Source organism: Podarcis cretensis (genome assembly GCF_951804945.1).
Source record: "Podarcis cretensis genome assembly, chromosome: 5".
In the NCBI taxonomy this organism is placed as follows: Eukaryota; Metazoa; Chordata; class Lepidosauria; order Squamata; family Lacertidae; genus Podarcis; species Podarcis cretensis.
Window position 1 is genome coordinate 15,323,754 of NC_137174.1, and position 1,153,433 is coordinate 16,477,186.

Genomic DNA, 1,153,433 nt, shown 5'->3' on the forward strand with positions numbered 1-1,153,433 from the left:
CCCTTATTATTATTATTATTATTATTATTATTATTATTATTCTTTATTGAATTTATATACCACCCTATACCCGGAGGTCTCAGGGCGGTTTACAGAACAAAATCAAAATATAAAACCACAAAACAATCAAAACCATTGTGTGGGATGTACAACCTCAGTGCCAAATATGAAGCGAGACCTCCTGTCTGGTGCATTTCAAGATAGAAGCAGTGGGAAGGTGCTGACAATAAGAATTTAGGGCTGGGGAAGCAGTGTGGAGAGAAATGGTCATCATCATCGTGATAATATGCTTCTCTACAGCAACCCTGATCCAGTTCAGAGCAGACTCATCCCAGCAGCTTTTTTAACACCCCACCCCCCAAAATCACCAATGTTAACATTGTTATGGTTGGCTACATGATTTAGAAAAGTGATTTATCTGTTAAACCACACCTGCCTGCCTTCAGTCTAACTTTCATAATTTCATTATCACTGTGTTATTTAAGAACATAACAAGAACGTTGTCTAATAATAATAATAATAATAATAATAATAATAATTTATATGCCACCCATCTGAATGTGTTGCCCTGATCTGACCAAAGGCTATTTAGCTCATTGGGGTGTTAGTAATTGGCATTATTTCATTGCAATTGCACAGTGTTTTAAATAGGCACATATTATAATGCTGGGTTTTATTGCTAGCCAACATGGATGCCTAAGGTCTGGCAGAAAGGCATATAAATATGTTCAAACACAAAAGACTTTACTTATATTGTTCCATTTCATGTTATAGGTAGTTGGGAGTTGCATATACTCCACACCCCATTTAGAAACCATTTGTCGATAAAATTTTATTTAATGTTTGCATAGGCAATAGGTCGTTTTTTCCCACTGACAACCACCCCACCCCCAATAATAATTTAAGATTTGTGTTGTTTATTATGCAGATGGAAAGGACAACTCCAGTTAAATAGGTAGAGATGGGCACAGCTGCAACTCTGCTGGCCATAGTGGGATTGTATTAAAATGGAAAGCTTGAAGAGTTTTAAATAATTACTACAAGTCCATTTGGAACACAGCCCAGGACAGCACAGCAACGGAGCGACATGCAAATGCATAATAAGGCAGATCTTGCTTGCTTTACTAGCAGACACAGAGAGACATGGAGACCAGCTGATGCAGCACAAGTCTCCAAAGAACAACAAACACATTTATAGTACCCAGTCATTTCAAGAGCTAGCTTTGTGGCAGGTATTTCAAAACTGAGCTGAAGGAATTGTTTCCCCCTATCCTCTGTTTCCCAGTTTCTCCTGTAATATGAAGTCCTTTTGTTCTCACAAGCAACTGATTAGGCCATGTCCAAGGGTGCGAACATGAGACTTTTCTCCCACCAGCAGAAGGCAGTGGCATGTTTCCTCACTCCATTTCATAGAATCATGGAACTTACCACAAACCAAAAGGCCCACGTAGACAGAGAAAGAATAAAACCCAACACTTTCCCCCCATTATTGTAGCCGAAGAAAATGAAAATTTCATCGGTTTTTATTTAGCTGCTAATTTTCCATATTAGAGAAGAGAATTTCCCATCAAACTTATAAAATTGCTAAAAAAAACTCCAAATGGCTCTTCCTTGTTTTTCAAATCGAGTGTGAACGCACTAAATTGTACAACATGTGAGATTATAGAATGTGCTACACAGGAAGTTAAGGTGGGTGCCTTAACTTACAATTTCCAGACTGTCTCTCTTAAAGGGAGGGCTTTTTGTTCCTGTGTTTTAGAATTTCCTTACATTTTGAAAAGGAAGTTCACCTCCAGGCAGGCAGGTGAGTCACTTCTGCTTACTGGAAGTGGGAAGGGCAAGGCAGCAGTCAGGTTAGTGTGCTGCAAAGACACCAATCCATCACTCCTGCCAGGGCCAGTTCCCCCTTCCCACCCCGCCCCACTGTCCACTACCGTTTAAATGAGTTCTCTCAACCATAGGGAGCAAGTTTTTGCAACTCTATAACATTTAGCATTCACACTAAGCTTGAAGTTGTTGGAAGTCCCCCCCCCCCGCCCCATAGTAATATTTACATTGACACGGTAAGGCTGTTTTTCTTTATCCCCATCTTTTTTATCAACTTTAACTCTAGCAGCCCCTGAACTGCTAACTTGCAGGCTAACTTGCAGAGATGTGTGTGCCTCTAACCTAGTACAGGGGTTTACGTACACTCTTAATTAAATGAAGGTATCAGGCCTTATCAGGGACATGGGTGGCGCTGTGGGTTAAACCACAGAGCCTAGGACTTGCCGATCAGAAGGTCGGCGGTTCGAATCCCCGTGACGGGGTGAGCTCCTATTGCTCAGTCCCTGCTCCTGCCAACCTAGCAGTTCGAAAGCACATAAAAGTGCAAGTAGATAAATAGGTACCGCTCCAGCGGGAAGGTAAATGGCGTTTCCGTGCGCTGCTCTGGTTGGCCAGAAGCGGCTTAGTCATGCTGGCCACATGACCCGGAAGCTGTATGCCGGCTCCCTCGGCCAGTAAAGCAAGATGAGTGCCGCAACCCCAGAGTCGGTCACGACTGGACCTAATGGTCAGGGGTCCCTTTACCTTTATCAGGCCTTATGAACAAGGAATACACTACCTACCTAGTTGCCTACCTAGTTGCCCAGCTAGGCAAATGCAGTGCTGGTCAGCAACTACTTTACCAAAGAGCGATTCTATTTGCACTCCCAACTTACATCTCTCTGATAGCTGAGGAGCCAAAGTGGGACTCTTCAGAACTCTAAAACTTGGCCACAAGGCATCCAGCTGCTGATCCCTATGCTGCAGGGGGAACTTAATTATCTGAGTTAAAAGGTCACATGGCCTTTCCTTCATTGATGTGAGGAGTTCTGCACAAAGTGTCTTGTGCAAGGAATTTGGAGACCCCCAATATTTCATCTTGTCCTTAATGCAAACCATTGTTTATTTCCCCAGAATCGGCCATCGAGGTTTGGCATCTGAATGGTGAGCTTAGGAACTCGGCCAAGCTGCACAGAGTAGATAAAGGGGGTGGGGAGTGAGACATCAACCCTGCAATCGAGTTAGTTTCGCAAAAATATGAGGGGAGAATTCAGTTCCCTTTGATTTGACTGAACACTGGCTGCCTTTTCTCTGCAGGAGGAAGAGCAGAAGCCTCAACCCTTCTATTGACAGCTGTGACACATAGCTAGGAAAACTATAGCTGGGATAAATAAGGTTACTGTCTTTTATTTGGCAGTGCTCCTATGCTTTTAATAGCTGTGCAACACTCTAGAATGTAGCAGGTGAAGTTTTCTCTCGTCATTGCTTTATTTATTCAGGAGCATTTCTAACCCATCTGCTAAGGCAGCTTGCAATATATTTAAAACACAATAACACAAGCGTCATTACAGCCGGGCAAAGGTGTGTATAAGTGCCTCCACTCCCCTTGTTCTCTGATGTTCCAACAAATGCAATTCTTCAGCTGAATCTACTGGCTGCTGAAGCAGCTAGATGACAGGACAGGACATCCTCAATGTGGGGCGGCTGATGTCTGACACAGACCTGGCCCTGGTGGCTGATGCAGGAGGTGCTGGGTGGAGCAAAGATGTCACATGCCATCCTCTCAATTCTCAGTTGTGATTCAAGGACCAGCCACCCGCTTGGGGATAAGAAAGACACATGGACACAGTATATTAGGTTAATGGGCTAAAAAAGACCACAACTTTATCAGTGGCATAGTGTGGGTTGTCAGCACCCGGGGCAAGGCAAGTAATTTGAGCCCCCAACCCATGGATTTGCGCCCCCTAACCCTAACCCCCAGATGTTGCGCCCGGTGCGGCCGGCCCCCCCTGCACCCCCCACGCTACGCCACTGAACTTTATTGATTACAGCATGTGAGAGACATTGGCTTAGGCATTGGATAAAACAACAGAGCGTGACTCCACCCCCTCAGGGAGGGGTGAGTCTAACAAGGGTTAACCACCAGTGGGAGGAGCCTGTTAATGCAAATACAACTGAAAGCTCCCCCTGATGTCACCGGGGGGGGGGGGGCTCGTGATATGGCCCTATCCACCAGCAAGGGTGTCGGACAGGATCCACGGCCGCTGGATTCCTTTACCGGAATACCCATAAAGTGGAGGGGTAGGCGATGGCCACACCCTGCCCTCCAATACACAAACATATTCCAATGCCTAACCGCCACCCAGCAGCAGAATGAAAGGGAAGTGCTGCCACGTTTGAGCAGCAAAACCCACCCCCAAGCCTCCACCTGGTTGGTTGGCTACATGGGGGCGTGGCGCGGCAGCCAGGCCAGCTGGAACGCCCCCTGCCAACACGGGGAAACGGCTCCTGCTCACAACTCCCCTCTGTAAGGAGGAGGAGAGGCTGTGTTCCAACGTTATCATGCTGGGAGAATATACTTGTTGAATTTCTGCCTGTTAGGCAAAGGCAATGCAATCTCATCATAAGAACGAAGGTGAAAGCCTTCCTTGCCGTGAAATCCTAAGTTTATCTACTTAGGGGTAAGCTCCATTGTGTTCCTTGGAGTCTACTCTCAAAGACGCATGCTTGGGATTGCAGGATTAATGGACAGAAGCCCAAAATATGTTGCAAAACCTATACAGTAAGAGATGCCAAGCAGGTGTACTTACTGTCTGATCTTGGGCACAGGAGCTAAAGATCACTGCTTGACATTAAAACAGACCAGATATTAAGCGACAGGTCAGTTTTTCTATGAAGCATGTAATTAACACTTGGCACTTAGCCCCATGGGATATCACTGACTTAAACAGCTTAGTAAAATAAAAATGGGAATCGGATGGTGTCAAGGATAAGAATAACAGGTGCATCAGTGGCAGCTAGAAACTAAACGATGGGGAACCTCAATTCTTGCGCATCACAGCGTGTTAAATGCACTTGCTGGCTCAAGTAGAATATGAGCTTAGAACAATTCTCTTCCCCGAAGGGCAGGTGCACTGACTACTGTTCTTTTTCGTGGCTCGGAACTGAGCAACAGAAACTGCTGCTTGTCTGTTCTTGGCTATTCTGTTCTGCTATCCAGACTTTCAACGATATCATCAGAACACCTGTTCAGCAATTCATTTCACAGGAGAGCTACTTGAATGGGAGAATGAAGAAATGTGAGCCAGCCCCCTCCCAGAGTCCCCCAAAGTGGACTGCCAACATCCTGGGTTCATAACAACCATTCCCCATCCACATAAATTTATGCATTCTTGAAGGTCCGATATTTTTCCTTGTGTATTCAGTGAATAATCTGGTGAAGTTGTATTAATTCAATTGCATTAATGGCCACCAATTCTCATTTAGAGAAGGCCCACAATTTGAAGGGAACTCCTTCTTTATACTGGCTATTTGCTTTCTGCAGCATTTTCATTAAACAGAAACAACCCTTTGGTTGGCATCCGTCTTGTCTCAGAAGAAAATGGAAGACTTCAGGGGTGAATTCAAACTGAGCATACCTACATTGATCTCCTGTACAGACCAATACAGGAGAGATATGTTTTGTTGCAGCTGGAGAAGATGAAGGTGTTTGGTTGTGCTGATGAAGATACACCATGGCATTTCTTCTTTCTGCACTCCTCCCAGTGGTCATTGCTCCTCTGAATATAATACCTCCCTCACACGTAATGTTATGAACTGAACCATCGCTTGGTTCATCCAATCACCCTGAATAGCTAGAATAAACGTGACAGGCATTTTCATTCCAACAGCTCATAAAATATAGCTGTAAATTGCCTTCTAGAAAAAAACCCCTCTTATTATAAAGTTACCGTATATTTTCTTCATTCACTATCGGTTCTCAAAATTCCCTTTTGTCAATTTTAGTTCATTAGCTCTACTTTTTGCTTTCAATTCTCTAATTACTGTTCCCCATTGTTTGTATCTTCCCTTCACAGTCTTATATTTTACTTCCCTGATTACCTATCTTAATTTCCAGTTCTCTCAATTTCAAGCCTGTCTTGCTCTGTTTTTGGGTTGCAATATTTTATTTAGCATCTAATCTCCTTATGAGTGGAATTCAATGTCTCGCTATCATGAACATTCCACCTGTGCTAGCATTACAGCTTACCAGATGGGATGTTTTTCCCCTACCTCCCACTACACTGTTCTAGGGTTCTCCTAACATCCCTCCCCCGAATCACTTGGGGGAAAGAAGGGGATGGGAGAGCGGAAAGCCCACTGCACAAGCAGAAATCATTGAGCAAGGCTTCCACAGATGGGGCACATTAGGTTAATCCCACCCTTTATCATATTAACGTTGTTGTTCTAATTCCTTGACTCTCTAAATATTTCTGTTATTTTTTGCTTCCTGGGGCAAATTGTTAGCTTCTTTCTTCAAATTATTGTACTCATTTGTGAATACTTCATTAATTGTTTCAAGCATTAAATCAAAATTCATCATGTATTTTTTTTTGCATCCTTATTTTTGTTTCCTTTTTACAGATCCATTTTCTCTAAATACATTCAGATCTGAGCTTCAGCTTTCAGATTTTTCATAAGCTAATCAAATGATAATATTAATTGACAGGCTCTATCAGAAAAACAATCCTTTGACGGCTCAATTAATTACTCATATGCACCCTTCATATATCAGTTATGGTAAAGATGAAGTCCACAATCCAAAAAAATGTTCATCAGCCAACTCAAATTATGGCTGTGCCGCCCACAAATAATATGATGGTGATCAAAATTGCAAATGAAATAAAATACAACAATTCCTTCAATAACCATTTCAAAATTCACTCCAAAACTAGATTCCCATTCCCTCAATTCCAAGACAGACAATTCAAAGACTGTTAATTCAATAATATGTTTTATATATTCTGTAAGCCGCCCAGAGTAGCTAGGGAAACCCAGCCAGATGGGCAGGGGATAAATAATAAAATTATTATTATTATTATTCAAAAGCACTCAGTTCTAGACTAATTCACCAATATTAAACTCCAAAGTAATCAATATGGACACTGTCGCTTCAGTTAGTTCAGTTAATTCCACTTAGTTTAAAATAAATAATAGTTGATAGAACATGAAATGAAAGGCAATCAGTACTAATGTTATCAATTCAGAAATCATCTGTTCAAAAGCTATTAAAATGAAACCAACACACCCATCACCACCAATCAGTGACCCAATACAGATAAACATAATTCAGTTCAGGGGCTGTGAATTCAATGCGGGGGGCAAGTCGGTGCCTCTGCTACTTGGACCATACTCTCCCCTCTTGACCTCTCCGCTTTAAAATACGTAGAACAAATCTTGGTCATTATGACATCCCCCTACTGCCAAAGAAAAACCATTGAAATGTTGAAGTTTTGAAATGATGGCTGCTGTTGGCTGTTACAGACCCTCCAAGTGTCCCCATTTTCCAAGAAACAGTCCCAGATTTACAAAAGCCATCCTGTTTTCTGATTTTATCTGGGAATCTCCTGCTTTTTTTAAGGACGTCCAGATTTTCATCAGAGAAATATTGAAATGTATGGAGCTATGCGACCCCCGAGCCATGGAAATAAGTAACTCTACAACTTTTAGAAGACATCTGAAGGCAGCCTTGTATAGGGAAGTTTTTATATGTTTCATGTTTTATTATGTTTTAATATATGTTGGAAGCTGCCCAGAGTGGCTGGAGCAGCCCAGTCATTTGGGCGGGGTACAAATAATAAATTCATTATTATTATTATTATGGACTGGAACATCCCTATTTTAATCAGAGAAATGTTGGAGGGCTCAGTCTCATGGCAGGGTCGCTTTAGGGGAGGGCAAGAGAAGTTTCACAGTTATGAAACATTGCGTCTCTATTCTGAGATCTTAGTAACACGGAGGTTTGTCGGTATTTGTTATCTCTAATTCCTCCCACTTCATCCCATACCAGGAATCTCGCTCTCTCCTGTGAATAAACAATGGCTCTGTTTTTTGAAATATTGAGGTGCAGCTGAAAGAAACCTGCTTAGCTCTAGTCTTGGTGAAGCCCGTTCCATTTACATTCACCCATAGTTAAGAAAACAAACACTCCAGCCAAAAGCTGCAGAAGAGGGTGAGTTGAGATGGCACACCGGAGTCCTTGGGGAAACTTGGCAGTGTAAGCCAGAGTAGAATAAATAAATTAATTAATTAGCAAACACACATCCTGTTTGACTTGAAAAGACTCCAGAGCCTAGTCTCGGAGATAGAGAGGTCCTGCAACTATTTACAGAAAGAGGCTCAGCTGAGATACGTGACTCAGGGGCAGCAGGGAGGACTGCAGCAAAAAACTCTGTCCAGCTCTCCACGAACTGCACTCTCCGGTTTATCAAGCACTCAATAATTCATATACACGACAGCGGAAGGTACAAGCCAAACAAAGAGAGAATGGCACAATGCACTGGCTTCTAGCTTTTGAGAAACAATAAACAGAGGCGGGGTTTTTTATTGATAGTCACTATAAAATCTGTAAGATGGAGGTAAGCATACAGTAGCTTTTATAGATAGGCAAGCTGGTTCAGAGAAAGCAAGGTGGTTCTCCCAGGGCCTCAGAGTAAGTAGGAGTCAGGATCAGAGCTTTCCCAAGATTCAGAGACAAAATAAATTTTGGGGAAACCTAAGCCTGGCATGTCCCACTGCTGCAAGGGCTAGACTGAAGTTCTTGGGTGTTCTGGTTGAAATAAGTCTATATACCATGTGGGCTGCCTCTGAACTCCCAAGCCCAGTTCAACGTGTTGGTAAAGGTAAAGGTAAAGGGACCCCTGACCATTAGGTCCAGTCGTGACCAACTCTGGGGTTGCGGCGCTCATCTCGCTTTATTGGCCGAGGGAGCCGGCGTTTGTCCGCAGACAGCTTCTGGGACATGTGGCCAGCATGACTAAGGTGCTTCTGGCGAACCAGAGCAGCGCACGGAAACACCGTTTACCTTCCCACCGGAGCAGTACCTATTTATCTACTTGCACTTGATGTGCTTTCGAACTGCTAGGTTGGCAGGAGCTGGGACCGAACAACAGGAGCTCACCCCGTCGTGGGGATTCGAACCGCCGACCTTCTGATCGGCAAGTCCTATGCCCCACAAATAAGCCAGAGATGCATTTTAAATAAAAGGACACATCCTACTCATGTAAAAACATGCTGATTCCCAGACTGTCTGTAGGCCGGATTGAGAAGGCGATTGGGTCGGATTTGGACCCTAGGCTTTAGTTTGCCAACCTATGCCCTCAACATTTTAGGATCCAACTTCTTGGGTCTCCCAATACTTGCCTCTCCCAATAGTTACCACCTTATCTTGCAGAACGGCTGGGGAGTTACTGCTCTTGACAAAGCTGGTTTGCAATACAGGATAGGGTTTTCAATGTGGTGGCACCCATCCTTGGGAAAGTACAGCATTTTCGGACATCAACTGAAGACGTATTTGCTCAACAAGGTGTTTGGGAGATAGGTGTGGTCTGAATCCGAGCTGGGACATGTACAGAGGAGGACGGGCCAAGATAATAAGAGGGCCTGGAAACTAAGCCTTGGGAGGAATGGTTGAGGGAGTTTGGCATGTTTAGCCTGGAAAAGAGAAGACTGAGAGGTGCTTTAATAGCCGTCTTCAAACATCTAAAGGATTGTCCCATGGAAGAGGGAGAAAGCTTGTTTTCTGCTGCACCAGAGGATAGGACCTACACCAATGGATTTTAATTACAAGGATTCTGACTAAAAATTATGAAGGATTTTCTGATGGTTCGACAGTGAAACAGACTACCTCAGCAGATAGTGGACTCTCTTTCGTTGTAGGTTTTTAATCAGAGGCTGGATGGCCATCTTTTCACAGATCCTTTAGCTGTGATTCCTGCCTTGCAGGGGGTTGGGTTAGATGACCCTCAGGGTCCCTTCCAACACTAAAATTCTATGAAATGGGGGACGGGGGAATAGTATTGTGCTGTTGTGCTATATTGTTCATTTGAGCTTTACAGTTTTAAGATGTTTTAGTTATTGCTGTAAATCAGATATGGCAGATATCTGAAGAAGTGTGCATGCACACGAAAGCTCATACCAATAACAAACTTAGTTGGTCTCTAAGGGACGTGGGTGGTGCTGTGGGTTAAACCACAGAGCCTAGGACTTGCTGATCAGAAGGTTGGCGGTTCGAATCCCTGCTCCTGTCAACCTAGCAGTTCAAAAGCACGTCAAAGTGCAAGTAGATAAATAGGTACCGCTCCGGCGGGAAGGTAAACAGCGTTTCCGTGCGCTGCTCTGGTTTGTCAGAAGCGGCTTAGTCATTCTGGCCACATGACCCGGAAGCGGTACGCCGGCTCCCTTGGCCAATAAAGCGAGATGAGCACCGCAACCTCAGGGTCGGCCACGACTGGACCTAGTGGTCAGGGGTCCCTTTACCTTTACCTAAGGTGCTACTGGAAAGAATTTTTTTATTTTGTTTCAGATATAGCAAGTCTTTGACCACCACCCCCGGATCTTGCCGAACTACAATTCCCATCGGCCATAGCGAGCCTGGGCAATGAGACAAATGTTCCCCACAACTGTTGCAAATGATTGTATTTTTACTGAAATGTGCATCACCCTTGACACCTTGGGAGGGGCATATATAAACAAAATAAACGATACTTTTTTAGTTGTCCCACTTGGTCCTGCAGACTGACAAACCCTAATAAGTCCTCGTAGTCTCTCTTTCACCCACTTGCTATAGCTTTGCCAGACAAGTGGAGCTAAATTTCACCTCTGCCTCTGAACAAATCCACACTTCCACACCCCAGTGGCACTGTACTATTTGCCCTTCTTTCGTCCTGCTGCTTTTGGGATTTGTTGCCTGCTAGGTGGTTTCTTCTTGCACATCTGCAACCCGGCCCTTAATATTTCTATTGCTTGCTGCTGTTCCTGAGGAACACCAGCAAGTTTATCGGAATGGCAACAGGAATGGAGAGTCCTTTCTACTTGGTGCTGCAGCCAAGAAGGGCTATGCTAGATAGTCACCCAGGATCACCTGGTGGTAGGCCAGCCCTGAAAACAATGCCAGGGTCTCAGTCCTTCCAAATTTCTGAAGGGCAGAGCAAGCAATCTTCTCTTATCATCCATTAATAAAACTCAGGGGTTGCAGACTCCACGCCATGCTTCTGAGAGACACATCACACATAATTTGCTGCAAAGGGTTCAGAATGAATGCAAAGGGTTCAAAGTCTTGGTGCTGACCTTTAAAGCCCTAAACGGCCATGGTCCTGCGTACCTGAAGGAGCATCTCCACCCCCATCGTTCAGCCTGGACACTGAGATCCAGCTCCGAGGGCCTTATGGCGGTTCCCTCATTGCGAGAAGTGAGGTTACAGGGAACCAGACAGAGGGCCTTCTCGGTAGTGGCGCCCACCCTGTGGAACACCCTCCCTTCAGATGTGAAGGAAATAAGCAGCTATTCTATCTTTAAAAGACATCTGAAGGCAGCCCTGTTCAGGGAAGTTTTTAATATTTAACGCTGTACTGTTTTTAACACTTGATTGGGAGCTGCCCAGAGTGGCTGGGGAAACTCAGCCAGATGGGCGAGGTATAAATAATGAATTATTATTATTATTATTATTATTATTATTATTATTATGGTTTGCTTTTATTCAGTTGGTGGTGTTGAGTCAAGAGCAAGTGTTCAGGGCACACAAAACTCTTATCCAAAGAAGAGAAAGAAGGGGAAAGATTTTGCCAAGTTCAACACGTCCACCTTTAACAGAAGTTCAATCTGTTAATATCCCAGCGGGATATTTGCATGTTTGACTTCTTGTTCCTTCTCCTCTATGTACTTTCCCTCATATTTATAACATGCAAACAATGAACAATGAGCTAATAACATGCAAGAAGAAAGGTTGTTGAGAGACTGGTGTCATTCTGTTTATACAGGATATGCCTGTTCAGATTCACACAGCATTGGGTTGATGTGTGAAAACCCAGAACCAATAATGGCCAAGAGTTGACTGAATTCACAAAAGCATCAAACAAATTGGTTGAACGTAAGAAGAATCCTTCTGGAACAGAGCAAAGATCCACCTGGGCCAGGATCTTGTTCTCACAGTGACAATCCAGAGGCTTCTGGGAAACTCACAAGCAGGAAAGGACAATAGCTATCACTCAGTGTTGTTCCCTAGCAGCTGATATTTAAAGGCATGCTGTCACTGTCACTGTCACTGATACTGAAGGCAACCTATAACCACCATCACTGTTAGCCATCAAAGACTAGTACGACAGACAGTTAAGAATATTAGCAGATGCCAGGGAGGAGCTCAGATCATCCCTCCAAATGCTTTAGTTAGGCAACACTTATGCAACTCCATAAAGCCGAAGAGTGAAGTTCTCTGCTATATGGAGGAAGGAAGCCATTTTCACTAATTTCCTCCTTTCCCTTGCTATCTCCCACACTGTTCTGGAGAATCTCCCAAATCTAAGTAGCACACTTTGGGTGTGTGGAACATAAACAGCCTTGTACCGAATAAGACCATTGGCCCACCAAGCTTAGGACTGTCTCTCTACACCAGTGGTGGCGAACCTTTTAGAGACCGAGCGCCCAAACTGCAACCCAAAACCCATTTATTTATCGCAAAGTGCCAACACGGCAATTTAATGTGGGATAATAATGATTGTCTGCATGCACACATACAAATAAATATAAATAAATAAATAAACCCAGCCAGATGGGTGGGGTATAAATATTATTATTATTATTATTATTATTATTATTATTATTATTAGCCATTTGACGGGAGTTTGCCTAAAAACCCCATAAATGCTAACTTTGAGTTCTGTGATGAAGGAAAGGCAGGCTATTGGTGTACTGTGGTACCTCAGGTTACATACACTTCAGGTTACATACACTTCAGGTTACAGACTCTGCTAACCCAGAAATAGTACCTCGGGTTAAGAACTTTGCTTCAGGATGAGAATAGAAATCGTGCTCCGGCGGCGCAGCAGCAGCAGGAGGCCCCATTAGCTAAACGAATTAAGTACTTAACCCGAGGTACCACTATACGCAGGGGCAGCCATTATGGTGCTCTTCAGATGTTGCTGGACTCCCAACCCCACCAGTGGGCGCGCAACTCTCCCTGACGCTGTTGCAGACGGCGGGCGCTCTAGGCAGCGTTTGCTGGTCACAGCGGCATCGGGGGAGGATGTGCAACTCTTCCTGATGCCGTTGTGGGTGGCGGGTGCTCTAGGGAGCGTTTCCCACCCGCAGCGGCATTGGGGGGGGGGTAGAGCAGCTGCCCACTTTGTCAACCCCCAGCAGTGGCCCTGCTGGGGCATGACGCACGTGCCCACAGAGAGGGCTCTGAGTGCCCACTCTAGTACACATGCCATAGCTTCGCCACCAGTGATCTACACTGACTGGCAGCTGCGATCTACCGTTTCAGACATAGGTCTCTAACCCGGAGGTGCCAGGGGTTGCCTTTTGCAAGCAAATCAGATGTTCTTCCACTGAGTTATGGCCCTTTCCCAAGGGGCTGCAGAGGGAATCACTTGACCCTCCTTTGGGGAGCTGCTGTGTCCGCAGATTCAAAAGCCCTTCTGCTAATGGAGAAGCACAATTGCATCCCATCGATAGTAAGGTATTCTGCACTACTGAAGCTTTCTGAAACAGGCCATTTATTGGAGGCAAGACACATGGATGGGTGGGATATTGTTATGAACTTCTTACATTCTCCTGTGTTGCCAAATGGATAGCAACAAATAGGAAGTATGGGAAGAGGTGCTGCTTCAGGTATTTTGGTCCCTTTAGGGCAGAGGTCAGCAGACTTTTTCAGCAGGCAGTTGGTCCACTGTCCCTCAAACCCTGTGGAGGGCCAGATTATATTTTGAAAAAAATAAATGAATGAATTCCTATGCCCCACAAATAACCCAGAGATGCATTTTAAATAAAAGCACACATTCTACTCATGTAAAAACACGCTGATTCCCGGACCACCCACGGGCCAGAAGGCGATTGGGCCAGATTGAGCCCTTGGGCCTTAGGTTGACTACCCATGCTTTAGGGTTTTAAGGGTAGCCTCCAACACCTTAGATTGTGCCCAGAAGCAAACTGAGAGCCATTGAAGTGTTTTTGTGTTGTTGTTGTTGTTAAAAGAACTGGTGTTCTGTGCACAATCACTGCCTCCTGGGGAAGCAAGTTCCATAGTCAACATTCTAGAAGTTGTACCAATTTAAGCTCCTGAGTCATATTCAAGGGCAGTTCTGTATATAATGCATTTCATTACAGTGGTACCTCGGGTTAAGTATTAATTCGTTCCGGAGGTCCGTTCTTAACCTGAAACTGTTCTTAACCTGAAGCACCACTTCAGCTAATGGGGCCTCCTGCTGCCGCCAGAGCACGATTTCTGTTCTCATCCTGAAGCAAAGTTCTTAACCTGAAGCACTATTTCTGGGTTAGTGGAGTCTGTAACCTGAAGCGTATGTAACCTGAAGCGTATGTAACCTGAGGTACCACTGTATTACTGTTGGGAGGTTACCAGGTTATCCTCCTGTTGGAAGGTTATCAGAGCGTGGATCCCTGTCCAGAAATGATGGCAACTGCTGAACCAGCTAACGCTTTTGAGTGGTGCTCCATTCTACTAAGACGCAACCTGTCCTCTAGCGACAAAGCCAGCTCCATCAGAAGTGCAAGCCAAAGACCAGCTAACCATCTCCCCACAGTGCCTCCTACTTCTCAGCATTAAAAGTCAGTGCTTTGACTGACTAACTCAGGATTAAATCTCAGTTTATTGAGCAATTCAGCTGAAACCTTTAAGCCTACACCGCTTACATTATGCAGCTATGTGATAGTTCTACCCTCAAACCATGATCAGAAACACCTAATTGAAGTGAAGCAGTATTGCAGTAACCAGTCACATGACATTAGGGGAAAGTCCTGATTTCTGAATTATCCAAAAGCAGATCTGGTGGGAGAAGTAGGCTGATAGCTGAATTTATACTTTGTCTTGTTGGTTAACCACAATGACCTCCTTTGCAGACATACATCAGATTTATACGTGTTATGCATCACCAGATTCAGATCTTATCATAATTGGAAACACTTATGTGGGCTTACACAAATACAGCTTTGAAGTGCTAGTTACTTCTGAATGACCAAAAGCACTAAAGTTATCTGTAACAGATCACTGAAAGTATTGTGCAATGCATTTCAGATGATCTTAAATCTGGCACAACCCGCCTGAGAGCTAATTTGGTTCATCTTTCAGCATTATGTATTCACAATAGAAGGCTACTTCAGATCCTTTAATTTTGTCCTCCGTTGACCTTCATTTTAAGCTTAAAGGTAAAGGGACCCCTGAACATTAGGTCCAGTCGTAGCCGACTCTGGGGTTGCGGTGCTCATCTCGCTTTATTGGCCAAGGGAGCTGGCGTATAGCTTCCGGGTCATGTGGCCAGCATGATCAAGCCGCTTCTGGCGAACCAGAGCAGTGCATGGAAACACCATTTACCTTCCTGCCAGAGTGGTAGCTATTTATCTACTTGCACTTTGAGGTGCTTTCGAACTGCTAGGTTGGCAGGACCTGGGACCAAGCAACGGGAACTCATCCCGTTGTGGGGATTCAAACCGCCGACCTTCTGATCGGCAAGTCCTAGGCTCTCTGGTTTAACCCACAGTGCCACCCGCGTCCCCATTTTAAGCTTATACCCCCCAAAATGAATTTTATACTAATTAGATTTCTTTCTTTTTTTTTTTAAAAAGACCTTGATATAGCTATTTTAAAAAATAATTTCTGATGCAGGTTTACATGCAACTCCATTCTGTGTGTTTGGGAATGCTCTATTTATCGTAAACTTTTAGAAAGTTGTCCTTGGCAAGATTTATTTAGTCTTGCCCAGAGATCTCATTTATTAACCTTATCATGGGATACATTTCCTTGAAGCTTCAGGAACCTGGACTGTTAGAGCATTGCTTGTAACACTGCACATTATTTTACACTTTCAGAAATCACATTTTGCACCTATTGATTTGAGTGCCTTTTAGGCAAATCATATGCTGCAGAAGGGATAAATTAGAGATATGTAATGCTTTGTCAGCACTCCTATAGATGTTCTCTAATTAAACATTAATCTTTTGTTGGAATCCAAGCCATATGCAAAAACTTAATGTTTCTTTCCTGCTTTTTAATTTGTTTTTCCTTATTACCATAAAATTCCCTTTGTCCTTTATTAGTTCTTCTTTTTTTGCCAATAATAGCGCTGATCTAATTGAAAACTGAGGGACGCAGGTGGCGCTGTGGGTTAAAGCCTCAGTGCCTAGGGCTTGCCGATCGAAAGGTCGGCGGTTCGAATCCCTGCGGCGGGGTGCGCTCCCGCTGCTCGGTCCCAGCGCCTGCCAACCTAGCAGTTCGAAAGCACCTCCGGGTGCAAGTAGATAAATAGGGACTGCTTACCAGCGGGAAGGTAAACGGCGTTTCCGTGTGCAGCTCTGGCTCGCCAGAGCAGCGATGTCACGCTGGCCACGTGACCCGGAAGTGTCTCCGGACAGCGCTGGCCCCTGGCCTCTTAAGTGAGATGGGCGCACAACCCCAGAGTCTGTCAAGACTGGCCCGTACGGGCAGGGGTACCTTTACCTTACCTTTAATTGAAAACTGTCATTCAAAAGGCACTCGCTACAGGACAGGCGACCAGAGGTGCCAATAGGACCTCCTCTCCCTACAAGCTCAGCAACACAGAGAGTTTCCACTGTTCTGTATGTCAGCTAGGAATGGAAAGAGTTATCCATTTCATTACTCTGAGTTTCTCATTTCCCCCATCTTAAATTTAGTTCTCCACATTCTGCAGCAATTTGTACTTTATAAAATGAAAAATCCACATGAAATGTCACCAGTATTTTAGTGTGAATATCTGCTTCCAAACGCATTTTAGACGCAGTTTTGACTGATGCAAGCAATTTCATTCAACATAATGCATTTTGCTATGCTATTTTCCACTAATATCTCTACTTTTGTGCATACTTCTCCCTTAATACATGCATATTTGTAAATATTGCTTGGTTCAAAAAGTGCATTGCAAAAATTCAGATAAGTGCAAAGTTCAAAGGTGGGCTGTGTTTTGGTTTGCATAGCATTTCAGAAAGTGCGAATTTCTGAAATGTGTTTAAATGTGTACTGAATTGCATTTCTCCTTCATCCCTAATTTCAGCCATCTATAACACAGTTGGTGGACCATCTTGAGAAAGTTTTATTGGTGGTTGGTGAAAACTGAGATGAAGGACTAAGTGGCCCTGGAACCTGCTTTTGACTGCAATCATGTGTTTACCATAGCATCTAATGATCACTGATATTTTTCATTTGTCATATGAGTGCATAACTCTCCTTGGTGTTTGGAGGAGGCAAGATTAGATCTCACCCACAAAAGCCTAGAGACAGCCCAGTTACGCAAACCTAGCTTAAAGCAGGTTCACTAGATACAGCAGTGTTGGGGTGGGAAATGGAATGCAAATGAGTTATAAGAATGGGAACCAAAACTGTATAAATATAACCAGGGAATAATTGGTGCCAAGAGAGTTAAGAACAAATATTTATCCACTGGCAATGAATGCTTCCCACCCTGGTTTAAATCATCATTCTACACTTAGAAATGCTTTATTTGTCATTCGCCAACCACTGACATATAATATCCCAACTCTTCACCCAGCTAACACAACTAAAACCAGCACACGCGTTCTAATATTTAAATTCATTCTGTTGACATTCTCATTGGGTCTGATTTCAGTTAACTCTCAACTCACTGCTCAATATTCAGGTAGTTTTAATTGCCATATGTTAAGGTAGTGATGTATGGAAGTGAGAGCTGGACCATAAAGGAGGTTGATTGCCAAAGAATTGATGCCTTTGAATTATGGTGCTGGAGGAGACTCTTGAGAGTCCCATGGACTGTAAGAAGATCAGACCTCTCCATTCTTAAGGAAATCAGCCCTGGGTGCTCACTGGAAGGACAGATCCTGAAGCTGAGGCTCCAATACTTTGGCTACCTCATGAGAAGAGAAGACTCCCTGGAAAAGACCCTGATGTTGGGAAAGATTGAGGGCACAAGGAGTAGGGGACGACAGAGGACAAGATGGTTGGACTGTGTTCTCGACGCTACAAACATGAGTTTGACCAAACTGTGGGAGGCAGTAGAAGACAGGAGTGCCTGGTGTGCTCTGGTCCATGGGGTCACAAAAAGTTGGACCCAACTAAATGACTAAACAACAGCAAGGTTGAAGAGACAGAAAAGGTGCTTTTGTTCCTTGCCATTTGTAAATTCAGATCCTTTCTAAAGCTACAATTTTTTTTTCTAAACAATGTAATATTTCTCCTGCATAAATTACACAAAGGTCTAAAGCTTTGGTGTGCATCAAAATAAGGAGCTCTATAAATAGTCACAACTTCTTGTAAACTTCCTAAAACTTTTCACCATCCATTTCCAATATGCAAACAGGCTGGGAGAGAATGAAATAAAAGTGATTTGCTAAGCTCAGGCCCTTTTCAGCTGAAAGGCCCCATTCTAAAGCTACAGATTTGATATTTAAATACTTTTGTAGCATTTGGAATGGCAATGATAGCAACACTAATCAGTTGGCTGTCTGCTGACCTCTCTCACCAAGGTTCAGGTAGGTGACTGCCTTTGGGGAGGGAGTTAAAGTGCTTTATCAAATTCATCATCATCATATTAAATCAAATTCTTAGTGTGGTGTAGTGGTTAAGAGTGGTAGTCTCGTAATCTGGGGAACCGGGTTAGCGTCTCCGCTCCTCCACATGCAGCTGCTGGGTGACCTTGGGCTAGTCACACTTCTTTGAAGTCTCTCAGCCCCACTCACCCCACAGAGTGTTTGTTGTAGGGGAGGAAGGGAAAGGAGAATGTTAGCCGCTTTGAGACTCCTTAAAGGGAGTGAAAGGCGGGATATCAAATCCAAACTCTTCTTCTTCTTCTTCTTCTTAAAAGTCAAAGAACTGTTCCACTGAGGGAAAGGGAAATGAATTTGTGACATCACACCCAACATACCTTTGCACAGCTGGCTACACAAAGGTGTGCTTCCATTGAGCTCTGTACCTAAGAACAGATTGTATGCCCGAAAACACACACATTAAAAGTGTTTACAGGATGGGTGGGTGGGGGGTCACTGCTAAAAGTTTGCACATCTAGAGATCCCCTGTAATTATAAGCTTTTCAAGGTAGGGACATTTTTCTAAAATGAAATCTCTCCCAGTCATGTCAAGCAGGTTTCATGGTGCAGCAGAAGTCAAGACACAGCAGACATAAAAATTACACGACAAATTAAACAAAAACGATCTTCAGTGCATTTTTTGGGGGGTCTGCAAGGCTAAAGGTCTCCGCCCCCCACCCAAGATGAATAGTCATCACAACTTCACAAAACTGGAACCACATGCCAGTACCTATGTACCTATGCCAAAACTCCAAAGCGAGGTAGCTCAGTCCTGTTGCAGGAAGTACAGCTGATCTACTGAGTCAAGGGCTCCCTCTGCTGGCAAAGTGGTGGTTCAGAAGACTTCAGAGTACCTGAAACATCAAGAATGGCATTTATAGGGCATCTATGCACAAATTAACAACAATACTTTAAAGAGGATCATCAAGATTTCTCCCAAAAATCTAGGGCAGATGTCGGAAAATAGGGATTGTCCGGAAATGCACTGTATATGAGACTAGGAGGCAGTCCCTCAGGATAAAAGGGGTGTGATGTGATGGGTATGGATTTGAGAAAGTACAAAATGAAAGCCAGTGTGGCTAAAACATGAAACAATTGCCTAATTGGGGTAAATGTTTGATCCATTGTGGGCTTTCTATAGGCATCTGGTTAGCTACTTGAAAACAGAATGCTGCACAAGATAGGTCTCATCCAGCAGGAGACACCAATCAGACTCATATTTCCAAGCAAACAAATACACAATACAGTCTTATGGCATCTATATTCAAAGGGAAATCCAGCAAATTAAAGGCCAGTTCTGGATAAATTGGTGGAAAGGGCTATTAATTTTAAAAATATCATGCATACAGAAGGACAAGTCTTGCTGAAGAGGAATCAGCATGGCTTCTTGCAAAAGTAATTCCTATCTTAGGACACAATTCCTATCTTAGGACCTCTAGAATTCTTTTAAAGTGTCAACATGCATGTGGATAGGGGTTTGTACCTGAAATTCCAAAAAGTTTCCGACAAGTGTATCATTCAAATTGGTTGTATCTGGCTGAAGTGAGTTATTTTACCATGTATGTTCACCAGATAAAGGGCCCTTCCATAATTATTACCTTTTATGTAATAAAATATGTATGTTATTGTACAAGTTTGGTATGAAAGGAATCATTTCTGTGGTCTGTAAGGGTCCTTTGTCTCTGGTCTGTGATTCTGCCATTGTACTGGAAGAAACGTGGGAAGCTAACTTGGGGAAAACTATCCTTGAAGGATCATGGAAGACCAAAGCTCCATTGTGTGATGATGATGATGATGATGATGGTGATTATTATTATTATTATGTTTCCGAGCACAATTCAAAGTGTTGGTGCTGACCTTTAAAGCCCTAAATGGCCTCAGTCCAGTATACCTGAAGGAGCGTCTCCACCTCCATCGTTCTGCCCGGACACTGAGGTCCAGCGCCGAGTGCCTTCTGGCGGTTCCCTCACTGCGAAAAGCCAAGTTACAGGGAACCAGGCAGAGGGCCTTCTCGGTAGTGGCACCCATCCTGTGGAACGCTCTCCCACCAAATGTCAAAGAGAAAAAAAACCACCAGACTTTTAGAAGACACCTAAAGGCAAGCCTGTTTAGGGAAGCTCTTAATGCTTGACAAATGATTGTATTGTTGGAAGCCGCCCAGAGGGGCTGGGGAAACCCAGTCAGATGGGTAGGGTATAAATAAATCATCATCATCATTTTATTAAGGTTTTTTGTAAAAAACATATCTTTTGACCCTCACCAAAGGCTAATGACAAATTTAGCCCTCCTGAGTTAATAGGTCAGATCAGTAACTGGTTAAAGAACAAGAAAATGTGTGGGAACAAATGGAAAGTTTTCACATGGGAAGTATATAGCCAGCGAACTTGGGGGAGTTGAGCCACCTCACTGCTTAACTCCCAGATAATTTATTAACAGGTTTTTAAAAAGGGGGGGGTGTCGATCCTTGGCAGCCCTAGTTCTTACATCGAAAAGTTGTGGAATACCATTCATTCTCTTTAAGTCTGCAATTCCCTGTCATTGATCAGATGGCAAAACTAGAGTTTAGCAGCCAAGGAACAGCCAAGACATTACCAGCCAGGCCTGTGCAGAGCTTGTCTGAGGCCTGGGGCAAGAGTCCCAGGTCAGCTGGGTAGCATGAGATCTTCTTGCTATGACAGCATAAGTCCGGCAGGCCCCTGATGCCCACCCTCCCAGCTGTCTTAGCTCCCTGAGGGCCAGGGCAAGTGCACCCGGCTGCCCCTTCCCATCTGCATGGGCCTGCAGCCAGCCTTTATTAGGTAGCATATTAAATGCCAAAAACTCATAAACAGAGAACAATACAAGAGCATAGCTATCCACCCAGCTACAGCCAGGTATATCTATAACATTTAATCCTAAACAGATTAGTTACAGACCTAATAGGCGCAAAAGGTTTACCTGCTGAGCAGCAAGCAATCTGAGTTAGCCTCACATTACCTCTTAAGGATACCTTTGCTTTTAGAAAGACAGCTGCAGTAATGAACTGGCTTGTGTATTAAACAGAGGAGTGATCTGCATGGTCTCTGAGGAAAGTGAGAGAGAGGTGCAACAAGAGGTTGGAAGACAGAGGCTTGTATGCCTTGCAGCCTGGCTTGTCCCCTCAAAGCTATCCACCTGCCCTCAGGATCCAGGCCAGTTGCCATTGTTGATGTTATCAGTTGTTAAGCCACTCAACTTCTTTTTGTGGAATTGGGCGAGGGGGTGCCAGCTCACCCTTTGCCTCAGGCAACAAATATATTGGGCTCCGCCATGTTTGCATGTGTGCAGAGAATTATGGAAATATACAAATATCTGTTAAAAATCAATTTCTTTATATATCAACAAAAAATGAAGACCGGTCATTACGAATAAACAGATGCTTTGAAGGCATTTCCCAAAGTTAACATCATGCATGGAATCACCTATGGATGTCAGCATTTTTGTCTGAAGTCCACAAATTGCTAAAGGTCTGCCTGAAAAGTCACAGAATGTTGTCCCCAAATTTCAGCTGAAGACAAGGAAACCTTGTTCTGAGCACTACAGAATCCACAGCACTGCCAGTTCGATAAGTCCTCTGTTCCACGTAGCACTGTGGAAGGATTAGTGTGGATTTGTGTGATTATGTAAGCAGCTGGATCTTAAACCTTATCTATTTTTAAGGCCTCTCAGCATCTGAGTCATATTTGCATCATTTTACAGCAACCTCAAAAAGTCCAAGCACCAGGCATTAGCAACTTAACGGACACAATGACAAGATTCCTGTTACCTGCCAATACACTACGGTCGCAGCCCTGCTGCAGGAATCTAGGATGGCAATAGTTAGTGTTGTTTTATAAAATCACCCTAGACACCACCCAAAATGGTTTGTTCTCCAAATACATCCCCAGTGGAGAAGACAAAATCTGTAATCAAAGGCCATTTGGTTGTTTGAGACCTCAAAGCTTAGCATGGATCCTTTGTGGAAATACTACTTGAAAAACTATAGCAGTCCCAACGGTAGAAGAATGGAGACTGAAGCTGACAGACTATGCAGAACTGGACAGACTAACTGGGAAAATCAGATATCTACAAGACCAAAAGTTCATCGAGGACTGGGGGAAATTTGTTGAATATCTGAAAAGAACGTGTGATGTGCAAACAACGCTAGTGGGGTTCCAAGAAGCACTGTGAAAGTTGAGATATATTGTTTGAAAGAAATAGAAGTGGGAGGGAAGGTTAATGGCAATATAAACAGAAGAAATGCGTAACTGGGAGGCAAATACAGTGGTGCCTCGCAAGACGAAATTAATTTGTTCCGCGAGTTGCTTCGTCTTGCGATTTTTTCGTCTTGCGGAGCGCGGATTCCCCGGGTATTAACGGCTTTAAGAAAAAGGAAGCAAACTCGCAAGACGTTTTCGTCTTCCGAAGCAAGCCCATAGGGAAATTCGTCTTGCGAAGCACCTCGAAAAACGGAAAACCCTTTCGTCTAGCGAGTTTTTTTGTCTTGTGAGGCATTCGTCTTGCGGGGCACCACTGTATGGATGATTGTCAGAGAAGCTGAAGGAAGTCCAAATAGAGTTAAATTCTGATATGATTGTTTATTTGTGTTGGAAAATTAATAAAAATTATTATATAAAAAAAGAAAAACTATAGCAGTCATCTAGGAAATACATGGGGACACGGGTGGCACTGTGGTCTAAACCATAGAGCCCAGGGCTTGCCGATCAGAAGGTTGGTGGTTTGAATCCCCGTGACAGGGTGAGCTCCTGTTGCTCGGTCCCTGCTCCTGCCAACCTAGCAGTTCAAATGTACGTCAAGTACAAGTAGATAAGTAGGTACCACTCTGGCGGGAAGGTAAACAGCGTTTCCGTGCGCTGCTCTGGTTTCGCCAGAAGTGGCTTAGTCATGCTGGCCACATGACCCGGAAAAACTGTCTGCGGACAAATGTCGGCTCCCTCGGCCAGTAAAGCGAGATAAGCGCCGCAACCCCAGAGTCGTCTGTGACTGGACTTAATAGTCAGGGGTCCCTTTACCTTTACCTAGGAGATACACAAGCTCATTTAAGCCCTGGGCTGTGTTGCATCCACAGCTACCTTTCGGGATCAAAGTTCCCTTGGATAGCTTCTAGATCCTGAAGAACCTGAGGGCCACGCCAGCCTGGTATGTTGTGTTTTGTGAATGTATTCTGTATTATGTCATCGGTGCAATAATAGTGCATTAGTGGCAGATTTATACAGGATGATCCACACACCATCCTGCTTTGTTAGTTGTTCTGCAATGCTTCCCCAGTGTTAACATATTATTGATGTCTGGAGAGACACGCTCGAACAACAAAAGTAGGACACACATGCAGAGCCCAGAACATTTGAGGTATGGAAAGGTTGCAGAATTATAGCAGGAAGTTACAGGACATGCACCAAGTGGAAATGAAGCAGTATGCCCACCTTTTGGAGGTGCAGGCAGCATTGAAAATGTGTTTGTGGATAACTGCCCTGATACCAACATGAGCACAAATAAGCACAAGGTAAAGGATGTCTGGAGAAGCCCTGCACACCTGTTAGCTCAAATTTTGCCCTTTGGATCAGTTACCTGCTACTCAGTAGCAGGTAAGTTGTTTGTCCTCCAGGTCTAGCCCCGTGCCCCCAGCTCATAGCATGGCTGAAAGAGGACTGCAGCAGACTGAGATACAAACTGTATGCTTTGTTTTGTTTCTATATAAAGCAGCCTTGGAGGAAAGGTTGAGGGGCTGCCTTTTGCTTTCGTTTTCTGTTGTTTGCATACTCAGCATCGTTTTCTACAAGCTATTTCTACAAGAACGAATTGCCTGTACGTTTTCCTCAACAGGGAGAATAGTAGTTTAGGGTGGGCAGTTCTGAGCAGACAAACGATAAGATGGGTAAGATTTAAGCAGCTCCTCCTACTCTTTTCCTAGTCTTAGACTGGCAGCCTTGGAAATTGCTTTCCGCAGCTCATCGCCACCTGTAGTTCGAACCTTGGACAGCAGCTCTCGTAGAAAGCAAGTGGATTCCTAGGTAGATCTGTTCATGTCTGGTCTGGGCTGCTGCTGTAGTTACAGCTAAAACCCACCAGATGTCAGATACATCTCAACCGTCTAAACATCTCAACAGTTGCTGACTGCTGACTGCTAGGAGCCACTGCGGATAATCTTAGGGACCACTCACTAAGGGCAAATTGCGCAAGGAAGGGGGCTTGCTTGCAGTGTCAGATACGACAGTCACATAATTTTGAAGCAGCTTTTTATATGTGAGGATTGTGAAGAGGGACAGGGTTTTAAAAAATCAAATCACCCCTTCTCTTACGTAAAGGTAAAGGGACCCCTCACTCAGTGGCGTAGCGTGGGTTGTCAGCACCCGGGGCAAGGCAAGTAATTTGCGCCCCCTAACCCATGGATTTGCGCCCCCTAACCCTAACCCCCAGATGTTGTGCCCGGTGCGGCCGGCCCCCCCTGCACCCCCCACACTATGCCACTGCCCTCACCATTAGGTCCAGTCGTGACTGACTCTGGGGTTGCAGCGCTCATCTCACTTTATTGGCCAAGGGAGCCGGCATATAGCCATGTGGCCAGAATGACTAAGCCACTTCTGGCAAACCAGAGCAGCGCACAGAAACGCTGTTTACCTTCCAGCCGGAGAAGCACCTACGGTATTTATCTACTTGCACTTTTGACGTGCTTTCGAACTGCTAGGTTGGCAGGAGCAGGGACTGAGCAATGGGAGCCCACCCTGTCGCGGGGATTCGAACTGCCGACCTTCTGATCGGCAAATCCTAGGCTCTGTGGTTTAACCCACAGCTCCAGTTGAGGCTTATTCCAGCCTAAGTGGCATGAAATCTGAAACAGCAAGTGCTTTGTGTTTACCCATTTACTAACTGAAGGGATCTAAAAATACAGTAAGAACCACTTTTGTTAAATATTTTATAAATTTTGTATCAAGATGGCCATCAGGGTTTTTTTTAATGCACTTCTCAGAATGTTAAAACACTATAGTGCATATCCAAACAATATGTGGGAATCTGACCGATTAGCAGCAGTGACAAGGAAGCCTTACATTATGTACCCCTGCCTGGTCATTTTGGTCCTCGTGAGAGATATGTTTAGTAGTGCTGTGTGCCCATGAAGTTCTTTTTAAGTCCACTAAGCCCAGGATATTTATGGCACCTGGACTTTGTAATGTACTTCCAATGAAAATCAGGTTTGCACTTAATGCTGACATTTTGGTTGTCTGCTTAAAACTCACCTGCTCATCAAGGCTTTCCAGCAGTGTTTGGTGTATTAAATTGATCTACAGCTTAGTGTTGTGTGTTTTCTTCTATTTTGTTAACATATTTTTATTACTTTCATTATACTTTTTCTTAATGGGACTATTACTAGGAACGTTAGCGCAAGAAGCATGAAACTTATAGGGAGAATAGTTAGTTATTGAATTTGTATACTGCTTTATCTTTCAAGCAATCTCTAAGATGTTAGCAATCCCTAGGGATGCCCTTGGATCTGTCTATCAATGATTAATGTTTAAGCTTTACTTGTCTTGAGGTTTGCTAATCCTTCAACACCTCAGTAATTCTTCCTAGTCCCTCCCAACTTCATGCAGAGGAAACCAAATCCAACAGGATTTTCTCTTCTTAACCTAGTCATGAAAGGCAAATGGATGGAAACAAGACTAGTACCATTTTTGTTTGTGCTGAGGGTGACTAGTGTTGGTGTAGCACTGACATCTGTTCTTTGTTAGGAGGAGCAAGCATATTTACACTTCTTCTAATGCATTGTGCTGCTCTGTGTACCTTCATTGACTTTCCAAACTCTGCTCCACCCACCTGAAGTCATGAAGATGTCAAGTCTCTGGGATGGTTCAGTCAGTAGAACATGAGACTCTTAATCTCAGGGTGGTGGGTTCAAGCTCCACGTTGGGCAAAAGACTTGTACTAGATGAGCCTCGTGGTCCCTTCCAAGCCTACAATTCAAAGATTCAAAGGTCACCATTCATGCCTCAAAAGTCCCATTCAAAGTGTAGGGCAAGATAGCACACTAACAGATGTCTTCAGAAGCCCCTCTCCCAAAGTGCTATTTTGTGTAGCACTTTGAACCGGGCTTCTGAAGAGCTGACAACCAGCTACGAAGGGGCTGTGCAGGCAACCAGCTGATTGGCAGTGCCTGTCAACACTCATTAAGCCAAGCCCTGCCCTTGCCTGTCCCATAGGTAAAGGTAAAGGGATCCCTGACCATTAGGTCCAGTCGTGGCTGACTCTGGGGTTGCGGCGCTCATCTCGCTTTATTGGCCAAGGGAGGCTTCGGGTCATGTGGTCAGCATGACTAAGCCGCTTCTGGTGAACCAGAGCAGTGCACGGAAACGCCATTTACCTTCCCACCAGAGCGGTACCTATTTATCTACTTGCACTTTTGACGTGCTTTCAAACTGCTAGGTTGGCAGGAGCTGGGACCGAGCAATGGGAGCTCACCCCGTCATGGAGATTCGAACCACCAACCTTCTGATCGGGAAGTCCTAGGCTCTGTGGTTTAACCCACAGCGCCACCCGCATCCCATACCTGACATCATATACAGCTCAGGGGCAGAACATTTGCTTTATGTGCAGAAGGTCCTAGGTTCCGATTTGTTTGCAGAGAGGTTAGATGGCAGCATTGCATCAAAGCAAGTGCCACTCCACTGTTTCAAATGCATATTTCCATCGCTTTCCTTATTGCAAAAAGTCTGATCTTTTTGCTGGGGAGGCCAGTTTGTTGCACAATTAGAACCGTGCAACCTGAATTTGCCAGGATGTGACTGAATCCCACCCCAAAATAGCAACACTTTGGAAGCACCTCACTATAAGGCAGCTTGCTATGTTCGTTCTGAAGCATCATTTGAAATAGACCTGAGCAACTGAAATCAAAAGTACTGCGTTTGAGGATCTCTGTGTGACTCATGGAAACACTGAGAGACAGTCTCCTGAGATGCCAACTAGACCAATCTCTTTGGAAAATAGGTCAAAATGGTTAAGGAAAGCTAAACAAATAAAAGGAAAGGCTGGGTTGCATGGGCTCATTAGCATTTCAAAAGGTGCACACAAAGCAGGTTCTGCTCTCCAGCATGCTTACTCTGGCGAAAAGGTATTAAATGTAAAGCTCTTTTTAGATTTAGGATTGTGCTGCTTTTTGTTTGTGGTGTGTTTATGCTCTTAAATGCTTTGGGGATGGTACTTTTGCTTCAGCGCTGTAAGCTGCTCTGAGAATCTGCTTGAAGGGTAGAGCATAAACCCAGGAAGAGGTAAGATGGCATAATGAAGATCAGAAGGATCTAAGGGCAAAATTAAATCTTGCTTTTCTAACGGTCTAAGAACAGAAAACCTCTTTCGCTACTCATAATCCAAATCTCCACATATACAAACAAAACCTTCCCGGAGGTTAAAAGCACCTCTGACTTTCAGGATTGGAATTGACTTCAGCCTCATCTGCAAACAATTCTGACCAGGCTCAGCCTTTTTAAAACAAACAAACAAACAAACAAACAAACAAACAAACAAACGAAATTCTTATTTGAGCATGGAAGTATTAACCACTGTACAAACATACAACTCATCTTGAATTTGTTTGTTCATAAGACATAACAAGATCACATAGATTTTCAGTGTACCAATACAATCAAAGCCATTAATTCATATCCCATACCCCCCCCCAAATAATAATCAAGCACACAGGTCTCTCCAGAGCTAATGCTAAAATCACCAATCCCAAGGCTATCACAAGGCATCTTAAAAAGCAGAGACATCACCTTGCCAACAAAGGTCCGTACAGTGGTACCTCGGGTTAAGTACTTAATTCTTGCCAGAGGTCCGTTCTTAACCTGAAACTGTTCTTAACTTGAAGCACCACTTTAGCTAATGGGGCCTCCTGTTGCCGCCGTGCTGCCAGAGCACGATTTCTGTTCTTATCCTGAAGCAAAGTTCTTAACCCGAGGTACTATTTCTGGGTTAGTGGAGTCTGTAACCTAAAGCGTATGTAACCTGAAGCGTATGTAACCTGAGGTACCACTGTATAGTAAAAGCTGTGGTTTTCCCAGTAGTGATGTATGGAAGTGAAAGCTGGACCATAAAGAAGGCTGATCACCGAATAATTGATGCTTTTGAATTATGGTGCTGGAGGAGACTCTTGAGAGTCCCATGGACTGCAAGAAGATGAAACCTATCCATTCTTAAGGAAATCAGCCCTGAGTGCTCACTGGAAGGACAGATCCTGAAGCTGAGGCTTCAATACTTTGGCCACCTCATGAGAAGAGAAGACTCCCTGGAAAAGACCCTGATGTTGGGAAAGATGGAGGGCACAAGGAGAAGGGGACGACAGAGGACGAGATGGTTGGACAGTGTTCTGGAAGCTACCAGCATGAGTTTGACCAAACTGTGGGAGCCAGTGGAAGACAGTGTGCCATGGGGTCACGAAGAGTCAGACACGACTAAACGACTAAACAACAACAACAATACCCCCCCAAATAATAATCAAGCACACAGGTCCAGAGCAAATGCTAAAATCACCAATCCCAAGGCTATCCACTGTGCACACCCACACCCCAAGAAGCAGAATAAGTTAGGAGAGAATAGAAACAAAATTTGGAAAAGTAGCTGCTGGTGGTTGCTTCTTTCAACCCATCTCCCCTTATATCTCTTTCTTAGTGACTCAGTTTCCAGGGAAGGCTCAGCTGTCAAGAAGGGAGGGGAGATAAACAACAGGTTGAGAAAGATAGCCAGCAACTCTTCCTTTAGTGGGTGTGTAAGTTGCGAGTTTGGATTTGATATCCTGCCTTTCACTCCCCTTCAGGAGTCTCAAAGCAGCTAACATTCTCCTCCCCCTTCCTCCCCCACAACACTCTGTGAGGTGAGTGGGCCTGAGAGACTTCAGAGAAGTGTGACTATCCCAAGGTCACCCAGCAGCTGCATGTGGAGGAGCGGAGACGCGAACCCGGTTCCCCAGATTGCGAGTCTACTGGTCTTAACCACTACACCACACTGGCTCTCATGAGATAGGATTGCATTCATATAGCAAGTATAGCCCACTTCTGGGTAACCTAGATAGATTGTTGAATTGCATCCAGGATGGTGGTAACAACTGGTATTCTGACAAAGATTTTTTTTTAAAAAAAAATGGGCCACTGGGCAGCTGCACAGTAAGTGGATATGAACTTTTAAAGCTTGGCTGCATCTTCATGAGTGATTGTAACTAATGAAGGCTTCAAATCCATTAACTGCTATTGAGTGAGGACAAGAGTGTCTGTCCTCACAACCTGTTCGATCCTTGGTTCTCCTGCATCGCTCAGGTATTTGTCTAAGTGTACCTCACCCTTTGGCCAAAGTAGGAGGACAAAAAGGCAAGGAAGGCTGAACACCTCAACCTTCAATTAATTGACTTGAAAATTGTATCTAAAAGTCAAGAACCAGTGTAGCGAACACAGTGTTGGGCACAGATTAGGGTAATCTGGATTCAAATTCCCCCCAGTTTATCTTGAAAATGATCATTCACCCTTTCTCAGGCTTGCCTATCTTACAAGGTCTGTTGGGAGAATAAAGTAGGATGACTTCATGAACATTGCCCTGAGCTACTTGGAGGAAGAGCAAGGTACACATTAGGTATGAGTAAACTCAGTTTAGCCCTGGGTTCCCCCTTTCTAAAAATCAAACTAGTTTTAGTTGCTGTTGCAGCATTCCCACAGAGCACTCCCACTGAGCTCCTTTGTCTTCTTTCCTAGATTAGTCACAAGGGAGATTCCATCCAGTCTGGGATCACACAATGGATCAAACCATGCACACAAAGCTTTGAAAACCATCAGATTTGGTTATGTGCTGATATCCCTGAATTCAGGCAACTGAGGGCAAAAAACACAGACGAAATCGCACAAAAACTGCAGATGAAGTTTTGGTATGGTACCATAAAATGATACCATATATTATAGGAATAGTAGATCAAAAACATGTTTTATGTGCTGTTATTGCTGTAATGTATCATATTTCTCCCCCTATCAAGTTGATCTGTTATATCATATATGAATTGGGGTGTATTTCTGCAAGGAGTGCTAAAATAATATATAATAACAATTATAATAATGCAATCATATTCCCAGCACTGCTGAAAATGTTAGCAAATTGAAAATAGTTTTGTTTTTGTCTCCACTTTGCAGTTCCTTTGAAATTCAAGTCACCCGAATTCTTGAGTTTGGACACGACAGTGTCCACCACAAGCAAGGAGATTTGTGTAACTGGAAATATTGAGTGTGTTCTCCTTTTCCAACCCCGATTTAGAGGTTAGGCCTCATGGGGGCTCATTACTGCAACTAATACCAGGTATTCTTGCCTTAAAAGTTAAAAAATTAAATTGGGGAGGGCGGGGGGACAGATTCCTCACTAACTAGAAATGACTCATAAGAAAGTGGCATGTATGATCAACAAACCATTTTTCTGCAGCTGGACTCTCCCAGGCTGCCTTCACAACTGCAATCATGACTGGAATGGAACCCAAACCAAACAAATTTCCATGTATTACTGGAAATGTTTAAAAAATAATACAGAGGCAGGAAGAACAGCTGGGAGGAAGTATTTGCTTTTGGAATCTGAGTTTTGACCCACACATCTCCTGGGAGAAATAACTCAGCAGTCTTTGAGGGTGCATTTGTGGGTCACGTAAGTTTAAGAGAAGGAGATGTGGCAGCTGACCATATGGCAAGGACAACATTTGAATATTAAACCCTTTTCTTCACACATGCCAACTTACCCCAAACGCAGGTAGAATTGATATGGTGGAAAAATGAAAGATGCCAGCTAACTGTGAAGATAATTGATGTTTTTTGCGGATTACTATGGGTTAAACCACAGAGCCTAGGACTTGCCGGTCAGAAGGTCGGCGGTTCGAATCCCCGCAACGGGGTGAGTTCCCGCTGCTCAGTCTCTGCTCCTGCCAACCTAGCAGTTTGAAAGCACACCAAAGTGCAAGTAGATAAATAGGTACCACTCCAGCAGGAAGGTAAACGGCGTTTCCGTGCGCTGCTCTGGTTCGCCACAAGCAGCTTAGTCATGCTGGCCACATGACCCGGAAGCTGTATGCCGGCTTCCTCGGCCAATAAAGAGAGATGAGCACCGCAACTCCAGAGTCGGTCACGACTGAACCTAATGGTCAGAGGTCCCTTTACCTTTATGGCACACTGCCATGATCATTGACTGGCACAAAATCACAGAATGGAACATGATGAGTTTTTAGGAAAGGCTGCATTTCAATACTATTTCTGCTTGTATGAAGGTCTTGTTAGAATGGGGGCGATCAGATGGCTAAGAAAGCATGGCTGTAATAAGGAGGTGGGCTGTAGAATACACAGGGGTTCTTCCTGACATGCTTCCAATGAAACATGGGGGGAAAGGCAATGCCTGTATTTATTGTAATTTTGTATAAATTGTGCAACTACCGAATCCCTGTTTTGGAAGATTGAGAAAATCCCAATACTTGTCTGCCCCCTTGGCAGCTGCCTCATTGCATTCCTAAACATCAAGAGAATGGGTTGGAGGTAGGGAAACTGCTGGTGCAATGAAGGTGAATACACTCCATCTAGGACATCCAAGACCTGTTTTTATGGCTTCCACGTGTTGGCAATTCCACACACCAGTTGTACAGGGCAAGAGCCACCCAACACCTAGAATCACCCTCACCACACAAAAAGTCTCAATGACAATGCTGCTTGTTTGTAGTAGTGGCCACCACTGTAGCAACTCTCTATCTGATGTGTTGAGCAACACTTGTGTGTTTAACAGCCACGTGTAGCTTCTGCGGTGTTGGAAGTGCTTCCAGTAGTTTCCACGTGGTAGCCAAAAAGACCTAAACCTGGAAATGAAACACAACAGGGTGCACACTTTATTTTCCCTATGGTTTTCCCCATAATTATAATTATATATATCGGAAGCCACGCCTTGGTTCCTAAATGTTTTGGAAGTTGAACGGACTTCTGGAATGGATTCTATTCGACTTCCGAGGTACCGCTGTACAACAAAACATCAAACATTAAAAAACAGAATATCCTATCCCAGTAAGAACTGCAAATATGGGAATCATAGAATTGTAGAGTTGAAACAGACCACAAGCGTCATCTAGTCCAGCCCCCTGCAATGCAGGAATATTTTTCCCAATGTGGGCCTTGAACCCACAAACCTGTGATGAAGAGTCTTATGGTCTACCAACTGAGATGTGGGCAAAGACCATCACCTCAGAGTTTGCCCCAGCTGAACACCCCACCCCACACTCCTAAAAACAAGACAATTGGCCACCATATGCCCTGTGAGGATAATATCAGGAGAGAAAGGGGAGCAGGCAAATAATACATCAGAAGAATTGGATGGGATAGTTGCTGTATTTCTTACTGAAGATGTGATTACTCTGGGTTAAGTTTCCTTTATGAGCGGCATTTAAGTATGAAAAACAACATTTTTTTCATTCTTGAGAGGAATTCATCTCTGAAATAAGCCGACTCCTTGCCAGTGTCTGTTGAGCTCTGGCAGCAGCAGACCAGGTGTATGTGATAATCCTGACCTGCAATCATGGGATATCTTATAAAAGTGGTGGTGTAAATAATTGCTGTGCCCATGCTGAATTAAGTGGCTTTAATTCTTCAACAACCTTTTCCCACAGTTCAATTACTTCTTCTCTGCCTGCATGATCTCAATGGATTCTCAGTCATGTTCCAGGAATGTGGCATGCAGCATGATGCATGAACCAAGAGCAGGACGGATAAAAGGTGTGGGGCAGCAATAGAAGCTGGCAGCATGCCTAGAAATCAGGCCCTTGAAGTGGCTGGATCAACACGGTCAACTTCTCAGCCTGATAAACTCTGGTTTTTTAGCTGCTTTCTTTGTTTTTGACGATCAGTTTCAATGCATATTGTTGTTCATTGTATGATCTGCTGGGTTGCTATTATTTTAGTGTTCTGCACTCCATCCTGATGTTTGTACTGATGAAGGGCAGGATAGAAATACTTTTAATTTAATTAATGTGATTTATAGATGATAGATAGATAGATAGATAGATAGATAGATAGATAGATAGATAGATAGATGATAGATGATAGATAGAAAGATAGATAGATGATAGATAGATAGATAGATAGATAGATAGATAGATAGATAGATAGATAGATGATAGATATAGATGTAGATAGATATAGATGTAGATAGATAGATATAGATAGAAGTGCTTTTCTTCTACCCTGAAGTTGTTACAGTAACTGCCACACTTTTAAGCAGTGCTTTTCTTCTACGAAAAAGAAGGTGCCAGTACTGTGTACCCTTGAGTACCCCAGAAAACAAGCACTGGATAGAAAGATAAATAGAAAGGAATTGCCAGGCTGATGTTATTGTCTCTCATTTCCTAATAGGAAACTGTTGGGGCAGTCTTATCTGGTAGGTGCCTTGGGTAAAGTTGCATTAACTTAATCCTATGTAATTGTGTCCCCTTAAGTTAGTGGTGGCCAAACTTGGCCCTCCAGCTGTTTTGGGACTTCAATTCCCATCATTCCTGGCCACTGGTCCTGTACACTAGGGATGATGGGAGTTGTAGTCCAAAAACAGCTGGAGGGCCAAGTTTGGCCGCCACTCCCTTAGGTTCTATGAAAGAAAGACTGCTGTCAGCAAGAGTCTTAGAGAAGCAGCAAAACCTATAGTTGTTGTTGTTGTTTAGTCATTTAGTTGTGTCCAACTCTTTGTGACCCCATGGACCAGAGCACGCCAGGCACTCCTGTCTTCCACTGCCTCCCACAGTTTGGTCAAACTCACGCTGGTAGCTTCGAGAACACTGTCCAACCACCTCGTCCTCTGTCATCCCCTTCTCCTTGTGCCCTCCATCTTTCCCAACATCAGGGTCTTTTCCAGGGAATCTTCTCTTCTGATGATGTGGCCAAAGTATTGGAGCCTCAGCTTCAGGATTTGTCCTTCCAGCGAGCACTCAGGGCTGATTTCCTTCAGAGTGGAGAGGTTTGATCTTCTTGTAGTCCATGGGACTCTCAAGAGTCTCCTCCAGCACCATAATTCAAAAGCATCAATTATTCGGTGATCAACCTCCTTTATGGTCCAGCTCTCACTTCCATACATCACTACTGGGAAAACCATAGCTTTAACCATACAGACCTTTGTTGGCAAGGTGATGTCTCTGCTTTTTATGATGCTGTCTAGGTTTATCATCGCTTTTCTCCGAAGAAGCAGGTGTCTTTGAATTTCGTGACTGCTGTCATGATCTAAAACCTATAGACCACCCCCTAAATGCTCATAAGGAGCAGAGACCACTATCCTTCCTCAGTCACACTGGTATCCCTGAATGCTTCTCCTCTCATTCCTAAGGACATAAGCAAAGTGCTACATTAGGAAACATAGCTGAGGTAGGAGCTAATTCTGCCCTTATCCTTCCAGCTGAGGGCCCCTCCGATGTCTATGCATTAGGTGGATCCTTTGTTTTTAGAAAAGTGTATGGTTGTCATGACCCTCAAAATCCAGCAGTGAGAACACTGACTTGGAGGCTACAGTGCTACCAGCTAAGGAGCCAAACAGGGTTTCTGGTTCTGGGCCTAATGCTGGTGATGAGGTGACCACTGAATGTGAGGTTGGCGGATAGAATTTCACTGAACCATATGCCATTACTACAGCAGCAGGCTCCATAAAACTGGAGCCACATGGTGACCTCCTCCTGAGCTTGAGAAACCAACTGTTTCCCCACAGTATCTCGGCAGACCAATGGTGCAAGGACTTCTCCAGCCAGAAGGCCATGGAGCACAGAAGAACTGCCCATCTTCAGATCTGATCCTTTCAAGATCCTTTAGTTCTTCACAAGGGGACTGAGCCTATGAGGGATGGAGCAGAGGCAGAGCCTCACACAGATGTGAGGGCAGTACTCCCAAAATTCCATCAGCACATTGAGTGTGCAACAAGGGGAGAAAATACTCTTGACAAGGTGTATACGAACATTAGACGGGCATATGAGGTCAAGACCTTGGCGCACCTCGGTGGTTCAGATCATGTGTGCCTGCTTCTGACACCAGTATACACACCCCTCAGGAAACAAGGCCAGATACAAACACGGGTGGTTACGGTGTGGCCTGAGGGAGCCTCTCAGCAACTGCAGGACTGTTTCCAGGAGACCGACTGGAATATCTTCGACCATCAAGATCTAGAAACTTATACATCAACGGTCCTGGATTATATTAGATTCTGCACAGCAAATGTCACCAGGGAAAAGTATGTTAAGTTGTATCCGAACAGGAAGCCCTGGATGACAGGAGAGGTTAGGAGATTATTGAAAGCCAGAAATTCTGCTTTTAGAACTGGGGACTGGGTATTGTATGGCATAGAAAGAGCGAACTTGAAAAGGGGTATCAGGAAAGCAAAAGCGGAGTACAGAGGAAAAATTGAGGACCATCTGAGAAATCATGATACTAGACAAATGTGGCAGGGAGTCCAACATCTGACTGGTTATAAATCAAGGAATTCATCAGTGGTAGAGAGTACTGCTTCCTTGGTGGGAGAGTTGAATACCTTCTTTGCCCGATTTGAGGTGACACCAACAGTGACTCCAACAGGGATGCCAGAGCTATTGGTGTCACTACCTACAGGAAATGCTGCCAGGGTGGAAGAGGGAGAAGTGAGGGGAATATTAAAGGAGGTAAACACGAGGAAGGCTATGGGCCCGGATGGGGTGGCTGGCAGGGTGCTAAGAGATTGTTCGGACCAACTGGCAGGAATCTTTACAAAGATTTTTAACCAGTCTCTGGCCCAAGCCACTGTTCCACCCTGTCTGAAATCCACTACCATTATACCCCTGCCAAAAACATCAAAGATAGACAGTCTGAATGATTTTCGCCCTGTGGCGCTGACACCCATTATAATGAAATGTTTCGAAAAACTGGTAAGGAAGCGCATCTTATCTTGTCTGCCAGTGGGACTTGACCCTTACCAGTTTGCGTACAAGGCAAAGAGATCCACAGAGGATGCTGTGGCAATGGCTTTACATGCTGTCCTGACTCATTTGGAGAAGCAAGGGAACTACGCGAGACTGTTATTTGTAGACTTTAGTTCTGCATTTAATACTATTCTTCCGCATAGATTGGTGCCCAAATTATTAGACCTGGGACTTCCACCATGTTTGTGCAGGTGGATATTAGACTTTCTATCAAACCGTTCCCAAAGGGTCAGGTTGGGTTCCCACATCTCTGCGGATCTCATCACGAATACGGGGACACCGCAGGGGTGTGTGTTGAGCCCGCTTTTATACATGCTCTATACAGCTGACTGTACCCCCAAATACCCCAGTAATAAGATCATTAAGTTCACAGATGATACAACGGTGGTTGGTTTAATTACGGCTGGAGAGGGGGAGACGGCCTAAAGGAAGGAAGTTGAGCAGTTGGGGGAGTGGTGCAGGAAAAACAACTTACTGCTTAACTTAAAGAAAACAAAAGAGATCATTGTGGATTTTAGGAAATGTAAATTGAATATTCAGCCACTTAGGGCTGAAGTGCGTGGAACTGGTCTCAGTGTTTCGTTTTCTGGGAATGGAGTTGAGAGACGACCTAACCTGGGGAGAGAACAGCAAAGACCTGGTGAAGAGAGCACAGGAGAGGTTATATTTTCTGAGAATCCTCCGGAAAAACAATCTCTCAAAGGACCTGTTGATGGCATTCTACCATTGCACTGTGGAGAGCGTACTAACTTATGGTCTGTGCGTGTGGTTTGGGAGCTGCACAGCCAGGGAAAAAACAATGCTATCCAGGGTTGTAAAGACTGCAGAGAGAATTATTGGGTGCACTCTTCCCACCTTAGATCAAATCTATGCTGCCAGGTACCATAAGAAAGCGGCAGAGATAGCACATGATAGTACGCACCCCGGATATTATCTCTTTCAGCTTCTGCCTTCTGGAAGAAGGTATAGGGTTATAAAAGCCAGGACTAGCCGCCTGAAAAACAGTTTCTACGCTAATGCAATTCTGGTTCTAAACGCAGCATAAGGGGTCTCTGTAGTATAGTGTATTTTAAAATGGGGTTTTAGAGTTTTTAGGGGTTTTTGAATGTTTTATGTAGTTTTTATGTAGTTTTATGTAGTTTTTATGTAGTTTTATGTAGTTACGTGGTAGTTTTATGTAGTTTTTATGTAGTTTTATGTAGTTTTTCAATTTCATTGTTCCGCAAGGGACAATGACAATAAAGATATCGTATCGTACCTTGGGTTACGTTACCTTCAGGTAACGTAATTTCGGGTTGCGAACGCAGCAAACCTGGAAGTGTATACTTCTGGGTTTCACTGTGCGCGCATGCGCAGAAGCGTTCTATCACGCTGTGCGTGTGCGCAGAAGCGGCGCCTCTGGATAAGGGCTTTTCGGAGTAAGTACTGACCTCTGGGACGAATTAAGTTTGTATCCTGAGGGTCCACTGTGTTGGCGAGGTTGGAAACTTCCACTGCAAAATATTAGCCAAATAACATAATTTGGGTGTGCTGGCTTGGGGAATAAGCAGCACAAGATCTGATTGGTCTCCCAGTTCACTGTCACTTTTAGTTCTTGCCAATTTAAATGCTGTTGCTGAGGGTGGGAGTGGCTAAAGATTTTCAGATCCAGTGCAGCAAAATTACTAAGGCATTCTTTCCTGAAATTCTGACAGAACTTTGATTTAGCTTCCCCCGATAACCGCCTATAGGATCAGAATGCAAATGGCAAAAAAACCCCACTATTAGTCTGTTGTATGAGGTGGATTATACTCATCATGACATATAATATAATAAGCAACACTCTGGACAAGTATAGGCAACAGCCTTGTCTGGCACAGTCACAGCAATAAAAACCACAGTTGGAAGATCAATCTGATTTGGCCTGCTTTCCATAGGGAGTGTTCTATAAGCAGGTCTTAACGGCACATTTTCTTTTCAAACATGTGACCAATTAATAAGGGGAATTAACCACCCCAGGTAAATAAGACAATGTGTGCCAGCCAGCTGAATTTGCTTCTGCCTCCAGGGTTAGGTACAACACTTGGTTCTTTAAAAATAGATGCAAACCACCCACGCCCTAACTCATGATCACCTGGGACATTGCAGGGCCTTTTTGCTCTGCAAGAGACTGGGGGTAAATTATTTCCTTGAAAATGTTGTTTTTTGAAAAGCAGTACAGTGGTACCTCGGGTTACATACGCTTCAGGTTACAGACTCCGCTAACCCAGAAATAGTATCTCGGGTTAAGAACTTTGCTTCAGGATGAGAACAGAAATCGTGTTCTGGCGGTGTGGCGGCAGCGGGAGGCCCCATTAGCTAAAGTGGTGCTTCAGGTTAAGAACAGTTTCAGGTTAAGAATGGACCTCCGGAACGAATTAAGTACGTAACCAGAGGTACCACTGTATATAGATTAATTAAGCTACATGAATTAAACCATCTGAATGAACCATGCCTAAAATTCATGGGTGGGGTTGCAAACCTTTGGAGCAGGGGTAGGAAAATCCTGGATTTCCAGATCTTGTTGAATTCCAACTTCAGCCCCAACCAACATGCCCAGGAATGTCAGGAGATGGAGTCCAGAAACATCTGGAACGCCACAAGTTCCCCACCCCTGCTGTAGAGAATACCAAATAAGCTAAACATTACAAATAATCCTATCAATCAGGAGAGCTGGACTCATAACCATAGACTTTAAGTTAGCAGATGAATAAAAAGTATGCCATTTTGCAAAGAAGAACCAAGAGCATAGATTTGGGTGAGACATCAGATGGGGTACCATGATTATCAGGTAGAAAACAAGTCCAGGAAAAGGAAAATCTAGATTACATATTCGAGGTAGGCAAATGCAAAGGAAGAGGCCAAACTGCTTTAAAAACAGACTTGGGTCAAGCCATCTCTGGTTTTGATGGAACGCTTGGGTGCAGACTGAGCTGGCATGCTAATAATACACTTTTCGTAATTCAAGCACATTTCCCAAACCTTTGCAAGTCCTGATTTGATGATAACAGTTATAGTGTACTATGCCAAAGCTTTGAATGAGTTTCAATATGTCAGAGAAACCACCCACAATATTGCTATCGGAGCCATGAGAATGGACAAACAGGTAACAGATAGACTGGAAGAGATGGATTTGAGGAGGCATGCTGTAGTTTCCTTGCCATTATTCAAAGGTTTAGATTCTTAAATGGGGAATGGACAAACAGATTGTTGAATGGTTTCTTTAAATGTAAAGGTTCATCATTGTTCCACCCGATGTGTATGTCTTTAAGGGGCCAGAGCAAGGGTCAGAGCAAGATAACGAGACCCAGCTTTACAGCTGTGAAACATAGCAGGTGCTGCTGAGTTGTACTGATTAAGGTGTGTCAGCATTTGGGTGTAGTATATAAGGAGCAGCACCTAGCTCTCCCATTACCCTGGGGGTTGGGTTGGTGGTTGGGTCATGTTTGTTTGCTGATGTATTTAGTGTATAAGGAGTTTTTGTTTATGCAATTAAAACCTTGTTTAAGTTATTTTTGAGTCCCTTTTTAATGCATGGTCTCCCCAGCAAGCTCTCTGCAGCGCTACCATACTGCAAATAGCCAACACAGATGGTAAAAAGAGGGGTAAATGAGGCTTTTATTTTGAAGTAAACTAGTATGTCCTAGCTACAGAATGCACTGGGAAAATGTATCTGTACTGAATCATCCCCTACGTGTATTTGACTAAACTGTCCCATCTACTTTCTCATATTACAGGGTTTTCCTTAAAATTTTCACTCTGAACCAGAACCTTGCAATTATGAAGACGCCAGGGACGTATGCTTTGTACGTACGTATGAGTCACTTGTTCTCATGGGACGAAGAAGTACCTTCTTGACATGGTGGGAATCATACCATCATTGTCCGATGAGTGTGACTTGTGACAACATAAGCTCTGATCTTGCACGACATTTTCAGCATGTTTACATTCTCAATCACGCTATCACTTTTCTACCATAAACAAAGAAAAACTCCTTCTTTCTGACCATCCATAGCTCTATCTACTGGAATCCAAAAATTGTATAATAAAGTCTTAACAAGTGGAACATTTTGTACAAATATCCAACTGCATGTCAGTGATACAACTGTTAGTAATCCACAACTAAACTGAAAACAACTTCATTCTTTGGTTAACCTTGAATCTAAGCCAGAATTCTGGTGGTTGGGCTTAATTTTAGGTCTAAATCTTCAAACGTCCACTAGGATGTCACAGACTGAATTCTCATCCTAAAGAGAGAAGGGCAATACCACCAAGACATAATAAAGGATGTAGGACCACCTAATGAATGTGTGGTGCCAGCCTACATACCTTGTCACCCACCAAGCCAAACATAGCCCAACAGGTGACAAATAAGCTCCATGGTTTTTCAATCCTAACAGGCAACAAAAGCAAGATACTTATTGATACTCTTCTCGGTCTCTATGTATACCTACAACTGATTTGGTAGGTCATACACACAAACACAAATGTGTTCACAGAGGAATTTGGTTAGGTCACTGGTTATAAGATTAATGCTACAAATTTTATTTTTATTACAGAAAAGAATAAAAGTTTATTGAATGTGTTACCAATTTCCATGTCAAGTATAATTCCATTTTCAGTATAATACTTATACTCCCCCCTCCCTTAAAATTCTAATGCACAGCTATACAGCTACACATTTTGGGACATTGATGTCAAAGCAGAATGAGAAGACTGGACCCATTTTTGCTCTCTGGGTAGAATGCTTTCTAACAAAATGATAGCAAATATTTATTGTAGAGTCTCCTGTTTTCAGATTTAGAGAGGAGGAACTCTGAAGGGATGATGGTAAACAACGATTAATCCTTCTTTTCAAAGCAGTTTTAATGTACTTTGCAAAACAATCAAAGAAGGGAGCCTTGCACCTGCATTTTCATGTGTAAGCTGCCTGAATGGGATTAACAGATGAGTACTATGATCAAGCATCAGGTTCTTTACATAAGATGGAAGCAACCTAACGACATATGGATCCTATACATCTGGATTTGAAAACTGTAATTTGCTTTATATGGAGCTGCATTTAAAGAGCCTTTGGGAACTTCTCTTGGTCCAGAATGTGGTAGCAAGGGTGTGTTGACTAGCGTTCCTCTTTGGCAGGGGTCCTCAAACTACGGTCCATGCGCCAGATCCGGCCCGCCATGGTCCTGAACCCAGCCTGCCCGCAAGGCCCAAGGCTTGGAAGCAGCCGGGCGGGAAGAGCCCTGAGGTAAAAGCGCATGTGTGTAACAAAGCCCTGGTAATGCGGTTGCTACCGCCGCGGCTGCTTGATAACGCAATGCTGCCCTTTTAAGCCGCCATAGGGCAGGATGGTGGCAAAGGAACCCCTTGTCTTACCCTCCTACGCCCCCCCTCCCCTCTCTGTGCTCAACGGAGCAACACCTTGCCGGCCAGTTGCCTCCTTAACCTTCGCGCAGGTCCCATGCGGCAGCCTTGGCAACCTCAAAAGTTAGGGAAACACCAAAAGCACAGGCAACATAGGCAGATAGAATTAGCAAGAAGAGAAGTCTGAATCACAACAGTTCATTGTACAAGGGAATCTCCATGTAAATAGTGGTGGGTTAATCCGTAAAATAAAGCTCTCCACCCAAACTTCCCCAAGTTTGAAAATAAACTTCAGTGCAGAGAAAGCCATATGCATGAGGAACAATATCAAAAATAACCCAGAAGAAATGTATAAAGGTGAGGTATAGGTAACTATAGTATTACTGATAGTGCCTGTTGTGTGTCTGTTCTGGCTATTATTTTGAAACAAGGTTTTTTTTTAAAAAAAATACATGAAAAAGAGCATGCTTCCGGCACCTCTTTAGTCCGACTCCCAACAGTGTCTGAGGGACAGTGAACTGGCCCCCTGTTTAAAAAGTTTGAGGACCCCTGCTCTTTGGGATCATTTAAAACCTTTTTACAATAGCTGAACTGGACCAGGAGACCTAAAGGGATATATTTTCCCACCCCACTCCCTCTCCCTCCCCTCTTCCCTCTCCATCACATGGCAGCTGAAATATGACAGCCTAAGAAATTTTTTTTTGGGGGGGGGGGTTGCGGGTCTTGCCTACACTATGGACCTCCTTGCCTCAAAAGATCTGTTTAGTCCCCTTATTGCAGGAGATTTGAGGATTTTAAAGGAAGACCTCTTTTTAAGCTGTTTTACCTGCTGTAACTTGTCTGCTTTTTTCTTGTTAAACTGTTTTGTTGTATCATGGCATTATGTTTTTATGATTTGTTTTGTATACTGTTGGATTATTCTTAGTGGCTCTGATTTTGTAAATGCAAGCAGAAGAGTGGGATATACTGCTATTAAGTATATAAAATTGTGGAGGTTTTTAAGCGGAGGTTTGCTAGCCATCTGTCATGGATGCTTTAGTTGAGTTTCCTGCATTGCAAGGAACAGACCAGATGACCATCAGGGTCCCTTCCAACTGTTGTGAACGTGCGTAAGTGGGAGGACGCCTGTATTAGGAGAAATTTGCACCAAAAATCCTGATGAATTTTAATGAGCACAGTAAAAACAAAAACAAAAACAAAAACAAAAAAAACGTAGACAGATATGGAAATGTTAGAGAACTGGATTTGGAAAATGGAGAAACAGAGAAACTAAAATTGAACAGATTCACCCAGCTGATAAAGTCAGGGCCAGCACCAACCTTTGCATCTGATGGATTCTCTGCAACTAATGACTTCTCACGGTGATGCCACTTCCAGGTCAAGATAAATCAAGATGGCAGACCGAAACATGACTTTGGCATGACTTCACCCACTCTTTGGCATGATGACTCTAAACACACAGATTACATGATCCATTAAAAAAACACAGTATTTTTTGGTCTCAAAAAAATCCTGGGCAGTGTCAAGCACTCCCCACTAGTTGTATATGCTAAAAAATGGGGGAGCATCCCATTTCCCCTTTTGTCCTAATAAACCCTTTATATATATATATTTATACAATCTGTCTTGCACCTTGAGGACCTATTCCACTTATATCTTCAAAACACTTCCTGCTTTGCATACCAAAGTGCCTAGGGGAGCAACTGCACAACTAGGAACACCCCAGGTTCCTTAATATCTTGTCTAATGCAGGACTGGGACACGGGTGGCGCTGTGGGTTAAACCACAGAGCCTAGGACTTGCAGATCAGAAGGTTGGCAGTTCGAATCCCCGCGACAGGGTGAGCTCCTGTTGCTCGGTCCCTGCTCCTGCCAACCTAGCAGTTCGAAAGCACGTCAAAGTGCAAGTAGATAAATAGGTACCACTCCGGTGGGAAGGTAAACGGCGTTTCTGTGTGCTGCTCTGGTTCGCCAGAAGCGGCTTAGTCATGCTGGCCACATGACCCGAAAACTGTACGCCGGCTCCCTCGGCCAGTAAAGCGAGATGAGCGCCGCAACCCCAGAGTTGGTCACCACTGGACCTAATGGTCAGGGGTCCCTTTACCTTTTAATGCAGGACTAATCCTACCATTATACAGAAGGAGGCAGCTTCTTCAAGCAGTGGATACTTGGGGAGCAGAGAGCAAAGGTGAGGTGTTTGAGGATCACCAGTGCTGAATACTCAAGGACCAATCTGCTTCAAATGGGTGACGGGGGGCAGCATCATACTGTATTTTGCCTCAGACTTCAAACTGTCATGGGTTGCAAGACCACTTGAGAACTCAAAAGCTTGTTCACCATCTGGCAATATTTTTAGTTGGGGCCAATAAGCATACTGTCCTAGTATGGATTTTGGAATTTCTCTGCCACTTTTTCCCTCCACAGGATGTTGCTGCATTTTTTTTGTAGCATCTTTCAGAGCAAGTTTGCCTTCCACTGATTGCTTCCCATGGCTCTACCTTTAGAGTGAGTTATTATGACATCTGGACCATCTGGCTCTGATTTCTATGACTCACTGGATTTTGGATTATTTTCATAGTCTGACAATTTGGAGGTCTAGCTGTGAGTGGTTAGGGTGTGAATGGGCATGTTTCAACATCTGCATTCCCCTTGTTTTTCCAGTTCTGTAGCTTCCCTTCTCCTCTCCAGCCTGCTCCTCTTACTATTTTTGCAGGTTGCAACTGGGAGTTTTCTTGGTTCAGAACTGCACACTTTTGGCACAAGTCAGTCATAAATCATTTTCAACCACTCCCTTCTGGCAAGGGCGGTTTCCCACTAGCACTGCCGCTGGGAATCCAACAGATTTAGCTACATTATTCTTCATATTGAACTGATTTTAATCTTGCTACAGATTTTCCACAAATGTAAACAAGAAGCACAGTTTAGCCCACAAATTAAAACAGCATTTATGCATACATGGCAAGAAGTGCAAAAGCTGAGCATTCAGAGACTTAGGCTCCCCTATTCAAAACTGGGCCATGAAAACAACTCTCTAGGAAATGGAAATGATCCTTCAAAAATACTAACATTCATTCAGTTTCTCTAGGAGTCTCAAATCTTTGAAAGCCTCTTGTTGAGATGCCAAACTTTTCAGAAGAAGGGTCACCCCTCTTCCAGCAAAGAATATTGCATAGATGCTGCTATCCAAGTTTATATTGCACCTGCCTCTCTGGCAATTGGGATGCCCTCAACAAGCACAACACTAGGCTGTTCAGCTGTCCTGAGCTTGTGCACTTACAAACACACATAGTATAATATAAGTATAATACACCTGAATCAATTTTAGGAGGATATTTTGGAATGCTCCCCCATTTGAAATCCCAGACTCATGCATTTATGTTGAGATTTGCTAAAGCAAACAGACAGGAAAAGCAAGCTTTGTGAGAACTGATCTCATTCCCAAGAATCATTACTATGCCAAGACATTGCAAAAGATAATGCAGTCCTCAGTGGCTTTGCAAAGGGGTACAAAATGACCCGAGAAAGGATGCAAAGCTTGTAACAGTTGGCTATGGATGATTCCCAGTGATGAATGGGATACTTGCCAAAGCCCCTTGCCAGACAGCCATCAGCAAAGCTCATTTTCTGCCCTGGGAAGAAGCAACAATGGGAAGGTGCAGTGAAAGTAGCACCCTTCACTCCCTGCCCCAAAGGATGAATCTCCAGTGTGCCTCAGAGAGTCAGCTAGTGCACAGAGGGCATAGCTGCACACCCAAGGAGGAGGAGAAAAACTAGGTCAGTTATGAATCATTGGAGATCAGTTGAGTTGACTCATTGCGGTGTCTGCTGATTATATGTGCTACTTTGGTGACTCTGGTTCCTTGCTAAGCTCTGCTGAGCAATCGTAAAGCCTTGAAGAAGCATGCTCCTTGCATTTTGTGCTATTAGAAGCTGCCTTAACTTTATTGATGGGGCACCCTGTTTCTGTTTAAATTGTGTACATTTGCAAAACAAAAAAGGATGGGAACAAACATTTGCAAATTTTAAAAGCAGAGCATACTATTTAAGGGAAAGACAGAGGAGGGATTGAGCAGGAGGGGGCAGGGATCCCTTAGCTGGGAGCGGAGGCTTTGCATTGCCTATTGGAGCAGCCCCGATCTCAACTCCTACTTGCGTGCAAGCAGGAGGGGACAGGAATCCCATCAGAGCAGCCCCAATCCCACTCCTACTTGCATGCAAGCAGGAGGGAGCTGCAATCCCTCAGCTGCAGTCCAGAATATTTCAGTTTCACCCTTCGCATTAGTGCAGGCATGTTTGTTTTTCCAATTGAGATGAATACATTGTGAAATCTCAGTTAATGCCAGTTGGTCTAAATCAGGTATAAATATATTTGGACACAACAAGTATACTTGGTGTTATGTTCCTGTTCATATGTTGTGAACTTAAAAGCTGACAGACAACCTTTATTACTGTGTAATATTACACCTGTGTAATTATTACTCCTGCCAACCTAGCAGTTCGAAAGCACGTCAAAGTGCAAGTAGATAAATAGGTACCACTCCGGCAGGAAGGTAAACAGCATTTCCGTGTGCTGCTCTGGTTCACCAGAAGGGGTTTAGTCATGCTGGCCACATGACCCGGAAGCTGTATGCCAGCTCCCTTGGCCAATAAAGCGAGATGAGCGCCGCAACCCCAGAGTCGGCCACGACTGGACCTAATGGTCAGGGGTCCCTTTACCTTTAATGTACTTTACAATGTTCCTGACATATATTTCAGCTTTCTGGATTTATTTGTATAAAATCGTTGCATAAAATTTGCATTTAATTTTAATGATTTTAAGAATGTCAGGCAAAATGGTCGGGCCTCCTGCATGTTCACTTCATCAAATCATGCCTCAGCTCTCATGCTATCTGTTGCTGCTGCTGCATGTTGTATTCTCCATCATCTGGGGCAACAGATTGACAAAGGCTGCTGTAGAGTCTCAGGAGTTGAAGTATCCCAGGAAAGGAGATGCTAATAACAATGGAGAGTTTGTTTCTTTGAAGTTTGACCACAGTCATTGTTCCCTTCTGTCTCCTCAACACCTCAGTGTAAATGTAAGTTAAACCCAGCAATTTATGTGAGGGAGCAATCCTAAAAACAGCTCAACAACTTTGGGGCAAAATCCTAAAAAAAGCTCAACATCATCAAATCTGGCCCAAATTTGAAAAAAGTTTGACACCACTTCCCTAAGCACTCCATGTAAGGACAGAGGAGAAGGAGTAGAAGAGGGTGGAGTTTTTCGGCTGACATCTCTAGTGGTAAACCAGGCAGTAAGTTTTCCAGGGTTCTGTTTTTTACTTCCAATCACAGTGCCAGTCTTCTTGTCACAAGGAAGGAGGAACTGCCTCTTGTCAAATGAGCACAACAACCCCTCCCCAGTGAACTGTTCTTTAGTCATCAGAAACCCTGCATCAATACATTTTGAAACGTTCAGGTTCCCTGTTTAGGGGGAACTGTACCATATATGCTGCTTTTATACAAATCTCTCACCAAACCACGGGGAATCCCTTTTTAGATTCCCCCTCATCAACTTTAAAGCTGTCCTGCATCTAACACAATATCCCATACCTATCCTGAAATTTGACAAGCTTTTTATTACTTAGGGGCATCTCAATGGCAGAATGTTCTCATACAAATTATGTACAAAACAATATGGGCGGTGGGGGGGTAAGTGATTTTTTTTAAAAAAGGTGCATTTTAGAAGCTTTCCAGAGTGATCCTAACCGTGTCTGCTCAGAAGTAACTCTTACTGAATTCCATGGGGCTTACTCTCAGGAAAGTGGGGTTAGGCTCACAGCCTTAGATTTTGCCTTTTGGTTGAAATCCTAAGCATGACTTATTTGGAGAAAGATCTAGCTGAAATCAGTGAGATATACCCTGAGTAAACATTTCGAGAATTGCAGTTTTAATGCGAAATACAGTGACATTTCTATTTGGGGAGATTCTAATGGTTAAGAGACAGGTTTTATTTTATTTTCTTTGTTCAGCGTTTGTGCAACCATTGTTTTGCTTCTGGTCATCCTCAAGAGAAAAGGAGGACAAGAACAATGGGCACACGCAATTCATAACACTGATTTGGTCCCATGTTGCTTGTTGGTGAGTCTTCAGTCTGATGTGCCTTTGTATCCTGAAAATAATTGTAACATCTACAAAAGTTTCCAGTCTTTGCTATTCTTTGTCTCTTGTAAGCAGATACTTCAGCTGAGCCAATTAATGTTTAAAATATTTCATGTCTAGATTAGCACAATGCGTTCCTTCAAGACTCTGATTTCTTTTTACTGTGTTACAAACTAACGCATTGAAAACAGAAGCACTAGTCCTGAAATACAGCCTTGAACTTCTCGGCTATTATCTTCTCCCCACTGTGGGAAGTTGGGAACTGATTATTTATGCCTGCATTTCCTCTCCTATGACTGTTATCTGCTTCCTGCTCTAATCCACAGAAATACGTTTCTGCTTATGTGACTACTTATAAAACTTAGTCTTCTTAAAGAAATGCCTTTGGTGTGAAGATCTTGCTTTGTCAGCAGCAGCTGAAGAATTTACCTGTTAAGCTGAAGATCTTAACATTTGCTTTTATGTTTCTCCTCATAGATGCCAGGCTAAAGACCTATATGTCAGACTGAACAGGGACCCATGACAACTAGAGTTTATGCTGAATTTTGAGGCAGAAACTGCTGTCAAGAATACCAGGCCCCTCAGCCTCACTTGTGAACCACCCTGAGACCTCAGAGTATAGGGCGGTATATAAACTCAAATAATAATAATAATAATAATAATAATAATAATAATAATATACCCAAGTTTAGGTATCTTTGCTTCCTTAACTTTCCAGTGCCACCAATTCACTCAGAGTGCTTTGAAAAAGCCTCCTAGCACACAGACTTGAGACAGGATGAATTTTAAACTAATATTATTGGTTTATTAATGGGATGCTATAAGAGAATACTGATACTCGGGGCTTTTTCCCCCAGCCAGAGCTCACTGGAGCTCCAGCACCTCTTTTTCTAGAAAAATAGCCCTGCTACATTGGGTACTTACTGACAGTTTCTGAAAACTCAAGAGACCATGTTCCTAACACCAGATCTCCAACTCTTCAAGTGGCTTTTTACCTCAGGCCAATTTTCCTGGAACTCCACCTCAGGCAATAACTCCCCAACCCAGTCCACTTATTGGGGATAATTTGCCTCTGTACCCCAAAACTCTACTTCTGGTTTCTTGGACATTTTAGCCCATTTGTATAACCTTCCTCTGGTAACAGGGTAGCCTCTCATGCTACCTCAGCCACCAACTCCTTTCTCTGAATTTCCCCAGACAAGTATTATTATTATTCCTTAATAAATGTCTATACGGCCCTTCATCCAAGGATTACAGGGCAGTTTTAAAATATAAAAACACAAAAATACATAACACAGATAAAACACTGGGCATTCTGAATAACACACTGGGCCGTTAATATATATAGGCCTCAGGCTCCCCCCCCCCCCCGGTTTTATTCCTCACACTTTCCTCATCAAGCCCTTTATTCCCACCAACTTTCATCAAGAACTACTGCGACAAAGGCTTACAACACCATAACAGAACAAGGCCTCGAACTCTGTAACGGAAGTCACGGAACATTTTATCCCTTCAGGCACAAATAGAAACAGGTTTTATATCTAATTTCTCCACAGCCGCCCCAAGGGAGGACGTGTATTTAAAAGTTGGACAAGTTGAGTGTGGCTTTCCTCATCCTTCTAAGAGCTCCATGAAGGAAAGGCGGGGTATTAATGTAAGAATAAATAATAAAATGCCTAAGTCAACTCTGCTGGCTTATACAGGACATGCCCACTTGTCGCTCCAAGTCAAAAACTCTGGAAATGTTTTGAGTTGGTTATGGTTTCTAAAGAATGTCACAACTAGTTCTTCAGCACAAGCAGTTCTCATGCAGAGGGGGCATTTCATACTACATTTAGAAACAACTAAGAGAGGAAGTAACAAATTCCCTCTGTGTCTTTTTTAGATTATTTCCTTTTAGGAAGGTCAACAAGGATGCAGATCTTTACATTTCTTGCTGACATATCCAAAACTTTCACAGAATCATGTTGGGTCAAGTAAACAATCTCTTTTCCTTTTTCGGTCATGCGATAGGAGGCCATTTCTTTCTAAGAAGAAGGAAACTTCCTTCTTTTCTCCCTAATATTGGAAGACTTACTAGGGTTCACGAAGTGCACATCCTCTGCTCTCATCTGAGCTCTCTGACTCCCTGAAGGCTCTTTTCCAGGAAAACAAAGGGCACTTCCACACTGACATTATTATGGGACTGGGATTCAATCACATATCGGCCCATTTAAGATGCACAGTTATGGATGAATGGGATTAACAATTGCTGGATGCATTGTTGTATCATTTTCCTGCAAAAATAAAATAAAATTGAGTGATTGCTCATTTCAACATACAGAGGGCCACCGGTTCCCCATTCCTAATCTAGGGATCTGATGGAAGGTAGTAGTAGATCTATACCTGTTTGTTCCCGCTTTATATTTGTAAATACAGCCAACAGCACAAAAACACCATAAGCCTCTAATGCTTTCTCAAATAAAGGAAACGATTCACTTTTTAATCCAGATAGCAGCCAGTCGAGGCAACATTATCTTGAGGATCCAGGAATGAGTTTCACTCAAAAAGCAAGGTGAAATGTGAAGAGTGGAATTTGTCATTGCACTCTTCTCTCTGTGCAAGCATTCCTGAGATGATTCCCCTTCTCTGTGGTGGACCTTGGGGTCTCAGATTTCAGTGGCGCTTTATGCAATGCCAAAATTCGGTGCCCTCCCACCTCTTGCCTTACATTCTTCATCATAACTGCAGCACCCCCCCCCCCCCGAGGCTCTACCCCAGTGCACTGAACAGGTTGTGCTCACCTAAATCTGCCTCTGCCCTCCTCCTCCCCCCATGTGCTATACTGGGGGCTTTTTCAATCCACCCCAGCCATTTCAGGAGAGCCTGGGGGGGGGGGAGAGGTGAGGGGAAGCCCCCTTGCCCAAGCCCTTGTTCAAGGCTTCTGCCGGCAGGGCTGGTTAGGTGAAACCTGCATGGTGTGTTTTGTTTTGCATTGCACCAGGATTTTGGTTGGGTTTTTTTTTTTGGGGGGGGGGGGAGGTTGCCCTAGGTCTTCCAAAGAGTTTTACAATCAATAAAAAGCTTGTAGTTAAACACAGAAATGTTGCAGACTGTTTCAGCGTTCCCATAACAAAATAGCAACCACTAACAAAAGTAATACCCAAAGTATAGTCACTCCAGGCTTTTCTTATGTCAGACCTGGTTCTTGTGTACAACTGGATGGATTCAGTTTTGCTTCTTTTTTTTAAAGACCGGTACGTGTATGTAGCTTTCAAGGGCCTCTGGCTGAAAAACGGATTAGAAACAAGCTCTTAACACCCATGGATAACGAGAGACCTCTAGCAAGGGATGTGCAAATATGTCAATTTTGGCTGTCCAAGTTTCAAATCTTTTCAATCTTAAACTCTGTTCTTCATATTTCTGGAACAGATTGCCACACACATGCATGCATATACTTCATACAAATCCATCAGCATTTTAGTGTGGATTTCTTCTAGCATACTTACTTTTGTAATCAGTTTTGACTAATGCACTTTTTGCAAGCAATTTCCCTTAATAAAATTAATTGTAGCTTGTAATTTTCACTACTTAAATGCATTTTTGTGCACGCTTTACTCTGGTACATGCCTATTTCTTGTTATACGTGGCTGGAGATCTGCACTGCACAATTTTGAAAAAAGTGAATTTCAGAGGATGTCCTGCTTCAAATTTGGTAAGTTTGCCTGAATAAAAAATCTCTCTCCTTGCTACCTCTAGAGTAGCAGAAGTATGTCTCCCAATTGCTCGGACCTGGAAACAAATGGGACACAAAGAATAACACATTGTGTATCTACTCTGCCCTATGGGTTGGCGGGTTTATGGGAAGGCCCACTTCTGAATGAAAGAACACATGTTTTGTTTCCAGAAGACTTGAAATTCACCTCTTAGTATTGTCAATTAAAGGGATATTATGGGAGCAGGGCTTGGGAAGAGTCTCTGTCTGAGGCCCTGGAGACCCAGCTAGCGTAATGGTTTGAGGTTAGTTGGGTCCCTGTCCTGGCTCTTTATATGTTGCAATGTTTCTGTGGGAGAGCATGTGCTTTGCAAGTGTAAGGTCCTAGGTTCAGTTTCTTGCATCTTCAGTTAAGACAGGGACTTAGGCAGCATGACAGACAGCTGCAACCTCAGACAGCTGTTTTCAGTTAGACATGACAGCATCGGGCTGGAAAGACTAATAGTCTGATTCAGTGAAAGGAAGGTCGGCACTGATGCAGAAACAAGGAGAGAGGGAACCTCAAAAGTAAACCGGAGTTATGTTCGATTTCGCCCTAGTTGTGTCTCCTCTAAAACAAACACATAGCTTAGTGCAGGGGTCCTCAAACTTTTTAAACAGGGGGCCCGTTCAGTGTCCCTCAGACACTGTTGGGGACTGGACTATAGTTTTTAAAAAATATAAACGAATTCCTATGCACACTGCACATATTTTATTAGTGGTGCACAAAAAATCAGGAAAAACAATACAACATTTAAAATGAAGAATGATTTTAATCAACATAAACTTATAAGTATTTCAGTGGGAAGTATGGGTCTGCTTTTGGCTAATGAGATGGTCAATATCCAGTTCCATATTTGTCACTGCTAGTCGTAGCAAGTGGTGCAAGTGTTCATCGGTTTAGTTGGGATCTGGTTGGAGATTTCAGATGCTTCATTCGGGAAAAAGTCTGTTCACAGACATAGGTGCTGCCAAAGATGGTTGCAATTTTGAGTGCATGGTTCCTGAGATTCAGATGTCTCAGAGAGGAGAGATGCATAGAAATTAGTGAGACTGAATTATGTAGGACATTAAATTTATGCACCTAAATTTATGCCACTGCTGTGGCAAAGGGATCTACTATCATTCAAATAACTAAAGTTAAATTATGTGGAAACATGATGATAAAAAAAGCATGCAACAGAAAACCTTACATGCGCAAGTTTCAGATTTAAGCAAATGATAAGGCAAGGCAAGGAGCCCTGTTTAGGGAAGTATTTAATGACTGATGTTTTAATGTACTTTTAATCTTTTGTTGGAAGCCTCCCAGAGTGGTTGGGGAAACCCAGCCAGTTAGGCGGGGTAGAAATAATAAATTATTATTATTATTATTATTATTATTATTATTGAGGTTAAAACTTGGTACCCTGTTTCTAGTTTGATGTAGGTGCTGTGAGTCACATGTATAACCGCTAACAATGCATTTTAACATGTTTCCTTTGTTCACTGTCTATTTCTGTATGCTGATAAAGAGGTGCCAGAAACATGCTCTTTTTCATGTTGGTTTTTTTAAAAAAAGACCTTGTTTCAAAGTAATAGCCAGAGCAGAGACACAACAGGTGCTATCAGTAATAATATAAGTTACCTATACCTCACCTTTATACTTCATTTCTTCTGGGTTATTTGTGGTGTTGTTGTTCCTCATGCATATGACTTTCTCTGCATTGAAGTTTATTTTCAAACTTGGGGAAATTTGGGTGGAGAGCTTGATTTTACGGATTAACCCACCACTATTTACATGGAGATTCCCTTCATGGATCGCTGCCGAAGAATTGATGCTTTTGAATTATGGTGCTGGAGGAGACTCTTGAGAGTCCCATGGACTGCAAGAAGATCAAACCTCTCCATTCTTAAGGAAATCAGCCTTGAGTGCTCACTGGAAGGACAGATCGTGAAGCTGAGGCTCCAATACTTTGGCCACCTCATGAGAAGAGAAGACTCCCTGGAAAAGACCCTGATGTTGGGAAAGATGGAGGGCACGAGGAGAAGGGGACGACAGAGGATGAGATGGTTGGACAGGGTTCTCGAAGCTACCAGCATGAGTTTGACTAAACTGCGGGAGGCAATGGAAGACAGGAGTGCCTGGCGTGCTCTGGTCCAGGGGGTCACGAAGAGTCGGACACGACTAAACGACTAAACAACAACATTTCCATGGAGATTCCCTTGTACAATAAACTGTTGTGATACAGACTTCTCTTCTTGCTAATTCTATTCGCATATGTTGCCTATGTTTTTGGTGCTTCCCTAACTTTTAAGGTTGCCAAGGCCGCCACATGGGACCTGTACGCATATTAAGGAGGCAACCAGCTGGCGAGGCGCTGTTCCAGTGGGCACGGAGCTGGCCTGAGGGGGAGGGTGGAGGGGAAGGGTTGGCATGGAGGAAACCGGCCGGTTCAGGATCCTGGTGGATCAGATCTGGCCTGCAGGCCATAGTTTGAGGACCCCTGGCTTAGTGCTTATTTTTTCAACCACCTTTCAAAAGTAATCAAGTCTCCCTGTCCCTTTATTTTATGACGATAGTGCTGCTATCAATATGGGGTGGGGAGCAAGGAAGAGAGCAAATGTTGTGTCTGATATCCTCGCATGTCAATGGATGAGTTCAACATCCCTAGCCAAAATAAAAGATCTGGAGCAGTGGCGGAGTTAGCTGCATGGGCAGCCAGAGTGGCGGCCATGCCGTGCATCCGGGGGTAGGGCGAGCCCCCCACGGTATGCCTTTTTGTTACCCCCCTCAGAGATGACACCCGGGGCACACTGCCCCCACAGCTCCCCTACCTATGCCACTGATCTGGAGGTATTTGGGGGAATGGTACACCACGATGACCAAAAGAACTTTGCTCTACTGATGACATCTACAAAACTGAATTGTCTCTGAATAATATTTTGTTTCCTTTGTAGGGTTACATTTGTACCAAACCTTATGGTACAACCGCCTTTCAGCTTTACAATCCTGGGTTGTGGTGAGAGAGGCAACTAACTTGTGACATATAAACTGTTTGGCTAAGTTAATAACAGGACAAGCTCCTCCATGTTTACTCAAAAGTGGGAATGAACCAGAGACATCCGTAATACATTCCAGACTTTTGATCTAACAGTAATTATAACAAGTGTGCTTCAATATTTCATGTCTATTTTCTGTGTGATTACATTTAAATAAATTTAAAAATTTAAAAGTACAGATGTATGAATCTGTTAATTCAAGCTTTTTTCACTTTCTCAGTTTGTCATATTTCTGCATCAGTTTGGGATTAATAAAAAAAGGTCCACATGAACATTTGTCAGCAATTTTGGGAGCGACTCCAGCCATGGATTAAGTGGGGCACTGGCCGAGGACCCAGGAGCTCTGAGGGGGCATCTCATTGACCCCAGAACAACCACAATCTGCTGACTGATTCCTGCTAGTTCTAACATCAGACAGTGGACTGTTCCGACAAAGCTCTTCTTTTCTACTTGGGATAGGTTTGTGCTGCAGATTTCACCTTTAGTAAAATGCTAAACTTCTTAGTCATATATCAGAAAGCACATACCTAGTGGGTTGCTGTTGTTGTTGTTTAAAGGTGCACAATGTGCCACAACATTGCATTCTTTGCTGGTGCTCATGTGCTAAAGAGAACTTATGTCAACAGCTGCAATGTTGTTCTTGCTTGTGCACACACACACAACCCTCTTACATTCATTACATGTAGATAGGAGATCACAACTGTGTTGCTGAAACGTTACTTCTGGGAGAACTTTGCAATGGCTAACGTGGTTTCTTATTTATTTGACTTCTTGTGCAGAAAGTCTCTCAGTGATTAATTTCCTGCACAAATAAATTACAGTCTGAATGTTGCCTTGTGAAGGTATGTTACGATAATTCAGGTGCAGGGAAGAGCGCACATAAAACGTGTTTATAGCAAACAGTTTTGTCATCGTGCGTATGGTTTGAGGTTGCCTCATGTGAGTGATTGCATTGGTTTGAGTCTGTTCACCCAAATTGCATCAGTCCATCTCCATTTGCCACGGTCATACAGCTTCCTTTGTTTATGCTCAAAAGCCTAGTAGTTTAAATGCAGTTTATGGAACTGCGGTTTTACGCTGAGGCCATCTTCTTGCTACATAATTGTGGGCTGAGTTTCTAAACAAGCTAGGATGAGACTTTGAAAAACTCTTCAGAATGAGTGGGTGCTTTCGTAGGCCCATTCTAGTTCATTCCCTTTTTAAGAAAGCACCACATACCACAGGGTTCAGATCTAATTGGGGATTATTACTATCATTATAATAAAAAAGCTTAGGAATTGTTCCCTCACTTTCAACCAATCACATACAAACTTTCCGCCCTCTGTATGTAAAATGCTAGGCTTTATTCACAGTTTTCTTGATTAAGCTAAAGGTCAGTTTTTAAAACCTCTTAGCTCCACTACTTCACTTTTGAATGAACTGATGAATAGACACACTTCTCATAACTGAAGCCATATTTGCTATGATGTATTATTGTAATAGGAACTGGGGTAGAGTGGGGAGAGAGAGAAATATTCAAGGCAGACATTTCTCCTAACAAGAAGAGGAAGCTGTTGTGTGTTGTTAACCTGCAAGGTACTTCAAAAAGCACTCATACTCAGGTTTTAATAGTGGTAAGCAAAGTTACTGAAATGTAAAAAAGTGATCAAACGGCAGATGACTGATCAATAGACAGTCTATTATATGCCTAACAGTACAAACTGAGCTCATGGCTTTTTGTTCTTTGCCAGGCACAGGCAAACTCGGCCCTCCAAATGTTTTGGGACTACAACTCCCATGATCCCTAGCTAACAGGACCAGTGGTCAGGGATGATGGGAACTGTGGTCCCAAAACATCTGGAGGGCCGAGTTTGCCTATGCCTGTTCTCCGCTCTTTGTACCTGGGAAGTGCCTGGGCTCCCTCCTCTTTTTATAGCAGTTTTTTAAGACTTTCCAACTCTCAGCCCAACTGCTGTCATGTTCCATAATAACAATAACAATATCCATACAGGGTGTCATAGACATCAAGTTGGTGATCGACATAAAATTATCCATAACATCGCATGATGAAGAACACATGACAACTAACAAATCAGTGAATCGGACTGCTAAGTTGGCTGAATCAATCCTCAGGAAAACCCTGGGGGAACCAATATGTTTTGAGCAGGCAGGTAAACATTGATACTGTAGGCACCTGCCTGATTTTTACTGGGGGTACATTTCAAACAGCAGGTGCCACAACCATAAAGACTTGGTTTTTGTAGACATAAGGTGAGCCTAGACAGCATCCTAAAAAGCAGAGACATCACCTTGTCAACAAAGGTCCATATAGTTAAAGCTATGGTTTTCTCAGTAGTGATGTTTGGAAGTGAGAGCTGGACCATAAAGGAGGCTGATCGCCGAAGAATTGATGCTTTTGAATTATGGTGCTGGAGGAGACTCTTGAGAGTCCCATGAACAGCAAGAAGATCAAACCTTAAGGAAATCAGCCTTGAGTGCTCACTGGAGGGACAGATCGTGAAGTTGAAGCTCCAATACTTTGGCCACCTCACGAGAAGAGAAGACTCCCTGGAAAAGACCCTGATGTTGGGAAAGATGGAGGGCACAAGGAGAAGGGGACGACAGAGGATGAGATGGTTGGACACTGTTCTCGAAGCTACCAGCATGAGTTTGACCAAACTGCGGGAGGCAGTGGAAGACAGGAGTGCCTGGCGTGCTCTGGTCCATGGGGTCACGCAGAGTCGCACACGACTAAATGACTAAACAACAAGTTGAGCCTCAGAAGCATGTAGCACTGCTAAGAGTGTTTTTCCTGAGGAACATAGTGTCCAAGCAGGGTGCATAAGGTCAAGTGATTCCAAAGATAATTTGATCCCAAGTTGTTGAGGGCCTTCTATGTTAAAAGCAAGACCTTGGTCTGGTACGATACTGACATCCAGCACAGTTCTTTTCAGCAGCAGTGTTCCATGTTATCAAATGGACACACCCTTGAGCAATCTCATTGCAGTAATGTTGCTCCTTCAAACTTGTACACCTTTGCTAAAATACCTTCTGTTTATTTCTGCATGAGTGTATTTCTTCATTCCACTGGTAAATGAGCATGGAAACATGTTCATGGCTACTCTTAGAAACCTAGAGCCTTCCAAAGCTAATTCAAGTGTGTCAGTGATAAAGCAATGGAACTCCCACAGCCCAACATTTCATCCCATGGATGGCTTTGCATGTTCTATGCTGGGGTGTTGCCCTCTACGATCAGGTAAACTTCATGTCCTGAGTTTTGGTTGTTAAATGTGAAAACATCTCATTTTTAGACTCAGCGTGCCTTGACCTACATATGCGATGTACCAACCAAACTCTGGCTTTCAAAGTCATTCTGATTTACAATCTGGTTTCCACCCTTCAAATTCCACTGAAGTTGCTCTCACTGAGATCATAGACTGCATTCTTGTTATCAGATCTACAGGTATCTATTTTGTTCTTGACCTGTGATACAGCTAGCCACTTCTTGGCTCCCTCCATGTTTTGGACTTCCATTCCTCTGTTCTTTTCTGACTTCCTCTTCTATTTGGTTAGGGTTGTCATATTCCAAAAAATAAAGACCAGGACACCCCAAAGTTGTTTAGCTTTTTAAAATACAAAACACCAAAAAAACCCATGTTTTTTCAATTGACTTGCCTAAGATCCAGGACAACACGCCATTGGAAATTCCCCCCAGACGTCAATTCTGCCTTTGAAATCCTGGTTATGTCCAGCCATATGGCAACCCTATATTTGGTGATCACGATTCAATATTTCTAGAGGGGAAGCTCCTCAGCAACCTTCCTCTGTCTGGAAGACCCACCAAATCATGGCTTTTACTTCCACATGTAGATGGCAACAAGCAATGTCTCTCTAGCCAGTCTCACCTCGCCATCAGCCTGATGGATAGATCAATGGATACAGAGGGAAGAATTGTACATTATATTAAGGCCTAAACCTACAATATTGGCTGTGACTTTTCTGTGGTAGGACAATCTGTAAAGATGGGGAATAGATTACACTTAACTGATATAATCAACTCTAAACTATTATACAAACCTGCTTAACATTTGATTGTATAATTTACATTGTATACACGCATAATGTTTCTTGGGGAATGGGGTTATATGGGGATTATTTGGTTGTGCAGTGGTACCTCGGGTTACATACGCTTCTGGTTACACACTCCGCTAACCTAGAAAGAGTGCTTCAGGTTAAGAACTTTGCTTCAAGATAAGAACAGAAATTGGGCTCCGGCGGCGTGGCAGCAGCTGGAGGCCCCATTAGCTAAAGTGGTGCTTCAGGTTAAGAACAGTTTCAGGTTAAGTACGGACCTCCGGAACAAATTAAGTACTTAACCCGAGGTACCACTGTAAGTACTCTCAGAAACTGAAAAATAAGAACTAAGAACTAAGAAGAACTAAGAAAGAAAGGAAACCTCTCAGCATGTGACGTGAGCCATTCTGGTTCTCCTTTGTCTCCCCGTTTCCTGCTACGCTCTGGAGAAGTGGAAGCATGTTTGCACATGAATCATGGCAAGTTGTGACTATAATGAGCATAGGTGCGGAAATGAGAACAGCCATTCCCAAAGCTTCCAGTTCTCTGGGCAGCAGAATTGGTGGATATCCTTGAATTCTTCCCTGAATTACAAACAATACTCGGTAAGGTTGCCTGTTTGTCATAATAGTATAATACCAAGCACACACAAAAATATTTTCTGGACTTCACGGTGGAGAAACCAAAAAAGCACCTTCAACCACCTGTGCAAACATTTTACATCAAGAAAGGTAAAAAGAGGAAGAGGGAAAGGAACTAGAATGGAGCAGAGTGTGTGGAGTATTAGGAGTCCTGGGCAAACATTTCATCTGTGTGGAGGAAAGAGGATATTATGATCATGCCTGCTGGTCCAGCCCTATCAAAATCTCTATCACTGGTAGTGGCTGGGACAAACAAGACAAGAGTGTAAAGCAAATTCATGGAGGATTAGACAAATTCATGGAGAGCAAGACTATCAATGGCCATTAGCCACAATAGCTATGTTCTATGCCTGACCCACTGCCTACACTTACAGAACAAACCTTTCTAACTAGGAATACGTCCCAGTGATTTCAAAGAAATAAATAACTACCTGACGTTTGCAAGACATCTGAAGGCAGCATTGTTTAGGGAAGTTTTTAATTACTGATGTTTTTAATGTATTTTTAATCTTTTGTTGGAAGCTGCCCAGAGTGGCTGGGGAAACCCAGACAGATGGGCGGGGTATAAATAATATTTATTATTATTATTACTATTATTATATATTCCCAAGTCTTATAGGAGAGTTAAATAGGTAGCACCTTAAAGCCCTGAATGGTTTGGGGTCCAAGTTTTTGCAGGGGCGCTTTCTCTAATCCCAGTCAACTAAGTCTTTAAGATCTGCTGAGGAGCGTCTGGTGGTCCAGCCCATGAGGATGCAAACTATTGCCTTCTCTGTGGTGGCTCCTCAGTCGTGGAATTCCCTCCCCATAGAGTTGTTTGTTGTCATCCCCTCCCCCAACATTTTTAGGTGCCACCTAAGTGCACTTGCTTGTCCAAGCCGTCAGGAAAGGGTGACTGTTGCTAATCCCTACTTGCAAGGAGTTATTGTCATTTTGCCATGTGTTTTTAATGTTTTGTAAGATTGGATTAGGGTGGCGCTGTGGGTTAAACCACAGAGCCTAGGACTTGCCGATCAGAAGGTCGGCAGTTCGAATCCCGCGATGGAGTGAGCTCCCATTGCTCGGTCCCTGCTCCTGCCAACCTAGCAGTTTGAAAGCACATCAAACTGCAAGTAGATAAATAGGTACCGCTCTAGCGGGAAGGTAAACGGTGTTTCCGTGCGCTGCTCTGGTTCGCCAGAAGCGGCTTAGTCATGCTGGCCACATGACCCGGGAGCTGTACGCCGGCTCCCTTGGCCAATAAAGCGAGATGAGCGCCGCAACCCCAGAGTCGGTCACGACTGGACCTAATGGTCAGGGGTCCTTTTACCTTTACCTTAAGATTGGATGGTATGCCAACCACCCTGAACTCCTTTGAAGGAAGGGCAGGGTAAAAATCTAACAAAACAATTAATTAATACTTGGTGAGACTAATGACTCATAAGCAGTTCTCTTTTTACCTTTGCTCCTTCTTCTTAATGTAGGGTTCATTCTTGACTAAAGCACAGGAATGGATCTGCATAGCTGCTTCCCACACGCAAACCTAGAGACCATGTGAGAGGGACCAGAGAATCCCACACTGTCTGCTGGTATGTGAAATAATTGCCTCATCATCAGATCCCACACAATCCAGAGCAATATGAGAAGTGGCTAGGCTTTTGTAACTCCCATGGCACTGGGGTAATGTAGGAAGAGGACTCAAGAGTTCTAGCAAAGTAGAAGTTGTAGTTTCTGCCAGGTGACAGCAAAGCGTACCAGATTATGATTAAAAGATGAGGAAATGGGACCCAAGCCCTTAAAAGGTATCAGACGGTCAGCTTCCTCAAGATGAACCAGCTCCCAGCTATTTATTTAGAAAAAAAACCATATATGAGCAATCTTTAGTCCATAACCTTAAAGACAACATCATAAGCTTATTCCCAAGGGTCACCACACTCTCATTCGAACCCATTATGTCATGGGTCTTTGTAGCACCCTGCAATTCCAGGCAAACTTTTGGTGAAAGTAACTGCTAATATGCTTGTGGATTGCCCCTTAAGTTATGTTGATGTCATGTTACTACAAGTTGCCCACGTGCATGGCAACACCATAAGACTGCTCAGCCCATTACACTAAAATCCTGCCTTCCCCACCACAACTGAACATAAACTAGAACAAAGGTCTAGATCCTCGCAAGGAATATACTGTAATGCAAACAGGTAGTTAGGAAGAACTCTTTCAAACACGAGTGTCTTTCAGCTGGTTTGAACCCAAACTGCATCTTGTTTAACGCAAATAATAATAATAATAATAATAATAATAATAATAATTTCAACTTATGAACCGCCCTATACCCCAAGGTCTCAGGGTGGTTCACAACAAGACCACAACATATAAAATCAAACGCCCACCATCCATGTTTCTTTTGATATTGCTATTATTTCAACAATTTATATACTGCTCAACACTGTAGTTTCTAATAGGAGTCAGCTCTTGATATGTGCAAAAATGAAGTCTAATTCTAAGGCTCAGATACTACAGTAGCTTATAGAAAGGCTGCTGCTGTTTCAACTAAAACATTTTTAGGGCAGAGAGAAGGACTCTTGAGTGCCTCTTAAAGGTCTCTTAAAAGCATTGTAAGAAGCACCCCTTTCATGAGTAATTCCCAGACTATTCCTGGGCACATAAGGGGGACCACAAGAAATTAATTAATTAATTAACTGACTAACAGCTCTCCCTCAAATTGTGTGCCTCCGTTGAGAGTGGGCACGACTCAAGCTCTTAAGTCCTTTTTTTATATAAAGGAGCAGCAGAATTCTTAATCTTCAGGGGAGGGCCGCCTGCTGTGTCTCTGCATGAATCTCTGTAATGGGTTTGCCACCTTTCAGTGAAGAGTCACACCTAGGGGAGATCCATAGCAGGGCACTGTTCTTGCTGTTGGGGACAGGGAATAGAGTCTTCTCCCATTGTTGGTGAGGTTTCGGGCCTTAAGACCTAGCAGGTGTTTACTGGGATTAAAATGGAAGAGTGGGTTCTCTGCTGCTGATACTGCATTGTTTTAATTGACTGATTGTTTTGATTGGCTGGTTTTATAATTGGTTTTGCTGTTGCTTTAATGAATATTGTAAACCGCCTTGTTATGTGAAAGGAGACATAAAAACAGAGTAAATATGCAAGTGAGCAAGAAAACAAGTAATTCATAAACCAGGGGTGGTTAGACCACAGCCTGCAGATCCACAAGAGGCATAAAAGGAAACACTCTTGGGTGTAAAAGTGTCGGTCCGTCTCCCCCCAATTTAATTTGGTGGGAAGTGCCTCAGCTGAAGTGAGGAGGGGACTGCCTTACCTATTCCTCCCAAATGTCATGAGCTGCAGGTCCACGTGACCAAGTTCCATGTGAACTCTGACTGCAAGAGATTGTCTCTCAGTGGGAAAATGACTCATGTATTCTATATTAATACTGTGCACATGGAGTAAACAAATTCTAAGCCAAGGAGTTGAATCCGCCCAGCCCAAATTTAAATATCTTTACAACGAATGCTGTTCCTTTCATGCTATGTTCACAGTGTTATTGGGACTTGGGTAAAGACTTCTTTTGCTGTGCCAGAAAGAACCTTTCAGCTGTTATTTTGTCTAATCTGAGCAATTGCAAGCCACACCCAACCTGAACAATCATGTTCCCACGGGTGACAGAGTGGTGCTGGTTCCAGATGATTGGGGATATGATATGATTAAACAAGAGGGAGAATCCTATATTTAGAATTTGTAGGCGGAATTGCAAAGTGGTGTACTAATATCACGATTCCTCGTTTGTTCGTTTGTTTTAAATTCAGCGTACAAGATTTCTGATTTTTCTCTTTACAGGCATGTTCTTGCAGAGCGTCCATTTGGAATGCAATAAAGATGTCTGGTGTGTACAATAGGCAGATTTATTCCTCAATGCAATTATTTATCATGAAGCTCAAACCATCCCAAATCTCCAGGAACTGGATGAAAAGAAACTCAGCCAAGCCCAACAATATTGACTACCAGTGATTGAGACCAATGCACTCAGTGTTAAAACTGATGTCAGACAATGTATTGATATATATGTAGATTGGGCTACAAAGCAATTTTATTTGCTCTTTGTAGATTTTTTAAAATTATTTTAAAAAATGGATCTGAGGAGGGAGCACACCTAATTTTGATAAACTTTAAATCTTATAGATTCATACTTGGAGGCATCCACCCATCCCTCATCTCCATGTGGATATTTGTGAAAACCTATTAAATCCACGTGGGTGGTGCTGTGGGTTAAACCACAGAGCCTAGGGCTTGCCAATCAGAAGGTCGGTGGTCCGAATCCCCGCGATGGGGTGAGCTTCCATTGCTGGGTCCCTGCTCCTGCCAACCTAGCAGTTTGAAAGCACATCAAAGTGCAAGTAGATAAATAGGTACTGCTCCAGCGGGAAGGTAAACGGCGTTTCCATGTGCTGCTCTGGTTCGCCAGAAGCAGCTTAGTCATGCTGGCCACATGACCCGGAAGCTGTACGCCGGCTCCCTCGGCCAATAAAGCGAGATGAGTGCCACAATCCCAGAGTTGTCCGTGACTAGACCTAATGGTCAGGGGTCCCTTTACCTTTTACCTATTAAATCCATCAAGAATACAATTCTGCAAATAAACATTTTTTAAGACAGGATTTACTCCTAGGAATGGCTATAAAGTACCAAATGGAGTTGATAGAATCATGATAGAGCAGCAATAACATTTGGGTCATTATTTCATTGCTGTCTAAAAATGATTCTCCAAAAACTCCATAAGAGGCTCACCAGCTAAGAGGAAAGAACTATGCACATCAGAAGAAGGAGAGAGATCCCACAAGTAGCACAACAAGACAAACAGGAGTACTTATAATGCAAGGTCAGGATTTTCAAAATCCATCAATTAATTTAACACCTGTGTGCCAACAACAACAAATTACTGTGAAATGTTATTTTAAAACTTCCCTCTGGCACAGTTTTAAGTGAGTAGTCTGCAAATGCCATGGTAGCTTCTGTGTGCAAATCCCCATACAAGTATGCCCACAACTGTCATAGAAAAAAAAACAGACAGTGAAATCATTCAAAAAACCAGCACATAGCCAGGGCCAGATTTAGGTTTGATGAGACCCTAAGCTACTGAAGCTAATGGGGCCCTTTATATGTCCAGCTGTCCTTTGTCAACAACAAATTGTCACTGTTTTTTGGTGTTGAATATATGCTATATGGCAATTTATGGACCTAACAGGTATCTAAAGCCATTTGCACGTAACAAAATACAGTGGTACCTTGGGTTACATACGCTTCAGGTTACATACGCTTCAAGTTACAGACTCTGCTAACCCAGAAATATTACCTCAGGTTAAGAACTTTGCTTCAGGATGAGAACAGAAATCGTGCAGCGGCGGCGCAGCGGCAGCGGGAGGCCCCATTAGCTAAAGTGGTGCTTCAGGTTAAGAACAGTTTCAGGTTAAGAACAGACCTCCAGAACGAATTAAGTTCTTAATCCAAGGTAGCACTGTATGTACCGTATTTTATCAAAGTAATTGTTGAACTGAAATACAATTAAGAAGTACATTAATAGTGAAATGCAACTAAGAAGTATATTAATAGTGAAATAATTATTAAGCTCTAACTATATGTAGGTTTTATTTTATTAGTTTTTTATCTTATATTTTGGAAATGTACATCCAGGTTTTTTTCCTTTAAATTTTTTGGGGGCTCCCAAGAGAGTGGGGCCCTGAGCTATAGCTTGCTTAGCTTATACGTAAATCCAGCACTGTGCATAGCCAACGAGATTCACAGGAAGGGTTTTTAATGACCCTCCCTGAGCTTATAATGCAACATGTCACATTTGCAAGGGAGAACAATGTGTGTGATGTGTCCTAAATATGTTCCCCATTCACTAGCAACAGAAGAAACCTGGGCATGCTCTAGGATGCAATCCCAGTCCACAATGAGTGAAGGTAAGGTCCAACTGTTGCATGTGTGAATAGGGTACACTCTGGAACAGACTTCCCCAACCTGCTGCCCTGCAGATGTTTTCAACTGCAGCTTCCATCAATCTCACCTAGGGCATCTTGGTCCAAAACATCTGGAACCCCCAGAACACATTTAGTGGGTGTGCAGGGGGAGGAGAGGGGGAAATTATGTTGTATAAGCCTGTATAAGTCTGAAAACTACAGTGATATTAAATACTCTGAGAACAGGAATTTGAAGTACATCCAACACCAGCATATACAAAGGAGGATTTTGAGAGAGAATGCTTGGAAGCAAATCTGTTCCAACAAAGGCTCTGAACAGAGGATTTCCTGTTATGTTAAATGGGGTGGTGCTACTCTAAAAACAGTCCCAAAGGTGAATACTGTGTGAACCTATTAATACCACTACATATTCAGAGAGGGCCCACTAATTCATTAGAAAGCGGTAAAGAAAAAAAAAAAAGAGAGTACGTAGAATGAACCAATAAAAACATACCACTTTATATTTTTAAGAAAAAAAATGTCAGCACAATAAAACAATCCAGAATGAAACATTACTGGAAAAAGTCAGATATAAAGTTTAGCTTCAAAGTACATTCATGATAGCGACCATCACAAATGGGAGCCAAACTTTTTTTATTTCCTTTTTTCCTTCTTTTCCCTTTCCTTTCCTTTCTTTACATTCTGTTGTTGTTGTTGTTGCTGCTGCTGTTGTTGTTGTTGTTGCTGTTGTTGTTGTTATCTTCCTTCTCCTTCTTTCCCCCCTCTTTCTTTGTTTTTGTTTTGGCATCCTGGGTCACTATTGGGATCATACACACATGAAGCTGACCAACAGTTTGTGAAAGATCTTGTGTGAGAGACAGGGAAGGGAAGATCTCCCAGGGTGGGCGACTGGGAGAAGAAAGGGAAGATCTCAGGTGAGAGCTGGGGGGATCCATCCCTTTCCGTGAGAAACAAGGGTTCAGCTCTACCTTTTAGGAAGGACTATTTCTTTCTTTCTTTCTTTCTTTCTTTCTTTCTTTCTTTTTTCACTTAGATTAATTTGTATTTTAGTGTATTATGAAAAAGCTTCCTTTTTAATTTTTAAAAATGCTTTATTGGTTTTAAAAACAACACAACATAAAACAGTCAAAATTGATACTTATTACCAAAAAGAAAAAAGAAAAAAAAATTGGGTTCATACATAACTAATTCCAACATGACTTCCAATCCCCCCATTGTGGTTCTTAAATTACATTTTTGACTACACACTTAACTTTATCTCTCCTAAGTTGTTTCAGTTGTATTGGTTTTGTAAAATTCTCTTATTTCATGCAGAAGTCAATCCAGGCCTGCCAAAGAATTCAGATTTTTACAATGTTCTTTTAGGTATACTCTGTAAATGTCCCACTGTCTATTACATATTTGGTCTGTATCATCTCGGAATCTTACTCTCAATCTTGCTAACTCTGCATATTCTAACATTTTGCTCTGCCAATCCAATTTAGAACTTCACTAAAAAAAATTAAATGAAAAACAAATGGGAACCAAGCTCGACTTCCACTCAGAAGTGGCACAAGCCCCCTCCCGCTGCTAAAATGCTGCCTGGGGGACCCAACAATGAGAAGAAGAAAAAAATACTGGGTAGCCACATTGAGAAAATGGTGGTCTAGCACTATGTTCCAAGTCTCCCCAATTTTTGGTGCTGGGTGAATTTCAAAAGCTGATATCAGATACAGTTCCCTTTGAATAAACATGACTAATCCACAAGCCCTTCCTTTCCTTCCTTCCTTCCTTTCTCTCTCTCTTTCCGTCCTAATACTTCAGCTTCCTGGCTCACACCCTGCATTTCATGTTGTCACCGACAGTTTCAGTGAAGACAATAGCTTCCAGCAATGCCTAGTCAAGCCTAGTCACCTTGGTTTAAGAGGCAATAAACGCTGAGGCAATTTTCTTCCAAGCTGCCTCTTTTCACTGCCTATAGATAAGCCAGGTAGAAGAGGCAGGTGGATCTTGCTTTGTCAGAAACTGCGGGCTCAGCCGTGTTTCCGCTTCCCCCGTGTCTTCTTCCACTTATTCCACACTTTCTGAGAGCTTTTTCTTTTGGCCTGCCACTTTCCCCTGCTGTTTACTGCTGAATTGGCTCAAACGACAACCCGCAGGAAACCTGATTGACCTCTGTTACGATTCAGTGGTAAACAACGGGTTTTCCTGGGGCAAAACGACTCAGAGGATTATCTAGTTCATTCTGCTTGCAATGCAGGAATATGCAAATGCCCCAAACAGGGATTGAACCTGCAACCTTGGCATTATCAGCACCATGCTCTAACCAACTGAGCTCTCCAGGCTGTACTCGCTAAACTGTCAATCTTGCTCTTCCCACCCTGCTTCAATCAGGAGTATTGCCTTTTTTTAAGTGATAAAAGTATTGCAAGAACACTCATATACATACAGTGGTACCTCGGGTTAAGTACTTAATTCGTTCCAGAGGTCCGTTCTTAACCTGAAACTGTTCTTAACCTGAAGCACCACTTTAGCTAATGGGGCCTCCTGCTGCTGCCGCACCGCCGGAGCTCAATTTCTGTACTTATTCTGAAGCAAAGTTCTTAACCTGAAGCACTATTTCTGGGTTAGCGGAGTCTGTAACCTGAAGCGTATGTAACCTGAGGTACCACTGTATCTGTTGATTCTTACTCAGGGTGAAAATTCCTCCAGGTATACGAAGGAAAGGTTTATTGGAGACATAGGAGCCAACTCCCTGGGGCACCCACAAAATTCACCATGAAGGGGCTGGGCACCCACAAATTTCGGTGCCAGGGCCATGCACGCTGCATGGCACTCACAGCCCTGGACACCCATGGTTGCAAGGCCAATCTGGCACTCCTGCTTAGGGATACCATGAGGTACCAGCCAATCAGAGCTTCCCAATCAGGTTTACTGCTCATAATATGTCACCCCACATTTTCAACTTGCAGTATTAATTCCTGTAGATGTTCACATGCAGAATAGCCTCAGCTGTCACCTGACAACTTGATCACAAGATCAGGCAGTGGAATGCCCCACTCCCTTTCAATCCCATGGCTAAAAGCAAAAGAAAAACCTATGGCATCCATTCAAGTCTTATTAATATTCCCCCCCCCCCAAAAAAAAAAAGTTAAACAGAATCCTGAATGCATTGTTTCGTAGTTAAAGCTGCTTTCTGTTTTTCACCCAACAAACCAATCCCATCTTTTGTAAGTCAAGCAAACGAACCACCCAACCCTAACCTTTCGGGAATCTGCCATTTCAACAAGAATGATTTTTTTCTAACTGTTTTCAGCTTTCAGACCGCTTCTTCTAAAAGCCTATTCATGTTATTCACACCTGTGTCATCATGCATGAGCTTAAATATATGTCTTTCTCTGTGTGTACAAAGGCAGGGAAGTTACAACTGGGTGTGGCTTTTAGCAAATGTTCACGCCATGATTTATGTGCAGAAGAACATCTACATGCAGGTTGCGCACAGCTCCTTGCATGGAAGTGCTTTCTACGCAGGAAATATGTGATGTGTAAACCAAGTGGAACTCATCAAGACTTTAGGAGAATCACCCAACATCCACAAGAATTATATCTGAGAATAGACTGATATGTTGCCAATCTGAAGACTGGACTATAATACACTCTCTGTGGGTCTTCCCTTGGGATCGATCTGGAAACTACAGTTGGTTCAGAATGCTGTGACCAGGTTGCTGAATGGTGCACCTAGATGCACACATATTACATAAAGGCTGAGGGAACTGCACTGGCTACCAAACAGTCATCAGGCCAAGGTTTGAGGTCTTGTGGTTAACAACATGGGACCAGGTTACCTGAAAGACCACCAGGCCCTGTAAGATCACTTAGATCAGGGCGATATTTCTGCTCATGGCAACACACCCTACAGAATATCAGAGTGGTGACTCCAAAAATGGCATTTTCTGCTGTTACCCTTGCACTGCGAAATGCCCTCTCCTTTGAAGCAGCACCCATTAGCTGCTTCTTGGAAAAAGTTATCTTTTTGTCCAGGCTTTACCTGACCCATCCATACAATTGGGACCTGTCTGATGTGTACAAATCCCCCAAAGCGCGCTCTCTCTCTCTCTCTCTCTCTCTCTTTTGCTTTTTAATATTTTTTAAAATATTGCTTTCTTGGTTTTAGGTTGTATTTTTGTTTTATTGGTGCTGGGTCCCCAACACTGCCTTGTATTGATGTTGTTAACTTGCTGCATTATCCATTGTTTACCACACCTCAGAGTGACCTACAATTATACAAATATACATTACACAAAATGTAATATACATCCAAAAAATAAAAGAATGCCAATTGTCTAAAAGTGCGCATGCTGCAATAAAGTAAAATGGAGAAATTCTACTCCCAAAGTAAAAGGTGAACACAGATACAGGCTAGAGTTTCATCATCCCCTATGACCCCAATGAAGACTCAAATATCTGGGTGACCAGGAAAGCCTTTGAGAAAGAAACTTTTTAGAGAGAAAATGGGGGGGGGGGAGGGGATGATGGGGAAGAAGGGCCTTTGGCTGAGAAGCGGTATAAAACCTAACAAATAAAATTTGTGATTTTGCTGGAAAGAAAGGACTATGCATTCCTATTATTTACAAACCTTTCACATTTCCTTTGTGGGATGCACTCATTCTCTTCCTGGAAAGCTGGCCTTCCCATCAACAGCCTCTTTTACCACATCAAAATGTGATATCAGCCTCATGGGTCTGACTAAACAGATCTGGAAACCTCATTAAAAAAACTCTATCCCATTTCAAGGAAGCCTGAAAAAAAGATGTCAAAGCTCCCAGAGCCACAAAGGCAAATAATAAACATTCAAACAATGTACATGGGATATGATGAATTTTGCACAAAGGAGCCTTGTCAGGGTTCCCATCAAGGTAGGACTGTCCCCGTGGAAATATGCGCCAAGGATCTCATTAGATCTTGAAGGAACTGTGTGCAGGCAGGTGAGAGGCAGGGCTTGCTACTGCCTTCTCCCTCCTCCTCAGGGATATTAGGCTGTAGATGTGAAAATCCTGAACTGAATATTCGAAAAGCCCTGTTATCCCATTTACAGCCAATGGGCTATAACCATCACCCTTGAACATGCCCATGCCATTACAATGAAGGGAGAGGATAGTCTTGCTATCGTTGGAAGTTTAATGAAAACAAGCATCAAGTCATCTCACATTTGAAAATTATAGCAAGGGAACACTCAACCTCTTTAGAAATTCAAGAATGAAACACTTAACATTTTTCAAGTGGCATACAGAATGGAGGCGTGATAGGAAACCTTTTGTCCCTTTCTGTCTGTGGATTGAGAGGCACCAGTCAACAGGTACCCATGAAATTTGTTCTGTGCAACCACAGTCTCTACAGCACTCAAAACAAAGGTTTTTTATTCCTACAATGGCTAATTATATTTTGAGCGCTGGAAAAGGCTGTTTCTTCACAGCAGTTCTTCAGGTTATGTGAAATACCCACAACAACCAGGGCAGGGAGAAGCAAATCCAGCCTCCAACAAGTGATTGGATGTAGAAATCTTTAGGTAAAGGTAAAGGGACCCCTTACCATTAAGTCCAGTCGCGAACAACTCTGGGGTTGCGGCGCTCATTTTGCTTTACTGTCCGAGGGAGCCGGCATTTATCCGCAAACAGCTTCCAGGTCATGTGGTCAGCATGACTAAGCCGCTTCTGGTGAACCAGAGCAGTGCACAGAAACACCGTTTACCTTCCTGCCAGAGAGGTACCTATTTATCTACTTGCACTTTTTGGCGTGCTATCGAACGGCTAGGTTGGCAAGAGCAGGGACCGAACAACAGAAGCTCACCCTGTTGCAGGGATTCGAACCGCCAACCTTCTGATTGGCAAGCCCTAGGCTCTGTGGTTTAGATCACAGTGCCACCCGCATCCCAGAGAAATCTTTAGAAGCAGGTAAAAAAAACTAAGAGTGGCACTAATAGTTTCATTAAGTGCCTCTAAGGATAAAATACAAATGTTGGTTAGGGTTACAGTCACAAGTGCATTTGCATGGGATAATAGCCCCTGTCCAGCTCAGGGCAGAGTGTGCATGTGGACTTATCTTCCAGGGAGACTAGCCCTCTCAACAGCATCCAAAGGGAAATAAAAATATTTTTTTGTATATCAGCTATTGCTTCCTCCTCTTCCTTTCTTTGAGTCACTGACCAAGCCCTTCCTCAATTTTTCCTCCCTGACTGAGCTGTTCATATCCTCTCCACCCTTCCTTTGCGACCATAAGGGGATCCCCCCCCCCATCTCAAACTGGAGGATGGCACGGGGGAAAACCTAAACAAAGTGAGAAAGGATGCCGTTGGGGCCAGGGTGCTATACGCACAGTAAAATAATTTGTCAGAGATTGTGGGATGTGCTCAAGCAGGCTGGGTAAAAGGGATGGCATTTTCAGCAAGGGATTTGCCCTCTGGTTATCTGATATAAGGTTTTCCCAGTATTAGGTGTAAGGGAAAGCATATCTTCCCTGCCTACTGTAGGGAAAGGAGGCACTTTAGGGCCCCCCAAGTTATTAAGTAGGGGCCTGGGACCCCTCGATATTGAGTGGTAACATCGCACATGACGTCAGCATTTCGCACTACATCGCTGAGCAGCAACATCGCACATGACGTCAGCACGAGCCACTTCAGCACATTGTGCAATGTTGTGACGTCAGCGAGTCAACCCCGGAACTGGTTCTCAATGCCACAGTGCGATTCCTGGCATGAAATAAGAATAAATTGAATGTATGTAATAAGAATAAAGGGAAGCATCTCTGGTCAAGTGCAAAATGCATGTCTCTCGTAATTATCTAACATCCCCACAAGGGCTTTGAAATATACTCAGAGTCGAGAGTGGATTTCATGCTCTTTATTCAGCTCATAGTGGTGAGGAGGAATGAATGTCCCCCTAAAGTATCTGCTTTATATACATTATTTACACAATGGGCTGCACGTGATTGGCTAATTCCGGAATTCTCCTGTAGGCCAATCAGGTTGTGGATTCACTTCCACCTGGAGCTGGATTGGGTGGCTCCTGTGGACCAATCAGACTGCTGCATTCTGAATCCTATTGTTCTAGGACCAATCAGACTGCTGCATTTTGGATCCTATTGTTCTAGGACCAGTCAGACTGCTGCATTTTGGATCCTATTCAACTCAGTGCATAACAGGCTTCTTGATCAGAGACCTTTTGCTTCCAGACCCGCTCGAATAATCTCAGCACTTCCTCTTCTAGCACTGGATTTTTTTGTGCTGCTGTCAGAATGGCTGGGCATCGAAGCAAACCACTGCAGGTTACAAACAGGATGACACGCCACCCCTGACTTGTTGCGTTCGCAGTGTCCGCTAGAGCTAAGCCTTTGCATTCCAACACATCAGGAGTGGCCAGTCAAAAGCAAACAGCAAAATGGTTGCTGGGCCTCAGGGCAAGAAAGTATCTTGCTGTTCATTCAGTCAATTGCAGCTGAGAGGGTGGAGAGACAGGTGAGCTCTCTCAGCTGTCAGGTGCTGACATCCTCAGACTGTCAGCTCTGGACCACTCCCGTTCACCCCAGAGATGTTCCACAGCTGGATTTTTAAGGACCTGCCCCAAACCCTCTGCACATCCACACATAAATGTGTTGTAAACACCCTGGTGTGGCTCCCCTTGGTTACATATTCAGCCCATCAAGACAACAACCTAACCCCCACCCCAGTATAGCTCAGTTGGAGCATGGTGCTAAGAACACCAAGGTCGCAGGTTTGATCCCCATATGGGACAGCTGCCTATTCCTGCATTGCACTAGATGATTCTCAAGGTCCCTTCCAACACTATGATTCTATGCTATGGTTAATTTGACCCTACCAACACCTGACCAATGAGGAATTTGTCAGCAAATGGCAGAAAACCATGGCTAAAAAAGCCACCTCTATTGGTCTGTCACCCCCCCCCAACTGTATTACCTGGGTTATGAAGGTGCCCTAAAGATGTTAAAGCAAAGATTATGGGATAATGCACACAGTGACTTGCGATCTCGATCACACGCAGTCTGCAGTCCGCTGGCAGTAGGAGTACAATATGGGCATGTCTTTAAGTTAACATCTTACATTAAAAACCTGACAGTACCAAACTATCGAAGGCTTTTCACCAAAGCCAGACTAAACGTCCTTCCTTCTGCAGTGTTGGATGGCAGGTTGAGAGGAGTTCTCTACCAGGACAGACTTTGCTCGTGTGCTCAAGACATCAATTCCATAAAACATATTTTGTTGCACTGTGCAAAATATGAGCAAGCCAGGGCTGAACTGATATTACCCTTGTTGGTACCTTTCCCGGGAAAATCAGAGGCTCACTATCTCAGGTTCCTATTGGAAGACCGGACAAATGCTAGAACATTAGCAGTGGCAAAGTTTTTATCAGTGGTTGCAAGAACCAATGATCCCTATATTCTGAACAAAATGCTTGTTTAACCTGGAGGTAGGCTGTATGAATTGTGTATTGCTTTGTAACAATTTGTTGGGTCTCTGGACCATGATAAAGATTGTTGTTGTTGTTGTTGTTAATTTGACCCCACAACCCCCACTCTATCAGAGGCCCGAACAAAACTCATTGCAGTTAACTGAATGCAACCATTCAGCCTCTTGCACCACCAACAAACAAAAACAAACAAATAATAACCTATCCACGCAACACTGACACAAAAACTCAGCACATCTGCTATGCAAAGAAGGGGAGATCATTATCCCTTCTTCTTTCTCCCCACAACCTCACAATGCCTATGACAGTAGCATATCACACCAAATGCAACTGACCTGTCGAAAATTTGTTAAAGATTGGAAACCACTCAGATTTTTTTGTGCAAAAATGAAAACGAAATAATGATATCTGGATTTGAGGACTGGAGATAACGGGTTTTTTTTAAAATATAGAAAGTGGCTTTGTTGGGTGTTATATTATGGACTGAAGAAAGTGAATATTGTTTTTATATAGCAGACAGATGAAGAATCAGAAGTTCTTTGCTTTCCAAATCTTATTTTTCTGCCTCTTTCTTTTAACCTCTTTAATATTCTTTTTTAAAATTTCTTTCTTGTTCTTTATCTATTCCCCCACCTCCTTTTGTGCTTTTATTGTATCTAGATAAAAAAAAAACCCACACTGGAAGAATGGCAGATGCAACTGATAGACTATATGGTATTGGCGGAGATGACGGGCAGAATCCGAGACCTGGGAGAAGAACTGGTGGAGGAAGATTGGAAGAAATTCAAGGACTATCTACAAAATATTGTAAATTGTATGATTGTTAAGAAAGATGTAAGATTAGCAAAAACATGGCTTCAACAAACTAGTTATAAAGAATACAAATTTAAATTTAATTGGAAGATGAAAAGATAAATTTTGGATAAGTAACATTTTATAATTAAGTTTCAATAAGAGTATGTTAAATCTTAAAATTTGAGATATTAATATTGAAAAATTATATTATATGAATTAAACCAAGTTAATAATTTGCTGGTAAAATTTATGAGTTTAGAAAGCAGGAACAAGGGTTGTGAGGAAGTCCAAAGATGAATATGAAATGTGGATTTTGGAAAAGATTGTGTTATTACCTATGTATTTTATTGTTAAACTAAAATTTAATAAATATTATAAAAAAACAAAAAAAAGGGTTTGGGTTTTAAAAATAATAATCAGGAAAAGATATTAAAGTCTATAAACCTTAATAAAAAAATATTTAAAAAGAGAAAAAGGACTCTATGAATTGGAAACAGAGGTATTATATGTACCTTTGTTATCCATGATAATTTTTCAATAAAAAAGAAAGAAAGAAAGAAAGAAAGAAAGAGAAAGAAAGAAAGAAAGAAAGAAAGAAAGAAAGAAAGAAAGAAAGAAAGGTGTTTTGAATTTTGCCAGCTTGTGCATAACTGGCAGAGCCTTGACCAAGAATGCCTGTGTCTCTCAATAACCATTCATGGCTTCCTGACCGGGGCTGCTCCATTTGCCTAGCAGATCAGTGCATTTTGAGCAGGGCCTTTTTTTCCTAGAGAAGAAGGTGGCGGAACGGACCTCCCTCAGAAGACCCGCCCCAGAGCCCTGGGGGGGGGCGCTCTCCTCACCAGCCAGAGGCTCGTTGAGGTTGCTCGGCTGAGGAGAAAGGAGCCATCTTCGCCTCAGCTGAGCGGCTTAATGATCCCCACCCTCTGCACCTGCCTGTCTCACTTGAGCCAGAGCAGCATGGGGGACTCGCTCAGCCAAGAGCGGAGAGGCTTCTGCACCTGACTGAGCAGTTAACCAGCCCCCGCCCCTCGTCAGCTAACGAGTAGCAGCAGCGCAAGGCTTCATTGCCTCAGCTGAGCAGCCTAACGAAGGCCCTACCCCCACATCTCTCCAATTCGTGGGGAAGGGGGCTTGCTCAGCTGAGGCAAGGCTTTCCCGGGCTCCAGCTGTTAGCTGGGGCCCCCGAAAAGCCTCAGCAAAGCCCCGCTTCACCTCCGGCTCATTACTTACCACACTTTTCTGTGTATAAGATGCGGGGTTTTTTTATTTACCGTATTTTTCCCTCTATAAGACATACTTTTTCCCCTTCAATTTTTTTTAAAATAATTTTTATTAAGTTTTCCATTTAACAATCCAATCATATCACATTAATTATTCCAAATTATACCAATACATATCATAAAGTCCAAATATTTTGCCAAATTATATATTTTTGTTGGGGGTTCCCATGCTTCGAGTTCAGTAAGGGTCCAATCATCTCATATTTCTGCTGCTTTTAGTATTCACCAATCCCATCTTTCAATCTTCTTGTTTCCCCTTCAAAAATTAAGCGGTAATGTGTGTGCATCTTATGGAGTGAATACAGGCTCCTTGGCTTCAGCAATAGCAAGGGGAAGCCTCTGAGCGCAAAGGGAGAGCTCCCCCCGCGCTCCGGAGGCTTCGCATTGCTTTCGCTGAAGCCGCCTGAAGCCCCCGGAGCGCAGCGGGAACTCCGGTTCAGCACGAGTTCCCACTGCGCTCCAAAGGCTTGCAGATAGCCACCTGAAGCCTGGAGAGCAAGAGGGGTCAGTGAACACCAATCCCTCTTGCTCTCCAGGCTTCGCTTTGCTGGAGAGGCGCTGCACAGTTTTCCCTCTCTGCACAGCACCCCTTCAGCGAAGCGGAAAGGAGAAATGGAAGGGGCTCCGTTTCTCCTGCCGCTTCGCTAAAGGGGCGCTGAGCAGAGAGGGGGAGAATTCCCCCTCCCCTGTTCTCCCTCTCCTATGGTCCAGTGCATCCTATAGAGCGAAAAATACGGTAAATATTATGTTAAAAATTAGGGGTTGTCTTATACACGGATAGTTCATTGGGGGGACGTGGGATTGGTTGCTGCCGTGAGGCGGAGATTGTCAGCGGCTACTGGGCGTGCTATTGGTGTCTCCGGCAAGGGCTGGTGTTGATTGGCTGCTGCTGTGGCAATTGGGCGGTCGATTGGCAGCTTCTGCCGGTGAGTGGACAGGCGATAGGCGGCATTTGCGGTGCATGCGAGTGGCAGCATAGGTCAGGCGGTTGAGCGGTTTTCGGCAATCCCTCCTAAAAAAAGGGTGACACCCCCAAGAAAAGCTCAGCAACTCTGGGCAATATTTTCTTAATTTGGAGTCCCCCAAAATAGGGGGCATCTTATACATGGGGCCATGTTATACACGGAAAAATATGGTACTTACTTACTTACTGAGTTTATATACTGCCCTATACCCGGAGATCTCAGGGCAGTTCACAGAAAAGATCACGACATATATAATCAGAATAAAAACAACAACCCAATAACACCACCCTGCACAGAAAAGAGCCACATTTTAAAAGGGTATAGGATGTCAAACAGATCAACCAAAAAATTGTCCAGTAGCACATGAAAGCTTATACCAAGAACAAACTTAGTTGGTCTCTAAGGTGCTACTAGACACTTCTTTATTTTTATTTTTTAATATATTTTGACTGCGTGCGTCAGACCAACACGGCTACCTACCTGAATCTAGATCAACCAAAGGCCTGGCTACAAAGGGACGTTTTTTGCCTAAAGGTGTGGAATGAAGGCGCCAGGCAAACTTCCCTAGAGAGAGCATTCAGCAGACGGGGAGCCACTGGAGAGAAGGCCTGTTCTCATGTTGCCACCTCGAGGAGGGCCTCAGAAGATGATCTCAGGGTCTGGGTAGATTCATATGGAAAGAGGCTACCCTTGAGCTATTGCAGTCCTGAGACCCTCTCCAGAGCCCGTAGAGGGTGTCCTCATGAGCTGGAGACGCTGCGGGGCTTTGCTGAGGCTGGTCAGGTCTCCCCCTGCCCCACCCCCCGGGGCCCAGCTGAGAAATGCCGGAACACTGTTCTGGCACGTTCCGGCTGAAAAAACAACCCCTGTGATTGATTGAGATAGATGCCCTTTTTCAGTTGGAAAGCCGAGGAAGGAGCAGGTGTTTCCTGCTTGGCAGGGGGTTGGACTCGATGGCCCTTGTGGTCTCTTCCAACTCTATGATTCTATGATTCCTATGGATGATATGGTTGTACTGAGCAGTGGCAGGACTTTGTGGTAGAAGACCAGGGCTCCACTCAGCAGAATGAGCAGAAGCTCCACCACCCCACATGAAGCAGGGCTTGCTTGTTCCATTTCAGAGTGATGCCCTTTGCCATCTTAAGTCGCACAAGGGCCTGAAAGTCTAAAATGAATGAACGGCACTGCCGATATGCTCGGCAGTGAGGGAACAAAACTGCAGCAGCAGACTCTGTCTCCAGCTTCTAGGTACAGTACTCCTTATGGCACCATCTGCACAATACCTTTAAAGCATAAAAGCACAGGTCTCGGCCGAGGCCTGGGAGAGGAGTTGGTGGAAGAGGACTGGAAGAAATTTAAAGACTATCTACAGAAACAGTGTAAAATTTATGAATGCTAAAATGATGTTGGGTTGAAAATAAGTGGCATTAGTGATAAAGTTAGAAAGAGTATGCAAAAACGAATTGATGGATGAAAACATTTGAGTTGTGATATGTTAAGATACAAAGTTAATGATGATAAATTGAAAGAGGGCAAGGATTTGCTGATTTGATTATGTAAATGGGAATACAAAAAGGGGAGGTGTGAGGAGGTCAAGGAAACAAGGTAATGAATTTTAAAGTTAAGAAAGGAAAGAGGGATTTTTTCTTTTTTCTTTTTCTTTTTATTTACTTTTTGTTTTTTGTATCTTGTATTTTTCTGTTTTCTTTTTTCTCTTTTTTCGCTGTATTTTGTTATGATTCTGTAAAATCTCAATAAATATTTATAAAAAAAAAAATAAAGCATAAAAGCACAGTCATGGCTTCCTAGGATTCTGGGAACTCTAGCTGCTAAGGATGCTAAGAGTTGCCAGGAGTTGCCAGGAGACCCCGTATTCCCCTCAGAGAGCTACAATTCCCACAGTTTCCTGGGAAAAGGGGTCTATTGTTAAAACTGCTCTCAGAAGTGTAACTTCTAACAACTCAGAAGTGTAACTCAGAAGTGTAACTCCTAACAACTCTTGTCACCCATAGTAAAGAACTAGTTCCCAGCAACCTTAGAAAATCACAGTTCCCTGCAGTCTCCATAATTACTTAAGTGTTATGAGTCCTTCCAGTGTAAACTTGACAACGGACTCACACAGTTTGCGTATGACTGCTGGTTTCTTTGTCATGGGATTGTATGTTTTTACCCCCGTCCCCACTTCTTCTTTCCATCTGAGCCAGAAGCAGCATTCTGGGGTTATTAACAAACAGGAATAAGGTGAACTGAAACTTCATCGGGAAACATCAGCACATTACATAAGGTTTCAGCTGCCCGTCTCCCCTTTGCAAAATAATGTGGCCGTTCAGTTATGCCAGCTCCCTGTGGGAATTCCAGCTGAAGCAAAGGTTCAGCGTTTACCAATGCTGTGTTTTGGAATTTGCTATGTAGGTTTTCTCTTTCTGAGCAATGCACTGGAAGGAACTGCTGAGTCAGCTGCAGCATGGTGTTTTAGAGATTTTAGAGGTCTCCACCACACAGGAGGTTTTTTAAATATGTTGTTGTTGTTGTTGTTTAGCCGTTTAGTCGTGTCCGACTCTTCGTGACTCCATGGACCAGAGCACGCCAGGCACTCCTGTCTTCCACTGCCTCCCGCAGTTTGGTCAAACTCATGTTTGTAGCTTCGAGAACACTGTCCAACCATCTCCTCCTCTGTCTTCTCTTCGCATGAGGTGGCCAAAGTATTGGAGCCTCAGCTACATGATCTGTCCTTCCAGTGAGCACTCAGGGCTGATTTCCTTCAGAATGGAGAGGTTTGTTCTTCTTGCAGTCCATGGGACTCTCAAGAGTCTCCTCCAGCACCATAATTCAAAAGCATCAATTCTTCGGCGATCAGCCTTATTTATGGTCCAGCTCTCACTTCCATACATCACTATTTAAATTTTTTATTTAGTGATAAAAGATTGCTGTATCCAAATTCCCAATCATGTTTGCTTTCAAGAGAACCATCTGTGGAATCAGAGATAATACACAGGGCCTGGTCCAGCCAAACTCAAACTCAAAATCAGTCGCTGATTTAAATGGTTTTGATGTCTCGTTGATTTTAAAAGGTTAAGTATGGGCTTAATTTCTCCGTTTTAAATGAGCAGACTTTAAAAGAGCTTGTATGTGGCTGGATGATGCCCAGTTTTCAAGAAACAATCAGAGGCAACCTTTGCTGATGAGGCATGAGATCAGCATTCAGGAATTCCGAAGTCATTTTCACTTGAGATTAAACTTAATGATTCACATTTGTTTCATCAGAGGCCTTACCTCCAGGTGTGTTTACCAAATGAGGAGCAGCGGGCATCTATTAGGAGAGGGAACATCTTGGCAGTGGCACTAAGGATGTGGAATGCCCTCCCTCAGGGAGGAACCAGTCACAGACACAATGCAGTTTTAGATGGCAGCCAAAAAAGAAAGAAAAAAGGCTTTTTTGTTAAGCATTTAAGCTAACTTAATTGCTATGGTATTAAGGTTCACTCTTTGCTGCTTCTAGTTTTTGGCATCCTTATCATTGTTTCGTTATTGAAATGTTTTCTTGCAGTATTCAGTGCAAATGTAGATCACGAATAAGAGACAACCAATTACCAACAAACCCCATATTACATGTTAAAATTTTATTGGGGTGCAAATAGCCTGCAAAACCCCAATGTGCTTTGTAAAAAAAAAAAAGTGAAATGTTTGGTGTTGGATAAGAAAAATAATCTTCACAGTAGCTTATGGTGTCTTCCCCCTTCTTCCCCCACCTCTAAATTTCAAAAGGATGCATAACACACAGCTTGTGGGGAGGGGGGGGACAGCATCTTGTATGGTCAATTGCTCTTTAATGGCTGGCACTGAGTTCTCCTTGTGTTCTTAATGGCCTCACTATCAACTATTTCCTGAACAGGAGAACTGGTTCAACCTGTATTTTTCACTGGCATGGCATCTTCCCTTCATAATAATAATTTAAAAAATCAGCTAAATTCTAAAGCTTTATTCATTTCTAACATTCACTATCTCTAGCAGTTATGGGTGCCCTGACACCCCACAAACTCTGTTACCCCAGATCTGTATAATAATAATAATAATAATAATAATAATAATAATAATAATTTTATTAAATATTTCTTAGTTTACAAAAATATGTGTGTTCTCTCTTTTTTTCAACTCGTGTTTTTCTACAGATCCGTTTCATTTGTTCTGCATGCAGTATTAGGTTGGGAAGAAAAGAGGGGGAAAGGGGAATGGTGAGTGGGGTGGGGTCGCAATGCTTCTATTCTTCTCCTTAGTGTATGTGTGGGGTTTTGTGTCAGCGTCACTTGTGCAGTTTCTCTTTCTATTCGCTTGTTATATTTCCTTGGTAGTGAGAGAGGTTGGGGTGGCCTAGGTTAGGGTGTGGTTGGTTGTCTTTGGTTGGAGATTAAAAGATATGTGACAGTGATTTAGTTTACGGACTCTTTCTTTCTTCAGTAACTGGAGTGTTGCATTTATGAACCTGGATCTCTCTTCCAAACACAGATCTTTCTTTAAAAAAGATTGTCTCAGATTAGAAGACAAACTACACAGTGGACACCAAAGGAGAAAATGTTAATTTTTAAATAATTTTAGCTCTGGCCTGTAGTGACTCTTGAAAGACCGGTCTACCATTGCTTTCAGTGAAATGCTGTTTTCTTAATAAGGTACAGTGGTACCTGGGGTTACATACGCTTCAGGCTACATACGCTTCAGGTTACAGACTCCGCTAACCCAGAAATAGTACCTCGGGTTAAGAACTTTGCTTCAGGATAAGAAAAGAAACTGGGCTCCAGTGGCGGCGCGGCAGCAGCAGGAGGCCCCATTAGCTAAAGTGGTGCTTCAGGTTAAGAACAGTTTCAGGTGACGAACAGACCTCCGGAACGAATTAAGTACTTAACCCGAGGTACCACTGTATTCAAGGCAATTATATATACCTAGATGCTTAATTTGGGACGCGAAACATGGGAAAGGCCACTGTTGGAGGTTCTGCCTGACAAGTTTTCAGGTTTAGACCAGCAGTCACACAGCAGAAACTGTGTTTACTCAACCATAACTTCCCTGCCAAGTCTCTTACTTTCTGGGACAAACCAGGGCTTATCTTTCAGCTGCTGCCGACTTGCAGGGCTTTGATCCAAGGAGAGATCCGTTGCCAAATAAATTGCCGAGCAAAGAGCTTGAAGTAACAGTATTTATGTACAAAGTGATAGGTGCCATTCGTTCCGATCCACAAGCACATCTTTCCTCCCATGCTAGATTCTTTAAGAGGCTGCTGTTATTTGGATCATTAAAAAGGGTGGTTAAGGTTCCTCTGATTTAATCCATCCATCCATCCACCTCTCTCTCTCTCTCTCTCTCTCTCTCTCTGCATTCTGGAGTACTGAATTACTATGAAGGCAGTGGAAGCAGTTCGTGTGGGGAGGCACAAGTCACTCACTGAATCATCAAGAACCACTTCCTTCAGCTGCTGGGTTTCTTTGTTTAGCTCCCATCTTCCTGCTTGATACACCTGAAATTGGAGGAGAGGAGAGTCTGAGGTGAGATAAGACTGCAGCAGGCACAAAGAATGTATGCTAAGCAGCACATCCTTCACACAGGAAGTGGGAGTTCTCCCATTCCGGGGGAAGCATTACTCAATTGCCATCAATCTCAGTGTGAGCTCACTGTACAATGCTAATACAGCCACTTTCTTCCTGGTAGGGGGGCTTATGTGACATAGTCTTTGCTGAGCAGATAACCCACCTTTCTTCCAAGGAATTCGAAGTGGTGTACATCATTTCCCTCCTGCCCTCAATTGTATCCTCATAACAACCCTGTGAAGTAGGCTTGGCTGAGATGATGCGAATGGTCCAAGGTCCCCCAGGGAGCTTTGTGGCTGAGTGAGGATTTGAACCCAGGTTTTGCCCAGGTCCTAGTCCAGGAGTCCTAACTGCACCATACCAGACCTTCCAAGTGCCCCTATTTTCCAGGGACGTTCCAGATTTACAGAAGCCATCCCAGTTTCTTATTTGATCCCAGAATGCCCTGCTTTTCCTTAGGTTGTCTCCATTTTCACTGGAGAAATGTTGGAGAGTATGGAGTTGTGCTACAACTCCCTGAGTGTTGGCCGTGCTGCCTGGAGCTGATGGGAGCTGGAGGGAGCTGGAGGGGGGACCAGAAATTCCCTAACGCCTCAACTAGACAGTTTGTCACTAGGGATAAATGTGCAACTATTCAGAAAACAAATAAATCCCGTGAATTATCTGAAGAATAGGCTGCTCATGCACCCTTGGAGATGGCATAAATAATTTTGTAACCTTAGCTCAATGGGGTGTTGTTGTTGTTTAGTTGTCTAGTCGTGTCCGACTCTTCCTGACCCCATGGACCAGAGCACGCCAGGCACTTCTGTCTTCCATGGCCTTCCGCAGTTTAGTCAAACTCATGCTGGTAGCTTCAAGAACACTATCCAACCATCTCGTCCTCTGTCGTCCCCTTCTCCTTGTGCCCTCCATCTTTCTCAACATCAGGGTCTTTTCCAGGGAGTCTTCTCTGCTCATGAGGTGGCCAAAGTATTGGAGCCTCAGCTTCAGGATCTGTCCTTCCAGTGAGCACTCAGGGCTGGTTTCCTTAAGAATGGATAGGTTTGATCTTCTTGCAGTCCATGGGACTCTCAAGAGTCTCCTCCTGCACCATAATTCAAAAGCATCAATTCTTTGGCGACCAGCCTTCTTTATGGTCCAGCCCTCACTTCCATACATCAATACTGGGAAAACCATAGCTTTAACTATACGGGCCTTTGTTGGAAAGGTGATGTCTCTGCTTTAGGGGAGGGATATTATTTCTCATGGAGGACACATCGTGCTCCTTCTGGGATAGTTTGTCCACCTTTGGATGGTGTCTTATATGCCTCCTTCCAGCAACTCCTGCAGCCAAACTGGTGACAAACACTGTTCTGCTTTCCTTTGGACCACATCAGCGAGGCCGAGAGAGGGTGCTTGTCATCTGGGCAGCCCAGGAAAGCCATACAGGATTGTCCAGGATTGTGCCACAGGAGGTCACTTTGGTGCTGCTAACACAGTGGTTTGACTTCACCCCTGGAGGCAGACTCCATTGTCCCATGAGATAAATGGATGCGAACAACAAAAAAAGCTCAGTGGTTCACAAACTTTCCCCCCTGGGCTACACTTTCAGAATAAAAATTTGCTCGTGCCACACCATTTTTTTTATTAATAAGAAATACATTGGAAATCAGAAAGAAACAGCTCCTAGCCGTGCTTGATTTATAACATAGAAATTCTAATATAATAATGGATATCTAGAAAGTATAAAACAATTCAGCTACATAATGTCGTGAATCATTCCCAAAATATAATTATAAATGAGCCACTTACACATGTACTTTAGTATGCATACAAATTCAATGAAAGGTGTGAGCTTGCTTTTGCTGGGTAATCTCATTTATCTAATTTGAGACAAACGCATCTCCTCACCAGCCCAAAGAAGCCTTTCTCTTTTCTGATCTCACATTTGTCGGAGTTGACAATCCCTGTTCACAACAGGATGTCATGGACTACTGAAGAAAAATAGCCAGTGCTTTTGAAGAAAGGTGTGGATAAAAAGTTAAAGGTAAAGGACCCCTGGCAGTTAAGTCCAGTCGCAAACGACTCTGGGGTTGCGGCGCTCACCGCGCTTTACAGGCCAAGGGAGCCGGCGTTTGTCCACAGACAGTTTTTCCGGGTCATGTGGCCAGCATGACTAAGTTGCTTCTGGTGAAACCAGAGCAGCGCATGGAAACGTCATTTACCTTCCTGCCGGAGCGGTACCTATTTATCTACTTGCACTTTTGGGCGTGCTTTCGAACTGCTAGGTTGGCAGGAGCTGGAACAGATTAACGGGAGCTCACCCCATTGCGGGGATTCGAACCACCGACCTTCTGATTGGCAAGCCCCAGAGGCTCAGTGGTTTAGACCACAGCACCACCCGCGTCCCTTGGCTGTATATATATATAAAATATTTTGATACTATGCTATGCTGGGACACGGATGGCACTGTGGGTTAAACCACAGAGCCTAGGACTTGCTGATCAGAAGGTCGGCGGTTCGAATCCCCGCAATGGGGTGAGCTCCCATTGCTCGGTCCCTGCTCCTGCCAACCTAGCAGTTTGAAAGCATGTCAAAGTGCAAGTAGATAAATAGATACCGCTCCAGTGGGAAGGTAAACGGTGTTTCCGTGTGCTGCTCTGGCTCACCAGAAGCGGCTTAGTCATGCTGGCCACATGACCCGGAAGCTGTATGCCAGCTCCCTCGGCCAATAAAGCGAGATGAGCGGCACAACCCCAGAGTCGGCCACGACTGGACCTAATGGTCAGGGGTCCCTTTACCTTTACCTATGCTATGCTATGGTATGCTATGCTATGCTACACTTAAATGCTTCCTTGTTTCTTTGATTGTCCTTTAATCTTCTGGCAACGCTTGCCATCCTCTCCTGCTACACCCTTGGAGAACCACTGGCTTAACTAGAGCAGCAATTGATGCCCCCATATTACCCAAGAGCCAGTTGCCTTATTTTGGCATCTGAGACAGATTCCGCTTCTCACCCTTCCTAACAGGAACGATATAATAATAATAATAATAAACTAAATAGCTAACAATTTGCTGTCCTTTAATGATGCCCAAAATTAGCCATCTGAGGGCAACCGTAGGGCCACTCAGTGTGCCCTGTTCTATTTCTTGGATGCTTACTTTTTATTAAATAAAACCATTCCTTTGAAGTCTTCCACGGCAAATTTAACTTCTGAGTGATAAAGCATATGGAATTCAAGTAGGCATGAAAAGAAAAAAAATCTGTTAACACATCTAATTTTGTCCCTGAGCACGTTGCAAATGAAAAACTAAATATTCATTTCCTCTTCCAGCAAGGGATTTTTCTCTACTTTTCCAAGGTAATGAAGAACACTAATTACTAATCAAGTGTGCCGGCGAGGGTCTGGATGAAGATCTAGCTCCAGACACATACGATACAATACTATGGATGATACGCCTTTCTGTAGTGAAACTGCAATTCACAATGCTTTAGAAATCCCCTCATTGAGTCACTTGTGACTTCTGTTTGCAAAGAGTTAAATGTATGGGGTTTTTTTTTGGTTTTTTTAACTGAATCCCCCTAGTGGTGCAAACCTCCAGGCAGTGTGGAATGATATCATTCTTGTCATCAAGCTGGAATGCATCATAGGGTAGAGCCGTCCAATCAGGGCTCTGTGTGAGGGTTTATATAGAGTTATGTTTCCTCTGCAGAACAGTCAAAGTGAGCGCACTGAGAGGCTAAGCCTTCCGCTATAGCAATATTATCACAGAGCACAGCACAGTTTTGCCACTGTTGTTCCATCTGGTAAGTCCAACACCTTTAAATCTTAGTTATATGAAATATAATTATATTAACTATTGCCCACACACAAGTTTTAAAGAGCCCCGTTGAATGATGGCTGCAACTTTTTAATGCTCGGAGACTTTATTCTCTTTTCAGTCATCTCAAAGCTTTATTGTTGTGGTGCTCCCTTTTAAAGCAATAAACGCCTCTTTGCAAGAGGCTTGATTGTACATGCAGAAGAGTCTTGCAAGGTCTGGAATATGTTTTTCCAAACAAGATTGGCAATTTAAAAAGAATAGAATGCTGTGATTATACTTAACGTGAATATGTCTTTGTTATGTTTGTCTGCTTGTGTTTTAATACCACCTTATTGAATCTTTTCCTGCTGTAATATGGTCTGTTTTGGTTTTGAACCTGCATTAGATCTTAGGAGACAATATCTGATTGCAAAGAAACTGTGAACATTTGGGGCTAAAGGCTAAACACAATTTCAGTGTGTTCTGACATGTCAGTTTCCATCCAGGCAGTTTTGTCATTGCTTGTAGTTTTGTGTTGCTTTGGATTTACATTCATATAATTACGCCGAGTGCTTTTAGAAAGAATGGGGTAGACTTCTATCTGCCAATTTTAGAATTTTTAGCTGCGGATGAAAGACATACAAGCGATTTTTTTCAGCGTCTCTCCTCTTGCTGTTCCTTTGTGACCGTCCGGCATGATCTGGTTAAGGGAGTCAAATGCATCTGTCTTGCACTTTGAGGCGATTGGATCTGCCTTTTAGATTTCATTGGGATTGTGCAGCTTTTTCAACTTGTGCTTAGAACTTCGGTCCTGCAGACCATTAGGGCAGGGGCTAAGCAGGCGCAAAGGCAGCTCCCTGATGCTCCGATGTGATTCCAGGTGTCCTGCTAATGCTATACCGCACCTTGATCCCTCTGCACTGCAGGCAGGCTCAGGCACTGGGCTGATGCTTCTGGGAAACAGAGTGTGCAGTATTCTTGCTCAGCAAGCCAGCGCTCTTTGAACAGGAGCCAGCAAATAAGCATGGCAGACGTGGCCGTAGTAAAAGTAATGGGCAAGCTGCCATTGACAAAGCCAGTAGTCACACTTCCCATTCACATATATGGTGTGCAAATACCTGCCCTGTATCTATGATAGAGGGCTTGATGGGTATTTATACAAAGTGGACAGGAGAAGAGCAGCATCTAGACCCTCCAACATTTATCTGATGAAAATAGGGATATCCTATTCCATAATAATACAGGGGCGCAGGTGGCACTGTGGGTTAAAGCCTCAGCGCCTAGGGCTTGCCGATCGAAAGGTCGGCGGTTCGAATCCCTGCGGCGGGGTGCGCTCCCGCTGCTCGGTCCCAGCGCCTGCCAACCTAGCAGTTCAAAAGCACCTCCGGGTGCAAGTAGATAAATAGGGACCGCTTACCATCGAGAAGGTAAACGGCGTTACCGTGTGCGGCTCTGGCTCGCCAGAGCAGCGATGTCACGCTGGCCATGTGACCCGGAAGTGTCTCCGGACAGCGCTGGCCCCTGGCCTCTTAAGTGAGATGGGCGCACAACCCCAGAGTCTGTCAAGACTGGCCCGTATGGGCAGGGGTACCTTTACCTTTACCTTTATTCCATAATAATAGTACAATTTGTATACGGTGTCTGTTTGATAATGTGTAGTTTGCTATGCCTAATAACGGATATTTGAATGAGTAATAATAATAATATTTATACCCTGCCCATATGACCGGGTTGTCCCAGCCACTCTGGGCAGCTTCCAACATATAAAAAACCTGCAACAAAACATTTAAAAACTTCCCTACACAGGGCTGCCTTCAGATGTCTTCTAAAAGCTGTATAGTTACTTATCTCCTTGGCTCAGGGGTCACGCAACTCCAGTGAAAATAGGGACGTCCTAAAGGAAAAACAGGACATTCTAGGATCAAATCAGAAACAAGGGTGGCTTCTGTAAATCCGGGACTGTCCCTGGAAAATAGGGTCACCTGAATGGTCTGCTACATCAGAAGAGGGAGAGGGCAACACCTTGATGCCTAAGAGGGACCGGGTGGTTAATATCTGCCCAATGAGTACTTCCTAGGCAGGATTCAGTCTCAGCAATATTTATCAAGCAGGTTTGAATTTGCACATAATACAACTAATTTGCCTATACCAGTGAGCAATGGTTGGGATCTTTGTTTTCGTTTTAATTTGAGCAGGTGGTAGCCGTGGTTTGCTTGGTTTCAGCGCAGCTGTGCCTTGCCTTGGATAAGGTCTGGAAAGACGCCACTTACTTGTAGTAAGAAAGGTGTCTCTGAGGAGATGGTCCTGTCGGGATTCCAGCCCTCAATAGCTTGGGCTGGTGTGAGTCACATGCCAGCGCAAGGTGTTCACCTCATAGGCATGCAGTTCAGGGATCGCTCCAATCAGAGAGTCAAGTCTGCGTGGTTGTCAGTGGCCAAGTGAGCGAAAGTCAGCCAGGGAAAGCAGAGGGGGAAAGTGACAACCTGCGCAACGATCAGCACTTCGATCACTAGGCAAGCTGAAGGCTGCTTGGAGCTTGAGAATGTATAGCAGAAGCAGGACAGACCAAGCAGATAGGCGGTCCTGATGCAGGAGTTTGCCAGCATAACAGGACATCCCTATGCAAGTTGCTGGATCCCTCGAAATTACTGTTCTCCTAATGCAACTGTTTTACGGCCCAGTAAAGGTAAAGGTAAAGGGACCCCTGACCATTAGGTCCAGTCGTGACCGACTTTGGGGTTGCGGCGCTCATCTCGCTTTATTGGCCGAGGGAGCCGGCGTACAGTTTCCGGGTTATGTGGCCAGCATGACTGAGCCACTTCTGGTGAACCAGCAGGGACCGAGCAACGGGAGCTCATCCCGTCACGGGGATTCGAACCGCCAACCTTCTGATCGACAAGTCCTAGGCTCTGTGGTTTAACCCACAGTGCCACCTGTGTCACTACTGTAAAACATGAGATTCAGCAAGGGTTGCTCCTAAGTGAGTGTGCATAGAATTGCGGCCATGCAGCCCGATCCTACGCTTTCTTACTCAGAAGTAAGTCCCACTTTCGTCCAATGGGATTTTATTTCGCTGCACTTTTGCTTTCCTGTTTTTAACTTCGCGAAAATTACAAACTGGAGGTGAACGAGTTACAACTGATATTTTAAGCCTCCATCATCAGCCTTTTGCACAGCTTACCCCTTAATCCTCAGTTTCAACAGAAGGGCTGCCTGAATCAAGCAGGTGGTGGTTTGTCACCAAATTTGGCAATAGATGCGCCCGTTTATTTCCAAACGCCTTCCTGAAACATTGCGCTTTGTCCCTACACGCAGAGATGAAATACCCTCAGGCTTTTTTGAGAATGAGTTCATCCCTTCGTCAAGTTAAGGCGCCAGCTTTTAATGGAGCAATCTCCTACTATGTGCACGAACACTTTCTGTAAGAGAGAGGAGAATCTCTGCCAGATTGATTTAAAGCTCAATAATTATAGTCTACCACTTATACTTTGAAATCAAATTAACAAATTGCTAATTACCGACAGCCTGCTAAATGGTTGTCATTATTGGTAAAAGGGAGCACTGAGGTGTTTCTTCATTCCCAGCACAATCATATGTTGGTCTGTTTGGAAGAAAGTCTCACCAAGTTATTATTAATTATTAAATTTATATACCACCCTTCGGCCGGGGATTCCAGGGCCACTTACAATATAAAGCACAAAACACATAACATAATAACAAATTAAACAATACTCCCACCATAGGATTTACTTCCAGGCAAGTGTGATTGCAATATGATCAGTGCTTTCCCTGAGACTGACACAGACCCTCGCAGTGTAATAATCCAAAATGCCACTTACGTAGGAGTATGTTTCACAGAAATCAATGGGGCATTTTCATATCACGTATTTGGAACAGGGGTATTGCATTAGTGCAGCTCTTCTCTAATCATTCCAACAAAAAAGGAGCTCAAGAGAACACTATTTCCTCAAAATGCAAAAACTGAGGGTGGAATCCAGGTATAAAGAGCAGGATTTTGTCTTGTGGAAAAGGGGAGAAATTGCACCATGAATTGCCTGTTATGCTTATTTCTAGTGATTAGACAGTAGGCTGGCGACAGATGATAGAATCAAAGGCAACATGATACTGATATTGTTGCTCTCGGTGTACACACATTTCCATTATAATTTCTGGCCGAGCAGGTTTTCAGAACACTACAGAAATCTGTGAAACCTGTTTACCAGTGGTGCATCGTGGGATGACGGGCAACAATGCCTTCAACTTTCCGGGAAAAACTTGCATCTGCCTCCAGAGCTAGGACCAGGGCTGGGGCCACTGTGGTGGATCAGAAGAGCCTTGTGCATTGATCACCCTGTTTGCTACCAGGTGTTGGAGAGAAGGAAGCACAAAGGGTTAAGGAGGACCAGGCAGGTGGGACCTGAAGACACCACCCTGCTGGTGGTTCTCCCTTGATAGACATCCTCAGCTTCAACCTGAGTACGGAACAGGGAGAAAGAAAATCAGCTTAACATATCCCCTCACCAACGAAAGGCTATTCAAGTTGGAAAGAAAAAACCAGTTTGGTCCCATCTTTGTTCCACATTACAAACCTGAGCTTATTCCTTTGCTTGCAGAAACCTGTGTAAAGAAGGACCCAGGAAGTGAACCAAACTGGTGGAGATAGGAACCTGTTGCCCAACGCCATGAAGTTACTCGTCACCATCTCTGTAATGCTGAGCGTTCTCGTCACAGACATAGCATCAGTAAGTTTTGCAACCGTGGCAGGAACTCCAACTGACAAGCGCTTGTGCATATTTCCATGTTTGACCATAAATGCAAAGCTTCCTCTTTCACCCATGGCCCCAACCTATTTTTAGCAACTTCTTTCTTTTTTGGTTACTGCTGGTACGTGCAGGAGGTTGTACCCTGGGATGTATAACCTGATAAATACTTTTTTACATATTTATTTCAAAGCAATATGTGTACCTCAACATTCCCTTCCTTTTGATCACCTCTCTGCCCTTTCCATCTCCCAGTCCGTACAACACACACACAAAACAGACTTCTTCCTCTGCTCTCCTCTCCTCATTTCCCTGGACTGCTTCTTCTAACCTGCCCTTTAAAGCTATCCCTTCTCCCCTTGCTTTTTCAAGCAACTGTCTAGTTCTTTCCCAAACCCTTGGTTCTTCTGCTTCCTCCTCCACCTCACCCTTCTGCCTGCTTCTCTCTTACATAATAGAAGATTAGATATGATTCTGCCTGCCCCACCATATGTGACTTAGCTGCAGAAAGTCTCTTCTCCACAAAATTATTTTTTAAGAATTATGGAACACATACATACATACATACATACATACATACATGTAGTCCAAGCCACCCCTGATTTAATGCACAGCAGTACACATCTGCAGAAGCCACCCATTATATATGATTGGACTACAACTTTCATCTGCCCCAACCAGTATGGACAGTGGTCAGGGATGATGGTCCAACAAGAACTGAGAACACCATGTTGGTTAGCCCTGCTTTACACCCTAAAGCTTAGCGAAATCATCTGTAAGAAACTGCCCTACCTCTCAGGGTTGTTATGAGGGAAATGAAAATAAGGGGAGGGGGAGTTATTTAGGATTAGCTTCATCTAAATAATGCTTCCTTATTTTTCCTTTAGAATAATTTGTGTCTGTCTTTGTTCCCTCTTAGTTTCACCACTGGAAGAAAGATCGCAAGCTGGGAAGCAAAGCTAAATATGAACATAAAGGTAAAGAAATCTTTGCAGCTTTTTGTTGACATCTGAAAACTGCTGCTGCTCTTTGACAATGTGCCAAATTCCTTGTTTTGCACATGTAATGAACCTCTGATAGCCCCTTCTTTGAGATAGCACCACTTAACCCTTTCATCACCCTCTGCTTTCTCTCTGCAATATCTCCTGGCGATTCCCAGTGTGGTGTAGTGATTAAGAGCGGTTGACTCGTAATCTGGGTAACTGGGTTCGCTTCCCCGCCCCTCCACATGCAGCTGCTGGGTGACCTTGGGCCAGTCAGACTTCTTTGAAGTCTCTTTTTTTTCCCCATTCTTTTTATTAATTAATTCCATAAAAGAAAATGAAAACTAACACATATGTAAGAAAGTCAAAATACAGAAAGTAGAGAACAAAGAAATACAGAAAATAGGAAAGTAAGAGATACACAAACTTATAATTTTCCCATCAACATTATTACATAACCATCCCTTTCAAGACTTCCTTCAGCTTGTCCATAAATCATTCGAAGCAGTAATCAGAGTCATGCGTTTCTCTGCTTGTATTGTCATTGTACCTATCTCTGTCTCCTATTTGCTTTGCACAATAACTCATAGTCTTTCACAGTGCGTCTCTGAATCCCTTTAGCATTGTTTGTCCCTCACTAATACATTCCAGATAATCCACGTACTTTCCCCAATCCTTGATGAACACTTGGTCTCTTATATACCTAATTTTTCCTGTTAATTTATCCAGCTCTGCGTAGTCCAACAGCTTAGATCTCCACTCCTCCACCGTTGGTATTTCCTGCTGTTTCCACTTTTGGGCTAGTACTGCATAATATACTATTCTACGGTCTTCCTTTTTTATCTCTTGCCCTAATATCCCTAACAGGAAAATTTCTGATTTCTTTCTGAACGTATATTTTAGGATCTTCTTTAATTCAATGTATATTTTCTCCCAGAACTGTTTCACTCTTCCACACTCCCACCACATATGGTAGAAGGAGCCCTCCTCATCTTTACATTTCCAACACTTTTTATCCACATTGTACATTTTTGATAATTTCATCGGTGTTAAATACCACCTATAAAACATCTTCATGACATTTTCCTTTATCGTTATACACGCCGTAAAGTTTAGCCCCTCCTTCCAAAGTTCTTCCCAATCTTCAAATTGTATGCTATGACCTACATCCCTTGCCCAGCGAATCATCACTGATTTAACTTCCTCATCGCCTAGGTTCCAGTCTAGCAGCATCCTATACATCTTAGATATAATTTTCACTTCATTATTTATTATCTCCGTTTGGAATTTGGAATCTTTTTCTGCATATCCTCTTTCTTTAGTATCTTTGCTAAACATCTGATTCACCTGGAGATGGTGTAGCCAGTCATAGACATACTCCTTTACTTGTTCATACGGTTTTAGCTTCCATTTCCCATCGACCTTAGTTAACAACTGGCTATATGTTGCCCAGTTGCTTCTCATATTAATAGCCTTTATGCTCATTACTTCAAGAGGTGATAGCCAATGTGGTGTTTTCGGCTCTAACAGGTTTTTGTATTTTTCCCATATTTCGATTAGCGGGCCTCTAAAAATATGATTTTCAAATCCCTTATGTACTTTCCTTTTGTTCTTCCATAAATAGGCATGCCAGCCGAATCTATTGTCGAAGCCCTCTAAATCGAGTAGCTCCGTGTTCGCCAACTTTACCCAATCCTTTATCCAGCAAAGGCATGATGCCTCGTAGTACAGCTTTAAATCTGGCAGGGCAAAGCCCCCCCTTTCCTTTATATCTGTCAATAATTTGAACTGAATTCTAGGTTTTTTGCCCTGCCATATGTATCTTGAGAGTGTTCTTTGCCAGTCTTTAAAGATTCGGCTCCCCTTAATTATAGGGATGGTCTGGAATAGGAACATAAGTCTTGATAAAACATTCATCTTGATTGTGTTAATCCTTCCCCAGAATGACAGTTTCAGCCCTCCCCATTTTTCCAGATCTTTCCTTATGGCCTTCCACATCGGCTCGTAGTTGTTTTTGAATAAGTCTATATTTTTAGATGTTAACCAAATACAGAGTGTTTGTTGTGGGGGAGGAAGGGAAAGGAGAATGTTAGCCGTTTTGAGACTCCTTCGGGTAGTGATAAAGCGGGATATCAAATCCAAATTCCTCCTCCTCTTCTTCTTCTTCTTCTTCTTCTTCTTCCTCTCTCTCTCTCAAAGAAACATTATGGTTCCCATGGAAGGAAAGGCATTGGATGGAGAATCTGTCTTTCTTCCTAAAGCTTCTTTTTCTTAGAGCAGTCTTCTGGGTGGGGCTGATGGGAGTTGCATAAAATATCTAGAGGGCAATAGGGTGAGGAAGGCTGTCCTTGAAGAAGGGGCCCACTGAAGTTTTGCTACGCATTTGGATGTGATGTGATGTGATGTTTGGCCTACAGGGTGGCATATTACAATTTCCCCGCAATGTCTTGTTTGCAGGTTGCACCTGTCTGAATGGAGGAACCTGTGTCTCCTACTACCTCTTTTCTGGAATGAGACGTTGCTTATGCCCCAAAGGATATAGTGGGGACCACTGTGAAATCGGTAGGTGATCACTTCAAAACTTGTTTCCGTTTTTACTCAACAACTCACGGCCTTTAGAAATTAAAGAACGCCAATAAATCCTCCAGTTTTTTGGAACAGACAAAGCCACTCTGGACACTCCCCCCCCCCAAAAAAAGAAACAAGAGATTGGGTGGGAGGCTTAAAGGTAAAGGGACCCCTGACCATTAGGTCCAGTTGTGGACGACTCTGGGGTTGCGGTGCTCATCTTGCTTTATTGGCCGAGGGAGCTGGCGTACAGCTTCCGGGTCATGTGGCCAGCATGACTAAGCTGCTTCTGGCAAACCAGAGCAGCGCATGGAAACGCCATTTACCTTCCCGCCACAGCGGTACCTATTTATCTACTTGCACTTTGATGTGCTTTCAAACTGCTAGGTTGGCAGGAGCAGGGACTGAGCAACGGGAGCTCACCCCATCATGGGGATTTGAACCGCCAACCTTCTGATCGGCAAGTCCTAGGCTCTGTGGTTTAACCCACAGTGCCACCCACGTCCCTGGGTTGGGAGGCTTACTTGAGCTGTAAACCACTTTGAGAACGGGTATCTGAAAAGATAGAGTAAAAATCAGCGCAGCACTAATGTAATTGTTCCACCTGCGCAATCATCTCTGTTTGCTTGATGGAATGATGACCCTCTCCCTCCTCGCTCCTGTCCACTGTTTTGTGGGTTCTCCCAACTTTCCAGAGCAGTTTTGGAGGAAGCACGGGGGGGGGGTGCAGGGGGAGGAGAGCAGAAAATTCCCTGTTGTGCTAGTGGTAGCAGTCAAGCTGGCTTCCACTAGTGGAATTGGTTTGCTGGATCTGGCCCTATAGTTCCAGAATCCAGAGGCAGGGTTATGTTAGTCTGTTGCAGCAAAACAGCAAAATCTCACGGGGCCCACTTCATGAAATGTATGAAGCGCTTTCTTGAATTATAGGTTTATATAAATATGGTAGGTGGGGTGGGACTGACAACGACAAAGTCAGAGAGAAATGAAATGCAGAGAAGTATAGACACGTTGGCAATAACATCCTGGCACTGGCAAGTCAAGATTTAACATGACAAAAATCCTTTGTCTCAATGGATTCCATGGAACCTCTCAGCTGCCAATTCTCCATCAGCGCTGACAATCCTCTTGTTTTCTCGACAGATGCTGAAAGTCGCTGCTATACAGACAACGGGGAGGACTACAGAGGGACTTTGTCCGTGAATGAGAAAGGTGACAGGTGCCTGCATTGGGACTCCCCTTCACTGCAGAGATGGCCTTATCATGATGGCATGGAGAATGCCATGAAACTTGGGTTAGGAAAGCACAACTTCTGCAGGTAACTGAAATGCAACGGAATGTACTGCTATATGTCCAGCTGCCCTATTTTTTTATTTTTTTCCCAGCCCATAGTTCCACAGTTGCTATGTGCATTTGAATAGGTAAAAGGTAAAGGGACCCCTGGGGACGCGGGTGGCGCTGTGGGTTAAAGCCTCAGCGCCTAGGGCTTGCCGATCGAAAGGTCGGCGGTTCGAATCCCTGCGGCGGGGTGCGCTCCCGCTGCTCGGTCCCAGCGCCTGCCAACCTAGCAGTTCGAAAGCACCTCCGGGTGCAAGTAGATAAATAGGGACCGCTTACCAGCGGGAAGGTAAACGGCGTTTCGTGTGCTGCGCTGGCTCGCCAGATGCAGCTTTGTCACGCTGGCCACGTGACCCGGAAGTGTCTCCGGACAGCGCTGGCCCCTGGCCTCTTAAGTGAGATGGGCGCACAACCCCAGAGTCTGTCAAGACTGGCCCGTACGGGCAGGGGTACCTTTACCTTTACCTTTAAAGGGACCCCTGAGCATTAGGTCCAGTCGTGACTGACTCTGGGGTTGCGGCGCTCATCTCGCTTTATTGGCCAAGGGAGCCGGCGTACAGCTTCCGGGTCATGTGGCCAGCATGACTAAGCCGCTTCTGGCAAACCAGAGCAGCGCACATAAACGCTGTTTACCTTCCCGCTGGAGTGGTACCTATTTATTTACTTCCACTTTGACGTGCTTTTGAACTGCTAGGTTGGCAGGAGCAGGGACCGAGCAACGGGAGCTCACCCCGTCACAGGGATTCGAACCGCCGACCTTCTGATTGGCAAGTCCTAGACTCTGTGGTTTAACCCACCCGCGTCCCACAATAACAATGCTTTTGAATAATAATGCATCAAATCATCTGACTGGCACTCCACAAGAACATCAGCTGTGGTGAATGGCTAGATCTTCTACTATAACTTGTACTTTTAAGAATGGTTAGGATTTCATTCACATTGTCTTTGTTGATGCAAACAGGGATTCCGTATGGTTCTCTTTGGATTACAAGGACAAAGTATAACTAATAGTTGAGCAAAAGAATTATTTTGCCTGGGGCACCTTGCCCCACCTACTGAAATCCCTTCTTTAGGCAACTTTGCCAGATTCAAGGGTTCTGTTCAACGTTGCCAATAGTTATACTTGGTAGTTTGCAGGATTAGTGCCCTGCAGGAATATTTAACTAGCATTACTAAGAATATAGGTGAACTGGATGACTTCAGCATACTGTACTATGACCTACATGAAGTGGAGGCATTCTGCTGCCCCTGCAGGTTGGCGTTGGTATTACTGAGGATCATTCTTTTGAAGGCAATATTCAATTGTTTTTCAGAAATCCAGATGGCCGATCCAAGCCGTGGTGTTACGTTAGGAATGGTTATCGAACCTCTTCAACATCCTGCAAAATCGACGTATGCCGAAAAGGTATGTTATTACTTAGGGTGCCAGGTGCTTATAAACTTTTAAAATCAAAGCAAGGCACACAAAAACCAGTTCATAATGAAGCCAAGCACTGTAAGCCGAAGAAATTCCTATTCTGGGCCAGATACTAACTTTGGCAAGTTAAGTAGACAAAAATAATTTGCCAGTAGACAGCTAGCATGTTCAGTAGAAGGATTTTCGCTTAGCCTGTTCCCCAGTGTGCGAGCATTCTATGCAGAGGGAGCATTAAGAGTGGTGCAGTGGTTAAGAGCTGTAGATCTGGGGAACCGGGTTCGCGTCTCTGCTCCTCCACATGCAGCTGCTGGGTAACCTTGGGCCAGTGACACTTTTCTGAAGTCTCTCAGCCCCACTCACCTCACAGAGTGTTTGTTGTGGGGGAGGAAGGGAAAGGAGAATGTTAGCTGCTTTGAGACTCCTTCGGGTAGTGATAAAGCGGGATATCAAATCCAAACTCTTCTTCTATCTGTGGCCCCTCACCTGCAGTCCTAGCGGTACAAATTCTGGAAGGATGTTTCCATATCATCGGTTGGAAGGTGTTGATCAGACCTTAACCTCGGCCTAGAAATTTGTGAGGGGCAGCCAAACTTTGCAGATCTTTGGGGATCTTGCTACCCTGAGGACCTAGTCTTTATTGCGAAGAGCTAAAGCTATGTTTGTTCTTCACTGGGGCAAATCCTTGAGGCTCTCTCTTCCTTTTACAGAAGCCACATGTGGCCAGAGGAGCTTCCGCAAGTACTTCAAGATTGTGGGCGGTTACAAAGCACCCATCGAGTCTCAGCCTTGGATAGCAACCATCTACCACACCGATAAGAGAGGAGGTAGTCAGTTTCTTTGTGGCGGCAGCCTCATAGATCCATGTTGGGTCCTGACAGCGGCACACTGCTTCGGAAGCAAGTAAGTGCTTCACAATCAACTTTTTCCTTTTAATTCTCCACTTCAGAATTGTTTTCTAGATAAGAGATCCCTTAGTCAACATCCCATACTGTGAAAGGGAGGGATTTTAGCTCACTGGTACAGCATATGCTCTGTGTGCAAAAGGTCTCATGCTCCTTCTGCAGGTAGGGCTAGGAAAAGACTCCCATGGCTAGGCAATGTTGGCAACAGGCCAATGAACTGGACGGGCCAGTGGTCTGGCAGTATAAGGCAACTTTCCTGTGTTTTTTCATTTCATTTCATTATTAGATTATAAACTATCCTTCATCATAGGATCTCAGGGCAGTTCACCAAGTAAATAAGTAAAACAAAACAACAAAACAATACCCCACATTCCCATAGACTCATTTAAAAGGCTGTAGAATATTAATTAGCCAAAGGCCTGGTTGAATGTTTTCGCCTGATGCCTAAAAATATATAATGAAGGTCCCAGAGCTTTCTCCTCAGTGACAAAATTGATGCATAGCCCAGTCTTAGGATTGCTGAGGGTTAAGTCTCATTAAAATCAGTGAAGGTTCCTGTCACGTAAGTGGGTTTAGTATTACAGTCCATGACTGTAGTCCTACACATACTTAGCTTATTGAATTCTGCATAGGTTTGCACTGTAAGTGTGTAAGTTTCAGCTGCACTTGCAGAAGTTATCTTTCCCCTAGATCAATTACTTAACTTACATATATTTTCTTTTGGCGTTTATATTGTAATGGCCACTTGATAGCTATAAATAATATTTGCCTGCCAGTGCAGTACTTGTAAGTACTTGCGTGTTTTTAAGAAATGGCTAGCTTTAAAAAAGTTGGTGACCTTTTCTGTTACCAAAGACTTTTTCTTTTTTCCCCCTCAGTTAATAAAGCCCATCTGTATGCTAAAATTTCACAATCCTATACAAACACATTTTAATTCTCATCCACAAATGTTCTAGACCAGAAGGAATGTACCCATATAAGGCTTATGATACACAAGGAGTAAGCGCCATTGAATTCAATAGGACTTACTTCTGAGTGGACATGGTTAGGGACAGCCTGTGCATGTTAGTAAAAGAAGACCCATCGAGTCCTAAAATTGTTATAGGATTGCATCCTAAATACTGGAAAACTTATTTAAAAAAACCAACCAAAGTTTAGAAAGTGATTTATTAAATTGTAGGATATTGCTACTGCTATATCTTTGTTTACCAAGAAATATATGAAATTGATATATTTGAAGAAGTGCTTTAGAACTTTTTGGAATTCGAAACAGTCTGTTGTAAAAAGCAATCCTTTTCTATAAAAAAAGTTTTGTGTTGATATATGCTCATGTTTTGCTGGTTCAAAATGAGATGTCCACAAATGTATGTATTTTTAAGACAGAATAGCTACATGTGCTAGGAGACATGTTTAATTTTAAGCCCCACCATTCACCTAGCAAAACAATGAGGCTCAAACAACAAAGAGGACTGCAAAATTATGTTTCTGTTCTCTTGTGACCGAGACAGAAAACTGAGCAAATGTGAAAGTTAGAGTGGGGAGATATGCCCCTATATAAATTTTCCCCTAATCAATGTTTTAATTTCTTTTCAGCACTCCTGACCTATCCAAGCTGACTGTTATTCTCGGGAAGTCTGAATTGTACACTGATGATACGAAGGAGCAAAAATTTAATGTTGATAGGGTTGTCATTCATGAGGACTACACACTTCAGAGAACGAATTATAATAATGATATTGGTAAGTGCCATCTCCAGCTTCCCTTCTGAATCACAGACATGTTTTACCCGAGCATGCAAAAAACTGAGCCACAAATGTTTCACCCGAGTACTGCTGCAAAATAAGGGCCCATTTTAGTGAGAAATGGTGTAGGTTGTGTAAAGCACATTTGAAGCCAGTTCTTTCTATCAAAGAATTCTAGTCATTGTAGTTTACCTCTCACAGAGTTATGTGCAGTGCCCAGAATCCTTTGACGGAACGAATGTGCTTCAAATGTGCCTTAAAATTATAGTGTGTTACACAGCCTTACAGCAAAGCACCTCATATTTCATTGTCATGACATCATCCCCATATTTGCAAACGATACAAAAATGACTGCAGATGATAGCTTAGGAAAATATACAGGTACGAATGAGCTATCTTCTTTCACCAAATGTTTGGGGCTGGGTCATTGTATCAGATCATTGTAAGGAAAATACTTTGAGAGTCAGGGAAGATGATTTCTTCTCTCACTGAGGTAGTCAAGAGATTAATTTTTCCTGGGTTGGCGATGTTTCGCTATCTCTAGCCAGTCCTGGAAATGCTTACGATGTGTTTCTATGGTTAAACAAATTATTTTTATTTATCATTTATCAAACTTATTAGTCGCTTGTCACCCAAAGGTCTTCAAGTGACTTACAGCACAGAAAAATATACAATACATAAGGCGGGGGGAATGGGGAATCATATAATATGTTATATGAAATATTAATGTAACATTTATGGAAGAAAACAAACAAGTAAACCATACCAGCCATATAAATAAAAGCAAATTAAAAGGGGTGAGGGGAGATGCACATTAACAAAGTACATATACTTTTTATTATTGTCATTAAAATACTCTATTAATCACTGAACATAAAAAAGAGTCCAATTTAAGTTACATTTTTATCAGATCTCACAATCTAAATTATCACCGGGAGGTAGGGATTATGCATACAAGTAAATGCAGTAACATGACTACAGTGGTACCTCGGGTTACATACGCTTCAGGTTACATACGCTTCAGGTTACAGACTCCGTTAACCCAGAAATATTACCTCGGGTTAAGAACTTTGCTTCAGGATGAGAACAGAAATCGTGTTCCGGCGGTGCGGCAGCAGGAGGCCCCATTAGCTAAAGTGGTGCTTCAGGTTAAGAACAGTTTCAGGTTAAGTATGGACCTCTGGAACGAATTAAGTACGTAACCAGAGGTACCACTGTACAATCATATGTCGTCTGGAAAAGCAGCTGGAACGGATAGCTCTAAATATATATTATTATGTTTCTAATGAGTTTAGTGATAGAAGGTTCCCAATATGACATGCATTCTTTATTCCCTCTTTAGCCCTAATGAGGATCCGATCATCTTCTGGCCAATGTGCACAAGAGTCAGACACTGTGAAGACCATCTGCTTGCCATCGCAAGACTCATTTCCAGACAATTTCCAGTGTGAAGTTTCTGGCTATGGAAGAGAAAACAAGAGTAAGTTGATAAACACCTTTCCCATTCCTAATGCAGGTTGTGTGGCATGTGTTACCGGCACTCTCTTCCAGAAGCTGCTAGACTACAACTCCCATCATTCCTGACCACTGGTCATGCTGGCTGGGACTGCTGGGAGTTGTGAATTCAACAACACCCTGAGTATCACAAATTCCCCATCCTTGCTTTTGAACCTTGCTAGAGGCCAATCGCTAAGGTTGCATGTGCTCTGTGCACCCAGCTCCACTACAGCTCTGGTTCTGCAACAAACAAACTCATAGTCTACATACAAAAGACTTTGTGCCGTGTTTGGGTTGCATAATTTAGTTTGTGTGCCGTTATCCGCTAGACTGAAGAAGAGGAATTTGGGTTTCGTGTATGAGTCTATTCAGTGAGGCAGGCTCTGACATTGCTTTGTTTTTGCAATGAAGAAGATCACTTTAGACTTCGCTGAAAAAAATAACCCAACCAACTGTCATGTTTCTGGTTTGCAGCTGACATTTACTTCGCAAGGATCCTGAAATCAACCAATGTCAACCTGATACCCCAGTCTTTGTGTAAGAAATACTATAAGGACAGGGTGACGGACAACATGTTCTGTGCTGGAGATCAAACGTGGCAGACAGATTCATGCAAAGTAAGTTTCCTTGTGCACAATGTCTACATTTTATGTCAACAGAATGGTCTGGCTAATGCAGTCCCTTTCTTTAGAATAGGCCTAATGCACATCTGAAGATTTAGAATTTAATATCCCACTATACCAAACATTGGGACACGGGTGGCGCTGTGGGTTAAACCACAGAGCCTAGGACTTGCCGATCAGAAAGTCGGTGGTTCAAATCCCTGCGACGGGGTGAGCTCCCGTTGCTTGGTCCCTGCTCCTGCCCACCTAGCAGTTCGAAAGCATGTCAAAGTGCAAGTAGATAAATAGGTACCGCTCCGGCGGGAAGGTAAATGGTGTTTCTGTGCGCTGCTCTGGTTCGCCAGAAGCGGCTTAGTCCTGCTGGCCACATGACCCGGAAGCTGTATGCCGGCTCCCTCGGCCAATAAATCGAGATGAGCACCGCAACCCCAGAGTCGGTTACGACTGGTCCTAATGGTCGGGGTCCCTTTACCTATACCTATACCAAACATCTTGCAAAATGCATGTTTGCAGCAAGGAACACAATCCTATTTATTCCGCTGGGCTAAGCCAGCTCCTTTGTAATTTGGAATCTGTCGAAGGAGGATTCCTTGATGCTAGAGCAGCTTTTTGCAAAGTTGGGTCCCCAAAGGTTGCTGGACTACAACTCCCATCACCCCTGACCACAGGTCTTGGCACCTAGGAGTTGTAGTCCAACAACATCTAGGGACCCAAGTTTGAGAATGGCTGTGCTAGAGCTTAAGCTGCCTTGGCCACTTCCTTTCCTTGTGTCCCATTATTGTAAAATAGGGCACTAGTGCAACCACAGTGGTAGCAGAATTCCTAAGATGTGCTTTTCCCTAGCTTTCTTCTCTTTAAATGCTCACCATTATTCTTACGTTCCATCAGGGAGATTCCGGCGGTCCCCTAGTTTGTGCAAGCAGTGACAGGATGGTGCTATATGGGATCGTCAGCTGGGGCGACGGTTGTGCTGACAAAGAGAGGCCTGGCGTCTACACGAGAGTCGCAAATTACCTTCGCTGGATCGAAACCCACATGAATGGCATCCATTTCAAAAGTTCCTACCTTCCTAAATGAAGATATGGCAGCTTTCCATGGAGCATGGAGCTGGAGCATGGAAACTGAGCCAAGGAACGTTACAGGCCATTGAAACGCCAAGCCTTGTTTTGGAGTTGACGGTTCTTTGGTGGCTACCTTGATTAGACCTAACATCAGGTCAATTCGTTAACATTTGTGTTGCTGTGTCCGAAGCAGAAACCATCACTGAACAACACACATTCTCCCATGGTGGAGTGGGGAAGCTCTTCAATATTTAATATTTAAATAAGTAGTGTTTTAGCCAGCCAATGTAATATACATGTGGCCTTATCTACAGTAGTCAGTATTTCACTTTGTCAGTAGGTGCGGGGGTTTTTTGGTAAGGTTTTTACCAGAAAAACAACTCAGACTCATTTAATTGAATGAGATTTCAGGACAACTGTGCTGCCCTATTGATTCATTATGTGCGTTTAGATCTCTGTAGGGTGTAGTGTCAGGGTTTGTTTGTTTTTCAAAGACAAAAAAACATGTCTAAGATACAAGCCTGTGTCATAACCTGAATTTGGAAACCGTTTGAGGGCAAGCAAAAGCAAAAATCCCAGGGACTTCCTGGGTGTCATCACCCAGGTCAAGAAACAGTGAGTTGTCCACAGGAACAGCCAAATATATTTTCCCATTCCCAAATGGCTCTGAATGTGCCATAATATCTGAGAAGTTTGCAATGTCTCAAAGGTTGGTGGGGGCATCATGTGCAGATTCCAGAACTGCTTCATTGGTGTCTCTAAGATATTGTCACAATTTGGATTGCTTCTACAATGAAGCTGGTCCTGTGTGTTTAAGGCAGCTTAGCAACTCAGAAGAGCAGGCGATTGAGCATATGTCTGTTGACCTCACAATGATGGCTTGCTGAGTCACAGACCAGATTGTTGCTTGAGAAGTATTTCCACCACCATTTTGCTGGAGCTCAGGAGGTCTGGGGCTGCACAGTGCCTAAATGGGTATCTGCGTGAGAAACTCATGTATGAGGTACCGCCATAATTTGGGCTTCATGATGGAGGAAAGGCAGGATTAAATACCATTTCTGACATTTTCTACCAACTTTGAAAAACAGCAATGGAGAAAGTATTTTGAAAAGAAGCAGAATTGAAACAAAAAAATCGTTTTGATTTTTAATTCCAAGGTTTAGCTGTCCCTGGCTTCGTACGACTTGTAATTCCACAGGTGCTGTTGAGATAAGAGTGCTGCATTTTTAACAGGGTTCACTAATGAATATTATTTCAACAAAAACCATCAGTACCTTCCTCTATGTTGGCATTTGCACTCCCAGTTGCTGCCCAAAGGACTGGTTCTACCATATTTGTCTGACTCTCTGTGTAGATTGCTGACAGTATTTCAGCTGCCAATTTTTTAATGATAAGGTGACTAAATTCTGTTACGCACCTTAAAAAACAACAAAAAACCCTGTTGTGGTATAATACATGGTGTGTACAAGGCAAAACTCAGAGCATAGCTAGACCAGAGAGGTCATTTTTGACCTTGCAGAATTTTACAGACCCTGAACTGGGTCAAGCTTCAGCAGATGAGGGTGTCCCTCATAATGAAGAACATTTGTAAATATTGCTTGCCATTTTTACCTGTTTTCCTAAGACTCCTGGCAGTAGCCTTTTTATATAATTATGAAAGAATGTTTTATTCAATGAATATGTAATATATGTGCTGGGGCTGGAACCCCAATTGTTATTTAATAATCTTACTTTAACTTATTGTTTATAAATCATGGATTTTAAACACCAATAAAATATTACTGCTGTGTGGACTTCCTTTTGTTTCTATTACTTTTTTTGGGGGGGGGGCAAACCAATAAGCTGGTCCTTTTCAACAAGGTTGGGGAGCCTTTGGCCCATGGGCTGAATCCAGCCTACCAGGCCCACAAGGCCATTTTGGGCAAGCCATGCCCATCTGATGTAAAATATGTCAGGTGTTTGGCTGTTGGTCAAAAGGGGCTTTTCAAGCACCAATCAGCTGGGCCTGCAAAGCCCCTGCGAGAAGTGCTTCCCAAGCACCTAGGAACCAGCTGGTTGCCAGGTGCTTGAGACGTGCTGAGCACAGGGCTTGCAAAGCACTTTGCACTGCCCTTCTCAAACACTTGACAGTCGGGTCCCCATGCCTGTTTTGCAAGCTGTATTGCCAATTACAGAGCCATGTTTAACAGATTGGAATAGATTCCACTGGCCTACTTGACTGCACCCTTTAAGTTTACAGGTATCTGCAACCACACTGAGCTCAGTTTCAACCAGCCTTGGACATCCAACTATGCTGTAAAGAGGGACAACAAGAAGGCTAGCAGGGTTGATGCTCGCAGCCTACGGCCACTGAAACCTCACCATCACAAATAAATCTTTGATTCATCTTTTTCCAAACTTCCGGTTTAGCTTCACACATGCATGAAACTTGATGATGATGATGATGATAATAATAATAATAATAATAATAATAATAATATAATTTATTATTTATACCCTGCCCATCTGGCTGGGCTTCCCCAGCCACTCTGGGCGGCTTCCAAAAAAATATTAAAATACTGCAATACATCAAACATTAAAAGCTTCCCTAAACAGGGCTGCCTTCAGATGTCTTCTAAAAGTCTGGGAGTTGTTGTTCTCTTTGACATCTGGTGGGAGGGCATTCCACAGGGAGGGCGCCACTACCGAGAAGGCCCTCTGCCTGGTTCCCTGTAACTTGGCTTCTCGCAGTGAGGGAACCGCCAGAAGGCCCTTGGCGCTGGATCTCAGTGTCTGGGTAGAACGATGGGGGTGGAGACGCTCCTTCAGATATACTGGACCGAGGCCGTTTAGGGTGGCCTTATACCAATCACAGTCTCTCAGCTCACCTCACCAGGGCCATTGCGAGGAGAACGCTGTTTACCACCTTGAGCTCCTTAAGAGAAAAAGTGGGTGTAGGTTTGCCATATTTTGAAGAGCAAAAAAGAGGACGCTATGGTGAGACTCATTTTAAATACCCCTACTATACTATAGGCTATAGAAGCTGTGATATATTGCTGAGGATGGGGGCAGGAGAAGAGAAGAGGAAAGCAAGTCTTCAACCACTAGTTATGTCTCTGTCTCATCCAGAAAGCATAGCCAGGGACATTTTGGCAAATGTTTAAAAATTCAACTGGACAGAAATTCCACCCTTGAAAAAGGACATGTCCTGGGGGGGGGGGGGGAGAGACATATGTCCAAACTGGCCATGGCTGCTGCTACTGTACAGACACTCCCTGTCTTCACTAAATGAAACATATAACCTGATGACTGTGACATTCAGGAGTGACGTTAAATTGTTGTTGTTGTTTAGTCGTTTAGTCGTGTCCGACTCTTCGTAACCCCATGGACCAGAGCACGCCAGGCACTCCTGTCTTCCACTGCCTCCCGCAATTTGGTCAAACACATGTTGGCAGCTTCGCGAACACTATCCAGCCATCTCGTCCTCTGTCATCCCCTTCTCCTTGTGCCCTCCATCTTTCCCAACATCAGGGTCTTTTCCAGGGGGTCTTCTCTTCTCATGAGGTGGCCAAAGTATTGGAGCCTCAGCTTCACGATCTGTCCTTCCAGTGAGCACTCAGGGCTGATTTCCTTAAGAATGGATCGGTTTGATTGTCTTGCAGTCCATGGGACTCTCAAGAGTCTCCTCCAGCACCATAAATAACAGTTAAATAACAGACCACAATAACAGATCACATAGCAAAGGTAAAGGTACCCCTGCTCGTACGGGCCAGTCGTGACCGACTCTAGGGTTGCGCGCTCATCTCGCTCAAGAGGCCGGGAGCCGGCACCGTCCGAAGACACTTCTGGGTCACGTGGCCAACGTGATGAAGCTGCAACTGGCGAGCCAGCACCAGTGCCGCACACAGAAACACCGTTTACCTTCCCGCTATAAAGCGGTACCTATTTATCTACTTGCACTTAGGGGTGGTTTCAAACTGCTAGGTGGGCAGGAGCTGGGACCGAACGACGGGAGCTCACCCCGCCGTGGGGATTCGAACTGCCGACCTTACGATCAGCAAGTCTTAGGCACTGAGGTTTTACCCATAGCGCCATCCGCGTCCCCTAACAGATCACATAGGTAAAGGTAAAGGTACCCCTGCCCGTACGGGCCAGTCTTGCCAGACTCTAGGGTTGTGCGCTCATCTCACTCTATAGGCCGGGAGCCAGCGCTGTCTGCAGACACTTCTGGGTCACATGGCCAGCGTGACAAGCTGCATCCTGCGAGCCAGCGCAGCACACGGAACGCCGTTTACCTTCCCGCTGGTAAGCAGTCCCTATTTATCTACTTGCACCCGGGGGTGCTTTCGAACTGCTAGGTTGGCAGGCGCTGGGACCGAGCAGCGGGAGCGCACCCCGCCGCGGGGATTCGAACCGCTGACCATGCAATCGGCAAGTCCTAGGCGCTGAGGTTTTACCCACAGCGCCACCCGCGTCCCTATAGATCAAATGACGTTAAATAACAGACCACAATTATAAACCAGCAGTTGTTGTATTTTTGTATACCAGTAGATGGAGCTAGTGTGTCTCTTGTGATTTTGAACAGCCCACAAAGAATTTACTGTGAAGGCAGACATAAATCAGAGCTAGATAAGAGTTCATATCTGTGCTTTATCATTTGATCTCCTTTAGCTTTATAGTTACCCACTATAGATGTATTTATGGCGTTTTTGAGCACGTTCTCTAGAGAAAGCCAGTTTCCTCTTTAACAAGAATGCTAAACAGCGCAAATTATTGTGTACCCAGGCACAGTCCCCCACCCCCACCCCGCTTTCTGGGAGCTGGACTTTGGGATCAGTCAGACAACATCTTTTGGGATTAAAATGGCCACAACTTTATTGAATTTCAGATGCAGGAAACTTTGGCATAGGCATTGGGCGTGTATCCCTTTCAGGCCCCTGCTGGGGGGTTGAGGCAAGTCAGGGTCAAAAGGGAATACAGTGGTACCTCAGGTTACATATGCTTCAGGTTACACACTCCGCTAACCCAGAAAGGTTAACTCAGGTTAAGAACTTTGCTTCAGCATGAGAACAGAAATTGTGCTCCGGCGACGTGGCAGGAGCAGGAGGCCTCATTAGCTAAAGTGGTGCTTCAGGTTAAGAACAGTTTCAGGTTAAGTACAGACCTCCAGAACGAATTAAGTACTTAGCCTGAGGTACCACTGTATGGGGCCACTGCGGAACAGTGTGACTTCAGGAAGACGGGGAAGGCACAAAAGCCGCCCATCACTGGACCCAGTGAGCGGCCATTTTAATGCTAGCCACATTTTAATGCTAGCTAAATTTGAGCATTATTTAGCTGTTAATCCACTTTCCTCACATTTAAATTGGACAGAAACAGTCTGCATTCACACATATTATAATTAGTATATGTGCTGACCCCCTGGCAGACAGACAGTGTGCCAAGCCCAGGTCCAAAATCCGAGAGTTGATCAGCATCCACAAAGTCCACAGTCCGAGATCCAACGTTGAAGGCCAAAAGTCAGGAAATGAGGTTCAGAGTCGATCCAAGTCTGAAGTCAGGATGCAGCCCAGTGTCACACCCGAAGTAGAAACTGCTGAAGGCCCAAGGCAAGGTTCTTTCAGTTTGCCTTTCTTAGTACAGAAAGTATTGATCTGATGTGTAGAGATCTTTCCTATTCTAGTTAATTCAAGAGGGTTCTGGAAGCTTCTCTGTGTGAAAGAAACAAGCAGAAGGTTCATGATGTTTGGGTTATTCCTTCTGAGAAGCTGAGTACAGCTGGTTTAAACTGGTTCTCTCTTCTGTCAAGGTCATGCTGACTATAATAAGAGGCCAGAAAGAGCCTGGGTTTCACTTTTTCTTTCTCTTTTCCTTCTGGTGTGGTGTACATAGCATGCTTAGTGTTAAGGTTTTTGGCTTATTATAAGTTTAAGTTAAGTCTGCTGCAACTGGATTTCTAATGGACAGTGCCAACCAAATGTATTGCATTTGTGACCATTATGTTCATTTGCTTTCAGTAACAGTAAAGCTGGATGAAATATAATTGCCTCATGTAATAATGTAGTCACTGCTGCTCCACCGCATTTGATATTTTCATTTATATACATTCATTCGAAATAAGATGGGTTTATAAAGCATTCTTAACGCTGCTGAAGAATTCTACGAAACAGTAGTCAATATCCAGAATTACTGTTCAGTGTTGGGCATCATTGTTGAACACACAAAGCTTCACAGCTTGTCTTCCACCGTACTAAGTTTGGTACCTCGCCTCATTTAAAGATTTTCAGAGACTTTGAGGCTAAAGATTTCATTTTGACCTTTTTATGATTTGAAGGAATTCTATAAAGATTGTCTATTACATGTATATATATGGTCATTGTGTTGCCTAGACATTGTTGACTGGATTAATACTGAGCAGAATTTCAACATGGGCAACTGAGCAGACACAACACCTCTCCTCTGCTGCCTTCTGATACTGTGCCTTCTGATTGCAGCATCTGGGCTTGATGAAGCAGGTGACCCTCACCTGCTTTCAGCTTCCCCAGCCGAAGAATCACTTGCCTCCTTCCCCACCTGGCCAGCTAGTGAATTGAGCTGCAGGCCCTGGCCTGACTCTGCTTCCTGGAGTGCCCAGCCTGCTGTTCCCTACATCTCAGGACCCTCCGTGTTCGTGGGGAAGGGGCCTCTCTGGCTCTGGCAAGGGGTCGCCCTGTTCAACTTCCTCTGCACTGACACCTGTCCCTTCATCAACCTCTGTCACCCTGTGAGTATTACCTACCCCAACCCCTCTTTCTCCATCCCCATCTTGCCCCGTGTGACCCAGTCCCAGCTGCACCCCTGGCCGGCATCCTCTTTGTCCTCCCCAGAGTCTTACCAGTTTGTGGCAGTACTGTATATGAGGGAAAACTTTGATCCAGTAGGCGTTCCCTTTTGTGCTAATTTATTGATTCCATTATGTCTATTAAGTATCAGGCTAGGTGTGTGCTAGTTACACCTACAGCTTGGTTCTTGTTGTTGTTGTTGCTGTTGTTGTTTTAAATGGAAAGTTTCTTTTCTGCCCAGAAAGTGTACCAAATCACACAATCCGGCAATTGCAGATTCTCAGCACACACTTCTGCAGTTTTCTGGTTCTGTGGAAATCAAAAGAAATAGTGAGCTAGGTAGCTAGCTATCCATACTCCTCCATTCAGAGGAGTGTGCTGAAAATAGTTACATACATAACCAGAAAAGGCATGAGAACACTGAGGAAGTTGTGCATGAGGAAAGAGGAGTAGCAGAAAATCCACCCGTCCAAAAGCAAAAAGCACCAAAACAAATAATCTGCAGATAGAGCCCAATTTCCCCAGTTTACCAGATTATCGCAATATCAGGTAGACCAGAATTTACGAGGGGTTCTCGGGGAGCATTAAGACTGGCATTGCTTGGGGGTAACGTCATACGGACTATGCAAATTAAATAAGAATTCAACCTGTTGCAAACACACAGTAGGCAAACCCAAAGACTATAGAAAACAGGCATTTCCTGACATCTTCTTGTTTTTTTCTTTGTAAATAAATTCCCTCAAAGGAATGGATGGGTCTCAAGATATATTTTTTAATTGTGTTTTTATGTTAGCTTTAATTATGTAACATTATTTAATTATGTCAGATTATTAATTATGTCAGATTATATGTGTGTGCATGCTTAGATGTCCTTACTTTTAAAAATACTTTTAAAATACCTGCAACATTTTGTTTCAGTGGGAAGTACTCCTGTTCAGGGTCCCCCCAAACAGTTTTTGTTGTTGCTGTTGCAAACCTCTGGTTTACTCAAAGTCTATAGATACTTCCCTCTTGCGGGGGCCATAATGTGCTGTTATGGTTATATAGTGAAATCTGGACCATAAAGAAGGCTGATCACTGAAGAAATGATCCCTTTGAATTATGGTGCTGGAGGAGACTCTTAAGAGTCCCATGGACTGCAAGAAGATCAAACCTCTCCATTCTGAAGGAAATCAGCCCTGAGTGCTCACTGGAAGGACAGATCATGAAGCTGAGGCTCCAATACTTTGGCCACCTCATGAGAAGAGAAGACTCCCTGGAAAAGACCCTGATGTTGGGAAAGATGGAGGGCACAAGGAGAAGGGGACGATAGAGGACTAGATGGTTGGATAGTGTTCTTGATGCTACCAGCATGAGTTTGAACAAACTGCGGGAGGCAGTGGAAGACAGGGCCTGGCGTGCTCTGGTCCATGGGGTCACGAAGAGTCGGACACGACTAAACGACTAAACAACAACATGGTTATATAAGGTTGATACGCAGTTTTAGCATAGTTTGGAAACAGCATAGTTCAAAAAAGAGATGGATTATAAGGATTATGACAACCACCACACCACAGTATCTATCATTTCTTGTAATGACACTTTTTAAGCATCACTGCAGTGATAACTAGATCTACAGAAGTGCACTGTTTGCAGCCATCCACTTGGGGGAGATGTAATATAATTCACAGCTAAGAGATCGGTTCAGTATTCAATGCAGGTGGCATTTGCGAAAGACTTTTGCTCGAAATAAAAATTCAAGGCAATGCATTTGAATGGATTTTAAGGTACGATGAAATAATTTGGAAAGATCTGTAAAATGGGGGTGGCATTAATTCAGGGTAAGCAGCAACGTAATTGCAGAGTTCAGGTGTTTCGCTCCTGCACCAACTAAGTGCCTCGGTGGGTATTGCAGTTCTCATAGAAATGAACTAACAATAAATAAGCTTATTTGATGATACTGTGTTCACTGGTAAAAAAAACATATTGCCCCAGCTCCCCCTAAATATTGTGTACATGTGTAGCAAAAGGAAGGGAAATGCATAGACTGTATTCCTTCATATGCATTCCATTGAATAAAAATAAAACAACTGCTGCGTTAGATAGAACATTAGGATTCCCAGGAATAATTGGCACCGTTAAAAGGCTCAGTGTTACATCCGCTTATGATCCTCACCATTTTATTCATGCATTAAACCCCATTAAGGAGCAGCTCACAATAGTAGTAGTAGTAGTAGTAGTAGTAGTAATAATAATAATTTATTATTTATACCCCACCCATCTGGCTGAGTTTCCCCAGCCACCCTGGGCGGCTCCCAATCGAGTGTTAAAAACAATACAGCATTAAATATTAAAAACTTTCCTAAACAGGGCTGCCTTCAGATGTCTTTTAAAAATAAGATAGCTGCTTATTTCCTTGACATCTGATGGGAGGGCGTTCCACAGGGCGGGCGCCACTACCGAGAAGGCCCTCTGTCTGGTTCCCTGTAACCTCACTTCTCACAATGAGAAGTGCCCTCGGCGCTGGATCTCAGTGTCCGGGCAGAACGATGGGGGTGGAGACGCTCCTTCAGGTATACAGGACCGAGGCTGTTTAGGGCTTTAAAGGTCAGCACCAACACTTTGAAACGTACTGGGAGCCAATACAGATCTCTCAGGACCAGTGTTATGTGGTCCTGGCGGCCGCTCCCAGTCACCAGTCTAGCTGCCGCATTCTGGAAAAATTGCCATTTCCAGGTCACCTTCAAAGGTAGTCCCACGTAGAGTGCATTGCAGTAGTCCAAGCGGGAGATAACAATAGGATGTGAGAGATGGGGAACCTGTGTCCCTCCGTATATAGTTGGCCTCCAGCATCTATCAGCCCCAGACAAGCATGGCCCGTGGTCAGGGATGATGGGAGTTGTAGTCTTAGCAAAATCTGGAGGGCCAGAGGTTCCCCACCCCACATTAACTCTAGCAGATCTGACTCACTAACGGTTTGCAGGCAACCGTTCTGTTACCATACATCTGAGAAAATGGAACAGATAAATCTGAACAATTTTACACTAAAGAAATCCATAGGGTGATATTCAACTAAATATTTGATTATGGGGGGAAGGAGAAACACCTGCAAAATCTTAAAGGATTGTACCATCGTTTCCTGGCCCACCCATTCAAAAGTGATTGATTGTGCTGGAGTCATGACTGAACGCCGCTAGAGTTTTACAAGATAAATCTTGCTTTGTTTAACTTCCAAAAGTATTGGGCAATCATTGGATACTTTGAGCTAATGATGCTTCCTACATGTTTTGCGAGAACTGGCAGAAACAAATTGTCGAAGAGTTCTGTCAGTTTCTTGTTGCAAACAGGAGAGGATTAGATTCCCTCGGTTTAACTCACCTTCTTCCAGATCCCATTTTCAGCCTTACTGCTACGGTCACTATGGCAACAACATCTGTTTATCTGCCTGTCAATATTGCACAAGAGAGACAGAATGTGGGGGTGCATTGCCAAATGCAGATTTCTCAGGAGTGCAGAATCTGAACTGTGACTGCTTCTGAACCATTTTAACAGCTCCCAGCAGAAAAATATGGGGAAAGGGGTGTAGCGTGTTAGCTCAGAGAGTTAGTTAAGCATCTGAAAGCCCCTTCTTCAAGCCTTGCCTCTTCTAAGACTTTGCCAGGTGGCTTTAAGCAAGCCACTCTCCCTCAGTCTCTGGATTAAGGGGCTAATAATGCTGGCATGGGACGCGGGTGGCGCTGTGGGTTAAACCACAGAGCCTAGGACTTGCTGATCAGAAGGTTGGAGGTTTGAATCCCGCAACGGGGTGAGCTCCCGTTGCTCGGTCCCTGCTCCTGCCAACCTAACAGTTCGAAAGCATGTCAAAGTGCAAGTAGATAAGTAGGTACCACTCCGGCGGGAAGGTAAATGGCGTTTCTGTGTGCTGCTCTGGTTCTCCAGAAGCGGCTTAGTCATGCTGGCCACATGACCCAGAAGCTGTCTGCGGACAAACGCCGGCTCCCTCGGCTTATGGAGCAAGATAAGCGCGCAACCCCAGAGTCTGTCACGACTGGACCTAATGGTCAGGGGTCCCTTTACCTTTACCTTTAATGTTGGCATAGCCTACACAGTTCCCACCCACCCCTTCCCAAGATCATACGCATAGAAATCTTCGGTGTGCTCATCTTCCAAGTTAAGTAGACACTGGATGCTGCAGTGAGACTGAATGTGCTACTTCCACCCATCCACGTACCCATTGCTGTTCCTGCCATCACCCTCCGTATGTTGGAGGGTGGATATCAGCCCCTACATTTTTCAGTTCCTGATTTTCCAGACTTCTAAAATGCAACACCCACAAATACAGGAGGAAGGCAGAATCTAGACACATAAAAAACGTTGTGAAAATGCTTTTCTAAAAAAAAATTTTTGGAAAATATATATTGAATTTGCCGTAGCTCACCTTTGCCATCTAGTGTCACATTTGTATAATGCACTTTACAACACACTTAAAACGTTTTATTTGCAGCTGTATAGCTGAGTACTCAGAAGCTGATCCTCCAGCTCATGGAGGGTGATGGGAGCAGAAATGGGGCTGGATCCAGCATGCCTGTTGCAGAAATTTTAAAAAAGGGGTTCCTAGGCTGGAGGTTGACATCACAGAAAACCAGGGTGCAAGCTGCAAGTGAAAAAGATAGGCATTTATTGAAATACAAATGTGCAAAGAACGACATCCAAAGCAATGTTTTTTAATACACTTCCAGATTGCACATGTCATTTCATTTCACCAATTGAAGGACCACAGCAGTCTTAACAGTTGCAACCCAATGTCATCACCCTAAATCAATCAAAATCATTTGGCTCTTCAGATCAGCCCTCGTCATTATATCATGTGATTACAGAGAACCATTTTTCCTTATTAAGACTTTTGACCAATTTTCCTGTTCATGAAAAGTCTTCCAGTGCCCTCTTTCATCTGTCTACAAAACAATTCAAGATTAATCACAGCTGCCATGCCTAGATGGTTCCCTTTTCATGCACACAATGGCCACCATAGATTATAATAGTTTGTTCTTTTCAGTGTTCTGGAACAGGCACTCAAAGAGCGGCCGCCGAGACCATATAACACCGGTCTTGAAAGACCTACATTGGCTCCCAGTACGTTTCCGAGCACAATTCAAAGTGTTGGTGCTGACCTTTAAAGCCCTAAACGGCCTCGGTCCAGTATATCTGAAGGAGCGTCTCCTCCCCCATCGGTCTGCCCGGACACTGAGGTCCAGCTCCGAGGGCCTTCTGGTGGTTCCCTCACTGCGAGAGGCCAAGTTGCAGGGAACCAGGCAGAGGGCCTTCTCGGTGGTGGCGCCCGCCCTGTGGAATGCCCTCCCATCGGATGTCAAGGCGATGGACAACTACCTGACATTCAGAAAACATCTGAAGTTTTTAATATGTGATATTTTAGTGTATTTTTCATCTCTGTTGGAAGCCGCCCAGAGTGGCTGGGGAAACCCAGCCAGATGGGCGGGGTACAAATAATAAATTATTATTATTATTATTATTATTATTATTATTATTATTATGACTCTCCAAGCTTCCCTATCTTCCAGGGACAGTCCCAGATTTACAGAAGCCACCCCGGTTTCAGATTTGATCCTGGAATGGATATAATTTACAATGAGTTAAAAAAAGATGTTTAAATTATAATTTCCCAAAAAGCCAGAAGCTTTCCTTTTCAGAATCATTGGGGATGATCTGAAGATCTGAAAAAGTTTTTTATGTACGCCACTACAGCAGTGAGAGTATTGCTAGCACAAAACTGAAAGGAGACCAAATTCCAATGAAGAGGGACTGGCAAGTGAAGTTGATGGAATACGCAGAGATGGACATGCTGACAGGACAGTCTCTTACGAAGAGTACCAAAAATTCAACAATAATTGGACTAAATTCAAAAAAAAATATGGGAGCGACAATATACTGCGGCAATTTAAATTTTTTGACTGGGCTATAATGACTCTTGTAAAGACAACTAGTGGAAACAATGGAAAAGATTGTAAATAGAATATTAGAAACATTTGGAAAGGCATATAACATAGAATTCCATGGACCCAAGTAAGAGGTGGAAGGAAGTCCAGCGCAAACAAAGTAACAACAAAATAAGTAGATAAATAACATATTTACTTTCTCTTTAGTTTATGCATACATGTTAAACGTTGGAATGCTCATTGTGTCCAATTGTTTATTGTGAATATTGCCGTGTATAAAAAGGATGAGTGTAAACTAATTGAAAAACCAATAAAGATGTCTATAGATGGGGAGGAAAGAGATTTGATCCCGGAATGCCCCGCTTTTCCTTAGGATGTCCCTAATTTCATCAGAGAAATGTTGGAGGAGTATGGAGTTATGCGACTCCCAAGCCTATCCAACCTTTAGAATAAATTGGAAGGCGGCCCTGTATAGGGACATTTAAAAAAACAAACGTTTAATGTTTTATTAAGTTTTTATGTATTTTGGAAGACTCCCAGAGTGGCTGGGGTAAACCAGCCAGATGGGTGGGGTATAAATATAACATTATTGATAATAAATTACTTAAATAGTAAGGGTAAAGGGACCCCTGACCATTAGGTCCAGTCATGACCGACTCTGGGGTTGCGGCGCTCATCTCGCTTTATTGGCTGAGGGAGCCGGCGTACAGCTTCCGGGTCATGTGGCCAGCATGACTAAGCTGCTTCTGGCAAACCAGAGCAGCAGACAGAAACGCCGTTTACCTTCCCGCCAGAGCGGTACCTATTGATCTACTTGCACTTTGACGTGCTTTCGAACTGCTAGGTTGGCAGAAGAAGGGACCGAGCAATGAGAGCTCACCCCGTCGTGGGGATTCGAACCGCCGTCCTTCTGATTGGCAAGTCCTAGGCTCTGTGGTTTAACCCACAGCGCCACCCGCATCAGGACATCCCTATTTTCATCAGATAAATGTTTAAGGCTTTGCTTGGTTACACACAAGGGATGCTGACGCAAGCAGGGCAGGAGGGAGATGGGTAGGAAGATCAACAACACCTATGGTTCACTGTATTAACAAGCCATCCACCAGTATCAAAGAAGCTCATGCACAGGCAAAAAACAGAGCAGGCAGTGGCTTTGTGCGCCATCCCACTTTCCCTGTTTCCCTCTCGCCTTCTAGCAGTCTCCCTTTTCACGCTGCCAGCCTGAATAGCAATGTGCTCTGAATAATTCTGCTCCTCATCATGCGGATGTCAGCACCTGATTCAATAAACACACTGGTTACAGCTCAGGCAGCAACTTTTCTGTATTCGGCCAGTAGACCATGTGCTTTCCTGATTACTCCTCCAAAAAATTAATCTTACGTACAATAGATTGGAAATTCCTAGCGATGGGGAAACTCACCTCAGCTCGGTTCGAATCTGGGACCCAGCTGTTTTCCCAAAACACACTGGAATTTTCCTTGACATCAGATCTAGTCACACTTCCAATGACATAACGGAGAGTGCAGCCGGCTTAAGGGCCTCTCCCTGAAGACTTCCAATCCTCCTTGCCAAAAGTCTCCAGATTCCTGCTCTGAACATGCTACCAGGTGCCAGGGACCTGGGAAATGTATTTTCCAGGGCACTTGAGTCCTTGGGTAAATTGAAGCAGACACATTCACCCATGGCTAATTGGAAGTCACTGAAAACAAATCTTCGTGGCCTGGATTAGTAAGTGTGCATTCATATGGACCAAACCAAAGCTGTCCTTTGCTTTTCTGACAGAATTTGCCAGTCATGTAAATGAGAACGCCAGCTAATCTGTACTGAATTCAGGGCACAGCAGCCCCTGCCTCTGCTCAATAGGCTTTTAATCTTCCCTACGCTCTTATTTCCATTAAAACTCCAGAATCTGAGGGTCGTTTTCTGCTTTCTGCGTTTCTCAGGCTTTATAGTGCAACTTGAAGCTAATCACTGACATTTCTCCCAGCTCGCGCTGTAAAGGTAAAGGTAAAGGTAAAGGTACCCCTGCCCGTACGGACCAGTCTTGACAGACTCTGGGGTTGTGCGCCCATCTCACTTAAGAGGCCAGGGGCCAGCGCTGTCCGGAGACACTTCCGGGTCACGTGGCCAGCGTGACATCGCTGCTCTGGCGAGCCAGAGCCGCACACGGAAACGCCGTTTACCTTCCCGCTGGTAAGCGGTCCCTATTTATCTACTTGCACCCGGAGGTGCTTTCGAACTGCTAGGTTGGCAGGCGCTGGGACCGAGCAGCGGGAGCGCACCCCGCCGCAGGGATTCGAACCGGCGACCTTTCGATCGGCAAGTCCTAGGCGCTGAGGCTTTAACCCACAGCGCCACCTGCGTCCCTGCTCACGCTGTGGGATTGTATTTATTGATACTTCGCTGGAGCTGTTGCTCTGTTTCATGGGAGTGCTTACAAAAATCACTTCAGTGATGAAAAGCAGAGGGCATTTAGCCCTGACTCACAGCAGCACCAGGATGTCTTTTGACTTATGGAAAGTCTCATCTGAAGGGGATGATATTGTGCTGTATAACTAGGTTCTTAGGCTGTTGAATAACTAATGTTGAAATTGTTTCTTTAATGTGTTTTTTTATGACTGATGGCTCCTCATTATTAATACAATGCACGTGCTTTAGTGATGGCTGAGAAGAAACAGTCTGGCAGCGCTGAAACACAGTGAGCAATGGAGACTGAAATGAGCTAAGTAGATATAGTTTTTTTTTATTCTGCTGAGGATACTTTTAGGAGAAGAGTGGATTATTATTATTCTTGCTGCTGCTGCTGCTACCAGTAGCATTTTATTTCATTTTTACTTTTTCATTTCACTTTTAATTTGCACACCGACATTCTGTATTGCTATATACAAGGCGGTTTGCAAGCCGAAGAAACAAAATAGACAGCAAAGATCGCACACCTAATAACAATCTGATCCCTTACAAAAAGTCATGATAAAGACATAACTTTTGAATAAACAACTTACATCAAATAAGCAATATTCTATAATCCATTAGAATACAATAGTAAGCAATAAATATCAGCAAAAAAAAATAAAACAGTTAACTCCTAACTAAAATAAAGAATTGCTAATCTATAATCAATAAAAACAATGGCCAGTCATGATGCATAAAATACCACAAAACATGCAAAACCATGTAAAAGGATCAAATTGATAAACAAGGACACACAGCTTCTAAAATTAGTGTGTATATATATATATATATATATATATATATGTGTGTGTATATATATATATATATATATATATATATATATATATATATATATCTCCATCCCAGCAAGTGGAAAAAGTCATTGCCTGATGGACAGCAAAGTTTCTCTCCTCTCTCTCTCTCTGCATGCTGTTTGCCTTTAGGGGAGCTGATGTTGCTCGAAAGACTTTAATTGTCTTTCTGCCTTGCTGGATGTCTGCCACACAAAATTTGGTGCCCCTCACCTCTTGCCTTCCATTCTGCTCAATTCACTACATTATAGTTGCAACGCCCTGCAGCACCCTCTAGGCTCAGCACACAGTGCAGTGGGATGCGGGTGGCGCTGTGGTCTAAACCTCTGCACCTCTTGGGCTTGCCGTTCAGAAGCTCAGAGTTTCGAATCCTGGCAATGGGGTGAGCTCCCGTTGCTTTGTCTCAGCTCCTGCCAACCTAGCAGTTCGAAAGCATACCAGTGGTAGTAGATAAATAGGTACCACTGCGGTGGGAAGGTAAACAGCATTTCTGTGGGCTCACGGTGTCCCGTTGCGCCAGAAGCAGTTTAGTCATGCTGGCCACATGACCCGGAAAGCTGTCTGTGGACAAACATCAGCTCCCTTGGCCTGAAAGCAAGATGAGTGCCACACCCCATAGTTGCCTTTGACTGGACTTTAACTGTCCAGGGGTCCTTTACCTTTACCTTTTTTACCTGAGTGGAACTGGTCAAGCTGCCCTAAATCTGCTTCTGCATGCTCTCAAAATGTGAAGCATGTTGTGTGTGTCTATCTGTGACCTATCTATCTCACAGTGGGGGCTGGCAATGTTTTGACTTGGTAGGGCTGCAGTTTGTAACCTTGCAGTTTTCATCGCAATGGATCTTGTACAGCAGCTATTTAAGAAAATGTGTCATTAAACATATGCAGAGTGCTACTGTTTCCTCTCTAAAACAAAATGGATTGTTCTCTGTAAATCTATGGATGGGGGAGGAGCTACCATGTAAGATAGTCTAAGTATGATTTTCAGACATGATTGGCTCCATCCATCTTATGCAGAAATTAAGCCAAACCACATGACATGGTTTTTTAAATTCATGTACCTGAGACTTTCATTGCAAAAAAACCAAAAAGAAAACAGGCAAAATCTTTAAAATGTGAGGAACACTTATTAACGGTTGCATGCAGTTTTCTTCCAGACCAAAAAATAAATTTAGTTTACATTTTCATTATCCAAAACACCTTTCTCTCTAAACTGAAAGAATGAAGTATTTCCAACCAACAGACAAAAATGATTGTTTGATTTGAGCCAGGGCACATCCGAACACAGCAGAACGTATTTGCAATGCATGGCTCAGTAATGAAATCATGAAGTCTTAATCTTTGCTCAGAGTACATCACTCCAGTGAGTAATCATAACCAGCCTCTCATATCTGAGATTAGGGAGAATTTCTTCTAGGTTTGGGGAAGGATTCAGTCAGTGTGATCTTCAGACAGGCACAGAGCCCAGACTTTTCCTCTGAGAAATTCACTGCCAAGCTCACGAAAAAGTGAGCAAGAAAAAAATGCAGCATTTCCTCCTTTCAACATTCAATATATTCTAAACTTAAGCTAGGGCTAGAAACAGAAAAAGGCGAACCACTCCAGTCATACATCATTTCCGCAAATACTGCCTGAAAAGGATGCATTGTCCAGAATCACAACACTGGTTTAGAAAAGGGAATTCAGTGACAAAAAGAAGCAAACCAAAGTCCCAGGACAGCCTTTTACAAGGTCCAATTCCTTGAGGAGTACTTGAGACTTATGGTGCCTTTTCTAATCTCTGTTTCATATTTACCAGTACACAACCTGTTCAGGAGGGAGAAAGCAAGCACCTCTACACTGTAAAGGGAAAGATAAAGGTACCCCTGACCGGTAGGTCCAGTCGTGGACGACTCTGGGGTTGCGGCGCTCATCTTGCTTTGTTGGCCGAGGGAGCCGGCATACAGCTTCCGGGTCATGTGGCCAGCATGACTAAGCTGCTTCTGGCAAACCAGAGCAGTGCACGGAAACACCGTTTACCTTCCTGCCAGACTGGTACCTATTTATCTACTTGCACTTTGACATGCTTTCGAACTGCTAGGTGGGCAGGAGCAGGGACTGAGCAACGGGAGCTCACCCCGTCGCGGGGATTCGAACCGTCGACCTTCTGATCGGCAAGCCCTAGGCTCAGTGGTTTAGATCACAGCGCCACTCACGTCCCTTTACTAGCCTTTAAAAGAGCATTGGTTCCTCAAAAGCAGCCACCTATTCTTGGATCCCCCACCTCAGATCTTTCCTTTACCATCCAGCTGCAAAACTCAGACCTCCTCCGCCTTCTCCAGCTACATTCAAGCTGCCAAACTGTTTCTGGCTTCAGTTCCAACTCAAGCAGGTGGAAGAGTGCGCCTGAAGCTATATTAATTTATTACTATTTATTACCAGGATCGAGTAGGCTGCTACTCTGCCTGAAGGCTTCCAGAACAGCTTAAAATGTTTTAAAAATGGCTTATCCAGCAGTTTCTCAGATGACATCTGGTAGGAGCAGCTGGGAAATGCATACCTTTTGTCTGCGGCGGGGGGACAGAGGGGAAAGTGGAAATTCAGGGTTGCGTTCATTCGTGCATTTTTTTTTATTAAATCTACTACCTTGTGATTTCAACTTGTCTCGAATTTTCCTCAGCAAGGTAGAACTGGGTGCAGACTGCCTATTTTAGCAGAGTCTTCAAAGAGGCCACAAGCCACTCCTGCTATTGCAAAATTACTGACAGCTTTGGAATTGGTCCCAATTAAATCATCTAAACAGAACAGTGAGATCTGGAATCATTCTGCTGTGGACTGGATTACCTCAGCCTAGGGATGGAAGGGATCAGGGAGAAAGTGTGTAAGATGTTAGTTGCTGGAGCTGGAAACTGGAAGTGAGCACCTGAAGGGGGGAATGCAATAAACAGAAGGTACTGCTCTATTGACCACTCAGGAAAAGGCAGAAGGCCAGGCTCTCTGTAAACATAACAACTCTAGCCAATCCAGAGGCTTCAGCTTCCAATTTCAGGGACGGATGCCTTACACCCCTGTTCCCATCTGTGACAGTCACAAGCAACATAGTAAGCTAGCTTTCCCCAATCTGGTGCCATGCAGAGATTTTAAACTACAATTTTATCACCTCTGACCTCTTATTGCTGTACGTGTGGGAATCCTTTGCAGACAACCGCAATGCCTGGAGACAGTCAGGTCGTGTATCCATAGCAGTGACCAAAGGAGGGACGACTGCTGGGAGGAGTGCAGAGAAAATAAACTCCATGGTGCATCTGCAGCAACCAGACGCCTTCACCTGCCCCAGCTGCAACAAAACATGTCTCTCCCATAACAGTCTCTGTTTACAGCAGGCGCTGTAACTTTCCAACAGTTTGACTTCACTCCCAAAGGTGCACACCTCAATCATCTTCCGAGGCAGACGGATGCCTGTTTTTGTTTCGCATACATGTTCACCAAAACCCAACACACTGAGATTCGTTTCTAAGGGCCCTACACCAGGAAAGGCAAACTCGGCCCTCCAGATGTTTTTTGGGACTACAACTCCCATCACCCCTAGCTAACAGGACCAGTGATCAGGGATGATGGGAATTGTAGTCCCAAAACTTCTGGAGGGCCGAGTTTGCCTATGCCTGCCCTACACGCAAGTTTGCCTGTATATAAAACCCAACCAACCAACTCCCAGGCCTTGCGCCACTAGAATATGTAGCCAAATGTTATGTTATGTTATGCCAGTCAGCTCCTCAAAGTCAATTCAAATTTATCCCAAGTAGGCCATCCAGCTCTGATGATAAATCACAAATTACAAATCCTCAAGACAACTTGGAAATTATGTTGTAATGTGGTCAGAGTAATTGCTGTGCCGTTCCAGCGTTGGTTCAGGAGTCTCAGATAATGGCATGTTTGACTCCCCAAATCTCCCATCATGCCATGCTTGTTAACATGCACTATAACTTAATGGTTAGACATTTGGGAGATGTAAACTTGTACTTAAGAATCATTATGACAAAGATCTCTGGTGAAATGATCCTAAAATTAGGACACATTTATATTCCGGACTTAAATTGGCCCACATTTTGGAGCTTCCATTATGGAAAACCAGGTTAGGGTTCAAGCGGAACAAATATGACAGGAAGCAGTGGATTAATTTGGGATTGGTACATAAGCAACTAGAAAAACAAAAATGAAGGGTTTTTTTAAAAAGAAAAAAAAGCTGGCAAAATACTTCATTCCAATTTCTCTCTCTTAAAATTAGAAATCAAGAATAAAATAAATACATGACTTTTTCATCCTTCTAGATAGGTTTTGCACATATAAAATAGAAAAATACTATGTTGTGGAAGATACACTGTACAGTGTTACCTCTGGTTATGAACTTAATTCGTTCCAGAGGTCCATTCTTAACCTGAAACCGTTCTTAACCTGAAGTACCACTTTAGCTAATGGGGCTTCCTGCTGCCACCGGGCTACCGCCACGCAATTTCTGTTCTCATCCTGAGGTAAAGTTCTTAACCTGAGGTCCTACTTCCAGGTTAGCAGAGTCTGTGACCTGAAGTGTTTGTAATGCGAGGTGTTTTTTTTTTAAAAAAAATTTTATTCATTTTTCTTTTTCATTCATTACATACATCTCAATTTCTTAATAGTTATTATATATATATATATATATATATATATATATATATATATATAATAGTAACCCAAGGTGTTTGTAACTCGAGGTACCACTGTACTGCAGAAAATATACTGCAATGTGCTATTATAGAATATGCATAATATTTTATTTTTCACTTTTAAAAAAACCATAAAAAGAGGAGCGAAGGAAAAAAAAGAAATATTCCTTAGAGGGATGTGTATTTATAATTTTGCCAAGAAGCCAGGGAATCCTTTGAATAGATCAGCTTGCCTCTTGTACAGTATATAAAATTATAAGGATGTTGTGTTGCTGCAGTTTGCATTGCCACAGACAGGTGGCACTACAAACTACAGTGTCCTGAGCTGGCAGGTTGGCAAGGTGTAAAGGGAAGGGGTTGGAGTGGGTCAAAGAAGGTTGATGAGTGAAGCAAGCAGGAGCATCCCACTGCTGTTAAGCATCCATAACCGCACTGGGATGCCCAGTAGCACCAGTCCCCTTAAGATGAATGGGTGTTGCACAGCAGCTTGAGCAGCTCCCATTCGTTTCAATGGGGTGCTTACAGCAAAACTCCCCAGTGGGACATGTCCAGCGTTTCAAAATTCCCAGGCCACAGAAAACGGAAGTTGTGGAATCAAGAACAAGTTTGCGGTCAGGTATTTGTGCTCATTTGCTGACCAGTTGTTTTGCAAAGCTTCATTCCTAATTCTGGTCAGCTTCACTGGGCTGGTTTTCATTTTCCCTCTTCCTCAATTGTAATATCTGCAAAGGCTCTGCTGCATGCCTTATCTTATTGTGCATTTTGTCTCTTAGCCCCACCTTCTTATTACATTCCTAGAGGGGAAAACTACGTACACACACAAAACACAATTTCCTAGTTGCACTGATGCTCAGATCAGTTTGTATATTTCTGGATTAACAGTACTAAAGTGTTTCTGCTGCTGGGAAACTCAGGCCCAAGCAATCGAGACTTAAGAACGAAGGGAATATTTGTCGCTTCAAATCTTTGGTTTATAGTGCATCTGCAAATCTGATGGTTCCTGAAGTGTTCTGACAATGGCCTTTTTCAAAAAGCAAAGATGGGGGTGGGGAATTATGATGTGTGTTGGTGGGGAAGAAAGCAGCAGATTAAACTATAGCTGGTGCAGGACAGTTACTAAGAGACCGAGGGACCTGCAAATGGGCTTTTTAAAATGTGAATTTAGGATGATTTGTTCTCTTAACTATTGGGGTGTCATATGCACTCCTGCATTCAAGATAATTTACGATCTCAAAACCTGTGAGCTGGTCTCATGGCATCAGTGCTTTTTTCTGGGGGGGACGCATACCCCTAAACATTTTGTGAATGTAAGTTTGTCCTCATTGAGGGGTAGTATTTCAATATGAGTAGGAAAATGAGAGTACCCATAAACATTTTTTTTTAGAAAAAAGCACTACATGGCATCATTAGTAATCGGTGTGTGGCCCATTGCTTCCTGCTGAAATCCAGTACATCACTTTTCATACCACAATATGAAAGGGTACCCTGTCAATATGCCAAATTAAAAACAAAGCCAACCAACTCTTGCTCCTCAATCATTAACACAAAGGGGGAGAAGCTGAGAGCCGTATTCGCTTATGCGCAACCCCCGAGGGCCGCATGGAAAGGGTGGGCAGACTCAGCAGCAAAAGCAGCCAGACAAATGTAAACGTTACCTTTGTGCAGTAGGCAAGTTTTCTATGCACATGCACACACTTCTATTCAGTGCTGTTTTTTCTATTAAAAAAAAAGAGGTGAAGGAACTGACCACCTTCCTCAACCTCTTAGAATGGCAGTGGTGCCCACCTCTGAGGTACTGGAACTGAGTTCCGGCAAGTCCCGGCTGAAAAAAAGTCCTGCCTCTATTGTTCATCTGGACAAACAAGAGTTCTTGTCGGTCCAGATGAGGCAAAAACGTTTGGAGTTTGAAGAAGGACTGTGGCCTGGAGAGAGTTCTCAGAGCTAGACAGTGGGTTGCTTTCAGCTCCCTAGGCTTTACAAGCGTGCATTAGGTGATTATGCTTCTCCCTACGCCATTTGTTGTTGTTGTTTAGTTGTTTAGTTGTTTAGTCGTGTCCGACTCTTCATGACCCCATGGACCAGAGCACGCCAGGCACTCCTGTCTTCCACTGCCTCCACAGTTTGGTCAAACTCATGCTGGTAGCTTCGAGAATACTGTCCAACCATCTCGTCCTCTGTTGTCCCCTTCTCCTTTCCCAACATCAGGGTCTTTTCCAGGGAGTCTTCTCTTCTCATGAGGTGGCCAAAGTATTGGAGCCTCAGCTTCACAATCTGTCCTTCCAATGAGCACTCAGGGCTGATTTCCTTAAGAATGGATAGGTTTGATCTTCTTGCAGTCCATGGGACTCTCAAGAGTCTCCTTCAGTGCCATAATTCAAAAGCATCAATTCTTCGGCGATCAGCCTTCTTTATGGTCCAGCTCTCACTTCCATACGTCACTACTGGGAAAACCATAGCTTTAACTATACGGACCTTTGTTGGCAAGGTGATGTCTCTGCTTTTTAAGATGCTGTCCAGGTTTGTCATTGCTTTTCTCCCAAGAAGCAGGCGTCTTTTAATTTCGTGGCTGCTGTCACCATCTGCAGTAATCATGGAGCCCAAGAAAGTAAAATCTCTCACTGCCTCCATTTCTTCCCCTTCTATTTGCCAGGAGGTGATGGGCCCACTGGCCATGATCTTTGTTTTTTTAATGTTGAGCTTCAGACCATATTTTGCGTTCTCCTCTTTCACCCTCAGAAAGCTACATATGTTGGAATCTATGGATTATATTGCTGTTACTCCAGCCACAAGAGCAAGATGGTTGGGGAATTTTCTGTCAGCTGGTAACTGCACCTCAGTATACCGAGGGCGTGGGAGAGAGAGGAAGCTGTTTGTACTCTGCTCTGCTTCTGAATTTTCAGCATCCAGTCATAATCGGAAACAATTATGTATCTTTATTTCTGTTCAGTGCCAGGAAAGATCTCTACTGCGCAGAATATTCCACGCAGGCTAGCCTGCTGCAGAGTCTTCTAGCCATAAAACACCTGGAACCAATTGGACATTCTGCATTGTCAATCTGGATTCCAAGGCTCTCTGAGGGAGTGTCCAGTGCAGGAAAGCTGTAAATGTTTAACAGAGCCCCTCAGGAAATATGGAAGGGGGGTTAGGATTTCTAGGTTGTTTAAACAAGAGATTCTTTGATAACCAAAAGCCATCTCATGCCTTCAGGAATGAACAGAATAGCAGGGGGAAAACATTATGGAATAACTTGACTCTCCTTTTCAAATCTTTATTTTAATTTCACAGCACATTCCAACAGCTAGCAAAGTAAAATGATACCTGTATGTCGCTTTGCTGAAATGTCATTAACTGATTGTGTCAAATTCTTTGTATCCAAAATCTTTCTGTTAACCGAATAAATGCTCTTAAAAAAGGTAAAGGTACCCCTGCCCGTACGGGCCAGTCTTGACAGACTCTGGGGTTGGTGCGCCCATCTCACTCAAGAGGCCGGGGGCCAGCGCTGTCCGGAGACACTTCCGGGTCACGTGGCCAGCGTGACAAAGCTGCATCTGGCGAGCCAGCGCAGCACACGGAAACGCCGTTTACCTTCCCGCCAGTAAGCGGTCCCTATTTATCTACTTGCACCCGGGGGTGCTTTCGAACTGCTAGGTTGGCAGGCGCTGGGACCGAGCAGCGGGACCGCACCCCGCCGCGGGGATTCGAACCGCCGACCTTCCGATCGGCAAGCCCTAGGCGCTGAGGCTTTTACCCACAGCGCCACCCGCATCCCTATAAATGCTCTTAAGGGCTGATAAAATGGGATAACTTCATGTTTGCCACCCTGGTGTCCTTGGGGGAAATGTGGGGGAAGAAATAATGGAATGAAGAACTGTCAGTTATTTGCAAGGGACTGGGAAATGAGCATGGATAGCAAGGAGATAAAAAGGTCCAGAGTCGGGCCTGTAATCCAAACCCCACCTTAGTCCCTTGGCATGCTGACTATCAGGTACAATCCAGAGTCAGACCTGATCCCATCAAGTGGTAGCGGTGGCATATCCCTTTCTCCCCGCCCCCCCCCCAGCCTTGCTGGTTGGTACTTGTGACTTGGCTGAAGGTTAAGTTTACCTTGGTGTGCAGATGCCATATCAAGTGATCCAATTTTTTACCTCGTCATCCAATTTTCTTAATATTTTCTACACTTGTTGAATGATCAAACCTAAGTTTAAATGATTTTTTTTTTTTTTTTGCTTTTTATCTCATCCCATTTTTGAGTTATGAGGGTTTGAAGTTTCAACAAATTGACAATTTTGGCCTTGTCGCACTACACAAAAACCTTAAAAGCTCAGTCCAGCATTGACATATGCCAAAACTAAAAACACCGATCTCTTCAGAACTTTAATACGATATGTCACAAGGAGGACTTACCTTAAAGTTTAAATTAAGTTGCAAAAATTGTTAAAATGATAAAAATACGCTTTAAAATTTTCAAAAAAATGTATTGATTATTTAATATTTCTAAGATCTACCTGCAAGATTTCATCTTGGGATCTCAATGGGATCACATGGGGGGAGGGAAAATATTTTGTACATACATGTCTGCCTTATTGGGTTCTATTTAGGATAAATGGGTCTTCTTGGAGTAAAATAACAGAAGAAACAAATGATAATATCAGTTACTTCAGGCATTTCTTTAGAAAGTTATGCAATTAAAAGGCATCTGAAAAGCTGGTCAGGCTTTTCTTTTAATAAACGTGTTCCAAAGCAGAGCGATAGCTTGCTGTTGCAAAGGCAGAATTAATGCTTTGGGGAAAAAATTGTTAGTTTCAGGATCATTACATGAACATTATTTGGAGAATCTGCTTCAGGATTGGGTGATTTGGTACCTGGTCTAGGAGTTCCAGCTTACTTCCAAAATGCTCTTCTTCCCTATTTGCAAGCAAAACAAATATTACAGCTATACTACGAGTCTCCGGTGCTCTCGGATCCAAAAGAAACTATAATGTTATTTTTTTAGCTGTTGGTTTATTACTATTATTATTATTATTATTAAGTCACTGCTAATCTAGACTGTTTGTCCAAAGCCCGTGAAACAAAGACAGGCTTCAGAAATCCCCAGCACTTAGTGCTTTCACTTGGCCCAGAAGTATCAGGCAAACTCCAGGTATTTTGGAATGACTATTTATGGATACAGAAAGTTCCGAAGTGTGATTGCTTCGTTTTGAGTCCAGAAAGAAAGTCTGTCCTTATTTGGGCTCATGCATCTTGTTATAGGCTGTTGGTCATAATATATGTGTTGTATTACATTGGGTACCATAGAGGCTCAGCTCACTGTCCCACCAGGGTGTTTGGCATGCGATGTGCTGGTGTTCGGCAGAGGCAGCTCACTCTTCTGGAAGTATGGATGGCTACATCTTTATGAATGCCTAGTTAAAATATGTATGTTCTCTCAGGTCTTTGGAGCTATTTATTTTAGTTTTGACTGGTGTCATGCCTTAATCTATCAGATCTATTGCCGTTCACCTTTAATTGCCGTCCCTGTTCAACTTACTACGACATGTGAATATGTTCCTATTCATCTGAGCATTTTGATCTTAATTGATGTTCATCTTTAATAAATAATAATAATAATAATAATAATAATAATAATAATAATAATTTATACCCCACCCATCTGGCTGGGTTTCCCCAGCCACTCTGGGTGTCTCCCAACAGAATATTAATATTAATAATAAAGCGATAAAACATCAAACATTAAAAACTTCCCCAAACAGGGTTAGGACAGACCCTTTCTTTGTTACTGAAGAATGAGCACTTTTAGTTAACAATATTTATTTTTGATTCATTTTAATTTGTATTATGAGTCGCTCTGAAACCAAACAAATTCTAGTATGTGACCCAAAAAATTAATATGGTAATCAGAATGATAATGCTGTTAGGTACTATGCTGGCAGATGTCCTGCGATTACTCTGTAATGAAGGGTGTCCTATAAATTTTGCTAATACAGTGGTACCTCAGGTTAAGAACTTAATTCGTTCTGCAGGTCCATTCTTAACCTGAAACTGTTCTTAACCTGAGGTACCACTTTAGCTAATAGGGCCTCCCGCTTCTGCTGTGCTGCCGCCACGCGATTTCTGTTCTCATCCTGAAGCAAAGTTCTTAACCCGAGGTACTATTTCTGGGTTAGCGGAGTCTGTAACCTGACACGTCTGTAACCTGAAACATCTGTAACCCGTGGTACCACTGTAGACAAATGCACACATTATTCCATTACTAATGGGTTCATAACAGGGTTTCTTTTTTCCTTCTTTACCAGACCCACCACCTAGAAAAACCTGGGAAGCAATTCTGACTGAAGAACCTGCCAGACCACTCATACCCCAGGAGCTATCCTATCAAACATATACATATTAGTCAAAGGGAAAGAACGTAAGTACTATTGGAACAATTTCTTTCCTCCCAGATGTGTCTGTGATGTTTATTGCTAGGGGACAGCTGCAGCAAACCAGGGGACAGCTTGCATCTACTTTTTACATTTCTGCTTTTTAAAGTTTACTTTTAAAAAATTGCATTTGGGTACTTCTCATATTAGTAGGGCAGCCAATATAGAATGTGCTGCTTAGCCTGGGGTTACAATGTGGAGCTTTAAAAGCACAGCAGTATTAGGATTTCAGTTTGTTCTTCTGTAGCTCAGCAGAAACAGAGAATACTTGACTTATCTCACCCCTGTTGTCTTCTCTCTGCAGGTAGTTTGCTGTCAATATCGCTGCAAACTCCACCTGCAAAGAGTCTCAGCCCCCTCCAAAACATTTGACAACCCTCCTTGTTCATCCTCACAGATGCTATAGTTATCAGGAGATAGTTTAGGAGTTCTTCAGGCACACCCCTCTCTTGGCAGCTGAGCCACATTCCAAATATCCAATCTACAGTTCTGTAAAATGAAGATCAGAGCTGGCATCAGCACCTGACATCTTTGGGCAGCTGCCAGGGCTCACCGCTGACATCCCCCTTTCATTCTTTTCCAGCCCAGTAGTCCAGCAGCATCAGACAGCTGGACCTATCTGCCATTTAAATTTTCCTCAATGCCCCAGAGCATTGCAGGACATAAAAAGGATTTCCCCCTCTCCACCCTGCTTTCAAGGTTACTAGGCTGCAGGAGAGGATGTACCGTATTTTTCACTCCACAAGATGCACTTTTCCCCCTTCAAAAGATAAGGGGAAATGTGTGTGCGTCTTATGGAGCGAATGCAGGCTCCTTGGCTTCAGCGATAGCAACGTGAAGCCTACGAAGCACGGAGGGAGAGCTCCCCCCGTGCTCTGGAGGCTTCGCGTTGCTTTCGCTGAAGCCGCCTGAAGCCCCCTTCAGAGCGCAGCAGGAGTTCCTGCTGCGCTCCAAAGGCTTGCAGATAGCCGCCTGAAGCCTGGAGAGCAAGAGGGGTCGGTGCACACTGATCCCTCTTGCTCTCCAGGCTTCGCTTCGCTGGAGAGGCGCTGCACAGAAGGGGATGGAAGTGGCTCCATTTCTCCTGCCGCTTCGCTGAAGGGGCGCTGAGCAGAGAGGGGGAGAATTTTTTTCCCTGTTCTCCCACTCCTATGGTCCGGTGTGTCCTATAGAGCGAAAAATACGGTAAATGTACCTGGTCTGCCACGCCCCTCCCCTTGCTTGCAGCGCTTGCTGTAGTAATCAAGACTCCAGTCCTCAGCATCTTGGGAAGAAGTGGGGTCCAATGGAGTTGATGGAGGAATAGAGATGAGCGTCTTCTCTTCATTCTGTCCATCCCTAGACTCTGCAGTGTGGAGGGGAACTCTGCTCATCTGAGAGTTTAAGGCGAGAACACAATGGCTAGTTGCCAACCAAGCACCCTCAGGCACTTTCACTGATGTTTCCAAGCAGGGTCCTTAGATTCCAAGCTTTTGTTTTTTAAAAGAAGTAAACCTCTAGCCCTCCTAGAAAGAAAGTTACAAAACAAAATGTGCAGGTACCCTTCTGAACAATTTACCTTTCCTGCTTCTGTCTTATATTCTAGTCCTTTTAATCTTCATAGTTTGCCCTTCCTTTCCCCCTAGCAGCCAAGTTGCATCTTTCCCATGGTGGTTTGGTCTGAGATCAGGGAGTCCCTATAAATTATTTTCTGCAAATACTACTACGCAATAAATGTGGGTGGATTTTGAGAATATCTCCCTCTCCACACACACATACAAAAAGGCAAATGTGAAATTTTGTAAAAAGCCTTAGACATGTCTTCTGCTGCATAGGAGCTAAAATACATGGTACTTATTAATAATCCACTGTATACTGAAATTACAGTGCAGTAGTATACATATCCACTTCAATGTATGTCTCTTTGTGTTTAATGGGGCAGCCTAGGCTTTGGTTCAGGGTTGGCACTGGGAGAAAACAGGGTTCTCGTAAATTTAACCACTGCAACGGAGAAAGAAATTCAACAGGTTAAGCCTTTTCTGGTATGGAAATATAATTATTGGGAAAGCTTCACCATGTACTCTTTCTAATGTTATGTTATTCCATGCCCCTCGCACCAGCCATTTTGTGTAATATGATGCCCTCATGGCAGCCATTTTGTGACTGGTGCTCACAGCCCTCACTGGTCCAAAAAAGGTTGGCAAGCCCAAGACTCTGCAGCAAAAAAAATATTTTAATACAGTGGTACCTCGGGTTAAGTACTTAATTCGTTCCGGAGGTCTGTACTTAACCTGAAACTGTTCTTAACCTGAAGCACCACTTTAGCTAATGGGGCCTCCTGCTGCCGCCGCGCCGTCGGAGCACAATTTCTGTTCTCATCCTGAAGCAAATTTCTTAACCTGAAGCACTATTTCTGGGTTAGTGGAGTCTGTAACCTGAAGCGTATGTAACCCGAGGTACCACTGTACTTGCTTCTATGTACACTAGGCCAACCTCTTCGCAGCATATATCAAATAAATTTGAAACTAGACAAGCTCAAATTTACTTGTGACGGATCTTGCAAAACATCTAGGAATGTACAAAAACTGCAATGTACTACATCCTGTTGTGACATACAGTGTAACATGTGGTAACTTCTGTACCAGTGCAAAATGCCGAATGCCAACAAAAGAATAACTTGACTTTTAAAAGTGCACTCAGCTGGTATAAAAGAGACCGTTTGAAAGACTGACTTCACTCTCAAATGAGTTCATTCCTATTTTCTATGGCCAAGTAAAACAGGCACTTCTTTGTAAGGTTTTTAATGCATTCTCCCCAGCAGCTTCCTTCTCCATTTTCAGAATGGCTCGGCTGAGTAAAAGACCTTCTCATAAAGGTCGGTAATTGAGGCCTGTACATGAATTAACCACAAACTAAGGGTTTCACAAGGACTCTTCCTTCTAAATGATGGAAGGGGGTTGGAATTAGCGAAAAAGTGATGCTCAGTTCAGCGGCATTAATTCAGCCTCATAGCTACTGAGCACTTGGTCTCTGGCAGGGCGACAGGAAATCACACTGTACTTGTTAACGTTTGACTGTCCAAAGTTGTAATCATAAGCACATTTAATTTCAACTAAGACCCATTCAACTAAGTAGGACTTCCTTCCAAGTAACTTGCTTAGGACTGACCTGCAAAATAGGGCTGCCAATATGTCTGGATTTTGCCGGACATTATTGGGATTTCAAAAGTGGAATTGACGTTCGGAGGGAATTTCTAAAAGGCGGCTAAAAACAGCTTTGAAATATGGCAATCCTACTGCAAAAGGAGGTGAATTGCTTTCCCTGATCTCAAAACCTCCAACACCTCGTTCTCCATAGGCTACCCTGAAAGGGCTGCCAATGAAACATGGGGCAGTTATTCTAAAAATTAGATTCATTCAGATGGTGTTCCTGAAAGTATGCTAAACGAGGGCACTTTAAATTACTTAATAAGGCCGTTTTGCTGCTTGCAAGGTGATAAAAATAAAATGTCTCTGTGTAGTAATGTTAATTATCATTATTGTCAATTGTTAGGATTGCCTGGTATCCTGAAACTCAGACCTTGAGGCTCAGAAGGTGGATTCTAGAAGCTCAGAAGTGATGCCTATCTCAGGTAGGAGCAATAGGAGGCATTTAGTGTTTAAAATGAGAATGGCCTTGAACTTCTACTATCTTGTTTCCAGTGGAGAATTATTGCCCGCTTCCCCCTGTGTTTTCTAAATAGATTTTTTATACCTAAATTGCACCTACCCCCCTTACTCTCCCCTCACAGAAAGAGCAAGAAGCTAAAGCTATGTACACAATTTGCAGCATCAAACACAGTGAGGTCACTTGGTTTCAATGCAAAAACGATCATGTATTCTTTGGGTTAGCAAAGATGCAAGCTGTAAAAAAATATCCTTTTAGAGAGATTTTTCACATGGTTTTCCTTCAGTCATAGTCACTGAATGCGGAGAGAGAAGTGAGGGAGGTGGAGTCTGCTGGGGACCTGCTAAGCCACACCCACTGGCAACTTGAGCACAGGGCTCCAGTTAACCCTTTCATGCATGCCAGTGTGTGTCAGTAACTGTATATTACAACACTGAGGTGTTACGTACTGTCTTTAAATGAGGAAAGCCCAGAAAGCCTTGGCACCTCATGTGACTGAACTGGAAGAAACTGTTTCACTTTGGCAGCAGAAACCACTAGGGGCAGTTGGGCCAGTGTACTCTGCTCAGAAAGCACAACATTCCTGGGTCTATATGTACCAGCAAGAAGGGACAATTTTCAGTTGTTGGAACTGCTTGTTTTCCCTACCGTCTTAGAGTATGTTCATAGTAGAAGCAAGATCGTTCTTACTCCATCTTCTGCTACATTTCCACGTCACTTCCTTCTGCTCCTGTTCACACCGGGGGGTGGGGTGGGGTGGATGTCTTCACCTGATTATTCCACACCCGCCACCCCACCAAACTGTAATTCAGTGAAGCTTTCTCCTGCAAAAGCTGCCTGAACTGTTCGTGCCGCAACAGAATCGTGGCTTCTGTTTTGGAATAGCCTGGAAGCTGGATTGAGGAAAAACTGTGTCTAAAAGCAAAAAATGGATTGTGGCTAGGGTTGCCATATTTCAAACAGTGAAAATCCTGACAGAAAAGTTATTGAGCTTTTTTTTGGGGGGGGGAGCAAACACACACAGTCGTTTTTGAGCTATTTTTATGGAGAATTGTAATAATACAATTTGGGGATCTGGTTTGTGTTGCTATAATAGCTATAATCTATCGGGTGTTAAGATCAGCAAAGGGAGCCATTTTGGTAGTTCTACCACCCTCAGAGGTTGGAGGGTGTGTGTGTCCGGGGAGAGGGCACTATTTGTGTCAGCCCCTAATATATGAAAATCCCTCACCCCAGAGGTACATCTGGAGCGTTCATTGTAAGGCTTCCATCATATGTAGGAGAAGCACTTCTTTGTCCTGGCCTGGAACATCTGTTCTTCTGATGATAAATTGTTCGAACTGATCTTAGTTTTGCATTTTTATATTGTTGAAACCAGCCCAGGGAACTTGGGTGGGTGAGCAAGGAAGGGAAAGGACATGGTTAAACAGAATGGGGAGAAACCTTGGAATGGGCCCTATGGAAAATAAATGTGCCCCCTTACTTATGGGTCCTTACCCTTGGTCGCAACTTATTTTCTTAAAAGATCCAGAGAAGAAAGTTAAGAGCTCTTATAGTTCAGGGTTAGGCCAGAACACAATTTGCCAGTCCTTTGCATGCCAAATAAATCAGTTTATTGTCTCAACAGGCAGGCAGGCAGGCAACCAAAGAAATAAAAGAACAATCTGCCAAATGAGCTGAGCAGAGGAAGAGAGAGATACTTAGGGGAAATTGTCTAATTTAGTCCCCATGGAAACATGGAAACACATTGCAGAGCTATTAGCAGTCCCTTTTTTCTCAAAAGGCTCTGACCAGCTATTGCCTCACAGGGATCACTCTGTTACTCACAGAAATCTGACAGGAAGCCCATCACATTATTTTCCAATCTTCTTTGCTGAGATAAGGTTCAGAACGCTGCATTCTGAAGTAAGCAGCAGCTTAGCTCTAACAATTACAGACCCTCCAAGTGTCCCTATTTTCCAGGGACAGCCCTGATTTAGAGAAGCCGTCCCGGTTTCTGATTTGATTCCTGAATGTCCCACTTTTTCTTAGGATGTCCCTATTTTCCTTGGAGAAATGTTGGAAGGTGTGGAGTTATCCGACCCCTGAGCCGTCTGAAGGCTATCCTGTATAGGGGAAAAAATGTTTAATGTTTTATTATGTTCTTATATATGTTGGAAGCCACCCAGAGTGGCTGGGGCAACCCAGTAAGATGTGTGGTGGTATAAATAGTAAAATTAGCATTATGGAATGGGACGTCCCTATCTTCATCGGAGAAATGTTGGAGGGTATGCAGTTATACTTAGGAGAGAGAGAGCATGTGTGTTCTAGTGGAGGAAAGATGGAGGACTGGTGAAGCCTTCATCTCATTGGTTCACAGTCAAGTTTTTAAAAATGATGTTTTTGATCTCTAAATATTTCCTGAGTCTTCATGGGCCTTTTGGACTGCCTGACTACCCTCTAACATTGCCCTTGAGAGTGTGTATGTTGCAAAAATGGGCAGAGTGGAAATTCTAAACTAGCCTTTAGTTACTAGAGGAAGAAGACAGTTAAGAATATACTATACAAACCTTTTACTACCCGAAGTGATTTCATATTGTGTAGTGAATTAGCCCTTTAAACTACCAAATTTAAAATTGCAGCTGGTGCATTGTCTCCAATGAAACTCCGCCTTTCTTTGTTTCTGTTGTTTGACTTAAAAGTGACCAATGTGTTCTGATCAGTGCTTTGTAGACCGACTCTGGTGAGAGTCACTGTTTGTTTCTCTGCCCAGCAGCCCTCTCTGTAACTTGAGATCTTTTGCACAGTTCTCATCTAATTAAGCCTTGCAGGCACTTCCTCAGGGAACGCTTTAAGGCATTGAACTTGATAGGCCTTTCTTCTGAGCAACTAATGCTTAAAGGTAAAGGTAAAGGTACCCCTGCCCATATGGGCCAGTCTTGACAGACTCTGGGGTTGTGCGCCCATCTCACTCAAGAGGCCGGGGGCCAGCGCTGTCCGGATACACTTCCGGGTCACGTGGCCAGCGTGACATCGCTGCTCTGGCGAGCCAGAGTCGCACACGGAAACGCCGTTTACCTTCCCGCTGGTAAGCGGTCCCTATTTATCTACTTGCACCCGGAGGTGCTTTCGAACTGCTAGGTTGGCAGGCGCTGGGACCGAGCAGCGGGAGCGCACCCCGCCGCAGGGATTCGAACCGCCGACCTTTCGATCGGCAAGTCCTAGGCGCTGAGGCTTTAACCCACAGAACTGGGACAAAGTGCAGATAGGGCTGAACCCCACACCCTTCGCTAGAAAGCATCTTTGTCTCTCTTTAACACCCAGCAGAAGAAAGTATTCTGTGTAACTCAAAAGTCTGAATACTTCTTTGTTAAATTCCTTCCAAATAAATCATCTTTGGATTCTAACAAAGCAGCACAATAATGTTTCATTGGAGGTAATTTGCATTATTTTTAATGAAAAGGCTTTCTGTTGTGCAATGGAGATAGGATGACTGCCATGCACTCGAATTCTGAGGACTCCTCCAGACAACTTGTTTATTGAACCTTACACAGAGGTTAAATGATATCCAGTCTTTATTGAGCATTTATGCAGATTCGTTTACGGAGCAGTTATACTACAATCAGCACTGGCCCTTCATTCATCCTGATCTGCCGTGTTTTTCCTTCTGCCTCTTAGTAATTTGTTCACCCCATACTTTTCAATGTATTTCACCATCATGTCCAAATCTGCAAAAAGTCCAGTTCTTTAAAAAGTGCCTTTGTTTTGCCAGGGAAACAGAGCGCTTTGATCCACTTAACCTAAATTTATAGTATGTGCTAGAATCTCTCTGACAAAATGGTGACAGTCAGCAGGCACCCTGAATTCAATTGCAAAGTCCCATCGGGTTGGAGTTTTACCCCCAAATAACACAACGCAGGTGGCGCTGTGGTCTAAACCACAGAGCCTAGGACTTGCCGATCAGAAGGTCGGCGGTTCGAATCCCCGCGATAGGGTGATCTCTGGTTGCTTGGTCCCAGCTCCTGTCAACCTTGCAGATCGAAAGCACGCCACTGCAAGTAGATAAATAGGTACTGCTCTGGTGGGAAGGTAAACAGCGTTTCCATGCGCTGCTCTGGTTTCGCCAGAAGCGGCTTAGTCATGCTGGCCACATGACTCGGAAAAACTGTCTGCGGACAAATGCTGGCTCCCTTGGCCTATAGAGCGAGATGAGCGCCGCAACCCCAGAGTGATCTGCAACTGGACTTAACCATCAGGGGTCCTTTACCTTTACCTTTTTAAGTGTGTATAAGACTGCAGCTTTACAGTACAACCCTATGCATGTCCACTTAAAAATAAGCCCCACTAAGTTGAATTAGGCTTACTCCCTGTAACTGCATTTGGGATTGCAGCCTTAATCTCTGTGTGCCTGGGAACATATGTTAACACAGTGGTGCCTCGGGTTACATAAGCTTCAGGTTACATACGCTTCAGGTTACAGACTCCGCTAACCCAGAAATAGTACCTTGTGTTAAGAACTTTACTACAGGATGAGAACAGAAATCGTGCTCTGGTGGTGAGGCATCTAATCATAAGCCTGCATTTTTATCAAGCTTATATTTTTTGATCAAGGTTGTATCTTAAAAATGAGTTCAAATTCACAAATGTTTCATGCCAGGCAGGAACTAGGCTGGCTAAGATTTTGGCAGATGTTCATCCTCTTGGCCAGAGAGGCCCTCTGGTTTATTGCGGTCATAAAAGGCTGAGCGAGGTCACTGACCTTGCATGTTGTAGAGTACAATTAAGCTACAATTAAGTTGGTAAATAGTAAGAATTATTGTGCCTCCCGTTAGAGACTTGAGCCACATTTTCCTAAGGGCAAGAGCTAATGGAAATAGGGAAAGAAAGTGTTTTTAAGTTTTTTCTTACTTTGAAAACGTCTTTGCTTATAAAAAAATTATATATATTATGTATTAAAAATATATTGGCTTAAATGTAATTATGCAAAGGAATTAGAAGCTAAGAAATGTTAAATCCTTATGCTAGATTCTTATTTCATATAGATGGAAGAGATCACAGGGGCCATCAGCCACCAGCCTAGCCCCCCCTTGCCAAGCAAGAAAGCACCATCAGAGCACTCTAGACAGATGGTTGTCAGGTTTTTGTTTAAAGGAACCTCCAGTGAAGGAGATCTTTCATTGATGATGCGTACAAAAGATCTTTGATACCTGTTTAAAATAGAATTAGCCACCATCTGTTTTAGCCATCTGCTCTATTTTAGAATTAAGGGGGCAAAGGTGATTTGGTAATTAAGGTGCCTTGTAGAGGTTAATGGCTACTTGTTTGCCAATTATAAATATAGCTTTTATTTCCCATAAAAGGGCAAAAGGAAATGGGTGTATCTTTTGTGATTGGTTCTAGCAAACAGCCAATAGGAATTTCAACCAGGCTGATTGGACAGAGGCAGCCACAGGAGGAGCAAGGGGGCTGGATTAAGGAAATATAAGTGCTGGCCAGAATGGCAGGAGGCCAGGCCAGAGCTTGGTAACCATATACCACTGTGCCTCATATTTATTTGTCTGACAAATAAATTATTATTTTAATTTCTCTATTGCTGCGTTGAATATTTCATTCCAGCTAAGTGTTAACCACAAGCAGGGTGCTACAGTGGCGCGGCAGCAGCAGGAGGCCCCATTAGCTAAAGTGGTGCTTCAGGTTAAGAACAGTTTCAGGTTAAGAACAGACCTCTGGAACGAATTAAGTACTTAACCCGAGGTACTGTACCACTGTAGTCACTTTCTGCAGTGCTTCTCTGCTTCCACACAAATGCCTAATGGTAACTGAGGCTGAGCAACTAAGAGGAAAGATCTCTTAAAGGTGCAACATTCTCTCCCTTTCTCTTTAAGGAATAAGGGTAAGCATCAAAACTAATGTTTCATATCAATCCATTCAGAGAAATTTAGTAGCTCCATTAGCCCTGTGCCAATAGCCTTGTGTTTAATTCCCTGAAGGACTTGTACACTGCCAATGCATTCAAGCGCAATTACAGAACCAAGGAGCAATCATTCAATAGGTGTTCAAATATTTTGCGACAGAATCCCATACAGCCTTAGTCCATTATCATCATTTTGAGATCATTCACTGTGTGGCTGGATGCACCCAGACGCAGGAGGAGAGTAAATGATTATACAGAAGCAGGGCCGCTGCTGCATTGCTTCTCTAGGTCCTGCTAAATTTAAACAAGCTATTATTTAAACGGAATCTATTTGACACGCTTCCGGTTTTCGTTTCATTGCTTTGGGAGGCAAGCGAAGCGTTCAGAACTCTATTAGGGCACATCCAACAAATGCCAAACTAGAACCGGAATTTATTTTATTGTAGTAGCTGTATTGTGGGTCCAGTGTGAAAATAGGAGGATTTGATCAGTGAAGCATTCCTCCCATACCAAGAGCTGTATGGTTTGCCCCACCAGCAGCGGTGTGCCCCATTTTATCCTACTGCTGCTTTTCAAGTTGGGTGGGGCACCCGTGGCAGTGCTGCCTCAGAAGCTTCTGCCACCTGAGGCAGCTGCTTCACCTTGTCTCATGGTTGGGCCGGGCCTGTTCCCCACACAGACCATCACTGATCCACAGTGGATTTTTTTTTCTTTTTGCAAAAGACTAGCACTGTCTGCTCTTCTAGAATCCTAACTTGATTTGGAAATATATGAAGCTAACTTGCACTGAATCAAAACATAGATCTGTCTAGTCCAATGTTGTCTTGCTTGCCTGCTAGCCAGGGTTCTCTCAAGCAGAGAGCTATCCCAGATACCAAAATTTGGGCCAAATCTTCAGTGGTGGTCAGATTTCTTTTCTACAAGGATCGGTCTCTGTCTTGGGTGATTTTAATGAACCAAGATATTCTGTCAACGATTATTTCCACTGATGGCTTTCCGATAGTCAATGATGATAGTTTATTGTTTTATCTGTAGGAATTAAGGACAGCCGGTCGGTCTCCTATGAGCTGGGACTCTCTTAAAATTTTGCGCATCAAAGTGATACTTTCCAGCTTTTGGAAAGGGCATAGAAATGGTATAGAGTCAGTGTGCATAAAGAGATAATGTTTGCAGGCAGAGATTTTGCCCTCAGCGAAGCATTTCGCTACGCAAGGGCTCTGTCTGAGGATCTGATGCAGGTTTAGTGATGTGTAAAAGCAGCTGTTTGCCTCCAGTATGCTCTGCTTGCTTATTTGTTTGTAGATAAAACAAATATTACCTGTGCTGTCTCACTGAAAGGAAATCAAATGCTGTAGCATTGACCTTGGCTATCTTACTATTAAGGGAAGTGGAGATCATGTGACAAAATCTCTCCAAATAGGACAGTTTCCATATTGTAAACCACAATTCCTTCTGTGAAGATCCTAAACTTGAAAGTAAATTTAGTGTTCTGAGGATCATAAAGTAGTTAAAATAAATTGGAAGGACAGAATATGCATAATTCTGTGAGTGAATATTGTTTGCTGTGAAGATGAACAATGCTGAAAGGGTATTGGATTAACCTCACAGCAAATAGTGAAACTGCGGGGATAAATACCTTTCTTGTTTCTGGCAAGATGATCCTACTCAGATTCCTTGGAGCTGACCAAATCAGCCACCGCCAGTCGAGAGAACAGACTGGGCTGAGGAATGCTGTATAAATGGGCCTCACTGAGCACAGTGTGACCCAGATTGCCCTGTTTTGTATAAATTTGTGTAAAAGTACTTGGTGTTAAAGGATTCGAACCGCCGACCTTTCGATCGGCAAGCCCTAGGCGCTGAGGCTTTAACCCACAGCGCCACCTGCGTCCCTAACTAACTTGGTGTTAGTCAGATGCTAACAAGAGACATATAAATGTCAGCCAGTAGGAATTAGGTCTGGAGTTAGCTCATTGGTGTGATTTGGTGGCCAGTATAGCACTGTGGTCTAAACCACAGAGTCTAGGGCTTGTCGATCAGAAGGTTGGCGGTTCGAATCCCCGCGGCGGGGTGCGCTCCCGTTGCTTGGTCCCTGCTCCTGCCAACCTAGCAGTTCAAAAGCACGTCAAAGTGCAAGTAGATAAATAGGTACCACTCTGGCGGGAAGGTAAATGGTGTTTCCGTGTGCTGCTCTGGTTCGCCAGAAGCGGCTTAGTCATGCTGGCCACATGTCCCAGAAGCTGTATGAGGGCAATCGTCGGCTCCTTTGGCCTATAGAACGAGATGAGCGCGCAACCCCAGAGTCATCCATGACTGGACCTTATGAACAGGATTACCTTTACCTTTACTTTATGTCATAAGAGCATTTCAGCCTTTTCCCCAAACCTCTGCAGCCAAAATGTAGCAAGAGCACAATAGTTTGAAGTATCATAGAATTAAAGAATTGTAGATTTGGAAGGGACCAGGAGGGTAAACTAGACCAACTCTGTGCAATCCAGGAATCTTTTGCCCAACATGTGGCTCGAACCCACGAACCTGAGGTTAAAAAATCTCATGCTGTACCAACATAGCAAAGAGGGAATGCTACAAGCAATTCTCTGACCAAAGTGACTGGTCAGGAGGGAGACTGGTGCCCTAAGAATCACATGCCGTAGTAAGTAGGATATTTAGGGCCCTGAATTTGTATTTATGACTGTCATGTCTTTTTGCACGCCCATCTCAAAAACATGTGCATTTAGGACAGCTTTCCCCAACCTTTCTTTCCAGATGTGCTGTTGTTGTTGTTGTTTAGTTGTTTAGTCGTTTTGGACTCTTCATGACCCCATGGACCAGAGCATGCCAGGCACTCCTGTCTTCCACTGCCTCCCGCAGTTTGGTCAAACTCATGCTGGTAGCTTCGAGAACACCGTCCAACCATCTTGTCCTCTGTTGTCCCCTTCTCCTTGTGCCCTCCATCTTTCCCAAAATCAGGGTCTTTTCCAGGGAGTCTTCTCTTCTCATGAGGTGGCCAAAGTATTAGAGCCTCAGCTTCAGGATCTGTCCTTCCAGTGAGCACTCAGGGCTGATTTCCTTCAGAATGGATAGGTTTCATCTTCTTGCAGTCCATGGGACTCTTAAGACTCTCCTCCAGCACCATAATTCAAAAGCATCAATTCTTTGGCGATCAGCCTTCTTGATGGTCCAGCTATGGCTAATTGGAGCTGTAGTCTAAAATATCTGGAGGGCATCAGGTTGGGCAAGGCTGGTTTTAGTCAAAGCTGCTGGGACTGCTTGCCTTCTCAATGACATGTCCAAGGCAGAACTTACACAAATAATTCAAAGCCTGCAGATAGTATGAATAGGTTTTCACAACGCAATAGGACTCTAGAATCACCAGCTAAAACAGTGAAGACCAGCGACACCAGTTAGATTGGTAAATACTCTGTGGTTTCTATAGTTCTGGTTCTCGGTAAAAAGTATGACCAAAGACCAAGAATCCTGGATTGGACAAGCATTTCATTCCATCCAAAGAGCAGCTGGGCTGGCATTCTACTTGCACAATCTCTGCCAAAGTTTAGGCTCAAATCTGCATCAAAGCTAAGACAAAACTTAGAAAAACGCTTCGCCTGGATCGCAACCTTCCAGGTACTGATCACAACCAATTACCAAAATGACAGTATTCTGGTTGATAAGCAAAGCAAGCTCTTAACTCCCCACAAGTATATAGGAATGCGCCCGAAGGATCTCGCACCATTAAATGAAGCAATGCTTCTTGCTGTTGATAAATCAACCATGAAGAAACATTTAGTGAAACTACTTTTGAATGCAGCAGGTGGCTTTGGTATTCTGCCACCAGTTTTTTCATCACAGGGCTGAAGAAATTCTATGGATAGATTAACCTTCTTCTAAAGCCTGAGGTTGTAAAAGTTATTTAATCCAACCTGGATGTAGAAATCTGAACAAATTTAAAATTACCAAACGTTTCCCTACTATTCGTTGTAAGAGGCAGCAAACATCATAGTTTGACTATTTGATGTGTGAAGTACATTCTTTTGTCTGCCCTGAATTTCCCACCATTCATTGGATGCCCCCAAATTCTGGTGTTATGAGGCAGTCTCTTCTCTCTATCCACTTTTCCTACACCATGCATAATTTTGTAAACCGAGCCTAATGAGGAACGGTTGAGGGAGTTGGGTATGTTTAGCCTGGAAAAGAGGAGATAAGATAGCCATCTTCAAATATCTCAAGGGCTGTTACATGGAAGATGGAGCAAGCTTGTTTTCTCCGGCTCTGGAGGGTAGCACTCGAACCAATGACTTCAAGTTACAAGAAAGGAGATTCCGACTAAACACTAGGAATAAATTTCTGAGATGTTTAACAGTGGGACGGACTCCCTCAGAAGGTGGCGGACTCTCCTTCCTTGGAAGTTTTTAAGCAGAGGATAATGCGCACTCAGGTCCAGTTTAAGAGCCAATATCGACTTTTTACTTTAGTTGAGATTTCTGCGTTGCAGGGGGTTGGACTAGATGACCCTCGGGGTCCTTTCCAACTCTACAATTCTGTTTCCCCGTATTCACCTTTCTTCCAAACTAACCAACCCCCCAAATATCATAATCTTTCCTCAGAGGGGCATTACTCTACTCATCTCTACTCTACTCACAGGTTGCCCTGTTCTGCACCTTTTCCAGCTCTGCAATATCCTTTTGGAAATGCAGTGACCAAAATTCCAGTAGGTAGTCCACATATTTGTCACACTGTTTGAGGACACATTCATACGCCACCATCCAAGCCATAGGCCTGTCTGACTCTGCATCTGGTAGTTGTTTCTCTGAATGATCTAGTGAACAAGAGTGTTTGTCAGCTACCAATACAGTGGTACCTCGGGTTAAGTACTTAATTCGTTCTGGAGGTCCGTTCTGAACCTGAAACTGTTCTTAACCTGAAGCACCACTTTAGCTAATGGGGCCTCCTGCTGCCGCCGCGCCACTGGAGCATGATTTCTGTTCTCATCCTGAAGCAAAGTTCTTAACCTGAAGCACTATTTCTGGGTTAGTGGAGTCCATAACCTGAAGCGTATGTAACCTGAAGCGTATGTAACCTGAGGTATCACTGTGTCATGTACCATTTTGAGGTTTTTCTTACAACCAAGCAGTATATAAATTTTTATGAAATAAATGATAAATAGGGTGAGATTCACCAACATGCTCTCCCAATTGCTCTGCCTCTGCAAGCATTGCAACTTGCCAGATGGAGGAACCCCCTCTCTCCTTTCCCCATGCACTTTTCTTGGGGTTCTCTCAAAAGCTTCCCCCCCATAGCAAATTTTGGGGGCATGCAGGGTGGGGGCAGGGTGGGGTGGAAGTGGAAGTGCGTTCACAGGGCTTCTGCTGACAGAGCTGGTTTCACAAATCCCGCCTGTAACATTGTGGTCTGCTTGTAAATTGCCACACCTTCTGCTTGTGGTGAGCAAGAATCGCCAGGTAACCAAGGCTGCAGAAATTGTTTGTTTTTATTAGCATACAGAGGAGGAGGAGGAGTTTTTATAGAGCTCTCAGAGCACATGGTCCATCGCAAACCAAAAACACGAAGATTGCACCATTTAAATTTCAACAGTGATGAAGCATGTGAAAGCAACAAACAACAGAAATGGGAGAAGCAAAGGGAACAAGGTCACAAAATTACTAATATATACGTATATGGGCAGATGTGCTAACATATATATATGTGTGTGTGAGATTAGTAGTGGTTTCAGGCTTATGCAAGGCTGATATTATTCTGTTAAGGAATAAAGGCAAGAAATAGCTGCACAGTGATTTGCTAATCCACTTTGGAAGAGCCTCCCAACAGCAAGATAAATAGCTGAATGTTATTAGTCTGCCTGCCTTTTATTTTCATTTACTGAGGGTATGTTCACATTAGTATATTGGAATGCAGTGAAGTCACACACACACACACACACACACACACACACACACACACACCCTGCTGTGTTTCAAGCCACATTTGCACATGTCAGAGGGGATGTTTCACCCAATACTAATGATCTTTTTGGTTTCCCCACCCATGCAACCGCCCTAAAACTCTTGTGTTATCATCTGCGAGAATATGGTAGCTCAAACCCGAATCTCCCGGTCAAAGCTTGACACCTAGTTAGCACCCTTGCCAAAAGGATGTTTTAAAACTAATTGATATCCTAAAAGGGACACATTATTTCTATTAACAGCAGCCATCGATTACCTTTTAAAGGTCGCGAGTGGCCTGTATTTATTAAATGGGTTGCAGCAGCTGAAGGTTTGGCTGGTTATTTGAAATCAATAGATGAGCTTCTGCTTCTCGGATCTGTAGTTCTCGGCAGCATGCGGCTTTTGTCCTTTCCCTCTACATGATATAAGTGCCCTGGCTTGAAAGATTTGTGTTGTAGAAGGATGGTCAGCATCTGTTTTGGAAAATGACTTCCAGAGACTTATGGCAGTCTGTATTTATGCCAGCCTATTGCAAAATGTCTCTTCTCAGTGACATCGCGTCCTGCCTCGCACTCAGAACCATGCGCTCCCCACCCCACCACCCCCTGGCTCTCCCCATTCTATGCCCCTGTGTCTTCTTACTCTTCTATGTCATCCCAGTGGAAGTTGCCTGCAGCAATAACGTTCCTATGGAAGTCCATTTCAGGGACAGAACTGACGTGAAATAATTGTCTCTGGGCCACAGTCCTAAGAATCGTCTGTAGCCTGATCTCACGACCCTTTCCCTCCCCAACCCCTGAACCCAATTATCGGCTAAGAAGAAGTGATTTCAAGGAATAGTCACATATCATGCAGGTGGCGCTGGGGGTTAAACAACAAAGCCTAGGGCTTGCTGATCAGAAGGTCGGCGGTTCAGATCCCTGCAATGGGGTAAGCTCCCGTTGCTCGGTCCCTGCTCCTGCCAACCTAGCAGTTCGAAAGCACGTCAGAGTGCAAGTAGATAAATAGGTACCACCCTGGCGGGAAGGTAAACGGCGTTTCCGTGCGCTGCTCTGGTTCGCCAGAAGTGGCTTAGTCATGCTGGCCACATGACCCGGAAGCTGTACGCCGGTTCCCTCGGCCAATAAAGCGAGATGAGCACCGCAACCCCAGGGTTGGTCACGACTGGACCACTGAAGCAAAGACTTGACAAAATAATGTTTTTGTTTCGTACACCAGCTTCTACTGCACCAGCAACAACGGGCTTCAGTTCTGACATATACAAAGGCAACTGTAGGTTGCCAAGCCTGTAGCTCAGATACCCAGATGCTGAGGTTGAAGTTGGGGAGGTCAGGAAGGCCTGGACAGTAACTGCTTACTACCGCTTGGTGTGGTGAGCAGTGGCCCTGCAACTTCTAGTGAAGAACCTTGTCTCTTTCCAGACTCGCTCCACCTAGGAGTATAAGAGATCTTCCTGCCTCATAGGCACTTGGATTCAGTATCAAGGTCTTAATTTGTTTTCTGATTCTGAAGACCTGACTCCTGATTTTACCTCTGGTCCTGATTTACCTTTGGTCTCAACTTCCTAGCTCACTTCATACCATCGTCCATAGACCAGCTTTGACAGGGACGTCTTGGCTGTGTGAGCAGAAAAAAAAAGATTGCAAGCCAGGCAGAAAATAGCTTCCCCCTTTGCTTCTCACTCCTCGCCCTAGAGGAGTTTGTTCCTTCCACTGGGGATGCAGCCTCTGTGGTGGTTAAATCCGTGAAATTTCAGGTCCAGCCTCACCCCCACCCCCACCGGATGAGATCATAAGGACAAAAGCAAGCAAGGTCAGGAAGCTTGTGTTCCGTCGCTATAAGGTTTTGTGGGTTCTGTATTTGTCTAAAGAATTTATATTAATTTGGGGAAGGGAGGGGAGACCAGGAAAGATTGAGGAAAGTTTAGAGAATGAAGTCACATAGGGTCTAAATAAACAGATATTTGAGCCCCGGTTTTTAAACTGCTGCCGGTTTAGGGTTGATCTCAAAATGTGATTAAGCTGGTGTGGTATTTTGCTTTCCAGTGTATTTATGTGATCCCTCTTGGTCTGAGAAAAGCATTACAGCACCTTTTGGGAGAAATGCTAAAGGGGCCCATATGGTGGAAGCTTTGGCAAGCTCTGAATTCTGTCTGTCATGCTGAGCCTGATTTCCTGCACCGCTGCTGCCTCCATTCTCCCATATTTGGAAGTTGGCCGATGGCTGAGAAATCCCTTGCGGGTTCCTGTTTAAATTCCAGAGTCACTGCTACACTCAAGTTGTGTAAATCAAGCACAATACAAAGGGAAAAGCCAGGGAGCAGAAGCTTCACTAACTCCCTCAAGAGGAAAGCTGTCTGCACTTGGGTGTGTGTGTGTCTCTCTCTCTCTGCGTTTGTGCACATAGTTCTGCTTTGCTTCTGCTCATTTTGCAGTGGTTGAAAACCCTCGCTTTCCCAACTCTGCCGCAGTAGACATTCCTGCTCACTCTTGCAATGTAGGCTCTGTGCCAATCTAACGTGTGGGTTTTCCAGACCCCACCTCAAAGTGCGCTTCTCTCAGACTTGGGCTGCGTACACATTAACTTGTTTGTAGCATTAAAATGTAGCTTTTCTCAATCTGGATGCTCATCCTCATCTCACTGCTTTCCATCTAGATTGATTCTAGATCCTGCTGTCCACAAGGAGACCCTCCCCTCAATTAGGTACCCATGCTTTTTCCTCCCTGTGCATGCCTCAGGTGAATGAAGAAGGAAGCCCCTCCACATACTAGCTAAAAACGTGGCTGTTGAGATGTTTCACCGGTGCACACAGTGGTAGCGGTGTGTGTGTGTGTGTGTGTGTGTGGTAGCTGGAGTGACCCCATTCCTTACATCAACACACAAAGTATGTTCATTCGACCACCCTTAATGCCAATCTCAATGCCAGGAAAAAGCTTCTGTTCATTTCTGCATATTGAATTTCAGTTGCAGATGCAAAAGCAGAACAGGAAGTTTGGTGATTTTTATTTTTTTCTGGCCATCTGGCGCCCCCGGTCCAGAATGGGTGTCCTTTTCATGCACTACAAGTTCCTGAACTGCCTTCTGACTTGCCACTTTCAGATGTGGCAAGTGTCAGCAGCTGCCTATGCCACATGTCTGAGCTGGACAGAAAAATGTAAGGGCAATAACGACTGCCTCATATTTGAGGTCAGCAATATGAAAAGCCCTGAGACTTGTATTTCCAAGCCTGGAAATACCAGTCTTGATGACATAAGAAACCCAGAGTAACTGAATGACCCAATCACATGATGCAGAGATTCAATAATCATCCGCACTTGTAGGAGGCCAATTGGAAAGAAGGAAGTCCAGATGGCTCACTGGGTTCATACTGGATAAAGTAAACACAGCTTTACTTTCAGCTAGAATGCTCCTACCATGTATCTGGGAACCAGGAAAGGTGGGTCCTGGAAAACCTCTGTGCACTGTCGAGTTCTGCAACAACGGACATAGTCCAAAGTTTCACAACCACCAGCAACTCCGCTATACAGCTGCAGCTATAACGTTTTAAGTGCTTTTAAAGTGCATTATACAAATGTGACACTAGATGGTGATGGTGAGCTTATGGAAAATTCAATATATGTTTTAAAACATTTTTTTAATAAAGCATTTCCACAGCGTTTTTTTATATATGTCTAGATTCGGCCCAAATTCACTCCGTGTGGATACCACACCCACCATTCTGGTTCTGTAGTATTCTTGCAGGGTACCCTGACAATGGCTTAGACTACGAGTGAAGGGCAAGGCAGCATCTGTGCTTAGAGTGTAAATGTGTAGATAAAGAACCCCTGTACCCAGAAAAACAAGCCTGCCAGAGAAGGCAAGATTAGAAACTTGCTCCACAATCTCTCGTTCTCTCTGTGGCAGGAATGTTTGGTTTTGAGAAACATTCAGTTGTGCAAGCTTCCACCTGTAGCCCAAAGTGGTCCATACATGATAAAAACCAGCCCTCTGTCTTCCTGTACTCTTACAACTTAAAAAGCATCTTAAAAAGCATTTTAAAAACCAGAGACATCACCTTGCCAACAAAGGTCCGTATAGTAAAAGCTATGGTTTTCCCAGTAGTGATGTATATGGAAGTGAGAGCTGGACCATAAAAGCAGCTGATCGCCAAAGAATTGATGCTTTTGAATTCTGGTGTTGGAAGAGACTCTTGAGAGTCCCGTGGACTGCAAGAAGATCAAACCTCTCCATTCTTAAGGAAATCAGCCCTGAGTGCTCACTGGAAGGACAGATCCTGAAGCTGAGACTCCAATACTTTGGCCACCTCAAGAGAAGAGAAGACTCCCTGGAAAAGACCCTGATGTTGGGAAAGATGGAGGGCACAAGGAGAAGGGGACGACAGAGGACGAGATGGTTGGATAGTGTTCTCGAAGCTCCCAGCATGAGTTTGACCAACTGACTGCGGGACCAAACTGTGGGAGGCAGTGGAAGACAGGAGTGCCTGGCGTGCTCTGTTCCATGGGGTCACAAAGAGTCGGACACTACTAAACGACTAAACAACAACAAAAACCCTTACAACATCTCTTAAAATACATTTTCAGACACAAATGAGATCATGGCTACTGAACTGGCTGATATTAGGCTAGCTATACCAGCCACAGAGAGTAGCTGATAGGATATGAGAGATTCTTGTGAATGAAAACCCATAGGGCTGCCTTTTGTTTGAATGTGAACTTTTCCACCATGGCTCCGTTTGTGAGATGCTCTCCCCAGGGAGGCTCACATGGCACCTTCGTTACATACCTTTAGGCAAAAACATTCCTCTTCTCTCAGGCCATTGGCTAATTAAACAATCTATGGTCTTTCAAACTGAAGGTATTGTTTTCCTTTGTTACTGTGTTCTGTACTTTTGCGTTTTTACCATGTAAAACATGGATGAAGAGGTGTCTGTGCAGAAATTTAGTAAATCGGGTCCTCCCTTAAAGAGGGTACATATTGCGGTGAGACCTGGACAACTGACACCCTGTGTTGTGGGTGGGTACAATTGGTGAGCCACAACACCCGATTGGCAGGTCCCTCAAAGCTTGGTACAATCTGGCCAATGGGACGCAGTCTAAACAGTTTGAGGGGCCAGTTTATGCCCATGCACATGACCCAGAGCTTCCTCTTTCAGTGCTTGCATTTGGAACAGGGCCTGTTGCGTTTGACCTTGCTATGCCGTCGTGTATCATCTTTCATTGGGGCAGGGGCACGGCAGGAATTTTCCCCACTTGGCTGATTGGTTGTTGTCATTTGGGTTTCACTTGCCACGTAGCAAATCGTCACAACTTGTAAGGTTGAGGATAGGCTCTGGTTCAGGTGATAGGGATGGGAGAACGCTCTCGCCATCCATTTGTGAAGGGTATTCTGTTAAAGGAATCCAGGTACTCGATGGTTTGGTTAACCTCTGTGAGGGGGTTGTGCCCGTGCCTGAGTCCAGGGGGACATTTGGGTGGCGGAGATAGCCTGTGCCCAGCTTTCCACTTATCCAGGTGTTCACCCTTGGCTGACCTATGCTGGTGCCCTGGGTCAGCGCTACCTGTATGGCAGGGAGCTAGTCGAACCAGAGTCTATGCAACCAGTCACTTTCTGTAATCAATAAAGTTGTGGCCTAAATTTTGAGTCAAGTGTGACTTTATTTAGGGGGGAGGTTTCTGGGTCTGAACACGCAAATAACAACAACAAGAGCAGCAAAGATGCTGTTGCACTTTCCTGGAAATTGTATCAATATCCCCTCTGACCCAGACATTAGGATAACCGGCATCAATATCCTCTTTGTATAGGCATGTAAGAGAAACCTTTTAGCTGCTCTCTGTTTGCAAAATGCATGCTTCCTCCAATTCCCCAATGCCTCGCATGGTTTGGCTCCTGTTTATAGAATGCTGCGAAGATTAAAAGCTTTGCGTAATTCAGGTGCTAAGCGTTGCTATCTCAGGGGTTGCTTTGAACATGGAATTTTCCTAGTAATTGCTCTGGAAGGCACATTTTGTAATTCATCCTGCTTTATCTTTGGTTTGCGGCATGCTTATATTACGAGCAACAACATGGGCGCTTGTGGGTGGGTTGTCCACATCGCATGTCGTTAAGACAACAACAAGGGCACTTGGGGATGGATTAGTCACAACTCTAGCATTTTACTACACATAATATCTTCATAAACATTTTTTTTCCTGAAGTCCCACTTAAGAGAGTTTGTGTACTGGTCCAGTAAACGCTTCCGCTGCGCAACCAGCAACAGTTCTCTTTGCAGAGCATTAATTAAGTCCAGTGCAGAGATTCTTGTTGCAGTACAAGCTTCAGAGTCTCAGCAGCAAAGAAATAACGACACAGGGAAGCCTGTCTTTCCAAAGACAGGTTTATTGCAGGAAGATAACAGAAACACCTCCGGAGCTTTCAGACATTTTTGCTTCACGCCCCCACACAGGCAGAGAAAACAAACACTCTTTATATACTGAGCAACTTAACAACTTAATGAGCTTGACTACTTAAAGTCACATGACATTGCTAACTTGCCAGCGTCTAAGGTTTCACACCCTAACACCACCGCTATGGGACACCCTCCGCTATGGGCCTTCTTCCCCATTGCCTCACCTCCTAGTGATGCAGCACTAAAATTGTTGGCACAGTTGCAAAGCTAAGTAGGGTCTGGTACAGTTTCAAATTGGGTGGGGACCCATGTGTTCTGATCCCTGCATTGCAGGGGGTTGGACTAGATGAACCTCGGGGTCCCTTCCAACTTATATACTATGATACTGTGTTTCTGTTCTGCCCATGACCTACTGAGTCACCCCATCTTCGATCTCTTTTCTCTGTGATCTTCCCAATACAGTCATACCTTGGATTCCGAACGCCTTGCAAGTCGAACATTTTGGCTCCTGAACGCTGCAAACCCAGAAGTGAGTATTCCGGTTTGCTAACGTTCTTTGGGACCCGAACATCCGACGAGGCTTCCGGGGCTTCTGATTGGCTACAGGAGCTTCCAATCGAAAGCCGCGCTTTGGTTTCCAAAAGGTTTGGAAGTCGAACGGACTTCCGGAACGGATTCCGTTCGACTTCCAAGGTACCACTGTATCTGCATTTCCGAGTATTTCCGACTCTATACATTCGCTTCTGTGCTTTGATGGTGCGACAACACAGTCTCATGTTAACATGCGCAGTCGCAAATGCATGTTTTTTAAGTGAACACCACACGAATACAGTACAGCAAAGCTGGCGTGTGATGCGCATTGTGTTGTATTACACATACAAGTCTAAAGTGTATGGTTAGTTAAGCAACGATGGTGTGGATGCTCATTTTTTAAATATGTCATTATCATGGTTATTATTAACATTAAAATGAGATCACAAAATTATTTTGTATCCCGTGCAAAGATTTTTAACCAGTCCACCTTGCTGGGGGCCCCTATTCCCCCCCCACTGGGACTCAACCCCACTCCTGCAAGTATTGCAGGGAGGCAGCTAAAAATATAGGGGGGGCCTCACTCTCATTTGACCTTGAGATGCATTCCTCCAACTTCAATCTATGATTGAAACATCTTGGAAAACCTATGGGTGTAATAAGAAACTGTATTGTCATTGCTCAGTTCTTGGATAGCAGTAGAGTAAAAGGGATACAAATATGTAGCTCTCTTTATAAAAAGCAGCCAGAGATTAACCTCCTGAATTATCCATTAGGTGTGTATTGTGAAGGCTGAGAATATCTTATTGAGCTTTCATTTGCCACTCCATATGTTGACTTTCTCCGTTCCATGTAGGAACATAAGAAGATATTTATTTACATTCTGCCCTGCATTTGTCTCATGCAACGCTGTTTCCATTCTACTGCAGTTTGGCTTCTGACAAAAGCTATGTTGCTCAACTTTCTGTCTTTGCTGGCAAATTATTATAGGATTAATTAGACAATTACATCATCATTATGTTTTTTCCACACTATTCATTTTGGTGCAAAGGAAACAATGCAAATGGGGGCCATTACCAATTGCGTATCATATATACCATTTGCAGTTGGAAAACAACAAGAAGAAATACTAATATGGAAATGAAACGATAAGCAAACATTGGCAATTTCTACTCCCATTTCCTTTTTAGCCAGAATTCTCCAACATTCCTAGTTCCATGTGGCATAAAGAAAAATGTGCACAGTCTCATCAGACTATTATTTGGGTAGTTGTTCTTGTGTGGTTTGGCAAATAAAAAGCTTTGTGGATTCATAAAGCTCTGGAGTGCATATTTAACTAAAGAATGGTGGTGGAATAGCCTAGTTCAATTATGTGACCTCTAACTCTGTCAGAACAGCCCTCACTGGAAAAGAAGCACATTTGTGGTAGTGCTTGGCGATGCCATGGAATATTCATGAACATTCCAACTGCTCAGGGAATTGATGTTGGCACCTGAACGTGTACAAACAGTTTGAAGGGAAGGCAAAGGCCAGTTTGGCTGGGATTAAAACCCGACATAGTGAGAGAGTCCAGACGTGATAACAGCTATGTGGGACAGACCGTGGCTTGGATAGCTAAGTAGGAAGAGGTCCCAGGAAATAAGGAAGCTAAGATATAGCAATTTCCCTGTTGTGGTGTCATGTCCCCCAGGGAGAATGACTTTCACCAGCTTTTATATGCCAAGTAAATACTTATTTATATCTTTTGAGTAACTCTTTGGCTTGCTCCTGCTTGGTTAGTTGGGTGTCAGCTGTTTTGTAGTCATTTGTAGTCTGGTTACATTTATATTTTAAGGAGTACATAAGAACTCAGGGGCTGAGGAAGGAGTTTGAATGGTAGGTATCAGCCAGGTTTTGCTTTGCTGTTGTGGTAGATGCTTTGCCTTCTGAGAGGTGACCTCCACTGAGAGAAGAAAACGAGAATGAGCCAGGCCTCATCTTGTCATCTTTGTTCTAGATACAGCCCACAGACAGCCCAAAAAGAACTGGGCCTGACATGTGAAAAGGAGATGCCATGGGCAGATGGAGTATGTGAAAGCAGGAAACGAATAGTGCACCAAGACTTTTTTTGAAGTTTTGGCTCTTGTAGGGGAGCATTTGAGCTCTGTTTCAGGCAGAAACCCCCCATCCTGGCTTAGACTAGACCAAGCTAATTTCTTAATGCTGCAGTCCTGTGCACACAGTTGTACCTTGGAAGTCGAATCTGTTCCAAAAGTCCGTTCGACTTCCAAAATGTTTGGAAACCAAAGCGTGGCTTCTGATTGGCTGAAGGAAGCTCCTGCAGCCAATCGCAAGTTGCGGAAGCCCCGTCGGACATTCGGGTTCCAAATAATGTTCGTAAACCAGAACACTAATTTCCGGGTTTGCGGCGTTCAGGAGCCAAAACAGCCAAGTACCTATGGCGTTTGGGATCCAAGGTACGACTGTATTTGCTTAGAGAGTGAGCCTTACTGAATTCAATTAGACTTGTTTCAGAGTACAGGGGTTTTTTCTCTTTTTTTTGACACCACTCAGAAAATACAAAAACAAAAACCACCTGGGCGAAGTATGTGTGGACTGTGCACTACAAATGGAAAAATCCAGATACATTAACCTCCAAGAGGACCAGCCCTTATAGAAAGTGGAGACACCAGCATATTGATCACAGAAAAAGATGGGTTTAGAAAAGCCACGAGCTACGATTCTGTGTATTTTTAACAACATTGTTGCTGTGTCATGCTATATAAAACGAGATAGGGTAGACTTGTTTTGTGTCATTAGACAAGGCAAGCGCTGTCTTAACTTTCAAATATAATCAAGCCAAGAGTTTATATTTGGCCTCATGTGGATTTACTTTATTTCCTTACAACACCTGCTTTCTGTCCTTCAGACATTCTTCCAATCCATACTCATGCTGCTATCGTTGTTGCTTCATTCCATGGTGTTTCAAGATAAACCACTTAGAATGCAGTACGGTTAATAAAATGTTTTGTATTCCAGAGCAGTTGGCACTCAAAGGGAGAGGCCAGAAAGGCATACTAAGCTTGTGGTTTCTTTTTGGAATTACTAGGCACCCTCCAACATTTCGTGGCTGAGAGTAGGGACACTCTTGTTTACTTGTAACAGTCCTTTTCTTGCACTCAACATCACTCCCCCAGTGCTTCTGCCTCCCTCCTCCTGTTACAAACTGCTTTTCTTTGCTTGCTGAATGCTATATTAGTATACCCCTTACGCTGAATTATGAGACAGCTGTATAAGGACCAAACTAGATGCAACATTTGTCGTATGGTTAGCCCTGGTGTGTCAATTGTATAGGGTGCCTGCAGCAGCAAGCTGGATCAGAACCAGGGAATGAGGTTTAAATTTTCACCCCCACTGTGTTCCAATCAGAGTTGGCACTCAATGCCTGCTGTTTGCAATGTACACTGTTATGTACTGAGTTGAATAGGACCCAAAATGCAGCAGTCTGATTTGTCCTAGAACAATAGGATCCAAAATGCAGCAGTCTGATTGGTCCTAGAACAATGCAGCAGTATGATTGGTCTGCAGGAGCCACCCAACCCAGTTCCAGATGGAAGCGAATCCACAACCTGATTGGCCTACAGGAGAATTCCAGAATTAGCCAATCACTTGCAGCCCATTGTGTAAATAATGTATATAAAGCAGATACTTTGGGGGAACATTCATTCCTCTTCACCACTATGAGCTGAATAAAGAGTATGAAATCCACTCTCGACTCCAAGTATATTTCAGACACAAACAGTGGTGTGCAGTCACTGGACTCCGGGGACTAGGTAGCCCCTAAATGTTCCCTGGTGCCTCCTTCACAAAGCCCAGCTTCTGCCCAGCTTAGGCAAGGAAATGCGATGCTCTGATGGGTCCAAAATCCTGATACCTGATGCAGGAAGACTCCAGCATCCTGTTTGAGCCCTGGCACATCCTTCGCAAAGCCCGGGAAGCTTCTGTCTGGCTTAGGGAGCTACAATGCTCACATGCGCAATGTCAGGATCTCACAATTTCCACCTCACGCCACTGGAACTAGGGAATGAGGGGTGCACTTCTTTAAATTTTTTGGCCCCACTGTGTCCCAGTCAGAACTGGGAATCCTCCATGCCTGCTACTTCCAGTGGGTACAAATCTTCTATTTGTGCTTCCTGGAGTTTTCCTCCCATTTTGAATAGTAGGCTTTGGGGTCTCTGATTCTAAACAGGTTGGCAGCAGAGGGAAGTAATTAAAGCCCATCCCCACCCACAACCCCTCCTGACCCTGCTTGTCCACCCCCCCCCCCAAACCAGCTAGCTTAATACTACTACTAATACTAATAATAAATTAATTTATACCCACTGGCGGAGGAAGAGGAGTATGGGGAGAGCGCACCACCCCGGCAGCGTGATCCCGGTGGGGTGCCATCACGGCTGTCCCCCCCACTTGCGCTGGGCACCACGCCCCTGCAGGCGGTGTGCCCCACCTCCAGGACACGCCCCATGCCCCTGGATGCGCGCCAGCCCCGCTCCTGCCTGCTCTCCGCCCCCCAGTGCCGGAGCATGAAGCTCTGCCACTGTTTATACCCAACCCATCTGGCTGGGTTTCCCCAGACACTCTGGGTGGCTTCCAACAAAATATTTAAAATACAATAAAACACCAGACATTAAAAACTTCCCTAAACAGGGCTGCCTTCAAATGTCTTCCAAAAGTCAGATAGTTGTTTATTTCCTTGACATCTGATGGGAGGGTGCCACTACCGAGAAGGCCCTCTGCCTGGTTCCCTGTAACCTCACTTCTCGCAGTGAGGGAACTGCCAGAAGGCCCTCGGAGCTGGACCTCAGTGTCCGGGCAGAACAATGGAGGTGGAGACGCTTCTTCAGGTATACTGGGCCAAGGCCATTTAGGGCTTTAAAGGTCAGCACCAACACTTTGAATTGTGCCCAGAAACGTACTGGGAGTCAATGTAGGTCTTTCAAGACTGATGTTATGTGGTCTCGGCGGCCACTCCCAGTCACCAGTCTGGCTGCTGCATTCTGGATTAATTGCAGTGAGAATGTTTAATAGGATTTTGACTAGCACATAATGGGTTTGCTTTTCCTACTCACATCTGGGAGTCCTTGTAAATGAATGTCAGTGCTTTGTTTGTGAAGTAAAACAAGAGGCAGAATTTCCACATACTCCAATGTGCATTTGGATGTGCACCACTGCACAATCCATGAAACATGTTCACAGGTCTATAGCTGTGTATTTTTATACATACAGTAGCAGAAGAAGCTGTATTCCATATAAAGTAGCTGTTTATAAAGCCCAAGAGCATCTGTTTTCTATCAGCAGAACCTATATGATCACAGCATTGAACTCTGAATGAATAAACCGGTGTGTGTTCTTTAAAATGAAAAGCAGGGGGTCTTTTGCTTGCAGTTTTCGTTCTTTTTTTTTTAAGCTTCAAAAGCCTGGGGTGACATCTTTACACCAAAGGTTGCATATTGCCCTATCATGGAATGTAATGGATGATTAGGTCACATAAATGAAGTGACTATATTCCAGTGTTCTCCACTGTTGTGTGCTTATTATCTGCAATCCATACTGAGTAAATGAGTAATTACTTTGAATGCAAAATAGTAATAATGGATGCAACGTCTGGCATGATGAAAATCGAATATATAATTCCCATTTGTGATTTGAACAGCAAAGGCTGCTTAAACTCACAGCCATTAATAGTGAATGATCAGAGTGAAACAAGCAACTGGGTTACATTGTCCAGTACGATCATGAAAGGGCCTTTTTGGAGGATGTTTTAATTATCCCTCCAGAATTTTTTACGAAGCCTCTGATATATTTCTTCACAAAGGAGCTTATATCCAATTACAAACTCCCATTTGCCGGAGACTGTATAACCAGTGGCGTAGCGTGGGGGGTGCAGGGGGGGCCGGCCGCACCGGGCGCAACATCTGGGGTTAGGGCAAATCCACGGGTTAGGGGGCGCAAATTACTTGCCTTGCCCCGGGTGCTGACAACCCACGCTACGCCACTGTGTATAACCAATTAATGAAACAAAAGAGGAATAACTTAGAATCATAATTATAGAATCATGGAACTATAGAAACTGCAAGGATCTCTTACCTCAAGAGGTCAAGGAGGGGTGTGAACATCACACATTGGAGTGAAGCAACCATGTCAAGCAGATAGGCTTAAAAGTAGCCCCTGAATGTTCTTCCTACGCCCCCAGCTATTCTTCTACGGTTGCCTTTCCTTTGCCCTTGCCCCAAATCTTCCCTGCTTCCTCAGGTCTGGTGGGGACACAAACACCAGACCCTCCAAGTATCCCCATTTTCCAGGGACAGTCCCAGATTTTCAAAAGCAGTCCTGATTTCTGATTGGATCCTGGAATGTTCTGCTTTTCCTTAGAGCATTCCTATTTTCATCAGAGAAATATTGAAAAGTATGGAGTTATGCGATCCCCAAGCCAAGGAGATCAGTAACTATACAACCTCTCAAAGACATCTGAAGACAGCCCTGCATAGGGAAGTTTTTAAAATGTTTAATGTTTTATTATGTTTTTATATATGTTGGAAGCTGCCCAGAGTGGCTGGGGGCAACCCAGTCAGATGGACAGGGTATATGTTGTTGTTGTTGTTGTTGTTGTTGTTGTTGTTGTTGTTGTTGTTGTATAGGACATCCCTATTTTCATTGGAGAAATGTTGTAGGGTAGGCAACACTGAAGATTCAATTTTCAGTCCAATTGGTTTATGTATGTGGAATTTGGATAGGGTGCTATGCTATCTTATTTATTAAATTTGTATCTGCCCTACATCCGTAGATCTCAGGGCGGGTCACAACATAAAGAACACAAAAGGTGTAATAAAAAGTAAACAAAACAAAACCAATAATCCCCCCCCCCCTTTTAAAGGGCATCGGATGTCAATCAGCCAAAGGCCTGGTTGAAAAGGAATATTTTAACCTGGCACCTAAAGGTTCATAATGAAGGTGCCAGGCGAGGCTCTCTGGGGAGAGCACTCCACAAACAGGGAGCCACCACGGAAAAGGCCTGTTCTTGTGTTGCTACCTTCCAGACCTCATGTGGAGGAGGCACATAAAGAAAGGGTACTTCAGGCTCCGGGTCGGGTCATATGGGGGGAGGTGGTCCTTGAGGTATTCTGGCCTGCTCCTTTGCCTCAGGCTTGCCATTCTGTCACACACCTGAGAGCAGGGCTGGTCAAAGACATTGGCTGCTTAAGATGAACGGCAAGATTCCACACATATGTACCAATTCTGGATACAGGAGCTGACGGACCTGGCAATTGAACCTTTCTCTACACACTGTCCATGGACTGCACGCTCCTTTAGCACCTGATGGTCGATGGTTAGGAGATAGGCTGCGTGTCCTCCAGCAGCATCTGTTGCCTGAGGCAGCTGCCTCCCTCTGCCTAGTCACAGGGCTGGCTCTAGGATCAGTGTCAGTGCTAGCCAGCTGCACCCCAGCTGGGGAATGGGGTAGCACTTCTAAGATTCCTTTAAACCCCGTCACACCAACCTACAGACCCTCATGTACACCTGCTTGCACACAGCTGCTTTCATACGGCTTTGTGCCAAGTGTGTGCTCATTCTCACAAGTTCATTGGCTACTTTATGTGTTAGTGGCATATGGGCTTTGCTGATGGCACAGTCCTTCGTTGAGGGGTCCTGGGATGCTCTTTAATGTTTGGCTGTATTCCCCCCCCCCCCCCGCTTCCAGGCTGAGCACACACTGGATATGGCAGTCACGCAGCCGATATCTTCGATTGCAATGTGAGTATAAATCTACTCTGTACGATTCCTAAGCAACAACCTGCCTACTGTCCTCCTTTGGCTAGCCTGGGACTGCTCCCTGCCATATTGTTGTTGATCCAGGGTACCAGAGTCTGGGGGTGCAAAGGTGCTCCTAATTCTAGGCAGTTGGTGAATGTTCTAAATTAATGAGGGCCAGGATTTAGCTAATGATTGGGGTACAGAAGGGGAAATACAGGCTGCAGAAGTTCTCCTGCCAAACATGGAAATTCTGTTATAGCGCAATTGTCAGTCATCCGCGCATCAAAGAAAGATCCTCGGGTCTGTGCAACTCCTTGACATAAATTTGTTGTAAAAGGTGGCACATCAGAGTTACCCGTGCCACCTTAATGTAAATATTACTACAAGTCATTTCTTCAAAGGCATACAGCAAAGAGGGAAGTGGTTTTACAGCCCCTCCCTTCCTGCTATGGCATGTGCGGTTTTATAAAAAACTGTCAGGAAGATGGGTAGCACTTAGCTTTAAGAGATACTGATACTGTCGAGTTCCCGTTCAAGTCCAAAAGAGTAGCTTTGGCCTATTGAGAAGACAGCTTGGCCGGCCCAGTTGAAACTGACTAAGTGAATAGAATTCCATTTCCCAGTGCAAGACTAAATACAGACATTAAGGAAACCCTTTCCTTGGAATAATGCGCACTCAGGTCCAGTTTAACAGCCAATGTCGACTTTTTACTTTAGTTGAGATCCCTGCATTGCAGAGGGTTGGGCTAAATGACCCTCAGGATACCTTCCAACTCTACGATTCTATGAAAGGGGGGCAAACCCACAACACATTTTCAGAGCAAACAGATTTAAAGTATGTGGGATTGCTTTAGCAGCTGAAGATTGCTGCTGTCCAGCCCAATCTAGCACATATTTACTCAGTGATAATGACCAAAATAGCTACAGCGGTTGCTATGGGTAAAGCATTTGCCCATTTGCCCGGTTCCTGTGCATCAATAAATGCACCGACCCCGTGCCAGCGCAGCCCGTCAAGAGAGTTGGCACCCTAACTCCCCTCATTATGGCCGGCCACCTTTACCACCAAGCAGGCCAACTTGCACAATACCTGTGCTTATTATACAAAGTCTGACATTATTTGTTGTTGCAAATTGGTCATTTCATCCAGAAAGGAAATAAAAGTATTCTTTGCACGTTGTGCAAAATATGCAGAGATCCACTGTTGAAATACAATGTAATACACATGTATGTTAAAATGTAGACCACCACCCCCACAAATAAGTTTCGATGTGGTCGCCACAACAAATAAACTTAAATTTTTGACTTATTGGAAGGAGTGTTGGTACTAGCAAGAACATGATCTGCCCCGGTTCTGCCCCACTCCCTGCGCTCCATATTACTCCCAATAATTGTTTTCCCTGCACAGAAGGCTGGAATCCTCTTGCACACTTAACTTGGTCCACTAAAAGTAGTTGGAAACTCATCTTTCCAAGTAAACGCGTATGGAACCAGCCTCTGAGGCTACAAGTAAGCTATATGCTTCCGAAGAAGCCTTAAGTAGGGATAGGGATGCGCGCGGGGGATGAGGAGGGGAGGGGTCGTCCCCCGCAGTGGAATCCTCCTCCGCCCCTCTCCCCCCTCCCAAACGCCCTGGCTTTCACCATCTCCTTATATGGACTCCAGAATGTCTGACGTCACCTCCAACGCTGGGAAAACCAGTGTCGGAGCAACCAAACCTCCTTTGGGCAGGAGAGCTGGAAAGAGAAAAGGTGGAGGGGGGGGGAGGATAAGGCGAGGGCAGGGAGGACCCAGGGGGGTGGAGTCGGAATGCAGATCGACGCGGGCGCTCCTCCAATGAAAGGAGGATTGGCGTTCCATCATTGGCCGAGGCGGGGAGGAGGCGGGGGACAGACGGTCCCCTTCTGCCCAGGGTTGCAGGAGGAATGCAAGGGAAGGGCAGGGAACGGGTTAGGCTGCGCCGGCTGAAAAGCGCCGCCTGCCTGCAGAAGGGGCGTCAGTCAGCGCTGCCGGGCGAGGAGTTGGGAAGGCGCTGCGGGAGAGGCTGGGCGTCCGCGGAGACTTCTTCAAGGGAGCTGGGTGGGGTGGAGAAAAAGAAGAAGATAAACCTATATATATATATTCAGCCAGTTTTGTTCCAAACCTGGGGGGAACTGCCCGCTTTCCACTCGCAGAAGTTACATAAATCTATTGCTTCTCCTCTGCACCGTCGTGGGAACCTGAGCAACCATGCCCGTCTTCCACACCCGCACGATCGAGAGTATCCTGGAGCCGGTGGCGCAGCAGATCTCACACCTGGTCATCATGCACGAAGAGGGCGAGGTGGACGGCAAGGCCATCCCGGATCTCACCGCTCCCGTGGCCGCCGTGCAATCCGCCGTGAGCAACCTGGTCCGGGTGAGTTGAGAGAGAGACAGAGCCAGCTTGCTTGCTTGCCTGGGAGGCTCGGGATTCTTAATTTCATTGCGGAAGAAACGCGGCTCTCTTAAAGTAAATGGAAACACACACCCAAGCCTCTTGCTCTCCCAGTTTTTGCATTAGGGAGCTTGGCTGTTTGATGGCGGAGTGTTTGTCTGTCTGTCTGTGTGTGTGTGTCCCAGCAAACTTCAATCCGGCCCCACCTTAAGTCCCCCTCCCCCGCAAAAAAAAAAAAAAAAGAGTGTTTAGGGAATGCAAGAAAAAGTTCGGGCAGCAACGAAGTTGTCACTGCAGGAGGAGTCTTGATTAATCCCCTTGGTGTGTTCCTGGTCTTGCCTCACTGGCTGGGAAATGGCTGAGCTGTCCCATGTTGACTTTCCAGGTTAAAAGGTCTTCTCTTCACCCAGCAAAAAAGGAAGGAGGGAGGAAAAATTCCTTCCAAGGCTTCCTGACAAGTTTCCCCTTCTGCCTTCCTCTTCCTTATCAAACTCCCGTTTAGTCGCTTGACACACCCAAACTTGCTTTGTCCCTCTTTCAAGCAACAACAAAGCAGTAGTTTGTTTGTTTTTTCAAAGTTAATTTTAGTTGAGTTTAAAGTCGAACAGGGATCGTAGGGCAGCAGGCTGGGTGATTCAGAATATGATTCGCAAAGCTTACGGAATCAAAAGAATACAGAGTAATAACCGTATTTTTGATAGCAGACGAAGCCGGGGATATAAATACCTCAACAGGACCTTAACGGGGTGCGTTAATCATAAACTCTCAGAATATAACCTAAAACTATCCCTGGATAACCGTAAAGGCGCCACCTCAGAGAGTGCTAGCCAATTAAAGCAGCTAAATATATTTGAAAGCTGGAGGAGGTTATTGTTCATGTTCTTGGTTAGTGATAATACACTATTAAATCATAACCAAATAGAAATAAATTTGTCCTCTTTGTGTTGGCCTCTCAAGACCAGTAACTTATGAGTTAATTTTTCCTTAAAGAGCTGTTTCCCATAACTTGGCAGACCAGAATAGTTTCATTTATAGATCTCCATGTTTTATGAAATGCTTAAAAGTAAGCCCAACAGGTATCGTTCAAAGTAATTTCTGTGAATTCCTTGCTGAAGGTAGATAGGATCTGAATAGGTCCCAGTCCTGGGTGTGTGTTCTTCTCAAACTCTGCATTTTCCTCCTCTTCTGTAAAGAGAGAAGGCTCCACATGCCATCTTGCATTCTCCTCCCGGCTCCCTTACTTCCTCCTCTTAGGAATGTCGGAAGCTACTGTTATGCTGAGTTGTATCCTTAACCTACATAGCTTAGTATTCCCTTACACTGAATCCAGGGTTTAAGACGTTGACCTCTCCCGGCCCTACTTGGAGATGTTGGGGGTGGGGTGGGAAGTCAAACCTTCTGCACATGGGCAGATGCTCTGCCGCTGAACTATGACCCTTTCCACTGTGTGCCCCCACTCTGACTTTCTGGCAAGGCTTGCTTTTTATAGTATCATAGAATTGTAGAGTTGGAAGGGGTCATCTAGCCAAACCCCGTGCAAGGCAGGAATCTTTTGCCCCCACGTGGGAGTTGAATCCACAATCTTGACATTTAGAGCCTCGTGCTTTACCAACTGTGCTGCACCATTTTCTGATGCTGCCTCTGAATGGTGATGCCCCGGTTCCCTGACCCACCTCTTTCCTGCACGGTCTTCGCCAGCTATGACAGTGGCAATGTATTATTGGGATAATGTTTTATTGTGTTTCTGTGAAGGAGGGTTTTAAAAAAAGTAAAATAAAATAACAGAGGGGCGGCATCACTCTCTCGCTGTTCCCACCCCACCCCCTTTGCCCCTTAGCATTGTTACTTGATGGGGGCAGTTGGGTGGCGCTGTGGTTTAAACCACTTAAACCACTGAGCCTCTTGGGCTTGCCGATCAGAAGGTTAGCGGTTCGAATCCCCGTGACAGGGTGAGCTCCTGTTGCTCTGTCCCAGCTCCTGCCAACCTAGTAGTTCGAAAGCACGCCAGTGCAAGTAGATAAATAGGTATCACTGTGGCAGGAAGGTAAACGGCATTTCCGTGCACTCTGGCACCTGTCACGGTGTCCTGTTGCTCCAGAAGCAGTTTAGTCATGCTACCCACATGACCCGGAAAGCTGTCTGTGGATAAAAGCCTGAAAGCAAGATGGGTGCCGCAACCCCATAGCCGCCTTTGACTGGACTCAACCTTCCAGGGGTCCTTTACCTTTTTACCTGTTATCCGATACCAGGCCAGACTTCTAAAACCGTTGCGAATGCTGGGATGGGGGTCATTTTCTTTGAGAGCATGCTCTGCAGTGCTGAGGAATCTGGAAACAAGGGACCGACTGCACAGCTGCCCCTCCTCCCATTTCTTCCCCTGCCCTGCATGTCCCTACATTGCCCTCAACTTTCCAACTTTCCATCCCCTCTAAATCATTGTCCTGTTCCCAAAGGAAGCCCTTGCACTTCTTCTAGTGTTGTAGTGCCTCATATTTACATCTGCTCCTACAGTAACAGTGTTGTTCCCTTCAAATCCGTCTTGACCAGCCCTTCAGCCTGACTGTTCTACCCCTTCCCCCTTCCTTAGGCCTTAGATCATGGGTAGACAAACTAAGGCCCAGGGGCCGGATCTGGCCCAATCACCTTCTAAATCCGGTCCACGGACAGTCCGGGAATCAGCGTGCTTTTACATGAGCAGAATATGTGCTTTTATTTAAAATGCATCTCTGGGTTATTTGTGGGGCCTGACTGGTGTTTTTACATGAGTAGAATGTGTCCTTTCATTTAAAATGCATCTCTGGGTTATTTGTGGGGCATAGGAATTCGTTCATTTTTTCTTCAAAATATAGTCCGGCCCCCCACAAGGTCTGAGGGACAGTGGACCGGCCCCCTGCTGAAAAAGTTTGCTGACCTCTGCCTTAGATACTCTGAATCACCACATTCTTTTGATAAAGTTCCTATCCTTTCAAGTCCAAACAGTGCCTTTCCCCTTACTGCATCCTTAAAAAGATGTAGGAAACTCAAAGGCCAGAGATAATACCCAACCAATGAATTTTCCGCAGCCAGTTAGCGGTGGCAGCAAACGGAAGATTCCAGTTTACAAACTGTTTTCCTGTGTTAGATCAGTTTCACTGTGGGCGGCTGGGTGTAGGGTTCCCCCTTTGCATTCCTGCCCTTTCATTGACAAGTCCTTCCCTGTCCTTATTACATCTTTCCCTTGTGATTGAGAATAAGTGACGCTGTTACGGATCCACGACATTCGTTCTATGAAGCTTACTTGAGCTACTGTTCCTTTGAAGCTTCAGTCTCTGCGACTTCTGATCTTGGCACGCATTCCCCACTCTCCTTTCCTGCTTTTCCCACAGTCCCCTTCCAGGCAGATAGAAGCGAATGGCAAGTGGAACAGCTGCAGAAAACATCCCCGAATCCCAAAATATTGTATTGGACAGTCGCCAACCACCAGGGTTGGTAGGTAATATAGTGCATGTGTGTTCTCCAGTTCTCCCATTTTCTTCAGGTAGACTGTGTTGGGATCTACACACATATGAAAATGCTTTTTTAAAAAAGTGTTTTAAAAATACATTGAATTTTCCATAAGGCTCACCACTGCCATCTAGTGTCACATTGTGTATTGCACTTAAAGTACACTTAAAACGTTTTATTTGCAACTGTATAGCTGAGTCCTGTGTATGTATTGTTCTTTCTCCACTTTTTCTCCATGGAGTTCATGCAGGATTCTTCACCCCCCCACCCCGCTGCTTCTATTGTTGCCCATTGAGAACTCTTGTTGCCCATTCATATACTGCCCCTGTTTACTTTATCATGCTACATATTTTACACACATTCCCTCTCTGCATTCTTTTGCAAGGGTGAGGGATCTCTCACATTTAAAAAGCCCAACGATGCTTGGTGCATATTTTCAGTTCAAGCCCACACCATCTGTGTCCTTTGCAGAGTTGTAAATCCTTTCGTATCGATTGGTACGTGCGGTTAATTAGACGGATAGTTCAACAGCCCCAAATGCAACAGTTGTTTACAACTTCACGGCACCGGAATTCGTTTTGGAATATATTATTTGTTTGTTTGTTTGTTTGTATCCCGCCACTCTGTTTGTTTCCCCAGCCACTCTGGGCGGCTTCCAACAAAGATTAAAAATACATTAAAATGTCACACATTAAAAACTTCCCTTAACAGGGCTGCCTTCAGATGTCTTCTAAATGTCAGGTAGTTGTTTATCTCTTTGACATCTGATGGGAGGGCGTTCCACAGGGAGGGTGCCACTACCGAGAAGGCCCTCTGCCTGGTTCCCTGTAGCTTTGCTTCTCGCAGTGAGGGAACTGCCAGAAGGCCCTCGGCACTGAACCTGTGTCCGGGCAGAATGATGGGGGTGGAGACGCTTCTTCAGGTATACTGGGCCGAGGTCATTTAGGGCTTTAAAGGTCAACACCAACACTTTGAATTGTGCTCGGAAACGTACTGGCCACGAACTTGGATGGCTTTAAAAGAGGATCATACAAATTCCTGGAGGAGAGGGCTATCGGTGGCTACTAGCCTATGCTTTGCCTCCACACTTGGGAGGCAGCAGTGTTCAAAAATACCAGTTGCTGGAAATCATGGGAGAGGAGAGGGGTCTTGTGCAAATGTTCTGTTCCCTGGTTTCCCGTAGGTCAGCCACTGTGAGACCAAGATGCTGGATTGGATTGATCCAGCAAACCCTTCCTATGTTCTTATTTCATCTTGTCGGTATCTAAATGCCAGTAATATGGCACAGTTTGTGGATTCCGATTCTGAATATTACGCATATTTTCTATGTTTCTGTAATAGCAGGCAGTGGGTGGAGCTTGTTCCTACATTATACTGTCAGTTACTTTTCCTTAGCGGTGAAGTGGTTAGAACTGATTTTCTTACATGCGCTTTTCTCTTGCATGTGGTTGGTTTGTTGCGTCTGTCGGTGCAGGGGAAACAAGCCACCAACTTTCTTTGACCTGCAAGGTTTATAGCTTGTATGAGGCTGGATTGCAATGTTGTTGGCATGTTGGCAGCATTTATTTCTGAACGGATCCTGAGGTTACGTTTCACCACAATGTGTTCCGCCACTGTATCATAGCTCAGTATTGTTGATGTTCAGAAACCAGTGCTAATCTCTTGAGGGAGCCATACTGAACCAATTTCTTTCAGAAGCCAACTTTCTAAATTGCAAGTGGGGGATAAACAGGTTGGATCACTTTTCATGAATTCAAGTCCGGGAAGAAGAGCTCTTGTCACTTTTTAACCCTTTCGTTTTCCGCTTTCAAACTTTAATGAGGTCTCTGTGCATTGGATAGCTGGGCTTGGGGCTGTTTGTTAATTGAAATTAATTCTGTGCTTCACTGCAAAATTTTAGTAAGGGGTAGGATAATGCTTTAGCTCTTGTGTTGAAAACTTCTGCTTGTGTTACTCTTGTTGAAGTGTACGTGTTTGAGTGTGGCAGGGTAGGATTGGATTGACCGGCTAAAAACACTTCATTCCTTCGATGTGCATGAGGAGCTGATTTAGGATAGTGCTAATAGAGCAATCCTAAGTGTGTTTAAAGGTAAAGGGACCCCTGACCATTAGGTCCAGTCGTGGCCGACTCTGGGGTTGCGGTGCTCATCTCGCTTTACTGGCCGAGGCAGCCGGCGTACAGCTTCCGGGTCATGTGGCCAGCATGACTAAGCCGCTTCTGGCAAACCAGAGCAGCGCACAGAAACACCGTTTACCTTCCCACTGGAGCGGTACCTATTTATCTACTTGTACTTTGACGTGCTTTCGAACTGCTAGCTTGGCAGGAGCAGGGACCGAGCAACGAGAGCAAGTCCTAGGCTCTGGGTAAATTGCACTGAGCTCAGTGGGCCTTACTTCCTCTCATTTTGGGATTTCACTTATAAAGAATGTAATCTGAGTGTAAGTTCAAAACTCACACCAGCCATGATTTTGCTAAGGGCCAAAGCAAACCAATATAATGGTATCTTGGTTTGCATACGTTTTGGATTACAAACACGTCAAACCTGGAAGTGTGTCCCCCAGTTTGCAACCTTTTTTTGGATTACAACCCATTTTTGGGGGGATTACGAACAAATTGTTTTGGGAGGCCCCATTGGCGAAAGCGCGCCTTGGGTTACAACCTGTTTTGGTTTACAAACGGACCTCCGGAATGGATTATGGTTGTAAACCAAGGTACCACTGTATTTGCAAACACTCTTGTTACATGACAGTATCCTATTATACAAGTACAGCCACCTTTAAACTATTGCCCTCCAACAGTTTTTGGACTTCCATGATCCCTGACCATTGGCCACGCTGGCTTGGGCTGATGGGAGTTGTAGTCCTCCAACATCCGTATGGCACCAGGTTGGGAAAAGATGTGCAAGGCTATTTGAAGAATTGCTTTGAGGGGTTTTTGGGGGGGAGGGGAGGATATATCAGTGATATATAAAAGTTGTTTAATTGCAACATTGAATTTGGCACACACACCCTTTTAAAGAATAAATAAATCATGTTTTAATCTGAACTAAGGTCAAAGACATATGCACATGTATGTGCAAACTGATGTAAAATTAACTACTTTCTCTTTATTTTATTGATGGTAGGTGTGTTTTTGGCATTTACTCCAACGTTTGCTAAGTGTGGAGTTTCCCTTGTGGTAGTGCTTCAGGGCATAAAGTAGCATTTATTATTTAAGATGACTGAAATCTGAGATGTGGAATTTCATTTGAAGGGGAATGCAGTTGAGTTAGGAAATTAAACCTAAGAGAACGACAATAAAAACTGGAACATATCACTTTTGCGACACATCACATGTTGTTTAAATTCAGTTTTGAACTTCTGATATGGGTGTTCTGCCAAATGTAGTGCATCTTGATTTAAAAACTAAAATCAGAGTTCCAAACTATTGCTCTTTTCATTTAGGTCTGATTGTTTAGCACGAAGGGACGCAGGTGGCGCTGTGGTCTAAACCACTGAGCCTCTTGGGCTTGCCTATCAGAAGGTCGCGGTTCTAATCCCCGCAACAGGGTGAGCTCCCGTTGCTTGATCCCAGCTCCTGACAACCTAGTAGTTCGAAAGCACATCAAAGTGCAAGTAGACAAATAGGTACCGCTCCGGTGGGAAGGTGAACAGTGTTTCAGTTCGCTTCTCTGGTTTTGCCAGAAGCAACTTAGTCATGCTGGTCATATGACCCGGAAGCTGTCTGCGGACAAACGCCAGCTCCCGTGGCCTATAGAGCGAGATGAGCGTGCAACCTCAGAGTCGTCCGCGACTGGACCTAACGGTCAGGGGTACCTTTACCTATACCTTTATTTAGCACGAAGATGGTGGCAGTTGTGAATGTGCTTCATTCTTTTCCCCCTTAGACGATGTAGTTGGACTATAACTCACTTTGACATGAATCTTAATTTTAGAGGTCAGGAACCTGAAATCCTGTATGAAATGAATGCGGTAATCTTGTATGCATTCTTGCGTTGGATGGGATAGTTGCACTTATTAAAAGGTTTGGGGCATGTTGGCTATGCTAGTCAGATTTAGTGAGGAAATACCATACAGCCATCAACTGTGTAATCCTATACACTACAAGTCCAATTGCATTTAATGGAGCTTACTCCCTGTAAGTAAGTGGTTAGCGCTAGATCTCTCTTTAAAAAATGGTTGTACTTCGTTGATAAATTATAATTGGCAGGCTGGATGAGATTCAAAGCAGCATTTGTTTGCACACATGGACTCGTCTATTTCCTTTTACCAGAAGTAATTCTATATACCTTCTGAACCCCAGCAGTCCTGCAAGCTTGCCCCCCTCCTTGAGGATGTTGTTGGAAGGAAGTACGGTATTTTTGCTCTATAAGACTCACTTTTTCCCTCCTAAAAAGTAAAGGGAAATGTGTGTGCGTCTTATGGAGCGAATGCAGGCTGCGCAGCTATCGCTGAAGCCAGAACAGCAAGAGGGATTGCTGCTTTCACTGTGCAGTGATCCCTCTTGCTGTTCTGGCTTCTGAGATTCAGAATATTTTTTTTCCTGTTTTCCTCCTCCAAAAACTAGGTGCGTCTTGTGGTCTGGTGCATCTTATAGAGCGAAAAATACGGTATTCTCCTCCCTCCTCTGTGTCTGCAAGGAACTGCTTTCCATTCATGCATGGGGAGGGTCAGGTGGGGTGTGTGTTGCTCCCAACAATGATATAACTTGTCTGGACTCTGTAGATTTGATACTGCTCTTTAAATCTTCTGGAATTAGTGATTGGCTGGCAGTGTTAACCTTATTGATTATGTCACCGTTTTGAAGAGCTTGCATTGGAATTGACCTCTGCCTGTGTATCCAGAAGTCAACAAAAGAATGTTTTGGGGTGCGTCCAATTTCTAAACCACTTCAGACAGCCTTACTTCAGCGACTCTTCTTAACTAGTACGCTGTTCAGAGCAGTGGTCCTGTTCTTGAGGAGGCAAGAAATTTCTTGAACAAGCAGCTGCTTTAAAGGAAAACAGATGCCTCTTCCGCTGAATGTGGCTTCTATCAGAGGGAGAAGGTTCTAGTAAATTAGTGTTTCCCTCGGCAAGTCCTTGATCATAAACAAGTGGAAGAAAAAATTTAATTACTCACCCTAATTGTCTCTTTGCAGCAGCTGGAATAATACAGCCTCTGGAGGGAAAGGGAGAAGTCTCTCTTCTTTAGCAGCCAAGAGGGAAGTTCTGCTCCCAGGACAAAGGCCTTCTGGAGCAATAGCACTTGTTGCGCCACCACCAATAACATAGATGTAGCTCTGTGGCCAAACTCCTCCAGAGGCAGTGATCTCTTCCTCTTCTTCCCCCTTCCCCAGAGGACCAAAGCTGACATGACACCAGTATCCATGCTTGTTGAATCATATGTTTTCCATGTTCTGGATTAAAGCAGGTGGTGGCTTCCAATTTTTACATCAATAAGGGTGGGGAGGCGAGGGGGGCTGAACTTTCCCCTGCCTTGCATTCCTGCGTTCTGTTGTCACTGGTACTCCGCTCCCCAGTTTGGTACACTTCTTATGTTGGAACCACACAGAGATAAAACAGGCTGGTGGGGGGAGAGTTTGGATCTCCTCGCCCGCACTGCTTCATACATAGAATCAAAGAAAGGAAGGGATCCTGAGGGTCATCTAGCCCAACCCCCTGTGATGCAGGAATCTCAGATGCAGGGCTAATAAATGGAGCCACCCCTATTGTATCTAGTTTGGCTCTCAGAGACTTTGCCACCATGCCGCTGCAATATTTTAAATTTTAGACCCTTCTGTCAAGGGAAACGTTGGGCTTTGCTGGATTTCAAGGCAGTACTGGGCTTCAGCCCAGTATACCTGAAGGAGTGTCTCCACCCTCATCGTTCAGCCCGGAAACTGAGGTCCAGCTCTGAGGGCCTTCTGGTGGTTCCCTCCCTGTGAGAAGTGAGGTTACAGGGAACCAGGCAGAGAGCCTTCTCGGTAGTGGCACCCGCCCTGTGGAACGCCCTCCCATCAGATGTCAAGGAAATAAATAGCTATCTGACTTTTAGAAGACATCTGAAGGCAACCCTGTTTAGGGAAGTTTTTAATGTCTGGTGTTTTATTGCTTTTTTATTAGTAGTATCATTAATTCTGTTGGGAGCTTCCCAGAGTGGCTGGGGAAACCCAGCCAGATGAGTGGGCTATAAATAAATTATTCTTATTCTTATTCTTATTCTTATTCTTATTCTTATTTTATAGTACAGTGGTGCCCCGCAAGACGAATGCCTCGCAAGACGAAAAACCCGCTAGATGAAAGGGTTTTCCGTTTTTCGAGGTGCTTCACAAGACGAATTTCTCTATGGGCTTGCTTCACAAGACGAAAACGTCTTGCGAGTCTTGTGATTTTTTTTGCTCCCCCCCCCTTTCTAAGCCGCTAATAGCCACTAATAGCGCTAAGCCGCTAATAGGGTTGCTTCGCAAGACAAAAAAACCGCAAGACGAAGAGACTTGCGGAACGGATTCTTTTCATCTTGCGAGGCACCACTGTATAATGTTCCCTGTTGGGAGCACATGAGCGCCATACAGGCTCATGCACTCTTGTCCACCTACCTTTTAATTGCTTTGAGAAATATTCTGCACCAAAGCGCCAACTCTTAAAAGAGATGTGTGTACTCTTCAACTCAGATCACTGTTTCACTGAGTCCAACACTTCTCTGAAAAAGTAGCTGTTATCAGGAAGTAATCTAAAAATAAGCCCGATAATGTTGAGAAGGGTCTGGTCATGATCTTTCGTATTTATAATTATAGCTGTCCAAGGACCATGTGAGTACATGTTTCTAGTAGTTATTAAAAGTAAGGCAGATGATTAATGTTGCCATACTGATCTTGTCTATTTGCTCTGATGTAAAGGGTGTGGGTCCTGTTATAGAGTGGCCCTTGGCCATGTTAAAGGAATCAAAGCATGATTCGGGGCTTCGGCCTCTTTGAAGTGTGAGTTCCTGAGGCTGACTTTAACTGTGGTTAGCAAACTTAACTCTGAATAACATTAACCCCGATTCCTTAACCAGGGCTTGCTAACTAGTTCTTAAGGCCTTGTTAACACAGAACTTTCATTAGTGTGATTCGTAACTAACTATTGGTTCCAGTCAGTGTTAGAAATTAGCCAGGCGCCAGGTGCATTTTGCGACTTGTGCGGGTCCAGTTGCGACCATGTGGAGATCTCTGGATGCCAGCTTGGTCAACCTGACGGCTCCATCTGGCTGGCCCCTCCAGCTTTCTTAATCAGGTTATTTATTGCATTTATATATGGTTCCACCCTACCCCTACAGCAACCCTGTGAGGTAGGTTACGAGGCAGTGACTGAGCTTCATGACTGAGTGAGGACTTGAACCCTGATCTCCCAGGTCCTAGTCTGACACTCTAATCCATGGGTAGGCAAACTAAGGCCCGGGGGCTGGATCCGGCCCAATCACCTTCTAAATCTGGGCCGCAGACGGTCTGGGAATCATGGTGTTTTTACATGAGTAGAATGTATGCTTTTATTTAAAATGCATCTCTGGGTTATTTGTGGGGCATAGGAATTTGTTCATATATTCCCTCCCCCAAAATATAGTCTGCCCCCCCCCCACAAAATCTGAGGGACAGTGGACTGGCCCCCTGCTGAAAAAGTTTGCTGACCCCTGCTCTAACCCATGGGTAGGCAAACTAAGGCCCGGGGGCCAGATCCGGCCCAATCACCTTCTAAATCCGACTCACGGGCGGTCTGGGAATCAGCGTGTTTTTACATAAGTAGAATGTGTGCTTTTATTTAAAATGCATCTCTGGGCTATTTGTGGGGCATAGGAGTTCATTCTTCCCCCCCAAAAAAAAATATATAGTCCAGCCCCCCACAAGGTCTGAGGGACAGTGGACCGGCCCCCTGCTGAAAAGGTTTGCTGACCCCTGCTAACCACTACACCAACCTGGCTTCCTAGAGTACTTCTGCTATGGGGCAGCTGTATGAATTATGTAGGTAAATAAATATGGAGAAAGCAAACTGTCACTTAGAGAAGGATCTGAAATATTTTCCTTGAAGCTTGAATTCGCTTTATTCTGGATTGTTTTGTTTGATGTTTCAATGTGGTATAAACCGCTTTGGGGTGTTCTCTTTAAAATATAAAGTGGTATAAGCAATCCCTGGAATTGGTTCACCACCTTGCCTAGAAATGGAATTTTGGGGGCTGGCTTGAAATCTTCCAGTACCGTGCAATTTAGAGAGGGCTAATTCACTGAAGATCTTAACAATGGCTTCCTTCAGACTCCTTGGTATTATGTCGAGGAAACGTTCTGCGCTTTTTCAGCCCTCTTGGCCAAGTCTCTTCCGGCTGCTTTGAGCAAGTCAGTGAGGTCAAATGCCAAATGCCGAGCTGGGTGACCTCAGCCATCCATGGGATCTGTCCACACCCTCGGGCTGTATGAATTTTACGCAGTCTATTTCTGGTTATCAGTCCTAGTTTGAGGCTAAATCTTGTTGAGAGTTAATGAAACAATTAAGGAAATTGCAATTGCTCTGCATCTGTTGGGTCGTAAAGGATTTGTTCTACGTCAGAGGTCAGCAACCTTTTTCAGCCGTGGGCTGGTCCACCGTCGCTCAGAGCATGTGGTGGGCCGGACTATATTTTTTGGGGGGGAATGAACGAATTCCTATGCCCCAAAAATAGCTCAGAGATGCATTTTAAATAAAATCACACATTCTACTCATGTAAAAACACCAGGCAGGCCCCACAAATAACCCAGAGATACATTTTAAATAAAAGGACATGTTCTACTCATGTAAAAACATGCTGATTCCCGGACCATCTGCGGGCCAGATTGAGAAGGTGATTGGGACGCATCTGGCCCACGGGCCTTAGGTTGCCTACCCCTGCTCTACGTGGAACTGGGCTTTGTGGAAGCAGAAGCCAATGCTATACTGCAAGCTTACTCCAAACTCTTTGCTATGTGAGTTCAGCTGAACAATTCAATAATGCTTCGGTCTTTAAACTCCTTTTGTTTCTCTGTAAGGCTGTCATCAACGCTCCTTCTGGCTTACTATTTTTGTAATTGTGAATCTTGACCGTGGTTCCTGCTGTGGGAAAATAACCTTTGCATCCATGCTAGGACATTCTTAACATGGCTGAAAGCAAAGTTTATGCAAGTCTGTCTGGTTGTTGTTATATTCCGGAAATGCCTGGCAAATGAGCTGATTGGTTGATAGACTCCAAAAAATGTCTCAATTATGGGTTCATGTGTTTTGAATTTGTGAAGTCATTAATGGGGGTCTACACTTGCTGCTAAACTTCTTGTAGCTAGAATAGTGAAGAACTCCTTAATATAGACCTTTTTTTTGAAGCATGGTTGTCATGGGAGAGAAATACTGTTAAAAAAATAAAAAAATAAAATTAATGGAGATCATGAGGCAAAGGATGAGGCACTTGATTATTCCACAAACTGCACTCAAATGTTCTAGGAGAATAGTTTCTGTGAATTGGTAACTAAATGCGATGGACTGCATTTATGCCAAAAGATATGATCTGTTGCTTTTACTCCAATAAGTATTGTTACTGGTAGTTAACTGTACACAAGAGTACTCTCTGCAGAAAGCAAGCAATATGTAAAAATCATTATTTCTGTGAGGAAATATTGTGGCATTCATTTTGGGCCAGCTGGGATTCTTTGCTCAGTCTTGCACCCTAATCCTTGTGGGGTATTGCACAGTCACACACATTCTTGAGCCCCCTAAGCAGCACTTGTGGGAAGGAACACATTAGCCACAGAATGTGGCTTCTCTTCCACCTTAAAACAGTCAGTTAACATACCTGTGGGTTACCTTACCTGCAGAGTGCACTTAAACATGTGCTTTACCCCATTCATAGTGGCTTCATTACAGTATAGGATGTAATTGCATTTGCTGATTTTGCAAAAGCCCGTCATGGGAAGGCTGCACACTGGAGGGTGGGAAGATTTATTTGTGGCATTAGTGGTTAATAGCGTGTTCTTCTTCAGAGACAATTAATCTCTGCAAGTATCTGTATAGTTGAGTTAGCAGTCTCCCCCCCCCCCCCAGCTAGGCTACTTCTGTAAGGAAGTTCCTTCATTCGCAGAGCTCATGTTGGCTTGCTGCAAAATCTAGGCGTTTGCATCACTAGCTGTGACACATGTATTAGTGTTGCATAGAACTTTGTGGGCCAATCCTTGTTTGTGATGGAGATTGTCGAGTGTTGTAAGCCTCCTGTGGGATTCACAAATTCTGGCTGGCCTTGGTAGCCGGCGATTTTCTGCTAGGCAGTGGTGAAATCCAGTTCCGCCATGATTCTCTGACAAAGGCAAGGCTGCAGTTATTATCGAGTTATGCATGTGCTTTGATTTGTAGAACAACAACTAAAGGTTTATTAAGTCGTCTGTTGTGTGTGTCCCCTGTCCACAATTTTCTGGTGGGGCATGGTGGGGCATTTGAGAACTGCTGCTTCTGTCAGCTTCCTCCATCTCCCGTTTTTATAAATTTGTCCTGATGATCCAAGCAATGATACACATTAAGGTCTTCCTGAGCTTCATCATGATCACCTCCTTTGCTCCTGCCAGAGAGGAGGGAAGGAAAATTGGCCAGAGTTGGGAAAGGTAGATGCTACACTATCTCCCGCTTGGACTACTGCAATGCTCTCTACGTGGGGCTACCTTTGAAGGTGACCCGGAAACTGCAATTAATCCAGAATGCGGCAGCTAGACTGGTGACTGGGAGTGGCTGCCGGGACCACATAACACCGGTTCTGAGAGTTCTGCATTGGCTCCCAGTACGTTTCCGAGCACAATTCAAAGTGTTGGTGCTGACCTTTAAAGCCCTAAACGGCCTCGGTCCTGTATACAGTGGTACCTCGCAAGACGAATGCCTCGTAAGACAAAAAACTCGCAAAACGAAAGAGTTTTTGTTTTTTGAGTTGCTTCGCAAGACGGATTTCCCTATGGGCTTGCTTTGCAAGACGAAAACGTCTTGCAAGTTTGTTTCCTTTGTCTTGCAAGTTTGTTTCCTTTTTCTTAAAACCGTGCATTCACTTCGAGGAGCAACTCATAGCACGCGGTGTGGTAGCCTTTTTTGAGGTTTTTGAAGACTTTGGTGATTTTTGAAGCTTTTCCAAAGTCTGTGCTTCGCAAGACGAAAAAATCAAAAGACGAAAAAACTCGCGGAACGAATTAATTTCGTATTGTGAGGCACCACTGTACCTAAAGGAGCATCTCCACCCCCATTGTTCAGCCCAGACACTGAGATCCAGAACCGAGGGCCTTCTGGTGGTTCCCTCATTGCGAGAAGTAAGGTTACAGGGAACCAGACAGAGGGCCTTCTCGGTAGTGGCACCCACCCTGTGGAACACCCTCCCTTCAGATGTGAAGGAAATAAGCAGCTATTCTATCTTTAAAAGACATCTGAAGGCAGCCCTGTTTAGGGAAGTTTTTAATATTTAACACTGTATTGTTTTTAATACTTGATTGGGAGCCGCCCAGAGTGGCTGGGGAAACTCAGCCAGATGGGCGGGGTATAAATAATAAATTTATTATTATTATTATTATTATTATTATTATTATTATCATCATCATCATCTATGGCGAGTGAGTGCATTTGTTGATTCCTGAGAGTTTATTTTTTTAAAATGCTACTTTTTTCAGATCTTAGCTTTAGGGTGCAAAGTGCACAGAGCTAATTTAGATGTTGTGAAAATATTCATCTTGAACTTGCTCACTTTCAACTTCCAGAGTCGGGGAGGAAGGTGACCTTTCCTGGAAAATGTGCAGAAACTAGCAGTTCTTCAGAGTTAAGCTGTAGATAACAAGTTGCAGATTACATTGTGGCAGCTGTTTGCCACCAACCTGCAAACGTTTCCCGTTCCATGAGCTACAAATGCTAAAATGAATATAGAGATAGTTTGTTTCAGTGTTGTGACTTCAAGAATGAAACTTATTTAGGCATAATATCCGACCAAGCTGAAAACATTGCTCACAGAGTAAAAACAGAAATGAGCCTTCAAGACCTTCCAAAAACCTTGCAATGTAGTCACTCATCAGAGGTCTACGGGAAGTGTGCTTCAAAGCTGTGAGGCCACCATGCCAAAGTTCCTGTCCCTCCTGTCCCTCTCTGTGACACAGTGGGTCAGTGTGTTTTGCTGTTAACCAGAAGGTTGGTAGTTCAAGCCCGCCCAGGGACAACTGTGGGCAGGATTCCTGCACTGCAGGGGTTGGACTTGATGACCCTTGAGGTCCCTTCCAACTCTACAATTCAACAACAACAACAACAATTTATTATTTATACCCCGCCCATCTGGCTGGGTTTCCCCAGGCACTCTGGGCGGCTCCCAACAAAATATTAAAAATACAATAAAACAGCAGAACATAAAAAACTTTCCTAAACAGGGCTGCCTTAAGATGTATTCCAAAAGTCAGATAGTTGTTTATTTCCTTGACATCTGATGGGAGGGCTTTCCACAGGGCAGGTGCCACTACCGACAAGGCCCTCTGCCTGGTTCCCTGTAACCTCCCTTCTTGCAGGAAGGGAACCACCAGGAGGCCCTCGGAGCTGGACCTCAGTGTCTGGGCAGAACAATGGGGGTGGAGACTCTCCTTCAGGTATAGTGGGCCGAGGTCGTTTAGGGCTTTAAAGGTCAGTAGCACCGACACTTTGAATTGCACTCAGAAGCATACCTGGAGCCAATGTAGGTCTTTCAGGAGCAGTGTTATGTTGTCTCGGCATCCACTCCCAGTTACCAATCTAGCTGCCGCATTCTGGATTAAATGTAGTTTCTGGGTCACCTTCAAAGGTAGTCCCACGTAGATCTTCCCCCGACCCCAGCCCCCAGAACAGGTCCAGGAGCGGCGGCAAGATTGCATGCAACCTCGCCGCTGCTCCCAGAGCTTGCGGGGCTTGGGACGGGGGAAGCCTGAGCCCGGCGGGAACTCCTGCCGCACTCAGAAGGCTTGCGGATAGCTGCCTGAAGCCCGGGGAGCGAGAGGGGTCGGTGCGCACCAATGCCTCTTCCTCTCCAGGCTTCAGCGAAAGCCTGCATTCGCTCCATAGGATGCACACACATTTTCCCTTCATTTTTGGAGGGGAAAAAGTGCATCCTATAGAGCAAAAAATACGGTAACATCAGAAAAACCTGCAAGTTACATGAAGTGCTGATCTAGTGTGGGGCAGTGAAGAGAATTAAAAGCCCCATTCCCCAACATCTCTTCTCCAATGAAATTAATACACACCCACCCCACAGTGCCACTTTGCATTAAGGAAAAAGACATGGGATTCAGCCACAGGCCTCGCTTTTCGTGCGTGGTTTGGCTCTTGGATTCTCAATCTGGCTGCTCTGCAGGTTTTTCCTCCTTCATCTTAAGCGCTGAATAGATTGAGGCTGTCTGGAGACACTGCAGCTGTTCTCTCGCTTCACTGTCCGTTTTCTTCTCAGGGCCAGATCTTCTCTCTTGTCCTGATGAATAGGCTGCAGTACATTTTGATGGGGGATTCCAGAATTGTCTGTCTGCCTGCCTGCCTGCTACAAAGTGGTTCAGTTCAACTCTGCTCTGCCAACAGTGTAAATCTTTGTTCTCTGGGCTAGCAGTCTTGGCAGGATGCAGGAGAAACTGATGGATACACTTGAAAGAGCCAGGCATCCATTGAGGACAATTTCCTTGTAAGGATCTGATGGGAATAAGCCCCCCCCCCCTCTCTCACACACACACGGCTTAGTTTCAGCTTCTGAGTGGGGAGTGATATAACCCAGTATTTTTGACAGTCTAGGTAAGGTTGTTGACAGTCACATAATAAATCTAAATGACAGATGGGCCGTAAAAATGCCGGGGGGGGGGGAGAGAATGCAATTAAACCACTATGTGGGGAGATGCTTTGCTTTTTGACACAATAATTAATCTGTTTTTACATTAACAGTATCGGAATGTCACCTTGAGCTAATGGTTTGGCAGTGGAGAAGAGGCATCAAAGTGCAGGGCTAGGGCAGAAATCCTGTTTTTTTGTTTTCAATTTCCCTGCCTTCCACTTCCTTTGTGTTGCAATTTCTGTGTGCTGCTGTGGGGGGGGGGTCCCCAGTTAGGAACTATTTAATGTTCCTTATTGGGTAAAGCTAGGAAGTTTACTAGCACACAATTCCTAAAAGCTATCAAAACTGGAAAGGGTGAGAATTATTAGCAGGCGTCTGCCTTTATTAAGCATCGAGTCCTGTAATGTTGCAGATCACTATGTGGCCCAAATTCTGCTGATGGGTTTGAGGTTGGAGCATTGCATTACCAAATCATGGATGCGCTAGGGAATTCTGTGTAAATTCCTGCTAGTAGTTTGAGTTGACAGTGGAAAAATATAGATACATTCTGATTTAGCTGTTTTTGAACCTGTGAAATGGGCACACGAGTAACACTGTTAAAAATATTTATATTGTGTTGTGCATGTGACAGTGTGGCTCACACACTGACTGTCTGGACCAGGGGTCAGTAAACTTTTTCAGCAGGGGAGCGGTCCACTGTCCCTCAGACCTTGTTGGGGGCGGGACTGTATTTTTGTGGGGGAAATGAACGAATTCCTATGCCCCACAAATAAATCAGAGATGCATTTTAAATAAAAGCACACATTCTACTCATGTAAAAACATGCTGGTTCCCAGACCGCCCATGAGTCGGATTTAGAAGGCGATTGGGCCGGATCCGGCGCACGGGCCTTAGTTTACCTACCCATGGTCTGGACTGTGGTTGCTAGGAGTTTTTGGTTGCTTAATGAATAAAACAGTCTGTGATCCTGCTTCTTTGCAGGAAGGTAAAGTTGGCAGGTGGTTTAGGTCAAAGCTTCAAACACACACACACACACACACACACACACACACACACACAGCTGTGAACTGGCAAGAGATACTAGGCAGTGACACTGATTTCCCAGAAAATTGTGATTTAGAAAATTGGGGGGGGGGATTCTTAATACCTTAAATCAATATGGTTATTTGAGTTGTATTCAGTATAATATAATTGAAAAGTACACATCGTCATAATTTGTTGTTGTTGTTTATAAAATTTAAATACCGTTCTTCATCCAAGATCACAGAGGGGGTTACAATGTGGGTAGGCAAACTATTGCCTGGGGGCCAGATCCGCCCCAATCGCCTTCTAAATCCGGCTCGCAGATGGTCCGGAAATCAGTTCGTTTTTACATGACTAGAATGTGTCCTTTTATTTAAAATGCATCTTTCGGTTATTTGTGGGCCATAGGAATTCATTCCTCCCCCCCCCAAAAAAAAATATAGTCCGGCCCCCCACAAGGTCTTAGGGACAGTGGACCAGCCCCCTGCTGAAAAAGTTTGCTGAGCCCTGGTTACAATATAAAACACAAATCATACATACCATTCTATCCAACCAAAAAAATGCCCCTTGTAGATGGTTTAATTAGCCAAAGGCCTGGCTGATTTAATTGTACATGCTATAAAAATATGCCCCCCTCCCCAGTAGGTAAGTTTAGTTGAGTTGAAATATTTGATTTCAGGAGAAAGCTCAGTAGAGCACATTTAATACTGTTATAGTCAAACAGACCCAAAGCTTAATTTTAGTGGACTATTTGTAAATATTTTAAGGCAGACTTCAGTAGCAGCCAGTTCCTTAACTTGGAAGACACATAGAAGAAATAACATTTATACCACTTTCATGTCAATTGAACTGCCTTGGTTTTCCCCAAGGAATCCTGAGAAACACATTTTTATTTTATTTTTTTGGTAAGCGTTCTGCACATTTGCTTACAGATACCGCTTAGGGAGATAGAAATGGCTGTTAAACTGGGTTAAGTCTGTGGTGTGGACTGCTGGACTGAAGCTTTCTTCCCTCTCCTGCCCCCATGCCGAGAAGAAACCCTGCAGATTTTTGTTTTGCCTGAGAAATATACTAAAGTGTATATTTATAGAAAGGGACGCGGGTGGCGCTGTGGGTAAAACCTCAGTGCCTAGGACTTGCTGATCGTAAGGTCGGCGGTTCGAATCCCCGCGGCTGGGTGAGCTCCCACCTTTCGGTCCCAGCTCCTGCCCACCTAAGTGCAAGTAGATAAATAGGTACCGCTTTATAGCGGGAAGGTAAACGGCGTTTCCGTGTGCGGCGCTGGTGCTGGCTCGCGAGCTGCAACTTCGTCACGTGGGCCACGTGACCCGGAAGTGTCTTCGCACGGCGTCGGCTCACGGCCTCTTGAGTGAGATGAGCATGCAACCCTAGAGTCGGTCACGACTGGCCCGTACGGCCAGGGGCACCTTTACCTATATTTATAGAAAGACATGTGGGGATGTGTATTTGTTGTTTCTGGTGCGATTATTGATAAAACCCTCCAACAGATCATTGAGGAAGTGATAGAGCCTTAAGTCCGTAGCATAAGATCAGTTCCATACAGTTATTCCAAAAGCGGTTACAGTGTGGTGCTGATAACGCCAAGGTTGCAGGTTCGATCCCTGTATGGGTCGTTTGCATATACCTGCGTTGCAGCGGGTTGGACTAGATGACCCTTGGGGTCCCTTCCAACTGTACGATTCCATGATTCTCTCTCTCTCCCACCTGCCTATGCCCAGTAGCATCGTCATAGCTTTTAGATGCAGCAGATGAACCTATAACGCAGGTCTAGTCATGCCTCAGCAACTGAGTTCTGTGGAACGTACTCCCAGTTAAATGTGTTTTAGGATTTCAGCCAAGTTTCTTAACAAATGGCAGTTTCATGGTTCACATCCTCGACCCTTTGAGGAGTGTCCTCCTCCTCCCATATTTTTTCCTGATACTGACAACACACTTAGGCAGTTGGTTGCCCTGAGGCATTGTGTGAGTGACTCCCGTCAGTTGATAGGAAAACCAGCCACTTGCTCTGTGTTGTTTGCCTGACACTGTCTTTTCCTTTCTTTAGCAAAGGTAGTGAAGGCAGTTTCATATAATTTAGAATCAGCAGGAGCCAGGGGACCTAGAAACATGAAGCTTCAGGGGAGAAATGACAAAATCTGTAGCGAATTTTGCGTGTTCTGTAAATTTGTATCTGTGTAGCTAAAGGCCTGTTCTTTATTGGGCCAGTGTGAGCTGTTCACTCATTTTCTTAGATTGTGATGTAGCCCACAGTAGTAGTCTCTGGCTCCTTGTATTCTGAAATGGAAAACGTGTGTTGTCTCCCCCTCCCCCTGATTTTACATACTTTCATATTCATATTCTGAATTTTGGTGGTTTATAGTCTCACCATGATCATTAAAAAGCTCTCTGTAATACATTACAATTGGTTCTCTCTGGCCAATTCTTGTTTATCATGTGGATATTAAGCAAGTTGGTTATTGGGGGGGGGGTTGTGTATTTTTTGCATGCTCATCATTTAAAGGCAGTTGTAAAAACAGCCAGCCAAACACAAAAGCATTATCAAGCCTGCAAACCAAATATTTACTCATGTTCATTCTGATTTTAAGACGCAGCATTGACAAGCTGGTGGTAAACAAATGATTTATAGAGTGTGTTATCATTGGGGCTCCCCAGCTGTCTTCAGAATTAAAGAACAGATTAAACAGATTAAATAATAGATAAATATCTGATGCTGATGCTAGCTAAATAACAAGTCAATTAAACATGAATTCATTTTTCATCTGCTGGTAACAGCACAAAGGGTAGGAGCTATAATGTTCTATGCGTGTTTGTATAGAATAAGGTAGTTCAGGAGAATCCCAGCAGAAAATGAAAACCTGGAATTGAGTGTATTGGTGGGCAGAGGCCACATAAATGCGCTAAGGATAAGTAATAGCAATTTAAATTTAGTTGTAGTTAAGGTTTCAGAGTGTTAAAGGTAAAGGGACCCCAGACCATTAGGTCTGGGGTTGCGGCGCTCATCTCGCTTTATTGGCTGAGGGAGCTGGCGTACAACTTCCGGGTCATGTGGCCAGCATGACAAAGCAGCTTCTGGCGAACCAGAGCAGCGCACGGAAATGCCGTTTACCTTCCCGCTGGAGTGGTACCTATTTATGTACTTGCACTTTTACGTGCTTTCGAACTGCTAGGTTAGCAGGAGCAGGGACCGAGCAAAGGGAGCTCACCCTGTCGCGGGGATTCGAACCGCCGATCTTCTGATTGGCAAGTCCTAGGCTCTGTGGTTTAACCCACAGCACCACCCGCGTCTCGTTAAGTGCCTATTTATTTTTACATACCCCCAGTGCAGCATCGCTTGTATAAAGTTTGTAGCAGCAAATCCTGCAGTAACGAAACACCTCTCACGAACTGCCTCTCAGTTGAGGACAGAAGATGGTATTCTTTTTGTGTTGGCCATACGCCTGGAAACTGAACAAGTCACACATCTGCACCAAGCTGTCACGGACACTTCTCTATAAGGTTTCCGTCTATATTTATCTTGAAATGCAAAATAATAATATAATAATAGTAATGACCTGGCCATTCTCTTCAGTTAAATGGTGGTGTGTTATAAAGATGCATCTATTCCAAGGGTCAGCAACCTTTTTCAGCCGTGTGCCGGTCCACCATCCCTCCAACCATGGGGGGGGGGATCGGACTATATATTTTTTTTGGGGGGGGGGAAATGAACGAATTCCTTTGCCCCACAAATAACCCAGAGATGCATTTTAAATAAAAGCACACATTCTACTCATGTAAAAACACCAGGCAGGCCCCACAAAGAAGCCAGAGATGCATTTTAAATAAAAGGGCACATTCTACTCTTGTAAAAACACGCTGATTCCTGGACCATCCGCGGGCCGGATTGAGAAGGCTATTGGGCCGTATCCGGCCCCCAGGCCTTAGGTTTCCTACCCCTGATTTATTTGATAGAATTATTGGAAGACTTTCCTGGGAGGAATCGTCCCCCCCCCAATGAATTTAGCAGTTGGCAACAGATTGGGGGGCGGGTATCAGATTACATAGATACTAATGTGATCACTGCTGAAAGACAGTGCTGATCACTGCTGAAAAACAACAACAACCCAAACAGCTCTCCTTTGTACATTATAACACTTGGCATAGTATTTGCATGTCTGAAATGACAAGTGTGACTGAGCAAATCTGGAAAAGGGTAATCATCATAGGCTGTTGTTCTGTTCCCGTGGCTCTCCCTGCCTCCCGCTGTTTGATTGTCAGAACGGCAGCAGCGCTGAAAACCTATTCGAGGCGAACTGAAAATTAGAACGTTAGACTTTTCGTTTTCCTGTCTTCAACTGACCTCGCCATGGATATTATTTTTCTTCCCCTTGGGAAAGGAGAAAGGGCTGGTCATAAAAAAACAATGGGAACACCTGGGAATTTGAGAAAGCTCCGATTAGGCAAAAGTTTACAGTGGTGCCCCGCAAGACGAATGCCTCGCAAGACGAAAAACCCGCTAGACAAAAGGGTTTTCCGTTTTTCGAGGCGCTTCGCAAGACGAATTTCCCTATGGGCTTGCTTCGCAAGACGAAAACGTCTTGCGAGTCTTGCGATTTTTTTTCGCTCCCCCCCCCCTTTTTCTAAGCCGCTAATAGCGCTAATCCGCTAAGCCGCTAACAGGGTTGCTTCGCAAGACGAAAAAACCGCTAGACGAAGAGACTCATGGAACGGATTCTTTTTGTCTTGCGAGGCACCACTGTATTCTCGCCTCCTCCAAATGCAAAGGAGCAGGAAAGACAGCAGTTCTTGTCTTGATGCTCAGCTTAAATGAGTTGATGAAGCCCTCTGGAATTGTTTTCCTCCATGTCCTCAACAGTCCACGTCCCAGAATAACTAGGATTTCGACATTGGAATGGACTCCCACGAGAGGTAGCAGATTCTTCTTCCTTGGAGGTTTCTAAGCTGAGGTGGTATGACCAACTGGACTAGTTGAGATTCCTGCACTGAAGGGGGTGGGACTTGTTAGAAGAAAAGCTGCTGCCTTTCCCTTATGCAGTATTCCAGAGTCCTTAGGTGGGTTCCCTATCAGTAGAAGAAAATAACAGAGGCCAACCAGAGTATATTGAGAAGCAAAGTGACTAGTAAGCCTGATCTTTATTCAAGGAACTGTTGCAACAGGGTCCCCACTCACCATGCGCAAGAGGGAGGAGAACCCTGAACAATGGTGCACAAGCCCTTATACAGTGGTACCTCGGGTTAAGAACTTAATTCGTTCCAGAGGTCCGTTCTTAACCTGAAGCATGCTTTTCCTAATGGGGCCTCCTGCTGCTGCTGGTGCACGATTTCTGTTCTTATCCTGGGGCAAGGTTCTTAACCTGGAACAACCACTTCCTGGTTGGTGGAGTTTGTAACCCAACGCATCTGTAACCTGAGGTACTACTGTATAGACTTTTGAAACTGCCCACCCTGTAGCCCAAGACCACCCACAAAAAACTTACATACAAACATCACAGAGGGAGGTGGTCTACAGCAGAAGTGACTGATTGCGTTACCTGGGAAGTCTGGCCATTCTTTTGTGATGGTTAATACTTTAGTTCCTGAATCCAGGCCACAGGCTCACCCTAGTCATACACAAATGCGCCCTGAAGACAGGATTTGTATGCAAAAAGGCGATGGGAAGGATTTCCCCATTTGCCTCCCTTACTGCAGAGGAATATTTGAGGTCATTGGGAGAGTCAAAATGTCTTCAGGATTGCTCTCCCATCCTATTTCAGACACATGGTTCGTATGTTTAGATATGTGTGCATTTATGAATATTTATTCTATATTTGAGAGCTTAAAATTCTTATAACAGACTAGATGACCCCCGGGATCCTTCCCAGCTCTGAGATGTTGTGATTCTACGATTCTATGTAGAACTACTTTGCAGAGTTCTTTTATGTGGGGAGGGGCCGTGTCAGACCAGAGTCCCTCCCTGCATGGACGAACTTTATCATAAATTGCTATCAATGGAAAACCCTTTCCCACGCTGTCCAAAATGGGGAAGCATTTCTGCCATGCAAGCCTGCAGAGAGAGAGAGAAATGTTCATGTTAGCCCGTGTGTCCTTCTGTATTCTTACCTTTTGTTTCAACACGTTCTGGGATCCATACTGTGCAAGAAGAGAATGTCCAGATGTATTTATATAATAACCTGCAGAAAATGGGGGTGGGGAGGTGTTGTGTTGGTAGAGCTGTAAATAGTAATTTCAGTGCATCAGTGCTCCTAAAATACACCTCTCTTCCTTTTGTGGGCTGGAAGTATTTTGCTTGGCTTGCAGAGATTTCATAGTGCCACAAACTACAAGGAAACAGTACTAACTGGAAGTACCATATTTTTTGCACCATAACACTCACTTTTTTCCTCCTAAAAAGTAAGGGGAAATGTCTGTGCGTGTTATGGAGGGAATGCCTACGGGTAGCATGCCTGTGGACTTTCCTCCTCTAAAAACTATGTGCGTGTTGTGGTCGGGTGCGTGTTATAGAGCGAAAAATACGGTACTTGCTTCTCTGAGTGAGGAATGCCAACTTCCTCAACTCCCTTTTAAAACTAGCCTGTGGCTTAGTTGCCTAGTCCTTATCCCCAGCCAAAAATGAACTTAAGTATGAAACTGTTGCATTTGCTCATATTCACCACTTCTTCCCTTTCCTTGGTTGTGTGCTCCCATATTGAAATTTCAACTGTAAGCTGCGCTGACCACCAGGAACCTGAATTCTGGTTTATGTTGCAGTGGCTCGGGTTCAAATAAGCCGGTGTGCTAGCAGAAGTTAGTGCAAGGGCTCCCACTAGTGCAGTGGTGTTTTCTCCCCCCTGTTCCCCAAATCTGCTCTCAAGGGTCAGGAGAACCCCCCCCCCAGAGCAGTGCATGGGGGCAGGCAAAATGGGATTTGCTTGCTCTTGCAAAACAGTCAGAGGGTGCAACGTTGAATTCCTCCCTTTGATCATAAAAAGGTAAAGGTACCCCTGACCATTAGGTCCAGTTGTGGATGACTCTGGGGTTGCGTGCTCATCTCACTCTATAGGCCAAGGGAGCTGGCGTTTGTCTGCAGAGAGCTTCTGGGTCATGTGGCCAGCATGACTAAGCCACTTCTGGCGAACCAGAGCAGCGCATGGAAACGCCGTTTACCTTCCCACCAGAGCGGTACCTATTTATCTACTTGCACTTGACGTGCTTTCGAACTGGTAGGTTGGCAGGAGCAGGGACCGAACAACGGGAGCTCACCCCATTGTGGGGATTCGAACCGCTGACCTTCTGATCGGCGAGCCCTAGGCTCTGTGGTTTACACCACAGCGCCACCTGCGTCCCCATAGCTCTGTGTAAATAACAGGAAGTGGGTTTTTATGAGGAACATGAAGGAGGAAAAAGAACTCCTTGCCCCCTGACTCAAGGAACCCTTGAGTTTCATATCATTGGGAGCTTCAGGGATGACTTCTGAGTCACCAGTTATGGTGCAAGATGCCAAATATTGGCTTCCTTGTATTTGTTGTGGTCATTGGGCCAGGGAGTGCACAGTTTCTCCTTGGCGCTGTGTGCAGTAAGGCACTAGGGCTGGGTGATACATCGACATAACTTCCAAAAGCAGTTCAAAGTCCATATTGTGATATCGGTTTCATAATTTTTTATCTGGTAATATATCGTGAATCATGATGTGATTTTTGCATAGCGCGCGCACACACACACAATGCAGAAAAAAAATGTGAAACCAGCCAGTGCCTCTAAGATAGCTCCATCCTTATTTCAGACGTCGTGATATATCAGTATATTGTGATGTTTAGCTGGTGACGTATTGTGATGTTGAAAACCAGATACCGCCCAGTCCCATAAGGCACATTCACGTATTAAATGTTACTGGTGAAGGGAGGAATCTGAGACATGGCAATGGTGGATTTTTCTTGATTGGACAACTAGTAGCTAGCAAATGGCTTGCAAAATCCCTTCTGAGCTGATCCAAACTGAAGCAGATTGAAACGGGGAAATCCATCGAGTGAGTGAGCGATTGAAATGTCAGAAGTCTACAAGGTACACTACAGTGACAAGCTTGTCTCCAGATTTTTCCAATTATCCCTACCCCCAGGCATCAGTCTAGGAGGCAGTTTCTGTTTCGTACTTACATAACATATTCTCTCATGAATTATTATTATTATTTATTGTGATATAATGTTGGTGCAGTAAATATTTAAGAGCTTGTTCCAAGCATAAAAATCCAGAAGGCGTACAGCCCAGTTTTCCACAACAATATTTAAACAAAGCTGATAATTTCATCTTGTGGAGTTTGTTTGTTAGTGAACCGGTCAAGAAGGGTCTCAAGTCTTTTGCTAGGGAACGGAGTGTGCTTGCCATTGGTGCATTTATTTTGTACGCGCATCTTTTAAGTGATTTAGTAGCACAAAGAACAATACAGTGGCGTTTAACACTTTTCAGGGTTGCATGTTGAAATACAGCGCTTCCAAGTGCCCAAATCGTTTCACTTACATTCCCCTGTTAAGACAGGCCAGTCATAATATTTATATTGTAGATGTGACGTTGAGGCTGAGAGTGGCCTGCCCAAAGCCATTCAGTGAGCTCTGGGTTCAGATTTTACCCATGGGCTTCCTGTTCCAGAACCCCTCTGCTGCAGCATCTCTCTGCCCAAGCCCACAAGCATGCACTAGGGAGGAATTGGTTGAGCAGCAAATATGCTTCATTCCATTCTTGTAACGTGACCATGTTAGATGGGAACCCTTCAGATTTGTGACCATGCTAGTGTGCTGTCACTTAGTCTGCTTCATTCCAATGCCTTGGGTATCCTTCTCCTCTTCAGAGGAGTGTTCGAAATTAGCCAGGCGCCAGGAGCTTTTTGCACCTGGCTACCGGCTACTTGCAACCAAGTGAAAATGCCTGGATGCTAGGTGACATCACCACCTGGAGGTGCATGTCTGGGAATCATTGGGTTGCGACTGCTTTCGCACACTAATGCCACATTCTGTAGAATTCTATCTGTTATATTTTACCTGCATAATCGGTATGAATTTCAGGAACTAAAATGCTTTTTCTGGGCAGCCTAAGCAGGAACAGTGAACAACATTATAGTTAATTGTTGCAGCTTGCCTTCTCTGCACCCCTCTGCCCTGCTCATAGTTGTGAAGAATATTCTTACCTTATGAATGGTCCGTGTCACCATTAAGAAAAAGAGACTGGAACAGGCCAATATATATGTGGACTGTCCCTGGATCAAGTGACTTTTCTTCTTGAAGTTCTCAAAGCTCTTAACCTAGCTCAAGGTGGTCCTCTGAACTAGCCAGATCTTTAAATGAGAATCAATCACAATCAGTCCATCACTTGAAAAACACAGTGGTACCTCGGGTTACAAAAGCTTCGGGTTACAAACACTTTGGGTTACAAACTCTGCTAACCTGGAAGTAGTGCCTTGGGTTGAGAACTTTGCCCCAGGATGAGAACGGAAATCGCGCGCCGGCAGCAGCAGGAGGCCCCATTGGCGAAAGTGCGCCTCAGGTTAAGAATGGTTTTGGGTTAAGAACAGACCTCTGGAACGAATTAAGTTTGTAACCTGAGGTACCACTGTAAGACTTTAGAACCGTCTTGCCCCCAAATGGCAACTCAACATTCCCTTTTGGTGACTGTAACCTTTCTTTAAGGAGCTATTTGGCACCTAGCTTATATATCTGAGTTTCTAGCACTGCTTCCGAGTGCTGGGTAAGTAGTGAACCATGGGAACAGGAAAAGCTGTTGTTCATATTTTGACTTTATTAAGAAATTTACATTGCAATTCTGAAGCTGGTGATTTTAAAAAAACAACTTTTTTTGCTCCTGCTGCAGGTTGGAAAAGAAACTGTGCAGACAACTGAAGACCAGATTTTGAAGAGAGACATGCCTCCTGCATTCATTAAGTAAGTAAATAAACATGGCAAGTCTTGGTAGTGGTTTTATAAAAGCCTTGCTAACCTTGTATCAGTGCCGTACTATTTTGGAGTGCAAGTGAGACCTCCCTTGACTGAATGCATCTCAGTAAACAAGCAAGCAAGCAAAAATCCCTGCACATAGCAAACTAATACATCAGGAACAAGATTAGACTTGTTATTCATCAGAGATTTGGGTTAATTTGGACTGGACTTTGTAACGTGGTCTTAGTTGTTCCAATATCCCACTTCTTCAGTACAGAGTTCTCCAACAACTAGCTGCACAAATAATACTTTTCTTCCCAAGATAAAAGTCCCTTTTAGTTTGGATGACAGTGTCAAGGGGTAGCGTGTCTACTTTTCTCTCTGTGTGCCCTTGGTCTGGCTCAGATTTTGTTTGATACCTGAAAGCTAATTGACTGGCGCTCGTAATTAACTTCATGCATCGGCGCAAAAGATATAATGATTTTCTTCCTGGAGGTTTTGAAGGCGTAATAATCACTTTCGTTATCATTAAGCCAATTTCCTTGACAATGTCAAATACCAATTCCTTATTGAAAAAGGCTGTTTCTGGCCAGCTTCTGAATAGTGTGTGTTCTTTATTAGTTAAGACAGATGAAGGTTTTGCTAAATTGTTGGGGGCGAGAGCATCCCATGATGTGGGGCAGAAAGATGTTGCTTCAAGCACATGAATGCCTTTGACAGGAGGTGGGAAATCTGGGGCAGTGAAAAAGCTAAATGGAAAATTGTATGAAGATCTATTTGCATTAGGACTTCCGGTTGACAGCGATCCGAGCGCAAGCGGGGATTTTCCCTCCTGGGGAATCCCGAGTTTTTCGGAGGATTGGGGGCGTCACAGGGCGCAGTGACCCCCTGAAGTAGTGTCAGGAGGGTGTCCTGACACTCAGGTTCCCGCAGGCAGCCGAAACGCGAACCTCCCGGCCGTCAGGTAGCTCTTAATAAGAGCGACGAGAACGGCGGGGGGGAGAGCGGGTTGCAGGGAGGCCATAGCTACCTCCGAGAAACGAAGCCCCGAGCTTGCAAGGAGAGCTCTCAATTCTCGATTTGAAAGGAATTCGGACTTAATTGGATATTAAGAAGATCATTGAAAACTAAGGAAAGTAACCGGAGGAAAAATTGGAAGCTACGAGACCAGCTTTCCGTCCACAATCAGCTTAGACGCATAGAAACAACAAAGCGCTTAAAAGTGAAAGTAAGTTACCGCTCGCGGCTATTGTTTCTTCCCCCCTTTTAACTGAACAAAAATAACCCTTTTTGGGAAGATACTAGTTATCAAAGAAGATTTAAAGGAAAAGGGGGGACAGAGGAGCAAGACGGAGTTGTTCAAGTCCTTTGGGGGGCTTGTGAAATTGATTTATTGCAATCAGACTTTGGTGCGGTGGTGAAATAAAAACTGCGCAATAAAAGGGGATTTCCAGACTCCATTGTTAAAGTTATACAGGATTGTCTGATGTTTGCCGAGAAAAGAAGGTTCGTTTTAAACTGATCTGGACTGGCGCTTAGGACTAAACATAATTCGGCTCACTCTTTTGAAGGTTTTTTTTTTTCTTTTTTTTGGACGGCAATTTCTTTTTATTGAATAATTAAATATTTTGAGCAACTTAACACGGTTTGGAGACCTTGCCCCTAGTGGTCAGAAGATATACAACAACTTGTTTTTTATTTGCTTGGTTCTCTTCGGGATTTTTTTCGGTTTTTTTCTTGTTTTTTTTCTGATAAACCTCTTGGCTTTGGGATTACTGATATACACAAATTTGGATTAGCCTATTTGGTGGCAGAAGATTTCCCATTTATATCGACTCTAAGGATTAGCTTAATTGGTGGCAGAAGATTGTTTTTGCTTCGTTTTGGATACTTTTCTTCTTTGGGTTCCCTCTAACTCCAGCAAATTGGTAAAAGTTGGGTCACATTTAAACAAATACCCGTATTGATGGAATAGCCAAATTGATGGCAAGAAGACGTTCATAGACAATTTGAACTGTGGAGTTTAAATTGGACTGTATCTGATTATATTGACTATATTGAGACTTGGGACTGGGTTGGATGGTTTTTGTTTTCTTCTTTAATTGAATTTTGGAAAAAAGTGTCATTCATATATTTGAGATAAGAATTGTTTGGAGGAGGGACACAGTATAATTTAAGGTTTAGATCCAACGGAACTGGGGATTGTGGGACTGCTTTATATAAAAAGGGAACGGATAGAAAGTAAGGAGAGGGAGAAAATGTCTCACCCACAGAAGAAAGCTGGGGAAGGAGGAACACCGGGAGAAAGAAGGGGTTCAAAACCTGAGGCAGATTTTAAATCAGAAATTTTAAAAATGTTTGCAGAAATTAGACAAAGTGAAAAGAATTTGGAGGATAAATTAGAACATGTAAATACTAGAATTGAGCAGGTGGATAACAAAATAGGTAAAATGGACCAAAAGATTGATGATACAGTAAAAGAGCTGAAAGGTCAAATAAAAGAAGTTAGTAAGAGAACACAATCGGTTGAGGAAGGATTAAAAAAGACAAAAGTGGAGATAAAAGAAGTTAAAAAAGAAGAGGAGAAGATGAAAGCGGGAATTTCAGAAATGACTAAAACACAGGAGGAGTTATGGGATGCAATCTCCATGAATGAATTGAGACAACGGGAGGTGAACCTAAGATTGAGAGCAGTTCCAGAGGTTCAAGGAGAAGATATAAAAGATAAATTAATAACTGAAATTGCTCAATGGCTGGAATTACAAAAAGAAGACGTAGAGAAGAGAGTTCAAAACGCATTCAGGATGAGAGTAAGGACAACCAAGGCAAGGAAAGTTACAGGAGATTGCTTGATTACTTTCAAAGATAAAGACATGAGGAATTTAATACTCCAAAAAAATAGAGAGAAACGATTGAATATTGATGGGAGTTACATAATTATTTTCAAAGATATACCGGTGAGATTGTTGAAACGGAGAGACCCTTATAAACCATTGGTCCAAATTTTGAAGAAAAACAAGATTGAATTTAAGTGGGAATTCCCTCAGGGGATTTCCTTTATATACAAAGCCAAGAGACATAGATTGACAAGTCCCGAAGAAACAAGCAAGTTTCAGAGACGTTACAAAGAATTGATGGTAGAAGAGGAGGAGGAAGAAGGTGCAGTAGGAGGAGCTGACCCAATGGGAGGGAAATTTTTAAAGGAGAAATCTAAAAAGAACAGAGAGACAAATGAAGAGGAGGAGGAGAAGGATGAAGAAGAAGAAGAGGAGGAGGAGGAAGAAGAAAAAGAGGAATCATAAAGAGAAAATTTGATAAAACTGTATATTTTAATTATCGGAAGACATGGCGTTGAAATTATGGAATTGGAATATTAATGGGATGAACGATAAGAAGAAAAGAAACAGTATTGAACAATATTTAAAAAGAAAAAATTTGGATATCATCTGTCTACAAGAAACACATGTGGCAAAAAAGCACAAAAAAATCTTGATTAATAACAGATTGGGCAATGAATTTATATCCTCAGACAAAGAAAAGAAGAGAGGCATAGTCCTTTATGTTAGGAACAACATAGAAGCTCAACAGATCTTCAAAGATGAAGAAGGAAGAATAATTGCAATACAGATCAATGGGCAGGGCGAAAAACTAATAATTGTCGGGATCTATGCACCTAACGGAAATAAGACTGATTTTTACAAGAAACTGGAAGAAAGACTGTTTGAATACATGGATCAAAAAATCATAATAATGGGAGATATGAATGGAGTTGTTTCAACGGAAATGGACAGATTAAGAGAAAAAAGTGACAGCAAAGAGGGGAAACTACCGAAGACCTTTTTCACACTGGTGCAAAACCTCAATTTAATCGATATCTGGAGACTCAGACACCCATTAGAAAAAGAGTTCACATTTTACTCAGAACCGAATCAGTCCATGTCAAGAATAGATCAAATCTGGATCTCGAATGAATTAACTACTAGAATTCAACAAATAGAAATCCAACCTAGAGTAATTTCGGATCACAATCCAATAAAAATGGAGATAAAGATGTATGAAGAAAGAACATTTAGATGGAGATTGAAAGACTACCTTTTGGAAGATGAAAGAATCATTCTAGACGCCCGGAAAAAACTGATGGAGTACTTTGCAGATAACATGAATAAAGGCACAAAGATTAGTACAGTTTGGGATGCAAGCAAAGCGGTAATGAGGGGATTCTTCATCCAGCAGAATGCGATCAAAAATAAGAACAGAGAGAAAGGGAAGAAGGAAATCCTAAAACAAATAATGGACAATGAACAAAAGTTAATTAAGAAGCCAAATAACATCAAGATAAAACAAAATATTAAAATTCTGCAGACACAATTCGCCATGATTATAAACAAAGAAGTTGAATGGAACATTAAAAGGCTGAGACAAAGGAACTTCGAACTCGCAAATAAACCTGGAAAATGGTTGGCATGGCAAATAAAAAAAAGGAAAGAACAAGGTACAATTAACAGAATTATTGTGGATGGCGAGGAAATAGAGAACCCAAAAGGTATCAGAAAAGGATTTTTGGATTTCTACAAACATCTATATGCAAAGCGAGAGAAAAACAACATAAAGAAGATAGAGAACTTTTTGAAAGGAAAAAAGGTGCAAAAGATCCCGACAGAAATGAAAGACAGACTGAATGCCCCAATAGAGAATGAGGGGATAGTAGAAATTATAAAACAGATGAAAAAAGGAAAGGCACCAGGACCAGATGGATTTACAGCAACGTATTATAAAGAAATGAGGGACTCCTTGACGGTACCACTTAAAGAAGTTATGAACAACATCTTGAAACAACAGGACATACCAGGAACATGGAAAGAAGCCTTCATAACACTCATACCTAAACAAGACTCTGATCTCACACAAGTGAAGAATTATAGACCGATATCTCTGCTAAACACAGATTATAAGATTTTTTCGGGTATTTTAGCATCAAGATTTAAGAAGATATTGCAACAGCATATCCATAAAGATCAAGCAGGTTTCTTACCTGGCAGACATATGAAGGATAATGTAAGAAATATAATAAATATTTTGGAATATTTGACTGCCAGCAATGAGAGACAAGCTGTTTTAATGTTTGTGGATGCAGAGAAAGCGTTTGATAATGTTTCATGGGAATTTATGCTGAAAAATTTGGAAATGATGGAAGTGGGAGAAGATTTTTATAATGGTATAAAGGCAATATATTCAGAACAAAGAGCTAAATTGATAGTAAATAATGTAATTACAGAGGAAGTGAAAATAAAGAAGGGTACAAGACAGGGATGCCCTCTCTCACCACTGTTATTCATCATGGTTCTGGAGGTCCTACTGAGTTCTATTAGACAAAATGAATTAATAAAGGGGGTAACAGTAGGTCAAAACCAATATAAAGTTAAAGCCTTTGCCGATGATCTGGTAATTACGATGGAAGATCCGACAAATAGTTTAAAAGAAGTTATAAAAGAAATTGATCAATTTGGAAGAGTGGCCGGATTTGTATTAAATAAAAGGAAAACTAAACTTATGGCGAAGAATCTGGATCAAAGCGCGATTGAAGAAGTGCAAAGAGAAACAGAGATGGAAGTGGCGAAGAAGGTAAAATATTTAGGAATATGGTTAACCCAAAAAAACATTGACTTATTCCAAAACAATTACGTGACAATTTGGAACAATATTAAGAGAGACCTCGAAGTGTGGAGTAGGATGAAGTTATCCTTTTGGGGCAGAATTTCTTCAATCAAGATGAGTGTGCTTCCAAGGATGTTGTTTCTATTCCAAATGATCCCAATAATCAAGGGGACAAAGATCTTCAGAGATTGGCAAAGAACGATCTCAAAATATATCTGGCAGGGCAAAAAGCCACGAATACAATTTAAACTACTAACTGATGCGAAAGAAAGAGGTGGCTTCGCCCTGCCGGACTTGAAACTTTATTATGAAGCATCTTGTCTCTGGTGGATAAAGGATTGGATAACACTAAAAGACAATAAGCTACTGGACTTGGAAGGGTTTGATAATAGGTTTGGCTGGCATGCCTATTTATGGGCAGGAAAGAAGAAAGCTCATAAAAGTTTTGCCAACCACATTTTCAGAGGTGCCCTTATAGAAATATGGGACAGGTACCAAAATATTTTGGAACCAAATGTACCACATTGGTTATCCCCACTAGAGGTCATGAGTGTTAAAAAGATAAACATGAGAGAGGATTGGATGACTTATGGAGATATTGTAATTAAAGAAGGGGGGAAATGGAAACTGAAGCCATATGAACAAGTTAAAAAATATGTATATGATTGGTTGCACTACTTCCAAACAAATGAGATGTTTAAGAAGGATTGTAAAGAGAGGAAATATATTGAAGGAGAGTCTAGATTTCAGAAGGAAATAATTAATAATGACTACAAGGTATTGTCAAAAATGTACAAAATGTTACTGGAATGGCAAACAAAGGACGAAGAAGTTAAGTCAGTTATGATACACTGGGCCAGGGATTTTGGTTATAATATACAGTTAGCAGACTGGGAGAAGGTGTGGAATGAAAATATGAAATTCACTGCTTGCATGACGATAAAGGAAAATATTATGAAAATGGTATACAGATGGTATATCACTCCCGTAAAATTAGCAAAAATGTATAAGACATGTAACAAATGTTGGAAGTGTAAAGAGAGGGAAGGGACATTTTACCATATGTGGTGGGAGTGTAAGAAAGTAAAAGGCTTCTGGGAAATGATATATAATGAGTTGAAAAGGATGTTTAAATACACGTTTGTGAAGAAACCAGAAGCTTTCTTGTTAGGAATTACAGGAAGAGAAATTAATAGAAGTGATTATAAACTTTTTCAATATGCAGTGACTGCGGCAAGAATTTTAATGGCTCAAAAATGGAAACAAGAAGAATTACCAACATTGGAAGAATGGAGACGGAAATTGATGGACTTTGCTGAACTAGACAAACTGACAGGAAAAATTAGATACCAGAAAGATCACAAGTTCACACAGGACTGGAGAAAGTTTACGATTTATCTGGAAAATATTTGTGATGAACAGACAACGCTAGTTGGATTTAAAGAGGCTTTGTGATGAGAAAGGGTATTGTGGGAGGGATAAGAGTTGTAAAGATTAATTAACTGGCAATACAACTATAAAGGAAATGTGAAATAAATATAAAATTATGAGGATTGTGGAGGGAGCGGGGGGAAGTCCAAAAGAAATTTGGCATTATGGTTGATGTGAATGTGTTATTTAAATCTGTAAAAGAAAATTTTTCTAAAAAATTAATAAAAAAAAAAAAAAAAAAAAAGATCTATTTGCATTGTGGATTATTTTGAATATTTGCTTAGTAGCTTCTCTGCCTGCTTTAAATATCAGATATACTGCACTATGATTACATCCAACTTCTTCTCTAAAGCATAGGAAGATCTAATTATGTCTTGGGATTTCATACTGTGAATGAGAGAGTATAATATGCTGCATTACACACCTGTCAACATTTCTCCCATGAAAATAAGGACATCCTATTTCATAACAATAACAATGATAATTTTATTATTTATATACCACTTTTCTGCCTGGGTTGCCTCAGCTGCTCTGGGCAGCTTCCAACATATATAGAAAACACAATTAAACACTAAAAAAAAATCCCAGATGTCTTCTAAAGGTTGTATAGTTACTTATCTCCTTGGCTTAGGGGGTCACATAACTCCCTACCATCCAACATTTCTCCAATGAAAATAGGGATAGCCTAATGGTTTTCCCAGTAGTGATGTATGGAAGTGAGAGCTGGACCATAAAGAAGGCTGATCGCCGAAGAATTGATGCTTTTGAATTATGGTGCTGGAGGAGACTCTTGAGAGTCCCATGGACTGCAAGAAGATCAAACCTATCCATTCTGAAGGAAATCAGCCCTGAGTGCTCACTGGAAGGACAGATCCTGAAGCTGAGGCTCCAATACTTTGGCCACCTCATGAGAAGAGAAGACTCCCTGGAAAAGACCCTGATGTTGGGAAAGATGGAAGGCACAAGGAGAAGGGGACGACGGAGGACGAGATGGTTGGATAGTGTTCTCGAAGCTACCAGCATGAGTTTGACCAAACTGCGGGAGGCAGTGGAAGACAGGAGTGCCTGGCGTGCTCTGGTCCATGGGGTCACGAAGAGACGGACATGACTAAATGACTAAACAACAACAACAAAGGGACATCCTGGGATCAAATCAGAAACCGGGATGGCTTTTGTTGATCTGAAAATAGGGACACATGGAGGCTCTGGTATTACTGCATTTAAGTGAGATGAACAAGGTTCTCCTTAACAAGCTGCAGTTACCAGGATGCTTTGGGTAAGGTTACCAGATTTTTTCCAGTGAATCCGGGGACACTTTTCAACTTCAATGGATTTTGTATGGGGACTGATTTGTAAATCCGGGGACTGTCCTCGGGAAACGGGGACGTCTGGTAACCTTAGCTTTGGGGGAAGCCATTACTGTTGGAAATGGCATGATTCTGCTTTAAACGGACAGCACAGATAGGGCCTAGGGTTTGAAAATGCCATTGGACACAACAGCAACTTTTGGAACTGGTGGACGCAAAAAGTTGTGACATGGGCGATCCATGATCAGGTCTCTTTTCGCTTGACTGTTTTTCTAGGGTGGTTAACCCTTATCCCTCCCAATAGGGACCCACATTGCATCCTTCTCTCTCTCCCTGTCTCTCCCCCCAGCTAATACCAGTTGTTTTGGTGGTTGGGAGGGAAGGGAGGTAAGTTTTAAATTGGGGAAATGGCCTGGCTGCTTTAAGGCTGTGGATACCACATTAGGGACCCCTGTGTTATGACATGGGAGTCAGCTGTTCAAAGTCCCCCCCCCCCCACCTGGCCCGTTGTGTTGGATCCGAACCTATGTTGCGTTCCCAGTGTTGTTGGCTATATTTACACTGAGGTAATAAATATATTTTGGGGCTGTAACACTGAAGACTGCAGGTGAGGGCTTGCCTTAATGAATGTTCCTCCATGGAAAAAAAAATTGACTGAGCAAGCTTGTTTGTTAGGGAGAAGACTAGGCTGAACCCTTCTTGTAACACCATTTTCTATGTGGAAGGGGTTAATTGCATATGGGGAAGGGGTTCAGCGATGTGAACTATCTGTAATATATAGCTCCAAAATGGCTCTACCATCTCCGTGGGAATTGTTTGCCTTCATTGCAACAGTACCAAGCGCTCTTAGCACCTCAAGATTAATAACTACGGCTTATATGCAGTCAAACCTCGATGCCTGTTGTAAAATCAGATTAGCCATAAGAATAAGAAGTTGTTAATCAAAGTCAGGACCTTGAAGGAGAACTTGAAGGAAATGGTGCAAAATAGGCAAGAGAATGATACATACGTTAACTCCTGCGGAAATAATAGTATTTTATTTTTAGACACTGAAGTTCTACCTTAAAAAAATAAATAGTGCTGTGTTTTTATCTGGAAAGGACGTAGATGTTTTAGCACACATAGCTCTAGTGGCATTTACAAGATACTTGGCTGCTATCTAAAACCAGCCAAGTGAATTATATTTAATCTTTTGCTAAATTTGGCTTGTAAATAGGATGTTACTCTCTCATCTGTGTTACAGCTTAGTTCGCACGTCCAGTAGCTTGCTGTCAGTGCAACACATCATTTTGTGTATCGAACTCAACAAAATCTGCAGATTTTATCAACAAGTTGGTCGTGGCTCCAGCATTATCTTGCATTATGCTGATCAAAAAATTACTGTAGGTGAGAATTATGTTGCAACTCCGAGTCCCTGAGCTACCAAAAGTGCTCAGATTAGTGCTCCAGGAAATTAGATTATTGTGTACATTGCAAGAGCATATTGTCTGATTTCAGACTTGATACTTTAGAAAGCTCACTGTGAATAAAAGGAATGTAACCGTTTCATAAATGGCATTTTAATAATTTTGGGCTTAGAATTCTTCATATAAGGTAATGGCTTGTTTTAATGATATTTCAAGCAAGCAAATAATGTCAGCCTGCCCTAGCTGATAGTCAAATGGTCTAGACTATCAGGAGTCATTTTCCTGGTTAAAGCATAATTTAAAAACAACAACCCAACAACCTCTGAATGCCAAACCTGTACGAGTCATGCACAGATTTTTGTATTCCAATCAGAACAGAACTGAGTGATAGCAGGCTGGTAACAGTTCCTCAAGCTTCCTTCTTCTCCCCTCCCCTCAGGGCAAGATGGTCCTTCAAATAGCCCTGGAATGATAGTTGGGAGGAGGGGGAGGTACATGAGCAAGGCAAGAGGTTAATTGACGAATGGAAGCTATGGAGATGTCCCAACAAGTGACCTCCCCCTCCTGCCAATCTTTGAAAGAAGAGGTGGGGTGAGCTCCCAAGACTCGCTGCATTAAGGCATGCAGTTTTAGGGAGTGAAACTTAATTTTGCAAATTTTGCAAATTTCTTCAGTGAGGGTTCTTAAAAATAGGCTTCTGAGTATGAATAGGCTTCTGCTATTTTTGAGATAGCCAGAAGAAATATCAACAACCTCAGATATGCAGATGACACAACCTTGATGGCAGAAAGTGAGGAAGAATTAAAGAACCTTTTAATGAGGGTGAAAGAGGAGAGCGCAAAATATGGTCTGAAGCTCAACATAAAAAAGAAGAAGATCATGGCCACTGGTCCCATCACCTCGTGGCAAATAGAAGGGGAAGAAATGGAGGCAGTGAGAGATTTTACTTTCTTGGGCTCCCTGATCACTGCAGATGGTGACAGCAGTCACAAAATTAAAAGACGCCTTCTCCTTGGGAGAAAGGCGATGGCAAACCTAGACAGCATCTTAAAAAGCAGAGACATCACCTTGCCAACAAAGGTCCGTATAGTTAAAGCCATGGTTTTCCCAGTAGTGATGTATGGAAGTGAGAGCTGGACCATAAAGAAGGCTGATCGCCGAAGAATTGATGCTTTTGAATTATGGTGCTGGAGGAGACTCTTGAGAGTCCCATGGACTGCAAGAAGATCAATCACATCCATTCTTAAGGAAATTAGCTCTGAACGCTCACTGGAAGGACAGATCCTGAAGCTGAGGCTCCAATACTTTGGCCACCTCATGAGAAGAGAAGTCTCCCTGGAAAAGACCCTGATGTTGGGAAAGATGGAGGGCACAAGGAGAAGGGGACGACAGAGGACGAGATGGTTGGACAGTGTTCTCGAAGCTACAAACATGAGTCTGACCAGACTGCGGGAGGCAGTAGAAGACAGGAGTGCCTGGCGTGCTCTGGTCCATGGGGTCACGAAGAGTCGGACACGACTAAACAACTAAACAACAACAATTTTTGAGATTGGGCAGCATTTAGCTTCGTAAGTCTACATTTGCTGAAGCAGCACATAATTTGTTTTCGGAAAACCAAATAATTTTAATGTTGCTTTCTGAAAATGTCAGGTGATGCCTAATAATAATAATAATAATAATAATAATAATATTGGGCAATCATTTTTAATTATTTTGATGCAGTTTACTCGAGTGATGCACACAGTTTACTCGCCAAGCAAGACTAAACTATATTAATTTAACTGAAATATATTTTGAATCCCCAAGTCATGTTACAACTTTTTAGGACCCCTCATTTTTGGAATATGAAAGTTGAAAAATTCAACGTGCCCTATTGCTGCATAGTTCCACCTACAAAGGTGGTGTCTGGTTCTCGGTGACAAAGCTGGGTCCTACCTCTCTGTCTCCAGCAAGCAGCTTTTAAACCAAAATGGGCCACCGGTTAATAGTTTTTAAATGCACGTTGGCATGTAACGTGTAGTGTCCCCTAAACATTGGCCTTTTCAACATGCGTCATACATGCTTCAAGTGAAACCAGCTTTCTGCAGGAGGAAGGACCATTGCTCACAGGCAGAGTGCATACTTTGCCTCCAGCAGGTCTCAGACTTAATCCCAGTAGCTGGGAATCACTCCTGTCCAAAAGCATGGAGAAGTGCCTCCAGCCAGGCTTAAGGGTACTAAGAGCTAGATGGACCAATCTTCTGTTTCTGTGTTTTACATTTTAACTAGAAAATGCACCCTGGCATGGGAGTAGAGGTAAAGGTAAAGGGACCCCTGACCATTAGGTCCAGTCGTGGATGACTCTCGGGTTGCGGCATTCATCTCGCTTTACTGGCCAAGGGAGCCGGCGTACAGCTTCCAGGTCATGTGGCCAGCAGGACTAAGCCACTTCTGGCGAACCAGAGCAGCGCATGGAAACGCCGTTTACCTTCCCACCAGAGCGGTACCTATTTCTCTACTTGCACTTTTGACGTGTTTTCAAACTGCTAGGTTGGCAGCAGCAGGGACCGAGCAACAGGAGCTCACCCCATTGCGGGGATTCGAACCGCCGACCTTCTGATTGGCAAGTCCTAGGCTCTGTGGTTTAGCCGACAGCGCCACCCATGTCCCTTGTAGGAGTAAAGAGGATATGTTAAATAATCTGTGTACAATGCGAAGGAAGATGATCTATTACAGTGTTTCCCCAACTTGGGTCTGCAGCTGTTTTTGGACTACAATTCCCATCATCCCGGACCACTGGTCTTGCTAGTTAGGGATGATGGGAGTTGGAGTCCAAAAAACAGCTGGAGCGTTTGGGGGAAGCACTGGTCTGTAGTCATACTGCTCCAGAGTTGGCTCCCGTCTGTCCCCTACAGGTAGCAGGACTGACACTAATTTCTCTCTCACAATGGTTCCTCCTAGGGTGGAAAATGCTTGCACAAAGCTTGTACAGGCCGCGCAGATGCTCCAAACGGACCCTTACTCAGTACCTGCTCGTGATTACCTCATTGACGGATCAAGAGGCATTCTTTCTGGGACATCGGACTTGCTTCTGACATTCGATGAGGCCGAGGTGAGCTTTCTAATGCCAGTTAGCAACACCTACGCGGTACCTAGCTGCAGATTTAGAGCGCTGCCTGACTATTGTTTTCTGCATTAGTGGTTTATAAAAGCATGATTCGTAAAACCAGGACTGAGTATCGGGGCTGGGGAGGGTTTTCCCTTTCCCTCACTGAGCTGCACACCATGTGCAAAATTCCTGGCTTCTGTGCACAGAACCTGGCCCTTGTATTAAGCCAGAGTTCCCTGTTCTGTCCAAACTGTGGCTCTGAGCTCTGGCTTAATGTTGTTAAAAAGCCAGGAAAGTAAGGTAGAGTGACTCTGGCTAAAATCTGCATTTCACAAGAGAGTGGGAAGGAAAAGGGAGAGGAGAAGTGCAAAGCACACTCCCGGCTTCATAAAACACGGTTTATAAAGCCCCCAACAGTTGTCTGAACCGCAGCATTGAAAAGTCTGAAATGCATCAACTTGTCACGATGGTATTACAGTCATACCTTGGTTTTCGAACAACTTAGTTCTTGAACGTTTTGGCTCCCGAACGCCGGAAACCCAGAAGTGACTGTTCTGGTTTACGAACTACTTTTGGAAGCCAAACATCCGACAAGGCTTCTGTGGCTTCTGATTGGCTTCTTGCAGCCAATCAGAAGCCGCACTTTGGTTTCCGAATGTTTTGGAAGTCGAATGGACTTCTGGAACAGATTCCGTTCAACTTCCAAGGTACGACTGTACGTGTTTTTTAAAGTAAGATTTTTCTCACCAGTAGTCTTTATGAAGTTTTATTTCTGCATGTTTTGAATTAACATTACATTACATTACAGCATGTGGCTCTGGCATTGAGAATAAATGCAAGATGTTCCTTAGCAGACACAATGACTGTGTATTTTTTCAGTGCTTTTTGGTTAGTACTGTGGAGGCTTTAGGAGAGGTGCATTAAAGCGAAGCTTATCAGCCATGCTATGAATATCCTTGGCATCTGATTTATTAGCAATTACTCCCCCATTTCTTATTGATACCATTGGAGATAATAGCTCTTGAAATTGTGGAGTAGTTAATCTGCCTTCAGGGAAGCTGATTTCTGGAAAGTGCTCGCTCTTTCCCCATCTTTGTGATCTTGATAGCATGTTCTCAAACTTGCATTGTCACGCTGGAAATATTAAAGAAACGATAATATAATGCAACATTTGGCTGAAGCTTTAAAATGGAACATTCTCTCCCGTGCTGCACTTAATTTCACACATTCAACAGTGCTCATAAGCATCTAAATATAGAAGGCATACATTTTCTTTCAAGGGATTTTGTATTCATCGCTGCACAGAGAACATTACAGTGGACCCTCTGGATACAAATTTAATTCATTCCAGGGGTCCATGCGCACTCCAAAAATCCGTAACCAGAGGCGCTGCTTCTGTGCACGTGTGTGGTGTGATAGAGTGCTTCTGCACAGCACGATAGAGCGCTTCTGTGCATGCACACAGCGTGCAGAACATAACCTGAAGGTTGCATATCCAGAGAGGTGCGTAACCCAAGGGTCCACTGTACTTGAAAGAACATGATGGGAAAAAGCGTCCTTGAAGGCAGTCATGTGCAACTCTGCAGGCAGCTTTTTCTATTGATGGGTAATGGGTAGCGCATTGCACCTACCGGACATTCATCCCAGAGCGACTAAACGTGGTGTTTTATTGTGAGGGAAAACAGACCTATTGCAAAGTATGTGGAACAACACACGTTTGTTGCCCTGAAAACAAATACAGTGGTACCTTGGTTCTCGGAATGGCTTAATTGTCGAACAAATCGGCTCCCGAACACTGCAAACCCAGAAGTAAGTGTTCCGGTTTGCGAATGTTTTTCAGAAGCTGAACATCTGACGCGGCTTCCGATTGAGTGCAGGAGGCTCCTGCAGCTAATTGGAAGCTGTGCCTTGGTTTTTAATGGTTCCGGGAGTCAAACTGACTCCTGAAATGGATTAGGTTTGAGAACCAAGGTACCACTGTATGCTGGAAAGCACCGGATGTTTGTTCAAATCGCTTCCACCATGCTGTCGCGTGTCTCTCTGTATTGTCACTGATGTTGTACATGCTCTGCTTTTGACCAGAAACAGTGCCTTTGGCCATGTTGGCCCGTTGTGATAAAAGGAAAAAACACTAATGATTACCTTTTTTATTATTATTTAAGGTCCGTAAAATCATTCGTGTCTGCAAAGGAATTCTGGAATACCTAACAGTGGCAGAGGTGGTGGAAACTATGGAGGACTTGGTCACCTACACAAAGAACCTAGGGCCAGGTTAGACATTCCCAGTATTCCTCTTAGTGCATTCTAGCAATGTTTTTACCCGGCACCTTTAATAATGTGGAGATTTTCTCTCTTTCTCTCTCCTGAGCTATGGGAGGCACCATCGCTTAGTGGCCAAGCTCATGTCTTGCAAGCCAAAGGTTCCAGGTTCACACCAAGAGGCTCTACCTGAAGCCTTGTCCCTGCCAATCCATGCCCAGTACTGGGTGCAAGGCCACTGCAAATGACGAAACCTCCCTTGTGAGAGTAAATAGAGCTAGAACTCATTGGCTTGAAATGGGGCATTGCAAACTTTAGAGTCTCTGTGGGGTCCATGTGTTTACAATCAGCATTCGAAATTCGCCAGGCACGTTTTGCACCTGGCTATCAGCCACTTGCGACCAAATGAAGGTTCCCCGTCGCTAGGATAGTGCCTGATGTGTCCACCATCTGGAGGTGGACTATACTAATACCACATCCTGTGGAATTCTGTCAATTAAAATGTTATCTACACAATCAGAATGAATTTCAGGAACCAAAAAGCCGTATTAAAAAATACGGCTTTTGAGCCATTCCGTTTTGGCAACCACTGTCATCATCATCATCATCGTCATCATCTGCGGTTTACAGAATAAAATCAAAATCTAAAACTGCAAAATCTATAATCAAAATAAAAACAACAATAGTAAAAGGTAAAAGGAACCCTGACCATTAGGTCCAGTCGTGACCGACTCTAGGGTTGCGGTGCTCATCTCACTTTATTGGCCGAGGGAGCCGGCGTACAGCTTCCGGGTCATGTGGCCAGCATGACTAAGCCGCTTCTGGCGAACCAGAGCAGCGCAGGGAAACACCGTTTACCTTCCCGCCGGAGTGGTACCTATTTATCTACTTGCACTGGCGTGCTTTTGAACTGCAGGAGTTGGTTGGCAGGAGCAGGGACTGAGCAACGGGAGCTCACCCCATTGTGGGGATTCGAACCGCCGACCTTCTGATCGGCAAGTCCTAGGCTCTGTGGTTTAACCCACAGTGCCACCCGTGTCCCTAAAACAATAACCCCCCCCAAACCCCACATTTTAAAAGAGCATAGTAGCCCTTGTTTAAGGAGCCATTTGGCGCCTAGCTTATATATCTGAGTTTCTAACGCTGATTGTAATATTTCACCTATGTGGTTTCTTGAAGTGTGAGAAGTGTGTTGGTTAGACCATGGTGCTGATAACACCAAGGTTGCAGGTTTGATCCCTGTATGGACCAGCTGCATATTCCTGCACTGCAGGGGGTTGGACTAAATGATCCTCAGGGTCCCTTCCAACTCTACAGTTCTATGATTCTATCTCTCTGGAGGTGCTATATGAATAAAAGCTTTGCAATTTGTGCCACCCCCTTCATACTTTGTGAACCATTGACCCTGAAGTGGTAGCAGCATAGAGAAGCACTTAACCGTCTTTTCCCCCTCTAACCAGTCTGCCAAAGCCAGCAAACAGTCACTATTTGTGGGTTATGACAGTGATAGCCCTGTTTTTAATTTATGCGCCTGCATCATCTACATATAAATTGGCAGCGGAGAGCGGGGGATGGGATCACAAAATCCTTAACTTCTAAAGAGAGGAGTTGGATCCTTCCCTGCCATATCTCCCTGGGTCCCATTGCTTCAGGTACTTTTCCTTCCAGCCTGACTCAGTCCAGGAGCTCTTTTATTCTGGCATGCCCCTACTGGTGTTAAACGTAGCCCCTCTAGACCTCTCCCACTCCCCACTTTATATATGAATGGGGCAGGCAAGCAAATACACAAATGCAGTGGTGCCCCGCAAGACGAACGCCTCGCAAGACGGAAAACCCGCTAGACGAAAGGGTTTTCTGTTTTGGAGGCGCTTCGCAAAACGAATTTCCCTGTGGGCTTGCTTTGCAAGACGAAAATGTCTTGCGAGTTCCTGCGGGTTTTTTTCCCCTCCCCCCCTTTTTCTAAGCCGCTTATCAGCTGATCCGCTAAGCCGCTAATAGCGCTAATCCGTTAAGCCGTCAATGGGCTTGCTTCGCAAGACGAAAAAACCGCTAGACAAAGAGACTCGCGGAACGGATTAATTTCGTCTTGCGAGGCACCACTGTGCCTCTGTCACTTCCACTTTGACAATGAGGAATGGCCAAGAGGAATGAACCGTTCTTGAGCCAGAAAGGGAGTCAGAAAGGAATTCAGAAGCAGGATGAGCAGACAGGCATTCCCTAGCCAGCTCGAAGCTGCTGGAACCTCTTTGCCTCTACATGGAACAGAAAATCAAGGGATTCTCCAATATCGATTAAAAAAAAATGGAGGTAGGGAAAGAAGCAAGCATGTCTCTGTGTTCAAGAGAGGTACGCAGAAACACTGGATTTTTAAGAGCAGATGAAGGACAAAAATGGGGTGAGACCGTGTTCCTTGCAGCCAGAGACAATGTAAAGCATTGCCCACAGCAGCTGTTTCAGATATTTAATACATCAACCTGTCAAAAGTTGCTTTAAGTGAGTGCTTTGCTCTCAACTTGGAGGGCAATGAGGTTTCCACCTTTTTTTATCACCTGACTTTGTAATTTTCTGGGACTTCGTAGGAAGTGGAGTTTTCTCGCTGAAGGCCTGCCTAGCCAAGGCGCTGGATAAATTCAAGACTCGGAATATATATTTTATCCTGGTGGAGGCCTCTGTTTAGATAACACTTACTCTTGTCAATGTGTCTTCTATTCTGGGAGTTCTGTCTGCCTTTTGCTGGCAGGCCTTGCTTTCGTTACACTCTCTTCACACTTTCTGAATGTAGCGTGGCCTGAAGAGTTTCTGGGACAAATAGATTTGGGCTGCCAAGTCTACTCCAAACTTGCCCAAATTATGGAATGCTGTTCCAATATCTGCCTCTACTCTTGCAATCCCGTAGGCTGCCCAGTTGCATCAGATAACTGTTCATCTCTTTTTTTGTTATTCCTTTCCTAATTAAACGCATCATTAACATTGGATATGCCAACCTGCATTTCTATTTCACAGAAATGAGATGGCATGAAAATGAAAGGAAGCGTTTTTTAAAAACAGAAGCATAAAAATTAAGGGGAATAATTACCATGTTTCTGTTTTAGAAACATTTCCTGTCCTTTTTGTTTACGTGTTTTGTTTTGCTCAGTTGCTCTAGTAGTTTTGCTGTGGTTGTTTATTTTTCAATGGCTATCTAGGTCTGCTGGCTGCGGCCGCAGTCATCTCCTTCCTCTTGCTGCCACCTTTTTGGGCATGACCTTGTCTGGTATGCTCATAATATTTGGATCACTGTCTCCCGAGAGATGTGCAGACGATAGTTCAGAGAATAAATATAATCGATGTGCTAAGTTGGGAACACATTAAGACTAGTAGCATTAAAGCCCTATACGGCCTAGGACCCTCGTACCTACGGGACTGTCTCTCCTGGTATGTCCCATGGAGGACCTTACGGTCTTCAAACAAAAACAGCTTGGAGGTCCCGGGCCACAAAGAGGTTAGGCTGGCCTCAACCAGAGCCAGGGCTTCTTTGGCTGTGGCTCCAATCTGGTGGAACGCTCTGTCACAAGAGACTAGGGCCCTGCGGGACTCGACAGAGCTGTTCCACCAGGCCTTTGGCCAGGGCACAGCCTGACCCCCTCCTTTGGCAATCTTCACAGAACTCTAGCCCAATGGTTGCCATTAATCTGATTTGAACTGATTTTATAATGAAATGATTTTAGAATGTTGTATTATTTTACTGTTGTTAGCCTCTCTGAGCCCGGCGTCGGCTGGGGAGGGCGGCATATAAATATTATTTATTTATTTATTTATTTATTTATTTATTTATTATTATGATTATTATTATCCCCCGTGACGGGGTGAGCTCCCATTGCTCTGTCCCAGCTCCTGCCAACCTAGCAGTTCGAAAGCATGCCATTGCAAGTAGATATATAGGTACCACTGCAGCAGGAAGGTAAATAGCATTTCCATGCGCTCTGGTTTCCGTCATGGTGTTCAGTTGCGCCAGAAGCAGTTTAGTCCTGCTAGCCACATGACCTGGAAAGCTGTCTGTGGACAAACGCCGGCTCCCTTGGCCTGAAAGCGAGATGAGTGCCGCAACCCCATAGTCGCCTTTGACTGGACTTAAGCATCCAGGGGCCCTTTCCTTTTTACCTTTACATAGAAGACTCCTCTTCCACAAATCTGCATGTGGGTAAGCTATATGAGATGGTGACAGCACCAGAATGGAGCTTGAGAGGAGTGACATGTCTTCCTAGGACAAATTTGTGGGGTCACCTCATATATAAAGCAGCCTAAACTCCCTGCTCTGGAAAGTTCATTTAAAGCCTAGAATAGCATCACATGCAGGAGTTTCTCTCTCTCTCCCCCCTAACCAATATAGTGTGTATGGAATTGCTGTTCTGATACGCAGGATGAATTTAAGTCTGTCAGCCACTCCACATAGTGAATAATAATTTAAAAAAAAAGTATAATTAATTTATAATTTATACCCCACCCATCTAGCTGAGTTTCCCCAGCCACTCTGGGTGGCTCCCAATCAAGTGTTAAAAACAGTACAGCGTTACATATTAAAAACTTCCCTGAACAGGGCTGCCTTAAGATGTCTTCTGAATGTCAGGTAGTTGTTTATCTCTTTGACATCTGATGGGAGGGTGTTCCACAGGGCAGGCGCCACTACCGAGAAGGCCCTCTATCTGGTTCCTTGTAGCCTCACTTCTCACAATGAGGGAACCGCCAGAAGGCCCTCGGCGCTGGATCTGTGTCCGGGCGGAACGATGGGGGTGGAGACACTCCTTCAGCTATACTGGATAGGTCCCTTCAGACTTCATGTGTGTTGTTCATATTTTTGAAGATTCCCTCTTGTAAGAAGCATCTTGCATGACTAGCTCATCGGGGGACGGGACGGGGGGGGGGAACCTCTCTCCCAAATTTGCTAGTACCCAAGGGAGAGGGGTTTAGCCTATCCCACATCTTAAGTCTTATCTGCAGTATGAAATGCTGTAGCCTAGAAATCTAATGTTTATTTCTGTATGATGTGTAGAACCTAATCAATAATCACACTTGGAAGCGCGGTATAAATTCTTTCTTTGTCATGATGCTTGCAACAACCTTGTGAGGTAGATCAGTATTATTTTGTCTGTATTGCAGATGCGAGTAGAGGCTGAGAGAGAGATTGGCTTGCCTAAGACTTCCTAGTTAGTTCATAGCATAGGTGAATTTGAACCAGGAGCACTTGAATCCATAGTTCAGCATCTTAGCACAGTAGTATGCCAGCTCTAATATATGGATTTGTGGCTTCATAAGAAGTTTGGGTTCCAATTAGGCTACCCTCCCTTGATGTACCGTATTTTTCGCTCTATAACACGCACCTGACCATAACACGCACATCGTTTTTAGAGGAGGAAAACAAGGGAAAAAACATTCTGAATGAAACACTGGATGTATCATTTTTGTGCTTCATGCTGTGGCCACAGACATGTTATCTGATGGTGAATTTGGGGTGACCCAATGCAAAAATCCTGAGAATCCCTGGGGATCCATGCTTTGTAACCACGTTTTTGCACCATTGCAGCCCCAGGCAACAGTGGGTGCGTGATTTTGGGGGGGCAGGCTGTAGCCATGGACATGCTATGTGCTCTGATGGTGAATTTGGGCTGACCCAATGCAAAGATCCTGAGGATCCATGTGGATCCATGTTTTGTAACCACGTTTTTGCACCATTGCAGCCCCAGGCAACAGTGGGTGCGTGATTTTTGGGGGGCAGGCTGTAGCCATGGACATGCTATGTGATCTGATGGTGAATTTGGGGTGACTGAATGCAAAGATCCTGAGGATCCATGTAGATCCATGCTTTTTAACCACGTTTTTGCACCATTGCAGCCCCAGGCAACAGTGGGTGTGTGGTTTTTGGGGGGCAGGCTGTAGCCATGGACATGTTATGTGATCTGATGGTGAATTTGGGCTGACCCAATGCAAAGATCCTGAGGATCCATGTGGATCCATGCTTTTTAACCACATTTTAAGTGGGGAGGGAAGGAAAAACACAGAAGGGACAAGGAGCAGGAGAGGGGTGTGCAGAGAAGCAGCTGGCTAAGAATGCAGGAGAGGGGTATAGGGAGGAAAGGAAGGCAAAAGTTTTCCCTCACCTACCCACCCAAGCCAGCCAGCTCGCGCGCTCTCTCTCTCTCTCCCTCCTGCATGTTTTCCCCTCTGCTTGCCTGGAGGGGAGGGGCTTTCCCTGCTCTTTGTTCCGTTTGAGCAAACACAGCAAGGAAACAGAGGTGGGTGGGCAGTAAGACCCTGAGGCAGAATGCCGGAAAGCAGCCGCTTCCTCTTTCAGGTTTCCCTTCTAGGAGACGCGCGATTTTATTTTTGCCTGCTTTTTTTTGCCTCCCCTTGCACTATTTGGCTCCAGGGACCACACATTCGCTCAATAACACGCACAGACATTTCTCCTTCCTTTTTAGGAGAAAAAATCTGCGTGTTATAGAAGGAAAAATCCGGTATGTTTCTGACATAAACTAAGCCAAACTCGGCTCTCCAGATGTTTTGGGACTACAACTCCCATCATCCCTAGCTAACAGGACCAGTGGTCAGGGATGATGGGAGTTGTAGTCCCAAAACATCTGAAGGGCTGTGTTTGGCTATGCCTGAACTAAGATAATGGCATGCTCTGTGCGTTTCCTTAAGCAGACATTTAATGAAATGTCCAAAGGGCCACAAATTGCTGATCTGATCTCTTGATTTAGTATTGGTTTTTGTGTTTTAAAAATGCACGTTGCCTTAGAAAATAGCATATCTTGAACACTGGAGATATACTATTTGAATTAATAGTTGCATAGCATCTTTGCAACTTCGGAAACGTAACATTTAAAGTTGCTGTTTGCTGTAATCTTCTCCTGCTTGAAATTGCAAAACTGTAAGGGAAATACTGTATCGCTTCATGACTTCCTTGACTTCCTTCACATAGGGATGACCAAGATGGCCAAAATGATTGATGAGCGGCAGCAAGAGCTGACTCACCAGGAACACAGAGTCATGTTGGTGAACTCCATGAACACCGTGAAGGAGCTACTGCCGGTTCTTATTTCTGGTATTTTTTTTGCTTTTCCACAAGATTAAAAAGTGCTCTGAAATGCATTGGGTTGTGTTTGTGCCCGCTTGATAAAACCACGTGGGAATAAAGCTACTCAGGTAAATGCACGTTGAAAGGCTTTTGGAAACGGAAGCTTTCAGTGTACCTTTGTAAACGAACTGCAGTGGTGCCTCGCAAGACGAATGCCTCGTAAGACGAAAAACTCGCAAGACGAAAGAGTTTTTCGTTTTTTGAGTTGCTTCGCAAGAGGGATTTCCCTATGGGCTTGCTTCGCAAGACGAAAACGTCTTGCAAGTTTGTTTCCTTTGTCTTGCAAGTTTGTTTCCTTTTTCTTGAAACCGTGCATTCAGGGGGTGCAGTTGCGACTTGACTTCGAGGAGCAACTCATAGCACGCGGTGTGGTAGCCTTTTTTGAGGTTTTTGAAGACTTTGGTGATTTTTGAAGCTTTTCCAAAATCCGTGCTTCGCAAGACGAAAAAAATCGCAAGACGAAAAAACTCGCAGAACGAATTAATTTCGTCTTGCGAGGTACCACTGTATGGGTAAGTTAAGCGAGTGGTTTTATTTGTGGCTGTCTTGGAAGAGAAGGTTGTGCCTCCCAAATTCTGGCTTCCATATCCTGTGTGTCTCCTATTTAAGCTCTTGGAGCTGATCTCACTGTGACATGTGAACTGATGGGCTATTTATATGTAATTAAATCTGTGATGCTTCTCTGTAACTGAGCACTTTATTTATGGCCTGATTCTCATTGAGGTAGGCAGATTGGTTCCCTTGTTTAATGAGAACTAAGGAAAAAAGGATATATGCAATAGTACATCCTGCTCTGCCATAGGGTAGGAAACCATAGGTGCTGCTGCTATTTTGTATTTAAATTACATGGGCTATAGCCCTCCTCTATCCCCGAAACCTTCCTTGCAAGCATTACAGTTGCTGTTGTTGGGAAGAGGCCCGTTTAGCTTGAAAAATAAATAACAATCTAGCACTTCGTTTCTCGTTGAATTGAAAATGCCTGAAATTAAACTGGATGTCATAGTAACTTTAATTAGCTTCAAATCTTTGCTTGCCAGAATGCCACCAACTTAATTTGAACAGTAATTATCTCTTCTGCTCACCCCACCCCGCTTTTCCGCTATCAGGCTTACAAAGTGACAAATTTATCAAAATGCAATTACGTTTAGCTGACGCGCCTGGAAGGAAACCGAATAGAAGCAAAACATCCTATAAGAAACACACGGCAACCAAAGCTGACTTTAAGTCATAGCTGCCCAGCCCTTGAAACCTTGGAGAGTAGCTAAAGTTTCCGCTGACCGTCTCAGAGAGGCAAAAGAGGGTCTGGCAGGTTATCTTCTGCAGTGAATTCCCCCTAGTTTTTAGCGCAGCTCTTGAGATATAAAGTCAGGACCAGCCTAACTTCGCAAGCAACCAAACTGGTACATATGATCTGACATGTGTACCCTATGACTTCTTCCAGTGCCACAGAGGATGCTGGGGTGCAATTCAAGATGTTGGTGATCTAAAGGTTGCACCCCGGTCTCCCATAATACTGCATAGGATCAAGGAGGGCATGCCAGTGTAGGGCCAGTACTTTGGCTAGCCATGCATTCGGTTGGTCCTGCACTGAGTTTAACTTGGTATTCCGTGCATGAACTGGGCAGTTTGAGTGAGGCTGCAGCAGAAGCATCTGGTACTGCATTGCAAGCATTGATGGCCAGGATGGGCATCACAAACAATTCAAGTTTGTCAAACTTAAACATGCATCCTTGTTAAGTGCGCCAAACATAATGGGAGATGATCATCTACTGCAGAGGTGCACAAACCAGGCTTGTTTTTCATAATAATTTTTATTAGTTTTCAATTTTCAATCCAATAATAGACTCATTATAACAATACCACTTCTTCTTCTTCTTCTTCTTCTTCTTTTTATTATTATTACAACAATTATTAATACCAATAGTTCAAATACCGAATTATATAATTTAGAAAAGGTGCTAGAATTGATGGCTTGATTATTTGCTTTATTTCTGCATTCCAAAATCTTACTAATTTCCATTACATTCCGGTCATCATAATAATCCCTTCTACAACAACTGCAATATTAATAACTTTTATTCATGTTGACATATTAAATGATTTATAAAACTGCAAGTGAGGAACTCAAACTATATCCTTGTTTTTCCTGTGTGTGGCTCAAACCAGGCTTGTTTGATCTATATATATATTTTTGGTCAGATCGACAAGGCCTCTACCAGCCAGAACCATGTGCAAATGCCACAACATTAGAAGTAAAGGACAGGGGTCCCCCATGCACGCTGTGAGCTTAAGAATTTGTTTTCAGTATCAGAACTGAACTCAGCTCACAGTACTTTCACTCAAAAGTCTATTCTGGTTAGCTTCCTTCATTTTAGCAGCCAGATTTTAGCCGAAAAGAAGTTGCTTTGTTGTTGCTCTTGTCAAACAGTTTGGCATCACAAAGCTTTGAAGATCCACTGCAAATCACCCAGAGATTGACCTGTATATCTCTTATCTGGCTTCTGCCCATCCCGGATCTGCTGTGATCATAACTTAATTATTCTTCCTGGTTTTAGCCAAAGGCATTTTATACAGCATATTGCATAATAACCTCCTGATAGGCTTTTCTGTGTAATCTTCGCAGCTATGAAGATTTTTGTAACAACGAAAAATTCCAAAAGCCAAGGGATAGAGGAGGCCTTGAAAAACCGCAACTTTACAGTGGAGAAGATGAGTGGTGAAATAAATGAAATCATCCGTGTTCTGCAACTCACGTCCTGGGATGAAGATGCTTGGGCTAGCAAGGTGGGGGTTTTTGTCCAGTTTCGGAACAGCATTAGAATTCTCCAGTCCCAGTTACTGTAACTGGTTTCAAGAAAACACAATCCTTACTTGTAACAAGTCACAAGGTGACGCTGGCTGATTTGGTGTAAAATACCTTCTTTAAGATGGTGTTTAGTAAATACTTTGTTAGTAACATAAGAATATTACAGCATTGCTATGCCTCCATACAAGCGAATTGTATTTGTATTTTAATTATTATTTTTTTAAAAAAATTGGCATCCCATTAGGAGAACAAAGTAGATACCTCAAATTGTGTGATACTCCAAGCCATGGTTTGGAGGATAGAAATTGAACTATGGGTTTGAGTGTGTCCTGCTCCCTGCCCCTTTGGGTGCAGATTCCCTCTTCGTTTCCTGTGGATTATGTAATCATAATTTGCTCTGATCTCCAAATCGACTTATGCTTAGCACGTACCCTGCAAACCAGAATTGGAACCTCCACTTCAGACTCTGATTTTGATTTTGATTTTTAATTCTTGTTTGGAAAGTTCTAGCCATAGTTTGCCAGTGTGGATGGCATGGCAAAGTCTAGTTAGAACTGAACTGGAATGGAAGAGGAGCCCCTGTAAGCCTGTGGCTTGTTCATAACCTGAATTGAGGCACTCTAGTTTTTCTAGCAGCCCATTGATTTTCAGTAGCGCTTACTCCCAAGTGACTTGACTCAATTAAGATCAAGTTCCTTTGAAATCAATGGAACTTACTTTGTATGTGGTATGAACTTGGATATGTTTGATGCAAGTAAATTATATGAAAAGACAGTTCCTTTTTTTCATTTTGTAGGAAGATCAGTTCTTGAATTGCACACAAAAAGCACCAGAATTACTTGTATACTGAAGGATCCCAAAAGATAACTGGTTCAGTGACCTTGGAATGTAGGTGGAGGTGCAAATAGGAAATTATAGTTCCTGGACTTAATGGTAGAGGGGGGCTCCTTAGATAGCCATGCGAATGTTCACATTTCTCTTCTTCCCATCCTCACTGTCATTCTTTTCTTTATACCTGCTTCTACATCACTCGTGTATTAGAGCAAAAGACAAAAACAAAAAATCAGCTTGTGAGCCCTGATAAAAAAGAGAGAGAGAGGAATACCCTGAGAATGTGCTGCTTCACCTTTTAAACTCACTTAAATCACCACGACTGCAGGAATAAACAGAGTCTGCTTTTGCCGCAGCATGTTAACTGGGGAGAACGAGCACCATTTTGTGGTTGAAAGGGAAAATATATTCATAGCTGTCAACATTTTCCTTTTTTAAAGGGAAATTCCCTTATTCCAAATAGGATTCCTCGCAAGAAAATGGAAAAGTTGACAGCTATGAATATATTTATAATAAGAAGTAATAAAATGAGCGTCTTTAAACATGCACTTATCCACTCATCTGCCCACCTGCTATGAAATGCAATAGAAGTCCGAGGAAAAGATGCTGCGATGGTCAGCATCGTCTGACCCATGTGTGGACAACAGGGTCTGCTTGCTTCTCCTACTCTCCGAGTGGTTATTTGGGAGGGGGTTGGCCTGTAGGGGCCATGGGCTTTGGCCGCAAGGTCCTACACCAGCTGCACCACTGAATGAACGCAGACTAATCTTCTGCATCTCCTTAGCCAGTGTTTCCCAAACTTGGGTCCCTGGCTATTTGTGTACTACAACTCCCATCATGCCTGACCACTGGTGCTGCCAGCTAAGGATGATGGGAGTTGTAGTCCAACAACATCTGGGGACCCAAGCTTGCCCTTGACCATTGGTAAAGATAATTGATTAAGAGAGTCAGCGCAAGTGGGGAGAAGGGGATAGTACTGTTTTCAGAAGCGTATATACCTCCTTGTAAAATGCCGACTAAGAATTCCCATTCTTGCGGTTTTCTCAATATCATTTTAAAAAGCACCTAAGTAGCCAGAGCAGCTGAAGATGCAGAATTCTACATTCCACTGATCGGATGCATTTAACTAATTTTGCTGGAGGATAAGAACCCTGAAACATTTGTAAATGGGACACGGTGACAATGAAATTGAAAGTGGAGGGTGGACTCCACCCCCCCCAACTGCAGATCCTTTAGCTAGAAGGCCAAGTTAGTTAGGAAACCTAAAAGACGGAATGATGTTTAGTCCTCCTCTTACAGAAGTGTAAACTGGGGGTCTGAAGGAATGTAAATGGCAACGTCCTCTGCTTGATAGGAAACCGCCTTACATTGAGTTAGACCATTGGTCCCTCCAGCTCATTAGGTCTGTTCTGGCTGACAGAAAGTCTCTCTGGTTTCCTCTCCAGTCTTTTGTGGAGATGTCAGGGATTGAACCTGTGACCATGTGCAGGACCACTGGTCTATGGCCCCTTCCCCCTGTTCAAGCATTTTGAAATCAAAGTGGGGAGCCTGAGGATTCTCCTGTCTTCTACCCCACTGGTGTTTGAGGAATAGCTATCTTATTTGACTTTTCAAAGATAACAGTGCAGAGCAGGTTGCTTGCATCTCTGTGCCTGTTGCCTTTCCATGATTCCTAAACCCAAGTTAAGTGTGAAACCCACTTGAATTTTAATCAAAAAAGACTTGTGGTCCTTCTTTTTCTTCCTTTGGAAATTACATTGACTGACACTCCTGACTTTTTTGTTGTTGTGATAGCTGTGGAGGCAAACCCCTAAGGAACCATTTAGCAACGTAAAAAAATTCCTTCCAGTAGCACCCTAAAGACCAACTAAGTTAGTTCTTGGTATGAGCTTTCGTGTGCATGCACACTTCACACGAAAGCTCATACCAAGAACTAACTTAGTTGGTCTTTAAGGTGCTACTGGAAGGAATTTTTTTATTTTGTTTTGACTATGGCAGACCAACACGGCTACCTATCTGTAACATTTAGCAACGTGTTGGGGATCAAATCCATTGTTTCCAAAAAGAGGCTGTTGTGGCCTGAGAACTACAACTTTCACAGCCCATTAGTTTAACTTTATATCCATCACTCTTTTATTGTGAAGTAATACTTCGTCTACCTTTCATGACTCCTTTTGTTTTTCTGTTTCTTTCCTCCGTTTCTATTATTCTTTTCTCGCCTTTTAGAAGGTAAGACCCTCTTCCGCAACCCACAACCTCTACCTTTCATACTAAAACAGAAGAGCATGGTCATGAGTTGTTGTTGTCGTGCCGTGTGCAGACTGTGTGCTGTGCATTTTCCTGTGTGCTGGTTGTGACACTGTACTGACTCCTAAAGTATTAAGATTCACTTAAAGCATTGCCAGCTAGGCTGTGAGGTATGGAGTTGTTTATGAGGTGGTGACAGCCACCCCATACTATCTCAAGGCGTGCTAATGTGGATTTAATGATGACAGCCTTCCTGGTGGATGCGAAATCTGCCTCTGGGATTCTTGCTTCTGAAACATATAACCATCTTGATATCTCGGAGTAGGTGTTTGCATTGACTCTGCTTTCCCCAAGCAAAGGAAAAATAAAGAATTCAGGAAATGCTTCAGAAATGCTTGAGCGACAATTTCAGTTTTGTGAAAGGGAGGCGGCTGTTTGTGAACACTATAGTGGGACTGCCGTGTAACTGGAAACAGCTGGGTTTTATTTCCCCCCGAAAAGTGCCACTACTACTATTATCACAGGGAGATTAGTATTTATTATTCGACTGCTGATTGTTGTGAACCGAGGAAAGCAGCTGTTTGTGTGCTGGATATCATATATATTCTTACAGGGTTTTTTTCCAGAAGGCTGGCTGCAGCAACAAAAAGTGTTCAGTGCAGAATCCGATACAGCCACACCCCAAGCCCTAGGAGCTTGTCCGGGTTTCCCATGGCATTTGAAAAATCCTGCCTTGCATTAAAAATGGCTGGTATTTTTCTGCTGAATGGCTTTCTACCAACCCACCCCCATTGTCCATATTTGGGTATTACAAATAGTCCTGTTAGGGGAAACCTACCTATTTAGGCATTCGGAGTGGATGTGGTTTCTAAAAGAGGGGAACAGTTCATTCAGCGGTCTCAGAATGGGTTCAAAGAGAGCATATTGTGTAAAAAGCACCTGTGAAATGGGGGCATCTTCTGAAATGAAAAGGCTTTCAGATGGAAAGATGCTCAAGAACAATCCTGACTGTAGCTCCCCTTTCCTGTTTAGTAAGCTCCCCCCCCCCCGCCCCCAAATACCTGCTGGCATTTAGAATTCATTCTGATGTATATTTATCGCTGAACTGCCAAGGTACTAACTCAACCAATGGATCTTTCAGAATGAGAGCTTTCGTACTCTGCACTGGGAGGTGCTGTGGAGAACAAAGGAATCCGTTCCTGGGCTTTATACCTTTTTAGAAGGAAAAATGTTGACTAGCCTGAAAAATCCACCCACACCTTCCAACTATTAAGCTGCAAACCAGGAGCTCAATATGGAGTTTTCCCTTGCCTTGTCTGCCATTGAATGGCTTGTATTCATGGACCAACATCCCCCATAGGGCAGCAGTGGGGCTTCTTCTGCACGTATCTGATTGCAGCCAATATTTCTCTGTGCAGGGTTATAATATTTAATCGGTGTTCTTATATCCTGTTGCTAAGCTTTGCTGCTATAGATTACCTGCCAGTGATGTAATTTCTTGATCTGTCGGAGAGCAGACTAAGAAGGTTGTTGTTTATTCTCTCATTGCCTTGCTTTCCCCCCATCCACACCTAAGACTGTAAACTCAGTGGGGCTTGCTTCTGCACAGTCAAGTATATGATTGCACTGTAAGACAACTGACAGATTTTCTTTTGCATGGTTATGCAAACATTTTAAGTTCGAGCATTTGAATGGAATTCTAGTTGAAGTTTTCTGCTTGGAGTCAAAGCCAAAAGCCTTGGTTCTTGAACGTAATCTGTTCTGGAAGTCCGTTCGACTTCCGAAACGTTCGAAAACCAAGGTACGGCTTTCAATTGGCTGCAGGAGCTTCCTGTACTCAATCAGAAGCTGCGGAAGCCATGTCTGACATTCGGCTTCCAAAAAACATTCGCAAACCGGAACACTTACTTCAGGGTTTGCAGCATTCGGGAGCCAAAATGTATGAGTACCAAGGCGTTCGAGAACCAAGGTACGACTGTATTGCTAAGATTGTACCATTGCAGAATGCAGGTGTGTGTACGTTGAAATATTCTCCCATGTCACACAAACCCATACCCTCCAAAAAATTTCCAATGAAAGTAAGGACACCCTATTCAATAATAGGGGATGCGGGTGGCGCTGTGGGTTAAACCACAGAGCCTAGGACTTGCCGATCAGAAGGTTGGCGGTTCGAATCCCCGCAACGGGGTGAGCTCCCGTTGCTCGGTCCCTGCTCTTGCCAACCTACCAGTTTGAAAGCACAACAGTGCAAGTAGATAAATAGGTACCGCTCTGGCAGGAAGGTAAACGGCGTTTCCATGCGCTGCTCTGGTTCGCCAGAAGTGGCTTAGTCATGCTGGCCACATGACCCGGAAGCTGTATGCCGGCCCCCTCGGCCAATAAAGTGAGATGAGCGCTGCAACCCCAGAGTTGGTCTTTTGATTTTAACCTGTAACCATCTAGATGCTGTGTAGTGTCTTACGAGCAGACTCCATGGGTTTACCCCTCCCTCCCATTTTAGTCTGCAGTATGTGAATTAGATTCCTAGAAAGTGTTCCGCTCTAGTTGGCTGTATGCTCTCCAAAGATTCTGGTACCAAGAGACGTTAGAGAGCCTATACGTGGTGACTAACTTAGCAGTTGTGTCAGAAAGTTGGGCTTGGTGTGTTACTTCGAGCGTTGCCTTTTTTGGTAATGAAATGCAGATATGGCTCAGGCTCTCCAGACTATATCACTTCATAGATATTAGAGCCTGGCTGGCAAGTCATCTGTATAAAGGGGCCATATTATTTTGCATCAAGTGAGAGCTTGAAAGATCAGTAATGTTGGCTTTACCTGAAAACTTGCTTCTCTGCCATGGCACAGGGAAAGGGTCCTTGTAACTCCTTCCTCCTCAGAATCAACCAACACAAACTTGGGCAGACCTTTCAGATTAGGCCGCTTCCCCTCTGATATCGGCTAAGAATTCCTGAAGCATCTCTAATACCTTCCAACGACAAGCTACACACCGCCAAGCACCTATGGAGCATAAGTTCCAGATACAGCTTCTGTTGCTGGGGAGGTGTTGATGGAGAATCACCTTCACCTGCATCTTGGCTCATGCAGTAGAAAGCACCTGAGGTGCATTGTAAGAGGGGTCGGTGTCCTTGGGTTTGGATGAGGACCAGCCTGGGAAACAGAGTGAACCCCTGGTCAGCCAGTTGCCTATTCCTTAGAGGAATAGTTGCATTTTCTAAGCAATTAGAAACAAATCAATCTTTTACATTCATCCTTTGATCGTACTACCTACTTCCGAAGGCTCTTTTCCTGTGAAACAAGTATGTTAAAGCTGCATTTCTTGCTATTGTTGCTTGCAGTATATATTTTTGGTTTTTATGGAAGTATATATTTTTGGTTTTTATGGTTTTATTGCAGTGTATTTTTGGTTTTTATGGAAGCCGCCCAGAGTGGCTGGGGAGACCCAGCCAGATGGGCGGGGTACAAATAATAAATTATTATTATTATTATTATTATTATCATATTGCTGATCTTGCCCAGGCATGAGTCTCTCTGTGAATTGTTTGCTTGTTACTTCGGGTTGCCTTGGGCAAGATAAAGCAACTAACTAACCAGTGGCATTGGGGGGGGGGCACAGACCAGGAAGTGACATCTCCAGACAACAGACTGACTCTTCTTTTCTATCTCTGTGGCTGCGATCTCCTGGGTGATATCATTAGGTAGTTGAATGTGCATGCGTACTCTGTCCATTTCTCTCCCACCCACCTCCACGTCTGCGTGGCCCGGGGAGTTGGCAAACCATGCTACGACACTGTAACTAACTGAGAGATAATACAGTGGTACCTCGGGTTACATACAGTTCAGGTTACATACTCTGCTAACCTAGAAATAGTGCTTCAGATTAAGAACTTTGTTTCAGGATAAGAACAGAAATCGGGCTCCGGCATCGCGGTGGCAGCAGGAGGCCCCATTAGCTAAAGTGATGCTTCAGGTTAAGAACAGTTTCAGGTTAAGTACGGACCTCCAGAACGAATTACGTACTTAACCCAAGGTACCACTGTATAGTAAGAAGCAGAAGATTCGGGGTTTTTTGGAAAGCTTATAATGTGACACTGCAGTTCATTAGTAATCAGTTAGTTATGATTCTGCAAAATGAGCCTCTGAAGATTTTTGTAAATTTATTCATGTATTTTAGGGGATTTTAAATGTAATCAGTATGAACCGCATAAATTAGAAGGATGAATGGAAGCTGGAAATAAAGGTGGGCTTGATGAGATTGCAAAAAAACGGAAAATAGGAAAAAAATAGGACTTTAAGCAAAACATCAGGCTTCAAAAAATATCTCCTTGGAAGATATGTCATATTCCAGGTCAGAGGTGCCCATTTACCTAGAGGTACCCTGATAACTCTGAAAGATGATGACATGTGGTCTCATCTGTAATCGTGATGTCGGTCTACTTGTCATATATCAAGAGACAGAGGGAGTGGAATATGAGAACTTTGGGGACAGAAGTATTTGGGGGCAAAAACTTCCACAGCACCCGTGGGAGCAGTAAGAATCTTCCACCACTTCATATATCAAGAAACAGAGGGAGTGGAATATGAGAACTTTGGGGACAGAAGTATTTGGGGGCAAAAACTTCCACAGCACCCGTGGGAGCAGTAAGAATCTTCCACCACTTCCCTATCTCCACCCACCCATCTGTGCTACTTGGCTGGCTATCTGGTTAGACCGAGCAGCCATATAACTATTATCTGTGCAGAGCATATGTGAATGTGTATGACTGAGAGTGCTTGAATGGATGAATTAATAAATCCTTTTTTTAAAAAAACACACCTGGTACCATGGCCTTGACACCTGTGCTTTCCTCCTCCGAACCTGGGTTTCATCCATGACACCTGTGTTAGATTACAGCAAACTGGAGCTATTCCACTCTCCTAGCGGGTGTTGAAAAATGGAGAATGCATGCAGAGAATTGTGTGGTTGTTTCATGATTCTTTTTTTAAGATTAAATATTTAACATTTAGGGTAGTTCTGAAAAGCCCATATCTCATTCTGGAGTTGCTGTTCGCTTGGGAAATAAAACCTTAAAACAATGCATGCTGCGACTTTCTGCATTTTGAGTGATAGGAATGTGTCTGATACTTAACATTAAGCCATTGGTTCTTCCGCGAGTTGTGCTTCACTTTGTGTTTCTGCTGTTGCACCCATACCTGCATTTTGTGGGACATGATTAAGATAATCTGCCTTTCCTCCCCTCTTTCTAAAAGGATACAGAAGCTATGAAGAGAGCATTGGCCTTAATAGATTCCAAGATGAACCAAGCCAAGGGCTGGCTTAGAGACCCCAACGCTCCAGCAGGTAACATTAAGTCCTCACTGCTATTGATCAAAATTGGACCCACACTTAGGATGGGAAGACCAAAAATTCTGTATTAAGGACAATTCTGTACCAAGAATATGCAGTCTGCATAAATCAAGCCCTTCCTCCCCCATCCAATTTACACCAAGCTTATTTTTATTTTTCCATAACATATTTTGCTCTTGTAAATAGTTGGGAAGGGCAAAGAGCTATCCAGGACGCGGACGAGCCATCCCTGGAAATACTCCTTAGCTCTGTCCTCTCCCCAGCCTTTGAGTAACTGGCATGACTTACACACTCTCGAGCCTGAATTTGAAATCCTGTGTGTCACCCTTTAAAACATCTAGCACTCTTAGCACTGTTATCGTTATGTACTGAAGTTCTCACCTTGGGCCAGCAGGGGGTATACTGTAGATAGTTTTCACTCAGGTCCACATATGCAAATAAGGGATTGAAAGTGACGTTCAGTGATTGGATAGTTACAGAAAGTGTTACAGTTGCGTTGTAGTGGAGCTCTATATAAGCAGGCTGGCTGAACCCTTCAGTTCAGTTCTGTTCTAGCCTGTGAATAAACAAGAGCTGTTTGAAGAATCGCTGTGTCGTCTGATATGTTCACCCACAACTTAACGGTTATTATCATTAAAATGAAAGCTGAGATTCTTGGGATGCTGAACAACAAGCTGTAAGCTAGTCTGTGATGTGATAACTCAGTTACAGCATTACTGTGGTACTCCAAATGGAAGCTCTTAAGACACTGTTCTTTCAAATATTAATGCAAAACAAATTGATTCTCTGCTAAGTGGTTTGGAAAGCTTTGCTTATCTTACCATCCAAATTATTTAGTTCGGAACCCTTCCCAAATTAGTATTCTGGTACAGCTGCTCTTCTTGGAAAGATGTCACATATTTATTACCGTACTAGCAGAGCTCTGCTCTTCCGAAATGTGTCCTACATTAAAATAAGCATACAAGAGTGGAACACTGTAACTGATAAAATTTAATGCTGCCTCTGCATCTTGACTTGGTTATGTTGGCTCTCAAGAGCATTGATCAGATTTTGCACCTGTATTTTATTCACTGGAACCCGTAAGAAAAGCCTATAAAAGTGCAGTGTCTATGTCATGCCATCATGAGTTAACTCCATGAAATGTTACTGGATTTGGATTGTGAAGAATCTTGTTTATTTTCCTTTCCAGATATAAAGTAAAGATGTTGCTATGGACAGGAGATCAAACTAAAGTGGAAGTTTGCTTATACCATGTATACTTTATGGCCCGGGTACATTTCACATGCTCTGAACCAGTGTTTCCCCAGCTTGGGCCTCCAGCTGTTTTTGGACTACAACTCCCATCATCCCTAGATAGCCAAGTCAGGAGTTGTAGTCCAAAAACAGCTGGAAACCCTGCTCTAAAGCAAAGGTAGCTTACCTGTGGCCTTCAGGGTGCTGTTGGACTTCAGCTCCCATCAGCTCTAGCTAGCAGGACCAATCAAGGTTGGCCCAAGACATTTTGCTACCCAAAGCAAAGGATGGCATGGTGCCCCAGTCCCATGGCATGTACCAAAGCTCATCAGACTGGTAGACTTGTACTTCAAGACAGGCAATGGAACAGCATACCGTATTTTTCGCTCTATAAGACGCACCAGACCACAAGACGCACCTAGTTTTTGGAGGAAAACAAGAAAAAAATATTCTGAATCTCAGAAGCCAGAACAGCAAGAGGGGTCCCTGCGCAGTGAAAGCAGTGATCCCTCTTGCTGTTCTGGCTTCTGGGATAGCTGCGCAGCCTGCATTAGCTCCATAAGATGCACACACATTTCCCCTTACTTTTTAGGAGGGAAAAAGTGAGTCGTATAGAGTAAAAAATACGGTATTTCACAACACTGGGAGGCTGCACAAAAACCTAGGCTGTGCAGGACAGGCTACATGGCATACACAGCTGTGTTCTCCAATGCCACACTGCTGCTATCTCCCCACCAGTTGCCCAGTTCTACCCAATGGTAGTGCCACACCTGTGGCTGACAGTCAGGGATGCTGGGACCTGTAGTTCAACAACATCTGGAGGACCTCCAGGAGATGGCGCTATCACAGTTGTAAAGATTGCTGTACATGCCGAAGAACAGAAACATATGGAAATTTTTGAGAAGTGTGTGTATCATTCTTTCTCTAAAATTATGCAGGAGAAAAATAACTCCCACTTTAGTCTTAGCATTGAAATTAATTGGGTTCTAGTGGTGTGCATTATACCTAATATGCTGAAATGATATGCCTGTTTCTAGAACAACGTTACCCTGCTGCAAGTACGCTGTTATATTACGATGGATTATATTTCTTGTACAACACATTCAGTAATTTTCTCCGGTGTGAATAATGCATGAGTCTTCATTGTCTGCATTCCCACATGCTTGCTTCCTAGGAGACTCTGGCGAGCAAGCCATAAGGCAGATCCTGGATGAAGCAGGGAAAGTTGGAGAGCTCTGTGCAGGCAAAGAACGCAGAGAGATTCTAGGAACCTGTAAAATGCTTGGCCAGTTGACTGACCAAGTGGCTGATCTTCGAGCTAGGTAAACATCTTCTCGCTAACTAAATACGTTTAACCCTGGGACTATGAAATAGCAATCCTGCCGTTCTAAGAAAGCAACACAAATGATAAATTAAATGTCTTTATTTTGCCAGCGTGCTAATAGTGGTGGACATCATGTTTCTGTGAGTTGTCTCTGCCCTGCATTCTGCCCCACCTGCCTCCATAATTTTCATGGAGGATCCCTGTAATTCAGTTCATGCACAGTTTTGTCTTGCCAAAGCTTTCTCTTCCTTCTGTGCTATTTCTTCCTCCACTCGTTCAGGAAACCCAAATGCACAAATGATTGTGGGTTGAATCCACCTAAGGCATATTCAGCTGTAGAAATCAAATTGAAACCTATTTGACTTCAGTGGGGCTACATTGCTCTGTTGATGACAACCTTCTGTGTATTAAAACACTGAGCACTTATTGTTGTTTTGCTCTTCTTTTAAATAATGTGACCTGATGCATTATCATGTCAACATCCCTTTTAGTTATTTGGAAGATCTCATGTTTGCTAATGTTGACTTGGGTGTGCATCGTCTCCCGTTTATTTAAAGAAGCATAGACCTTTCCCAATTTTAAAGGGAAGTGTTTATGTGCACATTCTTCCATTTAAATATAAAGACGGCTTTGAGTTGGGGAGAAGTGGCTGAATTGTGCAGGTACCCCCTTTTAAATTCTGGCCCTTAATGCTTATTTAGTTCCTCATTTAAGGGCCTTTCTGTTTTGATTTCACATTTGCATTATAGTTCTGATCTTAACTACACTCTGGGATACATGAATTTTCACACGACTTGCTAGCCTTCTGTCGTTTCTGGTTGCCTCTGAACCCTCTCCTCCACCTGGTGTACTGTGTCTGCCAGAGAACTCAGGAAAGAGCCAGAGGGATTTTAAATTATTATGCGACTTGGAGCTGGCAGAAGCGGCATGAGCATTATGCTCATTTAATGTCATGCTGAGAACCTTTCAGGGGGACTTGTCGTTGATGAACTGATGAGTGGATTTGTGGAGGCCTGATTGTACTGCCTAGAAAAAAATACGCTTATGCTTTCACATCTGGATTGGAGAATGGATCCCGGTGTCTTCAAAACTTGCTTTCCAATTAAGCCAAAGTAATTTTAGTAGTTCAGCATGCATGAAATGCTTCCTTTGAATTTTAGCTTTATTGGCAGCAAAGGGACAGCTTTCACTGAGTGGTTTATTAATCAGCATTGTGACAGCACACCAAGTATGTTGTCCTCTGCAAATTTCATTGCAGCAAGGAAAAGAGAACAAAGTGCAGTCTGAAATGAATGGATTGTAGTCAGAAAGGTGGTTCAGGCAGGAGTAACACCAATTCCCTGCCCCGGGCATTGAGTCCCAGCTTTCGGGGGTAGAGACAACTTCCCCTCATCTTTGCAGTTGTTGCTTGCATCCTACAATATTATATATAAATACTTCTATAAATCAGCAGCAACTACTGAGCTATTTGAATGCGGGTGGCGCTGTGGTCTAAACCACTGAGCCTCTTGGGCTTGCCAATCAGAAGGTCAGTGGTTCAAATCCCCATGACAAGGTGAGCTCCCGTTGCTCTGTCCCAGCTCCTGCCAACCTAGCAGTTCGAAAGCATGCCCAAAAGTGCAAGTAGATAAATAGGTACCGCTCCAGCGGGAAGGTAAACGCCGTTTCCGTGCCCTGCTCTGGTTTCACCAGAAGCGGCTCAGTCATGCTGGCTACATGACCCGGAAAAACTGTCTGTGGACAAACACTGGCTCCCTTGGCCTGTAAAGTGAGATGAGTGCCGCAAGCCCAGTGTCTGTGACTGGACTTTAACTGTCAGGGGTTCTTTAACTTTACTGAGCTATTATATGGGATTAGTTAAGTCAGTAGTCTATAACTGCAAGAGTGTGTTGGGTTTTACATGCCTTTCTTTCCCCTTGAACAGAGGACAAGGTGCTACACCGCTCGCCTTGCAGAAGGCTCAGCAAGTCTCCCAGGGCTTGGATTTACTCACAGCAAAAGTGGAAAATGCAGCTCGCAAGCTGGAGGCTATGACCAACTCTAAGCAGGCAATTGCAAAGAAAATTGATGCCGCTCAGGTAATCGCAATGCAAATGATCCTTCCCAGTTCCGCTGAACCGCGATGTGTCCTGGTAAACTAGCATACAAGTTAGTTCTTCCATCGGGTCCTCCTTCAGTTGTTTCACGCCAGTCAGTCTCTGGAATGGGTTTCAAATTGCTTTGCCTTAATCATTTTTAAATACGCAGTTGTTTTCTATGCATTCTGCACTGGCAGCAGATTTATATGCATCTTGTATTGTTTTGTGATGCTTCATAGGAAGTGAATCAATATCAATAATATAATTTGGATTTCTTCTAGCCAGGGCATCCTATTTTGTTTCAGCCGTTGCAGTTATTTGACTTTAAAGGAAGGACAGGGAATCAGCTCCCATCAGACCCAGCTAGCCCCATGGCCAGTGGTGAGGAGCTGATGGGGCTTTGTAGTCCAACATCTTCGGCAGTGCAATGTGTTCCTCATCCCTGCTTTAAAGACTGTCCACCAATGGCTCTCAGATAAGGGCTTCCTCTTGCAGTACTTTGAAAGGCTTGGGCACATTCTTGCAAGTCATACCCTTTATATTTCTTGAAGAGTAACTGTTTGCTGAGCAAGACTCCTGTTCTGGTGTTCGCATGTCAAGGTGGAAGAGAGAAAAGGGGAGTGTTCTAGCATGACATTTTTAAGGTCTCTTCCTGCAAAGGTGTGACTTTCAAGGATGCACTTCTGTTTCAGAAATAATAATAATAATAATTTCATTATTAATGCCTTGCCCATCTGGCTGGGTTTCCTCAGCCACTCTGGGCTGCTCCCAACAGAATAGTAAAAACATGATCAAACATCAAACATTAAAAACTTCCCTAAACAGGGTTACCTTCAGATATCTTCTAAAAATCAGATAGTTGCTTATTTCCTTGACATCTGATTGGAGGGTGCCACTACCGAGAAGGCCCTCCGCCTGTTTCCCTGTAACCTCACTTCTCGCAGTGAGGGAATTGCCAGAAGGCCCTTGGAGCTGGACCTCAGTGTCTGGGCTGAACGATGGGGGTGGAGACGCTCCTTCAGGTATACTGGGCTGAGGCCGTCTTTCAGCTTTGTTAATCTTGTCCTCCCAAATCTTTCTAAAACTCAAACAAAATCTTACTTACTTTTTTTAAAAGAAAAAGAACATCAATATCTTTATTTCAACCTAGCTTAGCCAAATTTGAGCTGTATAATAGCATTTCAGACTATTGCACCACAGAAGGTTCAGATACTGTAAGTGGATCTTTGTGTGTCAACATGTTCTTTTTACATCAAGAGCTGGCTGGCAGATCCTCATGGGGGAAGCGAAGGAGAGGAACACATTCGAGGCATTATGGCTGAAGCCAGGAAAATTGCAGAGCTCTGCGAAGACCCCAAAGAGCGAGACGACATTTTGCGGTCCCTCGGAGAAATCTCGGCACTGACTGCTAAGTTGTCGGACCTCCGGAAACAGTAAGTATTGACATGGGCATGGCTGCTTCCATGTAAGTTCCATTGGTCTTAAGTCTCGTGGCCTCTGTAGTTTGCTTTGTGCGTTCATGACTGGCTAGCAGTATGGCTGTCCCATTAGCTTGTGTTGCCGGAGGAAAGCGTTCTCTCGGCATGTCCACACCAGAGACTGGAACTAGTTCAATGGCCATTTCCTCTTCCCACACAACTATGGGAATCATCGTTTTTGTAGCTATGACTTATTACATTTCCATACTGCCCTTCAACCCTTCAATCATCGTTTTTGTAGCTATGATTTATTACATTTCTATACCGCCCTTCATCTGACGATTACAGGGCAATTTGCAACAAAACAGAAAGAATGCATACCATAACAAAAACAACACCTGCCACCCCACATACAGCTTAAAAGGCCAGAGATTGCTCAATTAGTCAAAGGCCTGGGGAAAGAGGAATGTTTTTGCCTAAAGAGATGTAGCAAAGGTGCCAGGCAAGCCTTCCTGGGGAGAGCATTCCACAAGTGGGGGGCCACCACTGAAAAGGCTTGCTCTTGTGTTGCCGCCCTCCGGACTTCTAGCATAGGAGGTGCATGAAAAATGTCCTCAAATGATGATTGCAAGGTTCAGCTCGGTTTAGGATGTGTGTGCAACAGATCTGTCAACAGAATTCTCTGCTCTTTGCCCAGCTACCATACCCCAGGATTATTTGGAAGAAGCCTTGGCGGGTGGCGCTGTGGGTTAAACCATAGAGCCTAGGACTTGCTGATCAGAAGGTCAGCGGTTCGAATCCCCGCAATGGGGTGAGCTCCCGTTGCTCGGTCCCTGCTGCTGCCAACCTAGCAGTTCGAAAGCATGTCAAAGTGCAAGTAGATAAATAGGTACCGCTCCGGCTGGAAGATAAACGGTGTTTCTGTGCGCTGCTCTGGTTCGCCAGAAGCGGCTTAGTCATGCTGGCCACATGACCTGGAAGCTGTACACTGGCTCCCTCGGCCAATAAAGTGAGATGAGCGCCGCAACCCCAGAGTCATCCGCGACTGGACCTAACGGTCAGGGGTTCCTTTCTCTTTAAGTGACCTGCATTTGTAGTGTTGCTAAGGCCCCAGTATTTTTAAATGTGTCGGGAAGGGTCTTCAATAGAAGCAAGTTCAATGAAGAACTTCACTTGGTGTTGTTAGTTGAACTTTCCTTGCCGGATTTGCTTTCATTCATTAAGCTACTTGCTTTCCTTTTTTAAAGATTGCCTCGACTCATCCTTTGTGAAAATGCAGACCACAGTGCTTTGTTGAATGCAGTTAAGCATAGTAAATAGCATATTCACAGCTACGATACATAAACGTTTTATTAACAGAAACCAACCTTATTTTTTGAACTGATTTTAATGAAGTTTCCTTAACAGATTTTTCTTCTTCTCTGCAGTGGAAAGGGGGATTCTCCCGAAGCCCGTGCATTAGCAAAGCAAATAGCGACATCGCTGCAGAATTTGCAGTCTAAAACCAACAGGGCTGTTGCAAACAGCAGACCTGCCAAGGCTGCTGTCCACCTAGAAGGGAAGATTGAGCAAGCTCAGAGATGGATAGACAACCCTACAGTTGATGACCGTGGAGTAGGTGAGTGTTTTAATTTTTCTGTGCGTGTGAACATGAACTGAGGTGGGAGTTGAGGTCCACCTAGTGGCTCAATGCAAAATCGCTGCTCCAACGATCATTTCCAACAATCCCTCCCTCTCCTTTGGAACCGGCAGCTCTCTATTATGGGAAGCCAAAGGACCAGAGAATTATCAAGTTGGAAGAGGGACCACAAGGAAAGCTTTAATGTTTGATGTTTTATCTCTTTATTATTAATAATCTGTTGGGAGCCGCCCACAGTGGCTGGGGAAATATTATAATATAGGGTCATCTAATCTGCAATGCAGGAATCTCAAAGAAGGAAAATCCAGGGGAGAGGACAGCAGAAGCCAACAAAATGACAAATGACAACCTCTGCTAAACATAAGATAACAAATAAATGATGGGGAATCTCAGGCAAACTGGAGAATGAGTAATTGAAAACAACGGGCAGCCCAAAATAAAAATCTATATAGCACCATGAGGCCATCTTTTTTTTAACCTGCACAGAAATCCCCTTCACAAGTGGTCTTTTCTCTGTGATGACTTCAGGTGGGACATCCCAAAGCCGACTCGTATAAGCCCGGAAAACTACAGAGAAAATAGGGCTGCCTAGTTATTAGGGAGGACGTGTTGCAGCATGGTAGCATTTCAGAGTACCTAGGAGAAGGTAGTGATTATGCTGGCACTAAAGCTTAACAAGGGCAACTCTGCTTTACTTTCGAGAGTGGTTGTCAGGCTTCGGGGACTCGGTTCCCGCCCCCCCTTTGGCCATAGATAAGCAGGACAAAGCGAAAAGAGTCGCTTACCATTTAAAAAGATTTTAATGATCACAGCAAAAGAACAAAGCAGCCATTCTCGGAATGATGGTGTTCCCAGTTAAGGTTTCCACCCACTTCCATCCTAGTCACTTCTGTGCCTTGCTACCTGATTTCACAACCACTGTGCTTTTTGTGTAGCCACCTTATCTACTCTACGTGACCTTGGACTGATAGGCTGGACACTCTCCAGTGAGAGAGAGTCTGTTAGCTCTCTTTCTCTCCCAGTTCTTCTTTACTTTGCTGTTCAACCGCCAGTTTGTCCCAACTTTTGTCTTCAGAACTGTGCCCCTCTGTAAACCATTGTTCCAAATCTATACTGTTTCACTGCTCCAGGGCAGCTTCAGGAGCCTGGTCAGGAGCAGGGGGAGGCTCCCACCATTCCTCATCAAAGCAGTACTCCTCAGCCTGATCTCTGACAGTGGTGGCACTACTGTTCTAATTTCTCTTGCTCCATAAATTAAGCAAGATGAATCACTTTCAATGCAGGTCAGGCTGCCATCCGGGGTCTTGTGGCCGAAGGTCGCCGTCTTGCCAATGTCATGCTGGGACCTTATCGCCAGGACCTGCTCGCCAAATGTGACCGTGTGGAACAGCTGGCTGCCCAGTTAGCTGACCTGGCAGCACGAGGCGAAGGGGAATCTCCTCAAGCCAAGGCAATTGCTGCCCAGCTGCAGGACTCATTGAAGGTAAATAAAAACAGTATTTGAAAAGAGAAGGAAGAGCTCATGTCGGACAGTGTGTTGCCAGTCTATATGCGTTAACTAACAAAGCCAGAGAATCTTCCTGTTCAAGCTACTGGTCTTTGCAACATAGATTATAGACATAAATGCTTTGGACACAATCTACATCCTTTTGCTTCTGTGCATCCCCCATTAATTTAACTTAATTCCAATTAATTCCAATTCCAATTACCCCTACTACCCATTGCTGGCCATTTCCTCACGGAAGTGACGTTTGGCAATTTGGGGCATAGAGCTCCTCACAGAACTCTTGTGGATTGGGCCCAGTTCTTGCTCAATAAAAGCTAAAGGATCCCTGGACAGTTAAGTCCATTCAAAGGCGACTATGGAGTTATGGCACACATCTCGATTTAAGGCCAAGGGAGCCGGCGTTTGCCCACAGACAGCTTTTCAGGTCATGTGGCCAGCATGACTAAACCGCTTCTGGCGCAACGGGACACCGTGATGGAAACCAGAGTGCACAGAAATGCCGTTTACCTTCCCGCCACAGCTTTGCCTATTCACTTGCACTGGCGTGCTTTCGAACTGCTAGGTTGGCAGGAGCTGGAACAGAGCAACGGGAGTTCACTCCATCGTGGGATTCGAACTACTGACTTTCTGATCAGCAAGCCCAAGAGCAGGCTTCCTCAAACTTGGCCCTCCAGATGTTTTGAGACTGCAGTTCCCATCATCCCTGACCACTGGTCCTGTTAGCTAGGGATCATGGGAGTTGTAGGCCAAAAACATCTGGAGGGTCAAGTTCGAGGAAACCTGGCCAAGAGGCTCAGTGGTTTAGACCACAGCACTAGTGTGGAGCCATGTTGGTCTTGTTCCATGTCAGCCACTTCACATTCTTAATAGCAACCTCCCTTCTTTCCTAGCTTTTCCTTTTTTAGTGTTCTGGGTTAGGGGTATAGACTAAAAATCTAGCTAGATGGTGAATTGGGAGTGGGGCGTCAGCGGCCCTACTGTCACGGTCCTTCTCACAGTCCATCTTTGAAGGTCTATCTGTTTGTAACTTTAGCTTTATGGCTGAGCCTTGTTTGAACCTAGGCTGTCCATATTCAGATCCAGTGTTTTACTTTTGCACCACACTTCATCATGGCAAACCCATTTCTGTGTTTTGACACGGAGCCTTTGCATTCCTATTAAGGATCTGAAATCAAGGATGCAGGAAGCCATGACCCAGGAAGTATCTGATGTGTTCAGCGACACGACAACACCAATTAAACTGTTGGCAGTAGCGGCCACTGCTCCTCCAGACGCCCCCAACAGGGACGAGGTGAGTCTGTTCCCAGCATGCACCAGTCTTTAAGTTACAGTGAGCAATATAATTCTGCATAGGCCAAAGTAACAGTCAGATGTTAGACTTTTTATACTTGAATGGTTTCCCCCCACCACCCTTGAGGAAAAGGAATGCAATTGGTGTCCACAGTTTGAAACATTACTATAACTTAATCCAGGTGTAGCCAAATGTTTTGGAGTAGGGGTACATTCTGAGTCTTGAGTGTTCTGCGGGTACCAGTCACAAAATGGCAGCCTTGGGTTGTGTGACTTAACACAAAATGAGAGAGACAGCCACCCCAACAACCTTATGCTTATCACAGGAAGTCAGTTGTTTCCTTCTGGTCCTTACACTGGAGATCACACACAGATGTTATTGCTGTCTAATGACAACAGGGAGTATTCCTCAGTACCAGAAAAAATATACAATGCAGACATGCCGCTCACATTCCACAGAAATCACTTGGAAGGGTACCTTTACATTTTGTCACGTCTTTCTTTCTAGAAGAGCTTACTTTTATTTTTTTAATGGAAGCTCAGAGTCTGGGGGCACCAAGTTGGTGACAGCTGACTGTTTGAACCATCTTCCTTGAAAAGAATTGCGCTTTTAAGGTGATCTGAGGAAAGCTCTGTCTTTGGTACTCATATCTATCATGGCGCATTCACGCCCATTATCATTGTAGCCTTGTGTGTGTAAACCAGGGCTTAAAGGTAAAGGTAAAGGGGCCCCTGACCATTAGGTCCAGTCGCGGACGACTCTGGGGTTGCGGTGCTCATCTCACTTTACTGGCCGAGGGAGCCAGAGTACAGCTTCCAGGTCAGGTGGCCAGCATGACAAAGCCGCTTCTGGCGAACCAGAGCAGTGCACGGAAACGCTGTTTATCTTCCTGCCGGAGTGGTACCTATTTATCTAATTGCACTTAGATGTGCTTTCGAACTGCTAGGTGGGCAGGAGAAAACAGGGCTTAAAACTGGCAAAAAGAGTTCTGTCCATAAGAAATGTGTGCGTTACTCTGTTCATCTTTCAGAGGGGTAGCTAGTTGGTTGCAACAAAAAAAGCAAAAGAGCCCTGAAAGATTAGCAGCTCGGTATCTCTGCTGAACAGTTTTAGTTTTCTAATAAATTCATCATTGATTAAACTAACCTTAATTGAAGCACCTAGTCTGTAATTGAATGGCTTACTGTGAGTTGCTTGGGGGCCCCTGGCTTGGTATAAAACTCTGAACTGGCTGCATTTTTTAATCTGTGGTTGTTGATGTATTTCAACTTTCAGGTGTTTGATGACAGGGCAGCCAATTTTGAAAACCATGCTGCCAGGCTTGGAGCTACTGCAGAAAAGGCAGCTGCAGTTGGAACAGCCAACAAAAGTACTGTCGAAGGCATACAAGCAACTGTGAAGTCCGCAAGGGAGCTCACCCCTCAGGTATCTTTCCCTCTCACTGTCAGAAACTCCGGTTTTGATCGGAGCTCACATTCGTTTGACAATGACAACAACCCCTCTCAGTTACCCCAGTCTTTCTTCATTTTCTTGGTATAATTTATGCCACGGAATGGGGGTCATTTTGCTGCTGTTATTGTTAAACAATTGGAAGTCAGAAATCCTCACCGATCTACTGCAGAACACCCAAAGATCTGCACACTTCTGGTTGAACGTTCCCCAGTTTGCTCAGTTTGCAGCCACCAAAAACTTCACCTGGATGAAAAATTCAGTTGTTCAGTTTCTGTTCAGAGAGTTCATCTCCAATAAGCATGTAGTGGGGTTGGAGACGCCAGTATCTGAAACTGAAGTGAAATAAATTGAATGAGAGAAGGAGTCGAAGAATAAAACATGAGCATTTAAAAAAAAAATATTTTTATTAAGTTTCTTACAATTATATATATTTTTTAAAATATTTTTTATTAACAGAACAATCAAATCAAATCAAATCACATAAATTCTGAATTACAGAGCCTAATTTTAAATTTTTGTTGGGGGTACCCATATTTCAAGTTCCGAAAGGGATCCAATCCTCTTGTTGCTGCTGCTTTAAAAGTCCACAAATCTGTCCAAAAGTTTCTTACAATTATAACACATACTACAACAAAGAAAAAAGAAACAAAACCACAAATATAAGCAAAAAAGAAAATAAAAAACATAACAACAAACACCTAAACAACACAAATTAATTGGTTATTTAAACTTCTAACCTCATAAACATGTTTTTGACTTCCTCTGGGCCCTCCCATCTGAATTTCCTTGTATTTGAGTTTAGCAGTTTTCTAATATCATTATTAAAACACAATATTCCAATTAAAATCAAATTTCTTAACTTTTCTTAAAGTTCTAGATCTCATTTATTTAACTAACTCCTAATTTAATCCTAGGCCTATTTGGTACTTTCAAGTAATTTCTAATTTTCAATATTACAATATTTATTCAAATAGTCTTTAAATTTCTTCCACTCTTCTTGGTATTCCTGTTCTTTCTGGTCGCGGATTCTTCCAGTAAGGTCAGCCAACTCCATATAGTCCATCATTTTCATCTGCCATTCTTCCACAGTTGGTAATTCTTGTGTTTTCCATTTCTTGGCTATAAACATGAGCATTTAAATATTAGGATGAGATGATTCTCTGTGTGAGAGACAGCACACAAATCAAGGGATTGAGAGAGGGTAACTTCCTTAAATTGTAGGCTATTTTTAGGAGACTGTAAAAAAAATCAAAATCTTAACCTACAGAAGCAGAGGCTCGCTTTGACTACAGTCTTAAGGACTGTAGTCCCATTGAAATTAATGAACACTTTGAGGTGAACATTGCATTTATTTTATAGCTTCGTCCCAGCCAAAAAGACCTTTTAGAAGTTAAGCTACAATCTAAAAAGCTGCAAGAGGAGGGAATTTGAGTGGGAGCTGGATCCGGGCATAACAGAGGGGTGTCTGGCGTTAACTTCCTTCCCTCTGACGGCCTCCACGAGAGTGGTTCATAGCATCATTGGGATCATGCCTGCCCCTTTTGCGTTTTTCAGTAGCAGCTTAAAATTCCTCTGAGGCTCAGGTGAAAACTAGAGAGCACCATAATCTTCCACCATATTCTCCTAAGGAAAGAAGGACCTGACAGCTTTTTATGGTGTATGGCAAATCTTTCACTGACCAGTGGAATATGTTCCACTGTCATGGAATATGTTCTCTCTCTGGTCAGTCTTCACACTTGGGTCTCTGGATAAGCAGATCCTTTGTGCGTCTGTTTCCTACTTTGGGAGCATGTACTTCGAGTAGGAATAAATCTGAAGGATTTCCTGTATAGAAAAAGTAATTTTTACAAGCTATTGTGTAATAGTCTACTTACATTCATGTGATGAAAGTATTTTAACAATTACTATTTGCACCAGAGACTTCCGTAATTTCTTGGCTTTATTTTGTTGTTGTTTTCTTCTAAATAAAGGCGGTAATTAAAAAATAATAATTCTGTGCAGTCCCCATGTCATGATTAGGAATTATGCTCTTCAGAAATTCTCTCTTTTTTTAAAAAAAAAAAATATTTATTAAAGTTTCCAAGTTAATACAAAAACAAAAATACACAAAAAATAACAAAAATACAAAATTAAAAAACACAAAAAACCCATACAATTTCCATTACTTATTTCCATTAACTTGTTTCCCGGACCTCCTCTCACCTCCCCCTTATGTATTCCAGTTCAAATTCTTAACTCAGCAAATCCTTATATGCTCTTCGGAAATTCTCAGTACAGTCATACCTCAGAAGTCGAACGGAAACCGTTCTGGAAGTCCGTTCGACTTCCATAACGTTCAGAAACCAAGGTGTGGCTTCAGTTGGCTGCAGGAAGCTCCTGTAGCCAATCAGAAGCTGCATCAGATGTTCGGGTTCCAAAGAACATTCGCAAACACTCACTTTTGGGTTTGGGGCATTTGGGGACCAAAACGTTCGACTCACAAGGCGTTCATCAACCAAGGTACGACTGTACCTCAGAGTGTTCTTGAGTGGTGTAAATCCATCTTTCAGTTGGAGACTTCTTGTGAAACTCCCCAAACTGGGACCCATTTCAGATGAGAGATGCTTAACTTTCAGATTACCTACACTGCAAAATAAATCCCAGTGCATTTACTTTCTGTTCCTGTGCATCATTACTGCCATCATATTAGGGTGTTTTTGCATTGGCAGGTAGTATCTGCCGCTCGCATCCTTCTAAGGAATCCTGGAAATCAAGCTGCTTATGAGCACTTTGAGACCATGAAGAACCAGTGGATTGATAACGTGGAAAAAATGACAGGTAAAATGGAGGAGCTTGTGGCCATGGTTTTGTAGCCCCAAATCACTGATGACGAGCCTGAGATATAATTGGAAGGAAACTAGAATGGGAAGAGCAATTCCTTCATGCAGTTGACTCAAGCATGTGACAGAAAGGGAAAAGTCACGCCCCCCACCCAAAAAAAGTCACAGTGGACTCAAGGAAAACATTGCGCCATACTTTTGTTTGGAATATGTCTTGCCTGATCATTGGCATCCTACAAACACAGCTTTTGGATAAATTATTGTCATGCAACTCTATTTCAATCACTTGTTCATTACGGCAAAATTGCATATAGATTTGGATGTGTTTGCACACAGATGCTGTTAAGGGAAGAAATATGACATCCATTTTTACATATTGAACTTCCATCCAAGTTCCCTTGTCCCACTGAGTTCCCTTTCTGTAAATCTAGCACAGGGTTTCGCAAACTTGGGTCTGCGGCTGTTTTTGGACTACTCCCATAATCCCTAGCTAGCAGGACCCAGTGGTTAGGGATGATGGGAATTGTAGTCCAAAAACAGCAGGAGACCTAAGTTTGGGAAACATTGATCTGCGTGTTTTCCACTATCCGCAGTACAAAAATGTACTCATCCCCATGTAAATGAAACCCATTCCTGTTTGAGGATTTGATAGAATTTGGAGGCCCTCTGGTGGCAAGAGCCAAGTGAGAAGGGTGATAAGAGTTTAAATGCTCATAATCAGGATTGTACCAAATCAGTACCCTGACAAATTCACCTGGCCAAGGTAGCAGAACTCCATCCTGTATTTAAGGGTGATCTTCCCCTCCAGCGTCATTTCCCCTTGCCGTGTACGTGAAGGGAGGTAAATCTGTAAACTTCTTACCCTAGGGATGGTGGACGAAGCAATTGATACCAAGTCTCTGTTGGATGCTTCCGAGGAGGCCATTAAAAAAGACCTGGACAAGTGCAAAGTCGCGATGGCCAACATTCAGCCGCAGATGCTTGTCGCTGGGGCCACCAGCATTGCCCGGCGAGCAAACCGGATTTTGTTAGTGGCAAAGAAGGAGGTGGAAAACTCAGAGGATCCCAAGTTTCGGGAAGCTGTGAAAGCTGCCTCTGATGACCTGAGCAAAACCATTTCGCCAATGGTGATGGATGCGAAAGCTGTGGCCGGCAATATTTCTGATCCTGGTAAGCATTAGACAGAGATGCTTTCTCCAACTCTTCAAAGTGCCTTGTCACTGAATTTTCAAAACTAAATACTAAGCGCTCTCTCTCTCTCTCTCTCTCTCTCTCTCTCTCTCTCTCTCTTTTGCCTTTCCTAGGTTTGCAGAAGAATTTCCTTGATTCCGGCTACAGGATCCTGGGAGCTGTGGCCAAAGTCCGAGAGGCTTTCCAGCCCCAGGAACCCGACTTCCCCCCTCCGCCTCCTGATCTCGAGCAACTTCACGTAAGTGCCGTGTTACGGAGAATTGCTCTGGAAGGACGGAGGTAATCTGCAACCATTTGGTTGAGCCACTTTCAATTATTTAAATGGCTGTGGTTTCCTTGTGTGGGTGGAATCACTTAATGCTGAAATCTGATTCCAGTCACACAGTGTTCTTGTATAATACACGCTGGCATACACACAAGATTGCGTCCCCAAGTTTTGTTTCTTTAGCATCTTGAGAGCGGAGTACAATGCCCTCTGTATGAAGGTAATCCAACCGAAAAACACAGAAGTGGCAAGAAAAGAACAGAGTCCTGGGTCCTTGTATTTTGCTGAGAAAAGCAGCAGTTTAAAGCCAAGTGTGTGCCTTTCAGGCCATCTGTGATTATGTATGAACTTTGAACTTGGAGAAGTGTTGTTGTGAACACATCCATTAACAGGAAGAACTTAAAGTTGGGTTAGGTGCACATTTTTGAGATTTCAGAAAACACTGTCCATGCCTTTGAAAGCTCTCTTGAAAACATGGGCATTTGAATCCAGGAGTTGAATATATAATATGATAGCATATTAGTAAAGGTAAAGGTAAAGGGATCATTAGGTCTAGTCGCGGACGACTCTGGGGTTGCTGTGCTCATCTCGCTTTACTGGCTGAGGAAGCTGGTGGCCGGCATGACTAAGCTGCTTCTGGCGAACCAGAGCAGCGCACAGAAATGCCGTTTACCTTCCCACCAGTGCGGTACCTATTTATCTACTTGCACTTGACATGCTTTTGAACTGCTAGGTTGGCAGGACCTGGGACCGAGCAACAGGAGCTCACCCCATCACGGGGATTTGAACTGCCGACCTTCTGACTGGCAAGCCCTAGGCTCTGTGGTTTAATCCACAGTGCCATACAACCTCAGTTACCTTCTCTATAGAAGGACATCTGAAGTGAGCTATTGTCCCCCACCCTTTCTACAATTTCCTGCTGGTTAGCAGATCAGAATACCAAGTGAGAGGGATGAAGGACGCTTTTGCTAAGAGTTGCTAACTTAAGAGATCATTTTGTAAAGTCTACCATAATGGATTTTAACATAGATATTACTGGATGATGTAAATCAGGGCTGAGAGCCACATTCATCCTTGGCCCAACCCTCCAGAAAGTATGTAAATCATATTCTTGGGTAGGTTTCTTAATTTTCATTATTATCAGCTTGGCAAAAGAATGGTGAATTTGAGTTTGGAAAGTTTGCCCAAAGCACTGAAAATTCCCCATCCTGGGAAGGATCAGAAATCAGGAAGACCAAATTTTTATTAAGGACTGGAATAATTTTATAACATACCTTAGAGACCACTGTAAACAGTTGAAATCACTAGCGGGAATACAATAACACTTGTAAAGTAACACAAACTTTGGATACTATGGATTTATACTAGATAGATTACAGTAAAAGATTCAGGAACAATTTTTTAGAAATGGAACCCATGGAGGTCAGAAGGTTTGAGATAACCTCTTTTTTTCTTTTCTTGTTGTAATTGTTATGTTTGATGTGTATAATTAATAATCACTAGGTAAAACTAATAAATATAAAATAAATAAAGAGACAACTTAGGTGCAAAAGCTGAAAAATAAAAGAAGATTCCCCATTCTGTGGATTGCTATAGATTTGGCCATTTTGCATTTGTATCTCTGCGTTGGGGTACTGCAACCCATTTCCTTTTTTCCTTAGCTTACAGATGAACTTGCTCCTCCCAAGCCGCCGCTGCCAGAGGGCGAGGTTCCTCCCCCCAGGCCCCCTCCTCCTGAAGAGAAGGATGAAGAGTTCCCAGAGGTGAAGGCTGGGGAGGTGCTCAACCAGCCCATGATGATGGCTGCCAGGCAGCTCCACGATGAAGCCAGAAAGTGGTCCAGCAAGGTAAGAATGGCCAATGCATCCCTGTGTTCTTGCTTAACTGCTGCTTCTCCGTTTAACCCAAAGAAATTGCAGACCGGTGTGTTTCGTGGGTATTGCATTGATATCACTTGGGGATATCCCAGTGTTGTAGGCAGATCTGTTTGTATAGATCAGGGGTCGGCAATGTGCGGCCCATGGGCAGGATGCGGCCAACAAAGACTGTTTTACCGGCCCACGACACCAGAAATCGTGTCTGCACATGTCCAGATGCCGAAAATCGCTTCTGTGAAGGCGTGATTTTCGGTGTCTGGGCATACACAGAAGCGATTACTGGCACCGCGGACATGCGCAGACACGATTTTTGGCGTCACGCTGCGCCAGTCCGGCCCACAGACAGTCTCCATGGGAGTGATCCAGCCCATGGCCGGTAAACCTTGCTGACCCCTGGTATTGATCTTCAGACGTTGGGCTCTTTTTAGAGAGTGAATTGCTGATTACAAATCCTCACCCTTATGTTGACCGCTCTTATCACTGCTGTACAAAGACCTCGCTTTAAAACCTTCCTCAGGTTGCCCGGAAATTTTATGCCCTGGGTGAGTTGGAATTGGGGGTCAAATCCAACAGATGAGGGAGAAAACCAATCTGTCTCACCCAAATGAAGTGAGAAACTCCACAAAGGTTTCCAGTGGAACCTCTGGAAGAGCACTGAAAACAAACAAACAAAAGCTTAATAGTGCTGTAGGAGTTAGGAAAGAGGCAATCTAAAATTGACTTTCTGCTGTTGCATCCAGAGTTGCTTCTCCCCATGAAGCCATGAAAACCTTTGTGTTGTGCTGACTCTGTAGTGCAGGAATGGGGAAACCTGTGGTCCTTCAAGAGAAGGTGCTGGACTCCAACTCCCATCATCCCTGTCCATTGGCCATGCTGCCTGGGACCGATGGGAGTCGGGAGACCATCTGCAGGGCTGCACGTTTCCCCATCTTGCTACAAGGCTTTGGAAAGGTGGTGTGTAATCTCCAACAATATCCACAATATTTTGCGCACTCTCTCTCCTTTTCACATGTCTACCCAGAAGTGGGCTTTTTCAGAAGCAGCTCCAAGGCTATTTTTAAAGCTTTGCAAATTATTGATATAAGCATGGGGCTTTTCACGTCCCATCATTTCATTAAAACCGTAGAGTTGTTCCCAAGACTCTTATTGTGCACAGATTTCATAACCACACCTTGGCGTATGTAGAACTTTAGCGGTAGCAAGAAGGGGGAGGGAAACCTCACCGGACTTGAGCCTTTAGCTGAAATGAGCCTTAAGAATTTATGCCAGTATTTGGGACCTTTTGCTTGAGTTGGGGAATCAAGAAGTGGACCGCCCCAGAGGTCAGTGTAGAAGGGCTATGCAGAATAGCCACGCTTACCTCTGAATGGGGGCTGTAACATGGGTGCCAAACGTCTTGCCAGGTTTGCCAGATTCGTTTAAGATTGCTGCAACAATGATGCCAACCCTTGCAAATGAGTTTTTTTGGGGTTGGTTTCTTTTTTTTTTTTTAGCATCTCATCATAAAACAAGTATCATTTTGACCTTGACAGTTTTTATTTTTGGAAGGGATAACAGGAAAGCAAACAGTCCAAAATGAATTTTCCAAGCAAAGCAACACTGAATACACACACACACACACACACACACACACACACACTTGCTGATTTTAGTAGCATGCTTGAGAAAAACAATATTATTTAATTTATATTCCACCTTTTTACCCAAGGTGTCATACGTCGTCTCCTCTTTCCTCATGTAATCCCTACAACCACACTGTGAGGTAGGTTAGGCTGAGAAACCCAAATTCACCCAGCGAGCTTCGTGGCTGAGTGTGGATTTTGAACCCTAGATCTTAAGTCTGACACTTTCCACTACATCGCACTTGCTTCAGTTTAAAATGTAGTTTTAAAATATCATTTAAAACCTGTCCTGGTAGACATTGTAGTTGAGATTTGGTGCCTTCCGAGCTTTTAACTTTAAGGTCACTGGGGTGTGTGGGGGATCAATAAATAAACCCAGCTGTTGAGAGAAGCTGATACCTAACTGCTGTATCTTGGTAATTCCATTCAGGAGAACATTATCTGCAGTGCCCTGTCCCAAGGTGGCCGCAATGTGGGGTTTTTCCCCCCTGCACTTAAATATTGTGGGTTTATGGGTCTCCAAAAGTAGGTGGAGAATAAATGGCTACACTCTGAGCCACTCTTCCAACAGAAGAGATTGTGTGTAGAAGCCACTGGCTCTGAGGGGAGGTGCAAAAACCGAGCAGATTGCTTTGAGCTGGCTGTCAAAAATAGTTTCAGTTGTGTATTACTTGTTTATTCTGACTGCGTAGCAAATTAACTTTACCCTCCTTTTCTCTTCATGCTCTGCCAATTTAATTTTTCCTTCTTCCTGGACAATAAATTTCTTGCCTTGCCCTCTCTCCTGCTTCCCAGCGTTACTTGAACATTTGCTAGGATATACACCCTATTTTTGTTGGCTGTTGTGCTACTCAAACGTGGTGAGACAGAAAGAGGGGGATATTTATCAGTCTCATGTCCTCTACGAAAGTGCACAGAGTCCCACAGAATCCTTCACTCGGCAACATGGAAAAATAAATTTGAAATAGATCCCCTAAGATGGGTTGTTAATGCAAACCCCTTTAGTGGCAAGTGTGTGTGGTTTAATTGCCTAATGCCTTGAACCACTTTGGGTTATGGACAGCATGAATGAAATAAGGTGCAGTAGAACTTCCTCTTCCCCTCCTCTCCCTGCAAGTCCCCCTAAATATATTCTGGGTTTCCCCCCAACCCTCTGGAGCATATTTTGGAGGCGGGAGAGGAGAGGGAGGGAAAGTTCCATTCAACAGCCAGAAGAGTGGAATTATTTGGTTGGATACCACCCAATATTTTTTAAACTGACATGTCCTTCATATTTAGTAAATGCACGTACCTTAACTTTCAGGCACTCCCCCCACAGCTCGCTGTCCCCTGTCCCCCCCATTTTGAGTTATAGGATCAGGATGGAGAAGGGAGGTGGTCACATTGGGATCAATAATTCCCCAGAAGGCAACAAGTTGCTTTTGTCCATAAGTGCTTGCTATCTCTTAAGCAGATGTTTCAGGTTGCCGGACAAAAAGACTTCACCACTTGGTCCTCATTAAAAGAAATGGCCCTTACTTAACACACTACATTTAACTTCTGGGTTTACCCAGAAAGCAAAAAGAGATGAAATCCCACACTGCCACCTTAAACTGCATCTAAATTATTTGGGAGCATATAATTGCATAAACTGAGTAATTGGAGGGGGGGGGAGAGAAGGTTTAATACTGAAAGCCGCTGTTCTTGAAGAAGGAAGTGTGAACATGCAAAAACAAGGGGAGGGGGGGGGAGGGTTTGTGAAGGACGTGGGGGCTGGGGGGGGCAAACTGAAATAAAATGTGATAATTGTGTGTGGGTCTGGTTGCACCTGAAAAGGCGGTTTCATCTGCCCCTTTTGTCTTCTCTTTCTGTAATGGATTGGTACCCTGAAGATTGGCTGCGATAATACCGAGCTGTTCTGTTGTTTTTTTAGAGACATCCTTCCCACAGGATGTGATTCAGGATACTCTGACAAACTATTTGAAAATCCTCATTTGGATGTTTGTAGAACAACATTGTGGCAAAACAATCTGGCACCATCTCATTAACCTTCTGCTAACAGAAACATTTCCGGCTGGCTTTGTTTGTGTGTGCTGCTAACATCACTTTCTGTCTGCTAACAATTAACACACTGATCATGTCCTTCTAATGAGCAGCCTCTCCTGTTTCTTCCACAATCCCTTGGCTTTCTGTCCTGACTTCCTTCCTGCATTGTGTTTTGCTTTCACAATAACCTCCTTTTCCATGGCCTGGACCAAGACGTGGTGGTGCCTGCAGAATCCATATGGCATCTTTGTCCCAATTCCCCCACCCCCACCCCCACATTCCCGCCACAAAATAATGGACACGGAGCACGATTTGCTTGCAAATTCTCCTGTGCAAACCTTGCTGAAATGAATCGGAGCTCTTTTCAACAAGGACACACACAAAAGCCCTAGAGCGACTTCCATTCATATCTGTGAGGCTCCGTAGGGTCAGGTCCTCCACTTCCCCACCCTTAATAGCACCCTAAACTTGCTAGGGGTGCCTGCCTCGATTGTCTTGCGGCAAGGCCTCTCCCATCTCTTGTGGGCACAGAAAGCAGCCCCTGGCGTCTCTGCTCCCTGGCGGTTTTTCCTCAGCACTCAAGCCTCATCGTTGAAACTTTCCTCTTGCACCCCCCTAAGTAATCTCTTAAGTGTTGCACTTGCTTTTGTTTCTTGTTTCCTTTCCTGTCTCCGTGGCGCCATTGTCTTGCCAGAAAAGAATGTTGTGGTGAAATAGAAGACACTTTAGAGAGGACCTTGAGTGAAAAACGATGATGATTCTTGGTGTGCTTTCTCTAAACTCTTGTTGTTTCTCTCCTTGAAGCCTTTGTAGATTCTCAGGTCAAGTGTTCCCTTGGAATCGCGTCCCTTCCTCCCTGCCCCTCCTTCCGTTGCCTTCCAGAATAAAGGGATTTACTAAAACCAGCTCAGTTCTTGCTCTTGGACCAGATCCTGCTTCTTTATACTAACTGTCCCTGTTTCTTCATATCCCCCCCCGCATCCCCCCCCGCCCAACCTGCGAAGCCTGATGTGACTGATGAGGTTAAGGAAGCCCCTGAGGCTGATGTAGATGTAGATCAGGAGGAGGAGGAGGAGGAGGAGGAAGCAGATGTTGAATTCACTCTCCCCTCTGACATTGAAGATGATTACGAGCCTGAGCTGCTGTTAATGCCAACCAACCAGCCCGTTAACCAGCCCATTCTGGCCGCTGCTCAGTCTCTGCACCGGGAAGCCACCAAGTGGTCTAGTAAGGTACTTCCTCCATTTCCCCCTGGCGACTGACCCGCGTTGCATCCAGCCATTTTGGAACGTTGACACATTTGCATTCACTCTTGATCCTTGCCGGGTCCCATTTTCGTTTTCTTTCTTTCTTTTCCTTTTCTGAATTGGAATGAAATTCGAGTTTGTCTGCACTTCATTGTTGAGGATTGAGAGTGGCTTCACATGTTTCTGACAGGCCTGCTGGCGATGATGGCCGGGCTCAAAAAGCTTCATTTGGCTCACAACTTCCTTCGTTTTACTCTCCTTCTTAATCAAGGCTTCCTTTCCCTGTTGTTGCTCTCTGCCTTACCTGTCTCTTCACGGCAGTGGTTCTTTTTCGAAAGGGAAGAGAAAACAAACAAACCAAACAAACATAAGTACAAACCAGCCGACTACCTGTGAAGCCATGGTTGACAGTCTCTCAGTGACTTCCAGATTGTGAGGGAGTCGTCGTTGTCATTCCCGAAGTCATTTAACACGCATCATTGTGCTTTTCTGCCTCTTATCAATGGCTTCCACTAAAACGTTGGACAGACCAGGAATGGCTTGGTATGGCGGCGTTGCCGAGGAGTTGGACCTGCTGATGTGCACTTGGCTGTAATGTAAAAAGGCTGGCCCATGGTGAGAGGACTTTGGTCAACAATCTATGCTGAATGTGTTGGTTGCTAAGTTCAGACTTCGTTGGGTTTTCTAAAAAAAGTACAAAACCCATGATGTTGATGGAGATCCTCGGTCTGTGGCTGGGAGCGATCTTAGTCCTGAGCTTGCTGGCACTAATCGCAAACAAATGTTTTGGGAGCTGTCGGGTCACTTTTTCGCTTTTGGGACTAGCATGCTGCAAGGAGTTAAGTGTGTGGCTGTGCAGTTACTAAAATTTAGGTATGTATGTGTGGAAACCCCCCTTTTTTAAAAAAATAGTCTTTCTTTCATTGTCTTTTCAGTCAGTAATGGTGATCTTTTGGTGCCTGTGCGCAAAATTCACATGGTGTTTGTCCATGTGTAGGTTAATGTGGGGCACAATTTAGCACACTTTTCCTCCTTTGCAAATCTCCTTGAAATGAATGAAGAAGCCTCCCATTCATTTTAAGTGAGATGTACATGAGAACATGTTGATGCATTGTGCTTCATGGGTTAGATCTCTCTCTCCCTTAAATGGTACCCGGAACCTGCCATTGCCACCATCATGGTGCGAAGGCCTCTCTCATTTTACACTCTGCTTTGCCTTCTACTCTTCAGAAACCAGCCGAGAAGACGCTTGGCCTTCATTGCTCAAGGGGGCTGGCAGTTCACCCTTAACCGTTACTCATCACAGCAGCAAGCACATGTTTAGCACCCTGGCTCATTGCTCCTGCGATGGTGATACGCAATTTGTGTGGTGGAACATGCATGTTTGCACATGCATATTTCATTTGTACAAATACACACACCACACACAGTATTTTCAGTGCACTGGTTAAAAACAAATGTGTGAAGAGACTCCTGAACAAGGATATGGCTCTTCAGACTTTTGCAACTCAGCAGCCTTTTGTAATGTGTACAACATGCTACTTTTTTGCACTGCATAATGGAAATATGTCCATAAGGACCACAAGTCCCCTTCCGCAGCTATCACCACACTGTGTGCCTTTTGTTGTTGCTGTTGTTACAAACACTTTTCTCCCGGTAGTCCTAATGCCTAACAGCCACTTTCCTGCATGCAAAAGATTACAGTCCAGGCACTTTTTCCTAATTTCTCACTGCTGTTGGTCAGTATGTCATGTTAACTAAGCACAAAAACACCTCACAGATTTATTTATTTTTAAATGAATTGATTACATTGATCTTGAATACTTTTTCAGCTATAGTATTTAATCTAGAGAAATGTTATTTCAAACACCAGTTATTTATATTGTCCCTCAAAAATAAAGAACTCCCTCTCAAAACAGTGGCTGTTAAAAAGTTGTGTTACAAGTGGAACTGAATGGCTGCGGTTCAGCCTCAAGTTTGCAAACTCTCCCACTTCCGCTCTGGTGTGGCCATGAGTAGACAGGAGTTCAGAAACTTTTGATACCACTTTTGATTAACTGTAGCTTGTCAATTTCATTCACCCCCAACAAACTACAGTCATACCTTGGTTTTCAAACAGCTTAGTTCTCGAACGTTTTGGCTCCTGAACGCCGCAAACCCGGAAGTGACTGTTCTGGTTTGTGAACTATTTTTGGAAGCCAAACATCCGATGGGGCTTCTTGTTGGCTGCAGGAGCTTCCTGTAACCAATCTGAAGCCACGCTTTGGTTTCCGAACCGTTGGAAGCCAAACGGACTTCTGGAATGGATTCTGTTCAACTTCCAAGGTAAGACTGCATTGCTAAGCCAGCTGCATAACTTATAGTTTAGCGTGATGTCCAAGTGCAGCCCAATGCCATTCTTCTCTACTGAAGGAAGATGAGATTGTCCTTAGTGGAGGAAAGGTGGCAATTCTTACAGCGAGGCTGTCAACTTGATGAATTAAGTGGTAGTTGGTTTTCACGACAGGAGAGTTTGCCAGTTGATAAATAATAGCTTCATATGTTTGCAAATGACTAAGTCCTGAAGATTTTTCTCTCTTGAGGTTTCAGATGATGCGTACACACCTTGCAGCAGGCCTCATCTTAGAAGCGCTGCTTCCTTTTACGTGGAATAACTGGTGGTTTATTAAAAATAATTTACATTATTTTTTAAAAAAACCTGCTACCATCTAAGCATGCCTTTTTACATATACAGCTAATCAAAAGAATTAACTGACACTCTGACTTCTCCCTCAGCTGTATCCCCCTCAGAAAAGTTAGTTGTCATCTGTGACTGTAGAGTGCCAAATTGGGATGCGTCATGTCCATTTGTATGTTGATATTAAGAATATTCACCTTCATAACACTGGATGCTTTAAACTTAAGGCAATCTTCTTGCACCCTTATTAAAAGGATAGATGTTTAACTGGTAAAACTGTCTGAACTTAGCCGCTTTCACTTCAGCAACAAACTAACACTGCGTGTCCACAACGTATTTTTATTTTTTTACGGGCCAAAGCTTGTTTTTCACTTTTTGGGGGAGAGAAAGTATTTCACAACTGGCCTTTGGGGCAAAGCTCTTTTCCAGTGCTCTTTGTGGAGCGGCCTCTGCACCGCACAGGACGTCTCTTCCTTGCCCTTCCAGAGCGAGGGCTTGCTTACAGGACAGGGGTGACGGCGCGGGCCGATGTCTGGCTCCCAAGCTTTCATGGCTGCCCTTGCTCTTTTCCAGGGCAACGACATCATCGCCGCCGCCAAGCGGATGGCCCTCCTCATGGCCGAGATGTCGCGCTTGGTCAGAGGAGGCAGTGGGAACAAGCGGGCTCTCATCCAGTGTGCCAAGGATATCGCGAAAGCTTCCGACGAAGTCACCAGGCTGGCCAAGGAGGTGGCGAAGCAGTGCACTGACAAGCGCATCAGGACAAACCTTTTGCAGGTGGGTCACCAGCCACTGCCTGAAGAAGGCAGGGAAGCGGTGAGAGCTGGCATTGGTAAGAGAGATGGTATGTGGTCAGGAGACTAGGCTAGTGGCAGGGACGTGGATGGCACTGTGGTCTAAACCACTGAGCCTCTTGGGCTTGCTGATCAGAATGTTGGCAGTTCGAATCTGCACGACAGAGTGAGCCCCCATTGCTGTGTCCCAGCTCCTGCCAACCTAGCAGTTCGAAAGCATACCACTGCAAGTAGATAAATAGGTACCACTGTGGCGGGAAGGTAAACGGCCTTTCCGTGCACTCTGGCTTTCATCACGGTGTTCCCTTGCACCAGAAGCAGTTTAGTCATGCTGGCCACATGACCCAGAAAGCTGTCTGTGGATAAACACCAGCTCCCTAGGCCTGATAGCGAGATGAGCGCCCCAACCCTATAGTCGCCTTTGACTGGACTTAACCGTCCAGGTGTCCTTTACCTCCCCCCCCCCTTACTAGGCTAGTCTCCTACATGTTCACCTGACGTCTCCTTCCCAAAGCCCAGGAAGCTTCTGTCCAGTTCAGGGAGGGAGGTGTGATACTCACCTGCACATCATTGCGACGTCACACATGCAGTGTCCTGCTTGTCCTCGCTGGCTGTTGCCTCTGGCCCTAACTGTACCCCTATTTCACCGCACGCCACTGAGAGATGGGTTTGTTTTGGAGCAGGGGGGCTGCTTGAGAGCCCAGACAGCGGGCTGGCTTGCTCAAATTCGCCCTCCTTGTTCTTTTGGACCTGTGGCCTACTTTAAGATTGCCAGGTCACGATGCGGCAGTAACGGTAGAGGCCACAGCCAAGGTCTTTCATCCCGGCAACAGCTTTGTTTTAGCCTGCTTGTTTCTCGACTGGTCTCAACAGCGCTCCTATCTTCTCCTGCATGACAATGTAATCCTGGCCAGACAAGTTTAGGGTCTCACAGATATCGGACTGCAGACTATCTAATTCCCTGAGCAGCTGCGCTTTCTGTGGCCCTGTACCACCTCAGCCTGAGGCTTCGCTGCCACAAGCACAGCACAGTGCAGCTGAACGCAAGGGGCCTGCAAGGAGCAGCCCCTTGTGCAGAGAGCCTTGCAGAGCAGCGTGGGCAAATGTCAGCCTTCAAATAGATAGCTGGTCCTCTGAATCTCTAGGACTAGTGGCAAAGAAAGCAATGATATTCTGCAGCCTTTTAAATGTGTTTGTGGGAGTTGGGGGGGGCTATTGTTTTGTTGTTTTTAACTACTTATTTGTGTTTCTATCTTGCATTTTTATCTTGTGAACCACCCTGATATTAGGGTGGTATATCGCTAATAATAATAATAATAATAGAAAGTGACCCCAAACCTGCCCACAAGTCCTTGAGGAAATAAGACAACTTAGATGATACCTTAGTTCCCTACTGAAGCAGGTGGCCGTGTTTCTTGAGAAAAACATGGGTGGCTTGAAGAGGAGTGGGAAATAACCAAGGAAAATGAACATTTATGCTTGCCACTGCTGTTTTTTTTTTGGGGGGGGGGGAACACACATGAGAAGAGTGGTATAATTTTATATAGACAGTTTCTCAGCTGTGCAATTCTGTTTCCATGCAGGTCTGCGAGCGAATCCCAACCATCAGCACGCAACTCAAAATCCTCTCCACTGTCAAAGCCACCATGTTGGGCCGCACCAACATCAGCGACGAGGAGTCTGAACAGGTAATTCTCATGCCGGCCACAAGGGTGTGCGTGTGTTGCAAGCTTGGAATTGTCCACTACATCAGGCTTTGCACGATTGGTGAAATGATGTCAGCTGCCAGCAGGGCCTCCCTTGCTATCCTTTTGCTCTTGTAAGTTTTCTTGCTAGAGTAACTGAAAGGTGTGGCTAAAGGTATGCTTATTTCTACGTGCATGACGCTTTGTAGATTCAAAACAAGTATGACTATGACGAACTGACCCTCATTAGAAAACTAGGATGTGCTTTTTTGTCAGGTACACTCAGTGGCAAACTGTCCCTTGTTTTTGCTGTGTTCATGTCCTGCAACAAAATATAATTTATGATCCAAAGGTAGACCTGGGTTTCTTGCTTAATAAAATTTCCCACAGCCTGTTTAAATAGCTATTAACTAGCACCCTCTGGTGGATATAAATGAATGGTTCTTTGGCTTGCCTGAATGCTGCCGTAAGCCACCAGATTTTATCAATATCCAACGCAGATGTTGTTTTGCTGTTGGGGACAATTATCCCAAACCTTTCCATTAGAAAAATGTGGCCACTAGCTTTGGTGGTTTTAAAAGGGGGTTAGACAAATGCCCAAAGGACTGATCCTCACGGCCGCTAGCTGTTAAGATAAAGGGACTCCATTTTCATAGGCAATGTACCTCTAAATTCCTGGGGTGGGATCCCGACTGTCAATGGCGATTGGGACTGTTTTTTCATGCCTCACCTATGGGCTTCTCTGCCTGGGCGCTGGATGTTGGAGAAGATGGACCTTTCCCAGACCTCCCCAGGGCTCTTCTTACAGATGCATGTTGTTCTTTTTTTAGAGTAAGGCAAGTGGGTGGGCATCCATCTCTCAAGGATGCTTTTGCTGAGATTGCTGCATTGCAGCGGGTTAGACTGGATGACCCTCGGGGTCCCTTCCAACTCTACAGTTCTATGAAATACTTTTGCAAAGCTAGTTGCAGAGGGGTTAGAGCAGAAGCTGAATGTACATCCCATGAACTTGTCTCTCAGCACTCTGTTGGATGTGAATGTCCCAATCACTGCCCGCGCAGCCGGAGATCACTATGTGCAGCTAAGAGCTGTATTGGCACATATAGGGCAAAACAGTTGGAACCTACAGCTGGCATTTTCCAGAATAGTCTATGGCAAGGTATTTGATGTGGTCTCCCCCCACCCCCCGATGTTGCTGCACTCCAGCTCCTATTAGGGAGCACAGGGAGGCTGAGTGGAAAATTCCACTAAAATAAAAACATCTCTGTCAGATGTTTGCATACTTGGTGTCATTTGGGCTGTGCGTGGTGCTTTAGAATCATGATTTTCAGGTTGGACATTGGATTGACACTGTTAAAGCACACAGCTTGTCTTCAGATGCTCCCCCCCCCCCTTGATGAAAAGCCAGATTTTAAATATTAGCATGAAGTTCTTGAGACCTTGTTAGATGCCCACATACTGGAATGGGCTTGCTGCCAGTTCAGCCTCTTTAGTTGATGCTCTTTATTCTAAAAATGAGCCATGCTCTCAGGTTGTCATCTGGAAATGCCTGTGTGGTTTTTATGTTGTTGTTTTTTAAAGTGCTTTCAAACAACTCTCTCTTCTGCAGGCCACGGAGATGTTGGTTCACAACGCCCAGAACCTTATGCAATCTGTCAAGGAAACAGTTCGGGAAGCTGAGGCCGCCTCCATTAAAATAAGAACAGATGCTGGATTCACTCTACGCTGGGTCAGGAAAACTCCTTGGTACCAGTAGAGCGCTGCCTTTCCCCTAAGCCTATTTTTTTTAATAGAAAACCCCCTTGTTGGAGCAAAGAGAATTCTGTAAACAGCCAAAAGGTGCTTGAGCGATTAAAACTAGCCCCTTCCCCTGGAACTCCCTCTCTTAAGGGCTTTCATAAGTGTGCTGAGCTACCTTTGGTATCTAACCTCACCACAATTAGATTTCACAACGACAAGCTTTTCTCTCTTTGCTTTTGAGGGTTTTTTATATCTCCTGTTTTCATGAACTCTGTAACCTCAGTTCCCCCTCCCTGTTCTGCAGCATATTCCAGTGGTTTTCTAGAAGAGGCAGTATATGCAGATTTCACTTTAGCATGGATGAAAACTCTGGGAAGCTGGTTTACTTAGCTGTCTATTGTGAGGGACAATCAGAAGACAGAACAGTCCAGCACTTCCGTTTTCTGCTCCCTTTCCTCTAACTTTTTAAAAAAACCAGTGTGTTACTGAGTTTGTTTCATTTCTTTCAAAAGTTTTCCCTTGCTGTAAGGGAAGAGGTGCTGTGCTCAAAAGCTGCTGCTCGTTATTCTGCCCAATAGTGATCTCAAAGCCATCAAAATCTGGGAGTAGCTGCCAGCCATTAGTCAGTTCAACACCTTATTGGTGATGAAACTAACCACTAATAAATGTTTGGAGAATTTAATTGAGAGGGAGCAGGGAGAGATTATGCAGTATCCCTTACTCTTTGGTCAGGAACAAAACAGCTGGGAGAGTTTTAAATTATATTTCAGCCTGTTCCCACTGGCATGAGGCTATGTCTTGCTTGTCCTCCCTGCCCTTTTTTTAAAATTGTACCATAGGACAAAAATGTGTGTTTATATCAGGTTTCATTTTGATTATCCTGCTTGCTTTAGCAGCGGAACAGTTCTTTCTCTGTTCTAGCCAATCACCATTGGGATGTGTTGGAGAAGGTACGAAAGCAGAACGTCTCCTATGAGGTAACACAAATAATGATCACTTTGGGCTTTTACACAGTGAAACACTCCTCAAATCCAGTGCTCATCAGTTGAATTGGCTGGCAAATGGAATGTTCTCTTTCAACCATGGTAGGGAAACTTAGGATGCTTAGTGCTTGACTTTATTTTCGTACTGATCTACACACCGTTGTCTTCTGCAGTTGCATAGAGCAGATAATTTAGGGCCCCGTGCATCAGAGATACCTCTCGCAGAAGCGCCACTGACACTAATGAAAGAGCACCTCTTGTCTTTTACAGGGCGATGTTCCTGCGCAAATCACTAGTCCTACTTCTGAATTGCTTGTGTATTTGCAAATAAATTATGTACTGATGCTGCAGTGCCCCTATGCTGTCACGCAACAGAAGTTCATGCTCAGGAGACCTATAGAAGTGCTAAGAGGCGGCACTTGTTTACCTGCTAAAAGTTTCTTCAAACTTAACTTCTGTGCCCCCTCTTTCTGGTGCCATTTAAAAGGGATTTAAAAAAAACAAACCAGAAATGACCTTTTAATGACTTCTTTATAACTGCCTAGAGCAAGGGAATTTGCTTGCCCACCTTTTCCTGAATACTTAGTGACTGCGCGGTACTCAAAATTGTCACATAGGTTTCTGGCAATAAGTAGCCACAACCAGAAGATGAAAGGGAACATCACAGCCTTAGTCTGGATGCCTTGTTGCCTTTGCTTGGTTTGCATGAACTCAGCAGGAAGAGGAGACTTTGAATGTCTTTTACCAACATATAGTCCAGCCTTTTCATCACGAGCTTTTAAAATCATCACCATTTAATAGCTTGACTTTGTATTAATGCAATATTACTAATGCCTTTAATTACATGACGGTTTATACCAAAGACTGCTTTTTGTTAAGGAATGTTTGAAGGAAAGCTCTGACTCATATTTGCCTTGGATATTTCTTCAGAATGTTTTACTAAGTTCTAAAGTCTTTTATAGAAGTTAATATCCTCCACACTTTATGCAATTTATGCTTTCCTGAACACTTGTTCATCAGACCTAAGATGAAGCAAACTTGAATGTCAGTTAGGAGCATTTTGCCACTAAATACCTTTGTTTATAAACCAGAATTTTGTTGTATATGCTAATATTTTCAACCTTCTTTGTTCTGTTCAAACAAAATAAAATGCATTTGTATAAAAAGTCCACTTAGGTGAGTATTTTCAGGTTTGAAGGGGAAATGACTTTGCTCATTGAATATAGACTGTTTGGCACAGTAGCGCCAGCACTAAATGCACAACCTTTTAATGAAAGCTCATTGTGTACGCATTTCAGTAACTCAATTAACCAAATGACCAGGCAAGTACAGCTGAATTCCCTTTTATTTCATTACAAATAGTACAACCTTGTTAAGCTGCTCTTGAGGTTTGCATGGCACAAACAAATTGCGTAGAGGGGGGAAAAAAACTTTCCAAAGTGGTGGCACCTATTGGACAATGCAAAGACTCCACTACCATACATTTTTCACCTTCAAAGTAAAGCAAGTTGTAAAAAATCCAGAATTGGCTACAGATTGTCTGCTGAATGCACAAGCTTGTAAGGCAAAAAACAGTTTAGGTTTGAAAGGCAGCATGTTGTAAACATTGCAGGGAAAGCCTTGTTCGTACCACTGAAGATCCCTCTGGCCAGAGGACTGTGCCCTTGCCCCCTCCCTTTTGTTTCTGAATAGGACTTAGAAAGTGACATGCCCTAATAATCTTTCCAACAGGCTATAAGAAGAATGTCAGTTACCTTCAGCGATGTCCAAAAGTGGGTGTGGGTGTGTCCCTCTGTTTCCAGAAGTTCCTGCATTCCTCTTGTGCTTTGGTAGTTTGCTTGGCAGTGTACCGTATTAGCTGGCTCTGCAGACAGTCCTCAGTTGCAATCACAAGTCATTTAACCCATCGGCCCACAAAAGGGAACTGTTACAGAAAGTTAATTTCAAAGCCATATATAAAGACCTATTTAAACTATGATTTAATTTGAAGAGGTGTAGTGCATGGGAATGAGTCTAATCAAGAGGTACTGTTAAAACTGGCATCTAGTGTAACTGGAGTCACCGAGTCTCCCCTCAACTGGGGTGGGGGAATCCCAAGAAAACCCAACATTGATCTGCCAAGAAAGCAGGGATCTTGAGTCTCATGTTCGCACTTGGAATTTCCCTGCTTTTGTGATGTACTTCACACCTTTAAACGGTTTGTACTTTTCTCCGTACATGTCAAGGCGGTTTACTTTTAACCCTGAAATAAGGAACAAGATAGGTTTTAGGGACACAATCTTTAAACACAAGTCCAACTCTTACAACGGAGGAACCCCCTCATGAAAAAAATCTGTTCAGCACAACTACTGACAGCAAGTCAGTCCTTCAGAGTAGCCAGTTTCCCAATTTATAGGAGATATAACTTGGAATGAGCTTTATTTCCCCAAGCTGGTGCCCTCCAGTTGTTGGATACCCATCAGCCATAATCGGCAGTAAAAGATAATGGGCATTGTTGTCCAAAATAACTAGAGAGCATCAGCGTGGGAAAGGTAAACTGGGTATGTGTCAATTTCAAGTTACAATTCTGCACCATGAACAGCTGAATTTGTTCAAATTAGCCCCCTTTTGCTAGTCATGGAGTTAGATTATTCATTGCATTTGTCGCTTGCTATTAAAAATGCCACACTGTAACTTAGTTACTAAAACATGCAGAATTCAAAACATCACATAGAGAAAATGATGTCTATAAGTGCTCATCTTGTAATATTATAGAAGGTGAAATTCTGAACCACCCCACTAAAATATGAACATGGTAGAACGTTAAACAGGGCTCTGAGGCCACACACAGCCCTTTAGGCAGTGGCAACCTTCAGCCACTTCTGAGACTTTTAAGATTTCAGCAGGCATCAGACATTTGCTATCTTCATAGCTATAAGGGGAAAAAACACTCTTTATGGTGGATGCCAAGATTGTGCCCCAAAGCCCAGTTCTGCAGTCAGCAAAACAGACAGCTCCTTCCTCTAATAGCAAACCTGGGTGACTGATTATCGACAGGACTGGAGCCAAAATGGGACTGCTAAGGAACAAGGAGGCCGGGTCAATGTGTTCAGATGAACTCTGCAGTATGCAGAAATGCAAAACTTATTTAAAGTTCAAAAGGGGGCAAACCCCACCCAAGAAGAGCCCAATGAAGACTGAGTGTGCTCACCGACCTTTGGGAGATGGGAAGTGCCAAATAGGCCACCCTCTGCACCACCCCTTTCCTAACTATGCAGCTCTTAGTATTCTGGAGAAGGAGTGGCTGGTGCCTTGAAAAGGAACATTCCTCCTGGTGGACAAACTGCAGTATTTTTGCAGGTCCCACATTCTATAAGGTAAAGGTAAAGGTACCCCTGCCCGTACGGGCCAGTCTTGACAGACTCTGGGGTTGTGCGCCCATCTCACTTAAGAGGCCAGGGGCCAGCGCTGTCCGGAGACACTTCCGGGTCACGTGGCCAGCGTGACATCGCTGCTCTGGCCAGAGCCAGAGCCAGAGCCGCACACGGAAACGCCGTTTACCTTCCCGCTGGTAAGCGGTCCCTATTTATCTACTTGCACCCGGAGGTGCTTTCGAACTGCTAGGTTGGCAGGCGCTGGGACCGAGCAGCGGGAGCGCACCCCGCCGCAGGGATTCGAACCGCCGACCTTTCGATCGGCAAGTCCTAGGCACTGAGGCTTTAACCCACAGCGCCACCTGCGTCCCACCCCACATTCTATACAGACTACTGAAATGCCATTTGTGGCAGATAAGAGGTAGAGGGGGCGGCCTTTATTGCAGGAGATAGGGTGGATACTTTTAGATACTGATTTAAATCAGATTTTTATTTTTATTAAGAAAAGCTCCAGCTCCAGCAGGTTTCTCAAAAACAGTCAGCCCAGTGGTTTCAGAATTAAACCCAAACTTCACGCAAACATTATCTCCTTATAAAAGTACTTTTTCCTCCGTAAAACACATTTTACGTCATCATACAGTACAATCTCTCTTGTATGAGAGAAAGTGGTGGTGGTGGGGAGCTGGTGAGAGCTACATCTGTTTTGCAGTTTGCTCAACTTCCTTGCAGTTTGCTGCCCCTTCTGTTTGTCCCATCGCATGGTGAGAAAGCTAGCTCCTCTCCTGCTTCTTGGCTGTGCTTGTGAGCTGAAACTCAGGAATTGGCCAATCTGCCTAAGCATGTCGCCTTCAAGAACTGAAATATGCTATTGAAGTCTTACGTTCACCCCAACCTGCTGCGTGTTCCCTGAAGTTTGGGAGAGAAATTCAACACTAAGTCCTGCTCCAGGCCAATGGGATAAGCACCTTACCTGAAATAGCCAGCTGCTGTATCTTGAACTGAACATTCAGGTTGGGGTTTTCTTCTGGCTTGGGCGCTCCAGACTGCAAATTTACCACCCCTTTAAGGCTGGGCAGCTTCTGAGGGGTGATTTTGCCAACATCCCATGTTAACACCTAAACAACAAACAGTAGTGGTAACAGTGCCTTTCCAAACTGCTTTTCCTGTGAACAAAGTCAACACTGTCACCCGCATATTCTAGTGTGCATGTCCTGAAGATGAGATTTAAATAACTGGCTAAGGCACCCTGTCCCACTTCCAGGAAGTTTTGAACCGGCTTGCGGCTTTCTTGCGATGAAGCAGCTGCTCTTTCAAGCAGGGCAAAAACAGAGAAAACTGTTTCGCAAAAGCTGGACAGGATACACGCTAAAGGCCTGGCTGAGGATCCTGAAGCAATCGGCTTTGTTGCTGCTAGCAAGCTCTTAACCTACATTTCTAAACCAAAAAGCAACAGAAACAAGGGAAAGAAAGCAACAGAATATTCTTACACTTGGGGCTCTTTCCAAGAACGAGCCTGATCCTCACCCCCTAACCCTGTTTGCTTGGAAGGAATTCTTTGTTTGTTTGAGCAGGATTTACAAGGGCTCATGTGCATGAATGCAGCCTCACACCCTAATCCTATCCATGTTTACTCAGAAGTAAGCCTCACAGTTCAGTTGGATTTACTGCTAAATCGGGTACTTGGGACTGTAACCTTAATAGGACAAGCTGAGAAGCTGAGGGAGAAAAGCTGGCCAGAAACATTTGTTTCAGTCGAGGCAAATGGAATGCAAAATAACTACCCAAATTAATATCCATTTGAGGACATTCATGCACAATAAGCAATCTTTAGGTTTTATTCTGCACCCAGCTGTTTTTGCAATGTTTCTAGCAGGCAAAGAAATCAGCAGAAAAATGAGGAGTCAGTGGGATGTACAGGGAAGACAATGGTCACGAGGCCTTACCCTTTCGAGTGAAAGATTTACAGGACTCCAAATTTTGTGCAATTCTTGAGTGTCATTAACCTGGCTATTTCTAATCATTTGCTCGAGAACCGTAAGCCAGGGCTACACTTGCAACATCCCTGTGTTAGGTAAGTGTGTGTGTGATGACAAGGCATTTAGCTCACACGGGCAAGGCTGTATTCAAGTAAAGCAGTTGTGTGAAACAGCAAGGAAAGCTCAAGTATGAGGCGTGAGCTTGTATCCTAGGCTGCCGATTTCCACTTGCGCAATGGAACTTCTCCCTTATCTCCTCTCCTCTGAAGCCCGCCCCCCATGCACTCCCTGGATGGAGATTTTGGGGGATGCATAGGGAGAAGGGAGGAAGGGGGGATCCTGTTTCATAAGCAGAATGCTGCTTGCACAGTGCTGAATACATCCCAAAGGTGTCTTGTCACGTGTTCCCAGCATCCCATAAGGCAGTCGAAGGTGAGCACACTTAAGCAGAGATTAGAGAAGGTGAAGCGGCCATATGAATTGGTCCAATGCTCCATTACACATGGCAGCACCACCCCCTTTTCATTTCATTGGAGCAAGCCCCTCTAAATTATACAAAAGGTGGGTTATAGAACCCACAGAGGACAACAGGACTTACTTTGGTGACAGGATCAAACGTGTGGTTGCCTTGTGTGGCTGTAAGGTTCACGTTGAGCACCGCTTTTGGCATGTGAACGGTCATGAGGACTCCTTCCACCGTCTTCCCCATGTTCTGTTTGGGCCCAATTGTGACATCGAATCTTCCCGAAGATGAGTTGTCCTTGAAGCCAATCGCGTGCTTCACGTATACTGGGATGGCCACCAAACTATACATTCAAAAAGGAGATTAAATGCAGTCATTAACCGTGTGGACACATAACAAATATGAGATGCTGTTTTACACACTGGGAAGTGGAGGCTTGTAAATGAATGAAGGCAAGTGGTCAGAACAGTGAACTCCTGGTTCCGCTTGCACTCCCTGGATAGCTCAGTTGGTTAGATCATGGTGCTGATAATGCCAAGGTTACCAGTTCGATCCTCCATAAGGGACAGCGGCATATTCCTGCATTGCAAGGGGTTGGACTAGATGATCCTCAGGGTCCCTTCCAACTCTACAATTCTATGATTCTCTCACCCTGTATTATAAATCAAGCCCAAATCTAGTTTGCCTTACAGCCCCTCCACTCTCTTTCCCACCCAGATCTAAGGCATGTATGCAGCTATGAGTTGAGCCAAACTTATTCAGGGACAGCCCCATGGAGGCCACGCTTTCCACCAAGTCCCAAGCAGCCCCTTGCAAGGTTGTGTTGGCATGGATGTTAGAATTCCCTAGGACAACCAAACTAGGTGTCTCCAGGAGAACATCTGTCACCACCTGAAGCAGCTCAGGGAGAGAATCGTTGGTGCAGCGGGGAGGTAGGAACACCAAAAGGAATCTCATATTGCCCCAATTGCCAAACTTCGAGAACATGCACTCAGAAAACTGGGTCTTCCCAATAGGACACCTGATGCAAACTATTGACTTCCTAAAACCCACTGCAACCCCCCTCCCCACCCATATGACCTGGGTTGCTGTGCATAAGAGAAACCTGGTGGACAAGCAGCAGCAAGAACAGGTCCATCTGCCTCATCCAAACAAGTCTCTGTTACACATGCCAGGTCAAGTCCTCCATCCACGATCAAGTTGCGGATGATGGTGGTCTTGTGAATCACTGACCTGGCATTGCACAGCAGCACCTTAGGGTCATGTAGGTCTCCCTTGTTGATTCCAGTATCCTTCTGGTCAAGGCCAGACCTGGAGGCCGGGATAGTCTTCAAACAACGACTAAACCTGCCTCCTCAGCAATGACATGGTCTGGTCCTAGCGTAACTCCTCCTCCTACCCGTGATCACTAAGACCAGGTGTCCCAGTGCATCCCCCACTCTGGAACCTGTCCCAGCCATTCTGCTGGCTGGGGCCCACTCCCAGGCAGCCATGACCTTCTCCGCTTCAGAACAGAGTATGCTATACAACTATGCAATAAATCAATAAAACAGTTGAAACTAATAATAAGAAACACAATTTACAGTACAGTTATACTAAATGGACATGAGAGATTGCCGCAAGACTACTACTAGACAAACTCTTAGACAAATGGCTTTGAATCTTGGAAATGTTCTGCCATAGATCTGTTCCGCATAGCTGGTGTTGGCTTACTAACAGATTTCCCTGCTTTTTAAAATAACAACAAAAGGAGTTTGTCTCGGTGACTGCTATCAACCTCCCTGAGTAACCCACATACATGCCATGGAGGGTGGAAATGGCAGTCACCAAAAAACCTCCATTACTGTTACGAGAAAAAGCCAGCCACTCCCACCACTGGTGAAAAAAATCCTAACCTTTAAAAATAATTTACACCTAAATTAGGGGGGGAAACCCACCAAAATGTCACCCACCCTCATTTGACAACAGGTGAATGGGTATGTGAACTGGAGAGAGCGTGTCATTTTCTTTGGATTTGATATCCTGCTTTATCACTACCCGAAGGAGTCTCAAAGCGGCTAACATTCTCTTTTCCCTTCCTCCCCCACAACAAACACTCTGTGAGGTGAGTGGGGCTGAGAGACTTCAGAGAAGTGTGACTAGCCCAAGATCACCCAGCAGCTGCATGTGGAGGAGCGGGGAATCGAACCCGGTTCACCAGATTACGAGTCCACCGCTCTTAACCACTACACCACACTGGCTTTCATCAACAGTGTAAACTGGCTTTCAGCAAACTATGGGATCCTCATAACAAAACCACTTCTGAGTCTGTGGGTAGGGATTTGCCTAATTTTTTGCAGAGAGATGCTCAGTTTTTGTTAGGCACAGAAATAATAAGCAATATTAGCCTGTGTTTCTAAGACCTGTCTTAGAAACTATGCAGGTTACAGAAAGGTATCAGCATGCACACGGCACCAACGAAAAGATGAGAGTTTAGCAGGATCGTGGATGACAGCAAAGACAACTGTTGTGTATATACACAGCCCCTCATCTTCAGACTTACTTTTGTGAGCTGACTCGATAGGAAATCAATCTGAAGTTTCCATCTGGGGGAATGAAGGAGAGCACTCTTTCCGACTCCCAGCGCTTGAATCGAATACAGGGGTGAAAGCTCACATCATCCAGGAGTCTTGGATTCTATAGAAGGTGAATCAAGATAAACACTTTCTCAGTCATACTAATTATTGACTAGATGACCTAAGGGTTCTTTCCAACTCTACAGTTTTAGGATTTCATTATTCATCCCGGAGCAACACAATGTTTTTCTCTCATATTCATTAGAATACATTGATCTTGGCAAATCTAGAGATTTTCAAAACCTGGCCCAGTTAAACTCACTGCCTTGGTATTTGGCAAGTCACTGTCATGTGCCAACTAGTAAGGTTTTTGGAAGATAGGAGGAGACAATAGCTGCAAGCCTATGCAAACTAATTTAGGGTTAAGTGGGACTTTCTTTTGAGTCAACATGAATAGGATTGCACTAGTTAATGATTAATGATTTTGGATGAGTGCTATGCTTCAACTCTCAAGAGCCAACCTCTATCCCTCGCGTTCATTTGTGTATAAAACACACACACAAACTGTGATAGACCTGAGTCCCTCTGTGTCACATAATACACTTATTTGCCTCCTCCTCACCTTCAAGGTGACTCCTGGCACTTATAATAGACTCATTCCCTACATGCAGCTTGCAAGTGCTTCAGTTAGCCTTTGCCGGTGGATCGCCCCTAGGCTGTTACTCATTTCCGTCCCAAGTTATTTTCTCCTTTTTTTCTGGGCACTTCATGGAGCCCCAAAGTGACTCTCTGTACACAACTGTGCACGTTGGTGCTTAAATAAATGAATAATAAATACTCACTGCCTTTCATATATTTTCCCTTCTTTAATGAACTTACTGCATTTAGAATTTGAGGCACAGCAGGATTCTCTGCCACCCAGGGACAGGGCTCCCTCCACACTGCCCTGACAGCTTGAAATACAGTACCGGTTTTAAGTTAACAGGAGGTAGGGGAAAAGGCAGGCTGATGCTTGAGTGGTGCAGACTGGGAGCTTAGACGGCAGTCCCCTTCTCATGGGTTGAATAATCTAGATCATGGGTACTTCACTCACCCAGATTTAGGCTGGCCAGAGCCACCAGAAGCAACAGTAACAAGGCAAAGGACACACTGCTGGGAGTCTGTCCAACACAGTTAGTGCTGGGATAGTGGATCCCTCTCCTGCACAATTACTTTAATTCCTCTCATTCACTGTTATTTAAGGCAGGGATGCGGGGACCTTTGGCCCATAAGCCTGATTAAGCCCAGCTGGGCCTCAATTTATATTGCAAACCAACCTGTCATCACTGGATGAAGTATAAAGGTAAAGGTAAAGGTACCCCTGCCCGTACGGGCCAGTCTTGACGGACTCTGGGGTTGTGCGCCCATCTCACTTAAGAGGCCAGGGGCCAGCGCTGTCCGGAGACACTTCCGGGTCACGTGGCCAGCGTGACATCGCTGCTCTGGCGAGCCAGAGCCGCACACGGAAACGCCGTTTACCTTCCCGCTGGTAAGCGGTCCCTATTTATCTACTTGCACCCGGAGGTGCTTTTGAACTGCTAGGTTGGCAGGCGCTGGGACCGAGCAGCGGGAGCACACCCCGCCGCAGGGATTCGAACCGCCGACCTTTCGATCGGCAAGTCCTAGGCGCTGAGGCTTTAACCCGGATGAAGTATAGAAATTACTAATAGTAATTTGGGTAGTTTCCCCACAAACCATGCCCATCTGCTCCCACACCTGATATCATATACCTACATGGCTACAAAAGACCAATCAGGAACCAAAGTGAGATCTTGACTGTTTTTTTTCCAAGCGGAACTCGCTGACAGCACCAATCAGCTGCTTGAGGATCCACGATTGTACGGAGGGTTCTATTTGCGTTCAGGTGAATGCAGACCTCTACTACTATTTAGAACGAATATGCACACACACTATAAACAAAAACTCGACTTACCATAAAAGAAAGTGAAAGATCAGGCATCCCCGAGAGTTTGATGCAGGCATCAATGACCCCTTGAATTTCTGCAAAGACTGTGGAGCCTGGCAGCGAGGAAGGAAAGATCACAGAGCGATCTCTTAAAAGAGGATTATCAGCAGATCACACCTTAAGGAGTCATTTGCACCATGCAAGTGAATAAACTACCGTATTTTTCGCTCTATAAGACGCACCAGACGCACATAGTTTTTGGAGGAGGAAAACAAGAAAAAAAATATTCTGAATCTCAGAAGCCCAAACAGCAAGAGGGATCGCTGTGCAGTGAAAGGAGCAATCCCTCTTGCTGTTCTGGCTTCAGCGATAGCTGCGCAGCCTGCGTTTGCTCCATAAGACGCACACACATTTCTCCTTACTTTTTAGGAGGGAAAAAGTGAGTCTTATAGAGCAAAAAACACGGTAATTTAATGTGCTTCAGGCAGACTTCAGTTCATTGGATATTATTTGCCCTGGGGCTATGTTTTTGAATTGCCACAACAACTGAAAATGTTTTTTAGCAACTGTGGCATAGCTGCTAGAACAAGCTGTGCCATTTCCAAATCTTGTTCCTCCCATGACCTCATTAAGCGGTCTTAAGAAAGTAATTCAGTTTCGGCCTTGGCCCCTTATCTACAACATGTGAGTAGTTAATATTGACATTACAACAACCCTGTAAAGTAGGCTTACTAAGATATCAAATTTCACTGAGCACTTCGAAATCCAAGCTACGATATAAAAGATATTACTGAAGACTATTTGTGAAGCACTACCCCAGCTCTAACTCTTCCATTTCACTCTGCCAAGGAGAAGAACACACATTTGAAAGCCTCGTACCAGATTTGTCTATAATGGCATCTATTTCTTCAATCACATCGAAGTAAGCTTCATTGTTGGTGTACTTTACTCCTGCTCTTCTCCAGGGAATGTTTGACAGCTGCCCGGTTGGAAGAGTATCACCCACATTGCTGCTGCCTTGGAAATACAAGAATAGCCAAAAGAAACCAGTAAGAAATCAATATCCTAAGAAAACAAAAAAACCTGTCATACACACACACAAAACACCACCTTCCTTACTGAATGACTGGAAAGTAGGCAACGTAATGCTGATTTTTAACAAGGGACTCAGGAAACTACATGCCAATTAGCTTAACATCTGTCCGAGGTAAACTGGTACAAAGCATACATTATCTTTAAAGGCACTGTGCACCAATTTCCCCAACGTGTATATGGACGAATAATCTTTGCAGAAGAATCAACAAGGAAAATCTTGCTTCAGCCAGGGCTGGGCGATATCTGGTTTTCAACATTGCAATATATAACCAGCTAAACATCTTGATGTATCAAGGATGGAGCTATGTAGAGCATTGGCTGGCTTCATGGTGTTTCCCACTTTGTGATTTTTGCATAGCACGCACATACATCATGATTCATGATATATTGCCAGATCAATATATATATATCGCCCAGCCCTAGCCTCAGTGCCATCTGGAGTGATTTGAGAGTGTCAACAAGCAAGTGGATAGGCTGATCTGGTAAATACTACATAGTTCTTTGACAGAGCCCCTGCAAAGCAAATGATGATGATGGATAAATTTAGCAGTCACGGAATAAGAGGTCTGGCCCTCCTTTGCAGGAGCAGCCAACAGGGCTGATGCAAATCTCATCAGCCCTAGCCAGTTTCTCAAAGGCGGAGGGCATGTTATCTGATCCTGCTCTCATAGCTCAGGAACTTAAGAAACATTCAAAGGTTTCTCTTCCTGAATTTGCACAAACCAACTTTTTGGGAGAAGCACAAAGTGGTCAAGCCTTTGATTTCAAGAGCGCTAAGAACTAGTTGGGTTTGGAAGCTGTCGTGGTACCTGTGATGGAGTTGACAACGGAGCGCAGGATCGTGGGAGGTTTAATCAGCTCTTTCAGGATGTTGGATTCTGTTGCCAGAGGAAAGCCATTGTCCAGCATTTCTTCAAGAAGTTCATAGACAATAACAACATTGTCTTTAATTGCAGTCTCTGAGCACTCTCCAAAGTAATCCTAAACCAAGTAGAGGATGCAAAGGAGGAAATTTATTCCAGTTAAAAGCTTTTCCTTCACCTAAAAACCATGTTACAGTGGTGCCCCGCAAGACGAACGCCTCGCAAGACGGAAAACCCGCTAGACGAAAGGGTTTTCCATTTTGGAGGTGCTTCGCAAAACGAATTTCCCTATGGGCTTGCTTCGCAAGACGAAAATGTCTTGCGAGTTCCTGCGGGGTTTTTCCCCTTCCCCCCCCCTTTTCCTAAGCTGCTAAGCTGCTTATCAGCTGATCTGCTGATAAGCCACTTAACAGCTGATCGCTAAAAGCCGCTAAACCGCTAATAGCGCTAATCCGCTAAGCTGTCAATGGGCTTGCTTCGCAAGACGAAAAAACCGCTATACGAAGAGCCTCACGGAACGGATTAATTTCGTCTTGCGAGGCACCACTGTATATTCAGCAACTGCCACAGCCTAATGCTCTGCAAGCTTTCTGAACCACACTTAAGATGAACTGCTGAGTGCAGCAAAAGCAAGCAGACCTGATATTTTTTCTCCATTGCAATGCAATGGAGCAGTCCTTGCCAGAGCTGATGTCCACTTGTTTCCCTGCTCTCCCATGCTCAGATGGGACTGCAAAGAATTTTGACAGGTGGCCAGGGCAACCCACCTGTGACATTAGAGTGGCGCCTATAATTCTTAGGTGAGCTGCCTTTCCCACCTGTCAGAGTCTGCCACCCCTAATATAGACAGATGCTCCTCTTAGCAATAGCCCCTCTCAACAAAAAAAGCTAACTACCACTTTGTTTTTGTATTTGACTAAAATTATTTCTATTCTAGTTACCCAATTTCACCCACTCTGGGCTAATTCATTACATTACTAGTTAATTGTAGAAAACAAAGCATTTCTAAAAGTTAAATGCTTGTTGTATATAAAAGTGGGAGAGGAATCCTCCAGGCCAGGCTTCCTCCAGATGTTTTGAGACTACAATTCCCATTATCCCTGACCACTGGTCCTGCTAGCTAGAGATCATGGGAGTTGTAGGCCAAAAACATCGGGAGGGCCAAGTTTGAGGAAGCCTGCTCCAGGCAAACAGGCCAGAGTGTGTGACAAGTGTATTTAAACGCAACTGAGCACCCTGTGGAATGCTCACATGGCTAAGAACAGGCATAGGCAAACTCTGCCCTCCCCATGTTTTGGGACTACAACTCCCATCATCCCTAACTAACCAGTGGTCAGGGATGATGGGAACTGTAGTCCCAAAACATCTGGAGGGCCGAGTTTGCCTATACCTGGCTAAGAACTTCCCCAAGGCCTGCAACTCGTAGGAATTAGACCTTCGTTTCCCCTCTGAAACCCTACAATTGCTCCACAGACTAACCTGAAAAGTGTCTGCTACACGGTGAAGGAATTCAATGACAAAGAGTGGCGGCACTTCTGTCTGTATGACAGACACAAAAAATATTTTATCCCGATAGATGCTGATGAGGTAGTGGTGAGGCGTGGAGATGACAGGAGGCACATTTTCAACATCGGCCGCTCTCTCCTGAGCTTCAAAGAAATAATCACACACAGATTGGCTGACAACGCTCTTCCAGTGCTTCTCCAAGAATATATCACCAGAACAGTTTATAAGAAACAGACTGTGGATCATTTTCTGTTGGAGACATATTCACACACATTAATGCAAATAAACAATGATTTTGGGCTGTTGATCTGCTCCCTCCCTCCCTCCCCCCCCCCACAACTTTTGGGGAGCCATATACACTAGAAGAGGTAGCTCAGGCTACATATAAACATAACTGCTGTGTGCTGTTTGGAAGAGGGTCAGTGGAAGAACCCATCCTTTGAAGCCCAGCCTTTGAAACTCAGAATTTTCTGCAAGGTAATCCAAGTTAGAAGTCAGGAAAATTTGCCTGCAGAGCTGCATCTGAAACAATTTGCAGACTAGCTAAATACCACTTGGCTGGAGTCAACGTATGGAAAGTCCTACGTTAAACTCACCAGAGGTTTTTATTTTACTTTTACGTTTACAAAACACCTAAGTAGTTTCTCATTATAGCAATTTTTACTGGTTTATGAGAGTCATCTGGGTTCTACTGCCAGCTGGAACTGCTAATCGATCGTGGGCTTCTTTCAAGATGGCGCCGAGGTAAGACGCTCTTATCGGAGCTCAAAGAGAAAACTAACTACTGCCAGCTGCTTTTAAGCAAAGATAAACAAATCAAGAGTAATGGTAGCAGCCATTTTGAAGTTCCCCATTTATTTCCTAATGCATTATTATCTTTAATATGCCACTGTAAAAGGCGTTACTTAAATACTAAAAAGTGTGCTACCTGGTTTAATAAATTTGCTACTACTATCTACACAGCCGGTTTATGAAAGGTTTTTTCAGGCATTAGTAAAAACCACATGTTTTAAAGCTCCATGACAAGAGATTTTCCAGGAACCTAACAGGACGAAAGGAACACACCAGTTAGAAAATCTCAGCCTTGGGGAAAGTAGCAAGTCGTATTCTTTGTCTGCTAAGTCGACAAACCCCGTTTTTGCACAGACTTTCATTGATACAGTCTTCAGTGAAACTTCAATGGAACTTAGCTGGAGGAGGAAATAGTAATAGCTAGCCAGGCATAGCCTTTAGATTTTATTTGTGTATCAAATCAGAATTAGGCTCTGCAAGTAAATCTTCAAGAGACAACAAATTTCAGTAGCAATAGCAAAAGTTGCAGTTAATACTACTGACTTAAAGGTAAAGGTAAAGGTACCCCTGCCCGTACGGGCCAGTCTTGACGGACTCTGGGGTTGTGCGCCCATCTCACTTAAGAGGCCAGGGGCCAGCGCTGTCCGGAGACACTTCCGGGTCACGTGGCCAGCGTGACATCGCTGCTCTGGCGAGCCAGAGCCGCACACGGAAACGCCGTTTACCTTCCCGCTGGTAAGCGGTCCCTATTTATCTACTTGCACCCGGAGGTGCTTTCGAACTGCTAGGTTGGCAGGCGCTGGGACCGAGCAGCGGGAGCGCACCCCGCCGCAGGAATTCGAACCGCCGACCTTTCGATCGGCAAGCCCTAGGCGCTGAGGCTTTAACCCACAGCGCCACCTGCGTCCCCTTAACTACTGACTTACAGAGCTTCAAAAGAAGGACCAAGGAAGTTCAAGAGGGATAGTTCAGAGAGTGATGGAGTAGATCTGGGGTGGGGGACCTCTGCCCCTCCAGATGTTATTCGACATAAGGAAGAACATTCTGACTGGAAGAGCTGTTTGACAGTGGAACAGACTCCCTTGGAAGGTTGTGGATGCTCCTTCCTTGGAGGTTTTTAAGCAGAGGTTGGATAGTTATCTGTCTTGTATGATCTAGTTAAGATCCCTGCATTGCAGGGGCTTGGACCAGTTGACCCTTGATGTCCCTTCCATCTCCACAGTGCTTTAATTCTGTTACTCCAACTCCCTTTAGCACCAGCCAGCAGGGCCAATGGTCAGTGATTATGGGAACTGCAGTACAACAATATCTGCAAGCAGCGTTTGAAATTTTCCAGGCCTGGCTATTGGCCACTTGTGAGCAAATGAAAATGCCTATGCACCAGGATGGTATCTGATGTCTCCATCATCTGGAGGTGCATGCCTGGGAATCCTTGGATCTTGACTGTTTTCACACAATAATAACACCATCTGTTATATTATATCTGCACAATCAGAATGAATTTCAGGAACCAAAAAGCTGTAGTGAAAAATACGACTTTTGAGCCATCTGGCCCCAAAATGGCAACTGGGCATTCTGTTTTGGCAACTGTAACCCTGGTTTAAGGAGCCATTTGGTGCCTAGCTTTTTGGGGGTTGCTGGGAAACAGAGTTCAACAACATCTGGAGGGCTTGAGGCAAGTTCTTCAGGGCAAGTCAGTATCATCCCAAAAACATGCCCTACTGTTCTAGGTTGAACAGAAAATTCTACATGATTAATGTCTTTTTAATAGCTATCAATACATTACACAACCATTAATGTCTTTGGAAGATCTTTGCAATTTGCAACGCAATCACAGAGAGCTTCCTTTTCTGCCAGTAGCACTGATGAAAATGTTCATGGGCTTTTAAGGATGCTACCAATGAATTTTCAATATTTCACATCTCAGTGATTTTTCTTGCTCCCAAATTGATCTGCCAAAAGCTGGCTAGGTGTCATATGGTTATGACTGTCCTTCACTAGGATAGAAACTGAGATATAAAAGCTATTGCCCTGGTTGTACCAATGGAATGTGTAGAGGCCTTTTGTTTGTTTTGAAAGATTGCAAAGTTGAAAACGAATCTGACTCATGACATAGCATGGCAGCAAAAAAAAATGCTACAACAGGACCACTGCCCCAACTAACCCTTTGAGTCAGCAGAACTTGCCTTTTCAACTACCGTCCTGAACATTAGTTTATACTGAAAAGGAAATATGATATAATCCAGGATTAATTTAACAACTGTCAACATATTGGATGCCTATTTTGCACTCCTTACTAGGATCTGCCCACAGCAGGTGCTCCATTGCTCCTCTCCTAGTTACACTAAAGGCAAAGAAATTCAGCAGACAGCTGTATAGAGGTAGTGAAATAATTATGGAAACACCTTCCCAGTGCATTCCAGTGCCAACAGAATGAGCACCTTGTGCTTTAAACACAACACCATCCCCCAAAGCAGAAGCTACTTTTGACTTCAATTACTATAACCCAGCCTAATAATGAAATATTTCATTGGGTGCTTTGTGCAGCATCCATACAGACAAGAGCACCCTTAATTCCTAAAAAGAGCTTCAGATGTGGAAGGGAAGGTGTTGACAACACTCTGGATCACCCTCCTTTCTTTCCTATCTCTATAGTCCATCAGCTGTTCTGGTTTGTCAATTATCCAATAGCACAAACCATTGTTTGCATATCCATTTCAAGCTAGGGTTTCCAGCTCTGGATTGCTAGCCAGCTGCAAACTATAAATTGCCAGTGGCCGCCACACAAACATGTAATTAAGATTCCTTAACCACTGCCTGGTGTGAAGGCCGGTTTGTGTAACAACAGTTAAGTTTATTTTATGGTACTGCTGGAGGAGGAAATGTATATGGGTGTTTGTTTGTTTGTTTGTTTTTTGGTCTTTTGCTTTTTACATCTTGCCACGCCTAAAGGACAAACAAGCATCTTCCAAATTACAAGGAAACAGCCCAGTTATTTCATTCACCTAGAACTTCAGCCCTCATGTAATTTAAGTTATATTGCTGCCATTAGCTCAACGGTGAACGTGCATGCAACCCTCGCGACCAGCTGTATTTCTCACGTCTCATTTCCCCACCCAAAACAAACCCGCAACAGTTGAAAATACCTCCAAATTAGTTCAGCAAAGGATTACAGAAGTAGCAGCAAGATTTCTAGCATTTCCAGGAATCGCATTTCTTTTTACAAGCAGCCTGGAGAAACATCTGTTAGTTCTCTAACCAGCTGGTACCACCCAAAGAGTCACCGACAGCGCAAGCCTCAGCATGTCTACTCAGAAGTAAGCCCTATTGCATGCAGCGGGGCTTTCTCCAGGAAAGTAGGGGCGGGGGTCAGGGACTGTATCCTAAGCAGCCAGTTCAGTCTTAACCTCCAACTGAAACGTAACTACGCGCAACTAAGTGCCTTTACGCACGAACCTTCCACCAACTCACCCTCCAAGCGGAAAACTGACTCTAGAGCAGCAGGATCCGGCACAAGCCAAGCCACACAGCAGCAGCGCTGGCAAAAAGATGGCTGCGAAGCCCTCCGATGGGGCCAGCCCCATCGCTAACCACACCCCGGCAGGGCGCCCTTGCAAACTGCCTGCACTGAAATGCAAGCCGCGGTTGGAAGAGGCCCGGGCGCCTGCCTTCCTGGAAATGGCCCTGCCATCTCCATTGCGCTTCCTAGTCCAAAAGGAACGATGCATCCTCGCTCCGGAGTTTTGGAGCGCAGCGAACTTCGCTGGGCGCGTTTTCATCCTTAGCTGCATTTTTTTTGCTAACAATTCACCCAGGCGCAGAACTGGGAGTTGCATTATCGCCGGTCCTACCTGAAAATCTGGGGCCAAGTCTTTCAGCCTTTTTTATTTTTAAGCCCAGTGCCCGCGCATCCCCTCTGTCGCTGGATCAGGCATTCCGCCCAGCCTACCCTGCGCGCTTTCGTGCGTAAATCTCTCCCCGCCTCCTCTTGCTCCTCCTCCCCCTGCCGGCTTCCCAGAAAGGAACTGGGTAAATTCGCCTGCAAAATAAATAAATAATAGGAGCTGGGAGCAGCTTGCAGGCGGCCGCTGGACGAGCATGAAGATGGCAGAAGAGGCGCCCCAAGCCAAGAAGCAAAAGCTGGAGCCCATTCAGCTTAGGTAAAGAGAGAAAAGACGGAGGAGAGGGGGATGGGATCGTATCGACCGTAAGTTAGAGAAGCCTGGATCAAACGAGATGCCGATCACGCTCCCACCCAGCCCACCCTCGAGGCGCAGAGAGTAGTAGGGTGGTGGGAAGCGCCTGGCAAGGTCGGCCAGCGTTGCCTGATGGGCAAGGAAGGGGCATTTCGGTGCCATAAGTCCCATGGATGGCACGGGGCCCCGACTGCACCACGAGCGCTTATCCGCTGGCATGGTTTTTAGTGACCTCCTCCTGGAAGCAAAGGTTGGATTTATTTGGCAGGAGTCTGTATTGCCCTGAGCAGTCTGCCCTGAGCACGGCCCGCATTGCCCTGAAAGCGATCCTTTGCGCTTCAGGGAGCCGAGGGCCATTCTTCCTCTTGCACGCCGGCTAGGGTGATTTATTTGGATGCCAAAATAGGTTATTCGGGCTGTTTGTTTCCTCCTAACTCTCCCTGCCATTATTCTGGAACGTTTGACGGCGCAATGAAATCAGGAGGGGAAATGTTCTATTGTTCATACAAGACTAATGGCTGGGAAATCGGAGGCTGCGTTCGTGGTGTGTGCCATTTGATTTGTTTTTTTTTGGTGACAGTTATGCGGTAGGCGTGTAGGGACTCGCTCGCTCCACGTGGCCTAATCGCGCACGCCTGGATGTCTGCTCTGGTGAATGTCTTGCAGCTGTGACCAAAGAGGAAGAAGCGTTAGCAAGAGGAGAGCAGGGGAAGTTCAGGCTTGGGAGAGGTTATTTCACAGGGCAGCATCAAGGGTTCGCTCCACAAGTTTCCCCTCCGGGATATACGGTTTGTGCACGGAATATACTGTAAAGGCACAAAGTGCAAAGTGAAGTTTGGTGGTAATAAACAAGTGTTTGCAAATATGTGTGTTAATCAGACAGGGTTGTTAGCATGGGTCCCAACTGCCTGCAGCTTCCTGTAAAATATACATTTGGCAGCAAACAGTGTTAGAAACTCAGATGTATAAGCTAGGCATCTTATAGCTCCTTAAACCAAGGTTTCAGTTGCCAAAAAAGGAATGCCTAGTTGCCATTTTAAGGCAATCCAGCTCTAAAGTCTTATTTTTCAAATGATGGTCTGACTGTTTTCAGTTAAACATCTGACTAGTTCAGGTGACAACCCTGATCAAGATTAAGGACTTTGAGAATTTACAGAATAAAAGTCACTTGATCCACAAATATATTGGCCTATTCCTACCTCTTTTTCTTAATGGCAACACGGACCATTCATAACGTCATAATATTCTTCACAACTGTGAGCAGAGCAGTGGGGTGGGGTAAGGGAAGACAAACTACAACAATTAAGTATAACATTTCCTGCTCCTACTCAGGCTGTACAGAAAAAGCAAATTGGTTCCTGAAATTCATTCTGATTGTACAGGTAAAATATAACTGCTAGAATTCTACAGTGTGTGGTACTGGTGTGTGAAAACAGTTGAGAACCTATAATCCCCAGGCATGTACCTCCAGATGGTGATGTCAGGTGCCATCCTGGCCCCAATACATCTTCATTTAGTTGCAAGTGGCCAATAGCCAGGTGCAAAAAGCTCCTGGCGCCTGGCTAATTTCGAACACTGGTAGCAAACCTACATCTTTGTCTTTCTAGCAAAGGCTTCCCCAACCTGGTGTCTCCACTCAGTCTAACTGGACTACAGCTGTCACCTGCTCTGCTCCCATGTGCTGGTTGGGATTGATGGGAGTTGTAGTCCAAAACAGCTGGTGGGCACCAGATTGGCGAAGCCTACCCAAACTTGTGATAAAGCTCTGGGTTAAGGACAGAAGAACACCACCACTAGGTCAGACCAAAGCCCATCTAGTCTCACAGTGGCCAACTGGATGCTCTGGCAAGGGTTGCCTGACAAATGCAATTGTGTGCTCATGTTTATATACAGACCTTTCCCACTGTGCACATCCATCTTAGGTGGTAAGTTATTTATTCATTTTTTAATTGCAATTATAGCCCACCTTTTCCTCCATGGTGCTCAAGGTAATGTCTTCATTTAATCTACTGTGTGGCAGGTCAGGCAGTGGCCCAAGGTGATGCAGTAAGCTTCATGGCCTAATGCAACACTCTAGCCACTATACCACACATACTCTTTGTGGCTCTCAGAAAGTCTATGTCAGACCAATTGAGATTAGGGACAGGCCTAGAATGGGGGAAGGTTGGAAAAAGTAGTTTGGCAAGTTTCTGAAGGAAAAGGTGCCCTCTTAAGAATGTTGGCTGGAGGAGTTGGTGGGGCGCAGAGGAATGAATGTCAGAACTGTGAACTTTGTACACTGTTATAATTTGACGGCCAGGGCAGCTTTACAATTAGAGGAGACCAAATGGGCAGAAACAATGTAAGGGATTTCGTCAAATCTGAGGAGATTAGTGCTGAAAGGAGATTGATCCAATTTGTGGCTTCATTTCTAATCAGTGCAATGATTCACATCTAAAATAATTTTAAAAGACGAATTTTTAACAGGTCTTTAAGGTGAGCTTAAACTCGAAACCTTTGATTGCTTGTTTGGGAGTCAGCTGCACTGAACAAAAATGGGATTTGCTTCTGAATAAATTTGCACAGGGTTTTGTTGTTAATCTTCAACTCAGTAATCGCACAACAGGAATTGCTTCTGTGTGAACAATAAAGCAATTACGGCAGGAGGCAGGGGCTCTGCCACCCAACCCCCCCCCCCCAAACTGCTGTATGCACATTTGTGGACATGTCTCAAATATGCCTATGTCCATACATATGTGCATATGCAGGCCCTTGGGTTCCTCATCATGAAGAGCACTGCCTATATATTTAGGAATATTGCAGATGTGGCTTAAAATATCCGTATGATGTATGTATGGCTTGCTACCGCCCTCCATATGTGTGTTTCTTATACATGTGAAGGCTGAGCCCTCTTGTATACATGGAACTAAGGCTTCCAGTAAAACGGGGTTTATAGCAAACATGTCATCATCATAGAATCATAACATTATAGAGGTGGAATGGACCCCGAGGGTCATCCAGTCCACCCCCCTGGAATGCAGGAATCTCCACTAGATCATCCATGACAGATGGCCATCCAACCTCTGCTTGAAAACCTCCAAGGAAGGAGAGTCCAATACCTCTCATGGAAGTCTGTTCCACTGTCAAACAGCTCTTACAGTCAGAAAGTTTTTCCTGTTGTTGAGTTGGAATCTCCTTTCTTGCAACTTGAAGCCACTGGTTTGAGTCCCAGCTTGTCAATATCCTTCTTAAACTGTGGTATTCAGAACAGGACACAGGACTCGGGATATGGGCTAACCAAGGCATAATAGAGAATTGCTTCTCTTGTCATTATACTTTTGTTATAAATATACTTCTCTTGATGCAGCCTAGAGTAGCATTAGCCTTTTTTTGCTGCTGCATCATACTGTTGACTCACTAGCAACATGGCTGGTTATCTGTTGCAAGTAAGAATGTTTGTAAACTGGTAGAGTTTGTTCTCCCCCCCCCCCCGCCCCACCCCCTAGCATCTTATCTGTCATAATTGCAAGGGTTGGGACTTTTCGCATGCTTAGTTGAAAGGCTGGATTAAGGAGATACAGAACATCTTACTGTCAGGTCAGTAGTTTATCTTAGTTGTTTTACAACTCTACAACATACGGGCTTTCCCCATATAGGCTTTGAAGCCCCTAGGACGAAAGCTGCGTTACATGAACACAATCGAGTTCTTCTCAAAACAGTGCATAGATGGGGGAGATGGTAAAACTTGCTGGGCTGGTAAGGGTAAATTGCAGCTGCCTAGAATTTAACCAGTGTAAATGCGCCCCTGAAGCAGATTTCAGTGCACAGGCAGGACTGTGTGGATGAAGGAACAGACAACTGATCTCAAGTTGTTTATGGCTTGGCAGGTTCAGCCCAGTATTTTGATTTGAAAGTACTGGTGGCTAATGAAAGTAGTCCACAAATGGTACTATGCATTCAGACTTAATGGCATCCATATTGCTGAATTTTGCATTCACTTTGACTTCCAGACCATCTTCAACAAAGGCAGCCCTACAGAAAGCTCATTACAGTAGTCCCGGTTGCAGGCAATTATAATATGGGTGAGCATGATCAGATACGGCTGCTCTAGATAGGGCTGCAGCTGATGGGGAAACCTGAACTTGTGGAAAACACTCCTGGGCACTGGCATTACCTGCACCTCTCCAGACAGCAACTGGCATCTTCCTGTCAGTGTTCGAAATTTGCCGGGCGCATTTTGCACCTGCCTATTGGCGCAGGTGGCGCTGTGGGTTAAAGCCTCAGCGCCTAGGCCTTGCCGATCGAAAGGTCGGCGGTTCGAATCCCTGCGGCGGGGTGCGCTCCCGCTGCTCGGTCCCAGCGCCTGCCAACCTAGCAGTTCGAAAGCACCTCCGGGTGCAAGTAGATAAATAGGGACCGCTTACCAGCGGGAAGGTAAACGGCGTTTCCGTGTGCGGCTCTGGCTCGCCAGAGCAGCGATGTCACGCTGGCCACGTGACCCGGAAGTGTCTCCGGACAGCGCTGGCCCCTGGCCTCTTAAGTGAGATGGGCGCACAACCCCAGAGTCTGTCAAGACTGGCCCGTACGGGCAGGGGTACCTTTACCTTTACCTTTTTATTGGCCTTTTGCGACCAAATGAAGGTGACTTGGTGCCAGAATGACGCCTAACATCTGCACCATCTGAAAGTGCATGCCTGGGAATCATTCAGTCTTGAGTGTTTTCACACACTCATACCACATCCTGCAGAATTCTATCAGTTACACTATATCTGCAGAATCAGAATGGATTTTAGGAACCAAAATGCTTTTTCTTTGCAGCCTGAGCAGTGAATGGCCCTGCTCACAGTTGTGAAGAGTATTATTATGTTATGAATGGTCCATGTCACCATTAAGAAAAAAAAGTAGGAATGGGCCCATATATATGTGGACTGTCCTCGGATCAAGTGACTTTTCTTTAAGTTCTCAAAGTTCTTAACCTAGCTTAAGGTTCTCACCAGAACTAGCCAGATGTTTAACTGATAGTCACAGTTTAGAGCTTTAGAACTTGAGAGGCGTCCCGTCCCCTAATGGCAACCAGACATTCTGTTTTGGCGACTGTAACCTTGGTTTAAGGAGCTATTTGGATGCCTGAATTTCTAACATTTGCTCTGCTATGGAGGGAGGAGCCAAACTGAGCTGAGCGCTAATCCGTAGAAAGAGGAGAAAAGTTGAGGGCAAGAGTGAAGAAACAAGTCCTGAGCAGTGAGTTTTTAGTTCTTCTAATATTCTGAATTGTTCGTGAATTGTAATCATTCCAGAACAGCCATGAGCTCTTCTTAATTTAATATTTAATATTGTGCCTTGAGTCCTCTCCCTGCTAGCTTTAAAAATACTTCCAGGGTCCCTGGCTAAGTGCTGGGAGTGATCTCTACCAATGGCTGGGCCTGGGCAGCTTCATAGTGAACGATTTTGTCAGGTACTACAATTTTCCATAGCTTTACAAGGCACTGCCTTCCTGCTGCCAACAGTTTCTTCTGGTGTTGTGTGTTAGGTTGCCAACTTTTTAAAGTGGCTTTTTAAAATATGTGCCTTTAAACCTTTTGATATGCACTGATTAATAGGTGATTATGTTTGTTCCATGCTGAGAAAAAAAAATCACCTGCTTAATCAGGCAGTGCAAGTTGCTTTTAAAGGCAAAAGAACAAGCCAATAAGTTACTTTTGTTCTAGGCAGTTGGCAACCCCACCTCTGTGAGCCTCCCCACCCCACCCCCGCCACCACAACTTTAAAATTGGTCTGTTCTTAATTTATTATGGCCACCAAACCCCCTCTTTCTTTCAGGCTTCTGCAGTTCTGTGAGATCTATGCTTTTCATCCCATTACGCTGCGCTCGCTCTCTCTCTCTCTCTCTCTCTCTCTCTCTCAATTGAATTTATAAATCTCCCATTCACAAACTACTGTGATGTCCATAAAGAGGCAATACATCTAGGTTGCAAGCTGGCAACTCTACCAGCAGCATTATCTGAGATGCTTCAATTTCTCCTGGGTGCAGTGGAGTGCAGACTTAGAACTGTACTTTAAAGGGCCAGGATAGGCTGTGATACTCTGAGCCCAGATGCAATTCTAGCTCCTGAAATGTTATGCCATAATACATGTATTAATCTCTTTAAGGTGCTACTGAACTCTATGGTGTTTTTGCTGCAGCAGACTAACATTTACCCCTCTGGAAGTTTGTAGCTAGCGAATAAACATCCTTATTTTATTGCAAAATACTGAACAAGCTTGATTTTTTAGATTCCTCTTTCTCCACTTGAATATTTTCTTTAGGGAATTTAGGACAGCATTTCTGACAACTTCAAAGTTGTTAAATTAGTTTGAAAAGGGCAAAGCTCCTTTGCACTGCAGGTATCAAATTACTTAACCTTTCATTGTAAGGAGGAGGCAGAGGGAAAAAGAAAAAACGCAGACTACAATGGCTATTAGTTTTTGCGGAACAGAAAATGCACATCTAACTTAAATCTCAGATTACTTTCCTAAAGCCAAGCATTTGTCATATAACAAAGAGATATATCCCTTTAAAAAGTAATCTCCTTTTTTCTTTTTTACTGCATCTACAGTATGGAATTGTAGCTTTACAGACTGAAGCAAATAAGGTCAGAATCATTTGCTTTTAGCTTTCCAGACAACCAGATCAAAGGCCCAAGTTCACAGATTAAACCTTGTGCTTCTGATGGGGCACTCTAGGCCATAGCAAAATTAGTTTATAAGCAACAGCAGGACTCTTGGGTTTGTTTTTTCAGCAGACTAACATCAATACCCCCTTGCAAACCCAGCTCCTAAATTTGTTTTCCTTTAAATCCTTCCTGGCCAGCTATCCAAATAGGCTTGGTAGGTCTCTTGGTAGGTGGCACTGTCGGTTAAACCACAGAGCCTAGGGCTTGCCGATCAGAAGGTCGGTGGTTCAAATCCCCGCGACGGGGTGAGTTCCCGTTGTTCGGTCCCTGCTCCTGCCAACCTAGCAGTCTGAAATCATGTCAAAGTGCAAGTAGATAAATAGGTACTGCTCTGGCAGGAAGGTAAACAGTGTTTCCGTGCGCTGCTCTGGTTTGCCAGAAGCAGCTTAGTCATGCTGGCCACATGACCCGGAAGCTGTACGCCAGCTTCCTCGGCCAATAAAGCGGGATGAGTGCCGCAACCCCAGAGTCGTCTGCGAATGGACCTAATGGTCAGGGGTCCCTTTACCTTTACCTAGGTCCCTTGTGGGTTTTCCCCCCTGGAAGTAAAGATATTGCAAGGGACTTTCAAACCACTTGTTTTCTAGTCAGGCTAGTTTTGCTGCATATATTATTATTTGTACTGATATTATCTGTTAGAATATTAAATTAATTTGTGTATCGCAAAACAAATAGCCCAATCATACCTTTACACAACAGCATTTTAAAAAAAATCAGAAGAGGCTATTGTACTCACTTTTTTCTGCAATAATTTAGGGATCTAACTCTCTGCAAAACAGTACTGCACTCCTACTTTCATGTGGATGCTGTCTTCTGCTAGACCAAACTACTGGTATGTTTACACTTTGGAGATAGGCAGCCACAAACAGATGTACAAATTCTTCTTCTTCTTTGGCGATCACTCATAATTGAGTAAGGTGAGTCCATAAGTGACTGTGGAGGCCAATTCTGGATCCTTCCACAGTGGAGACATAGGTTTTCAGACGGGAGTTGATCACGGTCTGGGTTTGCCAAATGTGCCTTGCTCTTAGCTTATTTATCCCCTTCTTCCTGAGCTTGAGCATCTTCAAAGTCCATGACACCTTTGGTAAAGGCTGTTCTCCAATCAGAGCTCTTGCAGGCCAGTATTTCCCAATTGTTGGTGTTTATACTATATTTTTAAAGACTTGCCGTGAGAGAGTCTTTAAACCTCTTTTGTTGACCACTAGCATTACGCTTTCCATTATTAAGTTCGGAATAGAGTAATTGCTTTGGCAGATGATAATCAGGCATCTGAACAACATGACCAGTCCAACAAAGTTGATGTTGAAGAATCATTGCTTTGACACTGGTGATCTTTGCTTCTTCCAGTACACTGGCAGTAGTTCGCCTGTCTTCCCAAGTGATATGTAAAACTTTTCGGAGGCACCGTTGCTTGAATCTTTCGAGGAGTTGGAGATGGTGTTTATAAGCGGTCCATGTTTCACAAGCATACAGTAAGGTTGGTAGTACAATAGCTTTGTAAATAAGCATTTTGGTTTGCTTGCAAATGTCCCGGTCCTCAAACTGTACTTCAGTCGGGAGAAAGCTGCACTCGCAGAGCTCAGGCAATGCTGGATTTCGGCATAAATGTCGGCCCTTGTGGAAAGATAACTGCCCAGGTAGGAGAAGTGATCAACACTTTCCAGTGTTGCACCATTGAGTTTTGTGGCACTGCAGAGGGGTTGTTTTGTGCTTGTTGGTGCAGCACTTTGATTTTTGGATAGCGAGTGATAGGCCAAGCTTTTCGTAAGCTTCTGTGAAGTTATTTAGGATGGTTTGGAGGTCATCCTCTCTGAGTGTGCACACACTACGTTGTCATCAGCATACTGAAGCTCTATGACAGAATTTATGGTAACCTTACTCTTTGCTTTCAGCCTGCTCAGATTAAAGAGCTTTCCATCTGTTCAATACATGATTTCTACTCCGGTGGGGAGTTTCCCTTCGACAAAGTGTAGGATCATGGCAGTGAAAATAATGAATAGAGCTGGGGCGATAATATAACCCTGTTTTAACACCTGATCCCACTGTGAATGGTTCACTTTGAGAGCCATTGTTATCTGCGATTGTTGCTGTCATATTATCATGGAGGAGCTGAAGGATGCTCACAAATTTATCTGGGCAGCCAATTTTCAGAGGGGCCGTCCACAGAGGCAGTCCACATACTGACTGGACCGTACGTATGAATACTGCACATCTTGTTTATAGCCTCCTTCTGAGGCTTGGCAAGTTAGCTAAAATGATGAGCCAATATAGAGGGAAGCCGGCAGAGGAAACAACCAAGTGTCAGCTAGGGAAGGAGTCTTGCTTTCGGAAACTTCTTGTGCAAAACCGCCTCTGTCGCAACTCCTCACCGATGCCGCAAGATGCCACCTGGGGCAGGTGTCCAATGATGAAAAACCGTGTTCTGCACAAGCACTTTCGACCATAGTTAGCATGCGGATGGGACACATCCAAGCAGCTTCATTTGGTGAAGCGAGGGTGCTGAAGATTGCATTTGAGGTGTTGCTCTTTGTCCAGGAGGGGAAGCCCAGGGAGCTCGGTGGAATTTAAAATCCCGAGTCCCCGTTTTTGGCCATTAGCCTTCAAACTGTTGACATTGGATGGGGCAAGCGAGGATTATTCCGCAACCTGTGTGCAAAGAATGCTTTGTGGACCTATTGCGCAGACTTGTGCTACGTTTTCCCCACCCAAAAATATATATTTTTTGTCGTCTAAACTGCGTCAGCCAGCATTTCTGGTGCCCCAATCAAGCTGGTTCAGCATTTTCTGGTGCCCAGAAACTTAAATCGATAACTCCGGTTACGCAACGCGTGGCGTGGCTCGGTCAGGGAGGCCCCATCCCTCCTGCTTGTTTCGCCACGTGAAGGGAGGCCTGGCTGAACCCGGCAGCCGAGAAAATCCCCCTTTCTCTCTCTCTTTTAATTTTAAGAAGAGGGAAAGCCGCCACGACGGGTGGAGAAAGCGTGTGTGTGGTGAGGCAGACAGAGGCTGTACGGTATTAGACGCGCTTGTCAGTTGCCCACAGCAAAGATGGCGCCCTCCGCCTCCGCCAGCACCCGGCATGGCGGACCCCGCGCCCCCCCCCCCCCGACCCGCGAATGCCACTACAGCGCGACCCCTTTGCAGGGGCCGGCGGTTTCGAGGCCGCCCGAACGGCGGCCAGCTTGAAGCGCGCTGTGGCTCCCAGCGGCCGCCGGCCCGCGCTTTTTCCCTTCTGCTCATGCCCACCGCGTGTCAGCCAATGGCGGCGGCGGGAGGCGGGGATTGGCAGGTGGCGGGGCCTCCTCCTCCTCCTCTTCAGCTTGGGGCGTCCGTCAGTCGAGCCGCTGTGGGGAGAGGGAGAGAGGGAGAGAGAGGCGGAGCGGTTGGACGTCGCGTGTCGAGGAGACGGAGGACGGCGCTCGCTTGGAAGTCCCTGCTGCCCGCCTGTCAGGTTCGAGCCCCGGAGGATCCCCCCGAGCGACAGCACCGCCATGCCCACTCTGAGGTACCTCCGTTGCCCGAGAGGCTTCCCCCGGGACAAGGGAGCCGCCGCCGCCGCCGCCGCCGCCCTTTCACCTGAACCGGCTCTGAGGCGCTTTGCATTGGGTTGGGGGTTACGTGTACGCGCGTGCACGTATGTATGCAGGAGCGCGGGGCGGGGGGGGGGGGGAAATAACCGTGATCTTCTTTTGGCGGGGTGGTGGCTTGGCATCCTCTCCGCCGCCCTCCTGGTTCCTCTCGCTCCCTTTCCCCACCTTGACATGCCTTCATATCCGTGTCGCGGTTATTCTTCCTATGGTGGCGATGTATTAATTGTGTATGCCGCCCTTCTTCCGAAGACTGCAGGGCGGTTCACAGCAAAAAATGCATTTTTTAAAAAATGTAATTGAGAAGAAGGAGCAGCTGCGAAAAGCTTGAGGATGCCCACGTGCTGAGTTTAGAAGAAAAAGAATCTTTATTTGCATCAGTCACTAGCCATAGCAATAATAATAATAATAATAATAATAATAAATTTATTATTTATATCCCACCCATCTGGCTGGGTTTCCCCAGCCACTCTGGGCGGCTCCCAACAGAATATTAAAAACACGATAAAACATCAGACATTTAAAAACTTCCCTAAACAGGGAATAATAAATAAAATGAAATGTACTGAAGATAGAGGTAAAAACTAAACTATAGAAATACATTTTGGGGGTTTACATCAATCAAATAATAGATCTTATTCTAATTGCTAAAAACCTTGCTGTCACCTGATCATCTTGATCTGCTAAAAGCAATGGCGGAGCGACCCGGGATGGACAATGATAGAGGGGGTAATAACCTCACTTCTCAAATCATTATAAAGTGTGCAAGCCAGAAGCACTTTTCTTCTAAAAAGAATTCAACTTAATTAACCGGCGTTGACTTCCAAATGCCTTATGCATCAGATTATTGACTTAATGGAATTGCCATCGCTTCTTCCCAAAGGCAGGCTCTTGACGTTCTGGGGTAGAGTGGAGTCGGTTAATTTATTTGGCTTCCCAATTAAGAAAAGAGTGAAGAGTCAGCTCTTCAATGCTTGCTACTCTTGTCCTGAATTTCTAGATCTCTCGTCCCAGATGTTTTCAAAGATTGGCTTCTTTGGGCAAAGGAGTATGTGCAAGCTTGCGAGTTACAACCGGTTTTCCGTAGCTCAGAAGAACCTCTTGCATCAGCAGTAGTGTGAGCAAAGCATTCTGGCATGCTCCTGTCTTCCTGCTTTGTCAGTATCTTGTGCCCAAAATATAGGTGTTTGTTGCTGATATAAAAGTGCGTGCTTGGGGGATGTATTGCAGAGAACCTTGCAGAAAATTCTGGGAAGCACATTCAATTCATGTTGGGTCCAACGATACTAGCCATCTTTGTGTAAACTGAGGGTGCCCCCTGGAAGGCATTGTGAAGCTGTGTGTTGCAGGGAAAAACCAGTAATGGTACACAAGCTGTATTTCGGACCATTTACAAATCTTCTCTTCAAGGAAACTAGAAAACATTGTTTTTCTTGTGGACATCAGTGTTTTGCTGAAAATTGTTTGGATACAAGTGCATTACAATCTGAATTTGGCTGCTGAGTAAAATACTACTCTGAGGGCCTCCTCAAGGAAGAATAAAGTTGTGATGAGAGCTCAATTGACCAAAGGCCCATCAAGTCCGGTGCTTTTGGACTATAATTTCCATCATCCCTGACCACTGGTCTTGCTAGCTAGGGATGGTGGGAGTTGTAGTCCCAAAACAGCTGGTGACCCAAGTTTGGGAAACACGGAATTCTAGTCTGACTTTCTGCTAGTCAATTTCAACATCTCCCAGTTTCTAGGGGACAGAGATACTGCTTCTGAACACAGGCTCCGTTTAGCTACTATGGTTAATACCCATTGAGAAAATTATTTTCCACAAATTTGGCTAATTCTGTTTTAAACCCAATGAAGTTTTTGACCATCACCCTGACATGTGGCTGCATCTGAAGAGTTAACATTTGTTCTCCTGTATGATAATAGCCAATGGCAGCTTCCTTCCCTTTCCTTCCAGGCACTTAAATTTGGCAAAGTATATCAGCTTTTAAAATTTGAGTTTTAGTATGTACATACCGTAATCCAGGGCTGCAGTGTGTATCAGCTAAAAAGTTTGATACTGGAGCAGCTCTTGGAGATTCCAGTAGTTGGATTCAAGGGATGTCAGTTCTGTGAATGGTAGGTGTGCTTCCATTCACGGAAGTGACCAAGATCTAGTGGTGATTCCATGCTGGAGGAACGCAAGAGCTGATACTCACCAATTTTCTTGCAACCATGCACATCACCTCATGCTGCTCCAGAGCGCACCCACCTCCTCCAGAGCAGATTTTCAGGGAGCATAGAGAGGAGAAGGAATTGGCAAAAATAGCCTCCTCCTCCCTCCATCAAAGGCTTAATGCTATTAGGAGCAAATGGTTCCAGCCCTGAGTGGTTCACTTTGTAAATGGATCAAGCTTTCTTGTGTAGATCGCTTCCCTGTGGTTTCTCAAAAAGAAAAGAATCCTCCTGAGTAATTTCCATTGTGCAAATAGTCACCAAATTAGCTGGTGTCTTCATAGCTTGTCAGGCACCATGGGATGAATTGGAACATGTACACTAGTATAAAGTTGCAACTCCAGAATTTCCTTATCTGTTAAGGATATCTCTCTGATACTCTTCTTTGCACCAGCAGTATCTGGTGTATCAGATATCTCTTTGCCTCTAGTTGAGCAGCACAGACCAGTGTCCCTCTGAAAACATGATTCAGTTCAACGACCAGATTACACTGAGCCAACATGCTTTGAGATGTCTCTAGGAATAGAACAGCTTTCGTTCTGATTGATTTAATGTCTGTAGTCCTTGCTTTTAAAGAAGCTGGCAGCTGAAGTGCTGAGCGTGTGTATTTGACTCTTTTTGCAAGACTATGCCCCGCAAGTGATGTGCAACATTATCATATTGTGGGGGGATCAGTTATGCAACTCACACAGTGACTTGAGGAAAATTGCTTCCTCGTCTCTGTTCCTGACTTGTAGGATGAATGGTTGCAGGAAGAAAGCAAATTAATTCCATCCATTATAAAACACTTGCATTAAGATTGCAGGCTTAGATATACCTGCCCAAGAACAGACCCCATTGAATTCATTTGGGACTTTCTTAATAGGACCAGGGTGCTAGCCTCAATACTGACACATGCTTACCTAAAACTCCCATTTCATTCCCTCAGCTTTTTTACGTGGAAGTTTGTGACCGATGGACACACACAGCAGAAACTTCTTCTGTGCAGTCTCTAAAGATCTCATGAGAAGCTGGGGAGAACAATAAGAACTTATTAGCCAAAGAAATTTTAGTAATATAATCTTGCAGGCACGGTAAAGAAATATCTTGAAATATTGTCTATGTTTTTGCAACTTCAGATGTTAATAAGCAAAAATTCCAAAGTTGATCTGCTTCTCCTGATCGCTTATTGATCCAGGAGCCTCAGGGCAGCTAACAGGTAGTCTTCAGCATTTTATTCACAACATTTCTATTGTGGTTAGTTGAGTGACTTGCCCAACATTACCCTGTAAGGTTCATGGTTTGAGCATTGATTTGAACCCATGTCTCCCCAATCCTAGCCCAGCACTCTGTTTAATCTCTGCTTCTGTTTGTATGACACAGTGTGGGCTCACTTGTTACAAAAAGAGAGATGAGAGCATGTATAACATTGATTGCTGACTTGGATTCTGGCACACAAATCATGAGCCCAAGACTAGAGTATATGTGTCAAAGACATTCAGGTAAATAGAGAAAAAGCTTATACTATGATGGTTGCAACGGAGTTCTGAGTTTGTGGGCCGCATTCAACTAACATTTCCCATTAACACAAGGATTCCCACTTGCACAACAGGAGAACATTCTGTTGCACAAGCAGAAATCCTTGCATAGCTCTGCTTTGTTACTCCATGAGGCGAACCCCTTGAGATTGTTTAAAATGTGCATCATCTATCATTAATTTAATTTTCTATTTCTAACTACCTTATGTTGGTAGCAGAGTTGTCCTTAAGTGACGTGGCAGCCAATAAAAGCTGGCAAATCATTAATACTGGCTTTGCTATGTTAACACTGTTTTACAAACTGTGAACTAGCTTACATTACTAAATAATCCTAAATTTACAGCATGGAAACAGCTTTTTCTGAAGTCGGTGGGGCTCACTTAAGGGCCTGAATTCAGGATCATTTGTTGTGATGTGTTTCTTAAACAACTGCCCTCAACTTATTGGTTGCTACCTTAAAACTGTCTTGAATATGAGCTCAGGACTTGGCTCTGTATGATTTAGTTGCTCTCAGTCCTCTGACCATGAAACTAGAAAGATTATAGGAATACCCTGTGATTACTTGATCTTTTTGATTGTGTAAATTACTATTAAATCAGAAACATAGTCTTCCCCTCCCCGTTTTATGGCTAAATTTGGTCCGTCCGTCCCCCCCCCCCCCCGGTTCATATGATAAGCAGACATAATCGTTTCAGTGGGAAGTGTCCTGTCTATAAAATAAGACCTTCATCTTGAACAGAGGGCGCAAGGCTGGCTTCACCATGCTACGCTGTGAAGCAAACTGCTTCAGACAGTACAGTGGTGTGGGTAGATGCAGGCAGGTTCTGGTGTCTTGAGTAGTGCAGGACTGCAACATGAGACTCTCAGCCTAATTTCATCCAGTTGCCAGGGAGGAGGAAAAGGGTGTGGCAGAGAGAGGAGTGCCCTGCCCACTTTGGGGTTTGCGTTTGCAAACCCCCTGTTCCCTGTGGTGGAATGCTGCCCTCAGATTAAATCAAGCTCCCCCACCCCACCCCCCATCATTTTAAAAGTGTTTGGTTTCTTTGCTTAGGCCCATTATCTCTTCTTTCCCCACCCTCCACAAAGCTATGTGGTGTTTGTGTTTCTATCTCAAATAATCGTTATCAGTTCGCGGGTGGCAGCGGTGACTTTGTGATCTCAAAATTGTTTTACCAGTATGCTGCAATTGTTTGAACTGAATAACTCTGACAACTTTATCTTTCAGTGAAAATGTGCTTTTTGGAATGGGAAATCCTCTTCTGGATATCTGTGCGGTTGTGGACAAGGACTTCCTTGACAAGTAAGTCTTAAACCTTTTCCATGTTTAATTCATTCGCAAAGTTAAATGTGGAGCTTGTGGGAACCTCTCACAGTACATCTTTCTCTTCAAATTCTAGGTGAGTTCTTAAACTCACCTTCCAATAACTCTGACCTTGCAGAATTGCATTATGCCTTCAGTTCAGTGTGCCAAAAAGCATATCTTAAAGCAGGATAGGAAAATAGCCAGCTTAGCTTTCCACTAAAAGAAATTGCCTAAGTCCTGAGTGAATGGGCACAATGATCAAAATTCACAATTGAGAAAGGCAGGGTTGGGTAGGTTGGATCTAATAAGGTTGGATTGGGCCATGGCCAAAAGGAAGGAACAGCATGAAATTCCCCTCCATAATAATTGTGGGGGAAAAGATGCTCTGAGGATAAAACACTACACTCCAAAACTCCATGGAATAATGATGGATAGATAACTGGATATGGTAAAGACTACCAACTACCAACTCCATGAGCAGCTTATCTAGAAAGTTACGCTTTTGAATGCACCCTTAGGGCCTTAATAGCATTAGAACTGGACATGAATCCTTTTCTTTTTTTAAAGGAAAGAGATTCTCTTTCAAATCAGTCAGATGGACTGTAGCAACAGAAATGAAAAGCCAGTCCCAATAAAATATTGGAATACTTTAGGGAAATGCTGCAGATCTCCCCAGCCAAGGTGCGACAGTCTTGAAGTCCATGCTGCCAGTGCCATGCATGTTACTTCTCCAATAAACCAGTCTTGTGCAATGGGCCTTAACTTGACTCAAAAAAATGCTTGTTCAGCATTGGAAACCTCTGTACTGAGTCAGACCATAGGTCCATCTAACCCATTATTGATGGAACTGACTGGCAATGGCTCCAGGGTTTCAAATAGGAGTCTTTCCCAGCCTGTCTGGAGATTCCAGGGACTGAACCTGTTACCTTTTGCTTGCAAAGCATGTATCCTACCACTCGGCTACAAGCACAGGGACAGCAAAGCCCATGTTCCTTGTTTATTTGATACGGGTGGAACTTAATTTTCAGGAGCAACTGCTCTTTATTTCATATCCCCCCCTGACCTTTGTCTGCTTCTGAGAGAACATGAATTGATAGCCTTTCTGGCTATCATTCTGATTCATTTTCTGTTTCACAGTAAACTTTTGTGGGGCTAGTGGGGGCTTGAGAATAAGAGAACAGATGTGGCCTCAGGGTAAAGCTAATCATATCCATTATTTTGTCACTCTGAAACATCAATCCATTGATTGTTGGGTACAGTTTTGTTTCTATTTGCATGCTGAATATAAGACAGCTGGCCTTTATTTCCATCTGTAGGACTGAAAGGCAGAGTTGCAGTTTGGTACTTCTGATGGTTTGGTGCAATGCTGTAGTCAGGTGGAGTACATGGAGGTTATACATTCTGAGTATTGCAACAACTGTATCAGGTTAGGCTGAGTGAGTGTGACTAGTTCAAGATCACCCTGTGAGGAGAATATTTTATTTGTGATTTTCAGTTATATAGTTTTACAGTCATTTTAACATTTCAAAACTCGACTTCCTTCCTCCTCTTTCTGCGGTTCCTTAAATTTATATTTATCATTTCCTGCATATTCTAAATTAACTTATTCTTTTATTCATCTACTTTAATTATTTATTGTTCATCTACTTTAATTATTTACTGTTATGAAACTGCAAGTTTTTACAATAATCCTGCCAATGTCTTAATCTGTTTATAGTTTGTAAATACTCAGTAAACCACTTCCATTTCTTTCTAAAAAGTTTGTTGTCTTGATTTCTTACTCTTCTGGTAAATTTTGCCATTTCTGCATAATCCATGAGTTTTTGTATCCAATCTTCTTTCATCGGGACTTCTTCTTCCTTCCATTTTTGGGCAAATGACATTCTTGCCGCTGCAGTCACATACATGAATAAATTTCTATACTGTTTAGGTATTTCTACCCCTATAATATCATTTGTTCCCTCCAAAATGTTTGAATAAAATTGTGTTAGAGTACAAGGAGGCCATTAATTACTTATTATGTTCCAGGCATTCTAATATACTTTTGTAGATCATATTTTGTTGAAGCACTTGTTCATTCAGAGTCTGATTGGAGTGGAGTTTTCCATTTATTGACTATAGTGGAGGTTTTTTCCTTGCATGGAAAAACAGTTTTGACACAGTCTTTTTGGGTTTTGTTTTCCTGTCTTGCACATGTGTATGTTGGGAGAGTTCCATGCTGCGTCAGTCAGTGGGATTATTATTACAGTGACCTCACAGATAAGTCTGCAAAAGCAACTACCCAACCCTACTCTGTCTGTATTTACTTTTTGAAGCCCACAAGGCAAAAGAACCAACTCTCATGAATCTTTGCTGTTCGGGGTTGCTTGAAGGTGATCATTATCTTACCTTATGTTCCAGGGACTACTTACTAGTCTGTGTCACAAGGGGCAGCTTACTTTCACCCTAAGAATGAAAGTTACTCAAGATAAGTGGGCTTTGGATTGCAGTCTTAATGTTTGCTGCTGGTGGTTGGCTGTATTTGATTGCCAGCGCTTAATCATCATCAGTGTCGGAGCCAGCGACAAATCTTTCTACCTAGCCTGTGTGCCCCAAATACATACAGAATGAAGCAGGGCCTGGTTATGCTCCATTGATGACAGATACAAGTATTCAACCGTTTGAGATTTCTAGGTACGGTACTGTGATTTTCATAAAAGTGTGGTAGGAATAGTAAGAAGCTCCTCTGCAGACTGTTTCAGACTGTTTCAGACTGGATCCACACATACATAGAGATCTGGTGGAGTAATCAGATCTTGGTTGGTTTCTCTGGTGGGTGCACTGCTGACTGCCTTGGATTTATGTAATGTAATGTTGACCTGTCCCCGCCCCATCCAGATAAATGGAAGCAGCGTTCTTGAAGCATGATTAAGTTTGCACCCAATCCAGTTTTTCTAAATTGCATTCCCCCCCCCCCAAGAAACGGAATTTGTGATTATTCCATTTTAGAAAACATGCAAACTCAAAACACATTTAAAACAAAATCATTGACATTTAGGAAATCAAAGAAACATTTCTAGTTTATATGTAACAAGCAACTCGTGTTTTCCTCTTGGGAATAGAAATCTAATAATGATTTTCAGCGAGAGTTTGGGGGGGGGGATGACTAATGGAATAGAGAACTACAAATTGAAATTATGCTGCTGCTTATTGCTTAATGCGAGAGTGGCCTATTTTAGGTACCCTGATTAGAGTTAATACTTATAATGTAAGCAGGACCCAGGCTTATGGCAGGGCTGATATACTTGCGCAGACAGAACATTTGTAGTAGCGTGGGACTGAATCCCACCCATAGCGCTTTGAAACTTAGAGTGTGTTTGCTCTCGAAACAGCAGCTTTACTTCAGCAACAAAGTATATAACAGGCAGGTGGCATCTCTCTTACTTTGTTGCACCCATTGAAGACTTCTTTTGCAACAAGCCTTGTAAACTTTTAATCCCTATCTACCATACAGTGTATATCTGTACTGGACTTGAAAGTGTCTTTATTGTTGATGCTTTCATTGCTAAATTGCTACAGAGTTTTAAAAATGGGAAGTGGTTCATAAACAAAATAAATTCAAATATCAACACGGGTTCTTCGCTGCCAGCGACATGAGATGTAAAATGGTGTGCCCATTTGGGCGGAATGGAAATGACATCATGCTCCTGTGGCGCATAGTGGCGGCAGAGGATTGATCACCTGCTTTTCTTTGCATGGATACTTGCAGTGGTTCTACACTGATTTCCCCCACCCCAACCTGCTCCATCCAGTGAGCAGATGTTCTGATGTTATTTCGACTTGGAAAGAGAAACTGAGCTTAGTTAACCATCATACAGGCAGGGTTATAATTATTCATTAAGCTCTTAAACTCGACAAATGCTATGCAAAGCATATTTGAAAAATACAAACAATCCTGCCTCAAGGCTAACAATAAAAAAAGCAAAGGTCATGTGTAAATAGCTTCTTAATTTAAGGACGCATATGTTTGAAGTGGCTGCTTATTTAATTTTCTGTCTTCAAATGAAGTTCTTGAATCAAACACGTTTGGGGTGAGGGAACCCTGACATATTCAGAAAAACCTCTGTGGAGTTGATGAGTGGGTGGGGGGAATGAAGTACATGACTAATAACTTGGTTTTCTTTTGATTTTGGAAAGGAAAAAGGAAAAACAGGTTGTAGGGATGTTCCATTAGTCATAATTAAATTTCAGTGTATTAATGGCAAACTGAAGGAACCAGATGAGAGGAGTCCAAAGGTCTGGTTCTACTCTTGAAGTGCTGTGACTCACACCAGTGGAGACGCAAGCCAAATGCAGAAGAGCTGCTCTTTTTTGCCATTTACCATATTTTTCGCTCTATAAGATGCACAGACCACAAGACACACCTAGTTTTTGGAGGAGGAAAACAAGAAAAAAATATTCTGAATCTCAGAAGCCAGAACAGCAAGAGGGATTGCTGCACAGTGAAAGCAGCAATCCCTCTCGCTGTTCTGGCTTCTGGGATAGCTGCAGAGCCTGCATTCGCTCCATAAGATGCGCACACATTTCCACTTACTTTTTAGGAGGGAAAAAGTGAGTCTTATAGAGCAAAAAATACGGTATGTATTGAAGTGCATTTAATATGTGATGGGTATTTTGTCTTTTTCAGGTACGATGGTGGATGATAGTAGAATACAGTGGTACCTCAGGTTACATACACTTCAGGTTACATACGCTTCAGGTTACAGACTCCGCTAACCCAGAAATAGTGCTTCAGGTTAAGCACTTTGCTTCAGGATGAGAACAGAAATCAGGCTCGGGCGGCGCGGCAGCAGCAGGAGGCCCCATTAGCTAAAATGGTGCTTCAGGTTAAGAACAGTTTCAGGTTAAGTACAGACCTCCAGAACGAATTAAGTACTTAACCTGAGGTACCACTGTATAAAATTAATTAGGATAGACATTCTTGGGGTTGGACATTTGACTTGTCAAAAAAAAAATCTGGTTAAATAATGATCAAGGGTGGAATTTAGTGTTGCGCTACATTGACCATTCTGTCTGAGCAAGCATATCAGCTTGCCAGATGGAACAACCCCCCTCCCCTCTCCCTGTACGCTGTTGGGGGGGGGTGTCATGAGACACACATACACACACACCAAGCCAATTTTAGGTGGTGTAGAAGGGAAAACCCCTTTCTGTAAATAGAAGCCCTTGTGCAAAGTTAGTTAGGTGGCTCCAGCCCTAAGAATTAGTGCTATGAAGACAAACAGAATCATATGAGCTGGTTTGATACTTAGGCTAATTATTAAAAGTAACATCTGTGAAACAATGGCATTCATTTAAAAAAATAAACCCCCCGGCTTCAGAGGTCCCAGAAGGCAGCAGAGGTTTAGCACCAGAGTTTTCCTTCTCAGTTTGTCATTTCCATTAATTTCATCGGGTCTACTCTGAATAAAACCTAATTGAATACCACCCATAGCTTCCTTCCCCACCCTTGATTTATCTCCAGAGCAGCACTGTGATGATTGACCCAATGCCGTCTAATGAAATGTTATGGCTGGGTGAGAATTTGAACCTTGGTGTATCCGTTTCTAATCTGACATTCCCCTGGGCCTTTGATGCTGATGACTGCTTGTGTTCCAGATTTTGCCATGGGAGAAGGTTTGTTAGTCTGCTAGGCTTGCACCTGAATGATAGGGTTAGGGTGATCTGCCCTCACTCCTGCTCCACTTAACAAATAACACCATAATGAAAATTTTAAAAGTAAACTGCAATCTACACAATGACATTCTTGGAACAATGCTTGGCTGCTCAGTTGACTGGCTGCCAACCCTAGCTTTGCCAGTCTTATATTATTCACTCTGCAATACTGTAAGTGCTTCTGTCCTGCTATAGAAAATGAGATGGGGAGCAAAATATAACCTTACATTCTCAACCGAGAATTATATGCTAAATTTGAGCTCCTCTAAAACCAGAGTCTTCAAAGATGGAGGGTATTAAAAAGAAGCTTGCATTCCCCTTATGAGTTTCTCCCTTTCACTTTAGTTTTTGTATGCCTTGCTTTGAAACCATAGGTAGGTAAACTGATTCAGCAACCACATTATGAACAGGTCTCATGATGCACAGGCTCTGTAAGGAATCCGATCTCATGGACTACTTAGCAACTTGCAGTGACCGACTCTTTTAAAATAAAGAAAAAACAGAGCAAGATTATTTTGACACAGGAATGCTTTCAGACTCAACACTTTCCATGGCTAACAACTTAACTTTCAATGTTCTTCCCCTCCTTCCCCACTTTCCCAGTTATTCTTATACATATATAGAAACATAGAATTGTAGTGTTGGAAGGGACCCCAAGGATCATCTACGTCAGGCATCTCCAAACTCAGCCCTCCAGATGTTTTGGGACTACAACTCACATCACCTCTAGCTAACAGGACCAGTGGTCAGGGATGATGGGAACTGTAGTCCCAAAACATCTGGAGGGCCGAGTTTGGGGATGCCTGATCTAGGTCAACCCCTACAATGCAGGAATATGTAGCTGTCCCATGCGGAATTCGAACCTGCAATCTTGGTGTTATCAGCACTATGCACTAACCGACTATACAATGTGACCTTGCTGATGGTCCGTAACAGGGCACATTAGCGGAGTAGTAAGCAGTGGCGTAGCATGGGGGGGGTGCAGGGGGGGCTGGCCGCACCGGGCGCAACATCTGGGGGTTAGGGTTAGGGGGCGCAAATTACTTGCCTTGCCCCGGGTGCTGACAACCCACGCTACGCCGCTGGTAGTAAGAAGGATAAGTGGTTCTTACATAAGAAAAATATTCTTCTAAATTTTTTTTCCACCAGCAATGTTGTGTGTCAGTTACTGTCAATTTCAGCTTTTAAAAGAAAAGCAAATTTAAAATTCAACATTAGCATTGCCCTAGCTTGGAAATGATGATTTTTCTTCCTCTTTTTTTTTTTTTTTTTTTGAATCAAAATAGCCTCTCTTTTATGTTGTAGCAGAACTTGCCATTTTGAGAAGAACTAAGGCAGCACTGTCTATTTTTGGTACCCTTTCATATGTGTGGCTTTTGGCATAAGACTTTGTGGCTGAGGATAAATACTCCTTGAGCAGATGTGATATAATTGGTTGAGACTTGTGTTTGGGAATGCTTTATTTTTAACTTCCCCCTTTTGGCCATTTAGAAAATTTTACGCTTCTGGGCAGAGTTCCTAAGTTTAACTTCCTAATTTCTGAGGCAGTTGTACATTGATATAACTACAACATGTTTTATGGAAAGAGGAAGCTCTGCTGTATACCCCTACAGGGTACCAGGTTAAAATGGACCTGGTCCATCCTCAAAATTTGTACAGGCCGGTTTCCATTTTACTCTTTTTTATGTCTTCACCCTTTTCAATCTGTTGGTGAGGTGATTGCATGGAAATCTTGGACTCTTCCTCACTTCCAATCCCCAGTGTTTCTATGTGGCCTTCAAAGGGTGGTAACACTAGCTTAATGCTGGGAGTTTGCAAACTGTTCTCTCTATATATTTACAGTCACCGCATGAAGCATTTGAACAGCTGTTGCGAGGTTATTACAAGACTTTTCATCTTTCTGCTTTTCAATGAGGCCAGCAGGGCAGGCAAGATAAAGTTTTTAATAAACTACAAGGGGGCATAGTTCCTATTTCTTTTTGCCACCTCTCATAAAAAATAATTGTGATATTGGATTGTAGTATTTGCATCCACACTTAAACCCCCTTTGTGTCTCTTGCCTTGAATTCCTAATCCTCTGGTTCCATTGGGCAATCATAATTTATTTTAAGGCTCAGAATTGTGTTGTATTTCAATCCAGAGTGACGAAGGCCTGTCTGAATGTTATAAATGCACCATAGTTGGCCACAGTGCAGTGATTAACAAGCTTTAGGCTTTCCTTGCTTTCTCAATCCATTTTTAATCATTTAAACCTATTATTTTGGTGTTAAGTTCAAAAGCTCTTTAAACCTTATACAGTATTGATTGCAGCTTATAATCTTGTTGTCCAAATGCATGATAAGAGTGAGCCTGCTTGATAGAATGGGCAGTTTCAAAACTTTAGCTATACAGAAATAATTATATGTTATAAAACGCAACTACATAAAGCAATACTGATATTTTAGGCCACATAATGTGGTTAATAAAAGGAAGTGAATATCTCAGGAATGGGGTGAAGGGCTAGTGACTAGTAAGATGTATATGTAACAAGAAGCTGTATTGTAATTTACATTGAATTCTTTAATTGTGAAGTCAATGGCTCTTTCAGACTTCCACTGACTTGATAAAAGGCTGAGTTATGTCCAACTCAGACGCTATTAATGAAATAGCTCTTTGGAAAACATTTATTTATTTTAAAAAAGCAGTTGAAATGATGGCTCATTGAGTACAAGATATTGATATTTGTACCTGAAGGAACTCCTTTAGTGCCAGGACTGCCACAGGGCAAATTTGATTAGTAGCAGAATTACACTGGCTCCATTTAAATTTTATTTATTTGTTAAATTTGTATACCGGCTGCCCTCCTTCCACAGATCTCAGGGTGGCTCACAACCTAAAAATACAATTGAGATGCTGTCAGAAATTGTCATTCTGTGCTGAGTTCTCCAGCATAACTAGGAAGATTGCTCATCACATGTTGTAACATCCTCCCATTGTGGATTTTCTCATGCAGCATCATTAATTGCCCCTGGCAAGGGCAGGAAAGCACATAACACAATGATGCCACAAAACAAAGTAACTGATCCTAAATGCTATGGGAAAGAAAATGGAGATACTGTATTGACTACATCATTGTGTTGCATGCAGTATATATTTCTGCCTTTGTTTGAGTTTAAATTATCATCATTCAGCTGAAACTCCGTACACTTAACCCCAAAGAAAAGTTACACTCAACAATTGGATAAATGTTCCTATGGCGGCCAGAGCAAACGCTGCTGCTTGGTCAGCAACCATGTCACTGCACACAGAAATTGCTAGATGCTATGCAGCTTGCCCTGTGATCTGGCTCCATGCCATCTCAGTAGCATACGGACGCTTGAATTATATTATATGAATTAGTTGGGATTGCCTTGATAACATCAGAACTACTCACAACGTCACCATTCGTTTCTAGTGTGGATTGTAACGACTTGAGCTTTCATAACTTGTTGAAATGTGATGGGGCTGGGCTGTTTTTTAACAGCTTTGTTTTGTTGTGTATCATAATTATGGATTTTTTTTAAAAAAATCTTTTGATGGAATTGCTTTATTGTATATCTTAATTACGTGTGGATCTTTTATAATTGATTTTATACTTGTAAACTGCTTAGAAGTCACTTTGACATGTAATCAATCAATCAATCAATCAGAGATGTGTGTTTTGCAGCTGCTATTATATCTCTGACATATTGCATGACTTGCTATTGGGTGCTATTTACAAACAAAACTAGTTGATTAGAACGTTCAGCCTTGTTAGCAATAAGTTAATGGATATGATGTTCTCATTTTTTGTTAAATTCTCCTTTTTTGGCTGTCTAAACTATCCTTGGTATGCCTTGGGCTTTGGGCCTGTTGGGATTTCATTAATAGCGTCTGAGTTGGACATAACTCAGGCTTTATTTTCTAATATCCACATTTTATGTTTACCAAGGGATGGGCTTAATATGATTTAGCTTGCTTCTAATTGTACTATGTATCTAAGCTATTTCCTCCATTAAAAGTCTTATCTTCCAAATGCTAACTTCAGTCAAGGATCATTAGTTTCCAAAGTGTCTCTTAAGTGCTTGGAAAGGAGCTGAAGTACCATAATATTTCATTTGGCTACAGCTGCTTGCTTATAATTTGCTCATTGTCCAGCTTAGAATCTTGAAGTTTCTAACAGTCATGCATGATCATTCTGAAATGAGAAAAAAGAAAGTGTTTGTTATGACTGCTTTAGTGTAAAGTAGTTAAGATCTGAGGGGCACCTTATACATCAAAATGGAATTGGTTCAGAAATAAATACTCAAAATGAGCATTGAAAATGTCCATTAATTGTTAATGACCTGAACTGATTTTTTTAAAGTCTGGAAGCTATGTTCATGGAGCCAGTAGGATATAATGACTAATAGGTTGGATAAGCCTAGTTTAAAAGCTGCTTATCTGTGAATGTGAGCCTTGGATCAGAGGATAGTAAGTTAAACAGTTTCACTGGAAGGCAGGGAAAATGAAGGATGTATTTCATAAGTAGGTGGCTACCATAAAACTTAAAATTGCTTAGCCAGTTAAAAGGATTCATATACACCTTGTTTTTCAAATGCACACACATCCATTTATTGGAAACCAAATTTCCAATAAGTTTTGTGTGTGGGTGGGTGAGTGATGAGTATTGGGCCAAAGTTGGCTGTTGTTCTGGAAACTTGACCTTCAATTTAGCTTCAAGCTCTGTACCCTTTTGGTGGTGTATGTGGTTTGCTATATATTGCACTCTGATGCCACAGTGCTGCAAAGGGAATACTTACAGACACGGGAACACACCCAGGTTCAGAAAATGGGTCATTACCGTAAATCACTCTAGTAGGCTACTGCACAAAGGAAAAACCTCTTACTATTCAGCAGCTAGCGAACCTGTTGGAACTTGTACATGCTTTGTACTTGCAAAAGATGCAACTGCTGTCTTTAGCAGCTACTTACCTTTTAGAAAATGGGATGCTCTGCGGTCTCTCACTGTTTTCAAAAATTTGTGCCATACTCACCCAGGTCAGGTGATCGGTGAAGCGTCAGCCTTTTCTAGACCACCAATATTGTGACAAGGGAGGACTGCGAGAAATTTGAGAAACATACAAGTATACTGAGGGGAGAATATTTGAAGGAGATTGGAGAACTCTTTGACTTAAAGGAGGGCACCCACCAATCTCAGCTATTGAAGGAGCAGTCACTGAACCCAGAGCATTTGCAACAGATTTGTGGTTCGGTATCCCCTCTTTGTTGGAGAGTTTGCTCTACCCTTGGTACCTATCTTCATATGTGGTGAGAGTGCCAGGTTGTTAGTAAGTTTTGGGGTGATGTTTCCTACACAATTTCAAACTTTTTAAATTTCACAGTGGTTGAAGATGCTGAGTTGCCTTTACTGCCACTCTTTAAGGGAATTAATAAAAAACATACTATTCAAACCATTGATGGTTCTCCACCTCGTGGCTGTTCTTATGGAGCTTAATTTTCTGTGGAAGAGAGATTGTCAATTAATTAGGCAAAATTGGCTTGGTAGAGTCTGGAAAACAGTGCTTGCTGAAAAACTAACACAGCATTGCTGAGTGGTTAGAGATGAAATTGAAAGAGACAGTTTTGATGACAATTTCCTTTTCTTGATGAACTCTTCTGCAGGGAACCCCAACCACTTGCTGCTCAGCATTTTTGTGGCGGGGGGGGGGGAGGTTATTTGTATTGACATGTGTTTTATGGGGGAGGGGAGCCACCTTATTTCTTTTTGACAATTGATCTTTGTTGGTGGTTTATGCTGGTGCAGTTTGGTTGCAAGCCTTATGGACTTTTTACTTCTGCTTGTTTTGTTTGTACTTCCTTAGCATGCGAAGGAGGGAAATGGCATTATGTTATGGAGGATGCATAGAGACTTCTTATCCTTCTCAGAATTTGTACATCCAAACTGTAGTGCCTTCCTTCTTGAAGAGTAGCCCCCATTCATAGTACACACTGGCAAGAAGAAAAATATATATGTGAAAGACTGAATAATCTAAGCCCCTTCTTTATTTTGTAAAATGAGCACTTTACATGACATGGATCCATGAATTAGAAGTCCAAATGTATTAAATGTTTTTTGTCTGTCTTAAAAGTAGAGGCTTAGATAGAGACAGAAAAAATGTGCCTACGTAGATGTTGCTGTGAAAGAAAAGAAAAAAAGAAGTATCATGATACGATTTTCCAGGTGGATGAGAAAGTCTCTCTCCCATAGGTGTACATTTTCTGTTTTTTTCTTAAAATCATATTCTGTTAATTTTTTTATGCTGCTTTGCAACTGTTTTAAAGCTGTTTTTATTAAATTTTGTACATCACATATGTGGAAGCAGGTTAATAAACAATACTAGTAATGTTGGTTATTGATATTATACACTTACGTTAGAGTGTCCAGTATATAATAAAGAAGTCAGTCATATTTTCACTTCCAGGCTCTAAAATTGAAAATGGATTTGAGTAAATTTCTGATTTCAGTAACTCTCTTCCCCTCTTTATTTTCAGATATGGGTTGAAACCAAATGACCAGATCTTGGCAGAGGAGAAACACAAAGAGCTGTAAGATATTAAATAAGTTTTTTCTTAAAATTGTGGTTTTAGAAGTATATGCTCCTCCTTTTTTAGCTGGGAAAGTTGCTCTTTTAAAACTATTTCAGAAAGATGTGGTCATGGTGAAAACTGCTTTGCTCTCTTGGCTGCTGCAGTTGTATGTCTGAATGCTGTCGTGTGTGTGAGGGAGAGAGGGGGGGGAGATGTTATTGCTTTCTAAAAGATGACATTTGAAATGTGCTCACAGACAATGAGTTAGATAATGAATTAAGATCAAATCTGCAAGCTAATAACTTCTGATGAAGAACTCTAAAACATTCTGGTTGGGAGGGCGGAAATATTGGATGACAGCAAGTTCCAGCAAAAACACACTAAGTGTACACAGCTTTTGCAACTGTTACCTTCCTTTGTGCTTGTAAGTATGGTTTTGCTAAAAAACTAAGTCCTGAAAACTAAGCCCACCTAATCCTGAATCCTGTTCTCACAGTGGCTATTAGTTATAATGTTAGAGCTACCCTTTAAATACTATTGACATCAATAAAAAGATATTTTGCAAAGTCAGATAATCAGTATCTAGCAGCTTCTGTTCTTAAACTTAAAATAGCATTGGCTCAAACCATGGTTGTGCTCTTTTGCCTGCCTTCCTCTTAGCTTCATAAACTCATTCCTGTTTGCAAACCATGGTTTGGCATGATGTCAAACTCGTCATTTCTGATTCTAGTTGGCTTCCTTTCTTAACAAAGCTTTGATGTTATGTTTGATCTGGACCTTGCTCTGCACAATGGGAAATAGCAAGGTCTGAAAGATATTTCAAATCTTAGATAAAATGTTAGCATTGTATCTTTCTACAGTTCGACTACTCTCAACTGCTAAATGTGCCGCCGCTATTACAATGGCACTGACACGTTGACTTACATGAAGGGGGCAGACTAAAAATAAAAGTACTGTTGGATGCAGTCATCTTAAATGGTGCATGTTATGGGGAAACTGGTAAAAGGAGAACTGTACTCCAGCTTTTATTTGTTTTGGAGTTTGGAGGATGACCTGTGTCTGTCTGGTTTTAAAAATACTCACATAAAATTATGTTTGTTTCCAAGTGCTGTTTATCGTTTCCGTAATGTGGGAGGAAAAGCCTCTGACTGATTCCTTGAACATTTTTTTCCATTCCTATTTGCAAGAATCCTTTCTTTAATACAGGCTTCACCACTCTTTCTTTAGCTGCCCATTCTGGTGGCTTCTCTTCCACTGAACGTAATAATTTAATGAAGATTCTTAAACATGATGATGGTAAATATAAATGTCTCACTTGAGCTCATCAGTTGTTTGGTGAAAATACTCTTTATACAGCGGTACCTCGGGTTAAGTATTTAATTCATTCCGGAGGTCCGTTCTTAACCTGAAACTGTTCTTAACCTGAAGCACCACTTTACCTAATGGGGCCTCCTGCTGCCGCTGCGCCACCGGAGCACGATTTCTGTTCTCGTCCTGAAGCAAAGTTCTTAACCTGAAGCACTATTTCTGGGTTAGCGGAGTCTGCAACCTGAAGCGTATGTAACCCGAGGTACCACTGTACTTCTATCAAGAAGTACAGTTTTACACCATAGAATGATTTATACTTTTTTTAAAACAACAGCAACAGCAACCCCACAAATGTTGCTGAATCTCTGTTACATCTTTTTCCTGAGAATATTTGAAGTGAACTTGAGTTGCATGTTTAAGGACTTTCAGTTCTAAAATTTGTTCTGTTGCAGCAATATATATAAAAAACCCGAGCTGAAAGAAGATAATTTATTCCCCCTACCTGCAGTTCTTATTTTGGACACATATAAAGTATTGTGCATGTGTCTGTGGAATATTTGTCCATTTGAAAGTGACCAAACTTTCTGTTTCATGCTGAGTTTTTGTTATTGCGGATCTGACCTCCTGTTTCTGTAATAAAATAAGCACTTCTATTTGTGAACAAAGTGTGCCTTTGAGGTTGAGCACCCTTCCTCTATAATAATATTGAAAAATTAACAGCTTTTTAGCCCTTTTAAAAGGTTATGGAAGGGTGTGAGTGAAAGTGCAGAAGTGATGGGGAGATCCTTTCCTCCTCCATATTGTGATGTCCTTTTTCTCTCTCTCCCCCCCCCCCCATTTCAGAGGGATGTGGTTAATTCTTGATTTCCTGTTCAATGAAGAATTATCTTCTTTAAAGCAAAAGGCTAAAGTTCCCAGCTTATTTCTGTGCCTTTTTAATACCTGGTTCTCAGCAAGCAATAATTGAGTAAATGAAGCTTTTGCCAACTTAGAGATGACTATGTCACAGACAATTGGTAACTTGCTGTATTATGTGACCCACACCCCTGGGTTGACCTATATATCCAAGTCTGGACAGCAGTGACACCCCCCACATCAATTTTGTGCATAGCTGGGGGGGTTTTAGGGGGGCACTTTTAGAGTATGTGAGGGTCATTCCTATGAATGTCTATATAATAAGCTTCATAGAGTTCAGAAGGACTTACTTCCAGGAAAATGTTCGTAGTAATGCAGCCTACATGCTTGTCATTTTTAAAACATGGGATACACAAAAATATGCCTTGGGCAAAGACAGAATGTGCTTACATGAGCAATACTCTGTCAGGGGTTGTAATTCCATCCCTCCCTCCTTCTCTCTCTCTCTCTCTCTCTCTCTCTCTCTCTCACACACACACACACACACACACACACACAATTTCACCAGGCAGATGCATGAGCAATGAGGCTTGAGCATCTCTTCATAAAGAAGTGTTAGTTAATCCCTTCATGTGGTGTTCTGGAAGCATTTAGGAGTACATATAACTAATTTGCACTTTGCCATGGCTTGCTAGGTGGCCCAGAGAGTTTCTATAGTGTCATGATCTTTGAAATTTAAAGAAAAAGCATTTAGAGTAGATAAAATTTTTATAGGGTTTTCAAAATGCCTACAAAATTGCCTGTTATAGCTGGAACGTGCCTGGGATGCGGTTCTTGGGCTGCCATGTGATTGACTCATGACTAAATGAGATAATAGTCTGGTTTGTTCCCCGTAAAGCTCAGTTTATAACTGAGGATGGATGTCTCTTTTTAGTACGTCAGCTTGGCACAGATGTGACTGAGATGCAGTAGCTCAACATCAGCACCTCACAGTCAAAGAGTTTACAGAAGCACTAGTGAGTGCTTCTTAAGAACAACACAGCCCGCTTAATCTGCAGGCATCCCTTTATAGATTTTGTTGTTCCATACTGCTTAAAAACACAGGGACGTGGGTGGCGCTGTGGTTTAAACCACTGTGCCGCTTGGACTTGCCGATTGGGAGGTTGGCGGTTCGAGGCCCCACGATGGGGTGAGCTCCCGTTGTTCGGTCCCAGCTCCTGCCAACCTAGCAGTTCAAAAGCACACTTTGCAAGTTTATAAATAGGTACCACTCCGGCAGGAAGGTAAATGGCGTTTCTGTGCACTTCTCTGGCTTCGCCAGAAGTGGCTTAGTCATGCTGGCTACATGAACCGGAAAACTGTCTGCAGAAGTGGACAAACACCAGCTCCCTCAGCCTGTAAAGCGAGATGAGCGCTGCAACCCCAGATTCGTTTGTGACTAGACTTAACTGTCAGGGGTCCCTTTATCTTTACTGCTTAAAAATGTTTACTGTCTTGTGTGAAACCCAAATGTGAGTGAGTGAGGATAGTACCACCAGAAAGAGGGTAGAAAAGCTTTTGGATTTTAAAGCAAAAACTTCCACTAAGCTCTTGAGACTTCAGTAAAAGACCTGTGCGGGAGGTCAGTTGCTTGCTAGATAGATGACATTCTTTCTCCATCCCTCCTTGTGGTAGCAGAGGATCTAGAGAGAAGAAAAACAAAAAATACATTTTTATCTTTTAGCAGAAGAGGGAATTTCCCCTAGCTACTCGCATGTGAAAGTGTAAACCCAACCAATTGTTTTAAACTGATATTGCTGGCCAGGAACCTTATCAGATTCCTGCCAGTCCTAAACACTTCAAAACACATGCTGAAGTGTTGGTATGCCAATATGTTGTTCATGACTCAACACTAGTGGAAGTGAAAGCCTCCCCTGTAGAGGATACTTGGAATTCTTGAATCCCTCCACAATTGATTTCTAATTGATCTTACACTTGCAATGTACTGTCAGTTCACTGTGTCAGGTTGCCAAGCCATGGAACAGCACCAAGAAACCAGATATGTCATCCTTTGAATTCTGCAGAGCACACATAGCAGATAGCAAATGTTTAAAACAGTTTCAATGCTTAGCATGTTGATTTTACTGTATTAATGATGTAAAACAAGAACTGCAAAGCTGTCACGGCTTTTGAAAAGCTTTCTGGAAGTACTTGTACTTGATAAAGCATACTTGCAGCTTTGTACGTTACAGCCCATGTGCAAAGACTGTCAAATGTTTGCATGCTGTGACTTTCTGCACGGGGATCATACCATTTGTGAGCCAAATAATCTCTGCGTGCCAGCTCTGCATGTATTGGCAGCCATGGGGCTGGTGTGGATGCTTGCTACAAATTTAGGCCATGGATATGATAAATTTTCTAGGTGGTTTTCAACAGCCTGTCTTGGTAAATTGTAGGTTATGAAAGTGGACATTAGTGGAGAGGAAATGAAAATACTGTTTTGAGAATAACAGCAAAAAACCAGTCACAATTTCAGTAAAAATAATAATTGTGGAGTACATGGAGAGTAGTGCTTATAAAGAGTGTATCTTGCAGCCTGATTCTAACAAATTGTTTTGGCTAAGCCTAACTTTGTATAAGGGATGCGGGCGGCGCTGTGGTCTAAACCACTGAGCCTCTTGGGCTGGCCGATCAGAAGATCGGCGGTTCGAATCCCTGCCACGGGGTGAAATCCTGTTGCTCGGTCCCATATCCTGCCAACCTAGCAGTTCGAAAGCACGCCCAAAAGTGCAAGTAGAAAAATAGGTACCGCTCCGGCGGGAAGGTAAACGGCGTTTCTGTGCGCTGCTCTGGTTTTGCCAGATGTGGCTTAGTCATGCTGGCCACATGACCCAGAAAAACTGTCTGCGGACAAACGCCGGCTCCCTCGGCCTGTAAAGCGAGATGAGCACCACAACCCCAGAGTCATCTGCGACTGGACTTAACTGTCAGGGGTCCTTTACCTATACCTTTTTAAACTTTGTATAGAATTGGATTGCCAATGGTGTAGCTTTATATTTCCACTGGAAAAATTAACAGGTGTGGGTGGGTGTTACTTTTTTTGGTTTTTTTAATAGCAAGTATGCCCTCAAGATTTTCTTCTTTTCTATAATTCTCATCAACCATAGTCAGCACAATTGGAGTTGTGGTTAAAAACATCTGGAGGGCAACAGATTAGGAAAGGTTGGTGTAGCTAATAGCATGTGAAAATAAGCTTGAAAACACACGAAATCTCAGATTCAGGGCAGTGTGGTGTGGAGCTGAGGTAGATTTCTGGTGGTCAGAGGTGGTGCTTCAGCGCTCTGAATAATTTTTCCTTGTGGGTATCAGAAAGAGATTACACAGGTTTGTTACAACCACTTTGTTCAAATGGCAAAACTTGAGCCACCTTTTGATGTTAAATTTGGATTTAGTTCTTTATTACAAAATGTGCACAGCTCTGTTTATAAGCAGATAGTGTTGTTATGAGAAATATATTGAATGGTACTTCACTCAATGTAGTGAAGGAAGGTACACATCCAAAATGCATTCTGTACCTATTTTGGTGTAGCAGCTATGTGTCTCCCCCCTTCCCAGCAGCATATCTTTGCACAGGTAGATTCTATCCTACGCAAAGGGGGTTCTGGCAAAAGCATTGGCAGGAACTGAGAGATTTCTGTCTGTTGGCAATGGAGGACAAAAGCTCTTAATATATGTCTTACATTCTGGACTTTTAATTCCTGGATTGAATTAACCTATGAATGAAACTGAAGTTTCCTGCAGCTATGATTGGCTTATTCATCTTGCTGCTAACTGTAGGTTTTCCCCTGCCCATGCACTTTTGCAGTGCCCGAGCTGCTGAAAAAGAGACGCATATTATTCTGGTTCATTTCTTTTAATCAAATCTTGCTGTGCTGATTGTGCAAATGCACAAGTTAGACTTTTGAAATTGCAGTGTAGTTTATTTTGAAACTAATAAACTACAGTACATAGATGATGCCACTAGAGGTCATGATGTACATTTGAAGTGGAGTTGATTTGTGTATGCTTTTCAACTGGGAGACAGGATATTGCACTGTGACCTTCTGCCTACTTGAATATTTCACATCAGCTAACACGCCCCCCCCCCATATACACCATATAGTGCATATATTCCCAGGCTCATTCCATTGCACTTTAGTTTGGAAAATGATGACTGAAAGCTGCCTTTTTGTTTCCTTTTTGTTTACGGTTTATTTCAAAAGTGTGCAATTGTAAACTTGTCTGCTTCGTACTGGACAAGATCCTGGCTTGTTAGAATAAAAGTGCAAGGGTTACATAACCTTGGATTGGTAGTTTCAGTTCAAGTCTGTTTCTCCAAAAAAGGAAACCTGAAAGGTGCTCTCAGAGCTGCTTTAGCACTGAGCTGTGAATTGGGAAGTTCAAGGTTCAAACTTTACCACTGCCATGAAATCACTATATGATTTTAGTTCAGCTCATAGGTTAGATTACTGCAATGCGTTCTGTGTTTAGCTGTCTCTGAAGACTGTTTGGAAACTTCAAGTGGTGCAGCTTGCATACTGGTTTGAGCATATTACACCGATTCTGGCCTGACTGCACTGGATGACAATTAGTTTCTGGGCCCAATTCAAAGTGCTAGCTTCGACCTATAAAGCCTAAAATGGCTCAGGACCATAATACCTCAAGGTCCACCTCACCAATATAAACCAACCCCAAACCTGCAGTCACCAGAGGCACTTTGTCTTTAAATACCTGGGGTAGCTCAGTTGGTAGAGCAGTATTATTATTTATTATTTATTGAATTTATATACTGTACCACCCTATACTTGGAGGTCTCAGGGCGGTTCATGAGACTCTTAATCTCAGAGTGATGGGTTTGAGCCCCACGTTGGGCAAAAGATTCCTGCATTGCAGGGGTTTGGACTAGATGACCCCTGGTGTCCCTTCCAACTTTACATTTTATTATTCTTCATGTGTCCCCTCCACAAGAGGTCAGAGGGTGACAATATGAAAACAGGCCATTTCTGCAGTAGCTTCTAGTTTGTGGAATGTTCTCCCCAGGGAGGCTTGCCTGATTCCTTCGTTACATACCTTTAGGCGCCAGGCGAAAATGTTTTTCTATAACCAGGTCTTTGTAAAAGGCGAAAGATTTATACCATCTGAAGAGAAACCAGAGTATGTCTTTGGCTGATTAAACAATCTATGGTATTTTAAATGTGTTTGTGGGAGGGGGCTTATTTGTTTGCTTTTGTTTGCTTTTTGTATGTTTTTTGTGTTGTAGTTTTTAAATTTTATGTTGTGCCCTGCACTGTGATCTTTGGATGAATGACAGTATACAAATTTAATAAGTAAGAAATAAATATCTCTACCAGTCTTACATCTGCAATATGGGGATAATAGCGACCTATCTTACAGGGTTGATATACAGATTACTATGGGAATATTTGTGACATGGTTTGTAGCTTTACCTAACTGTAGAAACTCATCCTATTTTGTTCCTTCCTTCTGCCCTGGCAAGATTCCTTTTTTAATAAAAACAACAGAAGAGAAAGGCTTCAAGATGCACTGGAAGTAAGCACCTTATTAGACCCCGAGCATTCTGACTGTGAAGACTTTTGCCAGAGGCATTAGGAAAAATATAATTTCATACATTCATTTGGATAAAGTACTGTTTTCAAAAATATCTCCCCAGGACATCGCTGGGACAGGCCCAATGTAGCTTGTTCTTTCCTCCGTTTATCAACATCTTGATGTATCACTCACTATATGGCAATGTTTGGCTGGTGAAACATTGCAATGTTGAAATGCTGCTATCGCCACCCCTAGTTACAATCAAGTACAGCATCACTGTAGTGTTGTGATTTCTGTACCCATGTTCAAGACACCACCTCAGAGTTTACCTTGCCATTTTTCTCCAGAAAAAGTAAATCAGAACATTTTAAAAAGCTAAACAAAAACAGAAGCCCATGGTTTAATTGCATGTTTGCTTTCATGGTTAAATGGCAAGTTGCTACACTTAGGAAGCTGACGTAGTTAAAAAAAGTGTAGACAGCTATGGTTGCATTGGACACTGGGGACTAATAAATATGGAGCCAACAGCTGTTAGCATAGGAGCATTCAGATTTTGATGCAGATATTGCCACACTTATTTTGTGTCTCAGAAGAAACAGGTCTTTGTGATGTTTCTGTAAAGCAGTGGAAAGATGGGCAGCATTATAAGAAAATGTTTTTATGTATGAATGACATGTTTGGCTGATGGGAAGCAATTATTCTTAACTTAAGCGTAACATCCTCAAACAAGGCCTAATTTGTGCGGGGGTTGGCTCCCTCTGTAGTATTTGTTTAAAACTGCAGCCTGTCTTCTTGACCTGCGTTCAAACTACTCCCTTGCAGAAGATCTCAATTGTCTTTTGTGCTGTGTTATCCCAAACAAAACGGCCAAAGAAAAAAATCAGCTAGTAGCAGTGTTTCTTGAGCTGTAAAATTGAGAATGTTCATCACGGTCAGGAAAAAAAAAATTGCCTGTGATGCCAGGAGTGACAGTTGCACATCTGGGAAAGCACCTACTCATGGCTACGACCGGGATCAAGTTCCTACAACAACCCAGGATTCCAGCCCAGACCTGTTTTCTCTTGCTCATTTCTTAACCCCAAACAGCGAGAGAGAGATTTATTACTTGCTGAAGAAAGAAGCACCCTTTATTGCTGTCACTGATGACACCACTGCCTCTGTTTACTCTGCACGACTAGGGAAAGCACATCCCTGCATCACCTAGTGGCCAAGGTACAAGCCAAATTCTAAGATTATTCTCTTCCATCACTCTGATCTTCTCCACTAATGTTCTCCAGCTTTACCAGCCCTCCTCTTCCTTTCTTTGTCTCCATCTTCTCATTTTTGGTCTCCATCACCAGTTCTCTTCTGTTGTTCCTCCTTGGTCTCTCCGCCCTCCTCCCTGTTCTGCCACCATTCAGGATTTAAATGCTTTTCACCTAATTAGCAACCACACACCTTTCAACATTCTGAGCTGCAATGGTCTCTTTTGTTTCTTTCTGGGCCAGTATTCAAGTCACTATTCCCCCCCCCCCCCATTTCTTCCAACTGTATTCTCTGTAGAAATGTGCACTTGAAATTTGCATCTGGTTTCCATGATTCAGCACTAGTTTATGGTGGTTTCCCCCACCCTATCCTATAATGCTCCCATTCTAAAATGACAGGACCATCAGTGCATTAGTTGTCTACCCACTGGGCTGGCATTTGTTTGTATTTTGCAAGATGGAGGTTTTTAAAAGAAGTTTGGATAGCTTTCTGTCAGGGATTCTTTAGCCATGATTCCTGCATTGCAAGGGATTGAACGAATGACCGTGGGACCCACTTCCAACTCTACGACTCTATGCTTCTACGTCATTGGTGCAATAATAATGCATTAGTGGTGGGTTTATAATGGACTGTCCAAACACCATTCCACTCTATTAGTTGTTCTGCGATACTTTCCAGTGTTACTGCATTATTGCCATCCGGAAGAGCTGTCTTGCACTATAGTGCAACAAAAGTGGGGACCCCCCCTCACCCTGAACATCTGTGGTATAAGAAGTTACAGCATTTCAGAAAAAAGCTACAGGACTTGCATTGATTGGGAACAAAGCAGTCTGACCACCTTGAAAACTTTGCAGGCACAAATAGTATTGAAAGCAAGATTGGTTGCTATCCATTGGTATCCGAATGGATACCATCCTGAGCACATGTAATAATGAGTGAACAGTAAAAAGGAGATCTGGAGGGTCTCTGTTACTAGAATTGTATGGTTACAGCCTCCCTCTTTTTATAACTAAAACATCCTTGGCCAAAAAACATTCCCCTTATGAGGAATCTGTTCCACTTCTCTTGGACAGGGACTCTCACCTGAAGAATTTCATGGGGCATTAAAAAAAAAAAAACTATAGTATGCACACAAAGAAGTGAAGAAGGTAAAAAAGACCAAACCTAGCCAAAAAGACCAAACCTGGTACCCAGGAGTTGCTTACTGTTAGGTGCAGGATACAGCTAAAACTATTTCAGCATATTGGCAGTCCACAAGCCAGCCTAGATGATATTTTTTCTCTTGCAGGCTTTGAGAATCAGGGTTGTCCTTTCTTCCAGACTGTCCTCTAGCCCAGTGTTTTCCAACCTTGGGCCTCCTCCAGCTGTTTTCAGACTACAACTCCTTGACCACTGGCTTGCTAGCCAAGGATGATAAGAGTTGCAGTCCAAAAACAGCTGGAGACCCAAAGTTGGGAAACACTGCTCTAACCTAAAATGACCAGTCTGCAGCAACAGTGGACTGCCTAACAGAGACATAAGCATACAATGTTTCTGTAGATGTGCAACATACTCATTGAAACCACTTCAATTAATTAATAATGTGTTGGCTCCTTGTACAAAAGCTCATCAGCTTTGAGCTATGTTTCACCTGGATCCCTGTACTTAACATAAATCCCTTTAGTTTATCTCAACTCTTTTAGGATGATGCAGTTGCTAAGTCGCCAGTGAAAAATAGAATGCAGTCACTTTGAATGAATGTGAATAGACCGCCACTTGATGGTGCTGCTGTTATGCAATTTGTTTAATGTGGTCACCATGAAATTAAATTGAAAAAGCTGTGTAACACGAGACCTGCTAAAAGGAAACCTGATGATATTGCACCACTAAACCACAGGGAAAATAATTCATTGCTACCCCCATTCAATCTGTTCGGGTTACACAATCTGCAGAGCTCAAATAAGGATCATAAAACAGATCTTTAAAATAAGCTTGGCAGGAAGCCTGCCATTCTACAACATAGTCACTTTAATAGTGATGGCATGCCTGGAAAAAGGGACATGCACCCAGTCAGCTCTGTAACATCTGCATATTCATATGATGTCTAATTATCCTCAAAGAGATATTGTTATTGAAATTGTCACTTGGAATGCCTTTCTAACAAGGATGCTGTCTTTTAAAACAGCAGGGAGTGCATCATTATCTACCTATTACATTTTTTGGTAAAAAGTTTTCACTCCTTTATGCAAATATAATGCACTGCACCATACAGATGAGAAGGTAAATAGGCTTTGAAAGCCCTTCACTTTTTAAAGTAAGAGAGAAAGATGTGTTCTCAATATAAATTTGCATTTCAAGACGTAAGCAATTATATGAAAAGGTGTGCTTCCATCTGAAGGCTGCAGTTTAATAATAGGGTAGGGATTGAGAAGCAGAATTGTATATCTTTTGGAATACAATATGGGAAAAACTGAAATGTACTTCACTTCCCACAGAAGCTGAAGCTTGCTAATATTATGATTTACACTCCTTTTTATTCTCTTTTATTTTGATTAGTTTACATTTTATTTTTAAGTGCTCAACTGTCTGATTTTGATGGCTAGAATATATTGCAAAGTGTCTTGTCTTTTTTTTTTTTTTTTTTTTGTATGGGATCCATTTTGAATGCCTTGAATGAAAAAGTAAAGACTCCACAAACCACACTTTTGTGGCAAAATTGGAAGAAGAACAAAGGGGCTGCTGTAGTCAGTCATCACACATAATGTGACCACCACAAAAAGGAAATACATTTCCTGTTTGGTTTAAGAGGGTATTTTTTGTTTAATGAAGACAATGGAGAGGGAAAATGGCTCAGCCACCTCATGCTTGTGCCAGTCTTTTGTTCCACTTGCAAGCTTTATTTGGGAGGCATTGAATTGATTTTCTGTTACAAACCAGCACTTCGTATACTGGTTATTCAGCTAGAGTTCTGAATTACACACTGAATTATCAACTGTAGTTCAGTCCAGTAGTTATGTTAAAGAAAGTTCTGGGGATTAGGTGCCTTGATGGGCCAGCCCAAGCAACGCCCTTTGAAGTTTGTAATTATGCAGGGTTAGCTTGTTCAGTGCCCTTTTCCCCAGAGCAACCAACCAGATGCCTACACAAAATTTGCAAGTACGACATGAGCACGATAACCCATTGTTTCTCAGCAACAAGTATTCAGAGGATTGCAGTAGGATCATGTCTTGCACAGGGGTTATGTTCTGGGGATGACACACATATGGAGATGGCACACTTATATGCAAAAATATATATGCAAAAACATGTATACGCAAACCACCCCCACACGAGTATCCCTATCTTTCCAGAGCTATGTGCCAAGCGGGCCTTCCCCGCAAAGCAAGGCAAAGAGCTTAAAAGCTCACTTGTCTTGTATACCAGGCTCTGGGATGCTCTCGTGAGATCTTGTGAGGCCATCTGAGTTTCCCAAGATCTTATGAGAGCAGCCCAGTACCCGGTAAGTGAGGCAGAGAGCTTAATAGCTCTTTCTGCACTGAGAAAGCCCTCTGCAAAAAGTGTTTTTAAGCTCTCCGCCCTCTGTGTGTGTAATTTGTGTGGTTTCATCTGGCCAGCCGTCATCTGCCTAAAGTTGAAATCATGCAGATTAAATGTGCATACGTTTCAATCGTATTGTATTGGTATCATAAGTAGCTGTCATTGAAAACTTTATCTACCCAGGGATTTTGTCTAATTTCCTTTTTTGGCACATCTTGTGTGTCATGGAGGTCCTGATGCTTTCCAAATACTGATTCTTCTCTTTTTCAAATAAACCTTTAATGCCGAAAGCTTTTTATATTGTACTATTACATTTATTGACTTGCTCCATATTCATCTCTCCTAAATCTTCTGTGAAATTTGGTTGTGATTAGTACATATATATATACAATACTACATGAGTGTGTTTATATTTTTTTTTGCCATGGCAAATGCCATAGGACCATTCCTTGAGCAGATGTTCACTCCTTTCTTACTCAAGCTCACATTGGTTGCCTATGCAGTGGGATAAAAGAGAGTATCATTTACTCCATAAAACAGGATGCAATTCAGTTGCCTTTTATATCATGCAGGATAACAAGGGGGGCCAAAGAAAATGAACGAAGGGTACACCATAGATTGCATAATAATGGTAGAGTCTAGGGTTAACGTGGGGTTTCTGTTTCCACTTGGAAATATACATTTGCTCCTTTTCAAAGTGGTGCAAGCTGAATGGTTCAAACTCGGTTTCCAGTAGCACTGCTCAAATTCCAGATGTGTCTTTTGCAGGTATTGCAGGACACTGGGGGCTCACCTGATCAACAGTAAATCTTGACAAAGTGTGCAGATGTGTGATCCACAACAGCTTCTGATGATGTTGTGGACTGGAGAAGTATCAAAAAGAAGCAAAAGATCAAACATGCTAAAATTGTAGTGGAAAGAAGCCCATTTAGATAAGCTCAAATAACTGTGGATGGAAAACAGCTATTAGTGATGTTCCATAAAGACTTGTGCAGGGGTTCATCCTGTGCTATAATAGGTAGATTGTTTAGCAGTTCTTCTTGTTCTTCTTGCAGAAGAGCGTCTTCTGATATAGTTTTCATTTCTTTCATACAGTGCTGTAGATCGAGGTACAAGACTTTTCGTGAACCAAAGAGGTCTTCTACTTGTGGAGGGCATTTTTTAATCCAACACTGTGTGTGTGTTTGTGGTCATATTTTTTGCTTCAGTGGGTTCCCACCATTTAATGACTGGAAAAATACTGTAGGTTGTAACAAAAAGTTAAATCAGCTGAAAGGTAATAATGAAGTTAGTGAGGATTTGGAAGTCTTTGGAATTTGTAGGAGTGCTACTACGTTTATCTTCATTAAACAAGAGTAAGAAATCAGTTTAAAGTATTTAAACTTTAGTAAATGCGTCTCTATGTATCAGTGTGTCTGACGATAAAGCAACAGTGGACATAAGGTTCCCTTGGTTTCAGTTTTGAGCTTATAATAGTGTTGAGGTCATTGATAAACCAATTTGATTGGCTTTGTAATAGTGAGAATGCTTATAGTAAATTGCATGCATCAAATTGACTTGAAAGTGGTCTGTTAGTAGCATTGATTCAAACTGCTAGAAAATTTATCTAAATTTAATAATTGAATAATAGAAACTGGTTCCTCATACTTAGAGATAATTTATTTAGCTCAAGTGGGCTACAGGAGTACTTGGATGGGAAAGTAAATTATGGAGCCAGAGCTGTTACTAGAACAGGAGAAAGTACAGTTGCAATAAAATTACGGAATGAAAATACATAACATATAGATATAAAATTGCCTTGTACTGAGCCAGACTATTGGTTCCTCTAGCCCAGTGCTGCCTGCTGTAACATGAGCACTCCCAAATCATCAAGCGGTGTTATTTTGCAGCCATTTCAAACGGAAGATTTAGGGGTTGCATTTGAGATCTTCTGTTCTACTACGTTGCTGTGGGCTTGATGCTGTAGTGGAACCCAGTCACAAAGAACCCTCCAAGCTATAAGCCTCAAGGCTGGCTTTCTGCAGGGGTGGTCATCATAACCCCTGAGGACCTTAAGAACCAGGACTTCAGGTCTTGTTCACAGGTCCAGGCAACCAACTGAAGTAAGAAAGCCAGAGACGATGGTGCCTTTGAGACTCTTCATTCTGCAGGGTCAGTGCGCATGAGAGGTAGATCCTCCCAGAGAGTATGTAAGTTGAAAGCAAGCATGCACAGGAACAAGTCTGCTCAGTGGGACCTGTCCAGGGTCCTGAAAAATATTGGTTTTTTTAAAGATTCTCGATCCAGGATTAACTCCTCCTTGTTTACCTGTTCTCCCCATCTGTCATGAATTTCCATTCCTGTATGTTCGTGACCTTTGGGTAAAGTGCCATGTGGAGTGAATGTTACTGACCCTCTTAATTTCCCAATGATGGTTTGATTGGGTACAAATAACAAGTATCTAATTCCAGCAGTTTTTATTTTGACAATAGACTGATGAAATGGACGTTTGAGAAGTTCCTTAAGATTTACTGTCCATGATATGGAACCTCAGCTTTTGGCCATAAGTATCAGCATCTCATGTGATGAGTTTTGGCAAACTGTATTGTGCAAATTGGACATGAGAGCTTATCTTTATATACTAAATAAGGTGGTAGCATTTTGAATTACACTGCTTCAGATTGAAGGCTGGGGACAGGCACGCATTCTTGAATGTTCTACCAAGAAAAGCTCCTTGCGTGCAGTGAATGTCAGGGAAAGGGGCATGCTAAATATTTACCCCTGACATGCTATATGCAGCAGCCTCGGGATTGGTATTCAAAATTATTATTATTATTATTAAATTTGTATACAGCCCTTTATCCGTAGATCTCTGGGTGGTTCACAACATAAAAATACAAGATAAAAACACAAAATAGATAATAAAACAAAACCCATAAACCAGTAACCCCCACAAACACATATAAAAGGGTATAAACCTGCTTGAAAAGGGATGCTTTTGCCTGGGTGCCTAAAAGTATATAATGAAGGCACTAGATCAGCGGTTCTCAACCTGTGGGTCCCCAGATGTTGTTGGACTACAACTCCCATCATCCCTGAGCTCTGGCCTTGCTAGCTACGGGTGATGGGACTTGTAGTCCCTAGGGAGAGCATTCCACAAACGGAACCATTGCAGGAAAGACCCATTCTCATGTTGTCACCCTCTGGACCTCCCATGGAGGAAGAAAATGAAGAAGGGCCTCAGATGATGATTGCAGAGTCTGGGTAGGTTGATAGGGAGAGAGATGGACCTTGAGGGATTGTGGTCCTGAGTTGTTTAAGGCTTTATAGGTCAAAACCAGCACTCAGAATTGGAACCAGAAACCAATTGGCTGCCAATGCAGTCGGGCAACCTGGCCATTGAATTCTGCACCAACTGAAGTTTCTGAACCAACTTCAGAGGCCAGCCTTACATATGATCTCCTCCTACAGACCCTTAGTCTACCACCTTGTTTTGTGTTCTGTAGAGATCAGTTCTGAAACTACTGAAATTTTGGAACTCTCTCTACCATAAATGTTTTTATTGTAAATGAAGTTGCAGAAAACTATTAGTAACACAATGAATGAACACAAAACAAGGCATTTTGGACAACTGGAATTGACAGAAGGCTACTCAAACATAAACATCAAACATGTAATTGCCTTTTTTCTAGTCACTATCCCTAGGGGGCACTTATTTCAGGCATGCTGAAGTTAGCATGTGGACAATTTTCCATTTTCTTAATTCAAATAATGTAAGAAGTGTATGTGCTGAGTTTTCATGCCTTAAAATATATGCAAATATTCCAGTAAAAAGAATTTCTGAGTAAAGTTTTGAATTTGTTTTATAGTCAGGCAACATGGCTGAGAAGCCTGAGGATGGAGGGAGCTCTTAATACTTTAGAAAGGAATAGCAGTCACTTTTTCTGGGAGTAGCAATTGCTTGAAAATTGAATTAACCAGTAAGCAAAGAAGGGCTTCCTTTATTTACTGATAGATGAGCTTTCTGAGGCTGTGCATAGACACCTTGACAATGGTAAGCTGTACTAAGCTATGACAGACATGTATGGATTCATGATGAATATGCTTGGTAACGAAAGCAATGGCCTGAAGCTAGTTTGCCAGGCAGATCTTACTGACAAGGTAAAGAGTGCAACCCAGTAAACATTCTTTATACTAATGTCTAACTTATTAGAATACGGAACCTTATGTAGCACCGTGTCCAAGAGGGATGCAAAATATTGTGACAAGCTGGGGGAGAAGGCAGGGGAATAAAAAAATGATTCTGTTTAGACTATGTGTCAGAGCTGCCTCTAGGTCCCAGCTCACAGAGGACCAACGCTAGGCTGTAGTAATGTACAAAAGTCTTTATTGAAGTTCAGTTTCCATTTCAAAGCCACAGCGTGCAGCCCTACGTCTTAAACCCTAGATCGGCGAAGTCCCGTCTGAGTCTCCTCCCCTATGACACCAGTTTAAGATCCAACCATATTGTCAGGAAAGCTATATTTATGGTCTGGACAAAGTACAAAGACTTATTGGAAGGTAAGACCCCGAGGTGGTTATCACCAGCGGAGGCCAAGGTTCGAAAAAAACCCAATATGGAGGCCGGATGGCCGAAATACTGGGAAATAATAGAAAAAATTGGAGATAATTGGAGGCTGCAGAGCTTTGAAAAATTAAAGAATAGGGTGCAAGACTGGTTTCATTATGCTCAAATTCAAGAGGTTTTTAAGTCAGACAAAAAAATAGGATTCCAGGTGGAAAAATCGAAATTAGAGACCGAACTGTTAGAACCTAAGACCAAGGCGCTTTCGAGAATGTATAACTTGCTGCTTAAATGGAACACCCAGGATGAGATAGTCAAATCAGCCATGATAAAATGGGCTCAGGATATTGGGTACAACATTATGTTAGAAGACTGGGAAAGGTTATGGACCACTGGAATGAAATTCACGGCATGTAATGCCCTGAAGGAAAATATTATGAAAATGATATATAGGTGGTACATGACCCCAGTCAAACTTGCAAAAATATATCATCGGTCTGATAATAAATGTTGGAAATGTAAGGAGGCTGAAGGGACATTCTTTCATCTTTGGTGGACTTGTCCAAAAGTGAAGGCCTTCTGGGAAATGATCTATAATGAGTTAAAAAAGGTGTTTAGGTACACCTTCCCTAAGAAACCAGAGGCCTTCCTCCTGGGCATTGTGGACCAAAAGGTGTTAAAGAAGGATAGAACTTTTTTTATGTATGCAACTACAGCAGCAAGAATACTCATTGCAAAATATTGGAAGATACAAGACCTTCCCACGCTGGAAGAGTGGCAGACGCAGTTGATGGACTATATGGAACTGGCTGAAATGACTGGCAGAATCCGAGATCTGGGAGAAGAGACAATGGAAGAGGACTGGAAGAAATTTAAGGACTATTTACAAAAACATTATAAGTTGTATGAATGTTAAGAATCTGCATGACTTGGAAATTTTAGCTCCTGCAATTAGATTAGGAAAATAGAAAGTTAAGTTATAAGTAAGAAAAAGTTGAAATTTAAAGTTATTTTATGTATTATCTTAAGGTATAAATATTTGACAAAAGGTACTTTAAATTTATAAGTAAAACACTCTGAAAGATATAAGTAAAACACTCTGAAAGATATAAATAAGATACGAAACAAGGTAATAATTTGCTGATATGTTTATTGTAAAGAACGCAGGGTGAGGGAGATGTGGGGAAGTCCAGTTAGTAACCTAAAAATGTATTTTGATATTATGTTTGCTGACTGGGAACAGTTATGGACCACCGGTATTAAATTTACTGCATGTAATGCATTAAGAGAAAATATTATGAAAATGATCTACCGGTGGTACATGACCCCAGTCAAGCTTGCAAAAATTTATCATTTGCCTAATAATAAGTGTTGGAAATGTAATGAGACTGAAGGCACTTTCTACCACCTTTGGTGGACCTGCCCAAAGGTTAAAGCTTTCTGGGAAATGATCTACAATGAAATTAAGAAGGTCCTTAAGTGGACTTTTCCTAAGAAACCAGAGGCTTTCCTCTTGGGCATGGTGGGCCAAGCGGTGTCAAGGAAGGATAGGACTTTCTTTATGTATGCCACTACAGCAGCAAGAATTCTACTGGCAAAGTATTGGAAGACGCAAGAACTACCTACTCTGGAAGAATGGCAAACAAAGGTGATTGACTTTATGGGACTGGCCGAGATGACGGGCAGAATCCGGGACCAGGGGAAAGAGACAATGGAAGAGGACTGGAAGAACTTCAAAATATATCTTAAAAATAATTGCAAAATTGAGGAATGTTAGGATGTCAGGGGGTAAGAAGTAAAGAATTGCAGCAGTAAACAAAAAAACTTAAGAAACTTTTACGAAAGGGAACTAAGACAATGGACTTAAGGGTTGCTAAAGAATTATTAAACAAGGATGCAGGGATGGGGAGGTATGGGGAAGTCAAAGAAAGAAGGGTAAGAACCGATGAGTATGATGTGATACTGTTTTATATTGTTCTTTATTATATGTGTGGAAATTAATAAAAATTATTATAAAAAAAAAAATGTATTTTGAAAGTTGGATTGTTTTTCTTTTTTTCTTTTTTTCTGGTTTGTCCCTTTTCTTTTCTGTAAACTGAAAATGTAATAAAAATTTTAATAATAAAAAAATAATAATAAGATCCTAGCCCTGCTCCACCTTTTACGCTGCTCTCTCCTCCTCTGGGTCCTCCTGCCCGCTGGGGCATTGCCCTTTCTGGACTCTTCCGACGCTGAGTCGCTTAGCTCCTCCCCCTCCCTCCGGCGGGCTTTAGGACCCGGTTCCCAATCCTCATTCTCTGCTGTCCCGCGCTCCTGTACATTTGAACTTGCCTCTCGCGCCAACCCAGTGACTTTTCTCCTAACCGTTACACTACTTCGGTCACTGCTTCCCTCTTCCGGGACACTGGCCGGATCTGACCTCTCCTCCGTTGTCCGACTTTCTGATGGAGGCGTGGTCAGCCCTGCCTTATCTTCTCTCCCTGGTGGGGAATGCACTGGCCCCGATCCTTGGGACTCTTCCCCCCCACTCTGCTCTGGTGGGGAAGCTGGTCCTGATTTCCAGCTACTGCTCTGGGAGTCCCTGCTGCCCCCTTGCTCCTGGGGCGTTCCCCTTGGGAACCCCCTACCCCTGGCCACTGGCGCCCCCTTCTGTGAATCTTCCGATTCGCTGGAGAGGCTCATGGAATCCCTCGGTCCACTGTCCTCTTCTCCTACGCTCCCCTCGGATTCTTCCCCTTCGCTCTCCATCTCCTCTCTTCCCTGTGCCTCTGCTCCTGAGCCCCTGACACTATGCATTCTCCCTGAGCACAGAATACTGACTGGCTATAGGAGGGAGAAACTTGGGGTGGGGTAGAGTAGAGTGGCATGGAGTATCTTTGAAGATAACACAGCTAGCCAAAACAGGAGCACTCCACATTGTATATTTTGTTGCAGGTCCCACTTATGGTATGCATTATTCAGCAGTCCTCCTTCTCAATTGCCCCATTTTCCATAACCCCACCACATATAAACACAATATTTTTAAGGATGAAAAGGACTTGCTTACCTATGCAGATGCAATTTGGTTCCTTAACGAACAAGACAAAAAACCGAGCTCTGTCAAATGGCAAACATTTTAGTAATGTCCTGCAAAACGGAGTTCTCTGTGACTTTGAAACTCAGCGATGTGTGTTGTCTCTGCGAATCAAGTAATGTGTGTAGGCTGCAAGACAAATTATGGCAGTTTTCCTTCAGGAAACAATTTTAAATGTAGTCATTTTAAAATTTGCTAACCTAAATGCTTGTAAGTACAGCAAAAGACAATTATTGAAATGGAAGAAGATTGAAGCCAAGACTGCTGATTGATGTGTCATAATGTCTTGGAGTTTGTCTTCGGCGTATCGTTGCATTGTGTCTTACCAAACCAGATGAGCAGGTAAGATGTCATTTGGAGTTTTTGGTAATGTGAAATAGCAAGGCTGTTGCTGCTTCTTGAAATGGTCATGTTCATTCACTTGTCCCAGCAATCTACTAATTTTTTAGTAGCTGTCTCCTAGACTGTGTTGAGCCAAATGCACACCAGATGATACTTGACTATATGCATCCACTGAGTCAGTTCCCACATTGAGCTGCTGGCTCACTTATGCAAATCACCACTGGTCATGTGCACTCCCTACTTAGGTGTGTAGCCTTATTAGATTTTACCGACTGGTGGAGTCTGCGTTGCTCCTGGGAGAGAGGGAGGAAGTCAAATGACACCAAGGTTGATTCAGAGAAAGAGTTTATTCTGCTCCGGATAGCAGAAGGCACTTGCGTGGTCAGTCCACAGCAAGTCCAAAGAAATGAGAAATTTCATGCAGTATATATATCCTCCAGGCACCTTCTCCCCCCTTCCCCAGGAATCTAACCACGTCAGCTTATTCACGTAAGTTGACATCCATGACCATAAACAGATATTCCTGTTCCAGTACTCTTGACCATAAAAGGTTGTTCCTGTTCCTATACTCTTATCTTGGGGCAGGAGGTCACCAACTCTAAGAGCGCTCCTGGCACCGTTCCCGGGTCTTTTGTCAGACCTGACAAGGTCTGTGTGTCTTTGTGATCAGGATGTAAGATAAGACCCAGACGTGCCCTCCCTGCTCCACTGGAACTGGCAAGGCCATCCATTGCCGTCACGGACTGATAAAGGAGAGGGCTTTGAGCACTTGTTTATACAGTTGGCTTTCTGTTTATACATTGACTCAAGAGCTCAAGTTAATGCATTTTAGAAATGCTCCCTTGGAGGAGGAAAAATGAGGATTTTGGGTTCCATTTCAGACTGACTGCACAGAAACCCATTCCTTCCCCCTTCAGGTGAGTAGTGCAATGATGTAGCCATGAACTCACCTGAAGTGGAAAGTTGCAGTGAGTTTTGCTGCACATCGAAGTGGAGTTGTAATGTTGTACAAGCTCTGCTGTTACACTGCTCATATGAGTACTGATTTCCACTAGTGAACTTGTTGCTGACTCTTTGGTCCAATTCACTTACATCACCACTTTCAAGCTGTGTGCTTCTGCTTCTGTTAAAAAACATTTTGTGATACCTTATCACCTTATTTTCTGACTTTATGAATATATGAGAACTGATTATGTGAACAGGTCTCAGAAAAAATATATGAATCTGAGTTTTGTGTTGCATTTTTTTCACCTTGGTTAAACATTATGGCTTCAGCTGGCCTACTGTGTAATAACCTTTTTTGCTTTCTTTGTAAATTACTGGCACAGCATACAGCTAATTCCATTATTGGTGAAGAAGATTAGATAGATGAGATTATTTTAACCTAAATAGCCCACATTGGTTTAAGCAGGGGTAACATTGAAAAAGCTTTGCAATTTGTACTGTGTAAAGGTTTTTAGAAACGTGACCTGCCAGTATGCATATTATCTCAGGCATTATCAGTGAATTTAGTATGCAAGATAATGAATATAATTGTGACTGTTCTTCTCATGGTAATTAATAGCAATTCATGTCCAACAGCCTTGTTTTAGTTCTTGTATTGTCAGTGTCTTTTTACCACTAAACCGTTGCTTTTTTTGCTGCATCCTTTTAAAAGAAAACTAGTTCTATCAATAAATTTATGATTACAACTAAATTGGTTTTATAAAAGACTTTAGTATGTGTGTCTATTGTCAGTGTGCTTGACCTGCTATTTGTGTTCAGACTGAACAGGTTTGGATTTATGCAAGTGCACTTATTTCTGCAAGACTGTTTTATACTAATTTAGTATAAACAGTGCTGATTGTTTAGAAAATCCAGGGTAAAAGGTTAATCAGCAATTTGGCATTTTAAATAGCTTAGCCTGATATGATTTACTTGTCTTGAAGAACTTGGCAAGCCTTAAGTATATAGAGTGTTTCAAATCTATAAGAGTGTTCACCTTAGCTAAAGTTAAGCTTCTGATTCACCACTTTGTTTCTAATTTGTTTTATATTCTAACATAAATTATCTGTAATAAGCTATCCTAATTAAAGTTGGTAAATCTACAACACTGTTCCAATTACGTACTAATCAATTATACACTAATTTAATTCCACTTAGCTACAGTGCATCATTAATCAGGTTCAGACTTGGATAACAGATTTAGCACATTAACTGGTTTGGGACATTCAAATAACGAGAAAAATAAAGATACTTGTAATACTGAGAAGACCGCATAAGACAATATTCAAGTGTGTGCTATATTAATAGGTTTCATCCTTCATCTTAAAAGTATGAGTGACACTTCTTAATTCTTGGGGAAAATTAGAACTGTGATCAGAAGCAATTGAAACGATATGCTCAAAACAATGGTTCTTGTTCCATGTCCTAATGCATTATTAAATTTAAGACTGTAAACAGATTCACTCTCTTAAAAACTGAACTAGCAATAGTAAGCAGCAATTCACAAAAGTTGCTGTTCTTCACATACAAGCCGACATAGTTCATTGTAGTGGTCTTCCAAGAGGTGGGTCCCACTACTGGGTTTCAGGCTGACCTAAGGTAGGTCACAACAGCAGCACAGCCATCATACAATTACATGGCCAAAAGTTAAGAAGTGCACCCCCAAATGCATGTTTGGGTTAAAGGGTTTGAAAAAAAATGAATGACAACTGTCTCATTAAATGTGTGGAACCATGCTTGGGTAGCTAGTGAGCTGATAGTGCGGGTACAGAATCATAAAAATGGGTTGTGTACTCACTATTAAATAATGATTATAAATTATTTGCCAACATATTGGCAAACTGACTAAAAACAATACTAAAAAAAACCAAGAAAAAGTTTTTTATATGCATTGTATGTGCAGTATAACATTGTGCAACCAGATGGCGGCATGGAGTCCCGTTTTTCTCTACCTGTTTTTCCTGTTTAAATTTACAATACTTTAAACGGGAACGCTTCTTTAATGTGCCTAGATCCAGCCTAAAAGTATCCTGCTCAGTCAATGGTTATCCATTAAAGCTTTCAGTGAGGTGTTTTTTTGTGTTCTTTTAAAAAAATGTTTTTATTGAATTTTACAAAAAAAGGGAAAAGAAACAAAAAACAATACACAACACTCTAAACACATTTATATAGGGTTTACTGATTTTCTTAAAATAGTGTAAAAAAAAGAAAAAGACGTTTTATATCTGCTCTCCACTTTTTAGCATTGTTTTAATTTTATTGTTTCTACCGTTGTGATATGTCCTGGACAGCATGCTACCGTTTGATGATAAATATAAAGTTCTTTGCTATATATAGTTTTATGTTTACTAACATTTTGTATTTGAATGAAATCTCACTTTGCTTCAATGAAATCAGGATACTCACTGCTGTTTCGAATGATCTCTCAGTTCTTTATGTTGGCATTTGCTGCTGCGAGAGCCATCATTTTTATAATAACCTTGAGGTGGGGCATTCGTCTGCATCAAGCTTATTTTCTGCAGTATTTAAAATCCCATAGTCAAGACCTCCCATTTACTGAACCTCATAAATTGTAGAAAGAAACAGATGAATAACTGAGAGGCAGTTTTGAGGCATCTAATCATAAGCCTGCATTTTTATCAAAGCTTATATTTTTGATTAAGGCCTGTATATTAAGATGAGCTTAAAGATTTTCAAATGTTCATGCCAGGCAGAAGACCAGCTGCCTAAGAACCTTGGCAAGATGTTTATTCTCCTGGACAAGGGGGCCCCCTGATTTATAGCAGAAAACAATTCTCAAAGTCGTAAAAAGGGAATTACAGGCTGACAGCCAAGGTTACACTGACCCTACATATTACAGAAGATAAAAAAGCAGAGAAAAACATAATTAAGAGTGGGTAAATAGTAAAATAAAACCATGTGCCTCCCATTAAACTTGAGCCATATTTTCCTAAGGTTGAAAGGTCAAGAGCAGTGAAAAAGGCAACTGGCTTGGCTGGAGAAGGGGAGTGTAAAGAGAAGAAGAGGTTTTCTTTCTATTTTATTTTGAGGCTGTAAAATGTTCCTTCCTTTTTTACTTTGAAAAGGTTTATTCTTCTAAAAAGCTATCTATGTTATGTATTAAATATATTGGCTTAAATGTAATTATGCAAAGGAATTAGAAGCTAAGAAATGTTAAATCCTTATGCTAGATTCTTATTTCATATAGTTGGAAGAGATCACAGGGGCCATCAGCCACCAGCCCAGCCCCCCTGCCAAGCAGGAAACATCATTAGAGCACACATATGGTTGTCAGGCCTTTGTTTACAAGACCTCCAAGAGAAGGAGATCTTTCAATGATGATGTGAACTCAAGATCCTTGACATCTGTTTAAGATAAAAATTTAAGATTAAACCATTTGTTTTGGAGGGCAATAGGGCGAGGTGAGCTGGTAATTAAGGTTCCTTGTTGAGACACATGTAAGATTACTACTTATTTGTCATTTATAGATAGAAGAATATATAGCTTTTTGTTTCCCATAAAAGGGCAAGAGGAAATGGGTGTATCTTTTGTGATTGGTTCTAGCAAACAGCCAATAGGAATTTCAACCAGGCTGATTGGACAGAGGCAGCTACAGGAGGAGCAAGGGGGCTGGATTAAGGAAATATAAGTGCTGGCCAGAATGGCAGGAGGCCAGGCCAGAGCTTGGTAACCATATACCACTGTGCCTCATATTTATTTGTCTGACAAATAAATTATTATTTTAATTTCTCTATTGCTGCGTTGAATATTTCATTCCAGCTAAGCGTTAACCACAAGCAGGGTGCTACAGTTTCTGTTCAGTAAGGTGACATATGCGGCATCTTTGCAGTCATTATTCATTGTTGTGCCTCAATAGTGGAAAAAAAGAAGAGGAAATATAATCAAAAGTGCTATAGGAAGTTGTGTTTTCTTCTTAAAAGCAGGATGGCACATTTTGTGCTGCAAAGTGTGTGTTTTTCTGAATAGTTTTCTATGTGTCTTTTTCTAGCCTTTAAGGGAGAAGCAGAGCTTGGCTTCTGTGTTTTTGTAGTGCACAACTGGAGAAAGTCTACTTTTCTTTCAAGAAAGGAACTTTTAAGTCGAAATATGTATTGACTTGGGCGTCTGGGGTCTGAACTCACCTCCCTATTCTGTCTTTTGGTATAATGCTTTAAAAGTGTGTTGTCTTATGTTCAGAGTTGGTAGAGCATTTAACGGTATAGAACGGCTAGAAGAGACATTTGTTACTAGACTTTAGTGTCACAAAGGGAGCATTTGAACAAGTTGATAACCTGGACTGTGCGCATAATTTGTATAAAAACTGTTCTATGATAATCATTCCCTCCCCCAAATGCCACCCAGTGCTATTCCTTTGCCACTGCTGCTGTTGGGTTGTGCATATGGGGAGTCAGCCTCTCATTTTTGTCAGTACAGTGGTACCTCGGGTTACAGACGCTTCAGGTTACAGACTCCACTAACCCAGAAATAGTACCTCGGGTTAAGAACTTTGCTTCAGGATGAGAGCAGAAATCGTGCGGCGGTAGCAGCCGGAGGCCCCATTAGCTAAAGTGGTACCTCAGGTTAAGAACAGTTTCAGGTTAAGAAAGGACCTCCAGAACAAATTAAGTTCTTAACCCGAGGTACCACTGTACAAAGAAGGCTCAATACTAAGTGTGTGCTAGAAATGCTATTTAAAAGATTGATAATAATAATATGGTCCATCAACTTAATGTTGCGGGTGGCACTTTCCCCCTTTTCCATTGCTCTAAACTTTGCCCTGTGTTTCTGGCCAGGATGTATGGTAATCAAAATAAAAGAACTGGGGGAGGGAAGTAAAGTGGGGTTTAGAAAGTTTCCTTCATTACCACCGTTCTCTGTCTAACTAATTTGGTATAATGTATTGTTGTATATGCATGTTTTCTTAGAAATAAGTCCCTCTGTTCCAGGTAAGTGTGGATAGGTTTGCAGCACCTGTGTTTATTACCTACTAAGTGTTGAAAAAAACCTCATTTTGTGATAAGGATCTTACATTATCACCATTTTGTATTGATTGCCTCCCCTGTTGCCAAAAATGATGACTGATACATCATTCCTGTGATCTTACCAAGCTATTTTTCCCCCTGTCATGCACTTTCAGATTTACTTGAAACGGTATTTCTGTAATTAATATGTGTAAGGGAAAACAAATTGCTTTTAAAAGAGAGCAGTACACTGCAGTGATGAATTATTTCTTTGAGAGAAAAAGTGCTTTATCTTTCCGGAGAGAATGAAAGAAATATAGCAGATAAAACAACAGTCAATAAAATTGTTGATTGCTTCTCTGGAAAGAGAAACGAGGGGCTTCAAGATTGGGAAACCTATACTGGGTGACTGTGAGCCTTTTAAGTTTATATTCTTGAGTGTAATGATATGAGAATAAAATAGAGAGTAATAGACAAATTATTTGAAGGCCAGAACTTTGCGTTTTAAGGATCTGCCTGTTGTTGCTGCTACTCCTCCTGCTCTTTGAAGTAACCTTTCCCATTAGTCCACTGAAATGGTTTGCCTCCAATATTTACCTGCTTATTTGATTGATAACACTTTGGAATCAGTGTTTGTCGCTTCCATAACATAACTACCAGGGCTCTTACTTTCAATAAGAGTCTGCATGAGTACAACCACTTCCCTGTTTGAACTTTTGCATAGAGGGTGGATAATGGGTTCAATGTCAGCAAATGTGTAATTATATCAGGAAGGTGGCACAGGAGGAACAGGGAAAAATCACCTTATTCTCTTTTCCATCCAAGGATCTTCCACACTGTGTGTTTGTGTGTGTGTGTAAGTGTTAAACCACAGATCCTAGGACTTGCCGATCAGAAGGTCGGCGGTTCGAACCTAGCAGTTCGAAAGCACGTCAAAGTGCAAGTAGATAAATAGGTACCACTCCGGCGGGAAGGTAAATGGTGTTTCCGTGCGCTGCTCTGGTTTGCCAGAAGTAGCTTAGTCATGCTGGCCACGTGACTCAAAAGCTGTATGCCGGCTCCCTCGGCCAATAAAGCGAGATGAGCGCCGCAACACCAGAGTCGTCCGCGACTGGACCTAATGGTCAGTATTGTTAAGCATAGCTGCATACATTTTATTGCACATTTCCAAACAGAATTTGAATCCTTTCAACATATATTTCCAAACTGAAAACCATTCACAACTTTAATCTTCCCGTATTAAATTTTTAATTTTAGGGTTGAATCCAGGGCCACAAGAAATGCCTCTCTCCCCCCAATCCCCCCAAATCTGCTCTGAAGTCCCCCCCCCAACTTTCTGAGGCAAGGGGAAGTTCCACTGTGCATGTGGAACTGTTGGATGTATCCCTGCAAAGTATGATGCAAACAGCAAAATCTGATCTGTACATTTTTCAATGCATTTTTCAGTCAATCTAAGCATTTTGGCTTTATTGGCTATGGTACTGAAAGCAGTCTACCTATGATCTTGCTTAGATTCACTGGTGGCTTTCAGAACTTCAGCTATTTCATAGTGTATGATTTTGGCTAAACATTATGTTGACGCTGACTTCAGACATCCTTTATCTTTCTTTCAAAACCACAAATCAGCTTAGAGAATGTCAGTTCTGTTTTGCTTTTTTTATTCACAGAGAGAAGTTGAATTACCACATCGTATTTCTTTTTATGGCTAAATTTGTCAAGTGATCTAATGAGTCAGGGATGGCGTGTAGTATTTGAGTGCTGCATCTCTCTGTCAGGGAGAGATCACATTTTACACTAAAAGGGTCTGATATTGTTATGCCAAAGACCAATGAAAGCAAGCTAACATGGGTGGGGGAAATCAGCAAATGTAGTTTATGGAAGCTAAGTTAATAAATCTAGATTTATTATTGTGTAAAAAAATAAGCTATGTATTTAAACTGGTATGTTTCAGCTGCTCTGAGGATTTTGCTCTGGCGCAAAGAAATAAATGAGTTTGAGAGACTGGGAACATTGTATTTTGAATTGCTACAGGTTTCATGGTTGATGTGTCCTGCACCAAACCATTGTGTGTGTTTTATTGTTACCAGTGAGACAGAAGTGTGGGTGGTGATATTAGTGAAGTCAAAGCTGGAGTGTGTTTGGCAGCTGAGCTTTAATGCAGCAGATTGGAGAGAACATGCTTACTATTCTTTGATGGAAGCGAGCAAGTTCAAATTTGTGTTTTTATATGGGGTGGGGGACATCCCCTCTAAATGTTGGACAACTTCAGTTTGCATAAGGCCCAGTTATGATGGTCAGTGGTCAGTAATGATGGAAGCAACATCCAGCAACTTCTGGTGGGCCACAGGTCTTCCATCTCTGCTTTAGATGGTTCTCTGATATTTCAGTTCCACCATCCTGGACTACACCATCTGACAGATTCAAAACTTCCAAGGAATTTCCTTTTGTTTGCTGGAAAATCTCTGATTGAGAACTAATCTTTATCATCACTGGGATTCTAGGCTACAAAAATAAAATAAGATTAAGGTCTTCTTCTGTTGTGTTTCCTCCCCTAAACCTTGTATGGTTTCATATGGAAGGTGCTCCAAGCCCTTGGTCAGTTTCACTGACTGTTTCTGTACCCTTTCTAAGATTGGTAGCTTTTTCAAATGGGGTATCCAAAATTGTCCATGGCATCCCAAGTGTGGCTGCACTGTAGGTCTGTATGCAACACACACACACACACACACACACACACACACAATTTCATAAAAATATAGCAAGGTCATATGTACCATACAAAAAAAACATTGAAAAATATCTTCCATTCAACCTTGTGCTTTTTCCAGTATCAGGTATGAATACGGTTTGAAAATTCTGTTGCTGTTTTTTAACCAAGGAAACTCTTTTGTACCTTCTTAAGGATTCTCATATGGAAGAATATCAATATTGAATGAAATCTCTTTAATATCAGATGTTACTTGGTGGTATGCCCGCTTCATTTTGTGTTTTGGACTTTAAACATTTTTATAGATTGTTCTGTAAATAAAATAGGATCTTGAACACCATTTGCATTTTCTGTTATAATTGATAATGTACTCTTACATGATTTTAATTAGAACATCTTACTGAATGTAAAGCACATTTTATAGAGCTATATATGACAAGTTTTTCAAAACTTATTTTTAATATTTCACATAAAATTAAACTTGACTCAGATGAAGACAGAAATTAATACCTTATGAGCTTTTTTGTAGTAGGGCACAGTTCAACATTTAGAGTTGTTTAGCCCTTGCAAATTAAGGCAAGACCGGGTTTAGCTTAGACATTGGAAACTGCATCATAATATTCCTGGAGTTAAACTCAAAACACATTGGAAATTTTAGCAGCATAATTCACCCAGCACTGGTACACAAACTCTAGTCACTTTGCTGACATGTTAATGAAATGGAGAAGCAGCTTGCATTTGTATGTTTGCATGTTTTGATTTGGCAGGCTTTAGAATAATTACTTCAGCTTCATAGTGAAGGATCTAAATTAGTAAAAAAATTGTTTGGTTTAGCCACAATCCAAATTTAACTTGAAATTGTATAAGATCAGCATGTGCCTGTTACAAGGCTAATTTCAGTCCCAAAAAATAAGTGTTTATAAACGAAATTAATATCAAATTAAATTCTTCACTTGCTCTTGTTCCAAGCTTGTTAAGTTGTAGTTGTTGTTAAGTATTTCCTCTTATCTAAGTAGGAACCGATCTGAAACTACTTCAACCACGAAGGATTTACATCTTTAATTTGTTTTCATCTAGAATATGATTGAATGGTATTAATATCAGTTAAAGACAAAATGCGGTGTACACATTTATGCATCTAGCTGATGCTTTGGATCATCAATTACTGGTGTTAATAGAGATGAAGGGGTGGGGGATAATCTTTTATTTATATTTATCACAGAATAGTGACAAATTTGATATTCAATCTTTTTATGAAAGAATTTTACTTAATCCTGCTTGGTTGTGTGCTCTCTGGAGATGTGTGAGCACCTTGCTTCTTGTCCCAAAAGGGGTCAAGTCTTTTGCAAGTTTTCTTTTTGAATGCTTGCAAAGAGCTCTGACGATGCTCACAAAATGCCCCGTGCTGCTGCCTCCTCCCTATCTTCTGTCCAATGGTCTAATTACTTATATTGGGGCAGGAGCTAGAGGGCTGAAAAGTGGTGTTCAATTCATCAATAGTAATCATGGAGTGTTAGGGGGCGGGGATCACCTCTGGTGGGGGACACTTTATACTCCTCCTGGGGTTGTTTGTCCGCCTTTGGTCCCCACAGCTCTCAAATGTGGCTCCTAGAAGCTGTCAGGATTCAACAGTTACCACACCCCAGGAACGGCTTTGACTAAACCAAGTGAGGGTCTCAGACCCTCGGAGAGCTAGGGACTTCCCCTGCATGTGAAGACAGGCTCTGGCAGATTGAGTGGACGAGACCAATAGTTGTGTGCACCTCTCGTTACGTATCCTCCGGAATACACACGTGGCAAACCCCGAAGTATTTTTCCAGGTTTCACCGCATGCACAGAAGCGCTCTACCACACCATGTGCATGCGCAGAGCAAGCACCTCCGGTTGCGAAAACCTCAGGATCTGACTGGAGCTCTGGAACAGATCCCGTCTGCAACCGGAGGTACCTCTGTAGTTGTAATGGTCAGGAAGGCGGTTTCTGCATGTGCTGTAGAGGAAAGTAAAGGAGCAGACGGGGTTCAGCAACCTGGGAAGGGAGCTCATCTAGGAGAAGGAAGACTCTGATCCTAAGCTTCTGCTGCTTTGTGGGATATATTCTAGAGAAGAAAAGGCTAAGGAATAAACCCCACACAAGTCTGGAGTGGAGTCCCTAAGATGGCGTCCCTTATATTTTCTTCAGGCAACTACTTCAGTCAAGCTGGTGCCAAACATATTGTTCTGTTTTCATTTGGACCACATCAGCAAATCCAGGGGGCAGGGAGGGGTATCGTGTTGTCTGGGCAGCTCAGCACCTCCCAGGGAAGGTACAGACTTCCCAGGGGAAATGGTCCATAGGATGTACAATCTGTATCGGCTTGCCTTTGCCCAATTTCTTCTTATGCCATTCCAGAAGGACCCTAAACCCTCAGTACTGGAAGTTGCAGTGGGGAGGGGAGGAGGAAGCCCCCCTGTGCAAGCTGTGTTCTGCTCACGTTCCCTGGATCCCAGCTAAAATCTTTAGAAGGCATCTCCAAAGACAAAATAGGAGCAGGGGCAACTGCTAATGATAGGAAGGGGATGAGGCATATGGAATCTGATCATACATAATCTTAAAATAAGCAACAATCTAAGCGAACCTGTCCTGGATATGAAAAGAGCTCAAACTTGGCTCCCTCTAATTCTGTTCTTTGAGTCTAATATTAAGTGTTTTTGTTACTGAAACACATTTCCACAGTGATTGGACTGAGTAAGTAGATGAAACTGCAGTGTCAGTCAGCATCTACTCTTCCGGAGAGGAAATGGGAAATTAAGTTTCACCTGATGCATTACATAATTTGGATTATGGTTATTAATTCTACATTTTCTGGGTGTTTATTCCCCTGCCCCCCTGCAATTCAGCTTCCCTTGCCATACAGCTCTGGTAGCAGACCTGAAATAACAAACACTTTAACTGAGAAGCAATTTGCATTTCTAGCTTAAAAGTTGAATGATGTTCTAAATTTTTTACTCTGCGTCGAATCAAATGTGCTCAATTGTACTGGATTACAAGAGCCCCCAATGTCATTATATAGCACCCAGCACTTTCATCTAAACCGACAGGATTTGGAGAGACGGATTTCGAATTCTAAATTTTGTAGCAGCAGTGCTGATGCAGATGTTACTGTATTTGCAAATACAGGAGGGATTGTCAGCTTCACAGGCACAGACAAATGCACTGTGAACCTTCAAGTCTTGCCTTGCTGGCTCCCCCATGAAATCCAAATTGGGCTCTGATTCACAGTTGGGCCAATTGGAGCAGGATGTGTTCAAAGCAGCAAATTTAGTTCTGCACAAAGAATAAACTGTAACACAAACTCTCAAAAGACAATTAAGACTTTGAGGCATTTGTGTAATAGGTTCACATTCCTCAGGAGGCTGTGTTGTCTGCAAGGATACTGAACTCGCAGTCTTCAAAAGCAGCCCTGTGTAAAGTGATGTGAGCTTGTAACCATTTGAGAACATGGAATCACCTGAATGAATTATTCAAGTTTTGAAACAATGTTCTTTAAAAGGTTCTTTGGATTGCATAAATGTTAAGGTGGCATTGCGTTGTAAAATATTCTAGGTTAGGAGTGACTGAGGGGTCCATGAACCTGATTTGCCTGGCCCAAGCCCTTTTCAAAAGCCCGCTCCATCCCCTTGGCCAAATTTACTGAAACCCCAGCTGCCACTGAGAACAGATTAGAACACTCTGAAAACAGGAAGGCCTACTCCACCTTGCTACAGTGTTTCCTGGTGAAACACCGGAACAGATCAGAGAGTATTTTCCTGATTCTGGAGTGCTCTGATACGCTGTCAAGGCTGGCGGGTAGTTTGGTGCTGCCAGATCAGTAGCCATCACTGCTCTCAGTGGCGTTCCTTTCCAACAGGCAACTGACACATGGAGAGGAGAGGAAAAGGAGGAGCGAGGTCAAGAGTTGGTTCTGCTACATGGTTTGGCTTTTTCTCCATGGTTTTCCCTTGTCTCTCTCTCACGTGGAGAGTGGATGATTTTTCTCCCCATCGCTCCTTCCTAGGGCAGAGAGGGCTTAATGGGGAGGAAAATTCTGTTAAGTGTGGATAGTATTTGTGTGCTGGGTGCGAAAGAGAATGGGGGGGCAACACCTATTTTTGCAACATTCACTTTTGCATTGGCCACACTTGCCACAGATAGCCCTTGGGAGAGGTTTGGTCAACAGCAAATACAGCCCTCCAGCTAAAAAAGGTTAGCCACCCCTGTTTTCTACATGCATGCTTAAGCCTTTCAATGTGTTTTGGCCATGCTGATTCAAAACTCCTCCTGCCTTTCCTTTCTATACATCCCAATATCAGGAGGCCAACAACAGGACATTTGGAATGAGGGTAAAACAGCTGAAGAGTGAAAGATTAAATACCCCCAACAGATGCACCCGTTTTCCACTCAGAATTGCAGCCTTTTGTGGAAGTTTTTCATTAAAAAAAAAAAAACCACAAACCCCCCCCCCCCCAAAAAAAAAAGTTGGGGAAAGAGTTACACTGAACAGTTCAGTCTTTATCCTTCTCTGGGACCAGGTATTTGCTGAAATGTTATTGAGAAAGAGGAATGCCGAGTAAAGATATCAAATCACATTTATTTGAACATACCTAGTTTACGCATTGATGTTATCATCTTTTGCTCTAAATGATAAGACTATTCATGTAAGAGACATTTGGCTTCGGGTAAGACACTTGCAACCCAGTTAGCCATTCACAGAGAAAAGTGACAACATAAAAAAGAAGAAAAAAGGCAAAGAAGAATGACTGTTGATAGGTAAACATCTACTAAAAGTCTCTTCCCTATAACTGTTGCCACCCTAAATCTGCAATCCCATACATACTTGCCTGCAAATAAGCCCTATGGAACTTCTGAGAGGACTTGTATAGGATTGCACTCAGTTTCTTTATTTCCTGGTGAAATAACTAGGAATGAAAGAAAACCCTTTTACTAAAAGAGAAAATTACCATGGTTTGCAACTAACTGCATTAAGAAGGTGATTGCATTTAGGACTCTGCATATACTGCTAGTTAAAACAGCTGATTATACTTTTCTGTAGAACGCTTCTGAAAACTGCAACTCCTCTTGGAAGTATTTATTACTGCAAACTAGCATTACCTCAAACAAGTACTATATTTTCCAAAACCACCTCATCCAAACAAATAGCAACTAAATCAGAAGTCAGTAATTCCAAACAGGTTCCATGTTATGAAGACCAAATGTTAATATATGAAAGAGACAATTTGCCTGTGCATTTTCGAAGGTTCATAGCTTTGAAATACTTTACCACAAACATTAGAGGTTGAAAAAATGCACTTAAATGTCAGTTTGATGGACGCCAAAAGAACATTTTCCACATATGGTTGCATTTAAACATTATTGGAACAAGATGGAAAAAGTAACATCGATACAAAAGTAAGGTTAAAACATTAGCTCTTAAGGATTGTGATTTAAAGACTTTTTTCTTTTCAGTAAAGTCAGCCACCTTTAACCATGTGTTTTGTGAAAAGCCCTAAAATGGAAAAAGCTGCATTTTATTTTTGCTATTACCTGAAAGTCTCTCCCTGCTTTGCTCTTCATCTTTGAGAATTCCCATGTATGAAGCTCTGAAATGCTGTTGAACACTGAATAAAATTTATTTTAGAGATTATGACATGTTAAAAATAATAGATAAACGTTGCAAATAGAAGCATGCACATAAATTTGTCAGTGCTACATGACTTCCTAGATAATAACAACAATCGTCTTTAAATTCTTTATTTTTCTCAATCACAAAAGAAGTAAAAACAGCTATTTTGGCCCATAAGGGGGGAAAAAAATCAAAAAAATTGTGTTAGGGCAATACAACGTGGGTGGTGCTCTGGTATAAACCACTGAGCCTCTTGGGCTTTGCCGATCAGGAGGTTGGCGGTTCGAATCCCCGCCACGGGGTGAGCTCCCGTTACTCAGTCCCAGCTCCTGCCAACCTAGCAGTTTGAAAGCACCCCAAAAAGTGCAAGTAGATAAATAGGTACCACTCTGGTGGGAAGGTGTTTCTATGCGCTGCTCTGGTTTCGGTGTTCTATTGTGCCAGAAGTGGCTTACTCATGTTGGCCACATGACCCAGAAAAACTGTCTTTGGAGCAGACAGCACCCTTGGCCTTTAAAATGAGATGAGCACCGCAACCCCAGAGTCATTCGCAACTGCACTTAACTGTCAGGGGTCCTTTACCTTTTTAAAATATCTTTATTAGGCTAACCTGTTACACAGATCTGTCTCCACCTTTTAGTTAAAAAGCACTGGTTCCCTAGCAGGTAAAAAACAGGAATCAAAAGGAACTAGGCAGTCTTTATGTTAGCAATGGTAGAGATTAATTTTAGGAGTTGTGCCAGACAAAAACTCAATAGAATGCAGTTGGAGGGAATGTTCCCCCAGAAAATGAAGTTTTCAAGTGGTATAGAATCATTGTCCTCCAGATTAGAATTCTTACTGTTGAACAAGTAAATAGCAGTGTTCTCCAAGCCATACACATACTGCCATAATACAGATTTTGGAATTTTTCTTAAGGGCAAACATTGCTACCTTTATTTTCTGTGTGATTTAGAGAATACAGTGGTACCTCTGGTTACAAACTTAATTCGTTCTGGAGGTCCGTTCTTAACCTGAAACCATTCTTAACCTGAGGTACCACTTCAGCTAATGGGGCCTTCCACAGCTGCCGCTGGTGATTTCTGTACTTATCCTGGGGCAAAGTTCTTAACCCGAGATACTACCTCCAGGTTAGTGGAGTCTGTAACCCAAGGTGTTTGTAACCCGAGGTACCACTGTACCTTATTTAGCCGTTCAACAAGTGGGTCCTAAATAGGACAATAAGGGTTTCACATCACTAGAAGATGCAGGAGGATTTCTTCTTTTCTTGTGGAATAGTACTGAAGAGTCCCATCTTGTCTCCAATACTGTTTAACATTTACATGTAGCAATTGGGTAAGATCACCCAGAGATTGTAACTTTGATGTCATCAGTTTACATTTGGCACTCGGCTACTTTTCCGTGGTCTATTTTTAGGGTGTAGAAGAAATTCTGAGCTGGTGTTTGGGGGCAGTTTTGGATTGATTGGAGTGAACAGCCTGCAGCTTAAGACAAGATGGAGTTACAGTTGGTTGGAGAAAGCTGATGACATGGGCCCCTTAAATTGAGCCCAGAAACAAACTGATAAATCAGCAAAGTTAGGTAAAGGTTCAGAGTAGTGTGTTCTGATCTCCCGAGCCCAGCCAGAACTTTGGCAGCTTTATCCTCGGCCACCTGAAGTTTCTGAACTATCTTTATGGGTAGATTTAGAGCAATTTGCATTAATTCAATTTGGCGGTGATTAGAGCCTAAATGGCTGAAGTCTGGTCTGATTTGTTTAGGTTGAGCACAGCTGATTTACCAGGTGAATATGGTTAAAGACACTCCTGGCTGTCACCAAAACATCCAGGAGACATTCTGAATCTAGTAGTGCTCCTCAGTATGTAAACAATACTGTACTTAGAGAGAGTGAAACTTTCAAAGTCCTCTCTTATATCTGGAACCTCTGCCTGCCAAAGAACGCTATACTTCTTTGGAGACTATCTTCCAAGTCCTATTTCCATCTGAAGTGCTGCAAACATGCATGAGACACAGGACTTTCTCAGATAAAACATCTGGATTGTGCAACAGCCGCCTTAGGGAGATACATCTGATACATCACTGCCTGCTTTTTGTTGGGCTATGAAGACTGTGCTCTTCCCGTTTTAATATCTCATTTATGCTATGTTAAACTACTGCTATTTTAATCATTTGCTGTTTGCTTCGTTTGTAATTTTGTTTCATTTCTGAATTATGAGCCACTTTCGGTGCGATTGCAGTAGAAAGGTGGGAAACATTTTTGTAGATATTATTGTAATAACACAGAACTGGGAATAGCTATACGTCTGCTTGTAGTTTCTAAAGACCCTTGAGAGCTCAGAAAATTATTTTTCTTTGGGAATTCAGTCTGTATCACAATGGAAGCTCTAATCGGTACTGTATTTCTATTACCAAAAGCTGCCACCCAATAAGCTTCTCAATCTTTTCATCAGCCAGATAAATTGAATTCGTTGTACTATAAAAACATTCTGAGAAATCAATTATTGCATATGCGTTCTCTTCTAGTACAGCTCTAATCAACAGAAACATTTATTTCCCCCCCAGTGCAGCCTGTGATCATTATGACTGCTCTGATATATCCATAACTGTGAATGCAGCTTAGTCGCAATATGCACCATGGAAAAGCCACACAGTGGCCCAGTGTCATGTGTATGCACCCCTCCTCCCTCCACCACAGTCATGAGGAGGATATGAAAAATCAGCTTTAGACTAACTGCAGTTTAACATTGCACCTAAATCCTAGTATTTACTTACTTCACTTAAGAATTGCTTGCTGTGATTTTCAATATAATAAATCCCAAGTTGTGGCTAACCTTAACTACGGGTGGTGGAAATATGCCAACATAATAAACTAAGATTTGAAGGTTGGTTTGTTCCTCCAGTTCCCCCTGCCTTTCCCATGTGCCCCTGAACCATAGGTTTAAGGGACTATCCAGAACAGCATGGTGCGTGGGTTTGCCGTGGGGGCTGCCTCCACCTGATTAAACACCATTCCTTAAAAAGATTGGGAGCATTGGTTTCACCCATAATTCTTGATGTTGTACTGAAAGGTAAATTAGCTATTAAACAAGAAAGATTGGCACCATAAATAGATATTCAGGTGGGAGACCTTTTCCTTCCATCCCCATGTCCTTATTAATTTGGCCCCATGGTGTCTGCTCTGACTCCAGCCACATCTGCTTGGGTGACATGTGCAATAAATTTGTGCACGAGTTAAATGGGTCGAGGAGAAGATTCAATTCCAGTAAAGTTGTGGGACTTAATATAAAAAGAACTTAAAATGTGCATAATCAGCTGAAGTAGGGCTTAATATAGCAGCATATGAGAAATTAGTTGTTTGGGTATATTCTCAGATTCAAGCTGGGTTAAAACGAGATCATTCAAAGAAATATCTCATTTACATTGGAAAAGAAAATGAAGAGAAGCAACTTTTTTCATTCTTGTGTGCGCGCCAGAACTTTGCATATACAGTGGTACCTCAGGTTACATACGCTTCAGGTTACAGACTCCGCTAACCCAGAAATAGTGCTTCAGGTTAAGAACTTTGCTTCAGGATAGGAACAGAAATTGTGCTCTGGCAGTGCGACGGCAGCGGGAAGCCCCATTAGCTAAAGTGGTGCTTCAGGTTAAGAACAGTTTCAGGTTAAGAACGGACCTCCGGAACGAATTAAGTACTTAACCCGAGGTACCACTGTATTTGTTTGAGAATATGGATTTACCCCCATATTTTCAGCCAGAAAAATTGCTGAAAGAAAAACATGGCTGTAAGAAACAATACATATACCGTATGTTCAGTATCTTGCTTGATAGAGAGGCCTGTGCTCTCAGTGTATGCTGTTTCTCTTTTAAGCAAGGATTCTCAAATAGTGCCAGAATTGGTGAAGTGTGTGTGTTTGCGTGTTTATTAAGTGCCCCCCTTGTAAGAAAAAAAAACCCAGCTAGTAACTTGAATTTCATTTAGCTCAAATAGTTTTGTAGTGTGAAGTTCTAAAGTGTGGAAAATAAAAAAGTAACTTCCTTTTTTCTCTTCTCTTCCTGTGATTTCTTACAGATTTGAAGAACTTGTGAAAAAGTTCAAAGTAGAGTACCATGCTGGTGGATCGACTCAGAATTCTGTTAAAGTGGCCCAGGTTTGTAATCCCTCAGATTAAATTAAATTTGAAAAAGGTAGTTGTTTTTAAAACTTTTCCTCATAACCTTGTTTATCTTAGAGCATAGGAACATAACACTGCTATGTAGTTGTCAACAATAGTGTACAATATAAGATGACTGGTCATCTTAAATTTAGACACATTTTTTTGCCTTTTACACACACTGTTTATTATTTGTTTTAGATTTCTGGCTAAACAAAACAGGACTCTTACCTTGTCCTTCAGCAAGCAGTGAGGAAGAGGGGGAGTGTTGGGATCAAGCAAGATACAAAGTGGGATATGTTGTGACTGCAGGAAATAATAGGGAAATAATTATAGTTTCTAAGTAGTGCCTGGTTATTCGTGCTGCATTTTGTTGCTCTGCCTAGTTTACATGCTCTGTGGCTATAGTGATCATAGCAGTTACACTTACCTGATGCATTGAGAGCTAAAATCAAGAAGTTGCTTAGGTCTGAAATCTGGAATATATACATATATGCTTATTTGCAGTTAGGGATAGAAGTCAAAACAGCTTTGAGAGAGGTCAGGGTCATGGAGCCCAGTTGAAATAATTGTGAAAAGTTAGTCACAATGAACTTTTATTCTCATTTTAGCCTATGCAACTTAATAATAGTTGAGTTCCACTCAAGTATTTTTTTCCTTGTAAGATGTTCTAAGACCTAAATTGGACCTCACTGAAACTTTTTGAGCAAAGAGCTCTTCATTGTTAGTAGAATTTATACAACCATACTGTGATTGATAGAATAATAATAATAATAATAATAATAATAATAATTTTTTATTTGTACCCTGCCCATCTGGCTGGGCTTCCCCAGCCACTCTGGGCGGCTTCCATAGAAACCAAAAATACAATAAAATATCACTGATTAAAAACTTCCCTGAACAGGGCTGCCTTAAGATGTCTTCTGAATGTCATGTAGTTGTTTATCGCTTTGACATCTGATGGGAGAGTTTTCCACAGGATGGGCGCCACTACCGAGAAGGCCCTCTGCCTGGTTCCCTGTAGCTTTGCTTCTCGCAATGAGGGAGCCGCCAGAAGGCCCTCAGCGCTGGACCTCAGCGTCCGGGCAGAACGATGGGGGTGGAGACGCTCCTTCAGGTATAGGAAAAGAAGTGATTTTTTCTTCACCCATCCTAAACCCTAATGCCTTTTTGAGTCTATGTCTCCCTTGACCAACTAAATTCTTTTTGGGGCACCCCTGTGGGGCTCAGGAGCCCAGTTATGTCTCCCCTGGCCTGCAGAACTGACATCTTCTCACCCTTTTTCAAACACTCTCCCTTGTGGAGGGTTCCCTCAGCCTCCTTTCCTCTTCCCTCTCCTTGGGAATCCTCCGGCAGCCACTACTGCCACTCTGGTCTCTGAGCTGCTCCTCCCTGCCCCAAAGAGAGGTGCCTCCTCACATTGCCCCACAGGGGCCTGGGAAGGACCCCCTGGCCAGCCCCAGAGGCACCATTTGCCTGGAGAGCTTGTAGCCAGGGTTGCTGCAACAAACAGCTGTGCAAGCCTTTGGGAGGCAGAGATGTGAGAGGGACAGAGGCCAGTGTTGCCCGTGGCAGCCTGACCATCATTCAAGGCATCCCAGGGTTCTATCACACACTGGCTGAAAACCACTGCCCTAACGTATTAATTAGGATTTTTTATTTTTTTATGGAAGAAAAATGTTAAAATACCATAGAACAATTTTTGGAAGAGATTGTTCATTTAATGGAAGCTTTTTATAAAGCCACACAAAACTGCAGCTTAGTTGCACTGAAGCAAGTAAGATAATAAGATTATTTTCAAAGAGGGAGGAGGGGAAATTATTTGAATTCTGTTGTATCTAAAAGTATTAGCTACTCTAGTTTTCCAATTCTCTCTTATATAGTACAGCTAAGCTACCTAAAGGCAACTACTTGTGCTGGCTTTGTTTTTGCAGGTAAAACTGATCTTTAAAGTTGTGTGAGCTTCATTATCAGTTACGTCTTTGTGTGTAAAAACACTGAGAACCAGTATTATTCATCCTTATGATGTATTAACATTTGGATGATAAAGTAATATTATCCAGGAAAAATTACAGTATACTGAAAGCTTGTTTTTTTTATTAGTGATTTGCTAATTAGTACAATTATTCACTTTTATTAGTAATTCTTGAGAATCTACTGGAGGACAATCACAGAAATGAAAAAAAAAAATGCTGATAGCAGTGGCTTCTGTGATGTTAAGATAATAGCACAGATGAATGTCTGAATCTGAAACGTTATCACCTACTACGTTCAAAATTAAATGTCATCCAATTCTCGACATTATGTAAAGCGATCATGCCTCATTTACCAGCATATTATTTGCAGTTAAACTTAAATGTAAAAGGTCAATTTTATATACTTACTGTTTTGTATATTCCATCCCATCCCATTTCCCTGTTGTGTTATCATGGTAGTACACTGCACGAGGTTTCAAAAATGTAATACAGGTTCGCTATGCAATTCTTTGTCCAAGTAGGTTGTGTATGCAAATTCCAAGGAGCAAACTTCACTGAATTTAGTGAGCCTTTCTTCCAAGAAAGGGACGCGGGTGGCACTGTGGGTTAAACCACAGAGCCTAGGACTTGCCGATCAGAAGGTCGGCAGTTCGAATCCCCGCAATGGGGTGAGCTCCCGTTGTTCGATCCCTGCTCCTGTCAACCTAGCAGTTCGAAAGCATGTCAAAGTGCAAGTAGATAAATAGGTACCGCTCCGGCGGGAAGGTAAACGGCATTTCCGTGCGCTGCTCTGGTTCGCCAGAAGCGGCTTAGTCATGCTGGCCACATGACCCAGAAGCGAGATGAGCGCCGCAACCCCAGAGTCAGTCACAACTGGACCTAATGGTCAGGGGTCCCTTTACCTTTACCTTTACCTTTACCTTTACCTTCTTCCAAGAAAAGATGCATAGAGTAACATGTCCCATTGACATTGCTAGTATTTAAGGTGTATGTACGATTGCAGCCTTAGGGTTGCGTCCAGTGATACTTTCCTTTGCTCTCCCCTGCCTTGAGTGCCCTCAACCCTAGACTCTGCTCCAAAGAAGCCCCCCATCCTATAACACATTTTGAGTGCACCCAGACTACAGGGGCGAGGAGAGGAATGGAAAGGCCCATTGTGCAAGCTGAAGTCTGCTCCCCACATGCAACTGAAACGTTGGATATAATCCATTTTGTTTTTCTTTTCCTTTCTGCAACATCAGTGGCTTTTATAAAGCCAATGTTTGCTGGAAGCAAAGATACTTATTGGAAACGTAAGCATAACTTAATAAAAACAATAGCTCCTGTTATAAAACTCTGTATAGAATTCCTCTAAAGCACTGAGGATTCTAAGTTTACCGTAAGTCTTGTATTATAATAGATCCCTGCCCCTGAATTCAAGTTGAAGTAATCATCTATACTAGGTTTCCACTTAGAGTGTGATATCTCTCTAAGTGGGGACTTCTGGCATAGATGATCTTTATAGATGATAAATGTGTGTGATCTCGGTGTTGTGCCTGTTTATAAACAAGGTAGCATATTAATAGGATGCATACACAGTTGTCATAAGGATTATTAATTAGTCCATCTTAAATTGACAATGTGTGCTGACTCTTCTGCTCAGTGAACACATATGTTTTTTTGTGTGTGTGAGGAGAGGCTAAGGTTAGAAATTTTTATTTTATTTTATATTTTATTTTATTTTATTATTTGCCTTACCCCTCCATTAGATTTTTTCTTGCAGGCATTTTGTGGTAAGCTTTTGTAGCACTCTTAATCTCTGTGTTTTCTCAATTTGAAATGGACATGGAACAATGCCATGTCGTTAGCCGCAGCTGAGAGCGACAAAGAATTAATACACATGATGGAATTTTATTTTATAAATTGTCATTGATGAATAAGTATTGGCAAAAAATTCCTTTGTGTATTAGGTTGGCATAGCTAGGCAACATTGTAATTATTTTTCCTTGGAATCATAGAATGATTTATGCACTTCAATCAGGGCAAGTCCTTACCATGTCCCATTGCTGCCCCGGCCTCATTGGTTGTGCCTCTGGGAAGTAAAGTAATCAAAGCATTTTACAACTCTCATTTCCTATGAATGGCTGGAAAAAATATAAATAGTAAAATACAGTGGTGTTGTGAGCCAGTGTTATATATTAAATTACTTTTTGAAATATGTCGGCAATGCTGCCTTGTATTTCTAGTAAGTCAACATGAAACATGCTTTGCTGTCATGTGTACTGTGTCCATTTTCACAATTGTAGCACAAGTGGTTGCTTTTGTAAATTCAAGGTTTTTCCCACATCATGATTTTTGCATATCACACACACTAACATCAAGATTCGCGATATATTGCCAGGTCAAAAATTAAGAAACCGATATCACGATATGGATTTCACCCGGTTTTGGACAATATATCAATATATTGCCCAGCGCTACTAAACATACCTTATGCTTCTATCCTATGATCATGTACCCTAGAGTAATGCTATGTAACGAAATGAGATTTACTTCTGAGTAGACATGTATAGGATTATGTTGTTAACTATTGTCTGAAAACCACTATATAATTTTGATGAGATGCAGTTTCTTTGCTGCTTAATGTATTTTGTGATATACATTTCTTCCCTTCAGAGTTCTGTATAATGCTGAGGTCTGTAAGGTTAAAACAAAGCATAAATTAATTTTTGCCACCATGTGTCATTCTGACTTGGAGGTTACATTCTGTGAAACTACCATTGGAAAATGAATAATAATAATAATAATAATAATAATAATAATAATATTTATACTCCGCCCATCGGGCTGGCCTTCCCCAGCCACTCTGGGCGGCTTCCAACAAAAGCTTAAAATACAATAATCTGTTAAACATTAAAAGCTTCCCTAAACAGGGCCGCCTTCAGATGCCTTCTAAAAGTCTGGTTGTTGTTTTTCTCTTTGACATCTGGTGGGAGGGCGTTCCACAGGGCGGGTGCCACTACCGAGAAGGCCCTCTGCCTGGTTCCCTGTAACTTGGCTTCTCACAGCAAGGAAACCACCAAAGGCCCTCAGCGCTGGATCTCAGCATCCGGGCAGAATGATGGGGGTGGAGACGCTCCTTCAGGTAACTGACCGAGGCAGTTTAGGGCTTTAAAGGTCAACACCAACACTTTGAATTGTGCTCGGAAATGTACTAGGAGCCAATGTAGGAATTTTCCTTTTACTCATTCAAAACAAAAACTTGTTTTATGAGCTAGTGTTAACAACCTATTGAGGAATTATCTTAGAAGGTTACTCAAGAGTGATTTAAATTTTATTAGCCAGTAGACATCGTGAAGCTTTCATCAGGCTTCTTAATACTCGCAGTTTTATATAAAACAATTGCCATTTCAGACCAGTATTTATTAACCCAAATATACTCCAGTTACAAAGATTTGTGTTCAGGATTTCTGAAGCTGCCACATTAAGAGTAGGAAAATGGTTAAGAGTGTTGTGGTAATATCTTGTAAACTAATTGTACTTCTACTCACTGCCTTGCAAATTCATTTGATTGCTTTAATTCAAATTTCTCATTTTGTAATTAATCCCCCTTCCAAACATATGTGCAAAGTAATTGGTTACTCCAATTGGAACATTGTTTTTCAACTAAATAAAAGCTTAATAAACTAATAATTTTGATCATGGAGCCAACACTCTTTTGTGGCTTTTGGAACTATAACCTTGAAAAAGAATTTGTTAAAATAATTGATTACAGTAAGATTGCATCTTATGTGCCTTTAATTTGCATGATTTCAACCATACCTGGTACTGACTGATTGAAATTCTGCAAGTTAAAAGCAAATAAGGCAGAAAACTTAAAAGTGATTTTTACACTGGATTTTCCCAGTGTGAAAAGAGATTTTAAGCTCTCTTCCTTGCTTTGCCAGGCATGGGGGCTTCAAAGTCTATGAATGCTCATGCAGGGATGGTTCCAAGGAGGTGGTTTGAATAGGCACATTTTTTCGTATACATGGAACCTTTGGAGCTGAACCCTTGTGTAAGATGCAATCGTACTGTACTGCTTTTCTTTGTACAGAAATAATAAGCAAGAACACTTACTTGGAAGTTGTGTTTCTAGCACTTCCTAGGAATGGCTGGTTTTTAGTGAGCTGCACTGTGTTTTGCCATAAGGTCATAAATGTTACCCTCATTTGATTAGTAAATTCAGTGCTTTTTTCTGCAGGGGACGCAGGGGTACAAATACCCCTAAACATTTTGTGAATCTAAGTTTGGCCTCATTGAGGGGCAGTATCTCAATATGAGTAGGAAAATGAGAGTACCCCTAAAACATTTATTTAAGAAAAAAAGCACTGAGTAAATTTATAAATATTCAGAATCTGAGAACTAAACATGTTACAGAGCTTAAAGGCGTAAAAATAGAAGGCATAAAATAGAAATGCAGGATTACCCAGGTGCACTCAGAAGGTTGATCCTTGTTAGAGATCAGACGGTAACTCCTGGATCCTAGTCCCTGTGAGGACAGTGTACCTATACTTTAAAAACTGGTGGGTAATATATGGAATTGAATTGCAACTGTAATTATCCACTTGTTAAGACATTTGCTGTTAAAAATATACTGTGTTTCACTGAAGAGCCACCTTTCTGCCAATAACCTTCATTCGGAATGAAGATTTGATTCTGGATCTTCCTGGTCCTGGACTATGACTATGACTCCCATCATGACTTCCTTCTCCTCCTGTGATGAGGCTACATTTTAATATTTAATGTTCCATTATTTTAATGTTGTATTTTATTTTTGTTTTTAAGTTGTAATCATTCTTCTTGTTTTTATTATTGTTTGTAAGCCACTCTGAGCCCGGCCTTGGCTGGGGAGGGCGGGGTATAAATAAAAAATATTATTATTATTATTATTATTATTATTATTATTATTATCAGCCCCAGCCAATGTGGTCAGTGCTCAGGGATGAAGGGAGTTATAGCTCAACAATTCAGGAGGGCACCAGGTTGTCTACCTCTGCACCAGGCAGTAGGGCTGGGTGATACATCAATATATCGTCCAAAACGTGTTATTGCCAGCTAAACATTGCAATCTACTACAGTGTCTGAAATAAGGATGGAACTGTACAGAGGTGAACAGGACAATGTCCTAGCAACTGCTAATACTTAGGGGACTAAAACAGATAAATGACAATATTATCAATCATCACACCCTCAGTTTCATCAGCAGGCAAGCCAAAATGCTAAACATTGTGATATATCAATATATTACAATGTATGAAATAATCACTACACAGAGACAAACAGGACAATGTCCTGCTACTACTTAAGGGTCTAAAATGATGACTGGTGATACTACCAATCACCTCATGGTCATTTTCAGCAGCAGGCAAGCCAAAATGCATCAAAATGTGACTTTTGGTTTTGGGCTTGGCTACCAAATGGTGGTATTCAGGACAATCCAAAGTATGATGATGAGTCATAGTGAATACAAATAATCTGGGACTGCCAGACTGCCAGCAGGCCTGCTAGGCGCAGAAGCAGCAACAGCCTGGCAGTGGCAGAATCAACAATTAGAGGGCAGCAGCAGCAGCAGCCTGGCAGCAGGAACACAATAAGCAGCCTGTGAAGCCTCGCCACAGCAGTGGGCAGGGGTGGCAGAAGCGCAGCAGCCTGCGCAGCAGGCCTTGTTGTGGTGGCAGCAGTAGTGGTGGCCTGCAAGGCCTTGCAGCAGTAGCAAAAGTGGCGCTGGCCTGCAAGGCCTTGTTCATGGCGGTGGCAGTAGTGCCAGCCTGCAAGGCCATGCAGCGGCAGCAGGAGACGGTGGCAGAAGCAGAGGCGGCCTACAAGCCTTGCTGAGGCAGGCTGCCACAGCTTCTGGCACTGCCCCCCACTACCGCCAGGAGGACTTGCAAGCCCTACTGCTTGTGTCCCCACGAGGCCTCGCAGGCTGCCGCTGCTATTGCTGCCATCTCCCATTGCTGCTGTAAGGCCTCGCAGGATGCTCCTACTGCCGTCGCCTTCTGTCACTCCCAAGTTTTCATCTGGAAGTTTTGTGCTGCATGATGGTGTGGCGTTCGTACGGAGCCCCGGTTGCCTCACGGACTATTGACCTGTCCACCACTAATCCGCTACCACCAACCAGGTCCTTCCCGGTAAATCACTTAGTCTCAGTCAGGTTCTAAAGTTAACAAAGAAGAGTGTAGTTTATTGCAGACACAAATAATCTTTAAAGGTAAAGGTAAAGGTACCCCTGCCCGTACGGGCCAGTCTTGACAGACTCTAGGGTTGTGCGCTCATCTCACTCTATAGGCCGGGAGCCAGCGCTGTCCGGAGACACTTCCGGGTCACGTGGCCAGCGTGACAAGCTGCATCTGGCGAGCCAGCGCAGCACATGGAACGCCGTTTACCTTCCCACTGGTAAGCGGTCCCTATTTATCTACTTGCCCCCGGGGGTGCTTTCTAACTGCTAGGTTGGCAGGCGCTGGGACCGAACGACGGGAGCGCACCCCGCTGCGGGGATTCGAACCGCTAACCATGCGATCGGCAAGTCCTAGGCGCTGATGTTTTACCCACAGCGCCACCCGCGTCCCTCCAAATAATCTTTAACTGCATTCAACACATTGTTACTCTTTACCTTCTTAGTCTTATTTTTATCCTGTCTCTAACTCTTCTACCTCCCCTCACACAAGAACCCACTGCTCTAACTGTCTCTCTAATTCCAACTGTCTGCCAACTGCTTTTCCAACTGCCTTTCCCAACCAACCAACCAACCCACTAAAACCAACCAACTACCCACTCCCAAACCTCGGGCTAAGCCCTTTTATAAACAGGTAGGCTCTGCCTCTGGCTTTCCTATTGGTCTACATATTAACCCTTTCTCTCTCCCCTGTACAGACATTTTCAAACGAATGGGCAAACGCCACAGGTGGAATAGTGGGTGGTGTGCCCGGGGGATTAGTGAGGATGGGGTTGGGGGCAGTTTGCCTGCTTCTTCCTTCCATGCTTTAAGAATGGTCTGTGTGGACCTGTTTAGTGTTGTGGGGATTTTCCTTAGTTTGTTTGAGAGGAATGTGTATGCTGTGGTGGGGGTATTTTCAATTATGTCTCTATGCAGGTGTACCCACTGTTTTGTTTCATCTTCTAGAATATATGGGATTATGTGGTGCACTTGGTTGGCGACGTAGTATACTGTATTTTTCGCTCTATAAGACGCACTTTTTCCCCTTCAGAAATTAAGGGGAAATGTGTGTGCGTCTTATGGAGCGAATGCAGGCTCCTTGGCTTCAGCGATAGCAACACGAAGCCTCCGAAGCAGCGGCGTAGCGTGGGTTGTCAGCACCCGGGGCAAGGCAAGTAATTTGCGCCCCCTAACCCGGGGCAAGGCAAGTAATTTGCGCCCCTAACCTGCTGCCGCTGCCAGCTTCTTCTTGCTGCCTGGGCTGGTCAGGTGTGGTTCTCTCCCGCGCTCAGCGCTGCGCTGGGCGACTGCTGCACTGTCCCTCCCCCAGATAGTCCCTCCCTCACTCTCTCTCTGCTCCGCACCGCAACACACGCCTGGCACCCTCCCCCTCCACAGTGGGCGGCGACCCGGCAGCTCGGATCGGATTCGCACAGCCAGCACTGCAGTGAGTGAGTGAGAGAGAGTGAGTGAGCCAGGTAGGGGCAGAGAGCTGCGAGTGCACCCCCCCAAATGTTGCGCCCGGTGCGGCTGGCACCCCCTGCACCTCCCACGCTACGCCACTGCTCCGAAGCGCAGAGGGAGAGCTCCTCCCATGCTCCGGAGGCTTCGTGTTGCTTTCGCTGAAGCCGCCTGAAGCCCCCGGAGCTTCACTGGAGAGGTGCTGCACAGTTTTCCCTCTCTGCGCAGCGCCCCTTCAGTGAAGCGAGAGGAGAAATGGAAGGGGCTCTGTTTCTCCTGCCGCTGCACTGAAGGGGCGCTGAGCAGAGAGGGGGAGAATTTTCCCCCCCTGTTCTGCCCCTCCCATGGTTCGGTGCGTCCTATGGTCCGGTGCGTCCTATAGAGCGAAAAATACGGTAGTTTTATGTTGGGGATTCCCCACCCTCTTTCTGAGGCGGCCCTGTGGCATTTTTGAAACACTTGATTCTGTGCAAATAGTTGGCAGTCAGTTGACTATATCCAAACAGTTAGTTGGCTGAGTCGTCAACACTGTGATACCTTAAGCCATCAGTTGACAGAATAAAATACCAAGCTGTCTCATTAGCGGAAATGTTAGTTTTCTTGTTTTAGGTATGTTGGGATGCAACTGCTGGGGAATTTTTCCTTAACTGTGGTTTACTTCTGGTTTGTAATACATACCTCCTCTTGTATACCATTAATTCTTAATGTATAACTCACTTTAAGATTGTGTTCTATTAGCTTCCCCAATTAAACTGAAAATTTGCCATCTTCAAAGCTTTACTGTTCTGAAACCCGAATAACTTTTAAAGGTCACATAATCTTTGCGACTTAAAATGGCTTTAAACATTTTAGGGATTAATAGCTTCCATATGGATACCTGCCTTAAATATGCAGTGTAAAAAAAGGGGGTGTCTTTTTTAATGTAGCTATTTTAGAAATAGATTAAGGTATTTCTACCAAAGTATTTATGTTTCTACAAAGGTTTTAGTACTGCTATCATTCATTAAAGCCCCAGACATTATTACAACGGATAATAGATTAAAAAGGAAACTAGATACCTTTCTTGGATTAAGGATTGCTACTTTTGGCTTTCAGTGAAGGGAAACATTTAAAAACTGAAGTTATCATATTGCAAGTCGTATTTAATTGCAACAGTGACTAGAACCAGATTGTTTTCCTACATGTGTCACAGTTTTCTGAAGAAAAAAAATAGAATCCCGCTTCAGAACAGGAATTTTAACAAATATGTTTTGGAAGGCCAAATATTTTCTTTGTCTTGGATACAAGAAAAACGTAGGTCTCTTGCCATGGTGCTGGCTCAGTAGATCAGTCATTACACGGAACGATTGCTGTTAAGGGATGAAATTTTATTGATGTACCGATGTCAGTGTCTTGGAATGCTGAAGTGGGTCACTTGATATGCTCCTACCCCTGAGATTTGCAGTAAGGAAATAGTAAGAAGTGACAATCAAATTTAGGTGTCTTGACAACATGCTTGTCTCAAAGTAAAATGGATCCGATCTTAACACACTCTTTTTTCTCCACATGGAATAATTCCCATCAACCTATGCAATGCATGTGGAAAACATGGAACTTTTAAATTCATGTGGACTCCCATCCCCAAACCCATGATAGCAAGATGCAGGAAGAATCTGCTATCCTGCTCAGACATTTTCTGGGGAAATCCACACGATTTTTGATTACATTATAATGTCTTCCATGTGTATTCCCTCCAAAGGGATACTTTTAAAAGCACTCTTTTTGGAGGAAAAGGTTACATCAGAAGAGCCCCAAAGTAATCAACTTGGGTTATTAAACCACAGAGCATTTTTGAACATTGGTGTTATGTTGGCTTCATTCCAGTCCTTTAATAAAAGCCAATTATAGTGACTTTGCATTTGACGTTAGAAGATCAGCCATCACATTTGAAATATTTAATATGCCATCCACACCTGGTGGCTTGTTAATTTTTAATTTGCCAATGAGCCCTACAACTTCATCTCTTGTCGCCTCCATTTAATGTAGCTTTTTAGATGCTCTGCCTGAAAAGTGGCTTGGCGATGAGGACCTGTCCAACATCTTTTGCAGTGACAACCACTATAAAAGCATTTGTTTAGCTCTTATTCTGCTGTCTTTTTCTCCTCCTTTTTGCTCCCTCTCCATCTCATGGTCTAACCACCTTCCTGGCTGGTTTCTTGCTTCTTCCAATAGTGCTAAGCTTTTTCAGCATCTCCATCAGACAAAAGAAAGTCCAACATCACCTGGAAAGTTCCATGTTGGGAAAGATTGCTCTCGAAATCCATAGTTACCCAAAGAGAGTCAGGTGACACCACTGCATTCCAAAGAAGGAAAAGCTCCAAAGTCCCCCCTTGAGTGAGAACTTCATTAGGACCAGCCAAAAAGTCACAAAAATATGACAAACTCTGGAATTCTTCATCCATCAAACATATTAACAAAGTACGGGTGGGATGGGATGAGGGAGACAGGTTGCAAAGATGAAAGTGTGCTAGAAGTTGCAATTTGTAGACTCCGTTCCAAGATGGAGAATGCCAGCTAAGTCCCTCCCAGGTGCTAGAAATACCTGGTTGCACACCTGGGATGGCTGTTTCCCCCGTTATTTGAGGGAAATGGAAATTTGGTTTGTAACCCAGATCTGTCCTGAACCTTAAATGAAACACAGTGGTTCCTGGGCAGTCTTTATTCTAGCAAAGCCAGGGTTTGATTATGGATTATGTACTGGGTAAAAGAGCCAGTGGAAGCTAAATAGTATAGTATTACCTAAGGTTTGAATGGGATGTACCGTATTTTTCGCTCTATAAGACGCACCAGACCACAAGACGCACCTAGTTTTTGGAGGAGGAAAACAAGAAAAAAAAATATTCTGAATCCCAGAAGCCAGAACAGCAAGAGGGATCGCTGCACAGCGAAAGCTGCGCAGCCTGCATTCGCTCCATAAGACGCACAAACATTTCCCCTTACTTTTTAGGAGGGAAAAAGTGAGTCTTATACATCCAAAAATACGGTAACCCTCAGACTGCTGTACGTCTTCAGGGGGTAGATTATCTCCTTATGGTTGTAGACTCCAACTTGAACAGCTAGATTCTGTATTCTCCAAGGCAAATAAAAAGCAAAGGTAGTTGTGGTGGTCTGTAAGAAAAGAAAGGCCACATTTACAGATGAATAAGACCTTCATTAGAATCAACCCCAAAGTCACAAAAATATGTCAAGCTTTCAAGTTCGGGGGGGGGGGGGGACACACACAAATTATTGTTGCTGCCTGAATACTAAGGGAGAAATTATGTTGCATTCAACTACATAGAAGCACCGCTTTTTTAAGCATGAAAGCTGCTTTGAGAGGCGGATAAGAACTGAGAAGTGACAGGGGAAACAGGTTCTTAATCTTTCCCTTTCTACACTCCTAATTGTCCCACCCAGCAGCTCTCCCCCCCATTTAGCATATTTCAAATGTGCATCTGTATCTTAATATGCATCATGTCCCAAAGTGATTCTTTTGCCAAGCTTTCAGCTGATAGGGAACAAGCACATTATGAAAGTGGCCCAGAACAAAATGAGGAGGCAAAGATGAAAGTTGCTAACACAGAGAATTGAGATTGCTTACACACAATAACTTGACTAGCAATCCTCACCTTTATTCATTGCAGTTAATTTTTCAATCAAATCCAAATTCATTATAGTTGTTCCTTGTCCTGGTTCGGTGCCAGCTCAGGTAATTCCGACAGTGTTTGGGGATGGTAAAGTACCCCACGTGTGTTTATATTTGCCTTGATTTACCGTCAGGTTATCGTTTTAATGCCATTTAAATAGAACCCTCAATTTCCTCTCCCTCCCCACTTTACTTTTGACATTCTAATTTGTTAGCATTTTTCATCCATTTATGCAATGCCTGAAGCACACCTTGAGTGCCTGAAGCTACTTTGTTTTAACTAGCATTTGCATTCCTTACATGCTATATTGCAAAAATAAATTTGCATGAGCTGTCACTTTACCATTTTGACAGCCTCTTAATCTGCACCTTCCCACTGCCTTTATGGAGAATAAATAAATGAAATTACATGTTGTACTTGTGAAATCATGTAATGATATCATTAACATATTAGTAGAGTAGTTAGCAAAGAAATTACATAGTGTATTGTTTCTCTTTTAACTACCGGAGAAACAATGAAATTTCTAAACAGTGACAGCATTTCTTGATGAGCTGCTTAACTTTAAAGTTGGGTATGTTATTGCATTTTTCTAATAATGACTTTGAATGCAGATTTGCATTAATTGCATCTTTTATTGATGCAATTGGATTGATGCAATTTACTGGATGAAACAGTAAAACTACTAGCTAGGATCAGTACAACAGTTGTGATTAATGTCCACAGAATTTTGGCTAATGTATCTGCTGATGTCACAGTGGCTCTGATGATGCAGATATGTTAAAGCAATCCATCTTGCATCACATCATAATGGGCAACCCATTGTTCCATGTAGTTTTAGCATACTAGAAGCTGAGCCTTTCTACAGCCTATGTGAAATTGAAACAACTATTAGGACACTTACAGGACAAGCTTTTCGATACAGCCACCTGTACTTATACATTCAGTGTGTTGATACAGATGCCCTTCCATTCCTCTGTAGCTGTTTGTAAGTTAAAAAGCAAGGGAAAGCATTATTAGATAGTGAGTATCTTGAATATGATCCATGTTGTTTGCCTGTTGTCTGTTCAGGATGGGTGTGCTGAGTTACACCTGTGTTAGAGTACAGAAAGAGATGAGTCTCATTGTTCTGGTAGAGGGTTTTTAATTTCCTTGTTATTTGCATTGTATAAATGACTCACTATTATGGGGAAATCTGGTCTTTGTGCTTAATGAGATGACTAGATCTGGAGGGACCTAGGATTCCCTCTCCCCCCCCACCACCACTTTTTTTAAAAAATCTTTACGTTTGCTGAAGAGCCTTCACTTTTTGGAAGCTGTTTTGTGCCGTACATATTCCTGTATTTGAAGTTGTTGGAACTGGGGAAGGGGAGGGCTCTAGCAACTCCGGAAACTTGTTACTCACAGCATACATGTGTGGAGACTTCCTTCACTGTGGCACATTGCATGAATGGTCCAAATTGGACTGGGAGGCATGCGTAGTGGAGCAGGAGTGCCATCTCGGCCTCAGGACTGTGGGTGCCCATTGCCTCCACGCAGATGTGCAGCATCACACACGCTTCATGCAGCTCTATTCGTGTGAAGTCATATGTCTGCCTGGAGGTAGCGGCAGCTTCTCTTCCTCCAACTCTCTGCAGCCAGCAAGGCACTGTTTCCGGGGGGGGGGGGGGAGGCCTTGGACGTGGAGGCAGAGTCTATCCACACCCGAGGCTCCCACTCCTGGAAAAGGGTGTCTCACTGGCTGGCTGCAGTGGGTGGAGCTGAACTGCTTCTCTCTTGGAGGCAGCACCACAGAGGCTGGCTGGCTGCCCCTCTCTGGCTTTGCTGATTGACTTTGTGGGTGCCCAGCCCCCACAGTTATATTATTGTGGGTGCCTAAGCACCCATGCCCCCTGGAGTTGGCTATATATTGGAGCCTATCAGGTTGCAGAACTATATTATATATATATTTGGCTTATTCCACCATGGGTGAAGCTGTAGTTTTTCAATTACCCAATTACCGTATTTTTCGCCCTATAGGGCGCACCAGCCCATAGGGCGCACCTAGTTTTTTTTTTGGGGGGGGGAATAAAGGAAAAAAGGCAGCCCAAGCTTCCCCCGACCCAGCCCCCAGAACAGGCTGCTCTCCGCAAGCCTAGGGAGCCCAGTGGGAACTCCCGCGGGCTCCCCAGGCTTGCGGAGAGCTGCCTGAAGCCCGGGGCGCGCTGTGGAGCGCTCCCGGGTTTTGGGCTGCAGGCTGCTGTCCGCAAGCCTTGGGAGCCCGGCGGGGACTCCCGCCAGGCTCCCAAGGCTTGCGGATAGCTTCCTGAAGCCTGGAGAGCGAGAGGGGTCGATGCGCACCGACCCCTCTCGCTCTCCAGGCTTCAGCAAAAGCCTGCATTCTCCCCATAGGATGCACACACATTTCCCCTTCATTTTTGGAGGGGGAAAAGTGCGTCCTATAGGACGAAAAATACGGTAGATTGATATTGTGACAGAAATCGTCGACATCTCTGATGTCACTTTTTGTACATTAATTTTTTATCCCACCTTTCCACCAGTTGGCATTCAAGGCAGCTAACGACAGTAAAACACAAAGTAAAGATTGAAACGTAACAGGCAAAATTTCAGTTTGTAAAGTTTCAACTAACTTTTGCAAGAAGCTTTGAGGACTTACCTTCTGCTGCTATCAGATCACAAGGATCAAACACCTATTTCTATATGGAAGATCTCCACTGATACTTAAACATCCACCACTGACTTCTACTAATAAATGATAACCATATAGATGCAAAAATCACTGAGAGCTGAAGCACTCTTATCTTGCATCCTGTGGCAGATAAGAAGTGCCCCTAGGATGTTTTGATATTTTACTTACTTTTCTAAGCCATAAATGATGGACATATCTACATGTAGGCAGGCAATTCAGTAAAAATTGTTCTGGATTGCAAACTTTTCTGTAAGATTGCCTCAAACACTGAGGTTGCAGTGTATAAATTTCCTTGGGAATTAGCCCTATTGCATTCACTGTTTGGAGGGAGGGTGAAGTGCCATTAACATGCAAAACAGTAATTGGTTAGTAAGACCTTTCTAAATTAAATGTAAATGATGTTAAATGTTTATGAATCGTATAATGGCTTAGGTAGGCAAAAGAAGATGCTCTATTAGTTCAGACATACAGAATGGAAAATGTTAGAATGACAATAATGAGTGACTTTTTAAACAGATATTACTGAGTCTTTATATTGTTTACTAGTTTGCCACACTTTGGGAACGCTTAGCGGGAGTTGAAGATCTGCCATTTTAAAGACAGCCTTGCTTTACACGCTTTCTGTCTCCCATAGTCAAATGCTGTTAAGCTCTGTCATGTTTGCAGGCTTTTATAGCAGAAGCCTGTAGCAGACTGCAGTTTTGATGGACTGCAATGACAGAGCAGCCTTAAAATGCCATAAAGTGCAGAGAGAGTTGTACATGGTGCTGTGAACTGAATCTTTTCTGGATCAAATGATCAGCCATATGTGTCTCACTTATAGGACTTAAAGGAGAAGAAACTTACCCTATTGCTAACACCACATGAAAATTGCAGCATTAGGGAATATTGACCAGATGTTTCAATCCGAACGAACAGCTTGTGATTCGGGGGGGGGGGGGACTTTCTTGCTTTGATCACTGACACCTTGAAGGAAAAAGTAATTGAATAGAGGCTGTCAGAGTTCATCATTGTCAATAAACTTTCACTTAACCTTTATCACCTGTTTTAGATACTGTTGTAGATATAAGCTGATAGGCATATGTTTAGCGTTTGAAATTTTACCCAACAGATAAGAGAGATCTCCAACCGTAGTCTTTAGTTGCTATTCAGATGTTGATATGCATGAAATCTGAATGAACAGCTTATAGTTGGGATGGAGAAACAGACTTGATCGTGTGTGTATTAAGCAGCAGAACTGATTAGAACCTACAATGTAAGATGTTCTGAAACTTTAAAGCATGTATTTATAGTACTATGAAATACATACTAAGATCTATTGTTATTCATTCCTAATCTCTTAATACCTAATCACTCCTAATATTCAGAACATGGATTTTATTTATTTTATTTACAAAATTTCTAGGCAGCTTGATGTTAAATAGTGTCTAAGTAGTATGTTGTTGTTGTTGTTTAGTCGTTTAGTCGTGTCCGACTCTTCGTGACCCCATGGACCAGAGCACGCCAGGCACTCCTGTCTTCCACTGCCTCCCGCAGTTTGGTCAGACTCATGTTTGTGGCTTCGAGAACACCATCCAACCATCTTGTCCTCTGTCGTCCCCTTCTCCTTGTGCCCTCCATCTTTCCCAACATCAGGGTCTTTTCCAGGGAGTCTTCTCTTCTCATGAGGTGGCCAAAGTACTGGAGCCTTAGCTTCACGATCCGTCCTTCCAGTGACCACTCAGGGCTGATTTCCTTAAGAATGGATGCGTTTGATCTTCTTGAAGTCCATGGGACTCTCAAGAGTCTCCTCCAGCACCATAATTCAAAAGCATCAATTCTTCGGCGATCAGCCTTCTTTATGGTCCAGCTCTCACTTCCATACATCACTACTGGGAAAACCATGGCTTTAACTATACGGACCTTAAAGCCATGGTCTAAGTAGTATACAATATAAATAAAAGCATGACAAATTAAATAATTAAACACAAGAGCATGTTATAAAATCATTTAATATATCGTAAAATGTAAACAGTGAAATACATCAGAAGAGGTACAAAGTCACAGAACTTAAAACAAAAAACCTAACCTTGATGGTCAGGAAAGGCCAGGATGGGGGGGGGGGGGAGAAGTATTTGAGGCTACATGAATTCCAAACAAAAGCATGTTTAGAAAGGTAGCAATTTTCAGCATCAGCAGCCATTTCGATCTCAGTGTCAAGGCTGAATGATGGGAGTGAAGACGTTCCTTCAGGTATGCAGGGCCAAGGCCATTTAGGAAAGGTGGTACAGAGCATTTGGTCCTTAGTGCTTCAGCCAAAGTGACTTATGGATGGGGAGCACTTCACAGTGTGCTTCATCCATCTTAGGCATCCAGCTGTTGATCAGCAGATCAACTTGTGAACGTCCCACCTGAGTCCAGCACAGGAGTATTTTCTGTTCACTGGACTCATCTGAAGGGTGTGTCTCAATACTGGCTTCCTGGACCAAGGGCCACACCCTGTTGTGTGGCTGGAACGCCTAAAAGTTCAGGATGATCCATTGCCCACTCCATACCTTCAGTTCCTTTTTCTTTACAAAGTTAGTCCCACCTAGGGCCAGAATGCCACTCCTTCAGGTGAATCCAGTGGACCTTTTTGACTTGTTAAAATAATCTGTAGCATTTGTGGGGCCTAACCATCTCTGGTGGTGACACAAGAGCAGAAATGGAGTGGGTAAGAATTGGTTTTAGCATGGAGGAGGCCTGCATGGATTTTCTTAGGACAGCACTGAGCAAACCATTGTGTGGTTTGTTTGTTTGTTTGTTTGTTTATAAGATATATTATTTATTATTTATTTTATAAAATTTATACACTGTTTTGTTTGTTTTTTTAAAAAAACCTTCAAAGTGTTTTACAAAAAGATAAAACAATAAAATCAAGGGGGGAAATTCACAGCAATACTTTAAAACAAAAGTTCAAATACTAAAACAGATCAAAATTACCTCTCCTTTCTAAGCATCCAAACTTGTCCAAACAGGAATGTTGAAGGTTTTTGGTTGAAGGATTTAACTGCTAATGTAAAAGGGAAATACTGTCTACCCATGGCTTAAAATCTAATAAAGCTGAAGAACTCTCCAATAAAAAAAGGAATAATAATATCCATTTTTTCAGTGTTATAAGAATATTAAGGTGATATATATATGCTAAATGTTCATCACTGTATATATAAACCACATGTCTGAAACACCACAGAAGAAGTCCTGAAACCATTTTGTCCCTCCCAAATTGACCTCAAATATTTCTCTGCAAGGTCAAAGGAAAATGGAAAAGCCTCCTCCATTGTTTTTTCGTTCACAAATCCTGTCTTAAGGGTATGTCTGTGTATGAATAGGGTGAGCCTGTGACCTGGCTCAGGAACTAAGTATTTATCATTACAAAAGACTGGCCAGGCTCCCCAGGTAATCCAATCAAGTGACCATTAACAGGTAACCTGCCAGACAGGAGATAAACAACGCACTCAGATTTCTGTCGTAGACTGCCTTTTCTGTGATGTATGTATGATGTATCTGGGGGTGGTCTTGGATTCCAGGGCAGGCAATTTTAAATGTCTATATAAGGGCGGGCACACCTTTGTTCTGGGTCCTCCTCCATCCTGCGCATGAGGGAGCACCCTGTTGTAACAGCTTTAATAAAGATCAGGCTTACTAGCTGCTTTGCTTCTGAATAGTCTCTGGTTGGCCTCTGTTATTTTCTCCTACCAATAGGGAACCCATGTAAGGACGCTATATGGGCTCTTGGATACCCCATAAGGGGGAAAGGGCAGATTTTGTTTACAACATCAGCTTATCTGAATTTTGTATGCAATGAAGCATCTTTGCTTCCAAATGTATTGGAGCTCTGACTAAATATACAATGGAATGCCAGCTCACTTTCTTAACCTTTCTGTAACCTACAGATACCACTAGGGCTGATTTGAAATTCTGACATTATCATTTGCATAAATCTCTATTAGGAAACAATTATTAGTAACTTGGTGGTGAAGAGATGTAGCCCTTAATTCTTAATATAGATTGAGTGTGTAAACTACCAACTGCAGTTAGGAGAAATTATGACGCCCATTGGCTGATGCATCCACCAGGGTTTCACCTTATCTCCCATTGTGTCACATATTATTTTAATGTCTGTTCTTCATAGCACAGGCAGTGACCATCTGTGCAGGGCTTCTATTCCACAGCCCCATTCTGCCCTCTTCCAGGTCCAAAAGGACCCACACGTTGGCAGTCATGCATCAGTTAGACACACCTAAAATGGTCTCTGCCTGTCCTTAATTGTTTTGTTTCTTTTTCATATTTTAAAATTGACTTTATACTTTTAAGGCAAACAGCTGAAATAGATGTTATATATAGTATAGAGGATTTTTTTAAAAAAATCAATAAATTTAGCAGCAGCTTTCAACTATGTCTTCTATTTTTAAATGCTTTTAGTAGCTTTGTTTTCAGTTAAACTATGGTTTCATGTGAACAAACAGTGTACTGGTGCTACTCAAAACTTCCCACTGCACCCCTGTTGCTGTCATGGACAAAAAAACCCCCCAGAGTCTGACTTGCTGTGTTGTCTACCTTAGGTTGATAGTTGGGTTTTGTTTGTAGCATGCTGGGAACAGGAGTTGAAGATGAAACTTTTGAACAGCATGCACATTAAGCCTATGTGTATTACTAAAGCACCCTGCTTGAGAGGCTTGATAAGGAAAAAATCCTTGGGTGCGGGGATTTACTCTGCGGCCCAGCTCATCAGGGTGCCACTCCCCACGAGTTCGGTCAGCAAAAGAGGGAGTCTCCAGGCAAGTTAAAGAAGCAAAGCAACAGTCGGTAGACCTGATCTTTATTTGTTGCAACAAGGTTCAAACACACAAAGAGTAGGAACCCCGAGCATGGGGTTGCTTGAACTTTTAAGACCTCTCCCCATTTCCCATAATATATTTTTCAACAGCATCATTGATACATCACAAATATGTCACAAAGTAGGGGTGTCTGGCATGTAGAAACATGAGCCCATCACCCACCTCTGTCAATAACCCCAGTTCCCAACACCTTATAACAACCCTCTTTCCTAAAGGACAATAAAAGTATTTACACATCCCCCTAGCTACCGATTTCACACCGTATGGAGGGGCAAGGAGTAAGTGACCTTATGCTTAAGGGATTATGAAGGCAGGGTGAGCCCTGGATTCCCCTCTTGCTGAGGATTCATTAGCCGCTGGAACCAAGGAAATTGTTGAATTTTAGTGATTATTTGTGAAGTTGCTACAGTTTTCTGTATTGGATTACCAGAGGAAACAGTACATGGTATTGGATACATGGTATTCGCTTATTGCTACAATTTTCAGGTACTTGAACAAGAATACCCTTGTGGTCTCTTCATATCTCTGTATTTTCTCACATTTCTTTTTATTGTTATTACTATTCATTTCATTTCTATATTGCTTTATATTGTTAAGAAGAAACCCAAATCGGCTTACAACACACTAAAGCATCAAACAAAACAATCCAGAATAAAACATCATTGAAAAAAGTCAAATATAAAGTTTACACTCAAAGCAAAATAATTAACAAGAAACTAAAATATTATCACAAAGGTTTCAAAATAAAACATTGCAAAAGAGGTCAACTGCAGAATGCATGTTTAATGCAGCAAAGTTAACACACACAAATGTAAAGATTTCAAAAGAAAACATTTGCCAAAGGAAGTTAAATATAAAATGCAACTTTAAAACAGCGCAATTATAATAATAACATAACTGCTGCTGCTGCTGCCGCTGCCGCCGCCACCACCACCACCACCAGTCCTGCCAATGATGGTTCATGGCTGGCAGCAGCTGTGGAAGCTCAGGCTTGATGACCTGGGTCTGCTCTAAGAGACAAACAAGATGGTCTCTGGACTCTGCAGCAGCCCCAGCTTATGTAGCTGGAGTGACCTTAGGGAACTTTAGGGTGGGGTGGGTGGGATTGTTTTGCAGTTTTCTTTTGCAGTTATTTCAGAGTAGCTGAACTGCTGGTTCTGCATTTTTGGCGTATAAGTCCACAAATGTATGTTTGCTAAAGATCTATTGATTTTGCATATAATCGGTAATATTTTATTTGTATTTTCCTAAGCTACATCAGTATGCCTATTTTACTCTATTTCATAAAATTTATATACCGCTTGATTGTAATAAAATAAAATAAAATAAAATAAAATAAAATAAAACCCTCAAAACTTTGATAGACTAAAGCTACAATCTTAGCCATACATACTCAGAAATAAGTTTTGTTACATTCAGCTGGGCTTCCTCCCAGGTAAGTGTGGTTAGAATTGCAGTTTTAAGTTAGTCTTAAATTGGACTGCAACTGAACTGATGGGAGCTGGAGTTCAACAATATCAGGAGGGTCCAGGCTGAGGAAGGTTGAACTTAAACAATTTAAAGTCCATCTGGATTTGAAGGAATTCAAAGGTATTATTGGACTTCTCATTTTAATGCAAAGTGCTGTACGTACATATAACAACAATTTGATTCCAACAATTGAAGTGAATTGGTTTTTCCTTCTTTGTCTCTGACTGCAGTGGATGATCCAGAGCCCTTATAAAGCTGCAACGTTTTTTGGGTGCATCGGAACCGATATGTTTGGTGCAATTTTGAAGAAGAAAGCGGAAGAAGCTCATGTGGATGCCCATTATTATGAGCAGAGCGAAGAGCCAACTGGAACCTGCGCTGCCTGCATCACAAGTGACAACAGGTCATATTTCTTCTTGGGATACAAAAACCTCTGCCATATTCCAGGTCAAAATTCCTATTTTGACCTGGAATATGGCAGATGTCGGCAGCTGCATTTGTAAGCCAAATTGAAGTGCTTGTGACTTCAAGTCCCTTCTCCTTTCCATTTGTGCTGTTGACAATCTCTTCTTCTTGCTACTCTTCCCCATCTTTACAAATTTGCCTCTGTGTAATCAACCAACGTGATTGACGTGGGTGGCACTGTGGGTTAAACCACAGAGCCTAGGACTTGCCGCTCAGAAGGTCGGCGGTTCGAATCCCCATGACAGGGTGAGCTCCCGTTGCTCAGTCCCTGCTCCTGCCAACCTAGCATTTCGAAAGCACGCAGTGCAAGTAGATAAATAGGTACCGCTCCGGCGGGAAGGTAAACGGCGTTTCCGTGCGCTGCTCTGGTTCACCAGAAGCGGCTTAGTCATGCTGGTCACATGACCTGGAAGCTGTACGCTGGCTCCCTCGGCCAATAAAGCGAGATGAGCGCTGCAACCCCAGAGTCGGTCACGAATGGACCTGATGGTCAGGGGTCCCTTTACCTTTACCTTTAATCAACCAACAGCCTCAGCATCAAAAGCAGCACCTTGCTTCCCTCCTTCTTCCCAATTAGCATTACTAGAAAGTTCTCTTGAAACTTCCACTCCCATATCTGTAGGAGGTTTTCAGAAAGCTGGCATAAGTGGCTAGGAGACTGAGGTACAAATCCACAAGTCCCCAGTCTGAACCTCTTCCCTCTCCTGCACAGAAACTGAACAGGTGGCCTTAGTCAGAGCAGCCTCTCAGCCCCAGTGCCCCCTCCCATCAACAATATGGGAATAAAACTGACCTACATCACAGGCTGTTGTAAGGGTTGCAAGAAGGAACAGTATCTGAAGCAGCTTGCTAAATAAATTCTAAGTATTATTACTAGTTTGCAGGAGCGAAAGGAATGAAGAGACTGTGGATCAGTTGTTCCATCTGATCATATTGACTACTTTTTGTCATTTTAGGTCTCTTGTTGCTAACCTGGCTGCTGCTAACTGTTATAAAAAGGAAAAGCATCTTGACATAGAAAAGAACTGGAACTTGGTGGAAAAAGCTCAAGTTTATTATATTGCGGTAGGTTTGCTTAATTTTGCACCTGCGTTCAACACTTTGACCATTTACATACAAGTTGCATCAAGTACAGGATATATTTTGTGGGTGCTAAAAGTGACTCTTCCGTTGCACTGTGTCTTGATTAATTGACATGAATGTTGACTTACTTTAAGTCACTTAAGTAGATCTCAGGAAGCTATCTTGAATCAAATTCAGCATTTGAACTCTTAACTGTACATCACATTTACATTTTTATGTATGGCTTAATTTTGAGCAGTTTCTTGGATTCTGCAGGGATGCCAAGACCTGCCATCTTCTAGCACTGTGGTTCTCAACCTTTTTGGTATTGCAACACACAAGTCCAAATTTATTTAGTATTGTCACAGGAATTTTGGACAATGATCAGAAAGCAAAAAATTACTTAATGCCTCTATTAATGTGGAATTCATTTTTATAATACTTTCAAACTTATTTAGGGTTGTTGTTTTCTTAATGGGATTGTAAGAATAGCTGCCATCTGATCACAGGTTATTACTTCATAAGCCATTAAAATTTTACTTTAATGCATACACTTATAAAAGCTGTGTTAGCTATAATATTTTTAATAGCTTTATTCACAATAAAGTCCATTTGGGCAAGTATCAGTGGGATAGCTAAACAAGTAGGTCAATGTGGTGTTTGATGGTTGTCTCACATAGCCACAGATCATTATTGAGGTATATAGCCTGCTGCAGTATTTTGTCATTATTATTATTATTATTATTATTATTATTATTATATCATCCTATACCCAGAGGTCTCAGGGCAGTTCACAGAATAAAATCATACAAGTCAGTAGGGAAAAACCTAGCATGCAAAGATAGGCGCTACCAAATAGCAGCACAGATCGTGCTTCATCAGCAGGCTCAGGGTACTCAATGATAACTGAGTTGGTAACATGAAGCCAAAATTTGAATAAGCTCGCTGCCAAAAATATAAGACTCTAGCCTTGGTTACAATTGTCTACACAGCATTACAATATACCAGCAAAACAAAAAGTTGTTAAAGGTATCATACCAACTAAGGATTAAGAGCAATAATTGTTTGGAGTTAACTTTCAAAGCCACGACCCTCTTGCACAGGCTTTGCAACCCAATTGAGGTCGTGACCCACATGTTGGAAACACTGTTCTAGTGAAGCCGAGGAGGAAATGCTCAGAATTCATTCTATGGATATTTTACTCTCGCCTAAGATAGACGGAAACCCAATTCACATATTTATGTAGACTTGCATTCTGGTGTGCTATAAATTGCAGATTTGTGTTTCCCTTGCTGTGATGTTGTTAATGCTGATCGCAATTAACAAGTATAGGAGGCAGCTATGGCAGATTAAAGAATGTAATGTGCATATAATATATGGATTCTGTATGACAGCTGCTGCCATCCTGTTACCTGAGCCATGTGGGAACAGCTGGTGAGAAGTGTAGAAAATGGATTATCCGGGAGAAACAAATTCATTTTAAAAAAAAAGTTATTTCCTTCAGTTAGTGTTAGTGTCTCCTGCAGCCTGTTATTGTGCAGCGCTCTGGATTTTCCATGGTGGTGGTTGTTGATTCTTGCATATGGCCAAAGCTCCATCAATAATTGTAAAGCAAATGCTTATCCTGCAAAGATCAGACGCAGCACAGAACATCAACCGCTTCTGCCATATGCTCGAGACATCTTTTCAGAATATATATTTCCACAGTAGCCTGTTCATTTTTAATTTATGCTCTTCCCCCTCCCGCCGGCCTGTTTTCTCATTTCAAAATTGCTTTATCTTGGTCTGTTCTGAATGGCACGCTTGGGACTGAATGCAGTGAGCTAAAAACTGTAAGAAGACTAGAAAGTTTTGAAATGAAGAAGAAGAATGGGTGGGAGGGGGAGAGGAATGGTAGGCATAACTGTTCTTCAGGAACCAGCTGCAGTGGTACCTACAGAATCTTACTGCACCTCCATACGTGCTGACCTTTCTCCCTGCAGCCCTGTACAGCCCCCTGTTAAACAGAGGTCTGTGGCACAGCGGGCTGGACCCAGGTATGGTTGGAACTGGGTCCCACATAAACACTTGGATTGTAGAACACAACAGATCCTTCCTGTTTCATCCTTCCCATCGCAGCCTCTTCCACCTCCTGAAAAATCTTTGCATGGACAGGCGGAGTCCCCCAAACCCTGGGCGGCCCCCATGTGGAATAATGACTCAAGACAACGTGCTATGGGATTAAAATTGGCCACAACTTTATTATGTTTCAGATGAGGGTAGACCTTGGCTCAGGCAGGTCCTTCCCCTATTGTGTGGGCAGGTAATCCCTCCCCCTACCTGGCCTGATCACCTTGGCAACACCTCCCCAGGCGGGATTGGGCAACTGGCTGAGGTAGGCGGAGACCTCCAGGTATCCCACCTGGGGAAGGCCAAGCCAAGCCTGTGTTAATGGTGCCGCATAGGGTCCAGGGGGCTGCATGCGACCACGCAAAGGTGCCCCCCCATTTAATGTGGGGAGCAGTCATTGTGGGACGGGGGCTTCCGAGTTGTGTTGGAAATAGCATGGGGTTGTTAGTGGGAGAAGAGAATTGGTGGGGACTTGTGGGGAGCACCTTGTGTGAGCCACAGTCCATGCTGTTCTGAAGGGACCTCGCTCTTGGGAGCTGTTCTTTGGTGGGGAGGGAGGTGCCTGAGACTGCAGTGGGAAGGAAGAGGCAGAGAAGCCCCACTGGACCCAAGCCAGCCACTTTGTCCCCTTGGGTGGAAAAGAAATCTGATACATAACATTTGGCAGGTGTTGCTCCTCATTTTCCTCAACATGCGGCAGACAGTGGACCTTTTTTATATTTAAGTGCTATCATAGTATTCATGAGAAATTATCAGATTATTTTCCTGCGGCTGCTGCAAACTTTAAATTGCAGGTAAACTTGCTTTTGCTCGCTATTTAGGGAGGCACGGGCATTTGTCCTTTTCTCGTGTGATTTTTTTAAATAAAAGAATGCATTATTAGAGCACTTACAGAGACAGTCTAGCTGCAGCAGCCCAGCAACAACAGCAGTGCCATTTTTCACAAAGAAAATGTTGAACAAGAGCCAAATGTTTGGTGGCAGACTCTGTTGCTAGGAAATCAAGGTCCTGAGGCGATTAATGACAAAGCAAGCAATAACAAGAAGGCAGAATTACAAATTTAAAAGAAGGGGGGCGACTGGTTGGTGTTATAATTACCCAAAGAAATCTGCACTCATTAAATAGGCTGTTTTTATGATTGACTTTAATTGGAGGTTAGTGCAGATATTTAGCTCCTTTCCCACCCCTTTAAACACATGCGTGCACATAATCCGTAAAACTGCAGGCTTGTTTTTCTAAGCATCGCAAGGAGCTTGCCCTGTAATTTGATCCCCACTGACAGATGCATTTTCTATGCTGCCATTTTGAATTAACCTATTGTGCAACAATTTTCCTCAGCTCTGTTGAATAAAACATCAAGTCTTATTACCTCAGATGGATTTGATAGAGTAAAAGAATGTACTTCTAGATGAAGAAGGCAGTTTGCAGAGACTCTGGTGCTTTGAACTCTGCCGACAAGCCCCAATAATTTGTGGTGTATGCATAAAGCATGAGAGACAAAGAGTGTGTGTGTGTGTGTGTGATTCTTTGTTGAAAGTTTGCTGTTCAGAAACTGCCCAAGGAGTAGTAAGATTTTCAAAGACAGTATGCCAAATATGTTTTGGAAGCTCAGTTATTAGCTTTTTAAACAGTTGTACAAATTCTTTGTTTTTGTATTAGTTGTTATAAAACTCCTCTTGCAACATATGCCCTCACTTTCACATCTCTGTTCATAGAACGTCTTGGAATTTATTTCTTAAATGCTTTTATGGATCTGTGATTTAGAAACATACTTACTCTCACGTTCTGCCCTTTCTGCTTTTTTTAAACAACTTCATTTGCGGCGCATCATCATTCATTTTTACTGCTGCACCGCGGGCGACTCCACGCCCTATTACTAGTATTAAGGAAGACATGACAACCTGTGCAAAATTATTGTGAGTGAATATATGGGGGAAATATATAATAGTAGAATTCTCCAGATGTTTAATCAAATACTGGAACAATAGAGCCTCTGCAAATTCTGTCCAGCCATATTGGCATGTTGCTAATCAGATGCCTGTGCCAAGCTGTCTGCTTTGTTAAATACCCAGATTCCCCGAGGCAAGAAGACAGCTGCTATAACTACTATGAAATTTGCTAGCTCAATCTATTTCTGCTACCCTTGGGCTATCAAACTACAGTTAATTTAGACCACCCCAACACATATACTTTGGGGGATTTTTTTTCCAAAGTGTTTATAATTAAAATGATAAAACATCATTATTACTCTGAGGATAGTTGTGTACGGTTTTGCATTTGACAGATACCTACAGAGATGAACGCAGCATGTCATCTTTATTGGCATAATGTTTCTTTATCTATCCAGCCCCCATCCACCCCAATTCTATAGATACATAAATGCATTCCATGCACATGGGAGAGGCAAAAGGCTAGTCTTTATTTCATTAGGAAGATGCTGAAACTCAGATCTATTGGTAATGAGCTGCTTTAACTGCATAACACTGGATGACTAAAAACAGTCCTGCTAGGCAGGGAAACTTCAGTACATAAATCCATGTTGATGCAGACTGTCCTTCCATATTTCGGAAGAATACTTTTCTTGGGTAATGAAGTCTGTAAGGCAAGAAATCTAAAGTTGCATTTTAAAAACCTGATCTGATTTATCACTCTTATTTTAATGTAAATTTAAAAAATAAATCTTTGTACACCTAGAAGGGAATGGGGATGAGAGAGTCAACTTTGAAGAAAGTTGCCGCTGTTGCTCTTCTACTAGTCAAACTTAATTAAGTGTCAATCATATGAAAAAGGAGAGATGCATCCACACCAGATTTCTTGGTTCATACAGCCAAAGCTGCTCATCTTTTGTTGATTCCTATTCATGGGCTTTTTATGAACTCTTGACATGTTATTAAGGTTATCTGCTTTCTAGTCTTATTTAAAGGAGAAATGGTTTGGGGATAATGCAGACATAGACTCCAGAAGTCTCCAGTTCAAATTGTATTGTAGCAGAACATTGGCTGTATTCAAGCATTGCTTCATTTGCAAGATTTTCCCTTGGGTGAAAACAGGAGAGAAGATCTGGGGTTCATAGTCTCTACCCTACATTCTACTCCCTTATCCCCAGGCATGTCCAAAGGCTGTTTTGGGGGCCCAATTTAACTTTGGGGTTGAATCCTTAAAAAAAAACAAAAAAAAACATCAAACCTGGCCCTCTTTGAAAAAAGTTTGGTATTGAAGCAACTGGGGAAATACTTTTTAATCTGAATGATAGATCACCTCAGTCAGTAAGTATTTTCTCCATAATGTCTGTCCCAACATCTAACACTATTTGTGCTGACATCATGTGGTGTCTACAGTAGCACATAGTCGTATATTTTGATCAATCATTATATGGCAAAGTGAAAAAACCTTTTGATCAGAACAGACTGAAGTAATAAACATAAGACAGGATGGCTTCCGGTGCCATCCTGATTTATCCAACAGCAGTTGGTCAGCATTTTCCACCTCAGGACATGAAGACAGTTAAACAGAAATATTGTTTTCTTAAAACGCTACCACCAATACCCTGCATCGAAAGTTGTCCAACAAAAGGGAACATTCAGAACAACAGTGACATAGACTGAAAAACCAATTAATCATATGGTTCTCCAGTTTAAGCAAAGGATTAGATTACAATGAGATTGACCAAGTTTCCAATAGCATAGCTGCCGAACGGAACAATGATAACCTCAAAGCAGAAAGCAATCCAGTCGTGCTGTATTGAATGAGTGTTTCATTTATTCATGCAATTGCAGTAGGTGTACTCTGGATTTCTTGCACTTCACTGTACTCCATTATGTTATCAGTTGCATTGTAACACTTGCTTAATCTCCATTGAAGTTTTGTGTGTCAAATTAATCTGAAACAGAGCAGAGTTGATAGAGCTATTTTGCAAACCTTTTGGATATCTAATAATGAGAAAGAAATGTAATTTCACAGCAGTGGTGTTGGAGTCCAGCATGTTTATGAGATAAGTACTTCAGCTGATCATCTTGGTTCATGCAATATTTGTTCTATCATTGGAATCAATTTTCTCACTAGTGGGAGCTAAAATATTGACCAAAATGTGAGTTCATTGCAGCCCTCTTCGATTTCAGTAGGATGGCTATAAAACATTGGCGGCATGAGCTTCCTGGCCATATAGAGGCCATATATAACTAAAAACATCTTCACTGGGCATGTTTCTGAAGGGAGACACGTATATTATTCTTGTTTGCTCTGCTTTTTTCCATATTATTGATGAAAAAAATCTCACAATGTAAGTATTTCTGACATTTCTTACCAGACTTGATAAAATCTTGAGAATTTTCTGTAACTGTCAACATTCACCAAGTTTTTGACAATTACATAAATTACATAAATCCCATAGATGTGGTATTTGATTGTGTAAATAAACCTTTGGGCGTTGAACCATTACAAAAGAAGACTTATAGACTGAGAAGTAATTGGAAACATTAATTGATATGGTAAGTTTAGTTGGCTTTTGATGATTAGAAGGGAAATTCCTGTTGGACACCAATAAAACTGTAGTAAGTGTCCATTTCGTAGAAGTAATCATGTCCCTAAGTGCTTCTGTAAACTAGAAATCTGGGCTGCAAACAGATTCAGCAAAGTGCTGTAGATCCTTATCTGCCTAATTGCACCGTCATTTCTGGACATGAGTAAAAATCACATGACTGGACTTAATGCATTTCGTGCGTTGTCTATGTTTGAGGAGCACCATTAGAAATGGTAAAAGGTAGAGTTGGAAGGGGTCCCAAGGGTCATCTAGCCCAACCCCCTGCAATGCAAGAATCACATTAGTTGTGCACAGTAATATATCATCAATAATAATAATAATAATAATAATAATTTATTATTTATACCCCGCCCATCTGGCTGGGCCTCCCCAGCCACTCTGGGCGGCTTCCATAGAAACCAAAAATACAGTAAAATCGCACGTTAAAAACTTCCCTGAACAGGGCTGCCTTAAGATGTCTTCTGAATGTCAGGTAGTTGTTTATCGCTTTGACATCTGCTGGAAGGGCGTTCCACAGGGCGGGCGCCACTACCGAGAAGGCCCTGTGCCTGGTTCCCTGTAGCTCAAATGACATATCCAGCCAATTCACCTAGATAAGCACCATAATGTGGATTTCATCAGGTCCTTGTCCTACCTACATGATGCTGACACAAAGCCCTACACTAGGACTAGACAACAGAACGAAAGAAAAATCCCCCACTCCCTTTCCCGCTCAACCGCAAGATGTCTATGACAAAAAATGTATTTCACTAAAGGCAAACGAACTGTGAAAGAGACTTATGAATGCAAAATGGAGACGATAGGTGTACTTTTTCCTGTTTTTCTGTTTGTTTTGTAACAAAAAAAATCTTTAATAAAAACTAGTTTTTTTAAAAAAAAGAAATGGTAAAAGGACTCAGCAGTGACCTGCAGTGAGAAACAGTTTACAGGCACAAACCAAACACTGATATAAATATTAACATTTTAAATAATGTATTCTAGCTTTTTATTTAGCCTTAAGCTAATTTGTTAAAGTACTGGAAAATTTGATACAAATTCCGGAATTAGATCACAATGTGCAGTTAATTTTATATGTTTCCTAGTTAACTTAACAGCTAGTATTAAAAGAATGGTGGTAACCCATTGCTTTTTTTTAGCAAGCAAAAGCAATATTCTAATAGTTATTTATTTAGTTGCAGAATCATAAATTCATTTGGCAGAATGGCTATATAAGTTAGGGAACACAGAAAAGCTTATTGTCAAGTGATTTCATGTTGAGTGAATTTTGAAAAAAATGCTTGAAGTGCCCTATAGTGTTTTTTTGTTTGTGATTGAGGTCGCCCAGGGGCCTAGCTAAGCCCTTTTTCTTATAGTTTCATGGAAATTAGACATCTCGGGAGTCTTTGGCCAGTTTTATTTTGGAAGTGTTGGAATACCAAACTTTGTGACGTAGCTAACACTACCTGATGCTTATTTTCTACCAGCAGAGTGTTATTTTCTAGGCTAAACGCCCTTTCCTTACTCATACCTTTCACAACCAATTCATAATACCTTGAGGGCATTTAAAGACTGGCAAACATTTCAGGACAATATTCTAAAAATCTGAAGGCAGTTTATAATGAAAAGGCATAAAATTTAAACTTGGAAACTTGACTTAAAAGCATCAAAGAACATACATGAAAAGTTGACATGGGAAGTAGATACATTATTCCATACCTAACTTATTAGAATGAGTAACACCAGAAGACAGTGACAACACATTTACATTTCTTACGTTACCAGAAAAATTCTTGTTGTTGTTGTTGTTATCATTTTATTTGTACCCTGCCCTGACTGGGTTGCCCCAGCCACTCTGGGCAGCTTCCAACATAGTATCAAAAGAATCTTTATTTGCATCAGTCACTAGCCATAGCAATAAAATACAATGTACTGAAGGTAGAGGTAAAAACTTAACTATACAAAATTCATTTACATCAATAATCAAGTAATAGATCTTATTCTGATTGCCCCCGCTAAAAACCTTGCAGTTTTTGCTGTCACCTGATCATCTTGATCTGCTAAAAGGAAGGACACAGTAGCAATGGTTGAGCGACAATAATAGAGGGGTAATAACCTCACTCCTCAAATCTTTATAAAGGGTGCAAGCCAGAAGCACATGAGCCACTGACTCATAGCTGTCAACTGTCCCTTATTTGACGGGAAAGTCCCTTATCCCAGCGCTGTGTCCCCCTGCTGTCCCTTATTGATGATGTCCCTTAAATTTCCCGGGTTTCAAAGGAAGCAGCTCCTCTCCCTCCCTCCCTGCCGGCCAGGGAGGAGGGAGGCTCCAACTGTGTTGCTTGGCTGCGTTGCTCACCCAATAAGGAGTCTAAGAACGACTGGGGGGGGTGGAGCTTGCATGCCTTGTGCTGATCAAATTGGCCACGTTGCCTGGGGACTCGCCTTTGCTCAGCACTTCCCAGCGAAGAGGTGACGGTGGTTTTCCTTGCTGCATCCCCTTTGCCGGGTTCCTGCGATGTGGGAACCACCTCTTGAGGCTTCATTTGGCTGCTGGCTGGGTTTTCTGCTTTTGGCTCGGAGGGGCTCAGAAGTTGAACATACCTGTGTTCGGAAAATCCCTTATTTTGGCTGTGGATCCCTTATATTCGAGGCTGCTGGTCCCTTATTTTCAAATCTGTAAGTTGACAGCTATGCACTGACTCAATACTGCCATCTCTGTTTTTCCAGTGGAATTTTTTGAAATTGACCCAGCTTCCAACATGTTTAAAAACACGACAAAACAGTAAACCTTAAAAAGCTTCCTTGTACAGGGCTGCCTTCAGTTTTCTTCTAAAGTTTACTTTTTGCAAGCATTACTCTGTGAAACCCTTGCCTTTGTATTCCTATCCTGGTTGCTTATTTTAAAAAGTCTAAGCCTGTCTTTACTCATTTGAGGAAAATTACTAAGGAATTAGTCAGATTTGAATTTTCCCTCCTTTTAGTCATTTTCTCTTGCTGTTTAATAATTTGTTTCACACCCATGGTAAGTACAGTATAAATTAAAATCTCAAACAAAGTTTGGTACATCTGTCCATTATTCATTTTGATTTAAAACTCAGCTAAATAGCTTGGTGTTATTGATGTTGTTATAAATGAGGGAAATTCTTGCAAATAATATTGGGAAGATCAGTCTTTGTCAATGATGCAGCTTCTATAAAGTTGAGGGTAATTGTTTCATCCACACATAATGGTAAATCATGGTTTAGCACTAGATGAATGGCCCCCAAAAACCCTGAGTGAAGCATTGTGCTTTCTTACCCCCACATCCCTTATTCTTTCATGCAGCTGGGGGATTGACTTCACGAGAGTTTAATTTCATTTTCCCCAGCTAACATTCCATTTGGACAAGGGATTCTAGTTTAAAACAAACTCTAGAGAATTTCTTAAGAAGTCAGCCTCAAACCATGGATTATGATGATATTATCTTGTTAAACTAACCACACTTGCAACTAATTGCTTTGTTTTAAATAGTCCTTAGTGCATCAACCAGCAGATAAAAACTGGATATCTGCCACAATGTACTGACATGCCTTTTTATGAAAAATGTAGGATGAAATTGTAAAATGAGATTTTGTGTGAATATGGGAATTTTAGCTCTTCAGAGGTTGACATTAGCATTTGCTGTGTTGAATCAACACAAAACCATTAATGACGTTAGAAGTGAATCCAAGTTTGGTGTAAAAGTAATCTAGCCAGGTTTAAACCAGACATATCTGCAGTGAATTTAATCTTGACATATTGGAGAAAAATTACATTTGTGTAGGAAATACATTCTAGAGCTTTAATGCTCATCTGTATTCAGTAGAAACAAAGTCGGAGTCTCAAATAATTTTCTGAAAAACTGAATAGCAGACTAAGGTATACAGCCCTGCAATAATATTGTTTGACTAAAAGGTTCAGTTGAAATGGTTTTGTTCATTAGCATTAGATATTCATTTGAAAATAATGTCCCTTGGATTCTTGTTTATGTTGGAATGAATAAAGCTAAGTGAATAGGAATCTGTGCTGAGCTTATTTGTGAATCACAAAATCACAGTTCTTAAATGATAGGACTGTGTACACATGCACTCAAATAACCTAAACAGACATCTTTACTTAACCCATTTCTCGCAAGCTTTTGACAATGCTGAAATGTTTGTTCAGCAGTGGATCCAATTTTCACAAAAGAAATGTAAATTGCTCTAAAATTATTATTTGAAGAACAATGAAACAACAGAGTCACATTTTAAAGCATACCTTTTAGTAATGTAATTGCTTTAAATCCATTAGTTTTCTTACTAAGCAATTCAAATTACCCTTAGTTCAAGGACATGCCTGAAAATACTCTATTATCCTTTTTGCATTTCTATGACAGTAACAAGATCTGTGTATATGTCTTCCTGTGTGAAATACCAAGCTATTAGTTTTTGCACAAGTGTAAGCAAGTGCTTCTGAAGGTGAAATGAGTTGGTTTCTTACCACTTGCAAACCACAAATAAACAGCAATGACAAAACTTAGCAATTATAGCTTTCAGTGGCTATTACAGTAAACTTAACTACTACCAAGTAGCAAATGGAACAGAAGGTTCTCTGATCTGCCTCATGAACTACACATTATTTACCACCTTGAAGTTTTACAAATAAAAGCATTTTTTTTTAAATATATAAAATGGCATGGAGTCCCATATGTAAACACTTTGCATACATTTTAGTTTTGTTTAGTAATTGCATTTTCATGTTTCCACAACAAATATTTCTACACAATTATCTGCAATTTTGCAGACATTTGGAATCCTTTTACTAGCTCATGCCACAGTAGAGTTGCAGTTACCGTTTTGGCTATTGTATTCTGGCCTTTAAATTATCCTAAACATTACTCAATAAGTCTGCGGTTGATTCTATTGTGGAGATTATTTTACTATCAAATTCATCCGTTGGTCATTTCAGGTTCTTAATGAAGAATCTCCAAATCAGGCATGCCACAAAAACGTTATTTTTCTGTTCACTCTTCTTCATGATGCCTCTATCACAACTTTCCCGTTTTTGCCTTTTGATATTTTAGTACTCATTGACAACAAGGCTCAAAAGTCTTTCTCAAAAAAAAATTACTGTACCACTGATAGTGGCAATGGGCTCCAATGCAGGTCTGGTAGTTTATGGTTAATCTGAGGCACAATCAACTGGTGTACAACGAAGGGAATGGTGGGGGGTTGGGGGCACCATAAAACTGCAGGGGAAAAGGGCTAGCCCAAAGGCGCTATGAAATTATGGAACAAACTGGTGTCCCTGAAATCCTCATGTTTGACAAAACCAGACCTGGGTATCTGGTGCACAGTGCCCTTTAAAGCAAATGTTGTTTGACAACTTTTCCAGGAAACAGTATATTTCGACAGACCTGTCAGTTCTCTCTCTCTCTCCCCCCCCCCCCCGTCTTATCTTTTAAGTTTACAGCCAGCTTTTAAAAGCACAGAGCAAGGTTAACCTCTGAAGTATTTCCTGTTGGAACATTAATCTAATTCCATGAAAATAGAGCTGGTTTCCCCCCCCCCCCATCTGTAAAACAGATAATGGGGTCTGGAAAAGCAGCCCATTGCTCTGGGTTATCATGATGAAGAAGCTTAGGTTGGACACCAAAGCATTGATTGGTTTTCCCAGCAGAAGATATTCTCCTTTCAGCTGAAAATGGTACTAATGAATTTCTTTGGTTCCTTCTGTTCTTAAATGCAACACGACCCAGTTCAGACACCTATGGTTTCTGTTGGAAGGTCATACTGTGGCAAGCTTCAAGCTTGTGTGCTTTCTGCTCCCCTTCCTTCATTGATAGCAAGTAGCAAAGTGTAAAGCTTCTGTTGGCAAAGATGACCCAAAAGCATTTGTTAGCTGTGAATATACTGCAGGAGCTCTCTGTTGAGCCTTTCAAGTCTCACTGTTTTCAAGAGTGTTCTCTCAGAATGCTCTACCGCTGGCGTCACAGTAGAGTCCAAACGCAAGTAAAATCACCATCCAAGGAACCACACAACTAGGTCCATTTGCTCAAAAGGACTTTGAGCTTGAGCTGCTCTCGAACAGGGGAGGGGTGAACCTGTGGCCCTCCAGGTGTTATTCAGCCTCAGCCCCTCAACAACTGATAGTCTCTGATAATGGAAAAGAAGAGAAAGAAAGGGGGAGGAAAAGGAGGGCATATGTGTACCACTTGACTGTTTAGAAAATCTTGAAACAGTGCACAGATAATTAAAAAATACATAATAAATGAAACAAAACATGAACTAGTATAAAATCCAAAGAGTGCAGCATACATAGTAATCAGCCTGTTCCAGGCCAACATAATGTACAGTGGTACCTCGGGTTACATGCACTTCAGGTTACATACACTTCAGGTTACAGACTCTGCTAACCCAGAAATAATACCTTGGGTTAAGAACTTTGCTTCAGGATGAGAACAGAAATTGAGCGGCAGCAGCGGGAGGCCCCATTAGTTAAAGTGGTGCTTCAGGTTTAGAACAGTTTCAGGTTAAGAACGGACCTCCATAACAAATTAAGTACGTAACCAGAGGTACCACTGTATTGCTAACTTCATGTCTAATAGTCTTGCCTTGAATCTTGCAGCTTCAAACCTTTGGAATCCCCCACCTTTTTTTTTTAAGGGCTAGAACAATTTTGTAGGGAAGAATAGTATTTTCACATTGTCCAGTTGATAGTTGGGCTCCTTATTCTTGACCCAGGAACTGAAACCTTCCTTCTGGGCTGCAGATTTAAGATGAATCCGAATAAAGCCAAGTTACTGTGGTGTGTGAGTGCGGGTGTGTCGTCTCCATGTTCAGAAATGCTGGTTGGAATCCAAAGAGCTACTTGGGGCTGTGTGCCCCGAGTCAGGTTTTTGACTGCTTTTCTTTGAACAGCTGACCTCCAGTTTATTATCAGACATTGATTTCGGGTTTCGCTCCATTTTCAGAGTTCTTTGCCATGCGGCACAGGGACAGTTGTTGAAAGCACAAAAGTTCAAAGCCCCCTCTAGCTAGTTCTTTGGATCTTGGCCAATATTGCTGTGAGAATTAGCAACAGGGGATAGATAATGGTGGCATCATATCCTGCTGTGGATCTTCCTGCTGGTTGCTGTTGGCGTACAGAATACTGAGGACCATTGATCTGGCTCAGCACGGCGATTCCTATTTTCTTTCTCTGAATTGTGTACTGTTCACGTATTAACTGTGCCAATATCCCATTCTTCTATGGAAAAAGCGTGGCTGTAACACACTTACCCATTCATCTTTCCTAAAGACTGTGTTTTGATTGTGGCTGTTGTGAAACTGGAGTCTGTAATCCTTTGTCGCAATAAAGTCCTGCTCCGCTTTTGCAATTCTTTGATTGGGGAGCAGCTTTCGTATTGCGTGTGCATTTGAAAGAGATTGAGTTGAGCAATTGTTCAGTTAATCAGTCTGTCCGTGTTTTCAGGCAAAACTTTCCATGACCCAGGCCTGTTTTCAAACGTTAGTTAACCCATGGGAAGAATGGTCTGCTAATAGGCAAAGGTAAAATGTTGGTGTATTTGGGTGCAGGTTGCTTTGGGACATGCCAGCGTGGGGAATTCAAAAACTACTGTATTTTTCGCTCTATAGGACGTACTTTTCCCCCTCCAAAAATTAAGGGGAAATGTGTGTGCGTCCTATGGAGTGAATGCAGGCACCTTGGCTTCAGCAATAGCAACACGAAGCCTCCGAAGTGCAGAGGGAGCGCTCCCTCCGCACTCCTGAGGCTTTGGGTTGCCTTCACTGAAGCCTGGAGAGCGAGAGGGGTCGGTGCACACCAATCCCTCTTGCTCTCCAGGCTTTGCATCGCTGGAGAGGCGCTGCACAGTTTTCCCTCTCTGCACAGCACCCCCTCAGCGAAGCGGGCAGAGAAATGGAAGGGGCTCCATTTCTCCCCTTCCATTTCTCCTGCTGCTTCGCTGAAGGGGCGCTGAGCAGAGAGGGGGAGATTCCCCCCCTGTTCTCCCCCTCTAAAACAAGATGCATCCTATGGTCAGGTGCGTCCTATAGAGCGAAAAATACGGTATTTCCCCACTAAGCAGGGGTGCAGAGACTGAACGTGATCCTCCAACCCTCACTATCTGCCTCCCAGGACTCCCCTCATCAACCCTGCTCTATGCCCTTTTCAAGTGTGTTTACCTGGTTTGAATGTGCCGTTGATAATGTCTCTTGCTTTCACAGATGGGCATGTGTGTTTGTGCGCACACAGAAATGTCTGACTTTTGTGAGGCTTGAATGAAGGCAGTTGTACAATGATAAAAGTCACATCCATTGGTCTGCTGTTGTTCAGCATCTTTATAAACAACTTGGAAGAAGGAATTAAGGGGTTGCTCATGAAAATTGCTGAGGACGCCAAACTGGGAGGGGCCCCTAATGCCACAGAAGACAGAATTGGGATTCGATATTACTGTAACAGATTGGTGAACTGGGCCCAATCTAACAGAATACAATTCAATAGGGACAAATGTCAGGCTCTACACTTAGGCAGGAAAAACCAGCTGCACATAAGATATGGGACATCTGGCTTGCCAGTAGTACATGTGAAAAGGATCTAGGGGTCTTATTGGACCACAAGCTTAACATAAGTCAACTGTGTGATGCAACAGAAAAACAAAACAAAAAACCAAATTAATGCCATTCTAGGCTACATCAACAAAGGGATAGTGTCCAGATTAAGGGAAGTATGGTAATAGTATCACTCTGTTCTGCCTTGGTCAGACCACACCTGGAATACTGTGTCCACTTCTGGGCACTGCAATTTTAGAAGTTTATTGACAAACTGGAATGTGTGCAGAGTAGGACAACCAAGATGATCAAGGGTCTGAAAACCAAGCCTTATGGGGAACGTTTGAGGGAGATGGGTATGTTAACCTGGAAAAGAGGAGACTGAGAGAGATGAGAGATGATTGCCATCTTCAAATATCTGAAGGGCTGTCGCATGGAAGATGGAGCAACCTTTTTCTCCTTCTCCAGAGAGGGTAGGACTCAAGCCAATTGATTCAAGTCTAAATTCAGATTCTGAACTAAACATCAGGAAAAAAATTTATGACATAAGAGCCGTTCAACAGTGGAGTGGACTCCCTCAGGAGGCTGTGGAATCTCATTCATTTGAGGTTTTAAAGCAGCGGTTTGATGGCCATCTGTCATGGATGCTTTAGTTGAGATTCCTGCATTTCAAGGGGTTGGACTAGATGACCCTCAGGGTCCCTTCCAACTTTATAATTCTTTAATTCTACCCCTTGAAGGAATGCAGACCTCTGCTGAAACAGGTTTCTATCCCCTGCGCTTAAGCTTGCAGCTTCGCATGAGTCTAACCAGCTTTGAACTGATTTTAAAGGAAGAACATGTATTTATTATTATTATTATTATTATTATTATTATTATTATTATTTACTTATTTATTAAAACATTTCTGTGGCATTTCACATGCTCAGAACATGTTCAGATTGGCTCAACAGTTTCTACACAGGATTCCTAACATGCTAACTGCACGCATGGTGACTGACAGATATATTTAAATGTGGGTAAAGCTTGGCCTGTGCACACAGATATCATGTTCAGTGCCACTTTTAAAATCAGGCCTTACGTCACAGTTTAGTGTCATCCATTTTGTTCTTGATATTCAATTTAAGTCTTACCCAATAGTGACTGGAAATTTGGTGGCAGCCCCATTTCGCAATCAATATGCCCAGAAATGTTCAAATTAAAACCCTGTAATATAATCTGAATACGTATATATTTTATGTCTTTGAAACAAACGATGAGCATAACACATGTGCAGCTAATTGACAATGCACAAATCCTTGAAATGCTTCCAAGCAGATAGCAAATTCAGTGTAAAACAAAGATGCATTTGAGTGGAAGTAAGAATGTACATCTCATCTCCTTGACGACCATTCTAATTACCTCAGCTTGGTTGATCAATATTTGATCTCTTTCCCCACAATGCAAACGTGTCACTTTAGCTCTGTCACTTTCTCTCTCTCTCTTTTTGCTTTTTGGTAATTTGCAGCCAAGTGAGGTCCATTGTATTTGCTCTTTCTGGCTTTGGTCCAAGGTTCCTCTTGCTGGTATAATGCAGTTCATTGATGTGAGTGTGATCTCCTGGGTAGATTTATCCACAAATTTAAGGCAATTAAAAGCCTTTATAAAGCATTTCATCTAATGTAATTATCATAGTTCAATAATTCTGCTTTTAAAAAATGCTTCTATCACTTTATGATCTTTCCCTCACACCCTCTGGTTTTATAAAACCTTTCCAGAAGGTAAGGGTGGTAACAGCATCTGCTGTTCTGTGTCAAAGATGTTACAAGTTTCAAATGTTTTATTAAACTACTTCTGGGGGTGGGGGAGGAATGATAGGTGATGAAAAGTACATATGAAGAGTTTGAAATAGGATTGTTAAAGTAGCAAAGATATACACATAGATAGCTCAGTTGGTTAACATGGATAGCTCATTTGGTTAGAGCGTGGGTAGGCAAACTAAGGCCCGGGGGCCAGATCCGGCCCAATCGTCTTCTAAATCCGGCCCGCAGACAGTCTGGGAATCATGGTGTTTTTACATGAGTAGAATGTGTGCTTTTATTTAAAATGCATCTCTGTGTTATTTGTGGGGCCTGCCTGGTGTTTTTACATCAGTAGAATGTGTGCTTTTATTTAAAATGCATCTCTGGGTTATTTGTGGGCATAGGAATTTGTTCATATATTTTTTTCAAAATATAGTCCGGCCCCCCACATGGTCTGAGGGATAGTGGACCGGCCCCTTGCTGAAAAAGTTTGCTGACCCCTGGGTTAGACTGAGCGTAGCGCTGATAACGTCAAGGTTGCATTTTCATTCCCCATAGAGGACAACAGCATATTCCTGCATTGCAGGGGGTTGAACTAGATCAGGGGTCAGCAAGGTTTATCTTGCCTGGGCTGGATCGCTCCTATGGAGATCCCTCTGTGGGCCGTGATTTCTGGTGTCTGCGTGTGCAGAGACGCTATTTCCAGCACCGCGGAAGCGAGTCCCTGCACCGCGCTGCTCTGGTATAGCGCAGCACACGAGTGGGCAGCTCTGTTCGGGAGCGGCTCGTGGGCTGGTCAAAATACCTCTTGCGGGCCGCTTACGGCCCATGAGCCTTAGGTTGGTGACCCCTGAACTAGATGATCCTCAGGGTCCCTTCCAACACTACAGTTCTATGATGAAACCAGGATTTCCTGGTCCTGAATGGGGTAACTGTGCCTCTGAAGGACCAGGTGCGCAGCCTGGGAGTCATTTTGGACTCACAGCTGTCCATGGAGGTACAGGTCAGATCTGTGTCCAGGGCAGCTGTTTACCAGCTCCATCTGGTACTTAGGCTGAGACCCTATCTGCCTGCGGACTGCCTCGCCAGAGTGATGTGTGTTCTGGTTATCTCCCGCTTAGACTACTGCAATGCGCTCTACATGGGGCTACCTTTGAAGGTGACCCGGAAACTACAACTAATCCAGAATGCGGCAGCTAGACTGGTGACTGGGAGCGGCCGCCGAGACCATATAACACCGGTCTTGAAAGACCTACATTGGCTCCCAGTATGTTTCCGAGCACAATTCAAAGTGTTGGTGCTGACCTTTAAAGCCCTAAACGGCCTCAGTCCAGCATATCTGAAGGAGCGTCTCCACCCCCATCGCTCTACCTGGACACTGAGGTCCAGCACTGAGGGCCTTCTGGCAGTTCCCTCACTGTGAGAAGCCAAGTTACAGGGAACCAGGCAGAGGGCCTTCTCGGTAGTGGTGCCCTCCCTGTGGAACACCCTCCCACCAGATGTCAAAGAGAACAACAACTACCAGACTTTTAGAAGACATTTGAAGGCAGCCCTGAAGCTTTTAATGTTTGATGTATTACAGTATTTTAAAAAATTTTTGGAAGCCGCCCAGAGTGGCTGGGGAAGCCCAGCCAGATGGGCGGGGTATAAATAATAAATTATTATTATTATTATTATTATTATTATTATTATTATTACCAGCAATGGTTATGCAAAACAAGAATACCCCACGATACATCTTTTTAGAAACAAGTGATAATGGGTGTTAACTCTCAGGTTTTTAAAAAAGTTATTGGGGCTGTAAATGGGCTGCACACACCCAGATTTAGCCAGTGAGGGAAATTCCTGGCACGGCGGCATGCTTAGATCCCATTAAGAGGGTTTCACTCTCACTTTTCTGTCTTACCATTGCTGAAGCAAGTTTGGCATTCCCTCTGCTACCTACAGGTGAAAAGAATTGCCTGTTAAATGCTTCTCTATGTTTTAACCTTCTCCATAAATGGGTTTGCTGCTTTGCCCTTGAATTACTCTCTTGGGGTATGTTCTTCGCAACTATGAGTCAAAAGCGCTGCTGGACAAATTGTTTCTTCTTTTACCTGGGAGAGGCAGGTGGCGTGGATATTCTCTACATACCAGCATTATTTGCTCAGAGCTTGAAGGCCATATAATGTTTCCCTCTGTGTGTTTGTGTGTCTGCCTTTCCACTTTCCTTTCAGGAACAAAACTTTTTAAAACATGTCCTGGAATTAGATCATTTTATATGTAATAATCCTGTTGCACCTCAGGTATATTAAGATGATCTATTTTACCCTCCAAAATAAATGTGTTTTGTCAAGATAAGCAGCTTCATTTCAGACCTTGTACAACGTGATGGCCTTACTTTCATTCACCTCCAAATAGTTTGCTAATTTCGAGTCAGATTGAAATGTTAAGTAGTAAATAGTGTTATCCCATGTACAGAGATAACTTGATGCAGTTTTCATTAAAAGTTGCATATGGTATCTGTTAGTAATTGGAACTTTTGCGGTTGAATTATTGTGCAGATTAGCCATAGCACTGAGGGTTCTCAACTTTAAAGGCCAGTTCTGTTTTGAATCTCAGAAATTCCTCCTAGTTTTGTAAGGTAGTCTCTAATCTTATCCAGGACATATGTAATACCACAATGCCAAGACAAGAGGAGATCCAAACCATTGCTTTGACGTGTGTGTTTAGGTTTATTTTCTAATTAGATAAACACCCCTTTGCTTTAACTTTGTGACCATATCTTTCAACTTGCTTCACAAAGCAAAGAATGCAGAGTCAAAACTGAAGGAGATTTATATTATTAAACCTAGCAGTTGGCACCTCAGTCCCCCTAAGGCAAAATTTACATGCACTTTTGAAGCATTTTTTAAAACGTTTGATAGTTTGGGTGGCTTTCAGCATTATTTGAGAAATCTTTCCAAAATTATGCAAAGTGGGCTCGTCCACACAACAATTTAATGTGGATTTGAAGCTTCTTGTATCTCAGGTTTTTGATGGCACCCACACAAACTGGTAACCCATATTTCACCCAGAATTAGGTCAGATTTCCCCAAACCACATCTAATAAGGGAACAAAAAATAAAATTAAAAAATCACGTTATCCAACTGTGGCCATACTGAGATCACATTGTGGGAGTGTTTTTAAAAAACATATGTGGTGAGGTTTCTCTGGATGGTCTGTTACAGGGGTCAGCAGCCTTTTTCAGCCGTGGGCCGGTCCACCGTCCCTCAGACCATGTGGTGGGCCGGACTATGTTTGGGAGAGGGGGGAAATGAACAAACTCCTATGCCCCACAAATAACCCAGAGATGCATTTTAAATAAAAGCACACATTCTACTGATGTAAAAACACCAGGCAGGCCCCACAAATAACCCAGAGATGCATTTTAAATAAAAGGATACATTCCACTCATGTAAAAACACACTGATTCCCGGACCGTCTGCGGGCCAGATTGAGAAGGCAATCCAGCCCATGGGCCTTAGGTTGCCTACCCCTGCTCTGTTGTAACACCACCTGTCAGAGCTGCCTCTAGGTCCCAGCTCACAGAGGACCAACGCTAGGCTGTCGTAATGAACAAAAGTCTTCATTGAAGTTCAATTTCCATTTCAAAGCCGCAGCGCGCAGCCCTACATCTTAAACCCTAGATCGGTGAAGTCCCGTCTGAATCTCCTCCCCTCTTACACCAGTTTAAGATCCTAGCCCTGCTCCACCTTTTCCGCTGCTCTCTTCTCCTCTGGGTCCTCCTGCCCGCTGGGGCATTCCCCTTTCTGGACTCCTCAGACGCTGAGTCGCTTAGCTCCTCCCCCTGCCTCCGGCGGGCTTTAGGACCCGGTTCCCAATCCTCATTCTCTGCTGTCCCACGCTCCTGTACATTTGAACTTGCCTCTCGCGCCAACCCAGTGACCTTCCTCCTGACCGTTACACTACTTCTGTCACTGCTTCCCTCTTCCGGGATACTGGCCGGATCTGACCTCCCCTCCGTTGTCTGACTCTCCGATGGAGGCGTGGTCAGCCCTGACTCCTCTCCTCTCCCTGCTGGGGGAGACGCTACTCCCGATACCTGTGACTCTTCCCCCCCACTATGCTCTGGTGGGGAAGCTGGTCCTGATTTCCAACTGCTGCTCTGGGAGTCCCCGCTGGCCCCTTGCTTCTGGGGTGTCCCCTTTGGGACCCCCCTTGCCCTGGCCACCGGCGCCCCCTTCTGTGAATCTTCCGATTCGCTGGAGAGGCTCATGGAATCTCTCGGGCCACTGTCATCTTCTCCTACGCTGCCCTCAGATTCTTCCCCTTCGCTCTCCATCTCCCCTCTTCCCTGTGCTTCTGCTCCTGAACCCCTGACACCACCTAAATCTATTTGCTGCTTGTCTGAGCACAAGCTAGCCATTTTGTTTCCATCGGCCCAACGGAAAATGATGTGTTGTGCCTCTTTCCACCGATTGTTGCTAAAGGCTTGTTAGTGGTATGTACATCCTTTTATTTTTAAAAGTAGCTTTGTACAAAACTGCTCTTATACAAAATAGCTGTATTAGAAATAAAAATCAAATTGACCCTCCAGGGGTAAACTGGAATCACGCAATCACTCATTCTCCAAAGCCCTCCCTCTAATGGCTTATTCTCTCTTGGCCTTGGCCTGGTTTGTGTAAAATGTGTCATTTATTTTATTTGTAGGGCATGAGTTTTGTGCAAAGCTGATCATATTTACAACAGAATGCAACAGAACCTATGCACCTGCCATGCACATTTAGCTTATTTCAGCCACTCACTCCTTTCTTCATAATAGCGGCATGTTTAGAGTAACCTCAGTAAGGATGTGTTTTGCAGAAGAAACATAATAAATCCCACACTGAAAGGTGCCAAATCATAGAATCGTAGACTTAGAAGGGACCCTAATGATCATCTAATCCAGCCCTCTGCAAAGCTTCCATGATGGTTGAGTGAGTGTTGATCTCTACAAACTCGTAGGAGCTCTTTGACCCAGCCCAGTTGATGATACATACAACTCCAGTGCATACTTACCACATTCTTTGGTTTTGTAGTCCACTTGATTGTGGCCTATTCTTCTTTCATTCACTTGCTTGTCTTAGAGAGTTAAAATACTTCATTATTTTTATTATTTTTTAGATTTGTATACTGCCCTCCACCCGTAGATCTCAGGGCGGTTCACAACATAAATTCACAAAATACATAATAAAAATAAATAGAAACCAATAATTCACTCTCCCCAACACATTTAAAACGGCATCGTATGTCAATCAGCAAAAGCCTGGTTGAGGAGGAATGTTTATAATGAAGGTGCCAGGTGAGCCTCCCTAGGGAGAGCATTCCACAAGCGGGGAGCCACTGTAGAAAAGTCCCATTCTCGTGTTGCTACCCTCCGGATCTCGCATGGAGGATGCACACAAAGAAGGATCTCAGAGGATGGTTTTAGGGTCCAAGTAGGTTCATATGGAGGGACGCGGGTAGTGCTGTGGGTTAAACCACAGAGCCTAGGACTTGAGCTCCCGTTGCTCAGTCCCTGCTCCTGCCAACCTAGCAGTTCGAAAGCACATCAAATTGCAAGTAGATAAATAGGTACCGCTCTGGCGGGAAGGTAAACGGTGTTTCCGTGTGCTTCTCTGGTTCTCCAGAAGCGGCTTAGTCATGCTGGCCATATGACCCGGAAGCTGCACGCCAGCTCCCTTGGCCTGTAAAGTGAGATGAGCGCCGCAACCCCAGAGTCAGTTACGACTGGACCTAATGGTCAGGGGTCCCTTTACCCTTTACCTTTACCTAGGTTCATATGGAGAGAGCCAGTCCTGAGCCATTTGGATGTGTCTAACCAATAAGAGGAGTTGACCCATGAAGCCAATTCAGTGGAAGACAACCCTTGCATTCATTAAAATATTCACGCAAGGCTTTTAAAATGGTTCCTAAATCAGCAAAAGCTTTTTTTTGGGGGGGGGGGATTTACTGGGCACCCTTGAGACCTTTCCATAAACATGATCTCTTCTCCAAATTGTGAGACGTGGGAATGTACTGTAGGCTCTCTTATCTAATTTGGGAATGCCTGAACATTTTGAGTGGAGCTCTGTGTAACTGTAAAGTTAGTGCTAGAAGCATCTCTAGATATGCGTGATTGGCTGCCTCCTGCTTGCCAGGGACCTTTCACCTTGTCAAAAATAGATGTTCCACATTGTTCTCGCAGCCAAACAGTCGGTGCTACAATATTAGAAAGAAAGAAGTGCCTGAATGGGAGAATGAAATGCATTAGCCTTGTATGGACCAGCTGTTTTATTCACCAACGCCTTACGGACACCAATAGTGACACTCAGATTGCCATTACCAGCACCTATGTCCTCTGATCCTTTATGAAGAATGGAGGACGTACCGTAACTTATTCCCCTCTCTCACTTCCCCCTGGCCCTTCATTATTTTTATCCTTACAAAAAGTAAGGGGGAAAAGCTTAAAATAGTATTGGTGCTTTGATTTAGTGACTTCATTGGTGGTTTGACATGTAAAACGTATTTCTCTGTAAATCTGGTTCCCTCGTTTTCTAGATTATCTTCAAAGAATGACCTGTTTTTATAAAATGTGATGCTTGTACAATACCAACTTCACTCTCTCAGTCAAAATAGCCATGATCAAAATGATCCCCCTTCCAAACTCCCATTGTTCTAGGTGCTGGGTATTTCATTAGTGTGAATGAGATCTGGGTGAAGTACTGCGCCTAAGATTTCAGATTAAAACTGCAGAATGAATGGAGGGCCTTTTTTCTGCATCCCTACTTCCAGTTCTCCTGCCAACCTAGCAGTTCAAAAGCACGTCAAAGTGCAAGTAGATAAATAGGTACTGCTCTGGCAGGAAGGTAAACGGCTTTTCTGTGCACTGCTCTGGTTCGCCAGAAGCGGCTTAGTCATGCTGGCCACATGCTGTATGCCGGCTCCCTCTGCCAATAAAGCGAGATGAGCACCGCAACCCCAGAGTCGGCCATGACTGGACCTAATGGTCAGGGGTCCCTTTATCTTTACTTCCAGTTACTCTCTGAAGATAGGAGAAGAGACCCTCTTAAGAATACTAGGGGGGGTGGGCAGGGGAGGGACTAGACCTTGTGAAAAAATGAGCACAATATTTAAGCTGCAGTTCATTCATTTCCAGCTTCGTATTCTTGTTCTAAAAAAAGTGCACCTAGACATTCAATTGTTGCACCCATAACCTAGGTTTAAGGTGCCCTTTAGCTCCTAGCTTTCGTATCTCAGTTTCTAACACTGCCTTAATTTATGATTTTCCTTCTTTTCATTAAGGGATGGGGACACTTTTGATTACAGCGTTCCGCATTATGTCATTGGTTTAGTGAAGCATCAGGATGGAGCATAAACAATAGCATCTGGTTTCCTTTGTGCTTCAGAGAATGCAGACACACATCTGAGATCTCCACATCCTCCGTATGCTTTTGATGCAGTTCCCATCCTGAAAAGCCATGCTGTGATTTCAATTAGTGCAGATGTACACCCAGCCACCTTAACAGGCTCAGCAAAATAATTGTTTTGTTTCAGCACTTGAATGTCTAGATCTGGTTAGTGTTACCAAAAAAAAGTGGGAGTGGGGGGGAAATATCACACCTATGGTATTAAGCCTGTGCTTCGATTGCTTTTTTAAAAAAATGTCTTGGACACAAGTAATAACCTAATAGGGAATAGCTTGATTTCATACACAGGAACTGCAGGATTACTTCTACATTTTACTGGTCCCCTGTAACACAAAAAAACCCCTATAAATGCCCAGTGGAAAAACAGCGGAAAATGAGAACTGCAGCAGACCTTTTGAGATCAAATTTATGGCACAGAACACTCTCTTAAGGCTGTGTTTAAAAGGCAAAGAAAGCAGATAATTAAATTTGCTGGGTTTTACCAACTTAAAAGGCCTTTTTATAAAAAACTTTTATTACGTATATTTATTATTTCTCCAGCAAACTATTATGCATATAAGTAAGATTTTCAGCAAGGGGAAACTGAAATTTATAGTCTTCATTAAAATGGGGTTATAGGAAAAATTCAATAATTTAATTAATATCACACTTCTTGAGTACTTTTAATATATATGTTTGTTATTCAGGATTCATGGTCCTTTTGTGATGTAATTATGATTTTATGTTGAGAAATGTGGGTGCCCTAAAATCTGGAACCCTAAAATCTGTTGGAGCATTGCCATTGCTTTTATTGAGATGCAGGTTGGTGCCTGTGTTTGGTATCTTGCAGGTTTTCCTGTTCACTGGAATACTATCTTCATTTGGTATTATTTACTGTGTTTTGGCACTGTGTTCTAAATAGCCATCTTTGCCAGCAACCCATGGTTGAAATGGTGCTCATTATCCGCAAGCTCATTGAGTAAAAATGACTGCAGCTTGTAGGTAGGCTAGTGGCTGATATTAATAACTGTCAAGAAAAAATTGCCACTAGTGCGAATTTTAAAAAAACCAAATACAGCTTCTTTTGAATGCAAAGTTGCACAAGATGACCCAGTATTCTTTGTCTACATACTTACACCTATCTTTAGGTGCCAGGCCAAAAAAATAAATAAATCATTTTTCATCTGACATTTGACATTTAATTATCTATGGCCTTTTTGCATGGGCAGGATGCTTTAATCTAGTTTTTTAAAAACAGAATTCTCCTTTAGGTTTTTTTATATGCTATTTTAATGTATGTAGGTGGTTGTTTAAAATATTGTAAGTTGCAAATGCATTTAATTTAAAAAAAAAAATTGTTTCTGCCTCAGGAGAGATGGGTAGGGAGCTCTGGGCCCTCTGTGGTCTGCAGCTGGTGGAAGAGAGGCTCTGAAAAGGAATGAGTTTAGCTGCATTAGCTCAACTTATTTGTTTCTTATTTGTGATTGGACAGTCACTCTTCAGACGGTGAGGAAGAATTATTCACTCTTCCTCATCCTGTCTTGGTTTTCGGCAAGGGAGGAGGAAATATGGAAGTACTGGTAAATTGTGCCTGCTGCGCTTTTCCTTGCTAAGAATCTGACCTAGGTTGCACATCTGTTTAGCTGTAGTGAATCTTGAAGGTTTAGGACCTTGGCGTTAAAGTGCAGAGCTGGCTCAAAGCATCTGAAGGTTGGTTGGTAGCTCAGCTTATCATCTTTGTCATCTGTGTGAAGTTGGTGTCGAAGGAGTAGTGCTCCTTAAGCCTCAGCAGGTCTCAGTGAGAAACCACTATGAAATTTGCATTGGGATTACATCCAGAGTAAAAGATAGGCACTGGTAGAAAGAGGATTGTCTTGTTTAGGGACGTCACTTGCAGGCAATGAACAAAGGCCACCATCACTATAGAAATTCCCATGGGGATCAAACTAGCCTCAAAGCACATGATATACATGTGACCCTATAGGGAATGTCCCAGTCCAACTGTTAAAAATGGGTCCCAGGAAGTTCTCCTGTGCAAGCCACATGCAGTTATTAAGAACTTTGCAAGAGTGCTAGTATATTATTATTTGACTTTCACTGATTTCAGTGCAGTTCGACCAGAGAGTGATTAAATCTTACTAAGATGTTAAAAGGGGAAATCATAACTGCCTTATCAGGCTTTTTCAAAATTTAATTCCTTTCTCCATTAAGAGTTCAGGCATAAAATTTGCCTTATCCTTCTACAGTGGTACCTCGGGTTACATACGCTTCAGGTTACATATGCTTCAGGTTACACACTCCGCTAACCCAGAAATAGTGCTTCAGGTTAAGAACTTTGCTTCAGGATAAGAACAGAAATCGGGCTTTGGTGGCACGGCAGCAGTGGGAGGCCCCATTAGCTAAAGTGGTGCTTCAGGTTAAGAACAGTTTCAGGTTAAGAACAGACCTCCGGAATGAATTAAGTACTTAACCTGTATAAGTAAAGGGAAACGGAAGTTTTACCTCAAATTAAGACACTAACGCCAAACAAAGTCTCCTATTGTGTTGCATTTGTATAGGTTTGGATTGATATTTGATAAGGACAGAGCATCTAATAATGGAGGTTTTTTTAAAAAAAAAAAAAACTTGAACTTGTCTTTTGCTTTATCTTGTATTAAAATGTTTAACGTAGACTAGATAAGTGTTCCCTGTTCAAGATTTAGCAAGTTTCATACTCGAACAAAAGTAGACAGCATGCACAAAATCCACTGTAACAAAATGTATGAACAGTAAGATATGAAAACTGTTGATTATGTTGTCTGTGGTGACATACAAACAAAGTGATAACTGTTCGTATCTGTAAAGGTTGAAGAATGGCAGTGTCAGACTGCATGAAGATTAGCGTAGGAATTTGACATCTTTGGTGAAAATTTATAATTACATATGACACTTTTAGTGGAGATTGGAGGGAGGGTGGCATTTACTGAAGAATCTTTGTTTTAAAGTCACGTCAATTCTAACAGTTTAACTGCTGCACAACAACTGCATTTTGCTTCCTGTAGAATTACAGGTAGGAGATTATGGAATCTGCCAAGCTGCAGCAGGAGTATGTTTTGGGTGGCAAAATTTCTAGGGAAATTCTGTCCCTAGCAATCTCTGCCACTTTAGCGTCTCTTACATTCCAAACCACAGCTTCCAGAACCATTCCAGTCTGGTTTCAGGCCATGTTTGGGTGCCCAAACAGTCTCAGCAGCCCTGTTTGATTTTGGGACGTGAGATGGGGGAATGCAGCCTTGTTGGTTCTGCTTGCCTCTCTGCAATTTTTTACCCTTTTAGCCATCGTGTTCTCCTGGAGTGATTCATGAAGGTGGGAATTGCAGGTACTGTGTTTCAATGGTTCTGCTCCTACCTGCAAAGTAGTTCTAGGAGCCAGTGTGGTGTAGTGGTTAAGAACAGTAGATTCGTAATCTGGGGAACTGGGTTCGCGTCTCCGCTCCTCCACATGCAGCTGCTGGGTCACCTTGGGCTAGTCGCACTTTTTTGAAGTCTCTCAGCCCCACTCACCTCACAGAGTGTTTGTTGTGGGGGAGGAAGGGAAAGGAGAATGTTAGCCCTTTGAGACTCCTTTGGGTAGTGATAAAGTGGGATATCAAATCCAACCCCCCCCCTCCTCCTCCTCTTCTTCTTCTTCTTCTTCTTCTTCTTCCTCTTCTTCTTCTTCTAGGAGACTGTTGGTCAGCTCCATGGCTTTGGGGCTGTGGGGTTCCACAAGGGTTTATTCAGTCTCTTGTGTCATTTAACATCTACATGAAACCATTGGAAGCTGTCATCCAGGGATTTGGAGCATGGTGTCTTCAGTATGCTGATGACACACAGATCTCTCTTTCCATTCCATCGGAATCAAGAGAGGCTGTGAAGGTGTTGAGACAGGTATCTAGATGCAGTGGTGGACAAGATGGGGACCAATAAATGGAAAGATGGAGTGGGTGTTGTGAGTGGGTGGTTCCCATATCCAGCAGTTAGGTGTATGACCTGTTCTGGGAGGGAGTAGGAAGATGTTAGTAGTATGGGAGTACTCCTGGATTCCCACTTATCACTTGAGTATCAAGTGGCTTCTTTGGCTTGGATTCCTAATGCCCAGTTTAGGCATAATTCTGATTAGCTGATTCATCAGCTACAGATGTTTCTGGATTAGGATTGTCTGGCTTTAGTTGTCCATGCTCTGATAACTCTCATGTGGACTACTGTAATGCATTTAATGAGGGGCTGCCCTTGAAGTCAGTCTTGAGGCTACAGTCAGCGCAGAATGCAGCTGCTGGCTTGGTAAGCGGGGCAGCCTGACAGGAGCAGGTGTCACTAGACTTAAAGCTCGGCACTGACAGTGAGCTACCAAGCTCAATACAAGGTGTTCGTGCTAAGCCCTCCAATGGCTTGGGACCCAAGTACCTAAAAGAGTGCTTTTCCCAATATCAGCTGTCTCGAATCGTATGATCAGCAGATGAGACCTAGTTGGTGCTGCTGCTGCTGCTGCTGGGGGCTGCTTGGTTGGCACTGATGCATGGCAGGGCCTTTTCAGTGGTGGTTCTGTATAGAATGCTGTCCCTAGCGAGGTGCTTCTGTCTCCATCATTATTACCTTACAAGAGTAATAGGAAAACATTCCTGTTTGCCCTCTTTGTAAGATAAAGATCTGTTCACAGTCATGGTCACTTTATTTCGTGTATTTCTTCTCAGTATTCGTCAAACTCAAAGGGGACACAACAGAGCATGAGAAAACACCAAACAAAAATATAAATGCATCTATTGTGTTATCTGTAGTATATCTGTATAGAAGATAATTCAAAACAGTTTAATAATAGCTACATAATTTTAAAAGCCTTAATATCAAATCCATTCATAATTCAGACATTTTGAAGTATGTGGTATGAGATCTCAAGTGTTTCCATTTTCACACTTTGATTCCAATATGCATTTGCAGTAGTGATTCCTTAATCTGCAGAAATCTGGCAAAGCATGAGGATTGGTTTCAGACATAACAGGAAACCATCGTTTCCTGCTACATGAATGAGCTGCAACAAGCTTTAGGATCCCTTCTCCCTTCTTTTTCTCTCTTGTGTGACTGAGGAGGAGCTCAGAAACATCTGTTTCCAGTTTTAAACATGATGTCCAGACACAGGGAATTATAGGTTGTTTAAACTATGGTTAGTAAGAACAAGCCTGGACGAAACCATAGTTTGATTTTCTGATTCATTCTCAAATTAGCTCCCTAGCCTCTTTGGGGCAGAAACACCTTAGCCTTGTGTTTTCAGAGGTTGGGGGGGGGCATGATTTGGCTAACATTGGAGGGAGTCTCTGGTTGGGACTTCCTACCTCCCCACCCATTATAATCCAAGCATTACAACTTATGAAATGGTAGGTGTTGCATCATGAAAATTAAGAATTCAACAATCTAATATTTAAGGAATCTATCATTATAGTTATTTAATTTATAGTAAATGCTTCTACAGTCATTATTTAGAGTGATTAGAGACTGTGTGTTTATTATAAATGCCATACCTTTGCAGGATGGTGGTTGTAGACCTCTAGCACAAGCCTTCTGAAGTTCTCAACATCGCCTGTCCCCCAGCTCAACCAGGGTGACTATTTGGTAATGGGGTTGACCCAAATCTGCCTCTAGATCCAGACACTGAAAGCCAGAACATGACCAAGACCTCAAGCTGGAATCACTATAAACCCCAAGGCAGCACTACCTGCCTGATTATCAAGTCTGTGATGGTGCTACATCAAAAGAAGAGAAGAGCCCAGCTGGATAAAGCTGGGTTAAAGCAACTCTTCCCAGCTCATCCACCCAGGTCAGATCTAGGGCCCAGTCTTGGACTATGCCTGTTTCCCCCCACACTTTGACCTGACATTGTGCAGCAGCACTTGTCAGACTTCCTGACTTCTTGGCATTATAACCAGAGTCACCCCCGCTGCCCAGCTTAAAGGAGGACTGGGAGAGGAATCAGCCCTCCAATCCCCATATGGGACAGCTGCATATTCCTGCATTGCAGGGGGTCGGATCCTCAAAGTCCCTTCCAGTTCTATGATTCTATCTGATCCCTCTTTCCCATACCTGTCCAGTTCAGCTTCAGTTGCTTTATCTTCATCTGCCCATAAGAATCTCAGAAGTGACTCCTGTCCAATATGCCAGCCTACTGAAACACTAAAACCAAATCATTGCTTTTTTTTTAAAGCAATTGCTATGAGAAATTGGGGAGGGGGGCAAGGTCACTTTTTAAAATTAACCCCCTTAAATCACTTTCTTGTAACTTTTTGGCTTTCTGAGCTGCTTTGAGTGAATTTCTGCTTAGTGTAAAGTACCGTATTTTTCGCTCTATAACACGCACCTGACCATAACACACACGTAGTTTTTAGAGGAGGAAAATCCGTAGGCATGCCACCCGTAGGCATACCCTCCATAACACGCACAGACATTTCCCCTTACTTTCTAGGAGGAAAAAAGTGAGTGTTATGGTGCAAAAAATACGGTATATTTAACTCTGTTTCCGTTGCACACACCAGTTGCAATCTTCAAGTAATCATTCATTATTTCCTAAAGAGTAATCTTGATAGTGTGTGCACAGAGATAATTACACATGTTATCTCAAACGCTGATCACTTTCATGCTGTAACAGCAGCACAAAACATGGAAAAATATTAGTCAAAACCATTGTCACCCTCTTCAGAATAAATTTCAAGAGCCCCAAAGAGAGAGCATATTATCTCGCTATAATAAAGATCGCATCATGAGAAAAGGAGTCTTATCAAAAGAGGGAAATCAGAAGCATCCTTCTGTGTTGTTCGGATGGGAATAAGGAGGAGTGGGTGTGAATGAGAACTGCATTCCTGTAGTCTCTTCTTGGGCTGTTCAAAGGAAAATCCACAGTGACTGCATTTCACCACCCACCACCGGCCCCAATAAATGTCTGGTTGTATTGTGCAAGAATTGCTCTCTGCGAAGGCTGGGCATTATTGGAAGGGACTGCAAAGGATTTCTTCTTTTTTTTACTAGGAGAACTGACTGCTTTGGAGCATCTCAATTTTTTTGTCTGCCTTGCCATGCTGGCATCTTTTGATCCTGAGATCTTTTGACGAAGGGTGGGATATAAATCTAATAATAAAAAATAATAAATTTGGTGTGGTGTTCAGATACAGTACCATTATCAAGCATTTCCTTAACAGGTTTGGACTTAGGCAGATATTGGAGGGGGTGGAATCACATAGATAATTGGTTTGACAATCCAGTATTGGGATCATAACACTTCAGTTTAGACTGCAGGCAGGCGTTCATGTGATTTAATGCCGCTCCGTGATAAATACAAAATATTCCTGTGTACAGTCATACCTCAGGATGAATACGCTTCGGGTTAGGCAAATTCGGGTTGCGCTCCGCGGTGACCCGGAAGTAACAGAGCGCGTTACTTCCGGTTTCGCCACGTGCACATGCACAGACCGTCAAAATGACGTCACGCACATGCGCAGAAGCACCGAAACGTGACACACGCAGACGCGTGGACACGGGTTACATTCGCTTCGGGATGCGAACAGGGCTCCGGAACGGATCCCGTTCGCATCCCGAGGTACCACTGTGTAGAGAAACTAGCATGAAAATACATCCCCTCGTCTCTAGTTTTATTGTGTAGGCAGAAGCTTTCAACTATGCTAGTCCTCACCTTCAATCTTACGTAGTACAGTAGGGTTTGCCATCTCAGTGAGAGGTAGGCCAAAGTATATTCAGAAAGAAGAAGAAGAAGAGTTTGGATTTGATATCCCGCCTTTCACTCCCTTTAAGGAGTCTCAAAGCGGCTAACATTCTCCTTTCCCTTCCTCCCCCACAACAAACACTCTGTGAGGTGAGTGGGGCTGAGAGACTTCAAAGAAATGTGACTGGCCCAAGGTCACCCAGCAGCTGCATGTGGAGGAGCGGAGACGCGAACCCGGTTACCCAGATTACGAGACTACCGCTCTTAACCACTACACCACACTGGTTCTGCGTTCTCAGGACTCCTATAGGCTGTGTGGAGCTTCTTGTAAATATGGTGAAGGGTTGTGTAGTGTTCCTCTGGACATCTTCAGGGCAACAAAGTCTGATTTCACACGGCGGGAATATTTTTAGCCTGTGCTTCTTTACTGTAAGATAATACTTGCACCGATAGCAATAATTATGTGCTTTCAAGGCTGGATTAACCAGTAATAAGAGCAAGCTGGGGATGATGAAAATCCAAATTAACCTCTTGCAAATCTGTTAGGAACAATTCCTTTTTCAGCCAGTAACCTAGCAACTAAAATAAACAGAGAGAAAGAGAGAGGGCCCTTTTTGACATATAATGTTCCCAACCTGCTAAATCTTGTCCCCGCCTATTAAACACAGGTTCAGATCCCAGCTAATGACATTTACTGTTTCTCAGGTCAACCTACCTTACAGGGTTGTTCTGATTTTTATTTTTTATTTTAAAAGGAAATTGCTTGTGTATTCACTTCCCTGAGCTGCTACCAAGAAGGCAGGATATAATGAAAGGCGATGTTCACAAAGAGGGTCAAGTTGTAACAGCAGTGTTGGAGACAGTATTCTTCTGTAAGCCAGTTGGGTGGAAACTGCAGGAGGGGAAGGAACTGTTATGCTGAGATCCTGCTTGCCTACTTCCCATAGGGATATGGTAGACCACTGTGGGAACAGGATCTTGGTGGGCTACTGGCCTGATGCAGTCTCTTCTTCTTCTTTGTTTATACCGTATTTTTTGCTCTACAAGACACAGTTTTTCCCTCCTAAAAAGTAAGGGAAAATGTGTGTGCATCTTATGGAGCGAATGCAGGCTGCGCGGCTAAGCCAGAAGCCAGAACAGGGAGAGGAGGCTTCGCATGACTCTTGCGGGAAGTGGGGGGAAGGGACAGAGCACGTGGCTCTGTCCCTTGCCCCACCTCCCAGAAAAGCCCCCCAAGATCCGCGTTTCCCTTAAACAGCGTGCGGTTCTTGCGGGAGATGGGGGAAGGGACAGAGGGCAGCTTACCCACGCGCAGCCTCTTCCAGGCAGGGGGAGCCTTCATCCCGCTGCCCGGGAGAGGCTTCAGCAGCTATTCCAGAAGCCAGAACAGCAAGAGGCTATCCCAGAAGCCAGATCCCTCTTGCTGTTCTGGCTTCTGGGATTCAGATTTTTTCCCCCCTTGTTTCCTCCCCCCCCCCCAAAAAAAACAACAACAAAAAAACTAGGTGTGTTTTATTGTTTGGTGCATCCTATAGAGCGAAAAATACGGTAATTTTTATTAAATTTTCTATTTTACAATGTAAAATATTCATTAAACAACCTTAAAATGTCTTCTCGTTCCATGGTTCAATTTGCATATCATAAATCCCTGCATATTTTACATAAACTAAACCATTCAGTATTCCATTAATATATCCATCAAAACTTGTTTACACTGTTGAATTTATCTTAACGTTGCCAACGTTTTCAAGTGTACACAGTTTCCCCCCATATATTCAATAAACTTTTTCCAGTCTTTAAACATATGTTCTTCTTGTTCTCTTATTCTATACGTTAGGTCCGCAAGCTGCACATATTCCATCAGTTTAAGTTGCCATTCTTCTTTAGTTGGGACCTCGCTCGTTTTCCATTTGGGGGCTAACAAAACACGGGCCGCAGTGGTGGCATACATAAATAGCCTTTTTTTGACACCTGGGAATTTCCAACCAGCAGGCTCTTCTTAGGCTGTTTGGATTGCAGAAGCGGTTCAGTGCATTGTACAACTTACACAGGGATAGTTTGAAATATTCATTGTACCATGAATTCTCTGTGGGCTAAGGTCCCAGACATCTTGGGATATATTAATGCAAACTTTCCATGGCAGCCTAAGGAGAAGGATAGGTAGCTGTGGAACCATCCCTGGGTTTCCATATGCCAATAGCACTTTGGACAGAAAACTTAGCGAGCCCATTTTGGAACTCCCAAATAATTTCAAAAGCGGTGTATGATATTGCTTGGAGAGTTGCTGTTGAAAAAGAAGGGAGGAACTTTTCCCATTGAGTGTATGTTGAAGCCATTGCCTGGGCTGTGGCCATAGAATTTAATTAGAAATGGATGTGCATCTCTAAAGCATCATCTTAGGGATGTATAAGATAAAAGTTTGATGCTCTTAATGTTCGCTGCTATATCTCAAGAACTTGCAGCGCAGCTGTTGTAATGATAAATACCAATGTGGCAACAATTAAGAGTTTGCTTTAGCATTAATGAAACTGTTCCAGCCTTAAAGCAGCCCTCTCCTTTTGACATGTTGGCACTTATTTAAAAGAAAATGTCAGGGTCAATATAAGCACACATACTGACAGTTCAGCTTTTTACTTTAGTACAGAAAAGTGTTTGAAATTCAGCTTTCATCAGAAACGGGAACACTGCCTGCTTGAAATAAAACAATAGCTAAAACCTTCGTCATTTTCCACTTATGAAGCCATGCTTCCATTAAAATAAACAATGCAAACTGCAGCAAGCCAAAATCATTACTCAGAGAAATTTTTGCTTTCGTGCCATCTGTACTCGGTCCAATTTAAAACAACTGCATTCTGGATCAAATCAGTGAAAATAAAAGAATCAACCAGCAATTTCTTTTTGCTGAAAGTACTAGATAAAATCGGGGTTTAAAATGTAATAAACATGAAGAATCCTGGCTGCGTCTACATTGCTGTTCAAGGGAATTTCCTATTAGAGCACCACTCAGAGTCCCCCACCCTGGTTGCCAGTGACTTTGATGTTTGGAAGCGAGGTTCATGATAAATTTCTGATGTGACCCTGAGCTTCGTTAACTTTAACCTCTAAGGGTACTAAGTGGTGTTTCATTTTTGGTAATGGGACACTTGAAAGTGGTTCTTTTAAGCACAGTGTGTTTAAATCCACAGGAGGAGGAAGCTATGTTTAAGCATGGCTGTGGATGTTTGTGTCCCAGGCTATCTCCGCCAAGTCATTGTATTTTACTTTTCTCAAAGTTCATTTAGCTTCTAAAGCAGAGGTTCCCAAACTTATTTGGCCTACCACCCCCTTTTCAGAAACAAAAATGCTCAGTGCCCCATACCCCATGGAAATCTATATTCTTGTAAGTGAACAAACAGAAAGATGCAGTGACAAATTTGTGTTTTTAAGCATTTGTTATAACCCTTGCATTTTGTGTGTTTGTTTGGAAATAAATAAATACAACTATGTTACATCGGTAAGCATCATTGCACAACAGATGAAACGTGTACAGTTTTTCAAATTTTTTATTCAACGCCCCCCAATTGCACCCCTGGATCATTCCAGCGCCTCCCCCCCCCCCCCCGGCAGCAATATCGCCCACTTTGGGAAACACTGTTCTAAAGGTTAACAAAAATTGGGTAGAGAAAAATAGAAGTGCTCCCAGCCTCAGCCAAAGAGCTTTTAAAAAACATCACTGAGTACATCCAGAGATGCAATCAATTCTGATGACACCAAGAAAACTAAGATGGTAAAAGGGGCCTTGTGATACCTCAGCCATGATTTCTGCTTTTGCCACTAGCAATGACTTACCGAACCTAATGAGAGAAATCAAGTGGTAACCATATCAACTCTCTTCAAAACTAAATGCTCATCTATCCAGTATGTCACACTTCTGCCATTGTTGCATCAGCCATGTGGTTAGAATGCGGCTGCAAAACTGGAAGGTTTTGGAAATAGGTTGTATCATAATTTAAGATCCTCTAGTTAGATTGTGCCATAATTTGGGATTCTTTAGTTTTTCAGCAGGAGTGGGGCGGTTCCTGAGAACTTATTGTAGACCAAAACATTCCAAAATTGTTTTGCTGAATTCTTCCATCCCATTGAGGAGAAAATTCTGAAGGTGGCAATAATGAATAAATATTTTCCAGTGGTGAGGTCTGAATTGGCGGTGACAGAATGCGGCTTTGTTATGATTAAAGTAATACAAACTATATTTGTATACAGTTATTCCCATTTTGTTCCCATTTGGGAAAGATTTCCACTTTTTAAAGTCATTCTTCTTGCTATTTACAGAGACACGGCTAGCGCTGTGGTCTAAACCACTGAGCCTAGGGCTTGCCGATCGGAAGGTCGGCGGTTCGAATCCCCGCAATTGGGTGAGCTCCCGTTGCTTAGTCCCTGCTCTTGCCAACCTAGCAGTTCAAAAGCACGTCATAGTGCAAGTAGATAAATAGGTACTGCTCTGGCGGGAATGTAAATGGCGTTTCCGTGCGCTGCTCTGGTTCTCCAGAAGCGGCTTAGTCATGCTGGCCACATGACCCTGAAGCTGTACGCTGGCTCCCTCAGCCAGTAAAGCAAGATGAGTGCCACAACCCCAGAGTTGTCCGTGACTGGACCTAACGGTCAGGGATCCCTTTACCTTTACCTTACTTCCTGTTGGAATCTAAAATATATCTTTGGTTGCATTACCCAAATTTCTAAAATTAGTTTAAAAAATATAAGACCTGTTACTTGTGTGTTCATCTAAATTATTTAAGGCATCACTTTGTTCTCATTTATTTCCTATCATGGTTGAAACCTTGTGGCTCAAAGGTGTTGTAGTACCTTGTGGGCCTGGAAAGCTGGCTAATTATACGTTTAGTAGCACATTTTGAAAGAGCAGTATTTGGCACACTCAGCCTTAATCATCGCACGTTTCAGGATTATATGTGCTGAGGTTGCCTGATAGCTTCTTATGTTTTGTGTTTTCTTAATGCAACAATTCTTTCACAACTCACTCTCTCTGCAATATAGTACAAGCTTCCATAGATTTATGCTCCATAATCGGTAGTTTATAATAAATTAAGCCAACTCAGGCTGTGCCATTTTTCTTTTAAAAGAGGGGTGAGGCACTCTGCTTTTAAAATGTTGCTTGCATGCATTATGTAAATGTTGTCCATAATTATACAGTCATCAGAGGTGGTCGTAATTATACGAACATCCAAATTCAACACACAAGCTTGCAAGTGCCAACATAACTTACCAGGTATTACATGTGAAATGTAACCATGCTGTAAATAATTCACAGCAGCTTGTAATTATTTTATATAAGAAAGGCTTGAAGCAACTTAGGCAGAAGCTGCATGCGCGAATCAAGCAGACAAAAGTTTAAATCCTATGTGATACCTCTTGTGATCCAGAAACCTTTTGGGATTTTTCTAGGTATTTTTACTCTGCTTCTTGGGCAAAACAAGCCCCCCTCCCCTTTTTAAGATTGCAGTCCTGTACATGCTTCCTTGGGTATAAGTCTCACTGCACTCAGTGGGAATTATGGCTGAGGAGGCATGCGCAGGATTGTGCTAATCGCTTTTCTACTTGAGTTTTGTGTTGGACGTTAAGTTATGGAAATGGTTTCCCCTTTATTTTGTTATCAGAAAAAGTAAAGTGTTTTATTTCTTTGTTTATGCTGCCTTTTCAGGAAGTGAAAAGTAAGAAATGAATAATAAAAACAGTAAGGTAAAGGTAAAGAGACCCCTGACCATTAGGTCCTGTCGTGGCCGACTCTGGGGTTGTGGCGCTCATCTCGCTTTATTGGCCAAGGGAGCCGGCGTACAGCTTCCGGGTCATGTGGCCAGCATGACTAAGCTGCTTCTGGCGAACCAGAGCAGCGCACAGAAACGCCGTTTACCTTCCCGCCAGAGCGGTACCTATTTATCTACTTGCACTTTGACGTGCTTTTGAACTGCTAGGTTGGCAGGAGCAGGGACTGAGCAACGGGAGCTCACCCTGTCGCGGGGATTCGAACCGCCGACCTTCTCATCAGCAAGTCCTAGGCTCTGTAGTTTAACCCACAGCGCCACCCGCATCCCATCAATAAAAACAGTATTTCTCCCCTATTGAAAATAAAACAACATGGCTTTTGCTTAAAGAGAACACAAGCCCAACTCACGAGATGTGACCAAGGCAGGATCAAAACTTCTGGCTTCTTTAGGCATATTGTTCTGTAATTTGTTCCGTAATTGACCTTGGTTGCCCTTTGCAAGGAATGGGGACAGGGCAAAAGTGACCTCCCTTCTACTTCTTGATCTTTTGTTGACTATTGATACAGTTGACCATGGTATCCTCGTGGACCGGCTCCAGGAAATGGGAATTTGGTGGTACTGTGGCATCTTATTTCTGTGTGTGCTTCTTTCCACCTCCACAACAGAAATGCTATTTTTTTAAAAACATATTTGAATAGCAATTTAGTCTGCATTTGCTTGCAGGGTTTCTTTTTGACGGTATCGCCGGAATCTATACTGAAAGTGGCATCTCAGGCTTCTGCAAACAACAAGATCTTCACTCTGAACCTTTCTGCACCATTTATTAGCCAGTTCTACAAGGAGCCCATGATGAAAGTTCTACCTTACGTTGATGTCCTGTTTGGGAATGAGACGGTGAGTGTTGCTGGCCTTTAAAAAAAATAATCATTTTAATTATTAATAAGCAAAAATTATTAATCATTTTAATCATTAATTATTAAATTGTGAATCATTTTTTCAATACAAACATCAACCGCAAAAGACACAATGAAAACCATAATAACACTGCTAACACAATTTGACAATTCAGATTTGAATACTGATATACCTATGACTACACCTTTTTAACAATATTTCCCCACCTCTCCTCCCCCTACTTCCCACCACTGTCTGCCTTATCGCTTAAATATTCCTTCCAGATTTCTTCATATTTATCCATTCTTAATTTGCATCAACATGCAATTCGTTTGTATGTAGCTAGTCTGTCCATATTATCAATCCATGTGCTTAATGGAATCTTTTTGCGGCAATTCCAATTCATCAAAACAAGCTTTTTTGCTTCTAATATGGCACGGTACATCCATTTTTTTGGGCCCCTTGTAATCTCCCACGTTTCCGGAATATAACTTAGAATTAAATTCAATTCACCTAAATAACAATTTCTTTTTATTACTCTTGCTATAAATATTTGGGAGACCAAAGCCACTTTCCTTAGTTGGAAGTTGCATTTTATGTAGTGATGTTTTTGGTGGCTTTGTACCCCATAGGCACGATCTAAATAGTTGATTTATTTTTTGGAAGTAAAATTTGGGAATATGTATTGGTAATCCTCTAAGAATGTATAAATCCTTTGGAACAACATTCATTTTGAGGACATTAACCTTTCCCAAAAGGGAAAGGTTTAGAGGTCCCCACCTTTCAATATCAAAAGAAATCTCAGTTATAATTTGATTCAAATTTAATTTTACAATTTGGTCTATATCTGATGAAATCATTATACCCAAGTATTTAATAAAGTCTTTGCACATCTGAAATTGATGGTTTCTATACAATGTAGCCCTTGGCCCAATTGCAAGCCTTCGGAGCGCGGTGGGAGTTCATGCTGGGCTCCGAAGGCTTGCAGATAGCAGCCTGCAGCCCGAAGCCCAGGGAGCGCAGCACTGTGCTCCCCAGGCTTTGGGCAGCTATCTGCAGCGCTTGCCGCTGCTCCCGGACCTGTTCTGGGGGCTGGGGTCGGGGGAAGCTTGGGCTTCCCCCGCCCCAGGCCCGCAGCTAAAAATGAAGCCAAGACAGCAAGCGGGATCCACCCCACTCGCTGTCTTGGCTTCTGCCAAAGCCGCACACAGCTTCTCCCGGCTGGAGAGGTTGTGCATGGCTAAAGAGGAAGCCAAGACAGCCAGCGGGATGGATCCCACTGGCTGTCTTGGCTTCTTTGCTCTTTGGAGCTGGGGGGGGGGATAAAAAAAAATTATTTCTTTAAGTTTTGATTTCCACCGTGTTCTGTTACATTGTGTTAGTATGCACGTTGGGAGCCTGTGTTACGTGTAGCCATTTGCACCATGTAGCAACTTATGTTCCAGCTTTGAGCTGTATCTTAGTGATTCACATATTAGCTGTATTTCTGCCCCAATGGAGGGGCGGGGGGCGGCAACTTGCAAAATCATCACTTTCATAAAGCAACAGGTAACCATAACTTCTCTATTAGAAGCTCACTCAAGGATTTCCAGGGGTACACATTATCACATTTATTGTGGCCCTTTGGGCCGCCACCACAGTACCTGTGTGACTCACCCAGTGCAGATCTGTTACCTGCTTACCCTTCCTTCAGTGTTCTTCTGCAGTGTAGTTTTGATTCTGTGGATTGCTTTCAGTCCACATAATATCTTCACTGGCCACTTGCGCATATCAGAGTCACTGTGAATTAGTGTCCTAGTGTACACTTCTGAATCACTCCTTTTTCACTAACATGAGGAGCAACAAACCACGAGCCTTGGCTTAACGTGACATGCAAATCTACACACGTTTTATTTTCCTCTAAACAAACCATGATATTAACCCAAGGTTTGTTTTTGACTTAGCAATCGTTGCTTGTTTGGGAGAAACAAACCATAAACAATGGTTTGCATGTTACGCTAAGCCAGGGCTCATAGTTTGTTGCTCCTGGATTGGTGAATGGAGAAGCACAGTGGGAACGATTAGCTGTGCCGAACTCACAGAATGCCCCTTTAGAGAAAAAAATAAGATGCTGGCTAAGGTTTGAGATGTGGGACGCAGGTGGCGCTGTGGGTTAAAGCCTCAGCGCCTAGGGCTTGCCGATCGAAAGGTCGGCGGTTCGAATCCCTGCGGCGGGGTGCGCTCCCGCTGCTCGGTCCCAGCGCCTGCCAACCTAGCAGTTCGAAAGCACCTCCGGGTGCAAGTAGATAAATAGGGACCGCTTACCAGCGGGAAGGTAAACGGCGTTTCCGTGTGCGGCTCTGGCTCGCCAGAGCAGCGATGTCACGCTGGCCACGTGACCCGGAAGTGTCTCCGGACAGCGCTGGCCCCTGGCCTCTTAAGTGAGATGGGCGCACAACCCCAGAGTCTGTCAAGACTGGCCCGTACGGGCAGGGGTACCTTTACCTTTACCTAAGGTTTGAGATGCAGAGAAATTACAGTTCAAAGCAGCAAACTGAAAATCTGTTGTCATTTATAACCTGAAAGCAATGAACAAACTAGTTTTAAATACCGCATTTTAATTTTGAATACCCATTTGTATATGAATTACATTGATGATTTATTCAGATATAAATGTCCATATTTTCTGAGCTGCACGGGTGCTTTTAAACCCACTTCAACAGCTCAGTGGAGTAGATCAGTTAGAACATTTGAACTGATGCCTTGATCACTTCTTTGCAATTTTAGCCCATTGATATTTATTAACTAGGCTTCACATAATAAATTTAAACGTGGGCTATTTGGTATAAAAGTAATTATTGCTGCTATCCAATTATGGCTATTCAGTGCTCATTATGCAGCAATACATGACTGGCGACCTTGATTATTGTCATTTCTTTTAATTATTATTAAATTTAGTTTTCTGATAGTGTCGTTTTGCAAATGGTTCTTAGCCATAATACCTTCCAAGCCTACTGTAATCACTAGATAATTAACCTGCCAGGATTTAAGCACACTCAACTTTGCCTCAGGATGCTTAACAGTCAAATAAGGTCAATTATCTCCTGATGGTAACAGCTTTGTCACAAGTTGCTGCTTAATTCATCTGCAAAACTACTCACCTTCAATAGACATTTTGCAACCCAAGCTAACTTTCAGTACTAATCAGAGCTATTTAAGTTGTCAGAGGACATAAACTTTAAATATTATGTCCAAACAGCGTGTGCTTGATGAGCAAAATGCTACTGCCTTTGTAAGCAGAAAGGAGTATGAGTATCAGAAGGTGGATTGTTGCGAACATAGTAGAAGTCGTGGGTGTCCAACTCATGGTAGCCAAGGAGTTGTAGTATGTCTAAACCAGGGCGGCCCAACTTTTCATACCAAGTGGGCCGCAAGAGTACTTTGACACCGAACATGAAGGCCGCACACTGCTTTGTCGAGTACAGGTAGGAAAGTTGCCAGGGACTGCCAAAGCTTGGAAAGTGGTAAGTAGGCTTTGGGAAGGATGCGAGAGGACTCCAGGACCTGTCAAAGCCCTCATGCCTCCTTCCCCAAACCCAGCGCCTCCTTACCTGGCTTTGGCATAGCAGCATGAGGGCTGCGGGGTGGAGTGGGGATGTCAAATGTTGCCAAGAACTGCCAAAAAAGGGGCTTGAGGGCTGCATGATGAAACCTCCCTGGCTCGACAGAAGCAGAAAAGCCTGCTGGCCTGTATTTCTGCCAGCCTTTTCAGCTCAGTTTATTAAAGGCAAAACTACTGCCTGACAACAAGGGGGTTGTTGGACATGAACTTTGTGAAGGCAGCCAGGTTGGATGTTTCTTTTGAAAGGATAAAGCCGTGATGGATAATTCTATCTGTGGTTATTTGCCATGAGCTCAAACTGCAGGTAGTATTGGTTTTAGTTTGTAAGGCACTCTTATTTCTTGTGGCTGCAGGAGGTAAGAGCTCTTGCTTGTTCTGCCTCACACTGTTGGTTTGGGGCTGGTCCCTGTCCCCATGCTGTACCAAAGAAGACCAGTAAGGGTGGAGGAGGGTGACTAAATCCATTGGTTTCCATTGTGGAGTTGAGTTAGCTATGCGCTGGGGACCTTTTCTGTCATTGCTCCCTGTGGACTGCTCTCCCCAAAGAGGTCCAATTGTTGCAGAAAGTACCGTATTTTTTGCTCTATAAGACTATAAGACTTTTTCCCTCCTAAAAAGTAAGGGGAAATGTGTGTGCGTCTTATGGAGCAAATGCAGGCTGCGCAGCTATCCCAGAAGCCAGAGCAATGAGAGGGATCGCTGCTTTTGCTGCGCAGTGATCCCTCTTGGCTTCTGGGATTCAGAATATTCTTTTCTTGTTTTCCTCCTCCAAAAACTAGGTGTGTCTTATGGTCTGGTGCGTCTTATAGAGCGAAAAATGCGGTACATTTTTTGGCACCAGGTTGAAACATGTTTATTTCCTCTGACCTTTTAAAGGGTTATATTGTCTCCATCAGCTTTTAGTTTCCAAAATCTTCTGCCGTTTCTCAGTCTCTATGAAAGATGTTATTGTATTTGTACGTTTGAATTGTTTTTGTGTCTTATAAGCACTGCTCTTGAATCCATTGGATGAAAGGTGGGGTAGAAATGTTTTAAATAAATAAGTGACTTGGTGTTTCCATGACTGAGCCTGGTTTTGAACACGTACCTTCTATAGGCAGTAGGGTTTTTTTTTCAGGCTCCCCAAATTAAAATAATGAAAACCTGGCACAGTTGCAAGAATACATACTCAAAGGGTTGCTCATTAATGCCATTTTGACATTATGCCAGAATCCAGCTGCAAAGCCCTGCCCACACATAAAAGTCAAAGATCAAGCTGTCATTGAAACAATTTCCTCTCGCAAATAATTTATGTAGTCGTGAAACAGTTTTCGGATAATACGCCCAGAGTCCTCATATTAAAATGGGGCGGGGAATCTTACAAAAAGCAATGTTTGGAAATATTAGGCTTGCCAAATATTAGTGTGTCAAACACATTATTCATCTAGATGCTTAGTTGTACATGTATATTTATTTGCATGAGCTCCACTGAGGACAACATTTTCTTATTTCTACTAAGTACATTTTCATAATTTTATAGTAGTAAAAGTGTTAATAATAATAATTATAATAGGCATTTTTTCTCCCCTCTGTCAGAGTCCCTTATAATGCCAATACTGTATTCATTAAAGACATTTTGTAAGCTTTGGCAGTCAATTCCATATTCTAATTAATAATAGAAATATGTGTGTAAGAAGTCATCTTCTAAGCTAATTGCTCTAACCTGGGCTCCTTGGGAAGAGCAGGATATAAAATAAATACAATAAAATAAAAACCGATACTGACATTAAGACAGGTTCATAGATGCTGATGTCTGGTTTGCTTTTCAATGCACCATAAGCAAATAGTAACTTGATGCAGTGACCTGTAAAATAGAGAAGAACACCCAAAGAAGGCTGCTTTCATTAGAGGTTTGATTATTATTTTTTAACCTAGTTTGGATCCTTTACATTATTTTATCCTTTATTTTCTGTGGAAGATACTGAATTTTCAATTATCAAAAGGCTGTGGCATCATTATCATTCCTGCTAAATTAACAGGGATCTTCTTCTTCCACACAGCCTGAGTATCTGATAAATTGTCTCTGGCTGGAAAATGAGCTACTCTACAGTACTGGGGAGGTTCGTAATGTCAATGGCATGCTGTAAAGATGTGCTGTGGGAAGGATTCTGAATCACCCCTGGGCTATTTCAGCTACGGAGCAAATCTCTTCTTTCTGCGCCCTTCCTTTCTGCTAGCTGCAGCAGCTTTACAAAGATGAAATACTTAAAAATCATAGCTTAGCCTTACAGCCGCCATTGATAAAAGCCCTGTTACTGGAAACGATCTGAATCACTTTGGAATTAATCATCCTAAATATAACAGCACATTTCTTTGTGACTCACCTGTTTCAATTAATCTTTCTAGTTAGCATTGTTTCCTCGATTGCTCCAGTATAAATTCAGGTGCAATAGGTATTCTAGTATATACCTAGTATGCTGTGAGTGAAAGGAGAAGCTGCAGCTCAGGTATTTAAGATACTTTAATGCTGCTTTCAACCACTCACCTTATGAGCTGTTCTATTAATTTAGAAATTATGCCACCCTTTCTTAAAAACTGATGTTTCTACCATGAAAAATGTACTGGAGAGAGGTGAGCAGTGGTATAGAGCAAGCTTTTCTTCTTCATAATAAAGATATTTTCCAATGGCTGCTCTCTGTTAAAGGAGAAGCATGTTGATCCTTCTTAGGTGCTTCTTAGATAAGGAATTTTAAAATAAAAATGTTAAGCTCCATGAAGTGTCATATTGCGAGAATATTCTGCTGTGCACTAGCATTTTTCGGAAGTAAGAATAATATTTGGCTGTTAAAAGTTTACAGTGCCTTTGAGGTGGCGCGTCTGTAAAATTGACACAATTGCCAAAATTGCACAAAGAACCAAAAGCACACAAGTTTGCCACCTCAGTGGTAATTGTATTGAGGCAAAGCCTTTTTCAACAGGAGTAAAAAAAAAGGGGGGGGGGGCTCACTTGACTTTTGTTGTTACAGGTTTCCAAAAGAAAAAAGAAATATACCCATTCACCATTAGAATTGCCATTTAGATATTTGAGTTTTATTATTTTCAGTTTATCAATGCCCAGAACCCCATCCTGTCTTCCTCTGATATGCCATTCCGAATCCTTTTGCATGTTGGTTGATCTGTGCAGTCTTTCTTTGTTTTGTATCCTCCTCAAATAGTAGTGGCCAAAACTGGACTTGATACCATATGAAAGGTGTTGCAAACTGCTCCGCCTGTCATAGAAACCAAAATGGCATTTGCCTTTCTGGTGAAAGAAACGCTGTTTCTCATTTTTATGAGTTTCTCGTTTTCCTCTTTCTAAAATGTAACTGTGCTACATTCTAGTAATCCTGATTATTAATACCATTTTTGACTATTATTCCCATTTCTTTAATGTCAAATTGTCCAAGCTTTTGTATCATCTGTAACTTTTATGGGGAACTTTCGTTTCCTCCTAGGCGGATCTCTTCTCAGATCCTCCCATCTTGTCTCTCTTCTCCTCCCATGCTGAGAGTTCACAACCCACCTGTAGTCTGGATAAATAATAATAGACACAAGCACATAATGATGAGAAAGCCCACACGACTCACACTTACACCTTCCCCTCCCTAGCTCACCCAATGGAGGAAAATGGGCGTAAAAAATTAAGTCAATAGGGTATGAGAGCAAACAGCAGACAAGAAAGAATAAAAGGTTGAATATAGAAGAAGAGAGAAAAAAGGAAACTGAGCAGAGGAGAGGGGTAAAGACGAATATCTAGACACATATGTAAAAGTGGCAGATTACTTGCCAAAGGGAGAACATAGGACTTTAGAAGTTGCAAGACAATCCCTTTGGCCATCAAAGCAGTAAAAAGATAATGGACACTTGGATGGTCAAGTCCAGTCAAACTATGGGGTTGTAGTGCTCATCTCACTGAGGCTGAGGGAGCCGGCATTTGTTCACAGACAGCTTTCTGGGTCATGTGGCCAGCATGACTAAACCGCTTCTGGCACAATGGAACACTGTGACGGAAAACAGAGCGCACGGAAATGCCGTTTACCTTCCTGCCGCAGCGGTACCTATTTATCTACTTGCACTGGTGTGCTTTCGAACTGCTAGGTTGGCAGGAGCTGGAACAGAGCAAGGGGAGCTCACTCCATCGTGAGGATTCAAACCACCAACCTTCAGATCGGCAAGCCCAAGAGACTCAGTGGTTTACACCACAGCGCCACCCACGTCCCTCATCAAAGCAGTACTATGAATCTAAAGCGCCTGATATGTAGGGGCTTCGCAAAGGACAGGTCACAGGAGATGGTCTGAAGGCGCACGAGGCCACCAGCTTGCTGAAGCTAAGCAGGTCTAGGTCTAGTCAGTGCCTGGATGGATGATTGCTTAGAAGCCACATTCCCACTGCCTTGGATTCCATGATGAAAGAAGGGCAGGACACAAATGTAAGAAGGTGGCTATGTTCTGCCTCCAAAATTGAAAGCAGCAATGCTTCTGAATGCCAGTTGCTGGAAAGCACAGGATGGAAGGGTGCTCTTGGGCTCAAATTCTGCTTGCTGGTTTCCCACAGGCAAACCGTTCAGCCACTGTGAGAACAGGATGCTAGACTTGGCCTGATCCGCAGCGAGCAGGCTCTTCTTATGTTCTTAAGATAAATAAATTAACGTCTCAGGATTAATATTTTCAAGTAAAATTAGATGTGGAAAGCAAAAAATTAAACCTAGCTCCAATGTTTTGCCAAAATTGTACAACTTCTGGGCAGCATCAAAACATGTGAATCAAATTGGCATTAGCTTCATAGCACCATCTACATGAATCTTTTTCACTGTGTCTGGGATGGCATAATTTATCAAAGCACAAATATATGGGATAGGATTTAGGGTTTTAGTTTGTTTATGTTTTTCCTTGATAAGCCAGAGGCCTAAATCTAAGACAGTTAATCTAATAGATCAGAGCATTTAATTCTATATTTGACGGGCTACAGATAGCTATAAAACCAAGCCCAATGTAGATGCTAAGTAATATGATGGGTTTTGAAAGTTTTTTTCACCCCACAGATGGGAAGCATATTTATTTGGACGGGCTTTTAGAAAAGTGTAAACTCTGTTAGTTTATTTTTTTGCTATTTTTATTGGGGCTTCTTTGCGCTTTTTAAATGCTTTTTGCTATGTTTCGTTCATAGAAGGTATTTCTATTGTGTTTTAAAATAGCTCATTTTTGTGGTTGACTTTTCCACCTTGAGTACAATTTGTTTAAACAGCAGGATGTAAATGAAATAATTATATTAATAAATTCAAATACATACAATAAGTGCAATAACTGCATCTAAAGTAGGATAAATGTGTTCAAGAGAAAAATGAAAAATTTCAATGAAGGAAAATACAGGGTTGTGGCCAATGCTGCTGTTCTGCTCATGAAGCAGACTTCCACCTCTGCAACAGAACCAGCAACTCCACTTGACTTTGAACTAGACAAGCGTATTGGCAAGGCAGCTATGGCAATGGCTCCTCTCTCCAAAAGGGTATGGGAGAAGGTGAGGCTAACAATGAACATCAAGATGAAGCTCTACCAAGATTGTGTGTTGAGTCTTAGGGTAGTGAGACGTGGGCAACTTACATCCACCAGGAGCGATGCCTCAACACATTCCATATGCACTGCATCAGGAAGATTTTGGGCATCAAATGGCAGGACAGGGTCTCAAACAAATATATGCTCTCCCAAGCCCACATCCTCCCAGCATTTTTGCATTCCTGTCTCAACAACATCTACACCGGCTTGGTCATGTCCACAGAACAAGATGGCAGGATCCCCAAGGATGTGTTTTAAGCACCAGGCCCATTGGCACACCAACTTCACGCTACAAAGATGTCTGCAAACAAAACATGAAGGCTGGCAACATCAACCCCGCCATGTGGGAATCCCTTGCAAACAACCACAGTGCCTGGAGACAGTCAGTCAAATTGTGTAGCCACAGCAGTTACTAGAGGAGGAATGACCACTGTGAGGAGCACAGAAAGGAGAAGCACCATAGTACATCTGCATCAGCAAAACCGGATGTCTTCATCTTGCAACAAAACATGTCTCCCATATTGGTATCTACAACCACAGCAGGAGCTGTAACTCTCCAACAGTTTGACTTCACCCTTAAAGGCACACTCTTGCATTGTCTCCCGAGACAGACAGATGCCAACAACTCAGAAATACTTAATGTATGAGAAGTAGTCCAGTATCTGATATAATAATTCCAATAATTGATTATGATTATGATTATGATTTCTTTCTGGATTTTTTTCTGGTATGAACAAAGGTTAATGTAACAAAGTTGGTAAAGGTAAAGGGACCCCTGACCATTAGGTCCAGTCGTGGCCGACTCTGGGGTTGCGGCGCTCATCTCGCTTTATTGGCCAAGGGAGCCGACGTACAGCTTCCGGGTCTTGTGGCCGGCATGACTAAGCCGCTTCTGGCGAACCAGAGCAGCGCACGGAAACGCCGTTTACCTTCCCGCTGGAGTGGTACCTATTGATCTACTTGCACTTTGATGTGCTTTCGAACTGCTAGGTTGGCAGGAGCAGGGACTGAGCAACGGGAGCTCACCCCGTCGTGGGGATTCGAACCGCCAACCTTCTGATCAGCAAGTCCTAGGCTCTGTGGTTTAACCCACAGCGCCACCCGCGTCCCACAACAAAGTTTGTAGTATTCCATAATTGATCAGTTCACTATTTCATTGATGGAATGTGTTTATACTTCCATTTTGAGGCCTTCTTCAACTCTAGCTGCTAACAGATTTTCAACAAGTTGGGTAGATTGTGTTGGTGAACGTGAATTCTGCATGTGTTAACTTTAAGAGCCATAGACCATTATGTTAAAACATCACACGGGTACCTTGAGAATGCACAAGCTTGCCCATAAACCCATCACCAGGCAGCTTTCCCATGAAGATACCATGTGGGTTGAACCAGGACTTCCATATGGGAGCTCTATAATTGGCCCCTTTGATTTCCACAACAGTGGCAGTCCTTTTCCAAAGTGCTGTGGCTATTTCAAAGACCATGAATGCAGCCTCCACGCAGAGACACTGGTTCACACAAATGGCACCTGAGCGCTGTCTGGCTGCAAACTTTGCAGTGCCCTCATGCATGCATAGGGGCTATAGCCAAGTACAAACAGCCCATAGACAAAGCTCCAAGTCTGCTCTGCACTGTAACTTCCTTCATAGGGCTGATCTGCAGGCATACTCCTAGGAATACTGATCAAGAATGTTAAAAAGGTATTAGCATAAGTACCCCATAACATTGCTAATCACAGCCTTTCAGTTAGTTGTAAATTCTCTTAATGGGCTGCTTCAGTAGTAATGTACTGTCCGAGAAGGTTTTCAAGAGCAGGTAAAATATCACCTTACCACATTTGCTGGAATAAACTGATAGGACACACCAAATGTTTATTTCTGGATTTAAGGACTTCAAAGGAAGAAGTACTTGTGCCAGTTCTAAGACAATAGCTTCTTCCATGGTGGCCTAGCTTGCTCATGTTTTATAAGCCTATTTACTTTGGTGTTCATGATGAAATAATAGTTACCATAACCATGATTGTGCTGATCTAGAAAAAAATCCACGTTAACTAAACTGTTATTGTTTTCCACACAACGGCTTTGTATTGAGTTTGAAGTTGTTGCATACATTGCTGAATAATAAACAAACCCAGTTGTCTTTTTAAAAAAATGGCAAAAAGTGAACAGCATAAATAGGCATCTGGTCCCCCAAGTAACCTGTACTATAATTCGTGTGCTAAAAGCTGCCAGCAGATGTTCCAAAACTATCATGATCCCACGATTGCTGGGCGTGCTACTGTTTTCTTAACTATTGTTCAGTTACAACTGTCGGTCTCTTCTAGCTGTAGCTATTGTTGGAGCCATACAACAGAATAGACATGGCCTGCTGTGAATTACTTTGTTTCTGATTTGCAGAATAATTATTGGTGGTCTCCATCAGGGCTGGCCCTACCTTTAGGCAGAGTGAGGCAATTGCCTCAGGTGGCAGATGTTGAAGGTCAGCACCAGCGCACCTCAGACATTGATCCCCACCCCGCCATTCCCATCTGTTGGAGATCAGAGCTTAGTGTACCACAGGCCTTTTTCATATACAGTATCTCCTAAATTAGCCTGCTGCCATCAGGTGCACTGGAGGAACACAATCCTGTTACCAGTTGAAGTAAGATTCAATTACAAATTCATTTCGTTTCTGAACATGGAATGAGGGTGCACCAATTTCTCCTTTATCTAAAGCAGCATAATGTCTTGAGCCAGCCCTGGTCATAATGATGTATTTCATTATTCAATTATTATTGGATTTGCGCCATAAGAACATAGTTCCAATGATGTGCTGACTCAACCAGTTAGAATTTCCTAGTGAGCATGGGCATTTAAAAACAAGTAAAGTTCTGTTCTAAACTTTCAAGATTCCTTTTAGTCCTCTTTGTTTATGTAAAGGAAAGCAATGAAATGTTAGTTCTTCGAGAAAGTCAACACACTCAAAAGTAAAATTGTGGGGGCTTTATATCCAGAACAGCAGAGTACAAATCTGGAGTGTTCCACGCATGTCGTGTGTTTCAGATTCCCTGTGTTGGTCATGCAATCACTCCCCTTGATAATTGGCACACAGTTTATTGGCATCTGAATTTATTATATCATGTAATAAGTATAAATCCCATATTTGCTGATGCAGAATTTTTAACAGCACTCTCCTTTACATTAGAAAGAAAATTCAGTTAATTAGCAACTGTGTTTTTTCTAGAAGCTGGAATTCGGAGCTTTTGCCCCAGCCATTTACAACTTGTTTTTCTTGGAAAGAGCAAAGTATTTGAAAATAGTGGGGAAAGGGGCCCTCTAATTTCCTTTTCTGCTGAGGAGTGCAGAGCCCCACTTCTCCCATTGACTCCGGGAATATTTCATTTTTTTCCTGCCTTTAAGGGTATATAAATAAAGCCTACTGGCAGAATTTACATTATCTTTGTACCTAAGCCAATTTGTAAAATGGTTGTAAAATTAAATCATATAATTGGAAGGGCTATTTAAACATTAATTGGTAATATGATACGGAGCAGCTCAGCGCTCCCTTTTGTCCAGATGTGGACATAGTTAATAGAAACTTTTAAGACGTTTGTAGTGTGTTGGAAATGTTGTTTTAAGGCCAGGCCCCAGAAGGTCTCTTTCAAAAAGAGGCTCAGCCCAAAGCCCCAGAAGCTGGGGGTGGCCGGAGTGAGCCTGTATGAGACCCATTGTGTTGCTTCTTTTATTCTTTGTGCAAAGGATCTTTTAAACGGCCTCGGTCCTGTATACCTGAAGGAGCGTCTCCACCCCCATCGTTCAGCCCGGACACTGAGATCCAGTGCCGAGGGCCTTCTGGCAGTTCCCTCATTGCGAGAAGTGAGGTTACAGGGAACCAGACAGAGGGCCTTCTCGGTAGTGGCGCCTACCCTGTGGAACACCCTCCCTTCAGATGTGAAGGAAATAAGTAGCTATCCTATTTTTAAAAGACATCTGAAGGCAGCCCTGTTTAGGGAAGTTTTTAATATTTAACGCTGTATTGTTTTTAATACTTGATAGGGAGCCGCCCAGAGTGGCTGGGGAAACTCAGCCAGATTGGCGGGTTATAAATAATAAAGTCATCACAACTTCACTACTGGTTCTTGACATAAAAGTAAATATTACACATGATGACTAGATTGCACTGCCTTGCCCCATTTCGAGAACTGCTTCGTAGAAGCATAGGAGGCTGCCTTACACCCAGTCAGACCATTGCTCTATCTAGTTCAATATTACGTACACTGACTGGCAGCCAGGGTTTCAAACAGGGGACACACCCAAGTTTATCTGGAAATACCAGAGATTGAATTTAAGGATCTTTTTTATTATTATTAAATATTTTCTTGTTTTACAGAAGTATGTGTAATGTCTCTCGTATTTTTTCCATGTAAAATTTTTACAAATCAGTTTCATTTGTTGAGACATTGGGGGGGGGGGGAGATGGGGGGGTCAGGTGGCGATGTTTCTATTATGCTTAATGTATGTAGGGTTTGGTGTCAGCGTTGCTTGTGCTGTTCACTTGTGTTCCTTTGGTGGTGAGAGAGGTTGGGGTTGGCCTAGGGAGTGGTTGTTTGTTTGTGATTGGCTGTGCTGATCTTTGTTTTTGTGTGTGAGTGTTTTGGATCAGGTTAGCCATACTGATTTGTATGCTGTTGGTGGATTCTTGTCATTGTTTTGTTGGGCTGTGTATGTGATAAAGGGGAGCCATACCAGGGTAAAGGCATCTTCTTCTGTTTGTCCCCGTGTCAGTTTCTGTTTATTGGTTAATTTTTCTAGTAGGGCTGTTTCCCATACTATTTGATATCATTGGTCCATGCTTACTCCTGACAGGTCTCACCAGCGTCTGGTTATGGTGTTTCTGGCTGCTGAAAGTAGGTGGGTTACGAGTTCTTCAAACCCCCTAGACGCAATCAAAAAACAATGGGAGAATGACATAGGCTATGAGATTAACCCCACTCAATGGACCAGAATGTGGTCTAAACCCCCCTTTAAATCTATATCAACGAAAAGAAAAGGATCTCTTTTTTTAACCTTGAATACATGACTTTGAGAACAGAAGAAGAAGCTGGGAGGAGAGGTGTTCAGGATATTTTTTTAAATAGTTTTTTTTCAGTTATGTGTCCTTGTTTCTCAATTTGATCCTTTTACATGGTTTTGTATGTTTTGTGGTATTTTATGCGTTGTGATTTGCTGTTATTTTTATTGATTATAGATTCGTAATTCTTTATTGTGATTGATAAGTACAAACTCTTTAATTATTATTTGCTGATGTATAATTTTACTGTTTGCTATTAGATTCTGATGGATTGTTGAATGTTGTTTATTTTAAAGTTATTGTGACTTTTTATATTGGATCAGATTGCTACTGTTTGATGTTTTATTATGTTTATATATGTGTCAGAGTGGCTAGAGAAACCCAGCCAGGTGGGAGGGGTATACTTTACTATTATTATTATTATTATTATTATTATTACACATAACATTTTGCTTAACAAGCATAATTGAGGTTTGTTGCTTGTTGTTATTTTCTGTACCACTTTACATTTTTAAGAAAAATCTCAAAGCGGTTTACATCACATTAATTAAAACATCAAAAAAATATCTTGAATAAAACATTACTGAAGAAAGTCAAATATAAAGTAGACATTCAAAGCAACTCAGTTAACAGGAAACTAAAATATTATCTTAAATATTTCAAAACAAAGCATTGCTAAAGGAAGTCAGATATAAAATGCACATTTAAAACAGCATAATTAACAAGAGAATAAAATATTAAGCACAGAACATATCTGCTACCAATGCTGCCAATCCTGCCAATGGTGGTTCATGGCGGGCGGCTGTGGAAGTTCAGGCTCAGTGACCTGGGCCTGCACTATGAGACCGATGAGATGGTTTTTGGCCTCCTCAGTAACCCCAGCTCTTGTAGTTGGAGTCATTTGGGGCCTTCTCTTTCCAGGTCAGGCAGAAAAAGTCTTGCATGTCAGGGTGAAGGTCCTCCAGGACTCACAGCAAAGATGATTTCATTATTTACTATGTTTTACAAATTTTTGTTATCTTGTTTTGGTGTTTATTGGCCAAAGCAGGTGGTTTGAACTCATATGGATGGTAGACACAAAAACAGAATGGCTAGATCAGCTGAACTCTGGAGTCCGAATCTTGTTTCTGCCCTGGTTTTGGAACTGAAACTGCATTGGTCACTCAAGCCAATGGCCTTTGTCAGAAGATGGACAGAGGAGTACAGTGGTACTTCGGGTTAAGTACTTAATTCGTTCTGGAGGTCCGTTCTTAACCTGAATCTGTTCTTAACCTGAAGCACCACTTTAGCTAATGGGTCCTCCCGCTGCCGCCGCGCCGCCAAAGCCCGATTTCTGTTCTTATCCTGAAGCACTATTTCTGGGTTAGCGGAGTCTGTAACCAGAAGCGTCTGTAACCTGAAGCGTATGTAACCCAAGGTACCACTCTATAACCCTGATAATTTCTCCCGGACTCAAGAAACTTTTGATCACCCATAGCTTCAAACTATTATCCATCTAGGGCTTCTATAGGTCCCTTTGAAAACAAACACAAAAGTTTTCAGCATTCTCTTAGATCTTACTTGCCAAGTTGACCTATACCTTCAAATTAGAAAAATAATTATCTCAATTTCTTTATCCGCAGTAGATGAAAGAAGCTGCATTTCTGGACATTTAAAGGAACTTGCTTCTGTGTACACTGATCATTAATTTTTAAAATCTTAAGAAACTTTTTTCTGTGGCTTGGGGAATGCATTGAATTTCTCCTATAAGGTTTTTTTGTTGCATTAAATATTAATATTTCCATTCCCATGATACACTTAGATATCTAAGTGTAAACATAAATTCTGTAATGATCTTCCAGAGATTTGTGTATCCACATTAATTTAATATCTCTTTTACGCTTTTGATTGCAGTTTTCATTGTTTCATCAGAAGTTGGTGAGGCCTCAGTCTAAGTCACCACTTCGTTGGGGGCTCATTTATTAATTTGTTGTGAGGTTTTTCTTTTGAGTGTGTTTGGGATATAATTTTATGTTGCAAGTCTGAAAATGGGCCCTGTTCATGCATGCATTTTCAAGAGAGGAAGTAAGATGGAAAACACATTCATTGCAATCAGTCAAAACCCGTTACATTTGTGTAAAGAAAGAAAAAAATATGCTCTGAAAAATGTGATATGATTCATCTGTGTTCTTTCAATGAAACAAGGCCTCTTAACCCTAGGATTTTAGTCCTAATTTTATTACTCCTTCCAGTAATAAGCCTTGAGTCTTTTTGCAGTCTTCTACTTTCTTTCAAACATCTATCGCTCATTAAAGTCCTTTTAGATTAGATTTAATGGTAGCTCACATTGTGCTAATTTCTTTTCAGTCTGTAGTATTTTTGATTCTAATCATCCTTCACCAGTTTTCATTTCAATACTTTTTGAAGTGTGGAATCTCATAAAGAGCAAGATTCCTTTTTCTTTGTGCAGTGCCTTGATTTTTAAAACAGTCCTATTTATATAGATGTTTATAGATTATAATAGACTGTATGACAAAAACATATGAGAGATGTTGGACTAGGGAGGAAGTGCTGGTAGCGTAGGTTTTACAGTTTGGGGATACAAAATACAGGTCTAGATAATAGTTATTATTTGTAGCGGAATTTCAATATGGCTCAGATGCATAGAGCTGTTGCAGCTTATTACAGATGGATACAGTGGCAATTTAGCTCTAAGTGATTTCTTTTCAGCTGAGATCTTCTGGCAGGTAACTGTGAGGCTATTAAGTAAGGAAATAATTATTAATGAGACAATAGTAATAGCATGCAGCTAAATAATGATAGTAAAAGCCTTGGAACTTTTAAATTTTGCCGCTGGGAACCTGAAGAAGCAGCTTAGACTCCATGCAATATGATCTACTTAGTTATTTTCCTGGTTTCCTAAAATAATTTGTATTTTTTTAATACAAATCAGCACATCCATAATAGGAGCACAGACTGTCACTACTAGTGAGTGTCAAACTTCAGAAATGATGTCTTTCTCTATGGACAAAGAGAACATTAATCTAGCCTTTTCTTTTCATGGAGATAATAACATTCCTTGCTTCTTTATGATAATCTACCTGCCTTCTGAGCACCAGAAGATAATCTTAAAGGGTGTTTGTTTGTTTGTTTGTTTGTTTGTTTGTTTGTATTGTTTGTTTGTTTGTTTGTTGCTGAGGCTGGTTCATCTGTGTTTATTTGTGCTCCTGAGGCCCTTTATAGGTAGGAGTACCACAAGCATGTTGAGGAGCATGAAGTAATTATTAAATCTCCCATACCAAAGACATGCATGCCAGCCAAATTATAAATCATGACCCTCCAAGTCCCAGGATGTCTGCATTAACCAATGTAATCCGTTCTCTTAACCAGCACAGACAGGCTGCCTCATAATAAATTTGCAGATCTGGCAGGGCAAAGCCTCCTATTTCTTTTGTATCTGTCATAATTTTATGTTTAACTCTTGGCTTTTTCCTTGCCAATAAATTTAGAAATGCCCCTCTTCCATTCTTTGAAGCAGCCTGGGTTCTTAACAATTGATATTGATTGAAATAAAAACAGCATCTTGGGTAATAGGTTCATTTTGGTAGTTGAGATTCTGTGAAGTAGGGAGAGCTTCATAGCAGGGTCTTAATGTTTTCTTTTAGATGCTGCATATTCTACATTTCATCAGTTGCCATCATAGAATTGTATAGAGTTGGAAAGGACCTTGACTAGTCCAGAGGAGGAAGAAACGGGGGGGGGGGGGCTGAATGGTGGGAACCCTGAGTTGAAGGGAACTACACTTCAGTCGCTTGGAAAGAGGAACCAGGGATTCCCCCTGACTTTGCTGCAGAGCGGAGAGCCTCAAGTGGAGGCTTGGGAGGGCTTGTGGCAGCTAAGAGGGGAGCCAGAGCAGGAGCCCAAACAGTGGGATGCAGTCCTGTTGCTAAGATCCAGATGCTACCTTGGCAGTTGGAAATGTATCCACTCACTCCCAAGGAGCGCATGTTTGCAATGCCAACGTTCCCGCAGGCCAAGCAAGTCTCACGAGTGCTTTTTTCCTTTATGACTAGGAAACCTTATACCATACATTATATGAGGGGTGTAAATTAGAAGAAATAAGGAGAACTATTTTTTTAAAAAATGGGATTGAAACATGATAACCAATCTTTTGCAGAGGGAGAGAGGAGGGATGCCACCATTCTTACTGCACTGGCTGGGAGACAGTAGCAGCTTGGTTTGGATGCACCGGGTGATGTGCTGCAGGGGGTCCCACAGCAACGCTGTAGAACAGAGTGTGAGAGGCAGGGGGTGCCAAATTTTAGCATCACACGGGGCGCCACTGAAATTTGAGAGCCCAAAGTCCACCACTGCTCCTTCCTCCTCAGGAGGTTTCCATGCAGTTTGGGAGCAATGCACTGGGTGTCCCATGACTCTTATATGCGATAAACTTTGTTATATGATGTGTCTTTTCTTTTCTTTTTTAACTCTCTAGTATTTACCTACTTAAATTACTACATTTAATTATTCCAACAAGTTGTGAAACCTCAGTGAAGGTGCCCTTTTGAAGATTGTGGAGGAAAGGAGCGGTTTCTCTTGCAAAAACCTGCCCTGTAATAAATAAAGGCTATCACTAATCTTAAAAGGGGGGGGGAACTACCTATATTTAAGTTTTTAAAAATCAAATAGAGGGATAAGGATAAATTAACTGTAGCAGTACAGCAGAACCAAAATAGCTTCACAAATATACCAATTCAAGGCCAACTCTTGAAGAATTGTTGGCATTGATTCACAGAGCATCATCATCTGGGCTTCTTCTGGACTAAGACCTTTGGTTTTTAATTTTATAGTATATGGCATTTGGACCTAGAAGTATGCTAAGACAACTGTTCTGCTCCTGGAAGTTTTGACTTCTCATATCTTTGTTGTGTCTGGTATATCAGTCCTATGTTAACTTAGAAGCATTTTAAGTGTGTTTAGGAATGTGGCCCTAAACAGGTTTCATCTGGTTATAAACTGAGCATTGATCAGTTTTAACAAGCTGCATTCCAGCCACTTCACTCCTTCTGGAGTATAGATAGTCCCACATAATAAATACCAAAGAGTCAGCCACGGTGAAATCTGTGCAAAAGTATAAGTGCTTTTAAGCTACAACAAAAAATAAGGGAAATTGTTACTGACCCAAGAAAACTAGAAACAACATGAAAGTGAAGCCTGCTACAAGGTCCTGCCACAAATAGCAGTTACCTTTTTTTATTGCTATCTCTTGAGTTTTACCTTCAGTTTTCACCATAAATGGCTGCTGTTCTGCTGAAAATTGAGAGTTAACTCTAAGCGACAGGACATATTTCAACAGCTCTTCCTCTACACACTGTTTCTATGCAGTGTGAAATTCTGTGTGCTATTTGGTTTAAAAAAAATGCTTCAGAAACAATAACTTTGCAGTGCATTTAAATGTTCATTATTGCTAAACAAGTTAGATTGTTAGGGTTTGCTACTGCATTTTAAAATGCGACTGATTATAAATTGGTGCCGTGATCTGAAGTGGGGCAAAGAGTAGGGGCTTCAGGAAAAGGTACCGTATTTTTCACCCTATAAGACGCACCAGACCACAAGACGCACCTAGTTTTTGGAGGAGGAAAACAAGAAAAAAATTATTCTGGATCTCAGAAGCCAGAACAACAAGAGGGATCGCTGCGCAGCGAAAGCAGAGATCCCTCTTGCTGTTCTGGCTTCTGGGATAGCTGCGCAGCCTGCATTTGCTCCATAAGACGCACACACATTTCCCCTTACTTTTTAGGAGGGGAAAAGTGAGTCTTACAGAGCAAAAAATACGGTACCAATGTGTAAGTCTCCTGTTGAAACCCAATCTGCTAATGCAATAGGATGGAAGCAGTGTGCGCTGCTTGTGTGTCTGGATAACAGAGAAAGTTTATCAAGGCTGAAGAACAACTGCTGTTCAAATCCTGTCTCCCCCCCCCCAAAAAAAAAGAATAGATTATGTTGCTGGTTGTATGTTTTGGTGTTGGGGTGGGGCGGTTATGGCTTTGTGTTTTGTTCTTTTGCTTTGCTTTGCTGTTGTCACACGCCATGCATGAATGAAAATGCTGCATTCTCCTGGGAGCTGTAAAGCTTCTGTGAAGATTGTTTATTTCCTTAATCCCTTCTCCTTTGTGAATCCTGATGTCAGATAGAAAATGGAAAGCCTTTAATATAGATATTATCACCCTTATTATCACCTGCACAAGGGAGTGCCCTCGCTGCCTGTTGTTACCCTAGCAATCGCCATATGTTGCTGCCTCTCTGAGGTTAGATTTTAACCTGACTACCTTCTCCCATATGAGGTGCCTTTGGGGGGTAGCACAGATGGGCCACTGCTTCTTTCATTATCTTGCACTTATGGTCAATCAATGCTGAAAGGCGTCCTTTCATTTTGAACTTTCTGAGCTATTTGGGACATGCCAAATATCATTATTAGCAGCAGTCGCTGCAAAGGCGTGAACCCCGAGCCGAAAACCGTAAAGCAAACGTGATTCCTAAAAGCACTGAGCACAGCTCTCAGAGAAAGAAGAGATGGGAAATCTGACTAAGATGTAGCAAATTTTACCTCCTCCTGGAGTACAGGTCGTCCCGCTTAAGAAATACCAGGAAGCCAGCTATAATAAAATTCACACAAAAGTGCAGGTGCTTTTAAGCTGGAACAAATGGATGAAGCCAATCTTCTGCTGCAGCCAAGGAGCCTTCTGAGGGACAGCGAGAGGAAATTCTGCAGGAGGGATTTAAAGGAGGCAAGAGAAACTGTTTGGCAGAAGGACTGATCTTACAGCTATTGTCATCATACACTACAGCAAGCTGGGGGGAGTGCTCTTCACATGTAATAAGCACCTTGGAAAATGTCACAGAAGTAGGAATGGTAGAAAGAAATATATGGAGCAGAGCAGATATGAGTTCTGAGGCAAGAGCAAAGGATGGGGTATGGCACATTGGAATGCTACCTGAAGGAACATAATTATGTCCCCAACTTCTGGTGTTTCTTTGGGAATTGAGTACTGAGATAGACTCTTATTTATTTATGGGCAATTTTGTCTGTGGTGGCATTGGTAGTTTTGCTGAGGTCAAGGGAAGCCCAGTCTTTTTCCCCCTCTGTGTTTAGATTAGATTTTTTTCCTGCCCCCTTGGACAGAAAATTCAGTTTGGTATAAACTGGGTAGCAACAAGACATATTTGGAGTTGGCTACAGAACAGGGTAAAGATTAAGTACCCGGCCTTACTGCTTCCCTGCGTGGCAGAATGTGTCATTTCTCAAAAGGGACACCCTTGTCTTCTTGCTCCAGCCTTGTGACCTGACCTTCCATGTTTGTTCGTACAGTAAGAAAAATCGTCACAGCTATTCTGAAGAAAGTATGGCATGCTGCAAACATTTCATCTGTCTGTTGCCATGGAATATTGTGATGTCATCTTAGATTGATGCTTTTGAATTATGGTGCTGGAGGAGACTCTTGAGACTCCCATGGACTGCAAGAAGATCAAACCTCTCCATTCTGAAGAAAATCAGCCCTGAGTGCTCACTGGAAGGACAGATCCTGAAGCTGAGGCTCCAATACTTTGGCCACCTCATTAGAAGAGAAGACTCCCTGGAAAAGACCCTGATGCTGGGAAAGATGGAGAGCACAAGGAGAAGGGGACGACAGAGGACGAGATGGTTGGATAGTGTTCTCGAAGCTACCAGCATGAGTTTGACCAAGCTGCGGGAGGCAGTGGAAGACTGATTGATGAAGAAGTGATTGATTGAAGAAGTGATAGATTGATGAAGAAGTGTGCATGCACACGAAAGCTCAAACCTAGAACTAACTTAGTTGGTCTTTAAGGTGCTACTGGAAGGAATTTTTTTTCTTTTATTTTGTTTTGACTATGGCAGACCAACACGGCTACCTACCTGTAACTCATCTTAGATGGATTTTAAAGGGAATTGGACAAAGGCGTGGAGGATAAATCTGTCAATGGCTACAAGCCACCATGATCTTCAGTTACAGAGGCAGCATATCACCCTATTCCACTTGCTGAGAGCAACCAGAGGAGAAAATCATTGCATTCATATCCTCCTTGTGGGCTTCCCAAAGGTATCTGATTGACCGATTTGGGAAATGGGATGCTAGACTAGATATACCAGGGGTCAGCAAACTTTTTCAGCAGGGGGCCGGTCCACTTTCCCTCAGACCTTGTGGGGGAATTATTTTTTTAAAATCAACGAATTCCTATGCCCCACAAATAACCCAGAGATGCCTTTTAAATAAAAGGACACATCCTACTCATGTAAAATCAGAGATTCCCGGACCATCCACGGGCCGGATTTAGAAGGCAATTGGGCCGGATCTGGCCCCTGGACCTTAGTTTTCCTACCCATGAGACTTTTGGTGTGATCCAGACATGTTGTTGTTTAGTCGTGTCCGACTCTTCGTGACCCCATGGACCAGAGAACACCAGGCACTCCTGTCTTCCACTGCCTCCCGCAGCTTGGTCAAACTCATGCTGGTAGCTTTGAGAACACTATCCAACCATCTCGTCCTCTGTTGTCCCCTTCTCCTTGTGCCCTCCATCTTTCCCAACATCAGGGTCTTTTCCAGGGAGTCTTCTCTTCAATTGAGGTGGCCAAAGTACTGGAGCCTCAGCTTCAGGATCTGTCCTTCCAGTGAGCACTCAGGGCTGATTTCCTTCAGAATGGATAGGTTTGATCTTCTTGCAGTCCATGGGAGTCTCAAGAGTCTCCTCCAGCACCATAATTCAAAAGCATCAATTCTTTGGCGATCAACCTTCTTTATGGTTCAGCTCTCACTTCCATACATCACTACTGGGAAAACCAGACATAGCTGCTCTCATATTGAGAAGGTTTGGAGGTGGCGAGGGAGCTGGACCAACTGCGCTTGTTGCATGGCACCCTAACAGCATTTGGACAGTCCTCGTTCACTTCTGATTTCTAGTACCAGAGTTTCTTGTCTGGCACCATAGCAACTGCAGGGCTCTTCCCACTTCAAATTTTAAAGCATACAACCACAAACGTAAAGCGTGAGTACCACAAACAGATGTTTATAATAACCAAGTCAGTCTTACAGGTATGGCTCAGGATTGGGCCTGGATTGACTGTAGTGCTTGCAATAGCCCTAAAGCAGCAAAAAAACTCCATCTTCCAAGCAAAAAAATAGAAAGTATTTTAAATAACTGGAAATAACTTGCACTCTACAGATTGATTCACAGATAGGCACAAAGCAGTATCAGAGATTCCTGGCCAAATAAAAGTTTGGCACAGATGTTAATGTCTTCCCCTCCCTCTCACCTCAGAATAGACTTCTAACTTCCTATTTCAATTGCATGACTAAAAACTTGAGGTTACAAATATCATCTGGCTCCAATACATCTTGTTTAGTTTTTGTTCCTATTTTCTGTGGACTTATGGCTTCCATTACTACTCTTTCCCTCCCCCCCCTTTTTTTTGCATTGTCTGTGTCCCAGTCCCACCTAAGCCTTTCTGGATTTTATTGTAGTTCATTAGAAGTGCATTTCTTTATCTTGGAGGCTTTCAGGCTCTTTCCCTCCCCACCCCCCACTCCATGTATGCCTTGGCTTTGTTAATTGCATGCTGCTTTAAGAATACACGGCATGATACCTTTGAACCTTACACTTTGCCTTGACAGCTGGGCTAGCAAATGCCACTGACAACGGGGAAGTGTGAGGGGGGGAAATCTTTTGTAAGTAAATTGCCAATGTGGCTAACCTTGCTGGAACCCAATTGTTAAGGCTGTGATTCAGTTTTTCTGTCAAACTCAGTTCAGGCTAACCTGGCCGGCCTTCTGCTTCTTCAGTGATCAGCCTGAGGAAGTGTGCTTTCTCAGCTTATCAGGTTTTATTAACTTCAGCTTCCTGCTGCAGTAATTGTTTGTTCCCACTTCAGCTTCTTAGAATGTCCACCAGAATGCCTTGTCACCGGTGCCTGAGAAACATGTGCACATTAAATACTTCCTTGAATTATTTGCGGCGCAATCCACCAGAAAATTCTCCTACCTACGCAGGCCCCGCTGAAATGCGTGGGAGCACTGTAAGATCACTTCTTTTGCAGTGCTCCATTTATCTCATCAGCAGTCCTCCTCAGCCAATTGTACTTGCATTGCTTATGTTTAGTAGTCTGCAAAGTTCACCATTTCTCCGCTGATGTTATTCCCCTGCAAAATGGAATAGTAAGAAGGCACCGGCGATAATGTAAACTGAACAAGTGATAGTGAGATTGAGATTGGCCAAAAGTTACCTCCTGTTGTGAAGTGAAATGTGAGTAACCGGGGGGAATGATTAAGATACTTTGGAAAATAAGTAAAAGCTTTATTACAAACGGGGCTCCGTACATAGATATACGTTAATGTTTCATATGTTGGCCCAGTTGACATGTGGTGTGAACATGCTTGTGTGCAGGTACCGTATTTTTCGCTCTATAAGACGCACCAGACCACAAGACCCACCTAGTTTTTGGAGGAGGAAAACAAGAAAAAAAAATATTCTGAATCTCAGAAACCAGAACAGCAAGAGGGATCTTGCTGTTCTTGCTTCTGGGATAGCTGCACAGCCTGCATTCGCTCCATAAGACGCACACACATTTCCCCTTACTTTTTAGGAGGGAAAAAGTGAGTCTTATAGAGCAAAAAATACGGTACTTACAGAAAAAATCACAGCTGCTTTGCTGCTCTCCAGACACTGCTGCCGCCACAGTACCTGGTGCTAGTGCTACATGCAGATCTGTATTCATGATTTGTTACAAGCAGCAAGCCCTATAACTTGTGGTTTGTCTGGGCCAAGACAAACCATGAGGCTTAGCCATGATGCTGAGCCAAACCATGTCTTAGTTCTGCAGCAGGGCATGTGGAGAAGGTGCGAAATGGCCACAGTTTTTCTTCTGAGTACTAGCACTCTTGTGCATTCATGCGTAGCCATGGTTTGGCGTTACGTATTCATTTTATGTCTTCTAATCTTTTCAAATGGTACGTTTTCAGGGAGGGATATCTGAAGGTCTGCTAGAGGAACAGTCTTCTGCTTGCACAGGTAGACTTCCTCTACTATATTCTGCACTGCCACCTCCACGCAGCCACCAAATCTGCTTTGGAGCATTGGAGGACCCTCTGGGTCAGATCTGGAGGTGCGTGGAGGCAGCAGAGGCAAGGAAAGGAAAGGGAAATCCACTTGGGCAGCACTGGATATCACCCAGTATATGTAAATTATCTTCAGTGATGTCTTCCTATTAGAACCAATTAGGAAATAACATTACTGCTTTCTCCCCTGTTCTGTGCTTTTATTTAAAATCACACATTCAAAGGGGAGCCATTAATGTTTGATATAAATATGATATAACGACCTTCTGGTGCTCGAGTCCTACTTGAGGGATGAAGAAGAGTTCAGTTGCCTAAAGCTGTGAATAAGACATCAAACTGTTTTAAGGGATTCTCTCATTAATGGTTGGATGTGTTGTTTTATTTGAAACACTTGGGGTTCTTTAATGTGAAATCAATGACAAATAGCTTTCAATATGTTTGCAGCTAAGCGCCAGGCTAATCCTTCAATGACACCATGAATGTTGTTGATTGAAATTATATTTTAAAGCTTATAACTATTACATAAAGCTGTAATCAAACCGTATGATTTAAAAATATCAGAGGAGTCCTGCTGCATCTGCTGAAAAACCCACCTAGCTGAGCACTCTGTTCTCACAGTTTTCAACCAGATGTCTACAGGAAGCCTGCAAATGTGATGAAAAGGTGTGGTCATAGAATCATAGACTCACAGAGTTGGAAGTAGAGTTGGAAGGAACCCCGTGGGTCATCTAGTCCAACCCCCTGCAGTGCAGGAATCTCAACTAAAGCATCCATGACTGATGGCCATCCAACCTCTACTTAAAAACCTTCAAGTTGACCAGTGGTTTTCAGCCAGCGTGCTGTGGCACCCTAGGGTGCCTTGAATGATGGTCAGGGGTGTCACGGGCAACACTGGCCTCTGTCCCTCTTTCCTTCCCTCCCTCCTCTGATGCCCTCTCACATCTCTGCCTCCCCAAGGCTTGCACAGCTGTTTGCTGCAGCAGCCCTGGCTACAAGCTCCCCAGGTGAATGGTGCCTCTGAAGCTGGCCAGAGGGTGCTCCCCAGGCCCCTGTGGGGCAGTGTGAGGAGCCCCTTCTCTTTGAGGCAGGGGGGCAGCTCAGAGACCAGGGGGTGCAGCTGCGGCTGCCCAGAAGACTCCCAAGAAGAGGGGAGAGGAGAAGAGACTGAGGGAACACTCTCCAAGGGAGGGCATTCAAAAAGGGGTGAGAGGCTGCCAGCTCTGCAGGCCAGGGATGACATATCTGGCCTCCTGAGCCCCACAGGGGTGCTGCAGAAAAAAAATAGTTGCTTAAGGGAGCCATGGACTCAAAAAGGTTGCAAACCTATAAAGTAGATCTTTTGAGCAGTTCTGAGTTAAAATTCAGTGTTAGGTTGAGCAGGAAACTGCATGTTTCATATTATACCGAACTGATGCTGGAAATGGCACCTCTGTATTTTTATTCTGCTCTCCTCTGAAACAGCCAAGGGTCATTTACCCTGATTTGTGGCTTCATCACATGTTAATTTCCTTACCAGCGGTGTAGTCACAACATGGGGTAAGCGATCCTAAACGTTATTGGGGAAAGGTGAGGGTGCTGTTTGTAAATTTGGCTCTCCAGCCTCACTGCTGTGGCCTTTGGGAAGTGTGGTAGAAATGATCAATAGTGAAAAGTCCTGTGGTTAACTGTACCCTTTTCTGTTAAAGGCCATTAGTCCAAAGTTACTTTGCCAGTGGGGAGGAGAGCACACATTTTCCTTCCATCTCTCTGAAGTGTGTTGACACTTCATTGCTATCTTGTCAGGGGAGGAAGCAGCCTTTTCATCGCAAGTAACTGAACAACTGCATGTGGGCATATTGAGATAATTATGTAAAAGGAGACTGCCTGAATGAGCTTCCAAATGTGTTATTTCTTTATTATCTAGCACTTTATAATTAACTGTTCCCTTTTTATTATTATTTCAGGAAGCTGCCACTTTTGCTAGAGCGCAAGGCTTTGAGGTGAGTTAACCTATGTTGCACGCTAAACAGATTCTAAAGGGTTTTTTCCCCCTTGCTGATAATGAAGTTCTTTTGGACAGTGATTGATGTGCTATTATACTCTCCAAGCCTCGCAGCAGTTGCCATAGAAACTTGGCAGTCGTCATGGTTTCTTTGTTCTGCCAGCTCAGTGTTATGACGCACTCTGCTAGGTCTGCACCCAACATCGCCTACAGATGTTATTTATTGAATTTTGAAAAGCCTCTTGGGAAGCTGAGAGGTTGGGCACGGCTTCAAGCTGCCTCTGCAGATATGGGGCCTGTCAGTTTGCTCAGTTAAAAAGCCACCTCATTAGCTGAATTACACTCCATAAAGATCCAGTGCTAAAGCATTGGTGAGGCAGGACTAAATACTGAAATATAACACCATTTTAAATAACTTAAACTCTGCCATATGTGGATTATCGTCATGCAAATGAATTTTAGTAAGGTGGTATGTGGAATTGTTAAGAGCTGATTAACGTAAACCCTGCCTTTTACACTCAGTCTCTTTTGGAGAAGTGGGCTGTTCTTTTGTTAGCAGGCACAAGTGGTATTTTCCATCTGGGTTTGTACAAATGTGCAATCTCCTAACAGCCACACACAGTCTCTGTCTTTTGTTTAGTCTATTGTGCATCATTTTTAGAGGGTCTACTCTTGACTTTAGTATTTTTATTTGTGAATGCTTCAGATTCTGGAGGGTTTATCAGTATACCATTTCCTGATAGCCTGATCAGGAGAACTACCACCTCTAGGACATGGGGACTGTTTCCTAGTGTTCACCAGACACTATATAATGTGACAACCAATGTGTTTGATATTAAGTGATCCTTGCAGTCCAATGTGCATGAAGCCTTTTTCTGTACATGTGCATCTGCCTTAACCCCTCAAGTGTTTTGTTCATCAGGCAAATACATCAGGAAAGCTGATGCTTGGGCTGTTCAGTTCCCATTTGCATTATCAGACCCACACAGTTAGGGGACCATACGCTGATCTGATACTTTCCTTTGGGTCTGGGCAAATACAAAGGAAGAGAAAGAGAAGCACATCTGTGGTGTGTCTTTGTGTGTATGTCCAATTTGGATTGCTTCAAGATAACTCAAAAGCAACACGCATCTGCACCATCTTTATAATGTTAACGCAATATGCTTTGCAGTTTTATTTTGTGGCAGCTGCTTTTATAGAAATGAAGAGTATGCAAATTGAAAGGTGTTGTTGTTGTTTTTTACAATCTCTATTAGAATAAACAGGATTTGTCAAATAAAACAGTGTTTTGGGTCTTTGGGATTTAGTACAATTTATTTGAAATCTATAGTATGGTGTAGTAGAACAGCAAAGAATGGAAGTCGTGTATTAGCCTTGCCCTTTTTATGTTTTCATTTCTTCCTTAAGCTGAAAACCTGGGGCATGCCTGGTTTAAATTAACACCGAGTGACAAAATGCTTTTGCAAATGTCTGCCAAACACCTTTTTATTAACCTTTCCATTAGCACTTTCTTATACTTCCTAGCACAGTTTCTGCTGAACATCCTAAATCTGCCACGTCTGATTTCACTGCATTAGCAAAGTGCACAGAGATTGTGATCTTATCCCATATTGCCCCTTTTGCTTGGCAGCAAGTGACATATCAGATCTGCCAATGGTGATGTATGATGTTTGATAATGTGTCCACTGAGGGTTTTTATTCTGTAACTTTAACATTTTCCCAAACCTCACAGCGAAAAAGGAGCAATGAAAATGGTTCACCATTAGATCTTTTTAGAATCATGAAAACTAAAGGGAAAATTATAGTAGAATAAGGGCTCTAATTGACTGCTGTTTGAGAACACTATCAGAAGCTGCCTGGAGGTCCAGTATACACAGTGGCCCTTAGGACATATAGCATAAGAAATACTAAATAAGCGCCTTTTCTTCCTTAGCACAACCTATATACTAAGACTGTCCTCTCTTAGTATAAATTGTGCTTCTGATTCAGGCCAGAGTCTCAGATCTACATGAGAACTACAGGTCTGAGTTCTGGTAATATTTGATGATGGACTGAACCACTTTGGAGATGGGTGAGGGAGCCACATTATTAATGTAGGGGGTTACATCCACTTAGAAAACAAATGTATCCTGGAGAGCATAAGCTAGTGCTAGTTCTTTAAGTGCAGGGAGGCTTTCCATTTGGAGGAAAAATCCACTCTCCCCACCTTCACTCTAAAGTGGTATGTTGAGCAAAAAGCTGTCTAAAACTGGATTAAAATAAAGAATTAACATAAAACTGCAGAGCAGTAAGATTCCATGGTAGCAAAAAGAGCAAACTTTGCAATCAACTGTAAGTAGAGACAAAGAGAACCATTTTCACATGGCACCCAAAACTAGCACCTGGGGGGAATTTCACAACTGGGGTGCCACCACAGGAAAGGACCTGTCCCAAAGTACCACCCAATGTGCCTCTGGGGATAGAAGTACTTAATGACTAGGCAGATTCCTCTGGGAGCAGAGAGTGTTTTTTAGGTATTTGTTGTGCCTGGCAAGCTTTGTTCCACTGCTACTTGTATAACTCAAAAGAAGATGCAATAAAAGAATGTCATAACTGTTTGTACTGCATAGAGAAATTTTGTAAAAACCTGCACCTTTGTACTTTGACTGATTAAGGCTACTACTAGACATTATGGGAGAGGCATGACTGCCACCAAAAACAGCTCTACATTTCCTCCTTTCTGTGGTAACTTCTAATAAAATGATCTGTATGCCTTTTTAAATTAGTCTGCCATAAACTTTGGAGACAAATAACCATGGTTTTATTTCCTGGTTAAGGTCAGTTACACCTGGCACTACGTTTTGGATAATATATATTTTAACAAAAAATCAAAGGGGGGTGGAAATTTCAGGCAATAAAAAGGGTTCAGAAATATGCAGTGAGAAAAGGCAGTTTGCAGGCTGGTGAGATAAGCAACATAACCTTCTGTAAGATGATCTATGGTTTCCTGGGACTATGCAGGCTCTGGGAGAGGAGCTTGTAACTGTTTTCTCCTTCCTGGTCTGTTTTACTCCCACTCCACAGTGCGCTGAGCCACAAGCCAAGATTTGGCTTGGCAAGTTATCTGAACCCAACCTTGTGGTTAAGGTCTCGCCTCCCTAACCACGAGCTGTAACTAAGGCTTGTTCCTGGCTACAGCTTGTGGTTATCGAGAAGAGAGCTTAAGTCCAGGATCAGATGACATGCTAAGCCAAACCTTGCCTTATCTTAATGCTTCATGGGGGGTGAAGAAAAGACTGGGAAGAACAAGGCAGCTGAGAGCTCTTCTTCAGGAGTCCATATATTTGTGCGGCTTACTGTGATACGCAAACCAGGCCAGAGTAGGGCAAAGCAAAAAAGCAAACTAGGTGATGGGAATTGCTAGTACATGTCTTAAAAGATGCCCCTGATAAGGATTTAAAACGAAGAGCCTTTTGTACTTTGTGTAGTATTGCAAGAAAGTCAAATTGGTTCTAGTGGGATTCTGGACACAATTAATTAAAACGACTTCAAATATAAGAGGATTGTGCTAAACAGATAACAGCTTACAATATGCGGTGCAAGAATTTGTATGTCATAGAGTCAGACTGATTTGTACAATCATCCGAAAGTTTTTGATTTCTTAGTATAGATTGGATTTATCTGTAACGACACTGACAGGTTGTAAACGAACGTGCCAAAGGAGGGCCAACTTACACATGATGAGGGTAATCTTTGATTGGATCTCCTGTATCTTTTATTTGTTTAATCAGGCACAGGAGGTACAAAATTTGATTAGAACAATAATTCTGGGCGACGTTAACCTTTTCTTCCATGTAATTCCTTCAGCCTCCATGGTTTTTCCTCCCATCCCCACAGTGCTGTACGAGTGGAGCAGAGCCGTCTAGAGGATTTTCACCCCATATTCTGCACTGCCAAAGAGCCTAGGTTCACTAGCATCTGTAGCGTCAAATTCTTCAGAATCAGTTTTTCATTTTCTCACGTGGGCACCAGGATCCCACCAAGTGGCTTGTCATCCTCCAATCCCTTGAAGGCAGGGGGGGAAAGTCATCACTCCCAGAAGATCTTTGAGTTGTCCTTCCCTTAGAGTGGCAGTTCATTTCTCCTACCTTCCTTGAAAGGGACCTGGTTTTACTGGTGCTCTCCCTGTATTCCACAAGTACTGTGCCCTGATTCTTTATTTGTTCTTATTGTCCAAGGTGGAGAGATCAGGCACCACTGATGGGTATTCCATCTTTTTAGCTAAAATAAAGGAACAACTTGGAGGCTGGGATTATCTGTAGGTAGCCTAAGGCCTCATAGGGCAGGGACAGAAAACACTTTTGTTAGCTTGAGGGATTTACTCCTGTCCAATATCACCTTGGTACAGATCTTTGTTTCCAGTCTCTCCATGATGCCCCTTTTGTTCTTCTCTGCCAATGAGGATGATGGCTGACAGTGAACAGAAAGCCATTCGAAGGGGTAATAATAATAATAATAATAATAATAATAATAATAATAATTTATTTATACCCCGCCCATCTGGCTGGGCCTCCCCAGCCACTCTGGGCGGCTTCCATAGAAACCAAAAATACAGTAAAATATCACACATTAAAAACTTCCCTGAACAGGGCTGCCTTAAGATGTCTTCTGAATGTCAGGTAGTTGTTTATCGCTTTGACATCTGCTGGAAGAGCATTCCACAGGGCGGGCGCCACTACCGAGAAGGCCCTCTGCCTGGTTCCCTGTAGCTTTGCTTCTCGCAATGAGGGAACCGCCAGAAGGCCCTCGGCGCTGGACCTCAGCGTCCGGGCAGAACGATGGGGGTGGAGCGCTCCTTCAGGTATACTGGACCGAGGTCGTTTAGGGCTTTAAAGGTCAGCACCAACACTTTGAATTGTGCTCGGAAACGTACTGGGAGCCAATGTAGGTCTTTCAAGACCGGTGTTATATGGTCTCGGCGGCCGCCCCCAGTCACCAATCTAGCTGCCGCATTCTGGATTAGTTGTAGTTTCCAAGTCACCTTCAAAGGTAGCCCCACGTAGAGTGCATTGCAGTAGTCCAAGCGGGAGATAACCAGAGCATGCACCACTCTGGCGAGACAGTCCGCAGGCAGATAGGGTCTCAGCCTACGTACCAGATGGAGCTGGTAAACAGCTGCCTTGGACACAGATTTGGGTAAGGGCTAAAGCAAGAGTTGGGGTAGAAACCCATAACCCACCCATCCACCCGCCTTGTGCTGCAAGCTGCCTAAAATGCTTAGTAGACATAAATGCAGTTGTTCATTTGTGGATCAACTAACAAAGTGAAGAAAACCATGTATGTTCACTTTGTGGAGAACAGTGAGATTTTCCAATCACTCTAGGAGACAAACTTCTCTCTCTTATTGTAAGAATTAATGACAGCCAAATGGCAATGACACCAAATTCCTTGCAGAAAAATTGTATTATTATGAAGCTACAGGGAAACGCTGTAATTCTAGAAAAATGTGGGCAACACTAATGCACATGAAGTTTAGTGTCAAGAGTGAAGTGATACAACTTTGGAAAACATTAATCCGTGTGTGTTAGAAATGCAAGAGAGATCAGGAAAGTAGTGTTTTCTGTTTTCTGTTTCACTGGCCCTTGTTGGTGTAGGCGTGTGCCCTACGCTGCCTTTTCTTAACATTTTTTCACTCTCTCCTGTTTCTAAGTGGAGTGGATGTTTCCACATTCATCTTAAAACAAACTGAATCCAACCACAGTTAGTTAAACCAAACAAGGTTCTCAAACCACAGTTTGAACCCGAATGGAAAAGTCTGTTTTCATATCTAAAGTAATTTCCTTACATTATTCAAATAAAGTTATAATCTCAAGTGTGCTGTTCTGTATTACGTACAATACATCTTTTGTTTTTCTTTTTTGTGTCACCAGACTGAGGACATTAAGGAGATAGCCCGGAAAGCACAAGCCTTACCCAAAGCGAACCTGAAAAGACAGCGGGTTGTCGTATTCACCCAAGGGAAAGAAGACACTATTATGGCCACAGGTACGTAGTTTTTAAGCATTATATCCAAGGTATATAAGGGATGACGCGGGTGGCGCTGTGGGTAAAACCTCAGCGCCTAGGACTTGCCGATCGCATGGTCGGCGGTTCGAATCCCTGCGGCAGGGTGCGCTCCCGTCATTCGGTCCCAGCGCCTGCCAACCTAGCAGTTCGAAAGCACCTCCGGGTGCAAGTAGATAAATAGGGACTGCGTACTAGCAGGAAGGTAAACGGCGTTCCGTGTGCTGCGCTGGCTCGCCAGATGCAGCTTGTCACGCTGGCCACGTGACCCGGAAGTGTCTGCGGACAGCGCTGGCTCCCGGCCTATAGAGTGAGATGAGCGCACAACCCTAGAGTCTGGCAAGACTGGCCCGTACGGGCAGGGGTACCTTTACCTTTTTATATAAGGGAATAGCACTCCATTCAGTATTGGTTGGGTCTCAGTGGGCCACCACATTTCAGATAGGATGCAGAAAAATGAAAGGGTTCCAAGCAAGGAACAAAGTTGATTAAAGATTTGGAGTATATGGTGCCTGAGCATGAAGTGCACTTGTACAGTTGTGAAAAAGAAGGTGGGGATGGACAGGCAAAGAAGCATCAGAACAGCTTTTCTGGGAAACAAAGAGAAGATTGCCTGAACATTTGAGCGTATGTTAGCTATGGCTTAAATCTAGGGGAATCCCGCTTTTGTAGGACAGAACTAGAACTTCAGGAGTTTCTTGAAAACCATGATGATATAATTACCAATAACAATACGAATCTTAATACTAATATGCTCTGGTTAGTATCCAATGTTGTTTCCTCTGCTGATGGGGGAAGCCTTCAGAACAAGTTTTAGGGAGGCTGGGGTGTGGGGGAAGAATCACCATAAATTGCCTTCCTCCTCATTCCACTGGCAGATGCTCCCCATCATCAGAGGGAATACCGCAGGATATATAATATATTTTGCTTCTCCAAAATGTTGCATAAAATTGAGTTTATTGTACTAATGGCCACAATCCAGCACTGCTTGGAATTTTAATCATCCTTGCATGTGCACACCTGACACAAGGCCTGCTTGTTGATTTTGTGTGTGTGTGTGTGTGTGTGTGTGTGTGTGTGTGTGTGTCTATGTATTTTAAGATCAGTGATGTATATTATAATGTGAGTTGCTTCTTACAAAGCAGGTTGAAAATATTGATTCGAATTATTTTTATTCTGGTTTTATACATTGAGCATTAGCTACTGAATTATGTTGGCCACGAGCAGTTCACCATACAACAGCTGCTAAAACAGTTAATTCTTTTAAGAGGCGGCAATGGAAATGAAAGTGTGTACTGTGAAGTGAATTTCCAGTTGCTTTTATTTGAAAATCCCACTCTAAGGGTTTCCCAGTTGGCAATTTCCCCATCTTCTGAAAGTGGGCAGGAGGTGCTTTTGTGAGGAAGAAATGATGATATGTGATATTCCAATTTAAGCATTACAAACATGACTGTCTGGGGGGCTTTACATCTTCTTTTTAATTTAGATTGCCCATGCTTGTTTATTAAACAGTGCTGTGGCTTGCTAACCTATGCAGCAGGGAATACTGTTTGCCATTTGTTTCTGTGCAGCACAATGTATTTACATACAGTTCAGTACTCTATTGCTTCATCTGTGGTGATGAGCTGTATAACCCTAACCTTACCGCTACTACTGCTAAAACATCTACTCCAGTGGCAAGAGTTTTGTTGGATATTTCATAGGTCATAGAGGTTATACAGGAGCTATCCACACAATGAATGTGAATTTTAATCATGGCAGACACGTGCGTAAGAACCCCGCAGCGTATTGATACACAATGTTCATTTTTGCTGCCATGGGACTTCCTATATTGCTTCTGCTTCTGAGTCAGCTTTGTCTTAAACCAGCTTTTAAAAACTCAGTATGAGAGCAGTCCGCTCCCTCCCAAATTAATTTATGACCATTCCTTCTGGGACAACTTCAGAATTTAAACAAACCTCCCTGCCTTCTATGGCTGGCTGAACCAAGATGATAATAAGGGCCATTTATGCATACATGTTAGTAGCTTCTGTCACTAAGCATTTGTTTCATTCTTCGAGCTGGAAGTGATAGTATATCCATTAATCCACTCTAAAATACTCTCTCTTTTTTGTAATTAGAAGTGTATTTGAGGACTAATGTTTTCTAAACCGTGCTGTTTGTTCCTTATGAAAATCAAGTCAAAAGAGGGGATGCCCTTCCTCTTTTTTTAAAAAAAACTAAATATGCCTAATAAATTCAAGATGGATAGAGAAGTGTATGCCACAGTGTCAGCTCCATAAGCAAACATGATAAATGTTAAGTCGGTTTTGAGCCCAGGGATAAGCTGTTCAGCACACAAGCGTAGCCGAATCTCTTTGCCGTGTTGTTATTCGTGGCAGCCAAATAAATGTCAATAATAAAAGAGAATTAAAGATTTTCATTTCCCAGAGGCAGTCCCTCTAATACGGCTTGATCTTCCATTTCATTTGTAATTCGTTCTTGTGTCAGGACGCAGCCATTCACCAGGCAGTGTGTGACATGAAGTCGTTTAATAATGATTAAGAACATAAAAATGCATGGCCTGTGGGGCAATTCTCCAAAGATATACCAATTTGTTATTATTTCCTCCATACACACTCATACACCCTTCCTCTCCTCTTGAATATGGATCAGCCTCCTCCAGCCCCGCAAACCGTACATTATAAAATGGTTTATGAGAGATGGGCTAATGGCAATGGGCACTACTAGCAAGCTCATGAAGGTGTGTGTGCTTTAAGCCACCCAGTTGAGAGAATTTTCTACTCCTTAACAGCAGACGAGTTGCCTTCATAATCTAGCCTTTGTCCTGTGGCTCAAGCAACTTAGATAACAGTGAATGTTTGACTTTGGGGGGGATAAAACTGTCATTGAAATTCTACTCAATATTGATCCGGAGCAGATTCCAATGTATAGTTAGCAGAATAAAAACTTAAACACGTTGCAGGATTCCCCAGAAATAGACCAGAGGCAATTGTATTTCATCCAGCAGAGGAAGGAACTCATTCTGACTAGGTTGACATTAACGTGCTCTACAGATAGATTAGCTAAGACACCATATACAGTGAGGGGGGAAAGTATTTGATCCCCTGCTAAATTTGCCCGTTTGCCCTCTGACGAAGAAATGACCAGGTGCTTCTAATCTCAGCTCCTTACATACAGTGAAGATACCAGGTAGCCTGACATCTGGCTGGTTAACAGGGGATCAAATACTTATTTCACTCATTATAATGCACATCAATCTCTAACTTTTGTCTTCTGGGTTCCTGGGTGTTTTCCTGTTGTTATTCTGCCTCTCACAGCTACAATAAACCTGCCATTAAAATTATGGACCGGTCATTTCTTCGTCAGAGGACAAACGGGCAAATTTAGCAGGGGATCAAATACTTTTCCCCCTCACTGTAGAACGTGCGCTACTTTGATTTTGGATGAGGCCAAGGTTAAGTTGTTCACTGACACACAAGGCATTAGAAAGAGATAGCTTGCTGATTTGTTTAAAAATGGTACCCATTGTTCAGTGTGTCAAAAGGGTAGGTGGTTTGCTTTTTAACAAGGTTTTCAAAGGTACTGAAAAAAGATGCTGAACGTGCTGTCTTGGGCAAAGATATGTCAACTCAACAGATGTATAATTATTCTGGGGGAGCAGACAATTGTGTGGAAAAGCTGTGGTCTTAGGGGGCTTCCCCTCCCCCCCCAAAGACACCCTTCCACCTAAAACTATCTGAATCCAAATAAGTCCTTCTTTTTTCATGCACAGGGCCCTAGTACTTTAATAGCACAGTTCAAGAGCAGTGCAAGCCTCTCTATCTCATCGAAAGCCTCCCACCTGAACTCAGGATCTCCTTGCAGATTGCTTGAATAAAGCTTTTTCATAATAGATTGTTTGCATGAAAACCTACACTCACACAGGAAGTTACCTGTGTGGGAGAGGAATTTGTGTCAATTTCCCCACCTCAGTGTGGCATCTTTGGTCTCCTGTGAATGTACATAGGTAAAGGTAAAGGGACCCCTGACCATTAGGTCCAGTCGTGACTGACTCTGGGGTTGTGGCACTCATCTTGCTTTATTGGCTGAGGGAGCCGGCGTACAGCTTCCTGGTCATGTGGCCAGCATGACTAAGCCGCTTCTGGTGAACCAGAGCAGCGCACGGAAACGCTGTTTACCTTCCCGCCAGAGCGGTACCTATTTATCTACTTGCACTTTGACGTGCTTTTGAACTGCTAGGTTGAGACCGAACAACGGTCTGCTAGGCAGAGACCGAACAACGGGAGCTCACCCCGTCGCGGGGATTTGAACCACCAACCTTCTGATCGGCAAGTCCTAGGCTCTGTGGTTTAACCCACAGCACCATGGTGTTCCACATCACTGTTTACTGCACTGGAGTTAATTTCCTCAAAAAAAAAAAAATCACTTGTAGTGATACTCCACCATTAGTTATGGGTAGGGTGAAATCTTACAGCCCAGTTGAAGCACACTCACAGAAAACATGTGTATTTATATTACATTTGTATTGTTTCCTAAAATACATATATTTTGTATAGTTTCTCCCAAGGGAAGGGCTCTACTTAACTTCTTATAGCAAATCATTGGAAAAGGACCCAGACTTCTCCCCTTTCTTCAACTCAGATATTCATAGTAATGGTTGACACTCATTGTACCAGAACACAATGCAGAATCAAATACAGAGAGAGTAATAAAGGGAAAATCCAGATGTGTTGAAATTAGTCAGCCCCTGCCATTTACTTTAAAGTAGGATTGCCTGTAACTTTGGGCACTGAAATTAAAGCGGACATATCATGAATTTACCATATCATAAATTTATCAAGTTTCCTTCTTCTGCAGTAATAACAGACTCAGATTTAAAAGCTGACTTCTGTAGCCAGCTTAATGATAGATCAATAATATGTTGCTGTTAACATTTTTTTTCTTGCAGGATGCAGAAAGATCAATGTCTGTGGTGCCTGAGGTCATGATCAATACTTTTAATAAAACTTCCCTTTTTTTACCTTTGTACGCTTTTGCTTTTATTAATGTGCATCTCTTTTGTTTCAGACCATTAATGGTTTTCTGATAATGTCATGCTGCCCAAGGTTGAGGCTGGTTTGAATTTAAACCTCTAGTTAACAGTGATTAAATCTGCTGGCCTGCCTTACCTTGTAGAAGACATTAGCATTTGAATACAGTTCTGGTATTATTTAAGCTCAAATGTGCATGTGTGTTTTAAGCATTTTGGAAAGGGTAATTTACAAATAAGTGTCTTTATTAAGCAATAATGTTCTTGTTAGTAATGCAACAAACTATTACCGATGCTCTCTCTATTGAGAGCTAGTGCAGATGTTCAGAAAGGGGTGTGGAACAATGCTATTGAGACCATATCATTTCTGAATGTGCACAGCCTCCTGCCAAACATCTGGCTGATTCTTCCCCCTACATTTTAAAGGGATACAGTCTCAAGAGGACTGTAGCACATGCTCCCCCCCCCTCCATGTTTCGATTGCCTCAGTATTTTTCAAACAACCTCAAGTGATGATGTTTTGCTACTTTGTTTTTAATAGATTTGAGATATATGGTTAACATACTTTGTCCGCAGTTAACAATTCTGTCAAGCAAAAGATCCATGCTTTGAAGCCTTAATGTGAAATATTTATGCAGCTTGCTATTATTGCTCCACACAAACATTCACACAGAAATTGCTTTACCGCCTTTGGGATTTGATCGCTCACATCATAGTCATCCAATTAGACAAAGTGGCCATTGGTTCAGGTCCTTGTGAGTTTACATTAAATAATTTAATATTTAGTTACGGCTGATGCCACCGGAGTCATACATTTTCCGTGTTTGATGATGACAATGATTACACTTCCTAATAGTCCTTTTACAGTCTCATGAAAACAAAATGAGAACGTTATGTATGGAGTGGTTCTTAACTGTCTTCATCTTGGGATATTCTCTTTGCTGGCCTTTGTACAGAAGGTGCTGAAGTTTGGAGGCAGAGGGGCTTGATCCCTCGGTGACCCTCATACCATGTACAGTGGTACCTCAGGTTAAGTGCTTAATTCATTCCGGAGGTCCGTTCTTAACCTGAAACTGTTCTTAACCTGAAGCACCACTTTAGCTAATGGGGCCTCCTGCTGCTGCTGCGCCGCCGGAGCACAATTTCTGTTCTCATCCTGAAGCAAAGTTCTTAACCTGAAGCACTATTTCTGGCTTAGCGGAGTCTGTAACCTGAAGCGTATGTAACCTGAAGCATATGTAACCTGAGGTACCACTGTATAGGTTTCAAATACAGTGGTACCTCGGGTTAAGTACTTAATTCGTTTCGGAGGTCCGTTCTTAACCTAAAACTGTTCTTAACCTGAAGCACCACTTTAGCTAATGGGGCCTCCTGCTGCCGCCACGCCGCCGGAGCACAATTTCTGTTCTCATCCTGAAGCAAAGTTCTTAACCCAAGGTGCTATTTCTGGGTTAGCAGAGTTTGTAACCTGAAGCATATGTAACCCAAGGTACCACTATACAGTGGTACCTCTGGATGCGAATAGGATCCATTCTGCATCCAGAGCAGAACACAGCCCGTGTCTGGGCGTGCGCAGGTCATGATTCGCCGCGTCTGCGCATGTGCGTGATGTCATTTTGAGTGTCTGCGCATGCGTGAGCAGCGAAACCCGGAAGTAACCCGTTCCGTTACTTCCGGATCGTCGCAGAGCACAACCCGAAAATGCTCAACCCGAAGCTAATGTAACCCGAGGTATGACTGTACTGCATAGTCTTGATCTGCTTAGAAAAATGACTTGAAAACTTGGGTTAATTTCCATTTTTAATTTGTTGCTGTAGCCCTCATCTTGTGACTGGAGTTGAAACAGAATTGTGGGAATCCTTGAATTCTTGCGGAAACAGGGCTTATAAGAAGGAACCGGCAGAGGCAATGTTGTGATCCAGGGGAGGCACAGCTCAAGTCTAAAAGTGGCAGCCAAGAATCTGAAGGGCTAGAAGCAGGAAACTTGTCCAATATAAGCAGATGTTTGCATTCCAGAAGGCAGCAGAGGCCTGGCTGGTGGTATTTTATATGTCTGTAGTGGATCCAGGAGGCTGTCTTCGCAACACAGAGTACTAATCACTATATGATCACTATACGAGCCTTTGATTATTTTTAACAAAAGTTACCAGGGATCCTGCAGATGAGCTTGTGGGCTGACTTAGCACCTTGGTCGTGTTTTCTTGGGTACACTTTTTCAAAGCCTCCATTTCAAGCTCTGGCCTGGGATAAATACAGCCAAATCAAAGTTTGGCTCTCCCAGACCCAAGTCACACAGTTGCATGTGACATTTCAGCAGCTTCACATGTGTCAGGGTTTTTTTTTGGGGGGGGGGGAGAAATGTGGTTGCTCATGCACAAGCATGAAAATGCAGAAGTTCATTCTAGTTCCTGTCTATAAAATGGGTGGAAGTCAGGTATTAATTTGTATTAATTCCCTCTGAATTAATACATTGACTCATGTTTTATTAATTTTAAGACTTCGGTTGCATTCTATGGCCTTTTAAATGTGTTTGTTGGAGGGGGTTGTTGGTTTATTTTTGCTTGTCTTTTATTATGCATTTTGTGTGCTTATTTTGTATTCTTATGTTGTGAAACCACCACACACACACCCCGTGATCTTCGGATGAAGGGTGGCATGCAGATTAAACAAACAAACAAAATAAATTGACATGGGGGGGAGGAACTAGAGTGAATATTTTAGTGAATCATAGTATTCTAAATCCGGCTCCAATATTTGCATGTTAAACCCTAATAAGCCCTGGGCCAAATGTGGTGGCTGTTAGAAGTTATTCACAAAAAAAGTAGCAGAATTCAATTTGGATAACAGATATAAAAACTGCCATAAGCTGGTTATTCTCTGCTCTCTCCCTTCGCATTGCCACCTGCTCAGGCAGTTCCATAGTGCTGTTTGTACAATATATTGTTGTCAGTGACAACTGAACAAGAATTCTATAAGCAGTTGGCTATCAAATAGTGGCAAATTTAAAAGCTATGCAAATTGTGCTAGGACAGCCCAGCTTGTTTCAGCCTTCTTTTCTCTATTATCATATCAATTGAGTAAGCTCATACCAGACAAAGCGAGGTTATGGGAACCACCTAGAGCATCACGCACCATTAAACATCAATGCCGCATACATGAACATCTGCAACACCGATTTTATTAACAGGATATAGTGGGAGGGGGATAAACAGCTTTCTTAATCACTTCATTGTAAAAAAAAACACAAAAACCCCACGAACCCACAATATCCTAATGCTTGCATTGTTTATCAACAGCAAATTCTCCAATAATTGTGTAATTATAGTCAGCCAAATTACAGTACCTATTGCACTCACTTGGTTTCTGTACAGATCTCTTGAAGTTCCATCTGCAAGCACTTCAGCAAGCAGTAACTACTAATGATATTCCTTTTTACTGCTCCTTGCACATTGACAGGTGGGGATGTTTGCTTCCTTTTTACTGTGACTAGTTTGTGGCTCTTGCCAGAGGATTTTGTCTTACTTGCTCAGAACGGTTTAAAAGTTTCAGAATCATTAGAAACTTTACCTGAGGCTTTCGATAACACAAAATTAGCGTATGTAATTGAGCTAGAAATCTGGAAAGAAAATGGGTAGCATACATTCAAAGTGTGCGTTACCAAACATAAAACAGTACAGTACAATAAAAAAATGCAGAATAAAACTGCAAAACTATAACTAGAATAATAAAGTAGCAGCATGAAGATATTGTTTCAATTAAAAGCAAAGCAAGAAGCATCTGACTAAATACTGAAAGCTTTTTGGATTAAAAAGATATTCAGTATAAAGTAGGCCCGCAACTTACAGAGGGGTTTCTTTCTGGGGATTGCACCTAAAGCCAAAATGGTGTATAGCTAAAACTCATTGGGTCTAGTGGTGGTTGCTATCGCCAAAGTTGTTTTTCCTGGAATCCCACCTCCATGCCACTACCAATAAGTCCCATTGTCTTGTGCTTGCTGTCTAATTCCATGTATGAGTAGAACATAGAACAAGACTTCTGAAACTGATCCTAATTAAGTGTTGGGGAAGTTGATTCCTTAGGTAACCTGATTAATGAGCCAGCTTTAAAAGCCAACATTTGTTGTTATTTAGTCTTTTAGTCGTGTCCTACTCTTTGTGACCCCATGGACCAGAGCACGCCAGGCACTCCTGTCTTCCACTGCCTCCCACAGTTTGGTCAAATTCATGTTAGGAGCTTCGAGAACACTCTCCAACCATCTCGTCCTCTGTCGTCCCCTTCTCCTTGTGCCCTCAATCTCTCCCAGCATCAGGGTCTTTTAACCGTCTTGAACTGGAACTCTGGAGAAGGAATGCTTGTCCCTCAGAGAAACTATTCCTTCATTCTATGTACTAATCCACATAGAAACTTGGGAGGTGTTTTTTGTCATGTAGCCTGGTCCCTAATTGTTAAAGGCTTTTAAATGCCCCAACCAGCACTTTGAATTGGGCCTGGAAGCCGCTTTAGATGATGAAGCGCTGCCTTAATATGTTCAAATGTTTCATTCCGGTTAGTTATCCTGCAGCCGTTTTCCGGACCTCTTTAAGAGGCAACCCCACAAGCAACACATAGCAGTAATCCATCTTCCAGTGGATTACTGAAAGCAGAATGTGTCTTCTACCACGACAGTGAATGACATGGCCACCGCTGACAAGAATCCCAAAAAGAGGTTCCCTGCATGACATTATGTGGAGCGTACAGAGAATTCCTGCCCTAGGGTCCTTGCAGCAAAAAACCCCCTTCCTCCCTATTCATAGTGATGAATGCTTGGCTAATAAGTGACAGTTCTGCACCCTTTAAGGCAAGGAAAGAGAATTGTACATTTGACTAATTTATGAATAGAAAGTCGCCTATGCCCTTTTAAAATATGTGGGGGGTTTTGAGGGGGGGTTATTGGTTTTATAAATTTTGATTATATATTTTGTGTTTTTTTTATTTTGTTACCCTGAGATCTCCGGGTATAGGGCGGTATATAAATTCAGATAGTCATAATCATAATCATAGCTGGATCAATTGTAAATGGAGATGTAAAGTTAATGCAACAATGCCAAGGAAGAGAACTAACAACTTCATTGACCCCTGCTCTTCTCTGAAGATGCTGGTTCATCAATTAATGTCTTGGTTGCGGCACCAAGGCTGCTAACACAGAATAACAGACTACTTGATCTGGCTTTGCCGGCATTTGTTTTTTGTGTGAAAAGCCTTCAGCGCTTCCATCTTGGCAGAAAGATTCAAGATGTGCACTTTCTGAAAAACACAACAGTGTTCAGCTGCATGTGGAACGTACTGATGAACGCCGAGCTTACCCAAGTAGCTGTCTCGGCAGTCAGCAGGAATAAAATGGCAACAAAGCCGAAGGATAAAAGAAATGTTGACAGAACAAGGTGAGCCAAAAGATGATAAACACCTGTGGGGGGAAACAGGTGCCAGTATAAATATGTGGCACCATGTTGCTTCATCTCCATATCAGAAAGGACATCCTGCCTTCAAAAAAATACATAGCAAGAAGAATCTCTGTTAGAGTTCAGGGTCGTGTCATTAGTTGTTTTAGAAAACTCGCTTTCAAGTACAGCTGTGAAATTGCAAATAAAGAAATTAAACTTAAAGGCAATTGGTGAAAGGTAATTCCAGCTAGTCTCACCTGTAAGACAGTGTTATCTGTATCTCTCCAGGTATATTTTCATTGGAAGCCGCCCAGAGTGGCTGGGGAAACGCAGCCAGATGGACGGGGTATAAATAATAAATTATTATTATTATTATTATTGCGAACAGAAACCAGAATCAAAGGCCTAGAAGGGCCTACAGGCAAAATGGCCCAGCCTCACTCCCAAAGAGAGGTCAAGCCTTAGATAGTTGAATAATTATGTTAAGTGTGGTGGTTGTCACAGGCAGCAGTTGTTTGGATCCTTAAAGTAGAGTTGAAGAACCTGCTCCTATCGCCCCTCACTATTGGCCATGCTGTCTGGGGCTGAGTTGGAGTCGGACATCTGGAAGGCCACAGGTTCCCATCCTCGCCTACGCTGTTTCTCAAACTTGGGTCTCCAGCTCTTGTTGGACTACAACTCCCACCATCCTTGACCACTGGTCATGCTAGCGAGGGATGATGGGAGTTGTAGTCCAACAACAGCTGGAGACCCAAGTTTGAGAAACATTGCAATGGTGCGGAATTTCTCAGCTATCCAATTTACTGCAAGGAGGGAGTGCCGTTTTAATCATCTGCCTCTGGCTGGCTGTCAGAGAGCACCACAGAAAACTCTCTGTAAGTCACAAGTACACTACAGAAAATTACTTTCAGCATAAATTAACAAGAGGGTTCATGCCAATGAACCACTGCTGATAGGGGAGGTCAGAAGTCCCCATGTTTGTGTCCTATCATCTCCGTGATTTCAGAAATTGCAGGCAACAACTTGCATCTGAGGACTTTGTCGGGCTGGGCAGTAGGTTTCCCCACAAACGTTTTGCCTATCACTGGCAAAACATATCAACCCTTATTGTAACTCAATAGCTTGTTGACTTGATAATTTGAGTAACACAGAACATTAAGCCAAATACACAGGAACAGTAAATGAAAGGATACAGCTCAATTGATTTCAGCCGATTCCCACTGCATGAGCGCACACACAGATAATGTAGCCCCTTATCTGTACAGTAAATCAATTTCTATTTTCCTCCCTTTGCTCTTCATTCATAATAATTAGTAGCTCCAAGGAGAAAAATGTCCACAGATTTGACAAAGTATTTAGTTTTTGTCCTTTTGCCAGAATGTTCCCAACGTGCTATTTTCCACACATGCTTGCTTAAATTTGGAGGGGGGTAGTTTTTAAAAAATAAAAAATAGATTAATGGGTCAAAAAGGAAAACCTAAAACCAAAATGCAGTTAGATAATAGTGCTGTAAAGCAATGTATTAAAATAGGGGTAATTTAAAATGACAGGCTATGTCATAAACTTGACTACGTTCCTGAAAAGTGAAAGAGGGATATTTTTAATTTATGCCTTCTAGCCTAGTTGGCTGTTGAGTTCATATTGAGCAACATGATGGGTATTTTTATAGTTTTACTGTAAATTGTTGGGGGAGGGGAGTATCTTACTAAGCCACATTCTGTTTCTTTTATGAGTAGCTTTATCCCAGAGCTATGTTTTTAAAGGTTTGCTGTGCAAACGCACGATTCAGGAGCTCTTGCTAGAAAATGCCTGTCAAAACTGTGATTATGATAACTAGCATCCTAATGAGTTGTGTTCCATATGTGGGAAATAATCTATAAACTAAATAAACTGTTGCATAATTTATACTAAAATGTGCATATAATTATTTTGAAGGGAGGTAAATCCTATACATTCCAATTACTGCAGCAATTAAGTGAAATCATTTGGATACTAATTAGGTGATCCTAAAAGGATCATAGACTTGTGTACTTAATTATCAAAGGAACAATCAACAACTCATTTAGGATGAATAAATTTATTTCATTTGGAGGGTCAGATCCTTCACTGGTTTCTAATGCCACTCTTTCAGAATTAATTCCACTGAGATCAGTGTGATTTACTCCATGTTTTGATGCAGTTGGGAGCTGAATCTAACCCTTAGGGATTAGCAGAAATTTCAAATCTCATTGTACAAGCATCATCTTCTCCTTCATATAGATATAAAAGCTACATGAGTCTTGAGAAAAGCCACTTAGTAAGCAAACCTCTGTTCTTAGAAGCAGGAAAAAAATTAGTAGTCTGCGGAGATCTTAATTAAAGGAAACAGAGTTTACAAAGCCTGAGGGAGGAATTGGTGGAACCAAAAGAAGATTATAACCCTGTAATTTTACTAAACACATCAGTGATAAAATCAGAAATAAGGGTTTAAATGTGTACCTATAGTAGGGCATGACAGCAGCCGTGTTCAGACAATCAAATCCTGACTTAAAAACCCAATATTTGCAGAAGCTCTGTTCACCTACCTGTAGCATTTGCCTGCTTCATTGGTCTCTTCAGCTGGCAAACAAGTCAGGAAGCCACTTAACCACAGATTTCCATGGCATCCAAATGAGAAACTGGGATGTGTTGGCACTTGAGAGTTTTTACCCTTACAAAAGTAACTTTATACATTAGCCCACATTCTGCTATGCTGTAATTTTTATAGGGATATACTATCCAACTTTACGTCCGGAGACCTCAGATGAATTCTTTGCCTTCATCTTAATGGGCAAATTCTAAGCCTCAGCATAGCTGTCAACTTTTCCCTTTTCTTGCGAGGAATCCTCTTCGGAATAAAGGAATTTCCCTTTAAAAAAGGGAAACGTTGACAGCTATCAACCTCAGATCACAGAAAACCACACTGATCTTGGTAGAAGTAATTCTGAAAAAGTGGCATTAGAAACTAGAGGAGGATCTGACCCTCCTCCATATGAAATAAATTTATTCATCATGAATTATCTAGGTCTTAATGGTTAAAGGGGAGCTGAGTTACAAGTCAGAATTGCCTGCATTTCTGATTGTTTGTGGATTTCGTTATATTCTCATTTCAAAAGGCATAATATATTTGCAGGTATTTTGTCTTTTTTCTCACTCTCTGCTGTGGCTGTCTTGATAACCCTACATTGTATTTGATGCTTATGAACGGTAGACCAAATAAACAGAAACTTGTAGTTCTGACTTCTGACTTGAGCGGCCGTGTCGATAGCATGGAGAAGTGGTGTGTTTTGGCAGTTCAGTGGAACAGTTCCAACTCCTATTAAAAGCAAACCTAGTGGGCAAAGATGGACTTTTCCAATCTATATTAACTGTTGCTCTTTTAAAATGTTGTGACACATGGCATCAAAATAAGATCAAGCAACTTGCACGTGCATGCAAGTTTACGAAACTTGTCTCCTATCCTTTGTGGATTTTTCATTCGAGCCTAAAATGACAATTACAAACTTACTTCAAGGATATACAAGTTTTGGGTTGGAAGTTCTGTACGCACCTAGGGAGCGCAGAATAGCCCTGTGTCTATTTTGCTGTCAGCCCATCATGCATAATCCCCCACAACAACCCTGTGAGGTAGGTTCGACTGAGAGGCAGTAACTGTCTGAAGGCCCCACCTAATGACCTTCATGACCAGGCAAGGATTTGAAGCCAGGTCTCCCAGGTCCTAGTTAGACACTCTAACCGCTACACCTCACACACTGCGTGATTAACTCACGTTGCATCTATTTTATATGGCTTTTGCCGGCGGGGAGGGAAGTTGCTCTGTTATTAGGTGGTAGCCTTATCAACAGCTATCAGCTAACTTAACTACCTGTATTTAAAACATTTATATCCCTCCTTTTAAATGAATTTTCAAAGTGGCTAACAGTAGGAGGTAAGCAGACATCACTGTAAAACCACAACAGAAATTAAAACATAAAAACAGTGAACTAATTGCAATTTGGTAGTGCCATTAGCAACAAACCCTATAAAAAGCTGGGGGGGGGGGGAATTTTCTATTTTAATCTAAAAATCAGCCTGACAAGTAGAGCAAATTCCAAAGGCACGTTGAAATCTGGGCATAGCTGTCAACTTACAGATTTGAAAATAAGGGACCAGCAGCCTTGAAAATAAGGGACCAGCAGCCAAAATAAGGGACCTGCAGCCTCACCTGTTCCAGGCACTGCAGTCTTCCTGTCCTCCTGCAGTCTGGTCAAACTCATGCTGGTAGCTTCGAGAACACTGTCCAACCAACTTTGTAACCAGAGGTTCAACTGAATAGAATCTGAATCACATGCACCACAAGGCCTATGCAGCCTCAACTTAAGATGGCTCCCCGGCCTGGCTTTGCACTGCAAAGTTTGCAGCAGCACATGCAACAAAATGGCATCCAGCATTCAAAAACCTCCTCAGCTTGCATTAACTAGCCACACACAAGGCATGCAAGCTCCACCCCCCAGTCGTTCTTAGACTTCTTATTGGGTGAGCAACACAGCCAAGCAACACAGTTGGAGCAAACACAGTTGGCCTGCAGGGAGGAAGGGAGAGGAGCTGCTTCCTTTGAAATTTAAGGGACATCATTTAAGGGACATTTAAGGGACATCCAGCAATAAGGGACAGCAGTGGGACATGGCGCTGGAATAAGGGACTGTCCCTTCAAATAAAGGACACTTGACAGCTATGAATCTGGGTGGGGGTTTTTTTCTGTTTGTCTGAAATGTGTTCATGTGTCAAAAGTAGTTAATTCCCGTAAGGGTTGAGAGATGTTGTGGGACATAAAAGAAGACTCACGTGAGCTACACCAGTAACCATACGGTTTTATCCTAGAGCAAGACATTTGGTGGGCTGTGCTTTTTCTTGTAGGAAAATCTGTCTGTGAAATCTATCTAAATTTCACAATATCTTTTTCCTGCACAAATCCCAAAGTGTCTGGCAGCATGTGTGGCATGCAATATCATGCCTTTGACTGGTTCACATCCTGAATCATCCTGAATGTAAGCAAGATGGGACCAAACAAAGAAAGTGCTAAATGTAAGCTTTGGAAAATGTGTATCAAAAAGTGGAGATGTTTTCAAGCTTGGTTGGATCCCATTGAAGACAGTGGGAGAAGCATTTGATCATCTTGGGCATTTCTTGAGCACTGCTGAACGGAGAGCAAAAGACGGCAATGCAAGTATGTTGTTGCCTTCTGTACTGTCACCCTTCCCGTGATAATTTCAGAAAGGAAGGAAATATACTCCACACAGTTTAACGGACACTTTGCTTTATTGGTATGTTGCGTGTTTTAGGGCTCAGATGAAACAGATTCTGGGGTGGAACTCTCACAAAAATTAAGCCTTGGGGCAGGGGAGGAGATGAGCCTGTGTGATGCTGCCTATATTGTTTGATTTCTGGGCCCAATTCAGAGTGTTGTTTTTTACCCATAAAGCCTTAAACGGCTCAGGACTGCAGTACCTCAAGGATGCTTCTCCCCATATGAACTGATCCAGACCCTGCAACCATCATCTTGTGTGCCTCCTCCACGAGAGGTCCAGAGGGTAGCAACATGAGAATGGACCTTTCCTGTGGTGGCTCCCCTCTGGTGGAATGCTCTCCGCAGGGAGGCTCGCCTGGCGCCTAAAGATATGTAATGAAGGCTCCAGGCAAAAGCATTTCTCTATAACCATTCTAATTAACATTCTGTGGCCTTTTAAATGTGCTTGTGGGAGGGGGTTTTGTGTTCTCAGTTTGAATTTTTATGTCATGAACCGCTGTGTGATCTTTAGATGAAGGGCAGCATACAAATTAAATGAATAAAATTTGGCCGAATGTTTTTTTGGGGGGGTTTATGTTCAGTGCCTTTTAAAGCTTCAACCTTTTGGGGATGGCTTGCTTTGTGCAAGGAAGAGAGTAAAGGTAAAGGGACCCCTGACCATTAGGTCCAGTCATGACCGACTCTGGGATTGCGGCGCTCATCTCACTTTATTGGCCAAGGGAGCTGGCATGACTAAGCCGCTTCTGGCGAACCAGAGCAGCACACGGAAACGCCGTTTACCTTCCCGCCAGAGCGGTACCTATTTATCTACTTGCACTTTGACGTGCTTTTGAACTGCTAGGTTGGCAGGAGCAGGGACCAAGCAACGGGAGCTCACCCAGTCGCGGGGATTTGAACCGCCGACCTTCTGATCAGCAAGCCCTAGGCTCTGTGGTCTAACCCACAGTGCCACCCACATCCCTAAGGAAGAGAGTAGCTGGCCCTTAATTTCTACAGAGCAGGACACCAGGGCTGAAATTCACCTTTGAGCCCTGTTATGTGTTTCTGCTCCTTTATCCTAAGGGTCAAACTACATGTAATATGGGCACTTAGGGGCGCTTCCAGACTGTTTTCGTTGTTTGTGATGTTCACGGAGGTCTCTGCAGTCTCCCTGCTGCATCCTTCCTTTCTCATGACTCTTGTAATCACCAGTTCCAGAACACTGTAGAGTATCCTGACAGTGCTCAGCTGAGATTGCCTCCATTCATCCCCCCCCCCCGCCCCTTACTGACAACTCACTTCCCACCCACATTACTTAAACAAGCGTAACTCGGTGACCTAACCATCAGTTTGCAAATTTCTGGGTGAGAGACCTGAACTGTGTGCGTGTGTGCGTAATAAACGGCATTAATTCATTGGAACTCATTGCTGGTGCTTGCCATTGCGGGTCGATTTTATTCTTTTCTATTGCTGTTCAATTAAAAATATGCAGAAGGCTTGGCCGCTTTTATACATTGGCCCACCCTTCTTAGGTGTGTGACGCTTGTAGCCTCCCTGCTTTAATGGCAATAGTTCAGAGTGAATGCACTGCAAATATCTACCCCAGCCAGCAGACTACCATGTGTATAAAGCTGGGTTACCTTTAAGTAATTTATTAGATTAGATTCAGTAAACAGGTACCTGCCGCAATCTGCAGGGGGTTATTTGTTGGCAGCCGTCTGTCTTGAGAGACAATGGAGTGTGCCTCCGGGGGTGAAGTCAAACTGCTGTGTTAGCACCAGAGTGACCTCCCCGGGGCATAAGCCTGGGCCTTGTGTATGGAGGTCCTGGGCTGCTCAGCCTCACGGATGTGGTCCAAAGGAAAGCAGAGCACTTTGACACCAGCTTGGCTACAGGAGTTGCCAAAAGGAGCTGTACAAGGCTCTATCCAGCTTCCTTGCTTGAACCGTTTTGCATGATTGCTCTTGATCTTCCTAAACATTTTGACAACTGTGTAGTGTGCTGCATCATGCTGCCACGTTCCTTATAGTGGTACCTACGTACATTTTTTAAAAACAAACAAACCCACCAATGAAAGCTCCTATGGTCACCTGGGAGAGAAGTTGCTTGTTTTCTCCCATCTCATCTGCCTCCCAAAGCACATTCGGTGTATTCCTTCAATGACTGTGAGACAGAACTTGTATAGCCTTCTATGACTCTGGTAATTTACACATTAACAAGGTGGTAATTATGTTTTTATCACATCCTTATGACATTACCCCCTGGAAAGCCCTAGCTGATTAATTAGTAGTACGTATTTAATCTGTTACCCCGACGCTCCAAAATTATTGTACCCACACATTACAAGTTACATGGAGAATGGTACATTCAAGTACACAATTTTTAAATCACTTGAAACAGTCGGCTAGTAGAACTGTAATACCGGCGGGGGTAGAGGGACCAAGACTAGGAAATGTTTCCATTAAGGCCATAAAACCAAACCAAACACCTAGGGTCGCTTTTTCTTCAAAACAGATGTTGTTCCAACGTGTTTCGTCTAGAAAGGCACGAAGGCCATGCTCTTTACTGCTTCTTCGCATGGCCAAGGTTGTTTCAATACATCTTTGATTGCATCCATTGGCTTCCAGAAGCTCTGATCTAATCCATGCTCCAACTGAGATGCCTTGCGAAGCAACTTTTTGGTTATCGGTTCTTATGAGACGATCCTTCCTTCTTTGCAGCATATTAATTCTGGATGGTATCAATCGTTTCCTCAGGTATCTTTTTCTTTCTTTCCCCCTTGTAGAAAATGAAGTAAGAGCCTTCCCGGTCTTAATTAGTGACCAGAGCGAGATCGTGGACACAAACGGAGCTGGCGATGCCTTCGTGGGAGGTACGTGCCATTTGCATTATCCCTTTTATTTGGAAGTGCCCCCCCATCCTTTATTCGAGAACATGGGCAGGTGGTGGCAGGGTGTTCCTTTCCTGAAGTACAGAATGTCAGATTGTTCTTTTCAAGCTTCCATTTTCCTCCCTAAGATTGTGTTTTAATAGACTGCTAATTCTCCCAGGGAAAAATGTGTTTTGTGGCTTTAAAGATAATGTGCTCCTATGCAACATCCACATTGTTTTCACGAGATTAATTGTATCTGTCAGAATGTTGCATAAACAAGCTGCATCAAATATGTTATGCAGCGTACTCAGAATCCCTTGTGGCTTTAAAATTTTAACACATTGCTGTTCTTTTAAACAAGTTGTGGTGAATATTAAAGAGTATGTAAATAACCGAGCGTAACGTTTGAACTATTTTTTCCCCTCCTCTTCAGTTCATCTGGTTCCTAGGCAGTTGATGTGCGAATACAAAAAGACTACAAAGAGTTAAAAAACAAAGGCTAAAAGTCACAAGTAAAGTAACATCTGCTGCTACTTTTATATCCATTTGCAACCATAATATTTTTTGGCATTGGAGCGTTACATCTATATTTTTGTAGCTGTTGTGGTTCAAAATATCTCAACACAAGCCCTAACAAGTTCTCTTGGTTACTGCAATCTCTGTGTCTTGCAATATGTTTTTTGAAGGCTTTCACTATAGTGAGGGACACGGGTGGCGCTGTGGGTTAAACCACAGAGCCTAGGACTTGCCGATCAGAAGGTTGGCGGTTCGAATCCCGCGACGGGGTGAGCTCCCGTTGCTCGGTCCCTGCTCCTGCCAACCTAGCAGTTCGAAAGCATGTCAAAGTGCAAGTAGATAAATAGGTACCGCTCCGGCGGGAAGGTAAATGGCGTTTCCGTGCGCTGCTCTGGTTCGCCAGAAGCGGCTTAGTCATGCTGGCCACATGACCCGGAAGCTGTACGCCGGCTCCCTCGGCCAATAAAGCGAGATGAGCGCCGCAACCCCAGAGTCAGTCACAACTGGAGCTAATGGTCAGGGGTCCCTTTACCTTTACTTACTACAGTGAGCTTCAAGGCATCGTATCGGACCTTAGTTTTTCTCCAAATAGACTTGCGGAGTCTCAGGGTTTGACCTGAAGTTTCAGAAATTTAGCCACCACCTTAAGTTCTTGCGGGGGAAAGACTAGCATCTCAGGGTAAAGGGACAGAGTATTTTCTGCTCAGACTGAGAACTTTTGCTTATTAACTCTGCCCCATCATCAGTCTCTACCCTAAGCCGTTAGGCCCAGCCAGGCTCTATCCTTTGCATGATCTATGGCACACCCATTTTAGACTTGGGGAACCTGACAACTTTTTATTTCAAAAACACCACCCAAAGAATTGATTTCTAGAGCGAGCCCTATGAGGCCCAATTCCATGTTATGTCACACCTATCAATCACTTTCATGCAAGGCACATTTTAACCTGGGAGGATTATTTGCAATACAGTCGTACCTTGGAAGTCGAACAGGATCCATTCCGGAAGTCCAGTCGACTTCCAAAACGTTCAAAAACCAAATCACGGCTTCTGATTTGCTGCAAGAAGCTCCTGCAGCCAAACAGAAGCCGCAGAAGCCCTGTCGGACGTTCGGCTTCCAAAACTAGTTCACAAACCAGAACAGTCACTTCCGGGTTTCCGATGTCCAGGAGCCAAAACCTTTGGGAACTAAGCTGTTCGAAAACCAAGGTACGACTGTACTTGGACTAAAACATTTATAGCCTTTCCTTCAGGAAAGTATTGAAAGCAATGAGTTGTTGTTGTTTAATGGGGGCAGCCACTGAATAGTAGGGGCCAGACAGAAAAATTGTATTGGAATTCTAGAATGTTAAGCAAGAAATGGTAGAAATCTGGAAACTTTCTAGTTGGGTTTACTAGGTTTGCAGTGCCCAACATGCGTTTTTAAAGAAATCAATATTTGGGTAAGGGAGGAGAATTGAAGGATGCCGCTAAGGCAGAAAAAGGACTTGTGAGCACTGTCTGTTTGTAAAGTGGGGACAAAGAATGCAAATTCTCATGTATGGAACAGTTGCATATTCCTGCATTGCAGGAGACCGGACTAGATGATTGTCAGGGTCATTTCCCACTCTATGATTCTTTGACAGCCCTAGAGGGAATTCTCTGGCTGGCATCATGAGTGAGGACGATAGAGAGGGTATAGAGAAAAGGCTGCCTCACCTGGAAATATGCCCCTTATTTTACAGCCTAGAAATGCTGTTCTTTGTCACTGATAACCTGGTAAAGTGGTACCTCGGGTTAAGTACTTAATTCATTCTAGAGGTCCGTTCTTAACCTGAAACTGTTCTTAACCTGAAGCACCACTTTAGCTAATGGGGCCTCCAGCTGCCGCTGCGCCGCCGGAGCACGATTTCTGTTCTCATCCTGAAGCAAAGTTCTTAACCCGAGGTAGTATTTCTGGATTAGCAGAGTCTGTAACCTGAAGCATATGTAACCTGAAGCGTATGTAACCCGAGGTACCACTGTAGTTCAAAAGCACAGAAACATTTAATGGCAAAAATCTTGATTGAGTGCAGAATTAAGACATCTGACTGATCCTCATAAGCACACCAGTATGCAGGAAAAGGCAAAACTCCGAATGTCTTCAGTGACCTTCTTGAGCAGCTTTAACTCAGCTGTATGGCAGATGACATTTCCTTTTTATCAAGACAAACTAAATACGTTGGTAACTGTAAACATTATGCTTCTGTGCATGTACCAACCCCTTAGTTTGCAAGAGCATCCAAATGTCTGCTGAGCACTGGAAGCAACACAAAGCTTCTGTTTGGAAGTCTTTTGGACTAAGGAAGATGAACAGAAAAAGAGAGGGACAGCAGGAGGAACTGGCAGGATCAAATAAAAAACAATTGGTTGTGAATAATTCAGAACTGGCTATGGTGACATAGGGCAGTATTTTGAGTGAGGTCTTGGAAGTGAAAATAGAGTTGCCTTGATGAGCAGGGACCATTGCTGTTCTTCCAGGTACAAGAAGTGGCGTGGAAGAAGGGGGAAATAACAGGAGTGGCAGCAACTGACTCTGTTTGTGATGGAGGGAACATGGACCTGTACATTACATAGACCCATGAGAATTACAAAAATGCATCTTCATCATCATCATCATCATCATCATTATCATCATCATCATCATCATTATTAATACCCCACACACTCTGGGCAGCTCCCGAAAAAATCTTAAAAACACAATAAATCATCAAATATTAAAAACTTCCCTAAACAGGGTTGCCTTCAGATGTTTTTAAAAAGTCAGGTAGTTGTTTATTTCTTTGACATCTGATGGAAGGGTGTTCCACAGGGAGGGCGCCACTACCGAGAAGGCCCTCTACCTGGTTCCCTGTAACTTCTTGCAGTGAGGGAACTGCCAGAAGGCCCTCGGAGCTGGATTTCAGTGTCCGGGCTGAACGATGGGGGTGGAGACGCTCCTTCAGGTATACAGGACCGAGGCCGTTTGGGGCATATCACATCTCTGCTACCTGGGGCGGAGCAGGCATGGATTCCCAGTGCCAGGGTTAGGAGCAGCTTTTAGCATCTTCTCTACCATTGCCCTTTAGCATTTGTTTTCCATCGCTGTATGAACTGAGGAAGACTTTAGGTCCTATTTTGCAGGGAAAGGGTGTGTGAGAAAAAGCTGCCATCAGGACCAACTGAAGCTGTCAAACTATGTGGACCATCGGTCATCTGTAGTTGGGATCAGTTTTGTTCTGGTGTCTCATGGCAAACACACTTTAAACTGGAAGGGAAATATTTTTCCTTCTTTGTTTTTGTTTGTTTACAGAACTTTTGTAGCATAGCTTAATTATAAAATTTCTCTAAAGCTGCTGTTCTCCCAAGTTCACCTCAGCGTGACGGTGCCCTTTTAAGTGCTGAACCCTAGCTTCAGCAAAATCCAGCATTTTGCACAGTTCAGAAGCATGTGCCTTTTGGTTGCCTGTCTTAAAGTGCTCAAACCTTCCCTCTTATTAGTTCCTATATTTCTGCCATGATTTGGTTTCCTGATTCTGGGTATGAGCTCCACATCCTGCCCAGATCAGTGGGATGGCTCTTCTTTCTGTACTGACTGAATAAAAGCTTTTGCTTTCTTTGTCCAGGGAAGCTACACTATCCAGCAGCTATTATTCAGCTGGCAAAGTATGTTGAACCCATGTTGGGAGATCTTTTAAGGTGTGCATCGAAGCCTTAAAGTGTGCTTTGAGCTTTTCCAGCAAGATCTTCATTTTCTGCCACGTTCTCTAGGTTGGAGTTTGCACGCTGTAGAAAAACACATTTGGTGTGCCAAAGAGATACATTACTAAAATGCATTGCCACTGATGGTGCTTCAGAAATACATCTTGGTCAAACTTATAATATCTGCTGCTTCTAGTGGGTCTGTTGTTGTTAACACAACTTCTCTACAGTGTCCTTATGCTTCTTCTGTTTTTCAGCAGCCCTTTCAAATATTATTTATAAAAGGGTTTTTCCCCCTTGGATATCATGTCAGAGCCCTGAAATACATCCCTTAAATGTTTGTCTTGCTCTGAGGAACTTCATTATTTATCAGCTGCTAGCTAGCTTTGTGTCATTCATTAAATATATATAGCTTTTTCTGTTCTAAAGATCTTCATGAATGAAGCATGGCAGGGTTGGGGGGAAGTGGAGACCAAAGGATGTTTTAGCTATGGTTTCTTTCCTTCCAAGTGAAGATAAAGTGCGAAAGAGATTAGCTCAACACTGGCGTCTGATTTGACTCTGAGGATCCTCTTATTGCAGCTGTATAAAGCGTTGAAAATAAAATTCAGCCTTTTGACTGACAGCCTGTTTCCCCTGGTATAATAGCTGAACTTTCTGATGAAGCATCTGTCTTGACTTGGAAAGGGCTGGCTGTCATTCCAGCTACCCGCTTATGGCCGTGCTTGGCAATTTGTGTCATTCTTAACCTACCAAGATAAATGCCGTATCTCGAGCCAGGCTTCTCCGAGGCCTCTTGGTCTCTGTAACTGGCCTTCCATAAACTAAATATTGCCAAATTATATGCTTTCGGTGTATTTTTCTCTGTCATATTTGAAAGATCCTTATTATTTTGATAAATGTTTTGGCTGTACAGCGCTATGGATTTTCTAATCCAGTTATTGCCATTTAGAAACTGCCTCTCCTTTTAAAGATTCCAGCCACATTTAAAGATATTAGCAAGTGGGACCTCACACACAGGAGGAGGAGGAGGAGAGCTCTTCCTGCTGTGGGCTCCAGACAGCATTGTAGTTTCAGGAGCTGGGAAAGGCATAAATAACACCTTTTTACTTCCCACCCCACAGCCTTCCTATGCTGTGCTCTGTAAGCACTTTATTGCTCTGTTGGGGGTGGGGGGAGTCTGGGAAGGATGCCCTTGTTCCTTGCTCCTATAACATCTCAGTCTACTGCGATTTTGATGACAAACTCCTTCGTTCCGGATAGCCGCATTGTAGTCTAGTCCTGGCATCCCCTTTGTTGGCTGCAGAGGCTTCCCAGTCCTAAATCTGGAATCACCAAATACTTCCGCCCACCCGCACAGAAGTGAGAATTGCAGAATCTGATTCTGTTTCCAAATGAATGGGAGAACTGTATGCTGCTATAACAGGGTGCCTGCTCCAGGATAGCAGTTACGGTATTTTTTGCTCCTTAAGACTCACTTTTTCCCTCCTAAAAAGTAAGGGGAAATGTGCGTGCGTCTTATGGAGCGAATGCAGGCTGCGCAGCTAACCCAGAAGCCAGAACAGCAAGAGGGATCGCTGCTTTCGCTGCACAGCGATCCCTCTTGTTGTTCTGGCTTCTGGGATTCAGAATATTTTTTTTTTCTTGTTTTCCTCCTCCAAAAACTAGGTGTGTCTTATGGTCTGGTGCGTCTTATACAGCAAAAGATACGGTAATAAGAGCCCTGATGGATCAGGCCAAATGCCCAGCATAGCCCAGCATAGCCCAACATCCTGTTTTCACAATAACCAGCATGGGAATCACACAGACAGGATCCATGTGCAGCAGCAGTTCCCAGAAACTGATATTTAGAGCAGTGTTTCCCAACCTTGGGTCTCCAGCTGTTTTTGGACTACAACTCCCATCATCCCTAGCTAGCAAGACAGGGATGATGGGAACTGTAGTCCAAAAACAGCTGGAGACCCAAGGTTGGGAAACACTGATTTAGAGGCATGCTGCCCCCGACAGTGGGGGCAAAATGTAGCTATCACGGCTAGTAGCCACTGGTAGCCTTATCCTTCGTGAATTCGTCTAATCCTCTTTTAAAGCCCTCCAAGTTACTGTCCAGCTTAAACCTTCCTCGCCTCCTCCTGCATGCCAGCCACTCCTCTGGGTGTTAAGAGCACTGCATCTTTGGTTTGGAAGCATGCGGCTGCCTTCTCATCCATCCTCCCAACTACTGTCCTCAAGCAGCTGTGCTAGAATTCACCAGCACATTATGAGCCAATGCAGGAGTCCCTGGAAAAGCTTTTGCTCAAGCATTGCCCAAAGAAACTCACAATGGTTGTCCCAAATAGGATTCAAGCAAGGGAGGGGGGCAGGCTGCATATAATTATTTTAAAAATCACTGTGCTTGCCTCCCTATCATGTCAGCTCTGGCCTTCCCACCCTTCCCATCAGGGGTGGACTTCGGTCTTTCAGATTTCAGCAGAGACCTGTACGAGGACAACATCCCCACACACCTCTTGCTCTCCTCTCCGTTCTGTATGTGCCCTTCCATTGTCACAAGCCCACCTTGTGGTGGGCCAGTGTGGTGGTGTGGTTAAGAGCGATAGACTCGTAATCTGGGGAACCGGGTTCGCATCTCTGCTCCTCCACATGCAGCTGCTGGGTGACCTTGGGCCAGTCACACTTCTCTGAAGTCTCTCAGCCTCACTCACCTCACAGAGTGTTTGTTGTGGGGGAGGAAGGGAAAGGAGAATGTTAGCCGCTTTGAGACTCCTTCGGGTAGTGATAAAGCGGGATATCAAATCCAAACTGTTCTTCTTCTTCTTAGCTCCTTTGCTCCTGATGCCAAATTTCCAATGCCCAAAGTCAGTCACCTTTTTCATTTTGCTTGGACAGTGTGACACCCCACTCCTTAAATCTGTACATGGGGTTCCTGTCAGCTTCCTGGTCTGACCCAGACTCCTTGTCCTTACCTGCAAAGCAATTTATACCCTTTCCCTTCCTTTATTCTGATATAGACTGTTGCCCATTCATCTCCATCACTGTCACCTGCCCAGAGGTCTCCTGCCCCCTTAATGACTCCATCTTTTCTCCCACTCTGACCTTATGCATAGATCTGCATTCTGCAAATAGAGCAGGCTTCCTCAAACTCGGCTCTCCAGATGTTTTGGACTACAATTCCCATCATCCCTGACCACTGGTCCTGCTAGCTAGGGATCATGGGAGTTGTAGGCCAAAAACATCTGGAGGGCCAAGTTTGAGGAAGCCAGCAATAGAGCCATGTGTACATTCCTTTCCTATTGGACTTCGTTCTGTTGCCACAGCTACATCAAATTTTATATTTTCTGCTCTCCTTGTGTAACTAACAGATAGCAAAATGTGGGGGAAATCATTTAAAATGTTGTGTTTGGGTCAAACTTGGCTAGGAAAGAAGCATTTACTATTTAGCATGTGGTCCATTTGATAAGCAGTGATCTCATTGTGCTTTTTTTTTTTTTTCATTCTTGGAGATGAAAAATATTGATATTGAGTAAAAAATATTGACACGTCGCAGGCTGTTTGTTCCAGCTTTCTGGACTCCTGCAGAGTATTTTATAACAACCTTATTGATGGGCCTCTTTACCCAGCTCTCTAGGTTTAACTGAGCTGAGTCGATTTGCCACCACAGCTTCAAGTAGCTGTTACAGAACAAGCAAGACATCCTAATAAAGCTGTAAGTGTGTTTGCTCAAACATGGTATTGATTTTACTTGGTGAGGGGGAAGCAAGTCCTTAGCATGGTGTCAGGGCGGATGAGCTGAACTGCAGTTTTTCATTGTTGTCTGTCGTGGATGTGGAAAGCTAAGTGAAGCTGCAAGGCGATAAGTTAGAATTGCCAGAAATTTAAGGTCAAATCCAACACTGCATGCATGGAGTTCTGCTTGTGCAACCAGACTTCCCCTTCCTCTCTCTTCCCCATGTGCCCTCAAAATCTGCTCCAGTTGGTCCTGCAACTATGCAGAGCAGATTTTAAGGTTGTGGAAGGCAGGGGGAGAAGATGAGAGGAAGGGAAAGTTCTGTTGCGCTAGTGGAACAGCTTTTTCTTGCTTCTTTCTTCTTTGGCGATCCCTCGTAGCCAAGTAAGATGGTCTTCCAAAACAGGGTTTTAGCAGTGAGTCCGTAAGTGACTGTGGAGGCCAATTCAGGATCCACACGTCCTTCCACAGTGGGGACATAGGTTTCTGGGCAGGAGTTGATCATGATGAGGGTTTGCCAAGCATGCCTTCCTCTTGGCACGTTTCTCCCTTTCATCCTGAGTTTGAGTGTCTTCAAAGCCCATGACACCTTTGGTAAAGGCTGTTCTCCAACTGAAGCGCTCGCAGGCCAGTGTTTCCCAGTTGTCGGTGTTTATACTGCATTTTTTTTAGATTTGCCTTGAGAGAGTCTTTAAACCTCTTTTGTTGACCGCCAGCATTGATAGAATCCTTAAGCTGTAAAATCTGCTAACTACATGGCTGTGAGTTGGGGCTGGTGAGGGAAGGGATAGTTTGCAGTGGTTTCCACTTATGTCTTGGATTCAGCCAGTCAACCAGCTACAAATCCACCTGACAGTTACCTTGTCCAGCCCACATTTTACCAACTTCTGAGCAAGAATATCATGGGGGACTTCTCCCCAGTCTTTATTTTGTCCAACAACAAAATGTTCTATGGGATTAAGTTATTTGCAAAGAGGGATGTGGGTTTGGGATCTTTGATGTCACACAAAGTACAGCAGGATAGAGATCAATGGCAGCTGAAAATATTTGCTGGGTACCATGCCAAGTTAACATTAGGAGATACTTGTCAAATCAGCAGGAGGCAACCTTGGGCTTTACGACAAATCACGGGCAGAGGATGAGTGAATGACAGCAAAATGAAATGTATTTTTCAGGTGCACATTTTGCCCAGGGGTCCATTGGAGTTTCCCCTTTTTAATAACCATGAGCAGAGAATTCAGACGTCACTCATACAAACATGCAAACTCTGGGGGCACCCTTAGTCCAAAGTCACTCACAGCCATTTGTATTAAAGTAATTGGAGGGAAGCACAGGTTTGTATTCCACCTTTTGGAGAAGAGAGACGGCCCTTTAAGAAATAGTTGTCCTTGCATAAGATCTATTCCAACTCTTTGAAAATCCATGGGCCAAATTGCCAAATATGTGGCAAACCACGTCCTTACCCAAAACATGCTCCAATTTACTTCAGCAGGACTAATCCAGAATGTTTAATGTTAAAAGTTATTTGCCATTCCTAGTGGCATGAAATTAGATGCCAAGTTGCATCTTTTAAAACACTAAAAAGAAAGCAAGTTTTCATTCAGAGTAGCCGGGCCTGGGTCTGATAAAGGCAAATCGACCATACTTTTTGGCTGCCACGGCCGCCATCTGCTACACAATTAAATCATCGACATTGCATCGTGTTGGTGTTAGTTGGTTTGTTCGCTGATGAAGATGGCAAATCATCTGCGTGAAGCTCTGAGTGCCTGACCACCTAACTGCAATTGACCTGCCTCGTGGGCAGCCCATCATCCATGCCAGCGACTCTGAAAGTCTTCCAGAAATCAGAGCGCTATTAGCAAAGAGCTGGGGGATGATTGAATAGCACAGCAGCACCTTCGTAAATAACACATGGCTGGCTGGGGTGAGCAGCTGTTTCCACCAAATGTGATGCAAATGCCAGTGAGAGCATTCAAACATGGTGGCAATGGTTTCATATTTAGTGCATTGTCTTTTTAACAACAAAAAGAAAATGTTTGAGTCTTTTGCAGCTTGAAATTTTCGAAGATCTGTCATGTAAACAAGGCTAAAGCCCCATTTCATGGGCTGGCATGAATGTTTCTTTATTTCTTCTTTTTTAAAGTATTTAAGGAAGCAGAAACAGGGGTGCAGAAACCCATTAAACTGTACGCAATTGGTGGAAAAGATTTATTACAAATTGACAAACACCAGCAGCTTTCTCTATCAAAGCCGGGTTCATTTGGCTTAGGGTCTTCCTTTATAAAAATATTTTTTCTATTCCTCTTTTGGCCTAAAAGTAAACATCTTTTGACAGCAACGGCAAAACATTTTTCAGCCAAACAGTCTTGCCAGAACTCCAGGCTTTTTATTTGATTTTTAACTGTTGGGTCTCATAATTTGAACCATCTGAGCTTTCACATTTAATGTAAAAAAACAAACAAAAAACCCACCGTAAAAATTCTTGTTTATAATTTGCTTTTTTATTTAAAAGCATGTACTGGGGGCTGAACTTCCTCAACAGGGAGGCTCCCTGTGTGATTGAGAACCTTGGAAATGAGAGCCCAGCTGCAAAGGTTCAGGCCCCTTATGTGTAACACCCTCCAGAGCCAGCAGCAGCTAAACACCAGAGCCCAGGCTCTTGCCCAGGATCTTCACCTACACAGATATGAATAGAATTATAACAGCTCTTCCATATGCAACACCTGGGAGGGGTGGCCATCTTTGTCTTCCCACTGTTCCTAGCAGGCTTGGAAACCTATTGGGACAGGCAAAAGGAGCTGAAGTTGAAATCAGAATCTTGGGAGCGGCCGCCGAGACCATATAACACCAGTCTTGAAAGACCTACATTAGCTCCCAGTACGTTTCTGAGCACAATTCAAAGTGTTGGTGCTGACCTTTAAAGCCCTAAACGACCTCGGCCCAGTATACCTGAAGGAGCGTCTCCACCCCCATTGTTCTACCCGGACACTGAGGTCCAGCACCGAGGGCCTTCTGGCGGTTCCCTCACTGCGAGAAGTGAGGTTATAGGGAACCAGGCAGAGGGCCTTCTCGGTAGTGGCGCCATCCCTGTGGAACGCCCTCCCACCAGATGTCAAAGAGAACAACTACCACCAGACTTTTAGAAGACATCTGAAGGCAACCCTGTTTAGGGAAGCTTTTAATGTTTGATGTATTACAGTATTTTAATATTTTTTTGGAAGCCGCCCAGAGTGGCTGGGGGGGCCAGCCAGTTGGGTGGGGTATAAATAAATTATTATTATTATTATTATTATTGGAAATGGGTTAAAATATGGAGAATTATTCGTTAACGATCCCTAATACACACACACACACACACACACACACACACACACACTGCACCTCTCACAGCACTACAGTTTGAAGGGATTCCCGGAAAAGGTGTGCACCTATGCAGCCAGACCTCAGATTGCTGGGGCAGGCTGTTTATTAAAGAGTTGTGGTCTGGAAGAGTCTTACTTCTAGATGTCGTGAGGAATGGCTGTTGTGTTTTCAGTCTGTAAGATCCTTCCCACCCTTTGCTATTTTTGTATGTGTTCTTGAGCACTGGCCAAAATGGGACACACAAACACACACTTATTTTTCATCTTTGAGGGAGAGGGGGAGAGCAGAACTCCTCCTGCTCTTTGCCAAACTCTGTTTTCTGTGTCTGTGTGCATTTGGCAACCTGCCTAATGCATTCTAGACACACTGACTCAGAAATTGCTGTTTTTATCTGCCTAATTTTTATATACATGCAAGGCACCACTAGCTCTTGAGCTTTAACCACCTAGAAACTTGCTGGCAAGCTTCAGGCCTTCCAGACAGTTGGGTTTCCGTGCCTGACGCTCTCTCTCTCTCTCTCTCTCTTTTGTATTCAGTGATTTGTCCTGTAAGAATGCATGTTAAGTTAACGGACAGCAGATTGTTTTCGTTGTGCTACTCGGAAACCATCTGATTTTGTCCAGACACACTACTCCGATGTTGTCCGTGTAGCCACACTTGGTAGGGAGAATGGCTTGCCACCACTAGGAGGTGTCTTAGGTGGGAGATGTGCATCATTGAGATTCCTGTGGTCTTTACACTCAACACAAAGTATTCTCCTCCTGTACTGGGAATACTTCATTCTCTTCCCAGTGATGGCAGCAGCCTTTATTAGGCCCTCTGATCTATATTCATCGCAATCTCCGTTGTTATCTAGAAGAACGTTGTCAAAACAAACCTGTTTTCAACCTGCCCTATGATTGGCTCAAATTGGGGAGGGGACGGATGTTTCCTATGTTCTTACCATTGTGCTTCTCATGACTGCTTAATACTCAATAATTAACAGAAACCAGAAGCTTCTCTTAACAACAGGTTCCCTAATATTTCTGCAGAGCTTAATTCCTACTTTGGCTGCAACATCTACATTCAATGCCAGGTTTCAACCCTGGACTATATGAAGCAAGAATAGGCAAAAATACACTGAGCAGAGGTTTTTTCCTGACACTATTAAGTACTTAGGGATGCGGGTGGCGCTGTGGGTTAAACCACAGAGCCTAGGACTTGCCGATCAGAAGGTTGGCAGTTCGAATCCCCACGACGGGGTGAGCTCCCGTTGCTCGGTCCCTGCTCCTGCCAACCTAGCAGTTCAAAAGCACGTCAAAGTGCAAGTAGATAAATAGGTACCGCTCCAGCAGGAAGGTAAACGGCGTTTCCGTGCACTGCTCTGGTTCACCAGAAGCGGCTTAGTCATGCTGGCCACATGACCCGGAAGCTATATGCCAGCTCCCTCGGCCAATAAAGCGAGATGAGCGCGACAACCCCAGAGTCGGTCACGACTTGACCTAATGGTCAGGGGTACCTTTACCTTTACCTTTACCTATTAACTACAGAGAATCTATCTATCTATCTATGAATGATCAGAGGAAGGGGTTGTAATGGAGAGTGGTGGTATTACTGAACAGACTTGAGTCCTGACATACCTCCCAATCACCCCACCCCCCAAAATTAGGCACTACAATTTCTAGGCGTCCTTAGGGTGCGTACCCAAGATTGAACCCCTTTGTCTGCATTAAGCGAACATTCCCGTCTTCTGGTTGTCCGAATGGTAACATCCAACATCCGCCTCACAGTTGCATAAGACTTAGAATGCAAGTCTTTCAAGGCTAACGCCGACCAGCCTATCCATGGTAGTTCTCAGAATTCCAAGTTCATAAACACAAACACTTAAGAGGAAATCTCTGGGAGGAATTCAGTACTGTGCTCCCTTGTTCTGTTAGTGCAAGCATTTCCACCGGCATAACAGAATGCTCTCTCTGGGGGGCTCTCCAGACCCCACCCACCCTGAACCAATTTGGGAGGAGAGTGGGGAAGCCCCATTGCGCTAGAGCCGTGTTTCTCGTACTTGGGTATCCAATTGTTGGACTACAACTCCCATCATCCCTGGCCACTGGTCCTGCTCGCTAGGGATGATGGGAGTTGTAGTCCAACAACAGCTGGGGACCCAAGTGTGAGAAACTGCGTTGGTGGGATTCACTGTGCTGACTGCCACTAGAGCACCTACTTAGTTGACCCTTTGCCTTCCTCTCGTATACTAAATGTGTGAACGAGGATAGATTTAAAATGTGTGAATGGATGATCAAGTGTCCGTGAGAGCCGTCCATCTGTGTGTAGTTACAGGGTTTTTCCACATTAGTTGTGGCTGGGGCAAGCCTATTTTGTAACGCACTACCACATTTGACGGCGTATTGGCGGTCTACCCTCGTCTTTGCTGCACTTTGGTTTATGTTTACATTTTTATAATATCACATGGTGATATTTTGCTCAAAGGGCAGCATCTGGGTTAAATGGCTTTTGCCATGTTGTAAATCTCAACCTCACATAAGCATGTAATGAAAGGGAGAAACCGAATGAGAAAGGCATCCATATGACATGGGTTAAGGTGACACACACAGTGTGCCCAGACACTTGGAAACTCATGTGGGAGGTCTGGGCTGAGAACTCCCCACTTAGTGGTGTCATAATAGGAAACAGATGTCATGAGTGTCACTATGACTGGCACTTTTGAGGAGATGCTGTAAGGAAATGAGCAATGGGAAAGCCTGGTTCCTGGGCCATTTGGGAACATTAGAAAAAAGGTACCAATTAGTAGGCCAGAATCTATAGACTCTAATTTTAGAGAGTATCACCAAAAGTAGGATGAGCCCTGGCTTAGTGAAAGCATTTCCAGAACACAAGTTTTATGGGAATATGAAGGATTCCTGGAAACGCTATGGGGATGTCATCCAACTTAGGCTGGGTCTTCCCTTCTTAGGGTCTTGCCTCTCTTTGACCAAACTATGCCGTTGATGGAGGTTGAGGGGAGAGTATATATGAAAAGAGACCATGCCATCGTTGGGATGTACAGTTTCCTTTTTCTAAACACAGGCATAATTGGTGGTCAGCCACCGTGTTGCATCCTGTAGTCTTCATAAAATCAGGTTTTGTCATAAGTCTAAGTGGTCATTAAAGAGTTCTGGCCTCCCCACAGCCCATCACACTCTACAGCACCTTTTCTGACAGCCATGAACAGTTGGAGGCGGAGAGGAGGTCTATTCTGGGACCTGGGAGTGAAATCTTATTAAATCTTCTGTAATGTTGCAGAGACCATGGGTTTATCCGCACATGGTCTGAAATTGCATGAGTGAGCCCAAGGCTCACGTGCTCCCTCACTTCCACTTCCTCTATAATTCCATTCTTCAGTCACTCCAACTTCTGTACTTCCTATATAGAACAAACCATCATTTGCTGTTAGAACCAAACCTGCAAGCTACAATTTCTGGTTGCTTTCCAAAGCAGATTTGGAAACTATGATTTAGAAATAGCTTCCAGTTCCGATTAGGAGGACAAGTGAACACTGTTTGGATGTAATAGCAAACAATATTTTCTTCCTGTTCAGTGCAAACGATGTGAATTGGAGCATGTGAAGGAAGGAATGCATGAGTCCATGACTTGCTCATATGACAACTCTCTATCACCCACATACTTGAGACTCTTTTCTCCCCTTTCTTTAAATAGTTCGTATGTGGTTTTTATTTTGTGTAGCTGTCTCTAGCTAGGGATGGATGAATGGATCAGCCAGTCATTCTTCTGTGTCAGTTTCCCATCCATTGATGCATATGTCCTTTTTGATCTTTTTTCCTTTCCCATACAATAAGCCCACAACTTTTGTGGGGGTTATAGTCCAGGAATTGTACCTAAAGCCATAATGGTGTATAGTTAAAAACCCAATAGGTTCAATGGTGGGTGGGATTACCAAAGTCATTTTTCCTGGAACCCACCCCCTTTCCTCCCTATTTTATTTTATTTTACTTATTGCCACATGTGTAAATGCACACAAGTTAAATGTGCGTAAGTTGCAGACTTACTGTGTTTTAAAAGATGCACAAAAATTCATTTTTATTTTTTTTAAATAGCTTTTCAATGCAGTTTTCCTCTAAAATACATCTTGTGGGGTGGGGGTTTTTTTTGTTTTTTGTTTTGCAAAACAGGTATTTTTGTGTGCGTCTTTTTTTTTAATCAAAATGGCACAGCAAAATTCAAAACAGTACCCACTCCAATTCATAGCTGCATATTCCAGTCTGCGTAAAAGGCTGGGACTGGTGAAGTAGGCTGGTTCAAGTTTAAAATGTGGACTGAGCGCATTCCTCTTCTATCCCTTATTACATTTACTTGTCGTGGAGAAGTTACGGAGGGGGGCCGGAGTCTCTAAACCCACACAGGACAGAATAGGCTATAAATGTTAAGGTGCAAACAACGAGACCGAGGAACCAGTTTCACCCATGCCTTAAGGTCCCAAAGCAGGAAGTCAGATGTTTCAGCTGACCCCACTGGTCTTCCCTCTTCCTGGGTCTTTGGAAGAGTGTCTGCTGAAGAGCCCCAAACCGCGTGACCTGGCATTCAGAGGACGGACGAAGCGCTAGTCTAGCTGTAGTTAGCTACCAAAGCATGTAGATGCCTCCGACTCCAAAACACAAGTTGATGTGAGTGTCAGGCTTAAGAACGGTCACCTTGCAACCACCGCCTCCCAGTACATTCCCAGGTGGTTCCCAACACTCTCTCCATAACACCTCCTTTCCCTCTTCTCCTGCAGGCTTCCTCTCGCAGCTTGTCTACGACCGGCCGCTGACTGAGTGCATCCGCGCAGGACACTACGCCGCCAGCGTGATCATAAAGCGTTCTGGCTGCACCTTCCCAGAGAAGCCCGACTTCCACTGATACTTGGGCAACCTCCGAGGATCAAGAGGAGACCTCGCTGCCTACCTTCCCTCCATTGACCCCTTTCCCCAGCTGCCCTGCACTGAGTCTTCTGTACTTTGGATTCACTTTGACCTTTCGCACACCTCTGTCTGAGTGCCCTTTCCCTGTCTCCAGCACAACAGTGTCTTGCAGGTTTTACATTGAGGGGCCAGGCTCTCTTCAGCTTGACACTTGTGCACTCCCTTCGTACAGTTCCTAGGAGCAACTCTGTACGAAAGCACCCGCCACTGTTTAGCTGTGATGTAAGCTCTTCTAATATAGTCGTCTGGTATATTCTACCCTGACCAATCCTGCTCAGCTTGAGCAGGTGAGAAACCCTCAAAAACTTTAATTGGCCGAAGACTGAATTAACAGCAATGTACTCGTGCCAGGAATTGCACTGTTTGCTCCTATGTGTGCTATATTCACACACACAGGGCTTCTTCCGGCTTCCACTGCATTACATAGGAATTTGCCCATGTTTCAGGGAGCTTACCCAAGGCTGTGTGGTCCAGAGCAATCCTCCTGACTTTAGGAGGTTTAGGAGTAGGCTCCTAATTAAGTGCAGGATCTTGTAGATTTGGGGGCAGGGGGCTCATTTCTTCCAGGGCAAGATCAGGGTGTTCTTATGATATAAATAAAAGCCCATAACAGGATATTCTCCTGTTGCGAGCTGAAGGATGCATCTCAAAGCAGATATATTATACATTTGTGAAAGTGAAGTACAGAAATATTCATGCAGATTTTCTCATCAGGATATGCCAAAACGGAATCTTTTTATTTCAACGCACAGTTTTAAGACAAATAATGTACTTCAAATAACTGAGAGATCTTTATTTGTATGTATGACAGTATTCAAGAGAGATGTTCTAAAAATGTCATTCATTACTATGTAATTTGATACTGATAAATAAAACAATTGTGATACAGTTGTTCTCTGGCTTTTCATTTGTGTGACCTTATGACAGAAAGTAGAGTGAGTCAGCATATCAAATGTTTTTTAATTTTGTTTTAATTTTTGTGTGTGTCCCTTTGATGCTGAGAACAGCCTCATCATTTAGAAAGGAGGGGGGAAGAGGTTGGGCATTATTTATCAAGAACTACAAACTTTCCAATGGAAAACACCCCCAGCAAATACAGGGACAGTTTGACTATATCAGTAAAATAATTCATATCTCAGGGTTGTCCCTGGAGTACAAAACTAAAGGTCTTAGTGGCTTTATAATGGATTATATTTTTAAGCCAGGACCATATGGTGAGGTCTGTCTCTTTCAATTCCCTCGCCAAAGGCACACAGAGTCCTGCTAGAGGATGTAGAATATTATTCAGTGGCAAAAACTCTTAGTGGCATAGTCAAAAGGGTACATTTAAGAAACAGCTCTTGAAAAGTGCAAATCTGAGGTATATTTACAGTTACCCAAACAGCTTCATTCACACACTACAAAGAAATCTAGCTTTCCCCCTTGTCTCTACCTCCATTTATACCAAAATTCTATGTTAAAAATGTGAGCACAGAGAGAAAAATAACTTCAAAATTGGATATATAAATAAGGGGGGCCTGCACCATCTATTCAGTGCTCCCACCAAATTTTCTGTTTCCAACTCTACCTGCATCTGTTAGCCATCTGTGGCCACTGAGCATTCACCGACCACATTCAGTCCTCATGAGGTTGGTGTGCCCCCCCACTCAAAATATTTTTTCCCCCTCCCTTATGTTCTTTTGTATTTCTGCAAACTTCAGGGCTTTCCAACCGTGCTAATACCTCCCCCTTGAGTGAGTGGTTCTGTTTTGGCTACGAAAGCAACAGCTAGGACAGTCAACATTGAGCTTGGTTCTTTAAATTCTGGGCTACCACAAAAAAGTGGTATCATTCATTCAGTGCCTTATTCTGATGTCTTTCCCTGTTGAGCAACTCACAAATTTGATCTGGCAATGTGCAAGCTCTTCATCCTTTTACACAGGATGTGATTTATATCTGGGGCTGTGTGGCTATGCGCTAAAACAAAGCAAAAACCAAAATGATACCTGGCCAAATTCTGCGCCAAGCATAGCTGAATTCTGCAACCTGCATAAATTTGTGTCGCTTAAATAAATTGCATGCTTTCCCCTTCTCTCTCTCGTTTGCTTGATTCATTCCTCAATTTTTGCCTAACTCTGCTTCTGCTGATTATATCGTCGTGGGGGGTCCCAGAGCGCTCCCCCACACTGAACAATAAAAATTCTTAACTTCAGGTGGGGGAAGGCCAAAATGGAAAGAAATAAAACTGTCAGGACAAAATCGGCAATAGGTGGGAGTAAACGCTCGAAAAATGGCAGCCGGATGGTGAGAGAAAAGGATTGCACCTTTTGCATGAGGAAATCTTCGACTAAGCCGTGGTACTATGTTGGGGTTTGGAAAGAAATCACCTTGCAAAGAACTGATGGCAGGCATAGCTCAGGAGCATTAAGCCGACGTGTGTCCGTGCTGTTCCTGTTCGGTGATCATGTGATTGGCTTGTAGTTAAATATAGCTCCTGTTTAGGAAACACAGGACAGGTACTCGAAAGGTAGGAGTGCTCCTCCTGAGCTTGCAGGGTTTGTGAGGTTTTGGAGATTATACAAATCATTAGCCTGACAAAAAGATCAAAGAGGGAGCGAGGAGTCTTAATTTCAGGCACTGACTGCTACTATATGAGCATCTCAGTGGATTAAACAAATAATGAGCGCCTGCTGGGTAGAGGGCATGCATTAGGGTGATTCCCATTTCTAAGAAGTCTGCTTACAGCCTGGAGAAAATAGGCGTGCCCTTAAGGTCTTTTTATTTTATTTATTTAAAAAAATACGTTTCAACCCTGCTGTATCATAAAGATATACAGCACAGCAGTTTACAAAAATATAAAAACATAAAACCAAACAATAAAATCATAGAAAGTTAAAAGCAAAAAGACATGGGAAGCAAACACCCACAGACCATTGTGAGGGAAGGTGTACTCTCAATTGCCCTCACAGGCCTGGCAGAATAGGAAAGATTTCAGCAGGTATTTAAAAATTGGCACCAAATCTCTATTGGCAGGGTGTTCCACAGGACTGGGCCAGTGACACTAATCATTTTCAGATAATCATGCCTTATTGTGAGCACTTAAGCATCCCAAACGGTTGCAAAGATTTTCTCCCTCACCCCCCCCCCCCAATATTTTTCCTTTGCTCATCATTCCCTGCAAGAGGATTTTTTTTATGAACCATATTCCTAATATGTTAGAAGCCTGAATTGGCTGTTGCATCAAACATTTGAGAAGAAAAGGAGGAAAAATGTATTTTCTGAAGAAGCCAAGGAAGCTTGTTCTCTTAAAAGCTGAGGGTCTGGTTCCGCTTTTGCGGAGATGTAATAACAAAAATGGAAGGTGTCGGAAATAGGGATTCTGAAAGACTGATTTGATGCGGAGCCAGTGGGCAAGGAGAATGTGCTTAGGAGGAAGCCAGAATAGAAACACCGCTCTCAACAAGTGGATCATAAACCTATATCAAAGCCAGTTCTGACATTCTGAGTCTTGCGCAGAAACCAGCTATGAAACCCGCTAGCCATGTATATTGCCCTGATTGCATTCCTGGCTTCCTTAACAGTTTTAAAAAACCAGGCCTTTGGTTTTCTTTAATAATATATGCTATGCGAGGGGTTCCAGAACTATATTTGCTGAGCCTCCGCCTTCTGAAAATCAGACATAGCCACCCGCCATGCAAGTCTTCTACCCAGGATGAGGAAATCCCACTTCTCGCCGTGATGATCAAAACCAAGAGGAAAGATGTGTAATAGGAAACAAATGGCCGAACAGATTCTACAAGAGAAATTATGGAAGAAGCTTTCTCCGTTTCTGTAATGTTTAAAAGTTGCAGATTTTGGATGACTCGAGCATTTAAAAAAAACAATGAAGCATGAAGTACACAAAGCCCTATTTATGATCCTTGTATACTCTGATCTCGGGATGCAGGTGGCGCTGTGGGTTAAACCACAGAGCCTAGGACTTGCCGATCAGAAGGTTGGCGGTTCGAATCCCCGTGACGGAGTGAGCTCCCGTTGCTCGGTCCCTGCTCCTGCCCACCTAGCAGTTCGAAAGCACATCAAGTGCAAGTAGATAAATAGGTACCGCTCCGGCGGAAAGGTAAACAGCGTTTCTGTGCGCTGCTCTGGTTCGCCAAAAGCGGCTTAGTCATGCTGGCCATATGACCCGGAAGCTGTACGCCGGCTCCCTCGGCCAGTAAAGAGAGATGAGCATCACAACCCCAGAGTCGGTCACGACTGAACCTAATGGTCAGGGGTCCCTTTACCTTTACCTTTATACTCTGATCTGGCATTGTACTTGCAGCTGGGCTTTCTCCCAAACTGGCACTGCCCACCCACGCCCTATGCACCCCTTTTGCACATCGGACTACTAGGGTTCGTCCAACACCCCGTGAACTACGTCTATAAAACAGCCTCGGGATTTCAGTTTTGTAATGGAAAAAGAAAACTGTTTCACAAAGATCCCTTGCGAGTGTAGTGTTCAGGGGAAGCAATTAAAGCCAGTTCACCAAGAACGCAGCCCAAATAAAGGCTTGCCGGCCTTGGTTATTCATGTGTCGCCGGGCGGGCATAAAGGACAAGTTTTTGGTTGTGCCCATGGAGCTGACAGATTTCACACGTCTAATGAAAAGGGGAGCGATCAGAATAGCAATAAGGTGGGTCTCCTTCAAGTGCTCCGCAGCCCAGGGATTTCCAAGATGAAGTGCAGCCTCTCTGCACCGTGCAAATATTTAATGCCGCTCTAACTATCCCCTGGTTACTGGAGTGTGACAGTTAATAGCCGTCAGCTGCCAAAGCTGCTGAACGGCCTGGTTCCTTAGAGGGAAAATGAATAGTAAAAATGGAGCCAAGTCAGTCTAGAAACCCACAAATCATAAAGCGCTGCCGCTCGGCAGGTCATCTCCCGCGATCACAATGTGGCTGACCTGAGCTGCCTTTCAAAACAGAAGCTATTGACTGAGGCTTGAGGTGGGCGTATTGTGTATTGTATTCAGGTTTGTGTACTTTACCGCTCTTGCCTGCGCACATGTAAGTCGCAAGCTGGGAGGTGGCGGTTCTGTGGTGCAGCAAGAAGGAGCCAAACTCTTGCGCTTTGCGATGCCACCGGTGGCCTGTAAAATGCACAGGGACGTTGTCCCTTGACTCGGCTAGTCTACACACTCAACCACTAACATGGAAGACAACCAGACAAGCAAAAGTATTGAGATACTGAAGGTTACTTCACAGTGCTGTTTTAAGCAGCATAGAATAAAAGAGCCAAAACATAAAACATGCCTACGAAAGCTGTCTGTCACTTTGACGAGTCGTCTTAAAATATTTAATGGGTCCCCTAAAATGCTAGAAGCTGTTTTCCTCTTCAGCCACCTCCCCTGCAAGCCTGGCACAGATGTAGTGAGGCCACTTTCTGTTCAAAGAGCCAGTGTGGTGTAGTGGTTAAGAGTGGTAGACTCGTAATCTGGGGAACCGGGTTCGATTCCCCGCTCCTCCACATGCAGCTGCTGGGTGACCTTGGGCTAGTCACACTTCTCTGAAGTCTCTCAGCCTCACTCACCTCACAGAGTGTTTGTTGTGGGGGAGGAAGGGAAAGCTGCTTTGAGACTCCTTCGGGTAGTGAAAGAGCGGGATATCAAATCCAAACTCCTCCTCCTCCTCTTCTTCTTCTTCTTCTTCTTCTTCTTCTTCTTCTTCTTCTTCTTCTTCTTCTTCTTCAAAGCTGGCTACAGCCCTGATACATGCTAACATACCAAAAGCAAGCCGTCCTCAATCTGATATCCTCTGGATGTGTGAGACTACAACTCCCATCAGCCATGCCCCATTTGCATGCACCAAACACAAATATATGGTTGTGCTATAGAGGACAAATGCAAAATGCAAAAGAAGTTGAATGGCTGCATTAAATAAATATCCCACTGAAGTCATAGTGTTGTTTTTCAGCATTTCCCCTACTCCAGCACAGGTGGGGGTTTTTTTTGTTTTGCTTTTATCATTTTTTTAAAAATACATGTCATGAGAAGCATAATTATATGGCCATTTTCAATGCTGCAGTTGGGTGCATTTTATCGCTTTCCATCAGATTATCACACTGTAAATTGCTAGCTCAAAGCAATGACTTTTGGAACAAAAAATAGGAAGTTGTCCGGGGGGGGGGGGCACCTCAAGCCAATCATCTCTTATTCCTAATGATGCCGCTTCAGAGATTTCCTTGTGAGACAATACATGAATAGCAAGTGAATAATTGGTTCAACTGGAGCTTCATTAGAGTCCAAGAGAGGGAACAGGATCTTTCATGTGAATAATTTGGGATGATTGGGGAAAGATGAAGCATTTATTACAGGATTGCCTTCTGCTGCGCAGTCAGAAAAATTCGAGCTCAGCTTCACTGAAGTGTGAAAACTTGTTGGAACCAGCTCATCTGGTTACACCAAATAATCGGCCAATGGAGCCATTTAGAGATGTGACTTTCAACTGCTATTCCTTTCAGACTGAATTTATTTCCTTCTCATGTTTTTCCTGTTTGGTGTCCCACTTTTCACCGCAGAGCTCGGAAAATCCTACCTTTCCTTTTAACATAATGAAACCACTGCCTACTTTTTCCAGATGTAGAAGACCCATTGCACAGCAATTAAATAGGTTACTTGGCTTCCTGTGTATCTAGACATCTCCTTCTCTGTGGTGTTGTAAGATACAGTTACAGACTCGCATGCATGAAAGGGTTAACCTGAGCCCTGAGCTGAAGTTGCCAGTGGGTGTGGCTTAGCAGGCTCCCAGCAGCCTTTGCTTCTCCCCGCCCCACACTTTTTGTTCTCTCCTGCTTCCTTTGAAGAACAAGCAGCCATGTGGGTTTGGCCCCCAGATCAGCAAATGCTCCAACCATAGCTGTCAACTTACAGATTTGAAAATAAGGGACCAGTAGCCTCGAAAATAGGGGATCAGCAGCCAAAATAAGGGATTTTCCAGGCACAGTTATGTTCAACTTCTGAGCCCCTCCGAGCCAAAGGCAGAAAGCCCAGCCAGAAGCCAAATGGGGCTTCATCAATAAGGGGCAGCAGCGGGACATGGCACTGGGATAAAGAACTGTCCCGCCAAATAAGGGACGCTTGACAGCTGTGGCTCCAGCCTTTCAGTATTTTTTTGCCAGTGATTGACGTCACACCAACGCTTGACATTTAGGAAAGCTAGTCTAGCCAATGAGAGAAAGAAACAACTAAAGTGAAACACCCATTGCATAAGACTCTCAGAGAAAGCACTTTCTGGTTTGTTTTTGAGCCTTTTCTGCTGGTCTTCGCGGGTGGAGAAGTGACTGCCACCCCATAAAAACAATTGAGGTATTCAGAATTTTAGTGTGGCTGGGACAGGGGGGTAGCACATCAACCCAAAAACAAAAGGTACCAGAGTCCATGATCAAACTTTGGTCTTACTTCACATACACAAAAAGTGGGTGGGGGGGGTTGTTCTTTAGTTTGTAAATATTTTTTTTAAATTGCTCTGCCAATGCAGATAAAGTCCATCATTATTATACTTGTAGTTCAGGGTGGGGGGTAGCAGAGAGATCACAAGTTACACTAGTTCTGCAAAGTATTATCCCAATGTTGCTGGAGGGAGCGGGGAGTCAGAAGAGTGTATGAAAGTGTACACCAGAATCGTTATTCTTACTTACTTACTTACTTACTTACTTACTTTATTTATTTATTTATTTAAAAATGCTGTGAAGTTGATGGTAGCAAGAGCTCCGTCAGTTAAGGCCTAGAAAGGGTGACAGGAGTCAAAGGAGGAATTACAGGTTTCGGCAGGAGTATAAAGACATCTGGGTGCCAAGTCTACCTGTGGGTTGACATCAGGTCCATCCGCTGAGAAGCGACGGGCAGATAGACCTGGACCAAATAAGTTAATGCAGAGGAAGAGGCAAGTCATGTTAGCATGCATAGCTGAGTGTTGTACTGTCACTTTTATTTTGAAAAATCAGATTATGGCTAACCAAAATGTCACAAAGCAATGACAGATGATGATGATGATGAATGATGATGATGATGATACACATCTTTGTTCTCCCCTCCCCCTCACATCCCTCCTTTTTTCTCTGTATCACTTGCACACACACACACACACACACACACATATATATATAAAGGTAAAGGGGCCCCTGGCCATTAGGTCCAGTCGTGACCAACTCTGGGGTTGCGGCGCTCATCTCGCTTTATTGGCCGAGGGAGCCGGTGTACAGTTTCTGGGTCATGCGGCCAGCATGACTAAGCTGCTTCTGGCAAACCAGAGCAGCGCACGGAAATGCCGTTTATCTTCCTGCCGGAGCGGTACCTATTTATCTACTTGCACTTGGATGTGCTTTTGAACTGCTAGGTTGGCAGGAGCAGGGACTGAGCAGCGGGAGCTCACCCAATTGCGGGGATTCGAACCGCAGACCTTCTGATCAGCAAGCCCTAGGCTCTGTGGTTTAACCCACAGCGCCACCCGCGTCCCTATATATATATACAAATCATTCCCAAAATATATTGATTGTCCTTGAATTTTCCCACCACACTTGCCCTCCTCCCCTGCCACCCCCTTGGAGAACCACTGCTGTAATGACCGTACCCCATTCTTCATGCCCCGTCTTTACCTTTATCTTGCCAAATCTTCCAGTGTATGTCCTGAGTTTTCATATTATGACAGAGAGGAAGAGAAACTTCTCCCTGTTCCTTTCTTTCTCCTATGTCATCAAATACCGTATTTTTTGCTCTATAAGACTCACTTTTTTCCTCCTAAAAAGTAAGGGGAAATGTGTGTGCGTCTTATGGAGTGAATGCAGGCTGCGCAGCTATCTCAGAAGCCAGAACAGCAAGAGGGATCGCTGCTTTTGCTGTGCAGCGATCCCTCTTGTTGTTCTGGCTTCTGAGATTCAGAATATTTTTTTTCTTGTTTTCCTTCTCCAAAAACTAGGTGTGTCTTGTGGTCTGGTGCGTCTTATAGAGCGAAAAATACGGTACATCACAGCCGTGCTTCCCCCTGCCACTTACCCACCTATATATATTTTTCTAAACTAAGAAACTAAAACATCTTGTGGCCTCCCCTCTGCTTTGTTCCCTCCCCTCCCCACAAGTTGCTAATGATTAAGGGGGTGGCCTGACTAGTCCAAGGGCAACTGAGGGTAGCAAGGAACAGCTCAGGCTCCGATTACTCCAGAGAATGGGGAAGAGGGTATGGGGGGGGGGGAGAGAAACGGTTTTCTCCCCTATTGCTTAATTAATGGAAAGAGCCCAGTGCATCTGCCAGCAGCTCCGCTGCAAGGTGAATTCTTCCATAAAGAGCCTCATTCATGAGTTGCCAGGAGAACTGCGACCTATTATCGAATTCGCACAAAAATTAAAATAATAAAAAAACACAACATCATCAACAGACTGGCTAATTTAGTGGCTTGAAGGATGCAGCTGGTGCTCCTGTTTGTATTGAGGGGGGGTGGGATTTCCGCTCCTGCTCTGATTGATCCCCACCTCCTCGTTTTGTATCCCGTGAAATAACAAAAAAAGAGAGAGGCGTAATATCGTTTCCCTGCAGCTTCCCTTATGAGAAAGCATTTGTTTCCCCTTTCTGTTAAATGAAATGTTGTTTACGGTGACTTCCCCCACTGAAATCGGGTGGTAAGTGTGCTCTCTGACATCTGTGCAGGATACTGAGTCAATCCTGAGTCAGATCTTCGGCCCATCAAGTTCTGGATTGTCGACACTGCCTGGCAAAAGCACCCAGGGGCCTTCGGGCAGGAATCTTGCAAGGGATCAAACCTGGGACCGTCTAGAAGCAAAACAGGTACAGTGGTACCTCGGGTTAAGTAAGTTCCGGAGGTCCGTTATTAACCTGAAGCTGTTCTTAACCTGAAGCACCACTTTAGCTAATGGGGCCTCCTGCTGCCGCCGCGCCGCCAAAGCACGATTTCTGTTCTTATACTGAAGCAAAGTTCTTAACCTGAAGCACTATTTCTGGGTTAGCAGAGGCTGTAACCTGAAGCGTATGTAACCCGAGGTACTACTGTACTTTACATGTGACCTGCCCATCCCAAACACTGTATCCAGAGTTGGGAGCTCCTGGCTTGAGCCCAGGGTTGACCCTGCAGTGAAGTGGCCTTCTTTAGGTAGCGCCATTGAAGGAGCACAGGTCATGGTAGGAGCTGATATTGAATGGGGCAACAGTTTTGGGTCATGGTAAATGCTAGCCCAGGGACACGGGTGGCGCTGTGGGTTAAACCACAGAGCCTAGGGCTTGCCGATCAGAAGGTCAGCAGTTCGAATCCCCGCGATGGAATGAGCTCCCATTGCTCGGTCCCTGCTCCTGCCAACCTAGCAGTTCGAAAGCACATCAAATTGCAAGTAGATAAATAGGTACCGCTCCGGCGGGAAGGTAAATGGCGTTTCCGTGTGCTGCTCTGGTTCACCAGAAGCAGCTTAGTCATGCTGGCCACATGACCCGGAAGCTGTACGCCGGCTCCCTTGGCCAATAAAGTGAGATGAGCGCCGCAACCCCAGAGTCGGCCACGACTGGACCTAATGGTCAGGGGTCCCTTTCCTTTACCTAAATGCTAGCCTAGGGCTTCATGGGGGCAGGGGAAGTGCCTGCTCTTTGACCTCAGTTTCAGGCAGCACAATGTTTCGGACCAGAGCTACTTTAGCCCCCATGAATGCTGCCCATAAACCATTGGTAAAGCATGTTTTACTGGTGGAATACAATTGCACTTTCAGAGAGAGAGAAAAAACCGTTGTCAGGAGTGCGTGCAGGAGCCAGGCCCTGTGACCAACAGGACTCTGCAGGACTGGGGCCTTCCTAAGTTTGTTCTGGAGAGGCAAGGTGCGGCCGCACAGGTGAGGCCAATTGGTAACTCACAGCACCTGGTGGCAAGAGCTGGGAAGGGATATAAGGTCCGCATTTCCTTTTGGCTCTTTGCCACAGCAACACGCTTCCTGCCTTGGGCTTCTTGCTTCCTGATCCTTGAACCTCGTCTTCTTGACTCCCTGCTTCTTGATCCTCGGACCTTTGGCTTCTTGACTCCCGGCTCTCTGTCCCTTGGACTCTTGGCTTCCTGACTCCTGGCTTCTGGACCCCCGTTCCTGCTCCCACCCCGCCATCTTGCCCCCAGTCCTGATGTCCCCTGCTGGGACTTCGATCGCCTGTGAACCGGACCGTGATACCCGTAAGAACCACTGCATCACTGCATGTTGTCCCCAGTACATCAGAAATTGGTTACTTTAAAAAAAAAATTAAGACATGGTACCGTTTCATTTCATTTAATAACAGAAACAGCATAAACTCAGGATCACCAGCTACCCATCAGCCATTGTAGAAATATATACTGGGATAATAGAAGAAATGGCATGTTTAAATAGAGATTGACTTTGTACACAGCTCCATATTTGTAGTTCAAATGTGCAGAAGATGGTGGTTTTGTGTTCTCTGTTGTCTTGACGGTGCACAATACTAATTGAAAAGTTTGGGTTTGGTCGGCCATCACTGCCCACTCTTAGCTTTAGGTCTGTTTGGCTTCTGACAGATTATGTTGACTCTCTTTGTACGATTATGGGACGGCATGACCCTTGACTTCTCAATGACTCAGAAGATTGTCACAGCAAGGCAGTGCCAAATGCCAAGTGGCAGAACAAAATGGCAGGCCATTATTATGGTGGTGTAGATAGATCACTGCTAAAAGAAAACCAGCATACTAAAGGCAGAACTGCATGCTTTAGCCTTGATGTGCTATTTTTCTATTTACAAGGTGGTTATTAAATCTTTGGGGGTTCTTTTAAAAATGCGGGGGAGCATTCAAAAGTGGTATTTCCCATTTGTGGTGTGAAGTAATACATTATTATTATTATTATTATTATTATTTTATTTTATCCCTCCCATCTGGCTGGGTGGCTTCCAACATATATAATAACATAATAAAACATCAAACATTAAAACCTTCACAATACAGGGCTGCCTGTTGATGTCTTCTGAAAGTTGCATAGTTCTTTATCTCCTTGACATCAGAACAGAGGGCGTTCCACAGGGAGGGTGCCACTACTGAGAAGGCCCTCTGCCTGGTTCCCTGTAACTTCGCTTCTTGCAGGGAGGGAACCACCAGAAGGCCCTCAGAGCTGGACCTCAGTGTCCGGGCTGAACGATGGTGGTGAAGACCCTCCTTCAGGTATGCTGGACTGAGGCCTATAACATTATTCTGCATGTGGAGACTTGGCCTAGCTTCTCAGGTGGAATCCCTGAACATTTTTCACAGGACAAGGGTCAGGTAGTGAGGGGGTTGCCGGCATCCGAGCTCGCGGTGGTGGCTAGTTCACATCAAGGAACCAGGGAGCTTTGCAGAATCAACCACCATCAGCTAAGAAAGCCAGCGTGGTATAGTGGTTAAGAGCGGTGGACTCGTAATCTGGTGAACCGGGTTCGCTTCCCCACTCCTCCACACGCAGCTGCTGGGTGACCTTGGGCTAGTCACACTTCTCTGAAGTCTCTCAGCCTCACTCACCTCACAGAGTGTTTGTTGTGGGGAAGGAAGAGAAAGGAGATTGTTAGCCGCTTTGAGACTCCTTAAGGGGAGTGAAAGACAGAATATCAAGTCCAAACTCCTCCTCCTCCTCTTAGAAGGCAATGTGCACCTTGAGGTTGTCCTTGAAGTGGTGCTGTGGTACTTTCTCCCCATGTGAGCATTACATCAGTTTCTAGAAGGGGGGATTCTGGGTGGGAGTCACAACTTGAGGTTTTCCCATATGGAGTGAGGTCCTGGCTTCATGCTGCATACCTCTGTGTCATGGAGGGTCCCTTGGTTTCCCCTTCTACAAAAAAAAAAGAGTATGTTGTCTGCAAGCCGGATATATTTCTAATGTTTTTCAGGCACTCGAGGGGAAATGTCTCAAGCAACCTGAGTACTTAGTACAAAGAAACCAAGAATCAATGGGAAAAGCTCAAGGCGAATGACGTTGTCTTTTTGTTTGGCAAAACTGATTTGCTTATGCTTTGCACAGAGGCCTTTGAGGTGCCACAGATAAGGAAGGCACCTGAGGAGCAGAAAACCTTTATTTGATTTCTCCTGCTTTGTTTCCCAGAATTCAAACACCTTCGGAGCCCCAGAGCAGCTCTCATCTCCTGCTTGGCCTAGGTGAGTAACTTCCTTTGACTTGAAAGGGCCTTATTGCTACAAAACTAGCAGGCTGGCAAGGGTTTTGAAGTGTATATTTTACAAGCAAGGTGCTTTTGTTCTTGACGGTTCATGTTGCTTTCTGTTCTTTAAGTTGGAAATAAAGAGATTGCAATGTGCTTGGCAATGGTTTGCCAAGACCCATTACTTAACAACAACAACAACTACAATGTTTTCCCACTGAAATTTTCCAAAGGAAGACATTGATTTATTAGAATATTTTTTTAAAAAAAGAGAGAAAACATTTATGGGAAATGTAAACTACATTACCTGCTGCAGTGTGGTTGCTCTTGATGCTTGTATCCCCTGGAGCTTCTAGACAATGTGAACGTGCTTCCTGATAGAGTGGGGTCACTTGGCGCATCTCCCTGCCTGTGCTGGCTTCTTTGAGACACAATTCAGGGTGTCCTTTTCATCAGGGCTTCACTCAGTTGAATGGGGATCATGAAACTGGTTCAAAAATATCTGAACAACACCTGGAGCTAGTTCCTATAATTGCCAGGTGAACTAGGATGAACTAATTTCATTTTGGGTTCAGACTTTGGATGATTTCATTTAAAAGGCAAAGGGGCCCCTGACCATTAGGTCCAGTCGTGACTGACTCTGGAGTTGCGGCGCTCATCTCACTTTATTGGCAGAGGGAGCCAGCATACAACTTCCGGGTAATGTGGCTAGCATGACTAAGCCACTTCTGGCGATCCAGAGCAGCGCACGGAAACGCTGTTTACTTTCCCGCTGGAGCGGTACCTAATTATCTACTTGCATTTTGACGTGCTTTCGAACTGCTAGGTTGGCAGGAGTGCATTCATTTAGCTTTCATTAAAAATATATATATAGCGAGTGAATTGGGTATTTATATAGGAAGTTAGAAAGGAAAACATGGAGGCCATGGTCCAAGGCTTATTAGGCAAATACTGAGGTGCTGCTTAGTCACTTAATCACTATTGTTCAGCAACCAGCAGGAAAGAATGTAAGGCATTTCCTAGATCTTCCCTTCTGTATGTTCCTGTTTCTTCCAACAGGAGCAGCTTCCAGTGAGAAATGTGAAGCTAAGGTAGCAATGCAGCAAGTGGCATAATATAAAGGAGTGTCGTGGAACCTATTTTATTTTCGTCTTCCTCTAACTTTTAGTTCACACAGAATATGTTGCATTTGTCAAATTGCATTGTCATTTTGTTGCTCTTATTTTTGTATTACTTTTTTTTTTTTACACAATTAAGGTCTCTTTTCCTTTTTTCCAGCAAAAGATGCTCATTACTGGCAGCCAACATGGCTAATAATTTTACTAGGATTGTGGGCTATATAAAACAAATAGTATCTGGATTAATCCTACATCACCAAACAAAAAGCCAGAGTGGTGTTGTTCACTAGGAATGTTATCTCAGTAAAGAAAATGATCAAGGTCAGGTGGGTTAAATGGGGAGAATTTTGATGTCTAATAGGCAGGAGAAAAACCACAACTTGGCTACAACTGCAAACAAGTTTACCCAAAAGTGAAATCTGAAAAATTAAGATTCCCCTGTCCCCCACTTCTAGGCATTGTTTACAGCTTCTGTGTGCACTTTTTCATTGATGCTTGCAAAATTATTTCAATACATTATAGACCTTTTCTGAACAATTAGGACACCAACAGAGCAAAAGCTATTGGGTTATAATGTACAAATATGATTAAGGCGTTTATCTGTGAAAGCTACTAATGTCCCATTGCTAATATGGCTATCTTACTGGGGTCATAGGCTATCAGAAAAGGCAACTTCATTCATCTCTACACACCCCAATGGTAACTACAAACCCATTTTCTACAAACCCTGACCCGGAAGAGTTAAGGGGCTGCTGCCACAAACAGTGTGCAATTCAACAGCCCTGCTAGCCAGCGATGTGAAGCAGTGGCAAAGAAGGAACAGAGTGATGTCCTGGCATGGGTAAGAGTGCTTCTGGCTATGCGGGAGCCAGAAATAACTCAACAAACATGTATGCCATTTCTTGGAGCTTGGCGTTTGTGAAGAAGCCCACCAGCACATCACTGAAGACCAAACCACAGCATGTTTTGAATACGTTGATTGAACAGTGAGGCTTCTGCAGGCATCCTTGTAGCCAAGTAGGGTGAGATGAGTTCAGTATTTTTCTGCTGCGTTTGGGGATTTTTAGTTCAGTTTTCTGCTGCTGCCATGTGACGACGTTCCCTTACATTCTTCATACAGCCCAGCGCCCATCCCTGCAAGATGTTTGCTTCCTTTCCTAATCGATGTTTTGGCCACTCTTCCAAATCCAGTTAGTTCTCCGGTCCTAGAGCTGAAATTGGCATTTGATGGGTGCCTTGTCCTCTGTGAGCACAACGTCTGCTTCTTTGGGAAATGAAAAACTGTTTTCACCTAATTGTCCTTGCCTTTAGTGGTTGGAGGAGAGTTTCTTAAGAAGAGACACAATGCAGGGGAAACAAGACAATTCACAGGGTAGGGCGAATTGGACCATACAACTTCTTTCTATAGGCGTAATAAATGTATGCTTTTGATCTTGAAAGGTACTGCTGGAAGACCCTCTTGGGAGCAAGGAAAATTCCAGTCTCAAACATCTAGACCCCCCTGTGTATTCAGGGTCATATTATGTGTTCTTATGGTTATGCAAATCCACCAGTTTGGCTGCAAAAAAACCCATGTTTAATATTGTTAGTTTTACTTAGTTCTCTTAGAAGGTGACAGAAGCTTGAGGGTTTACAGATGCCCCCCTTTTCCTATCTTAATTAGGGTAGAGTCTTTTCCTTAATGCTCCCAAGCGGGAGATAACCAGAGCATGCACCACTCTGGCGAGACAGTCCACAGGCAGGTAGGGTCTCAGTTTGCGTACCAGATGGAGCTGGTAGACAGCTGCCCTGGACACAGAATTGACCTGCGCCTCCATGGACAGCTGTGAGTCCAAAATGACTCCCAAGCTGTGCACCTGGTCCTTCAGGGGCACAGTTACCCCATTCAGGACCAGGGAGTCCCCTATACCTGCTTGCCCTCTGTCCCCCCAAAACAGTACTTCTGTCTTGTCAGGATTCAACCTCAATCTGTTAGCCCCCATCCATCCTCCAACCCTCTCCAGGCACTCACACAGGATGTTCACCACCTTCACTGGTTTTGATTTGAAAGAGAGGTAGAGCTGGGTGTCATCCGCATACTGATGAACACCCAACCCAAACCCCCAATGATCTCTCCCAGCGACTTCATATAGATGTTAAAAAGCATGGGGGAGAGGACAGAACCCTGACAAACTTTGCGAATGACCCAAAATAAATATATATCTGTCCCCTGCTCCCAGGTGTACATCAGTGAATACTGACAATCATATTGAGGTTACTATCAAGGGTGGATATTGTTGGACTCAGTCGCCCATCACCCTTGACCACACAGCAGCTTTAGGGCAACAGCATCTGAACGTTGGCTACCCCAATGCACCTTCACTGGGGCGATCGCTGAGCTTTTTGTCCGTTTGCAGAATTCATCTCGGATAGTCAAATATCAAAACATTCTCTGTAACGTATAGAGAGAGAAAAGGTCAGAGGCATTGAATTATTATGTTGGGAAAAATGTGTTTATTCTCTCTGGGACAGAAAATAGCAATTACTGACTCTCCCAAGCTGTGTTGTGACTCATGTCAAGCTGCAATGTACTGATTTTCAATAAATTATAATGCTACTCTGGCAAATAATGTGAATGAGTGTTGCTGCAATCCTCCAAGATTTTGATACAATACCCTGCATGCTCATAGTTTTTATTGCTTTTGCAGAGATGAAACACATGTGGGGGGTGGAGGAAGAATCTGCATTTAGGAGGTATTTGATTCCCAATATATTTATGTAAGTAGCCCACACAATTTTACACTGTAGGAAGACTGCTTTGAGTGTGGAGGGGCGGGGGGAGCTGCAGCAGAAGGTTAGCAAGCAGGGAAAGAATTCAGCAACCCCATTTATGGGTTTTTTAACAGTACAATCCTAACCCCATGGTAAGCAATGCTTGAGAAGGTAGGATTTGCCAAAGTTGTCCCCCTGCTCTGCTTCCCAAAAACTGTGGCTGGCTGAGCAACTACAGCCACCAATGTTCCTGCTGGTTGTAACCAGCACAGGAGCCTGAAATAGAGTGCTACATGAGCAGAGACAATATAGTGGGGGGGGGGCGCAGGGGTGGTTGCCCTGAGTGCAAAATTATTAGGGGTGCAAAATTTCAACACCCAGTGCTGCGCGCTTGCATTGCTCGGCTCTGTTGAAAACAGCTTCTCCACACAAACGACAACAGAACAACTTCTTTTCTTATCTCTGTGGCTCCCCGTGCTCTGTTAGGCCCTGGGCTCTGGCAATGCACGCTACACCACTGAACCATGGATCTACAGCGTGGCCCCGGGAGTTGGCAACCCATGCTATGCCACTGAACCATGGATCCACTGGATCCAAAAGCTGTTCCACTCCCCTGAAAGTGGCTTGACTTGAGCCCCTCTGCTCCACCCCTGGACCCCACCACTGACCACCTTCTTTGGCAAGTGTGAGAGGCAAGGTTTCGGGTATGGCTATGACTCCACTCCGATCTGTTGATTCCCAGACCCATTTAAAATTGTTCCTCCCTGTGATTGAGCTGTACCAACTTACCCGAGAGTAAACCCAACTGAAGTCAGTGGAGCTGAATAGACATGTGCAAGTGTGGTTTATTGTTTCTGGAAGCTTTGCACCAAACTTTGTGTTAATGGTGGAGGCTGGTCCTCGGGGGCAAATGGGACTCTGCCCCACCCACCTCAGTTTGTCCCCAGCCAAATTCAGTGGGTACCAGCCACCACTGGTGTTAGATGCAAATGCATTAATGCCAACCCCAATGGCTGCTGCTTTGCAGGAGGGCCAGCTTCCAGAGGAAGTGATTTTCAACAGAGAAGCAGCGGGACGGAGGCACCATATTTTTCGCTCTATAAGACGCACCAGACCACAAGACGCACCTAGTTTTGGGAGGAGGAAAACAAGAAAAAATTATTCTGAATCTCAGAAGCCAGAACAGCGAGAGGGATCGCTGTGCAGTGAAAGCAGCAATCCCTCTTGCTGTTCTGGCTTCTGGGATAGCTGTGCAGCCTGCATTCGCTCCATAAGACGCACACACATTTCCCCTTACTTTTTAGGAGGGGAAAAGTGAATCTTACAGAGCAAAAAAATATGGTACTTAAAACTTTCCCCTGCCCCTTCTCCGTTGGAAATCACCATCTCTTGAATTGCTTCATATGCTATTGCTGTTTTGAGCACCATTTGGTGAAAACATGAGGATATATACGGAAGAAACAAAATTAATAAGGAAGCAAAAAGCTCGCATTTGGACATAACGTCGGCTGCATGGGATTGTCTCATTTTACCTTCTATTTTTATTAGGCTTGCTTTTGTCTGCTGCTGTATCTTCATGGTAACCTGTGCTCTTTGGCATCCCCTGTTCACTCGAAGGAGGTGTGTGTGCAGGAGACCGATGAGTTTTATGCAAAAAGCAGTATAGGAAACCCTGAGTGCTCAAGAATAATGCTTGCAATTTGTGACCCAATTATGATTCAAGTCAAGAGGATTTTTACAGATCGCTGCTCAAAATATGGGGGGCGGTGCTTGAATTGATCATGTAACAATGAAGTGGAATAAAAATGCTATACCACCTAAATATTATAATATTAGTTGTGTGTTATACTTCATAATAACTGTAGCCATTTTAACCAGTACGGGACACCCCCATTTAATATATGAAATCCAAAGGGATCTGTGCCTTTGGCAGGTAGGTTTATTCAACGTATAATTGTTCAGGGCGGAACTATGTTGCTCTCGGGGGTGCTATTGGCCGTCTTCCAAACCCACTTTTTAAAGTCCATTTTGGGGACGCTTTTCCTGGCCTCTGCACCCCTGGCTGGCTCCCACCCCCCTCCACACGCTTGCATTTCAGATGGTGGTGCCTGCCTCGTCGTCTTCCTCTGACAACGGCATACACATACCCCGCCAATTTTGCTATTTGGTGATCTCAGTTCCTCTGCCTCCTATCTTCTATCCCCAATAAATAAAGGTAAAGGGACCCCTGACCATTAGGTTCAGTCGTGGCCGACTCTGGGGTTGTGGCGCTCATCTCGCTTTATTGGCCGAGGAAGCCGGCGTACAGCTTCCGGGTCATGTACTAAGCCGCTTATGGCGAACCAGAGCAGCGCACGGAAACGTCGTTTACCTTCCCGCCAGAGCGGTACCTATTTATTTACTTGCACTTTGACGTTCTTTTGAACTGCTAGGTTGGCAGGAGCAGGGACCGAGCAACGGGAGCTCACCCGGTCACGCGGATTCGAACTGCCGATCGGCAAGTCCTAGGCTTTGTGGTTTAACCCATTCTAGCCCCAATAGTCTCCTTCAATTTCTGGCTTGGAGTTACTCCCCACACTCTGCTTGGGCAATCTCTTGATTTCGTCTTCGCCAAGAACTGCTCTGTCCCTCTTCTCTCTTTTTGCGTTTCTCTCTTCTTGATCACATCTCCCTCCATGCTTGTTTTCCTTCCAGAACCCGCAGTCACTCGACTCAGTATCTTTCGGGGAAGCATTTAATTTGTGCCCGCCTGATCTTTAGACTCTGCATTGAATTCTCTGTGACTTATTCCTATCCTCAGCTCTTTGATATGTCCGCCCCACTCTCCTAACCATTAATTTGCCCCTCTCACCCCACTAGCCCCAGCTCCTTCCTTCCATTCGATATCTCTGTGCATGTTCTCCTGTCGCTCATCACATCAGAAAGAAATAAACAAGCCGTCTAATTTCACCCACCCTCCCTTTCTTGCACCCAATCTATGTGGCCAAACAATGACACCTGTCTGATTGACACGAATTCTAGGAATCTTCAAGGATTCTTCTCCACTTTTCAGGAGCAGGCCTACCATTAGACAGAGTGGGGTGGCTGCCTTAGGCAGCAGCTGCTGAGTGGTGGTGAAATATTAGAGGACAGAGCTGAACATGCCTTCCAGCCTTTCCTAATTTGTTTAGGTAGCCTGCTTTCCTCAAATGCGGCAGGGAAAACCATCCCCTCATCCTTGTTGAACTAAGATTCAGCTGCCAATTGGGTTGAATTCTGTACATGGAATTGGTGGCTGTGGTGGTGCCACCACCACTTTGTCTCTTGTTTTGGGCAACCAAACAACAACAACAATAACAATAATAATAATACAGTGGTACCTTGGTTCTCAAATGCCTTGGTCCTCAAACAACTTGGAACCCAAACACTGCAAACTCGGAAGTAAGTGTTCTGGTTTGCAGACCTTTTTTCGGAAGTCGAACGTACTCACTTTGAGTGTTACGCTTCCAGTTTGAGTTCCACTCTTCCGTTTTGAGTGTTACGGTGAGGTCTGTCTGCTTTTGCTATTTATTTTGTGTTTTTATGGCTCTTTTTGGTGTGACTGTGTGGAACCCAGTTCAGCTACCGATAGATTGGTTGTGTGACTGCAGTACATTGTTTATAGCTTTCGTTTTATGGATCAGTGGTCTCGTTAGATAGTAAAATTCACATTAAATTGCTGTTTTAGGGGTTGTTTTTAAAAGCCTGGAACGGATTAATCCATTTTGCATTACTTTCTATGGGAAAACTGTAATAATTGTATACCACCCTTCATCTGTCGATCTCAGGGCTCTGCTCAATACTATGTTTCCTCCATTGCACCCGCCTACTCTGGTCTCTCTTACTCTCTCACATTCTCCCCTTCCCACTTCCAGCTTTCTCTCCTCCTGAGCTTTCCTTAGCGGTCCTCTTTCACCCACCCTGTTTCACTTGATGAATTGACTACCCTCTTGTCCTCATCTAACCCCTACATGTGTCACCTTTATTCTGTTCCCTCCAGGATGCTGAGGCCGCTCCTTCCCCGCCCCCTAATTATATATCCTGTCTATCACAGAATCCTGTGGGTTAAAAAGCCTCATATAACCAACATGCTTAAGTCTAATGAATGCATAAAGGTTTTAAGGCCATAGAGAAAGCTGTCCTTGCCAGGCTTAGCTCACCTTGGGAGGGACTACGTAATCAAAACTTTGTCCCTTTCCAGTCTACCGGAGAAGCTCAACGTGTGAAGAGGTCTGAGATAGTTGCTGCAGCTCGGAATGCATGGCTTTCACAAGCCATTATTGTGTTCCTAGACCAGTAATTTAGGGAATTGTCACCACTCTGAAACTAAGCCAAGTTTTACTGCCTATGTGTCTTTTCTGACTGGTGTATGGAAAACCACATAAACCTGACCTTTGGGAAAAAATGTAAGTAAACCAATTTTTAACTTACTAAACATGTGGTCTTTTCCTTTGCTGGGGGAAGATGGAAGTTTTGGAACTCACAAGGGGGTATTTTAAAGGTCTAACAGCCCATATTTCCACGCTTTGCTTTGCTTTGCTGTATATTTTGTGATTTTAAAGCTGTGCTGGGGTTCTTTCACCAAAGAGTATTTGCCCCAAACCTGGATCTTGGCATTCAGGAATACTAATTTTAAACCTATTTTTTTTCCTTGAACCAACATGTCCATTCTGCTTTCAAACGCTGTGAGGGGTAAATTACAGGGCCCAGAATTCTATGAGGGGGCAAAATATGCTTCAAATGTGCTTTAAAGGTGTAGCAAATGCTACATGAGGTTTCAGCTGTGTGGTGGCCAACTGCAGAAGGGCTTGCTGGAGTCCACTTATTGCCTGAGTGACACTGGCTCCATCCTCACCCCAGGAAAATTACAGTGTCTCAAAATACACTCGTTAAGCAGCAAATCTGTTCCGTCAGATTCTTCTCACTGTGAAAATGAACCTGGCTCCACAAACTCGATGGCAAAATCTTCCCCTGGTGGGAACAGACGCGTCAAACACCTGTGTAGGGTGAATGTCTGGAAAATGTGTCTATACATGGATAAAGGATTGCTCTACTAAGAGAAACAAAATATCCACATTTTTATAGAGGACCTTATTTGCATCTAAGGGCTCCAGGTGCAACCCCTGGTATTTCACGTTAAAAGGGATCTAAACAGCTGCTGCTTGAGGCCCCAAGAGAACCACTGACAGCCGCAGGATATCAGCCTTTGCCAACCTGCTGCCCTCCCTATGTTTTTGGACTACAACTCCCATCAACTTCAGCCAGCACAGCATGATGGGAGTTGTAGTCCAAAACACAGATTGGTGAATGCTGGAGTGCATAGTTCCAGGTTGAAGAGCCCAGTAGGGCCTGACTCAGTACAGTGGCACCTCAGTTTACGAACTGAATCCGTTCCGGAAGTCCGTTCTTAAACCGAAACCGTTCTTAAACCGAGGTGCGCTTTCTTTAATGTGGCCTCCTGCCACCGGTGCCCTTCCACTGTTCGGATTCCGTTCTTAGACTGAGGTAGTTTGCAAACCGGGACACTACTTCCGGTTTTGCGGAGTTCGTAAACCGGTTCGTAAACAGGACTGTTCTTAAACCGAGGTACCACTGTAAAAGGCATTCAGATCAATGTCATCTCACTTCACCTGCCCAGCTGACTGGTTCATATTAAGTCCTAATTCCTTCAATAAGATTAATGACGGGAAACTTTAAACAGGGTGTTGATTCTCCCTCACTATGTACTCGCTGCCTTTTATTTAATCAAGCAGTCGCAGTTCTATGCGCCTTTGGAAGAAAGGATGCGATCCTACAAATGTTTACCTATGAGGAAGCTGAACACACTGGGGATTTACTTCTGAGTAGGCTATGCTGCAAGCCTCCACTTCTGAGTAAACTGTGCATTAAGACTAGGCTGGGGACATTTAAAACGTCGCCTCAATCAAAACAACAATTCCAGGTTCATCTAGCCACCTAACGTGTGAACCCGGCTGGCGTGGTGGTGGGGCTCAGAAGCAAACCCTCCATCAACCCCCCCTGTTCCTAAGAAGCTCAATTTCCCACTTGCCAGTAGCAGATTAAAAAAAAAAAAAAAAACAGAAACGGGGAGGGACCTCGTCTGTCAGAGCCTATGTAGATTAACCTTTCAATTAGCTGTTATCAAGTCCTGTGTTTTAGAACCAGTCCTTGCGATCTGCGGCCATTTAGCATCAAGAAAGGTTTGAGGATTTTTTTTAATAATTTTTTTTTTATGGGGGGGAGGCAGAGCTGCGGGAGCGGGGAGGGCATGAACAATCCTAATTCTGCGTCCCTGTGTTTGAATATGTACTGAAACCTCACTCCCCAAATCCCAATCCACGACCTGATTGTTTGCTTGCAACCTTTTTTTTGGGGGGGGGAGGGGGGTGTAAATATATTTCTATATATCTATGTTTCCGCACGTCTCTGTGATTTCCCCTCCCTTTTTGGGGGGTGGGGGTGGGGAGAATAAGAAGAGAGGCTTCGCAAAGGCGAGAGGAGGAGGAGGAGGAGGGGACAAAAAGGTATTAATTTTTCCTCGTAATGTCGTTGCGTGCGATTTGGTGGGGCGCAAAAAAGAAAGGAGGGAAAGCTTTGATTGCAAATAAATAAATAAATAAAAATTATGGGGGGGGGGATCCCAAATCCGCTACATCGGGATTCCTCCCGCACTCTCTGTCTCTCTCGCCCCCCGCACCCCACCCCTTTCCCAATTTCCTTCTGGCTTCTCCGTTTATTTGGGAAAAAAGGGGGTGGCGGAGAGGGGGAAAGGGCTCGCGAGGGTGGTTGTGTTGCTGGCTCGGAGGGAAAAGGCAGCGAGGAGCTGCCGCCGCCGCGATCGCCTTTTCTGGAGGAGCAGCGGCAGCAGAGGCAGCATTCCGCCCGAACCGCTTCTGCAGAAACATCCCCGAGCAGAGAGAAAAGGAAAAAGGTCGATTTGCAAGCTGCAAAGGTTGGGGAGGGGCGGGAAGGGGTTTGTTGACGATCCGTGCGGGGACTTTTGCAAAGCTTTCTACGAGCCGGAGAGGCCCGTGCACGTGTTTACAGGCACTTCTGCCGGCTCCGCGCGATTGTATTGTATTGGCCCTTTGCATTTCGGGGGTGGGGGGGTGGACAAGTCGCGGCGGCAGCAGCAGCAGCAGGCTGGGCTGGGAGAGCGGCGGGGCGGTTGCCGAAAGCAATCTGGTGTGTGCGTGCGTGTTGCATCCCCCCCCCACCGTGTGTCTTTCTAGGCAGCGATTGTTTTCTGCAGAAAATGGGCGGGTTCGGGGGAGTCCCGGGTGCATTGCAATATAGCTGGGAGGTTTGCGTGTGCATGCATGCATGCATGTATATCGGTGGCGGTGGACTTGCATATGGTCGTGTAGCTGGGAATCAATTGTCCGCTACGTCGCGGTCGTGCGAAGGGTTGCTGCTGCTGCTGCCGGTGCCAGGCACCTTAAGGGGAGGCGGGTTTCCGAATCGCGATGAGGACATGTTTGTTTTTTAAGTCTCGCCCGACCGGGTGGATGGCAAAAGGCTCCGGCGGCACGTGGCGTGAAACTCAAAGACTTAAGCGGGCGCTTATTAGTGTGTGTCGCGCGCCCGTCCGCTCCAGGCACGCTTAAGCGTTCTTCTCGCCCTTCCTTCCCGCGATAGGGCGCCTCTGCCGCTTTAAACTTCAGCGGGGGGGGTGTGTGTGGAGGAGAAGTGGCTTGATGGACAGCCGCCGCGGCCTATAAGAAGCCTATCTGTGCCGTCTCGTTTCCTCTTGCACCTTCCCATTCGTAACCGTTCTCCAATGAGAACCGAGGACAAGGCGGCGCTCCGCGATCCGAGGAGCCTTTGCCACAGAAGTGCGTTCCCACCCTCTCCCTTAAGAGGCGTGATTGACGTCTCGCGCCCTCCAATCGCTGCGGACGCGTCGGAGAAAGATGTGAGTGGGGGGGGAGTAAGGCGGAGATGATGGACAGGGCTGCGTCGCCAATGAAGGCGGCTGCTTACCCCTGGTGAGGCGGGGCTTTACCCCAGCCTTCTCGAGGAGGCGGGGGACGGCAAGGTAGGGATGCGCCGCGTTGATTGCGAGACAAAATGGCGGCGGCTTGAAAAGGCGAGAGCGGCGGCGCGGAGGGAAGCTCGCTGTCGAGGGCGCCGGCAGCAGGGGGCGCAGCTGCGGCAGCTCCCGGCCGTGGCTCCTCCCTCGCGGGCCGCTTCCCAAGCCGCGGGGGCGGGTCGCGAGGGCCGCCCGCCGCCGGTGAGGTGAGTGGCGGGAGTGAGGCGGCCGGCCTTGGCCCCGCGGGGCTGAGGGGAGGATCCGCCGGGGCGCCTGAGGGAGAGAAGGCGGGCGGGGGACCCAAAGGAGGAAACAAGCAGCGGAGGCGTCTGAAAGTTAACTAATTGGGCTGCCTATGAAGTGAATGTCAACCACCTTCTTATTGTTGTTGTTATTATTTATTTTAATTAATTAAAGAGCGTTTTTCTTCGGCTTGCCAGCCATACTTTGCCTTGACTCGTGTGGGTTGTTTTTTTTGTTTTTGCGGTGATATTGGACTCAGTATGGAATTGCTTATCTTGTGCTTCCCCCTCCCTTTTTTTTTAATAAATAAGAGTTTAATTGAACAAGGACATCAAATGGGAAAGGTATATATCATTGTAAGAGTCTGAAGTTAACTAATTGGGCTGAATATAAAGTGAATATCAAACATATTATTATTATTATTATCACCATCATCATCATTATTATTAAAATGCGTTTTTCTTCAGCTCACTAGACATACTTTGTCTTGATTCGTGTGGGGTTTTTGTGGTAATATTGGACTCAATCCTTGTGCTCTCCCTTCTTTCTTTTTTAAAGAAGAGTTTAATTGAACAAGGATGTCAAAAGGGAAAGGTACACAGTATATCATTATTAGAGTTGACGATCCCGATTCTGTATATACTGTATTTGCTCTATTTATTTTTTTTATTTTTTAAAAAAGTATTTATACTTTTCAGATTTATACATTTCACTAATTTTACAATCATTTTTACATTTCCAAACTTGACTTCCTCCCCCCCTCTTTCTGCGGTTCCTTAAATATATTTTAAATGTCTTCTGCATATACAAATTAACGTATTTACCATATTTACCCTAATGCTCACCTTTTTGGGCCAAATGATGGTCGATTTGGTTGCATGTTCGCTGGCATAGATGCCCTTTTTGGGAGGGATGTTTCAAGATTCCGAAAACGGAGGTACGCATTAGGTTCGATGGCGCATTAGCTTTGAGTAAATACGGATATTATCTATTTAACCTGCCGTAGTTGTGTAAATGTGCTCCAAATATTGTCGTACTTGGCCTTTGTTTGTTGTTTACGTTGACTGGTGTGCTCTGCATTTTGCTATTTTGCGTTTTTCACTTGTGTAGGATTGTGAGGTGCTGGACGTTTCGTTCGCAAGCCACTTTGGCCACACTTTGGCGTGGAAAGTGGTATATGAGTGAAGTCAGTTTGTCAGTCGGTAGCCCCGTAAATGGGCAGGAATTGGGAGGTGGAGAAGGAGGGCTCTGGCGGTTTTAATTTTAGAAAAATGAAAGCTGAAAGTTCAGCAAGAGGGCTTGAAGCATCCCTAAGGAGACTTGTCTGAGATTACATGGCAAGCCCTGCTCTCCCCTCATTGGCTCCCATCAAAACATAGCAGGTGTATGGTCATTATTATTCATAACTTAATTTAGAACCTACGATGATTGCAAGGATGTAACAAAAATATGCCATTTATATGTGTGTGTGTGTGTGTCTGTCTATTTTTCTAAACATGACTGTAAATATCAATATTGTAAACATTATCCAAAAATTAGAAAATGCTGATTTACCACATACAAAAAACTCCTCAATATTTATATTGTAAATAAATGGAATTCTCTAATTGAATTCATGGAGATTATTTATTTATTTTTAAAAATCTGTATTGTTTGGTATAATCCAATATTTATAATTCTGAAGTTTATACAGTACTCCTGCCCTCCATTTTTGTTGTTTGTTTACCAGCCATTCTTTCACTCTTGGCGGTGACCTGTTTTTCCATTTTTGCAAAACCAGAAGAATCACAGCTATTAAATTCTTTATTAAGTCCTAGTGCTTGACCTGTTTATACAGACAGATCCCTAATGATATTATGACTATGAGATGTCATGACTGATATAACCCCCCCCCCAAAAAAAATATTTTAATTGATTGGCAACTCCACCCAAATGCTTCACATCTGCCTTTGAGGCTTCATGCCTCCAAGCACTCTCCACTGCATGTATTTGGTCTGTGGAGTCATGTACCATTGATAGAATAATTTATAATGGTTTTCTCTTATGTGTACACATAGAGATAATTTTGGTTCTTGATATAATTTCCCCCTCAGCTCTCGTTCAGAGATTTTTCTACCAATTATTTTATCAACTCCCCCCCCCCCCCCCGAAAACCTGTGCCAAGTTGTGAATTCACAGGTTATCCAATAAGACATAGATCATGGATTAAAAACCTATTCAAGGCTTTCTTTTTATGATACCCTTGCAAGTTCTTACTACATTTGCCATGTTATTCCTTCTTTTATTTTCATCTATATTGTTTCTTTATTGAAACATTACGCCATTGGATCCATTTGAGGAATTTCATTAAGTGTTTTGCAGTGTCAGTTACTTAAAGTTTCCGTATATATTATTATACATAGTTGCTTATCCAATTAAACACTGGATTTTAAAATCATTAAAAATGAAGGTTGAAAGTAAAGATAACTTGGGTGTTAACACTTTTATTAAAGCATTGGGTGTTGGTGTTAACATAAAAAATTGAGCATTCATCCTGATCTGTTTGCAGAAAGTTTGTGGAGAGGTTAGACAATGTTGTCTATTTATCGAGCATGATTTATTTATGGGGAAGGTAGATGGCATGCCAAGCAGTTGTTATCCCATACTTTTCACTGGATTTATCTTGTCACTTTCCTTATCGCTAAAAGTCCTTTGAGTGGGGAAGCATGCTTGTAGCACGAGAGCATCAGATCTGTGTTAATTGTGCAACCTGAAGTAGCTGATATCTTACTGATTCCCACCCGAAAATAGTTGGAGTCTGGAAGTGCCTTGTGATAGGATATATGTATAATAGGTTCTGGGGTGGTTTTTGTTAGGATTGCTGCACAGGAGAGGGAAGAGTTTAACCCTTTTCTTCTCCAGCCTCAGTTCTGACAAAGATCTTCCTGTCAGTCCTAGAAAAAAAAGCTTCCATTGGCAGGATGGGAGCTTTTCGCTGTAAAGCTAATAACAGTCTGTGTGTGAGAGTGTGAGGGAATTCCTGCAGAGCAAATCTTTCCTTGGTTGGAACATGTGAAGTGGCATGGGAATTCTGTTTTAGCTCACCCACATGTGAAATGAATCACCCGATGCTTCAGCCATGACTCCATTTCACAGGCTACTTATGTGAAAGGGCACTGTGTGATTAAAGGGGTGTATAGGCTCCCCTGAACCTGCCTGCTAATGCACGAATGAATGCCTGTCAGTTTCCCTGCCTCAGGTATCCATGCTAATGCTTTGGTGGCAGCGGTAGGACCCAGAGAATTGCAAGTGTTGTCAAGGGGTGGGGGCATGGGGCCCCGCAGCCTCCTTAAAAATCATTTGATGCCCCTTCATGTAAGTAAAAAATAAATGCAGCTACAGTTTCTAACCAGCTGATCACTCTTCTCGTTACAGAGGTCTCCAACCTACAGTAGAGTTTTTCCCATTACTCTCACTGTGTCTTGTGAGCGTTGCACATGGAAGCATGATATCCTCCCTATGTTCCCCTGTAGCCCTTTCAGAAGGAAAGGATTTTTGAGAATTGGAGTCTATGTACATCAAAACTCCCTCTCTGGTTGACTGGTGTGCGTTCCTATTTGCTCTCCTGCTGTGTGTTTACACACCTCCCATCCAGAGGTACTAAACTGAACCTTGATGTGAACTAACTCCATTGAAAAGCCTTGTCTTTGAGTTGCTTGGATGGGAGTCTTTGTAGTGGTTCATTCACATATGAAAGCCACCACTCAATTCTGCAGCTGTTTACTATCACCTTTAACCACTTCAATTTTGATTTTCAAAGTTAGAAAAGATGAGTCCCATGAGCGACTGGTGTGTAACTGAAGGCAGCCCTGTTTAGGGAAGCTTTTAATGTTTAATAGACTTGTATTTTAATATTTTGTTGGAAGCTGCCCAGAGTGGCTGGGGAAACCCAGCCAGATGGGTGGGGTATGAATAATAAATTATTATTATTATTATTATTATTATTATTATTACTAATTAGCCTTAGAAAATTATTTTTATATGTTTTTCGAGTGTGAGTTTATGAATTGCAAAATAAAAGCTATGTAGAATGACCTACTCTACACCTTTAGGTGCCCGCCATCAACTGCTGTACCTATAATGTGTGACTTAACCTGGATTTAATCTGTAGATGCTTTTACCTCTGAAAAGTCTCCCTGATGTTGAGAGTGAGAATTCTTACTGCCTTATAATAATTTGTAACAAGCATGCTTGCTTATTGTCAGGTTCTTACAAAAGGGAGCAATTGCAGTGTTGCCAATGGAGAACAACATGGTGCTATTCATCCAGCCCCCTCCAAAAAACCCCACACTGCTTCAGTAGATCTCATTTCATGTGGTCCAATGACCCCCAATGTGCAATGATGATGGATCAACACAAATTTATTGACTTCATAGAGTCCATCACTGTGTGTTGTAACCTGAATCAGTACTCTGACTGCACTTTAAAAACCCTGCTATATGTATTGAGGAATTTATTGGCAACAGTGACGCTGTTTATGTGAAAGTAGTGCAGTAATATAAACTTACAAATGACTTTACAGCTATGGTTGCCTTCAGTGGATGGATAACTTTTTTATCTCTCTTGCCCCAGCTGTAATACTATCAGACTTGCTGTTTTTGATTAGCAGTTTACTCTTAAGTACACTTATTATGGAGTAAGTCTGATTGAACTCAATATAACTTACTTCTGAGTAATTGTGTTTAGATTGCACTGCGGGAGTTATGGAGGGCATTTTTTTTTTATTGCTCAGACTTCTCACAGAGTTTAAATTGCCTCAAAACTGAAACTTATTTATAAAATTGATTCTCTAATTGACTAGAGCAGCAAGGTTCTATAATTAAAACTGAACTTGTCTTGGGTAGAATTTGCATATTCTGTTAGCTGTATTGCAGAGGAAGGTGAAATGTCTATCCTTGCTGAATTCAGAGATCTAGTTACCAGCAGAGTTCTTGGCTTCTTTCCATAGTTCCTAGTCCATTTGTTTGAGGATTTCAAGTGTGGGTACATGTGTCCTGTTGTGCCAGAAGTGGTTTAGTCATGGTGGCCACATGACCCGGAAAGCTGTTTGCAGACAAACGGCGGCTCCCTCGGCCTGAAGTGAGATGAGCGCTGCACCCCATGGTCGCCTTTGACTTAACTGTCCAGTGGTCCTTTACCTTACCTTTACCTTAGACTGACAACATTGTGGACCGTAGCTGAGGTTTTCTACATATGTTTAGGATAACTCAGGGGTTCATTGAAAGGTTTCGCAATTAGAAGTTCAGTAATGGCGGACAAGATTCCCTGAAAGACAGCTTGTTTAACAACCACTATTTTGTCAATATGTCTTTATAGTGAAGAGTTGGGAACAATTGCCAGGTCTCCTGGGCCTTTCTGTGCCCTGCGTAAATTGAGTATGAAATCTTAGAACATTCCCCAGACTCCTCAGCAAAACTCAAGGGTTACTCCAAAGGTAAATTGATGTGGAAAGGGTTCTCAGAAGGTATAAAACTTGAAAATTGTCATGCTAGGTTGATGGGCATGAATAGATTTCAACCTGGAGAATGGAAGAGAAGTTGACATTCAGCATCATTAGTGTTGATGTTGAAAATGTTACTGTAGAAATTATGGTCCATGTTCTGATGAGATAAGGAAGAGTGCTTTGCAGTAATGCCTTGTTGTTTACAAGCTGGATCAGAGTGGTAGGCTTTGCCCCTGGAGTTTTTGTAGAATCCAAGATCATTGTTGTTGCCGGCAATGTGAGTCAGTATGCATAAGTATGCAGCCTAGTATTTACAAATTGCATGAAGGCTGAAAATCTAATGGGACCTGAGAGTAAGTGTGTATAAAACCTAGTGGGATTTCCTTTTGAGAAAACATGATTCTGACTGGTTTCTTGGGAAAGTAGATACTCTTTGCAGACAAGCACACACTATTTTAGCTCAGTAAGTTAGAAGATCTATCTATCTTCTAATGGATTTTCAACTGCTTCTTGATACCAGGTCTGGAGTGTAAATTTAAGGGAGGAATGTGTAGCATGCCTGGGCAGCATGCCTGTTCCCGTGCAGAATGCCTTCACAAATTTTAGTTAGTAGCTTCAACGTCTTGGCTATGCATGACCTGTAGAGGTGGCATTTTAAAAATAAAATTGTATACATCTGCATTCTTGTTGAGCATTGGACTTTTGTTTTAAAGAGACTAACTACATGCATCTTTTTAAAATCACTTTAGGCTTTTGTGAAGACTCGGAGATACTTGAACTGCCAAGAAAGAAAAGTCCATCAAATTGCAGAGATGTATTCCATCTGGTATAGCAGAACAATTCCAACTTTTCATGTTGGTTAAAGATTTTAAAGAAACGTTTGCATCATCTCTTTTTTATGATATCCTAAGGATGGATTCTTGAGTTGGTGTTACAGTGCATGAAGAGGTCTGTTCTTCCTGTGTTGAATACTTATTGGAATGCTCACTAATAGGATTAGAGAGGAACTCTATGGGTAACACTTGCTCTCGAGAAATTACTGGTCAACCATGGTAAAACTTGCCAACCCACTTTACACGGAGTGGATTCTTGAAGCTATACAAAAAGTTAAAAGGCAAAAACAGAGACCATCTGAAGAGAGAATTTGTCATGCTGTGTGCGCATCCCATGGATTAGATAAGAAGACTGTTTCAGAACAGCTGGAGCTAAGTGTCCAAGATGGTTCTATTCTCAAAGTTACCAACAAAGGCCTTGCTTCCTACAAGGACCCAGATAATCCTGGGCGTTTCTCATCTGTTAAACTGGGTGAGCTTTCTAAGCCTGCTAAAGGATCTAGGGGAGCTTGTAATGAGCTTCGGAATGTGGATTGGAATAAACTTCTGCGCAGAGGAATTGAAGGGCTCCAGGAACCAAATGGCTCATCACTCAGAAACATAGAAAAATACCTGAGAAGTCAACATGATCTTGCAGGTATTTTCAACAACCCTGTGTTTCAACGGAGATTACGATTGGGGGCCAAACGCGCTGTAAATAATGGGAGATTATTGAAAGAAGGACCTCAGTATAGGGTGAACTATGGTAGCCTGGAAGGCAAAGGAACATCTAAGTACAGTTCTTTTCCAATGTCTCTCCCACCTGTCAGTCTTTTGCCTCATGAAAAAGACCAGGTAAGTGTGAAAAGATTATATCAATGCAGGCATGTTCATTTGGGGGTTTCACAGGAAACATTATTAATATGTGTTGCTTATATTTGAGGAAGTTTGACTTTTATATTATTAGTAAGCTTGATTGCCTCATTTAGAGAGGTTTTCCTTAATGTTTAAGATTTTTTATTATGATTTTTAGGTGGACAGTAGTCCTATTTGAGAAAATAAGTGTCTCGGAGAGCTATTGGGCTATGCTGCTCTTCAAGATTTGTGCCAATTGAAGCAAATGTATAAAGTTTGGAAATCTGAAGAACCATAGTCTTCTACATGTGTAATCACCCCACCTCATTAAAAATGTGTAGCTTTGTAGATAAACTATGGGTTCTTCAGTGATTGAAATTTAATTCTTAATTGTGCAGGAATTGCTGCTACTTATGTGATGTCATTGCTGCTTGCACTGAGGGATGTGGTGTGATGGGCAAGGATTTTGGAATTTGTGCGTGTATCTTAAGAAGTGTAAGAGGAAGTAACCCTTTTTAGCTTTTGACACCTTGAAGATTCTTCCTATATTCTCACTTTCTGTCTATTCTAGAGCATCCATTTCTGTTTGTTATGTTACACTTTATTCCAGCTGAGGAATCTAATGGAATACTGAATCCTTTAATGCTGATGGTTTCTCTCTGTGATGTTAAAGTATACATTAGAGGAAAGCAGCAGTGTCACAAAAAATGCAATAATAGATTCCCTTTAGATATCTCCCCATGGTCCCTTCCTACAGTTAATTTCCAGGTATTGTCATCCATTGGATTATGACTCTAGTTCTTGTCAGGATAAAGGTATTTACCCTTTATCACTTTGGTGTAACCCTTAAAATCAGCAGGGCTATTGGACTCATTTATTGTAGTTTGCACTCATTTTTGTGAAGGTACTGAGTGGTACCACAAACTAACTCTCCTGTACCTTTCTGGAGCCGCTATGGTTAGACCAGAACTGCATGTTTGTTTGGGGCTCACTTGTTGCTAACCTTCAGTGGAGATAGATCCAATCTTTTCTGCTTGGGAAGCCACATGGAAGGATGAGCACACATACAGTTTAAAACAGTATTTAAAAGCTATGCGCGCTCTCGTGATATCATTCCCTTAACAAAATATGTTTGTACTTCAGGGATGAGGAAGTGGATCTAGCTGGCGGACTGGATCATTTTCTTCCCCACCCCCTGCAGAACAGGTTCAACAGAATCTGTCACAATGTTAGGTGACATGATGACCAGCTGATTATTGGGGCTCACATAGCTTTGTGTGTGACACTTTGCAACTCCTACAATTAGCTGATTATCGAGGCCTACCTGGTGTCATGCAAATGCCTTTAGACCAGCATATCTACCTGCTGGGGATGTGGGTGGCACTGCGGTCTCAACCACTGAGCCACTTGGGCTTGCCAGTCAGGTTGGTGGTTTGAATCTGCATGATGGGGTGAGCTCCCGTTGCTCTTTCCCAGCTCCTGTCAACCTAGCAGTTGGAAAGCACACCAGTGCAAGTAGATAAATAGGTACGGGTGCAGCAGGCAAGGCAAATGATGTTTCCGTGCACTCTGGTTTCTGTCATGGTGTTCCATTGCGCCAGAAGTGGTTTAGTCATGCTGGCCACATGACCCGGAAAGCTGTCTGTGGACAAACGCCGGCTCCCTCGGCCTGAAAGCGAGATGAGCGTCGCAACCCCATAGTCGCCTTTGACTGGACTTAACCGTCCAGGGGTTCTTTACCTTTTACCTATCTACCTGCCCCACACCTGATGTCATACATGCTTAGGTGTAGGGACTGTGGGCATGACTTAGCCAAAGCAGCCTTACAAGCACATGCAGAGGCCTGGCAGGCATGGTTAGGTTAGGGCAGGCCCTAATTGGGTTCCCTTCCCCTTGCTGTGGTGGAAGCAAAGGAACCTTAGAATTATCTCTTCTTTTGGCATTGGAAGGGGAAACATGCACAGTTCTTATGCCTATATGTTTTCCTGTCTGCTGGGAATCAAAACTCCAGAACGGCAATGTCTGGGTTGGAGCTGTGGCAGAAGGGTTAAGATACCTCCCTACCAGGAGTTGACAGTAGTTGCTGACCTAATCATATATAACATCAGGTGTGGGGTGGGTGGCTGGTTAAGGAACAATTGGGACCTTAGGGTGAACTTGTGATGGTTCCTTTGCAAGCAGGACTTACTGTCAGTGTCAATTAGCTAATGTAATATTGACATCAGGTGATTGACAGGTGCCATCAGCCGGGGGGGGGGGGTTAAGGATCTGGCCAGCCGGATTCAGTTCCCCACCCCTACCCTAGGATTAGCTCTGCCTCACTAGTTGATTGTGCTTTACGTGTTTGGCAGGGATCCTTGGTGGACCATAGCCAGGAACCAAAGAATAGCATAACTAGTTTATACCCAGGCAGGCTTTTAACTTACTGACCAAAAGCTCCCTCTACCACAAATGGCACCTTGAGGTTCCCTTTGCTTTACAAAACAATCTATGATAAGGTGGAATGTGGTATGAGCTTAAATCCAAGCCCATCTTTTATAAAGCCAAGTTAGAAAAGCTATTATAAAAACAAATTTCACTGTTTAATATTGAAGCCCAATATGGTAAAAACATGATAATTTCACACACTTTCCATGTATTGTTATATTTGGCAAGGAAACACATTTTTACTGAAAATCCACAATATGTGTCTTGTAGTACTACGAGGCTTCTTACTTTAACTGTTAAGTTTTATTCTTGCCAGTTCATTTAATACAAGAGTGGATAAATGGAGGACCACTTGCAATTTTGGTTGGACCGTGTGATTCCTGCTGGTTGCTGGGATTTTTGCAAAGAATTTTGGATTCAGGAGTTTAAAAAATACAAATTTGCATATAGTGTATTTTAGTGGTAGTCTGTGTATTGTAGTTTTGCACTTCCATTAGTTCACTTTCCCCCCATGTTTGTGTATATGTGTGTGTGTGTGTGTGTGTGTGTGTGTATACACACACATCTGTCAGTTTCTTTTCTTTTTTAACAAAGCAATATTATGCTCAGGGTGTCCACATGTAAATATTGTTCAGAGAGGGTACAGTTCAAAATCCTACAGAGGAAGTGGCTGCAACAATAATGGGAAGTGCTATGTTCCCTTGAGCAGTTATGATGACACTGACTCCCATGTCAGAATGTAAAATGTATGTGGACATTCTTGAAGTCCCAAGGAAGAAATGAAATATCCCATACCTACTTTCTTTTCACACCTTAGCTATACTGCTTTAAGAGCATGTAGAATTTAGCTAGCAGATGAAATAGTGTGGTTTGGCATATTTATACAGCTTGCACTTACATGTTATACACACGTGTTATGCAGGAATGTGGCTTAAAGCCAACTTTTGCAGCTGCCAAAGCACAGCATATAATTTTATATATTAATGGATGGTATGGACTTAAGTGAATATCGCTTTGCACACATTCCAATTTTATTGTGTAATTTTTCCATGTTAACTCAAAAGCACTTCATAAAGCCATGAACCTTTTTTACCTTACAGTAAATGATCATTCTTCTTTCTAGATTTCATAGAATCACAGAATTGTAGAATTGGAAGGGATGCAAGGGTCATCTAGTCCAACTGCCTGCGGTAGGGATCCTGCCAATGTAGGAATCCCAGCTAGATCATACATGACAGATGACCATCTAACTCCTTGCTTTAAAACCATCAAGGGAGGAAAGCCCACTACCTCTTATGTAAGTCTGTTCCGCTGTTGAACAGCTCTTACTGTCAGAAAATTCTAACTGATGTTTGGTCGGAATCTCCTTTCTTGTAACTTCATTACTTCAGGTTCTAGCCTCCAGAGCAGGAGAAAACAAATTTGCTCCATCCTTCATGTAACAGCCCTATTTGGTGTTGGCTATTCTATCTCCTCTCAGTCTGCTCTTTACCATGCCAAGCATACCCAGTTCCCTCAACTGTTCCTCATGCAGCTTAGTTTCCAGACCCTTTATCATGTGCACACGTCCCAGCTTGTCAATCTCCTTCTTAAATTGTGCCCAGAACTGGACACAGTACTTCAGGTGTGGTCTGTGATCTAGACACTATACTTCTGTTGATACAGCCTAAAATAGTATTAGGTTTTTTTGCTGCATCACACTGTTGACTCATACAGTGGTACCTCGGGTTATATAATGCTTTAGGTTACAGACTCCGCTAAGCCAGAAATAATACCTCGGGTTAAGAACTTTGCTTCAGGATGAGAACAGAAATCGTGCAGCAGCGGCAGCAGGAGGCCCCATTAGCTAAAGTGGTGCTTTAGGTTAAGAACAGTTTCAGGTTAAGAACGGACCTCCGGAACGAATTACGTTCTTAACACGAGGTACCACTGTATTAAGCTTGTGGTCTACTAAGACTCCTAGATCCTTTTCACATGTACTACTAGCAAGCTAGGTGACCCCCATCTTACATTTGTGCAGCTGGTTCTTCCTAAATGTAGAACTTGCTTTGTCCCTATTGAAATTAGTTTTGCCCCAGTTCTCCAATCTATTAAGGTCATATTGAATCCCAATTCTGTTTTCAGTGGCATTGGCTACCCCTCCCAGTTTGGCGTCATCTGCAGATTTGATGAGCATCCCCTAAATTCCTTCATCCATCATTTATAAAGATGTTGAACCACAATGGGCCCAGGACAGAACCTTGTGGCACCCCACTTGTTACTTTTTTCCAGGATGACAAGGAACTCTTCGTGAACACTATTTAGGTTCTGTCAGTCAACTAACTACAAATCCACCTAACAGTTTTTCACCCGATCCACATTTTACCAGCTTCTCCGTAAGAATATCATGGGGGACTTCATCAAAAGATATACTACATCCACAGCATTCCCCTGTTTGTAACTCTTATCAAAAATATAAATGAGTTTTGTCTGGCATGACTTATTACCTGCGACCAAATAGATATAAGCCCAATAGATATAACTTCGTGGCTTTTTAAAAAGAAGTAAAGCTATCATTTAGGGCCATACTGCATGTTGAGTTGCAGCTTTCAAATTTATTTTTATGAAAGTAATTGCAGCTGGAGTTGATCAGGGCTTTTGTAGCATCCCTGAAACAAATCCCAGCACCAGTAGTTATTAGCCATGAAGGTGAAGACTTCAAACAAGTTTTAAAAACTTAAATCCTGCAAGTTATTCATTCTGTGCCAAACAGCAGATTTTTTGGGGGGGCGGGGGGATCTTGTCCACAGCTTTACCATCCTCTCTCAACACTGTGATCCAAATTCTGATCTCTGGTGCAGCAGCTTTTATAAACTATAAGCACAGGTAATTTGGACCGTAGACAATGAAATACGGGTGTCTAACCTTATTTAACTTCTGGTTCATGGTTGTCATGATTGAATGATATTTATATTTAACCTGTGGTAAGTTGGAATTTGTTTAGAGTACATACTGGAATTCTGACTGTCTTACTTCCATCATTTTTGAATAGCAAGAGCATTTTTAGAGGTAATAATACAAAGATAGACTTAACCCGATTATTTTTACTTGAAAAGTACTGGAGGAGGAAACATTTTTGAAAGGTTTTTGAAATGTTTCAGATAATAAAATTAAAGAAAAATGGTAGAGGTGGGAGCTTCTTATGTTTAATGTGCAGCTTATTACCGTATTTTTCGCTCTATAAGACACACCAGACCACAAGACGCGACTAGTTTTTGGAGGAGGAAAACAAGAAAAAAAATATTCTGAATCTCAGAAGCCAGAACAGCAAGAGGGATCGCTGCGCAGTGAAAGCAGCAGTTCCTCTTGCTGTTCTGGCTTCTGTGATAGCTGCGCAGCCTGCATTCACTCCATAAGACGCACACACATTTCCCCTTACTTTTTAGGAGGGAAAAAGTGAGTCTTTTAGTGAAAAAAATATGGTATGTTAAGCTGACTTACAAGACTTAAATAAATCATTTTATTCATTACTAATTTTTAAAGAGAATTTTGCCTTGGGAATTCTTATGTTGATAAGGTCATTGCGTACAAAGGGTAGATGACACAGCTATAGTGTTTCCCTTGTCTCTTTTTAAGTATAAAAGTTTGCTCTGTGTAGTTTTTAGCAGTGAGACTGGGCATCTGTTCAGCAAACGGGAGTAATCAAAGCCGCTTACCAAGTCATTGGCTAAGGATGCTTCTTAAAATTTCTGCAGAGTTCAGCCTTTTAAAAAAGCTGTTGCTAAGAGACAAATGTATGCTGACATGAGGGCATGTCAGCATGCTTCCAATTGTTTTAGAAGCAGTTAGGCCTGTCGCTTTGCAGATGGTAGAAACTCTCTTCATAGTGGGTGGATGTGTGCTGATTATCTCATTGAATTAAGGTAACCTTTTGTCATTCATTGAGGTCCTCAGCTCAGGCACCGAACAGCTGCTCTAGGGTCTCTCACCCAACATCCTCCCCCCTTTGTATGCAATGATTATGCTAAAGAGTGTCCAGGCTGGTGCCAGGTATTCAGCCATACACAAAATAAAACTCCTTTTAACACTACCGTGTATGATTAGTAAAAATGATTTGCAGGGTCCTATATTTGGCTGAATGATAGATAGCTCTTCCTCAAAAGAATTTGCAAGCCAAGTATACTGAATGTCTTTATCCAAAGTAATTGTTTTTTAATAGAAAGATGGAAGGCTGACCTTTCCCTTATTTATGTGGCTTTATGCTGCTGAAGTTCTCTGATTTTGCAATTTATTGGTTCCAGCTGGACTGTCTGTTTTTCTGTATATATTTGACTCCTCATATTGAACAGAACCAGTGCTACTATTTAGAACTAACTGCAAAAGAGTGCAGTACATATCAGATGAAAATGAAGAATTCAATACTAGTGTGTTATGTATTGTTGTATGGTATGCATTCTTGAGGTCTGGAAGAACCACATTTTAGTCTTATGAGTGCTGAACAATAAAGTAGCATTTCCAACTTCTGTATTCTTTATGAAGCCTGTATATTCCAGACTTGAGGAAATCAACCTGTCAGGTTTGGTAATAAAGCTGGCATGCCTGAGAAGAAAGCCTTCATAGTTATTCAGGTGGTGTAAAAACATAAACCCAGGCCAGGTTGGGGTGCAGGAGCATACAAATGGATGTGCTTCCTAAAAGCCCCCATCAACTTTCAGATTGACTAAGATTTATTTGGTGACTTGCTGCTTCTTTCCTTTTAAGTGAAACTGAGCAAATGTGTCTTTTATCGCACACTAAGTTTTTTTTAAAAAAGGACTAGGTAAAGATGCTTCATAGCCACATCGAAGTACTGATTGCCCATCCGTTACACATTAGTGCATTTACTCAAGGTATGCCCTCGTTTTTTGGAGCCTGCTAGGGCTAAGGGTGTGACGGATTGCAACCTAAGCAGACTTGTGGACCTTTACCTTGTAAAATTTACCTCTCCCCCCCCACAAGTACCTTGAGGCGGAATAATCAAGGGCAGACAGAGCTTGTCAGCAATTTTAGTTGCCAGTCCCACTCCCCTGGTACTTTTGCCAGCTGTCCACAAAGCTGTTGGCATGAGCCATCAATACTTTGAGGAATGGTGCAGCAGATGTCTTAAGCTAGGCAAAAAGATGCCAGGACTGGCTGAATCAAGTCTGGGCATGCAATAAGCATTTGCTCCTCTCTCTCTCTCTCTCTCTCCCTCCCTCCCTCCCTCCCTCTCTCCCTCTCCCTCTCCCTCTCCCTCTCCCCCCCCCCCCCCACCAAATACTGGAGAGTTGGCTGTGCCAGAAATGTATGTGAGAGTTGAGAACACAGTGTCTTAAAAGCTCCTTTAATTGTTTGCCAAGCCTCCCCCTCCCCAGATCAGAGAATAATAGTGTCTGCTCTGCAGGACTTTGCAGAAGCTTGGGCCAACACATTGCAGTTGGGACTTATTGGCAGTCATGAGAGCTTGCATGTGCTTGCCTGTGCTGGTTGCAAATTCTGTGGAGTCTTTGCAAATAGGATGAACTGGCACTTTGTTGTATTCTGACTCTCTGTGCCATATAGCAGAGGTGGGGAATCTTTGGCCCTCCAGATATTGCTGAACTAATACTCCCATAATCTCTGGCCATTAGCCATGATTGCTGGAGCTGTTGGGAGCAACATCTGGAGGACCAAAGGTGCTCCACCCCTGCCCTGCCATACAGGTGACAGGTTCCTGATGCAAAATGTTAGAGATCAGATTAAACATATCCTGGAAATTAGAAGATCTAAGTATTCCCTCTCAGCTCCGACAAATTGTTCTTTATGTGCTTTTAAAAAAGATCTATGTTTGGACTTTGGCATCAGTTATGTACACTGAAGCATTATGTACACTGATATTAGTGTTTTGTGGTGCAAACATTTTGCAGGAATCAGGGTGGGTTGATTTAAAACAAGGCAGTATAAATCAGTTTTCCAATTTTCCTGAGCAAGCATGCATTCAAATTAAAACATATTCGGTTGGATCCAGACTTAGTCATACTCAGACTTGTTCAGATGAATGGGTCTTGAGTTAGTCCCACTGATTTAACTGGACCTACATGTGTGTCTGGATCCAGCCCATTGATTTCTAACTGAAATGTATATTTCAGAACCTTTAATCTTGCAGCTCTCATGCCTTTTGTACTGTAGAATCATGTTTTGCTCATAAACAAGGCATGCATACATGCAAGATACCAAGACTGCTTACTGCTTAAAGTCTTAAGATTCCATTCCATGTGCACCTTTAATTAATTTCCTTGGGGAGACCCGTTCTTGTGTTGCCACCCTACAGACCTCTCCTGGAGGAGGCGCACAAAGAAAGGCCTCAGGTGATTAGAAACAAGCCCCACTGAATAAAGTGGAAGTTACTGCTGAGGAAATTTGCATAAGGTTGGGCTCCAAAAGGTGTCACACACTGTCCATAAATAGCATTTGTTAAATTTTATTTTATTTTTTTACTTGCTCCAAAATTGCTTTGGGACTTTTAAGTGGAAAATAATATACAAATTTAATAAACCTTAAACCTTCTTCATGAGATGAAAGTCACTGTGTGCTATCTTTCGTCAATTGCAGGGGCTTAGGTAGTTTGGCAATAAACTAGGAGTAAAAAAATCATTCACATGGGCTCAGTGGATGATCCTTGTGAGATGCAGGACATTACCTGGATTTACTGTCATGGTTTGTTCGCCGCTGGCCCCAGCATTAAGCTCTAAAGTGTGGACATCAACTGCTGTACCATGCATGCTTTCCCCACAGCTTTTTCTATATAAGGAAACAATTTCAGTTTTAGTAAATTAATATATTCAGAATTCTTTTGAAACCATGTTAGTTTTATGAGAAGGTATTTATAACTGAAATATGCATATACCTTTACTTTTTTAAAAAAACCAACCCATTTTTTTTTAATCCACCCTGATAGGAACACTTCCTTCTCATAGAGATACTTGGAATGCAAGTAATTTGCAGAAAGGAAATTTCATGGACAGTAGCAAATTTGATTGATTTGGATATCAGTGTCTGTAGGGACTTCAGCTCAGTGGTGGAGTGCATGTTTTGCATGAACAAGATTCCTGATTCAGCTCTTGGCATTTCCAATGAAAGGTAGCAGAGCTAGGAAAATTATCTGAGGCCCCAGAGAGTCACTTTCAGAGAAGATAGCAAGTCTAGCACAGGACTGTCTATCTGAAACAATGGAGAAGGCAGTTTAATATCTTCATATGAACACTTCCACCTATGAACTCTTCCTGCCTTTTAACAATTATCAAAGCAGCTTTTAAAAAAACCCTTCTCATCTTTAGGAAGTGCTGGAAGGGGATTTCTTCCTATTTCTTAAGTTAACTAGTAAAGGGAATGCCATAATCTTTAACAGTACAGTGGTGTGGATTGATGTACTTTTCATCCTAGTTGGCAGGGATATTGTTGCTCTTGGCAAAACACTTTTAGCTAATGATTGCCCTTCTGTTCTCTGTCCAAGGATACAGATTTCTGTGTATAAAACCCAAGATAGATTATCTATTTATTGTTTATTATCATTCACCTTCCATGCATATATATCTCAAGGGTGGTGTGTGCAATATAATAAAAATTAAAACTAGTTAAAAACACCACAAAAATAACAAGGTGGATTTAAAAACAATTCAAAATACACACCCATGGCAGAGACCTATTCATCCAGTTGAGAAAGCTTGTTGGGAGGAAATGTATTCAGTTGTTTCCAGAAAGTGCAGATATTGGACGCCTGTCGTAAATTGACAGGAATACTGTTCCATAGAACAAGGGCAGTCATACCGAAAGCTCTGAGTTACCATAGAGTAGGTTTCTTATATCTTTGAAATGTGAAGTAGACGCTCTTCTGCAGACTGCAGTGACCTATTGACTTATATGAAGGATAAGAAGGTATTTCAAGTAACCTGGTCCTGAGTTGTAGAGGGCCTTATATCAAAACCCTGAATTTGGCCTGGTAGCAGATTGGCAGCCAGTTCAAATCCCGCAAGGAAGGAGTTAGATGCTGGTGGTTGTTTGACCCCACAAGCAGTGAAGCTGCTGCATTCTGCTTCAGTTGCATTCTGTTAACCAAATTCAACAGTAACCTCAAATAGAGCACATTGCAGTAAGGTTGAGGTTATGAGTGCATGGACAACTGCTGTTAAACGTTCCTGATCCAGGAATGGTGATAGCTGTCTTAGTAGCCCAAGCTGGTAAATGGTACTCCTAGCAACTGAGAACACTTAAACGTCCAGTGATATCCACAAGAACTTCCATACAATGCATCTGCTCATTCAGAGAGAGTGCAACACAGCCTCATGTTTGTTGCTGTTGTTGTTGTTTTTCTCCTCGGCCCCTCTGCATTTTTTCCTATCTAGTCTGATGGGAAACGTCTGGAAAACTTAACAGCATCTTTACTATTTTGTGACATTTTGTTTTGCCTAAATGTATTGTCCTGATAAGGATATTGGAACCTTTCGTATAGGTTAACATGTCTAACAACTTTAAAATAAAATAAAAAACTTTTAAAACCCTGTATAAGTTGGTTTCAGCAATTACTTGTCACTCGTAGACCTGCAAGATTGATAAGTGTGTTCCTATAGACTACAATCACAGGGGCTAAATATATTAATTTATGGTACTTGAAGGTAAATGAATCTCATGCCGCTCTTTAGCCTAATCTTTTACTGTAAAAACTGTACCACTCAAATGTGTTTCTCTAAGTAATTCTGTTGCTTAAATCCAATTACTGTATAGTGCTTTTGAAATCAAGTTTATGTTGGCTGCAGGGCAAAGCATTTTGAGCCTTGTCAGGACTCACTTAGACTCACTGGTGTACATTATGTAGATTGTTTTAAGAGTGATTACTGTGATTCTAGAGCACTTGGTATACTGTATTTATTTTAAAGAATAATGAAACGAAATAGATTGCTTTGAAAGGCAATAACATTCTCTCATAAGAAAATGGGAGTGTATTTCATTACTCTCTGATGTCACAGGAATTCTTTGCAAAGATTTTGTGAAACTAATTTTCTATACCTGGAAGAAAGTGAAGGCCAAGGTCCTTGAGAGGAACAATGTGGGTTTATGTATGTGTTTCAACCTCCCTCCAGAATTTTCCCTTTTTCCAGTGGAAAGTGAGAGAACCTTTTATGAAACACTTCCTCTTTTAGGAGAATTAAAATGATTTAAGGCAATGTTTTAAAATATTGTTTTCAGTTTGTAGTATCTGTGTAACCCAATTACTATATTGAGTACAGTCGTACCTTGGACCCCAAACACTCGGACATTTTGACTCCCGAACGCCGCAAATCCAGAAGTGATTGTTCTGGTTTGCGAATGTTATTTTGGAACCCAAACGTCTGATGGGACTTCCACAGCTTCTGATTGGCTGCCGGAGCTTCCTACAGCCAATCAGAAGCTGCAGTTTGGTTTTCAAACATTATGGAAGTCGAATGGACTTCCGGAATGGAATCCGTTCAACTTCCAAGGTACGACTATAATTGCAATTCCTATAGCTATGCAGCTGTCAAATACCACCGTCTCCAAATTTCTGCATCATGTGAAAGAATCTGAATTGTATGTTTTCCATATATAAAATTTTCAAACTAACGAAACACCATGTGCAGTATCACATCCTGGTGTCCATTTATTGCAGAATAAAAACTTAAATATGAGGTTAATCAAAAAATATACATCACCATAACAGATATTTTTAACAGCAAGGGTTATAAAATAGTTGTGTCTTACTAGACCTATATCACACAATGAAAGAGTTTTCAACATTAAAACTCTGAAATTAATATCAGCAACTTGCCTTTTTATGTTCCCCCAACAAGACATTTCTAATAAGCACATGCCTCTTTCTTTCAAGTCCTAACTTTGTTACAGTAACAATACTAACATAATCAGAATCTATGCCAAGCATAACTGTTGTAAAGGACATTGAGAGAGATCATATACTATCATGAAACAATTACCATTTTGAAAAGCAAATTTTGAAACAAAATATACAAGGCATACTTTAAGTAACAGTTTCATAGAACCAAGGACTATTTTGCCAATTAATGTATTAGTTTTGTGTTTGCCTGTGGAGTGAACTAAAATGTTTCATTATGGTCTGTGCCTCAAAGATCTTGAATGTAAGCTTCGCTTCTCTGATCAACATGAAGCTGAAGCTTGTTGCTTTAAGCTAGTACGAGCAGCAAGGATTCCTCTTGCAAGGTCATGTAACAGCTATTCATGCAAAAATGTGGGTTGTGCTTGGAGGGGCTGAGGAAATTCTAGTACTTGGACTAATCTGATATTGGCTCTGAGGCAGTTAAGTAATACCTAGCATAATTGTGCAGGAAAATTTGCAATAAAGGACCTGCACTGACTGCCAATTTGCTACTGGGCAAAAGTTCAAGGTTTTATTGTTAATATATAAAGCCCTAAACAACTTAGGACCTGGTTATTTAACAGACCACTTTATCTCATACAGCTGTATTTGGTCACATTTCCTTCTAATACATACCATGGACCAACACTTGTTTCTGACTCATTTTTATTTAGACAATCCTTCAGTGAGTAATGATTATGCTTTTTAATTTTTGATTTTGTAAGTCCTCCATGAAACCCACCTGGCCAATTGCAAGTAAGAGATAGCTCTCCTTTACAACATTTGTAGTCACATATATACCTTGGTCGTTGGTAATGCCACACATAATGGGCCTCAACTATTTGTATTAGATGGTACCCATGGGGTAGCTCAACAACCTTCCTTTTCCTTGTAGTTTGGTGAAGTGACAATCCTACAGCTACCTGCTGCAGCAGGACACATGTAGACTGCATATTTTTGGTAATTTCATGCTTGAACATCATGGCAATATGCAGTTGTGATGTGCTCATGGCTGCTTACTTCATTTCTTTCCGATAACATGCTTTCCACCCCACCACAAACAAGCCATCTAAAGAATGAATACACCTCTGGTGGAGCATCCTCTTTACTTACATCTATGGATCCCATGAACACTCAAATCTTTGCTTTAGTAATAGATTTCCAAAGGACACACATCAAACAAACACCTCATATTCACTAATATTTTTGTCTTACAGGGGTTCATGCTCACATGTTGTTTTTCTTGCCAAAGTTTGATGAAGGCCACAGTTGAGGCTGTAAAAGCATGGATTTCCACCCAGTGTTTTGCATTTAGCATCTTTACAACTGTTAATATTGATTCAAATGTAGTGCAAATTCCACCAGTGCAGTGACATTTCCAATGCTTCTCTTCTCCCAATCTTTTCTGGAGGATCCCTCAACCCCTTGCAGCAGATTTTGAGAGCTTGCAAGGCTGCAGGAAGAAATTTCATTCTTCCAGCACAAGACTCCTGCGCTAGTGGAACCGGGAGTGTTGTATACCACCCTTAGAGCATACCATTATGGTTAATTTGAGTCATGAATGGTTGCTGTAAAATCATAAATCAATGTTGTCAATATTCTGGACAAGGTGACCATTTTGAATGCCCTCCCTTCTGCCGTCCATAACACTTGTGGGTATAGCAAAGTATGGATTCTGAACTACTGGGTGGCGGGAGGAAGCAGCTTCAAGAAAAAAGTGCTTCAATATTATACCACAAATTTCCCACAGAACCCACAGATATAACCTACTGCTCGACTGCTTCCAGTGCCAGGCAATTTGTATGTGTGTGTGTGGGGGGGGAGGGGTAGTGGCAAAAAGAAAAAAGAAATTTGTTCCAAAGACTGTGGGGGCAGGGTAGGCAGTTTCCTAGATTTTTAAAGAGATTTTCTGTCTTCCCTTACCTTAATCTTAAGAGGTGGATGAGGCTGTTTTCTTTCTCTCCCCCCCCCCTTTTTTAAAAAGTATGGTGGTCCTCTGTATTTCCAGCTGCCCTCTGGTACTGCTTGAAATGGGAGTTACAATCCAAAATATCTTGAGGGCACCAGGTTGGGAAGGGCTGTTATCTCTCTGTCCCTACCCCAGTTTAGATTACAAGCCACTTAGGGACAGAAACACTATACAAATAAAAACATGACTTTTAAGGCAGTGCATACAGAATTCAGATTACTTTTCGTCTTTCCATTGTTGTGGCATGGAACTTCATTTAAAATGCCTGGTGTTTTAAATATATGGTCCTAAGACCAATTAAAAACTGCCTTGCAGATGAAAACAAAAAGCGTGATGGATCTTTAATTGAACATGACAGCTGTTCATTTTAATTACTCCTGGATCAAAACCATCTTCCTGAATGCTTGTTATCAAGTGATTTACCTAAGGAAATAAGATGAGTGATAAAAGGGTTCCTATGAAAAGTAACTGGTTTATTTTCACTGGAGATTCTATCCCTTTTAACTTAAAATATAGCCAAGTTTGATTGTCTCTTTTGTTATTAAAGAACTATTGATATATTGCGGAAAGAAACAGTGTCCTCTCCTCTAGTTATGTTGTGCAGGTTTCATGACAGATCCCTCTGAAAACATTGGTATTCCTGTAACCTTTGAGAGATATGTGTAGAGTATATTAATGAGCACTACTTCCAAGTGATGTACAGTAACTTCACTCTCAGATAAAAACAGATGTGAATGATTCTGTTTTAATATTTAATTAGGCTCTAGGCCTCTGTTGGCTTGTTTAAGCTGACCTGACAGTGTTATACCTGGAAATACTTCAAATTAAATGCTGAGTACTTGACCTTGTTCAAATAGTTGTAATTTAATAAGCCTGATACTTCTTTGTGGAAGTACCATGGATAATGAGAACTGTTCTTTGGCAGGATTTGCTTGCCTTTGAAGGGAACAATTTGCTGCATGCCTCTTTTTAAAGTTTATCATCTGAAAGGTAGTATTCTATTTATTTATTTAATGGAAGAGTTGTAGAGTGATAAAGTGGCTCCAAAGTTAAGTTCTTGATCTCGCGGCAACTAACACCAGAAATGGAGAGCTTGAGGCCCTCCAGATGTTATTTTACTGCAGCATCTGTCTTCCGTGCCGTTCACCATGATAGTTGGAGCTAGTGACACTTCATAGAATTGTAGAGTTGGAAGGGACCCTGAGGGTCATCTAGTCCAACCCTTTGCAGTGCAGGAATCTCAACTAGAGCATCCATGGCAGATGGACATCCAACCTCTACTTGAAAACCTCCAATGGGAGAGAGTCGTGATACAACAACACCGGTTGGGCCACAGTTTCCTCATTCCTGAGTTACACACATGGAATTGATGCCTACACAGAGCCAGTTTCAGGAACATTCTAGAGCTTTAGCCAGGAACATGATTCTCATTCCTCCTTTCCTCAGGAGGCAACTTAAGCCAAACACATACATACAGCATTGGCTGGGATCATTCTTTTTGCTTCTCAGCTCTTCCGTTAGAAGTAATTGAGGATTTAAGCTATATTTCTGTAGGAAGCCTTTCCACTTGTATTTTTTCATACTTTGTTTCTAATATTGTTGGAACATGTTCCATAGTTTTTGTTTTGTTCTCTCCTTTATCTGCACTCCTATTCTGAGGCCTTGTCCCTGCTGCTCTTAGGAACCCTTCCCTGCCTGTTTCACTGTCCTAAACCAAATCCCCATCATATTTCTGAAGGGGAAGGAAGACTTGGGGTGGGAACGCTTACTGGAAACAGAAGATGCTTTGCTATCCTCTCCTTAATTGGAAATGATGCTCCACTCATCTGCATTCTGATTTTTCATGAAAAACCTAAAGGGTTTGGCTTTTTCTTTTTGCATTTTCCAGAAATGTTTTGGGGGAAATGACTTAAAAGAGCCAAAGGGAAGTTTGTCCATCATTAGCTATGTCAGGTTGTGTCTGAGCTCTCTTTCTCAAGGTAGTTTTCTGCCATTTAAGGGAAAAGGTTTGTTGGCATTAAGTATAATTTAATCCTTCTGTGTGGTTACTTCTCCAGGTTAAATGAGTAGTTAAGCTTTTTCTAGAATCTCTCTACTTTTGGCTGGCCTTTTAAAATCAATTGAATAGTTCCAGTTGTTTCTGTATCTTAAACCCTCTCTGTTTATATCAAACCTGTTGAAATAAAATTACTTGGCACAGTTGTAAAGGGGATTGAAAAGTGTACAATGTAGACATGCCAGGTGTGCTTTGCTTCTGCGGTTCTCTAGAGCTTGGTAGAACTGTTGGCTCCATTTTATAGTTTCCTTCAGTGTGAATTTGTTGACCCAGATGTAAGACATCTGTATTTTGGCATTCTTTGACTTGCATTTCCTAATATTTCGCTGTTTTATCACTCCTACAGTCTCACTACTTTGGTGAGTAGTATTACACATCTGGGTATTGCTTCTCCTTTCAGCTAAAGTGGCTTACAGTGAAATACCCAAGTTTACTTAAAACAGTTATTTGAAACAGCATGTTTAAAATATATCTGAGTAAAACCTATTGAAGTAACATGCAATCTTCATTAGCTCAAATTTAATTTTTATAAGTGTCTTTTATGCTGATTATTGATCAATCATGACTTTGGAATTTGCTTCTAATGGTTCCAGCTGTTGTGAGAAGAAATCCCAATTGGGGGCTTGCTTACGAACACATGTGAAATGTGTTAAAACATTACTCGATGTATTTTTCCTGCTGTGGTAGGCAATACAGATAACATCTGTAAACGCTGATTAAAAGAATGGTCTCCCTCTACCAGAATTTAGACAATTAGCATGATGTAGCTTGACGGGAATATTCTTTATTGTGCATAGAGTGGCCTCTGCCTATTGTTGTAAGATGCCTTGGGTCTTTTTAAGAAAAAGACATAGAAGAAATCTAATAAACTAATCTTAAGTGTTATTCAGAGCATGGATGGGTAGGATCTAGCTAACATGGTTCTGTGACACAAAACCCCTGTGGGGGAGCTGCTGTGTGAGCTGATGGTATCAACAGTATCTTGCATTTGACAGCAGAATGTCCTTGTTACTATTGATTGAGCTGCTTGGTCAAGTGAAAACACATTGATCTATCCTTTAAACTCAGCTGTATGAAAATTTAGAGATGTATATATTATGTCTTTGAACAGTGGGAGTTACAACCCTTTAAGAGCTTTCATAGTAAATCTAGTCCAAATTGGTCACATGGAATATGTATCTATAATGATTCTGAATCATTCTATATTTTACATACTAATTTCATCACTCCTTTAAAAAATGTGGCATTTAAAAAATTAATAATTTGCTAAACTAAATGATGGCCAAGCAGTGACTTTGGTGGAACTCACTGGGTGACCTTGGGCAAGTTACAGCCTCTTAACCTACCTCACAGGGTCATCGTTGTGGGGATTAACTGAGGAGGGGGTGAAGCATATACTTGGAGAAAAGGATGGGATGTAAATGAAATAAATAAGCTCTTCTGCTTACCTGCTTAAGAAAGCTAGAGGGGCCAGCCAGATAGAGGTGTCACTCGCCAGCCTGGCATCCAAAGATCTCCGTGTGGTCCCAATTGAACCTGTGCCAGTTGCAAAACATGCCTGGCTAATTTCTTAACACAATCACAGGGCCATAGTAAATGCTCAGGTGAGGCAGCAGTGATGAAGACAGACCTTGATGTTTCTGTGTTCACATTCCTTGGATTATTACTTAACACAACTTTTGCTGTTAGATTATTCCAGCTCTTTTTCCCAGGGTTGCAAACTTCATTCACATATTACAACTGATATTCTCCGGGATTTGTCTCTAAGGTTTTGTATCTGATATTAAGCAGGTGTTGATTAACCTCTGTCCTGTGATGGATCAGTTGCTAGACTGTAGTTTCTGTATGGTAGCTGAGAAACTATCCCAAAAGATACGATTGCATGAAATATAATGTCAGGCGGATGACAAGTCTGCTTGTGGCTGGTGAATTTTGAAATACTGGTGTCCCTGCCCCCCTTTTTAATAGGCTGAAGTGGCTAAAGTATGGTCCCTCCAGCGGTTGTTCCCAACTCCTTTGAGCCCCCATCAGTGTGGTCAATGGTCAGGATGATGGGAAATCCACCCCTGGTTATAACATCAACCTCACCATTTGAAATCCTTATAAAATGCCCTGCGTAGTAAAAGTTCGTTTGGTACTTTTAAAAATAATAGTAGTAGTCTCTCCCCTCTCCTATACTTTGTTGATATTACTTTTCAGGTATAGATTTATGTCTCTTATAAGTTGCTATGTTTGGCAGAGGATGGAAAACAAGTCTGTAAAATTATGTAATGTCTGAAACTTTGTGTTTATGATTAATTAGGTTATCATAAAATGTGTTTTTGTGTGCTGAATAATTGGGTCATACTTTTTATGTGCTCAGCTGCAGACTAAGGCTTTCAGCCTGGTTCTAGTTACTTTAGTAGGCTTTCTTGTTAAAACTGTTTTTCTAACTGGTCTTTGGAACACAGCCTTCAGTATGTTCAAACTAATGTAATTTAAATTATATTGACATTAGTTCATAAATTGTGGATACTGGATTAGTTGGCTTAGCTTCTGTATTGCTGTTTGAGTTTTAACCAATCATTTATTGATGTTGTATTAAACTTGCTTTATAGTTGTATCCTAGTTGTCGTAGTTCAGATTTTATCTGGTCAGTAAAGTAATTTGAAATGCTCTGACATCTGGCACACCAGTCTAAGCACAATTCCTTCTGCCTAAGGGGTTTCTATTTCAGGACAGCATCTTTTGTATCCAGAGATTTACTCTGTCATGCATGAGATGTATTTTCCAAAATAAGGTAACTATAGTCACATAGGTGACTGACTGGCTGTGTGAAGATAAGTTGAATTGGTTCTTTAGAAGAGTGCTGTGCTTTCTCAGAATTTGAATACACCTCAAAAATCTACTGGAAAAAAATCACTGGGTGTTGTAACCAGATGTGTTTTCAAGCAGGCACCCATCTGCTGAACACACAGATTGGTCCAGGGCATAGGAGTGAGGTGATCTTGAAGATAACTTGGCCCTAAGGTGTTTATAAAAGTAAGACCTTAACCTTGTTCTGGTAGCATATAGGCAGCCAGTGCCCTTTAGCTGATGGTAGGTAATTTCTGTTACACATCCTTTAATATACTGTCTGTTTTATGAAGATATCTCATTGAAATCGTTGTTGGAGTTAAGGAAATATTTGACTCAATTGGATCTTTTATTTCTGCAATTAATAGATTGAGGGGCTTTTTAATAAAAGTTTTCTAAATACAATGGGATTATGATTGGGAAAACATTGATTTAATATTTGAAATTCTGGCTTAAGTGGGGGTTGTTGTTTTTTACTTGTCAGTGACTGCAATAAAACTTTGATTTGTTGATAGGTCTTCCTGTCTCTCAGAGTTAAAATGTAAAGTCTGTTCACGATTCTTCTGCTGTTCACAGAAAAATCATAGTATACCTGTTATCCTTCCACGTCTTCCTCTACTATTATAGCATTTCTTTTCATGGTTTTGTACTCATTTCATTGCATGCTCTCTGTTCTTCGTTGGTTTTGCCTCTTCTCAAACACCAATCTTATTAAACCACCACACCAATCTCGATGCTTGTGTGCTCATGATTCCTTATCTATTTACTTCTCCCCTTAAATAGTCAGCTTCCTCGTTTTAAGGAATTATTAAAAATGGCCTTTTCTCTCTCTTTTTTATTTCCCTCTTGATACTGGGTTGGATCCAGAGAAATCAGTAGTTTCAGTAGAAGATGACTTTGCCGCTCTCTCCTCTCACCCAGTGGCCCCCTGAAAAGACCTCTCTTGAGGGTTGTGGGACTCTGCTAAACTGGGCGGACTGTGGCACAGGGGGCTCTACCAGATAGTAGGAAGGGAGCTACCCTGTGGTGGCTCCACAGTTGCATAATTTATGAACCCATACATGTGAAAATAGTTCATGTGTAATTTAAGAATGACAGATACTGATCTCTTTGTGGATGAGGGGAATATTGTCTGGTTTTCATGAAAGAAAAGAGTTATTATAAGCAGCTTTCTCTGTTCATGAACTTGTTTCTTAATTTCAGTCTCCACAGCTATTTCTTGGTATTCAAAACTGTGTGTGTATTAAAGAAGAAGAACCAAAGGTTGACAGATGATTTTTACACTGAAGTTTTTTCAGTATTCTAAGAAAAAGCACCAAACTGGTATTAATATCTAGTATTAGTAAACTAGATTAAGGATATTTTCATACTGCATTGCCAAACAAAAGCCTAACATGTTTTAATAAAAGAGAATAACATTTTGAGGTCACAAAAACAGGAAACAAGATTCTGTATGCAAGAGAACCAATAATTGATTCAACACTTTCTTTCCTTAGCCACGAGCAGATCCCATTCCAATATGTAGCTTCTGTTTGGGGACAAAAGAATCAAATCGTGAGAAAAAGCCAGAAGAACTCCTTTCCTGTGCTGACTGTGGCAGTAGTGGTAAGTCTTTCACTGACCAAATTAGACTGAGCTTTTCGCGGTCTTTTACAAGTGTTTTTGCAAGCCAGTGGTTCTTTGAGGGTGTGGTACATCATTTCTGTGAGCTGAAGTGTTCCCTCTATGAGTGCAGCTTTCCTTTTTGGGGAAGAGAAGCACCTTCCATTCACAGAGTGAAAATGTTAGCTAAAGCCCCCCCCCCCATTATGCTTTTGTTGTGTTCAGAGTTTTAGTTACCTTTTTAAAAAAAAAATGTTTAAAATAATTTAATGTGCTTTATAGCCACATCTGCTGGAAGAAATTGAGATTTTAATGTTTATACATCATTCAGCACCACAAATATACGTTAAGTCAACTACTATGTGACTTCCAATCAGTTTCACTATGCCAGCTTTTGGAAACTGTCCGAATATACCAGTTACTCACAAAGACACATAACAAGAAAAGTATCTTTGGGACAGAGAAATTTGGTGTGCTTAGTTAGCCCTGTTGTATCCCCCCACCAAAGCCACATTTCTCCCCTATGAGGTTCAAAATGTGCATTTTCCATCCCCAGCCATTAAAATGGTATATAAAAATGAAATGTTTATTGTCATTCCTGTGCTTTTGTGCTTGATAAGATTCTTGTATAGTTCTTTGACTTTCTTTGTTAACTTTCTTTTTATCTTATGTATTTTGGATAAGACCAAAAGTGAACTCTAAAAATTATTATTTAATTATTACTTAATTATTACTACTGTCACTTTTTCCTTCTTAGCACTTATTTTGTTTTATGAAAAGCATTGAGATGTTAGGATAGTCTATTATGCCTATGAAGAAAGTAAATTCCTCCTATGTGAACTTGAAAGCATTCCTTTTCAAATCAACCCTTGCTTGCTTTTCTTTTTTCTTTTATCATTTTAAACTTGTGGGGCTCAGAACTAGGATTGCCTGCTTTGGTCCTGAAATATCTATCTATTCTTGCCTGACTTTTGGTGATGTGGGTGGGTACAGTAACCAGCTTTCAAAGCTAAATGGAAAGTGACACGCGCTAACCCTGGAAGGAGGTCAGAATTTTGTTTTCTGAGCATCTAATTCAGGTACAGAAGGTTGAATGCTGTAATCCTTATGTTTCACAATCGTTTAGTGCTTGTGAAAGAATTGAAAGACGTAATGATAGAAGTTCTGCTATGATATACGCAAAAATGGCATACAAGGCAGTGAGATACAACTGAAGAATGTGATATTTTGGTCCCCAAAAAGGCCTTTATCTCATAGAGAAGAGAAAACCATTTTGACTTTACTATGTGGTATATCCATATCATGGGGTTGGTTTGCTGGGTTGTTCTTTAGTTGTAAAATACATACTGCTCCTGGTTTTTGTCTTAGCAGCGGAGATGGTTGTCTTCATTTCAAGTGTTAAAGAACTGAGTTGTCAAAACCTGTCCGTTTTGTAGAATAACTTTTAAGGGCTACTTTTCCCCCTTCATGTGTATTTAAACTTTATGGGCTGTAACTTTTACTCAAACTAGACTCATTGAAATGAATGACTATGACTAACTTGGGCGTATTAATTTCAATGGGTCTTCTGAGTCAAATTTAATTGAATATAACCCAATGCCTACATGTGCTTCGTGTATCACATAGGTAAACACTGGTCTTGCATAGTGGCCCCAAACATTGGGATGGAATTGCGTTTGCAAGCCTTACAGTTTAAGACTTAAGAATTTAGCGGGGTGGGGATGGGGTAATGCAACAGTAAACCACGGTTGAGCAAATTAGTCTGTACATGAGCTAGTGCACACAGCTTAAGCACTCGCACTTTTCTTCTCCCTTTCTCCAGTGGGGAATCAAACCACAGAGTGACAAGCTGAGCATTTCCCTGCTGGAGGATCCCTGCTGGAGGAAAGGAGAAAAGTAGGAGAATTCAAGTTGTGTCTATGAGCAGGCTGCTTGTGTACAGACTAATGTGCTTAACTGCAGTTTATAGTTTAGCTTTGCATCTGGATGCCACCATAGATTAATGTCTTTTTAAGATGATATGATACTATTTTATAGATGAGGAATGCATTTGCCAAGAGCCCCCTTCCCCCAATGATGTAGTTTTTTGTTCTTGCATATGTCTGAAAAAAATCTATTGGCTTCACAATTCACTTATGAAAATACAATTTAATTTGGTACCTATTAAATGTGTATAAGGTGCTCTTTGGAGATTGGTTATTACACTCTGGCTGTCTGCAAATATGGCTTTTCATTATGCTCTGACTGTCTGCAAATACAACATTTCATTAATCAGTGCATAATGTAATCAGCTTTTTTGCATTATAACAATTCAGTGACAGTTCTAAGGAACAGCAGAATTGGAAGCGCCCAACTTTCATGGTTCAGCTTCAGTTTGAATTAACACTGATGCATTCTCTTTGCCTCATTAAAGGTAAATTATGTTTAATTAGTTACTTACCATTATTTAGCTATACAATATGAGACATTGAGATTGGCAGTCAAATTGCCAGATGGCTAAACTTTAACTGCAGGTGACATCAATTATTATTATTATTTTTAAAAACCCCAGTCTTCATGCTGTTTAGAGGTTTTTCATAAAAATGACTTTGGGCTTAGGTATGCTGTTACACAGACCCCCTGGGGTTCACAGGCTACCAATTGGGAACCACTGTCTTAGACTTTAATCATATTGTACTTGACAGGACTTACTTTTGAGTAGACATGCATAAGGGTGCCTGTGTCACAGTTGTTTGAGGGGAGAGATGAATATGTTGAACACAAGAGGGGCCAGGTCAGAAGGACAGCAGACACAAATTAGATCATAGGCAAGCAGCAGTTCATAACAACATGAAGGTGTTTATTGCCTCTTTTGAAGATGGAAGCACTGTTTAGGTGCAGAAAGGTGTCTTGTAGTTGAGTATTTTTTGTATTTTTTAATATATTATATATGTATAGATACATGACCATTATTTAATGTTGCAGAGTATTAGGCATAAGCATAATAATGCTATATATATTTTTTGTGACTAAAACCTTGTCTTAAAACACATGGTTAAAGCAGTCATAGGGCATGAGAGAGGGGCTTAATTCGCTCAGGGAAAGTGGTCAGAGCTGGGGCATATGACTAATGTGGGTGGAGCTTCCTTGCAGCCTGCTGAGAAAGGGGAGCCCTTTAGTTCTCACACAGAGTGGAAACTAAGTGACTGTTGATTGCAGAGGAGTAAATCGCTAAGAACACTGGAACTCATTGATGAAATAGACAATCACTGGAGCCAAAACTAGTTAATAACTGCCTAAATTACAAGATAGTCAAAAGCTTTGTATCTACCAAGTTTGTTGTGATGCAATTTACTTTTTCCAGTTAGAAGATTCCTGAAAAAAAATAATTACAGTGGTGCCTCGCAAGACGAAAAGAATCCATTCCGCGATTCTCTTCGTATAGCGGTTTTTTCGTCTTGCGAAGCAAGCCCATTGACAGCTTAGCGGATTAGCGCTATTAGCGGTTTAGCGGCTTTTAGCGATCAGCTGTTAAGCGGCTTATCAGCGGATCAGCTGATTAGCGGCTTAGGGCTTAGGAAAAGGGGGGGGGGGAGGGAAAAAACCCCGCAGGAACTCGCAAGACATTTTCGTCTTGCGAAGCAAGCCCATAGGGAAATTCGTTTTGCGAAGCGCCACCAAAACGGAAAACCCTTTCGTCTAGCGGGTTTTCCGTCTTGCGAGGCGTTCGTCTTGCGGGGCACCACTGTAATAGTCCATAGAAATTAAGGAAAACAAAAAATAAAAGAAAAAGCATCTAGAAAAATTAACCTCTGTTGGGCTAAGAATACAAGTTTCCTCTTGGTAACAGCAGAAAAAAATTATTCCCAAAATGACTTAAGGAGAAGCCAAAAGCAAGGTCTCCTGTCTGTCTGTCAAGAAAACCAAGCCACCGTGCTTTCAGTATCCCAGAAAGATGGTAGGAGTGGGACAGAGCGATTCATGGAGAGAAAACGATGTACACTAAAAATTGTTACAGTAGGATTTGGGGGGAACCAACTTTCTTTGTGTGTTTCTCTAATACGAAATCCTTCTTATTTTTAATCTCCAGCCAGACACTGGTTGTTCCCCTCCAGTTTCATCCCCTAAATAATTTCCTTCTCATTAAATCTTCATAAGGGACTTTTCCACCATATGTAGTGCCATCTGTGGAAAAACTCACTAGCCTCAGATGAAAGGCACCCAGTGAGCGCAATGTTCCAGAATCAAAGAGATACTTAAAAACCAAAGCTCACCTCATTTCTCAGATGGAGACCTGTCATTCATTGCAGAGGCAATTTAAGCTGCTACAAAAAACCATTCACACCTAGAAGTGTGAATCAAATTGAAAACAAAGAATTAACCTGCAGTCTACTATTTTCTTAGCCCAATTTTGTTTGCTTCTCAAAGCCTCATTCCAGTTAACCAAAAACTATGTGATGTTCCAGCCCAGACAGGACAGCTTCCAAGATGCAAAGCCTATCCTTTTTTCTTGTTTTTAATTAATTCAAGGAGCAACCAGGATTCTCTTGACTAGCAGTCAGATACCCATAATACGTAATATTGTGAAGATGCCCATCTTCAAAGGAAGATAAAGGGCCCATCACTATGTGTATCTCAAAAGCCTCTATGATGGTAATAAGAATGACCCCTTAAATCAGAGCTTTCCAAACTCTTATGTTGTAACACGTTAACGTGTTGGCTATAGTGTGTAGGTGTGTTGCACGAATACACCCTGCACTCCTCCCAGGGCTGGAAAGGGGTTAGTTTAGCCTCTGGTCTGCTAGTAAAATTGTGTCACCATGTCCCAAAATGATGCATGTTAAAAAAGTGTGTCACCAACATGAAAAGTTTGGAAAGCTCTGCCTTAAATCCTTCATCCTCATTGTCCAGCGCCCCAGAACCCAGAAAATAAGTCCCAAAGGGAGCAAACCCAACAGATAACTTGCTCAATGGCTTCAAAAGCCACAGAGAGAACAAAGGGAACAAACAGGGTCATACTCCTCCTGTCTTTTTTTTGATGCACGTCCTCAATAAAAGTGACCAAAGCTGTTTCAGTGCCAAAACCAAGCCTGAAGCTAGTTTGAAATAGTTCTAGATAATTGGCTTCCTCCAAACATACTTGAAGCTGAATGGGCACCTTGTAAAAAAGTCACTTAAGGCATGTCTGGTGCTTGTGTGTGGCTGTAAATTAGAGCTAGAAAATAAAAATAACTGGAAGCAGGAATAATTTTGAATTACTACATCCAGACATATATGTGCATAGCTACAAATAAAAAGTCCTACGTAATACTAACTGGCAAGTATTTTTCTCTCTCTCTATGGTAGAGAAAAGAGTAGAAATACAATGAAAATGCACATAAGATACAGTGGTGCCCCGCAAGACGAACGCCTCGCAAAACGGAAAACCCGCTAGACGAAAGGGTTTTCCGTTTTGGACGTGCTTCGCAAAACGAATTTCCCTATGGGCTTGCTTCGCAAGACGAAAATGTCTTGCAAGTTCCTGCGGGGTTTTTTTTTCCTTTCCCCCCCTTTTTCTAAGCCGCTAAGCCGCTTATCAGTGATCCGATAAGCCGATAAAGCCGCTAAGCCGCTAATAGCGCTAATCCGCTAATCCGTCAATGGGCTTGCTTCGCAAGACGAAAAAACCGCTAGACGAAGAGAATCGCGGAACGGATTCTTTTCGTCTTGCGAGGCACCACTGTACATTTTTTAAAGCTCACCATAGTAGTAGTTGAACACTCAAGGATTACTGAAATGTATGTGCTTTGAAGCCTCAAAGTATACATTAAGGATATACAGTATGTTAAGGAGTTTAACAATAACGAGTAGAGTGTTTTGAAAACAGAAGTATGGTACCAATATTTTTATTGTCAACACCAAATTAAATATGTATTAACAATTTCTGATAAAAATGTGGATTCAGCAATGTGTCTCTTATGTGAATTGCAACTAAAGTGTTGCCGACCCCAGGTCCCGGGAGCCATTTGGCTCCTAGCTATTTTCCCCCAGTTTCTAATGCTGCTTCTACACAGAGAAGACCCATTGAAATGAATGGACATGACTGACTTGGGTTCATTCATTTAAACAGGTCTACTCTGAGTAGTACTAGTAAGGAATATAACTTTTTTATTTGTTATTTTATTTGTTAACATTTGTTAGACACCAAATAATTGAGGTTCTCTGGGCAGTCTTGTAATAGCAGCTGCCTCTCTTTCTGTCCATGAGAGAGAAGACATGAATTCTGAAAGTAGCCAGTACTGATGAAATAGTACTTGGAGAAGATGTCATAGAGCTTTAGGTGATCTGGAACATAAATAATCCTCATGTATGAATACTGCCTTTTTGTAGGACATCCATCCTGTTTGAAATTTTGTCTGGAGTTGACGACAAATGTAAAAGCCTTAAGATGGCAGTGTATTGAATGCAAGACGTGCAGTGCCTGTAGAATCCAAGGCAAAAATGCAGTAAGTTTTAATCCCTTATTACAAATAATATATGTTTGGTCTAATTATTTAGGTCTAGTTGAACCAAATTTACAGCCTAGAAGGAATGGGGTGAAAATGATGCCAAGGGATGATGGTTTGTTTGTTTTTGTCTTTTGCTAGTTTCTCCATGAAAATATATTTTTGTAAGATTACTTTTGTTTTCCCTCCCTCCATTTCAATTTCAGGATAATATGCTTTTCTGTGATTCTTGCGATAGAGGTTTCCACATGGAGTGCTGTGACCCACCTCTTTCCCGAATGCCAAAAGGTGATCTCTGAAAATGCTTTCAGTGTATATGGCTTGATTGTATGTATGTATGTTTTTGTACATTCCATGTAGATCTTGATTTTCAGTTCAATATTATGAATTGATTCAGTGAATTATTTATGTATAAGCTATTCATTCTTGGATACATTGATGTGTTTGTGATGGAGCATTCTGAAATAGCCCCTCTTTTTTCTATGTGTTCTTTATAGCTTCCATAATACAGTACATTTGAATTGTAAGAGGGCTGTTCAGGTTCTTTTTTGTTGTTCGTGTCTTTTTGTAGCAGCTTCTGTAGCTGGAGAGCTAAGGATTTGTCACAGTATAAATTTGTGGCAGAGCATGGAGCATCAGCTCAGATTTCCCTCATCTAAGTTTAATTTTCTACCAAATTACCTTTCAAATAATAGGACTTGGCATTCCTTTTTGCAATTTTTAAGAAGTCCGTAAATATAGCTCACCTTCTTTATCACATGAATGCAAGAAAATGTGCTCACATTGTTACCTGTAATGTTAAAATGGAAGGTGATAGTAACCTGTCAATATTGTCGGCTGATCAAAATGTGGTTCTTATTATTGTTGTTTATAGTTCAAGCCACTAAAAGCTTTTGGTACTGATAATGCTGGTTACAGCATTCTGATTCAGGCAATCAGTTTATTGTTATTGCAAGGAAATGATCTTTTGTATCCTCAAAGTCACCTGTATTCTATTCTAATACTTAGAATATTTAATTTAAAGCTTTTAAAAGTTAAAAGTAGCCTTAAAATACCAGCTTGCCTTCTCCACTTCAGCATGCTAGCAAAATAGACAAGTTGCAGTCTTGCTGTTTTGTAGGCCAGCAGTCCCAGTGACTTTAATTTACCATCTCTCAACCTTAGAAATAATAGCCATTCCTAAAAGTCATAGGACATCAGTTGTGCCTAGACTAGATGTTGCCAGGACCTGAGTCACAGTTGCAAAATCTTTTTTTTGTGGCCCATGGACAGTCATACAGATGGGTTCTACAACTGCACTGTGCTATTGGAATATTTGTACCCTACCTACCAACAAGAGTTCTTGGCATGGCTTACAATATATTTAAAATACAATAAAAATTGACAATTAAGGTGTTGAAATTCTTCAGTAGGTGCGTGACTTCATGTTTCTGGTAACAGACCCAAGAGTCTACAAACCTCCTTCCTATCGTTGGATGTTCCATCATCACTCTGTTGTTCATTGGGAAATTTCTAGAATTAATGGCTGGGACCTGATGCTCATGCACTTTCACCTGAACAAAATCTTTTTTTAATCATTAATGTAGGGATGTGGATTTGCCAGGTCTGCAGACCAAAGAAAAAAGGAAGGAAGTTACTTCAAGAGAGAGCATCACAGATAAGGCGGCGATACACAAAACCTATTGGGCGACCAAAAAATAAACTAAAGCAACGAATGTTGTAAGTGTTTTTGGGTTTGGCTTGTCTTCTACATTTGGGTGGTGTTGCACTTAACAGGCAGATTCTTATGATGAGCAATAGTTTCACTGCTGGGTTGTTCCAAGTTTGTACATCTTCCTGCTACTAAACCTCTGGTGGTTCCCTCACTTCAAGAAGTGAGGTTACAGGGAACCAGGCAGAGGGCCTTCTTGGTGGTGGCACCTGCCCTGTGGAACGCCCTCTCAGATGTCAAGGAAATAAACAACTATCTGGCTTTTAGAAGACATCTGAAGGCAGCCCTGTTTAGGGAAGTTTTTAATGTTTGATGTTTTATTCTGTTTAATATTCTGTTGGGAGCTGCCTAGATTGGCTGAACCAGATGGGCAGAGTATAATAACAATAACAATTATTTATTTATTTATTTAGTACCTGGTTTTAACCTAAATAGAAAGATACAGATGTTTCAGTTCATGCTTCTTTTTTAAGTGCATTAAAGCACTTCTGGATGATGGAGTTAAGGCAACAGAGTTCTCATATTAATTGACAGAGCCATATAAATAACCAGTCAGGTGGCAGTGGCAGCTGCTGTGGCCTCTGCTCTGGCCCTTGCCACTGGCTGCCATTTAGTAGCAAAAGTTGTGGAACCTGTGTGTGCTCCTATTGCATGGGAATGTTTGTTATTTGATTGATCACTTGATGGCAGCAGATGAGCAGACACGTGCAAAATTACCTAGTGGTTTGTCAGTTTTTGTGTTGAACATTCGGTCATCATGTTATGAGACAACTGAATTATGCTATTTGAATTGTTGGAACAGTGAAGGTCAGCAGTTGCCGTAGTTGATGATACAGAGTTGCAGAAATAACTTACTGCTGTCTTCTTTAGAAATAAGAGTAGATCTGTTACCCTTCATCTTTTATGAAACTGTAAAACATTGGGAAGATGACGTGGTACCAATATGATGGTGCAAATTAATATTGAACCTCTAGAGTGTCAATTCATAGCTTGTTGAATCCATTCCAGAATGAATTCTGCTGTGGGATGTGTGAGTGGGTGTTTAAAGGTGTATGTCATTTTGCTTAATGAAATGTACCTAACTAAATGACACAAATATTGTACATTGCTGAATCATTATGTGCTTCATCATAAAAGAGTTGACAGTGCAGTGGCACTGCTTAATGGACCTTTATTGTGGCATTGAACAGCAATGTGAAATCATATAGCACCAGGAGCTTGTTAACCTCTGTAGGCAGATGGTTATTAGCATATATGGCACCAAGTGATAGGCTTTATGGTAACAGAGCTGAACTTCTGGCATTGAAATATTCAAACAACATGTGGGCAAGGCTTAGAAGATTTTAACTGGATTGTGACTGTTAACTGCTAGCCATTCTCAGTAATGGGTTGGAGTGGGGAATGCATTCGGGGCCAAATGGAGGGTTGGCTGGCTATTGGAGATCAGCAAACCAGATGGTTGCCCCAGGCTGCTCCCTCTCTAATCTGTTTATATTCATTACTTCAGTTTCACCACTATCAAAACAAAATATATAATGCTTAACAATAAGATGATGGAAATGAGAAGAAAATACAATTGATGTGAAATAATTATGCAGCCTTGTGTGGGTTTCAGTTTGATAAACTTTCCTGGTTGCTTGCATTTATCACAAATATAAGAGATTTGGTTTGGCATCTCTTGACTGTTCCTCAGCATTATCTTTACGTTTCTGCATTCGCCTTTAGCTAAATCAGCACTTCCTTAATCAAGCTAGATGCACTTTCCCAGTAAAACTCAGTACTGCTTCTCGTTATCTTTCATGTCAAGCCTTTCCCAGTTCTTGCTTTCCTTTTATCATGTTTTATTTATACCTTCTGCATGGTTCTTAGTTGGACTTGCGCTTTTTTTCTTAACTAAAATAACACGTCAGTGCTTGTGTAGGTTGTCGTTAATGCTGCGCAGAAATGCATCTTTCTTTAAGAATTCCATTACTTTAAGTGTATTTTTTAAATTAATATGAATGTAGCCCTTTTGTAATGAAGCATGCCCACAAAAGCCTATTATACCGGATTTAGGGTGTTATCTTCCTCCGCATTATTGGAATGTCATTTTTACAGTTGCTGACTTTGAAGCAGTCAAGTATCTTGAAGCTTTTGTAGCATAAGGCTTGGATCTCCTGGGATCATGTTATAGTTGTAACAGCCTTCAAAAGGCAGAAGCTTTACTGTTGTAATGCAGTGCAGCATATAGTCAAGGAGACCATTGAAATTAGTGAGGCTAGAGTCCATTAACTGTATATTGAGCCTAAGGAATGCATATTCCCTTTCTGTAGGGATTTCTTTGACCAAAACCTGAAACACACTTTGACCCATTTAGACCCTGTCTTAACAGGACAGCTGCATTTTGGAAATGTTCTACTGCATGGTCATCTGTGCAGTGTCACATATCGGTTCTACAATCTGTGCAAAAATATTCAGGAATATTTAATCTAGAAACTCATGCACTTTTGCTCACAGAAGATTTTGGCTATCTGCAAATGCCTTGAAGGGAGGGATGAATAACCGAAACCAAATGCAGTATCTAGTGCTTTTTTCAGGGGGTACGCATGCCCTTAAACATTTTGTGAATTTAAGTTTGGCCTCACTGAGGGGCAGTATTTCAATATGAGTAGGAAAATGAGAGTACACCTAAACATATTTTTTTTTAAAGGGAAAAAAAGCACTTCAGTGAGCTTTCTCTCTCTGGAGTTTTTGTTTTCTGCAAGGTTTAGCCATTTCTGTTGTACCTCCCCGCTTTTCCTCTTTTACAGCTTTATGTGAATACTTTTGTAAAGGTCCCACTGTAGTTCACGTAGCTGACAATAAATAGCCACATCAACTGCAGCGTGACAAGAGTATGGCGGGCAGGCAAGGAAGCAAGTGTTGCAAATGGTGAGCAGCCCAGGCAAGCTGCTGAGGAAGAAGCAACATTGAATGGGACGAGGGAGCCTCAGAGAGCGATTTGCCAAACTGTTCTCTGAAGCACTTTCCACCATCTTCCAATGACTTTTAAGGAGGGTGGGGATGCTTCGGGGAGTCATTTGTCTAAAACATCCCCATCCTCCATTAAATGATGGAGCCCAGGTGAGCTGCTGAAGGAGTGACATTTAAAAGAGGTGCTTCAGAGAGTAGTTTGGACCCTCCTCCATTAAACATTTAATAAGCTGTGAGACAAGAGCTGTTTGGATGAGCTCTGGGAGAAGGGGATGGGGTTTTGGGGTGAGCTTTGGGGCAAGCTGTGGGGGAGGTGTTTGGTCAGGTGGTTGATGAGTGGCAAAATGGTGGGTGGTTAGCGAATGGAGCAAGTAAAAGTTGTGGTGGCAGCTCCTAGTTGTTCCATATAAGATTAGTGGAGCAACACCAGTTTCCTTGGCTGGAGCTTTAGAATGTTTCCAGCAACTGAACTCATGTGAGAGAGGGCTGTGATGAGTGACTATAATAGTTTGCCTTTACAGTTGTTAATCCTAAGGCTGACCAGTCTCTTTAACTGTAGTTAAAGAAGGAGAGGAGATGCGGGGGAGATGTGTATTTCTGTTTGAGCACAGTTGTTGCAACTGCACTGGTTAATTGCACTTATTATAGTTCTTATTTAATAGACAGAGTGCTTTACAGCCTTTGTGCTTCTTGTCCTCAGAATAACTCTGCGGAGCTGCTGATTATATTTACTGTTTTATGACAAATATTGAGAATGTGGCTTGCCCCAAAGCATCCAGTAAGTTGATGGCTTAGTTGGTGTGAATACAAGCCTTAGTTAAAGCTTTTAACCCCCAGACCACTCTGACAACCATCTTTTAGTCTTGCCACTATCATATAATTCTGATGGTTTTGAACTAATATGTATATCTATCTATATTTGATGAGGCTTCACCAGCAGTATTTAGCTGTTAGGATGTTGTTTAGATTTTAAGCAAAGTAGCACGAGTAATTCATATGCAGTGTTGCTATCGTTTATTTTTATGGTTTGTTAATGCTGACTGCTTCTTAAAATTTTCCATATTTTTTGCTAGGTCTGTAACCAGCGATGAAGGATCCATGAATGCATTCACAGGAAGGGGGTCACCTGGTAGGGGTCAAAAGACTAAAGTCTGTACCACACCTTCATCTGGTCATGCTGCATCTGTGAAGGATTCAAGCAGCAGATTGGCTGTTACAGACCCCACCCGGCCTGGTGCCACCGCCACCAAAATCACCACCACCACCTCCACCTACATACCTGCCTCTACACTTAACGTTAACAAGAAAACCAAAGGGCTTATTGATGGCCTTACTAAGTTTTTTACACCGTCACCCGATGGTCGCAGATCACGAGGTGAAATAATAGACTTTTCAAAGCATTATCGTCCAAGGAAAATGACCTCTCAGAAACAATCATGTACTTCTCATGTGTTGGCTACAGGTACCACACAAAAGCTAAAACCTTCTTCACTTCCACCCCCAACCCCCATCTCTGGTCAGAGCCCCAGTTCACAAAAATCCAGCAATTCCATCTCTTCTAACTCTCCCCAAAGCTCCTCCAGTCAGTCAAGCGTACCCTCCTTTAGCAGCCTTCCTAATAACAGTCAGCTAAAGGGACTCTTTGATGGACTTTCTCATATTTATTCCACTCAGGGACACTCTCGAAAAAAGGGGCACCCGAGTTATGCACCGCCCAAGCGTTTGCGTCGTAAAGCAGCATTTTCTTCCACATCCAAGTCTAAAACTGCTTTCTATGGAAAGAAAGAGATTAGAAGTAGGTTTATTTCTCATGCCTCCGCCTCGGGATGGGGTATGTCTAGAGGACGTGCTTTTAAAGCAATTGGTCACTTCAAGCAAACAACCTTCCTTAAAAAGCGCAGGATTCTAGGCAGATTAAAGTATAAAGTGACCCCTCAGATGGGGACCCCCTCACCAGGGAAGGGGAACTTGGCAGACGGAAGGATTAAACCTGATCAGGATGATGGTAAGCAACAGGTCAAAGCGCCAACCAAACCTGCGTCCCGTCCAAATCCAAATTCTTATTTTGTCACACAGGTCTCAGCTACTTCTTTTCTGACTTCACTCTCATACAAAAGCAATGAACTTTGACCTTGTAACTAATGCTGACTAAATCTCCAAATTGTTTTTCCAACTAATGCTGTACCGCCTTGTTTGTCAGTTTTTGCATATGTAGTGGCACTAGCACCCCCCACCCCAATGTCTTCATAATGTTGCTTTTATGCCTTTTGTAGTAGCATATTGGTAGCCACTCCATGCTGTCCCTTGCCCTTTCTCTGGCCATAGTGCTGATGGCATTTATTAGGATGACCATTTCAACTCTTCATTTCCCTCTCCTCCATCGCTTTTCCATGACACATTCCATCTGCTACACAACACTGGATTTGTACTGCTGTGAAATTTACTCTTCCCAGTTTTTAAATAAATCTTTCCTTTTTTTCTTGAAGAAACAAAAGTCTGTATTCCTTGCCTTAGTTTCTTCTAATCTGTTTCAAATAGTTTTGCCTAAGATTGTTTTAGTGTTGAAAGCTTGTTTTCTTTTTCTTAGAGGTTCAGATATATGGTTAGGATATGCGAAATCTATGCTGCTGTCTCAGTTGTTTGATATAGTTTTGTATTCAAAATGTCTTTTTTTAATTGGGTAGGAGTAGAGTGTAAATTCTAATTTAGGGCATGAAAGAAAATGCTGCTGTTTGTCCTGGCCGTGTTTATTTAAAATAAATCTGCAAATGTTTTAGTAGATACTATAATAATAAAGATTTGCTACGTCAGCTGGAAAGATCAGTGGGAAGCAGGATTTTAAAGCATTAGTCGCTCAGAAAATGGACTGGGAGCTACATTTTGATTGCAAAAGGTGTTTGTTGCATCATGGTGGTGAATAAACTCTCTGCTGGTTTTAAACAACAGGTACAGAAATCAAAATAAGCATCAAACAAGAAAACTCAGATCTGTTTCTGGTGGGAAGCAAGGATATTATTACAGAAGAAGATTTGGAAATGTTTAAGCAGGCCCAGGAACTTGCAATGGAGGTAAGGTTCACAGGTGCCAGCTATGTGAACAGTACTGATCCGGTAATTTGTTGCTTGTTATGAGGAGAAAATTGTGCTGACTGCTTAGTTCTGCTTAATGCCCCTTTTATTAAGGCTAGTTTGTATATAATGGTATACATCTAATCTGGAACCCAAATATCTCATTAGGGTAAAAGCAAACTTGAATGGGAAGTTCTCTATATAGCTTCAGGCATGGTGCAGAGTGAATAAGTTTCACAGCACTTGGGCGCCTTGATATAAGTCCTTATTTTTTAAGGATGTGGATAGTTTGTGCTACTTTTCATTCCTCTGTAAACAGATGTCTCTCCACCTAACACCTAAAATAGTGTAATACCCCCAAAATAGCCTTACTAGTGAAATGTGATGGGGGGGGGAGAATTCTATTGCGCTTTCAAAACTTTTGTTCTTTAATTGTGATTAATAGAAAATTGGTTGTAAAAATGGTGGAGAAACAAATGGACGCTACCCTTCAGTGATAGAATTTGGGAAATATGAGATCCAAACATGGTACTCCTCGCCTTACCCACAAGAATATGCAAGGTAAGGAGAATGAACCTATAAACTGTTTTATGACAAACACCATCTCATAGCTCCAAAAAAGATTACTTTTACAACTAATTTGCAAAGCTTCTCATAAATTCAGACATGCAGTGAAACCACAACTTTATAACTTCCCTTCTCTTTCTTTCCTAGCTTGCATATTATCATTGAACGTTGCTGTAAAATCGGCTTGGCACTGCCAAAAAATCAAAGATTTAAAATATATATTGGCTGCAGATAAGCCTGTTTAGCTACAGAATGCCTCGTACACACCCTTTTGTGGCTAAGGAAAAAAAGGCTAGCCCCCAAATCACTTCATGCATGTCCCTTCCTTTCTACATGGAGCTTGAGATAGTTCTCTTAAAACATATAAAAAATAATCATAAATAATTAAGAGTTCACCAGTGTTCAAAGTGTCCGCAATTAGAAAATCCACATATTAGTAAAATGTAATTTGTTACTTTTCTTGGTGCCAAAATTTTAATCTTCATAGTTCAACATTTTGAGACTATTTTGCCATGGATAGAATATGACAAGCCCTGCAAACAGTAATGTTGATAATAAATAGCTTCCTATTTCACAATATCGAGTCAAGGGATGGCTCGAGCACTTGCCATCAATGTGCTCACCATCATGTATGCTCCACTTTTGCCTGTAATTGGGCCCCAGTTCCTCAGTGTTCAAAGAATGGTCTATATTTTCACCCATTTTTGAAGGGGTCAAGAGAAAAAGTTAAACAAAATTGGAGGGGCGGAGAGACTTCTACCACCACCTCCTTTTCTTTTTAAAAAACTTTTCTCACAGTGGTGCTCTTACAGCCTGGCATTTTTTCTTGGACCTATGCATTCCATTTTAACTTCCTATTTCCAAGTATCAGATATTCTGTTTCATCCAATAATTTAGGGAAGGCAGGAGAAACGAATGATGTCAGAGATAACTCAAGTGGAAGGTGGTCACTTTCAGCTCTGGGAATTATCCTAAAGGTGTCTCGGTTAATTGGCACATTATTGGATGTTAGGATATAATCTATGGTGCTAGTAAAACCTCTGGGGGAGATAAAAGTAAAATAACCCTCTTGATCCCCTTGACCATGCCCATTTCATAACAAATGGTTATGCTTAATTATAAGTTCACAGAGATATTTCCCAGCGCGGTTAGAGGTGGTGTCCATTGCTACCCTCTGACAGATTTCGGGTTTGTCCTTCCAGTTTAGTCCAGATAATATTGTATTTTGTGGGGAAACAAGGCTGATCTGGGCATTGAAGTCTCCTCTCAAGACAAGCCAAGGGTTAGGAGACAGAGAGTCTATACTTTTGAGTAGTTGGTCAAGTTTTACCCCAATATGAGCTCAGTTCCCCACAAGACTTTACTGGAGGTATGTACACGCAGATACAGTAAGTATTTCTCCAGAGACTATCAGAAAGGGACAACACTAAAAAAATTAGGGGTGGTCAGCGAGGGACACTGTTGAATTGATACATTAAGAGATGTTGACACCAGCACTGCCAGCCCCCCTGCTAGGTCTTCCATACTTTACAGTTTTAAGAGCAGGTTGAGTGTAACTTGTAAAACCCTGTAATTCAACCATGATGCCCTCTTTTGCCCAAATTTCTTGAAGAAAGATGATAGCATGTGTTTGTAGATAGGAACAGAAATCACTGACTTGGGTCTTGTTCGGCCACCCTGTTACATTCCATGAGAGAAGTTTAATTGTTTTACAGTGATTTACTCTTAGTCAATTGCTGGCCAATGTACACTCGGAGTTTACCAGTTTTTGAGGCAACATGGATGCTAGTGGAATGATCCAGATGTTCGATTATTTCAGTCGTTGTACATAAAGTACTCACATTTGTGTTCACTGGGCCTTTTATTTGCAAATTGCTCACCAGCGGGGATTCCTTGGGCGTAGTTCCTGACTCCTCCTCATCTAAGTATCTCATCTTTGTCCAGTACTCCTGTAGTTCTATAGTTATCGTTCTGTTGTGGCCATTGGGTCTATTGTCAGTCTCTACCTCTGATTCTTTAATCTCTTTCAATGTCTGGCTCATAAGATCAAGCCTCTTGTTGACTGTTTGTTGCTCTTCCTGAAGGAGGTTCCTATAGGAGCTGAGAAAATCCTCTTCCAAAGGATTTACAGAGTGCTCAGATTCCTGAAGATGATTGTCTAGAGGAATCGGCTGTTCCGTTTGGCTCACCTGGTTATTTTGATGTTGGGCATGATTCTGCGAATTCAACTCGGGCATGTCTATTTCCTCCCCTCCTGTTGAGTAGCAATTGACACTAATTACATTCCTGCTATCTGCGGAGCTCCGAAGCCAGCTTGCTAAGCCATCGTCATCTTGGAACCGCCACCAACCATTGACTGTTGGTATTGTTCAGTAGTTGATGGTTGAACAATTAAGAATGATCAGGTGAATGTTGAAGAGCAAGAAAGTAAGTCAGACAATAATGGAATAAGTTAGCCAGAGGAATATAAGGTAGGGGAATATGCAGAGGCTCCAGATCAAACTGATGAAAAGTTGGCAGGACTCGATCAAGAAATCATACTGAAGGAATCATCATCGTATGAAAATGGAGATGACCTCCATACAAGAATTTGGAGAAGCAGAAGATAAGATTACAAATGGTGATTTAGAGAAATATCTGGACATACAGTGGTACCTCGCAAGACGAATGCCTCGCAAGACGAAAAACGCGCAAGACGAAAGAGTTTTCCGTCTTTTGAGTCGTTCTGCAATACGAATTTCCCTATGGGCTTGCTTCGCAAGACGAAACGTCTTGCGAGTTCTTGCGAGTTTGTTTCCTTTTTCTTAAAGCCGCTAAGCCGTTAATAGTCGCTAAGCCGCTAAGCCGTTAATAGCCGCTAATAGCCGCTAAGCCGCTAATAGCCGTGCTTCGCAAGACGAAAAAACCACAAGACGAAGAGACTCGCGGAACGGATTAATTCTTGCGAGGCACCACTGTAGTGTTGATGGAGCTGAGAGGCAAAAAAAGCCTTGGGATTTCACTCCTGGCCTTTCTTTAGTTTTAGCAGATTTGGCGTGAATTCAAAGAATGGTGATATTAAAGTTATGGTATTGCCTCTGGAAAAAGACTGGAAAAAACAAAAAATGGAAGGTCCTAGAGGAGATCAGAATACCATTGTAAACACAACAGGAAATAGAATACAGCAGGAAATGGAACTGAATACAGTGGTACCTCGGGTTACATACGCTTCAGGTTACAGACTCCGCTAACCCAGAAATAGTACCTCAGGTTAAGAACTTTGCTTCAGGATGAGAACAGAAATCGTACTCCGGCGGTGCAGCAGCAGTGGGAGGCTCCATTAGCTAAAGTGGTGCTTCAGGTTAGGAACAGCTTCAGGTTAAGAATGGACCTCCGGAATGAGTTAGTACTTAACCCGAGGTACCACTGTACATGGAACTGGACACAAACTAATGAGAAACAAAAATGGAATAATACAACAGGAAATGGGCTATAACAAGAAAGGGAACTGAGCATATGGAATTGGACATGAACAAGTGGATATACAACAAGAAAAAAATGGAATATCGGCTCAGTGTGTGAGCACAATGGAGAGATTTTAATGTGGACATGGACAGGAAGAATTATAGTATTCAATATGAAGTAGTGGTGGTGAGAATTAATAAAAGTTAAATAACATTAATAGAAGTTAAATAACATTAATAACATTTATTAAGAATGACAATTAGTCTTGGGCTTTCTGTGAGAAAAGGAAATAAATGATTCTGAGACACCTTAACTGGTAGGAAATATTGTTTAACAGAAAGTGGTAGATGTTCGCATTGACCAAAGTTTTTAAATAACCATATTCTCTTTTATGTGACTGGCAGATGGGAAATCAGAGTATTTCTTTTCTGTTGCCTTGCTTATTTTATTTTTCTCTTTTTCTGTCTTCTCTTTATCTTAGTTGTCCCCTTCTTTCCTTTTTCTGTTTACCTTCTTTTTTGGTATCTTTTGTAAATGCAACTGTATTATGGAAAATCTTAATAAAAAGTCATTTAAAAAGTTGGAATGTAGGGGGGGTATTGATTGCAGGTTTTATTTTTTAAAACAATTCAGGTGTTCATTAATTTAGATAAAGGCTGAATTATGAATACTGTAAATAACTTCACTCAGAACACATTGATGTGTTTACACAATGCATATAATAATGTTCCAATATTATGATGGGATTTGACTTCACAGCTGGTATTATTATTATTATTATTATTATTATTATTATTATTAAATTTGCTCCCAAGTCCAGCTAGAATTTATGGGCACTTGGAAATACCTCAACAGAATTGTTATGACTCCAGCCTCTTAATAAACAACTTGTTAAGAAGTATGATATGCTTTAAGCTTGTTTGTTTTTTTATTTGCTTGTTTAATACATATAGTGCCCTGGTTGACTAAGAATGTTGGCATTTTAAAATAAAAAGAATTGTATACTAACTGCTCTGATTTTTAAACTTAACAGACTATCAAAGCTTTTCCTGTGTGAATTCTGTCTTAAATATATGAAAAGTAAAAATATTTTGCTAAGGCACGCAAAGAAGTGTGGCTGGTTTCATCCTCCAGCCAATGAAATCTACAGGAGGAAGGACCTTTCAGTGTTTGAGGTACACAGCATTTTATCTGCATTTTATGTGGATGCTCCTGTTCCCCCCACCCAACCACATACACATACACACACACACACACACACACACACACATTGTGCTTAACTCCAGAGGATGCCCATTTCCCATGAGTTAACACTTTTAATTTTAGTGTGATTTTCCATCTTCTCCTGAAAGATTCCTGTTTTCCCAAGTAAACCTGTCCCACTATGTTAGAACACTGGAAGACTACTGTTATTCAAAATCTGTTTTAACCCCAGCAGAAATTCTATAGTTTAGAAGAATTGTGGTAGGAACTTCAGACCAGTAGTCTGTGTAAAAAGAAATTCTGTATTGTGTAATCTATTGCTGTACGGATCAGACTGTATGGTAAGATACAAAGTAAATGATGGAAAGCAAGTAAGATAAATTGAGGAAGAAGGATACTCGTTGAATGTAGAAGCATGCTTATGAAAGAACACAAGGAAGTATCGACCTTCCCTCCACAGAATAAAGAGCAGCAGCTATTTTACATCCTTTGATCTTTCTGTCCATGTATTTAGGATCAAAGAAATGTAACTTGTGAAGAATTAATCTGGAAACATTTTTTTCACTGAAAATAGTATTTGCTTTTGTATCTAACAACTTCTGTATGTATATAATGCCAAAGTAACTTCCTCTTTGCGGACTTAACACTTCAGAAACTTAGAATAATGTTACTTGCTTTATCCTCCATCTGGTACAACGCCTTCAAAAACCAGCAGCTTAGCATATCTTTAATGATATGTTCACAAATTTGTATCTTTAATTAGAAGGAAACAAACTTTTGAAATGCCATACATAAATCAAAAGTATATTTTACAAGTTTTACAAGTTACTTGTAAAAAAATATATTAATGATCTAATATTTAATATAATATTGAAATTCTGAGAAAAATCTGGTTTTGTTCACTTTAAATATTATGTGCAGTGATCCACTTCCATACTTAAATATTAATATGGGAAATTTTCTCCTCCACAGGTTGATGGGAATGTGAGCAAAATTTACTGCCAAAATCTTTGCTTGTTAGCAAAGCTCTTTCTGGACCACAAAACCTTATATTACGATGTTGAGCCATTCCTTTTCTATGTTCTCACAAAGAATGATGAGAAAGGATGCCACTTAGTTGGATACTTCTCCAAGGTAAAAGATTGATCTTAATATCATGAGAATATCTTGCTTTTGTGCCAAAGAAGTAACACTGCTGATTTGGAATGAATAATATCAACCGGAAGCAAACACTGTTTTCCGATTACAAACAAATACAATGCCAGTATCATTTTAAGATCTCAAGTATTCTCTCTTGGGCTTTATTTATCATTCTACTATATTTTTTCACTTTAGAATGTTTCCATCGGTGTGACAAATCTCCTGTTTCGTTTGGCACTTCCAGTTTTGTTGTAGTTATTACTTGTTTTGTTACTCAGGTAGTATAGCATCTTATCATGCCTTTTATGACAATTTTCTCTTATTGTTGTTTAGTGAAAATTTAAGGTCTTTAGTCTGAAGATTTTCTCTTGAGATTCCACCTCCTGTATACTCGGTGTCTACATTGTCATGTATATATAATTTGCTCTATGTTCATCTTTTAATAATAGTTTGTAGTTTTGTCAGCAAGTGCTCTCCCCACGCCAAGTTTTAATTCCAGTGTCTGTCTTGTATCTCTTTGTTTATTCTAAATGTTTCTCAAACTGTGGAATGGGACCTGTCACTGAGCGTTGGGCCAGTTTCAAGTGGTCCCAGTGCCACAGCCCTGCCTAGTGTAGGAATGGCAAAGGAGGAGACAAGATAGAAGGTGCATATAAAGACAGCTTGAATAAGTGAGACAGTCTAGGAGGTTTAGTTAAGTTACACTGGAGTTTATTTTGAGGATTTCCCTGTAAAGAAGCAGCCGTCTTGGCTTTTGGCAGCCGTTGATGCATAGTGGTTAGTGGTGCAGAGGCACTGAGATTTTGAGTTATCCCTGTTAGTTTCCCCATACATGTGGTCTGGCTTTCAAGGAGAGTTCTGGGGTGTCTTTGCCAGCGTGACTCCTCCTTCTTACCTTCCTGCACCCTTCCAGGCACCCTGCATAATAGACATAACTGCCCTGAAGATCCCACTACACTAGCATCTTACTGGGTTTGCCTTTGTTTTCAGCAGCTGGTTTAATTTTTCCTTCTGCTGTTTTTGTAGACATCAAATTATATTTCTTTCTGGTCTGTGCCATATTCTGATGGAAATTTACTTGGTATTCAAAGGTGGATGCACCTGACTGTATGAAAGCTGCATGTGCTTCAAATATTACTTTAGATAAACAGTTCTGTCAGTTAGAAGTATTTGCTGAGAGACAGATGAAATGCTGGCGAAAAGCAGTAAGTTATTTTAACGTGGCCATTACTTATGATCCAAACTGCTGTCTTCAGCAGACGTGTAGGTATCATCTCCCTTTTGTACATTCCTCACACAAAAGTCAGGGCTGCATGAGAAAAAATGCCTTTTTTCCACTCCCTGGATTTGAAATTCACTCATGCAGTTCCTTTTGGATTTTTCTGTTGTTAATTTCTGAGGTGCCATCTCGTAAAATAAATCTTTTTGGAAGATACATTTGATTTGCTGTTATACTTCACCAGCGCCATTACTTTCTAGGGGCTTACTCTATTTTCGTATTGACCTGCTGCCTGTTTACCTTACTGGGCTATTTTACAAAGGCAGAGGCAGGTGCACGGAATTGCCCACTTCAGCAGTGTTTTGACATACTTGATCTGTTTCTCCTTCCCCCAGGAAAAGCTCTGCCAGCAGAAGTACAATGTCTCCTGCATAATGATCATGCCCCAGTACCAAAGGCAAGGATTTGGAAGATTTCTCATTGATTTCAGTAAGTGAGCGGCTTTGTTTACAGTCATAACCCTGAGAGCTGATGGTGGTTATGAGGATACAGCTACATAAAAACTTTATTTAACCTGTTTGTTGTTCGTTTTTTTATCACTAGATAATGGGCTTTCTATTTCTATTTGCGTAGTGGCAGAAAAGCTCCCTCAAGTGAAAAATCCAGTGCCTCTGTTGTACTGTAGGAAATTGAGAATGTGTCTCTCTGCAGTAATATTAACTCTCAGAGCTATTACGCTGAATGAATTGTCTAAATTGCATTCATTTTGTGCTGCTCATTAGTACAAAGAGAAGCAATTATTTGTGATTAAAGCAAAGGAAGGTGTTAGTCCAAGGCATTCTTTAGTTTCCCAGTCTATTAACATGGAGTACATTTTAGCTGAACAATGCTTATGATGAGAGAGCGTAATGTTTCAATTTATTATTCCTTTTTTTAAAGAATGTCATTAACTCACTTCTGAAGTAAAAGCTACTATTTGCTGCACAATGTATAAATTGGTATTCAGGGTTTATATCTTGTATTCTTCATCATGCAGTTGCCCATCTGACATAATTTTAAAAATGTTGGAGCTATTCATAATATTTCAGTATCAGTAAAAAAAATTTGATAAAACAAATAGTATAATTCAATAGGCAAGCGCCACAGCTCAATGATTTCATTGACTTTTTGAACTGAACTTTGAATTATAGTTTGGAGAAAGGCTATGAAAGCCAGGTTTTCGAAGCCATGTGTTAGTGTACCCAATTATTTTTAAAGCTTCACAGTAAACATATAGCACTGTATGTGGTTGGCTTTCTTTGGTGGAGGAACATACAAGGTGATTAAGATGCAGATGAAATATAAATCTTAAGAAGGGAGGTAGCAGCCAACAGGGTTTCTTACTTGGCAGTTGCCCATCATGAGTTATTGCTGGTGATGCTTCATACTTAATGTGTTATGCTTCCTGCTCGTGATAGAAGCAGGTTGCCCCATCCCTTCAAGCACTCTGCATCTTCTGCCACAGCAAGCATTGGCAGATTGTTGTCACAGCAGGCACACATTTTCGGGGAGATGCGTGTCCTCAGCACACTCACCCACTGATCCCCCATTTAAGGGAGACGGAAGGACAAGCTTCTCCAAGGCTTTTCTGGTTCCTGAAATTTGCATCTTTCTGGCTTCACTTGACTGGGAGGACAAGGTGTCTGCATCTATTTAAATCTAGATGTCCAGTGAATTCTTCACTCAGAATGTGAAGGATTCCCATAGAGAATAGTGTTACCTTCCTAGAACTCCCTGGGGTTGTTTTCAGCCATATTGGTATAAAGACTTCAGCATCCCCCCCCCTGCTCTCTCACAAGGGATATTCACAGAGATCTGAACAACTACATATTTTTCCCCAGCGTGCTTTGGTGCAGCCCAAGGCACAAGCTACGTTTGGGAAGGGGAGAAGGTTCCAGACTAGTGGCTCCCTGCTGTGCAGCATTGCATTCCTGTGACAGAACACAATGGGGACAATGCATTATGACAGAATGTTGTTCATAGTGACATCCTTGTGGTGGGATGATGGTTGTCCCCCCGCTCCCCCCAGTTGGTTTCAACCATTGAATTGTGGTAGAGGGGATAAGGCCAGAAAGATAAAAGAAGAAAAGCAATAATCTGCATCATATTGAAAAGGCTTAGATGAAATTTGTTTAAATTTACTTGCTCCACCTGAAAAATTACTTTAAAATTTCTATTGTGAAGAATGAATTGAGAATGTAATTGAGGTAGGGGGATATTTAAGCACATCTTGAGTTCTAATCAAAGTTTTATGCTTTTTTTTATTTGCCCCACCCTTTTTCAGCAGGGGGCTTGTCCACTGTCCCTCAGACCTTGTGGGGGGCTGGACTATATTGGGGAGGGGGAATGAACGAATTCCTATGCCCCACAAATAACCCAGAGATGCATTTTAAATAAAAGGACACATTCTACTCATGTAAAAACACCATGCAGGCCCCACAAATAACCCAGAGATACATTTTAATTAAAAGGACACATTCTACTCATGTAAAAACACGCTGATTCCCAGACTGTCTGCGGGCCAGATTTAGAAGGCAATTGGGCCGGATCCGGCCCCTGAGCCTTAGTTTGCCTACCCATGCTCTAGTGGAATAGCATGACTGCTTGCATATTTTTTTTTGGGGGGGGAGGGTTCCAAATCTATGGGTATTAGCTATGGTGGGCTTTGTTCTTCATGAGCAGAGGCTTCTAATGAGGGGTGGCGCCAGTAAAATCATCAAAATCGTAATGTAGTGGAGGCTTCTCTGGGTTGTGCTGCAGGGCTTTAATAGTGAGCATCTATGTTGCACTTTTTAGGCTTTGCAAATGTCCATGGAGGCCTCTGGTGTTCTGTGTGGCAATACTGACTGATTTCATCAATGTAGTACAAGGGAAGTAAGGAGCAGGAGCAGCCCCTGGACTTGAAGATCCGCTTGTGGAGTTACTTATTTAGCCAGTTGTCATATAACTAGAGTCCCCTGGGTGATCAACAATTAAAACACACTAAAATCCAATAAATAAAACAAAACAGTTGCAACAGGACAGAAATTCAGGAGGGTTAATTAGGTGGGTTTGACTAGATCACGGTTTCCCAAACTTGGGTCTCTAAATGTTTTGGGACTATAATTCCCATCATTCCTGACCACTGGTCCTGCTAGTTAGGGATAATGGGAGTTGTAATCCAAAAACAGCTGGAGATCTGAGTTTGGTAAACTCTGGACTAGGAGATCTCTGCTCTGCTCTACTCTGCTCACAGAGTTGTCACCATCTGTAGTCATTCCACCTGGCTGAATCAAAGAGAAAAGTCTCACATTAGCTCTTCCTCTCCCACAACATTCCTGTAGTGATCACTTTACCTGGGCATTCTGAAATGTTTTTTGTTCATTAGTTCATTAACTTTACTTTTCCCTCGCTCACCCGCTGCATCCTGTTTGCAGATTACTTGCATTACTTGCAACTGTAAACTTCCTGGATGGCCCTGGCAGAAATGCAGAATACAGTGGTACCTCGGGTTAAGTATTTAATTCGTTCCGGAGGTCCATTCTTAACCTGAAACTGTTCTTAACCTGAAGCACCACTTTAGCTAATGGGGCCTCCTGCTGCCGCCGCGCCGCCGGAGCACGATTTCTGTTCTCACCCTGAAGCAAAGTTCTTAACCCGAGATACTATTTCTGGGTTAGCGGAGTCTGTAACCTGAAGCGTATGTAACCTGAAGCGTATGTAACCCAAGGTACCACTGTATAGATACAGTAAATGGCTAATAAAAATTTGTCTACTGTAGCACTTCACTGTGTTTCTTTGGCTTAGCTAATGCAGTGTTGTGTGAAGAGTAGACGTTCTGGTTGGTGTGTTGATACTTATAGTCTTTCAGTCTCTTTAGATACAGGAATTAACAATATTCTGATGACATGTGCAGCAATCTATTCAAATAACAGAAAATTATGTTCATAAGTGCAAGGGTTGTGTGATTTATTTCATACTGTAGGCAGTTCAGATGATCATTTGGCCCTGAAGATGAGATTGGCCATGTACTCCAGGCTTACAGATATCCCTGTTGCTCTAGCAGTTGTTTCAGAGTTAGGGAGATACATATGAGATCTTCCACTCTTAACTTCTACCAATGAGGATTGGATCAGGAATCAAACCTGAGAACCTGACACGCCCACTGTTCATGTTGCCACAGCCAGAATTTGGGTGGCCAAATAATGTCAGAACAGGCATTTTCGTAAGTCAATCATTTTCAGTAATCAGTTTTATTTTCCCTTGATTTTGTTCCATTTCCCCTCACAATTATCCTGCCTGCTTGTGTTTTCTAATGGCTGTTCTTGCTACACATCTCAGAAACATGAGACTGCAGCTTCCACTTTCCATTTTGTGGACTTTCAACTTTAGTGGCACACAGACTGAACGCTGTAGGACATCAATGCATGTCATTAGGCTGTATAATGAAGCGAAGAAAACCAGCATGGCAGTCCTCATCGTGGTTTGCATATGTTGCACTAATAGCTCAATTTCTAACTATGCTCATTAATTGACTACCAAATTGAGCTCCATATGTTACTCTTCACAGTCCTGGACATGTGATCAGCTGGAATGAAATTCTGCCTAATCAAGGTATGCAAACAGCTTTCAGTATGTATGGACAATTGAGAAAAGTCCTGGGTCTAGAACGGTGGCCATTGACTGATACTTTAGAGGAAGACAAATAAGTAAATAATGAATGCACCTTAAAATACTGTGGTAAGTTGGAAATACCCAAAGGCAACTATTTTTAAAAAGTCACTTGCAAGCTAGCAAGAACAGCATGTTAAACTTCAATTTTTAATTAAAAAAAATTAAACTCAACAATTTAGCTTTCCTGTGCTGATTTAAATATATTATCCGAGTAAATGAAGGAGTATCTCCACCCCCATCATTCAGCCCAGACACTGAGGTCCAGCTCTGAGGGCCTTTTGGTGGTTCCCTCCCTGTGAGAAGTGAGGTTACAGAGAACCAGGCAGGGAGACTTCTCAGTAGTGGTGCCTGCCCTGTGGAACGCCCTCCCAGCAGATGTCAAGGAAATAAACAACTAATCTGACTTTTAAAAGACATCTGAAGGCAACCCTGTTTAGGGAAGTTTTTTATGTCTGATGTTTTATTGTATTTTTAATTTGCTGGGGAAACCAGCTAAATGGGCAGGGTATAAATAGTAAATTGTTGTTGTTGTTGTCATTTCCTGAAAAGCCCACAGCCTATCCTGAAATTGTGGTTTAATGAGCATCTGGTAAAGATTTGGTTGTGTTCCACGATCAAGTTCTGGCTTAAATAGGGAACTACAGGGACACGGGTGGCACTGTGGGTTAACCCACAGAGCCTAGGGCTTGCCGATCAGAAGGTTGGCGGTTAGAATCCCTGTGACGGGGTGAGCTCCCGTTGCTCGGTCCCAGCTCCTGCCCACTGAGCAGTTCGAAAGCACGTCAAAGTGCAAGTAGATAAATAGGTACTGCTCCGGTGGGAAGGTAAACAGCGTTTCCGTGTGCTGCTCTGGTTCACCAGAAGCGGCTTAGTCATGCTGGCCACATGACCTGGAAGCTGTACGCCGCCTCCCTTGGCCAGTAAAGAGAGATGAGCGTCACAACCCCAGAGTCATCCGGGACTGGACCTAACGGTCAGGGGCACCTTTACAGGATAATAAGCCGTGCCAGCTAAGAGCCACTTCAACTGCAGTAGGCAATCCCTGTGACCATCCCTGACCCCGTTGGAGCTTCCAGGAGCTTCCAGGACAGACTAGTTTTCTGGTCTGAGCAGCAAAGCGATCCTTTTCCTAATGCCCCATGTTCCTGCTTTGCTCCATATCTTTCTGTAGGGGCAGGAAATGGATCCGACTTCATTTATTTATTAGTTTTGGGGTAAGGTTTTATGCACTGCAGTCAAGCTCCGTTCTCCTCACACTGGCTAAATCATGGCTTAAAGCTTGATGCACTGGGCATTGAGCCACAAATATTTTGCCAAAGAGGGCCATTTTAACTTTCCCTCTTATTTAGAGATATTGAAGTATTAAAAATGACTTTTGTACTGAAGTGCAAGCAGAAGAGTGAATAGGCTTTCCTACCCTATAAAAGCAAGTCAGACCTACAAGTCAGGTTCTGTCTTGTGCTGGGGCATGCTATCTAAGAGAAAAGCTAAGTGGCTCTAGCTTGAGCTAATAAAAACAGTTCCCAAATAGAATGATGAGCTGCCAAAGATTGGGACCATCCTTAGCATCCCACCAAAGGTAGGGAGAAGAAATGTGCAGTCTCTAAGATGATGAAAAGAATGAATGGTTACTTTTAGGGGGCAGCATAAAGCAGGAGGTGATTGCCTCTGGTTTTTTTAGCTCATTCGTGCCTTTGCAAACTGCTTGGTTTGGTCCTACTTGCTCAAAATGCCATTTGTATTGTTGTATAGTAGACAAAGGAAAACAACAATGAATCAAAAGCAGCTGGCTGTTCCTTCATGCAAAGGTACAATTTGTTGTAATTTTTTGAGATTTGAGCTTTAGATGGTGCGGATAGGACCTTCCACTCAGTACATATGATTCTTTCGATTCTGAATGCAAACTGGGCATTGAGATGCTCAGTGCACATAATGAGTCATAATGCCCGGTGCTGCTGCTGCTTCTTATTGTTGTTGTTGAAGGCTCTGAAAGTATAATTGTTTTCTGCTTTGTTACTCTTCATGCTTAGATTTTATTGGTTTTGATAAAAGCACAGGAAATGTAAAAATAGTTACTAGATTTTGAAAACAAAACCATGGCATGTCATACTTTCCTGCAACTGCTCCGAGTCAGACCCAAGCAGACTGATGCCTGATGACTAATCATCTTTCTTACTCCTGCTAATTATGTTGAAGCAACCTTCATATACACTTTCTCATTCTGTGGCATCTGTCTTCTTTTAAAAGAATATGAACAGGAATCTACACAACAGTTTGGATGACTGGCAGAAAAAACATTTTTAATGGATTGTTCTCTCAGAATGTAGATGTCTTATATGCCGTATCTATGGCTGACACCATGTTCATTAAAACTCCCAATGACATAAACTTAGGACACTGCCCATTTTTTCTGACGTGATTGTGATATACCAGTGTTCATTCTGCTGGTGCTGTGTGCCATGCAGTGAGTCGGTAAAGCACAAACGGAGAGAAGCAAGTTGCCAATTGTAAAAATATATATGATACATTGCCTTATTATAGTGTGATATTGGACTTTGGATTCAGAATAAAAAGCATAATGTTAGAACATCAAAATGAATTTACTGGGGCAAAACCAAAGAAATCAAATATACTGTGGTTAACATGGCACTCTTGTGTCCATCTTGTGAATATATAAATGGAAATGTTCCAAGGAAAGCAATAAATACTCAGACAATACTTTCTGAACACGCTCTTTATAGTAGCATAGAAATGTAGAAGGGATGGGGAAAGGAGGAGGCTTGAAACCTGGATCAAATTGGTAGAAGTACCCTGTGGTGTTTCTGTGAAGTAAAAGGAGGAGTTAACAAGAACCATTCATTAGAAGCAGCAACGTACAAACAAATGATAGAATCACAGAATTGTAGAGTTGAAAGGGACACAGAGGGTCATCTAGTCCAATCCCCTGCAATGCTGAAATCTCAACTAAAGCATTCCTGATAGGTGGCCATCCAATCTCTGCTTAAAAACCTCCAAGGTAGGATGATCCACCCTAGGTGGGCTTCCAGACAGCTCTGGAGGATTTCCAGGCTGATATGACTGGTGCTCCTGTTGAAGCCCTGGCCGACAACTGGAACAATTGAATGGCTTGGGTTGTTGACAAGATAGCCCCTGAGCGCCCTCTCCCGCTTTGTAAAGCCCGTTTGGTTCCCTGATACACCCCAGAACTTAGGGCAAGGAAACAAGCTGGGAGATGACTCAAACATAAGCAGAGGGAAATCCTGGTGAGGGCTCATTATCAAGCCTACCTCGTGGCAGTGAAGGCTGAAAAGAAGGCTTACTTTGCTGCCCCCCTTGCATCCTCATTGTGCCACCCAGCACAGCTTTTCCGGGTAGTGCAGAGCCTGTTCCAGTCTGGCCCATAGGAGGTGGCAGGATGAACGGCAGCTTGCTGTGATTTGTTTGCAAAGCATTTTGAGGATAAAATTGCATCCACAGGGATCTTGACTATGCTGTTACAGCAGATGAATCGCTAGGGGCATCCAGAGCACAGTCTAGTCCTGTTGTGTTGCATGAGTTTCAGTTGCTAAGGCTCAAGGATGCAGGACAAGGTGCTTGAATCAGTCAGTGTGACTTCTTGTGCTGTGGAGCCTTGCCCCTCATGGCTGATTAAAAGCTAGCAGGGAGGGGACAACTGGCTGGGCCAGGGAAGTGATTAACTTGTGGTCTACTAAGACGCCTAGATCCTTTTCACATGTACTACTGGCAGTCCAGGTGTCCTCCATCTTACATTTGTGCAGCTGGATCTTCCTAAGTGTAGAACCTTACGTTTGTCCCTGTTGAAATTCATTTTGTTGGTTTTGGTATGATAAAGATTTTAAAAAGTTGATTTCTTCAGTGCTTGGGAGGGGGTAGGAGCAGCTACCTCTAAATTGTAGACAAGAAGCCATCATTATTTATTTCATTGCTTTTCAACACGGAAAAAGGACCCCTTCTGGTGATAATCACTTGCATTCATTGGGATTTATCTCAAGCCTTTTTGCTTTTGTGTCATGTTTCCAGATCTGTCTTTTATTTGTGAACTTCTATTTCCCCATGAAAAGCACATCTCTCAAAATTAGCTAGCACAATCCAGAATTAGGGTGGACATACCAATGCACAGAAGTGGAATACCCCAGGTTAGAGTGCAGACACTATTGAAATAAAGTATTTCATACCAATGCATCTCTTCAGAATGGTAAAGGTGTGTGATGCAGCACCTTGAACACTTTGTGATCAAATACGTTAATGAGAAGCTAAAATCTTTTGAAGTATGATGGGAAGCACTTTACTAATTACAAAATACTCTAGTTTTTCAAAAGTTTATTCTACATTTGTTACCTAATGGAATACAGCTGGCTGCTAAAAACCTTTCCCCACCTACCCACCACCCACTTTATCACTAATTTTTTAACGTTCCAACAGCAGAAGCACTAATGAAAGGGGGATACAGATATCCTGTTGAGCGATTGATATTTAACTGCATATTTGTACAGGGGGCAAACATTGCTCATGCATTTCAAATTTAGATGCAGCCTCTAGTTTGTCAAATATAGTCACTGGTGAAGTTGATACAGTAGGATTTCACCTGTAACAATAGAGTCTCCAACTCGATTGGAGAGTCTGAGTGTCTTCAACCAGTGTCATCACAACCATTGTGCTTAGGTCATAATTGCTTCAGGTCTATCTTAGTGATGGGGCATGCTCTGTATCAGAACAGATGGGAACATGTGGAGGGATTTGCCGGATCAGAACTCCCACCTGTGACTAGTCAGATCACTATCTTGATCCATTTCAGGCTGCTTACAGGTCTAGTTTCAGAAACAAACCAGTCTTGGATTACCTTTTATCAGGGGAGGGACAAGGGGGTGTATGACCTTGTTGCTCTTCCTTAATCTCTCAGCAGTTTTTGATGCCATCAGCCATGGTATCTTCCTGGATCAGCTCTGTGGCATGGACACAGTACTTCAGTGGTTGCCTTTCTGCCTACAAGCCTGTTTACAGAGAGTGCCATTGGGTGACCGGCGTTGCTCACCTGGCATTTTCACTATGGGAGCACATAAGAGTGCTATCTTCTGTGATGCTTTTTAACATCTACTTGGGAGCCGTCATTAGGAGATTTGGAGCAAGGTGTCGCTAGTATGCCGATGACTCAGCTCTATTTCTCTAACATCCGAATCAGGTGAGGCCGGGCGCTCCTGGATCAGTGTCTGGAGTCAGTGATGGGCTGGATGAGGGCCATTAAACTGAAGCTGAATCCAGGCAAGATGGAAGCCCTGTGGATGAGCGGTTCTTCCCAAGTTCAGGAAATAGGCCAGTTGTCTGTCCTTGATGGGGTTGCACTGTCCTTGAAGGAGCAGGTATGTAGCTTGGGAGTACTCCTAGATTGTCCACAGTGGCCAGGAGTGTTTTCTCCTAGTTTGGGCTGGTACACCAGCAACAGCAGTTCCTGTACAAGAATAGCTTGCCACAGCGGTGCAGGCCTTGTTAACCTTTAGAATGAACTAACGCAATGAACTCTACATAGAGCTGTCCTTGATGAAGGTGGTGAATGCTGCAACGCAACCTTTGGCTTGAACAACTCCGCATCAGCATATTACACTGGTGCTGCCTGAAACCTGGAAGGAAGCTTTCATAACTCTGATGAAACTATAGACCAATCTCATTACTTAATGTGGATTACAAAATTTTTGCTAATATTTTGGCCAACAGGTTGAAGAAGGTATTAACAGATTACATCCATAAGTACCAGGCAGGATTCCTGCCTGGAAGGCATATGAAAGATAATATTAGGAATATAATTGATGTATTGGAAAGATTGGAAGTAAAAAAAACCTGTAAAGCGATGTTAATGTTCATTGATACAGAGAAGGCCTTCGATAATGTGTCCTGGAGTTTCATGAAAAAGAATTCAGAAAGTATTGGGGTTGGACAAGACTTTATAAATGGTATTAATGTGATCTATTTTGAACAAAAGGCAAAAATTATAGTTAATAATGTGGTTTCAGAAGAAATTAGAATTGAAAAAGGAACCAGGCAAGGGTGCCCACTTTCCCCTCTGCTTTTTATAACTGTACTGGAGGTTTTGCTAAGTATGCTAAGGAAGGAGGAAGAAGTTAAAGGTATAACAGTAGGATCTAAACAATATAAGTTAAAAGCCTTTGGGGACAATTTAGTGCTAACATTACAAGATCCAGACTCCAGTGCAGTAAGAGCACTGGAGCTGATTCAAGAGTTCGGACAAGTAGCAGGATTTAAGTTAAACAAGAGCAAAACCAAAGTAATGGTGGGGGGGGGGGAATTAGATATTGAGGAGAGAAATATCCTTCAAGAAAAGACTGGCCTAGTTTTTGTAAAAAAAAGTGAAGTACTTGGGGGTGAATTTATCGGTGAAAAATTAGAATTTATATAAAGATAATTATGAGAAATTATGGAAATAAATTAAGAGAGATTTGGAGATTTGGTCAAATTTAAAATTGTCATTAATGGGCCGAATATTGGTGGTTAAGATGAATGTATTGCCAAAGATGTTGTTTTTATTTCAAGCCTTACCAGTTATTGATAATGTTAGGTGTTTTAAAGAATGGCAGAAAGCATTGTCTAAATTTATCTGGCAGGGGAAAAAACCCAGAATTAAATATAAATTACTTACAGATTCAAAAAAAGAGGGGGATTTTCCCTGCCAGGCCTGAAGATAGACTTTGAAGCAGCAGTTTTCTGCTGGATTAAGGAATGGATTCAACTAGACGATGTTGATGTCTTAGATTTAGAGGGATTTGATATTTATGGTATGATAAGATAAAGGCCCATAAAGGTTTCAAAAACCATGCAATTAGAAAATCACTATATAATGTTTGGATAAGATACAAAGATCGCCTAGAAAGAAAAACACCCAGATGGCTTTCGCCAATAGAAGCAAAAGCCCAGAAAAAGTGAAATATGGAGAGCAAATGGTTGAGATATTCTGATTTATTGTTGGAGGATAATGAAGGATTTAAATTAAGATCATTTGATCAAGTTAAAGATAAATTGGATTGGCTACAATATTATCAGATCAATGAAATGTATAAGTTTGATAAGAAAAATGGTTTTGCAATGGAAAAACCAAACTGGAAATGGAGTTGCTAGATACCAATGTTAAAAATCTATCTAAGATGTATAACTTATTGTTGGAGTGGCATACAAAGGAGGAACAAGTGAAATCTGTGATGATAGATTGGGCAAGAGATTTTGGACACAATATAATGATGGAAGATTGGGAAAGGTTGTGGAAGAAAGGGGTTAAGTTTACTGCCTGCACTGTATTAAAGGAAAATATTGTGAAAATGATGTACAGATGGTACTTAACCTCAGTAAAATTAGCAAAGATTTATCATGCGAGTGATAATTTATGTTGGAAATGTAAAGAAAAAGAAGGTACCTTTTATCATATGTGGTGGACGTGTCCTAAGGTGAAAGACTTCTGGGAAAAGATTTATAATGAATTGAAGAAAATGTTGAAATATACATTTATTAAGAAACCAGAAGCCTTTCTACTTGGAGTAATAGGACTGGAATTGCCCAAAAAGGATGTTAGATTGTTTTAGTATGCCACAACTGCAGCAAGAATTTTATTAGCCAAAAATTGGAAAACGCAAGAAATACCAACAATAAAAGAATGGCAGATGTTGGACTTTTTGGAGCTGGCCGACCTGACTGGGAGAATCCGCGATCAGAAAGAAGGGGAACTCCAAGAACAATGGAAGAAATTTAAAGACTATTTAGCTAAATATTGTAATATAAGACAAATAGAAGCTACTTGAAAGTACCATAATTAGGCTTAGGAATAGAGTATGATTAAAGTGTAAAACATTATGGACCTAAAAATTATGAAAAGAAGTAAAGATAGTAATTGAAAGGAGTTAATTTTCTTAGAAAGAAGATATTGGAAAACTGTTACAAGGGGATACAATGAAATTCAGTTAGGGGGGATTTGAGGAAGTCAGTTAACAATGAAAATTAAATTGGATCTTAGAAGGATTTTTTAATCTTTTTTTCTCTTTTTCTCTTTTCTTTTTAGTATGTTATATTTGTTATAAATTTGGAAAATTAATAAAAAAACATATTACACTGTCATGGTATTGATGGAGAATGAAGGGGAGGAGGAGAGACAGGCAGAGGAAGGGGGGCAGGAAGTGGCGGTGGAGGAAAGAAGGGAAAGGCCAGGAGGAGGGACGGCTCACAGATGTTGGACCAGAGCCTCAACACCACACAGGAAGTTCTGGCACAGACAGTGAAACAATGCCTGTTCTGTCTGCCAAGGAAAGGAGAGTGTTAAAGAGGAGGGGACAAAGACATCACATGAAAATTCCACGTCTTTTCTGTTGGAGAAGGGGCGGGCATAAGGCACTCCAAGAATCTGAGCCGGAGGATTCGGATGCATGATTGTAACGTGCTGCTTGTACATATGTAAAATAAAGACTGTATATATGTATCTCTGAGTGAGCAGAGGCATTTCTTGCGGAGAGCGTTCACAAGCCATCACACACTGGTTCTGAAAGCTCTGCACTGGCTGCTCGTATATTACTGAGCTAAGTTCAAGATAATTGCTCTTAGTGTATGAAGCCCTGTGTATGAAATGCATGAATAGTGTATGAAGAACAGGCTGCCTCCACATACATCATTTTATTTGTATACCGCCTCCCCGTAGTTAAAACCAGGCTCAAGACAGCTTACAACATGGACAAAATTACATAGTTACAGATAAAACAAAAATCGTCACAAATAATAAATAAAACCCATAAATAGTACACAGCCAAATCATAACAAGATCTAAAAATAAAGATACCATTAAAAAAAAAAATACAGCGACAAAACCCAAACTATGCCCCAACCCAAGATTCTGTTGAGCTGCCTCAGTGTTTGTTGCTGGAGTCAGTCAAGGGCCCACCATCCCAGGCTGGATTGGGAAAGGCCTGCAAAGGCGGTGTGGCGTTTGCCCTTTCGTTTGAAAATGTCTGTACAAGGGGAGAGAAAGGGTTAACAGGTAGACCAACAGAAAAGCCAGAGGCGGTGCCTACCTGCTCATAAAAGGGCTTAGCCCGAGGTTTGGGTAGATTGGTTTTGGTTGGTTGGTTGGTTGGTTGGGAAAGGCAGTTGGGAAAGCAGTTGGCAGACAGATGGAACTAGAGAGACAGTTAGTGCAGTTGGTTCTTGTATGAGGGTGTAGCCTTTCAGACCTTTCCCATTGGTTGGGTCTGCATTGCTCCCGGGAGGGAGGGAGGAGCCAAACAGACACTGAGGTTGGTTCAGAGAAAGCGTTTTTTATTTTTGCTTTCCGGAGCAGCAGAAAGGCACTGTGTGATCAGTTCACAGCAAGCACGCTAAAGAGCAGAAACATACAACTTATATTCCCTTCAAGTCCCCTCTCCCCCAGGAATCCAGCCTCATGAGTTAGTGCACGTAAGTTTGCATCCTTGAGCATGCATGAGTAGAAACTGTTTCTGTACTCTTGGCACTCCTGGCGCCATTCCCGGGGTCTTGTGTGTCAGCGCGGTCAGGATAGTTACAACTGGTAAGATAAGTTGCATGCGCCATCCCATCTCTACTCGGGACTGACAAGGCCATCTATTACGCCTTCATGGACTGATAAAGGAGAAGGCTTTGTTTATTCAGCAGGTTTGTGTTATACAGCTCAAACTAATGCATTTTAGCTAATGGGTCTTCAAAGAAAGAATTTGGGAAGTTTGGGGCCCTGCAGGTTTGTGTAACCTGTCCCTTCAAGGTTAGGTAGAAGAGGTAGGGACAGAATAAAATAAGACTTAGAAGGTAAGGAGCAACAACATTTTGAATGCAGTTCAAGTTTATTTGTGTTTGCAATAAACTACACTCTTCTTTGTTAACTTAAGAACCTGAGACTAAGTGATTTACCTGGGAAGACCTGGTTGGTGGCAGCGGATTAGTGGTGGACAGGTCAGTAGTCCGTGAGACAACCGGGGCTCCGTACGAACGCCACAGGAGGTCTTTCAGGACTCACTCAGTGACTGCCTTGTCCCTTATACCAGACTACTGTGGGCATCTAAAGAAGCCCTCTTGACCATCCTGTGGGAGCCACATGTTCGTTTATCTTGTGCTTGAGTCAAGTCTTTCAGCAGTATTTTGGACCGCTTCTTCCTATTGAGATTAGATGAGCACTAGCAATTCTGATCTTTTGTCATCTGTTAAAAACATTTTTGCTTTCATCAAGCATTTTTAGAGAATTGATTCAGTTCGTTGTTTGTCATTTGGTGCTGTATTTTATGATTTTATTGTCCTTGGTAACTCCACCACAATACTTTTCTTAGGAGTTGGCAGTTTATAGATATAAATAAAGCTCAAGAACATGCAAGTTTCATTCAGAATCAATATACTACTCTATTTGTTTGATCCCCTTTAGCTCTTTCCAGACAAAACACGAGCTGTAACCAAGGCTTACAACTCATTTGTCCAGGTTCAGACTATGGCTTAGCTCATTAATCACAGAAATAAAATCACTTCCATGGATCTGTACTTGAGTGTTGTATGTGTTGTTTTATTACAAAATGTATATCATAAATATTGTCCTAATATAATAGGAGACATACTTTCTTATGCTTGATGAATAGGCGTCTCAGTTTCTTGTAAAGTACTGCAAAAGCCAATATGAACACTGAACATTCATATACACCCCTTCTAAAGAACTTTTTCAGTTTTTATATAAAACTTTGCAGTTGTCAAAACACATTTGGATCCAGAGGCACCCCTTGTCATGTAGGTCTTAAAGAACTTGTTGCTTTTTAAAGACAACATTGAATCCAGTTGTTTCATTAGGGCAGCCAATCACTTTTCAGTCATGGGTGGCTGATATTTGTGAATTGCCTTGATGAACCAACTGGGCTGTGAATGTCATTCTTAAAGATACATGGCTAATTGGTTTATCCGTATAGTCGGCAGTTACAGAACCAACAAAGGTTTCTATCTGTTCTGGTTGGGCTGTCACGTGAGAAGAAAGAAGCCATGCTTTTGGAATTGCTGTTGTCTGCTACCAATTATAAATCTTAAGGTAATGACCGGCCTACTATTTTTGTGTTTTACAGTTAAAAATATGCAGCCATTTTCCCTACATGCCTATCTGTGCTTCTACCACTCTCCTGGCCCTACTCCAAGACAGGAAACAGAAATGAGGATCTTAGTGGTTGATCCTGGGAAATAGTTTCTTACTGAAATCAAGAGTTATGTTGTGTTTATGTGTCAGATGCTGGATAAAGGGAGGCTTTTCCCATTGAATGGGTGCTAATGGCCCACAAACATTGCAGCTTGCCAGAGAGGATGATTCCCCCCCCCCCTTTCCCATCCCTGTGTTATTCTGAGGGGTTCTCCTAGCTCCCCCCACCTGAACCTTTTTTTTGGGGGGGGGGTAGAAGATCCATTGTGCAAACAGATGTCTTTGTCCAGGGCTTCTGCTGATGGGGCTGTTAGGCAATTTCCCCCAGAGACTTGATTTTTCCATACAGGCTTTTTTGTGTGAAATGTGGGGAATTTTAACAGCTGTATGCAAATATTTTGATAGTTTTAGCCCTGGGAATAGAAATGGGCCAGAGCAGGGTATATCTAGCTAGTTTTGAAGTATAATAAACTGGATGTTATATACCATTTTTAAGTTAGTATTTTGCAGAAAGTCTGGATTGTTTATCTGCTTATGTAGATTCCAGAAGGATTTTATCGCAGATTAAAAAGTTAATGATAGTAAATTGAGCTGTCCACAATAGTTGCATTAATGAGTTTTCTTCAATTTTGTTCCATTCTAGCCATAGTGCTTTCTTTTCTAATTGACTAATCCACATGATGAATGAAATGAAATGCAGTATATGGGAGGGTATGGAGTTCACTGCATGCTTTGTGAGCATGGAAGCCCTAGATCTTATTCTTGCACTATTGAAACATTCTGGATGACAGAACAGGTTGAAGCCTTTGTCTGAGATCTCGGATGGCTGAAATTGAGATCCACAGCTCCCTTCTCCACCCCAGTCTGTCAGCTTTGATAGTACAGAGCTTAATTGATCTATTGGTTTGATGAAATTCCTTTTCATATGCTAGATTAGTATGACAAAACTAGGAATTCCATGGTGATCTGGATTGAGCTTTCTAATTAAGATAGGTGATCGGGCTAGATTGCTAAATGTTTGTTCCTCTGGCTAACAGCTTGATTACAGACTTTAAAAACACATAGACCTGGCAGTCTTGGTTTAATGCCATATATTCCTTTGAAGAGAAGGCACCAGCTTCATTTTGTCTTGTAACAAGCAATTGTATCTAACAGTTGTCTGCTGCAGACATAATACTGTGCTCATTAAAACACAGCCGGCTTGGCTATTCTCCAATTAGGCTATAGATTCTCAAGGAATCCTATAGGATTAAGGATATCCACTGCTTAGACAAGATGGATATTACAGCATTGGAGTGATCTATTTAACAGGGACATGTTGTACTTATTTCAGATACTTCAGGATAAATACATGAGCATCCGAGATCAATGTTTTTTATTTACCTGCAACTTAGATCAATTATTTGGAATCTTTTTGGTAAGTTTAACTTAATGGATGTACCTTAAATCACACAACCAATTAACTAATGTATGCTGTAAGTAAATTGAGCCTTGTAGTTAATGTGTTGTTGCTTTCCGCGTACTTAGGTTGACATTTGTGAAGTGCCAGAGAAGAAGCTGCTTTCCTCTGTAAGAGCAGAAAGTCACAAAGTGTTGTGGTACTTTGTTGTACTGTGAGCTTCAGAAAGACTACTCCTACCTTCCTTTATAGGTCCATAGTAATTCTCCAAGCCCCAAAGTAGGAAGGTGGTGAATTTTGTTCAAAAGAATCCTACAGGCCAGAGTGCAAGTTTGGGTAGCAGTTTATAGTCTACAGAATTTCAGAGTTATTTTGAAGCAGGTTATATATCCTTTAAGCAGTAAAGTTCAAACTTAACACCTTCAGGGAACAATTTCTACATTGACTTTTCTGCAACACACCCCTTGTACATTGCAGAGGATTCCGAGAGATGTCAAAGCGATAAACAACTACCTGACATTCAGAAGACATCTTAAGACAGCCCTGTTCAGGGAAGTTTTTAATGTGTGACATTTTAGTATATTTTTTGTCTCTGTGGAAGCCGCCCAGAGTGGCTGGGGAAACCCAGCCAGATGGGCGGGGTACAAATAATAAATTATTATTATTATAGGGCGCTGACCAAGCCTCTTGCGCCTCACCGTTTGGCTCATGTGAATTGGGTGTGCCCTCAAACTCTCCCAACTTTCCTGGAGCTGTGCACTAGAAGGGAAGATTGGGAGCAGGGGGCATATCTTGCTTTCTTACTGAAAATAATGTTTCTTTGAAGAATCCCAAAAGTTCCAAGGAACCCCAGCACTCCCCAGAAAACAGCTTGAACAGTTTGCCATTCGGTGTGTCATTTTTAATAAACGCTCCTGTTAGCAAGCTGTTCTCATGTTAGAAAACTATAATAGGTCTTGAAAGTATTAGCTCTTTGAATTTTTGTTGTATAGAAGTCAGGAACTTGAGCCCATAAATATATAGAACACATCAGTTGTCTGTATGATGTTGTATCTCCAGTAGTACATATTTTCATGTTGCTGAAAGTTAGTGTAGCTTGGTGGCTAAAGTGATGGAGGGAATCTCTGATTTGGGAATCTCTGATTTGAGTCTCACTTGGTTGCCCTAGTCAACCCACTATCTCAGCCTCGTTCCAACATCTGTAATATGGGGGAAATAATGCTGATTTATCTTACAGGCTTATAAGAATTACAGCACAATAATTTATGTGAAGTGCTATGTAAATGTTGGTTGCCCTAGTCAACCCACTATCTCAGCCTCATTCCAACATCTGTAATATGGGGAAAATAATGCTCATTTATCTTACAGGCTTATAAGAATTACAGCACAATAATTCATGTGAAGTGCTATGTAAATGTTGAGTGTGACAAGCCAGCATTCTGAGAGATGTCAAACTCATGTTCAAACATCAGATTTGTTTGATAAATTGAAATAAAATCCGTTTGTCAGGAGAAGGGGTCTGTCTATATGGGTTCACAAACTGAGCTTTACCTTGCGTATATACATATGTTCGTTGTGCATACAGAAAGAGTTCCTAGTTCAAAAAGTCAAGTGACAATATTAGAAGTTGACAGGGAAGAGAACCTTGATGCCTAAATTGTACAGAGATTTAATCTACACCATGATGAAGACTTTAAAATACTAGGAAGCTGTAATTATTTATTAGCTCTTTCATTGGATACTCCAACATGGTTGCATAGAAAAAAACACTTGCCTGGTGTTAGTGCTAATAGCAGAGTTCATTTGATAAATATACTGTTAGTGTTGTGTGTATGTCATTATCTTTGCTCTGTTTTTATCCTTAAGCTTCTTCATATTCTGAAGATTTTAACAGGTATATTGACATTAACATTCAGAGAAATACTTGTGATTACTGCTTCCTTGTTTTGATAAATCATTTATTTGGATTTTAGAAACTAAATGATGGTAAAGGTATGTTTTTGTAAACAAACAAACAGGTTTTTTTATAGTTGTGGCTATGGATACATTTTAATACCTCTGAGTTGCTTGTTACATTTCATTAGAACAGAGAGATCAATAGGATTATCTTGGATTCCCTGTTGACACCCTGCTTGCAAGTTTCAGGGTTAATGTGAATTAAACCAAAAAGGTTTTTGTGTGTGTGTTGAATTCCCTCCCTAAAATTATTTTTCCGTCTGGTCAAAAATAAAAATTCAGATGTGAATGTTCAGAACGTCCTCCTATGTATCTATTTTGTGTAATGATGATGCTAATTTCCAGTTGGGAGAGTTCAAAATACAAATTCCTCCAATTCAGAAAGTCTCATCCCATTTTTATCTTGGTCCAGGTCCCATTGAATTTTAATCTGGCTTGAAGTGAGGTTCCACTCTACTGCTAGCCAGCCTTCTCTACCAGTTCAACTGTTACTTTCCAAGGAAAAACTTAGCTCTGAAAAGAGAGATGAGTGCCTGCTGGAGATGTGGACTTCCTAGGCATGTTTTGGAAGGGAGCGTGGGATTTGTAGTTTCCTCTGCTTTCCCAATTCAATTTGGAAGGAAGAGAATTTAAGACGATCCTACTGGATTAGACAAATGACCCATCTAGTCCACAGCCCTGTTTTCACAGTGGCCAACCAGATACCTGTGGGAAACTTACAAGCAGGAGCTGAGTACAAGAGAATTCACCCTTCCTGCAGATTCCATCAACTGGTATTCAGAAGCTTACTGCCACTGACCAAATCCCATGCTCCCTGGCAGGAAACAATATTTCTGAGCATGCTTGAAAGCAATAGCGTTCATTTAGAAATAGACCAGTGTGTAATCTTCAGCGAGTTGTCCCAGTGACCAGTTACTCTCCTTTTCTCAAAGTGAAGGGGTTGTGTTCTTCTGTTTTGCTTGAGAACATGTATGGGGAGTAGCAGAGGAAGGGGTATGTGTGAGCTTCATCCATTTCTTAAATAAGCTTTTTTAAAAAAAGCTTGAGGAAAAAATGAGTTTTGAGGCAAGCTAAGAAGAGTTCGCTCGTCAGTACAGTGGAACCTCGGCTTTCGAGCATCTCAGAACCTGAACAATTTGGAACCCGAACGTCAAAACCCGGAAGTAATTGCTTACGTTTTTGAATGCGCCTTGGAAATCGAACAGCTTTCGAGGCGCGTTTTTCATTCCCCCCCCCCCCCCGTTGACTTTGCAGCCAGCCATTGATCCTCAGTTTTCGAACGTTTTGGAAGCCAAACAGTCTTGCGGAATGGATTACGTTCGAAAACTGAGGTTCCACTGTACTTTGGTATGAGAAACTTGAGAAAAATATTCTCCAATGGTATTTTATGTTGCTGTGGAATACTCATTTTACTGTTTCTTTGAATGACTATTTTTTAAAGGATGGGTTCTAAACACTTGTGGCTGATTGCATTGGTGACATATTTGTGATTTTTGCCTCCACCTCTTCTGCTAGGTTACTTACTTTCTAGAAGAGAGGGACAAGCAGGATCTCCTGAAAAGCCACTCTCTGATCTAGGCCGTGTCTCCTACTTAGCCTATTGGAAAAGTGTCGTCTTGGAGTATCTCTATTGCCATCATGAGAAACAGATCAGCATCAAGGGCATGAGCCGAGCAACGGGAATGTGTCCCCATGACATTGCCACCACCCTGCAGCACCACAGCATGATAGACAGAAAAGAAGAAAAGTCAGTAAACATTATTGTTGCTTGAATAGCTACCTTCTGAATTGCATTTGCCAACCATGTTTCCTTCTTCCGTATTATACATTTTGCTAGCTTTGGATCTCCCTTTTGCATATGAGCAGCCCATATGATGAGGGTTTACAGTCACAATTGTGCCTGTGGAGGGCATTCTGGATTCAGAGAGGCTCCTTCATTGGAACTGCATAGACATAGAGTACAGTATCGGTAAGATAAAGCCTGTTCATAAGCATAGTGTTTCTTTCAGCCATTGTGGCTTTCAAAAACGAAAAAGTGTCAGTGCAGTCAGGTGACTGCAGGAATATATTTCCACAGCCTGTTCTTTCTTGGGAATCTGTGCCCTATAATGATCCCACGTAGTGAGAGGGTAGCGCTTGCCACCGTCTTCTGGGAAAGAGTCTTTACCTCCCAGCAGTATATATGTCAGGCACCAATCTGGACATGCCTCCTTACATGGAGCAGGTATTACAAGGTAGACCTTCATTGGAAACCACCTTTGAGAGAAGAGGTACGCAGAATCTTTCAATCCAGAACAAAGTAGGACATCCACGAATTGTTTCCCTGTCTCCCAGCACGCACACACATGCCCCTCATTCCCAAGGAGAGACTTGTTTTCTAGATAAAGAAACAAGATTTACTGGAAAGTTCAACTATCTGTCCTTCCTTCCTTCCTTCCTTCCGCACCACCATTTTCAGTGTGGATATATAAAGAATGAACTGATCTTGCCAATTCATCCATCCTCCCACCCCCCATCTTCTCATTTTTCTATTGGTGTTTCATCAAACCTCATGCTTGTTTGTACTAAGTAACCTGTTGTAACCTGTTTTGACCTATTCTGTCTTCCTAGCATAGTTATGCTATGATGCTTGATTCTGTGGCTATCTTAATTGTCTGTGGACATCAGGCTGTTTTTATTAATGGGAGTACTAGACTGGCATAAATGGCTTCTTTTCCATAAGCTGCCTTGAGCACACTCTCATGGAAAGGTGGATATGCATTTAATTAATAAGCAAGCTCCCAAATCGAAACTTGTTACAACTAAACATATGCTTCCATCTGCTTTGTGTACATTTTTATATTTCTGAATATCTGATGTGTTTCAATTGTAGATTTATAGTAATTAGAAGAGAGAAACTGATTTCAAACCACATGGAGAAACTGAAAACCAACCCACGCATGAATGAAGTAGATCCAGAAAGCTTGAGGTGGACTCCTCTTTTGGTTCCTAATGCAGCAGTTTCAGAGGAAGAGAGAGAAGCTGAAAAAGAGGTAATAGGGGACACACACTAAGTCTTCTAATGTACATCCTAAATGTTTAAGTGGATATATCTAAGACAACTGGTGTAGCATATTAAGTGATAGGAGATGTCGTAGCTGGTCATACGGCAAGCTGGGCAATGGCACAGCATGCTCTTGGGTTTATTTACCGTATTTTTCGCCCTATAGGACGCACTTTTTCCCCTCCAGAAATGAAGGGGAAATGTGTGTGCGTCCTATGGGGCAAATGCAGGCTTTCGCTGAAGCCTGGAGAGCGAGAGGGGTCGGTGCGCACTGACCCCTCTCGCTCTTCAGGCTTCAGGAAGCTATCCGCAAGGCTTGCAAGCCCGGCGGGAACTCCCGCCGGGCTCACAAGGCTTGCGGGCAGCAGCCTGCAGCCCACAAGCTCGAGGGACAGCAGGGAGGCAGAGCGCCGCCATCCCGCTGTTCCCCGACCTGGTTTGGATTCCCCGACCTGGTTTTGGGGGGGAAATAAAGGATTCCCCCCCCCCTTTATTTCCCCCCCAAAAAACTAGGTGCGTCCTATGGGCCGGTGCGCCCTATGGGACGGAAAATACGGTATATAGCTCCATTGATCTTGATAGTGCTACATAGTAGCATAAGGAAATGACAAGTTTTTACTCCAAGGAGCTTAAGATCTAAATTTAGACAACGGAGCAGGACAAAGAATTGGCAGGGTAGTTTTGTTTTAAGAGAGTAGAAAAGTAAGGGCCAGGAAGAGAAGGATGAGGATTTAGTGCTAGGTGTGGGAAAGAATGGGAAGCTTGTCTTAATAATCTGAATAATAAGAGAGTGGCGAAAGATTTTATCAGCAGAGTTGTGTATAACGGTGAGCTGTTTGGCATGCAATAAGGAAGGGCCAGAAGGAGGGAGGATGCTGTAGTCAAGGCATGAAGTGGCCAAGGTATATCCCAGAATTATAGCCAATAGGACAGAGAAAAAGTGTGTTGAATTTTCATTACTATATTATCTGGTGTGAAGGGGAATGGCTCTGACACACATGATATGAGCAGCAAAGGAAGGGGAATAATCAAAATTAAACTCAGTATTCTGTTCCTTGTTTCACAAATGGTGCTGAACTATAAAAATAGCACATTTCAAGAAGTAAAATAGTATAAGCTAGTGGACTCCAGTACTATCTATTTGTTTGGGGGAAAATGCTTGAGAGAGAGAAGTTGTAAACCTTGGAATTTGGAGTGTGGGTATAAAGCCTGAAAAACCTGAAAGATCAATATGGAATAGTTTTTATTCTGCCCCCTACCCCTTTCTAAAGTGTTGTTACATTCATGGACTGGAGCCAGTTGGGTACAGTGCTCAAAGGCTTATTGTGTCAATCAATTATTTTGTGTTTATGAAGTTGTTCAACGTGATCCATGTCAGAGGGCTTGTAATGTAGTGCTAGAGGAACTAAAATCAATTTGTTGCTTCATTAATAGTGCTAAATATCCCATGAAACGCAGTCTTTGGGGATTTATTATCCAGTTTTAGAAAAACCACTAGGATGAATTGGCCTAGATGCTGTTGCTTGGGTAGCTTTCAGCACTAATCAGGGTTGACTTATTTTAACTTTTTTTAAAAAGCTGAACGAAAAGAATAACAGCTAAGCACTGTTTCGGTGACCCATTATTTTAACCTCTCTGCCCCTCAGGCTGAGCGACTGATGGAACAAGCAAGCTGCTGGGAAAAGGAAGAGCAAGAGCTGTTCTCCACGAGAGCTAATAGGCAATTGCCTGCAAAAGTGCAATCTAAAAACAAGTATCTGCGACCTCCAGAGAATATAACAGTATTAGCAGAGCGAGGGCAGTCCACTGATCTACCAAAAGAAAGCAGTGGGGAGGAAGAGGAGGAGGAGGAGGAAGAAGAGGAGGAGGAGGAAGAAGAGGAGGATGTGGATGGGCATCGTCAAAATTCTCCTCCAAGGCTGGCAAAGCCTCAGATGCTTGCTGTGAAGAGAAAGGTCAGTTGTTTTTTAAATTGGGGTAGACTCCACTGTTACAATGACAGTCCAAAAACTCTTAACAAGACTTTGCACGGTATGGACTTCATAGGGACGCATATGTTTTAAATAAGTAACTAAATCTCTTTGCAATAATCCCAACAGCTTGAGTTGAGGACAAAACAGAAATGTAGTCTGACCATTCTTTTGATCCAACATTTTTATTCTGTAATCTGATTCTGAATACCCATTTCACAGAAGACGAGCTGATTAATTTCTAAATTCCTTTCTCTACTAGAGGGTCCGGTTCAAGGAGTCCTGTTAGCACAATGGGGCTTCCCTCCTGCATGCAGCCTGAGCACCCCCTAAATCCACTTACGAGGGCTGGAGGAGAGGAGATTGTTCCATCTGACAAGCAGACGTGCTTGCACTAATTAAGCAATCATAATAGTGTAACATTGAGCTCCACCTGAGGTCTTTCAGATCTGATTTTGGGGGTGGAAGCATTTACATTTCCCTATCTGTCTTACATGCCTGCCTTTCCTGTATGTTGTCTTAATAATTTCCATTTCGACTTTTACCAATAAAATCAAGAGCTGTATAAAAATATTGCCCTCTGCTGGTTGCCTGTAGTGTTAATTGTAATTATTGCCATTCAAATACCATATATTTGTTTTTTTCAAGGTTCAGTATGCTATTCTACAGCATAGTAGAATTCAGGAGCACAAAAATACGAGGTTAGGTATTAGCATTAGGATGCTTCTTATGTGTCTCACCTCAGTCCTAAATTAGCCCTGTCTGAAGAAGTACCTTCTAGTCTTGGCCATGTTCCCTCTTTTTCTTGCTAGCTAAAACATTGACGTGCATAGTCACACCTTTTGCATTGGGCATTAACACAAATATAACTACCCTTTGGTCTCTTGCTCTCACACAGTAATAGTTTATAATCCTAAATTAATTCAATATCCACTAAACTATAAACTTTAAATAGCAAAATAACTCTCTTTAGCATAGCTTTAGTTGGCTTTCAATATTTACAGTATTTAGAGAAACTTCACTGTGAATATTCAGGTTACATTTCCGTGTAATCTAAATTGTATGTGCAGCTAGAGTTAAATAGATTATAAATACGCATTGAGGCAACTGGTATTGTTTTGGCACCAGTAGGTGGTGTTGCCTTAGTCCACATTCTTCTTCACTGTGGTATATGCTGGTATTGGTGTTCTTATTCAGTAGAGTGTTTGGTGGAGATGTTAGCATTTCACAGCAGCTCCCAAAGCACATTAGAGCTGTTTTTGAGTGAATAACAGAGATTGAGATTTAAATGTGGTGAAGAGGAATGTATGTAGAAGACTTAGCTGGAACAGAGCCAGTGACGTTTGAACTGTCATGTAGGCTGGACTGCCATGAGTATACATCACAAAACTTGTTTGGTTTAGCAGAAAGGATGTTGGTTCTTTGCCCAACTTTCACATTTTTAACATTATTTTTAGAGACCTTTCATCTTGAAAAAGAAAAGGGGTCGTAAACGCAGAAAGATTAATAGCAGTGTTACAACGGAGACAATTTCTGAAACCACAGAAGTTTTGGATGAGCCCTTTGATAACTTGGAAGAAGAGCAGCCCATGACACAGCTGGAGCCCACTTGTGAGATAGATGGGGAAGATGATGAATCTAAACCTGGGATTCAAGAAGCGTTCCAGTGTCAGTCTGAGGAGAAGGAAGAAAATGAGCTGGAAGAGGAGGAGCAGGAGAAAGACAATCACTGTTACCAAAATGATACTCCATGCAGAGGTGAGTGCAAAATAGATTTTGTCTGCAGTTCTGTATACATAGAACTGGAAGCAAACCCCAATGAATTCAGTGGGACTTGCTTCTGAATAAACATGCATAGGATTGAGTCTTCCAATTGTCTTTCACAGGCTGTTTTCACATCAGTTCAAAGGAATCAGACTTGCGATAGCTTTGGTACCATTTGTTAACATATACTTTGCAGCTTCTTATTTAAACTGTGAAGCCCTTTTGACAAGTGACACTTGGTCCTGTGTCTTGCTTTTATTGAAATGATGGATAGCTTCTTAAATTTTCTTTCTCCGCTTTCCTTAAACTGCAATTTAGCCATTTTAATCTGTAAGGTTCCTTTTCATATTCTGTAACCAACGCCTTTGAAATTTCTTTCAAATTGAAGAATGCTTGGTTCTGCCACTGTAGAATAAAACAGCTTTCCTTCAGTGGATGAGAGGTTGGAATATTCTCTCCTCCACTGGGTAGGGCTGGCCGACCATAATTTATATCATCATCCATTTATCCCAATGTTCACTAGGAGGGCTTGTCTCTTGTGCTTTTGCTCCAATGCTCTCTTCAGCACAACAGTGGAGTGGGCTGATTTCTTCTGCTTTCTTTTTGGCCTTCCTTTGGCCCGTTCCCTTACTTTCCCCAGACCTGTTAGTTGGCAGGGAAGGAGGGAGACCAATGTGCAGGGGAGCAGAAGCTACAAAGCTAGCACAGAGAGAAGCAGCCACATGCCAGCAGCTTGCTCTGAATCATGTTAAATGGACTAGGTAATTGGGATGCAGCAAGCATGCAAATTGGCTCTCATAGAATTGAATGGGCCATAAACATCAACAGAGGGCTACGTTGAGTCGGAGGAATGTGATGCAGACGTTCTGAAGGACTTCCTGTAGAGGGCCCCCACAAGTCGGTAACTGGCAGTCTTCCTCTTGATTCTAGGGTCTCTGGAGTGTGCTCAAATGACTTGACCCTCTGGTACTGCAGTTTCCTAGCCAGTAGAGTGCCTTCCCAGTTCCTTGTAGTCATAGGCAGTTGGAGTCACCTAGAGAAGATGCTCCTTCCCCAAGTACAGGTAGCCAAAGATCATGCAGGTTGCAATGCAGGCACAGAGATCTCTCAATGCATAGATGTCCCTAGGATATTGTTAAGTTAAATGGTTGTGTAATAGAGTGCGTTCCCTGGCCCCTATTCCACTCCAGACCTTTACAGTAGCTCCTGTAGTCCCACCAGGGAGGACCTCATGTGCTTCTACAACTGGAGTGGGGAACCTGGTCTACTGGACTCCCATCGTCCCTGACTACAGGCCATACTGGCTGGGGCTGATGGGAGTTGGAGTCCAGCAACATTCAGGGGCTCACTTTTATTCTACATGCTTGTCTCTCTCTGCACATGTGAATGCCTTGATTGGTGAATCAGGTAGCATCATCTTGCCATAGATTAAGCTTTTCAGTTCCCAGCAGATCATCATGGATATGAGCCTCTCCTTTCAGGAGCCCATTTCAGCACGCGGTCTGTAGTTTGTGGGGAGAGGCTACCCATAGCAACACATTACTTCTACTTCAAGCTCAGGCTTATCCTCTCTGCCTTCAGCTACAGATTTGAGAGCTGTCCTTTTTCTTGAAGTCTGTTTTAGCATATATGAGGCAGAATGCTATTGATAGTACATAGATGGAATACTAACCCTCAAAAAACAACATATAACAAGAACTTCCCAAAGATTCTGTTCTTACATTCATATGTTGTGGACTTTTCCAGCAGCACATATAACAAGAACTTCCCAAAGATTCTGTTCTTACATTCATATGTTGTGGACTTTTCCAGCAGCACATATATTTTGAGACAGAATATTTAGAGAAGTCAATGTAATTACTGGTAAAAGAATTGCATTATGCTCCAAATTAGCTCGATTAAATACTCCAGATGGGAAACAATAAGACAATGTTATATAAAGAATATATATGCTAGCAGGAACTGCTTACCAGGCATTGGGAAACTGCTCAAGAAATACTTGTTGAACTGCAGTACCGAATGTTGGGGTGCTGCCTCTCAATTGCAGTGTTTAGGTAATCAAAATAAAGAACATTTTTACAATGTGGCAAAGTTTTGTTCACTGTACGGTATAAGCACAAATGCCTGATACCTTCCAGCAGCTTAAGTTTACAGCTGGCTGGGGCCAATGGGAGCATCCACCCAGAACAACTGGAGGGTGCCAAGTCAGAGAAGGCTGCTCCAACTTACCAGGGCTACAACATATGTTTTCCCCATTGAGATAAACTATGCGTAGAAACAAGCAAGGGCGTGTATGACGAGCAGGCATCCCATGCTCTGATGCCTGATCTCTGTACTCATGGCAAAACAAACTTCCACACCTCACTTAATAATGCAGTGCTGTTCATTATTTTCCCCATAGGGAAATTGTATTTAAAAAAAAAAATGTCACACATGAAGAAACCTTTGGGTTCTATGACTTGGTGATGGATGTGCCAATATTTAGTTCTATAGCCCTAGGTTTCTGCACTCAAATTTGTTGAAGGGTTCCTGTTCAAAGCTCATAGTTCAACTTCAGCTGAATAACATTGCTTAGCTTTGGATGATAAAATGTCAAGTGATTTAGATGTATCTTTTAAAAAAAGATGTTTCTAAGAAACAAACACTTGTTTTTTTTCTAAAACCAGACAGCTTTGTGAATTTTTGCAAAATGATCCATTCTCCTTCCTTCTGTTTGTCAAGTGCATGCGGATATGTCTACTGCTAGCATAGATTAAAGTGAAAGGTTTAAACTGAGGTGTTGTACAGTTTAATTCCTAGCTTAGTTTGTCCTCTGAATGTTGGATCTAATAAGAAGACGCTGAGGTTTGTTCTATATTGCATGGTTGTTACAATTTGCTGGCATTTAGAAAGCACTTCAGCTGAGTGTGGCGAACCCCCCTTAACTACCGTATTGGTCCGAATATAAGCCGCACTCCCCCCCCAAATTCCAACCATGAAAAGTGCGGCTTATATTCGCGACGTTATGCTGCCTGCCAAGTGGCGTGGCTCCCCACCCCCAGGAAAGCTGCGCGGGGCAACGGCGCCCAGCCTGCCCGCCACTCCCAAGCCTCCCCCAAGCTACCGAATTTTAAAGGTGCAGCTTATATTCGGGCCAATAAGGTAACTACTGCTCAATTTTTGGTTAAACTCTGGTACTTAAATATTTAGGAGGGAAAGCAGAGAAAATGATTTCATTTTACAGAACAAACTTGGTGAAGCAAAATATGTGTCAGGAGGTAGAAATCTTTCAAGAAACAGTTAACTTATTTATATAAATTACATTCAATGGATGGTACAGGCTTCTAAACAAGGAATTCTTCCAATGATGATGTTTCTTTATCTTCCATTTTCCAACATGTATTCTGTGCTCAAAAGTAGAATGTGACTCTACGTTACAAAGAGGTGCCATCTTGTGAGGGTGATTGGGGGGACAGTGTCGTGCATGGCACAATGTCCTGACGTCAGGAGGAGCTGGGGCGGAGCCAAATGTGGTGACCACGCAGCTTCAATGGCCAGCGTCTCCTCCTCTGCCTCCTCCTGTTTCTGCCACCAGCAGGATGCTGCTTCCCCCCTCCTTCCCCCTTGCGGAAGAAGGAGAAGGAGCTGGCCACCAGCGCCACACTCAGATCTGTGCTCTTCCTGCTCTGCTGAGCTGGCGTGACATGCATGCATACATACATACATACATTGAGCTACCTCCTTAGAGATATTTTACAGCAGTTTTTCACTATATTTGAAGATGGCAATTCAGGTCTGCTTCTCACGTTTTCATTTCTGACTGCTTTCTTAAGACAAATGTCAAGGAGGGTGTTCATTATCCTTGCAGTTTAGGAATATTCAAACTTGACTAGGATTAGGGCAGACATGTACCTCATAAACTTCAAAGGAGTTGGTTGGCCAGATATGTAGGTCAGAAATACATCTGACCAATTACAAGTATAAATGATATTTGTGTTTTAAATGTCTTAAGAATGTGCATTCAGTGATGAAAAACAGACACTTGCCAAATAAAATAGTCCTAGTTTATTACATCTGTAAGAAACAGCACAAAGCAGTCTTCATGTGATCTTCCTTGCAATATAAAATTATTTGGCTGGATTTGATCACTATACAGGATAACAAATGTGACTTTGCATAAATGAGACCACTAAGCTTACATTAAAAAATACCTCCTCTGTTTTTGTAATCTGAACCTCTCTTCCATTGTAGCTTCCCTTTTTAAAAATTTCATCTGTTTCAGTGTAAAATTTCTAAAACCAAGAAAAACAAAATTGGATAGAGGTGGATAAAATGTGCATTTGTACAAGTAGCAAATGAATTATATGCCCTTGACCAGCAACATGCACTTACATCAACTGACTGTAGTGCAAGAGTCTAGAATGGGATAAATGTTCCTTAGCTATCCCTGTGTGTGCATGCATCAACAAAAGCAACATATATTTACATGTTTAGTTAATAGTAATAAAGGTAAACGTTTACCTTTTTTTAAAACCTAATAGTAATGTTCGTGCCCTGCTTTTCTGTTTAAATAATAACCAAAAGTGGGTGGTGTGCAAACATGTTGCTGTCAGAGATAGTTAGAATAAGATGGTTAGTGGTATATATTTTCTTTGACTAGGGTTTTGTAAAGCAGTTAAGAATAACGTGATAAACTTACTGTCTTCTCTCTCTCCCCCCACACACCCTGTCCCCATTTCTCCTTATCCCACAGCTAATGCAGAAGAGGATGTAGCCGTCCTGGAAGATGATGATAAAGACAATCCTGAACCTGTGCTGTGTAAACAAGGATGGCCTAAAGGCGTGAAGCAATGTCCATCCAAATGGAGACAAAACAAAGAGAGAAAACCAGGTTTTAAACTTAATTTGTACACTCCACCTGAGACTCCTATGGAGCCTGACTATCAGGCCTTGGGAGAGGAATTGAAAGAGATAGCTGAAAACAACGAATGCCAGGCATGTGCTGTTATGGAGGAGGTTAAGAACACTGAAACCATTCTTCCACAAGAGGACGAAGTCAGAAATGCGGTATCTGAGTATCTGGAGCTACCCAAGACAGAACAAGCAGAAAACGATTTAGCAGAAGTAGAAGAAAACAACAACATAGTAGAAGAAATGGAAAGTGTGGATAATCAAGATAAAGACCTGCAAGAGGAAACGGAAATGGATAAAGATGAGCCTGAGCATTTAGAAGAGCAGGAGGAGGAGGAGGAAGAAGAGGAGGAGGAGGAACAATCTCGCAATGAGGATCATGATGCTGATGATGAGGATGAGAGTCACATGGGTCCAACGGAAGTGGAAACTCAGGAGGAAGTACCAGCAGAAGCTCTCAAAGATGTACTTGGGAATCAGGAGCCTTTTTTAGACCCAAGTGAACAGAGTGGTAAATCGAACCAGGAAGACTTAATGGACTGTGGCGTTGACCTTGTAGCCGAATGTGACAGCGAGCACAAAGAGCTTCCTGCTATTCCAGAGCCTGTGCCTGAGTCAGGTAATGAAAATACAGAAAATAAAAACCAAACTGACCGTAATGAACTGAATTCTGCATTCAAGGACACAAACGCTGAAACCATGGAGATAGACTCTGAGACAGTGGAGGCAGTGAAGTCTCTAACGCAGGAAACAACCGAACAGGAAGATGCATTCCAGGATTGTGTAGAGACTCAAGAAGCATGTCGAAGCCTACAGACTTACGCCAATACTGACCAAAGCCCACAGATGACCACACTGGATGACTGCCAGCAGTCTGATCACAGTAGCCCTGTCTCATCCGTCCAGTCCCATCCCAGCCAGTCAGTTCGTTCTGTTAATAGTCCAAATGTGCCTCCATTAGAAACCAGTTATGCTCAAATCAGCCCCGATCAAAGTGCGATCTCTGTGCCCTCTTTGCAGAACATGGAAACCAGTCCCATGATGGACGTTCCTTCTGTTTCCGACCATTCGCAGCAAGTCGTCGATAGTGGATTTAGCGACCTGGGTAGCATTGAGAGCACAACCGAAAACTATGAAAACCCAAGCAGCTATGACTCTACAATGGGCAACAGCATCTGTGGAAACAACAACTCGCAAAACAGCTGTTCGTACAGCAACCTCACGTCTAGCAACATGACTCAGAGTAGTTGTGCAGTGACCCAACAGATGTCTAATGTGAATGGAAGCTGTAGCATGATGCAGAATGCCAGCATCAACTCTCCCCCTCCTTGCAATGTGAAGTCGCCTCAAGGCTGCGTTGTCGAAAGGCCCCCGAGCAGCAACCAGCAGCTTCCGCAGTGCAGCATGGCTGCTAACTTCAGCCCACCTATGCAGTTAAATGAAATCGCAGAGACTGGCAATGCCAACCTTGGCTTGTATGAAAGAATGGGCCAGAGTGAGTTTGCAGCAGGGCATTACCCACAACCGTCGGCTACCTTCAGCCTTGCCAAATTGCAACAGTTAACCAACACACTTATGGACCATTCGTTGCCTTACAGCCACTCAGCTGCTGTCACTTCCTATGCAAATAGTGCCTCTTTGTCTACTCCTCTCAGTAGCACAGGACTCGTTCAGCTTTCTCAGTCTCCTCATCCAGTTCCAGGGGGAGGCCAGGTCCAGACCACGATGACTCCGCCCCCTAACCTCACTCCGCCTCCCATGAATTTGCCACCACCCCTCTTGCAGCGCAACATGGCCACATCCAATATTGGCCTGTCCCATGCCCAAAGACTGCAAACGCAGATGCCTGGCAAGGGCCATGTTTCGGTTAGGACTAAGTCGGCCGCTTTGCCGTCGGCTGCAGCGGCAGCAGCTCACCAGCCGCAGATTTATGGGCGAACCTCGCAGACAGTGACCATGCAAGGGCCTGCACGCACCTTAACCATGCAGCGTGGCATGAACATGAGTGTGAACTTGATGCCAGCTCCGGCTTACAATGTCAGTTCCGTAAACATGAACATGAACCCCCTTAACGCTATGAATGGGTTTAGTATGTCCCAACCGATGATGAATGGAGCCTATCATGCAAACCATGGTTATATGAATCAAACAGCCCAGTACCCAATGCAGATGCAAATGGGAATGATGGGAAGCCAGCCATATGCCCAGCAGTCAATGCAGACTAACCCCCACAGCAACATGATGTATACCCCGCCAGCACATCATGGTTACATGAATAGCGGCATGTCTAAACAGTCTCTGAATAGCTCTTACATGCGTAGGTAGGATCTGGGGGGAGCGGGGAGGGGAGACGGTTGGTGTACCAAACTGGCATGCTAGGATTTGACCGGCACAAAAAGATGTCCTTTTGGAGAATACGATTTCAAAACCAGCAATTGGTGTGAATGCAAAAACATTTGTAGGCACCATAAAAAAAACTGTATGCAGCGAAAGGCCTTATATAAATGTGTTCTCGTTTTATTTGTTTTGTAATTTTGCTTTGTTTGCTTTTTTTTTTTTTTTTTGCGTAACTGAAGTTCTGTGATGATGAAGAACTTCGTCATTGTACTGCAAACACGCGAAACAAGCTGATGGTTCACAGCCATGTTTTATGTGCCTGCTCCCATTTGAAATGTGGATCATAGTTTTGGAGTATATCTGATGTCGTGCTGGACTGTGAGCTTTCCTCCTGTTCTGTCCTTCCCCTCCCCATCTCCTCCACCATGTAAATGCCTTTTTGCATTGCATTCATGGACTATTTTGTTCCTCAAGGTGACACTTTCGCATGCCGCTAATGTCTTTGTTAGTGACAGTGCGTTTCGTAGTACTGTACAAGTGTTGTGCTTAACAGTAAGCCATTTCTTAATTTGTGATCCCCCCCTCCTTGATTAGGTTACCCCAGTTTAAGGGGTTTAAAAAATTATATTTTTGTTAATTATATTTTTTAAATCTTGTTTTAAAAAAGCTGTGAAAGTTATTCCAGTATTGAGTCAAACATTTTAAGTGCAACCCACTGGGAAATTCTCGCGTGTCAGCTGTGCTCTTGCACAAATATGGTTAATTTCTATGGGTCTGGCACAGGAGAGAGTGCCCTGATGGATTGCATCCTTGATTGGTAAATATTTGATGTAAAAGTGAGCCCTGTTTTTGTTCTGGTGGCAGATCCCCTCTGGAGTAGGGGGAAAAGGCAGCTTACTGTTTTGTTTTTTTAATACAAACCTTATTGATTAAAGCATATCAGTGTTTATCAAGTTTTTGAAACATTTTCATATATGTCCAGATACTTGGCAGGATTAAAAAAAAAGTGAATTTGGTGTAAAGTTGCTATTTTATGGAAATGCCTCTAACTTTACATTTTCATTCCATCTGTAGATTTTTCTATCTTTATAAAATATTGGAGTTATTTTTTAAGAAAAGTAAATAGAGCAGTAGCGTGTGAATAGAACAAATGAAGCTTCAAGAGCGCATGTATAAAAAAAAAAACACCAGAAGGTATTTGTGTCTGTTTATATGGCTTCCTTTTTTTGTAGCCTTTGTACCTGTACAGAGTGACTGTAAGGGCCAAAAAGTGGCTTGATTCATGTATAAAACTAGACCCAGTGACACTATTTATGTTACCTTTTTAGCCAGTCACTTAAATAAAGCAAAGACAAGCTGTACATTTTAACATAAAATAAATTATGATGAGCCATTTTTAGCCTCTTGTGCTCTTATCTGACGTGCATAGAGACTGATGAGCCACATTGTCAATTCTTCTTGGTTGCAGGGTGCGGCTCACAAGACAGGGGGATCCTTCAAGCATCCTTGTTTTTGGAAGCCTTCTGTTGCTTTGTCGGTATATCTCTCGGTGCCTAATGTGGCCCTCTGCAAGGAAAGTGAAGAGTTTTAAAATCTGAATTGACCAAAATATTTTATTAAATATCATAGACTGCAGTAGAAAGCTTGAGTGATTGTCAACAGTTGTGCTGATCATGTGTTAGTGGAGGGGAAGGAGAAGTGGAGGATTCAGTCTCACCCTCCTCTTCTCTCCCCCCCCCCCCCAAAAAAAAAACCACACACATATATTTGGTTCAATTGTAAATTCCACTCCTGGGTCAGTTGGGAAATGTGCATGCATCTTTGCATTTATGCATTCCCTCATTCGGCTAGAAATACTCATCTGCTTTTGCAGGCATATTGGCTTACAAGGGAAAGAGTGATTTAAAAAATAATGCACCTTTCTTAAGTGTATCTGACATTTCTGGTAAGGAGTCTGGAACACGGTACCCTAGCAGGCCTGAGTCTGATCTGCAGATCCATGGGGAACCAGCCTCGCATGTCAAGATCCCAGTGCATCCGTCACCATAGATTGCTCCATAACAGCTATGAACTTTTCCCAGATGGTTTACAGGGATGGTTACTTAGTCCACCGGATTGACTGCAATCCCAACAGGTTAAGGTTATGTGTGCCCTTCTAATGGTGAAGTGTATTGTTCCTCTGTGGACCTGACAGTATCTCTGCTGATAATGGAACCCAGGCCTGCCCTCCTCTGCTTCTTCTCTGCTTCCCAACCCTGGTGTTGGTACTTCCACACTGCTTTCAACCATGCCCTGTCCACTTCGTTTGTAGCCAATGCTGTGACAGAATGCAAGCTAGCTGTGCTGGTCCCGGGGGGGGGGGGGGTTACTGTGCGGTGTGGTCCGAGTCCAGTCCAAGGTCGAGGGTGTGGTATGGAGGCTATCCGTCAAGGCTGAAGCGGGGTCCAAGGCAAGGAGTCAGGTGAGGTCAGGAACTCTGGCAGAAGAGAAGGACAGGGTGCCGGCAGGAACAGGTTACCAACAATGTTGCTCCCGCAACCTGGGACTGGGCTGGCTGGCTTTTATCTGCCCTGAGGCATAGGGCAGCCCCGGTCCACAGGTGACTCGCCTCTCCTTGCCTGGAGGCAAGCATTCCTCCATCGAGAACTCTGCAGCTCAGGAGAGGATGGAGGGTTACTGGACCCAGAGGCAACCTCACCTTCCCCTGACAGGGCTGAGAGTGGAGCACCTGTAGGCAATGTGTCCTTGATCACCTCCGGAGCCAGAGCTGATTCAGCTGGTGTCTGCTCCTGAGGATCCGGCACAGGTGAGGGCCCTTCAGGTTCAAGCCCCGGCCCTGGCTCAGCCGGTCCTGGAGGTGGGGACTCCTGTGCAGGCTGGGATTCCTCAGGTTCAGCCTCTGAATCCAATTCCCAGGCCATCACACTAGCCTTGAGCGGTGTTGTGTCTCCTGATTGTTAAAAATTGAATCGATGCTTACAAAGATTTTAAACATGAAAAGCCCAACAGAACTGGCAGCCATGTCAAGTAAGTGAAATGGTTTTGTGTTCCTTTCCTTTGTGGCTCAGCAGTTTCGTGGGACCTGTGTCTAGTTGTGGTAACTGCAGGATACACAAAGCAAGTAGGCCACAGCTGGTTTATGCAGCTTCCAGAGAATTGTCTCAAGATAGCAGCACCTTTGTTTTCCCCGTCTCCCTTGTTCCAACCATTTGCTAAACCTGAGAGTTTTGGAAGGGGGGGGGCGGGGAGGGCAACTGAACATTAATGTAACCAGTGGGGGAAGGGGCAAACCCTAGGAACTGAGAATTACTGTAAGTGCAGCCAGAAGACTAATTAGGGATTTGAGAATAAAAGAATGGGAAAATCAATGGGAGTATACAAATAAAAATCACCAGGGAAGGAAGTTCTGGGCTGGACTGATGGTGGCAACAAGAAGAAGTTGTAGGTACATAGCTCACGGCAATACACATTTTGATAGGCAGCTCTTAAGTTAGGGAACTTTAACCACTGTTGATTTTTTCCAAATTCCAGATGAGTGCTGTGGCTGGGGGAAGGGGAATAGTTGGGTTGGCACTCATGTTGGGTTTAACAATTTTGCTGTTGGGGGGAGGGGAATGTAATTAATTGGAAATGCTATTTCAAATTCTTGCAGAGATGTATTTGTAATAAAATATCAGAAAGATTTCTTTTTTATAGTACTTGCTCTGACACTTTGCAACTTGGTTTTGACTTTAAAAAGAAGAGAAAAGCCTACAGGCAATGGAATGGATTGTTGATATGCTTAAATGCTTATTGCAAAATGTAATAAAGCTGATTTTGGTGGGTGTCGCTTGTTGTAAAGTTAGGGATTCCCCCTTCTCCCCCTCTTGTGTTGAAGCCGTACACAAACACTCTTTGCTTTCAGAATGGCCCTACGTAGAGTGTGTTTTTGCATGCCTGCAGTCTCCGAAACCAAATATAAAATGGAGTATTTTCCTTTTGAAGCAGCTGTGACTGATGGGACTGCTAGATGTGGGGAAAATATGTACTATTGCTTAGCAGTACACATCAAGCAAATTTATGCAGGAGCAAGAAAACATGCATATCTATTTTGAGTGTTGGATCTTGATATTCTGTGTTGAAGTGCTACAAGTCCCAGACAAAGCGTCAGTGTGGTCTGTCATTGTCTTGCGCAGCAAGCAGAGCCCAAGAAACATATTCCTAATAAATCAAAATTAGGCTGTTTAAAAAAACAACAACTGCAATTTTGGATTCTCTTGTGTTTCTACAACAGATGTGTGTTGTTTGAAGCTCTGGGTACACTTTGGTGGCAGACTCTTGCATGAGTTCTATAAATGAATGGGAGCCGAGCAGGAATATAGTTTACAGTGTTGAATAGAAATCATTCTTTGCAGCTGAAAGAAAAATGCCCTTTTCTCTTAAGGGGGAGGTACTTAAAATACCAGATACTTTGTCTTGAACCCTATTATGAATGGAAAATTCCTCTACCGTTTTAGGAGACTTTTTTCTAGCTGTCTACTAAACTGTGGTCAGTATTTATTTGTTCAAAGGGTCTTAGCAATTATCTCGTCTTTCAACCAAGATTTCTTTGGTAAAAGTTTGCGCTTCTGAACACAGGAATAAAAGATCAGCTTGAGTGTTGCAGCCTGACTTTGGGTTCAGGAAATTCCACTGCAGAACCCCCCCCCCCCCCGGCCATTTCACACCCCTGTGACATCACATGATACAGAGGCAACCCAATGTTTAAGTCTACCTGCAACATGGCCAGTCATAGCTCCTCTATCAGGGTACCTGTAAGATAATATTTCCAAGCGCATGCTTTTGATGCATTTACACTTCACAGCTGTAAAAATATACTTTAATGTATGAAAGGATCCTTTGGTTATCTCCTCATAGTTGATGAATGCCTTGCAAGATTCTGCTGAATCATTACTTGAAGTCAGCCTCTTTTGCAAATTTGCATCAGCCGTCAGAGGCAAAATGAGGAGGTGAAAGTTTTTGTTGCAGGAAAATTGCTAGAGAAAACTGAGGCGTAAAGTTCAAAGAGCTCTTCTTAATAGGGAAAATAGGTGGGGGAGAAATGTATGTGTAATTAATGCTGAAATGTAAAGACCTTGCCTGTATTAACAATGCTTGGCAAAAGTTTTAGATTCTCATTTCATCATTCTTGGACCCTGGTCACTAAGAGATGTATTTCAATAAGGGGGATCTAGAAACTTGGATTATTATTATTATTCCATTTTATTGGCTCTACCCCATGACCTAGACGTGAGCCTCCCTAGTACCTTGTGTTGTTCACATTGCTAGAAGCATCAGACCGTTATATGGCACAGATTGGTCCTTAATCATTGGCTTACACCAAAGTGCAATTGTTATTTCCCAGAATGAAAGGTCACTGGGAAGCATGGAACATCCTGGATGGAGGTGCTGGCTGTGTTCATCACAGCTTTTAGCATTTCAGCTCTCATGCTGATAAGAGTTATAGAGCTTTCCCTGCCAAGGTCCCTCATTTCTCTACCTTTGCTGGGGTGGGGTGGGGAAACCCCCTTCACAGAGCACTTAGTACTATGAAGTGAGACAAATCGCCCTGCCTGCTAACAGGCGAATAACACTTTAGCACTCTAATCCTTTTTTGATTAACTGATAAATAAGAACCAAAAGACCTGTAAAATGACATAAACAGCTGTTAAAGAGAGCCTTAATTGCTTGGTGTGCAGGGAGAGTTGTACACACATTGGAAGAAACAGAGACTAGGTTCACATATACCATACTTTTTGCTACGTAACTTGTTTTTTTGGTGTGTGTGTGTGTGTTTAAGTGTGGCTCCTAGAGGACCTCTCTGTGACCAGCTCGACTGCCTTCCCCATCCTTCAGGATTATGAAATTCACTGTTAGGACCTAACAATACTTCAGACATCATCAGCAGTTACTGATCTCTCTGTCTCTCTGATAGTACCAGTCGAAAGTGATGCATGGTATCAGTAGCCATGTTCCTACCCTTTGAGCATTGTCAGGCCAGAATACATGGTGCATATAAATCATATTTTTAAGGAAGTTACACTAAATTAGAATGGTAGGAGGATCAATGACTAAGTGAAGGTCATAGTAGACAGAAGGCAATACCTTTTGTATGGAGAGAGGGCCGTGGTGTAACATGGTGTAACATCTTCATGAAGATGTGGAATAAAAGTGAAGGAGACTTGAGTTTTACCGTAGATCTTGCAAACCTTTCAGAGGATGTTAAGCTTGGTTTTATAAGAAGCTGTTTTCTGGGAGATGTTCTGGATTTAATTTGAAGCTACCAGCCTTGCAGATGCTGGACAGCTGGTTAGAGAAGACCTCTGGAGTAGTGGTTGCTCAGATGGGTTTGTTTAAATCTGAGGTGGTCAACATGGTATTCTCTGGATATTGTTTGACTGCAACTCCCATCATCCCTGACCAGTGGTCATGTTGGCTGGGGCTGATTGATTAACATCCACCATCATCTGGAGGACACTACATTGGGTGCCCCAATCCAGATATGTTGTAGCTTCGTTGAAGGCTGAAGCCAAGAGAAGTGGTTGGAATTGTAAACTATGCTTGGGCATATATTGTGTTCCATTGTGGAATGTGTATTTCAGGACTGGAAGATAAAAGGTTCTGTTAGTGTTACCAGCAGCCATGAGCAGGGTGAAGTCACTCCAACAGTTGTGGATGTGAGTCCAACACACATATTTAGGCTGCCTTGGTTTCTACAACTATGCACCTATCAAAACTGGTACTGGGAAGGAAACACAATGGATGTACAACTTTTGCAATGGGCTCTAAACTTGTCCTCCAAAGAGGGCATTGTGGAGACATCATTATTGTGCTCCTAGTACCTGAAATGAGAGTTTGCACCCTCCTGTATCCCTCTTGGGGTGGAGGACCAGTTAGGGTAAAGATGTGTGTGGACAGCTGCTGTCAAATTTGTGCTGGGCTTTATCCAGTGACTTCGGTCCCTCTGCTAATGGCCTTATTAGTCCCTGCGATGTAGCTTTACCCTGACCAGGATAGGCATAGTCTCTGAACATTCATTCCCATTGTCTTTCCATACAGGTGATGACAGGCAACACAGCCCACTATGTTCCTGGTTTGATGATAAGATGTATGCTAAGCTGCTCATGATAATGCAGAGAGAAAGCGATTTGCCAAGAGGCTTTTAAGAGTCGCTGCCTTTTCCCACAATGGAAAAGGTGGTCGCTGACCATTTGCACGTGTTCATTGGAGTCTATGCAAATAAGAAAATAGACTCTTATACTGTTTTTGAGGGTGAGATTTGAAAGAAGTCCATCCAGGAGACAGATGACCCAGCAAGGTCCATCTACCAACCCTAACAATATTGTGTGTGTGTGTGTGTGTGTGTGTGTGTGTGTGTGTAATACCAAGATGCCCTTTTCTGACCATACGCTAGAGCAATTCCAGGCCTCCTGACCCACAAAGTTAAAACAAGTGACAAACAGTTTCCAGCAGTGACTCTTTGTAAATCCCGTTGGGTCCTTTCTTCTTATGCACTGTTGATTGACTCTTTGGGTGACTGGGTTATCAGGTTTCTTCCCAAGAAGAAGAAGAAGAGTTTGGATTTGATATCCCGCTTTATCACTACCCTAAGGAGTCTCAAAGCGGCTAACATTCTCCTTTCCCTTCCTCCCCCACAACAAACACTCTGTGAGGTGAGTGGGGCTGAGAGACTTCAAAGAAGTGTGACTGGCCCAAGGTCACCCAGCAGCTGCAGGTGGAGGAGCGGAGACACGAACCCGGTTCCCCAGATTACGAGACTACCGCTCTTAACCACTACACCACACTGGCTCCCAAGCCCCCTCTGTAAAAGAAAGCTCTGAAAAACAGCATGAAGGAAGCCTTCTCTGTGTATTGCAAGTTTCTTTGAAGACTTCCTACCATGTTAGTGCATTTTCAAGCTGAAAATACGCTTAAGGCATTTGAAGTGCTTCTGAGTCTCTTCCCCACCCCTACTTCCCCAGCTTTACTTGGTAACAAATGACTCCCTTTGCCTAATTGTTTTCAAGTTTCCCATTTCTTTTTAAAACCAATTCTTTTCTAGAAAATAGGGAATGTTAGATCTCCGTCTCTGTGCTGGCCTCTTGGTTACACTCCATCCCGTTTGTGGCTTTGCTCCTCTCCAGGGCCAGCTTTATGTCCAGTTCTCTGAGCTGTTTCAGGAAGCCACGGTTTGGGAGAATGCACCGGTGCTTGAGCACTTGATCAATGGCATCAACCACAGTCATGTTCTTGTAAATCATCAGATACGCCAAGACCAAGGCAGCTGAGCGGCTCCGACCCATGGCACAGTGGACCAAAATCTTGCCTGTGGAAGTGAAGAAAAAGAGAGAGACCATTCAGATTCTTTGCCACTGGCACTTTTCCATTTGCCATTGGTGTTGGGCAAATCCAGAGGAGCGGGTGGTCTAAACCACTGAGCCTCATGGGCTTGCTGATCGGATGGTCAACGGTTCGAATCCGCGCAACAGAGTGAGCTCCAGTTGCTTTGTCCCAGCTCCTGCCAACCTAGCAGTTTGAAAGCACACCTGTGCAAGTAGATAAATAGGTACTGTTGTGGCGGGAAGGTAAACGGCATTTCCGTGCGCTCTGGTGTTCCATTGTGCCAGAAGCGGTTTAGTCATGCTGGCCACATGACCTGGAAAGCTGTCTTGTGGACAAACACCGGCTCCCTTGGCCTGAAAGCAAGATGAGCTCTGCAACCCCATGGTCGCCTTTGACTGGGCTTAACCGTCCAGGGGTCCTTTACCTTTACTTTTATACTTAGACAGGGTCATATGTGAGTGGTGGGTGGGGATACCCCACAGTCTTGTGTGCAGGCACAACACACATGCACAAGGGCCCCCAGGTGATCCATGCAAATCGGCAGAGGATAAAGTTATCACCCCCTTCCCCACTTATCAAATGATGACTGAGGAGGGGCAGTTTGCGTCCTCATCAGGCTGTTTGGGCCACCCAACTCAGCAACGCACCTACTTAATTTTTTCCCCCTTTTTACTGCCACTTCCAAAAATTGGGTTCTTGGAAGAGGGGGAGAGAAAAAAGCCAGATCAGGCCTTTGCTTGGTCTGGGACATGGGGGTTAACAGTCCTTGGTTTAACAAGGAGAGGGGGTTTGGGAAATTGGAGGTGGGTGGAAGGGAAGGAATAACAATTTGGATTGGGTCAGAAATATCTGAGTTATTTCTCGTATTTAGATTGGCTTATGATTTATGACATGAATTATTCTGGTATGCCACTGTTTTCTTTATTTTGCAGTTTGACTAGAGAGGATCTGGTCTCCAGACCTTACCCCCATTCTTAACCCTTTAAGCACTCTGCCAGGCTCATAAGCACTGCAACTAAAGGAGGACACTCCCCCCCCCCCCCGGATCGTGAATGTGTGGTAGGGATGATTGATTTTGAAAAGCCCATGCAGAGTCAAGGACTGTCCTAGATGAGCAGCTCAGGTACATGGATTTCAAAGTAAAGGAGTAAAGGTAAAGGGACCACTGGTCATTAGGTCCAGTCGTGACTGACTCTGGGGTTGTGGCACTCATCTCGCTTTACTGGCCAAGGGAGCCGGCGTACATCTTCTGGGCCATGTGGCCAGCATGACTAAGCTGCTTCTGGCGAACCAGAGCAGCGCACGGAAACCCCGTTTACCTTCCTGCTGGAGCGGTACCTATTTATCTACTTGCACTTTGACCTGCTTTTGAACTGCTAGGAGGGCAGGAGCAGGGCCCGAGTAACGGGAGCTCACCCCGTCATGGGGATTCCAACCGTTGACCTTCTGATCGGCAAGTCCTAGGCTCTGTGGTTTAACCCACAGCACCACCCACGTCCCAAGAATTTCAAAGTACTCTTGTCTTATTCTGGTCCTGTGGAGGAGCCCTCAGAGAAAGGCAGGTTGGCTGTTGTAGCACCACAGACAGCTCCTAGTGAGCAACTGGTGCTTGCAAGGTTTCAAAGTGGATCTAGTCTTATGGAGACTCTGTCCCAGACTCCATTCATTTTTGGGAGAACTAGAATCTCTTAAAGGGGCACACTGTAACATGTGACAAATGCGTGTATCCAGTTCGCCATGTCTACATGTGGTGCGGAGCTCCAATAGGTGAAACAGTTCTGTCCCTTGACCACCATCGCTTCCACCTCTGCCCATGAAAGGGAGTGGGCAAAGCGTTCTGGCAGGATTGGAGCGCTTGCCTTAAGCTTACGCTATTTTCAGGTCCTGCATTAAGGCAGCTGACTCAAATGGTTAGCTTTTAAACAAGAGGTGCTCAATTTGTTGCCTGCTTCAGAAGGAACTCTCAGTGTTTGGGAGCAGGCAGTTTATGCTCTGCCTTCTGCATATACTCAGAGGTTCTTTGATTGCTTGTTCTAGTTTATGTGTCCGTTTTTTTAAAGCATAGCCGCACATGGGAAGGAGCGGTGCTGAATGGGTGTGATTTAAATGGGGGCAGATGGGGATGCAGCATCTGTAGTAGTTGCAAGAGATTACCTCCTCCCACCCATACGCACACAGGATCACAGGGTTAGAGAAAACACCCATGCCTGGTCGTGGTCTTAGGTTCGGCAGGTTCACACACCATGCCAGTTAGGCCATTGCAGATAACGCCCGGACGGAAGCCCATTTTCCTTACTTGTTTCATTCCGGAGTGCTCTATCAATGAATTCAGCAGCAGAGTAAAAGAACTGGCTAAGATTGAAGGTGGGCAGATCATCTGCCTCCACCCCGTGGTACTCAATGTCCATGTCCCTGTAGTATTCTGGTCCCGTATCGACGTTCCACCGGCCATGGGCTGCGTTGAGGATGTGGGTGAAGCCGGCTTTCTCAAGGCTGTAGCGATCAAGGGCTGTTTTCCTGGGTCAAAGCAATCAGAGGCTGTTAGGCAAGGGCACTGCGGTTACGGCATAGTTCAGTTGGCATGGCATGAGAATCTCAAAGTAGTATAATAATAATATAATTTATTTATGCCCTGCCCATCTGGCTGGGTTTCCCCAGCCACTCTGGGTGGCTCCCGACATAATATTAAAAACTCAATAAAACATCAAACATTAAAAACTTCTCTAAACAGGGTTGCCTTCAGATGTTTACTAAAAGTCAGATAGTGAGTGGGTGCCACTACCGAGAAGGCCCTCTGCCTGGTTCCCTGTAACCTCACTTCTTGCAGTGAGGGAACCGCCAGAAGGCCCTCAGAGCTGGACCTCAGTGTCCAGGCTGAACGATAGGGGTGGAGACACTCCTTCATGGCTTTGAGACCGACGTTGGGCAAAAGATTCCAGCACTGCAGGGGGTTGCCTTCCAACTCTTTGGTTGTTGTTTAGTTGTTTAGTCGTGTCCGACTCTTCGTGACCCCATGGATCAGAGCACGCCAGGCACTCCTGTCTTCCAATGCCTACAGTTTGGTCAAACTCATGCTGGTAGCTGCGTGAACTCTACAGCTCTTTGATTCTATTATTCTGTGCTGCTCCTTTCTAAGGCTGAGCCGAAGGGCGGCTGTCGCTGGAACAACACCAGAGCTCTCTTGATTCTATGATTCATCACTTTCCTCTCTTCCCCACCTCAATGGTACGCTGAGCGCAAGCATGATCTATTTCTACAACTGTTTGTGTGAAAGAGTGCCCACTCAATGCTTTTCACAGCTCAGCTATGGCGTAGGCAGGTACCCGGATGGCACACACTTTGAATGTAACGTATGTGTGGGATGTAAAATACGGGAGCAGTCAATTACAACATTCCTAGAGTGTACATGTCAAGACATGGGGAGGGATGTCTGTCTAGCCAGCAGGTAAACTTCCTGGGAGAGACTTCCTCTGCATGTGACCAGAGGTGGGTGTGGCCTCACCTGTGCAGGTAATGATAAAAGCACAGGGCAGCACAGCCATCTCTCTTTTACTCTCTTGCCTCTTGCCTCTCTCTGCCATCTTCCTTCGAAGAAGCAACATCTAAGGATGCCCTCTTGGCTCCCAGCCAAGAGAGGACAAAGGGACTATCTTCCTATAAGATAGATTCTGAATGTATGTTACCTTTTTAAGCCTGTCTGCCTTCTGGGATCATATTGTGAACAGAACGTGAGTAAATTCTTTTTATACTTTTATGAAAGACTGTGTCGTGTCTTGTAATTTAAGAGGGAACAAAGGGGAAATTACCAGAGTTGTTATTATAGAGGTTCTAGCGAACCTGAGCACACGTTACTGTTGCGAACTTAAAAGGGGAATGTCTTTAACTCTGCTGATATTTTGGGAACTTGTTAGCACAAGTTGGATAAGGATATAATCTCACAATATATCCTCTCCTGCATCCCTGAACATTCCCACAGTGTGTACATCCTTTTTGTATTGGATGGGATGGCTTACACTTTTCAGTGGAAACTGTTCCCGTCAAGTGGCTGGACCGTGAAATTGCCTGTTCAGGAATGCCTGCCCTAGCTAGCGCATTCCTGGCACTCACTCCACAAGTTAGAGGGAGCCCCGTCGGGCAAAGTGCCCCAGCCCCAGCTGACAAAGCATCACAGTGAGTTAGGCAGGGGGGCAAACATTTATTTAACTAAAACAGATTAATAAGGGCACAGGAAGGTGATTGCCTGCTAGGACCCAGATCCTGCAGGAAAACTGGGACATTCTGGGATCAAATCAGAAACTGGGATGGCTTCTGTAAATCTAGGACTGTCCCTGGAAAATAGGGACACTTGGAGGGTCTGCAATAGCAGACTTTCTGTCTGTACACTCTTGCTGTTTAAAGGCAGCAAAGGCGGTGCCAGGAAGAGAAGTCCCTTTTGTATCAACTGTAGCTGCAAAAGTACTTTCCCATGAAAACCACTAGATTAGGTAACAGCCACAATAGCCTCCTGGTAATCCCATTTTTGGACTTCCTGGTTGTTAGTGGTTCCTAATAGAACTATCTCTGCCTCACCCCACCCCCCAAAAAGAAGTTTGATACATATATTGTGGCTGAATTGATGCTTTCTGGCTCTGGCCTTTAATTAAGGTGCCACACAGTGAAATCAATGTGTTCTTTTAAAAATACATTTTTAAAAAAGTTTTGCATGATAGGACACCCACTTTTAAATATAAAGCAGTTTTCAAACATTTCTGTACAAGTTCAATATGAGAATTGGTTCCGAAAAGGAGCCCTGCACCACCTATTTTTAAATATCTGTTTTTTCACAAAAGTGTCCAATTCCTGGCATTACATTCTTGTAGCTCCCCAGTAAAAGACTTTGGAAAGGGTAGCATCCCATGAAACTCGAAGCTTTGTTTATTACATGTCTGAAAGCGCTTGTAAAAGTTTCATTCCTTCTGGGCAGTGTCTACAACAGCATTCTATTACAAAAGGAATGAAGGGCAAATTAGATGTTGCACCAAAATGCATGCAAGTTTTTGGTGGGTTTCTTCTTCTCTTTTTAATGTAAAGCAGCTTTGGGGAGGCTTTGATTTGGAGCAGAGACACAGCATTGCGGGTGTGGGGAGGGAAGACTTGGGGGTATCTTTCCCACCAATGCTCTCTCACTCAAAATCATCTCTCGCCCAAGCTGATTTTCTCCATGCACAGCTCTTCAGGGGATCAGTATGTGTACTAATTTCAAACAAATGCTGACATAAAACAGGCAGGGAGTGGTTAGAATTGTGAAGAAGGGACAAATTAGGGCCCTCGTATTTACGGGACCGCCTCCCCTGGTATGCCCCGCTGAGGACCTTAAGGTCCATGAATAACCATAGTTTAGAGGTCCCAGGCCCTAAGGAAGTCAAACTATCCTCCACCAGGGCCAGGGCCTTTTCAGTGATGGCTCCAACCTGGTGAAATGCTCTGTCCCATGAGACTAGGGCCCTTCAGGATTGAACCTCCTTCTGTCAGGCCTGTAAAACAGAGCTATTCCGCCTGGCTTTTAATTTGAATTCAGCCTGATCTTTTATTTCCCTTCCCTTCCCTCCCCCTCCCCTTTTATGAAGATCATTCACTCTGAGACCCCACAGCTAATTCTCCCCTGGCCTCCTCGCTGGCCCAAGTAGGACCAATTTGAGCCAGCTAGCCCTGGGGATTATCTAATTGATTTCGAATTTTTATTGTTAGTCATGCTTTTATACTGTGTTTTATGCTGCTTTTATAATTAAGTGTTTTAAATTTGTTGTTAGCCACCCTGAGCCCGGCTTTTGAACCGGGAAGGGCGGGGTATAAATAAAATTATTATTATTATTATTATTATTATTATTATTATTATTTATTAAATTCTCTGATGGGTCATTTTAAGGCCACCTACCAAACCTCTAGGGACGCGGGTGGCGCTGTGGGTAAAACCTCAGCGCCTAGGACTTGCCGATCGCATGGTCGGTGGTTCGAATCCCCGCGGCAGGGTGCGCTCCCGTCGTTCAGTCCCAGCGCCCAGCCTAGCAGTTCAAAAGCACCCCCGGGTGCAAGTAGATAAATAGGGACCGCTTACCAGCAGGAAGGTAAACGGCGTTCCGTGTGCTGTGCTGGCTCGCCAAATGTAGCTTGTCACGCTGGCCACGTGACCCGGAAGTGTCTGCGGACAGTGCTGGCTCCTGGCCTCTAGAGTGAGATGAGCGCACAACCCTAGAGTCTGGCAAGACTGGCCCGTATTGGCAGGGGTACCTTTACCTTTACCTTTTTACCAAACCTCCTGCCGTAGCAATACCTTTCAATTATCCTACACAGAATCTACACTTGCAGGTGCACAGCATAGCCCAGAGAGGATGATGTCAGAGCCACATTTCCACTGTGATCCAGTCATTACAGGCATAATGCTCTCCGTGACTACTGGAGGCCATGTGCCTTGGCATAACTTACTCATCTCCTATGTAGAGGTTGGGCCAGACTTCGTTGACGTGGGTGTACTTTGGGCTGCCTTTCCAGAAGAGCCTCTCCAGGTCAAACGCTCCAGGGGTGCAGTAGTCCCCATTGGGGTCTACTTTGACGGCTGCGTAAGCACTGATCTTCCCAGATTTCAGGGCCATTGAAGAGCTTGATGGATGACGGAGGAAACAAAATCCAAAAACCTGCAACACCAAGCAGAAGGTGAGGTTGCTGTTAAGAGACCCAAGTGAACACGGTTCTCCCTAGAGATTATATTGTCATTGTTGTACCTCACAACAGGCCTATTAGGACTGATTTTTTTAAAAGGGGGGGGGGTAAGGCTATTTATATGACAACTTTGGACTGATGAAAAGTGCCTCTCTGGGTGGCACTTTTTTTCTTTTTCTTTCTCCTTTTGCAGCACAGAGGGGGTGATTTAAACTGGAGATTATGGATGAGAGGCATCTCAGCTTCACTCTGTCCTCAGGCAGAACATATGTTTCTGCTTTGACTCTGGAGGAGCTTATAATGAAAAATTTAAAATATCGGCCAACTCAACCTCTCGTCTCTGGAATGAAAAAGCCGAAGCAGTGGTATTGTGAGAAACGTTAGTCAGATATTGAGGACCTAAACCAAATCCAAATCCTTTTTGTGTTTCTGAAGGTTTGAGGTAACTGGCTCTATTCGAAACCTTTTTTAAAAAAAAAAAAACAGCACCACACATACCGTGGAGTAATTGGGGGTTGTATTTGCCAAACTTCACAAAGTGTTTCAAGTGCTTAAAAAGAAATCTGATCCCAGCCCCATTATTTGCACTCGCCCCTGTCTAAGGTGACATTTTAATTAGGGTGGGGGAGAGGAGAAAGTGCTCATTCCAAGAGCTGTCTAGGATTGTACCTGTTCTCCCTTTCTGAAGTAACCTCCTGGGCCAGATGTTAGTCAATCTCCATATGTAAAATATGGCTTCCTCCAAGAGAGCCTAACCGGTGGGTGGCTTATGGCTTAGAATGCTCATCGTGAGGCAGTTGAACTGGTCATTTCCACAGCAAACACAATAATATGACCCACAGCAAGGCTGCTGATGAGGTAAAGCTAAGACGCCCGCTTACCTTTCTTTATGGACCCAAACAATGTCAGACAAGCTCTCGGTGGCTGGACTTATATGGCAAACCTGCTCCCCTCACAATAATGCGCATCTACAAACATGGAATTTTGACTGTGTCTGCCAATAGGTAGGACTGAACAAATAGGGTTTCCCCTCAGGCAGGCAGGGGCTGTGAGTGTTCTGTTGAGGTTTCAGAACTCCAATTTAGAAGCAATGGCTGGATTTTAAGGGCTTTGTAAGAATTGATGCTTTTGAATTATGGTGCTGGATGAGATTCTTGAGAGTCCCATGGACTGCAAGAAGATCAAACCTATCCATTCTGAAGGAAATAAACCCTGAGTGGTCACTGGAAGGACAGATCGTGAAGCTGAGGCTCCAATACTTTGGCCACCGCATGAGAAGAGAAGACTCCCTGGAAAAGACCCTGATGTTGGCAAAGATGGAGGGCGCAAGGAGAAGGGGACGACAGAGGATGAGATGGTTGGATAGTGTTCTCGAAGCTACCAGCATGAGTTTGACCAAACTGCGGGAGGCAGTAGAAGACAGGAGTGCCTGGCATGCTCTGGTCCATGGGGTCACGAAGAGTCAGACACGACTAAACAACAACAAGTAAGAAAGCCTGTTGGCTGGTGAAAGCCAGGCTTGTCCATCGTCTCTCCCCTTGCTGTCTTGTTGAGCTTCCATTAAATTCGGCGGGGATGGAATAGGGCAACTTCCTGGTAATGTTGTGCCCTTGACTCCTGTAATGGAACCAGATTTCTGGTGTGGTGATAATATGATAATTATAATCGTATTACAATTATGGAGCAGCTTTTCAGCTGACTTCCAGAGAAAAGCCGAATGGCATCCCGTTCAAGATGACTCATCCGCTGGGGGAAGATGATCTAAAACATTCTGAGCTGCCATTAGGGCCCTAATTGCTTTGAGTGCCTTGGCAGGAAAGTGGTATATTTACAGACAGGCAATAAATCAATGAAGAGAGGCTAGAAGTTGACAGTGAGCACATGGAAACTAATGGCAGACAATAAAATAGGCTGCAGTGTCACTGGGAAAATGACGCACAATGAAAACATTTCAAGAAGGATCACACGATGTATGTGTTTCTATGCTAATGCTAGAAGATTGAGCCAAGTTGGGGGAAGCAGAGTGTCTGACATTTGCTTACAGGAAAAAATAAGGCTTCTCTGGGCTTATCAGAGAACACTAGCAGAACAAAAAGATGCTTATCTCTAGATTTAAAATCTATGAAAAGGGCAGAGTAAAGTTGTATTGGGTTGGGAGTTGCATTGATATATATGTCAAAGAAGGCACAGAGGGCCATAAATCAGAACTTGTACAAGAAACAGATTTAGCTGTAGAATCATTATGTGTAGAAGAATCAGGCCGAAACAGGAAAATAGTAATACTCCCCTAAACCAAGTTCTGATGGTGATTTACAGACATTAAAAAAAAATCAGAGAAGCAGCTAAAGGAGATCTTATAAGAATGACTTCCACGCTCATCAAATAAATGCAAATTTAGTTCGCGGTCAAGAGACACATTTGTGTGAGCAATACCCAGGATCTCGTGAAAGACCTCAAATCACTTGGGATCAATGACTTGAATGCTCCCAGATTTAAAAGGTATGTGGATGGGAAATTGTTCAGAAAATTTCATACACTCAGTTAATTTCAGAATTTCACCTCCACCTTCCTATTGGTCTACATTTTAACTCTTTCTCTCCCCCCTGTACAGACATTTTCAAATGAATGGGCAAATGCCACAGCTGATTTCCTGTCTTTTTAATGTACAGTGGTACCTCTGGTTACATACTTAATTCGTTCCGCAGAAAACCCTGCTGATGTTTGCTCTGATTCAGCAGTAAAGAGCGGGTTTGTCCGGGGAAAAGCAATGGTACAAGCAGAAGTGTGGATGAGCCCCAATACAAGCTGTTGACCAGTGATGGTCTTCTTATTCCCTAGAATTTCTCAAGTTATTAGAGAGAGACCCACCAGGAGACAAAACCCAGCAGTTTTAGAGAGAGTGAGAGCCGAGGGTTTATTTCTAGAGATAGTTGAAACTGGGGGTATTCTGTTGGGGAGGGTGCTATTTTCTGGGTATTTGCTGTCTGTTTTTAGAAGTCATCATGCTTCCTATAAACTTATTTACAGATACATTGCTTCCAGGCAGCCTGTTAATTGGGCATTCATCCTGATCTGTTTGCTAGGAAGTTGCTGTTGTATTAATTACCCACCCTTCACCCTAAGATACCAGGCTGGGTTAGAACAATTAACACACAGTATGAAAAACAGTTCAAAACAACTTACAATCACAGAAATAAGGTGGGTCCTAAAAATGCACATCTCAGGGGTCAAGGGCCTGGGAAAAGAGGTGTGTCTTCAACATTCCCCGAAAGCTGTCTAATGAAGAGGCCAGGTACACCCCTGTGGGGACGGAGAGCCACAACTTAGGGGATGCCACGGAAAATGCCCTCTCCCAGGCCACCACCCCACGATCTTCTGAGCATAGTGGAATAAACAAGAAGGCCCGCTCTGCTGATTTCAGCACCTGAGAGGGTCTGTAGGGATGAAGGTGGTCTTTCAGGATTCAGCTTACTGGCCCATGCCCAGCCCATCACCTCCAAACAATGGTCTAACACCTCAATGGCTTCGGTCCAGTCAAAGACAGAGGTCCTATGGCTAGGTCAGGATGGCATGGGGATGAGGGACCAACTCCCTTCTCTTGCAGGGCCCCAATTAGTGCCATTGCCTTCCGTTAAGAGTTTGGGTGTAATCCTTGACACCTCCCTTTCCATGGAGGCGCAAGTTACAGCAACAGCCAAGGCGACATTTTTCCACCTTCGCCGCATCAAGCAGTTGGTCCCTTACCTTTCCCGCCCCGACCTGGCCACAGTGATCCATGCAACGGTCATCTCCAGGCTTGACTACTGTAATTCGCTCTACGCAGGGCTGCCCTTGAAGCTGTCCCAGAAACTCCAGCGGGTACAGAATGCTGCAGCGAGGCTCCTCACGGGGTCTCTGCCATGGGAGCATATTCACCCAGTGCATTTCAAGCTACACTGGCTCCCGGTGGAGTACAGGGTCAGATTTAAGGTGCTGCTTTTGACCTTTAAAGCCCTTCACGGCCTAGGACCCTCGTACCTACGGTCCATAAATAACAACACCCTAGTGGTCCCGGGCCCTAAGGAAGTTAGATTGGCTTCAACCAGAGCCAGGGCCTTTTCAACTCTGGCTCTGGCCTGGTGGAACGCTCTGCCTCATGAGACCAGGGCCCTACAGGATCTGATTTCTTTCCGCAGGGCCTGTAAGACAGAGTTGTTCTGCCTGGCCTTTGGCTTGGAGCCAATTTGATTCCCTCCCTCCCTCTCTTTCTTTTTTCTTTTCCTTCTCCTCCTGCAATGAGGCTACATTTTAATATTTTAATGTTCCATTATTTTAATGTTGTATTTTATTTTTGTTTTTAAGTTGTAATCATTCATCTTGTTTTTATTATTGCTTGTAAGCCGCTCTGAGCCTGGCCTTGGCTGGGGAGGGTGGGGTATAAATAAAAAATTATTATTATTATTATTATTATTATTATTATTATTATTATATCTGAAGGAGCATCTCCACCCCCATCATTCTACCCGGACACTGAGGTCCAGCACTGAGGGCCTTCTGGCAGTTCCCTCACTGCGAGAAGCCAAGTTGCAGGGAACCAGGCAGAGGGCCTTCTCAGTAGTGGTGCCCACCCTGTGGAACGCCCTCCCACCAGATGTCAAAGAGAACAACTATTGGACTTTTAGAAGACATCTGAAGCCAGCCCTGTTTAGGGAAGCTTTTAATGTTTGATGCATTTCTGTATTTTAATATTTTGTTGGAAGCCGCCCAGAGTGGCTGGGGAAACGCAGCCAGATGGGTAGGGTATAAATAATAAATTGTTGTTGTTTTTGTTGTTGTTATCAACTGCCTCTCCTGATTCAGGAGAAGATTGTGAGATAGAGCTAGGTGTCATCTGCAAATTGATGGCACTTCCAAATCTCCTGATAACGCCCAGAAGCTTCATTTAGATGTTAAATAGCACAGGGGACAAGATGGAACTCTGTGGGGCATCAGAGGGCAACTCCCATGGCACTGGACAGCAGGCTCCCATGACCACATTCTGGAAACATCCCAGGAGGTAAGAACAGAACCACTGAATCAAAGTAAAAGGTAAAGGACCCCTGAACAGTTAAGTCCAGTCAAAGGCAACCATGGGGTTGCGGCTCTCATCTCACTTTCAGGCCAAGGGAGCTGACATTTGTCCACAGACAGCTTTCTGGGTTTTGTGGCCAGAATGACTAAGTCAGTTCTGGTGCAATGGAACACTGTGGTGGAAACCAGAGCACACGGAAACACCATTTACTTTCCCACCGCAGTGGTTTATCTACTTGCACTGCTGTGCTTTTGAACTGCTAGGTTGGCAGGAGCTGGGACAGAGCAACGGGAGCTCACCCCGTCGTGGGGATTCAAACCGCCGACCTTCCAATCGGCAAGCCAAGAGGCTCAGAGGTCTAGACCACAGCGCCACCCACATCCACCACTGAAGCACAGTGCTCCCAACCACCACCTCCCTGGGCCGCTCTAGAAGGATATTGTAGTTAGCAATATCGAAAGCAGCTGAAAGAGCGAGGAGAACAAACTGTGCCATGTTGCTCCATCTCTCTCCTGGTCAAAGCAATCAACCAAGGTGATGGGTGCATTTTCAGTGCCATGACCAGGCGTGAAGCCAGACTGGAATGGATCCAAGTCATCAGCTTCTTCCAAGCATGCCTGAAGTTGAACCACCACCACTTTGCCCCCCAAAGGGGATATTTGACTCTTGGTAGTTGTTCAACCACCTCCATCAAGGCAGATTGTATCTCCCCCTTCTCCACTGAAGCCTTAATCACTTCCTGGACCCATCCAATCAGCCCCCTATGGCTGGCTCTAAGAAGCAAAAAATGGACAAGGGTCAAGGAGCCAGGTGGCCAGCTATACTTCAAGCAGCTTGCCCTCCCTATCCCCAGGTTGCAATAATCTAAACTGATCCAGTATAGATTGAACAAACCATGCTCTAAACACCACCACTGAACTTGCTCTATAGCTGTGGCATCGAGCGATTTTGTCCCTAAAGTGCCTTGCAGAGTTGTCACAGCAGGCTTCTGAGGGAGCCAGAGCGATGCCACAATGGCCACGTTTAGTCGGGTTCAGACCGAATCTTATGCCACCTGCTCTCTTATGCCAAACCTCCTGTTTCATCGCATCCTTGACTTTCCAGGCAGAAAGATGGCTACTGTTACAAAATGCATTGGCAGGATGGATTTTGTAAAAGCAACCTTCTCCAGCCTGGTATCTTCCAGGAGTTGTTAGGTTTCCAGCTACCACCCGTCTCCAACTAGCATGGTCCATGGTTAGGAAGAAGGTGGAGTTTAGTCCAACAACAACTGGAAGTCACCAGGCTTGGGGAGGCTGGTGTAAAGCACCAGGAGGCATGGTTTACTCTGAACTTGCTCCACAAGATAATCAGCTTGGATAGCTCTGTTGGTTAGAGTGTGATGATGCCAAAGTTGCAGGTTCAATCCCTGTGTGGGACAGCTGCATATTCCTGCATTGTAGGGGGCTGGACTCGGGGTCCCTTCCAACTCTGCAATTCTTTGATTCCCTAAGTACCTGTAAAGCTGACTTCACACCTCTTTTTCTTCAGCAGCATTGACTCATAAAAGTCTAGCTCTTTGCACTAGTCCTACACTACTAGCGCAAGGTAGAGGGCAGGAGCCAACACAGGGGTCTGTTGTGTCTGCTTCCGTGCCCCAAGTACAGATCAGAATGCATCTTAGCTGCTGACCCTTCTGTTGAGGCAGGACTGAGCACTGCCATAGGATCTGTCTGTGCCAAAAGAATTCTGTGGATCAGGCTGCCCATGCGTAGCACAGCAGATCAGGTATTGGTAGGCTATGGAGAGAGACTGTGTGTTTGAATGTATATTCTGCAACCTCTTGGGTCCCCAAACTGGGATGTGCGTCTGTGATCTGTATGAGATGATGGAGTCCAAAAGACGTGCTTTTTGGGGGGGACGTGCTTGCGCATTTTGGAGCACTGCACAGGGTTGCATAATTGCATCTCCCCCCAAAAAGTGCATTTTTGGGGGTGAGATTTCAACACAAAATCACTTGAGATCACAGTACCCCCAATGGCCACCATGCTCTTGCATGAGAAAACTGGATGTCCTGTCCCGTTTTTTTCTGGGACGCTTGCAAGGCATGATGAATGGGGAGGGGTGGGAGAGCAAGATTCTCAGTTAAGGTTCAAGGGCCATCTCTTGGATATATTTGAGTTTTAAATGGATAATGCTGCAGCAATGCATTTTCGGAGTATTTATTTACTTTTTGTTTCTAGCTCATAATAACTATAGCAACATTTTGCCAACCCAGATCAGTTACCCAATTTCTGTATTAAAGCGGAACCATAGGCATGGCAGGAGAAATAGGAGCAGGTGCAACAACCCCATTGCCCTCTCAAAATGGCACTCCTGCTGTGGAGACCTTAAAGTGCTACTCTGGTTACATGATATTTTGCAAATCCTAGCAACCACCCAAAGGAGCCTCGTTGCTCACTATGTACCTGTCACTTATTAGGAGAGAAGGCAGGCCCTGGATTTCAATATGCTTATCTGATCAAAGATGCAATATTTGCAAACAATGTAGTTTTCATGGCGCAGGGATGACTTTACTTCAGATCTCCCACTAAAACAACAACAGCAACTAAAAATGAATGGAAGATTGATGTCTGAAAATATGCTGCTAAGAATCCTGCCGAATTTATTTTGGGTTGATTTAATGGCAATAGCTTCTTTGAAAAGAATCCCCTCTAACTTTCTTAAGACAAAACAAAAAAAAAGTTAATTTAATCCTTATCATTGGAATTTCTCAGATATTGTTTTTGGTGGTTGTTTCTTTAGGGGAAGGGGAAATTGTGAAGAGGTTTTTCTGTGTGTGTCTCGTGCAGTTGTAGTTTAAAACGAGTTTGAGTATAATCTCTTTTATGCCACTATTCCTTTACCCTCTGTCTGCATCTCTTCTCTACTCACTCGTATATTCTCCAGGCCAGCAATTTCTTTTTAAAAATCGTTTTCGCACTTGGTCTTCACTGCCAACACATGTGGTTAACATGAAGCCAGTTCAGCTGGCTTGGCTGACATAAGGCATTAAAATTTCCTGAATGACAGACACAAGCCATCTATAGTAGAAGCAGGGCAACAGAATTCGATGGAAGGGAAGGGGAATTGAAAGAAAATAAAGAGCCGAGGAGCAGAGAAGAAGGGAGGGGAGAGCATCTAAAAGATTCCCAGAGTAGATTTTAAAATCTCCCAAAACAGATCTCAGTTTAGCATAAACGATAAAAAGGTTCGTCCAATAGGAAAGAAAGAAGTGCAGCTCATTGTATAATATTTTGGAATGCTGAATGACCTCACTGTATCCCCAAATGAATGAATCTCTAATGTTACTCGTGCCTCTGCCCTGAAATGGTTTTAAAAAGCCCACAGCTCCTTTGAAAATACAGCTAAACATTCAGTTTCCCCCCTTGCCTGGTTGTCCTCTCCCAGAATTTTTTAAGGGAAAGGGCGAAAAGGGAGTTCAGCATTCTCTCATCTTGCCTTACCTGTGACTTTATCCAGGAGCTGTAGGTAGCGTGGATCTTCGGAGTGTGACAGGGACGGCAAAGGAAATCTTTGCCAACTTTGAAACTGGCATCTATTTTTAGAGCAGGATTTGCTGACTGACCTTGTGTGATACCCACTCAAAGGGGAGAATCTTTACATCTGCTACTAAAACGACTCCCTAATGTGACCTGAAACCGGTGGCCTCGGCCGTTCAGCAACTCCAGGCTGCTGGAGCAGATCAGGGTTCAAGTCAGAGAGGCTCGTGTGCGTGTCGTGCAGGCTCCAGTCGTGCGCAAAAAGGCATATTTGGACCCATGGTAGCCTCAGGTCAGAGGCCATACCAGCTATCCCTTTCACAGTACCAACGGTATGTAACTCGTCGGAGCTGCCAGGGCTGCTCTGTGCCTCCTAACGCTAATAAGTCCTTATTATTTATCTGTTGTAAGAGTCCTTATACCAGCTGGCCCAGTATTGTCTACTAAAACTGCAGCAGTTACCCAGGGTTTCTCGCCAGGGGTCCTACCCAACCCCAAAGCTTCATTCTTTTTTATTTATTTATTTATTTATTTATTTGGTTTTTCAGATTAAAGTTTTACAATCACACGCACAACATAAAAACAAGATTCCAAAGAATCTCCTGGTCTTCCCTCCTCCTCTTTGTGGGTCTTATTGTTAATCATTTCCTCCTGCATCTTTTATGATAATCCAAATCTTTTACATCTCCATTACAGTCATACCTCGGGTTGAAGTAGCTTCGGGATAAGTATTTTTGGGTTGTGCGCTGCGGCGACCCGGAAGTAACGGAGTGCATTACTTCTGGGTTTTGCCACTTGTGCATGCGCAGACGGTCAAAATGATTTCACACGCATGCACAGAAGCAGCGAATCGCAATCCGCGCATGCGCGGATGTGGGTTGCGTTCGCTTCTGGATGTGAACGGGGCTCCGGAATGGATCCTGTTCGCATCCAGAGGTACCACTGTATATCCAAAATTCACCATTAAACTACAAGTGTTACTCCAATCCTACTGACAATTTTAAGTGTTTACAATGGTTTTTAAGGTAAATTATAAATTTCCCCCATTCCTTATTAAAATTTTGGTTTTCCTGATTTCTGATTCTTCTGGTCATTTTTGCCATTTCAGCATAATCCATCAGCTTAATCTGCCATTCTTCTCTGGTAGGGACTTTGTCTTCTTTCCATCTCTGGGCCAATGGAGCTTGATCCTTTTTAAATGGTGGGGGGGGGAGAGAACTGGAGTGAACACAGGTTCAAAGGCTTGCCCAATATATTGATTGTGGGTGTGATGGTGCTCTTGAGGCCTTCCCCTACTGTCTGGAAAACCTCTGAGATCTTCCACACTCTTCTCCAGGGGAATTACCTTCCCTGCCTATCCTTGACAAGGAATCTGTTGTTCAGCTTCTTTGGAAAACCGAAGTGTGTGCCTATGTACATCCCCTCTTTCTGTGTTTTGGAGAGGGGGTGTTCTGATTTGGGAGAGAGAAGAGAGGAGCAAAAGAGGGGTGGCACTCAAAAAATATGTGTCCGTGGTCCTAAAAGGGTTAGCAATCCCCACTCTAGAATTTAGACCTGGTGTTTTGACCCCAGTAATAATAATAATAATAATAATAATAATAATAATAATAATATTCATACATACATACATACATACCCCACCCATCTGACTGGGTTTCCCCAGCCACTCTGGGCGGTTCCCAACAGAATATTAAAAACAGGATAAAACATCAAACATAAAAATCTTCCCTAAACAGGGTTGCCTTCACATGTCTTCTAAAAGTCAGATAGTTGTTTATTTCAGATCAAATATGACTGAACAAACGCACCCACAAAAAATGTACCATTTTCCTCTCCTTTCTGCTCCATCCTTGTAGCCTCTTTCCCATCCAGGAAATAAACATTGCTGAATGTGGTTTTGAACTGTGGCTTTTTGAAAAGCACAGCCAGGTCCAGGGTGGAGTTTTAAAGTTTGATTAGATGTTCTTGGGTAACTTATGGTTGGTTTACTAGCCGATCTTCCTTCAGAAGCCAGTGCCGAATACGCCAAGGCTAATGTCAAGTAAACTGACTCAACCAGTGAGAGGTTTCAGTGCTTACCTGAGTTCCTTTTTTTTTTTTTTTTACTGGTCACTGGAGGCTTTTGAATTTATGTACAAATATATAGGCTGAGCGTAGGTGAAGGGACACCCTAACACTCCAAAGTCCAGTGTTTCCCACATCCAAGGCAGCCAGCACCCCAAAAAAGCTGGCAAAGCCCAAATTCAGCATTAACCGTGTGTGTCTGTTCAGAACTGCTCTCTGACTCCCAGCAGATACACATCACAAGAACAGCCCAAGCTATTAGTCTTCTTTTGTTAAGCCCAAGACTCTGGTCAGCTATTATTACTTCAAGGCAACCTGAAATTTGAAAGCAGCATTCATTTAACTCTGCATGCAGTAAACCACTGAGCCTCTTGGGCTTGCTCCTGTTGCTGTGTCCCAGCTCCTGCCAGCCTAGCAGTTTGAAAGCACACCAGTAAAGGTAAAGGTAAAGGTACCCCTGCCCGTACGGGCCAGTCTTGACAGACTCTGGGGTTGTGCGCCCATCTCACTTAAGAGGCCAGGGGCCAGCGCTGTCTGGAGACACTTCCGGGTCACGTGGCCAGCGTGACATCGCTGCTCTGGCCAGAGCCAGAGCCAGAGCCGCACACGGAAACGCCGTTTACCTTCCCGCTGGTAAGCGGTCCCTATTTATCTACTTGCACCCGGAGGTGCTTTCGAACTGCTAGGTTGGCAGGCGCTGGGACCGAGCAGCGGGAGCGCACCCCGCCGCAGGGATTCGAACCGCCGACCTTTCGATCGGCAAGCCCTAGGCGCTGAGGCTTTAACCCACAGCGCCACCTGCGTTAAATAGGTACCACTGTGGTGGGAAGGTATATGGCGTTTCCTGCGCTCTGGTTTCCATCATGGTGTCCCATGGTGTCCAGAAGCGGTTTAGTCCTGCTGGCCACATGACCAGGAAAGCTGTCTGTGGGCAAACACTGACTGCCTCAGCCTGAAAGTGAGATGAGCGCTGCAACCCCATAGTCGCCTTTGACTGGACTTAACTGTCCAGGGGTCCTTTACCTTTTACCTTTTTTACTACAAAAAAATGCAAGCAAAAAATGGTGGCTATTACAAAGCTGATGTCCTCCACAAATGACATGACTGCCAAAACATAGGAGGGTCTATAGCTCAGTGGAAGAGGACGTGCTCTGTATAAAGAGAAACCCAGATTTGGAAAGCCCTGTCAAATAGAGCAGCTAATACAGGCTAAATCATGGGTAGGCAAACTAAGGCCTGGGGGCTGGATCCGGCCCAATCACCTTCTAAATCTGGCCAGCGAACGGTCCAGGAATCAGCATGTTTTTACATGAATAGAATGTGTCCTTTTATTTAAAATGCATCTCTGGGTTATTTTGTGGGGCATAGGAATTCATTCTTTCTTTCTTTTTCAAAATATAGTCCAGCTCCCCACAAGGTCTGAGGGACAGTGAACCGGCCCCCTGCTGAAAAAGTTTGCTGACCCCTGGGCTAAATGAACCAACAGATTCTCAGTTGGTGTAGGGCACCTTAATGCGTTCATAAGTTGAGTGTTTATGAAATTCGCTGTATTTCCCTCTCTATCGACAGCCCTTTGTTATGACATTTAAATGACATATTAAGTAAACCACAATTCGAATTAAGATAAAAACATTTTGAAGAGTTGCCCAGATTTTAGTAACCAGCAAGTGGTGTAGTTTAGCAAGTTGCAAAACTGGTGTAGGAAAATCACTGGAAAGGCAAATTTTGCAATGGAAGAATTAGAATAGATTTGGGAGACTGAAGAGCAGTGCAGAAATGCTTCAAACAAACAAAATATAAAGTATGGTCTATTTTTATTAATGATTGGCATCAATTACAGAAGGGTTTGTCCTTGTTTTCAAATTGTTGTTGTTGTTAAATCATTGTCTTAACGTAGCAATCACATTTAGCTTAAATATTTTTACTAACTTTGCTACTTTTTCAAAGCTGCTGCTGCTGCTCTCTGTAATATATAAATTAAAGTCGAGCGCTGGTTATTCCAACAGGGTGACCAAAGCAAAATTCAGCTAACATCCTGACTCTTTGCCACTTAGTATATTCAGGATCCAGCCTCTTAATCTGAGAGTCAGACTGGATGTTCTTTAGGTACCTGTGGCCCTGTAGTTTTATTTATGTGAACAATGAAATATTCCCATTTTCAGAATTGCAGTATAAATTTTGCTTTTGGAAGCCAGTTGGATTGTATGAGCATGAATAGATTGTGGCTTTTTGTTGTTCTGTTACTGATACCTTCTTGAGTGTCTGGAATATTAAACTGAAATGGATACTCTTGTTTATCCCTTGCTGTCAAAACAATGCATGCTCCTTTTGCCTCTCTAGAATTAAACCAAATGTTTCCGAGTCAGTCTTGGCTCCTAGGGATAAGCATTCTGCTTCGGAGACAATACTGTTTATTACAGTGAACTCTTTCTCTCTCCACCTCTCCTGTTGCTGCCTTGAAAATATGAACAATTTAAAAGCCAAGCTGGTCAAGCAACTATATTATACCATGTGTCTCCCATTTTCCCCTGCTTTGTTAGGAAATGCTCTCAGATCTACACTTTCTGAAGTTGGACGCCAGCAACTCAGGCATTCTGGCCTAGCTACCCGAGGTGCCAAACCTGAGCCTTGATTGTTCCTCTTCAGACACCAGGCCAGGATGCACATGACTGAGTACCCATCTATAATTACATAAATACTAAGAAAGGCAGTAGTCTTTATTGTTTTATTATTTTAATTTTTATACTGCTTGTAAACCTCTTAAGTGGTTTACAAGAACGGCTCAGGACCGCAATACCTCAAGGACTGCTTCTTTCCATATGAAGCTACCCGGACCCTGAGATCATCTTCTGAGGCCTCCCTCCACGAGAGGGCCAGAAAGTGGCAACACGAAAATAGGCCTTTTCTGCAGTGGCTCCCCACTGAATGAATGAATGGATTTTATTTGCGTCAGCCATCGGCCATAGCAATAAAACAACAATATAATATACAAAGAATAGAAATAAAAAGTCAATAACAGTCATACCTTGGGTTACAGATGCTGCAGGTAGCGCACTTTCGGGTTGTGCACTGCACTGAACCCAGAAGTACCAGAATGGGTTACTTCCGGGTTTTGGCACTTGCGCATGCGCAAAGTGCTAAATCGCACTTTGCACATGTGCAGAAGCACTGAATCGCAACCCGCGCATGCGCAGACGGGTTGCGGACGCTGCGGGTTGCAAATGTGTTTCCTTCACAGATCACGTTCACAACCTGAGCGTCCACTGTATATAAAATTCATTTTAGGGTTTTGAATCAATAGTCAAATAGTGGATCTTATTCTATTTGCCCCAGCTAAAAACCTTGCAACCTTTGCTATCACCTGCTCATCTTGATCTTCCAAGAGAAAGAACACTGTGGCAGTGGTTGGGCGACCCGGAATGGACAATAAAAGAGGAGTGATAATCTCATTCCTTTTTTTTTTAAAAAAAAAATATTAATCATTTTTTCAATACAAACAACAACCGCAAAAGACACATACAGCAAAAACCATAATAACACTGCTAACACAATTTGGCAATTCAAATTTGAATACTGATATACCTATGAGTACACTTTTTTAACAATATTTCCCCATCTCTCCTCCCCCTACTTCCCACCACTGTCTGCCTTATCGCTTAAATATTCCTTCCAGATTTCTTCATATTTATCCATTCTTAATTTGCGTCAACATGTAATTCGTTCGTATGTAGCTAGTCTGTCCATATTAGCAATCCATGTGCTCAATGGAATCTTTTTGTGGCTCTTCCAGTTCATCAAAACAAGTTTTTTTGCTTCTAACGTGGCACGGTACATCCATTTTTTTCTTTTTACCCCTTGTAATCTCCCACATTTCTGGAATATAATTTAGAATTAAATTAAATTCCCCTAAATAACAATATTTTTATATTTATCACTCTTGATATAAATGTCCTCACCTCGCACCAAAATGATCTTTTCATCGGGCAGTTAATCATCATATGTACTAAGTTCACATTTTTACTCCCACATCTCGAGCAGTTGTTTGCACTTGTTATTTTCTTCTGGTATAGTTTTGCTGGAGTCCAGTGAACTCTGAATACAGTGGTACCTCGGGTTACATATGCTTCAGGTTACAGATGCTGCTAACCCAGAAATAGTGCTTCAGGTTAAGAACTTTGCTTCAGGATAAGAACAGAAATCGGGCAGGATGCCCCATTAGCTAAGGTGGTGCTTCAGGTTAAGAACAGTTTCAGGTTAAGAACGGACCTCCGGAACGAATTAAGTACTTAACCTGAGGTACGACTGTATTATTTTCTGTTGTATAATTCTTAGTCTTAGATCCATAGAGGCTATCTCTGTTGATTTTATACTTGACTCCCATATACAGTGGTGCCCCGGAAGACGAACGCCTCGCAAGACGGAAAACCCGCTAGACGAAAGGGTTTTCCGTTTTGGAGGCGCTTCGCAAAACGAATTTCCCTATGGGCTTGCTTTGCAAGACGAAAATGTCTTACGAGTTCCTGCGGGGGTTTTCCCCTCCCCCCACCTTTTCCTAAGCCCTAAGCCGCTTATCAGCTGATCCGCTGATAAGCCGCTTATCAGCTGATCTGCTAAAAGCCGCTAAACCGCTAATAGCGCTAATCCGCTAAGCTGTCAGTGGGCTTGCTTCGCAAGACGAAAAAACCGCTATACGAAGAGCCTCACGGAACGGATTAATTTCGTCTTGCGAGGCACCACTGTATCATTTGTTATCTGTACTCCTAACTCTTCACTCCATTTTTGTGTATCATATTCTAAATCATATTTCTTCCTGTTGAGTAGGGTTTTATATAGTGCAAGTACAGAGTTTTTTGTTTTTGGTGCAGAGATTAAATCTTGTAGCAGCATGGGTGTTTCCAATGCTGCTATAGCGTCAGGGCCAAACTGCCTTTCCAACATATGTTTCAATTGGCTGTGTTGCCATTGTGTTTCACTGGTTAATTCATACTTTACTTGCAAAGTCGTATATTGCACAAATTTGTAATTTTCATCAATTAATTGATTCAGTGTCAAAATACCTTTTTTCATCCAATTTTGCCAAATTATTACTGGATTTCCAATTTTTAATTTTGGGTTGGCCCATATTGTTAATTTCTCACGCGGATAGGGGTCATCCTTATTATTTTTATTTTTATTCATCCAAATTTTTATAGGTGCTTTAATAGTCTCCAGGATAATAGGATATTTCATAAAATTGGAGCCGAGTTTAGTCCACCCTACAAGAGGTTCAAAGAAACTATTCGAGAGTAGCCCAGTTGGGATTCCTGCTAGCTCTCATTAGTCTTACTCAGCAGGTAGGCCTGGTGATATAGTTCCAGATTTGGGAGACCCAAGCCACCTTCCTTAGCTGAAAGTTGCATTTTATGTAGTGATATTTTTGGTGGCTTTGTACCCCACAGGCACAACCTAAAGAGTTGATTTATTTTTTGGAAGTAAAATTTGGGAATATGTATTGGTAATCCTCTAAGAATGTATAAAAGCTTTGGAACAACATTCATTTTGAGGACATTAACCTTTCCCCAAAGGGAAAGGTTTAGAGGTCCCCACCTTTCAATATCAAAAGAAATCTGATATGATTTGATTCAGATTTAATTTTACAATTTGGTCTATAGCTGATGAAATCATTATACCCAAATATTTAATAACGTCTTTGCACACCCGAAATTGATGGTTTCTATACAATGTAGCCCTTGGCGTGATAATCTCATTCCTCAAGTCTTTATAAAGAGTGCAAGCCAGAAGGGCATGCACCACCAATTCAGTACTGCTCCCCGTTTGTGGAATGCTCTCCCCAGGGAAGTTCGTCTCGCGCCTTCATTATACACCTTTAGGTGCCAGGCAAAAACTTCATCTTTAACTAGATCTTGGGCTGATTGACATCCAATACCCTTTTAAAATGTGTTGGGGGGAGGTTGCTCTTGTTTTTATTTTGATTATGTATTTTGTGGTTTTATGTTTTGATTTTGTTCTGTGAACCGCCCTGAGACCTCCAGGTATAGGGCAGTATATAAATTCAACAAATAAATAGGAAGAAGAGATATGTAGTTGACAAGAAAGATTATATATATATATATATATATATATATATATATATATATATATATAACTTTAAAAATAAGCTTTACTTGCTTTATAATCATGCATCAGTTCACAACAATAGAGGCATTAAAATCAGTGCAGGAAAAATACTGTTAAACATTTGCAAGAGACTCCCCCTCAAAAAAAACCCTCCAGCAATTAATAAACAGTAGAATTTTGATTAATTGGGATATCCATGAAAGGAGAAGCTGCACAACTGTGCCAGACAAGGAATTCCTGGGCTGATTTTTGCAAACCAGGCTGGGGGGCCTAGCAAAGAGCAAATCTGTTAACACTCGAAGTAGGAGTGCTTGCCTCCAGGCCAGGAGAGGCGAGTCACCTGTGGACCAGGACCGCCCTATGCCTCAGGGCAGATAAAAGCCAACCAGCCCAGTCCCAGGTTGCGGGAGCAACATTGTTGGTAACCTGTTCCTGCCGGCACCCTGTCCTGCTCTTCTGCCAGAGTTCCTGACCACACCCAACTCCTTGCCTTGGACCCTACTTCAGCCTTGATGGACAGCCTCCATACCACACCCTCGACCTCGGACTGGACTCGGACCACGCCACACGGTAACCCCCCCGGGACCAGCACAGCGGGTTTTGGAAGGTATGCACAGCTATGTAGCCTGTCCTGTGTCTCTTTAAGGTAGCTTGCTGCTGTCAAGTGTGGGGAAGTGTGTTAGTCAATGGCAAAATGTTTTGGGCAAGCCCTGAGCCTGTTTTACTTTCCAGTGTTGTCCTAGACTCAGGACAAAAGCCTAAACTAAAGAGAGCCAGTGTGGTGTAGTGGTTAAGAGCGGTAGTCTCGTAATCTGGGGAACCGGGTTCGCGTCTCCGCTCCTCCACATGCAGCTGCTGGGTGACCTTGGGCTAGTCACACTTCTTTGAAGTCTCTCAGCCCCACTCACCTCACAGAGTGTTTGTTGTGGGAGAGGAAGGGAAAGGAGAATGTTAGCCGCTTTGAGACTCCTTAAGGGGAGTGAAAGGCGGGATATCAAATCCAAACTCTTCTCTTCTTCTTCTTCTAAACCAGCTACAGCCATAGAACACTTCGGAAAACATAGTTGTGTATATAAAATAGATGTCAAACTTTGGAAATTGAGTAGCATCCCAGGAATAGTTCATAGCCATTGTCCCGAGCATCTGTAGATGTTTTATGCAGAGCCAGGCTATTGGTCTGTCTGCCTCAGGATTGTCTTTTTTGACTGGCAGAGGCTCTCCAATGTCTCAAACATGTGGCTGTTAGGATATTTCCATTCCTCCTTAAAAGGGAACAGGCTGTTGTGTGTCACATGCCTGTGTACTTCCTGCTCACAGGGAGTTTCCGTTTTGTATATAGCTTTTGTTTCTGGCTGTTTCCTTGACATGGAAGCAAGCAGTCATGTTTAAACTTTGTTCTGACCAACGTAGAATAAAGCTGTAAATATGCTCTTGTGGGCGCATCTTCTGTTGTGGAAACTCTGCGAAAAGGGGGTTCATGAGTCTTGGAATGCGTCTGAGGCTCGTGTCACTAATTGACTGATGCTGTTTCCACGGGAGATCAGAGATCGTCTGGAGACGATGTGTAGGCTGCCTGATGCCTTGGTCTCCCTGGCAGTATCCCAACAGTGGCAACCTTTGAACTGGAGATAACTTATGACATTCAGCACAGAGGTATATGCTTTCCCACTGAATGACGGACCCCATTTTTGTAGTGTGGGATAGTGGAAGCTGTCTTGTATGGGATCAGAACATTGACCCATCTCATAGAAATGAACCGGTATTGTAGCACAAATTTCTCCTGATATGTATGTAAATATTCTAAAGCAATTTCCCCTAATATAATGAATTTGTGCATGTCGCCTTCACTATCGTATGCATTTTTACGCACAACTTACCCCACCATGTGGATTTTTGTACACGTTGACTGGAGAACTGCATTACAAAATTCAGAAAACAGTGAGCTTTGGAAAAGATGCCTGTGTTGTCTGTTGTTGCATTGTTTTAGACTAGGTGCAGACTAGGTTAGTTCACCTTTCAGTGATAACCCACTTAGATTTCTCTCCATTCCTACACATGCACACCCCCCACCCCCACCCCCATTTAAAATAAATAAATAACCACAACAAGCTGCTCTCGCAAACTGAGGAGGGGGCAGATGGACCTTTGATGTAACACGTTCTTCTTTTTCTTATTCTTTTTTGGCGATCACTTGTAGCTGAGTAAGATTGTCTTCCATAAACACGGCTTTAACAGTGTGTCCCACAGTAGGGACATAGGTTTCTGGGCAGGAGTTGATCATGGTGAGGGTTTGCCAAGCGTGCCTTACTCTTAGCATGTTTCTCCCTTTCTTCCTGAGTTTGAGCATCTTCAAAGCCCGTGACACCTTTGGTAAAGGCTGTTCTCCAATTTGGGCACTCGCAGGCCAGTGTTTCCCAGTTGTCAGTATTTATACTACATTTTTTTATATTTGCCTTGAGAGAGTCTTTAAACCTCTTTTATTGACCACCAGCATTACTCTTTCCATTTTTAAGTTTGGAATAGAGCAGTTGCTTTAGAAGAAAATAATCAGGCATCTGAAGAACATGACCAGTCCAACGAAGTTAATGTTGAAGAAATTGCTTTGACACTGGTGATCTTTGCTTCTTCCAATACACTGGCATTAGTTCGCCTGTCTTCCCAAGTGATGTGTAAAAAATTTTTTGAGACACCATTGATGGAATCTTTTGAGGAGTTGGAGATGGCGTTTATAAGTGGTCCATGTTTCACAAGCATACAGTAAGCTTGGTAGTACAATAGCTTTGTAAACAAGCATTTTGGTTTCCCTGCGAATGGAACGAGTACCAGCCAATTGGCACTTGGCACAGCCTGGCTAATGCCTCAAACTGGCAGAACTGGTTTTCCATGCACCAGATTCTGGAGAGAACATTTAATGAATCAAAACAAAATGTGGCGAATGAACCTCTGCAATGAACATCTGGATGTACCCAAGGCCTCCGAGTGAAGTTCTGATTGTAAAGATTATTTTTCTCTGGCTGGCAGATTTCCCTTTTTTTATTGCAAAATATGCTGTTATTTGTGGGGGAAACCACCCCCCTACACAACTGTATAGGAAGTTTTACAACTAGAATCACATAAGCTTATCTTAATGGATGTTTATAGTGGCATGGCAGTGCAGATAGCATGCCAAAGCCATTAGCCTGAAAAGCATATATATACATGAACTTCCTTATCTTCTGCTGAACGACGGTCAGGTTAAACGTAAAGTAAATCCATATGCATTTCCAGCGCAGACATGCTGGCTTCAGACTCGTCATGTTACTCTAGCACTGCTATAACTTTCCTGGATTATTGCAGATGAACCCAAGAGCAAGAGTATTGGTTTTCAAAGAGCCCCATTTTACAAGTTACTCACAGCTTTCCATCTGGAAGATGTTCATTGCTCTCCACACCCAGTAACATCCCCCTTGAAGTTCTGCCTTAGTGAGCCGAGGATTCTAGAATTTAATTGCATTGTCCAAAGCAATGTTATCCTCGCATCTGAGAGCTGTGAGGCTGTTTTTGTGTGTGTCTCAAATAAAATTGAAGGCACACTTCACCCTTGCATCTAAAAGGGTGTGTTTTGGATCACTCTCGGATGAACTGCACCCTATGATTCTGAATGAGTCACTCAGAAATAGTATTGGTGAGCTGTGACCAGATATCCTGACAATTTTTTCTTTGTTAAATTAAATAAGACTTGAGGTTGAATATATGGGGAATAATTGTGTGTGGTGGACTTGTAAAAGAGTATTGGGAAATAATCCATAATGAACTGGAAAAAATGTTTTAAAGTACTTTCCCCCCAAAAAACCACAGAGTCCTTTCTGTTGGGGATAATTCAGACTAAAATTCCCAGGTGTCAAAAAGGTTATTTATATATGCTACTACTACTACTACTACTGTGTTTTGTTGGCCCCAAAATGGAAAACGAGCGAGATCCCAACCAAAGAAGAATGGCAACTTAAGTTGACAGGATATGCACAACTTGCAGACTTAACATATAGAATAAGAGAACAAGAAGAACATACGTTTAGAGAAGACTGGAAAACGTTTATTGACAGTGTAAATAGGTTTTGATGGATGCAATCATGGAATACTGAATGGTTTAGTTTCTGTAAACTATGCAGGGATTTATGATATGTAAAATGAACCATGGAAAGAGAAGAAGGGAAGTCATTGATATCTTAAGGATGTAAAATGAGTATTTTAAATTGTAAAACAGAAAATATTATATATATATATATATATATATATATATATATATATATATATATATATTAAAAGAAGCCTTGAGGAAAGGCAATTTGGGTTGGAGCTCAGTGCTGAGGGGGAAATTAACTCTCACCTTCCACACCACAGTCGTGATCTGGACTGATCCTATCTCCCATGGTATAAGATGAAATATTTATTATAGGGTCTCTAATTCACTGGCTGCATTTTTGTTGAAGTAAGAGTAGCGAAATTGCAGCTAAGAAGCTCAAATCATACATATGACTGATACCCTTCTTTGGAATTTAAACCAATGTTTGTACTTTAACGTTCAAAAACTTTGTTGTTGTTGTTTAGTCGTTTAGTCGTGTCCGACTCTTCGTGACCCCATGGACCAGAGAACGCCAGGCACTCCTGTCCTCCACTGCCCCCCGCAGCTTGGTCAGACTCATGCTGGTAACCTTGAAAACACTATCCAACCATCTCGTCCTCTGTCGCCCCCTTCTCCTTGTGCCCTCCATCTTTCCCAACATCAGGGTCTTCTCCAGGGAGTCTTCTCTTCTCATGAGGTGGCCAAAGTACTGGAGCCTCAGCTTCACAATCTGTCCTTCCAGTGAGCACTCAGGGCTGATTTCCTTCAGAATGGAGAGGTTTGATCTTCTTGCAGTCCATGGGACTCTCAAGAGTCTCCTCCAGCACCATAATTCAAAAGCATCAATTCTTCGGCGATCAGCCTTCTTTATGGTCCAGCTCTCACTTCCATACATCACTACTGGGAAAACCATAGCTTTAACTATACGGACCTTTGTTGGCAAGGTGATGTCTCTACTTCTCAAGATGCTGTCTAGGCCTGTCATTGCCCTTCTCCCAAGAAGCAGGCGTCTTTTAATTTCGTGGCTGCTGTCACCATCTGCAGTGATCATGGAGCCCAAGAAAGTAAAATCTCTCACTGCCTCCATTTCTTCCCCTTCTATTTTCCAGGAGGTGATGGGACCAGTAGCCATGATCTTCGTTTTTTTGATGTTGAGCTTCAGACCATATTTTGCACTCTCCTCTTTCACCCTCAATAAAAGGTTCTTTAATTCCTCCTCACTTTCTGCCATCAAGGTTGTGTCAAAAACTTTACTTGCATTTAAAACAGTCTTTACTGTCGCGTGCATATCTAAACATGAGCTTGCAGTCTCTTCTTCTAACTTCCAAACAGCTGTATTTTCCTCTCTTTCCAGAGTTCAGGCTTCAGCCTTCTGTATCTCAGTTAGGCCATGCCTTGCAGCTCCTAGGAGAGATTTCCACTTTTGCCTTTTCCTGCAGCTTTGCTCTTTTTTTTTTAAGCAGAGAAGAAGCACTCCAACACTCTCTTCAACTTAGCAGTGTTGACAGTGGACTCTAAAACACAGTCATCTTGCTTCACATAAATGGAGTTTCTCCTTCATTAGATACCTCCCATGTCATCAATATTAGGCAGTCACATGAGAACTGCTAGAGAACTCTCTAGAATTCAGTCACCAACAAATCAATTTTAAATACATAGGAATGCATACAAGCATTTACAATTTCAGTGAATTAAATTACTATACTGAACAATTTTGACTGCGCAGATTGCAGGGGTGTGTGGTGGGGTGTGTGCTATCTAACTGGGAACATAGCAGGGAGCAAAGGGTTAAAGCCATCCTATCCCCTATGCCATGCTCCTGATCAGAATTGGGGGCTCCAATTCTGGAAAATATTTTGGGAAGTTGGTTATCGAGGCCAAACTACAAAGTCAACATTCCATGCAGTATGTGCCTTAGGAATGCATTCTGCACCGAAACCGAATCGGAGCATGCATTCACAATTCTCAACTTAAATTACAGGCAGAAGAACATTTCTGGGGTCACAAGCTCACCTTTGAATACAAGCAGACACTAAGTTGGATAAGTTCATTTCTGTGCCATTTATATTCAAATTCTGATGAAATCCCTATTTTAATTTTTTTAAAGTTAGATTTCTGTGCTGCCCCCCTGTCCCCAAAGGAGCCCAGGACAGCAAACATCAGAAAGTTAAAACATTACAGATTGGGGGGCGGGGAATGGCACATACGGTATTTAAAACATTTAAAAACCAACCAGAAGTGTTTCAAAACAATTAAAAGACCATCTAAGCACATTTCAAACATCTAAAAACATTTAAAAGCAGACCACAGGTCTGGTGGTTTTATGGCATCTGGGGGTGGGCAATGGGTTATCCCCCACCTTATCTTGGGTTGCTGTTGAATATAATAAATCCTGGAAGTGCGAAAGAAATGGTTTTATTGTGAAAGACAGCAAAACTGTGAGAAGAGATAGCATTCAAATGCAGCTGTTAATACATCTTAGTAGAGTTGGCCCACAGAGCACATGCTCGGCACGGGAATTTCAAAGAGCTCAACATCACTGCGGGGGCTTTGAAGTAGTAATTATCATCCACACGCATAAAGATGGGAGATGCTCACAGCTCCACCAGCGAGTAAGGAATGAGTTACTTTGGCTGGCACACACATCAAAGGTCCCAGCTCGTCATTTGCTTAAAGAGATTAGAAGCAAAAAATATGAGGGTAATATTGAGGACGAGCAAGTGAAGTACGTTTCTCTCTGTACAGAAGGGGCGAACAATTGAATATCTACTCTGTCTGCAAGTGATTATTGCAAATCTTTCTGGAAAAACCTTGAGCAAAATTGCACTTGCCTTTTGGTTTCGGGGAAATCAAATCAGAACGGAAGCCTGTTTGTAGAGCGGTTTTCTTTTTAATCTCAGAAGAGGGTACTTGGTTAGGATCCAAATGAAATGGAGAGCTTTTCTCATGATGAACTGAAATCTCCAAAGTGTTATCTTGCTGGACCATATATTGCATGTCTGTACCTTGAAGCCTGAACCATTTGCACTTTGACTCAGGAAAATAAAAATCCCACTCAGTTCAGTGAGACTTACTCCGAACTCCCACGGCCTTTATCTTAAAATTGTTTAATTGACAACAGGGGGAGACAATTGTGTACAGAGTAGGAAATGTTTGGGACTGGCTAGGAAAATACTGAGAAATTTAAGTAACACTGAGTAAAGGAGAAATTGTAACAAAAAAATTGTTTCAGTTTATGCCCACTATTGGGACAGGAGATGTAATCAAATCTATAAAGAGCCTTGTGGTACCGTAAAATGTAACAAATGTATTGTACATAAGCTTCAGTGGACTTAAGTCTACTTCACTAGATGAATTGTCACAGGGTCAGAAAAGAATTGGATCAAATGGCAATGAAATAGAAACTGAGGTCCCTGACAATTCTGTGTGGACCTTACGATAAGCAAAGTGATGGTTCACAAAAGAAGTAATTGGATATGATGTAAGAATCCCAATTTTGCTGTGTTAACGGACACCTGTAATGGAATGTGAAACCATTGTCTCTAACACTCCTGTCTCTGGAAAAAAGCTCCTGCTAAAATATGCCAGCTAGTCTTTAAAGTGACACAAAACTCTTTGTTGTTTTCAGCTGCAACAGATTAGCATGTCTAATCTGAACATAAACCCTTTGAGGAGCATGATATTCTGGCTTTGTCATTAGGCAGCATCCTACGTAATCTAATACCTCATATTAGTTTTGTGCAACACCTTTTGTAACTTGTGGCTCCCCTAACCAATCCATGTGTTAAATGAACAGTGACATCAAACTTCAGATTATTCCGTTAAGAGCAACACTGCAATTGCCCCTGGTTCATGTTAAGTATAGTAATTTAATTCACCGAAATTGTAATTGCTTGTATGTGTTAAAGGTAAAGGGACCCCTGACCATTAGGTCCAGTCGTGACCGACTCTGGGGTTGCGGCACTCATCTCGCTTTATTGGCTGAGGGAGCCGGCGTACAGCTTCCGGGTCATGTGGCCAGCATGATTAAGCCGCTTCTGGTGAACCAGAGCAGTGCACGGAAACGCCGTTTACCTTCCCGCCAGAGTGGTACCTATTTATCTACTTGCACTTTGACGTGCTTCCGAACTGCTAGGTTGGCAGGAGCAGGGACCGAGCAACGGGAGCTCACACCGTCGTGGGGATTCAAATTGCCAACCTTCTGATCAGCAAGTCCTAGGCTCTGTGGTTTAACCCACAGCGCCACCCGTGTCCCTTTTGTATGTGTTACTATGTGTTTAGATTTGATTGGTTGGTAACTGAATTCTAGAGAGTTCTCTAGTGGATCTCATGTGATTGGCTAACATTGGTCACATGGGAGGCATCTAGTGACGGAGAGATTCCATTTTATTTGAAGCACGATGGCTGTGTTTTAGAATCCATTGTGAACACTGCTAAGTTGAATGGAGTGTTGGAGTCCTCTGCTTGAAAGCAGAGAGCAAAGCTGCAGGAGAAGGTAAAAGTGGAAATCTCTTATAGCAGCTGCAAGGCATGGGCTAATTGAGATACAGAAGGGTGAGTGCTGAGAAATCCTGCGTCGTTGAGAAGTAACATTGGTGTTAATGGGAATGACGTTCGTAGTCCTAATAATTGTTCTGGATGGAGTGAGAATCCAAATCTTGCAAGCAAACTAGAAAGTACTTGATGGAACAACAAAACTTTGCTGGAGCACAGAGGTGGTTCCAACAAAGAGCAAATGGAGAAACAAAAAAGACACACAAGTAATATTCTTATTCTGTTAAGTGGAGGGATGTGGTTTGCTTCTTTTCTCCTTCTGATGTTGGCTCCAGAAGGAACTGTTTAGCTGTGCTGCAGATGCCTCAAGGATTGATAAAGGGTGGTCCAAGAATGGTTAATAAGGATCTAAAAATAGCTATGATTCAAAAGTATTAAGTGATGACCGGAATGTCCAGCATAACAATAACTTTGCCGTCACAAGCAGATGCCAGTTGCGGATGGGGAACATGGAATGAAAATGCACTTTTGTTGTTCACATCTGAAAGCTGAAAGAGTCCAAGTGGAAACAGATGTTGCCTGGAAAACTCTGTCAGAATTATCAAGTAACAGCCAGTTGCCTGAACAAGTAATTCCTAGCTAAGGATGGTCGGATCATGTTAAATGAAAAGAGCTTTTTCCCCGCTGGAAAGAAGCCCATTTTGAAAATCATTAAAAGTTGTCAGTTTTGAAGAAGAATTTTTTTTTTTGGCCAAGTATTTATATTACCATATAAGTATTTGCACAGAAGAGGGGCTACAAAGATGTCTGAAAGATTTACTATGCTAGCCAGTGTGTGCTTGGGGTGGGAAACAGGATCTGACAATTGGGCTGGTTCTTTAATTCTCCTTGCACCCTCAATCTTTCCCAACATCAGGGTCTTTTCCGGGGAGTCTTCTCTTCTCATGAGGAGTCTCAGCTTCAGGATCTGTCCTTCCAGTGAGCACTCAGGGCTGATTTCCTTCAGAATGGAGAGGTTTAATCTTCTTGCAGTCCATGGGACTCTCAAGAGTCTCCTCCAGCACCAGAATTCAAAAGCATCAATTCTTCGGCGATCAGCCTTCAGTCTAAGCTTGAATTTTGCTATAAGAAGCTGGTGATCTGAGCCACAGTCAGCTCCAGGTCTTGTTTTTGCTGACTGTATAGAGCTTCTCCATCTTTGGCTGCAGAGAATATAATCAATCTGATTTCAGTGCTGCCCCTCTGGTGATGTCTATGTGTAGAGTGGTCTCTTGTGTTGTTGGAAAAGAGTGTTTGTGATGACCAGCTTGTTCTCTTGACAGAACTCTATTAGCCTTTGCCCTGCTTCATTTTGAACTCCAAGACCAAACTTGCCAGCAGTTCCTTTTATCTCTTGACTCCCTACTTTAGCATTCCAATTCCCTATAATGAGAAGAACATCCTTCTTTGGTGTCATTTCTAGAAGATGTTGTAAGTCTTCATAGAACTGGTCAATTTCAGTTTCTTCAGCACCAGTGGTTGGTGTATAAACTTGGATTACTGTGATGTTAAAAGGTCTGCCTTGGATTTGTATAAAGATCATTCTATCATTTTTGAGATTGCATCCTAGTACAGCTTTCGCCACTCTTTTGTTGACTGTGAGGGCCACTCCATTTCTTTTACGGGATTCTTGCCCACAGTAGTACTTTTCATTAATTTTACAATCATTTTAACATTTCAAAACTTGAATTCCTCCCCCCTCTTTTTGCGGTTCCTTAAATTTAGTTTTAATATTTTCTGCATATACAAATTAACTTAATCTGCTCATTTATTCATTTGCTTTAAATATATACTCTTATGAAACTGCACAAAAGTCTTATGAATCCTGCCAATGTTCTTATCTGTTTACAATTTATCTGTAAATATTCCATAAACCATTTCCATTCTTTTATAAAAAGTTTGTTATCTTGATTTCTTATTCTTCCAGTAAGCTTTGCCATTTCTGCATATTCCATAAGTTTTTGCATCCATTCTTCCTTTGCTGGGACTTCTGCTCCTTTCCATTTTGGGGCAAGTAACATTTTTGCCACTGTAGTAGCGTACATGAATAAGTTTCTATATAGTTTTGGTAGTTCTGTCCCTATAATTCCCAAAAGAAGAGCTTCTGGGTGTGTTTTTTTTACAAACGTTATTTTAAGCATCCTTTTCAATTCATTATATATCATTTCCCAGTAAGCTTTAAGCTTACTACAAGACCACAACATATGATAAAACAACCTTCTTTCTTTTTACATTTCCAAAACTTCTTTGATTTAGATTTATACATTTTTGCCAATTTACTCAGTGTTAGATACCATCGATATATCATTTTCATATAATTTTCTCTTAGATCATAAGATGCTGTAAATTTTATATGCATATCCCACAATCTTCCCCATGCTGCCATGTCTATATTATGACCAATATCTATTGCCCAAAGTACCAAGGCATCTCTTCCAGCCAACCTTCAGCCAGCCTGCCCAACATGGATTCCAAACTTCCTTCTTTTTCTTCCCAGCAACCCTTGTGCAAAACTCTTTTGCTGTCACCTCACACCCAGCCACTCGGACAACTGTCCAAATCCCCAGGCTCTGTTCACACCTCAGGGCAAGGGGGAAGTACAGTTCTCTTGCATTGCCAATGGCTTTCAATGAGCCTGTCTTATTTCTTAATGGCCCTAGCTTGGCCAGAGAGTTTTGCATAGGCTAGCCCAAGAATTCCTCTGAAGCTTGCATTTCTCCCTTCACATCCCAAATAATCAAAATCCTACCATTTATTAATTTCTAGGGTTTAGGGGGAGGGGTCCCCCCTCAGAAAAAAATCTGTAACAACAATGAAGTCACCGCAGCTAAATGTAATGCAAGAGGAAGGCTCGTTTTACAATGCATATGTTATACAGTGGTACCTTGGGTTACATGCGCTTCAGGTTACAGACGCTTCAGATTACAGACTCTGCTAACCCAGAAATAGTGCTTCAGGTTAAGAACCGTTCTCAGGATAAGAACAGAAATCGGACTCCGGCGGTGCAGCAGCAGCAGGAGGCCCCATTAGCTAAAGTGGTGCTTCAGGTTAAGAACAGTTTCAGGTTAAGAACAGAGCTCTAGAACGAATTAAGTACTTAACCCGAGGTACCACTGTATACTCAATTTAAACCACAATGGTTCTTGAGAACTTCTTTAACATTCTAATGGATCTTGAACGAGAGAAAACCTTTCCAGTTTGGGGTTTTAAATTGGATTCTCGATTACAAGCTGAGGACAAGCAAAACTGGTAGAAAACAAGAGGACAGGCTTCTGGAAGCAGCCCTTTTTATTAAATAGTCTTCATATGCAGATATTGGGTCCTGCACCTGAGCTCACATGAAGGTCTCCACAGGTTTGGAATAGGGCATGCAAGAACAATTGGTGGGAAATGAACATTGTTCAGTGCTGTTCAGTGTCTGGAGGCAGTTAGAGGATGGATGGCAGCTAACAGATTGAGGTGGAATCCTGACAAGACAGAAGTACTGTTTTGGGGGGACGGGGTGGGCAGGTGTGGAAGACTCCCTGGTCCTGAATGGGGTAACTGTGCCCCTGAGTCATTTTGGACTCGCAGCTGTCCATGGAGGCGCAGGTCAATTCTGTGTCCAGGGCAGCTCCATCTGGTATGCAGGTGGAGACCCTACCTGCCTGTGGACTGTCTCGCCAGAGTGGTGCATGCTCTGGTTATCTCCCGCTTGGACTACTGCAATGCGCTCTATGTGGGACTACCTTTGAAGGTTACCCGGAAACTACAACTAATCCAGAATGTGGCAGCTAGACTGGTGACTGGGAGTGGCCGATGTTTAGTAGGGCCGAGACCACATAACACCGGTCCTGAAAGACCTACATTGGCTCCCAGTACGTTTCTAAGCACAATTCAAAGTGTTGGTGCTGACATTTAAAGCCCTAAAAGGCCTCAGCCCAGTATACCTGAAGAAGTGTCTCCACCCCCATCTTTCAGCCCAGACATTGAGGTCCATCTCCGAGGGCCTTCTGGTGGTTCCTTCACTGTGAGATGTGAAGGCAGAGGGCCTTCTCAGTAGTGGCGCCCACCCTGTGGAACGCCCTCCTGTCAGATGTCAAGGAGATAAAAGAACTATGCAACTTTCAGAAGACATCTGAAGACAACCCTGTATAGGGAAGTTTTTAATGTTTGATGTCTTATCATGTTTTAAATATTCTATTGGGGAGCCGCCCAGAGTGGCTGGGGAAGCCCAGCCAGATGGGGTACCAATAAACTATTATTATTATTTATTATTTTATTACGCACAGCATGTATTTGAGGGCTGATTTTCTTCTGTTGCTCCAGTTTCTCAATGACCTGTCTTGTTGTTTGTCTCTCATGTCCTTTTCTCTACTGCTGAATTTTAGATTCTAAGCTCCTTGGGAGCAGGGCTCTGGGTTTGTTTGTTTGTTTGTTTGTTTTGCTGATAAGGTGGCCTGCATATTGACGGTGTTATACAAATGGTAGTGTCTAATCTATCGGTCAGCTCATCCAAAATCTGGGAACAGTGTCAATTGCAGATAGGTCAGAGACTGCAAGGAAAGCCGGAGAGATTTCAGTGTGGATTTCAGAACGTGATGATAACAGCCAGTCATCAGAAGGCAAAGGCTGCCCCCCTCCTCAGTAGAGCGTGGGGGGCGCACTATGGCTAATAAGGTGGGATGCATCTGAAACCGTGATAAGAGGCACTTTTATTAGTGCTGCACCCAGTGCTACGAATGTATACCTTTGCAAAGCCAGGAGGCAGAATGCCATAAGCTGTCTCCTTTCATCATAACAGATGCAACTGATGCAAAAGAACCGAGGCCTTCAGACTGGAGCCTTATATCACAGGGGTCATTCCGATTTTTCTCAGTGCGTGTTTGGAAAGTTAGCTTCTTGACATTCCTGCTACTTCAGCAATTGCTCCTCTTTTGCCTGCCATCCCTGCTGGTGAGCAGAACTTGGCAGGGCTGTGTGTTTCCGGCCTTTTCCTCCCCTTCCACTACCCTTTCCCAGTCTGTGTGGGCACGCAGGTAATTTTGCACCTGTGTGCAGACAACAGTAAGAATTGCTTGTGCTGTTCATTTGTGTTTCTTTGGTGGTGAGAGAGGTTGGGGTCGGCCTAGGGTGTGGTTGTTTGTTTGTGATTGGCTGTGCTGAACTTTGTTTTCATGTGTGAGTGGGGTGGGTGGGTGTTTTTGAATCAGGTTAGCCATATTGATTCGTATGTTGTTGATGGATTCTTGTCATTGTCTTGTTGGGCTATGTGTGTGATAAAGGGAAGCCATACCAGGGTGAAGGCATCTTCCATACCAGCTGGAAGGCCACAGGTTCCTCACCCTGAGGTGCATTATGACAGGGTAGGTTATGTAACCCAGGGATACTTGTGGAGGCTACTGAGCAGGTCAAGAAGAAAAACTGGACAATGCCTGATAGGCAACAGGGTGTCTGTGTAGCAAAATAGCAAATGTTATTAAGGCAAGCCAAAGAAAGCCAGGCTACTTGAACCTCACCTTTCAGTTTAGATTTTATTCAGTCTTATGGAGACCCAATAGAAAGATGCTAAAAGATATACTATATGCTACCTTTAAGACCGGGGGGAAATTTGGAGTTGCCTGGTTAGCTTAAATGGCTTTGTCACAGAAAAGGTACAGAAGGTTATGCCTTTTGTCTAAAATGGTTGTTGCACAATCCTCAAACTGACCTCAGTGGGTACACTGCTGTTAGTTCATTCACGTAGGCATGCTCTTTTTTTTTTTTAAAGTGTTCATTGCTGCCTGGAAGGACCTTTATGGACATGTTCCTTTGTCTTTGGGCAGCTTCTTGCTGAAATGGGGATTTAGGTGTTCCTTTGGCTCCTAAGCTGTAAAGAGGCATTTGCTCTTGTGCCTTTCAGTTTTTGTCCCACAAGAGCTTATCCATGAAACCCTCCACAACAGAGTCAATTCTTCATTATGTCAAATGAAAACAAATAATAGCCAGGTGTTCTTTTTAATAAATGTATTTTTATTAAAGATTTTCTTGATTTACAAAAGTAAGTGTAATGTGCCTCTCTCGTATTTTTACCATGTAACATTTTTACAAATCAGTTTCATTTGCTGAGACATTAGGAGGAAAAGGGGGAAAGAGGTGGTGGGGGGAGATGGGGGGCCGGGTGGTGATGTTTCTATTTTACTTAATATATTTGGGGTTTTGTGTCAGCGTCGCTTGTGCAGGTTCTCTGCTATTCACCTGTGTTTCTTTGGTGGTGAGAGAGGTTGGGGTCGGCCTAGGGTGTGGCTGTTTGTTTGTGATTGGCTGTGGTGATCTTTGTTTTCATGTGTGAGTGGGGTGGGTGGGTGTTTTGGATCAGGTTAGCCATATTGATTTGTATGCTGTTGATGGATTATTGTCATTGTCTTGTTGGGCTGTGTACGTGATAAAGGGGAGCCATACCGGGTGAAGGTGTCTTCTTCTGTTTGTCCCTGTGTCAATTTCAGTTTATTGGTTAATTTTTCTAGTAGGGCTGTTTCCCATACTATTGGGTACCATTGGTCCATGCTTACTCCTGACAGGTCTCTCCAGTGTCTGGTTATGGTGTTTCTGGCTGCTTAAAGTAGGTGGGTTATGAGTTCTTTGTGGTGTAAATGGGCATTGTTGTCTCGGAAGATGTTTAGTAGGGCCAATTCTGGGGTGATGTCTAATACTTGCTTAGTTATTTTACATATTTCTCGGCTGGCTGTTGTCAAGAATAGTTGGATTTTGGGGCACTCCCACCACATGTGGAGGTATGTGCCTGTGGAGGTGCACCCTCTCCAGCATTTTGGTGAGGTTCCTGGGCATATTAGCACTAGTTTTCTTGGTATTAGGTACCACCTGTAGGTGAGTTTCAGAGTGAGTTCTTTTCTTTTCGTTGATATGGATTTAAAGGGGGGTTTAGACCACATTCTGGTCCATTGAGTGGGGTTAATCTCATAGTCTATGTCACGACTCTAAACTTTTAAAAAGATTTATGACTCCACCTAGCTCCTAGCCATGATTGATCAAGCTACAGGCTAGGGCCAATTCATACTTCCTTTTCTCCACTCCGTCTCCTGTGTAGCAGTGGCAGGCTTTAAGCTGCTCAGTCAGGCCTCTACTATTGTACACACGTTTGCATGAGGTCACCTCTGAGCTGTCCTAGCCATCCACCTGAATTTAAAGAACGAGGGAGGCAGGGGCACGTTCATTTGACCTGCACCAGAACCAGGGGCACCGTTATCTGTTCAGGGCTGCCCCAAGTCACTCGGCAACTTACTGTAACAACTTCATGGTAAGTTCTGGCACCTATTTTTCTTGAGAAAAAGCACTGGCAATTGTAAGAAAATAGTAAAGCCCAAGAAGCGTCTTCCCTAAGAGCAGGTTGTTGCAAGCGTATATTTTTGATGGTGCTGGCTAGGCGGCAATATCCATTTCCATCTTTTTAAACGCGTTTTTAATAAAGGTGGCCACTGCCTTTCTTGCTTGCCTTACATTCATTTCATCCTTGGGAGGCCAAGTGTTTTTAGAATTTCAGCAGAGGGGAGATTTGTCCTTTCCATTTTCCCTCCTCCTTGCCCTCCTGTGCAGCTTTTTTGCAAAAACGAAAACAAAAAGTTCCCATTGATACCAATAGGAACAACTAATCTTTTTAGTTTAATTAGCCTTGTAGCCATGTAGGTGGTCATTGTGGACAGGGTGGAAGGGAGGTCGTAGCTGGGCAGGAAATAGTTAAGCCTCTTGCCTTTGTGATCCTGAAAATCACTGGGCACTTTCCAAAATCAATTTTAAGGAAAACAGGAAGTGCATCTGACTCTTAATAGCCTGATTCTGATGGTGCATCATGGGAGAAGGAGCCACGTGTAAGCCAGGCGATTGCTGCTGAGAGGGATGCAGGCTTCCCAGAGACAGGGAACTCAGCCACACTCAGTCAGTTATACCTAGACAGCATCTTAAAAAGCAGAGACATCACCTTGCCAACAAAGGTCCGTATCGTTAAACCACTACTGGTTTTCCCAGTAGTGATGTATGGAAGTGAGAGCTGGATGATAAAGAAGGCTGATTACCAAAGAATTGATGCTTTTGAATTATGGTGCTGGAGGAGACTCTTGAGAGCCCCATGGACTGCAAGAAGATCAAACCTATGCATTCTGAAGGAAATCAGCCCTGAGTGCTCACTGGAAGGACAGATCGTGAAGCTGAGGCTCCATTACTTTGGCCACCTCATGAGAAGAGAAGACTCCCTGGAAAAGACCCTGATGTTGGGAAAGATGGAGGGCACAAGGAGAAGGGGACGACAGAGGATGAGATGGTTGGACAGTGTTCTCGAAGCTACCAGCATGAGTTTGACCAAACTGCGGGAGGCAGTGGAAGACAGGAGTGCCTGGCGTGCTCTGGTCCAGGGGGTCACGAAGAGTCGGACACGACTAAATGACTAAACCACAACAATGATGAGACACCAGAGGGCACTGTAGAGCAAAAAACTTTGTGCAATTTTACGTAGGGTTTTTCTTTTCGTTTGATATAACGATCTAATTTATGGCTTATTTATAGCATTTTTTAAAAATTATCTGTGCAGAGCCATCCAGGTAAAGAAATCTGAGGTTCCTGGATCGTATAGCCCTTGGCCACATTTTTTCTTGCCTGCTGCTTGCCTTATCCCTCATTTCACGACCCGTTTTCCCTCGGGGATGGGGTGGGAGGAGCACAGCATGCTAAAGAGACAAGCAGAGGTAAGTAATGGGGGATGGAGAACGCTGACCAGCGATTCTGCTTCTTCTCCAGCTGTCTATGTCTGTCTTTGAGGGAAGCCTTTGGAATTCTCAGCCGTCCATGTGGTTTACATGTGGCTGCTTTGCAATGTGTACAGAGAGTGGCTGGCTTAAGGCTGCCTGCTGAATTTATGACTCAGGAGATACGAACCAGGAAATTTCCAGCTCGCTCTTAGCTATGAGAGGACACCGGCTTGAGCACGCTTTGTGCGATGCCTGGGAAAGTTTGAAAACCCATGAAACCGTGTGCTTTCCTTGATCTGTTTCCTCGATCTAGATGATCATTAGAAACACGCTGAGCCTTGATTCGAAGGAGACAGAGTTTGTGGCAACAAAGGGCTTCTGCAGACACCCTTGTTAATTTGTGCATTCGCAATGGTTATGTGGGAATGGTGCATCCAAAATACTATGCAAAGGGTTAATTCTGTAGCATAGAATATTGTGATGCTATATATACTGAGGTAGTTCCCCACCCCCCAATTAGTCAGTTATCAACTGTTGTTTGACTTTTAACAGTGAGAGCAGCAAGTGTATTGCTTTATGCTGCTAGTTTCCTCAGAGCCAGTCAGAAAATACCAGTCAGTCTCAGATACAAATTCATGTAAATACGTTTCAGTGACATACAGTAAATATTACCTACCTCACTTGTACATTCAATCTGACAGGATAAAGTACCACAAGTAAAAGTAATATTCTGTTTTGAAACTTTAAAATGCAAGTGTTGTCTGGTTCTTCTAGGGCGGTGGGGGAAGAGAACTGGGTAACCACAAATCTGTGGCAATTATACTTTACAAAGTATAATTGCCACAGATTTCTGGTTATGATGGCATTAGGGTGGTTATTTACAGCCCTGTTTTTAATAGTGTTCAGAATGGACAGACTGCTCCATTTCCATTGGTTGCATGACCTGTAACTTCCTGCTGACATCCTGTAACTTTTTGTCCCATTTTTGTTATGCTGTTGTGCATGAGTGCCCCTCCAGAATAGGGACACGGGTGGCGCTGTGGTCTAAACCACTGAGCCTCTTGGGCTTACTGATCGGAAGGTCGGCGGTTCGAATCCCCATGATGGGGTGAGCTCCCGTTGCTCTGTCCCAGCTCCTGCCAACCTAGCAGTTTGAAAGCACACCAGTGCAAGTAGATAAATAGGTACTGCTGTGGCAGGAAGGTAAATTGTGTTTCTGTGCTCTGGCACTTGTCACAGCCCTCTGTACACCAGTAGTGGTTTAGTCATGCTGGCCACATGACCTGGAAAACTGTCTGTGGACAAACGCCGGCTCCCTCAGCCTGAAAGCGAGATGAGTGCCACAACCCCATAGTCGCCTTGAACTGGACTTAACCGTCTAGGGGTCCTTTACCTTTACCTTACCTCCAGAATGCAGAAAAGTGGAAGCATTAGTGAAGCATTGCTAAATAACTATTAAAGTAGAATAATGTGTGGATGCTCCCATATAAATCCACCATTAATGCACTATTATTGCATCAGTAACATGTTGCAGAATACACCCGCAAATACCGTCAGTCTACAGGGGACCCAGGATGGCTTGGTGACTTCATTTTTTTTTTTAATAAATATTTATTGAGATTTTTTAAAATACAAAATGCAAAAATAATAAACAATATAACATGGATCATAACACATTTTTCAGAACTTCTTTGGACTCCCTCGCGTCTCCCACTCCCACTTACATCGTTATAAATTTTTTCCAGCAATTTATCATCTTGTTTATATTCTTAAATTTTGTTCAGTTAATTTAATCTATTCTTCACAAATTTTATGTTTCCCTCAATCTCACTTATCGTCAAGTTCAAATCTAATTCAATGGTAGGCAATTATTTATGATCTAGCATCCTTCTTAGCATTCAACCAAATTACAATACTTTTGTAGATAAATCTTGAATTTCTTCCAGTCTTCTTCAACCCTCTCTTCTCCCAGGTCTCGAATTCTGCCAGTCATCTCGGCCAGTTGCATATAGTCCATCAGCTGCATCTGCCACTCTTCCAGTGTGGGTAGATCTTGAGTTTTCCAGCTCCTAGCGATGAGTATCCTTGCTGCCGTTGTTGCATACATAAAAAATGTTCGGTCCTTCTTTAACACCTTCTGGCCGACAATGCCCAGAAGGAAGGCCTCTGGTTTCTTAGTGAAGGTATACTTAAATACCTTTTTCAACTCATTATATATCATTTCCCAGAAGGCCTTCACTCTAGGGCAAGTCCACCAGAGGTGAAAGAATGTTCCTTCGTGTTCTTTACATTTCCAACATTTATTATCAGACAAATGGTATATTTTGGCAAGTTTAACTGGGGTCATGTACCATCTATATATCATTTTCATTACGTTTTCCTTCAAAGCGTTACATGCAGTGAAGTTCAGCCCAGTGGTCCACAACCTTTCCCAGTCCTCAAACATAATATTATGCCCAATATCCTGAGCCCACTTTATCATAACCGATTTAACCATTTCGTCTTGTGTATTCCATTTCAGCAGCAAGTTATACATTCTTGATAATACCTTAGTTTTTGGTTCTAACAATTCTGTTTCCAACTTCGATTTCTCCACCTGGAACCCTACCTTTTTGTCATTTTTAAAAACTTCTTTAATCTGAGCGTAATGTAACCAGTCTCGCACTTTATCCTTCATTTTCTCCAAACTCTGCAATTTCCAATTATCTTCATCTTTTTCCTAAAATTTCCCAATATTTTGGCCATTTGGCCTCCATATTGGGTCTTTTTCGGGCCTTAGCTTCCAGAGGTGAAAGCCACCTCGGAGTTTTGTTTTCCAGTAAGTCTTTGTATTTTGTCCAGACATTAAAAACTGCTTTCCTGACAATATGGTTCTTGAAGACCTTATTGATCTTAACCTTATTGTACCATAGATATGCATGCCATCCAAAGGCGTTGTTAAACCCTTCCAAATCCAATACGTCAGTGTCTTCGAGAAGTAGCCAGTCTTTTAGCCAGCAAAAGGCTGCGGCTTCATAATACAACTTTAAGTCCGGCAGGGCAAAGCCCCCTCTTTCTTTTGCATCAGTTAGTATCTTAAACTTAATTCTGGGCTTTTTGCCCTGCCAGACAAATTTAGATATATCTCTCTGCCACTTCCGGAAGCACTCTGTTTTATCCACAATCTGCAATGTTTGAAACAAAAACAACATCCTTGGCAATACATTCATCTTAACAGCAGCAATTCGGCCTAACAAAGAAAGCTTCAATTTTGTCCAACTATCCAAATCTCTCTTAATTTCAAACCAACATTTTTCATAGTTATCCTTAAATAGACTCAGATTTTTTGCTGTTATGTTTACCCCTAGGTACTTTACTTTTTTGACCACAGTTAGTTCTGTTTCTCTCTGAAACTGTTCCGACTCTACATCTGTCAAATTTTTCCCCAACACCTATATTGTTTCGCTCCGACCTGAATCCCTTCCACCAACCGGTCCCCTCTAATCATATTCAAGAACACCTCCAGAACTGATATAAACAACAAAGGGGAAATCGGGCAGCCTTGTCGTGTTCCTTTTTCAATTTTAAACTCTTCAGTGACCACATTGTTTACTATCAATTTAGCCTTTTGTTCTGAATATATTGCATCAATCCCATTCTCAAAACCCCGACCCACTCCCATTTCTTTTAAATTTCCCTTCATAAATTTCCAAGAGATATTATCAAAGGCCTTCTCCGCATCTATAAAGATTAGCACTGCTTTTGTATTTATATCAGTTTGCAAAAGCTCCAAAATGTCAATAATGTTCCTTGTATTGGCAAACATGTGTCTACCTGGGAGAAAGCCTGCCTGATCTTTATGAATTACTTCGTTTAAAACTTTTTTATGTCTACTTGCCAAAACGTCTGCAAATATTTTATAATCCACATTTAAAAGGGAGATGGGACGGTAGTTCTTAAGTTGTGTCTTTTCAGCTTCCGATTTTGGTATCAATGTGATGAAAGCTTCCTTCCACGATTCCGGCGCCCTCCTCCCCTCCATAATTTCATTGCTAACCTCCATCAATGGTTGTATCAAATGGTCTTTTAATATCTTATAGTACTTGGAGGTTAGCCCATCTGGTCCTGGAGTTTTGCCCAGTTTCATGTTTTGAATGGCTTGGTGACTTCAGTGCCCTAAACCCGGTTTCTGTTACTCAGCATTGTGTTTTGTAAATGCATTGGGCATTTTTAATTTTTTTTTTTACTTGACCAAACTTTTGGGATCCAAGACCTTTGGCTGACACGCTTCCCAATGATGCCTGTAATTCCTCGGCCGTAGGACATCGCAAGTGATCTTGTAAAGCATAAAGCTATTCTGCACATGAGCTCCTCTTAATACCAAGGCATGGTGCTGCTAGACGTGCCTCAAAAGCAGAGCTATCCCTGGAACACATGGAATGAAAAGCAACAACAGGAGCACATTAGCACCGGTGGACAAGGGGGCTTTGATATGGTCTGCAGTCCTTCGGGGGGCAGGTGATCGTACATGGGTGGAAAATGTGGGGAAGGTGGAAGTGAAGGACCACTAGGAATGTCAAAAGCAGCAAGGCGACATAATGTAAATGTGACTAGGAAAGAGATGAGTGTACCTGTGAGTCGTAAGGTATATGGGCTGAGCCTCTTGGGCTTGCTGATCAGAAGGTCGGCAGTTCGAATCCCCATGACGGGGTGAGCTCCTGTTGCTCTGTCCCAGCTCCTGCCAACCTAGCAATTCGAAAGCATGCCAGTGCAAGTAGATAAATAGGTACCGCTGCGGCAGGAAGGTAAACAGCATTTCCATGCACTCTGGTGTCCGTCACGGTGTCCCGTTGTGTCAGAAGCAGTTTAGTCATGCTGGCCACATGACCTGGAAAGTTGTTTGTGGACAAACGCCGGCTCCCTCGACCTGAAAGCAAGATGAGCGCCACAACCTCATAGTCACCTTGGACTGGACTTAACCATCCAAGGGTCCTTTACCTTTACCCACGAGTCGTAACATTGGAGGTTGCATGGGAAAGTTATATTTTTGCCTTTACATTTTCTCTATATAGGGATAGAAGATTTGTCTGTCTGGGATGATTTCTCAGTGAGACACAAAATGGGACAAAAACACCCTTGTCAGTGGTTTTTCACAAACTATGGGGGTTTGATAGTTTTCAGAGTGTTGGGAGATGATTTTGTAGCCTTTGCTGCAGGGAGTTGTACACTCACCCCTCAAAGTAATGACTGTACCATATTCAATGGTTATCTTGGTTATGACACCTATGACACGTGGCAGGTCTGTCCAACACACTGCCTAGTCCAGTATCCTAGGATTTGTTTTCTGAATGATTTGTTCCACAACCACTTCTCATTCCACGTCATTGTTTTTATAAGCTGTGTTGCGTTGGCTTCAGTGTAATGACATTTTATTGTTGTGTAGTACTGTAACCCCGCCATGGGATTATATCATGAGCAACAGGAGAGAAATCATTTGCATATAAAAGCAAATAAATAAATACCTGTTCTTTAGCAAACTCCCCTTTGATGGAGTATTTCAGGAATGCAGAAAACTTATTAAATGCATTACCGGGTGCAGAATCCTCATTTCTGAGACTCTCAGATTTCAGATTATATATGTTTCTGGTCCTTACTTTGATACTTTTGGAAGTATGTGGTTCATAACTACTGAAACCTCCGAACCCCCAGAATTTGAGGGGTTTCAGTGCCTTTCTCCTCCAAGATTAAAGGTAAAGGTAAAGGTACCCCTGCCCGTACGGGCCAGTCGTGTCTGACTCTAGGGTTGCGTGCTCATCTCGCTCAAGACGCCGGGAGCCGGCGCCGTCCGAAGACACTTCCGGGTCACGTAGCCAGCGTGACGAAGCTGCAGCTGGTGAGCCAGCACCAGCGCCGCACACGGAAACGCCATTTACCTTCCCGTTAGAAAGCGGTACCTATTTATCTGCTTGCACTTAGGGGTGCTTTCGAACTGCTAGGTGGGCAGGAGCTGGGATCGAATGACCGGAGCTCACCCCGCCGCGGGGATTCAAACCGCCGACCTTACGATCAGCAAGTCCTAGGCACTGAGGTTTTACCCACAGCGCCACCCGTAGCCCAAATACTTTACGCAAGAGAGTTTTAAAAATGCACCGTATGAGATGTCATGCAAATTTGTGCCGTTTGTAGAATGCATTTCTAGTTGCAGAACCCACCTTTTCTTGACATAGATCTTGATTGTACAAGTGTGATGCAGACACAACCCTTGGCCACGTTCATATTATTTTTTTGCTGAACTCTGGAAAATGCATTTGTGTGCAGCAGGCCCTGCCTGATATATGTGGTAGATTGTCTCACAGGAACTGGAAATTCCTTATGTGCCCCAAGCCAATCCCAACCTGTTGCCAATGCTACTTAGACAGCTGTAGCTGATGTTAAAGAGTATGTTTTTCCTCTTCCGGAAGACATGAAAGTTTGACACTGAAGGTACTGAGGTGGTTCTGTGACAACCAAAAGGGTAGTTTATTGGGGGTGTGCCTCCCCAATCCTGGCTCCTCTGATTTCCCCACCCTTTCCCATCTTCAACTGCTTCCTCCTTTGGTAATGGCCAAGGCAATGTTGCTGTGGCTTGTTTCCTGTTTTGTTTCTGAGGAGCACACAGGGGGGAACAAAGTAGGCTGGTTGTCACAGCACCATGGAGAGCTCCGGGACTGCACAGTGTTCCATCCCAACCCTACCTGCCAGGGATCTTCTGCATGCAAAACAGATGCTCTAGCACTAAGCTATGACTCTTCCTCAGCTCTGAGGACTTCCTTATATCCAGAACCCAAAGTTAATAGTGATTCAATATAGGCTGATACTAGTGTTGTCCAGGTGTTAAAAGTTGTCGTGAGAGGGCGGAACTAAGGGAGAGTGATAGGCTGTCAGTCAACAATACCACCTTCAGGTCAATATGAAACTAATGAGTTTTCTTTCTTTTTGCCAAGTCTTGGGTTGTGTTTTCCATACAGGGTGGCACCAGGGTTTGGGCAATTGGCATTTTTTTAAAAAAACTGCAAACATTTAAATTAACTAACATTGTGCAGATGAGAATTGTTTAGATTGTCCTTCCAGGCAGTCACTTTGCAATAACCTTCCTTGCCAGAATCTAGAGATCAAAGCAAAATAAAAATTTGCAACCCGTGAGCTAACATAAGGCTGAGCTCTCTGGAAGGGGAAAGACTTTTCTTGCTTTTTCCTCTTCTGCGTGTGTGTGCGTTGGGAGAAGGGTTCCCGTAAGATGAAAATTGCAGTGGGAGTTTATGACCTTAAGATGAAGCAGGTCTCCTGTTTTTTGTTTAGAATCTGTGGTGTTTTAAAGGTCTGTGCTGTATTATTTATCCTCCTGGCTTTTGCACACGGGGCTTTATTTGCAGAAGGAAAGTGAGGTAATAAATCAGTCAGCTGAAGAGCCAAGGAGGGAGAAAGGAGAGCCAAATAAGTTACTTAACTCACTAAACCCAGATGGAGAGGAAAGAGTCGAGCCAGGAAGGAAGGAGGGAGGAGGAAGACACTCGCGGTGGCTGCCAACTTTTGATTTGGAAATGCTGGTCCTGGGGCAGGGTTAGGGCTTTCAGCAGTGGGGGTTTGCGGGTGGGTAGAACTAATAGCCAAAGTGTTCTCCGATTGCTCCTGTGGTTGGTGATGAAAGGCCCAGTTGGCCAAGGGCCAAACAGAAGGGGTGTGTGTGTTCTTTTCCATGGTCGAGAGCCAGTGTGGTGTAGTAGTTAAGAGCAGTAGACTCGTAATCTGGGGAACCGGGTTCGCGTCTCCGCTCCTCCACATGCAGCTGCTGAGTGACCTTGGGCCAGTCACACTTCTCTGAAGTCTCTCAGCTTCACTCACCTCACAGAGTGTTTGTTGTGGGAGAGGAAGGGAAAGGAGAATGTTAGCCGCTTTGAGACTCCTTAAAGGGAGTGAAAGGTGGGATATCAAATCCAAACTCCTCCTCTTCTTTGTTTTAGTGAATAGCAGCCCCCAAGTGAGTTAGGTCACACCCTGGAAGAGGGTCAGCAGGCGGTGCTGTGGTCTAAATCACTGAGCCTCTTGGGCAGGGGTCAGCCAACTTACTGCGCCTCGGGCCGGTGTCTCCAGCGCCGATCGTGCGGCTGGCCGGAGGCCTGGGGAGCGCGTGCCCATACATGTGAGCACATGCTATTTCTGGCGCACTTCTGGGTTGGAGGAGCACCAGAAATAGCTTGTGTGCATGTGCATGGGCCTCCTCCAACCCGGATGTGCACCGGAAAGAACGCTTGCACATGCTCAAATAATGTGCATGCGCACAAGCTATTTCCAGTGCTCCTCCGCCACGGAAGTGGGCAGCCGCGCAGCGCAGTGCCAGTAAGAGCGGGCAGCGGTAGTGGGTGGCGGGGGTTGCCACAAGCCGGATAAATGAGTCCCTGGGGCCTTATCCGGCCCGTGGGCCTTAGTTTGGGGACCCCTGCTCTTGGGCTTGCTGATCGGCAGTTCGAATCCCCATTGTGGGGTGAGCTCCCATTGCTCTGTCCCAGCTCCTGCAAACCTAGCAGACTGAAAGCACACCAGTGCAGATATATAAATAGGTACCACTGTGGCGGGAAGGTAAATAGCATTTCCGTGTGCTCTGACTTCCATCCCGGTGTTCCGTTGCACCAGAAGCGATTTAGTCCTGCTGGCCACATGACCCGGAAAGCTGTCTGTGGACAAAGGCCAGCTGCCTTTCCTGAAAGCGAGATGAGCACCAAAACCCCGTAGTCGCCTTTGACTGGACTTAACTGTCCAGGGATCCTTTACCTTTTACCATCTCTTTCTCAGTGTGCCATTCCTGTTTGGATGTTGATATTTTAGGCGTATGTTTCAATTCCCTCTTGTCACTGAGATTGTCACAACACCCACCCACCCAGCCTGATCTTTACAAGATTAATCTGAAAATAGCAATGGAGAACATGGGCTCCTTGCGGAAAGGGCAAGAATGAATAGTGCCACCTCCTTGCTGCTTTTAGCTCCATGGGAGATTTAAAAAGACAGCTGTCACTGCTGTCAATGTGGAGCCCTTCACATGTTGTTAGGTGACAACTTGTGCACCTCCTCTGCGAGAGGTCCGGCGGGTGGCAACATGAGAGCAGACTTTTTCTGCGGTGTTCCTCACTTGTAGAATGCTCTCCCCATGGAGTCTCACCTGGCACCTTCACTACATACCTTTAGGTGCCAGGCAAAAATATTCCTCTTCTCCCAGGCCTTTGGCTAATTAGACTATCAATGGTCTTTTAAACAGTGTATGGAGGAGCTGTTTTTGCTGGTTACTATGGTACGTATTTTAGTGTCTCTCTTATCGTCAACTGCCCTGTAATGCTCAGATGAAGGGCAGTGTAGAAATTTAATAAATAAAACAAAACAAAATTAACTCCCATCATCCCTGACCATTGGCCATGTCCGCTCTAGATGATGGGAACTGTAGTCCAACAATGGCTACCCTTGCTGTAGAACAATTCTTAGAGTAAGACAAATTCAGTGGTGCCAGTAATTCAACCCCACCTTAGGTTGGGGCACCTCTCAGTTGTGGGTCCCAGCCCACCAGTGTGCTCCAGATTAAATAAATGTACTTATTTCATGCTTTTCTGTGCATGGATTCCTTTGAATTTCTCCCGCTGGCTGTGTCCAGCTTACTGAAATGTGAAATGCTCAACTGGCAATATTCTTGCCAGACTTGGAAACAACAGAATAACTTTGCTCAAGCCTTTTGTTTCACCGAATAATGCTATTGATTTATGATCACTTTGCTATCCGCTAGAAACCTCTCCTGTTTTGACTCTGCCCCAACCTAGCCTTGCCTTCTTTCCCTTTGTATATTTAATTCTTCTGTTGCAGTTATGGGCCCTTTCACCAGTGTCCTCACCTGTCCATGCATCAATCAAAAACATGTATGCCAAATGTCTGGCATGCCTTTAATCTCGACTTAGTTTCTAACATCAAATAAATACTTCATTATTTTCATTTCACTGCCCAGACACCTCTTCTAGCACAGAGTTCAGGTATTTCTGAGGCTTCCCTCCTTTTGTCTCTCTGACTTTCCGCTTTGTCTTCAGCCACGGTGCAGGGCACCCTTCAGCTAAAGTTTCAAGGCATCACCTCTTGACCTTCCCCTTTCGCTGTTTAACCGGATGTCAAGATCTCGGAGCTGGCTGAGGAAACCAGAGTTTGGGCAGACCCCTCTGTGTTCTCGCACAGACTTTAGGGCATCCACGAGGGTCTTGTTTTCGCAGATCATCAAAAAGGCAAGCACAAGGGTGGCAGAGCGGCTTATGCCCATGGCACAGTGAACTAGTACTTTGCCTGCAAGAGAAGAGAAGACAAGAGCATTGCATATATGTCAGGGTACGAAAACCCCAGGTTTCTTGGTATGGTATATGTTGAGACTTGCCAGTAGGTCAAGACTGCGAAACCCAGTGGGGAATGTCAGAAATCTTCGTGTCATAATTCTGGTGTGCCTTCTTCACCAGCAAATTATGATATATGGATGTTGATTCAATGCCTTTTCTGACTCTTACCAGTAAATATCAGTACTTTCCGTCATTTCCCCTTGGCCTGTTAAATCTTAAGACCTACCAGTTCATCCAGCTGCCTCATGAAAAGTGGGTCTTATTGTGCGGATGGCAAAATGCAGAAGAGCTCAGCCCCAATTCTGTCCTGTCTCTTTTGCAATGCAGCTACTATTTCCTGCCACACCAATTAAAGGGAGAGTTCCTAGTTAGCTATGTCAAAGGAGGATTAATTCTCCTGGGGCTATTTCCCTTCAGTGACATGAGAAGAAACCAGAGTCCCATCCCTAATATAGCTGTATAAGAAGGGACAAACAGAGACATCTAGCTGAGTATTCCTTCTGAGGGTTCAATTATCTGAATTCGGTGTTTTAGATTTCAAAACGATTCGGTGTCTCTCTGTGATTTTGAAATGTCAAACGTTGACTTGGCATGTTGAAGAATCTAAGTTTGTGTGCTTCTCTGTTGCATTGTGAGCTTCAAACAAGGAAAGCACAAAAAGTACAGATTGGAAACCTTTGGTTTTCATTTGAATGCCACTATATGGGCATAGAGCATAGCAAAGATAGTGTCCGCACCATATTGTCCTCATCAGAATTCTGTCCCAAATTCCTCACCCAAATTCATTCAGATTTACCATTTTCACAGGGGAGTTGTTATTTTGAATGGATTTTCCACTGAAAGAGGTAAGTCAGGATTAAATGGGGAAATGATTATTGCATATCTCACGGACACTTGGACCATTTGAGTATAGAATTGTAGAGCTGGAAAGAACCCTGAGGATTAACAAGTCCAACCCCCAGCGATGCAGGAATCTCCGCTAGATCATACATGACAGGTGGCCATCGAACCTTTGCTTAAAGCCCTCCAAGGAAGTAGAGTTCCCCACCTCTTGTGGGGAGGCTTTTGCTGTCAGAATGTTCTTCCTGAAGTTTACTGGAACCTCCGTCCTTGTAGCCTGAATGCACTGGTTTCAGTCCTAGCCTCCGGAGCAGGAGAAATCAAGTTTGCTCCACCCTCCATGGGACAGCCCTTTAGATATTTGAAGATGGCTATTATATCTCATCTCAGTCTCTGCTATACCTGGCTAAAACATACACAATTCCCTCAGCTATTCCTCATAAGGCTTGGCTTCCAGACCTTTTATCATCTCACCTCACTAGGGATGCTGTGGGATAAGGATTTGCCCAAGGCATCCCAGCGAACTCCATGGCTAAGCAGTGATTTGAACCCAGGTCTTCCTGGACTGGGGCCAGTCCTTTAGCCACTCGCTTCGTACCTGTGCTTTGAATGCAGTAAGGCTGCCAGGACCCCAGAGATGACATAGATTGCCCTGCCTGTTATATTTACCTCTGGGAGAGTTCAGCGCTGCTCTTATATACCTAGCAGCCGGGTGGAAGTAAATGCTGAGATCAAACTTTGGATCATCGTCTGCTTCAACTCCGTAGTAATCCACAGACAGGTCTTTGTAGAATTTGGCCCCCGTGTCAATATGGAACCTTCCAGCAGCGGCATTTACTATGTGGGTGATACCCATTCGGCGAAGCTGTTCTATGTCACGGGCTATATATCTGTGGGGGAAAGAGTATTTGGCTTAGATTTGAGCTAGTCGCATCCATCCTTCCTCGCCCTTAAAGACCTCACAACGAATCTCTAGCCAGGCAGGTTCCCCACATCCAGAGCTAACATGGTGTCTATGAACTAGCGTATTAACTGCTAACTTTCTAGACCATGCTAGATTTAATATCCTTGCTGGTTTGGGGACCCATAGCTCCCAAACTTGGGTCTCCAGCTGCTTGTGGATTACAACTCCCATCATCCCTAGCTAGCAAGACCAGTGGTCAGGGATGATGGGAATTGTAGTCCACAAGCAGCTGGAGACCCAAGTTTAGGAAACGCCACTGTAGAAAACCAGGCAAGCTGCATCCACATGGTGCTTTATTCCATTTTCATGACTTTGCCCTAACTGTTAACTTCCACATTATACTGAGCTTTTGCACCACGCAGACACCTCTTCTGCAAGTATAGCAGAACAAGGTAAAGCTTTAGTGCTAATTTCCATGTTTCTTGCTTCCAGGGGGAAAAAAAACCCCTTTGCAAATAATATGGGGAGGAGTGCTGTTTGTTTGTTTGTTTGTTTGTTTGTTTAGTCATTTAGTTGTGTCCGACTCTTCATGATGCAACTGGTTGGATGAGATGGTTGGACAGTGTTCTCGAAGCTACTAGCATGAGTTTGACCAAACTGTGGGAGGCAGTGGAGGACAGACGTGCCTGGCGTGCTCTGGTCCATGGGGTCACGAAGAGTCGGACACGAATAAATGACTAAACAACAACAAACCTGTTTGACCAGAAGTCTGGTGTGCAATGAGGCCTTTTGTTGGACTAAACCACATGTCTTGTGCAAGGTCAAGCCAGGTTCAAGTTCCTTGCATTAATTTACAAAGCCCTGAACAACTTAGGTCCAGGGGATCTCCTGAACCCTTATATCCCACCTTAATCATCTACGGGAACATTGTTCCTCAAGCTGGTGAGGCTCACTTCATAACAACAAGTTATTGTGTCATCGGCTCATATTCTGCCAACATTCAGCAAGCACCTTCTGTTTCAGCTTTTAAATGCCTCCTGAAAACTTTTTTGTTCCTCCAGGCCTATGCAGGCAATTAAGAATACATATTTCCATCACGGTTAATTGATGTATGTTTTTAACTTATTCATATGGTTTTTGCTGCATGGTTTTATGTATTGGAGTGGAAAAGCAGAGTTGGGAAGAGAGATGTTACTCTTCAGTGTTGGGAAATGCTTTCAAATAGCTGAAATGCCATTGTCCCATTTTTAATTGCAAAAAAACAACAACACCATCCTAGTAGCAGGAACCAAGCTTTTAAGCAACCACTCAGCATGGTGCCTGGATGTCTGGGATTTCCCCAACACTGATGCTGGCATTTAATTTATTTATTGGGAAGCTCCAATTTGCTTCTCAACCAAATGTTCTCGCATAGGAATACAATGAAGTTGTGAAAACACCAGAAGCACAAAAGCATTTAAAAAAATATTGGGCGATAGCCAGCGAATCCATCTTTGGAGCAGACCTATTGAAATGGATGGATTTGGTTACAGTGGTACCTCGGGTTAAGTGCTTAATTTGTTCCAGAGGTCCGTACTTAACCTGAAACTGTTCATAACCTGAAGCACCACTTTAGCTAATGGGGCCTCCCGCTGCCGCCGCGCTGCCGGAGCACAATTTCTGTTGTTCTCTGTCATCCCTTTAAGCCCGTTTACTTACAAATCTCCAATGTAGAGGTTAGGCCAGACTTCGTTGACGTTGCCGCGGCAGGGAATGGGTGTCCACAACATACGTTGGAGTTCCCCCATTTCTGGTGTTTCATAGCTCCCCTGGCTACTGGAAGTGAGGCTCGAAGTTCTTCGTATATTGGGGCGCCGCAAGTCGTCCCCATTTAGTGAATTCCAAGACATTCTGAAAGACAAGGAAGAGAGACTTTCCTCATTTGACCTTATGGTAGCCAGTGGTCTGAGAGTTAGACTGGGTAGACCTTGGATCAAATCCTTACCTAGCCATAAATCTCATGGAATAACCATGGACCAGTCTTTCCCTGTCAGCCCAATCATGTCCACCACCCTGAAGTTCCTACAGTCAAAGAAATCATGGTATACTGTTGGGTATCTTCTATGTCTTACTGTTCTTGTTGTTCCCACTTTTAACCAGTGCTTCAAAGCAGTTACATACTAATTGAAGATTGCACTGTAAGAGTAGGAGTTGCTACAAACATCTCCTGCCTTGGAGGTTTTTAAGCAGAAGCTGGATGGCCATCTGTCATGGATGCTTTAGCTGAGATTCGGATTAGATGACCCTTGGTGTCCCTTCCAATTCTATGAATTGGGGATAGGGGGAACATTCGAATCCAGGCCATATTTGGGGATTCTAATTAGACAGAATCTCATTTCTGCCATCTAGTGTCGGGGAGGCGGTAGCAGTTTTGACCCCACTGTTTGGAGATCTTTTAGAAATGGATTCAAGTAAATTTTTATATTTTTTCGCATACCTTGTACACGAATTTTCTTACGACATGATTTAAGAAAGCTCTATGTACTTTAACCTTCTCATACCACAAATATGCATGCCAACCTGTCAGGGAACTGCCATCGGAGCCAAGGGGGGTGGTAAGGCTCCCCGATGACGCTGGAGAGGGAACCAGCAAGGAGAGAGGGAGAGCTTCTGCTGGGGAAGGAAATAGACGTGACACCAGGGAGGAAGGGGAGGCTGAGGGAGCTTCGGAGGAAAGGCTCCGGGATGGTTCCAGCGAGACCAGCGGGGAGAGCACAGGACCTCCCCTTGGGACGCCCACTCTGCGCAGAAAGATTCCGCGCAGGGAAGCTAGGCGGCAACTTGGTGTCAAAGAACTCTTATGTTGGAGGCAATTCAGGAAACGCCCACTGACGGATTCTGCCAGTGAGTGAGACAGTCACGGAGTGCTGACTGTCCAGCCAGGGGAAAGTTTTAACCAAACTACTCAGCTTGGAGCAGTTTGTCCCTTACGCACAAGCAACCCCAAACCCCATTACACAACCATTCCTGCTATCATGACCTTCAAGCTCTAAAACATCAATTTTTAAAAATAATATCCATTCCCTTAGCCAGCATAGACAGGATGCCTCATAATATAATCTTAAATCTGGTAGAGAGAATCCCCCTCTGTCTTTAGAATCTGCCAACAATTTATATTTATATTTTATTCTTGGCTTCTTCCCCTGCCAGATAAATCTAGTAATATGTTTTTGTCATTCTTTGAAGTATCCCACATTGCTGATCAAAGGTACTGATTGAAATTAAAATTAAAATTTTGGCAATGCATTCATTTTAATTACTGGTATTCTTCCCAATAGCAATGAATTCCTCCTTCCCAACACCTCTAAGTTTTTCTTTCTTTCTCTCCAAGTTCTTGTATAGGTGTGCTTAAAAATATTTATACTGTATTCTTAACTGTTATCCATACTCCTAAATATTTAACTTTCTTCTCAATCCCCTGGACCAATAGGCTTGCAGTTTGGGGTTGCTGCTGATTCCATTTCTGCTTCCACTGTGGTCAGCTCCAGGTTAGATTATTGCAATGTGCTCTTGTTTGAGCCTGACCTGTAAATCGTCTAGAAACTTGGATTACTATCTGGAACCAGCAAAGCAAGCCACATCATGTCAGCTCCCTGCTAGCTTCACTGATTAGCAATGTTTCCGAGTTTATTGTTCTTTAAAACGTTTAAACCCCATTTTTCCACAGGGTAGGAATTTAATTATAAAACAATTCCCTACACATAGGAAAATGAAAGGTTATGGTTTAAAAACCAGGATATTTGCCGTAGTATTTAGTTTCTTTGTACAGCGGAAACTTTGGTATGGAGGAATAGTCAGTTGTGGGAGCCCCTATTAAGGGGCACATCCTAAAGTTTAATGCCTCAGAAGAACTAGGCCTTTTGCAGGAAACAGGCTTCAGGGAGATTCCCCCCCCCCCCTGCCCCCGAGGCCCAGACTGACACCATCCATTCCAAGAAAAGCTCTCTCTTTCTATTATGGCTCCTTTCCACAAACTTCACATCTTGTGGCCATTATTGGGGCTAGTCACTGACTGCTTAACCCGGCTGCCTCCCTGCAGCCATAATTTATTGCTTGTTGGGAGTGCTGCGGAGATGTAAGCAAAATGACTCAGCCCACAGCGATGACTGGAGTAGGGCTGGCTGGCTTTGAAAGCCGAGCCACCGGTGGTTTCTTGGGATGCAGAAGTATTTGAGCAGCCAACTGTTTGTAAGAGAATCTCCCCAGCAGCTGGAATCCAAATAGCATCTCCTGATTTAGGAGAGGGCTCTTCGAAAAGCAGCTTTCATTCCACTTACACGATTGGTATAAGGTGACCAGATGCAATGGGGTGCAGAGCCAGAATTAATTTGGGTCCCCTGGTATTCGGTGGCTATGTGTCTGTAGTGTCCGTGCAGGGAAATATTCCCTGTGGAGCATGTCTGATCTTTCAAACATAGCGGTTTTATGACAGCTGAACTCTCACAGCTTCCTGCAAAGAACCTTGGGGGACTGTAATTTGTTGAGGGTCCTGAACACTCTCCACGGAGAGGTTCCTTGTATTCGGTGGCTATGTGTCTGTAGTGTCCGTGCAGGGAAATATTCCCTGTGGAGCATGTCTGATCTTTCAAACATAGCGGTTTTATGACAGCTGAACTCTCACAGCTTCCTGCAAAGAACCTTGGGGGACTGTAATTTGTTGAGGGTCCTGAACACTCTCCACGGAGAGGTTCCTTGTTCCCACTTTTTCTCAGGGTGACCTTGTGAGACCATTGGGCTTACGCCTGCCATTTCAAAGCCCATTGGCTAACAGGGTTAAAATTCTGCACAAGGGAGACCAAGGTCTGATGAATTTCCCACAGTGGACAGAGCTACCCGTGAGGTCTCCCAGTGTGTTGAGAAAGTTGGCCATCAGCTGCACATCAAGCTAATTTTATTGATCATGTTGTGGAATGGTCTATAAAACTCCAACTTCTCATTGCTGGTCTCCCTACCACTGCTCACACTTTGCTCCATTTAGCCAGTACTTGCGCCTACATTAAAGTGGTCCTGCTGATTCAGACGGTGATGTCTGGCATTCTGCTCCCAACTTTAGCTTAGCCAGAAGATCCCTATGGAAGCACATCGTTGATGGCTGCACCCTGCTCTTTGTCTCCATCCTCTTTGTACACAGATGAGCAGGCCTATCCTCCAGAAATTTGTCTCCCCTTAAAAAAAAACACCAAACCCAGCTATCTGTAGTAGCCAATTCCGTAGGTTAATTGCATAGTGGGAATAAATATTTGCTTTTGTTACCCCTGAACCTATTGCAATGAACTGTAGGTGGCTGGTGCCAGAGTTCTGTTGCTCTTTTTAAAGGAACAAAAAATAAATATCCCCCCACCCTTTCTCCATTTCCATGCAGCTTTGCCACCCAAAGGATACTCAGGGTAGTTCAATTCACTCTCCATACTTTGCCTCACTTAGCCAGTGTGCTGTATATAAAGAAGCAATGGAAACATGGACCACTTATAAATGCCACCTCCAGCTCCTCGAAAGATTCCATCAATGGTGTCTCCAAAATTTTTACACATCACTTGGGAAGACAGGTGAACTAATGCCAGTGTACTGGAAGAAGCAAAGATCACCAGTGTCGAAGCAACAATTCTTCAACATCAACTTCGTCAGACTGGTCGTGTTGTGTGGATGCCTGATTATCGTCTTCCAAAGCAACTACTCTATTCCAAACTTTAAAATGGAAAGCGTAACGCTGGTGGTCAACAAAAGAAGTTTAAAGACTCTCTCAAGGCAAATCTTTAAAAATGTAGTATAAACACTGATAACTGGGAAACGCTGGCCTGTGAGCACTCCAGTTGGAGAACAACCTTTACCAAAGGTGTCATGAACTTTGAAGATGCTCAAACTCAAGACGAACGGGAGAAACGTGCTAAGAGGAAGGCATGCTTGACAAACTCTCGCTGTGATCAACTCCTGCCTGGAAACCTATGTCCCCACAGTGGAAGGACGTGTGGATCCAGAATTGGCCTCCACAGTCACTTACGGACTCACTGTTAAGACCGTGTTCATGGAAGACAATCTTACTAGGCTACAAGTGATCGCCAAAGAAGAAGATATAAAGATGCAATGCCCAAGTGACGGCATAGAGTACCGCAGCAAATCCCATGCTAACGTTGTTTTGAGCTTGCACTCTGACAAATCCAGGGACAAGCATCTAATTTCCCTTGCTTTTGTGTTGCTGAAAGCTCTGAAACATTTTGTCGCTGGTTGCATATTTCCTTGCCCAGTTAAAAATGTTCTGTGCTCTTTTAACACAGATGCATTTAACTACATCTGCATGTGTTATATCTACAATCCTTTATATATACAATCCTTTAATTACAGGCGTTGTTACATCAATACCCATCAAGAGCAGGAATGCCTGGTGTAAAAATCACCCGGAGGGCTTTCGCGTGCCAAAAGTGAAGTTCAAGTCCTCTGGTGCCGATGATGTCACCGGCATTTGCGAGGAAACACAAACATTTCAAACCTGCTCTGGGAATTGTGTCCTTGCCTAGCTCTAGGTGTTGCTGAAGTCATCATCTGGAGAAAGAGAGATCCCCACAGCCTGCTTTTGGTTTTTTGGTAGGAGAGGCAAAGAAACGACTGGCGGCCAGGCATTGCAATCCATTCTCCTCCTCCAGCCCGTATTTCCTTTGAAGAGGGTGAAATATTTGGCAGGGCAACGACTGCAAGATGGGACCCTGTAACTAAAGCGGCTGCAAAACTGTCTGCTGAACGTTATTTTGGCTTCCATCCATTTAGAAAGTGCTGTTGAATTACTGCTGAAAGTTTAGGTAAGCCCTAATTTTAGGAAAGTTTCGGGGGTTGTTATATTTAAATAGAAACTTCTATCGAGTCACTTTCCAGCTACAGCTAAGAGCCAGTGTAGTGTCGTGGTTAGCCAGTCAAACTGGGATCCAGGAGACTAAGGCTCAAAGTCCTGCTCAGCTGTGAAGTTCACTGGGCAATCTTGGGCCAGACATTGTCTCTTAGCCCTAGCCATACCTCACAGGGTTGCTGTGAGGATATTATGGGGGGTTTTGGGGGGGCAGGAGGCATATGCCCCATCTTGATCTCCCTGGGAAAAGGTGGGGCATAAATGCACAAAACGATGAACAAACCAGCATCTGGAGTCTCGAGAACTGAGATTGTGAGACAAACTAAATGTGATAGTCCCTGTGTCCATTGAACTCGGATCTGAAAAGGGCAGCCTCATGTAAAACAAGGAGCAAGCGTCTCAAGTGCATGTTAAAATGAAACTCAACCCACATTGCAAGATTCATTTTTCAAGTGAAGCATCTGGGAGCTTTCAGGGGAGCTTAACAATACACAACTCGGATAAGATGTGAACGTTCTCAGGGAGCCTTCCCACATCCCTGGCAATCTGTAAACCAAATGGCTATTTTTGCTGCTTGTTTTATGTGTATTTTGGTGTGGACATTTGTGTGTTTGTTTTTTACTGCGCGTTTCTTTTCTCTGGAAAGGCTGCTGTCATGGTGAGTTACTATCGCATCACGCAGTACGCTGCCTTTATTGTGATGTCACTACATAGGACATGGTTTGTGAGATCACAACACACACACAAAAGTCATTGGTTGGGGCCAATGAAAAGAGAGCTTCGAACCAGTGTCTGATACTGGTGAGATGTGCCCTTAGCAACCCAGCCTGAATCAGAGGAGGCAGCTGATGCTGCGTATCAACTTGAGCTTCCAAATTGTCCCTGTGGGTAGCAGCTCTGAGCAGGGCACGCGGCCATAATCCTGTCTCAGCAACACAATAGTAGGAATGACAGTCCCTGTCACTCAGTCTGAATGGAAGGGAAATGATTGCAGCCATGGCAGTGCTCCCCTGTCACATAAGCCTCTAGGAGGAGGAGCTATTCCCGAGGCACCCTGGAATTAGAGGATTAGAGTGAGCATCGAATAGTCCCAAAAGCTTGTCATTCCTACGCTTTGGGCAAGTTCCCGACTGCACACACTTCTCTGCCCCCCCTCCCAACAAGGCACAACACAATTTCAAAGGATTATATGTAATAGGTGAAAAGATGTAGGCTGTGCAATCTTATGCAAGTTTGCTCGGAAATGAGTTTCATTGAGTTAAACGGAATTTGCTCTCGGGTAAATGGATACGAGAGTGCAGGCAGTCTAAGAGGAAAAGGAAAAGGAGTGACCCCTGGAGGGATATTTTCAGGGAGTGCTGGGTGAAATCTGGAGCAAGTGTGTGAACTTATCAGGACTGACCTGCTGGGAGCCTGAAGGGGCCTGCCCTGCTTCTCTCCACCTGGCTTGGGGCGGGGCCTGACGGGCTCCATCAAGGAGTGCTTCTGCTGCTGTTTTTGTTTTGTTTTAAAAATTGTTTTTATTTTTTATCTATGTCATTTTAAATTGTGGTTGATATTAATGCTGTGTTCTTAGTTTTAGATTTTATAAGTTATGTGGAAACTGTTTTCCATTTGGTTGTGTACTTTCAGATGTGTTTTATTTATTGTTTATGACTTTTGTTATGTTGGTAATTATGTAAATCTGGTCATGCTGTAAGCCACCTTGAGCATTGTTTTTAACTATGGAAAGGCGGCATAGAAATAAAATAATGATGATGATGATGATGATCAAGAAATTCCAAGTTCGTTCCTTCGTTGCCAGCCATATTCAGTGGGTGGGTTTGTTTTATTTTGTCAGGTTGCCGACACTTCCTAAGCCTCTGACTAAGCCATCTCCTGCCTTTGTGAAAAACACGTCTGATTATTATATACTGAAATGGAAACATGATGTAAACTTATTTTAATAACTTTCTGTGCATTATATGAACTATTGGAATGGGTTGTTGCCCAGCTTCCAGGATGGGTGTCCCCATTTTCCCACCCTAGTTACACTACTTCCATGGAAAGTAGAGGGAAGAAATCTATTTCCACATACAGCAAGACTTGCTGATGGCAATTATGTCATTCGCATCTGGATTTCACCTCCTCAGCTTGCCTGTGCTTCCTGACTGTGGCAATCTGCGGTAGGGATGGCAGCAAATTCAGGTTCCTTCTCTGCCACCACTGCATCTTCGGAGTGGCAACCAGCAGAACTCTTTCAAGTCGTCTTCTCCTTATGGCCTCCTGCCAGGTAATTTACCTGAACTCTCAGTACCATGCTGAAACATATTTGCAAAGTACCTTGAGGAGAAAATCACTTCCATGCGTCCATTCCGACTTGGATCCCAGTACATTTCTGAGCACAATTCAAAGTGTTGGTGCTGCTGACCTTTAAAGCCCTAAATGGCCTCAGCCCAGTATACCTGAAGGAGCGTCTACACCCCCATCGTTCAGCCCAGACACTGAGTTCCAGCGCCAAGGGCCTTCTGGTGGTTCCCTCACTGCGAGAAGTGAGGTTACAGGGAACCAGTCAGAGGGCCTTCTTGGTAGTGGCGCCCTCTCTGTGGAACGCCCTCCCATCAGATGTCAAGGAAATAAACAACTATCTGACTTTTAGAAGACATCTGAAGGAACCCCTGTTTAGGAAAGTTTTTAATGTTTGATGTTTTATTGTGTTTTTAATATTCTGTTGGGAGCTGCTCAAAATGACTGGGGAAACCCAGCCGGATGGATGGGGTATAAATAAATTATTATTATTATTATTATTATTACTACTACTACTACTACTATTACTACTATATTGAATGGAGGACAATTATACAATATCTTAGACCCTTCTGGTTGCATCAGCCTAGATGAGTTTATTTCAGTCAAAGGATGTTGGCAGTGTGCTTGGAACAGTACATCCAGCCACCTACAATATGTACTTGACTTTTGACCGCTGTTATAACTAGCTGAGTGGGGTATGATTGGTTGGGTGCAGAAAGTGGTAAATATCTCACTAGGACTTTTCCTTTTCCATAGTGAAGCACTGAGGAGGGAGCTGTAGGTTTTCTCTTGAGGAAATGGTCCATGGATTGAGGCGATTCTTCCAAATATGAGCTGATCATAAATCCTCTGGATGAATCTGCCAATTTTGGGTTCTCTTAGTTTCTTTCTTATTCTCGTCTTTTAAATCGGTCTGCTGTACCAGTTTGTTAATGAAATCTGCCCAAAAATGTATACGCACACTTCTTCTAATATGCCTGATATTTTAGGCCAACTTTTAACTTATTCTTTGTCTCTTGATCTCTCAGACTTATGCTCCTACAACCATTGTGGTTCAAAACTGGTTGAAGCAGGATTCCAGAAAAGTTGGGCAAAGGCTTGCAAAAATATTTGGACTAGCTTCAATACAATTTGTGAAAATGCCTCTGTTTCTAACTGATTTCCAGTCAAACAAGATATTTTTGGCTAGATGCCTGCTGCAATATGCTCAGACATAATTTGGATCCAAGTTTTATAGTGAACCCGAGGTCCAAAGTAAGCAGGAACGCTCGAGAAATTACATCTGTTTGCTTTAAGGTCACATTTCCAACTAGAGTTGGCCGTTCTGAGGGCATATCTATCTGCACCGCAGCTTTAAATTATCCATTGCATATTATTAGCAACGAGTAATTTTTCTCTCTCCATCTTGTCCCATCCCCTCCAGTGTGGAGCAAGGTCTTATGGCTACTCTGTTCCCTATGAGGATTCTGAATATGCTTGTAAAATACCGTGTCAACAATTTGTGTTCCTTGCAAGACACTGGGGGATTCTTTCTGTCTATACTTGGGACAATGAAATAGATCTTCCAGCAAAACGAGGCATCAGTCTTGAGGTCTACAGTGGTACCTTGGTTCTCAAATGCCTTGGTACTCAAACAGCTTGGAACACCCAAACACTGCAAACCCAGAAGTTAGTGTTCCAGTTTGTGAACATTTTTTGGAAGCCAAACATGCTCCATTTTGAGTGCCACGCTTCCATTTTGAGTGCCACACTTCTGTTTTGAGTGTTATGCTGAAGTCTGTCTGTTTTTGCTATTTATTTTGCGTTTTTGTTTTTGCGGCTTTTTTGTTTTGTTTTTGTGACTGTGTGGAACCCAGTTCAGCTACTGATTGACTGACTGACTGACTGACTGATTGTGTGACTGCAGTACATTGTTTATTGCTTTCATTTTATGGAACAATGGTCTCATTAGATGGTAAAATTCATGTTAAATTGCTGTTTTAGGGGTTTTTAAAAGTCTGGAAGGGATTAATCCATTTTGCATTACTTTCTATGGGAAAGCATGCCTTGGTTTTGGAACGCTTTGGTTTTGGAATGGACTTTTGGAACGGATTAAGTTTGAGAACCAAGGTACCACTGCAGTTGTTTATGAGTCCCCAGGGCAGCAGCGGGGAACTTGCAGCCACTCTCAGTGTTGCTGAGCTACCATTCCCATCATCCCTGACTATTGTCTATGCTGGCTGGGACTGATGGGATTTGGAGTCCCAGTGATTCTCTACTGCTGCCCTAGGAAATATGGTCTTTTAAGCGACTTTCTGACTATTCTATCAAGCCAACCCATGGACTGCAAGAAGATCAAACCTCTCCATTCTGAAGGAAATCAGCCCTGAGTGCTCACTGGAAGGACAGATCCTGAAGCTGAGGCTCCAATACTTTGGCCACTTCATGAGAAGAGAAGACTCCCTGGAAAAGACCCTGATGTTGGGAAAGATGGAGGGCACAAGGAGAAGGGGACAACAGAGGACGGGATGGTTGGATAGTGTTCTCGAAGCTACCAGCATGAGTTTGACCAAACTGTGGGAGGCAGTGGAAGACAGAAGTGCCTGGCGTGCTCTGGTCCAGGGGGTCACAAAGTCGGACACGACTAAATGACTAAACAACAACAAGCCTCAACAGGAGAACAATGGTCTCTTTGCAAAGGTCACAATCGGGCATATCAAAAAGGTCTGGGGAGGACAATGTGGCAATGTGGAAGTGTGTTAGACTCAAGCCAGTGGAACCTGGGTTCAAATCCCCACTCAGTTATGAAGCTCACTGGTTGATGCAAGACTACCCAGTATCTCTCTCAGCCTTAACCTTTTCCTGTGTCCGGACAGTGAGCAACAGTCCTTCCAATATGTTGATGGAGGAAGCAAGAAGGACTAGACTCCAAAGTGTTTCCTCAAACTTGGGTCCCCAGCTGTTGTTGGACTACAACTCCCAGCACCCCTAGCTACCAGGACCAGTGGTCAGGGGTGATAGGAATTGTAGTCCAAAAACTGTTGGAGACCCAAGTTTGGGAAACACTGATTTAGTATCTCCTTTCAGGCTGTGCTCCTGCTACTTTGGCAAGCTTTCCTCCCCTTAGCCAGTCTTCTTTCTCCTTTGCTGTGTGATCCCAAACACTCAGGGATCCTGTAGTGAATGTGATGACATCATGATACTGTGTAGCCAATCACATCTGGCTTATGTGGCAACATGAGGGTGGGGCTTCCTGGACTCTTCACATGGACCATCCTAGCTAAACAAGGTGGGGGGAGGCAATCAAATATGAAAATTTTGGTTGACTGTGGCAGCACTAACTTATGTCAGCCACATGGGGCCTGGGACTCAGCTAACATTAGTAAAGAAACATTGATTTGAATGTGCTATATACATGCAACACCAGATGGCACCAGAGAGCAGGAAATTTCCAAGCGTGATTTTTCTATAGATATTTTTTCCCTTCTGTTAAAATGATCTAATTTCTGACTTATTTCTAGCTGTTTCCCACCCCTGGGCAAATATTTTATGGCAAAGGAGGGCCAAACATCTTATCTCAAAATCAAGGCACTCAGACTTCTCCACCCCTTTGGAGCAGGGGGGCATAAATTACTTTCCTCCCTGCTGTTGTTAGTTAGGCAGAGAATATGGAGATCATCTTTTGGTAGGAAATGAGGACGAAAGCATTTCGTCTGTTTCTCATTTTATTCTTAAAAGATGGGATATGGTCAACTCCAGAACAGCCGTAGCCACCTGTTCAATTAGGGTTTGTGAACTGAAGCTGATTGGAATTTGACACTCTGTTGCTTTGCTGGGTTTTTGGGATGGATCAATGGAGGCTTCTCGGATAGCAGTGACACAACCTGTATGCTAGCCCGTTGAATCCCAGATGTCTCCCATAAATCATTAGCATACAGCCCCTGCTACAGTCGAGAAGGCTGAGTGTAGCATAATGCACTAAAAATAATAAATCAAATTAGCACAAAGGTCAAGCCAGCCCAGCGGGACCTGGGATCAGCTAGTTCATCCTTGCAGTGCAAGCTAAACGATGCGGTGAAATAGATGGAATCTGCACCTGCCTCTTCCCAGAGACATAATTCATTACCAAGCCCTGAGATGCAAGGAAGAAAATGTGGCCGCAAGAGAGTTTAGTTCAAGCAATATGGCAGGGAAAAGGAATATTTGAGGCTCTTGCAAGGGAAGGTGGAAGAGCTGAAGGGGCTAGTTTGTATGGCAGAAATTGAAAGTTCCTGGTTATCCTGAAATGCCGCAAAACTATACGGATGTGGACAGAGGCATCTTAGAGATGGAAACCATGGAGGGGTCAAATAGATTCTAGAACCAAAACGCATTTGTTTCCAAAAATTCTCATTTTCTAATTATATTGTTAAGTATCAAATATTCAGAGAATATTCCATTACCAGTCATTTGGAGAAATGTTGGAGGGTTTGGAGTTATCTCCTTGGCTCGGGGGGGGGGGGGGTTCACATAACTCCATACTCTCCAAATTACTGGTTACTGGAATATTCTCTGAATATTTGATACTTAACAATATAATTAGAAAATGAGATTTTTTTTGAAGAAAATGTGTTATCTCTTTATCTCCTTGGCTCGGGTGTGTGTGTGTGTGTGTCACATGAGTGAGTATATAACCTTTAGAAGACATCTGAAGGCAGCCCTGTATAGTTTTATGATTTTTTTATATATGTTGGAAGCTGCCCAGAGTGGCTGGGGTAATCCAGTCAGATGAGTGGAGGATTATTATTATTATTATTATTATTATTATTATTATGGAATAGGACATCCCTATTTTCATTGGAGAAATTATGGAAAATGTGTAATACCTCCTGGACTTGTGAATACTTGAATTGTGGGAGTAGTACAGAGAGACTGTGCTAGATTATAAATATTCTTGGTTTGGTTTCCATCGTTGTGGTTAAGCAATTCTCTGCTGTAAATCTAAAAAACCTGAGCAGTCTGTCTCTTTAGACTCACAGGGAATGTGGGGGGGAAACAGAAGTGTCATTTGATTTCTTCCTCCCCACTTGCAATTCGCTTTCTCTGAATAATCGCTCCAATCCTTTATATTTCAATCCTGTGAAATATATTTAGTAGGAGGCCTTGTGTGGCAGCGATTAAGACTGTGTGTGATTTTTTTAAAAAATAAGATGGAATTAGAAGCAGTCTGCGCTTGGTATCAAGGGAAAGGGAATTCAGGAAAGCAGGGCTGCAAATTTATCACAGCGGCAGCAACATGCCTTCCACCTAGCGAGGCCAAGATCATAATAACAGATGCACATAATAATTACCTGCATCTCAAAAGGCAGCTCTGAGACTTGCGACTTCTGCTTCCTGCATCACACAGACAGTGAAACAGCAGGGTAAAGATGTAACAAAAAGCAGAAGCAAGGCAGCATTGGTGGTAAGTACTGAAAGGCAAGTGGCAGAGCTGACGGGAGGATATCAAAAGGCAATGGAGGATTGCTAAGGATAGAGGGAGGAGGCTTTTGCAGCTAGCTGAAGGGACAACATAAAACCCTGCAAATCCATCGTAAAGAAGAGCTTTACCTTTTGTCTTGGTTAGAGCTGTGATAAATGCTCAGGGTGATTTGCCAATGTGCAGTTCAGGACTCTGGCAGGTGTAGTGGCTATGGGTGGGAGCCCAGAAGTCTCTGGAATCTCACTTGAACTCGCTAGGTGATCTTCGCTAAGTGGCCCAACTTCCCATCTGCAATGGGGGCGGGATAATAATACTACCCTACCTTTTAGGGTTCTTGTAAGAGAACATTTTAAATATGCTACATGAACACTGGGCATTGTTATTATTTAAGGTTAATTTCTACAGAGTGTGCAGTGCCTACATTTTGCAACCCAATGTATCTCGAATAATGTAAAAGTTTGCTTTCGTTTAGGACGGGGTTTCCCAAACTTAGGTCTCCAGCTGCTTTTGGATTACAACTCCCATCATCCCCAGATAGCAGGACCAGTGGTTGAGGATGATGGAAATTGTAGTCCAAAAAACAGCCGGAGACCCAAGTTTGGGAAATACTGATTTAGTATCTGCTTTCAGGCTCCTGCTACTTTGACAAGCTTTCCTCCACTTAGCCAGCCTTCTTTCTCCTTTGCTATATGATCCCGACCACTCAAGGATCCTATAGCGAATGTGATGACATAATGATACCATGTAGTCAATCGCATCTGGCTTATGTGTCAACATGGGTGATCCTAGCCAAACAAGGCACAGATGTTCTCTTTGCCTACAGCAGGTCTCTCTCTGAAAGGCAAGCTGATGGTCGCAGCACCATGGAGAGCTCCAAAGGAGCAACTAACTCCAAGAAAGTTCAGAGGTGAATTGATGTCTCACTAGGCCCTCTCCTAAGCTCCACCCCTCTGCCTGAAGAGTGTACATCCTTAAAGGGCTAGCCCCTATCTAACCAGAAGAAAAGCACTTCTCTTTCCTGTGGGCAAGGAAGGTGGAGTGGAAAGTACTTTGCTCCTCAGAGAGTTTGGGCTCAGGGCTCAGGATCTCTTGGGGGCCCTGGCTTGGGAGCTGCATGTTCCTGATCACCAGGTTCAGTATCAGGAACCCAGTCTGGCTCCTCAGCCAGTGGTACAGCAGCCCCAGACTCAGCCAGCTCCTCCTCCACCTCCAAGCTTGAGGTTTGGGCCACAGCAGCTAACCGCCCTCACTCTGAAATCACCAAATGGGCAAACGCTTCTGCCCACCCTTTTATTCCACGTTCCCAAATGACGCTGACTGGGGCAGTGCTTTTTGAAGCTACCAAATATGGGTTGCAAAAAGAACCGTGCCTTTTTGGCTCAGCCTTATTTCATACCCTCCAACATTTCTTGGCTGAAAATAGGGATGTCCTATTCAATAATAATAATAATAATAATAATAATAATAATAATAATAAAATACCCCACCTATCTGCTTGGGTTGCCCCAACAACTCTGGGCAGTTTCCAAAATATATAAAAACATAACAAAACATTAAACATTTAAAAACTTCCCTATACAGGGCTGCCTTCAGATGTCTTCTAAAGGTTGTATAGTTATCTTATCTTATCTTATCTCCTGTATTGGGGAGTGACATAACTCCATACCCTCCAACATTTCTCTGGTGAAAATAGGGACCTCCTAAGGAAAAGCGGGGACGCGGGTGGTGCTGTGGGTTAAACCACAGAGCCTAGGACTTGCCGATCAGAAGGTCAGTGGTTCGAATCCCCGTAACGGGGTGAGCTCCTGTTGCTCAGTCCATGCTCCTGCCAACCTAGCAGTTCAAAAGCACGTCAAAGTGCAAGTAGATAAATAGGTACCGCTCCGGCGGGAAGGTAAATGGCATTTCAGTGCGCTGCTCTGGTTTGCCAGAAGCGGCTTAGTCATGCTGGCCACATGACCCGGAATCTGTACGCCGGATTCCTCGGTCAATAAAGCGAGATGAGTGCAACCCCAGAGTCGGCCACGACTGGTCCTAATGGTCAGGGGTTACTAAAAAGTAAAGGTAACTTTTTAAGGGAAGCAGGACATTCTGGGATCAAATCAGAACCCGAGACAGCTTCTGTAAATTCAAGATGGTCCCTGGATAATAGGGACACTTGGAAGGTCTGCTTATTTGCAATTCATGCTTTTTTTTTTACAGGCAATTTGCAAAATTACCTTTGCCTAAGAGTTGCTGCTGCTGTTTTTAAAACAAGTTTCCTATATAACCATGCTAATTTAGGAGTCTTTGTATGCGGGGATGCTGGGTAATGTCTAACTACTGCCTTTGAGACACACAAGCCCAGTTCTCACACGTTGGGCATTACTGTGTTTGCTTGTAGTGGAGTGCACTTTTAAACCCACCCTGATGTTAGATCTCCTGTTTCAAAGAACAACAAGTTGCCTGCAGTTATCTGAAGAAAAACTCCAATGCACAAGCTCTGTGTGATTGGGACAAATGCTGGCTCCCTCGGCCTGAAAGCGAGATGAGCGCCGCAACCCCATAGTCGCCTTCGACTGGACTTAACCATACAGGGGTCCTTTACCTTTTTATCTGCAGGCATCTTAATTGTGTGGAGGCTGTACACATGGTCAGGAGCTCATGAACTGGGGTTTCTCTTCAGGCAACTGCAGACAACCTGTAGCTGCTTGAGGAAGGAGGTTTGACATCAGAGGCAGGACAAAAGCACAGTCCAAGTAAACATACCAGTGTACTCCATTCATACATTGTCTGTCTGGCCTTTTTCTCAGTCCTTACATGGAGACACCATGTGTTCTTATCATTGAGCTCCAATCCATGAACAGGGCTCCTCTCTGCTTGGGCAGGAGCCAAGGGAAATAATTTTGTAGTAAGACTATACCTTAAATAGGCAAACAAACAATATTCGGTTCAATGCAGTTACCTGGGGGGGGAAGTAGCCACAGGAGCTCTGTGTTTTATTATTGGGGGACAACAGCAGCTGTTTTAAAGATGAGTACGATCACTCTTGGAGTCTGCCTGCTAACTCCTGGCCAATGTATCTTTGTAAAGAAATAGGGTACACTGGTACCTCTGGTTACGTACTTAATTAGTTCCGGAGGTCTGTTCTTAACCTGAAGCACCACTTTAGCTAATGGGGCCTCCTGCTGCTGCCGCGCTGCCGGAACACAATTTCTGTTCTCATTCTGAAGCAAAGTTCTTAACCCGAGGTACTGTTTCTGGGTGAGCGGAGTCTGTAACCTGAAGCGTATGTAACCTGAAGCATATGTAACCTGAGGTACCACTGTATTAGAAATGGCAACATGAGTCATCCACAGAATCCTGTAAAAGCAGGCCCTTAAAACTTTCAGCAATTTGAAGAAGTGGGAAGTGCAAAGCCGTCTTTTTAAGAGAGAGGGAACGTCAAGTACAGAGTGAGCATTCAACCCCTAATATGTCTTGCTAAAAATAAACCCTTTGATAGCTTGAGCAAAGAATGTGAAATGCTTGCATAAGCGTGAACATCATGCTGACAATTTCTAGAAATTAGTTTGAGTTTCATGATCTTGCTTAGTTTACATACCATATCTTAACATCTTTCCTGTTTAAATAGACTTACGGACAGCCCATTTCCTCACTAGGAGAATGCTTGTAAAGATGCAAACAAATGCAATCAAATAACACCTGCGAGTAAGTCTAATCTAATTGAATTCATAAGTGGGGCTTCCTTCAAAGTTGCAAATCACTGAATGCTGCAAATCCCATTTTGCTTGAGAACATTCACTATATGACACTGCCCATCAGATATTCTCACCCTCTCAAACACAAATACACAAAATCCCCGAGAGCTAAAGCAAATTTGTTGGGGAAGGATCTTTCCGGCTCTTAAATGTCAGCTTTTCAGGCAAGCAATCTGTTGCTAAACATCTCAGAGTTAAGATGGAAAAACAGGATGTCAACATGTGATATTTTAAATTCCAAGTGAATTGCCAGATTTAGGAATATGCTCAAACACAAACAGTGCATTTAAAAGACAAAACGGTTGCGTCTGAAATTTGCATCCTACTCAAGCAGTGGCGTAGCGTGGGGGGTGCAGGGGGGGCCGGCCGCACCGGGTGCAACATCTGGGGTTAGGGCAAATCCACGGGTTAGGGGGCGCAAATCCACGGGTTAGGGGGCGCAAATTACTTGCCTTGCCCCGGGTGCTGACAACCCACGCTACGCCACTGTACTCAAGGAATACAAGCCCAATATGGGACTTGTTTCAGATCAACATGTGAACTTCAGCTCCCTGCAACAATATGGATTTCTCTTGTTTCTTCACCACCACCCCACCCCAGATTTCCTTCCTTTCTCAAACTCTTCACTCAAGCTTTCACCTCTGTCCTTATTCTTCCAGACCATCACCTACTGCAACTTTCTTTTCTCAGTAACCTCCCAACTTATCACGTCCTGCTGGTTATATACCGGTATATCCCCTGTCCCCACTTTTCCTAGCCTCCTATGCGCCCCTTTCCATAGACTTTTATTCCTTCTCTGCCCATCTTTAGGATCTGAGCTGCTCAGCCAATGACTGCCTGCCCTGCCCCTCTTTGACGTTAGAGCAGCTCAGCCAGTCACTGCCAAAGGCGCCATTAGAAGTCCGACAAAATCTGTTCCTGCTCTGCTCTCACGCAGTGTTTTGAAACCCTCTTGCTGTTACGAAACCATAAACGAGGTATGCAGCAATTTGTCAGGTGCCCTCACTGCTGAAATTAGGGGTTTGAAGTTTGGAAGGAGGCACATTTTTCACTCAGATTTTTCACTCGGAATAATGGGCGTTCAAAACTCCCATTATTCCAGGCGCATTTTGCAACGGGGAATTTAATTAGCGTGAGCAGTTTCTGAGCTCTGGGCGCAGTACTGCTCCTAAGATTTCAGATTAAAACTGCAGAGTGGAAGGAAAGGGGGACCTTTTTCTGCCTCCCCATTTCCAGCTACTCTCTGAAGACTGGAGAAGAGACCCTCTTAAGAATATTTGGGGGTGGGGGTGGGCAGAACTAGACCATGTGAAAAATGAACATAATATTTTAGCTGCAGTTCATTCATTTTCAGCTTTGCTATCTGTAATATATATAATATATATATATATATGTAAAAACTTATATATGTAAAAAGTGCATCTAGACATTCTGTTGTTGCACCCATAGCCTAGGTTTTAAGGTGCCATTTAGGTCCTAGCTCTCATATCTCAGTTTCTAACACTGATTCCAGATACGTAACTAGAAGGTCATGCCTTTGGGGGTCAAAAATCAGCCTGGCTAAAGCTTTTCTCTCTTCATATATGTATTTAAAAGATACCCTTGAAACAGCCTGCACTGGATTTCCCCTTCTGCACAGACAGGTTGCCACATATTTGCACCGATGCATGTTGTGCAGTCCAAATTGCGAAGAAGTGGCAACTCCACAACCAACTCTCTATTTGAATGTCCTTCACAACAAGCAACACAGCATGGCGCACAGTTGCAGTTGTCCGACTGCTCCCGTGCTGAAAGCGTTGTGTTACCCCGCAATGCATGCACTGAATTTGCGAGTAGCAATTTGTCAACAAGCTTAAAAGTACTTGCCTTTTTTTGGGGGGGGGGGGGTTCAGGTCCGCTGACTGCACTTGACTGTTTTAGATGATGACAGCTCTTCTGGCGTTTCCTCCCAGGCTGCTGGTTACACAACAGCTCCCCTTGTCCTGATGCATTCAGTTTATTCAAATGCTATTTTTAATTGTGTTAATTATAAACCATGATCTGTGTTCTTCCAGCGGACTCCCAAACATTTCGGAGTATCAGGCAGCTGGGGCAGCGATGGAGAGCAGCCCAGATCTGAACAGATTCTCAGCTATCAATTAGCGTCATCAGGGCATCCTAGGCTATTTGAGGGTTCCGCTCTTGCTACCCAGGTGAGAGGATGTGGGGAAAGCAATTGAACAGATAGCAAGGCTTGCATATTTTTTATGCCAGCAGAAACTGGGATAGTAAAGAGAGATGCTCTGTCTGCTGTCATATATTTGCTTAAGAACAAAGCCACGAATGCTTTGAAAGAGGAGACAGCTCCGTAACTGTGAGATTACTGTGGGCTCCTTGCTACGCCACGTTTTATGCCAAGGATATGACCTCACAAATCCTTTATGAAGTCAGATGCAGATGGCAAATGTGTGTCATATTATGTCAGAGAAGGGCGCCGGTGCAGTGACCATCAAAGCTGAAATGGCCATTGTCAGGGGCTCAGGAGCAGAAGCACAGGGAAGAGGGGAGATGGAGAGCGAAGGGGAAGAATCTGAGGGCAGTGTAGGAGAAGATGACAGTGGCCCGAGAGATTCCATGAGCCTCTCCAGCGAATCGGAAGATTCACAGAAGGGGGCGCCGGTGGCCAGGGCAAGGGGGGTCCCAAGGGGGACATTCCAGAAACAAGGGACCAGCGGGGACTCCCAGAGCAGCAGTTGGATATCAGGACCAGCTTCCCCACCTGAGCATAGTGGGGGGGAAGAGTCCAAGGTATCGGGGGTAGCGTCTCACCCAGCAGGGAGAGAAGAGGAGTCAGGGCTGACCACGCCTCCATCGGAGAGTCAGGCAACGGAGGGGAGGTCAGGTCCGGCTAGCACCCCGGAAGAGGGAAGCAGTGACAGAGCAGTGCAACGGTCAGGAGGAAGGTCACTGGGTTGGCGTGAGAGCCAAGTTCAAAAGTACAGGCGCGCGGGGCAGCAGAGAACGAGGATTGGGAGCCGGGTCCTAAAGCCCGCCGGAGACAGGGGGAGGAGTCAGGGGACTCAGCGTCAGAAGAGTCCAGAAAGGGGAATGCCCCAGCGGACAGGAGGACCCAGAGGAGAAGAGAGCAGAGGAAGAGGTGGAGCAGGGCAAGAATCTTAAACTGGTGTCAGGGGGGAGGAGATTCAGACGGAACTTCGGTGGTCTAAGGTTTAAGACGTAGAGCTGCGCGCTACGGCTTTGGAAAGGAAGCTGAACCTCAGTAAAGACTTTTGTATATAACAATGACCTGGCGTTGGTCCTTTGTGAGCTGGGACCTTGGGCAGCTCTGACAGCCATTAAATAATTTTGGGCGGTAAGGGGGTCATTTGGAGTCGCTCGCTCATGTCACAATGAAAATCATAACTGTTGCCAGCCCAACCAGTGAGGGATCACCTTGAAATAAGTAAATAATGCCTACAGCTGTTAATATAATTAATGAAATCCTTTATAGGTCATCTATGGGCTTTCATTCCTATAAATTGCTGGATTTATACTGACATCTGCTGGTGCAGAGAATCGTAACACCTCTGTTTTCCCACCCTATCCACCAAAAGGTTGTTTTTCCATAATGGATTTTAGCTGGATTATTTCCAGCCTAACAAAGTGGCACTCTAAACAAGTGATTCAGGATCAAGAGAGAACGTATCTATACTTTTAAAGCTACCTTATTTCTTGTGTGAGAATCTAAGCGCATGCCAAAATCTCATTTAGGATTGTGGAATAATTTCAAATTGCACTAATCTAAACCCTCACTGTATTATATATATATTTCATATTGCCAATCCACTCTGTCATAGGTTCAGGGTGGGAATAACTTATCTAAAAACATGACACTGTAAAACAGATTAAGTCAGGCTTCCTCAAACTTGGCCCTCTAGATGTTTTTGGCCTACAACTCCCACGATCCCTAGCTAGCAGGACCAGTGGTCACGGATGATGGGAATTGTCTCAAAACATCTGGAGGGCCAAGGTTGAGGAAGCCTGGATTAAGTTATTAGATGAAGAATGGGCTATGTGTAGCTGTCCAAATGTTGTTGGACTCCAATACCCAGCAGTCTCAGCCTGCATGGCCAGTTATCAGGGATGATGGAATTTGTAGTCTAGCAACATTTGCAACTTCAGCATTAAAAGATGAGTCTGCAGGAAAGGACTTGTTTATTTTTACATTTATTTGTTTATATATTATTTTGTATTTTAAATACCGCTTGCTCAAACTTAAGACCTCTAAGTGGTTGTAGAAATTACTATACAGTGTTCATGAAGCACTACACAAACATTGTTTTATACAAAAGCATGTACAAAAACCCTTTAAAAGCAAATTCCATTCTCATCTCATCCATAATGTACCTTCACTTGCCTGGCTTTGGCTCATTTGATTTTGTTTTAATGGCTAAATGATGTGTTTTCTTAATAGCCACTTCTCCATTACAGGAAACTTCTTTAGAGGATAGAATAGTTTGTGATCCCTTTACAAACTGCATATCGGCAATCAAAAACAAACAGAAAATTTCCTTTCAGTCCAGCTTTCTATTTTTATTGAAATAAAAGTACCCCCCCTACTTGCACATTTTTCAAACAAAATGAGCATGGATGAAAACCAGATATCTAGCATGTGAATCTGTTGAATGAGTTGGATCTGGACCTTTGCTTGACCAGTTTGCAAAACACAATCTGAGCCCCTTCATCTGTATCCCTGTCCAGGGTGATAAGATCTGGGGAAGAGAGGAAGCTCTTCATCTGCAACAACTGCTGCTTTTGCTTGGAGAGAGCAGGTGAACAAGCAGTAAACAGCGAGGAGGAGGAGGAAAGCAGAGCCGGGGAGCTCCAGGGCTTGTCAAGCTGGAGTTTGGGCCTTGGGAGATGCTCCTTGTGTGCTTCTGTCAAAAAAGTTTCTTCTCCCTCTCTGATAATCTTCTTTGACGATCACACGTAGCCAAGTAAGTTTGTCTTCCATGAACACGGTTTTAACAGTGAGTCCGTAAGTTACTGTCGAGGCCTGTTCTGGATCCACACGTCCTTCCACAGTGGGGACATAGGTTTCCAGGTGGGAGTTGATCACAGTGAGGGTGTGCCAAATGTGCCTTCCTCTTAGCACATTTCTTCCTTTTGTGCTGAGTTCAAGCTTCTTCAAAGTCCATGACACCTTTGGCTGTTCTCCCATTGGAGCGCTCACAGGCCAGCGTTTCCCAGTTTTCAGTGTTTATACTAATTTTTAAAGATTTCCCTGGAGAGTCTGTAAACCTCCTTTGTTGACCACCAGCATTACGCTTTCCATTTTTAAGTTTGGAATAGAGCAGTTGCTTTGGAAGACAATCAGGCATCCGCACAACATGATCGGTCCAACGAAGTTGATGTTGAAGAATCATTGCTTCAACACTGGTGATCTTTGCTTCTTCCAGTACACTGGCATTAGTTCGCCTGTCTTCCTAAGTGATGTGTAAAATTTTTCAGAGACACCATTGATGGAATCTTTCGAGGAGATGGCATTTATAAGTGGTCCACATTTCACAAGCATACAGTAAGGTTGGTAGTACAATAGCTTTGAAAACAAACATTTTGGTTTCCCTGCAAATGTCCTCTGCACTTCAGTCGGGAGAAAGCTGCACTCACAGAGCCCAGGCGACACTAGATTTATCTGTGATAATACTGGGGTCTGTGCTTATCCAATGATGCCGAATGCCAGGGGAGTCAGGACAGATGTGCAGGAGTGCTTCACAAAGCACATAGCTGAGATCCTTAGCTGCAGGTCATGCAGAATATTGGCACCAAGTTGGACATGGGTAGATGCCAGGGCAATGAAGCCACAGCACAGGTGACCACAATTGTGGGCAAAGTTGTATCATGCTTGCAGGATGCAGCATCAACTTGCAAATTTGGTGGGGGACAAAATGTGGGCGGGACCTGCAGCACATCGATGCCTGTGCATATTTGATCACATGTTTGGATGGAGGCTAAGGAATTAGCCTCATTCAGGGAGCAAATATGCTGGAAACGGTCTGGGTAGACCTAGGTTAAAATTCCTTTTTCAGCCACAAGGCTTGGTGGGTCATCACCAACCCCCCAGAGTAGTTGCAAAAACAGAACAGCAAAATCACCTTGTGCTCCCCTGAAGAAGGCTAAGATATTTATGTAATAAATCGTGGAGTTCTCCATTCTGCAGCCTATATTTAACTGCAACACATGTCCTGTTTTTATTGCCTTTCTCCCTCTTTTTCTGCTTCTCCCTCTATCAAAAAGACAATGATGATGGCATAACCATTCTATGGCCTTTTAAAGGTGTGTGGGACGGGGACGGTTATTGGTTTGCTTTTGCTTGGATTATGTATCTTATGATCTCATTTTGTATTTTTCTGTTGTGAACCACCCAGTGATCTTCGGATGAAGGGTGGTATACAAATTAGGGTTGCCGCACGTCCTTTTTTACCAGGACGTCTTCTTTTTCAGAGGTAAAATTTCTGTCCGGATGGATTTTTTGAGTTTACCAAAATGTCCAGGGGTGGGGTTGGAACAGACTACTTTTTGTGTTGCATATGCAGTAATAGACAGCCAAGTGCAAAACATAGACATACTGTGTGAATTTTGCATGATGCAGGAAAGGACCATGTCCTTGTTTTTGTATTTTTTGAAGGGACATTGTAGAATGCACCTGCTCCCTCACTCCCTCACTCCTTGCCCCTTGCCCCAGGTGCCGGCAAATGTGTCCTCTTTTTCGCTCTTCAAATTATGACATCCCTAAATAACCAGTGTGATCCCACTTAAGTCCAGCAAACCAATGTTGTACTCTATCATTTATCATGCAAAGCTAGAAGTGGAATCATAGAATCATAGAGTTGGAATAGACCACAAGGGCCATCGAGTCCAACCCCCTGCCAAGCAGGAAACACCATCAGAGCACTCCTGACATATGGTTGTCAAGCCTTTGCTTAAAGACCTCCAAAGAAGGAGACTCCACCACACTCCTTGGCAGCAAATTCCACTGTCGAACAGCTCTTACTGTCAGGAAGTTCTTCCTAATGTTTAGGTGGAATCTTCTTTCTTGTAGTTTGGATCCATTGCTCCATGTCCCCTTCTCTGGAGCAGCAGAAAACAACCTTTCTCCCTCCTCTATGTGACATCCTTTTATATATTTGAACATGGCTATCATATCACCCCTTAACCTCCTCTTCTCCAGGCTAAACATGCCCAGCTCCCTTAGCCGTTCCTCATAAGGCATCGTTTCCAGGCCTTTGACCATTTTGGTTGCCCTCCTCTGGACACGTTCCAGTTTGTCAGTGTCCTTCTTGAACTGTGGTGCCCAGAACTGGACACAGTACTCCAGGTGAGGTCTGACCAGAGCAGAATACAGTGGCACTATTACTTCCCTTGATCTAGATGCTATACTCCTATTGATGCAGCCCAGAATTGCATTGGCTTTTTTAGCTGCCGCGTCACACTGTTGGCTCATGTCAAGGTTGTGGTCAACCAAGACTCCTAGATCCTTTTCACATGTACTGCTCTCAAGCCAGGTGTCACCCATCTTGTATTTGTGCCTCTCATTTTTTTTGCCCAAGTGCAATACTTTACATTTCTCCCTGTTAAAATTCATCTTGTTTGTTTTGGCCCAGTTCTCTAATCTGTCAAGGTCGTTTTGAATTGTGATCCTGTCCTCTGGGGTGTTAGCCACCCCTCCCAGTTTGGTGTCATCTGCAAATTTGATCAGGATGCCCTTGAGTCCATCATCCAAGTCGTTGATAAAGATGAAGACACTGGCTATCTAGCGTGCTGTGTGGGATTGAAGTAAAAGCTTCCAAATTATTCCGAATTATTCCAAATTGAGCACTGGTGCTGCAGCATTGCCTGTCTTTATCACTATGTTTTCCTCAGAGTGCCAAGGCACCTCTCTTCTCATTATTTAATCTGATGTCCAGGGCTCGTAGCTGGATGAGGAACCCTGTGTTTGGGCAGATCCCTCGGTTTGAATCCACCGATTTTAAGGCCTCCACGAGTGTCATGTTTTCATGGATCATCAAATAAGCCAGCACTAAAGTGGCTGAGCGGCTTAACCCCATGGCACAATGGACAAATACCTTGCCTGCAGAGAAATAACAAAAGAACAGCATTTAACTGATGTGGAACATAGAAGGTTAAGACCAGCGCTTCCCTCACCACCCCACCCCAGCCGGAACTCATTGCAACTCAGTTCCGGCTCCTCTCAGGTGAGTGCCATTGCCATTATAAGAGAACAAGGAAGGTGTTCATTGTGAGTTCTAGCACCTCTTTTTCTAGAAAAATAACATTGTTTAAGACATTCAAGCTTCAGGGCTCCCAAAATTTGGTCCAATACTGCGGACAGGCCACGTGGCCTCCACACACAGCAGAGGTTGGGCCAGCCCCCTGTCCCATCAGGGAGACCCCGGCCACATCACTACCCCCGGCCGGCCAAACCGGTCAGCTGGGGGGCGTGGCTTACTCCTTTTAAAGCAGCTGCACAGCCAGGGTGTAGGAATAACGGAGGATGACAGGAGGTTGGCTGCAGGTGAGCGGTGCAGGAGCAAGCTGGTAAGCATGCTCCAAGCAAGCTGCCGCCTAGCTGTGCAGAGGCTCCTTTTATTAACAGAAGTCAACAATTGGAAACAGCAGTGAAACCACTCTGAACATGACGTAGTTCCGTCTAAGCACATTTCCAGCGTTATCAAATAGACGTGTTAGCAGGTGTTTCCCTAAAATGTTCCCCGATACTTGATTTCATCTGTGTCCCTGGTCATGCTCCAGCCAAGCGTTATGTCTAGTAACCAAATCTGTGAGAGGACAAATGGTCAGGGGGAAAACCCTGTTTGCTAGCCAAGAGGCCACATGTTTGTGGAGCATGGGTGCAAGGCTCCTTGGCACGCTGTGGCATGCCGGGTGCGAGGTGTGCCTCAGCACAAGCAGAACCTTACACCCACACAGGGGATCTCCCTTCTGGTTCGCCCTCTTTTCATGGTTTTTGTCGTATTGGCCTTGCTATGGACTTCGGTTGGTCGCTGTTGAGGGGCCTGGAGGAATTTTTCCACTTGGCAAATTGGCACTGGCCATTTGGTTTTCGCCTACCTTGTAGCAATCATCCCAACTTTTGTAGGGTTTGGCAGTTAGGCATTGGTAAAGCCTGGTTTGGGGGAGGGGAGGTGTGGCCATCACCTGCCCCTCCATTTTAAAGGATAATCCGTTAAAGGAATCCAGGGGGTCATGGTTCCTGTCCGAAGCCCGGGTGGAGGCTAGGGCCATGGCACGACCTTCCAGTGACCCTGGGGGAGCTCCAAATTGGTGTACATAAACAGGGCTCCCCTACTGGTGGTTTAACCCTTGTGAGACTTCCTGTATGGTGGGCGCGAGTCAGATATAGTCGGTTCAATTCTGATGCCTAAGCCAATACCACTCACATTCTGTAACCAATAAAGTTGTGGTCTAAATTTTGCCCATTAACCTCATACAGTATACGGTGTCCATATGCAATTATTCAACATAAAGGGGGAGGCCTCGGGGCCTTGACATGCAGTAGTAACTGTGGGAAGGATTTCTCTCCCTGAAGGTACACCTGTCTGAAGATACCCTGGAAAACCATTGAAGAGTCCATGACGGAGGCAGAACGAGACTCTATACAACACCCAGGGCCAATGATGAGATGCAGTTCCTTCTGCTAATTCTATGTACTGGTGGTGAGCTTAAAAGCCCTGCATTGGGTTATTATAAAAAGACATCTACAATGAGACACGAGTTACACATGTTTATGTAAAGTCAGCATTGGCCAATGAGAAGGTAAAGATCAAGGTAAAGGACACCTGGACGGTTAAGTCCAGTCAAAGTCCAGTCAAAGGTGACTATGGGTTGCGGTGCTCATCTTGCTTCAGGCCGAGGGAGCCAGCATTTGTCAACAGACAGTTTTCTCGGTCATGTGGCCAGCATGACTAAACTGCTTCTGGTGCAACGGAACACTGTGACGGAAACCAGAGCGCACGGAAACGCTGTTTACCTTCTCACCACAGCGGTACGTATTTATCTACTTGCACTGGCGTGCTTTTGAACTGCTGGGACAGAGCAATGGGAGCTCACCCCATCCTGTGGATTTGAACCGCCAACCTTCTGATTGGCAAGCCCAAGAGGCTCAGTGGTTTAGACCACAGCGCCACCCGCATCCCTACAACAAGATGCTTGAGTTATGCATGTTTATGTACAACTTTGGCCAATGAGAAGATAGGTGGTTAATCAACTTTAAAAATTATCAGACTGAATGATATAGCCCAATAACTTTTTATATAGGATTTGGGAGATGGGAATAACTTCCTGCTTTTTTCCAAACTAGCCCTGCTTCTGCACCTTCAACTTTGGCCAAACACAGAGAAATTAATCAAGCAACGCTTTCCATGCCACTATCACTACCCTAGGAAAAGTTTCACCTGCTCCAGTGCTAAGCTGCCATCAAACACATAGGAAGAGGTTCCTCAAAGAGTGACAACCCCACATGTGCCACTCCTCCTCCTTTCCTGGAGATCTAGTATGGGGAAGCCCATCCCTGAGCAAGAAAGACCAATTAAGCAAAGCATCCTTAAGTAGCTTTAAGCCCTTTGCTAAATGCGGCAAGATTAAAGGGAACAGCAGCAGCTTTGGGCCCACGCAGCTGGCAACCGAGTGCCTCTCGCATCTCGAAGGCCGTTTCTCCTCCCTCTATCTCCCTCTTACCTCCTGTAGCCTTCAAGGCATTGTGGATGAAATTCGCAGCATCCTGGAAGAAGACGCTGATATCAAACGAGGTGTCGTCAAATGCCTGCACCCCGTAGTACTCGATTGGCAGGTCTCTGTAATATCGAGCGCCTGTGTTGATGTTGTATGGCCCGTCTGCTGCGTTGAGGATGTGGGTGATGCCGAGGCTCTGCAGAATGGCTTTGCTTCGAGCTGCCCATCTGTCAAAAGATGATAAAGGGTTGCTGCGGCTGTGGCTGCTCCTGTTCCGTGTTGACATGGGCTTATTTAAGAGGCCTCTTGAGCCTCAAGGAAGCAAGAAGCAATGAGCACCTGCGTCTTATCTCTAATTCATAGCACAGTCCCTGTTTACCGGACCATGGCTCCTTACAACCTGCTCTGTCAGGCAGAATCAGTTTTAGGGCTTCTCTCCCTTGCCATGCAGTTGGAGGAATAATTTCTGTTCTCCCTCTTTCTTTTGGACTACAGGTCTCTCTGTGTTACGTTCACAATTCAAAGTGTTGGTGCTGAACTTTAAAGCCCTAAATGGCCTTGGCCCAGTATACCTGAAGGAGCGTCTCCACCCCTATCGTTCAGCCTGGACACTGAGGTCCAGCTCTGAGGGTCTTCTGGCAGTTCCCTCACTGCAAGAAGTATAATTCCAAATTTGGGAGACCAAAGCCACCTTCCTTAGTTGGAAGTTGCATTTTATGTAGTGATATTTTTGGTGGCCCATAGGCACGATCTAAATAGTTGATTTATTTTTTAGAAGTAAGATTTGGGAATATGTATTGGTAATCCTCTAAGAATGTATAAAAGCTTTGGAACAATATTCATTTTGAGGACATTAACCTTTCCCCAAAAGGGAAAGGTTTAGAGGTCCCCACCTTTCAATAGCAAAAGAAATCTCATTTATAATTTGATTCAAATTTAATTTTACAATTTGGTCTATATCTGATGAAATCATTATACCCAAGTATTTAATAAAGTCTTTGCACATCTGAAATTGATGGTTTCTATACAATGTAGCCCTTGGCCCAATTGGTAAAATTGGGCCAAATTGACTGGGGAAACTGAGTGGGGTATAAATATATTATTATTATTACTACTATTACTATTACATTGCCCTTACTCGCCTCATACCCTCCAACATTTATCCATTGAAAATAGGGATGTCCTAAGGAAAAGTGAAACATTCCAGGGTCAAATCTGAAACCGGGGTGGCTTCTGTAAATCTGGGACTGTCCCTGGAAAATAGGGACACTTGGGAGGGCTACCAACTCTGAGGTGCCTGGGTCCCTACAGCCCCCCTAATGCAGTAAAATATTTGAGGCCAACAGGGGCAGATTTAGGGGTACACAAAGGGTGCTCAGGCACTGAGTTTGCTGGATTTGGGGAAGGAGGCATGAGAGTTCAGACAGGGTCCTAGAGTCCTCTCACCTGCTTCCCAAAGGACATGTATGTGTCTGCGACAGAGAGCAAAAGAGGTTTTCCTTGGCAGTGGAGGGACGATGTATGTGTGTGCAAACAATTTGGGATCTGAACATTTAAATTCCACAAAATGTAATAGTTTTATGTAAAGTAATTTTACAGTGGTACCTCGGGTTGCAAACACCTTGGGTTACAAACACTTTGGGTTACAAACACTTTGGGTTACAGACTCCGCTAACCTGGAAGTAGCACCTTGAGTTAAGAACTTTACCTCAGGATGAGAACAGAAATCGTGCAGCGGCAGCGGGAGGCCCCATTAGCTAAAGTGCCTCAGGTTAAGAACCGTTTCAGGTTAAGAACGGACCTCCGGAACGGATTAAGTTCATAACCAGAGGTACCACTGTATATTTTAATTGTATTTGATTGTAATATTATATTTTAGTTGTACTTAGGTTGATCTGTGTTTTTCCCTTTTCAAATGAGCATTTAAAGGTTATATCGGTTTTAATTTGTCCATATTTCTGATAGAAAGTTGGTTTACAGAACCAGTTTATACTAGTCTATTTTATGGGATTTGGATGTTGAGATCCCAATTTGTTTGCTGCTATTTTATAGGATTTTTAATCTTCTGCTCTCCTTATGACTGGTAAGTAACAAGATGCAATCCTTCCATTTCCTTACGCGTCTCCAAGGTAGAGGTTTGGCCACACTTGATCCACGTGGTTGTCAGATCCTCCTCTGCTCCAAACTAGCCTCTGCAATTCAGAAAGTGCTGGTGTCTCATAACGGCTTCGACTTTCCGAGTTTTGATTCTTGGAGGAGCCGTTTCCAGCATGGCTCATACCTGCTTTTGTGCTTTCATGAGCTTCAGATGTAACTAAAATGGCCTTTGGGAAATGAGAGAGAGACGGGGGGTTAAAAACTTTGTTTAAAACCAAGGTTCCCACGGGGGGGGGGGTGCGTTTATTTTTAAGGGGGGCAATTTGGAAGCTTGTTTATACCAAGTTAATGGCCTTTTAGGCTTCCTCCACATGAATAGGAGCCTGTCTTCAAGGGCAGTCCCCGGTAGAGTGTATTCCAGTAGTCCAAGCAGGAAAAGAGCATGGACACCTGAGGTCAGGCAACCTGGTTCAGAAATGGCTGTGATTGGTCAACTAGCCTATTTTTTAATAATAATAATACAGTGGTACCTCGGGTTAAGTACTTAATTTGTTCCGGAGGTCCGTTATTAACCTGAAACTGTTCTTAACCTGAAGCACCACTTTTGCTAATGGGGCCTCCTGCTGCTGCCGCGCCGCCAAAGTCCAATTTCTGTTCTCATCCTGAAGCAAAGTTCTTAACCTGAGGTAATATTTCTGGGTTAGCGGAGTCTGTAACCTGAAGCGTATGTAACCTGAAGCGTATGTAACCCGAGGTACCACTGTAATAATAATAATAATAATAATAATAATAATATATTCAAAAGTTACAATACAGCTTTGTCCACTGCCATAATTATCACAGAATGATCACTCCAATCCTCAATCCCATTTCACTGCTGGCTTGCTGAATATCCTCAATAGGCGTAAGTTGGCCATGAAGCACTCCTATTACAGAAAAGTGAAAAGTTTGAATCCAGGTGTGCTCCCAGATTATGAACTGGATTCTTCGAGGGGAGCATAACCTCTCTCAGAGTAGGATGTGCACCTAAATTCCCAGACACATGAACCACCCACTCACAGCACTTCTGCCCTATCTGGGTTCAGCCTCTGTTTATTGAGCCCTCCGGTCATTCCATCACTGCCCAAGGCACCTGTGCAACACCTTCACAGCCTCTTCTGTTTCCAGTGGAATGGAGAGATAAACCTGCGTATCGACAGCATGCGGATGACACCATGCTTCAAATCCCCAGATGGCAGCTCCCAACACTTTGATACAGACATTAAATAGCATAGGAAACAGAGTGGACCTTTGTGGGACCCCACAGCCCAAAAGCCATGAGCCAAGCAATGGCCCCCTGAGACTGACGATGCAGGTAGGAGCAGAACCGCTTTAAGAAGCGCCATTGACTACCAGTTCCTTCAGTCGCTCCAGTGGAACACCATGGTCAATGGTGTGTCTTCTTGAGAGGGCAAGAAGAATCAACAAGATCACACACACCCCTGTCTCTCTCCCTATAGAGATTATCAATCCGGGAGACCAAGGCCATTACTGGGCCTGATACCAGGCTGGAAGAGACCTAGATTCTCTCCAAGCATACCTGCAGCTGACTTTCTACAACCATGAAAGCAATATTAGAGACTGGACGGTAGTTTCCCAAAACCTCTGGATCCAGTGTACCACTGCCTCTTTCAAGGTGGTGGGCATAACTCCCTTCTTGTTACCATTGTACCTCTTTGTGACTTATTATTCTGTCTTCTTTCTACAAGTTCCTTGGACTCTCTTCTGGGCTTCCTTGTGAGTGATGTGTTCCCGGCCTTCCTTCTCCTCCTCGCTCTGTTTCTTTTCTTAGTCGCCGACCTCCAACACGGGGATAAACAGCGCGCCTTCTCTGCGAGCTTGTGGATTAAGTTGCTGATACTCTGTTATTTTAAGTGCTTGCGGTTTTAAGCCTCGCTTCAAGCAGCGTGGGCCGCTTTGCATCCTGTAATTGGAGGAGAAAGAGGGAAACAATACCTTCTGGGTAACTGCAGGAGTTTCAGGGTGAGATTACACCAGCTGCAGGCGACTGAAGATTATGAAAATTCAAGCCGGAATGAGGCTTGTGGCAGAGGTGCTCCCCAGGGCTTCCTATCCGTAGACAGAGCAGGATTGGGCCAGCCTCTCAGCATCCTATCACTGAGTTAGCAAAATAATTTCAGCAAGTATTTCTTGGCATTGCAGAAGGTTAAAAGAGAGCTCCTTGCAAAATGGCCTTCTGCACTGCTACTAAAATACAAAGGCTATTAACAGAAAAAGTGGATCGCTGACGCCAGATTACCTTTTGCAGTATGGTTTTTGTGCATGCGTTTGCGCGTCGTCTCAAGCGCGCGTACCTACCAAATGTTGTAATCCACCCATAACATGTAGGATGCTGGTGGCGCTGTGGTCTAAACCACTGAGCCTCTTGGGCTTGCCGATTGGAAGGTTGGCGGTTCGAATCCCTGCAACGGGGTGAGCTCCCGTTGTTCTGTCCCAGCTCCTGCCAACCTAGCAATTTGAAAGCACACCAGTGCAAGTAGATAAATAGGTACTGCTGTGGCAGGAAGGTAAACAGCATTTCTGTGCACTCTGGTGTCCGTCACGGTGTCCTGATGTGTCAGAAGCAGTTTAGTCATGCTGGCCACATGACCCGGAAAGCTGTCTGTGGACAAACGCCGGCTCCCTTGGCCTGAAAGCGAGATGAACGCCACACCCCATAGTCACCTTGGACTGGACTTAACCATCCAGGGGTCCTTTACCTTTTTTTTTATAAAAAAAATCTTAACTAGTAAAAGTAAAGGTAAAGGGACCCCGACAGTCGTGACTGACTGGGGTTGCAGCGCTCATCTCACTTTATTGGCCGAGGAACCCAGTGTACAGCTTCCGGGTCATGTGGCCAGCATGACTAAGCCGCTTCTGGCAAACCAGAGCAGCGCACGGAAATGCCGTTTACCTTCCTGCCGGAGCGATACCTATTTATCTACTTGCACTTTGACGTGCTTTTGAACTGCTAGGTTGGCAGGAGCAGGGACCGAGCAACGGGAGCTCACCCTGTCGCAGGGATTTGAACCGCCAACCTTCCGATCAGCAAGTCCTAGGTAACCCACAGCGCTACCCACGTTCTTTGAGGAAAGTTGTCACTTGAGTGAGCTTCAAGGAAGCAGCTTGCCAGTCTAGTCTTCCTAAGCATCATCCGATGTCTGAAGAGTGTGAATCCTTAACAAGCCAACCCCTGGTCTTCAGTGATAAATTTTTCCTCCTGCATGTGGCCATCTCGACCCATGTTCTCCTGGCAAGTCACTTATGGTTGAGCACAGTGAAGTCGAACTACTTGGCCTGGACTGATTGAAAGCATATGGTAAGGGTACTTATCAGAATGGTAAATTAGGCCAATACGAATATCCCCATGCTGCCGAAGAGGGGCTGAGGCAGGGAGAGAGTGGCTTGCCTAAATATTGCCCAATTGACTAGAGATTTAAACCAGGTCCCCCAGTCCACACTCTTAAAGGAGACAGACTTACTGCGTCATGCGCTGAGCTGTTCAAGACCATCTCAAATTTGACGGCCTCTTCTCTCTGCCCCTTCCCCCCATCCCATAAGGCTTTGCCAGTGCCTTGTCATTGCCTAAAAATATTTCATTTTACAAGGCAGCCGTGGAGAACAGATGCTAGGGATTGCATTTTGGCCACTAGATGTTGCTCTGCAACCGCATAAGAAATGAGAGGAAGCAATAACTGAAATGGCTGCTCTCGCATACAACAATAATTCCCCAATTTCAACACTGATAGCATGGCCTCCCTTGTTGAGTGTCCCTGTTCATTGTTAATATGTAGGTAAGATCAACAGAGTTTTGAAAATTAGAATTACAGTACCCGACGAAAGATAGAATTCTGTGGGTCCTGGTCATTCTTGAACTTTCATTTGCTGTGAAGCCCATTCTGTGGATTCGTAGATTTAATTGGACCACTATAAAACTTCTGCATTTACTGTTTAACCGTATGGACTAAAAGAAATATGACTTCAGTTTATTTTTCTGTATCTCTCTGTGTTTCCTATCCTTAACACTGTAATGTCATGAATTTAGAGTGTTAAGATGGGTGCCAGATCCACCCTAATCCCCCTGCTATTTCCTAGACGTTACTCTTTCTTTGGCTGCACCCTATGTGTGCTGAGTGACTACATCCCCACCCATGTCTATCTAAAGGTGACTAATGGCAGGCACTGCAAATGACTCAGATGGCCGAACTAAAAACTGGCGTATCGTGTTTGCTTGGAGGCCACCACAGAGCTGGCAAATACATGGGTGTGGTGGAGGGAGAGCATGGCTTGGGTGGTGTGGCAGGGAAATTGTGAACAGTTCATGGGCAGAGAAAGCATGACTCAGACACAGAATTGGCAGGCAGCTTTAAAAGCCATGAGTTCTCATCATACTCTTTGTTCATTTGCTTTTCTCTCTTTTTTAGTGCAATGCTGTTTTGAGCAAATGGCTTGATTTTAAAACTTTTTAATCAGTGAGAAGGCTGTGGCGTTTGCCCGTTCATTTGAAAATGTTTGAACAGGGGAGAGAGAAACAGTTAAAAATGTAGACCAATAGGAAAGCCGAAGGCGGAGCCTACCTGTTTATAAAAGGGCTTAGCTTGAGGTTTTGTTAGAGTTGTTGGTGGTTAGTTGGTTGGTTTTAGTGGGTTGGTTGGTTGGGAAAGGCAGTTGGAAATGCAGTTGGCAGGCAGTTGGAAATAGAGAGACACTTAGGGCAGTGGGTTCTTGTGTGAGGGGAGGTAGAAGAGACAGAGACAGGATAAAATAAGACTAAGAAAGTAAAGAGTAACAATGTTTGGAATGCAGTTAAAGTTTGTTTGTGTCTGAAATAAACTACACTCTTCTTTGTTAATGTGAGAACCTGACTGAGACTAAGTGATTTACCAGGGAGGACCTGGTCGGTAGCAGCGGATTAGTGGTGTACTGGTCAATAGTCCGTGAGACGACTGGGGCCTCCGTAAAACCTTATCAAGAAAGCAGGTCTTTAACGTTGTGGGATTTTTTAATACAAGTACCGTATTTTTCGCCCTATAGGATGCACCAGCCCATAGGACACACCTAATTTTTTTTTTTTTTGGGGGGGGGGGGAATAAAGAAAAAAAAATTTATTCCCCCCCCCAGCCGTGGGAGAAGCCCGAGCTTTTAAAAACGCACCTACCGTAGTTTTTAGAGGAGAAAAGGATATCTGCCCGAAGCGCGGGGCACTCTGCTTCAGCGCGCTCCGGGCAGCAGGCTGCTATCCGCAGCCTAGGCAGCCCTGTGGGAACTCCCGCAGGGCTCCCTAGGCTGCAGATATCTGCCCGAAGCGCGGGGCGTTCTGCTTCAGCGCGCTCCGGGCGGCAGGCTGCTATCCGCAGCCTAGGGAGCCCTGCGGGAACTCCCGCGGGCTCCCCAGGCTTGCTGATAGCTTCCTGAAGTGACCCCTCTCGCTCTCCAAGCTTCAGCGAAAGCCTGCATTCGCCCCATAGGATGCACACAGATTTCCCCTTCATTTTTGGAGGGGAAAAAGTGCGTCCTATAGGGCGAAAAATACGGTATTTTCAAAAGAGCAGGCAAGAGATGTCACTGCAGCAAAGTCATTTGCCCTTATCTTCTTGCAAATCTTTTAAGAGTTCTCTAGTGCTTGTAAATGAACAATAAACAGGGCGTTGTTGTTGCTTTTTAAAGAGTTCTTTGAGTAGTGCCAGCTAGGTTGTAGGGCAGGGGTGATCTGGCAGACATTGTCAAAATCCTTTTTGGATTATGAAGTCTCCCAAAGCTGGAAAAGTCCAATTCATAAGAACAATAGACTCAAATATGCCATATTTTTCCATGTCTAAGACTAGGTTTTTTCCTACTAGATTATGTCAAATTAGGGGTGTCTTATACATGGGTAATGCTGAGGCCATTTTCTTAAATCTGAGTCTATTTGCTGTTTTGCTCATGATGGGACTTGTTTATTGCTTTTATTGTTCTGCGATTATTAATATACAATATCTTAATGTTTCATCGGTGTTAGCCAGCTGGAGAACACTGTTTCTGGGTGCCATATAAACGTTGCTTACTAAATATTAATGTTGTTAATAAAGTTTCCCAGCCTGAAAAAATCCAGGCAGGGAAAAGTCTCTGACAGACAAGACGAAGCATCTCACAATAGCGTCTGGGGTTTTGATGAATGTTAAACGATCCTTTAGCCTTGAAAGTAAAGAGGATAACTTCTCCCTAGGCAATGGCTTTTCGCACCTGTAGTAAAAGGAGGATGCCGGGGTACTACTAATTCTGTAGTGGTTTTGAAATGTTCTAGCTGCTCTGGGCCACAGTGATACAGAGCGGAGATATTTACAATGCCAAACATCAGTTGTGGTGTGCATCAGACTGCACTGTGCAACAGGTTCAGGGCACCTATATGCCCACTGATATTTCAAAAAATCCAAAGACTTACGGCCAAAAGCCTACAGGAATGAATTGGAGCTGTGTTTGATCAATAGGGCAAAGAACTTTCTGCCACCGCGCTTTAGGCTCCTTTCTCCTGCAAACCAGAAGTCCCTATCCAAAATTTGCCATCACATATTCCCTGTCAGGCTTCAGGGAATCAGCTTCCTCCCTCCCGTGGCAGTAGATAAGCAGAACAAAGGAAAAGGAGTCTTCTTACCAGTTAGAAACTTTAATAATCACAGCGAGAGAACAAAGAACCCATCTCCTAGTGTGGCGGTGCTCCCAGTTAAGGATCACACCCCCTTAAGTCCCTATTAATCCACGTTACTTCTACATGTTGAAATCTGAGCTTGTACCCTCTGTGCTTTCTGTGCTTTCTGTTCTGCCACTTTCTCAGCTCTTCTTGACCTTGGGGAGAGTGGAGGAATGCTGTCCAGAGACAATGAATCTGTTAACCCTCTCTCTCCCAGTGTTTCTTCTCCTAGCTGTTCCCCATCCAGTATTTCCCAGCTTCTGCCTTCTGAACTATGCCCCTCTGCAAACCACTGTTCCAAAGCTATACTGTCCTTTTGCTCCTGGGAAGATCCAGGAGCAGGAGCAGGAGCAGGGGGAGGTTCCCACCTTTCCTCCTCAGTGCAGCCCTCCTCAGCACGGTCCCTGACATTCCCTTATCTTGATCCAGAAGGAGTTCCCTTTCGATGCGCCAGAAAAGGAAGGCATCCAAAGCAGCCATTTCCTCCCAGGAGATATGTTCCTGGAGCAACTGGGACAGGGGACAGTGCCAGGCACAGCAAAACCAGGCAGGTAATGTGCCTTGGATGAAGACTTTCCTGTCTGCTCTTTTGTGTGTTTGCAGCAAGTGCAAATGCAACTTGAAATGCACTAGGGGGAAATGAACTCGCTGCCTTTTAAGCCACGAATGTGTGCCTAGCCTTTGGTGGCACAACGCAGGCTGCCCAACACCCACAGCTCTGTCATCTTAATGATGCCACCTGAGGTGGCCACCTCACTACCTCATGGAAAGACCAGCCCTGTATTTCCCCAGTATTTAACACCAGTCAGATTAAATCAAATAAACAAGGAATATTCGGTGTTATGTTGGAGGGGATGCCAGGAAACCAGGAATTATGTTCACGTGTGGTGGGGGTGTAAATATGTACATTTTTTATTTTATTTTTTGCAAAAAGTGTTTAAGGAGATAACAGAAATTACTGGGTGAAAGCTGGGCGAAAGTCCAGAGGTAGCATTATTATCAATTTACGATGAGGTGGAAGGTTCACAGGCTGTGAAGAACTTGCTCACAAATTTATTGACCGCTGCACGAATTGCTTTAGCTAGGAAGTGGAAGGGGCAAGGAAAATAGAAAATGGAAGAATGGTATAAAGAGGTGTGGGATATTGCTATTAATGATAAATTAACTTGTGCCATTAAGGTAAGATGGGGAATCCTCAAATGATTTTGAGGAGGTATGGAAGGTGTTTGTAGAATTTGTACTGTTAAAACGGAAAGGCGGTAAAACCACCGCAAGAGGTGTTGAAATTTTGGGAGGTTGGATAGTTACAATGGAATGGTCTCGGTGGTGGGGTGCACATTTTTACTGTTATTTATTTATGATTATAATTTTGTGCATTAAAAAAAAAAATCCAACCCCAGTAACACATTACAATTTGAGATCTAAATGCATTCCCGTTTTTAAGATAACTATTAATTCAGCTCAAAGGGGTTTCCAGTAGTAATGGTTAGGGTTCAAAAAGCTCCTTACAATCTTATACATTAAAAAAATTGTCCAGTAGCAACATGAAAGCTTTTACCAAGAACAAACTTAGTTGGTCTCTAAGGTGCTACTGGACAATTTTATATATATATATATATGTTTCGACTGCTTCAGACCAACACGACCACCACCTGAATCTTATACATTTCTATCTAAATATAATGACTTATCTTTGCAAAATTGTTGTAAACCGGGATTAGGTAAAGGTAAAGGTACCCCTGCCCGTACGGGCCAGTCATGTCTGACTCTAGGGTTGTGCGCTCATCTCACTTAAGAGGCCGGGAGCCAGCGCTGTCCGGAGACACTTCCAGGTCACGTGGCCAGCGTGCCGAAGCTGCTCTGGCGAGCCAGCACCAGAGCAGCACACGGAAACACCATTTACCTTCCCGCTAGAAAGTGGTACCTATTTATCTACTTGCACTTAAGGGTACTTTCGAACTGCTAGGTGGGCAGGAGCTGGGACCGAAAGATGGGAGCTCAGCCCGCCGCAGGGATTCGAATCGCCGACCATGCGATCGGCAAGTCCTAGGCGCTGAGGTTTTACCCACAGCGCCACCTGCGTCCCTTATAAGCCGGGATTAGTGAAATGCTATATGTGAGCACTCTGAAAAATCTGAAAGCTGCATGTGAGATGCTCTATGGGGGCACTGTGGGCCCTTCTCAATCTTATAAGCTTCAAATTCAATCTCCCTTAAAGAGAGCCAGAAAATTCAAGTGCCTAACCAGCATCTAGATGTTCTACATGTCAAGGTCCGCTCCAAACTAAGCATTCGAAATTCCTGTCAAGATAAATAACACAGCCTCAGGCTTAATTGCTGAGATTGGCAGCGGAAACCAAGTTCTCTGTCAGATGTTGTCACTTTGTCGTTTTGCTTTCTTCTTCACGTTACACAAGCTGACATAGCCTGATCTTGTACCGTAGCTCCAGATCTAAGTCTTGCAGCTGTTTCAGGAACCCTTGGTTCGGGGAGATGGCTCGATTCTGCAGGACCTTTCCAACGGCGTCAGCCAGGGAGAAATTCTGACAGATCATGAGGTAAGCCAGAACCAGGGCTGCTGATCTGCTTCTGCCTAGAATGCAGTGGACCAAGATCTTTCCTGGAACGGAGATGAAATGATTTAAGAAGAGAGCAACTGGGAACTCCTTTGAGCTCCTCCAGTAGGGGATTTTTGGGGTTCCTAATTTGTATTAAAGCAATCCAAATTGTCAAGTGGCTCTGAAGCTCACTGGGTGACCTTGGGCCACTCATTCACTCTGTCTCTCCGTCTGACCTATCTCAAAATGGTTGCTTGTCTGCCCCGGACACCAGCATCCCATGCTATGCTGCTGCTAATACCTAAAACATCAGTGCAGCAGTTCCACCAGGGCAGGCACTCACCGTTTGATAATAATTTTTTTATTAGTTTTCAATTACAGTCCAATAATAGCTTAATTATAACAATGCCAATTTATAATACAATTACGAATACCAGTCGTTCAAATACCAAATTATATAATTTAGGTGCCCCCCCGCATGCTAGAATGGATGGTTTGATGATTACGTCTGCATTCCAAAGTCTTATTAATTTCAATTACATTCTGGTCAAAATAATAATCCCTTATACAACAACGGCAATATTAATAACTTCTATTTGTGTTGACACATTAAATGATTTAGAAAACTACAAGGGAGGCGCTCAAACTATATCCTTGCTCTTCCTGTGTGTGGCAATTATTCTGACCATAGTGTTTCTTCCTGTCCTTGTAAAATGTTCTGTCTACCTTTTCCTGGTTGTTGCTGTTCTCCATCAGCAACTTTTCAGAAACTTCTCTATTGCTCCATCCCAAGGCACTCACCGTTTGGTACACTTAGGGCTTTGGTGATGAATTTGGAGGCAGGGCGGAAATGTACGCTGAGGTCAAAGTCTGGGGAGTCTTCTGCTGCTATTCCATAGTAATGGAACTCTGGTCCGTAGAACGTTTGGTTTCCTTTGCTTCCCCAGGCAGCGTGTGCCGCATTCAGTATGTGAGTGATACCCCGTTTCCTTAGCTCTTCCTTGTTGTGTGCCGCCGTGCTGCCGGGAAACAGATATGAAAGTGAGCAGGTGAGCAGAAATGAATCCCATGCCCTTATTTATTTATTACATTTATGTACCATCTTTGGGACGCGGGTGGTGCTGTGGGTTAAACCACAGAGCCTGGGACTTGCTGATCAGAAGGTCGGTGGTTTGAATCCCTGTGATGGGATGAGCTCCCATTGCTCGGTCCCTGCTCCTGCCAACCTAGCAGTTCGGAAGCACGTCAAAGTGCAAGTAGATAAATAGGTACCAGTCCGGCGGGAAGGTAAATGGCGTTTCCGTGCACTGCTCTGGTTCACCAGAAGCGGCTCAGTCAATAAAGCGAGATGAGCGCCGCAACCCCAGAGTCGGTCACAACTGGACCGAATGGTCTGGGGTCCCTTTACCTTTATACCATCTTTATCGTCCAAGCATCTCAAGGTGACTTACAGGGTTCTCCTCCTCCCCAATTCACCCTCACAATAACCCTGTGAGGTTAAGCTAAGAGATGGTGACTGGCCCAAGGTCGCCCAGTGGGCTACATGGCTGAGTGGGGATTTGAAGCCTGATCTCCCAGGTCCAACACTCTCACCATTACAAGAAGAAGGCAACTTAAACTGATGGAATATGCACAGCTTGCAGATCTAACATATAGAATAAGAGAGCAAGAAGAACATACGTTTAGAGAAGATTGGGAAATGTTTATTGAATATATGGGGGGAAATTATGTCTATTTGAAAACGCTGGCAGCATTAAGATAAATTCAACAGTGTAAATAAGTTTTGGTGGATGTAATAATGGAATACTGAATGGTTTATGTAAAATATGCAAGGATTTATGTTGTGCAAAATGAACCACGGAAAGAGAGGAAGGGAAGTCATTGATATTTTAAGGTTGTTTAAGTGAATATTCTAAAATGTAAAACAGAAATTTAACAAAAATTATAAAACCAAAACCAAAAACACATCAATCCATTATGCCACACTGGCTCATCTTATCATAGTGCAAACAGTAATACAGGGCTTAGTTTCCGATGAACGAGAAAGTGTTGGATATTGATTATTGATTTATTTATTTAAACAAATATGTAAGAAGAGCATAGTGAGTGCATATGCATTTCTTTCAGCAGGCAACGCAGCTGCTAATCCCACTTCAAATTCCTAGAAAAATATCATTATCATTATCATTATTGCCACAGCTCCCAGACCCAAAGCTGCATCTTCATTTTTTCTGAGGTCTGGTGGGCCAAGTCTTTCCTGTGGCAGGCCCTGTCCTGTGGAACTGCCTGCCAGCAGAGGCTTGGTAAGAATCATCCCTGCCTACTTTCAGATACCTGTTTAGAAAACTGCTATTTAGGTACGCCTCTGAAACATGAATTCCTTGCCCCTAACCAATATTTTTTCTAAGTGCTTCTCCTGATGTTTTGGTCCCACGTTCTAAGTGTGGCGTATGTGGTTCTTCCATACATGTTATCCTCACATGGGACGTGGGTGGCGCTGTGGTCTAAGCCACTGAGCCTCTTGGGCTTGCCGATCAGGAAGGTCAGCAGTTTGAATCCCTGCGATGGGGTGAGCTCCCGTTGCTCTCTCTCAGCTCCTGCCAACCTAGCAGTTTGAAAGCACACTAGTGTGAGTAGATAAATAGGTCCCACTGTAGCAGGAAGGTAAACAGCATTTCCGTGCGCTCTGGTTTCCATCATAGTGTCCCGTTGCACCAGAAGTGGTTTAGTCATTCTGGCCACATGAGCCGGAAAGCTGTCTTTGGACAAACACCGGCTTCCTCAGCCTGAAGCGAGATGAGCGCCGCACCCCATAGTCGCCTCACAACAACCTTGTGAGGTAGGTTAGGCTGAGAAACTGTGACTGGACTTTCCCCCTCTGAAATCATAAAGGGCAAGAAAACCATGTTAAGTTATCTGGGCATCAACTTCTTCGGAAGCCTGTGATGGATCTTTTGTATATAGCACAATGGTCTCTTAATCGAGATTTGCAGGATTTTCCTGTAAAGGCTGATGCAATAGAGGGCACACTTTGAACCGCTTATCTGGATAAACCTCCTCCAGTATGGACAATCACATTCGAAGGGCACAGATATCACCATGTGGTATCATTAGCACAGGGCATTCTCTGTGTCCTGCTGTGAACTGCTGCCGAGCTGCACTTGGCACAGATGAACGGGCCGAGGGCTGTGGATAATGTTTTCATATAGATGTAATCATATTTTCATCTGGACAGGAAGGGCACACACACAGAAAGTCGCCATCCTTCATTTTGAAACAGATGTTGCATGTGAAATGTGCCGATTTTATACTAGGTTTACGTCTTCAGAATAAAGACAGGCTGCACTAACAGAATCGCTGTTTGGATTTGTTATTTTATTTCCATAACAAGGAAAGCTTCCTTTCATTTGTGGCTCCTTGAACATATGGACAGGGTACGGTCCTGATGTTACGACAATCCAGTGGATTGCGTAAGCTTCCCCTAGCAGGATCTCATCCGGTACTTATTTCAAAATGATTGCCGCTGATCCGAAAGGGTTGTGCTTTCAGCATCTCTTTCTGTCCTATTGATAATGTCAGGGAAAGTTTAAATAGAGTGTAGGGTAGGATCAAATTCCAATAAGGCAGATCTGCCTAGAGTAGTATGAATCACTGAATCAGAATCTACATTTCATAAATTAATACTGACATATTCCAGTGAGGCAGTTTTGTTGCAACTTATGAGAGTCCTGCAGCTTCGTAAACACTAATAAGATTTATTGAGACAGAAGCATTTGTAGTTAGAGGTTCTTTTTTCAGATGCTGAAAACGGTTGGTCTTAGATAGCAGTTTCCCCTTTGTCCCATCCTTTCTAGACGTGGGCTGAGCAGTTTTGCAATTGTTCTGCTGATTTCCCCTGGAAAACACACTTTTTACCGCTGAATTGGAACGAACGGCAATTCACGGAAAACACAATTGCTGTTTACATACCCTCCAACATTTATCTGATGAAAATAGGGACGTCCTAAGGAAAAGCAGGGACGCAGGTGGCGCTGTGGGTTAAAGCCTCAGCGCCTAGGACTTGCCGATCGAAAGGTCGGCGGTTCGAATCCCTGCGGCGGGGTGCGCTCCCACTGCTCGGTCCCAGCGCCTGCCAACCTAGCAGTTCGAAAGCACCTCCGGGTGCAAGTAGATAAATAGGGACCGCTTACCAGCGGGAAGGTAAACGGCGTTTCCGTGTGCGGCTCTGGCTCGCCAGAGCAGCGATGTCACGCTGGCCACGTGACCCGGAAGTGTCTCCGGACAGCGCTGGCCCCTGGCCTCTTAAGTGAGATGGGCGCACAACCCCAGAGTCTGTCAAGACTGGCCCGTACGGGCAGGGGTACCTTTACCTTTACCTTTTAAGGAAAAGCAGGACATTCCGGGATCAAATCAACTGATGCTTTCCTTCTATCTGTCCACAATAGAAAGTGTTCTCTCATACTGTATTACGGTGTGGTACGCTGGTTTGACAGCCATGGGCAGAAAGTCCCTACAGAGGGTGGTGAAGACAGCACACGATATCATGGGCTGTCCCTTGAGTCCGCTAGTTGTTATTGCAGGAGACCGTTGCCTCAGAAGAGCGAGGAACATTCTCAGGGATGACTCACACCCTGGCCAGCACCTTTTTAATCTCCTGCCCTCGGGCAGGAGATATAGAAGCATGATAAGCTGCACCAACAGGTTAAAGAACAGTTTCTACCTGTGGGCCATGAGGCTGCTGAATGGAAGACAGCAACATTGCAGCTGACGTTCGGAGTTGGTGGTCGGATGACAGCACACAGAGTGTAACAAGGACTGAGAGATTGTGGGGGGGGAGGGGGGGCTCGTTTAATCTCACTGTAAACAAGTGGTACAGTGACAATAAAGTATTTCTATATTCTATATTTCCATAAATCAGAAACTGGGACAGATTCTGTAAATCTGGAAAACCCTGGAAAATAGGGACACTTAGAGGGTCTGCGTTTGGTCCAAGTCAGTTGTAAAATACAGGGAAGCAGTGAGGCAAACGGAAGTTACACAAATTAGATTAAGATATACAGCAAGAAAATGCAGCAAGAAAAGCCCTTTACAATGACAAAAGGCCAAGGAAAGATACAGATAGTAGCAGATGCAAAATACATATGAATACAAGATTCAAAGAGAATGGGTGTGATTCTTCTGCAACTGGCCGCACCTGATTGTAAATGAGCATAGCAAAAATAGTATAAACTCCCTAAAATGGGACAATTACTCCAGATCTATACCAAGTCTGAGTTCCTTTAGTTGATAAACTAATGGAGTCTAGCTCAGTAGCTTATTTAAAAAAAAACCAAACACTGGATTTGTTTGAATGCTGGCCAGCACCAGCTTTTAAATGGTCAGATGAATTAAATAGTCTAGGAGCATGCAAAGGGAAAGGTTCGGTGACAGGGTATAACTCTTCTTTCCGATAAGAGGCTGAGGCGGCAAATATCGGAGGAATCTGGATGATTTATTTAGCAAGCTTGGAACATGTGGTCCTAATGAATTATTGCTGCTCACTTATGAGACGTTTTGACCAATAGCATGCACTGCATTGACTTCTTAAATAGCACAGCTTTATACAAAATATGCTGTTAGCAGCTAGTAACAGGAAGTGACCGACAATGGAGCCAAATGATGTGGGCAGAATTCCTGCATTGCTGGGGGTTGGACTAGATGACCCTCGGGGTGCCTTCCCAGTTCCAACGTTTGCAATTCTATGGGACTGGGGCATAGGAAACTAATGTGCCATGACAATATGTCAGAGGAGAAGATGGTGAAATGCAAACAGAGGACACAGAAAGGGCTGAACTCCTCAATGCCTTCTTTGCCTCAGTCTTCTCCGATAAAGAAAACAATGCCCGACCTGAAGAATTTGGAGCAAATGATTCAGCAGAGGAAACACAGCCCAGAATAACTAAGGAGATAGTACAAGAATACTTGGCTAGTTTAGATGTATTCAAGTCTCCAGGGCCAGATGAACTGCATCCAAGAGTATTAAAAGAACTGGCAGATGTGATCTCAGAACCACTGGCAGTCATCTTTGAGAATTCCTGAAGAACAGGCGAAGTCCCGGCAGACTGGAGGAGGGCATATGTTGTCCCTATTTTCAAAAAGGGGGAAAGAGAGGACCCAAATAATTACCGCCCAGTCAGTCTGACATCAATACCAGGGAAGATTCTGGAGCAGATCATTAAGCAAACAGTCTGTGAGCACCTAGAAAGGAATACTGTGATCACCAATAGTCAGCATGGATTTCTGAAAAATAAGTCATGTCAGACTAACCTGATCTCGTTTTTTGACAGAATTACAAGCCTGGTAGATGAAGGGAACGCAGTGGATGTAGCCTACCTTGATTTCAGCAAGGCATTTGACAAGGTGCCCCATGATATTCTTGTAAAGAAGCTGGTAAAATGCAGACTTGACTATGCTACCACTCAGTGGATTTGTAACTGGCTGACTGACCGAACCCAAAGGGTGCTCATCCATGGTTCCTCTTCATCCTGGAGAAGAGTGACTAGTGGGGTGCCACAGGGTTCTGTCTTGGGCCCCGTCTTATTCAACATCTTTATCAATGACTTGGATGATGGACTCAAGGGCATCCTGATCAAATTTGCAGATGACACCAAACTGAGAGGGGTGGCTAACACCCCAGAGGACAGGATCACACTTCAAAACGACCTTGACAGATTAGAGAACTGGGCCAAAACAAACAAGATGAATTTTAACAGGGAGAAATGTAAAGTATTGCACTTGGGCAAAAAAAATGAGAGGCACAAATACAAGATGGGTGACACCTGGCTTGAGAGCAGTACATGTGAAAAGGATCTAGGAGTCCTGGTTGACCACAACCTTGACATGAGCCAACAGTGTGAGGCGGCAGCTAAAAAAGCCAATGCAATTCTGGGCTGCATCAATAGGAGTATAGCATCTAGATCAAGGGAAGTAATAGTGCCACTGTATTCTGCTCTGGTCAGACCTCACCTGGAGTACTGTGTCCAGTTCTGGGCACCACAGTTCAAGAAGGACACTGACAAACTGGAACGTGTCCAGAGGAGGGCAACCAAAATGGTCAAAGGCCTGGAAACGATGCCTTATGAGGAATGGCTAAGGGAGCTGGGCATGTTAAGGGGTGATATGATAGCCATGTTCAAATATATAAAAGGATGTCACATAGAGGAGGGAGAAAGGTTGTTTTCTGCTGCTCCAGAGAAGCGGACACGGAGCAATGGATCCAAACTACAAGAAAGAAGATTCCACCTAAACATTAGGAAGAACTTCCTGACAGTAAGAGCTGTTCGACAGTGGAATTTGCTGCCAAGGAGTGTGGTGGAGTCTCCTTCTTTGGAGGTCTTTAAGCAGAGGCTTGACAACCATAACCATATGTCAGGAGTGCTCTGATGGTGTTTCCTGCTTGGCAGGGGGTTGGACTCGATGGCCCTTGTGGTCTCTTCCAACTCTATGATTCTATGATTCTATGATTCTATGAATATGTGTATGTTGCTGCAGTTGAGTGATAAGGGAGCTCCTCTGTGGCATCTGCAGCAGAGGTTTGAGTGCCAGGTGTTCCCCCTTTTTGGGCCCTAACAGGTCTCCTTTCCACTGTTGGAGCTTGAAATATTGTCTCCAGATTCCCAGCTCCATGTCCTGTCAAGTACTATACTAGCTGATGGAGTGGGGGCTTGGTAGTATCATTGAGTACCGTATTTTTCGCTCTATAGGATGCACTTTTCCCCCTCCCAAAATTAAGGGGAAATGTGTGTGCAAAATTAAGGGGAAATGCAGGCTCCTTGGCTTCAGCGATAGCAACACGAAGCCTCCGAAGCTCAGAGGGAGAGCTCCCTCCGCGCTCTGGAGGCTTTCGTTGCTTTCGCTGAAGCCTGGAGAGCGAGAGGGGTCGGTGTGCACCGACCCCTCTCGCTCTCCAGGTTTCAAAGATAGCCGCCTGAAGCCTCTGGAGCACAGCGCGAGTTCCCGCTGCGCTCTGGAGGCTTCAGGTTCCTTTTGCTGAAGCCGGGAGAGCAAGACTCTTCTGACTTAGGCAGAGAGGGAAAGCTGTGCAGCGCCCCTTTAGCCAAGCGGGAGGAGAAATGGAAGGGGCTCTGTTTCTCCTGCCGCTTTGCTGAAGGGGCACTGAGCAGATAAGGGGAGATTTTTTTTTTCTTGTTCTCCCCCTCTAAAACAAGGTGCGTCCTATGGTAGGGTGCGTCCTATAGAGCGAAAAATACGGTATGTTTTGCAGTGTTGGACGGGGCTGTTGGGGAAGTGCTCTGATCATTCCAAAGTCATTTGCTGCTTGCATTTTGGCTCACCATGTGGCTGATTGGTGACTCTGGCTTCCCATCCTGGGTTGAGTGGGCGTCAGAGAAGACGGGCACGCAGCAGTGGCATTTCTGTGATAACGGCGAGTATAGGATTGCTCAACCCAGACAATTTGGTAGGGGATAATGTAACTTGGAGAACTTACGGTCACATGACACCGTATCCAATTTGCAAGAACACGGAATGTTATTTTTTTGCGGACGACTTTAGTTACCCTTTAGTTTCTGTAGGCTTCAGGTCAACTGAAATATTAGTGATAAATCCATCTGCACTGGAATTTAGAATGATACATTATGACATGTGCCAGTTGCCATGACGGGACTGGACAATAGTGTGTTTGCTTCTCAGAACTTCTGACTTCAGCCATGTGACTTCTTGCAGATATCTAAATCATTTAACTCTCTATCATCTTTCCTTGAAAACAGAGGCTCAGTCTAGTGGTTGCATATCCCTTTCAAGAGCAGAGGTTGGGATCAGTTGAGCACAGTATACTCTATGCCATTTCCTACCTCAGGGTTCAGATCTGATTTTTTTATGCACCAAAGGTTGACAAGCGCATGCTAACTGTATAATTAATCCACCGTATATTTGCCAATGTAAAATGCAGATAATCACTCCAGAGGATTATACTTTCAAAATACAGAGCAGGATAAAACAATAGGAGTTGTATTTGTAAATTGCATATGGATAGAGCAGCAAATTCTTGGTGCATAAACACATAACTAATCAATCGAATATTCAGACATACAATCTGTAACCAGGCCCACAGCTAGGGTTTCTGAGAAACTCAACCTTCAATTTAGAAAGTCCATCACCACTCATGTTTCTTGAAGACGTGCATTTTAAATTCACCAGTATAAGGTTTCAGTAGCCACTGGAATTTCTGTACTCTGCTAGGCTACCTCACTCGTCCGCAGATTTCTCAGTTTGAATACCTTGTCTACATTCCTTGCATCTTTCTCCACTTGTCTGGAAATCACACCTTGTTCTCACCCAACTGTAAATTCTTTTTTAAAAAATTCTGTATCTAACACAGAACATCCTGGGCACCCCAAATGCAGAGGGTGGTTTGCGTCACTTGGGTGTAGATAGGATAGGTATTCTGGGCAAAGAAAGTGGGTTCCTTTGCTAGAATTTAGATTTTTAGTTTTAGCACATAATATATTATCTTGTGTCTCTGTGATAGGACTATCTGTGCTGTTCCTGCCCCAGTAATATACAGATTTTTGTAATGTGCTTTCTGTTATGAAGGTTGTCCAGGAATTCCCACCCATGTTGAACGACAGAGAAAAACAAGGGAAACTCTTTTTAGACTTTAACTTCAGCGTGCACAGATCTGTCCTCCGTTAGCAATGTGAATTCATTGGTTATAACATTACACTGCTGTACAGTACCTTCCTTTTACCCTACGCTGAAGCCGCGACTTCGTTCCGGGTCACACTTACATGTTGCCTATATAAAGGTTGGGCCACACTTCATCTATCTCATTTAATTCCATCCTGCAGCTGTCCATCACATGCTCCAACTCTTTGACGGAGGGTGAGGCGGATCTGCGGCTGTTCATTTTGCAAAAGGAGGCGATTGTCTTTGGGAATGGGTCATCTGCTGTCATGCGATGATACATGGTCGTTGCAGAGCCCCAATAAGCTCCAGTTACCTTTCGACGTTTGACAGGGAGAAGCAGGTGTGCCTCTTGAGAGATGTCTCCTTTTCGTCCCCTGCCCACCCCCATGCCTAATGTGGGAACAGCCTTTGCTGACACGGCAGCCCAAAATGCAATAAGCACGAGTGGAGATCAACACCCTCTTTTTCCTCTAAAAGGGAAAAAATAGTTGTTTTGAGTTGAATTATATTATTATGTACTCCTCTGAAGATTGTGGTGGAAGATCGTAGAATCATAGATTTCAAAGGGTCCTGGAAAGTGATCTAAAGTGGTCCCTTGGTTCTCAAACTTACTCAGTTACAGAAGTCTGTTCCAAAACCAAAGCGTTCCAAAACCAAGGCACGCTTTCCCATAGAAAGTAATGCAAATGGATTAATCTGTTCCAGACTTTTAAAAACAACTCCTAAAACAGCGATTTAACATGGATTTCACTATCTAGCGAGACCATTGATCCATACATAAAATGAAAGCAATAATCAATGTACTGTACTATAAAATAAATAAGACAGTATTGTAGATGATAAAAATTAAAATTACATTTTTTTCCTTACCTGCACTGATGATAGTCATTGTTTGGATGGGGGGCTTTTATTCATTTCCGCAGTCACACAATCAGTCAGTAGCTGAACTGGGTTCCACACAGTCACAAAAACAAATCAACCAAAAAAAGCCTCAAAAACAAAAACGCAAAATAAATAGCAAAAACAAAAGCCCAAACTTAATCCGTTCCGGAAGTCCATTTGGCTTCCAAAATGTTTGAAAACCATGGCATAGCTTCTGATTGATGCAGGTGCCCTGGAAACAATAGATGACAGCCGCATCGGGCGTTTGGCTTCCGAAAAACGTTCAAAAACTGGAACTCTTGCTTCCAGATTTTCAGCATTTGAGAACCAAGGCGTTTGAGTACAAAGGCGTTTGAGAACCAAGGTACCACTGTAGTTCAATCCCATGCTAATGTAGGAAACCCATTGCCGCAGCATTCCTGATAAGTGGCAATCCAGACTCTGTTTAAAAACCTCTAAAGAAGGGGAGTCCATTTCTTTCCAAGACAAGCTTCCCCACTATTGAACTGTTTATTTGTAAAAAAGTCCTTCTTAATGGAGGAGAGGGGTTCATTGGTTTGCTGAGAGGTCGCTGTAGAAGTTGTTTTTGGTGGGTGTTGGGGACTCGCCTTGCCTCTTGGGTGGACCCTGCTAACACCCCTTGAAATAGCCATTATTTCTAGTAGTGTGGCTACTATTAGAAAAATACTACAATGAACACATTTTAATAAAAACATTCCAGGATAGGGAGGCTTGAAAATAACTTGCATTCCAGGGTGCTTGCTTAGTGCTTTATTTGCTGAGCTGAAGGTCCAAATTTCTCAGTTGCTTCAGGAACCCTCGGTTGGGGAAAATCCACCGACGTTCTTTCACTGCCTGGATGGCTTTAACCAAAGAGAAGCGATGGTAGATCATGAGATATGCCAGCACCAATGAAGACGACCTGCTTATCCCCACTGCACAGTGCACTAAGATTTTGCCTGAAAATGAAGTAAACCACATTTTTTTATCATCTTAAAAGATGGCATTTTTAAACTACAGAGAAGACAGAATTCAACCATTTCTGAAACAGGTACGTTTAACTTTCTGCAGTTACATTAATACTGAATAAATTTAGTCCCCAATTCTGATATTATCTTCATTTATGCCTAAATGTGGGGCCCTACAGTACATCGTTTGTGTAATGTTAATGGAAATCTTCTTGGGCTTACTTCACAGTTTAGCTAAAATCAATGTTTGGCACAAATTAATGATTGTTCAGATTTTCAGTATATATGTGTGTGTGTAGTGATCTTTTTCTTTAAAAATGTTTAGGGGGACTCTCATTTTGACTCAAGAAAATCACCATTTTATAGTTCAAATTGGGAAAAATAAATACAGTAAATGGACAAAAGTACAAAGAACGTGCATTACTCATATTGAAATACTGCCCCTCAATGAGGCCAAACTTTCATCAGTAAAATACCACACATCCACATTCCACACTGCTTCACACATTAAATGCTCGCTTCCATCTGAGACTCAGGATACACCGGGAAAGGAAATTTAGCCGCCATCGGGGGTAGCAACAGAACTGACGATTCACCATGTTAGAGAAGCAACCAAAATTTTTAGTTTCTTCTCCCGGTAGATTCACAAAATATTTAGGGGTATGTTTACCCCTGCATCCCTCCAGAGTAAAGCACTGTATGTATGTATTTGTGTGTGCGCACGTTTAACAGTTTTTTTTGTTGGATTCTGATGAATTTTCAGTGCTGGGATAAACTGTAGTTTCAAAATGTACTTAGGACAAGATCGAAAGAACAGTGAATCTAGTTGTTTTTGGCAACAGGGGTTCTTATATTGTTTTTTCTCAAGCAGTGATAAAAACCTCACAGCTCTTTTGCCACCTGAGCATAAAAGAACAGTAAACGGTAAAGTTAAATGACCTATTTATCTACTTGCACTGGTGTGCTTTTGAACTGCTAGATTGGCAGGAGCTGGGACAGTGCAATGGGAGCTCACCCCGTCGCGCAGATTAGAACTGGCGACCTTCTGGTTGGCGAGTCCAGGAGGTTCTGTGGTTTAGACCACAGTGCCACCCATGTCCAGAAAAAGAACAGTGACAAAGGACAGAAGATTTAAACATGGTTTCCAATGTGTTGTGGCAAAGTGATGTCAAGGTGATCAGGATCTCCAGTTTTGGTATATAATGTGAGAGGAGGGTAATGACGCACAGGCATTGGAGACACCTGGAACCTCAATACATTATAGCTATGTACAAATAATAAGGAAATGGGAACCAGATGAGCATACATATGAGTAGAGAAATGGAAGCAGGAGGTAGGCAGAGAATTTAAGAAGCAAAGAATCTCTGCCTGGAAACAAAGAGAAGGTCGGGGCAGAGTCAAAGGGCAAAAGCTGCTCAGCAATCCCCACAGGGCAGCCATCAAGTAAACCCAAGAGCAATGTGAGAGCTGAAAATCTTCCCCTAATCTCCAGCTCTCCAAAAGAAATGGCAGTGAAGTGCCAAATTGCCAGCACAGCACAACATAATACGAACATTTGTGACACATGTTGCTTCCCTACCTCCTGGTGTGTTCAAGGCTTTGTGTATGAATTCTGCCGCGGGGTAAAAATATGGAGTCATATCAAAATCAGGAAGGTCAAAGGCTGGTACACCATAGTATTCGATCGTTGTGCCATAAAACTCGTGGGATCCTTGGCAAAATATTTTGCCGTGTGCAGCATTTAAAACATGGCTGATGCCCATTTTCCACAAACCAAATCTGTTGTGGGCCATAACTCTGGAGAGAGAAAAATGAAACAGAAAGTGAGAGATAGACTTAACAGGTAGGAGAAGAATCCTGTTTTGCTTTCAGGCTTCTCCCTCTGATTTGTGGCTCAGATCCACTTATGGTATGGAGAAAATCTCCCACGTTAAGGAACAGAAAATTAAATTATGATGTAATGAATGAACATTCTGGAATAAGCCAATGGTCCATCTGGTCCAACATGCTGTTCTCACATTGGCCACTTAGATGGGAAGCATGAAGCGGGATCTAAGCTCAACTTCATTCTCCCCTCTGTGGTTTCCAGCAACTGGTATTCAGAATTATACTGCCTCAGACAGGGATGGCGGAACATAGCCATTAGGGTTAGCAGCCATTCATAGCCTTGCCCTCCATGAATTTGCCCAATTCTCTTTTAAAGCCATCCAAGGGTGTGGCTATCACTGCTATTTGTGGGAGCAGATCCCATAATTTAATGTCTTATTATGTGAAGAAGTACTTTGTCCTGAATCTTCCATCATCTGGCTTCCTTGGATGTCCCTGAATTTTAGGGTTAGGCACTAAATCTGTTAAGTGCATCAATGGACTTGGGAGCCAGTGTGGTCTAGTGGTTAGGGGGTCAGGCCTAGGACCTGAGAGACCAGAGTTCAAATCCCCACTTAGCCATGTAGCCCACTGGGTGACTTTGGCCATTCACCAATTCTCAACCTTAACCTGCCCCACTGGGTTATTGGGAAGATAAAATGGGGAGTGGGAAGAATAGTGTAGGCCATCTTGAGCCCCTTGGAAGAGAAGAAGGGTATAAATGAAATATTTATATAAGACCCTAGTACAGAATCCCCTGAGCCACTTTCCCTTGAGACTGTAGCCCAAATAACCCTCAGGGTACCAGTGCCCTCGCCACCAAGGGCCTCCTATTCCCCAAGACCCGATCACAACAACAGACAATGCACCCAGCCAGAAAATAGAAGCGAGATGGCGGCATGCTAGATTCCAGGCTGCAGGACAGTCCCTTTAAATTGCTATAGTCCTTGGGAAGCGGGTGGAGCCAGGAGGAGGTAGGCAGGTCCATGGACTATAAAAAGACCAAGGAATCCGTGGGATACCTGGTTTGCTCCTAGTGATCTCTCCATGCCTTTTGCCCGGTACCTACGGTATTTATCTACTTGCACTTTGACGTGCTTTCGAACTGCTAGGTTGGCAGGAGCAGGGACCGAGCAACGGGAGCGCACCCCATTGTGGGGATTCGAACTGCTGACCTTCTGATTGGTAAGTCCTAGGCTCTGTGGTTTAACCCACAGCGCCACCAGAGCGAGGCAATTGAAATGACCCAAAGAGCCAGGGAAAGGCAACGAGAAGCTACAAGGGAGGACTAGGTCTCTGAAGCAGTGCTTTTTTTTTTCTTAAAAAAAAATGTTTAGGGGTACTCTCATTTTCCTACTCATATTGAAATACTACCCTTCAATGAGGCCAAACTTAGATTTGCAAAATGTTTAGGGGTTTACGTCCCCCTGCATCCCCCCAGAAAAAAAGCACTGCTCTAAAGGGTATGCTAACCACGCTGATGAAACTTTTTAGCCTCTTTAGCCTTCAGCCATGTGTCTTCGCAACTTGTGGGGGCTAGAAATGGCTTTTTGGGATAAAAAATAAGATGATATATCCAAGAATCCAACATTTTGTTCCAGATTCTGTGCGGCATTCTGAATGCACAAAATAAAAAATAAAAACTGCTTCAGGCTCCTTAGCAATTAATTGCAAGACAGTATTGCAAAAATCAGATAACGTGTTAAGGTGCAATTTCCTCCAGTCATGTGTCAGAAAGCCCCATTGCTTTAAATGAGGTACAGTCATGCATAACAAGGTACTGGACCCAACCAGATCACAGAATGACGCATTCCTTGGAAGGAGCATTGACTTGGCTGCAGTAGTTACGTTGGGGGATCTCTTGAGGGCTGCCCAAAAAATGCTGAGCCGTTCCACGGACGTATACTTACAGATCTCCTAAGAAAAGGTTAGGCCATACTTCATCAGCATGGTTACACGAAGGCCTCCCAGTATTCAGGAGCTGTTCTAGATCTTTAAGAGTGGGGGTCTCAGCTGTGGATGTTCCAGAACACTCAGGGTCTTTGGAGAGGGAGACACACTCTTCAGCCATCCTTATTAAACTAGCAACTGTTCCCTCTGAAACCTGAGAAAGTGGTCCAGGCTTGCTTGTTTAATGCGCTCTCTCAGGCTGTGTGCTTGTCATTTTGAATTTATTGGACAGGTGCTGGGCAGTAGCAAAGCATGCAACGTGTTAAATCAAAGCTTGGAAAGGAGGTGCCATTTTTGCACACCCTGAAAGCAAACAGTCATTCAGCAACGGCCACTGTCGCACACACAGGAGCATGATTTCTGCCAGAGATGATATAGCCTCTCCTCATCCAAGAGGGGAGGTGTTGTGGGCGGGACGCGATTTCTGCATCACCCAGGGGGCGTTACGCCACCTGCCCCACTCACCTGGCTGGCGCACCACGCCCACAGGTAAGCGCCCAACCAGGCGGCTTGGAGGGGGCGTGGTTTGCAGTTTAACGTACTGCTGTGCCAGCCATTCTGCCTCATTTTCCGTCTTCTCGTCGGGCTCGGGTGGCGGTTAGGCATTGGAATGTGTTGATGGTGTGTGGAAGGGCTAGGTGTGGCCATCGCCTACCCCTTCAAATTTGGGTATTCCGTTAAAGGAATCCGGCAGTCGTGGATCCTGTCTGATGCCTGTGTGGCGGGGGGCCATGGTACGACCCTCGGTGACATCAGGGGGGAGCTTATAGTTGTATTAGCATCAACAGGCTCCACCTTCTGGTGAATAAACCCCCTTTGGGCTCACCCCCCTCCGAGGGGGTGGAGTCAATCTGTCGTGGTCCAATGCCTAAGCCAATACCTTCTCACTTGCTGTAATCAATAAAGTTGTGGCCTTTTCTTGCCCATTAACCTTATACTCTGGGTCTGTGTGTCTTCATTCCACAAAGCGGGGATCGGGTCTTCGAACCACAACTCCAGTCTTGGGAAACAAAAGATGAGCTTGTTGAAGCCTTAATGACACAATGGGCAATAGATATAGGTATATAGATATAGATATAGATTTTAACCTCGGGGGGAAATTCTGGAAAAGTAACTTTTAAGTTTACAGCATGTTATTCTTCGGAGGAGAACTACTTGAAAATGATTTTCAGCTGGTCCTTGCCTCTGAGTAGGTTTGCTTAGATGTATAAGACTGAATCAGATAAGTGCTGGAGATCCAAAGAAGGGGAGGGAACGTTCTTTCATATGTGGTGGACTTATAAAAGGGTAAAAGAATATTTGGAAATGATCCATAATGAATTGGGGGGAAATGTTCAGAAGTACTTTCCCAAAAAACCAGAGTCCATTTTGTTGGGGATAATGTAGACTGAAATTCCCAGTTGTCAAAAAAGGTTATTTATGTATGCTGATGCTACAGCCCGCATTTTGTTAGCCCCAAAATGGAAAACGAGTGAGGTCCCAACCAAAGAAGAATGGCAACTTAAGTTGACAGAATATGCGCAACTTGCAGACTTAACATATAGAATAAGAGAACAAGAACATACATTTAAAGAAGATTGGTAAACGTTTATTGAATATATGGGGAATAATTGCATTAAGCTGAAAACGCTGGCAGCGTTTGAGATAAATTCAACAGTGTAAGAAAGTTTTGATGGATGCAATAATGGAATACTGATTGGTATATTTTCTGTAAAATACAGTGGTACCTCGGGTTAAGAACTTAATTCGTTCTGGAGGTCCGTTCTTAACCTGAAACTGTTCTTAACCTGAGGTACCACTTTAGTTAACGGGGCCTCCCGCTGCCACCACGTGATTTCCGTTCTCATCCTGAAGCAAAGTTCTTAACCCAAGGTAGTATTTCTGGGTTAGTGGAGTCTGTAACCTGAAGGGTCTGTAACCTGAAGCGTCTGTAACCCAAGGTACCATTGTATGCAGGGATTTATGATATGTAAAATGAACCGTGGAAAGAGAAGAAGGGAAGTCATTGATATCTTAAGGATGTAAAATGAGTATTTTAAATTGTAAAACAGAATATATATATATATATATATATATATATATATATATATATATATGAATGAATGATGGTATCTCCAGTCTCATGCATTCTCTTGCACAGGAACTCTTAACTGCCTCTCAATCAAGCACTCTTCATTCAGACATTATTGCCATGGATTGGACAGGCATTTTTTGGAGGGTTTTTTTCTCTGGACCCTTGGCTGCCAAGCTGAGCAACACAAGGATCGTGGATTAGGAAGAACGCCCAGGGTGCAATGAGTTTTATATGTCTTATGCACAAAGACAAACCTGTTAATCACAAAAAGTAAAGTCTGATTCCAGATTGGAGAGCTAAGTCTTGACATATGGACCAGGAGATTCTGAAAGACATGGCGAGGCAGAATAGTAAGTGGATTATGATGCTTCCGAAGATCCTAGCTGGCTTACGGATTTTGAGCAACACAAACAGCAAAACTGTTATTTATTAAGGGTTCTACACTCCTGCTGTGCTTGCCGATATTATATTGCTCATCAGTGAAACCACCTGAGCCGACAATTTAAAACGCTGATGCACTATTTCATATTTTGGAGCAGGTTGGGGGGATTTGATTTCAGAAGAGAGCAAGATTTCAACAAGGTCCAAATGTGTGGTTGACACTTGGAAACATTCAAGGTTAAGTTGCAGAAAAGCAAAATGTTTTAAGAGCATTTGCTGTTTGTTTTTGTTTTTTTAAAAAAACAAAATAGCTCAGTACAGCAACACTTTCAATACAAATGTCTCCCTCAGATACTGTACATTTCTTTATTTTTAAACCGATGAATTTGTGGCTTCAGCACAATGGCTGATCAAGTTGTAGAACCAAGGATTTAATGTCACATACTCTGAAATAAAAGGGGTAATAACCCATTCCCATGCTGCCTAAATATGAGACGGCTCGTACAGGTCTATCAATAACTCTAAGCCACGATAGCTTAGTGGAATCCCCACAGATCAAGTTTACTTCTGAAGACTAGTTGTTGGATTCCGCAAGTGGGAGAAGGCTGTTCCCTTCAGGGCCCAGTTCTGTACTTCCCAGAAGTATTAGGCTGACCACTGTTCAAAACAGTCTTAGACTTAGATCCACTGATGGGTGCATTTGAAGGTAAGCTCCCAGCGCCAGTCAGCTGATTGGACTACTGCAATGCACTCTACCTTTGAAGGTGACTCAGAAACTACAATTAATCCAGAATGCGGCAGGTAGACTGGTAACTGGGAGTGGATGCCGAGACCATTTAATACCAGTCCTGAAAGACCTACATTGTCTCCCAGCAACCCCATAGTCGCCTTTGACTGGACATAACTGTCCAGAGGTCCTTTACCCCTCTCTCTCTGCGCATATTTTTATTTCATCATACCATAGAAAATCTGATATTTTTTTTAAAAAAACTAAGAACGAAGCCGAAAGAGGAGAGCACAGACTGATATTTCGATGGTGATAGAAAAAGACAACAAAGAACACACTTTAATGAAAACATTCCATGACATTGAGGCTTGAAAATAACCTGCTTTCCTGATCATCAGGCATTTGTTTCCTTGCTTTCTTGCTTAGTGCTTTATTTGTTTAGCTGAAGGTCCAAATTTCTCAGTTGCTTCAGAAACCCTTGATTGGGGAAAATCCACCGATGTTCTTTCACTGCCTGAATGGCTTTAACCAAAGAGAAGCGATGGTAAATCATGAGATATGCCAGCACCAACGAAGACGACCTGCTTATCCCCACTGCGCAGTGCACGAAGATTTTAGCTGCAAATGAAGAAAATATGTTGTTGTTTTTTAAAGCATCTTTAAAGGTGACGTTTTAAACTACCAAAGGAAGAGAATTCAAATGTTTCCTAAATACAGTGGTACCTCAGGTTAAGTACTTAATTCGTTCTGGAGGTCCGTTCTTAACCTGAAACTGTTCTTAACCTGAAGCACCACTTTAGCTAATGGGGCCTCCTGCTGCCGCCGCGCCACAATTTCTGTTCTCATCCTGAAGCAAAGTTCTTAACCTGAAGCACTATTTCTGGGTTAGCAGAGTCTGTAACCTGAAGCATATGTAACCTGAAGTGTATGTAACCTGAGGTACCACTGTAAGTACTTTTAACAATTGTTGCCTCTAATCCCAACAGCTATGGTAATACTGAATAAGTTTAGTCTCCAATTGGGGAGCTTATTCTCATTTATACCTAAATTGTGGGGCTCTACTCTACACAGCTTGTGTGAAGTTTTGGTTAATTGAGATCTGCTTGGGCTTAATCCACACTCACAAAACAAACACACAGGGTAAAACACAGGTGAATTCCTTCAAAATATGGTTTTGTTTGGTGGTGTCTATAAACAGGCAAAACCTCTTTCTTTTTTCTTTCTCTTTTATTGCACAATGTAAATTGTGTTTTATACCCCATTTATAATTTTATCATTGTACCCATTTCCTTCGCTCCCTGATTTGTTATGTTTCTTTTGACTTTATTATCAAAAGCTCCTTGTGTCAAACTTTTATTAGCCTTGTTGTTTGTTTTCTCTGTGTGTATTGTTTGTTTTTCTTGTTCAATTTTTTTTTATTAAAAAACCCCAAAACTGGCATGGGGCAAAGGTTCCAATCATTACCCCACTTACCTGGGCATAACCAGCATTGAGTTCACTTACTTACGACTGGGTAAAATTGGTTAGGCCCAGGCCGCCTCCTCCCAGCACTGTAGCCATAATCTCATTTGGGAGTCCTATGAGCTGAGAGAATCAATTGGATAGTACTGTTGCAACTGATGAAATGAAGAAACAGGAGAGGGATGCTATCTGTTGCAGCTGAGTAAGAACTGCCAAAGTCAGGCACAAATACATTGAGTTTGAATCCTGTCAAGACAGAAGTACTGTTTTGGGGGGATGGGGGTGGGTGGGTATGGGGGACTCCCTGGTCTTGAATAGGGTAACTGTGCCCCTGAAGGACCAGGTGCGCAGCCTGGGAGTCATTTTGGACTCACAGCTGTCCATGGAGGTGCAGGTCAATTCTGTGTCCAGGGCAGCTGTCTACCAGCTCCATCTGGTACACAAACTGAGACCCTACCTGCCTGCAGGCTGTCTCTCTAGAGTGGTGCATGCTCTGGTTATCTCCCACTTGGACTACTGCAATGTGCTCTACGTGGGACTACCTTTGAAGGTGACTCAGAAACTACAACTAATCCAAAATGCAGCAGCTAGACTGGTGACTGGGAGTGGCTGCTGGGACTACATAACACCAGTTCTGAAAGGCATACATTGTCTGCCAGTACATTTCTAAGCACAATTCAAAGTGTTGGTGCTGACCTTTAAAGCCCTAAATGGCCTTGGCCCAGTTTACCTGAAGGAGCATCTCCACTCCCATCGTTCAGCCCGGACACAGAGGTCCAGTTCCGAGGGCCTTCTGGTGGTTCCCTCACTGAGAGAAGCAAAGTTATAGGGAATCAGGCAAAGGGCCTTCTTGGTAGTGGCACCTGCCCTGTGGAATGCCCTCCCATCAGATGTCAAGGAAATAAACAACTATCTGACTTTTAGAAGACATCTGAAGGCAGCCCTCTTTAGAGAAGTTTTTAATGTCTGATGTTTTATTGTATTTTTAATATTTTGTTGGAAGTCACCCAGAGTGGCTGGGGAAACCCAGCCAGATGGGCGGGGTATAAATATTATTATTGTTATTATTATTGTATTCTATTTATTGCTCTAGGAGAGTTAAACATGACCTTAAGTATCTGCTATTTAAGTCCATGAGATTATAAAGTACAAACCCAACAGCAACACCAGAGCTGCCAATCCTTCCCTAATTTCCAGCTCGCCAGAAAGAAATAGCAGTGAAGTACCAAATTGCCAACACAACACAACATAATATTAACATTTGTGATGAATGTTGCTTCTCTACCTCCTGGTGTGGTCAAGGCTTTGTGTATAAATTCTGCCGCGGGGTAAAAATATGGAGTCATATCAAAATCAGGAAGGTCATCGGCCGGTACACCATAGTATTCAATCGTTGTGCCGTAAAAATCATGGGATTCGTGGCAAAATATTTTGCCATGTGCAGCATTTAAAACATGGCTAATGCCCATTTTCCATAAACCAAATCTGCTGTGCGCCGTAACACTGAAGAAAAGACAAAACCGAAAGTGAGAGGCAGACAGATACAAGAAGAGTCCTGTTTTCCTTTCAGAGAGCCAGTGTGGTGTAGTGGTTAAGAGTGGTAGTCTCGTAATCTGGTGAACCGGGTTTGATTCCCTGCCCCTCCACATGCAGCTGCTGGGTGACCTTGGGCCAGTCACACTTCTCTGATGTCTCTCAGCCCCACTCAGCTCAGAGAGTGTTTGTTGTGGGGGAGGAAGGGAAAGGAGAATGTTGGCCGCTTTGAGACTCCTTCGGGTAGTGATAAAGCGGGATATCAAATCCAAACTCCTCCTCCTTTCCCCTCTAACTTGTGGTCTGGGTCCTCTCACATTCTATGAAGAAAATAGCCCACGTTAAGGAACAAAGATTTCAATAAGATTTAATGAATGAATATTCAGAACATAAGAAGAGCCTGCTGGAATAGATGGGCCTTTGGCCCATCTAGTCCAACATGCTGTTCTCACAATGGCCTCTTAGATGTCTATGGGAAGCATGAAGCAGGATCTGAGCTCAACTTCATTCTCCCCTCCTGTGGTTTCCAGCAATTGGTATTCAGAATCATGCTTTCTCAGACTGATGGCACAACACAGTAGCCATTGATAGCCTTCTCCTCCATGAATTTGTCTGACCATCTTCTAAAGCCATTCGAGTTGGATGCCGTCACTGCCTCTATTAGCGCAGATTCCAAAATTTAACTTTGTACTGTGTGGTGAAGGGCTTTATTTTGCCTGTCCTCGATATTTGAACATTCAGCTTTGTTGGAAACCCCCATGTTGTGGTGTTAGGAACTGCATCTTTTTTTTCCAGATTAAAATTTTACAGTCCAACATACATCCGCCCTCTGCTTTGTGGGCCCTGTTATTAATCATTTCCTCCTGCATCTTTTATGATAGTCCAAATTTGTTTACCTCTCCATTGTGTCCAAAATTCACCATTAAACTACAAGTGATATTCCAATCCTACGTTAGGCACTGAATCATGGCACATCCATGGACTTGGAAGCAACAGTGGTGTCAGGTTTAGGGTTCCAGTAGCCTCACCGGAAATGTGACAGATAATTGGTTACAGGGAATGAATAAACAAGTCTAGATGTGTGTTTACACTGGAATCAGAGCTAGACAAGTAAAGCAACCGAAACAGTCAGGCAAAGGTAATGAGAAGTCACAAGGGAAGACCAGGTCACTCTGAAGGGGACAGAAGCCACACTGACTGAACTCTTTCGCCTTTTTCATATACCAACTGCATGGCCTTCAGTCATGTGTCACTGCAACTGTGAGGGCTAGAAATTGCTTTTTTTAAAAAAAGGAATAGGTGGTCGGAAGAAAGGTAATGCACTGAAGAATCCAACATTTTGTTCCAGATTCTGTGTGGCATTCTGAATGCACATGAAATAAAATACATAAATTGCTTATGGCTGCATAACAATTAATTGCAAGACTGTCTTCTCAAAGAAGCCACGATTATGTGCAATCCTACCACTGTCAGAATGCCCCATTGGTTTAAATGAGGTACAGTCATGCATAACAAGGTTCCGGACCCAACCAGATCACAGAACGACGCATTCCTTGGAAGGACTCTCCTGCGTGGGTGTCTGAGGGCCCTGCTCCTTCCTGCCACTCACCATCTGGCCTGGGGCAGGGCCTGAAGCCCCATAAGGACTGCTGTGCTCTGCTGCCCAGGAGGACTCTCCTGCGTGGGTGTCTGAGGGCCCTGCTCCTTCCTGCCACTCACCATCTGGCCTGGGGCGGGGCCTGAAGCCCCATAAGGACTGCTGTGCTCTGCTGCCCAGGAGGACTCTCCTGCGTGGGTGTCTGAGGGTCCTGCTCCTTCCTGCCACTCACCATCTGGCCTGGGGCGGGGCCTGAAGCCTCACAGGGACTGCTGTGCTCTGCTGCCCAGGAGGACTCTCCTGCGTGGGTGTCTGAGGGCTCTGATCCTTCCTGCCACTCACCATCTGGCCTGGGGCGGGGCCTGAAGCCCCATAAGGACTGCTGTGCTCTGCTGCCCAGGAGGACTCTCCTGCGTGGGTGTCTGAGGGCCCTGCTCCTTCCTGCCACTCACCATCTGGCCTGGGGCGGGGCCTGAAGCCCCATAAGGACTGCTGTGCTCTGCTGCCCAGGAGGACTCTCCTGCGTGGGTGTCTGAGGGTCCTGCTCCTTCCTGCCACTCACCATCTGGCCTGGGGCGGGGCCTGAAGCCTCACAGGGACTGCTGTGCTCTGCTGCCCAGGAGGACTCTCCTGCGTGGGTGTCTGAGGGCCCTGCTCCTTCCTGCCACTCACCATCTGGCCTGGGGCGGGGCCTGAAGCCCCATAAGGACTGCTGTGCTCTGCTGCCCAGGAGGACTCTCCTGCGTGGGTGTCTGAGGGCCCTGCTCCTTCCTGCCACTCACCATCTGGCCTGGGGCGGGGCCTGAAGCCTCACAGGGACTGCTGTGCTCTGCTGCCCAGGAGGACTCTCCTGCGTGGGTGTCTGAGGGCCCTGCTCCTTCCTGCCACTCACCATCTGGCCTGGGGCGGGGCCTGAAGCCTCACAGGGACTGCTGTGCTCTGCTGCCCAGGAGGACTCTCCTGCGTGGGTGTCTGAGGGCCCTGCTCCTTCCTGCCACTCACCATCTGGCCTGGGGCGGGGCCTGAAGCCCCATAAGGACTGCTGTGCTCTGCTGCCCAGGAGGACTCTCCTGCGTGGGTGTCTGAGGGCCCTGCTCCTTCCTGCCACTCACCATCTGGCCTGGGGCGGGGCCTGAAGCCCCATAAGGACTGCTGTGCTCTGCTGCCCAGGAGGACTCTCCTGCGTGGGTGTCTGAGGGCCCTGCTCCTTCCTGCCACTCACCATCTGGCCTGGGGCGGGGCCTGAAGCCCCATAAGGACTGCTGTGCTCTGCTGCCCAGGAGGACTCTCCTGCGTGGGTGTCTGAGGGCCCTGCTCCTTCCTGCCACTCACCATCTGGCCCGGGGCGGGGCCTGAAGCCCCATAAGGACTGCTGTGCTCTGCTGCCCAGGAGGACTCTCCTGCGTGGGTGTCTGAGGGCCCTGCTCCTTCCTGCCACTCACCATCTGGCCTGGGGCGGGGCCTGAAGCCCCATAAGGACTGCTGTGCTCTGCTGCCCAGGAGGACTCTCCTGCGTGGGTGTCTGAGGGTCCTGCTCCTTCCTGCCACTCACCATCTGGCCTGGGGCGGGGCCTGAAGCCTCACAGGGACTGCTGTGCTCTGCTGCCCAGGAGGACTCTCCTGCGTGGGTGTCTGAGGGCCCTGCTCCTTCCTGCCACTCACCATCTGGCCTGGGGCGGGGCCTGAAGCCCCATAAGGACTGCTGTGCGCTGCTGCCCAGGAGGACTCTCCTGCGTGGGTGTCTGAGGGTCCTGCTCCTTCCTGCCACTCACCATCTGGCCTGGGGCAGGGCCTGAAGCCTCACAGGGACTGCTGTGCTCTGCTGCCCAGGAGGACTCTCCTGTGTGGGTGTCTGAGGGTCCTGCTCCTTCCTGCCACTCACCATCTGGCCCGGGGCGGGGCCTGAAGCCCCATAAGGACTGCTGTGCTCTGCTGCCCAGGAGGACTCTCCTGCGTGGGTGTCTGAGGGCCCTGCTCCTTCCTGCCACTCACCATCTGGCCTGGGGCGGGGCCTGAAGCCCCATAAGGACTGCTGTGCTCTGCTGCCCAGGAGGACTCTCCTGCGTGGGTGTCTGAGGGTCCTGCTCCTTCCTGCCACTCACCATCTGGCCTGGGGCAGGGCCTGAAGCCTCACAGGGACTGCTGTGCTCTGCTGCCCAGGAGGACTCTCCTGCGTGGGTGTCTGAGGGCCCTGCTCCTTCCTGCCACTCACCATCTGGCCTGGGGCGGGGCCTGAAGCCTCACAGGGACTGCTGTGCTCTGCTGCCCAGGAGGACTCTCCTGCGTGGGTGTCTGAGGGCCCTGCTCCTTCCTGCCACTCACCATCTGGCCTGGGGCGGGGCCTGAAGCCCCATAAGGACTGCTGTGCTCTGCTGCCCAGGAGGACTCTCCTGCGTGGGTGTCTGAGGGTCCTGCTCCTTCCTGCCACTCACCATCTGGCCTGGGGCAGGGCCTGAAGCCTCACAGGGACTGCTGTGCTCTGCTGCCCAGGAGGACTCTCCTGTGTGGGTGTCTGAGGGTCCTGCTCCTTCCTGCCACTCACCATCTGGCCCGGGGCGGGGCCTGAAGCCCCATAAGGACTGCTGTGCTCTGCTGCCCAGGAGGACTCTCCTGCGTGGGTGTCTGAGGGCCCTGCTCCTTCCTGCCACTCACCATCTGGCCTGGGGCGGGGCCTGAAGCCCCATAAGGACTGCTGTGCTCTGCTGCCCAGGAGGACTCTCCTGCGTGGGTGTCTGAGGGCCCTGCTCCTTCCTGCCACTCACCATCTGGCCTGGGGCGGGGCCTGAAGCCCCATAAGGACTGCTGTGCTCTGCTGCCCAGGAGGACTCTCCTGCGTGGGTGTCTGAGGGCCCTGCTCCTTCCTGCCACTCACCATCTGGCCTGGGGCGGGGCCTGAAGCCTCACAGGGACTGCTGTGCTCTGCTGCCCAGGAGGACTCTCCTGCGTGGGTGTCTGAGGGCCCTGCTCCTTCCTGCCACTCACCATCTGGCCTGGGGCGGGGCCTGAAGCCCCATAAGGACTGCTGTGCTCTGCTGCCCAGGAGGACTCTCCTGCGTGGGTGTCTGAGGGTCCTGCTCCTTCCTGCCACTCACCATCTGGCCTGGGGCGGGGCCTGAAGCCTCACAGGGACTGCTGTGCTCTGCTGCCCAGGAGGACTCTCCTGCGTGGGTGTCTGAGGGCCCTGATCCTTCCTGCCACTCACCATCTGGCCTGGGGCGGGGCCTGAAGCCCCATAAGGACTGCTGTGCTCTGCTGCCCAGGAGGACTCTCCTGCGTGGGTGTCTGAGGGCCCTGCTCCTTCCTGCCACTCACCATTTGGCCTGGGGCGGGGCCTGAAGCCCCATAAGGACTGCTGTGCTCTGCTGCCCAGGAGGACTCTCCTGCGTGGGTGTCTGAGGGTCCTGCTCCTTCCTGCCACTCACCATCTGGCCTGGGGCGGGGCCTGAAGCCTCACAGGGACTGCTGTGCTCTGCTGCCCAGGAGGACTCTCCTGCGTGGGTGTCTGAGGGCCCTGCTCCTTCCTGCCACTCACCATCTGGCCTGGGGCGGGGCCTGAAGCCCCATAAGGACTGCTGTGCTCTGCTGCCCAGGAGGACTCTCCTGCGTGGGTGTCTGAGGGCCCTGCTCCTTCCTGCCACTCACCATTTGGCCTGGGGCGGGGCCTGAAGCCCCATAAGGACTGCTGTGCTCTGCTGCCCAGGAGGACTCTCCTGCGTGGGTGTCTGAGGGTCCTGCTCCTTCCTGCCACTCACCATCTGGCCTGGGGCGGGGCCTGAAGCCCCATAAGGACTGCTGTGCTCTGCTGCCCAGGAGGACTCTCCTGCGTGGGTGTCTGAGGGCCCTGCTCCTTCCTGCCACTCACCATCTGGCCTGGGGCGGGGCCTGAAGCCCCATAAGGACTGCTGTGCTCTGCTGCCCAGGAGGACTCTCCTGCGTGGGTGTCTGAGGGCCCTGCTCCTTCCTGCCACTCACCATCTGGCCTGGGGCGGGGCCTGAAGCCCCATAAGGACTGCTGTGCTCTGCTGCCCAGGAGGACTCTCCTGCGTGGGTGTCTGAGGGCCCTGCTCCTTCCTGCCACTCACCATCTGGCCTGGGGCGGGGCCTGAAGCCTCACAGGGACTGCTGTGCTCTGCTGCCCAGGAGGACTCTCCTGCGTGGGTGTCTGAGGGCCCTGCTCCTTCCTGCCACTCACCATCTGGCCTGGGGCGGGGCCTGAAGCCCCATAAGGACTGCTGTGCTCTGCTGCCCAGGAGGACTCTCCTGCGTGGGTGTCTGAGGGCCCTGCTCCTTCCTGCCACTCACCATCTGGCCTGGGGCGGGGCCTGAAGCCCCATAAGGACTGCTGTGCTCTGCTGCCCAGGAGGACTCTCCTGCGTGGGTGTCTGAGGGCCCTGCTCCTTCCTGCCACTCACCATCTGGCCTGGGGCGGGGCCTGAAGCCTCACAGGGACTGCTGTGCTCTGCTGCCCAGGAGGACTCTCCTGCGTGGGTGTCTGAGGGCCCTGCTCCTTCCTGCCACTCACCATCTGGCCTGGGGCGGGGCCTGAAGCCCCATAAGGACTGCTGTGCTCTGCTGCCCAGGAGGACTCTCCTGTGTGGGTGTCTGGGGGCCCTGCTCCTTCCTGCCACTCACCATCTGGCCTGGGGCGGGGCCTGACAGGCCTGACAGGGACGATTGCTGTCACTGCTGCTGCGGCCCAGGGGGATCCGGAGGGGTGCAGAGTTCTTTTTAAAATGTTTTAAAATTTTTCTTTTCCTTTTTATTTCTTTATTATTATTATTATTGTCATTATTATTACTGTATATGCAGGGATGGGGTGGGGGTGGGATGGATGTTTAGTTGGGGATTTGTTTTGATTTTGATGGATTTGTAATTTTTGGAGTTTTTTATTTGTATTGTTTTTTGTTTTTTGGGGTTTCTTTTTTTGTTTTGTTTTCATTGTTTTAAGGTCTTATTTTGTTCTTAAGGGGAGGGGTCAGGGCTGCCGGGGAGTGGGTCCCAGCCAACAAAATGGCTGCGGCATGTTCCACAGGGGGGGATGCGTTGGGACAACCGATCTCAGTGATCTCGGGTAGGAGGAGGAGTTACGCTAAGACCAGACCATGTCATTACAGAGGAGGCAGGTTTAGTCGTTGTCTGAGGACTATCCCTGCCTCCAGGTCTGGTCCTGACCAGATGGATACTAGAATCAGCAAGGGATACCCACATGACCTGAAGGTGCTGCTGTGCAATGCCAGGTCAATGATTCATAAGACCACTGCCATCCATGACCTGATCATGGATGGGGGATTTGACCTGGCATGTGTAACAGAGACTTGGTTGAATGAAGCGGATGGGCCTGTTCTTGCTGCTGCTTGTCCGCCAGGTTTCTCTTACGCACAGCAACCCAGGCCTTGTGGGCGGGGAGGGGGGGTTGCAGTGATTTTTAGGAAGTCATTAGTTTGCACCAGGCGTCCTATTGGGAAGACCCAGTTCTCTGAGTGCATGTTCTGGAAGTTGGGCAATAGGGGCAGTACAGGATTCCTTTTGGTGTACCGACCTCCCCGCTGCACCAAGGATTCCCTGCCCGAGCTGCTTCAGGTCGTGGCGGATGTTCTCCTGGAGACACCTAGTTTGGTTGTCCTAGGGGATTTTAATATCCATGCCGACACGACCTTACAAGGGGCCGCTCGGGACTTCATGGAAAGCATGGCCTCCATGGGGCTGTCCCTGAATAAGTTTGGCCCAACCCATAGCCGCGGACATGCCTTGGACCTGGTGTTTACCTCTACGGATGTTGGTGACCTGACACTAACTAAAAGTGAAACAAAAGAAGTGCCATGGTCAGATCACTTCCTGGTGCAACTGGACTTCTCCGCGACCCTTCCCCTCTGCAGGGAGGTGGGACCGATTCGGATGGTCCGCCCCCGCCACTTAATGGATCCAAATGGTTTCCAGAGAGTGGTAGGGGATGCTTTATCCCATGTTGATGGCCTTTCAGCTGATTCCCTGGTGGCCCGCTGGAATGTGGAGTTAACCAGGGCTATTGACTGTTTGGCTCCGAAGCGCCCTCTCCGATTGCATGGAGCCCGGAGAGCCCCGTGGTTTTCCACGGATCTGAGGGCAATGAAACAATCGTTGAGACGGCTAGAGCGCCGGTGGCGGATAACTCATTCTGAAGCTGACCGGACACAGGTTAGAGCTCAATGTCGAGCCTACCAAGTGGCGGTAGCGACGGCGAAGAAGACTTTCTTCACCGCCTCTATTGCATCTGCAGAAAACAGCAGCAGGAGACTTTTTCAGGTGGTCCGCAATTTAGCGGAACCACCTGCTACATCAGGGCCCAGTACGGGCCACATGATCTCCTGCAATGATTTTGCAAAGTTTTTTGCAGATAAAGTCGCTCAGATTCGGGAAGAGGTAGACGCCACCGTGGGAGCAGGGCCGGGGCGGGAGAGTGCTAGAGTCCTGTTTAGTCAAATTGCATGGGATCAATTCCAATCTGTTACCTCCGAGGATGTGGACAGGCTGCTTGGACGAGTGAAACCAACCACCTGTCTCCTTGATCCTTGCCCATCCTGGCTTATAAAAGCTAGCCGGGAAGGACTGGGCGATGGGCTTCGTGGGGTGGTGAATGCTTCCCTCCGTGAGGGAGCCTTCCCAGACCCGCTGAAAGAGGCGGTTATCAAACCACTTCTTAAAAAACCATCTTTAGATGCGGCCACGATGGCCAGCTATCGCCCAGTCTCAAATCTTCCATTCTTGGGCAAGGTGATTGAGCGAGTGGTTGCTGAACAACTCCAGGCACGCCTGGAAGAAGCGGACCATTTGGATCCCTTCCAGTCGGGATTCAGGCCTCATCATGGGACTGAAACTGCCTTGGTCGCACTGGTTGATGATCTCCGGCGGGCTAGGGACAAAGGTGAGAGCTGTTTCCTAGTTCTGCTGGATCTCTCAGCGGCGTTTGATACCATCGACCATAACATCCTTCTGGACCGTCTTGAGGGGCTGGGAGCTGGGGGCACTGTCCTACAGTGGTTCCGCTCCTTCTTCCTGGGCCGTGTTCAGAAAGTGGTGGTGGGGGATGAGTGTTCAGACCCCTGGGCTCTCACTTGTGGGGTGCCGCAGGGTTCTGTCCTCTCCCCCATGCTTTTCAACATTTACATGCAGCCGCTGGGAGAGATCATCAGGGGGTTTGGGCTGGGTGTTCATCAGTATGCGGATGATACCCAGCTCTACCTCTCTTTCAAATCAGAACCAGTGAAGGCAGTGAAGGTCCTGTGTGAGTGTCTGGAGGCGGTTGGAGGATGGATGGCGGCTAACAGATTGAGATTGAATCCTGACAAGACAGAAGTACTGTTTCTGGGGGACAGGAGGCGGGCAGGTGTGGAGGACTCCCTGGTCCTCAATGGGGTAACTGTGCCCCTGAAGGACCAGGTGTGCAGCCTGGGAGTCATTTTGGACTCACAGCTGTCCATGGAGGCACAGGTTAAATCCGTGTCCAGGGCAGCTGTGTACCAGCTCCATCTGGTACGCAGGCTGAGACCCTATCTGCCTGTGGACTGCCTCGCCAGAGTGGTGCATGCTCTGGTTATCTCCCGCTTGGATTACTGCAATGCACTCTACGTGGGGCTACCTTTGAAGGTGACCCGGAAACTACAACTAATCCAGAACGCAGCAGCCAGACTGGTGACAGGGAGCGGCCACCGAGACCATATAACACCGGTCTTGAAAGACCTACATTGGCTCCCAGTACGTTTCCGAGCACAATTCAAAGTGTTGGTGCTGACCTTTAAAGCCCTAAACGGCCTCGGTCCAGTATACCTGAAGGAGCGTCTCCACCCCCATCGTTCTACCCGGACACTGAGGTCCAGCACCAAGGGCCTTCTGGCGGTTCCCTCACTGCGAGAAGCCAAGTTACAGGGAACCAGGCAGAGGGCCTTTTCGGTAGTGGCGCCCTCCTTGTGGAATGCCCTCCCACCAGATGTCAAAGAGAACAACAACTACCAGACTTTTAGAAGACATCTGAAGGCAGCCCTGTTCAGGGATGCTTTTAATGTTTGATGTATCATAGTATTTTAATATTCTTTTGGAAGCCGCCCAGAGTGGCTGGGGAGGCCCAGCCAGATGGGCGGGGTATAAATAATAAATTATTATTATTATTATTATTATTATTATTATTATAAGGAGCATTGACTTGGCTGCAGTAGTTGCATTGGAGGAGCTCTTAAGCACTGCCAAAAAAATGCTGAGCTGTTCCACAGAGATATACTTACTGGTCTCCTAAGAAAAGGTTAGGCCATACTTCATCAACATGGTTACAGGACGACCTCCCAGTATTCAGGAGCTGTTCTAGATCTTTAAGAGTGGGGGTCTCAGCTGTGGATGTTCCAGAACACTCAGGGTCTTTGGGCAGTGAGACACACTCTTCAGCCATCCTTATTAAAGTAGCAACTGTTCCCTCTGAAACCTGAGAAAGTGCTCCAGGCTTGCTTGTTTAATGCGCTCTCTCAGGCTGCATGCTTGTCATTTTGAATTTATTGGACAGGTGTTGGGCAGTAGCAAAGCATGCAACGTGTTAAATCAAAGCTTGGATAGGAGGTGCCATTTTTGCACACCCTGAAGGCAAACAGGCATTCAGCAATGCTCATTGTAACTGAAAGGCAAAGTCTGCTGAACAGAAGAGGAAATACACAGGAGCATGATTTCTGCCAGAGATGATCTCTCCAGTCTCATGCGTTCTCTTGCACAGGAGCTATTAATTCCCTTTCAAGCAAGCACTCTTCATTCAGATATTATTGCCATGTACTGGACAGGCATTTTTATTTTTAGGGTTTTTTCTCTGGACCCCTGGCTGCCAAGTTGAGCAACAGCATGAGAAAAGATGTTGCAAGTCTTAGGTGGGCTTTACAGAGGATAAGATAGAGCTTTTCTTTTTCTTTTTGCAAAGGGCAATATCCAGAAGAAGAAGAGGAGGAGGAGGAAGAGGAGGAGGAGGGAGGAATATTCAGAACCTAAGAAGAGCTTGCTGGAATAAGCCAGGGGCCCATCTAGTCCAACACCCTGTCCTGAGATTGTTATTTTTTTGATAATAATTTTTATTAGTTTTCAATTATATTCCACTAATAGCCTCATTATAACAATACCAACTTATAATAAAATTACTAAAACCAATCATTCAAATACTAAATTATATCTTTTAGGTGGCCACCCACATGCGAGAATTGATGGTTGATTTTATTTTCTGCGTTCCAAAATCTTACTAATTTCCATTACATTCTGGTCATCATCATAATACCCTTAAACAACAACTGCAATAGTAATAACTTCCGTTTGTGTCGACACATTAAATGATTTATAGAACTACAAGTGAGGCATTCAAACTATATCCTCGTTCTTCCTGTGTGGGGCAATTAATTCTGTTCGAGGTGTTTCTTCCCGTCCTTGTAAAATGTCATCTCTACCTTTTCCTGGTCGTTGCTGTTCTCCATCACGCCATGGGCATCCCGTGCTGAGATTTAATACTGAAATCTTCAGAAATATGCATTGCACCACACAAATTATGACAGCTAGGAAGTGGAATGAGCAACAGAATATAAAATGGAAGGATGGGATAAAGAGGTGCAGGATATACAGTAGCTATTAATGATAAATTAACTTGTGCCATTAAGGTAAGCTGGGGAATATGCAGGAGAAATGATTTCGAGGAGATCTGGAAGGTGTTTGTAGAATTTGTACTGTTAAAACGGAAAGGGGGTAAAACCGTCGCAAGAGGTGTTGAAATTTTGGGAGGCTGGATAGTTACAATGGAACGGTCTCGGGGGCGGGGTGCACATTTTTATTCTCAATTATTTATGATTATTACTTTGTCAAAACAAAATAATAATAAAAAGAAAGCAAATAAAAAAGGGGCAAGCAGAATATAAAATGGAAGAATGTATAAAGAGGTGTGGGATATAGCTATTAATGATAAATTGACATGCAACACTGGAAAAGGTACTATGATACATATATGGTGGAATTGTTTAAACATCAAACAATTTTGGGAAACAATATATAACGAAATGAAAAAAATGTTTAGATATTCATTTAGGAAAACACCAGAAGGTTTTCTATTGGGAATAGTACCAGGAAGTCTAAAGGAAGAAGACGAGACATTATATTTGTACGCAATAGTAGCCGCAAGGCTATTGATTGCGAAAAATTGGAAAAGTGGTATTATACCAACAAAAATAGAGTGGCTTACCCAAAACAATGGGAGAAATTGGAAGGATCTCGAAAGAGAAGATAGACAGGGACTGGAAGGTGTTTAAAGGATACTTGCAAAACCATATTGAAAAATCAGAACTCCTAGTAGATTAAACAAGTTCCGTTTTAAATACTGAAATACTAAATAAGATGGATAACAATGTGTAATAGAAAAAGAAGCATGAAATTAGGTTAAAGGTGTGTGAAAGAAAGTAATAGAAGTGGAAAGAAATTACAATTGAGTAGATTGGAAGTCTAACACAAAGGTAGGGTGAGGGGTAGTGGATGGTTATGATAAAAGGAATTAAAAAATAATAATACATGTGCCATTAAGGTAAGACGGGGAATATGCAGGAGAAATGATATGGAGGAGAGATGGAGGGTGTTTGTCGAATTTGTACTGTTAAAAGGGAAAGGGGGTCAAACCATCGCAAGAGGTCTTGATATTTTGGGAGCTTGGATAGTTACAATGGAATGGTCACATTTTTATTCTCATTTATTTATAATTATTACTTTGTCAAAATAAAATAATGATAATAAGGAAAACAAATACAAAAATAGATGCATTGCACCAGACTGCTGATTATTTCCTTTAAGCCAAGCATATGTACTACTGTATAATTACAGGATGCAAACGAATCCTTGGCGCGCAGGCGAGGCGGGGGGTGGGGGGGTGACGTGGGCGGGACTCCGCCTGCCCCGCCCACTTCCGCTTGCCGTCTCGTCCCCTTGTTTGTTTGTTTTTTTCTTGCGGAACTGCGTCAGTGCCTGGACCCGCCTTTTCCGCTACGTGGCCGCGCCCGGTTGGTGAGTGGGTGGGTCGGTTGCCTGGCAGGGTCGAGCTGCTCCGCCGTCGCTGCCGCCGCCGCAGCCTCCCAGCCGCCTCAGTCCCAGCGGCGACCGCTCCGTGCGATGGCGAAGGCGCACCGGCGGCGGCAGAAGCAGCAGCAGCAGCAGCAGCAGCGAAGCCCTCGGCCTCTGCCTGCCGACACGTAGCGAGGAGGGAGTTGGTAGGTTCCGGCTGGCTCGGCCTCGCCGCCGCCAAGGCGCTTGCGAGGGGAGCTTCGGCTTCCGAGGGGTGTGTGTCTGGGAGGCGGCGGAGGCGGGTTTCGTTGGCTCTGCCTTTAGCCGCGGCTGCTGTGTGGAGCCGAAGGGAGCTTCCACAGCCGGGAGCAGTCTACCCTTCGCAGGCTCAGCTGCTGCTTCTCCAGAGGGAGCCGAAGAAAAGGGGTGGCGGGTTCTAGCATATCGGCTTTCCCGTTTCGAAGGATTTTATGTTTTGAAGGTTGCTGTCGTTTCTGCAAGATACCTGATTTTGAAAAATGAAGTTAGAAATTTATTTATTGGGGTTGGGGTACAAATAGGTAGCCTTGCTTAAGGGTGCAAAGTAGCCTGCTAGCTTATTTTTTTTTTAGTTGTTTTGTTAATTTTGTTAACATAGATGGTAATTGTTTTATTTGGTGTTTGTTTTACCGATGATTTGTTAAGTATTCTATACCATTTATGCTGTACAGTATTCGTGAAGTTCCATTATGTTATTTTTATCTTTTGTTTGTAAGCCGCTTTGGGGTTGATTTGAATAAAAAGTGGCATGGAAGTAGAATCAATCAAAATAACATTGTCTAAGGGTGCAAAACAGCCTGGTCTAAGGCTGCAAAATAGGCTAATGTAGGGGTGCAAAACAGCCCTGCTCCAGCACTTGGTGGGGGTGGTTATCTCTGCCTTGCTTCTGAGCTTCCTGGGGTATTCCGGACTCAAGACGGGTAGGCTGGATGACACTTTATTATTATTTTTATTTATTTATTTATTTTCATTTGTTGAATTTATATACCGCCCTATACTCTGAGGTCTCGGGGCGGCTCACACAATAAAATCAGAATATAAAACCACAAAATGCATAATCAGAAGAAAAACAACAACAATAACCCAATAACACCCCCCCACCAAAAAAAAAACACACCATCCCAAGCTTTAAAAGTCTAATCCAGCAGGGTTGTTTTTCATAAAAAAAATTTGCAGAAGGCGCAGCTTTAAATTGCTCGCTGAAGAGCACCTTCGTGTCTGGGAAGCAGCCTTTCCAGGGCTGCTAGGATGATGTGCGCCAACAGGGGGTGTGGCTGCTGGTAGACGCTTCTGTGTGATCGCCTTGTTCTTTTTCTACTTTCAGGAAAGGCCTGGATCCAATCGTTTCCTCCTTGCTTCTAAATCACCCCATACGGCTCGTTGCAGCCCCTGTGGGTGAGCAGCTATTCAGTGTTCGAAACTGAGATAGGAAGCTAGGAGCTCAATTGCACCTTAAACCGAGGTTATGGGCGCTGCAACGGAATGTCTAGGCACACTTTTTATAACAAGAATACAAAGCTGAACATGAGCAAACTGCAGCAAAAATATTATGTTTATTTTTCACATAGTCTAGTCCTTCTTCTGCCCACCCCCCTAATATTCTTAAGAGGGTCTCTTCTCCAGTCTTCAGAGAGTAGCTGGAAGTGGGGAGGCAGAAAAAAGGTCCTCCTTTCCTTCCACTCTGCAGTTTTAATCTGAAATACTAGGCGCAGTACTGTGCTCAGAGCTCAGAAACTGCTTGCATTAATGAAATTCCCTCTCGCAAAATGTGCCTAGAACATTGGGAGTTTTGAACACTGCATATGTTGTAAGGGTACTTGACCAATGGGGCTACAGTTTTATTAGAAATAAAATATGGACTATGTCTCCAGGCTCGTGATGTGCCTATTTTGCCACCAAGGATCACTGCCTTTGAGATGCTATCCTCTACCCTAACTTAAATGTTCAACATGCTGTTTCACAACATGTGCTCTGGCTGTTGCATTTTGTACTCTACAACAGCCTGTACTGTATTGGCATTTGAAGTTTAGTGGGTTTGGGACAAACTTCATGTTGCATGAAGCTGTTAAACAAGTGTTGCAGGAATCTTTTAAACTGCTGTTTGCAGTTGCAGAGGCAATCAGAATTGGGGTGGCAGAGAATATGAAAGGGTTTTACCCTTTTGCTTTAAACCAGGCTCTAAAGGAAAATTGCCTTCCAGCTACTATTTGGCATTGGAGGAGAGCTGCTAGTAGTGACAGCAATCATATTGTATCTTACTGGAGTATTTTCATAAGCTGTAAAAGCTTTTGTTCTGTGTTCTCAGGCTGCTGTAAAGGGAGGTGGTGAAAGGGCTTTAAAATAATTAGAATAACAGGGCTGCAGGTGAGTCCTGCAATCTTCTCTGTAAGCAAGTCTTGCTGTGTCCTGGGACAACTAACTAACGTGAGGGTTTATGAACAATATGTGCATTATACTTCACTGCACAAGTTGATCTTGCAAATATTCCAATTTTCTTTAAGAGAAATAAAGTATTGTGTAAAAGTGTTTCCACTTTTCCTCAATGTAATTTTTCCACATTGAAAAAATAGGGGGAAACCATTTTTCCTTCATTCTTCATATCTCATTCCTGCAGGAGAGATCAAATTGCAAGATCATATCCATACTGCTTTAGTTGGTGTCACATCTGTTTTTTGTTTTTATTGATGCCCAGTAATTTTTTAGTAGCAATACTAGTAAATGCCTTTCCAATAACTTTGTTAGCTTTCTGAGTTTGTATACTTTTATGTGCTGGGGAACACTCTAGAATTACTTGAAAAGTAAGCATGTATTTTTCCAAGTAACGTTGTTGTGTGTCTACCAAACAGGTGACAGAAGCTTTAAAGGTAAAGGGACCCCTGACCATTAGGTCCAGTCGTGACCGACTCTGGGGTTGCGGCGATCATCTCGCTTTATTGGCCGAGGGAGCCGGCGTACAGCTTCCGGGTCATGTGGCCAGCATAACTAAGCCGCTTCTGGCGAACCAGAGCAGCACACAGAAATGCCGTTTACCTTCTTGCCAGAGCGGTACCTTTTTATCTACTTGCACTTTGACGTGCTTTCGAACTGCTAGGTTGGCAGGAGCAGGGACCGAGCAACAGGAGCTCACCCCGTCGTGGGATTTGAACTGCCGACCTTCTGATCGGCAAGTCCTAGGCTCTGTGGTTTAACCCACAGCGCCACCCCATCCCTGACAGAAGCTTTGGGTTACTGTAAATTTCCTTTAGATGCCTTTTGCATTACTTGGAACTGTTGTAGTTGTTTGTTCTTCAGGTTTGCTGAGTTAACCTTTATTCCTCTCTTCAGATTTCCTGCAAGGGTGGTGCCAAATGTAAGGAAAACGTCTGGCAGCTTGCTTAGCAGAGAATCGAGGAGGCATTCCCAGCTTTTTCCTGTTGTGTGAAATGAGGAAAGATCATGCAGTTCTGCTCGCTCTAGTCTAGTGTATATCTGCCTTGCCGTTGAGCTGATTCAGCCTGCGAATCATTGCCATATATTATTCAGTAGACCTGTAGGACACTGATGATTAAAGCACAGCTATTACATAAAAAGTGTTGTATGAAAGGAGAGAAGGTTAGCACTCCCCTTGATAAGGATGGAAGAGGTCCTTGTGGCCTGTACAACACGCATATGGTTAAGGCATTGCCACCTACTTCGTGGCATCTAACCAAGTTTTTGTGACGCAGGTGGCGCTGTGGGTTAAAGCCTCAGCGCCTAGGACTTGCCGATCGAAAGGTCGGCGGTTCGAATCCCTGCGGCGGGGTGCGCTCCCGCTGCTCGGTCCCAGCGCCTGCCAACCTAGCAGTTCGAAAGCACCTCCGGGTGCAAGTAGATAAATAGGGACCGCTTACCAGCGGGAAGGTAAACGGCGTTTCCGTGTGCGGCTCTGGCTCGCCAGAGCAGCGATGTCACGCTGGCCACGTGACCCGGAAGTGTCTCCGGACAGCGCTGGCCCCTGGCCTCTTGAGTGAGTTGGGCGCACAACCCCAGAGTCTGTCAAGACTGGCCCGTATGGGCAGGGGTACCTTTACCTTTACCTATTACATAAAAGTTGGTTTTTGGTTTTTTTCCTTTGTAGAGTAGGGGAATGTATTGAGGATGTTGCTGCTTATCAATATCACATTCTTTGGTAATGTATAAGATTGCATTTTGCCACTCATTCACACTTGTAAAGCATTTAACATTTAGAATGTAAACTTAGATTGTCATTACAACAGTCAGCAGTCCTAAGATCAATTTTCATTGAAATATGTGTGTCTGTGCTAGTGTTTCTTCCTGGAGTAAGTAAACACATTGGCACTTGTCAGGAAGACCAGGAAGGCGAAGTGTGGAAGCTTCCACATACTTAGCCCTTGGAGTAGCATTGGTTAGTGAACTGCATAAAAATGACATACTCTATAATAATAATAATAAATTTTATTTATATCCTGCCCTCCCCAGCCGAAGCCGGGCTCAGGGCGGCTAACAACACTAAAACAGTACATTATGAAACGCACTGTCAGAGCTGCCTCCAGGTCCCAGCTCACAGAGGACCAACGCTAGGCTGTAGTTATGTACAAAAGTCTTTATTGAGATTCAGTCTCCATTTCAAAGCCGCAGCGTGCAGCTCTACGTCCCGAGCTTAGACCGGCGAAGTCCTGTCTGAGTCTCCTCCCCCTCCACACCAGTTTAAGACTCTCGCTTTGCTCCACCTCTTCCTAAATTCCTTTCTCCTCTGGGCCCTCCTGCCCGCTAGGGTCTCATCCTTCCTCGACTCCTCTGACGCTGACCCTGACGATTCTTGCCCCTCCTTCCGGCGGGCTTTAGGACCTGGTTCCCTATCCGGGCTACCTTCTGTGCCGCTCGCCTGTACCTTTGAACTTGGCGCGCGCGCCCAGCCTGCAACTTTCCTCTTGACCGTTAACTCGCTCTCCGATGGAGGCGTGGTCCACCCTGACTCATCTTCTCTCGCTGGTGGTGCATATGTGGGCTCTGACACCTGGGACTCCTCCCCCCCACTACGCTCTGGTGGGGAAGCTGGTCCTGATTTGCAACTGGTGCTCTGGGAGTCCCCGCTGGCCCCTTGCTTCTGGGGTGTCCCCCTTGGGTTGCCCCTTGCCCTGCCCATCGGCGCCCCCTTCTGTGAATCTTCCGATTCGCTGGAGAGGCTCATGGAATCTATCGGGCTGCTGTCATATTCTCCTACGCTGCCCTCGGATTGCTCCCCCTCGCTTTCCATCTCCTCTCCTCCCTGCGCTCCCGCTGAGTCCCTGACATCCATCCCCCCCTCGAAGCCCCCCCTTCCCCCCTCCCCCTCTTCTGGCGTGGGTTCCGGGTGCTCCAATGCTGTGGGGGTGCATGCCGGATACCGGTCTTCCCCCCTGGCATGCTGCCAGTCCGTGACGGGTACATCGACGTCGCTCTCCTCCGCTTCCATCTCGTTGCCGGCGTGCTCGAAACCAGGATCCTCCCCCAACCCGTCCATGCCCCCTTGTTCCCCCATTTCCTCTGGGTAGTCTGCGTGCCAGGGCCCTCTGAGCAGTCTCCTGCGCCACTCCTCCTCGGGTTGAGTGTCCCACCAATAAGAGCGCTCCGCACCCAAGTCTGAGACCGACCCCTCCGGCGAGGTAGTCTCTGGAACCGTCTCCTCAACCGAGGAGAACCCCTGAAACGTACTGGCTGAGAGTGTGGGGGTGAAAAGATATTCGTCAAAATAATCCTCCGGCATGGGCCTGTGTGGGAAGAGTGCGTGGAACTCGTCTTTGAGGTAGTGCTCCTCCACCGCATAGTACGGCACCCAGCTGTTGGCGCTGGCCGGGGCACCTTCCCTTGCGATGATATATTCTACTCCCTCTTCCCCCCATCTCGAGTCCAAAATCTCCGTCACCTCGTTGAGTGGCCCCGCCTTCGGCGACCCCCCTGTCATGGGTGCATCTCTAAGCGGACTGGGAGCTGTTCCTGGCTCCTGAAACCTGTGAGGTGCCTTGTAGGGCGTTAGCACCGATCTATGAAAGACCGGGTGCATTCTGGAACCCTCCGGTAGTGTCAAACGGAAAGCCACTGGGTTGATCTGTGCCTCGACTAGGTAAGGGCCCAACTGCTTGTGTCCTAGCTTCTTCTTAGCTAAGGACCTGGCCGGCACTGCCTGGGCCGCTAACCAGACCCAGTCCCCTACCCGTATGTCCTCCCCCACTCTTCTGTGTTTGTCTGCTTGCACCTTGTATACGTGTTTTGCTAGGTCTAACTGTCTACGGAGCTGTTCATGGACCTCCTGTAACTCCTCTGCCAATGCCTCTGCTCCCTGCGGCTCCCCCTCCCCCTCTTTCTCTAAGCCCGGGAAGGTCCTGGGATGTCGCCCGTGGTTGGCAAAAAACGGTGTCACCCCCGTGGACACGTGTTGTGTGTTGTTGTATGCAAACTCGGCCAGGGGCAGATAGTCCACCCAGGTCGAGGGCTGCTGGTTGGCGTAACATCTCAGGTACTGCTGCATGACGGCGTTGACCCTCTCCGCTTGTCCGTTGGTCTGCGGGTGTCTTGCCGACGCTAGGTTGACCTTGACGTTCAGGATCCCCATCAGCTTCCGCCAGAAACTCGAGATGAACTGGCGCCCCCTGTCAGACAGGATAGACCGTGGCAGGCCGTGTACCTTGAACACGTGGTCTATGAACAGCTTGGCTGTCTGTTCCGCTGTGGCCACCTTCGCGCAAGGAATGAAGTGCGCCATCTTGGTGAACATGTCGACTACCACAAGTACTGCTGTTTTGCCCCTCGAGCTGGGCAGGTCAGTGACAAAGTCCAAGGCTACCCTCTCCCACGGTTCGGACGGGGTCTGTAGCGGTTCTAACAGTCCCGCCGGCGGTCTGTGTACTGGCTTGGCCCTTTGGCAGGTGTCGCACCTCGTGACGTATTCCGCGACTTCTCCCCGCATCTTGGGCCACCAAAAGTCTCTGGCTACTAATTCCACCGTCTTTTCCCTGCCGAAATGTCCGGCGCTGGGTGCGTCGTGTAGCTGTTGCAGTACTGTCGCGCGGAGTTCATCTCCCGGTACGTAGATGGCCCCCTTGCGGAGGAGCAGTCCGTCGCGTATCTGGAACTCGTCGTCCTTTGCCGTGCCGCTGCGCACCTCCTCCATCTTGGAGCGCGCGAAGGAATCTGTTCGCAGCTCGCGCCGTATCGCTTCCAGGTCTATTGTGGCAGAAGCGCATGCCCACGCCTTGGGTGCGAAAATGTGTTTGGCCGCTACCGGTGCTGCTTCCTCCAGATACTGCGGCTTCCTGGATAGCGCATCAGCCATGACGTTGTTGTCTCCGGGGATATATTCTATCCTGAAGTCGAAATCCGCAAAGAACTCCGCCCAGCGGATGTGTCTCTGGTTCAGGAACCGCGCCGTGCGCCAGTACTCCAGGTTCTTATGGTCCGTGCGAACTTGCACCGTGTGTTTGGCTCCGATGAGGAAGTGCCGCCACGCCTTGAATGCTGCATGAATGGCCAGCAACTCTCTGTCCCAGATGGTGTAGTTCTGCTCCGACTTGCTGAGCTTCCTGGAGTAGAAAGCACACGGCCTCCAATCCCCTTGCGGGTCTCGCTGCAACAGGACTGCCCCCACGGCTCTGTCGGAGGCATCCGTCTCCACCCTCATGGGCTTGCTGGGGTTCACATGCAGCAGTTGTTCCTCGGAAGCGAAAAGACGCTTGAGTTTCTGAAAGGACTGCTCCGCCTGGTCCGTCCAGATGAACTTCTTCTTCTTGGAGCTGAGGGTGTCCGTGATGGCCGCCGTCTGCATAGCGAAACCCTTGATGAACTTGCGATAAAAGTTAGCAAAGCCGACAAACCTCTGGACCTCCTTCCGATTGCGCGGGCTCTTCCAGTCCAGTACTGATCGTACCTTGGCGCTGTCCATGGCGATTCCCTTGTCGGACAGCTTGTAGCCCAGGAAATCCACCTCCGTCATGTCGAACTGGCATTTCTCCAGTTTGGCGTAAAGCCTGTGCTCCCGTAGTCTTTGCAGGACTTCCTTGACATCTCTCTCGTGAGCCTCCTGCGATTCCGAGAAGATCAGAATGTCGTCCAGGAAGCAGACGCACTTCTTGTATAGGAGCCCCGCTAACACGTGATGCATGAAGGCTTGGAAGCAGTGGGAGCCATTTTGTAAACCGAAAGGCATAACCCTATACTCATAGGTGCCCAAGGGCGTGAACATGGCCGTCTTCCACTCGTCGCCCTCCCGCATGCGTATAAGATTGTACGCCCCTCGTAGATCCAGCTTGGTGAAGATGCGTCCCTTTCTCACCGTCGCGAGCAAGTCGTCGATCTTGGGCATCGGGAAAGCCGTGGGCTTGGTTTTCGAATTTAAAATTCTGAAATCAACTACAAGCCTCTTCTGGGGCGTGTCTTTTTTCTTCACAAAGAAAACAGGACTGCCCCCCACTGCTTTGGATTCTCGGATGAATCCCCGCTTCAAATTGTGATCTATGAACTCCCTGAGCTCTTGCAGTTCGTCTTCAGACATGGAGTACAGTTTTCCGGTCGGCAGCGTTGCCCCCGGCAGGAGGTCAATCTTGCAGTCGTAGGGTCTGTGGGGAGGCAGCTTGTCCGCTTCCTTCTCGCAGAAGACCTCCAAAAACGCCTTGTACTTGTCGGGTACAGCTTGCAGCATGCCCAGTTGTAGCTGTGGGTCATCCTCTTGCCCCTCGTCCTCCTGGTTAGTCATGATGCAATGTTCTGCGCAGTAGGAGGAGCAGAAGGTCAATTTACGCTGGTACCATGCCAATGCCGGGCTGTGCCTGTCCAACCAGCTCATGCCCAACACTATGGGCGTGTCTGACAGTTGGGTGACGTTGAAGCTGATGACTTCGCGGTGATTTCCAATGCGCATCACCATTGGCGGCGTTTGCTGTACCACCTGTCCCCCCAGCAATTCTCTTCCATCGACTGTCACTACTTTCAGGGGCATCGTGGCAGGCAGGAGCGCTATGCTATGTTGCTTGATGAAATCCACCCCCATAAAGTCTGCATTGCTACCAGAGTCAATGGTAATAGGCACTTCCATGGTGAGCCCATTGGGAAGCTGGAGTGTTGCGGTGAGCTGCACCACTGGTTTGGGCGGGAGGGGGTCTGTGGGCTGTAAGATTCCTGGGGACTGCTTCACTGATTCGTCTGGCTGGGCCCCAGCGGCTCTGCTTCCAGCCAGACTTCGTCGTTTCCCTGCTGCGGTTCCCTCTGCTGAGCTGCTTCTGTTACTTTTGCTGAGGCTGCATTGTGCTTGTGGAGCCTCTGGGGGCACTCTTTTGCCATATGCTGAGCACTTTCGCAGATGTAACACTTCCTGTTCCCTCTAGGAGGCTTCACTTTGGCTGCTCCTGGTGTGAGGGCTCTGGTCGCTGACTGAGCCTTGGCACCACCTATCTCCATCGGCTCCTCTCCCCCTCCCAGTGGAGGCGTGGATTGAGCGCGCGCTGAGTCTCTGGGGAAGAAAGGAGGTGCCCTTGCTGGCGTGCGTCCCCAACGCCCTTCATCTTTGCTCCAGGGACGTTCTTCCAGCCGCACACCAATCGTCAACGCCTTCTGCACCACTTCTTGAGTGCTCCGTGGCCTCTCCCCCCTTGCGATTTCGTCTTTCACAGCCCCGTTCAGCCCCTCCCAGAACAGGTCCCTGACGGCCGCTGAATCTTTTTCCCATCCCAGCGCATTGACCAATGCAAAAAAGCGGGAATGATATTGCCTTACAGTGGCTCTGCCTTGTTTCAGACCGTGAATCTCTTTTCTAGCGACATCGACATCTATCTCCGATAAAAAACAATCGTCCATCGCCTTAATGAAGGCTTTTGCGTTTTGGAGGGCTGGATCATTATCTCTCCACAGATTGCGCAACCACGCTTTAGCTTCTCCATGGAGATGCGTTAGTATAAAGCCTACTTTCTCCTGCTCATCTCTAAAGTCCTTCTCCAGCAACTTTAGCGCAAAAACTACGTCTGCTCTGAAGTTAGGATATTGCTGCAGACTCCCATCGAAATGCGACACCAGGCTCCCCCCTCTCTTCCCGAGCCCGATCCCTTCTGATTTGGCTGCCGGTGGCCCCTGTTTAGTCAACATTTCCAACCTGTTTTGCAGATCCTTGCAGACAGCATCTGATTCCTCTTCTCTCCTCCTTGCCGCTCGTATTTCTGCGTTAAGTTGTACCACGGCTTCTTGCAAAGCTGCCAGTCGTTCTTCTGTAGTCATCTTGTGCTGCTTTTGTGAGCTCGCGAAGCACCAATCTTCGCCCCTCGCTGCGTCCTCTCACGTTGCGAGGTTCTTTGAAATCTGAGACAGGACTTACTGTCAGAGCTGCCTCCAGGTCCCAGCTCACAGAGGACCAACGCTAGGCTGTAGTTATGTACAAAAGTCTTTATTGAGATTCAGTCTCCATTTCAAAGCCGCAGCGTGCAGCTCTACGTCCCGAGCTTAGACCGGCGAAGTCCTGTCTGAGTCTCCTCCCCCTCCACACCAGTTTAAGACTCTCGCTTTGCTCCACCTCTTCCTAAATTCCTTTCTCCTCTGGGCCCTCCTGCCCGCTAGGGTCTCATCCTTCCTCGACTCCTCTGACGCTGACCCTGACGATTCTTGCCCCTCCTTCCGGCGGGCTTTAGGACCTGGTTCCCTATCCGGGCTACCTTCTGTGCCGCTCGCCTGTACCTTTGAACTTGGCGCGCGCGCCCAGCCTGCAACTTTCCTCTTGACCGTTAACTCGCTCTCCGATGGAGGCGTGGTCCACCCTGACTCATCTTCTCTCGCTGGTGGTGCATATGTGGGCTCTGACACCTGGGACTCCTCCCCCCCACTACGCTCTGGTGGGGAAGCTGGTCCTGATTTGCAACTGGTGCTCTGGGAGTCCCCGCTGGCCCCTTGCTTCTGGGGTGTCCCCCTTGGGTTGCCCCTTGCCCTGCCCATCGGCGCCCCCTTCTGTGAATCTTCCGATTCGCTGGAGAGGCTCATGGAATCTATCGGGCTGCTGTCATATTCTCCTACGCTGCCCTCGGATTGCTCCCCCTCGCTTTCCATCTCCTCTCCTCCCTGCGCTCCCGCTGAGTCCCTGACACGCACAAACATTTATGTACATTTGGACAAGTAGCTTTTCATATACTGTATACCCAAGTAGACATTTATTGTGGACATTAACTTGTCGTGTCTTTAGTTTGACCTGTCCCTTAATGTTTCTTCATCCTTCAACTTGCTTGCAGTTATTTTGCTTGTTAAATGGTGGTCCTCTGTTAATATAAGGTCATGGGAGTAATTCAGCTATCTAGAGTTGGCATATTACTGCTTCAAACGGGTGTGAGAAATCAAATAGTATCATTAACTTTGAGAAATTGGAGGAATCAAGCTTTGCTTCCCTGCCAAGGATTTCTGTGTATTGTGCAGCATTCCCCCTTTTTTATCAGCTGGATGTGAAAAGTTTTGAAACTTAGATAGCTTCGGGTGTGAACGTGCTCTCTTTCTACAGTATATTGGCAAGCTCTCCCTCTGCAGGAGGCTCAATATCTTCTTTCTCTTGAAAGCCATGTCGGATTGGATATCTTGGTAACTAAATATAAAAGAATGATCAGTGTAACCAACCAGTGAAGACACACAATCCAGTTTTATAGCACAGAATGTACTTTTTAACTGACTTGAAAATTCAGGTATAACTTGTGTTATTTATATCTATTTTATTAGCTTGCCTTGTAACATCACTGTTAATAAAAGCAATTTAAATAATTAGACAAGCAAAACACCCAAAGCAGCAGTCATGTACCCATTGCAAATGGCCTGGGCCCTGCTGAATAAGGTTAAAAGCCATAGGTTGCCACCGACATATATCAGTGCAGTTATTACAGCATTTTGGAAGGAAATATCCATGTAGGTCTCTAATTTTTTATTGGAGGGAGGTGAGGTGGATTTGATGGCTTTAATATTTTAATATTGCTAATATCTTGAATTCTTACTATTGCTCTGCTCAGAATGGCAGCCTAGAAATAGTTTTAAAATAAAATAGTTGGGCATATGGAATCTCCATCAAAGAAAATCCCTAAATAGAGGATGTTTAGCCTAAACCCTCCACAGATTTCATAGGAATTCAAATAAATTCAAAATCTGGATGTTTTGGCCATATTTGGCTGCCATAAAATAAAATTCGGAACCTTTCCCAGGTTGTAGCTGTTACATGTCTACTGCAAATTTGAAATGATTACAATTGGTAGCCTTACTGCTAGGCGTGACTAGTCTCAAATGATGACTAAGCTTGATAGATACTGTCTCTGATACTGTAATCCAGTTTTAATTATTAGAAACCAAAACTAGATAGAAATTCTTTTGAACGGTTTGCAGTTTCTTCTGTCTGAGAGCTGGGGGATCACATACCTTTATAGGAGCTAAAACTCACAATACACGATAAGTAGAAAACATTTGTGCCTGTCTTCCTTTGGCTTTTTTTCTTTTGATTTGTCTCTTTGCTCCTGTGCCTTGTTTCAAGTGTAGTTATGAAGATCATCTTGGGAAAGGTGGGCCATGTATTGCTTGAAATAGGGCAGGATGCCTACTCCTCAGAAAATTTATTTGAAAGAGCAAGTCATGGTATTTACCTAAGTAGCCAACATGAATACAACAGTGTATCTTCTGATGTCTGTCTAGATGTAGTTGGTTCTACTTTGAGGTACTGGCTTAACCCTTTGTAGAACCCAGCAGGTAAAACTTGTTTGCAGGTGTCACCAACATGGTTTCAGCAGGTCCACACCTACCTGCAGAGTGCTTCCCTGGCATCCACAGAGTCCTTTTCCCTCACTGAAATTAGGCTTAGAAGAAGCATTCTGTTGCAGTCAGTAGAGCAGGCTATGGTGTAGGCTTGGACACATGTATTTCCCATGTTTCTCTGGTTTGCAACCAGTGTTCAAAGCTCCCTTGTTTTGGCGCATTTTGTGATGGGGAATTTCACTAGCGTGAGCAGTTTCTGAACTCTGGGCGCAGTACTGCGCCTATGATTTCTAATTAAAGCTGCAGAGTGGAAGGAAAGGAGTCCTTTTTTCTGCCTCCCCACTTCCAGCTACACTCTGAAGACTGGAGAAGAGACCCTCTTAAGAATATTAGGAAGGGTGGGCAGGGGAAGGACTAGACCATGTGAAAAATGAACATAATATTTTAGCTGCTGTTCATTCATTTTCAGCTTTGTATTCTTATTAAAAAAGCGTCCCTAGACATTCTATTTCTGCGCACATAACCTAGATTTAAGGTGCCATTTAGCTCCTAGCTTTCATATCTCAGTTTCTAACACTGTTTGCAACTGCTCATGGGCCTAAGAGCAGGAGTTTTCCTTGTTTATTGTAATGTCTCTGGTTTACAGTACAGATTGACATCAACTATTTTTTTACTGTTGCGTTTGTTTCCTCTGGAACAGTATGAAATATTTGTTAACCGTTCCTTAAACAAGATTTGTAATATGCTTTGAGTGCATGTTCTTGTAGAAATTTAGGGTAAAAATTAAACAGCAAAGCCCTGGTATAGAGCTACTGACAAAAAATTATCTGGGAAGTCCATTGAGAGAGCATGATTTCTTCAGTCATTTGACCCTCCCACCTTTCCAATGTTTGGAATTCACTGTGGACTTACTCCCAAGTACAAGACTTATCACATGTGACCTTTGATGTATGAGCGTATGTATGCTTGATCAGCATTGTGAGTGACTCTTACTGTGTGAAAATTGAAGGATGGTGCTCCTTTTCCTGCTTTGCCAAGCAAAGAATCTGTTGTCTGACATCTCTTCTAAAGGAGTCCTAATTGAAGCATTTGTGCATCAAGAACATTTGTTTGGTCAACCCTTTAGGTATCTGTCTTCTGATTTTTTTCTGAAAAATCTTGAGAATAATCTTCTGGTGAGTCTGTATTTTATTTTTCTCCAAACGTTTGTCTGCTTTGGTTGACTTAAGGGTTAGGATACAGTGGTACCTCGGGTTACAAACATAATTGGTTCCGGAGGTCCGGTCTTAATCCAAAACTATTCTTAGCCTGAAGTGCTCTTTCACTCATGGGGCCTCCCTCTGCCGCCGCCATGCAATTTCCATTCTCATCCTGGGGCAAATTTCACAACTCAAGATACTACTTCTGGGTTAGCAGAGTTTGTAACCCGAAGTGTTTGTAACCTGAGGTACCACTGTATTTTTACAATCAGTTTTCTCTGTGTTCAGGCAAGAAAATGTTGAAACTCAGTTTGCAATGTCAGTAGAAAATTACAAATAGATTCTTGGTTAAGTGAAACACGAATGTATCGAATTTGCTGGATAGAGTGAGCTCCTGTTGCTGTGTCCCAGCTCCTGCCAACCTAGCACTTCGAAAGCATACCAGCGCGAGTAGATAAACAGGTACAGCTGCGGTGGGAAGGTAAATGGCGTTTCCGTGCGCTCTGGCACTCGTCACGGTGTCCTGTTGCACCAGAAGCAGTTTAGTCGTGCTGGCCACATGACCCGGAAAGCTGTCTGCGGACAAACGCCAGCTACCTCGGCCTGAAGCAAGATGAGTCCTGCACCCCATAGTTGCCTTTGACTGGACTTTAACTGTCCAGGGGTCCTTTGGCTTTTTTTACCTTTACATGAATGTGCAAATGATCTTCTAAAGGCTTGAGATTGTGTAGTTTTTGTTTTGTTGTAATTGTTCTTTTAAGTAAGTAAGTTTCTTAAGTGAGAATCTACAGATTTCTGTCCTGCCCTTAGCACCATCTAAGTTTTCATGGCAGTTTATTGTCACTGCAGGGACAAGTTTCCACATGCAGATCATCCACACTAAAAAAGAAAAAAGAAAAAGACCTTACTCTGGTACTGCCCATGAAAGTTCATTCTCTTGAACTTAGAGCAGTGTTCAAAACTCCCATTGTTTTAGGTGCATTTTGCAACAGGGAATTTCATTGCGTGGGCAGTTTCTGAGCTCTGGGCACAGTACTGCGCCTAAGATTTCAGATTAAAACTGCAGAGTAGAAGGAAAGGAGGACCCTTTTTTCTGCCTCCCCACTTGCAGCTACTCTCTGAAGACTGGAGAAGAGACCCTCTTAAGAATATTGGGGGAGGGGGGCAGGAGAATGAGGAAAATGAACATAATATTTTCACTGCAGTTCATTCATTTTCAGCTTTTTCATTTCATTCTTGTTATTAAAAAAAATGCGCCTGGACATTCCGTTGTTGCTCCCATAACCTAGGTTCAAGGTCCCATTTAGCTCCTAGCTTTCATATCTAAATTTCTACTACTGACTTGGAGACGTTACTGTAAAAATGGCATGTATTTTCCTAACACTGAAGTCAGAATCGGGGTATACATAGGTTTACGCTATCTCAGAAATGGCTGCGCTTAGTATTCTATCCTACCACCATGGCTTTCCAATTCTTTTGAAGCTTTTTCTTGTTTTTCTTTTTTTCTTATGTATTTTGTGTTGTCATTTTCTATTTTTCTGTTGTGACCCATCCTGTGATCTTCAGATGAAGTGTGGTATACAAATTTTCTAATTAATAATAATAGCAATAGTAATACTACAGAACTATTAGAGATGGGGTGGGTAGAAAAGAAAGAAGGAGATGCTGTCTGCAAAGGCAAAACACGGCACAGCAGAGGGACCTGCTAGTTGGAGATGTGCCATTCCTCCATAGTGAGGAAAGGGCACGTCTCTCTTTAATGGCCTGCATTGCCTCACATGGTCAACTTCCTCAGTGAAGTCAGGGATCAGAATGAGTTGGGTTTGACACTTTTACGTAATATATCTGTTTCATAAATAACTACTTGCTGAAGATGAGTAATAATTGTCCTGTGACTAATTGGCCGGGAAAGTTCCTTTCAAGTGGGGGTCAGGGGAGTACAGTTCTTCCACGTCATCAGTATGCCACCCATTGTTTAAGAAAGGAGTGGGTGGCTGGACAGGCCAGAAAAAATGCTTTTGTAGTCGAGTAAATTGATTTGGAATACAGTTTGCCCTTCCTAAGCAGACAGTCTCGTCACCAGTTGGGAAGCACTAGGTCTCTGGGATGTAAAAATTAAATCTGATAAGGGTATTCAGGCGCAGCTGAATACAGTGTAATTTTGTTGCTTCGTAGGAAAGTCTGTCTGAAGTACAGTGGTGCCTCGCAAGACGAAAAGAATCCATTCCGCGATTCTCTTCGTATAGCGGTTTTTTCGTCTTGCAAGGCAAGCCCATTGACAGCTTAGCGGATTAGCACTATTAGCGGTTTAGCAGCTTTTAGCGATCAGCTCTTAAGCGGCTTATCAGCGGATCAGCTGATAAGCGGCTTAGGGCTTAGGAAAAGGGGGGGGGGGAAGGGGAAAAACCCCACAGGAACTCGCAAGACATTTTCGTCTTGCGAAGCAAGCCCATAGGGAAATTCGTTTTGCGAAGCGCCTCCAAAACGGAAAACCCTTTCGTCTAGCGGGTTTTCCATCTTGCGAGGCGTTCGTCTTGCGGGGCACCACTGTACATTTTAAAGCTATATCCCAGAACATTGAGAACTTGATGCTATAATGATGTGGGCACTGTCTTCTCAGTCTTTAAAACATCTGATTTTTGGCAGGTAGAGAAGATGGAAGGCAACAGCCAGCTTTGCATTCAGCGTTGGTCTACCAGGCATGTAGCCAAATGGCTGAAGGAAGAAGGCTTCTGTGAGTATGTGGACATTTTGTGTGACAAGCACAGATTAGATGGAATTACATTACTGACGCTGACTGAATACGACTTGAGGTCTCCTCCTCTGGAAATCAAGGTTCTAGGTGATATCAAACGGCTCATGTTGTCAATACGCAAGCTACAGAAGCACCACATTGAAGTTTTGGAAGAGCTTGGTTATAACAGTGATAGTCCCATTGGTTCCCTGTCGCCTGTGATTGGCTCCCTTCAAGGAACAGACTGGTTTTGCAATGGCGAGGTTCAACGGGATTGTGATGACTGTGAGCCTGTTGCCGATATGAACGCTGATCAGTATGCAAATGGAAAAAACAAACATCCTACGCGAAGACTGAACCCAGAGTATTGGAAGACAGCTTTGAGTTGTATATATGTTTTTATTGTGTTTGGCTTCACATCATTTGTCATGGTTATCGTGCACGAGAGAGTTCCTGACATGCAGACGTACCCACCACTACCAGACATATTCCTAGACAGGTAAGTGCTTTAACCTGTTTAGGAAAAAGTGCTAAAAATCAGAATTGCTAAACTGTTGAGGCCAAACTAGGTGTTTTGCAGAATTTCGTGTTGCTTCTCCCATCCTTAATTTTTTAAAAAATATATTTTTATTTCGCAAAATAAGAATTTATAAAATAATTCTCCTAGGTTTTTTTTTTCTTTTTCATGAAAGTATGTGCTGTCAGCACCTTTACCGACAACCCCCACCACCTTTGGGAAATTTCATTGACCAGCTCTTTCCCACTTTTTTGTGAAAATACCTCAAGGTCTACGTAAATCCATGAAATATGGGAAATGGCTAGATCACAACATCTGCACTGCTTTTCCTCTCCCTGGATTCAGAGGCTCATGGTGGACTTGTCGCCAGTTCTTTGAGCGTCCAGTGGCTAGCCATGATGCATGACTTAACTGTCTGTGGCCTGATTTGCACATCATGATAAGCCACAGTTCGTCTTAAAAGAATGCTTTAATTAAATGAGAACATGCCTTGGCCTTGCACCCACAACACCCTCCAAACTCAGACCCAGTCACTGAAGCTGTACTATGGTTTATTGTTTCACCTGAACCCATAGCATGGTTTGTTGGCTTGTTTCAAAGAAGCAACAAATAAACCAAAGTTTGCCCTTGCTTTATTTCTGCCTTATCGTGCATGGCTTGTCTGAAACAAATAAACCACCGTCCATTTTAAGATTATACCGCAAGAAGAAGAAAGTGGAGTTTTCCAAAACAGTTTTATAAATGCCTCCAAAACACTGAGCTGCCCTACAGCAGTGATCTCAAGAGCTGCTGGGAAATCTTATGCATTTTCCTGCTGGGAGGGAAGAATGCAATCTGTCAGCAACAGCCCTTGGTCCTCTTAACTGGTGGCTGGGGTGAAATTGTCCTTTCTGTAGACACGGCACATTATTATTGACTTTCGGTCAAGAAATGTAACATTTACAAAATATGATACTAAATGCAGGCATTATTTGTTTTAAGAACTGCTTTTTTAAAAATCCCTGCAGGGAGCAAAAAGAGAAACTATTGAATGCTAGATATTGTTTTAGAATAGAATTACTGTCATCAGGGCACCAAGGAAGGATTCAGAGTAGAGACAGTAATCAGGAAAACAAGGTCAGAAGATTACAATAGTCTCAGTGACTGGCCTTTGTTATTACCCTTTTAGCAGCAAAGGCATGTGACTGCAGAATAGCTTCGACTGAAGCAATTGCATATTGTTGTGGTGTTAGAGTGCACATATTCTATCTCCAAGAAGTATGGGTTGTGGGCAGTGATTGCAGAAGCACTTGAAAACAAAGTTAAAAGGTTAATACATAGACTTCATAGGCCAGCAAAAAAGCCTAAACTTTCCCATGATTACCATTTGCTGAATAGTAGATGGGATAACAAGAGGGCAAGTGGCTGAATAGAAGAGGAGCTATTATTGCAGATTAGGTCATCAGTAGCTCAGATTTTAGCTGTTAAACTTATCTCTTGGCTCTCATTCCTTTGCAATGTTCCTTTTTGTGATCAGAGGATGTTTTGAGTGATACATTGGTATCTGTTCCATTCTGCGCTTTTTTAAAAACAATTTTTACAGAAAGGACAATTAAGAGCATTTTGAAATGTTTACGGCTGTTTCCTGGCAGTGTTTGAAAAATTACGTGTTCTTCTACAGCCCACAGTCACCACATTGCTTGGGTTTTATCTTAAAGCTTTTCTAGAATGCACAGTCTCTATCTGGGTGTTGTCTTAAAAAAACCTTTTTGTTGTCAATTTACCAGTATTGAAAGGCTGTAGATTTTATCTAGGTAAGTAGTTGTACCTGCTCTTCCTATGTGGCTGAAGGACAATAAGCTGCACTCTTTATTTGATTTCATCCTGCTCGCAGAAACCAGAAAGTTTGAGAGGAAGGAACTGGGAGAAGCGGGGGGAGCACCCCACTGCCGAAAAGGTTTGAGTGAGCCCCCTCCCCACTTTGTGTCACGCACACTTCTCCAGAGCCTGGCCAAAGTTACCCATGCTCTGGTGACCTCCAGAGTAAGCTGCCATAACGCATTACATGTGGGGCTGCCGTTGAAGGCTGATTGGAAACTGCTAATTGGAATTGGCTGCTTAAAGTGGAACAGTGGTGCTTCACTGGCTCCCGTTCTGTTTCTGCACACAATTCAGAGTGCTCGTGCTTATCTTTGAAATGACTTGGGATCCGGATATTTGAAGGGTTACTTGTTTCTGTGTGTGTCTGCCCATGCAAATGTCACGTTCGGCTGCTCTTGTCTGGATGCCCAAGCCGTGGGTGGTAAGGAGGTGGTATCTGGGGGCAGAGCCTCCTCAGTTTTGGCATCCCGCTTGTGGAGTGTTCTCCCCGGGAGCTTTGCCTGGTGCTATTTATCTCCTTTTGATACCAGGCAAAGACTTCCTTGTCTTCTCAGAGTTCAGGACTTGTTTCTAGTTTTGTGCTGCCGGTGACTTTCTGTTCTTAGTGGTCCTGTTAGTTGGAGCCAGTGATGTTCTGTTTCATAAATATATTCATAAAAATGAGTGAATGTCAGTGACAAATACAATATTGAACAAGCTTAGCTGTTTCAAAGCTTAGCTTTTTTCTAAATGGAAGTAAAATACTGTATGTTGGACTGGATCACTTTCTAGAGCATCAAAAAATTTCTGGTGTGAATGGAACATTTTCCAATGTAAATTACCTTGTTCACATCAGCATAATATTCATCCCCCCTGGAAAATACACTGTTCAGCTCTTTTTAGGTACTTGTCTTCTTGATTTTCTTATTTGTTGTATGCATTCTTAGCCTCCCTGCAAGTATGTGCATTGAAAGGGAAGGTTATCAATTTGTAAAATAAGAGGGTGATTGAGTGGTAGAATGAGCTGGTGATGGTACAGCGTTGAACTGCTGTTAAATGAAGAAACAGGCATGAAATACATTCATTAAATGGTGGACAAAATGTGAAGGACAAGAAGGGAGCGTGTAGAGAAGTATCGTATTTTTTGCTCTATAAGACTCACTTTTCCCCTCCTAAAAAGTAAGGGGAAATGTGTGTGAGTCTTATGGAGCGAATGCAGGCTGCGCAGCTATCCCAGAATTCAGAACAGCAAGAGGGATTGCTGCTTTCACTGCAAAGCGATCCTGCTTGCTGTTCTGGCTTCTGAGATTCAGAGTATTTTTTTCCCCTGTTCTCCTTCTCCAAAAACTAGGTGTGTCTTATGGTCTGGTGCATCTTATAGAGCGAAAAATACGGTAAATGTGCAGAAGAAATGGGCCATAATAGTAAAAGGAAAATGTATACTCAGCTTAGAGAAGAAAAGATCTTGCAGGAAAGCACTGAAGTTCAGAAACAGCTGATTTGATTGTGTGATAAAGCATCTTTAGCCCCAGTAAACAGTATTCAGATATAACTGTGGAAAACATAGCTTTGAGAAGCAGGCAAGCTTAGGTAGATGCTCCATTAAAATGTATGAAGATTTTGATTTTGTAATTTGGCAAAAGAGTATTGAATCGAATTACCTGGCATTTACTGCTTCTCTCCTGTTGAAGAGAGTGATTATGCTTAGGATGCAGACATGGAAATTGGAACTGTCAGATATTACTTGCAGACTCTTGCTCTTTTTTGTAGATACATGGTGTGAATTTATGGTGCCAGGCGAGGTTTCTCCCTCCCTTTCTTCCCCTTCCCCAGCGTTGCGGAGGCCGGCTGCCTCCCAAGGCGGGGCCCCCTCTTGGGTAGGATAGAACAAGGGTGCCTTTGCACTTTTAAGATTACTAGAACAAGCCTCTGCTTTGTCTAGTGATCAAATTCCAAAAATCTGTTTGTTTCAGCAGAGCCAATTTAACCCATTGATTTTAAGGCTGCAGAAGTTTCAGCAAATGGTTCTGCTGTTTTGCTTCTTGCTGCTTCACTTTCCCCAGTTTTAGAGCAGTAAAGCAAAGCTTAAGAAGGTTAAGGTACTAAACTGCAGGAAAATGTGATCTTTCTTGCAAATGCCAAGTTGGTTTGAAACCAATCAGCTATGCTAGAAATTATGCTGAGCATTTAGGTACATAAACGATAGTTTTAGTTTTGTTGGTAAGGTCCTACTTACCCATCATCTGCATTTATTTTGCCCAGAAATTGCACATGTCAAAGTGGCACATAGCATCTTGATTTTTCTTTCCTCCATTTTTAGTGTTCCTAGGATACCGTGGGCTTTTGCCATGACTGAAGTATGTGGTGTGGTTCTCTGCTACATCTGGCTGCTCGTTCTTCTACTTCACAGACACAGGTATAGTTCAGTTGCCTTTATTTTGGAAATTGCAGACAACCTTGTTTGAAGATCTTGTGTGTATCTGTCTTGTGCTGCAGTTCCGGAGAAAAATAGAAAGAGACTTGATTCCTCATTAAGAGGGAATACTAAAGTCCACACCATGCAAACAAGTAGCAGGTTGAATCCATGGCAGTCACTCCACATGTTGAGAGGTTGATGTGCAACAATGGGGACAGTGGTTCCATCACTCCCATAAAACTGTTGAGCAAGTGGTTTGGTGGTATGAGAAAATGGTGCCAGACTTGTGTACCAAACTGTAGCACGTTGCTTATTCCCAATGTATTTTGGTAGTGCTTAGCATTGCTGTGCAGAGAGATGGCAGAGCGAGGACCCCCCCAAAAAAAAAAACCACCTGTGTTTGCTAGCACACTGCTCACTCACGTTAAATCACAGCTTGTTTTTAAGTGGAGTGAGAACTTTTCAGTAGCATGAACCAGTACATTTCAATTAAATTTTATGTTTTAAAGCCATGGTTTAATGTAACATGTGAGCCATGTCAAAACAAAAGCTTGATTCCTAAGAAAAGCTAAGGAAGCTTCCCAAAGTAAAGGTTACTGTTTTATCCTCCTCATTGCAGCCACTTGTATCTCTGAAAAATCTCTCTAGAGGGTCATTGCAGGGGAGGGGATTCCTGAGCATGTTTTGGGTGGGTTGCTGAGACAGAGGAAGGACCTGAAAACTTTCCATCCCAGAACTTCCTTAAGTTAACATCTTTGCATCCAAGCCCTCCATTAAACAACTCAGACTTTTTCTGCTTGTTTCTAGGTCGATCCTTCTGCGACGGTTATGCAGTCTTATGGGGACAGTGTTCTTGTTGCGTTGCATTACAATGTTTGTGACCTCATTATCTGTGCCAGGCCAACATCTGCAGTGTTCTGGAAAGGTAAGCAACCACTTGCCCATCCCAAATTCTGAGATTTACTTCTGCATTGGCCACAGCATTGAGACAGAAGTAAACTTAGGACAAACAAATTAGAAATGCCAAATGGTAGCTATTTGTCCATCTAACCTGATATTGTCCACTCTGACAGGCAGAGGGTCTTGAGCAAAGGTCTTTCACATTGGCTGCTACGTGAAGCCTTTAACTGGAGCTGGCATGGATTGAATGTGGGGCCTCGTGCAGGCAAGACATGTGCTCTACCACCAAACTAGGGTCCCTCCCCAAAATTCAGCCCTGCTATGTTGAAATAGAAGGGGAAGAAATGGAGGCAGTGAGAGATTTTACTTTCTTGGGCTCCATGATCACTGTAGATGGTGACAGCAGCCACGAAATTAAAAGACGCCTGCTTCTTGGGAGAAAAGCAATGACAAACCTAGACAGCACCTTAAAAAGTAGAGACATCACCTTGCCAACAAAGGTCCATATAGTAAAAGCTATGGTTTTCCCAGTAGTGATGCATGGAAGTGAGAGCTGGACCATAAAGAAGGCTGATCGCCGAAGAATTGATGCTTTTGAATTATGGTGCTGGAGGAGACTCTTGAGAGTCCCATGGACTGCAAGAAGATCAAACCTCTCCATTCTGAAGGAAGTCAGCCCTGAGTGCTCACTGGAAGGACAGATCGTGAAGCTGAGGCTCCAATACTTTGGCCACCTCATGAGAAGAGAAGACTCCCTGGAAAAGACCCTGATGTTGGGAAAGATGGAGGGCACAAGGAGAAGTGGACGACAGAGGATGAGATGGCTGGATAGTGTTCTCGAAGCTACCAGCATGAGTTTGACCAAACTGCGGGAGGCAGTGGAAGACAGAAGTGCCTGGCGTGCTCTGGTCCAGGGGATCACGAAGAATCGGACACGACTAAATGACTAAACAACAACAACAACATGTTGAAAGCAGGTTGTCGAACTTGCTGCAGTAGCCTGATAAAGTTCCAGAATGTGCCTTTCTCTTTAGCCAATTTAGACAACATGAGTTCTCTGGAATACTCTCAATATTACATGTTAAGGCAACGAATTCTAGTGCAGCCTCGGCCAGTTACCATCCACATAGTGTTGGACTGCAACTCCTGTCATTCTTGTCAATGGGCCATCCTAGCAGGGGCTTATGGGAGTTGCAGTCCAGAGTATCTTGAAGGCACCAGGTTTGGGAAGTCTGAAATACTGTGTGGCATAAGTTGAGTGGGATGACTACATCATAAAGACACAGAGTAAGCTAGATAGCTCATCCTGCCTCCTGGACTAAAGGAAGTAGAGAAATGAACTGATCCCACGCTATCTACTCCAGCCTTGAATCAATTCTGTTTTGTGGTATTCTGCAAAGGTCTCACACAATCATAAATCTCTTCTCAGCCACAAACTCACTCAGTGCTCTTAGCAGGCTAAGGAGAGGGTGAGAGATAATACTGACCTACCCTACAGGGTGTTGCACAGAATACTGAGAGAATGTATATGGAGCACTTTGAATGCTTTAAAATGCTAGGTAAATGCTAAGTCGTTCAATATTGATAAAGCTGTATTTATTTTGAAAATAGAACAGAGTGTTTGAAAGAGCAAGGTCTTTGAAAGTACATCCTTTCTAACCTGAGTATATGTTACTCTGAAGATACATTATATATGTAAGTGTTTAGAGCATGCTGCATTCAGGGGCAAAATGTGAACATGTATTTTTAGGCTGAATATCTCTAAGGAGGTCAAAGCTGGGTGCTTTCCTTGTGGGTAGTAGGGAAAATCCTGGAGACTTGATCCTTGGTGTGTATTTTTAAGTGTAGATGTAAATAGACCAAATGTACAAACAAACAAAATGAACTGTGTTTCAGTTACCTATGGAAACCATGCTATGTGAACTAGGAGCAAATTCATTGCTGTTCTAATGTTGGTAGATCACCTCAAGCATTCTTGATGTGTTCCTTATTCATTTATTTGTTTTGCACGCTTCTGTTTCTAGTTGTATGGCAACGTGTGGGCAAAACTTCAGCGAGCCTTTGCAATCTGGAGTGGGTTTGGCATGACGCTAACAGGAGTACATACGTGTGGAGACTACATGTTCAGCGGCCATACGGTTGTCCTAACCATGCTCAACTTCTTTGTCACTGAATGTAAGTACAGCGTTGAAATGGCATCATGAATCTAGTATGTCACTCCTTTTTTTGCATCTTGATGTTGTGAAATATTTTCCCACATAGGAGGTGAAGGCTTCAGTGAAGGGAAGACAGGCATTTGTAGGGGACAAAAGCTGCCTAACTGGCAGTGGGCTTTGTGATTGACTGGGTTATTGTGGCTATGAATGCTCAGAGATCTGTCATTGCTGCTTAGAAAGTGAAAGCAAAGCAAATTTCAGTTTCACCAGACTTCATGATCCGTGTACTGATGTTGCATTAAAATAATATTTTATCGTTACAAAGGATGATGGGGATTTTTTGCTTACTGCATTCAGTGCTTAGTTGGCGTCTAGCAAATAAGTAAGCTAGTCAAAGAAAAGACACAAAGCCATATTAGAATCTAAAAGACACCAGGAAAGAGGAGTGGAGGAAGAAAGTGTTGCGGGGCAGATGTCTTAAAGAATGCAAAGTAACAAGAAGGCAAGTTATTAAACGGCCTTTTCAGCTCAGTGAAGGCTAGGGCTGGGCAATAAATTGTCCAAAACCGGTTTGAAATCCATATTGTGATATTGGTTTTGTAATTTTTGACCTGTCTATATATTGTGAATTGTGTGTGTTTGTGTGTTTGTGTTTGTGTTTGCTATGCAAAAATCCCAATGTGGGGGAAACCAGGAAGCCAGCCAATGCCTCTGCATAGATCCATCCTTATTTCAGACATTGTGATACAGTGGTGCCTCGCAAGACGAAATTAATCCGTTCCGTGAGGCTCTTCGTATAGTGGTTTTTTCATCTTGCGAAGCAAGCCCATTGACAGCTTAGCGGATTAGCGCTATTAGCGGTTTTGGCGGCTTTTAGCAATCAGCTGTTAAGCGGCTTATCAGCGGATCAGCTGATAAGCGGCTTGGGAAAAGGGGGGAAACCCGCAGGAACTCGCAAGACATTTTCGTCTTGCGAAGCAAGCCCATAGGGAAATTCGTTTTGCGAAGCGCCTCCAAAACGGAAAACCCTTTCGTCTAGCCGGTTTTCTGTCTTGCGAGGCGTTCGTCTTACAGGGCACCACTGTACATCAGTATATCGTGATGTTTTGCTGGGGATGTATCACAATGTTGAAAACCAGATAATGCCCAGCCCTAGCGAGGGCCATGCTGTCGTTCCCTTTATGGAAGGAAATAGGAAGAACCTCGAAACAGTCCTTGGTCCTCTGGCTGGTGACTGCCATTCTTCTTCCCTTACCCTCTGCAGCCATGTGGAAGCTGACAGTAGCAGAAGACAATAGCTAACCTTCCTGATTGCTCCTAGTTGGCGGTCAATCCAGGGCACCCCTTTGTCATTTGATAACAAAACCTGGTAAATTGTGATTGGCTGAATGCTCTTCTCTCCCTAGATACGCCAAGAAGCTGGAATTTCTTGCACACACTGTCCTGGGTGCTGAATCTCTTTGGGATTTTCTTCATTTTGGCAGCCCATGAACATTACTCCATAGATGTCTTCATTGCCTTCTACATCACCACGAGACTATTTTTGTACTACCACACGCTGGCGAATACAAGAGCCTATCAACAGAGTAGGAGGGCCAGGATCTGGTTTCCTATGTTCTCTTTTTTTGAATGCAACGTAAATGGCACCGTTCCAAATGAGTATTGCTGGCCCTTCGCAAAGCCATCAATATTGAAAAGGTTAATTGGCTAAAGAGGACTGGTTTGAATTCACATCTGTGTGAAGTCTTTTCGATTAACTTTCTACAGGAACAGCTGCACAAAAAGGGTATGTTATTCACGTGCAGCAAGGCTACAAGGCACCGGTCGAAATGCAGCAAAGTTAAGTTACTACTTGTTCTTCGGCATTCTTTAACGTCTGGAGAACTTTGAGCTGTCTTTGGATGAAGGAAAGACATTGGATCTGTATAACATCAAGTGCAACCTATTTAGTTGTCTCAAACAGAAACTAACACGTGTCATACCTTTAAAATAATTGTTTGCCTAATGAGAATAGGGTGCATTTTGGGAGGGGAAATCATGAGAGGGAAACACACCCTGACGAAAAAGGGCCCCAAGGCCTTTAGTAAAAGAAATTGTGCCGTGTGACGCAAAGTTTCTGTCTTGGTACCCAAACGACAACCGTGAACAGAGCTTCATTGACTTGGAGCACATGACTTCATGCTATTGTACCATCCCAAGGTTTTCCTTGTTTACATTTCAGTAAATCGGTGAGAAATAAACACCTTATCTTTTTTGAAATGAGGTTGACTTAGCTTTAGTGCCACAACTCTTCCTTCTGAACACAGTATTAAACACTAACAAAAATCTCTGCATGCTTTTAAAACACTGCTTTTAGAAGAAGAATACCATAAAATTGGGCTAGTAGCAGACGGTGTCCCATGAGACAATTGAAAAGTGTGGTGGTGTTTGTATTTTGTTTGGGCAAATGACAAGGTTTTGAACAGTGGCTCTGAGAAAGTACATACAAATCATTTTTCTTTGCCCATTACCACAGTTGTCATAAGGCTCCATGTAGCGTTGGCAGATGTTGAAATTTCATTGGTTAGCTGAGAAATGTTGGATAGTGTATTCATTGAATGTTTTCTTCGTATTCTTAGTTCTTGCAAGTTAAACTACCTTAATCGGCTTAACCTTTGTGGTAGATATCACTTTCTTCAGAGAGTGTTCTTATGGTCGTGAAAAGAGCTGGAGCTTAAAGTATTAGGAGTCCTGAAAGTGTAGCACTTGGCAGTCATGAACACACAACATTTTTCTGTGAAATATAACTTGGATAAGTTGCTCAGGTTTGCATTTAATCAACCAAGCCATCTTTTGTAATTGTTCAAAAAAGGCCACCTTAGTTTAAAACGGTAATTGTGATTAGCACATGAATTCAAGAATGAGCTTGAAATACATAATTTCAGAATAGGTAGTTTGTGTTGATGCTGACATTGCTTTTTCAAATGGCCATGTAAGCTTTTCCAGACTATCGCAGGAATTCATTGGAACATTTCCATGCAATACACTTAAGTGTCTACAACACAGAAGATCAGCAGCTATCTTCTATGCTGAAAATCTTTTGAATAATTACACTGAATTTTCAGGTAGAAGTTATATGATGCAGTGTTGTCACTGGCAGCCAGTTATGTCCTTTCCCCAGTGCCTCTTCCTGGTAACTCAAGTGAACCAGACCTACAAAGTATATATTGCTCTTATAGCCGAGAGCTACTACTAGGTTAGCTCTAAAGAGAGAAGTAAAAGGTGTCAGGTTTATTGCCTTTGTTTAAGAGCGCGGTAATAGATGGTGTAAACATTCCTTTCTGGTTCTCTGTAAAACACTGCTGCACATGGATTAATACTTATATGCAGAAATGCATGGGCCAATGTGATGAATTAGAAATAAGTGTAGTTAAATTTCCAAATCTGCAAATTAGAAGTAGCTGCAATTATAGAACTGCTGTTGTACAGCTTCTGGCTTTACTTGATCTCGTCATAGTATTACAATATTTATACACTTAAATGACCACTCCAGTATCTTTACGTGCCACTTGAAAAGGGAAAAAAAACATTGTTATCTCAGAGCATGCCTTATTATTCACAAACTGCACATTATTGCAGAGTCAGTGTTCCAGCTGAATGCATTTTGCAGAAACGTTCCTTTTTGCTTTGGCTTTTAAGGTGCACAGGATATGTTCAGAATTGCTAGTATGCACTGACTGGTGTCTGAAGATCTGGGCAGCAGGTAGTCCAGAAGTATACATAATAAATGCACTATGGTCATCTTTTTGTCACCGATACAGAGGCAGACTCTGAGGTGCTTCTACCAACTGCAGTGGCAAACTGTCCCGTTCTTCCCACCACGCCCCCAGTCTTTGCTGCATGGGGAAAGGGAAATTGTAGCATCCTTTGAAAGCACGTACGGTCGGTTGCTTAAAGCAGCTCTCGAAATGCAACTGGGAACTCACGACAGAGACAGCCTCTCCCTAGGTTTACAGATTCCTTTTGGAAAGGAAAAGGGCACATCCGCAACAGTGTGTTTGAAAAGTTTACAGTTCAGGTCTACATTACATTGCAGGTTGTACAATATTAAACTGTCTGTTCAAGGGAAAACAATGGTTTCCATCCGGTTATTGTTAAGAGCTGCTGCTTCCTATGAGACTTGACACGCAGTGTCATTCTATGCCTGTTTACTTGGATCAGTGTTTTTCATTCTAACAGAGGGGGTGCGCTTGGGCCATGCCACTGATTGAAAGATTGGCCCGTTTTTTTTAATTTTTAAACCCACACAGACAACCAGAACATCAGGAAGGGGAGGCTATTAGAACCCTTTTTCCTGACCTGCTAGTTTACAACCTCCATTAGAGCAAGGCCTGGGTTCAGTGGGACTTACTTGGAAATATGCGTAGAATTGCAGTCAGTTGTGACCCAGATTAGATAGATTTACTTCACATGATGATTCAGTTAAGAGGTGAGCAGAATATTAACCAGAACACCTTGGCTCTTGATGTAGTAAGTAACCCAGTTACTTGAATAGTATTTAGTATGAAATACATTCCTTCCCCCCAAAATAAATCTTCCTAGAAGTTGTTTTGTGGACTACATTTGCACTTCAAAACTAGCCATCCTAGGGATTATTGTATTTAAAATAGTGATATAATACTTGGTATATCTTCCTTGGTTTAATTCCACATGTATTTTCCGTGGGGAGATACGTCACATCGACCCTCCCAAAATCTTCCCATTATGGAGAGTTATAAGGTATGGAATTCTTATTATTTCTGTTTTGAATGTGCTTTTAAAAAAACCTCTAGAAAAGCATTTTTGCACTTGTCATTTATGTCGGACTACCAAGTGGCACTGGGGTGGTTTTTTGTTTGTTTTTGTTTAGTGTATTAGTATATGGAATGGTGGTGGTAAAGGAGACAAAATTCAGAGCAAGGCATCTGAAAGATTCCAAGCAATAACCAGAACATCTCATCTATTTACCGAGTGTCAGTGCATAGCAACCAACTTCAAATTGCTTTGCCCACTCTTTGGTTTGTAGTTTTGTGGTCTATACCAAGTGAGATATGTCTACCTATCTTTGGTACCAAATGATGCCCATCTTGAAATGCTGTGACTTGATACAGACGGTTGATAAGAAGTATCCTTAACACTATAAATTCTAACTTTATGAAGGGTTCCCCCCCCCCAAATAAATTTTGGGTTATTTCCCTGATACATAACTGTGATATGGATAAACCAATACTATACTCAAACTTTCCCACCCCCAGTATAGAATTCATTACTCAATCTGTAGTGTGCTAATTTTAAATTGTTATTAGCAGAAATCAGTATATTTATATACCCAGCTATCCTCACAACTACTTACTGGGAATAACTCCGTGTACAGGAAAGGAAAGCACAAAGTATTAATGCAAAGGAATCCTCTAAGTGTTGACTTATATAACAGTGCCGTGCCTAAAGACACTGTGATGAAATTGGGATGTGTAAAATAATAATAATGCATTTTTTTGTTTAAGGACTAGGGACATCTTTGCATAGTTTTGCTTTGTTGGTGAAGTCCTAAACTGGCAAATCTGAACTTCAGAGTAGATTGCAGAGCCAAGCACAGTCTGGAGATGTCCCTAGACATCTTTAAGCCTTTCTGGGTATACCAAGATGACCTAATATCAAGGAATATTAGGAGGCCTCTGCTTGTCTTCCAAGAGACCCAACATGGCTTGAGGTTCCATTTAAAAAGGGTTTAGTTCTACAGTCCTATTTCTGTCATACAGTAAATGCACAGTGTAACCAGGGAAACGAGGAGAACAAAGGCTGGTTGAACGTTCTTGACTTGGTGCTTGGCACAGACTCATTCCTTTGGATCTCTTTCTTGCCCCAAGAAAACAGTGTTATTTGAAGGCTTGAATATTCCTACTGCAGAAATGTTTGAAGCACAGGTGTGTAAATAAAGGTGGATTTTGCTCAAATTTGAAACCTGATTTAATTTATATTTTGTATTTGTTGTATTAAGCTATTGAAACATTAAATAAAATCTAAGATGAGTTAAAACGTTTAAATGACTGGGTCCTGTGTGTTACACATATTTTAACTCCCCCCCTTTATATGTAGGTTTAATAGGACAATTTAAGCATTAAATATAAAAGTTATTTTTAAACACTGTACGCCAGAGTTCCAGTTACAGATAGGTAGCCATGTTGGTCTGCCATAGTCAAAACTAAATAAAAAAATTCCTTCCAGTAGCACCTTAAAGACCAACTAAGTTAGTACTTGGTATGAGCTTTCGTGTGCATGCACATGAAAGCTCATACCAAGTACTAACTTAGTTGGTCTTTAAGGTGCTACTGGAAGGAATTTTTTTATTTTGTTTTGACTGTACTCCAGAGACAGCTTTTAACTGAAGAGTCATCTACTGCAGACCAAGCTTGCTACAGACCAGTACCCTGGAGTCCAGCTTTTACGCTGTAAAATTTTTGGGATCTAGAATGGTCATTCATAAACTACATGCCACAAAGGAGTGACTTGAGTGATCAGAAATAAATTTCTCAAGGCTCCTGTGAGCCAACAGTACTCCTATACAGAGCAGGCTGCCCCTCCTTTTTCACTGGGGCTGGGTTAATTCTGCACGTCTACAGCAGCCATTTGGTGATTTCTAATGAAGAGACAAAGCAGGAACACGCAGGGATGTCCAAAAATTTGTGTTGCTACTAATAACTGGATCTTACAGTAAGATGATGAACTAGGACTGCCGAGACTCCCTGAATTTGCATTTCATGGTATGTAACATTAAAAACAGGTCTCTGCTGAAAAGAAGCCCTCTGTTTTAAAAGTTGTCTTTAGCTTGCGCTTCCACTTGAACCCTGGTAGAATCTCAAATTTCAGAACTGCCTATGGCTGGCAGTTTTGAGCTTTTTTCTTTTTTTGCTGTTTGAATTTATTAATTTATACTTTTAAAATTTTTTTATTAAAGATTTTCTTGTTTTACAGAAGTAAGTGTAAAGCCTCATATTTTTTTCCATGTAACATTTTTACAAATCTGTTTCATTTGTTGAGACATTAGGGGGAGAAGAAAAAGAAAAGAAAAAAAAGGGGTGGAGGGAAGGAAGATGGGTGGGGGTGGGATCGGGTGGCGATGTTTCTATTATGCTTAATAGGGTTTGGTGTCAGCATTGCTAGTGCTGTTCACTTGTGTTCCTTTGGTGGTGAGAGAGGTTGGGGTTGGCCTAGGATGTGGTTGTTTGTGATTGGCTGTGGTGATCTTTGTTTTCGTGTGTGAGTGGGGTGCGTGGGTGTTTTGTATCAGGTTAGCCATATTGTTTTGTATGCTGTTGGTGGATTATTGTCATTGTCTTGTTGGGCTGTGTATGTGAAAAAGGGGAGCCATACTGGGGTAAAGGCGTCGTCTTCTGTTTGTCTCTGTGTCAGTTTCAGTTTAACCTCACCAAAATGCTGGAGAGGGTGCACCTCCACAGGCACATACCTCCACATGTGGTGGGAGTGTCCCAAAATCCAACTATTCTGAACAACAGCCATACGAGAAATATGTAAAATAACTAAGCAAGTATTAGACATCACCCCAGAATTGGCCCTACTAAACATCTTCCGAGACAACAGTGCCCATTTACACCACAAAGAACTCATAACCCACCTACTTTAAGCAGCCAGAAACACCATAACCAGACACTGGAGAGACCTGTCAGGAGTAAGCATGGACCAATGGTACCAAATAGTATGGGAAACAGCCCTACTAGAAAAATTTATTTATACATACATTTCACTAATTTTACAATCATTTTCACATTTCAGAACTTGACTTCCTCTTTCTTTCCTTAAATTAGTTTTTAATATCTTCTGCATACCCAAATTAACTTAATTTGCTCATTTACTCCTCATCTTTAAATATAAAACCACAGGTTGTTACAATAATCCTGCCAATGTTTTCATCTGTTTATAATTCATCTGTAAATATTCAACAAACCGTTTCCATTCTTTTATAACAAAAATTGCTTGAATCTGAAGGGCCCTCACCTGTGCTGGATCCTCAGGAGCAGACACCAGATGAATCCACTCTGCTCCAGGGGTGATTGAGGACCCATTGCCTGCAGGTGCTCCTCTCCCAGCCCTGTCAGGGGAAGGTGAGGTTACCCTGGGTCTAGTAACCCTCCAGCCTCTCCTGAGCGGCAGAGTCTCGGGGCAGAGAGGCAGAGGGAACTAAGTTCTCGCAGGAGGAGTGCTCGCCTTCAGGCCAGGAGAGGCGAGTCACCTGGGGGCCGGAACCGCCCTAGGCCTCAGAGGAGATAAAGGCCAGCCAGCCCAGTCCCAGGTTGCGGGAGCAACGACGTTGGAAACCTGTTTCTGCCAGCACCCACAACTGCTCTCCTGAGTTCCGGTCCACGCCCGACTCCTCGCTTTGGACCTCGCTTCGCCCCTGACGGACAGCCTCCTTACCCTCAACCTGGGACCGGACTTAGACCACACCGCACGGTAAACCCCCCGGGACCAGCACACTCCCTCCCCCAAACTCCAATGTATGAGCACGTCAGAGAACAAAGGAGAAGCGGGGGGACGGGGGACGGACACCCCCTTGGTTCGCTTCTTGCTGCAGAATCGGGGAGGAGTCAGAGTGAGCAACTGCCATCCTTGCGAGGAGTTGCCTGTGTGTGCTCGTAACATGAAATTGTAACAAAAAGACTATAAATCTACCAACTGCTCGTTGATTCTTGTCGGTGAGGTAAAAGAAGGGAGTGGGGAACTCCCGAATGTGACACACGGGGTCAAGATGGGGATGGGGAAAGAGAGGTTGGGGTAGGCAGTACTCAGGGGTGACAGAGGATGATGAAGGGACAGGTGTCAGTGCAGAGGAAGTTGAACAGGGCGACCCCTTGCCAGAGCCAGAGAGGCCCCTTCCCCACGAACACGGAGGGTCCTGAGATGTAGGGAACAGCAGGCTGGGCACTCCAGGAAGCAGAGTCAGGCCAGGGCCTGCAGCCCAATTCACTAGCTGACCAGGTGGGGAAGGAGGCAAGTGATTCTTCAGCTGGGGAAGCTGAAAGCAGGTGAGGGTCACCTGCCTCATCAAGCCCAGATGCTGCAATCAGCAGGGACAGTATCAGAAGGCAGCAGAGCGGAGGTGTTGTGTCTGCTCAGCTGCCCATGTTTAGGGACCTTGCTTTTGTCCTTTGAGGTTTTCTGACTGCTCCACAACTATCTTGACAAAGGCTGCGTTTCTAGGCAGGCCAAAAAACGATTCGGAAGAAAATGGCGCCAAACACCTGCAAAATGTCCGCTGCTACATTTTGCGGTGCAAACGCCGCATTTTGAGGTGGGCCAAAAAATGAAGCCTTGCTGCCCTAATCCCCTGGGTGACAGTTTTCGCCATAATTCCTAACTCATCTGATTGCCTCGGAAATGGTGCCAAACACATGAAAATTGCCCCCTGCAAGGTTTTTTGGCGCAAACGCCATGTTTCCAGGTAGGCTGAAAAATGTAGGGATTTTTTTTTTAAAAAAAAAAGTTTTTCTACAGGTTAAGGCACTGAGGGATGATTTTTTTTCATCTATGATAAAATGTGCTTTTCCACTGCCAAACCTTGCAGGGGAGAATTTGAAACAGTTTGGCACCAGTTTTGAATGAATTGGATAACGTCAGATTTTGGGTGAAATTGTGGGTTAGGGATTTTTTCAGAAAACTGTTTTTCCGCAGGTTAAGATGTCGAGAGCTGATTTTTTTGGCCGATGATAAAAACCCTTCTATTTCCACTGCAAAACCTTTCAGGGCAGCATTTGCAACAGTTATAGCAGCATTCTGGAGGGAATTGGATAACGTCAGATTTTTGCTGCAATTATGGATTTTTTTTCAAAAAAATGTTTTTCCGTAGCTTAAGTCTTTGAGGGCTGATTCTAGGCCTATGATAAAAACCCACCTTTTTCACTGTCAAATATTTCAGAGGAGCATTTCCAACAGTTTGGCACCACTTTGGAGTGAATTGGATAATGTCAGATTTTTGCTGAAATTGTAACCCTCGTGGCTTAAGTCTCTGGAATTTAAGTCTTCGGGGGCTAATTTCTGACTTTCTGACTCAAAAATGGTGCCAAACTGTTGCAAATGCTCCCCTGAAAGGTATTCCTGTGGAAACAGAAGGCTTTTTTTTTTTTTTTTTTGAGAAAATCCCTAAGCCCCGGGGTCACAATTTCAGAAAAAAATCTGATGTTCTCCAATTCACTCAAAAATTGTGACAAACGGTTACAAATACTCCCCTGAATTGTTTGGCGATGGAAAAAGAAGGCTTTTTATCACATGACAAGAAATCAGCCCTCGACAACTTATCCAGCGGAAAATGATTTTTTTGCTTGGAACCAGTCTAGACGGATTGGAACTGGTTGAAGCTGGTTTTAACCGGTCCAAGCAGGTTGGAACTGGTCTAGACTAGTTGGAACTGGTCTAGTCTGGTTTGAACCGGTCGAACCCAGATTCAACCGGTCAAAGCCGGTTTGAACCAGTTTAGACCGGTCCAAGCTGTTTGGAAGCCGTCTAGAGTGGTTGGAACTGGTTCAAGCTGGTTGGAACCTGTCCGAGTTGGTTGGAACCAGTCTAGACCGATTGGAACTGGTTGATGCCGGTTTGAAACGGTCCAAGCAGGTTGGAACCAGTCTAGATTAGTTGGAACTGGTCTAGACTAGTTGGAACCGGTCCATGCTGGTTGGAACCAGTCTAGACCGGTTGGAACCGGTCCAAGCTGGTTGGAACCGGTCTAGACTGGTTGGAACTGGTTCAGACCGGTTTGAACCGGTTGAAGCCAGTTGGAACAGGTTGAGACTAGTAGAAAAAGGACCAAGTTGGTCAATACTGGTCTAGACCGGTTTGAACTGGTCCAAGCTGGTTGGAACCGGTCTAAACTGGTTGGAACCGATTCAGACCAGTCTGAACCGGTTGAAGCCAGTTTGAATCGGTCTACACCGGTTAGAACTGACGCAGACCGGTTTGAACTGGTTGAAGCCGGTTTGAATCGGTCTAGACCAGTTGGAACTGGTTCAGACCAGTTGGAACCAGTTAAAGCCGGTTTAAAGCTGTCCAAGCTGGATGTAACCGGTCTAGACTGGTTGCAACCAGTCTAGTTCGGTTTGAACCGGCTGAAGCCGGTTTGAAGCGGTCCAAGCTGGTTGGAACTGGTCTAGACTGGTTGGAACTGGTTCAGACTGGTTTGAACCGCTCGAAGCCTGTTTGAACCAGTCCAAGTTGGTTGGAACTGGTCAAGACCGGTTGGAACCAGTCTAGACTGGTTGGAACCATTCCAAGCTGGTTGGAATTGGTCTAGACGGGTTGGTACTGGTTCAGACCAGTTGCGACCAGTTGAAGCCGGTTTGAATCAGTTCAAGTCTGTTTGTACCGGTTCTGACCGGTTGGAACTGGTCCAAGCTGGTTGGGAACTGGTTCAGACCAATTGTGACCGGTTGAAGCCGGTTTGTACCGGTTTTGACCGGTTGGAACCTGTCCAAGCTCGTTGGAAGCGGTCTAGACTGGTTGGAACTGGTTCAGACCGGTTTGAACCAGACTTCAACAAAACACTGACGTTCTCCAACTCACTCAGAAATGGTGCCAAACGGTTGCAAATGCTCCCCTGAGAGGTTTGGCGGTCGAAACAGAAGGCTTTTTATCACAGGAAAAGAAATCAGCCCTCGACAACTTAACCGGCAGAAAAAGATTTTTTTGAAAAAATCCCTAAGCCCCGGGGTCACAATTTCATAAAAAATCTGAGGTTCTCCAATTCAGTCAGAAATGGTGCCAAACGGTTGCAAATGCTCCCATGAGAGCTTTGGCGGTCGAAACAGAAGGCTTTTTATCACAGGAAAAGATCTCTGCCCTCGACAACTTAACTGGCACGAATAGACTTTTTTGAAAAAATCCCCAAGCCCCAGGGTCACAATTTCATCAAAAATCTGACTTTCAGCAATTCACTCAGAAATATTGCCAAACGGTTGCAAATGCTCCCCTGAGAGGTTTGGCGGTTCAAACAGAAGGCTTTTTATCACAGGAAAAGAAATCAGCCCTTGACAACTTAACTGGCATAAAAAGATTTTTTTGAAAAGAACCCTAAGCCCCGGGCTCACAATATCATCAAAAATCTGAGGTTCTCCAATTCACTCAGAAATGGAGCCAAACTGTTGAAAATGCTCCCCTGAGAGGTTTGGCGGTCGAAACAGAAGGCTTTTTATCACAGGAAAAGAAACCAGCCCTCGACAACTTAACCAGCAGAAAAATATTTTTTTGAAAAACTCCCCAAGCCCAGGGGTCAGAATTTCATGAAAAATCTGACTTTCGGCATCTCACTCAGAAATGGTGCCAAACGGTTGCTCCCGGGGTCAAAATTTCATAAAAAATCTGACGTTCTCCAATTCACTTAGATATGGTGCAAAACAGTTGCAAATGCTCCCCTGAGAGGTTTGGCAGTCGAAACAGAAGGCTTTTTATCACAGGAAAAGAAATCAGCCCTCGACAACTTAACCGGCAGAAAAATATTTTTTTGAAAAAATCCCTAAACCCCGGGGTCACAATTTCATCAAAAATCAAACTTTTGGCAATTCAGTCACAAATGGTGCCAAACGGATGCTAATGCTCCCCTGAGAGGTTAGGCGTTCGAAACAGAAGGCTTTTTATCACAGGAAAAGAAATCAGCCCTCGACAACTTAACCGGCATAAAAATATTTTTTTGAAAAAATCCCTAAACCCCGGGGTCACAATTTCATCAAAAATCTGACTTTTGGCAATTCAGTCAGAAATGGTGCCAAACGGTTGCTAATGCTCCCCTGAGAGGTTAGGCGTTCGAAACAGAAGGCTTTTTATCACAGGAAAAGAAATCAGCCCTCGACAACTTAACCGGCATAAAAATATTTTTTTAAAAAAATCCCTAAGCCCCGGGGTCACAATTTCATCAAAAATCTGAGGTTCTCCAATTGACTCAGAAATGGTGCCAAACGGTTGCAAATGCTCCCCTGAGAGGTTTGGTGGTCGAAACAGAAGGCTTTTTATCACAAGAAAAGAAATCAGCCCTCGACAACTTAACTGGCAGAAAAAGATTTTTTTGAAAAAATCCCCAAGCCCCGGGGTCAGAATTTCAGAAAAAATCTGACGTTCTCCAATTCACTTAGATATGGTGCGAAACAGTTGCAAATGCTCCCCTGAGAGGTTTGGTGGTTGAAACAGAAGGCTTTTTATCACAAGAAAAGAAATCAGCCCTCAAAAACTTAACCGGCAGGAAAATATTTTTTTAAAAAAATCCCTAAGCCCCGGGGTCACAATTTCATCAAAAATCTGACTTTCGGCAAGTCACTCAGAAATGGTGCCAAACGGTTGCAAATGCTCCCCTCAGAGCTTTGGCGGTCGAAACAGAAGGCTTTTTATCAGAGGAAAAGAAATCAACCCTCGACAACTTAACCGGCAGAAAAAGAATTTTTTGCAAAAATCCCCAAGCCCCGGCGTCACGATATCAGCAAAAATCTGACTTTTGGCAACTCAATCAAAAATCGTGCCAAACGGTTGCAGATGCTCCCCTGAGAGGTTTGGCGGTTGAAACAGAAGGCCTTTTATCACAGGAAAAGAAATCAGCCCTTGACAACTTAACCGACAGAAAAAGATTTTTTTGAAAAAAACCCCAAGCCCCGGGGTCACAATTTCATCAAAAATCTGACTTTCGGCAAGTCACTCAGAAATGGTGCCAAACGGTTGCAAATGCTCCCCTGAGAGGTTTGGCGGTCGAAACAGAAGGCTTATATCACAGGAAAAAAAATCAGCCCTCGACAACTTAACCGGCAGAAAAAGATTTTTTTGAAAAAAACACTAAGCCCCGGGGTCACAATTTCATCAAAAATCTGAGGTTCTCCAATTCACTCAGAAATATTGTGAAACGGTTGCAAATGCTCCCCTGAGAGGTTTGGCAGTTCAAACAGAAGCCTTTTTATCACAGGAAAAGAAATCAGCCCTCGAAAACTTAACCGGCAGAAAAAGATATTTTTGAAAAAATCCCTAAGCCCCGGGGTGAAAATTTCATCAAAAATCTGAGGTTGTCCAATTCACTCAGAAATGGTGCCAAACGGTTGCATATGCTCCCCTGAGTGCTTTGGGGGTCGAAACAGAAAGTTTTTTATCACAGGAAAAGAAATCAGCCCTCGACAACTTAACCGGCAGAAAAATATTTTTTTGAAAAAATCCCTAAGCCCCGGGGTCACAATTTCATCAAAAATCTGACTTTCGGAATCTCATTCAAAAATGGTGCCAAACAGTTGCAAATTCTCCCCTGAGAGCTTTGGCGGTCGAAACAGAAGGCTTTTTATCACAGGAAGAGAAATCAGCCCTAGACAACTTAACCGGCAGAAAAAGATATTTTTGAAAAAATCCCTAAGCCCCGGGGTCACAATTTCATCAAAAATCTGACTTTCGGAATCTCACTCAGAAATGGTTCCAAATGGTTGCAAATGCTCCCCTGAGAGGTTTGGCAGTCGAAACAGAAGGCTTTTTATCACAGGAAAAGAAATCAGCCCTTGACAACTTAACCGGCAGAAAAAGATTTTTTTGAAAAAATGCCCAATCCCCAAGGTCACAATTTCATCAAAAATCTGACTTTTGCCAATTTACTCAAAAATGGTGCCAAACGGTTGCAAATGCTCCCCTGAGATGTTTGGCAGTCGAAATAGAAGGCTTCTTATCACAGGAAAAGAAATCAACCCTCGACAACTTCACCGGCATAAAAAGATATTTTTGAAAAAATCCCTAAGCCCCGGGGTCAAAATTTCATCAAAAATCTTAGGTTGTCCAATTCACTCAGAAATGGTGCCAAACGGTTGCATATACTCGCCTGAGAGTTTTGGCGGTCGAAACAGAAGGCTTTTTATCACAGGAAAAGAAATCAGCCCTCGACAACTTAACCGGCAGAAAAATATTTTTTTGAAAAAATCCCTAAGCCCCGGGGTCACAATTTCATCAAAAATCTGACTTTTGCCAATTTACTCAAAAATGGTGCCAAACGGTTGCAAATGCTCCCCTGAGATGTTTGGCAGTCGAAACAGAAGGCTTTTTATCACAGGAAAAGAAATCAGCCCTCGACAACTTCACCGACAGAAAAAGATTTTTTTGAAAAAATCCCCAAGCCCCGGGGTCACAATTTCATCAAAAATCAGACTTTCTCCAATTCAGTCAGAAATGGTGCCAAACGGTTGCAAATGCGCCCCTGAGAGGTTTGGCGGTCGAAACAGAAGTCTTTTTATCAAAGGAAAAGAAATCAGCCCTCGACAACTTCACCGGCATAAAAAGATATTTTTGAAAAAATCCCTAAGCCCGGGGTCAAAATTTCATCAAAAATCTGAGATGGTCCAATTCACTCAGAAATGGTGCCAAGCGGTTGCATATACTCGCCTGAGAGTTTTGGCGGTCGAAACAGAAGGCTTTTTATCACAGGAAAAGAAATCAGCCATCAACAACTTAAACGGCAGAAAAAGAATTTTTTGAAAAAAACACTAAACCCCGGGGGTCACAATTTCATCAAAAATCTGACTTTCGGAATCTCACTCAAAAATGGTGCCGAACGGTTGCAAATTCTCCCCTGAGAGCTTTGGTGGTCGAAGCAGAAGGCTTTTTATCACAGGAAAAGAAATCAGCCCTTGACAACTTAACCGTCAGAAAAATATTTTTTTGAAAAAATCCCTAAGCCCCGGGGTCTCAATTTCATCAAAAATCTGACTTTCGGCAATTCAGTCAGAAATGGTGCCCAACGGTTGCAAATGCTCCCCTGAGAGGTTTGGCGGTCAAAACAGAAGGCTTTTTATCAAAGGAAAAGAAATCAGCCCTTGACAACTTAACCGGCAGAAAAATATTTTTTTGAAAAAATCCCTAAGCCCCGGGGTCACAATTTCATCAAAAATCTGACTTTCGAAATCTCACTCAGAAATGGTTCCAAACGGTTGCAAATGCTCCCCTGAGAGGTTTGGCAGTCGAAGCAGAAGGCTTTTTATCACAGGAAAAGATATCAGCCCTCGACAACTTAACCGGCAGAAAAATATTTTTTTGAAAAAATCCCCAAGCCCCGGGGTCACAATTTCATCAAAAATCTGAGGTTCTCCAATTGACTCTGAAATGGTGCCAAACGGTTGCAAATGCTCCCCTGAGTGTTTTGGCGGTCGAAACAGAAGGCTTTTTATCACAGGAAAAGAAATCAGCCCTTGACAACTTAACCGGCAGAAAAAGATTTTTTTGAAAAAATGCCCAATCCCCAAGGTCACAATTTCATCAAAAATCTGACTTTTGCCAATTTACTCAAAAATGGTGCCAAACGGTTGCAAATGCTCCCCTGAGATGTTTGGCAGTCGAAACAGAAGGCTTTTTATCACAGGAAAAGAAATCAGCCCTTGACAACTTAACCGGCAGAAAAATATTTTTTTGAAAAAATCCCTAAGCCCCGGGGTCACAATTTCATCAAAAATCTGACTTTCGAAATCTCACTCAGAAATGGTTCCAAACGGTTGCAAATGCTCCCCTGAGAGGTTTGGCAGTCGAAACAGAAGGCTTTTTATCACAGGAAACGAAATCAGCCCTTGACAACCTAACCGGCAGAAAAAGATTTTTTTGAAAAAATCCCCAAGTCCCGGGGTCACAATTTCATCAAAAATCTGAGGTTCTCCAATTGACTCTGAAATGGTGCCAAACGGTTGCAAATGCTCCCCTGAGAGGTTTGGCAGTCGAAACAGAAGGCTTTTTATCACAGGGAAAGAAATCAGCCCTCGACAACTTAACCGGCAGAAAAAGATTTTTTTGAAAAAATCCCCAAGCCCCGGGGTCACAATTTCATCAAAAATCAGACTTTCTCCAATTGAGTCAGAAATGGTGCCAAACGGTTGCAAATGCGCCCCTGAGAGGTTTGGCGGTCGAAACAGAAGTCTTTTTATCAAAGGAAAAGAAATCAGCCCTCGCCAACTTAACCAGCAGGAAAAGATTTTTTTGAAAAAATCCCCAAGCCCCGGGGTCACAATTTCATCAAAAATCTGAGGTTCTCCAATTGACTCTGAAATGGTGCCAAACGGTTGCAAATGCTCCCCTGAGAGGTTTGGTGGTCGAAACAGAAGACTTTTTATCACAGGAAAAGAAATCGGCCCTTGACAACTTAACCGGCAGAAAAATATTTTTTTGAAAAATTTCATCAAAAATCTGACTTTCGGAATCTCACTCAGAAAAAATCTGACTTTCGGAATCTCACTCAGAAATGGTTCCAAACGTTTGCAAATGCTCCCCTGAGAGGTTTGGCAGTCGAAACAGAAGGCTTTTTATCACAGGAAAAGAAATCAGCCCTCGACAACTTAAAGCCCTCGACAACTTAAAAGAAAAGAAATCAGCCCTCGACAACTTAACCGGCAGAAAAATATTTTTTTGAAAAAATCCCTAAGCCCCGGGGTCACAATTTCATCAAAAATCTGACTTTCGGAATCTCACTCAGAAATGGTTCCAAACGGTTGCAAATGCTGCCCTGAGTGGTTTGGTGGTCGAAACAGAAGGCTTTTTATCACAGGAAAAGAAATCAGCCCTCGACAACTTAACCAGCAGGAAAAGATTTTTTTGAAAAAATCCCCAAGCCCCGGGGTCACAATTTCATCAAAAATCTGAGGTTCTCCAATTGACTCTGAAATGTTGCCAAACGGTTGCAAATGCTCCCCTGAGAGCTTTGGCGGTCGAAGCAGAAGGCTTTTTATCACAGGAAAAGAAATCAGCCCTCAACAACTTAACCGGCAGAAAAATTTTTTTTTGAAAAAATCCCCAAGCCCCGGGGTCACAATTTCATCAAAAATCTGACCTTCGGAATCTCACTCAAAAATGGTGCCAAACGGTTGCAAATTCTCCCCTGAGAGCTTTGGCGGTCGAAACAGAAGGCTTTTTATCATAGAAAGAGAAATCAGCCCTTGACAACTTAACCGGCAAAAAATGATATTTTTGAAAAAATCCCCAATCCCCAAGGTCACAATTTCATAAAAAATCTGACGTTCTCCAATTCACTCAGAAATGGTGCCAAACAGTTACATATGCTCCCCTGAGAGGTTTGGCGGTTGAAACAGAAGGCCTTTTATCACAGGAAAAGAAATCAGCCCTTGACAACTTAACCGGCAGAAAAAGATTTTTTTGAAAAAATCCCCAATCCCCAAGGTCACAATTTCATCAAAAATCTGACTTTTGCCAATTTACTCAAAAATGGTGCCAAACGGTTGCAAATGCTCCCCTGAGATGTTTGGCAGTCGAAACAGAAGGCTTCTTATCACAGGAAAAGAAATCAACCCTCGACAACTTCACCGACAGAAAAAGATTTTTTTGAAAAAAACCCCAAGCCCCGGGGTCACAATTTCATCAAAAATCTGACTTTCGGCAATTCACTCAGAAATGGTGCCAAACGGTTGCAAATGCTCCCCTGAGAGGTTTGGCGGTCGAAACAGAAGGCTTTTTATCACAGGAAAAAAAATCAGCCCTCGACAACTTAACCGGCAGAAAAAGATTTTTTTGAAAAAAACACTAAGCCCCGGGGTCACAATTTCATCAAAAATCTGAGGTTCTCCAATTCACTCAGAAATATTGTGAAACGGTTGCAAATGCTCCCCTGAGAGGTTTGGCAGTTCAAACAGAAGCCTTTTTATCACAGGAAAAGAAATCAGCCCTCGAAAACTTAACCGGCAGAAAAAGATATTTTTGAAAAAATCCCTAAGCCCCGGGGTGAAAATTTCATCAAAAATCTGAGGTTGTCCAATTCACTCAGAAATGGTGCCAAACGGTTGCATATGCTCCCCTGAGTGCTTTGGGGGTCGAAACAGAAAGTTTTTTATCACAGGAAAAGAAATCAGCCCTCGACAACTTAACCGGCAGAAAAATATTTTTTTGAAAAAATCCCTAAGCCCCGGGGTCACAATTTCATCAAAAATCTGACTTTCGGAATCTCATTCAAAAATGGTGCCAAACAGTTGCAAATTCTCCCCTGAGAGCTTTGGCGGTCGAAACAGAAGGCTTTTTATCACAGGAAGAGAAATCAGCCCTAGACAACTTAACCGGCAGAAAAAGATATTTTTGAAAAAATCCCTAAGCCCCGGGGTCACAATTTCATCAAAAATCTGACTTTCGGAATCTCACTCAGAAATGGTTCCAAATGGTTGCAAATGCTCCCCTGAGAGGTTTGGCAGTCGAAACAGAAGGCTTTTTATCACAGGGAAAGAAATCAGCCCTGGACAACTTAACCGGCAGAAAAAGATTTTTTTGAAAAAATCCCCAAGCCCCGGGGTCACAATTTCATCAAAAATCAGAATTTCTCCAATTGAGTCAGAAATGGTGCCAAACGGTTGCAAATGCGCCCCTGAGAGGTTTGGCGGTCGAAACAGAAGTCTTTTTATCAAAGGAAAAGAAATCAGCCCTCGACAACTTAACCGGCAGAACAAGATTTTTTTGGAAAAATCCCCAAGCCCCGGGGTCACAAATTCATCAAAAATCTGACTTTCGGAATCTCACTCAAAAATAGTGCCAAACGGTTGCAAATTCTCCCCTGAGAGCTTTGGCGGTCGAAGCAGAAGGCTTTTTATCACAGGAAAAGAAATCAGCCCTCGACAACTTAACCGGCAGAAAAATATTTTTTTGAAAAAATCCCCAAGCCCCGGGGTCACAATTTCATCAAAAATCTGAGGTTCTCTAATTGACTCAGAAATGGTGCCAAACGGTTGCAAATGCTCCCCTGAGTGCTTTGGCGGTCGAAACAGAAGGCTTTTTATCACAGGAAAAGAAATCAGCCCTTGACAACTTAACCGGCAGAAAAAGATTTTTTTGAAAAAATGCCCAATCCCCAAGGTCACAATTTCATCAAAAATCTGACTTTTGCCAATTTACTCAAAAATGGTGCCAAACGGTTGCAAATGCTCCCCTGAGATGTTTGGCAGTCGAAACAGAAGGCTTCTTATCACAGGAAAAGAAATCAACCCTCGACAACTTCACCGGCATAAAAAGATATTTTTGAAAAAATCCCTAAGCCCCGGGGTCAAAATTTCATAAAAAATCTGACGTTCTCCAATTCACTCAGAAATGGTGCCAAACAGTTACATATGCTCCCCTGAGAGGTTTGGCGGTTGAAACAGAAGGCCTTTTATCACAGGAAAAGAAATCAGCCCTTGACAACTTAACCGGCAGAAAAAGATTTTTTTGAAAAAAACACTAAGCCCCGGGGTCACAATTTCATCAAAAATCTGAGGTTCTCCAATTCACTCAGAAATATTGTGAAACGGTTGCAAATGCTCCCCTGAGAGGTTTGGCAGTTCAAACAGAAGCCTTTTTATCACAGGAAAAGAAATCAGCCCTCGAAAACTTAACCGGCAGAAAAAGATATTTTTGAAAAAATCCCTAAGCCCCGGGGTGAAAATTTCATCAAAAATCTGAGGTTGTCCAATTCACTCAGAAATGGTGCCAAACGGTTGCATATGCTCCCCTGAGTGCTTTGGGGGTCGAAACAGAAAGTTTTTTATCACAGGAAAAGAAATCAGCCCTCGACAACTTAACCGGCAGAAAAATATTTTTTTGAAAAAATCCCTAAGCCCCGGGGTCACAATTTCATCAAAAATCTGACTTTCGGAATCTCATTCAAAAATGGTGCCAAACAGTTGCAAATTCTCCCCTGAGAGCTTTGGCGGTCGAAACAGAAGGCTTTTTATCACAGGAAGAGAAATCAGCCCTAGACAACTTAACCGGCAGAAAAAGATATTTTTGAAAAAATCCCTAAGCCCCGGGGTCACAATTTCATCAAAAATCTGACTTTCGGAATCTCACTCAGAAATGGTTCCAAATGGTTGCAAATGCTCCCCTGAGAGGTTTGGCAGTCGAAACAGAAGGCTTTTTATCACAGGGAAAGAAATCAGCCCTCGACAACTTAACCGGCAGAAAAATATTTTTTTGGAAAAATCCCCAAGCCCCGGGGTCACAAATTCATCAAAAATCTGACTTTCGGAATCTCACTCAAAAATAGTGCCAAACGGTTGCAAATTCTCCCCTGAGAGCTTTGGCGGTCGAAGCAGAAGGCTTTTTATCACAGGAAAAGAAATCAGCCCTCGACAACTTAACCGGCAGAAAAATATTTTTTTGAAAAAATCCCCAAGCCCCGGGGTCACAATTTCATCAAAAATCTGAGGTTCTCTAATTGACTCAGAAATGGTGCCAAACGGTTGCAAATGCTCCCCTGAGTGTTTTGGCGGTCGAAACAGAAGGCTTTTTATCACAGGAAAAGAAATCAGCCCTTGACAACTTAACCGGCAGAAAAAGATTTTTTTGAAAAAATGCCCAATCCCCAAGGTCACAATTTCATCAAAAATCTGACTTTCGGAATCTCACTCAGAAATGGTGCCAAACGGTTGCAAATGCTCCCCTGAGAGCTTTGGCGGTCGAAACAGAAGGCTTTTTATCACAGGAAGAGAAATCAGCCCTAGACAACTTAACCGGCAGAAAAAGATATTTTTGAAAAAATCCCTAAGCCCCGGGGTCACAATTTCATCAAAAATCTGACTTTCGGAATCTCACTCAGAAATGGTTCCAAATGGTTGCAAATGCTCCCCTGAGAGGTTTGGCAGTCGAAACAGAAGGCTTTTTATCACAGGGAAAGAAATCAGCCCTCGACAACATAACGGGCAGAAAAATATTTTTTTGAAAAAATCCCTAAGCCCCGGGGTCACAATTTCATCAGAAATCTGACTTTCGGAATCCTACACAGAAATGGTGCCAAGCGGTTGCAAATGCTCCCCTGAGAGGTTTGGTGGTCGAAACAGAAGGCTTTTTATCACAGGAAAAGAAATCAGCCCTCGACAACTTAACCGGCAGAAAAATATTTTTTTGAAAAAATCCCTAAGCCCCGGGGTCACAATTTCATCAAAAATCTGACTTTCGGCAATTCAGTCAGAAATGGTGCCAAACGGTTGCAAATGCTCCCCTGAAAGGTTTGGCGGTCGAAACAGAAGGAATTTTATCACAGGAAAAGAAATCAGCCCTCGAAAACTTAACCGGCAGAAAAAGATATTTTTGAAAAAATCCCTAAGCCCCGGGGTCACAATTTCATCAAAAATCTGAGTTTCTCCAATTGTCTCAGAAATGGTGCCAAACGGTTGCAAATGCTCCCCTGAGAGGTTTGGCAGTCGAAACAGAAGGCTTTTTATCACAGGGAAAGAAATCAGCCCTCGACAACTTAACCGGAAGAAAAAGATTTTTTTGAAAAAAATCCCTAAGCCCCGGGGTCACAATTTCATCAAAAATCTGACTTTCAGAATCTCACTCAGAAATGGTTCCAAACGGTTGCAAATGCTCCCCTGAGAGCTTTGGCGGTCGAAACAGAAGGCTTTTTATCACAGGAAAAGAAATCAGCCCTCGACAACTTAACCAGCAGGAAAAGATTTTTTTGAAAAAATCCCCAAGCCCCGGGGTCAGAATTTCATCAAAAATCTGAGGTTCACCAATTGACTCTGAAATGGTGCCAAACGGTTGCAAATGCTCCCCTGAGAGGTTTGGCGGTCGAAACAGAAGGCTTTTTATCACAGGGAAAGAAATCAGCCCTCGACAACATAACCGGCAGAAAAAGTTTTTTTTGAAAAAATCCCTAAGCCCCGGGGTCACAATTTCATCAAAAATCTGACTTTCGGAATCTCACTCAGAAATGGTGCCAAACGGTTGCAAATGCTCCCCTGAGAGCTTTGGCGGTCGAAACAGAAGGCTTTTTATCACAGGAAAAGAAATCAGCCCTCGACAACTTAACCGGCAGGAAAATATTTTTTTGAAAAAATCCCCAAGCCCCGGCGTCACAATTTCATCAAAAATCTGAGGTTCTCCAATTGACTCTGAAATGGTGCCAAACGGTTGCAAATGCTCCCCTGAGAGGTTTGGTGGTCGAAACAGAAGTAATTTTATCACAGGAAAAGAAATCAGCCCTCGACAACTTAACCGGCAGAAAAATATTTTTTTGAAAAAATCCCTAAGCCCCGGGGTCACAATTTCATCAAAAATCTGACTTTCGGCAATTCAGTCAGAAATGGTGCCAAACGGTTGCAAATGCTCCCCTGAAAGGTTTGGCGGTCGAAACAGAAGGCTTTTTATCACAAGTAAAGAAATCAGCCCTCGACAACATAACCGGCAGAAAAATATATTTTTGAAAAAATATCTAAGCCTCCGGTACACAATTTCATCAAAAATCTGAGGTTCTCCAATTGACTCAGAAATGGTGCCAAACGGTTGCAAATGCTCCACTGAGAGGTTTGGAGGTCGAAACAGAAGGCTTTTTATCACAGGGAAAGAAATCAGCCCTCGACAACTTAACCGGCAGAAAAATATTTTTTTGAAAAAATCCCTAAGCCCCGGGGTCACAATTTCGTCAAAAATCTGAGGTTGTCCAATTCACTCAGAAATGGTGCCAAACGGTTGCATATGCTCCCCTGACTGCTTTTGGGGGTCGAAACAGAAAGTTTTTTATCACAGGAAAAGAAATCAGCCCTTGACAACTTAACCGGCAGAAAAAGATTTTTGTGAAAAAATCCCTAAGCCCCGGGGTCACAATTTCATCAAAAATCTGAGGTTGTCCAATTCACTCAGAAATGGTGCCAAACGGTTGCATATACTCGCCTGAGAGTTTTGGCGGTCGAAGCAGAAGGCTTTTTATCACAGGAAAAGAAATCATAAATCGACAACTTAAACGGCAGAAAATGAATTTTTTGAAAAAAACAGTAAACCCCCGGGGGTCACAATTTCATCAAAAATCTGACTTTTGGAATCTCACTCAAAAATGGTGCCAAACGGTTGCAAATTCTCCCCTGACAGCTTTGGCGGTCGAAGCAGAAGGCTTTTTATCACAGGAAAAGAAATCAGCCCTCAACAACTTAACCGGCAGAAAAAGATTTTTTTGAAAAAATCCCTAAGCCCCCGGGGTCACAATTTCATCAAAAATCTGACTTTCGGCAATTCAGTCAGAAATGGTGCCAAACGGTTGCAAATTCTCCCCTGACAGCTTTGGCGGTCGAAGCAGAAGGCTTTTTATCACAGGAAAAGAAATCAGCCCTCAACAACTTAACCGGCAGAAAAATATTTTTTTGAAAAAATCCCTAAGCCCCGGGGTCACAATTTCATCAAAAATCTAACTTTCGGAATCTCACTCAGAAATGGTGCCAAACGGTTGCAAATGCTCCCCTGAGAGCTTTGGCGGTCGAAACAGAAGGCTTTTTATCACAGGAAAAGAAATCAGCCCTCGACAACTTAACTGGCAGGAAAAGATTTTTTTGAAAAAATCCCCAAGCCCCGGGGTCACAATTTCATCAAAAATCTGAGGTTCTCCAATTGACTCTGAAATGGTGCCAAACGGTTGCAAATGCTCCCCTGAGAGGTTTGGTGGTCGAAACAGAAGGCTTTTTATCACAGGAAAGGAAATCAGCCCTTGGCAACTTAACCAGCAGGAAAAGATTTTTTTGAAAAAATCCCTAAGCCCCGGGGTCACAATTTCATCAAAAATCTGAGGTTCTCCAATTGACTCTGAAATGGTGCCAAACGGTTGCAAATGCTCCCCTGAGAGGTTTGGAGGTCGAAACAGAAGGCTTTTTATCACAGGGAAAGAAATCAGCCCTCGACAACTTAACCGGCAGAAAAATATTTTTTTGAAAAAAACCCTAAGCCCCGGGGTCATAATTTCATAAAAAATCTGACTTTCGGCAATTCAGTCAGAAATGGTTCCAAACGGTTGCAAATGCTCCCCTGAGAGGTTTGGCAGTCGAAACAGAAGGCTTTTTATCACAGGAAAAGAAATCAGCCCTTGACAACTTAACCGGCAGAAAAAGATTTTTTTGAAAAAAACCCTAAGCCCCGGGGTCACAATTTCATCAAAAATCTGAGGTTCTCCAATTGTCTCAGAAAGGGTGCCAAACGGTTGCAAATGCTCCCCTGAGAGGTTTGGCAGTCGAAACAGAAGGCTTTTTATCACAGGGAAAGAAATCAGCCCTCGACAACTTAACCGGCAGAAAAAGATTTTTTTGAAAAAATCCCTAAGCCCCGGGGTCACAATTTCATCAAAAATCTGACTTTCGGAATCTCACTCAGAAATGGTTCCAAACGGTTGCAAATGCTCCCCTGAGAGCTTTGGCGGTCGAAACAGAAGGCTTTTCATCACAGGAAAAGAAATCAGCCCTCGATAACTTAACCGGCAGAAAAATATTTTTTTGAAAAAATCCCCAAGCCCCGGGGTCACAATTTCATCAAAAATCTGAGGTTCTCCAATTGACTCAGAAATGGTGCCAAACGGTTGCAAATGCTCCCCTGAGAGCTTTGGCGGTCGAAACAGAAGGCTTTTTATCACAGGGAAAGAAATCAGCCCTCGACAACTTAACCGGCAGAAAAAGATTTTTTTGAAAAAATCCCTATGCCCCGGGGTCACAATTTCATCAAAAATCTGACTTTCAGAATCTCACTCAGAAATGGTGCCAAACGGTTGCAAATGCTCCCCTGAGAGCTTTGGCGGTCGAAACAGAAGGCTTTTTATCACAGGAAAAGAAATCAGCCCTCGACAACTTAACCAGCAGGAAAAGTTTTTTTTGAAAAAATCCCCAAGCCCCGGGGTCAGAATTTCATCAAAAATCTGAGGTTCTCCAATTGACTCTGAAATGGTGCCAAACGGTTGCAAATGCTCCCCTGAGAGGTTTGGAGGTCGAAACAGAAGGCTTTTTATCACAGGGAAAGAAATCAGCCCTCGACAACTTAACCGGCAGAAAAATATTTTTTTGAAGAAATCCCTAAGCCCCGGGGTCATAATTTCATCAAAAATCTGACTTTCGGCAATTCAGTCAGAAATGGTTCCCTACGGTTGCAAATGCTCCCCTGAGAGGTTTGGCAGTCGAAACAGAAGGCTTTTTATCACAGGAAAAGAAATCAGCCCTCGACAACTTAACCGGCAGAAAAATATTTTTTTGAAAAAATCCCTAAGCCCCGGGGTCACAATTTCATCAAAAATCTGAGGTTCTCCAATTGTCTCAGAAATGGTGCCAAACGGTTGCAAATGCTCCCCTGAGAGGTTTGGCAGTCGAAACAGAAGGCTTTTTATCACAGGGAAAGAAATCAGCCCTCGACAACTTAACCGGCAGAAAAAGATTTTTTTGAAAAAATCCCTAAGCCCCGGGGTCACAATTTCATCAAAAATCTGACTTTCGGAATCTCACTCAGAAATGGTTCCAAACGGTTGCAAATGCTCCCCTGAGAGCTTTGGCGGTCGAAACAGAAGGCTTTTCATCACAGGAAAAGAAATCAGCCCTCGATAACTTAACCGGCAGAAAAATATTTTTTTTAAAAAATCCCCAAGCCCCGGGGTCACAATTTCATCAAAAATCTGAGGTTCTCCAATTGACTCAGAAATGGTGCCAAACGGTTGCAAATGCTCCCCTGAGAGCTTTGGCGGTCGAAACAGAAGGCTTTTTATCACAGGGAAAGAAATCAGCCCTCGACAACTTAACCGGCAGAAAAAGATTTTTTTGAAAAAATCCCTATGCCCCGGGGTCACAATTTCATCAAAAATCTGACTTTCAGAATCTCACTCAGAAATGGTGCCAAACGGTTGCAAATGCTCCCCTGAGAGGTTTGCCGGTCGAAACAGAAGGCTTTTTATCACAGGAAAAGAAATCAGCCCTCGACAACTTAACCAGCAGGAAAAGTTTTTTTTGAAAAAATCCCCAAGCCCCGGGGTCACAATTTCATCAAAAATCTGAGGTTCTCCAATTGACTCTGAAATGGTGCCAAACGGTTGCAAATGCTCCCCTGAGAGGTTTGGAGGTCGAAACAGAAGGCTTTTTATCACAGGGAAAGAAATCAGCCCTCGACAACTTAACCGGCAGAAAAATATTTTTTTGAAGAAATCCCTAAGCCCCGGGGTCATAATTTCATCAAAAATCTGACTTTCGGCAATTCAGTCAGAAATGGTTCCCTACGGTTGCAAATGCTCCCCTGAGAGGTTTGGCAGTCGAAACAGAAGGCTTTTTATCACAGGAAAAGAAATCAGCCCTCGACAACTTAACCGGCAGAAAAATATTTTTTTGAAAAAATCCCTAAGCCCCGGGGTCACAATTTCATCAAAAATCTGAGGTTCTCCAATTGTCTCAGAAATGGTGCCAAACGGTTGCAAATGCTCCCCTGAGAGGTTTGGCAGTCGAAACAGAAGGCTTTTTATCACAGGGAAAGAAATCAGCCCTTGACAACTTAACCGGCAGAAAAATATTTTTTTGAAAAAATCCCTAAGCCCCGGGGTCACAATTTCATCAAAAATCTGACTTTCGGAATCTCACTCAGAAATGGTTCCAAACGGTTGCAAATGCTCCCCTGAGAGCTTTGGCGGTCGAAACAGAAGGCTTTTTATCACAGGAAAAGAAATCAGCCCTCGACAACTTAACCAGCAGGAAAAGATTTTTTTGAAAAAATCCCCAAGCCCCGGCGTCACAATTTCATCAAAAATCTGAGGTTCTCCAATTGACTCTGAAATGGTGCCAAACGGTTGCAAATGCTCCCCTGAGAGTTTTGGTGGTCGAAACAGAAGGAATTTTATCACAGGAAAAGAAATCAGCCCTTGACAACTTAACCAGCAGGAAAAGATTTTTTTGAAAAAATCCCCAAGCCCCGGCGTCACAATTTCATCAAAAATCTGAGGTTCTCCAATTGACTCTGAAATGGTGCCAAACGGTTGCAAATGCTCCCCTGAGAGGTTTGGTGGTCGAAACAGAAGGCTTTTTATCACAGGAAAAGAAATCAGCCCTCGACAACTTAACCGGCAGAAAAATATTTTTTTGAAAAAATCCCTAAGCCCCGGGGTCACAATTTCATCAAAAATCTGACTTTCAGAATCTCACTCAAAAATGGTGCCAAACGGTTGCAAATGCTCCCCTGAGAGCTTTGGCGGTCGAAACAGAAGGTTTTTTATCACAGGAAAAGAAATCAGCCCTAGACAACTTAACCAGCAGGAAAATATTTTTTTGAAAAAATCCCCAAGCTCCGGGGTCACACGTTCATCAAAAATCTGAGGTTCTCCAATTGACTCTGAAATGGTGCCAAACGGTTGCAAATGCTCCCCTGAGAGGTTTGGTGGTCGAAACAGAAGTCTTTTTATCACAGGAAAAGAAATCAGCCCTTGACAACTTAACCGGCAGAAAAAGATTTTTTTGAAAAAATCCCTAAGCCCCGGGGTCACAATTTCATCAAAAATCTGACTTTCGGAATCTCACTCAAAAATGGTGCCAAACGGTTGCAAATGCTCCCCTGAGAGGTTTGGTGGTCGAAACAGAAGGCTTTTTATCACAGGGAAAGAAATCAGCCCTCGACAACTTAACCGGCAGAAAAATATTTTTTTGAAAAAATCCCTAAGCCCCGGGGTCACAATTTCATCAAAAATCTGACTTTCGGAATCTCACTCAAAAATGGTGCCAAACGGTTGCAAATGCTCCCCTGAGAGGTTTGCCGGTCGAAACAGAAGGCTTTTTATCACAGGAAAAGAAATCAGCCCTCGACAACTTAACCGGCAGGAAAAGATCTTTTTGAAAAAATCCCCAAGCCCCGTCATCAAAAATCTGAGGTTCTCCAATTGACTCTGAAATGGTGCCAAACGGTTGCAAATGCTCCCCTGAGAGGTTTGGTGGTCGAAACAGAAGGCTTTTTATCACAGGGAAAGAAATCAGCCCTTGACAACTTAACCGGCAGAAAAATATTTTTTTGAAAAAATCCCTAAGCCCCGGGGTCACAATTTCATCAAAAATCTGACTTTCGGAATCTCACTCAAAAATGGTGCCAAACGGTTGCAAATGCTCCCCTGAGAGGTTTGGCGGTCGAAACAGAAGGCTTTTTATCACAGGGAAAGAAATCAGCCCTCGACAACTTAACCGGCAGAAAAATATTTTTTTGAAAAAATCCCCAAGCCCCGGGGTCACAATTTTATCAAAAATCTGAGGTTCTCCAATTGACTCTGAAATGGTGCCAAACGGTTGCAAATGCTCCCCTGAGAGGTTTGGTGGTCGAAACAGAAGGCTTTTTATCACAGGAAAAGAAATCAGCCTTCGACAACTTAACCGGCAGGAAAAGATTTTTTTGAAAAAATCCCCAAGCCCCGGGGTCACAATTTCATCAAAAATCTGAGGTTCTCCAATTGACTCTGAAATGGTGCCAAACGGTTGCAAATGCTCCCCTGAGAGGTTTGGTGGTCGAAACAGAAGGCTTTTTATCACAGGGAAAGAAATCAGCCCTCGACAACTTAACCTGCAGAAAAATATTTTTTTGAAAAAATCCCTAAGCCCCGGGGTCACAATTTCATCAAAAATCTGACTTTCGGAATCTCACTCAAAAATGGTGCCAAACGGTTGCAAATGCTCTCCCGAGAGCTTTGGCGGTCGAAATAGAAGGCTTTTTATCACAGGAAAAGAAATCAGCCCTCGACAACTTAACCGTCAGGAAAAGATTTTTTTGAAAAAAATCCCCAAGCCCCGGGGTCACAATTTCATCAAAAATCTGAGGTTCTCCAATTGACTCCGAAATGGTGCCAAACGGTTGCAAATGCTCCCCTGAGAGCTTTGGCGGTCGAAACAGAAGGCTTTTTATCACAGGAAAAGAAATCAGCCCTCGACAACTTAACCGGCAGAAAAATATTTTTTTGAAAAAATCCCTAAGCCCCGGGGTCACAATTTCATCAAAAATCTGACTTTCGGAATCTCACTCAAAAATGGTGCCAAACGGTTGCAAATGCTCCCCCGAGAGCTTTGGCGGTCGAAACAGAAGGCTTTTTATCACAGGAAAAGAAATCAGCCCTCGACAACTTAACCGGCAGAAAAATATTTTTTTGCAAAAATCCCTAAGCCCCGGGGTCACAATTTCATCAAAAATCTGACTTTCGGAATCTCACTCTTAAATGGTGCCAAACGGTTGCAAATGCTCCCCCGAGAGCTTTGGCGGTCGAAACAGAAGGCTTTTTATCACAGGAAAAGAAATCAGCCCTCGACAACTTAACCGTCAGGAAAAGATTTTTTTGAAAAAAATCCCCAAGCCCCGGGGTCACAATTTCATCAAAAATCTGAGGTTCTCCAATTGACTCCGAAATGGTGCCAAACGGTTGCAAATGCTCCCCTGAGAGGTTTGGTGGTCGAAACAGAAGGCTTTTTATCACAGGGAAAGAAATCAGCCCTCGACAACTTAACCGGCAGAAAAATATTTTTTTGAAAAAATCCCTAAGCCCCGGGGTCACAATTTCATCAAAAATCTGACTTTCGGAATCTCACTCAAAAATGGTGCCAAACGGTTGCAAATGCTCCCCCGAGAGCTTTGGCGGTCGAAACAGAAGGCTTTTTATCACAGGAAAAGAAATCAGCCCTTGACAACTTAACCGGCAGGAAAAGATTTTTTTGAAAAAATCCCTAAGCCCCGGGGTCACAATTTCATCAAAAATCTGACCTTCGGAATCTCACTCAAAAATGGTGCCAAACGGTTGCAAACGCTCCCCTGAGAGCTTCGGCGGTCGAAACAGAAGGCTTTTTATCACAGGAAAAGAAATCAGCCCTCGACAACTTAACCGACAGAAAAATATTTTTTTGAAAAAATCCCTAAGCCCCGGGGTCACAATTTCATCAAAAATCTGACTTTCGGAATCTCACTCAAAAATGGTGCCAAACGGTTGCAAATGCTCCCCCGAGAGCTTTGGCGGTCGAAACAGAAGGCTTTTTATCACAGGAAAAGAAATCAGCCCTCGACAACTTAACCGGCAGGAAAAGATTTTTTTGAAAAAATCCCCAAGCCCCGGGGTCACAATTTCATCAAAAATCTGAGGTTCTCCAATTGACTCTGAAATGGTGCCAAACGGTTGCAAATGCTCCCCTGAGAGGTTTGGTGGTCGAAACAGAAGGCTTTTTATCACAGGGAAAGAAATCAGCCCTTGACAACTTAACCGGCAGAAAAATATTTTTTTGAAAAAATCCCTAAGCCCCGGGGTCACAATTTCATCAAAAATCTGACTTTCGGAATCTCACTCAAAAATGGTGCCAAACGGTTGCAAATGCTCCCCTGAGAGGTTTGCCGGTCGAAACAGAAGGCTTTTTATCACAGGAAAAGAAATCAGCCCTCGACAACTTAACCGGCAGGAAAAGATTTTTTTGAAAAAATCCCCAAGCCCCGGGGTCACAATTTCATCAAAAATCTGAGGTTCTCCAATTGACTCTGAAATGGTGCCAAACGGTTGCAAATGCTCCCCCGAGAACTTTGGCGGTCGAAACAGAAGGCTTTTTATCACAGGAAAAGAAATCAGCCCTTGACAACTTAACCGGCAGGAAAAGATTTTTTTGAAAAAATCCCTAAGCCCCGGGGTCACAATTTCATCAAAAATCTGACCTTCGGAATCTCACTCAAAAATGGTGCCAAACGGTTGCAAACGCTCCCCTGAGAGCTTTGGCGGTCGAAACAGAAGGCTTTTTATCACAGGAAAAGAAATCAGCCCTCGACAACTTAACCGACAGAAAAATATTTTTTTGAAAAAATCCCTAAGCCCCGGGGTCACAATTTCATCAAAAATCTGACTTTCGGAATCTCACTCAAAAATGGTGCCAAACGGTTGCAAATGCTCCCCCGAGAGCTTTGGCGGTCGAAACAGAAGGCTTTTTATCACAGGAAAAGAAATCAGCCCTCGACAACTTAACCGGCAGAAAAATATTTTTTTGAAAAAATCCCTAAGCCCCGGGGTCACAATTTCATCAAAAATCTGACTTTCGGAATCTCACTCAAAAATGGTGCCAAACGGTTGCAAATGCTCCCCCGAGAGCTTTGGCAGTCGAAACAGAAGGCTTTTTATCACGGGAAAAGAAATCAGCCCTTGACAACTTAACCGGCAGGAAAAGATTTTTTTGAAAAAATCCCCAAGCCCCGGGGTCACAATTTCATCAAAAATCTGACTTTCGGAATCTCACTCAAAATTGGTGCCAAACGGTTGCAAATGCTCCCCTGAGAGCTTTGGCGGTCGAAACAGAAGGCTTTTTATCACAGGAAAAGAAATCAGCCCTCGACAACTTAACCGGCAGAAAAATATTTTTTTGAAAAAATCCCTAAGCCCCGGGGTCACAATTTCATCAAAAATCTGACTTTCGGAATCTCACTCAAAAATGGTGCCAAACGGTTGCAAATGCTCCCCTGAGAGCTTTGGCGGTCGAAACAGAAGGCTTTTTATCACAGGGAAAGAAATCAGCCCTCGACAACTTAACCGGCAGAAAAATATTTTTTTGAAAAAATCCCTAAGCCCCGGGGTCACAATTTCATCAAAAATCTGACTTTCGGAATCTCACTCAAAAATGGTGCAAAACGGTTGCAAATGCTCCCCTGAGAGCTTTGGCGGTCGAAACAGAAGGCTTTTTATTACAGGAAAAGAAATCAGCCCTCGACAACTTAACCGGCAGAAAAATATTTTTTTGAAAAAATCCCTAAGCCCCGGGGTCACAATTTCATCAAAAATCTGACTTTCGGAATCTCACTCAAAAATGGTGCCAAACGGTTGCAAATGCTCCCCTGAGAGGTTTCGCGGTCGAAACAGAAGGCTTTTTATCACAGGGAAAGAAATCAGCCCTCGACAACTTAACCGGCAGAAAAATATTTTTTTGAAAAAATCCCCAAGCCCCGGGGTCACAATTTCATCAAAAATCTGAGGTTCTCCAATTGACTCTGAAATGGTGCCAAACGGTTGCAAATGCTCCCCTGAGAGGTTTGGTGGTCGAAACAGAAGGCTTTTTATCACAGGGAAAGAAATCAGCCCTCGACAACTTAACCTGCAGAAAAATATTTTTTTGAAAAAATCCCTAAGCCCCGGGGTCACAATTACATCAAAAATCTGACTTTCGGAATCTCACTCTTAAATGGTGCGAAACGGTTGCAAATGCTCCCCCGAGAGCTTTGGCGGTCGAAACAGAAGGCTTTTTATCACAGGAAAAGAAATCAGCCCTCGACAACTTAACCGTCAGGAAAAGATTTTTTTGAAAAAAATCCCCAAGCCCCGGGGTCACAATTTCATCAAAAATCTGAGGTTCTCCAATTGACTCCGAAATGGTGCCAAACGGTTGCAAATGCTCCCCTGAGAGCTTTGGCGGTCGAAACAGAAGGCTTTTTATCACAGGAAAAGAAATCAGCCCTCGACAACTTAACCGGCAGAAAAATATTTTTTTGAAAAAATCCCTAAGCCCCGGGGTCACAATTTCATCAAAAATCTGACTTTCGGAATCTCACTCAAAAATGGTGCCAAACGGTTGCAAATGCTCCCCCGAGAGCTTTGGCGGTCGAAACAGAAGGCTTTTTATCACAGGAAAAGAAATCAGCCCTCGACAACTTAACCGGCAGGAAAAGATTTTTTTGAAAAAATCCCTAAGCCCCGGGGTCACAATTTCATCAAAAATCTGACCTTCGGAATCTCACTCAAAAATGGTGCCAAACGGTTGCAAACGCTCCCCTGAGAGCTTTGGCGGTCGAAACAGAAGGCTTTTTATCACAGGAAAAGAAATCAGCCCTCGACAACTTAACCGACAGAAAAATATTTTTTTGAAAAAATCCCTAAGCCCCGGGGTCACAATTTCATCAAAAATCTGACTTTCGGAATCTCACTCAAAAATGGTGCCAAACGGTTGCAAATGCTCCCCCGAGAGCTTTGGCGGTCGAAACAGAAGGCTTTTTATCACAGGAAAAGAAATCAGCCCTCGACAACTTAACCGGCAGAAAAATATTTTTTTGAAAAAATCCCTAAGCCCCGGGGTCACAATTTCATCAAAAATCTGACTTTCGGAATCTCACTCAAAAATGGTGCCAAACGGTTGCAAATGCTCCCCCGAGAGCTTTGGCAGTCGAAACAGAAGGCTTTTTATCACGGGAAAAGAAATCAGCCCTTGACAACTTAACCGGCAGGAAAAGATTTTTTTGAAAAAATCCCCAAGCCCCGGGGTCACAATTTCATCAAAAATCTGACTTTCGGAATCTCACTCAAAATTGGTGCCAAACGGTTGCAAATGCTCCCCTGAGAGCTTTGGCGGTCGAAACAGAAGGCTTTTTATCACAGGAAAAGAAATCAGCCCTCGACAACTTAACCGGCAGAAAAATATTTTTTTGAAAAAATCCCTAAGCCCCGGGGTCACAATTTCATCAAAAATCTGACTTTCGGAATCTCACTCAAAAATGGTGCCAAACGGTTGCAAATGCTCCCCTGAGAGCTTTGGCGGTCGAAACAGAAGGCTTTTTATCACAGGGAAAGAAATCAGCCCTCGACAACTTAACCGGCAGAAAAATATTTTTTTGAAAAAATCCCTAAGCCCCGGGGTCACAATTTCATCAAAAATCTGACTTTCGGAATCTCACTCAAAAATGGTGCAAAACGGTTGCAAATGCTCCCCTGAGAGCTTTGGCGGTCGAAACAGAAGGCTTTTTATTACAGGAAAAGAAATCAGCCCTCGACAACTTAACCGGCAGAAAAATATTTTTTTGAAAAAATCCCTAAGCCCCGGGGTCACAATTTCATCAAAAATCTGACTTTCGGAATCTCACTCAAAAATGGTGCCAAACGGTTGCAAATGCTCCCCTGAGAGGTTTCGCGGTCGAAACAGAAGGCTTTTTATCACAGGGAAAGAAATCAGCCCTCGACAACTTAACCGGCAGAAAAATATTTTTTTGAAAAAATCCCCAAGCCCCGGGGTCACAATTTCATCAAAAATCTGAGGTTCTCCAATTGACTCTGAAATGGTGCCAAACGGTTGCAAATGCTCCCCTGAGAGGTTTGGTGGTCGAAACAGAAGGCTTTTTATCACAGGGAAAGAAATCAGCCCTCGACAACTTAACCTGCAGAAAAATATTTTTTTGAAAAAATCCCTAAGCCCCGGGGTCACAATTACATCAAAAATCTGACTTTCGGAATCTCACTCTTAAATGGTGCCAAACGGTTGCAAATGCTCCCCCGAGAGCTTTGGCGGTCGAAACAGAAGGCTTTTTATCACAGGAAAAGAAATCAGCCCTCGACAACTTAACCGTCAGGAAAAGATTTTTTTGAAAAAAATCCCCAAGCCCCGGGGTCACAATTTCATCAAAAATCTGAGGTTCTCCAATTGACTCCGAAATGGTGCCAAACGGTTGCAAATGCTCCCCTGAGAGCTTTGGCGGTCGAAACAGAAGGCTTTTTATCACAGGAAAAGAAATCAGCCCTCGACAACTTAACCGGCAGAAAAATATTTTTTTGAAAAAATCCCTAAGCCCCGGGGTCACAATTTCATCAAAAATCTGACTTTCGGAATCTCACTCAAAAATGGTGCCAAACGGTTGCAAATGCTCCCCCGAGAGCTTTGGCGGTCGAAACAGAAGGCTTTTTATCACAGGAAAAGAAATCAGCCCTCGACAACTTAACCGGCAGGAAAAGATTTTTTTGAAAAAATCCCTAAGCCCCGGGGTCACAATTTCATCAAAAATCTGACCTTCGGAATCTCACTCAAAAATGGTGCCAAACGGTTGCAAACGCTCCCCTGAGAGCTTTGGCGGTCGAAACAGAAGGCTTTTTATCACAGGAAAAGAAATCAGCCCTCGACAACTTAACCGACAGAAAAATATTTTTTTGAAAAAATCCCTAAGCCCCGGGGTCACAATTTCATCAAAAATCTGACTTTCGGAATCTCACTCAAAAATGGTGCCAAACGGTTGCAAATGCTCCCCCGAGAGCTTTGGCGGTCGAAACAGAAGGCTTTTTATCACAGGAAAAGAAATCAGCCCTCGACAACTTAACCGGCAGAAAAATATTTTTTTGAAAAAATCCCTAAGCCCCGGGGTCACAATTTCATCAAAAATCTGACTTTCGGAATCTCACTCAAAAATGGTGCCAAACGGTTGCAAATGCTCCCCCGAGAGCTTTGGCAGTCGAAACAGAAGGCTTTTTATCACGGGAAAAGAAATCAGCCCTTGACAACTTAACCGGCAGGAAAAGATTTTTTTGAAAAAATCCCCAAGCCCCGGGGTCACAATTTCATCAAAAATCTGACTTTCGGAATCTCACTCAAAATTGGTGCCAAACGGTTGCAAATGCTCCCCTGAGAGCTTTGGCGGTCGAAACAGAAGGCTTTTTATCACAGGAAAAGAAATCAGCCCTCGACAACTTAACCGGCAGAAAAATATTTTTTTGAAAAAATCCCTAAGCCCCGGGGTCACAATTTCATCAAAAATCTGACTTTCGGAATCTCACTCAAAAATGGTGCCAAACGGTTGCAAATGCTCCCCTGAGAGCTTTGGCGGTCGAAACAGAAGGCTTTTTATCACAGGGAAAGAAATCAGCCCTCGACAACTTAACCGGCAGAAAAATATTTTTTTGAAAAAATCCCTAAGCCCCGGGGTCACAATTTCATCAAAAATCTGACTTTCGGAATCTCACTCAAAAATGGTGCAAAACGGTTGCAAATGCTCCCCTGAGAGCTTTGGCGGTCGAAACAGAAGGCTTTTTATCACAGGAAAAGAAATCAGCCCTCGACAACTTAACCGGCAGAAAAATATTTTTTTGAAAAAATCCCTAAGCCCCGGGGTCACAATTTCATCAAAAATCTGACTTTCGGAATCTCACTCAAAAATGGTGCCAAACGGTTGCAAATGCTCCCCTGAGAGGTTTCGCGGTCGAAACAGAAGGCTTTTTATCACAGGGAAAGAAATCAGCCCTCGACAACTTAACCGGCAGAAAAATATTTTTTTGAAAAAATCCCCAAGCCCCGGGGTCACAATTTCATCAAAAATCTGAGGTTCTCCAATTGACTCTGAAATGGTGCCAAACGGTTGCAAATGCTCCCCTGAGAGGTTTGGTGGTCGAAACAGAAGGCTTTTTATCACAGGGAAAGAAATCAGCCCTCGACAACTTAACCTGCAGAAAAATATTTTTTTGAAAAAATCCCTAAGCCCCGGGGTCACAATTACATCAAAAATCTGACTTTCGGAATCTCACTCTTAAATGGTGCCAAACGGTTGCAAATGCTCCCCCGAGAGCTTTGGCGGTCGAAACAGAAGGCTTTTTATCACAGGAAAAGAAATCAGCCCTCGACAACTTAACCGTCAGGAAAAGATTTTTTTGAAAAAAATCCCCAAGCCCCGGGGTCACAATTTCATCAAAAATCTGAGGTTCTCCAATTGACTCCGAAATGGTGCCAAACGGTTGCAAATGCTCCCCTGAGAGCTTTGGCGGTCGAAACAGAAGGCTTTTTATCACAGGAAAAGAAATCAGCCCTCGACAACTTAACCGGCAGAAAAATATTTTTTTGAAAAAATCCCTAAGCCCCGGGGTCACAATTTCATCAAAAATCTGACTTTCGGAATCTCACTCAAAAATGGTGCCAAACGGTTGCAAATGCTCCCCCGAGAGCTTTGGCGGTCGAAACAGAAGGCTTTTTATCACAGGAAAAGAAATCAGCCCTCGACAACTTAACCGGCAGAAAAATATTTTTTTGAAAAAATCCCTAAGCCCCGGGGTCACAATTTCATCAAAAATCTGAGTTTCGGAATCTCACTCTTAAATGGTGCCAAACGGTTGCAAATGCTCCCCCGAGAGCTTTGGCGGTCGAAAAAGAAGGCTTTTTATCACAGGAAAAGAAATCAGCCCTCGACAACTTAACCGTCAGGAAAAGATTTTTTTGAAAAAAATCCCCAAGCCCCGGGGTCACAATTTCATCAAAAATCTGAGGTTCTCCAATTGACTCCGAAATGGTGCCAAACGGTTGCAAATGCTCCCCTGAGAGCTTTGGCGGTCGAAACAGAAGGCTTTTTATCACAGGAAAAGAAATCAGCCCTCGACAACTTAACCGGCAGAAAAATATTTTTTTGAAAAAATCCCTAAGCCCCGGGGTCACAATTTCATCAAAAATCTGACTTTCGGAATCTCACTCAAAAATGGTGCCAAACGGTTGCAAATGCTCCCCCGAGAGCTTTGGCAGTCGAAACAGAAGGCTTTTTATCACGGGAAAAGAAATCAGCCCTTGACAACTTAACCGGCAGGAAAAGATTTTTTTGAAAAAATCCCCAAGCCCCGGGGTCACAATTTCATCAAAAATCTGACTTTCGGAATCTCACTCAAAATTGGTGCCAAACGGTTGCAAATGCTCCCCTGAGAGCTTTGGCGGTCGAAACAGAAGGCTTTTTATCACAGGAAAAGAAATCAGCCCTCGACAACTTAACCGGCAGAAAAATATTTTTTTGAAAAAATCCCTAAGCCCCGGGGTCACAATTTCATCAAAAATCTGACTTTCGGAATCTCACTCAAAAATGGTGCCAAACGGTTGCAAATGCTCCCCTGAGAGCTTTGGCGGTCGAAACAGAAGGCTTTTTATCACAGGGAAAGAAATCAGCCCTCGACAACTTAACCGGCAGAAAAATATTTTTTTGAAAAAATCCCTAAGCCCCGGGGTCACAATTTCATCAAAAATCTGACTTTCGGAATCTCACTCAAAAATGGTGCAAAACGGTTGCAAATGCTCCCCTGAGAGCTTTGGCGGTCGAAACAGAAGGCTTTTTATTACAGGAAAAGAAATCAGCCCTCGACAACTTAACCGGCAGAAAAATATTTTTTTGAAAAAATCCCTAAGCCCCGGGGTCACAATTTCATCAAAAATCTGACTTTCGGAATCTCACTCAAAAATGGTGCCAAACGGTTGCAAATGCTCCCCTGAGAGGTTTCGCGGTCGAAACAGAAGGCTTTTTATCACAGGGAAAGAAATCAGCCCTCGACAACTTAACCGGCAGAAAAATATTTTTTTGAAAAAATCCCCAAGCCCCGGGGTCACAATTTCATCAAAAATCTGAGGTTCTCCAATTGACTCTGAAATGGTGCCAAACGGTTGCAAATGCTCCCCTGAGAGGTTTGGTGGTCGAAACAGAAGGCTTTTTATCACAGGGAAAGAAATCAGCCCTCGACAACTTAACCTGCAGAAAAATATTTTTTTGAAAAAATCCCTAAGCCCCGGGGTCACAATTACATCAAAAATCTGACTTTCGGAATCTCACTCTTAAATGGTGCGAAACGGTTGCAAATGCTCCCCCGAGAGCTTTGGCGGTCGAAACAGAAGGCTTTTTATCACAGGAAAAGAAATCAGCCCTCGACAACTTAACCGTCAGGAAAAGATTTTTTTGAAAAAAATCCCCAAGCCCCGGGGTCACAATTTCATCAAAAATCTGAGGTTCTCCAATTGACTCCGAAATGGTGCCAAACGGTTGCAAATGCTCCCCTGAGAGCTTTGGCGGTCGAAACAGAAGGCTTTTTATCACAGGAAAAGAAATCAGCCCTCGACAACTTAACCGGCAGAAAAATATTTTTTTGAAAAAATCCCTAAGCCCCGGGGTCACAATTTCATCAAAAATCTGACTTTCGGAATCTCACTCAAAAATGGTGCCAAACGGTTGCAAATGCTCCCCCGAGAGCTTTGGCGGTCGAAACAGAAGGCTTTTTATCACAGGAAAAGAAATCAGCCCTCGACAACTTAACCGGCAGGAAAAGATTTTTTTGAAAAAATCCCTAAGCCCCGGGGTCACAATTTCATCAAAAATCTGACCTTCGGAATCTCACTCAAAAATGGTGCCAAACGGTTGCAAACGCTCCCCTGAGAGCTTTGGCGGTCGAAACAGAAGGCTTTTTATCACAGGAAAAGAAATCAGCCCTCGACAACTTAACCGACAGAAAAATATTTTTTTGAAAAAATCCCTAAGCCCCGGGGTCACAATTTCATCAAAAATCTGACTTTCGGAATCTCACTCAAAAATGGTGCCAAACGGTTGCAAATGCTCCCCCGAGAGCTTTGGCGGTCGAAACAGAAGGCTTTTTATCACAGGAAAAGAAATCAGCCCTCGACAACTTAACCGGCAGAAAAATATTTTTTTGAAAAAATCCCTAAGCCCCGGGGTCACAATTTCATCAAAAATCTGACTTTCGGAATCTCACTCAAAAATGGTGCCAAACGGTTGCAAATGCTCCCCCGAGAGCTTTGGCAGTCGAAACAGAAGGCTTTTTATCACGGGAAAAGAAATCAGCCCTTGACAACTTAACCGGCAGGAAAAGATTTTTTTGAAAAAATCCCCAAGCCCCGGGGTCACAATTTCATCAAAAATCTGACTTTCGGAATCTCACTCAAAATTGGTGCCAAACGGTTGCAAATGCTCCCCTGAGAGCTTTGGCGGTCGAAACAGAAGGCTTTTTATCACAGGAAAAGAAATCAGCCCTCGACAACTTAACCGGCAGAAAAATATTTTTTTGAAAAAATCCCTAAGCCCCGGGGTCACAATTTCATCAAAAATCTGACTTTCGGAATCTCACTCAAAAATGGTGCCAAACGGTTGCAAATGCTCCCCTGAGAGCTTTGGCGGTCGAAACAGAAGGCTTTTTATCACAGGGAAAGAAATCAGCCCTCGACAACTTAACCGGCAGAAAAATATTTTTTTGAAAAAATCCCTAAGCCCCGGGGTCACAATTTCATCAAAAATCTGACTTTCGGAATCTCACTCAAAAATGGTGCAAAACGGTTGCAAATGCTCCCCTGAGAGCTTTGGCGGTCGAAACAGAAGGCTTTTTATCACAGGAAAAGAAATCAGCCCTCGACAACTTAACCGGCAGAAAAATATTTTTTTGAAAAAATCCCTAAGCCCCGGGGTCACAATTTCATCAAAAATCTGACTTTCGGAATCTCACTCAAAAATGGTGCCAAACGGTTGCAAATGCTCCCCTGAGAGGTTTCGCGGTCGAAACAGAAGGCTTTTTATCACAGGGAAAGAAATCAGCCCTCGACAACTTAACCGGCAGAAAAATATTTTTTTGAAAAAATCCCCAAGCCCCGGGGTCACAATTTCATCAAAAATCTGAGGTTCTCCAATTGACTCTGAAATGGTGCCAAACGGTTGCAAATGCTCCCCTGAGAGGTTTGGTGGTCGAAACAGAAGGCTTTTTATCACAGGGAAAGAAATCAGCCCTCGACAACTTAACCTGCAGAAAAATATTTTTTTGAAAAAATCCCTAAGCCCCGGGGTCACAATTACATCAAAAATCTGACTTTCGGAATCTCACTCTTAAATGGTGCCAAACGGTTGCAAATGCTCCCCCGAGAGCTTTGGCGGTCGAAACAGAAGGCTTTTTATCACAGGAAAAGAAATCAGCCCTCGACAACTTAACCGTCAGGAAAAGATTTTTTTGAAAAAAATCCCCAAGCCCCGGGGTCACAATTTCATCAAAAATCTGAGGTTCTCCAATTGACTCTGAAATGGTGCCAAACGGTTGCAAATGCTCCCCTGAGAGCTTTGGCGGTCGAAACAGAAGGCTTTTTATCACAGGAAAAGAAATCAGCCCTCGACAACTTAACCGGCAGAAAAATATTTTTTTGAAAAAATCCCTAAGCCCCGGGGTCACAATTTCATCAAAAATCTGACTTTCGGAATCTCACTCAAAAATGGTGCCAAACGGTTGCAAATGCTCCCCCGAGAGCTTTGGCAGTCGAAACAGAAGGCTTTTTATCACGGGAAAAGAAATCAGCCCTTGACAACTTAACCGGCAGGAAAAGATTTTTTTGAAAAAATCCCCAAGCCCCGGGGTCACAATTTCATCAAAAATCTGACTTTCGGAATCTCACTCAAAATTGGTGCCAAACGGTTGCAAATGCTCCCCTGAGAGCTTTGGCGGTCGAAACAGAAGGCTTTTTATCACAGGAAAAGAAATCAGCCCTCGACAACTTAACCGGCAGAAAAATATTTTTTTGAAAAAATCCCTAAGCCCCGGGGTCACAATTTCATCAAAAATCTGACTTTCGGAATCTCACTCAAAAATGGTGCCAAACGGTTGCAAATGCTCCCCTGAGAGCTTTGGCGGTCGAAACAGAAGGCTTTTTATCACAGGGAAAGAAATCAGCCCTCGACAACTTAACCGGCAGAAAAATATTTTTTTGAAAAAATCCCTAAGCCCCGGGGTCACAATTTCATCAAAAATCTGACTTTCGGAATCTCACTCAAAAATGGTGCAAAACGGTTGCAAATGCTCCCCTGAGAGCTTTGGCGGTCGAAACAGAAGGCTTTTTATTACAGGAAAAGAAATCAGCCCTCGACAACTTAACCGGCAGAAAAATATTTTTTTGAAAAAATCCCTAAGCCCCGGGGTCACAATTTCATCAAAAATCTGACTTTCGGAATCTCACTCAAAAATGGTGCCAAACGGTTGCAAATGCTCCCCTGAGAGGTTTCGCGGTCGAAACAGAAGGCTTTTTATCACAGGGAAAGAAATCAGCCCTCGACAACTTAACCGGCAGAAAAATATTTTTTTGAAAAAATCCCCAAGCCCCGGGGTCACAATTTCATCAAAAATCTGAGGTTCTCCAATTGACTCTGAAATGGTGCCAAACGGTTGCAAATGCTCCCCTGAGAGGTTTGGTGGTCGAAACAGAAGGCTTTTTATCACAGGGAAAGAAATCAGCCCTCGACAACTTAACCTGCAGAAAAATATTTTTTTGAAAAAATCCCTAAGCCCCGGGGTCACAATTACATCAAAAATCTGACTTTCGGAATCTCACTCTTAAATGGTGCCAAACGGTTGCAAATGCTCCCCCGAGAGCTTTGGCGGTCGAAACAGAAGGCTTTTTATCACAGGAAAAGAAATCAGCCCTCGACAACTTAACCGTCAGGAAAAGATTTTTTTGAAAAAAATCCCCAAGCCCCGGGGTCACAATTTCATCAAAAATCTGAGGTTCTCCAATTGACTCCGAAATGGTGCCAAACGGTTGCAAATGCTCCCCTGAGAGCTTTGGCGGTCGAAACAGAAGGCTTTTTATCACAGGAAAAGAAATCAGCCCTCGACAACTTAACCGGCAGAAAAATATTTTTTTGAAAAAATCCCTAAGCCCCGGGGTCACAATTTCATCAAAAATCTGACCTTCGGAATCTCACTCAAAAATGGTGCCAAACGGTTGCAAACGCTCCCCTGAGAGCTTTGGCGGTCGAAACAGAAGGCTTTTTATCACAGGAAAAGAAATCAGCCCTCGACAACTTAACCGACAGAAAAATATTTTTTTGAAAAAATCCCTAAGCCCCGGGGTCACAATTTCATCAAAAATCTGACTTTCGGAATCTCACTCAAAAATGGTGCCAAACGGTTGCAAATGCTCCCCCGAGAGCTTTGGCGGTCGAAACAGAAGGCTTTTTATCACAGGAAAAGAAATCAGCCCTCGACAACTTAACCGGCAGAAAAATATTTTTTTGAAAAAATCCCTAAGCCCCGGGGTCACAATTTCATCAAAAATCTGACTTTCGGAATCTCACTCAAAAATGGTGCCAAACGGTTGCAAATGCTCCCCCGAGAGCTTTGGCAGTCGAAACAGAAGGCTTTTTATCACGGGAAAAGAAATCAGCCCTTGACAACTTAACCGGCAGGAAAAGATTTTTTTGAAAAAATCCCCAAGCCCCGGGGTCACAATTTCATCAAAAATCTGACTTTCGGAATCTCACTCAAAATTGGTGCCAAACGGTTGCAAATGCTCCCCTGAGAGCTTTGGCGGTCGAAACAGAAGGCTTTTTATCACAGGAAAAGAAATCAGCCCTCGACAACTTAACCGGCAGAAAAATATTTTTTTGAAAAAATCCCTAAGCCCCGGGGTCACAATTTCATCAAAAATCTGACTTTCGGAATCTCACTCAAAAATGGTGCCAAACGGTTGCAAATGCTCCCCTGAGAGCTTTGGCGGTCGAAACAGAAGGCTTTTTATCACAGGGAAAGAAATCAGCCCTCGACAACTTAACCGGCAGAAAAATATTTTTTTGAAAAAATCCCTAAGCCCCGGGGTCACAATTTCATCAAAAATCTGACTTTCGGAATCTCACTCAAAAATGGTGCAAAACGGTTGCAAATGCTCCCCTGAGAGCTTTGGCGGTCGAAACAGAAGGCTTTTTATCACAGGAAAAGAAATCAGCCCTCGACAACTTAACCGGCAGAAAAATATTTTTTTGAAAAAATCCCTAAGCCCCGGGGTCACAATTTCATCAAAAATCTGACTTTCGGAATCTCACTCAAAAATGGTGCCAAACGGTTGCAAATGCTCCCCTGAGAGGTTTCGCGGTCGAAACAGAAGGCTTTTTATCACAGGGAAAGAAATCAGCCCTCGACAACTTAACCGGCAGAAAAATATTTTTTTGAAAAAATCCCCAAGCCCCGGGGTCACAATTTCATCAAAAATCTGAGGTTCTCCAATTGACTCTGAAATGGTGCCAAACGGTTGCAAATGCTCCCCTGAGAGGTTTGGTGGTCGAAACAGAAGGCTTTTTATCACAGGGAAAGAAATCAGCCCTCGACAACTTAACCTGCAGAAAAATATTTTTTTGAAAAAATCCCTAAGCCCCGGGGTCACAATTACATCAAAAATCTGACTTTCGGAATCTCACTCTTAAATGGTGCCAAACGGTTGCAAATGCTCCCCCGAGAGCTTTGGCGGTCGAAACAGAAGGCTTTTTATCACAGGAAAAGAAATCAGCCCTCGACAACTTAACCGTCAGGAAAAGATTTTTTTGAAAAAAATCCCCAAGCCCCGGGGTCACAATTTCATCAAAAATCTGAGGTTCTCCAATTGACTCCGAAATGGTGCCAAACGGTTGCAAATGCTCCCCTGAGAGCTTTGGCGGTCGAAACAGAAGGCTTTTTATCACAGGAAAAGAAATCAGCCCTTGACAACTTAACCGGCAGAAAAATATTTTTTTGAAAAAATCCCTAAGCCCCGGGGTCACAATTTCATCAAAAATCTGACTTTCGGAATCTCACTCAAAAATGGTGCCAAACGGTTGCAAATGCTCCCCCGAGAGCTTTGGCGGTCGAAACAGAAGGCTTTTTATCACAGGAAAAGAAATCAGCCCTCGACAACTTAACCGGCAGAAAAATATTTTTTTGAAAAAATCCCTAAGCCCCGGGGTCACAATTTCATCAAAAATCTGAGTTTCGGAATCTCACTCTTAAATGGTGCCAAACGGTTGCAAATGCTCCCCCGAGAGCTTTGGCGGTCGAAAAAGAAGGCTTTTTATCACAGGAAAAGAAATCAGCCCTCGACAACTTAACCGTCAGGAAAAGATTTTTTTGAAAAAAATCCCCAAGCCCCGGGGTCACAATTTCATCAAAAATCTGAGGTTCTCCAATTGACTCCGAAATGGTGCCAAACGGTTGCAAATGCTCCCCTGAGAGCTTTGGCGGTCGAAACAGAAGGCTTTTTATCACAGGGAAAGAAATCAGCCCTCGACAACTTAACCGGCAGAAAAATATTTTTTTGAAAAAATCCCTAAGCCCCGGGGTCACAATTTCATCAAAAATCTGACTTTCGGAATCTCACTCAAAAATGGTGCCAAACGGTTGCAAATGCTCCCCTGAGAGCTTTGGCGGTCGAAACAGAAGGCTTTTTATCACAGGGAAAGAAATCAGCCCTCGACAACTTAACCGGCAGAAAAATATTTTTTTGAAAAAATCCCTAAGCCCCGGGGTCACAATTTCATCAAAAATCTGACTTTCGGAATCTCACTCAAAAATGGTGCAAAACGGTTGCAAATGCTCCCCCGAGAGCTTTGGCGGTCGAAACAGAAGGCTTTTTATCACAGGAAAAGAAATCAGCCCTCGACAACTTAACCGGCAGAAAAATATTTTTTTGAAAAAATCCCTAAGCCCCGGGGTCACAATTTCATCAAAAATCTGACTTTCGGAATCTCACTCAAAAATGGTGCCAAACGGTTGCAAATGCTCCCCTGAGAGGTTTCGCGGTCGAAACAGAAGGCTTTTTATCACAGGGAAAGAAATCAGCCCTCGACAACTTAACCGGCAGAAAAATATTTTTTTGAAAAAATCCCCAAGCCCCGGGGTCACAATTTCATCAAAAATCTGAGGTTCTCCAATTGACTCTGAAATGGTGCCAAACGGTTGCAAATGCTCCCCTGAGAGGTTTGGTGGTCGAAACAGAAGGCTTTTTATCACAGGGAAAGAAATCAGCCCTCGACAACTTAACCTGCAGAAAAATATTTTTTTGAAAAAATCCCTAAGCCCCGGGGTCACAATTTCATCAAAAATCTGACTTTCGGAATCTCACTCAAAAATGGTGCCAAACGGTTGCAAATGCTCTCCCGAGAGCTTTGGCGGTCGAAATAGAAGGCTTTTTATCACGGGAAAAGAAATCAGCCCTCGACAACTTAACCGGCAGAAAAATATTTTTTTGAAAAAATCCCTAAGCCCCGGGGTCACAATTTCATCAAAAATCTGACTTTCGGAATCTCACTCAAAAATGGTGCCAAACGGTTGCAAATGCTCCCCTGAGAGCTTTGGCGGTCGAAACAGAAGGCTTTTTATCACAGGGAAAGAAATCAGCCCTCGACAACTTAACCGGCAGAAAAATATTTTTTTGAAAAAATCCCTAAGCCCCGGGGTCACAATTTCATCAAAAATCTGACTTTCGGAATCTCACTCAAAAATGGTGCAAAACGGTTGCAAATGCTCCCCTGAGAGCTTTGGCGGTCGAAACAGAAGGCTTTTTATCACAGGAAAAGAAATCAGCCCTCGACAACTTAACCGGCAGAAAAATATTTTTTTGAAAAAATCCCTAAGCCCCGGGGTCACAATTTCATCAAAAATCTGACTTTCGGAATCTCACTCAAAAATGGTGCCAAACGGTTGCAAATGCTCCCCTGAGAGGTTTCGCGGTCGAAACAGAAGGCTTTTTATCACAGGGAAAGAAATCAGCCCTCGACAACTTAACCGGCAGAAAAATATTTTTTTGAAAAAATCCCCAAGCCCCGGGGTCACAATTTCATCAAAAATCTGAGGTTCTCCAATTGACTCTGAAATGGTGCCAAACGGTTGCAAATGCTCCCCTGAGAGGTTTGGTGGTCGAAACAGAAGGCTTTTTATCACAGGGAAAGAAATCAGCCCTCGACAACTTAACCTGCAGAAAAATATTTTTTTGAAAAAATCCCTAAGCCCCGGGGTCACAATTACATCAAAAATCTGACTTTCGGAATCTCACTCTTAAATGGTGCCAAACGGTTGCAAATGCTCCCCCGAGAGCTTTGGCGGTCGAAACAGAAGGCTTTTTATCACAGGAAAAGAAATCAGCCCTCGACAACTTAACCGTCAGGAAAAGATTTTTTTGAAAAAAATCCCCAAGCCCCGGGGTCACAATTTCATCAAAAATCTGAGGTTCTCCAATTGACTCCGAAATGGTGCCAAACGGTTGCAAATGCTCCCCTGAGAGCTTTGGCGGTCGAAACAGAAGGCTTTTTATCACAGGAAAAGAAATCAGCCCTCGACAACTTAACCGGCAGAAAAATATTTTTTTGAAAAAATCCCTAAGCCCCGGGGTCACAATTTCATCAAAAATCTGACTTTCGGAATCTCACTCAAAAATGGTGCCAAACGGTTGCAAATGCTCCCCCGAGAGCTTTGGCGGTCGAAACAGAAGGCTTTTTATCACAGGAAAAGAAATCAGCCCTCGACAACTTAACCGGCAGAAAAATATTTTTTTGAAAAAATCCCTAAGCCCCGGGGTCACAATTTCATCAAAAATCTGAGTTTCGGAATCTCACTCTTAAATGGTGCCAAACGGTTGCAAATGCTCCCCCGAGAGCTTTGGCGGTCGAAAAAGAAGGCTTTTTATCACAGGAAAAGAAATCAGCCCTCGACAACTTAACCGTCAGGAAAAGATTTTTTTGAAAAAAATCCCCAAGCCCCGGGGTCACAATTTCATCAAAAATCTGAGGTTCTCCAATTGACTCCGAAATGGTGCCAAACGGTTGCAAATGCTCCCCTGAGAGCTTTGGCGGTCGAAACAGAAGGCTTTTTATCACAGGGAAAGAAATCAGCCCTCGACAACTTAACCGGCAGAAAAATATTTTTTTGAAAAAATCCCTAAGCCCCGGGGTCACAATTTCATCAAAAATCTGACTTTCGGAATCTCACTCAAAAATGGTGCCAAACGGTTGCAAATGCTCCCCTGAGAGCTTTGGCGGTCGAAACAGAAGGCTTTTTATCACAGGGAAAGAAATCAGCCCTCGACAACTTAACCGGCAGAAAAATATTTTTTTGAAAAAATCCCTAAGCCCCGGGGTCACAATTTCATCAAAAATCTGACTTTCGGAATCTCACTCTGAAATGGTGCCAAACGGTTGCAAATGCTCCCCTGAGAGGTTTCGCGGTCGAAACAGAAGGCTTTTTATCACAGGGAAAGAAATCAGCCCTCGACAACTTAACCGGCAGAAAAATATTTTTTTGAAAAAATCCCCAAGCCCCGGGGTCACAATTTCATCAAAAATCTGAGGTTCTCCAATTGACTCTGAAATGGTGCCAAACGGTTGCAAATGCTCCCCTGAGAGGTTTGGTGGTCGAAACAGAAGGCTTTTTATCACAGGGAAAGAAATCAGCCCTCGACAACTTAACCTGCAGAAAAATATTTTTTTGAAAAAATCCCTAAGCCCCGGGGTCACAATTTCATCAAAAATCTGACTTTCGGAATCTCACTCAAAAATGGTGCCAAACGGTTGCAAATGCTCTCCCGAGAGCTTTGGCGGTCGAAATAGAAGGCTTTTTATCACGGGAAAAGAAATCAGCCCTCGACAACTTAACCGGCAGAAAAATATTTTTTTGAAAAAATCCCTAAGCCCCGGGGTCACAATTTCATCAAAAATCTGACTTTCGGAATCTCACTCTTAAATGGTGCCAAACGGTTGCAAATGCTCCCCCGAGAGCTTTGGCGGTCGAAACAGAAGGCTTTTTATCACAGGAAAAGAAATCAGCCCTCGACAACTTAACCGTCAGGAAAAGATTTTTTTGAAAAAAATCCCCAAGCCCCGGGGTCACAATTTCATCAAAAATCTGAGGTTCTCCAATTGACTCCGAAATGGTGCCAAACGGTTGCAAATGCTCCCCTGAGAGCTTTGGCGGTCGAAACAGAAGGCTTTTTATCACAGGGAAAGAAATCAGCCCTCGACAACTTAACCGGCAGAAAAATATTTTTTTGAAAAAATCCCTAAGCCCCGGGGTCACAATTTCATCAAAAATCTGACTTTCGGAATCTCACTCAAAAATGGTGCCAAACGGTTGCAAATGCTCCCCCGAGAGCTTTGGCGGTCGAAACAGAAGGCTTTTTATCACAGGAAAAGAAATCAGCCCTCGACAACTTAACCGGCAGAAAAATATTTTTTTGAAAAAATCCCTAAGCCCCGGGGTCACAATTTCATCAAAAATCTGAGTTTCGGAATCTCACTCTTAAATGGTGCCAAACGGTTGCAGATGCTCCCCCGAGAGCTTTGGCGGTCGAAAAAGAAGGCTTTTTATCACAGGAAAAGAAATCAGCCCTCGACAACTTAACCGTCAGGAAAAGATTTTTTTGAAAAAAATCCCCAAGCCCCGGGGTCACAATTTCATCAAAAATCTGAGGTTCTCCAATTGACTCCGAAATGGTGCCAAACGGTTGCAAATGCTCCCCTGAGAGCTTTGGCGGTCGAAACAGAAGGCTTTTTATCACAGGGAAAGAAATCAGCCCTCGACAACTTAACCGGCAGAAAAATATTTTTTTGAAAAAATCCCTAAGCCCCGGGGTCACAATTTCATCAAAAATCTGACTTTCGGAATCTCACTCAAAAATGGTGCCAAACGGTTGCAAATGCTCCCCCGAGAGCTTTGGCGGTCGAAACAGAAGGCTTTTTATCACAGGAAAAGAAATCAGCCCTTGACAACTTAACCGGCAGGAAAAGATTTTTTTGAAAAAATCCCTAAGCCCCGGGGTCACAATTTCATCAAAAATCTGACCTTCGGAATCTCACTCAAAAATGGTGCCAAACGGTTGCAAACGCTCCCCTGAGAGCTTTGGCGGTCGAAACAGAAGGCTTTTTATCACAGGAAAAGAAATCAGCCCTCGACAACTTAACCGACAGAAAAATATTTTTTTGAAAAAATCCCTAAGCCCCGGGGTCACAATTTCATCAAAAATCTGACTTTCGGAATCTCACTCAAAAATGGTGCCAAACGGTTGCAAATGCTCCCCCGAGAGCTTTGGCGGTCGAAACAGAAGGCTTTTTATCACAGGAAAAGAAATCAGCCCTCGACAACTTAACCGGCAGAAAAATATTTTTTTGAAAAAATCCCTAAGCCCCGGGGTCACAATTTCATCAAAAATCTGACTTTCGGAATCTCACTCAAAAATGGTGCCAAACGGTTGCAAATGCTCCCCTGAGAGCTTTGGCGTTCGAAACAGAAGGCTTTTTATCACAGGAAAAGAAATCAGCCCTTGACAACTTAACCGGCAGAAAAAGATTTTTTTGAAAAAATCCCTAAGCCCCGGGGTCACAATTTCATCAAAAATCTGACTTTCGGAATCTCACTCAAAAATGGTGCCAAACGTTTGCAAATGCTCCCCCGAGAGCTTTGGCGGTCGAAACAGAAGGCTTTTTATCACAGGAAAAGAAATCAGCCCTCGACAACTTAGCCGGCAGGAAAGGATTTTTTTGAAAAAATCCCCAAGCCCCGGGGTCACAATTTCATCAAAAATCTGAGGTTCTCCAATTGACTCTGAAATGGTGCCAAACGGTTGCAAATGCTCCCCTGAGAGGTTTGGTGGTCGAAACAGAAGGCTTTTTATCACAGGGAAAGAAATCAGCCCTTGACAACTTAACCGGCAGAAAAATATTTTTTTGAAAAAATCCCTAAGCCCCGGGGTCACAATTTCATCAAAAATCTGACTTTCGGAATCTCACTCAAAAATGGTGCCAAACGGTTGCAAATGCTCCCCTGAGAGGTTTGCCGGTCGAAACAGAAGGCTTTTTATCACAGGAAAAGAAATCAGCCCTCGACAACTTAACCGGCAGGAAAAGATTTTTTTGAAAAAATCCCCAAGCCCCGGGGTCACAATTTCATCAAAAATCTGAGGTTCTCCAATTGACTCTGAAATGGTGCCAAACGGTTGCAAATGCTCCCCTGAGAGCTTTGGCGGTCGAAACAGAAGGCTTTTTATCACAGGAAAAGAAATCAGCCCTCGACAACTTAACCTGCAGAAAAATATTTTTTTGAAAAAATCCCTAAGCCCCGGGGTCACAATTTCATCAAAAATCTGACTTTCGGAATCTCACTCAAAAATGGTGCCAAACGGTTGCAAATGCTCCCCCGAGAACTTTGGCGGTCGAAACAGAAGGCTTTTTATCACAGGAAAAGAAATCAGCCCTTGACAACTTAACCGGCAGGAAAAGATTTTTTTGAAAAAATCCCTAAGCCCCGGGGTCACAATTTCATCAAAAATCTGACCTTCGGAATCTCACTCAAAAATGGTGCCAAACGGTTGCAAACGCTCCCCTGAGAGCTTTGGCGGTCGAAACAGAAGGCTTTTTATCACAGGAAAAGAAATCAGCCCTCGAAAACTTAACCGGCAGAAAAATATTTTTTTGAAAAAATCCCTAAGCCCCGGGGTCACAATTTCATCAAAAATCTGACTTTCGGAATCTCACTCAAAAATGGTGCCAAACGGTTGCAAATGCTCCCCCGAGAGCTTTGGCAGTCGAAACAGAAGGCTTTTTATCACGGGAAAAGAAATCAGCCCTTGACAACTTAACCGGCAGGAAAAGATTTTTTTGAAAAAATCCCTAAGCCCCGGGGTCACAATTTCATCAAAAATCTGACTTTCGGAATCTCACTCAAAAATGGTGCCAAACGGTTGCAAATGCTCCCCTGAGAGCTTTGGCGGTCGAAACAGAAGGCTTTTTATCACAGGAAAAGAAATCAGCCCTCGACAACTTAACCGGCAGAAAAATATTTTTTTGAAAAAATCCCTAAGCCCCGGGGTCACAATTTCATCAAAAATCTTACTTTCGGAATCTCACTCAAAAATGGTGCCAAACGGTTGCAAATGCTCCCCTGAGAGGTTTGGCGGTCGAAACAGAAGGCTTTTTATCACAGGAAAAGAAATCAGCCCTCGACAACTTAACCGGCAGAAAAATATTTTTTTGAAAAAATCCCTAAGCCCCGGGGTCACAATTTCATCAAAAATCTGACTTTCGGAATTTCACTCAAAAATGGTGCCAAACGGTTGCAAATGCTCCCCTGAGAGGTTTGGTGGTCGAAACAGAAGGCTTTTTATCACAGGAAAAGAAATCAGCCCTCGACAACTTAACCGGCAGGAAAAGATTTTTTTGAAAAAATCCCCAAGCCCCGGGGTCACAATTTCATCAAAAATCTGAGGTTCTCCAATTGACTCTGAAATGGTGCCAAACGGTTGCAAATGCTCCCCTGAGAGGTTTGGTGGTCGAAACAGAAGGCTTTTTATCACAGGGAAAGAAATCAGCCCTTGACAACTTAACCGGCAGAAAAATATTTTTTTGAAAAAATCCCTAAGCCCCGGGGTCACAATTTCATCAAAAATCTGACTTTCGGAATCTCACTCAAAAATGGTGCCAAACGGTTGCAAATGCTCCCCTGAGAGGTTTGGCGGTCGAAACAGAAGGCTTTTTATCACAGGGAAAGAAATCAGCCCTCGACAACTTAACCGGCAGAAAAATATTTTTTTGAAAAAATCGCTAAGCCCCGGGGTCACAATTTCATCAAAAATCTGACTTTCGGAATCTCACTCTTAAATGGTGCCAAACGGTTGCAAATGCTCCCCCGAGAGCTTTGGCGGTCGAAACAGAAGGCTTTTTATCACAGGAAAAGAAATCAGCCCTCGACACCTTAACCGGCAGGAAAAGATTTTTTTGAAAAAATCCCCAAGCCCCGGGGTCACAATTTCATCAAAAATCTGACTTTCGGAATCTCACTCAAAAATGGTGCCAAACGGTTGCAAATGCTCCCCCGAGAGCTTTGGCAGTCGAAACAGAAGGCTTTTTATCACGGGAAAAGAAATCAGCCCTTGACAACTTAACCGGCAGGAAAAGATTTTTTTGAAAAAATCCCCAAGCCCCGGGGTCACAATTTCATCAAAAATCTGAGGTTCTCCAATTGACTCTGAAATGGTGCCAAACAGTTGCAAATGCTCCCCTGAGAGGTTTGGTGGTCGAAACAGAAGGCTTTTTATCACAGGGAAAGAAATCAGCCCTTGACAACTTAACCGGCAGAAAAATATTTTTTTGAAAAAATCCCTAAGCCCCGGGGTCACAATTTCATAAAAAATCTGACTTTCGGAATCTCACTCAAAAATGGTGCCAAACGGTTGCAAATGCTCCCCTGAGAGCTTTGGCGGTCGAAACAGAAGGCTTTTTATCACAGGGAAAGAAATCAGCCCTCGACAACTTAACCGGCAGGAAAAGATTTTTTTGAAAAAATCCCCAAGCCCCGGGGTCACAATTTCATCAAAAATCTGAGGTTCTCCAATATACTCTGAAATGGTGCCAAACGGTTGCAAATGCTCCCCTGAGAGGTTTGGTGGTCGAAACAGAAGGCTTTTTATCACAGGAAAAGAAATCAGCCCTCGACAACTTAACCGGCAGAAAAATATTTTTTTGAAAAAATCCCTAAGCCCCGGGGTCACAATTTCATCAAAAATCTGACTTTCGGAATCTCACTCAAAAATGGTGCCAAACGGTTGCAAATGCTCCCCTGAGAGCTTTGGCGGTCTAAACAGAAGGCTTTTTATCACAGGGAAAGAAATCAGCCCTCGACAACTTAACCGGCAGAAAAATATTTTTTTGAAAAAATCCCCAAGCCCCGGGGTCACAATGTCATCAAAAATCTGACTTTCGGAATCTCACTCTTAAATGGTGCCAAACGGTTGCAAATGCTCCCCCGAGAGCTTTGGCGGTCGAAACAGAAGGCTTTTTATCACAGGAAAAGAAATCAGCCCTCGACAACTTAACCGGCAGGAAAAGATTTTTTTGAAAAAATCCCTAAGCCCCGGGGTCACAATTTCATCAAAAATCTGAGGTTCTCCAATTGACTCTGAAATGGTGCCAAACGGTTGCAAATGCTCCCCTGAGAGCTTTGGCGGTCGAAACAGAAGGCTTTTTATCACAGGGAAAGAAATCAGCCCTTGACAACTTAACCGGCAGAAAAATATTTTTTTGAAAAAATCCCTAAGCCCCGGGGTCACAATTTCATAAAAAATCTGACTTTCGGAATCTCACTCAAAAATGGTGCCAAACGGTTGCAAATGCTCCCCTGAGAGGTTTGGCGGTCGAAACAGAAGGCTTTTTATCACAGGGAAAGAAATCAGCCCTCGACAACTTAACCGGCAGAAAAATATTTTTTTGAAAAAATCCCTAAGCCCCGGGGTCACAATGTCATCAAAAATCTGACTTTCGGAATCTCACTCTTAAATGGTGCCAAACGGTTGCAAATGCTCCCCCGAGAGCTTTGGCGGTCGAAACAGAAGGCTTTTTATCACAGGAAAAGAAATCAGCCCTCGACAACTTAACCGGCAGAAAAATATTTTTTTGAAAAAATCCCTAAGCCCCGGGGTCACAATTTCATCAAAAATCTGACTTTCGGAATCTCACTCAAAAATGGTGCCAAACGGTTGCAAATGCTCCCCTGAGAGCTTTGGCGGTCGAAACAGAAGGCTTTTTATCACAGGAAAAGAAATCAGCCCTTGACAACTTAACCGGCAGAAAAAGATTTTTTTGAAAAAATCCCTAAGCCCCGGGGTCACAATTTCATCAAAAATCTGACTTTCGGAATCTCACTCAAAAATGGTGCCAAACGGTTGCAAATGCTCCCCTGAGAGGTTTGGCGGTCGAAACAGAAGGCTTTTTATCACAGGGAAAGAAATCAGCCCTCGACAACTTAACCGGCAGAAAAATATTTTTTTGAAAAAATCCCTAAGCCCCGGGGTCACAATGTCATCAAAAATCTGACTTTCGGAATCTCACTCAAAAATGGTGCCAAACGGTTGCAAATGCTCCCCCGAGAGCTTTGGCGGTCGAAACAGAAGGCTTTTTATCACAGGAAAAGAAATCAGCCCTCGACAACTTAACCGGCAGGAAAAGATTTTTTTGAAAAAATCCCCAAGCCCCGGGGTCACAATTTCATCAAAAATCTGAGGTTCTCCAATTGACTCTGAAATGGTGCCAAACGGTTGCAAATGCTCCCCTGAGAGCTTTGGCGGTCGAAACAGAAGGCTTTTTATCACAGGGAAAGAAATCAGCCCTCGACAACTTAACCGGCAGAAAAATATTTTTTTGAAAAAATCCCTAAGCCCCGGGGTCACAATTTCATCAAAAATCTGACTTTCGGAATCTCACTCAAAAATGGTGCCAAACGGTTGCAAATGCTCCCCCGAGAGCTTTGGCGGTCGAAACAGAAGGCTTTTTATCACAGGAAAAGAAATCAGCCCTTGACAACTTAACCGGCAGGAAAAGATTTTTTTGAAAAAATCCCTAAGCCCCGGGGTCACAATTTCATCAAAAATCTGACCTTCGGAATCTCACTCAAAAATGGTGCCAAACGGTTGCAAATGCTCCCCTGAGAGCTTTGGCGGTCGAAACAGAAGGCTTTTTATCACAGGGAAAGAAATCAGCCCTCGACAACTTAACCGGCAGAAAAAGATTTTTTTGAAAAAATCCCTAAGCCCCGGGGTCACAATTTCATCAAAAATCTGACTTTCGGAATCTCACTCAAAAATGGTGCCAAACGGTTGCAAATGCTCCCCTGAGAGGTTTGGCGGTCGAAACAGAAGGCTTTTTATCACAGGGAAAGAAATCAGCCCTCGACAACTTAACCGGCAGAAAAATATTTTTTTGAAAAAATCCCTAAGCCCCGGGGTCACAATGTCATCAAAAATCTGACTTTCGGAATCTCACTCAAAAATGGTGCCAAACGGTTGCAAATGCTCCCCCGAGAGCTTTGGCGGTCGAAACAGAAGGCTTTTTATCACAGGAAAAGAAATCAGCCCTCGACAACTTAACCGGCAGGAAAAGATTTTTTTGAAAAAATCCCCAAGCCCCGGGGTCACAATTTCATCAAAAATCTGAGGTTCTCCAATTGACTCTGAAATGGTGCCAAACGGTTGCAAATGCTCCCCTGAGAGCTTTGGCGGTCGAAACAGAAGGCTTTTTATCACAGGGAAAGAAATCAGCCCTCGACAACTTAACCGGCAGAAAAATATTTTTTTGAAAAAATCCCTAAGCCCCGGGGTCACAATTTCATCAAAAATCTGACTTTCGGAATCTCACTCAAAAATGGTGCCAAACGGTTGCAAATGCTCCCCCGAGAGCTTTGGCGGTCGAAACAGAAGGCTTTTTATCACAGGAAAAGAAATCAGCCCTTGACAACTTAACCGGCAGGAAAAGATTTTTTTGAAAAAATCCCTAAGCCCCGGGGTCACAATTTCATCAAAAATCTGACCTTCGGAATCTCACTCAAAAATGGTGCCAAACGGTTGCAAATGCTCCCCTGAGAGCTTTGGCGGTCGAAACAGAAGGCTTTTTATCACAGGGAAAGAAATCAGCCCTCGACAACTTAACCGGCAGAAAAAGATTTTTTTGAAAAAATCCCTAAGCCCCGGGGTCACAATTTCATCAAAAATCTGACTTTCGGAATCTCACTCAAAAATGGTGCCAAACGGTTGCAAATGCTCCCCCGAGAGCTTTGGCGGTCGAAACAGAAGGCTTTTTATCACAGGAAAAGAAATCAGCCCTCGACAACTTAACCGGCAGGAAAAGATTTTTTTGAAAAAATCCCCAAGCCCCGGGGTCACAATTTCATCAAAAATCTGAGGTTCTCCAAATGACTCTGAAATGGTGCCAAACGGTTGAAAATGCTCCCCTGAGAGGTTTGGTGGTCGAAACAGAAGGCTTTTTATCACAGGGAAAGAAATCAGCCCTTGACAACTTAACCGGCAGAAAAATATTTTTTTGAAAAAATCCCTAAGCCCCGGGGTCACAATTTCATCAAAAATCTGACTTTCGGAATCTCACTCAAAAATGGTGCCAAACGGTTGCAAATGCTCCCCTGAGAGGTTTGCCGGTTGAAACAGAAGGCTTTTTATCACAGGAAAAGAAATCAGCCCTCGACAACTTAACCGGCAGGAAAAGATTTTTTTGAAAAAATCCCCAAGCCCCGGGGTCACAATTTCATCAAAAATCTGAGGTTCTCCAATTGACTCTGAAATGGTGCCAAAAGGTTGCAAATGCTCCCCTGAGAGCTTTGGCGGTCGAAACAGAAGGCTTTTTATCACAGGAAAAGAAATCAGCCCTCGACAACTTAACCTGCAGAAAAATATTTTTTTGAAAAAATCCCTAAGCCCCGGGGTCACAATTTCATCAAAAATCTGACTTTCGGAATCTCACTCAAAAATGGTGCCAAACGGTTGCAAATGCTCCCCTGAGAGCTTTGGCGGTCGAAACAGAAGGCTTTTTATCACAGGAAAAGAAATCAGCCCTTGACAACTTAACCGGCAGGAAAAGATTTTTTTGAAAAAATCCCTAAGCCCCGGGGTCACAATTTCATCAAAAATCTGACCTTCGGAATCTCACTCAAAAATGGTGCCAAACGGTTGCAAACGCTCCCCTGAGAGCTTTGGCGGTCGAAACAGAAGGCTTTTTATCACAGGAAAAGAAATCAGCCCTTGACAACTTAACCGGCAGAAAAAGATTTTTTTGAAAAAATCCCTAAGCCCCGGGGTCACAATTTCATCAAAAATCTGAGTTTCGGAATCTCACTCAAAAATGGTGCCAAACGGTTGCAAATGCTCCCCTGAGAGGTTTGGCGGTCGAAACAGAAGGCTTTTTATCACAGGGAAAGAAATCAGCCCTCGACAACTTAACCGGCAGAAAAATATTTTTTTGAAAAAATCCCTAAGCCCCGGGGTCACAATGTCATCAAAAATCTGACTTTCGGAATCTCACTCAAAAATGGTGCCAAACGGTTGCAAATGCTCCCCCGAGAGCTTTGGCGGTCGAAACAGAAGGCTTTTTATCACAGGAAAAGAAATCAGCCCTCGACAACTTAACCGGCAGGAAAAGATTTTTTTGAAAAAATCCCCAAGCCCCGGGGTCACAATTTCATCAAAAATCTGAGGTTCTCCAATTGACTCTGAAATGGTGCCAAACGGTTGCAAATGCTCCCCTGAGAGCTTTGGCGGTCGAAACAGAAGGCTTTTTATCACAGGGAAAGAAATCAGCCCTCGACAACTTAACCGGCAGAAAAATATTTTTTTGAAAAAATCCCTAAGCCCCGGGGTCACAATTTCATCAAAAATCTGACTTTCGGAATCTCACTCAAAAATGGTGCCAAACGGTTGCAAATGCTCCCCCGAGAGCTTTGGCGGTCGAAACAGAAGGCTTTTTATCACAGGAAAAGAAATCAGCCCTTGACAACTTAACCGGCAGGAAAAGATTTTTTTGAAAAAATCCCTAAGCCCCGGGGTCACAATTTCATCAAAAATCTGACCTTCGGAATCTCACTCAAAAATGGTGCCAAACGGTTGCAAATGCTCCCCTGAGAGCTTTGGCGGTCGAAACAGAAGGCTTTTTATCACAGGGAAAGAAATCAGCCCTCGACAACTTAACCGGCAGAAAAAGATTTTTTTGAAAAAATCCCTAAGCCCCGGGGTCACAATTTCATCAAAAATCTGACTTTCGGAATCTCACTCAAAAATGGTGCCAAACGGTTGCAAATGCTCCCCCGAGAGCTTTGGCGGTCGAAACAGAAGGCTTTTTATCACAGGAAAAGAAATCAGCCCTCGACAACTTAACCGGCAGGAAAAGATTTTTTTGAAAAAATCCCCAAGCCCCGGGGTCACAATTTCATCAAAAATCTGAGGTTCTCCAATTGACTCTGAAATGGTGCCAAACGGTTGAAAATGCTCCCCTGAGAGGTTTGGTGGTCGAAACAGAAGGCTTTTTATCACAGGGAAAGAAATCAGCCCTTGACAACTTAACCGGCAGAAAAATATTTTTTTGAAAAAATCCCTAAGCCCCGGGGTCACAATTTCATCAAAAATCTGACTTTCGGAATCTCACTCAAAAATGGTGCCAAACGGTTGCAAATGCTCCCCTGAGAGGTTTGCCGGTTGAAACAGAAGGCTTTTTATCACAGGAAAAGAAATCAGCCCTCGACAACTTAACCGGCAGGAAAAGATTTTTTTGAAAAAATCCCCAAGCCCCGGGGTCACAATTTCATCAAAAATCTGAGGTTCTCCAATTGACTCTGAAATGGTGCCAAAAGGTTGCAAATGCTCCCCTGAGAGCTTTGGCGGTCGAAACAGAAGGCTTTTTATCACAGGAAAAGAAATCAGCCCTCGACAACTTAACCTGCAGAAAAATATTTTTTTTGAAAAAATCCCTAAGCCCCGGGGTCACAATTTCATCAAAAATCTGACTTTCGGAATCTCACTCAAAAATGGTGCCAAACGGTTGCAAATGCTCCCCCGAGAGCTTTGGCGGTCGAAACAGAAGGCTTTTTATCACAGGAAAAGAAATCAGCCCTTGACAACTTAACCGGCAGGAAAAGATTTTTTTGAAAAAATCCCTAAGCACCGGGGTCACAATTTCATCAAAAATCTGACCTTCGGAATCTCACTCAAAAATGGTGCCAAACGGTTGCAAACGCTCCCCTGAGAGCTTTGGCGGTCGAAACAGAAGGCTTTTTATCACAGGAAAAGAAATCAGCCCTCGACAACTTAACCGACAGAAAAATATTTTTTTGAAAAAATCCCTAAGCCCCGGGGTCACAATTTCATCAAAAATCTGACTTTCGGAATCTCACTCAAAAATGGTGCCAAACGGTTGCAAATGCTCCCTCGAGAGCTTTGGCGGTCGAAACAGAAGGCTTTTTATCACAGGAAAAGAAATCAGCCCTCGACAACTTAACCGGCAGAAAAATATTTTTTTGAAAAAATCCCTAAGCCCCGGGGTCACAATTTCATCAAAAATCTGACTTTCGGAATCTCACTCAAAAATGGTGCCAAACGGTTGCAAATGCTCCCCCGAGAGCTTTGGCAGTCGAAACAGAAGGCTTTTTATCACGGGAAAAGAAATCAGCCCTTGACAACTTAACCAGCAGGAAAAGATTTTTTTGAAAAAATCCCTAAGCCCCGGGGTCACAATTTCATCAAAAATCTGAGGTTCTCCAATTGACTCTGAAATGGTGCCAAACAGTTGCAAATGCTCCCCTGAGAGGTTTGGTGGTCGAAACAGAAGGCTTTTTATCACAGGGAAAGAAATCAGCCCTTGACAACTTAACCGGCAGAAAAATATTTTTTTGAAAAAATCCCTAAGCCCCGGGGTCACAATTTCATCAAAAATCTGACTTTCGGAATCTCACTCAAAAATGGTGCCAAACGGTTGCAAATGCTCCCCTGAGACCTTTGGCGGTCGAAACAGAAGGCTTTTTATCACAGGGAAAGAAATCAGCCCTCGACAACTTAACCGGCAGAAAAATATTTTTTTGAAAAAATCCCTAAGCCCCGGGGTCACAATTTCATCAAAAATCTGACTTTCGGAATCTCACTCAAAAATCGTGCCAAACGGTTGCAAATGCTCCCCTGAGAGCTTTGGCGGTCGAAACAGAAGGCTTTTTATCACAGGAAAAGAAATCAGCCCTCGACAACTTAACCGGCAGAAAAATATTTTTTTGAAAAAATCCCCAAGCCCCGGGGTCACAATTTCATCAAAAATCTGAGGTTCTCCAATTGACTCTGAAATGGTGCCAAACGGTTCCAAATGCTCCCCTGAGAGGTTTGGTGGTCGAAACAGAAGGCTTTTTATCACAGGAAAAGAAATCAGCCTTCGACAACTTAACCGGCAGGAAAAGATTTTTTTGAAAAAATCCCCAAGCCCCGGGGTCACAATTTCATCAAAAATCTGAGGTTCTCCAATTGACTCTGAAATGGTGCCAAACGGTTGCAAATGCTCCCCCGAGAGCTTTGGCGGTCGAAACAGAAGGCTTTTTATCACAGGAAAAGAAATCATCCCTTGACAACTTAACCGGCAGGAAAAGATTTTTTTGAAAAAATCCCTAAGCCCCGGGGTCACAATTTCATCAAAAATCTGACCTTCGGAATCTCACTCAAAAATGGTGCCAAACGGTTGCAAACTCTCCCCTGAGAGCTTTGGCGGTCGAAACAGAAGGCTTTTTTATCACAGGAAAAGAAATCAGCCCTCAACAACTTAACCGACAGAAAAATATTTTTTTGAAAAAATCCCTAAGCCCCGGGGTCACAATTTCATCAAAAATCTGACTTTCGGAATCTCACTCAAAAATGGTGCCAAACGGTTGCAAATGCTCCCCCGAGAGCTTTGGCGGTCGAAACAGAAGGCTTTTTATCACAGGAAAAGAAATCAGCCCTCGACAACTTAACCGGCAGAAAAATATTTTTTTGAAAAAATCCCTAAGCCCCGGGGTCACAATTTCATCAAAAATCTGACTTTCGGAATCTCACTCAAAAATGGTGCCAAACGGTTGCAAATGCTCCCCTGAGAGCTTTGGCGGTCGAAACAGAAGGCTTTTTATCACAGGAAAAGAAATCAGCCCTTGACAACTTAACCGGCCGACAAAGATTTTTTTGAAAAAATCCTTAAGCCCCGGGGTCACAATTTCATCAAAAATCTGACTTTCGGAATCTCACTCAAAAATGGTGCCAAACGGTTGCAAATGCTCCCCCGAGAGCTTTGGCGGTCGAAACAGAAGGCTTTTTATCACAGGAAAAGAAATCAGCCCTCGACAACTTAACCGGCAGGAAAAGATTTTTTTGAAAAAATCCCCAAGCCCCGGGGTCACAATTTCATCAAAAATCTGAGGTTCTCCAATTGACTCTGAAATGGTGCCAAACGGTTGCAAATGCTCCCCTGAGAGCTTTGGCGGTCGAAACAGAAGGCTTTTTATCACAGGAAAAGAAATCAGGCCTTGACAACTTAACCGGCAGAAAAATATTTTTTTGAAAAAATCCCTAAGCCCCGGGGTCACAATTTCATCAAAAATCTGACCTTCGGAATCTCACTCAAAAATGGTGCCAAACGGTTGCAAACGCTCCCCTGAGAGCTTTGGCGGTCGAAACAGAAGGCTTTTTATCACAGGAAAAGAAATCAGCCCTCGACAACTTAACCGACAGAAAAATATTTTTTTGAAAAAATCCCTAAGCCCCGGGGTCACAATTTCATCAAAAATCTGACTTTCGGAATCTCACTCAAAAATGGTGCCAAACGGTTGCAAATGCTCCCCCGAGAGCTTTGGCGGTCGAAACAGAAGGCTTTTTATCACAGGAAAAGAAATCAGCCCTCGACAACTTAACCGGCAGAAAAATATTTTTTTGAAAAAATCCCTAAGCCCCGGGGTCACAATTTCATCAAAAATCTGACTTTCGGAATCTCACTCAAAAATGGTGCCAAACGGTTGCAAATGCTCCCCTGAGAGCTTTGGCGGTCGAAACAGAAGGCTTTTTATCACATGAAAAGAAATCAGCCCTCGACAACTTAACCGGCAGGAAAAGATTTTTTTGAAAAAATCCCCAAGCCCCGGGGTCACAATTTCATCAAAAATCTGAGGTTCTCCAATTGACTCTGAAATGGTGCCAAACGGTTGCAAATGCTCCCCTGAGAGGTTTGGTGGTCGAAACAGAAGGCTTTTTATCACAGGGAAAGAAATCAGCCCTTGACAACTTAACCGGCAGAAAAATATTTTTTTGAAAAAATCCCTAAGCCCCGGGGTCACAATTTCATCAAAAATCTGACCTTCGGAATCTCACTCAAAAATGGTGCCAAACGGTTGCAAACGCTCCCCTGAGAGCTTTGGCGGTCGAAACAGAAGGCTTTTTATCACAGGAAAAGAAATCAGCCCTCGACAACTTAACCGACAGAAAAATATTTTTTTGAAAAAATCCCTAAGCCCCGGGGTCACAATTTCATCAAAAATCTGACTTTCGGAATCTCACTCAAAAATGGTGCCAAACGGTTGCAAATGCTCCCCTGAGAGCTTTGGCGGTCGAAACAGAAGGCTTTTTATCACAGGAAAAGAAATCAGCCCTCGACAACTTAACCGGCAGACAAAGATTTTTTTGAAAAAATCCCTAAGCCCCGGGGTCACAATTTCATCAAAAATCTGACTTTCGGAATCTCACTCAAAAATGGAGCCAAACGGTTGCAAATGCTCCCCTGAGAGCTTTGGCGGTCGAAACAGAAGGCTTTTTATCACAGGAAAAGAAATCAGCCCTTGACAACTTAACCGGCAGAAAAAGATTTTTTTGAAAAAATCCCTAAGCCCCGGGGTCACAATTTCATCAAAAATCTGACTTTCGGAATCTCACTCAAAATTGGTGCCAAACGGTTGCAAATGCTCCCCCGAGAGCTTTGGCGGTCGAAACAGAATGCTTTTTATCACAGGAAAAGAAATCAGCCCTCGACAACTTAACCGGCAGAAAAATATTTTTTTGAAAAAATCCCTAAGCCCCGGGGTCACAATTTCATCAAAAATCTGACTTTCGGAATCTCACTCAAAAATGGTGCCAAACGGTTGCAAATGCTCCCCTGAGAGCTTTGGCGGTCGAAACAGAAGGCTTTTTATCACAGGAAAAGAAATCAGCCCTCGACAACTTAACCGGCAGAAAAATATTTTTTTGAAAAAATCCCTAAGCCCCGGGGTCACAATTTCATCAAAAATCTTACTTTCGGAATCTCACTCAAAAATGGTGCCAAACGGTTGCAAATGCTCCCCCGAGAGCTTTGGCGGTCGAAACAGAAGGCTTTTTATCACAGGAAAAGAAATCAGCCCTCGACAACTTAACCGGCAGGAAAAGATTTTTTTGAAAAAATCCCCAAGCCCCGGGGTCACAATTTCATCAAAAATCTGAGGTTCTCCAATTGACTCTGAAATGGTGCCAAACGGTTGCAAATGCTCCCCCGAGAGCTTTGGCGGTCGAAACAGAAGGCTTTTTATCGCAGGAAAAGAAATCAGCCCTCGACAACTTAACCGGCAGAAAAATATTTTTTTGAAAAAATCCCTAAGCCCCGGGGTCACAATTTCATCAAAAATCTGACTTTCGGAATCTGACTCAAAAATGGTGCCAAACGGTTGCAAATGCTCCCCTGAGAGCTTTGGCGGTCGAAACAGAAGGCTTTTTATCACAGGAAAAGAAATCAGCCCTCGACAACTTCACCGGCAGGAAAAGATTTTTTTGAAAAAATCCCCAAGCCCCGGTGTCACAATTTCATCAAAAATCTGAGGTTCTCCAATTGACTCTGAAATGGTGCCAAACGGTTGCAAATGCTCCCCTGAGAGGTTTGGTGGTCGAAACAGAAGGCTTTTTATCACAGGGAAAGAAATCAGCCCTTGACAACTTAACCGGCAGAAAAATATTTTTTTGAAAAAATCCCTAAGCCCCGGGGTCACAATTTCATCAAAAATCTGACTTTCGGAATCTCACTCAAAAATGGTGCCAAACGGTTGCAAATGCTCCCCCGAGAGCTTTGGCGGTCGAAACAGAAGGCTTTTTATCACAGGAAAAGAAATCAGCCCTTGACAACTTAACCGGCAGAAAAATATTTTTTTGAAAAAATCCCTAAGCCCCGGGGTCACAATTTCATCAAAAATCTGACCTTCGGAATCTCACTCAAAAATGGTGCCAAACGGTTGCAAACGCTCCCCTGAGAGCTTTGGCGGTCGAAACAGAAGGCTTTTTATCACAGGAAAAGAAATCAGCCCTCGACAACTTAACCGGCAGAAAAAGATTTTTTTGAAAAAATCCCTAAGCCCCGGGGTCACAATTTCATCAAAAATCTGACTTTCGGAATCTCACTCAAAAATGGTGCCAAACGGTTGCAAATGCTCCCCTTAGAGGTTTGGCGGTCGAAACAGAAGGCTTTTTATCACAGGAAAAGAAATCAGCCCTCGACAACTTAACCGGCAGGAAAAGATTTTTTTGAAAAAATCCCTAAGCCCCGGGGTCACAATTTCATCAAAAATCAGACTTTCGGCAATTCCCTCAAGAATGGTGCCAAACGGTTGCAAATGCTCCCCTGAAAGGTTTGCCCGTCAAAACAGAAGGCTTTTTATCACAGGAAAAGAAATCAGCCCTCGACAACTTAACCGGCAGAAAAATATTTTTTTGAAAAAATCCCTAAGCCCCGGGGTCACAATTTCATCATAAATCTGACTTTCGGAATCTCACTCAAAAATGGTGCCAAACGGTTGAAAATGCTCCCCTGAGAGCTTTGGCGGTCGAAACAGAAGGCTTTTTATCACAGGAAAAGAAATCAGCCCTCGACAACTTAACCGGCAGAAAAATATTTTTTTGAAAAAATCCCAAAGCCCCGGGGTCACAATTTCATCAAAAATCTGACTTTCGGAATCTCACTCAAAAATGGTGCCAAACGGTTGCAAAAGCTCCCCTGAGACGTTTGGCGGTCGAAACAGAAGGCTTTTTATCACAGGAAAAGAAATCAGCCCTCGACAACTTAACCGGCAGAAAAAGATTTTTTTGCAAAAATCCCCAAGCCCCGGCGTCACGATTTCATCAAAAATCTGAGGTTCTCCAATTGACTCTGAAATGGTGCCAAACGGTTGCAAATGCTCCCCTGAGAGGTTTGGCGGTCGAAACAGAAGGCTTTTTATCACAGGAAAAGAAATCAGCCCTCGACAACTTAACCGGCAGAAAAAGATTTTTTTGAAAAAATCCCTAAGCCCCGGGGTCACAATTTCATCAAAAATCTGACTTTCGGAATCTCACTCAAAAATGGTGCCAAACGGTTGCAAATGCTCCCCTGAGAGGTTTGGCGGTCGAAACAGAAGGCTTTTTATCACAGGAAAAGAAATCAGCCCTCGACAACTTAACCGGCAGGAAAAGATTTTTTTGAAAAAATCCCTAAGCCCCGGGGTCACAATTTCATCAAAAATCTGAGGTTCTCCAATTGACTCTGAAATGGTGCCAAACGGTTGCAAATGCTCCCCTGAGAGGTTTGGCGGTCGAAACAGAAGGCTTTTTATCACAGGAAAAGAAATCAGCCCTCGACAACTTAACCGGCAGAAAATTTTTTTTTTGAAGAAATCCCTAAGCCCCGGGGTCACAATTTCATCAAATATCTGACTTTCGGAATCTCACTCAAAAATGGTGCCAAACGGTTGCAAATGCTCCCCTGAGAGGTTTGGTGATCGAAACAGAAGGCTTTTTATCACAGGAAAAGAAATCAGCCCTCAACAACTTAACCGGCAGAAAAATATTTTTTTGAAAAAATCCCTAAGCCCCGGGGTCACAATTTCATCATAAATCTGACTTTCGGAATCTCACTCAAAAATGGTGCCAAACGGTTGCAAATGCTCCCCTGAGAGCTTTGGCGGTCGAAACAGAAGGCTTTTTATCACAGGAAAAGAAATCAGCCATCGACAACTTAACCGGCAGAAAAATATTTTTTTGAAAAAATCCCTAAGCCCCGGGGTCACAATTTCATCAAAAATCTAACTTTCGGAATCTCACTCAAAAATGGTGCCAAACGGTTGCAAATGCTCCCCTGAGAGCTATGGCGGTCGAAACAGAAGGCTTTTTATCACAGGAAAAGAAATCAGCCCTCGACAACTTAACCGGCAGAAAAATATTTTTTTGAAAAAATCCCTAAGCCCCGGGGTCACAATTTCATCAAAAATCTGAGGTTCTCCAATTGACTCTGAAATGGTGCCAAACAGTTGCAAATGCTCCCCTGAGAGGTTTGGCGGTCGAAACAGAAGGCTTTTTATCACAGGGAAAGAAATCAGCCCTCGACAACTTAACCGGCAGAAAAAGATTTTTTTGAAAAAATCCCTAAGCCCCGGGGTCACAATTTCATCAAAAATCTGACTTTCGGAATCTCACTCAAAAATGGTGCCAAACGGTTGCAAATGCTCCCCTGAGAGGTTTGGTGGTCGAAACAGAAGGCTTTTTATCACAGGAAAAGAAATCAGCCCTCAACAACTTAACCGGCAGAAAAATATTTTTTTGAAAAAATCCCTAAGCCCCGGGGTCACAATTTCATCATAAATCTGACTTTCGGAATCTCACTCAAAAATGGTGCCAAACGGTTGCAAATGCTCCCCTGAGAGCTTTGGCGGTCGAAACAGAAGGCTTTTTAATCACAGGGAAAGAAATCAGCCCTCGACAACTTAACCGGCAGAAAAATATTTTTTTGAAAAAATCCCTAAGCCCCGGGGTCACAATTTCATCAAAAATCTGACTTTCGGAATCTCACTCAAAAATGGTGCCAAACGGTTGCAAATGCTCCCCTGAGAGGTTTGGCGGTCGAAACAGAAGGCTTTTTATCACAGGAAAAGAAATCAGCCCTCGACAACTTAACCGGCAGAAAAATTTTTTTTGAAGAAATCCCTAAGCCCCGGGGTCACAATTTCATCAAATATCTGACTTTCGGAATCTCACTCAAAAATGGTGCCAAACGGTTGCAAATGCTCCCCTGAGAGGTTTGGCGGTCGAAACAGAAGGCTTTTTATCACAGGAAAAGAAATCAGCCCTCGACAACTTAACCGGCAGAAAAATATTTTTTTGCAAAAATCCCCAAGCCCCGGCGTCACGATTTCATCAAAAATCTGAGGTTCTCCAATTGACTCTGAAATGGTGCCAAACGGTTGCAAATGCTCCCCTGAGAGGTTTGGCGGTCGAAACAGAAGGCTTTTTATCACAGGAAAAGAAATCAGCCCTCGACAACTTAACCGGCAGGAAAAGATTTTTTTGAAAAAATCCCTAAGCCCCGGGGTCACAATTTCATCAAAAATCTGAGGTTCTCCAATTGACTCTGAAATGGTGCCAAACTGTTGCAAATGCTCCCCTGAGAGGTTTGGTGGTCAAAACAGAAGGCCTTTTATCACAGGAAAAGAAATCAGCCCTCGACAACTTAACCGGCAGAAAAATATTTTTTTGAAAAAATCCCTAAGCCCCGGGGTCACAATTTCATCAAAAATCTGAGGTTCTCCAATTGACTCTGAAATGGTGCCAAACCGTTGCAAATGCTCCCCTGAGAGGTTTGGTGGTCGAAACAGAAGGCCTTTTATCACAGGAAAAGAAATCAGCCCTCGACAACTTAACCGGCAGAAAAATATTTTTTTGAAAAAATCCCTAAGCCCCGGGGTCACAATTTCATCAAAAATCTGACTTTCGGAATCTCACTCAAAAATGGTGCCAAACGGTTGCAAATGCTCCCCTGAGAGGTTTGGCGGTCGAAACAGAAGGCTTTTTATCACAGGAAAAGAAATCAGCCCTCGACAACTTAACCGGCAGAAAATTTTTCTTTGAAGAAATCCCTAAGCCCCGGGGTCACAATTTCATCAAATATCTGACTTTCGGAATCTCACTCAAAAATGGTGCCAAACGGTTGCAAATGCTCCCCTGAGAGGTTTGGCGGTCGAAACAGAAGGCTTTTTATCACAGGGAAAGAAATCAGCCCTCGACAACTTAACCGGCAGAAAAAGATTTTTTTGAAAAAATCCCTAAGCCCCGGGGTCACAATTTCATCAAAAATCTGACTTTCGGAATCTCACTCAAAAATGGTGCCAAACGGTTGCAAATGCTCCCCTGAGAGGTTTGGTGGTCGAAACAGAAGGCTTTTTATCACAGGAAAAGAAATCAGCCCTCGACAACTTAACCGGCAGAAAAATATTTTTTTGAAAAAATCCCTAAGCCCCGGGGTCACAATTTCATCATAAATCTGACTTTCGGAATCTCACTCAAAAATGGTGCCAAACGGTTGCAAATGCTCCCCTGAGAGCTTTGGCGGTCGAAACAGAAGGCTTTTTATAACAGGAAAAGAAATCAGCCCTCGACAACTTAACCGGCAGAAAAATATTTTTTTGAAAAAATCCCTAAGCCCCGGGGTCACAATTTCATCAAAAATCTGACTTTCGGAATCTCACTCAAAAATGGTGCCAAACGGTTGCAAATGCTCCCCTGAGAGGTTTGGCGGTCGAAACAGAAGGCTTTTTATCACAGGAAAAGAAATCAGCCCTCGACAACTTAACCGGCAGAAAAAGATTTTTTTGCAAAAATCCCCAAGCCCCGGGGTCACAATTTCATCAAAAATCTGAGGTTCTCCAATTGTCTCTGAAATGGTGCCAAACGGTTGCAAATGCTCCCCTGAGAGGTTTGGCGGTCGAAACAGAAGGCTTTTTATCACAGGAAAAGAAATCAGCCCTCGACAACTTAACCGGCAGGAAAAGATTTTTTTGCAAAAATCCCCAAGCCCCGGGGTCACAATTTCATCAAAAATCTGAGGTTCTCCAATTGTCTCTGAAATGGTGCCAAACGGTTGCAAATGCTCCCCTGAGAGGTTTGGTGGTCGAAACAGAAGGCTTTTTATCACAGGAAAAGAAATCAGCCCTCGAAAACTTAACCGGCAGGAAAAGATTTTTTTGAAAAAATCCCTAAGCCCCGGGGTCACAATTTCATCAAAAATCTGAGGTTCTCCAATTGACTCTGAAATGGTGCCAAACCGTTGCAAATGCTCCCCTGAGAGGTTTGGTGGTCGAAACAGAAGGCCTTTTATCACAGGAAAAGAAATCAGCCCTCGACAACTTAACCGGCAGAAAAATATTTTTTTGAAAAAATCCCTAAGCCCCGGGGTCACAATTTCATCAAAAATCTGACTTTCGGAATCTCACTCAAAAATGGTGCCAAACGGTTGCAAATGCTCCCCTGAGAGGTTTGGCGGTCGAAACAGAAGGCTTTTTATCACAGGGAAAGAAATCAGCCCTCGACAACTTAACCGGCAGAAAAATATTTTTTTGAAAAAATCCCTAAGCCCCGGGGTCACAATTTCATCAAAAATCTGACTTTCGGAATCTCACTCAAAAATGGTGCCAAACGGTTGCAAATGCTCCCCTGAGAGGTTTGGCGGTCGAAACAGAAGGCTTTTTATCACAGGGAAAGAAATCAGCCCTCGACAACTTAACCGGCAGGAAAAGATTTTTTTGAAAAAATCCCTAAGCCCCGGGGTCACAATTTCATCAAAAATCTGACTTTCGGAATCTCACTCAAAAATGGTGCCAAACGGTTGCAAATGCTCCCCTGAGAGGTTTGGCGGTCGAAACAGAAGGCTTTTTATCACAGGAAAAGAAATCAGCCCTCGACAACTTAACCGGCAGAAAATTTTTTTTTGAAGAAATCCCTAAGCCCCGGGGTCACAATTTCATCAAATATCTGACTTTCGGAATCTCACTCAAAAATGGTGCCAAACGGTTGCAAATGCTCCCCTGAGAGGTTTGGCGGTCGAAACAGAAGGCTTTTTATCACAGGGAAAGAAATCAGCCCTCGACAACTTAACCGGCAGAAAAAGATTTTTTTGAAAAAATCCCTAAGCCCCGGGGTCACAATTTCATCAAAAATCTGACTTTCGGAATCTCACTCAAAAATGGTGCCAAACGGTTGCAAATGCTCCCCTGAGAGGTTTGGTGGTCGAAACAGAAGGCTTTTTATCACAGGAAAAGAAATCAGCCCTCGACAACTTAACCGGCAGAAAAATATTTTTTTGAAAAAATCCCTAAGCCCCGGGGTCACAATTTCATCATAAATCTGACTTTCGGAATCTCACTCAAAAATGGTGCCAAACGGTTGCAAATGCTCCCCTGAGAGCTTTGGCGGTCGAAACAGAAGGCTTTTTATAACAGGAAAAGAAATCAGCCCTCGACAACTTAACCGGCAGAAAAATATTTTTTTGAAAAAATCCCTAAGCCCCGGGGTCACAATTTCATCAAAAATCTGACTTTCGGAATCTCACTCAAAAATGGTGCCAAACGGTTGCAAATGCTCCCCTGAGAGGTTTGGTGGTCGAAACAGAAGGCTTTTTATCACAGGAAAAGAAATCAGCCCTCGACAACTTAACCGGCAGAAAAAGATTTTTTTGCAAAAATCCCCAAGCCCCGGCGTCACGATTTCATCAAAAATCTGAGGTTCTCCAATTGTCTCTGAAATGGTGCCAAACGGTTGCAAATGCTCCCCTGAGAGGTTTGGCGGTCGAAACAGAAGGCTTTTTATCACAGGAAAAGAAATCAGCCCTCGACAACTTAACCGGCAGGAAAAGATTTTTTTGAAAAAATCCCTAAGCCCCGGGGTCACAATTTCATCAAAAATCTGAGGTTCTCCAATTGACTCTGAAATGGTGCCAAACCGTTGCAAATGCTCCCCTGAGAGGTTTGGTGGTCGAAACAGAAGGCCTTTTATCACAGGAAAAGAAATCAGCCCTCGACAACTTAACCGGCAGAAAAAGATTTTTTTGAAAAAATCCCTAAGCCCCGGGGTCACAATTTCATCAAAAATCTGACTTTCGGAATCTCACTCAAAAATGGTGCCAAACGGTTGCAAAAGCTCCCCTGAGAGGTTTGGCCGTCGAAACAGAAGGCTTTTTATCACAGGGAAATAAATCAGCCCTCGACAACTTAACCGGCAGAAAAATATTTTTTTGAAAAAATCCCTAAGCCCCGGGGTCACAATTTCATCAAAAATCTGACTTTCGGAATCTCACTCAAAAATGGTGCCAAACGGTTGCAAATGCTCCCCTGAGAGGTTTGGCGGTCGAAACAGAAGGCTTTTTATCACAGGAAAAGAAATCAGCCCTCGACAACTTAACCGGCAGGAAAAGATTTTTTTGAAAAAATCCCTAAGCCCCGGGTTCACAATTTCATCAAAAATCTGAGGTTCTCCAATTGACTCTGAAATGGTGCCAAACCGTTGCAAATGCTCCCCTGAGAGGTTTGGCGGTCGAAACAGAAGGCCTTTTATCACAGGAAAAGAAATCAGCCCTCGACAACTTAACCGGCAGAAAAATATTTTTTTGAAAAAATCCCTAAGCCCCGGGGTCACAATTTCATCAAAAATCTGACTTTCGGAATCTCACTCAAAAATGGTGCCAAACGGTTGCAAATGCTCCCCTGAGAGGTTTGGCGGTCGAAACAGAAGGCTTTTTATCACAGGGAAAGAAATCAGCCCTCGACAACCTAACCGGCAGAAAAAGATTTTTTTGGAAAAATCCCCAAGCCCCGGGGTCACAATTTCATCAAAAATCTGACTTTCGGAATCTCACTCAAAATTGGTGCCAAACGGTTGCAAATGCTCCCCTGAGAGCTTTGGCGGTCGAAACAGAAGGCTTTTTATCACAGGGAAAGAAATCAGCCCTCGACAACTTAACCGGCAGGAAAAGATTTTTTTGAAAAAATCCCTAAGCCCCGGGGTCACAATTTCATCAAAAATCTGAGGTTCTCCAATTGACTCTGAAATGGTGCCAAACAGTTGCAAATGCTCCCCTGAGAGGTTTGGCGGTCGAAACAGAAGGCTTTTTATCACAGGGAAAGAAATCAGCCCTCGACAACTTAACCGGCAGAAAATTTTTTTTTGAAAAAATCCCTAAGCCCCGGGGTCACAATTTCATGAAAAATCTGACTTTCGGAATCTCACTCAAAAATGGTGCCAAACGGTTGCAAATGCTCCCCTGAGAGGTTTGGCGGTCGAAACAGAAGGCTTTTTATCACAGGAAAAGAAATCAGCCCTCGACAACTTCACCGGCAGAAAAAGATTTTTTTGAAAAAATCCCCAAGCCCCGGGGTCACGATTTCATCAAAAATCTGAGGTTCTCCAATTGACTCTGAAATGGTGCCAAACGGTTGCAAATGCTCCCCTGAGAGCTTTGGCGGTCGAAACAGAAGGCTTTTTATCACAGGAAAAGAAATCAGCCCTTGACAACTTAACCGGCAGAAAAATATTTTTTTAAAAAAAATCCCTAAGCCCCGGGGTCACAATTTCATCAAAAATTTGACTTTCGGAATCTCACTCAAAAATGGTGCCAAACGGTTGCAAATGCTCCCCTGAGAGCTTTGGCGGTCGAAACAGAAGGCTTTTTATCACAGGGAAAGAAATCAGCCCTCGACAACTTAACCGGCAGAAAAATATTTTTTTGAAAAAATCCCTAAGCCCCGGGGTCACAATTTCATCAAAAATCTGACTTTCGGAATCTCACTCAAAAATGGTGCCAAACGGTTGCAAATGCTCCCCTGAGAGGTTTGGCGGTCGAAACAGAAGGCTTTTTATCACAGGAAAAGAAATCAGCCCTCGACAACTTCACCGGCAGAAAAAGATTTTTTTGAAAAAATCCCCAAGCCCCGGGGTCACGATTTCATCAAAAATCTGAGGTTCTCCAATTGACTCTGAAATGGTGCCAAACGGTTGCAAATGCTCCCCTGAGAGCTTTGGCGGTCGAAACAGAAGGCTTTTTATCACAGGAAAAGAAATCAGCCCTTGACAACTTAACCGGCAGAAAAATATTTTTTTTAAAAAATCCCTAAGCCCCGGGGTCACAATTTCATCAAAAATTTGACTTTCGGAATCTCACTCAAAAATGGTGCCAAACGGTTGCAAATGCTCCCCTGAGAGCTTTGGCGGTCGAAACAGAAGGCTTTTTATCACAGGGAAAGAAATCAGCCCTCGACAACTTAACCGGCAGAAAAATATTTTTTTGAAAAAATCCCTAAGCCCCGGGGTCACAATTTCATCAAAAATCTGACTTTCGGAATCTCACTCAAAAATGGTGCCAAATGGTTGCAAATGTCCCCTGAGAGGTTTGGCGGTCGAAACAGAAGGCTTTTTATCACAGAAAAAGAAATCAGCCCTCGACAACTTAACCGGCAGAAAAAGATTTTTTTGAAAAAATCCCCAAGCCCCGGGGTCACGATTTCATCAAAAATCTGAGGTTCTCCAATTTACTCTGAAATGGTGCCAAACGGTTGCAAATGCTCCCCTGAGAGCTTTGGTGGTCGAAACAGAAGGCTTTTTATCACAGGAAAAGAAATCAGCCCTTGACAACTTAACCGGCAGAAAAAAATTTTTTTTAAAAAAATCCCTAAGGCCCGGGGTCACAATTTCATCAAAAATCTGACTTTCGGAATCTCACTCAAAAATGGTGCCAAACGGTTGCAAATGCTCCCCTGAGAGCTTTGGTGGTCGAAACAGAAGGCTTTTTATCACAGGGAAAGAAATCAGCCCTCGACAACTTAACCGGCAGGAAAAGATTTTTTTGAAAAAATCCCTAAGCCCCGGGGTCACAATTTCAGCAAAAATCTGAGGTTCTCCAATTGACTCTGAAATGGTGCCAAACGGTTGCAAATGCTCCCCTGAGAGCTTTGGCGGTCGAAACAGAAGGCTTTTTATCACAGGAAAAGAAATCAGCCCTTGACAACTTAACCGGCAGGAAAATTTTTTTTTGAAAAAATCCCTAAGCCCCGGGGTCACAATTTCATCAAAAATTTGACTTTCGGAATCTCACTCAAAAATGGTGCCAAACGGTTGCAAATGCTCCCCTGAGAGGTTTGGCGGTCGAAACAGAAGGCTTTTTATCACAGGAAAACAAATCAGCCCTCGACAACTTCACCGGCAGAAAAAGATTTTTTTGAAAAAATCCCCAAGCCCCGGGGTCACGATTTCATCAAAAATCTGAGGTTCTCCAATTGACTCTGAAATGGTGCCAAACGTTTGCAAATGCTCCCCTGAGAGCTTTGGCGGTCGAAACAGAAGGCTTTTTATCACAGGAAAAGAAATCAGCCCTTGACAGCTTAACCGGCAGAAAAATATTTTTTTGAAAAAATCCCTAAGCCCCGGGGTCACAATTTCATCAAAAATTTGACTTTCGGAATCTCACTCAAAAATGGTGCCAAACGGTTGCAAATGCTCCCCTGAGAGGTTTGGCGGTCGAAACAGAAGGCTTTTTATCACAGGAAAAGAAATCAGCCCTCGACAACTTAACCGGCAGAAAAAGATTTTTTTGCAAAAATCCCCAAGCCCCGGCGTCACGATTTCATCAAAAATCTGAGGTTCTCCAATTGACTCTGAAATGGTGCCAAACCTTTGCAAATGCTCCCCTGAGAGGTTTGGTGGTCGAAACAGAAGGCTTTTTATCACAGGAAAAGAAATCAGCCCTCGACAACTTAACCGGCAGAAAAATATTTTTTTGAAAAAATCCCTAAGCCCCGGGGTCACAATTTCATCAAAAATTTGACTTTCGGAATCTCACTCAAAAATGGTGCCAAACGGTTGCAAATGCTCCCCTGAGAGCTTTGGCGGTCGAAACAGAAGGCTTTTTATCACAGGAAAAGAAATCAGCCCTCGACAACTTAACCGGCAGAAAAAGATTTTTTTGCAAAAATCCCCAAGCCCCGGCGTCACGATTTCATCAAAAATCTGAGGTTCTCCAATTGACTCTGAAATGGTGCCAAACCTTTGCAAATGCTCCCCTGAGAGGTTTGGTGGTCGAAACAGAAGGCTTTTTATCACAGGAAAAGAAATCAGCCCTCGACAACTTAACCGGCAGAAAAATATTTTTTTGAAAAAATCCCTAAGCCCCGGGGTCACAATTTCATCAAAAATCTGACTTTCGGAATCTCACTCAAAAATGGTGCCAAATGGTTGCAAATGCTCCCCTGAGAGGTTTGGTGGTCGAAACAGAAGGCTTTTTATCACAGGGAAAGAAATCAGCCCTCGACGACTTAACCGGCAGAAAATTTTTTTTTGAAAAAACCCCTAAGCCCCGGGGTCACAATTTCATCAAAAATCTGACTTTCGGAATCTCACTCAAAAATGGTGCCAAACGGTTGCAAATGCTCCCCTGAGAGCTTTGGCGGTCGAAACAGAAGGCTTTTTATCACAGGAAAAGAAATCAGCCCTCGACAACTTAACCGGCAGGAAAATATTTTTTTGAAAAAATCCCTAAGCCCCGGGGTCACAATTTCATCAAAAATCTGAGGTTCTCCAATTGACTCTGAAATGGTGCCAAACGGTTGCAAATGCTCCCGTGAGAGGTTTGGTGGTCGAAACAGAAGGCTTTTTATCACAGGGAAAGAAATCAGCCCTTGACAACTTAACCGGCCGAAAAATATTTTTTTGAAAAAATCCCTAAGCCCCGGGGTCACGATTTCATCAAAAATCTGAGGTTCTCCAATTTACTCTGAAATGGTGCCAAACGGTTGCAAATGCTCCCCTGAGAGCTTTGGCGGTCGAAACAGAAGGCTTTTTATCACAGGAAAAGAAATCAGCCCTTGACAACTTAACCGGCAGAAAAATATTTTTTTAAAAAAATCCCTAAGCCCCGGGGTCACAATTTCATCAAAAATCTGACTTTCGGAATCTCACTCAAAAATGGTGCCAAACGGTTGCAAATGCTCCCCTGAGAGGTTTGGCGGTCAAAACAGAAGGCTTTTTATCACAGGAAAAGAAATCAGCCCTCAACAACTTAACCGGCAGAAATTTTTTTTTTGAAAAAATCCCTAAGCCCCGGGGTCACAATTTCATCAAAAATCTGTTTCGGAATCTCACTCAAAAATGGTGCCAAACGGTTGCAAATGCTCCCCTGAGAGGTTTGCCGGTCGAAACAGAAGGCTTTTTATCACAGGAAAAGAAATCAGCCCTCGACAACTTAACCGGCAGAAAAAGATTTTTTTGAAAAAATCCCTAAGCCCCGGGGTCACAATTTCATCAAAAATCTGAGGTTCTCCAATTGACTCTGAAATGGTGCCAAACGGTTGCAAATGCTCCCCTGAGAGCTTTGGCGGTCGAAACAGAAGGCTTTTTATCACAGGAAAAGAAATCAGCCCTTGACAACTTAACCGGCAGAAAAATATTTTTTTGAAAAAATCCCTAAGCCCCGGGGTCACAATTTCATCAAAAATTTGACTTTCGGAATCTCACTCAAAAATGGTGCCAAACGGTTGCAAATGCTCCCCTGAGAGCTTTGGCGGTCGAAACAGAAGGCTTTTTATCACAGGAGAACAAATCAGCCCTCGACAACTTCACCGGCAGAAAAAGATTTTTTTGAAAAAATCCCCAAGCCCCGGGGTCACGATTTCATCAAAAATCTGAGGTTCTCCAATTGACTCTGAAATGGTGCCAAACGGTTGCAAATGCTCCCCTGAGAGCTTTGGCGGTCGAAACAGAAGGCTTTTTATCACAGGAAAAGAAATCAGCCCTTGACAACTTAACCGGCAGGAAAATATTTTTTTGAAAAAATCCCTAAGCCCCGGGGTCACAATTTCATCAAAAATCTGACTTTCGGAATCTCACTCAAAAATGGTGCCAAACGGTTGCAAATGCTCCCCTGAGAGGTTTGCCGGTCGAAACAGAAGGCTTTTTATCACAGGAAAAGAAATCAGCCCTCGACAACTTAACCGGCAGGAAAAGATTTTTTTGAAAAAATCCCTAAGCCCCGGGGTCACAATTTCATCAAAAATCTGAGGTTCTCCAATTGACTCTGAAATGGTGCCAAACCTTTGCAAATGCTCCCCTGAGAGGTTTGGTGGTCGAAACAGAAGGCTTTTTATCACAGGAAAAGAAATCAGCCCTCGACAACTTAACCGGCAGAAAAATATTTTTTTGAAAAAATCCCTAAGCCCCGGGGTCACAATTTCATCAAAAATCTGACTTTCGGAATCTCACTCAAAAATGGTGCCAAACGGTTGCAAATGCTCCCCTGAGAGGTTTGGTGGTCGAAACAGAAGGCTTTTTATCACAGGGAAAGAAATCAGCCCTCGACAACTTAACCGGTAGAAATTTTTTTTTTGAAAAAACCCCTAAGCCCCGGGGTCACAATTTCATCAAAAATCTGACTTTCGGAATCTCACTCAAAAATGGTGCCAAACGGTTGCAAATGCTCCCCTGAGAGCTTTGCCGGTCGAAACAGAAGGCTTTTTATCACAGGAAAAGAAATCAGCCCTCGACAACTTAACCGGCAGGAAAAGATTTTTTTGAAAAAATCCCTAAGCCCCGGGGTCACAATTTCATCAAAAATCTGAGGTTCTCCAATTGACTCTGAAATGGTGCCAAACGGTTGCAAATGCTCCCCTGAGAGGTTTGGTGGTCGAAACAGAAGGCTTTTTATCACAGGGAAAGAAATCAGCCCTTGACAACTTAACCGGCAGAAAAATATTTTTTTAAAAAAATCCCTAAGCCCCGGGATCACAATTTCATCAAAAATCTGAGGTTCTCCAATTGACTCTGAAATGGTGCCAAACCTTTGCAAATGCTCCCCTGAGAGGTTTGGTGGTCGAAACAGAAGGCTTTTTATCACAGGAAAAGAAATCAGCCCTCGACAACTTAACCGGCAGAAAAATATTTTTTTGAAAAAATCCCTAAGCCCCGGGGTCACAATTTCATCAAAAATCTGACTTTCGGAATCTCACTCAAAAATGGTGCCAAACGGTTGCAAATGCTCCCCTGAGAGGTTTGGTGGTCGAAACAGAAGGCTTTTTATCACAGGGAAAGAAATCAGCCCTCGACAACTTAACCAGCAGAAAATTTTTTTTTGAAAAAACCCCTAAGCCCCGGGGTCACAATTTCATCAAAAATCTGACTTTCGGAATCACACTCAAAAATGGTGCCAAACGGTTGCAAATGCTCCCCTGAGAGGTTTGGCGGTCGAAACAGAAGGCTTTTTATCACAGGAAAAGAAATCAGCCCTCGACAACTTAACCGGCAGGAAAATATTTTTTTGAAAAAATCCCTAAGCCCCGGGGTCACAATTTCATCAAAAATCTGAGGTTCTCCAATTGACTCTGAAATGGTGCCAAACGGTTGCAAATGCTCCCCTGAGAGGTTTGGTGGTCGTAACAGAAGGCTTTTTATCACAGGGAAAGAAATCAGCCCTTGACAACTTAACCGGCAGAAAAATATTTTTTTGAAAAAATCCCTAAGCCCCGGGGTCACGATTTCATCAAAAATCTGAGGTTCTCCAATTTACTCTGAAATGGTGCCAAACGGTTGCAAATGCTCCCCTGAGAGCTTTGGCGGTCGAAACAGAAGGCTTTTTATCACAGGAAAAGAAATCAGCCCTTGACAACTTAACCGGCAGAAAAATATTTTTTTAAAAAAATCCCTAAGCCCCGGGGTCACAATTTCATCAAAAATCTGACTTTCGGAATCTCACTCAAAAATGGTGCCAAACGGTTGCAAATGCTCCCCTGAGAGGTTTGCCGGTCGAAACAGAAGGCTTTTTATCACAGGAAAAGAAATCAGCCCTCGACAACTTAACCGGCAGGAAAATATTTTTTTGAAAAAATCCCTAAGCCCCGGGGTCACATTTTCATCAAAAATCTGACTTTCGGAATCTCACTCAAAAATGGTGCCAAACGGTTGCAAATGCTCCCCTGAGAGGTTTGGCGGTCGAAACAGAAGGCTTTTTATCACAGGAAAAGAAATCAGCCCTCAACAACTTAACCGGCAGAAAAATTTTTTTTGAAAAAATCCCTAAGCCCCGGGGTCACAATTTCATCAAAAATCTGTTTCGGAATCTCACTCAAAAATGGTGCCAAACGGTTGCAAATGCTCCCCTGAGAGCTTTGGCGGTCGAAACAGAAGGCTTTTATCACAGGAAAAGAAATCAGCCCTTGACAACTTAACCGGCAGAAAAATATTTTTTTGAAAAAATCCCTAAGCCCCGGGGTCACAATTTCATCAAAAATCTGACTTTCGGAATCTCACTCAAAAATGGTGCCAAACGGTTGCAAATGCTCCCCTGAGAGCTTTGGCGGTCGAAACAGAAGGCTTTTTTTCACAGGAGAACAAATCAGCCCTCGACAACTTCACCGGCAGGAAAAGACTTTTTTGAAAAAATCCCTAAGCCCCGGGGTCACAATTTCATCAAAAATCTGAGGTTCTCCAATTGACTCTGAAATGGTGCCAAACCTTTGCAAATGCTCCCCTGAGAGGTTTGGTGGTCGAAACAGAAGGCTTTTTATCACAGGAAAAGAAATCAGCCCTCGACAACTTAACCGGCAGAAAAATATTTTTTTGAAAAAATCCCTAAGCCCCGGGGTCGCAATTTCATCAAAAATCTGACTTTCGGAATCTCACTCAAAAATGGTGCCAAACGGTTGCAAATGCTCCCCTGAGAGGTTTGGTGGTCGAAACAGAAGGCTTTTTATCACAGGGAAAGAAATCAGCCCTCGACAACTTAACCGGCAGAAATTTTTTTTTTGAAAAAACCCCTAAGCCCCGGGGTCACAATTTCATCAAAAATCTGACTTTCGGAATCTCACTCAAAAATGGTGCCAAACGGTTGCAAATGCTCCCCTGAGAGGTTTGGCGGTCGAAACAGAAGGCTTTTTATCACAGGAAAAGAAATCAGCCCTCGACAACTTAACCGGCAGGAAAAGATTTTTTTGAAAAAATCCCTAAGCCCCGGGGTCACAATTTCATCAAAAATCTGAGGTTCTCCAATTGACTCTGAAATGGTGCCAAACGGTTGCAAATGCTCCCCTGAGAGCTTTGGCGGTCGAAACAGAAGGCTTTTTATCACAGGAAAAGAAATCAGCCCTTGACAACTTAACCGGCAGAAAAATATTTTTTTAAAAAAATCCCTAAGCCCCGGGGTCACAATTTCATCAAAAATCTGACTTTCGGAATCTCACTCAAAAATGGTGCCAAACGGTTGCAAATGCTCCCCTGAGAGGTTTGCCGGTCGAAACAGAAGGCTTTTTATCACAGGAAAAGAAATCAGCCCTCGACAACTTAACCGGCAGAAAAATATTTTTTTGAAAAAATCCCTAAGCCCCGGGGTCACAATTTCATCAAAAATCTGACTTTCGGAATCTCACTCAAAAATGGTGCCAAACGGTTGCAAATGCTCCCCTGAGAGGTTTGGCGGTCGAAACAGAAGGCTTTTTATCACAGGAAAAGAAATCAGCCCTCAACAACTTAACCGGCAGAAATTTTTTTTTTGAAAAAATCCCTAAGCCCCGGGGTCACAATTTCATCAAAAATCTGTTTCGGAATCTCACTCAAAAATGGTGCCAAACGGTTGCAAATGCTCCCCTGAGAGGTTTGCCGGTCGAAACAGAAGGCTTTTTATCACAGGAAAAGAAATCAGCCCTCGACAACTTAACCGGCAGAAAAAGATTTTTTTGAAAAAATCCCTAAGCCCCGGGGTCACAATTTCATCAAAAATCTGAGGTTCTCCAATTGACTCTGAAATGGTGCCAAACGGTTGCAAATGCTCCCCTGAGAGCTTTGGCGGTCGAAACAGAAGGCTTTTTATCACAGGAAAAGAAATCAGCCCTTGACAACTTAACCGGCAGAAAAATATTTTTTTGAAAAAATCCCTAAGCCCCGGGGTCACAATTTCATCAAAAATTTGACTTTCGGAATCTCACTCAAAAATGGTGCCAAACGGTTGCAAATGCTCCCCTGAGAGCTTTGGCGGTCGAAACAGAAGGCTTTTTATCACAGGAGAACAAATCAGCCCTCGACAACTTCACCGGCAGAAAAAGATTTTTTTGAAAAAATCCCCAAGCCCCGGGGTCACGATTTCATCAAAAATCTGAGGTTATCCAATTGACTCTGAAATGGTGCCAAACGGTTGCAAATGCTCCCCTGAGAGCTTTGGCGGTCGAAACAGAAGGCTTTTTATCACAGGAAAAGAAATCAGCCCTTGACAACTTAACCGGCAGGAAAATATTTTTTTGAAAAAATCCCTAAGCCCCGGGGTCACAATTTCATCAAAAATCTGACTTTCGGAATCTCACTCAAAAATGGTGCCAAACGGTTGCAAATGCTCCCCTGAGAGGTTTGCCGGTCGAAACAGAAGGCTTTTTATCACAGGAAAAGAAATCAGCCCTCGACAACTTAACCGGAAGGAAAAGATTTTTTTGAAAAAATCCCTAAGCCCCGGGGTCACAATTTCATCAAAAATCTGAGGTTCTCCAATTGACTCTGAAATGGTGCCAAACCTTTGCAAATGCTCCCCTGAGAGGTTTGGTGGTCGAAACAGAAGGCTTTTTATCACAGGAAAAGAAATCAGCCCTCGACAACTTAACCGGCAGAAAAATATTTTTTTGAAAAAATCCCTAAGCCCCGGGGTCACAATTTCATCAAAAATCTGACTTTCGGAATCTCACTCAAAAATGGTGCCAAACGGTTGCAAATGCTCCCCTGAGAGGTTTGGTGGTCGAAACAGAAGGCTTTTTATCACAGGGAAAGAAATCAGCCCTCGACAACTTAACTGGCAGAAATTTTTTTTTTGAAAAAACCCCTAAGCCCCGGGGTCACAATTTCATCAAAAATCTGACTTTCGGAATCTCACTCAAAAATGGTGCCAAACGGTTGCAAATGCTCCCCTGAGAGCTTTGGCGGTCGAAACAGAAGGCTTTTTATCACAGGAAAAGAAATCAGCCCTCGACAACTTAACCGGCAGGAAAAGATTTTTTTGAAAAAATCCCTAAGCCCCGGGGTCACAATTTCATCAAAAATCTGAGGTTCTCCAATTGACTCTGAAATGGTGCCAAACGGTTGCAAATGCTCCCCTGAGAGGTTTGGTGGTCGAAACAGAAGGCTTTTTATCACAGGGAAAGAAATCAGCCCTTGACAACTTAACCGGCAGAAAAATATTTTTTTAAAAAAATCCCTAAGCCCCGGGATCACAATTTCATCAAAAATCTGAGGTTCTCCAATTGACTCTGAAATGGTGCCAAACCTTTGCAAATGCTCCCCTGAGAGGTTTGGTGGTCGAAACAGAAGGCTTTTTATCACAGGAAAAGAAATCAGCCCTCGACAACTTAACCGGCAGAAAAATATTTTTTTGAAAAAATCCCTAAGCCCCGGGGTCACAATTTCATCAAAAATCTGACTTTCGGAATCTCACTCAAAAATGGTGCCAAACGGTTGCAAATGCTCCCCTGAGAGGTTTGGTGGTCGAAACAGAAGGCTTTTTATCACAGGGAAAGAAATCAGCCCTCGACAACTTAACCATCAGAAAATTTTTTTTTGAAAAAACCCCTAAGCCCCGGGGTCACAATTTCATCAAAAATCTGACTTTCGGAATCACACTCAAAAATGGTGCCAAACGGTTGCAAATGCTCCCCTGAGAGCTTTGGCGGTCGAAACAGAAGGCTTTTTATCACAGGAAAAGAAATCAGCCCTCGACAACTTAACCGGCAGGAAAATATTTTTTTGAAAAAATCCCTAAGCCCCGGGGTCACAATTTCATCAAAAATCTGAGGTTCTCCAATTGACTCTGAAATGGTGCCAAACGGTTGCAAATGCTCCCCTGAGAGGTTTGGTGGTCGAAACAGAAGGCTTTTTATCACAGGGAAAGAAATCAGCCCTTGACAACTTAACCGGCAGAAAAATATTTTTTTGAAAAAATCCCTAAGCCCCGGGGTCACGATTTCATCAAAAATCTGAGGTTCTCCAATTTACTCTGAAATGGTGCCAAACGGTTGCAAATGCTCCCCTGAGAGCTTTGGCGGTCGAAACAGAAGGCTTTTTATCACAGGAAAAGAAATCAGCCCTTGACAACTTAACCGGCAGAAAAATATTTTTTTGAAAAAATCCCTAAGCCCCGGGGTCACAATTTCATCAAAAATCTGACTTTCGGAATCTCACTCAAAAATGGTGCCAAACGGTTGCAAATGCTCCCCTGAGAGGTTTGCCGGTCGAAACAGAAGGCTTTTTATCACAGGAAAAGAAATCAGCCCTCGACAACTTAACCGGCAGGAAAAGACTTTTTTGAAAAAATCCCTAAGCCCCGGGGTCACAATTTCATCAAAAATCTGAGGTTCTCCAATTGACTCTGAAATGGTGCCAAACCTTTGCAAATGCTCCCCTGAGAGGTTTGGTGGTCGAAACAGAAGGCTTTTTATCACAGGAAAAGAAATCAGCCCTCGACAACTTAACCGGCAGAAAAATATTTTTTTGAAAAAATCCCTAAGCCCCGGGGTCGCAATTTCATCAAAAATCTGACTTTCGGAATCTCACTCAAAAATGGTGCCAAACGGTTGCAAATGCTCCCCTGAGAGGTTTGGTGGTCGAAACAGAAGGCTTTTTATCACAGGGAAAGAAATCGGCCCTCGACAACTTAACCGGCAGAAAATTTTTTTTTGAAAAAACCCCTAAGCCCCGGGGTCACAATTTCATCAAAAATCTGACTTTCGGAATCTCACTCAAAAATGGTGCCAAACGGTTGCAAATGCTCCCCTGAGAGCTTTGGCGGTCGAAACAGAAGGCTTTTTATCACAGGAAAAGAAATCAGCCCTCGACAACTTAACCGGCAGGAAAAGATTTTTTTGAAAAAATCCCTAAGCCCCGGGGTCACAATTTCATCAAAAATCTGAGGTTCTCCAATTGACTCTGAAATGGTGCCAAACGGTTGCAAATGCTCCCCTGAGAGCTTTGGCGGTCGAAACAGAAGGCTTTTTATCACAGGAAAAGAAATCAGCCCTTGACAACTTAACCGGCAGAAAAATATTTTTTTAAAAAAATCCCTAAGCCCCGGGGTCACAATTTCATCAAAAATCTGACTTTCGGAATCTCACTCAAAAATGGTGCCAAACGGTTGCAAATGCTCCCCTGAGAGGTTTGCCGGTCGAAACAGAAGGCTTTTTATCACAGGAAAAGAAATCAGCCCTCGACAACTTAACCGGCAGGAAAATATTTTTTTGAAAAAATCCCTAAGCCCCGGGGTCACAATTTCATCAAAAATCTGACTTTCGGAATCTCACTCAAAAATGGTGCCAAACGGTTGCAAATGCTCCCCTGAGAGGTTTGGCGGTCGAAACAGAAGGCTTTTTATCACAGGAAAAGAAATCAGCCCTCAACAACTTAACCGGCAGAAATTTTTTTTTTGAAAAAATCCCTAAGCCCCGGGGTCACAATTTCATCAAAAATCTGTTTCGGAATCTCACTCAAAAATGGTGCCAAACGGTTGCAAATGCTCCCCTGAGAGGTTTGCCGGTCGAAACAGAAGGCTTTTTATCACAGGAAAAGAAATCAGCCCTCGACAACTTAACCGGCAGAAAAAGATTTTTTTGAAAAAATCCCTAAGCCCCGGGGTCACAATTTCATCAAAAATCTGAGGTTCTCCAATTGACTCTGAAATGGTGCCAAACGGTTGCAAATGCTCCCCTGAGAGCTTTGGCGGTCGAAACAGAAGGCTTTTTATCACAGGAAAAGAAATCAGCCCTTGACAACTTAACCGGCAGAAAAATATTTTTTTGAAAAAATCCCTAAGCCCCGGGGTCACAATTTCATCAAAAATTTGACTTTCGGAATCTCACTCAAAAATGGTGCCAAACGGTTGCAAATGCTCCCCTGAGAGCTTTGGCGGTCGAAACAGAAGGCTTTTTATCACAGGAGAACAAATCAGCCCTCGACAACTTCACCGGCAGAAAAAGATTTTTTTGAAAAAATCCCCAAGCCCCGGGGTCACGATTTCATCAAAAATCTGAGGTTATCCAATTGACTCTGAAATGGTGCCAAACGGTTGCAAATGCTCCCCTGAGAGCTTTGGCGGTCGAAACAGAAGGCTTTTTATCACAGGAAAAGAAATCAGCCCTTGACAACTTAACCGGCAGGAAAATATTTTTTTGAAAAAATCCCTAAGCCCCGGGGTCACAATTTCATCAAAAATCTGACTTTCGGAATCTCACTCAAAAATGGTGCCAAACGGTTGCAAATGCTCCCCTGAGAGGTTTGCCGGTCGAAACAGAAGGCTTATTATCACAGGAAAAGAAATCAGCCCTCGACAACTTAACCGGCAGGAAAAGATTTTTTTGAAAAAATCCCTAAGCCCCGGGGTCACAATTTCATCAAAAATCTGAGGTTCTCCAATTGACTCTGAAATGGTGCCAAACCTTTGCAAATGCTCCCCTGAGAGGTTTGGTGGTCGAAACAGAAGGCTTTTTATCACAGGAAAAGAAATCAGCCCTCGACAACTTAACCGGCAGAAAAATATTTTTTTGAAAAAATCCCTAAGCCCCGGGGTCACAATTTCATCAAAAATCTGACTTTCGGAATCTCACTCAAAAATGGTGCCAAACGGTTGCAAATGCTCCCCTGAGAGGTTTGGTGGTCGAAACAGAAGGCTTTTTATCACAGGGAAAGAAATCAGCCCTCGACAACTTAACTGGCAGAAAATTTTTTTTTGAAAAAACCCCTAAGCCCCGGGGTCACAATTTCATCAAAAATCTGACTTTCGGAATCTCACTCAAAAATGGTGCCAAACGGTTGCAAATGCTCCCCTGAGAGCTTTGGCGGTCGAAACAGAAGGCTTTTTATCACAGGAAAAGAAATCAGCCCTCGACAACTTAACCGGCAGGAAAAGATTTTTTTGAAAAAATCCCTAAGCCCCGGGGTCACAATTTCATCAAAAATCTGAGGTTCTCCAATTGACTCTGAAATGGTGCCAAACGGTTGCAAATGCTCCCCTGAGAGGTTTGGTGGTCGAAACAGAAGGCTTTTTATCACAGGGAAAGAAATCAGCCCTTGACAACTTAACCGGCAGAAAAATATTTTTTTAAAAAAATCCCTAAGCCCCGGGATCACAATTTCATCAAAAATCTGAGGTTCTCCAATTGACTCTGAAATGGTGCCAAACCTTTGCAAATGCTCCCCTGAGAGGTTTGGTGGTCGAAACAGAAGGCTTTTTATCACAGGAAAAGAAATCAGCCCTCGACAACTTAACCGGCAGAAAAATATTTTTTTGAAAAAATCCCTAAGCCCCGGGGTCACAATTTCATCAAAAATCTGACTTTCGGAATCTCACTCAAAAATGGTGCCAAACGGTTGCAAATGCTCCCCTGAGAGGTTTGGTGGTCGAAACAGAAGGCTTTTTATCACAGGGAAAGAAATCAGCCCTCGACAACTTAACCATCAGAAAATTTTTTTTTGAAAAAACCCCTAAGCCCCGGGGTCACAATTTCATCAAAAATCTGACTTTCGGAATCACACTCAAAAATGGTGCCAAACGGTTGCAAATGCTCCCCTGAGAGGTTTGGTGGTCGAAACAGAAGGCTTTTTATCACAGGAAAAGAAATCAGCCCTCGACAACTTAACCGGCAGGAAAATTTTTTTTTGAAAAAACCCCTAAGCCCCGGGGTCACAATTTCATCAAAAATCTGACTTTCGGAATCTCACTCAAAAATGGTGCCAAACGGTTGCAAATGCTCCCCTGAGAGCTTTGGCGGTCGAAACAGAAGGCTTTTTATCACAGGAAAAGAAATCAGCCCTCGACAACTTAACCGGCAGGAAAAGATTTTTTTGAAAAAATCCCTAAGCCCCGGGGTCACAATTTCATCAAAAATCTGAGGTTCTCCAATTGACTCTGAAATGGTGCCAAACGGTTGCAAATGCTCCCCTGAGAGGTTTGGTGGTCGAAACAGAAGGCTTTTTATCACAGGGAAAGAAATCAGCCCTTGACAACTTAACCGGCAGACAAATATTTTTTTAAAAAAATCCCTAAGCCCCGGGATCACAATTTCATCAAAAATCTGAGGTTCTGCAATTGACTCTGAAATGGTGCCAAACGGTTGCAAATGCTCCCCTGAGAGGTTTGGCGGTCGAAACAGAAGGCTTTTTATCACAGGAAAAGAAATCAGCCCTCAACAACTTAACCGGCAGAAAAATTTTTTTTGAAAAAATCCCTAAGCCCCGGGGTCACAATTTCATCAAAAATCTGTTTCGGAATCTCACTCAAAAATGGTGCCAAACGGTTGCAAATGCTCCCCTGAGAGGTTTGCCGGTCGAAACAGAAGGCTTTTTATCACAGGAAAAGAAATCAGCCCTCGACAACTTAACCGGCAGAAAAAGATTTTTTTGAAAAAATCCCTAAGCCCCGGGGTCACAATTTCATCAAAAATCTGAGGTTCTCCAATTGACTCTGAAATGGTGCCAAACGGTTGCAAATGCTCCCCTGAGAGGTTTGGTGGTCGAAACAGAAGGCTTTTTATCACAGGGAAAGAAATCAGCCCTTGACAACTTAACCGGCAGAAAAATATTTTTTTGAAAAAATCCCTAAGCCCCGGGGTCACGATTTCATCAAAAATCTGAGGTTCTCCAATTTACTCTGAAATGGTGCCAAACGGTTGCAAATGCTCCCCTGAGAGCTTTGGCGGTCGAAACAGAAGGCTTTTTATCACAGGAAAAGAAATCAGCCCTTGACAACTTAACCGGCAGAAAAATATTTTTTTAAAAAAATCCCTAAGCCCCGGGGTCACAATTTCATCAAAAATCTGACTTTCGGAATCTCACTCAAAAATGGTGCCAAACGGTTGCAAATGCTCCCCTGAGAGGTTTGCCGGTCGAAACAGAAGGCTTTTTATCACAGGAAAAGAAATCAGCCCTCGACAACTTAACCGGCAGGAAAATATTTTTTTGAAAAAATCCCTAAGCCCCGGGGTCACAATTTCATCAAAAATCTGACTTTCGGAATCTCACTCAAAAATGGTGCCAAACGGTTGCAAATGCTCCCCTGAGAGGTTTGGCGGTCGAAACAGAAGGCTTTTTATCACAGGAAAAGAAATCAGCCCTCAACAACTTAACCGGCAGAAAAATTTTTTTTGAAAAAATCTCTAAGCCCCGGGGTCACAATTTCATCAAAAATCTGTTTCGGAATCTCACTCAAAAATGGTGCCAAACGGTTGCAAATGCTCCCCTGAGAGCTTTGGCGGTCGAAACAGAAGGCTTTTTATCACAGGAAAAGAAATCAGCCCTTGACAACTTAACCGGCAGAAAAATATTTTTTTGAAAAAATCCCTAAGCCCCGGGGTCACAATTTCATCAAAAATTTGACTTTCGGAATCTCACTCAAAAATGGTGCCAAACGGTTGCAAATGCTCCCCTGAGAGCTTTGGCGGTCGAAACAGAAGGCTTTTTTTCACAGGAGAACAAATCAGCCCTCGACAACTTCACCGGCAGAAAAAGATTTTTTTGAAAAAATCCCCAAGCCCCGGGGTCACGATTTCATCAAAAATCTGAGGTTCTCCAATTGACTCTGAAATGGTGCCAAACGGTTGCAAATGCTCCCCTGAGAGCTTTGGCGGTCGAAACAGAAGGCTTTTATCACAGGAAAAGAAATCAGCCCTTGACAACTTAACCGGCAGAAAAATATTTTTTTGAAAAAATCCCTAAGCCCCGGGGTCACAATTTCATCAAAAATCTGACTTTCGGAATCTCACTCAAAAATGGTGCCAAACGGTTGCAAATGCTCCCCTGAGAGGTTTGCCGGTCGAAACAGAAGGCTTTTTATCACAGGAAAAGAAATCAGCCCTCGACAACTTAACCGGCAGGAAAAGACTTTTTTGAAAAAATCCCTAAGCCCCGGGGTCACAATTTCATCAAAAATCTGAGGTTCTCCAATTGACTCTGAAATGGTGCCAAACCTTTGCAAATGCTCCCCTGAGAGGTTTGGTGGTCGAAACAGAAGGCTTTTTATCACAGGAAAAGAAATCAGCCCTCGACAACTTAACCGGCAGAAAAATATTTTTTTGAAAAAATCCCTAAGCCCCGGGGTCGCAATTTCATCAAAAATCTGACTTTCGGAATCTCACTCAAAAATGGTGCCAAACGGTTGCAAATGCTCCCCTGAGAGGTTTGGTGGTCGAAACAGAAGGCTTTTTATCACAGGGAAAGAAATCAGCCCTCGACAACTTAACCGGCAGAAAATTTTTTTTTGAAAAAACCCCTAAGCCCCGGGGTCACAATTTCATCAAAAATCTGACTTTCGGAATCTCACTCAAAAATGGTGCCAAACGGTTGCAAATGCTCCCCTGAGAGCTTTGGCGGTCGAAACAGAAGGCTTTTTATCACAGGAAAAGAAATCAGCCCTCGACAACTTAACCGGCAGGAAAAGATTTTTTTGAAAAAATCCCTAAGCCCCGGGGTCACAATTTCATCAAAAATCTGAGGTTCTCCAATTGACTCTGAAATGGTGCCAAACGGTTGCAAATGCTCCCCTGAGAGCTTTGGCGGTCGAAACAGAAGGCTTTTTATCACAGGAAAAGAAATCAGCCCTTGACAACTTAACCGGCAGAAAAATATTTTTTTAAAAAAATCCCTAAGCCCCGGGGTCACAATTTCATCAAAAATCTGACTTTCGGAATCTCACTCAAAAATGGTGCCAAACGGTTGCAAATGCTCCCCTGAGAGGTTTGTCGGTCGAAACAGAAGGCTTTTTATCACAGGAAAAGAAATCAGCCCTCGACAACTTAACCGGCAGGAAAATATTTTTTTGAAAAAATCCCTAAGCCCCGGGGTCACAATTTCATCAAAAATCTGACTTTCGGAATCTCACTCAAAAATGGTGCCAAACGGTTGCAAATGCTCCCCTGAGAGGTTTGGCGGTCGAAACAGAAGGCTTTTTATCACAGGAAAAGAAATCAGCCCTCAACAACTTAACCGGCAGAAATTTTTTTTTTGAAAAAATCCCTAAGCCCCGGGGTCACAATTTCATCAAAAATCTGTTTCGGAATCTCACTCAAAAATGGTGCCAAACGGTTGCAAATGCTCCCCTGAGAGGTTTGCCGGTCGAAACAGAAGGCTTTTTATCACAGGAAAAGAAATCAGCCCTCGACAACTTAACCGGCAGAAAAAGATTTTTTTGAAAAAATCCCTAAGCCCCGGGGTCACAATTTCATCAAAAATCTGAGGTTCTCCAATTGACTCTGAAATGGTGCCAAACGGTTGCAAATGCTCCCCTGAGAGCTTTGGCGGTCGAAACAGAAGGCTTTTTATCACAGGAAAAGAAATCAGCCCTTGACAACTTAACCGGCAGAAAAATATTTTTTTGAAAAAATCCCTAAGCCCCGGGGTCACAATTTCATCAAAAATTTGACTTTCGGAATCTCACTCAAAAATGGTGCCAAACGGTTGCAAATGCTCCCCTGAGAGCTTTGGCGGTCGAAACAGAAGGCTTTTTATCACAGGAGAACAAATCAGCCCTCGACAACTTCACCGGCAGAAAAAGATTTTTTTGAAAAAATCCCCAAGCCCCGGGGTCACGATTTCATCAAAAATCTGAGGTTATCCAATTGACTCTGAAATGGTGCCAAACGGTTGCAAATGCTCCCCTGAGAGCTTTGGCGGTCGAAACAGAAGGCTTTTTATCACAGGAAAAGAAATCAGCCCTTGACAACTTAACCGGCAGAAAAATATTTTTTTGAAAAAATCCCTAAGCCCCGGGGTCACAATTTCATCAAAAATTTGACTTTCGGAATCTCACTCAAAAATGGTGCCAAACGGTTGCAAATGCTCCCCTGAGAGCTTTGGCGGTCGAAACAGAAGGCTTTTTTTCACAGGAGAACAAATCAGCCCTCGACAACTTCACCGGCAGAAAAAGATTTTTTTGAAAAAATCCCTAAGCCCCGGGGTCACAATTTCATCAAAAATCTGAGGTTCTCCAATTGACTCTGAAATGGTGCCAAACGGTTGCAAATGCTCCCCTGAGAGCTTTGGCGGTCGAAACAGAAGGCTTTTATCACAGGAAAAGAAATCAGCCCTTGACAACTTAACCGGCAGAAAAATATTTTTTTGAAAAAATCCCTAAGCCCCGGGGTCACAATTTCATCAAAAATCTGACTTTCGGAATCTCACTCAAAAATGGTGCCAAACGGTTGCAAATGCTCCCCTGAGAGGTTTGCCGGTCGAAACAGAAGGCTTTTTATCACAGGAAAAGAAATCAGCCCTCGACAACTTAACCGGCAGGAAAAGACTTTTTTGAAAAAATCCCTAAGCCCCGGGGTCACAATTTCATCAAAAATCTGAGGTTCTCCAATTGACTCTGAAATGGTGCCAAACCTTTGCAAATGCTCCCCTGAGAGGTTTGGTGGTCGAAACAGAAGGCTTTTTATCACAGGAAAAGAAATCAGCCCTCGACAACTTAACCGGCAGAAAAATATTTTTTTGAAAAAATCCCTAAGCCCCGGGGTCGCAATTTCATCAAAAATCTGACTTTCGGAATCTCACTCAAAAATGGTGCCAAACGGTTGCAAATGCTCCCCTGAGAGGTTTGGTGGTCGAAACAGAAGGCTTTTTATCACAGGGAAAGAAATCAGCCCTCGACAACTTAACCGGCAGAAAATTTTTTTTTGAAAAAACCCCTAAGCCCCGGGGTCACAATTTCATCAAAAATCTGACTTTCGGAATCTCACTCAAAAATGGTGCCAAACGGTTGCAAATGCTCCCCTGAGAGCTTTGGCGGTCGAAACAGAAGGCTTTTTATCACAGGAAAAGAAATCAGCCCTCGACAACTTAACCGGCAGGAAAAGATTTTTTTGAAAAAATCCCTAAGCCCCGGGGTCACAATTTCATCAAAAATCTGAGGTTCTCCAATTGACTCTGAAATGGTGCCAAACGGTTGCAAATGCTCCCCTGAGAGGTTTGGTGGTCGAAACAGAAGGCTTTTTATCACAGGGAAAGAAATCAGCCCTTGACAACTTAACCGGCAGACAAATATTTTTTTAAAAAAATCCCTAAGCCCCGGGATCACAATTTCATCAAAAATCTGAGGTTCTGCAATTGACTCTGAAATGGTGCCAAACGGTTGCAAATGCTCCCCTGAGAGGTTTGGCGGTCGAAACAGAAGGCTTTTTATCACAGGAAAAGAAATCAGCCCTCAACAACTTAACCGGCAGAAAAATTTTTTTTGAAAAAATCCCTAAGCCCCGGGGTCACAATTTCATCAAAAATCTGTTTCGGAATCTCACTCAAAAATGGTGCCAAACGGTTGCAAATGCTCCCCTGAGAGGTTTGCCGGTCGAAACAGAAGGCTTTTTATCACAGGAAAAGAAATCAGCCCTCGACAACTTAACCGGCAGAAAAAGATTTTTTTGAAAAAATCCCTAAGCCCCGGGGTCACAATTTCATCAAAAATCTGAGGTTCTCCAATTGACTCTGAAATGGTGCCAAACGGTTGCAAATGCTCCCCTGAGAGGTTTGGTGGTCGAAACAGAAGGCTTTTTATCACAGGGAAAGAAATCAGCCCTTGACAACTTAACCGGCAGAAAAATATTTTTTTGAAAAAATCCCTAAGCCCCGGGGTCACGATTTCATCAAAAATCTGAGGTTCTCCAATTTACTCTGAAATGGTGCCAAACGGTTGCAAATGCTCCCCTGAGAGCTTTGGCGGTCGAAACAGAAGGCTTTTTATCACAGGAAAAGAAATCAGCCCTTGACAACTTAACCGGCAGAAAAATATTTTTTTGAAAAAATCCCTAAGCCCCGGGGTCACAATTTCATCAAAAATTTGACTTTCGGAATCTCACTCAAAAATGGTGCCAAACGGTTGCAAATGCTCCCCTGAGAGCTTTGGCGGTCGAAACAGAAGGCTTTTTATCACAGGAGAACAAATCAGCCCTCGACAACTTCACCGGCAGAAAAAGATTTTTTTGAAAAAATCCCCAAGCCCCGGGGTCACGATTTCATCAAAAATCTGAGGTTATCCAATTGACTCTGAAATGGTGCCAAACGGTTGCAAATGCTCCCCTGAGAGCTTTGGCGGTCGAAACAGAAGGCTTTTTATCACAGGAAAAGAAATCAGCCCTTGACAACTTAACCGGCAGAAAAATATTTTTTTGAAAAAATCCCTAAGCCCCGGGGTCACAATTTCATCAAAAATTTGACTTTCGGAATCTCACTCAAAAATGGTGCCAAACGGTTGCAAATGCTCCCCTGAGAGCTTTGGCGGTCGAAACAGAAGGCTTTTTTTCACAGGAGAACAAATCAGCCCTCGACAACTTCACCGGCAGAAAAAGATTTTTTTGAAAAAATCCCTAAGCCCCGGGGTCACAATTTCATCAAAAATCTGAGGTTCTCCAATTGACTCTGAAATGGTGCCAAACGGTTGCAAATGCTCCCCTGAGAGCTTTGGCGGTCGAAACAGAAGGCTTTTATCACAGGAAAAGAAATCAGCCCTTGACAACTTAACCGGCAGAAAAATATTTTTTTGAAAAAATCCCTAAGCCCCGGGGTCACAATTTCATCAAAAATCTGACTTTCGGAATCTCACTCAAAAATGGTGCCAAACGGTTGCAAATGCTCCCCTGAGAGGTTTGCCGGTCGAAACAGAAGGCTTTTTATCACAGGAAAAGAAATCAGCCCTCGACAACTTAACCGGCAGGAAAAGACTTTTTTGAAAAAATCCCTAAGCCCCGGGGTCACAATTTCATCAAAAATCTGAGGTTCTCCAATTGACTCTGAAATGGTGCCAAACCTTTGCAAATGCTCCCCTGAGAGGTTTGGTGGTCGAAACAGAAGGCTTTTTATCACAGGAAAAGAAATCAGCCCTCGACAACTTAACCGGCAGAAAAATATTTTTTTGAAAAAATCCCTAAGCCCCGGGGTCGCAATTTCATCAAAAATCTGACTTTCGGAATCTCACTCAAAAATGGTGCCAAACGGTTGCAAATGCTCCCCTGAGAGGTTTGGTGGTCGAAACAGAAGGCTTTTTATCACAGGGAAAGAAATCAGCCCTCGACAACTTAACCGGCAGAAAATTTTTTTTTGAAAAAACCCCTAAGCCCCGGGGTCACAATTTCATCAAAAATCTGACTTTCGGAATCTCACTCAAAAATGGTGCCAAACGGTTGCAAATGCTCCCCTGAGAGCTTTGGCGGTCGAAACAGAAGGCTTTTTATCACAGGAAAAGAAATCAGCCCTCGACAACTTAACCGGCAGGAAAAGATTTTTTTGAAAAAATCCCTAAGCCCCGGGGTCACAATTTCATCAAAAATCTGAGGTTCTCCAATTGACTCTGAAATGGTGCCAAACGGTTGCAAATGCTCCCCTGAGAGGTTTGGTGGTCGAAACAGAAGGCTTTTTATCACAGGGAAAGAAATCAGCCCTTGACAACTTAACCGGCAGACAAATATTTTTTTAAAAAAATCCCTAAGCCCCGGGATCACAATTTCATCAAAAATCTGAGGTTCTGCAATTGACTCTGAAATGGTGCCAAACGGTTGCAAATGCTCCCCTGAGAGGTTTGGCGGTCGAAACAGAAGGCTTTTTATCACAGGAAAAGAAATCAGCCCTCAACAACTTAACCGGCAGAAAAATTTTTTTTGAAAAAATCCCTAAGCCCCGGGGTCACAATTTCATCAAAAATCTGTTTCGGAATCTCACTCAAAAATGGTGCCAAACGGTTGCAAATGCTCCCCTGAGAGGTTTGCCGGTCGAAACAGAAGGCTTTTTATCACAGGAAAAGAAATCAGCCCTCGACAACTTAACCGGCAGAAAAAGATTTTTTTGAAAAAATCCCTAAGCCCCGGGGTCACAATTTCATCAAAAATCTGAGGTTCTCCAATTGACTCTGAAATGGTGCCAAACGGTTGCAAATGCTCCCCTGAGAGGTTTGGTGGTCGAAACAGAAGGCTTTTTATCACAGGGAAAGAAATCAGCCCTTGACAACTTAACCGGCAGAAAAATATTTTTTTGAAAAAATCCCTAAGCCCCGGGGTCACGATTTCATCAAAAATCTGAGGTTCTCCAATTTACTCTGAAATGGTGCCAAACGGTTGCAAATGCTCCCCTGAGAGCTTTGGCGGTCGAAACAGAAGGCTTTTTATCACAGGAAAAGAAATCAGCCCTTGACAACTTAACCGGCAGAAAAATATTTTTTTAAAAAAATCCCTAAGCCCCGGGGTCACAATTTCATCAAAAATCTGACTTTCGGAATCTCACTCAAAAATGGTGCCAAACGGTTGCAAATGCTCCCCTGAGAGGTTTGCCGGTCGAAACAGAAGGCTTTTTATCACAGGAAAAGAAATCAGCCCTCGACAACTTAACCGGCAGGAAAATATTTTTTTGAAAAAATCCCTAAGCCCCGGGGTCACAATTTCATCAAAAATCTGACTTTCGGAATCTCACTCAAAAATGGTGCCAAACGGTTGCAAATGCTCCCCTGAGAGGTTTGGCGGTCGAAACAGAAGGCTTTTTATCACAGGAAAAGAAATCAGCCCTCAACAACTTAACCGGCAGAAAAAATTTTTTTGAAAAAATCCCTAAGCCCCGGGGTCACAATTTCATCAAAAATCTGTTTCGGAATCTCACTCAAAAATGGTGCCAAACGGTTGCAAATGCTCCCCTGAGAGCTTTGGCGGTCGAAACAGAAGGCTTTTTATCACAGGAAAAGAAATCAGCCCTTGACAACTTAACCGGCAGAAAAATATTTTTTTGAAAAAATCCCTAAGCCCCGGGGTCACAATTTCATCAAAAATTTGACTTTCGGAATCTCACTCAAAAATGGTGCCAAACGGTTGCAAATGCTCCCCTGAGAGCTTTGGCGGTCGAAACAGAAGGCTTTTTTTCACAGGAGAACAAATCAGCCCTCGACAACTTCACCGGCAGAAAAAGATTTTTTTGAAAAAATCCCCAAGCCCCGGGGTCACGATTTCATCAAAAATCTGAGGTTCTCCAATTGACTCTGAAATGGTGCCAAACGGTTGCAAATGCTCCCCTGAGAGCTTTGGCGGTCGAAACAGAAGGCTTTTATCACAGGAAAAGAAATCAGCCCTTGACAACTTAACCGGCAGAAAAATATTTTTTTGAAAAAATCCCTAAGCCCCGGGGTCACAATTTCATCAAAAATCTGACTTTCGGAATCTCACTCAAAAATGGTGCCAAACGGTTGCAAATGCTCCCCTGAGAGGTTTGCCGGTCGAAACAGAAGGCTTTTTATCACAGGAAAAGAAATCAGCCCTCGACAACTTAACCGGCAGGAAAAGACTTTTTTGAAAAAATCCCTAAGCCCCGGGGTCACAATTTCATCAAAAATCTGAGGTTCTCCAATTGACTCTGAAATGGTGCCAAACCTTTGCAAATGCTCCCCTGAGAGGTTTGGTGGTCGAAACAGAAGGCTTTTTATCACAGGAAAAGAAATCAGCCCTCGACAACTTAACCGGCAGAAAAATATTTTTTTGAAAAAATCCCTAAGCCCCGGGGTCGCAATTTCATCAAAAATCTGACTTTCGGAATCTCACTCAAAAATGGTGCCAAACGGTTGCAAATGCTCCCCTGAGAGGTTTGGTGGTCGAAACAGAAGGCTTTTTATCACAGGGAAAGAAATCAGCCCTCGACAACTTAACCGGCAGAAATTTTTTTTTTGAAAAAACCCCTAAGCCCCGGGGTCACAATTTCATCAAAAATCTGACTTTCGGAATCTCACTCAAAAATGGTGCCAAACGGTTGCAAATGCTCCCCTGAGAGCTTTGGCGGTCGAAACAGAAGGCTTTTTATCACAGGAAAAGAAATCAGCCCTCGACAACTTAACCGGCAGGAAAAGATTTTTTTGAAAAAATCCCTAAGCCCCGGGGTCACAATTTCATCAAAAATCTGAGGTTCTCCAATTGACTCTGAAATGGTGCCAAACGGTTGCAAATGCTCCCCTGAGAGCTTTGGCGGTCGAAACAGAAGGCTTTTTATCACAGGAAAAGAAATCAGCCCTTGACAACTTAACCGGCAGAAAAATATTTTTTTAAAAAAATCCCTAAGCCCCGGGGTCACAATTTCATCAAAAATCTGACTTTCGGAATCTCACTCAAAAATGGTGCCAAACGGTTGCAAATGCTCCCCTGAGAGGTTTGCCGGTCGAAACAGAAGGCTTTTTATCACAGGAAAAGAAATCAGCCCTCGACAACTTAACCGGCAGGAAAATATTTTTTTGAAAAAATCCCTAAGCCCCGGGGTCACAATTTCATCAAAAATCTGACTTTCGGAATCTCACTCAAAAATGGTGCCAAACGGTTGCAAATGCTCCCCTGAGAGGTTTGGCGGTCGAAACAGAAGGCTTTTTATCACAGGAAAAGAAATCAGCCCTCAACAACTTAACCGGCAGAAATTTTTTTTTTGAAAAAATCCCTAAGCCCCGGGGTCACAATTTCATCAAAAATCTGTTTCGGAATCTCACTCAAAAATGGTGCCAAACGGTTGCAAATGCTCCCCTGAGAGGTTTGCCGGTCGAAACAGAAGGCTTTTTATCACAGGAAAAGAAATCAGCCCTCGACAACTTAACCGGCAGAAAAAGATTTTTTTGAAAAAATCCCTAAGCCCCGGGGTCACAATTTCATCAAAAATCTGAGGTTCTCCAATTGACTCTGAAATGGTGCCAAACGGTTGCAAATGCTCCCCTGAGAGCTTTGGCGGTCGAAACAGAAGGCTTTTTATCACAGGAAAAGAAATCAGCCCTTGACAACTTAACCGGCAGAAAAATATTTTTTTGAAAAAATCCCTAAGCCCCGGGGTCACAATTTCATCAAAAATTTGACTTTCGGAATCTCACTCAAAAATGGTGCCAAACGGTTGCAAATGCTCCCCTGAGAGCTTTGGCGGTCGAAACAGAAGGCTTTTTATCACAGGAGAACAAATCAGCCCTCGACAACTTCACCGGCAGAAAAAGATTTTTTTGAAAAAATCCCCAAGCCCCGGGGTCACGATTTCATCAAAAATCTGAGGTTATCCAATTGACTCTGAAATGGTGCCAAACGGTTGCAAATGCTCCCCTGAGAGCTTTGGCGGTCGAAACAGAAGGCTTTTTATCACAGGAAAAGAAATCAGCCCTTGACAACTTAACCGGCAGGAAAATATTTTTTTGAAAAAATCCCTAAGCCCCGGGGTCACAATTTCATCAAAAATCTGACTTTCGGAATCTCACTCAAAAATGGTGCCAAACGGTTGCAAATGCTCCCCTGAGAGGTTTGCCGGTCGAAACAGAAGGCTTTTTATCACAGGAAAAGAAATCAGCCCTCGACAACTTAACCGGCAGGAAAAGATTTTTTTGAAAAAATCCCTAAGCCCCGGGGTCACAATTTCATCAAAAATCTGAGGTTCTCCAATTGACTCTGAAATGGTGCCAAACCTTTGCAAATGCTCCCCTGAGAGGTTTGGTGGTCGAAACAGAAGGCTTTTTATCACAGGAAAAGAAATCAGCCCTCGACAACTTAACCGGCAGAAAAATATTTTTTTGAAAAAATCCCTAAGCCCCGGGGTCACAATTTCATCAAAAATCTGACTTTCGGAATCTCACTCAAAAATGGTGCCAAACGGTTGCAAATGCTCCCCTGAGAGGTTTGGTGGTCGAAACAGAAGGCTTTTTATCACAGGGAAAGAAATCAGCCCTCGACAACTTAACTGGCAGAAAATTTTTTTTTGAAAAAACCCCTAAGCCCCGGGGTCACAATTTCATCAAAAATCTGACTTTCGGAATCTCACTCAAAAATGGTGCCAAACGGTTGCAAATGCTCCCCTGAGAGCTTTGGCGGTCGAAACAGAAGGCTTTTTATCACAGGAAAAGAAATCAGCCCTCGACAACTTAACCGGCAGGAAAAGATTTTTTTGAAAAAATCCCTAAGCCCCGGGGTCACAATTTCATCAAAAATCTGAGGTTCTCCAATTGACTCTGAAATGGTGCCAAACGGTTGCAAATGCTCCCCTGAGAGGTTTGGTGGTCGAAACAGAAGGCTTTTTATCACAGGGAAAGAAATCAGCCCTTGACAACTTAACCGGCAGAAAAATATTTTTTTAAAAAAATCCCTAAGCCCCGGGATCACAATTTCATCAAAAATCTGAGGTTCTCCAATTGACTCTGAAATGGTGCCAAACCTTTGCAAATGCTCCCCTGAGAGGTTTGGTGGTCGAAACAGAAGGCTTTTTATCACAGGAAAAGAAATCAGCCCTCGACAACTTAACCGGCAGAAAAATATTTTTTTGAAAAAATCCCTAAGCCCCGGGGTCACAATTTCATCAAAAATCTGACTTTCGGAATCTCACTCAAAAATGGTGCCAAACGGTTGCAAATGCTCCCCTGAGAGGTTTGGTGGTCGAAACAGAAGGCTTTTTATCACAGGGAAAGAAATCAGCCCTCGACAACTTAACCATCAGAAAATTTTTTTTTGAAAAAACCCCTAAGCCCCGGGGTCACAATTTCATCAAAAATCTGAGGTTCTCCAATTGACTCTGAAATGGTGCCAAACGGTTGCAAATGCTCCCCTGAGAGGTTTGGTGGTCGAAACAGAAGGCTTTTTATCACAGGGAAAGAAATCAGCCCTTGACAACTTAACCGGCAGAAAAATATTTTTTGGAAAAAATCCCTAAGCCCCGGGGTCACGATTTCATCAAAAATCTGAGGTTCTCCAATTTACTCTGAAATGGTGCCAAACGGTTGCAAATGCTCCCCTGAGAGCTTTGGCGGTCGAAACAGAAGGCTTTTTATCACAGGAAAAGAAATCAGCCCTTGACAACTTAACCGGCAGAAAAATATTTTTTTAAAAAAATCCCTAAGCCCCGGGGTCACAATTTCATCAAAAATCTGACTTTCGGAATCTCACTCAAAAATGGTGCCAAACGGTTGCAAATGCTCCCCTGAGAGGTTTGCCGGTCGAAACAGAAGGCTTTTTATCACAGGAAAAGAAATCAGCCCTCGACAACTTAACCGGCAGGAAAATATTTTTTTGAAAAAATCCCTAAGCCCCGGGGTCACAATTTCATCAAAAATCTGACTTTCGGAATCTCACTCAAAAATGGTGCCAAACGGTTGCAAATGCTCCCCTGAGAGGTTTGGCGGTCGAAACAGAAGGCTTTTTATCACAGGAAAAGAAATCAGCCCTCAACAACTTAACCGGCAGAAAAAATTTTTTTGAAAAAATCCCTAAGCCCCGGGGTCACAATTTCATCAAAAATCTGTTTCGGAATCTCACTCAAAAATGGTGCCAAACGGTTGCAAATGCTCCCCTGAGAGGTTTGCCGGTCGAAACAGAAGGCTTTTTATCACAGGAAAAGAAATCAGCCCTCGACAACTTAACCGGCAGAAAAAGATTTTTTTGAAAAAATCCCTAAGCCCCGGGGTCACAATTTCATAAAAAATCTGAGGTTCTCCAATTGACTCTGAAATGGTGCCAAACGGTTGCAAATGCTCCCCTGAGAGCTTTGGCGGTCGAAACAGAAGGCTTTTTATCACAGGAAAAGAAATCAGCCCTTGACAACTTAACCGGCAGAAAAATATTTTTTTTGAAAAAATCCCTAAGCCCCGGGGTCACAATTTCATCAAAAATTTGACTTTCGGAATCTCACTCAAAAATGGTGCCAAACGGTTGCAAATGCTCCCCTGAGAGCTTTGGCGGTCGAAACAGAAGGCTTTTTTTCACAGGAGAACAAATCAGCCCTCGACAACTTCACCGGCAGAAAAAGATTTTTTTGAAAAAATCCCCAAGCCCCGGGGTCACGATTTCATCAAAAATCTGAGGTTCTCCAATTGACTCTGAAATGGTGCCAAACGGTTGCAAATGCTCCCCTGAGAGCTTTGGCGGTCGAAACAGAAGGCTTTTATCACAGGAAAAGAAATCAGCCCTTGACAACTTAACCGGCAGAAAAATATTTTTTTGAAAAAATCCCTAAGCCCCGGGGTCACAATTTCATCAAAAATCTGACTTTCGGAATCTCACTCAAAAATGGTGCCAAACGGTTGCAAATGCTCCCCTGAGAGGTTTGCCGGTCGAAACAGAAGGCTTTTTATCACAGGAAAAGAAATCAGCCCTCGACAACTTAACCGGCAGGAAAAGACTTTTTTGAAAAAATCCCTAAGCCCCGGGGTCACAATTTCATCAAAAATCTGAGGTTCTCCAATTGACTCTGAAATGGTGCCAAACCTTTGCAAATGCTCCCCTGAGAGGTTTGGTGGTCGAAACAGAAGGCTTTTTATCACAGGAAAAGAAATCAGCCCTCGACAACTTAACCGGCAGAAAAATATTTTTTTGAAAAAATCCCTAAGCCCCGGGGTCGCAATTTCATCAAAAATCTGACTTTCGGAATCTCACTCAAAAATGGTGCCAAACGGTTGCAAATGCTCCCCTGAGAGGTTTGGTGGTCGAAACAGAAGGCTTTTTATCACAGGGAAAGAAATCAGCCCTCGACAACTTAACCGGCAGAAAATTTTTTTTTGAAAAAACCCCTAAGCCCCGGGGTCACAATTTCATCAAAAATCTGACTTTCGGAATCTCACTCAAAAATGGTGCCAAACGGTTGCAAATGCTCCCCTGAGAGCTTTGGCGGTCGAAACAGAAGGCTTTTTATCACAGGAAAAGAAATCAGCCCTTGACAACTTAACCGGCAGAAAAATATTTTTTTAAAAAAATCCCTAAGCCCCGGGATCACAATTTCATCAAAAATCTGAGGTTCTCCAATTGACTCTGAAATGGTGCCAAACCTTTGCAAATGCTCCCCTGAGAGGTTTGGTGGTCGAAACAGAAGGCTTTTTATCACAGGAAAAGAAATCAGCCCTCGACAACTTAACCGGCAGAAAAATATTTTTTTGAAAAAATCCCTAAGCCCCGGGGTCACAATTTCATCAAAAATCTGACTTTCGGAATCTCACTCAAAAATGGTGCCAAACGGTTGCAAATGCTCCCCTGAGAGGTTTGGTGGTCGAAACAGAAGGCTTTTTATCACAGGGAAAGAAATCAGCCCTCGACAACTTAACCATCAGAAAATTTTTTTTTGAAAAAACCCCTAAGCCCCGGGGTCACAATTTCATCAAAAATCTGACTTTCGGAATCACACTCAAAAATGGTGCCAAACGGTTGCAAATGCTCCCCTGAGAGCTTTGGCGGTCGAAACAGAAGGCTTTTTATCACAGGAAAAGAAATCAGCCCTCGACAACTTAACCGGCAGGAAAATATTTTTTTGAAAAAATCCCTAAGCCCCGGGGTCACAATTTCATCAAAAATCTGAGGTTCTCCAATTGACTCTGAAATGGTGCCAAACGGTTGCAAATGCTCCCCTGAGAGCTTTGGCGGTCGAAACAGAAGGCTTTTTATCACAGGAAAAGAAATCAGCCCTTGACAACTTAACCGGCAGAAAAATATTTTTTTAAAAAAATCCCTAAGCCCCGGGGTCACAATTTCATCAAAAATCTGACTTTCGGAATCTCACTCAAAAATGGTGCCAAACGGTTGCAAATGCTCCCCTGAGAGGTTTGCCGGTCGAAACAGAAGGCTTTTTATCACAGGAAAAGAAATCAGCCCTCGACAACTTAACCGGCAGGAAAATATTTTTTTGAAAAAATCCCTAAGCCCCGGGGTCACAATTTCATCAAAAATCTGACTTTCGGAATCTCACTCAAAAATGGTGCCAAACGGTTGCAAATGCTCCCCTGAGAGGTTTGGCGGTCGAAACAGAAGGCTTTTTATCACAGGAAAAGAAATCAGCCCTCAACAACTTAACCGGCAGAAAAATTTTTTTTGAAAAAATCCCTAAGCCCCGGGGTCACAATTTCATCAAAAATCTGTTTCGGAATCTCACTCAAAAATGGTGCCAAACGGTTGCAAATGCTCCCCTGAGAGGTTTGGCGGTCGAAACAGAAGGCTTTTTATCACAGGGAAAGAAATCAGCCCTCGACAACTTAACCGGCAGAAAAAGATTTTGTTGAAAAAATCCCTAAGCCCCGGGGTCACAATTTCATAAAAAATCTGAGGTTCTCCAATTGACTCTGAAATGGTGCCAAACGGTTGCAAATGCTCCCCTGAGAGCTTTGGCGGTCGAAACAGAAGGCTTTTTATCACAGGAAAAGAAATCAGCCCTTGACAACTTAACCGGCAGAAAAATATTTTTTTGAAAAAATCCCTAAGCCCCGGGGTCACAATTTCATCAAAAATTTGACTTTCGGAATCTCACTCAAAAATGGTGCCAAACGGTTGCAAATGCTCCCCTGAGAGCTTTGGCGGTCGAAACAGAAGGCTTTTTTTCACAGGAGAACAAATCAGCCCTCGACAACTTCACCGGCAGAAAAAGATTTTTTTGAAAAAATCCCCAAGCCCCGGGGTCACGATTTCATCAAAAATCTGAGGTTCTCCAATTGACTCTGAAATGGTGCCAAACGGTTGCAAATGCTCCCCTGAGAGCTTTGGCGGTCGAAACAGAAGGCTTTTATCACAGGAAAAGAAATCAGCCCTTGACAACTTAACCGGCAGAAAAATATTTTTTTGAAAAAATCCCTAAGCCCCGGGGTCACAATTTCATCAAAAATCTGACTTTCGGAATCTCACTCAAAAATGGTGCCAAACGGTTGCAAATGCTCCCCTGAGAGGTTTGCCGGTCGAAACAGAAGGCTTTTTATCACAGGAAAAGAAATCAGCCCTCGACAACTTAACCGGCAGGAAAAGACTTTTTTGAAAAAATCCCTAAGCCCCGGGGTCACAATTTCATCAAAAATCTGAGGTTCTCCAATTGACTCTGAAATGGTGCCAAACCTTTGCAAATGCTCCCCTGAGAGGTTTGGTGGTCGAAACAGAAGGCTTTTTATCACAGGAAAAGAAATCAGCCCTCGACAACTTAACCGGCAGAAAAATATTTTTTTGAAAAAATCCCTAAGCCCCGGGGTCGCAATTTCATCAAAAATCTGACTTTTGGAATCTCACTCAAAAATGGTGCCAAACGGTTGCAAATGCTCCCCTGAGAGGTTTGGTGGTCGAAACAGAAGGCTTTTTATCACAGGGAAAGAAATCAGCCCTCGACAACTTAACCGGCAGAAAATTTTTTTTTGAAAAAACCCCTAAGCCCCGGGGTCACAATTTCATCAAAAATCTGACTTTCGGAATCTCACTCAAAAATGGTGCCAAACGGTTGCAAATGCTCCCCTGAGAGCTTTGGCGGTCGAAACAGAAGGCTTTTTATCACAGGAAAAGAAATCAGCCCTCGACAACTTAACCGGCAGGAAAAGATTTTTTTGAAAAAATCCCTAAGCCCCGGGGTCACAATTTCATCAAAAATCTGAGGTTCTCCAATTGACTCTGAAATGGTGCCAAACGGTTGCAAATGCTCCCCTGAGAGGTTTGGTGGTCGAAACAGAAGGCTTTTTATCACAGGGAAAGAAATCAGCCCTTGACAACTTAACCGGCAGACAAATATTTTTTTAAAAAAATCCCTAAGCCCCGGGATCACAATTTCATCAAAAATCTGAGGTTCTGCAATTGACTCTGAAATGGTGCCAAACGGTTGCAAATGCTCCCCTGAGAGGTTTGGCGGTCGAAACAGAAGGCTTTTTATCACAGGAAAAAAAATCAGCCCTCAACAACTTAACCGGCAGAAAAATTTTTTTTGAAAAAATCCCTAAGCCCCGGGGTCACAATTTCATCAAAAATCTGTTTCGGAATCTCACTCAAAAATGGTGCCAAACGGTTGCAAATGCTCCCCTGAGAGGTTTGCCGGTCGAAACAGAAGGCTTTTTATCACAGGAAAAGAAATCAGCCCTCGACAACTTAACCGGCAGAAAAAGATTTTTTTGAAAAAATCCCTAAGCCCCGGGGTCACAATTTCATCAAAAATCTGAGGTTCTCCAATTGACTCTGAAATGGTGCCAAACGGTTGCAAATGCTCCCCTGAGAGCTTTGGCGGTCGAAACAGAAGGCTTTTTATCACAGGAAAAGAAATCAGCCCTCGACAACTTAACCGGCAGGAAAAGATTTTTTTGAAAAAATCCCTAAGCCCCGGGGTCACAATTTCATCAAAAATCTGAGGTTCTCCAATTGACTCTGAAATGGTGCCAAACGGTTGCAAATGCTCCCCTGAGAGGTTTGGTGGTCGAAACAGAAGGCTTTTTATCACAGGGAAAGAAATCAGCCCTTGACAACTTAACCGGCAGACAAATATTTTTTTAAAAAAATCCCTAAGCCCCGGGATCACAATTTCATCAAAAATCTGAGGTTCTGCAATTGACTCTGAAATGGTGCCAAACGGTTGCAAATGCTCCCCTGAGAGGTTTGGCGGTCGAAACAGAAGGCTTTTTATCACAGGAAAAGAAATAAGCCCTCAACAACTTAACCGGCAGAAAATTTTTTTTTGAAAAAATCCCTAAGCCCCGGGGTCACAATTTCATCAAAAATCTGTTTCGGAATCTCACTCAAAAATGGTGCCAAACGGTTGCAAATGCTCCCCTGAGAGGTTTTCCGGTCGAAACAGAAGGCTTTTTATCACAGGAAAAGAAATCAGCCCTCGACAACTTAACCGGCAGAAAAAGATTTTTTTGAAAAAATCCCTAAGCCCCGGGGTCACAATTTCATCAAAAATCTGAGGTTCTCCAATTGACTCTGAAATGTTGCCAAACGGTTGCAAATGCTCCCCTGAGAGCTTTGGCGGTCGAAACAGAAGGCTTTTTATCACAGGAAAAGAAATCAGCCCTTGACAACTTAACCGGCAGAAAAATATTTTTTTGAAAAAATCCCTAAGCCCCGGGGTCACAATTTCATCAAAAATTTTACTTTCGGAATCTCACTCAAAAATGGTGCCAAACGGTTGCAAATGCTCCCCTGAGAGCTTTGGCGGTCGAAACAGAAGGCTTTTTATCACAGGAGAACAAATCAGCCCTCGACAACTTCACCGGCAGAAAAAGATTTTTTTGAAAAAATCCCCAAGCCCCGGGGTTACGATTTCATCAAAAATCTGAGGTTCTCCAATTGACTCTGAAATGGTGCCAAACGGTTGCAAATGCTCCCCTGAGAGCTTTGGCGGTCGAAACAGAAGGCTTTTATCACAGGAAAAGAAATCAGCCCTTGACAACTTAACCGGCAGAAAAATATTTTTTTGAAAAAATCCCTAAGCCCCGGGGTCACAATTTCATCAAAAATCTGACTTTCGGAATCTCACTCAAAAATGGTGCCAAACGGTTGCAAATGCTCCCCTGAGAGGTTTGCCGGTCGAAACAGAAGGCTTTTTATCACAGGAAAAGAAATCAGCCCTCGACAACTTAACCGGCAGGAAAAGACTTTTTTGAAAAAATCCCTAAGCCCCGGGGTCACAATTTCATCAAAAATCTGAGGTTCTCCAATTGACTCTGAAATGGTGCCAAACCTTTGCAAATGCTCCCCTGAGAGGTTTGGTGGTCGAAACAGAAGGCTTTTTATCACAGGAAAAGAAATCAGCCCTCGACAACTTAACCGGCAGAAAAATATTTTTTTGAAAAAATCCCTAAGCCCCGGGGTCGCAATTTCATCAAAAATCTGACTTTCGGAATCTCACTCAAAAATGGTGCCAAACGGTTGCAAATGCTCCCCTGAGAGGTTTGGTGGTCGAAACAGAAGGCTTTTTATCACAGGAAAAGAAATCAGCCCTCGACAACTTAACCGGCAGAAAAAGATTTTTTTGAAAAAATCCCCAAGCCCCGGGGTCACAATTTCATCAAAAATCTGAGGTTCTCCAATTGACTCCGAAATGGTGCCAAACGGTTGCAAATGCTCCCCTGAGAGGTTTGGTGGTCGAAACAGAAGGCTTTTTATCACAGGAAAAGAAATCAGCCCTCGACAACTTAACCGGCAGGAAAAGATTTTTTTGGAAAAATCTCAAAGCCCCGGGGTCACAATTTCATCAAAAATCTGAGGTTCTCCAATTGACTCTGAAATGGTGCCAAACGGTTGCAAATGCTCCCCTTAGAGGTTTGGTGGTCGAAACAGAAGGCTTTTTATCACAGGAAAAGAAATCAGCCCTCGACAACTTAACCGGCAGGAAAAGATTTTTTTGAAAAAATCCCCAAGCCCCGGGGTCACAATTTCATCAAAAATCTGACTTTCGGAATCTCACTCAAAAATGGTGCCAAACGGTTGCAAATGCTCCCCTGAGAGGTTTGGTGGTCGAAACAGAAGGCTTTTTATCACAGGGAAAGAAATCAGCCCTCGACAACTTAACCGGCAGAAAATTTTTTTTTGAAAAAACCCCTAAGCCCCGGGGTCACAATTTCATCAAAAATCTGACTTTCGGAATCTCACTCAAAAATGATGCCAAACGGTTGCAAATGCTCCCCTGAGAGGTTTGGTGGTCGAAACAGAAGGCTTTTTATCACAGGAAAAGAAATCAGCCCTCGACAACTTAACCGGCAGGAAAAGATTTTTTTGAAAAAATCCCTAAGCCCCGGGGTCACAATTTCATCAAAAATCTGAGGTTCTCCAATTGACTCTGAAATGGTGCCAAACGGTTGCAAATGCTCCCCTGAGAGGTTTGGTGGTCGAAACAGAAGGCTTTTTATCACAGGGAAAGAAATCAGCCCTTGACAACTTAACCGGCAGACAAATATTTTTTTTAAAAAATCCCTAAGCCCCGGGATCACAATTTCATCAAAAATCTGAGGTTCTGCAATTGACTCTGAAATGGTGCCAAACGGTTGCAAATGCTCCCCTGAGAGGTTTGGTGGTCGAAACAGAAGGCTTTTTATCACAGGAAAAGAAATCAGCCCTCGACAACTTAACCGGCAGAAAAATATTTTTTTGAAAAAATCCCTAAGGCCCGGGGTCACAATTTCATCAAAAATCTGACTTTCGGAATCTCACTCAAAAATGGTGCCAAACGGTTGCAAATGCTCCCCTGAGAGGTTTGCCGGTCGAAACAGAAGGCTTTTTATCACAGGAAAAGAAATCAGCCCTCGACAACTTAACCGGCAGGAAAAGATTTTTTTGGAAAAATCTCAAAGCCCCGGGGTCACAATTTCATCAAAAATCTGAGGTTCTCCAATTGACTCTGAAATGGTGCCAAACGGTTGCAAATGCTCCCCTTAGAGGTTTGGTGGTCGAAACAGAAGGCTTTTTATCACAGGAAAAGAAATCAGCCCTCGACAACTTAACCGGCAGGAAAAGATTTTTTTGAAAAAATCCCCAAGCCCCGGGGTCACAATTTCATCAAAAATCTGACTTTCGGAATCTCACTCAAAAATGGTGCCAAACGGTTGCAAATGCTCCCCTGAGAGGTTTGGTGGTCGAAACAGAAGGCTTTTTATCACAGGAAAAGAAATCAGCCCTCGACAACTTAACCGGCAGAAAAAGATTTTTTTGAAAAAATCCCTAAGCCCCGGGGTCACAATTTCATCAAAAATCTGACTTTCGGAATCTCACTCAAAAATGGTGCCAAACGGTTGCAAATGCTCCCCTGAGAGCTTTGGCGGTCGAAACAGAAGGCTTTTTATCACAGGAAAAGAAATCAGCCCTCGACAACTTAACCGGCAGGAAAAGATTTTTTTGAAAAAATCCCCAAGCCCCGGGGTCACAATTTCATCAAAAATCTGACTTTCGGAATCTCACTCAAAAATGGTGCCAAACGGTTGCAAATGCTCCCCTGAGAGGTTTGGTGGTCGAAACAGAAGGCTTTTTATCACAGGAAAAGAAATCAGCCCTCGACAACTTAACCGGCAGAAAAATATTTTTTTGAAAAAATCCCTAAGCCCCGGGGTCACAATTTCATCAAAAATCTGACTTTCGGAATCTCACTCAAAAATGGTGCCAAACGGTTGCAAATGCTCCCCTGAGAGGTTTGCCGGTCGAAACAGAAGGCTTTTTATCACAGGAAAAGAAATCAGCCCTCGACAACTTAACCGGCAGGAAAAGACTTTTTTGAAAAAATCCCTAAGCCCCGGGGTCACAATTTCATCAAAAATCTGAGGTTCTCCAATTGACTCTGAAATGGTGCCAAACCTTTGCAAATGCTCCCCTGAGAGGTTTGGTGGTCGAAACAGAAGGCTTTTTATCACAGGAAAAGAAATCAGCCCTCGACAACTTAACCGGCAGAAAAATATTTTTTTGAAAAAATCCCTAAGCCCCGGGGTCGCAATTTCATCAAAAATCTGACTTTCGGAATCTCACTCAAAAATGGTGCCAAACGGTTGCAAATGCTCCCCTGAGAGGTTTGGTGGTCGAAACAGAAGGCTTTTTATCACAGGGAAAGAAATCAGCCCTCGACAACTTAACCGGCAGAAATTTTTTTTTTGAAAAAACCCCTAAGCCCCGGGGTCACAATTTCATCAAAAATCTGACTTTCGGAATCTCACTCAAAAATGGTGCCAAACGGTTGCAAATGCTCCCCTGAGAGGTTTGGTGGTCGAAACAGAAGGCTTTTTATCACAGGAAAAGAAATCAGCCCTCGACAACTTAACCGGCAGGAAAAGATTTTTTTGAAAAAATCCCTAAGCCCCGGGGTCACAATTTCATCAAAAATCTGAGGTTCTCCAATTGACTCTGAAATGGTGCCAAACGGTTGCAAATGCTCCCCTGAGAGGTTTGGTGGTCGAAACAGAAGGCTTTTTATCACAGGGAAAGAAATCAGCCCTTGACAACTTAACCGGCAGACAAATATTTTTTTAAAAAAATCCCTAAGCCCCGGGATCACAATTTCATCAAAAATCTGAGGTTCTGCAATTGACTCTGAAATGGTGCCAAACGGTTGCAAATGCTCCCCTGAGAGGTTTGGTGGTCGAAACAGAAGGCTTTTTATCACAGGGAAAGAAATCAGCCCTCGACAACTTAACCGGCAGAAAAATATTTTTTTGAAAAAATCCCTAAGCCCCGGGGTCACAATTTCATCAAAAATCTGACTTTCGGAATCTCACTCAAAAATGGTGCCAAACGGTTGCAAATGCTCCCCTGAGAGGTTTGGTGGTCGAAACAGAAGGCTTTTTATCACAGGAAAAGAAATCAGCCCTCGACAACTTAACCGGCAGAAAAAGATTTTTTTGAAAAAATCCCCAAGCCCCGGGGTCACAATTTCATCAAAAATCTGAGGTTCTCCAATTGACTCTGAAATGGTGCCAAACGGTTGCAAATGCTCCCCTGAGAGGTTTGGTGGTCGAAACAGAAGGCTTTTTATCACAGGGAAAGAAATCAGCCCTCGACAACTTAACCGGCAGAAATTTTTTTTTTGAAAAAATCCCTAAGCCCCGGGGTCACAATTTCATCAAAAATCTGACTTTCGGAATCTCACTCAAAAATGGTGCCAAACGGTTGCAAATGCTCCCCTGAGAGCTTTGGCGGTCGAAACAGAAGGCTTTTTATCACAGGAAAAGAAATCAGCCCTCGACAACTTAACCGGCAGAAAAATATTTTTTTGAAAAAATCCCTAAGGCCCGGGGTCACAATTTCATCAAAAATCTGACTTTCGGAATCTCACTCAAAAATGGTGCCAAACGGTTGCAAATGCTCCCCTGAGAGGTTTGGCGGTCGAAACAGAAGGCTTTTTATCACAGGAAAAGAAATCAGCCCTCGACAACTTAACCGGCAGGAAAAGATTTTTTTGGAAAAATCTCAAAGCCCCGGGGTCACAATTTCATCAAAAATCTGAGGTTCTCCAATTGACTCTGAAATGGTGCCAAACGGTTGCAAATGCTCCCCTTAGAGGTTTGGTGGTCGAAACAGAAGGCTTTTTATCACAGGAAAAGAAATCAGCCCTCGACAACTTAACCGGCAGGAAAAGATTTTTTTGAAAAAATCCCCAAGCCCCGGGGTCACAATTTCATCAAAAATCTGACTTTCGGAATCTCACTCAAAAATGGTGCCAAACGGTTGCAAATGCTCCCCTGAGAGGTTTGCCGGTCGAAACAGAAGGCTTTTTATCACAGGAAAAGAAATCAGCCCTCGACAACTTAACCGGCAGAAAAATATTTTTTTGAAAAAATCCCTAAGCCCCGGGGTCACAATTTCATCAAAAATCTGACTTTCGGAATCTCACTCAAAAATGGTGCCAAACGGTTGCAAATGCTCCCCTGAGAGCTTTGGCGGTCGAAACAGAAGGCTTTTTATCACAGGAAAAGAAATCAGCCCTCGACAACTTAACCGGCAGGAAAAGATTTTTTTGAAAAAATCCCCAAGCCCCGGGGTCACAATTTCATCAAAAATCTGACTTTCGGAATCTCACTCAAAAATGGTGCCAAACGGTTGCAAATGCTCCCCTGAGAGGTTTGGTGGTCGAAACAGAAGGCTTTTTATCACAGGGAAAGAAATCAGCCCTCGACAACTTAACCGGCAGAAAAATATTTTTTTGAAAAAATCCCTAAGCCCCGGGGTCACAATTTCATTAAAAATCTGACTTTCGGAATCTCACTCAAAAATGGTGCCAAACGGTTGCAAATGCTCCCCTGAGAGGTTTGGTGGTCGAAACAGAAGTCTTTTTATCACAGGGAAAGAAATCAGCCCTCAACAACTTAACCGGCAGAAAAATATCTTTTTGAAAAAATCCCTAAGCCCCGGGGTCACAATTTCATCAAAAATCTGACTTTCGGAATCTCACTCAAAAATGGTGCCAAACGGTTGCAAATGCTCCCCTGAGAGGTTTGGTGGTCGAAACAGAAGGCTTTTTATCACAGGGAAAGAAATCAGCCCTCGACAACTTAACCGGCAGAAAAATATTTTTTTGAAAAAATCCCTAAGCCCCGGGGGTCACAATTTCATCAAAAATCTGACTTTCGGAATCTCACTCAAAAATGGTGCCAAACGGTTGCAAATGCTCCCCTGAGAGGTTTGCCGGTCGAAACAGAAGGCTTTTTATCACAGGAAAAGAAATCAGCCCTCGACAACTTAACCGGCAGGAAAAGATTTTTTTGAAAAAATCTCAAAGCCCCGGGGTCACAATTTCATCAAAAATCTGAGGTTCTCCAATTGACTCTGAAATGGTGCCAAACGGTTGCAAATGCTCCCCTTAGAGGTTTGGTGGTCGAAACAGAAGGCTTTTTATCACAGGAAAAGAAATCAGCCCTCGACAACTTAACCGGCAGGAAAAGATTTTTTTGAACAAATCCCCAAGCCCCGGGGTCACAATTTCATCAAAAATCTGACTTTCGGAATCTCACTCAAAAATGGTGCCAAACGGTTGCAAATGCTCCCCTGAGAGGTTTGCCGGTCGAAACAGAAGGCTTTTTATCACAGGAAAAGAAATCAGCCCTCGACAACTTAACCGGCAGGAAAAGATTTTTTTGAAAAAATCCCCAAGCCCCGGAGTCACAATTTCATCAAAAATCTGAGGTTCTCCAATTGACTCTGAAATGGTGCCAAACGGTTGCAAATGCTCCCCTGAGAGGTTTGGTGGTCGAAACAGAAGTCTTTTTATCACAGGGAAAGAAATCAGCCCTCAACAACTTAACCGGCAGAAAAATATTTTTTTGAAAAAATCCCTAAGCCCCGGGGTCACAATTTCATCAAAAATCTGACTTTCGGAATCTCACTCAAAAATGGTGCCAAACGGTTGCAAATGCTCCCCTGAGAGCTTTGCCGGTCGAAACAGAAGGCTTTTTATCACAGGAAAAGAAATCAGCCCTCGACAACTTAACCGGCAGAAAAAGATTTTTTGGGAAAAATCCCCAAGCCCCGGGGTCACAATTTCATCAAAAATCTGACTTTCGGAATCTCACTCAAAAATGGTGCCAAACGGTTGCAAATGCTCCCCTGAGAGGTTTGGCGGTCGAAACAGAAGGCTTTTTATCACAGGAAAAGAAATCAGCCCTCGACAACTTAACCGGCAGAAAAATATTTTTTTGAAAAAATCCCTAAGCCCCGGGGTCACAATTTCATCAAAAATCTGACTTTCGGAATCTCACTCAAAAATGGTGCCAAACGGTTGCAAATGCTCCCCTGAGAGCTATGGTGGTCGAAACAGAAGGCTTTTTATCACAGGAAAAGAAATCAGCCCTCGACAACTTAACCGGCAGAAAAATATTTTTTTGAAAAAATCCCTAAGCCCCGGGGTCACAATTTCATCAAAAATCTGACTTTCGGAATCTCACTCAAAAATGGTGCCAAACGGTTGCAAATGCTCCCCTGAGAGGTTTGGCGGTCGAAACAGAAGGCTTTTTATCACAGGAAAAGAAATCAGCCCTCGACAACTTCACCGGCAGAAAAAGATTTTTTTGAAAAAATCCCCAAGCCCCGGGGTCACAATTTCATCAAAAATCTGAGGTTCTCCAATTGACTCTGAAATGGTGCCAAACGGTTGCAAATGCTCCCCTGAGAGCTTTGGCGGTCGAAACAGAAGGCTTTTTATCACAGGAAAAGAAATCAGCCCTTGACAACTTAACCGGCAGAAAAATATTTTTTTTAAAAAATCCCTAAGCCCCGGGGTCACAATTTCATCAAAAATTTGACTTTCGGAATCTCACTCAAAAATGGTGCCAAACGGTTGCAAATGCTCCCCTGAGAGCTTTGGCGGTCGAAACAGAAGGCTTTTTATCACAGGAAAAGAAATCAGCCCTCGACAACTTAACCGGCAGGAAAAGATTTTTTTGGAAAAATCTCAAAGCCCCGGGGTCACAATTTCATCAAAAATCTGAGGTTCTCCAATTGACTCTGAAATGGTGCCAAACGGTTGCAAATGCTCCCCTTAGAGGTTTGGTGGTCGAAACAGAAGGCTTTTTATCACAGGAAAAGAAATCATCCCTCGACAACTTAACCGGCAGGAAAAGATTTTTTTGAAAAAATCCCCAAGCCCCGGGGTCACAATTTCATCAAAAATCTGACTTTCGGAATCTCACTCAAAAATGGTGCCAAACGGTTGCAAATGCTCCCCTGAGAGGTTTGCCGGTCGAAACAGAAGGCTTTTTATCACAGGAAAAGAAATCAGCCCTCGACAACTTAACCGGCAGGAAAAGATTTTTTTGAAAAAATCCCCAAGCCCCGGAGTCACAATTTCATCAAAAATCTGAGGTTCTCCAATTGACTCTGAAATGGTGCCAAACGGTTGCAAATGCTCCCCTGAGAGGTTTGGTGGTCGAAACAGAAGTCTTTTTATCACAGGGAAAGAAATCAGCCCTCAACAACTTAACCGGCAGAAAAATATTTTTTTGAAAAAATCCCTAAGCCCCGGGGTCACAATTTCATCAAAAATCTGACTTTCGGAATCTCACTCAAAAATGGTGCCAAACGGTTGCAAATGCTCCCCTGAGAGCTATGGCGGTCGAAACAGAAGGCTTTTTATCACAGGAAAAGAAATCAGCCCTCGAACACTTAACCGGAAGAAAAATATTTTTTTGAAAAAATCCCTAAGCCCCGGGGTCACAATTTCATCAAAAATCTGACTTTCGGAATCTCACTCAAAAATGGTGCCAAACGGTTGCAAATGCTCCCCTGAGAGCTTTGGCGGTCGAAACAGAAGGCTTTTTATCACAGGAAAAGAAATCAGCCCTCGACAACTTAACCGGCAGAAAAATATTTTTTTGAAAAAATCCCTAAGCCCCGGGGTCACAATTTCATCAAAAATCTGACTTTCGGAATCTCACTCAAAAATGGTGCCAAACGGTTGCAAATGCTCCCCTGAGAGGTTTGGCGGTCGAAACAGAAGGCTTTTTATCACAGGAAAACAAATCAGCCCTCGACAACTTCACCGGCAGAAAAAGATTTTTTTGAAAAAATCCCCAAGCCCCGGGGTCACGATTTCATCAAAAATCTGAGGTTCTCCAATTGACTCTGAAATGGTGCCAAACGGTTGCAAATGCTCCCCTGAGAGCTTTGGCGGTCGAAACAGAAGGCTTTTTATCACAGGAAAAGAAATCAGCCCTTGACAACTTAACCGGCAGAAAAATATTTTTTTAAAAAAATCCCTAAGCCCCGGGGTCACAATTTCATCAAAAATTTGACTTTCGGAATCTCACTCAAAAATGGTGCCAAACGGTTGCAAATGCTCCCCTGAGAGCTTTGGCGGTCGAAACAGAAGGCTTTTTATCACAGGAAAAGAAATCAGCCCTCGACAACTTAACCGGCAGGAAAAGATTTTTTTGGAAAAATCTCAAAGCCCCGGGGTCACAATTTCATCAAAAATCTGAGGTTCTCCAATTGACTCTGAAATGGTGCCAAACGGTTGCAAAAGCTCCCCTTAGAGGTTTGGTGGTCGAAACAGAAGGCTTTTTATCACAGGAAAAGAAATCAGCCCTCGACAACTTAACCGGCAGGAAAAGATTTTTTTGAAAAAATCCCCAAGCCCCGGGGTCACAATTTCATCAAAAATCTGACTTTCGGAATCTCACTCAAAAATGGTGCCAAACGGTTGCAAATGCTCCCCTGAGAGCTTTGCCGGTCGAAACAGAAGGCTTTTTATCACAGGAAAAGAAATCAGCCCTTGACAACTTAACCGGCAGAAAAAGATTTTTTTGGAAAAATCCCCAAGCCCCGGGGTCACAATTTCATCAAAAATCTGACTTTCGGAATCTCACTCAAAAATGGTGCCAAACGGTTGCAAATGCTCCCCTGAGAGCTATGGCGGTCGAAACAGAAGGCTTTTTATCACAGGAAAAGAAATCAGCCCTCGACAACTTAACCGGCAGAAAAATATTTTTTTGAAAAAATCCCTAAGCCCCGGGGTCACAATTTCATCAAAAATCTGACTTTCGGAATCTCACTCAAAAATGGTGCCAAACGGTTGCAAATGCTCCCCTGAGAGCTTTGGCGGTCGAAACAGAAGGCTTTTTATCACAGGAAAAGAAATCAGCCCTCGATAACTTAACCGGCAGAAAAATATTTTTTTGAAAAAATCCCTAAGCCCCGGGGTCACAATTTCATCAAAAATCTGACTTTCGGAATCTCACTCAAAAATGGTGCCAAACGGTTGCAAATGCTCCCCTGAGAGGTTTGGCGGTCGAAACAGAAGGCTTTTTATCACAGGAAAACAAATCAGCCCTCGACAACTTCACCGGCAGAAAAAGATTTTTTTGAAAAAATCCCCAAGCCCCGGGGTCACGATTTCATCAAAAATCTGAGGTTCTCCAATTGACTCTGAAATGGTGCCAAACGGTTGCAAATGCTCCCCTGAGAGCTTTGGCGGTCGAAACAGAAGGCTTTTTATCACAGGAAAAGAAATCAGCCCTTTTCAACTTAACCGGCAGAAAAATATTTTTTTAAAAAAATCCCTAAGCCCCGGGGTCACAATTTCATCAAAAATTTGACTTTCGGAATCTCACTCAAAAATGGTGCCAAACGGTTGCAAATGCTCCCCTGAGAGCTTTGGCGGTCGAAACAGAAGGCTTTTTATCACAGGAAAAGAAATCAGCCCTCGACAACTTAACCGGCAGGAAAAGATTTTTTTGGAAAAATCTCAAAGCCCCGGGGTCACAATTTCATCAAAAATCTGAGGTTCTCCAATTGACTCTGAAATGGTGCCAAACGGTTGCAAATGCTCCCCTTAGAGGTTTGGTGGTCGAAACAGAAGGCTTTTTATCACAGGAAAAGAAATCAGCCCTCGACAACTTAACCGGCAGGAAAAGATTTTTTTGAAAAAATCCCCAAGCCCCGGGGTCACAATTTCATCAAAAATCTGACTTTCGGAATCTCACTCAAAAATGGTGCCAAACGGTTGCAAATGCTCCCCTGAGAGGTTTGCCGGTCGAAACAGAAGGCTTTTTATCACAGGAAAAGAAATCAGCCCTCGACAACTTAACCGGCAGGAAAAGATTTTTTTGAAAAAATCCCCAAGCCCCGGGGTCACAATTTCATCAAAAATCTGACGTTCTCCAATTGACTCTGAAATGGTGCCAAACGGTTGCAAATGCTCCCCTGAGAGGTTTGGTGGTCGAAACAGAAGTCTTTTTATCACAGGGAAAGAAATCAGCCCTCAACAACTTAACCGGCAGAAAAATATTTTTTTGAAAAAATCCCTAAGCCCCGGGGTCACAATTTCATCAAAAATCTGACTTTCGGAATCTCACTCAAAAATGGTGCCAAACGGTTGCAAATGCTCCCCTGAGAGCTTTGCCGGTCGAAACAGAAGGCTTTTTATCACAGGAAAAGAAATCAGCCCTCGACAACTTAACCGGCAGAAAAAGATTTTTTTGGAAAAATCCCCAAGCCCCGGGGTCACAATTTCATCAAAAATCTGACTTTCGGAATCTCACTCAAAAATGGTGCCAAACGGTTGCAAATGCTCCCCTGAGAGCTATGGCGGTCGAAACAGAAGGCTTTTTATCACAGGAAAAGAAATCAGCCCTCGACAACTTAACCGGCAGAAAAAGATTTTTTTGAAAAAATCCCTAAGCCCCGGGGTCACAATTTCATCAAAAATCTGAGGTTCTCCAATTGACTCTGAAATGGTGCCAAACGGTTGCAAATGCTCCCCTGAGAGCTTTGGCGGTCGAAACAGAAGGCTTTTTATCACAGGAAAAGAAATCAGCCCTTGACAACTTAACCGGCAGAAAAATATTTTTTTGAAAAAATCCCTAAGCCCCGGGGTCACAATTTCATCAAAAATTTTACTTTCGGAATCTCACTCAAAAATGGTGCCAAACGGTTGCAAATGCTCCCCTGAGAGCTTTGGCGGTCGAAACAGAAGGCTTTTTATCACAGGAGAACAAATCAGCCCTCGACAACTTCACCGGCAGAAAAAGATTTTTTTGAAAAAATCCCCAAGCCCCGGGGTTACGATTTCATCAAAAATCTGAGGTTCTCCAATTGACTCTGAAATGGTGCCAAACGGTTGCAAATGCTCCCCTGAGAGCTTTGGCGGTCGAAACAGAAGGCTTTTATCACAGGAAAAGAAATCAGCCCTTGACAACTTAACCGGCAGAAAAATATTTTTTTGAAAAAATCCCTAAGCCCCGGGGTCACAATTTCATCAAAAATCTGACTTTCGGAATCTCACTCAAAAATGGTGCCAAACGGTTGCAAATGCTCCCCTGAGAGGTTTGCCGGTCGAAACAGAAGGCTTTTTATCACAGGAAAAGAAATCAGCCCTCGACAACTTAACCGGCAGGAAAAGACTTTTTTGAAAAAATCCCTAAGCCCCGGGGTCACAATTTCATCAAAAATCTGAGGTTCTCCAATTGACTCTGAAATGGTGCCAAACCTTTGCAAATGCTCCCCTGAGAGGTTTGGTGGTCGAAACAGAAGGCTTTTTATCACAGGAAAAGAAATCAGCCCTCGACAACTTAACCGGCAGAAAAATATTTTTTTGAAAAAATCCCTAAGCCCCGGGGTCGCAATTTCATCAAAAATCTGACTTTCGGAATCTCACTCAAAAATGGTGCCAAACGGTTGCAAATGCTCCCCTGAGAGGTTTGCGGGTCGAAACAGAAGGCTTTTTATCACATGGAAAGAAATCAGCCCTCGAAAACTTAACCGGCAGGAAAATATTTTTTTGAAAAAATCCCTAAGCCCCGGGGTCACAATTTCATCAAAAATCTGACTTTCGGAATCTCACTCAAAAATGGTGCCAAACGGTTGCAAATGCTCCCCTGAGAGGTTTGCCGGTCGAAACAGAAGGCTTTTTATCACAGGGAAAGAAATCAGCCCTCGAAAACTTAACCGGCAGGAAAAGATTTTTTTGAAAAAATCCCTAAGCCCCGGTGTCACAATTTCATCAAAAATCTGACTTTCGGAATCTCACTCAAAAATGGTGCCAAACGGTTGCAAATGCTCCGCTGAGAGCTTTGGCGGTCGAAACAGAAGGCTTTTTATCACAGAAAAAGAAATCAGCCCTCGACAACTTCACCGGCAGAAAAAGATTTTTTTGAAAAAATCCCCAAGCCCCGGGGTCACGATTTCATCAAAAATCTGAGGTTCTCCAATTTACTCTGAAATGGTGCCAAACGGTTGCAAATGCTCCCCTGAGAGCTTTGGCGGTCGAAACAGAAGGCTTTTTATCACAGGAAAAGAAATCAGCCCTTGACAACTTAACCGGCAGAAAAATATTTTTTTAAAAAAATCCCTAAGCCCCGGGGTCACAATTTCATCAAAAATCTGACTTTCGGAATCTCACTCAAAAATGGTGCCAAACGGTTGCAAATGCTCCCCTGAGAGGTTTGCCGGTCGAAACAGAAGGCTTTTTATCACAGGAAAAGAAATCAGCCCTCGACAACTTAACCGGCAGGAAAAGATTTTTTTGAAAAAATCCCCAAGCCCCGGGGTCACAATTTCATCAAAAATCTGAGGTTCTCCAATTGACTCTGAAATGGTGCCAAACGGTTGCAAATGCTCCCCTGAGAGGTTTGGTGGTCGAAACAGAAGTCTTTTTATCACAGGGAAAGAAATCAGCCCTCAACAACTTAACCGGCAGAAAAATATTTTTTTGAAAAAATCCCTAAGCCCCGGGGTCACAATTTCATCAAAAATCTGACTTTCGGAATCTCACTCAAAAATGGTGCCAAACGGTTGCAAATGCTCCCCTGAGAGCTTTGCCGGTCGAAACAGAAGGCTTTTTATCACAGGAAAAGAAATCAGCCCTCGACAACTTAACCGGCAGAAAAAGATTTTTTTGGAAAAATCCCCAAGCCCCGGGGTCACAATTTCATCAAAAATCTGACTTTCGGAATCTCACTCAAAAATGGTGCCAAACGGTTGCAAATGCTCCCCTGAGAGCTATGGCGGTCGAAACAGAAGGCTTTTTATCACAGGAAAAGAAATCAGCCCTCGACAACTTAACCGGCAGAAAAATATTTTTTTGAAAAAATCCCTAAGCCCCGGGGTCACAATTTCATCAAAAATCTGACTTTCGGAATCTCACTCAAAAATGGTGCCAAACGGTTGCAAATGCTCCCCTGAGAGCTTTGGCGGTCGAAACAGAAGGCTTTTTATCACAGGAAAAGAAATCAGCCCTCGACAACTTAACCGGCAGAAAAAGATTTTTTTGAAAAAATCCCTAAGCCCCGGGGTCACAATTTCATCAAAAATCTGACTTTCGGAATCTCACTCAAAAATGGTGCCAAACGGTTGCAAATGCTCCCCTGAGAGGTTTGGCGGTCGAAACAGAAGGCTTTTTATCACAGGAAAACAAATCAGCCCTCGACAACTTCACCGGCAGAAAAAGATTTTTTTGAAAAAATCCCCAAGCCCCGGGGTCACGATTTCATCAAAAATCTGAGGTTCTCCAATTGACTCTGAAATGGTGCCAAACGGTTGCAAATGCTCCCCTGAGAGCTTTGGTGGTCGAAACAGAAGGCTTTTTATCACAGGGAAAGAAATCAGCCCTTGACAACTTAACCGGCAGACAAATATTTTTTTAAAAAAATCCCTAAGCCCCGGGGTCACAATTTCATCAAAAATTTGACTTTCGGAATCTCACTCAAAAATGGTGCCAAACGGTTGCAAATGCTCCCCTGACAGCTTTGGCGGTCGAAACAGAAGGCTTTTTATCACAGGGAAAGAAATCAGCCCTCGACAACTTAACCGGCAGAAAAATATTTTTTTGAAAAAATCCCTAAGCCCCGGGGTCACAATTTCATCAAAAATCTGACTTTCGGAATCTCACTCAAAAATGGTGCCAAACGGTTGCAAATGCTCCCCTGAGAGGTTTGCGGGTCGAAACAGAAGGCTTTTTATCACAGGGAAAGAAATCAGCCCTCGAAAACTTAACCGGCAGGAAAATATTTTTTTGAAAAAATCCCTAAGCCCCGGGGTCACAATTTCATCAAAAATCTGACTTTCGGAATCTCACTCAAAAATGGTGCCAAACGGTTGCAAATGCTCCCCTGAGAGGTTTGCCGGTCGAAACAGAAGGCTTTTTATCACAGGGAAAGAAATCAGCCCTCGACAACTTAACCGGCAGGAAAAGATTTTTTTGAAAAAATCCCTAAGCCCCGGTGTCACAATTTCATCAAAAATCTGACTTTCGGAATCTCACTCAAAAATGGTGCCAAACGGTTGCAAATGCTCCGCTGAGAGCTTTGGCGGTCGAAACAGAAGGCTTTTTATCACAGAAAAAGAAATCAGCCCTCGACAACTTCACCGGCAGAAAAAGATTTTTTTGAAAAAATCCCCAAGCCCCGGGGTCACGATTTCATCAAAAATCTGAGGTTCTCCAATTTACTCTGAAATGGTGCCAAACGGTTGCAAATGCTCCCCTGAGAGCTTTGGCGGTCGAAACAGAAGGCTTTTTATCACAGGAAAAGAAATCAGCCCTTGACAACTTAACCGGCAGAAAAATATTTTTTTTAAAAAATCCCTAAGCCCCGGGGTCACAATTTCATCAAAAATCTGACTTTCGGAATCTCACTCAAAAATGGTGCCAAACGGTTGCAAATGCTCCCCTGAGAGGTTTGCCGGTCGAAACAGAAGGCTTTTTATCACAGGAAAAGAAATCAGCCCTCGACAACTTAACCGGCAGGAAAAGATTTTTTTGAAAAAATCCCTAAGCCCCGGGGTCACAATTTCATCAAAAATCTGAGGTTCTCCAATTGACTCTGAAATGGTGCCAAACGGTTGCAAATGCTCCCCTGAGAGCTTTGGCGGTCGAAGCAGAAGGCTTTTTATCACAGGAAAAGAAATCAGCCCTCGACAACTTAACCGGCAGAAAAATATTTTTTTGAAAAAATCCCTAAGCCCCGGGGTCACAATTTCATCAAAAATCTGACTTTCGGAATCTCACTCAAAAATGGTGCCAAACGGTTGCAAATGCTCCCCTGAGAGGTTTGGCGGTCGAAACAGAAGGCTTTTTATCACAGGAAAAGAAATCAGCCCTCGACAACTTAACCGGCAGGAAAAGATTTTTTTGAAAAAATCCCCAAGCCCCGGGGTCACAATTTCATCAAAAATCTGAGGTTCTCCAATTGACTCTGAAATGGTGCCAAACGGTTGCAAATGCTCCCCTGAGAGCTTTGGCGGTCGAAACAGAAGGCTTTTTATCACAGGAAAAGAAATCAGCCCTTGACAACTTAACCGGCAGAAAAATATTTTTTTGAAAAAATCCCTAAGCCCCGGGGTCACAATTTCATCAAAAATTTGACTTTCGGAATCTCACTCAAAAATGGTGCCAAACGGTTGCAAATGCTCCCCTGAGAGCTTTGGCGGTCGAAACAGAAGGCTTTTTATCACAGGAAAACAAATCAGCCCTCGACAACTTCACCGGCATTAAAAGATTTTTTTGAAAAAATCCCCAAGCCCCGGGGTCACGATTTCATCAAAAATCTGAGGTTCTCCAATTGACTCTGAAATGGTGCCAAACGGTTGCAAATGCTCCCCTGAGAGCTTTGGTGGTCGAAACAGAAGGCTTTTTATCACAGGGAAAGAAATCAGCCCTTGACAACTTAACCGGCAGAAAAATATTTTTTTGAAAAAATCCCTAAGCCCCGGGGTCACAATTTCATCAAAAATCTGACTTTCGGAATCTCACTCAAAAATGGTGCCAAACGGTTGCAAATGCTCCCCTGAGAGGTTTGCCGGTCGAAACAGAAGGGTTTTTATCACAGGAAAAGAAATCAGCCCTCGACAACTTAACTGGCAGGAAAAGATTTTTTTGAAAAAATCCCCAAGCCCCGGGGTCACAATTTCATCAAAAATCTGAGGTTCTCCAATTGACTCTGAAATGGTGCCAAACGGTTGCAAATGCTCCCCTGAGAGGTTTGGTGGTCGAAACAGAAGTCTTTTTATCACAGGGAAAGAAATCAGCCCTCAACAACTTAACCGGCAGAAAAATATTTTTTTGAAAAAATCCCTAAGCCCCGGGGTCACAATTTCATCAAAAATCTGACTTTCGGAATCTCACTCAAAAATGGTGCCAAACGGTTGCAAATGCTCCCCTGAGAGCTTTGGCGGTCGAAGCAGAAGGCTTTTTATCACAGGAAAGGAAATCAGCCCTCGACAACTTAACCGGCAGAAAAATATTTTTTTGAAAAAATCCCCAAGCCCCGGGGTCACAATTTCATCAAAAATCTGACTTTCGGAATCTCACTCAAAAATGGTGCCAAACGGTTGCAAATGCTCCCCTGAGAGCTTTGGCGGTCGAAGCAGAAGGCTTTTTATCACAGGAAAGGAAATCAGCCCTCGACAACTTAACCGGCAGAAAAAGATTTTTTTGAAAAAATCCCCAAGCCCCGGGGTCACAATTTCATCAAAAATCTGAGGTTCTCCAATTGACTCTGAAATGGTGCCAAACGGTTGCAAATGCTCCCCTGAGAGGTTTGGTGGTCGAAACAGAAGGCTTTTTATCACAGGGAAAGAAATCAGCCCTCAACAACTTAACCGGCAGAAAAATATTTTTTTGAAAAAATCCCTAAGCCCCGGGGTCACAATTTCATCAAAAATCTGACTTTCTGAATCTCACTCAAAAATGGTGCCAAACGGTTGCATATGCTCCCCTGAGAGGTTTGCCGGTCGAAACAGAAGGCTTTTTATCACAGGAAAAGAAATCAGCCCTCGACAACTTAACCGGCAGGAAAAGATTTTTTTGAAAAAATCCCCAAGCCCCGGGATCACAATTTCATCAAAAATCTGAGGTTCTGCAATTGACTCTGAAATGGTGCCAAACGGTTGCAAATGCTCCCCTGAGAGGTTTGGTGGTCGAAACAGAAGTCTTTTTATCACAGGGAAAGAAATCAGCCCTCGACAACTTAACCGGCAGAAAAATATTTTTTTGAAAAAATCCCTAAGCCCCGGGGTCACAATTTCATCAAAAATCTGACTTTCGGAATCTCACTCAAAAATGGTGCCAAACGGTTGCAAATGCTCCCCTGAGAGCTTTGGCGGTCGAAACAGAAGGCTTTTTATCACAGGAAAAGAAATCAGCCCTCGACAACTTAACCGGCAGAAAAAGATTTTTTTGAAAAAATCCCCAAGCCCCGGGGTCACAATTTCATCAAAAATCTGAGGTTCTCCAATTGACTCTGAAATGGTGCCAAACGGTTGCAAATGCTCCCCTGAGAGGTTTGGTGGTCGAAACAGAAGGCTTTTTATCACAGGGAAAGAAATCAGCCCTCGACAACTTAACCGGCAGAAAATTTTTTTTTGAAAAAATCCCTAAGCCCCGGGGTCACAATTTCATCAAAAATCTGACTTTCGGAATCTCACTCAAAAATGGTGCCAAACGGTTGCAAATGCTCCCCTGAGAGGTTTGGTGGTCGAAACAGAAGGCTTTTTATCACAGGAAAAGAAATCAGCCCTCGACAACTTAACCGGCAGAAAAATATTTTTTTGAAAAAATCCCTAAGCCCCGGGGTCACAATTTCATCAAAAATCTGACTTTCGGAATCTCACTCAAAAATGGTGCCAAACGGTTGCAAATGCTCCCCTGAGAGCTTTGGCGGTCGAAACAGAAGGCTTTTTATCACAGGAAAAGAAATCAGCCCTCGACAACTTAACCGGCAGGAAAAGATTTTTTTGAAAAAATCCCCAAGCCCCGGGGTCACAATTTCATCAAAAATCTGACTTTCGGAATCTCACTCAAAAATGGTGCCAAACGGTTGCAAATGCTCCCCTGAGAGGTTTGGTGGTCGAAACAGAAGGCTTTTTATCACAGGGAAAGAAATCAGCCCTCGACAACTTAACCGGCAGAAAAATATTTTTTTGAAAAAATCCCTAAGCCCCGGGGTCACAATTTCATCAAAAATCTGACTTTCGGAATCTCACTCAAAAATGGTGCCAAACGGTTGCAAATGCTCCCCTGAGAGCTTTGGCGGTCGAAACAGAAGGCTTTTTATCACAGGAAAAGAAATCAGCCCTCGACAACTTAACCGGCAGAAAATTTTTTTTTTGAAAAAATCCCTAAGCCCCGGGGTCACAATTTCATCAAAAATCTGACTTTCGGAATCTCACTCAAAAATGGTGCAAAACGGTTGCAAATGCTCCCCTGAGAGCTTTGGCGGTCGAAACAGAAGGCTTTTTATCACAGGAAAAGAAATCAGCCCTCGACAACTTAACCGGCAGGAAAAGATTTTTTTGAAAAAATCCCCAAGCCCCGGGGTCACAATTTCATCAAAAATCTGACTTTCGGAATCTCACTCAAAAATGGTGCCAAACGGTTGCAAATGCTCCCCTGAGAGGTTTGGCGGTCGAAACAGAAGGCTTTTTATCACAGGAAAAGAAATCAGCCCTCGACAACTTAACCGGCAGAAAAATATTTTTTTGAAAAAATCCCTAAGCCCCGGGGTCACAATTTCATCAAAAATCTGACTTTCGGAATCTCACTCAAAAATGGTGCCAAACGGTTGCAAATGCTCCCCTGAGAGGTTTGCCGGTCGAAACAGAAGGCTTTTTATCACAGGAAAAGAAATCAGCCCTTGACAACTTAACCGGCAGGAAAAGATTTTTTTGAAAAAATCCCCAAGCCCCGGGGTCACAATTTCATCAAAAATCTGACTTTCGGAATCTCACTCAAAAATGGTGCCAAACGGTTGCAAATGCTCCGCTGAGAGCTTTGGCGGTCGAAACAGAAGGCTTTTTATCACAGAAAAAGAAATCAGCCCTCGACAACTTCACCGGCAGAAAAAGATTTTTTTGAAAAAATCCCCAAGCCCCGGGGTCACGATTTCATCAAAAATCTGAGGTTCTCCAATTTACTCTGAAATGGTGCCAAACGGTTGCAAATGCTCCCCTGAGAGCTTTGGCGGTCGAAACAGAAGGCTTTTTATCACAGGAAAAGAAATCAGCCCTTGACAACTTAACCGGCAGAAAAATATTTTTTTAAAAAAATCCCTAAGCCCCGGGGTCACAATTTCATCAAAAATCTGACTTTCGGAATCTCACTCAAAAATGGTGCCAAACGGTTGCAAATGCTCCCCTGAGAGGTTTGCCGGTCGAAACAGAAGGCTTTTTATCACAGGAAAAGAAATCAGCCCTCGACAACTTAACCGGCAGGAAAAGATTTTTTTGAAAAAATCCCTAAGCCCCGGGGTCACAATTTCATCAAAAATCTGAGGTTCTCCAATTGACTCTGAAATGGTGCCAAACGGTTGCAAATGCTCCCCTGAGAGCTTTGGCGGTCGAAACAGAAGGCTTTTTATCACAGGAAAAGAAATCAGCCCTTGACAACTTAACCGGCAGAAAAATATTTTTTTTAAAAAATCCCTAAGCCCCGGGGTCACAATTTCATCAAAAATTTGACTTTCGGAATCTCACTCAAAAATGGTGCCAAACGGTTGCAAATGCTCCCCTGAGAGCTTTGGCGGTCGAAACAGAAGGCTTTTTATCACAGGAAAACAAATCAGCCCTCGACAACTTCACCGGCAGAAAAAGATTTTTTTAAAAAAATCCCCAAGCCCCGGGGTCACGATTTCATCAAAAATCTGAGGTTCTCCAATTGACTCTGAAATGGTGCCAAACGGTTGCAAATGCTCCCCTGAGAGCTTTGGCGGTCGAAACAGAAGGCTTTTTATCACAGGAAAAGAAATCAGCCCTCGACAACTTAACTGGCAGGAAAAGATTTTTTTGAAAAGATCCCCAAGCCCCGGGGTCACAATTTCATCAAAAATCTGAGTTTCGGAATCTCACTCAAAAATGGTGCCAAACGGTTGCAAATGCTCCCCTGAGAGCTATGGCGGTCGAAACAGAAGGCTTTTTATCACAGGAAAAGAAATCAGCCCTCGACAACTTAACCGGCAGAAAAATATTTTTTTGAAAAAATCCCTAAGCCCCGGGGTCACAATTTCATCAAAAATCTGACTTTCGGAATCTCACTCAAAAATGGTGCCAAACGGTTGCAAATGCTCCCCTGAGAGCTTTGGCGGTCGAAACAGAAGGCTTTTTATCACAGGAAAACAAATCAGCCCTCGACAACTTCACCGGCAGAAAAAGATTTTTTTGAAAAAATCCCCAAGCCCCGGGGTCACGATTTCATCAAAAATCTGAGGTTCTCCAATTGACTCTGAAATGGTGCCAAACGGTTGCAAATGCTCCCCTGAGAGCTTTGGCGGTCGAAACAGAAGGCTTTTTATCACAGGAAAAGAAATCAGCCCTTGACAACTTAACCGGCAGAAAAATATTTTTTTAAAAAAATCCCTAAGCCCCGGGGTCACAATTTCATCAAAAATTTGACTTTCGGAATCTCACTCAAAAATGGTGCCAAACGGTTGCAAATGCTCCCCTGAGAGCTTTGGCGGTCGAAACAGAAGGCTTTTTATCACAGGGAAAGAAATCAGCCCTCGACAACTTAACCGGCAGAAAAATATTTTTTTGAAAAAATCCCTAAGCCCCGGGGTCACAATTTCATCAAAAATCTGACTTTCGGAATCTCACTCAAAAATGGTGCCAAACGGTTGCAAATGCTCCCCTGAGAGGTTTGCGGGTCGAAACAGAAGGCTTTTTATCACAGGGAAAGAAATCAGCCCTCGAAAACTTAACCGGCAGGAAAATATTTTTTTGAAAAAATCCCTAAGCCCCGGGGTCACAATTTCATCAAAAATCTGACTTTCGGAATCTCACTCAAAAATGGTGCCAAACGGTTGCAAATGCTCCCCTGAGAGGTTTGCCGGTCGAAACAGAAGGCTTTTTATCACAGGGAAAGAAATCAGCCCTCGAAAACTTAACCGGCAGGAAAAGATTTTTTTGAAAAAATCCCTAAGCCCCGGTGTCACAATTTCATCAAAAATCTGACTTTCGGAATCTCACTCAAAAATGGTGCCAAACGGTTGCAAATGCTCCGCTGAGAGCTTTGGCGGTCGAAACAGAAGGCTTTTTATCACAGAAAAAGAAATCAGCCCTCGACAACTTCACCGGCAGAAAAAGATTTTTTTGAAAAAATCCCCAAGCCCCGGGGTCACAATTTCATCAAAAATCTGAGGTTCTCCAATTGACTCTGAAATGGTGCCAAACGGTTGCAAATGCTCCCCTGAGAGCTTTGGCGGTCGAAGCAGAAGGCTTTTTATCACAGGAAAAGAAATCAGCCCTCGACAACTTAACCGGCAGAAAAATATTTTTTTGAAAAAATCCCTAAGCCCCGGGGTCACAATTTCATCAAAAATCTGACTTTCGGAATCTCACTCAAAAATGGTGCCAAACGGTTGCAAATGCTCCCCCGAGAGGTTTGGCGGTCGAAACAGAAGGCTTTTTATCACAGGAAAAGAAATCAGCCCTCGACAACTTAACCGGCAGAAAAATATTTTTTTGAAAAAATCCCTAAGCCCCGGGGTCACAATTTCATCAAAAATCTGACTTTCGGAATCTCACTCAAAAATGGTGCCAAACGGTTGCAAATGCTCCCCTGAGAGGTTTGGTGGTCGAAACAGAAGGCTTTTTATCACAGGAAAAGAAATCAGCCCTCGACAACTTAACCGGCAGGAAAAGATTTTTTTGAAAAAATCCCCAAGCCCCGGGGTCACAATTTCATCAAAAATCTGACTTTCGGAATCTCACTCAAAAATGGTGCCAAACGGTTGCAAATGCTCCCCTGAGAGGTTTGCCGGTCGAAACAGAAGGCTTTTTATCACAGGAAAAGAAATCAGCCCTCAACAACTTAACCGGCAGAAAAATATTTTTTTGAAAAAATCCCTAAGCCCCGGGGTCACAATTTCATCAAAAATCTGACTTTCGGAATCTCACTCAAAAATGGTGCCAAACGGTTGCAAATGCTCCCCTGAGAGCTTTGGCGGTCGAAACAGAAGGCTTTTTATCACAGGAAAAGAAATCAGCCCTTGACAACTTAACCGGCAAAAAAAGATTTTTTTGAAAAAATCCCCAAGCCCCGGGGTCACAATTTCATCAAAAATCTGACTTTCGGAATCTCACTCAAAAATGGTGCCAAACGGTTGCAAATGCTCCCCTGAGAGCTTTGGCGGTCGAAACAGAAGGCTTTTTATCACAGGAAAAGAAATCAGCCCTTGACAACTTAACCGGCAGAAAAATATTTTTTGGAAAAAATCCCTAAGCCCCGGGGTCACAATTTCATCAAAAATCCGACTTTCGGCAATTCAGTCAGAAATGGTGCCAAACGGTTGCAAATGCTCCCCTGAGAGGTTTAGCGGTCGAAACATAAGGCTTTTTATCACAGGGAAAGAAATCAGCCCTCGAAAACTTAACCGGCAGGAAAAGATTTTTTTGAAAAAATCCCTAAGCCCCGGTGTCACAATTTCATCAAAAATCTGACTTTCGGAATCTCACTCAAAAATGGTGCCAAACGGTTGCAAATGCTCCGCTGAGAGCTTTGGCGGTCGAAACAGAAGGCTTTTTATCACAGAAAAAGAAATCAGCCCTCGACAACTTCACCGGCAGAAAAAGATTTTTTTGAAAAAATCCCCAAGCCCCGGGGTCACGATTTCATCAAAAATCTGAGGTTCTCCAATTTACTCTGAAATGGTGCCAAACGGTTGCAAATGCTCCCCTGAGAGCTTTGGCGGTCGAAACAGAAGGCTTTTTATCACAGGAAAAGAAATCAGCCCTTGACAACTTAACCGGCAGAAAAATATTTTTTTAAAAAAATCCCTAAGCCCCGGGGTCACAATTTCATCAAAAATCTGACTTTCGGAATCTCACTCAAAAATGGTGCCAAACGGTTGCAAATGCTCCCCTGAGCGGTTTGCCGGTCGAAACAGAAGGCTTTTTATCACAGGAAAAGAAATCAGCCCTCGACAACTTAACTGGCAGGAAAAGATTTTTTTGAAAAGATCCCCAAGCCCCGGGGTCACAATTTCATCAAAAATCTGAGTTTCGGAATCTCACTCAAAAATGGTGCCAAACGGTTGCAAATGCTCCCCTGAGAGCTATGGCGGTCGAAACAGAAGGCTTTTTATCACAGGAAAAGAAATCAGCCCTCGACAACTTAACCGGCAGAAAAATATTTTTTTGAAAAAATCCCTAAGCCCCGGGGTCACAATTTCATCAAAAATCTGACTTTCGGAATCTCACTCAAAAATGGTGCCAAACGGTTGCAAATGCTCCCCTGAGAGCTTTGGCGGTCGAAACAGAAGGCTTTTTATCACAGGAAAACAAATCAGCCCTCGACAACTTCACCGGCAGAAAAAGATTTTTTTGAAAAAATCCCCAAGCCCCGGGGTCACGATTTCATCAAAAATCTGAGGTTCTCCAATTGACTCTGAAATGGTGCCAAACGGTTGCAAATGCTCCCCTGAGAGCTTTGGCGGTCGAAACAGAAGGCTTTTTATCACAGGAAAAGAAATCAGCCCTTGACAACTTAACCGGCAGAAAAATATTTTTTTAAAAAAATCCCTAAGCCCCGGGGTCACAATTTCATCAAAAATTTGACTTTCGGAATCTCACTCAAAAATGGTGCCAAACGGTTGCAAATGCTCCCCTGAGAGCTTTGGCGGTCGAAACAGAAGGCTTTTTATCACAGGGAAAGAAATCAGCCCTCGACAACTTAACCGGCAGAAAAATATTTTTTTGAAAAAATCCCTAAGCCCCGGGGTCACAATTTCATCAAAAATCTGACTTTCGGAATCTCACTCAAAAATGGTGCCAAACGGTTGCAAATGCTCCCCTGAGAGGTTTGCGGGTCGAAACAGAAGGCTTTTTATCACAGGGAAAGAAATCAGCCCTCGAAAACTTAACCGGCAGGAAAATATTTTTTTGAAAAAATCCCTAAGCCCCGGGGTCACAATTTCATCAAAAATCTGACTTTCGGAATCTCACTCAAAAATGGTGCCAAACGGTTGCAAATGCTCCCCTGAGAGGTTTGCCGGTCGAAACAGAAGGCTTTTTATCACAGGGAAAGAAATCAGCCCTCGAAAACTTAACCGGCAGGAAAAGATTTTTTTGAAAAAATCCCTAAGCCCCGGTGTCACAATTTCATCAAAAATCTGACTTTCGGAATCTCACTCAAAAATGGTGCCAAACGGTTGCAAATGCTCCGCTGAGAGCTTTGGCGGTCGAAACAGAAGGCTTTTTATCACAGAAAAAGAAATCAGCCCTCGACAACTTCACCGGCAGAAAAAGATTTTTTTGAAAAAATCCCCAAGCCCCGGGGTCACGATTTCATCAAAAATCTGAGGTTCTCCAATTTACTCTGAAATGGTGCCAAACGGTTGCAAATGCTCCCCTGAGAGCTTTGGCGGTCGAAACAGAAGGCTTTTTATCACAGGAAAAGAAATCAGCCCTTGACAACTTAACCGGCAGAAAAATATTTTTTTGAAAAAATCCCTAAGCCCCGGGGTCACAATTTCATCAAAAATCTGACTTTCGGAATCTCACTCAAAAATGGTGCCAAACGGTTGCAAATGCTCCCCTGAGAGCTTTGGCGGTCGAAACTGAAGGCTTTTTATCACAGGAAAACAAATCAGCCCTCGACAACTTCACCGGCAGAAAAAGATTTTTTTGAAAAAATCCCCAAGCCCCGGGGTCACGATTTCATCAAAAATCTGAGGTTCTCCAATTGACTCTGAAATGGTGCCAAACGGTTGCAAATGCTCCCCTGAGAGCTTTGGTGGTCGAAACAGAAGGCTTTTTATCACAGGGAAAGAAATCAGCCCTTGACAACTTAACCGGCAGAAAAATATTTTTTTGAAAAAATCCCTAAGCCCCGGGGTCACAATTTCATCAAAAATCTGACTTTCGGAATCTCACTCAAAAATGGTGCCAAACGGTTGCAAATGCTCCCCTGAGAGGTTTGCCGGTCGAAACAGAAGGCTTTTTATCACAGGAAAAGAAATCAGCCCTCGACAACTTAACTGGCAGGAAAAGATTTTTTTAAAAAAATCCCCAAGCCCCGGGGTCACAATTTCATCAAAAATCTGAGGTTCTCCAATTGACTCTGAAATGGTGCCAAACGGTTGCAAATGCTCCCCTGAGAGGTTTGGTGGTCGAAACAGAAGTCTTTTTATCACAGGGAAAGAAATCAGCCCTCAACAACTTAACCGGCAGAAAAATATTTTTTTGAAAAAATCCCTAAGCCCCGGGGTCACAATTTCATCAAAAATCTGACTTTCGGAATCTCACTCAAAAATGGTGCCAAACGGTTGCAAATGCTCCCCTGAGAGCTTTGGCGGTCGAAACAGAAGGCTTTTTATCACAGGAAAAGAAATCAGCCCTCGACAACTTTACCGGCAGAAAAATATTTTTTTGAAAAAATCCCCAAGCCCCGGGGTCACAATTTCATCAAAAATCTGAGGTTCTCCAATTGACTCTGAAATGGTGCCAAACGGTTGCAAATGCTCCCCTGAGAGGTTTGGTGGTCGAAACAGAAGGCTTTTTATCACAGGGAAAGAAATCAGCCCTCAACAACTTAACCGGCAGAAAAATATTTTTTTGAAAAAATCCCTAAGCCCCGGGGTCACAATTTCATCAAAAATCTGACTTTCTGAATCTCACTCAAAAATGGTGCCAAACGGTTGCATATGCTCCCCTGAGAGGTTTGCCGGTCGAAACAGAAGGCTTTTTATCACAGGAAAAGAAATCAGCCCTCGACAACTTAACCGGCAGGAAAAGATTTTTTTGAAAAAATCCCCAAGCCCCGGGATCACAATTTCATCAAAAATCTGAGGTTCTGCAATTGACTCTGAAATGGTGCCAAACGGTTGCAAATGCTCCCCTGAGAGGTTTGGTGGTCGAAACAGAAGGCTTTTTATCACAGGGAAAGAAATCAGCCCTCGACAACTTAACCGGCAGAAAAATATTTTTTTGAAAAAATCCCTAAGCCCCGGGGTCACAATTTCATCAGAAATCTGACTTTCGGAATCTCACTCAAAAATGGTGCCAAACGGTTGCAAATGCTCCCCTGAGAGCTTTGGCGGTCGAAACAGAAGGCTTTTTATCACAGGAAAAGAAATCAGCCCTCGACAACTTAACCGGCAGAAAAAGATTTTTTTGAAAAAATCCCCAAGCCCCCGGGGTCACAATTTCATCAAAAATCTGAGGTTCTCCAATTGACTCTGAAATGGTGCCAAACGGTTGCAAATGCTCCCCTGAGAGGTTTGGTGGTCGAAACAGAAGGCTTTTTATCACAGGGAAAGAAATCAGCCCTCGACAACTTAACCGGCAGAAATTTTTTTTTTGAAAAAAGCCCTAAGCCCCGGGGTCACAATTTCATCAAAAATCTGACTTTCGGAATCTCACTCAAAAATGGTGTCAAACGGTTGCACATGCTCCCCTGAGAGCTTTGGCGGTCGAAACAGAAGGCTTTTTATCACAGGAAAAGAAATCAGCCCTCGACAACTTAACCGGCAGGAAAAGATTTTTTTGAAAAAATCCCCAAGCCCCGGGGTCACAATTTCATCAAAAATCTGACTTTCGGAATCTCACTCAAAAATGGTGCCAAACGGTTGCAAATGCTCCCCTGAGAGGTTTGCCGGTCGAAACAGAAGGCTTTTTATCACAGGAAAAGAAATCAGCCCTCGACAACTTAACCGGCAGAAAAATATTTTTTTGAAAAAATCCCTAAGCCCCGGGGTCACAATTTCATCAAAAATCTGACTTTCGGAATCTCACTCAAAAATGGTGCCAAACGGTTGCAAATGCTCCCCTGAGAGCTTTGGCGGTCGAAACAGAAGGCTTTTTATCACAGGAAAAGAAATCAGCCCTTGACAACTTAACCGGCAGGAAAAGATTTTTTTGAAAAAATCCCCAAGCCCCGGGGTCACAATTTCATCAAAAATCTGACTTTCGGAATCTCACTCAAAAATGGTGCCAAACGGTTGCAAATGCTCCCCTGAGAGCTTTGGCGGTCGAAACAGAAGGCTTTTTATCACAGGAAAAGAAATCAGCCCTTGACAACTTAACCGGCAGAAAAATATTTTTTGGAAAAAATCCCTAAGCCCCGGGGTCACAATTTCATCAAAAATCTGACTTTCGGCAATTCAGTCAGAAATGGTGCCAAACGGTTGCAAATGCTCCCCTGAGAGGTTTAGCGGTCGAAACATAAGGCTTTTTATCACAGGGAAAGAAATCAGCCCTCGAAAACTTAACCGGCAGGAAAAGATTTTTTTGAAAAAATCCCTAAGCCCCGGTGTCACAATTTCATCAAAAATCTGACTTTCGGAATCTCACTCAAAAATGGTGCCAAACGGTTGCAAATGCTCCGCTGAGAGCTTTGGCGGTCGAAACAGAAGGCTTTTTATCACAGAAAAAGAAATCAGCCCTCGACAACTTCACCGGCAGAAAAAGATTTTTTTGAAAAAATCCCCAAGCCCCGGGGTCACGATTTCATCAAAAATCTGAGGTTCTCCAATTTACTCTGAAATGGTGCCAAACGGTTGCAAATGCTCCCCTGAGAGCTTTGGCGGTCGAAACAGAAGGCTTTTTATCACAGGAAAAGAAATCAGCCCTTGACAACTTAACCGGCAGAATAATATTTTTTTAAAAAAATCCCTAAGCCCCGGGGTCACAATTTCATCAAAAATCTGACTTTCGGAATCTCACTCAAAAATGGTGCCAAACGGTTGCAAATGCTCCCCTGAGAGGTTTGCCGGTCGAAACAGAAGGCTTTTTATCACAGGAAAAGAAATCAGCCCTCGACAACTTAACCGGCAGGAAAAGATTTTTTTGAAAAAATCCCTAAGCCCCGGGGTCACAATTTCATCAAAAATCTGAGGTTCTCCAATTGACTCTGAAATGGTGCCAAACGGTTGCAAATGCTCCCCTGAGAGCTTTGGCGGTCGAAACAGAAGGCTTTTTATCACAGGAAAAGAAATCAGCCCTTGACAACTTAACCGGCAGAAAAATATTTTTTTTAAAAAATCCCTAAGCCCCGGGGTCACAATTTCATCAAAAATTTGACTTTCGGAATCTCACTCAAAAATGGTGCCAAACGGTTGCAAATGCTCCCCTGAGAGCTTTGGCGGTCGAAACAGAAGGCTTTTTATCACAGGAAAACAAATCAGCCCTCGACAACTTCACCGGCAGAAAAAGATTTTTTTAAAAAAATCCCCAAGCCCCGGGGTCACGATTTCATCAAAAATCTGAGGTTCTCCAATTGACTCTGAAATGGTGCCAAACGGTTGCAAATGCTCCCCTGAGAGCTTTGGTGGTCGAAACAGAAGGCTTTTTATCTCAGGGAAAGAAATCGGCCCTTGACAACTTAACCGGCAGAAAAATATTTTTTTGAAAAAATCCCTAAGCCCCGGGGTCACAATTTCATCAAAAATCTGACTTTCGGAATCTCACTCAAAAATGGTGCCAAACGGTTGCAAATGCTCCCCTGAGCGGTTTGCCGGTCGAAACAGAAGGCTTTTTATCACAGGAAAAGAAATCAGCCCTCGACAACTTAACTGGCAGGAAAAGATTTTTTTGAAAAAATCCCCAAGCCCCGGGGTCACAATTTCATCAAAAATCTGAGGTTCTCCAATTGACTCTGAAATGGTGCCAAACGGTTGCAAATGCTCCCCTGAGAGGTTTGGTGGTCGAAACAGAAGTCTTTTTATCACAGGGAAAGAAATCAGCCCTCAACAACTTAACCGGCAGAAAAATATTTTTTTGAAAAAATCCCTAAGCCCCGGGGTCACAATTTCATCAAAAATCTGACTTTCGGAATCTCACTCAAAAATGGTGCCAAACGGTTGCAAATGCTCCCCTGAGAGCTTTGCCGGTCGAAACAGAAGGCTTTTTATCACAGGAAAAGAAATCAGCCCTCGACAACTTAACCGGCAGGAAAAGATTTTTTTGAAAAAATCCCCAAGCCCCGGGGTCACAATTTCATCAAAAATCTGAGGTTCTCCAATTGACTCTGAAATGGTGCCAAACGGTTGCAAATGCTCCCCTGAGAGGTTTGGTGGTCGAAACAGAAGCCTTTTTATCACAGGAAAAGAAATCAGCCCTCGACAACTTAACCGGCAGAAAAATATTTTTTTGAAAAAATCCCTAAGCCCCGGGGTCACAATTTCATCAAAAATCTGACTTTCGGAATCTCACTCAAAAATGGTGCCAAACGGTTGCAAATGCTCCCCTGAGAGGTTTGCCGGTCGAAACAGAAGGCTTTTTATCACAGGAAAAGAAATCAGCCCTCGACAACTTAACCGGCAGGAAAAGATTTTTTTGAAAAAATCCCCAAGCCCCGGGATCACAATTTCATCAAAAATCTGAGGTTCTGCAATTGACTCTGAAATGGTGCCAAACGGTTGCAAATGCTCCCCTGAGAGGTTTGGTGGTCGAAACAGAAGGCTTTTTATCACAGGGAAAGAAATCAGCCCTCGACAACTTAACCGGCAGAAAAATATTTTTTTGAAAAAATCCCTAAGCCCCGGGGTCACAATTTCATCAGAAATCTGACTTTCGGAATCTCACTCAAAAATGGTGCCAAACGGTTGCAAATGCTCCCCTGAGAGCTTTGGCGGTCGAAACAGAAGGCTTTTTATCACAGGAAAAGAAATCAGCCCTCGACAACTTAACCGGCAGAAAAAGATTTTTTTGAAAAAATCCCCAAGCCCCGGGGTCACAATTTCATCAAAAATCTGAGGTTCTGCAATTGACTCTGAAATGGTGCCAAACGGTTGCAAATGCTCCCCTGAGAGGTTTGGTGGTCGAAACAGAAGGCTTTTTATCACAGGGAAAGAAATCAGCCCTTGACAACTTAACCGGCAGAAAAATATTTTTTTGAAAAAATCCCTAAGCCCCGGGGTCACAATTTCATCAAAAATCTGACTTTCGGAATCTCACTCAAAAATGGTGCCAAACGGTTGCAAATGCTCCCCTGAGAGCTTTGGCGGTCGAAACAGAAGGCTTTTTATCACAGGAAAAGAAATCAGCCCTCGACAACTTAACCGGCAGAAAAAGATTTTTTTGAAAAAATCCCCAAGCCCCGGGGTCACAATTTCATCAAAAATCTGAGGTTCTCCAATTGACTCTGAAATGGTGCCAAACGGTTGCAAATGCTCCCCTGAGAGGTTTGGTGGTCGAAACAGAAGGCTTTTTATCACAGGGAAAGAAATCAGCCCTCGACAACTTAACCGGCAGAAAATTTTTTTTTGAAAAAATCCCTAAGCCCCGGGGTCACAATTTCATCAAAAATCTGACTTTCGGAATCTCACTCAAAAATGGTGCCAAACGGTTGCAAATGCTCCCCTGAGAGGTTTGGCGGTCGAAACAGAAGGCTTTTTATCACAGGAAAAGAAATCAGCCCTCGACAACTTAACCGGCAGAAAAATATTTTTTTGAAAAAATCCCTAAGCCCCGGGGTCACAATTTCATCAAAAATCTGACTTTCGGAATCTCACTCAAAAATGGTGCCAAACGGTTGCAAATGCTCCCCTGAGAGCTTTGGCGGTCGAAACAGAAGGCTTTTTATCACAGGAAAAGAAATCAGCCCTCGACAACTTAACCGGCAGGAAAAGATTTTTTTGAAAAAATCCCCAAGCCCCGGGGTCACAATTTCATCAAAAATCTGAGGTTCTCCAATTGACTCTGAAATGGTGCCAAACGGTTGCAAATGCTCCCCTGAGAGGTTTGGTGGTCGAAACAGAAGGCTTTTTATCACAGGGAAAGAAATCAGCCCTCAACAACTTAACCGGCAGAAAAATATTTTTTTGAAAAAATCCCTAAGCCCCGGGGTCACAATTTCATCAAAAATCTGACTTTCTGAATCTCACTCAAAAATGGTGCCAAACGGTTGCATATGCTCCCCTGAGAGGTTTGCCGGTCGAAACAGAAGGCTTTTTATCACAGGAAAAGAAATCAGCCCTCGACAACTTAACCGGCAGGAAAAGATTTTTTTGAAAAAATCCCCAAGCCCCGGGATCACAATTTCATCAAAAATCTGAGGTTCTGCAATTGACTCTGAAATGGTGCCAAACGGTTGCAAATGCTCCCCTGAGAGGTTTGGTGGTCGAAACAGAAGGCTTTTTATCACAGGGAAAGAAATCAGCCCTCGACAACTTAACCGGCAGAAAAATATTTTTTTGAAAAAATCCCTAAGCCCCGGGGTCACAATTTCATCAAAAATCTGACTTTCGGAATCTCACTCAAAAATGGTGCCAAACGGTTGCAAATGCTCCCCTGAGAGCTTTGGCGGTCGAAACAGAAGGCTTTTTATCACAGGAAAAGAAATCAGCCCTCGACAACTTAACCGGCAGGAAAAGATTTTTTTGAAAAAATCCCCAAGCCCCGGGGTCACAATTTCATCAAAAATCTGAGGTTCTCCAATTGACTCTGAAATGTTGCCAAACGGTTGCAAATGCTCCCCTGAGAGGTTTGGTGGTCGAAACAGAAGGCTTTTTATCACAGGGAAAGAAATCAGCCCTCAACAACTTAACCGGCAGAAAAATATTTTTTTGAAAAAATCCCTAAGCCCCGGGGTCACAATTTCATCAAAAATCTGACTTTCTGAATCTCACTCAAAAATGGTGCCAAACGGTTGCATATGCTCCCCTGAGAGGTTTGCCGGTCGAAACAGAAGGCTTTTTATCACAGGAAAAGAAATCAGCCCTCGACAACTTAACCGGCAGGAAAAGATTTTTTTGAAAAAATCCCCAAGCCCCGGGATCACAATTTCATCAAAAATCTGAGGTTCTGCAATTGACTCTGAAATGGTGCCAAACGGTTGCAAATGCTCCCCTGAGAGGTTTGGTGGTCGAAACAGAAGGCTTTTTATCACAGGGAAAGAAATCAGCCCTCGACAACTTAACCGGCAGAAAAATATTTTTTTGAAAAAATCCCTAAGCCCCGGGGTCACAATTTCATCAAAAATCTGAGGTTCTCCAATTGACTCTGAAATGGTGCCAAACGGTTGCAAATGCTCCCCTGAGAGGTTTGGCGGTCGAAACAGAAGGCTTTTTATCACAGGAAAAGAAATCAGCCCTCGACAACTTAACCGGCAGAAAAATATTTTTTTGAAAAAATCCCTAAGCCCCGGGGTCACAATTTCATCAAAAATCTGACTTTCGGAATCTCACTCAAAAATGGTGCCAAACGGTTGCAAATGCTCCCCTGAGAGCTTTGGTGGTCGAAACAGAAGGCTTTTTATCACAGGAAAAGAAATCAGCCCTCGACAACTTAACCGGCAGGAAAAGATTTTTTTGAAAAAATCCCCAAGCCCCGGGGTCACAATTTCATTAAAAATCTGACTTTCGGAATCTCACTCAAAAATGGTGCCAAACGGTTGCAAATGCTCCCCCGAGAGGTTTGGCGGTCGAAACAGAAGGCTTTTTATCACAGGAAAAGAAATCAGCCCTCGACAACTTAACCGGCAGAAAAATATTTTTTTGAAAAAATCCCTAAGCCCCGGGGTCACAATTTCATCAAAAATCTGACTTTCGGAATCTCACTCAAAAATGGTGCCAAACGGTTGCAAATGCTCCCCTGAGAGGTTTGGCGGTCGAAACAGAAGGCTTTTTATCACAGGAAAAGAAATCAGCCCTCGACAACTTAACCGGCAGGAAAAGATTTTTTTGGAAAAATCTCAAAGCCCCGGGGTCACAATTTCATCAAAAATCTGAGGTTCTCCAATTGACTCTGAAATGGTGCCAAACGGTTGCAAATGCTCCCCTGAGAGGTTTGGTGGTCGAAACAGAAGGCTTTTTATCACAGGGAAAGAAATCAGCCCTCGACAACTTAACCGGCAGAAAAATATTTTTTTGAAAAAATCCCTAAGCCCCGAGGTCACAATTTCATTAAAAATCTGACTTTCGGAATCTCACTCAAAAATGGTGCCAAACGGTTGCAAATGCTCCCCTGAGAGCTTTGGCGGTCGAAACAGAAGGCTTTTTATCACAGGAAAAGAAATCAGCCCTCGACAACTTAACCGGCAGAAAAAATTTTTTTTGAAAAAATCCCTAAGCCCCGGGGTCACAATTTCATCAAAAATCTGAGGTTCTCCAATTGACTCTGAAATGGTGCCAAACGGTTGCAAATGCTCCCCTGAGAGGTTTGGCGGTCGAAACAGAAGGCTTTTTATCACAGGAAAAGAAATCAGCCCTCGACAACTTAACCGGCAGAAAAATATTTTTTTGAAAAAATCCCTAAGCCCCGGGGTCACAATTTCATCAAAAATCTGACTTTCGGAATCTCACTCAAAAATGGTGCCAAACGGTTGCAAATGCTCCCCTGAGAGCTTTGGTGGTCGAAACAGAAGGCTTTTTATCACAGGAAAAGAAATCAGCCCTCGACAACTTAACCGGCAGGAAAAGATTTTTTTGAAAAAATCCCCAAGCCCCGGGGTCACAATTTCATCAAAAATCTGACTTTCGGAATCTCACTCAAAAATGGTGCCAAACGGTTGCAAATGCTCCCCCGAGAGGTTTGGCGGTCGAAACAGAAGGCTTTTTATCACAGGAAAAGAAATCAGCCCTCGACAACTTAACCGGCAGAAAAATATTTTTTTGAAAAAATCCCTAAGCCCCGGGGTCACAATTTCATCAAAAATCTGACTTTCGGAATCTCACTCAAAAATGGTGCCAAACGGTTGCAAATGCTCCCCTGAGAGGTTTGGCGGTCGAAACAGAAGGCTTTTTATCACAGGAAAAGAAATCAGCCCTCGACAACTTAACCGGCAGGAAAAGATTTTTTTGGAAAAATCTCAAAGCCCCGGGGTCACAATTTCATCAAAAATCTGAGGTTCTCCAATTGACTCTGAAATGGTGCCAAACGGTTGCAAATGCTCCCCTGAGAGGTTTGGTGGTCGAAACAGAAGGCTTTTTATCACAGGGAAAGAAATCAGCCCTCGACAACTTAACCGGCAGAAAAATATTTTTTTGAAAAAATCCCTAAGCCCCGAGGTCACAATTTCATTAAAAATCTGACTTTCGGAATCTCACTCAAAAATGGTGCCAAACGGTTGCAAATGCTCCCCTGAGAGCTTTGGCGGTCGAAACAGAAGGCTTTTTATCACAGGAAAAGAAATCAGCCCTCGACAACTTAACCGGCAGAAAAAAATTTTTTTGAAAAAATCCCTAAGCCCCGGGGTCACAATTTCATCAAAAATCTGACTTTCGGAATCTCACTCAAAAATGGTGCCAAACGGTTGCAAATGCTCCCCCGAGAGGTTTGGCGGTCGAAACAGAAGGCTTTTTATCACAGGAAAAGAAATCAGCCCTCGACAACTTAACCGGCAGAAAAATATTTTTTTGAAAAAATCCCTAAGCCCCGGGGTCACAATTTCATCAAAAATCTGACTTTCGGAATCTCACTCAAAAATGGTGCCAAACGGTTGCAAATGCTCCCCTGAGAGGTTTGGCGGTCGAAACAGAAGGCTTTTTATCACAGGAAAAGAAATCAGCCCTCGACAACTTAACCGGCAGGAAAAGATTTTTTTGAAAAAATCCCCAAGCCCCGGGGTCACAATTTCATCAAAAATCTGACTTTCGGAATCTCACTCAAAAATGGTGCCAAACGGTTGCAAATGCTCCCCTGAGAGCTTTGGCGGTCGAAACAGAAGGCTTTTTATCACAGGAAAAGAAATCAGCCCTCGACAACTTAACCGGCAGAAAAAATTTTTTTTGAAAAAATCCCTAAGCCCCGGGGTCACAATTTCATCAAAAATCTGACTTTCGGAATCTCACTCAAAAATGGTGCCAAACGGTTGCAAATGCTCCCCCGAGAGGTTTGGCGGTCGAAACAGAAGGCTTTTTATCACAGGAAAAGAAATCAGCCCTCGACAACTTAACCGGCAGGAAAATATTTTTTTGAAAAAATCCCTAAGCCCCGGGGTCACAATTTCATCAAAAATCTGACTTTCGGAATCTCACTCAAAAATGGTGCCAAACGGTTGCAAATGCTCCCCTGAGAGCTTTGGCGGTCGAAACAGAAGGCTTTTTATCACAGGAAAAGAAATCAGCCCTCGACAACTTAACCGGCAGGAAAAGATTTTTTTGAAAAAATCCCCAAGCCCCGGGGTCACAATTTCATCAAAAATCTGACTTTCGGAATCTCACTCAAAAATGGTGCCAAACGGTTGCAAATGCTCCCCTGAGAGGTTTGGTGGTCGAAACAGAAGGCTTTTTATCACAGGGAAAGAAATCAGCCCTCGACAACTTAACCGGCAGAAAAATATTTTTTTGAAAAAATCCCTAAGCCCCGAGGTCACAATTTCATTAAAAATCTGACTTTCGGAATCTCACTCAAAAATGGTGCCAAACGGTTGCAAATGCTCCCCTGAGAGCTTTGGCGGTCGAAACAGAAGGCTTTTTATCACAGGAAAAGAAATCAGCCCTCGACAACTTAACCGGCAGAAAAAAATTTTTTTGAAAAAATCCCTAAGCCCCGAGGTCACAATTTCATCAAAAATCTGACTTTCGGAATCTCACTCAAAAATGGTGCCAAACGGTTGCAAATGCTCCCCCGAGAGGTTTGGCGGTCGAAACAGAAGGCTTTTTATCACAGGAAAAGAAATCAGCCCTCGACAACTTAACCGGCAGAAAAATATTTTTTTGAAAAAATCCCTAAGCCCCGGGGTCACAATTTCATCAAAAATCTGACTTTCGGAATCTCACTCAAAAATGGTGCCAAACGGTTGCAAATGCTCCCCTGAGAGGTTTGGCGGTCGAAACAGAAGGCTTTTTATCACAGGAAAAGAAATCAGCCCTCGACAACTTAACCGGCAGGAAAAGATTTTTTTGGAAAAATCTCAAAGCCCCGGGGTCACAATTTCATCAAAAATCTGAGGTTCTCCAATTGACTCTGAAATGGTGCCAAACGGTTGCAGATGCTCCCCTTAGAGGTTTGGTGGTCGAAACAGAAGGCTTTTTATCACAGGAAAAGAAATCAGCCCTCGACAACTTAACCGGCAGGAAAAGATTTTTTTGAAAAAATCCCCAAGCCCCGGGGTCACAATTTCATCAAAAATCTGACTTTCGGAATCTCACTCAAAAATGGTGCCAAACGGTTGCAAATGCTCCCCTGAGAGGTTTGCCGGTCGAAACAGAAGGCTTTTTATCACAGGAAAAGAAATCAGCCCTCGACAACTTAACCGGCAGAAAAATATTTTTTTGAAAAAATCCCTAAGCCCCGGGGTCACAATTTCATCAAAAATCTGACTTTCGGAATCTCACTCAAAAATGGTGCCAAACGGTTGCAAATGCTCCCCTGAGAGCTTTGGCGGTCGAAACAGAAGGCTTTTTATCACAGGAAAAGAAATCAGCCCTTGACAACTTAACCGGCAGGAAAAGATTTTTTTGAAAAAATCCCCAAGCCCCGGGGTCACAATTTCATCAAAAATCTGACTTTCGGAATCTCACTCAAAAATGGTGCCAAACGGTTGCAAATGCTCCCCTGAGAGCTTTGGCGGTCGAAACAGAAGGCTTTTTATCACAGGAAAAGAAATCAGCCCTTGACAACTTAACCGGCAGAAAAATATTTTTTGGAAAAAATCCCTAAGCCCCGGGGTCACAATTTCATCAAAAATCTGACTTTCGGCAATTCAGTCAGAAATGGTGCCAAACGGTTGCAAATGCTCCCCTGAGAGGTTTAGCGGTCGAAACATAAGGCTTTTTATCACAGGGAAAGAAATCAGCCCTCGAAAACTTAACCGGCAGGAAAAGATTTTTTTGAAAAAATCCCTAAGCCCCGGTGTCACAATTTCATCAAAAATCTGACTTTCGGAATCTCACTCAAAAATGGTGCCAAACGGTTGCAAATGCTCCGCTGAGAGCTTTGGCGGTCGAAACAGAAGGCTTTTTATCACAGAAAAAGAAATCAGCCCTCGACAACTTCACCGGCAGAAAAAGATTTTTTTGAAAAAATCCCCAAGCCCCGTCACGATTTCATCAAAAATCTGAGGTTCTCCAATTTACTCTGAAATGGTGCCAAACGGTTGCAAATGCTCCCCTGAGAGCTTTGGCGGTCGAAACAGAAGGCTTTTTATCACAGGAAAAGAAATCAGCCCTTGACAACTTAACCGGCAGAAAAATATTTTTTTGAAAAAATCCCTAAGCCCCGGGGTCACAATTTCATCAAAAATCTGACTTTCGGAATCTCACTCAAAAATGGTGCCAAACGGTTGCAAATGCTCCCCTGAGAGGTTTGCCGGTCGAAACAGAAGGCTTTTTATCACAGGAAAAGAAATCAGCCCTCGACAACTTCACCGGCAGGAAAAGATTTTTTTGAAAAAATCCCTAAGCCCCGGGGTCACAATTTCATCAAAAATCTGAGGTTCTCCAATTGACTCTGAAATGGTGCCAAACGGTTGCAAATGCTCCCCTGAGAGCTTTGGCGGTCGAAACAGAAGGCTTTTTATCACAGGAAAAGAAATCAGCCCTTGACAACTTAACCGGCAGAAAAATATTTTTTTGAAAAAATCCCTAAGCCCCGGGGTCACAATTTCATCAAAAATTTGACTTTCGGAATCTCACTCAAAAATGGTGCCAAACGGTTGCAAATGCTCCCCTGAGAGCTTTGGCGGTCGAAACAGAAGGCTTTTTATCACAGGAAAACAAATCAGCCCTCGACAACTTCACCGGCAGAAAAAGATTTTTTTGAAAAAATCCCCAAGCACCGGGGTCACGATTTCATCAAAAATCTGAGGTTCTCCAATTGACTCTGAAATGGTACCAAACGGTTGCAAATGCTCCCCTGAGAGCTTTGGGGGTCGAAACAGAAGGCTTTTTATCACAGGGAAAGAAATCAGCCCTTGACAACTTAACCGGCAGAAAAATATTTTTTTGAAAAAATCCCTAAGCCCCGGGGTCACAATTTCATCAAAAATCTGACTTTCGGAATCTCACTCAAAAATGGTGCCAAACGGTTGCAAATGCTCCCCTGAGAGCTTTGCCGGTCGAAACAGAAGGCTTTTTATCACAGGAAAAGAAATCAGCCCTCGACAACTTAACCGGCAGAAAAATATTTTTTTGAAAAAATCCCTAAGCCCCGGGGTCACAATTTCATCAAAAATCTGACTTTCGGAATCTCACTCAAAAATGGTGCCAAACGGTTGCAAATGCTCCCCTGAGAGGTTTGGTGGTCGAAACAGAAGGCTTTTTATCACAGGAAAAGAAATCAGCCCTCGACAACTTAACCGGCAGAAAAATATTTTTTTGAAAAAATCCCTAAGCCCCGGGGTCACAATTTCATCAAAAATCTGACTTTCGGAATCTCACTCAAAAATGGTGCCAAATGGTTGCAAATGCTCCCCTGAGAGGTTTGGCGGTCGAAACAGAAGGCTTTTTATCACAGGAAAAGAAATCAGCCCTCGACAACTTAACCGGCAGGAAAAGATTTTTTTGAAAAAATCCCCAAGCCCCGGGGTCACAATTTCATCAAAAATCTGAGGTTCTCCAATTGACTCTGAAATGGTGCCAAACGGTTGCAAATGCTCCCCTGAGAGGTTTGGTGGTCGAAACAGAAGCCTTTTTATCACAGGAAAAGAAATCAGCCCTCGACAACTTAACCGGCAGAAAAATATTTTTTTGAAAAAATCTCTAAGCCCCGGGGTCACAATTTCATCAAAAATCTGACTTTCGGAATCTCACTCAAAAATGGTGCCAAACGGTTGCAAATGCTCCCCTGAGAGGTTTGCCGGTCGAAACAGAAGGCTTTTTATCACAGGAAAAGAAATCAGCCCTCGACAACTTAACCGGCAGGAAAAGATTTTTTTGAAAAAATCCCCAAGCCCCAATTTCATCAAAAATCTGAGGTTCTCCAATTGACTCTGAAATGGTGCCAAACGGTTGCAAATGCTCCCCTGAGAGGTTTGGTGGTCGAAACAGAAGGCTTTTTATCACAGGGAAAGAAATCAGCCCTCAACAACTTAACCGGCAGAAAAATATTTTTTTGAAAAAATCCCTAAGCCCCGGGGTCACAATTTCATCAAAAATCTGACTTTCTGAATCTCACTCAAAAATGGTGCCAAACGGTTGCATATGCTCCCCTGAGAGGTTTGCCGGTCGAAACAGAAGGCTTTTTATCACAGGAAAAGAAATCAGCCCTCGACAACTTAACCGGCAGGAAAAGATTTTTTTGAAAAAATCCCCAAGCCCCGGGATCACAATTTCATCAAAAATCTGAGGTTCTGCAATTGACTCTGAAATGGTGCCAAACGGTTGCAAATGCTCCCCTGAGAGGTTTGGTGGTCGAAACAGAAGGCTTTTTATCACAGGGAAAGAAATCAGCCCTCGACAACTTAACCGGCAGAAAAATATTTTTTTGAAAAAATCCCTAAGCCCCGGGGTCACAATTTCATCAAAAATCTGACTTTCGGAATCTCACTCAAAAATGGTGCCAAACGGTTGCAAATGCTCCCCTGAGAGCTTTGGCGGTCGAAACAGAAGGCTTTTTATCACAGGAAAAGAAATCAGCCCTCGACAACTTAACCGGCAGAAAAAGATTTTTTTGAAAAAATCCCCAAGCCCCGGGGTCACAATTTCATCAAAAATCTGAGGTTCTCCAATTGACTCTGAAATGGTGCCAAACGGTTGCAAATGCTCCCCTGAGAGGTTTGGTGGTCGAAACAGAAGGCTTTTTATCACAGGGAAAGAAATCAGCCCTCGACAACTTAACCGGCAGAAAATTTTTTTTTGAAAAAATCCCTAAGCCCCGGGGTCACAATTTCATCAAAAATCTGACTTTCGGAATCTCACTCAAAAATGGTGCCAAACGGTTGCAAATGCTCCCCTGAGAGGTTTGGCGGTCGAAACAGAAGGCTTTTTATCACAGGAAAAGAAATCAGCCCTCGACAACTTAACCGGCAGAAAAATATTTTTTTGAAAAAATCCCTAAGCCCCGGGGTCACAATTTCATCAAAAATCTGACTTTCGGAATCTCACTCAAAAATGGTGCCAAACGGTTGCAAATGCTCCCCTGAGAGCTTTGGCGGTCGAAACAGAAGGCTTTTTATCACAGGAAAAGAAATCAGCCCTCGACAACTTAACCGGCAGGAAAAGATTTTTTTGAAAAAATCCCTAAGCCCCGGGGTCACAATTTCATCAAAAATCTGACTTTCGGAATCTCACTCAAAAATGGTGCCAAACGGTTGCAAATGCTCCCCTGAGAGGTTTGGTGGTCGAAACAGAAGGCTTTTTATCACAGGGAAAGAAATCAGCCCTCGACAACTTAACCGGCAGAAAAATATTTTTTTGAAAAAATCCCTAAGCCCCGAGGTCACAATTTCATTAAAAATCTGACTTTCGGAATCTCACTCAAAAATGGTGCCAAACGGTTGCAAATGCTCCCCTGAGAGCTTTGGCGGTCGAAACAGAAGGCTTTTTATCACAGGAAAAGAAATCAGCCCTCGACAACTTAACCGGCAGAAAAAATTTTTTTTGAAAAAATCCCTAAGCCCCGGGGTCACAATTTCATCAAAAATCTGACTTTCGGAATCTCACTCAAAAATGGTGCCAAACGGTTGCAAATGCTCCCCCGAGAGGTTTGGCGGTCGAAACAGAAGGCTTTTTATCACAGGAAAAGAAATCAGCCCTCGACAACTTAACCGGCAGAAAAATATTTTTTTGAAAAAATCCCTAAGCCCCGGGGTCACAATTTCATCAAAAATCTGAGGTTCTCCAATTGACTCTGAAATGGTGCCAAACGGTTGCAAATGCTCCCCTTAGAGGTTTGGTGGTCGAAACAGAAGGCTTTTTATCACAGGAAAAGAAATCAGCCCTCGACAACTTAACCGGCAGGAAAAGATTTTTTTGAAAAAATCCCTAAGCCCCGGGGTCACAATTTCATCAAAAATCTGACTTTCGGAATCTCACTCAAAAATGGTGCCAAACGGTTGCAAATGCTCCCCTGAGAGCTTTGGCGGTCGAAACAGAAGGCTTTTTATCACAGGAAAAGAAATCAGCCCTTGACAACTTAACCGGCAGGAAAAGATTTTTTTGAAAAAATCCCCAAGCCCCGGGGTCACAATTTCATCAAAAATCTGACTTTCGGAATCTCACTCAAAAATGGTGCCAAACGGTTGCAAATGCTTCCCTGAGAGCTTTGGCGGTCGAAACAGAAGGCTTTTTATCACAGGAAAAGAAATCAGCCCTCGACAACTTAACCGGCAGAAAAATTTTTTTTTGAAAAAATCCCTAAGCCCCGGGGTCACAATTTCATCAAAAATCTGACTTTCGGAATCTCACTCAAAAATGGTGCCAAACGGTTGCAAATGCTCCCCCGAGAGGTTTGGCGGTCGAAACAGAAGGCTTTTTATCACAGGAAAAGAAATCAGCCCTCGACAACTTAACCGGCAGGAAAAGATTTTTTTGGAAAAATCTCAAAGCCCCGGGGTCACAATTTCATCAAAAATCTGAGGTTCTCCAATTGACTCTGAAATGGTGCCAAACGGTTGCAAATGCTCCCCTTAGAGGTTTGGTGGTCGAAACAGAAGCCTTTTTATCACAGGAAAAGAAACCAGCCCTCGACAACTTAACCGGCAGGAAAAGATTTTTTTGAAAAAATCCCCAAGCCCCGGGGTTACAATTTCATCAAAAATCTGACTTTCGGAATCTCACTCAAAAATGGTGCCAAACGGTTGCAAATGCTCCCCTGAGAGGTTTGCCGGTCGAAACAGAAGGCTTTTTATCACAGGAAAAGAAATCAGCCCTCGACAACTTAACCGGCAGAAAAATATTTTTTTGAAAAAATCCCTAAGCCCCGGGGTCACAATTTCATCAAAAATCTGACTTTCGGAATCTCACTCAAAAATGGTGCCAAACGGTTGCAAATGCTCCCCTGAGAGCTTTGGCGGTCGAAACAGAAGGCTTTTTATCACAGGAAAAGAAATCAGCCCTCGACAACTTAACCGGCAGGAAAATTTTTTTTTGAAAAAATCCCCAAGCCCCGGGGTCACAATTTCATCAAAAATCTGACTTTCGGAATCTCACTCAAAAATGGTGCCAAACGGTTGCAAATGCTCCCCTGAGAGCTTTGGCGGTCGAAACAGAAGGCTTTTTATCACAGGAAAAGAAATCAGCCCTCGACAACTTAACCGGCAGAAAAAATTTTTTTTGAAAAAATCCCTAAGCCCCGGGGTCACAATTTCATCAAAAATCTGACTTTCGGAATCTCACTCAAAAATGGTGCCAAACGGTTGCAAATGCTCCCCCGAGAGGTTTGGCGGTCGAAACAGAAGGCTTTTTATCACAGGAAAAGAAATCAGCCCTCGACAACTTAACCGGCAGAAAAATATTTTTTTGAAAAAATCCCTAAGCCCCGGGGTCACAATTTCATCAAAAATCTGACTTTCGGAATCTCACTCAAAATTGGTGCCAAACGGTTGCAAATGCTCCCCTGAGAGGTTTGGCGGTCGAAACAGAAGGCTTTTTATCACAGGAAAAGAAATCAGCCCTCGACAACTTAACCGGCAGGAAAAGATTTTTTTGGAAAAATCTCAAAGCCCCGGGGTCACAATTTCATCAAAAATCTGAGGTTCTCCAATTGACTCTGAAATGGTGCCAAACGGTTGCAAATGCTCCCCTTAGAGGTTTGGTGGTCGAAACAGAAGGCTTTTTATCACAGGAAAAGAAATCAGCCCTCGACAACTTAACCGGCAGGAAAAGATTTTTTTGAAAAAATCCCCAAGCCCCGGGGTCACAATTTCATCAAAAATCTGACTTTCGGAATCTCACTCAAAAATGGTGCCAAATGGTTGCAAATGCTCCCCTGAGAGGTTTGCCGGTCGAAACAGAAGGCTTTTTATCACAGGAAAAGAAATCAGCCCTCGACAACTTAACCGGCAGAAAAATATTTTTTTGAAAAAATCCCTAAGCCCCGGGGTCACAATTTCATCAAAAATCTGACTTTCGGAATCTCACTCAAAAATGGTGCCAAACGGTTGCAAATGCTCCCCTGAGAGCTTTGGCGGTCGAAACAGAAGGCTTTTTATCACAGGAAAAGAAATCAGCCCTTGACAACTTAACCGGCAGGAAAAGATTTTTTTGAAAAAATCCCCAAGCCCCGGGGTCACAATTTCATCAAAAATCTGACTTTCGGAATCTCACTCAAAAATGGTGCCAAACGGTTGCAAATGCTCCCCTGAGAGGTTTGGCGGTCGAAACAGAAGGCTTTTTATCACAGGAAAAGAAATCAGCCCTCGACAACTTAACCGGCAGGAAAAGATTTTTTTGGAAAAATCTCAAAGCCCCGGGGTCACAATTTCATCAAAAATCTGAGGTTCTCCAATTGACTCTGAAATGGTGCCAAACGGTTGCAAATGCTCCCCTTAGAGGTTTGGTGGTCGAAACAGAAGGCTTTTTATCACAGGAAAAGAAATCAGCCCTCGACAACTTAACCGGCAGGAAAAGATTTTTTTGAAAAAATCCCCAAGCCCCGGGGTCACAATTTCATCAAAAATCTGACTTTCGGAATCTCACTCAAAAATGGTGCCAAACGGTTGCAAATGCTCCCCTGAGAGGTTTGCCGGTCGAAACAGAAGGCTTTTTATCACAGGAAAAGAAATCAGCCCTCGACAACTTAACCGGCAGAAAAATATTTTTTTGAAAAAATCCCTAAGCCCCGGGGTCACAATTTCATCAAAAATCTGACTTTCGGAATCTCACTCAAAAATGGTGCCAAACGGTTGCAAATGCTCCCCTGAGAGCTTTGGCGGTCGAAACAGAAGGCTTTTTATCACAGGAAAAGAAATCAGCCCTCGACAACTTAACCGGCAGGAAAATTTTTTTTTGAAAAAATCCCCAAGCCCCGGGGTCACAATTTCATCAAAAATCTGACTTTCGGAATCTCACTCAAAAATGGTGCCAAACGGTTGCAAATGCTCCCCTGAGAGGTTTGGTGGTCGAAACAGAAGGCTTTTTATCACAGGGAAAGAAATCAGCCCTCGACAACTTAACCGGCAGAAAAATATTTTTTTGAAAAAATCCCTAAGCCCCGGGGTCACAATTTCATTAAAAATCTGACTTTCGGAATCTCACTCAAAAATGGTGCCAAACGGTTGCAAATGCTCCCCTGAGAGCTTTGGCGGTCGAAACAGAAGGCTTTTTATCACAGGAAAAGAAATCAGCCCTCGACAACTTAACCGGCAGAAAAATATTTTTTTGAAAAAATCCCTAAGCCCCGGGGTCACAATTTCATCAAAAATCTGACTTTCGGAATCTCACTCAAAAATGGTGCCAAACGGTTGCAAATGCTCCCCTGAGAGGTTTGGCGGTCGAAACAGAAGGCTTTTTATCACAGGAAAAGAAATCAGCCCTCGACAACTTAACCGGCAGGAAAAGATTTTTTTGGAAAAATCTCAAAGCCTTGGGGTCACAATTTCATCAAAAATCTGAGGTTCTCCAATTGACTCTGAAATGGTGCCAAACGGTTGCAAATGCTCCCCTTAGAGGTTTGGTGGTCAAAACAGAAGGCTTTTTATCACAGGAAAAGAAATCAGCCCTCGACAACTTAACCGGCAGGAAAAGATTTTTTTGAAAAAATCCCCAAGCCCCGGGGTCACAATTTCATCAAAAATCTGACTTTCGGAATCTCACTCAAAAATGGTGCCAAATGGTTGCAAATGCTCCCCTGAGAGGTTTGCCGGTCGAAACAGAAGGCTTTTTATCACAGGAAAAGAAATCAGCCCTCGACAACTTAACCGGCAGAAAAATATTTTTTTGAAAAAATCCCTAAGCCCCGGGGTCACAATTTCATCAAAAATCTGACTTTCGGAATCTCACTCAAAAATGGTGCCAAACGGTTGCAAATGCTCCCCTGAGAGCTTTGGCGGTCGAAACAGAAGGCTTTTTATCACAGGAAAAGAAATCAGCCCTTGACAACTTAACCGGCAGGAAAAGATTTTTTTGAAAAAATCCCCAAGCCCCGGGGTCACAATTTCATCAAAAATCTGACTTTCGGAATCTCACTCAAAAATGGTGCCAAACGGTTGCAAATGCTCCCCTGAGAGCTTTGGCGGTCGAAACAGAAGGCTTTTTATCACAGGGAAAGAAATCAGCCCTTGACAACTTAACCGGCAGAAAAATATTTTTTGGAAAAAATCCCTAAGCCCCGGGGTCACAATTTCATCAAAAATCTGACTTTCGGCAATTCAGTCAGAAATGGTGCCAAACGGTTGCAAATGCTCCCCTGAGTGGTTTAGCGGTCGAAACATAAGGCTTTTTATCACAGGAAAAGAAATCAGCCCTCGACAACTTAACCGGCAGGAAAAGATTTTTTTGAAAAAATCCCCAAGCCCCGGGGTCACAATTTCATCAAAAATCTGACTTTCGGAATCTCACTCAAAAATGGTGCCAAACGGTTGCAAATGCTCCCCTGAGAGGTTTGCCGGTCGAAACAGAAGGCTTTTTATCACAGGAAAAGAAATCAGCCCTCGACAACTTAACCGGCAGAAAAATATTTTTTTGAAAAAATCCCTAAGCCCCGGGGTCACAATTTCATCAAAAATCTGACTTTCGGAATCTCACTCAAAAATGGTGCCAAACGGTTGCAAATGCTCCCCTGAGAGCTTTGGCGGTCGAAACAGAAGGCTTTTTATCACAGGAAAACAAATCAGCCCTCGACAACTTCACCGGCAGAAAAAGATTTTTTTGAAAAAATCCCCAAGCCCCGGGGTCACGATTTCATCAAAAATCTGAGGTTCTCCAATTGACTCTGAAATGGTGCCAAACGGTTGCAAATGCTCCCCTGAGAGGTTTGGTGGTCGAAACAGATGTCTTTTTATCACAGGGAAAGAAATCAGCCCTAGACAACTTAACCGGCAGAAAAATATTTTTTTGAAAAAATCCCTAAGCCCCAGGGTCACAATTTCATCAAAAATCTGACTTTCGGAATCTCACTCAAAAATGGTGCCAAACGGTTGCAAATGCTCCCCTGAGAGCTTTGGCGGTCGAAGCAGAAGGCTTTTTATCACAGGAAAAGAAATCAGCCCTCGACAACTTAACCGGCAGAAAAATATTTTTTTGAAAAAATCCCTAAGCCCCGGGGTCACAATTTCATCAAAAATCTGACTTTCGGAATCTCACTCAAAAATGGTGCCAAACGGTTGCAAATGCTCCCCTGAGAGGTTTGGCGGTCGAAACAGAAGGCTTTTTATCACAGGAAAAGAAATCAGCCCTCGACAACTTAACCGGCAGAAAAATATTTTTTTGAAAAAATCCCTAAGCCCCGGGGTCACAATTTCATCAAAAATCTGACTTTCGGAATCTCACTCAAAAATGGTGCCAAACGGTTGCAAATGCTCCCCTGAGAGGTTTGGCGGTCGAAACAGAAGGCTTTTTATCACAGGAAAAGAAATCAGCCCTCGACAACTTAACCGGCAGGAAAAGATTTTTTTGAAAAAATCTCAAAGCCCCGGGGTCACAATTTCATCAAAAATCTGAGGTTCTCCAATTGACTCTGAAATGGTGCCAAACGGTTGCAAATGCTCCCCTCAGAGGTTTGGTGGTCGAAACAGAAGCCTTTTTATCACAGGAAAAGAAATCAGCCCTCGACAACTTAACCGGCAGGAAAAGATTTTTTTGAAAAAATCCCTAAGCCCCGGGGTCACAATTTCATCAAAAATCTGACTTTCGGAATCTCACTCAAAAATGCTGCCAAACGGTTGCAAATGCTCCCCTCAGAGGTTTGGTGGTCGAAACAGAAGCCTTTTTATCACAGGAAAAGAAATCAGCCCTCGACAACTTAACCGGCAGAAAAATATTTTTTTGAAAAAATCCCTAAGCCCCGGGGTCACAATTTCATCAAAAATCTGACTTTCGGAATCTCACTCAAAAATGCTGCCAAACGGTTGCAAATGCTCCCCTGAGAGGTTTGCCGGTCGAAACAGAAGGCTTTTTATCACAGGAAAAGAAATCAGCCCTCGACAACTTAACCGGCAGGAAAAGAGTTTTTTGAAAAAATCCCCAAGCCCCGGGGTCACAATTTCATCAAAAATCTGAGGTTCTCCAATTGACTCTGAAATGGTGCCAAACGGTTGCAAATGCTCCCCTGAGAGGTTTGGTGGTCGAAACAGAAGGCTTTTTATGACAGGGAAAGAAATCAGCCCTCAACAACTTAACCGGCAGAAAAATATTTTTTTGAAAAAATCCCTAAGCCCCGGGGTCACAATTTCATCAAAAATCTGACTTTCTGAATCTCACTCAAAAATGGTGCCAAACGGTTGCATATGCTCCCCTGAGAGGTTTGCCGGTCGAAACAGAAGGCTTTTTATCACAGGAAAAGAAATCAGCCCTCGACAACTTAACCGGCAGGAAAAGATTTTTTTGAAGAAATCCCCAAGCCCCGGGATCACAATTTCATCAAAAATCTGAGGTTCTGCAATTGACTCTGAAATGGTGCCAAACGGTTGCAAATGCTCCCCTGAGAGGTTTGGTGGTCGAAACAGAAGGCTTTTTATCACAGGGAAATAAATCAGCCCTCGACAACTTAACCGGCAGAAAAATATTTTTTTGAAAAAATCCCTAAGCCCCGGGGTCACAATTTCATCAAAAATCTGACTTTCGGAATCTCACTCAAAAATGGTGCCAAACGGTTGCAAATGCTCCCCTGAGAGCTTTGGCGGTCGAAACAGAAGGCTTTTTATCACAGGAAAAGAAATCAGCCCTCGACAACTTAACCGGCAGAAAAAGATTTTTTTGAAAAAATCCCCAAGCCCCGGGGTCACAATTTTATCAAAAATCTGAGGTTCTCCAATTGACTCTGAAATGGTGCCAAACGGTTGCAAATGCTCCCCTGAGAGGTTTGGTGGTCGAAACAGAAGGCTTTTTATCACAGGGAAAGAAATCAGCCCTCGACAACTTAACCGGCAGAAAATTTTTTTTTGAAAAAAATCCCTAAGCCCCGGGGTCACAATTTCATCAAAAATCTGACTTTCGGAATCTCACTCAAAAATGGTGCCAAACGGTTGCAAATGCTCCCCTGAGAGGTTTGGCGGTCGAAACAGAAGGCTTTTTATCACAGGAAAAGAAATGAGCCCTCGACAACTTAACCGGCAGAAAAATATTTTTTTGAAAAAATCCCTAAGCCCCGGGGTCACAATTTCATCAAAAATCTGACTTTCGGAATCTCACTCAAAAATGGTGCCAAACGGTTGCAAATGCTCCCCTGAGAGCTTTGGCGGTCGAAACAGAAGGCTTTTTATCACAGGAAAAGAAATCAGCCCTTGACAACTTAACCGGAAGGAAAAGATTTTTTTGAAAAAATCCCCAAGCCCCGGGGTCACAATTTCATCAAAAATCTGACTTTCGGAATCTCACTCAAAAATGGTGCCAAACGGTTGCAAATGCTCCCCTGAGAGCTTTGGCGGTCGAAACAGAAGGCTTTTTATCACAGGAAAAGAAATCAGCCCTTGACAACTTAACCGGCAGAAAAATATTTTTTGGAAAAAATCCCTAAGCCCCGGGGTCACAATTTCATCAAAAATCTGACTTTCGGCAATTCAGTCAGAAATGGTGCCAAACGGTTGCAAATGCTCCCCTGAGAGGTTTAGCGGTCGAAACATAAGGCTTTTTATCACAGGGAAAGAAATCAGCCCTCGAAAACTTAACCGGCAGGAAAAGATTTTTTTGAAAAAATCCCTAAGCCCCGGTGTCACAATTTCATCAAAAATCTGACTTTCGGAATCTCACTCAAAAATGGTGCCAAACGGTTGCAAATGCTCCGCTGAGAGCTTTGGCGGTCGAAACAGAAGGCTTTTTATCACAGAAAAAGAAATCAGCCCTCGACAACTTCACCGGCAGAAAAAGATTTTTTTGAAAAAATCCCCAAGCCCCGTCACGATTTCATCAAAAATCTGAGGTTCTCCAATTTACTCTGAAATGGTGCCAAACGGTTGCAAATGCTCCCCTGAGAGCTTTGGCGGTCGAAACAGAAGGCTTTTTATCACAGGAAAAGAAATCAGCCCTTGACAACTTAACCGGCAGAAAAATATTTTTTTAAAAAAATCCCTAAGCCCCGGGGTCACAATTTCATCAAAAATCTGACTTTCGGAATCTCACTCAAAAATGGTGCCAAACGGTTGCAAATGCTCCCCTGAGAGGTTTGCCGGTCGAAACAGAAGGCTTTTTATCACAGGAAAAGAAATCAGCCCTCGACAACTTCACCGGCAGGAAAAGATTTTTTTCAAAAAATCCCTAAGCCCCGGGGTCACAATTTCATCAAAAATCTGAGGTTCTCCAATTGACTCTGAAATGGTGCCAAACGGTTGCAAATGCTCCCCTGAGAGCTTTGGCGGTCGAAACAGAAGGCTTTTTATCACAGGGAAAGAAATCAGCCCTTGACAACTTAACCGGCAGAAAAATATTTTTTTGAAAAAATCCCTAAGCCCCGGGGTCACAATTTCATCAAAAATCTGACTTTCGGAATCTCACTCAAAAATGGTGCCAAACGGTTGCAAATGCTCCCCTGAGAGCTTTGCCGGTCGAAACAGAAGGCTTTTTATCACAGGGAAAGAAATCAGCCCTCGACAACTTAACCGGCAGAAAAATATTTTTTTGAAAAAATCCCTAAGCCCCGGGGTCACAATTTCATCAAAAATCTGACTTTCGGAATCTCACTCAAAAATGGTGCCAAACGGTTGCAAATGCTCCCCTGAGAGGTTTGGCGGTCGAAACAGAAGGCTTTTTATCACAGGAAAAGAAATCAGCCCTCGACAACTTAACCGGCAGGAAAAGATTTTTTTGAAAAAATCCCCAAGCCCCGGGGTCACAATTTCATCAAAAATCTGAGGTTCTCCAATTGACTCTGAAATGGTGCCAAACGGTTGCAAATGCTCCCCTGAGAGGTTTGGTGGTCGAAACAGAAGCCTTTTTATCACAGGAAAAGAAATCAGCCCTCGACAACTTAACCGGCAGAAAAATATTTTTTTGAAAAAATCTCTAAGCCCCGGGGTCACAATTTCATCAAAAATCTGACTTTCGGAATCTCACTCAAAAATGGTGCCAAACGGTTGCAAATGCTCCCCTGAGAGGTTTGCCGGTCGAAACAGAAGGCTTTTTATCACAGGAAAAGAAATCAGCCCTCGACAACTTAACCGGCAGGAAAAGATTTTTTTGAAAAAATCCCCAAGCCCCAATTTCATCAAAAATCTGAGGTTCTCCAATTGACTCTGAAATGGTGCCAAACGGTTGCAAATGCTCCCCTGAGAGGTTTGGTGGTCGAAACAGAAGGCTTTTTATCACAGGGAAAGAAATCAGCCCTCAACAACTTAACCGGCAGAAAAATATTTTTTTGAAAAAATCCCTAAGCCCCGGGGTCACAATTTCATCAAAAATCTGACTTTCTGAATCTCACTCAAAAATGGTGCCAAACGGTTGCATATGCTCCCCTGAGAGGTTTGCCGGTCGAAACAGAAGGCTTTTTATCACAGGAAAAGAAATCAGCCCTCGACAACTTAACCGGCAGGAAAAGATTTTTTTGAAAAAATCCCCAAGCCCCGGGATCACAATTTCATCAAAAATCTGAGGTTCTGCAATTGACTCTGAAATGGTGCCAAACGGTTGCAAATGCTCCCCTGAGAGGTTTGGTGGTCGAAACAGAAGGCTTTTTATCACAGGGAAAGAAATCAGCCCTTGACAACTTAACCGGCAGAAAAATATTTTTTTGAAAAAATCCCTAAGCCCCGGGGTCACAATTTCATCAAAAATCTGACTTTCGGAATCTCACTCAAAAATGGTGCCAAACGGTTGCAAATGCTCCCCTGAGAGCTTTGGCGGTCGAAACAGAAGGCTTTTTATCACAGGAAAAGAAATCAGCCCTCGACAACTTAACCGGCAGAAAAAGATTTTTTTGAAAAAATCCCCAAGCCCCGGGGTCACAATTTCATCAAAAATCTGAGGTTCTCCAATTGACTCTGAAATGGTGCCAAACGGTTGCAAATGCTCCCCTGAGAGGTTTGGTGGTCGAAACAGAAGGCTTTTTATCACAGGGAAAGAAATCAGCCCTCGACAACTTAACCGGCAGAAAATTTTTTTTTGAAAAAATCCCTAAGCCCCGGGGTCACAATTTCATCAAAAATCTGACTTTCGGAATCTCACTCAAAAATGGTGCCAAACGGTTGCAAATGCTCCCCTGAGAGGTTTGGCGGTCGAAACAGAAGGCTTTTTATCACAGGAAAAGAAATCAGCCCTCGACAACTTAACCGGCAGAAAAATATTTTTTTGAAAAAATCCCTAAGCCCCGGGGTCACAATTTCATCAAAAATCTGACTTTCGGAATCTCACTCAAAAATGGTGCCAAACGGTTGCAAATGCTCCCCTGAGAGCTTTGGCGGTCGAAACAGAAGGCTTTTTATCACAGGAAAAGAAATCAGCCCTCGACAACTTAACCGGCAGGAAAAGATTTTTTTGAAAAAATCCCCAAGCCCCGGGGTCACAATTTCATCAAAAATCTGACTTTCGGAATCTCACTCAAAAATGGTGCCAAACGGTTGCAAATGCTCCCCTGAGAGGTTTGGTGGTCGAAACAGAAGGCTTTTTATCACAGGGAAAGAAATCAGCCCTCGACAACTTAACCGGCAGAAAAATATTTTTTTGAAAAAATCCCTAAGCCCCGAGGTCACAATTTCATTAAAAATCTGACTTTCGGAATCTCACTCAAAAATGGTGCCAAACGGTTGCAAATGCTCCCCTGAGAGCTTTGGCGGTCGAAACAGAAGGCTTTTTATCACAGGAAAAGAAATCAGCCCTCGACAACTTAACCGGCAGAAAAATTTTTTTTTGAAAAAATCCCTAAGCCCCGGGGTCACAATTTCATCAAAAATCTGACTTTCGGAATCTCACTCAAAAATGGTGCCAAACGGTTGCAAATGCTCCCCCGAGAGGTTTGGCGGTCGAAACAGAAGGCTTTTTATCACAGGAAAAGAAATCAGCCCTCGACAACTTAACCGGCAGAAAAATATTTTTTTGAAAAAATCCCTAAGCCCCGGGGTCACAATTTCATCAAAAATCTGACTTTCGGAATCTCACACAAAAATGGTGCCAAACGGTTGCAAATGCTCCGCTGAGAGCTTTGGCGGTCGAAACAGAAGGCTTTTTATCACAGAAAAAGAAATCAGCCCTCGACAACTTCACCGGCAGAAAAAGATTTTTTTGGAAAAATCTCAAAGCCCCGGGGTCACAATTTCATCAAAAATCTGAGGTTCTCCAATTGACTCTGAAATGGTGCCAAACGGTTGCAAATGCTCCCCTGAGAGCTTTGGCGGTCGAAACAGAAGGCTTTTTATCACAGGAAAAGAAATCAGCCCTTGACAACTTAACCGGCAGAAAAATATTTTTTTAAAAAAATCCCTAAGCCCCGGGGTCACAATTTCATCAAAAATCTGACTTTCGGAATCTCACTCAAAAATGGTGCCAAACGGTTGCAAATGCTCCCCTGAGAGGTTTGCCGGTCGAAACAGAAGGCTTTTTATCACAGGAAAAGAAATCAGCCCTCGACAACTTCACCGGCAGGAAAAGATTTTTTTGAAAAAATCCCTAAGCCCCGGGGTCACAATTTCATCAAAAATCTGAGGTTCTCCAATTGACTCTGAAATGGTGCCAAACGGTTGCAAATGCTCCCCTGAGAGCTTTGGCGGTCGAAACAGAAGGCTTTTTATCACAGGAAAAGAAATCAGCCCTTGACAACTTAACCGGCAGAAAAATATTTTTTTGAAAAAATCCCTAAGCCCCGGGGTCACAATTTCATCAAAAATTTGACTTTCGGAATCTCACTCAAAAATGGTGCCAAACGGTTGCAAATGCTCCCCTGAGAGCTTTGGCGGTCGAAACAGAAGGCTTTTTATCACAGGAAAACAAATCAGCCCTCGACAACTTCACCGGCAGAAAAAGATTTTTTTGAAAAAATCCCCAAGCACCGGGGTCACGATTTCATCAAAAATCTGACTTTCGGAATCTCACTCAAAAATGGTGCCAAACGGTTGCAAATGCTCCCCTGAGAGGTTTGGCGGTCGAAACAGAAGGCTTTTTATCACAGGAAAAGAAATCAGCCCTCGACAACTTAACCGGCAGAAAAATATTTTTTTGAAAAAATCCCTAAGCCCCGGGGTCACAATTTCATCAAAAATCTGACTTTCGGAATCTCACTCAAAAATGGTGCCAAACGGTTGCAAATGCTCCCCTGAGAGCTTTGGCGGTCGAAACAGAAGGCTTTTTATCACAGGAAAAGAAATCAGCCCTCGACAACTTAACCGGCAGGAAAAGATTTTTTTGAAAAAATCCCCAAGCCCCGGGGTCACAATTTCATCAAAAATCTGACTTTCGGAATCTCACTCAAAAATGGTGCCAAACGGTTGCAAATGCTCCCCTGAGAGGTTTGGTCAAAAATCAAAAATCTGACTTTCGGAATCTCACTCAAAAATGGTGCCAAACGGTTGCAAATGCTCCCCTGAGAGGTTTGGCGGTCGAAACAGAAGGCTTTTTATCACAGGAAAAGAAATCAGCCCTCGACAACTTAACCGGCAGAAAAATATTTTTTTGAAAAAATCCCTAAGCCCCGGGGTCACAATTTCATCAAAAATCTGACTTTCGGAATCTCACTCAAAAATGGTGCCAAACGGTTGCAAATGCTCCCCTGAGAGCTTTGGCGGTCGAAACAGAAGGCTTTTTATCACAGGAAAAGAAATCAGCCCTCGACAACTTAACCGGCAGGAAAAGATTTTTTTGAAAAAATCCCCAAGCCCCGGGGTCACAATTTCATCAAAAATCTGACTTTCGGAATCTCACTCAAAAATGGTGCCAAACGGTTGCAAATGCTCCCCTGAGAGGTTTGGTGGTCGAAACAGAAGGCTTTTTATCACAGGGAAAGAAATCAGCCCTCGACAACTTAACCGGCAGAAAAATATTTTTTTGAAAAAATCCCTAAGCCCCGAGGTCACAATTTCATTAAAAATCTGACTTTCGGAATCTCACTCAAAAATGGTGCCAAACGGTTGCAAATGCTCCCCTGAGAGCTTTGGCGGTCGAAACAGAAGGCTTTTTATCACAGGAAAAGAAATCAGCCCTCGACAACTTAACCGGCAGAAAAATTTTTTTTTGAAAAAATCCCTAAGCCCCGGGGTCACAATTTGATCAAAAATCTGACTTTCGGAATCTCACTCAAAAATGGTGCCAAACGGTTGCAAATGCTCCCCCGAGAGGTTTGGCGGTCGAAACAGAAGGCTTTTTATCACAGGAAAAGAAATCAGCCCTCGACAACTTAACCGGCAGAAAAATATTTTTTTGAAAAAATCCCTAAGCCCCGGGGTCACAATTTCATCAAAAATCTGACTTTCGGAATCTCACTCAAAAATGGTGCCAAACGGTTGCAAATGCTCCCCTGAGAGGTTTGGCGGTCGAAACAGAAGGCTTTTTATCACAGGAAAAGAAATCAGCCCTCGACAACTTAACCGGCAGGAAAAGATTTTTTTGGAAAAATCTCAAAGCCCCGGGGTCACAATTTCATCAAAAATCTGAGGTTCTCCAATTGACTCTGAAATGGTGCCAAACGGTTGCAAATGCTCCCCTTAGAGGTTTGGTGGTCGAAACAGAAGGCTTTTTATCACAGGAAAAGAAATCAGCCCTCGACAACTTAACCGGCAGGAAAAGATTTTTTTGAAAAAATCCCCAAGCCCCGGGGTCACAATTTCATCAAAAATCTGACTTTCGGAATCTCACTCAAAAATGGTGCCAAACGGTTGCAAATGCTCCCCTGAGAGGTTTGGCGGTCGAAACAGAAGGCTTTTTATCACAGGAAAAGAAATCAGCCCTCGACAACTTAACCGGCAGAAAAATATTTTTTGGAAAAAATCCCTAAGCCCCGGGGTCACAATTTCATCAAAAATCTGACTTTCGGCAATTCAGTCAGAAATGGTGCCAAACGGTTGCAAATGCTCCCCTGAGAGGTTTAGCGGTCGAAACATAAGGCTTTTTATCACAGGGAAAGAAATCAGCCCTCCACAACTTCACCGGCAGAAAAAGATTTTTTTGAAAAAATCCCCAAGCCCCGTCACGATTTCATCAAAAATCTGAGGTTCTCCAATTTACTCTGAAATGGTGCCAAACGGTTGCAAATGCTCCCCTGAGAGCTTTGGCGGTCGAAACAGAAGGCTTTTTATCACAGGAAAAGAAATCAGCCCTTGACAACTTAACCGGCAGAAAAATATTTTTTTAAAAAAATCCCTAAGCCCCGGGGTCACAATTTCATCAAAAATCTGACTTTCGGAATCTCACTCAAAAATGGTGCCAAACGGTTGCAAATGCTCCCCTGAGAGGTTTGCCGGTCGAAACAGAAGGCTTTTTATCACAGGAAAAGAAATCAGCCCTCGACAACTTCACCGGCAGGAAAAGATTTTTTTGAAAAAATCCCTAAGCCCCGGGGTCACAATTTCATCAAAAATCTGAGGTTCTCCAATTGACTCTGAAATGATGCCAAACGGTTGCAAATGCTCCCCTGAGAGCTTTGGCGGTCGAAACAGAAGGCTTTTTATCACAGGAAAAGAAATCAGCCCTTGACAACTTAACCGGCAGAAAAATATTTTTTTGAAAAAATCCCTAAGCCCCGGGGTCACAATTTCATCAAAAATTTGACTTTCGGAATCTCACTCAAAAATGGTGCCAAACGGTTGCAAATGCTCCCCTGAGAGCTTTGGCGGTCGAAACAGAAGGCTTTTTATCACAGGAAAACAAATCAGCCCTCGACAACTTCACCGGCAGAAAAAGATTTTTTTGAAAAAATCCCCAAGCACCGGGGTCAAAATTTCATCAAAAATCTGAGGTTCTCCAATTGACTCTGAAATGGTGCCAAACGGTTGCAAATGCTCCCCCGAGAGCTTTGGCGGTCGAAACAGAAGGCTTTTTATCACAGGGAAAGAAATCAGCCCTTGACAACTTAACCGGCAGAAAAATATTTTTTTGAAAAAATCCCTAAGCCCCGGGGTCACAATTTCATCAAAAATTTGACTTTCGGAATCTCACTCAAAAATGGTGCCAAACGGTTGCAAATGCTCCCCTGAGAGCTTTGGCGGTCGAAACAGAAGGCTTTTTATCACAGGAAAAGAAATCAGCCCTCGACAACTTAACCGGCAGGAAAAGATTTTTTTGAAAAAATCCCCAAGCCCCGGGGTCACAATTTCATCAAAAATCTGACTTTCGGAATCTCACTCAAAAATGGTGCCAAACGGTTGCAAATGCTCCCCTGAGAGGTTTGGTGGTCGAAACAGAAGGCTTTTTATCACAGGGAAAGAAATCAGCCCTCGACAACTTAACCGGCAGAAAAATATTTTTTTGAAAAAATCCCTAAGCCCCGAGGTCACAATTTCATTAAAAATCTGACTTTCGGAATCTCACTCAAAAATGGTGCCAAACGGTTGCAAATGCTCCCCTGAGAGCTTTGGCGGTCGAAACAGAAGGCTTTTTATCACAGGAAAAGAAATCAGCCCTCGACAACTTAACCGGCAGAAAATTTTTTTTTTGAAAAAATCCCTAAGCCCCGGGGTCACAATTTGATCAAAAATCTGACTTTCGGAATCTCACTCAAAAATGGTGCCAAACGGTTGCAAATGCTCCCCCGAGAGGTTTGGCGGTCGAAACAGAAGGCTTTTTATCACAGGAAAAGAAATCAGCCCTCGACAACTTAACCGGCAGAAAAATATTTTTTTGAAAAAATCCCTAAGCCCCGGGGTCACAATTTCATCAAAAATCTGACTTTCGGAATCTCACTCAAAAATGGTGCCAAACGGTTGCAAATGCTCCCCTGAGAGGTTTGGCGGTCGAAACAGAAGGCTTTTTATCACAGGAAAAGAAATCAGCCCTCGACAACTTAACCGGCAGGAAAAGATTTTTTTGGAAAAATCTCAAAGCCCCGGGGTCACAATTTCATCAAAAATCTGAGGTTCTCCAATTGACTCTGAAATGGTGCCAAACGGTTGCAAATGCTCCCCTTAGAGGTTTGGTGGTCGAAACAGAAGGCTTTTTATCACAGGAAAAGAAATCAGCCCTCGACAACTTAACCGGCAGGAAAAGATTTTTTTGGAAAAAATCCCCAAGCCCCGGGGTCACAATTTCATCAAAAATCTGACTTTCGGAATCTCACTCAAAAATGGTGCCAAACGGTTGCAAATGCTCCCCTGAGAGGTTTGGCGGTCGAAACAGAAGGCTTTTTATCACAGGAAAAGAAATCAGCCCTCGACAACTTAACCGGCAGAAAAATATTTTTTGGAAAAAATCCCTAAGCCCCGGGGTCACAATTTCATCAAAAATCTGACTTTCGGCAATTCAGTCAGAAATGGTGCCAAACGGTTGCAAATGCTCGCCTGAGAGGTTTAGCGGTCGAAACATAAGGCTTTTTATCACAGGAAAAGAAATCAGCCCTCCACAACTTCACCGGCAGAAAAAGATTTTTTTGAAAAAATCCCCAAGCCCCGTCACGATTTCATCAAAAATCTGAGGTTCTCCAATTTACTCTGAAATGGTGCCAAACGGTTGCAAATGCTCCCCTGAGAGGTTTGGCGGTCGAAACAGAAGGCTTTTTATCACAGGAAAAGAAATCAGCCCTTGACAACTTAACCGGCAGAAAAATATTTTTTTAAAAAAATCCCTAAGCCCCGGGGTCACAATTTCATCAAAAATCTGACTTTCGGAATCTCACTCAAAAATGGTGCCAAACGGTTGCAAATGCTCCCCTGAGAGGTTTGCCGGTCGAAACAGAAGGCTTTTTATCACAGGAAAAGAAATCAGCCCTCGACAACTTCACCGGCAGGAAAAGATTTTTTTGAAAAAATCCCTAAGCCCCGGGGTCACAATTTCATCAAAAATCTGAGGTTCTCCAATTGACTCTGAAATGATGCCAAACGGTTGCAAATGCTCCCCTGAGAGCTTTGGCGGTCGAAACAGAAGGCTTTTTATCACAGGAAAAGAAATCAGCCCTTGACAACTTAACCGGCAGAAAAATATTTTTTTGAAAAAATCCCTAAGCCCCGGGGTCACAATTTCATCAAAAATTTGACTTTCGGAATCTCACTCAAAAATGGTGCCAAACGGTTGCAAATGCTCCCCTGAGAGCTTTGGCGGTCGAAACAGAAGGCTTTTTATCACAGGAAAACAAATCAGCCCTCGACAACTTCACCGGCAGAAAAAGATTTTTTTGAAAAAATCCCCAAGCACCGGGGTCACGATTTCATCAAAAATCTGAGGTTCTCCAATTGACTCTGAAATGGTGCCAAACGGTTGCAAATGCTCCCCCGAGAGCTTTGGCGGTCGAAACAGAAGGCTTTTTATCACAGGGAAAGAAATCAGCCCTTGACAACTTAACCGGCAGAAAAATATTTTTTTGAAAAAATCCCTAAGCCCCGGGGTCACAATTTCATCAAAAATCTGACTTTCGGAATCTCACTCAAAAATGGTGCCAAACGGTTGCAAATGCTCCCCTGAGAGCTTTGCCGGTCGAAACAGAAGGCTTTTTATCACAGGGAAAGAAATCAGCCCTCGACAACTTAACCGGCAGAAAAATATTTTTTTGAAAAAATCCCTAAGCCCCGGGGTCACAATTTCATCAAAAATCTGACTTTCGGAATCTCACTCAAAAATGGTGCCAAACGGTTGCAAATGCTCCCCTGAGAGGTTTGGCGGTCGAAACAGAAGGCTTTTTATCACAGGAAAAGAAATCAGCCCTCGACAACTTAACCGGCAGGAAAAGATTTTTTTGAAAAAATCCCCAAGCCCCGGGGTCACAATTTCATCAAAAATCTGAGGTTCTCCAATTGACTCTGAAATGGTGCCAAACGGTTGCAAATGCTCCCCTGAGAGGTTTGGTGGTCGAAACAGAAGCCTTTTTATCACAGGAAAAGAAATCAGCCCTCGACAACTTAACCGGCAGAAAAATATTTTTTTGAAAAAATCTCTAAGCCCCGGGGTCACAATTTCATCAAAAATCTGACTTTCGGAATCTCACTCAAAAATGGTGCCAAACGGTTGCAAATGCTCCCCTGAGAGGTTTGCCGGTCGAAACAGAAGGCTTTTTATCACAGGAAAAGAAATCAGCCCTCGACAACTTAACCGGCAGGAAAAGATTTTTTTGAAAAAATCCCCAAGCCCCAATTTCATCAAAAATCTGAGGTTCTCCAATTGACTCTGAAATGGTGCCAAACGGTTGCAAATGCTCCCCTGAGAGGTTTGGTGGTCGAAACAGAAGGCTTTTTATCACAGGGAAAGAAATCAGCCCTCAACAACTTAACCGGCAGAAAAATATTTTTTTGAAAAAATCCCTAAGCCCCGGGGTCACAATTTCATCAAAAATCTGACTTTCTGAATCTCACTCAAAAATGGTGCCAAACGGTTGCATATGCTCCCCTGAGAGGTTTGCCGGTCGAAACAGAAGGCTTTTTATCACAGGAAAAGAAATCAGCCCTCGACAACTTAACCGGCAGGAAAAGATTTTTTTGAAAAAATCCCCAAGCCCCGGGATCACAATTTCATCAAAAATCTGAGGTTCTGCAATTGACTCTGAAATGGTGCCAAACGGTTGCAAATGCTCCCCTGAGAGGTTTGGTGGTCGAAACAGAAGGCTTTTTATCACAGGGAAAGAAATCAGCCCTTGACAACTTAACCGGCAGAAAAATATTTTTTTGAAAAAATCCCTAAGCCCCGGGGTCACAATTTCATCAAAAATCTGACTTTCGGAATCTCACTCAAAAATGGTGCCAAACGGTTGCAAATGCTCCCCTGAGAGGTTTGGCGGTCGAAACAGAAGGCTTTTTATCACAGGAAAAGAAATCAGCCCTCGACAACTTAACCGGCAGAAAAATATTTTTTTGAAAAAATCCCTAAGCCCCGGGGTCACAATTTCATCAAAAATCTGACTTTCGGAATCTCACTCAAAAATGGTGCCAAACGGTTGCAAATGCTCCCCTGAGAGCTTTGGCGGTCGAAACAGAAGGCTTTTTATCACAGGAAAAGAAATCAGCCCTCGACAACTTAACCGGCAGGAAAAGATTTTTTTGAAAAAATCCCCAAGCCCCGGGGTCACAATTTCATCAAAAATCTGACTTTCGGAATCTCACTCAAAAATGGTGCCAAACGGTTGCAAATGCTCCCCTGAGAGGTTTGGTGGTCGAAACAGAAGGCTTTTTATCACAGGGAAAGAAATCAGCCCTCGACAACTTAACCGGCAGAAAAATATTTTTTTGAAAAAATCTCTAAGCCCCGGGGTCACAATTTCATCAAAAATCTGACTTTCGGAATCTCACTCAAAAATGGTGCCAAACGGTTGCAAATGCTCCCCTGAGAGGTTTGCCGGTCGAAACAGAAGGCTTTTTATCACAGGAAAAGAAATCAGCCCTCGACAACTTAACCGGCAGGAAAAGATTTTTTTGAAAAAATCCCCAAGCCCCAATTTCATCAAAAATCTGAGGTTCTCCAATTGACTCTGAAATGGTGCCAAACGGTTGCAAATGCTCCCCTGAGAGGTTTGGTGGTCGAAACAGAAGGCTTTTTATCACAGGGAAAGAAATCAGCCCTCAACAACTTAACCGGCAGAAAAATATTTTTTTGAAAAAATCCCTAAGCCCCGGGGTCACAATTTCATCAAAAATCTGACTTTCTGAATCTCACTCAAAAATGGTGCCAAACGGTTGCATATGCTCCCCTGAGAGGTTTGCCGGTCGAAACAGAAGGCTTTTTATCACAGGAAAAGAAATCAGCCCTCGACAACTTAACCGGCAGGAAAAGATTTTTTTGAAAAAATCCCCAAGCCCCGGGATCACAATTTCATCAAAAATCTGAGGTTCTGCAATTGACTCTGAAATGGTGCCAAACGGTTGCAAATGCTCCCCTGAGAGGTTTGGTGGTCGAAACAGAAGGCTTTTTATCACAGGGAAAGAAATCAGCCCTTGACAACTTAACCGGCAGAAAAATATTTTTTTGAAAAAATCCCTAAGCCCCGGGGTCACAATTTCATCAAAAATCTGACTTTCGGAATCTCACTCAAAAATGGTGCCAAACGGTTGCAAATGCTCCCCTGAGAGCTTTGGCGGTCGAAACAGAAGGCTTTTTATCACAGGAAAAGAAATCAGCCCTCGACAACTTAACCGGCAGAAAAAGATTTTTTTGAAAAAATCCCCAAGCCCCGGGGTCACAATTTCATCAAAAATCTGAGGTTCTCCAATTGACTCTGAAATGGTGCCAAACGGTTGCAAATGCTCCCCTGAGAGGTTTGGTGGTCGAAACAGAAGGCTTTTTATCACAGGGAAAGAAATCAGCCCTCGACAACTTAACCGGCAGAAAATTTTTTTTTGAAAAAATCCCTAAGCCCCGGGGTCACAATTTCATCAAAAATCTGACTTTCGGAATCTCACTCAAAAATGGTGCCAAACGGTTGCAAATGCTCCCCTGAGAGGTTTGGCGGTCGAAACAGAAGGCTTTTTATCACAGGAAAAGAAATCAGCCCTCGACAACTTAACCGGCAGAAAAATATTTTTTTGAAAAAATCCCTAAGCCCCGGGGTCACAATTTCATCAAAAATCTGACTTTCGGAATCTCACTCAAAAATGGTGCCAAACGGTTGCAAATGCTCCCCTGAGAGCTTTGGCGGTCGAAACAGAAGGCTTTTTATCACAGGAAAAGAAATCAGCCCTCGACAACTTAACCGGCAGGAAAAGATTTTTTTGAAAAAATCCCCAAGCCCCGGGGTCACAATTTCATCAAAAATCTGACTTTCGGAATCTCACTCAAAAATGGTGCCAAACGGTTGCAAATGCTCCCCTGAGAGGTTTGGTGGTCGAAACAGAAGGCTTTTTATCACAGGGAAAGAAATCAGCCCTCGACAACTTAACCGGCAGAAAAATATTTTTTTGAAAAAATCCCTAAGCCCCGAGGTCACAATTTCATTAAAAATCTGACTTTCGGAATCTCACTCAAAAATGGTGCCAAACGGTTGCAAATGCTCCCCTGAGAGCTTTGGCGGTCGAAACAGAAGGCTTTTTATCACAGGAAAAGAAATCAGCCCTCGACAACTTAACCGGCAGAAAAAATTTTTTTTGAAAAAATCCCTAAGCCCCGGGGTCACAATTTCATCAAAAATCTGACTTTCGGAATCTCACTCAAAAATGGTGCCAAACGGTTGCAAATGCTCCCCCGAGAGGTTTGGCGGTCGAAACAGAAGGCTTTTTATCACAGGAAAAGAAATCAGCCCTCGACAACTTAACCGGCAGAAAAATATTTTTTTGAAAAAATCCCTAAGCCCCGGGGTCACAATTTCATCAAAAATCTGACTTTCGGAATCTCACTCAAAAATGGTGCCAAACGGTTGCAAATGCTCCCCTGAGAGGTTTGGCGGTCGAAACAGAAGGCTTTTTATCACAGGAAAAGAAATCAGCCCTCGACAACTTAACCGGCAGGAAAAGATTTTTTTGGAAAAATCTCAAAGCCCCGGGGTCACAATTTCATCAAAAATCTGAGGTTCTCCAATTGACTCTGAAATGGTGCCAAACGGTTGCAAATGCTCCCCTTAGAGGTTTGGTCGTCGAAACAGAAGGCTTTTTATCACAGGAAAAGAAATCAGCCCTCGACAACTTAACCGGCAGGAAAAGATTTTTTTGAAAAAATCCCCAAGCCCCGGGGTCACAATTTCATCAAAAATCTGACTTTCGGAATCTCACTCAAAAATGGTGCCAAACGGTTGCAAATGCTCCCCTGAGAGGTTTGCCGGTCGAAACAGAAGGCTTTTTATCACAGGAAAAGAAATCAGCCCTCGACAACTTAACCGGCAGGAAAAGATTTTTTTGAAAAAATCCCCAAGCCCCAATTTCATCAAAAATCTGAGGTTCTCCAATTGACTCTGAAATGGTGCCAAACGGTTGCAAATGCTCCCCTGAGAGGTTTGGTGGTCGAAACAGAAGGCTTTTTATCATAGGGAAAGAAATCAGCCCTCAACAACTTAACCGGCAGAAAAATATTTTTTTGAAAAAATCCCTAAGCCCCGGGGTCACAATTTCATCAAAAATCTGACTTTCTGAATCTCACTCAAAAATGGTGCCAAACGGTTGCATATGCTCCCCTGAGAGGTTTGCCGGTCGAAACAGAAGGCTTTTTATCACAGGAAAAGAAATCAGCCCTCGACAACTTAACCGGCAGGAAAAGATTTTTTTGAAAAAATCCCCAAGCCCCGGGGTCACAATTTCATCAAAAATCTGAGGTTCTCCAATTGACTCTGAAATGGTGCCAAACGGTTGCAAATGCTCCCCTGAGAGGTTTGGTGGTCGAAACAGAAGGCTTTTTATCACAGGGAAAGAAATCAGCCCTCGACAACTTCACCGGCAGAAAATTTTTTTTTGAAAAAATCCCTAAGCCCCGGGGTCACAATTTCATCAAAAATCTGACTTTCGGAATCTCACTCAAAAATGGTGCCAAACGGTTGCAAATGCTCCCCTGAGAGGTTTGGCGGTCGAAACAGAAGGCTTTTTATCACAGGAAAAGAAATCAGCCCTCGACAACTTAACCGGCAGAAAAATATTTTTTTGAAAAAATCCCTAAGCCCCGGGGTCACAATTTCATCAAAAATCTGACTTTCGGAATCTCACTCAAAAATGGTGCCAAACGGTTGCAAATGCTCCCCTGAGAGCTTTGGCGGTCGAAACAGAAGGCTTTTTATCACAGGAAAAGAAATCAGCCCTCGACAACTTAACCGGCAGGAAAAGATTTTTTTGAAAAAATCCCCAAGCCCCGGGGTCACAATTTCATCAAAAATCTGACTTTCGGAATCTCACTCAAAAATGGTGCCAAACGGTTGCAAATGCTCCCCTGAGAGGTTTGGTGGTCGAAACAGAAGGCTTTTTATCACAGGGAAAGAAATCAGCCCTCGACAACTTAACCGGCAGAAAAATATTTTTTTGAAAAAATCCCTAAGCCCCGAGGTCACAATTTCATTAAAAATCTGACTTTCGGAATCTCACTCAAAAATGGTGCCAAACGGTTGCAAATGCTCCCCTGAGAGCTTTGGCGGTCGAAACAGAAGGCTTTTTATCACAGGAAAAGAAATCAGCCCTCGACAACTTAACCGGCAGAAAAATTTTTTTTTGAAAAAATCCCTAAGCCCCGGGGTCACAATTTCATCAAAAATCTGACTTTCGGAATCTCACTCAAAAATGGTGCCAAACGGTTGCAAATGCTCCCCCGAGAGGTTTGGCGGTCGAAACAGAAGGCTTTTTATCACAGGAAAAGAAATCAGCCCTCGACAACTTAACCGGCAGAAAAATATTTTTTTGAAAAAATCCCTAAGCCCCGGGGTCACAATTTCATCAAAAATCTGACTTTCGGAATCTCACTCAAAAATGGTGCCAAACGGTTGCAAATGCTCCCCTGAGAGGTTTGGCGGTCGAAACAGAAGGCTTTTTATCACAGGAAAAGAAATCAGCCCTCGACAACTTAACCGGCAGGAAAAGATTTTTTTGGAAAAATCTCAAAGCCCCGGGGTCACAATTTCATCAAAAATCTGAGGTTCTCCAATTGACTCTGAAATGGTGCCAAACGGTTGCAAATGCTCCCCTTAGAGGTTTGGTGGTCGAAACAGAAGGCTTTTTATCACAGGAAAAGAAATCAGCCCTCGACAACTTAACCGGCAGGAAAAGATTTTTTTGAAAAAATCCCCAAGCCCCGGGGTCACAATTTCATCAAAAATCTGACTTTCGGAATCTCACTCAAAAATGGTGCCAAACGGTTGCAAATGCTCCCCTGAGAGGTTTGGCGGTCGAAACAGAAGGCTTTTTATCACAGGAAAAGAAATCAGCCCTCGACAACTTAACCGGCAGAAAAATATTTTTTTGAAAAAATCCCTAAGCCCCGGGGTCACAATTTCATCAAAAATCTGACTTTCGTAATCTCACTCAAAAATGGTGCCAAACGGTTGCAAATGCTTCCCTGAGAGCTTTGGCGGTCGAAACAGAAGGCTTTTTATCACAGGAAAAGAAATCAGCCCTCGACAACTTAACCGGCAGAAAAATTTTTTTTTGAAAAAATCCCTAAGCCCCGGGGTCACAATTTCATCAAAAATCTGACTTTCGGAATCTCACTCAAAAATGGTGCCAAACGGTTGCAAATGCTCCCCCGAGAGGTTTGGCGGTCGAAACAGAAGGCTTTTTATCACAGGAAAAGAAATCAGCCCTCGACAACTTAACCGGCAGAAAAATATTTTTTTGAAAAAATCCCTAAGCCCCGGGGTCACAATTTCATCAAAAATCTGACTTTCGGAATCTCACTCAAAAATGGTGCCAAACGGTTGCAAATGCTCCCCTGAGAGGTTTGGCGGTCGAAACAGAAGGCTTTTTATCACAGGAAAAGAAATCAGCCCTCGACAACTTAACCGGCAGGAAAAGATTTTTTTGGAAAAATCTCAAAGCCCCGGGGTCACAATTTCATCAAAAATCTGAGGTTCTCCAATTGACTCTGAAATGGTGCCAAACGGTTGCAAATGCTCCCCTTAGAGGTTTGGTGGTCGAAACAGAAGCCTTTTTATCACAGGAAAAGAAATCAGCCCTCGACAACTTAACCGGCAGGAAAAGATTTTTTTGAAAAAATCCCCAAGCCCCGGGGTCACAATTTCATCAAAAATCTGACTTTCGGAATCTCACTCAAAAATGGTGCCAAATGGTTGCAAATGCTCCCCTGAGAGGTTTGCCGGTCGAAACAGAAGGCTTTTTATCACAGGAAAAGAAATCAGCCCTCGACAACTTAACCGGCAGAAAAATATTTTTTTGAAAAAATCCCTAAGCCCCGGGGTCACAATTTCATCAAAAATCTGACTTTCGGAATCTCACTCAAAAATGGTGCCAAACGGTTGCAAATGCTCCCCTGAGAGCTTTGGCGGTCGAAACAGAAGGCTTTTTATCACAGGAAAAGAAATCAGCCCTCGACAACTTAACCGGCAGGAAAAATTTTTTTTGAAAAAATCCCCAAGCCCCGGGGTCACAATTTCATCAAAAATCTGACTTTCGGAATCTCACTCAAAAATGGTGCCAAACGGTTGCAAATGCTCCCCTGAGAGGTTTGGTGGTCGAAACAGAAGGCTTTTTATCACAGGGAAAGAAATCAGCCCTCGACAACTTAACCGGCAGAAAAATATTTTTTTGAAAAAATCCCTAAGCCCCGAGGTCACAATTTCATTAAAAATCTGACTTTCGGAATCTCACTCAAAAATGGTGCCAAACGGTTGCAAATGCTCCCCTGAGAGCTTTGGCGGTCGAAACAGAAGGCTTTTTATCACAGGAAAAGAAATCAGCCCTCGACAACTTAACCGGCAGAAAAAATTTTTTTTGAAAAAATCCCTAAGCCCCGGGGTCACAATTTCATCAAAAATCTGACTTTCGGAATCTCACTCAAAAATGGTGCCAAACGGTTGCAAATGCTCCCCCGAGAGCTTTGGCGGTCGAAACAGAAGGCTTTTTATCACAGGAAAAGAAATCAGCCCTTGACAACTTAACCGGCAGGAAAAGATTTTTTTGAAAAAATCCCCAAGCCCCGGGGTCACAATTTCATCAAAAATCTGACTTTCGGAATCTCACTCAAAAATGGTGCCAAACGGTTGCAAATGCTCCCCTGAGAGGTTTGGCGGTCGAAACAGAAGGCTTTTTATCACAGGAAAAGAAATCAGCCCTCGACAACTTAACCGGCAGGAAAAGATTTTTTTGGAAAAATCTCAAAGCCCCGGGGTCACAATTTCATCAAAAATCTGAGGTTCTCCAATTGACTCTGAAATGGTGCCAAACGGTTGCAAATGCTCCCCTTAGAGGTTTGGTGGTCGAAACAGAAGGCTTTTTATCACAGGAAAAGAAATCAGCCCTCGACAACTTAACCGGCAGGAAAAGATTTTTTTGAAAAAATCCCCAAGCCCCGGGGTCACAATTTCATCAAAAATCTGACTTTCGGAATCTCACTCAAAAATGGTGCCAAACGGTTGCAAATGCTCCCCTGAGAGCTTTGGCGGTCGAAACAGAAGGCTTTTTATCACAGGAAAAGAAATCAGCCCTCGACAACTTAACCGGCAGGAAAATTTTTTTTTGAAAAAATCCCCAAGCCCCGGGGTCACAATTTCATCAAAAATCTGACTTTCGGAATCTCACTCAAAAATGGTGCCAAACGGTTGCAAATGCTCCCCTGAGAGGTTTGGTGGTCGAAACAGAAGGCTTTTTATCACAGGGAAAGAAATCAGCCCTCGACAACTTAACCGGCAGAAAAATATTTTTTTGAAAAAATCCCTAAGCCCCGAGGTCACAATTTCATTAAAAATCTGACTTTCGGAATCTCACTCAAAAATGGTGCCAAACGGTTGCAAATGCTCCCCTGAGAGGTTTGGCGGTCGAAACAGAAGGCTTTTTATCACAGGAAAAGAAATCAGCCCTCGACAACTTAACCGGCAGAAAAATATTTTTTTGAAAATATCCCTAAGCCCCGGGGTCACAATTTCATCAAAAATCTGACTTTCGGAATCTCACTCAAAAATGGTGCCAAACGGTTGCAAATGCTCCCCCGAGAGCTTTGGCGGTCGAAACAGAAGGCTTTTTATCACAGGAAAAGAAATCAGCCCTCGACAACTTAACCGGCAGGAAAAGATTTTTTTGAAAAAATACCCAAGCCCCGGGGTCACAATTTCATCATAAATCTGTCTTTCGGAATCTCACTCAAAAATGGTGCCAAACGGTTGCAAATGCTCCCCTGAGAGGTTTGCCGGTCGAAACAGAAGGCTTTTTATCACAGGAAAAGAAATCAGCCCTCGACAACTTAACCGGCAGAAAAATATTTTTTTGAAAAAATCCCTAAGCCCCGGGGTCACAATTTCATCAAAAATCTGACTTTCGGAATGTCACTCAAAAATGGTGCCAAACGGTTGCAAATGCTTCCCTGAGAGCTTTGGCGGTCGAAACAGAAGGCTTTTTATCACAGGAAAAGAAATCAGCCCTCGACAACTTAACCGGCAGAAAAATTTTTTTTTGAAAAAATCCCTAAGCCCCGGGGTCACAATTTCATCAAAAATCTGACTTTCGGAATCTCACTCAAAAATGGTGCCAAACGGTTGCAAATGCTCCCCCGAGAGGTTTGGCGGTCGAAACAGAAGGCTTTTTATCACAGGAAAAGAAATCAGCCCTCGACAACTTAACCGGCAGAAAAATATTTTTTTGAAAAAATCCCTAAGCCCCGGGGTCACAATTTCATCAAAAATCTGACTTTCGGAATCTCACTCAAAAATGGTGCCAAACGGTTGCAAATGCTCCCCTGAGAGGTTTGGCGGTCGAAACAGAAGGCTTTTTATCACAGGAAAAGAAATCAGCCCTCGACAACTTAACCGGCAGGAAAAGATTTTTTTGGAAAAATCTCAAAGCCCCGGGGTCACAATTTCATCAAAAATCTGAGGTTCTCCAATTGACTCTGAAATGGTGCCAAACGGTTGCAAATGCTCCCCTTAGAGGTTTGGTGGTCGAAACAGAAGGCTTTTTATCACAGGAAAAGAAATCAGCCCTCGACAACTTAACCGGCAGGAAAAGATTTTTTTGAAAAAATCCCCAAGCCCCGGGGTCACAATTTCATCAAAAATCTGACTTTCGGAATCTCACTCAAAAATGGTGCCAAACGGTTGCAAATGCTCCCCTGAGAGGTTTGCCGGTCGAAACAGAAGGCTTTTTATCACAGGAAAAGAAATCAGCCCTCGACAACTTAACCGGCAGAAAAATATTTTTTTGAAAAAATCCCTAAGCCCCGGGGTCACAATTTCATCAAAAATCTGACTTTCGGAATCTCACTCAAAAATGGTGCCAAACGGTTGCAAATGCTCCCCTGAGAGCTTTGGCGGTCGAAACAGAAGGCTTTTTATCACAGGAAAACAAATCAGCCCCCGACAACTTCACCGGCAGAAAAAGATTTTTTTGAAAAAATCCCCAAGCCCCGGGGTCACGATTTCATCAAAAATCTGAGGTTCTCCAATTGACTCTGAAATGGTGCCAAACGGTTGCAAATGCTCCCCTGAGAGGTTTGGTGGTCGAAACAGAAGTCTTTTTATCACAGGGAAAGAAATCAACCCTCGACAACTTAACCGGCAGAAAAATGTTTTTTTGAAAAAATCCCTAAGCCCCGGGGTCACAATTTCATCAAAAATCTGACTTTCGGAATCTCACTCAAAAATGGTGCCAAACGGTTGCAAATGCTCCCCTGAGAGCTTTGGCGGTCGAAGCAGAAGGCTTTATATCACAGGAAAAGAAATCAGCCCTCGACAACTTAACCGGCAGAAAAATATTTTTTTGAAAAAATCCCTAAGCCCCGGGGTCACAATTTCATCAAAAATCTGACTTTCGGAATCTCACTCAAAAATGGTGCCAAACGTTTGCAAATGCTCCCCTGAGAGGTTTGGCGGTCGAAACAGAAGGCTTTTTATCACAGGAAAAGAAATCAGCCCTCGACAACTTAACCGGCAGAAAAATATTTTTTTGAAAAAAATCCCTAAGCCCCGGGGTCACAATTTCATCAAAAATCTGACTTTCGGAATCTCACTCAAAAATGGTGCCAAACGGTTGCAAATGCTCCCCTGAGAGGTTTGGCGGTCGAAACAGAAGGCTTTTTATCACAGGAAAAGAAATCAGCCCTCGACAACTTAACCGGCAGGAAAAGATTTTTTTGAAAAAATCTCAAAGCCCCGGGGTCACAATTTCATCAAAAATCTGAGGTTCTCCAATTGACTCTGAAATGGTGCCAAACGGTTGCAAATGCTCCCCTGAGAGGTTTGGTGGTCGAAACAGAAGCCTTTTTATCACAGGAAAAGAAATCAGCCCTCGACAACTTAACCGGCAGAAAAATATTTTTTTGAAAAAATCCCTAAGCCCCGGGGTCACAATTTCATCAAAAATCTGACTTTCGGAATCTCACTCAAAAATGCTGCCAAACGGTTGCAAATGCTCCCCTGAGAGGTTTGCCGGTCGAAACAGAAGGCTTTTTATCACAGGAAAAGAAATCAGCCCTCGACAACTTAACCGGCAGGAAAAGATTTTTTTGAAAAAATCCCCAAGCCCCGGGGTCACAATTTCATCAAAAATCTGAGGTTCTCCAATTGACTCTGAAATGGTGCCAAACGGTTGCAAATGCTCCCCTGAGAGGTTTGGTGGTCGAAACAGAAGGCTTTTTATCACAGGGAAAGAAATCAGCCCTCGACAACTTAACCGGCAGAAAAATATTTTTTTGAAAAAATCCCTAAGCCCCGGGGTCACAATTTCATCAAAAATCTGACTTTCTGAATCTCACTCAAAAATGGTGCCAAACGGTTGCATATGCTCCCCTGAGAGGTTTGCCGGTCGAAACAGAAGGCTTTTTATCACAGGAAAAGAAATCAGCCCTCGACAACTTAACCGGCAGGAAAAGATTTTTTTGAAGAAATCCCCAAGCCCCGGGATCACAATTTCATCAAAAATCTGAGGTTCTGCAATTGACTCTGAAATGGTGCCAAACGGTTGCAAATGCTCCCCTGAGAGGTTTGGTGGTCGAAACAGAAGGCTTTTTATCACAGGGAAAGAAATCAGCCCTCGACAACTTAACCGGCAGAAAAATATTTTTTTGAAAAAATCCCTAAGCCCCGGGGTCACAATTTCATCAAAAATCTGACTTTCGGAATCTCACTCAAAAATGGTGCCAAACGGTTGCAAATGCTCCCCTGAGAGCTTTGGCGGTCGAAACAGAAGGCTTTTTATCACAGGAAAAGAAATCAGCCCTCGACAACTTAACTGGCAGAAAAAGATTTTTTTGAAAAAATCCCCAAGCCCCGGGGTCACAATTTCATCAAAAATCTGAGGTTCTCCAATTGACTCTGAAATGGTGCCAAACGGTTGCAAATGCTCCCCTGAGAGGTTTGGTGGTCGAAACAGAAGGCTTTTTATCACAGGGAAAGAAATCAGCCCTCGACAACTTAACCGGCAGAAAATTTTTTTTTGAAAAAATCCCTAAGCCCCGGGGTCACAATTTCATCAAAAATCTGACTTTCGGAATCTCACTCAAAAATGGTGCCAAACGGTTGCAAATGCTCCCCTGAGAGGTTTGGCGGTCGAAACAGAAGGCTTTTTATCACAGGAAAAGAAATCAGCCATCGACAACTTAACCGGCAGAAAAATATTTTTTTGAAAAAATCCCTAAGCCCCGGGGTCACAATTTCATCAAAAATCTGACTTTCGGAATCTCACTCAAAAATGGTGCCAAACGGTTGCAAATGCTCCCCTGAGAGCTTTGGCGGTCGAAACAGAAGGCTTTTTATCACAGGAAAAGAAATCAGCCCTCGACAACTTAACCGGCAGGAAAAGATTTTTTTGAAAAAATCCCCAAGCCCCGGGGTCACAATTTCATCAAAAATCTGACTTTCGGAATCTCACTCAAAAATGGTGCCAAACGGTTGCAAATGCTCCCCTGAGAGGTTTGGTGGTCGAAACAGAAGTCTTTTTATCACAGGGAAAGAAATCAGCCCTCGACAACTTAACCGGCAGAAAAATATTTTTTTGAAAAAATCCCTAAGCCCCGAGGTCACAATTTCATTAAAAATCTGACTTTCGGAATCTCACTCAAAAATGGTGCCAAACGGTTGCAAATGCTCCCCTGAGAGCTTTGGCGGTCGAAACAGAAGGCTTTTTATCACAGGAAAAGAAATCAGCCCTCGACAACTTAACCGGCAGAAAATTTTTTTTTTGAAAAAATCCCTAAGCCCCGGGGTCACAATTTCATCAAAAATCTGACTTTCGGAATCTCACTCAAAAATGGTGCCAAACGGTTGCAAATGCTCCCCCGAGAGGTTTGGCGGTCGAAACAGAAGGCTTTTTATCACAGGAAAAGAAATCAGCCCTCGACAACTTAACCGGCAGAAAAATTTTTTTTTGAAAAAATCCCTAAGCCCCGGGGGTCACAATTTCATCAAAAATCTGACTTTCGGAATCTCACTCAAAAATGGTGCCAAACGGTTGCAAATGCTCCCCTGAGAGGTTTGGCGGTCGAAACAGAAGGCTTTTTATCACAGGAAAAGAAATCAGCCCTCGACAACTTAACCGGCAGGAAAAGATTTTTTTGGAAAAATCTCAAAGCCCCGGGGTCACAATTTCATCAAAAATCTGAGGTTCTCCAATTGACTCTGAAATGGTGCCAAACGGTTGCAAATGCTCCCCTGAGAGGTTTGGTGGTCGAAACAGAAGGCTTTTTATCACAGGGAAAGAAATCAGCCCTCGACAACTTAACCGGCAGAAAAATATTTTTTTGAAAAAATCCCTAAGCCCCGGGGTCACAATTTCATCAAAAATCTGACTTTCGGAATCTCACTCAAAAATGCTGCCAAACGGTTGCAAATGCTCCCCTGAGAGGTTTGCCGGTCGAAACAGAAGGCTTTTTATCACAGGAAAAGAAATCAGCCCTCGACAACTTAACCGGCAGAAAAATATTTTTTTGAAAAAATCCCTAAGCCCCGGGGTCACAATTTCATCAAAAATCTGACTTTCGGAATCTCACTCAAAAATGCTGCCAAACGGTTGCAAATGCTCCCCTGAGAGGTTTGCCGGTCGAAACAGAAGGCTTTTTATCACAGGAAAAGAAATCAGCCCTCGACAACTTAACCGGCAGAAAAAGATTTTTTTGAAAAAATCCCCAAGCCCCGGGGGTCACAATTTCATCAAAAATCTGAGGTTCTCCAATTGACTCTGAAATGGTGCCAAACGGTTGCAAATGCTCCCCTGAGAGCTTTGGCGGTCGAAACAGAAGGCTTTTTATCACAGGAAAAGAAATCAGCCCTTGACAACTTAACCGGCAGGAAAAGATTTTTTTGAAAAAATCCCCAAGCCCCGGGGTCACAATTTCATCAAAAATCTGACTTTCGGAATCTCACTCAAAAATGGTGCCAAACGGTTGCAAATGCTCCCCTGAGAGGTTTGGCGGTCGAAACAGAAGGCTTTTTATCACAGGAAAAGAAATCAGCCCTCGACAACTTAACCGGCAGAAAAATATTTTTTTGAAAAAATCCCTAAGCCCCGGGGTCACAATTTCATCAAAAATCTGACTTTCGGAATCTCACTCAAAAATGGTGCCAAACGGTTGCAAATGCTCCCCTGAGAGCTTTGGTGGTCGAAACAGAAGGCTTTTTATCACAGGAAAAGAAATCAGCCCTCGACAACTTAACCGGCAGGAAAAGATTTTTTTGAAAAAATCCCCAAGCCCCGGGGTCACAATTTCATCAAAAATCTGACTTTCGGAATCTCACTCAAAAATGGTGCCAAACGGTTGCAAATGCTCCCCTGAGAGGTTTGGCAGTCGAAACAGAAGGCTTTTTATCACAGGAAAAGAAATCAGCCCTCGACAACTTAACCGGCAGGAAAAGATTTTTTTGGAAAAATCTCAAAGCCCCGGGGTCACAATTTCATCAAAAATCTGAGGTTCTCCAATTGACTCTGAAATGGTGCCAAACGGTTGCAAATGCTCCCCTTAGAGGTTTGGTGGTCGAAACAGAAGGCTTTTTATCACAGGAAAAGAAATCAGCCCTCGACAACTTAACCGGCAGGAAAAGATTTTTTTGAAAAAATCCCCAAGCCCCGGGGTCACAATTTCATCAAAAATCTGACTTTCGGAATCTCACTCAAAAATGGTGCCAAACGGTTGCAAATGCTCCCCTGAGAGGTTTGCCGGTCGAAACAGAAGGCTTTTTATCACAGGAAAAGAAATCAGCCCTCGACAACTTAACCGGCAGAAAAATATTTTTTTGAAAAAATCCCCAAGCCCCGGGGTCACAATTTCATCAAAAATCTGACTTTCGGAATCTCACTCAAAAATGGTGCCAAACGGTTGCAAATGCTCCCCTGAGAGCTTTGGCGGTCGAAACAGAAGGCTTTTTATCACAGGAAAAGAAATCAGCCCTCGACAACTTAACCGGCAGAAAAATTTTTTTTTGAAAAAATCCCTAAGCCCCGGGGTCACAATTTCATCAAAAATCTGACTTTCGGAATCTCACTCAAAAATGGTGCCAAACGGTTGCAAATGCTCCCCTGAGAGGTTTGGCGGTCGAAACAGAAGGCTTTTTATCACAGGAAAAGAAATCAGCCCTCGACAACTTAACCGGCAGAAAAAAATTTTTTTGAAAAAATCCCTAAGCCCCGGGGTCACAATTTCATCAAAAATCTGACTTTCGGAATCTCAATCAAAAATGGTGCCAAACGGTTGCAAATGCTCCCCTGAGAGGTTTGGCAGTCGAAACAGAAGGCTTTTTATCACAGGAAAAGAAATCAGCCCTCGACAACTTAACCGGCAGGAAAAGATTTTTTTGGAAAAATCTCAAAGCCCCGGGGTCACAATTTCATCAAAAATCTGAGGTTCTCCAATTGACTCTGAAATGGTGCCAAACGGTTGCAAATGCTCCCCTTAGAGGTTTGGTGGTCGAAACAGAAGGCTTTTTATCACAGGAAAAGAAATCAGCCCTCGACAACTTAACCGGCAGGAAAAGATTTTTTTGAAAAAATCCCCAAGCCCCGGGGTCACAATTTCATCAAAAATCTGACTTTCGGAATCTCACTCAAAAATGGTGCCAAACGGTTGCAAATGCTCCCCTGAGAGGTTTGCCGGTCGAAACAGAAGGCTTTTTATCACAGGAAAAGAAATCAGCCCTCGACAACTTAACCGGCAGAAAAATATTTTTTTGAAAAAATCCCTAAGCCCCGGGGTCACAATTTCATCAAAAATCTGACTTTCGGAATCTCACTCAAAAATGGTGCCAAACGGTTGCAAATGCTCCCCTGAGAGCTTTGGCGGTCGAAACAGAAGGCTTTTTATCACAGGAAAACAAATCAGCCCTCGACAACTTCACCGGCAGAAAAAGATTTTTTTGAAAAAATCCCCAAGCCCCGGGGTCACGATTTCATCAAAAATCTGAGGTTCTCCAATTGACTCTGAAATGGTGCCAAACGGTTGCAAATGCTCCCCTGAGAGGTTTGGTGGTCGAAACAGATGTCTTTTTATCACAGGGAAAGAAATCAGCCCTCGACAACTTAACCGGCAGAAAAATATTTTTTTGAAAAAATCCCTAAGCCCCAGGGTCACAATTTCATCAAAAATCTGACTTTCGGAATCTCACTCAAAAATGGTGCCAAACGGTTGCAAATGCTCCCCTGAGAGCTTTGGCGGTCGAAGCAGAAGGCTTTTTATCACAGGAAAAGAAATCAGCCCTCGACAACTTAACCGGCAGAAAAATATTTTTTTGAAAAAATCCCTAAGCCCCGGGGTCACAATTTCATCAAAAATCTGACTTTCGGAATCTCACTCAAAAATGGTGCCAAACGGTTGCAAATGCTCCCCTGAGAGGTTTGGCGGTCGAAACAGAAGGCTTTTTATCACAGGAAAAGAAATCAGCCCTCGACAACTTAACCGGCAGAAAAATATTTTTTTGAAAAAATCCCTAAGCCCCGGGGTCACAATTTCATCAAAAATCTGACTTTCGGAATCTCACTCAAAAATGGTGCCAAACGGTTGCAAATGCTCCCCTGAGAGGTTTGGCGGTCGAAACAGAAGGCTTTTTATCACAGGAAAAGAAATCAGCCCTCGACAACTTAACCGGCAGGAAAAGATTTTTTTGAAAAAATCCCTAAGCCCCGGGGTCACAATTTCATCAAAAATCTGACTTTCGGAATCTCACTCAAAAATGGTGCCAAACGGTTGCAAATGCTCCCCTGAGAGCTTTGGTGGTCGAAACAGAAGGCTTTTTATCACAGGAAAAGAAATCAGCCCTCGACAACTTAACCGGCAGGAAAAGATTTTTTTGAAAAAATCCCCAAGCCCCGGGGTCACAATTTCATCAAAAATCTGACTTTCGGAATCTCACTCAAAAATGGTGCCAAACGGTTGCAAATGCTCCCCTGAGAGCTTTGGCGGTCGAAACAGAAGGCTTTTTATCACAGGAAAAGAAATCAGCCCTCGACAACTTAACCGGCAGAAAAATTTTTTTTTGAAAAAATCCCTAAGCCCCGGGGTCACAATTTCATCAAAAATCTGACTTTCGGAATCTCACTCAAAAATGGTGCCAAACGGTTGCAAATGCTCCCCTGAGAGGTTTGGCGGTCGAAACAGAAGGCTTTTTATCACAGGAAAAGAAATCAGCCCTCGACAACTTAACCGGCAGAAAAAATTTTTTTTGAAAAAATCCCTAAGCCCCGGGGTCACAATTTCATCAAAAATCTGACTTTCGGAATCTCAATCAAAAATGGTGCCAAACGGTTGCAAATGCTCCCCTGAGAGGTTTGGCAGTCGAAACAGAAGGCTTTTTATCACAGGAAAAGAAATCAGCCCTCGAAAACTTAACCGGCAGGAAAAGATTTTTTTGGAAAAATCTCAAAGCCCCGGGGTCACAATTTCATCAAAAATCTGAGGTTCTCCAATTGACTCTGAAATGGTGCCAAACGGTTGCAAATGCTCCCCTTAGAGGTTTGGTGGTCGAAACAGAAGGCTTTTTATCACAGGAAAAGAAATCAGCCCTCGACAACTTAACCGGCAGGAAAAGATTTTTTTGAAAAAATCCCCAAGCCCCGGGGTCACAATTTCATCAAAAATCTGACTTTCGGAATCTCACTCAAAAATGGTGCCAAACGGTTGCAAATGCTCCCCTGAGAGGTTTGCCGGTCGAAACAGAAGGCTTTTTATCACAGGAAAAGAAATCAGCCCTCGACAACTTAACCGGCAGAAAAATATTTTTTTGAAAAAATCCCTAAGCCCCGGGGTCACAATTTCATCAAAAATCTGACTTTCGGAATCTCACTCAAAAATGGTGCCAAACGGTTGCAAATGCTCCCCTGAGAGCTTTGGCGGTCGAAACAGAAGGCTTTTTATCACAGGAAAAGAAATCAGCCCTCGACAACTTAACCGGCAGGAAAAGATTTTTTTGAAAAAATCCCCAAGCCCCGGGGTCACAATTTCATCAAAAATCTGACTTTCGGAATCTCACTCAAAAATGGTGCCAAACGGTTGCAAATGCTCCCCTGAGAGCTTTGGCGGTCAAAACAGAAGGCTTTTTATCACAGGAAAAGAAATCAGCCCTCGACAACTTAACCGGCAGAAAAATATTTTTTTGAAAAAATCCCTAAGCCCCGGGGTCACAATTTCATCAAAAATCTGACTTTCGGAATCTCACTCAAAAATGGTGCCAAACGGTTGCAAATGCTCCCCTGAGAGCTTTGGCGGTCGAAACAGAAGGCTTTTTATCACAGGAAGAGAAATCAGCCCTTGACAACTTAACCGGCAGAAAAATATTTTTTTGAAAAAATCCCCAAGCCCCGGGGTCACGATTTCATCAAAAATCTGAGGTTCTCCAATTGACTCTGAAATGGTGCCAAACGGTTGCAAATGCTCCCCTGAGAGGTTTGGTGGTCGAAACAGAAGGCTTTTTATCACAGGGAAAGAAATCAGCCCTCGACAACTTAACCGGCAGAAAAATATTTTTTTGAAAAAATCCCCAAGCCCCGGGGTCACAATTTCATCAAAAATCTGACTTTTGGAATCTCACTCAAAAATAGTGCCAAACGGTTGCAAATGCTCCCCCGAGAGCTTTGGCGGTCGAAACAGAAGGCTTTTTATCACAGGAAAAGAAATCAGCCCTCGACAACTTAACCGGCAGGAAAAGATTTTTTTGAAAAAATCCCTAAGCCCCGGGGTCACAATTTCATCAAAAATCTGACTTTCGGAATTTCACTCAAAAATGGTGCCAAACGGTTGCAAATGCTCCCCTGAGAGCTTTGGCGGTCGAAACAGAAGGCTTTTTATCACAGGAAAAGAAATCAGCCCTCGACAACTTAACCGGCAGGAAAAGATTTTTTTGGAAAAATCTCAAAGCCCCGGGGTCACAATTTCATCAAAAATCTGAGGTTCTCCAATTGACTCTGAAATGGTGCCAAACGGTTGCAAATGCTCCCCTTAGAGGTTTGGTGGTCGAAACAGAAGGCTTTTTATCACAGGAAAAGAAATCAGCCCTCGACAACTTAACCGGCAGGAAAAGATTTTTTTGAAAAAATCCCCAAGCCCCGGGGTCACAATTTCATCAAAAATCTGACTTTCGGAATCTCACTCAAAAATGGTGCCAAACGGTTGCAAATGCTCCCCTGAGAGGTTTGCCGGTCGAAACAGAAGGCTTTTTATCACAGGAAAAGAAATCAGCCCTCGACAACTTAACCGGCAGAAAAATATTTTTTTGAAAAAATCCCTAAGCCCCGGGGTCACAATTTCATCAAAAATCTGACTTTCGGAATCTCACTCAAAAATGGTGCCAAACGGTTGCAAATGCTCCCCTGAGAGCTTTGGCGGTCGAAACAGAAGGCTTTTTATCACAGGAAAAGAAATCAGCCCTCGACAACTTAACCGGCAGGAAAAGATTTTTTTGAAAAAATCCCCAAGCCCCGGGGTCACAATTTCATCAAAAATCTGACTTTCGGAATCTCACTCAAAAATGGTGCCAAACGGTTGCAAATGCTCCCCTGAGAGCTTTGGCGGTCGAAACAGAAGGCTTTTTATCACAGGAAGAGAAATCAGCCCTTGACAACTTAACCGGCAGAAAAATATTTTTTTGAAAAAATCCCCAAGCCCCGGGGTCACGATTTCATCAAAAATCTGAGGTTCTCCAATTGACTCTGAAATGGTGCCAAACGGTTGCAAATGCTCCCCTGAGAGGTTTGGTGGTCGAAACAGAAGGCTTTTTATCACAGGGAAAGAAATCAGCCCTCGACAACTTAACCGGCAGAAAAATATTTTTTTGAAAAAATCCCCAAGCCCCGGGGTCACAATTTCATCAAAAATCTGACTTTTGGAATCTCACTCAAAAATAGTGCCAAACGGTTGCAAATGCTCCCCCGAGAGCTTTGGCGGTCGAAACAGAAGGCTTTTTATCACAGGAAAAGAAATCAGCCCTCGACAACTTAACCGGCAGGAAAAGATTTTTTTGAAAAAATCCCTAAGCCCCGGGGTCACAATTTCATCAAAAATCTGACTTTCGGAATTTCACTCAAAAATGGTGCCAAACGGTTGCAAATGCTCCCCTGAGAGCTTTGGCGGTCGAAACAGAAGGCTTTTTATCACAGGAAAAGAAATCAGCCCTCGACAACTTAACCGGCAGAAAAATATTTTTTTGAAAAAATCCCTAAGCCCCGGGGTCACAATTTCATCAAAAATCTGACTTTCGGAATCTCACTCAAAAATGGTGCCAAACGGTTGCAAATGCTCCCCTGAGAGGTTTGCCGGTCGAAACAGAAGGCTTTTAATCACAGGAAAAGAAATCAGCCTTCGACAACTTAACCGGCAGGAAAAGATTTTTTTGAAAAAATCCCCAAGCCCCGGGGTCACAATTTCATCAAAAATCTGAGGTTCTCCAATTGACTCTGAAATGGTGCCAAACGGTTGCAAATGCTCCCCTGAGAGGTTTGGTGGTCGAAACAGAAGGCTTTTTATCACAGGAAAAGAAATCAGCCTTCGACAACTTAACCGGCAGGAAAAGATTTTTTTGAAAAAATCCCCAAGCCCCGGGGTCACAATTTCATCAAAAATCTGAGGTTCTCCAATTGACTCTGAAATGGTGCCAAACGGTTGCAAATGCTCCCCTGAGAGGTTTGGTGGTCGAAACAGAAGGCTTTTTATCACAGGAAAAGAAATCAGCCCTCGACAACTTAACCGGCAGAAAAATATTTTTTTGAAAAAATCCCTAAGCCCCGGGGTCACAATTTCATCAAAAATCTGACTTTCGGAATCTCACTCAAAAATGGTGCCAAACGGTTGCAAATGCTCCCCTGAGAGCTTTGGCGGTCGAAACAGAAGGCTTTTTATCACAGGAAAAGAAATCAGCCCTCGACAACTTAACCGGCAGGAAAATATTTTTTTGAAAAAATCCCTAAGCCCCGGGGTCACAATTTCATCAAAAATCTGACTTTCGGAATCTCACTCAAAAATGGTGCCAAACGGTTGCAAATGCTCCCCTGAGAGGTTTGCCGGTCGAAACAGAAGGCTTTTTATCACAGGAAAAGAAATCAGCCCTCGACAACTTAACCGGCAGGAAAATATTTTTTTGAAAAAATCCCTAAGCCCCGGGGTCACAATTTCATCAAAAATCTGACTTTCGGAATCTCACTCAAAAATGGTGCCAAACGGTTGCAAATGCTCCCCTGAGAGCTTTGGCGGTCGAAACAGAAGGCTTTTTATCACAGGAAAAGAAATCAGCCCTCGACAACTTAACCGGCAGAAAAATATTTTTTTGAAAAAATCCCTAAGCCCCGGGGTCACAATTTCATCAAAAATCTGACTTTCGGAATCTCACTCAAAAATGGTGCCAAACGGTTGCAAATGCTCCCCTGAGAGCTTTGGCGGTCGAAACAGAAGGCTTTTTATCACAGGAAGAGAAATCAGCCCTTGACAACTTAACCGGCAGAAAAATATTTTTTTGAAAAAATCCCCAAGCCCCGGGGTCACGATTTCATCAAAAATCTGAGGTTCTCCAATTGACTCTGAAATGGTGCCAAACGGTTGCAAATGCTCCCCTGAGAGGTTTGGTGGTCGAAACAGAAGGCTTTTTATCACAGGAAAAGAAATCAGCCCTCGACAACTTAACCGGCAGAAAAATATTTTTTTGAAAAAATCCCCAAGCCCCGGGGTCACAATTTCATCAAAAATCTGACTTTTGGAATCTCACTCAAAAATAGTGCCAAACGGTTGCAAATGCTCCCCCGAGAGCTTTGGCGGTCGAAACAGAAGGCTTTTTATCACAGGAAAAGAAATCAGCCCTCGACAACTTAACCGGCAGGAAAAGATTTTTTTGAAAAAATCCCCAAGCCCCGGGGTCACAATTTCATCAAAAATCTGAGGTTCTCCAATTGACTCTGAAATGGTGCCAAACGGTTGCAAATGCTCCCCTGAGAGGTTTGGCGGTCGAAACAGAAGGCTTTTTATCACAGGAAAAGAAATCAGCCCTCGACAACTTAACCGGCAGGAAAATATTTTTTTGAAAAAATCCCCAAGCCCCGGGGTCACAATTTCATCAAAAATCTGAGGTTCTCCAATTGACTCTGAAATGGTGCCAAACGGTTGCAAATGCTCCCCTGAGAGGTTTGGTGGTCGAAACAGAAGGCTTTTTATCACAGGAAAAGAAATCAGCCCTCGACAACTTAACCGGCAGAAAAATATTTTTTTGAAAAAATCCCTAAGCCCCGGGGTCACAATTTCATCAAAAATCTGACTTTCGGAATCTCACTCAAAAATGGTGCCAAACGGTTGCAAATGCTCCCCTGAGAGCTTTGGCGGTCGAAACAGAAGGCTTTTTATCACAGGAAAAGAAATCAGCCCTTGACAACTTAACCGGCAGGAAAAGATTTTTTTGAAAAAATCCCCAAGCCCCGGGGTCACAATTTCATCAAAAATCTGACTTTCGGAATCTCACTCAAAAATGGTGCCAAACGGTTGCAAATGCTCCCCTGAGAGCTTTGGCGGTCGAAACAGAAGGCTTTTTATCACAGGAAAAGAAATCAGCCCTCGACAACTTAACCGGCAGAAAAATATTTTTTTGAAAAAATCCCTAAGCCCCGGGGTCACAATTTCATCAAAAATCTGACTTTCGGAATCTCACTCAAAAATGGTGCCAAACGGTTGCAAATGCTCCCCTGAGAGCTTTGGCGGTCGAAACAGAAGGCTTTTTATCACAGGAAGAGAAATCAGCCCTTGACAACTTAACCGGCAGAAAAATATTTTTTTGAAAAAATCCCCAAGCCCCGGGGTCACGATTTCATCAAAAATCTGAGGTTCTCCAATTGACTCTGAAATGGTGCCAAACGGTTGCAAATGCTCCCCTGAGAGGTTTGGTGGTCGAAACAGAAGGCTTTTTATCACAGGAAATGAAATCAGCCTTCGACAACTTAACCGGCAGGAAAAGATTTTTTTGAAAAAATCCCCAAGCCCCGGGGTCACAATTTCATCAAAAATCTGAGGTTCTCCAATTGACTCTGAAATGGTGCCAAACGGTTGCAAATGCTCCCCCGAGAGAATTGGCGGTCGAAACAGAAGGCTTTTTATCACAGGAAAAGAAATCAGCCCTCGACAACTTAACCGGCAGAAAAATATTTTTTTGAAAAAATCCCTAAGCCCCGGGGTCACAATTTCATCAAAAATCTGATTTTCGGAATCTCACTCAAAAATGGTGCCAAACGGTTGCAAATGCTCCCCCGAGAGCTTTGGCGGTCGAAACAGAAGGCTTTTTATCACAGGAAAAGAAATCAGCCCTCGACAACTTAACCGGCAGAAAAATATTTTTTTGAAAAAATCCCTAAGCCCCGGGGTCACAATTTCATCAAAAATCTGACTTTCGGAATCTCACTCAAAAATGGTGCCAAACGGTTGCAAATGCTCCCCTGAGAGCTTTGGCGGTCGAAACAGAAGGCTTTTTATCACAGGAAAAGAAATCAGCCCTTGACAACTTAACCGGCAGGAAAAGATTTTTTTGAAAAAATCCCCAAGCCCCGGGGTCACAATTTCATCAAAAATCTGACTTTCGGAATCTCACTCAAAAATGGTGCCAAACGGTTGCAAATGCTCCCCTGAGAGCTTTGGCGGTCGAAACAGAAGGCTTTTTATCACAGGAAAAGAAATCAGCCCTCGACAACTTAACCGGCAGAAAAATATTTTTTTGAAAAAATCCCTAAGCCCCGGGGTCACAATTTCATCAAAAATCTGACTTTCGGAATCTCACTCAAAAATGGTGCCAAACGGTTGCAAATGCTCCCCTGAGAGCTTTGGCGGTCGAAACAGAAGGCTTTTTATCACAGGAAGAGAAATCAGCCCTTGACAACTTAACCGGCAGAAAAATATTTTTTTGAAAAAATCCCCAAGCCCCGGGGTCACGATTTCATCAAAAATCTGACTTTGGGAATCTCACTCAAAAATGGTGCCAAACGGTTGCAAATGCTCCCCTGAGAGGTTTGCCGGTCGAAACAGAAGGCTTTTAATCACAGGAAAAGAAATCAGCCTTCGACAACTTAACCGGCAGGAAAAGATTTTTTTGAAAAAATCCCCAAGCCCCGGGGTCACAATTTCATCAAAAATCTGAGGTTCTCCAATTGACTCTGAAATGGTGCCAAACGGTTGCAAATGCTCCCCTGAGAGGTTTGGTGGTCGAAACAGAAGGCTTTTTATCACAGGAAAAGAAATCAGCCTTCGACAACTTAACCGGCAGGAAAAGATTTTTTTGAAAAAATCCCCAAGCCCCGGGGTCACAATTTCATCAAAAATCTGAGGTTCTCCAATTGACTCTGAAATGGTGCCAAACGGTTGCAAATGCTCCCCTGAGAGGTTTGGCGGTCGAAACAGAAGGCTTTTTATCACAGGAAAAGAAATCAGCCCTCGACAACTTAACCGGCAGGAAAATATTTTTTTGAAAAAATCCCCAAGCCCCGGGGTCACAATTTCATCAAAAATCTGAGGTTCTCCAATTGACTCTGAAATGGTGCCAAACGGTTGCAAATGCTCCCCTGAGAGGTTTGGTGGTCGAAACAGAAGGCTTTTTATCACAGGAAAAGAAATCAGCCCTCGACAACTTAACCGGCAGAAAAATATTTTTTTGAAAAAATCCCTAAGCCCCGGGGTCACAATTTCATCAAAAATCTGACTTTCGGAATCTCACTCAAAAATGGTGCCAAACGGTTGCAAATGCTCCCCTGAGAGCTTTGGCGGTCGAAACAGAAGGCTTTTTATCACAGGAAAAGAAATCAGCCCTTGACAACTTAACCGGCAGGAAAAGATTTTTTTGAAAAAATCCCCAAGCCCCGGGGTCACAATTTCATCAAAAATCTGACTTTCGGAATCTCACTCAAAAATGGTGCCAAACGGTTGCAAATGCTCCCCTGAGAGCTTTGGCGGTCGAAACAGAAGGCTTTTTATCACAGGAAAAGAAATCAGCCCTCGACAACTTAACCGGCAGAAAAATATTTTTTTGAAAAAATCCCTAAGCCCCGGGGTCACAATTTCATCAAAAATCTGACTTTCGGAATCTCACTCAAAAATGGTGCCAAACGGTTGCAAATGCTCCCCTGAGAGCTTTGGCGGTCGAAACAGAAGGCTTTTTATCACAGGAAGAGAAATCAGCCCTTGACAACTTAACCGGCAGAAAAATATTTTTTTGAAAAAATCCCCAAGCCCCGGGGTCACGATTTCATCAAAAATCTGAGGTTCTCCAATTGACTCTGAAATGGTGCCAAACGGTTGCAAATGCTCCCCTGAGAGGTTTGGTGGTCGAAACAGAAGGCTTTTTATCACAGGAAATGAAATCAGCCTTCGACAACTTAACCGGCAGGAAAAGATTTTTTTGAAAAAATCCCCAAGCCCCGGGGTCACAATTTCATCAAAAATCTGAGGTTCTCCAATTGAGTCTGAAATGGTGCCAAACGGTTGCTAATGCTCCCCCGAGAGAATTGGCGGTCGAAACAGAAGGCTTTTTATCACAGGAAAAGAAATCAGCCCTCGACAACTTAACCGGCAGAAAAATATTTTTTTGAAAAAATCCCTAAGCCCCGGGGTCACAATTTCATCAAAAATCTGACTTTCGGAATCTCACTCAAAAATGGTGCCAAACGGTTGCAAATGCTCCCCTGAGAGGTTTGCCGGTCGAAACAGAAGGCTTTTTATCACAGGAAAAGAAATCAGCCTTCGACAACTTAACCGGCAGGAAAAGATTTTTTTGAAAAAATCCCCAAGCCCCGGGGTCACAATTTCATCAAAAATCTGAGGTTCTCCAATTGACTCTGAAATGGTGCCAAACGGTTGCAAATGCTCCCCTGAGAGGTTTGGTGGTCGAAACAGAAGGCTTTTTATCACAGGAAAAGAAATCAGCCCTCGACAACTTAACCGGCAGAAAAATATTTTTTTGAAAAAATCCCTAAGCCCCGGGGTCACAATTTCATCAAAAATCTGATTTTCGGAATCTCACTCAAAAATGGTGCCAAACGGTTGCAAATGCTCCCCCGAGAGCTTTGGCGGTCGAAACAGAAGGCTTTTTATCACAGGAAAAGAAATCAGCCCTCGACAACTTAACCGGCAGGAAAAGATTTTTTTGAAAAAATCCCCAAGCCCCGGGGTCACAATTTCATCAAAAATCTGAGGTTCTCCAATTGACTCTGAAATGGTGCCAAACGGTTGCAAATGCTCCCCTGAGAGGTTTGGTGGTCGAAACAGAAGGCTTTTTATCACAGGGAAAGAAATCAGCCCTTGACAACTTAACCGGCAGAAAAATATTTTTTTGAAAAAATCCCCAAGCCCCGGGGTCACAATTTCATCAAAAATCTGACTTTCGGAATCTCACTCAAAAATGGTGCCAAACGGTTGCAAATGCTCCCCTGAGAGGTTTGGTGGTCGAAACAGAAGGCTTTTTATCACAGGGAAAGAAATCAGCCCTCGACAACTTAACCGGCAGAAAAATATTTTTTTGAAAAAATCCCTAAGCCCCGGGGTCACAATTTCATCAAAAATCTGACTTTCGGAATCTCACTCAAAAATGGTGCCAAACGGTTGCAAATGCTCCCCCGAGAGCTTTGGCGGTCGAAACAGAAGGCTTTTTATCACAGGAAAAGAAATCAGCCCTCGACAACTTAACCGGCAGAAAAATATTTTTTTGAAAAAATCCCCAAGCCCCGGGGTCACAATTTCATCAAAAATCTGAGGTTCTCCAATTGACTCTGAAATGGTGCCAAACGGTTGCAAATGCTCCCCTGAGAGGTTTGGTGGTCGAAACAGAAGGCTTTTTATCACAGGAAAAGAAATCAGCCTTCGACAACTTAACCGGCAGGAAAAGATTTTTTTGAAAAAATCCCCAAGCCCCGGGGTCACAATTTCATCAAAAATCTGAGGTTCTCCAATTGACTCTGAAATGGTGCCAAACGGTTGCAAATGCTCCCCTGAGAGGTTGGTGGTCGAAACAGAAGGCTTTTTATCACAGGGAAAGAAATCAGCCCTCAACAACTTAACCTGCAGAAAAATATTTTTTTGAAAAAATCCCTAAGCCCCGGGGTCACAATTTCATCAAAAATCTGACTTTCGGAATCTCACTCAAAAATGGTGCCAAACGGTTGCAAATGCTCCCCCGAGAGCTTTGGCGGTCGAAATAGAAGGCTTTTTATCACAGGAAAAGAAATCAGCCCTCGACAACTTAACCGGCAGAAAAATATTTTTTTGAAAAAATCCCTAAGCCCCGGGGTCACAATTTCATCAAAAATCTGACTTTCGGAATCTCACTCAAAAATGGTGCCAAACGGTTGCAAATGCTCCCCTGAGAGGTTTGGCGGTCGAAACAGAAGGCTTTTTATCACAGGAAAAGAAATCAGCCCTCGACAACTTAACCGGCAGAAAAATATTTTTTTGAAAAAATCCCTAAGCCCCGGGGTCACAATTTCATCAAAAATCTGACTTTCGGAATCTCACTCAAAAATGGTGCCAAACGGTTGCAAATGCTCCCCCGAGAGCTTTGGCGGTCGAAACAGAAGGCTTTTTATCACAGGGAAAGAAATCAGCCCTCGACAACTTAACCGGCAGAAAAATATTTTTTTGAAAAAATCCCTAAGCCCCGGGGTCACAATTTCATCAAAAATCTGACTTTCGGAATCTCACTCAAAAATGGTGCCAAACGGTTGCAAATGCTCCCCCGAGAGCTTTGGCGGTCGAAACAGAAGGCTTTTTATCACAGGAAAAGAAATCAGCCCTTGACAACTTAAGCGGCAAAAAAAGATTTTTTTGAAAAAATCCCCAAGCCCCGGGGTCACAATTTCATCAAAAATCTGAGGTTCTCCAATTGACTCTGAAATGGTGCCAAACGGTTGCAAATGCTCCCCTGAGAGGTTTGGTGGTCGAAACAGAAGGCTTTTTATCACAGGGAAAGAAATCAGCCCTTGACAACTTAACCGGCAGAAAAATATTTTTTTGAAAAAATCCCTAAGTCCCGGGGTCACAATTTCATCAAAAATCTGACTTTCGGAATCTCACTCAAAAATGGTGCCAAACGGTTGCAAATGCTCCCCTGAGAGGTTTGGCGGTCGAAACAGAAGGCTTTTTATCACAGGAAAAGAAATCAGCCCTCGACAACTTAACCGGCAGAAAAATATTTTTTTGAAAAAATCCCTAAGTCCCGGGGTCACAATTTCATCAAAAATCTGACTTTCGGAATCTCACTCAAAAATGGTGCCAAACGGTTGCAAATGCTCCCCCGAGAGCTTTGGCGGTCGAAACAGAAGGCTTTTTATCACAGGAAAAGAAATCAGCCCTCGACAACTTAACCGGCAGAAAAATATTTTTTTGAAAAAATCCCTAAGCCCCGGGGTCACAATTTCATCAAAAATCTCACTTTCGGAATCTCACTCAAAAATGGTGCCAAACGGTTGCAAATGCTCCCCTGAGAGCTTTGGCGGTCGAAACAGAAGGCTTTTTATCACAGGAAAAGAAATCAGCCCTCGACAACTTAACCGGCAGAAAAATATTTTGTTGAAAAAATCCCTAAGCCCCGGGGTCACAATTTCATCAAAAATCTCACTTTCGGAATCTCACTCAAAAATGGTGCCAAACGGTTGCAAATGCTCCCCTGAGAGCTTTGGCGGTCGAAACAGAAGGCTTTTTATCACAGGAAAAGAAATCAGCCCTCGACAACTTAACCGGCAGAAAAAGATTTTTTTGAAAAAATCCCCAAGCCCCGGGGTCACAATTTCATCAAAAATCTGAGGTTCTCCAATTGACTCTGAAATGGTGCCAAACGGTTGCAAATGCTCCCCTGAGAGGTTTGGTGGTTGAAACAGAAGGCTTTTTATCACAGGAAAAGAAATCAGCCTTCGACAACTTAACCGGCAGGAAAAGATTTTTTTGAAAAAATCCCCAAGCCCCGGGGTCACAATTTCATCAAAAATCTGAGGTTCTCCAATTGACTCTGAAATGGTGCCAAACGGTTGCAAATGCTCCCCTGAGAGGTTGGTGGTCGAAACAGAAGGCTTTTTATCACAGGGAAAGAAATCAGCCCTCGACAACTTAACCTGCAGAAAAATATTTTTTTGAAAAAATCCCTAAGCCCCGGGGTCACAATTTCATCAAAAATCTGACTTTCGGAATCTCACTCAAAAATGGTGCCAAACGGTTGCAAATGCTCCCCCGAGAGCTTTGGCGGTCGAAACAGAAGGCTTTTTATCACAGGAAAAGAAATCAGCCCTCGACAACTTAACCGGCAGGAAAATATTTTTTTGAAAAAATCCCCAAGCCCCGGGGTCACAATTTCATCAAAAATCTGAGGTTCTCAAATTGACTCTGAAATGGTGCCAAACGGTTGCAAATGCTCCCCTGAGAGGTTTGGTGGTCGAAACAGAAGGCTTTTTATCACAGGGAAAGAAATCAGCCCTTGACAACTTAACCGGCAGAAAAATATTTTTTTGAAAAAATCCCTAAGCCCCGGGGTCACAATTTCATCAAAAATCTGACTTTCGGAATCTCACTCAAAAATGGTGCCAAACGGTTGCAAATGCTCCCCTGAGAGGTTTGGTGGTCGAAACAGAAGGCTTTTTATCACAGGGAAAGAAATCAGCCCTCGACAACTTAACCGGCAGAAAAATATTTTGTTGAAAAAATCCCTAAGCCCCGGGGTCACAATTTCATCAAAAATCTGACTTTCGGAATCTCACTCAAAAATGGTGCCAAACGGTTGCAAATGCTCCCCCGAGAGCTTTGGCGGTCGAAACAGAAGGCTTTTTATCACAGGAAAAGAAATCAGCCCTCGACAACTTAACCGGCAGGAAAAGATTTTTTTGAAAAAATCCCCAAGCCTCGGGGTCACAATTTCATCAAAAATCTGAGGTTCTCCAATTCACTCTTAAATGGTGCCAAACGGTTGCAAATGCTCCCCCGAGAGCTTTGGCGGTCGAAACAGAAGGCTTTTTATCACAGGAAAAGAAATCAGCCCTCGACAACTTAACCGGCAGAAAAATATTTTTTTGAAAAAATCCCTAAGCCCCGGGGTCACAATTTCATCAAAAATCTGACTTTCGGAATCTCACTCAAAAATGGTGCCAAACGGTTGCAAATGCTCCCCTGAGAGCTTTGCCGGTCGAAACAGAAGGCTTTTTATCACAGGAAAAGAAATCAGCCCTCGACAACTTAACCGGCAGGAAAAGATTTTTTTGAATAATTTCATCAAAAATCTGACTTTCGGAATCTCACTCAAAAATGGTGCCAAACGGTTGCAAATGCTCCCCTGAGAGCTTTGGCGGTCGAAACAGAAGGCTTTTTATCACAGGAAAAGAAATCAGCCCTCGACAACTTAACCGGCAGGAAAAGATTTTTTTGAAAAAATCCCTAAGCCCCGGGGTCACAATTTCATCAAAAATCTGACTTTCGGAATCTCACTCAAAAATGGTGCCAAACGGTTGCAAATGCTCCCCTGAGAGCTTTGGCGGTCGAAACAGAAGGCTTTTTATCACAGGAAAAGAAATCAGCCCTCGACAACTTAACCGGCAGAAAAATATTTTTTTGAAAAAATCCCTAAGCCCCGGGGTCACAATTTCATCAAAAATCTGACTTTCGGAATCTCACTCAAAAATGGTGCCAAACGGTTGCAAATGCTCCCCTGAGAGCTTTGGCAGTCGAAACAGAAGGCTTTTTATCACAGGAAAAGAAATCAGCCCTCGACAACTTAACCGGCAGGAAAAGATTTTTTTGGAAAATTTCATCAAAAATCTGACTTTCAGAATCTCACTCAAAAATGGTGCCAAACGGTTGCAAATGCTCCCCTGAGAGCTTTGGCGGTCGAAACAGAAGGCTTTTTATCACAGGAAAAGAAATCAGCCCTCGACAACTTAACCGGCAGGAAAAGATTTTTTTGAAAAAATCCCTAAGCCCCGGGGTCACAATTTCATCAAAAATCTGAGGTTCTCCAATTGACTCTGAAATGGTGCCAAACGGTTGCAAATGCTCCCCTGAGAGGTTTGGTGGTCGAAACAGAAGGCTTTTTATCACAGGGAAAGAAATCAGCCCTTGACAACTTAACCGGCAGAAAAATATTTTTTTGAAAAAATCCCTAAGCCCCGGGGTCACAATTTCATCAAAAATCTCACTTTCGGAATCTCACTCAAAAATGGTGCCAAACGGTTGCAAATGCTCCCCTGAGAGCTTTGGCGGTCGAAACAGAAGGCTTTTTATCACAGGAAAAGAAATCAGCCCTCGACAACTTAACCGGCAGAAAAATATTTTTTTGAAAAAATCCCCAAGCCCCGGGGTCACAATTTCATCAAAAATCTGAGGTTCTCCAATTGACTCTGAAATGGTGCCAAACGGTTGCAAATGCTCCCCTGAGAGGTTTGGTGGTTGAAACAGAAGGCTTTTTATCACAGGAAAAGAAATCAGCCTTCGACAACTTAACCGGCAGGAAAAGATTTTTTTGAAAAAATCCCCAAGCCCCGGGGTCACAATTTCATCAAAAATCTGAGGTTCTCCAATTGACTCTGAAATGGTGCCAAACGGTTGCAAATGCTCCCCTGAGAGGTTGGTGGTCGAAACAGAAGGCTTTTTATCACAGGGAAAGAAATCAGCCCTCGACAACTTAACCTGCAGAAAAATATTTTTTTGAAAAAATCCCTAAGCCCCGGGGTCACAATTTCATCAAAAATCTGACTTTCGGAATCTCACTCAAAAATGGTGCCAAACGGTTGCAAATGCTCCCCCGAGAGCTTTGGCGGTCGAAATAGAAGGCTTTTTATCACAGGAAAAGAAATCAGCCCTCGACAACTTAACCGGCAGAAAAATATTTTTTTGAAAAAATCCCTAAGCCCCGGGGTCACAATTTCATCAAAAATCTGACTTTCGGAATCTCACTCAAAAATGGTGCCAAACGGTTGCAAATGCTCCCCCGAGAGCTTTGGCGGTCGAAACAGAAGGCTTTTTATCACAGGAAAAGAAATCAGCCCTCGACAACTTAACCGGCAGGAAAAGATTCTTTTGAAAAAATCCCTAAGCCCCGGGGTCACAATTTCATCAAAAATCTGACTTTCGGAATCTCACTCAAAAATGGTGCCAAACGGTTGCAAATGCTCCCCTGAGAGCTTTGCCGGTCGAAACAGAAGGCTTTTTATCACAGGAAAAGAAATCAGCCCTCGACAACTTAACCGGCAGGAAAAGATTTTTTTGAAAAAATCCCCAAGCCCCGGGGTCACAATTTCATCAAAAATCTGAGGTTCTCCAATTGACTCTGAAATGGTGCCAAACGGTTGCAAATGCTCCCCTGAGAGGTTTGGTGGTCGAAACAGAAGGCTTTTTATCACAGGGAAAGAAATCAGCCCTCGACAACTTAACCGGTAGAAAAATATTTTTTTGAAAAAATCCCTAAGCCCCGTGGTCACAATTTCATCAAAAATCTGACTTTCGGAATCTCACTCAAAAATGGTGCCAAACGGTTGCAAATGCTCCCTTGAGAGCTTTGGCGGTCGAAACAGAAGGCTTTTTATCACAGGAAAAGAAATCAGCCCTCGACAACTTAACCGGCAGGAAAAGATTTTTTTGAAAAAATCCCCAAGCCTCGGGGTCACAATTTCATCAAAAATCTGAGGTTCTCCAATTCACTCTTAAATGGTGCCAAACGGTTGCAAATGCTCCCCCGAGAGCTTTGGCGGTCGAAACAGAAGGCTTTTTATCACAGGAAAAGAAATCAGCCCTCGACAACTTAACCGGCAGAAAAATATTTTTTTGAAAAAATCCCTAAGCCCCGGGGTCACAATTTCATCAAAAATCTGACTTTCGGAATCTCACTCAAAAATGGTGCCAAACGGTTGCAAATGCTCCCCTGAGAGCTTTGCCGGTCGAAACAGAAGGCTTTTTATCACAGGAAAAGAAATCAGCCCTCGACAACTTAACCGGCAGGAAAAGATTTTTTTGAATAATTTCATCAAAAATCTGACTTTCGGAATCTCACTCAAAAATGGTGCCAAACGGTTGCAAATGCTCCCCTGAGAGCTTTGGCGGTCGAAACAGAAGGCTTTTTATCACAGGAAAAGAAATCAGCCCTCGACAACTTAACCGGCAGGAAAAGATTTTTTTGAAAAAATCCCTAAGCCCCGGGGTCACAATTTCATCAAAAATCTGACTTTCGGAATCTCACTCAAAAATGGTGCCAAACGGTTGCAAATGCTCCCCTGAGAGCTTTGGCGGTCGAAACAGAAGGCTTTTTATCACAGGAAAAGAAATCAGCCCTCGACAACTTAACCGGCAGAAAAATATTTTTTTGAAAAAATCCCTAAGCCCCGGGGTCACAATTTCATCAAAAATCTGACTTTCGGAATCTCACTCAAAAATGGTGCCAAACGGTTGCAAATGCTCCCCTGAGAGCTTTGGCAGTCGAAACAGAAGGCTTTTTATCACAGGAAAAGAAATCAGCCCTCGACAACTTAACCGGCAGGAAAAGATTTTTTTGGAAAATTTCATCAAAAATCTGACTTTCAGAATCTCACTCAAAAATGGTGCCAAACGGTTGCAAATGCTCCCCTGAGAGCTTTGGCGGTCGAAACAGAAGGCTTTTTATCACAGGAAAAGAAATCAGCCCTCGACAACTTAACCGGCAGGAAAAGATTTTTTTGAAAAAATCCCTAAGCCCAGGGGTCAAAATTTCATCAAAAATCTGAGTTTCTCCAATTGACTCTGAAATGGTGCCAAACGGTTGCAAATGCTCCCCTGAGAGGTTTGGTGGTCGAAACAGAAGGCTTTTTATCACAGGGAAAGAAATCAGCCCTTGACAACTTAACCGGCAGAAAAATATTTTTTTGAAAAAATCCCTAAGCCCCGGGGTCACAATTTCATCAAAAATCTCACTTTCGGAATCTCACTCAAAAATGGTGCCAAACGGTTGCAAATGCTCCCCTGAGAGCTTTGGCGGTCGAAACAGAAGGCTTTTTATCACAGGAAAATAAATCAGCCCTCGACAACTTAACCGGCAGAAAAATATTTTTTTGAAAAAATCCCCAAGCCCCGGGGTCACAATTTCATCAAAAATCTGAGGTTCTCCAATTGACTCTGAAATGGTGCCAAACGGTTGCAAATGCTCCCCTGAGAGGTTTGGTGGTTGAAACAGAAGGCTTTTTATCACAGGAAAAGAAATCAGCCTTCGACAACTTAACCGGCAGGAAAAGATTTTTTTGAAAAAATCCCCAAGCCCCGGGGTCACAATTTCATCAAAAATCTGAGGTTCTCCAATTGACTCTGAAATGGTGCCAAACGGTTGCAAATGCTCCCCTGAGAGGTTGGTGGTCGAAACAGAAGGCTTTTTATCACAGGGAAAGAAATCAGCCCTCGATAACTTAACCTGCAGAAAAATATTTTTTTGAAAAAATCCCTAAGCCCCGGGGTCACAATTTCATCAAAAATCTGACTTTCGGAATCTCACTCAAAAATGGTGCCAAACGGTTGCAAATGCTCCCCCGAGAGCTTTGGCGGTCGAAACAGAAGGCTTTTTATCACAGGAAAAGAAATCAGCCCTCGACAACTTAACCGGCAGAAAAATATTTTTTTGAAAAAATCCCTAAGCCCCGGGGTCACAATTTCATCAAAAATCTGACTTTCGGAATCTCACTCAAAAATGGTGCCAAACGGTTGCAAATGCTCCCCCGAGAGCTTTGGCGGTCGAAACAGAAGGCTTTTTATCACAGGAAAAGAAATCAGCCCTCGACAACTTAACCGGCAGAAAAATATTTTTTTGAAAAAATCCCTAAACCCCGGGGTCACAATTTCATCAAAAATCTGACTTTCGGAATCTCACTCTTAAATGGTGCCAAACGGTTGCAAATGCTCCCCCGAGAGCTTTGGCGGTCGAAACAGAAGGCTTTTTATCACAGGAAAAGAAATCAGCCCTCGACAACTTAACCGGCAGGAAAAGATTTTTTTGAAAAAATCCCCAAGCCCCGGGGTCACAATTTCATCAAAAATCTGAGGTTCTCCAATTGACTCTGAAATGGTGCCAAACGGTTGCAAATGCTCCCCTGAGAGGTTTGGTGGTCGAAACAGAAGGCTTTTTATCACAGGGAAAGAAATCAGCCTTCGACAACTTAACCGACAGAAAAATATTTTTTTTAAAAAATCCCTAAGCCCCGGGGTCACAATTTCATCAAAAATCTGACTTTCGGAATCTCACTCAAAAATGGTGCCAAACGGTTGCAAATGCTCCCCTGAGAGCTTTCCCGGTCGAAACAGAAGGCTTTTTATCACAGGAAAAGAAATCAGCCCTCGACAACTTAACCGGCAGGAAAAGATTTTTTTGAAAAAATCCCCAAGCCCCGGGGTCACAATTTCATCAAAAATCTGAGGTTCTCCAATTGACTCTGAAATGGTGCCAAACGGTTGCAAATGCTCCCCTGAGAGGTTTGGTGGTCGAAACAGAAGGCTTTTTATCACAGGGAAAGAAATCAGCCCTCGACAACTTAACCGGTAGAAAAATATTTTTTTGAAAAAATCCCTAAGCCCCGTGGTCACAATTTCATCAAAAATCTGACTTTCGGAATCTCACTCAAAAATGGTGCCAAACGGTTGCAAATGCTCCCTTGAGAGCTTTGGCGGTCGAAACAGAAGGCTTTTTATCACAGGAAAAGAAATCAGCCCTCGACAACTTAACCGGCAGGAAAAGATTTTTTTGAAAAAATCCCCAAGCCCCGGGGTCACAATTTCATCAAAAATTTGAGGTTCTCCAATTGATTCTGAAATGGTGCCAAACGGTTGCAAATGTCCCCTGAGAGGTTTGGTGGTCGAAACAGAAGGCTTTTTATCACAGGGAAAGAAATCAGCCCTTGACAACTTAACCGGCAGAAAAATATTTTTTTTAAAAAATCCCTAAGCCCCGGGGTCACAATTTCATCAAAAATCTGACTTTCGGAATCTCACTCAAAAATGGTGCCAAACGGTTGCAAATGCTCCCCTGAGAGGTTTGCCGGTCGAAACAGAAGGCTTTTTATCACAGGAAAAGAAATCAGCCCTCGACAACTCAACCGGCAGAAAAATATTTTTTTGAAAAAATCCCTAAGCCCCGGGGTCACAATTTCATAAAAAATCTGACTTTCGGAATCTCACTCAAAAATGGTGCCAAACGGTTTCAAATGCTCCCCCGAGAGCTTTGGCGGTCGAAACAGAAGGCTTTTTATCACAGGAAAAGAAATCAGCCCTCGACAACTTAACCGGCAGGAAAAGATTTTTTTGAAAAAATCCCCAAGCCTCGGGGTCACAATTTCATCAAAAATCTGAGGTTCTCCAATTCACTCTTAAATGGTGCCAAACGGTTGCAAATGCTCCCCCGAGAGCTTTGGCGGTCGAAACAGAAGGCTTTTTATCACAGGAAAAGAAATCAGCCCTCGACAACTTAACCGGCAGAAAAATATTTTTTTGAAAAAATCCCTAAGCCCCGGGGTCACAATTTCATCAAAAATCTGACTTTCGGAATCTCACTCAAAAATGGTGCCAAACGGTTGCAAATGCTCCCCTGAGAGCTTTGCCGGTCGAAACAGAAGGCTTTTTATCACAGGAAAAGAAATCAGCCCTCGACAACTTAACCGGCAGGAAAAGATTTTTTTGAATAATTTCATCAAAAATCTGACTTTCGGAATCTCACTCAAAAATGGTGCCAAACGGTTGCAAATGCTCCCCTGAGAGCTTTGGCGGTCGAAACAGAAGGCTTTTTATCACAGGAAAAGAAATCAGCCCTCGACAACTTAACCGGCAGGAAAAGATTTTTTTGAAAAAATCCCTAAGCCCCGGGGTCACAATTTCATCAAAAATCTGACTTTCGGAATCTCACTCAAAAATGGTGCCAAACGGTTGCAAATGCTCCCCTGAGAGCTTTGGCGGTCGAAACAGAAGGCTTTTTATCACAGGAAAAGAAATCAGCCCTCGACAACTTAACCGGCAGGAAAAGATTTTTTTGGAAAATTTCATCAAAAATCTGACTTTCAGAATCTCACTCAAAAATGGTGCCAAACGGTTGCAAATGCTCCCCTGAGAGCTTTGGCGGTCGAAACAGAAGGCTTTTTATCACAGGAAAAGAAATCAGCCCTCGACAACTTAACCGGCAGGAAAAGATTTTTTTGAAAAAATCCCTAAGCCCCGGGGTCACAATTTCATCAAAAATCTGACTTTCGGAATCTCACTCAAAAATGGTGCCAAACGGTTGCAAATGCTCCCCTGAGAGCTTTGCCGGTCGAAACAGAAGGCTTTTTATCACAGGAAAAGAAATCAGCCCTCGACAACTTGACCGGCAGAGAAATATTTTTTTGAAAAAATCCCTAAGCCCCGGGGTCACAATTTCATCAAAAATCTGAGGTTCTCCAATTGACTCTGAAATGGTGCCAAACGGTTGCAAATGCTCCCCTGAGAGGTTTGGTGGTCGAAACAGAAGGCTTTTTATCACAGGGAAAGAAATCAGCCCTCGACAACTTAACCGGCAGAAAAATATTTTTTTGAAAAATTTCATCAAAAATCTGACTTTCGGAATCTCACTCAAAAATGGTGCCAAACGGTTGCAAATGCTCCCCTGAGAGCTTTGGCGGTCGAAACAGAAGGCTTTTTATCACAGGAAAAGAAATCAGCCCTCGACAACTTAACCGGCAGGAAAAGATTTTTTTGAAAAAATCCCTAAGCCCCGGGGTCACAATTTCATCAAAAATCTGACTTTCGGAATCTCACTCAAAAATGGTGCCAAACGGTTGCAAATGCTCCCCTGAGAGCTTTGGCGGTCGAAACAGAAGGCTTTTTATCACAGGAAAAGAAATCAGCCCTCGACAACTTAACCGGCAGAAAAATATTTTTTTGAAAAAATCCCTAAGCCCCGGGGTCACAATTTCATCAAAAATCTGACTTTCGGAATCTCACTCAAAAATGGTGCCAAACGGTTGCAAATGCTCCCCTGAGAGCTTTGGCGGTCGAAACAGAAGGCTTTTTATCACAGGGAAAGAAATCAGCCCTTGACAACCTAACCGGCAGAAAAAGATTTTTTTGGAAAAATCCCTAAGCCCCGGGGTCACAATTTCATCAAAAATCTGACTTTCGGAATCTCACTCAAAAATGGTGCCAAACGGTTGCAAATGCACCCCTGAGAGCTTTGGCGGTCGAAACAGAAGGCTTTTTATCACAGGAAAAGAAATCAGCCCTCGACAACTTAACTGGCAGAAAAAGATTTTTTTGGAAAAATCCCTAAGCCCCGGGGTCACAATTTCATCAAAAATCTGACTTTCGGAATCTCACTCAAAAATGGTGCCAAACGGTTGCAAATGCTCCCCTGAGAGCTTTGGTGGTTGAAACAGAAGGCTTTTATCACAGGAAAAGAAATCAGCCCTCGACAACTTAACCGGCAGAAAAATATTTTTTTGAAAAAATCCCTAAGCCCCGGGGTCACAATTTCATCAAAAATCTGACTTTCGGAATCTCAGTCAAAAATGGTGCCAAACGGTTGCAAATGCTCCCCTGAGAGCTTTGGCGGTCGAAACAGAAGGCTTTTTATCACAGGAAAAGAAATCAGCCCTCGACAACTTAACCGGCAGAAAAATATTTTTTTGAAAAAATCCCTAAGCCCCGGGGTCACAATTTCATCAAAAATCTGACTTTCGGAATCTCACTCAAAAATGGTGCCAAACGGTTGCAAATGCTCCCCTGAGAGCTTTGGCGGTCGAAACAGAAGGCTTTTTATCACAGGAAAAGAAATCAGCCCTCGACAACTCAACCGGCAGAAAAATATTTTTTTTGAAAAAATCCCTAAGCCCCGGGGTCACAATTTCATCAAAAATCTGACTTTCGGAATCTCACTCAAAAATGGTGCCAAACGGTTGCAAATGCTCCCCCGAGAGCTTTGGCGGTCGAAACAGAAGGCTTTTTATCACAGGAAAAGAAGTCAGCCCTCGACAACTTAACGGGCAGGAAAAGATTTTTTTGAAAAAATCCCCAAGCCTCGGGGTCACAATTTCATCAAAAATCTGAGGTTCTCCAATTGACTCTGAAATGGTGCCAAACGGTTGCAAATGCTCCCCTGATAGGTTTGGTGGTCGAAACAGAAGGCTTTTTATCACAGGGAAAGAAATCAGCCTTCGACAACTTAACCGACAGAAAAATATTTTTTTGATAAAATCCCTAAGCCCCGGGGTCACAAATTCATCAAAAATCTGACTTTCGGAATCTCACTCAAAAATGGTGCCAAACGGTTGCAAATGCTCCCCTGAGAGCTTTGGCGGTCGAAACAGAAGGCTTTTTATCACAGGAAAAGAAATCAGCCCTCGACAACTTAACCGGCAGAAAAATATTTTTTTGAAAAAATCCCTAAGCCCCGGGGTCACAATTTCATCAAAAATCTGACTTTCGGAATCTCACTCAAAAATGGTGCCAAACGGTTGCAAATGCTCCCCTGAGAGCTTTGGCGGTCGAAACAGAAGGCTTTTTATCACAGGAAAAGAAATCAGCCCTCGACAACTCAACCGGCAGAAAAATATTTTTTTGAAAAAATCCCTAAGCCCCGGGGTCACTATTTCATCAAAAATCTGACTTTCGGAATCTCACTCAAAAATGGTGCCAAACGGATGCAAATGCTCCCCTGAGAGGTTTGCCGGTCGAAACAGAAGGCTTTTTATCACAGGAAAAGAAATCAGCCCTCGACAACTTAACCGGCAGAAAAAATTTTTTTTGAAAAAATTCCTAAGCCCCGGGGTCACAATTTCATCAAAAATCTGACTTTCGGAATCTCACTCAAAAATGGTGCCAAACGGTTTCAAATGCTCCCCCGAGAGCTTTGGCGGTCGAAACAGAAGGCTTTTTATCACAGGAAAAGAAATCAGCCCTCGACAACTTAACCGGCAGGAAAAGATTTTTTTGAAAAAATCCCCAAGCCTCGGGGTCACAATTTCATCAAAAATCTGAGGTTCTCCAATTCACTCTTAAATGGTGCCAAACGGTTGCAAATGCTCCCCCGAGAGCTTTGGCGGTCGAAACAGAAGGCTTTTTATCACAGGAAAAGAAATCAGCCCTCGACAACTTAACCGGCAGAAAAATATTTTTTTGAAAAAATCCCTAAGCCCCGGGGTCACAATTTCATCAAAAATCTGACTTTCGGAATCTCACTCAAAAATGGTGCCAAACGGTTGCAAATGCTCCCCTGAGAGCTTTGCCGGTCGAAACAGAAGGCTTTTTATCACAGGAAAAGAAATCAGCCCTCGACAACTTAACCGGCAGGAAAAGATTTTTTTGAATAATTTCATCAAAAATCTGACTTTCGGAATCTCACTCAAAAATGGTGCCAAACGGTTGCAAATGCTCCCCTGAGAGCTTTGGCGGTCGAAACAGAAGGCTTTTTATCACAGGAAAAGAAATCAGCCCTCGACAACTTAACCGGCAGGAAAAGATTTTTTTGAAAAAATCCCTAAGCCCCGGGGTCACAATTTCATCAAAAATCTGACTTTCGGAATCTCACTCAAAAATGGTGCCAAACGGTTGCAAATGCTCCCCTGAGAGCTTTGGCGGTCGAAACAGAAGGCTTTTTATCACAGGAAAAGAAATCAGCCCTCGACAACTTAACCGGCAGGAAAAGATTTTTTTGGAAAATTTCATCAAAAATCTGACTTTCAGAATCTCACTCAAAAATGGTGCCAAACGGTTGCAAATGCTCCCCTGAGAGCTTTGGCGGTCGAAACAGAAGGCTTTTTATCACAGGAAAAGAAATCAGCCCTCGACAACTTAACCGGCAGGAAAAGATTTTTTTGAAAAAATCCCTAAGCCCCGGGGTCACAATTTCATCAAAAATCTGACTTTCGGAATCTCACTCAAAAATGGTGCCAAACGGTTGCAAATGCTCCCCTGAGAGCTTTGCCGGTCGAAACAGAAGGCTTTTTATCACAGGAAAAGAAATCAGCCCTCGACAACTTAACCGGCAGAAAAATATTTTTTTGAAAAAATCCCTAAGCCCCGGGGTCACAATTTCATCAAAAATCTGAGGTTCTCCAATTGACTCTGAAATGGTGCCAAACGGTTGCAAATGCTCCCCTGAGAGGTTTGGTGGTCGAAACAGAAGGCTTTTTATCACAGGGAAAGAAATCAGCCCTCGACAACTTAACCGGCAGGAAAAGATTTTTTTGAAAAAATCCCTAAGCCCCGGGGTCACAATTTCATCAAAAATCTGACTTTCGGAATCTCACTCAAAAATGGTGCCAAACGGTTGCAAATGCTCCCCTGAGAGCTTTGGCGGTCGAAACAGAAGGCTTTTTATCACAGGAAAAGAAATCAGCCCTCGACAACTTAACCGGCAGAAAAATATTTTTTTGAAAAAATCCCTAAGCCCCGGGGTCACAATTTCATCAAAAATCTGACTTTCGGAATCTCACTCAAAAATGGTGCCAAACGGTTGCAAATGCTCCCCTGAGAGCTTTGGCGGTCGAAACAGAAGGCTTTTTATCACAGGGAAAGAAATCAGCCCTTGACAACCTAACCGGCAGAAAAAGATTTTTTTGGAAAAATCCCTAAGCCCCGGGGTCACAATTTCATCAAAAATCTGACTTTCGGAATCTCACTCAAAAATGGTGCCAAACGGTTGCAAATGCACCCCTGAGAGCTTTGGCGGTCGAAACAGAAGGCTTTTTATCACAGGAAAAGAAATCAGCCCTCGACAACTTAACTGGCAGAAAAAGATTTTTTTGGAAAAATCCCTAAGCCCCGGGGTCACAATTTCATCAAAAATCTGACTTTCGGAATCTCACTCAAAAATGGTGCCAAACGGTTGCAAATGCTCCCCTGAGAGCTTTGGTGGTTGAAACAGAAGGCTTTTATCACAGGAAAAGAAATCAGCCCTCGACAACTTAACCGGCAGAAAAATATTTTTTTGAAAAAATCCCTAAGCCCCGGGGTCACAATTTCATCAAAAATCTGACTTTCGGAATCTCACTCAAAAATGGTGCCAAACGGTTGCAAATGCTCCCCTGAGAGCTTTGGCGGTCGAAACAGAAGGCTTTTTATCACAGGAAAAGAAATCAGCCCTCGACAACTTAACCGGCAGAAAAATATTTTTTTGAAAAAATCCCTAAGCCCCGGGGTCACAATTTCATCAAAAATCTGACTTTCGGAATCTCACTCAAAAATGGTGCCAAACGGTTGCAAATGCTCCCCTGAGAGCTTTGGCGGTCGAAACAGAAGGCTTTTTATCACAGGAAAAGAAATCAGCCCTCGACAACTCAACCGGCAGAAAAATATTTTTTTTGAAAAAATCCCTAAGCCCCGGGGTCACAATTTCATCAAAAATCTGACTTTCGGAATCTCACTCAAAAATGGTGCCAAACGGTTGCAAATGCTCCCCCGAGAGCTTTGGCGGTCGAAACAGAAGGCTTTTTATCACAGGAAAAGAAGTCAGCCCTCGACAACTTAACGGGCAGGAAAAGATTTTTTTGAAAAAATCCCCAAGCCTCGGGGTCACAATTTCATCAAAAATCTGAGGTTCTCCAATTGACTCTGAAATGGTGCCAAACGGTTGCAAATGCTCCCCTGATAGGTTTGGTGGTCGAAACAGAAGGCTTTTTATCACAGGGAAAGAAATCAGCCTTCGACAACTTAACCGACAGAAAAATATTTTTTTGATAAAATCCCTAAGCCCCGGGGTCACAAATTCATCAAAAATCTGACTTTCGGAATCTCACTCAAAAATGGTGCCAAACGGTTGCAAATGCTCCCCTGAGAGCTTTGGCGGTCGAAACAGAAGGCTTTTTATCACAGGAAAAGAAATCAGCCCTCGACAACTTAACCGGCAGAAAAATATTTTTTTGAAAAAATCCCTAAGCCCCGGGGTCACAATTTCATCAAAAATCTGACTTTCGGAATCTCACTCAAAAATGGTGCCAAACGGTTGCAAATGCTCCCCTGAGAGCTTTGGCGGTCGAAACAGAAGGCTTTTTATCACAGGAAAAGAAATCAGCCCTCGACAACTCAACCGGCAGAAAAATATTTTTTTGAAAAAATCCCTAAGCCCCGGGGTCACTATTTCCTCAAAAATCTGACTTTCGGAATCTCACTCAAAAATGGTGCCAAACGGATGCAAATGCTCCCCTGAGAGGTTTGCCGGTCGAAACAGAAGGCTTTTTATCACAGGAAAAGAAATCAGCCCTCGACAACTTAACCGGCAGAAAAAATTTTTTTTGAAAAAATTCCTAAGCCCCGGGGTCACAATTTCATCAAAAATCTGACTTTCGGAATCTCACTCAAAAATGGTGCCAAACGGTTGCAAATGCTCCCCTGAGAGCTTTGGCGGTCGAAACAGAAGGCTTTTTATCACAGGAAAAGAAATCAGCCCTCGACAACTTAACCGGCAGAAAAATATTTTTTTGAAAAAGTCCCTAAGCCCCGGGGTCACAATTTCATCAAAAATCTGACTTTCGGAATCTCACTCAAAAATGGTGCCAAACGGTTGCAAATGCTCCCCTGAGAGGTTTGGCGGTCAAAACAGAAGGCTTTTTATCACAGGAAAAGAAATCAGCCCTCGACAACTTAACCGGCAGAAAAATATTTTTTTGAAAAAATCCCTAAGCCCCGGGGTCACAATTTCATCAAAAATCTGACTTTCGGAATCTCACTCAAAAATAGTGCCAAACGGTTGCAAATGCTCCCCTGAGAGGTTTGCCGGTCGAAACAGAAGGCTTTTTATCACAGGAAAAGAAATCAGCCCTCGACAACTTAACCGGCAGGAAAAGATTCTTTTGAAAAAATCCCCAAGCCCCGGGGTCACAATTTCATCAAAAACCTGAGGTTCTCCAATTGACTCTGAAATGGTGCCAAACGGTTGCAAATGCTCCCCTGAGAGGTTTGGTGGTCGAAACAGAAGGCTTTTTATCACAGGGAAAGAAATCAGCCCTCGACAACTTAACCGGCAGAAAAAGATTTTTTTGCAAAAATCCCTAAGCCCCGGGGTCACAATTTCATCAAAAATCTGACTTTCGGAATCTCACTCAAAAATGGTGCCAAACGGTTGCAAATGCTCCCCTGAGAGGTTTGGTGGTCGAAACAGAAGGCTTTTTATCACAGGGAAAGAAATCAGCCCTCGACAACTCAACCGGCAGAAAAATATTTTTTTTGAAAAAATCCCTAAGCCCCGGGGTCACAATTTCATCAAAAATCTGACTTTCGGAATCTCACTCAAAAATGGTGCCAAACGGTTGCAAATGCTCCCCTGAGAGCTTTGCCGGTCGAAACAGAAGGCTTTTCATCACAGGAAAAGAAATCAGCCCTCGACAACTTAACCGGCAGGAAAAGATTTTTTTGAAAAAATCCCCAAGCCTCGGGGTCACAATTTCATCAAAAATCTGAGGTTCTCCAATTGACTCTGAAATGGTGCCAAACGGTTGCAAATGCTCCCCTGAGAGCTTTGGCGGTCGAAACAGAAGGCTTTTTATCACAGGAAAAGAAATCAGCCCTTGACAACTTAACCGGCAGAAAAATATTTTTTTGAAAAAATCCCTAAGCCCCGGGGTCACAATTTCATCAAAATTCTGACTTTCGGAATCTCACTCAAAAATGGTGCCAAACGGTTGCAAATGCTCCCCTGAGAGCTTTGGCGGTCGAAACAGAAGGCTTTTTATCACAGGGAAAGAAATCAGCCCTCGACAACTTAACCGGCAGGAAAAGATTTTTTTGAAAAAATCCCCAAGACCCGGGGTCACAATTTCATCAAAAATCTGAGGTTCTCCAATTGACTCTGAAATGGTGCCAAACGGTTGCAAATGCTCCCCTGAGAGGTTTGGTGGTCGAAACAGAAGGCTTTTTATTACAGGGAAAGAAATCAGCCTTCGACAACTTAACCGACAGAAAAATATTTTTTTTGATAAAATCCCTAAGCCCCGGGGTCACAAATTCATCAAAAATCTGACTTTCAGAATCTCACTCAAAAATGGTGCCAAACGGTTGCAAATGCTCCCCTGAGAGCTTTGGCGGTCGAAACAGAAGGCTTTTTATCACAGGAAAAGAAATCAGCCCTCGACAACTTAACCGGCAGAAAAATATTTTTTTGAAAAAATCCCTAAGCCCCGGGGTCACAATTTCATCAAAAATCTGACTTTCGGAATCTCACTCAAAAATGGTGCCAAACGGTTGCAAATGCTCCCCTGAGAGCTTTGGCGGTCGAAACAGAAGGCTTTTTATCACAGGGAAAGAAATCAGCCCTCGACAACTTAACCGGCAGGAAAAGATTTTTTTGAAAAAATCCCCAAGCCCCGGGGTCACAATTTCATCAAAAATCTGAGGTTCTACAATTGACTCTGAAATATTGCCAAACGGTTGCAAATGTTCCCCTGAGAGGTTTGGTGGTCGAAACAGAAGGCTTTTTATCACAGGAAAAGAAATCAGCCCTCGACAACTTAACCGGCAGAAAAATATTTTTTTGAAGAAATCCCCAAGCCCCGGGGTCACAACTTCATCAAAAATCAGACTTTCGGAATCTCACTCAAAAATGGTGCCAAACGGTTGCAAATGCTCCCCTGAGAGGTTTGCCGGTCGAAACAGAAGGCTTTTTATCACAGGAAAAGAAATCAGCCCTCCACAACTTAACCGGCAGAAAAAGATTTTTTTGAAAAAATCCCCAAACCCCGGGGTCACAATTTCATCAAAAATCTGAGTTTCTCCAATTGACTCTGAAATGGTGCCAAACGGTTGCAAATGCTCCCCTGAGAGGTTTGGTGGTCGAAACAAAAGGCTTTTTATCACAGGAAAAGAAATCAGCCCTCGACAACTCAACCGGCAGAAAAATATTTTTTTGAAAAAATCCCTAAGCCCCGGGGTCACAATTTCATCAAAAATCTGACTTTCGGAATCTCACTCAAAAATGGTGCCAAATGGTTGCAAATGCTCCCCAGAGAGGTTTGCCGGTCGTAACAGAAGGCTTTTTATCACAGGAAAAGAAATCAGCCCTCGACAACTTAACCGGCAGAAAAATATTTTTTTGAAAAAATCCCTAAGCCCCGGGGTCACAATTTCATCAAAAATCTGACTTTCGGAATCTCACTCAAAAATGGTGCCAAACGGTTGCAAATGCTCCCCTGAGAGCTTTGGCGGTCGAAACAGAAGGCTTTTTATCACAGGAAAAGAAATCAACCCTCGACAACTTAACCGGCAGAAAAATATTTTTTTGAAAAAATCCCTAAGCCCCGGGGTCACAATTTCATCAAAAATCTGACTTTCAGAATCTCACTCAAAAATGGTGCCAAACGGTTGCAAATGCTCCCCCGAGAGCTTTGGCGGTCGAAACAGAAGGCTTTTTATCACAGGAAAAGAAATCAGCCCTCGACAACTTAACCGGCAGGAAAAGATTTTTTTGAAAAAATCCCCAAGCCCCGGGGTCACAATTTCATCAAAAATCTGACTTTCGGAATCCCACTCAAAAATGGTGCCAAACGGTTGCAAATGCTCCCCTGAGAGCTTTGGCGGTCTAAATAGAAGGCTTTTTATCACAGGAAAAGAAATCAGCCCTCGACAACTTAACCGGCAGGAAAAGATTTTTTTGAAAAAATCCCCAAGCCCCGGGGTCACAATTTCATCAAAAATCTGACTTTCGGAATCTCACTCAAAAATGGTGCCAAACGGTTGCAAATGCTCCCCTGAGAGGTTTGGCGGTCGAAACAGAAGGCTTTTTATCACAGGAAAAGAAATCAGCCCTCGACAACTTAACCGGCAGAAAAATTTTTTTTGAAAAAATCCCTAAGCCCCGGGGTCACAATTTCATCAAAAATCTGACTTTCGGAATCTCACTCAAAAATGGTGCCAAACGGTTGCAAATGCTCCCCTGAGAACTTTGGCGGTCGAAACAGAAGGCTTTTTATCACAGGAAAAGAAAACAGCCCTTGACAACTTAACCGGCAGAAAAAGATTTTTTTGAATAAATCCCCAAGCCCCGGGGTCACAATTTCATCAAAAATCAGACTTTCGGAATCTCACTCAAAAATGGTGCCAAACGGTTGCAAATGCTCCCCTGAGAGGTTTGCCGGTCGAAACAGAAGGCTTTTTATCACAGGAAAAGAAATCAGCCCTCGACAACTTAACCGGAAGGAAAAGATTTTTTTGAAAAAATCCCCAAGCCCCGGGATCACAATTTCATCAAAAATCTGAGGTTCTCCAATTGACTCTGAAATGGTGCCAAACGGTTGCAAATGCTCCCCTGAGAGTTTTGGTGGTCGAAACAGAAGGCTTTTTATCACAGGGAAAGAAATCAGCCCTCGACAACTTAACCAGCAGAAAAATATTTTTTTGAAAAAATCCCTAAGCCCCGGGGTCACAATTTCATCAAAAATCTGACTTTCGGAATCTCACTCAAAAATGGTGCCAAACGGTTGCAAATGCTCCACTGAGAACTTTGGCGGTCGAAACAGAAGGCTTTTTATCACAGGAAAAGAAAACAGCCCTTGACAACTTAACCGGCAGAAAAAGATTTTTTTGAATAAATCCCCAAGCCCCGGGGTCACAATTTCATCAAAAATCTGAGTTTCGGAATCTCACTCAAAAATGGTGCCAAACGGTTGCAAATGCTCCCCTGAGAGGTTTGCCGGTCGAAACAGAAGGCTTTTTATCACAGGAAAAGAAATCAGCCCTCGACAACTTAACCGGAAGGAAAAGATTTTTTTGAAAAAATCCCCAAGCCCCGGGATCACAATTTCATCAAAAATCTGAGGTTCTCCAATTGACTCTGAAATGGTGCCAAACGGTTGCAAATGCTCCCCTGAGAGTTTTGGCGGTCGAAACAGAAGGCTTTTTATCACAGGGAAAGAAATCAGCCCTCGACAACTTAACCAGCAGAAAAATATTTTTTTGAAAAAATCCCTAAGCCCCGGGGTCACAATTTCATCAAAAATCTGACTTTCGGAATCTCACTCAAAAATGGTGCCAAACGGTTGCAAATGCTCCCCTGAGAGCTTTGCCGGTCGAAACAGAAGGCTTTTTATCACAGGAAAAGAAATCAGCCCTCGACAACTTAACCGGCAGAAAAATATTTTTTTGAAAAAATCCCTAAGCCCCGGGGTCACAATTTCATCAAAAATCTGACTTTCGGAATCTCACTCAAAAATGGTGCCAAACGGTTGCAAATGCTCCCCTGAGAGCTTTGGCGGTCGAAACAGAAGGCTATTTATCACAGGAAAAGAAATCAGCCCTCGACAACTTAACCGGCAGGAAAAGATTTTTTTGAAAAAATCCCCAAGCCCCGGGGTCACAATTTCATCAAAAATCTGAGTTTCTCCAATTGATTCTGAAATGGTGCCAAACGGTTGCAAATGTCCCCTGAGAGGTTTGGTGGTCGAAACAGAAGGCTTTTTATCACAGGGAAAGAAATCAGCCCTTGACAACTTAACCGGCAGAAAAATATTTTTTTGAAAAAATCCCTAAGCCCCGGGGTCACAATTTCATCAAAAATCTGACTTTCGGAATCTCACTCTTAAATGGTGCCAAACGGTTCCAAATGCTCCCCTGAGAGCTTTGGCGGTCGAAACAGAAGGCTTTTTATCACAGGAAAAGAAATCAGCCCTCGACAACTTAACCGGCAGAAAAATATTTTTTTGAAAAAATCCCTAAGCCCCGGGGTCACAATTTCATCAAAAATCTGAATTTCGGAATCTCAGTCAAAAATGGTGCCAAACGGTTCCAAATGCTCCCCTGAGAGGTTTGGCGGTCGAAACAGAAGGCTTTTTATCACAGGAAAAGAAATCAGCCCTCGACAACTTAACCAGCAGAAAAATATTTTTTTGAAAAAATCCCTAACCCCCGGGGTCACAATTTCATCAAAAATCTGACTTTCGGAATCTCACTCAAAAATGGTGCCAAACGGTTGCAAATGCTCCCCTGAGAGGTTTGCCGGTCGAAACAGAAGGCTTTTTATCACAGGGAAAGAAATCAGCCCTCGACAACTTAACCGACAGAAAAATATTTTTTTGAAAAAATCCCTAAGCCCCGGGGTCACAATTTCATCAAAAATCTGACTTTCGGAATCTCATTCAAAAATGGTGTCTAACGGTTGCAAATGCTCCCCTGAGAGCTTTGGCGGTCGAAACAGAAGGCTTTTTATCACAGGAAAAGAAATCAGCCCTCGACAACTTAACCGGCAGAAAAATATTTTTTTGAAAAAATCCCTAAGCCCCGGGGTCACAATTTCATCAAAAATCTGACTTTCGGAATCTCACTCAAAAATGGTGCCAAACGGTTGCAAATGCTCCCCTGAGAGCTTTGGCGGTTGAAACAGAAGGCTTTTTATCACAGGAAAAGAAATCAGCCCTCGACAACTTAACCGGAAGGAAAAGATTTTTTTGAAAAAATCCCCAAGCCCCGGGGTCACAATTTCATCAAAAATCTGACTTTCGGAATCTCACTCAAAATGGTGCCAAACGGTTGCAAATGCTCCCCTGAGAGGTTTGGTGGTCGAAACAGAAGGCTTTTTATCACAGGAAAAGAAATCAGCCCTCGACAACTTAACCGGCAGAAAGATATTTTTTTGAAAAAATCGCTAAGCCCCGGGGTCACAATTTCATCAAAAATCTGAGGTTCTCCAATAGACTCTGAAATGGTGCCAAACGGTTGCAAATGCTCCCCTGAGAGGTTTGGTGGTCGAAACAGAAGGCTTTTTATCACAGGGAAAGAAATCAGCCCTCGACAACTTAACCGGCAGAAAAAGATTTTTTTGAAAAAATCCCCAAGCCCCGGGGTCACAATTTCATCAAAAATCTGAGGTTCTCCTATTGACTCTGAAATGGTGCCAAACGGTTGCAAATGCTCCCCTGAGAGGTTTGGTGGTGGAAACAGAAGGCTTTTTATCACAGGGAAAGAAATCAGGAATCGACAACTTAACCGGTAGAAAAATATTTTTTGAAAAAATCCCTAAGCCCCGGGGTCACAATTTCATCAAAAATCTGACTTTCGGAATCTCACTCAAAAATGGTGCCATACGGTTGCAAATGCTCCCCTGAGAGGTTTGGCGGTTGAAACAGAAGGCTTTTTATCACAGGAAAAGAAATCAGCCCTCGACAACTTAACCGGCAGGAAAAGATTTTTTTGAAAAAATCCCCAAGCCCCGGGTCACAATTTCATCAAAAATCTGAGGTTCTCCAATTGACTCTGAAATGGTGCCAAACGGTTGCAAATGCTCCCCTGAGAGGTTTGGTGGTCGAAACATAAGGCTTTTTATCACAGGAAAAGAAATCAGCCATTGACAACTTAACCGGCAGAAAAATATTTTTTTGAAAAAACCCCTAAGCCCCGGGGTCACAATTTCATCAAAAATCTGACTTTCGGAATCTCATTCAAAAATGGTGTCAAACGGTTGCAAATGCTCCCCTGAGAGCTTTGGCGGTCGAAACAGAAGACTTTTTATCACAGGAAAAGAAATCAGCCCTCGACAATTTAACCGGCAGAAAAATATTTTTTTGAAAAAATCCCCAAGCCCGGGGGTCACAATTTCATCAAAAATCTGACTTTCGGAATCTCACTCAAAAATGGTGTCAAACGGTTGCAAATGCTCCCCTGAGAGCTTTGGCGGTCGAAACAGAAGACTTTTTATCACAGGAAAAGAAATCAGCCCTCGACAACTTAACCGGCAGAAAAATATTTTTTTGAAAAAATCCCTAAGCCCCGGGGTCACTATTTCATCAAAAATCTGACTTTCGGAATCTCGCTCAAAAATGGTGCCAAACGGTTGCAAATGCTCCCCTGAGAGCTTTGGCGGTCGAAACAGAAGGCTTTTTATCACAGGAAAAGAAATCAGCCCCCGACAACTTAACCGGCAGAAAAATATTTTTTTGAAAAAATCGCTAAGCCCCGGGGTCACAATTTCATCAAAAATCTGACTTTCGGAATCTCACTCAAAAATGGTGCCAAACGGTTGCAAATGCTCCCCTGAGAGCTTTGGCGGTCGAAACAGAAGGCTTTTTATCACAGGAAAAGAAATCAGCCCTCGACAACTTAACCGGCAGAGAAATATTTTTTTGAAAAAATCCCCAAGCCCCGGGGTCACAATTTCATCAAAAATCTGAGGTTCTCCAATCGACTCTGAAATGGTGCCAAACGGTTGCAAATGCTCCCCTGAGAGTTTTGGTGGTCGAAACATAAGGCTTTTTATCACAGGAAAAGAAATCAGCCATTGACAACTTAACCGGCAGAAAAATATTTTTTTGAAAAAATCCCTAAGCCCCGGGGTCAGAATTTCATCAAAAATCTGACTTTCGGAATCTCACTCAAAAATGGTGCCAAACGGTTGCAAATGCTCCCCTGAGAGCTTTGGCGGTAGAAGCAGAAGGCTTTTTATCACAGGAAAAGAAATCAGCCCTCAACAACTTAAGCGGCAGGAAAAGATTTTTTTGAAAAAATACCCAAGACCCGGGGTCACAATTTCATCAAAAATCTGACTTTCGGAATCTCACTGAAAAATGGTGCCAAACGGTTGCAAATGCTCCCCTGAGAGCTTTGGCGGTCGAAACAGAAGGCTTTTTATCACAGGAAAAGAAATCAGCCCTCGACAACTTAACCGGCAGGAAAAGATTTTTTTGAAAAAATCCCCAAGCCCCGGGGTCACAATTTCATCAAAAATCTGAGGTTCTCCAATTGACTCTGAAATGGTGCCAAACGGTTGCAAATGCTCCCCTGAGAGGTTTGGTGGTCGAAACATAAGGCTTTTTATCACAGGAAAAGAAATCAGCCATTGACAACTTAACCGGCAGAAAAATATTTTTTTGAAAAAATCCCTAAGCCCCGGGGTCACAATTTCATCAAAAATCTGACTTTCGGAATCTCATTCAAAAATGGTGTCAAACGGTTGCAAATGCTCCCCTGAGAGCTTTGGCGGTCGAAACAGAAGACTTTTTATCACAGGAAAAGAAATCATCCCTCGACAATTTAACCGGCAGAAAAATATTTTTTTGAAAAAATCCCCAAGCCCGGGGGTCACAATTTCATCAAAAATCTGACTTTCGGAATCTCACTCAAAAATGGTGCCATACGGTTGCAAATGCTCCCCTGAGAGGTTTGGCGGTTGAAACAGAAGGCTTTTTATCACAGGAAAAGAAATCAGCCCTCGACAACTTAACCGGCAGGAAAAGATTTTTTTGAAAAAATCCCCAAGCCCCGGGTCACAATTTCATCAAAAATCTGAGGTTCTCCAATTGACTCTGAAATGGTGCCAAACGGTTGCAAATGCTCCCCTGAGAGGTTTGGTGGTCGAAACATAAGGCTTTTTATCACAGGAAAAGAAATCAGCCATTGACAACTTAACCGGCAGAAAAATATTTTTTTGAAAAAACCCCTAAGCCCCGGGGTCACAATTTCATCAAAAATCTGACTTTCGGAATCTCATTCAAAAATGGTGTCAAACGGTTGCAAATGCTCCCCTGAGAGCTTTGGCGGTCGAAACAGAAGACTTTTTATCACAGGAAAAGAAATCAGCCCTCGACAATTTAACCGGCAGAAAAATATTTTTTTGAAAAAATCCCCAAGCCCGGGGGTCACAATTTCATCAAAAATCTGACTTTCGGAATCTCACTCAAAAATGGTGTCAAACGGTTGCAAATGCTCCCCTGAGAGCTTTGGCGGTCGAAACAGAAGACTTTTTATCACAGGAAAAGAAATCAGCCCTCGACAACTTAACCGGCAGAAAAATATTTTTTTGAAAAAATCCCTAAGCCCCGGGGTCACTATTTCATCAAAAATCTGACTTTCGGAATCTCGCTCAAAAATGGTGCCAAACGGTTGCAAATGCTCCCCTGAGAGCTTTGGCGGTCGAAACAGAAGGCTTTTTATCACAGGAAAAGAAATCAGCCCCCGACAACTTAACCGGCAGAAAAATATTTTTTTGAAAAAATCGCTAAGCCCCGGGGTCACAATTTCATCAAAAATCTGACTTTCGGAATCTCACTCAAAAATGGTGCCAAACGGTTGCAAATGCTCCCCTGAGAGCTTTGGCGGTCGAAACAGAAGGCTTTTTATCACAGGAAAAGAAATCAGCCCTCGACAACTTAACCGGCAGAGAAATATTTTTTTGAAAAAATCCCCAAGCCCCGGGGTCACAATTTCATCAAAAATCTGAGGTTCTCCAATCGACTCTGAAATGGTGCCAAACGGTTGCAAATGCTCCCCTGAGAGTTTTGGTGGTCGAAACATAAGGCTTTTTATCACAGGAAAAGAAATCAGCCATTGACAACTTAACCGGCAGAAAAATATTTTTTTGAAAAAATCCCTAAGCCCCGGGGTCAGAATTTCATCAAAAATCTGACTTTCGGAATCTCACTCAAAAATGGTGCCAAACGGTTGCAAATGCTCCCCTGAGAGCTTTTGCGGTAGAAGCAGAAGGCTTTTTATCACAGGAAAAGAAATCAGCCCTCAACAACTTAACCGGCAGGAAAAGATTTTTTTGAAAAAATACCCAAGACCCGGGGTCACAATTTCATCAAAAATCTGACTTTCGGAATCTCACTCAATAATGGTGTCAAACGGTTGCAAATGCTCCCCTGAGAGCTTTGGCGGTCGAAACAGAAGACTTTTTATCACAGGAAAAGAAATCAGCCCTCGACAACTTAACCGGCAGAAAAATATTTTTTTGAAAAAATCCCTAAGCCCCGGGGTCACTATTTCATCAAAAATCTGACTTTCGGAATCTCACTCAAAAATGGTGCCAAACGGTTGCAAATACTGCCCTGAGAGCTTTTGCGGTCGAAACAGAAGGCTTTTTATCACAGGAAAAGAAATCAGCCCTCCACAACTTAACCGGCAGAAAAATATTTTTTTGAAAAAATCCCTAAGCCCCGGGGTCACAATTTCATCAAAAATCTGACTTTCGGAATCTCACTCAAAAATGGTGCCAAACGTTTGCAAATGCTCCCCTGAGAGCTTTGGCGGTCGAAACAGAAGGCTTTTTATCACAGGAAAAGAAATCAGCCCTCGACAACTTAACCGGCAGGAAAAGATTTTTTTGAAAAAATCCCCAAGCCCCGGGGTCACAATTTCATCAAAAATCTGAGGTTCTCCAATCGACTCTGAAATGGTGCCAAACGGTTGCAAATGCTCCCCTGATAGGTTTGGTGGTCGAAACATAAGGCTTTTTATCACAGGAAAAGAAATCAGCCCTTGACAACTTAACCGGCAGAAAAAGATTTTTTTGAAAAAATCCCTAAGCCCCGGGGTCACAATTTCATCAAAAATCTGACTTTCGGAATCTCACTCAAAAATGGTGCCAAACGGTTGCAAATGCTCCCCTGAGAGCTTTGGCGGTCGAAACAGAAGGCTTTTTATCACAGGAAAAGAAATCAGCCCTCGACAACTTAACCGACAGAAAAAGATTTTTTTGAATAAATCCCCAAGCCCCGGGGTCACAATTTCATCAAAAATCAGACTTTCGGAATCTCACTCAAAAATGGTGCCAAACGATTGCAAATGCTCCCCTGAGAGGTTTGCCGGTCGAAACAGAAGGCTTTTTATCACAGGAAAAGAAATCAGCCCTCGACAACTTAACCGGAAGGAAAAGATTTTTTTGAAAAAATCCCCAAGCCCCGGGGTCACAATTTCATCAAAAATCTGAGGTTCTACAATTGACTCTGAAATATTGCCAAACGGTTACAAATGTTCCCCTGAGAGGTTTGGTGGTCGAAACAGAAGGCTTTTTATCACAGGGAAAGAAATCAGCCCTCGACAACTTAACCGGCAGAAAAATATTTTTTGAAAAAATCCCTAAGCCCCCAGGTCACAATTTCATCAAAAATCTGACTTTCGGAATCTCACTCAAAAAATGGTGCCAAACGGTTGCAAATGCTCCCCTGAGAGCTTTGGAGGTCGAAAGAGAAGGCTTTTTATCACAGGAAAAGTAATCAGCCCTCGACAACTTAACAGGCAGAAAAAGATTTTTTTGAAAAAATCCCCAAGCCCCGGGGTCACAATTTCATCAAAAATCTGACTTTCGGAATCTCACTCAAAAATGGTGCCAAACGTTTGCAAATGCTCCCCTGAGAGCTTTGGCGGTCGAAACAGAAGGCTTTTTATCACAGGAAAAGAAATCAGCCCTCGACAACTTAACCGGCAGGAAAAGATTTTTTTGAAAAAATCCCCAAGCCCCGGGGTCACAATTTCATCAAAAATCTGAGGTTCTCCAATCGACTCTGAAATGGTGCCAAACGGTTGCAAATGCTCCCCTGATAGGTTTGGTGGTCGAAACATAAGGCTTTTTATCACAGGAAAAGAAATCAGCCCTTGACAACTTAACCGGCAGAAAAATATTTTTTTGAAAAAATCCCTAAGCCCCGGGGTCACAATTTCATCAAAAATCTGAGGTTCTCCAATTGACTCTGAAATGGTGCCAAACGGTTGCAAATGCTCCCCTGAGAGTTTTGGTGGTCGAAACAGAAGGCTTTTTATCACAGGAAAAGAAATCAGCCATTGACAACTTAACCGGCAGAAAAATATTTTTTTGAAAAAATCCCTAAGCCCCGGGGTCACAATTTCATCAAAAATCTGACTTTCGGAATCTCACTCAAAAATGGTGCCAAACGGTTGCAAATGCTCCCCTGAGAGCTTTGGCGGTCGAAACAGAAGGCTTTTTATCACAGGAAAAGAAATCAGCCCTCGACAACTTAACCGACAGAAAAAGATTTTTTTGAATAAATCCCCAAGCCCCGCACAATTTCATCAAAAATCAGACTTTCGGAATCTCACTCAAAAATGGTGCCAAACGATTGCAAATGCTCCCCTGAGAGCTTTGGCGGTCGAAACAGAAGGCTTTTTATCACAGGAAAAGAAATCAGCCCTCGACAACTTAACCGGAAGGAAAAGATTTTTTTGAAAAAATCCCCAAGCCTCGGGGTCACAATTTCATCAAAAATCTGAGGTTCTCCAATTGACTCTGAAATGGTGCCAAACGGTTGCAAATGCTCCCCTGAGAGGTTTGGTGGTCGAAACAGAAGGCTTTTTATCACAGGGAAAGAAATCAGCCCTCGACAACTTAACCAGCAGAAAAATATTTTTTTGAAAAAATCCCTAAGCCCCAGGGTCACAATTTCATCAAAAATCTGACTTTCGGAATCTCACTCAAAAATGGTGCCAAACGGTTGCAAATGCTCCCCTGAGAGCTTTGGCGGTCGAAACAGAAGGCTTTTTATCACAGGAAAAGAAATCAGCCCTCGACAACTTAACCGGCAGAAAAATATTTTTTTGAAAAAATCACTAAGCCCCGGGGTCACAATTTCATCAAAAATCTGAATTTCGGAATCTCACTCAAAAATGGTGCCAAAAGGTTGCAAATGCTCCCCTGAGAGCTTTGGCGGTCGAAACAGAAGGCTTTTTATCACAGGAAAAGAAATCAGCCCTCGACAACTTAACCGGCAGAAAAATATTTTTTTGAAAAAATTCCTAAGCCCCGGGGTCACAATTTCATCAAAAATGGTGCCAAACGGTTCCAAATGCTCCCCTGAGAGGTTTGGCGGTCGAAACAGAAGGCTTTTTATCACAGGAAAAGAAATCAGCCCTCGACAACTTAACCGGCAGAAAAATATTCTTTTGAAAAAATCCCCAAGCCCCGGGGTCACAATTTCATCAAAAATCTGACTTTCGGAATCTCACTCAAAAATGGTCCCAAACGTTTGCAAATGCTCCCCTGAGAGCTTTGGCGGTCGAAACAGAAGGCTTTTTATCACAGGAAAAGAAATCAGCCCTCGACAACTTAACCGGCAGGAAAAGATTTTTTTGAAAAAATCCCCAAGCCCCGGGGTCACAATTTCATCAAAAATCTGAGGTTCTCCAATCGACTCTGAAATGGTGCCAAACGGTTGCAAATGCTCCCCTGATAGGTTTGGTGGTCGAAACATAAGGCTTTTTATCACAGGAAAAGAAATCAGCCCTTGACAACTTAACCGGCAGAAAAAGATTTTTTTGAAAAAATCCCTAAGCCCCGGGGTCACAATTTCATCAAAAATCTGACTTTCGGAATCTCACTCAAAAATGGTGCCAAACGGTTGCAAATGCTCCCCTGAGAGCTTTGGCGGTCGAAACAGAAGGCTTTTTATCACAGGAAAAGAAATCAGCCCTCGACAACTTAACCGACAGAAAAAGATTTTTTTGAATAAATCCCCAAGCCCCGGGGTCACAATTTCATCAAAAATCAGACTTTCGGAATCTCACTCAAAAATGGTGCCAAACGATTGCAAATGCTCCCCTGAGAGGTTTGCCGGTCGAAACAGAAGGCTTTTTATCACAGGAAAAGAAATCAGCCCTCGACAACTTAACCGGAAGGAAAAGATTTTTTTGAAAAAATCCCCAAGCCCCGGGGTCACAATTTCATCAAAAATCTGAGGTTCTACAATTGACTCTGAAATATTGCCAAACGGTTACAAATGTTCCCCTGAGAGGTTTGGTGGTCGAAACAGAAGGCTTTTTATCACAGGGAAAGAAATCAGCCCTCGACAACTTAACCGGCAGAAAAATATTTTTTGAAAAAATCCCTAAGCCCCCAGGTCACAATTTCATCAAAAATCTGACTTTCGGAATCTCACTCAAAAAATGGTGCCAAACGGTTGCAAATGCTCCCCTGAGAGCTTTGGAGGTCGAAAGAGAAGGCTTTTTATCACAGGAAAAGTAATCAGCCCTCGACAACTTAACAGGCAGAAAAAGATTTTTTTGAAAAAATCCCCAAGCCCCGGGGTCACAATTTCATCAAAAATCTGACTTTCGGAATCTCACTCAAAAATGGTGCCAAACGTTTGCAAATGCTCCCCTGAGAGCTTTGGCGGTCGAAACAGAAGGCTTTTTATCACAGGAAAAGAAATCAGCCCTCGACAACTTAACCGGCAGGAAAAGATTTTTTTGAAAAAATCCCCAAGCCCCGGGGTCACAATTTCATCAAAAATCTGAGGTTCTCCAATCGACTCTGAAATGGTGCCAAACGGTTGCAAATGCTCCCCTGATAGGTTTGGTGGTCGAAACATAAGGCTTTTTATCACAGGAAAAGAAATCAGCCCTTGACAACTTAACCGGCAGAAAAATATTTTTTTGAAAAAATCCCTAAGCCCCGGGGTCACAATTTCATCAAAAATCTGAGGTTCTCCAATTGACTCTGAAATGGTGCCAAACGGTTGCAAATGCTCCCCTGAGAGTTTTGGTGGTCGAAACAGAAGGCTTTTTATCACAGGAAAAGAAATCAGCCATTGACAACTTAACCGGCAGAAAAATATTTTTTTGAAAAAATCCCTAAGCCCCGGGGTCACAATTTCATCAAAAATCTGACTTTCGGAATCTCACTCAAAAATGGTGCCAAACGGTTGCAAATGCTCCCCTGAGAGCTTTGGCGGTCGAAACAGAAGGCTTTTTATCACAGGAAAAGAAATCAGCCCTCGACAACTTAACCGACAGAAAAAGATTTTTTTGAATAAATCCCCAAGCCCCGCACAATTTCATCAAAAATCAGACTTTCGGAATCTCACTCAAAAATGGTGCCAAACGATTGCAAATGCTCCCCTGAGAGCTTTGGCGGTCGAAACAGAAGGCTTTTTATCACAGGAAAAGAAATCAGCCCTCGACAACTTAACCGGAAGGAAAAGATTTTTTTGAAAAAATCCCCAAGCCTCGGGGTCACAATTTCATCAAAAATCTGAGGTTCTCCAATTGACTCTGAAATGGTGCCAAACGGTTGCAAATGCTCCCCTGAGAGGTTTGGTGGTCGAAACAGAAGGCTTTTTATCACAGGGAAAGAAATCAGCCCTCGACAACTTAACCAGCAGAAAAATATTTTTTTGAAAAAATCCCTAAGCCCCAGGGTCACAATTTCATCAAAAATCTGACTTTCGGAATCTCACTCAAAAATGGTGCCAAACGGTTGCAAATGCTCCCCTGAGAGCTTTGGCGGTCGAAACAGAAGGCTTTTTATCACAGGAAAAGAAATCAGCCCTCGACAACTTAACCGGCAGAAAAATATTTTTTTGAAAAAATCACTAAGCCCCGGGGTCACAATTTCATCAAAAATCTGAATTTCGGAATCTCACTCAAAAATGGTGCCAAAAGGTTGCAAATGCTCCCCTGAGAGCTTTGGCGGTCGAAACAGAAGGCTTTTTATCACAGGAAAAGAAATCAGCCCTCGACAACTTAACCGGCAGAAAAATATTTTTTTGAAAAAATTCCTAAGCCCCGGGGTCACAATTTCATCAAAAATGGTGCCAAACGGTTCCAAATGCTCCCCTGAGAGGTTTGGCGGTCGAAACAGAAGGCTTTTTATCACAGGAAAAGAAATCAGCCCTCGACAACTTAACCGGCAGAAAAATATTCTTTTGAAAAAATCCCCAAGCCCCGGGGTCACAATTTCATCAAAAATCTGACTTTCGGAATCTCACTCAAAAATGGTCCCAAACGTTTGCAAATGCTCCCCTGAGAGCTTTGGCGGTCGAAACAGAAGGCTTTTTATCACAGGAAAAGAAATCAGCCCTCGACAACTTAACCGGCAGGAAAAGATTTTTTTGAAAAAATCCCCAAGCCCCGGGGTCACAATTTCATCAAAAATCTGAGGTTCTCCAATCGACTCTGAAATGGTGCCAAACGGTTGCAAATGCTCCCCTGATAGGTTTGGTGGTCGAAACATAAGGCTTTTTATCACAGGAAAAGAAATCAGCCCTTGACAACTTAACCGGCAGAAAAAGATTTTTTTGAAAAAATCCCTAAGCCCCGGGGTCACAATTTCATCAAAAATCTGACTTTCGGAATCTCACTCAAAAATGGTGCCAAACGGTTGCAAATGCTCCCCTGAGAGCTTTGGCGGTCGAAACAGAAGGCTTTTTATCACAGGAAAAGAAATCAGCCCTCGACAACTTAACCGACAGAAAAAGATTTTTTTGAATAAATCCCCAAGCCCCGGGGTCACAATTTCATCAAAAATCAGACTTTCGGAATCTCACTCAAAAATGGTGCCAAACGATTGCAAATGCTCCCCTGAGAGGTTTGCCGGTCGAAACAGAAGGCTTTTTATCACAGGAAAAGAAATCAGCCCTCGACAACTTAACCGGAAGGAAAAGATTTTTTTGAAAAAATCCCCAAGCCCCGGGGTCACAATTTCATCAAAAATCTGAGGTTCTACAATTGACTCTGAAATATTGCCAAACGGTTACAAATGTTCCCCTGAGAGGTTTGGTGGTCGAAACAGAAGGCTTTTTATCACAGGGAAAGAAATCAGCCCTCGACAACTTAACCGGCAGAAAAATATTTTTTGAAAAAATCCCTAAGCCCCCAGGTCACAATTTCATCAAAAATCTGACTTTCGGAATCTCACTCAAAAAATGGTGCCAAACGGTTGCAAATGCTCCCCTGAGAGCTTTGGAGGTCGAAAGAGAAGGCTTTTTATCACAGGAAAAGTAATCAGCCCTCGACAACTTAACAGGCAGAAAAAGATTTTTTTGAAAAAATCCCCAAGCCCCGGGGTCACAATTTCATCAAAAATCTGACTTTCGGAATCTCACTCAAAAATGGTGCCAAACGTTTGCAAATGCTCCCCTGAGAGCTTTGGCGGTCGAAACAGAAGGCTTTTTATCACAGGAAAAGAAATCAGCCCTCGACAACTTAACCGGAAGGAAAAGATTTTTTTGAAAAAATCCCCAAGCCCCGGGGTCACAATTTCATCAAAAATCTGAGGTTCTACAATTGACTCTGAAATATTGCCAAACGGTTACAAATGTTCCCCTGAGAGTTTTGGTGGTCGAAACATAAGGCTTTTTATCACAGGAAAAGAAATCAGCCATTGACAACTTAACCGGCAGAAAAATATTTTTTTGAAAAAATCCCTAAGCCCCGGGGTCAGAATTTCATCAAAAATCTGACTTTCGGAATCTCACTCAAAAATGGTGCCAAACGGTTGCAAATGCTCCCCTGAGAGCTTTTGCGGTAGAAGCAGAAGGCTTTTTATCACAGGAAAAGAAATCAGCCCTCAACAACTTAACCGGCAGGAAAAGATTTTTTTGAAAAAATACCCAAGACCCGGGGTCACAATTTCATCAAAAATCTGACTTTCGGAATCTCACTCAATAATGGTGTCAAACGGTTGCAAATGCTCCCCTGAGAGCTTTGGCGGTCGAAACAGAAGACTTTTTATCACAGGAAAAGAAATCAGCCCTCGACAACTTAACCGGCAGAAAAATATTTTTTTGAAAAAATCCCTAAGCCCCGGGGTCACTATTTCATCAAAAATCTGACTTTCGGAATCTCACTCAAAAATGGTGCCAAACGGTTGCAAATACTGCCCTGAGAGCTTTTGCGGTCGAAACAGAAGGCTTTTTATCACAGGAAAAGAAATCAGCCCTCCACAACTTAACCGGCAGAAAAATATTTTTTTGAAAAAATCCCTAAGCCCCGGGGTCACAATTTCATCAAAAATCTGACTTTCGGAATCTCACTCAAAAATGGTGCCAAACGTTTGCAAATGCTCCCCTGAGAGCTTTGGCGGTCGAAACAGAAGGCTTTTTATCACAGGAAAAGAAATCAGCCCTCGACAACTTAACCGGCAGGAAAAGATTTTTTTGAAAAAATCCCCAAGCCCCGGGGTCACAATTTCATCAAAAATCTGAGGTTCTCCAATCGACTCTGAAATGGTGCCAAACGGTTGCAAATGCTCCCCTGATAGGTTTGGTGGTCGAAACATAAGGCTTTTTATCACAGGAAAAGAAATCAGCCCTTGACAACTTAACCGGCAGAAAAAGATTTTTTTGAAAAAATCCCTAAGCCCCGGGGTCACAATTTCATCAAAAATCTGACTTTCGGAATCTCACTCAAAAATGGTGCCAAACGGTTGCAAATGCTCCCCTGAGAGCTTTGGCGGTCGAAACAGAAGGCTTTTTATCACAGGAAAAGAAATCAGCCCTCGACAACTTAACCGACAGAAAAAGATTTTTTTGAATAAATCCCCAAGCCCCGGGGTCACAATTTCATCAAAAATCAGACTTTCGGAATCTCACTCAAAAATGGTGCCAAACGATTGCAAATGCTCCCCTGAGAGGTTTGCCGGTCGAAACAGAAGGCTTTTTATCACAGGAAAAGAAATCAGCCCTCGACAACTTAACCGGAAGGAAAAGATTTTTTTGAAAAAATCCCCAAGCCCCGGGGTCACAATTTCATCAAAAATCTGAGGTTCTACAATTGACTCTGAAATATTGCCAAACGGTTACAAATGTTCCCCTGAGAGGTTTGGTGGTCGAAACAGAAGGCTTTTTATCACAGGGAAAGAAATCAGCCCTCGACAACTTAACCGGCAGAAAAATATTTTTTGAAAAAATCCCTAAGCCCCCAGGTCACAATTTCATCAAAAATCTGACTTTCGGAATCTCACTCAAAAAATGGTGCCAAACGGTTGCAAATGCTCCCCTGAGAGCTTTGGAGGTCGAAAGAGAAGGCTTTTTATCACAGGAAAAGTAATCAGCCCTCGACAACTTAACAGGCAGAAAAAGATTTTTTTGAAAAAATCCCCAAGCCCCGGGGTCACAATTTCATCAAAAATCTGACTTTCGGAATCTCACTCAAAAATGGTGCCAAACGTTTGCAAATGCTCCCCTGAGAGCTTTGGCGGTCGAAACAGAAGGCTTTTTATCACAGGAAAAGAAATCAGCCCTCGACAACTTAACCGGCAGGAAAAGATTTTTTTGAAAAAATCCCCAAGCCCCGGGGTCACAATTTCATCAAAAATCTGAGGTTCTCCAATCGACTCTGAAATGGTGCCAAACGGTTGCAAATGCTCCCCTGATAGGTTTGGTGGTCGAAACATAAGGCTTTTTATCACAGGAAAAGAAATCAGCCCTTGACAACTTAACCGGCAGAAAAATATTTTTTTGAAAAAATCCCTAAGCCCCGGGGTCACAATTTCATCAAAAATCTGAGGTTCTCCAATTGACTCTGAAATGGTGCCAAACGGTTGCAAATGCTCCCCTGAGAGTTTTGGTGGTCGAAACAGAAGGCTTTTTATCACAGGAAAAGAAATCAGCCATTGACAACTTAACCGGCAGAAAAATATTTTTTTGAAAAAATCCCTAAGCCCCGGGGTCACAATTTCATCAAAAATCTGACTTTCGGAATCTCACTCAAAAATGGTGCCAAACGGTTGCAAATGCTCCCCTGAGAGCTTTGGCGGTCGAAACAGAAGGCTTTTTATCACAGGAAAAGAAATCAGCCCTCGACAACTTAACCGACAGAAAAAGATTTTTTTGAATAAATCCCCAAGCCCCGCACAATTTCATCAAAAATCAGACTTTCGGAATCTCACTCAAAAATGGTGCCAAACGATTGCAAATGCTCCCCTGAGAGCTTTGGCGGTCGAAACAGAAGGCTTTTTATCACAGGAAAAGAAATCAGCCCTCGACAACTTAACCGGAAGGAAAAGATTTTTTTGAAAAAATCCCCAAGCCTCGGGGTCACAATTTCATCAAAAATCTGAGGTTCTCCAATTGACTCTGAAATGGTGCCAAACGGTTGCAAATGCTCCCCTGAGAGGTTTGGTGGTCGAAACAGAAGGCTTTTTATCACAGGGAAAGAAATCAGCCCTCGACAACTTAACCAGCAGAAAAATATTTTTTTGAAAAAATCCCTAAGCCCCAGGGTCACAATTTCATCAAAAATCTGACTTTCGGAATCTCACTCAAAAATGGTGCCAAACGGTTGCAAATGCTCCCCTGAGAGCTTTGGCGGTCGAAACAGAAGGCTTTTTATCACAGGAAAAGAAATCAGCCCTCGACAACTTAACCGGCAGAAAAATATTTTTTTGAAAAAATCACTAAGCCCCGGGGTCACAATTTCATCAAAAATCTGAATTTCGGAATCTCACTCAAAAATGGTGCCAAAAGGTTGCAAATGCTCCCCTGAGAGCTTTGGCGGTCGAAACAGAAGGCTTTTTATCACAGGAAAAGAAATCAGCCCTCGACAACTTAACCGGCAGAAAAATATTTTTTTGAAAAAATTCCTAAGCCCCGGGGTCACAATTTCATCAAAAATGGTGCCAAACGGTTCCAAATGCTCCCCTGAGAGGTTTGGCGGTCGAAACAGAAGGCTTTTTATCACAGGAAAAGAAATCAGCCCTCGACAACTTAACCGGCAGAAAAATATTCTTTTGAAAAAATCCCCAAGCCCCGGGGTCACAATTTCATCAAAAATCTGACTTTCGGAATCTCACTCAAAAATGGTCCCAAACGTTTGCAAATGCTCCCCTGAGAGCTTTGGCGGTCGAAACAGAAGGCTTTTTATCACAGGAAAAGAAATCAGCCCTCGACAACTTAACCGGCAGGAAAAGATTTTTTTGAAAAAATCCCCAAGCCCCGGGGTCACAATTTCATCAAAAATCTGAGGTTCTCCAATCGACTCTGAAATGGTGCCAAACGGTTGCAAATGCTCCCCTGATAGGTTTGGTGGTCGAAACATAAGGCTTTTTATCACAGGAAAAGAAATCAGCCCTTGACAACTTAACCGGCAGAAAAAGATTTTTTTGAAAAAATCCCTAAGCCCCGGGGTCACAATTTCATCAAAAATCTGACTTTCGGAATCTCACTCAAAAATGGTGCCAAACGGTTGCAAATGCTCCCCTGAGAGCTTTGGCGGTCGAAACAGAAGGCTTTTTATCACAGGAAAAGAAATCAGCCCTCGACAACTTAACCGACAGAAAAAGATTTTTTTGAATAAATCCCCAAGCCCCGGGGTCACAATTTCATCAAAAATCAGACTTTCGGAATCTCACTCAAAAATGGTGCCAAACGATTGCAAATGCTCCCCTGAGAGGTTTGCCGGTCGAAACAGAAGGCTTTTTATCACAGGAAAAGAAATCAGCCCTCGACAACTTAACCGGAAGGAAAAGATTTTTTTGAAAAAATCCCCAAGCCCCGGGGTCACAATTTCATCAAAAATCTGAGGTTCTACAATTGACTCTGAAATATTGCCAAACGGTTACAAATGTTCCCCTGAGAGGTTTGGTGGTCGAAACAGAAGGCTTTTTATCACAGGGAAAGAAATCAGCCCTCGACAACTTAACCGGCAGAAAAATATTTTTTGAAAAAATCCCTAAGCCCCCAGGTCACAATTTCATCAAAAATCTGACTTTCGGAATCTCACTCAAAAAATGGTGCCAAACGGTTGCAAATGCTCCCCTGAGAGCTTTGGAGGTCGAAAGAGAAGGCTTTTTATCACAGGAAAAGTAATCAGCCCTCGACAACTTAACAGGCAGAAAAAGATTTTTTTGAAAAAATCCCCAAGCCCCGGGGTCACAATTTCATCAAAAATCTGACTTTCGGAATCTCACTCAAAAATGGTGCCAAACGTTTGCAAATGCTCCCCTGAGAGCTTTGGCGGTCGAAACAGAAGGCTTTTTATCACAGGAAAAGAAATCAGCCCTCGACAACTTAACCGGCAGGAAAAGATTTTTTTGAAAAAATCCCCAAGCCCCGGGGTCACAATTTCATCAAAAATCTGAGGTTCTCCAATCGACTCTGAAATGGTGCCAAACGGTTGCAAATGCTCCCCTGATAGGTTTGGTGGTCGAAACATAAGGCTTTTTATCACAGGAAAAGAAATCAGCCCTTGACAACTTAACCGGCAGAAAAATATTTTTTTGAAAAAATCCCTAAGCCCCGGGGTCACAATTTCATCAAAAATCTGAGGTTCTCCAATTGACTCTGAAATGGTGCCAAACGGTTGCAAATGCTCCCCTGAGAGTTTTGGTGGTCGAAACAGAAGGCTTTTTATCACAGGAAAAGAAATCAGCCCTCGACAACTTAACCGACAGAAAAAGATTTTTTTGAATAAATCCCCAAGCCCCGGGGTCACAATTTCATCAAAAATCAGACTTTCGGAATCTCACTCAAAAATGGTGCCAAACGATTGCAAATGCTCCCCTGAGAGGTTTGCCGGTCGAAACAGAAGGCTTTTTATCACAGGAAAAGAAATCAGCCCTCGACAACTTAACCGGAAGGAAAAGATTTTTTTGAAAAAATCCCCAAGCCCCGGGGTCACAATTTCATCAAAAATCTGAGGTTCTACAATTGACTCTGAAATATTGCCAAACGGTTACAAATGTTCCCCTGAGAGGTTTGGTGGTCGAAACAGAAGGCTTTTTATCACAGGAAAAGAAATCAGCCCTCGACAACTTAACCGGCAGGAAAAGATTTTTTTGAAAAAATCCCCAAGCCCCGGGGTCACAATTTCATCAAAAATCTGAGGTTCTCCAATCGACTCTGAAATGGTGCCAAACGGTTGCAAATGCTCCCCTGATAGGTTTGGTGGTCGAAACATAAGGCTTTTTATCACAGGAAAAGAAATCAGCCCTTGACAACTTAACCGGCAGAAAAATATTTTTTTGAAAAAATCCCTAAGCCCCGGGGTCACAATTTCATCAAAAATCTGAGGTTCTCCAATTGACTCTGAAATGGTGCCAAACGGTTGCAAATGCTCCCCTGAGAGTTTTGGTGGTCGAAACAGAAGGCTTTTTATCACAGGAAAAGAAATCAGCCATTGACAACTTAACCGGCAGAAAAATATTTTTTTGAAAAAATCCCTAAGCCCCGGGGTCACAATTTCATCAAAAATCTGACTTTCGGAATCTCACTCAAAAATGGTGCCAAACGGTTGCAAATGCTCCCCTGAGAGCTTTGGCGGTCGAAACAGAAGGCTTTTTATCACAGGAAAAGAAATCAGCCCTCGACAACTTAACCGACAGAAAAAGATTTTTTTGAATAAATCCCCAAGCCCCGCACAATTTCATCAAAAATCAGACTTTCGGAATCTCACTCAAAAATGGTGCCAAACGATTGCAAATGCTCCCCTGAGAGCTTTGGCGGTCGAAACAGAAGGCTTTTTATAACAGGAAAAGAAATCAGCCCTCGACAACTTAACCGGAAGGAAAAGATTTTTTTGAAAAAATCCCCAAGCCTCGGGGTCACAATTTCATCAAAAATCTGAGGTTCTCCAATTGACTCTGAAATGGTGCCAAACGGTTGCAAATGCTCCCCTGAGAGGTTTGGTGGTCGAAACAGAAGGCTTTTTATCACAGGGAAAGAAATCAGCCCTCGACAACTTAACCAGCAGAAAAATATTTTTTTGAAAAAATCCCTAAGCCCCAGGGTCACAATTTCATCAAAAATCTGACTTTCGGAATCTCACTCAAAAATGGTGCCAAACGGTTGCAAATGCTCCCCTGAGAGCTTTGGCGGTCGAAACAGAAGGCTTTTTATCACAGGAAAAGAAATCAGCCCTCGACAACTTAACCGGCAGAAAAATATTTTTTTGAAAAAATCACTAAGCCCCGGGGTCACAATTTCATCAAAAATCTGAATTTCGGAATCTCACTCAAAAATGGTGCCAAAAGGTTGCAAATGCTCCCCTGAGAGCTTTGGCGGTCGAAACAGAAGGCTTTTTATCACAGGAAAAGAAATCAGCCCTCGACAACTTAACCGGCAGAAAAATATTTTTTTGAAAAAATTCCTAAGCCCCGGGGTCACAATTTCATCAAAAATGGTGCCAAACGGTTCCAAATGCTCCCCTGAGAGGTTTGGCGGTCGAAACAGAAGGCTTTTTATCACAGGAAAAGAAATCAGCCCTCGACAACTTAACCGGCAGAAAAATATTCTTTTGAAAAAATCCCCAAGCCCCGGGGTCACAATTTCATCAAAAATCTGACTTTCGGAATCTCACTCAAAAATGGTCCCAAACGTTTGCAAATGCTCCCCTGAGAGCTTTGGCGGTCGAAACAGAAGGCTTTTTATCACAGGAAAAGAAATCAGCCCTCGACAACTTAACCGGCAGGAAAAGATTTTTTTGAAAAAATCCCCAAGCCCCGGGGTCACAATTTCATCAAAAATCTGAGGTTCTCCAATCGACTCTGAAATGGTGCCAAACGGTTGCAAATGCTCCCCTGATAGGTTTGGTGGTCGAAACATAAGGCTTTTTATCACAGGAAAAGAAATCAGCCCTTGACAACTTAACCGGCAGAAAAATATTTTTTTGAAAAAATCCCTAAGCCCCGGGGTCACAATTTCATCAAAAATCTGACTTTCGGAATCTCACTCAAAAATGGTGCCAAACGGTTGCAAATGCTCCCCTGAGAGCTTTGGCGGTCGAAACAAAAGGCTTTTTATCACAGGAAAAGAAATCAGCCCTCGACAACTTAACCGACAGAAAAAGATTTTTTTGAATAAATCCCCAAGCCCCGGGGTCACAATTTCATCAAAAATCAGACTTTCGGAATCTCACTCAAAAATGGTGCCAAACGATTGCAAATGCTCCCCTGAGAGGTTTGCCGGTCGAAACAGAAGGCTTTTTATCACAGGAAAAGAAATCAGCCCTCGACAACTTAACCGGAAGGAAAAGATTTTTTTGAAAAAATCCCCAAGCCCCGGGGTCACAATTTCATCAAAAATCTGAGGTTCTACAATTGACTCTGAAATATTGCCAAACGGTTGCAAATGTTCCCCTGAGAGGTTTGGTGGTCGAAACAGAAGGCTTTTTATCACAGGGAAAGAAATCAGCCCTCGACAACTTAACCGGCAGAAAAATATTTTTTGAAAAAATCCCTAAGCCCCCAGGTCACAATTTCATCAAAAATCTGACTTTCGGAATCTCACTCAAAAAATGGTGCCAAACGGTTGCAAATGCTCCCCTGAGAGCTTTGGAGGTCGAAAGAGAAGGCTTTTTATCACAGGAAAAGTAATCAGCCCTCGACAACTTAACAGGCAGAAAAAGATTTTTTTGAAAAAATCCCCAAGCCCCGGGGTCACAATTTCATCAAAAATCTGACTTTCGGAATCTCACTCAAAAATGGTGCCAAACGTTTGCAAATGCTCCCCTGAGAGCTTTGGCGGTCGAAACAGAAGGCTTTTTATCACAGGAAAAGAAATCAGCCCTCGACAACTTAACCGGCAGAAAAATATTTTTTTGAAAAAATCCCTAAGCCCCGGGGTCACAATTTCATCAAAAATCTGACTTTCGGAATCTCACTCAAAAATGGTGCCAAACGGTTGCAAATGCTCCCCTGAGAGCTTTGGCGGTCGAAACAGAAGGCTTTTTATCACAGGAAAAGAAATCAGCCCTCGACAACTTAACCGGCAGAAAAATATTTTTTTGAAAAAATCCCTAAGCCCCGGGGTCACAATTTCATCAAAAATCTGACTTTCGGAATCTCACTCAAAAATGGTGCCAAACGGTTGCAAATGCTCCCCTGAGAGCTTTGGCGGTCGAAACAGAAGGCTTTTTATCACAGGAAAAGAAATCAGCCCTCGACAACTTAACCGGCAGCAAAAGATTTTTTTGAAAAAATCCCCAAGCCCAGGGGTCACAATTTCATCAAAAATCTGAGGTTCTCCAATTGACTCTGAAATGGTGCCAAACGGTTGCAAATGCTCCCCTGAGAGTTTTGGTGGTCGAAACATAAGGCTTTTTATCACAGGAAAAGAAATCAGCCATTGACAACTTAACCGGCAGAAAAATATTTTTTTGAAAAAATCCCTAAGCGCCGGGGTCACAATTTCATCAAAAATCTGACTTTCGGAATCTCACTCAAAAATGGTGCCAAACGGTTGCAAATGCTCCCCTGAGAGCTTTGGCGGTCGAAACAGAAGGCTTTTTATCACAGGAAAAGAAATCAGCCCTCGACAACTTAACCGACAGAAAAAGATTTTTTTGAATAAATCCCCAAGCCCCGCACAATTTCATCAAAAATCAGACTTTCGGAATCTCACTCAAAAATGGTGCCAAACGATTGCAAATGCTCCCCTGAGAGCTTTGGCGGTCGAAACAGAAGGCTTTTTATCACAGGAAAAGAAATCAGCCCTCGACAACTTAACCGGCAGGAAAAGATTTTTTTGAAAAAATCCCCAAGCCTCGGGGTCACAATTTCATCAAAAATCTGAGGTTCTCCAATTGACTCTGAAATGGTGCCAAACGGTTGCAAATGCTCCCCTGAGAGGTTTGGTGGTCGAAACAGAAGGCTTTTTATCACAGGGAAAGAAATCAGCCCTCGACAACTTAACCAGCAGAAAAATATTTTTTTGAAAAAATCCCTAAGCCCCGGGGTCACAATTTCATCAAAAATCTGACTTTCGGAATCTCACTCAAAAATGGTGCCAAACGGTTGCAAATGCTCCCCTGAGAGCTTTGGCGGTCGAAACAGAAGGCTTTTTATCACAGGAAAAGAAATCAGCCCTCGACAACTTAACCGGCAGAAAAATATTTTTTTGAAAAAATCACTAAGCCCCGGGGTCACAATTTCATCAAAAATCTGAATTTCGGAATCTCACTCAAAAATGGTGCCAAACGGTTGCAAATGCTCCCCTGAGAGCTTTGGCGGTCGAAACAGAAGGCTTTTTATCACAGGAAAAGAAATCAGCCCTCGACAACTTAACCGGCAGAAAAATATTTTTTTGAAAAAATTCCTAAGCCCCGGGGTCACAATTTCATCAAAAATGGTGCCAAACGGTTCCAAATGCTCCCCTGAGAGGTTTGGCGGTCGAAACAGAAGGCTTTTTATCACAGGAAAAGAAATCAGCCCTCGACAACTAAACCGGCAGAAAAAGATTTTTTTGAAAAAATCCCTAACCCCCGGGGTCACAATTTCATCAAAAATCTGACTTTCGGAATCTCACTCAAAAATGGTGCCAAACGGTTGCAAATGCTCCCCTGAGAGCTTTGGCGGTCGAAACAGAAGGCTTTTTATCACAGGGAAAGAAATCAGCCTTTGACAACTTAACCGACAGAAAAATATTTTTTTGAAAAAATCCCCAAGACCCGGGGTCGCAATTTCATCAAAAATCTGACTTTCGGAATCTCACTCAAAAATGGTGTCAAACGGTTGCAAATGCTCCCCTGAGAGGTTTGGTGGTCGAAACAGAAGGCTTTTTATCACAGGAAAAGAAATCAGCTCTCGACAACTTAACCGGTAGAAAAATATTTTTTTGAAAAAATCGCTAAGCCCCGGGGCTCACAATTTCATCAAAAATCTGAGGTTCTCCAATAGACTCTGAAATGGTGCCAAACGGTTGCAAATGCTACCCTGAGAGGTTTGGTGGTCGAAACAGAAGGCTTTTTATCACAGGGAAAGAAATCAGCCCTCGACAACTTAACCGGCAGAAAAAGATTTTTTTGAAAAAATCCCCAAGCCCCGGGGTCACAATTTCATCAAATATCTGAGGTTCTCCAATTGACTCTGAAATGGTGCCAAACGGTTGCAAATTCTCCCCTGAGAGGTTTGGTGGTCGAAACAGAAGGCTTTTTATCACAGGAAAAGAAATCAGCCCTCGACAACTTAACCGGCAGGAAAAGATTTTTTTGAAAAAATACCCAAGACCCGGGGTCACAATTTCATCAAAAATCTGACTTTCGGAATCTCGCTCAAAAATGGTGCCAAACGGTTGCAAATGCTCCCCTGAGAGCTTTGGCGGTCGAAACAGAAGGCTTTTTATCACAGGAAAAGAAATCAGCCCCCTACAACTTAACCGGCAGAAAAATATTTTTTTGAAAAAATCGCTAAGCCCCGGGGTCACAATTTCATCAAAAATCTGACTTTCGGAATCTCACTCAAAAATGGTGCCAAACGGATGCAAATGCTCCCCTGAGAGCTTTGGCGGTCGAAACAGAAGGCTTTTTATCACAGGAAAAGAAATCAGCCCTCGACAACTTAACCGGCAGAGAAATATTTTTTTGAAAAAATCCCCAAGCCCCGGGGTCACAATTTCATCAAAAATCTGAGGTTCTCCAATTGACTCTGAAATGGTGCCAAACGGTTGCAAATGCTCCCCTGAGAGGTTTGGTGGTCGAAACAGAAGGCTTTTTATCACAGGGAAAGAAATCAGCCCTCGACAACTTAACCGGCAGAAAAAGATTTTTTTGAAAAAATCCCCAAGCCCCGGGGTCAAAATTTCATCAAAAAACTGACTTTCGGAATCTCATTCAAAAATGGTGCCAAACGGTTTAAAATGCTCCCCTGAGAGGTTTGGCGGTCGAAACAGAAGGCTTTTTATCACAGGAAAAGAAATCAGCCCTCGACAACTTAACCGGCAGAAAAAGATTTTTTTGAAAAAATCCCTAAGCCCCTGGGTCACAATTTCATCAAAAATCTGACTTTCGGAATCTCACTCAAAAATGGTGCCAAACGGTTGCAAATGCTCCCCTGAGAGCTTTGGCGGTCGAAACAGAAGGCTTTTTATCACAGGAAAAGACATCAGCCCTCGACAACTTAACCGGCAGAAAAATATTTTTTTGAAAAAATCCCTAAGCCCCGGGGTCACAATTTCATCAAAAATCTGACTTTCGGAATCTCACTCAAAAATGGTGCCAAACGGTTGCAAATGCTGCCCTGAGAGCTTTTGCGGTCGAAACAGAAGGCTTTTTATCACAGGAAAAGAAATCAGCCCTCCACAACTTAACCGGCAGAAAAAGATTTTTTTGAAAAAATCCCCAAACCCCGGGGTCACAATTTCATCAAAAATCTGAGTTTCTCCAATTGACTCTGAAATGGTGCCAAACGGTTGCAAATGCTCCCCTGAGAGGTTTGGTGGTCGAAACAGAAGGTTTTTTATCACAGGAAAAGAAATCAGCCCTTGACAACTTAACCGGCAGAAAAAGATTTTTTTGAAAAAATCCCTAAGCTCCGGGGTCACAATTTCATCAAAAATCTGACTTTCGGAATCTCACTCAAAAATGGTGCCAAACGGTTGCAAATGCTCCCCTGAGAGCTTTGGCGGTCGAAACAGAAGGCTTTTTATCACAGGAAAAGAAATCAGCCCTCGACAACTTAACCGGCAGAAAAATATTTTTTTGAAAAAATCACTAAGCCCCGGGGTCACAATTTCATCAAAAATCTGAATTTCGGAATCTCACTCAAAAATGGTGCCAAACGGTTGCAAATGCTCCCCTGAGAGCTTTGGCGGTCGAAACAGAAGGCTTTTTATCACAGGAAAAGAAATCAGCCCTCGACAACTTAACCGGCAGAAAAATATTTTTTTGAAAAAATTCCTAAGCCCCGGGGTCACAATTTCATCAAAAATGGTGCCAAACGGTTCCAAATGCTCCCCTGAGAGGTTTGGCGGTCGAAACAGAAGGCTTTTTATCACAGGAAAAGAAATCAGCCCTCGACAACTTAACCGGCAGAAAAAGATTTTTTTGAAAAAATCCCTAACCCCCGGGGTCACAATTTCATCAAAAATCTGACTTTCGGAATCTCACTCAAAAATGGTGCCAAACGGTTGCAAATGCTCCCCTGAGAGCTTTGGCGGTCGAAACAGAAGGCTTTTTATCACAGGGAAAGAAATCAGCCTTCGACAACTTAACCGACAGAAAAATATTTTTTTGAAAAAATCCCCAAGACCCGGGGTCGCAATTTCATCAAAAATCTGACTTTCGGAATCTCACTCAAAAATGGTGTCAAACGGTTGCAAATGCTCCCCTGAGAGGTTTGGTGGTCGAAACAGAAGGCTTTTTATCACAGGAAAAGAAATCAGCTCTCGACAACTTAACCGGTAGAAAAATATTTTTTTGAAAAAATCGCTAAGCCCCGGGGCTCACAATTTCATCAAAAATCTGAGGTTCTCCAATAGACTCTGAAATGGTGCCAAACGGTTGCAAATGCTACCCTGAGAGGTTTGGTGGTCGAAACAGAAGGCTTTTTATCACAGGGAAAGAAATCAGCCCTCGACAACTTAACCGGCAGAAAAAGATTTTTTTGAAAAAATCCCCAAGCCCCGGGGTCACAATTTCATCAAATATCTGAGGTTCTCCAATTGACTCTGAAATGGTGCCAAACGGTTGCAAATTCTCCCCTGAGAGGTTTGGTGGTCGAAACAGAAGGCTTTTTATCACAGGAAAAGAAATCAGCCCTCGACAACTTAACCGGCAGGAAAAGATTTTTTTGAAAAAATACCCAAGACCCGGGGTCACAATTTCATCAAAAATCTGACTTTCGGAATCTCGCTCAAAAATGGTGCCAAACGGTTGCAAATGCTCCCCTGAGAGCTTTGGCGGTCGAAACAGAAGGCTTTTTATCACAGGAAAAGAAATCAGCCCCCTACAACTTAACCGGCAGAAAAATATTTTTTTGAAAAAATCGCTAAGCCCCGGGGTCACAATTTCATCAAAAATCTGACTTTCGGAATCTCACTCAAAAACGGTGCCAAACGGTTGCAAATGCTCCCCTGAGAGCTTTGGCGGTCGAAACAGAAGGCTTTTTATCACAGGAAAAGAAATCAGCCCTCGACAACTTAACCGGCAGAGAAATATTTTTTTGAAAAAATCCCCAAGCCCCGGGGTCACAATTTCATCAAAAATCTGAGGTTCTCCAATTGACTCTGAAATGGTGCCAAACGGTTGCAAATGCTCCCCTGAGAGGTTTGGTGGTCGAAACAGAAGGCTTTTTATCACAGGGAAAGAAATCAGCCCTCGACAACTTAACCGGCAGAAAAAGATTTTTTTGAAAAAATCCCCAAGCCCCGGGGTCAAAATTTCATCAAAAAACTGACTTTCGGAATCTCATTCAAAAATGGTGCCAAACGGTTTAAAATGCTCCCCTGAGAGGTTTGGCGGTCGAAACAGAAGGCTTTTTATCACAGGAAAAGAAATCAGCCCTCGACAACTTAACCGGCAGAAAAAGATTTTTTTGAAAAAATCCCTAAGCCCCTGGGTCACAATTTCATCAAAAATCTGACTTTCGGAATCTCACTCAAAAATGGTGCCAAACGGTTGCAAATGCTCCCCTGAGAGCTTTGGCGGTCGAAACAGAAGGCTTTTTATCACAGGAAAAGACATCAGCCCTCGACAACTTAACCGGCAGAAAAATATTTTTTTGAAAAAATCCCTAAGCCCCGGGGTCACAATTTCATCAAAAATCTGACTTTCGGAATCTCACTCAAAAATGGTGCCAAACGGTTGCAAATGCTGCCCTGAGAGCTTTTGCGGTCGAAACAGAAGGCTTTTTATCACAGGAAAAGAAATCAGCCCTCCACAACTTAACCGGCAGAAAAAGATTTTTTTGAAAAAATCCCCAAACCCCGGGGTCACAATTTCATCAAAAATCTGAGTTTCTCCAATTGACTCTGAAATGGTGCCAAACGGTTGCAAATGCTCCCCTGAGAGGTTTGGTGGTCGAAACAGAAGGTTTTTTATCACAGGAAAAGAAATCAGCCCTTGACAACTTAACCGGCAGAAAAAGATTTTTTTGAAAAAATCCCTAAGCTCCGGGGTCACAATTTCATCAAAAATCTGACTTTCGGAATCTCACTCAAAAATGGTGCCAAACGGTTGCAAATGCTCCCCTGAGAGGTTTGGCGGTCGAAACAGAAGGCTTTTTATCACAGGAAAAGCAATCAGCCCTCGACAACTTAACCGGCAGGAAAAGATTTTTTTGAAAAAATCCCCAAGCCCCGGGGTCAAAATTTCATCAAAAATCTGAGGTTCTCCAATCGATTCTGAAATGGTACCAAACGGTTGCAAATGCTCCCCTGATAGGTTTGGTGGTCGAAACATAAGGCTTTTTATCACAGGAAAAGAAATCAGCCCCCTACAACTTAACCGGCAGAAAAATATTTTTTTGAAAAAATCGCTAAGCCCCGGGGTCACAATTTCATCAAAAATCTGACTTTCGGAATCTCACTCAAAAATGGTGCCAAACGGTTGCAAATGCTCCCCTGAGAGCTTTGGCGGTCGAAACAGAAGGCTTTTTATCACAGGAAAAGAAATCAGCCCTCGACAACTTAACCGGCAGAAAAATATTTTTTTGAAAAAATTCCTAAGCCCCGGGGTCACAATTTCATCAAAAATGGTGCCAAACGGTTCCAAATGCTCCCCTGAGAGGTTTGGCGGTCGAAACAGAAGGCTTTTTATCACAGGAAAAGAAATCAGCCCTCGACAACTTAACCGGCAGAAAAAGATTTTTTTGAAAAAATCCCTAACCCCCGGGGTCACAATTTCATCAAAAATCTGACTTTCGGAATCTCACTCAAAAATGGTGCCAAACGGTTGCAAATGCTCCCCTGAGAGCTTTGGCGGTCGAAACAGAAGGCTTTTTATCACAGGGAAAGAAATCAGCCTTCGACAACTTAACCGACAGAAAAATATTTTTTTGAAAAAATCCCCAAGACCCGGGGTCGCAATTTCATCAAAAATCTGACTTTCGGAATCTCACTCAAAAATGGTGTCAAACGGTTGCAACTGCTCCCCTGAGAGGTTTGGTGGTCGAAACAGAAGGCTTTTTATCACAGGAAAAGAAATCAGCTCTCGACAACTTAACCGGTAGAAAAATATTTTTTTGAAAAAATCGCTAAGCCCCGGGGCTCACAATTTCATCAAAAATCTGAGGTTCTCCAATAGACTCTGAAATGGTGCCAAACGGTTGCAAATGCTACCCTGAGAGGTTTGGTGGTCGAAACAGAAGGCTTTTTATCACAGGGAAAGAAATCAGCCCTCGACAACTTAACCGGCAGAAAAAGATTTTTTTGAAAAAATCCCCAAGCCCCGGGGTCACAATTTCATCAAATATCTGAGGTTCTCCAATTGACTCTGAAATGGTGCCAAACGGTTGCAAATTCTCCCCTGAGAGGTTTGGTGGTCGAAACAGAAGGCTTTTTATCACAGGAAAAGAAATCAGCCCTCGACAACTTAACCGGCAGGAAAAGATTTTTTTGAAAAAATACCCAAGACCCGGGGTCACAATTTCATCAAAAATCTGACTTTCGGAATCTCGCTCAAAAATGGTGCCAAACGGTTGCAAATGCTCCCCTGAGAGCTTTGGCGGTCGAAACAGAAGGCTTTTTATCACAGGAAAAGAAATCAGCCCCCTACAACTTAACCGGCAGAAAAATATTTTTTTGAAAAAATCGCTAAGCCCCGGGGTCACAATTTCATCAAAAATCTGACTTTCGGAATCTCACTCAAAAATGGTGCCAAACGGTTGCAAATGCTCCCCTGAGAGCTTTGGCGGTCGAAACAGAAGGCTTTTTATCACAGGAAAAGAAATCAGCCCTCGACAACTTAACCGGCAGAGAAATATTTTTTTGAAAAAATCCCCAAGCCCCGGGGTCACAATTTCATCAAAAATCTGAGGTTCTCCAATTGACTCTGAAATGGTGCCAAACGGTTGCAAATGCTCCCCTGAGAGGTTTGGTGGTCGAAACAGAAGGCTTTTTATCACAGGGAAAGAAATCAGCCCTCGACAACTTAACCGGCAGAAAAAGATTTTTTTGAAAAAATCCCCAAGCCCCGGGGTCAAAATTTCATCAAAAAACTGACTTTCGGAATCTCATTCAAAAATGGTGCCAAACGGTTTAAAATGCTCCCCTGAGAGGTTTGGCGGTCGAAACAGAAGGCTTTTTATCACAGGAAAAGAAATCAGCCCTCGACAACTTAACCGGCAGAAAAAGATTTTTTTGAAAAAATCCCTAAGCCCCTGGGTCACAATTTCATCAAAAATCTGACTTTCGGAATCTCACTCAAAAATGGTGCCAAACGGTTGCAAATGCTCCCCTGAGAGCTTTGGCGGTCGAAACAGAAGGCTTTTTATCACAGGAAAAGACATCAGCCCTCGACAACTTAACCGGCAGAAAAATATTTTTTTGAAAAAATCCCTAAGCCCCGGGGTCACAATTTCATCAAAAATCTGACTTTCGGAATCTCACTCAAAAATGGTGCCAAACGGTTGCAAATGCTGCCCTGAGAGCTTTTGCGGTCGAAACAGAAGGCTTTTTATCACAGGAAAAGAAATCAGCCCTCCACAACTTAACCGGCAGAAAAAGATTTTTTTGAAAAAATCCCCAAACCCCGGGGTCACAATTTCATCAAAAATCTGAGTTTCTCCAATTGACTCTGAAATGGTGCCAAACGGTTGCAAATGCTCCCCTGAGAGGTTTGGTGGTCGAAACAGAAGGTTTTTTATCACAGGAAAAGAAATCAGCCCTTGACAACTTAACCGGCAGAAAAAGATTTTTTTGAAAAAATCCCTAAGCTCCGGGGTCACAATTTCATCAAAAATCTGACTTTCGGAATCTCACTCAAAAATGGTGCCAAACGGTTGCAAATGCTCCCCTGAGAGGTTTGGCGGTCGAAACAGAAGGCTTTTTATCACAGGAAAAGCAATCAGCCCTCGACAACTTAACCGGCAGGAAAAGATTTTTTTGAAAAAATCCCCAAGCCCCGGGGTCAAAATTTCATCAAAAATCTGAGGTTCTCCAATCGATTCTGAAATGGTACCAAACGGTTGCAAATGCTCCCCTGATAGGTTTGGTGGTCGAAACATAAGGCTTTTTATCACAGGAAAAGAAATCAGCCCCCTACAACTTAACCGGCAGAAAAATATTTTTTTGAAAAAATCGCTAAGCCCCGGGGTCACAATTTCATCAAAAATCTGACTTTCGGAATCTCACTCAAAAATGGTGCCAAACGGTTGCAAGTGCTCCCCTGAGAGGTTTGGCGGTCGAAACAGAAGGCTTTTTATCACAGGAAAAGAAATCAGCCCTCGACAACTTAACCGGCAGAGAAATATTTTTTTGAAAAAATCCCCAAGCCCCGGGGTCACAATTTCATCAAAAATCTGAGGTTCTCCAATTGACTCTGAAATGGTGCCAAACGGTTGCAAATGCTCCCCTGAGAGGTTTGGTGGTCGAAACAGAAGGCTTTTTATCACAGGGAAAGAAATCAGCCCTCGACAACTTAACCGGCAGAAAAATATTTTTTTGAAAAAATCCCTAAGCCCCGGGGTCACAATTTCATCAAAAATCTGACTTTCGGAATCTCATTCAAAAATGGTGTCAAACGGCTGCAAATGCTCCCCTGAGAGCTTTGGCGGTCGAAACAGAAGGCTTTTTATCACAGGAAAAGAAATCAGCCCTCGACAACTTAACCGGCAGAAAAATATTTTTTTGAAAAAATCCCTAAGCCCCGGGGTCACAATTTCATCAAAAATCTGACTTTCGGAATCTCACTCAAAAATGGTGCCAAACGGTTGCAAATGCTCCCCTGAGAGCTTTGGCGGTCGAAACAGAAGGCTTTTTATCACAGGAAAAGAAATCAGCCCTCGACAACTTAACCGGCAGCAAAAGATTTTTTTGAAAAAATCCCCAAGCCCCGGGGTCACAATTTCATCAAAAATCTGAGGTTCTCCAATTGACTCTGACATGGTGCCAAACGGTTGCAAATGCTCCCCTGAGAGTTTTGGTGGTCGAAACATAAGGCTTTTTATCACAGGAAAAGAAATCAGCCATTGACAACTTAACCGGCAGAAAAATATTTTTTTGAAAAAATTCCTAAGCCCCGGGGTCACAATTTCATCAAAAATCTGACTTTCGGAATCTCATTCAAAAATGGTGTCAAACGGTTGCAAATGCTACCCTGAGAGCTTTGGCGGTTGAAACAGAAGGCTTTTTATCACAGGAAAAGAAATCATCCCTCGACAACTTAACCGGCAGGAAAAGATTTTTTTGAAAAAATCCCCAAGCCCCGGGTCACAATTTCATCAAAAATCTGAGTTTCTCCAATTGACTCTGAAATGGTGCCAAACGGTTGCAAATGCTCCCCTGAGAGGTTTGGTGGTCGAAACAGAAGGTTTTTTATCACAGGAAAAGAAATCAGCCCTTGACAACTTAACCGGCAGAAAAAGATTTTTTTGAAAAAATCCCTAAGCTCCGGGGTCACAATTTCATCAAAAATCTGACTTTCGGAATCTCACTCAAAAATGGTGCCAAACGGTTGCAAATGCTCCCCTGAGAGCTTTGGCGGTCGAAACAGAAGGCTTTTTATCACAGGAAAAGAAATCAGCCCTCGACAACTTAACCGGCAGAAAAATATTTTTTTGAAAAAATCACTAAGCCCCGGGGTCACAATTTCATCAAAAATCTGAATTTCGGAATCTCACTCAAAAATGGTGCCAAACGGTTGCAAATGCTCCCCTGAGAGCTTTGGCGGTCGAAACAGAAGGCTTTTTATCACAGGAAAAGAAATCAGCCCTCGACAACTTAACCGGCAGAAAAATATTTTTTTGAAAAAATTCCTAAGCCCCGGGGTCACAATTTCATCAAAAATGGTGCCAAACGGTTCCAAATGCTCCCCTGAGAGGTTTGGCGGTCGAAACAGAAGGCTTTTTATCACAGGAAAAGAAATCAGCCCTCGACAACTTAACCGGCAGAAAAAGATTTTTTTGAAAAAATCCCTAACCCCCGGGGTCACAATTTCATCAAAAATCTGACTTTCGGAATCTCACTCAAAAATGGTGCCAAACGGTTGCAAATGCTCCCCTGAGAGCTTTGGCGGTCGAAACAGAAGGCTTTTTATCACAGGGAAAGAAATCAGCCTTCGACAACTTAACCGACAGAAAAATATTTTTTTGAAAAAATCCCCAAGACCCGGGGTCGCAATTTCATCAAAAATCTGACTTTCGGAATCTCACTCAAAAATGGTGTCAAACGGTTGCAAATGCTCCCCTGAGAGGTTTGGTGGTCGAAACAGAAGGCTTTTTATCACAGGAAAAGAAATCAGCTCTCGACAACTTAACCGGTAGAAAAATATTTTTTTGAAAAAATCGCTAAGCCCCGGGGCTCACAATTTCATCAAAAATCTGAGGTTCTCCAATAGACTCTGAAATGGTGCCAAACGGTTGCAAATGCTACCCTGAGAGGTTTGGTGGTCGAAACAGAAGGCTTTTTATCACAGGGAAAGAAATCAGCCCTCGACAACTTAACCGGCAGAAAAAGATTTTTTTGAAAAAATCCCCAAGCCCCGGGGTCACAATTTCATCAAATATCTGAGGTTCTCCAATTGACTCTGAAATGGTGCCAAACGGTTGCAAATTCTCCCCTGAGAGGTTTGGTGGTCGAAACAGAAGGCTTTTTATCACAGGAAAAGAAATCAGCCCTCGACAACTTAACCGGCAGGAAAAGATTTTTTTGAAAAAATACCCAAGACCCGGGGTCACAATTTCATCAAAAATCTGACTTTCGGAATCTCGCTCAAAAATGGTGCCAAACGGTTGCAAATGCTCCCCTGAGAGCTTTGGCGGTCGAAACAGAAGGCTTTTTATCACAGGAAAAGAAATCAGCCCCCTACAACTTAACCGGCAGAAAAATATTTTTTTGAAAAAATCGCTAAGCCCCGGGGTCACAATTTCATCAAAAATCTGACTTTCGGAATCTCACTCAAAAACGGTGCCAAACGGTTGCAAATGCTCCCCTGAGAGCTTTGGCGGTCGAAACAGAAGGCTTTTTATCACAGGAAAAGAAATCAGCCCTCGACAACTTAACCGGCAGAGAAATATTTTTTTGAAAAAATCCCCAAGCCCCGGGGTCACAATTTCATCAAAAATCTGAGGTTCTCCAATTGACTCTGAAATGGTGCCAAACGGTTGCAAATGCTCCCCTGAGAGGTTTGGTGGTCGAAACAGAAGGCTTTTTATCACAGGGAAAGAAATCAGCCCTCGACAACTTAACCGGCAGAAAAAGATTTTTTTGAAAAAATCCCCAAGCCCCGGGGTCAAAATTTCATCAAAAAACTGACTTTCGGAATCTCATTCAAAAATGGTGCCAAACGGTTTAAAATGCTCCCCTGAGAGGTTTGGCGGTCGAAACAGAAGGCTTTTTATCACAGGAAAAGAAATCAGCCCTCGACAACTTAACCGGCAGAAAAAGATTTTTTTGAAAAAATCCCTAAGCCCCTGGGTCACAATTTCATCAAAAATCTGACTTTCGGAATCTCACTCAAAAATGGTGCCAAACGGTTGCAAATGCTCCCCTGAGAGCTTTGGCGGTCGAAACAGAAGGCTTTTTATCACAGGAAAAGACATCAGCCCTCGACAACTTAACCGGCAGAAAAATATTTTTTTGAAAAAATCCCTAAGCCCCGGGGTCACAATTTCATCAAAAATCTGACTTTCGGAATCTCACTCAAAAATGGTGCCAAACGGTTGCAAATGCTGCCCTGAGAGCTTTTGCGGTCGAAACAGAAGGCTTTTTATCACAGGAAAAGAAATCAGCCCTCCACAACTTAACCGGCAGAAAAAGATTTTTTTGAAAAAATCCCCAAACCCCGGGGTCACAATTTCATCAAAAATCTGAGTTTCTCCAATTGACTCTGAAATGGTGCCAAACGGTTGCAAATGCTCCCCTGAGAGGTTTGGTGGTCGAAACAGAAGGTTTTTTATCACAGGAAAAGAAATCAGCCCTTGACAACTTAACCGGCAGAAAAAGATTTTTTTGAAAAAATCCCTAAGCTCCGGGGTCACAATTTCATCAAAAATCTGACTTTCGGAATCTCACTCAAAAATGGTGCCAAACGGTTGCAAATGCTCCCCTGAGAGGTTTGGCGGTCGAAACAGAAGGCTTTTTATCACAGGAAAAGCAATCAGCCCTCGACAACTTAACCGGCAGGAAAAGATTTTTTTGAAAAAATCCCCAAGCCCCGGGGTCAAAATTTCATCAAAAATCTGAGGTTCTCCAATCGATTCTGAAATGGTACCAAACGGTTGCAAATGCTCCCCTGATAGGTTTGGTGGTCGAAACATAAGGCTTTTTATCACAGGAAAAGAAATCAGCCCCCTACAACTTAACCGGCAGAAAAATATTTTTTTGAAAAAATCGCTAAGCCCCGGGGTCACAATTTCATCAAAAATCTGACTTTCGGAATCTCACTCAAAAATGGTGCCAAACGGTTGCAAATGCTCCCCTGAGAGCTTTGGCGGTCGAAACAGAAGGCTTTTTATCACAGGAAAAGAAATCAGCCCTCGACAACTTAACCGGCAGAAAAATATTTTTTTGAAAAAATTCCTAAGCCCCGGGGTCACAATTTCATCAAAAATGGTGCCAAACGGTTCCAAATGCTCCCCTGAGAGGTTTGGCGGTCGAAACAGAAGGCTTTTTATCACAGGAAAAGAAATCAGCCCTCGACAACTTAACCGGCAGAAAAAGATTTTTTTGAAAAAATCCCTAACCCCCGGGGTCACAATTTCATCAAAAATCTGACTTTCGGAATCTCACTCAAAAATGGTGCCAAACGGTTGCAAATGCTCCCCTGAGAGCTTTGGCGGTCGAAACAGAAGGCTTTTTATCACAGGGAAAGAAATCAGCCTTCGACAACTTAACCGACAGAAAAATATTTTTTTGAAAAAATCCCCAAGACCCGGGGTCGCAATTTCATCAAAAATCTGACTTTCGGAATCTCACTCAAAAATGGTGTCAAACGGTTGCAACTGCTCCCCTGAGAGGTTTGGTGGTCGAAACAGAAGGCTTTTTATCACAGGAAAAGAAATCAGCTCTCGACAACTTAACCGGTAGAAAAATATTTTTTTGAAAAAATCGCTAAGCCCCGGGGCTCACAATTTCATCAAAAATCTGAGGTTCTCCAATAGACTCTGAAATGGTGCCAAACGGTTGCAAATGCTACCCTGAGAGGTTTGGTGGTCGAAACAGAAGGCTTTTTATCACAGGGAAAGAAATCAGCCCTCGACAACTTAACCGGCAGAAAAAGATTTTTTTGAAAAAATCCCCAAGCCCCGGGGTCACAATTTCATCAAATATCTGAGGTTCTCCAATTGACTCTGAAATGGTGCCAAACGGTTGCAAATTCTCCCCTGAGAGGTTTGGTGGTCGAAACAGAAGGCTTTTTATCACAGGAAAAGAAATCAGCCCTCGACAACTTAACCGGCAGGAAAAGATTTTTTTGAAAAAATACCCAAGACCCGGGGTCACAATTTCATCAAAAATCTGACTTTCGGAATCTCGCTCAAAAATGGTGCCAAACGGTTGCAAATGCTCCCCTGAGAGCTTTGGCGGTCGAAACAGAAGGCTTTTTATCACAGGAAAAGAAATCAGCCCCCTACAACTTAACCGGCAGAAAAATATTTTTTTGAAAAAATCGCTAAGCCCCGGGGTCACAATTTCATCAAAAATCTGACTTTCGGAATCTCACTCAAAAATGGTGCCAAACGGTTGCAAATGCTCCCCTGAGAGCTTTGGCGGTCGAAACAGAAGGCTTTTTATCACAGGAAAAGAAATCAGCCCTCGACAACTTAACCGGCAGAGAAATATTTTTTTGAAAAAATCCCCAAGCCCCGGGGTCACAATTTCATCAAAAATCTGAGGTTCTCCAATTGACTCTGAAATGGTGCCAAACGGTTGCAAATGCTCCCCTGAGAGGTTTGGTGGTCGAAACAGAAGGCTTTTTATCACAGGGAAAGAAATCAGCCCTCGACAACTTAACCGGCAGAAAAAGATTTTTTTGAAAAAATCCCCAAGCCCCGGGGTCAAAATTTCATCAAAAAACTGACTTTCGGAATCTCATTCAAAAATGGTGCCAAACGGTTTAAAATGCTCCCCTGAGAGGTTTGGCGGTCGAAACAGAAGGCTTTTTATCACAGGAAAAGAAATCAGCCCTCGACAACTTAACCGGCAGAAAAAGATTTTTTTGAAAAAATCCCTAAGCCCCTGGGTCACAATTTCATCAAAAATCTGACTTTCGGAATCTCACTCAAAAATGGTGCCAAACGGTTGCAAATGCTCCCCTGAGAGCTTTGGCGGTCGAAACAGAAGGCTTTTTATCACAGGAAAAGACATCAGCCCTCGACAACTTAACCGGCAGAAAAATATTTTTTTGAAAAAATCCCTAAGCCCCGGGGTCACAATTTCATCAAAAATCTGACTTTCGGAATCTCACTCAAAAATGGTGCCAAACGGTTGCAAATGCTGCCCTGAGAGCTTTTGCGGTCGAAACAGAAGGCTTTTTATCACAGGAAAAGAAATCAGCCCTCCACAACTTAACCGGCAGAAAAAGATTTTTTTGAAAAAATCCCCAAACCCCGGGGTCACAATTTCATCAAAAATCTGAGTTTCTCCAATTGACTCTGAAATGGTGCCAAACGGTTGCAAATGCTCCCCTGAGAGGTTTGGTGGTCGAAACAGAAGGTTTTTTATCACAGGAAAAGAAATCAGCCCTTGACAACTTAACCGGCAGAAAAAGATTTTTTTGAAAAAATCCCTAAGCTCCGGGGTCACAATTTCATCAAAAATCTGACTTTCGGAATCTCACTCAAAAATGGTGCCAAACGGTTGCAAATGCTCCCCTGAGAGGTTTGGCGGTCGAAACAGAAGGCTTTTTATCACAGGAAAAGCAATCAGCCCTCGACAACTTAACCGGCAGGAAAAGATTTTTTTGAAAAAATCCCCAAGCCCCGGGGTCAAAATTTCATCAAAAATCTGAGGTTCTCCAATCGATTCTGAAATGGTACCAAACGGTTGCAAATGCTCCCCTGATAGGTTTGGTGGTCGAAACATAAGGCTTTTTATCACAGGAAAAGAAATCAGCCCCCTACAACTTAACCGGCAGAAAAATATTTTTTTGAAAAAATCGCTAAGCCCCGGGGTCACAATTTCATCAAAAATCTGACTTTCGGAATCTCACTCAAAAATGGTGCCAAACGGTTGCAAGTGCTCCCCTGAGAGGTTTGGCGGTCGAAACAGAAGGCTTTTTATCACAGGAAAAGAAATCAGCCCTCGACAACTTAACCGGCAGAGAAATATTTTTTTGAAAAAATCCCCAAGCCCCGGGGTCACAATTTCATCAAAAATCTGAGGTTCTCCAATTGACTCTGAAATGGTGCCAAACGGTTGCAAATGCTCCCCTGAGAGGTTTGGTGGTCGAAACAGAAGGCTTTTTATCACAGGGAAAGAAATCAGCCCTCGACAACTTAACCGGCAGAAAAATATTTTTTTGAAAAAATCCCTAAGCCCCGGGGTCACAATTTCATCAAAAATCTGACTTTCGGAATCTCATTCAAAAATGGTGTCAAACGGCTGCAAATGCTCCCCTGAGAGCTTTGGCGGTCGAAACAGAAGGCTTTTTATCACAGGAAAAGAAATCAGCCCTCGACAACTTAACCGGCAGAAAAATATTTTTTTGAAAAAATCCCTAAGCCCCGGGGTCACAATTTCATCAAAAATCTGACTTTCGGAATCTCACTCAAAAATGGTGCCAAACGGTTGCAAATGCTCCCCTGAGAGCTTTGGCGGTCGAAACAGAAGGCTTTTTATCACAGGAAAAGAAATCAGCCCTCGACAACTTAACCGGCAGCAAAAGATTTTTTTGAAAAAATCCCCAAGCCCCGGGGTCACAATTTCATCAAAAATCTGAGGTTCTCCAATTGACTCTGACATGGTGCCAAACGGTTGCAAATGCTCCCCTGAGAGTTTTGGTGGTCGAAACATAAGGCTTTTTATCACAGGAAAAGAAATCAGCCATTGACAACTTAACCGGCAGAAAAATATTTTTTTGAAAAAATTCCTAAGCCCCGGGGTCACAATTTCATCAAAAATCTGACTTTCGGAATCTCATTCAAAAATGGTGTCAAACGGTTGCAAATGCTACCCTGAGAGCTTTGGCGGTTGAAACAGAAGGCTTTTTATCACAGGAAAAGAAATCATCCCTCGACAACTTAACCGGCAGGAAAAGATTTTTTTGAAAAAATCCCCAAGCCCCGGGTCACAATTTCATCAAAAATCTGAGTTTCTCCAATTGACTCTGAAATGGTGCCAAACGGTTGCAAATGCTCCCCTGAGAGGTTTGGTGGTCGAAACAGAAGGTTTTTTATCACAGGAAAAGAAATCAGCCCTTGACAACTTAACCGGCAGAAAAAGATTTTTTTGAAAAAATCCCTAAGCTCCGGGGTCACAATTTCATCAGAAATCTGACTTTCGGTATCTCACTCAAAAATGGTGCCAAACGGTTGCAAATGCTCCCCTGAGAGGTTTGGCGGTCGAAACAGAAGGCTTTTTATCACAGGAAAAGAAATCAGCCCTCGACAACTTAACCGGCAGGAAAAGATTTTTTTGAAAAAATCCCCAAGCCCCGGGGTCAAAATTTCATCAAAAATCTGAGGTTGTCCAATCGACTCTGAAATGGTACCAAACGGTTGCAAATGCTCCCCTGATAGGTTTGGTGGTCGAAACATAAGGCTTTTTATCACAGGAAAAGAAATCAGCCCTTGACAACTTAACTGGCAGAAAAATATTTTTTTTAAAAAATCCCTAAGCCCCGGGGTCACAATTTCATCAAAAATCTGACTTTCGGAATCTCATTCAAAAATGGTGTCAAACGGTTGCAAATGCTCCCCTGAGAGCTTTGGCGGTCGAAACAGAAGGCTTTTTATCACAGGAAAAGAAATCAGCCCTTGACAACTTAACTGGCAGAAAAATATTTTTTTGAAAAAATCCCTAAGCCCCGGGGTCACAATTTCATCAAAAATCTGACTTTCGGAATCTCACTCAAAAATGGTGCCAAACGGTTGCAAATGCTCCCCTGAGAGCTTTGGCGGTCGAAACAGAAGGCTTTTTATCACAGGAAAAGAAATCAGCCCCCGACAACTTAACCGGCAGAAAAATATTTTTTTGAAAAAATCGCTAAGCCCCGGTGTCACAATTTTATCAAAAATCTGACTTTCGGAATCTCACTCAAAAATGGTGCCAAACGGTTGCAAATGCTCCCCTGAGAGCTTTGGCGGTCGAAACAGAAGGCTTTTTATCACAGGGAAAGAAATCAGCCCTCGACAACTTAACCGGCAGAAAAAGATTTTTTTGAAAAAATCCCCAAGCCCCGGGGTCAAAATTTCATCAAAAAACTGACTTTCGGAATCTCACTCAAAAATGGTGCCAAACGGTTTAAAATGCTCCCCTGAGAGGTTTGGCGGTCGAAACAGAAGGCTTTTTATCACAGGAAAAGACATCAGCCCTCGACAACTTAACCGGCAGAAAAATATTTTTTTGAAAAAATCCCTAAGCCCCGGGGTCACGATTTCATCAAAAATCTGACTTTCGGAATCTCACTCAAAAATGGTGCCAAACGGTTGCAAATGCTCCCCTGAGAGCTTTGGCGGTCGAAACAGAAGGCTTTTTATCACAGGAAAAGAAATCAGCCCTCCACAACTTAACCGGCAGAAAAAGATTTTTTTGAAAAAATCCCCAAACCCCGGGGTCACAATTTCATCAAAAATCTGAGTTTCTCCAATTGACTCTGAAATGGTGCCAAACGGTTGCAAATGCTCCCCTGAGAGGTTTGGTGGTCGAAACAGAAGGTTTTTTATCACAGGAAAAGAAATCAGCCCTTGACAACTTAACCGGCAGAAAAAGATTTTTTTGAAAAAATCCCTAAGCTCCGGGGTCACAATTTCATCAAAAATCTGACTTTCGGAATCTCACTCAAAAATGGTGCCAAACGGTTACAAATGCTCCCCTGAGAGGTTTGGCGGTCGAAACAGAAGGCTTTTTATCACAGGAAAAGAAATCAGCCCTCGACAACTTAACCGGCAGGAAAAGATTTTTTTGAAAAAATCCCCAAGCCCCGGGGTCAAAATTTCATCAAAAATCTGAGGTTCTCCAATCGACTCTGAAATGGTACCAAACGGTTGCAAATGCTCCCCTGATAGGTTTGGCGGTCGAAACATAAGGCTTTTTATCACAGGAAAAGAAATCAGCCCTTGACAACTTAACCGGCAGAAAAATATTTTTTTGAAAAAATCCCTAAGCCCCGGGGTCACAATTTCATCAAAAATCTGACTTTCGGAATCTCATTCAAAAATGGTGTCAAACGGTTGCAAATGCTCCCCTGAGAGCTTTGGCGGTCGAAACAGAAGGCTTTTTATCACAGGAAAAGAAATCAGCCCTCGACAACTTAACCGGCAGAAAAAGATTTTTTTGAAAAAATCCCTAAGCCCCTGGGTCACAATTTCATCAAAAATCTGATTTTCGGAATCTCACTCAAAAATGGTGCCAAACGTTTGCAAATGCTCCCCTGAGAGCTTTGGCGGTCGAAACAGAAGGCTTTTTATCACAGGAAAAGAAATCAGCCCCCGACAACTTAACCGGCAGAAAAATATTTTTTTGAAAAAATCGCTAAGCCCCGGGGTCACAATTTCATCAAAAATCTGACTTTCGGAATCTCACTCAAAAATGGTGCCAAACGGTTGCAAATGCTCCCTCGAGAGCTTTGGCGGTCGAAACAGAAGGCTTTTTATCACAGGAAAAGAAATCAGCCCGCGACAACTTAACCGGCAGGAAAAGATTTTTTTGAAAAAATCCCCAAGCCCCGGAGTCACAATTTCATCAAAAATCTGAGGTTCTCCAATTGACTCTGAAATGGTGCCAAACGGTTGCAAATGCTCCCCTCAGAGGTTTGGTGGTCGAAACAGAAGGCTTTTTATCACAGGAAAAGAAATCAGCCCTCGACAACTTAACCGGCAGGAAAAGATTTTTTTGAAAAAATCCCCAAGCCCGTGGTCACAATTTCATCAAAAATCTGAGGTTCTCCAATTGACTCTGAAATGGTGCCAAACGGTTGCAAATGCTCCCCTGAGAGGTTTGGTGGTCGAAACAGAAGTCTTTTTATCACAGGGAAAGAAATCAGCCCTCGACAACTTAACCGGCAGAAAAATATTTTTTGAAAAAATCCCTAACCCCGGGGTCACAATTTCATCAAAAATCTGACTTTCGGAATCTCACTCAAAAATGGTGTCAAACGGTTGCAAATGCTCCCCTGAGAGCTCTGGCGGTCGAAACAGAAGGCTTTTTATCACAGGAAAAGAAATCAGCCCTCGACAACTTAACCGGCAGAAAAATATTTTTTTGAAAAAATCCCTAAGCCCCGGGGTCACAATTTCATCAAAAATCTGACTTTCGGAATCTCACTCAAAAATGGTGCCAAACGGTTGCAAATGCTCCCCTGAGAGCTTTGGCGGTCGAAACAGAAGGGTTTTTATCACAGGAAAAGAAATCAGCCCCCAACAACTTAACCGGCAGAAAAATATTTTTTTGAAAAAATCGCTAAGCCCCGGGGTCACAATTTCATCAAAAATCTGACTTTCGGAATCTCACTCAAAAATGGTGCCAAACGGTTGCAAATGCTCCCCTGAGAGGTTTGGCGGTCGAAACAGAAGGCTTTTTATCACAGGAAAAGAAATCAGCCCTCGACCACTTAACCGGCAGAAAAATATTTTTTTGAAAAAATCCCTAACCCCCGGGGTCACAATTTCATCAAAAATCTGAGGTTCTCCAATTGACTCTGAAATGGTGCCAAACGGTTGCAAATGCTCCCCTGAGAGGTTTGGTGGTCGAAACAGAAGGCTTTTTATCACAGGGAAAGAAATCAGCCCTCGACAACTTAATCGGCAGAAAAACATTTTTTTGAAAATATCCCTAAGCCCCGGGGTCACAATTTCATCAAAAATCTGACTTTCGGAATCTCACTCAAAAATGGTGCCAAACGGTTGTAAATGCTCCCCTGAGAGCTTTGGCGGTCGAAACAGAAGGCTTTTTATCACAGGGAAAGAAATCAGCCCTCGACAACTTAACAGGCAGAAAAAGATTTTTTGAAAAAATCCCCAAGCCCCGGGGTCACAATTTCATCAAAAATCTGAGGTTCTCCAATTGATTCTGAAATGGTTCCAAACGGTTGCAAATGCTCCCCTGAGAGGTTTGGTGGTCGAAACAGAAGGCTTTTTATCACAGGGGAAGAATTCAGCCCTCGACAACGTAACCGGCAGAAAAATATTTTTTTGAAAAAATCGCTAAGCCCCGGGGTCACAATTTCATCAAAAATCTGACTTTCGGAATCTCACTCAAAAATGGTGCCAAACGGTTGCAAATGCTCCCTCGAGAGCTTTGGCGGTCGAAACAGAAGGCTTTTTATCACAGGAAAAGAAATCAGCCCTCGACAACTTAACCGGCAGCAAAAGATTTTTTTGAAAAAATCCCCAAGCCCCGGGGTCACAATTTCATCAAAAATCTGAGGTTCTCCAATTGACTCTGAAATGGTGCCAAACGGTTGCAAATACTCCCCTGAGAGGTTTGGTGGTCGAAACAGAAGGCTTTTTATCACAGGGATAGAAATCAGCCCTCGACAACTTAACCGGCAGAAAAATATTTTTTGAAAAAATCCCTAAGCCCCGGGGTCACAATTTCATCAAAAATCTGACTTTCGGAATCTCACTCAAAAATGGTGCCAAACGGTTGCAAATGCTCCCCTGAGAGCTTTGGGGGTCGAAACAGAAGGCTTTTTATCACAGGAAAAGAAATCAGCCCTCGACAACTTAACCGGCAGAAAAAGATTTTTTTGAAAAAATCCCCAAGCCCCGGGGTCACAATTTCATCAAAAATCTGAGTTTCTCCAATTGACTCTGAAATGGTGCCAAACGGTTGCAAATGCTCCCCTGAGAGGTTTCGTGGTCGAAACAGAAGGCTTTTTATCACAGGAAAAGAAATCAGCCCTCGACAACTTAACCGGCAGAAAAATATCTTTTGAAAAAATCCCTAAGCCCCGGGGTCACAATTTCATCAAAAATCTGACTTTCGGAATCTCACTCAAAAATGGTGCCAAACGGTTGCAAATGCTCCCCTGAGAGCTTTGGCGGTCGAAACAGAAGGCTTTTTATCACAGGAAAAGAAATCAGCCCTCGACAATTTAACCGGCAGAAAAAGATTTTTTTGGAAAAATCCCCAACCCCCGGGGTCACAATTTCATCAGAAATCTGAGGTTCTCCAATTGACTCTGAAATGGTGCCAAATGGTTGCAAATGCTCCCCTGAGAGCTTTGGCGGTAGAAACAGAAGGCTTTTTATCACAGGGAAAGAAATCAGCCCTCGACAACTTAACCGGCAGAAAAATATTTTTTTGAAAAAATCCCCAAGCCCCGGGGGTCACAATTTCATCAAAAATCTGAGGTTCTCCAATTGACTCTGAAATGGTGCCAAACGGTTGCTAATGCTCCCCTGAGAGGTTTGGTGGTCGAAACAGAAGGCTTTTTATCAGAGGGAAAGAAATCAGCCCTCGACAACTTAACCGGCAGAAAAATATTTTTTTGAAAAAATCCCTAAGCCCCGGGGTCACAATTTCATCAAAAATCTGACTTTCGGAATCTCACTCAAAAATGGTGCCAAACGGTTGCAAATGCTCCCCTGAGAGCTTTGGCGGTCGAAACAGAAGGCTTTTTAGCACAGGAAAAGAAATCAGCCCTCGACAACTTAACAGGCAGAAAAAGATTTTTTTGAAAAAATCCCTAAGCCCCGGGGTCACAATTTCATCAAAAATCTGACTTTCGGAATCTCACTCAAAAATGGTGCCAAACGGTTGCAAAAGCTCCCCTGAGAGGTTTGGCGGTCGAAACAGAAGGCTTTTTATCACAGGAAAAGAAATCAGCCCTCGACAACTTAACTGGCAGAAAAAGATTTTTTTGAAAAAATCCCCAAGCCCCGGGGTCACAATTTCATCAAAAATCTGACTTTCGGAATCTCACTCAAAAATGGTGCCAAACGGTTGCAAATGCTCCCCTGAGAGCTTTGGCGGTCGAAACAGAAGGCTTTTTATCACAGGAAAAGAAATCAGCCCTCGACAACTTAACCGGCAGAAAAAGATTTTTTTGAAAAAATCCCTAAACCCCGGGGTCACAATTTCATCAAAAATCTGACTTTCGGAATCTCACTCAAAAATGGTGCCAAACAGTTGCAAATGCTCCGCTGAGAGCTTTGGCAGTCGAAACAGAAGGCTTTTTATCACAGGAAAAGAAATCAGCCCTCGACAACTTAACAGGCAGAAAAAGATGTTTTTGAAAAAATCCCTAAGCCCCGGGGTCACAATTTCATCAAAAATCTGAGGTTCTCCAATTGACTCTGAAATGGTGCCAAACGGTTGCAAATGCTCCCCTGAGAGGTTTGGTGGTCGAAACAGAAGGCTTTTTATGACAGGAAAAGAAATCAGCCCTTGACAACTTAATTGGCAGAAAAACATTTTTTTGAAAAAATCCCTAAGCCCCGGGGTCACAATTTCATCAAAAATCTGACTTTCGGAATCTCACTCAAAAATGGTGCCAAACGGTTGCAAATGCTCCCCTGAGAGCTTTGGCGGTCGAAACAGAAGGCTTTTTATCACAGGAAAAGAAATCAGCCCTCGACAACTTAACCGGCAGAAAAATATATTTTTGAAAAAATCCCCAAGCCCCGGCGTCACAATTTCATCAAAAATCTGACTTTCGGAATCTCACTCAAAAATGGTGCCAAACGGTTGCAAATGCTCCGCTGAGAGCTTTGGCGGTCGAAACAGAAGGCTTTTTATCACAGGAAAAGAAATCAGCCCTCGACAACTTAACCGGCAGAAAAAGATTTTTTTGAAAAAATCCCTAAGCCCCGGGGTCACAATTTCATCAAAAATCTGAGGTTCTCCAATTGACTCTGAAATGGTGCCAAACGGTTGCAAATGCTCCCCTGAGAGGTTTGGTGGTCGAAACAGAAGGCTTTTTATGACAGGAAAAGAAATCAGCCCTTGACAACTTAATCGGCAGAAAAACATTTTTTTGAAAATATCCCTAAGCCCCGGGGTCACAATTTCATCAAAAATCTGACTTTCGGAATCTCACTCAAAAATGGTGCCAAACGGTTGTAAATGCTCCCCTGAGAGCTTTGGCGGTCGAAACAGAAGGCTTTTTATCACAGAAAAAGAAATCAGCCCTCGACAACTTAACTGGCAGAAAAAGATTTTATTGAAAAAATCCCCAAGCCCCGGGGTCTCAATTTCATCAAAAATCTGACTTTCGTAATCTCACTCAAAAATGGTGCCAAACGGTTGCAAATGCTCCCCTGAGAGCTTTGGCGGTCGAAACAGAAGGCTTTTTATCACAGGAAAAGAAATCAGCCCTCGACAACTAAACCGGCAGAAAAATATTTTTTTGAAAAAATCCCTAAGCCCCGGGGTCACAATTTCATCAAAAATCTGACTTTCGGAATCTCACTCAAAAATGGTGCCAAACGGTTGCAAATGCTCCCCTGAGAGCTTTGGCGGTCGAAACAGAAGGCTTTTTATCACAGGAAAAGAAATCAGCCCTCGACAACTTAACCGATAGGAAAAGATTTTTTTGAAAAAATCCCCAAGCCCCGGGTTCACAATTTCATCAAAAATCTGAGGTTCTCCAATTGACTCTGACATGGTGCCAAACGGTTGCAAATGCTCCCCTGAGAGGTTTGGTGGTCGAAACAGAAGGCTTTTTATCACAGGGAAAGAAATCAGCCCTCGACAACTTAACCGGCAGAAAAATATTTTTTGAAAAAATCCCTAAGCCCCGGGGTCACAATTTCATCAAAAATCTGACTTTCGGAATCTCACTCAAAAATGGTGCCAAACGTTTGCAAATGCTCCCCTGAGAGCTTTGGCGGTCGAAACAGAAGGCTTTTTATCACAGGAAAAGAAATCAGCCCTCGACAACTTAACAGGCAGAAAAAGATTTTTTTGAAAAAATCCCTAAGCCCCGGGGTCACAATTTCATCAAAAATCTGACTTTCGGAATCTCACTCAAAAATGGTGCCAAACGGTTGCAAATGCTCCCCTGAGAGCTTTGGCGGTCGAAACAGAAGGCTTTTTATCACAGGAAAAGAAATCAGCCCTCGACAACATAACCGGCAGAAAAATATTTTTCTGAAAAATTCCCTAAGCCCCGGGGTCACAATTTCATCAAAAATCTGACTTTCGGAATCTCACTCAAAAATGGTGCCAAACGGTTGCAAATGCTCCGCTGAGAGCTTTGGCGGTCGAAACAGAAGGCTTTTTATCACAGGAAAAGAAATCAGCCCTCGACAACTTAACCGGCAGAAAAAGATTTTTTTGAAAAAATCCCTAAGCCCCGGGGTCACAATTTCATCAAAAATCAGACTTTCGGAATCTCACTCAAAAATGGTGCCAAATGGTTGCAAATGCTCCCCTGAGAGCTTTGGCGGTCGAAACAGAAGTCTTTTTATCACAGGAAAAGAAATCAGCCCTCGACAACTTAACCGGCAGCAAAAGATTTTTTTGAAAAAATCCCCAAGCCCCGGGGTCACAATTTCATCAAAAATCTGAGGTTCTCCAATTGACTCTGAAATGGTGCCAAACGGTTGCAAATGCTCCCCTGAGAGCTTTGGCGGTCGAAACAGAAGGCTTTTTATCACAGGAAAAGAAATCAGCCCTCGACAACTTAACTGGCAGAAAAAGATTTTTTTGCAAAAATCCCTAAGCCCCGGGGTCATAATTTCATCAAAAATCTGACTTTCGGAATCTCACTCAAAAATGGTGCCAAACGGTTGCAAATGCTCCCCTGAGAGCTTTGGCGGTCGAAACAGAAGGCTTTTTATCACAGGAAAAGAAATCAGCCCTTGACAACTTAACCGGCAGAAAAATATTTTTTTGAAAAAATCCCTAAGCCCCGGGGTCACAATTTCATCAAAAATCTGACTTTCGGAATCTCACTCAAAAATGGTGCCAAACGGTTGCAAATGCTCCCCTGAGAGCTTTGGCGGTCGAAACAGAAGGCTTTTTATCACAGGAAAAGAAATCAGCCCTCGACAACTTAACCGGCAGAAAAATATTTTTTTGAAAAAATCCCCAAGCCCCGGGGTCACAATTTCATCAAAAATCTGACTTTCAGAATCTCACTCAAAAATGGTGCCAAACGGTTGCAAATGCTCCCCTGAGAGCTTTGGCGGTCCAAACAGAAGGCTTTTTATCACAGGAAAAGAAATCAGCCCTCGACAACTTAACCGATAGGAAAAGATTTTTTTGAAAATATCCCCAAGCCCCGGGTTCACAATTTCATCAAAAATCTGAGGTTCTCCAATTGACTCTGACATGGTGCCAAACGGTTGCAAATGCTCCCCTGAGAGGTTTGGTGGTTGAAACAGAAGGCTTTTTATCACAGGGAAAGAAATCAGCCCTCGACAACTTAACCGGCAGAAAAATATTTTTTGAAAAAATCCCTAAGCCCCGGGGTCACAATTTCATCAAAAATCTGACTTTCGGAATCTCACTCAAAAATGGTGCCAAACGGTTGCAAATGCTCCCCTGAGAGCTTTGGCGGTCGAAACAGAAGGCTTTTTATCACAGGAAAAGAAATCAGCCCTCGACAACTTAACCGGCAGAAAAAGATTTTTTTGAAAAAATCCCCAAGCCCCGGGGTCACAATTTCATCAAAAATCTGACTTTCGGAATCTCACTCAAAAATGGTGCCAAACGGTTGCAAATGCTCCCCTGAGAGCTTTGGCGGTCGAAACAGAAGGGTTTTTATCACAGGAAAAGAAATCAGCCCTCGACAACTTAACCAGCAGAAAAATATTTTTTTGAAAAAATCCCTAAGCCACAATTTCACATCCGTTCACAATTTCATCAAAAATCTGACTTTCGGAATCTCACTCAAAAATGGTGCCAAACGGTTGCAAATGCTCCCCTGAGAGCTTTGGCGGTCGAAACAGAAGGCTTTTTATCACAGGAAAAGAAATCAGCCCTCGACAACTTAACCGGCAGAAAAATATTTTTTTGAAAAAATCCCTAAGCCCCGGGGTCACAATTTCATCAAAAATCTGACTTTCGGAATCTCACTCAAAAATGGTGCCAAACGGTTGCAAATGCTCCCCTGAGAGCTTTGGCGGTCGAAACAGAAGGCTTTTTATCACAGGAAAAGAAATCAGCCCTCGACAACTTAACCGGCAGAAAAAGATTTTTTTGAAAAAATCCCCAAGCCCCGGGGTCACAATTTCATCAAAAATCTGACTTTCGGAATCTCACTCAAAAATGGTGCCAAACGGTTGCAAATGCTCCCCTGAGAGCTTTGGCGGTCGAAACAGAAGGCTTTTTATCACAGGAAAAGAAATCAGCCCTCGACAACTTAACCGGCAGAAAAATATTTTTCTGAAAAAATCCCTAAGCCCCGGGGTCACAATTTCATCAAAAATCTGACTTTCGGAATCTCACTCAAAAATGGTGCCAAACGGTTGCAAATGCTCCCCTGAGAGGTTTGGCGGTCGAAACAGAAGGCTTTTTATCACAGGAAAAGAAATCAGCCCTCGACAACTTAACCGGCAGAAAAAGATTTTTTTGAAAAAATCCCTAAGCCCCGGGGTCACAATTTCATCAAAAATCTGACTTTCGGAATCTCACTCAAAAATGGTGCCAAACGGTTGCAAATGCTCCCCTGAGAGCTTTGGCGGTCGAAACAGAAGTCTTTTTATCACAGGAAAAGAAATCAGCCCTCGACAAGTTAAACGGCAGGAAAAGATTTTTTTGAAAAAATCCCCAAGCCCCAGGGTCACAATTTCATCAAAAATCTGAGGTTCTCCAATTGACTCTGAAATGGTGCCAAACGGTTGCAAATGCTCCCCTGAGAGGTTTGGCGGTCGAAACAGAAGGCTTTTTATCACAGGAAAAGAAATCAGCCCTCGACAACTTAACCGGCAGGAAAAGATTTTTTTGAAAAAATCCCCAAGCCCCGGGGTCACAATTTCATCAAAAATCTGACTTTCGGAATCTCACTCAAAAATGGTGCCAAACGGTTGCAAATGCTCCCCTGAGAGGTTTGGCGGTCGAAACAGAAGGCTTTTTATCACAGGGAAAGAAATCAGCCCTCGACAACTTAACCGGCAGAAAAAGATTTTTTTGAAAAAATCCCTAAGCCCCTGGGTCACAATTTCATCAAAAATCTGACTTTCGGAATCTCACTCAAAAATGGTGCCAAACGGTTGCAAATGCTCCCCTGAGAGCTTTGGCGGTTTAAACAGAAGGGTTTTTATCACAGGAAAAGAAATCAGCCCTCGACAACTTAACCGGCAGAAAAATATTTTTTTGAAAAAATCCCTAAGCCCCGGGGTCACAATTTCATCAAAAATCTGACTTTCGGAATCTCACTCAAAAATGGTGCCAAACGGTTGCAAATGCTCCCCTGAGAGCTTTGGCGGTCGAAACAGAAGGCTTTTTATCACAGGAAAAGAAATCAGCCCTCGACAACTTAACCGGCAGCAAAAGATTTTTTTGAAAAAATCCCCAAGCCCCGGAGTCACAATTTCATCAAAAATCTGACTTTCGGAATCTCACTCAAAAATGGTGCCAAACGGTTGCAAATGCTCCCCTGAGAGGTTTGGCGGTCGAAACAGAAGGCTTTTTATCACAGGAAAAGAAATCAGCCCTCGACAAGTTAACCGGCAGGAAAAGATTTTTTTGAAAAAATCCCCAAGCACCAGGGTGACAATTTCATCAAAAATCTGAGGTTCTCCAATTGACTCTGAAATGGTGCCAAACGGTTGGAAATGCTCCCCTGAGAGGTTTGGCGGTCGAAACAGAAGGCTTTTTATCACAGGAAAAGAAATCAGCCCTCGACAACTTAACCGGCAGGAAAAGATTTTTTTGAAAAAATCCCCAAGTCCCGGGGTCACAATTTCATCAAAAATCTGACTTTCGGAATCTCACTCAAAAATGGTGCCAAACAGTTGCAAATGCTCCCCTGAGAGCTTTGGCGGTCGAAACAGAAGGCTTTTTATCACAGGGAAAGAAATCAGCCCTCGACAACTTAACCGGCAGAAAAATATTTTTTTGAAAAAATCCCTAAGCCCCTGGGTCACAATTTCATCAAAAATCTGACTTTCGGAATCTCACTCAAAAATGGTGCCAAACGGTTGCAAATGCTCCCCTGAGAGCTTTGGCGGTCGAAACAGAAGGGTTTTTATCACAGGAAAAGAAATCAGCCCTCGACAACTTAACCGGCAGAAAAAATATTTTTTTGAAAAAATCCCTAAGCCCCTGGGTCACAATTTCATCAAAAATCTGACTTTCGGAATCTCACTCAAAAATGGTGCCAAACGGTTGCAAATGCTCCCCTGAGAGCTTTGGCGGTCGAAACAGAAGGCTTTTTATCACAGGAAAAGAAATCAGCCCTCGACAACTTAACCGGCAGCAAAAGATTTTTTTGAAAAAATCCCTAAGCCCCGGGGTCACAATTTCAGCAAAAATCTGAGGTTCTCCAATTGACTCTTAAATGGTGCCAAACGGTTGCAAATGCTCCCCTGAGAGGTTTGGTGGTCGAAACAGAAGGCTTTTTATCACAGGGAAAGAAATCAGCCCTCGACAACTTAACCGGCAGAAAAATTTTTTTTCAAAAAATCCCTAAGCCCCGGGGTCACAATTTCATCAAAAATCTGACTTTCGGAATCTCACTCAAAAATGGTGCCAAACGGTTGCAAATGCTCCCCTGAGAGGTTTGGCGGTCGAAACAGAAGGCTTTTTATCACAGGAAAAGAAATCAGCCCTCGACAACTTAACTGGCAGAAAAAGATTTTATTGAAAAAATCCCCAAGCCCCGGGGTCACAATTTCATCAAAAATCTGACTTTCGGAATCTCACTCAAAAATGGTGCCAAACGGTTGCAAATGCTCCCCTGAGAGCTTTGGCGGTCGAAACAGAAGGCTTTTTATCACAGGAAAAGAAATCAGCCCTCGACAAGTTAACCGGCAGGAAAAGATTTTTTTGAAAAAATCCCCAAGCCCCAGGGTCACAATTTCATCAAAAATCTGAGGTTCTCCAATTGACTCTGAAATGGTGCCAAACGGTTGCAAATGCTCCCCTGAGAGGTTTGGCGGTCGAAACAGAAGGCTTTTTATCACAGGGAAAGAAATCAGCCCTCGACAACTTAACAGGCAGAAAAAGATTTTTGTGAAGAAATCCCCAAGCCCCAGGGTCACAATTTCATCAAAAATCTGACTTTCGGAATTTCACTCAAAAATGGTGCCAAACGGTTGCAAATGCTCCCCTGAGAGGTTTGGTGGTTGAATCAGAAGGCTTTTTATCACAGGAAAAGAAATCAGCCCTCGACAACTTAACCGGCAGAAAAATATTTTTTTGAAAAAATCTCTAAGCCCCGGGGTCACAATTTCATCAAAAATCTGACTTTCGGAATCTCACTCAAAAATGGTGCCAAACGGTTGCAAATGCTCCCCGGAGAGCTTTGGCGGTCGTAACAGAAGGCTTTTTATCACAGGAAAAGAAACCAGCCCTCGACAACTTAACCGGCAGGAAAAGATTTTTTTGAAAAAGTCCCAAAGCCCCGGGGTCACAATTTCATCAAAAATCTGAGGTTCTCCAATTGACTCTGAAATGGTGCCAAACGGTTGCAAATACTCCCCTGAGAGGTTTGGTGGTTGAAACAGAAGGCTTTTTATCACAGGGAAAGAAATCAGCCCTCGACAACTTAACCGGCAGAAAAATATTTTTTTGAAAAAATCCCTAAGCCCCGGGGTCACAATTTCATCAAAAATCTGACTTTCGGAATCTCACTCCAAAATGGTACCAAACGGTTGCAAATGCTCCCATGAGAGGTTTGGTGGTCGAAACAGAAGGCTTTTTATCACAGGAAAAGAAATCAGCCCTTGACAACTTAACCGGCAGAAAAATATTTTTTTGAAAAAATCCCTAAGCCCCGGGGTCACAATCTCATCAAAAATCTGACTTTCGGAATCTCACTCAAAAATGGTGCCAAACGGTTGCAAATGCTCCCCTGAGAGCTTTGGTGGTCGAAACAGAAGGCTTTTTATCACAGGAAAAGAAATCAGCCCTTGACAGCTTAACCGGCAGAAAAAGATTTTTTTGAAAAATTCCCCAAGCCCTGGGGTCACAATTTCATCAAAAATCTGACTTTCGGAATCTCATTCAAAAATGGTGACAAACGGTTGCAAATGCTCCCCTGAGAGGTTTGGTGGTCGAAACAGAAGGCTTTTTATCACAGGAAAAGAAATCAGCCCTGGACAACTTAACCGGCAGAAAAATATTTTTTTGAAAAAATCCCTAAGCCCCGGGGTCACAATTTCATCAAAAATCTGACTTTCGGCAATTCAGTCAGAAATGGTGCCAAACGGTTGCAAATGCTCCCCTGAGAGGTTTGTTGGTCGAAACAGAAGGCTTTTTATCAGAGGAAAAGAAATCAGCCCTCAACAACTTAACCGGCAGAAAAAGATTTTTTTGAAAAAATCCCTAAGCCCCGGGGACACAATTTCATCAAAAATCTGACTTTCGGAATCTCACTCAAAAATGGTGCCAAACAGTTGCAAATGCTCCCCTGAGAGCTTTGGCGATCGAAACAGAAGGCTTTTTATCACAGGAAAAGAAATCAGCCCTCGACAACTTAACCGGCAGGAAAAGATTTTTTTGAAAAAGTCCCCAAGTCCCGGGGTCACAATTTCATCAAAAATCTGAGGTTCTCCAATTGACTCTGAAATGGTGCCAAACGGTTGCAAATGCTCCCCTGAGAGGTTTGGCGGTTGAAACAGAAGGCTTTTTATCACAGGAAAAGAAATCAGCCCTCGACAACTTAACCGGCAGGAAAAGATTTTTTTGAAAAAGTCCCCAAGCCCCGGGGTCACAATTTCATAAAAAATCTGAGGTTCTCCAATTGTCTCAGAAATGGTGCCAAACGGTTGCAAATGCTCCCCTCAGAAGTTTGGCGGTCGTAACAGAAGGCTTTTTATCACAGGGAAAGAAATCAGCCCTCGACAACTTAACCGGCAGAAAAATATTTTTTTGAAAAAATCCCTAAGCCCCGGGGTCACAATTTCATCAAAAATCTGACTTTCGGAATCTCACTCAAAAATGGTGCCAAACGGTTGCAAATGCTCCCCTGAGAGCTTTGGCTGTCGAAACAGACGGCTTTTTATCACAGGAAAAGAAATCAGCCCTCGACAACTTAACTGGCAGAAAAAGATTTTTTTGGAAAAATCCCCAAGCCCCGGGGTCACAATTTCATCAAAAATCTGAGGTTCTCCAATTGACTCAGAAATGGTGCCAAACGGTTGCAAATGCTCCCCTGAGAGGTTTGGCGGTCGTAACAGAAGGCTTTTTATCACAGGAAAAGAAACCAGCCCTCGACAACTTAACCGGCAGAAAAAGATTTTTTTGGAAAAATCCCCAAGCCCCGGGGTCACAATTTCATCAAAAATCTGACTTTCGGAATCTCACTCAAAAATGGTGCCAAACGGTTGAAAATGCTCCCCTGAGAGCTTTGGCGGTCGAAACAGAAGGCTTTTTATCACAGGGAAAGAAATCAGCCCTCGACAACTTAACCGGCAGAAAAAGATTTTTTTGGAAAAATCCCCAAGCCCTGGGGTCACAATTTCATCAAAAATCTGACTTTCGGAATCTCACTCAAAAATGGTGCCAAACGGTTGCAAATGCTCCCCTGAGAGGTTTGGTGGTCGAAACAGAAGGCTTTTTATCACAGGAAAAGAAATCAGCCCTTGACAACTTAACCGGCAGAAAAAGATTTTTTTGAAAAAATCCCCAAGCCCCGGAGTCACAATTTCATCAAAAATCTGAGGTTCTCCAATTGACTCTGAAATGGTGCCAAACGGTTGCAAATGCTCCCATGTGAGGCTTGGTGGTCGAAACAGAAGGCTTTTTATCACAGGAAAAGAAATCAGCCCTTGACAACTTAACTGGCAGAAAAATATTTTTTTGAAAAAATCCCTAAGCCCCGGGGTCACAATTTCATCAAAAATCTGACTTTCGGAATCTCACTCAAAAATGGTGCCAAACAGTTGCAAATGCTCCCCTGAGAGCTTTGGCGGTCGAAACAGAAGGCTTTTTATCACAGGAAAAGAAATCAGCCCTCGACAACTTAACCGGCAGGAAAAGATTTTTTTGAAAAAGTCCCCAAGCCCCGGGGTCACAATTTCATCAAAAATCTGAGGTTCTCCAATTGACTCTGAAATGGTGCCAAACGGTTGCAAATGCTCCCCTGAGAGGTTTGGCGGTCGAAACAGTAGGCTTTTTATCACAGGAAAAGAAATCAGCCCTCGACAACTTAACCGGCAGAAAAAGATTTTTTTAAAAAAATCCCAAAGCCCCGGGGTCACAATTTCATCAATAATCTGACTTTCGGAATCTCACTCAAAAATGGTTCCAAACGGTTGCAAATGCTCCCCTGAGAGGTTTGGCGGTCGAAATAGAAGGCTTTATATCACAAGAAAAGAAATCAGCCCTCGACAACTTAACCGGCAGAAAAATATTTTTTTGAAAAAAACCCTAAGCCCCGGGGTCACAATTTCATCAAAAATCTGACTTTCGGAATCTCACTCAAAAATGGTGCCAAACGGTTGCAAATGCTCCCCTGAGAGCTTTGGCGGTCGAAACAGAAGGCTTTTTATCACAGGAAAAGAAATCAGCCCTCGACAACTTAACCGGCAGAAAAATATTTTTTTGAAAAAATCCCTAAGCCCCGGGGTCACAATTTCATCAAAAATCTGACTTTCGGAATCCCACTCAAAAATGGTGCCAAACGGTTGCAAATGCTCCCCTGAGAGCTTTGGCGGTCGAAACAGAAGGCTTTTTATCACAGGAAAAGAAATCAGCCCTTGACAACTTAACCGGCAGACAAAGATTTTTTTGAAAAAATCCCCAAGTCCCGGGGTCACAATTTCATCAAAAATCTGAGGTTCTCCAATTGACTCTGAAATGGTGCCAAACGGTTGCAAATGCTCCCCTGAGAGGTTTGGCGGTCGAAACAGAAGGCTTTTTATCACAGGAAAAGAAATCAGACCTTGACAACTTAACCGGCAGAAAAACATTTTTTTGAAAAAATCCCTAAGCCCCGGGGTCACAATTTCATCAAAAATCTGACTTTCGGAATCTCACTCAAAAATGGTGCCAAACAGTTGCAAATGCTCCCCTGAGAGGTTTGGCGGTCGAAACAGAAGGCTTTTTATCACAGGAAAAGAAATCAGCCCTCGACAACTTAACTGGCAGAAAAAGATTTTTTTGGAAAAATCCCCAAGCCCCGGGGTCACAATTTCATCAAAAATCTGAGGTTCTCCAATTGACTCAGAAATGGTGCCAAACGGTTGCAAATGCTCCCCTGAGAGGTTTGGCGGTCGTAACAGAAGGCTTTTTATCACAGGAAAAGAAACCAGCCCTCGACAACTTAACCGGCAGAAAAAGATTTTTTTGGAATAATCCCCAAGCCCCGGGGTCACAATTTCATCAAAAATCTGAGGTTCTCCAATTGACTCTGAAATGGTGCCAAACGGTTGCAAATGCTCCCCTGAGAGGTTTGGTGGTCGAAACAGAAGGCTTTTTATCACAGGAAAAGAAATCAGCCCTTGACAACTTAACCGGCAGAAAAATATTTTTTTGAAAAAATCCCTAAGCCCCGGGGTCACAATCTCATCAAAAATCTGACTTTCGGAATCTCACTCAAAAATGGTGCCAAACGGTTGCAAATGCTCCCCTGAGAGCTTTGGCGGTCAAAACAGAAGGCTTTTTATCACAGGAAAAGAAATCAGCCCTCGACAACTTAACCGGCAGAAAAAGATTTTTTTGAAAAATTCCCCAAGCCCTGGGGTCACAATCTCATCAAAAATCTGACTTTCGGAATCTCATTCAAAAATGGTGCCAAACGGTTGCAAATGCTCCCCTGAGAGCTTTGGCGGTCGAAACAGAGGGCTTTTTATCACAGGAAAAGAAATCAGCCCTTGACAACTTAACCGGCAGAAAAATATTTTTTTGAAAAAATCCCTAAGCCCCGGGGTCACAATTTCATCAAAAATCTGACTTTCGGCAATTCAGTCAGAAATGGTGCCAAACGGTTGTAAATGCTCCCCTGAGAGGTTTGGCGGTCGAAACAGAAGGCTTTTTATGACAGGAAAAGAAATCAGCCCTCGACAACTTAACCGGCAGAAAAATATTTTTTTAAAAAAATCCCTAAGCCCCGGGGTCACAATTTCATCAAAAATCTGACTTTCGGAATCTCACTCAAAAATGGTGCCAAATGGTTGCAAATGCTCCCCTGAGAGCTTTGGCGGTCGAAACAGAAGGCTTTTTATCACAGGAAAAGAAATCAGCCCTCGACAACTTAACCGGCAGAAAAAGATTTTTTTGGAAAAATCCCCAAGCCCTGGGGTCACAATTTCATCAAAAATCTGAGGTTCTCCTATTGACTCTGAAATGGTGCCAAACGGTTGCAAATCCTCCCCTGAGAGGTTTGGTTCTCGAAACAGAAGGCTTTTTATCACAGGAAAAGAAATCAGCCCTTGACAACTTAACCGGCAGAAAAAGATTTTTTTGAAAAAATCCCCAAGCCCCGGAGTCACAATTTCATCAAAAATCTGAGGTTCTCCAATTGACTCTGAAATGGTGCCAAACGGTTGCAAATGCTCCCCTGAGAGGTTTGACGGTCGAAACAAAAGGCTTTTTATCACAGGGAAAGAAATCAGCCCTTGACAACTTAACTGGCAGAAAAATATTTTTTTGAAAAAATCCCTAAGCCCCGGGGTCACAATTTCATCAAAAATCTGACTTTCGGAATCTCACTCAAAAATGGTGCCAAACAGTTGCAAATGCTCCCCTGAGAGCTTTGGCGGTCGAAACAGAAGGCTTTTTATCACAGGAAAAGAAATCAGCCCTCGACAACTTAACCGGCAGGAAAAGATTTTTTTGAAAAAGTCCCCAAGCCCCGGGGTCACAATTTCATCAAAAATCTGAGGTTCTCCAATTGACTCTGAAATGGTGCCAAACGGTTGCAAATGCTCCCCTGAGAGGTTTGGCGGTCGAAACAGTAGGCTTTTTATCACAGGAAAAGAAATCAGCCCTCGACAACTTAACCGGCAGAAAAAGATTTTTTTAAAAAAATCCCAAAGCCCCGGGGTCACAATTTCATCAATAATCTGACTTTCGGAATCTCACTCAAAAATGGTTCCAAACGGTTGCAAATGCTCCCCTGAGAGGTTTGGCGGTCGAAATAGAAGGCTTTATATCACAAGAAAAGAAATCAGCCCTCGACAACTTAACCGGCAGAAAAATATTTTTTTGAAAAAAACCCTAAGCCCCGGGATCACAATTTCATCAAAAATCTGACTTTCGGAATCTCACTCAAAAATGGTGCCAAACGGTTGCAAATGCTCCCCTGAGAGCTTTGGCGGTCGAAACAGAAGGCTTTTTATCACAGGAAAAGAAATCAGCCCTCGACAACTTAACCGGCAGAAAAATATTTTTTTGAAAAAATCCCTAAGCCCCGGGGTCACAATTTCATCAAAAATCTGACTTTCGGAATCCCACTCAAAAATGGTGCCAAACGGTTGCAAATGCTCCCCTGAGAGCTTTGGCGGTCGAAACAGAAGGCTTTTTATCACAGGAAAAGAAATCAGACCTTGACAACTTAACCGGCAGACAAAGATTTTTTTGAAAAAATCCCCAAGTCCCGGGGTCACAATTTCATCAAAAATCTGAGGTTCTCCAATTGACTCTGAAATGGTGCCAAACGGTTGCAAATGCTCCCCTGAGAGGTTTGGCGGTCGAAACAGAAGGCTTTTTATCACAGGAAAAGAAATCAGACCTTGACAACTTAACCGGCAGAAAAACATTTTTTTGAAAAAATCCCTAAGCCCCGGGGTCACAATTTCATCAAAAATCTGACTTTCGGAATCTCACTCAAAAATGGTGCCAAACGGTTGCAAATGCTCCCCTGAGAGGTTTGGCGGTCGAAACAGAAGGCTTTTTATCACAGGAAAAGAAATCAGCCCTCGACAACTTAACTGGCAGAAAAAGATTTTTTTGGAAAAATCCCCAAGCCCCGGGGTCACAATTTCATCAAAAATCTGAGGTTCTCCAATTGACTCAGAAATGGTGCCAAACGGTTGCAAATGCTCCCCTGAGAGGTTTGGCGGTCGTAACAGAAGGCTTTTTATCACAGGAAAAGAAACCAGCCCTCGACAACTTAACCGGCAGAAAAAGATTTTTTTGGAATAATCCCCAAGCCCCGGGGTCACAATTTCATCAAAAATCTGAGGTTCTCCAATTGACTCTGAAATGGTGCCAAACGGTTGCAAATGCTCCCCTGAGAGGTTTGGTGGTCGAAACAGAAGGCTTTTTATCACAGGAAAAGAAATCAGCCCTTGACAACTTAACTGGCAGAAAAATATTTTTTTGAAAAAATCCCTAAGCCCCGGGGTCACAATCTCATCAAAAATCTGACTTTCGGAATCTCACTCAAAAATGGTGCCAAACGGTTGCAAATGCTCCCCTGAGAGCTTTGGCGGTCAAAACAGAAGGCTTTTTATCACAGGAAAAGAAATCAGCCCTCGACAACTTAACCGGCAGAAAAAGATTTTTTTGAAAAATTCCCCAAGCCCTGGGGTCACAATCTCATCAAAAATCTGACTTTCGGAATCTCATTCAAAAATGGTGCCAAACGGTTGCAAATGCTCCCCTGAGAGCTTTGGCGGTCGAAACAGAGGGCTTTTTATCACAGGAAAAGAAATCAGCCCTTGACAACTTAACCGGCAGAAAAATATTTTTTTGAAAAAATCCCTAAGCCCCGGGGTCACAATTTCATCAAAAATCTGACTTTCGGCAATTCAGTCAGAAATGGTGCCAAACGGTTGTAAATGCTCCCCTGAGAGGTTTGGCGGTCGAAACAGAAGGCTTTTTATGACAGGAAAAGAAATCAGCCCTCGACAACTTAACCGGCAGAAAAATATTTTTTTAAAAAAATCCCTAAGCCCCGGGGTCACAATTTCATCAAAAATCTGACTTTCGGAATCTCACTCAAAAATGGTGCCAAATGGTTGCAAATGCTCCCCTGAGAGCTTTGGCGGTCGAAACAGAAGGCTTTTTATCACAGGAAAAGAAATCAGCCCTCGTCAACTTAACCGGCAGAAAAATATTGTTTTGAAAAAATCCCTAAGCCCCGGGGTCACAATTTCATCAAAAATCTGACTTTCGCAATCTCACTCAAAAATGGTGCCAAACGGTTGCAAATGCTCCCCTGAGAGCTTTGGCGGTCGAAACAGAAGGCTTTTTATCACAGGAAAAGAAATCAGCCCTCGACAACTTAACCGGCAGAAAAAGATTTTTTTGAAAAAATCCCCAAGCCCCGGGGTCACAATTTCATCAAAAATCTGAGGTTCTCCAATTGACTCTGAAATGGTGCCAAACGGTTGCAAATGCTCCCCTGAGAGGTTTGGTGGTCGAAACAGAAGGCTTTTTATCACAGGAAAAGAAATCAGCCCTTGACAACTTAACCGGCAGAAAAATATTTTTTTGAAAAAATCCCTAAGCCCCGGGGTCACAATTTCATCAAAAATCTGACTTTCGGAATCTCACTCAAAAATGGTGCCAAACGGTTGCAAATGCTCCCCTGAGAGCTTTGGCGGTTGAAACAGAAGGCTTTTTATCACAGGAAAAGAAATCAGCCCTCGTCAACTTAACCGGCAGAAAAATATTTTTTTGAAAAAATCCCTAAGCCCCAGGGTCACAATTTCATCAAAAATCTGACTTTCGGAATCTCACTCAAAAATGGTGCCAAACGGTTGCAAATGCTCCCCTGAGAGGTTTGGAGGTCGAAACAGAAGGCTTTTTATCACAGGAAAAGAAATCAGCCTTGACATCTTAACCGGCAGAAAAAGATTTTTTTGAAAAAATCCCTAAGCCCCGGGGTCACAATTTCATCAAAAATTTGACTTTCGGAATCTCACTCAAAAATGGTGCCAAACGGTTGCAAATGCTCCCCTGAGAGGTTTGGCGGTCAAAACAGAAGGCTTTTTATCACAGGAAAAGAAATCAGCCCTCGACAACTTAACCGGCAGAAAAAGATTTTTTTGAAAAAATCCCTAAGCCCCGGGGTCACAATTTCATCAAAAATCTGACTTTCGCAATCTCACTCAAAAATGGTGCCAAACGGTTGCAAATGCTCCCCTGAGAGCTTTGGCGGTCGAAACAGAAGGCTTTTTATCACAGGAAAAGAAATCAGCCCTCGACAACTTAACCGGCAGAAAAAGATTTTTTTGAAAAAATCCCCAAGCCCCGGGGTCACAATTTCATCAAAAATCTGAGGTTCTCCAATTGACTCTGAAATGGTGCCAAACGGTTGCAAATGCTCCCCTGAGAGGTTTGGTGGTCGAAACAGAAGGCTTTTTATCACAGGAAAAGAAATCAGCCCTTGACAACTTAACCGGCAGAAAAATATTTTTTTGAAAAAATCCCTAAGCCCCGGGGTCACAATTTCATCAAAAATCTGACTTTCGGAATCTCACTCAAAAATGGTGCCAAACGGTTGCAAATGCTCCCCTGAGAGCTTTGGCGGTCAAAACAGAAGGCTTTTTATCACAGGAAAAGAAATCAGCCGTCGACAACTTAACCGGCAGAAAAAGATTTTTTTGAAAAATTCCCCAAGCCCTAGGGTCACAATCTCATCAAAAATCTGACTTTCGGAATCTCATTCAAAAATGGTGCCAAACGGTTGCAAATGCTCCCCTGAGAGCTTTGGCGGTCGAAACAGAGGGCTTTTTATCACAGGAAAAGAAATCAGCCCTTGACAACTTAACCGGCAGAAAAATATTTTTTTGAAAAAATCCCTAAGCCCCGGGGTCACAATTTCATCAAAAATCTGACTTTCGGCAATTCAGTCAGAAATGGTGCCAAACGGTTGTAAATGCTCCCCTGAGAGGTTTGGCGGTCGAAACAGAAGGCTTTTTATGACAGGAAAAGAAATCAGCCCTCGACAACTTAACCGGCAGAAAAATATTTTTTTTAAAAAATCCCTAAGCCCCGGGGTCACAATTTCATCAAAAATCTGACTTTCGGAATCTCACTCTTAAATGGTGCCAAACGGTTGCAAATGCTCCCCTGAGAGCTTTGGCGGTCGAAACAGAAGGCTTTTTATCACAGGAAAAGAAATCAGCCCTCGTCAACTTAACCGGCAGAAAAATATTGTTTTGAAAAAATCCCTAAGCCCCGGGGTCACAATTTAATCAAAAATCTGACTTTCGCAATCTCACTCAAAAATGGTGCCAAACGGTTGCAAATGCTCCCCTGAGAGCTTTGGCGGTCGAAACAGAAGGCTTTTTATCACAGGAAAAGAAATCAGCCCTCGACAACTTAACCGGCAGAAAAAGATTTTTTTGAAAAAATCCCCAAGCCCCGGGGTCACAATTTCATCAAAAATCTGAGGTTCTCCAATTGACTCTGAAATGGTGCCAAACGGTTGCAAATGCTCCCCTGTGAGGTTTGGTGGTCGAAACAGAAGGCTTTTTATCACAGGAAAAGAAATCAGCCCTTGACAACTTAACTGGCAGAAAAATATTTTTTTGAAAAAATCCCTAAACCCCGGGGTCACAATTTCATCAAAAATCTGACTTTCGGAATCTCACTCAAAAATGGTGCCAAACGGTTGCAAATGCTCCCCTGAGAGCTTTGGCTGTCGAAACAGAAGGCTTTTTATCACAGGAAAAGAAATCAGCCCTCGACAACTTAACTGGCAGAAAAAGATTTTTTTGGAAAAATCCCCAAGCCCCGGGGTCACAATTTCATCAAAAATCTGAGGTTCTCCAATTGACTCAGAAATGGTGCCAAACGGTTGCAAATGCTCCCCTGAGAGGTTTGGCGGTCAAAACAGAAGGCTTTTTATCACAGGAAAAGAAACCAGCCCTCGACAACTTAACCGGCAGAAAAAGATTTTTTTGGAATAATCCCCAAGCCCCGGGGTCACAATCTCATCAAAAATCTGACTTTCGGAATCTCACTCAAAAATGGTGCCAAACGGTTGCAAATGCTCCCCTGAGAGCTTTGGCGGTCAAAACAGAAGGCTTTTTATCACAGGAAAAGAAATCAGCCCTCGACAACTTAACCGGCAGAAAAAGATTTTTTTGAAAAATTCCCCAAGCCCTGGGGTCACAATCTCATCAAAAATCTGACTTTCGGAATCTCATTCAAAAATGGTGCCAAACGGTTGCAAATGCTCCCCTGAGAGCTTTGGCGGTCGAAACAGAGGGCTTTTTATCACAGGAAAAGAAATCAGCCCTTGACAACTTAACCGGCAGAAAAATATTTTTTTGAAAAAATCCCTAAGCCCCGGGGTCACAATTTCATCAAAAATCTGACTTTCGGCAATTCAGTCAGAAATGGTGCCAAAGTGTTGTAAATGCTCCCCTGAGAGGTTTGGCGGTCGAAACAGAAGGCTTTTTATGACAGGAAAAGAAATCAGCCCTCGACAACTTAACCGGCAGAAAAATATTTTTTTTAAAAAATCCCTAAGCCCCGGGGTCACAATTTCATCAAAAATCTGACTTTCGGAATCTCACTCAAAAATGGTGCCAAATGGTTGCAAATGCTCCCCTGAGAGCTTTGGCGGTCGAAACAGAAGGCTTTTTATCACAGGAAAAGAAATCAGCCCTCGTCAACTTAACCGGCAGAAAAATATTGTTTTGAAAAAATCCCTAAGCCCCGGGGTCACAATTTCATCAAAAATCTGACTTTCGCAATCTCACTCAAAAATGGTGCCAAACGGTTGCAAATGCTCCCCTGAGAGCTTTGGCGGTCGAAACAGAAGGCTTTTTATCACAGGAAAAGAAATCAGCCCTCGACAACTTAACCGGCAGAAAAAGATTTTTTTGAAAAAATCCCCAAGCCCCGGGGTCACAATTTCATCAAAAATCTGAGGTTCTCCAATTGACTCTGAAATGGTGCCAAACGGTTGCAAATGCTCCCCTGAGAGGTTTGGTGGTCGAAACAGAAGGCTTTTTATCACAGGAAAAGAAATCAGCCCTTGACAACTTAACCGGCAGAAAAATATTTTTTTGAAAAAATCCCTAAGCCCCGGGGTCACAATTTCATCAAAAATCTGACTTTCGGAATCTCACTCAAAAATGGTGCCAAACGGTTGCAAATGCTCCCCTGAGAGCTTTGGCGGTTGAAACAGAAGGCTTTTTATCACAGGAAAAGAAATCAGCCCTCGTCAACTTAACCGGCAGAAAAATATTTTTTTGAAAAAATCCCTAAGCCCCAGGGTCACAATTTCATCAAAAATCTGACTTTCGGAATCTCACTCAAAAATGGTGCCAAACGGTTGCAAATGCTCCCCTGAGAGGTTTGGAGGTCGAAACAGAAGGCTTTTTATCACAGGAAAAGAAATCAGCCTTGACATCTTAACCGGCAGAAAAAGATTTTTTTTGAAAAAATCCCTAAGCCCCGGGGTCACAATTTCATCAAAAATTTGACTTTCGGAATCTCACTCAAAAATGGTGCCAAACGGTTGCAAATGCTCCCCTGAGAGGTTTGGCGGTCAAAACAGAAGGCTTTTTATCACAGGAAAAGAAATCAGCCCTCGACAACTTAACCGGCAGAAAAAGATTTTTTTGAAAAAATCCCCAAGCCCCGGGGTCACAATTTCATCAAAAATCCGAGGTTCTCCAATTGACTCTGAAATGGTGCCAAACGGTTGCAAATGCTCCCATGTGAGGTTTGGTGGTCGAAACAGAAGGCTTTTTATCACAGGAAAAGAAATCAGCCCTTGACAACTTAACTGGCAGAAAAATATTTTTTTGAAAAAATCCCCAAGCCCCGGGGTCACAATTTCATCAAAAATCTGACTTTCGGAATCTCACTCAAAAATGGTGCCAAACGGTTGCAAATGCTCCCCTGAGAGGTTTGGCGGTCGAAACAGAAGGCTTTTTATCACAGGAAAAGAAATCAGCCCTCGACAACTTAACCAGCAGAAAAATATTTTTTTGAAAAAATCCCCAAGCCCCGGGGTCACAATTTCATCAAAAATCTGACTTTCGGAATCTCACTCTTAAATGGTGCCAAACGGTTGCAAATGCTCCCCTGAGAGGTTTGGCGGTCGAAACAGAAGGCTTTTTACTATAGGAAAAGAAATCAGCCCTCGACAACTTAACCAGCAGAAAAAGATTTTTTTGAAAAAATCCCTAAGCCCCGTGGTCACAATTTCATCAAAAATCTGACTATCGGAATCTCACTCAAAATGGTGCCAAACGGTTGCAAATGCTCCCCTGAGAGCTTTGGCGGTCGAAACAGAAGGCTTTTTATCACAGGAAAAGAAATCAGCCCTTGACAACTTAACTGGCAGAAAAATATTTTTTTGAAAAAATCCCTAAGCCCCGGGGTCACAATTTCATCAAAAATCTGAGGTTCTCCAATTGACTCTGAAATGGTGCCAAACGGTTGCAAATGCTCCCATGTGAGGTTTGGTTGTCGAAACAGAAGGCTTTTTATCACAGGAAAAGAAATCAGCCCTTGACAACTTAACCGGCAGAAAAATATTTTTTTGAAAAAAATCCCTAAGCCCCGGGGTCACAATTTCATCAAAAATCTGACTTTCGGAATCTCACTCAAAAATCGTGCCAAACGGTTGCAAATGCTCCCCTGAGAGGTTTGGCGGTCGAAACAGAAGGCTTTTTATCACAGGAAAAGAAATCAGCCCTTGAAAACTTAACCGGCAGAAAAATATTTTTTTGAAAAAATCCCCAAGCCCCGGGGTCACAATTTCATCAAAAATCTGACTTTCGGAATCTCACTCTTAAATGGTGCCAAACGGTTGCAAATGCTCCCCTGAGAGGTTTTGCGGTCGAAACAGAAGGCTTTTTATCACAGGAAAAGAAATCAGCCCTCGACAACTTAACCGGCAGAAAAAGATTTTTTTGAAAAAATCCCCAAGCCCCGGGGTCACAATTTCATCAAAAATCTGAGGTTCTCCAATTGACTCTGAAATGGTGCCAAACGGTTGCAAATGCTCCCATGTGAGGTTTGGTGGTCGAAACAGAAGGCTTTTTATCACAGGAAAAGAAATCAGCCCTTGACAACTTAACTGGCAGAAAAATATTTTTTTGAAAAAATCCCTAAGCCCCGGGGTCACAATTTCATCAAAAATCTGACTTTCGGAATCTCACTCAAAAATGGTGCCAAACGGTTGCAAATGCTCCCCTGAGAGCTTTGGCGGTCGAAACAGGCGGCTTTTTATCACAGGAAAAGAAATCAGCCCTCGACAACTTAACCGGCAGAAAAAGATTTTTTTGAAAAAATCCCCAAGCCCCGGGGTCACAATTTCATCAAAAATCTGAGGTTCTCCAATTGACTCTGAAATGGTGACAAAACGGTTGCAAATGCTCCCCTGAGTGCTTTGGCTGTCGAAACAGAAGGATTTTATCACAGGAAAAGAAATCAGCCCTTGACAACTTAACCGGCAGAAAAATATTTTTTTGAAAAAATCCCTAAGCCCCGGGGTCACAATTTCATCAAAAATCTGACTTTCGGAATCTCACTCAAAAATGGTGCCAAACGGTTGCAAATGCTCCCCTGAGAGGTTTGGCTGTCGAAACAGAAGGCTTTTTATCACAGGAAAAGAAATCAGCCCTCGACAACTTAACCGGCAGAAAAAGATTTTTTTGAAAAAATCCCCAAGCCCCGGGGTCACAATTTCATCAAAAATCTGAGGTTCTCCAATTGACTCTGAAATGGTGACAAAACGGTTGCAAATGCTCCCCTGAGTGCTTTGGCTGTCGAAACAGAAGGCTTTTTATCACAGGAAAAGAAATCAGCCCTTGACAACTTAACTGGCAGAAAAATATTTTTTTGAAAAAATCCCTAAGCCCCGGGGTCACAATTTCATCAAAAATCTGAGGTTCTCCAATTGACTCTGAAATGGTGCCAAACGGTTGCAAATGCTCCCATGTGAGGTTTGGTGGTCGAAACAGAAGGCTTTTTATCACAGGAAAAGAAATCAGCCCTCGACAACTTAACCGGCAGGAAAAGATTTTTTTGAAAAAATCCCCAAGCCCCGGGGTCACAATTTCATCAAAAATCTGAGGTTCTCCAATTGACTCTGAAATGGTGACAAAACGGTTGCAAATGCTCCCCTGAGAGCTTTGGCGGTCGAAACAGAAGGCTTTTTATCACAGGAAAATTAATCAGCCCTCGACAACTTAACCGGCAGGAAAAGATTTTTTTGAAAAAATCCCCAAGCCCCGGGGTCACAATTTCATCAAAAATCTGAGGTTCTCCAATTGACTCTGAAATGGTGCCAAACGGTTGCAAATGCTCCCCTGAGAGGTTTGGCGGTCGAAACAGAAGGCTTTTTATCACAGGAAAAGAAATCAGCCCTTGACAACTTAACCGGCAGAAAAAGATTTTTTTGAAAAAATCCCCAAGCCCCGGGGTCACAATTTCATCAAAAATCTGAGGTTCTCCAATTGACTCTGAAATGGTGACAAAACGGTTGCAAATGCTCCCCTGAGAGGTTTGGTGGTCGAAACAGAAGGCTTTTTATCACAGGAAAAGAAATCAGCCCATGACAACTTAACCAGCAGAAAAATATTTTTTTGAAAAAATCCCTAAGCCCCGGGGTCACAATTTCATCAAAAATCTGACTTTCGGAATCTCACTCAAAAATGGTACCAAACAGTTGCAAATGCTCCCCTGAGAGCTTTGGCGGTCGAAACAGAAGGCTTTTTATTCCAGGAAAAGAAATCAGCCCTCAACAACTTCACCGGCATAAAAAGATTTTTTTGAAAAAATCCCCAAGCCCCGGGGTCACAATTTCATCAAAAATCTGAGGTTCTCCAATTGACTCTGAAATGGTGCCGAACGGTTGCAAATGCTCCCCTGAGAGCTTTGGCGGTCGAAACAGAAGGCTTTTTATCACAGGAAAAGAAATCAGCCCTCCACAACTTAACCGGCAGAAAAATATTTTTTTGAAAAAATCCCTAAGCCCCGGGGTCACAATTTCATCAAAAATCTGACTTTCGGAATCTCACTCAAAAATGGTGCCAAACGGTTGCAAATGCTCCCCTGAGAGGTTTGGCGGTCGAAATAGAAGGCTTTTTATCACAGGAAAAGAAATCAGCCCTCGACAACGTAACCGGCAGAAAAAGATTTTTTTGAAAAAATCCCCAAGCCCCGGGGTCACAATTTCATAAAAAATCTGAGGTTCTCCATTTGACTCTGAAATGGTGACAAAACGGTTGCAAATGCTCCCCTGAGTGCTTTGGCTGTCGAAACAGAAGGCTTTTTATCACAGGAAAAGAAATCAGCCCTCGACAACTTAACCGGCAGAAAAATATTTTTTTGAAAAAATCCCTAAGCCCCGGGGTCACAATTTCATCAAAAATCTGACTTTCGGAATCTCACTCAAAAATGGTGCCAAACGGTTGCAAATGCTCCCCTGAGAGGTTTGGCGGTCGAAACAGAAGGCTTTTTATCACAGGAAAAGAAATCAGCCCTCGACAACTTAACCGGCAGAAAAAGATTTTTTTTAAAAAATCCCCAAGCCCCGGGGTCACAATTTCATCAAAAATCTGAGGTTCTCCAATTGACTCTGAAATGGTGACAAAACGGTTGCAAATGCTCCCCTGAGAGGTTTGGTGGTCGAAACAGAAGGCTTTTTATCACAGGGAAAGAAATCAGCCCTCGACAACTTAACCGGCAGAAAAAAATTTTTTGGAAAAAATCCCTAAGCCCCGGGGTCACAATTTCATCAAAAATCTGACTTTCGGAATCTCACTCAAAAATGGTGCCAAACGGTTGCAAATTCTCCCCTGAGAGGTTTGGTGGTCGAAACAGAAGGCTTTTTATCACAGGAAAAGAAATCAGCCCTCGACAACTTAACCGGCAGAAAAAATTTTTTTTGAAAAAATCCCTAAGCCCCGGGGTCACAATTTCATCAAAAATCTGACTTTCGGAATCTCACTCAAAAATGGTGCCAAACGGTTGCAAATGCTCCCCTGAGAGGTTTGGCGGTCGAAATAGAAGGCTTTTTATCACAGGAAAAGAAATCAGCCCTCGACAACGTAACCGGCAGAAAAAGATTTTTTTGAAAAAATCCCTAAGCCCCGGGGTCACAATTTCATCAAAAATCTGAGGTTCTCCAATTGACTCTAAAATGGTGACAAAACGGTTGCAAATGCTCCCCTGAGTGCTTTGGCTGTCGAAACAGTAGGCTTTTTATCACAGGAAAAGAAATCAGCCCATGACAACTTAACCGGCAGAAAAATATTTTTTTGAAAAAATCCCTAAGCCCCGGGGTCACAATTTCATCAAAAATCTGACTTTCGGAATCTCACTCAAAAATGGTGCCAAACAGTTGCAAATGCTCCCCTGAGAGCTTTGGCGGTCGAAACAGAAGGCTTTTTATTCCAGGAAAAGAAATCAGCCCTCAACAACTTCACCGGCATAAAAAGATTTTTTTGAAAAAATCCCCAAGCCCCGGGGTCACAATTTCATCAAAAATCTGAGGTTCTCCAATTGACTCTGAAATGGTGCCGAACGGTTGCAAATGCTCCCCTGAGAGCTTTGGCGGTCGAAACAGAAGGCTTTTTATTACAGGAAAAGAAATCAGCCCTCCACAACTTAACCGGCAGAAAAATATTTTTTTGAAAAAATCCCTAAGCCCCGGGGTCACAATTTCATCAAAAATCTGACTTTCGGAATCTCACTCAAAAATGGTGCCAAACGGTTGCAAATGCTCCCCTGAGAGGTTTGGCGGTCGAAATAGAAGGCTTTTTATCACAGGAAAAGAAATCAGCCCTCGACAACGTAACCGGCAGAAAAAGATTTTTTTGAAAAAATCCCCAAGCCCCGGGGTCACAATTTCATCAAAAATCTGAGGTTCTCCATTTGACTCTGAAATGGTGACAAAACGGTTGCAAATGCTCCCCTGAGTGCTTTGGCTGTCGAAACAGTAGGCTTTTTATCACAGGAAAAGAAATCAGCCCTCGACAACTTAACCGGCAGAAAAATATTTTTTTGAAAAAATCCCCAAGCCCCGGGGTCACAATTTCATCAAAAATCTGACTTTCGGAATCTCACTCAAAAATGGTGCCAAACGGTTGCAAATGCTCCCCTGAGAGGTTTGGCGGTCGAAACAGAAGGCTCTTTATCACAGGAAAAGAAATCAGCCCTCGACAACTTAACCGGCAGAAAAATATTTTTTTGTAAAAATCCCTAAGCCCCAGGGTCACAATTTCATCAAAAATCTGACTTTCGGAATCTCACTCAAAAATGGTGCCAAACGGTTGCAAATGTTCCCCTGAGAGCTTTGGCGGTCGAAACAGAAGGCTTTTTATCACAGGAAAAGAAATCAGACCTCCACAACTTAACCGGCAGAAAAAGATTTTTTTGAAAAAATCCCCAAACCCCGTGGTCACAATTTCATCAAAAATCTGAGTTTCTCCAATTGACTCTGAAATCGTGCCAAACGGTTGCAAATGCTCCCCTGAGAGGTTTGGTGGTCTAAACAGAAGGTTTTTTATCACAGGGAAAAAAATCAGCCCTTGACAACTTAACCGGCAGAAAAAGATTTTTTTGAAAAAATCCCTAAGCCCCGGGGTCACAATTTCATCAAAAATCTGACTTTCGGAATCTCACTCTGAAATGGTGCCAAACGGTTGCAAATGCTCCCCTGAGAGCTTTGGCGGTCGAAACAGAAGGCTTTTTATCACAGGAAAAGAAATCAGCCCTCGACAACTTAACCGGCAGGAAAAGATTTTTTTGAAAAAATCCCGAAGCCCCGGGGTCACAATTTCATCAAAAATCTGACGTTCTCCAATCGACTCTGAAATGGTGCCAAACGGATGCAAATGCTCCCCTGATAGGTTTGGTGGTCGAAACAGAAGGCTTTTTATCACAGGTAAAGAAATCAGCCCTTGACAACTTAACCGGCAGAAAAAGTTTGTTTTGAAAAAATCCCCAAGCCCCGGGGTCACAATTTCATCAAAAATCTGAGGTTCTCCAATTGACTCTGAAATGGTGACAAAACGGTTGCAAATGCTCCCCTGAGTGCTTTGGCTGTCGAAACAGAAGGCTTTTTATCACAGGAAAAGAAATCAGCCCTTGACAACTTAACCGGCAGAAAAATATTTTTTTGAAAAAATCCCTAAGCCCCGGGGTCACAATTTCATCAAAAATCTGACTTTCGGAATCTCACTCAAAAATGGTGCCAAACGGTTGCAAATGCTCCCCTGAGAGGTTTGGCGGTCGAAACAGAAGGCTTTTTATCACAGGAAAAGAAATCAGCCCTCGACAACTTAACGGGCAGAAAAATATTTTTTTGAAATAATCCCTAAGCCCCGGGGTCACAATTTCATCAAAAATCTGACTTTCGGAATCTCACTCAAAAATGGTGCCAAACGGTTGCAAATGCTCCCCTGAGAGGTTTGGCGGTCGAAATAGAAGGCTTTTTATCACAGGAAAAGAAATCAGCCCTCGACAACGTAACCGGCAGAAAAAGATTGTTTTGAAAAAATCCCCAAGCCCCGGGGTCACAATTTCATCAAAAATCTGAGGTTCTCCAATTGACTCTGAAATGGTGACAAAACGGTTGCAAATGCTCCCCTGAGTGCTTTGGCTGTCGAAACAGTAGGCTTTTTATCACAGGAAAAGAAATCAGCCCTTGACAACTTAACCGGCAGAAAAATATTTTTTTGAAAAAAATCCCCAAGCCCCAGGGTCACAATTTCATCAAAAATCTGACTTTCGGAATATCACTCAAAAATGGTGCCAAACGGTTGCAAATGCTCCCCTGAGAGCTTTGGCGGTCGAAACAGAAGGCTTTTTATCACAGGAAAAGAAATCAGCCCTCGACAACGTAACCGGCAGAAAAAGATTTTTTTGAAAAAATCCCCAAACCCCGGGGTCACAATTCCATCAAAAATCTGAGTTTCTCCAATTGACTCTGAAATGGTGCCAAACGGTTGCAAATGCTCCCCTGAGAGGTTTGGTGGTCGAAACAGAAGGTTTTTTATCACAGGAAAAGAAATCAGCCCTTGACAACTTAACCGGCAGCAAAAGATTTTTTTGAAAAAATCCCGAAGCCCCGGGGTCACAATTTCATCAAAAATCTGACGTTCTCCAATCGACTCTGAAATGGTGCCAAACGGTTGCAAATGCTCCCCTGATAGGTTTGGTGGTCGAAACAGAAGGCTTTTTATCACAGGTAAAGAAATCAGCCCTTGACAACTTAACCGGCAGAAAAAGTTTGTTTTGAAAAAATCCCCAAGCCCCGGGGTCACAATTTCATCAAAAATCTGAGGTTCTCCAATTGACTCTGAAATGGTGACAAAACGGTTGCAAATGCTCCCCTGAGTGCTTTGGCTGTCGAAACAGAAGGCTTTTTATCACAGGAAAAGAAATCAGCCCTTGACAACTTAACCGGCAGAAAAATATTTTTTTGAAAAAATCCCTAAGCCCCGGGGTCACAATTTCATCAAAAATCTGACTTTCGGAATCTCACTCAAAAATGGTGCCAAACGGTTGCAAATGCTCCCCTGAGAGGTTTGGTGGTCGAAACAGAAGGCATTTTATCACAGGGAAAGTAATCAGCCCTCGACAACTTAACCGGCAGAAAAATATTTTTTTGAAAAAATCCCTAAGCCCCGGGGTCACAATTTCATCAAAAATCTGACTTTCGGAATCTAACTCTTAAATGGTGCCAAACGGTTGCAAATGCTCCCCTGAGAGGTTTGGTGGTCGAAACAGAATGCTTTTTATCACAGGAAAAGAGATCAGCCCTCAACAACTTAACCGGCAGAAAAATATTTTTCTGAGAAAATCCCTAAGCCCTGGGGTCACAATTTCATCAAAAATCTGACTTTCGGAATCTCACTCAAAAATGGTGCCAAACGGTTGCAAATGCTCCCCTGAGAGCTTTGGCGGTCGAAACAGAAGGGTTTTTATCACAGGGAAAGAAATCAGCCCTCGACAACTTAACCGGCAGAAAAAGATTTTTTTGAAAAAATCCCCAAGCCCCGGGGTCACAATTTCATCAAAAATCTGAGGTTCTCCAATTGACTCTGAAATGGTGACAAAACGGTTGCAAATGCTCCCCTGAGTGCTTTGGCTGTCGAAACAGAAGGATTTTATCACAGGAAAAGAAATCAGCCCTTGACAACTTAACCGGCAGAAAAATATTTTTTTGAAAAAATCCCTAAGCCCCGGGGTCACAATTTCATCAAAAATCTGACTTTCGGAATCTCACTCAAAAATGGTGCCAAACGGTTGCAAATGCTCCCCTGAGAGGTTTGGCTGTCGAAACAGAAGGCTTTTTATCACAGGAAAAGAAATCAGCCCTCGACAACTTAACCGGCAGAAAAAGATTTTTTTGAAAAAATCCCCAAGCCCCGGGGTCACAATTTCATCAAAAATCTGAGGTTCTCCAATTGACTCTGAAATGGTGACAAAACGGTTGCAAATGCTCCCCTGAGTGCTTTGGCTGTCGAAACAGAAGGCTTTTTATCACAGGAAAAGAAATCAGCCCTTGACAACTTAACTGGCAGAAAAATATTTTTTTGAAAAAATCCCTAAGCCCCGGGGTCACAATTTCATCAAAAATCTGAGGTTCTCCAATTGACTCTGAAATGGTGCCAAACGGTTGCAAATGCTCCCATGTGAGGTTTGGTGGTCGAAACAGAAGGCTTTTTATCACAGGAAAAGAAATCAGCCCTCGACAACTTAACCGGCAGGAAAAGATTTTTTTGAAAAAATCCCCAAGCCCCGGGGTCACAATTTCATCAAAAATCTGAGGTTCTCCAATTGACTCTGAAATGGTGACAAAACGGTTGCAAATGCTCCCCTGAGAGCTTTGGCGGTCGAAACAGAAGGCTTTTTATCACAGGAAAATTAATCAGCCCTCGACAACTTAACCAGCAGGAAAAGATTTTTTTGAAAAAATCCCCAAGCCCCGGGGTCACAATTTCATCAAAAATCTGAGGTTCTCCAATTGACTCTGAAATGGTGCCAAACGGTTGCAAATGCTCCCCTGAGAGGTTTGGCGGTCGAAACAGAAGGCTTTTTATCACAGGAAAAGAAATCAGCCCTTGACAACTTAACCGGCAGAAAAAGATTTTTTTGAAAAAATCCCCAAGCCCCGGGGTCACAATTTCATCAAAAATCTGAGGTTCTCCAATTGACTCTGAAATGGTGACAAAACGGTTGCAAATGCTCCCCTGAGAGGTTTGGTGGTCGAAACAGAAGGCTTTTTATCACAGGAAAAGAAATCAGCCCATGACAACTTAACCAGCAGAAAAATATTTTTTTGAAAAAATCCCTAAGCCCCGGGGTCACAATTTCATCAAAAATCTGACTTTCGGAATCTCACTCAAAAATGGTACCAAACAGTTGCAAATGCTCCCCTGAGAGCTTTGGCGGTCGAAACAGAAGGCTTTTTATTCCAGGAAAAGAAATCAGCCCTCAACAACTTCACCGGCATAAAAAGATTTTTTTGAAAAAATCCCCAAGCCCCGGGGTCACAATTTCATCAAAAATCTGAGGTTCTCCAATTGACTCTGAAATGGTGCCGAACGGTTGCAAATGCTCCCCTGAGAGCTTTGGCGGTCGAAACAGAAGGCTTTTTATCACAGGAAAAGAAATCAGCCCTCCACAACTTAACCGGCAGAAAAATATTTTTTTGAAAAAATCCCTAAGCCCCGGGGTCACAATTTCATCAAAAATCTGACTTTCGGAATCTCACTCAAAAATGGTGCCAAACGGTTGCAAATGCTCCCCTGAGAGGTTTGGCGGTCGAAATAGAAGGCTTTTTATCACAGGAAAAGAAATCAGCCCTCGACAACGTAACCGGCAGAAAAAGATTTTTTTGAAAAAATCCCCAAGCCCCGGGGTCACAATTTCATAAAAAATCTGAGGTTCTCCATTTGACTCTGAAATGGTGACAAAACGGTTGCAAATGCTCCCCTGAGTGCTTTGGCTGTCGAAACAGAAGGCTTTTTATCACAGGAAAAGAAATCAGCCCTCGACAACTTAACCGGCAGAAAAATATTTTTTTGAAAAAATCCCCAAGCCCCGGGGTCACAATTTCATCAAAAATCTGAGGTTCTCCAATTGACTCTGAAATGGTGACAAAACGGTTGCAAATGCTCCCCTGAGAGGTTTGGTGGTCGAAACAGAACGCTTTTTATCACAGAGAAAGAAATCAGCCCTCGACAACTTAACCGGCAGGAAAAGATTTTTTTGAAAAAATCCCCAAGCCCCGGGGTCACAATTTCATCAAAAATCTGACTTTCGGAATCTCACTCAAAATGGTGCCAAACGGTTGCAAATGCTCCCCTGAGAGCTTTGGCGGTCGAAACAGAAGGCTTTTTATCATAGGAAAAGAAATCAGCCCTCGACAACTTAACCGGCAGAAAAAGATTTTTTTGAAAAAATCCCTAAGCCCCAGGTTCCCAATTTCATCAAAAATCTGACTATCGGAATCTCACTCAAAAATGGTGCCAAACGGTTGCAAATGCTCCCATGTGAGGTTTGGCGGTCGAAACAGAAGGCTTTTTATCACAGGAAAAGAAATCAGCCCTTGACAACTTAACCGGCAGAAAAAGATTTTTTTGAAAAAATCCCCAAGCCCCGGGGTCACAATTTCATAAAAAATCTGAGGTTCTCCATTTGACTCTGAAATGGTGAAGAAACGGTTGCAAATACTCCCCTGACTGCTTTGGCTGTCGAAACAGAAGGCTTTTTATCACAGGAAAAGAAATCAGCCCTCGACAACTTAACCGGCAGAAAAATATTTTTTTGAAAAAATCCCTAAGCCCCGGGGTCACAATTTCATCAAAAATCTGACTTTCGGAATCTCACTCAAAAATGGTGCCAAACGGTTGCAAATGCTCCCCTGAGAGGTTTGGCGGTCGAAATAGAAGGCTTTTTATCACAGGAAAAGAAATCAGCCCTCGACAACTTAACCGGCAGAAAAAGTTTGTTTTGAAAAAATCCCCAAGCCCCGGGGTCACAATTTCATCAAAAATCTGACTTTCGGAATCTCACTCAAAAATGGTGCCAAACAGTTGCAAATGCTCCCCTGAGAGCTTTGGCGGTCGAAACAGAAGGCTTTTTATTCCAGGAAAAGAAATCAGCCCTCAACAACTTCACCGGCATAAAAAGATTTTTTTGAAAAAATCCCCAAGCCCCGGGGTCACAATTTCATCAAAAATCTGAGGTTCTCCAATTGACTCTGAAATGGTGCCGAACGGTTGCAAATGCTCCCCTGAGAGCTTTGGCGGTCGAAACAGAAGGCTTTTTATTACAGGAAAAGAAATCAGCCCTCCACAACTTAACCGGCAGAAAAATATTTTTTTGAAAAAATCCCTAAGCCCCGGGGTCACAATTTCATCAAAAATCTGACTTTCGGAATCTCACTCAAAAATGGTGCCAAACGGTTGCAAATGCTCCCCTGAGAGGTTTGGCGGTCGAAATAGAAGGCTTTTTATCACAGGAAAAGAAATCAGCCCTCGACAACGTAACCGGCAGAAAAAGATTTTTTTGAAAAAATCCCCAAGCCCCGGGGTCACAATTTCATAAAAAATCTGAGGTTCTCCATTTGACTCTGAAATGGTGACAAAACGGTTGCAAATGCTCCCCTGAGTGCTTTGGCTGTCGAAACAGTAGGCTTTTTATCACAGGAAAAGAAATCAGCCCTCGACAACTTAACCGGCAGAAAAATATTTTTTTGAAAAAATCCCCAAGCCCCGGGGTCACAATTTCATCAAAAATCTGACTTTCGGAATCTCACTCAAAAATGGTGCCAAACGGTTGCAAATGCTCCCCTGAGAGGTTTGGCGGTCGAAACAGAAGGCTTTTTATCACAGGAAAAGAAATCAGCCCTCGACAACTTAACCGGCAGAAAAATATTTTTTTGAAAAAATCCCTAAGCCCCAGGGTCACAATTTCATCAAAAATCTGACTTTCGGAATCTCACTCAAAAATGGTGCCAAACGGTTGCAAATGTTCCCCTGAGAGCTTTGGCGGTCGAAACAGAAGGCTTTTTATCACAGGAAAAGAAATCAGACCTCCACAACTTAACCGGCAGAAAAAGATTTTTTTGAAAAAATCCCCAAACCCCGTGGTCACAATTTCATCAAAAATCTGAGTTTCTCCAATTGACTCTGAAATCGTGCCAAACGGTTGCAAATGCTCCCCTGAGAGGTTTGGTGGTCTAAAGAGAAGGTTTTTTATCACAGGGAAAAAAATCAGCCCTTGACAACTTAACCGGCAGAAAAAGATTTTTTTGAAAAAATCCCTAAGCCCCGGGGTCACAATTTCATCAAAAATCTGACTTTCGGAATCTCACTCTGAAATGGTGACAAAACGGTTGCAAATGCTCCCCTGAGAGGTTTGGTGGTCGAAACAGAAGGCTTTTTATCACAGGAAAAGAAATCAGCCCATGACAACTTAACCAGCAGAAAAATATTTTTTTGAAAAAATCCCTAAGCCCCGGGGTCACAATTTCATCAAAAATCTGACTTTCGGAATCTCACTCAAAAATGGTACCAAACAGTTGCAAATGCTCCCCTGAGAGCTTTGGCGGTCGAAACAGAAGGCTTTTTATTCCAGGAAAAGAAATCAGCCCTCAACAACTTCACCGGCATAAAAAGATTTTTTTGAAAAAATCCCCAAGCCCCGGGGTCACAATTTCATCAAAAATCTGAGGTTCTCCAATTGACTCTGAAATGGTGCCGAACGGTTGCAAATGCTCCCCTGAGAGCTTTGGCGGTCGAAACAGAAGGCTTTTTATCACAGGAAAAGAAATCAGCCCTCCACAACTTAACCGGCAGAAAAATATTTTTTTGAAAAAATCCCTAAGCCCCGGGGTCACAATTTCATCAAAAATCTGACTTTCGGAATCTCACTCAAAAATGGTGCCAAACGGTTGCAAATGCTCCCCTGAGAGGTTTGGCGGTCGAAATAGAAGGCTTTTTATCACAGGAAAAGAAATCAGCCCTTGACAACGTAACCGGCAGAAAAAGATTTTTTTGAAAAAATCCCCAAGCCCCGGGGTCACAATTTCATAAAAAATCTGAGGTTCTCCATTTGACTCTGAAATGGTGACAAAACGGTTGCAAATGCTCCCCTGAGTGCTTTGGCTGTCGAAACAGAAGGCTTTTTATCACAGGAAAAGAAATCAGCCCTCGACAACTTAACCGGCAGAAAAATATTTTTTTGAAAAAATCCCCAAGCCCCGGGGTCACAATTTCATCAAAAATCTGACTTTCGGAATCTCACTCAAAATGGTGCCAAACGGTTGCAAATGCTCCCCTGAGAGCTTTGGCGGTCGAAACAGAAGGCTTTTTATCATAGGAAAAGAAATCAGCCCTCGACAACGTAACCGGCAGAAAAAGATTTTTTTGAAAAAATCCCCAAGCCCCGGGGTCACAATTTCATCAAAAATCTGAGGTTCTCCAATTGACTCTGAAATGGTGACAAAACGGTTGCAAATGCTCCCCTGAGAGGTTTGGTGGTCGAAACAGAACGCTTTTTATCACAGAGAAAGAAATCAGCCCTCGACAACTTAACCGGCAGGAAAAGATTTTTTTGAAAAAATCCCCAAGCCCCGGGGTCACAATTTCATCAAAAATCTGACTTTCGGAATCTCACTCAAAATGGTGCCAAACGGTTGCAAATGCTCCCCTGAGAGCTTTGGCGGTCGAAACAGAAGGCTTTTTATCATAGGAAAAGAAATCAGCCCTCGACAACTTAACCGGCAGAAAAAGATTTTTTTGAAAAAATCCCTAAGCCCCAGGTTCCCAATTTCATCAAAAATCTGACTATCGGAATCTCACTCAAAAATGGTGCCAAACGGTTGCAAATGCTCCCATGTGAGGTTTGGCGGTCGAAACAGAAGGCTTTTTATCACAGGAAAAGAAATCAGCCCTTGACAAGTTAACCGGCAGAAAAAGATTTTTTTGAAAAAATCCCCAAGCCCCGGGGTCACAATTTCATAAAAAATCTGAGGTTCTCCATTTGACTCTGAAATGGTGAAGAAACGGTTGCAAATACTCCCCTGACTGCTTTGGCTGTCGAAACAGAAGGCTTTTTATCACAGGAAAAGAAATCAGCCCTCGACAACTTAACCGGCAGAAAAATATTTTTTTGAAAAAATCCCTAAGCCCCGGGGTCACAATTTCATCAAAAATCTGACTTTCGGAATCTCACTCAAAAATGGTGCCAAACGGTTGCAAATGCTCCCCTGAGAGGTTTGGCGGTCGAAATAGAAGGCTTTTTATCACAGGAAAAGAAATCAGCCCTCGACAACTTAACCGGCAGAAAAAGTTTGTTTTGAAAAAATCCCCAAGCCCCGGGGTCACAATTTCATCAAAAATCTGACTTTCGGAATCTCACTCAAAAATGGTGCCAAACAGTTGCAAATGCTCCCCTGAGAGCTTTGGCGGTCGAAACAGAAGGCTTTTTATTCCAGGAAAAGAAATCAGCCCTCAACAACTTCACCGGCATAAAAAGATTTTTTTGAAAAAATCCCCAAGCCCCGGGGTCACAATTTCATCAAAAATCTGAGGTTCTCCAATTGACTCTGAAATGGTGCCGAACGGTTGCAAATGCTCCCCTGAGAGCTTTGGCGGTCGAAACAGAAGGCTTTTTATTACAGGAAAAGAAATCAGCCCTCCACAACTTAACCGGCAGAAAAATATTTTTTTGAAAAAATCCCTAAGCCCCGGGGTCACAATTTCATCAAAAATCTGACTTTCGGAATCTCACTCAAAAATGGTGCCAAACGGTTGCAAATGCTCCCCTGAGAGGTTTGGCGGTCGAAATAGAAGGCTTTTTATCACAGGAAAAGAAATCAGCCCTCGACAACGTAACCGGCAGAAAAAGATTTTTTTGAAAAAATCCCCAAGCCCCGGGGTCACAATTTCATCAAAAATCTGACTTTCGGAATCTCACTCAAAAATGGTGCCAAACGGTTGCAAATGCTCCCCTGAGAGGTTTGGCGGTCGAAACAGAAGGCTTTTTATCACAGGAAAAGAAATCAGCCCTCGACAACTTAACCGGCAGAAAAATATTTTTTTGAAAAAATCCCTAAGCCCCAGGGTCACAATTTCATCAAAAATCTGACTTTCGGAATCTCACTCAAAAATGGTGCCAAACGGTTGCAAATGTTCCCCTGAGAGCTTTGGCGGTCGAAACAGAAGGCTTTTTATCACAGGAAAAGAAATCAGACCTCCACAACTTAACCGGCAGAAAAAGATTTTTTTGAAAAAATCCCCAAACCCCGTGGTCACAATTTCATCAAAAATCTGAGTTTCTCCAATTGACTCTGAAATCGTGCCAAACGGTTGCAAATGCTCCCCTGAGAGGTTTGGTGGTCTAAACAGAAGGTTTTTTATCACAGGGAAAAAAATCAGCCCTTGACAACTTAACCGGCAGAAAAAGATTTTTTTGAAAAAATCCCTAAGCCCCGGGGTCACAATTTCATCAAAAATCTGACTTTCGGAATCTCACTCTGAAATGGTGCCAAACGGTTGCAAATGCTCCCCTGAGAGCTTTGGCGGTCGAAACAGAAGGCTTTTTATCACAGGAAAAGAAATCAGCCCTCGACAACTTAACCGGCAGGAAAAGATTTTTTTGAAAAAATCCCGAAGCCCCGGGGTCACAATTTCATCAAAAATCTGACGTTCTCCAATCGACTCTGAAATGGTGCCAAACGGTTGCAAATGCTCCCCTGATAGGTTTGGTGGTCGAAACAGAAGGCTTTTTATCACAGGTAAAGAAATCAGCCCTTGACAACTTAACCGGCAGAAAAAGTTTGTTTTGAAAAAATCCCCAAGCCCCGGGGTCACAATTTCATCAAAAATCTGAGGTTCTCCAATTGACTCTGAAATGGTGACAAAACGGTTGCAAATGCTCCCCTGAGTGCTTTGGCTGTCGAAACAGAAGGCTTTTTATCACAGGAAAAGAAATCAGCCCTTGACAACTTAACCGGCAGAAAAATATTTTTTTGAAAAAATCCCTAAGCCCCGGGGTCACAATTTCATCAAAAATCTGACTTTCGGAATCTCACTCAAAAATGGTGCCAAACGGTTGCAAATGCTCCCCTGAGAGGTTTGGCGGTCGAAACAGAAGGCTTTTTATCACAGGAAAAGAAATCAGCCCTCGACAACTTAACGGGCAGAAAAATATTTTTTTGAAAAAATCCCTAAGCCCCGGGGTCACAATTTCATCAAAAATCTGACTTTCGGAATCTCACTCAAAAATGGTGCCAAACGGTTGCAAATGCTCCCCTGAGAGGTTTGGCGGTCGAAATAGAAGGCTTTTTATCACAGGAAAAGAAATCAGCCCTCGACAACGTAACCGGCAGAAAAAGATTGTTTTGAAAAAATCCCCAAGCCCCGGGGTCACAATTTCATCAAAAATCTGAGGTTCTCCAATTGACTCTGAAATGGTGACAAAACGGTTGCAAATGCTCCCCTGAGTGCTTTGGCTGTCGAAACAGTAGGCTTTTTATCACAGGAAAAGAAATCAGCCCTTGACAACTTAACCGGCAGAAAAATATTTTTTTGAAAAAAATCCCCAAGCCCCAGGGTCACAATTTCATCAAAAATCTGACTTTCGGAATATCACTCAAAAATGGTGCCAAACGGTTGCAAATGCTCCCCTGAGAGCTTTGGCGGTCGAAACAGAAGGCTTTTTATCACAGGAAAAGAAATCAGCCCTCGACAACGTAACCGGCAGAAAAAGATTTTTTTGAAAAAATCCCCAAACCCCGGGGTCACAATTCCATCAAAAATCTGAGTTTCTCCAATTGACTCTGAAATGGTGCCAAACGGTTGCAAATGCTCCCCTGAGAGGTTTGGTGGTCGAAACAGAAGGTTTTTTATCACAGGAAAAGAAATCAGCCCTTGACAACTTAACCGGCAGCAAAAGATTTTTTTGAAAAAATCCCGAAGCCCCGGGGTCACAATTTCATCAAAAATCTGACGTTCTCCAATCGACTCTGAAATGGTGCCAAACGGTTGCAAATGCTCCCCTGATAGGTTTGGTGGTCGAAACAGAAGGCTTTTTATCACAGGTAAAGAAATCAGCCCTTGACAACTTAACCGGCAGAAAAAGTTTGTTTTGAAAAAATCCCCAAGCCCCGGGGTCACAATTTCATCAAAAATCTGAGGTTCTCCAATTGACTCTGAAATGGTGACAAAACGGTTGCAAATGCTCCCCTGAGTGCTTTGGCTGTCGAAACAGAAGGCATTTTATCACAGGGAAAGTAATCAGCCCTCGACAACTTAACCGGCAGAAAAATATTTTTTTGAAAAAATCCCTAAGCCCCGGGGTCACAATTTCATCAAAAATCTGACTTTCGGAATCTAACTCTTAAATGGTGCCAAACGGTTGCAAATGCTCCCCCGAGAGGTTTGGTGGTCGAAACAGAATGCTTTTTATCACAGGAAAAGAGATCAGCCCTCAACAACTTAACCGGCAGAAAAATATTTTTCTGAGAAAATCCCTAAGCCCTGGGGTCACAATTTCATCAAAAATCTGACTTTCGGAATCTCACTCAAAAATGGTGCCAAACGGTTGCAAATGCTCCCCTGAGAGGTTTGGTGGTCGAAACAGAAGGCATTTTATCACAGGGAAAGTAATCAGCCCTCGACAACTTAACCGGCAGAAAAATATTTTTTTGAAAAAATCCCTAAGCCCCGGGGTCACAATTTCATCAAAAATCTGACTTTCGGAATCTAACTCTTAAATGGTGCCAAACGGTTGCAAATGCTCCCCCGAGAGGTTTGGTGGTCGAAACAGAATGCTTTTTATCACAGGAAAAGAGATCAGCCCTCAACAACTTAACCGGCAGAAAAATATTTTTCTGAGAAAATCCCTAAGCCCTGGGGTCACAATTTCATCAAAAATCTGACTTTCGGAATCTCACTCAAAAATGGTGCCAAACGGTTGCAAATGCTCCCCTGAGAGGTTTGGCTGTCGAAACAGAAGGCTTTTTATCACAGGAAAAGAAATCAGCCCTCGACAACTTAACCGGCAGAAAAAGATTTTTTTGAAAAAATCCCCAAGCCCCGGGGTCACAATTTCATCAAAAATCTGAGGTTCTCCAATTGACTCTGAAATGGTGACAAAACGGTTGCAAATGCTCCCCTGAGTGCTTTGGCTGTCGAAACAGAAGGCTTTTTATCACAGGAAAAGAAATCAGCCCTTGACAACTTAACTGGCAGAAAAATATTTTTTTGAAAAAATCCCTAAGCCCCGGGGTCACAATTTCATCAAAAATCTGAGGTTCTCCAATTGACTCTGAAATGGTGCCAAACGGTTGCAAATGCTCCCGTGTGAGGTTTGGTGGTCGAAACAGAAGGCTTTTTATCACAGGAAAAGAAATCAGCCCTCGACAACTTAACCGGCAGGAAAAGATTTTTTTGAAAAAATCCCCAAGCCCCGGGGTCACAATTTCATCAAAAATCTGAGGTTCTCCAATTGACTCTGAAATGGTGACAAAACGGTTGCAAATGCTCCCCTGAGAGCTTTGGCGGTCGAAACAGAAGGCTTTTTATCACAGGAAAATTAATCAGCCCTCGACAACTTAACCGGCAGGAAAAGATTTTTTTGAAAAAATCCCCAAGCCCCGGGGTCACAATTTCATCAAAAATCTGAGGTTCTCCAATTGACTCTGAAATGGTGCCAAACGGTTGCAAATGCTCCCCTGAGAGGTTTGGCGGTCGAAACAGAAGGCTTTTTATCACAGGAAAAGAAATCAGCCCTTGACAACTTAACCGGCAGAAAAAGATTTTTTTGAAAAAATCCCCAAGCCCCGGGGTCACAATTTCATCAAAAATCTGAGGTTCTCCAATTGACTCTGAAATGGTGACAAAACGGTTGCAAATGCTCCCCTGAGAGGTTTGGTGGTCGAAACAGAAGGCTTTTTATCACAGGAAAAGAAATCAGCCCATGACAACTTAACCAGCAGAAAAATATTTTTTTGAAAAAATCCCTAAGCCCCGGGGTCACAATTTCATCAAAAATCTGACTTTCGGAATCTCACTAAAAAATGGTACCAAACAGTTGCAAATGCTCCCCTGAGAGCTTTGGCGGTCGAAACAGAAGGCTTTTTATTCCAGGAAAAGAAATCAGCCCTCAACAACTTCACCGGCATAAAAAGATTTTTTTGAAAAAATCCCCAAGCCCCGGGGTCACAATTTCATCAAAAATCTGAGGTTCTCCAATTGACTCTGAAATGGTGCCGAACGGTTGCAAATGCTCCCCTGAGAGCTTTGGCGGTCGAAACAGAAGGCTTTTTATCACAGGAAAAGAAATCAGCCCTCCACAACTTAACCGGCAGAAAAATATTTTTTTGAAAAAATCCCTAAGCCCCGGGGTCACAATTTCATCAAAAATCTGACTTTCGGAATCTCACTCAAAAATGGTGCCAAACGGTTGCAAATGCTCCCCTGAGAGGTTTGGCGGTCGAAATAGAAGGCTTTTTATCACAGGAAAAGAAATCAGCCCTCGACAACGTAACCGGCAGAAAAAGATTTTTTTGAAAAAATCCCCAAGCCCCGGGGTCACAATTTCATAAAAAATCTGAGGTTCTCCATTTGACTCTGAAATGGTGACAAAACGGTTGCAAATGCTCCCCTGAGTGCTTTGGCTGTCGAAACAGAAGGCTTTTTATCACAGGAAAAGAAATCAGCCCTCGACAACTTAACCGGCAGAAAAATATTTTTTTGAAAAAATCCCCAAGCCCCGGGGTCACAATTTCATCAAAAATCTGAGGTTCTCCAATTGACTCTGAAATGGTGACAAAACGGTTGCAAATGCTCCCCTGAGAGGTTTGGTGGTCGAAACAGAACGCTTTTTATCACAGGGAAAGAAATCAGCCCTCGACAACTTAACCGGCAGGAAAAGATTTTTTTGAAAAAATCCCTAAGCCCCGGGGTCACAATTTCATCAAAAATCTGACTTTCGGAATCTCACTCAAAATGGTGCCAAACGGTTGCAAATGCTCCCCTGAGAGCTTTGGCGGTCGAAACAGAAGGCTTTTTATCATAGGAAAAGAAATCAGCCCTCGACAACTTAACCGGCAGAAAAAGATTTTTTTGAAAAAATCCCTAAGCCCCAGGGTCCCAATTTCATCAAAAATCTGACTATCGGAATCTCACTCAAAAATGGTGCCAAACGGTTGCAAATGCTCCCATGTGAGGTTTGGCGGTCGAAACAGAAGGCTTTTTATCACAGGAAAAGAAATCAGCCCTTGACAACTTAACCGGCAGAAAAAGATTTTTTTGAAAAAATCCCCAAGCCCCGGGGTCACAATTTCATAAAAAATCTGAGGTTCTCCATTTGACTCTGAAATGGTGAAGAAACGGTTGCAAATACTCCCCTGACTGCTTTGGCTGTCGAAACAGAAGGCTTTTTATCACAGGAAAAGAAATCAGCCCTCGACAACTTAACCGGCAGAAAAATATTTTTTTGAAAAAATCCCTAAGCCCCGGGGTCACAATTTCATCAAAAATCTGACTTTCGGAATCTCACTCAAAAATGGTGCCAAACGGTTGCAAATGCTCCCCTGAGAGGTTTGGCGGTCGAAACAGAAGGCTTTTTATCACAGGAAAAGAAATCAGCCCTCGACAACTTAACCGGCAGAAAAAGATTTTTTTGAAAAAATCCCCAAGCCCCGGGGTCACAATTTCATCAAAAATCTGAGGTTCTCCAATTGACTCTGAAATGGTGACAAAACGGTTGCAAATGCTCCCCTGAGAGGTTTGGTGGTCGAAACAGAAGGCTTTTTATCACAGGGAAAGAAATCAGCCCTCGACAACTTAACCGGCAGAAAAAAATTTTTTGGAAAAAATCCCTAAGCCCCGGGGTCACAATTTCATCAAAAATCTGACTTTCGGAATCTCACTCAAAAATGGTGCCAAACGGTTGCAAATGCTCCCCTGAGAGGTTTGGTGGTCGAAACAGAAGGCTTTTTATCACAGGAAAAGAAATCAGCCCTCGACAACTTAACCGGCAGAAAAAATTTTTTTTGAAAAAATCCCTAAGCCCCGGGGTCACAATTTCATCAAAAATCTGACTTTCGGAATCTCACTCAAAAATGGTGCCAAACGGTTGCAAATGCTCCCCTGAGAGGTTTGGCGGTCGAAATAGAAGGCTTTTTATCACAGGAAAAGAAATCAGCCCTCGACAACGTAACCGGCAGAAAAAGATTTTTTTGAAAAAATCCCTAAGCCCCGGGGTCACAATTTCATCAAAAATCTGAGGTTCTCCAATTGACTCTAAAATGGTGACAAAACGGTTGCAAATGCTCCCCTGAGTGCTTTGGCTGTCGAAACAGTAGGCTTTTTATCACAGGAAAAGAAATCAGCCCATGACAACTTAACCGGCAGAAAAATATTTTTTTGAAAAAATCCCTAAGCCCCGGGGTCACAATTTCATCAAAAATCTGACTTTCGGAATCTCACTCAAAAATGGTGCCAAACAGTTGCAAATGCTCCCCTGAGAGCTTTGGCGGTCGAAACAGAAGGCTTTTTATTCCAGGAAAAGAAATCAGCCCTCAACAACTTCACCGGCATAAAAAGATTTTTTTGAAAAAATCCCCAAGCCCCGGGGTCACAATTTCATCAAAAATCTGAGGTTCTCCAATTGACTCTGAAATGGTGCCGAACGGTTGCAAATGCTCCCCTGAGAATTTTGGCGGTCGAAACAGAAGGCTTTTTATCACAGGAAAAGAAATCAGCCCTCGACAACTTAACCGGCAGAAAAATATTTTTTTGAAAAAATCCCCAAGCCCCGGGGTCACAATTTCATCAAAAATCTGACTTTCGGAATCTCACTCAAAAATGGTGCCAAACGGTTGCAAATGCTCCCCTGAGAGGTTTGGTGGTCGAAACAGAAGGCTTTTTATCACAGGAAAAGAAATCAGCCCTCGACAACTTAACCGGCAGAAAATTTTTTTTTTTGAAAAAATCCCTAAGCCCCGGGGTCACAATTTCATCAAAAATCTGACTTTCGGAATCTCACTCAAAAATGGTGCCAAACGGTTGCAAATGCTCCCCTGAGAGCTTTGGCGGTCGAAACAGAAGGCTTTTTATTCCAGGAAAAGAAATCAGCCCTCAACAACTTCACCGGCAGAAAAATATTTTTTTGAAAAAATCCTCAAGCCCCGGGGTCACAATTTCATCAAAAATCTGAGGTTCTCCAATTGACTCTGAAATGGTGCGAAACGGTTGCAAATGCTCCCCTGAGAGCTTTGGCGGTCGAAACAGAAGGCTTTTTATCACAGGAAAAGAAATCAGCCCTCCACAACTTAACCGGCAGAAAAATATTTTTTTGAAAAAATCCCTAAGCCCCGGGGTCACAATTTCATCAAAAATCTGACTTTCGGAATCTCACTCAAAAATGGTGCCAAACGGTTGCAAATGCTCCCCTGAGAGGTTTGGCGGTCGAAACAGAAGGCTTTTTATCACAGGAAAAGAAATCAGCCCTCGACAACTTAACCGGCAGAAAAATATTTTTTTGAAAAAATCCCTAAGCCCCAGGGTCACAATTTCATCAAAAATCTGACTTTCGGAATCTCACTCAAAAATGGTGCCAAACGGTTGCAAATGTTCCCCTGAGAGCTTTGGCGGTCGAAACAGAAGGCTTTTTATCAGAGGAAAAGAAATCAGACCTCCACAACTTAACCGGCAGAAAAAGATTTTTTTGAAAAAATCCCCAAACCCCGTGGTCACAATTTCATCAAAAATCTGAGTTTCTCCAATTGACTCTGAAATCGTGCCAAACGGTTGCAAATGCTCCCCTGAGAGGTTTGGTGGTCTAAACAGAAGGTTTTTTATCACAGGGAAAAAAATCAGCCCTTGACAACTTAACCGGCAGAAAAATATTTTTTTGAAAAAATCCCTAAGCCCCGGGGTCACAATTTCATCAAAAATCTGACTTTCGGAATCTCACTCAAAAATGGTGCCAAACGGTTGCAAATGCTCCCCTGAGAGCTTTGGCGGTCGAAACAGAAGGCTTTTTATCACAGGAAAAGAAATCAGCCCTCGACAACTTAACCGGCAGGAAAAGATTTTTTTGAAAAAATCCCCAAGCCCCGGGGTCACAATTTCATCAAAAATCTGAGGTTCTCCAATTGACTCTGAAATGGTGACAAAACGGTTGCAAATGCTCCCCTGAGTGCTTTGGCTGTCGAAACAGTAGGCTTTTTATCACAGGAAAAGAAATCAGCCCTTGACAACTTAACCGGCAGAAAAAGTTTTTTTTGAAAAAATCCCCAAGCCCCGGGGTCACAATTTCATCAAAAATCTGAGGTTCTCCAATTGACTCTGAAATGGTGACAAAACGGTTGCAAATGCTCCCCTGAGTGCTTTGGCTGTCGAAACAGAAGGCTTTTTATCACAGGAAAAGAAATCAGCCCTTGACAACTTAACCGGCAGAAAAATATTTTTTTGAAAAAATCCCTAAGCCCCGGGGTCACAATTTCATCAAAAATCTGACTTTCGGAATCTCACTCAAAAATGGTGCCAAACGGTTGCAAATGCTCCCCTGAGAGGTTTGGCGGTCGAAACAGAAGTCTTTTTATCACAGGAAAAGAAATCAGCCCTCGACAACTTAGCCGGCAGGAAAATATTTTTTTGAAAAAATCCCCAAGCCCCGGGGTCACAATTTCATCAAAAATCTGACTTTCGGAATCTCACTCTGAAATGGTGCCAAACGGTTGCAAATGCTCCCCTGAGAGCTTTGGCGGTCGAAACAGAAGGCTTTTTATCACAGGAAAAGAAATCAGCCCTCGACAACTTAACCGGCAGGAAAAGATTTTTTTGAAAAAATCCCGAAGCCCCGGGGTCACAATTTCATCAAAAATCTGACGTTCTCCAATCGACTCTGAAATGGTGCCAAACGGTTGCAAATGCTCCCCTGATAGGTTTGGTGGTCGAAACAGAAGGCTTTTTATCACAGGTAAAGAAATCAGCCCTTGACAACTTAACCGGCAGAAAAAGATTTTTTTGAAAAAATCCCTAAGCCCCGGGGTCACAATTTCATCAAAAATCTGACTTTCGGAATCTCACTCAAAAATGGTGCCAAACGGTTGCAAATGCTCCCCTGAGAGGTTTGGCGGTCGAAACAGAAGGCTTTTTATCACAGGAAAAGAAATCAGCCCTCGACAACTTAACGGGCAGAAAAATATTTTTTTGAAAAAATCCCTAAGCCCCGGGGTCACAATTTCATCAAAAATCTGACTTTCGGAATCTCACTCAAAAATGGTGCCAAACGGTTGCAAATGCTCCCCTGAGAGGTTTGGCGGTCGAAATAGAAGGCTTTTTATCACAGGAAAAGAAATCAGCCCTCGACAACGTAACCGGCAGAAAAAGATTGTTTTGAAAAAATCCCCAAGCCCCGGGGTCACAATTTCATCAAAAATCTGAGGTTCTCCAATTGACTCTGAAATGGTGACAAAACGGTTGCAAATGCTCCCCTGAGAGGTTTGGTGGTCGAAACAGAAGGTTTTTTATCACAGGAAAAGAAATCAGCCCTTGACAACTTAACCGGCAGCAAAAGATTTTTTTGAAAAAATCCCCAAGCCCCGGGGTCACAATTTCATCAAAAATCTGACGTTCTCCAATCGACTCTGAAATGGTGCCAACGGTTGCAAATGCTCCCCTGATAGGTTTGGTGGTCGAAACAGAAGGCTTTTTATCACAGGTAAAGAAATCAGCCCTTGACAACTTAACCGGCAGAAAAAGTTTGTTTTGAAAAAATCCCCAAGCCCCGGGGTCACAATTTCATCAAAAATCTGAGGTTCTCCAATTGACTCTGAAATGGTGACAAAACGGTTGCAAATGCTCCCCTGAGTGCTTTGGCTGTCGAAACAGAAGGCTTTTTATCACAGGAAAAGAAATCAGCCCTTGACAACTTAACCGGCAGAAAAATATTTTTTTGAAAAAATCCCTAAGCCCCGGGGTCACAATTTCATCAAAAATCTGACTTTCGGAATCTCACTCAAAAATGGTGCCAAACGGTTGCAAATGCTCCCCTGAGAGGTTTGGCGGTCGAAACAGAAGGCTTTTTATCACAGGAAAAGAAATCAGCCCTCGACAACTTAACCGGCAGAAAAATATTTTTTTGAAAAAATCCCTAAGCCCCGGGGTCACAATTTCATCAAAAATCTGACTTTCGGAATCTCACTCAAAAATGGTGCCAAACGGTTGCAAATGCTCCCCTGAGAGGTTTGGCGGTCGAAATAGAAGGCTTTTTATCACAGGAAAAGAAATCAGCCCTCGACAACGTAACCGGCAGAAAAAGATTGTTTTGAATAAATCCCCAAGCCCCGGGGTCACAATTTCATCAAAAATCTGAGGTTCTCCAATTGACTCTGAAATGGTGACAAAACGGTTGCAAATGCTCCCCTGAGTGCTTTGGCTGTCGAAACAGTAGGCTTTTTATCACAGGAAAAGAAATCAGCCCTTGACAACTTAACCGGCAGAAAAATATTTTTTTGAAAAAAATCCCCAAGCCCCAGGGTCACAATTTCATCAAAAATCTGACTTTCGGAATATCACTCAAAAATGGTGCCAAACGGTTGCAAATGCTCCCCTGAGAGCTTTGGCGGTCGAAACAGAAGGCTTTTTATCACAGGAAAAGAAATCAGCCCTCGACAACGTAACCGGCAGAAAAAGATTTTTTTGAAAAAATCCCCAAACCCCGGGGTCACAATTCCATCAAAAATCTGAGTTTCTCCAATTGACTCTGAAATGGTGCCAAACGGTTGCAAATGCTCCCCTGAGAGGTTTGGTGGTCGAAACAGAAGGTTTTTTATCACAGGAAAAGAAATCAGCCCTTGACAACTTAACCGGCAGCAAAAGATTTTTTTGAAAAAATCCCTAAGCCCCGGGGTCACAATTTCATCAAAAATCTGACTTTCGGAATCTCACTCAAAAATGGTGCCAAACGGTTGCAAATGCTCCCCTGAGAGGTTTGGCGGTCGAAACAGAAGGCTTTTTATCACAGGAAAAGAAATCAGCCCTCGACAACGTAACCGGCAGAAAAAGATTGTTTTGAAAAAATCCCCAAGCCCCGGGGTCACAATTTCATCAAAAATCTGAGGTTCTCCAATTGACTCTGAAATGGTGACAAAACGGTTGCAAATGCTCCCCTGAGTGCTTTGGCTGTCGAAACAGTAGGCTTTTTATCACAGGAAAAGAAATCAGCCCTCCACAACTTAACCGGCAGAAAAATATTTTTTTGAAAAAATCCCTAAGCCCCGGGGTAACAATTTCATCAAAAATCTGACTTTCGGAATCTCACTCAAAAATGGTGCCAAACGGTTGCAAATGCTCCCCTGAGAGGTTTGGCGGTCGAAACAGAAGGCTTTTTATCACAGGAAAAGAAATCAGCCCTCGACAACTTAACCGGCAGGAAAATATTTTTTTGAAAAAATCCCCAAGCCCCGGGGTCACAATTTCATCAAAAATCTGAGGTTCTCCAATTGACTCTGAAATGGTGACAAAACGGTTGCAAATGCTCCCCTGAGTGGTTTGGCTGTCGAAACAGAAGGCTTTTTATCACAGGAAAAGAAATCAGCCCTCCACAACTTAACCGGCAGAAAAATATTTTTTTGAAAAAATCCCTAAGCCCCGGGGTCACAATTTCATCAAAAATCTGACTTTCGGAATCTCACTCAAACATGGTGCCAAACGGTTGCAAATGCTCCCCTGAGAGGTTTGGCGGTCGAAACAGAAGGCTTTTTATCACAGGAAAAGAAATCAGCCCTCGACAACTTAACCGGCAGGAAAATATTTTTTTCAAAAAAATCCCCAAGCCCCGGGGTCACAATTTCATCAAAAATCTGAGGTTCTCCAATTGACTCTGAAATGGTGCCAAACAGTTGCAAATGCTCCCCTGAGAGGTTTGGCGTTCGAAACAGAAGGCTTTTTATCACAGGGAAAGAAATCAGCCCTCGACAACTTAACCGGCAGAAAAATATTTTTTTGAAAAAATCCCTAAGCCCCAGGGTCACAATTTCATCAAAAATCTGACTTTCGGAATCTCACTCAAAAATGGTGCCAAACGGTTGCAAATGTTCCCCTGAGAGGTTTGGTGGTCGAAACAGAAGGCTTTTTATCACAGGAAAAGAAATCAGACCTCCACAACTTAACCGGCAGAAAAAGATTTTTTTGAAAAAATCCCCAAACCCCGTGGTCACAATTTCATCAAAAATCTGAGTTTCTCCAATTGACTCTGAAATCGTGCCAAACGGTTGCAAATGCTCCCCTGAGAGGTTTGGTGGTCTAAACAGAAGGTTTTTTATCACAGGGAAAAAAATCAGCCCTTGACAACTTAACCGGCAGAAAAATATTTTTTTGAAAAAATCCCTAAGCCCCGGGGTCACAATTTCATCAAAAATCTGACTTTCGGAATCTCACTCAAAAATGGTGCCAAACGGTTGCAAATGCTCCCCTGAGAGCTTTGGCGGTCGAAACAGAAGGCTTTTTATCACAGGAAAAGAAATCAGCCCTCGACAACTTAACCGGCAGGAAAAGATTTTTTTGAAAAAATCCCCAAGCCCCGGGGTCACAATTTCATCAAAAATCTGAGGTTCTCCAATTGACTCTGAAATGGTGACAAAACGGTTGCAAATGCTCCCCTGAGTGCTTTGGCTGTCGAAACAGAAGGCTTTTTATCACAGGAAAAGAAATCAGCCCTTGACAACTTAACCGGCAGAAAAATATTTTTTTGAAAAAATCCCTAAGCCCCGGGGTCACAATTTCATCAAAAATCTGACTTTCGGAATCTCACTCAAAAATGGTGCCAAACGGTTGCAAATGCTCCCCTGAGAGGTTTGGCGGTCGAAACAGAAGTCTTTTTATCACAGGAAAAGAAATCAGCCCTCGACAACTTAGCCGGCAGGAAAATATTTTTTTGAAAAAATCCCCAAGCCCCGGGGTCACAATTTCATCAAAAATCTGAGGTTCTCCAATTGACTCTGAAATGGTGCCAAACAGTTGCAAATGCTTCCCTGAGAGGTTTGGTGGTCGAAACAGAAGGATGTTTATCACAGGGAAAGAAATCAGCTCTCGACAACTTAACCGGCAGAAAAATATTTTTTTGAAAAAATCCCTAAGCCCCAGGGTCACAATTTCATCAAAAATCTGACTTTCGGAATCTCACTCAAAAATGGTGCCAAACGGTTGCAAATGCTGCCCTGAGAGCTTTTGCGGTCGAAACAGAATGCTTTTTATCACAGGAAAAGAAATCAGCCCTCCACAACTTAACAGGCAGAAAAAGATTTTTTTGAAAAAATCCCCAAACCCCGGGGTCACAATTTCATCAAAAATCTGAGTTACTCCAATTGACTCTGAAATGGTGCCAAACGGTTGCAAATGCTCCCCTGAGAGGTTTGGTGGTCGAAACAGAAGGTTTTTTATCACAGGAAAAGAAATCAGCCCTTGACAACTTAACCGGCAGAAAAAGATTTTTTTGAAAATATCCCTAAGCCCCGGGGTCACAATTTCATCAAAAATCTGACTTTCGGAATCTCACTAAAAAATGGTACCAAACAGTTGCAAATGCTCCCCTGAGAGCTTTGGCGGTCGAAACAGAAGGCTTTTTATCACAGGAAAAGAAATCAGCCCTCCACAACTTAACCGGCAGAAAAAGATTTTTTTGAAAAAATCCCCAAACCCCGGGGTCACAATTTCATCAAAAATCTGAGTTTCTCCAATTGACTCTGAAATGGTGCCAAACGGTTGCAAATGCTCCCCTGAGAGGTTTGGTGGTCGAAACAGAAGGTTTTTTATCACAGGAAAAGAAATCAGCCCTTGACAACTTAACCGGCAGAAAAAGATTTTTTTGAAAAAATCCCCAAACCCCGGGGTCACAATTTCATCAAAAATCTGAGTTTCTCCAATTGACTCTGAAATGGTGCCAAACGGTTGCAAATGCTCCCGTGTGAGGTTTGGTGGTCGAAACAGAAGGCTTTTTATCACAGGAAAAGAAATCAGCCCTCGACAACTTAACCGGCAGGAAAAGATTTTTTTGAAAAAATCCCCAAGCCCCGGGGTCACAATTTCATCAAAAATCTGAGGTTCTCCAATTGACTCTGAAATGGTGACAAAACGGTTGCAAATGCTCCCCTGAGAGCTTTGGCGGTCGAAACAGAAGGCTTTTTATCACAGGAAAATTAATCAGCCCTCGACAACTTAACCGGCAGGAAAAGATTTTTTTGAAAAAATCCCCAAGCCCCGGGGTCACAATTTCATCAAAAATCTGAGGTTCTCCAATTGACTCTGAAATGGTGCCAAACGGTTGCAAATGCTCCCCTGAGAGGTTTGGCGGTCGAAACAGAAGGCTTTTTATCACAGGAAAAGAAATCAGCCCTTGACAACTTAACCGGCAGAAAAAGATTTTTTTGAAAAAATCCCCAAGCCCCGGGGTCACAATTTCATCAAAAATCTGAGGTTCTCCAATTGACTCTGAAATGGTGACAAAACGGTTGCAAATGCTCCCCTGAGAGGTTTGGTGGTCGAAACAGAAGGCTTTTTATCACAGGAAAAGAAATCAGCCCATGACAACTTAACCAGCAGAAAAATATTTTTTTGAAAAAATCCCTAAGCCCCGGGGTCACAATTTCATCAAAAATCTGACTTTCGGAATCTCACTAAAAAATGGTACCAAACAGTTGCAAATGCTCCCCTGAGAGCTTTGGCGGTCGAAACAGAAGGCTTTTTATTCCAGGAAAAGAAATCAGCCCTCAACAACTTCACCGGCATAAAAAGATTTTTTTGAAAAAATCCCCAAGCCCCGGGGTCACAATTTCATCAAAAATCTGAGGTTCTCCAATTGACTCTGAAATGGTGCCGAACGGTTGCAAATGCTCCCCTGAGAGCTTTGGCGGTCGAAACAGAAGGCTTTTTATCACAGGAAAAGAAATCAGCCCTCCACAACTTAACCGGCAGAAAAATATTTTTTTGAAAAAATCCCTAAGCCCCGGGGTCACAATTTCATCAAAAATCTGACTTTCGGAATCTCACTCAAAAATGGTGCCAAACGGTTGCAAATGCTCCCCTGAGAGGTTTGGCGGTCGAAATAGAAGGCTTTTTATCACAGGAAAAGAAATCAGCCCTCGACAACGTAACCGGCAGAAAAAGATTTTTTTGAAAAAATCCCCAAGCCCCGGGGTCACAATTTCATAAAAAATCTGAGGTTCTCCATTTGACTCTGAAATGGTGACAAAACGGTTGCAAATGCTCCCCTGAGTGCTTTGGCTGTCGAAACAGAAGGCTTTTTATCACAGGAAAAGAAATCAGCCCTCGACAACTTAACCGGCAGAAAAATATTTTTTTGAAAAAATCCCCAAGCCCCGGGGTCACAATTTCATCAAAAATCTGAGGTTCTCCAATTGACTCTGAAATGGTGACAAAACGGTTGCAAATGCTCCCCTGAGAGGTTTGGTGGTCGAAACAGAACGCTTTTTATCACAGGGAAAGAAATCAGCCCTCGACAACTTAACCGGCAGGAAAAGATTTTTTTGAAAAAATCCCCAAGCCCCGGGGTCACAATTTCATAAAAAATCTGACTTTCGGAATCTCACTCAAAATGGTGCCAAACGGTTGCAAATGCTCCCCTGAGAGCTTTGGCGGTCGAAACAGAAGGCTTTTTATCATAGGAAAAGAAATCAGCCCTCGACAACTTAACCGGCAGAAAAAGATTTTTTTGAAAAAATCCCTAAGCCCCAGGGTCCCAATTTCATCAAAAATCTGACTATCGGAATCTCACTCAAAAATGGTGCCAAACGGTTGCAAATGCTCCCATGTGAGGTTTGGCGGTCGAAACAGAAGGCTTTTTATCACAGGAAAAGAAATCAGCCCTTGACAACTTAACCGGCAGAAAAAGATTTTTTTGAAAAAATCCCCAAGCCCCGGGGTCACAATTTCATAAAAAATCTGAGGTTCTCCATTTGACTCTGAAATGGTGAAGAAACGGTTGCAAATACTCCCCTGACTGCTTTGGCTGTCGAAACAGAAGGCTTTTTATCACAGGAAAAGAAATCAGCCCTCGACAACTTAACCGGCAGAAAAATATTTTTTTGAAAAAATCCCTAAGCCCCGGGGTCACAATTTCATCAAAAATCTGACTTTCGGAATCTCACTCAAAAATGGTGCCAAACGGTTGCAAATGCTCCCCTGAGAGGTTTGGCGGTCGAAACAGAAGGCTTTTTATCACAGGAAAAGAAATCAGCCCTCGACAACTTAACCGGCAGAAAAAGATTTTTTTGAAAAAATCCCCAAGCCCCGGGGTCACAATTTCATCAAAAATCTGAGGTTCTCCAATTGACTCTGAAATGGTGACAAAACGGTTGCAAATGCTCCCCTGAGAGGTTTGGTGGTCGAAACAGAAGGCTTTTTATCACAGGGAAAGAAATCAGCCCTCGACAACTTAACCGGCAGAAAAAAATTTTTTGGAAAAAATCCCTAAGCCCCGGGGTCACAATTTCATCAAAAATCTGACTTTCGGAATCTCACTCAAAAATGGTGCCAAACGGTTGCAAATGCTCCCCTGAGAGGTTTGGTGGTCGAAACAGAAGGCTTTTTATCACAGGAAAAGAAATCAGCCCTCGACAACTTAACCGGCAGAAAAAATTTTTTTTGAAAAAATCCCTAAGCCCCGGGGTCACAATTTCATCAAAAATCTGACTTTCGGAATCTCACTCAAAAATGGTGCCAAACGGTTGCAAATGCTCCCCTGAGAGGTTTGGCGGTCGAAATAGAAGGCTTTTTATCACAGGAAAAGAAATCAGCCCTCGACAACGCAACCGGCAGAAAAAGATTTTTTTGAAAAAATCCCTAAGCCCCGGGGTCACAATTTCATCAAAAATCTGAGGTTCTCCAATTGACTCTAAAATGGTGACAAAACGGTTGCAAATGCTCCCCTGAGTGCTTTGGCTGTCGAAACAGTAGGCTTTTTATCACAGGAAAAGAAATCAGCCCATGACAACTTAACCGGCAGAAAAATATTTTTTTGAAAAAATCCCTAAGCCCCGGGGTCACAATTTCATCAAAAATCTGACTTTCGGAATCTCACTCAAAAATGGTGCCAAACAGTTGCAAATGCTCCCCTGAGAGCTTTGGCGGTCGAAACAGAAGGCTTTTTATTCCAGGAAAAGAAATCAGCCCTCAACAACTTCACCGGCATAAAAAGATTTTTTTGAAAAAATCCCCAAGCCCCGGGGTCACAATTTCATCAAAAATCTGAGGTTCTCCAATTGACTCTGAAATGGTGCCGAACGGTTGCAAATGCTCCCCTGAGAATTTTGGCGGTCGAAACAGAAGGCTTTTTATTACAGGAAAAGAAATCAGCCCTCCACAACTTAACCGGCAGAAAAATATTTTTTTGAAAAAATCCCTAAGCCCCGGGGTCACAATTTCATCAAAAATCTGACTTTCGGAATCTCACTCAAAAATGGTGCCAAACGGTTGCAAATGCTCCCCTGAGAGGTTTGGCGGTCGAAATAGAAGGCTTTTTATCACAGGAAAAGAAATCAGCCCTCGACAACGTAACCGGCAGAAAAAGATTTTTTTGAAAAAATCCCCAAGCCCCGGGGTCACAATTTCATAAAAAATCTGAGGTTCTCCATTTGACTCTGAAATGGTGACAAAACGGTTGCAAATGCTCCCCTGAGTGCTTTGGCTGTCGAAACAGTAGGCTTTTTATCACAGGAAAAGAAATCAGCCCTCGACAACTTAACCGGCAGAAAAATATTTTTTTGAAAAAATCCCCAAGCCCCGGGGTCACAATTTCATCAAAAATCTGACTTTCGGAATCTCACTCAAAAATGGTGCCAAACGGTTGCAAATGCTCCCCTGAGAGGTTTGGTGGTCGAAACAGAAGGCTTTTTATCACAGGAAAAGAAATCAGCCCTCGACAACTTAACCGGCAGAAAATTTTTTTTTTTGAAAAAATCCCTAAGCCCCGGGGTCACAATTTCATCAAAAATCTGACTTTCGGAATCTCACTCAAAAATGGTGCCAAACGGTTGCAAATGCTCCCCTGAGAGCTTTGGCGGTCGAAACAGAAGGCTTTTTATTCCAGGAAAAGAAATCAGCCCTCAACAACTTCACCGGCAGAAAAATATTTTTTTGAAAAAATCCTCAAGCCCCGGGGTCACAATTTCATCAAAAATCTGAGGTTCTCCAATTGACTCTGAAATGGTGCGAAACGGTTGCAAATGCTCCCCTGAGAGCTTTGGCGGTCGAAACAGAAGGCTTTTTATCACAGGAAAAGAAATCAGCCCTCCACAACTTAACCGGCAGAAAAATATTTTTTTGAAAAAATCCCTAAGCCCCGGGGTCACAATTTCATCAAAAATCTGACTTTCGGAATCTCACTCAAAAATGGTGCCAAACGGTTGCAAATGCTCCCCTGAGAGGTTTGGCGGTCGAAACAGAAGGCTTTTTATAACAGGAAAAGAAATCAGCCCTCGACAACTTAACCGGCAGAAAAATATTTTTTTGAAAAAATCCCTAAGCCCCAGGGTCACAATTTCATCAAAAATCTGACTTTCGGAATCTCACTCAAAAATGGTGCCAAACGGTTGCAAATGTTCCCCTGAGAGCTTTGGCGGTCGAAACAGAAGGCTTTTTATCACAGGAAAAGAAATCAGACCTCCACAACTTAACCGGCAGAAAAAGATTTTGTTGAAAAAATCCCCAAACCCCGTGGTCACAATTTCATCAAAAATCTGAGTTTCTCCAATTGACTCTGAAATCGTGCCAAACGGTTGCAAATGCTCCCCTGAGAGGTTTGGTGGTCTAAACAGAAGGTTTTTTATCACAGGGAAAAAAATCAGCCCTTGACAACTTAACCGGCAGAAAAATATTTTTTTGAAAAAATCCCTAAGCCCCGGGGTCACAATTTCATCAAAAATCTGACTTTCGGAATCTCACTCAAAAATGGTGCCAAACGGTTGCAAATGCTCCCCTGAGAGCTTTGGCGGTCGAAACAGAAGGCTTTTTATCACAGGAAAAGAAATCAGCCCTCGACAACTTAACCGGCAGGAAAAGATTTTTTTGAAAAAATCCCCAAGCCCCGGGGTCACAATTTCATCAAAAATCTGAGGTTCTCCAATTGACTCTGAAATGGTGACAAAACGGTTGCAAATGCTCCCCTGAGTGCTTTGGCTGTCGAAACAGTAGGCTTTTTATCACAGGAAAAGAAATCAGCCCTTGACAACTTAACCGGCAGAAAAAGTTTTTTTTGAAAAAATCCCCAAGCCCCGGGGTCACAATTTCATCAAAAATCTGAGGTTCTCCAATTGACTCTGAAATGGTGACAAAACGGTTGCAAATGCTCCCCTGAGTGCTTTGGCTGTCGAAACAGAAGGCTTTTTATCACAGGAAAAGAAATCAGCCCTTGACAACTTAACCGGCAGAAAAATATTTTTTTGAAAAAATCCCTAAGCCCCGGGGTCACAATTTCATCAAAAATCTGACTTTCGGAATCTCACTCAAAAATGGTGCCAAACGGTTGCAAATGCTCCCCTGAGAGGTTTGGCGGTCGAAACAGAAGTCTTTTTATCACAGGAAAAGAAATCAGCCCTCGACAACTTAGCCGGCAGGAAAATATTTTTTTGAAAAAATCCCCAAGCCCCGGGGTCACAATTTCATCAAAAATCTGACTTTCGGAATTTCACTCTGAAATGGTGCCAAACGGTTGCAAATGCTCCCCTGAGAGCTTTGGCGGTCGAAACAGAAGGCTTTTTATCACAGGAAAAGAAATCAGCCCTCGACAACTTAACCGGCAGGAAAAGATTTTTTTGAAAAAATCCCGAAGCCCCGGGGTCACAATTTCATCAAAAATCTGACGTTCTCCAATCGACTCTGAAATGGTGCCAAACGGTTGCAAATGCTCCCCTGATAGGTTTGGTGGTCGAAACAGAAGGCTTTTTATCACAGGTAAAGAAATCAGCCCTTGACAACTTAACCGGCAGAAAAAGATTTTTTTGAAAAAATCCCTAAGCCCCGGGGTCACAATTTCATCAAAAATCTGACTTTCGGAATCTCACTCAAAAATGGTGCCAAACGGTTGCAAATGCTCCCCTGAGAGGTTTGGCGGTCGAAACAGAAGGCTTTTTATCACAGGAAAAGAAATCAGCCCTCGACAACTTAACGGGCAGAAAAATATTTTTTTGAAAAAATCCCTAAGCCCCGGGGTCACAATTTCATCAAAAATCTGACTTTCGGAATCTCACTCAAAAATGGTGCCAAACGGTTGCAAATGCTCCCCTGAGAGGTTTGGCGGTCGAAATAGAAGGCTTTTTATCACAGGAAAAGAAATCAGCCCTCGACAACGTAACCGGCAGAAAAAGATTGTTTTGAAAAAATCCCCAAGCCCCGGGGTCACAATTTCATCAAAAATCTGAGGTTCTCCAATTGACTCTGAAATGGTGACAAAACGGTTGCAAATGCTCCCCTGAGAGGTTTGGTGGTCGAAACAGAAGGCTTTTTATCACAGGAAAAGAAATCAGCCCTTGACAACTTAACCGGCAGAAAAAGTTTGTTTTGAAAAAATCCCCAAGCCCCGGGGTCACAATTTCATCAAAAATCTGAGGTTCTCCAATTGACTCTGAAATGGTGACAAAACGGTTGCAAATGCTCCCCTGAGTGCTTTGGCTGTCGAAACAGAAGGCTTTTTATCACAGGAAAAGAAATCAGCCCTCCACAACTTAACCGGCAGAAAAATATTTTTTTGAAAAAATCCCTAAGCCCCGGGGTCACAATTTCATCAAAAATCTGACTTTCGGAATCTCACTCAAAAATGGTGCCAAACGGTTGCAAATGCTCCCCTGAGAGGTTTGGCGGTCGAAACAGAAGGCTTTTTATCACAGGAAAAGAAATCAGCCCTCGACAACTTAACCGGCAGAAAAATATTTTTTTGAAAAAATCCCTAAGCCCCGGGGTCACAATTTCATCAAAAATCTGACTTTCGGAATCTCACTCAAAAATGGTGCCAAACGGTTGCAAATGCTCCCCTGAGAGGTTTGGCGGTCGAAATAGAAGGCTTTTTATCACAGGAAAAGAAATCAGCCCTCGACAACGTAACCGGCAGAAAAAGATTGTTTTGAATAAATCCCCAAGCCCCGGGGTCACAATTTCATCAAAAATCTGAGGTTCTCCAATTGACTCTGAAATGGTGACAAAACGGTTGCAAATGCTCCCCTGAGTGCTTTGGCTGTCGAAACAGTAGGCTTTTTATCACAGGAAAAGAAATCAGCCCTTGACAACTTAACCGGCAGAAAAATATTTTTTTGAAAAAAATCCCCAAGCCCCAGGGTCACAATTTCATCAAAAATCTGACTTTCGGAATATCACTCAAAAATGGTGCCAAACGGTTGCAAATGCTCCCCTGAGAGCTTTGGCGGTCGAAACAGAAGGCTTTTTATCACAGGAAAAGAAATCAGCCCTCGACAACGTAACCGGCAGAAAAAGATTTTTTTGAAAAAATCCCCAAACCCCGGGGTCACAATTCCATCAAAAATCTGAGTTTCTCCAATTGACTCTGAAATGGTGCCAAACGGTTGCAAATGCTCCCCTGAGAGGTTTGGTGGTCGAAACAGAAGGTTTTTTATCACAGGAAAAGAAATCAGCCCTTGACAACTTAACCGGCAGCAAAAGATTTTTTTGAAAAAATCCCTAAGCCCCGGGGTCACAATTTCATCAAAAATCTGACTTTCGGAATCTCACTCAAAAATGGTGCCAAACGGTTGCAAATGCTCCCCTGAGAGGTTTGGCGGTCGAAACAGAAGGCTTTTTATCACAGGAAAAGAAATCAGCCCTCGACAACGTAACCGGCAGAAAAAGATTGTTTTGAAAAAATCCCCAAGCCCCGGGGTCACAATTTCATCAAAAATCTGAGGTTCTCCAATTGACTCTGAAATGGTGACAAAACGGTTGCAAATGCTCCCCTGAGTGCTTTGGCTGTCGAAACAGTAGGCTTTTTATCACAGGAAAAGAAATCAGCCCTCCACAACTTAACCGGCAGAAAAATATTTTTTTGAAAAAATCCCTAAGCCCCGGGGTAACAATTTCATCAAAAATCTGACTTTCGGAATCTCACTCAAAAATGGTGCCAAACGGTTGCAAATGCTCCCCTGAGAGGTTTGGCGGTCGAAACAGAAGGCTTTTTATCACAGGAAAAGAAATCAGCCCTCGACAACTTAACCGGCAGGAAAATATTTTTTTGAAAAAATCCCCAAGCCCCGGGGTCACAATTTCATCAAAAATCTGAGGTTCTCCAATTGACTCTGAAATGGTGACAAAACGGTTGCAAATGCTCCCCTGAGAGGTTTGGTGGTCGAAACAGAAGGCTTTTTATCACAGGGAAAGAAATCAGCCCTCGACAACTTAACCGGCAGAAAAAAAATTTTTGGAAAAAATCCCTAAGCCCCGGGGTCACAATTTCATCAAAAATCTGACTTTCGGAATCTCACTCAAAAATGGTGCCAAACGGTTGCAAATGCTCCCCTGAGAGGTTTGGTGGTCGAAACAGAAGGCTTTTTATCACAGGAAAAGAAATCAGCCCTCGACAACTTAACCGGCAGAAAAATTTTTTTTTGAAAAAATCCCTAAGCCCCGGGGTCACAATTTCATCAAAAATCTGACTTTCGGAATCTCACTCAAAAATGGTGCCAAACGGTTGCAAATGCTCCCCTGAGAGGTTTGGCGGTCGAAATAGAAGGCTTTTTATCACAGGAAAAGAAATCAGCCCTCGACAACGCAACCGGCAGAAAAAGATTTTTTTGAAAAAATCCCTAAGCCCCGGGGTCACAATTTCATCAAAAATCTGAGGTTCTCCAATTGACTCTAAAATGGTGACAAAACGGTTGCAAATGCTCCCCTGAGTGCTTTGGCTGTCGAAACAGTAGGCTTTTTATCACAGGAAAAGAAATCAGCCCATGACAACTTAACCGGCAGAAAAATATTTTTTTGAAAAAATCCCTAAGCCCCGGGGTCACAATTTCATCAAAAATCTGACTTTCGGAATCTCACTCAAAAATGGTGCCAAACAGTTGCAAATGCTCCCCTGAGAGCTTTGGCGGTCGAAACAGAAGGCTTTTTATTCCAGGAAAAGAAATCAGCCCTCAACAACTTCACCGGCATAAAAAGATTTTTTTGAAAAAATCCCCAAGCCCCGGGGTCACAATTTCATCAAAAATCTGAGGTTCTCCAATTGACTCTGAAATGGTGCCGAACGGTTGCAAATGCTCCCCTGAGAATTTTGGCGGTCGAAACAGAAGGCTTTTTATTACAGGAAAAGAAATCAGCCCTCCACAACTTAACCGGCAGAAAAATATTTTTTTGAAAAAATCCCTAAGCCCCGGGGTCACAATTTCATCAAAAATCTGACTTTCGGAATCTCACTCAAAAATGGTGCCAAACGGTTGCAAATGCTCCCCTGAGAGGTTTGGCGGTCGAAATAGAAGGCTTTTTATCACAGGAAAAGAAATCAGCCCTCGACAACGTAACCGGCAGAAAAAGATTTTTTTGAAAAAATCCCCAAGCCCCGGGGTCACAATTTCATAAAAAATCTGAGGTTCTCCATTTGACTCTGAAATGGTGACAAAACGGTTGCAAATGCTCCCCTGAGTGCTTTGGCTGTCGAAACAGTAGGCTTTTTATCACAGGAAAAGAAATCAGCCCTCGACAACTTAACCGGCAGAAAAATATTTTTTTGAAAAAATCCCCAAGCCCCGGGGTCACAATTTCATCAAAAATCTGACTTTCGGAATCTCACTCAAAAATGGTGCCAAACGGTTGCAAATGCTCCCCTGAGAGGTTTGGTGGTCGAAACAGAAGGCTTTTTATCACAGGAAAAGAAATCAGCCCTCGACAACTTAACCGGCAGAAAATTTTTTTTTTTGAAAAAATCCCTAAGCCCCGGGGTCACAATTTCATCAAAAATCTGACTTTCGGAATCTCACTCAAAAATGGTGCCAAACGGTTGCAAATGCTCCCCTGAGAGCTTTGGCGGTCGAAACAGAAGGCTTTTTATTCCAGGAAAAGAAATCAGCCCTCAACAACTTCACCGGCAGAAAAATATTTTTTTGAAAAAATCCTCAAGCCCCGGGGTCACAATTTCATCAAAAATCTGAGGTTCTCCAATTGACTCTGAAATGGTGCGAAACGGTTGCAAATGCTCCCCTGAGAGCTTTGGCGGTCGAAACAGAAGGCTTTTTATCACAGGAAAAGAAATCAGCCCTCCACAACTTAACCGGCAGAAAAATATTTTTTTGAAAAAATCCCTAAGCCCCGGGGTCACAATTTCATCAAAAATCTGACTTTTGGAATCTCACTCAAAAATGGTGCCAAACGGTTGCAAATGCTCCCCTGAGAGGTTTGGCAGTCGAAACAGAAGGCTTTTTATCACAGGAAAAGAAATCAGCCCTCGACAACTTAACCGGCAGAAAAATATTTTTTTGAAAAAATCCCTAAGCCCCAGGGTCACAATTTCATCAAAAATCTGACTTTCGGAATCTCACTCAAAAATGGTGCCAAACGGTTGCAAATGTTCCCCTGAGAGCTTTGGCGGTCGAAACAGAAGGCTTTTTATCACAGGAAAAGAAATCAGACCTCCACAACTTAACCGGCAGAAAAAGATTTTTTTGAAAAAATCCCCAAACCCCGTGGTCACAATTTCATCAAAAATCTGAGTTTCTCCAATTGACTCTGAAATCGTGCCAAACGGTTGCAAATGCTCCCCTGAGAGGTTTGGTGGTCTAAACAGAAGGTTTTTTATCACAGGGAAAAAAATCAGCCCTTGACAACTTAACCGGCAGAAAAATATTTTTTTGAAAAAATCCCTAAGCCCCGGGGTCACAATTTCATCAAAAATCTGACTTTCGGAATCTCACTCAAAAATGGTGCCAAACGGTTGCAAATGCTCCCCTGAGAGCTTTGGCGGTCGAAACAGAAGGCTTTTTATCACAGGAAAAGAAATCAGCCCTCGACAACTTAACCGGCAGGAAAAGATTTTTTTGAAAAAATCCCCAAGCCCCGGGGTCACAATTTCATCAAAAATCTGAGGTTCTCCAATTGACTCTGAAATGGTGACAAAACGGTTGCAAATGCTCCCCTGAGTGCTTTGGCTGTCGAAACAGTAGGCTTTTTATCACAGGAAAAGAAATCAGCCCTTGACAACTTAACCGGCAGAAAAAGTTTTTTTTGAAAAAATCCCCAAGCCCCGGGGTCACAATTTCATCAAAAATCTGAGGTTCTCCAATTGACTCTGAAATGGTGACAAAACGGTTGCAAATGCTCCCCTGAGTGCTTTGGCTGTCGAAACAGAAGGCTTTTTATCACAGGAAAAGAAATCAGCCCTTGACAACTTAACCGGCAGAAAAATATTTTTTTGAAAAAATCCCTAAGCCCCGGGGTCACAATTTCATCAAAAATCTGACTTTCGGAATCTCACTCAAAAATGGTGCCAAACGGTTGCAAATGCTCCCCTGAGAGGTTTGGCGGTCGAAACAGAAGTCTTTTTATCACAGGAAAAGAAATCAGCCCTCGACAACTTAGCCGGCAGGAAAATATTTTTTTGAAAAAATCCCCAAGCCCCGGGGTCACAATTTCATCAAAAATCTGACTTTCGGAATCTCACTCTGAAATGGTGCCAAACGGTTGCAAATGCTCCCCTGAGAGCTTTGGCGGTCGAAACAGAAGGCTTTTTATCACAGGAAAAGAAATCAGCCCTCGACAACTTAACCGGCAGGAAAAGATTTTTTTGAAAAAATCCCGAAGCCCCGGGGTCACAATTTCATCAAAAATCTGACGTTCTCCAATCGACTCTGAAATGGTGCCAAACGGTTGCAAATGCTCCCCTGATAGGTTTGGTGGTCGAAACAGAAGGCTTTTTATCACAGGTAAAGAAATCAGCCCTTGACAACTTAACCGGCAGAAAAAGATTTTTTTGAAAAAATCCCTAAGCCCCGGGGTCACAATTTCATCAAAAATCTGACTTTCGGAATCTCACTCAAAAATGGTGCCAAACGGTTGCAAATGCTCCCCTGAGAGGTTTGGCGGTCGAAACAGAAGGCTTTTTATCACAGGAAAAGAAATCAGCCCTCGACAACTTAACGGGCAGAAAAATATTTTTTTGAAAAAATCCCTAAGCCCCGGGGTCACAATTTCATCAAAAATCTGACTTTCGGAATCTCACTCAAAAATGGTGCCAAACGGTTGCAAATGCTCCCCTGAGAGGTTTGGCGGTCGAAATAGAAGGCTTTTTATCACAGGAAAAGAAATCAGCCCTCGACAACGTAACCGGCAGAAAAAGATTGTTTTGAAAAAATCCCCAAGCCCCGGGGTCACAATTTCATCAAAAATCTGAGGTTCTCCAATTGACTCTGAAATGGTGACAAAACGGTTGCAAATGCTCCCCTGAGAGGTTTGGTGGTCGAAACAGAAGGTTTTTTATCACAGGAAAAGAAATCTGCCCTTGACAACTTAACCGGCAGCAAAAGATTTTTTTGAAAAAATCCCCAAGCCCCGGGGTCACAATTTCATCAAAAATCTGACGTTCTCCAATCGACTCTGAAATGGTGCCAACGGTTGCAAATGCTCCCCTGATAGGTTTGGTGGTCGAAATAGAAGGCTTTTTATCACAGGTAAAGAAATCAGCCCTTGACAACTTAACCGGCAGAAAAAGTTTGTTTTGAAAAAATCCCCAAGCCCCGGGGTCACAATTTCATCAAAAATCTGAGGTTCTCCAATTGACTCTGAAATGGTGACAAAACGGTTGCAAATGCTCCCCTGAGTGCTTTGGCTGTCGAAACAGAAGGCTTTTTATCACAGGAAAAGAAATCAGCCCTTGACAACTTAACCGGCAGAAAAATATTTTTTTGAAAAAATCCCTAAGCCCCGGGGTCACAATTTCATCAAAAATCTGACTTTCGGAATCTCACTCAAAAATGGTGCCAAACGGTTGCAAATGCTCCCCTGAGAGGTTTGGCGGTCGAAACAGAAGGCTTTTTATCACAGGAAAAGAAATCAGCCCTCGACAACTTAACCGGCAGAAAAATATTTTTTTGAAAAAATCCCTAAGCCCCGGGGTCACAATTTCATCAAAAATCTGACTTTCGGAATCTCACTCAAAAATGGTGCCAAACGGTTGCAAATGCTCCCCTGAGAGGTTTGGCGGTCGAAATAGAAGGCTTTTTATCACAGGAAAAGAAATCAGCCCTCGACAACGTAACCGGCAGAAAAAGATTGTTTTGAATAAATCCCCAAGCCCCGGGGTCACAATTTCATCAAAAATCTGAGGTTCTCCAATTGACTCTGAAATGGTGACAAAACGGTTGCAAATGCTCCCCTGAGTGCTTTGGCTGTCGAAACAGTAGGCTTTTTATCACAGGAAAAGAAATCAGCCCTTGACAACTTAACCGGCAGAAAAATATTTTTTTGAAAAAAATCCCCAAGCCCCAGGGTCACAATTTCATCAAAAATCTGACTTTCGGAATATCACTCAAAAATGGTGCCAAACGGTTGCAAATGCTCCCCTGAGAGCTTTGGCGGTCGAAACAGAAGGCTTTTTATCACAGGAAAAGAAATCAGCCCTCGACAACGTAACCGGCAGAAAAAGATTTTTTTGAAAAAATCCCCAAGCCCCGGGGTCACAATTCCATCAAAAATCTGAGTTTCTCCAATTGACTCTGAAATGGTGCCAAACGGTTGCAAATGCTCCCCTGAGAAGTTTGGTGGTCGAAACAGAAGGTTTTTTATCACAGGAAAAGAAATCAGCCCTTGACAACTTAACCGGCAGCAAAAGATTTTTTTGAAAAAATCCCTAAGCCCCGGGGTCACAATTTCATCAAAAATCTGACTTTCGGAATCTCACTCAAAAATGGTGCCAAACGGTTGCAAATGCTCCCCTGAGAGGTTTGGCGGTCGAAACAGAAGGCTTTTTATCACAGGAAAAGAAATCAGCCCTCGACAACGTAACCGGCAGAAAAAGATTGTTTTGAAAAAATCCCCAAGCCCCGGGGTCACAATTTCATCAAAAATCTGAGGTTCTCCAATTGACTCTGAAATGGTGACAAAACGGTTGCAAATGCTCCCCTGAGTGCTTTGGCTGTCGAAACAGTAGGCTTTTTATCACAGGAAAAGAAATCAGCCCTCCACAACTTAACCGGCAGAAAAATATTTTTTTGAAAAAATCCCTAAGCCCCGGGGTAACAATTTCATCAAAAATCTGACTTTCGGAATCTCACTCAAAAATGGTGCCAAACGGTTGCAAATGCTCCCCTGAGAGGTTTGGCGGTCGAAACAGAAGGCTTTTTATCACAGGAAAAGAAATCAGCCCTCGACAACTTAACCGGCAGGAAAATATTTTTTTGAAAAAATCCCCAAGCCCCGGGGTCACAATTTCATCAAAAATCTGAGGTTCTCCAATTGACTCTGAAATGGTGACAAAACGGTTGCAAATGCTCCCCTGAGTGGTTTGGCTGTCGAAACAGAAGGCTTTTTATCACAGGAAAAGAAATCAGCCCTCCACAACTTAACCGGCAGAAAAATATTTTTTTGAAAAAATCCCTAAGCCCCGGGGTCACAATTTCATCAAAAATCTGACTTTCGGAATCTCACTCAAACATGGTGCCAAACGGTTGCAAATGCTCCCCTGAGAGGTTTGGCGGTCGAAACAGAAGGCTTTTTATCACAGGAAAAGAAATCAGCCCTCGACAACTTAACCGGCAGGAAAATATTTTTTTCAAAAAAATCCCCAAGCCCCGGGGTCACAATTTCATCAAAAATCTGAGGTTCTCCAATTGACTCTGAAATGGTGCCAAACAGTTGCAAATGCTCCCCTGAGAGGTTTGGCGTTCGAAACAGAAGGCTTTTTATCACAGGGAAAGAAATCAGCCCTCGACAACTTAACCGGCAGAAAAAGATTTTTTTGAAAAAATCCCCAAACCCCGGGGTCACAATTTCATCAAAAATCTGACTTTCGGAATCTCACTCAAAAATGGTGCCAAACGGTTGCAAATGTTCCCCTGAGAGGTTTGGTGGTCGAAACAGAAGGCTTTTTATCACAGGAAAAGAAATCAGACCTCCACAACTTAACCGGCAGAAAAAGATTTTTTTGAAAAAATCCCCAAACCCCGTGGTCACAATTTCATCAAAAATCTGAGTTTCTCCAATTGACTCTGAAATCGTGCCAAACGGTTGCAAATGCTCCCCTGAGAGGTTTGGTGGTCTAAACAGAAGGTTTTTTATCACAGGGAAAAAAATCAGCCCTTGACAACTTAACCGGCAGAAAAATATTTTTTTGAAAAAATCCCTAAGCCCCGGGGTCACAATTTCATCAAAAATCTGACTTTCGGAATCTCACTCAAAAATGGTGCCAAACGGTTGCAAATGCTCCCCTGAGAGCTTTGGCGGTCGAAACAGAAGGCTTTTTATCACAGGAAAAGAAATCAGCCCTCGACAACTTAACCGGCAGGAAAAGATTTTTTTGAAAAAATCCCCAAGCCCCGGGGTCACAATTTCATCAAAAATCTGAGGTTCTCCAATTGACTCTGAAATGGTGACAAAACGGTTGCAAATGCTCCCCTGAGTGCTTTGGCTGTCGAAACAGAAGGCTTTTTATCACAGGAAAAGAAATCAGCCCTTGACAACTTAACCGGCAGAAAAATATTTTTTTGAAAAAATCCCTAAGCCCCGGGGTCACAATTTCATCAAAAATCTGACTTTCGGAATCTCACTCAAAAATGGTGCCAAACGGTTGCAAATGCTCCCCTGAGAGGTTTGGCGGTCGAAACAGAAGTCTTTTTATCACAGGAAAAGAAATCAGCCCTCGACAACTTAGCCGGCAGGAAAATATTTTTTTGAAAAAATCCCCAAGCCCCGGGGTCACAATTTCATCAAAAATCTGAGGTTCTCCAATTGACTCTGAAATGGTGCCAAACAGTTGCAAATGCTTCCCTGAGAGGTTTGGTGGTCGAAACAGAAGGATGTTTATCACAGGGAAAGAAATCAGCTCTCGACAACTTAACCGGCAGAAAAATATTTTTTTGAAAAAATCCCTAAGCCCCAGGGTCACAATTTCATCAAAAATCTGACTTTCGGAATCTCACTCAAAAATGGTGCCAAACGGTTGCAAATGCTGCCCTGAGAGCTTTTGCGGTCGAAACAGAATGCTTTTTATCACAGGAAAAGAAATCAGCCCTCCACAACTTAACCGGCAGAAAAAGATTTTTTTGAAAAAATCCCCAAACCCCGGGGTCACAATTTCATCAAAAATCTGAGTTTCTCCAATTGACTCTGAAATGGTGCCAAACGGTTGCAAATGCTCCCCTGAGAGGTTTGGTGGTCGAAACAGAAGGTTTTTTATCACAGGAAAAGAAATCAGCCCTTGACAACTTAACCGGCAGAAAAAGATTTTTTTGAAAATATCCCTAAGCCCCGGGGTCACAATTTCATCAAAAATCTGACTTTCGGAATATCACTCAAAAATGGTGCCAAACGGTTGCAAATGCTCCCCTGAGAGCTTTGGCGGTCGAAACAGAAGGCTTTTTATCACAGGAAAAGAAATCAGCCCTCGACAACGTAACCGGCAGAAAAAGATTTTTTTGAAAAAATCCCCAAGCCCCGGGGTCACAATTCCATCAAAAATCTGAGTTTCTCCAATTGACTCTGAAATGGTGCCAAACGGTTGCAAATGCTCCCCTGAGAGGTTTGGTGGTCGAAACAGAAGGCTTTTTATCACAGGTAAAGAAATCAGCCCTTGACAACTTAACCGGCAGAAAAAGTTTTTTTTGAAAAAATCCCTAAGCCCCGGGGTCACAATTTCATCAAAAATCTGACTTTCGGAATCTCACTCAAAAATGGTGCCAAACGGTTGCAAATGCTCCCCTGAGAGCTTTGGCGGTCGAAACAGAAGGCTTTTTATCACAGGAAAAGAAATCAGCCCTCGACAACTTAACCGGCAGGAAAAGATTTTTTTGAAAAAATCCCCAAGCCCCGGGGTCAAAATTTCATCAAAAATCTGAGGTTCTCCAATCGACTCTGAAATGGTGCCAAACGGTTGCAAATGCTCCCCTGATAGGTTTGGTGGTCGAAACAGAAGGCTTTTTATCACAGGTAAAGAAATCAGCCCTTGACAACTTAACCGGCAGAAAAAGTTTTTTTTGAAGAAATCCCCAAGCCCCGGGGTCACAATTTCATCAAAAATCTGAGGTTCTCCAATTGACTCTGAAATGGTGACAAAACGGTTGCAAATGCTCCCCTGAGTGCTTTGGCTGTCGAAACAGAAGGCTTTTTATCACAGGAAAAGAAATCAGCCCTTGACAACTTAACCGGCAGAAAAATATTTTTTTGAAAAAATCCCTAAGCCCCGGGGTCACAATTTCATCAAAAATCTGAGGTTCTCCAATTGACTCTGAAATGGTGACAAAACGGTTGCAAATGCTCCCCTGAGTGCTTTGGCTGTCGAAACAGAAGGTGCCAAACGGAAAAGAAATCAGCCCTTGACAACTTAACCGGCAGAAAAATATTTTTTTGAAAAAATCCCTAAGCCCCGGGGTCACAATTTCATCAAAAATCTGACTTTCGGAATCTCACTCAAAAATGGTGCCAAACGGTTGCAAATGCTCCCCTGAGAGGTTTGGCGGTCGAAACAGAAGGCTTTTTATCACAGGAAAAGAAATCAGCCCTCGACAACGTAACCGGCAGAAAAAGATTGTTTTGAAAAAATCCCCAAGCCCCGGGGTCACAATTTCATCAAAAATCTGAGGTTCTCCAATTGACTCTGAAATGGTGACAAAACGGTTGCAAATGCTCCCCTGAGTGCTTTGGCTGTCGAAACAGAAGGCTTTTTATCACAGGTAAAGAAATCAGCCCTTGACAACTTAACCGGCAGAAAAAGTTTTTTTTGAAAAAAATCCCCAAGCCCCGGGGTCACAATTTCATCAAAAATCTGAGGTTCTCCAATTGACTCTGAAATGGTGACAAACGGTTGCAAATGCTCCCCTGAGAGGTTTGGTGGTCGAAACAGAAGTTTTTTTATCACAGGAAAAGAAATCAGCCCTTGACAACTTAACCGGCAGAAAAAGATTTTTTTGAAAAAATCCCTAAGCCCCGGGGTCACAATTTCATCAAAAATCTGACTTTCGGAATCTCACTCAAAAATGGTGCCAAACGGTTGCAAATGCTCCCCTGAGAGCTTTGGCGGTCGAAACAGAAGGCTTTTTATCACAGGAAAAGAAATCAGCCCTCGACAACTTAACCGGCAGGAAAAGATTTTTTTGAAAAAATCCCCAAGCCCCGGGGTCAAAATTTCATCAAAAATCTGAGGTTCTCCAATCGACTCTGAAATGGTGCCAAACGGTTGCAAATGCTCCCCTGATAGGTTTGGTGGTCGAAACAGAAGGCTTTTTATCACAGGTAAAGAAATCAGCCCTTGACAACTTAACCGGCAGAAAAAGTTTTTTTTGAAGAAATCCCCAAGCCCCGGGGTCACAATTTCATCAAAAATCTGAGGTTCTCCAATTGACTCTGAAATGGTGACAAAACGGTTGCAAATGCTCCCCTGAGTGCTTTGGCTGTCGAAACAGAAGGCTTTTTATCACAGGAAAAGAAATCAGCCCTTGACAACTTAACCGGCAGAAAAATATTTTTTTGAAAAAATCCCTAAGCCCCGGGGTCACAATTTCATCAAAAATCTGACTTTCGGAATCTCACTCAAAAATGGTGCCAAACGGTTGCAAATGCTCCCCTGAGAGGTTTGGCGGTCGAAACAGAAGGCTTTTTATCACAGGAAAAGAAATCAGCCCTCCACAACTTAACCGGCAGGAAAATATTTTTTTGAAAAAATCCCCAAGCCCCGGGGTCACAATTTCATCAAAAATCTGAGGTTCTCCAATTGACTCTGAAATGGTGCCAAACAGTTGCAAATGCTCCCCTGAGAGGTTTGGCGTTCGAAACAGAAGGATGTTTATCACAGGGAAAGAAATCAGCCCTTGACAACTTAACCGGCAGAAAAATATTTTTTTGAAAAAATCCCTAAGCCCCAGGGTCACAATTTCATCAAAAATCTGACTTTCGGAATCTCACTCAAAAATGGTGCCAAACGGTTGCAAATGCTGCCCTGAGAGCTTTTGCGGTCGAAACAGAATGCTTTTTATCACAGGAAAAGAAATCAGCCCTCCACAACTTAACCGGCAGAAAAAGATTTTTTTGAAAAAATCCCCAAACCCCGGGGTCACAATTTCATCAAAAATCTGAGTTTCTCCAATTGACTCTGAAATGGTGCCAAACGGTTGCAAATGCTCCCCTGAGAGGTTTGGTGGTCGAAACAGAAGGTTTTTTATCACAGGAAAAGAAATCAGCCCTTGACAACTTAACCGGCAGAAAAAGATTTTTTTGAAAATATCCCTAAGCCCCGGGGTCACAATTTCATCAAAAATCTGACTTTCGGAATATCACTCAAAAATGGTGCCAAACGGTTGCAAATGCTCCCCTGAGAGCTTTGGCGGTCGAAACAGAAGGCTTTTTATCACAGGAAAAGAAATCAGCCCTCGACAACGTAACCGGCAGAAAAAGATTTTTTTGAAAAAATCCCCAAACCCCGGGGTCACAATTCCATCAAAAATCTGAGTTTCTCCAATTGACTCTGAAATGGTGCCAAACGGTTGCAAATGCTCCCCTGAGAGGTTTGGTGGTCGAAACAGAAGGCTTTTTATCACAGGTAAAGAAATCAGCCCTTGACAACTTAACCGGCAGAAAAAGTTTTTTTTGAAAAAATCCCTAAGCCCTGGGGTCACAATTTCATCAAAAATCTGACTTTCGGAATCTCACTCAAAAATGGTGCCAAACGGTTGCAAATGCTCCCCTGAGAGCTTTGGCGGTCGAAACAGAAGGCTTTTTATCACAGGAAAAGAAATCAGCCCTCGACAACTTAACCGGCAGGAAAAGATTTTTTTGAAAAAATCCCCAAGCCCCGGGGTCAAAATTTCATCAAAAATCTGAGGTTCTCCAATCGACTCTGAAATGGTGCCAAACGGTTGCAAATGCTCCCCTGATAGGTTTGGTGGTCGAAACAGAAGGCTTTTTATCACAGGTAAAGAAATCAGCCCTTGACAACTTAACCGGCAGAAAAAGTTTTTTTTGAAGAAATCCCCAAGCCCCGGGGTCACAATTTCATCAAAAATCTGAGGTTCTCCAATTGACTCTGAAATGGTGACAAAACGGTTGCAAATGCTCCCCTGAGTGCTTTGGCTGTCGAAACAGAAGGCTTTTTATCACAGGAAAAGAAATCAGCCCTTGACAACTTAACCGGCAGAAAAATATTTTTTTGAAAAAATCCCTAAGCCCCGGGGTCACAATTTCATCAAAAATCTGAGGTTCTCCAATTGACTCTGAAATGGTGACAAAACGGTTGCAAATGCTCCCCTGAGTGCTTTGGCTGTCGAAACAGAAGGTGCCAAACGGAAAAGAAATCAGCCCTTGACAACTTAACCGGCAGAAAAATATTTTTTTGAAAAAATCCCTAAGCCCCGGGGTCACAATTTCATCAAAAATCTGACTTTCGGAATCTCACTCAAAAATGGTGCCAAACGGTTGCAAATGCTCCCCTGAGAGGTTTGGCGGTCGAAACAGAAGGCTTTTTATCACAGGAAAAGAAATCAGCCCTCGACAACGTAACCGGCAGAAAAAGATTGTTTTGAAAAAATCCCCAAGCCCCGGGGTCACAATTTCATCAAAAATCTGAGGTTCTCCAATTGACTCTGAAATGGTGACAAAACGGTTGCAAATGCTCCCCTGAGTGCTTTGGCTGTCGAAACAGAAGGCTTTTTATCACAGGTAAAGAAATCAGCCCTTGACAACTTAACCGGCAGAAAAAGTTTTTTTTGAAAAAAATCCCCAAGCCCCGGGGTCACAATTTCATCAAAAATCTGAGGTTCTCCAATTGACTCTGAAATGGTGACAAACGGTTGCAAATGCTCCCCTGAGAGGTTTGGTGGTCGAAACAGAAGTTTTTTTATCACAGGAAAAGAAATCAGCCCTTGACAACTTAACCGGCAGAAAAAGATTTTTTTGAAAAAATCCCTAAGCCCCGGGGTCACAATTTCATCAAAAATCTGACTTTCGGAATCTCACTCAAAAATGGTGCCAAACGGTTGCAAATGCTCCCCTGAGAGCTTTGGCGGTCGAAACAGAAGGCTTTTTATCACAGGAAAAGAAATCAGCCCTCGACAACTTAACCGGCAGGAAAAGATTTTTTTGAAAAAATCCCCAAGCCCCGGGGTCAAAATTTCATCAAAAATCTGAGGTTCTCCAATCGACTCTGAAATGGTGCCAAACGGTTGCAAATGCTCCCCTGATAGGTTTGGTGGTCGAAACAGAAGGCTTTTTATCACAGGTAAAGAAATCAGCCCTTGACAACTTAACCGGCAGAAAAAGTTTTTTTTGAAGAAATCCCCAAGCCCCGGGGTCACAATTTCATCAAAAATCTGAGGTTCTCCAATTGACTCTGAAATGGTGACAAAACGGTTGCAAATGCTCCCCTGAGTGCTTTGGCTGTCGAAACAGAAGGCTTTTTATCACAGGAAAAGAAATCAGCCCTTGACAACTTAACCGGCAGAAAAATATTTTTTTGAAAAAATCCCTAAGCCCCGGGGTCACAATTTCATCAAAAATCTGACTTTCGGAATCTCACTCAAAAATGGTGCCAAACGGTTGCAAATGCTCCCCTGAGAGGTTTGGCGGTCGAAACAGAAGGCTTTTTATCACAGGAAAAGAAATCAGCCCTCCACAACTTAACCGGCAGGAAAATATTTTTTTGAAAAAATCCCCAAGCCCCGGGGTCACAATTTCATCAAAAATCTGAGGTTCTCCAATTGACTCTGAAATGGTGCCAAACAGTTGCAAATGCTCCCCTGAGAGGTTTGGCGTTCGAAACAGAAGGATGTTTATCACAGGGAAAGAAATCAGCCCTTGACAACTTAACCGGCAGAAAAATATTTTTTTGAAAAAATCCCTAAGCCCCAGGGTCACAATTTCATCAAAAATCTGACTTTCGGAATCTCACTCAAAAATGGTGCCAAACGGTTGTAAATGCTCCCCTGAGAGCTTTTGCGGTCGAAACAGAAGGCTTTTTATCACAGGAAAAGAAATCAGCCCTCCACAACTTAACCGGCAGAAAAAGATTTTTTTGAAAAAATCCCCAAACCCCGGGGTCACAATTTCATCAAAAATCTGAGTTTCTCCAATTGACTCTGAAATGGTGCCAAACGGTTGCAAATGCTCCCCTGAGAGGTTTAGTGGTCGAAACAGAAGGTTTTTTATCAGAGGAAAAGAAATCAGCCCTTGACAACTTAACCGGCAGAAAAAGATTTTTTTGAAAAAATCCCTAAGCCCCGGGGTCACAATTTCATCAAAAATCTGACTTTAGGAATCTCACTCAAAAATGGTGCCAAACGGTTGCAAATGCTCCCCTGAGAGCTTTGGCGGTCGAAACAGAAGGCTTTTTATCACAGGAAAAGAAATCAGCCCTCGACAACTTAACCGGCAGGAAAAGATTTTTTTGAAAAAATCCCCAAGCCCCGGGGTCAAAATTTCATCAAAAATCTGAGGTTCTCCAATCGACTCTGAAATGGTGCCAAACGGTTGCAAATGCTCCCCTGATAGGTTTGGTGGTCGAAACAGAAGGCTTTTTATCACAGGTAAAGAAATCAGCCCTTGACAACTTAACCGGCAGAAAAAGTTTTTTTTGAAAAAAATCCCCAAGCCCCGGGGTCACAATTTCATCAAAAATCTGAGGTTCTCCAATTGACTCTGAAATGGTGACAAAACGGTTGCAAATGCTCCCCTGAGTGGTTTGGCTGTCGAAACAGAAGGCTTTTTATCACAGGAAAAGAAATCAGCCCTTGACAACTTAACCGGCAGAAAAAGATTTTTTTGAAAAAATCCCTAAGCCCCGGGGTCACAATTTCATCAAAAATCTGAGGTTCCCCAATTGACTCTGAAATGGTGACAAAACGGTTGCAAATGCTCCCCTGAGTGCTTTGGCTGTCGAAACAGAAGGCTTTTTATCACAGGAAAAGAAATCAGCCCTTGACAACTTAACCGGCAGAAAAATATTTTTTTGAAAAAATCCCTAAGCCCCGGGGTCACAATTTCATCAAAAATCTGACTTTCGGAATCTCACTCAAAAATGGTGCCAAACGGTTGGAAATGCTCCCCTGAGAGGTTTGGCGGTCGAAACAGAAGGCTTTTTATCACAGGAAAAGAAATCAGCCCTCGACAACGTAACCGGCAGAAAAAGATTGTTTTGAAAAAATCCCCAAGCCCCGGGGTCACAATTTCATCAAATATCTGAGGTTCTCCAATTGATTCTGAAATGGTGACAAACGGTTGCAAATGCTCCCCTGATAGGTTTGGTGGTCGAAACAGAAGGTTTTTTATCACAGGAAAAGAAATCAGCCCTTGACAACTTAACCGGCAGAAAAAGATTTTTTTGAAAAAATCCCTAAGCCCCGGGGTCACAATTTCATCAAAAATCTGACTTTCGGAATCTCACTCAAAAATGGTGCCAAACGGTTGCAAATGCTCCCCTGAGAGCTTTGGCGGTCGAAACAGAAGGCTTTTTATCACAGGAAAAGAAATCAGAACCTCTGAAATGGTGTCAAACAGTTGCAAATGCTCCCCTGAGAGGTTTGGCGTTCGAAACAGAAGGATGTTTATCACAGGGAAAGAAATCAGCCCTTGACAACTTAACCGGCAGAAAAATATTTTTTTGAAAAAATCCCTAAGCCCCAGGGTCACAATTTCATCAAAAATCTGACTTTCGGAATCTCACTCAAAAATGGTGCCAAACGGTTGCAAATGCTCCCCTGAGAGCTTTTGCGGTCGAAACAGAAGGCTTTTTATCACAGGAAAAGAAATCAACCCTCCACAACTTAACCGGCAGAAAAAGATTTTTTTGAAAAAATCCCCAAACCCCGGGGTCACAATTTCATCAAAAATCTGAGTTTCTCCAATTGACTCTGAAATGGTGCCAAACGGTTGCAAATGCTCCCCTGAGAGGTTTAGTGGTCGAAACAGAAGGTTTTTTATCAGAGGAAAAGAAATCAGCCCTTGACAACTTAACCGGCAGAAAAAGATTTTTTTGAAAAAATCCCTAAGCCCCGGGGTCACAATTTCATCAAAAATCTGACTTTCGGAATCTCACTCAAAAATGGTGCCAAACGGTTGCAAATGCTCTCCTGAGAGGTTTGGCGGTCGAAACAGAAGGCTTTTTATCACAGGAAAAGAAATCAGCCCTCGACAACGTAACCGGCAGAAAAAGATTGTTTTGAAAAAATCCCCAAGCCCCGGGGTCACAATTTCATCAAAAATCTGAGGTTCTCCAATTGACTCTGAAATGGTGACAAAACGGTTGCAAATGCTCCCCTGAGTGCTTTGGCTGTCGAAACAGTAGGCTTTTTATCACAGGAAAAGAAATCAGCCCTCCACAACTTAACCGGCAGAAAAATATTTTTTTGAAAAAATCCCTAAGCCCCGGGGTCACAATTTCATCAAAAATCTGAGGTTCTCCAATTGACTCTGAAATGGTGCCAAACGGTTGCAAATGCTTCCCTGAGAGGTTTGGTGGTCGAAACAGAAGGCTTTTTATCACAGGTAAAGAAATCAGCCCTCCACAACTTAACCGGCAGAAAAATATTTTTTTGAAAAAATCCCCAAGCCCCGGGGTCACAATTTCATCAAAAATCTGAGGTTCTCCAATTGACTCTGAAATGGTGACAAAACGGTTGCAAATACTCCCCTGAGTGCTTTGGCTGTCGAAACAGAAGGCTTTTTATCACAGGAAAAGAAATCAGCCCTTGACAACTTAACCGGCAGAAAAATATTTTTTTGAAAAAATCCCCAAGCCCCGGGATCACAATTTCATCAAAAATCTGAGGTTCTCCAATTGACTCTGAAATGGTGCCAAACAGTTGCAAATGCTCCCCTGAGAGGTTTGGCGTTCGAAACAGAAGGATGTTTATCACAGGGAAAGAAATCAGCCCTCGACAACTTAACCGGCAGAAAAATATTTTTTTGAAAAAATCCCTAAGCCCCAGCGTCACAATTTCATCAAAAATCTGACTTTCGGAATCTCACTCAAAAATGGTGCCAAACGGTTGCAAATGCTCCCCTGAGAGCTTTGGCGGTCGAAACAGAAGGCTTTTTATCACAGGAAAAGAAATCAGCCCTCGACAACTTAACCGGCAGGAAAAGATTTTTTTGAAAAAATCCCCAAGCCCCGGGGTCAAAATTTCATCAAAAATCTGAGGTTCTCCAATCGACTCTGAAATGGTGCCAAACGGTTGCAAATGCTCCCCTGATAGGTTTGGTGGTCGAAACAGAAGGCTTTTTATCACAGGTAAAGAAATCAGCCCTTGACAACTTAACCGGCAGAAAAAGTTTTTTTTGAAAAAAATCCCCAAGCCCCGGGGTCACAATTTCATCAAAAATCTGAGGTTCTCCAATTGACTCTGAAATGGTGACAAACGGTTGCAAATGCTCCCCTGAGAGGTTTGGTGGTCGAAACAGAAGGTTTTTTATCACAGGAAAAGAAATCAGCCCTTGACAACTTAACCGGCAGAAAAAGATTTTTTTGAAAAAATCCCTAAGCCCCGGGGTCACAATTTCATCAAAAATCTGACTTTCGGAATCTCACTCAAAAATTGTGCCAAACGGTTGCAAATGCTCCCCTGAGAGCTTTGGCGGTCGAAACAGAAGGCTTTTTATCACAGGAAAAGAAATCAGCCCTCGACAACTTAACCGGCAGGAAAAGATTTTTTTGAAAAAATCCCCAAGCCCCGGGGTAAAAATTTCATCAAAAATCTGAGGTTCTCCAATCGACTCTGAAATGGTGCCATACGGTTGCAAATGCTCCCCTGATAGGTTTGGTGGTCGAAACAGAAGGCTTTTTATCACAGGTAAAGAAATCAGCCCTTGACAACTTAACCGGCAGAAAAAGTTTTTTTTGAAAAAATCCCCAAGCCCCGGGGTCACAATTTCATCAAAAATCTGAGGTTCTCCAATTGACTCTGAAATGGTGACAATACGGTTGCAAATGCTCCCCTGAGTGCTTTGGCTGTCGAAACAGAAGGCTTTTTATCACAGGTAAAGAAATCAGCCCTTGACAACTTAACCGGCAGAAAAAGTTTTTTTTGAAAAAAATCCCCAAGCCCCGGGGTCACAATTTCATCAAAAATCTGAGGTTCTCCAATTGACTCTGAAATGGTGACAAACGGTTGCAAATGCTCCCCTGAGAGGTTTGGTGGTCGAAACAGAAGGTTTTTTATCACAGGAAAAGAAATCAGCCCTTGACAACTTAACCGGCAGAAAAAGATTTTTTTGAAAAAATCCCTAAGCCCCGGGGTCACAATTTCATCAAAAATCTGACTTTCGGAATCTCACTCAAAAATGGTGCCAAACGGTTGCAAATGCTCCCCTGAGAGCTTTGGCGGTCGAAACAGAAGGCTTTTTATCACAGGAAAAGAAATCAGCCCTCGACAACTTAACCGGCAGGAAAAGATTTTTTTGAAAAAATCCCCAAGCCCCGGGGTCAAAATTTCATCAAAAATCTGAGGTTCTCCAATCGACTCTGAAATGGTGCCAAACGGTTGCAAATGCTCCCCTGATAGGTTTGGTGGTCGAAACAGAAGGCTTTTTATCACAGGTAAAGAAATCAGCCCTTGACAACTTAACCGGCAGAAAAAGTTTTTTTTGAAAAAATCCCCAAGCCCCGGGGTCACAATTTCATCAAAAATCTGAGGTTCTCCAATTGACTCTGAAATGGTGACAAAACGGTTGCAAATGCTCCCCTGAGTGCTTTGGCTGTCGAAACAGAAGGCTTTTTATCACAGGAAAAGAAATCAGCCCTTGACAACTTAACCGGCAGAAAAATATTTTTTTGAAAAAATCCCTAAGCCCCGGGGTCACAATTTCATCAAAAATCTGACTTTCGGAATCTCACTCAAAAATGGTGCCAAACGGTTGCAAATGCTCCCCTGAGAGGTTTGGCGGTCGAAACAGAAGGCTTTTTATCACAGGAAAAGAAATCAGCCCTCCACAACTTAACCGGCAGGAAAATATTTTTTTGAAAAAATCCCCAAGCCCCGGGGTCACAATTTCATCAAAAATCTGAGGTTCTCCAATTGACTCTGAAATGGTGACAAACGGTTGCAAATGCTCCCCTGAGAGGTTTGGTGGTCGAAACAGAAGGTTTTTTATCACAGGAAAAGAAATCAGCCCTTGACAACTTAACCGGCAGAAAAAGATTTTTTTGAAAAAATCCCTAAGCCCCGGGGTCACAATTTCATCAAAAATCTGACTTTCGGAATCTCACTCAAAAATGGTGCCAAACGGTTGCAAATGCTCCCCTGAGAGCTTTGGCGGTCGAAACAGAAGGCTTTTTATCACAGGAAAAGAAATCAGCCCTCGACAACTTAACCGGCAGGAAAAGATTTTTTTGAAAAAATCCCCAAGCCCCGGGGTCAAAATTTCATCAAAAATCTGAGGTTCTCCAATCGACTCTGAAATGGTGCCAAACGGTTGCAAATGCTCCCCTGATAGGTTTGGTGGTCGAAACAGAAGGCTTTTTATCACAGGTAAAGAAATCAGCCCTTGACAACTTAACCGGCAGAAAAAGTTTTTTTTGAAAAAATCCCCAAGCCCCGGGGTCACAATTTCATCAAAAATCTGAGGTTCTCCAATTGACTCTGAAATGGTGACAAAACGGTTGCAAATGCTCCCCTGAGTGCTTTGGCTGTCGAAACAGAAGGCTTTTTATCACAGGAAAAGAAATCAGCCCTTGACAACTTAACCGGCAGAAAAATATTTTTTTGAAAAAATCCCTAAGCCCCGGGGTCACAATTTCATCAAAAATCTGACTTTCGGAATCTCACTCAAAAATGGTGCCAAACGGTTGCAAATGCTCCCCTGAGAGGTTTGGCGGTCGAAACAGAAGGCTTTTTATCACAGGAAAAGAAATCAGCCCTCCACAACTTAACCGGCAGGAAAATATTTTTTTGAAAAAATCCCCAAGCCCCGGGGTCACAATTTCATCAAAAATCTGAGGTTCTCCAATTGACTCTGAAATGGTGCCAAACAGTTGCAAATGCTCCCCTGAGAGGTTTGGCGTTCGAAACAGAAGGATGTTTATCACAGGGAAAGAAATCAGCCCTTGACAACTTAACCGGCAGAAAAATATTTTTTTGAAAAAATCCCTAAGCCCCAGGGTCACAATTTCATCAAAAATCTGACTTTCGGAATCTCACTCAAAAATGGTGCCAAACGGTTGCAAATGCTCCCCTGAGAGCTTTTGCGGTCGAAACAGAAGGCTTTTTATCACAGGAAAAGAAATCAGCCCTCCACAACTTAACCGGCAGAAAAAGATTTTTTTGAAAAAATCCCCAAACCCCGGGGTCACAATTTCATCAAAAATCTGAGTTTCTCCAATTGACTCTGAAATGGTGCCAAACGGTTGGAAATGCTCCCCTGAGAGGTTTAGTGGTCGAAACAGAAGGTTTTTTATCAGAGGAAAAGAAATCAGCCCTTGACAACTTAACCGGCAGAAAAAGATTTTTTTGAAAAAATCCCTAAGCCCCGGGGTCACAATTTCATCAAAAATCTGACTTTCGGAATCTCACTCAAAAATGGTGCCAAACGGTTGCAAATGCTCCCCTGAGAGGTTTGGCGGTCGAAACAGAAGGCTTTTTATCACAGGAAAAGAAATCAGCCCTCGACAACGTAACCGGCAGAAAAAGATTGTTTTGAAAAAATCCCCAAGCCCCGGGGTCACAATTTCATCAAAAATCTGAGGTTCTCCAATTGACTCTGAAATGGTGCCAAACGGTTGGAAATGCTCCCCTGAGAGGTTTGGTGGTCGAAACAGAAGGCTTTTTATCACAGGTAAAGAAATCAGCCCTTGACAACTTAACCGGCAGAAAAAGTTTTTTTTGAAAAAATCCCCAAGCCCCGGGGTCACAATTTCATCAAAAATCTGAGGTTCTCCAATTGACTCTGAAATGGTGACAAAACGGTTGCAAATACTCCCCTGAGTGCTTTGGCTGTCGAAACAGAAGGCTTTTTATCACAGGAAAAGAAATCAGCCCTTGACAACTTAACCGGCAGAAAAATATTTTTTTGAAAAAATCCCTAAGCCCCGGGGTCACAATTTCATCAAAAATCTGACTTTCGGAATCTCACTCAAAAATGGTGCCAAACGGTTGCAAATGCTCCCCTGAGAGGTTTGGCGGTCGAAACAGAAGGCTTTTTATCACAGGAAAAGAAATCAGCCCTCCACAACTTAACCGGCAGGAAAATATTTTTTTGAAAAAATCCCCAAGCCCCGGGATCACAATTTCATCAAAAATCTGAGGTTCTCCAATTGACTCTGAAATGGTGCCAAACAGTTGCAAATGCTCCCCTGAGAGGTTTGGCGTTCGAAACAGAAGGATGTTTATCACAGGGAAAGAAATCAGCCCTCGACAACTTAACCGGCAGAAAAATATTTTTTTGAAAAAATCCCTAAGCCCCAGGGTCACAATTTCATCAAAAATCTGACTTTCGGAATCTCACTCAAAAATGGTGCCAAACGGTTGCAAATGCTCCCCTGAGAGCTTTGGCGGTCGAAACAGAAGGCTTTTTATCACAGGAAAAGAAATCAGCCCTCGACAACTTAACCGGCAGGAAAAGATTTTTTTGAAAAAATCCCCAAGCCCCGGGGTCACAATTTCATCAAAAATCTGAGGTTCTCCAATTGACTCTGAAATGGTGACAAAACGGTTGCAAATGCTCCCCTGAGTGCTTTGGCTGTCGAAACAGTAGGCTTTTTATCACAGGAAAAGAAATCAGCCCTCCACAACTTAACCGGCAGAAAAATATTTTTTTGAAAAAATCCCTAAGCCCCGGGGTCACAATTTCATCAAAAATCTGACTTTCGGAATCTCACTCAAAAATGGTGCCAAACGGTTGCAAATGCTCCCCTGATAGGTTTGGTGGTCGAAACAGAAGTTTTTTTATCACAGGAAAAGAAATCAGCCCTTGACAACTTAACCGGCAGAAAAAGATTTTTTTGAAAAAATCCCTAAGCCCCGGGGTCACAATTTCATCAAAAATCTGACTTTCGGAATCTCACTCAAAAATGGTGCCAAACGGTTGCAAATGCTCCCCTGAGAGCTTTTGCGGTCGAAACAGAAGGCTTTTTATCACAGGAAAAGAAATCAGCCCCGACAACTTAACCGGCAGGAAAAGATTTTTTTGAAAAAATCCCCAAGCCCCGGGGTCAAAATTTCATCAAAAATCTGAGGTTCTCCAATCGACTCTGAAATGGTGCCAAACGGTTGCAAATGCTCCCCTGATAGGTTTGGTGGTCGAAACAGAAGGCTTTTTATCACAGGTAAAGAAATCAGCCCTTGACAACTTAACCGGCAGAAAAAGTTTTTTTTGAAAAAAATCCGCAAGCCCCGGGGTCACAATTTCATCAAAAATCTGAGGTTCTCCAATTGACTCTGAAATGGTGACAAAACGGTTGCAAATGCTCCCCTGAGTGGTTTGGCTGTCGAAACAGAAAGCTTTTTATCACAGGAAAAGAAATCAGCCCTCGACAACTTAACCGGCAGAAAAATATTTTTTTGAAAAAATCCCTAAGCCCCGGGGTCACAATTTCATCAAAAATCTGACTTTCGGAATCTCACTCAAAAATGGTGCCAAACGGTTGCAAATGCTCCCCTGAGAGGTTTGGCGGTCGAAATAGAAGGCTTTTTATCACAGGAAAAGAAATCAGCCCTCGACAACGTAACCGGCAGAAAAAGATTGTTTTGAAAAAATCCCCAAGCCCCGGGGTCACAATTTCATCAAAAATCTGAGGTTCTCCAATTGACTCTGAAATGGTGACAAAACGGTTGCAAATGCTCCCCTGAGTGCTTTGGCTGTCGAAACAGTAGGCTTTTTATCACAGGAAAAGAAATCAGCCCTTGACAACTTAACCGGCAGAAAAATATTTTTTTGAAAAAATCCCTAAGCCCCGGGGTCACAATTTCATCAAAAATCTGACTTTCGGAATCTCACTCAAAAATGGTGCCAAACGGTTGCAAATGCTCCCCTGAGAGCTTTGGCGGTCGAAACAGAAGGCTTTTTATCACAGGAAAAGAAATCAGCCCTCGACAACTTAACCGGCAGGAAAAGATTTTTTTGAAAAAATCCCCAAGCCCCGGGGTCAAAATTTCATCAAAAATCTGAGGTTCTCCAATCGACTCTGAAATGGTGCCAAACGGTTGCAAATGCTCCCCTGATAGGTTTGGTGGTCGAAACAGAAGGCTTTTTATCACAGGTAAAGAAATCAGCCCTTGACAACTTAACCGGCAGAAAAAGTTTTTTTTGAAAAAAATCCCCAAGCCCCGGGGTCACAATTTCATCAAAAATCTGAGGTTCTCCAATTGACTCTGAAATGGTGACAAAACGGTTGCAAATGCTCCCCTGAGTGGTTTGGCTGTCGAAACAGAAGGCTTTTTATCACAGGAAAAGAAATCAGCCCTTGACAACTTAACCGGCAGAAAAATATTTTTTTGAAAAAATCCCTAAGCCCCGGGGTCACAATTTCATCAAAAATCTGACTTTCGGAATCTCACTCAAAAATGGTGCCAAACGGTTGCAAATGCTCCCCTGAGAGGTTTGGTGGTCGAAACAGAAGGCTTTTTATCACAGGAAAAGAAATCAGCCCTCGACAACGTAACCGGCAGAAAAAGATTGTTTTGAAAAAATCCCCAAGCCCCGGGGTCACAATTTCATCAAAAATCTGAGGTTCTCCAATTGACTCTGAAATGGTGACAAAACGGTTGCAAATGCTCCCCTGAGTGCTTTGGCTGTCGAAACAGTAGGCTTTTTATCACAGGAAAAGAAATCAGCCCTCCACAACTTAACCGGCAGAAAAATATTTTTTTGAAAAAATCCCTAAGCCCCGGGGTCACAATTTCGTCAAAAATCTGACTTTCGGAATCTCACTCAAAAATGGTGCCAAACGGTTGCAAATGCTCCCCTGATAGGTTTGGTGGTCGAAACAGAAGTTTTTTTATCACAGGAAAAGAAATCAGCCCTTGACAACTTAACCGGCAGAAAAAGATTTTTTTGAAAAAATCCCTAAGCCCCGGGGTCACAATTTCATCAAAAATCTGACTTTCGGAATCTCACTCAAAAATGGTGCCAAACGGTTGCAAATGCTCCCCTGAGAGCTTTGGCGGTCGAAACAGAAGGCTTTTTATCACAGGAAAAGAAATCAGCCCTCGACAACTTAACCGGCAGGAAAAGATTTTTTTAAAAAAATCCCCAAGCCCCGGGGTCAAAATTTCATCAAAAATCTGACTTTCGGAATCTCACTCAAAAATGGTGCCAAACGGTTGCAAATGCTCCCCTGAGAGGTTTGGTGGTCGAAACAGAAGGTTTTTTATCACAGGAAAAGAAATCAGCCCTTGACAACTTAACCGGCAGAAAAAGATTGTTTTGAAAAAATCCCTAAGCCCCGGGGTCACAATTTCATCAAAAATCTGACTTTCGGAATCTCACTCAAAAATGGTGCCAAACGGTTGCAAATGCTCCCCTGAGAGGTTTGGCGGTCGAAACAGAAGGCTTTTTATCACAGGAAAACCAATCAGCCCTCGACAACTTAACCGGCAGGAAAAGATTTTTTTGAAAAAATCCCCAAGCCCCGGGGTTAAAATTTCATCAAAAATCTGAGGTTCTCCAATCGACTCTGAAATGGTGCCAAACGGTTGCAAATGCTCCCCTGAGAGGTTTGGTGGTCGAAACAGAAGGCTTTTTATCACAGGTAAAGAAATCAGCCCTTGACAACTTAACCGGCAGAAAAAGTTTTTTTTGAAAAAATCCCCAAGCCCCGGGGTCACAATTTCATCAAAAATCTGAGGTTCTCCAATTGACTCTGAAATGGTGACAAAACGGTTGCAAATACTCCCCTGAGTGCTTTGGCTGTCGAAACAGAAGGCTTTTTATCACAGGAAAAGAAATCAGCCCTTGACAACTTAACCGGCAGAAAAATATTTTTTTGAAAAAATCCCTAAGCCCCGGGGTCACAATTTCATCAAAAATCTGACTTTCGGAATCTCACTCAAAAATGGTGCCAAACGGTTGCAAATGCTCCCCTGAGAGGTTTGGCGGTCGAAACAGAAGGCTTTTTATCACAGGAAAAGAAATCAGCCCTCCACAACTTAACCGGCAGGAAAATATTTTTTTGAAAAAATCCCCAAGCCCCGGGATCACAATTTCATCAAAAATCTGAGGTTCTCCAATTGACTCTGAAATGGTGCCAAACAGTTGCAAATGCTCCCCTGAGAGGTTTGGCGTTCGAAACAGAAGGATGTTTATCACAGGGAAAGAAATCAGCCCTCGACAACTTAACCGGCAGAAAAATATTTTTTTGAAAAAATCCCTAAGCCCCAGGGTCACAATTTCATCAAAAATCTGACTTTCGGAATCTCACTCAAAAATGGTGCCAAACGGTTGCAAATGCTCCCCTGAGAGCTTTGGCGGTCGAAACAGAAGGCTTTTTATCACAGGAAAAGAAATCAGCCCTCGACAACTTAACCGGCAGGAAAAGATTTTTTTGAAAAAATCCCCAAGCCCCGGGGTCACAATTTCATCAAAAATCTGAGGTTCTCCAATTGACTCTGAAATGGTGACAAAACGGTTGCAAATGCTCCCCTGAGTGCTTTGGCTGTCGAAACAGTAGGCTTTTTATCACAGGAAAAGAAATCAGCCCTCCACAACTTAACCGGCAGAAAAATATTTTTTTGAAAAAATCCCTAAGCCCCGGGGTCACAATTTCATCAAAAATCTGACTTTCGGAATCTCACTCAAAAATGGTGCCAAACGGTTGCAAATGCTCCCCTGATAGGTTTGGTGGTCGAAACAGAAGTTTTTTTATCACAGGAAAAGAAATCAGCCCTTGACAACTTAACCGGCAGAAAAAGATTTTTTTGAAAAAATCCCTAAGCCCCGGGGTCACAATTTCATCAAAAATCTGACTTTCGGAATCTCACTCAAAAATGGTGCCAAACGGTTGCAAATGCTCCCCTGAGAGCTTTTGCGGTCGAAACAGAAGGCTTTTTATCACAGGAAAAGAAATCAGCCCCGACAACTTAACCGGCAGGAAAAGATTTTTTTGAAAAAATCCCCAAGCCCCGGGGTCAAAATTTCATCAAAAATCTGAGGTTCTCCAATCGACTCTGAAATGGTGCCAAACGGTTGCAAATGCTCCCCTGATAGGTTTGGTGGTCGAAACAGAAGGCTTTTTATCACAGGTAAAGAAATCAGCCCTTGACAACTTAACCGGCAGAAAAAGTTTTTTTTGAAAAAAATCCGCAAGCCCCGGGGTCACAATTTCATCAAAAATCTGAGGTTCTCCAATTGACTCTGAAATGGTGACAAAACGGTTGCAAATGCTCCCCTGAGTGGTTTGGCTGTCGAAACAGAAAGCTTTTTATCACAGGAAAAGAAATCAGCCCTCGACAACTTAACCGGCAGAAAAATATTTTTTTGAAAAAATCCCTAAGCCCCGGGGTCACAATTTCATCAAAAATCTGACTTTCGGAATCTCACTCAAAAATGGTGCCAAACGGTTGCAAATGCTCCCCTGAGAGGTTTGGCGGTCGAAATAGAAGGCTTTTTATCACAGGAAAAGAAATCAGCCCTCGACAACGTAACCGGCAGAAAAAGATTGTTTTGAAAAAATCCCCAAGCCCCGGGGTCACAATTTCATCAAAAATCTGAGGTTCTCCAATTGACTCTGAAATGGTGACAAAACGGTTGCAAATGCTCCCCTGAGTGCTTTGGCTGTCGAAACAGTAGGCTTTTTATCACAGGAAAAGAAATCAGCCCTTGACAACTTAACCGGCAGAAAAATATTTTTTTGAAAAAATCCCTAAGCCCCGGGGTCACAATTTCATCAAAAATCTGACTTTCGGAATCTCACTCAAAAATGGTGCCAAACGGTTGCAAATGCTCCCCTGAGAGCTTTGGCGGTCGAAACAGAAGGCTTTTTATCACAGGAAAAGAAATCAGCCCTCGACAACTTAACCGGCAGGAAAAGATTTTTTTGAAAAAATCCCCAAGCCCCGGGGTCAAAATTTCATCAAAAATCTGAGGTTCTCCAATCGACTCTGAAATGGTGCCAAACGGTTGCAAATGCTCCCCTGATAGGTTTGGTGGTCGAAACAGAAGGCTTTTTATCACAGGTAAAGAAATCAGCCCTTGACAACTTAACCGGCAGAAAAAGTTTTTTTTGAAAAAAATCCCCAAGCCCCGGGGTCACAATTTCATCAAAAATCTGAGGTTCTCCAATTGACTCTGAAATGGTGACAAAACGGTTGCAAATGCTCCCCTGAGTGGTTTGGCTGTCGAAACAGAAGGCTTTTTATCACAGGAAAAGAAATCAGCCCTTGACAACTTAACCGGCAGAAAAATATTTTTTTGAAAAAATCCCTAAGCCCCGGGGTCACAATTTCATCAAAAATCTGACTTTCGGAATCTCACTCAAAAATGGTGCCAAACGGTTGCAAATGCTCCCCTGAGAGGTTTGGTGGTCGAAACAGAAGGCTTTTTATCACAGGAAAAGAAATCAGCCCTCGACAACGTAACCGGCAGAAAAAGATTGTTTTGAAAAAATCCCCAAGCCCCGGGGTCACAATTTCATCAAAAATCTGAGGTTCTCCAATTGACTCTGAAATGGTGACAAAACGGTTGCAAATGCTCCCCTGAGTGCTTTGGCTGTCGAAACAGTAGGCTTTTTATCACAGGAAAAGAAATCAGCCCTCCACAACTTAACCGGCAGAAAAATATTTTTTTGAAAAAATCCCTAAGCCCCGGGGTCACAATTTCGTCAAAAATCTGACTTTCGGAATCTCACTCAAAAATGGTGCCAAACGGTTGCAAATGCTCCCCTGATAGGTTTGGTGGTCGAAACAGAAGTTTTTTTATCACAGGAAAAGAAATCAGCCCTTGACAACTTAACCGGCAGAAAAAGATTTTTTTGAAAAAATCCCTAAGCCCCGGGGTCACAATTTCATCAAAAATCTGACTTTCGGAATCTCACTCAAAAATGGTGCCAAACGGTTGCAAATGCTCCCCTGAGAGCTTTGGCGGTCGAAACAGAAGGCTTTTTATCACAGGAAAAGAAATCAGCCCTCGACAACTTAACCGGCAGGAAAAGATTTTTTTAAAAAAATCCCCAAGCCCCGGGGTCAAAATTTCATCAAAAATCTGACTTTCGGAATCTCACTCAAAAATGGTGCCAAACGGTTGCAAATGCTCCCCTGAGAGGTTTGGTGGTCGAAACAGAAGGTTTTTTATCACAGGAAAAGAAATCAGCCCTTGACAACTTAACCGGCAGAAAAAGATTGTTTTGAAAAAATCCCTAAGCCCCGGGGTCACAATTTCATCAAAAATCTGACTTTCGGAATCTCACTCAAAAATGGTGCCAAACGGTTGCAAATGCTCCCCTGAGAGGTTTGGCGGTCGAAACAGAAGGCTTTTTATCACAGGAAAACCAATCAGCCCTCGACAACTTAACCGGCAGGAAAAGATTTTTTTGAAAAAATCCCCAAGCCCCGGGGTTAAAATTTCATCAAAAATCTGAGGTTCTCCAATCGACTCTGAAATGGTGCCAAACGGTTGCAAATGCTCCCCTGATAGGTTTGGTGGTCGAAACAGAAGGCTTTTTATCACAGGTAAAGAAATCAGCCCTTGACAACTTAACCGGCAGAAAAATATTTTTTTGAAAAAATCCCTAAGCCCCGGGGTCACAATTTCATCAAAAATCTGACTTTCGGAATCTCACTCAAAAATGGTGCCAAACGGTTGCAAATGCTCCCCTGAGAGGTTTCGCGGTCGAAATAGAAGGCTTTTTATCACAGGAAAAGAAATCAGCCCTCGACAACTTATCCGGCAGAAAAAGATTGTTTTGAAAAAATCCCCAAGCCCCGGGGTCACAATTTCATCAAAAATCTGAGGTTCTCCACTTGACTCTGAAATGGTGACAAAACGGTTGCAAATGCTCCCCTGAGTGCTTTGGCTGTCGAAACAGTAGGCTTTTTATCACAGGAAAAGAAATCAGCCCTTGACAACTTAACCGGCAGAAAAATATTTTTTTGAAAAAATCCCTAAGCCCCGGGGTCACAATTTCATCAAAAATCTGACTTTCGGAATCTCACTCAAAAATGGTGCCAAACGGTTGCAAATGCTCCCCTGAGAGCTTTGGTGGTCGAAACAGAAGGCTTTTTATCACAGGAAAAGAAATCAGCCCTCCACAACTTAACCGGCAGAAAAAGATTTTTTTGAAAAAATCCCCAAACCCCGGGGTCACAATTTCATCAAAAATCTGAGTTTCTCCAATTGACTCTGAAATGGTGCCAAACGGTTGCAAATGCTCCCCTGAGAGGTTTGGTGGTCGAAACAGAAGGTTTTTTATCACAGGAAAAGAAATCAGCCCTTGACAACTTAACCGGCAGGAAAAGATTTTTTTGAAAAAATCCCCAAGCCCCGGGGTCACAATTTCATCAAAAATCTGACTTTCGGAATCTCACTCAAAAATGGTGCCAAACGGTTGCAAATGCTCCCCTGAGAGCTTTGGCGGTCGAAACAGAAGGCTTTTTATCACAGGAAAAGAAATCAGCCCTCGACAACTTAACCGGCAGGAAAAGATTTTTTTAAAAAAATCCCCAAGCCCCGGGGTCAAAATTTCATCAAAAATCTGACTTTCGGAATCTCACTCAAAAATGGTGCCAAACGGTTGCAAATGCTCCCCTGAGAGCTTTGGCGGTCGAAACAGAAGGCTTTTTATCACAGGAAAAGAAATCAGCCCTCGACAACTTAACCGGCAGGAAAAGATTTTTTTGAAAAAATCCCCAAGCCCCGGGGTCAAAATTTCATCAAAAATCTGAGGTTCTCCAATCGACTCTGAAATGGTGCCAAACGGTTGCAAATGCTCCCCTGATAGGTTTGGTGGTCGAAACAGAAGGCTTTTTATCACAGGTAAAGAAATCAGCCCATGACAACTTAACCGGCAGAAAAATATTTTTTTGAAAAAATCCCTAAGCCCCGGGGTCACAATTTCATCAAAAATCTGACTTTCGGAATCTCACTCAAAAATGGTGCCAAACGGTTGCAAATGCTCCCCTGAGAGGTTTAGTGGTCGAAACAGAAGGTTTTTTATCAGAGGAAAAGAAATCAGCCCTTGACAACTTAACCGGCAGAAAAAGATTTTTTTGAAAAAATCCCTAAGCCCCGGGGTCACAATTTCATCAAAAATCTGACTTTCGGAATCTCACTCAAAAATGGTGCCAAACGGTTGCAAATGCTCCCCTGAGAGCTTTGGCGGTCGAAACAGAAGGCTTTTTATCACAGGAAAAGAAATCAGCCCTCGACAACTTAACCGGCAGGAAAAGATTTTTTTAAAAAAATCCCCAAGCCCCGGGGTCAAAATTTCATCAAAAATCTGACTTTCGGAATCTCACTCAAAAATGGTGCCAAACGGTTGCAAATGCTCCCCTGAGAGGTTTGGTGGTCGAAACAGAAGGTTTTTTATCACAGGAAAAGAAATCAGCCCTTGACAACTTAACCGGCAGAAAAAGATTGTTTTGAAAAAATCCCTAAGCCCCGGGGTCACAATTTCATCAAAAATCTGACTTTCGGAATCTCACTCAAAAATGGTGCCAAACGGTTGCAAATGCTCCCCTGAGAGGTTTGGCGGTCGAAACAGAAGGCTTTTTATCACAGGAAAACCAATCAGCCCTCGACAACTTAACCGGCAGGAAAAGATTTTTTTGAAAAAATCCCCAAGCCCCGGGGTTAAAATTTCATCAAAAATCTGAGGTTCTCCAATCGACTCTGAAATGGTGCCAAACGGTTGCAAATGCTCCCCTGATAGGTTTGGTGGTCGAAACAGAAGGCTTTTTATCACAGGTAAAGAAATCAGCCCTTGACAACTTAACCGGCAGAAAAATATTTTTTTGAAAAAATCCCTAAGCCCCGGGGTCACAATTTCATCAAAAATCTGACTTTCGGAATCTCACTCAAAAATGGTGCCAAACGGTTGCAAATGCTCCCCTGAGAGGTTTCGCGGTCGAAATAGAAGGCTTTTTATCACAGGAAAAGAAATCAGCCCTCGACAACTTATCCGGCAGAAAAAGATTGTTTTGAAAAAATCCCCAAGCCCCGGGGTCACAATTTCATCAAAAATCTGAGGTTCTCCACTTGACTCTGAAATGGTGACAAAACGGTTGCAAATGCTCCCCTGAGTGCTTTGGCTGTCGAAACAGTAGGCTTTTTATCACAGGAAAAGAAATCAGCCCTTGACAACTTAACCGGCAGAAAAATATTTTTTTGAAAAAATCCCTAAGCCCCGGGGTCACAATTTCATCAAAAATCTGACTTTCGGAATCTCACTCAAAAATGGTGCCAAACGGTTGCAAATGCTCCCCTGAGAGCTTTGGTGGTCGAAACAGAAGGCTTTTTATCACAGGAAAAGAAATCAGCCCTCCACAACTTAACCGGCAGAAAAAGATTTTTTTGAAAAAATCCCCAAACCCCGGGGTCACAATTTCATCAAAAATCTGAGTTTCTCCAATTGACTCTGAAATGGTGCCAAACGGTTGCAAATGCTCCCCTGAGAGGTTTGGTGGTCGAAACAGAAGGTTTTTTATCACAGGAAAAGAAATCAGCCCTTGACAACTTAACCGGCAGGAAAAGATTTTTTTGAAAAAATCCCCAAGCCCCGGGGTCACAATTTCATCAAAAATCTGACTTTCGGAATCTCACTCAAAAATGGTGCCAAACGGTTGCAAATGCTCCCCTGAGAGCTTTGGCGGTCGAAACAGAAGGCTTTTTATCACAGGAAAAGAAATCAGCCCTCGACAACTTAACCGGCAGGAAAAGATTTTTTTTAAAAAATCCCCAAGCCCCGGGGTCAAAATTTCATCAAAAATCTGACTTTCGGAATCTCACTCAAAAATGGTGCCAAACGGTTGCAAATGCTCCCCTGAGAGCTTTGGCGGTCGAAACAGAAGGCTTTTTATCACAGGAAAAGAAATCAGCCCTTGACAACTTAACCGGCAGGAAAAGATTTTTTTGAAAAAATCCCCAAGCCCCGGGGTCACAATTTCATCAAAAATCTGAGGTTCTCCAATCGACTCTGAAATGGTGCCAAACGGTTGCAAATGCTCCCCTGATAGGTTTGGTGGTCGAAACAGAAGGCTTTTTATCACAGGTAAAGAAATCAGCCCATGACAACTTAACCGGCAGAAAAATATTTTTTTGAAAAAATCCCTAAGCCCCGGGGTCACAATTTCATCAAAAATCTGACTTTCGGAATCTCACTCAAAAATGGTGCCAAACGGTTGCAAATGCTCCCCTGAGAGGTTTAGTGGTCGAAACAGAAGGTTTTTTATCAGAGGAAAAGAAATCAGCCCTTGACAACTTAACCGGCAGAAAAAGATTTTTTTGAAAAAATCCCTAAGCCCCGGGGTCACAATTTCATCAAAAATCTGACTTTCGGAATCTCACTCAAAAATGGTGCCAAACGGTTGCAAATGCTCCCCTGAGAGCTTTGGCGGTCGAAACAGAAGGCTTTTTATCACAGGAAAAGAAATCAGCCCTCGACAACTTAACCGGCAGGAAAAGATTTTTTTAAAAAAATCCCCAAGCCCCGGGGTCAAAATTTCATCAAAAATCTGACTTTCGGAATCTCACTCAAAAATGGTGCCAAACGGTTGCAAATGCTCCCCTGAGAGCTTTGGCGGTCGAAACAGAAGGCTTTTTATCACAGGAAAAGAAATCAGCCCTCGACAACTTAACCGGCAGGAAAAGATTTTTTTGAAAAAATCCCCAAGCCCCGGGGTCAAAATTTCATCAAAAATCTGAGGTTCTCCAATCGACTCTGAAATGGTGCCAAACGGTTGCAAATGCTCCCCTGATAGGTTTGGTGGTCGAAACAGAAGGCTTTTTATCACAGGTAAAGAAATCAGCCCATGACAACTTAACCGGCAGAAAAATATTTTTTTGAAAAAATCCCTAAGCCCCGGGGTCACAATTTCATCAAAAATCTGACTTTCGGAATCTCACTCAAAAATGGTGCCAAACGGTTGCAAATGCTCCACTGAGAGGTTTGGTGGTCGAAACAGAAGGCTTTTTATCACAGGAAAAGAAATCAGCCCTCGACAACTTAACCGGCAGAAAAAGATCTTTTTGAAAAAATCCCTAAGCCCTGGGGTCACAATTTCATCAAAAATCTGAGGTTCTCCAATCGACTCTGAAATGGTGCCAAACGGTTGCAAATGCTCCCCTGAGAGGTTTAGTGGTCGAAACAGAAGGTTTTTTATCAGAGGAAAAGAAATCAGCCCTTGACAACTTAACCGGCAGAAAAAGATTTTTTTGAAAAAATCCCTAAGCCCCGGGGTCACAATTTCATCAAAAATCTGACTTTCGGAATCTCACTCAAAAATGGTGCCAAACGGTTGCAAATGCTCCCCTGATAGGTTTGGTGGTCGAAACAGAAGGCTTTTTATCACAGGTAAAGAAATCAGCCCTTGACAACTTAACCGGCAGAAAAAGTTTTTTTTGAAAAAAATCCGCAAGCCCCGGGGTCACAATTTCATCAAAAATCTGAGGTTCTCCAATTGACTCTGAAATGGTGACAAAACGGTTGCAAATGCTCCCCTGAGTGGTTTGGCTGTCGAAACAGAAAGCTTTTTATCACAGGAAAAGAAATCAGCCCTTGACAACTTAACCGGCAGAAAAATATTTTTTTGAAAAAATCCCTAAGCCCCGGGGTCAAAATTTAATCAAAAATCTGACTTTCGGAATCTCACTCAAAAATGGTGCCAAACGGTTGCAAATGCTCCCCTGAGAGGTTTAGTGGTCGAAACAGAAGGTTTTTTATCAGAGGAAAAGAAATCAGCCCTTGACAACTTAACCGGCAGAAAAATATTTTTTTGAAAAAATCCCTAAGCCCCGGGGTCACAATTTCATCAAAAATCTGACTTTCGGAATCTCACTCAAAAATGGTGCCAAACGGTTGCAAATGCTCCCCTGAGAGCTTTGGCGGTCGAAACAGAAGGCTTTTTATCACAGGAAAAGAAATCAGCCCTCGACAACTTAACCGGCAGGAAAAGATTTTTTTTAAAAAATCCCCAAGCCCCGGGGTCAAAATTTCATCAAAAATCTGACTTTCGGAATCTCACTCAAAAATGGTGCCAAACGGTTGCAAATGCTCCCCTGAGAGCTTTGGCGGTCGAAACAGAAGGCTTTTTATCACAGGAAAAGAAATCAGCCCTCGACAACTTAACCGGCAGGAAAAGATTTTTTTGAAAAAATCCCCAAGCCCCGGGGTCAAAATTTCATCAAAAATCTGAGGTTCTCCAATCGACTCTGAAATGGTGCCAAACGGTTGCAAATGCTCCCCTGATAGGTTTGGTGGTCGAAACAGAAGGCTTTTTATCACAGGTAAAGAAATCAGCCCATGACAACTTAACCGGCAGAAAAATATTTTTTTGAAAAAATCCCTAAGCCCCGGGGTCACAATTTCATCAAAAATCTGACTTTCGGAATCTCACTCAAAAATGGTGCCAAACGGTTGCAAATGCTCCACTGAGAGGTTTGGTGGTCGAAACAGAAGGCTTTTTATCACAGGAAAAGAAATCAGCCCTCGACAACTTAACCGGCAGAAAAAGATCTTTTTGAAAAAATCCCTAAGCCCTGGGGTCACAATTTCATCAAAAATCTGAGGTTCTCCAATCGACTCTGAAATGGTGCCAAACGGTTGCAAATGCTCCCCTGAGAGGTTTAGTGGTCGAAACAGAAGGTTTTTTATCAGAGGAAAAGAAATCAGCCCTTGACAACTTAACCGGCAGAAAAAGATTTTTTTGAAAAAATCCCTAAGCCCCGGGGTCACAATTTCATCAAAAATCTGACTTTCGGAATCTCACTCAAAAATGGTGCCAAACGGTTGCAAATGCTCCCCTGAGAGGTTTGGTGGTCGAAACAGAAGGCTTTTTATCACAGGAAAAGAAATCAGCCCTCGACAACTTAACCGGCAGAAAAATATTTTTTTGAAAAAATCCCTAAGCCCCGGGGTCACAATTTCATCAAAAATCTGACTTTCGGAATCTCACTCAAAAATGGTGCCAAACGGTTGCAAATGCTCCCCTGAGAGGTTTGGTGGTCGAAACAGAAGGCTTTTTATCACAGGAAAAGAAATCAGCCCTCGACAACTTAACCGGCAGAAAAAGATCTTTTTGAAAAAATCCCTAAGCCCCGGGGTCACAATTTCATCAAAAATCTGAGGTTCTGCAATCGACTCTGAAATGGTTCCAAACGGTTGCAAATGCTCCCCTGAGAGGTTTAGTGGTCGAAACAGAAGGTTTTTTATCAGAGGAAAAGAAATCAGCCCTTGACAACTTAACCGGCAGAAAAAGTTTTTTTTGAAAAAAATCCCCAAGCCCCGGGGTCACAATTTCATCAAAAATCTGAGGTTCTCCAATTGACTCTGAAATGGTGACAAAACGGTTGCAAATGCTCCCCTGAGTGGTTTGGCTGTCGAAACAGAAGGCTTTTTATCACAGGAAAAGAAATCAGCCCTTGACAACTTAACCGGCAGAAAAAGATTTTTTTGAAAAAATCCCTAAGCCCCGGGGTCACAATTTCATCAAAAATCTGAGGTTCTCCAATTGACTCTGAAATGGTGACAAAACGGTTGCAAATGCTCCCCTGAGTGCTTTGGCTGTCGAAACAGAAGGCTTTTTATCACAGGAAAAGAAATCAGCCCTTGACAACTTAACCGGCAGAAAAATATTTTTTTGAAAAAATCCCTAAGCCCCGGGGTCACAATTTCATCAAAAATCTGACTTTCGGAATCTCACTCAAAAATGGTGCCAAACGGTTGCAAATGCTCCCCTGAGAGGTTTGTTGGTCGAAACAGAAGGCTTTTTATCACAGGTAAAGAAATCAGCCCTCGACAACTTAACCGGCAGAAAAATATTTTTTTGAAAAAATCCCTAAGCCCCAGGGTCACAATTTCATCAAAAATCTGACTTTCGGAATCTCACTCAAAAATGGTGCCAAACGGTTGCAAATGCTCCCCTGAGAGCTTTGGCGGTCGAAACAGAAGGCTTTTTATCACAGGAAAAGAAATCAGCCCTTGACAACTTAACCGGCAGAAAAAGATTTTTTTGAAAAAATCCCCAAACCCCGGGGTCACAATTTCATCAAAAATCTGAGTTTCTCCAATTGACTCTGAAATGGTGCTAAACGGTTGCAAATGCTCCCCTGAGAGGTTTGGTGGTCGAAACAGAAGGTTTTTTATCACAGGAAAATAAATCAGCCCTTGACAACTTAACCGGCAGAAAAAGATTTTTTTTGAAAAAATCCCTAAGCCCCGGGGTCACAATTTCATCAAAAATCTGACTTTCGGAATCTCACTCAAAAATGGTGCCAAACGGTTGCAAATGCTCCCCTGAGAGCTTTGGCGGTCGAAACAGAAGGCTTTTTATCACAGGAAAAGAAATCAGCCCTCCACAACTTAACCGGCAGGAAAAGATTTTTTTGAAAAAATCCCCAAGCCCCGGGGTCACAATTTCATCAAAAATCTGAGGTTCTCCACTTGACTCTGAAATGGTGACAAAACGGTTGCAAATGCTCCCCTGAGTGCTTTGGCTGTCGAAACAGTAGGCTTTTTATCACAGGTAAAGAAATCAGCCCTTGACAACTTAACCGGCAGAAAAAGATTTTTTTGAAAAAATCCCCAAGCCCTGGGGTCACAATTTCATCAAAAATCTGAGGTTCTCCAATTGACTCTGAAATGGTGCCAAACGGTTGCAAATGCTCCCCTGAGAGGTTTGGTGGTCGAAACAGAAGGTTTTTTATCACAGGAAAATAAATCAGCCCTTGACAACTTAACCGGCAGAAAAAGATTTTTTTGAAAAAATCCCTAAGCCCCGGGGTCACAATTTCATCAAAAATCTGACTTTCGGAATCTCACTCAAAAATGGTGCCAAACGGTTGCAAATGCTCCCCTGAGAGGTTTGGCGGTCGAAACAGAAGGCTTTTTATCACAGGAAAACCAATCAGCCCTCGACAACTTAACCGGCAGGAAAAGATTTTTTTGAAAAAATCCCCAAGCCCCGGGGTTAAAATTTCATCAAAAATCTGAGGTTCTCCAATCGACTCTGAAATGGTGCCAAACGGTTGCAAATGCTCCCCTGATAGGTTTGGTGGTCGAAACAGAAGGCTTTTTATCACAGGTAAAGAAATCAGCCCTTGACAACTTAACCGGCAGAAAAATATTTTTTTGAAAAAATCCCTAAGCCCCGGGGTCACAATTTCATCAAAAATCTGAGGTTCTCCAATTGACTCTGAAATGGTGACAAAACGCTTGCAAATGCTCCCCTGAGTGCTTTGGCTGTCGAAACAGAAGGCTTTTTATCACAGGAAAAGAAATCAGCCCTTGACAACTTAACCGGCAGAAAAATATTTTTTTGAAAAAATCCCTAAGCCCCGGGGTCACAATTTCATCAAAAATCTGACTTTCGGAATCTCACTCAAAACTGGTGCCAAACGGTTGCAAATGCTCCCCTGAGAGGTTTGGTGGTCGAAACAGAAGGCTTTTTATCACAGGAAAAGAAATCAGCCCTCGACAACTTAACCGGCAGAAAAATATTTTTTTGAAAAAATCCCTAAGCCCCGGGGTCACAATTTCATCAAAAATCTGACTTTCGGAATCTCACTCAAAAATGGTGCCAAACGGTTGCAAATGCTCCCCTGAGAGGTTTGGCGGTCGAAATAGAAGGCTTTTTATCACAGGAAAAGAAATCAGCCCTCGACAACTAATCCGGCAGAAAAAGATTGTTTTGAAAAAATCCCCAAGCCCCGGGGTCACAATTTCATCAAAAATCTGAGGTTCTCCACTTGACTCTGAAATGGTGCCAAACGGTTGCAAATGCTCCCCTGAGAGCTTTGGCGGTCGAAACAGAAGGCATTTTATCACAGGAAAAGAAATCAGCCCTCCACAACTTAACCGGCAGAAAAAGATTTTTTTGAAAAAATCCCCAAACCCCGGGGTCACAATTTCATCAAAAATCTGAGTTTCTCCAATTGACTCTGAAATGGTGCCAAACGGTTGCAAATGCTCCCCTAAGAGGTTTGGTGGTCGAAACAGAAGGTTTTTTATCACAGGAAAAGAAATCAGCCCTTGACAACTTAACCCGCAGAAAAAGATTGTTTTGAAAAAATCCCTAAGCCCCGGGGTCACAATTTCATCAAAAATCTAACTTTCGGAATCTCACTCAAAAATGGTGCCAAACGGTTGCAAATGCTCCCCTGAGAGGTTTGGCGGTCGAAAAAGAAGGCTTTTTATCACAGGAAAACCAATCAGCCCTCGACAACTTAACCAGCAGGAAAAGATTTTTTTGAAAAAATCCCCAAGCCCCGGGGTTAAAATTTCATCAAAAATCTGAGGTTCTCCAATCGACTCTGAAATGGTGCCAAACGGTTGCAAATGCTCCCCTGATAGGTTTGGTGGTCGAAACAGAAGGCTTTTTATCACAGGTAAAGAAATCAGCTCTTGACAACTTAACCGGCAGAAAAAGTTTTTTTTGAAAAAATCCCCAAGCCCCGGGGTCACAATTTCATCAAAAATCTGCGGTTCTCCAATTGACTCTGAAATGGTGACAAAACGGTTGCAAATGCTCCCCTGAGTGGTTTGGCTGTCGAAACAGAAGGCTTTTTATCACAGGAAAAGAAATCAGCCCTTGACAACTTAACTGGCAGAACAAGATTTTTTTGAAAAAATCCCTAAGCCCCGGGGTCACAATTTCATCAAAAATCTGACTTTCGGAATCTCACTCAAAAATGGTGCCAAACGGTTGCAAATGCTCCCCTGATAGGTTTGGCGGTCGAAACAGAAGGCTTTTTATCACAGGAAAAGAAATCAGCCCTCGACAACTTAACCGGCAGGAAAAGATTTTTTTGAAAAAATCCCCAAGCCCCGGGGTTAAAATTTCATCAAAAATCTGACTTTCGGAATCTCACTCAAAAATGGTGCCAAACGGTTGCAAATGCTCCCCTGAGAGCTTTGGCGGTTGAAACAGAAGGCTTTTTATCACAGGAAAAGAAATCAGCCCTCGACAACTTAACCGGCAGGAAAAGATTTTTTTGAAAAAATCCCCAAGCCCCGGGGTCAAAATTTCATCAAAAATCTGAGGTTCTCCAATCGACTCTTAAATGGTGCCAAACGGTTGCAAATGCTCCCCTGAGAGGTTTGGTGGTCGAAACAGAAGGCTTTTTATCACAGGAAAAGAAATCAGCCCTCGACAACTTAACCGGCAGAAAAAGATCTTTTTGAAAAAATCCCTAAGCCCCGGGGTCACAATTTCATCAAAAATCTGAGGTTCTCCAATCGACTCTGAAATGGTGCCAAACGGTTGCAAATGCTCCCCTGATAGGTTTGGTGGTCGAAACAGAAGGCTTTTTATCACAGGTAAAGAAATCAGCCCTTGACAACTTATCCGGCAGAAAAAGTTTTTTTTGAAAAAATCCCCAAGCCCCGGGGTCACAATTTCATCAAAAATCTGAGGTTCTCCAATCGACTCTGAAATGGTGACAAAACACTTGCAAATGCTCCCCTGAGTGCTTTGGCTGTCGAAACAGAAGGCTTTTTATCACAGGAAAAGAAATCAGCCCTTGACAACTTAACCGGCAGAAAAAGATTGTTTTGAAAAAATCCCTAAGCCCCGGGGGTCACAATTTCATCAAAAATCTGACTTTCGGAATCTCACTCAAAAATGGTGCCAAACGGTTGCAAATGCTCCCCTGAGAGGTTTGGCGGTCGAAAAAGAAGGCTTTTTATCACAGGAAAACCAATCAGCCCTCGACAACTTAACCGGCAGGAAAAGATTTTTTTGAAAAAATCCCCAAGCCCCGGGGTTAAAATTTCATCAAAAATCTGAGGTTCTCCAATTGACTCTGAAATGGTGCCAAACGGTTGCAAATGCTCCCCTGATAGGTTTGGTGGTCGAAACAGAAGGCTTTTTATCACAGGTAAAGAAATCAGCTCTTGACAACTTAACCGGCAGAAAAAGTTTTTTTTGAAAAAATCCCCAAGCCCCGGGGTCACAATTTCATCAAAAATCTGCGGTTCTCCAATTGACTCTGAAATGGTGACAAAACGGTTGCAAATGCTCCCCTGAGTGGTTTGGCTGTCGAAACAGAAGGCTTTTTATCACAGGAAAAGAAATCAGCCCTTGACAACTTAACCGGCAGAAAAGGTTTTTTTGAAAAAATCCCTAAGCCCCGGGGTCACAATTTCATCAAAAATCTGACTTTCGGAATCTCACTCAAAAATGGTGCCAAACGGTTGCAAATGCTCCCCTGAGAGCTTTGGCGGTCGAAACAGAAGGCTTTTTATCACAGGAAAAGAAATCAGCCCTCGACAACTTAACCGGCAGGAAAAGATTTTTTTGAAAAAATCCCCAAGCCCCGGGGTCAAAATTTCATCAAAAATCTGAGGTTCTCCAATCGACTCTTAAATGGTGCCAAACGGTTGCAAATGCTCCCCTGATAGGTTTGGTGGTCGAAACAGAAGGCTTTTTATCACAGGTAAAGAAATCAGCCCATGACAACTTAACCGGCAGAAAAATATTTTTTTGAAAAAATCCCTAAGCCCCGGGGTCACAATTTCATCAAAAATCTGACTTTCGGAATCTCACTCAAAAATGGTGCCAAACGGTTGCAAATGCTCCCCTGAGAGGTTTGGTGGTCGAAACAGAAGGCTTTTTATCACAGGAAAAGAAATCAGCCCTCGACAACTTAACCGGCAGAAAAAGATCTTTTTGAAAAAATCCCTAAGCCCCGGGGTCACAATTTCATCAAAAATCTGAGGTTCTCCAATCGACTCTGAAATGGTGCCAAACGGTTGCAAATGCTCCCCTGATAGGTTTGGTGGTCGAAACAGAAGGCTTTTTATCACAGGTAAAGAAATCAGCCCTTGACAACTTATCCGGCAGAAAAAGTTTTTTTTGAAAAAATCCCCAAGCCCCGAGGTCACAATTTCATCAAAAATCTGAGGTTCTCCAATCGACTCTGAAATGGTGACAAAACGCTTGCAAATGCTCCCCTGAGTGCTTTGGCTGTCGAAACAGAAGGCTTTTTATCACAGGAAAAGAAATCAGCCCTTGACAACTTAACCGGCAGAAAAAGATTGTTTTGAAAAAATCCCTAAGCCCCGGGGTCACAATTTCATCAAAAATCTGACTTTCGGAATCTCACTCAAAAATGGTGCCAAACGGTTGCAAATGCTCCCCTGAGAGGTTTGGCGGTCGAAAAAGAAGGCTTTTTATCACAGGAAAACCAATCAGCCCTCGACAACTTAACCGGCAGGAAAAGATTTTTTTGAAAAAATCCCCAAGCCCCGGGGTTAAAATTTCATCAAAAATCTGAGGTTCTCCAATTGACTCTGAAATGGTGCCAAACGGTTGCAAATGCTCCCCTGATAGGTTTGGTGGTCGAAACAGAAGGCTTTTTATCACAGGTAAAGAAATCAGCTCTTGACAACTTAACCGGCAGAAAAAGTTTTTTTTGAAAAAATCCCCAAGCCCCGGGGTCACAATTTCATCAAAAATCTGCGGTTCTCCAATTGACTCTGAAATGGTGACAAAACGGTTGCAAATGCTCCCCTGAGTGGTTTGGCTGTCGAAACAGAAGGCTTTTTATCACAGGAAAAGAAATCAGCCCTTGACAACTTAACCGGCAGAAAAGGTTTTTTTGAAAAAATCCCTAAGCCCCGGGGTCACAATTTCATCAAAAATCTGACTTTCGGAATCTCACTCAAAAATGGTGCCAAACGGTTGCAAATGCTCCCCTGAGAGCTTTGGCGGTCGAAACAGAAGGCTTTTTATCACAGGAAAAGAAATCAGCCCTCGACAACTTAACCGGCAGGAAAAGATTTTTTTGAAAAAATCCCCAAGCCCCGGGGTCAAAATTTCATCAAAAATCTGACTTTCGGAATCTCACTCAAAAATGGTGCCAAACGGTTGCAAATGCTCCCCTGAGAGCTTTGGCGGTCGAAACAGAAGGCTTTTTATCACAGGAAAAGAAATCAGCCCTCGACAACTTAACCGGCAGGAAAAGATTTTTTTGAAAAAATCCCCAAGCCCCGGGGTCAAAATTTCATCAAAAATCTGAGGTTCTCCAATCGACTCTGAAATGGTGCCAAACGGTTGCAAATGCTCCCCTGATAGGTTTGGTGGTCGAAACAGAAGGCTTTTTATCACAGGTAAAGAAATCAGCCCTCGACAACTTAACCGGCAGAAAAATATTTTTTTGAAAAAATCCCTAAGCCCCGGGGTCACAATTTCATCAAAAATCTGACTTTCGGAATCTCACTCAAAAATGGTGCCAAACGGTTGCAAATGCTCCCCTGAGAGGTTTGGTGGTCGAAACAGAAGGCTTTTTATCACAGGAAAAGAAATCAGCCCTCGACAACTTAACCGGCAGAAAAAGATCTTTTTGAAAAAATCCCTAAGCCTCGGGGTCACAATTTCATCAAAAATCTGAGGTTCTCCAATCGACTCTGAAATGGTGCCAAACGGTTGCAAATGCTCCCCTGATAGGTTTGGTGGTCGAAACAGAAGGCTTTTTATCACAGGTAAAGAAATCAGCCCTTGACAACTTATCCGGCAGAAAAAGTTTTTTTTGAAAAAATCCCCAAGCCCCGGGGTCACAATTTCATCAAAAATCTGAGGTTCTCCAATCGACTCTGAAATGGTGACAAAACGCTTGCAAATGCTCCCCTGAGTGCTTTGGCTGTCGAAACAGAAGGCTTTTTATCACAGGAAAAGAAATCAGCCCTTGACAACTTAACCGGCAGAAAAATATTTTTTTGAAAAAATCCCTAAGCCCCGGGGTCACAATTTCATCAAAAATCTGACTTTCGGAATCTCACTCAAAAATGGTGCCAAACGGTTGCAAATGCTCCCCTGAGAGCTTTGGCGGTCGAAACAGAAGGCTTTTTATCACAGGAAAAGAAATCATCCCTCGACAACTTAACTGGCAGGAAAAGATTTTTTTGAAAAAATCCCCAAGCCCCGGGGTCAAAATTTCATCAAAAATCTGACTTTCGGAATCTCACTCAAAAATGGTGCCAAACGGTTGCAAATGCTCCCCTAAGAGCTTTGGCGGTCGAAACAGAAGGCTTTTTATCACAGGAAAAGAAATCAGCCCTCGACAACTTAACCGGCAGGAAAAGATTTTTTTGAAAAAATCCCCAAGCCCCGGGGTCAAAATTTCATCAAAAATCTGAGGTTCTCCAATCGACTCTTAAATGGTGCCAAACGGTTGCAAATGCTCCCCTGATAGGTTTGGTGGTCGAAACAGAAGGCTTTTTATCACAGGTAAAGAAATCAGCCCATGACAACTTAACCGGCAGAAAAATATTTTTTTGAAAAAATCCCTAAGCCCCGGGGTCACAATTTCATCAAAAATCTGACTTTCGGAATCTCACTCAAAAATGGTGCCAAACGGTTGCAAATGCTCCCCTGAGAGGTTTGGTGGTCGAAACAGAAGGCTTTTTATCACAGGAAAAGAAATCAGCCCTCGACAACTTAACCGGCAGAAAAATATTTTTTTGAAAAAATCCCTAAGCCCCGGGGTCACAATTTCATCAAAAATCTGACTTTCGGAATCTCACTCAAAAATGGTGCCAAGCGGTTGCAAATGCTCCCCTGAGAGGTTTGGCGGTCGAAATAGAAGGCTTTTTATCACAGGAAAAGAAATCAGCCCTCGACAACTTATCCGGCAGAAAAAGATTGTTTTGAAAAAATCCCCAAGCCCCGGGGTCACAATTTCATCAAAAATCTGAGGTTCTCCACTTGACTCTGAAATGGTGCCAAACGGTTGCAAATGCTCCCCTGAGAGCTTTGGCGGTCGAAACAGAAGGCTTTTTATCACAGGAAAAGAAATCAGCCCTCCACAACTTAACCGGCAGAAAAAGATTTTTTTGAAAAAATCCCCAAACCCCGGGGTCACAATTTCATCAAAAATCTGAGTTTCTCCAATTGACTCTGAAATGGTGCCAAACGGTTGCAAATGCTCCCCTGAGAGGTTTGGTGGTCGAAACAGAAGGTTTTTTATCACAGGAAAAGAAATCAGCCCTTGACAACTTAACCGGCAGAAAAAGATTGTTTTGAAAAAATCCCTAAGCCCCGGGGTCACAATTTCATCAAAAATCTGACTTTCGGAATCTCACTCAAAAATGGTGCCAAACGGTTGCAAATGCTCCCCTGAGAGGTTTGGCGGTCGAAAAAGAAGGCTTTTTATCACAGGAAAACCAATCAGCCCTCGACAACTTAACCGGCAGGAAAAGATTTTTTTGAAAAAATCCCCAAGCCCCGGGGTCACAATTTCATCAAAAATCTGAGGTTCTCCAATCGACTCTGAAATGGTGCCAAACGGTTGCAAATGCTCCCCTGATAGGTTTGGTGGTCGAAACAGAAGGCTTTTTATCACAGGTAAAGAAATCAGCTCTTGAAACTTAACCGGCAGAAAAAGTTTTTTTTGAAAAAATCCCCAAGCCCCGGGGTCACAATTTCATCAAAAATCTGCGGTTCTCCAATTGACTCTGAAATGGTGACAAAACGGTTGCAAATGCTCCCCTGAGTGGTTTGGCTGTCGAAACAGAAGGCTTTTTATCACAGGAAAAGAAATCAGCCCTTGACAACTTAACCGGCAGAACAAGATTTTTTTGAAAAAATCCCTAAGCCCCGGGGTCACAATTTCATCAAAAATCTGACTTTCGGAATCTCACTCAAAAATGGTGCCAAACGGTTGCAAATGCTCCCCTGAGAGCTTTGGCGGTCGAAACAGAAGGCTTTTTATCACAGGAAAAGAAATCAGCCCTCGACAACTTAACCGGCAGGAAAAGATTTTTTTGAAAAAATCCCCAAGCCCCGGGGTCAAAATTTCATCAAAAATCTGAGGTTCTCCAATCGACTCTTAAATGGTGCCAAACGGTTGCAAATGCTCCCCTGATAGGTTTGGTGGTCGAAACAGAAGGCTTTTTATCACAGGTAAAGAAATCAGCCCATGACAACTTAACCGGCAGAAAAATATTTTTTTGAAAAAATCCCTAAGCCCCGGGGTCACAATTTCATCAAAAATCTGACTTTCGGAATCTCACTCAAAAATGGTGCCAAACGGTTGCAAATGCTCCCCTGAGAGGTTTGGTCGTCGAAACAGAAGGCTTTTTATCACAGGAAAAGAAATCAGCCCTCGACAACTTAACCGGCAGAAAAAGATCTTTTTGAAAAAATCCCTAAGCCCCGGGGTCACAATTTCATCAAAAATCTGAGGTTCTCCAATCGACTCTGAAATGGTGCCAAACGGTTGCAAATGCTCCCCTGATAGGTTTGGTGGTCGAAACAGAAGGCTTTTTATCACAGGTAAAGAAATCAGCCCTTGACAACTTATCCGGCAGAAAAAGTTTTTTTTGAAAAAATCCCCAAGCCCCGGGGTCACAATTTCATCAAAAATCTGAGGTTCTCCAATCGACTCTGAAATGGTGACAAAACGCTTGCAAATGCTCCCCTGAGTGCTTTGGCTGTCGAAACAGAAGGCTTTTTATCACAGGAAAAGAAATCAGCCCTTGACAACTTAACCGGCAGAAAAATATTTTTTTGAAAAAATCCCTAAGCCCCGGGGTCACAATTTCATCAAAAATCTGACTTTCGGAATCTCTCTCAAAAATGGTGCCAAACGGTTGCAAATGCTCCCCTGATAGGTTTGGTGGTCGAAACAGAAGTCTTTTTATCACAGGTAAAGAAATCAGCCCTTGACAACTTAACCGGCAGAAAAAGTTTTTTTTGAAAAAATCCCCAAGCCCAGGGGTCACAATTTCATCAAAAATCTGAGGTGCTCCAATTGACTCTGAAATGGTGACAAAACGGTTGCAAATGCTCCCCTGAGAGGTTTGGTGGTCGAAACAGAATGCTTTTTATCACAGGAAAAGAAATCAGCCCTCGACAACTTAACCGGCAGAAAAATATTTTTTTGAAAAAATCCCTAAGCCCCAAGGTCACAATTTCATCAAAAATCTGACTTTCGGAATCTCACTCAAAAATGGTGCCAAACGGTTGCAAATGCTCCCCTGAGAGCTTTGGCGGTCGAAATAGAAGGCTTTTTATCACAGGAAAAGAAATCAGCCCTCGACAACGTAACCGGCAGAAAAAGATTGTTTTGAAAAAATCCCCAAGCCCCGGGGTCACAATTTCATCAAAAATCTGAGGTTCTCCAATTGACTCTGAAATGGTGCCAAACGGTTGCAAATGCTCCCCTGAGAGGTTTGGTGGTCGAAACAGAAGGCTTTTTATCACAGGAAAAGAAATCAGCCCTTGACAACTTAACCGGCAGAAAAATATTTTTTTGAAAAAATCCCTAAGCCCCGGGGTCACAATTTCATCAAAAATCTGACTTTCGGAATCTCACTCAAAAATGGTGCCAAACGGTTGCAAATGCTCCCCTGAGAGCTTTGGCGGTCGAAACAGAAGGCTTTTTATCACAGGAAAAGAAATCAGCCCTCCACAACTTAACCGGCAGAAAAATATTTTTTTGAAAAAATCCCTAAGCCCCGGGGTCACAATTTCATCAAAAATCTGACTTTCGGAATCTCACTCAAAAATGGTGCCAAACGGTTGCAAATGCTCCCCTGAGAGGTTTGGCGGTCGAAACAGAATGCTTTTTATCACAGGAAAAGAAATCAGCCCTTGACAACTTAACCGGCAGAAAAATATTTTTTTGAAAAAATCCCCAAGCCCCGGGGTCACAATTTCATCAAAAATGTGACTTTCGGAATCTCACTCAAAAATGGTGCCAAACGGTTGCAAATGCTCCCCTGAGAGCTTTGGCGGTCGAAACAGAAGGCTTTTTATCACAGGAAAAGAAATCAGCCCTCGACAACGTAACCGGCAGAAAAAGATTGTTTTGAAAAAATCCCCAAGCCCCGGGGTCACAATTTCATCAAAAATCTGAGGTTCTCCAATTGACTCTGAAATGGTGCCAAACGGTTGCAAATGCTCCCCTGAGAGGTTTGGTGGTCGAAACAGAAGGCTTTTTATCACAGGAAAAGAAATCAGCCCTTGACAACTTAACCGGCAGAAAAATATTTTTTTGAAAAAATCCCCAAGCCCCGGAGTCACAATTTCATCAAAAATGTGACTTTCGGAATCTCACTCAAAAATGGTGCCAAACGGTTGCAAATGCTCCCCTGAGAGCTTTGGCGGTCGAAACAGAAGGCTTTTTATCACAGGAAAAGAAATCAGCCCTCCACAACTTAACCGGCAGAAAAATATTTTTTTGAAAAAATCCCTAAGCCCCGGGGTCACAATTTCATCAAAAATCTGACTTTCGGAATCTCACTCAAAAATGGTGCCAAACGGTTGCAAATGCTCCCCTGAGAGGTTTGGCGGTCGAAACCGAAGGCTTTTTATCACAGGAAAAGAAATCAGCCCTCGACAACTTAACCGGCAGGAAATTTTTTTTTCGAAAAAATCCCCAAGCCCCGGGGTCACAATTTCATCAAATATCTGAGGTTCTCCAATTGACTCTGAAATGATGCCAAACAGTTGCAAATGCTCCCCTGAGAGGTTTGGCGTTCGAAACAGAAGGCTTTTTATCACAGGGAAAGAAATCAGCCCTCGACAACTTAAACGGCAGAAAAATATTTTTTAGAAAAAATCCCTAAGCCCCAGGGTCACAATTTCATCAAAAATCTGACTTTCGGAATCTCACTCAAAAATGGTGCCAAACGGTTGCAAATGCTCCCCTGAGAGCTTTGGCGGTCGAAACAGAAGGCTTTTTATCACAGGAAAAGAAATCAGCCCTCCACAACCTAACCGGCAGAAAAAGATTTTTTTGAAAAAATCCCCAAACCCCGGGGTCACAATTTCATCAAAAATCTGAGGTTCTCCAATTGACTCTGAAATGATGCCAAACAGTTGCAAATGCTCCCCTGAGAGGTTTGGCGTTCGAAACAGAAGGCTTTTTATCACAGGGAAAGAAATCAGCCCTCGACAACTTAACCGGCAGGAAAAGATTTTTTAGAAAAAATCCCTAAGCCCCAGGGTCACAATTTCATCAAAAATCTGACTTTCGGAATCTCACTCAAAAATGGTGCCAAACGGTTGCAAATGCTCCCCTGAGAGCTTTGGCGGTCGAAACAGAAGGCTTTTTATCACAGGAAAAGAAATCAGCCCTCCACAACCTAACCGGCAGAAAAAGATTTTTTTGAAAAAATCCCCAAACCCCGGGGTCACAATTTCATCAAAAATCTGAGTTTCTCCAATTGACTCTGAAATGGTGCCAAACGGTTGCAAATGCTCCCCTGAGAGGTTTGGTGGTCGAAACAGAAGGTTTTTTATCACAGGAAAAGAAATCAGCCCTTGACAACTTAACCGGCAGAAAAAGATTTTTTTGAAAAAATCCCTAAGCCCCGGGGTCACAATTTCATCAAAAATCTGACTTTCGGAATCTCACTCAAAAATGGGGCCAAACGGTTTCAAATGCTCTCCTGAGAGCTTTGGCGGTCGAAACAGAAGGCTTTTTATCACAGGAAAAGAAATCAGCCCTCGACAACTTAACCGGCAGAAAAATATTTTTTTGAAAAAATCCCCAAGCCCCGGGGTCACAGTTTCATCAAAAATCTGAGGATCTCCAATTGACTCTGAAATGGTGACAAAACGGTTGCAAATGCTCCCCTGAGAGGTTTGGCGGTCGAAACAGAAGGCTTTTTATCACAGGAAAAGAAATCAGCCCTCGACAACTTAACCGGCAGAAAAAGATTTTTTTGAAAAAATCCCCAAGCCCCGGGGTCACAGTTTCATCAAAAATCTGAGGTTCTCCAATTGACTCTGAAATGGTGACAAAACGGTTGCAAATGCTCCCCTGAGAGCTTTGGCGGTCGAAACAGAAGGCTTTTTATCACAGGGAAAAAAATCAGCCCTTGACAACTTAACCGGCAGAAAAATATTTTTTTGAAAAAATCCCTAAGCCCCGGGGTCACAATTTCATAAAAAAATCTGACTTTCGGAATCTCACTCAAAAATGGTTCCAAACGGTTGCAAATGCTCCCCTGAGAGCTTTGGCGGTCGAAACAGAAGGCTTTTTATCACAGGAAAAGAAATCAGCCCTCGACAACTTAACCGGCAGAAAAAGATTTTTTTGAAAAAATCCCAAAGCCCCGGGGTCACAGTTTCATCAAAAATCTGAGGTTCTCCAATTGACTCTGAAATGGTGACAAAACGGTTGCAAATGCTCCCCTGAGAGGTTTGGCGGTCGAAACAGAAGGCTTTTTATCACAGGAAAAGAAATCAGCCCTCGACAACTTAACCGGCAGAAAAAGATTTTTTTGAAAAAATCCCTAAGCCCCGGGGTCACAATTTCATCAAAAATCTGAGGTTCTCCAATTGACTCTGAAATGGTGCCAAACGGTTGCAAATGCTCCCCTGAGAGGTTTGGTGGTCGAAACAGAATGCTTTTTATCACAGGGAAAGAAATCAGCCCTTGACAACTTAACCGGCAGAAAAAGATTTTTTTGAAAAAATCCCTAAGCCCCGGGGTCACAATTTCATCAAAAATCTGACTTTCGGAATCTCACTCAAAAATGGTGCCAAACGGTTGCAAATGCTCCCCTGAGAGGTTTGGTGGTCGAAACAGAAGGCTTTTTATCACAGGGAAAGAAATCAGCCCTCGACAACTTAACCGGCAGAAAAATATTTTTTTGAAAAAATCCCTAAGCCCCGGGGTCACAATTTCATCAAAAATCTGACTTTCGGAATCTCACTCAAAAATGGTGCCAAACGGTTGCAAATGCTCCCCTGAGAGCTTTGGCGGTCGAAACAGAAGGCTTTTTATTACAGGAAAAGAAATCAGCCCTCAACGACTTAACCGGCAGAAAAAGATTTTTTTGAAAAAATCCCCAAGCCCCGGGGTCACAATTTCACCAAAAATCTGAGGTTCTCCAATTGACTCTGAAATGGTGCCAAACGGTTGCAAATGCTCCCCTGAGAGGTTTGGTGGTCGAAACAGAAGGCTTTTTATCACAGGGAAAGAAATCAGCCCTTGACAACTTAACCGGCAGAAAAAGATTTTTTTGAAAAAATCCCTAAGCCCCGGGGTCACAATTTCATCAAAAATCTGACTTTCGGAATCTCACTCAAAAATGGTGCCAAACGGTTGCAAATGCTCCCCTGAGAGGTTTGGTGGTCGAAACAGAAGGCTTTTTATCACAGGGAAAGAAATCAGCCCTCGACAACTTAACCGGCAGAAAAATATTTTTTTGAAAAAATCCCTAAGCCCCGGGGTCAGAATTTCATCAAAAATCTGACTTTCGGAATCTCACTCTTAAATGGTGCCAAACGGTTGCAAATGCTCCCCTGAGATGTTTGGCGGTCGAAACAGAATGCTTTTTATCACAGGAAAAGAAATCAGCCCTTGACAACTTAACCGGCAGAAAAAGATTTTTTTGAAAAATTCCCCAAGCCCTGGGGTCACAATTTCATCAAAAATCTGAGGTTCTCCTATTGACTCTGAAATGGTGCCAAACGGTTGCAAATGCTCCCCTGAGAGGTTTGGTGGTCGAAACAGAATGCTTTTTATCACAGGAAAAGAAATCAGCCCTAAGCCCCGGTGTGGTGGGATAATGAGCTGCTTGTGTGTAAAAGCTTGATCCCTCAGAGCTTACTCAGTGTAGTGAAGCTCTGCCTTGAGCGGAGCCCTTTGGCATGGCTCCGTCAGTCGCTGGTAGAATCTGACAGTGGGCGTCTGCGGAAACGTTTCCAACATAAAAGCTGTTTGACGGAAATGCGTGGGGGTCCTTAAAGGGGGTCCTGATACCTCCTCACTGTTCTCACTGGAAGTATCCCAGAGCCTCCCCTCCAACTCCCTTTCCCATGGAGCTCCTGCTCTCCCCCTACTGGTTCCCTCTTCCGCTGAAGTGTCTCTCCTATTCTCCTGGAGCATTCCCACCACCTGTTCTTCCGATGACAGTTCCCTGACATCCACCTCCCCCCCAGGGCCCCCTTCACCCCCTCCCGCCTCTTCTCCTACTGGCGGCGAGGATGGAAAGCCCTGGAAGGAACTCTCCTCATCCTCAGAGGATTCAAACACTTCTAGCCACGGCTTTCCGTCTCTTTCCCCATCTTCCTCTCCTTCGTCGGAATCTGTTTCCACCTCCACCCCTGACTCTGGGAACCCTTCAAACTCCCCTTCCTCATCTGTGGTCCCGAAGTGTTCCCTCCTAAATCGTGCCACGGGTTGTGGTTTTCTTGGGAAACGCCGATGAAACGTTTCTATTAAAATCTCGTCATTGACTTCCTCTGCCGGTAATAATAATAATAATAATTTATTATTTGTACCCCGCCCATCTGGCTGGGTCTCCTCAGCCACTCTGGGCGGCTTCCATAAAAACCAAAAATACACTAAAATATCACAGATTAAAAACTTCCCTGAACAGGGCTGCCTTAAGATGTCTTCTGAATGTCAGGTAGTTATTTATTGCTTTGACATCTGATGGGAGGGCGTTCCACAGGGCAGGCGCCACGACCGAGAAGGCCCTCTGCCTGGTTCCCTGTAGCTTTGCTTCTCGCAATGAGGGAACCGCCAGAAGGCCCTCAGCACTGGACCTCAGCGTCCGGGCAGAACGATGGAGGTGGAGACGCTCCTTCAGGTATACTGGGCCGAAGCCGTTTAGGGCTTTAAAGGTCAACACCAGCACTTTGAATTGTGCTCGGAAACGTACTGGGAGCCAATGTAGGTCTTTCAAGACCGGTGTTATGTGGTCTCGGCGGCCGCCCCCAGTCACCAGTCTAGCTGCCGCATTCTGGATTAGTTGTAGTTTCCGAGTCACCTTCAAAGGTAGCCCCACGTAGAGCGCATTGCAGTAGTCCAAGCGGGAGATAACTAGAGCATGCACCACTCTGGCGAGACAGTCCGCAGGCAGGTAGGGTCTCAGCCTGCGTACCAGGTGGAGTTGGTAGACAGCTGCCCTGGATACAGAATTGACCTGCGCCTCCATGGACAGCTGTGAGTCCAAAATGACTCCCAGGCTGCGCACCTGGTCCTTCAGGGGCACAGTTACCCTATTCAGGACCAGGGAGTCCTCCACACCAGCCCGCCCCCTGTCCCCCAAAAACAGTACTTCTGTCTTGTCAGGATTCAACCTCAATCCATTAGCCGGTACCCATGTGTTTTCTGACTCTTCCTCCCCCTCCCATTCTACCAAGTATTCCACCTGATTTCCCTTCCACCTGGAATCAATGATTCCTGCCACATCCATGTTGCGTTCTCTCTCTTCTATGACGGGTGTCTGGGTGACCTCCCTCTCATGTTCCCCCCACTCACGTCCCTCTCTGTACGGCGACAGTAATGACCTGTGAAATACTGGGTGCAATTTCATGTGACTGGGCAATCGGAGTTTGAATGCTACTGGGTTGACCTGTTGTATGACCTCAAAGGGTCCCAACCGTTTGGGTCTCAATTTCTTACACCTCCCTTGAACGGCAGTCCTTGGGTGGATAGCCACACCCGGTTACTCACCCTTATGGTTTCGCCTTCCCTCCTATTTCTGTCTGCTTGCTTCTTATATTCTTCTTTGGCTTTCTCTAAGTTGAGTTGGAGCTGACGGTGGATCGCTTCCATCTCTTCAACAAAATGTTCCGCTGCAGGTACACTCCACCTCTCCCCTCCTTCTCCTGGAAATGCCCGAGGATGACACCCATAATTTGCCAGAAAGGGACTCATCCCTGTGGACACGTTCTCCGCGTTGTTGTAGGCAAATTCTGCCAGAGGTAACTTGTCTACCCAATCATTTTCTCTGTCCTTTACATAACACCTCAGGTATTGTTGCAAAACCCCGTTTGCCCTTTCTGCCTGCCCATTTGTTTCTGGGTGTCTGGCGGTGGAAAAACTTACCTCCACGTGCAGCAAGCTCATTAGCTTCCTCCAGAACCTGGAAGTAAATTGTTTCCCTCTGTCGCTGACCACCCTCAAGGGGGCGCCATGCAACCTGAAAATATGTTTTACAAACAACTTTGTGGTTTCTTCCGCTGTGACTGCATGTGAACAGGCTATAAAATGGCACATCTTAGTTAATAGATCCACCACCACCATGACAGCTGTTTTTCCTCTGGATTTTGGCAGATCTGTCATAAAATCTATGGATACCATCTCCCATGGTCTTTCTGGTGTGGGTAAGGGTTCTAATAACCCCGCTGGTGCCAGCCTCTCTCCTTTTGCTCTCTGGCATCTGTCGCATCCCCGGACATACTCCCGTACGTCTTCCCTCACCTTGGGCCACCAAAACTCCCTGGTAACCAACCACATGGTTTTGTGCTGCCCGAAGTGCCCCGCCGTGGGGCTGTCGTGCAACTGTCTGAGCACTCGGCCTCTTAGTTCCCCATCTGGTATGTAGAGTGCCCCTTTGTAATACAATTTTCCGTTCTTTTCCTCAAAACCCCCTGTGTTCTCCCCTGTTCCCCTGAGTTCCCTGAGCTTTTCTTGGGCGTATTCATCGTTCTCGGTACCCTCCACCAGTTCTCTTTGCCCCACCAATGCCGCCCCACAAACCCAGTGGTCCTCGGGGATGATATGTCTTTCCTCCGCCGCTCCCTCCCCCTCCAAGTACTCAGGTTTTCTGGAGAGAGCGTCCGCCCTGACGTTCTCTGGCCCTGGCACGTAGTGAATTTCAAAATTGAACTTGGAGAACTCTTGCGCCCATCTTACTTGTCTCTGGTTCAGTACTCGGGCCGTTCTCCAGTATTCTAGATTTTTGTGGTCTGTCCGCACTTGAACCTTGTGCTGTGCCCCAATCAACAGGTGTCGCCATTTCCGAAACGCTTCATGGATGGCGAGTAATTCTCTGTCGTACACTGTATAGTTCCTCTCGGATTTGTTCAACTTCCGCGAGAAGAAGGCACACGGTCTCCATTCTGACATATCTTTTCCCGGCTGTAGGAGCACGGCGCCCACCGCTCTGTCTGACGCGTCGGTCTCCACTCTCATTGGCTGCTGCAGATCTACGTGTAAGAGTTGCTCTTCCGAAGCGAACGCCCTCTTTAACCTTTCAAACGCTTGCTGCGCTTCTTCCGTCCAGACAAACTTCTTCTTACTGCTGAGACAATCCGTGATGGGCGTCGTTAAGTGGGCAAAGTTCTTGATGAACTTCCGATAGAAGTTCCCGAAACCCAAGAACCTTTGCACGTCTTTCTTAGTTTTCGGTGGTTTCCATTCCAGTACCGCTTGAACCTTACTAGGATCCATGGCCAGCCCCTTGTCTGACAACCGGTACCCCAGGAATTCCACCTCTCTGGCGTGAAACTGACACTTCTCCAGTTTCACCCACAGCTGGTTTTCTTGCAGTTTGCTCAGTACCTCTCGTACATCTCGCACATGCTGCTCCTCATTCTCTGAGTACACTAGTACGTCGTCTAAGAACGCTGCGCAGTTCTTGTAAAGCAATGGTCCTAGGACGTGATTCATGAATGATTGAAAAACGGCCGACCCCCCCTGGAGGCCGAAGGGCATAACGAGGTATTCAAAGGCCCCCAAAGGGGTAAACATAGTGGTTTTCCACTCGTCTCCCTTTCTCATACGTATCAGGTTGTACGCCCCCCTTAGGTCCAGCTTGGTAAAAATCTTCCCTTTCCTCACCCTGGTCAGAATGTCATCGATCCTGGGCATGGGGAAAGCCACTGGTTCGGACACAGCATTTAGGGCCCGGAAGTCTACGACCAGTCTCGGTTTATCTGTATTTCTTTTGTCCACAAAAAACACTGGGCTACCCCCCACCGCTCGTGACTCTCTGATGAACCCTCGCTTGAGGTTCTTGTCTATAAACTCCCTTAACTCCTGCATCTCCCTGTCTGACATTGCATACAGCTTGCCCACTGGCAATTGTGCTCCTGGGAGTAAGTTGATTTGACAGTCAAAGGGTCTGTGCGGGGGTAGTTTATCTGCTTCTCTTTCGCTGAAGACATTAGCCAAGTCGGCGTATTGTCGTGGTACCCTCCCTGGGTCTGTTACTTCCATCCTTGCTAACGTGGCTTGGGTGCCTACTTGGCTCTCCCTCTCCGTGCAATATGCCAGGCAATGTGCTGACCCAAAGGAAACCACCCTCTGGTGCCATCCCACTAGCGGATCATGCAGCGCTAGCCAGCTCATTCCCAAAATAATGGGTGCTCCTCCCAAGGTGGCTATATTAAACGCTATCAGTTCTGTGTGCCTTGCCACCCTCATTATCATGGGGACCGTCTGCTGGTTAACAGCTCCTCCCAACAACGCCCTCCCATCAATCGTGGTCACCTGCAGAGGGTTATTCAAGGGGATAGTCTGTATCTGGTGTTCGGCTGCAAACTCCTTACTCATAAAGTTGCAGGAGCTGCCTGAGTCCAATAGCGCCTTCACTTTTAGTGGGTGTCCGTTTGCCAGCTCTAGCAACACCTCTATTACAAGAGCTGGTCTTGGGGGTTCTGGCATGGGCACATTCACTGTTCCTTGGCCTGGCTGCTGTGCCCCGATGGTGGCAGCCAGGCGTTGGCTTTTACTTGCTCCTTAGCTCCTTCTCCCTCCTCCCCAACAGCTCCCGCCATCCCTTGCCATTCCTTTCTTTGCGGACAAACTCTGGCAAAGTGACCTGGCTGTTGGCAGAGAAAACATTTCTTGGCGCCTTTTCCCTCCTTCTTCCGCCCTTCACTGGGGTTTGAAACTGCGCGCGCACGCGCTGTTCCAATTTCCATCGGCTCTGCTGGCAGGGAAGGCTGCTCTGGAATCTCTGGAATGCGGAAATCCCTCCAACGCTCCCCTTTCCCTTCCCGCTTCTCCAAGGCTCTGGCCTCCTGGCGTGATCCTATGGCCAGCGCTGATTTAGTCAGATGGTCCATAGACTCCGCCCTGGGCGCCCGGGAAAGTTCGTCTTTCACTGCCGAAGATAGTCCTTCTTCGAACAGCATTTGTATCGGTTCCGCTGACAAATCCCAACCTAATTTATGGATCAACATGGTGAACTCAGTCCAGTACTCACGGACAGATCGGTTCCCTTGTTTACACGCCATTAACTGTCTGCGCGCCACTCCCTGCTCAATCTCGCTGGAGAACATCAGATCCATGGCGCGAAAAAACTTCCTTGTGTCCCTTAGGGCTTCATTATTGGCTGCCATTAGGGGCCTCACCCAGTGTTTCGCCCCTCCTTCGAGATGGCCAATCACATACGCAACCCTCGATTCCTCATCAGGAAAATCATCAAACTGCAGATTGAGGGCATATTGCATCTCTGTCCTAAAGGCTTGATAGTTCCTGGGATCACCCCCAAACTTCTGCACCAGTCCTGGCACCTTCCTCGAGAGTTGGGTGGCTTTCCCCTTTTCTGCATCATGAGCCCTCCTCTCCTCAAGCCTAGCCGTTTGCAGAGCTAACTGTACCTCCAACATCCTGTACCTTTCTTCCAGGCTTGGACCGGCTGCAGCTGCTCCCCCATGTCCGGCTCCGGCTGGGTTGCTCATGATACCTCTCCTTGCACAAGCTGCTTTCAGAGACTGTCAGATTGCTGTGGTGGGATAATGAGCTGCTTGTGCATAAAAGCTTGATCCCTCAGAGCTTACTCAGTGTAGTGAAGCTCTGCCTTGAGCGGAGCCCTTTGGCATGGCTCTGTCAGTCGCTGGTAGAATCTGACAGTGGGCGTCTGCGGAAACGTTTCCAACATAAAAGCTGTTTGACGGAAATGCGTCTCCTGGATTCTCTGCGTGACAGTTTCCGGCGAGGGGTGGGGGTCCTTAAAGGGGGTCCTGATACCTCCTCACTGTTCTCACTGGAAGTATCCCAGAGCCTCCCCTCCGACTCCCTTTCCCATGGAGCTCCTGCTCTCCCCCTACTGGTTCCCTCTTCCGCTGAAGTGTCTCTCCTATTCTCCTGGAGCATTCCCACCACCTGTTCTTCCGATGACAGTTCCCTGACATCCACCTCCCCCCCAGGGCCCCCTTCACCCCCTCCCGCCTCTTCTCCTACTGGCGGCGAGGATGGAAAGCCCTGGAAGGAACTCTCCTCATCCTCAGAGGATTCAAACACTTCTAGCCACGGCTTTCCGTCTCTTTCCCCATCTTCCTCTCCTTCGTCGGAATCTGTTTCCACCTCCACCCCTGACTCTGGGAACCCTTCAAACTCCCCTTCCTCATCTGTGGTCCCGAAGTGTTCCCTCCTAAATCGTGCCACGGGTTGTGGTTTTCTTGGGAAACGCCGATGAAACGTTTCTATTAAAATCTCGTCATTGACTTCCTCTGCCGGTAATAATAATAATAATAATTTATTATTTGTACCCCGCCCATCTGGCTGGGTCTCCTCAGCCACTCTGGGCGGCTTCCATAAAAACCAAAAATACACTAAAATATCACAGATTAAAAACTTCCCTGAACAGGGCTGCCTTAAGATGTCTTCTGAATGTCAGGTAGTTATTTATTGCTTTGACATCTGATGGGAGGGCGTTCCACAGGGCAGGCGCCACGACCGAGAAGGCCCTCTGCCTGGTTCCCTGTAGCTTTGCTTCTCGCAATGAGGGAACCGCCAGAAGGCCCTCAGCACTGGACCTCAGCGTCCGGGCAGAACGATGGAGGTGGAGACGCTCCTTCAGGTATACTGGGCCGAAGCCGTTTAGGGCTTTAAAGGTCAACACCAGCACTTTGAATTGTGCTCGGAAACGTACTGGGAGCCAATGTAGGTCTTTCAAGACCGGTGTTATGTGGTCTCGGCGGCCGCCCCCAGTCACCAGTCTAGCTGCCGCATTCTGGATTAGTTGTAGTTTCCGAGTCACCTTCAAAGGTAGCCCCACGTAGAGCGCATTGCAGTAGTCCAAGCGGGAGATAACTAGAGCATGCACCACTCTGGCGAGACAGTCCGCAGGCAGGTAGGGTCTCAGCCTGCGTACCAGGTGGAGTTGGTAGACAGCTGCCCTGGATACAGAATTGACCTGCGCCTCCATGGACAGCTGTGAGTCCAAAATGACTCCCAGGCTGCGCACCTGGTCCTTCAGGGGCACAGTTACCCTATTCAGGACCAGGGAGTCCTCCACACCAGCCCGCCCCCTGTCCCCCAAAAACAGTACTTCTGTCTTGTCAGGATTCAACCTCAATCCATTAGCCGGTACCCATGTGTTTTCTGACTCTTCCTCCCCCTCCCATTCTACCAAGTATTCCACCTGATTTCCCTTCCACCTGGAATCAATGATTCCTGCCACATCCATGTTGCGTTCTCTCTCTTCTATGACGGGTGTCTGGGTGACCTCCCTCTCATGTTCCCCCCACTCACGTCCCTCTCTGTACGGCGACAGTAATGACCTGTGAAATACTGGGTGCAATTTCATGTGACTGGGCAATCGGAGTTTGAATGCTACTGGGTTGACCTGTTGTATGACCTCAAAGGGTCCCAACCGTTTGGGTCTCAATTTCTTACACCTCCCTTGAACGGCAGTCCTTGGGTGGATAGCCACACCCGGTTACTCACCCTTATGGTTTCGCCTTCCCTCCTATTTCTGTCTGCTTGCTTCTTATATTCTTCTTTGGCTTTCTCTAAGTTGAGTTGGAGCTGACGGTGGATCGCTTCCATCTCTTCAACAAAATGTTCCGCTGCAGGTACACTCCACCTCTCCCCTCCTTCTCCTGGAAATGCCCGAGGATGACACCCATAATTTGCCAGAAAGGGACTCATCCCTGTGGACACGTTCTCCGCGTTGTTGTAGGCAAATTCTGCCAGAGGTAACTTGTCTACCCAATCATTTTCTCTGTCCTTTACATAACACCTCAGGTATTGTTGCAAAACCCCGTTTGCCCTTTCTGCCTGCCCATTTGTTTCTGGGTGTCTGGCGGTGGAAAAACTTACCTCCACGTGCAGCAAGCTCATTAGCTTCCTCCAGAACCTGGAAGTAAATTGTTTCCCTCTGTCGCTGACCACCCTCAAGGGGGCGCCATGCAACCTGAAAATATGTTTTACAAACAACTTTGTGGTTTCTTCCGCTGTGACTGCATGTGAACAGGCTATAAAATGGCACATCTTAGTTAATAGATCCACCACCACCATGACAGCTGTTTTTCCTCTGGATTTTGGCAGATCTGTCATAAAATCTATGGATACCATCTCCCATGGTCTTTCTGGTGTGGGTAAGGGTTCTAATAACCCCGCTGGTGCCAGCCTCTCTCCTTTTGCTCTCTGGCATCTGTCGCATCCCCGGACATACTCCCGTACGTCTTCCCTCACCTTGGGCCACCAAAACTCCCTGGTAACCAACCACATGGTTTTGTGCTGCCCGAAGTGCCCCGCCGTGGGGCTGTCGTGCAACTGTCTGAGCACTCGGCCTCTTAGTTCCCCATCTGGTATGTAGAGTGCCCCTTTGTAATACAATTTTCCGTTCTTTTCCTCAAAACCCCCTGTGTTCTCCCCTGTTCCCCTGAGTTCCCTGAGCTTTTCTTGGGCGTATTCATCGTTCTCGGTACCCTCCACCAGTTCTCTTTGCCCCACCAATGCCGCCCCACAAACCCAGTGGTCCTCGGGGATGATATGTCTTTCCTCCGCCGCTCCCTCCCCCTCCAAGTACTCAGGTTTTCTGGAGAGAGCGTCCGCCCTGACGTTCTCTGGCCCTGGCACGTAGTGAATTTCAAAATTGAACTTGGAGAACTCTTGCGCCCATCTTACTTGTCTCTGGTTCAGTACTCGGGCCGTTCTCCAGTATTCTAGATTTTTGTGGTCTGTCCGCACTTGAACCTTGTGCTGTGCCCCAATCAACAGGTGTCGCCATTTCCGAAACGCTTCATGGATGGCGAGTAATTCTCTGTCGTACACTGTATAGTTCCTCTCGGATTTGTTCAACTTCCGCGAGAAGAAGGCACACGGTCTCCATTCTGACATATCTTTTCCCGGCTGTAGGAGCACGGCGCCCACCGCTCTGTCTGACGCGTCGGTCTCCACTCTCATTGGCTGCTGCAGATCTACGTGTAAGAGTTGCTCTTCCGAAGCGAACGCCCTCTTTAACCTTTCAAACGCTTGCTGCGCTTCTTCCGTCCAGACAAACTTCTTCTTACTGCTGAGACAATCCGTGATGGGCGTCGTTAAGTGGGCAAAGTTCTTGATGAACTTCCGATAGAAGTTCCCGAAACCCAAGAACCTTTGCACGTCTTTCTTAGTTTTCGGTGGTTTCCATTCCAGTACCGCTTGAACCTTACTAGGATCCATGGCCAGCCCCTTGTCTGACAACCGGTACCCCAGGAATTCCACCTCTCTGGCGTGAAACTGACACTTCTCCAGTTTCACCCACAGCTGGTTTTCTTGCAGTTTGCTCAGTACCTCTCGTACATCTCGCACATGCTGCTCCTCATTCTCTGAGTACACTAGTACGTCGTCTAAGAACGCTGCGCAGTTCTTGTAAAGCAATGGTCCTAGGACGTGATTCATGAATGATTGAAAAACGGCCGACCCCCCCTGGAGGCCGAAGGGCATAACGAGGTATTCAAAGGCCCCCAAAGGGGTAAACATAGTGGTTTTCCACTCGTCTCCCTTTCTCATACGTATCAGGTTGTACGCCCCCCTTAGGTCCAGCTTGGTAAAAATCTTCCCTTTCCTCACCCTGGTCAGAATGTCATCGATCCTGGGCATGGGGAAAGCCACTGGTTCGGACACAGCATTTAGGGCCCGGAAGTCTACGACCAGTCTCGGTTTATCTGTATTTCTTTTGTCCACAAAAAACACTGGGCTACCCCCCACCGCTCGTGACTCTCTGATGAACCCTCGCTTGAGGTTCTTGTCTATAAACTCCCTTAACTCCTGCATCTCCCTGTCTGACATTGCATACAGCTTGCCCACTGGCAATTGTGCTCCTGGGAGTAAGTTGATTTGACAGTCAAAGGGTCTGTGCGGGGGTAGTTTATCTGCTTCTCTTTCGCTGAAGACATTAGCCAAGTCGGCGTATTGTCGTGGTACCCTCCCTGGGTCTGTTACTTCCATCCTTGCTAACGTGGCTTGGGTGCCTACTTGGCTCTCCCTCTCCGTGCAATATGCCAGGCAATGTGCTGACCCAAAGGAAACCACCCTCTGGTGCCATCCCACTAGCGGATCATGCAGCGCTAGCCAGCTCATTCCCAAAATAATGGGTGCTCCTCCCAAGGTGGCTATATTAAACGCTATCAGTTCTGTGTGCCTTGCCACCCTCATTATCATGGGGACCGTCTGCTGGTTAACAGCTCCTCCCAACAACGCCCTCCCATCAATCGTGGTCACCTGCAGAGGGTTATTCAAGGGGATAGTCTGTATCTGGTGTTCGGCTGCAAACTCCTTACTCATAAAGTTGCAGGAGCTGCCTGAGTCCAATAGCGCCTTCACTTTTAGTGGGTGTCCGTTTGCCAGCTCTAGCAACACCTCTATTACAAGAGCTGGTCTTGGGGGTTCTGGCATGGGCACATTCACTGTTCCTTGGCCTGGCTGCTGTGCCCCGATGGTGGCAGCCAGGCGTTGGCTTTTACTTGCTCCTTAGCTCCTTCTCCCTCCTCCCCAACAGCTCCCGCCATCCCTTGCCATTCCTTTCTTTGCGGACAAACTCTGGCAAAGTGACCTGGCTGTTGGCAGAGAAAACATTTCTTGGCGCCTTTTCCCTCCTTCTTCCGCCCTTCACTGGGGTTTGAAACTGCGCGCGCACGCGCTGTTCCAATTTCCATCGGCTCTGCTGGCAGGGAAGGCTGCTCTGGAATCTCTGGAATGCGGAAATCCCTCCAACGCTCCCCTTTCCCTTCCCGCTTCTCCAAGGCTCTGGCCTCCTGGCGTGATCCTATGGCCAGCGCTGATTTAGTCAGATGGTCCATAGACTCCGCCCTGGGCGCCCGGGAAAGTTCGTCTTTCACTGCCGAAGATAGTCCTTCTTCGAACAGCATTTGTATCGGTTCCGCTGACAAATCCCAACCTAATTTATGGATCAACATGGTGAACTCAGTCCAGTACTCACGGACAGATCGGTTCCCTTGTTTACACGCCATTAACTGTCTGCGCGCCACTCCCTGCTCAATCTCGCTGGAGAACATCAGATCCATGGCGCGAAAAAACTTCCTTGTGTCCCTTAGGGCTTCATTATTGGCTGCCATTAGGGGCCTCACCCAGTGTTTCGCCCCTCCTTCGAGATGGCCAATCACATACGCAACCCTCGATTCCTCATCAGGAAAATCATCAAACTGCAGATTGAGGGCATATTGCATCTCTGTCCTAAAGGCTTGATAGTTCCTGGGATCACCCCCAAACTTCTGCACCAGTCCTGGCACCTTCCTCGAGAGTTGGGTGGCTTTCCCCTTTTCTGCATCATGAGCCCTCCTCTCCTCAAGCCTAGCCGTTTGCAGAGCTAACTGTACCTCCAACATCCTGTACCTTTCTTCCAGGCTTGGACCGGCTGCAGCTGCTCCCCCATGTCCGGCTCCGGCTGGGTTGCTCATGATACCTCTCCTTGCACAAGCTGCTTTCAGAGACTGTCAGATTGCTGTGGTGGGATAATGAGCTGCTTGTGCATAAAAGCTTGATCCCTCAGAGCTTACTCAGTGTAGTGAAGCTCTGCCTTGAGTGGAGCCCTTTGGCATGGCTCTGTCAGTCGCTGGTAGAATCTGACAGTGGGCGTCTGCGGAAACGTTTCCAACATAAAAGCTGTTTGACGGAAATGCGTCTCCTGGATTCTCTGCGTGACAGTTTCCGGCGAGGGGTGGGGGTCCTTAAAGGGGGTCCTGATACCTCCTCACTGTTCTCACTGGAAGTATCCCAGAGCCTCCCCTCCGACTCCCTTTCCCTTGGAGCTCCTGCTCTCCCCCTACTGGTTCCCTCTTCCGCTGAAGTGTCTCTCCTATTCTACTGGAGCCTTCCCACCACCTGTTCTTCCGATGACAGTTCCCTGACACCCGGGGTCACAATTTCATCATAAATCTGACTCTCGGAATCTCACTCAAAAATGGTGCCAAACGGTTGCAAATGCTCCCCTGAGAGGTTTGGCGGTCGAAACAGAAGGCTTTTTATCACAGGAAAAGAAATCAGCCCTCGACAACTTAACCGGCAGACAAATATTTTTTTGAAAAAATCCCCAAGCCCCGGGGTCACAATTTCATCAAAAATCTGAGGTTCTCCAATTGGCTCTGAAACGGTGCCAAACGGTTGCAAATGCTCCCCTGTGAGGTTTGGTGGTCGAAACAGAAGGCTTTTTATCACAGGAAAAGAAATCAGCCCTTGACAACTTAACCGGCAGAAAAATATATTTTTGAATAAATCCCTAAGCCCCGGGGTCACAATTTCATCAAAAATCTGACTTTCGGAATCTCACTCAAAAATGGTGCCAAACGGTTGCAAATGCTCCCCTGAGAGCTTTGGCGGTCGACATAGAAGGCTTTTTATCACAGGAAAAGAAATCAGCCCTCGACAACTTAACCGGCAGAAAAATATTTTTTTGAAAAAATCCCTAAGCCCCGGGGTCACAATTTCATCAAAAATCTGAGGTTCGCCAATTGACTCTGAAATGGTGACAAACGGTTGCAAATGCTCCCCTGAGAGGTTTGGCGGTCGAAACAGATGGCTTTTTATCACAGGAAAAGAAATCAGCGCTCGACAACTTAACCGGCAGAAAAAGATTTTTTTGAAAAAATCCCTAAGCCCCGGGGTCACAATTTCATCAAAAATCTGACTTTCAGCAATTCAGTCAGAAATGGTGCCAAACGGTTGCAAATGCTCCCCTGAGAGGTTTGGTGGTCAAAACAGAAGGCTTTTTATCACAGGAAAAGAAATCAGCCCTTGACAACTTAACCGGCAGAAAAATATTTTTTTGAAAAAATCCCCAAGCCCCGGGGTCACAATTTCATCAAAAATCGGAGGTTCTCCAATTGACTCTGAAATGGTGCCAAACGGTTGCAAATGCTCCCCTGAGAGGTTTGGTGGTCGAAACAGAATGCTTTTTATCACAGGGAAAGAAATCAGCCCTCGACAACTTAACCGGCAGAAAAATATTTTTTTGAAAAAATCCCTAAGCCCCGGAGTCACAATTTCATCAAAAATCTGAGGTTCTCCAATTGACTCTGAAATGGTGCCAAACGGTTGCAAATGCTCCCCTGAGAGCTTTGGCGGTCGAAACAGAAGGCTTTTTATCACAGGAAAAGAAATCAGCCCTCGACAACTTAACCGGCAGAAAAATATTTTTTTGAAAAAATCCCTAAGCCCCGGGGTCACAATTTCATCAAAAATGTGACTTTCGGAATCTCAGTCAAAAATGGTGCCAAACGGTTGCAAATGCTGCCAAAAGAGCTTTGGCGGTCGAAACAGAAGGCTTTTTATCACAGGAAAAGAAATCAGCCCTCGTCAACTTAACCGGCAGAAAAATATTTTTTTGAAAAAATCCCTAAGCCCCAGGGTCACAATTTCATCAAAAATCTGACTTTCGGAATCTCACTGAAAAATGGGGCCAAACGGTTGCAAATGCTCCCCTGAGAGGTTTGGCGGTCGAAACAGAAGGCTTTTTATCACAGGAAAAGAAATCAGCCCTCGACAACTTAACCGGCAGAAAAAGATTTTTTTGAAAAAAATCCCTAAGCCCCGGGGTCACAATTTCATCAAAAATCTGACTTTCGGCAATTCAGTCAGAAATGGTGCCAAACGGTTGCAAATGCTCCCCTGAGAGGTTTGGTGGTCGAAACAGAAGGCTTTTTATCATAGGAAAAGAAATCAGCCCTCGACAACTTATCCGGCAGAAAAATATTTTTTTTAAAAAATCCCTAAGCCCCAGGGTCCCAATTTCATCAAAAATCTGACTATCGGAATCTCACTCAAAAATGGTGCCAAACGGTTGCAAATGCTCCCCTGAGAGCTTTGGCGGTCGAAACAGAAGGCTTTTTATCACAGGAAAAGAAATCAGCCCTCGACAACTTAACCGGCAGAAAAAGATTTTTTTGAAAAAATCACCAAGCCCCGGGGTCACAATTTCATCAAAAATCTGAGGTTCTCCAATTGGCTCTGAAATGGTGCCAAACGGTTGCAAATGCTCCCCTGTGAGGTTTGGTGGTCGAAACAGAAGGCTTTTTATCACAGGAAAAGAAATCAGCCCTTGACAACTTAACCGGCAGAAAAATATTTTTTTGAAAAAATCCCCAAGCCCCGGGGTCACAATTTCATCAAAAATCTGAGGTTCTCCAATTGACTCTGAAATGGTGCCAAACGGTTGCAAATGCTCCCCTGAGAGGTTTGGTGGTCGAAACAGAAGGCTTTTTATCACAGGAAAAGAAATCAGCCCTTGACAACTTAACCGGCAGAAAAATATTTTTTTGAAAAAATACCTAAGCCCCGGGGTCACAATTTCATCAAAAATCTGACTTTCGGCAATTCAGTCATAAATGGTGCCAAACGGTTGCAAATGCTCCCCTGAGAGGTTTGGTGGTCAAAACAGAAGGCTTTTTATCACAGGAAAAGAAATCAGCCCTCGACAACTTAACCAGTAGAAAAAGATTTTTTTGAAAAAATCCCCAAGCCCCGCGGTCACAATTTCATCAAAAATCTGAGGTTCTCCAATTGACTCTGAAATGGTGCCAAACGGTTGCAAATGCTCCCCTGAGAGGTTTGGTGGTCGAAACAGAAGGCTTTTTATCACAGGAAAAGAAATCAGCCCTTGACAACTTAACCGGCAGAAAAATATTTTTTTGTAAAAATACCTAAGCCCCGGGGTCACAATTTCATCAAAAATCTGACTTTCGGCAATTCAGTCATAAATGGTGCCAAACGGTTGCAAATGCTCCCCTGAGAGGTTTGGTGGTCAAAACAGAAGGCTTTTTATCACAGGAAAAGAAATCAGCCCTCGACAACTTAACCAGCAGAAAAAGATTTTTTTGAAAAAATCCCCAAGCCCCGCGGTCACAATTTCATCAAAAATCTGAGGTTCTCCAATTGACTCTGAAATGGTGACAAAACGGTTGCAAATGCTCCCCTGAGAGGTTTGGTGGTCGAAACAGAAGGCTTTTTATCACAGGAAAAGAAATCAGCCCTCGACAACTTAACCGGCAGAAAAATATATTTTTGAATAAATCCCTAAGCCCCGGGGTCACAATTTCATCAAAAATCAGACTTTCGGAATCTCACTCAAAAATGGTGCCAAACGGTTGCAAATGCTCCCCTGAGAGGTTTGGCGGTCGAAACAGAAGGCTTTTTATCACAGGAAAAGAAATCAGCCCTCGACAACTTAACCGGCAGGAAAAGATTTTTTTGAAAAAAATCCCCAAGCCCCGGGGTCACAATTTCATCAAAAATCTGAGGTTCTCCAATTGACTCTGAAATGGTGTCAAACGGTTGCAAATGCTCCCCTGAGAGGTTTGGTGGTCGAAAAAGAAGGCTTTTTATGACAGGTAAAGAAATCAGCCATCGACAACTTAACCGGCAGAAAAATATTTTTTTGAAAAAATCCCCAAGCCCCGGGGTCACAATTTCATCAAAAATCTGAGGTTCTCCAATTGACTCTGAAATGGTGTCAAATGGTTGCAAATGCTCCCCTGAGAGGTTTGGTGGTCGAAACAGAAGGCTTTTTATCACAGGAAAAGAAATCAGCCCTCGACAACTTAACCGGCTGAAAATTTTTTTTTGAAAAAATCCCCAAGCCCCGGGGTCACAATTTCATCAAAAATCTGAGGTTCTCCAATTGACTCTGAAATGGTGTCAAATGGTTGCAAATGCTCCCCTGAGATGTTTGGTGGTCGAAACAGAAGGCTTTTTATCACAGGAAAAGAAATCAGCCCTCGACAACTTAACCAGCAGAAAAATATTTTTTTGAAAAAATCCCTAAGCCCCGGGGTCACAATTTCATCAAAAATCTGACTTTCGGAATCTCACTCAAAAATGGTGCCAAACGGTTGCAAATGCTCCCCTGAGAGGTTTGGCGGTCGAAACAGAAGGCTTTTTATCACAGGAAAAGAAATCAGCCCTTGACAACTTAACCGGCAGAAAAAGATTTTTTTGAAAAAATCCCTAAGCCCCGAGGTCACAATTTCATCAAAAATGTGACTTTCGGAATCTCACTTAAAAATGGTGCCAAACAGTTGCAAATGCTCCCCTGAGAGGTTTGACGGTCGAAACAGAAGGCTTTTTATCACAGGGAAAGAAATCAGCCCTCGACAACTTAACCAGCAGAAAAATATTTTTTTGAAAAAATCCCCAAGCCCCGGGGTCACAATTTCATCAAAAATCTGAGGTTCTCCAATTGACTCTGAAATGGTGCCAAACGGTTGCAAATGCTCCCCTGAGAGGTTTGGCGGTCGAAACAGAAGGCTTTTTATCACAGGAAAAGAAATCAGCCCTCGACAACTTAACCGGCAGAAAAATATTTTTTTGAAAAAATCCCTAAGCCCCGGGGTCACAATTTCATCAAAAATCTGACTTTCGGAATCTCACTCAAAAATGGTGCCAAACGGTTGCAAATGCTCCCCTGAGAGGTTTGGCGGTCGAAACAGAAGGCTTTTTATCACAGGAAAAGAAATCAGCCCTTGACAACTTAACCGGCAGAAAAAGATTTTTTTGAAAAAATCCCTAAGCCCCGAGGTCACAATTTCATCAAAAATCTGACTTTCGGAATATCACTCAAAAATGGTGCCAAACAGTTGCAAATGCTCCCCTGAGAGGTTTGACGGTCGAAACAGAAGGCTTTTTATCACAGGGAAAGAAATCAGCCCTCGACAACTTAACCGGCAGAAAAATATTTTTTTAAAAAAATCCCTAAGCCCCGGGGTCACAATTTCATCAAAAATCTGACTTTCGGAATCTCACTCAAAAATGGTGCCAAACAGTTGCAAATGCTCCCCTGAGAGGTTTGGCGGTCGAAACAGAAGGCTTTTTATCACAGGAAAAGAAATCAGCCCTCGACAACTTAACCGGCAGGAAAAGATTTTTTTGAAAAAATCCCCAAGCCCCGGGGTCACAATTTCATCAAAAACTGAGATTCTCCAATTGACTCTGAAATGGTGCCAAACGGTTGCAAATGCTCCCCTGAGAGGTTTGGTGGTCGAAACAGAAGGCTTTTTATCACAGGAAAAGAAATCAGCCCTCGACAACTTAACCGGCAGAAAAATATTTTTTTGAAAAAATCCCTAAGCCCCGGGGTCACAATTTCATCAAAAATCTGACTTTCGGAATCTCACTCAAAAATGGTGCCAAACAGTTGCAAATGCTCCCCTGAGAGGTTTGGCGGTCGAAACAGAAGGCTTTTTATCACAGGAAAAGAAATCAGCCCTCGACAACTTAACCGGCAGAAAAATATTTTTTTGAAAAAAATCCCCAAGCCCCGGGGTCACAATTTCATCAAAAAAATGAGGTTCTCCAATTGTCTCTGAAATGGTGACAAAACGGTTGCAAATGCTCCCCTGAGAGCTTTGGCGGTCGAAACAGAAGGCTTTTTATCACAGGAAAAGAAATCAGCCCTCGACAACTTAACCGGCAGAAAAATATTTTTTTGAAAAAATCCCTAAGCCCCGGGGTCACAATTTCATCAAAAATCTGACTTTCGGAATCTCACTCAAAAATGGTGCCAAACAGTTGCAAATGCTCCCCTGAGAGGTTTGACGGTCGAAACAGAAGGCTTTTTATCACAGGGAAAGAAATCAGCCTTCGACAACTTAACCGGCAGAAAAATATTTTTTTGAAAAAATCCCTAAGCCCCGGGGTCACAATTTCATCAAAAATCTGACTTTCGGAATCTCACTCAAAAATGGTGCCAAACGGTTGCAAATGCTCCCCTGAGAGGTTTGGCGGTCGAAACAGAAGGCTTTTTATCACAGGAAAAGAAATCAGCCCTTGACAACTTAACCGGCAGAAAAATATTTTTTTAAAAAAATCCCTAAGCCCCGGGGTCACAATTTCATCAAAAATCTGACTTTCGGAATCTCACTCAAAAATAGTGCCAAACAGTTGCAAATGCTCCCCTGAGAGGTTTGGCGGTCGAAACAGAAGGCTTTTTATCACAGGAAAAGAAATGAGCCCTCGACAACTTAACCGGCAGGAAAAGATTTTTTTGAAAAAATTCCCAAGCCCCGGGGTCACAATTTCATCAAAAATCTGAGGTTCTCCAATTGACTCTGAAATGGTGTCAAACGGTTGCAAATGCTCCCCTGAGAGGTTTGGTGGTCGAAACAGAAGGCTTTTTATCACAGGAAAAGAAATCAGCCCTCGACAACTTAACCGGCAGGAAAAATTTTTTTTGAAAAAATCCCCAAGCCCCGGGGTCACAATTTCATCAAAAATCTGAGGTTCTCCAATTGACTCTGAAATGGTGTCAAACGGTTGCAAATGCTCCCCTGAGAGGTTTGGTGGTCGAAACAGAAGGCTTTTTATCACAGGGAAAGAAATCAGCCATCGACAACTTAACCGGCAGAAAATTTTTTTTTGAAAAAATCCCCAATCCCCGAGGTCACAATTTCATCAAAAATCTGACTTTCGGAATCTCACTCAAAAATGGTGCCAAACGGTTGCAAATGCTCCCCTGAGAGCTTTGGCGGTCGAAACAGAAGGCTTTTTATCACAGGAAAAGAAATCAGCCCTCGACAACTTAACTGGCAGAAAAATATTTTTTTGAAAAAATACCTAAGCCCCGGGGTCACAATTTCATCAAAAATCTGACTTTCGGCAATTCAGTCATAAATGGTGCCAAACGGTTGCAAATGCTCCCCTGAGAGGTTTGGTGGTCAAAACAGAAGGCTTTTTATCACAGGAAAAGAAATCAGCCCTCGACAACTTAACCAGCAGAAAAAGATTTTTTTGAAAAAATCCCCAAGCCCCGCGGTCACAATTTCATCAAAAATCTGAGGTTCTCCAATTGACTCTGAAATGGTGACAAAACGGTTGCAAATGCTCCCCTGAGAGGTTTGGTGGTCGAAACAGCAGGCTTTTTATCACAGGAAAAGAAATCAGCCCTTGACAACTTAACCGGCAGAAAAATATATTTTTGAATAAATCCCTAAGCCCCGGGGTCACAATTTCATCAAAAATCAGACTTTCGGAATCTCACTCAAAAATGGTGCCAAACGGTTGCAAATGCTCCCCTGAGAGCTTTGGCGGTCGAAACAGAAGGCTTTTTATCACAGGAAAAGAAATCAGCCCTCGTCAACTTAACCGGCAGAAAAATATTTTTTTGAAAAAATCCCTAAGCCCCGGGGTCACATTTTCATCAAAAATCTGACTTTCGGAATCTCACTGAAAAATGGGGCCAAACGGTTGCAAATGCTCCCCTGAGAGGTTTGGCGGTCGAAACAGAAGGCTTTTTATCACAGGAAAAGAAATCAGCCCTCGACAACTTAACCGGCAGAAAAATATTTTTTTGAAAAAATCCCTAAGCCCCGGGGTCACAATTTCATCAAAAATCTGACTTTCGGAATCTCACTCAAAAATGGTGCCAAACGGTTGCAAATGCTCCCCTGAGAGGTTTGGCGGTCGAAACAGAAGGCTTTTTATCACAGGAAAAGAAATGAGCCCTCGACAACTTAACCGGCAGGAAAAGATTTTTTTGAAAAAATTCCCAAGCCCCGGGGTCACAATTTCATCAAAAATCTGAGGTTCTCCAATTGACTCTGAAATGGTGTCAAACGGTTGCAAATGCTCCCCTGAGAGGTTTGGTGGTCGAAACAGAAGGCTTTTTATCACAGGAAAAGAAATCAGCCCTCGACAACTTAACCGGCAGGAAAAATTTTTTTTGAAAAAATCCCCAAGCCCCGGGGTCACAATTTCATCAAAAATCTGAGGTTCTCCAATTGACTCTGAAATGGTGTCAAACGGTTGCAAATGCTCCCCTGAGAGGTTTGGTGGTCGAAACAGAAGGCTTTTTATCACAGGGAAAGAAATCAGCCATCGACAACTTAACCGGCAGAAAATTTTTTTTTGAAAAAATCCCCAATCCCCGAGGTCACAATTTCATCAAAAATCTGACTTTCGGAATCTCACTCAAAAATGGTGCCAAACGGTTGCAAATGCTCCCCTGAGAGCTTTGGCGGTCGAAACAGAAGGCTTTTTATCACAGGAAAAGAAATCAGCCCTCGACAACTTAACTGGCAGAAAAATATTTTTTTGAAAAAATACCTAAGCCCCGGGGTCACAATTTCATCAAAAATCTGACTTTCGGCAATTCAGTCATAAATGGTGCCAAACGGTTGCAAATGCTCCCCTGAGAGGTTTGGTGGTCAAAACAGAAGGCTTTTTATCACAGGAAAAGAAATCAGCCCTCGACAACTTAACCAGCAGAAAAAGATTTTTTTGAAAAAATCCCCAAGCCCCGCGGTCACAATTTCATCAAAAATCTGAGGTTCTCCAATTGACTCTGAAATGGTGACAAAACGGTTGCAAATGCTCCCCTGAGAGGTTTGGTGGTCGAAACAGCAGGCTTTTTATCACAGGAAAAGAAATCAGCCCTTGACAACTTAACCGGCAGAAAAATATATTTTTGAATAAATCCCTAAGCCCCGGGGTCACAATTTCATCAAAAATCAGACTTTCGGAATCTCACTCAAAAATGGTGCCAAACGGTTGCAAATGCTCCCCTGAGAGCTTTGGCGGTCGAAACAGAAGGCTTTTTATCACAGGAAAAGAAATCAGCCCTCGTCAACTTAACCGGCAGAAAAATATTTTTTTGAAAAAATCCCTAAGCCCCGGGGTCACAATTTCATCAAAAATCTGACTTTCGGAATCTCACTGAAAAATGGGGCCAAACGGTTGCAAATGCTCCCCTGAGAGGTTTGGCGGTCGAAACAGAAGGCTTTTTATCACAGGAAAAGAAATCAGCCCTCGACAACTTAACCGGCAGAAAAATATTTTTTTGAAAAAATCCCTAAGCCCCGGGGTCACAATTTCATCAAAAATCTGACTTTCGGAATCTCACTCAAAAATGGTGCCAAACGGTTGCAAATGCTCCCCTGAGAGCTTTGGCGGTCGAAACAGAAGGCTTTTTATCATAGGAAAAGAAATCAGCCCTCCACAACTTAACCAGCAGAAAAATATTTTTTTGAAAAAATCCCTAAGCCCCGGGGTCACAATTTCATCAAAAATCTGAGGTTCTCCAATTGACCCTGAAATGGTGACAAACCGGTTGCAAATGCTCCCCTGAGAGGTTTGGTGGTCGAAACAGCAGGCTTTTTATCACAGGAAAAGAAATCAGCCCTTGACAACTTAACCGGCAGAAAAAAATTTTTTGAATAAATCCCTAAGCCCCGGGGTCACAATTTCATCAAAAATGTGACTTTCGGAATCTCAGTCAAAAATGGTGCCAAACGGTTGCAAATGCTCCCCTGAGAGCTTTGGCGGTCGAAACAGAAGGCTTTTTATCAGAGGAAAAGAAATCAGCCCTCGACAACTTAACCGGCAGAAAAATATTTTTTTGAAAAAATCCCTAAGCCCCGGGATCACAATTTCATCAAAAATCTGACTTTCGGAATCTCACTGAAAAATGGGGCCAAACGGTTGCAAATGCTCCCCTGAGAGGTTTGGCGGTCGAAACAGAAGGCTTTTTATCACAGGAAAAGAAATCAGCCCTCGACAACTTAACCGGCAGAAAAAGATTTTTTTGAAAAAATCCCCAAGCCCCGGGGTCACAATTTCATCAAAACTCTGAGGTTCTCCAATTGGCTCTGAAATGGTGCCAAACGGTTGCAAATGCTCCCCTGTGAGGTTTGGTGGTCGAAACAGAAGGCTTTTTATCACAGGAAAAGAAATCAGCCCTTGACAACTTAACCGGCAGAAAAATATTTTTTTGAAAAAATCCCCAAGCCCCGGGGTCACAATTTCATCAAAAATCTGAGGTTCTCCAATTGACTCTGAAATGGTGCCAAACGGTTGCAAATGCTCCCCTGAGAGGTTTGGTGGTCGAAACAGAAGGCTTTTTATCACAGGGAAAGAAATCAGCCCTCGACAACTTAACCGGCAGAAAAATATTTTTTTGAAAAAATCCCCAAGCCCCGGGGTCACAATTTCATCAAAAATCTAACTTTCGGAATCTCACTCAAAAATGGTGCCAAACGGTTGCAAATGCTCCCCTGAGAGGTTTGGCGGTCGAAACAGAAGGCTTTTTATCACAGGAAAAGAAATCAGCCCTCGACAACTTCACCGGCAGGAAAAGATTTTTTTTAAAAAATCCCTAAGCCCCGAGGTCACAATTTCATCAAAAATCTGACTTTCGGAATCTCACTCAAAAATGGTGCCAAACGGTTGCAAATGCTCCCCTGAGAGCTTTGGCGGTCGAAACAGAAGGCTTTTTATCACAGGAAAAGAAATCAGCCCTCGAAAACTTAACCGGCTGAAATTTTTTTTTTGAAAAAATCCCCAAGCCCCGGGGTCACAATTTCATCAAAAACTGAGGTTCTCCAATTGACTCTGAAATGGTGCCAAACGGTTGCAAATGCTCCCCTGAGAGGTTTGGTGGTCGAAACAGAAGGCTTTTTATCACAGGAAAAGAAATCAGCCCTCGACAACTTAACCGGCAGAAAAATATTTTTTTGAAAAAATCCCTAAGCCCCGGGGTCACAATTTCATCAAAAATCTGACTTTCGGAATCTCACTCAAAAATGGTGCCAAACAGTTGCAAATGCTCCCCTGAGAGGTTTGGCGGTCGAAACAGAAGGCTTTTTATCACAGGAAAAGAAATCAGCCCTCGACAACTTAACCGGCAGAAAAATATTTTTTTGAAAAAATCCCCAAGCCCCGGGGTCACAATTTCATCAAAAATCTGAGGTTCTCCAATTGTCTCTGAAATGGTGACAAAACGGTTGCAAATGCTCCCCTGAGAGGTTTGGCGGTCGAAACAGAAGGCTTTTTATCACAGGAAAAGAAATCAGCCCTCGACAACTTAACCGGCAGAAAAATATTTTTTTGAAAAAATCCCTAAGCCCCGGGGTCACAATTTCATCAAAAATCTGACTTTCGGAATCTCACTCAAAAATGGTGCCAAACGGTTGCAAATGCTCCCCTGAGAGGTTTGACGGTCGAAACAGAAGGCTTTTTATCACAGGGAAAGAAATCAGCCCTCGACAACTTAACCGGCAGAAAAATATTTTTTTGAAAAAATCCCTAAGCCCCGGGGTCACAATTTCATCAAAAATCTGACTTTCGGAATCTCACTCAAAAATGGTGCCAAACGGTTGCAAATGCTCCCCTGAGACGTTTGGCGGTCGAAACAGAAGGCTTTTTATCACAGGAAAAGAAATCAGCCCTTGACAACTTAACCGGCAGAAAAAGATTTTTTTGAAAAAATCCCTAAGCCCCGAGGTCACAATTTCATCAAAAATCTGACTTTCGGAATCTCACTCAAAAATGGTGCCAAACAGTTGCAAATGCTCCCCTGAGAGGTTTGACGGTCGAAACAAAAGGCTTTTTATCACAGGGAAAGAAATCAGCCCTCGACAACTTAACCGGCAGAAAAATATTTTTTTTAAAAAATCCCTAAGCCCCGGGGTCACAATTTCATCAAAAATCTGACTTTCGGAATCTCACTCAAAAATGGTGCCAAACAGTTGCAAATGCTCCCCTGAGAGGTTTGGCGGTCGAAACAGAAGGCTTTTTATCACAGGAAAAGAAATCAGCCCTCGACAACTTAACCGGCAGGAAAAGATTTGTTTGAAAAAATCCCCAAGCCCCGGGGTCACAATTTCATCAAAAATCTGAGGTTCTCCAATTGACTCTGAAATGGTGTCAAACGGTTGCAAATGCTCCCCTGAGAGGTTTGGTGGTCGAAACAGAAGGCTTTTTATCACAGGAAAAGAAATCAGCCCTCGACAACTTAACCGGCAGGAAAAGATTTTTTTGAAAAAATCCCCAAGCCCCGGGGTCACAATTTCATCAAAAACTGAGGTTCTCCAATTGACTCTGAAATGGTGCCAAACGGTTGCAAATGCTCCCCTGAGAGGTTTGGTGGTCGAAACAGAAGGCTTTTTATCACAGGAAAAGAAATCAGCCCTCGACAACTTAACCGGCAGAAAAATATTTTTTTGAAAAAATCCCTAAGCCCCGGGGTCACAATTTCATCAAAAATCTGACTTTCGGAATCTCACTCAAAAATGGTGCCAAACAGTTGCAAATGCTCCCCTGAGAGGTTTGGCGGTCGAAACAGAAGGCTTTTTATCACAGGAAAAGAAATCAGCCCTCGACAACTTAACCGGCAGAAAAATATTTTTTTGAAAAAATCCCTAAGCCCCGGGGTCACAATTTCATCAAAAATCTGACTTTCGGAATCTCACTCAAAAATGGTGCCAAACAGTTGCAAATGCTCCCCTGAGAGGTTTGGCGGTCGAAACAGAAGGCTTTTTATCACAGGAAAAGAAATCAGCCCTCGACAACTTAACCGGCAGGAAAAGATTTGTTTGAAAAAATCCCCAAGCCCCGGGGTCACAATTTCATCAAAAATCTGAGGTTCTCCAATTGTCTCTGAAATGGTGTCAAACGGTTGCAAATGCTCCCCTGAGAGGTTTGGTGGTCGAAACAGAAGGCTTTTTATCACAGGAAAAGAAATCAGCCCTCGAAAACTTAACCGGCTGAAAAAAATTTTTTGAAAAAATCCCCAAGCCCCGGGGTCACAATTTCATCAAAAACTGAGGTTCTCCAATTGACTCTGAAATGGTGCCAAACGGTTGCAAATGCTCCCCTGAGAGGTTTGGTGGTCGAAACAGAAGGCTTTTTATCACAGGAAAAGAAATCAGCCATCGACAACTTAACCGGCAGAAAAAAATTTTTTTGAAAAAATCCCTAAGCCCCGGGGTCACAATTTCATCAAAAATCTGACTTTCGGAACCTCACTCAAAAATGTTGCCAAACGGTTGCAAATGCTCCCCTGAGAGCTTTGGCGGTCGAAACAGAAGGCTTTTTATCACAGGAAAATAAATCAGCCCTCGACAACTTAACCGGCAGAAAAAGATTTTTTTGAAAAAATCCCTAAGCCCCGAGGTCACAATTTCATCAAAAATCTGACTTTCGGAATCTCACTCAAAAATGGTGCCAAACGGTTGCAAATGCTCCCCTGAGAGGTTTGGCGGTTCAAACAGAAGGCTTTTTATCACAGGAAAAGAAATCAGCCCTCGACAACTTAACCGGCAGAAAAATATTTTTTTGAAAAAATCCCTAAGCCCCGGGGTCACAATTTCATCAAAAATCTGACTTTCGGAATCTAACTCAAAAATGGTGCCAAACAGTTGCAAATGCTCCCCTGAGAGCTTTGGCGGTCGAAACAGAAGGCTTTTTATCACAGGAAAAGAAATCAGCCCTCGACAACTTAACCGGCACAAAAATATTTTTTTGAAAAAATCCCCAAGCCCCGGGGTCACAATTTCATCAAAAATCTGAGGTTCTCCAATTGTCTCTGAAATGGTGACAAAACGGTGGCAAATGCTCCCCTGAGAGGTTTGGCGGTCGAAACAGAAGGCTTTTTATCAAAGGAAAAGAAATCAGCCCTCGACAACTTAACCGGCAGAAAAAAGATTTTTTTGAAAAAATCCCTAAGCCCCGGGGTCACAATTTCATCAAAAATCTGACTTTCGTAATCTCACTCAAAAATGGTGCCACACGGTTGCAAATGCTCCCCTGAGAGGTTTGGCGGTTCAAACAGAAGGCTTTTTATCACAGGAAAAGAAATCAGCCCTCGACAACTTAACCGGCAGAAAAATATTTTTTTGAAAAAATCCCTAAGCCCCGGGGTCACAATTTCATAAAAAATCTGACTTTCGGAATCTAACTCAAAAATGGTGCCAAACAGTTGCAAATGCTCCCCTGAGAGGTTTGGCGTTCGAAACAGAAGTCTTTTTATCACAGGAAAAGAAATCAGCCCTCCACAACTTAAACGGCAGAAAAATATTTTTTTGAAAAAATCCCCAAGCCCTGGGGTCACAATTTCATCAAAAATCTGAGGTTCTCCAATTGACTCTGAAATGGTGCCAAACGGTTGCAAATGCTCCCCTGAGAGCTTTGGCGGTCGAAACAGCAGGCTTTTTATCACAGGAAAAGAAATCAGCCCTTGACAACTTAACCGGCAGAAAAAGATTTTTTTGAAAAAATCCCCAAGCCCCGGGGTCACAATTTCATCAAAAATCTGAGGTTCTCCAATTGACTCTGAAATGCTGCCAAACGGTTGCAAATGCTCCCCTGAGAGCTTTGGCGGTCGAAACAGCAGGCTGTTTATCACAGGAAAAGAAATCAGCCCTCGACAACTTAACCGGCAGAAAAAGATTTTTTTGAAAAAATCCCTAAGCCCCGAAGTCACAATTTCATCAAAAATCTGACTTTCGGAATCTCACACAAAAATGGTGCCAAACGGTTGCAAATGCTCCCCTGAGAGCTTTGGCGGTCGAAACAGAAGGCTTTTTATCACAGGAAAAGAAATCAGCCCTCGAAAACTTAACCGGCAGGAAAAGATTTTTTTGAAAAAATCCCCAAGCCCCGGGGTCACAATTTCATCAAAAATCTGACTTTCGGAATCTCACTCAAAAATGGTGCCAAACGGTTGGAAATGCTCCCCTGAGAGGTTTGGCGGTCGAAACAGAAGGCTTTTTATCACAGGGAAACAAATCAGCCCTCGACAACTTAACCGGCAGGAAAAGATTTTTTTGAAAAAATCCCCAAGCCCCGGGGGTCACAATTTCATCAAAAATCTGAGGTTCTCCAATTGACTCTGAAATGGTGCCAAACGGTTGCAAATGCTCCCCTGAGAGGTTTGGTGGTCAAAACAGAAGGCTTTTTATCACAGGGAAAGAAATCAGCCCTCGACAACTTAACCGGCAGAAAAAGTTTTTTTTGAAAAAATCCCTAAGCCCCGGGGTCACAATTTCATCAAAAATCTGACTTTCGGAATCTCACTCAAAAATGGTGCCAAACGGTTGCAAATGCTCCCCTGAGAGGTTTGGCGTTCAAAACAGAAGTCTTTTTCTCACAGGAAAAGAAATCAGCCCTCGACAACTTAACTGGCAGATAAAGATTTTTTTGAAAAAATCCCCAAGCCCCGGGGTCACAATTTCATCAAAAATCTGAGGTTCTCCAATTGACTCTGAAATGGTGCCAAACGGTTGCAAATGCTCCCCTGAGAGGTTTGGTGGTCGAAACAGAAGGCTTTTTATGACAGGAAAAGAAATCAGCCCTTGACAACTTAACCGGCAGAAAAAGATTTTTTTGAAAAAATCCCCAAGCCCCGGGGTCACAATTTCATCAAAAATCTGACTTTCGGAATCTCACTCAAAAATGGTGCCAAACGGTTGGAAATGCTCCCCTGAGAGGTTTGGCGGTTGAAACAGAAGGCTTTTTATCACAGGGAAACAAATCAGCCCTCGACAACTTAACCGGCAGGAAAAGATTTTTTTGAAAAAATCCCCAAGCCCCGGGGGTCACAATTTCATCAAAAATCTGAGGTTCTCCAATTGACTCTGAAATGGTGCCAAACGGTTGCAAATGCTCCCCTGAGAGGTTTGGTGGTCAAAACACAAGGCTTTTTATCACAGGGAAAGAAATCAGCCCTCGACAACTTAACCGGCAGAAAAAGTTTTTTTTGAAAAAATCCCCAAGCCCCGGGGTCACAATTTCATCAAAAATCTGAGGTTCTCCAATTGTCTCTGAAATGGTGACAAAACGGTTGCAAATGCTCCCCTGAGAGGTTTGGCGGTCGAAACAGAAGGCTTTTTATCACAGGAAAAGAAATCAGCCCTCGACAACTTAACCGGCAGAAAAATATTTTTTTGAAAAAATCCCTAAGCCCCGGGGTCACAATTTCATCAAAAATCTGACTTTCGGAATCTCACTCAAAAATGGTGCCAAACAGTTTCAAATGCTCCCCTGAGAGGTTTGACGGTCGAAACAGAAGGCTTTTTATCACAGGGAAAGAAATCAGCCCTCGACAACTTAACCGGCAGAAAAATATTTTTTTGAAAAAATCCCTAAGCCCCGGGGTCACAATTTCATCAAAAATCTGACTTTCGGAATCTCACTCAAAAATGGTGCCAAACGGTTGCAAATGCTCCCCTGAGAGGTTTGGCGGTCGAAACAGAAGGCTTTTTATCACAGGAAAAGAAATCAGCCCTTGACAACTTAACCGGCAGAAAAAGATTTTTTTGAAAAAATCCCTAAGCCCCGAGGTCACAATTTCATCAAAAATCTGACTTTCGGAATCTCACTCAAAAATGGTGCCAAACAGTTGCAAATGCTCCCCTGAGAGGTTTGGTGGTCGAAACAGAAGGCTTTTTATCACAGGAAAAGAAATCAGCCCTCGACAACTTAACCGGCAGAAAAATATTTTTTTGAAAAAATCCCTAAGCCCCGGGGTCACAATTTCATCAAAAATCTGACTTTCGGAATCTCACTCAAAAATGGTGCCAAACAGTTGCAAATGCTCCCCTGAGAGGTTTGACGGTCGAAACAGAAGGCTTTTTATCACAGGGAAAGAAATCAGCCCTCGACAACTTAACCGGCAGAAAAATATTTTTTTGAAAAAATCCCTAAGCCCCGGGGTCACAATTTCATCAAAAATCTGACTTTCGGAATCTCACTCAAAAATGGTGCCAAACAGTTGCAAATGCTCCCCTGAGAGGTTTGGCGGTCGAAACAGAAGGCTTTTTATCACAGGAAAAGAAATCAGCCCTCGACAACTTAACCGGCAGGAAAAGATTTGTTTGAAAAAATCCCCAAGCCCCGGGGTCACAATTTCATCAAAAATCTGAGGTTCTCCAATTGACTCTGAAATCGTGTCAAACGGTTGCAAATGCTCCCCTGAGAGGTTTGGTGGTCGAAACAGAAGGCTTTATATCACAGGAAAAGAAATCAGCCCTCGAAAACTTAACCGGCTGAAAAATTTTTTTTGAAAAAATCCCCAAGCCCCGGGGTCACAATTTCATCAAAAACTGAGGTTCTCCAATTGACTCTGAAATGGTGCCAAACGGTTGCAAATGCTCCCCTGAGAGGTTTGGTGGTCGAAACAGAAGGCTTTTTATCACAGGAAAAGAAATCAGCCATCGACAACTTAACCGGCAGAAAAAATTTTTTTTGAAAAAATCCCTAAGCCCCGGGGTCACAATTTCATCAAAAATCTGACTTTCGGAATCTCACTCAAAAATGTTGCCAAACGGTTGCAAATGCTCCCCTGAGAGCTTTGGCGGTCGAAACAGAAGGCTTTTTATCACAGGAAAATAAATCAGCCCTCGACAACTTAACCGGCAGAAAAAGATTTTTTTGAAAAAATCCCTAAGCCCCGAGGTCACAATTTCATCAAAAATCTGACTTTCGGAATCTCACTCAAAAATGGTGCCAAACGGTTGCAAATGCTCCCCTGAGAGGTTTGGCGGTTCAAACAGAAGGCTTTTTATCACAGGAAAAGAAATCAGCCCTCGACAACTTAACCGGCAGAAAAATATTTTTTTGAAAAAATCCCTAAGCCCCGGGGTCACAATTTCATCAAAAATCTGACTTTCGGAATCTAACTCAAAAATGGTGCCAAACAGTTGCAAATGCTCCCCTGAGAGCTTTGGCGGTCGAAACAGAAGGCTTTTTATCACAGGAAAAGAAATCAGCACTCGACAACTTAACCGGCACAAAAATATTTTTTTGAAAAAATCCCCAAGCCCCGGGGTCACAATTTCATCAAAAATCTGAGGTTCTCCAATTGTCTCTGAAATGGTGACAAAACGGTGGCAAATGCTCCCCTGAGAGGTTTGGCGGTCGAAACAGAAGGCTTTTTATCAAAGGAAAAGAAATCAGCCCTTGACAACTTAACCGGCAGAAAAAAGATTTTTTTGAAAAAATCCCTAAGCCCCGGGGTCACAATTTCATCAAAAATCTGACTTTCGTAATCTCACTCAAAAATGGTGCCACACGGTTGCAAATGCTCCCCTGAGAGGTTTGGCGGTTCAAACAGAAGGCTTTTTATCACAGGAAAAGAAATCAGCCCTCGACAACTTAACCGGCAGAAAAATATTTTTTTGAAAAAATCCCTAAGCCCCGGGGTCACAATTTCATAAAAAATCTGACTTTCGGAATCTAACTCAAAAATGGTGCCAAACAGTTGCAAATGCTCCCCTGAGAGGTTTGGCGTTCGAAACAGAAGTCTTTTTATCACAGGAAAAGAAATCAGCCCTCCACAACTTAAACGGCAGAAAAATATTTTTTTGAAAAAATCCCCAAGCCCTGGGGTCACAATTTCATCAAAAATCTGAGGTTCTCCAATTGACTCTGAAATGGTGCCAAACGGTTGCAAATGCTCCCCTGAGAGCTTTGGCGGTCGAAACAGCAGGCTTTTTATCACAGGAAAAGAAATCAGCCCTTGACAACTTAACCGGCAGAAAAAGATTTTTTTGAAAAAATCCCCAAGCCCCGGGGTCACAATTTCATCAAAAATCTGAGGTTCTCCAATTGACTCTGAAATGCTGCCAAACGGTTGCAAATGCTCCCCTGAGAGCTTTGGCGGTCGAAACAGCAGGCTTTTTATCACAGGAAAAGAAATCAGCCCTCGACAACTTAACCGGCAGAAAAAGATTTTTTTGAAAAAATCCCTAAGCCCCGAAGTCACAATTTCATCAAAAATCTGACTTTCGGAATCTCACACAAAAATGGTGCCAAATGGTTGCAAATGCTCCCCTGAGAGCTTTGGCGGTCGAAACAGAAGGCTTTTTATCACAGGAAACGAAATCAGCCCTCGACAACTTAACCGGCAGGAAAAGATTTTTTTGAAAAAATCCCCAAGCCCCGGGGTCACAATTTCATCAAAAATCTGACTTTCGGAATCTCACTCTAAAATGGTGCCAAACGGTTGGAAATGCTCCCCTGAGAGGTTTGGCGGTTGAAACAGAAGGCTTTTTATCACAGGGAAACAAATCAGCCCTCGACAACTTAACCGGCAGGAAAAGATTTTTTTGAAAAAATCCCCAAGCCCCGGGGGTCACAATTTCATCAAAAATCTGAGGTTCTCCAATTGACTCTGAAATGGTGCCAAACGGTTGCAAATGCTCCCCTGAGAGGTTTGGTGGTCAAAACAGAAGGCTTTTTATCACAGGGAAAGAAATCAGCCCTCGACAACTTAACCAGCAGAAAAAGTTTTTTTTGAAAAAATCCATAAGCCCCGGGGTCACAATTTCATCAAAAATCTGACTTTCGGAATCTCACTCAAAAATGGTGCCAAACAGTTGCAAATGCTCCCCTGAGAGGTTTGACGGTCGAAACAGAAGGCTTTTTATCACAGGGAAAGAAATCAGCCCTCGACAACTTAACCGGCAGAAAAATATTTTTTTGAAAAAATCCCTAAGCCCCGGGGTCACAATTTCATCAAAAATCTGACTTTCGGAATCTCACTCAAAAATGGTGCCAAACAGTTGCAAATGCTCCCCTGAGAGGTTTGACGGTCGAAACAGAAGGCTTTTTATCACAGGGAAAGAAATCAGCCCTCGACAACTTAACCGGCAGAAAAAGATTTTTTTGAAAAAATCCCTAAGCCCCGAGGTCACAATTTCATCAAAAATCTGACTTTCGGAATCTCACTCAAAAATGGTGCCAAACAGTTGCAAATGCTCCCCTGAGAGGTTTGACGGTCGAAACAGAAGGCTTTTTATCACAGGGAAAGAAATCAGCCCTCGACAACTTAACCGGCAGAAAAATATTTTTTTGAAAAAATCCCTAAGCCCCGGGGTCACAATTTCATCAAAAATCTGACTTTCGGAATCTCACTCAAAAATGGTGCCAAACAGTTGCAAATGCTCCCCTGAGAGGTTTGGCGGTCGAAACAGAAGGCTTTTTATCACAGGAAAAGAAATCAGCCCTCGACAACTTAACCGGCAGGAAAAGATTTTTTTGAAAAAATCCCCAAGCCCCGGGGTCACAATTTCATCAAAAATCTGAAGTTCTCCAATTGACTCTGAAATGGTGTCAAACGGTTGCAAATGCTCCCATGAGAGGTTTGGTGGTCGAAACAGAAGGCTTTTTATCACAGGGAAAGAAATCAGCCATCGACAACTTAACCGGCAGAAAAATATTTTTTTGAAAAAATCCCTAAGCCCCGGGGTCACAATTTCATCAAAAATCTGACTTTCGGAATCTCACTCAAAAATGGTGCCAAACGGTTGCAAATGCTCCCCTGAGAGCTTTGGCGGTCGAAACAGAAGGCTTTTTATCACAGGAAAAGAAATCAGCCCTTGACAACTTAACCGGTAGAAAAAGATTTTTTTGAAAAAATCCCTAAGCCCCGAGGTCACAATTTCATCAAAAATCTGACTTTCGGAATCTCACTCAAAAATGGTGCCAAACGGTTGCAAATGCTCCCCTGAGAGCTTTGGCGGTCGAAACAGAAGGCTTTTTATCACAGGAAAAGAAATCAGCCCTCGAAAACTTAACCGGCTGAAAATTTTTTTTTGAAAAAATCCCCAAGCCCCGGGGTCACAATTTCATCAAAAACTGAGGTTCTCCAATTGACTCTGAAATGGTGCCTTTTTATCACAGGAAAAGAAATCAGCCCTCGAAAACTTAACCGGCTGAAAAATTTTTTTTGAAAAAATCCCTAAGCCCCGAGGTCACAATTTCATCAAAAATCTGACTTTCGGAATCTCACTCAAAAATGTTGCCAAACAGTTGCAAATGCTCCCCTGAGAGGTTTGACGGTCGAAACAGAAGGCTTTTTATCACAGGGAAAGAAATCAGCCCTCGACAACTTAACCGGCAGAAAAATATTTTTTTGAAAAAATCCCTAAGCCCCGGGGTCACAATTTCATCAAAAATCTGACTTTCGGAATCTCACTCAAAAATGGTGCCAAACAGTTGCAAATGCTCCCCTGAGAGGTTTGGCGGTCGAAACAGAAGGCTTTTTATCACAGGAAAAGAAATCAGCCCTCAACAACTTAACCGGCAGGAAAAGATTTTTTTGAAAAAATCCCCAAGCCCCGGGGTCACAATTTCATCAAAAATCTGAAGTTCTCCAATTGACTCTGAAATGGTGTCAAACGGTTGCAAATGCTCCCCTGAGAGGTTTGGTGGTCGAAACAGAAGGCTTTTTATCACAGGGAAAGAAATCAGCCATCGACAACTTAACCGGCAGAAAAATATTTTTTTGAAAAAATCCCTAAGCCCCGGGGTCACAATTTCATCAAAAATCTGACTTTCGGAATCTCACTCAAAAATGGTGCCAAACGGTTGCAAATGCTCCCCTGAGAGCTTTGGCGGTCGAAACAGAAGGCTTTTTATCACAGGAAAAGAAATCAGCCCTCGAAAACTTAACCGGCTGAAAATTTTTTTTTGAAAAAATCCCCAAGCCCCGGGGTCACAATTTCATAAAAAACTGAGGTTCTCCAATTGACTCTGAAATGGTGCCAAACGGTTGCAAATGCTCCCCTGAGAGGTTTGGTGGTCGAAACAGAAGGCTTTTTATGACAGGAAAAGAAATCAGCCCTTGACAACTTAACCGGCAGAAAAATATTTTTTTGAAAAAATCCCTAAGCCCCGGGGTCACAATTTCATCAAAAATCTGACTTTCGGAATCTCACTCAAAAATGGTGCCAAACGGTTGCAAATGCTCCCCTGAGAGCTTTGGCGGTCGAAACAGAAGGCTTTTTATCACAGGGAACGAAATCAGCCCTCGACAACTTAACCGGCAGAAAAATATTTTTTTGAAAAAATCCCTAAGCCCCAAGGTCACAATTTCATCAAAAATCTGACTTTTGGAATCTCACTCAAAAATGGTGCCAAACGGTTGCAAATGCTCCCCTGAGAGCTTTGGCGGTCGAAATAGAAGGCTTTTTATCACAGGAAAAGAAATCAGCCCTCGAGAACGTAACCGGCAGAAAAAGATTGTTTTGAAAAAATCACCAAGCCCCGGGGTCACAATTTCATCAAAAATCTGAGGTTCTCCAATTGACTCTGAAAAGTTGCCAAACGGTTGCAAATGCTCCCCTGAGAGCTTTGGCGGTCGAAACAGAAGGCTTTTTATCACAGGAAAAGAAATCAGCCCTTGACAACTTAACCGGCAGAAAAAGATTTTTTTGAAAAAATCCCTAAGCCCCGAGGTCACAATTTCATCAAAAATCTGACTTTCGGAATCTCACTCAAAAATGGTGCCAAACAGTTGCAAATGCTCCCCTGTGAGGTTTGACGGTCGAAATAGAAGGCGTTTTATCACAGGGAAAGAAATCAGCCCTCGACAACTTAACCGGCAGAAAAATTTTTTTTGAAAAAATCCCTAAGCCCCGGGGTCACAATTTCATCAAAAATCTGACTTTCGGAATCTCACTCAAAAATGGTGCCAAACAGTTGCAAATGCTCCCCTGAGAGGTTTGGCGGTCGAAACAGAAGGCTTTTTATCACAGGAAAAGAAATCAGCCCTTGACAACTTAACCGGCAGGAAAAATTTTTTTTGAAAAAATCCCCAAGCCCCGGGGTCACAATTTCATCAAAAATCTGAGGTTCTCAAATTGACTCTGAAATGGTGTCAAACGGTTACAAATGCTCCCCTGAGAGGTTTGGTGGTCGAAACAGAAGGCTTTTTATCACAGGGAAAGAAATCAGCCATCGACAACTTAACCGGCAGAAAAATATTTTTTTGAAAAAATCCCTAAGCCCCGGGGTCACAATTTCATCAAAAATCTGACTTTCGGAATCTCACTCAAAAATGGTGCCAAACGGTTGCAAATGCTCCCCTGAGAGCTTTGGCGGTCGAAACAGAAGGCTTTTTATCACAGGAAAAGAAATCAGCCCTCGACAACTTAACCGGCAGAAAAAGATTTTTTTGAAAAAATCCCTAAGCCCCGAGGTCACAATTTCATCAAAAATCTGACTTTCGGAATCTCACTCAAAAATGGTGCCAAACGGTTGCAAATGCTCCCCTGAGAGCTTTGGCGGTCGAAACAGAAGGCTTTTTATCACAGGAAAAGAAATCAGCCATCGAAAACTTAACCGGCTAAAAAATTTTTTTTGAAAAAATCCCCAAGCCCCGGGGTCACAATTTCATCAAAAACTGAGGTTCTCCAATTGACTCTGAAATGGTGCCAAACTGTTGCAAATGCTCCCCTGAGAGGTTTGGTGGTCGAAACAGAAGGCTTTTTATCACAGGAAAAGAAATCAGCCCTCGACAACTTAACCGGCAGAAAAATATTTTTTTGAAAAAATCCCTAAGCCCCGGGGTCACAATTTCATCAAAAATCTGACTTTCGGAATCTCACTCAAAAATGGTGCCAAACAGTTGCAAATGCTCCCCTGAGAGGTTTGGCGGTCGAAACAGAAGGCTTTTTATCACAGGAAAAGAAATCAGCCCTCGACAACTTAACCGGCAGAAAAATATTTTTTTGAAAAAATCCCCAAGCCCCGGGGTCACAATTTCATCAAAAATCTGAGGTTCTCCAATTGCCTCTGAAATGGTGACAAAACGGTTGCAAATGCTCCCCTGAGAGGTTTGGCGGTCGAAACAGAAGGCTTTTTATCACAGGAAAAGAAATCAGCCCTCGACAACTTAACCGGCAGAAAAATATTTTTTTGAAAAAATCCCTAAGCCCCGGGGTCACAATTTCATCAAAAATCTGACTTTCGGAATCTCAATGAAAAATGGTGCCAAACAGTTGCAAATGCTCCCCTAAGAGGTTTGACGGTCGAAACAGAAGGCTTTTTATCACAGGGAAAGAAATCAGCCCTCGACAACTTAACCGGCAGAAAAATATTTTTTTGAAAAAATCCCTAAGCCCCGGGGTCACAATTTCATCAAAAATCTGACTTTCGGAATCTCACTGAAAAATGGTGCCAAACGGTTGCAAATGCTCCCCTGAGAGCTTTGGCGGTCGAAACAGAAGGCTTTTTATCACAGGAAAAGAAATCAGGCCTCGACAACTTAACCGGCAGAAAAAGATTTTTTTGAAAAAATCCCCAAGCCCCGGGGTCACAATTTCATCAAAAATCTGAGGTTCTCCAATTGTCTCTGAAATGGTGACAAAACGGTTGCAAATGCTCCCCTGAGAGGTTTGGCGGTCGAAACAGAAGGCTTTTTATCACAGGAAAAGAAATCAGCCCTTGACAACTTAACCGGCAGAAAAAGATTTTTTTGAAAAAATCCCTAAGCCCCGGGGTCACAATTTCATCAAAAATCTGACTTTCGGAATCTCACTCAAAAATGGTGCCAAACGGTTGCAAATGCTCCCCTGAGAGGTTTGGCAGTCGAAATAGAAGGCTTTTTATCAAAGGAAAAGAAATCAGCCCTCGAAAACTTAACCGGCAGGAAAAGATTTTTTTGAAAAAATCCCCAAGCCCCGGGGTCACAATTTCATCAAAAATCTGACTTTCGGAATCTCACTCAAAAATGGTGCCAAACGGTTGGAAATGCTCCCCTGAGAGGTTTGGCGGTTGAAACAGAAGGCTTTTTATCACAGGGAAACAAATCAGCCCTCGACAACTTAACCGGCAGGAAAAGATTTTTTTGAAAAAATCCCCAAGCCCGGGGTCACAATTTCATCAAAAATCTGAGGTTCTCCAATTGACTCTGAAATGGTGCCAAACGGTTGCAAATGCTCCCCTGAGAGGTTTGGTGGTCAAAACAGAAGGCTTTTTATCACAGGGAAAGAAATCAGCCCTCGACAACTTAACCGGCAGAAAAAGTTTTTTTTGAAAAAATCCCTAAGCCCCGGGGTCACAATTTCATCAAAAATCTGACTTTCGGAATCTCACTCAAAAATGGTGCCAAACGGTTGCAAATGCTCCCCTGAGAGGTTTGGCGTTCAAAACAGAAGTCTTTTTCTCACAGGAAAAGAAATCAGCCCTCGACAACTTAACTTGCAGAAAAAGATTTTTTTGAAAAAATCCCCAAGCCCCGGGGTCACAATTTCATCAAAAATCTGAGGTTCTCCAATTGACTCTGAAATGGTGCCAAACGGTTGCAAATGCTCCCCTGAGAGGTTTGGTGGTCGAAACAGAAGGCTTTTTATGACAGGAAAAGAAATCAGCCCTTGACAACTTAACCGGCAGAAAAATATTTTTTTGAAAAAATCCCTAAGCCCCGGGGTCACAATTTCATCAAAAATGACTTTCGGAATCTCACTCAAAAATGGTGCAAAAGAGTTGCAAATGCTCCCCTGAGAGGTTTGGCAGTCGAAATAGAAGGCTTTTTATCACAGGAAAAGAAATCAGCCCTCGACAACTTAACCTGCAGAAAAAGATTTTTTTTTAAAAAATCCCTAAGCCCCGGGGTCACAATTTCATCAAAAATCTAATTTTCGGAATCTCACTCTTAAATGGTGCCAAACGGTGGCAAATGCACCCCTGAGAGCTTTGGCGGTCGAAAAACAGAAGGCTTCTTATCACAGGAAAAGAAATCAACCCTCGACAACTTCACCGGCAGAAAAAGATTTTTTTGATAAAATCCCTAAGCCCCGGGGTCACAATTTCATCAAAAATCTGACTTTCAGCAATTCAGTCAGAAATGGTGCCAAACGGTTGCAAATGCTCCCCTGAGAGGTTTGGTGGACGAAAGAGAAGGCTTTTTATCACAGGAAAAGAAATCAGCCATCGACAACTTAACCGACAGAAAAATATTTTTTTGAAAAAAATCCCTAAGTCCCGGTGTCACAATTTCATCAAAAATCTGACTTTCGGAATCTCACTCAAAAATGGTGCCAAACAGTTGCAAATGCTCCCCTGAGAGGTTTGGCGGTCGAAATAGAAGGCTTTTTATCACAGGAAAGGAAATCAGCCCTCGACAACTTAACCGGCAGAAAAAAGATTTTTTTGAAAAAATCCCTAAGCCCCGGGGTCACAATTTCATCAAAAATCTGACTTTTGGAATCTCACTCAAAAATGGTGCCAAACGGTTGCAAATGCACCCCTGAGAGGTTTGGCGGTCGAAACAGAAGGCTTTTTATCACAGGGAAAGAAATCAGCCCTCGACAACTTAACTGGCAGAAAAAGATTTTTTTGAAAAAATCCCTAAGCCCCGGGGTCACAATTTCATCAAAAATCTGACTTTCGGAATCTCACTCAAAAATGGTGCCAAACGGTTGCAAATGCTCCCCTGAGAGCTTTGGCGGTCGAAACAGAAGGCTTTTTATCACAGGAAAAGAAATCAGCCCTTGACAACTTAACCGGCAGAAAAAAGATTTTTTTGAAAAAATCCCTAAGCCCCGGGGTCAAAATTTTATCAAAAATCTGACTTTTGGAATCTCACTCAAAAATGGTGCCAAATGGTTGCAAATGCTCCCCTGAGAGCTTTGGCGGTCGAAACAGAAGGCTTTTTATCACAGGAAAAGAAATCAGCCCTTGACAACTTAACCGGCAGAAAAAAGATTTTTTTGAAAAAATCCCTAAGCCCTGGGGTCACAATTTCATCAAAAATCTGAGTTTCTCCAATTGACTCTGAAATGGTGCCAAACGGTTGCAAATGCTCCCCTGAGAGGTTTGGTGGTCGAAACAGAAGGCTTTTTATCATAGGAAAAGAAATCAGCCCTCGACAACTTAACCGGCAGAAAAAGATTTTTTTGAAAAAATCCCCAAGCCCCGGGGTCACAATTTCATCAAAAATCTGAGGTTCTCCAATTGACTCTGAAATGGTGCCAAACGGTTGCAAATGCTCCCCTGAGAGGTTTGGTGGTCGAAACAGAAGGCTTTTTTTCATAGGAAAAGAAATCAGCCCTCGACAACTTAACTAGCAGAAAAATATTTTTTTGAAAAAATCCCTAAGCCCCGGGGTCACAATTTCATCAAAAATCTGACTTTCGGAATCTCACTCTAAAATGGTGCCAAACGGTTGCAAATGCTCCCCTGAGAGCTTTGGCGGTCGAAACAGAAGGCTTTTTATCACAGGAAACGAAATCAGCCCTCGACAACTTAACCGGCAGGAAAAGATTTTTTTGAAAAAATCCCAAAGCCCCGGGGTCACAATTTCATCAAAAATCTGAGGTTCTCCAATTGACTCTGAAATGGTGCCAAACGGTTGCAAATGCTCCCCTGAGAGGTTTGGTGGTCGAAACAGAAGGCTTTTTATCACAGGGAAAGAAATCAGCCCTCGACAACTTAACCGGCAGAAAAATATTTTTTTGAAAAAATCCCTAAGCCCCGGGGTCACAATTTCATCAAAAATCTGACTTTCGGAATCTCACTCAAAAATGGTGCCAAACGGTTGCAAATGCTCCCCTGAGAGGTTTGGCAGTCGAAACAGAAGGCTTTTTATCACAGGAAAAGAAATCAGCCCTCGACAACTTAACCGGCAGAAAAATATTTTTTTGAAAAAATCCCTAAGCCCCGGGGTCACCATTTCATCAAAAATCTGACTTTCGGAATCTCACTCAAAAATGGTGCCAAACGGTTGCAAATGCGCCCCTGAGAGGTTTGGCGGTCGAAACAGAAGGCTTTTTATCACAGGAAAAGAAATCAGCCCTTGACAACTTAACCAGCAGAAAAATATTTTTTTGAAAAAACCCCTAAGCCCCGGGGTCACAATTTCATCAAAAATGTGACTTTCGGAATCTCACTCAAAAATGGTGACAAACGGTTGCAAATGCTCCCCTGAGAGCTTTGGTGGCTGAAACAGAAGGCTTTTTATCACAGGAAAAGAAATCAGCCCTCGACAACTTAACCGGCAAAAAAAGATTTTTTTGAAAAAATCCCCAAGCCCCGGGGTCACAATTTCATCTAAAATCTGATGTTCTCCAATTCACTCAGAAATGGTGCCAAACGTTTGCAGATGCTCCCCTGAGAGGTTAGGCGGTCGAAACAGAAGGCTTTTTATCACAGGAAAAGAAATCAGCCCTCGACAACTTAACTAGCAGAAAAATATTTTTTTGAAAAAATCCCTAAGCCCCGGGGTCACAATTTCATCAAAAATCTGACTTTCGGAATCTCACTCTAAAATGGTGCCAAACGGTTGCAAATGCTCCCCTGAGAGCTTTTGCGGTCGAAACAGAAGGCTTTTTATCACAGGAAACGAAATCAGCCCTCGACAACTTAACCGGCAGGAAAAGATTTTTTTGAAAAAATCCCAAAGCCCCGGGGTCACAATTTCATCAAAAATCTGAGGTTCTCCAATTGACTCTGAAATGGTGCCAAACGGTTGCAAATGCTCCCCTGAGAGGTTTGGTGGTCGAAACAGAAGGCTTTTTATCACAGGGAAAGAAATCAGCCCTCGACAACTTAACCGGCAGAAAAATATTTTTTTGAAAAAATCCCTAAGCCCCGGGGTCACAATTTCATCAAAAATCTGACTTTCGGAATCTCACTCAAAAATGGTGCCAAACGGTTGCAAATGCTCCCCTGAGAGGTTTGGCAGTCGAAACAGAAGGCTTTTTATCACAGGAAAAGAAATCAGCCCTCGACAACTTAACCGGCAGAAAAATATTTTTTTGAAAAAATCCCTAAGCCCCGGGGTCACCATTTCATCAAAAATCTGACTTTCGGAATCTCACTCAAAAATGGTGCCAAACGGTTGCAAATGCGCCCCTGAGAGGTTTGGCGGTCGAAACAGAAGGCTTTTTATCACAGGAAAAGAAATCAGCCCTTGACAACTTAACCAGCAGAAAAATATTTTTTTGAAAAAACCCCTAAGCCCTGGGGTCACAATTTCATCAAAAATGTGACTTTCGGAATCTCACTCAAAAATGGTGCCAAACGGTTGCAAATGCTCCCCTGAGAGCTTTGGTGGTCGAAACAGAAGGCTTTTTATCACAGGAAAAGAAATCAGCCCTCGTCAACTTAACCGGCAGAAAAATATTTTTTTGAAAAAATCCCTAAGCCCCGGGGTCACAATTTCATCAAAAATCTGACTTTCGGAATCTCACTGAAAAATGGGGCCAAACGGTTGCAAATGCTCCCCTGAGAGGTTTGGTGGTCGAAACAGAAGGCTTTTTATCACAGGGAAAGAAATCAGCCCTCGACAACTTAACCGGCAGAAAAAAATTTTTTTGAAAAAATCCCTAAGCCCCGGGGTCACAATTTCATCAAAAATCTGACTTTCGGAATCTCACTCATAAATGGTGCCAAACGGTTGCAAATGCTCCCCTGAGAGCTTTGGCGGTCGAAACAGAAGGCTTTTTATCACAGGAAAAGAAATCAGCCCTCGACAACTTAACCGGCAGGAAAAGATTTATTTGAAAAAATCCCCAAGCCCCGGGGTCACAATTTCATCAAAAATCTGAGGTTCTCCAATTGACTCTGAAATGGTGCCAAACGGTTGCAAATGCTCCCCTGAGAGGTTTGGTGGTCGAAACAGAAGGCTTTTTATCACAGGAAAAGAAATCAGCCCTTGACAACTTAACCGGCAGAAAAATATTTTTTTGAAAAAATCCCTAAGCCCTGGGGTCACAATTTCATCAAAAATCTGACTTTCGGCAATTCAGTCAGAAATGGTGCCAAACGGTTGCAAATGCTCCCCTGAGAGGTTTGGTGGTCGAAACATAAGGCTTTTTATCATAGGAAAAGAAATCAGCCCTCGACAACTTAACCGGCAGAAAAAGATTTTTTTTGAAAAAATCCCTAAGCCCCAGGGTCCCAATTTCATCAAAAATCTGACTATCGGAATCTCACTCAAAAATGGTGCCAAACGGTTGCAAATGCTCCCCTGAGAGCTTTGGCGGTCGAAACAGAAGACTTTTTATCACAGGAAAAGAAATCAGCCCTCGACAACTTAACCGGCAGGAAAAGATTTATTTGAAAAAATCCCCAAGCCCCGGTGTCACAATTTCATCAAAAATCTGAGTTTCTCCAATTGACTCTGAAATGGTGACAAAACGGTTGCAAATGCTGCCCTGAGAGGTTTGGTGGTCGAAACAGAAGGCTTTTTATCACAGGAAAAGAAATCAGCCCTTGACAACTTAACCGGCAGAAAAATATTTTTTTGAAAAAACCCCTAAGCCCCGGGGTCACAATTTCATCAAAAATGTGACTTTCGGAATCTCACTCAAAAATGGTGCCAAACGGTTGCAAATGCTCCCCTGAGAGCTTTGGCGGTCGAAACATAAGGCTTTTTATCATAGGAAAAGAAATCAGCCCTCGACAACTTAACCGGCAGAAAAAGATTTTTTTTGAAAAAATCCCTAAGCCCCACGGTCCCAATTTCATCAAAAATCTGACTATCGGAATCTCACTCAAAAATGGTGGCAAACGGTTGCAAATGCTCCCCTGAGAGCTTTGGCGGTCGAAACAGAAGGCTTTTTATCACAGGAAAAGAAATCAGCCCTCGACAACTTAACCGGCAGGAAAAGATTTATTTGAAAAAATCCCCAAGCCCCGGGGTCACAATTTCATCAAAAATCTGAGTTTCTCCAATTGACTCTGAAATGGTGACAAAACGGTTGCAAATGCTGCCCTGAGAGGTTTGGTGGTCGAAACAGAAGGCTTTTTATCACAGGAAAAGAAATCAGCCCTTGACAACTTAACCGGCAGAAAAATATTTTTTTGAAAAAACCCCTAAGCCCCGGGGTCACAATTTCATCAAAAATGTGACTTTCGGAATCTCACTCAAAAATGGTGCCAAACGGTTGCAAATGCTCCCCTGAGAGCTTTGGCGGTCGAAAAAGAAGGCTTTTTATCACAGGAAAAGAAATCAGCCCTCGACGACATAACCGGCAGAAAAATATTTTTTTGATACAATCCCCAAGCCCCGGGGTCACAATTTCATCAAAAATCTGACTTTTGGCAATTCACTCAGAAATGGTGCCAAACGGTTGCAGATGCTCCCCTAAGAGGTTTGGCGGTCGAAACAGAAGGCTTTTTATCACAGGAAAAGAAATCAGCCCTCGACAACTTAACCGGCAGACAAAGTTTTTTTGAAAAAATCCCCAAGCCCCGGGGTCACAATTTCATCAAAAATCTGACTTTTGGCAATTGACTCAGATATGGTGCGAAACGGTTGCAAATGCTCCCCTGAGAGGTTTGGCGGTGGAAAAAGAAGGCTTTTTATCACAGGAAAAGAAATCAGCCCTCGACAACTTAACCGGCAGACAAAGTTTTTTTGAAAAAATCCCCAAGCCCCGGGGTCACAATTTCATCAAAAATCTGACTTTTGGCAATTGACTCAGATATGGTGCGAAACGGTTGCAAATGCTCCCCTGAGAGGTTTGGCGGTGGAAACAGAAGGCTTTTTATCACAGGAAAAGAAATCAGCCCTCGACAACTTAACTAGCAGAAAAAGATTTTTTTGAAAAAATCCCTAAGCCCCCGGGGTCAGAATTTCATCAAAAATCTGACTTTCGCCAATTCAGTCAGCAATGGTGCGAAACGGTTGCAAATGTTCCCCTGAGAGCTTTGGCGGTCGAAACAGAAGGCTTCTTATCACAGGAAAAGAAATCAGCCCTCGACAACTTAACCGGCAGAAAAAGATTTTTTTGAAACAATCCCCAAGCCCCGGGGTCACAATTTCATCAAAAATCTGACGTTCTCCAATTCACTCAGAAATGGTGCCAAACGGTTGCAAATGCTCCCCTGAGAGGTTTGGCGGTCGAAACAGAAGGCTTTTTATCACAGGAAAAGAAATCAGCCCTCGACAACTTAACCGGCAGAAACATACTTTTTTGAAAAAATCCCCAAGCCCCGCGGGGGGTCACAATTTCATCAAAAATCTGACTTTCGCCAATTCAGTCAGAAATAGTCCCAAACGGTTGCAAATGTTCCCCTGAGAGCTTTGGCGGTCGAAACAGAAGGCTTTTTATCACAGGAAAAGAAATCAGCCCTCGACGACATAACCGGCAAAAAAAAAAATTTTTTGATACAATCCCCAAGCCCCGGGGTCACAATTTCATCAAAAATCTGACTTTTGGCCATTCACTCAGAAATGGTGCCAAACGGTTGCAGATGCTCCCCTAAGAGGTTTGGCGGTCGAAACAGAAGGCTTTTTATCACAGGAAAAGAAATCAGCCCTCGACAACTTAACCGGCAGAAAAAGATTTTTTTGAAAAAATCCCCAAGCCCCGGGGTCACAATTTCATCAAAAATCTGACTTTTGGCAATTGACTCAGATATGGTGCGAAACGGGTGCAAATGCTCCCCTGAGAGGTTTGGCGGTGGAAACAGAAGGCTTTTTATCACAGGAAAAGAAATCAGCCCTCGACAACTTAACCGGCAGCAAAAGATTATTTTGAAAAAATCCCTAAGCACCCGGGGTCCCAATTTTAGGAAAAATCTAACTTTTGGCAATTCACTCAGAAATGGTGCCAAACGGTTGCAAATGCTCCCCTGAGAGGTTTGGCCGTGGAAACAGAAGGTTTTTTATCACAGGAAAATAAATCAGCCCTCGACAACTTAACCGGCAGAAAAAGATTTTTTCAAAAAAAAAATTTTCTGCCGGTTAAGTTGTCGAGGGCTGATTTCTTTTCTTGTGATAAAAAGCCTTCTATTTTGACCGCCAAACCTCGCAGGGGAGCATTTGCAACCGTTTGGAACCATTTTTGAGTGAGATTCCGAAAGTCAGATTTTTGATGAAATTGTGACCTTAGGGATTTGCAACCGTTTGGCACCATTTGGAGAACCTCAGATTTTTGATGAAATTGTGACCCCGGGGCTTGGGGATTTTTTCAAAAAAATATTTTTCTGCCGGTTAAGTTGTCAAGGGCTAATTTCTTTTCCTGTGATAAAAAGCCTTCTGTTTCGACCGCCAAAGCTCTCAGGGGAGCATTTGCAACCGTTTGGCACCATTTTTGAGTGAGATTCCGAAAGTCAGATTTTTGATGAAATTGTGACCCCGGGGCTTAGGGAATTTTTCAAAAAAATCTTTTCCTGCCGGTTAAGTTGTCGAGGGCTGATTTCTTTTCCTGTGATAAAAAGCCTTCTGTTTCGACCGCCAAAGCTCTCAGGGGAGCATTTGCAACCGTTTGGCACCATTTTTGAGTGAGATTCCGAAAGTCAGATTTTTGATGAAATTGTGACCCCGGGGCTTAGGGATTTTTTCAAAAAAATATTTTTCTGCCGGTTAAGTTGTCGAGGGCTGATTTCTTTCCCTGTGATAAAAAGCCTTCTGTTTCGACCGCCAAAGCTCTCAGGGGAGCATTTGCAACCGTTTGGCACCATTTCAGATTCAATTGGAGAACCTCAGATTTTTGATGAAATTGTGACCCCGGGGCTTGGAGATTTTTTCAAAAAAATCTTTAACTGCCGGTTAAGTTGTCGAGGGCTGATTTCTTTTCCTGTGATAAAAAGCTTTCTGTTTCGACCGCCAAACCTCTCAGGGGAGCATTTGGAACCGTTTGGCACCATTTTTGAGTGAGATTCCAAAAGTCAGATTTTTGATGAAATTGTGACCCCGGGGCTTAGGGATTTTTTCAAAAAAATCTTTTTTCTGCCGGTTATGTTGTCGAGGGCTGATTTCTTTTCTTGTGATAAAAAGCCTTCTATTTCGACCGCCAAACCTCTCAGGGGAGCATTTGCAACCGTTTGGAACCATTTTTGAGTGAGATTCCGAAAGTCAGATTTTTGATGAAATTGTGACCCCCGGGGCTTTGGGATTTTTTTTAAAAAAATCTTTTTCTGCCGGTTAAGTTGTCAAGGGCTGATTTCTTTTCCTGTGATAAAAAGCCTTCTCTTTCGACCGCCAAAGCTCTCAGGCGAGCATTTGCAACCGTTTGGCACCATTTTTGAGTGAGATTCCGAAAGTCAGATTTTTGATGAAATTGTGACCCTGGGGCTTAGGGATTTTTTCAAAAAAATATTTTTCTGCCGGTTAAGTTGTCAAGGGCTGATTTCTTTTCCTGTGATAAAAAGCCTTCTGTTTCGACCACCAAACCTCTCAGGGGAGCATTTGCAACCGTTTGGCACCATTTTTGAGTGAGATTCCGAAAGTCAGATTTTTGATGAAATTTTGACCCCGGGGCTTAGGGATTTTTTCAAAAAAATCTTTTCCTGCCGGTTAAGTTGTCGAGGGCTGATTTCTTTTCCTGTGATAAAAAGCCTTCTGTTTCGACCACCAAACCTCTCGGGGGAGCATTTGCAACCGTTTGGCACCATTTTTGAGTGAGATTCCGAAAGTCAGATTTTTGATGAAATTGTGACCCCGGGGCTTAGGGATTTTTTCCAAAAAATATTTTTCTGCCGGTTAAGTTGTCAAGGGCTGATTTCTTTTCCTGTGATAAAAAGCCTTCTGTTTCGACCACCAAACCTCTCAGGAGAGAATTTGCAACCGTTTGGCACCATTTCAGAGTCAATTGGAGAACCTCAGATTTTTGATGAAATTGTGACCCCGGGCCTTGGGGATTTTTTCAAAAAAATATTTTTCTGCCGGTTAAGTTGTCGAGGGCTGATTTCTTTTCCTGTGATAAAAAGCCTTCTGTTTCGACTGCCAAAGCTCTCAGGGGAGCATTTGCAACCGTTTGGCACCATTTTTGGGTGAGATTCCAAAAGTCAAATTTTTGATGAAATTGTGACCCCGGGGCTTAGGGATTTTTTCAAAAAAATCTTTTTTCTGCCGGTTATGTTGTCGAGGGCTGATTTCTTTTCTTGTGATAAAAAGCCTTCTATTTCGACCGCCAAACCTCTCAGGGGAGCATTTGCAACCGTTTGGAACCATTTTTGAGTGAGATTCCGAAAGTCAGATTTTTGATGAAATTGTGACCCCGGGGCTTTGGGATTTTTTTAAAAAAATCTTTTTCTGCCGGTTAAGTTGTCGAGGACTGATTTCTTTCCCTGTGATAAAAAGCCTTCTGTTTCGAACGCCAAAGCTCCCAGGGGAGCATTTGCAACCGTTTGGCACCATTTTTGAGTGAGATTCCGAAAGTCAGATTTTTGATGAAATTGTGACCTTAGGGATTTGCAACCGTTTGGCACCATTTGGAGAACCTCAGATTTTTGATGAAATTGTGACCCCGGGGCTTGGGGATTTTTTCAAAAAAATATTTTTCTGCCGGTTAAGTTGTCAAGGGCTGATTTCTTTTCCTGTGATAAAAAGCCTTCTCTTTCGACCGCCAAAGCTCTCAGGGGAGCATTTGCAACCGTTTGGCACCATTTTTGAGTGAGATTCCGAAAGTCAGATTTTTGATGAAATTGTGACCCCGGGCCTAAGGGTTTTTTTCAAAAAAATCTTTTTCTGCCGTTTAAGTGCTTGAGGGCTGATGTCTTTTCCTGTGATAAAAAGTCTTCTGTTTCAACTGCCAAACCTCTCAGGGGAAGTATTTTCAACCGTTTGGAACCATTTCTGAGTGAATTGACAAAAGTCAGATTTTTAATGAAATTCTGACCCCGGGGTTTAGGGATTTTTTCAAAAAA

The 1,153,433-nt window shown here is 43.3% G+C and overlaps 12 protein-coding genes and 5 long non-coding RNA genes across 39 annotated transcripts; 8 read left to right on the forward strand and 9 right to left on the reverse strand.

Annotated features, from left to right (window-relative positions):
• Positions 1-86,249: 86,249 nt before the first annotated feature.
• Positions 86,250-105,052, forward strand: PLAU (plasminogen activator, urokinase). The gene is made up of 11 exons (XM_079975349.1): positions 86,250-86,375; positions 90,985-91,113; positions 92,051-92,108; positions 94,572-94,676; positions 95,823-95,997; positions 97,331-97,422; positions 98,142-98,334; positions 99,930-100,075; positions 101,421-101,558; positions 102,050-102,192; positions 103,087-105,052. The coding sequence occupies exons 2-11, from the start codon at positions 91,054-91,056 to the stop codon at positions 103,273-103,275; spliced, it is 1,299 nt and encodes a 432-aa protein (XP_079831475.1). The 5' UTR covers positions 86,250-86,375; positions 90,985-91,053; the 3' UTR covers positions 103,276-105,052.
• Positions 105,053-162,388: 57,336 nt separating this feature from the next.
• Positions 162,389-256,689, forward strand: VCL (vinculin). Of its 4 annotated transcripts, none has more exons than XM_079975113.1 (22): positions 162,389-162,931; positions 191,105-191,175; positions 203,909-204,059; positions 206,219-206,327; positions 213,274-213,396; positions 216,053-216,213; positions 224,557-224,650; positions 227,064-227,211; positions 229,138-229,291; positions 230,549-230,724; positions 232,137-232,327; positions 233,632-233,831; positions 235,018-235,146; positions 236,422-236,571; positions 239,307-239,415; positions 240,285-240,587; positions 240,722-240,846; positions 242,535-242,720; positions 247,402-247,629; positions 250,895-251,098; positions 252,699-252,803; positions 254,410-256,689. In XM_079975113.1, exons 1-22 carry the CDS (start codon positions 162,764-162,766, stop codon positions 254,554-254,556), a joined length of 3,432 nt encoding a protein of 1,143 aa, XP_079831239.1. In that variant the 5' UTR covers positions 162,389-162,763; the 3' UTR covers positions 254,557-256,689. The 4 variants fall into 4 exon arrangements, with proteins under 4 accessions (XP_079831239.1, XP_079831240.1, XP_079831241.1 ...); XM_079975114.1 differs by having other exon boundaries at positions 162,392-162,931; positions 224,560-224,650; XM_079975115.1 differs by lacking the exon at positions 247,402-247,629 and having other exon boundaries at positions 162,398-162,931.
• Positions 256,690-256,850: 161 nt separating this feature from the next.
• Positions 256,851-273,655, reverse strand: AP3M1 (adaptor related protein complex 3 subunit mu 1). The gene is made up of 9 exons (XM_079975356.1): positions 273,543-273,655; positions 269,253-269,528; positions 267,720-267,891; positions 266,695-266,832; positions 265,843-265,928; positions 263,858-263,991; positions 261,451-261,658; positions 259,847-259,991; positions 256,851-257,765 (listed from the first exon to the last, which is right to left on the reverse strand). Exons 2-9 carry the CDS (start codon positions 269,523-269,525, stop codon positions 257,665-257,667), a joined length of 1,257 nt encoding a protein of 418 aa, XP_079831482.1. The 5' UTR covers positions 269,526-269,528; positions 273,543-273,655; the 3' UTR covers positions 256,851-257,664.
• A 417-nt stretch (positions 273,656-274,072) lies between these two features.
• Positions 274,073-472,406, forward strand: ADK (adenosine kinase). Of its 2 annotated transcripts, none has more exons than XM_079975325.1 (11): positions 274,073-274,231; positions 289,506-289,580; positions 301,809-301,862; positions 340,655-340,733; positions 363,262-363,434; positions 364,453-364,561; positions 403,132-403,302; positions 430,574-430,609; positions 436,521-436,635; positions 455,175-455,261; positions 471,329-472,406. In XM_079975325.1, the coding sequence occupies exons 1-11, from the start codon at positions 274,170-274,172 to the stop codon at positions 471,451-471,453; spliced, it is 1,086 nt and encodes a 361-aa protein (XP_079831451.1). In that variant the 5' UTR covers positions 274,073-274,169; the 3' UTR covers positions 471,454-472,406. The 2 variants fall into 2 exon arrangements, with proteins under 2 accessions (XP_079831451.1, XP_079831450.1); XM_079975324.1 differs by lacking the exon at positions 274,073-274,231 and adding an exon at positions 284,064-284,467.
• LOC307216786 lies at positions 384,528-386,454 on the reverse strand. Its single transcript, XR_013839313.1, has 2 exons — positions 385,886-386,454; positions 384,528-385,054 (listed from the first exon to the last, which is right to left on the reverse strand). It is a non-coding gene; the product is annotated as an uncharacterized lncRNA (long non-coding RNA).
• An 11,057-nt stretch (positions 472,407-483,463) lies between the features above and the next one.
• Positions 483,464-490,286, forward strand: LOC307215858. Its single transcript, XR_013838682.1, has 3 exons — positions 483,464-483,678; positions 484,589-484,641; positions 490,061-490,286. It is a non-coding gene; the product is annotated as an uncharacterized lncRNA (long non-coding RNA).
• A 4,322-nt stretch (positions 490,287-494,608) lies between these two features.
• KAT6B (lysine acetyltransferase 6B) lies at positions 494,609-581,114 on the forward strand. 8 transcript variants are annotated; one of them, XM_079975049.1, is made up of 17 exons: positions 494,609-494,730; positions 503,037-503,954; positions 524,618-524,726; positions 531,072-531,187; positions 531,394-531,475; positions 532,774-532,906; positions 536,924-537,855; positions 538,797-538,918; positions 539,364-539,479; positions 543,963-544,104; positions 545,105-545,266; positions 546,887-546,980; positions 567,233-567,464; positions 568,590-568,749; positions 570,407-570,715; positions 572,188-572,488; positions 577,227-581,114. In XM_079975049.1, the coding sequence occupies exons 2-17, from the start codon at positions 503,337-503,339 to the stop codon at positions 579,707-579,709; spliced, it is 6,111 nt and encodes a 2,036-aa protein (XP_079831175.1). In that variant the 5' UTR covers positions 494,609-494,730; positions 503,037-503,336; the 3' UTR covers positions 579,710-581,114. The 8 variants fall into 8 exon arrangements, with proteins under 8 accessions (XP_079831175.1, XP_079831180.1, XP_079831182.1 ...); XM_079975054.1 differs by having other exon boundaries at positions 536,924-537,312; XM_079975056.1 differs by having other exon boundaries at positions 536,924-536,979.
• On the reverse strand, positions 510,677-560,398 carry LOC307215850. The gene is made up of 3 exons (XR_013838674.1): positions 560,261-560,398; positions 513,058-513,158; positions 510,677-510,959 (listed from the first exon to the last, which is right to left on the reverse strand). It is a non-coding gene; the product is annotated as an uncharacterized lncRNA (long non-coding RNA).
• Positions 581,115-587,755: 6,641 nt separating the features above from the next.
• Positions 587,756-603,456, reverse strand: DUSP29 (dual specificity phosphatase 29). The gene is made up of 5 exons (XM_079975499.1): positions 603,314-603,456; positions 597,962-598,078; positions 594,545-594,753; positions 590,379-590,599; positions 587,756-588,065 (listed from the first exon to the last, which is right to left on the reverse strand). The coding sequence occupies exons 2-5, from the start codon at positions 597,995-597,997 to the stop codon at positions 587,815-587,817; spliced, it is 717 nt and encodes a 238-aa protein (XP_079831625.1). The 5' UTR covers positions 597,998-598,078; positions 603,314-603,456; the 3' UTR covers positions 587,756-587,814.
• On the forward strand, positions 599,376-608,126 carry LOC307215844. Its single transcript, XR_013838668.1, has 2 exons — positions 599,376-599,813; positions 607,954-608,126. It is a non-coding gene; the product is annotated as an uncharacterized lncRNA (long non-coding RNA).
• Positions 608,127-621,422: 13,296 nt separating this feature from the next.
• On the reverse strand, positions 621,423-697,153 carry LOC307215791 (dual specificity protein phosphatase 13A-like). Of its 2 annotated transcripts, XM_079975523.1 has the most exons (4): positions 696,744-697,153; positions 694,547-694,764; positions 692,753-692,958; positions 621,423-621,432 (listed from the first exon to the last, which is right to left on the reverse strand). In XM_079975523.1, exons 1-3 carry the CDS (start codon positions 696,902-696,904, stop codon positions 692,771-692,773), a joined length of 567 nt encoding a protein of 188 aa, XP_079831649.1. In that variant the 5' UTR covers positions 696,905-697,153; the 3' UTR covers positions 621,423-621,432; positions 692,753-692,770. The 2 variants fall into 2 exon arrangements, with proteins under 2 accessions (XP_079831649.1, XP_079831648.1); XM_079975522.1 differs by lacking the exon at positions 621,423-621,432 and having other exon boundaries at positions 692,732-692,958.
• Positions 638,800-661,010, reverse strand: DUSP13B (dual specificity phosphatase 13B). Of its 7 annotated transcripts, none has more exons than XM_079975487.1 (4): positions 660,943-661,010; positions 642,698-642,889; positions 640,765-640,985; positions 638,800-639,208 (listed from the first exon to the last, which is right to left on the reverse strand). In XM_079975487.1, exons 1-4 carry the CDS (start codon positions 660,993-660,995, stop codon positions 638,985-638,987), a joined length of 690 nt encoding a protein of 229 aa, XP_079831613.1. In that variant the 5' UTR covers positions 660,996-661,010; the 3' UTR covers positions 638,800-638,984. The 7 variants fall into 7 exon arrangements, with proteins under 7 accessions (XP_079831613.1, XP_079831616.1, XP_079831614.1 ...); XM_079975490.1 differs by lacking the exon at positions 660,943-661,010 and adding an exon at positions 655,472-655,570; XM_079975488.1 differs by lacking the exon at positions 660,943-661,010 and adding an exon at positions 648,305-648,333.
• LOC307215787 (dual specificity protein phosphatase 13B-like) lies at positions 663,889-676,875 on the reverse strand. 4 transcript variants are annotated; one of them, XM_079975516.1, is made up of 6 exons: positions 675,689-676,108; positions 673,879-674,130; positions 672,509-672,666; positions 672,189-672,394; positions 670,077-670,297; positions 663,889-667,452 (listed from the first exon to the last, which is right to left on the reverse strand). In XM_079975516.1, exons 4-6 carry the CDS (start codon positions 672,347-672,349, stop codon positions 667,241-667,243), a joined length of 594 nt encoding a protein of 197 aa, XP_079831642.1. In that variant the 5' UTR covers positions 672,350-672,394; positions 672,509-672,666; positions 673,879-674,130; positions 675,689-676,108; the 3' UTR covers positions 663,889-667,240. The 4 variants fall into 4 exon arrangements, with proteins under 4 accessions (XP_079831642.1, XP_079831641.1, XP_079831643.1 ...); XM_079975515.1 differs by lacking the exons at positions 672,509-672,666; positions 675,689-676,108 and adding an exon at positions 676,784-676,875; XM_079975517.1 differs by lacking the exons at positions 672,509-672,666; positions 673,879-674,130 and adding an exon at positions 674,163-674,318.
• Positions 667,434-681,051, forward strand: LOC307215818. 2 transcript variants are annotated; one of them, XR_013838639.1, is made up of 4 exons: positions 667,434-667,576; positions 668,929-669,055; positions 679,303-680,594; positions 680,977-681,051. It is a non-coding gene; the product is annotated as an uncharacterized lncRNA (long non-coding RNA). The 2 variants fall into 2 exon arrangements; XR_013838640.1 differs by lacking the exons at positions 667,434-667,576; positions 668,929-669,055 and adding an exon at positions 676,870-676,984.
• On the reverse strand, positions 681,023-691,454 carry LOC307215784 (dual specificity protein phosphatase 13A-like). The gene is made up of 3 exons (XM_079975509.1): positions 691,219-691,454; positions 682,232-682,449; positions 681,023-681,492 (listed from the first exon to the last, which is right to left on the reverse strand). Exons 1-3 carry the CDS (start codon positions 691,395-691,397, stop codon positions 681,281-681,283), a joined length of 609 nt encoding a protein of 202 aa, XP_079831635.1. The 5' UTR covers positions 691,398-691,454; the 3' UTR covers positions 681,023-681,280.
• Positions 697,154-698,891: 1,738 nt separating the features above from the next.
• On the reverse strand, positions 698,892-713,396 carry LOC307215792 (dual specificity protein phosphatase 13A-like). The gene is made up of 3 exons (XM_079975524.1): positions 712,812-713,396; positions 702,712-702,929; positions 698,892-700,583 (listed from the first exon to the last, which is right to left on the reverse strand). Exons 1-3 carry the CDS (start codon positions 712,970-712,972, stop codon positions 700,396-700,398), a joined length of 567 nt encoding a protein of 188 aa, XP_079831650.1. The 5' UTR covers positions 712,973-713,396; the 3' UTR covers positions 698,892-700,395.
• An 18,780-nt stretch (positions 713,397-732,176) lies between these two features.
• On the forward strand, positions 732,177-742,351 carry SAMD8 (sterile alpha motif domain containing 8). Its single transcript, XM_079975348.1, has 5 exons — positions 732,177-732,763; positions 736,941-737,036; positions 737,844-737,961; positions 739,961-740,111; positions 741,499-742,351. The coding sequence occupies exons 1-5, from the start codon at positions 732,186-732,188 to the stop codon at positions 741,801-741,803; spliced, it is 1,248 nt and encodes a 415-aa protein (XP_079831474.1). The 5' UTR covers positions 732,177-732,185; the 3' UTR covers positions 741,804-742,351.
• The last annotated feature ends 411,082 nt before the right edge of the window (positions 742,352-1,153,433 follow it).

Excerpts from the sequence above, each read along its gene's own strand:
- PLAU (XM_079975349.1), top strand. The coding sequence starts at position 91,054 with ATGAAGTTACTCGTCACCATCTCTGTAATGCTGAGCGTTCTCGTCACA. Across the intron at positions 100,076-101,420 it reads GAATTATAATAATGATATTG|CCCTAATGAGGATCCGATCA; the intron begins GTAAGTGCCATC and ends TTCCCTCTTTAG. Across the intron at positions 102,193-103,086 it reads GGCAGACAGATTCATGCAAA|GGAGATTCCGGCGGTCCCCT; the intron begins GTAAGTTTCCTT and ends ACGTTCCATCAG.
- VCL (XM_079975113.1), top strand. The coding sequence starts at position 162,764 with ATGCCCGTCTTCCACACCCGCACGATCGAGAGTATCCTGGAGCCGGTG. Across the intron at positions 216,214-224,556 it reads AAGATGCTTGGGCTAGCAAG|AAGGATACAGAAGCTATGAA; the intron begins GTGGGGGTTTTT and ends CCCTCTTTCTAA. Across the intron at positions 247,630-250,894 it reads CCACCAAGTGGTCTAGTAAG|GGCAACGACATCATCGCCGC; the intron begins GTACTTCCTCCA and ends GCTCTTTTCCAG.
- AP3M1 (XM_079975356.1), bottom strand. The coding sequence starts at position 269,525 with ATGATCCACAGTCTGTTTCTTATAAACTGTTCTGGTGATATATTCTTG. Across the intron at positions 265,929-266,694 it reads TGCCATTATAGACAAATCTG|GCTCCACAGTCTTTGCAGAA; the intron begins GTACGAGGCTTT and ends CCTCGCTGCCAG. Across the intron at positions 263,992-265,842 it reads ATCTTTCACTTTCTTTTATG|AATCCAAGACTCCTGGATGA; the intron begins GTAAGTCGAGTT and ends CACCTTCTATAG.
- ADK (XM_079975324.1), top strand. The coding sequence starts at position 284,079 with ATGCCACTACAGCGCGACCCCTTTGCAGGGGCCGGCGGTTTCGAGGCC. Across the intron at positions 301,863-340,654 it reads GAGGAGAAACACAAAGAGCT|ATTTGAAGAACTTGTGAAAA; the intron begins GTAAGATATTAA and ends GATTTCTTACAG. Across the intron at positions 430,610-436,520 it reads CTAGAGCGCAAGGCTTTGAG|ACTGAGGACATTAAGGAGAT; the intron begins GTGAGTTAACCT and ends TTGTGTCACCAG.
- KAT6B (XM_079975049.1), top strand. The coding sequence starts at position 503,337 with ATGGTAAAACTTGCCAACCCACTTTACACGGAGTGGATTCTTGAAGCT. Across the intron at positions 524,727-531,071 it reads TGCTGACTGTGGCAGTAGTG|GACATCCATCCTGTTTGAAA; the intron begins GTAAGTCTTTCA and ends GCCTTTTTGTAG. Across the intron at positions 546,981-567,232 it reads AAGATTTCTCATTGATTTCA|GTTACTTACTTTCTAGAAGA; the intron begins GTAAGTGAGCGG and ends CTCTTCTGCTAG.
- DUSP29 (XM_079975499.1), bottom strand. The coding sequence starts at position 597,997 with ATGTGCATTTTTAGGACCCACCTTATTTCTGTGATT. Across the intron at positions 594,754-597,961 it reads CCCACCTTATTTCTGTGATT|GTTTTTGGATTTTGTTTCCT; the intron begins GTAAGTTGTTTT and ends TTGGTGTTGCAG. Across the intron at positions 588,066-590,378 it reads AGCACTCCGGAATGAAACAA|GCAAGATTTTGGTCCACTGT; the intron begins GTAAGGAAAATG and ends TCACTTCCACAG.
- DUSP13B (XM_079975487.1), bottom strand. The coding sequence starts at position 660,995 with ATGTGGCAACCTGTCTGTGCAGAAGGGGAAATCCAGTGCAGGCTGTTT. Across the intron at positions 642,890-660,942 it reads CAGTGCAGGCTGTTTCAAGG|AATGTCTTGGAATTCACTAA; the intron begins GTATCTTTTAAA and ends CTTGTCTTTCAG. Across the intron at positions 639,209-640,764 it reads AGCGCTGAACTCTCCCAGAG|GCAAAGTACTAGTTCACTGT; the intron begins GTAAATATAACA and ends CTTCTCTTGCAG.
- LOC307215787 (XM_079975515.1), bottom strand. The coding sequence starts at position 672,349 with ATGAGCCATGCTGGAAACGGCTCCTCCAAGAATCAAAACTCGGAAAGT. Across the intron at positions 670,298-672,188 it reads AACCTCTACCTTGGAGACGC|ATGGGCAGCTCGAAGCAAAG; the intron begins GTAAGGAAATGG and ends ATCTTTTGACAG. Across the intron at positions 667,453-670,076 it reads TGCCTTGAAGGCTACAGGAG|GCAAGGTATTTGTCCATTGT; the intron begins GTAAGAGGGAGA and ends ATTTCTCTGCAG.
- LOC307215784 (XM_079975509.1), bottom strand. The coding sequence starts at position 691,397 with ATGTATCATCGCATGACAGCAGATGACCCATTCCCAAAGACAATCGCC. Across the intron at positions 682,450-691,218 it reads AACCTTTATATAGGCAACAT|CACGGCGGCACACAACAAGG; the intron begins GTAAGTGTGACC and ends GTTTCCCGGCAG. Across the intron at positions 681,493-682,231 it reads AGCCCTAAGTGTACCAAACG|GAAAGATCTTGGTCCACTGC; the intron begins GTGAGTGCCTTG and ends TCTCCGTTCCAG.
- LOC307215791 (XM_079975523.1), bottom strand. The coding sequence starts at position 696,904 with ATGGCTGAAGAGTGTGTCTCCCTCTCCAAAGACCCTGAGTGTTCTGGA. Across the intron at positions 694,765-696,743 it reads AACCTTTTCTTAGGAGATCT|AGTTATGGCCCACAACAGAT; the intron begins GTAAGTATACGT and ends TTCTCTCTCCAG. Across the intron at positions 692,959-694,546 it reads AGCCTTGAACACACCAGGAG|GCAAAATCTTAGTGCACTGT; the intron begins GTAGGGAAGCAA and ends CTTCATTTTCAG.
- LOC307215792 (XM_079975524.1), bottom strand. The coding sequence starts at position 712,972 with ATGGCTGAAGAGTGTGTCTCACTGCCCAAAGACCCTGAGTGTTCTGGA. Across the intron at positions 702,930-712,811 it reads AACCTTTTCTTAGGAGACCA|TGTTACGGCGCACAGCAGAT; the intron begins GTAAGTATATCT and ends TCTTTTCTTCAG. Across the intron at positions 700,584-702,711 it reads AGCCTTGACCACACCAGGAG|CTAAAATCTTCGTGCACTGC; the intron begins GTAGAGAAGCAA and ends CTTCATTTGCAG.
- SAMD8 (XM_079975348.1), top strand. The coding sequence starts at position 732,186 with ATGGAAGGCAACAGCCAGCTTTGCATTCAGCGTTGGTCTACCAGGCAT. Across the intron at positions 732,764-736,940 it reads CCAGACATATTCCTAGACAG|TGTTCCTAGGATACCGTGGG; the intron begins GTAAGTGCTTTA and ends CTCCATTTTTAG. Across the intron at positions 737,962-739,960 it reads ATCTGCAGTGTTCTGGAAAG|TTGTATGGCAACGTGTGGGC; the intron begins GTAAGCAACCAC and ends TTCTGTTTCTAG.